Source organism: Moschus berezovskii, chromosome 23 (genome assembly GCF_049115385.1).
Source record: "Moschus berezovskii isolate FMDL1 chromosome 23, NW_MosBer_1.0, whole genome shotgun sequence".
Taxonomy (NCBI): domain Eukaryota; kingdom Metazoa; phylum Chordata; class Mammalia; order Artiodactyla; family Moschidae; genus Moschus; species Moschus berezovskii.
Window position 1 is genome coordinate 47,619,529 of NC_142482.1, and position 1,098,528 is coordinate 48,718,056.

Below are 1,098,528 nucleotides of genomic sequence, written 5' to 3' on the forward strand. Positions count from 1 at the left end.
GGACCAGATATCTTCACAGGGGAATTCTACCAACTATTTAAAGAAGATTTAACACCTGTTTCTGAAATTATTTCAGAAAATCTCAGAGGAAGGTGTACTACCAAACTCATCCTGTGAAGCTACCAACCATCATCCTAATGCCAAAACCCAGACCCCCCCAAAAAAAAATCACAAAGAAAATTACAGAGCCAATATTACTGATGAACATAGACACAGAAATCCTCAAAATACTAGCAAACCGAATCCAACAATGAATGAAAAGGCTCAGACAGGAAAGGGAACCCTCCTATACTGCTGGTAGAAATGTAAATAGGTGCAGTCACTGTGGAAAACAGTGTGGAGGTTCCTCAAAAAACTAAAAATGGAGTTGGCATCTGATCTAGCAATCCTACGCCTAGCCATATATCCTGAAAAGATAAGAACTTTAATTTGAAAAGATACATGCACTCCAATATCTTTAGCTCTATTCAGTAACCAAAATATGGAGGCAATCTAAATGGAATATTACTCAGCCATAAATGATACAACCACAAAGAAGAATGCAGTAACATGAATGGATCTAGAGATTGTCACAGTAAGTGAAATCAGAGAAAGACAAATACCATATGGTATTACTTATAGGTGGAATCTAAAAAAAAAAAAAAAGAATTTATTTATAAAACAGAAAAACCAAAGGGGAAGGGGGTGAGGGATAAATTGAGAATTTGGGATTAACAGATGTAAACTGCTATATATAAAAGAGGTTACAAGGACCTACTGTACAGCACAGAGCTATATTCAGTATCTTATAATAACTTATAATAGAAAAAAATCTGGAAAAGAATAGTATATATACATAAGCATAACTGAATCACTTTACTGTACACCTGAATCATTATAAATCAACTATACTTCAATACACTTAAAAATCCAGGATATACACTTGTATAGAAGATGTCAGGATGTTTGCAAAAGCATGTGTATGTATGTCAAAGAAATACGCCCCCCCAAAAAAAAGAAATACCCCAAAGTGCAAGGAATGCTAGAGTTAAGATTCAGGACTATGGGTTTTAGGGTGGTTGTTCCTCTATATTTCAAATTCTCTGTAATAGAAATTATATTAATCCTATTAGTGGATGTTTTACAAATTAATTAGAAACAAATAGCATGTTAACATATCGCATCATCCTGAAAATATGAAACTAAAAGCCAGAAAATAGAAAAAAAGGTTGTATAATCTGAGTATCTCATATAAATCTCTATCAGATGCCTAAATTCTATGCTGTCATTAGCAGCTTTTATTAATTTCAGTGGTACCCCATTTATAGAGTCAGCTCAGATCTTTGGAATGTGGTCAAAGAACAAAAGTGAAAAAGACAAAGTTTTGAGCAAGCAGTCAATGTCACTTTACTCACAGGCTCCTACTGAGAGCCAGTTAGGCTACAGTTCTTACGAGTTAGACTTTTAGGCCATAGCAGGTTAAGAAGTAGGAAACTGAAAAGTGGATGGGGTTATGAAAAGTGAAATTAGCTAGCCTGACAGTAAAGTCCAGAGGTAGAGAAAACCACTCTGAAGTGGACTAAAACATTTTCAAAATGACTTCATATTAGGTGCCAAGCATAACTATAGTCCAGCATTTTCTGTGGCAGTTGACTCTAATAATGACATTGGAGCTCTCAACTACAAGACACTGACCCTCCTTGGGATGCTGTCTAGTCAGAGAAGGATGTGGAACACACATTTCAGAAAGAATTCTACTGAATATGGTTTCTTTTAAACACATATTTTTGTACTTGTTTTGCTTTAAAATACACACAGATGCACACAACTGCAAGGAATTGCTCCAATCTCCATTATAGGCAAAAAATGAGGAGTTAAACTTGAGCTTTTCTGAGCCAAAAAAAAGGTGGCAACTTTTTATTGAAGTGGTTTTCTCCTCAGAGTTCAAGCTCAACGCTTTCAATGTACCCTTTTTCTCCTGTTCCATACCCACCTCCACCCATGCCTTTTTTTTCCCCTATATATTCCATCCCCCCACTTACTTATCACAGGCTTGAGCTGTACCAGTCTGCAGGGAATTAAAACTGAGATACGTAAATGTCAGATCCTATTATAGTTAACAAGAAACTCTTCCAGCAGGATCCCCACAAGCACTGTAACCCCTGGGAGGTGAACCCCACCCCTCCAGTATCGGGGCGCCTGCAGATCACAGCCGTGGGGGCGGTTGGCAAAGTTTTAAGGTTGTTTGCTTTAATGGATTTGTTCCAAGTGAGGCGCATGTTTTTCAAAAACGAATGCCAAAGATAACAAAGAATGCAAAGGAGAGGGGAAAGGGAGACTTATCCAGAATATACGAGTGAACCCGGATAAGACTTTACAAGGGCACTTGGCTCTCCACCTCATTTGGAATGACCCACAAAGACTGCGAGGTTAAAAACAATGTACATAATCACTTTGGAAGACAGTGATTTGGGACCGGGAATGTGTTTAACGTCTTCTTCATGTCACTTGGGGGCATAGGTCACTGCATTATTCTGTTATTTAAGCTGTTTACAGCTATATGAGTGGTCTTTGTTAACAATTTTGTTTCCAAGTCATTTTCTAAAAACGTTCTAATTACTGTTCCCTGTCATTAGCTACTGTAATTTGTGTTCAGGGCTGATGGTCAGCACTATAATTGCGTTCAGAACGCTGAATGGGTTTGCAGGATCACTTGGTGCACCTCCCTGTTCAGCATACTGCTGTTTCTTGAGCCCACTTTAGATTTAAAAGAGTTATGTCATTTACATCTTTAAAGAAGATAATGGAAGATGATGATTTTCTCCTACTATCATTTAGCGTTTGCATAGCACTTCCATTTCCAAAGGCATTACAATCATTTATTCATTACCCAGCCCTGCACCCTTGAGCTCTAAGCCATACGGAGTCTCTCTGATTTCTAGATAAGCCACTGAGGCTGGGGAAGGGCTGTTGCCTAGTGAGAAGTTCCTCCCTTCCTGTTAGGATTACCACCCTTTTCCCAGGCCACCCCACCCAACTGGGATCTGCACAGGCTGGCCTCATTGCTGTGTTTGAAGTTTTGTGTTTGATGTTCTCTGTGTATAAAATACATTCCAAAGTCACGTATAGATTACTTTGGGATTATTTGATGTTTGGGATTTTCCCTGTTCACTCCCATTCGTTCATTTGCCCCTTCATTAAAACCTCTGTCAAGTGGCCCCTCTATGTCAGGCAGTGAGCTAGGCTCTGGGGAGTGGACAGCTTCAGTTTTACCATGCAGATCATTAAGAATAAGGCTGAGAATACTGTTAGATGTGGCATGGGATGGTGTCTGAAGAAAATACCTTGGGAGAGGCAGTGGAGTTGTTTCTTGGGAAGGCAGGGGCCACATTTTTTGAGCTGGAGGTTGGAGGCCCTGGTTTATGCGTGTGTGTTGGGTGGGAAGTGGTGGGGGTGGAGGGCACAAAGGTTGAAGAAGAGATGGAAAGAAATAGGATTATTCCAGGGAGAAAAAAACAACAGCATGGAAATTGGGAACTCGGGGGGAACAGTAAGTCACTTATTTGCCCTGATTAAAGGGCTTGTTGTAATGAATGATGGTAATGAGGCTGGAAAAATGGTTTAGAGGAACATTCTGGGTGGTCTTGAATTGTCTGCTGATCAGAGTGAGCTTCTCCATTAAACTCTGTCTACAACCAGTTAGACTATAAGTGATTGGAAGTAGCCAGAAATACAGGGAAAGTAATAGGTTTCGTTGCACACATGGTATGAGAAAAAGTCACACAGAGATTTAATTATGCAGATGAAAAACCAGTAACCAAGCAACCAAGAGAACCAAAGAAAGTCAAGAGAATCGGAAGGAAAGTTGATAATTAGGTAAAGGGTTGATTATATTGAAGACTATAGATAGAAACAAGATTGAGGGGAATTTTCTATCAATAGATGTATCTTAAACAGCATGGGCTTCTCTCAATCATTTACTTATTGTAGGTGATTAAAAGGTTAAATAGTCTGAATTTCAGTTCTTATTTACTCATAGATCCTTCTGTCTCTCCTCCCTTCTGACTTTGTCTCCACCTTGTATTCTGCACCACATTGGCGCCAACCGCCACTGCATACCAACGGGAAGTCTAGGCGAAGCAATGATACTGTGAAACTTGCAAGACATGCAGGATGTTGTGAGTGTGGGTCACCCAGCTTTTCAAGTGTCCTCAGAATCAGGAAGCTCCCGTCTATGACAGGCCCTCCACACCTGCTCTCAGCCTGTAGACACTGAAGACCTGGCCTGTGATCCACAATCGTGCTTTATGAAGATACAAAAATAATAAAGTCGGAACAACTACCACTTTTTTGAGCATCTACTATGTGCCTGGCCCCAAACTGAGAGCTTACTGGCATTATCTCATCTGATTCTCCAACACTGTTTCTAAACCACTTTATACATAAGGAAAGAGAAGCACAGAGAGGTTAAGTCACCTGTCCAAAGTAGTCCAGATTTTAAGAGGTAGATCTGTGCGTCTCAACAAAAGTGCCATTGAAATTATCATCATTACTCCATGCTAAAGACACATTGTCCTAGGTATCCTCTAGATAAGAATGAATTAGGCTATAGCATAATTTTAAACCTAGGAACTTCACTTATTCAGAATGAAAGATCAGTGAGTGAGGTATTAACATATAAATTAAAGTCATTGATAATTAAAATGATGGTCCTTCAAATACTAAGTCTTTTAACTGCTTATACTTTCTGGTGAAGGTCTTTTCCAAAAGGTCCTGGGCACTTCTGTGTATCCATTAATAGAACACAGTGAACTAATATGACTGCTTCTAGGAGGTTTGTTTTTTGAGACGCTGAAAGCATTAGTTTTTGCACTGAGGGTATCAGTGCAGATACTAGAAATCAGCAGTGGGTGTCCCTTAGTGGGTTTTCACTGAATGAGAGAGACAGACAGACAGACACACACACACACACTCTCTCTCTCTCTCTCTCGAATTGACACACACACACTCTCTCTCTCTCTCTCTCATTTCATCCCCCCACAATTCATATGTTGAAACGACTAATGCCTTAGAAAGTGTTAGTCACTCAGTGGTGTCTCTTTGTGTCCCCCTGAGCCACCAGGAAAGCCCTTAAACTGTGACCTTATTTGGGAATAGGGTCTTTATAGAGGTAAACAAGTTAAAATGAGGTCATTAGGACGGCCCTCATCCAGTACAGGGCTTCCCTGGTGGCTCAGGGGTAAAGAATCTGCCTGCCAATGCAGGAGAAGTGGGTTCGATCCCTGGGTTGGGAAGATTCCCTGGAGAAGGAAATGGTAATCCACTCCACTGATGGTGCCTGGGAAATCCCACGGACAGAGGAGCCTGGCAGGCTACAGTCCATGGGGTTGCAAAGGAGTTGGACACAACTGAGCAACTAAACAGCAGCAGCAACAAATCCAGTGTGACTAGTGTCCTTAAGAAAGGAGAACTTTGGTTACAGAGCACTGTTGGAAGGGAGTCAGACAGAGAAGATGGTCCTCCGTGAGCCACGGTGAGGCCAGGAGTAGAGCCTTGTCTCACAGCCTTTAGAAGGAACCAGCCATGCCAACACCTTGATTTTGGACTTCCCACCTTCCATGTGGGACCATACGCTTCTGTCATTCCTCATCGGTGTGCTTTGGTACAACAGTCCTGACAAACTAAAATACCTACTCCAACCCCAAACACTATGAGAGTTGGAATTCCTTTTTTTCCCCTCAGGTTTATCACAGTGAATGAACTGACAGAACCAACAGAACTGACAACACTCTGATGAGCTGTCACTATTGAATAAAGTACCAGCCAGTGAGCTTGTCCTTAAAGAGTTTCCTTTGAGCTGATTGGGCTTTCCTGGTAGCTCAGCTGGTAAAGAATCCACCTGCAATGCAGGAGACCCTGGTTCGATTCCTGGGTCAGGAAGATCCCCTGGAGAAGGGATAGGCTACCCACTCCAGTATTCTTGGGCTTCTGTTGTGGCTCAGATGGTAAAGAATCCGCCTGCAATGCAGGAGACCTGGGTTCGATCCCTAGATTGGGAAGATCCTCTGGAGGAGGGCATGGCAACCCACTCCAGTATTCTTGCCTGGAGAATCCCCATGGACAGAGGAGCCTGGCCAGTTACAGTCCATGGGGTCGCAAAGAGTTGTACACGACTGAGTGACTAAGCACAGCACAGCTCAAATGATGGAGTATATAAGAACAAGTATTTGAATACCATTTTTCTGAATTAAAAAAAGGGAATGAGTTATCTACCATCTGTAATGTTTGAGCCTGATCTCCACTGTAGCAGGGGCTGATTCTAACACAGACGGACTCTTCTGTGAGATGACTGGAGAATGCCAGTAGGATTCCAAACGAATCTTAAAACAAGTAGATGCAGCCTCTTGCTTAAGATGTGTAAATAAACTGGCAGCCAAGTCAACAGCCCCTTGTCTGTTCCTTTTTTTTTTTTAAAGTAATTTTCAAGACAAGCTCAAACATAACTCTCACAGTTGGTTACTAGAGGAGTTAATGACTCCAAGCTCAAACGGAATGACTTTTTTGAATTATCCATTTGACAAAAGTCTCCCTAAGGCAACACTTTTACCCCATGCCTGCTCCCCTAGTTGAAGACAGTGATTGTGTATTAATTACTTGAAGCCAAATCCCAGGAAGCACTAACCCTTGCCTTTTCTTTTTAAGAATACTGAGTTCACATTAGAAGAGAAGAAATTCTAGAAGTTACCTAGAAGCTTGTTATGTGAACTGAAAGTTTCCTGGAAAATCTTTTCTACAAACTATCCAAATTAAGGACCTTTCATCTCAGTAAGTCTGATGTGCTATGAAGGCAGTTTGTTCCCTACATGAAAAGATTAGAGAGTTAACAAAAACATGTTCCTTTCCAATGCATTGCCTTCATTGGCCTGTTGCAAATATCAGAATTTCACAACAATACATCAGTTTTAGAGTTAAGCATTGCCTTTGTTTCTGCATCAGAATGTACCATGCCAAGAAGAAGTTAACTTCTGGTTCTTACTGGAACTCACTCACATGGAAGGAGGTCCAGCAAAGACAGATCAGAAGGGCCCCAGTAAGCCCTAGAGCATGAGGCTTAGTTTTGTAAAGATCAACAGGACAACTGGTAGCAGAGGACACTCTCTTGGCAGGGTACTGAAAGTCGAAACAGGGCTGGCAACCTTTTTTGGCAAATAAGTCAGGCTTTCAGATCCTCCTTTTGGGAGTCAAACAATTCATAGTTTGGTGGTGCTACATGGGTAAGGAATCCATTATTGGATCAACAGGTAAAGTTGCTTGCACATTGGTAGAAATTAGGTTTCTTTTGTGACTAATTTTCTATGTGATCAAAACGATGCTAGTTGGATGAGAGGACTGGCCCCCAGAAGGGGTTGGAGTGGGCAGGGCCACCAAAAAGAGGAAAGTGAAGACAAGTATCTAGCCTCCAGAACCTGAAAAAATAAATTTCTGTTGTTTAAACCATCCATTTGTAGTACTTTGTTTCTACAGCCCTAGCAAACTAATACATTGGCCTTGCTTTAGTCTCTCTATTTGTGTGAAGCTCTGTAAAAGATTGGAAATGCCTTTCTCCAAATACTTTGTTTCTTTTTGTGTTGAGTTACAACTGTGAACTCAGCCCACATCCAACCCTATTGGAACATTTGAGGTATGTTAAAATACATCTAAGTTTCATTCTTGATAAGACACTTGTCAAGCCTGTCATTGAAAACATATTCCTAGAAGAGATGATGAGATAATCCTATAAGTAAGTTCAGTTCAGTTCAGTTCAGTCGCTCAGTCGTGTCCGACTCTCCGCGACCCCATGAATCACAGCACGCCAGGCCTCCCTGTCCATCACCAACTCCCGGAGTACACTCAAACTCATGTCCACAGAGTCGGTGATGCCATCCGTAAAGGAGAGTTTATATAGCCAGAGATGATAGTAACTTATTTTCTGTCAATACTTAGTGTCAGTACTTGAAATGCACAGACTCGATTCTTATGACAGTTCTATCATTTGAATTGTAAAGCAAACTAATGAATAGTTACTGTTGTATTTCTCTTTATGTGAGAAAGATGAAGCATAGAGAAATTAGGGAGTTTCCTTAAGATCATACAACTAATAATTGAAGAGGGCTTTAAATCTCTGCAGTTAGATACTGGAGTCTGAACTTTTAATCACTCTGCTATTCTGCCAAGACATTTAATTATAGCAATAGAAAAACAAACTGAAGATGAAACCCTGCCTCACACCATATATAAAAGTAGATCCAAATGTAAGAGCAAACTATAAAACTCCAAGTAGAAAACTTAGACATGTCTTTTCTATATTTCCTTAAGCAACGATTTCTTGGACATGATACTAAAAGCAAAACAAGTGAAGAAAAAAAGTTGGACTTTATCAATATTTGTGCTTCAAAGACAGTATCAAGAAAGTTAAGACCATCCATAAAATAGGAAAAAAAATATTTGTAAACAGTGTATCTGATAAAGGTCTAGTATCAAGAATATATCAGTCAGTTCAGTTCAGTTCAGTTGCTCAGTCATGTCCGACTCTCCGCGACCCCATGAATCACAGCCAGGCCTCCCTGTCCATCACCAACTCCCAGAGTTCACTCAAACTTATGTCCATCGAGGCAGTGATGCCATCCAGCCATCTCATTCTCTGTCGTCCCCGTCTCCTCCCATCCCCAATCCCTCCCAGCATCAGAGTCTTTTCCTTAGTCTTTAGGGAAAGGCAAATCAAACACACGAGGTGATACCACCTCACACCTTCTAGGATAGCTACAATTTTAAAAATTAAAAGAACAATAGCAAATATTAGGAATAATGCAGAGAAATTAGAACTTCTTACCTTACTGATAGGAAAGTACAATGGTACAGTTGCTATAGAAAACAGTATGGCAGTTCTTCCAAAAGTTAGACGTAATTACCGTATAACCCAGAAGTTTTACTCTTGGGTATATATCCAAGAGAACTGAAAACATATTTCTGCACAAAAACATTTTTCATGACTATTCATAGAAGTATCACTCATAATTGTCAGAAACTGGAAACAAACTTAATGTTCATCAGCTGACTAATTTATAAACAAAAGGGTGGTATATTCATACAATGGAATATTATGCAGTCATAAAAAGGCATTACCTACTGATACATCTATACCACAGATGAACCTTGAAAACATTATGCTACATGAAAAAAGCTAAACATGAAAGGTTGCATATTGTATGATTATATGAAGAGTCCAGAATAGGCAAATCTATAGAGACAGAAAATAAATTAGGGGTTGTCAGAGATTGAGTGAAGAAGGAATCAGGAATGACCATTAATGGGTTAGGGTTTCTTTCTGGGACAGTGAGAATGTGATGGTTACACAAATTTGTGTCTATATTCAAACCACTGAATTGTACTTTAAAAGTGAATTTAATGGTATGTGAATTAAATATCTCTAAAAAATTGCAGTCTAATGAAATAAATTTTAGTCAAGATAAAAACAAAATAATTTCAGATGTGCTATGTTTGTTTATTAGAGAATGTCTTGGAACAGGTCTGTCCCTTTCCATTTATATATATGTACATTAAAAATAATTTTAAAGCTCCAAAGATGACCCATAGTGATTTAAAATAGCGGTCATCCATAGTGGTAAATAGTTATGTGGAAGTAGTTCAAAAACCAAGTTACTCTGTGGAAGAAGAAAATTTCAGCTTTGTTTTAAAATAAAACTTCCTCCAAGTAATTAAGAACTAAAACTGACCAGATTTAAAATACATTTTTAAAAAATTCAGTAAATTCTAATAAGATTTATAGATATTGAAAATGTAGAATTTTGGGCTTGGACTCTACCAATGATAAAAGATGCTAGGCAAGTTTCTAATCTCTATGAACATGAGTTTTCCTATTTGTAAAATAGGCAAAATATTATCTCCCTTGCAGGGGATTTGTCAACATTCAATTGAAAGTGCCCGGTGTATAGTTCATTTCACGGGGGCTGTGTTGATGGTGATGGTGGTGATAATGATGATGAGGGATGCAAGGATCCCAGATGAGCTAAGTTCCTGCAAACCCAACAACACCCAGCACAGGGCTAGACATGAAGTAGGTCCTAAAAAAACACATGTGAGTTGATCAGTTACTTCCTACTGGAAACCACACAAATCAAAAACATGTGTCTTCTCATTTGTCATCTTTGTCAAGGGACCTCCTACCCGTGGGCTTTAGCATGTCTTTAACTAGCAAATGCACCCTCCCCACTCATTAATACTGGCTCAGGGCAAGCCACTAAATGATATTATTTTCTTTTGAATGTTTACTCATTCTGTATTATGCCAAACTGCATAATCTGGAAGAATTCACTACAACTCCAGTTGGAAAGACCTAATTGGGTTTCAGCCATTGCTGAGAAAGTTGGAGTCCTTGTTTAAAATCATTATTTTAACTGGCCAAGTGCCCTTTGTTCCTAGATTAATAATCTCTGCATCATGCCTGAAGCTTTGATGTTATTTTCATTTTTATGCTAAATTTTACCAGGTTCTTTCTGTGAGAAAAGCACACCCTTGTTTTCAGAAGTCAAAATGTCTGTGAGTTTTTCTAGTTGCCTCTTTACTAAGCTTTGGAAAAGAAATCTCACAGCTCTGGCTTTCATTTTCTTCAGCCCATCCATCGAGCCAGCTATTTTCACTGGAGAAAGGAAAAGATATTTGGTTACTACTGTTCATTTGTTTCAGGGAAACTTTGGCATGCCCCAGTTTAAACCATATATATTAACAGTCTAGTAAACAAAGCAATATTTTGGGACCAAATCAGTCTTGGACCATTGCATTGGGATATTACAATAGAATGAATTATGTACAACAGGTTTAAGCTAATATTGCCCCCTTCCCAAACTACTAAGGGGCTTCCCAGGTAGTGTTAGTGGTAAAGAACCTGCCTGCCAATACAGGAGATGCAAGAGAGGTAGGTTCAATTCCTGGATCAGGAAGCTCCCCTGGAGGAGAGCATGGCAACCCACTCCAGTATTCTTGCCTAGAGAATCCCATGGAGTCCACGGGGCTGCAAAGAGGTGGAAGCTACTACCAAAGCGACTGAGCATGCAAATTACTAAAAATTCTAACAGTAAAAAAAAGCTGAAGTCAAAGCCTAAAACAGACATACTGTTTCTTCAATAAGGTGTTTAATCAAATACAAAGTTTTGAAACTATTCAGCTAATTCTTAGGTGTTCCATGGTAATTAACCAGGCTACTGAAAACACTGAAGTAATCCAAAATCATTGCTTTTGCCGCCTCCTCCAAGGTAGAATCCACTCTTGAGAACAAGGAAAATTATGTATTGGTTTCCATGCCCTTCTTTCCCCCGTCACCTTTCTCCCCTCCAAGTTCTGAAATAGCCCAAAGCCAGAAATATGTTCGTGGCCAACCCAAGGGCACAGTCACTGGTAGTTTGTGCAAGCTGCTTCTGAAAACCTGAAGCTGACTGCAATTCCCGGAAGATTTTGGAGGAAGAGACAGTCTAGTAGATGAAGTTAGGAGGCCCCAGTTAACCTGTCACCATGGGACCCACCCTGGGCCCGTCAGCCCAGTGCCTGCCCCAGTGAGGGGGCATTTGTGTGAGGGAATGAGATTGCCCTCGGATGTTAACTCCTCTCCCCAGCTTCCTCTCAACAGCCTGTTATTGATTTATCGTCTGTATATTTGTCTAAACCCTAAAGCTATTTATCTTTTCACTGGGATAACAAGCTCTGTATGTATTCAATCTACTACATAAGATAGAAGAACTTCTCTTTTATTTTTTCCTTAAACTCATGCCTCTAAGCTTCAAAAGGATTCTGAGATTTGGCAACAAGTTCCTACACAGATTTTTCCCTACCTTTCATGATTTTATGGACTTTCATTCGTTCCCCTCCGCTTTCGTCTTTTACCGCCAGTACTTTCATCCCAGCAGGCATCAAGAAAGAGGTGGGAGAGGAGACAGTAAACTGGTGGGGATGGAATAAAAGACATAGGATGGGGAGCTGGAGAAAGATGAAGGCTTGATGGATTGCCCGTTGTGCTAGAAAAGGCTTCTGGTAACATACCAGTGATAACTTGGAAGAACGTTCTTCAGGTTAATTTATTTAGCCTTTTCAAGTGGTATGTACTTGAAAGAAAAAGATTCAAGTTAAACATATTGTTACCCATGCCAGCAGGATTAAAAACACTCTTGCTATACTGAAGACATTTTAAGTCACATAGATTCAAACCTTATTGACCAAAAATCTCCCATCCAGTTGTTGCTGTTTCGTCTCCGTTGTGACTGACTCTTTGTGACGCATGGAATGTAGCCCGCCAGGCTCCTCTGTCCATGGGATTTCCCAGGCAAGAATACTGGCGTGGGTTGCCATTTTCTTCTTTAGGGGTCTTCCTGACCCAGGAATTGAACCTGCGTCTCCTGCATTGCAGGCGGATTGTTTACCATTGAGCCACCAGGGAAGCCCATACTGTTGGATTCCATTTCTATGAAATATCCAGAATAGGTAAATCCATAAAGAGAAAGAAGATGAGTAGTTGCCAGCGGCTGGAGTGACTTAGGGAGGGAGTAACTGCTTAACGGGCGTGGGGTTGCCTCTTGGGCTGATGAAAATGTTCGGAAAGTGAATAAAGTTGATCACTGCACAACATGGCGAATGTGTGAAAAGTCACTGAATTGTACACTTTAAAACAGTTAATTCTATGTTATGTGAATTTTAACTCAAATTACAATCCTGTCATCATATATATACATATGAATATGTATATAAGTTGCACTCAATTTTACAAATATTTGAGTGTTGATGATACGCTTACCATTTTGCAATGATTGGGGATTCATCAGTGAAAAAGATACAGCCCTTTTGGAGTTTTTTTTAAATAAATTAACCATGAAATCACCCTGCAGTGTGAGAAGCACTGTAATAGGGAATGTGTAGAAAGCTATGGGAGGGACGATTAACCTGGACTTAGGAGATCGTGGAAGGCTTCCTACAGAAGTAACATTTAAATGGAATTAAAAGGTACCATTTATTCCACAAATGTTGGTACCAGTCATTGATAGGCCCTTGGGATGCAGCAGTCAAAAAAATCCTGCCCTCATAAACCTTACATCCTTGTAAAAGACAAAGGACACAAGTAGGTATAAAAGTGTAAGTGATAAATGCCATGGGGAAGAAAAATAATATATGTAAGGGGTAGAGAGGTGTATGTGGGGAGCAAAGGTCCAAGTGCTGCTGTTGACACTTGGGTCAAGGACTCCCTCACTGGTAAGCTGATACTTGAGCAGAAATGAAGAGTCAGTAAGAGTGGAAGTCAGGTTGCTGTCTGGGGAAGCAGCAGCCCTGGCAGGTCACAGCAAGTGCAGAGACTCAGATGCAGCAGTCTTGGTGGGCTTAAGGAGCAACCAGGAAGACAGCAGGCCTGGAACACAGTGAGAGAAAGAGAGGCAGGCAGTGCGGTTGGGAGGATCACCACGGGCCTCTTAGCCGTAAGACACTGGCTTGACTCGAAGATGGGAGGACTTTGGATGATCCTAAGCAGAGCAGCAATTTTAAAGGAACTCCTCTAGCTCCTGTGCTGAGAAAGCAGATAAAAGGGCACGACAGAGGAAGCAGGAAGCTGGGTTAGAAGCCCTTGCCTTTACCCAGGCGAGGGTCGAGGCGGGGCTTGGATCAGAATCAAACGTGGAGGCAGCAGGAAATGACCTGATTCTGGATCGGTGGTCTTTGAAGGTGGAACTAATGGTTTTGCTGATGGATTAGAGATAGGAAGTGAGGAATGGCGTGATGGAAGTTTCTGGTCTGGTCTTATGGAGGAGTGAAACTGATGTTTGCTGAGATGGGGAAGGCTGCAGGGAGAGCAGGCTTGCTGGGTGGGAATCAGGAGTCAAATTTGTGAACAGGAAGAGGTTTGAGATGCCTGTGATGCATCCCAGGTGGATCCTGGATGAGAAGCAGGAGTTCAGATAAAACGCTGGACTAGAGGACATAGCAGGTTGGGTGTGGTTAGTCGCTCAGTCGTGTCTGACTCTTCGTGATCCCATGGACCGTAGCCCGCCAGGCTCCTCTGTCCTTGGGGATTCTCCAGGCAAGAATACTGGAGTGGGTTGCCGTGGCCTCCTCCAGAGGATCTTCCCAACCCAGAGATCGAACCCAGGTCTCCCTCATTGCAGGTGGGTTCTTTACCGTCTGAGCCACCAATTGGGAGGCATCAGCAAACAGATGGTCTTTAAACCTTGAAACTTAATGAGATCACATGGCAGTAAGTTACCCAATGTTCGAAAGTTAAGGAAAAAACAGGCCTGAGTGTCATGCAGAGCAGATCACTTACGACGGGAGGAGAGCGGTTGTTCCAGAGCTTGGAAGCTCAGTAAGCCTTTACACGCCAGATCCAGTTTTCACCAGACATCTCAAAAAGGGTTCAGCAAAGAGTCAACATATATGTACAGACAGGAGAGATGGCATGTGTCCAGAGGCAGATAGGAGCAGATTTCCACGGGAGAGACCTGACAGTCATGGATTACAGCTCGCTGCTGCCCCGCCTTTGCTCTGCAGATTTCAGGGACGTTGTGTCCCTACCAAGAGCAGCATCCCAGTTCAGGAAGGTCAGATAGAAGCACGGGATGGTGCTGAGTTTATTCAGTCTTACTGTGTTTCATTTTACTATTTTGAATAAACGTGTGTTTCCAGTAATCAGACGAAACTTTCCAAAATATATAGCATGAGAATTTTAACCAACAAAATCACTTTTTTTTCACTCTCCTCAGCCAGTAGAATGGTACAGAATAAACCAACGTTTGCTCTCAGAGGGACTGGCTGTTACTCAGGCTCCATCGTCAGACAGACCTAGGTATCAGTGGCCCCAAGTGTCCACTCCCTCCTCTAGCTGGCCTGAGGATAGAAGACCCTTAGGACCGCGGTTGCCCCCCTCCCCTGGCATGTATCTGGTGATCAGACATCATTTGCAACACTATGCTAACACAGATATTACTGAACCAGATTCATTTGCCTGACTTGCAGCAAGCTAGATGCTGGGGCATCAAGGTCTGCAGCAAAGAAGGGGTTTACTCATGAGGCAGCTGAACTAGGTGAGAACAAGTCCCGGATCTGCCTCCCGGAAGCTCGGGACCTGGGGTATCTGTGAATGAAGAGACTATGAGGGGGGAGGTACAGGGCAAGGTGAATGGAGGCAGCTCAGAGGCAGGGTAGTGGCTGCTCTGCGCAGGAGTCTCTGAGTTACAAGCTTTCTCATGGGATATACGTTCAGAAAATGGTGGTGTTAGCATTTTGTGAGGATGGAGTTTTGTTTTTTTTTTAATTTTGAGATTTTTCATTTGAAGGTAAATCTTAATGCTATTAAATTCACAAATATGCTAATTTAAATACCCAATGCTATTATCTAAAATGCACATTGCAAACATACAAATATCTATTTTCTCCACATGTCAGAGCCGTTCATTTCATGGTTTGGAAATGGGGAGAATAGATTCCCCTTAAACTGCAAGTCAGCAGGTGTTTCTTTACAGTTAACTTTAGCAAAATTCATACAAAATAGTAATTAACAATGATCTTCTCGTTAACTCACAAGGAAACATCTTCAAAACTGCGTTTTGTTAAAGTTTCCGTACTAAAATGTAGAAAAAGTGAACTACACAAATATTGAAAAGTTAAAAATTCCTTGATTTTTTATTCCTGGTCCACTACCACAATTTACAGGGCAATATGGAGAATGAGATGGCTGGATGGCATCACCGATTCTGTGGACATGAGTTTGAGTGTACTCCGGGAGTTGGTGATGGACAGGGAGGCCTGGCGTGCTGTGATTCATGGGGTCGCGGAGAGTCGGACACGACTGAGCGACTGAACTGAACTGAACTGAACTGATACCTGATGTAATGACAAGAAAAAGAAAAAGCTATAACAGATAAAAGACCTCAGGAATGTACATCTAACTGATACTACATTGCATTAATCAATAGCTGCACTTTTTGCAAACTGTGGCTATGACAGTCCTGAACAAGAACGGTTTCCTGTTTAAGCTGCAGTAACTTTTCTGACTATGGATCATCATTCCTTCTGTGGCAGAGTTTTACAGTTCCTCTAATGCATTTCGGATGACTGTCTCAAAGTAACCTGCAGCTTTCCTGACAACTCCTCACTCTCTCTCCTGCTAAGAACTGTAGACCTTTTCTTCTGAGTTTTTAGAACCTTCTGCTACCATATCCCGGAGAAGGCAATGGCAAGCCACTCCAGTACTCTTGCCAAGAAAATCCCATGGATGGAGGAGCCTGGTAGGCTGCAGTCCGTGGGGTCGCTAAGGGTCGGACACGACTGAGCGACTTCACTTTCACTTTCACACATTGGAGAAGGAAATGGCAACCCACTCCAGTGTTCTTGCCTGGAGAATCCCAGAGACGGGGGAGCCTGGTGGGCTTCCGTCTATGGGGTCACACAGAGTCGGACGCGACTGAAGTGACTTAGCAGCAGCTACCATATCCACCACTTCCACCACCAGATCCATAACCACCACCATAGGGACTGCTCTAGCTTCTTCCACCAAAACTACCCCCTTTCTTGGGTCCATAATTTGATTGCTGTTGTCCACTATAATTTCCAAAATCATTATAGTTTCCACCACCACCATCAGTTCAGTTCAGTTCAGTCGCTCAGTCGTGTCCGACTCTCCGCAACCCCATGAATCACAGCACACCAGGCCTCCCTGTCCATCACCAACTCCCGGAGTTCACTCAAACTCATGTCCACAGAGTCAATGATGCCATTCAGCCATCTCATTCTTGGTCGTCCCCTTCTCCTCCCGCCCCCAACCTTTCCCAGCATCAGAGTCTTTTCCAGTGAGTCAACTCGTCGCATGAGGTGGCCAAAGTATTGCAGTTTCAGCTTTAGCATCAGTCCTTCCAATGAACACCCAGGATCGATCTCCCTTAGAATGGACTGGTTGGATCTCCTTGCGGTAAAAGGGACTCTCAAGAGTCTTCTCCAACACCACAGTTCAAAAGCATCAATTCTTTGGCAATCAACTTTCTTCACAGTCCAACTCTCACATCCATACATGACCATGGGAAAAACCATAGCCCTGACTAGACGGACCTTGGTTGGCAAAGTAATGTCTCTGCTTTTTAATATACTATCAAGGTTGGACATAACTTTCCTTCCAAGGAGTAAGCATCTTTTAATTTCATGGCTGCAGTTAGCATCTGCAGTGATTTTGGAGCCCCAAAAAATAAAGTCTGAAACTGTTTCCACTGTTTTTCCATCTATTTCCCATGAAGTGATGGGACCAGATGCCATGATCTTTGTTTTCTGAATGTTGAGCTTCAAGCCAACCTTGACACTCTCCTCTTTCACTTTCATCAAGAGGCTTTTTAGTTCCTCTTCACTTTCTGCCATAAGGGTAGTGTCATCTGCATATCTGAGATTATTGGTATTTCTCCCAGCAATCTTGATTCCAGCTTATGCTTCTTCCAGCCCAGCGTTCCTCATGATGTACTCTGCATATAAGTTAAGTAAGCAAGGTGACAATATACAGCCTTGACGCACTCCTTTTCCTATTTGGAACCAGTCTGTTGTTCCATGTCCAGTTCTAACTGTTGCTTCCTGACCTGCATACAGGTTTCTCAGCAGTGGCCGCAGGACTGGAAAAGGTCAGTCTTCATTCCAATCCCAAAGAAAGGCAATGCCAAAGAATGCTCAAACTACCGCACAATTGCACTCATCTCACACGCTAGTAAAGTCATGCTCAAAATTCTCCAAGCCAGGCTTCAGCAATATGTGAACCGTGAACTCCCAGATGTTCAAGCAGGTTTTAGAAAAGGCAGAGGCACCAGAGATCAAATTGCCAACCACCACCATAGTTACCTCCAAAATTTCCTCCTTCATTGTAACCATCATATCCTCCACCACCACCACCATATCCACCACCTTGGTTTCCATATCCTGGTCCACCACCACCGTAACCTTCTCTACTACTATAACCAGGACCACCGCCATAGTTGCCACCATCACCTCCAAATCCATTATATCCACCATCACCTCCTCCATAACTCCCTCTGCTGCCACCACCTCCACCACCATAGCCTCCTCTTCCACCAAAGTTTCCACCACAGCCAAAGTTCCCTCCACCACCTCCAAAGTTTCCTCCACGACCCATAAAGTTGCCAGATCCACCTCCATGACCTCTTTGTGATGCAGCAGATTGCATCTCTTCTTTAGAAAGGGCCTTTTTCACTTCACAATTATGCCCATTAATAGTGTGGTATTTCTGAACAACCACTTTATCAACTGTGTCATGATCATCAAAAATTACAAAAGCAAATCCTCTCTTTTTCCCACTCTGCCTGTCTTCCATAACTTTTATGGTTTCAATCTTGCCATACTTTTCAAAGTAGTCTCTCAAATTATATTCTTCTGTATCTTCTTTAATAGCACCCACAAAAATTTTATTCAGTGTTCGATGGGCACCAGGCTTTACAGAATCCTCTCTAGAAACAGCTCGCTTTGGTTCCACTACATGCACATCAACCTTGTGTGGTCGAGCACACGTTGCTGCATCCACTTCTTCAACACAAGTCACAAAACCAAAGCCCCTGGAACATTTTGTTTGGGGGTCTGTCATCACCACACAATCTGTAAGTGTGCCCCGTTTCTCAAAATGTTCTCTTAAGCTGTCATCTGTAGTTTCAAAGCTCAGACCACCAATTAACAGCTTTCTCAACTGCTCTGGTTCCTTGGGATCATGACCCTCCTCCCCCTGGCGGTGGCAGCGACGGCCGGAGTCGGGCTGGGGGAGACTGGATGGTGATTTTACCTCCATTTTGAGACCGGACTCGCCTCTTCCAACTTGAGTTCAATATGGGACCCTGAGGATGGAGGTTTTGACCCTCTGAAGTCAAAAGGTCACTGAGCGGACACTTGTGTGTGCCCAGTTGTCAGTTTGGTGGCCCCAGCCCATCTTAACTGGCTCGGACTCAAGCTGGACAGCAACTGACTCTTAAGTTCCTGAAAGACAACTTAATCAACCGTAAACATAGTGATCCATAAGTCTGAGGTGTTATCTACTGGGGGCAGTGAGAGGAGTTTTGTAATATACTGCCTAAGCTGCATGAAGCTTGCAGGTATGCAGTTTGCAAGAACTATCAGTCAGTGAAGGCAGGTAACAGGATGTTATTTATTAAGCAAGCTATAGTTTAAGGGACTGAACTGATGATGGCCCTCAGTTTCACAGACAGAAATTATACTTTCCGTTCTCATTCAGTTAAGTGAAGAGCTCTTTCTGGTAACTGTACAGGTGGCTGTTGGTTGATTTCTCCTCCTAGTTTTTCTTTGGCTCTCATTCACCCAGAATTTGCCATTATTGACCCAGAATTCCCACACTTACTGGTAACCCTATGAGACTCTGCATTTCCTAATCTGCGATGGTTAGCTCTTTGTTCAGTTTGCTGACATGCTTCACCTGACCAAAATTGCTTGGACCGGGAGCCCTGGAAGAATCAATGATTGCATTTATTCCCTTCCTGGGGCAGAAAGCTTCCATTTCCTTTAAGACAATATCCTTTGCTGTAAAACCGGATTGGTTTCCTCACAAAGCTGCCACGACCCGCCGGCTATTGCCAGCTGTCAGAGGACACACATAACATGACCCGCCAACCATACAAACAGAGGGACTGGGTGGCCGCTGCCTGGTGGGATTTAAGAATGGGGAGAGGTGCCAACTCCCTCCCAGGCCACCTGAGCCCCGCTGCCTGAAACTCCACCAGAGTGAATCGTTTCTTTACAGTAAGCAGTGCCTTTTGGAAAACATTTTTCAAAGAGTTTAGGTCAATTGGTGGTTAAGCGGGTGGGAGGAGGGTCATTACAAAAAGAGGCAAAGAGAAGACAGGTGAAATGAAGGTGGTAACGTACAACTTTCTGTGTGAAGTCTTGTTAAGGCTGCATTGCAACACTGGTGTAAACAGAGTAGGTAGCAGTTATCTGAGAATGACTGCAGTATGGCTCAAACCCACAGGCACATGCCTAATGTGGTCTTACTATTGATTATGTGTTTGTAGGGAAGCGTAATAAATAGGTGAGGATTCAACCTGATTTGTAATTGGCCTACCAATTCAATAGAAATTATAGGGTTTTGCTTAAGACAGTGATGTTCAACAGTGGGCAGTTTGGCCCCATTCTCCCAGGGGTTCTTGGCAATATCTGGAGACATTTTTGGTTGTCACAGTGGGGATGGGAGTGGGTATTGCTGGCATCAAATGGGCAGAGGCCAGGGATGCTGCTAAACATCCTACAAGGCACAGGAAAGCCTCTTCCAAAAAAAGGATGATCCAACTCAAAGTATCAATTGTGCTGAAGTTGAAAAGCCCTACTTTATAGGCAAGTAGCCGGGATGGTAGAAATGACAGAACTGACATATAGTAATTTCTAGTTACACTTTGCACAGGAACAGCAATGTAGGGAAATAGAGTATGAAGGCAGAAAGTGGCCCTTGAATGTTGTTCATCTTCAGAAATTCATTGTTACATCCAGCCCCACAGTCTACTATTTAGACAGTTGGTTTTTGGTCCCTACCTTGAATCTCTTCATCACCATCTCAGAAGGAGAAGGCTAGGAATCTTAGCCAATTCACTTTAAGAAGCTCTGGGCTCCCCTTAGGGTGATACCTAATCAGTAAGTTCTATGGGAGGAGATTTCCTATAGATAAATCACTCAATTGATGTATCTTGCCGAGGGGCAAGAATGTTTTAGTTCCAGGCTTCTAACTCTTCCAGCCAAATTCATGGCAGACAGATGCCATGTGAAGCCATCTTCTAGCTTTCCTTCCCTCTGATAAGAGGAACTTCCTCCTACCTCTCCTCCAACACAGCGTGCATGCTTTAACCCTCATCTGTCTACCTTCTCCATCCCACCACCTCCTTCTCCACGAGCAAGGGCAGGTGACTAAGAGCCGGTACAGAAGGATCTGCCATCACTTACTTCCCGTTATTGATCGATGCACTTTAACAGCAACCCATCCAGAATAAACGGTGATGTCATAGGGTCTCTGGGGAATAAAAGGATTTCTCCATTCCACTCTCCAGTCTGGCAAAGCCACTCCGGACTTTCAAAACAGCAGAGAGATCTTGGGTGAGGGCAAACCAAATTTGGAAATTTCACTAAGCCTCCTGTGTCTGAAGGTAAGTCGATTTGGTTTTGAAAGCTCATTTGGGTGACAGGGGACAGGTGTCATAATCGGCACGTGCTCAGAAGCAGCTGGCAGTGAGCCTGTTACCTGGCACCCCGGACTTAGGGAAGACCTGCCAACTAGGCCTGGGTGTAGGAGAAATTTTGTTCAATCCTTCCTGAACGCTCCATACCCTTAAAAGAATCGCCTCTGCTGGCAATCTGCTCCCTGCAAGCTTTTCTTCTGGTTTCTATCAACCAACCAACCAATCAATTCTTCCCCTTAGCATCAAGGTTTCTAAGACACAGTTTTAGTATCTTCTTACACATATTACTGGACCTACATTACAATCAGATGACACTTTTTCTTTTAATACCAGAAGTGCCCTGATGTAGCCCCACAGAGCCCTCCTTGCTCAAGGGAGGCTCCTATATTCTGACTCTGATCATTTAGTTTCTGATAACGGGTGTCCCTGGAATGCCCCCCATGACTAATGGAAGCATCATTGTACTACAGTCACGATCCATCTTTAGGAGACTCTGGTTTTAGCCCGATTGCAACCTGACTGGTATCTGTAGGATAAAAGAGAAATGTTGCTGAGTAGTCGAGAGAATCTGTCCAGACCTCCAGCCACAGGGAGCAAAGGAAGGACCAGACTAATCTTCATTCTTCCAGCAGAGATATGGAGGCTGGGAAACATCTCAACCGTAGCCACCCAATCATGGCTCCCTCCCTTCTATGCTCCTTTCCATAAAGCACTTAGAGAAGAAGAAAAAAATTAAATCCCTCTTTCCCCCTTGCCTTTATTCTCTTTGCCAAGTTGTGACAAGCCACTGATCTCCACCCTATAAATTATTTAAGATTCCACCTCCACATTGGGATTGGAAAATCAATCTCCCTGATTAAAAAGTGACCAGCTTCACATTTCTAAATGTCTCTTTAATCTTTTAATTATGTCTGGTTACAGACAGCCTGAGTCTCAGAGAACCAGAGAAATGTACTGTGTGCTAACTGAACTCAAAAGATCTGTAGGTCTATCAGCATTTTTTAACTTAACCATCTGGCATGGTTACTGTCATATAGGACTGCCTGAAGAAGCACTGCCTGAAGACGGGAACCTTAATATACTCTGATTTCAGTGTCACATATAAAGTTTTGTTGTTTCTCATTTCTCCAACTAAGTTAAATATTATTGCATCTAACTGGAGATTTTGCAGATATAAACGCTAATTTATATCAGCATGTCAATGTTCATGTATAGGCCTGAGAATTCAACCCAAATCCACCATCAAAGGGCAAGTCAAAGCAGCCCAGCTAAATGTATACATTTTTAAATCGATTCCGGTGCCAAGATTGTCAGAAGAAGAATTACAGTCACTCCAACAACCCAATTCTTCATGAGAAACTACTCCTCTCTGGTGAGCTAGATGAAAAACAGTCTCCAGAAGGCTTTTAAATGTAAGCAACAGATGATGGAGCAAAGCAAGGGGAGAGGGATCCAGGTAAGCCTCGCAGTGATTCTTGGAGACGTCATTTATTATGTGTGTTGTTTGAAAATGCAGTGAAGTCTGTGATAGCGTGGCCCAAGAAACCAAAGCATTTCAAAGCCCAAAGCACAGACATGCAGCCAGCTATTCTTAACTTGCTATCCCAAGGACCATCAGCAGAAATCCCCACTGGCTGATCAGCTTTCTCAAACACCATAAACCACTGTTTTAAAATATTCTTGCCATGATATGAATTGCGCTGTAAATTTCACAGCCCCCTTTCCAAGTTTCTAGTGGAGAAAACGCACATTTAGCGTTTTAAGGTCCAGTCTAAACAGGCACCACAATGGAGGCTCCAGGGAGATACCTGGAGTGGGAATGGAAGGTTCCAGTACCCTCACTTGTAAATCCGTGCACGGTTGGGATGTTTGGGTGTATAAGACACTGGTGAATCTGAAGCACCACAAAAGATGATGGCAGGCGAGACGAGGGATTCACTGGGAAGGTTCGGTGGCCGTGATCCACTTTGGTGGTCTGTCTTGCCTGGCAAGTTCAGGAGCTTTCCCCATCTCATCGGGTGGGGCAGTGACAGCACCCATTGGACGTGATGTGTTCTGTGGTCTTAGCACCATGTGCCTGTGATAAGGTGAGTCTCTACAACTCTTGAACTCAGAGGACAACCTCCGTACCAGTCCTTGGGTTTCAACGGCATTCCCTGAAATCTCTTGGAAATCATAAAAACAAACATATTCTCCAAGACTATTCTGAAAAAGATGACTTAATTCATGTCACCTATAATACTGCACGAAATTCTTCTGATCTCCATCCTAGCTGCCTCAAAAACACAACCTTGAGCCAGTTTGGACCCTCCAGTTGAGTTGTCATGACATTGTCATGGCCTAGTGATTTCCTTTATAAAATCAACTATTTTCTGTAATACACAATTGTGTATCAATGCATAAAAAAATCTAGGAAACATTGGTTCCTTGGGATGAACTATTTTCAGGGTAGGACAAGAGGTGCAGGTGCAAAGAACAGACTTGTGGACACAGAGGGCGAGGAAGGGGAGGAGATGCACTGAGAGCAGCACTGACGTATACACGTGCGTGCTCAGTCGTCCGACTCTCTGTGACCCCCATGGACGGTAACCTGCCAGGCTCCTCTGTCCCTGGGATTATCGCAACAGGAATATTGGAGGGGGTTGCCATTTCCTCCTCCAGGAGATACCAAGTGTCAAATAGCAGCTAGCTAGTGGGAAGCTGCTGTATAACGGAGGGAGCTTGGCTAGGTGCTCTGTGATGACCTAGAGAGGTGGAATGAGAGGGTGGGAGGGAGACTCAGGAGAAAGGGGATATGTATATACATGTGGCTGATTCATGATGTTGTACAGCAGAAACTTAATACAACATTGTAACACAGTTATATTCCAATTTAAAAGATCAACTTTAAAAAATGTATATGTATGTCCTTATCACTTTAATTTTCCTGGTCTGAAACCCTGTAATCATTTCTGGAGACACACTGGATCTGTTCCTTCCTATTGGATTGGAAGACTATTCAGCTCAAAGCACTGCCCTTTTGACCTAACTTTGTATAAATATAAAGGTCAGAACAGTGAAGCAAGATAAACCCTCACTCACTCACTCACTAGACGTCTATATAGGCCAAGTGAGGAAGGGGTACAGAGATAGATACCCATAGAGATATCCATAGAGACATATCTTTAAATCTATAGGTATAGCTGGAGAGACAGTTTAAAGTCAAGTGAAACATTTAAATAAATACAAGGTAGACTAAAATAAATTCCAAGAGGGAGGAATACTGATTTGTACAAAAAGGTAATTCATTTCCTTTTAGGTGTATTGATTGTGAATTTCCTAAGGGATAAAGATGAGTATGTAGATTAGCTGTTATTAGCATAGAATCCATAATTTGAGCCCTGGAAATAGATTCCCCTGCGGAAAGGAAAGAAAAAGACATGATCAGCAGTAATATTGAGGACTCAAAAGCATAAGCTCAAAGAAGTTCTTGTAAGAGAGTTTAACCTAAAAAGGTATTTCAGAGAGACAGCTGTTGCAGAGCTCAAGGAAACACTAACAGCCAAGAGGCTGTTAGATGGCAGATCCCTTTGGAGCAAGGCACGTGCCTACCACAGTGGGAAATAAATGATGAAGGAATGGTCTAGGCACACAATGGACTTCCAATAATAGGTAGGGGAAAAAAGCTGACCCAAAGAGTGGTACTAGAACTCACAGCTAAATTACATGATGCCAGTTACCTGAGGTGGGGGGGCGGGCAATGTTCTGCAGTGGTCCAAGATGCCAGCTGCCAAGAAGCCTTTTAGCTCCGCAAAGAGGGAAAGCAGCTACTGCCCAGACTGCTACTGTATGGATGACATTGAGGCTAGAACTTTTAACATAATGACGCTAAGAGAATGGCATTGCCTCAACTAGAAAAGGATGAAGGATTGTCTAGCTAAGATTGTTCCTGCATTCATTAATGGATGAAAGATATGATGGAAATACCCGACTCCAGCTCTATGGATGAAAGCTACCAATGCGTGAAAAGACACATAATAAAAAATAAAGACACGTGAACCCTACATCTCACCATCTCCTCTCACCCTTTTTTCTCACTGCGGAGCCTCACAGCCAAAGACTCTCCTATCTGCAGACCCACCAAAGGAAATGATGGCCAAAGAGTCTTTTACATGAAGAATGGAGACAATCTGTTGCCTCCTTTTATTCTGGTGTTGGATTTGAAATGTTATTTGGGCATTTTAAAATAATGTTAGTGTCCTTTAGCTCTATTTGCAGCACTATAGCACAAGAAATCCAGGAGCTAAGAAAGCAATAGTGGTGTATTAGTATTAGCAAATTGTTAAGGAAATACATTCTAAAGGAAGGAAGTGGCAAATGATTCATATATCAGGAAAATAACCTCAACTTGTGCATTCAAACGTTCTTTGATTTATTCACTCGTTTGTTAAATATGCCCAAAGTGCCAAATTCATGCCCAGTATTGCACAAAGGGTGGGGCTTCATGTAAGAACAGCCTATGGCCTCTTAGGTTCACAGCCTGATGGTGAAGGAAGAAAATCTAATAGCTACCATTTATTCTGTACTGACTTTCCATCAGGAACTGTGCATGGCCCTTTATCTGGCTTTGTTCATTTAATATGACAAGTTTGGGATTTAGGTATTACTACATCGGTCTGAGATATCAGGAAATATAGGTGTACCAAGAACAAGTAACTGACCAAAGTCACACAGGCAATACGTGGAATTCAAACCCAGCTTCCCTACATAAGACCGCATTCTTTGCACTGCACCATGGGACCCCCAGAAAAGAATAAGACCTTCAGCCTGCCCTCAAAGATTACACAGGCATGTTTACAGATAATAACAATGATATGATTATTGTAGTCATAACATCACTTCTCAAGGATTACCAGGGCTATTCTAAGGACTGAGGAGCATTTTTGAACCCACACCCACCCCACCACTGGATCAATTCTGAAGGCAGAGCCTGGGGAGTCTCCCCTTGCTGAGCAGCTTCCGTCCATCTCTGGTGATACTCCTGTAGGCTACAGGGCTTGCTAAAATAGAGCATCCATCTGTCTGTCTGTCTGTATTGATCTGTCTATCACATATAGCTATATATCTAGGATAGAACTTATGGCCATATAGACTCATTTCCAACCTTCAGAGCCTTGGTTTCTACATAAAGAGCATCAAGAAAAAGTGATTTAGATATTTTATCACCTTCAAGGGGAGTGATATTCCCACTGCATTGGGTTCCTCAGTTCAGTTCAGTCGCTCAGTCTGTCTGCCCCTTTGCCACCCCATGGACTGCAGCATGCCAGGCCTCCCTGTCCATCACCAACTCCTGGAACTTGCTCGAACTCATGTCCATTGAGTCAGTGATGCCATCCAACCATCTCATCTTCTGTCATCCCCTTTTCCTCCCGCCTTCAATCTTTCCCGGCATCAGGGTCTTTTTAAATGAGTCAGTTCTTCGCATCAGGTGGCCAAAGTATTGGAGCTCCAGCATCAGTCCTTCCAATGAATATTCATGGTTGATCTCCTTTAGGATTGATGGTTGGATCTCCCTGCAGTCCAAGGGACTTTCAAGAGTCTTCTCCAACACCACAGTTCAAAAGCATCAGTTCTTTGGCACTCAGCTTTCTTTATAGTCCAACTCTCACATCCATACATGACCACTGGAAAGACCATAGCTTTGACTAGATGGACCTTTGTTGGAAAAGTAATGTCTCTGCTTTTTAATATGCTATCCAGGTTTGTCATAGTTTTTCTTCCAAGGAGCAAGTGTCTTTTAATTTCATGGCTGCAGTCACCATCTGCAGTGATTTTGGAGCCCCCCAAAATATCATCATCATATTTCCAGCTCATACAGAAGTATATTGCACTAGGTAGGTGATCATTACAATGTTTACTGAAGAAAAGGAGAAAACTGCATGTCTGTTAATTCACTGTTGGTATTGTTGTTTTAAGTTTATTTGTACAAGTCTGTGGGCGAAGTCCTAGGAGAATGGTTGACATGAAACTGAATAAAACAAACTCTGGTCTAACGTGTTTAGCACATCCCACTTTAACATATTATTTGTTTAATATAAGGGAAGATTGGGTCAACACCTATCAACCTTGAAATGAATGCAATGTTAATATTATACATAAATTGGCACTCTAATTTCATTTATCAATATATAAGCTATAACTCAGAAGTAATCAAGATACAAAATTCATATCTACTTAAATATGAGACAGTGAATACATGCATATATGTATTTATCCCACTTCCTCCTGGGACCCCACTCACATGTCAATAAAAGAATATAAAAGTAAAAACTCACAAGAAAAAGAGAACAGCAAAGAGGGACAAGGATGTCAACACATATCTGCTATATGAAGTCTACTGGAGAAGTGACAATAGGTTAAGCTGAGGATTCTGTGAGCCCACGGAGGCAACCCAAGAAGGAACAAGCCAGCCATCCCTCAGAATTCCGGGAAGTCTCAAGAGCTGGAGGTGTGGGGCCTGCAGAAGGTACAGGCACGTGGTCAAGGGTGAGTGAAAGTCTACACAGGGCAGGCAGCTTCTTCAGTCCGTCCATCATCACCACCTGCCTCCCACCTTCAGAGACAGGTGACTTATTCTCTCAAACAATGGAACCAAAATGGGCTCAGGACCAGGGAGTCAGGGCAAAAGCACAGAAGACAGAGAAAGAGGGCTGTTAGCAAAAGTCTGATCAACAAACTCTTCTAGCCTCCTCCTACCTACCACCCAGAAAGCCTCAGCCAAGTTTATAATCCCGGGGAAGAGCTTTGGAAAAGCCTGTTGTCAAGAAATCAAAAGGTTTAAGGAAAAAGATCTGTAGAATTCAGGAGTAAACTAATAAAAATGTTGGCTTGCTGCCCCATCCTTCTGTAGTGAATCCCTCGGTTGGTGAGCTTTACATAACACAGAACGTTCAGTTCACACGTGACCCCTCACAGCCAAGGATCACAAGATTTGAGGGGTAGCCTCCAAGAGGAAAAACAGACAAAACAAGCAAACAGGAAGCAAGATAACCAGAGGGAAGAAAGACAATGCAGAGGTTAGAAGAACCCTTCCAATAAAGTATGATGACTATTCACAGAGAGGTCAAAAGACAGATGGCATCTATAAAATAGCACCAAGCTTAAGTCCTGGAAAAATGGAACAATCTTAGAACATGAAAGACTCCCTAGAAATTAGAAATGTGGGTCTTGATATTTTAAAAATATCAATAGCAAGTTTGGGAGAGAAACTAGGTGAAATCTTCCAGAATATAAAACAGAAAGATAGTGCAGGCATTTGTGAGAGAAAAGATAAGAATAATCCAGAAGGGTGAATAACTGACCAATAAGAGTTCCACGGGAGAAATCAGGGAGATTGAGGATCAGAGAGAGAAACAGGGCTTGTAAGCAATAAATTATTGAAGAAACACTATAAGAATATTTCATAGACCCAAAGGATATGAGTCTTTAAAGGTCCAAAAGGATATGGAACTTTCGATTAAAAGGACAACTAAATGCCAAACACAATAAGACCCAACCGAAGTATATCATTTAGGAATTTCAGAACTACACAATGCTCACGTAAAAATCATGGGTAATCAGAATGACATTATACACTTGGAAATCGAAACACTGGAAGCTGGATGGTAACTGTGTGATGCCTTTAAATTCAGAGAGAATTATTTTAACCTAGAATTTAAATTTCAGCCAAACTGCCAAACAAATGCAAGGGTAGAATAAAGATATTTTCAGGCAGGAAAGCTCTCAGTAAATTTACCTCACAAGCACCCGTCTTAGGAAGGGTGTGCCACCAAAATGAAGGAGAAAAGCAAGAAAGAGGAAAACCAGGGAGGAACCAAGAAGGAGAGCCTCCAACACAGGAAGGAGATGAAGAGAATCCACAAGATGATAGCAGAGGGGAGTCCCAGGAGAACGGTGGTTAGTGGCCCCAAAGAAAAACTGTCCAGGTTGGCAGAAAGAAGTCAAGGGTCCCAGAAAGGAGGTACTTCGACTGACAGATTACCTGTTCTGTATTACCGTGTGGAACGTTTGGGGACACTGTTGAAAGTTGGGGATAGTTACGTACAAAGCCAGGCTGATGGAAAAAAACAAGGCAATTATTAACTCCAAGAAAAACAAAAAGTTGTACAAGAAAGGGAAGGTAATTATAGTGCAGTGTTAGCTCAGTAGAGAACATTATTTGCACAGTTATAATAATATAAATCCTAAATATTGATTTTGCCAAAAAGGGGAACAAGAGGAAGCTGTGTTGTGGGATAGGAGACTTACGTCCTCCCCAACTGTAATAGTCTCTAAATAATGACCTGGTGAGACACATATATTACTTAGAAATAGGTAAGTAAATACCCGAAGAAACTGCTAAAATTAATTTACAGTAGCTATGTGCAGGGACTGGTGTTTAAGGGGGTGGGGCAGGAGTATAACTGTGGGTTTTGTCTTTATTTTTTAAAACTCTTAAGAAATATTTGACCCTTGAAATATATACATTTATTGGATAAATTTGGAGTCATTTTTAAGCTTTGTAACTCTGGTTCTGAGGAGGCTTATGACCAACAATTAGATACACTGCTGCCCTCAAGGATCATACCATTTAAACACAAATCTGAGAAGAGTCAGACCATTTTCTAACACAACAAAGCTGGAAGAGATTTTAGAACCAATTGGAGTGCGGTTTTCTCCTTCTCCTCTCCAACCTGTAGAAATCTTTAAAATGTGAAAAAGTTCCATAAGCAGATATACACTTTTCCAACATGTTTTAAGAGGTTACATAATTACAAAACTCTGCCACAATCTGTACACAGTAGCACTTGCTCACCAAACAGGGAAACCACCTGATCTTAGAATGTGTATAGAGTTCTTATCTGAGTACAGATTCCAAGACGGTACCAAGGATAGGGGCCTTTGAGCCAAACCTTCAAGTACAATAGATGTATGATTTAATGGCTAGAAGGGAGTTCCATCCCTGAGTTGCGAAAACAGCTTGGAAAGGAGGAAAGCGATTAGGTTAAACTGAGAGAACGGCTCTGGGGGTTCTCAGAAACCCACAGGGTTTGGGGAAATCAGACACTCAAACTCACAGAGAATGTGACCTGCTAATTCATCACCAATCTGTAATTTCTTCATCACAGCAGAAACCCCTGGTAGAGCAATAAAGACTCTTCTCCTACAGCGGCATCTCTACCACCACGCGATAGCTGGCCCACTCACAACAATAATAATGTGTTAATGACTTTGATAAGGGGGATACATATCATTATCACCTCTTAATTACATTTTCAGCAATGGGAAGGCAACTGTGGAATACACAAATACAGGAACCAGGGGAGGAAGTGCCCTTAAAGTGGTCTCTGTGATTGTTAATGTTGTCTTATTCTGCTTCTATTATTATCTTTTTTTTTTTTTTAGGTCACCTGCCATTAGTAAGGAGAAGGCAATGGCAAGCCACTCCAGTACTCTTGCCTAGAAAATCCCATGGATGGAGGAGCCTGGTAGGCTGCAGTCTGTGGGGTCACTAAGGGTTGGACACGACTGAGCGACTTCACTTTCCCTTTTCAGTTTCACACATTGGAGAAGGAAATGGCAACCCACTCCAGTGTTCTTGCCTGGAGAATCCCAGGGACGGGGAGCCTGGTGGTCTTCCGTCTATGGGGTCACACAGAGTCGGACACGACTGAAGTGACTTAGCAGCAGCGGCAGTAGCAGTAGCAGCCATTAGTAAAGAAGCAAAGTATAGGCTGTGGTTGATCTGTTTCTGATGACAAACATGGCATTTATTTATGGGAAGACCATTTCCTTTGGGCTTATGGCTTAGAATTCAGGTCCCCTGTTGATTTCCCTCACCATCTTCACATTCACAGGACGTGGTTCTACACGTTGACTTGGCAAACCAAGAGCCAGAAGGCACTTTGGGAAAGGGGGTGAGGCTGGGGCTATGATTCCTTTAAAAGAAGGCAAGCTCTAGTTTTGGCACCTAGCACAGCTGAGATGTGGAATCCCCAAAATTTCAGTCCCAAGGTGTCCTGTCCCCCAAAATGCTGCCCAGTGGCTGGCCAAGGAATGAGTGAACCTTGGGCAGTCATTGGATACCTTTTCCCTTTCTCTCCGCATGAAAGGCAGTCAGCACCTTCAGTTCAGTTCAGTTCAGTTCAGTCGCTCAGTCGTGTCCGACTCTTTGCGACCCCATGAATCACAGCACCCCAGGCCTCCCTGTCCATCACCAACTCCCGGAGTTCACTCAAACTCATGTCCACAGAGTCGGTGATGCCATCCAGCCATCTCATTCTCTGCCGTCCCCTTCTCCTCCCACCCCCAATCCCTCCTAGCATCAGAGTCTTTTCCAGTGAGTCATCTCGTTGCATGAAGTGGCCAAAGTATTGGAGTTTCAAGGTTACCTGAACACAATTCCCATGACCCCTTCAGGATCCCTCTGTCCTCATATTTTCTAGCCCCCCATGGAGTTATTCTTCAGCTGTATGACATTCTGGGTCAACTCCCCCTTCAGAGTTTACTGTTAGTGGTTATAATATCCAATCTCCCGGAGACCACTCATTTCTCTACAGGTTGGCAAAATCATTGCCTGAGAGAGATTGGGGGGAGGAAGGCAGGCAGGGGAGGAGGGAGGGAGGGAGGGGGAAGGAAAAAGAAAAAGAATCTGGGCTGTGAATACATTCAGCTGGAAAAATTAAAATGCTGGTTCTCAAAATTTGTCTTGCCTTGCTTTGTTTATTTTGATAGATTGTATTCTACTTTCTGTTTCTGGCCTGGCCTAGGAGTAAAGGATATAACTGGAGTCCGTTATATTCATGCACCCAGGGCAATCTAAATCTAAGATTATCCCTCAAATCTGAAGTTAGCATAAAACCACAAATGACGAGTCACAGCAGAGATGACCACAGATTCTATTATTTGGATGGAACAAAAAGAGATCAGAAAAAGTGCTGTCTGGATTAAAGTATCCTGATTTTTCTACAGTCATTCAGCACTTAATTTCTATAAGTTAAAATGGGACATTTCAATTTTGATTAAACAAAAAAAGGCAGGCAAGCGCAATGCACTGGGCCAGCTTTTATCTGTCTCATGCACAAAAGCAGATCCGGAGCAGCCGCCAGGCCCCTCTGGCTCACCAACCTCTGGCTGCTGGCTGTCCTTATCTCACCCTGCTGGGCAAGGTCAGAGTCTATGACATCAGAACAGATAAAGGTGAGGGGTGGAGGGAGAAGAGCGAGAGAGAAGCCAGACACTCTTTTCTCTTCCACCCCACCTGCCTCCTCAGCTTCACCTAACCGCCCACCCTATGCTCTACCTCCCAGAAGCCCCCGAGTTTCTTTTCCTCTGTTCTGGCCACCAAGTCCTCAGTGGTACCCTGAAGCTGGGGTTTTACTAAAACAAAAGAGTACAGTTGCTCCGTCATATCCCTGGGTTCTGCATCCCCATCCCAACATTCAACCAACCTTGGACAGAAAATGTTCAAAATAAAAAATTCCAGAAAGATCCCAAAACAGCAAAACTTGAATCTGCAGTGTGCTAAAAGTTATTTACATTGTGTTTACATAGCATCTACCATGTATTGGTCGGTACGCAGGTGGTTCTAGTGGTAAAGAACCTGCCGGCCAATGCAGGAGACTAAGAGATTTGGGTTTGATCCCTGGGTCAGGAAGGTCCCCTGGAGGAGGGCACGGCAACCCACTGCAGTATTCAGGCCTGGAGAATCTCATGGACAGAGGAGCCTGCGGGCTACTAGTCCATAGGGTTGCAAAGATTTGGACACGACTGAAGTGACTTAGCATGTACAGAAAGGGAGGATATGTGTGACTTATATACAAATACTACTTATACAGTGTTTTCTATAAAGAAATTGAGCAACCTCAGATTTTGGAATCTGCCTGGTCCTAGAATCAATCCCCAATGGATAGTGTGATTTTTATTTTAAACAATGGTGTTTGGGAATAACCTGCTGCTAGCTACTCCAGTACTCTTGCCTAGAAAATCCCATGGATGGAGGAGCCTGGTAGGCTGCAGTCCGTGGGGTCGCTAAGGGTCGGACACGACTGAGCGACTTCACTTTCACTTTTCACTTTCACACATTGGAGAAGGAAATGGCAACCCACTCCAGTGTTCTTGCCTGGAGAATCCCAGGGATGGGGGAGCGTGGTGGTCTTCTGTCTATGGGGTCACACAGAGTCGGACACGACCGAAGTGACTTAGCAGCAGCAGCAGCAGCTTTCATCATCTAATGAATCTATCTCTGTTACTGGTTGAAACTGAAAATGAAAAGGTGGAGAGAAAGGCAAAAGACCCATACTGCTGTGTGAAGGCTGTAAAGATGGCAAAACTAGAAAACGAGAAGGGAACCCTGGTTTCTAAAAGCCATACAAAGGCGGGAATAGAGACACACAACGAGAACATACACGTGGACACAGCCAGGGAAGGAGAGGATGGGGCAAATCGAGAGAGCAGCGTTGGCACAGATGCATTACCCTATGTAAAACAGATAGCCAGTGGGAAGCTGCTGCATAACACAGGGAGCTCAGCCTGGTGATCTGTGACAGCCGAGAGGTGTGGGATGGGAAGGTGAGAGAGAGGCTCATGAGGGAGGGGATCTATATGTATACTTACGGCTGATTCACGTTGTTGTATGGCAGAAACCAGCACAACACTGTAAAGCAATGATCCTCCGATTAAAACAAAATTAAAATACAACTCATGCAAGTGAAACTGGGACATTTGATAACAGACCAGTGGGGTGGAAGAGTAAAAGCATTCTCAGGGAGCCCAAATGGGTGCCAGGAGAATATGTGTGAGGTAGTGAGGTGGTAGCCGTGGGTGAGTGAGAGCAAGATGGCTGGATTTCACGACAGATGGGTGAGTCCAGTGGCTCTCCTCTTCATCCCCACTCTGCCCCTGTGACATGTTCGCACACGACCCACTGTCCCGTCTGTTGAGCCCGTGCATGCGTGCACACTCAGTCACCTTCGACTCTGTGACCCCATGGACTGTAACCCGCCAGGCTCCTCTGTCAATGGGTGGGATTTCCCAGGCAAGAACACTGGAGTTGGTGGTCATGCCCTTCTCCAGGGGATCTTTCTGACCCAGGGATCAAACGAGTCTTTTGCGTCTCCTACACTGGCAGGTGGATTCTTCACCAGCTGAACCACCAGAGAAGGCCTCTCCTGAGCCCACCCACTGGAAACTACCAAGACCAAGTGTCCTGAATTTTCTAAGACAGTTTCAATTTTGAACGGTCTTCTGGTCCTACAGACAATAGTAGCAAAAGCCAGAGGGCTGGGCTCTAGCACCAAGACTGCTCAGTTTTGAATACCGGTTTTGCCATGAACCAACCTAGATAGCATATTAAAAAGCAGAGACATAACTTTGCCAACCAAGGTCCGTCTAGTCAAGGCTATGGTTTTTCCTGTGGTCTTGTATGGATGTGAGAGTTGGACTGTGAAGAAAGCTGATCGCCGAAGAATTGATGCTTTTGAACTGTGGTGCTGGATAAGACTCTTGAGAGTCCCTTGAACTGCAAGGGGATCCAACCAGTCCATTCTAGAGGAGATCAATCCTGGGTGTTCATTGGAAGGACTGATGCTAAAACTGAAACTCCAATACTTTGGCCACCTCATGCGATGAGTTGCCTCACTGGAAAAGACTCTGATGCTAGGAAAGGTTGGGGGCGGGAGGAGACGGGGACGACAGAGAATGAGATGGCTGGATGGCATCACCAGCTTGATGGACGTGAGTTTGAGTGAGCTCCAGGAGTTGGTGATGGACAGGGAGGCCTGGCGTGCTGTGATTCATGGGTTCGCAAAGAGTCGGACACGACTAAGCAACTGAACTGAACTTTGCCACGAAGTGACTGAATGAACCTCCTTAATGTTCAGAATCTCAGTTTCTCACTTATAAATCAGCCATAATAGTAGGACACTGAGCTTCTGTGAAAATTAAAAGTGATAACATGAAAAACAGCTTAAAATAGCATCCATCTCTGCTAATACCTCATAGTATCGGTCGTGACTTAGCAGCAGCAGCAGCAAGCCCTCAACAATACTAGACTTACTTTACTCTTAATGGTCATTACTACACAGGCAGATAGTTTGCATATGTGGCCTCTAATCCTTATGACAACCCAGGAAGGGAGAAAATGTGTTAGAAATTGCAGAAGTTGGTTACAAAGCATTTACCAGACTGCTACTACTGTCAAGAAAAGGGTGCAAAAACCTTTTTGCCACACTGCTTACCTTCATTTTTTAAAAAGGAGGGGAATGTGGCCATGACATACAAAGCTCTTTTTACCTTCTCCCATGTATAAGTAAGATTGTGGAGTAGAAGGATCTGCACTTTTCTCCTACAAGAGCACCAAAATCACAACCTGCTGTTGAAGAGCCATCACCAGGAGAATGCTGGATCCCACCAAAAAAAAGATACCCCCTGTCCAAGGGCAAAGGAAAAGCCGTAACAAGACGGAAGCAGGGGCGCAGTCGCATTTAAAATCAAACCTCATACCCACCAGAGACGCTCAGTGGGCACAAACAAACCTTGTATGTACCAAGACCCAGGGAAAGGAGCAGTGACCCCCCACAAGAGACTGAGCCAGACCTGCTGGTTACTGGTTGAGGGTCTCCTGTGGAGGCATGGGTCAGCAGTGGCCTGCTGTGGGGGTTCTCAAGACAGAAACAGCGCTGGAAGGCATGGTGTGTGGTAAAAGTCCTCTTGGAGGAGGTTGCCATCAGCCCCACTGTAGAGCTGCTGAGCAAATGCCCCACAAACTGGAGAACAATTAAACCAAAGAAGTTCTCAAACTGTTGCAAAAGTTCTAGGGCCCACAACAGATTTTCCAACCTGGGGATCTGGCAAAGGGGCTGAGAACCCCTAGGGAATTTGACTTTGGAGGTCAGTGGGATTTGATTACAGAACTTCCACAGGACTGGGGAAACAGACTCATGGAGGGCACAAACAAAATCTTGTGGGAACTAGGACACAGGAGAAATGAGTAGCGATCCCACAAGAGACTGAGCTAGACTTGCCTGTAAGTGTCCAGGAGTCTCTGGTGGAGGCGTGGGTTGTCCTGGGAGGTGCGGCATGCTAGCATAAGTCCTTCTGGAAGCAGTTTCTCCATTACCCCTACCATAGTTTGGCCAAACTACAGGGAGGGAACACAGCCCCACTCATTAGCAGAAAATTGGATTAAAGATTTACTGAGCATGGCCTTGCACACCAGAGCAAGACCCAGTTTTTCTCACAGCTGGTCCTTCCCATCAGGAAGCTTCCACAAGCCTTTTATCCTTCTCCATCAGAGGGAAGACAGAATGAGAACCACAATCACTGAAAACTAACCAAACTGATCACATTGATCATAGCCTTGTCTAACTCAATGAAACTATGAGCCATGCTGTGCAGGGCCATGCAAGATAGATGGGTCATAGTGGAGAGTTCTGACAAAAAGTGGTCCACTGGAGAAGTGAATGGTAAACCACTTCAGCATTCTTGCCTTGGGAACCCCATGAACAGTATGAAAAGGCAAAAAGATATGACACCGAAAGATGAACTCCCCAGGTCAGTAGGTGCCCAATATGCTTCTGTACAAGAGCAGAGAAATTGCTCCAGAAGGAATGAAGAAGCTGAGTCAAAGCAGAAACTATACCCAGTTGTGGATGTGTCTGGTGGTGAAAGTAAAGTCTGATGCTGTAAAGAGCATAGGAACCTGGAATGTTAGGTCCATGAATCAAGGTAAATTGGAAGTGTTAAACAGGAGATGGCAAGACTGAACATTGACATTTTATGAATCAATGAACTAAAATGGACAGGAATGGGCAAATTTAATTCAGATGACCATTATATACTACTATGGGCAAGAATCCCTTGGAAGAAATGGAGTGGCCCTCATAGTCAACAAAGGATCCAAAATGCAGTACTTGGGTGCAATCTCAAAAATGACAGAATGATCTCGGTTTGTTTCCAAGGCAAACCATTCTGTATCACAGTAATCCAAGACTATGCCCCAACCACTAATGCTGAAGAAGCTGAAGCTGAAGAGTTCTATGAAGACCTATAAGACCTTCTAGAACTAACACCCCAAAACAGATGTCCTTTTCATCGTAGGGGATTGGAATGCAAAAGTAGGACTCAAGAGATACGTGGAGTAACAGGCAAGTTTGGCCTTGGAGTACAAAATTAAGCAGGGCAAAGGCTAATAGAGTTTTCGCAAAGAGAACACACTGGTCATAGCAAATATCTTCTTTCAGCAACACAAGAGACAACTCTACTCATGGGTATCACCAGTTGGTCAATACCAAAATCAGACTGATTAAAATCTTTGCAGCCAAAGATGGAGAAGCTCTATACAGTCAGCAAAAACAAGACAGGGAGCTGACAACGGCTCATATCATGAACTTCTTACTGCAAAATTGAGACTTAAATTGAAGAAAGTTGGGAAAACCATACTCATTCAGGTATGACCTAAATCAATGATTATACAGTGGAAGTGACAAATAGATTCAAGGGATTAGATCTGATAGAGTGCCTGAAGAACTATGGATGGAGGTTTGTGACATTGTATAGGAGGCAGTGATCAAAACCATCCCCAAGAAAGAGAAAGGCAAAATGGTTGTCAGAGGTGGTCTTAGAAATAGCTGAGAAAAGAAGAGAAGCAAAAGGCAAAGGAGAAAAGGAAAGATAAACCCACCTGAATGCCAAGTTCCACAGAATAGGAAGGTAAAATAAGAAAGCCTTCCTAAGTGAACAGTGCAAAGAAATAGAGGCAAACAATAGAACGGGAAAGACTAGAGATCTCTTCGAGAAAATTAGAAATACCAAGGGAACATTTCATGCAAAGATGGGCACAATAAAGGACAGAAACAGGACGTACCTAACAGAAGCAGAAGCTGTAAGAAGAGGTGGCAAGAATATACAGAAGAACTATACAAAAGAGACCTTCATGACCCAGATAACCATGATGGTGTGATCACTCACGTAGAGCCAGACATCCTGGAGTGCGAAGTCAAGTGGGCCTTAAGAAACATCACTATGAACAAAGCTAGTGGATGTGATGGAATTCCAGTTGAGTTATTTCAAATTCTAAAAGATCAGCTGTTAAAGTGCTGCACTCAATATGCCAGCAAATTTGGAACACTCAGCAGTGACCATAGGACTGGAAAAGGTCAGTTTTCATTCCAATCCCAAAGAAGGGCAATGCCAAAGAATATTCAAACTACTGTACAATTGCACTCACTTCACATGCTAGCAAGGCCGTGCTCAAAATTCTCCAAGTGAGGCTTCAACAGTATGTGAACCGAGAACTTCCAGATGTACAAACTGGATTTAGAAAAAGAGGAACCAGAGATCAAATTGCCAGTATCCTTTGGATCATCAAAAAAGCAAAACTCCCAGAAGCAAAAATTCCAGAAAAATATCTGCTTCATAGACTATGCTAAAGCCTTTGACTGTGTGGATCACAACAAACTGTGGAAAATTATTAAAGAAGTGGGATTACCAGACCAGCTTACCTGCCTCCTGGGAAACCTGTGTGCAGGTCAAGAAGCAACAGTTAGAACCGGACATGGAACAACAGACTGGTTCCAAATAGGAAAAGGAGTACGTCAAGGGTGTATATTATCACCCTCCTTATTTAACTTATATGCAGAGTACATCATGCAAAATGCTGGGCTGGAAGAAGCACAAGTTGGAATGAAGATTGCCGGGAGAAATATCAATAACCTCAGATATGCAGATAAGACCACCCTTATGGCAGAAAGTGAAGAGGAACTAAAGAGACTCTTGATGAAGGTGAAAAAGAGTGAAAATGCTGGCTTAAAACTCAAAATTCAAAAAATGAAGATCATGACATCCGGTCCCATTACTTCACAGCAAATAGATGGGGGAAAAATGGAAACAGTGAGGGACTTTATTTTCTTGGGCTCCAAAATCACTGCAGACAGTGACTGCAGCCATGAAATTAAAAGACACTTGCTCCTTGTAAGAAAAGCTATGACCAACCTAGACAGCATATTAAAAAGCAGAGATATCACTTTTTGACAAAGGTTTGTATAGTCAAAGCTGTGGTTTTTCCAGTAGTCATGTATGGATGTGAGAGTTGGACCATAAAGAAAGCTGAGCACTGAAGAACTGGTGCTTTTGAACTGTGGTGTTGGAGAAGACTCTTGAGAGTCCCTTGGACTGCAAGGAGATCCAACCAGTCCATCCTAAAGGAGATCAACCATGAATATTCATTGGAAGGACTGATGCTGAAGCTGAAACTCCAATACTTTGACCACCTGATGCAAATAATTGACTCATTGGAAAAGACCCTGATGCTGGGAAACATCGAAGGCAGGAGAAGGGGATGACAGAAGACAAGATGGTGTAGGATGGCATCACCGACTCAATGGATGTGAGTTTGAGCAGGCTTTGGGAGGTGGTGAAGCACAGAGAAGGCCGGCGTGCTGCCGTCCATGGGGCCACAGAGAGTTGGTCATGACTGGGCTACTGAACAACAACAAAATGTTCTCTCTGCTCCTTCTTGAAACTTTGGTCCTAGGCTACAATGAGAAAGGCTAGATGACTACTTAATCCAATGTTTCTTAAATGGGGGTGGGGATCAGGGAATGATAATGGCAGGCTCGGGGGAACACAACTGAAGCAGTTGAAGGGGCAGGGTGCCATGGTTACAACGTGCAAAGTTAGAGCGCTACTGTTTTCTAAAAAAATCCGTTTACATATGGTTAGATTCTACGATATGAGTATTACTCTATAATATTAATATTATACTGTGCTAAATTTTAGGTATATAGCGATAGAATAGGTTTTTCTGTGTTAACCCCAGGACATAATCACCATGCAAAATTGCGCGTGAATTAGAAAAAGGTGTTCCAAAGTCCCAAAGAATATTCTTAGCGGTGGACTGTTAGGACACAACTGGTACATAATTTTCAAAGTCCTCTGTATGATTTTAAGTCTACCTTAGCCATTTTCCTGCTAAGAATCTGTAGTAGATCTTCACAATGGAATCAATGCTATTTAAACCTTAGTAAAGGCTATGGTTTTTCCTGTGGTCATGTATGGATGTGAGAGTTGGACTGTGAAGAAAGCTGATCACCGAAGAATTGATGCTTTTGAACTGTGGTGTTAGAGAAGACTCTTGAGAGTCCCTTGGACTGTAAGGAGATCCAACCAGTCCATTCTAAGGGAGATCAGTCCTGGGTGTTCATTGGAGGGACTGATGCTAAAGCTGAAACTGCAATACTTTGGCCACCTCATGTGACGAGCTGACTCACTGGAAAAGACTCTGATGCTGGGAGGGATTGGGGGCGGGAAGAGAAGGGGATGACAGAGAATGAGATGGCTGGATGGCATCACCGACTCTGTGGACATGAGTTTGAGTGAACTCCGGGAGTTGGTGATGGACAGGGAGGCCTGGCATGCTGTGATTCATGGGGTCGCGGAGAGTTGGACACGACTGAGCGACTGAACTGAACTGAATGATCTTCTTTGACCTTCCAGGACTGCAAAACTGTGACCCTCAGGAAGAAGCAGGCGCTCTCTCAGCAATTTTAAACCTTCCTCCAGAGTGATTCTTTTCATATTGCACCGTGTTCACCGATTTGTCTTTCCCTAAAGATTGAGCCAGGTCATACTCACCCTTATATCTTCAGAGCCTAGCAAGGTCTACCTCCCAGAAGGTGCTCAAGAATCTTGGTTGAATGAATAAACTAATAAATGTGGAGAGATTTCAATTGCGCATGAATGTGGAAGTGAGGGAAAGAGGGCGGAAGAAGGCAGACTGGAGGAGGGAACACAGGAAGGAAGAAAGGAAGGAGCAAAGCATTATGGAAGTGGTTACTTCTCTAAGACAGCAGAGGTTATTTGCCAGCTATTATCTGGATTTTAAAGTCCCGAGTCTAAGATGCTATGAATTATTGAACACCTATTATGGACTTAGCACTCTGATGGTTCCCGGAAGAAAGGGAAAGTGAGAGTTTAGCAAAGAGACATTAGTCACAGAAGTTATCCTAAGGAGCTTACAATTTAAGTGGGGGAACTAAAATTAACCATGAAGCAGTCAAAGGACAATACATCCTAGCATGTAATTAGATTCTAAATTACTTGTTACAGATAAAATTGTAAGGTTGAAAGGGAGGAGCTGTAGTGTGAGCTGGAGGAACTGGGAAAGACTTGTCCGAGGTTTGGGACTTGGGCTGCCCCCTGGAAGGCTAACAGGGAAGAGCAACAATCTCCTCAAAGACAGGGGCGGAGAGGCGTCTGTTCAGGGATCCCTGAGGCCAGTTTGTCTGGGGAGAGAAGCTGGCAGGGCTGGGCCCAGTTACTGGCGGCCTTGGGAGTCAGCCGAAGGCCTTTCTGCTCAGGATATGGTGGCCCTTAGGCCCGGCCAGGAAGAGGTTTCCGGGAGGACTCACATCCTAGTCTTTCTCTTTCCCCTGGATGAGGGTGACTTGAAGCGGCTAGAATCATCCTGTGGGTGATGAACTTCGCAGAATGTGGCAGATGAAAGTGGTGGTGGCAGGGCCTCGCATTCTGGTTCCCAGATGGTGGGAGAGGGAGGCCAGGAAGCATCACTGTTTCCCCAAATTCTGTGACTTCACAGAAGCTGCAGGAAATGGGATGGAGATGGGAAGAAAGAGCTCTTCTCCTCTGCCTCCAAGGGTGGTATTTTACAAGAGGCATATGGTGCTGGCTTCCATCTGAGATGGTTCCCACATGTGTGCCTCTTCCCATGAGCAATAAACCAATCAGAAATAGCCTCTTGGCAAAGCAGCCCAATGCTGGGTGAGACCAACTTCCATCTTTCTAGATCACTGAGATTTTACATTGATAGGTAAATATGTACTTCTTCTATCTTCTCTGAAGGTAGATTCTAAACACACTTGATGTTATATAATACTGGCTATCCACAAAATTAAATTCACCACAAATTTTGAGCTATCATTGTAACACCCTGTTATCTCAGAATAATAACTGCTTGGAGCTATTGCGATATTTATAAAGTATCAGAGCTTTAACAAAATGAAAACATGCCATAAAAGAGATGCCCTTCAAATTTTATGCAAATACCTCGGTTTGAATAAAATAAACATTAATTAAGTTTACATATGCAAATTAATTCTAACTAGCCATGTTTTCATACTTGGTTATTAACCACAGTTTTCTTTTATGTCTCACTGAAATTAGCCCTATCATTTAGAAAATATTAACCAAAGAATGCTTTACATTTTTATGCATTAAATATGAAATATTATCCAAATAAGTAAAAAAACCAAATAAGTGAAAATATACTATAAAACAATAAAGAGATAATTTTATGCAACTAATTTTGTGTTAAGATTTTACTTGAAATCAGAGAAACCACATGTATCTGTGCCTATCTCTTACGTATCTGTGGTCTTACTGTGTTTGTATCCCTATTCTAAGACTGAATCTTAGAATGATTTCTCATGGGAACAATAAAAAGGATCTTCTACCAGTGAATGAAGTGGCAACAGGCTTCCCTGGCTGTCCAGTGGTTAAGGCTCTGAGTTTCCACTGCAGGAGGCACGAGTTTGATCCCTGGTTGGGGAACTAAGATACCCCATGCCACAAGGCATGACCAAAAAAAAAAAGTAGCAAGAAAACTTTTTTTTGGGGAGGGGGGCGGCATGGATACTGAGAAGTAAGTCAGTTCTTTTGTTTTATATACCAATAAATAATCATATAACAGTTTTAACTAAGATACCTTCTGAAGCCTAAATACATTTCAAACCACATTGTCAACAAACGTACAGTAATTGCTTATAAAATCCATTTTGCAGATAGAAAAACTGATTGCCAGAATAAATGACTTGATTAAAGACAGACTGTCAAAAACAAAATTAAACCTAGCTATCTTCACTTTTAGCTCGAAATATTTCCCATTAACCCTCACTTATGTCTAGGACCCACTACTGGACAAGACTTCACTTAGCCCAGAGATGGCCTCACAAGAGACAAAGAAAGGATTTTAGGACTTATCTTCCTATCATAGTCCTTCTCTTTTAATTCATATAGGAAATTAAACCATTGATTCTTAACTATTGTTGATTATCAAAATCACCCATGAGGCTTAAAAACATGCAATGATTGGGACCCACACCAGAGCCAATGAAATGTAATCTCTGAGGGTGGAATCCTTTAAGACTTCTTTTTCAAGAAAAATAGCATGTTTACTAGTCAACTGCCTGACACACTTCCATATTGCTTTTTATTTCCTGTTTGGAAATGTCATCCTCTTAATATTTTTCATCATTTCCCTTTTATATATTTTCTGTCCCTTTAGACTTTTTTAATAAGCTGTCCACCCCAAAGGATTCTTCTGATGATCTTACAGATTTGGAGAGGAAACAGTGATATTTCTAAAACTCTGTGCTTCAGAATGAAAGAATTAAAGGAAAATCATTTGCTCTGGGGGTTTCTTAATCATTGCTTCATCAGTATTTTTGGAGATGGTTGTCAGGCAAGAAGACTCAGGGATGAAGCAGCACAAAGGAAAATATAAAGAAGAGATCATTCTTACCAAGGAAAAACAGACCCAGCCATGCTAGCTCATATGAATGTTACTCTGAGACTGGTTTTAATTCTCTAAATGGTAATTGCAAATGGAAAAAAAGGGTCTTTATAGGAAAGAATGGCCATCACTGAGGTTTCTTTCATGCTCTTTGTTGCACACAGTTCTATTAACCAGTGTTGGAATATGATGCATTCATCCAGAAACCTAATATGATGACTTCCCAGGCAGTCCAGTGGTGAAGACTAAGCACTTCCACTGCAGCGGTACTGGTTTGATCCCTAGTTGGGGAACTAAGATCCTATATGCTGCGTAGCCAAAAAACAAACAAATCAACAAAACCGCAGAAACCTAATATGGTGAAACAAAACAACAAAATTACAATTTACTATTCCTCCAGAATGTGTGGTAGAGAATTCTAATTAACCCAACACTGTGATAAATTAGTAATAGTGATGTTTGCTGTTTCATGCATGTATTTAACAGTAAACATATTGTGAATATAATATTTAAATTTATTGAGGTAACGTTGGTTTATAATACTTGTAACTTTCATGTGTACAGCATTATATTTCTACTTCTGTATCACTACAGCATGCTCACCCCCCAGAAGTTAGTTTCCATCCAATACGGCTGATCTCCTTTACCCATTTCACCCCCAATCCCAGAATATAAGTTTTTTTATAAATCAAAGAAGTTCATGTCTTTAGTTCTCATTGGATAATTCTTCAGATACAAATATACCCACACAAAATTGGCATGAAGTGACTAAGCAGAATTGTCTGTGTTCTATCTGCCTTTTCCATCACCATGGCAAGAAGACACAGCTCATAGAGAGTGCAGGTGTGTACTCATGTTCATTCAACAACTGGTGCTGATCTTGTGCCAAGCGCTGTGCCAGGCAATAGATTTACCACTGTGAGCCTAAGTTATGGTCCCTGCCTTTCCAGTACTTCCTTCTAACTAGAGAGACAGAGAACCATGGCATTCACACTGTCAACAAGCAAAGCAGGCATCATTTTGCAGGAGACAGTGGAAAAAAGCAAAGTCACTGATTTCATCTGCTCAGGCTGCTATCACAGAATACCATAGACTGAGTAGCTTAAACAACATTTCTTTCTCACAGTTCTACTGCCTGAAATCTAAGATTTAAGTGTTACTTTGGCAAAACTGGTGTCTGGTGGGGGCCCTCTTCCTGGTTTGCAAACAGTGGTTTTCCTGCTGTATCCTCACGTGGCTGAGGAACCAACCGGAGTCTCTTCCTGTAAGGACACTAACCCAGCATGGGAGTTGGGGGGTGGCCTCCATCCTCATGACCTTATATGAACATAATTATGTCCCAAACCCACCTCCCAGTCCCATCCATTGGGGAGCAGGTTTCAACACAAGAATTTTGGAGAGAAAAACACAGAGTTCTTAACAGCCATCTAGACCTGGGCTGTCCAACAGGATCGCCAATAGCCACAGGTAACTACCAAGCCCTTGAAAGTTCAGTCAAATGGAGATGTCCTGTAGTGTAAGTTATACACCAGATTTCAAAATTTTAGTTTGGGGAACAAATACTATGGCAAGTACCTCATGAATGATATTTTGTATTCTTACCTGTTAAAATGATAATATTTTGGATATATTCAGTTCAGTCACTCAGTCGTGTCTGACTCTCTGTGACCCCAAGGACTACAGCACACCAGGCTTCCCTGTCCATCACCAACTCCTGGAGCTTGCTCAAATTCATATCCATTGAGTTGGTGATGCCATCCAATCATCTCATCCTCTGTTGTCCCCTTCTCCTCCTGCCTTCAGTCTTTTCCAGCATCAGGGTCTTTTCCAGTGAGCCACTTCTTCGCATCAGGTCCAATGTATTGGAGCTTCAGCATGAGCATTAAGTCCTGCCAATGATTACTCGGGACTGATTTCCTTTAAGATCAACTGGTTTGATCTCCCTGCAGCCCAATGGACTCTCAAGATATTGGGTTAAGTGAAAAATATTACAACTTTTTTTTTTGCTAGTTTCTTCTTGTAGCTGTTAGTAAACTGAAGATTACTTCTGAGGCCCACACTTAGGTCTTGCATCATATTTCTGTAGGACAGCATTGGTCTAGCTCTGCAGTTCTCAAATGGCAGAAATTTTGGCCCCCAAGGGACATTTGGCAATATCTGGCGACATCTTTTGGTTGTGACAACTGGAAGGAGTAGATGCCATGAACATCTAGCTGGTAGAGGCCTCAGAAAGCTGCAAAACATTTTACAAGGCACAGGACAGTCTTCCCTCATCACAAAGAATTACCCATCCCAAATGTCACAGTGCCAAAACTGAGAAACTCTGACCAAGAGAATTCAATTAATAAGGTATAAAAAGAGCTTAAAGTGAACACTGTAAAACCTACAAACCTACATCTATATAATGGACTACATATGATGTGGTAGGGCTTCCCTGGTGGCTCATATATGGTAAAGAATCTGCTTGCAATGCAAGAGACCTGGTTCAATCCCTGGATCGGGGAGATCCCCTGGAGAAGGGATTGGCAACCCACTCCAGTATTCTTGCCTGGAGAATTCCATGGACAGAGGAGCTTGGCGGGCTATAGTCCATGGGGTCTGATACAGTAATCTATAACCAATAAATTTCTATTTGTAAGATAAAGGGCCTGAGGCCAGAAGCGTCGCATGCGTGTGTCATGAAACTGAAGAGCAGACCAGCTCACGTCACCCCTTCAGAACCCTGGTGGTCACATGTCACCAACATATTCGGAAGAGCTGGAGGATCCTCTCCGAACCCTGGATAGATGGTTTGCAGTTTAAGGCACATACTTATGCGTCTGAGTATCCACACAAATATTCACAACAAATCTCCTTAGGTCTCATGGTAAAGAACTTATTGTTTATAAACCTGACTAGATGGAACCTTCCATAACCAAGATTTTTTAGTTCAAAATGAGCAATGTGTGGTAAATGGTTCCTCTCAGCGAAGTTTATTTCTGCCTGGATGTGCCATGTGTTTCGAAGAAGTTAAGAAATTTGGCTGAAATCAGTCCTAACCCTGTAGCATTCCAGAAATTGCTTTTCTTTTGAAGGTGTGCCTGATTTCAACTGGTTTACTTGCCATGTTTTTTTTTTTTTTTTTCTGACTCCCAGGCAATAAAGAGTTCTGATTATTTCTGCTTTCTGTTTGAATTTTAGCAAGGAACTGTATCCATACTTGGCTGTGATGCATGACATATTTGAAGCTACAGGATCAAAGGGTTTGGGGGCTTTGCCTAAATATTTGGAACCCCTACTTCTCTATTTCCATCCTGATGCAAGAGAGAAGCCCAGTGGTTATCACTGAAGTTCTTCACAAATAACAGCAGGAAAATAAGTTTCCTTCCTTTGTCCTCAGAGTTGGAAACCTACTCCCCTCCTATCCACCCCAGCGTCTCATCTGAAAACTCCCCTTCTTTGATCCTGCAGATCCACAGGCCCTGCTCACCTGCACTGCTCCTCAAAGCTCAACTGTTGCTCTGAGATTTAAGTAAAGTTTTCTTATTCATGCATTGGCATTTTTACATCCGGGCCACCTCTGATTATTTTTTAAATAGGTAGAAAGTGGCGTGCCCTTGTAGTCACAGTCTTTGAAATTTAGGCAAAAATCATTGAAAAGGATGAAACAATGCCATTTGCAGCAACATGGATGGACCTAGAGATTATCACACTAAGTGAAGGAAGTCAGACAGAGGATAAATATTGTATGACATCCCTTATATATGGAATCTAAAATGATACAAGTGAATTTATAGAACATAAATAGACTCATAAACTTAGAGAATGAACTAAGGTTGTTGGGGAGGAAGAGAGGGGCGAAGGGATAGTTAGGGAGTTTGGAATGGACACATATACACTGTTATATTTGAAATGGATAACGAACAAGAGTCTGCTGTACAGCATAGGGAACTCAGCTCAATTGATGTGGCAGCCTGTATGGGAGGGGAGTTGGGAAAATAAAAAAGTTCAAAAGATGAAAAAAATTAGGCAAAAATAAGGTTCTACTTGAAAGCAAAAAACAATTGATTAGTGATCGGGTGAAATGAAATTGTCTTGTTATTGAAACCACTTGAAGAAGACCAGGATTGGTGCGTTTTCCATTATGTTTTGCTGCATCATTAAACCACAGGAAGAAAAAAACAAAAAGGAAACCACATTACTTTATATAACTTTCAAACCTCATGTAACCTCCTGGGTCCTCCCCTCTTAGCCAGATTCATCATCTGCCTCTAAAGCATGATAATTTTCCAGAGTAAAACATATCTAGGAAAAGTTCCTATACTTTGGATAAAAATACACATAACTCATTTATATTCTAGGTGAGATATGACAATATTCAGCAGCAGGGAAAATAGAGTGAGTTGGCACATGTCACAAATACTCCAGTTCTCCTTCTGGATAAAGTACTTGGTAGAATTACATCTTTTCACTCTTTTTGAATTTAGACATAGCCATATGAAAAAGGCTAAAAACAAATAACAAAAACAAGCAAAAGTGATGACTGTCACTTCCGGTCACCTTTGAAAGGAAGTGCTCGTGGCAGCGTCAATCAGCCCAGATCTTGAGTGAATTAGATAGCCAGGGTCCTTCTGAAGACCTGAGTTTGAAGGTGTAGCCTGTGTTGTTAAGTCCCAGGGATTTGGGGGTTTTGATTATGACAGCATCTACCTATCCTGACTAATAAATACATCAATTAAGGTCTAGTACCTTAGTTTTACCTTCTGTGCCGTTTCAAAATATCACTTTCTCCTAGCCTAATAGAAGAAAAACAATTTAACAAACACGCTTAAAAAATAATAATTTCAAAGAAGAAAAGTACTTAAAAGCACAGAATATAGTATTGGAGAAGAGGGTGATCGTCTGACAACAGATGTTGTTACTGCTGTTGTGAGTGTGTTGTTTTCATGGTGCCACTTCATGGTGTTGAGCGTGGTGATTTGATCCATTTTTTTCTCCCTGCCAATTCAACAGTGTGACCACAGAACGATTTTCAGTGACCCGTTTTTCCATGCCCAGCTTTTGGTTGCAGCCGGTTTTCCATGATGTTTTGATGTTTGTGGTCCTTATTTGACTCTGCGAGGATGGAGAATACCAACTTGAAGAACACCTGCAGTGTCTGAGACTCAGCATCTAACTTTTCCATATGCTCTTTTTTCAGTTCTCCCACTGTGTACTAACCACAAGTATGCAGGCCTGAAGACTGAATACTAATCAAAAGGGAAAACTGGGTTGGTTGCGGCTTAAGGCCTTAGTAGGAAATTCCTCCAGCTGCCAGGGCATGTGTTGAACACATGACTCCTGCTGGCAATGGTCGATGCTCTACACCAGCTGACTACCAGCAACTTGGAAGTTGGGCTATTTTCCTTTTTAATTTCCATTTAACTTGCAGTTTTATCAAAATGAAATGTTTACTTAATTTTTAGAAAGCAAACAATTCTACCAGCCTGTAAGGAAATCCTCTATCTCTACCAATCCCTGATTTATACTTCTCAGATTGCCCATTTACTGACCAGATTATCCTTTTAAAATCTATTCACTATTTTTGTCCCCATGTTTCTAAGTAACCTGCTTCTCTTGTGTTGCTTGCTTTTTCAAATTTAGATAGATGTATTGATTTCCCATTATAAAACACACCAACTTCACTTTACTGCAGACATACACATGGTATCAGTTAGTTTTCGCTGTGTAACAAATCATCCCCAAGCATACTGGCTTAAACCAGCCATTTATGTACTCACAAATCTGTGGATCAGAAATTTGAACTGGATTGGGCAATCCTGGTCTTGACTGAACTCATGTTTAGCTGTAGTTGGTTACTGGAGTTGCTGGGGGCTGGCTAGCTGGACTGGCCTCAGCTAAAGTGCCTCTTCCACTCTCCATGCAATCTTCCCTCCTCTAGCGAGCTACGATGGACTCGTTCACACAGTGTTTCTGAGCATAGCAATCAATTTTATCCTCTTGTTTCTTCTAAATTCACTTGGTAGCTCTTAAAGTAAGACCTATTGTTAATATCCTTAACAGAGATCCATGCTGATGGCTTGCCATGGACCTTTTTTTGAAGTTTTAAAAACTATTTCTGTATCGTTCTAGTTAATATTTATTTATTCTATTGTATCAGGCTCCCTGGTGGCTCAGTAGGTAAAGAATCTGCCTGCAATACAGGAGACCTGGGTTTGATCACTGGGTTGGGAAGATCCCCTGGAGAAGGGAATGGCAACCCACTCCAGTATTCTTGCCTAGAAAATCCCATGGACAGAGGAGCCTGGCAGGCTATAGCCCACAGGGTTGCAATGAGTTGGATGTGACTGAGCAACTAAATCACGTCTCACTACAATATTATAAAATGCTACTGTATTCATGTACCTATTTTGAAATTCTAAAAGTGCTTTAAGTCTTGTGAATGTTCCTTTTTAAGAGCACTCTGTCAGAAACTAACACAGCACTGTAAAGCAGTTATCCTCCAGTTAAAAAAAAATCCTTTAAAAAAAAGGACTCCATTCTAGTGTTATGGATGCAACATCTTCTCTTATTTCTTTGAGGGTTTTATTTACATTTTTTTCTGCTCCCTGAATGGTCTGTTCCCTCTGTGATATTTATTAATTTTTGACTTCACCTTTCAGGTTAGATATTTCTTTCAAATATCTGTTAACTCTCTTGCTGTCTTTTCAAGAGAAGTCCTAAAAAGTCAACGGCAGAAGTCCTCAGAAGTTCCTGTCTGAGGGATGAAAGTATATGGGTGGGATTTGCAATGAATGAGATTCACTGGAGGGTGATGGGGATGTTGTTGGGTCCCCCCAACTCTTCATATCTAATTTTCTATTGCCACAGTAACGAATTACCACAAACTTGGCAGCTAAAGTAGCACACGTTTACTGTCTTCCAGTTCCGGAGGTCAGATGTCAGATATGGTCTCGCTTCAGGTTGTTGGCAGGGCTGCATTCCTTTCTGAGCCTCCAGGGAATAATCCATTTCCTTCCCTTTTCCGGATTCTAGAAGCCACTCCTATTCCTTGACCTTTAGCCCTCTCCTTCCATCTTCAAAGCCAGTAACAGTGGGTCAAGTCTTTTTACATGACATCAATCTGACCTCTTTTGCTTCTCTCTTCTGCTTTTAAAGACCTTGGTGATGACCATGGGTCCACCTGAATAACCCAGGACCCTCTCCTTATTGTGGTCAGCTGATTAGCAACTTTAATTCCGTCTGCCACCCGAATTACCCTTTCCCACGTAACCTCACATAGTCACAGGTCTCAGGGATTAGGATTGAACATCACACTGCTTACCAGTTACCTCATAAGTGTACACACTTTCTTTGGGGCTAATCAGTTTACCCCAAGCCTCCTTTCTCCTGCCAGTGCATGGGCAGCCTGGCTGCCAGCTTTCTGGGAACAAGGGTAAAATTTGTGCTGCTCTTTACAATAGCCAAGACATGGAAACAACCTAAATATCCATCAGCAGAGGAATGGATAAAGAAGAAATGGTACACATATACAATGGAGTATTACTCAGCCGTAAAAAGGAATGAGATTGGGTCTTTTGTAGAGACATGGATAGACCTTGAATCTGTCAATACAGAGTGAAGTAAGTTAGAAAGAGAAAAACGAATATTGTATATCAATGCATGTAGTATGTGGAATCTAGAAAAATGGTACTGATGAACCTATTTACAAGGCAGTAGTGACGCAGACGTAGAGAACGGACGTGTGGACACAGTGGGGGGCAGGGGAGGGTGGGGTGAATGGGGAGAGCAGCACTGACATATACACACTACCGTGTAAAGCAGATGGGAAGCTGCCGTATAGCACAGGGAGCTCAGCTCAGTGCTCGGTGATGACCTCGAAGGGCAGCATGTGGGGGCGGGGGGTGCAGCGAGGGAGGCTCGAGGGAGGGGATGTAGCTATACATGCGGCTGATTCACGTTGCACAGCAGAAACTAAGGCAACACTGTAGAGCAACTGTACCCCAATTAAAAAAAAATGGTGCTGGTGATGCTGCTCTTTGGTGTGCAGATGCCCCTCTTAGCTTCCCTGGTTTCCATATGTCACAAAGGCCCTCAGCTGTGTCCAGTGTTCCTCTCCCCAGAATGTTCTCTCTTAGCCTCTCTTGAGAATAAACCTCCAGACTTGTCCTGGGGAGGGAGGAGACAGTGGCTGGCAGTGCAGGAAACCATAGGGAATCTAGGTCCAGCTATCCCTTAAACAGATTTGTAGTCACTCCTCCTGGCATCAGGCTTGCCCACACCTCTTTGGGGGCAGCTGGTGCGTCTGCTGCTGAGACTCTCCAGGCGCCATGGCTCCATCAAATCTGATTTTTGGCTTTGCTTCTTGGAGGCTGTTGCCATTCAGCTTTCTCCTGTCTAGTAAGTTAGTTATTGCCCATCCATCTGCTCTCTGGCTTTCAAAATAATGTTATTTCCTCTTTTGTCCCCATGGCCCTTACCGATGTATGGTTTTCATTCTCTTACTGAGGCTTTGGGTGGGAATGGAGATATAATCATGTTTGTTTATCTGCCATGTTTAGCTGGAAGTCCCTATGGTTCGTTAGGGGGAGAATTAAGTAATTGTGAAACCAATTATATTCCTTGTGTTCTGCATGACAATCAGTTTCTATTCGTTTTCACTAAACACTAGTGAAAGGGTTCAGAAGTTTTTGAATTCCCTGTGAAGGAAAAAGAAAGGAAGTGAAGGTGGCAATCACCAAGAATGTATTTGCATATGCTCAGTCATGTCTGGCTCTCTGCAGACCCCATGGACTATAACCCGCCATGCTCCTCTGTCCATGGGATTTCCCAGGCAAAATACTGGAGTGGGTTGCCATTTTCTTCTCCAGGGAATCTTCACAACACAGGGATTGAATCTGAATCTCTTGCGTCTCCTGCCCTGGCAGTCAGATTCTTTACCACTGAGCTGCCTCGGAAACCCCAGTTACCCAGTTCTTGTTGCTCAGTTGTGTCTGACTCTTTGCAACACCATGGACTGTAGCACACCAGGCTTCCTTGTCCTTCACTAGTAGCCATCTCAAGATAGTAATGGCTAAACAGTCTTCTTTGCCTGGTCTGGAACAGGTGCTCAATATTTACATGAATTACATGATGCTTAAAAAGTACTCCAAGAATCGGGTGGGGCCATCTTTAATCCCAACATTTTTGAGCACAGGCCCATGAATACTGAGTTGTTGCTGAATAAATACTGAGGAATCCACTATTTGTTTTTCTGGAGTTGAAGCTAGAAAAGCAAGGCCCTTCTAAGTGAAAACTACTACACCCTAATCAATTTCCATAAAGGCAAAATACTGAATTCCCTGGAATGCATCAAATAGAACTTTGGTACATACTAGTGATACTGTCAGTAGTAAATCAGATAAATCATGCATAGATGGTGTGGATTTTATCACCTCTAGTGATGTTATCTTAATATGTTATGCTCTCTCCTCCTTCCCCAAAGCATGCTATTTCATTAATTGTTTTACTTCTGTCTGGGTACTGAAAGCTTGGCCAATGGCTGTTGATGTTTTGACAGTACAGGCAAATCGGACAGAAACGTCACCCACTTAGAGGCAGAATGGTGCCAATGATCTCTGTCTCCTCCTCTTAGCACTACGGCCCTTTTCACAAGTATCTGCTGCCCCTTCTGGATGTCTGCAGTTTGTTCCCTGTGAATATCTGAAGAGGTGTTGGGAGCTCACAGTGGGTTACCAGGGGCCTTTGGGCATCTAGCAGTTTGCTCAGACCAACAGCCGGGATAGCTACTTGGCATGCTCCAAGCGAGCACCCTGGCTGCTCTCAGAAGCCTTCTTCTAACCTGGGGCTAATTGTCTCCACTATGCTGGGCTTTCTTTGTGGACACCTATGAGCTGCAGCTGCATCCAACAGCACCGTGACACAGAAACTCAGTTGTGTTAGCAAGGCCAGCTTCTGCTCTGAAATGCTCCTAATTAGCTGTTAACACATGACATCTCCACACACGCACCTTGGTGCAGAGAACAGCCAGTTCATCTCATGATAGAAGGCTGATGACAAAGGTGAGAAAGAATGAATTGTTATGATACATTTTGTTCTGAGTTAAAAAATATATATATATGTATATATATATTTGATGAATTGTATATTGTAGTACTTTGTTGTCCTATATTTCTGATTCCAAACATGAGACTTCATCTGGAATGCTGGGTGGCTGAGAAAACAGAAGGAGAAGAAAAGCTATTTCTTTTTAATCTGTTCTGCAAAGATAGAAAAGCAATTGAAGAGATACTTATTAAAACTCCAACTGGCTCCGTGACCTTGGGCACAATCTTTCTTCTCTTTGGGCCTCAGTTTTTCTCATTTATAAACGAAGGGATTGGATTCTTTTATATATTGAACTAAGGGGTTTCTTTCAGTGTTAAAAACCCGAGATTCGAAGATAGCTACATTCCTGAAGCGACGGGGATGAAAGCCTTTGAAAAAAGCACGACTCCCATTATATGAGGATTTGTTATATCCAACTCAGATTTAGCACCTTTGTACACAGATGGGTGTTAGAAATTTGCAACGAGTAAGGAATATGCTGAAAGATTTAGTAGAAAGAAACAGCATATTGGGTTTGGGGTTTAAAAAAAAAAAAAGCAATATTGTTGTTTGAAGGGCTCTGTGCACTGGGAAATTATTATCTAGCATCAAAGAAAACATTTGTTTTATTTATGATTTCATGATCTCAAGTACAACTTTGTAACCGTAGCTGTGACTGGTCCACTGTCAATTCTTGGGACCTGGAGATCCCTAACGCCACAGAGAAGACAGGAGAATACTGCCTTGCCCTACATCTCTCAACCTCACACCAAGCGTTTCATCAGGCACCATCTCATGCAGGACTCACTTCTTACAGTCAGAAAGGCACAACTTGAAAGAACTTTTTCTGCAGACATTTTGAAAGCTAAACTTCTCTTTTATGGGTGGTAGATGAAAGCTCAGTGTTTGATTACCCGTGACTTTATGGCTAAGATGAATGTTCTCCTCTGCTCCAGCCCCCTTTCCCAGAGCACAACCAGTTTTCCTGAAGGAGAGTGGATTAAATTTGTAGATAAGCCAGTGCTGAGGAGAGTGAATGGGCTTGGGAGCCTCAAGGGAGGAGAGTTCAAAGCCTCACTAACGGGCTGGGTGGTCTAGGGAGAGTCACCCTCCTTCCCGGAGCTCAGTTTGTCTACTGTATACAATACCCACATCACTGCATTTTCAGTAGGAAACTCCTTGGGTAGTATGTTCTGTGGAAGCATGCCGGCCTGGAGTTTTTTTGGCTGTCTCCTTTCAAATTCCCAAGAGTGGCTTAAATAAGGAGAGATATCATCACTATTAATATAAAGTGATTTTAATATGTCAGTAACCATAAGCCAAAGTCAGTTCCATGGTTGAGACACACCATGCCACCAAAGTCTGCGTCTCGCACAGTTTGAGCCCAGCTTCTGAGAGCCCAAAATGCCAATGTGTGTCACATCCCAGCTTCCTTAACACTTTGTGGGCTTCCTTTTGCTGATAGCTTAGTTCTCTGGTACTTCCTACCCTTCCAGAATCTTTGAACTGCATTATGGGCATATAAAGGGAACATGCCCTTTGACATACAATTTTGATCTTCCTCTCCCTTATAAAGATTTTTTTTAAAAAATATTATTATCCAGACACAGCATGTGAGTCTTGTTTAAGGGCTATTAGTAATTCTCCAGGTCTTTTCTATGAGTCTGTTCAGTTAGGATAAGGTCTGGCTGTGAATAATGGAACCCTAAATAAGGTACGGATGTAAGCTGGACCATAAAGAAGGCTGAGCGCTGAAGAACTGATGTTTTTGAACTGTGGTGCTGGATAGGACTCTGGAGAATCCCTTGGATTCCCAGGAGATCAAACCAGTCAATCCTAAAGGAAATCAACCTTGAATATTCATTGGAAAGACTGATGCTGAAGCTCCAGTACTTTGGTCACTTGATGCAAAGAGCTGACTCACTAGAAAAGACTCTGATGCTGGGAAAGATTGAGGGCAGGAGAAGGGGATGACAGATGATGCGATGGTTTGATAGCATCACAGAGTCAATGGACATGAGTTTGAACAAACCCAGGGAGATACTAAAGGACAGTGAAGCCTGGTGTGCTATATAGTTCATGGGGTCACAAAGAGTCAGACATGACTTGGTGACTAAACAACAACAAATAATGAAGACCTGCACAGGACAAAGGTCTTACTTCTCTTTCACGTAAAAGAAGCCTGGAGGGCAGGTGTCTAGAAGCACATCAACAGAAAGTCATCGCAAGGACTTCCCTGGTGGGTTAAGATTTTGCCTTCTAATGCAGGGGGTTCGGATTCAATCCCTAGTTGGGGCGCTAAGATCCCATATGCCTCGCGGCCAATAAACCAAAATATAAAACAGAACAACAAATATTGCCACAAATTCAGAAAAGACTTTTTAAAAAAAAGTCATCACAGACACAGGCTCTGTCATACTGTACATTTCTCTTCAAAGGAATGTGCATAGCTCTCTACCAGAGAATAACCTCCTTGAGGGCAGAAACGTATACTTTTCCACCCTCACAGGATCTATAAGAAATAGTCTCTTCAGAATAGGGAGTTTGGGATGGTTATGTACACAGTACTATATTTAAAATGGATAACCAACAAGGACCTACTATGTACTACAGGGAACACTGCTCAGTGTTACGTGGCAGCCTGGATGGAAGGGAAGTTTGGGGGAGAATGGATACATGGCCGAGTTCCCTTTGCTGTCCACCCAAAGCTATCACAACATTGTTAATTGGCTATACTCCAATATAAAATAAAAATTTGAAAGTCAAACCAAACAAAAAAGTTGTCTCTTCTGTTCCTGTCTATTCTAGCCTCTATATACTTGCCTCCCTTTCAACATTATTCCCTTCCCATAAAGTATCTTATCTTTTGTGTTAAATGGGGGAGAAACAAGATATGTATTTGTATGTATTCTTGCAAAAAGGGAATACTGGAAAGATAAATAAGAAACCAATAAAGAAAAGTATTTCTCTCTCAAAGGAGAGGTTGTGGGGTAAATGAGAACAAGAATCAAAGCTAGATAGCTAAATATACATCTTTTTTATGTTGTTTTTTTCACCATGTAAGCATGTTTATAGTAGGAAAAATAAACACTAGAAAACTTAAAATGGCAATTGCGCTAACATCTAATTGAGTAACTCATGGTGTTATCAGAACCAGAAAAGATTTTACCTAATAATAAAAGTCAAGGAAGCCTTCCTGGACCAGGTGGTTCTTGAGCTGAGATCTGAAGAATCAATAGAAATCAATGGGTTCAGAAAGCAGAAAATATTATAATTAGGTAGGGAAACCTGTGCAAAGGCCCTGTGATGGGGAGGGAAAAATTGCTTATAAAGAGCTGAAGGAAGCAGAATCGCAAAGCCAGCTATGAAGCGAGGTTGGACCAATAAGGACAGTCTGGAACACCTGAGGCTTGTTGGCCATGCTGAGAAATTCTTTTTTTTTTTTTAAACCAAAGAGCAATGAGATGCTGTTGAAAGGTTTTAACAAGGTGGGAAGGAATAGGTCTGGGTGGAGTTCGTGCTTTATTCAGGGGAATATTCATAGTCACTGAGGATACGGAGGGAAAGATATGGTGTGATCACTACCCTTGTTCTTAGAAAGAATCATTGGTCCCACCCATCTCCCCAGTTCACCCGTAAAATCACACGTAATGCTTGCTAACAACAGTCTACGTATTTCAATTATGATCCATCAGTTGCTATTTGCTAAAAACATTACACAAATTGCACACAGGATAAAGTTGTTATAGTCAGATTTACATTGGAACTTCTCTTCGTTTCTAGGCAACGTCATTGCACTGGATAATGATGGCTCTGACCCGCAGAGTCTTTCACAATCTGGTGAGCGAAATGAACGAGGGAAACAGTTTCTGAGTGTTGAGGCCAGTATCAGAGCCTATTAGATCCAGCCTGGGAATAAAACCCATTTTTAATGCATCATTTGATAAGAACACTTAACCTCAGTATGTGTTGTAATTAGAGAGATAATTAGAACTTCACTAGGACCTCTTAAGACTAGGAATATGTTTGAAATTCACCTAGAATGAAAATGGCATTATCTAAGACCAATCCAAGGTATTTTTCCTTCCATTTCCACCTTGCCTTCCCTCCATCCCAAAGCTTTAGCAGTGTAAGAAGTGTGAAAAGATAAGAATTTTTATAGGCAGTGCATATCACAGAAGGCTAATGGGTTCAGCTGAAAATTGCTTTATAGTTATCTGAAAAGGGGGGAAGAAAACCTTAATTTTAAAAGTGAGTTTCAGAGAGGCTGAGTATAAAGAAGATGGACTGTGAGTCATATATGCAGGGAGAAAAAAACTGCTCTTGCAAGAACCCACTCATAAAATGTTAATATATGCATAAGAAAATTGTGTTCCTTAATCTCTGAAGAAACACTTATCACTAAGAACCCTTTAATTCTTTTCCTGTGCTTGATTTATTAGCTTATGAAATTATGTTAATAACCTTCATGTTAATGGTTTGGGGGCTCAAATGACCTGATTTTAATAATGAAGTAATTTATGCAATAAATGCAATCAGCATCTATGAATCTCACTTAACACAAACAGTACTGGTGATTAGCCAGTGCTAAAACAAGTGACTGCCAGCGTGGGGCAATGCATGTTTTTCTGCAGAGAAAACAAATCTTGCTGGCAAGTGATGGGCAGGGGCGGGGGGTTGGGTTTTACTCAGGGCATGTGATACGAGCTGCAGTTCTTAGCTGCACAAGCGTTGGTAGAGAGGTTGAGCCTGAATCCAAGCATAATTTACAAACTGTAAGATAAGTCTGGTACTTCACCAACTACAGAGTACATAGGAGATGCATGCATGACAAGGAGCATGTGTCTGATTGTTGGAGTGCAGTGATGTCCTGGAGGAAAAGGGGGGAGCCCAGAAAAGAGCAGATGAAGGAGCAGCCAACAGCTGCCTAGGAGGGAGCAGAGTGGCAGTGGGGGAAGGCCTCCCGGGAGATGGAGGGGACCCCCGGGAGGAATGGAGGGTTCCCAACCCTGTCATAGGAAAACCCACGTCCTGCGATAAGCTGGGTGCTAGTATTACTCAGCTACGGCTTTTTGAGAGTATTATAGTGAATTACTGTTTATCCTTTGCTTTGTTGTTTGACTTCTTTCCATTCCTTACAGATCTAAAGCTCAGAAACAACTAATTGACATCCTCATATATTCACTGGGGTGCAAAGACACACTTTAACCATCTGAGCTAGAGGAGATTTTTCTCCTTACTTTCTTCAGTAATTCCTAGGAAACAAATTTCCATTTCTTTCTCTTACGGTTTAGATATTTCTCTTAAAAATTCTACCTCCTTCCTGGGACTTCCCTGGTGATCCAGTGGTTAAGAATTCACCTTGCAACGCAGGGGACGTGGGTTCGATCTGTGGTCGGGGAACTAAGATCCCACATGGCATTAAGCCCACACGCCACAACTGCTAAGCTTGGGCCACAGCTAGAGAGTCCGCATGATGCAAAGTAGAGTCCGCTTGCTATAAGTAAGACCTGATGCAGCCAAATAAATAAATATTGAAACAAAAATCTATCTCCTTGGGACCTCCCTGGTGGTTCAGTGGCTAGCACTTCACATTCCCAATGCAGGGGGCGCAGGTTCGATCCCTGGTCGGGGAACTAGATTCACATGCAACTAAAGATCCCACATCCTCCAACTAAAAAGATCACGGACACCACAGTGAAGATCAAAGATCCCGAGTGTTGCAACTAAGACCTGGCATACACACGTACTTAAATATTTTAAAAATTCAGTCTCCTTCTCAGATAAAATTTACCAAGCTGTTCTCTGACTTCTAGAATTAAAGATAGATGTGGTCATTGCCTCTTCCTACTGACCCTGCAAAACCCCAACCAGGGGTGAGGAGGGATGCAATAGCCTTTGTATAATACCCTGTGTTTCCAGCAGGGTCCAGACACCACAGTGCGAACCTTCCAGAATTTTGATCTTTACCCTGAACACTGACATAAGATTTTTTTTTACCTGTTCAAAAACACTGATGGGGTACTTGGCAGAATGATCTATCTCCCCTTAAGAAAGATTTACTTCAAATACACTTTTGGCACAATGTTAAGTCAAAACAAAAAGAGAATATTAAATTAGCTAAATCACAAACTGTGATGCCACAGAGAAAGCACTGGCTCAGAAATCAGACGTTCTGGGTTCCTAACTCAGTTTCTACTCTTGCTGCTTGTGGAACTGGTTAAAGAACATGACTCTTTGAGACATATTTACTTCTAATTCTCTATATTTTAATGAATGGACATTAACTTTATTACAAAATCATAAAGCACATAATTTTGGAAAATATACATAAAACTTACCCTGTAAGAAGATAAATCTTCAGTAGAATTTTAACTCTTCATCAGTTGTAAGCTGGCTTTATATTGGCTATATTGAAAAAAAAGGTCATACAAACTCTTGTATCTCATATGAAATCTCACCCAAACTCGACCCTTTATTGGGGAAATCTGCATAAAGTTTATCATGATTTTACCATCTCAGAAAGCATGAAGTAAAATGCCTTTGAGAGTCTTCATGTGCAATCCGCAGTCAGAGCTGATATTCACAATTCCACAGTTTAGAAAATTAGAAGTGATACTAATACCATGCTCGTTGCAGCACTCAAGTCTTCAAATTTCTATTCACAGGTTGCCAAGTCAAGCGACATTATTCAACACCACCAATGCATTAATCCTCACCAATGAGAAGCAACTGCAAGTGTCCCAATTACAAATAAAAATATCTGCCAAAGACCTCAGTTCAGTTCAGTCACTCAGTCGTGTCCGACTCTTTGCGACCCCATGAATCACAGCATGCCAGGCCTCCCTGTCCATCACCAATTCCCGGAGTTCACTCAAACTCATGTCCATCAAGTCGGTGATGCCATCCAGCCATCTCATTCTCTGTCATCCCCTTCTCCTCCCGCCCCAATCCCTCCCAGCATCAGAGTCTTTTCCAGTGAGTCAACTCGTCGCATGAGGCAGCCAAAGTATTGGAGTTTCAGCTTTAGCATAAGTCCTTCCAATGAACACCCAGTATTGATCTCCTCTAGAATAGACTGGTTGGATCTCCTTGCAGTCCAAGGGACTCTCAAGAGTCTTCTCCAACACCACAGTTCAAAAGCATCAATTCTTCTGAGATCAGCTTTCTTCACAGTCCAACTCTCACATCCATACATGACCACGGGAAAAACCATAGCCTTGACTAGATGGACCTTTGTTGGCAAAGTAATGTCTCTGCTTTTTAATATGCTATCTAGGTTGGTCATAACTTTCCTTCCAAGCAGTAAGTGTCTTTTAATTTCATGGCTGCAATCAGCATCAGCAGTGATTTTGGAGCCCAAAAAATAAAGTCTGACACTGTTTCCACTGTTTTCCCATCTATTTCCCATGAAGTGATGGGACCAGAGGCCATGATCTTTTCTGAATGTTGAGCTTCAAGCCAACCTTTTCACTCTCCTCTTTCACTTTCATCAAGAGGCTTTTGAGTTCCTCTTCACTTTCTGCCATAAGGGTGGTGTCACCTGCATATCTGAGGTTATTGATATTTCTCCCAGCAATCTTGATTCCGGCTTGTGCTTCTTCCAGCCCAGCGTTCCTCATGATGTACTCTGCATAGAAGTTAAATAAGCAGGGTCACAATATACAACCTTGACGCACTCCTTTTCCTATTTGGAACCAGTCTGTTGTTCCATGTCCAGTTCTAACTGTTGCTTCCTGACCTGCATACAGGTTTCTCAAGAGGCAGGTCAGGTGGTCTGGGATTCCCATCTCTTTCAGAATGTTCCACAGTTTATTGTGATCCACACAGTCAAAGGCTTTGGCATAGTTAATGAAGCAGAAATAGATGTTTTTCTGGAACTCTCTTGCTTTCTCCATGATCCAGTAGATGTTGGCAATTTGATCTCTGGTGCCTCTGCCTTTTCTAAAATCTGCTTGAACATCTGGAAGTTCACAGTTCACATATTGCTGAAGCCTAGCTTGGAGAATTTTGAGCATGACTTTACTAGCGTGTGAGATGAGTGCAATTGTGCGGTAGTTTGAGCATTCTTTGGCATTGCCTTTCTTTGGGATTGGAATGAAGGACCTTTTCCAGTCCTGTGGCCACTGCTGAGTGTTCCAAATTTGCTGGCATATTGAATGCAGCACTTTCACAGCATCATCTTTCAGGATTTGAAATAGCTCAACTGGAATTCCACCACCTCCACTAGCTTTGTTCGTAGTGATGCTCTCGAAGGCCCTCTTGACTTCACATTCCAAGATGTCTGTCTCTAGGTGCGTGATCACGCCATTGTGATTATCTTGGTCGTGAAGATCTTTTTTGTACAGTTCTTCTGTGTATTCTTGCCTCCTCTTCTTAATATCTTCTGCTTCTGTTAGGTCCATACCATTTCTGTCCTTTATCAAGCCCATCTTTGCATGAAATGTTCTCTTGGTATCTCTAATTTTCTTGAAGAGATCTCTTATTTTTCCTTTTCTGTTGTTTTCCTCTATTTCTTTGCATTGATCGCTGAGGAAGACTTTCTTATCTCTCCTTGCTATTCTTTGCAACTCGGCATTCAGATGCTTATATCTTTCCTAGACCTAATACCTACTTTTTCCACGTCTTATAGCCCAAACTCTAGAATCGTGGTCCACTGCAAAAATCATAGTACAGGTATGTCTTCATCCATCAGCATTCTCATCAAATGTGGGCTTAACCTATGATTTCACAAATTAATAAAATTGCAAGGACACATACTCTTTGCAAAAGAACTCTTAAAGCTATTTAAGTCATCTTTCTGCATACAAAACCTCGAGAATTTTTTTTTCTGTAGCCAGAACGCACTGTAAAAAAGAAAGAAGCTATATACTTTTTCCTAATTATAATGTAAAAAGTAGAGATCTAAGCTAAGTCTTCCTTTGACTCAGCAATGGCATGTAAGATGTGTGGTTTTGATGGAATTCCATCCTGTTGAGTTTTGATGGAATTCCACAGCTTTTAACATTTGCTCTATACTCTTACCACTCTTTCTTTAGGTGCATTTCCTCTCACCTCTCTGAGCTCCCAGGCTCACAAAGACCCTTTCTTCCACTTTGGTGGCAAACACTGAGCCCTGCAAAGCAGGAAGAATAAGTGGTGGGTGTAGTAGTGGATGGGTGGCAAGTGGGGCTCATCTCTCCACTCTGCTTCTGGTCTCTCTTCTCTATTTTGCTGTACATGTACTCTCCATCCTTCAAGAAACTTTGGCCAGATTACAGCCACCTCAACCATCTTGAGAGACTGTGTAAAATTATCCTGTGGGTGGAAAAAAAAAACAAATGCTCCTCCCAGCTCTGGTGTTGAGATATCCATCATGTTGAGAGACACTGCTTCCTACTGCAGTGAGGGATGTAGTAACCAACTCATTCCCTTCTTCTGAGAGGTTATCTCTGCTCCTGGTAACCCAGGAGTTACTCACACATTCTCATTCCATGGTTCAAAACATGTTCCTTCTTCTCTGCTCTGAATTGAAGCATTTTTAAAAAATCATTGCTGTTGTGTAATACCAACAGGCCATTATGGGGACTTCCCTGGTGGTTCAGTGGCTAAGACTCCATGCTCTCACTGCAGGAGGCATGGGTTCCATCCTTGGTCAGGGAACTAAGATCCCACATGCCTCGCGGTTCGGTCAAATAAATAAACTGGCCATTACGTCAAAGGAAACAAAATTAATTAAAACAAAAAATCAGTTTCTTTTACACTTTAGCTCCGTATTTTTTTAAAAAGGAAAATACGATCCCCTTCAGGCCAGGAAGATAAGACAAAGTCCCTTTAAGCACGTGTTTCTGTTGTATGCTCCACACCTTACTGTACTCTTTTTGGCAGGGCAGAAAACTCTGACTTGTTTTGTATTTAAACTGACTTAAAATGAATGGGTAACAAAAAAAAAGAGAGATTTCCTCTTGCTAACAAAACTATTTCTGGGATATATGAATATATTTTTATACTCACTGCCAGAAATAGATTATTTTTAAAATCCCAGTGTCTTTAAATATCTCAGAACCACAGTATTGTGGTTGAAAGAATGGATTCTGAAGCCAGAATAACTTGGATATGAGTCCAGCCTCTTTTGTAATAGCTGTGTGACCTGGGGCCATGATTTAACTCCGCAGCTTGCTCTTCTCGTCTTTAAAATGAGGATACTAATCATACATTGATGATAGTGCAACCCAACTGAATGTACCTATATAAAGCACTTAGAATGATGTCTAGCATAGACATAGTATAGATGTTCAACAACTGTTATCTACTATTTGTGTAATAATGATGCATCATATCGTCCCATAAATAAAAAGGCCATTTACCCACTGTGACTCTAGGACTGATTCTGGGAATCTCCAAGTTAGGATCAGGAACAAAGAAAATACTTTGCTGCTCTCATCCTCTCTAAAATACTTTCCTCTTTACTATTCAAAAATTCTTTTGATTCAGCACAATCTTGAAAAGATACTTATCAAGATAATAGTTCGAGGGAGTATGTGTTTTAAGTATGATAATTGGAGTAAGCCAGATAAGCATTTGACTCATAATGTTTAGTACTCTTAACAACTTTGATTTTCATCCTATATAATCAAAAACAATCAAAGCCAGTAACTGCCAGCTTCTCTACAGAAACAGAAAGTCATCAGAGGCCAAAGCAAGTTAAGATATTTGTCTTTTCGCTGTAAGAATTTCTCATTTCACATATAAAATACAGATTGCATCAAGCTTTAGTGAAATTAAGATACAGCTTGTGGAAGGAATTAAAAATTATTCACCCAAAGCAGATTTGCAATGTTCTATGGGGGAAAAACTGTCATTGTTTCTTCTACTTCTACCCCATCAAGATTATTCTCCAATCTGACATTTCTTAATCTGAGTTTATTTTCCAGGTCATTAATTTGATTTCACAATGTTTTGCAGCTTTTAAATTTCTCAGTTAAACCAGCATCATCAACATCAATCATCATTTTCGGTTCTTCCCTTTTTTTTCCTTTCCTCCTGCCATCTTGGTTTGTCTGGTTTGTTTAATCCTTTTTTCATCACTGTTTTTGAAAAGTCCCTGACCTTTCTTTGCATCAACCCAAGCAAATTCCACTTCATATATCAATTTTGAGTCTCTAAAGGGACACAAATGAAACAAAGGGCAAGCTTAGATCCTGGTTTGTGGAAACCAGAAGAACAGCAACATGGAAGTATACGTGTATGTCTGCAGTATCTTTCCTGAAAAACAACAAACCAGGCTACCAACCAAACAGAACATTACCCATGGAAAGCAGATCTAAGTGCATCATGCCATCAACAGATATCTGCCTACCAACCAACTTCTCCTTTAACTGTCTTCAGGATTACAGAGCTGAACCAGGGGGATATTTCTCTCACCACTGACCATTCTCTAGTCTGGTTATAAATAAGGAGGGCATCTCTTTACATCTATTTTATATAAATCAGATCTCCCTAGGGAGAAACCTAGGGGGAACTAGGATTTAAATTCAGAAGGAAAAAAAAAAAAAAGAAGAAGAGTGAAATTCTAAGAACTTACTTGATTCATTATCTGAAACATAAGTTAAATTAGTTCAAGTGAATGTACTTAAGGCCTAATATTGCCACTTAATGGTTTTACTGCTCAGAGTTACAGGTTGAAGGGCATCTGTGCACATTTGTTTAATATGCTTCTATATGTGTAAAACTTTGGCTCAGTTCAGTTCAGTTGCTCAGTCGTGTCCGATTCTCCGCGACCCCATGAATCACAGCACGCCAGGCCTCCCTGTCCATCACCAACTCCCGGAGTTCACTCAAACTCATGTCCACAGAGTCGGTGATGCCATCCAGCCATCTCATTCTCTGTCGTCCCCTTCTCCTCCCTCCCCCAACCTTTCCCAGCATCAGAGTCTTTTCCAGTGAGTCAACTCGTCGCATGAGGTGGCCAAAGTATTGGAGTTTCAACTTTAGCATCAGTCCCTCCAATGAACACCCAGGATTGATCTCCTTTAGAATGGACTGGTTGGATCTCCTTGCAGTCCAAGGGACTCTCAAGAGTCTTCTCCAGCACCACAGTTCAAAAGCATCAATTCTTCGGCGATCAGCTTTCTTCACAGTCCAACTCTCACATCCATACATGACCACGGGAAAAACCATAGCCTTGACTAGACGGACCTTTGTTGGCAAAGTAAAGTCTCTGGTTTTTAATATACTATCAAGGTTGGTCATAACTTTCCTTCCAAGGAGTAAGCGCCTTTTAATTTCATGGCTGCAGTCAGCATCCGCAGTGATTTTGGAACCCCAAAAAATAAAGTCTGACACTGTTTCCACTGTTTTTCCGTCTATTTCCCATGAAGTGATGGGACCAGATGCCATGATCTTTGTTTTCTGAATGTTGAGCTTCAAGCCAACCTTGTCACTCTCCTCTTTCACTTTCATCAAGAGGCTTTTTAGTTCCTCTTCACTTTCTGCCATAAGGGTAGTGTCATCTGCATATCTGAGGTTATTGATATTTCTCCAGGCAATCTTGATTCCAGCTTGTGCTTCTTCAAGCCCAGCATTCCTCATGATGTACTCTGCATATAAGTTAAATAAGCAGGGTGACAATATACAGCTTTGACATACTCCTTTTCCTATTTGAAACCAGTCGTTGTTCCATGCACAGTTCTAACTGTTGCTTCCTGACCTGCATACAGGTTTCTCAAGAGGCAGGTCAGGTGGTCTGGGATTCCCATCTCTTTCAGAATGTTCCACAGTTTATTGTGATCGACACAGTCAAAGGCTTTGGCATAGTCAATGAAGCAGAAATAGATGTTTTTCTGGAACTCTCTTGCTTTCTCCATGATCCAGCGGATGTTGGCAATTTGATCTCTGGCGCCTCTGCCTTTTCTAAAACCTGCTTGAACATCTGCGAGTTCACGGTTCACATATTGCTGAAGCCTGGCTTGGTGAATTTTGAGCATGACTTTACTAGCGTGTGAGATGAGTGCAATTGTGCGGTAGTCTGAGCATTCTTTGGCATTGCCTTTCTTTGGGATTGGAATGAAGACTGACCTTTTCCAGTCCTGTGGCCACTGCTGAGTTTTCCAAATTTGCTGGCATATTGAGTGCAACACCTTCACAGCATCATCTTTCAAGATTTGAAATAGCTCAACTGGAATTCCTTCACCTCCACTAGCTTTGTTTGTAGTGATGCTTTCTAAGGCCCCCTTGACTTCACATTCCAAGATGTCTGGCTCTAGGTCAGCGATCACGTTATCGTGACTATCTTGGTAGTGAAGATCTTTTTTGTACAGTTCTTTTGTGTATTCTTGCCACCTCTTCTTAATATCTTCTGCTTCTGTTAGGTCCATACCATTTCTGTCCTTTATCGAGCCCATCTTTGCATGAAATGTTCCCTTGGAATCTCTAATTTTCTTGAAGAGATCTCTTGTTTTTCCTATTCTGTTGTTTTCCTCTGTTTCCTCTGTTTTCCTCTGTTTCTTTGCATTGATCACTGAGGAAGGCTTTCTTATCTCTCCTTGCTATTCTTTGGAACTCTGCATTCAGATGCGTATATCTTTCCTTTTCTCCTTTGCTTTTTGCAAAACTTTGGCTACTTTGCCAAGAATAGTCTTACTGAATTTTCTTTGAGACACTCTCAACTCTGAAATTGTCCACAGCTCTCCATTATTCTTATTGTCTGGGGTCAGGCAGCCCTGAGTACCTGACATTCACCTGAAGGTTTGTTGACTGCTCCTTGAAGACCACCCCAAAGCATTTCCATGGCTTTCCAAAACAGAACAGCTGCTTTCTCTGCTATCAACTCTGATGTCTGATCACCTTTCTTCAGCCGTTCAGTAGGACCCTTCGTAAGCATTGCTTGCTGTCATGTGCTTAGGCATTTTGAGCTTGTGCTGATGAAGTGTATATGAAGCATCTGGGTAGAGACAGAAAGGTGAGGTAAGTTACAAAACAGCTTTACAAGGTTTTATGTTTTTTGTATGATTGTTTAATATATAATGCGTTTAAAAGAAACCCACAAAAAGAAACAATCAAACAAATAAAAAATCTCCCAGAATTCTTTAGGTGGTTAGGTTTCCAAACCTGCCTCTAAAAGTCTGTTTAAATGTTAAGGTAGTTGAACTGGAGTGTTAAAATCATTTCCCGTTGTTTCTTTAAGAAAAACTAAGACCTCGTTCTCACAGGGATATTGGAGGCAGGGTAAAAATTCTGCTTTTGGTAGAGGCCCTACCTACAGAAGTGTATTTCTTTTAAGTTTCTTTCCTCCTTTTCCCCTCAGAGGCAAATTAATTTTCTCTTCCCTTTTCCTTTTTTCCCTCTCTTGCAAGGAATGAGAGTGGATTTCTTCTTCCCTTCTTTGCCTGTCCAAAAAACAACAGGGGGGTCCTGCCCCACCTCCAGGATAGTGAACCCAGTGGAGGACAGTTAACAACAAAGATCAAGAAAGAGTCTCCCTACAGTCCTTTCCTTAACAAGGAATGTCCTGTGTCAACTGTGCCATCCTTGGGGACCACAGGTAACAAAGAATAGCCATGGCAAAACTATAGAGATAAAAAAAAAAAACATCAGTGTGGTTATCAGAGGTTTGGAGAGAGAGAGAAAGTTGAACAGAGTACAGAGGAGTTTTAGATTGGTGAAACTACCCTGCATGATACTATAACGGTGGACACATGTCATTATGCTGCTGCTGCTGCTAAGTCACTTCAGTCGTGTCTGACTCTGTGTGACCCCATAGACGGAAGCCCACCAGGCTCCCCCGTCCCTGGGATTCTCCAGGCAAGAACACTGGAGTGGGTTGCCCTTTCCTTCTCCAATGTGTGAAAGTGAAAAGTGAAGTCACTCAGTCGTGTCCGACCCTTAGCGACCCCACGGACTGCCATGTCATTATACTTTTAAGTCCATAGAATGTTCACCACCAAGAGTGAACCCTAATGTAAACAAGGACTGTGGAGGATCATGATGTACCAGTGGAAATGAATCAGCTGTAACAAGTGCATCACTCTGGTGGGAGATGCAGATAAGGAGGGAAGCTGTGCTTGTGTAGGGGCAGGAAGCATATGGGATAGCTCTGTCAGCTTTCCTCGCAAATTGGCTGTGGACCTTAAACTGCTTTTAAAAATACTAAAGTCTTAATTTTTAAAAGAAGAAAAAGAAAGAGAATAGAGAATTTTTGAAAAAAAGAGAAAATAGCCACCAACAATAACTTATGGCTTATAAAACATACCCCCATCCATCATCACATTTGATGCTAACATTAACTTTGCAGGATAGATATGGTTTACCCCCCATCTCACAGAGAAGGTAACTGAAGCTCTGAGAGGGTAAGTAACTTAAACAAGGCCACTTGGTTCATAAGAGGTAGATCTAGGAATCTAAATTCTCTTCATTTCACAATATCAGCTTAGTCATTAATGTGCAATTGTCATCAATTATACTTCTAAAAAGCTGAATGGAACTGTCTTAGTAACATGAGTAGAGAGATGAAGTACAAACCTGTTTTAACTATATTTACTTGCCTTGGTATGTTTAGTTATGACAAAATGACTGAAACTTAGTGCTTTTCCTTTTCTTGGTAAAACGTGCTATGTTTTAAAACTTACTATTCTGCTTTATTAATTGAAATGTTAAGGGCTTGAAAAATTGAAAAACATACCTATCGGTGTATAAAAGATGGATCTATTATAGAAATCTAAGAATGTGAACTAGAAATTTTATCAACATAATTTATTTCATTAATAAATTCAGGGGAAATTATAGGACTATACCAATATATGGTAAAAGAGTAATTGATATAATTCATGGTGAAACCTCTAAGTAAAGAAAAGAAAAATTATAAATAAGAGCATTTATTGGAAACTAGCAATGGCAACCCACTCCAGTGTTCTTGCCTGGAGAATCCCAGGGACGGGGGAGCCTGGTGGGCTTCCGTCTATGGGGTCACAGAGTCGAACACAACTGAAGTGACTTAGCAGCAGCAGCAGCAGCAATGAAATACTAAAGACAGTTCTGTTAAAATTAGAAACAAGATAGAGTTATCCATATTACCACTATTATCAGAAGGTGTTTTGAAGGCAGCTAGAATGTGTGGGGGCATGGCCAGAGAAAGGGGAGTTATACAGAGCTGGAGCCTAAGAAAACTGGGTGGAGAATCCCTCAGATCCTGGGCCAAGAATTGAGAAGCACATGTACAGAGGCTGATTCTGAATTCTGCTGCTGGAGGCTGAGAGCTGAAGAGGTGTTAGCGATCACCCAGAGTTTGGAGACTTTGGGATTGCAGCCCAGCTGGAGTGGACATCCTCAGTGAAAACATAAGGTATTTAATTGAGACCCTAGTAAAGCCATTTATTAGTAAAATTTATATCTTTGAATAAAAGCCATTCCACAGGAGTTAGGGCAAAAATAGTAATTGACCATTCTAAGACATTCTAAAACAAAGTCTGACTAGTTCAAGATCTATCAATACAAATTATATAACCACTACCAAAACAAATGGATGTGAGAGTTGGACTGTGAAGAAAGCTGATCGCTGAAGAATTGATGCTTTTGAACTGTGGTGTTGGAGAAGACTCTTGAGAGTCCCTTATACTGCAAGGAGATCCAACCAGTCCATTCTAAAGGAGATCAATCCTGGATGTTCATTGGAGGGACTGATGCTAAAGCTGAAACTGCAATACTTTGGCCACCTCATGCGACGAGTTGACTCACTGGAAAAGACTCTGATGCTGGGAAAGGTTGGGGGCGGGAGGAGAAGGAGAAGACGGAGAATGAGATGGCTGGATGGCATCACCAACTCTGTGGACATGAGTTTGAGAGTACTCCGGGAGTTGGTGATGGACAGGGAGGCCTGGTGTGCTGTGATTCATGGGGTCGCGGAGAGTCGGACACGACTGAGCGACTGAACTGAAATGAACCAAAACAAAACTCATCACCCTTTAAAGGGAGACAACATCTCCCTATAACATCTCCCTGCAACAAATTCTCTCTATAATGTATCATTTACAGTATGCTGCTGCTGCTAAGTCACTTCAGTCGTGTCTGACTTGTGTGACCCCATAGACGGAAGCCCACAAGTCTCCCCCGTCCCTGGGATTCTCCAGGCAAGAATATATAGCATGCAATAAAATATTATTAAATCTACAAAGAATCAAGGGAGAAAAAATAGAAACAGACCTTGAAATGACCCAGATGTTAGGTTTAGCGCATGAGGATTTTAAAACACCTATTATAAATATCCTTAAGGATATTAAATAAAGTATGACTAAATGTGGTGTAAGAGATGGGGAATCTTAGTCAATAAATATAAAGAATAAAAAGGAGCCAATGTATATTAAACTGAAAAATACGAAATCTGAAATAAAGATCCCTTAGATAAATTTAATAGTAAATTGGATACTATAGAAAAAAGCATTAGTGGCCCTGAAGATGGCTCAGCAGAAATTTTCCAAATTGTTAAACATGAAGAAAAAAATGTTGGCAATAAAAACAAATGAAGCCTCAGTGACTTAAGGGACAGTACAAAGTGGTCCACCATAGTATAAGTGGAGATGAAGAAGGAGAGGAGAGAGAGTAGGGGGGAAAAAGCAAGCATTAGTAGGTGAGGATTTTCCAAAATTGATGGGAGACATGAAGAAAATCGTATGTAAGCATACCATAGTCCAAGTAGTAAAAATCAAAGATAAACTGTAAAGCATTTAGAGGAAAAGAAAGAGATATTGTATATCAAGGAACAAAGATAAGAATTGTGAATGACTATTACTCACAGAAAACAACAAGGGTCAGAAAACAACTGAATGATATGGATATGTATAAAACAGAAAGAAAACTGTCAACCTAGAATTCTACAGCCAGTGAAAATATCCTTCAATAAATGAGGTTTAAATAAATTTCTGGATAAAAGAAAGCTGAGAGAATTCATTACTAGCAGATCCTCACTTCAAGAAATGCTAAAGGACGTTCTTCAGGGTGAAGAGAAATGATAACAGAGGGAACTTTGATTATACAAAGAGAAATCAATACCACTCTCAGTAAATATGTGGATATATTTTTTAGAAACCTGCCTTTCTTATTTTTTAAAATTTCTTTAAAGCAAAATTGACCATTTAAATTAACTATAGTAACATTCTGGTGTGGATTTTACAACAGAAATAGAAGCAAAATATATGATAATTCATAAAGAATGGAGTAGTAGCATATGGAATTACACTACTGCAAGATTCTCCTATTTTACATGAAGTGGTGCAATATTACTTTAAGTGGACTATGACAAACTATGAATGCATAATAAACTCCCTAGGGCAATAGTTTTTAAAAAAAATACAAAGAGGAATACCTAAAAAGTCAACCGACATTCAACAAATGTTGCATCTCAATTGGATGTGTGTGCATTAGTCACTCAGTCATGTCCAACTCTTTGCAACCCATGGACTATTGCCTGCCAGGTTCCTCTGTCCATGGAATTCTCCAGGCAAGAATATTGGAGTGGGTTGCCATTTCCTTCTCCAGGGCATCTTCCCAATCCAGGGAGTGAACCTGGGTCTCACCATTGTGGGCAGATTCTTTTACTGTCTGAGCCACCAGGGAAGAGCCACAATTGGATATCCATATGCAAAAAGTAAACTTCTAGCAATACAAAAGTTAACTCAAAGTGGATCACAGATCTAAATATAAAACCAAAACCTTAAACTTTATAGAAGAATACATAGGAGAAAGTCTCTGTGACCTTGGGTAAGGCAAAGATTTCTTAGATACGAAAACATAAGCAAGATCCATAAAAGAACAAATTGATAAATTAGACTTAATCAGAAATAGAAACTCCATTTATGATAAGAAAATGAAGAGGATGAAAATACCAGATACTAATGAGGATGAAGTGAAGTGAAAGTCGCTCAGTCGTGTCCGACTCTTTGCGACCCCATGGACTATACAGTCCATGGAATTCTCCAGGCCAGAATACTGGAGTGGGTAGCCTGCCCTTCTCCAGGACAAATGAGGATAAATATTTGCAAATCATGTCTGATAAAAAAACCTTGTATCCAGAAAATATAAAGAATTCGTGAAATTCAATAAAAAGAAAACAACAACCCAATTTTTTAAAATGGTCAAAAGATTTGAATACATATTTGCCCAAAGAAAATAAGCAGATTTAAAAAAATGTTCAATCTCAGTCATTCAGTTCAGTTCAGTTCAGTCGCTCAGTCGTGTCCAACTCTCCGCGACCCCATGAATCACAGCACGCCAGGCCTCCCTGTCCATCACCAACTCCCGGAGTACACTCAAACTCATGTCCACAGAGTCGGTGATGCCATCCAGCCATGTCTTTCTCCATCGTTCCCTTCTCCTCCCACCCCCAACATTTCCCAGCATCAGAGTCTTTTCCAGTGAGTCAACTCGTCGCGTGAGGTGGCCAAAGTATTGCAGTTTCAGCTTTAGCATCAGTCCTTCCAATGAACACCCAGGATTGATCTCCTTTAGAATGGACTGGGTGGATCTCCTTGCAGTATAAGGGACTCTCAAGAGTCTTCTCCAACACCACAGTTCAAAAGCATTGATTCTTCAGCGATCAGCTTTCTTCACAGTCCAACTCTCACATCCATACATGACCACGGGAAAAACCATTGCCTTGACTAGACAGACCTTGGTTGGCAAAGTAATGCCTCTGCTTTTTAATATACTATCAAGGTTGGTCATAACTTTCCTTCCAAGGAGCAAGCGTCTTTTAATTTCATGGCTGCAATCAGCATCTGCAGTGATTTTGGAGCCCCAAAAAATAAAGTCTGACACTGTTCCCACTGTTTTTCCATCTATTTCCCATGAAGTGATGGGACCAGATGCCATGATCTTTGTTTTCTGAATGTTGAGCTTCAAGCCAACCTTTTCACTCTCCTCTTTCACTTTCATCAAGAGGCTTTTGAGTTCCTCTTCACTTTCTGCCATGAGGGTAGTGTCATCTGCATATCTGAGGTTATTGATATTTCTCCCGGCAATCTTGATTCCAGCTTGTGCTTCTTCAAGCCCAGCATTCCTCATGATGTACTCTGCATATAAGTTAAATAAGCAGGGTGACAATATACAACCTTGACGTTCTCCTTTTCCTATTTGGAACCAGTCTGTTGTTCCTTGTACAGTTCTAACTGTTGCTTCCTGACCTGCATACAGGTTTCTCAAGAGGCAGGTCAGGTGGTCTGGGATTCCCATCTCTTTCAGAATGTTCCACAGTTTATTGTGATCCACACAGTCAAAGGCTTTGGCATAGTCAATGAAGCAGAAATAGATGTTTTTCTGGAACTCTCTTGCTTTTTCGATGATCCAGTGGATGTTGGCAATTTGATCTCTGGCGCCTCTGCCTTTTCTAAAACCTGCTTGAACATCTGGGAGTTCACGGTTTACATACTGCTGAATCCTGGCTTGGAGAATTTTGAGCATGACTTTACTAGTGTGTGAGATGAGTGCAATTGTGTGGTAGTTTGAGCATTCTTTGGCATTGCCTTTCTTTGGGATTGGAATGAAGACTGACCTCTTCCAGTCACTTCAATATTACAGTAATCCAGGCCTATGCCCCAACCAGTAATGCTGAAGAAGCCGAAGTTAATCGGTTCTGTGAAGACCTACAAGACCTTTTAGAACTAACACCCAAAAAAGATGTCCTTTTCATTCTAGGGGACTGGAATGCAAAAGTAGGAAGTCAAGAAACACCTGGAGTAACAGGCAAATTTGGCCTTGGAGCACGGAATGAAGCAGGGCAAAGGCTAATAGAGTTTTGTCAAGAGAATGCACTGGTCATAGCAAACACCCTCTTCCAACAACACAAGAGAGGACTCTACACATGGACATCACCAGATGGTCAACACCGAAATCAGATTGATTATATTCTTTGCAACCAAAGATGGAGAAGCTGTATACAGTTAGCGAAAACAAGACCAGGAGCTGACTGTGGCTCAGATCATGAGCTCCTTATTGCGAAATTCAGACTTAAATTGAAGAAAGTAGGGAAAACCACTAGACCATTCAGATATGACCTCAATCAAATCCCTTATGATTATACAGTGGAAGTGAGAAATAGATTTAAGGGACTAGATCTGAGAGATAGAGTGCCTGATGAACTCTGGACGGAGGTTCGTGACACTGTACAGGAGACAGGGACCAAGACCATCCCCATGGAAAAGAAATGCAAAAGAGTGAAATGGCTGTCTGAGGAGGCCTTACAAATAGCTGTGAAAAGAAGAGAGGCGAAAAGCAAAGTAGAAAAGGAAAGATATAAGCATCTGAATGCAGAGTTCCAAAGAATAGCAAGGAGAGATAAGAAAGACTTCCTCAGTGATCAATGCAAAGAAATAGAGGAAAACAACAGAATAGGAAAAATAAGAGACCTGTTCAAGAAAATTAGAGATATCAAGGGAACATTTCATGCAAAGATGGGCTCGTTAAAGGACAGAAATGGTATGGACCCAACAGAAGCAGAAGATATTAAGAAGAGGTGGCAGGAATACACAGAAGAATTGTACAAAAAAGATCTTCAAGACCAAGATAGTCACGATAACGTGATCACTGACCTAGAGCCAGACATCTTGGAATGTGAAGTCAAGTGGGCCTTAGAAAGCATCACTACTAACAAAGCTAGTGGAGGTGATGGAATTCCAGTAGAGCTATTTCAAGTCTTGAAAGATGATGCTGTGAAAATGCTGCACTCAATATGCCAGCAGATCTCAGTCATTAGGGAAATGCAAATTAAAATCACAGTGAGATGCCATAGCATCTATTAGAATGTCTAAAATTATATCAGTGTGGATGAATATGTAGAGTACCTGAATATTCCTACACTGAGAATGGGGATATAAAATAATGCAACCATGGGAAAACAGCTTGACAGTTTCTTAAAATGTTAAACATAAACCTATCATAGGATTTAGCCTTTCTCCTGCCAGACATTAACTCAAGAGAAAAGAAAGCATGTGCCAAAACTAAGACTTGCACACAAATGATTATAGAAATTTTATCTTTAATAGCCCCAAACTGAATACAGTTCAAATGTTCATAAGTAGACGAACAGATACAAATGGAATACTTGCCTGTAATGGAAAGTAATGAATTGACACACTCAAATATAAGGAGGGCTTCCCTTGTGGCTCAGCTGGTAAAGAGTCTGCCTGCAATGCAAGAGACCTGGGTTTGATCCCTGGGTTGGAAAGATCCCCTGGAGAAGGGAAAGGCTACCCACTCCAGTATTCTGGCCTGGAGAATTCCATGGACTATATAATCCATGGGGTCACAAAGAGCTGGACACAACTGAGTGATTTTCACTTTTAAGTATAAGGATGAACCAAAATTCCTTATGCTACTAGAAGAAGCCAGACCAAAAAAGAGTACACAGAGTATGATTTCATTTGTATACAATTCTAAAAAATGCAAACTAATCTATAGTAACAGAAAGCATATTTGTAGTTACTACAAAGGGATTAAAAAAATGGGGAGGAGAAGAGATGGGGAAAAGATTATAGAAGGAGCACTGAAGAAATATGTCAGGAGTGATGGATATGTTTATTATCTTGGTTATGGGAATGGATTTGCAGGTGTATACATATGACAAAACCTATAAAATTGTACACTTTAAATATGTACCATTGATTCTATGTCAACTATGCCTCAATAAAACTATTTTTAAAAAGTCAATAGAGGACATAAAATACTAAAAAATATTTTACTAACTCCAAAAAAGTAGGAAAGCAGAAATAAAAATTTCTACTAATCAAAATATACCATTAAGAAAATGCAAAGGGAAGTCACAAGATAAGAGAAAAATCATATATATATATATGTATATATAAAATTATATATCAAGGGACATGAATCCAAAATACATAAATCCACTACAAATCAATATTTTAAAAAAGGAAACTTATTTTCAAATGGGCAAAATGCTTAAATAGCTACTTCACCAAAAGTATATTTGTATGATAAAAAAAAAAAAAAAAACATATGGAGTGCTCAATGTCCCTAGGCAGCAGAGAAATGCAAGTTAAAACCACAGTGAGAAGCCACTCATTCCACTAAAAAAATAATAGTTAAAAAGACTAACCACCGTCAAATGCTGGAAAGAATGTGCAGTGATTAGCACTCTCATACCATTGTTGGGTATATACAATTGTACAACCCCCACACAAAAAGTTTCTTGGCTTCTTATAAAATTAAAAATGTATACTTCCCCATGACTCAGAAATTCCATTCTAAGTATTTAACTCCAGAAAATTAAAACACATACCTACCAAAAGACATGCACAAAAATGTTCACTGCAACTTTATTCATAATCCCAAACTTACCCTAAAGTCCATTAACAAGAGAATGGATAAGGAAATTAGAGTACATTCATATGATTGAAAATTACTAAGCAATCTAAAGAGAAAAATGAAAACATGTAACAACATGGGTAAATCTTAAACTCTTTTTGTCATGCTAAAGGAGTCAGACACACAAAAGAATACATATACCATATGATTTCATTTACATGGCATTTAAGAACAGGATTTGCTTCTTGAGAGGGATTGACTGTAACATGGCACAAGCAAGGTTTCTAGAGTGATGAAAATGTACATCTACATTGGGATGTTTGTTTACACAGGTGTGTAGGTCTGTCAGAAATCACTGGACTTACACTTATTTACTATGAATTTTGCCTAAATTAAAAATAAAACTCAAGAAAATCATAATGATTAGTGAATTCAAAATCTGAGTAGAAATTTATCCTGAGCATCACACAAAAGGATGAGATCTAAAATATAAAATAAATATTGCAAATGCAGCCTAATATTATCATGTTAAATAAGGATGTTGGGTATGTGGGGTGTCTGTAACATTAGCTTCTATGTTTTCCTGTATGTATATTTCAAATTAATTGAAATAAATTATGATGAAGTTAAAATGTGTCTCCAATCTTAGTTGTATATTTACAGTCAGACTTGGATCAGAGATCAACAAATAATGTCATTGTTTTAAAAGATCCCATGAAAAAGAAATGCAAGTTTATTGACCCATGATTTCTTTCCTTCTTTTTGAGCTTCTAAACACACTTTTTATTGCCATAGTCTGGAATGCATGTGAACAACCAAGGGTTGCCAGACATTTGAAGAAGATTTGATCAAAACATAACAAAAAATTCTCAGAGAAAACAGGAAATGCGTAGAACAGAAAATATTAACATTAATATCCTTATTTAAAATATATTCATGAAAGAACAGTATATTATGTTCATCATTTTATGGAAACAAAATACCTTGACAGAAAAGTGTAGAAATCATGAGTGGTGTGTCAATAAATTATCACAAGGTGAATATAAATAGGACCCATGATTTCTGAATGAAGTCAATATTCTATTGCCAGTTAACAGTATGATATATAGCCTTCATCTCAAACCAAGATGTCAGTTTCCTGATTTGTTAGATTTGTCACAGTTTTGTAAATCCTACAAGCCAATTATTTCATCAGATGAATTGGGAGCATAATTTCTGCACTATGTTTTGTTCCAATTTTGCTCTTGAAATCTGGGCATCTGACTGTTTCACGCAGTTGAAAAACCAGAGCCAAGCTCTTTGGGCAATTTACTCTTGCATTTTAAATGCAAAGAGATTTCTTAGTGAATTGATCCTATTGTTTATAATGTCATTCAATTGTCACCACTAAATTTCACTCAACTGGATTTACTACAGAGGCCAGATTCTTCAAAAATGTCATTTTCATACATGTCTCACATGGAGGTGACATTTTAGAGAATCAACTGCGTCGTTAGTGTTCTTACTTCGTTAGTACACTAATTAGTGTCCACTGAGTTCTCAGAGGGTGGGTGATAAATCAGTCTAGTAATATCTGATTCCATCAACAAATTTCTTGTACTTTATATTAAACACAGACTCTACTGTAGGTAGGAGGTGAATACAAAACTACAAATTACATAATCCAGCACTTTCCAATGAGAAAAAGACCTGATATTCACACAAATAACTATAATGCCTGAATAGGAAAAATGCCAGAAGAGATTTAAGGAAAGGGTTTAGGAATTCAAAGGAGGGAAAACTTGCTGGGAGGAGACAGTGGATTATCAGGAAAGAGTTCTTAATGGTAAGGATGTTTTTAAAAGCTTTATGGTGAGCATTTCAGAAGTGGGGAGAGGGAAGAAGAGGGTGTTTGAGGGGTCATTTATAGAGACGCACAGATGCATCTGGCTGGGGACCCTGAAGTGGTAAAGATTCAGACTGGAATGAGGTTGAAGCAGTAAATGAAAAGGGAACAACATTGAGTGCGGTGTTTTTGGCTGCAAGTAGCTGAAAGGCTGACCCTGATTTAAACTACAAAATGGTATCATATCAATATCACAGGATGTCCAGAGGCAGCGCAGACTGGAGAATCAGTAGTTGCTTCAGCAGCTTGGGGATGCCATTAAGGACCTAGAATCTCTCTGCTCTTCCATCCTTGGGGCTGGCTTACTTTCAGGAAACCCAGTGACATGCAGCATCCAAAGACAGACTTCACTTCTTTCTAAGCCTCTCTCAAGAGCAAGAAAAGTTCCAGAGGGCTCTGACACACTTCTCACATCTCATTGACCAGAACTGTCTAATTAGCACATTTCTAAACCAATCATTGACAAGAGGATTTGGATTATTGTTAGACCAATCAGAGCTTCCCTTTTACTCTGAGAGGCACTTCCAAGTAGAGTAAAAATGGACATCTGAGGAAAATAAGGGTTATCTTAGGATACCTGCAAAGTCACTTCATTTGAGTCTGACTCTGTGCAGCCCTTAATGGACTCTAGCCCACCAGGCTCCTCTGTCCATGGGATTCTCCAGGAAAGAATACTGGAGTGGGCTGCCAGGTTAAAGGAAGGAGGAAAAGAAGTGAGTGCCAGATGCAAACCACTAACATCCACTATGGGACCGGCACTTGCCACATCCCTCTATGAAGGAGCACAGGTCTGCTGTATACTGTAGGTTAACACCCGTGGATCTGGATAATGAAGAACTTTCACAAGGGCTAGGCTGAGATAGCTGGACTTAATTCCACACACACGAAGAGACTTATAGATGTTGAGCAGGGAAATAATATAATCAGAATATGATATTTAGAGACTTACAAGAAAGAAGAAAGTGGAGAAAACCGCTAGACCATTCAGGTATGACCTAAATCAAATCCCTTATGACTATACAGTGGAAGTGAGAAATAGATTTAAGGGCTAGATCTGATAGAGTGCCTGATGAACTATGGACGGAGGTTTGTGACATTGTACAGGAGACAGGGATCAAGACTATCCCCAAGAAAAAGAAATGCAAAAAAGCAAAATGGCTGTGTGAGGAGGCCTTACAAATAGCTGTGAAAAGAAGAGAAGCGAAAAACACAGGAGAAAAGGAAAGATATACCCATTTGAATGCAGAGTTCCAAAGAATAGCAATGAGAGATAAGAAAGCCTTCCTCAGCGATCAATGCAAAGAAATAGAGGAAAACAATAGAATGGGAAAGACTAGAGATCTCTTCAACAAAGTTAGAGGAGCAAAGGGAACATTTCATGCAAAGATGGGCTTGATAAAGGACAGAAATGTCATGGACCTAACAGAAGCAGAAGATATTAAGAAGAGGTGGCAAGAATACACAGAAGAACTATACAAAAAAATCTTCAGACCCAGATAATCACAGTGATGTAATCACTCACCTAGAGCCAGACATCCTGGAATGTGAAGTCAAGTGGGCCTTTGAGAGCATCACTACGAACAAAGCTAGTGGAGGTGATGGAATTCCAGTTGAGCTATTTCAAATCCTGAAAGATGATGCTGTGAAAGTGCTGCACTCAATATGCCAGCAAATCTGGAACACTCAGCAGTGGTCACAGGACTGGAAAAGGTCAGTTTTCATTCCAATCCCAAAGAGAGGCAATGCCAAAGAATGGTCAAACTACTGCACAATTGCACTCATCTCACACGCTAGTAAAGCAATGCTTAAAATTCTCCAAGCCAGGCTTCAGCAATACGTGAACTGTGAACTTCCAGATGTTCAAGCTGGTTTTAGAAAAGGCAGAGGAACCAGAGATCAAATTGCCAACATCTGTTGGATCATCAAAAAAGTAAGAGAGTTCCAGAAAAACATCTATTTCTGCTTTATTGACTATGTCAAATCCTTTGACTGTGTGGATCACAATAAACTGTGGAAAATTCTGAAAGAGATGGGAATCCCAGACCACCTGACCTGCCTCTTGAGAAACCTGTATGCAGGTCAGGAAGCAACAGTTAGAACTGGACATGGAACAACAGACTGGTTCCAAATAGGAAAAGGAGTACGTCAAGGCTGTATATTGTCACCCTGCTTATTTAACTTCTATGCAGAGTACATCATGAGGAACGCTGGGCTGGAAGAAGCACAAGCTGGAATCAAGACTGCCGGGAGAAATATCAATAACCTCAGATATGCAGATGACACCACCTTTATGGCAGAAAGTGAGGAGGAACTAAGGAGCCTCTTGATGAAAGTGAAAGAGGAGAGTGAAAAGGTTGGCTTGAAGCTCAACATTCAGAAAACTAAGATCATGGCATCCGGTCCCATCACTTCATGGGAAATAGATGGGGATACAGTGGAAACGGTGGCTGACTTTATTTTTCTGGGCTCCAAAATCACTGCAGATGGTGATTTCAGTCAGGAAATTAAACAATGCTTGCTCCTTGGAAGGAAATTGATGACCTACCTAGACAGCATATTAAAAAGCAGAGACATTACTTTGTCAACAAAGGTCCATCTAGTCAAGGCTATGGTTTTTCCAGTGGTCATGTATGGATATGAGAGTTGGACTATAAAGAAAGTTGAGCGCAGAAGAATTGGTGCTTTTGAACTGTGGTGTTGGAGAAGACTCTTGAGCATTCCTTGGACTGCAAGGAGATCCAATCAGTCCATCCTAAAGGAGATTGGTCCTGGGTGTTCATTGGAAGGAGTGATGTTGAAGCTGAAACTCCAATACTTTGGCCACCTGATGTGGAGAGCTAACTCATTTGAAAAGACCCTGATGCTGGGAAAGATTGAGGGCAGGAGGAGAAGGGGACGACAGAGGATGAGATGGTTGGATGGCATCACCGACTCAACGGACATGAGTTTGGGTGTACTGTGGGAGTTGGTGATGGACAGGGAGGCCTGGTGTGCTGTGGTTCATGGGGTCGCAAAGAGTCAGATACGTCTGAGCGACTAAACTGAACTGAGAAGAGGTTGTGAAAGTAGAGAAAATGCATGTGTATCTGAAAATAGCTTGATTACTTGTTAAAGAAAAATAAAATTTTCACTAGCAAATTTCAATGTGAAATTTTCATTTTTAGTGGCACCCCTTCCTCATTCTTTCTGCCTGGCATTGCGCGGATGCAACCTTACAAGTTAAGCTTTTCATCATATGAAGCAAAGCACAGGTGCAAATAGGATGGAACAGAGGTAAATAACCAATAATGCTACTCCAACTGTCACCCTTTAAAAGCAATAACAATTCCCTGTCTGTGCCTCTGGCATAGATTCTGGTTTTGAGATTCTGCTTTTATCTAATTTATGGTGTATTTAGTTCCCTGAGTTGAGTTTCCATCTCCCTGTATATTTTCAGAGCTCAATTATTCCAACTCTATTCACTCCAATTTCAATTGCCTCTTGTTAAGACCTTGCTAATTAAGGTCTTCTATTGCTATTTTTATTAAGACTCTTGCTATTATGACCTTCCCAGGGATGTCCTGTGATTCTTCCATGTAACTTATAAGGTCTGTCTCTTCCTTGTTTTCATCTGGGTTTTTCAATAATGCCATCTAACCAACTTTGTCCAAATACACAGTATCCTTGCTCCTATAAACCAGAGCAAGTGAGATTATTTAAGGGTTTTTTCATTTCTCAATCAAATCTCTGAGCTCACTTTGGGGAGTCAATATTTGTATCTCTTACCACCAGACTTTTAAAGGGTATAGAATATCACAGGATTAAATTTGGAGCCTAAGTCTCTAAAGATGCTCAAGTGTTGACAGACCGAAAAGGCTTCAGGGAATGATGTTGTGAACTCATCTCTGAGGTGGTGAGTCACTGTGTCAAAACAACATTTTGAGCACACCTGACTTTCTTATTTTCAGTCAGAGGTTTGTCAGTTACATCCCTTACATCCTGAGCCTCCTGAGAGAGGTTCCTTCTCCCTTTTTCTGTGGTGGCTCCTTGCCCTGAGCCAACTGGGCATCACCAGTGGTGGCCTCTCTAAGGGAGAGAAGGGGCAGGGAGGGAAAGTCAATGCCAGGTCTAGGAGGAGCCCTTTTACTCCCTTTTACCTCTTTTCCATGACCCTGAAGCAATCCTATAGACACTTCAAGCTTGTCAGCAACATGAGGAAATGGCTTGTAGTGTTCCCAAGGGGACAAATTCTGGGGGACTGGGAATGACTCATGGTCATGGAATGGGCTTCCCTGGTGGCTTAGATGGTAAAGAATCTGTAATGCAGGAGACCCAAGTTTGATCCCTGGGTTGGGAAGATTCCCCTGGAGGAGGAAATGGCACCCCACTCCAGTATTCTTGCCTGGAAAATCCCATGGACAGAGAAAATGGTGGCCTACAGTCCATGGAGTTGCAAAGAGTTGGACATGACTCAGGGACTAACACACACAGACACAGACACACACACACACACAGACACAGACACAGACACACACACACACACACACACACACACACACACACACACACAGGTCATGGAAAGAGAAACAGAATAGCCAACACTGAGGTCAATGAAATAGAAGCTTAACTAGGGAACAGGGAGCCTTTTCCTGATCAAGGTCTGACTTCAAGGTTTGCAAACACAGGACAACCCCCCATATGGTCTCCTCTCAAATTTCTCATCAGTCTCTGCCCAGGCAGCAGATGCAGTGATTCATCCTGCAGGAGGAGGTGCCACTCAGTGCCACTGCCCTATGGGCAATGCATTCCTACCAGCCTGTACCAGAGCTGTGAACAGACTCCCCCAGTGGAAGATGCTATGTGGCCAAGGTGGGTTTTCTGAGCTCCTGAGACTGGACTGTCTTGAAGTTTAGAAGTGGAAACGCAGAATCAAACCCACTGTCCCCAACTCGTAACATGTTAGTTTCAGAGCTTGGACCAGAATCCAGTCTCCCAAACCAGAGCCCCTTTATGACAACTCCATCATGAGTGAACTGGGCTTTTCAGAATGAGTCTGAGGGCCTGAACAGTTCTGCTGACATAATTTATATGAGAGAAAAAGCATGTGGAGTTTCTAACGATCAATTCTGCTAACACTATTAACAGGGGACATTCCAAACTGGACCGTCAGCCTTCTGTGTCAGTCTTTGCCTCTGAATGCCTCTAGCAGGTCTTCCTAGTATTGAACAAACATCGGTTCTGCCGAGGTCATGGATTTTGTCAATATGAACTGAAAATGTGCTGGCTTTTTTTTTTTTAATCATCACTAACAGCTTTCTTAATTAACCTGCTGATAGAATCAACAGCGCAGTTCACTGTTCATTGTTTGCCCTCCAGCCACTGCAGAGTCAAGATGCTCTTTGAGAAATACGGAACCCGTGCCTGAGGTTGTTTTGTTTTCCAGAAAGAAAGGGGGACAAGAAACCCAAACCCTCACAACCACAGTGAATTTGACTTAATTGCTAAAACTTCCTTCTGATTGTTTTGCCCCGAGTAACAGCCCTTCCTTAACTAATAACTTTAATTATAGCAACCACTAGTTATAAAAGTGTACCTTTTCTCTTGACTTGGTCTGTTCCTGCAAAACTTCTAATTATGAAACCAAGGATCAGCAAGTCACCATCCTGGGTTTTCATTAGATGGGATGTCGGATCCAGCAATTATACACACATTGCATATTTCATGCTCAGTACATCGGGCTGTCGTGGCTGAAGTCAACCCGCTGGGCTTTTTCTTTCATGTTTTCCTGACACATGCAATGAGTACAAAGCAAAAAAAGGATCCTGATTCCCAAAGAACTCATCTTCAGAAAATAACAAAGTTGAGGCTATTGTGTATCCTCTTTAAGGTGAATGTAGATTTCCCGATGAAACCCAAATTCTTCATCTCAAAAAGTTTACTAGGATAGTACAGTTACTGTTTTTTTTTAAAAAAAAAAAAGCTATTTAAACTTAAGGCACAGAAAAACCCAGCGTGAGCCTCTTCTCTGCCTCTGTACCCACAACATTTTCATCTGATTATGAAGAAAATAAAATGTTCCTGTACTTCAGACTATTGTGTCAGTATTCTTGTTACGGGACGCTTAAAGACCATGTTGAGCTCAGTCACAATGAGAAATTACTTAAATGATCTATTTTAGCTGCGTTATTGCCAGGTAAGGATCATCTCGTGTTTGATGACACATACTCAGTGGTTGATTGTGCAAGAAATGGTGATGTTTTTCTAGAATGTTTTGCCTCCTTACACATCAGTCCAGCTCGCTTTCCCCACGCTGCCTTGCAAAAACTGCCCTTTCTCTTTGAAAACTACTCAGCAGTCTCAGAGACTGTCCCACTTGCTGGCTCTTCTGTGATGCTGCGGGGTGGACATTTTCACCCCCAGCCTCGCCCCCACCCCCAGGCAGTCCGTGGTTGGCCCTCACTTTCATAAACTGGGAGAAGCAGCAAGGGCAGCTCTCAACATGTGGCCACCATATGTGGAGGGCTGATCGCTGGATGGGTGGTATGCACGAACTATCCTTTCTGTCGTGATGATGGACACCCTCCTTCCCACATGCCACAAGAATTTTCTACAGCCTCAGCTGAAAAACTGGGTCCTAACAAAATGACTTCTAAACAGGGACTGTATCTGCTTAATGAATGCTGACTACAAAAGTTTCACTCCCCAGAGTTCTTTCCGGGTCCCTTCTTTTATGTTTGCTCCTCTCACTGTTGTTCATTGTTTATAGAGATATATAATGTCAAATAGGTGTCTGGGTGTCTGGTCAATTAGAATTGCTTTTTAAAAAAAGAAGAATGACAGTAGGCAGTAATTTGAAATTTGTTAGCCACTTCTCTGTCCTAGAGATGGCAAGTCCTCTTGGAGGTGTCCCTGGCTTTGGGGAGAATCGTTTTAATGCAAAGTAAATAGATATCAACAAACCAGTCTCTGGTGCATTGGAGTAGACTAACTAAGGGCTTCTGGTGGGAAAAGACATCAAGGGTCCCCAAAGAGGGTCTCAGCATGATGGCAGAGAGCGAGCCTGGAATCATAAGCCTAGCTCCACGAGAACAGGGTGATGGAGAGGTGGTTCCAGTGTAGGAGGGACAATGTGGGTGTGGCAGGAAACAGCCAAGCAAGGAAATGTAAACCAAGAGCTACAGACCCTGAGAGGGTCATCATCATCCTCTCAGCGTGGAGACCTGAAACAGCAATGGCATCGTCACAGGAGAGGCTGGGATCACTGAGGAGTGACCATGTGGGGCCACAGAAAGGCAGTGGTGGAGCAACAGCAGCCACAGGTGGGCTACCTCGTGTGCAGGGCAGGTCTGTCTCCAAGAGGTGTGTATTCCCACAACTAAGGAGTCTGGATAACTTAGAGACACTGGATATCCTGTCAATCTCTGCAGGCCTAAGCTAGACCTAACTTAAGAATCAAAAGGATGTGGCTTCATATGTATCCAAGGTGGGACTCTAATTATTTTGGCTAATTTAGAACCAAATGAGTTCACGGACATGAACTTGGGTGAACTCCAGGAGATGGTGAGGGAGAGGGAGGCCTGACGTGCTGCAGTTCATGGGACCACAAAGAGTTGGACACGACTGAACAGCAACAAGAACCTAAAAAAAAGACTATAGAAATCAATCAGTTCTCACTTTGCAGCAAAGATGTAATCAAGTCCAGAGTAATTTATAAAACAAGTAATGGGTAGAGTTTCTACAGAAGACACAGATGCGACTGCCAGCCCGGTGTCTTTTCCACTGTCAAAAACGCATTTCTAAATTCAATATTATTTGATTTAAATACTCTGAGATTTAGGAGGGTGCAAACTTCAGCTCCTACTTTGGAATTTTGAGACTAAGCCTGAATTTTCCAGTTTCATGCTTTGGGAATATATGTTATCAGCTTTCCTCTAGTAAGTAGGGGAGCCTAGAGATTTCTTAGTAAAGTAATTATGGAGACAAACTCTGATTTTTGACTCCAATCCCAGATCTCTCCTGAGTTATTGTCCTTTGTATGTAGAACCAGTACAACATCTCCATATAGATGATCAACATGGTTACAGCATAGAGTCATCTCAGTCTCCACCCAACCAGCCCCAGGGCCCCCCAAACAAAATCCTGTTCTTCCTCCCAAGGTCTCTATTTGAGGAAGGGCACCCCAGTCTTCTCCTCAGCCATACAGTCCTACAGACTCCAGCTCCTAAAAAATTATTTTCTATCCTCTTTTCCATTCCCACTGTGATGACAGCACTACACGATCTTGCCATCTTTTACCTGTACTAAAATAATTTCCTAATTGGCCTCTTGGTTTTTCATCTTATTCTAGATCTTCTTCCTCACTGTCATCTGAGTGAACTTTTGAAAATATAAATCGGATCATGTTATTCTTTTAGTGGTTCCATGGGCCATCAAGGTAAGCTCCAAACCCCTTTGCATGCAGTGAGCGGCTTTCATCATTTTATTTCATCCAGGTCTTACATCATACAGCCCATCAGGCATCTCCCCAAACACTACATTCCAGACATTTCAAGCGCTCAGAGTTACTCTGATTAGTCAGCAGTTTTTCACACCTTCTTCTTTCATCGTGAGTTCCCCCTATCCTGTCATCTGTCTTTTCTCCGGGTGACCACTTACATCCTTGAAGACTCAATTCAAATACCGCCTTGTCTACAAAGCTTGTCCCAGCCTCTTGATGTGCATACATACAAGTTATTTTAGTCGTGTCTGACTCTTTGTGACACTATGGACTGTAGCCCACCAGGCTCCTCTGTCCATGGAATTCTCCAGAGAATTCCGAGAATACTGGCATGGGTTGCCATTCCCTCCTCCAGGAGATCTTCCTGACCCAGGGATCAAACCCATGTCTCTTGCCTGCAGGTGGATTCTTTACTTCTGAGCCACCAGGGAAGCTCCAACCTTTCAATTCCATGGCGTAAAGAGGAACATACAACCTTTCATGTCCTGACTGAATCCTTTTTCAGTTTCTATCCAAACCCCTCTATCATGGTGGAGTCAAAATTTGTTCCATGTCTGTCTCTCCTCCATGATGTCAGGGACAACTTGACGGTAAAAAGCATGTCTTATTTATCTTTTACCTTTGATTTTCTAGCAGCAAGCATGGTGCCTGGAATATAGTAGACATTTGATAAATATTTACAGAAGGAGGGTAGGAGGGAGGGAGAAAGGGAAGGAAGGAGGCGAGGGAGGGAGGAAAATAGATGTGGTCACAACGATTATGCTGCTGCTGCTGCTAAGTCGCTTCAGTCGTGTCCGACTCTGTGTGACCCCATAGACGGGAGCCCACCAGGCTCCCCCGTCCCTGGGATTCTCCAGGCAAGAATAGTTTCACTTTTATTATTTCCATAAAGAAAGGCATGTGATAAAACTTTGACCTTTATTTCTATAAAACACTGCAACTAATTACCCAAGATAGTTCAGGAACTTAATTAGTAGTGTTAACAAAAGTATTTATTTATGTGCATACTGCACAATACTGTGACGAACTGACTCATTTGAAAAGACCCTGATGCTGGGAAAGATTGAGGGTGAGAGGAGAAGGGGGTGACAGGATGAGATGGTTGGATGGCATCACCAACTCAATGGACATGAGTTTGAGTAAACTCTGGGAGCTGGTGATGGACAGAGAGGCCTGGCGTGCTGCAGTCCATGGGGCCGCAAAGAGTTGGACACGACTGAGCAACTGAACTGAACTGATACTGCAGAATGTAGCCATCACTGAAATTTTAAAAAGTCCACCTTAGTGATTATAGTGGATACTGTTTTTCTGTTTAGATGCCCTTCCTGTGTTTGGAGAATGCCCCTGCATATAGGCCTTTTGGGGAGGCAGAGCCCCTGATCCTCTATAGCCGCAGAGGTGGGTACCATGATCCCAGCAGCCCTGCCAGCCAAGGCACAGACTTAAATGTGCACGAGGCTCACCAATTCTAAGTCCCCATAAGGAAGAGAAGTTGATGACAGTAAGATGTGGAGACACAGGGTAACCCTTTTCTAGTGGAGGCAGTGGTATCAGAGCCAACCGAGTTCAGGGCCAGCAGCCATGTGGACCACAGACTGGCGGCGGCAGCAGTGTCCCCACTGGCCCGTTCTGCAGAGGGATGTTAGCCAACAATTTGATGCATTGCCTCCTTCTGATTCTGCCCAGTTGCTGAGCCTGGTCCTTCAGCTGTCCTACGGGTTCTCTGAGCCAATGAATCTTCAATAAATTCTTTGGCTGCTTACAGTCCTTTCTGTTCCAACTAACAAGCCCCCAAAGATCCAGAAGTCCTTGGTGACTCATAAGTGCTCCTGATTTCAGTGATCAGGGTCTACTAGTGTGTATGATTTATATGAGTCTGGTTGGTAAAATATCTCAGCCACTGGTGAGTCAATGGTTAGTTCATTCCACGTTATTACAGGGATTTTTTTTTTTTTAGACAGATTATTTTCCAGAAAAGCATCATTGGGGCAAGTTTTCTTCCCCCAAATCATACTCCCATGTGTTAGTACAGTGCCCGGCACATAATAGGTACTTGATAAATACTTGCTGATGGAATTGATGAATGACTCTTTAAATCCTGGAGAGTGTTACCTAATTTTACTACATCAAATTGGAATTAAGACAAAATCCTACCAAAAGAAACCAGATGGTCTTTAAAAATTCTCTTCCTGTGTATGATTTCATGATGAACACACTCAAGAATGATGCTTGTAGATATTTTAGCAATCAGTTCAATTCAACAAATATTTATTTATCTTTATTGATCATTTCTTAGAACTATTCTAGATGTTCATGCTTGGGTTATGGCTCCTCCACTTGCTGTCTGGGACCTTTGGCCAAGCTTAATCTCTATGACCCTCAGTTTCCTCATCAATAAAATGGAGATAATAATCCTTCCTCAAAGAGTTGTTACTGCAATCAAAATGTAACCAATGCCCATTTCTTTTGCCTTTATTATTCCTTTTTCTACTCTCAGCATCCTCTTAAAATTTCAGTCCAAAACCCTCATGAGCACTCTCTCTGTTCCACTGAGTCACTATGGATACAAAGGTAAACAAAGCCTGCTCCACCTCTCAAAGAGTTCGCTGTGTAGTCAAAGAGACGAATGGGCCAAAGGAAACCAGTCAATGTGGAGAGGACAGCAACAGAAGCAAAATCAGGGACTGATTGTGAAGGAGGAAAGTTAAAGGAGGAAAGAACAGCAAATACGGAAGCGTTCCTGGAGATGTCCTTGAGAGAAGTCTCCAGAACGAAAAAAGAAGGGACTGGATCTCCAAGAAAAATGAACTACATGTGCCAAGGCAAACATGGAACGTGGCATCTCAGTATTTCTGGAAAGCAAAGTTCAAGATGGATCTGGAAGGAAGCCAAGTTTGCAGATGGAGACAGACAGGTTAATAAACGGCCATGGGACTCTGGGTCGTAAAAGGCTCCTAGGGGATTGTATGGGCTTCCCTGGTAGTACAGCTGGTAAAGAATCTGCCTGCAATGCAGGAGACCCCGGTTCAATTTCTGGGTCGGGAAGATCCCCTGCAGAAGGCATAGGCTACCCCACTCCAGTATTCGCGGGTTTCCCTGGTGGCTCAGATGGTAAAGAATCCGCCTGTAATGCGGGAGACCTGGGTTTGATCCCTAGGTTGGGAAGATCCCCTGGAGAAGGGCATGACAACCCACTCCAGTATTGTTGCCTGGAGAATCCCATGGGCAGAGGAGCCTGGCAGGCTACAGTCCATGGGGTCGCAAAGAGTCAGACATGACTGAGCGACTAAACACAGCACAGCACAGGGGATTGTAAATGAGTGGGTATCTTCAAAACCTCAGTCTGGCAATGGTATGGAGGGAGAATACTGAAAGGCAGACGCCTGAGCGGGGAACCACAGGAGGAAGTTGTCGCCCTAATCCAGGTGAGTGACTGTGTCGGTGCGCTGAAGGAACGCTGTGAGAAACGGGAATGGAGGAAGGAAGCCAGCAAGGTTTAAGAAAACCGCTAACAGGCTACGAGAAGCCCTGTTCGTCTCCTCAGCGTTCACCTTTGCTTTATTTCCATTTGCTAGACGTCGTCATGCTGCAAAGGGGTTGAACTGATGAGGATGAATGGTTGCCCGGCATATACATTCCCCACCCGCCACGCTCAAATAGGAAGAACTGAAGAGCCTCTGGACGAAAGGGAAAGAGGAGAGTGAAAAAGCTGGCTTAAAGCTCAACAGTCAGAAAACTAAGATCATGGCATCCAGTCCCATCACTTCATGGCAAATCGATGGGGAAATAGTGTCAGACTTTATTCTTTTGGGCTCCAAAATCACTGCAGATGGTGATTTCAGCCATGACATTAAACGACACTTACTCCTTGGAAGGAAAGTTATGACCAACCTAGACAGCATATTAAAAAGCAGAGACATTACTTTGTCAACCAAGGTCCGTCTAGTCAAGGCTATGGTTTTTCCAGTGGTCATGTATGGATGTGAGAGTTGGACTGTGAAGAAAGCTGATTGCCGAAAAATTGATGCTTTTGCACTGTGGTGCTGGAGAAGACTCCTGAGAGTCCCTTGGACTGCAAGGAGATCCAACCAGTCCATTCTAAAGGAGATCAGTCCTGGGTATCCATTGGAAGGACTGATGTTGAAGCTAAAACTCCAATACTTTGGCCACCTGATGTGAAGAGCTGACTCATTTGAAAACACCCTGATGCTGGGAAAGATTGAGGGCAGAAGGAGAAGGGGATGACAGAGGATGAGATGGTTGGATGGCATCACCAACTCAATGGACATGAGTTTGAGTAAACTCCGGGAGTTGGTGATGGACAGGAAGGCCTGGCGTGCTACAGTCCATGGGGTCACAAAGAGTCGGACACGACTGAGTGACTGAACTGATAGCCCTTCAGACACTGCCCAGCACCAGGTTGTGAGTTTGGTTCCAAACCATCGATATGCAAAGAGCACACAAAAATAGAAAATTTTCTAATATTTTCCATGTCAGAAGATACTTGCGCCGTGGTATAGATTATTCATTCTTCTGGAATTTCTTGTAAAATATTTTACATATTTTAGACAACCCTATTGAGATGCTCAAATGGATCTTTAGCTCGGATTTCCTTTCTTATTTTCACTGATAGCCTCTATATATTCAAATCAAATAGGACAACATGGTAGAAGGAACTATATTCAATATCCTATAATAAGCCATAATAGGAAATAATATGGAAAAGCATATACATATAACTGAATCCCTTTGCTGAGCAGCAGAAATTAAGACATTATTGTCAATCAACTCTACCTCAATAAAATAACAATTAAAAAAAAAAATCAAATAGGAAAATAAAAGGCAAAAGTCTCTTAGGGTAAACACATGATAACATTAGCCAAGAATGTCAAGAATAGCTGCCCCGTTCTGTCAAACAGAAATGAGGCTAGACAATTATTTCACTGGGTTTTACATTCCTCTCCCTGCCCCCCAACAAATCTAATCTCACCCTGGTGTTCCCAGTCTAGGCCAGCAGGAAGACAGGCTAAATGTGGAGGGCAGAGATGCAGATAAACTGGCTCTGTGCCCAGGAGGCCAGGTCAGGATGAAAATCAATATTTCAATAGCTCAGGATTAGGAAACACACATATCAAATCTTGTCCATTAAGGACACAAACATTAAAACCACAGACATCCTGTACCTCACACAGACTGATAGGGATGAAATGTTTGACTCATCGCAGAAATGTACCCATTATTCTTGTACTTTTCCAACTTGTACAACTTGTATAAAAAACATCTGAGAGTAAGACCGAGGCTGCTCAGAAGACTGCCATGAATAAGACCTTAAGGACCCTGATAAGCAGCTTTTCAGGGGTAAAGGGAAGGCAGAGCAGGGCTCTTAAATGTGGTTGTGTTATCTGGAAAATAAAAGTCACACTGTAGAGCACAGGGAACTCTGCTCAGCGTCATGTGGCAGCCTGGATGGGAGGGGAGTCTGGGGAGAATATGTATGGCTGAGTCCCTTTGCTGTCCACCTGAAGCTGTCACAACATTGTTAATCGACTCTACCCCAATACAAAATAAAAAATTTTTTAAAAAAGTCACAGAAATCTGAGAGAATATAGCTTGAATAGGCAGCAGCCTTTGCTCAGATCTGACAGACCTCCCCGGGTTCCCCCGCCCCATCCCTCTCATCCAAACTTTTGGAAAATCCAGGCAACTCAAAGGGAGTCCCAGTCAGTTGGTACCTTTCCTGTTTGTATCAAAGGAAAAGTGTTGAAAGCACATTTATGATTCATATCAGCTCACACACTGGGATGTGCATCTGCAGGTCTAACTGGGGGGGATTTCACTTGGACCTTTTTTCCCCTCAAAAATGATGAATGAAAGCAACTGTATTTCAAAAAGGGGTTTTCCTCGAGGAGAGATTATGCCTCTGGTGGCCTAGGGCACACTCAACCACATGGTTGGTTCTCTGGGGCACGCCTCACTCGACCACTTCCAGGTGTCCCGGTAAAAGAGAAGAAATCTCAAGAAATGGTGGGGAGGGGGCGGGGTGGGGGGGGCCAAGTGCAGAGTCTCCAAGATCTAATTGCAACTTTGACAAGCAGCAGATCAAAGGAGTCTCTCCTTGGTCTTTGATCTCTTGATAACCGCGTTTAGCACCCTCCCCTGGCTGTGCCTGGGGCAGGCAGCCCTCCTTCCTAACTCCCTCAGCTCTTTCAGCTTTAAATAATTCAACTGCTAAGCACTTTCAAAGGTGGGTGGAAATAAGCAAATGCTTTAAGATCCAACTCCTGTATTAGATTGACTGAAGTCCCGTTTACCATTCTAATACCAAATTGGAAAATCAACACCATCGAATCCTAACAAGGAAGGTTGTGGCTTCCAATCCCTCACGTGACTTAAAGTTGTACAGCGAGTGCACATACAGGGGGCAGTGGCCACACCTTCACCTCCAGAGGGGCCTGGAGTCGGGGGTAGGGGGGGATAGGGCGGGAAGGCAAGAGGTGGCTTCCAGTTCTTTTGCTAAAGCTAACGGTGGGGAGAATCTCCACCTGCAGCTGTCCTCCCCTCCTTCCACACTACCCAGTACATCTCCCAGGGCTGAGTTTTCTTATCAGGTTGTGCCCAGAAGGTTCTGCTCAGAGATGGCTTTTATTAAAATGTTAGGGAGCTCGGAGGAAAGCCTTGTCATGAAACTTCAGTTCAGTTCAGTCGCTCAGTCGTGTCCGACTCTTAACTTACTTCTACCTTAAAGGTGAGTTGGGGTTGCCAGCTTGAGCAAAGAAAAGTACAGCCAGCCAGTTCAATGTGAATTTCAGGTAAAAGATGAGTAATTGTTGAGCATGTATCCCAAATGCTGCATGGGAGGCGTTGAAAGTAAAGGCTGCTCCGTTGGGTCTGACTCTGAGACCCCATGGACTGTATAGTCCATGGGATTCCCTAGGCCAGAATACTGGAGTGGGTAGCCTATCCCTTCTCCAGCGGATCTTCCCGATCAAGAAATCGAACCGGGATCTCCTGCATTGCCGGCGGATTCTTTACCAACTGAGCTACCAGGGAAGCCCTGGGATGCACTGGTACTACCTAAAAAGTTATTTGTCTTTTATCTAAAGTTCATGTTTAACTGGGTGGCCCCTATTTTACCGGGCAACTTGCCAGGGTTTCTCTGTCACCAATTCTTGTTGGAATGCCATGGGGTCGCCTGGCTTCAGGTAGTAGCACGGAGGAGTAGCAAGGATAAGGATTCAGCCTTATCCTTCCTTTTCCTCATGAATCTGGCCGAGGACAGGGCTTTTACCAGGTGGTGGGGGACAGAAGCGGGGAGCATCTGCTGAGTACCTGAGCTCTGTCCTGTCCCAGCTTATTCTCACAACACACCTACAGGGTAGGGACTGGTTCCCCTTTCATATTAAGAAAAAAAAAATGTTTTTTGAAATATAGCTGAACTCTTTTTCAAAAACTTACATGATGTAAACCAACTGTGCTTTGAAATATAATTGGTTTATAATATCATGTAAGTTTCAGGTATACAGTACAGCAATTCAATTAGTTTACACACACACACACACACATATTTATTTTTCAGATTCTTTTCCCTTATAGATTATTACCTAGTATTTGATGGGATTAAGACCCATGAAAGTCAAGGAGCTGGCCAGCTTCCCAGTGTTGGGGGCAGGATTCTCGTCCACATATCCCTGACTTCAAAGCCACAATCTGCCTACTACATGACACTGTGTCCTTCCATCTCCCCCAGGGGGTACAACAGACCCTGAGGCTAATGAACTTGTTTCAATACAAACAGGTCTTTTGCATTCCCTATATACCTCTTCATGTTAATCAAATGTTCTAGATCTTATTTTTCTAGAACTCTCTGCTCTGCCATTAGGAACTGAGGAATGTGGGAAAGCCACACTAAGAAAGGATAGGAGATCTGAAGCGGGATGGGGGTCTTACATACTTAATTGAATAGAGTCCCCAGTGGTCTTCCCCACACCAGTGGGTCTGTTCAAACTCCCTAATCTGCACTGACTTCAAGCTAGGAAACCAGCACACTGCATAAGCCTGACTTCCTTATTCCCTGGGGCAGTGGTTCTCAAATTTAAGTGTGCTTAAATCAGAATCACCTGGAGGGCTTGTTAAAATACAGATTGCTGGGTTCACCCCAGGTCTTGGATGGGGCCTGAGAATCTGCATGGCTGGCAAGGTCTCAGGTAACTGAGGCTGTGATCTGGGGATCCCACTTTGAAAACCGCTGCTCTAGGACTAGAAAGGGGGCTTCCCTAAAATTAATATACAGTATTTGGCACTTAAATCCACATACACTTTGGAATTACAAGGCCTTTCTATACCTTTCATCCTCGCCATTTGAAAATCTCTCACAGCTCTACTTCTTCAACAAAGTCCACAAATATTCCTTCACTCAGCCATTCTCATGGATATGAATCAGGAAAATGGAACATAGCAGATACAGTATGAATCCTTGGGACAGAGATGAATGAGATCTACTCCTGCCGGTGCACGGGAGATGATCACCACGTACACAAGACTAAGAGATGTTACAAGAGAAGCAGATGAACTCAATCACAAAGAAGAGAGAGAAGGAAGGGTATGCTCTCAAGTGACTCAACTGTTGAGCTGAGTTTAGAAACTGAAGATGGGTTATAGGAAGACGGAGGGCAGAGGGACCGTCCATGCAGAGCAAACGGTACGTGCAAAAAGCCCAGAGATGTGAAACAACATGCAGAGTTCAAGGGCTGCACGAAATTGACAATAACTAACACATATGGTCCACTTGGTGGAAGATGGGGGTGAGTGAGGAGAAGCCCAGCAGCAGGGCACACTGAGATGCTTGGCTTTCTTTTAAGATGATGAGGAGACACTGAGTGGTTTTGAAAGGAGGAATGACACATTCAGGCGCATAGGATGCAAAGATTATCTGTAGAGAGGAGCCAGGGAGATCAAACTCAGAGGCTGTTGCAGGAGGACCCAGGAGTGATGGTAAGGGTGTGAGTGAAGGTATGACTGCTGTGAACTGAATAGACAAGTCAATACTGATGGACAGGAAATGAAACCTTCATCCCCACTCTTGTTACTCTCTACTGCCAAAAGGACCCTAACTAAATTTGGGGGAATAAGATGCAAACATTTCTGTGTGTTTTTATACTGGTATCTTAATAAGACTGCACCTGAGCTAAACTGTGCACTTCTGTTCAGTACTTGGCGCCTTTTAAAGGATCGCTCGAACTCATTATATCCAAAATCATCTGGTAGCTTACTGGCTTGTAGAGGAGACAAGCAAGTACACAGAGAGCTGGAATTCAATGGGGCACATGATACAGTGGAGGTATCTACAGAGATCTGTGAGATGAACCTAAAAACAGTCAAACTGTACAACAGTTAATTTTCACATCACTTTTCTATTCATGTCCACAAAATTAATTTCACATGAGGTAGCATGAAAACTACCTCTCAGAAGAGTCTATATTTTTCCTTTATGTTAGTGCTTAAGTTGCTCAATCATGTCTGACTCGGGTACCCTGTGGACTATAGCCCACCCGGCTCCTGGGTCCATGGGGATTCTCCAGGCAAGAATACTGGAGTGGGTTGCCATGCCCTCATCCAGGGGATCTTTCAGACCCAGGAATCAACCTGCATCTCTTAAATCTCCTGCACTGGCAGGTGGGTCTGTAGTGTGATGAAATCACTTTAAATAAGGCAAGTTTACAAAAATTGTCTTCCAGCAATTTGAGGCCAAACGCTCGAACTGGAGATAACAGAAGTTATACTAAAAGGGGAAACCTTCCTCTGGGTTTCCTTTGGGCTCCAAGTTCAACTGGGAGCCCCAAGGGTGGCAGTTTCTCCCCAGCTACACGGATGACCTTTGGCAAGTCACTCACTGCCGTGTCCACAAAGAGTCATTGTCTGCCTTTGAGAGCTGCCAGCGGCTCCATCCTTCTGGAGACCAAAAAATGTAAATGATCCTCCCCAAGTCCAGTGCCATGACCTCACTGCAGGGAAAACCCACGCCTTTGCAGCCAAAGGAACTTCTAAGATGAAACTGAACTAAAATTAACTGGGAATAAATGAGAGAAAATAAATTAAATGGGAGGGTTCAGGATCTCCCCTCCTTTTGGCTCTTCCTGCTGAGTTAATTCATGATTGGCCTTGTTCTTGATAAACTAATTCAAGATTGGCCATAAGAGTCTGTGGCTAAGCGAAGGCAGCATCCAGAGGTTTGTCCTGGCCTTGCCCCTCTAAGCCCATATAGTTCGGTGATGAACAGGCTGAATCCCAAAGGCAACAGCTGCCCAAAGCCAGGAGGGCATTCCTGCTCCTTCCTCTAGCTGTGCTGTAGGTTGTAGGTTGCTAGCATCTTTCTTAATGGCCTGGAAAGGGTCCTGGGTGTGGTTTTTTTTGACAGCTGACATCTGTGAAGTCTTAGTTTGCATGGCAATGAAAACAGAAACAAAACCGCAAACAAACAGGCACTGAAGAAGCTGTTGAGCAACTGGGACACCAGAAAAGTTGTTGATACTGGGGAAATTTCAATTGGAAGTTGGGTTCATCACTGCTGCCATCACCTCTTGCTTTCATCACCCCATCTCATCACTCAGCCCCGCTCCCACCTTGGGATCCTCGACTGCCTGGCTATTTTCTACCTATTAAGTGATCTGCACTTTGAACTTCCCAGAAACCTGGTTTCTTAAAGCACACAGTACAACGAAACTGTCCTTCCTTTCCTCACCCTGGGTCTATTTCTGTCCTACCTGCCAAAATTCCTTTCCTATAGCGTAACGGCTTTCAGGTAAAAAAGTCAACTGATCAGTTATTTACACTAAGGCTCTAAAAGCAACCCGCGAAGCAGATGCCTTGCTCACCCATTCTTTTCTTCCTTATAGTTTTTAATGGAATCCCGGCTGGCTTACTGGCTCTCCCAGCCTTTCTAGTCTGGGGTGTTCAGAAGTCATTCTGGCCAATGGAACACAAGCACAGTGCTGTCAAGGATGTCCTTGACACTGTTTTTCTTCTACTGGGAATCAGGCATGTTAGCTGGAGGCAGAGAAGCTACGCTATAACCAGGAGGCAGCTAGCGAGAGGGGAAGCTGAAGTTATCACAAGAAGACGAGTCACAGCTTTGTTTCCGTGTTTACCTGGGTGCTACCCTGGGTCCCTCCAGTTGACACACCCTCGCTCTGTCTCTGCTTCACCAACATCCTCTCTAGTCTCTTGTGTCCTCTTCAGAAGCTTTGTCCCTCTCTCTAATCCACCTCTCAAGTGCCATCTAATCATTGACTTTCTCCTATGCTGCCAGCCCCCTAGCCCCCATCCCTATTGCTGGAAAAAAGCTGAATGGGCCCATGACACACTTCAGGTTGTTTGTTGCGGTGGTTTTTATTGTAGTAAGAACAGTCAGCATGAGACCTACTTATCTAGACTTTTTATTGTACAATAGAGTGTTATTGCGGAGAAGGCAATAGCAAGCCACTCCAGTACTCTTGCCTAGAAAATCCCATGGATGGAGGAGCCTGGTAGGCTGCAATCTGTGGGGTTGCTATGGGTCGAGCACGACTGAGCAACTTCACTTTCACTTTTCACTTTCACACACTGGAGAAGGAAATGGCAACCCACTCCAATGTTCTTGCCTGGAGAATCCCAGGGACGGGGGAGCCTGGTGGGCTTCCGTCTATGGGGTCACACAGAGTCAGACACGACTGAAGTGACTTAGCAGCAGCAGCAGAGTATTATTGACTGGAGACAAATGTCACACAGCAGGTCTCCAGAACTTACTCATCCTGCAAGACGGAAATTTTATATTCATTAACTAGCAACTCTGCATTCCCTCCTCCCGTCAGCTCCTGGAAACCATCCTTCTACTCTCTGTTTCTATCCCTTTGACTTTGGGCATATTAGATTCCTCATGTAAGTGGAATCGTGCAGTATTTGCCCTTCTGTGACCAGCTTATTTCATTTATCATGTCCCCCAGGTTTATCTGTATGGTTGCATATGTCAAGATTTCCTTCTTTTTTAAGGCTGAATAATACCACCCTTATGTCAGAAAGTGAAGAGGAACTCAAAATCCTCTTGATGAAAGTGAAAGAGGAGAGTGAAAAGGTTGGCTTGAAGCTCAACATTCAGAAAACTAAGATCATGGCATCTGGTCCCATCACTTCCATGGGAAATAGATGGGGAAACAGTGGAAACAGTGTCAGACTTTATTTTTTTGGGCTCCAAAATAACTGTGGATGCTAATTGCAGCCATGAAATTAAAAGATGCTTACTCTTTGGAAGGAAAGTTATGACCAACCTAGATAGCATATTAAAAAGCAGAGACATTACTTTGCCAACCAAGGTCCGTCTAGTCAAGGCAATGGTTTTTCCAGTGGTCATGTATGGATGTGAGAGTTGGACTGTGAAGAAAGCTGATCGCCGAAGAATTGATGCTTTTGAACTGTGGTGCTGGAGAAGACTCTTGAGAGTCCCTTGGACTGCAAGGAGATCCAACCAGTCCATTTTAAAGGAGATCAATCCTGGGTGTTCATTGGAAGGACTGATGCTAAACCTGAAACTCCAATACTTTGGCCACCTCATGCGACGAGTTGACTCACTGGAAAAGACTCTGATGCTGGGAGGGATTGGGGGAGGGAGGAGACGGGGATGACAGGGAATGAGATGGCTGGATGGCATCACTGACTCGATGGACATGAGTTTGAGTGAACTCTGGGAGTTGGTGATGGACAGGGAGGCCTGGTGTGCTGTGATTCATGGGGTTGCAAAGAGTCGGACACGACTGAGCGACTGAACTGAACTGAATGCTCTATTGTATGCACACATTTGATACTTAAACCTTAGTTGTAACATTTTCTCAGGCCTCATCTTCAGTAGAAACCACATTCACCCTGCCCCATGACCAAAGGAGAATGGAAAACACTGCAACTTCATGACCTTCCTGGTACTTGCATCTTCTAGATCTCATATAACTCTACCTTCAACAGCAGGAAGAGACCTCTGCCTCCCTGTTCTTCTGGTTCTTGCCCTGTTATTATTAGATAGAGAGTAAGTAATGGGTAATGTTTTGGTCAGAAGGACCTACATTCCTTTCCCAGCTCTATCAGGAGGGTAGAGCAATTTGTGAAGTACCTCCTTTCCCCTCAAATTCCCTCCTTGTAAAATGAAACCATTTCACCTGTCACTGTAGATTGTTATAAAATACAAATTCTCATATATGCACATAAGTGGTGAGTAAGTATTAGCCATTTATTCTTAACGGGGTCTGTACCACTAGGCCACTGCCACTCTGGGGCCACCTCCCCTGACACCACCAGCAGTTCACTCACTGGCTCAACTATCTCCCCAACTCTAAAGCCCCCTTTATTCTTTTTAAAAAATATTTTCTTATTTTTGGCTGTGCTGGGTCTTCATTCTTGCTGGGCTGTTCTCTAGTTGTGGAGAGTGGGGGCTCCTCTCTAGCTGCAGGGCTCGAGCTTCTCACTGCAGTGGCTTCTTTCCTTGGAGAGCACGGGCTCTAGTGCCACATGGTTGTGGTTTCCAAGCTCTAGAGTTGTGGCCCAGAGGCTTAGCTTGTGGGATCTTCCTGGATCAGGGATCGAACTCGAGTCTCTGCATTGGCAGGTGGATTCTTTTCTGCTGAGCCACCAGGGAAGCCCCAACCCCCTTTATTCCTGAGAGTGAAAAGTGCATTGTTACAAAGACTCCAGGCTAAAGCTGTTTTTTAAGTTTTGTTGTTTTAGTGGCCCAGGCTGGGGTAGAACTGGAACACAAGAGTGTCACCAAGGCAGACAAGATGGAGAAGACCGACAGCGATGGGGTGGGGATGGAGAAAAGAGTGAGAAAAGTAGAAGAAACGAGGGCCAGTGGACATTTACCCCAGAGACAGTCCTAATCGGGTTCTTTTCTTCTCTGTTGCTGTTTTTGCTTCCTTTGTATTAAAAATAAAGCATCCTGTGTTAGCTCTAATTATGCCTTTTATTTTCATATTTATAAGATTAAAATTGCATAACATGTCCAGGACAAAACTGTGATCTTAAGCATTTGATGTGTGTTGGAGAAGGAAAGGAAAAAAGGCCTCAAGCCCAACCCGAGGAGGCAAAATGCTTATGCAGCATGAGAACCGTACGACTTGAGTTTCGGGACTATTCTCCCAGGCAAGGAAAACCATGTCACAAAACAAACAAACTAGTATTCTGGGGGTATTTCCCAGAAAAGACGCAGGTATGGTTTAGTAAGATGGGATTTGGTTTTGTTTTTCGAGCTTCAGCCGGGTGGTAAAAGGTCAGCTCTGTGTTGAAATCCACTCTGGTGCCTTCCTCCCGTAATCCTAACCACAGCCCTCTAAGAGCTATGCAGCATGGCAATTAGTAAAATGAAATTTCATTTTCTAAACATCTCCTTGATACCTTCAGAGGTTACATTTTAAAATGTCCTGAATAAAAAGGAAAAAAAACCTCTGGCAGTGGAAATTTCAGAATAATTTCCCTTGGAGAAAACTGTGAAAACTATTTGGTCTAAAATCAGTTTATGAGATGGAAAGATGGGAAACAGTAGCATGTCTAACATTACTGAGGTCTTGAGAATGGACTACAAGGAAAATGAGATGGTGATACATGGGAAGAAAAAGTTTTTTTTTAAAAAAAAAGAGCTGCATCACCCTTTGACCTGCAAACAAGCATGTCTGTCAGTATAAAGCCCACCAGTCTTCCCAGTCTGTTCAATGAGCCACAACCTATTTCAAGCCCTGTCCTGGACCTCCAGGCAGGGATGTGCCAGCTTCGCTCTGTGGCGTATGGGCTCTGAGGTCAGCCTAGATCAACCTGCCGCCTGCACACACTGGATGAAGGTCTCAACCAAGTACACCGCATGGCAGTGAGCATCATCACCAGAAAACAGTAATCTCAAGGCTCCTGACTTTAAGTTGGATTGTAATTCTCACTTCATCATTGTCATTCTAATTAGATCTGGTACCTATCATTAATTCAGCCAGATGGGAAGCCACTTACACACACCATGAACTAAAAGCCTCATTTTGACCCTCATCCTATTCCCAAAGCTGCATGAAACAAAGTAAGAAACATTAGCTTGAACTTTATTTTTTCCTTCTTAATCTTTTATTATAAGAAACTGGGCAACAACAACAACACACAGTAAAAAGGGGAAGTCAAGAGCCTATGTATCCTATCAGCTGATTAATAAGCTCATAACTCAAGAGGCCAATGTTTTTGTTATGGATTGCATTGTATTTCCCCCAAAATTCGTATGTTAAAGTCCTAACCCATGTGACCTCAGAACGTGACCCTATTTGCAGGTAGGTCATCGCAGATGTAGTTAATGAGATCATACTGGAATAGGGTGAATCTTAATCTGATATGGCTTTCTTATGAAGAGGACACATTTGGGACTTTCCTGGTGGTGGAATGGAGTTAGAATCCTTCTGCCAGTGCAGGCGACATGGGTTCGATCCCTGGTCCGGGAAGATGCCACATGCCTTGGGGCAGCTAAGCCCATGTGTCACAACTACAGAGCCTGAACTCCACGACAAGAGAAGCCACCACATGAGAAGCCTGCACACTGCTCACCGCAGTAGCCCCCGCTCACCGCAACTAGAGAAAGTCCTCGTAAAACAGCAAAGACCTAGTGTAGCCAAAAGCAAATTAAAAACATATTTTTAAAAGAAATATTAAAACAAGCAGACATTTGGATGCAGACACACGCCCATAAAGATAACACCATGTGAAGATAGAGGCAGAGATCAAGGAGATGATTCTACAAGACAAGGAACACCAAAGATGGCCAGCAACCACCAGAAGCTAAGAGACAGGCCTGGGACAGAGTCTCCCTCATGGTTCTCAAGAGGAGCCAACTATATATCCACCTTGATCTTGGGGACTTTCTAGCTTCCAGAACTATGAGACAATACGTTTCTATTGTTTAAGCTACCCAGTTTGTCGTACTTTGTTACAGCAGGTCTGGAAAACCAATTCATTGCTGTATTTAAAACCCCCATGATTTGAGGGACTTCCCTAGTGGTCCAGTGCCTAAGACTCCATGTTCCCAATGCAGGGGACCTGGCCTCAATCCCTGGTCAGGGAACTAGACCTCACATGTGGAAACTAAGATCTGGTGCAGCCAAGTAAACAAATAGACACTAAAAAATAAAAAAATACTTTAAAACTCATGATTTGGAAACAGGGCCATCTCTCCATAAATAAAGAGTATGGGCACCCATTTCAGCTTTAGACAGTTTCCCACAGGTTTCACCATCTGCTCTGTGTTGACAGAGTTATGCGTGAGAGTCTCATAGGAATGAACGGAAGTCTTCCCTGTTTAGGAATGAAACCAAAATGCACTCTTTCAGTCATTCCCCCTCAGTAAGTCTTGTCCACCTCGGGTTATCAGTGAGTTAATGTACTTCCCACATTGCTTCGGTGTGATGAAGTTGAGAGTAATCTCCAGAACAGTTTTCAGTCTAGGTTTCCGACAAAACCACCTAGCTATACCCTTTACTTTACTCTGCTCTAACAAGGAGCAGTACAGAGGTCAATGAAAATAAGGAGAAACAGTTCATGGAGCCATAGCGTCAACACTGCTTCTGCCTTGCAATGGTGATTCCATGTTCAACCCTTAACGATGTGAGCATCTACTACTGACAAAACCATCTACTGCAGGCTTAGCAGGAGTTGGGAAGGGAGGCAGGGGTCTCTTTCAGCAGCAGTCTTCACAATCATTATTACCAAAGCTGAAAACCATTCTAGCAGATCCTGAAGGGAACCGTCTCCCCATGACCCAAAGGAGGCTGATGCTGGGGGTCGGGGGTGGGGCTTCCTGCCTGGGCTGTACACCTTCCACGTGGCTCCTGAGCACTTGCTCATGCTGGAAAATACTGACGTCAACAGGAAGGCGAAGGAAGTTGAATGAATATTATTGAACAGATTTTCTGAACTCACTTTTGCCAAAATAACCCATGCCGTGGACTATTTACATGTGAACTGGTCATGAAAATACGCTTCTCTGTGGAAACCTGCTGTCACATGGACTGGTGTTTCACCCTCCTCTCCAGGCCGTTTCCCCAATATTTACATTTCCTCCTCTTACTCCACTTTGATCTTATTTTCCCTTCCAAGCTCCCAAGCTGAAATTTCAACAAAACTCCACCCCAAAAGTTGCTCCTATACCATGGGTGCTAATCACTTTTATAAACAGAAAATGAAAATTGCCTATCGTGCTAAGTGGGGCAGAAAATTATGGCTTTCACTCTCTGCCCCTGAAGGCAAACCTTCTGTCCAATCTGGACAGTGCCAAAGATGGCAGTTGGTTGGTGCTTAAAAGGAGGAGGAAGAAAGAGTCTAATGCCTCAAGATGCAGAGCTTCCACAGGGGCTTTCTAATCAAGTCGTCACTGAAGGGTGTGCTCTGGACAAGGCATTTTTAAACAATACTTTGCAGGAGAAAAGACTTTAGGCCCCAAGGCAAGTGATTCATTTGCTTATTCAATGTTGGGTGGGGGACTGACCCTTTGTCTCACAGGAGCACCTGGAAGATATGCCTTCTGTCAGCGAGTCTGCCATCTTGCTCACGGCTTGCTCTTCATAAAAGTACTCACCATGGAGGGTTATTGTAAGGATTAAACAAGCCAATTTGCCAAGTACAAGCACTGATTTGGAGCAAGTGCCCAAGAGTAGCTTTTATTACTGCTGATGTCTCAGACCATCACAGGTGCTCAGGAAATCTGGGTGGGAATCTGCTGGGGCTGTTGGCCTGACCACCCTCCGTGCACTATGCACAAATACACACACACACACAATAAACCTGAGCGTGGCCATCTCTTCCTTGTCTGAGTACTTTTGTCTCAGCCTATTCAAAACCCTAGTGGGTTCATACATTCTTTTCTCATGAGTCTGGTAAGCTCCCCTTGGTTCCCGGATTCTCACATACATTCCCTCAAAGTCACTCCTACTCCTGTGGAATCGCCATTCTCTGTTTCCTTTTCTCTTCTGCCCAGACTGCTGGGCACTGTGGCAAGATGTCAAGAGGTTGATCTAGTCATTCATCCATTCACGGGGCAGATCTTCACTGAGCAAATATCTACTCTGTGTGGAGAGCGCTTTGTGGGGAAGAGACAGGCCAGACATGGTGGTTCTCAATGCCACCACACCCTCAGACCGGTAGGAGGACAGCGAATGAACAAGCGGACACACAAATGCAAACACTGTTCCCCAGTGTGACAAGCGCTGTGAAGGGAGTGACCGGATGTTGTGGCTGAGCATGACGGGGGACGAGGGAGGCCATTTCCGCAGGAGGGGGCATCCAGGCTGAAACCTGAAGCATGAGAGGGGCCGTTCAGGGGGAACAGCACAAGTAAAAGCCCTGGGGAGGGCATCTGTCCTCACGTCCGGGGACCTGAGGAGGCCTGTGTGGCTGAGGAGAGGAGTCTGAGGTGGTGGGGGGCAGGTTAGGGAGGCGAGCAGGGTTCAGCTCCTGTCAGGGCTGCGATGTTCTGGTGGAGTTAAGAGTTCTGTCTTCAGAGAAATAGGAAACCACTGACAAATTGTGGGCAAAGGATGAACGTGATGGGATTAAGATTTACCAAGAAAAGGAGCATCTCCCACCGCACCCCTGGGCCTGGGCCATTCAGGCGCCCAGTTCTTAGGCTCCCTACAGGTCCTCACTGCTCTTCCCTGTCCTTGCCCGAGGGGGCTGCCCACCTACCTGACTGCCAGACTGACCACACCCTCTCTTTCTCTCTCTCTCTGATAAAATAGAGTTTAACACCAAAGTTCCCACTTTCACCATCTGTAATGTACGACTCAGTGGTATTAAGTACATTCACCTTCCGTTTCCAGAGCTTTCTCATCAATCCGAGCTGAAGCTCTGTACCCGCTTCCTCTTAACATTCCGTCTCTGTAACTTCACCAGCAACTTCCATCCTGTGCCTGAAGAAAATGGGGGCCCCTTCTGTGCCAAGGCCCGTGCTCGCGGCTCTTCTTCCTTGCATCCTCTCTGAGCCGTTTCCATGGACACGGCCTGTTTGTATCTTCAACCTCTGCACTCTTTTCTTATACCTCCCTGGCAAAAGGACCTCTGTCTTTCTGACAGTAATATGAATGAATGAATATTTTGGAAATCCTTCCCTTGATGACACTACCCACTTGGTGTAAGGATAAACGGCTCCCTGACTCGACACCTAAGTTGCAAGTTATTCTGTACTTTGCCTGTATTACTAATGCCAACAGTAGCCCCGACCCCTGGGGTCATCAGCTCTGGCCTTGCTGCAGCAGCCGACACTGTTTGCTGACACTTCCTCCTTGAGGTTCTTTGATTCGCTGGCTCCCGTCATGCGGCACCACAGCGGTCCCTCCCTCGGGACCGCCTCCTTTCCTGTCCCCTTCCCTCCCCGCCTCACCCACTCCCGCCTCTAACCAAAGCAGCTCCTGAGCTTCTGTTCCCTAACTCAGGGCTTCTACCATCAGGCCCATGTCCCCAGCTGCCAGCTGGACATTTCCACAGGGACTGCCTGCCAGCATCGCAGATGTAATAGTAGGTTCAGAATCAAACTGGTCATTTTCCTTGACCGGGCCCAGCTCCACTGCAAAATTCAAGTGTCCCAGAGGCCCTAATTGCCACTGTCCTAGTTTGCTGCTGTTGTTCAGTCACTCAGTTGTGTCTGACTCTGCGACCCTGTGGACTGCAGCACGCCAGGCTTCCCTGTCCTTCACCATCTCCTGGAGTTTGCTCAAACTCATGTCCACTGAGTTGGTGATGCCATCCAACCATCTCATCCTCTGTCGTCTCCTTCTTCTCCTGCCCTCAGTTTTTCCCAGGATCAGAGTCTTTTCCAATGAGTCGGCTCTTTGCATCGGATGGCCAAAGGATTGAAGTTAGGCCTCCATAAAACACTTCCTATGACTATGTTAAGAATCTCCTTTATGTCTCTGACTTCATTCTTGCCCTGCGTGAATCTACCTTATCTGCGGCTTCCTAAACTCCATCTTCCTAAAACCTGGGCTTCATGGCAGTACTGGCCTGTTCCATCACATCTCTGACACACACACACCTTTAACCTGACATACAGCTGTTCCCAGCCCACCTTTCGGCTTTATCGTGAACAATGGGCTGGACCACAGGAGTTGCAAGCATCCTTTAGCATTTGGGCTCCTGCCCCTGCCCACACTCCCCTATCTGATGTCTACATGTCTTTCTTTCTTCAAGGTCCCTCTAGCTGATGCTATTTCTCCTTAAAACCTTCTACCCAAAGTGATGCCTCCCTCCTGTGTTTTGTTACAGCTTTCCTGTTGACACAAATCAAGATCAGTCCACTTCAGATCCTCCAGGGCACTACCACCTTGGCCAGGAAGGCCTGTCCTTCTGCCCCAGGACTATCCCCATTTCTGTGTGCTCAGTCTTTCTGAGGCCCTCGCCGTTCCCAGCAAGGTCAACCCCATGCCCAGTGGTCTCCCCGGCCGACTGCCCAAACTCCTGGTCACAAATCTAATCAGCCTTCCTCGCAGTGAGGTGCCTGTGTCCTCAGAGTTCCAAGTGTGCGTGCAGCAGAGATGTCCATCTTGGGAGGGTGTCCAGGGGAACCATTCCAGATCATTCAGTGCCCTGTCTGCTCTGCAGATCAAACACCGATGATATTCATTCACCAAGTTCCAAAGTTAAAGGTTTTGAACCCTCCTCCCTCCAATAAAAAAAGGTCCCTTCATATGATCTTACTCGTACTGTTTTTAAGAAGGCGAAGAGCTCTTTCTAGTCTTTTTCATTTGTTTCTATGTTCTAAACATCTGTCTCATATGGATAATTATCAAAAGCTAGTCCTGAGAAAGGGTGGAGGAGGTGATGGTGTGCCCAAGCTTGTCTGTTCTCTGCACTGCCCATGAAGCATATACCCAGGGTTCCCTCGACTTCTGGAGGAAGCATCCACCTGCAGCCATGCACACTTTAATATACACTGGCTCAAGTTATACTCCAAGTACCCCTCCTATCATTGAGCCTTTTTTATTGTGCCTGCCAGGCTCCAGTCCATGGGATTCTCCAGGCAAGAATATTGGAGTGGGTTGCCATTTCCTTTTCCAGGGAATATTCCCAAAGCAGGGATTGAACCCTGGTCTCCCACATTACAGGGAGATTCTTGTCTGAGCCACCAGGGAAGCCCTGGGTGCTTGTTAAAATGTAAATTCCTAGCCTCACCCAGACCTACTGAATAAGAGTATCAGGGAGGAAGGGTTGAGGTCTGTTCCTTGTGCTTAGCTTGCATCTCAGCCCATATGCTATCCATATCTCAGGGATATATTTTTTTTAGCAGAAGGCACTGTCGTCAATTATGAGAACTTGGGATTGATGACCGATCAGTAGGGGTGTGGGAGACTGGAGATGGATGGGGTTGGGGGAGGGTGGATTTTGAAAACCAGGGATTTCATTTATAATGTTAAAGTCACACCTTCGGGTCATGCCACCTAAGTCTATGAATGTATTTCTGTCTTCTCTAACTAGCTGGCACCTCAAACCTATACCAGTTTAGAAATTCTGAAAATAGGACTGCTGCTGAGCTTTTGAAATGAGCTGTCGGTGTCAAGAATGTGACACCCCTCTTTTAGAAGTTTTAACTTCCTCCCACGTTCAGTTATAACAACTGCACTTTATGCAGTTGGAGGAGCAAATGGTCAAATTAAATCTCTACAGAGCACTGCTCCTCCTCTCCCTTAGATAGTTGATCTATATACATAGTTGATCTATATTCCTTACACATACACAACTTCTTATAGACATACAACATGGAGACGTTCTGTCCCAGGAAGCCTCCACAACAGAGCCAGCCAAAGAAGTTTGCAAAACATCCCCCTGCTGGGTGTTTTTTCCAAATATAATTCCCATATGGTACAAAAAATAATTCTTTTTACTAAGGAACATTAATATTTTCCAGTCTTAAATAAAATGTGTATATCTATGTACCTTGATTATACATGTTACATGCACATATAATTAAAATATTAAAAATAAGGTACATAAAACTAAACCATTTAGTATACCAAGTATAAGAAATATTTGTTCTTGTTTAGTCGCTCAGTTATGTCTGACTCTTCGAGACCCCATGGACTATAACCTGCCAGGCTCCTCTATCCATGGGATTTTCCAGGCAAGAATACTGGAGTGAGTTGCCCTTTCCTTCTCTAGGGATGAGGAATATATGTAGCTAGTATTATATATATGCATATATTTAACATATATGTGATGTGCTTACTTAGTCAAGTCCAGTGCTTTGCAACCCCATGGACTGTAGTCTGCCAGGTTCCTCTGTCTATGGGATTCTCCAGGCAAGGATACTGGAGTGGGTTGCCACGCCTTCCTCCGGGGGATCTTCCTGACCCAGGGATCAAACTTGCATCTCTGAAGCCTCCTGCACTGACAGGCAGGTTCTTTACCACTAGAGCCAGCTGGGAAGCCCCAAAGACTCTTTGACCTCAGACTAATTGTAAGTTCTTTCTGAAAATCAAATAACATGTAGGCAAGTAAGGGTAATAGTATGGCTTGATACTGTGCCCTCCCCACAAAAAGAACACTTTTCTACACTACTGGGAATCACTTCCATTTTAATAAACCCTCCATAGCCCATGGAATTAAAAGTTTGGAAAAGCAATATCACAATATACTTAGTGACTAAAAATGCCCTTCCAAAAGGGAAATGGGAAGATATGGAAGAAAAAGACTAAGTAATTCATAAAGCAGCTTTTCCTATTTGTGATATTAAGAACTGCTGGGCTTCCCAGGTGGTGCTAGTGGTAAAGAACCTGCCTGCCAATGCAGGAGATGTAAGAGACATGGGTTCAATCCCTGGATTGGGAAGATCCCCTGGAGGCAGGCATGACAGTCCATTCCACTATTCATGCCCGGGGAATCCCATGGAAAGAGGAGCCTGGTGGGCTACAATCCATAGGGTTGCAAAGAGTTGGACACAACTGAAGTGACTTAGCGTGCGCGCGCGCGCACACACACACACACACAGACACACACATTCTTATGATAAAATTTGAAGATTTGAACTTAGGATATGAACACTGAGAAAACACTGAGCTTGTTATTATTATTATTATTTTAACAGCCTAATTCCAGGCACCATCTGAAGCTACATATTTTAAAACAATAATGTTGGAGACATTTTTTTTAACAAAAGAAACTCTTTAAAATGCTTTAAATTTAAATGCTTTAAAAATGCTCTTTAAATTTTGAGCAAACCATTGGACAGTGTCTATTCCAATAAAAATCTCATTTCAGCTTCCTTTCATTGCAAGATTCTAGGCCTGGCTGGAGCTAAAGTTTTCCTTTCCTGAGATGGTGGAATTTCCATGAAGGTCAGAGTTTATCCTTGCAGCAAAGGTTAGACAGGTCAGCAACTTGGCAGTAGAATAAAGGACTTGAGAGGAAATGAAAACCAAGATTACAGAGAATATTAAAGTACAGTCTGTTTTCCCAAATGTAAAGCAACTTAGCATAACATACATGATGCAGATGAACAGAAATGCTTAGAATCCAAGGGAAGGAAAATTGTTTTCTTTTGCTGCCTTCCCCTCCCCAAAGATCTCTGAATCTGCACAGACACACCCCAAAACATCTGGCTTGTTCCCAAAACTCAAGACTTTCGAGCTGCTGTAAAAATAGCTGTGAGCTTGAAGGAATGAAGGGTGGCAAAAAGTCTGCGTTTCTGAAAGGGGCCTTCTTTGGCTTTGGCTCCAAAGATTTTTACGTGTACAAACTCATTTGTCCACGTGGATAAATGCAATTCCTATGATAATCACATTTACAGGGCGAATAGTCACATGAACTGAGAATCTCTGACAGTGTTCATGCTGTGAGGGAAAAGAGAGAGAGAGTCATCCCAGATGTTGCTAGATAATTCTGAGCTGTTTCCATGAAAAGCTGGCAGAATGGCATTAGCTCACATGGAAATAATGTTTTAACTAGCTAGGAGTGGTTCCTGGGGCTTGCCCCAATCCTGCCCAGATCTAACCCACCCTGGGCCACTGCAGAAACTATACCCAGGCACTGAGTTGTTAGAAGTAGTTGAGCAGAACTCTGGTAGAAATAACCTCTGGTTGAAAAAGATAAGGCATTTATCACTGCCAGCCTGGGTAGGGGTAAACATGCCTCAGAGGACCCAAAACAGAACTCTTAGGGCTCCAGGTCGCAGAAATGCTGAGATAACCCCACGGAGGTAATCAGGGAGAGCAGTTTCAGGGGACTGGATGGAATTGAGTACATCAGTTGCAAAGAAGGCATCTTCTCTCTATAATCATTGGGTGGAAAAATGCCACTATGTGGTTTTATATATATATATTATTCCTTCTCTGTAATAAACAATCCTGGTGACATGAATTGATTTTACTTGATTTCAGTGCTAATGAAATGTCGAGACTGTCAGCTCAAATTAAAATCTTTTTATTTCAGGGTGAATGAGTATGAAAGGGATCTTTGGAATGATGCTTTGAGTTGGAGTCTGGCGCTCCTAAGAAAATGGTGCAATGCCCTTCCCCCCAGATCCTAGTGTTATAAACTAAAGTAGTGCAAAAATACTCTCAGATGTGCCCCTGCCTTAACCTAAGATCTCTGAGAACTGGCCTCTAATCAGCCCCTGGGGCTGTCTGAGCAGCCTTCGCTGTGGAAGCTTTGCAGAACTTAGCCTTAAAGAGACAGTGCTCTGTAAGAGGGACTTGTGTCTCGTCATCTTGGCCTCTGTGGGCATGAAATTCTAGGCTTGACAAGTTAAGAGGGATCTATGAGATCTGCTGGGCTTGCAAATTGGGGTAAATAGGGTGCAGTGCATCATCTTGGCCACAAAAGCAGCTCCCACTTGAAAGTGGGCAAGGTTGGCTCCCAGTTGGGGAAGTGAAGCAAAGGACATCTATAGATGAAGGTGGGTCATCTTGGAAAGCCAAGAAGTGGGGGAATGGACCAATGAAGAGAAAAAACTAGAAGAAAAGGGTCAACAATAGAAAAGCACAGGAAGGATCTAGCAGGTTCAGGAAGCAAGAATCTGGAATGTTCCTCAATGGCTGCCCACTCCAGTATCCTTGCCTGGGGAAGTCCCATGGACAGAGGAGTCTGGTGGGCTGCAGTCCATGGGGTCACAGAAAGTCGGACACGACTTAGTGACTAAACAACAACAGCAGCACAAGGGAATGGAGATTTTATAGAGAAATTGGAGAAACAGCTAATGGTGGAGCTACTGAGGACACTCAGTCGTTCAGAGGACAACAGCAAAACCGAGATGGCCTTTCACTGGGAGCCTCGTGAGAAAAACAGTAGGTTCTGTTGCGAATGTTGAATGTGATACTCTAAGGAGAACTGCATTCATTTTAAGGTTGTCCTATAAAATACAGAACAGACACTGAAACAATTATTCATTGTTTACCTCAAATTCAAATTTAACTAGGTGTCCCATAGTTGTTTTTTTTTTCAATCTGGCAACCCAGATTCAGTTTACAATGCACACTGTGATTATTTAAACAAAATGAGCTATAAAGTTTACATAGTGGTTTGTAACACGTGCTTCCAATTCTTTCTCCTCTAAGGAAATGGGGGTGTGGGGGCGGTGGGGAGGGAATAACCCTGAACACAAACGTGGCTTCAGAAACAGTCTCTCCTCATCTCAAGCTTGATCGCACTGTATATGCCACATGTGGTTTGTGAACCACAAATCACACCAACCGCACTATGGCAGCCCTTATTGTTTCCAAGCTGTTATTGCTAAGTCTTTTTCTCCCTTATGCAGTTACTCTAAGTACAGTTGTTTAGTACCAAGTCTATAAATCTTTAGAAGTTAACTTCTACAGAAGGCTTTATTTGCTTCCAAAATACTCTTCAAAGGGCTTAGTAACCTGTATTCCTCATTGACTTAGAAAAGCTGCAGAAAACAACATCACATCCTTTTTCTGTGCTGTGTGAATTCTCTACATGCTGTGACTTTCCAGTTGCTACACTTGTCTCTCTTTTCTGCTTTTCCACTCTCTCTCTTACATGGAAGACACCAAGCCCCAGCCCCACGGAGCTCAAGGTGCTATGGAATTTTGTTTCCATTTTCCATCTCCTTGGCTGAGAATCTTGGCTTCGCTATTAATGTCAATGAAGAGCTCCAGGTGGGGACGCCTGTGACCTCTTTCCTACTTTCCAGACCTACATATTCCACTGCCTGCTCAGCCTGGCACCAGGGTGCCTTAACAACAGAGCCAGAAAAACATCCCAGACCTACTGATTGTCGGCCACTCCTAAAAACACATGGTGTGAGGTGATGCACCCGAACCGCAGGAAGTAGTTTTACATTGGAAAGAAGGGGACTCTGCAGGCAGCCTCCTATGGGGACCTTTGAAGGATAAAGGGCCATGGGATCAAGGAAGGGAGTTCCACTTTGAAGCGTCGGTGCAGGGCAAACAGCCCCATTTTCTGAGTGAGAGGGGCCAGGGAGATTCTTTGTGACTCAAGGAAAGTAAGAAGAGTCCCCCAAGGCTTGATGGAGGATGGAACGGGGAAAAGAGAAGCTGTTCCGTGGAGGGGTGCATGCCTGCATTAAACCAGAGCAGGGTTTGGCTGAGAAGGTTTTCTTCCTTTTCTTCTCTCCATGAACACTTTACTATGTACATTTATTACAATTAATGAACCAATATTGATGTATTATTATGAACTGAAGTCTATAGTTTACAACAAAAGTCACTCTTGGTACAGTTCTAAGGGTTATTATTATTTTTCTTTAGGAACAATTGGAAATATTGGCTTTATTACTGGTAAACTGAATTGGAACACTGTTTCCATTTCATCACATTATCTTTAGATGACTGCCATTAAAATTTAAATATGCTACTTTCTGAAAAGTCTTCGGCCTGAGCTCTGAATCTGAAGAGACATTTGCAGTTTTCAGCTGTTCTGCCACAGAGTGTTCCAATTCAGTATACCAGTAATAAAGTCAATATTTTCATGTTTCTCTCTTTTTTTAAAACATGAGTTCAGATAAGTTTTTTTTTTTCTTCTTCTTCTAAACAGTTTAATGCAGGCTAACATTTCATGGGTAGTTACTGTAAATTTGATAGTACCCTTGTTAAGGATCAGAGTGGTAACATTTAGCCGATAGTGAAATATGCAGAAAAGACCACAGGAAGCAACAGTAAGCCTGAGAAGGACCGCTACCTCTCACGAGCATCTCAAGAGGCAGATCTGGTCAGTGCCATGGATGGTTCTCACAGCTCAAAGCTTCAAATGAGATTATCGACTAGGTTAATCTTCTGTGGGATACTGGGTTTGGTTTGCATTTCAAAATTAGAGTTCATTAAATTTGCATTGCAGTTGATTATCTTCCATTAAGGAGCACATCTTGAAGCTTCATTACTGGGAAATGTATGTGTGTTGACACCTCCTTAGTTTCCATGCTCAGGATGCAAGCACAGGAGCTTCCTATTGATTTCATTGAATTTCACTAGGCAGCCTAAACCTGTATTTTACCCGAAATCACCGTTCCAGTTTCTTGAAAAATTAGTATCACTACCCGTAACGACAAAAGAATAGTAGCTAGAAAATTACTGTTAAGTTGGATGTGTCCTTCATGTAATGAACAGAGAGTAATTTAACAAATAAAGCTGCTTTAAATAATATTTCTAACTTAGCAAACATATGATTCAATATCTTTTGAGGACAAGTTTACGTATGGGAGTTGGGTTTTTGGTTTTGGTTTTTCAAATACCACCCTATCTATGCAGGTTTTTAAAGCTGTATTTCAGATTGATAACCTAGGGGTGCTGTGTCAGATCTCAGAACCTGAGCTCAGGAAAAGCTATCACTCTACATCACAAAAAGGACTTAAGAAAGAAGATATAATCCTACGAAACACCAGGCTAGCTTTGTAGAACTGAAAATCTTTCCTAGTCAACCTGGGCTGTGGGTAATATGTGAGTCTCCTACATCATGAAAAGGGGAATGTTCAAAAGCAAATGAGAATTTCAAAGGAAGAGTTCACAACTCCTAAGCGTCTTTTTTTTTTTAATGTCTCACTTGCAAGAGACCAGGACTCCTGGAGGTTTTAACCAAAGTTGTTGAGACATGGGAAGTTCTCACTCTTTTTTTTTTAACTGTCACCCAGCAAAGCCTGTGTCTCAGGATAGCAGACACAAAGCAGGGAAGGGATCAGTGAGGTCTAATAAAGGTTTATGAGAGTTTCACCTTGATCTAGATTCCGGAAGCCACCCACTGTCCTTTCTGTTTCCTCAACAGTGAAATGATGAAGTTTAAACACCACACAGGAGTCTCAGGGTAGAGACTGGGCGTTTCTGAAGCAAACATTTCCTACATTTGGGAGAACGTGTTACTTAGGAAACGTGTGAACTGTGATCACCCTGTTTTTCTACCCGTGCTGAGGTGTATCAAATTCTATAATCGGAGTGCTGGCTCTGAGATGGAGAACCTTGGAGGCCGCACGTACACAACTTGCAACCTTGGGTCTCGAACTCAGGGAGCCATGCAGACAGTGGGACCCCTGGAGACATTTTGTTACAGCTTTGGGACTGAGCTATCAGGGCACCCCTGGGTTACAGATTCTTCTTTTTAATGTCTCACAGCCAGAGACTGCAGACAGAACCAGAATATCATGTTTTGGTCTCTGGAAGTAAAGATCCTACTAAAATGCCTCTTGACGTGATTGGGTTTTTCTGCACGAAAAGCCATTTTCCAGAAGACTGTGAAGAATAGTGCAAGTTTCAGAGGACAAGTAGGCAATAGGTTGGGAGACAAGACAGATAAATATCAAAGATCAGAACCCAGGCACACCAGGGAGTCAATACCAGGTCAACTCAATAGAAGTCAATATAACAAGAGCATCAGATAAACCCTGGGCAGAACCCAGATGCAGATTCAGCTAAGGGGTGGTTCTAAGCCCTGGCTATATATTAGAACCATCTGAGCTATGCTTTAGTCCAAATTCCATAATCAACCCCAGTCCATACCAAGCCCTCTCCAGTCCAAATTTAGAGCATAAGTATGCTTAGAGGTGACTCTAATTTGCAGTCACAATTGAGAAACACTGAGCTAAAGACTTCTTAAGGAGTCCAGTGGGGGCAAGTAGTAGTCACATACCATGGACAACAAGAGCTTAACCCTGGGGAAGGTTGGGAATAGGTCACCTGTTCCCAACTCCAGCTGGAAACAATGTGCAAGGAGGCAGTTGAAGGTAGATTTTTATATAGATGCTTGGGCAGCTATAACTAGCTTGGTTGTAACATGTCTTTGAGCCTGGAAAAATGGAAGAGGGCCTGGTCCTCAGTCTAGGGGAGTCATATTGCTACTCTTTCCCCAGATCCACATAATCCCTTCAAAGTTCAGTGGTCCCATTGTTGGCTCCACTCCCTCAGTGCCAAGCTTATCAATAGGGATGGTGGTGCTGTGATCTCCTACTAAAAAATCCCACCCCTTCCCCCACAACGGCCCTGCCCTTCAGAGGCCCTAAATGTATATGGGATCAATAATCCACACCTTGAAAAAACTGCATTCCCTCATCATCCCTCCCACCAACACAAAGATGTTTCAGATCCGCTCCACATCTAGCAGAAGAGAAAGTTAACATAAACATATAATGATATGTTTCTCCCACAAGTGTCTTTGAGCATCATGCTAAAATCCTGCCACCTTCTTTCTGGTCTGATTATGAAGGGGCTGAAAAGCAATAAGTCCTCTCAAAGCCACCTTGGAGACATCAGTCACCAAAAAGAGATATGTAGTTTTCTGGCCAAGTTCAACGTACTTAGCAGATGTCATGACTTCCTCCCAGTGTGGTTCAATTTATCTTCTAACAATAAACAGTCAAACCCCAGGTGATATCTCTGTTTCTACAATAACCTTCCAACATTAATGGATCATGAGTAGTTTCCCATATGACTGGAGCTATCCTGTCTCTCACTATTATACCTTCTGAACATCAGTTCAGATTAAATTGGTTTAGTAGTTGTAGGCCTTCTGTGTGATAACACTGGATTCTATTATTAAACCAGTTTAGAAACCACTGTCTGGCTTTGGTGTTGATGTCAGCAATTTCTAGGTTTGGGTATAATATATCCACCAGAGGGATCTGGTTGTAACAATATTCCTCAAATTGACCATTACCATGGTTAAGAAAACCAGCACTAATAAAATTATTTTTCCTATGACAATGATATTCCCTTTCATACTTTTCTCTTGCTTTCACTCTCTTAGACTCTTGGGAGCTGTCCCTGTGATACCCTGAGACACCCAGAACACAAAACTCTGCCTGTTCTCTGATGACACCAAGGCAGGCATTTTATTTTATTTTTTTTTTCTTTACAGATTTTGCTAGAGATTTGTGGATTGGCAGGAGGAAGTCACACTGCAGATCTCTGGACCTTTGACTGTCTCCCTTGTTCTACCTCTACTGCATCATGTTGAAACGAATCAAATCTTCCGCAAACAATGTCATCAAAGGCGCCATACTGAATGTGTATCACCTCTCCCTCTCTCCTCACTTTTAACTGAAAACTTTTGCAAATCAATGGGTGAATGTGTTTATTGGAAACAAAGGCTTACAAATGACCTTCCTTCCTTCCCTCTTCTCTCTCTTTCAAAACTCATCTCTAATGACTTAGCGTCCAGTGCATCCCTCAACACATACGCAAGAGCGTCGCCAGAAATGTCACCGCTCTGGCAACTGCCTCTTCCCACCCTTTGAATATGGAACTTTTCTAAAAGATAGCCTTTATTTTTACAAGCAGTTCACAACAAAATTGAATAGAGAGTAGAGTTCCCATCTACTCCCTGTCCCACATACACAAAGCCTCCCCCTCTGCCAAGATTCCACATCAGAGGGGTACATTTGCCGCAACTGATGAACCTACATCAGCACGTCATCATTATCCAGAGTCCCTAGTTTACATTAGGTTCACTCTTGATGAGTGGAAGCTTTTTTATCAATGGGTTTCATGACACTTGCTCTGTGATCTGAGTTCTGCTGGGCCTTATGAATTGATGTTTCTCCCCTGATGTCCCCCATCATGAGGGCAGGGACTTTGGTTCCGAGCCATCAACATTCTGAACATCTATTGCTATGGACTTCAAGTTCTAGAATAGAAGAATTACACTTATCTTACAGGTTGGGAAGAGTCACAAGCCTGACTTTACACAAGACATCAGGGGTGAGCTCACACGGGTGCGTTTTCAGGACAGGGGCAGAGGTGGTGCCCTGGAAGGCTAGTGGGTTGAATCTTCTTCTGTGACTTAATCAGAGCCAGATGCAGTGAGTTCAGCTCAACAGCAGGGTGACAGCATCAGAGGCAGGGTAACAAGTTGCAAGCGCTGTTTAAAAAGAAGAGAGAGTCTTGGCCATGCGTCTTTTATTACATTTGGATCCTCGATTTCTTTCTACAACAGCCTTGGTTCCAAAGCAAACACGTCTCAGCTAATGTGCTCTGCTGTAGGCTTCTGAACCCAGCCAGGCCCTGACGGCTGCACTGTGTGGGCCGGTGAATTCACCACAGAGACTGCTGACCTTCTCATTGTGCAACCGGAAGGGGCCTTCGTTTTTCAGTGATTCTGAAGACCGAACTCCTTGCCGAGAACAGTTTCTCAGGGAGCTCAGATGCGGCAGACTGTGAGAATTTGGAGGACAGTTCATCTTGCTATTTCATAACCCCTAAAACTCCTGTTAACACGCTGAAGTCAGACAGCCTCGTAACTTTTTGGACACTGGAATACAAGACAAAGGGAGGGCCAACTTCAAACTTGTTTTATGTTTGTGGAAAAGCAGATTTTCTGTTTGGAATTGTGACTCATTTAAGTGATCATGAAAGACTGAAAAGTCACCTTTCCAGTGGGCCTTCCTTCTTGATCAACAAAGTCAAGAAGAGGGCTTCCCGGGGCTTTCTTTCTTAAAGGTAAAGCTTGGTCAAGTGACTTAACTTTGTAAATTTCTGTTTTTTAAAATGATTATCTTTGGGTGGTAGAACTAAGGATGATATTTTCCATTTTTTTCAGTTTTTTATATGTCTTGTGTGTGTGTGTGAATGCTAAGTTGCTTCAGTTGTGTCCAGCCCTTGGAGACTCTATGGACTGACTATAGCTGGCCAGGCTCCTCTCTGTTGTCTCACTATTTCATAAAGTGTGATGCTTTTAGCATTTTTAAACCTGGTGTGTATATGTGTTTATGTGTACATGTGTGTGTGTATTACTGTGGTGGTGTTTAGTTGCTAAGTCATGTCTGACTCTTTTGCAACCCCATGGACTGTAGCCCACAAGGCTCTTCTGTCCATGGGATTTCCCAGGCAAGAATACTGGAGATGGTTGCCATTTCCTTCTCCAGGGGATCTTTCCAGCGCAAGGATTGAACCCATATCTCCTGCTTGGCAGGCAGATTCTTTATCGCTAAGCCACCTGAGAAGCTATATATATATATATACACACACACACACATATATATTTTTTTAACTCTAAGGTTCTTATAAGACAAATTAAAACCTTACTTTGAGCATCATTATGGATTAAAAATAGAGGTAAGCAGATTGATTTATTTTAGTGACATTGCAAACTCTCCTAAACCAATTTGGCCATTCTCAATTAGCCTCCAGAGGCTACAGGCAGGGTATGCAGGGAATGTTTAACGACCAGCGTTCCCAGCTTTTTTGCCCATTTTCATGGTGAATTTTAAGCTACTTTGTGACACAAGGTTGAGAAGCGATCTGCACAATGGCCTCTTTCCAGCCCACATCAGTCAAGGCGTGCAATTCCAGCCAACCAATGGGATAACAGGTGTGCATGCGAGCATGCACGTGTGCATACACACACACACGTACATACTCACCAGCAGGGACATGTTACAATGAAAGTGAGTCCCAGATTGACTTGGCAAATGTTGACCAGCAAACAGGTACCCGTGCAGTAACAGCGCATGTTCTTGAAAAGTCGAGTAAAATCCCAGGTCTGTTTACACATCCCAACAAGCACTCTCTGAAATATTCTCATTTGAGGTGTGTATTCCTCAACCCTAACAGAAAACTTCTGTTTACTTTCCAGTGGAGATCAGGTGACTGCATCAGGGTCACACAAAATGCCATTCTGAGGAGGCCCTACGGCCAAGGCTGACTGCAGCCGTCAGCCCCGTCTGTCGAGGGCAGAGGGGCCTAGAGACTGTCCCAGCCTGTGCCTGTATCTTCAACACCACTTGTCCTGACAATGAAAAGAGTTTCTGAACATCTCCTGTGCTAACTCACAAAGCCTGTGCTGCTGCTGCTGGAGACAGCCAAGAAGTAAAGCTTTCAAGGAGCCATATCTGGATTGTAAAGTAGAGAGGGCTTCACACATAACAGACCACCCCTGGGGGCAGGTGCTCCCGACCAGGGTACATACTAACCAGGCCTCTATTCTCCAATCTCTATTCTTGAGAATAGAGATTAAAAAGCAACATCCCTAATCAAAAAGGACCTAGTGTATAGCAGAGGGAACTCAACACTCTGTAATAACCTATATGGGAAAAGAATCTGAAAAAGAACAGATCCATGTATATGTATAGCTGAACCACTTTGCTATACACCTGAGACTAACATAACACTGTAAATGAACTATGCTGCTGCTGCTAAGTCACTTCAGTCGTGTCCGACTCTGTGCGACCCCATAGATGGCAGCCCACCAGGCTCCGCCGTCCCTGGGATTCTCCAGGCAAGAACACTGGAGTGGGTTGCCATTTCCTTCTCCAATGCATGAAAGTGAAAAGTGAAAGTGAAGTCGCTCAGTCGTTTCTGACTCTTCGCGACCCCATGGACTGCAGCCCACCTTATATTCCAATATAAAATAAAAATTTCAAAAAATTAACATCTGTATGTCTCACAGGCTGCCTTTTGGAACGTGTAAAGCCCTTTGGAACATGTAATGCTAAATGAAGCCAGGGACCAGCCTGGTCCACCCACTGCCCGGGGTCTGCCAGTTGAGGCAGCATCTCTTTCATCCCTCTTTGGCCTGCCTCTGCATGGGGAGGGAAAGCCGGGAACCACGAAAGCCTTTGAGTCACTGAGTAACTGATTGGTCCATCAGCCACAGTGACCTAATCTCCTGGTCTCCAGATTTACCTGGAGGACAAGTTTATATTTGTTCTCAGTCTCTCCTGGGCTGGGCAAGTAGTTAAGGCCTTGGAAGCAAAGAAGGCGCACAAGACCCAGCGCGAGAGCAAGTTTCTTGGGGAAAGGGAGGGTAAGATAGAAGATAATGAGCAGCCCATAGGATATCCACATCGAAGATCTATGATATTTCCACCAGTGCATTTCATGGTACTTTGGCCAGACTCCAATGGTTACAAGTTGCGTAAGCAACTCATTTGGTGGTTTAGAACCTCGGCTTTCTCATCTATAAAACTGGGAGTGTTCCACCTTCCCCAGGGAGATGGTGTCATTGAGTAATTAATGAAAAAAGGGCCTCCATCAGGCTGTCACATGGCAATATTATGATTAATCTTTGACTGATATCAATCTAAAAAATCATAGCCAACTTCACGTAACAAGAAACTCTTTAAAAAACATGAAAAGAGTATGCTGTGTGTCCCAAAAGTTTCCTCTTGCCTTCCCCGTCATTACTGTCATTTATTCTGAACCCAATTTGTTGAATCAATTTCTCAATCTATCAGTTAATGACATCTTATTGTTTCCTTTCAATAAAAATTATATTGATTCCAGACTCGAGGAAGATGGAGAAGCTCTGGGCAGGAACTGGGAGAAAAGGCAATGCTATCATAATTTTTACACACACACACACACAATCAGAGCTAAAAATAGTGCAGTGATGATTCAGAAAAAGATCTAGATGTAACAATCTTATATTGTCCTTTTTATTTCTGCTAGACTATCATGCCTCCTACTGTTTTAACCTAGTTTTTCAAATTTATTTTCTGCACTCCAGCAGCATCCTGCCTGTCACGAGGGGTTTTTATTGCTATGAGATCTCATGCCAAGAGATTTGTTGCCGCTGAGAACATCTTTAGGGGATAACATGATTTAATGATTAAGCCTCTGTAAGTAAATATGTAAGCACAAACATATGCAAGAACATATCATCCGCAAACACGCTCATGTTAACAAAGATTTTTCAATTCCTAAATATTGGCCCAAATCTTAGGACTTTGCTTTACTCTTTTGGTTTGTCGAGTTCCCGCTAATGCCCTGATTATACCCCCGGCAAATGCATCAGGTGGGGTCTGGCTGGCATGCTTGTGACCAGAGCAATCTCCTACCCCATCTGCGCCAGCCTGAAAGGGCCTGGGTACCAGGGAGGTGAACAAGGGCACAGCTTGGAGGTGTGGTAGGGAGGGGAAGGGGGCGCTCATTCCTTCCCTGCCCTCTCCGCCCCTCAGGAGAGGCTGTGACCCCCTGCCACGGCAGCCCACCTTGCCGGTCACAAGAACCCCAGAGGCCCGGCTCCACAGGATGTGCCAGGGCTGTGGTTGCTGCCGCCGCCGCCGCCTGGCTTCTGCTGCTCCCATGGGATCACGTCCAGGGCAGACACCCAGGGCCCCGGGGGTCCATGTCTGTAGGGGCAGCTTTCCACTACAGTTTTCTCCCCAAGGCACTGAATGAGGGCCTCCAGAATGAGAGGCTGGCGTTAGTCTAATTTCTATTTCATGTCAGAAAAGGGGATGCCCGTGACCAAATAAAAAGGGTGCTGAGAGCACTCACTGGGGATGTGTAAAAGCCAGCTCAGTCAACAACAGGTACGTACAGCGCCAATCCACACAGTTCTGGGCAGGGGTTCAGAGCTGCCTGCCTGGTGGCTCAGACGGTAAAGAATCCTGTAATGGGGGAGACCCAGGTTCCATCCCTGGGTTGGGACGATCCCCTGGAGAAGGGAATGGCAACCCACTCCAGTATTCTTGCCTGGAGGATTCCATGGACAGAGAAACCTGGTGGGCTATAGTCCATGGGATCACAAAAAGTCAGACATGACTGAGCGACTAACACTTTCACTTCACTTTTTCAGAGCTGCTACAACCAGAGGGTGTTCGTGACACCTGGAAACGTCTGCTCATCTCCACCCTCTGCTGATCAGTGGGACAGGGAAGCCAGAGGGAAGTGGGTTGGAAGGGGGGTGCTTCACATTTTCTAAAAATTGATCTGTCCACCTAAAGCTCCAAGGGGCTTGTCGACCCCCTCCACTGCCTGGGTGGGGCAGGTCAGACAATGTTCCAGATCTGGAGAGGGGCAGGGGCCACACTCTGGGCAACGAGATGGGCTCTCAAGCGCAAGCAGGGGTCGTTCATCTGTCAAGGCAAAGGTACGTTCCTTGAAAGCGACACAATGAAAAACAGAGCCAAGAGAACTCTAATGATACAGATGACACTCTCTATAGGAGAAAATCACTTTTTTCCCCTCTGAATAAAATGGCTTGATAGGGTTTTGGAATAAGGAAGAAAAGGTAGACGTGAAACCCAGACAGCATGAGACCGAGAGAGCTGGAGAAACAAGGAAGACGGCCCACAGAGGAATCGTGGCGGTGGGAGAGGAGCTTAGATGCAGGCAGGAAAGGAAGGAAGAGGGTTGCCTGTAGTCCCTGGTGAGGTCTTACTCCTTCCAATACGTGCTTAGACACAGTCCTCTTGGCCTCTTCTGAAACCTCTGCTCCTGTGTTTTTCTGCTCCTGCTGTAGGCAGGGTTGCCTCTGCTCAGACCTGGTTGCTCATTCAGCTTCCACCAGGTTCCAGACGACGGGAGATGTTCGTAACCTCACCAGTGTGCCCACTCTAGTGTCCAAGGGGATCGGTTTCAGGAACTGTGACGTCCCCAGACCCACAGCTGCTCAAGCTCCTTATTTGAAATGGTATAGTATTTGCACATAACCTACACACATCCTCCTGTATACTTTAAATCATCTCTAAATTACTTAGAATACTTCGTAAAATGTCTGCTATTAAATAGTTGCCAGCATGTGGCAAATTCAAGTTTTGCTTTCTGGACCTTTCTGGAAATTTTTTATTTTTTTGGCTGTGCCGCGTGCCTTTTGGGATGTTAGTTCCCTGACCAAAGACTGAACATGGATTCCCTTGTGGTGGAACTGCAGAGTCCTGACCACTGGACCACCAGGGAATTTCTGGTTTCTGGAATATTTTTAAACAAATATTTTTGATCTATGCTGGTTGAAGCTGAAGATGTGGAACCCAGAGACACAGAAGGCTGACTGTATACAACAAAAGCATATAAACTTGATGTTTTATAAAGATTTACTGACTTCTTTCCTCCCAGGCCTTAAGGAAAGAAAAGATATTAAAGAGTAACAGATAACTCTATTAAAGATGTCTCTTATTATAAGCTGAATTATGCCCCCCAGAATGACGTGATGAAGTCCTAGTCCCCAGTACCTGTGGAGGTGGATTTATTTGGAAAGAGGGTCTTTGCAGAGGCAATCAAGTTAAGATGAGGTCATGGGGGTGCGGTGAGCCCTTAATCTGTATGTCTGGTGTCCTTATAAGAGAGAGGACCCCATGTGAAGACAGACACACAGAGGAAGATGGCCACATGAGGCCAGGCAGAAACTGGAGTGATGAGGCCACAGGCCAAGGGATGCTTGGTCACCAGAAGCTGAAAGCAACAAGGAGGGTCCAAATCCGCTCTGCCAACATCGTGATCTCGGACGTCTAGCCTTCAGAATGGTGAGAGAATACATTTCTGTGTCATATATCACTCAGTTTGTGGTAGTTTGTTATGACAGTGTCAGGAAACTGATAAATCCCTTCTGTCCCTCATTGGCCTAAGGCCTTGTCCAAATATCACAGCCCTTTACTGTCTCTTCCTCGAGGGTGAGTCCCTTCCTAGGAAACTCCTTGGATCAAAAGCAAATAGGTCTTGGTGGCCTACCCCTGGCCTGCCAGATGCATCCAAGTCCTAGAATGAACACGGCTCACACTGAGGCTGCCACTGCAGCTCTCTGAAAGCTGGCATTTTTTCCCTAAATGTAGTCATCAGAGAGACCCTGAAACCTCTCTTCAAAATTCTCCTTTTTCAACAGCATTTACTGACAAACTACTATATGGTAGTATTTTGACTGATGGGGAGGCCCACATGAAGTAGATGGGTTTTTGCTTTTAAGAAGCAGATGTTTCTTGCTGGAAAGAAAAGAGTAAAAATACATATGTATTTCAAGTGGACTCTAATTCATAGGATCTATTCAAATGTTAAACTGCAATCTAGAGCTTAGGTTCTGAGGGAGTTCAGATAAAAGGGCTGAGGGATGTCAGGAAAGATGGGGCTTGAGGGGCGGGGTGAAGAGAAGAGCCGGGGAGGGGCAAGGAGAAGGGAGAGGGAGGCTCCCACCTGTCCACCGCGGGAGGCCAGAGAGTCCTGGGGAACAAAACCGTCCCCAGACTGAAGAGGGCTGTGAACCCAAGCAGAAGGAAAATCCATCTGCCTCTAAATTGCTCAGGGCAGTTGACGAGTCTGCAGGGGAGAGCGGGCAGGATGATAATCAGCTCTCAAGTTGTGATTTTCACCCTGTTTCTTTGAGTTTTTAAGATCCTCAGGGACTGGAAGTAAGTACACACTCTCAAGAGCAATTCTCAGAAGACAAACAGAGCCCTGAAAGGTCACGGTGACTCTCCGGAGCATGTCATCCCTCCCCGTCATGAACGCAATCACTGCCGACGCACCCACGCGAGCAGGGGAGGAAGGCTGGAGATGTATGAGGTGTCTTAAGTGTGCTCTCAGAGATAGGCGCCACAAATAGCCCGGCCAGCATTCCTCCACCAAGAGTTACGGACGCCAGATGCTGTTAGCAGCTCCTGACTGCGGAGACCAGAAACAGGGGTCTGAGTGATAGGACCAGTATCCAGTTCCTGGCCTTAAGGCTCTTATCGTGTTATTCACCCGCCAACTAAGTGGAGAGCATTCTTCTTTCCAGGAATGTTTTGTGAACATGAAGCGGCTGAATTCAGGGTGCCACGTTCCAGAAAAATCCTTGAGGTGGATTTTCAGAATGCTGATCTGAGTGTTTCCACCAGTTTGAGAGGTGGGTACCAGGGGTCCTGAACACCAGCTCTCACACCAGGGGGGACCTGAGGATGAAATGTTCATCACAACATTCCAACGCTCTGCTAATCCTTTGAGAAGGGTACTTGCAAGTGGATACCTGTCTCTGGTTCCTAAGGATTTCAGAACCTCATGGAGACATCACATCCTTGGCTGCAACTGACAATAAGGCATTTGTGACAAATGTCCCTCTGCCCCTTCCAGAGTAAGTTCTTTGGCTCCTCCTTCTACTTGGGGTGGACTGGGCAACCTTCTAGAATCTACTGTAAGTGTCCAGGCATGTTCATCACCCAAGTTATTATCTAGAGAACGTCTGTGTGCAGTTATTTCACTATCTTCCAGCTAGTCCTGGAGACCTTAGCATCTGAACTGCTTGGTGGGGGGTCAGAGCCACCTGGGCACCCTCAGACAAGACTCCAGGCTGGGGCTTTGTAAGCCTCATGGCCCCTGTCTCAGTAACTCAGTTCTGCTGCTCTTGGTGTCATAGACATAGCAAAGGAACACGGCTGTGTGCCAATAAAACTTTATTTACAAAATCAGGAATGGGGGCAGATTCAGTGTGCTGTTCTAGATCTATATACACAGAACTGTTTTTGAACGGTCATTATAATTTTAAAGGTGCTTTCACAGACACCTTGGTTTCTCACTCCCCTGGTAGGCAGATAAGCCAGCGTTGTATACATTCATTTTATATACAAGGCAAATTGAGGTCACTAGCACCTTATCTGATGCCAACAGAAAATCACAGGGGAGACTTGGACAAAGGTCTTTTGTTTCAAAATCCAACATATCTCCTACCAGGCTAGTGTTTTCCAGAATGTGCCTCTATTAACAGGTGTTACCTGAAAGTGGAGTTCTGGAGTCAAATAAGTTTGGGAAACTCCACATTAATGAAGGTCAAGGAGACTTCTAATGCTTGTTATGAATCTTCAAGTAGGGAATCATAACATGCTGAGTCTTCCAAACATATTAGACACCAGACCCCCTTTTATTCTTCTTGTCAAAACAGCTCTCAGGACTCATGCTTCTTGGATCGGAGTCTAGGAAATCCTTCACTAAGTATAAATACAAGCTATAGGAAGAAGACATTTCAGAGAAGAAATGTCAGACTGGGATATCAAACAGGCTAAGGCCCCATGGCAGCTCACCTCAGAAGGACTACGGCTTTGATCAAACCTTGATCCAGCAGAGTGATAACAAAATGAAATAGGGCCCATCATACGGTCAAGTTCAACACAAACAAGGTGACTAAAAGAACTGGAGAGGGAGATGAATTGCTCTGCTCATATCACATCTGCTTCTGCTTTTCCTCCCGCTCAGTAGGAATTGCTGATCTGGTTAGTCATGATTCAGGTTGATTGTTGGGCTTCTTTCCCTCACGATCTCTCAGGTAGAGGGCAGAGGCCCTTGCTAAGATGCTGTATGGGGTTTCATTGTAGTCTGTAGATTCTGAAGAAACATTCCTTTTTTATGATGCCAGATGTCAATTATAAGCAGTATAATATGTCACTGAGTCAGTCAAAGAAGTGACTGTCCCCTGTGAGAGGGCTTGATGATACTTTGAAGGCACTGTGACTGGAAACCCAAGAATATCTGCATCCGGACTAGATGTTCAAGCAGGTTTTAGAAAAGGCAGAGGCACCAGAGATCAAATTGCCAACATCCACTGGATCATGGAGAAAGCAAGAGAGTTCCAGAAAAACATCTATTTCTGCTTCATTGACTATGCCAAAGCCTTTGACTGTGTGGATCACAATCAACTGTGGAACATTCTGAAAGAGATGGGAATCCCAGACCACCTGACCTGCCTCTTGAGAAACCTGTATGCAGGTCAGGAAGCAACAGTTAGAACTGGACATGGAACAACAGACTGGTTCCAAATAGGAAAAGGTGTACATCAAGGTTGTATATTGTCACCTTGCTTATTTAACTTCTATGCAGAGTACATCATGAGGAACGCTGGGCTGGAAGAAGCACAAGCTGGAATCAAGATTGCCAGGAGAAATATCAATAACCTCAGATATGCAGATGACACTACCCTTATGGCAGAAAGTTAAGAGGAACTCAAAGGCCTCTTGATGAAAGTGAAAGAGGAGAGTGAAAAGGTTGGCTTGAAGCTCAACATTCAGAAAACAAAGATCATGGCATCTGGTCCCATCACTTCATGGGAAATAGATGGAAAAACAGTGGAAACAGTGTCAGACTTTGTATTTTTGGCTCCAAAATCACTGCAGATGCTGATTGCAGCCATGAAATTAAAAGACGCTTGCTCCTTGGAAGGAAAGTTATGACCAACCTTGATAGTATATTAAAAAGCAGAGACATTACTTTGCCAACCAAGGTCCGTCTAGTCAAGGCAATGGTTTTTCCCGTGGTCATGTATGGATGTGAGAGTTGGACTGGGAAGAAAGCTGATCGCCGAAGAATCGATGCTTTTGAACTGTGGTGCTGGAGAAGACTCTTGAGAGTCCCATATACTGCAAGGAGATCCAACCAGTCCATTCTAAAGGAGATCAATCCTGGATGTTCATTGGAGGGACTGATGCTAAAGCTGAAACTGCAATACTTTGGCCACCTCATGCGATGAGTTGACTCACTGGAAAAGACTCTGATGCTGGGAAAGGTTGGGGGCGGGAGGAGAAGGGGACGACGGAGAATGAGATGGCTGGATGGCATCACCGACTCTGTGTACATGAGTTTGAGTGTACTCCGGGAGTTGGTGATGGACAGGGAGGCCTGGCGTGCTGTGATTCATGGGGTCGCGGAGAGTCGGACACGACTGAGCGACTGATCTGATCTGATCTGACTACAAATACCCTACCTCCCTCCAGGATTCGGAAAGGGCAATACTCAAGCAACAGTCACAGGAGAAGAATCAAAATGCAGAGTCTTAATAATGGCACAAATGCTCCTCAATCCCCAGTGCTGGCTCCTCTGATAAAACCAGGACTCAAGTCCACCATTGAAGCTCCAGTCTAAGCAAGAGCTTCACGTCCAACTTATCAGCAAATCTGAGACTAGGGCCCAGCACACTGGGGCACAGCTGTGGGGATCTAGAGTTTAAAATATGATGATCCCTAAGAGGATTCTGGAGAAGACTCTTGAGAGTCCCTTGGACTGCAAGGAGATCCAACCAGTCCATTCTAAAGGAGATCAATCCTGGGTGTTCATTGGAAGGACTGATGTTAAAGCTGAAACTCCAATACTTTCGCCACCTCATGCAACGAGTTGACTCATTGGAAAAGACTCTGATGCTGGGAAGGATTGGGGGCAGGAGGAGAAGGGGACAACAGAGAATGAGATGGCTGGATGGCATCACCAACCTGATGGACATGAGTCTGAGTGAACTCTGGGAGTTGGTGATGGACAGGGAGGCCTGGCATGCTGTGATTCATGGGGTCACAGAGTCAGTCATGACTGAGCAACTGAACTGAACTGAAGAGGATTGTGAGTCAGGTTTCTAAGAAGGCTACACTTTGTGGGAGAAGATGGGCAGTGATGGCTTCAGGGAACAGGGGCAAGATGCACACGGAACAAGGGAGAATGGTTATCATTTTACAGGCTGGTCACCACGTCTCCCTTGAGCCTGCATCTGCACAGCATGCTGCAAACCAAAGAAATGTATGCTGGTCAGTTGAGGTCCTCTGTTTCTTCATCTTTGGCCAACTGGCCAGGCGTATTCTGGGATGCTGAGGACATTTCTCTCCTTAACTTCCTTTAAGGAGCATGAGTTAACAAATATGACTGCATGAGGGTCTGCAGTTGCAAAAAAGTAGAGAATCACTGCCTTTGAAAGAACCTGTGGAAGCAGCTTACCAGGAGACTTGGCAAAATAGGGATGACAAAGTCCTTGGTAGAACATGGGCAAGACAGTAGGAGAAATATCCTCTCCCTCCTTTTGTGGAATGAGTGTTCCTTGTGCTTGGAGGTGCCTGAGAAAGGCTTGCCGTTCCCACCGACCATAGTGTCTATCTGCAAGAACAATACAAGTCTAGAATAAAAATCATTTCTCTTCATAAACAATGCATGATCTTATGCTTCTACCTTAAAACCTTTGGGGAATAAATTAAGGCATATCAAAGAAATAAAAACTACATTCATGCAAATTAATCAACCACTTTACAATACCACACCTACTTCTGAACATTTTCTTCTGAGCAAACAGTCAAGTTTGAGGGACTATAGTGGGCAAGATGGTGGCCCCCCAAAAGTTATGCCCACACCCTAAATCTCAGAATCTGTGAATATGACCTTACTTGGGAAAAAAAAAGTCTTTGCAGATGTAATTAAGCATCTTGAGATCAGGACATCATTACGGCCCTAAATCCAGTGACAAGTAAACTTCAAAGAGACACAGGGGGGAAAAGGTGATGAGAAGATGAAGGCGGAGTGATGCAGCTAAAAGCCAAGGAATGCCCACAGTCGCGGGAAGCTGGAAGAGAGGAGGAACAAGTTCTCCCCTTGAGCTTTCAGAGACACCTTGTTTTTGGACTTCAAGCCTCAGAAGGGTGAAAATACACTTCTGTTGTTTTAAGCCACCAGTGTATGATCATTTGTCACAGCAGACAAAGGAAATGAATACAGGTATTTATTTCTTACTGTACTTTTTGTTAAATTTCAAATGTACACACACACACAGAAATATATTCAGGTTGAGCTTCTGCAATTCTCCATCTCCAAGTACCCAGACCGTGTACAACTCCTGCCACGTGCATCTGATTTCGGCTCCTCCCTCGAACATGGAAGAGGCATCTCCCTCGGTCTCATTGACTGGGGAGGAGAGGAAGGAAGAGGAAGGGCATCTTCTCACAGGAACGACCGACCTGCCAAATCAAATGGAACTGGAGGTGGTCACCACCTTTCACCAGGGACTCAACTTGTGTTTCACAGAGAAAGAATTGATGTGATGCTACCAAACTCAGGTCTGTCCTTTCACTCTGCTCCAAAGAGTGAGCACATGTCTTTGGTAGATGGTTTCTGAGCTCTGGACACAAGATTCTATGTGGCTAACTTCCTGGATCTGGAATTGAAGGCGCAAACCCTCCCTATTCCAGCCCCCATTTAGTCTAGTATGATATTCTAATTCTGTCTCATCTTCACCATCTTCAAAAAAGTGCTGGCTTACCCAAAGTTGATTTCTATCTCCCCTGAGAAACTAAAAGAGCAGCGTGGGCTCCAGGGGAGGATTGAGGAGGAGGATTTGCCTGGGAAAATGATCTGGGTTCCCAACTCGTACGATTAAATGGAGGGCTTTTTGGTTTTAATCAATTAGGTCAAAAGGTATGTCAGATTTTGAAGGAATGAAATGACCAAAAGGCACTTTCCCCCTAAGATTTGAATAAGTTCAATTCAATTAAGTTTCTGATAGGAAGGCACTTTATTAGTAAACAGGTCTCTAGCAAGAAGGCAGCAGAAAATAAATTCTAGTGAGAGAGCAACAGGCAGTGTTCTCCGTAGTCGCTTCTCAACTTTCAGGGTCTTGTGCTGTATTTTTCCATTAAAAAAAAACAAAAAAAAAAACCCACACACAGGAGAAAAAAAAAAAGGAAGCTGAAGGATACTGCCAAAACAGATCAGTTCCACCAAAAATGCTCCAGAGAACTCTTTTTCCCAGCCCTGGAAATTATGCGGCTCTCTCCACCCTTCTAAATTACACTGTCCTGACAGATTTTATTTGCCCACTAAAAATACAGAATGGAGATATCAGCTGATAACACGGCTCGTGCTACTTTTGGCTGAGCCTGTATTTGTTTTCCAAGAACAGAACCAAGTTCTGGATCACAAGATCTTTAGAAATAAAGCCAGAGTGTCTTTGTCCTTTGCAAAAATGCGGTGACTGTCTTTTATCTCATGTCACAGAGGGGACCTAGAGGCTGCAGCAATAATATATATGTAATAATTTTGTAGAAATCACAACTGAAATAGGAGTACATGGATATTGCATTTGGATTCTGCTCAATATGTGTATCTCCCTTCCTCTAAACCTTCTTAAATATTCCAGAGCCTGAGACAGAGAAGAGAGTGACAGTGGAATCAGCTTGCAAGTTAAAAGCAATCACAGCCTTGATGTAAAAACAGCAGCCGATAGCCTCAGTGTTGCTCCTGATTTGGGTCTAGATTGACCTGCCGAGGAACCCGCCAACATAAGAACCCTCGCTGGTTCTGTCACTTATGTCCCACTGAAATGAACGCATCCAACTTCAAACTGGTAGTTTCGAATAAAGGCAATAATTTGTTTCCAGGTGGTACAATTGTTTTACACAATGCCTGCTGGCTTTCCAGAAATAATATTTTCCTCTCGACAACAATGAAAATTAGCATGTCTTGGGGACCACCAATTCCAACCATACGAAATGTTCTCAACTTGAAGTATAAGGTTTTTCAATGACAGTGATTTGCCATATGGAAGAATGGGGCGGGTGGGGGGGAGTTCCAGAGATACAGAATAAACTAGAGGAGAGAGGAAAAAAAATGTTAACAGAAGGCCGAAGCCATTTCACTATTGTAATAATTATTCTTGTAATGTTTTAATCAAAGGAAGCAGCCGGTCTCTCTCCCCTCATCTATATTCAAGTCACCACACTTTGTAGGTGTTAATCTCCACGCCTTCAGGCTGTTAGGAGGGAGCGGAAACTGGCAGCCCCCGCACCGCAGAAGCCTGTAGCATAACAGTACCTGGCACTCCCCTTAATTATCTCAATTATGTTAATATGTGTTGTTTGTCAACAGCTAGAAAGAAATGAGACTGTTAGGCAGTCGGGGAGATCGGTTTTTAGATGTATGCTTGGGCAACTTGGAGGTTTCCCTTTGGTTATAATTTTTAAAAGCTTGTTTAAGGGATTTTATATTTATGAGGGTGAAAGAAGAATCTAAAAACTCAATCCATAATCTCATCTGGTGTCTGTTTTCCGAAAGTCATTTGTCCTATGTCGTTACAGTAAGTTTTTACTCTTCTTCTTCATTGATGATCAAAAAATATGTAAATGTGTAAAGCATATAAATGAGTAAAGACAAACGGGATACCCGCAGATTGTATGGGGATGTGAGAGATTTATTTCTCAAGAGCTAAATTAACTAATTAATATATAAAATCAGTAGTACATACTTTTCAAATACAACAGGAAAACACTTAAGACTATTCGTGTAAGAGAAAACAATGCCTTTAGTATTCAAAACCCTAACACTAGCAGTTCTTTTTCAGAGCAGCATGGCGAAGCTTATATGAGAGTTCTGGTCCATTTTCTAGTTTCCTGGCATAAACAGCGCCTGGAACCCAGCCCAGTCCACCCATGCGGAGACCGCAGAAGTGAATTGGACCAATGGCAATGGAGTTATTACTAAGTCACCAAACACATGCAGGGTGTGATCCCGTATCAGCAACAGAAATGAGAAACAGGGCTGTGTACTTTTTTCATAAGCCATTTCTATTCACAATGCGAGCTTTTCTGAGGATTTCCCGGGCTGCCTGGGCTGAGCACGGCCTGATCACTGGAGGGAGAGAGGCAAGCAGTGGCTTGCTTGCTCTGATATCAACAATCTGACCTGCAGTTTCCTCATCTGTGGAAATAATGCTAATCAGCCTGGCTGGTTTTGATCAGCCAGCTCTCAGAGCCTCTGTCCTGGCTTGCTGGGTTGGCCTGGAACAGGGGCCTGTGTAAGGACGGGCATGTTACCATTCTGTCAAAAGCATAGAAAAGGCATTAAAACTTTCTTTCCAAATCCCACAGGGACCCTAGAAATATATGACTCTTCCAGAAAAATAGTTCTTAGACAGCAGGGCAGATGGAGGGAACTGTGGTTAAGAACCTGGGTTCAAGTCCCATCTTCCATTGACTTGTTGGGTGATTTGGGTAAGAAATGTAACATTTCTAAGCCAAAATCTTTATCTGTAAAATAAGACTAATGCAATAACATTTTTATTGAAAAGCGTTAGTCACACAGTTGTGTCTGACTCTACGATCCCCTGGACTGTAGCCTGCCAGGCTCCTCTGTCCATGGAATTCTCTAGGCAAGAATACTGGAGTTCGTAACCATTCCCTTCTCCAGGGTATCTTTCTTTCTGACCCAGGGGTTGAACCTTGGTCTCCCACAATGCTGACAGATTCTTTACCGTCTGAGCTACCAGGGAAAATCTACACTTTTCACTGGATTACTGATAAAAAATTAATTCAAACAATGTAAGAAAAATTTTTATAAGCTATCAAATGCTATATAATGCAAATCTCATCCCACTTTTCTTCTGAAGGTGAATCCTGCTCCTAGATTCAGTTCAGTTCAGTCGCTCAGTCATGTCCGACCCTCCGCGACCCCATGAACCGCAGCACGCCAGGCCTCCCTGTCCATCACCAACTCCCGGAGTTCACTCAAACTCATGTCCACAGAGTCGGTGATGCCATCCAGCCATCTCATTCTCCGTCGTCCCCTTCTCCTCCCGCCCCCAACCTTAGATTCAGAGCACCCTTATTCTCACTGAGGTGCTGGGTATGTCACCCTCAGTTCAGTTGCTCAGTCGTGTCTGACTCTTTGCAATCCCATGGACTGCAGCACGAAAGACTTCCCTGTCCATCACCAACTCCCAGAGTTTGCTCAAATTCATGTCCATTGAGTTGATGATGCCATCCAACAATCTCATCCTCTGTCATCCCCTTCTCCTCCCGCCTTCAATCTTGTCCAGCATCAGGGTCTTTTCAAATTAGTCAGTTCTTCGCATCAGGTTGCCAAAGTACTGGAGTTTCAGCTTCAGCATCCATCCTTCCAATGAATATTCAGGACTGATTTCCTTTAGGATGGACTGTTTGGATATCCTTGCAGTCCAAGGGACTCTCTCCAACACCACAGTTCAAAAGCATCAATTCTTCGGTGCTCAGCCTTCCTTACAGTCCAACTCTCACATCCATACATGACTACTGGAAAAACCATAGCTTTGACTAGACGGACAATTTTTGGCAAAGTAATGTCTCTGCTTTTTAATATGCTGTCTAGGTTGGTCACAGGTTTTCTTACAAGGAGCAAGCGTCTTTTAATTTCATGGCTGCAGTAACCATCTGCAATGATTTTGGAGCCCAAGAAAATAAAGTCTCTCACTGTTTCCATTGTTTCCCCATCTATTTGCCATGAGGTGATGGGACCAGACGCCATGATCTTAGTTTTCTGAATGTTGAGTTTTAAGGCAGCTTTTTCACTCTCCTCTTTCACTTTCATCAAGAGGCTCTTTAGTTCTTCACTTTCTGCCATAAGGGTGGTGTCATCTGCATATCTGATATTTCTCCCAGCAACCTTGATTCCAGCTTGTGTTTCATCAAGCCTGGGATTTCTCATGATGTACCCGACATAGAAGTTAAATAAGCAGAATGACAATATACAGGCTTGATGCACTCCTTTCCCGATTTGGAACCAGTCTGTTGCTCCATGTCCAGTTCTAACTGTTGCTTCCTGACCTGCATACAGATTTTTCAGGAGGCAGGTCAGGTGGTCTGGTATTTCTATCTCTTTAAGAATTTTCCACAGTTTGTTGTGATCCACACAGTCAAAGGCTTTGGCATAGTCAATAATGCAGATGTTTTTCTGGAACTCTCTTGCTTTTTCAATGATCCAACGGATGTTGGCAATTTGATCTCTGGGTCCTCTGCCTTTTCTAAATCCAGCTTGAACATCTGGAAGTTCATGATTTACGTACTGTTGAAGCCTGGCTTGGAGAATTTTGAGCATTACTTTGCTAGCGTGTCAGATGAGTGAAATTGTGCGGTAGTTTGAGCATTCTTTGGCAATGCATTTCTTTGGGACTGGAATGAAAACTGACCTTTTCCAGTTCTGTGGCCACTGCTGAGTGTTCCAAATTTGCTGGCATATTGAGTGCAACACTTTCACAGCATCATCTTTTAGGATTTGAAACAGCTCAACTGGAATTCCATCATTTCCACTAGCTTTGTTCGTAGTGATGCTTCCTAAGGACCACTTGACTTTGCATTCCAGGATGTCTGGCTCTAGGTGAGTGACCACACCATCGTGGTTATCTGGGTCATGAAGATCTTTTTTGTATAGATCTTTTCTGTATGTCACCCTCACAAAGTGAATTTTATTCCAATGCATACTGTGTCCAAGATTTTTTTGTTGAGGAGGACCTACCTCCTTGGTTACATGCTAGAACTTGATTCCACAGAGAAAGAGAAAAATAACTGTCTCCTTATACTGAAAAGGAGTTGTTATTACTTTTTTGTTTTTTAATGCTGATTAGCAATGTGGCCAAATTACAAAACCTACCATAATATTGTAAAGTAATTAGCCTCCAATTAAAATAAATTAATTACAAAATAAAAATAAGAAAATGTAAGAAAAAAAACACATTATTGAATTAGCATATACTCATTGAAACCTCAAAATAGTGCCACTTTAAGGGTGTCTATTTCATGAGTTTCACTGCATGAACCTAAAGAAGTAAAATGTTCTCTGCAACTCAAAAAAAAAAAAAAAGAAACATGACCAAATTAAATATAATTTTAAGCTTTTCTGTCTAAAAAGATCTGGAGAGATTTTAATTCGCTGCATCCCTGATGAAAGAAAAGTTGAGTGGGACAGCGGGGTCTTCTCTTGCTCTGCAGCTGGGGCGACCAGTGCGATGGGGTGGGAGAGAGCCTGTTCTCACAGGCACCTTCCACTGGTCCTGCTTCCAGCCCGGGTCAGGGAGCAGAGGCCGGGTCAGCTGCTCTCCTCCCAGCAAAAATGTAACCATCGTAGGGTTGCCAGATACAATACAAAATACCAGGCTGAATCTGAATTTCAGATAAACAACGAACGTGTTTTTAGAGTAAGTGTGTCCCAAATATTGCTCAATCTGGTAATCCCTAACTGTTGCCTGAGGCAGAGGAATCGTGGAAAAAATGTCTTTTTTTTTTTTTAGAAGAAGATGAACCATAGCAATCTTCTAGTTCAATCTCCTCATTTTATGTATGAGAAAAAGGAAAGGTACTTGTCCTCATAAACACTAGGAGAGCCAGGCCTAGAATCCCCCCAAAGTGCTGAGGTTCTACCAACAGCAATTCTGGCATGGATTTCTTCTTCTTCTTCTTTTTGAAAAATCTATTGAATTTACAGTACCTTCCATTTTTCTGAATATTTTTTCACATAAATACGGGAAATTATTGAGCTGCTGTTTTCATGTGTATGTGTGTTAGTTGCTCAGTTGTGTCTGACTCTTTGCAACCCCATAGACTGTAGCCCGCCAGGCTCCTCTGCCCATGGAATTCTCCAGGCAAGAACTCTGGAGTGGGTTAGCTGTTCTCTTCTCCAGGGAAACTTCCTGACCCAGAGATCAAACCCAGGTCTCCTGCATGGCACTGTTTTTATACTGAAGTCTTTGTATGTCCGTGGCCAACAGAAACAGCCAGCACTAAAAGGTTAATTAATGATTGCCTAGACCTGTACTGTGGAGAAGGAAATGGCAACCCACTCCAGTGTTCTTGCCTGGAGAATCCCAGGGACAGGGGAGCCTGGTGGGCTTCCGTCTATGGGGTCACACAGAGTCGGACACGACTGAAGTGACTTAGCAGCAGCAGCAGCAGCAGACCTGTACTGACCACAAGCTGTGAAGACAGGAGAGGATTTTGTGTGAGGTCAGTTACTTCACAGGGTTTCCACCATGACTTAACTTGAGACAATGAGGTCATCAAGCCAGGAAGGTGTAGACTAAAGAGGGAGAAGGGAGAAGGCCCATTTGGGAAAGGCTTTTACCTCAGAACTCAAACCAAAGTACGTGTTTTAGTCACAGTCGCATCGTTTGCCCTTTGTCCTCTGACCTCCTGCCTGCAGACTCAAGGCTGCCCGTGCCTCCTTCTGCTTTCACAGCTGGGGCACGTGAGGGTGCATCCATCACACTAGCTCCCTTTCTTCTCTCAGGAGAACTGGGCCTGGGCATGGTTTGGCAGCAGATTTCTACCTCAAGGTCAAAGCACACAACAAAACATCATGCGGCACAATTAAAGCTGGATTTGAAAGAAGGCTGGGAGCCCTACCATGTTTTAGGTGCATACGGGGCAGGGGGGCGACATTCAAAGGCTTCAGTTTCATGAATATAAGGCAGGACTTCTCCCCCTCTCCTTGTATTTTCAGATATTTTCCCTTGTACTATGAGACACTTGGTACACACCGAACCTTCTATAAAGAATGGTGGGGACGGGCTTTGTCTGGTCACTTTTTTTCCCACCCTTCAGAGCTGGCCAGCACACTGCAGCTCTGTAACAGGCCAAGCCTCGATGCCTGTAGAGGATCTTTGGAGCTGATATTCACATGCCCTCTTCTATGACTGGCACGCAAGGGACTTTCCCCTCTGTGCTCCCTAGTTAGTGCCGAATCTCCTTGGCAAGGCTGGTGGTGACCACACAACCTCACACCTGCCAGTGCTGGAAAGTTCTGGAAATAAGAACTCTGTGCCAGACATTCCTCTGGAGCACTTCACCCCATCCAGTTCCTCATTCTCCCGGCCATTAGCCCAGTAACCAATTTCTTGTACTTGGTTCAACTTTTTGCAGCAAAAAAGTATGCAGGGAATGCAGCTGAGAACCAAGTGCCTGCCCAGCCCTTGGGCTCCAGCTCTGGTTCCCTGGCTGCTGTCAAGACCTCCCCTGGGCAGCAGGCTCCACATTTTCCCAAGTTCCCTCACAGCTGTTCCTTCCTCACTATTTGAGCGACTTTCACTTCACTGTGAGACTGAGTGGGCAGATTCAGATCAAGCAACACCTTGTGAGGATTTCCCTCGTGACAGGTTCGTGCTGGGCCATTCTATCTATTTCACCTTGTGGTATCCTGCTGACTATCCTACAAGGTTGAGAGAAGTTACGCATCATACAGATGGAATGCTTGAGAAGCAGAGAGAGGAATGCCCCAGGACTGAAAGCTGACTCTTCTGCTGCATGACAGCTAACTTACTTTCAATTCTGTACTCCAAACAGACATATGGATCAGTGAACAGAACAGAATAGATAGCCTAGAAATAAACCCACACATTCATGGTCAATTAATCTTCGACAAAGGAGGCAAGAATATACAGTGGGAAAAAGGGCTCTTCAGAAAGTAGTGTTGGGACAGTTGGACAGCTGCATGCAAATTAACGAAGTTAGAACACACCCTAACAGCAGGCACAAAAATAAACTCAAAATGGCTAAAAAACACAAACATAAGATATGACACCATACAACTCCTGTAAGAGATCATAGACAAAATGTTCTCTGATATAAATCGTACCAATGTCGTTTTAGGTCAGTCTCCCAGGAAATAGAAATAAAAACAAGAACAAGAAAAAACAAATGGAACCTAATCAAACTTACATGCTTCACACAGTAAAGCAAACTATAGATAAAATGAAAAGACAATCTCAGAACTGGAGAAAATATTTGCAAAGGATGCAACCAACAAGGGCTTAATTTCCAAAATATACAAACAGCTCATATAACTCACAACAAGAAAGCAAACAACCCAATTTAAAAATGAGACCAAGATAGACATTTCTTCAAAGAAGAAATTTGTTGTTGTTGTTTAGTTGCGAAGTTGTGTCTGACTCTTTTGCAACCCCATGACCTATAGCCTGCCAGGCTCCTCTGTCCATGGGGTTTCCCAGGCAAGAATAGTGGAGTAGGTTGCCATTTCCTTCTCCAGGGGATCTTTCCTGTATCCCAGGAAGCTGACCCACGAATTGAACCTGTATCTCCTGCATTGGCAGGTGAATCCTTTATCACTGAACCACCAGGGAAGTCCAAAGAACAAATGCAGATGGCTAATAGGCACTTGAAAAGATCTTCAACACAGCTAATTATTAGAGAAATACAAATCAAAACTACAGTGGGGTACCACTTCACGCTGGTCAGGATGGCCATCATTAAGAAGTCTACAAATAACCGATGTTGGAGAAGGTGTGAAGAAAAATGAACCCTCCTACACTGCTGTTGGAAACATAAGCTGGTACAGCCACTGTGGAAAACAGTATGGACATTTCCCAGAAAACTTAAAATAGAACTACCATCTGACCCAGCAGTCCCACTCCTGGGCATACATCCAGAAAAAGCTATAATTCAAAAAGATACAGGCACCTTTTATGTTCACAATGACACTATTTACAATAGCCAAGACACAGAAACACAGATGAATGGATAAAGGAGATGTGGTATATATATATATATACAGTGAAATATTACTCAGCCATATGAAAGAATGAAATAATGCCATTTGCACCAACATGGATGCGACTAGAGATTATCATATAAATGAAGTGAGACAAAAAGACAAATGCCATATGTTAACACTTGTATGTGGAATCTAAAATATGACACAAATGAACCTATCTATGAAACAGAAATAGAATCACAGATATAGAGACGAGACTGATGGTTGCCAAGAGGAAGGGGTTTGGGGAAGGGATGGAATGGGGGGTTAGGGTTAGCACATGTAAGTTTTTGTATATTGAATGGGTAAACAACAAGGTTCTACTGTATAGCATAAAGAACTATTAATGTATTCAATATTCTATGGTAAACCATAATAGAATATTAAAAAAAAGAATCCGTGTGTGTGTGTGTGTGTATATATATATATCAATTGCTTTGCTAGACAGCAGAAATTAACACGATTGTAAATCAACTATATTTCAATTTAAAATTTTGATAAACTCTATTAAAATTTTCATTAACTGACCCCCTTCAAATATATGTTCTTAAGGACTATTTCCATAGGAGTGCTGAGTTAAAGTATATGTGCATTTCATTTTTTATAAATGTGGCCAGATTACTTTCCTAAAAAGTTGTGATAATAATTCATGTTTCAGCCAGCAATGTGGGTCCGTCCAAGAGCACCCATCTCTTCCATATCCTGGCTGGCTTTCATTATTTGTTGGTTAGTTCTGTCAGTCTAATAGGTGTAATGTGACAGCTCACTGATATTTTAATTTGCATTTCCCTTGCTACTGGGGAGGCTGAGTATCTTTTTATGTTTGTTGACCATTTGAGTTTGTTTTTCTTCAAATTCTCTGTAATTGTTTAATTATTTTTCATCTTCCCCTGGAGTGCAAGATCCACCAGAGCAGACACCACGTGTGTCTTACTATTCTGGTTATTATTTCTGGTTCCTAAGACAGTTGCTGGCAAATAGTAAACATTCAATAAGGAGTTGCTTAATGAATAAGTGAATATCCTTAACCCAGTCATTCTCCTCCAAGTAACAATATAAAAGAAATAACAAAAGCTGTCTGTAATGATCTGTCCATGAAATTTTCACTAGATTATTATTTATAATGAGAATTAAAACAGGTAATGATATTTGATACAAAAAATAACTGTAACAGTGAATTTTTATTTAGTAGATACTAGTAGGTTGTGTCGGAGAAGGCACTGGCACCCCACTCCAGTCCTCTTGCCTGGAGAATCCCATGGACGGAGGAGCCTGGTAGGCTGCAGTCCATGAGGTCACTAGGAGTCGGACACGACTGAGCGACTTCACTTTCACTTTTCACTTTCACGCATTGGAGAAGGAAATGGCAACCCACTCCAGTGTTCTTGCCTGGAGAATCCCAGGGACAGGGGAACCTGGTGGGTTGCAGTCCGTGAGGTCCCAGGAGTCGGACACGACTGAGCGACTTCACTTTCACTTTTCACTTTCATGCATTGGAAATGGAAATGGAAACCCACTCCAGTGTTCTTGCCTGGAGAATCCCAGGGACGGGGGAGACTGGTAGGAGGCCATCTGTGGGGTCCCACAGAGTCGGACACGACTGAAGCGACTTAGCAGCAGCAGCAGTAGGTTGTGTGTTGAAACTTTTTTAAAAATAATTTACCCTGTTTAATCCTCACAATATATTGAGATTTAAAAAGTAATTATAACACTGTATGCACAATATAATTCTTGTTGTTTAAAGAAATGACTTTGAATGCATCGACAAATAACTGGAAAGATATATACCAAATTGTTAACAGTAGTTTATTTGTGTGATTTTAAAACTATAGATTATTTTTAGCTTCTTTTTTGCTTAAACCTATTTTGATCTCCATCTTCTCCACCTTTCGAAATAAGAAAAAGAATGGAAGAAAAGCAAGTCACAAATAATATTCTACTATCTAGTGTTTTCTTGTTTTTAATAAAGTATATATATGTATATGTATATACAGTTTAAAATATATACACATATAAATTTGTATATAAAAACCAAATAAAGTCTGACAATAAAGACTAAAGCTGATAAATACCTAATGAAACAGCTCATTGGCCACCTCATTTTTCCTAGATAATATATGCCCCGGGGCTTGTTTCCCCAGGAACGAGGTATATTTGTCTCCTCTGTCTTGGAGGGTTGACCTAAGGGGCTATTAATCATTTTGTCGGGAGCTCAGAGAGAACCCTCTGGAAACAGAGAGGAGTTACAAGCCCGTCCAGCCTCAGCATCAACGATGGAGACGCCTGGCCACTGGCATGGAACCGAGCATAGGCATGGATAGAATGATAAAGAGTGTCATTTCCTCTCTCGCTGCCCTGCGCCGCAGGTGAGACCCCCACCAGCTCCACTCACACCCTCAAAGCAGTTCTTCCCCGTCATGTCGTATGAAATCGAATGAGATTTTTCTCTCAGTGGAAATCAAGACTGGAATCCTGAGGACAGAGGTTAGAAGTGGCACAACATGAAAACAAAGAAGCCATTATAAAAGAGCATAGGGAGGGTCTCCCCTGAGCAGCAGAAACAACCCCCACCCCAATCAAACAAGTAGATCAACAAGTGAAATTTCAGAAAAACCTACTCTGGTTCTCTGGTGTATTTCACCCTAAATTCCCTTTCTGTGTTGAGCAAACTCAATAGAAGTCACACAAATGAATCTCCCCATTCTCCGCTCTCAGAAAACTCAGGCTGATTCCAGTTTTGTGAATGGAAGCTATTTCTAAGGACCCTGTGGACATTGAGCAAAGCCCAGGACCAATCTTGGGGCTTGAGGAATGCTGGGTTGAGACATGACGTGAATGCCGCAGGGTCAGTACCAAAGATGCAAAGCAAGAGCCTTAACATAAGTGTAGATTCAAGGAGTTTGAAAGAAGATGCAAATGTAAAAGCACATGATGAATATGGTGGCTTCATCTGTTGGTCTCCCCTCAACACACATAAGTAGGAATGGAAAAATGGAAGATGTTGGTAAGCTAACAGACTTTCCAAGTCTGTCCAAGAAGCCAAATTCCTTCACAGCAACTATTCAGATGATGTTTTTGTTTAGATGTTTTGCGTTTACCAAAAAAAAAACAAAAAATCGAACAAACCCAACCTCCAAGAGCATTTAGCTCACAGATGTAGAAACGTCATCAACTGCTCATGCTTTGCAAAGCTGCTGTTGGAGCCAAGCATCCTTGTGAAGTGAGTGGTAGCAATAAATCTCTTTTTATTTTCCCCCACACAAAGAAAGTTCTATTTTACCCAACACTTCACTTACCCATGCAATCACAGTCAAGTATTCAAATCTGGATTTCTGTTTCCCACTTTGGTTTCTAGCGCACTTGGCCCCCTGCTTTCTTGACTCTGTGACTTCAGATATTTATCATTACAGGGACAGACTTTGCCAAGAGCATTTTGGTTTCAGGCAGAAAACAAAAATAGATGCACTTCAAACATGATCTAAGCGGCACTATGTTTTTGATTATTGTTTATCCCCTTAACCATTAAAAAAAAAATCCTTTCATTTGAAATAATCACCTGAATCCCCTGAGAAGTGTGAAAGCATGTTAGACAATTAAACAGATTCCTGGCATCACTAGGGCCCGCTGTGTGAGTGGGTAGCACGCAAGCAACACACTGCAGCCAGAGGGACTGATCGAAGGATGCACGGCAGGTGGGGGCAGCATCATTTTTCCCTAGAAGAGACCACATCTCCAAGTCACTTTGATAATATCCTCAAGACTTCTTGTCAGCAGGAGGCTTCCAGCGCTTATGTCGTGAGATGCCCTTTGTGCTGAGGAGACGACATGGGCTTTGACCCCGATCTTGTTTTTTCACATTTAATAAATTAGAAGAAAAGAGAGCTAGAGGACAGTACTCCAAAGACATGACTCCAGAACTTTCTTTTCTGTGATTATCCGCGGCAGAGCATGTGCCCAAGAACATGGACAGCGGTACTGCTGTGGTGTGATAATCCTGCCACCGAGGAGCTAGAAGGAGGCTCCAGGTTCTGAGCATCTACCTCTCTCTGTACAGAGTTACCTTGCAGCACTGACAGATCAACAAAGAAGAGCCGTAGTGCAAGAACTCTTCTGCCTTAAACAGGTACAGTCTGCTCTCCGTACTCACGGGTTCGGCGCCACACATGGAGGGCCAGCGATACTAGGTCATTTTAGATAAGGGACTTGACCATCCCCCAGTTTTGGTATCATGGAACCAATCCCCTGTGAATACAGAGGGAGGACTCTACTGTGATTGTAACACTGCGTCCATAAAAAAGCTATGGGTATAGAAGCGAAGGTGAGTATTGCGTGTCAATATCAGACGGTCAGAATGAAAGGATGCACATGTATAGAGAAAGGTGAGCAGTTACAGGAATGAAGAGCAAATCCACCGCAGCTCTCATGAGACTAGCCAGGAAATGAGTTTCAGGAAAGGCAGGGGCTGAAGGGTGTTGACAAGAAACATACATGAGGGGTAGACAAACAAAAACCCAGAGGTGAATGGAAATGGGGCAGAAATGGAGAGAATCTAAATGAAACTAGAGGATCCTTCTAGAGTTCTCAAGGCGGAAGGATAATCTGCAATTTGCTTGACCCAGGTTGGATTTGAGAGATCAAGACAGTTCAAAAGAACTCAATCATAGATCCCAGAGCAGCAAACAGCAAGCTAACTCAGATGCTTGCTGCATCCACATGGTCCTCTATCCACCAAAGTCAGTGGACATAAGAAGGAAATCCACCTGAAAATCTACTTCTAAGCTAAGCAAGATAATCACGATGGCGTAATCACTCACCTAGAGACAGACATCTTGGAATGTGAAGTCAAGTGGGCCTTAGAGAGCATCACTACGAACAAAGCTAGTGGAGGTGATGGAATTCCAGTTGAGCTGTTTCAAATCCTGAAAGATGATGCTGTGAAAGTGTTGCACTCAATATGCCAGCAAATTTGGAACACTCAGCAGTGGCCACAGGACTGGAAAAGGTCAGTCTTCATTCCAATCCCAAAGAAAGGCAATGCCAAAGAATGCTCAAACTACCACACAATTGCACTCATCTCACACGCTAGTAAAGTCATGCTCAAAAATCTCCAAGCCAGGCTTCAGCAATATGTGACCCGTGAACTTCCAGATGTTCAAGCAGGTTTTAGAAAAGGCAGAGGCACCAGAGATCAAATTGCCAACATCTGCTGGATCATGGAGACAGCAAGAGAGTTCCAGAAAAACATCTATTTCTGCTTCATTGACTATGCCAAAGCCTTTGACTGTGTCGATCACAATAAACTGTGGAAAATTCTGAAAGAGATGGGAATCCCAGACCACCTGACCTGCCTCTTGAGAAACCTGTATGCAGGTCAGGAAGCAACAGTTAGAACTGGACATGGAACAACAGACTGGTTCCAAATAGGAAACGGAGTACGTCAAGGTTGTATATTTTCACCCTGCTTATTTAACTTATATGCAGTGTACATCACTGGGCTGGAAGAAGCACAAACTGGAATCAAGACTGCTGGGAGAAATATCAATAACCTCAGATATGCAGATGACACCACCCTTATGGTAGAAACTGAAGAGGAACTCAAAAGCCTCTTGATGAAAGTGAAAAAGGAGAGTGAAAAGGTTGGCTTGAAGCTCAACATTCAGAAAACGAAGATCATGGCGTCTGGTCCCATCACTTCATGGGAAATAGATGGGGAAACAATGGAAACAGTGTCAGACTTTATTTTTTTGGGCTCCAAAATCACTGCAGATGCTGATTGCAGCCATGAAATTAAAAGACGCTTACTCCTTGGAATTGCAATACTTTGGCCACCTCATGCGATGAGTTGACTCACTGGAAAAGACTCTGATGCTGGGAAAGGTTGGGGGCGGGAGGAGAAGGGGACAACCGAGAATGAGATGGCTGGATGGCATCACCGACTCTGTGGACATGAGTTTGAGTGAACTCCGGGAGTTGGTGATGGACAGGGAGGCCTGGCGTGCTGTGATTCATGGGGTCGCGGAGAGTCGGACACGACTGAGCGACTGAACTGAACTGAACTGAACTCCTTGGACGGAAAGTTATGACCAACCTAGATAGTATATTGAAAAGCAGAGACATTACTTTGCCAACAAAGGTCCATCTAGTCAAGGCTGTGGTTTTTCCAGTGGTCATGTACGGATGTGAGAGTTGGACTGTGAAGAAAGCTGATCGCGGAAGAATTGATGATTTTGAACTGTGGTGCTGGAGAAGACTCTTGAGAGTCCCTTGGACTGCAAGGAGATCCAACGAGTCCATTCTGAAGGAGATTGACCCTGGGTGTTCATTGGAAGGACTGATGCTAAATTGAAACTCCTATACTTTGGCCACCTCATGGGACGAGTTGACTCACTGGAAAAGACTGACGCTGGGAAGGATTGGAGGCGGGAGGAGAAGGGGACGACAGAGAATGAGATGGCTGGATGGCATCACCGACTCTGTGGACATGAGTTTGAGTGAACTCCGGGATTTGGTGATGGACAGGGAGGCCTGGCGTGCTGTGATTCATGGGGTCGCAAAGAGTCGGACACGACTGAGCAACTGAGCTGAACTGAAGCTAAGCCTAAAATTTGTTTACAAATGGGTAAGTTAGATTTCCATATTCCTCCTTTCATAAGATACAAGAGTTCTGAGATTATATACTACTGAGGAAAATCCTTCCGAGGCCGGCACTAGAATCTACTAGTAAAAAAAAAAGTGGGGTGGAGGGATTTTTTCTAAATCCAGGCATAAACAGAGATGAAAATCTGTCCCATGCGATTGGTGGCATGGATGGTATGGCAAAGAAGTTTTCTCAGATTCTCAGAAAGATGCTTTTTAGCTCTATAGAAGAGAAACTGTCCAGTGTGGATGTTCCTGACAGCATCTCCTAGCTTTTCTTGGAAGAGTTTTAGCAGTGTTTTTGAAACCTTATTCTATGGCTTTTTTAATAAGTGTATGTCCTATTCAGTTCATTTCAGTCGCTCAGTCGTGTCCGACTCTCCGCGACCCCATGAATCACAGCACGCCAGGCCTCCCTGTCCATCACCAACTCCCGGAGTTCACTCAACTAGAATATTCCTCTCATACCTTATAGAAACACTCCCATTACACTTAGGCTGTAGTCGGTGCCAGGGTGGAGGGAAAGGGCACTGGTATTGGGTTTCAGGACCAGCTCCCAAATTAATTAGCATTGCAATATGGGGAAAATCACTGAAACTGTCTGACCTTTAGATTTCCATCTGTAACCTGTGAGTGGTAATACTGTCTTATGAAAATCCTTGGGAGGAATGTGACTTGAGTTTCATGCAAGAATGTGTTAAATGGATTTCAGGATATAATACTGAATTTCCAGCAGCACAGTAGATGAACCTGATGTAGCCTCGGTCCCTCCAGTTACAAAGATCCTCAAATGCTGGATAAGGCAGAACACTTACAAATACAGAGGGAGAGCTGAGCTTGAAGGAAAACAGGGGAAGTGGCCAGGTGCCAGAAAGAAAAGAAATCAAAGTCAGAGAAATGAGCAGAAGCTGATGCAGAAGCAGTCCCCTGGGTTTTCGCTGGGTTTCCCAAGTTCCTGGATGTGGACTGATGGCTTTCTGGCGTTCAGGGAGATAAGAGGTAGAGCCTCTGCTTGTAGATGGTGATGGGAGAAGACAGTCCACAGTGAAGAGCTATACTCTCTGCTCAAGCTGCCGTAACAAAATACCACAGACCGGGTGGCTCATGAGAAATTTGCTTTCACACACTGTTGGAGGCTGGAAGTGCGAGATTAAGGTATTGGCAGATTTGGTTTCTCCTGAGCCCTCTCTCCTTGGCTTGCAGATGGTCACCTGCTCCCTGTGACCTTTGCATGGTCTTTTCTCTGTGCATCCCTAGTGTATTTCTCTCTTCTTATACTGACATTTGTCATATTAGATTAGGGTCCCACCCATATAACCACATGTAACCTTAACTCCTCTTTAAAGATCTCCTCTCCAAATATATTCACATTCTAAGGTACTAGAAGAAAGCTGATCGCCGAAGAATTGATGCTTTTGAACTGTAGTGCTGGAGAAGACTCTTTAGAGTCCCTTGGACTGCAAGGAGATCCAACCAGTCCATTCTAAAAGAGATCAATCCTGGGTGTTCATTGGAAGGACTGATGCTGAAGCTGAAACTCCAATACTTTGGCCACCTCATGTGACAAGTTGACTCCCTGGAAAAGACTCTGATGCTGGGAGGGATTGGGGGTGGGAGGAGACGGGGACAACAGAGAATGAGATGGCTGGATGGCATCACCAACTCAATGGATATGAGTTTGAGTGAACTCTGGGAGTTGGTGATGGACAGGGAGGCCTGGCGTGCTGTGATTCATGGGGTCACAAAGAGTTGGTCACAACTGAGCGACTGAACTGAACTGAGCTGAAGGTATTAGGGATTAGGGGCTGCACCATACGAATTTTAGGGGATACAGTTCAGTCCATAACAGAGGCCGGAAAAAACCCTACACAGAGGCTCAAAGAGGCAGTAAGAAAGTTTAAGAAACTTTCTCACCATTTATAAGGGGCTCTGGATGAGAAGGGTGTGAAGATCACCAGAGAGAAGTAAAAGCCTTTGTAATATGTACAGGTGTGGAAGTACATATCCTCACTGGATGTTGTGAGAACTGTACACTAAGAAGCTGATATAAAACAAAATTTCTCAAAATTTCCCTACCAGAAACTTAAAAAAAAAAAAGACTCATCAGATCCTGCTAAAAACTGGTTAAACAACAACAAAAGGCCACAAAAACTATAATGAGAATCGTCAAATGCAATAGTCCGATTGGGCTTCCCTTGTGGATCAGCTGGTGAAGAATCTGCCTGCAATGCGGGAGACCGGGGTTTGATCCCTGGGTCGGGAAGATCCCCTGGAGAAGGGAAAGGCTACCCACTCCAGTATTCTGGCCTGGAGAATTCCACGGACTACAGTCCATGGGGTCGCAAAAAGTTGGGCACGACTGAGCAACTTTCACTTTCTTTTTCAGTGGTTCTCAAAGTGTGTTCCCTGGACCAGCAGCATCAGTACTACCTGAGCAACTTGTTAGACGTGCAGATGCTTGCGCCCCAATTAGACCTTCTGAATCAGAAGCTTTGGGAGTGGGGCTAAGAAACCTGTGTTCCAACAAAGCCTCTAAGGGATTCTGATGAAGTTTGGGAAGCCCTGCAACAGAGGAGTGCGCATCTCAGCCGCAGTGCAGTATGATGCTCCAACAAGAGCTCCCTTCTCCCCACGGCACCACCAGCTTAGACACTCACGCCACCCAGCGCACTCCCCACTGCCCTTCCCTGATGGCATGATGTTCAAAGCCCCGGGTCACTTCCCTTCGCTGCTAAATGCCTTTCCCCCTTGCTCATCAGCTCTCCCCGAAGTCCTAGGGCTTAGCACATAGGTGGTGCTCAGAACATCTTTTACTGGAAAGAATAGGTGCATGTGTTGTGTGGCTATATTCTCTTAAAAGATGTTAGCCTTACCACATTTGCTATTTCAGATGGGGGTGGTGGTCTGCTACCTCTGACATTGCTAAACCTAGACAGCATAGCCCTGAGGCAAGGAAAGAAACTCTGTGGAAGGAGACTGCGTCAGCCAGCAAGGGCTGCCCTAACAAAGTACCACAGGCTGGGTGGCTTCAACCTCAGAAATAAATTCACTCATGAATTTGGAGGTTAGGAACCTGAGATCAAGAGGCTGAAGTAGAGGATGAAATGAATCTGGAGACGAAGATGGGGAGAAGGACGAAAATGAAGATGATGGCAAAGAACAGGCCCATACCTAGCTCTAAAATCTCTAGGGATAATAGAGATTATATTGTAACTTTGAAGATGGAGTCTTAAGAGAGCACCTCGGTTTGCTTCCGCAGAAAATAAAGATTTAGAAAGCAAGTGGAAAACATGCACTAATATGACTATTAATGTATTTTTTTAAATGATGCCACCCATGTCGATAATCCTATTACTCTAGCTTTATGCAGAACACACATCTTTTACTGAAATTCATGTGAACTGTCCCAAAATATAATTTGCAAAGAGTTACAGACACCAAAAATATAACATTTTGAGGCACGTGGTGGCAATGCTATATAAGTCCTGTATTTGTCTGCTATTTTTACTTTTCAGAATTTGTGACTTTAAGTACTAACACATTTGATTTAATGTGCTGGAATCATTGTTTCTAAATTTGATACTGCAGTTCTTGGCTAATGAATTCCTTTTAAAGAAATGAATTTACTTAAAGGCAAGATAGTATGGTCTGGGGGGTAACACAGCATCAGTCCTCCACCCAGCGTGACTCCTAAGATGAGCAGGACAGCACAGTCTAGAATGAGTGCCTTGACATGTGATCTGGCTGCCTCTGTACCTCGGTGAAGACAGGAGGATGCTGACACAGTGCAGAGGAGGGCGTTTCTCAGAAACTTCTGCAGCAGTTTATCACATGTGTTTGGTTTTATTTGGTTTTTATTTGTTTTATTTTAAGCTCGATATTGAAATGAACTATAAGTTAAAGGCTCATACAACTCAGGTTGAGTGTTACTGTTCGATTATTATTAAACAGATCATGTTCCTAGTTTTAAAAAGACCCAAACTATAGTTTATATGACTTATTGGCATTTTTGCTGAATAGGTTTAAGTCAGAAAGTAGGTTTTTTAAAAAGCAATAAAGTAACATGTCAACATTCAATGTTTTCATAATAAAAATAGACATCATGGTGCACGTTTTATAATAGGGGAGGTGACAGGGTTCCCTCTGAGAGCTGCTCCCATACTTCGGGTGTTCCTTGGCTCATTCAAGGTGTTCTCCTGTGTCTACATCCCTGTGTCTACATCCCATCTTCCCCCTGGAGGGCTTTCTATTCCCAGGATGTTCTGTTTATAAAGACAGCAGTCACAGGGACTCACCCTACTTCAGTAGGGCCACACCATAACTCAACTAGTCTGCAAAAGTACTTTTTCCAAATAAGGCCAGCTTCTGAGGTCCTGGGGGTTAGGCCTTTAACAGAGGACTTCAGGGAGATAAAGTTCAACCCATAACAGATATCATCAGCCTACTGCATAAAATTTCAAGTTATATATGACCATAAAACAAAAACCACGGCAGATATAATTCATGGACACATAAATGCACAGTGAAAGTATGAAAACATGTGTGGGAGGGAAAAGAGCCACTTCAGCACAGCGCTTCCCTCCAAGGGAGGAGGAAGGAAGCTGTGCTGAGAAGGACTCAGGAAAGGAACGTGACTCTGTCTGCACCCTGCAGCTTTTTAAAACCTGAAGCCAGCGCAGCTCAATGCTAATGTTTGTTTAGTGTTGATGGTGGGGTATTATTTTATCTCTGCATTTCCTCTCTCTCTTGTGTTGGGATATCTGATATACTTCAAAGTGTCTTGTTTGTTTATTTGCGAAGGTAGCATGAGGGAAGAAACACTGGGTTGGCCAAAATGTTTATTTGGGTTTTTGAACCATCTTATGGAAAACCGTGAATGGACTTTTTGGCCAATCCAATATTTCTGCCTATAGTGATCATGACATTAGGACAAGCCCCAATATACAACAATATGAATTTTGTGCAGGTGACAACATCAGGGGGTTGCTCAGTGGCGGGTGTATCTATGAAAGGACAAGGGATTGAAACCAAGGGCCAGGCCAGTCTGCAGGGGGACAGACATGTCCCATGTCAGGCCACAAGTCACAGGAGATGGGGGATCAGGCAAGTTAACACGTGCAAAACCCAGGGGACCCTATCCAATCAGCAGGGAAGGTGAGGCTATGGCATAGATGTAGGTGAGATCCAGGTGAGCCAGGCCTGGAAATTCAGTCCAAAGAAACAAGCATCCAATATGCAAACTTGCTGCAGGCAGTAAGCTCAGACTGGTGATTGGAACAGGCACTGGCAAGCAGGACTGGAGACAAGCATTATCTCACTTAATCGTCTCAACAACCCCATGGAGCTGGTACTATTACCCTCACTTTCCAGATGAAGAAGCTGAGGCTTAGAAGGATGTCATAACTTGCCAGTAGACACAGTTCAGTTCAGTTCAATTCAGTTGCTCAGTCGTGTCCGACTCTTTGCGACCCCATGAATCACAGCACGCCAGGCTTCCCTGTCCATCACCAACTGCCAGAGTTCACTCAAACTCATGTCCATCGAGTCGGTGATGCCATCCAGCCACCTCATTCTCTGTCGTCCCCATCTCCTCCCGCCCTCAATCCCTCCCAGCATCAGAGTCTTTTCCAGTGAGTCAACTTGTCGCATGAGGTGGCCAAAGTATTGGAGTTTCAGCTTCAGCATCAGTCCTTCCAATGAACACCCAGGATTGATCTCCTTTAGAATGGACTGGTTGGATCTCCTTGCAGTCCAAGGGACTCTCAAGAGTCTTCTCCAGCACTACAGTTCAAAAGCATCAATTCTTCAGCGATCAGCTTTCTTTATAGTCCAACTCTCACATCCATACATGACCACTGAAAAAACCACAGCCTTGACTAGATGGACCTTTGTTGGCAAAGTAATGTCTCTGCTTTTTAATGTGCTATCTAGGTTGGTCATAACTTTCCTTCCAAGGAGTAAGCGTCTTTTAATTTCATGGCTGCAATCAGCATCCACAGTGATTTTGGAGCCCAAAAATATAAAGTCTGACACTGTTTCCACTGTTTCCCCATCCATTTCCCATGAAGTGATGGGACCAGATGCCATGATCTTTGTTTTCTGAATGTTGAGCTTCAAACCAACTTTTTCACTCTCCTCTAGTAGAAACAAGATAACACAAAATCAAGTAGTTGGCAAGACTGGGGATACAATTGCAGTCTGGATTCCAGAACTCAGTCTCAGGCCTCCATTCGTTTACATCAGAAATACTGGTCTGACCCAGGTTCAGCTGCTGGAGATGCAATATTGAATAAGTCAAACAGAGGGTCTGACTTCCTGGCTCTTATGTTCTAGAAAGTGGCTCACCTCCCCCATCTTAAATAGCAACCGTAGCAGTAGATGCCTTTTCAGAACATGCTCCAGTAACCTTCAGTCAGTCAGTTCAGTTGCTCAGTCGTGTCTGACTCTTTGCGACCCCATGGACTGCAGCACACCAGGCCTCCCTGTCCATCACCAGCTCCCGAAGCTTGCTCAAGTTCATGTCCATCAAGTCAGTAATGCCATCCAACCATCTCATCCTCTGTCGTTCCCTTCTCCTCCTGCCTTCAATTTGCCCAGCATCAGGGTCTTTTCCAATGAGTCAGGTGGCCAAAAGTATTGGAGCCTCAGCTTCAGCATCAGTCCTTCCAATGAATATTCAAGACTGATTTCCTTTAGGATGGACTGGTTGGATCTCCTTGCAGTCCAAGGAACTCTCAAGAGTCTTCTCCAATACCACAGTTCAAGAGTATCAATTCTTCAGTGCTCAGCTTTCTTTATAGTCCAACTCTCACATCCATACATGACCACTGGAAAAACCATATCTTTGACTAGACAGCCCTTTGTCAGCAAAGTAATGTCTCTGCTTTTTAATATGCTGTCTAGATTGGTCAGAGCTTTCCTTCCAAGGAGCAAGTGTCTTTTAATTTCATGGCTGCAGTCACCATCTGCAGTGATTTTGGAGCCCCCCAAAAATAAAGTCTCTCACAGTTTCCACTGTTTCCCCACCTATTTGCCATGAAGTGATGGGACTGGATGCCATGATCTTAGTTTTCTGAATGTTGAGTTTTAAGCCAACTTTTTCACTCTCCTCTCTCACTTTCATCAAGAGGGTCTTTAGTTCTTCGCTTTCTGCCATGAGGGTGGTGTCATCTGCGTATCTGAGGTTATTGATATTTTTCCTGGCCAATAACCTTAGCCTTTCTCTCTTTTTTTTTAAAACGTGGAGAAGGGTGGGGTCCAGGGAAAGGGAGTACAGGCAGGAGGCCCTGCTACACGGAAAGGCCAGGATTTCTAAAAGACACCTCTAATCATTTTTGATGTGACAAAACTGTAATGATGACCTTTGAGCTGAAAGGAGAAGGAGGAGGCTTGTATGGATGGAATGCCCACCTACAGGGAGCCCCTGGTCTGGCTGAGGTGCGCTGTGCTTATTATTCTAGCCTGGGAAGAAAAGAAGTCAATTCAAAAATTGCTTGTTCATGTCATGGTAAATCCTTAATGCTTTTAATGAAAGTTCTTCTCCTTCATGAAATATTTTCTATTTTAAAGAAAAATGGCAAATTAATACAGCATTTCCAATAGCCTTTAAGTCAGGTTTAATTGGGGCAATTCCCTCCAGTGAATCGAAAGATGACATTCGTCTTCATTGCCTGGGTGGAATGTTAAACTAGAAGCAGGGGGGAAATGTCAATGTAAAATAATGCTAATAATTATTCTGAATGTTACATTCTCCTTGACCTTGGAATTTAAAGGGCCAGGATGAAGGCTTTTTGTCAAAAGTCAAGAAGTCATCTAGAGACACTGCTGACATTTATGATTAATGTAATCTGGGATTATTAGGAGGGAAATGCAGAATATGATTAGCTTCATAGGATCTCAGTAATTCATTTTTATATCATTATAGAAACCATATAGTATATGGACATAAAACAAGCTGACATGCTGTGGATAATCCTAATCTCTAGAAATTTAAAAAGGAAACCGCCAAAGATAAGTAAGACTTTTTAATTAAAGCTGCAGCGACCAAATAATTAAATTTATAGGTCGGTAGTAAAAAGAAAGAAGAGAATGACCCCAGTCTATGGAAAGATAATGATTTCTTATGCATAACGCACATGTGCACACAAAAGAAATCGAGCCTCTGTCTGTCAGGTCCTGTCGCTTCAGAGAATTTTCTGGTTCATTTGCAGTGACAAGAGAGAGTGTGGCTTCCTGGGCACTGAGCGAGCAAGTCAAGTGCTCCCTGAAAAAATCACACTGAATAAGAGCAAAGCCCCTTTGTAATGGGGAAAGGGTTTCTGTTTTTGTTAAGGAAAATGAAGCTCCTGTTTTAAATAAAGTTTTGGTCCAAAACTCTAGCTGGGAAAAGTGCAAAGGGGAAGGGGCACCCACTCTTTGGGACCTGGTTTCCTTGCCTCCAGCCCTGCCCCCCACAGCACATTTCATCCCATTCTTCTCCTCCTTTCTTCTTCAGCCAGAAAGCAAGAATGTGGGAGGGGTGGGGCCGGCAGGGAAACTGATCCTTAGGAAGAAAAATAAACTCATAAGAAAGACTCACACGTTACATGACAAAGAAAAAAGAAAAAACAACTGTTTTGAGAGAGAAAGAAATATAAACTATTTAACACACACATGTTAAAATTAAAAACTGGAAATGGGAAGCTTTACACCATACACTCAAGAAATCTATATAATTCTGTTACACGCATAGGTATGGGGTGTGTGATACACGTCCAGGAACTCTTCATCAGCTGTTCCCCAAAAAGGGGCAGATGAAAGGTAGCAAGTGAGGAAACCAAGAAGAGGCAGGAAACAGTGTGAAGGCATGTGCGGGAGGGAAAAACGCGGACGGGAGAGGAAGCCAGAAGGAGGACGCACAGAGAGACCCGCACAGAGCGGTTTTCCTCGTATGTCCCAGTCCGTGCTGTACCCCATCCCTGTATCGGAGGTGTTTGTGAGAGTTTTGATTTCTCCCGGTAACTGAGGACAGGCACTCTGCTTTAACGTCTCACTCTTACCATCTTGGCCTCAGTATGGGCAGCTTTCCACGTTGGTGCGCATATCAATCTGTTCCATGGACAGAATCTGTGCAGGTCAAGAGAAGGGCTCGCCCTTCCAGGGGGTCGGCACTGCCTGCACGAGACTGCGGGTCTTCAGCATCGTGAGAAACAATTCAGGGGGGAGTTGAGAGAGGCATTGTTTGAAAAGGCACCACATGAGCAATTCTTATGTTGTATTGAGCATACCTGTGAGAACAAATGAAAGGATGTACCTGCAAAATCCCAATAAGGTTGAGAAAACTGTGTTTGAAAATGTCTCTAAGTCAGTATGGCCAGTGAAGGACTTGAGTAGACTTGAAAGCACCTGGGATCAAATATGTAATCACAGTTCACTCTAGTCATTCCAAGCCTCCCCTAACCCCACCCCAGACATTGCCATCTTAAATAAACACACATTTATTTATTTTTTTTAGACATTTGTATTAATCTGTTCAGTAAACAGAGAGTATCTACATGAGCCAGGCATAGGCTGTGCAGCAAGAAATAAACACACATTTAAATGGACATCATCAGCACCTTAAAAGGCATAACACAGATAGACATGGAAAAAGTCTCTAAACGTCAAAACTTGCCATTGCCACGTGGCAGCTGGGAGGTGTAATGGTGACCACTAAAACCTGGCGAGTAGCTTCATTTGATTTCAACAAACATTCTTTGTGGACCGAGTGAAGACACAGCGCTAGGCCCTGAAAGAGGGTGAAGGGTAAGGCACGGGTTTGGCTGTTCTCATGATCTAAGGGAGGAGACAGACATGCAAACCAACCATGAGAAGACACTGGTGTGAGTGCACAAATGCAAATTCTGAGCAGTAAGGAAGGAGCGGGGGAGAGACACTCACCCAGTGTATCTCTGGGTGGGAGAAGGGGAGATAAGGCTGGTGAACAGGCTACTCTTGAGCTGAAGTTTTAAAGAAAAAGGAGTTGGCCAATCAAGAAGGAAGAGTAGGGTGTCTGAGCAGGAGTTGGGGTAGGTGGGCATGAATGGGGATTCCTGCCCCAGGAAACTCTGCAGGAACATATGGCTGCCTACTTCCCAACAAATGGCACCAGACTCCATCCAGTGGCTCAAACTAGAACCTAGAAGTCACTCTGGATCCCCTTCTTTCCCTCACTGTTCACATCTAATCACTGATTCCTACTGAAAATTCCAAAGTGAGAAGACACTAATTTACCATTTTAAAAGATTACTCTCTGACTACCCTGGTGGTCTAGTGGCTAAGACTCCACATTCCCAAAGCAGGGGATCCAGGTTCAATCCCTGGTCAGGGAATTATATCCTACATACTGCAACTAAAAAAAAAAAAAAAAGATCCCATGTGCTGCAACTAAGACCCAGTTCAGTTCAGTTCAGTTGCTCAGTCGTGTCCAACTCTTTGAGACCCCATGAATCACAGCACGCCAGACTTACCTGTCCATCACCAACTCTCGGAGTTCACTCAAACTCATGTCCATCGAGTTGGTGATGCCATCCAGCCATCTCATTCTCTGTCATCCCCTTCTCCTCCCATCCCCAATCCCCCCCAGCACCAGTCTTTTCCAGTGAGTCAACTCGTCGCATGAGGTGGCCAAAGTATTGGAGTTTCAGCTTCAGCATCAGTCCTTCCAATGAACACCCAGGATTGATCTCCTTTAGAATGGACTGGTTGGATCTCCTTGCAGTCCAAGGGACTCTCAAGAGTCTTCTCCAGCACCACAGTTCAAAAGCATCAATTCTTTGGTGATCAGCTTTCTTCACAGTCCAACTCTCACATCCATACATGACCACTGGAAAAACCATACCCTTGACTAGACAGACCTTTATTGGCAAAGTAATGTCTCTGCTTTTCAACATACTATCTAGGTTGGTCATAACTTTACTTCCAAGGAGTAAGCGTCTTTTAATTTCATGGCTGCAATCAGCATCCGCAGTGATTTTGGAGCCCAAAAATATAAAGTCTGACACTGTTTCCACTGTTTCCCCACCTATTTCCCATGAAGTGATGGGACCAGATGCCATGATCTTTGTTTTCTGAATGTTGAGCTTCAAGCCAACATTTTCACTCTCCTCTTTCACTTTCATCAAGAGGCTTTTGAGTTCCTCTTCACTTTCTGCCATAAGGGTGGTGTCATCTGCATATCTGAGGTTACTGATATTTCTCCTGGCAATCTTGATTCCAGCTTGTGCTTCTTCCAGCCCAGCGTTCCTCATGATGTACTCTGCATATAAGTTAAATAAGCAGGGTGACAATATACAACCTTGACATACTCCGTTTCCTATTTGGAACCAGTCTGTTGTTCCATGTCCAGTTCTAACTGTTGCTTCCTGACCTGCATACAGGTTTCTCAAGAGGCAGGTCAGGTGGTCTGGGATTCCCATCTCTTTCAGAATTTTCCACAGTTTATTGTGATCCGCACAGTCAAAGGCTTTGGCATAGTCAATGAAGCACAAATAGGTGTTTTTCTGGAACTGTCTTGCTTTCTCCATGATCCAGCGGATGTTGGCAATTTGATCTCTGGTGCCTCTGCCTTTTCTAAAACCTGCTTGAACATCTGGAAGTTCACGGTTCACATATTGCTGAAGCCTGGCTTGGAGAATTTTGAGCATGACTTTACTAGCGTGTGAGATGAGTGCAACTGTGCGGTAGTTTGAGCATTCTTTGGCATTGCCTTTCTTTGGGATTGGAATGAAGACTGACCTTTTCCAGTCCTGTGGCCACTGCTGAGTGTTCCAAATTTGCTGGCATATTGAGGGCAGCACTTTCAAAGCACAGCCAAATAAATAAATATTGAAAAAAAGATTACCCTGATACCAAACAGAAGATGGATTGGGGGGGGAAGAGAAGAGGAGCTTTAGCCTTATGTGTATAGTTGAAGTTCATCTAGTCAAAGCTATGGTTTTTCCCATAGTCACATCTGGACGTGAGTGTTGGACCATAAAGAAGACTAAGCACCAAAGAACTGATGTTTTCGAGCTGTGGTGTTAGAGAAGACTCTTGAAAGTCCTTCCGATAGCAAGGAGATCAAACCAGTCAGTCCTGAAGGAAATCAACCGTGAATATTCATTGGAAGGACTGATACTAAAGCTGAAACTCCAATACTTTGGCCAACTGATGTAAAGAGCCGACTCATTGGAAAAGAACCTGAAGCTGGAAAAGCTTGAGGGCAGGAAGAGAAGTGGGCAACAGAGGAGGAGAAGGTTGGGTGGCCAATGGACATGAGCTTGAGCACACTCCAGAGACAGTGAAGGACAGGGAAGCCTGTTGTGCTGTAGTCCATGGAGTCGTAAAGAGACAGTCATGATTAGTGACGAATGACAGTGTAGTTAAGGAGCTGTGATCCTCCACAGTTGTTTAAGAATTCTGAAAATACAATCATAGTAGCTAACTTTCAACTCAGTTTGACACCATGAATTTTATGATTTCCAAGAATTATATGGTAACTGCTGGACTAAAAGGTTTCTTCCATTCTACATAACTAGAAAATTCATCTCCATAAAAGAAATCAATAGCTACTTCCATTCCTTAAAAGAGTTTATAAACCACATAAGATCTCAATACTTAATCAGGATATACTATTTTCAGTTAAAAATTATATTTTCCAACCTGATAAACCATCTTAATCATCAAGTTTGACCCCAAAAGAATCCCAATTGTTTTCAAACAAGCCACCCTCCTAGGGCAAAGGTTTGTCAACTTTACTGTTTTAAAAAATCTGAGACAAGTTCTAGTTGTATTTATTTTAAAAAGTCAAAATTGGTTTGAGCAACAGAAACATTTGACCAACATTGTTTTAATAAGTTTTTAGTCTCTGAGTGATTAGGTGGTAGAAGCCATTGGGATAGAGTTTCTAGCATGTGTATTTTTTAGAAATCAGATATGATTTCTTTTTTGTTAAATGATATGTTTGCATGTGTTGGGGTGACGGAGCAGCAAGGCAGAGAATTTATGTATATATTTCATGCATTCAAATCATCACCAAGATTCTAATGGAATACTCCTAGAATCTCATTATTCCTGAGGTTATGGGCCACACAAAATGTAATTAAAATACATGCAAACCAGCCACATTATAATCAACTTTCTGTTCCGTTTCCTTTTATAAAACAAAAGAAGTAATAGCATTCCTTTGGTTCAGTTTCTAAACTCGCACTGCTTTAAAAAATGACACTAATTTGGATACATTAATACACATTAATTTAAGATTCCATTAAGCAGTCACAGAGAAAGGCCAATTACTCTTGTTCCTGACAACACATCTTTTCCTAGCTAGCCCACACCGGCTTCAGCCAATTCAGAGAAGGACGAGATAACAGTTACAGTCTACAGAGTTAATTCTCCTATTGCCCACTAAACACATTCTCCCACAAAAATCGCAAAAGGTTATCTCTAAAAACCACAGTGGAATTCATAATGTATTGGAGGTAGATGATAAATATCTGCACAAAAATTTACTTTTAGAATTAAATACATGTCATTGGCATCGGTACCAATTACCCAATACTTTTGGAAACTTAGTTGGCCACTGTACCACTTACTGCGGTGTTAAGGGTTGATGTCAGAACAAACTCCAGATATGTCAAGTGTTTTAAAAACCAACTAAGAGATAAAGGAGATTTGAACACTTTTTTCCAGGTGTATTGAGATATAACCAACATACAACACTGTGTAAGTTTAAGGTGTACAATATGTTGATACACTTACCATAGCATTAGCTAACCCTTCTATCACATCAGATCAGATCAGACGCTCAGTCGTGTCCGACTCTCCGCGACCCCATGAATCACAGCACACCAGGCCTCCCTGTCCATCACCAACTCCCGGAGTTCACTCAAACTCATGTCCACAGAGTCGGTGATGCCATCCAGCCATCTCATTCTCCGTCGTCCCCTTCTCCTCCCGCCCCCAACCTTTCCCAGTATCAGAGTCTTTTCCAGTGAGTCAACACGTTGCATGAGGTGGCCAAAGTATTGCCGTTTCAGCTTTAGCATCAGTCCTTCCAATGAACACCCAGGATTGATCTCCTTTAGAATGACTGGTTGGATCTCCTTGCAGTCCAAGGGACTCTCAAGAGTCTTCTCCAACACCACAGTTCAAAAGCATCGATTCTTTGGCGATCAGCTTTCTTCACAGTCCAACTCTCACATCCATACATGACCACGGGAAAAACCATAGCCTTGACTAGATGGACCTTGGTCGGCAAAGTAATGCCTCTGCTTTTTAATATACTGTCAAGGTTGGTCATAACTTTCCTTCCAAGGAGCAAGCGTCTTTTAATTTCATGGCTGCAATCAGCATCTGCAGTGATTTTGGAGCCCAAAAAATAAAGTCTGACACTGTTTCCACTGTTTTTCCATCTATTTCCCATGAAGTGATGGGACCAGATGCCATGATCTTTGTTTTCTGAATGTTGAGCTTCAAGCCAACCTTTTCACTCTCCTCTTTCACTTTCATCAAGAGGCTTTTTAGTTCCTCTTCACTTTCTGCCATAAGGGTGGTGTCATCTGCATATCTGAGGTTATTGATATTTCTCCTGGCAATCTTGATTCCAGCTTGTGCTTCTTCCAGCCCAGCGTTCCTCATGATGTACTCTGCATATAAGTTAAATAAGCAAGGTGACAATATACGACCTTGATGTACTCCTTTTCCTATTTGGAACCAGTCTGTTGTTCCATGTACAGTTCTAACTGTTGCTTCCTGACCTGCATACAGGTTTCTCAAGAGGCAGGTCAGGTGGTCTGGGATTCCCATCTCTTTCAGAATGTTCCACAGTTTATTGTGATCCACACAGTCAAAGGCTTTGGCATAGTCAATGAAGCAGAAATAGATGTTTTTCTGGAACTCTCTTGCTTTCTCCATGATCCAGCGGATGTTGGCAATTTGATCTCTGGTGCCTCTGCCTTTTCTAAAACCTGCTTGAACATCTGGGAGTTCACGGTTTACATACTGCTGAAGCCTGGCTTGGAGAATTTTAGCATGACTTTACTAGCGTGTGAGATGAGTGCAATTGTGTGGTAGTTTGAGCATTCTTTGGCATTGCCTTTCTTTGGGATTGGAATGAAGACTGACCTTTTCCAGTCCTGTGTCCACTGCTGAGTTTTCCAAATCTGCTGGCATATTGAATGCAGCACTTTCACAGCATCATCTTTCAAGACTTGAAATAGCTCAACTGGAATTCCATCACCTCCACTAGCTTTGTTTGTAGTGATGCTTTCTAAGGCCCACTTGACTTCACATTCCAAGATGTCTGGCTCTAGGTCAGTGATCACGTTATCGTGACTATCTTGGTCGTGAAGATCTTTTTTGTACAGTTCTTCTGTGTATTCCTGCCACCTCTTCTTAATACCTTCTGCTTCTGTTAGGTCCATACCATTTCTGTCCTTTATCTAGCCCATCTTTGCATGAAATGTTCCCTTGGAATCTCTAATTTTCTTGAAGAGGTCTCTTGTTTTTCCTATTCTGTTGTTTTCCTCTATTTCTTTGCATTGATCACTGAGGAAGTCTTTCTTATCTCTCCTTGCTATTCTTTGGAACTCTGCTTTCAGATGCTTGTATCTTTCCTTTTCTCCTTTGCTTTTTGCCTCTCTTGTTTTCACAGCTATTTGTAAGGCCTCCTCAGACAGCCATTTCGCTCTTTTGCATTTCTTTTCCATGGGGATGGTCTTGGTCCCTGTCTCCTGTACAATGTCACGAACCTCCGTCCAGAGTTCATCAGGCACTCTATCAATCAGATCTAGTCCCTTAAATCTATTTCTCACTTCCACTGTATAATCCTAAGGGATTTGATTGAGGTCATATATGAATGGTCTAGTGGTTTTCCCTACTTTCTTCAATTTAAGTCTGAATTTAGCAATAAGAAGTTCACATCACATATATGTAATTCCAATTGCTGTTTTGTGGTGTGAATATTCAAGATTTACTTGCTTAGCAACTTTCAAGTATACAGTACAGTATTAAAGATAGTCATCATACTGTATATTAGATCCTCAGAACTTATTCATCTTCTAAAGAGAAATTCATAACCTTTGACCCACATCACCCCATTTCCCCCATCTCACAACTCCAGGGGATCTCCCTGATACAGGGATCAAAGTGGTGTCTCTTGCATCTCCTGCACTGGCAGGCAAATTCTTTACCTCTGTGCAACTTGGGATGCTCCTTATTATTTAATAGTAAGAGTTTAAAACAATATACTCCATCTATAAGCCCTCCATTATATACACAAATATATGATTTCCAGTGAGACATATATATAAAAAGACATAAAATACTTGAGATTTATATAAGATATTTTGTAAGGTATTAAGATATCTATCTATAAGATATATATTATGTGTATGTGTGTTTTGCGTGTGTGTGTTCTGGATAGAAGTCTTCTATTAGATTTGCAAGCATTATCTCTTAGTCTGTGACATGGCTTTTAATTTTCTTGTGTCTTTTGGAGGGCAAACATTTTTAATTTTGATGAAGTCTGATTTATCAATACTTTTAAATGGAAGATAACTTTGGTGCCTAAGAAACCACTGGCTAACCCAATATCACAAAGATTTCCCCCTAAATTTACCTCTAGAGCATTAGCTCTTACATCTGAATCTGTAATCTGTTTTAAGTTTATTTTTTGTGTCTAGTATAAGGTCCCGGTGAAAATTCTTTTTTTACTTAAGGAAAAAAAGTTGCTAATTGTTCCAAAATCATTTGCTGAAAAGATTGTTCTTTCTCCCACTGTTGTGCTTTGCACTCTCGTCAGAAAAGACTGTGAATGTAAAAGTTTATTTCTAGATGCTAAATTTTGTTCCACTGATCTATCTGTTTATCCTATGCCAATGCTACAGACTTAGTTCCTATGCCTCTACAGTGAGTTTTAGAATTGGATAGTGCAAGTTGTTCAACTTTATTCTTCTTTTTCAAAAGTGTTTTGGCTATTCTAGGTCTTTTACATTTTTACATACATGAAGGATTAGTTTGCCAATTCCTGCTCCCCCACCAAAAAAAACTGATAGGATTTTGATACAGATAGTGTTTAATCTATAGATCACTTTGGGGGAGAACTGTCATCTTAACAATATTGAGTGTTCTGATTCATTACCATGGGATGTCTTCCTACTTATTTTGATCATCTTAAATTCCTGACATCAATGTTTTACAATTTTAAGTTTTAGAGACATGCTCTTTAGCTAATTCTTTTCTGAAGTATTTTTTTCTTTTGGAAGCAAACATCAATGGAATTGTTTCCTAATTTCATTTTTTAATTATGTATTTCTAATACATAGAAAAAACGATTGATTTGTGTATACTGATCTTTTATCTTGTTGTTGTTCAACAGTTGTGTCTAAGTTGTGTCTGACTCTTTCATCTTGGAATCCTGCTAAAATTGTTGATTAGTTTTAGTAGCTTTTGTGTAATTTCCTTAAGATTTTTTATACTGGATTCTGTTTCTGCAAAGAAGACAGTTTTACTCCTTTCTTTCTGACTTAGACGCCACTGATTTTTTTTTAATTGCTTTATTTCACTAGCTAGAACCTTTGGTATGTGTTGAATAGGCATGGTGAAAGCATTCAGTTCACTATTAAGTATTACATTAACTATAGATTTTTCACACCTACCCTTTATTAAGTTAAGGAAGTTCCCTTTAATTCTTTGAGTTTTTATAATTGGGAGATGGATTTGCCAATGGCCTGTTCTGCATTTAGTGATTATCATTAATCATGTAGGGACGTTGGTCCTTTATGTATTAATATGGTGAAAGCAAAAGTTGCTCAGTCATGTCCGACTCTTTGTGACCCTATGGACTATACGTCCATGAAATTCTCTAGGCTAGAATACTGGAGTGGGTAGCATTTCCCTTCTCCAGGGGAATCTTTCCAACCTAGGGATTGAACCTAGGTTTCCCGCATCGCAAGCGGATTCTTTACCAACTGAGCTATGAGGGAAGCCATTAATATGGTATGTTAATTGATTTTCAGATGTTACACCAACCTTGCATTTCAGACATGAATCTTACCTGGCAATGACGTATCATTACTTTTTTAGATGTTGCTAGATTCAGTTTGCTAACATGTTTAAAAAGATTTTTGCATCTATGATGTCTTTGAGTGGCTTTGTTATCAAGGTGATAATGGCTTCAAAGAATGAATTGGGAAGTGTTCCTTTCTCTTCTACTTTCTGAAAGCATCATCTAGAAATGGTATTATTTCATCTTTAAATAAATGATAGAATTCACCACTTGGGACTGGGGGGACTTTATTTGTAGAAAGATTTTTAGTTACTGCTTTAGTTTCCTCTTACTTCTTATCCTTCTATTCAGATTCTCTACTTTCTTCTTGAGTTAATTTTGGTATTTAATGCCTGTCTGGGAATCTGTCCATCTTTTAAGTTGTCTAGTTTATTAGCATAAAGTTGTATAATATTCCACTTATAATTCTTTCCATTTCTGTAGGGTCAGTGATGTCTCTTCTTTCATTCCTGGTTTTAATGGTTTGTGTCTTCCCTCTTTATTCCTGGTCAGGGTAGGTAAAAGTTTACCAATTTCCTTCATCTCTTCAAAGAAGCAACTTCGATTTCTCTGGATTTCTTTATTGTGTTTTTGCTCTCCATTTCATTGAGTTCTACTCTTTATATTTCTTTCCTTTTGCCTGCTTTGGGTTCGATTTGCTCCTCTTTAGCTGGTTTATAGTAGAAGCTTAGATGATTTATTCTGAGAACTGCTTTTCTAATATAGGTATTTAAATCTGTAAATTTCCTTCCAAGTACTATTCTAGCTGCATTCATAACTATTGGTATGGTATGTTTTAATTTTCACTCAGTTCAAAATACTTCCCTTTTGATGTCTTCTTAGATCCATGTGTTATTTGTAATTCTGTTAATTCCCAAATAACAGGAAATTGCTAAATTTCTTCCTGTTAATGATTTCTACTTTAATTCCATTAGGGTTGAATAGTTCTAATCCCTTTATTCTTATGACATAATATATGTTCTATCCTGGAAAATATTCCTTTTATATTTGAAAACAATATATATTAATTACTGTCATTGGGTGGAGTGTTCCATAAATGTCATTAGGTCATTTAAGTTTGATAGTGTTAGTCAAATCTTCTGTATCTTTGATCATACTCTGTTTATTCTATTAATTATTGAAAGAAGAGCATTAAAACCTATGATTCTTCAATTTGACATCTTTTCTTTTCTTCTGTCAAGTTTTTAGTCATGTATCTTGGAATACTGTTGTTATATATGTGTACGCTTCTATTGTCATATCTTTTTCATGTATTGATTCTTCTATCATTATAAAATGTCTCTCTTTGTCTCTGGTAATAAGTTTTTATTAAGGAATACTTTGTCTTATAGTAATATGGTCAAATTCTCTTATGATTATTATTTGCATAGTATATCTTTTTCTACCATTTCACAGTCAATCTATTTGCGCATTTGACTCTAAAATGTATTTGTTGTAGACAGAATATTGTCAGCTTTTGTTCTTTAATCCATTCTGGCAATCTCTACCTTTTAATTGGAATGTTTAATTCACTCAAATTTAGTGTAATCACTAATCTGGTTGGATTTATATTTGTTGTTTTGCTGTTTTCCATATTTCAAGTCTTCTTTATTTCTCCTTTGCTACTTTATTTTGTGTTAAATAGATATTTTCTAGTGTGCCATATTAATTCTTCTTTTTAAGTTCTTTTTAAAAGCTATTTTCATAGTGGCTGCTCTAGGGATTACACTATGCATCTTAAATTATAACAATATACTTCAATTTAATTCTGGTAAAATATAGAAATTTTGCTTCAGTATATCTTCATTCCCTTCATCTTTCTGTATGTTATTATTGCCATATATCATGTGTATATATATTATAAACCCGACAGTACAGTGCTACAATTACTGCTTTATACAATTCTAAATGTCTTTTGAAGAACATAAAAAAATACATTTACACAGTCTTTTCTATTTACCCATATATTTGCCACTTCCAACCGTTAGTTTTATTTTCTTCCCATATGTTCTCTACCTCAACCTTCTCTTTTACTTCTTTCAAATTAGCCCAGTCACAGAAAAACATGTTAGTAACCAACCAAAGAAAACATCCTGAAACAAAAGGCTGTCTAGAAGTTTCATTTTTGATATAAGTCAGAAAAGAAGAAACTTTTTCAAAAATGATTCAAGAGCCATCTTCCTAAATAGCCTTGTCCGAGAGGCAATCTTTCTGTATAAGATGGAAGAGCATTTTAGCCTATTGTTTCCCATTCTTCTGTTTTGAGGGTAACTTGCAACACCTTATGAACCTCATCTTTGAATACTTGCTGATTTATTCCTTCCCACAGATATTCTGAACTGAACAGATATTCTTGGCAATCTCATTTGCTGAGCTTGCTGTTCATTTCTAAAATCCAGGTGTTTCCCTTTACCTCTCAATAAGCTGATTCATTTCCTAGGTGTGATTACTTGGACGATTCTTCCTAGATGTATTTGAATGACAGGGTTAGCAAGAGGATATCTTTCTGGCCTGCAGAGACTGAAACCAGACTTAAATCTATATTGAACACTATCCTGGAAAAAATCCTTCTACTTTCAAGCTCTTTCGACTGTAAGATAATTAATTGAACTCTTAGGCTTCTAAGATTGCATCCCAAACAGAATAGTAAAATAATTATTCTTGGACCTGTTAAAACTTGACAAAATGCTTCATTAAGATTATAATTATAGTTTTGAGACATCACTAAGGAAATATTCCAACATGTCATATCAGTGTAATTGTATGTATAAATGTATGTATGCAGCTGATTCGTAAACAAGCACATAGTTGCTTTCTATGGTTTGTTGTTCTTGTTCCTGCTGTTACCCCAGTGGTTTGGGGTTCCTTAAAATACTGCCTATATATCTTTTTATCAGTTTATAATAGAAATATAATGTTTATAAGTATAAGATTCCTAAACCGATTCCTATACCTGTACAGTAGAGTCTGCTTAATTCACAGTTGAAGGAGAAAGGAAGAAGGAAGGAAGAGAGAGCAGGGAGAAGAGGAACGGTGGGAAGGAAGGAGAGAAAGGAAGAAGAAAGAAAAATTATAAGTGAAGATATGTGTGAGAATTGGGGAGAAACAGCCTGTGCCTGAATCCTTTCTTTGATCTAATTATTACCTGAGAGAGTGAAACCTTGGAGCCCTGAAGAGAAGGAAGTAGAGAGTTGGGGTCAGGTAAAGTCTAAAGAAATTGTATACTAGTCACTGAGGTGCTTTAATTAAAAAAGGTAAAAAGGACATTCTTCTCCCTCTAAACAAAAGGCCTACTGAAATGGAAACTAATGATATTTTCAGGAAAATAGAAGGGGTTTGATGCGGAAAATAACTAACATCCTACACAGTAATATTTTGTTATTGGCAAACAGAAAGCAATAGTTCAAAATTTATCAAGCTTATCAGTTCCACCTAATTAAGGATATAGCCAGAGGGTATAGTAAACAAAACTCTAATAACTCACTTCTGAGCTACTGGCTCCAGTGAAATCTAATATCCTTCTTGAAATGTGCTTGGTGGTCTCTGCTCATCTTGACCTTCGTCCAAGAGACGACCACATGGAAACACTCTATTTCTGTTGAGGTCAAGGATGGAACTCTTTAGAGATTACATTTTTGTCCTCAATGGCAGACTCTTGTCTCCAGCCATAATTTTGCCAGGGGATGCATGAAATTTGGATGTGATCCTTCAAGGAAAAAGAAGGTCTATAGATCTGGAGGAGGATAATTTAATCTCTATTTCAATTATAGACACCATTTGTTTCAAAATGAAGCCCAACATTTTCCCAGAAAACCTCCCCTCTCAACTGAAAAGATGTTTCAATGTGAAAGTTAAAATTCATCAGAGTGTTTAGCCAAATGTCAGGAAAGGGTCTCTAAAGTTACAAACACTGGAAATAATCAGTTCAGTTCAGTTCAGTTCAGTCACTCACTCGTGTCCGACTTTTGGCGACCCCATGAACCACAGCATGCCAGGCCTCCCTGTCCATCACCAACTCCCGGAGTTCACTCAAACTCATGTCCATCGAGTCGGTGATGCCATCCAGCCATCTCATTCTCTGTCGTTCCCGTCTCCTCCTACCCCCAATCCCTCCCAGCATCAGACTCTTTTCCAGTGAGTCAACTTGTCGCATGAGGTGGCCAAAGTATTGGAGTTTCAGCTTCAGCATAAGTCCTTCCAGTGAACACCCAGGATTGATCTCCTTTAGAATGGACTGGTTGGATCTCCTTGCAGTCCAAGGGACTCTCAAGAGTCTTCTCCAGCACCACAGTTCAAAAGCATCAATTCTTCGGCGATCAGCTTTCTTCACAGTCCAACTCTCACATCCATACATGACCACAGGAAAAACCATAGCCTTGACTAGATGGACCTTGGTTGGCAAAGTAGTGTCTCTGCTTTTTAATATGCTATATAGGCTGGTCATAACTTTCCTTCCAAGGAGTAAGCGTCTTTTAATTTCATGGCTGCAATCAGCATCTGCAGTGATTTTGGAGCCCCCAAAAATAAAGTCTGACACTGTTTCCAGTGTTTCCCCATCTATTTGCCATGAAGTGATGGGACCAGATGCCATGATCTTTGTTTTCTGAATGCTGAGCTTCAAGCCAACCTTTTCACTCTCCTCTTTCACTTTCATCAAGAGGCCTTTGAGTTCCTCTTCACTTTCTGCCATAAGGGTGGTGTCATCTGCATATCTGAGGTTATTGATATTTCTTCTGGCAATCTTGATTCCAGCTTGTGCTTCTTCCAGCCCAGCGTTCCTCATGATGTACTTTGCATATAAGTTAAATAAGCAGGGTGACAATATACAACTTTGACGTTCTCCTTTTCCTATTTGGAACCAGTCTGTTGTTCCATGTCCAGTTCTAACTGTTGCTTCCTGACCTGCATACAGGTTTCTCAAGAGGCAGGTCAGGTGGTCTGGGATTCCCATCTCTTTCAGAATGTTCCACAGTTTATTGTGATCCACACAGTCAAAGGCTTTGGCATAGTTAATGAAGCACAAATAGATGTTTTTCTGGAACACTCTTGCTTTTTCGATGATCCAGCGGATGTTGGCAATTTGATCTCTGGTGCCTCTGCCTTTTCTAAAATCTGCTTGAACATCTGGAAGTTCACGATTCACATATTGCTGAAGCCTGGCTTGGAGAATTTTGAGCATGACTTTACTAGCGTGTGAGATGAGTGCAATTGTGCAGTAGTTTGAGCATTCTTTGGCATTTCCTTTCTTTGGGATTGGAATGAAGACTGACCTTTTCCAGTCCTGTGGCCACTGCTGAGTGTTCCAAATTTGCTGGCATATTGAGTGAAGCACTTTCACAGCATCATCTTTCAGGATTTGAAATAGCTCAATTGGAATTCCATCACCTTCACTAGCTTTGTTCGTCGGTAGGTATTGGGAGGGGGCATTAGAGGGCAGACACACTGAAATCATAATCACAAAAAACTAGTTGATCTGATCATATGGACCACAGCCCTGTCTAACTCAATGAAGCTAAGCCATGCCGTGTGGGGCCACCCAAGATGGACGGGTCATGGTGGAGAGGTCTGACTGGAAATAATAGGTGAATGCAAATCTGAAGACCTCAGATTCCTTACTTCTAATCCTCTTTCACCTCTGCCCCAATTCTCTTTTTCATTTTTTAAGACAAAATGGACTTTATTATTTTATCTGAGTTAAAGAATTTTATTTTATTGAAAATATATTTGATTTACAATGCTTCGGGTATACTCTGTCCTTTTCCTTGGAAGTCACTTCTTACCCTCTTTCAAACTACAGTGAGAGAGGATAAAATATATAGACTAAACACTTGTGTCCCTCCCCCAATTTCTTTGTTGAAGCCCAACCCCCAATGTGATGGTGTTTGGGGATGGGACCTTCAGGAAGTCATGAGTATGGGATCTCCATGATGGAAGCAGTGTCTTTACAAGAGAAAGGTTTGACCAGAGCCTCCTTTCTCTCCACCATGGGAGCACAGAGTGAGCAGGTAGCCATCTGCCAGCCAGGAAGAGAAATCTATAGCTCTTACTAGAACCCAGAGGGCAATCTGCTCTCAGACTTCCAGCCTCCAGACTGTGAGAAATAAATGTATGTTGCTTAAGCCACCCAGACTACGGTATCTTCTATGGTTTGGACTGCAAGGAGATCCAACCAGTCCATTCTAAAGGAGATCAATCCTGGGTGTTCATTGGAGGGACTGATGCTAAAGCTGAAACTTCAATACTTTGGCCAACTCATGCGACGAGTTGACTCACTGGAAAAGACTCTGATGCTGGGAAAGGTTGGGGGCGGGAGGAGAAGGGGACGACAGAGAATGAGATGGCTGGATGGCATCACTGACTCTGTGGACATGAGTTTGAGTGAACTCTGGGAGTTGGTGATGGACAGGGAGGCCTGGCGTGCTGTGATGCATGGGGTCACGGAGAGTCGGACACGACTGAGCAACTGAACTGCAGTGAAGTGATGGCAACTCAAGCAGACTAAGAAAGAGAGATGCCCTTAAGAAGGGCTAATCAGCCTTAGACCATGAAGTCTAAGTCACATGGAGACATGGGCAGCCACAGGAGCCAGCAGCCCAGAGGGGCAGGGCAACTGAGTCAGGCCGGCAAGACATCTCTGCCCGACGTGGGTATGACGACTGGAAGGACCAGGCTGATAAATGAGCAAAAGGACAGCTTTGGAAACTGGACTTTTTCTGTAGGTCATAGTTTCTCATGTGAAAAAGTTATAATTAAAGAGTGTAAGTGTGTGCATGCGTGCGTGCACACATTTTCCTGGGAAGAGCTTTTTAAAAGAATTCTCACAGAGGTAAAGAATAACTTCTGTGGGTAGAGAGGAGTCAAAGAACATTTTTTAACCTGGAGAAGGTCATGACCCAGAGTCTTTTCTCCTGTATTACAAAGAAAGTTGGGAATCTGCCACTAAAGTATTACTTGTAACAACCATCCTCACTTCCTTTTAAGGAAGCTAGGATTTTTTTTTTCCTGTCAGTTTTACTCTCTCAAAGAGATATTGAGTTGACCAAAAAGTTCTTTCAGGTTTTTTTCCTAAGATGGGCTGGAAAAAAATCCGAAACAACTCTTTGGCCAAGCCAAACAGTTAACTTTACAAAGTGTTAGAAAGTCTTTGTAAGCAAATACTTCTAGGAGTGAAATTCCCTTTTTTCCCCACTGGAGCTAATATGCTGTCAAGGTGAGGAATCCTGTTCATTAAGCCCAGATATGCCTAGGAACTTGTTCCGGGCAGGTGGTGGAGAAACAAGAGTTCCATCCTCCAGCCCAGAGTTCACCTGATGGTCCAAAGAAACCACATTCCAGGGGCCCATCTGCTACTCTGTCATCCTACCTTTTCACCATGCAGGACACAGAAGCTTTAGGTTCCTCGTCCATCTGCAGGGCTTGCCCTCAGCAAAATTGAAAAGTAAGAAAAGCTTGCCTTAATTAGGCTCTGCAACCTTTCTGGCTTTGGGCTTCTAAAAATTGAGTCTGACAGCTAAGTAGTTTGTGGTTTTCAAATCACATTGTCTGTCTCGCTACAAAATCCCCCTTTTAACCAAGCACTCCTTGCCTTCTATTTTATGGGCATTTCCAGCTCCACCTCTCTCTCACGTCCATGCTGAGAAGCAAATTCACCAGCTGGTCTGGGACATGCATGCCTTTGAAAATGTGCTACTTCTCCCAAAGGTGCTGAAATAGAGACAGGATTTATAGAAGTAGAACAAGAGACTCTATCGGAGGGTAATAGTATCACAAGCTATTTGGAGAGGTGGGGATGTTTTCTGACTGCCTAAAATCACATGAGAGGGTCCTGCCTATAGGCAAAATTTGGCTTGGCCATATGCACCTGTAACCTGGGAGAATTTTCCTTTAACACACAACACTGTTTGGGAAAAAAGTGGAGAACACCGACTCCAAAATGTTTACATAGTCATCACCACAGGATCTCCTGAAATATTTATTCTAAATCTGTTGACAATTCTTCTCTGTGTACTAATATGTATATACAATGAATCCATCTACTTTGTACTAAAAAAAGGCTGAAATAGAAATTTTACGTCAACACTCAAAATGATTATTATTATTATTTTTTTTTAATGCAGATGTCATTAGACTTATAGTTCCAACCAGGCATGTAAAAGATCATTTTACACCAGGACTCCCACAGGAACTCTGAGCCAGGAATCGTGGGCTCATTTCTCTTATAAGCCAGAGAACTGTTTTAAATACCTTCCACACAATTTGCAGAAGTCTTGCTAATGCAAACCATATAGATGGTAAATGACACACACAGAATGACTAAGCCTTTTTAAAAATATTATTCCTTCAATATCCTTGAGAGCAGGAACCAGAAAACCATTCTGTACCTTGGAGAAGCCCAAAGTCAAGTCCTAAATCTTTCTCCTCAATCACTGGGGAAAGTAAACCTTCACCTTGATTATTTTGAAAAGAGTGGCAGTATTTTACCATCCCCACTTTAAATATGACACTCTGCTTCACTCTGGCCAGAAGAACATTGCCAAGTTTTTCTGTTTTTCTAAAGGCTGAACAATTATGGCTTACAAAAATCCAGTTTGACAGTTAAGGAGTTTGAGGACTTCAAATCACATTGCCTGTCTTGCTGTAGAATTCTAACATTGTAATCAAAACATGTTTCTGTGAAATCTAATTTTGACCAACCAGTTACAAGCAATGGGCATTATCAAACAGGAAATTCCATAATTCAAATAGACCATTTATTCATTTTCTGCATTTCAGAAAAATCCTTCATGGGATTTGAATTTTTTCCAGTTTTCTTCTACATCATTGATCCTCTATGGGACACATGAAGCCCCTCTTCTGGTTTTAAAGTCTGCTATCTTCACAAGGGGTTCAAAATGTCTGGCCCTCCCACCAGGAACTAGAAAAACATTCTCAAATGGTCTGAAGTGCTTTTGGATCTAGATGGTAAACATGTTTGTGGCCCCCTTCTCTTGAAAAGAACCCCTCAAATCCCCTCAAAAAAACAAGGATGTAGAAACACAAAGTTTATGTTTAATGAAACCAGAAGATAACTGAAATGGAAACAATAATGTATAAAGATAGAAAGGAAAGGAAGGAACAGTAAATTCTTCGCCGATAAGGGAGGATTCGAACTGAAGAGTTGGCAGATATGACAATGCTGAGAAACCAGCTACTTTGCATCTCAGAAACCCAGAAAAGCATACTGGAGACAGTTTCAGCCTGAAGGACATACATATGAGATATGAGATAAATACAGGGAAATTGTTTGGAATTCACTCTTGCCTCCCTCTCAGCCTTTATTGAAGAAAACTTCCCAAATGGAGAAAACTATAAACATATAACTGCCATCCCCCCAAAAAAACTCAGGAAATAAAAATAACACAGAAAGTCAAAGAAAACTTAGACATTACATTCATGAAACAAGAATAAGATCTATTTAATAATCATAATAACAATCAGCATTTAAGAGCTCTTGGAAGCTAAAAAATATGAGAGCCAGACTTATAACTTTAATAATACAATTAAAAGATAGGGAAAACTTTTCAAAAAATGATAAAAATGGAGAATAGGAAGAAAAAGGCAAGAAAATTGGACAATAATGTCCAATACCCAAATAATAGAAATTCCAAAAGAAGAAAGCAGAAAAAATATTAGGGAGATATAATAATACAAGGGGAAAATTCCAAAACTGAAATAAATGAAGCTGAATCTCCAAATTGAAAATGTCTACTAAGATCATGGGGGATGGTCTTGGTCCCTGTCTCCTGTACAATGTCACGAACCTCCGTCCAGAGTTCATCAGGCACTCTGTCAGATCTGGTTCCTTAAATCTATTTCTCACTTCCACTGTATAATCATAAGGGATTTGATTTAGGTAATCCCTGAATGGTCTAGTGGTTTTCCCTACTTTCTTCAATTTAAGTCTGAATTTGGCAATAAGGAGTTTATGATCTGAGCCACAGTCAGCTCCTGGTCTTGTTTTTGCTGACTGTATAGAGCTTCTCCATCTTTGGCTGCAAAGAATATAATCAATCTGATTTCGGTGTTGACCATCTGGTGATGTCCACGTGTAGAGTCTTCTCTTGTGTTGTTGGAAGACAGCTATGACCAGTGCGTTCTCTTGGCAAAACTCTATTAGCCTTTGCCCTGCTTCATTCCGTGCTCCAAGGCCAAATCTGCCTGTTACTCCAGGTGTTTCTTGACTTCCTACTTTTGCATTCCAGTCCCCTATAATGAAAAGGACATCTTTTTTGGGTGTTAGTTCTAAAAGGTCTTGTAGGTCTTCATAGAACCATTCAACTTCGGCTTCTTCAGCATTACTGATAGGAGCGTAGGCTTGGCTTACTGTAATATTGAATGGTTTGCCTTGGAAACGAACAGAAATCATTCTGTCGTTTTTAAGATGGCATCCAAGTACTCCATTTCCGACTCTTTTGTTGACCATGATGGCTACTCCATTTCTTCTAAGGGATTCCTGCCCACAGTGGTAGATATAATGTTCATCTGAGTTAAATTCACCCATTCCAGGCCATTTTAGTTCACTGATTCCTAGAATGTCAACGTTCACTCTTGTCATCTCCTGTTTGACCACTTCCAATTTGCCTTGATTCATGGACCTAACGTTCGAGGTTCCTATGCAATATTGCTCTTTACAGCACCGGACCTTGCTTCTCTCACCAGTCACATCCACACCTGGGTACTGGTTTTGCTTTGGCTCCATCCCTTCATTCTTTCTGGAGTTATTTCTCCACTGATCTCCAGTAGCATACTGGGCACCTACCGACCTGGGGAATTCTTCATTCAGTATCCTATCACTTTGCCTTTTGATACTGTTCATGGGGTTCTCAAGGCAAGTATACTGAAGTGGTTTGCCATTCCCTTCTCCAGTGGACCACATTCTGTCAGACCTCTTCACCATGATCCGTCCGTCTTGGGTGGCCCCACCCGGCATGGCTTAGTTTCATTGAGTTAGACAGGGCTGTGGTCCAGGTAATCAGATCAACTAGTTTTCTGTGATTATGATTTCAGTGTGTCTGCCCTCTGATGCCCCCTCACAATACCTACCGTCTTATTTGGGTTTCTCTTACCTTGGTTGTGGAACGTGTCTTCACAGCTGCTCCAGAAAAGCGCAGCCACTGTACCTTACCTTGGACGTGGGGTATCTCCTCAAGGCCGCCCCTCCTGACCTTGAACGTGGAGTAGCTCCTCTCGGCCACGCTTCTGCGCGTGGTCGGTTGCGCCTGTGCTGCCGGAGCCGGCGTCTCTCGCGTCTGTGCCCCCAGAGCCAGCGTCTCTCGGCTGTGAAAAGAAGAGAGGCAAAAAGCAATGGAGAAAAGGAAAGATATAAGCATCTGAATGCAGAGTTCCAAAGAATAGCAAGGAGAGATAAGAAAGCCTTCCTCAGCGATCAATGCAAATAGAGGAAAACAACAGAATAGGAAAAACAAGAAATCTCTTCAAGAAAATTAGAGATATCAAGATGAGCTCCATAAAGGACAGAAATGGTATGGACCTAACAGAAGCCACCTATCTTCTGATAGAGGTGGCAAGAATACACAGAAGAACTGTACAAAAAAGATCTTCATGATGAAGATAATCACGATGGCGTGATCACTCACCTGGAGCCAGACATCTTGGAATGTGAAGTCAAGTGGGCCTTCGAGAGCATCACTACGAACAAAGCTAGTGGAGGTGATGGAATTCCAGTTGAGTTATTTCAAATCCTGAAAGATGATGCTGTGAAAGTGCTGCACTCATTATGCCAGCAAATTTGGAACACTCAGCAGTGGCCACAGGACTGGAAAAGGTCAGTCTTCATTCCAAACCCAAAGAAAGGGAATGCCAAAGAATGCTCAAACTACCACACAATTGCACTCATCTCACACGCTAGTAAAGTCATGCTCAAAATTCTCCAAGCCAGGCTTTAGCAATATGTGAACCGTGAACTTCCAGATGTTCAAGCAGGTTTTAGAAAAGGCAGAGGCACCAGAGATCAAATTGCCAACATCCGCTGGATCATGGAGAAAGCAAGAGAGTTTCAGAAAAACATCTATTTCTGCTTCATTGACTATGCCAAAGCCTTTGACTGTGTGGATCACAATAAACTGTGGAACATTCTGAAAGAGATGGGAATCCCAGACCACCTGACCTGCCTCTTGAGAAACCTGTATGCAGGTCAGGAAGCAACAGTTAGAACTGGACATGGAACAACAGACTGGTTCCAAATAGGAAAAGGAGAACGTCAAGGTTGTATATTGTCACCCTGCTTATTTAACTTATATGCAGAGTACATCATGAGGAACGCTGGGCTGGAAGAAGCACAAGCTGGAATCAAGATTGCCGGGAGAAACATCAATAACCTCAGATATGCAGATGACACCACCCTTATGGCAGAAAGTGAAGAGGAACTCAAAAGCCTCTTGATGAAAGTGAAAGAGGAGAGTGAAAATGTTGGCTTGAAGCTCAACATTCAGAAAACAAAGATCATGGCATCTGGTCCCATCACTTCATGGGAAATAGATGGGGAAACAGTGGAAACAGTGTCAGACTTTATATTTTTGGGCTCCAAAATCACTGCAGATGCTGATTGCAGCCATGAAATTAAAAGACACTTACTCCTTGGAAGAAAAGTTATGACCAATCTAGATAGCATATTAAAAAGCAGAGACATTACTTTGCCAACAAACGTCCATCTAGTCAAGGCTATGGTTTTTCCCGTGGTCATGTATGGATGTGAGAGTTGGACTGTGAAGAAAGCTGATCGCCGAAGAATTGATGCTTTTGAACTGTGGTGCTGGAGAAGACTCTTGAGAGTCCCTTGGACTGCAAGGAGATCCAACCAGTCCATTCTAAAGGAGATCAATCCTGGGTGTTCATTGGAAGGACTGATGCTAAAGCTGAAATTCCAATACTTTGGCCACCTCATGAGACGAGTTGACTCACTGGAAAAGACTCTGATGCTAGGAGGGATTGGGGGCGGGAGAAGACGGGGACGACAGAGAATGAGATGGCTGGATGGCATCACTGACTCGATGGACATGAGTTTGAGTGAACTCCGGGAATTGGTGATGGACAGGGAGGCCTGGCATGCTGTGATTCATGGGGTCGCAAAGAGTCGGACACGACTGAGTGACTGAACTGAACTGAACTGATATGAAATATACAAAATAGGCCAATATATAGAGACAGAAAGCAGATTAGTGGTTGCCAGGAGCTGGAAGGAGAGGGAATGGGGAGCGTCTGCTTGGTGCGTTAGGGTTTCGTCGTAGGGTGATGAAAAGTTCTGAACCCGGATGGAACAGGTGCACAACATTGTGAACGTACTTAATGCCATTAAACTGCATACTTGAAGATGGCTAAACTCCCAATTTCATGTTCTATGTATTTTATCCCAGTTAAAAGAGAAAAGATTTGACCTCTGGGTTTCTGTTTCCTCAGTTATACCCTTAGATCTATTGTCTTTGGTATGTTATGGGAGATATAACTTATATTGTGAAAATCTTTGTGAATGGAAACCTTTGAAAAAAGTGTTTTTTTTTTTTTTTTGGCTGCACAGCATGTAGGATCTTAGTTCCCTGGGGCTGAGTTCAGGGACTGAACCTGTGCCCCCTGCATTGGAAGCACAGAGGCTTAACCACTGGTCCACTAGGGATGTCCTACAAATGGAAACTCTTTGGGAAGAGAACTGTAAGACTCGCCATACTGAGCACATCCTCAATAGCTGAAGAAATCCATGACGCCAGACCACTGGGATGATACTAAAGGTGACAGCTGCACTCTCCCGAGCACATTCCCCTCAATGTCTCTCGTTCTCTCTCCACCCACCCCCAAGATAGACTGCTACTCACAATCAGAACACCGTTTAGAAGCATCAACAGGCAGTTGTGCCTGTTTCTAACAGATTCTAAATATCTGATATGCTGAGAGCACAGGATGATTTCTTTCACACGATTGAGCTCCACAGGGTCTGTCTTCTAGACCATTTTGTTGGTTTAAAATACACCAATGCTCAAGCATTGTGAAGTCCGCCCCTGTGGGGAGAGGGGGTCAATTTGGTCAATTTCACTGTGCCGAGATTTTTCTTTTATTTAAATCACCTAAATTTCAAACCACATCTTCTATTTTTTTCAACAACATCAGGCATTAGCATGTCACTTGCCTCTCCGTTTCTAGGAATAAAGACTAGAAATCTTAATAGAAAACATTAACTCAGTGGGCTGGATTGGCAGAGTAATAGATCTTTGGAACTGCAGTGGCAAAACCTTACCGGGGCTTCCTCAAGTCACAATAAAGCACTGTAATTCTTTTATTGACCCAAGAGCAGTTAAGTCACAAATGTATCTATGCAGAAAGCAATTGTGGCAGCAACTCGCATAGATGACTTTAGGAACCATTGAGTACCGGCGCTGAAGGGCCCTGATGCTAAAGGCGAAAATAATAGATTGGATTAGAAAGCGCTGCTCAGACCCAGAGCAATCAATGACACCTCAGCACTCTTTTTATTTGAGCTCTGATCACTCTTACTTCACATGCAAGGCACACTGCATTAGCAACCAGATGGTATTTTCCTTCTCCTGCTGGACTTTCTAGGATTTCCAAAGACTCTCGCCTGAATTAGTTCACTTTCTCTGGCCAGCCTAATAAGGTTTCAGCCAGCTGACAAGCCTGAACACAAGGAAAAATGAATCCCAACAGATAGCACAACTATTTATTGGGCTTAATAAGAGGAGAAAGAAAAGAAAAAACACAGCTTAGATATCAATATAGTCCATACCTTTGGGTTGCATTTTTTTTTAACCCTTGAAAACTCATAGAACCCTATAGGTCTGGAAGCATATCAGAGGTCAACTACTCAATGTGCCAAATTAGTTATCTACTGCTACTTAACAGATCACTCCCAAACTCAGTGACTTGAAACAACATTCATCATTTCACAGTGGGTCAGGGATCCAGGTGCAGTTTATGTGAGTCTTCTGCTGTCAGAGACTCTCACAGGCTGTAGTCCCAGTGTTGGCAGTGGCTGTGGTCAGCTAAGGACTTGACTGGGGAAGATACTGCCCTCAGTCACTCAAGAGGTTGATGGCAGGAGGCATTTCCTCCTGGGCTGTTGGACTGAGGGCTTTGGTTCCCCATGAGCTGGTGGCCAGAGGCCTTACTCTATTCCTTGCTTCCTTACATGGCAGCGTGCAATATGATGGCTGGCTTCATCAAGCAAGCAAAGGGGATGGCAAGAGAGTATGAACACAATACACATCATGGTCTTTTGCAAAGTAATACAGGCAGACCTTGAAGATATTGTGCATTCGGATCCAGACCACAGAAATAAAGGGAATGTCTCAATAAAGTGAGTTACATGAATTTGTTTGGTTTCCCAGTACATATAAAAGTTATGCTTACATTATATTGTAGTCTAATACATGGGCAGTAGCATGATGCTTTAAAAATGCACAGACCTTAATTTAAAAATATCCTATGACCAAAAATTGCTAACCATCATCTGAGCCTTCAGAGAGTCATAGTAGTAATATCCAAGATCATGGATCACAGATCATCACAACAACTATAATAATAATGAAAAGGTTTGAAATATTGTGAGAATTACCAAAATGTGTGTGGCTAAAATCTAACTCATCAACTTAAACAAAATCATCTAACGAATTAGCAAGACAATTGACTCAGATAAACATGGGTGGCAAAAGGAAAATTGAAGCTTTTGTATCCCAAAGAGGTAGAATGCCCCCTGAATCAACCTGCTGGAAAGGTTATTTCTAATCAATACAATGGTCAGATTGTATTGTGGGAGTGTTAACCTGTTTCAGTCACTTTCCTTTTTTAGTTTATCTCTCTGCCATTTACACTCTTCTCAGACATGAACCATGACCTCTCCATTTCCTCAGCTTCCAGGCTGATGGTCAGCATCCACCCAACAGGAGTTCAATGTTTGTCTCTGGTTGAAGGGTAAGAATGAGAAACAAAAAATGCAATACCAACTCCTAACTCCAGTGCATTTTCAAATGCCCTGAAGCAAATTCAATAAGCTCATTTACCCTCAAATCTGAGCCACTGGTAGATGATGAACACAAAACCCAACCAAAGTTAGAAATACCCTGACAGCACTGATGAGAGTGCATTTGGGTGTAGTTTTCCAAATGTTCTGCTGAGAGCCAACCAGCATTAGCCTTTTAGAGATACATGGATGACACTGTTCATGCGTGGGGATATAACAAACGTGGATCCAAACTTGCCCTCAGATTCCAGAAGTGCTTTTAGCAAATCTGAAGTTCTTTGGGAGAACAGAAATACTTGCACAATAAACCTAAATTAACACACAAGCTATAGGCTGATGACTTCCAGAATCCAAGTGGCCTCTCAGTTCAGTTCAGTCACTCAGTCACGTCTGACTCTTTGTGACTGCATGGACTGCAGCACGCCAGATTTCCCTGTCCATCACCAACTCCCAGAGCTTACTCAGCCTCATGTCCATTGAATCAGTGATACCATCCAACCATCTCATCCTCTGTTGTCCCCTTCTCCTCCTGCCTTCAGGCCTTTCCAGCATCAGGGTCACTTTTCACTTTTCAAATGAATCAGTTCTTTGCATCAGGTAGCCACAGTATTGGAGCTTCAGCTTTAGCACCAATCCTTTCAATGAATATTCAGGACTGATATCCTTTAGGATTGATTGGATTGATTTCCTTGTAGTCCAAGGTACTCTCAAGGGTCTCCTCCAACACCACAGTTCAAAGGCATCATTTGTTCAGTGCTCAGCTTTCTTTATGGTCCAACTCTCACATTCCTACATGACTACTGGAAAAGCCATAGCTTTGACGATATGGACCTTTGTCGGCACAGTAATGACCCTACTTTCTAATATGCCATCTAGGTTTGTCATAGCTTTTCTTCCAAGGAGCAAGTGTCTTTTAATTTCATGGGTGCAGTCACTATCTGAACTGATTTTGGAGCCCAATTTTGGGCTCCAAGGGGCCTCTAGGCCAGTTCACAGGTAACTAAGTAATAATAAAGCATTTTTAACTTTTTGAAAGATAGATGCTTTAAAGAAAAAGCTATTAGCCAACGAAGAGAAGAGTGTCACAGAACAGTTTCCTCTCCTGTCTTTCTTTTCCCACTAGGAGAGAAAGCATGTTGGGCTTCTCCAAATGTGGGATACATATATTCTCCACATGGTTTGTCAGCTGGCCTCTTTGTGAGACTCAAGATTACAATGAGGTCAATCCATGCCTGTCTCTGGCCTGACTTAATAACTTAACTAATTGTAATTGACTAAACACCAGGCATCAACTCACACATGTCAAGACTCATTTCTATCACCATCTTGGATCTATTGTAGTCTACAGCGAAGCATGCTGGGAAATGTCCAATGGGTCACCCAAACATGGCAGATCCTAGGTCGATGTCACAACCCAAAAGATGAAGCCAGATGGTCCCAAGGCCAGGGCATAGGAGCGGGGAGCTGAGGTCAAGCAGGCGCTGTAGGCTGAGTGAATGAGGTCACTGAGCCTGGGCCACTGTGACTGCATGTGCTTAGTATGGGTGAGTAAACCCACATCAAGGGTTTTAAAACAGGGCTGATCTCACACTAGTGAGGCACACCACCCAAACCTCCTGAATGTCTTCAGATCCAGGTATCTCTGGTCTCTCTAATCCTCATACCTGGAATTCATTGCTTTGGGGGAGGAGGGGAGAAGGGGCCTGAGCCAGTCTTCTTTTAAAAATATGCATTTGTCTAGATCTAGGGGTGATGATTGCAGCCATGAAATTAAAAGACTCTTACTCCTTGGAAGGAAAGTTATGACCAACCTAGACAGCATATTAAAAAGCAGAGACATTACTTTGCCAACAAAGGTCTGTCTAGTCAAGGCTATGGTTTTTCCAGTGGTCATGTATGGATGTGAGAGTTGGACTATAAAGAAAGCTAATGTGTCTCTCCATTGCCTTCCAGCAACAAATATGAGACTGTGTCATTTTGAGGCTTCTACAAAACTAGGCCCATGAGATATTTCTTGAGTAGAGCGCTATGACCAGGGACTATTCAAAGAACTAGAAACAGGATGGCAAACAAGAGAGGGTTCCTCACTTCAAGAAGACTGTCCTGGGGGCAAGACAGACCCTGTTTGGAGTTACATTTTCATGCATATTCTCCACCACGTGAAAGTTTCCCTTGGCTTCCTTCTCTTGAACTCCCTCAATGACAGGAAGCCCTGTTATACATGAGCTGAGGTATCTCTTCTCCACCCCCAGCCCTTCCCCTAGCTCACACAGAGGGATACTGAGCCCAGCCAACAACCTTTGCCTCAAATCTCTGCAGGATGGAAGAGCCTGTGAGCAGAGTCTGTCCCGAGCCCTGTGTGTTTGCTGGGATAGATTTCGCCTCTCACCACTGTATTTATTACTGGGGCATGAAACACAATCTGCAGATGCCTGCTCCACTTGCCTGCTGCTGAGAGCCTGCTCAATAATTTAGCGCTCCCTCTCTTAAGGACAGGACATTTGGTTTCTGTTCGCTGTTGCCTAAGAAGACGATGTGGGATGGGTTCCATGGTATCCGGATCCCTGCGTCCTCTCTCTGGACTCCCTTGCAGTTGGTTCTTGCCAACACTGGTTTGCAGCTGCAGAAGCATCAGCTCCTTAACTCTTGGCCAGACATTATGGCTGTTTCACAGATACAGTACTCTTCTGTCTCCCCATTCCATTATCACAGCGAATTGATGACTAAAAAAAAAAAAAAGCTGTTGCAATAGGAGACCAAACACTGGCAACAGATAAAACAAAAGGAGGCACCAAGCTCTTTAATTAAGGTTTGCAAAGGCATGTGAAACCTCGCTCTTAGTTAGCCTGCTGTGTCTCTGCCTGATTAGAGACAATGCATCTGCTCGGTTTCCTGGTATCCATCTGTACTGCTATGAAGAAATGTATTCGGGTAGCCCTGTTCCTCAATGAGATGACTCAAAGGCATCAGCTATAGATAGACTAATGGTTATGCGTGTTGACAGGGTGTTTCCTGCGCCCCTTGCTGTGCTGACATGCAAGATCACACCACCTTACACGTACCTGAAGTTAACCCACATCCACACAGACAGCCCAAATGAAGTGCCTACTGCCAGGAAACCCGAACAGTTTTAGGATGACCTGTTTCTCTGCTGTATTGTTCAAGACTGGAAATAGACCTCAATCATACTCTTTTCAGAAGCTCCGCCTACCTGTTCTGCCTGGTCTCCTGCCATAGAATTTCTCCTTGAACAGATTAGAAGGACCAGGAGAATGGGGATCCTCCTGCATGTTACAATGGAAGGGACTTCTCATATCGATGTGTTCTGAAGGTGTGCCTATATATCCGAGGATTTTTTATCACCAACAGAAGGGCAGCCAAGACCTAAGTGGCCACTAGTCAGAGGTGTCTGGGCAGAATACATCGCACAGCTGAAGTGATATTGGCTCTGTATGATTTTTGTTTCCCCAGTGACTTTATTTCTTTCATTTCTAAAAATGTCGTAGCACTATGTGGATCTTAAAATTCTCTACTATACCATTCTGTGATTCCACATCATCAGCTTGGGTTCACAGAACTTGAAACTGCTGAACTGACCCCTGTACACAGACTCAGACATCGGAGATTTGAAAATATTTTTCTAAAGCTGGTAAAACCCAAATAAAGTCTGGAGCTGCATTAATAGTGGCTATTGGTGGTTTCTTAGGTTTGACAAATGTCCCATAGTAATGTGAGATGCTAACAGGAGAGAGAACTCGGTGAGGGTTGTATGGGAACACTGTAATATCTTTGCAACTTTTCTGCAAATCTAGAATTATTCAAAAATGAAGTAACTATTTAAAAAAAATTTAATATATACTTTCCTCACTTGGGTGAAAGTGAAAGAAACATTGAGTTTAAACTAAATAGGGGTATTGCAAGACGATGTTTTGTCAGCCTTTCATTTCAGAAAAGACAGGTTAATTCTGCTATTACCATGAATGCGATGTTTGCACCATCAGATCACGGTCACTTCTTGAACACTTTGTATTCCCTCTCTTCATGTGGGAAGGGTCTCAGGATTTGAAGAATTCACATTCTTGGAAATCTCCAGATTGCATGCTTTGAACTATGACAGTAATTAGTATAAAATACAATAAAATACTAGGAGTAGGACAAACTCCAGGGAGAATTTCCCTTAGAAAATGACCTAACCAGGGAACCTCAAATGAAAAGCCTTCCAAATCCTGAGAGTTTATTGGCAAGTGTGGACCGAGAGTTGTTGAGTCACTGTATACTGGATTTCCTACTACCTGTTCACACTAGCATGTCAATTAGGCTTAAATTTGGTGCAGTCATCATTAGGCTAGCCCTTTCTTTTCTTTCTCACTTAACCACCTTATTGAACTCATAGTGGTAGCTTCAAAAGAGACTAGAATGGCCTGACCAAGTCTCTTCCTGAGTCCCACAGGCAGGTTTCAAATGAAACAAGGGCACACGGGCACAAATACTTTGAATAAATTGCTACAAGATTATAAAATATAATTGCTACTGATATCACGACCAGCCACTTGGCTAAGGTCACCCAGCTGCATAGACCATGTAAGATTCTAAACTCCAAAGAATCTGGCATGGACTCTTTGTAATTTAATTATGGACAGTAGTGAACCCCACGTAAGGAAGTGTTTAATAAACAAACAACCCATCGCAATGTGAACTCTTTAGTCCCAAGCCAGTAGACAGGCTCGTTTTCCTCTTCAGAAAGAGCAAAACCTGAAGACAGAGCCTTTGTTTACCAATTTGAAAAACGAGCAGAGAAAAGCCTGCATTTATTCCTGGGGGAGAATAATGTAACTGTTATAAGCTGCTGTGTTACATCAAATTAAAAGCAATTTTTCTGAATTAAGAGAAAATTGAGTGGGGAAATGCTTCCTTTTGGAAATTTAATTCCCAACTGAGTATTTATATGCTGATAGTCTTTGCAAGTACACGACTGTAAACTGCTTCACGTGCCAATAGCATCAACCAGGACAGGGAAAGAGATGTTCTCTAGAGTCATTTTCCTCCCATTCTTACCCTCTCCACACCCCCAACTTCTAGTCCTTGTGATCTCACGAAAGCCCAAGCCAGCTCCTTTAAAAACAGATTGGCACAAAGTAATCAAGTTCCATGATGAATATCAACAAAATCCATGGCCATGAATGGGAATGAAGGAGAACGTTTCATTTCATATTTAAAATGTTAAATTGGGTACTCACAATTCCCCTGATTTAGCTTTTTTAATTAAAAAATTCAAACTTTATTCAACATTTGCATATTCATGCCTCTATAATGTGCACTGATTGCATTAAAGGCGGAGAAAAAGCATGTAAGTGCAGTACAAATATAGTTACTCATCAAGTGCACCATCTATGTATGCATAGATAAATATTTCCAAACAAATTAACATACACCCCAGCACAGGTGCCCTGGCCTCACAGCTCCCTCCAGCTATTTCAATCCGACTTTCCTTTCCACCAAGTTTCCAGAGCCAGAGCACCAGTTTACAATTTTTATAATTTGTTGATTTGTAGGCTTGGTGGGTCCCTTTGCCAAAGGCTCTGATCAGTGACTAACTCTTCTGATGAGCAATAGACAGGGAAGAAAACATTCAGCTGCACTTTTTACTGAAAACCAAAAGTACGGCTTCCACAATTCAACAGAGACTGCCAATGTCTAGTTTGTGACCTTCAGTCACAGGAAGGGGCATTTCCCATGCGTGAGAAGAGAATGCCCCTGACCAGGCATAGCTGGCCCTGTTAATGGCCCACCAATAGCTGGCGTCCCCTGACTTCATGCTTACAGAATCATGACTGTCTGCAGCTCCAGTGTCCCCGACACTCAGAAGTAGGTCATGCTTTGTCTAAGCCAGAGGCTGGCAAACGACCCCTGGGTCAAATCCAGCGCACCACCTGGTTTTGTCCATAAAATTTTATGGGAACACAGACCCACCCACTCATTTACTTGCTGTCTGTGGCTACTTTCACACTCCAAGGACAGATTTGGGTAGCTGCAACAGACAGCATATGGCCTGCAAAGCCTCAAATATTTACTGCCTGGCTCTTCACAGAAAACACTTGCCAAGCCTTGGTCCAAGTCAACTCCAGCCCAATTTACAGCTAGGAAGATATTTAATTATATTCAGTAGGTGAGGAATAAGACGTTACCAAGAGCTACCTTTGAATACATAGTAGATGATAGACACATTCAAGGAAGTAAGAACCACAGAAGAGCATCTGAACTGGGGAGCTGAATGCAGGAAGGAGGATCTAAGTTCAGGACAGCTGAATATACGATTTGGGGTACTTTAGGAAAGTCCAGTAACTACTTCAACATACAAGGCTAGAACTCAGAACAGAGGTCTAGCCTGAAGACCTCTAAGGTCAACTGCTCCGTTAACTTTAACTCAAAGAGACTCTTTTTGGAGCTTGTCCCCTGCAAAACATTACCTCCAAGTAAAACCTGACACTGCCTCCTTCCTACTACTCTGTCTTAACTGAGTTCCTCCGGCACCAGCCTGTCCTGCTCCTTTCCACACCTCTCTCACTGTTCTTCCATCTTCTGTTAGTTTCTCAGTTGTGTCCGACTCTTTGCGATCCCATGGACTGTAGCCTGCCAGGCTCCTTTGTCCATGGGATTTCCCAGGCAAGAATACTGGAGTGGGTTGCCATGTCCTTCTCCAGGGGATCTTCCCAGCCCAGGGATCAAACTGGATCTCCAGCACTGGGGGAAGATTTTTTACTGTCTGAGCCACCAGGACATTTTTTCTGCTTACATGTTGTCCTTCACTCCTTAAATTCAGAAATTCCTTTAGGATTTATCATCAAGCTTTTTTGATTTCCTCAATATTCTCTTTCTGAACATTCTCATCAGCCTCCCAGCTCTCAAGCAGATAACTCTTCAAGTTGACATTTCCAGCCTGGACTTTTCCCTAGATCATGATCCACTGTAAACTAGTTGCATATCCCAAAGTGGGTGCCATGTTGCCAACCCAAACTCTATGTACCCAAAATATTTATTGATCTCACCCCAAACAGAGAAAGACACTGGTCATGGAGTTGGAATTGCATGTTCCAAGTCCTGGCTTTGAGTCTCAGTTCCATCATTTCCATAGGCCTCAAGAGAGGTATGAAGTTCCATTTATGGCTGTAGATGAGAATAAATGGCTGATTTGGAATAAATGGTGAGGGAAACCTAGAAAGAGTGGGAGAAGAGGATGGTATTTCAGCTTGAAAAGCACGTGGGGAACTTCAGGAATCTACCTGTCCTCCTTTCATGGGGCCTGTGTGGTTTGATTGGAGTATACACATGGGTAGAGCATACTTTGACTTCTGGCCCCTTGTTGAGAAGACAAAAACCTGAACACCATTTTTGCTTTTGTCCTCTGCTCCCAGCTTCATTTCATACTTGCTTAGTTTCAACCTAGTTCCAACCTCAGCTCTGGTGTCTGTGACCTGTGCTAGTTGGTGTGTATCCAACTCACCTTAACTAACCTCTGGCCCTTTCTGAAGCCTGGGCATCCAAGTTAGCTCGAATGTGATCTCAGGTTTGCCTCTGCTTTTCTTAGGCTTAAACTTTCCAGATTTAAACAACCACCACCACCACCAACTGTAAATGAACTTTACAAAGAGGCAGACACTTAGAGTGGCTTTATATCAAGTCAGAGAATACAGGCAAAATATTAGAAGCAACCTTCAGATATGTTCTCTTAGGCTGTGGTCAGAGACCTGCATCCTGGCCCTTCCAGGCTGTGGCATAGCTCTCACTGAAGCATCCCTAAGATGCCCAACTGAAAATGTAATGGCAGTGAGTTTCTTTTGTCCCATTCCTATTTCCTATACTCCAGTTTTTATTAGCGTTTGCTGAAAAATCAGAGAAGGCAATGTCAACCCACTCCAGTACTCTTGCCTGGAAAATCCCATGGGCGGAGGAGCCTGGTAGGCTGCAGTCCATGGGGTTGCTAAGAGTCAGACAAGACTGAGCGACTTCACTTTCACTTTTCACTTTCATGCATTGGAGAAGGAAATGGCAACCCACTCCAGTGTTCTTGCCTGGAGAATCCCAGGGACAGGGGAGCCTGGTGGGCTGCCGTCTATGGGGTTGCACAGAGTTGGACATGACTGAAGTGACTTAGCAGCAGCAGCTGAAAGATCAGCTTCTAGCCCTTACATGTGTCCTGAGATGAATCCTTTGCCAAAGAAGCCATTTTCTGACTCCATAAGCACTTCAAGGCCAGGTTCAGAATACTTTATTCATTTCCCTTTGAAGATCTTTTTCATGGGAGCCATCATTTCAGAGATCTACACCCTGGTCTCTCTGTTTCTACCCCCTGAGAACAAGAGAAAGCAAACTTGATCTGAGAAAAAGAAACAATTTCAAGCCAGGGTGGTTTCCAGCAACAGAAAGTAAAGATGGAATCCCTCATCGCTCTCTCTCAACTGTTGGTTGAGGACTGGGAGCTGCCAGGGAAGATGGAGTTAGCATAGACACCCCACTCCTCCGCGAGAGTCCAGGGGCAGAGTTCTTTCTTTGTAGTGATGACAAGATAGTTCTGCCAGTTAGTGTGAGGCCACAGGCCTGGCATTTGAACAGGAAGTGAGGCCAACCCTAAATGAAATCACACTGTGAATAAAGGAGAATTCAAATAAAAATTGACAGCGTAGTTCACAGAGCTCGTGGGTGGCTCAGCTGCCTGGAAGTCACTGCCATCGCTCGCCTTGGACGGGAGGCCTCCGGAGCGTTTGGCTGAGGAGGTTGTGTGAAGCACGTTTGTCTGCACTTTGTCGCTCCTCTGACATGGAGAAGGTAAGAGGGGCTGGTGAGAAGGCTGACAGGCTGATAAGTTTCTCTGGAGACAGCCTGGAAAGGCTGCCAGGAATGCAAGAAGCGGAATGTTCTAATTCCAAAGCACTACTCCACATGCTAACTGTGGCCATATGATTTTAAAATAACTATTTCAGATTAGGACCACAGAACTCTGGTCCTGACTTTGCTAACTGGTTGTATAACCCTGACAAATTGCTTCACTTCTCCAGACCCATGTGTTTAAAGTGGGTATTTCCTACTGCAAGGAGAGAGAATAAGGGAGGGTGGGGGTTGGTAGGAGATTGACAAGGGGTGGCAGAGAGAGATGAGATTTGGTTCCTGGATTCCTGGGTCCTGTCTGGGGAGCCCTAAGCCCTGAAGAACAGAGAAAGTCAGAACAGGACTGACACGGCTCCCAAGAGGTTTTAGCTTGTATGGGCCACCATCTCAGTGGAAACATTCCCACAAGCAGAGGGCTGAATATGAACTTTCCAAACCAGAAGTCCAAGTCCTAACCACCAGGATCCATGAAGGTGATCTTATTTGGAAGAAAGATCTTTGCAGATTAATTAAGGGTCTCAAAATCAGATCACCCTGGCTTTGGGTGCGTCCTACATAAAGTGACTTGTGAGCATTCTTGTAAGAAAAAGACACAGTGAGGGTTTGAGAGACTCAGACGCATGGGGGAGAAGGCCATGTGAAGAGAGAGGCAGGGAAGGGATTCTGTAGATCCAAGTCAGAGAAGGCCTGGAGTCACCGGAAGCTGGACAAGGCATGGAAGATGCACCCCTGGAGACCCCAGAGGGAGAGTGTCCCTGACACCAGCTTCATTTGAGACTCCTGGCCACCAGGACTGGGGGAGACTATGTTTCTGTTGTTTCAAGCCACATGATTTGAGGTAATCTGTTCCAGAAGCCCTGGGAAATAAATACAACATCCTTGTGAATCCCACAGCCAAGCATCTCTTAAAACAGACTTCCTTCCTCCCCTTGGGGTCCTAAAGATGTTCATTTAAACCAGATTTGAGTCCCAATTTAAACATGGGCAAGGGTAAAGAAACATGTCTCTCTTACACTATTAGTGGCTCAGTGGTAAATAATTCGCCTGCCAATGCAGAAGATGCAGGTTCGATCCCTGGGTTGGGAAGATCCCCTGAAGGAGGAATTGGCAACCCACTCCAGTATTCTTGCCTAAAGAATCCCATGGACAGAGGCGCCTTGTGGGCTACAGCACATAGGTCACAAAGAGTCAGACAGGACTTAGCACAGCACAATCCTACTAAAGTCTATGCTATTCCCAGAAAAAAAGAGACCCTGCTGCTTTAGTTTAACTCCAAGATGAACACCAAAGTGTCAGAGGTGTTTGAAGCTGTCTCCATCTCCCCTCTCTCCCCTAAAACCTTGCCACAGACTCCCGAAGGTGGCAGGGAGCCTGCTTCTCTTCCGGGTCCCTGTGGTTCTTAGTGTGCAGAGTCTGGCTTCTAGAAGCTGCCTGGGGAGCCAGCCTCTAGTTCTCTCCTTCACTCTCCAGCTTTCTCCCTCGTGCCCCTGACTGGGTTCATCAGGTGGCTGTGACTGTCTCTGATGGCTCCACATCTTTGTCGCATACCTGTCTCATCAAGAGATGGGAGCCAGCCTCCATCTTGCAGATGTAGGAGCAGGAAGATTGTTTGGGGCTTAGGTTTGGGGCTTTGGTTTCGGGGAGCACGTTGTCCACAGCTTCCCAAATCTTAGCTGCCATTGGTATTTCCACCACAGATAGGATGCTCCACAATGATACAAACAGAAGTCCTGTTCCTCAAAATGACAACTCTGCTCACAGGACCGAGCACGTCTGCTCTGGTCCCACTGACTCTCACTTCGTAGTGAGGAGATGGCAGAAACCACATTCACACGCTCAGTCCATACTTGGGGAGGGCCTGTCACGACTCCCTCCTCCTCTTAGCATGGTTGATGAAATGACTATCCTATGTCTAGAAATAAATCTGGAGGTGAAGTCATCAGATAAAAATATTTTGAAAAATTAGCCACAGATGGTTGAGCATTTCTGTAACACTTTCTCAGATTTTTTTTCTCTTTCTTTTTTCCTCCTCCTTCTTCTGGAAATAATGCAGTTAAAGGAATTCCTTAAGGCATGGGTCCCCAACCTCTGGGATCTAGTGCCTGGTGGTCTGAGGTGCAGCTGATGTAATCATAATAGAAATAAAGTGCATAATAAATTTAATGTGCTTGAAACATCCGAAACCATCCCCCCACTGCTGGCCTGTGGAAAAATCGTCTTCCACAAAACCAGTTCCTGGTGCCAAAAAGTTTGGGGAATGTTGCCCTAAGGGGAGACCCGGTTTCATATCCCAGCTCTGTAGCTTACCACCTACCACAGAGCTGACTTCCATCAACTCACTATACTCCACTGAGCCTCAACTGCTTTTCTGTGAAGGAGAGTTAGTCACTCAGTTGTGTCCGACTCTTGGTGACTCCATGGACTGTAGCCCGACAGGTTCCTCTGTCCATGGAATTCTCCAGGCAAGAATACTGGACTGGGTAGCCATTTCGTCCTCCAGATCTTCCCTGACCCAGGGGTTGAACCTGGGTCTCCTCATTACAAGCATATATTTTAGCGTCTGAATCACCAGGGAGTTCAGTTCAGTTCAGTTCAGTCGCTCAGTCGTGTCCAACTCTTTGCGACCCCATGAATCACAGCACGCCAGGCCTCCCTGTCCATCACCAACTCCCAGAGTTCACTCAAACTCATGTCCATCAAGTCGGTGATGCCATCCAGCCATCTCATTCTCTGTTGTCCCCGTCTCCTCCCGCCCCCAATCCTTCCTAGCATCAGACTCTTTTCCAGTGAGTCAACTCGTCGCATGAGGTGGCCAAAGTATTGGAGTTTCAGCTTCAGCATCAGTCCTTCCAATGAACACCCAGGATTGATCTCCTTTAGAATGGACTGGTTGGATCTCCTTGCAGTCCAAGGGACTCTCAAGAGTCTTCTCCAACACCACAGTTCAAAAGCATCAATTCTTCGGGGATCAGCTTTCTTCACAGTCCAACTCTCACATCCATACATGACCACGGGAAAAACCATTGCCTTGACTAGACGGACCTTGGTTGACAAAGTAATGTCTCTGCTTTTTAATATGCTATCTAGGTTGGTCATAACTTTCCTTCCAAGGAATAAGCATCTTTTAATTTCATGGCTGCAATCAGCATCCGCAGTGATTTTGGAGTCCAAAAAATAAAGTCTGACACTGTTTCCACTGTTTCCCCATCTATTTGCCATGAAGTGATGGGACCAGATGCCATGATCTTTGTTTTCTGAATGTTGAGCTTCAAGCCAACCTTTTCACTCTCCTCTTTCACTTTCATCAAGAGGCCTTTGAGTTCCTCTTCACTTTCTGCCATAAGGGTGGTGTCATCTGCATATCTGAGGTTATTGATGTTTCTCCCGGCAATCTTGATTCCAGCTTGTGCTTCTTCCAGCCCAGCGTTCCTTATGATGTACTCTGCATATAAGTTAAATAAGCAGGGTGACAATATACAACTTTGACGTACTCCTTTTCCTATTTGGAACCAGTCTGTTGTTCCATGTCCAGTTCTAACTGTTGCTTTCTGACCTGCATACAGGTTTCTCAAGAGGCAGGTCAGGTGGTCTGGGATTCCCATCTCTTTCAGAATGTTCCACAGTTCATTGTGATCCACACAGTCAAAGGCTTTGGCATAGTCAATGAAGCTGAAATAGATGTTTTTCTGGAACTCTCTTGCTTTTTCGATGATCCAGCGGATGTTGGCAATTTGATCTCTGGTGCCTCTGCCTTTTCTGAAATCTGCTTGAACATCTGGAAGTTCATGGTTCACATACTGCTGAAGCCTGGCTTGGAGAATTTTGAGCATGACTTTACTAGCGTGTGAGATGAGTGCAATTATGTGGTAGTTAGAGCATTCTTTGGCATTGCCTTTCTTTGGGATTGGAATGAAGACTGACTTTTTCCAGTCCTGTGGCCATTGCTGAGTGTTCCAAATTTGCTGGCATATTGAGTGCAGCACTTTCACAGCATCATTTCTCAGGATTTGAAATAGCTCAATTGGAATTCCATCACCTCCACTAGCTTTGTTCGTAGTGATGCTCTCGAAGGCCCACTTGACTTCACATTCCAAGATGTCTGGCTCCAGGTGAGTGATCACGCCATCGTGATTATCTTGGTCGAGAAGATCTTTTTTGTACAGTTCTTCTGTGTATTCTTGCCACCTCTTCTTAATATCTTCTGCTTCTGTTAGGTCCATACCATTTCTGTCCTTTATCGAGCCCATCTTTGCATGAAATGTTCCCTTGATATTTCTAATTTTCTTGAAAAGATCTCTTGTTTTTCCTATTCTGTTGTTTTCCTCTATTTCTTTGCATTGATCACCAGGGAAGCCCTCTGTAAAAAACATTATTGTAAGGATTAGATAATATGCAGAATAGGCCTAGAAAAGCGTCCTGTACAAAACAGGTACTTAAAACACAGTACCTATTATTATAACAAACTCATTTTGATACTCCAATCTCTCAAACCTTTGGATAAATTCTAAGAAAGACCAACATACATATAGTGTGTCAGGGTGACATTATGGGAAATTATCCAAGAAACCTTCTCCTTTATTTGGTTCCACCTTAACTCTGAGAGCCAAATCTATGTTTTCAATTTTAAAACTTCCTTTTGTACTAATTATCAGTGAGACTCCAGTCTCAGGGGCTTCCCTGGTAGCTCGGGGGTAAAGAATCCACCTGCAAAGGAGGAGACATGGGTTGGATCCCTGGGTTGGGAAGATCCCCTGGAGAAGGAAATCACAACCCACTCCAGTATTCTTGCCTGGAGAATCCTGTGGACAGAGGAGCCTAGTGGGCTACAGTTCATGGGGTCACAAAGAGTCAGACACGACTTAGCAACAAAACAACAACTCCGGTCTCACCTCCTTCATCTTTAATGTAGAACTGTGTTCCTCAAAGGGGCTTTAGCTTACCTTCTCCCTAAAACAAACTTTTGGGCCATTGGTCAAGCTCTGGAAATGGTTTAAAAGCATTTTAAAATCATGAATCAGGCCTTTGAAATAATGTATCCTGCCACAGGTGAAATCATCTAGCTCAAAGATACACGAAACAATTTCTATTAATTATAAGTGAGTGGGGAAAAAACCATCTCAAGTTTGTTCTGATTTCCATTCAAAATCAAAGTAGTCAGATTTTGAACACAATACACTCTCACCTTTCCAGAATTAGCAGGATAGTATGACCATAGACAAGGACACATTGAAAATAAAATCCCCAATAAGAGTTTGAACAACTCACAGGGCAGCCCCAGGCAGAAAATTCATTATATCCAGAAGAGCTTCTATCTTCTTCTTCTCACAGCACCCTCCAACCCCACCGTCCACAAATAAAAGGTGTAATACTCACCGAGCTGTTGAGAGGGCTCTCAGAGTAGGGACTGAAGACATAAAAATATCCAAGGATGGAAAGTTCAGTTCAGTCGCTCAGTCGTGTCCGACTCTTTGCGACCCCATGAATCACAGCACACCAGGCCTCTCTGTCCATCAACAACTCCCAGAGTTCACTCAAACTCATGTCCATTGAGTCGGTGATGCCATCCAGCCATTTCATTCTGTCGTCCCTGTCTCCTCCCGCCCCCAATCACTCCCAGCATCAGAGTCTTTTCCAGTGAGTCAACTCGTCGCATGAGGTGGCCAAAGTATTGGAGTTTCAGCTTTAGCATCAGTCCTTCTGATGAACACCCAGGATTGATCTCCTCTAGAATGGACCAGCTGGATCTCTTTGCAGTCCAAGGGACTCCCAAGCGTCTTCTCCAGCACCACAGTTCAAAAGCATCAATTCTTTGGCAATCAGCTTTCTTCACAGTCCAGCTCTCACATCCATACATGACCATGGGAAAAACCATAGCCTTGACTAGACGGACCTTGGTTGGCAAAGTAATGTCTCTGCTTTTTAATATGCTATCTAGGTTGGTCATAACTTTTCTTCCAAGGAGTAATCATCTTTTAATTTCATGGCTGCAATCAGCATCTGCAGTGATTTTGGAGCCCAAAAAAATAAAATCTGACACTGTTTCCACTGTTTTTCCATCTATTTGCCATGAAGTGATGGGACCAGATGCCATGATCTTTGTTTTCTGAATGTTGAGCTTCAAGCCAACCTTTTCACTCTCCTCTTTCACTTTCATCAAGAGGCTTTTGAGTTCCTCTTCACTTTCTGCCATAAGGGTGGTGTCATCTGCATATCTGAGGTTATTGATATTTCTCCCGGCAATCTTGATTCCAGCTTGTGCTTCTTCCAGCCCAGCGTTCCTCATGATGTACTCTGCATATAAGTTAAATAAGCAGGGTGACAGTATACAACCTTGACGTACTCCTTTTCCTATTTGGAACCAGTCTGTTGTTCCATGTCCAGTTCTAACTGTTGCTTCCTGACCTGCATACAGGTTTCTCAAGAGGCAGGTCAGGTGGTCTGGGATTCCCATCTCTTTCAGAATGTTCCACAGTTTATTGTGATCCACACAGTCAAAGGCTTTGGCATAGTCAATGAAGCTGAAATAGATGTTTTTCTGGAACCCTCTTGCTTTTTCGATGATCCAGCGGATGTTGGCAATTTGATCTTTGATGCCTCTGCCTTTTCTAAAACCTGCTTGAACATCTGCGAGTTCACGGTTCACATATTGCTGAAGCCTGGCTTGGAGAATTTTGAGCATGACTTTACTAGCATGGGAGATGAGTGCAATTGTGCGGTAGTTTGAGCATTCTTTGGCATTGCCTTTCTTTGGGATTGGAATGAAGACTGACCTTTTCCAGTCCTGTGGCCACTGCTGAGTGTTCCAAATTTGCTGGCATATTGAGTGCAGCACTTTCACAGCATCATCTTTCAGGATTTGAAATAGCTCAACTGGAATTCCATCACCTCCACTAGCTTTGTTCGTAGTGATGCTCTCTAAGGCCCACTTGACTTCACATTCCAAGATGTCTGGCTCCAGGTGAGTGATCACGCCACCGTGATTATCTTGGTCATGAAGATCTTTTTTGTACATTTCTTCTGTGTATTCTTGCCACTTCTTCTTAATATCTTCTGCTTCTTTTAGGTCCATATCATTTCTGTCCTTTATCGAGCCCATCTTTGCATGAAATGTTCCCTTGATAGCCATAATTTCCTTGAAGAGATCTCTTGTTTTTCCTATTCTGTTGTTTTCCTCTATTTCTTTGTATTGATCGCTGATGAAGGCTTTCTTATCTCTCCTTGCTATTCTTTGGATCTCTGCATTCAGATGCTTATATCTTTCCCTTTCTCCTTTGCTTTTCGCTTCTCTTCTTTTCACAGCTATTTGTAAGGCCTCCTCAGACAGCCATTTTGCTTTTTTGCATTTCTTTTCTATGGGGATGGTCTTGGTCCCTGTCTCCTGTACAATGTCACGAACCTCCATTCATAGCTCATCAGGCACTCTATCAGATCTAGTCCCTTAAATCTATTTCTTACTTCCACTGTATAATTATAAGGGATTTGATTTAGGTCATCCCTGAATGGTCTAGTGGTTTTCCCTACTTTCTTCAATTTAAGTCTGAATTTGGCAATAAGGAGTTCATGATCTGAACCACAGTCAGCTCCTGGTCTTGTTTTTGCTAACTGTATAGAGCTTCTCCGGAGAAGGCAATGGCAAGCCACTCCAGTACTCTTGCCTAGAAAATCCCATGGATGGAGGAGCCTGGTTGGCTGTAGTCCGTGGGGTCGCTAAAGGTCGGACACGACTGAGCGACTTCACTTTCACTTTTCACTTTCACACATTGGAGAAGGAAATGGCAACCCACTCCAGTGTTCTTGCCTGGAGAATCCCAGGGATGGGGGAACCTGGTGGGCTTCCGTCTATGGGGTCGCACAGAGTCGGACACAACTGAAGTGACTTAGCAGCAGCATAGAGCTTCTCCATCTTTGGCTGCAAAGAATATAATCAATCTGATTTCGGTGTTGACCATCTGGTGATGTCCATGTGTAGAGTCTTCTCTTGTGTTGTTGGAAGAGGGTGTTTGCTATGACCAGTGCTTTCTCTTGGCAAAACTCTATTAGCCTTTACCCTGCTTCATTCTGTGCTCCAAGGCCAAATTTGCCTATTACTCCAGGTGTTTCTTGACTTCCTACTTTTGCATTCCAGTCCCCTATAATGTAAGGGACATCTTTTTTGGGTATTAGTTCTAAAAGGTCTTATAGGTCTTCATAGAATCGTTCGACTTTGGCTTCTTCAGCATTACTGGTTGGAGCATAGGCTTGGCTTACTGTAATATTGAATGGTTTGCCTTGGAAAGGAACAGAAATCATTCTGTCGTTTTTAAGATTGCATCCAAATACTGCATTTCGGACTCTGACAAGGATGGAAAATCCTTTGCAAATCTCTGTGCCGACAGCTAGTGCTTTGTAAGCATGTTGTTGTTGTTTAGTTGCTAAATCGTGTCCAACTCTTTGTGACTCCATGGACTGTAGCCCACCAGGCTTCTCTGTCCTTCACTATCTCTTGGAGTTTGCTCAAATTCATGTCCACTGAGTCGGACATTAATTGGATAATACAGGGCTGTAGAGATTGAATTATTCCTTTGTCTTAATCATTGTCTTTGAAAAGCAGCCTCTCCGTGGTCTGTCTATAGGTTCAAACGATACCAACTCTGAAATCCCAGTTTTTAAGAACAGGAATGGCGACCCACTGCAGCTGCCAACTCCGTGCCACGACTTTTCTGCTGAGAAAGGAGCTGCCTTCACATAGTGGTTCTTGGGCGGGCTGCACATTGCCATCACCTGCAGAGCACGAACAGCTACTGAGGGCCGGGCTTGCTGGGAGCACAGTGGTTCCCAAACATTGCTAGGTATTAGAATCACCTGGGAGCGTTTACCCCAGATCAATTACATTATTTTCTCTGGAGGTGATACCAGGTTATCAGTAGTTCTTAAAACTTCTCAGGTGATTCCAACGTGCAGTCAAGGCTAAAACCCAGTGTGAGACATCAGTGGTCTGGGGCGAGACCTGGCAGTAAGATTTTTTAAAATATGTATTTATTTATTTTTGGCTGATGGTCTCAGTTGCAATGTGCGGGCTTCTTCCTAGTTGTGTCTGGGGCACAGGCTTCAGTTGCCCCCAGGCATGTGGGAATCTTAGTTTCCCGACTAGGGATTGAAGCCACATCCCCTGCATTGAAAGGTGGATTCTTAACCACCGAACCATCAGGGAAGGCCCCCTGGCATGGGATTTTTAAATTCCATCCCCTTCATCCTTGCTTGATCCCACTGCTCACAGAATGTGCCCAACTTTTAAACACTATATTTCCCAGCTTTTTGTCTGGATGGGAGGGGAGGCTGCGGGAGAATGGATGTATGTATGTGTATGGCTGAGTCGCTTTGCTGACCACTTGAAACTATCTGCTATACTCCAATATAAAATAAAAAGTTAAAAAAAAACCCACTAATTTCCCAGCTTCCTGCAAGTAGGACTGGATGGACATAGGACAAGCTTCTGACCAATGAGATGGAAGAGGCAGTCACAGAGTGAGGATTCTGGGAAAACTCTTCAAAAACAGCCAGATCCACGAGAAGTGCTTTCGGCCTCTGTTCTCATTCTTGCCTTAAGCACAAATGCGAGGCTACAGAATAGATACCCATCTCACCATCCAGAGGACATCACCACCACACACTAAGGTCTCAGCAGACATCTGGAAAGAACTTGGGTTCCCGAAGCCACAGGGAGCCACCTTACCAGCCAATCCACAGACTTGAATATGAGAGTATTTCCCCCCTCACTTGTTTAAGCTTTTTCTCCCTCATATTCCTGGACTGTGTTGATACACCCTCCAAAGAAGAAAGGGACCAGATGAACTAATAGGAGAAGATTTCCACAGCAGAGGTAACAAGGAAGTCAACGTGGAAAGTGTGAACTAAAAACAAAGTGGGAAGAGAGAAGCATCATTAGCAGAGCACATTTATATTTTAGAGACACTCTTCTTGGAAAATACAGGTTTTTTTCTATCTTCTCATCACTTATTAGTTTCATGACTCTTTGAAATTTTCTTGGATCTGGTTGCTTGTCAATTTTCATGGCTCTAGAATTAAAGACTGTACCCTTTTTTCATAATATAAGGTGGCTGAGATGGGAAAGAATCTATCTGTAACGCAGGAGACCTGGGTTTGATCCCTGGGTTGGGAAGATCTCCTGGAGAAGGGAATGGCTACCCACTCCGGTGTTCTTGCCTGGAGTCAGGTTTTAGACAGAGGAGCCTGGCGGGCTATAGTCCATGGGGTCATAAAGAGTCAGACATAACTGAGTGACTAACATTTTCACTTCTTTATCACACACACACACACACATATGAAATGCAAAACAAAGACCGTTATTTTTCTAGCATTTCTGAGCAGAAGCACAGATATTTCTTTAACACCCCAAAAATGCCATGCTTTATGTGGCTTTCTTTCCTGCTAAATAAACATTATTAGCTCTTTGTGGATGAGACCATGCTTCCTTCACTTTCATATTCCCATTGCTTAGTAGAACTTAGCACATAATAGATACCATTAAATGTCTGGAAGAAAGAAAGGAGGAAGGATGTATATGTCAGGAGGGAAGAAGGAACCCTTCCTTAGAGGGCCGGAAACTAATGAGGAAGAGTTTGTAAACAATTTCCCATGCTGGCCTCTTGGGGAGAGGTTGGTTTAAGGCAGTTTTGATGTTATTCAGAGCCCACATAAGAGGATTTAATCATTTTAAGAGGACATTTTAAAAGTCAGGTCTCCATAAAACAGTATTTTTTCATTACAAAGCTCAACTCCTCTCTGTTTCTAGGTTTCTTCCCTGAGTTTTATCAAGTGTCCCTAAGTATGTCCTTAAAGAAAACATGACCATCTTCAACTTGTCTTTGTATCATATTATTTGCGGGTCCTGTCTCAATGCTGTATGGATTAAGCTATTTCTAAATTCTGAGAACTCTAAATACTATTAATTATGTTCAGTGAGACAACTCCTATAAAGTGCCCTACTTTGTGTCTGGCAAAATGAAAGAAGCACACGTTGGCTTCTTTCCCCTTTCTTAACTAGTGACAAGAACTGAGATTTACAGAGATACTCTTCTATACCTGTTGTGTGTTACTGAAAACTCTTTGAAAAATCAAAAGCATTTTTTGAAAATAAATAGTAAGTTGAAAAATGTTTTTTTCCAATATTTTCATTTTCTCCTCCTTATTATCTCTTAATCTTTAATCTTTCCTGACAGTAAGATGACTGGTTATAACTGTACAAGTCATAGCATAGGGAGAAAGAACGTGGTTGGCAGCTATAAGGATGACAGTTTTGGAATATGAATGAATGACAGTGAGCCAAGAGCCAAGCATTCATTCTCCCGGTGCTTTCCTCATATGAATGGGCAGTGGACTTGTGACCTTTTTTTCCCCTTAATTAATATTCTGTGGCTCATGACATCAGACATGTGCTGGTATTGAAACCTCTTAGGAAAAAGAACTAATAATGAATAGAAAAAGTAGACTCATTATTTTGTAAATGTCAGGAATAGTGATTGCAGGAGGATACAAAGACCCAACAACCTCAGACACTTTTAGAAAGTAGGTGGGAGAGTTTGTCTTAAATAAAGGACCTCACAGACAATTCTCTTCTCAAAAATCCATAGTTGGACAGTAATATAATAGCAAATGCTAATGTAAGTATTCTTTATAAAATACAAAGGCCGGTGTTTAAGAAAACTAACTGTAGAGAATATGGTTAATTTTAAGAGCTTATCGAAATAAATCTTCTGCTCAGAGAAACAAATCACAATTTAAAGCAAATGCCATCAGTAATTTGAAAGTTATCCCCATAGCTATTTAAAAGCTTTCCGTCAGTTCAAACCCTGTATTCATACACAGAAGATGAATTATAAGATTGTTTGTTAAACAAAATTATTTGACCAAGTGATTTTAGATGGGGCAATGATTTAAGAAATTAAGAAAGGAACAATAGTTGCTAGGCAGTTAACACTATAGTTTTATAACAATAAATGTAGTTTTAGTTCAGTTCAGTCACTCAGTCGTGTCCGACTCTCCGCGACCCCATGAATCACAGCACGCCAGGCCTCCCTGTCCATCACCAACTCCCGGAGTTCACTCAAACTCATGTCCATTGAGTCGGTGATGCCATCCAGCCATTCTCTGTTGTCCCCTTCTCCTCCCGCCCCCAACCTTTCCCATCATCAGAGTCTTTTCCAGTGAGTCAACTCGTCGCATGAGGTGGCCAAAGTATTGCAGTTTCAGTTTTAGCATCAATCCTTCCAGTGAACACCCAGGATTGATCTCCTCTAGAATGGACTGGTTGGATCTCCTTGCAGTCCAAGGGACTCAAGAGTCTTCTCCAGCACCACAGTTCAAAAGCATCAATTCTTCGGGGATCAGCTTTCTTCACAGTCCAACTCTCACATCCATACATGACCATGGGAAAAACCATAGCCTTGACTAGACGGACCTTGGTTGGCAAAGTAGTGTCTCTGCTTTTTAATATACTATCAAGGTTGGTCATAACTTTCCTTCCAAGGAGTAAGCGTCTTTTAATTTCATGGCTGCAATCAGCATCTGCAGTGATTTTGGAGCCCAAAAAAGTAAAGTCTGACACTGTTTCCACTGTTTTTCCATCTATTTCCCATGAAGTGATGGGACCAGATGACATGATCTTTGTTTTCTGAATGTTGAGCTTCAAGCCAACCTTTTCACTCTCCTCTTTCACTTTCATCAAGAGGCCTTTGAGTTCCTCTTCACTTTCTGCCATAAGGGTGGTGTCATCTGCATATCTGAGGTTATTGATATTTCTCCCAGCAATCTTGATTCCAGCTTGTGCTTCTTCCAGCCCAGTGTTCCTCATGATGTACTCTGCATATAAGTTAAATAAGCAAGGTGACAATATACAGCCTTGATGTACTCCTTTTCCTATTTGGAACCAGTCTGTTGTTCCATGTACAGTTGATATTCCAAATAATGTTATAGAAGTACATATCAATATTTACAGTATTAAGACATGCACACAAGGATGTTAAATTCCCAAAATCCACTAAGCATTTATCCTTGCTAGTCACAAACACTCAGAATAGAACATGGAATATATACCAATGTATAAAATAAGGCATTTGTTGTCCACAACAGTTGACATTATCTATTTATTTATTGTTTACCAATTATTAACATGGAATGAGGGAGAAAATTCGTTTAAAAGGTTGACCAGATATTGCTTCAGTACTCTTTCTAGTGCTTTCTGACCCATGGTCAGGACAAATACAAACATGACAAATATAGAAAAGAAGATTTTAAAAATAGATAAAATATACAGCATCTGGGATATACTGAGAAACCCCATCAGCTATCCCAGACCTCCTAGACACCTTACAGCTGAGGAAATCCTCATTTTTTCCTGGCCCAGGTGGGGACCTGAGTTTAGTCCTTTTGTCGGATAATGAAGTTGTGGGTAACTTAAGATGTGACTGAATCAGCACCCTGAACGTTGGGTGGTCATTTCTAGTTTCTCTAGGGTAGCATTAGAGTAGCAACATTCTTATTTATACTGGGTTAGTTAGTTGGGTAACTGAAATGTATGGTTAAAGTGTGGAATAAAAAGGGGCTTTAAAATATACACATGTCCATTCACACTGCACCATAAAGGTGAGGCTTCTACCTTGTAGCTAGGAACCACCTGCAACCAAATTGCCTGTGAAGCTTGCTTAAGATACAGACTTCTGGTTTGTAACCCACACCTCCTCCGTCAGACTCTGGGGAGCATAGGGGAATATGAAGGGAGGTGCACAAGAGCCAAGAATCTGCATTTGAAAAAAAAAGTCTCAGGTGATTCCTACTGTTGGTTTTAAAGTCTGAGAGAAGCTTTACATAATGACTGCTGTAGGAATTGACTACTATATAAGAATTGACTACATCACTATTACAAACAAGATACGTTTACCTTAACAGAGAACATCAGCAATACCACACGGAAGAAACTGGTTCATTCAAAACGAGAGCATTCTGTGAGACATCCGTGTGCCGCAGCTTACTTGCTCAGTTGTGTCCTGCTCTTTGCAACCCTTTGGGCTATAGTCGGCCAGGCTCCTCTGTCCATGGGATTTTTCAGGTAAGAATACTGGAATGGGTTGCCATTTCTTCCTCCAGGGGATCTTCCCTGCTGCTGCTGCTGCTGCTAAGTCACTTCAGTCGTGTCCGACTCTGTGTGACCCCATAGACGGAAGCCCACCAGGCTCCCCCGTCCCTGGGATTCTCCAGGCAAGAACACTGGAGTGGGTTGCCATTTCCTTCTCCAATGTGTGAAAGTGGAAAGTGAAAAGTGAAAGTGAAGTCGCTCAGTCGTGTCCGACCCTTAGCGACCCCACGGACTGCAGCCTACCAGGCTCCTCCATCCATGGGATTTTCTAGGCAATAGTACTGGAGTGGCTTGCCATTGCCTTCTCCAGGGGATCTTCCCTACCCAGGGATCAAATTCGCATCTCCTGTATCTCCTGCATTGCAGGCAGATTCTTTACCTTCTGAGCTATCAGGGAAACCCTGACCTGGTTTCTTTCACAAATCAATGATGTGGATAAAAGGGAAAAAGATTTGGGAATTCCCTGGTTGTCCAGAGGTTAAGACTTGGCCCTTTAACTGCCATGGGCCCTGGCTGGATCCCTGTTGGGCCACTAAGATCCCACAAGGTGGGATCAAGGTGCAGCCAAAAGAAAAAAAAAAAAAAAAGGAAAGATGCTAAAACCAACTTATAGGGACACTTCAGATATAAACCAAAGAATACAATGGATCTTGTTTGGATCCTGATTCAAACAAATCAAAGGCAACACAGTATTTTAAGACTTCGGAAAACGTAAATATAGACTATTAATTGGTTGTTATTGAAGAATTAATGTTAATCTGATTATGGTGGTAACAAGATTCTGCTCTTTATTTTTAGTAGGATACTTAAGTTTTGATTGGGGGATGGAGGGATTACATGATACACGAAACCCAAATGAGGTAGTCTGCTGGGAGAAATAATGGAACAGCTGCAGCAGAAGGTTGGCGGCTATTGCAGATGAGTTGTATCTACAACTTGGGCACTGGGAGTCAATTCTAAGTTGTGTGTAGATTTTTGCGCTGAGGGTTGATAGCCCTAACCCCAAGTTGGTGAAGCGGTTCAACTGAACACAGAAGCAGAGGTTGTACAGCATTGCAAATAAACTACATGTCACTGATATGTTCCTTTTAAAGTAATTTTATGTCATGTGAATTTCACTGTAATTTAAAAACAAAAGGTGGAAGCCATCCCCATAAAAGCTGAGAAACAGGTGTCCTACCTCCCTCTGTGCTCATGGAAAGCACTGGCTCCAGACACTGCCTGATGCTAAGTGATCATTCTACATAAAAGATGAATCCAAGGGTTACTTTCCATCTATTACTTAATCTTAGTAATTTCCTTGTCTTTGTACGCCTTCTTTCAGGACAGTTTTATATTTTTTCCCTCTAAAATATATTTTTTATTCAATGTCATAAATATTTCTATTCCTTTGCATAATTGTTTCCCCTAGTTTCTTCTGGATGGAGGAGCCTGGTAGGCTGCAGTATATGGGGTCGCTAAAAGTCGGACACGACTGAGCAACTTCACTTTCACGTTTCACTTTCACACATTGGAGAAGGAAATGGCAACCCAATCCAGTGCTTTTGCCTGGAGAATCCCAGGGACGGCAGAGCCTGGTGGGCTACCGTCTATGGGGTCACACAGAGTCGGACATGACTGAAGCGACTTAGCAGCAGGTTCTTCTGAGATCAAATTGTGAACAATATGACAAAATGGACAGGTAAGGTTTTCCAAGGGGCTGGCCTTTGTTGGTTACCTGGGGTATGTGAGATATTGGAGCATCCTGAGGGGTGATCACAGGAGCTAAGTAGAAAGGTTGCAGTAGAAATAGAAATTTCTCATCATCTGACTCCTTTGTCCCAGGAATACTGATGTGGCAAGTCTGAAGCTAGCCATGGACTTTCACCTGTAGATGACCTTTTCATTAAATAAAGTGTTTAAAATGTAGCTGAAACAGGTCTTAATATCATTCCCAGAAGGGACATGGGTTTGGTGTGGAAATTTTATAAAAACTCTTTCAGAAGATAACGATTAACTTGGAAAGTAAGATGATAAAATCACATGATTTGGTAGTTGTAGAGAAAAGACCCACTTTATAATTTTTCCTTTGAAAAACTGATCAGATCAAAATGAACCAAGGGTATAACTGGATAACGTGAAAACAGTGAACAAAAAGTGTCCCCGCTTGGGCCTGTGTTGCTGAGTGGGGCGCTCAGGAAGGAGGGAATGAAATCAGGGTGTGGGAGACACATCTCCTAGCTGGGCTCCATCAGGGCTCCTGACCACTGAGAAATTCCGGAGCAGGATGGGTGTTACTGGGTTACTGCCAACTCTCACTGGCAGGTGGGCATGTTTCTTCCTCAGAAAGAAAATGAGTTCTACCCACGTGCTTTCGCTTGTAAACTGACATCAGGGTCTGGGGAGTAGAGGGAAAGACTCAGAGGGATCGACTCCCTTCCTGCTAGATGGTTGTCTGTTTTCAAATGCTAGAAGGAGGCTACAGGAAATGCTACAGGAAATGAAACAACAGGCTCACGGAAATTGATCAGATCCACAAACACCTGCAGGGGTGAGTAGCTGACCGAGAAGGACTGAGACATCAGTTCAGGGAAGATGCTCAGACTGGGGCAAGAACGCCCTGGATGCCTCGCTATGATTTCTCTTGTCTCCTCTTTTCCGTTTTACGTTTTTTAACCAATTAGTGTTAAAAATTCCAGAGCCTTCTTCACCAGTGAGTGCTAAGTAGAATTTATTAACACCTTTTTCATTTTTTAAATGGTAACCTTCTATGGATGGCAAGTGACATAGGTTTCCCATTTGTAATAAATGTTTTCTTTGAAAATAGATAAAATTAAGTTTCCAAAGTGATTGATTGAAAGCAAACTATTTAGTAAGCAACTCTGCCGATGGTACTTGGCTAAGTCCTGAGGTTTGGGAAACTTCATAACTGAACAAAGCCTTTATGTTTGGTCATAAAAGCTAATATTTAATCAGCATGTATTATGGATAGGCCACTGTGTAGAGTACTTTTCACATCCGATCCATCATAAGTCACTCAGTCATGTCTGACTCATTGCAACCCTATGGACTGCAGCACACCAGGCTTCCCTGTCCTTCACTATCTCCCAGACCTTGCTCAAATTCATGTTCATTGAGTTGGTGATGCCATCCAACCATTTCATCCTCTGTCGCCCACTTTTCCTACATTCAATCTTTCCCAGCATCAGGGTCTTTTCCAATGATTTGGCTCTTCGCATCAGGTGGCCAAAGTATTGGAGCTTAAGCTTCAGCAACAGTCCTTCCAATAAATATTCAGGGTTGAATAAATATTCAGGGTTGATTTTCTTTAGGATTGACTGGTTTGATCTTGCTGTCCAAGGGACTCTCAAGGGTCTTCTCCAGCACTGTAATTCAAACGTTGGGAAAGTAATGTCTCTGCTTTTTATTACACTGTCTAGGTTTGTCATAGCTTTCCTTCCAAGGAGCAAGCGTCTTTTAATTTCAAGGCTGCAGTCACCGTCCGCAGTGATTCTGGAGCCCAAGAAAATAAAATCTGTCACTGTTTCCACTTTTCCCCATTTATTTGCCATGAAGTGATGGGACCGGATGCCATGATCTTAGTTTTTTGAATGTTGAGTTTTCAGCCAGCTTTTTCACTTTCCTGTTTCACTGTCATCAAGAGGCTTTTTAGTTTTTCTTCACTTTCTGCCATCAGAATGGTATTATCTGCATATCTGTGGTCATTGGTATTTCCTCTGGCAATCTTGATTCCAGCTTGTGATCCATCCAGCCCAGCATTTCTCATGACATACTCTGCATTTCCCCTTCATGGATCACAGCCTCGCTTGTGATCCTTGTTAGGGGCTTGCCTAACTCAATGAAGCTATGAGCCATGCTGGGCCAGGCTACCCAAGATGGTCAGGTCATAGTGGAGAGTTCTGACAAAACATGGTCCACTGGAGGAGGGAATGGCAAACCACTGTAGTATTCTTGCTATGGGAACCCCATCAACAGTATGAAAAGGCAAAGAGATTGTGTTATGAGCCCCATTTGACAGAAAAGGAAGTTGAGCCCTGAAGTTAAATTTTGTTCTGATAGATAACCCAATAAGAGAAGCCAGGACTAGAACTCAGGTCTAATGCCCAAATCTCTGAGTTTTCTGTTAAAACACACGACTCCTGCTTCTCCCTTGCAGGGTTGGGGCAGAAGAGAACAATGCAGACCTTTTAGAGAACTGTGGTAAAGGCCCTGTGCTTCTGTATCCTTCCCCAGGTTAGGGCTCAGAAGTTGTCCATGTTCTCATTTGGTTTATACAATAGCCAGGGCCCCTTTCTTTCTTCTTCTGCATTTTTGGCTGCATCACACAGCATGTGGGATTTTAGCTCCCCAACCAGAGATAGAACCCACAGCCCCAGCAGCAGAAGCCCAGAGTCTTAACTGCCAGACCGCCAGGGAAGCTCCCCATTTCCATTCATTTTCTTCCTAGTCGGAACACTTCCTCCCCTCCCAAGCCCTCTTTCTGCTCCATCATTATGAAAACACCTATCTTCTGCAATCTAGTGCTATAACAAGTTATGCTGGTAGGAGGCAGTGCCCGCTGACCTCAGAGTGAATTACAACATATCAAAGAGTCCGAGTTTTAAAGTTGTCAGACCTCTGTTTCCATGAGGAGGAACTCTTTTTTTGCACTCATACCCCAGCAAGAGATTAGCAGCCTGAAATCACTTTGACAGTGTCAGTTGCTCTATTGCAGACCACAGGGAATTTTAATTCCAGCCTGTGAAATTGTAATTGCTTCTCAAGGAGAAGTGAGGAATCCTGGGTAATGGCCACAGTCGAGCTCAATGTCAGAGTTGCCAGTTGCTGCCACATCAGATATTACTTGCTGTTATTCAAAAATCACTCCAGCTTTCCATATGGGAAGTTGGACTGGGGAGTGAAAGTAAATTAACAGAAACTGTCAGCTGTTCAGAACAGCACGGACAGCAGTGTGACAGAGGGGATTGACCTCTCATCAAAAAAGGTAACTTTTCCTCTTTTTTGGGGGGTTAAGATAGAGTTTCACAAACAAATTTAATTACTTAAGGTATGCAGCTAGATGATATCATTATTAAGCAAAAAATTATCTGGTCTTTGGCATGATAGATTAGAGCTGCCAATTTCTATTCACTTCTTCCAGGAAGGAGTTGAGGGTGGGGGGGCGGCATGGGCGAAGTGGCCCAAAAGAGTAATTAAAATAATGAAGACAGCAAGTCCATGTCAGGTTGATGTTTGCAATGGATTAAAATTACCTGCTATCAAAGTTAAACTGTCTGAGAAATTGCTTCCTGCCTATGTTTGGAATAAAGAGAATTTAGAACTACCACATCTGATTACAAAACACTGAGAGAGAAAATTATCAGCAAAGGAAAAGACTTGTCACCTGCCACCTTCTGAAGATCGGGGAGGTTCTGATGAGTACTAAGTGGTTCCAAAATTATTATTATTTTTTCTACAGAGGGCCAGAAAGAAGAGAAGGGGCTAAATAAAACTGCTTCATTACAAAAAGCTACAATCTGTGGCTTTTTTTGTTCTAGATGGTAGAAAGAATTCATGTACGAGCTTTACTTTTCCTCATTTGACCATTTTTAGAGTAAATTTTAGGCATGACATTTCACTCGGCTGATTACAGGAAACTGGCCCTTAGAAGGTCCATCAGCAGGGATACCTTCTGGTAAATGTCCTCCTGCCCTCGTCTCCTCTCTTCTGACCCTTGCCTTCAGTCTGCCCCAAACTCTACCCCGACCTCTCTGCCTGGCTCAATCCCCTCGTTGTTTAGCAATCGGTTTATACTCTGCTTGCCCCCTGATCTCATGACATCTGCCCCTGCCCCCTTCATGGTACTTTTATTTTTATTTTAATTTTTTGGCCATGCAGCATGTGGGATCTTAATTCCTCAACCAGGGATCAAACCTGTGTCCCTGCACTGGAAGCATATGTCTTCACCACTGGACCACCAGGGAAATCCCTTAGCATTCTTTAGAAAGTCTTTGAGGACCTTCCCAGTCCATGTTAGATGTCTCTCCCATGCTCTGATGATTCCCTATATTTTCTACCTTGAGAAGCTGGATTGCAATTGCCCCCCAGCTTCCCAAAGGTAGGGATGGAATCTGTCTTTTCACTTTTTGCAATTCCAGTGCCAAGCACAGTGCTTGGCACCTAGCACCAAACAACTGCCAAGCTGTCTTTCTCCTTCAGAAAGTCTTCAACCTGCATCCAGAAGGGATTCTGTTTCTCCCAGTGCCTTCAGTTAACGTGAGCCCCTCCTATGTTTACGGCCTCAGTGCATCTGTGGGTGCCCTGCCCACCCTCTAGCTTCAGAGCAATAAACTGGTCGAGGACAGCCTGTAGTACCAGATTGCCTGGGCTATAATCTTGGCTCTGCCACTTGCCTGCTAATGACCTTGGGCAAGTCACATCACTGTGTGTCAGTTTCCTCATCTAGAATACTTGCTTGGAGTGACTATGAGGATTAAATAACCTAATGCATTCAAAGTGCTGGGGAAACTGCCTGACTCTATGGAAATGATAGCTACGGTGGCGATGCTGTTCTTTACTTTTACTATTACTACTACGTGCATCAGAGGTATTCTGGCTAAGCTTCCATTTGCCTTGATTCTTGTGCCAATCCAACCAAACCTTAAGCATCATTTCTAAAACCAAAAATGGCAGGAAGTATCTAAACTCGAGTTTGAGGAATATACATTTTATAACTCTACTCAAGTTTCTTCTTATAACTCAGCTTTTTATAAGCCCATTCCAGTGGAGAGATAAAAGTCAGTCTGGGTCGGTTCAGCACAGGGCCCCCCATTGTCTTCTCTGGGGTTGGGACTAAGAACTGAGGGGATGGAGACAGGTGCAGGGGATACCTCTGGACCCGGTGGCATCACGTTGCATAGCATTCTCTTAGCCATGAAGGGGGACCTCAAGAGACCCATTGTCTGGACACAGGTAAGTCCCAAAGCATCTCAACACCAAAGAGAATACTTGGAATTCCTGTTCAGAAATGTTCCAGACTAGAGGGATGGATCTTAGACAAGTCACCAAACTCCTCCTAAGCTCAGCTTTGCCCTCTATAAGGTAAGGGGGTCCAACTCTATGGTTCCCATGAACCCCTCTTGCTCTTATTCTAGGCTGACCTGCAGGGTTCACCACCCCTACTTTTCTTGCAAGCCCAAATCATGGGTGAAGCAGAAAGACATGCAGCAATCCCAGTCTTTTATCAAGCGATGAGCAAGAACAGTCTCTCTGTGAAACTTATTCAAATTTCCACTATGACTGGAGGAAAGTTTAAATTTCCTGACATGTTGCAAAGAAACAGACGCTGTTTGGGACAGATTACCAGAAGGCAGCCGCTGGTGACCTTCCAGGGGTTTACACTTGTGACTTCAGTGTTAGGCTGCTACGAGTTTTGCTTCTAATATTAATTGGAGTTACTGCAGCTCCTCAGATAGACAGCTTGACTCTGCCACACAGCGTGAGGGAAAGCTGGTGCTAAATTGCTCTCCCTCAACACGCCCCCCCTTTCCATTTGTGTGTCCAAAGGCATTAAAAATAGTCTTCAACCTGAAATACAACATTTTTAGTTAGTGAATGTTCTTGTAGTTGGTATAATTCTGACTGCCCAAGGCAAACTGGTTTGATAAGATTAATTTTTTCAGACTGGGATCCAACCAACTTTTGCTTTTTGTCAGACTGCTTTGGAACTTTCAACCTCTCTAACCTCAAAAATCTTGGAGGATGTTGTGTTAAAAGGGGAAAAAGAGAAGATGGATCTTAACTAGAGACTTGAGAATCTGATCCTGCCTGAATAGGGTTAGAGATCTCACATGTGAAAGAAATGTATAAGAAGCAAACCTACTGGAAAACCAGAAACCAAAAAAAGACATAGAAACAGGAAAGGTAAAAAATGGTCAAGGGCAACAGCTAGAGCAGACCTTTTCAATGACACAAAACCATCCGGAATGCCTCTTCATATAATACATTTAAAACTGAATTTCAAAAGCTCCTTTACTTTCTCTCAAGGGGACTCAGACTCTACAAGCTCCATCTCCTGGTTTATTTTCTGTTTAACTTCCAATTTTATTATCAGATATGGAACCAAATAAGACACGGCATTGACTATTCTCCATTGATTCCCGGGTGAGAGATGGTGCTCCAGTCGAGCTTTCTTCCTCAGGCCCAAACCATGGAGTTGAGACCAAACCGTAGCCTAGTTTTCCCTTGTCCTGTGGACAAGTGTTAACACTTCCATGGGCCAATAATCAGAAATCTGGAGTTTTTCTGTGGAGTTCAGAGTGGAGGGTAGTGGACTATGAAGGTTCTGTGGCAACAAAAACCCTTCCCTTGTATCTCAAATGGCACCAGGTAAGGCTGCAGAAATCATACTGATGGAAACCTCCAAAAACAGAGAAACAAAAAACCCAGAAGCATCTGCTGTCTAAGGTCACGGCCTGAGATAGTTATCCCAGGTGGCTTTTTGGTTAAGAATTCTCATCCATGTGTTGAGAACAAAGCATGTGAATTCTTAACTGAACAGGTGTATTAAGAGAATTTGAGATACAGGAGATCAAGAGCAGAAAGCTGGAGTCACTGATGGGAATCATTGTAGATAAACAAAGTAGCAGGTGCCGGAGGAGCAGAGGGTTGCTAGGTCCCCAGAAGTTCCTCAGTGTAGGAGTGCCAAAGCGAAGATTAAGGATCAAACACGTTGAACTATGAAGGCAGGAGCTGGACTCTTACTGAGGCACTCTCTTAATTGAAATACTGATGGGCTCCACACAACCAGCTCTAGTTACATGTTACAGCAACAACTGTAATACAAACAAAGCCCCATATCAGCAATACCAGTGTCAGGAATAGCAACGATAAGAACTATCACCCACTGGCTAAGTGAGGCTTAGCAAATGGTTCTCTTGAAAATGGACAAATTTGAAGCTTGGCAGCAGATAAAAAACTTAAAACCGAGGACAGAGATTTAACTCTCCCTAAGGCCAGACATCTTGGAATGTGAAGTCAAGAGGGCCTTAGAAAGCATCACTACGAACAAAGCTAGTGGAGGTGATGGAATTCCGGTTGAGCTATTTCAAGTCTTGAAAGATGATGCTGTGAAAGTGCTGAACTCAATATGCCAGCAGATTTGGAAAACTCAGCAGTGGCCACAGGACTGGAAGAGGTCAGTCTTCATTCCAATCCCAAAGAAAGGCAATGCCAAAGAATGCTCAAACTACCGCACAATTGCACTCATCTCACACGCTAGTAAAGTCATGCTCAAAATTCTCCAAGCCAGGCTTCAGCAGTATGTAAACCGTGAACTCCCAGATGTTCAAGCAGGTTTTAGAAAAGGCAGAGGCACCAGAGATCAAATTGCCAACATCCGCTGGATCATGGAGAAAGCAAGAGAGTTTCAGAAAAACATCTATTTCTGCTTCATTGACTATGCCAAAGCCTTTGACTGTGTCGATCACAATAAACTGTGGAACATTCTGAAAGAGACGGGAATCCCAGACCACCTGACCTGCCTCTTGAGAAACCTGTATGCAGGTCAGGAAGCAACAGTCAGAACTGGACATGGAACAACAGACTGGTTCCAAATAGGAAAAGGTGTACGTCAAGGTTGTATATTGTCACCTTTCTTATTTAACTTATATGCAGAGTACATCATGAGGAACGCTGGGCTGGAAGAAGCACAAGCTGGAATCAAGATTGCCGGGAGAAATATCAATAACCTCAGATATGCAGATGACACCACCCTTATGGCAGAAAGTGAAGAGGAACTCAAAAGCCTCTTGATGAAAGTGAAAGAGGAGAGTGAAAATGTTGGCTTGAAGCTCAACATTCAGAAAACAAAGATCATGGCATCTGGTCCCATCACTTCATGGCAAATAGATGGAAAAACAGTGGAAACAGTGTCAGACTTTGTTTTTTTGGGCTCCAAAATCACTGCAGATGCTGATTGCAGCCATGAAATTAAAAGACGCTTGCTCCTTGGAAGGAAAGTTATGACCAACCTTGATAGTATATTAAAAAGCAGAGACATTACTTTGCCAACCAAGGTCCGTCTAGTCAAGGCAATGGTTTTTCCCGTGGTCATGTATGGATGTGAGAGTTGGACTGTGAAGAAAGCTGATCGCCGAAGAATCGATGCTTTTGAACTGTGGTGTTGGAGAAGACTCTTGAGAGTCCCTTATACTGCAAGGAGATCCAACCAGTCCATTCTAAAGGAGATCAATCCTGGATGTTCATTGGAGGGACTGATGCTAAAGCTGAAACTCCAATACTTTGGCCACCTCATGCGACGAGTTGACTCACTGGAAAAGACTCTGATGCTGGGAAAGGTTGGGGGCGGGAGGAGAAGGGGCCGACAGAGAATGAGATGGCTGGATGGCATCACCGACTCTGTGGACATGAGTTTGAGTGTACTCCGGGAGTTGGTGATGGACAGGGAGGCCTGGCGTGCTGTGATTCATGGGGTCGCGGAGAGTCAGACACGACTGAGCGACTGAACTGAACTGAACTGAAGGCTTGCTTTGTGGTCCCTGAAAAGTGATGTATGTTTTCAAAAGTGGCAGAATAGGGTGAGGTAAGGAGACCCCATTGGTCTGATCGTCAACAGGAGAACAGGCCACCTTCCAGACTGCTAATCTTTCCAATCAGGAGTCTCTTCAGAGCTTAGAAACCCATTTAGAAGCCTACAGTGGCTCTTCTTTGACTATCTAATTGCCTAAATTCTTTAGAATGGGATAAAAACTTTTCACCACCTGAGCTTATTTTTAGTGTAATTTCCACGCACTTCTCTTATATATCTTTCACTCTAGCTACACTGTTTCTCAAACTCACCATACATTTGTAGACTACAATGCCGTTTTTATTTCGGTAAAGTATGTAGGAAAGTTATGACCAACCTTGATAATATATTAAAAAGCAGAGACATTACTTTGCCAACCAAGGTCCGTCTAGTCAAGGCTATGGTTTTTCCCGTGGTCATGTATGGATGTGAGAGTTGGACTGTGAAGAAAGCTGATCGCCGAAGAATTGATGCTTTTGAACTGTGGTGTTGGAGAAGACTCTTGAGAGTCCCTTGGACTGCAAGGAGATCCAACCAGTCCATTCTAAAGGAGATCAATCCTGGGTGTTCATTGGAAGGACTGATGCTAAAGCTAAAACTCCAATACTTTGGCCACCTCATGCGACGAGTTGACTCACTGGAAAAGACTCTGATGGGGGCGGGAGGAGAAGGGGACGACAGAGAATGAGATGGCTGGATGGCATCACCGACTCTGTGGACATGAGTCTGAGTGAACTCCGGGAGTTGGTGATGGACAGGGAGGCCTGGCGTGCTGTTATTCATGGGGTCGCGGAGAGTCGGACACGACTGAGCGACTGAACTGAACTGAACTGAAAGTATGTATAACATACTATTGATCATTGTAACCATTCATAAGTGTAGAGTAGATAAACTCATAGAGACGGAAAGTAGAATAAAGGTTACCTTCCACTTCTGCAAAAAAACAACAAAAAAAGGCTGTTTCAAATGCGAATGTATTGAATCTGTAGCTTACTTTAGGTAGTACTGACATTTAAACAATGTTAAGTCCATGAACAGTGGATATCCTTCCATTTATTTTGATACGTAAAAATGTCTTTCAGCAATGTTTGGTAGTTTTCAGCACACAAATTTTCACCTCCTCTGTGAGATTTATTCCTCAGTATTTAGTTCTTTTAAATGCTGTTGTAAATGGAATTGCTTTCTGAATTTCTCTTTAGATTTTTCACTGCTGTTGTGCAGAAACAACTGATTTTTGTGTGTTGATCTTGTCATCTACAATTTGGCTGACTTTGTTTATTAGCTCTAGTAGATTTCTTGTGGATTCTTTGGAATTCTCTATACATAGGATCATCATGTCATCAGCAAATATAGTTTTCCTCTTCCTTTTTCTTAGCTAACAGTTCCGACTAGGATTATGAGCACAGTGTTGAACAGCAGTTGTGAAAGTGGGCATTCTTGTCTTCTTCCTTATCTTGGGGGAAAACTTTTGGTCTTTCACCACTACATGGATATTTCATAAATATCATGTTGAGGAATTTCCCCCATATTCTTAGTTTTCTAAGAAGTTTTTGTCATGAAAGGGTGTTGGATTTTGTCAAATGTCTTTGCTGGATCAGGGGAGATGATCACATGCCCCTCCCCGCCATGTTTTTTTAAAATTAATGTGATGTTACATTGATTAACGTTACATTGATTGGTTTTATACTGAACTTGTATTCTTGGAATAAGTCCCACTTGGTCATGGTAAACAATCCTTTTGATATGTCATTGAAGTTAATTTGCTCATACTTTGCTGAGTATTTTGGCCTCTACTCATAGGGGGATTTTTAATTTGCAATTTTCTTATAGTGTCTATCTGCCTCTAATATCAGGGTAATTCTGGCCTCATAGAATGAGTTAGGAAGTGTTCCTTCCTCTTCCGTTTTTTTGGGTAAGCAATTAAGAAGAATTGATGTCAATTATCTTTAGATGTTTGGTAGAATTCACCTGTTAAACCATGTGAAAAGCTCCTGGACTTTTCTTCGTTTATGCTAGTCAGGGATGAAGCTCTAGTGCTTAAAGAAAACAATTCTTCCTGAAAGGTGTTTTCTTAAGAGAGCCAAAGCCCACAAAAGAATTTTCCCAGGGACTTAGTTAGTTCAGTCTTTTGCTGAATACACTTAGTTCAATCTTTTGCTTCACTGTTTAAATTACTTCTGGTTATTTCAAAATAACACCTGCAAGAGTGAAGAATATACGAATTCCTACTGCAAGGGCAAAGACTCACAAGATAGCAAGAGGAGCTACTTTCAGGATTGACTGTCATCAGAGTAACTCCAAAGTGACATTTTGAGGGAGATAGCAATTTAAAAGTAAGCTGTAGTGTATAATTAATTCATTACTTTATTACTTATGTATACATTATGTGAATGGTATGCTTCAGGCCACAAAGGCTGGGTCCAAGTACATCAAGTCATAAGTACACAACTTGCTTTAATATCTATTTGAAAATCTTTAGGTCTGTTTAAAAAATACATGTGTTATATTGCTCTTTATGGAAACTGGGAGTTAAAAATCAAAGGTAAAAGCTTGTCCTCAGAATTGGATGGTCTGGGATAACTCTATAGTTATTATGATTAATCAGGCATATTAAAAGCAGATTAGATAAACCCAAGAATTAAACTTCCTAGTTCTTCAGGCTTTTCTGAACTCCCAGCTTTCCCTTACCTTGATCCAAGATTTTTTGGGTTTTTTCCCTCCACAATTTTTCTAGGCACTTGCCTCATCAGTACTTATAAGTGTATTCAGATGCACATATTTTAAGAAGACCAGAAGAAATCAAAAGAAACTTTGCTTCAACTGCTACAGCTGGTATATTTTGGCTTTAGAGCTCTAGGAAACAGTACTGGTATGAAATAATTGACAGAAAACTAACGAAGAATAACAGTGTCTGCATTTCCTTTTATCCCCAAGGTAGGGTGGAGGAGGCCATGACTTCTAGACCTCCCTATTAATCTCTTCGCTCTTTTCATCTTTGGCCATGGAAAAATCTGCTTCTTGATCTTAGATTGGCCACCCAAATCTGTGCAGCATTCATTAATTTGATCTCCTCACATACAGCTGCAACCCATTTTCTTTGAATTTTTCTTCCTCTGCTGCATTTGTTAAAATTAGACTGTAAGTCCCTTGAGGCAGGGATCTTTTTATTCCACATACAATTCTTTTGGGTGACCATGTGTTAATATCAAAATTTAAAACACCTACCCTTATTTATAAAATCGATTTTCATGTTTAAACTGCTAAAGGGGAAGAAATGATGTGTTCCAATGACACGTTACTTGATAAATGTGATCTCATTTCCTCTTTCAATGACTCTGCAATGGAGTTTTGTTCCTATTTGACAGCTGAGGCTCAGAAAGAAGAAATGGTCTAGCTGCAAATGTAAACTAAACTTTGCTTGATGTAAAAAAGCTCATGCTCTTTCCCTACTGTGTTCCTCAGATTTGTACTGAAAACACCTGAGATCTGAATCCAGTTGATCCGGGTCCTTAACTTCATGGTTCCTTAACTCAAATTCTAGTTTCAACACTGCAGAAACCAAGCTCAATGATAAAGCAAAGTGAGTTTATTAAACATGTGCTATTGAAAACAGTGGAAACAGTGTCAGACTTTGTTTTTTGGGGCTCCAAAATCACTGCAGATGCTGATTGCAGCCATGAAATTAAAAGACGCTTGCTCCTTGGAAGGAAAGTTATGACCAACCTTGATAGTATATTAAAAAGCAAAGACATTACTTTGCCAACCAAGGTCCGTCTAGTCAAGGCTATGGTTTTTCCCGTGGTCATGTATGGATGTGAGAGTTGGACTGTGAAGAAAGCTGATCGCCGAAGAATCGATGCTTTTGAACTGTGGTGTTGGAGAAGACTCTTGAGAGTCCCTTGGACTGCAAGGAGATCCAACCAGTCCATTCTAAAGGAGATCAATCCTGGATGTTCATTGGAGGGACTGATGCTAAAGCTGAAACTGCAATACTTTGGCCACCTCATGCGATGAGTTGACTCAGTGGAAAAGACTCTGATGCTGGGAAAGGTTGGGGGCGGGAGAAGGGGACGACGGAGAATGAGATGGCTGGATGGCATCACCGACTCTGTGGACATGAGTCTGAGTGAACTCCAGGAGTTGGTGATGGACAGGGAGGCCTGGCGTGCTGTGATTCATGGGGTCACGGAAAGTCGGACACGACTGAGCGACTGAACTGAACTGAACTGATTGATGACTTAACTTTTAACAGCACTTTGAGAAGTGATTAGGACACCACATTAAAAACAAATTTGGCCTAGATGCGCTAGATTAGGCTGCATCATAGAACAGAGGTGCCCAAGCTTTCTTGATTCAAGGTACCCCCAGGCCAAAAGAAACAGCTACCCATTCTCTTTAAGTAGGTAGGGACTAACAACTTAATAAGTACTTCCATCTTAATATATTACACGAAGTGTTTGAAAAAATATACCTGTAGATTGAAATAAAGTTATCTTTATTTCACTCTAAAATTATAATTATCTGCATCTATTGGGCACTGCACACAACTTCTCAAAGTTTGAAATAAAATCACATTCATTTCTTGTTAAAGATTGATTTTTTCACTTCATACCTGCTTTTTCTCACAGCAACCACCTAAAACCTAGTCTTAGAAAGATATTTTTGTTGTTGTTCTTAAGTCACTCAGTCATGTCCGATTCTTTGCGACCTCATGTACTGTAGCCTACCAGGCTCCTCTGTCCATGAGATTTTCCCAGGCAAGAATACTGGAGTGGGTTGTCATTTTCTTCTCAAGGGAATCTTCCTGATCCAGGGATCAAATCAGCATCTCCTGCGAGGCAGGTGGATTCTATCTGTTGAGCCACCTGGGGAGCCCATAGTAACATCAAAAAATGTGCATTTTCATGTTGAAACTGCAAACTATTTTGAGCTATTATTCTACATGGTATCTGACAGATTCACTCTGTTTCCTTCAAAAATTTAAAATAGCCCATAGTTCTCCTTTGAGTTCACTACAGCACCTTGGGATGCCTGGGGTCAGGCGAGCCTTAAGAAAATCATTTACTTCCCTTCTTTTTTCTTCCTTCTCTACCTTTCCCCTTTCCTACATTTTTTCCCTATGCTTATTTCATAATGCTAAAGCCTCTTGAAGCTTCATTTGTAACTCTAGTTCTTTCTCCATGACATCGTACATTTTACACTGAAATATGCAACCTGGAGTGAAGTCAATGGAAAAGCCTATGTTTTGACTGAACGACATATGGAAATCTGATGTTTAGACACATTTTCCCAGCAACAAAGCAAAGTTTTCACCAAAGGATTTTTACATTATCTTATTGACAGTCTCACACTTGGTGCATCAGGCAAGACAGAAAGAAAAAGAGAGGGAGAGGGACGAAGGAAGAGCAAACAAACTTGCATGATACCTCTTTTAAAAGTGCATCAAGTACCACGCACATTCTTGGAGCAGGACGACACAGAGGGCAAGGCTGGGCTCCCACAGAACCCAGGCATCCACACGGCCAGTCCTAGATGCCCATCTACTGCTTCAGGTCAAGGTCACATGGAAGATGGAGTCAAGGGAGGAGGAAGAGCATACGGCCCAGGAGCATAGGCTTTGGAGCCAAGGTCCTGCCTCTACAACTTAATGGTTCTGTGTCCTGTGCAACTTACTTAATCTTGTGGGCTTCAGGTGTTTTATTCCCCCCCTCAGCAAAATGAGAATAACAATACCTATCTCAGGGCTGTGTTTTCAGGAGGAACACTTGTAAAGTCGACACCATTTCATCTGATGCTTTTAAAGCCTAGATGGTTCATGATTATCAGTATTATTATGATCAAAACAGGGCTAGTCATGACGAGAGACAACAGAGACGAGATCGGCTGAAGGACGTCAAAGGTGCAGAAACAGTGGGGAGAATGGCAGGGTGCACGTCAACAAGTGGACACATACAGAGCTCTCAACGACTGCTGACGGGAATGGAAGTTGGTACAACCCTTGCAAAACACCATTTGGCGGTGTGCACAAATGCAGTGCCACTTCTTGATTTAAGTTCACACAAATGCGTATATATGTGGACCCAAACATACATTCATAGCATCATTATTCCAATAGCCAATATATCAGAAACAACTCAAAAGTAGGATGGATAATTACAATGGGGTACATTCATCCAATGGACTTGTATTCAGCAAGCAAAGTGCATGAAGGACTGCCACACACAACCACACACAACTCACATGCAATGTTGAGTAAAAGAAGGCAGACACACAAAACAGCACACGCCACGTGATTCCATTTATATGAAATTCATGGACATGCAGACCAATCTATGATGTTAGAAATAAGGACCGCAAGCTTTTGGGGGACAGAGCTAGTGACTGGGAAGGTGCCCGGGCAGCCTGCTGTCTCCAGTGTCAGAGGTGACGCTTTTCTTCTGCCCTCTACAGTGTGACTCTAGGCTTTCAGTGGTATTTCCATGTCTGCAAGGTTTTCATTAAGTCAGTACTATGCTGGAACCCACTGTTTATTAATAAAGAAATGATTGCATGTATCTCAAAAAGGAAGCACCCAGCAGGCTCCCTCCCATACTCTGCTAACTCTTCTCCCTCTTCCTGCTGATGGATCAGGACGATCCTAAGTGGCCGAGTCACTGCAGGGCTCCCAGAGGGTCAAGAGCAGATCCTTGCATTTTAAATGTGATCTCTTCTTAGAACCACATATCAGGTTTGGGAGGTATGTACTGAAGTCTTTGATTTTTTTTTTTTTTTTAAACTCAATGACTGATGACATAATTTGAACTTAGATTCCTTAAAGACACAAATGAGGTTGAAACATTTTGGGATAAAAACACAAGCTGAAGAGGGTAGGGATTTAAAATGAAAACTGTCCTGTAACCACAGGGTGCCTGATGTTCCTATGACTGCACAATCCAAATAAATTATTTAAATTCTGATAGTCATAAGACTTGTTCATTATACCAACTGCTTTTATTGTGATGGAAATAACTTCATTTAGTGAATGCCAATGACATTAGGTAGAAATAAACAGTTGATGTAAATAGATTAAAAAAAAAAAAGCCAGAAAAGAGGCAGAGCTTGTTTTAGACAAATCCAGTTTTTGAAAGTTTGTGGGTTATTAAAGAAGGGGGTGATTCCACAGATTTTTCAAAATGTTGCCACGATCCTTTAATTGGCAGGCTCTTCCTGTGCATTCCAAAAGGACTGAAGTTCCCAAAACAGGTTTCCATATAAACTGTTCCGTAACACATCTGCTGTGGAAAATAAAAGCTTTGTAATATTGGGGCCCCAAACAATGCATAAAGAGAAAGATAAGATTTTAAAATGTTTATTGGAAATGGAAAATTCTTCCTGCATGAGGAAGAGGTAACCAGACCCACCATACAAACAGGTTCTGACTTGAAGACTGGTGATTTAAAGAAAATGCAACCACTTGCATTTTTTTTTTTTTGCTAAAAATAAACCCAAGGGCATTTAATTGAAAAGATATGCTATGGCAGCTGTTATTAGATTTTAGGTCAAATAACCAATGGGTCCAACTCAATGTGAGACAGGGAAACCTCATTAAAGGGTGTGGCTGAAGAGCCGTTAGTGAGGCCAGTATAAATCATTGCCCTTTGAGAACTGATGTGGTTGCTCTCCTTTTCTTTGAAGATTTGAATCAGAAATTTATTCTTCTTCACAGATGCTTCAGCTGGTTGTGTTTTAATTATAGACCTTGACCACAAGCGCAACAAGAAGAGCGAACAGAGCCAGGCCCACAGATGTCTTCACTGCAGAGTCCCGGTGGAGTCTTTGCAATAGCAGCACCATTCGGGAACTGGCCGACTCGCGTTGATTTGCAGCTGAGGTGTGGGATACTGAATTCAGGTGATTCCCAAGCCTATTTCTGAATTCCTATGGAGAGAGAAACAGAGGAAAGCAAAAGGTTTTAAAGACAAAGACAAAGAAAAAAGCACTGATAATTATATCAAATTCAGCAAAAGATTCCTAGAAGGAACGAATTTTTTTAATTGAAATATAACTTGACATATAACATTGTATTAGTTTCAGCTGTTCAAGGTAAGGATTCAACATTTGTATAGACTGAAATGAGTACCACAGTAGGTCTTGTTCCAGCACAGTTACAAAATTCTTCCCTAGGGAAGATTACTTTTAAAGATCTATTCTCTAGAACTTCCAAATATACAATGTGGAATTGTTAACTATAGTCACCATGCCATACCTTACATCCCCGGGATGTATTTCTCACTGAGAGTTTGCATCTTCTGACTCTCTCCACCCATGTCATCCACCTGCCATGCCCCTGTCTCTGACAACCACCGATTGGGTCTCTGCTTCTATACAATCAGTTTTGTTATTTTAGATGCCATGTCTTTCCCTGATGCATTTCACTTAGCATAATGCCCTCAAGGTTCATTCATGCTGTTGTGAATGCCAAGACTTCCTTCTTTTTTATACCTGAGTAATATTCCATTGCATACATATGCCACATCTTCCCTGTCCATTCATCCATTGATAGACATTTGGGGTGCTTCATGCCCATGTCTTGGCTACTGTAAAAAACACTGCAATGAACATGGGAATGCAGGTATCTTTCTGAGTTAGTGTTTTTGTTTCCTTTGGTCTAACACTCCAAAGTAGAATTGCTGGATCAAACCACAGTCCTATTTTTAATTTTTGAGGAAACTCCACACTGGTTTCCAGAGTGGCTGTACCAATTTACATTTCCACCAACAATGCATGAGGGTTCCTCTTTCTCCACATGCTCACCAGCATTTGTTAGTGCTAATCTCTTTTGATAATAGCCATTCTAACAGGTACGAGGTGATATCTCATTGTGCTTTTAATTTTCATTTCCCTGATGATTAATGCTGACGAGCATCTTTTCACACACCTGTTGGCCATCTGTATGTCTTCTTTGGTAAACGGTCTACAGTATTCAGATGCTCTGCTCATTTAAAAAAATCACGTTTCTTTTTTGGTATTGAGCTACGTGAGTTCTTTATATGTTTGAGGTATCAACCCCCCCATCAGATATCAAATACACATTCTGCAAATATTCTCTCCCATTCAGTTGGTTGCCTTTTCCTTTTGTTGATGGCCTCCTTTGCACTGCAGAAGCGTTCTAGTCTGATGTAAGAAGAAGTTATCATTTACTCCTTCACCACAGCTGCATTCAAACACCCACCACAGGTCAGGGCCAAGTCAGGTATAAGCAACCGTTCCTTTCCTTTAAGGGTCAGACCAAGTTCATAAATTTCCAGGTTATACTCAAACTATATGGGAGAGACAAAGAGTGTTTACGGAGAATCAAGGCAGAATTCCTGAAGGGTAGAACTGATGTGGAGTTGCATCACAAAGGAACTTAACTTTCAGGGATATGACTGTATCTACTTAGGAAAAGAATAACGACAAAGGAAAAACCACAGGAGGCGATTTTATTCAGCAAACACACTGGCTGTAGGAGGGCTGCTCCTGACCCTGAGGGGGTACCTGAAGGGGTCTGGGTGGCCAGAGTGATCCACCCCACATGCAGCCCTTCCATTGACCCTGGGTGCCATATAACCCTCTGGGTGACCCTCTGGGTACCAGACTTGGAAAGACAGGGAAACCCAGCTCGGCAGGGACACGAGGAGCCAGGAGATGTGACAGTGAGAATTCTGAGGTGGTGTCTGTTCCCTCAGGCATCTCTGCAGGTGTGGGGAGGATGAGGGCCCCTGGCCACTCTCAGGGTGGTTCTAGGGTTTCAGAGTGTGGTTCTGATTCCATGATATAAGATTTCCACCTGACGCACAGGCCTTAGAATCAGTGCCTCCCTTGCTGAAACCTGAATAACATTTTGAGAGATGGAGGTGGGGATGGGGAAGGAGAATACTGGGTGGAAGGTCGCCTAGTTCATCTCTGGGCTCTTGGAACCCCCACAGCTGCAAACACAGAGCAGGTACGCAGCAAGTGTTCAGAAATGAATGGATGGATGGGTGGATATGAGGATGTATTGCAGATGAGATCGAGCTGCTCAAAAACAGGCTAGCCATGTCTCTGGTGACCAGTGGGTACAACTGTACACGGGTCATGAGTTGTCGCCTCTGGCAATTAAGCCATCACTTTCTAAGCTTAGCTTTACAAGACCAGAACGAAGAGGCTGATTAATTTCTCCTAGGCCTGTGGCCTTTGACCTCTTTAAGTCACAGATGGCTCTGAGAAGTCAGTGAGGACTACAGACTGGGACCCCAGAAAAATGTGGAGGCGTCTGTGCACATACACACACAGCCTGGCTCACACCGGCAGATATAACTTCAGGAGGTTCAGATCCAGATACCGTGGGGCCTGATGCTTTCTCTCAAAAAAATCAATTCAAAACTAGGTACAGGCCCTTGGAATGGCCCCCTCGAGTTCCTGAGTCTTAAGCTCTACTGGCTTCAGGAAGGATCTACCCCAACCCTCAGCTCTGAATGCTGGACCTTGGTTCTGTGCCTGCAATTCCAGAAGCTGCCACTAGGAGATCACTGGTGTTGGACCAAGGGTCAGGCTGCCGGGGGGCGGTGGGGGCAGGACTAAGTCAGTCTCCAAGCTTTCATCATGTGTGTATGCTTAGTCACTCGGTTGTGTCCAACTCTTTATGACCCCGTGGACTGTAGCCGCCAGGCTCCTCTGTCCATGGGGTTCAGGCAAGAACACTGGAGTGGGCTGCCATTTCCTCTTCCAGGGGATCATCCCCACCCAAGGATCAAATCCACATCTCTTATATCCCCTGTGTTGGCAGTGGATTCTTTACCACTGAGCCACCTGTCTGGTTGGTTTTATGAAGATCCCCTGGAGAAGGGTAGGCTACCGACTCCAGTATTCTCGGGCTTCCCTTGTGGCTCAGCTGGTAAAGAATCCGTCTGTAAGGTGGGAGGCCTGGGTTGGGAAATCCCCAGGAGAAGGGAAAGGCTACCCACCCCAGTATTCTGGGCCCTGGAGAATTCCATGGACTGTATAGTCCATGGGGTCACAAAGAGTTGGACACGACTGAGCGAATTTCACTTTGTAACACCTTCTGCTTCACAAAGCTACAAGAATAGGTAAAGTACTTGTGCTCCGAGTCTGAAAAAAAATCCCTTTGACTGTTAACAAGAGTTTCATAAAAATTTTTCCTCTGCTCCTTCCTACTCATTTGCCATAAAATTTTGCTCAAAATATAAAGGGTACCTATTAAACTACTATTGTACATTATCTGGGGCTGGGTTTGCCTCAGTCATTCCTCCTCAGGCACTGATGTTTTTTTTCCTCTCCCATGCAAACACTGAACACATTTGAACATAACTGACCCATCTGGTGCCAGCACTCTCCTGTCCTGGAGGGACAGGCTGTATCACAGGAGTGTATGGAAGTTCAGTGGCATCCCTCCACAGCCACAAGAAGCCCCCTGACCTGCCACTCTCCCTGAGATCAATGTGAGCCTGACAACAGGGCAGCAGAGAGAAAATGCAGCCTGTCTTTACCCACTGTGCTTCCATTATCATCTCTGCTCAGTCTTATCTGACCCTTTGCGTCCCCATGGACTGTAGCCCGTCATACTTCTCTGTCCATGGAATTCTCCAGGCAAGAATACTGGAGTGGGTTGCCATTCCCTTCTCCAGGGGATCTTCCTGACCCAGGGATCAAACCCAGGTCTCCCGCATTGCAGGCGGATTCTTTAGCATCTGAGCCTCCAGGTCTTCACTCTGTACCAATTCATGATTTGATTAAAAGAGTCTGATGATGTGTTAAATATGATTGAAAAAAAGCTTCTCAGATGACAGAGTAATTGGTAGACAATTACAATGTAGCTTTGTACATTTCAATTGTCAACTACCACTGGGATACTGAAGGAAAAGTAATTGGAAATAAAGGAAATACAAGGACTTTCTCATAAAGTCCAAGTTCCTCTAACATGCAAACGCACAACTATTGCAGTTTTCACAGTCAGAAGCAGCATTCACGGTTAGAAAATAATGTATATAATGTTTCCATGCTGTAATGGAAAAAAGTGCTTGTAGGGGAAGTGATGATAAATAACCAGTAGCAAGATGAAATTTAAACATACACATGTGCATAGAATAATGCACATAACTGACTTCACAGAAGAAAAACCTGGCATAGTCAATAGTTCTGGAAAGTAAACAGAAGGCTTGAACCTTCCATACACCTCTTAAACATTTTCAGAGTTATTAACTTTTGAAATTCAAGACACACTTATATCTCTCAAGCTATAATACAACAAATTCAATAAATTTTATTATTTGCTATAACCAAACATCAACGCTCAGATTTATAATTCTTAAGAAGTCAAATTCCATTTAGAAGTGCCTTTACAAAACAGAAACAAAGCAGGATATGACCTTTGTTTAGTCAAAAAGATTCAAGTATTTATCTAGTCATAGTAGATTAAGGACATATTGAAAAGGTGTTAACTTTAATTAACATGATCTTTCCTCCTTGTAAATCTCATTGTTTCACTGATTAATTTCTAAACATACTTACATCCAAATTCCTAAACATATTCTACGATTTTCAAAGGTGTAGCTTATCAAATCCTATTAAAGTAATAAATCTATTAGAACAGAACCTTGAATATACACTAAATAAAAAAAATCCTAGAAACCAAAACAATTTTGATGTTCAGAAACTTCAGGAAATAGATAACACTTTGCTCCAATATCTAATATTGTTGTGGTGCTATTTTCAAGGAAACTAAAAAGGAAGGGACTAAGTCACAGTCAACTCCAACTTCCTTCTCCTTTTCACCAAAAACATTTATAAAGTGAGACATGGCTGCAGAATCAGAGGCATAAGGATCCAGCAAGACAGGCAGAAGGTAAGCTCTGTGTATAAACACTAAGGAGAAGACTCAGTGTTTCTGTAACGTTCCCCAAGTGTCCGGCACATGTTTTTATTCTCCATGCCATCTCTCCTTTAATTCTCCCAACTACTCAGTGAAGAAGCTAACATGAGTTTCTCCCAACTTCAAGTACCTGTCCAGTTTATAGAGTAGGTGGAAATGGGGAAGGAGGGGAGAGGCATGGCTTTAGTCATATTACATCTAGCTTGAGTAGTTACACATCAGAGATACAATGCACTGCGAACAAATGAGAAAAATCAAGGCACTGCTTGATTGTTAAAACAACCGCCAGTATCAAGATTCCTACCAAACTGACTTTGTCCACTTCACAGGAAGGTAATGGTGTTATTCTGTATTTCCCTACAGAATGCCCTTCCAGGAAAACCAGCCTCAGGTCAGGTGACTTCACACGACCTGTCTCGGGGCTCTGAGCCACTCTGAGACTCAGTAAATGTGACCGGTGGATGGTATGTCATTGGGTTTTCTCTGCACGGGCGACACACACACATCCCTAATCTGCTCACATTAGAACATGTTGCAAAATGTGTTTTAATGAGTAACAGTTGGTCTGGTTCTGCTCAAACAAAAGACATTCCTGTAAGAGAGCTGCCACCTGTCTCCCCATCTTGCAGTGCAGCTTCTAAGTGAATTCTTGAGCCCCTGCACGTGGATGCACCTGGCATTCCACGTGCCAGTTCCCCTTCTGGGACGAACAGACAACCTTGTCCCTGCGTTCGTGTCATTATCTGATGCCAGGACAGACAGGGGATTACAGAGGTCAAGGTACCTTTCTCCACTATTCTTCGAGACATTTCTCTAATTGGGAGCATATTAATATCACGTCACTAAGAGGGTTCATTATCTCCAAACCACACATGGTAGCATTTTCTAGTGCTTGTAGTCTCCAGAAAGAATGCTACACATACAGTCCATTCGTGTTACAGGCACATCATCATGTAAGAGGATCAACAAATGAAACCTGGAATCTATTATACCTGTTCATTTATTCTGGGAGAAAACTGACATTGGAAAACCTCTGTTGCAATTACAAGATGACAGCACAGTACTATCAGCCTTTGGGTGCCACTCTGGGGCGTGAGCAATTCTAAATCAGTCGTTATTCATGTGTCATTTCCCCTCCCCCTTACCTCGAATGTGTACTTGCTATCAGATCATTAAAACTGCAAAGAAAATGTTTTCAACTGGACCACATACACACTTAAAAAACTCACCATGATCTTAGTTTTTTTCATCTTATTTTGGTGATCGAGTAAACACACGGCTTTGCTAATAAGGCCAAACATAAATTATTAAACTATCTACCAGAGGATCAAATGCATTTCAGATTCTATCCTGAATAATTCTGGCTTGACGTCCACCGAAGGAACAGATCTGATGTGCCCCTGTGTGGTCTCGGTGACCCCCCTTGTTAGGGGCCCAACCTTCTGACTTGAGCTGCGCCAAGTGAAAGAAAGATACATAATCATATCAAAAACCAAAGCTCGGCATCTGCCCATCACCTAATTATTTCCTGTAAGGTTGGATTTCATCCTACTCAAGAGATCTGAAAACAACTCTTAAGCTCTGAACTTCATTTAACAAATTCAAAATATTTCTTATGTGTAAATTTTCTCATGGCCCAGAGGCACTGTTACAGCTTGCAGTGGAAGCTAACAGGGAGGAAGGAAAAATCGTTTGATATCTTATAACTCAAGATAAATTAGAGTTCAGAATCTTTTTTTAACTGAGCCTGAACATATGGCCTACACAGAAAATCTATCGAAACCAAATATGTGATCAATGCAAGGAAACTGTCTTAAAATATACATTATGCACTGCAGTACACTATTGGAAAAGAAACTCAAGATCTCCTAATTGTGAAAAGCTTGCTTAGAATACAAAATTATCCTCATGGCAGAAAATTATCTCTATCATAACTGCATTTTATCCCTAAAATATAAACTTCACTCAAACATCCCTAATGCACACTGCTGAGAGAATCCCGGTAAGAAGGGATGAACGAAGGTGACTGCTCAACCCTCCACTGTGGGCTTCTATCTGCATGCTTTCATCTTATTTGACCTTCTTAACCTCAGCACCAAATGTCCATTCAAATAAACCTACACTTTCCAATTTTCAACTTCTTACACTTACCAAAATAAGGAGCAGAGTAGGGTAAAGAGTCAGATTCAAAATTAATAGTACAGTTCTTTCTTCTGCTTACTAAATATCAGCCACAGAAGTATATACACACCCACACACACACCCACTCCAAGAGGCTTGCTTAGAACTGTGAAGCCAGGGATTTCAACGTTCATGAGAGTAGCAGAAATCAGAACTCATCTATTCCAAATTATTGGCTGGAAATAAGCAAGCTGCTCCTCAGGTGTGGTAAAGTTAAAGAAAAAGAAGGGATGAAATGGGTCAAAATGCTTTGCTGACAATTAAATCCTTTTGATAATCTCTTAAACCACAACCGAAACCATCCTCCTCCTTACATGGAGGAAACTGTGAACTGGGATGCAGATGAACATAAGAATTGAGTGCCTTAATCTTTAATCAGTCCAACTCAAAATAATTACTCTTAAGGATTTTGTCCAAATAGGTCACCATGAGAGTGTTTTGGCAGATGTTTGGGTTTTAAACAATAAGAACAACAAAAAAATGGGTGACGTTACCTGCTGTCACAATCAACCCTGTCATCCTCAGTATTATCCTCAGTACCACAGGATATATGGTTTTAGAATCAATGAAGTAAGGGATAGCCTAACAGCACAAATATATTCATTCATTCAAGAGACACTGAGGGAGCAGGCACTATTTCAGACATTAAGGCCAAAGGAGTGAGCAAAGCAGAACAGCTCAGTTCTCATGGATGGGACTCTGGTTGTATTAGCTGGAGACAAACACATAAATATTTGCTATGTCTGATGGTAAGATGGACCATCAAGGAAAACAGAGTAAGGACAGCGGGTACTAGGTATGACTGAAGGTGGGGGTAACTATTTCACAGAGGGCTCCTCAGGAAGCCTCGTGGATAAGGTGGTATTTCAGCAGAGACCTGAACGGAGGAGATGACAGACACGTCACATGGCATCTAAGAGAAGCATGTTCCATGCGGAGAGACAAGCAAGTGGAAAGGCCCTCTGGAGGGAGCAAACCCAGTGTGTTCACATCCAAGGAGCAGCATGAGCCAGTGACTGGCTCAGAGGGTTTGATGGGGAAGAGGTCGATGATAAGGTAGAGAGACCAGCAGAGTGTGCAAAGCACTAGGCCTTGGAGGTCACTACAGGGCCTTTGGCTTCCATTCTGAGTGTCATGGGAAACCCTAGACTTTAAAAAAAAATTTTTTTTTACTGTGATGAGATACATATAACATAAAAATTACCATTTGAATCATTTTTAAGTGTACAGATCAGTGACAGTTATGATTGCCATGTTGTACAACCATCCCTACTATCTCTAAAACTTTTTCATCACTCCAAACAGAAACCCTACAACCATTAAGAAACAACTCTCGTACCCATAACCTCTGGCAACATCTAATCTACTTTCTGGCTCTACAGAAAGAGGCTCTGCTTATTTCAGATCTTGTATATAAGTGGAACCATGTAATATTTGTTTTTTTTGTATGCCTGACAGGTCACTTAGCATGTTTTCAAGGTTCATCCTTGTGGTAGCAAGTATCAGAACTTCATTTCTTTTTATGGCTGAACAAAATTCCATTGCATGTATATATCAACATATCAAACACATTCTGTTTAAATCCATTTATTTGTTGACGGACACTTGGATTGTTTCCAGCTTTTGATTATAGTGAATAATGCTGCTATGAACACTGGTATACAATGCAATTGGCATACAAACAGAACAAGTATCTATTTGAATGCCTGCTTTTAATTCTGTTGGGTACATAAGTTAGGTCATGGAATCCTACATGGTTTTGAGCACAAGAGAGACATGATCTGACTTTTATAGAGGGGAAAAACAGGGAGACCAATTAGGCAGATTGTTTGTGTTTATTATCAGATTATACAGTACAGAGCATGGAAAATCACCTCCTACAAGAATTTTTTTTTTTTTTAAAGCCTGTAGCAAGTAACACTATCCTACACCATGGATGCTTTTTGACAGTTCAGAGGAACTGACATCATCTGAAGGAGAGCAGAAAAGAAACAGTGCTCCAAGCCAACGAAAAGGGGAAACTTAGAAACACCATCACAAAGTATTTATTTTAGGGAACTATACTTTAAAAAACGCTGTTGTGGTTATAAACATTACTGAAAAGACCAATGACCACCTCTTCTTCTCACGGTATATATGTCACGGATGTGATGTTAGCATCTCAGTTAACCAGGCCCAAATAAATCTTCAGTGATCATCAGCACGCCACCAATTTTGTACCATGTAGTCATGGATCACTTCCTCCGTGCCAGTACCACTGGGTGCCTCCCATGAATTATCTCATTTCATTGCCAGAATTACTCTATTGAATAGACTCTAATACCCTCAATTTATAGAAAAGGAAACATACCTTGACATGGTAACTAACCAGCCAATGATCACACAGTTATCAGGGACAGACCCCAAATCCCAAATCTATGTAGAAAGATAACAAAGTTTACGTGCTTGAGGGATATACTAGTCTTTCAGTGTGGCTATCTGCATGAAAGAATCCCCAGGAGCCAGAGGCCTCCGGAAGGAAAATGCTGACCTCGATTATGTAAATCTCCAGTGGTTTTTGGCTTTTATTTTTTTGTCCTTTGGACTTCCTTCTCAAGTGGTGGCAAATTTGAAAGTTACCAGATCTTACTTTTATAGGTTGACTTTCTACCAGATAACTGTTGACTTGACACATGGCTTGTACATTTGTTTCTCAGTAGTTTCATACAATGGCACCGGGGAGTTTGAGGGACAGGAGAGAATTTCTTTCTCTGAAGCCCTTTAAATTTAAAATGTGGCAAACTATGGTACAAAACAGAAGGTATTCATGGTTCTATTATTTTAGGCACAACTCAAAGTTAGTACTCTGAACATGACAGGAGAAATAGGCTGAAAATTGATGGTTAGAAGCATGCCTGGCTCTAAGGTACTCATCGTTACAGTTTCCGTGAAAAGAATTTAAATTTGCAAGATTATTATCAATTTAAAAAGAGGCTTTTGCAATCTGCTTATCAAGATGTCAAATGACTTCAAAGAGCAGGTTGGGTAGCTTCACTGTGAATTTCTTTTTTTTAGCCTTTGAAGAATATACTAATGTCCTAAGTTGAAGGAACTGAAGATTATCAACCTATCATGCACCGTTAACCTCCCTGCCTCTGGTCAAGAAACCCTCCCTCCTACGATGCGTATCAGTGAGAGTCAAGCTCATTCAAGGAACGTGTACAGAGCACCAGCTCTGAGTTAGGCGCTGTGCTATGACCCAAAGCTGGTGGTAAATGGAGCAGATGGGGTGGCCCTGCTCCTGTGAACTTGGCTCACACAGGCAACTTTCACCATTACACTGGTGCTCAAAAACCTTCCAACGTGCATGGCAGAAACTTCCAGTACTCCCTCATATCTTATTCATACAGAAGTGTGTATCTCCTAAACTCTAGGCCATATGAATGATTCTGGCCAAAGGATATAAATAGAAATACCCTATGCCCCTCCTGTGCTGAGGCAGTGAAGAGTTGGTTCTCAAGGCAGTCGACCTGGGTCCCTGAGTGCCTGTGTGGAGCAGACAAGCCCTGATTCGAGATCAACTAATAAAATGGTACTAGATGTGTTGCAGTGAAGAGTAGGAAATAAACCTTTCCTGTGTTAAGCCTGAGATTTCAGGGTTAATGTGTTACTGCAGTATCACAGACTAATACATGTACTTTACTGTATTGGGTTGGCCAGAAAGTTCATTCAGGTTTTCCTGTCACATCTTATGAAAAACCCAAATGAGCTGTTTAGTTAACTCAGTGTAACATGCTGCTGCTGTTGTTGTTTGGTCATAAGTCATGTCTGACTCTTTTTTTGACCCCATGTACTGTAGCCTGCCAGGCTCCTCTGTCCATGGGACTTCCCAGGCAAAAAATGGAGTGGGTTGCCATTTCCTTCTTTGCAGGATCTTCCCAAACCGGGGATCAAATCTGTGTCTCCTGCATTGGCAGCTGGATTCTTTACCACTGAGCCACCTGGTAAACCCAATATAATCTGCTGCTGCTGCTGCTAAGTCACTTCAGTCGTGTCTGACTCTGTGCGACCCCATAGACGGAAGCCCACCAGGCTCTCCCGTCCCTGGGATTCTCCAGGCAAGAACACTGGAGTGGGTTGCCATTTCCTGCTCCAATGTATGAAAGTGAAAAGTGAAAGTGAAGTTGCTCAGTCGTGTCTGACTCTTAGCGACCCCGTGGACTACAGCCCACCAGGCTTCTCCGTCCATGGGATTTTCCAGGCAAGAGTACTGGAGTGGCTTGCCATTGCCTTCTCCGATATAATCTGCTGCTGCTGCTAAGTCACCTCAGTCATGTCCGACTCTGTGTGACCCCATAGATGGAAGCCCACCAGGCTCCCCCATCCCTGGGATTCTCCAGGCAAGAACACTGGAGTGGGTTGCCATTTCCTTCTCCAATCCATAAAAGTGAAACGTGAAAGTGAAGTCGCTCAGTCGTGTCCAACCCTTAGCGACCTCATGGACTGCAGCCCCCCAGGCTCCTCCATCCATGGGATTTTCCAGGCAAGAGTATTGGAGTGGCTTGCCATTGCCTTCTCCGGATATAATCTGCTACTTCACTTCAAAGCCCAGAGGCCCACTCTTTACAATGAACATTACTATACACTTGCGCCCAGCTGCCCATGGCTATTTACAGATGCCCAAAGAAAGCCAAATGCATTCCTGCTCACTCTGTCATTGACTTATGTTCCTCTGGCATTGAGAAGAATCTTTTCCTTCACTTGCATGATTAGGTCCTTCTTATCTTCAGTCCAGGCTTCCCTGGTGGCTCAGATGGTAAAGCGTCTGCCTGCAGTGCGGTCCCCCAGAGAAGGAAAAGGCAACCCACTCCAGTACTCTTGCCTGGAAAATTCCATGGACTGAGGAGCCTGGTAAGCTACAGTCCACTGGGTCACAAAGAGTCGGACACGACTGAGCGACTTCACTTCACTTATCTTCAGTCCAGTCCTAATCCTATCAGACCATGACACCCTCTGCAGTGGGAACTGTGTGAATACCCTCACCACACTAGTGCTCTCCACACTGTAAATTCCACCTCACTGACACAGATTCCAGGAAACACGTTCCACCTTCCCATCTTCCTCTGTCCTTCTGGTACAAATCTGAGGCCCTGGTTCCACACTCAGATGCAACAGGTCTGAGACCTGGATTGTGAAGCAAGCTGCATGGGTAAGTAGACAGGGGCTTGGGGCTTCTGTCTTGCTGGGGCAAGCAGGGCAGAGGCAACATCTCTTTCCAGCAGCTTCTATGTGGTTTGGGTCTTATTTCTGGAAAACTTGGCAAAGAGTCTCCTCTGCAGCCCTGCTAATTATTCTGTGAACTGCTCAGTATCCCTTTTTAGACCCCTTTCTGTTTAACTGCTTTCTGTTGGCTTTCGAGAACCCTAATCCATATTTTCGCTGATCCCTCAACTCTATAAAGGTCTCCCATCTTCCAATTTCTTATGATCTGATGTCATCTCATTTATCACCTTATATATTACAGATTTCGCTTAAAAAGAACCTGTCTTCCTTTCCCAACTTCACTTCCATCTCCTTGAGGGCAAGGATCACACCTTAGACTTCTGACCCCAAGCAGTGACTGGAATAATGCTGAACCTACTTTACAGACTGATCGGAGGACCACTTAATTTATCATCCAAATGAGGACCCCTCAAAGAATGAAAAAAGGGCACTATTATTAATTATACCAGGACAGCTGGTGTAAACCAGGACCGTCCCAGACAAACTGAGACATGATCATCCTCGGTACTGCTCACTGATGCCTGAGTAAAAAGCTTAAGACTTTTGAAAGGAAAGGAACATAGTCCAAATGAGAGTACCAAAGAGCAGTCCTGGACACCTTAGATTTGGGGAGAATCACCTATAAAACTTTCATCACCAGAGCAATGATGTCACCTTGGGTAGCCAGTGCACACCCACAGGACCCTTTCTCTCATTCCAATCCCTCCCAACAAGGGTCACAACAGAACAGCAGTGTTACCAGAAGAACATCTAGACTAAAATCTCAAAGGCTAAGACCATATTTATTACTTCTAACTCCAGTATGTAGTCCAGGGCTGGGATAATATGTTCAATAAGTGCTAAGACATATCCTAAGAGGCCAGGCATTACCTGTGGGTTGAACGTGTGAGTCACTCAGGCTCGGGGGCCTCATCCTTTTCTCTAGCCCTGAGCCCTCCTTGCTCTGGGAGTCTGCCCCCGCCTTTGCCTCAAGCCCCTTGCCCGTGCTTCCCTGCGTGTGGGCAAAGGATGCAGAGGACCCAGTCCCACCCTCGGATGCCTCCTCATGAGTGAGAACAGCCGTGTAAAGAACACTTTGAGTGTTCCTGCTGCTCTAATCCAGGCTGGAATAATAAGTGGAAGTAATACCAGTAAGAAGCCTCAACACCCAGCACATAGCAGAGGCTCAGTAAATGGCAGCTATTATTATTATCACTGAGGTAGAGTCAGTTCCTTGATGTACGCAATTCCCCTCACCCTGCCCCGGCCACAAGCCTCAGGAGGGGCAATATTATCATGAGTGATCGCACAGTTAGTGATACAAGTGAAATGAAAGCTAACTGTTTAGCATCAGCTTGCTCTGACCATACTGTGGATGGTGCTCAGACTGGTGAGTGGAAGGCACTGCTAATATACTACAGAACTTCTGAACTGACATAATCATATGAGTTAGGCTGTAATCCCCAATAAATTCAGCTCAAGAGCACAGAATAAAAGATATATATCTAGACTGTGAAACCCAAATACGCCCTAACAGATCTACAAATGAAACTAAGTAGAAGCCATAAGAAAGGAAGAAATGGACTAAATATTAAATGTGCTACAGTTTTCACTGTGACACCGATTTAACATATGGGCAATGAAGAATTCAATCTTATATGAAGTTAAAAAGGAAAGAAAAAAAACTAGGAAAAACTGCTTTGGGATGGGAGCCAGGATCTTGGGGGGTGGAAGGAAAAATGGGAAGGAACACACCCTCATTTGCTTCTAACACGGTTAGCTGATCTGTTTGAAATTAGATCTACTTTCAAATGTTTTAACTTAATTATTAAGCCATCTCTTAACCTCATGAATGCAGTTTTCATGCACTTTCAAATCTGGCCCTGAACTAATAGACCCTTTACTTCAGTGGTTTTGGAAATGAATGTTAGATGGAGAGGAAAGCATTTTAACGATGCTTTTCTAAGGGTCAAAGCTCCGAAAATATAGTATAGTTTGTACATAAAACTCAGTACACCTGAATATCCTGCTGGCCCTTTGTCTGGTAATGAGGCAAACCACGCCACCTTTAAAACTCCCGCTTCCTCTCTGCGGGCAGTCGGCTGTGTTGGTGCTGAGCTATCTGACCGCTCAAGTGAGTACATTATTAGGATCAAAGTCCCGGTAGATGAGAAACAGGTGACAGCCGGGGACCCTAGGGCAGCCTTCCCTTCCCTTGTGAGAAACAGGGCAGGTCCTGGTCTCCATTCTAGAATATTCTTTAAAAGGTGGTGTAAGGAATAAGAGAAAGAAACGCCTGGCAGTAAGAACAGTCAATGTTATAAGATTGTTATGAGTCTCTCTCTGTGACTTTGTCATTCTCACTGTGTGGAGGAGCCCTTAAATTGATCTGGTTTCATCTGCCATTCTGTACGAAATAAATGGCTGATGAGCACAATGTTTGCAATGATACAAGACGGTGCAATTTTTACCTTCATTGCCTAAAGTAAAATGATGCCCTAGCATGTGCTGCAAATTATAATGATAATTATTATTAATTATCAGTGACCAACATTTACTGTAACAGGAGCTGACATTTATTGATTGCTGAGTCATTTCTATGGAAATCCTACGATTTCCATAGGGTACTATTGTTATTCCCCAGTTCCAGAGGCAAGAACTAAGTTGGAAAGAGGTTGAGTAAGTGTCCCAAGCTCTGTTTCTTATGGTAAAATAGGGATTCAAATGCAGATGATCAGAATACAGAATCCATGTTCTTATTTGCTATACTGTGTTGGATGGTGAAGACCAATGGAAGCAATGTACCACTTAGAACAGTAAAGACATTAAAATAAAAGTCATTAAATCACTGATTTTTAAAGGAATACTTACTGCATCCCTTTACCAAATATTAACATACATACTATGCAGGGGGCATGTTGTCCACATTATCTACTTTAATCTTCTGCAAATCACTTATCTCCATTTTACAGATGGAGACTGGAATGAAGGTGTGCTGTACAACACTGTAGCAATTGTGGTCTGAACCCACACCTGCCAGACTCCAAGTCTGGAGCTCTTCTCAGAAAGCCACCCTACCTCTTTCTTTAAAGTGATTCTTTACAAATACGAAGAAACCTAAACAGAGGAACACTTTGGAACAAAACTGCTTACTTCTAAGTTTAGAATTAGGAGAGAATTTTCTTCTTTTCTCTCTTTTGCAAAGCACAAAATAGCTCTGACTTCTTGAGTATGGATCTAAGAAATAAGAGGATTCAAGTGGTGTGTGATAACAGGGGCCACAGAAGGAGAAGAAATATCAGCAGTGAATCTGGTTTGTCTTTCTCAAGCAGCAGCAGTGCTCACATTCCCTGGTATTCCTAAGGCAGACTCACAGCTCAAACACCTCTTAGAACAAGGGGAAGACAGTTAACAATGTCCATTTTCTCACCCTTTTTTTCCTCTCTTTTTGTACCTAGGGTAAGCTTACTCTGGTATATAAAAAGTCTGGTATTACTACGTTAATATAGTAAAACTGCTTTTACAAATATCAAACACTCCTCCCCAACTTGAGCATCATTTTCCTGGAAGAGTGGGTCTTAAATTTCAGTGTGCATCTGTATTACCTAGACAGCCTTTGAAAAAACAGAGGACTAGGTCCCTCTCCCAGAGTTTCTGGTTCAGTTTTGGGTTGGGGCCCATGAATTTGCATTATAACAAGTTCCCATATACTGCTGATGCTGCCAATCTGGGACCACACTTGAGAATCACTGTCATAGAACTGAAGTGAAGTTGCTTAGTCGTGTCCGACTCTTTGCGACCCCATCGACTGTAGCCTACCAGGCTTCTCCGTCCATTGGATTTTCCAGGCAAGAGTACCGGAGTGGGTTGCCATTGCCTTCTCCAACTATCGTAGAACATCTATGAAAATGTACATGTCCTCTGCTTTCTCCCATCTCTTCTTCATCCTATGAACAAAGCTGCCTGACAGGGTCTACAGAAAAATGCACCATCTGTCTTTTGAACCCTACAGTGCTTTCCATAGGATAACTATTACATAGCTTTTTTTCTGAAATTAACTATCCTTAAAGAATATTCGAAAATGCTCCCTGTCTGGTTAGAGGGGGCATTTTTGGCTTCCATCTTCTCTAAAAGTAATCAGACGAATTTTGTCTCTCTACCCCATTTTCTTCTTCCTCTATCCCTCTAACCAAACTGAAAAGAGCAATAGCAATAACCATTTAAAATGCTGTTTAGGATATAATTTCTTAGAGGACAGTTACCTTTTGGCTCTACAGAAGCTTTCCTTTTCCACCACGCTATGGGCATTTCCATAACTATCATTATTTGAAAATAACTAGGCCTTATTTCTATTAATATTTACAGAATTCAAAGTCCTGCCACAGGGTAGGCATTCAACCCGTTTTTGTCAGATGAAATATTTCAAATGCAGAGTCTTAGAGACAACCGAGATCCAGGGAACCTAAGAGACGTACAGAAGGTCACAGAGTCTATTACCGCAGAGGCCAGAATCCTGCGATCCAGATCTCGTAACTCCCACCCGGCCTGTGCTTTTCCCCTAGTCTGTTGTACCTCTCCCAGTTTTATCACAAGTCAGTGGTGCCTAAAGTGAGACAAAATAAGTCCAAAATAGCGTAGGGCTAAAGACTTAAAGAATAATCATAATATTCTCAATTAAGGAAACACATTTACTATGGGAAACTTTTTTTTTTTTTTTTTTACAGTATTTTGCTTTAGATGCTTTGACTTTTCTAGATTTCTTTATAATGTGTGGAGGAGGAATCATTTACTGTAGAAAAACTCAGGAAAAGCCAAGAAAATTTAAGAAGACAGAAATTCTGATGGGATTAGTTTCTTTGGCACTGAATAGATTACCCTATCAGAGAAATTCACCGTCCCCCCATGCGATGTGCACTGCATAATCACAGCTAAATAATTAACAACCAAAGGTCATCTTCAGAGTCTACTGTTTCTAAAGCAGCTAGATTTAGGGGAAAGGGGAGATAACCACTTACTATGTCCCAAGCCTAGTTTTAGGTGGTTTACATACACTGTCGAATGCGTTCCTTTCAACAACCCCATGAAAGAAATGATTATCCCTATTTAACAGACTAAACCAAAGCTCAGAGGAGTAAATTGACAAGTCGAGATGCAAACTCAGGTCTATCTGACCCCAGGGTCACATTTCATCCACAGAGTGAAGCTTATTTTTCACTGAAGAGTTCCAGCACCTTTATCAGAGCTCAAAGAGCTCAAAATGTCTGAGGCAGGATTATAACCTCTATCGCCTTCCTCTAAATCCTATAAAAGTGGAAGCTGTTCTCCTGTTTAATCTATTTTGGTTCATATCATCAGCAAAAACATTTGTAACACCAGGACAAATGCTTTTTTGAAGAAGGCTTTTTGACCCCGAGTTTGGCATATCTTTAAAAGCAGACAAATAATGAAGCGGAAAGCTCTGTTCATTAATTTACATGAAGTCACAAATGGTGATAAAGGGCTTGCAGGATGTTCCCCTTAATGTAAATGCACAAATCAATATTCTGAACCCTTTGGCCTCAAGCCTGAGGTCAACGTATATTTCCTAGAGGGGCAGAAAGGCCAGCAGTCAAATGACCTTTATCCTCATCTCACCTGGGACTTTAGGGTCAACCCAGCCCAGAGGAGGGCTGGTCGGGAAGTTGATGACACCATTTCCCAGGCTGGAGGGAGGCAGAGGAGAATAGAAAAGGCTGGCCCGTGGAATTTAAACGGGGCTACCCTCTTAGAAAGTAACATTACAGTGAAAGAACCAATGAAAGGCTGCTGCTTTTCCTCATTCGTATATAATGATAATGTGATGTTTTAAAATACCAGCCATTTTGATAGGCATACATGAAGGAATTAAATCAGGCAGGGTCTTTGAAATAACAGTTTGTCCACTGCTGCTATTTGCCATAAAATCCTTTTCACTGTGGCAATTTAAAATCAACCTTGTAAAACATACCATGAGGAAAAAGAGATTTTTTTTTTAAGTCACTTGCTTGAAAAATTTCTGAAGTACTACCTAACATATCAAAAGCAATATAATTTAAATGCTGGATTTCATTGCTCCTCCCTGGTCATCCATCCAAACCCCCAAGTATGATGTAGGCTTTTTTTCCTAAGCAACAGAAAACATTAATTTCTATGCTTATATGCTTATCAAGTTGGAGAGTTCACTCCTGGTCAAGTAGGCTGACACACTTGGCAGGGTTTTGACAAAAGCTGGCCTACATCTCTCCGTATCAGTCAGATGGCTATGCCCACAGAGTCTTCACATGTCCTTGTCAAGCTTGTGAGAAGTGTCACTCACTTTCAGATTTCAGAGACTATCTCACAATAGGTGAGAATATAGATAATACGACCCTCTTTGTCACTATTCCTAACATTTAATTAACGTGCCTTTGCCATTTCTTTGGGGCGGAGGGGAGGGAAGGTGGAGATAAGACATCTACTAAAACAAATCTGGAGTTATACAGCCAGATAAATATCACTCATCATTTTTCTGAATGTTAAGTCATTGCTCTACTTTTTATTTTTTTTGGAGCACTTAACAATTGTGTTGAAGAAAGGACATCAAATGATGCTTAGAAATGTGATACACATTTTCATTTCACACTCCATCAGCTTTTACAGCTGTAGCTCAATGAAATGTAAGAGAGAGCCTGGCAAACAGCCATATTTACCAAGGTATAAAATAGGGGTCAGGTTACTTTTTTATAGAAAGAAAAAAAAATGTTTAATTTTCACTCCACATGACTAAAGCAGATACTCAGCTAACACCCTAGAGAAAGGCACCATACCACATACACTGACATGGTTTAATGCCTATTTAACTGTAGGTAGGTTTTTTTTTTTTTTACTGTATTATAACCATCTTCACAAAGCATGAAAATGACCCTTTCCTTACCCGCTTCCACTCAGGATCCACTGACACAGAAACATACTGGATCAGATCATCTTTGGTGTTAAATCTTTCACCTGGAAATAATGGCTTCTGCCCTCTGCCTCAAGCCTAGAAGCAGAAAGCGCTTCTTCCCTCCGCAGGCAGAGAAGCAAAGCTATAGGCATCAGCAAAAATGCATCTTTCTAATTCGGATTTCAATCTGTCAGAAAGGATTAAAGCCTCATGCATATATGAAAAGGGAACTGTACGAGATAACAGAAACAAGGTTGGAGTCACTGAGCTTCCACAGCTGCCTTTTCACCAGCTGGGCGGAGAGGAAGGCCGCTTTCACCCACCTCTGTTAGACCCGAGACTTCTCCTCTTGCTAACGGTTTGCTGATGGATGGCGTGAATACTGTGGCGTCCGAAACTGGCTGCCCCTTCATAAAATGTTTTCCTGATTCATAAATGTCCACTTCGACCATTTTCCCCATGAATGTGGGGTTCTTTGGCACTAAAACCTGAAAAAAAAAAATGACAGGAGACTTAATTTTTAAAAATAAAATTTTATTTTAGAACAGTTTGAGGTTTACAGAATTATTGTTAACATAGCACTGAGAGCTCACACACCCCAGGTGCAATTTCCCTCTCATTAGCATCTAACATTGGTATATTTGTCACAATTAATAAGCCGGTATTGATGCACTGTTCTTGTTCAGTCACTAAGTTGTGTCTGACTCCTTGTGAACCCATGGACTGCAGCACGCTAGGCTTCCCTGATCTTCACAATCTCCCACAGCTTGCTCAAATGCATGTCCGTTGAGTCAGTGATGCCATCCAACCATCTCATCCTCTGTCGTCCCCTTCTCCTCCTGCTCTCAATCTTTCCCAGCATCAGGGTCTTTTCCAATGAGTTGGCTCTTCTCATGAGGTGGACAAAGTATTGATGTATTACTCTTAACTAAAGTCTATAATTTATTCAAATTTCCTCCCTTGTCCCTTAATATCCTTTTTCTCTTCGGGGATCCCACCTTAAGTGGGCTCTATCTTCCAGATACTCAAAACTCTGGGTATCCAGCACACAGGGAGGGCATTTCTGGGAGGGGTGAGGCCAAAGACAGTGCTCACTCCTTGCAGGACGCCTGTGGTCCTAAGGCACGTGGAAGGCACAGCCAGTTACTTTTGCTCTCGGCTGTTCCAGGCAATGAAGAAAACTCAGACAACACTGATGAAACCCTCATACGTTTGGAGCCTTGCAAGTTCACTGTCAAGAGTCATGATTTAAGCAGCCACTTTAAATTAAGGCCTGAATATTTGGGTGCATGTGTGTGTGCGCGCACATGCCTGTTGCTTTGGGGGAAAAGAAGAACATTTCACAGCCCCTTTTCCAGAGTTCTAACCTTGGTGTTTGGAGCTAAATGATGGTTTCCATCATTTCTTTCGCTCTGTTATAAAATGCATGTTATTTGCTTGTTCTGCATCCACATAGAACCAGCTCCTCTGAAGGGCAGGTACTTTGGCCATCTCACAGGAAACTGTCAGATGGTCTCTTCCCACTAGAGATTACAGATCAAGGTACCTGTTTACCTCCAGCAAATGTTTCTCCTCTTCTGGGACTTACAGGTAGCCCGTATGTATTCTGTTCTCCCTCACACGTCTGTTTCAGAACTGGAGCTACCTGCCAATCTTTTCAAGTCAGAATCCAAAATAAATAGCCTAATTCTGATCCAGCAGTCTACTCTGATATCTAGATACAATCTTCACTTTTGGAGGTCATCTTTTGTAGAAAAATAATTCCTATGAAATCTTTGACAGGCTTGGTTGTAGAGACCAAAAAAAAAAAAAAAGTCAGATGAGAGCCAGAAATTCCACAGCCAGTTTCTCCGAGAGGCAAAATTGGATCTTGGTGTTTCTGAGTTTGATTTTTTATGACCATTGAGTACACTGCTTCATCAAAGTATAGGAAAAAGGTCACCTGGGTGGTGGATTACTCATGGCAAGCAAATGAACTAAGAGAGCCTTAGTGTCAGGATATGAAAGCCCTTTTAAATCAGTTTTTATAAAACAAGAAAATCTCTAGAGTAAACTGTCCCTGGGAGATCTGGTAGTATTCTGGGGGAAAATAACTCTCCTTGATCTGCTGCCTTGATCTGAATGAAGGGCTCAGTGTTTTTTCCCCCTCCGGTTTTAATAATTGGAAAAAGCTCCACTGCTTTAAATTGGAGGAAACAGCTAATGAGGCATGCCATTGCCTTTAAAATGAAGGGGAAAAAAAGTTCCCTGCTGAGGCAAAAACCCAGATGGCAAGAGAAAGAAGAGTAAAGAGGCCACCAAAATACAATCCAGCTCCTCCAGACAGCTGAGCAGAAGTTTGACCTGAAGAGGAAGAGGGTTCTCTGGAGTCAATTACTGAGATGGAAAATGGGGAAGGCTCAGCTCAAACATGGAGGGCTGGGGTCAGTCCTCAACTGGCTGATTCAGAAGGTAAAGAATCTGACTGCAATGCAGGAGACCCAGGTTCAATCCCTGGGTCGGGAAGATCCTCTGGAGAAGAAATGGCAACCCATTCCAGCATTCTTGCCTGAAGAATTCCACAGGCAGAGGAGCCTGGCGGGCTACAGTTCATGGGGTCATAAAGAGTCAGACTCAACTTACCAATTAAACTACCACCACCACCTCAACTGTAGTCTCTACTGGGGCCTAAACAGGGCATGTTCAGCCTGGGCCTTGTAAAGCTCTCCCCCGTTCCCTGAGGACCGGGTGCCCGGTGTGAGATGAGTCCACATGGAACACCCATGCTAGAGCCCCCTCCCACTCCTGCTTCCCTGCTTCTAACACAGGCGGTCAGCCTCCCTTGCTCATCCCTTACCGGGGTGGGTGGCCCATACTGAAGAGCCTTCCCAAGCCACGATCCACAGAAAAAAAGTTCACTTCTCATTTGATGAGAGAGGAACAAAAAGGTAGGAAAACCCACCTGATATTAAGAAAATACGATCCAGGGATGACCCAAGGAATCCCTCTGCCCCTAGGAGCGTCTCTAACCCGGAGGGGCCTTATGGCACCTCCTCCTTGGCCCTTCCCAGGGCCAATGACCCCTGAAGGAGGCACTGTTTGCTTTAGTCATTTTTGAATTGCTTTACCCCCTGGGGAAGTGCAATCCAAAACACTGAACTAGAAGTCTGACTGCTGGTGCGCAAAGCACGTTGCCTTAGACGGGCAGGGACTGGGGAGCCCCTTCAGGTGGGCCTCAAAGAAAACTCAAAATGAAGCTAGTGCGATCCTCACTCTGGTCTCCAAAGTTGTTCACACAATGTGAGCTGAGTCCAAGGAATACACTCTTTTCCTTTTGCCCTCAGCACTTTTCATTATGATGGAAGTTTAAAAAAAAAAAAAAAAGGCAATACAAAAAACTAGAACCCTGAAACTAAAAAAGCCAACCAACAGAAAAACAACCAAAAGCCTGTTTGAGCGCTGACACAGGGAGAGGAAGTCCCCACCCTTCCAGGCTGATCCAGGCTGATGTCGCCGGTGCAGACATCCTTCCTGTCCCCTGGACAGAACTTTTCCCTCCACGGTGCCAGGCTGTGGGAGGCTGGGGCGGTCAGAACTGCCTGTTTCAAACTCCCCAACACCAGAGGCTGCTCCCATCAAAAACGGATGAGGACTAAAACACACTCCTTTGGATAGAATGTTTTGTAGATCAAGCCACAAAGATAAGCGTCCCACGTTAGCTTGGCTGGCTTGATGCTATAAAATAGCCTTCCTGCCACAAGATGCTATCAATACGAATCTCTGCTACTTTAAGTCTCTTTTGCTTAAATTGATTTACTTTCAGAACTCTTTCTCATTTTGGAGAAATCCTGAGAGTGTGGGAGTGACCCATACCTGCTCGTAGAATCGATTGTGCGCGACATAAAACTTGGAATCAAAAGATTCTTCGGTGACTAACACTTGTTGTCTCTGACCAATCTGTGGAAAGAGGGGAGAAAAAAAAAATAGGAGCCATCAGGCAAATGTCTGAGAATCCAAAATAAATGCCAACCCAAAGAGTTATGGACCAGCAAGTCATGTCTTTTTAAATTGTTTTTTAAGATTTTTTTTTTAATGTGGACCATTTTTAAAGTCTTTGTTGAATTCATTACAATATTGCTTCTCTTTTATGTGTTGGTTTTCTAGCCGTGAGGGATGTGGGATCTCAGCTCCTCGACCAGGGATGGAACCCACACACCCCGCGCACTGGAAGATGAAGTCCTAACCACTGGACCACTGGGGGAGTCCCAAGTTGTCTTCTTGAATTTAAAGTAGATCTAGATTGCTAGCTTCTTAACAGCCAATACAAGAATCACGGATTCAAATTTCCAGAAAGGCATTATTATTTATGTAGTAATATAAAACTTGGGTAGAAAAAAATCTTACTGTCTTTGGGAACTATGAAGCAAAACTTGATCTTATGTCTTCCTTCAACAGAAGTTAGATAATTAAGGCTTCTGAGACATATAAAAATCTTCTAAATATCACTTTGTTTCTTGAAACAAAGTTGCAAAACAAGCCAGAACAAGCTGCTTCTAATCCAAATTCATGAAAATATTTTGGCAATATGAGAGACTGGTAATAAACATTAATTTGAGTTATGAGGGGTGTAACACCACCTCATGCGACGAGTTGACTCACTGGAAAAGACTCTGATGCTGGGAAAGGTTGGGGGCGGGAGGAGAAGGGGACGACGGAGAATGAGATGGCTGGATGGCATCACCGACTCTGTGGACATGAGTTTGAGTGTACTCCGGGAGTTGGTGATGGACAGGGAGGCCTGGCGTGCTGTGATTCATGGGGTCGCGGAGAGTCGGACACGACTGAGCGACTGAACTGAACTGAACTGAACACTAAAGAAAACGCCTCAAAAACTAGTCATTAAGTCTTTGCACCTAAACATTTCATATGCTGCATGCAATTCTGAAATTATTGATTAATTCAGTTATTTGCTTAATATATACATTTTCTCTCTCATGGGTAACTGTCTCTTTTTTTACTGCAGCTGTGACTGCATATTCATTTTATTTTTTTAAGAGACTATTCTCTACAGGATCTGTATGTATGATTTAAGCATGAATTTTTAATAACCAAGAAATTAAATTAGCCAAAACGTTCGTTAAAGCAATGTGACCATTCTAAATTATTCTACCATTTCCAAGTTTATTCCACTGTGAAATGCAACATTTAAAGTATCAGTTATTTATTTTTTTTAAACAAGGTTGTCAAAATGGCTGATATAGCAAACCAGCTATATTAGATGATTATGCCTAGAATCATTTTTGCCATTGCTCCTTGATAAATACAACCCTCCATGTTAAAGTACATTGGCAAGATTTTTTTGAATAAAATCCCTTTTCTCGTATGTAGGGACTTGTCACCATGTTCAGGCAGTTACCACTAAGGAAACATAAATACAGCTGCACTAAATAGACCACCTAACAATTAAAAAGAAAAAACTGAAAACACCAAACTCCTCTCTCCATTATACAATGCCAATACCTAAATACACTATAATTTGCTCTTTTTTTTTTTTAACTCTATCATTCAAATGTAGCCACTTAGTAAGGTCTTCAAGATGACATATCACAGACTGATGTAGTTCACGCCTTGAAAACCACTCAAAGTTCCTGCAACATTAACCTCTTTTAAAAATCAAGTTACAACAAAAGGAAGTTCTCCTTACTTCTACTTTGAGCTTTAATGGTCCTGTTTATTAAAAAAAAAAAAAAAATAACAAAAAATCACTGATGAATACTGGGTTTCACTGAAGTATATTCTTCTGGAAGAAAACTTAGAATGTTTGCACACATTTCACAGTGTGAGTTGCTTATGACTTAGGATAAGTATCTGTCAATGGTTCTTAAGGAAATCTGCAATTCCACTTCATCTAACATTGAGTTTTCAGGGAATCAACAACAATACGAGACTGCAGAGCCACGAAAAACGAATGCTGAGACTTTCCTCTTGTTAGAATTAATGTGGATGGTTGCAGTTATCACTTTGGGGGTTATTCCATTCTATCTGGAGAGACTAACCATGACAGTAATTCACAGAGTCAGAAAAACTTGCTATGTTTATACAGCACAGGGCAGGGCATTTGATCAACCATTAGAGAACAATTTGTATGGAGTATTTAACTATTTGCCAATGGGATTGAGGAAAATTGGCGATGGGTAGTCATTTATAGTGGCAAACACCTCTCCAGTCACCCTTTTGGTCCCTTTAGCCATCAATTTTGTCTCATTGGTTCTTTAAGTTCCCCAGAAGCTACTGGGCAAAAATGAGCATGAGCAACCTGGAATTTGACCAAAAATTGTTGCCATCTATCCCCACCCCCTGAAACCGCCCTCCCTAACACACACAAAAAATAAATAATAAATGCTCTAATGCAGTATTTTTTAAAGAATGAACTGAACATCAAATATGACTTTTAAGAGAATCAATTGATGGTTTCAAATAACCTTAAAAACAACAACAAAGTTAAGGAAGTGTGTAGAGGGGGGATTGAGCTGCAATTCTGGAAGAGGCAACACAGCCTTGGTGACAATAAGGAAACTTACACGCCAAATGTGCAAGTCTCAAATCTTTTTTTAAATGAGCCATCTCCCTATTTTCCAACCGCTTTCTCCCCAACCCTACGTGACAACTCTGTGTGGTTAAAGATCGCATAACAAGATCTAGGGTGTAGTTAGTCGTTCACTTATGTCCGACTCTTCGCGACACAAAGGACTGAGGCCTGTCAAGCTCCTCTGTCCATGGGATTTCCCAGGCAAGAATACTGAAGTGGGTTGCCATTTCCTTCTCCAGGGGATCTTCCCAACCTAGGGATTGAACCCAGGTCTCCTACATTGCAGGTGGACTCTTTATTGCCTGAGCTACCAGGGTACTAGATTTAGGGCAATCATCCTAATTTGACTTAGAATGCCTCTACTGCCCAGCAAGGTAGTCTTGGTCTCAGGAAGAAGCCGGGTTTCGGGAGAAAAAGGGCAAGGCTACAGATACCCTTAGGTCCCCAGGACTACCATCACCCAGCTCTCAAATACACTAAAGGCACAGGGATCCCCCAACAGAGGGGTCAGCCTGTCTTACAGAAGGATAGGTGTACACAGAATCTTCTCTGAGATTCTGCAGCATCTACTCTCTGCTGACGTTCTGAGATTCTGTGAGAAGGAGGCTTCTTCCCTGGCTTCTCACCCTCGCTGACAGAACCTCCCCAGCAACTGGAATCTCTGACAGGAATGCAAGGCTACCTCACTGGCTTTGAGACAAGGCCCTCAAAGAGGAAGTTAACAGAATGACTGCTTGTGTAATTTAAAAAATGAACAAACTTCTGAGTTTACAGAATATATATACAGGTATACACACACACCCCTAGATAAAGAGAATACAGAGGAGGTTGAAAATACTGGTAGCACAATATGGCTACTCAGCAGGAATGATTTAAGATGCAAGTGGAACTGTAAACCCACAGAAGGATCCAGAGGGTGACTCCCAGATAACTGGAACTTCCAAGGACAGGATGGAAGGGGAAAGCGATGGAGGGAGAAGGAAGGGTCAGAAGCAGGAACGCACAGTTCCAGCAGAACTCTGGGGAGAGGAAGAAGGGTTATTCAAAGACATCAAATGCCACATGTTTGAACTGCAGAGTCGGGCGAGAAGACACGGGTCTGAGGAGATTATTTTTAAGATAAATGTGGCTACATTTTGGGCCTTTGATTTCCTCACAGGAAAAAAATGAGAGTTTTGTAGAAGTGACATGGAGGTGGAGAGGCGAGCAGACTGAAGAGGAAGTGGATTATGATTTTGAGAGGACCTTTCAGTTCCAAAATTCTAAGTTGTCATTCATGGTAGATTTGAACTGCTGATAAGGTTTCAGATAAAGGAAATTTGTACTCTGAATCCAGGCTGTCCCTTTTCTCCCAGTCAATGTGTGCTTAGAGCCCTCTGCAAACTATAGCCACTTTCTTGCTGCCCTGAAAGGAACAACTTGAATACCCACCAAAATATGGTTTTTCCAGTGGTCATGTATGAATGTGAGAGTTGGACTGTGAAGAAAGCTGATCGCCGAAGAATTGATGCTTTTGAACTGTGGTGCTGGAGAAGACTCTTCAGAGTCCATTGGATTGCAAGGAGATCCAACCAATCCATTCTAAAGGAGATCAGTCCTGGGTGTTCATTGGAAGGACTGATGCTAAAGCTGAAACTCCAATACTTTGGCCACCTCATGTGAAGAGTTGACTCCCTGGAAAAGACTGATGCTGAGAGGGATTGGGGGCGGGAGGAGAAGCGGACGACAGAGAATGAGATGGCTGGATGGCATCACCGACTCGATGGACATGAGTTTGGGTGAACTCCGGGAGTTGGTGATAGACAGGGAGGCCTGGCATGCTGTGATTCGTGGGGTCACAAAGAGTCGGACACGACTGAGCGACTGAACTGAACTGAACTGAAAGAAATAGTGAGAAAGCCTCTCATAAAGCTATCCAGTGACCTGCACCTGAAGAATCCTGTTAAAATCTTCCCAACAAAGTCCTTTTTAAAATAATTTCTTTGCCTTTTGATTTGCTTTACAGGTGTATAATCTATAGCTGATTTATAAAATGCTTCTTTAATTTCTAAAGCATTTTAGAGTTTAAGAAGTTGGGTTGGGAATATAGTCTCTTGCACTTTTCACTTTCCATTTACAGTCTGACCTTCAGGACACGCGTCAGAACTTTTTAAAGTGGTCGTCAGACCTGGCACCTGCTGTTAAGCAGACAGACGTACTCTGTAATTTATTCATCAGATGTCAGTGAAGACAGTGGCTTTTCCTAGGACGTGCACAACTTCTTTCAGTCCATGTGAACCTGACTTCAAAATTACATTTTATGAGAAATGAACTGCAGAAATGTTGCAGGGAGGAAGCCAATTCTGACTCCATGTTGGAAACTTTCGTTGACTTGCTTTTTGTTGCTTTTATTATTACAATCAATACTCCATGGCTTATTATTATTGATACTCCATGGCTTGCCTGGAGGACCCTGCCCCTCTGTTTGACTGTAAGCTAAAGTGCCTTTGTTCAGCTCATGGAGAGATAGTTTGTCCCTGCCCACCTGTGAACAGAAGAGATTAACACACCCCTTCCAAGGGCTGGCCATTTCCTTGGAGATGTTTGGCAAGACGGAAGACCCTTTCCCTTGACTTCCTCACTGCCTATCCCTCTCTGTTCTGCCTTTTGACTTTAGTTGCTCATTGTTTTTTTCTCTCTGATCTATTAAAGAACCTGGCATCCAGACCCCAGTAAGATGGTTACTTTGAGGTGCTAGCCTGCCATCTTCTCGGTCTGCCAGCTCCCCGATTAAAGTCTCTTTCCTGCCCCAACACCTTGTCTCTGGGATTCACTGGAGCCTGTTGTAACAGAAACAGTCCTATGAAACCATCCCTCCATTTCACAGATGGGGTCACTGAAGGTACAGAACAAGCCCACGGGATCCTGCATGACTGCTAATCTCACAGAGCTGATGGGAACCATGGCCCCTGCTATGAAGCGGGGAGGTGCAGCTGGGGGTACAACTTTCTAGGCTTTGTTTAAACACAAAGGCAGAAAATAAAGACTGCATTCCCTTGAATAGACAAAGAAGCTCGGAACCTGAGAGGGGCTTAGCAAACTCTGATTTCACAGAGAGGAGACGGAGGTTCAGCAGAATGCACTGATCTGTTCAGTGGCCGAGAGAAGTCTCGGAAGCATCCTTGCTCCTTGATGTCTCCTATGTAATTCCTAGCTGCAGAAAACGTACAGCATCATGGCTCTGATTCTGGAGTGTGCGGCTTTTCCTTGAGCAGGGAAACATCTGTGACAAACAAAAAGTAGTAAAGCAGTGGCTTCTTTTTAATTCAATTTGGGGGCAGATTTTTCAGTCCGTTATATAATCAGTTGGCTGTGTTATTTGTGTCACATCTATGCTTCAAATTTCCCGAGTGCCTGAAGTGGTGAGAAACATCAGTTCTAACCATATGGGCAGATAACACACAGAAAACACACGCTTGCATGAAAAAAGCAGTGGTTTCCAGCAGAACTGGGTTGCTGAATGGATGCTCATTCAAGTACATTCTATTTCTCCACGGGGCCTAAAACAAACAACATTCTGCACGGCGATTTCAGGATGTAAAGAGAGAAGCTAAAAAGAACTGCTTCAAGACATGCAGATAATACTGAAATTTAACAAAGACATTAAGAGTACTTGGGTTTTTACCTTTAACCCAGTAAGAATTGTGACTTGTATAAGTATTCCTTGAACTAGAAGAAGCAGAGTTTCTTTTAAGCCCATAATGTGGCTTTAAAATAAAAACTTTGTGCAAATCTTACTTTTTTCAACTTTTTCCTTCTCACTTTTGTTTTACTTAAACAGAAAACCTTACGTGTGGCTTTGGAAAATAACTGCAATTCACTTTCTACTCTTAAAGGGTCAGGTTACAGAGATTTTAATAATTCAATATAACTGCTCAGAGTACCTAAAAACATTCGTAAAGGACAGATGTATATTAGACTTGTTTAAGAGAAATATTTATTTCTTGAAAGCAGTTATAAGAAGATAGAGGAATTATTTTGTTTCCTCTGAAAAGTTTCTAGCAATTAATTTTTCTGTCCAGTTGCCTTAGGTGGAGAAATGGAGATTAACACACACGTATCAAAAGCTCTCATAATTATTTACTGCACATTTCTAATAAACCTGAATTTTCTCTCTGCTTATCCTATACAATATTTTGACATGCTACTTTTACAGCTAAGTTTTTTTTTTTTAATTGTAGATAATAAAATACAATTTTTCTACCTGACTGGTTTCTGAATGCATGACTCTGGGAAATGTCAAATGTCTTTCTTTAGCTCCAGTCAAATTAGTTTTTTTTTTTCCCTCTAAGCTGCCTGGAACATGTTAAACACAAGGCTGCGACCTTAAACTCTGAAATAATATTTCTAGTGTCTGTGAAAAAGCCTGCCCTCACATACACCTTTAGACTAATCACCGCAGTGTAATGTTCCCAGTGAACCACTGTAATTACACTTGGAGAAAAGTATGGTCTTGTTCTTTCCTAGCTAATGAAAATGATAACCTTTCCATTTTGATTCATCATTCACAACAGGCAGAGCATGCGATGCTGGGTCTCCAGGGTATACAGTAATTTTCCTGACTGTTTATGCACACTTCTGTTTTCTGGCCCTGCAGAAGCTGGAATTAAAGAAGCAGGCATACTTAAGCTAAAAACAGTCAACAGTAATAATAGCAATAACATTAAAATTTAATATCATCCTTATCCACAACGCCATTCTATAACGAAACAGGGCCGTGACACAGGAATGTGTGTCAAAATGATGATAGCACAGAAAACAAGTAATGAGCCTCTAAGTCCAGGGAATTGAAAACGCCTGCCAGCAGTTTACTGGTCTACTTAAGGATTCCCGAGAGATGATGGAAGACAGTTTACTGTGAAAGGGGCTGGACTTGTATCTGACTCTTAAACAATGATGGGAAATACATTCTATCAGATTTTTAAAAACTACTATCCTCTGTGTGAAAAAAACACATATTTGCTAGCTATTCGTATTATTAGAATTACGTGTGTTCAAAGGGAAAGAACGCTCCTTTAATCAGAATATCCATACCTCTAAAGTGTTTATGTATCTAGTAATTGCCATGAGTATCTTAGTGTCTCTATTATTCCTTCCTCACATTTCGTACATAACCTTCTTCTTCTTCAGTCACTCAGTCGTGACCGACTCTTTGCGACCCCATGAATCACAGCACGCCAGGCCTCCCTGTCCATCACCAACTCCTGGAGTTCACTCAAACTCATGTCTATCGAGTCGGTAATGCCATCCAGCCATCTCATTCTCTGTCGTCCCCGTCTCCTCCCACCCCCAATCCTTCCCAGCATCAGAGTCTTTTCCAGTGAGTCAACTCGTCGCATGAGGTGGCCAAAGTATTGGAGTTTCAGCTTTAGCATCAGTCCCTCCAGTGAACACCCAGGACTGATCTCCCTTAGAATGGACTGACTGGATCTAAACACACACAAAAAACAATCTGGCTTGTTGAAAGTCCTTCCTCCCAAAGCAGGGATGAAAGTTACAAAGACCAGGCCCAAGGTGGTTCTGCTGAATCGAATCAGACAATGAAATTTCTTCTAATAATGGCCCTTGTACTTTTGTCTTCAGTTGCTGACTGATTTTCTTCTAGCTATGGGCACATCCCAGTAAGAGAAAGGCAACCAAAGGGGTCTCTTCCCAGGTGGAGGCAATTTCATTCCTAACAAAGGTTTCTTTTCTTCTGTTGGTTGATCAGTTCAGTCAGTTTAGTCGCTCAGTCGTGTCCGACTCTTTGTGACCCTATGGACTGCAGCACGCCAGGCCTGCCTGTCCGTCACCAACTCCTGGAGCTTACTCAAACTCATGTCCATCGTGTTGGTGATGCCATCCAACCATCTCATCCTCTGTTGTCCCCTTCTCCTCCTACCTTCAATCTTTCCCAGCATCAGGGTCTTTTCAAATGAGTCAGTTCTTCATATCAGGTGGCCAAAGTATTGGAGTTAGCCAACAATAAACAGTATAGTAACAGTGCTTTACTGATATAGTAATTCTCAACAGCAAATAGTTACATGACAAATGTTGACCTGATTCCTTGGCTGCATTAGAAATCTGTACCTCAGTGCTGAATGAACTTCCAATTTGAAAACTGTAAGGCCGGACCCCGGTGGCCATCTTGGCTTCTCCTCCCCGGTGGCCATCTTGGCTTCTTCCTCTTCTCTTCATTTCCCACTGGTGGGAAAAAGTCCCGCCAAACTGCTGAAGAGTCTCTGATGCAACAGCTCTCCACCAAAATCAACCCTCCCTCCTAACCTCCAGAGCGACCAACCCGGTCTCACCACCTCGACTAGCTGACCTATGAGAGACCGCCACTCCAGACCTCGCCTTTTTTGGGAAGAATTTCGCTGCTCCTTACTGAGAGGCTATAAAAGTCGCTCTCTGCCTTTGTTCAGTGTGGACTTCCCGCCCTCGCTCTGTTAGGTCCGGGGATCCTGCCCGGGGGTGCCTAGCCATTAAAGCCTGTTACATTATCTATTTGGCATCTGGGTTCTTTTATTCAACATCATTGGGCCGTTTGGACCTTACCAAAACTAGTCAAGTTTTAATTATCTGCCTGGAGATTTTTGGTAATCTAGAACATTCTGAGGTATTATCTGCAATGCTTTTATGGAATTTTTTAAAATTGTGATAAGAACATACAACATGAGATCTATTCTCTTAACAAACCCAAATAAATTGCCTTTCCTTATCATGTATTTGGCAAAGTACATTACGTGTATTTTTTTTCCCAAACTAGGCAAGCTCTACAATGTCCACGTGGTATAGGAAAGAGCTCAACATTTTAAAACTATCAAAAGCACAAAAACCAGATGTTGCCAGTAAAATCTATTCATGAGATCTTATTAATGGGATGACCAAGCAGGGCCAACATGGGTATGTATGTGGAAATCTTCTTTATTAAGATTTCAGTTCCAAGATTGAACAAATTATCTCCATTTGCTTCTGCCTTCCCCATCTTTTCCCATTGGTCCCTATCAATCATTGCTCAGCATGTCTGGGCCATTGTTCTTTGATGAGCTTTTCACATAAGTGCAAAGGTGACCATACTTATATCTTAGAACTGTTGAACAGATTACCTCCTTGGAAAACATCTTTAGAATTTTTGTTTCACTGGTAACACAATAAATAATTCAGATTACTAAAAGAAAGGAAGGTAGGCAGCTGAGTTTTAGAGAGAGATTTAATGTTAACATATAACTCATCAAGTTTATCTGTAACTTTAAAATTGGATTTTACCCTGACAGGTGCTTTTAGGCATGTGGTAAATTAAGGAAGCAATCTAAAACTGCACTACCCAGTACAGTGGCCACTAGCCACAGGTGGCTGTGGGGCACCTGAACGTGGCAAACCCTTAATGAGATTCTGGGAAACATACACCAGGACAAAAAACTTCAGTTCAGTTCAGTCGCTCAGTCGTGTCCGACTCTCTGTGACCCCATGAATCACAGCACGCCAGGCCTCCGTGTCCATCACCAACTCCCCGAGTGCACTCAAACTCATGTCCATCGAGTCAGTGATGCCATCCAGCCATCTCATTCTCTGTCGTCCCCTTCTCCTCCCGCCCCCAATCCGTCCCAGCATCAGACTCTTTTCCAGTGAGTCAACTCGTCGCATGAGGTGGCCAAAGTATTGGAGTTTCAGCTTTAGCATCAGTCCTTCCAATGAACACCCAGGATTGATCTCCTCCAGAATGGACTGGTTGGATCTCCTTGCAGTCCAAGGGACTCTCACCCTGCTTATTTATTTAACAAAAAACTTAGCAGATCTCAAAAATTTAACGTAACTAAAAGAGTGTGCAACTAACTTATTAATTTTACATTGTTTACAGGTTGAAGTCATTAAAACTGATAAACAGGAACCTCAATTAAATTAGTCAAGAGGCCAGGAGGGGAAGCTCTGTGCTTGAGGAGGTCTGTATGACCCAAGAGTAAAGAAGACTTCCTCTACTTTCCTGGCAAGAGCTCAGCCAATGCGAGACTGAAACAACACAGCCAAAAAAAAGTTACAGCAGTGCTCTGAACTCCCTATTCCTCCAGGGAACTCTTCGCTTACTATAGCCCTCCTAACTTATTTTTCCCTTCTTTAAAAAGAGTTCTCTTCTCCTTGCTTTGTGGAGACTTGCATGTGGCTCCATGGATGTGGCTTCCCAGGTGGCGCAGTGGTCAAGAATCCACCTGCCAATCCAGGAGACCTAGGTTCGATCCCCTGGGTCAGGAAGATCCCCTGGAGTAAGAAATGGCAACCCACTCCAGTATTCTTCCCTGGAAATGTCATGGACAAAGGAGCCTGGAGGGCTGCAGTCACAAAGAGTTGGACACAACTGGGTGACTAGGTACCCACACATGCACCAAGGTGGCAGGCACCAAACTTGCAATTCTTTGTTGACCTGTAATGAATCTATTTTTTTTTTGGAGAAACAAAGGCAGTCTTATTTGTTGTATGGCAACAAAATAATGATTTCTGATATGCTGAGTTAAATAAAATATTAAAATTTATTTCACCTGTTTTTTATTTTTTTGTGTAACTACTAGAGAATTTAAAATAACATCTGTGATTTATTTCCAATAGCCAGTGCTATTCTAAAACATTATTATGTGATTTTAAAAAAAGTAACAGAAATTCCCCCTTTCACTATTTTAAGGACCAGATTGATTAAATTTTTTCCCCTTTAACTCATCCCAAACACCCTTATATGGACTAATTATGTAAATACAATGCTTTAATTTTAAGAAAGAATACCTACATATCTATAAATTGTTAAAGGCAGAGATTTCAAACTACTAAATTTCTCTTTTTGACCTTTCAATTAATCTTGTTTCCATTTTTTTCTGGTCAATCCTAGCCTCTCCAAAAGCCTAAAGGCATGATCAATTTGCTTGTTGTTTTCCAGGTAATCTGGGCAACCAAAGAAAGGCCATCTAAAATTTCCAATCTGTCATTTCCCATTCTGTGTGGCTGCAAGAGCAACCATATAAAAAACAATGATGTTTGGCAGAAATAGACCATTCTCAAATTCATTTTTTAAAAAGCCAAAATGAACATCCAAAATACCTACCGCCTTTGGTAAGATCAATCTTTTGTTAGCATCCCTATTACCAAAGAACTCAGCATAGATGTCAGCAATAAATAACACGTGCAGCGCACCCACCATCTTTCAACCATTTGCCAGTCAGGATGGAGGCAGAGGAAGCAGAAAGGATTAAGCAGAAATCAAAGACAGCCAAGCTCTAATGGTGTCTAATTAACATAACAAAAGACACAGCTACAATCTTTCAGCAGTGGGCAATACATCTCATTAAAGAAGACTGAATAACAATTATTCTCTCCTGCTCCCTCCCAGCCCCACCCGCCTCCTTGCTTCTTGGCTTAGCTCAGGGAGACCCTGAGAGCTGGGCTTGAGAGCTTCTGCCTTCTTGGCCAGGCGTTATGGCTGCAGGCAAAGAGGCCACTTGTATTGCTGTGCACCTGCATCTCAATGCTTTATTCTGCTTTCCTCTTCTGCTGTGAAAATGTAGCTTCTTCCAGCACATGGCAAGTCCTACTATAGGGCCGTTTATAGGTATATAATATTGAGAAGTAGCAATGATGACCTAAAAAATGAATACCAGTTTCCTCCTAGAATATCTTTATTTAAAGACAATTGATCTGCTTCTCTTCCCTTATTCTGTTTTTCCCCTCCCTTTGATATTACTACCCTGTTTCAGAGTTAATAAAGCTAAATTGAAATTCGACCAAATTTATTGCAACCAGTAATTAGTCTGAGCATGTGTGCATGCGTGTACACACACACACACCATGAAATTTAAATGTCTGGTTCAGACCTATCCCTTCTTCCCATCTTCTCTTGATGATAGACAACTGAGAAAATATAACAAATTCAACACAAGGAAATTGAGGTTCCAGGTGAACACGTGGGTAGTTTTTGTATAAATTTAAACCAAAAATAAAAGATTCTAGTTAAACCAAGGATAAAAAAAAATTCTTTCAGGGTGATCACTAAGAAAGATGAAAGTGTCAAGTAATCCTATGTACTTTTTCATATCAATCTACTTCGGGGGAAGGATTAAGGATTGAGAGGGTAGGAGAGAGAAAATAATGCAGTTATTTAAATTGAACAATTTCCAATTCTGAGCTGTATTTTTTCTGGTCAGTAACCTTTCAAAAAGGAATCTAGTTATGAGGGCTGCTTTGATTTTTTAAATGGCCTTTCCTGCCAAATACAGTATTATAGAGTCTGCTGCTGCTGCTAAGTCGCTTCAGTCGTGTCCGACTCTGTGCGACCCCATAGATGGAAGCCCACCAGGCTCCCCTGTCCCTGGGATTCTCCAGGCAAGAACACTGGAGTGGGTTGCCATTTCCTTCTCCAATGCATGAAAGTGAAAAGTGAAAGTGAAGTCGCTCAGTCGTGTCTGACTCTTCGTGACCCAATGGACTGCAGCCTACCAGGCTCCTCCGTCCATGGGATTTTCCAGGCAAGAGTACTGGAGTGGGGTGCCATCGCCTTCCCTATAGAGTTTACTTAAACCCAAACACTGCTCTAGGAAAAGCTGTTGATCACAGGGGTGGACAGGAACCTCTATAAGTGTTACAGAGACTCAAGAGCAGAAACTGAGCCAAGGCCTCAAGCAGCTGGGAAAACCTCCTCAACCTGTGTAGTATGTCTGGACTGTCCACACTGTGGCAAAGTCACTGCCTTGCAGGGACTGAGAGACCTTGAGAATATTCAGGTCGTTCACATCATGAATGGCAGGCATGGAGTGAGATGTTTTGAGGCATGTGGCAGCACACAGTTAAAATAAAACTTGAGAAGTCACTTTAATCTTAAAAGGCCCTTCTCCTTCTGGTGAACTACTCCACATCCAAGAGCTGGTTGCCACCTTCCACCTGTGAGGAAGAGTGAGTTTTTAAAAATCTTCTCTTCCACTCAATTTTTCCTGTTTAATAGATCACCTTGTACCTTTAAAGAAAAAAAAATAACTTCTTATCTACTTCCACCTTAAAGTTTTGTAAAAAAGTGGAATGCAAATATAACACGTTATTCTGAAGTTTGTCCCAATTTATATTTTAAAGCACAACAATTTGGTGTTTTAATTCCCAGTCAGTAACTAGATCTCTGGAAACCATCACAATCTGAGTCTATGGTCTAATATCTTACAAAGCTTTCTGGGTACACTGGTACAATTTAATTCTAAGACAGAGCCCTGGTCAACAGAAAAGCTTGAAGAGTACAAAACAGGGAGTCAAGAAGTCTTTTGTTTCCCAGATGAAGGAATAAGATAAAACCCCAGAAGACCAACTAAGTGAAGTGGAGACAGGAAATCTACCCAACAAAGAGTTCACAGTAATGATTGTAAAGATGATCCAAGAACTCGAGAAAAGAAAGGATGCACAGAGTGAGAAATTCCAAGAATATTTTAGCAAAGAGAAGACATAACGAACAATCAAACAGAGCTGAAAAATACAATAACTGAACTGAAAAATACACTAGAAGGAATCAACAGCAGAATGAACGTGGCAGAAGAACAGATGAATGAATTGGAAGGTAGAGTGGTAGAAATTGCTGCCATGGAACAGAACAAAGAATGAAAAGAAACAAGGACAGTTTAAGAGACCTCTGGGACAACATCAAAGGCACCAACGTTTGCGTTATAGGAGCCCCAGAAGGAGAAGAGAGAGAGAAAGGGCCCGAGATAATAGCTGAAAAGGAAACAGTCACACAAGTCCAGGAAATACAGACAGTCCCAAATAGGATGAACCCAAGGAGGAAGACACATAACCCAAGCACCAAGACACATAATAATCAAACTGACCAGAAGCCTGTGGTTTGACCTCTGCCACTAATGAGCTGCTTGACTCCACAAACAAATCATTTCACTTTGGGGCTTCAGTTTCCTCATCTTAAAGGGAGTTTGAAACCAGTCAATGGAAAGGCTACTTCTGGTTCACACATCCGTGGAGGAGGCAGGGCCAGCAAGGTGTCCTGCAGTGAGGGCTAAGGGCCCACAGTGGAAACTGCACTTCAGCAGGCAGTGGTTGTGGTGGCAACAGCAGCTTCCAGCATCCTCTGGACACAGCCGGGCTGGCCCTTGCCGCACAGTTAGCACTAGTCTAATCACCACTGTTCCGTCCCTTTACTTCCAGAGCTGAGAGGTAGCCTGGAATTAACAACATTTGCCAAAGGCAAGATTGAACAGAAGGATGAATGGGAGTAACATTTCAGGTATTAGGTTAACCTGTTTGGAAGAAACAATTACAATAATTACCTGGCTTGAATCTTGAGTTGTCTTCAGATTAAAGACCTAACTTTTGGGAGTCAGTATATGTGCTGGAAAAGTTGGATGACTATTGGCATTACAGCTGATGGGACTCCTGTTCCCGCCAGGAGTAAATTCCCAAATTTCATGCATCTTTCATTGGCTGTAGAAACTAGTTCTGTTTGCTGAAACATATTTATGAGTTCAACCTTACTCCTGGATATCTTGATTGAAGGAGTCAGGAGAAAAATTTAGTTTTAAAGTAGAAAACCATCTTGGGGCTCTGTTCAATTACTGCTGCAGAAAAGGCATAACTTTTAGAAAGCAACGCTGCATGGATGCAGGACTATTTAGCGTATATAGATGGTGGCTAAACAAGCTAACAAAACATAAGGCTGCAGGGGTCCCTGCTGGTCTTGCTGTCACCTCTCTTGAGGAATTCTGCCCCCAAAGCAGAGATATTTCTGTACTTCCATTTCAAAGCCATGACTCACAAGGATTTCAGAGAAGACAGAACACATTTAATGGGAAAAAAGGAAGAAAACTGTCCAATATTGATAAACCTACAATTTATTTTTTCACTAGCTATTGGACAGATGAATTATGCTAAAAAAGAAGAAAACAAAAACACCCCAAGCAGCTTCTTGTCATTTCTAAAACATGATCCTGTGCCTGCCTGAAAGAGTTAAGACTATATAAATATTTATCATTCTTCTTTCAAAAGGGTAAGAAAAATTCCTTCTGCATACATGAATTTCAGATAGCTAGGCAAACATCAGGATATGGTCAGAGGCCCATCATCTTAATGAGGATATGGCAGTGATAATTTTTTTTTTAAAGCTTGCTTATATGTGATCAAAAACACCCTAGAGATTTTGATTTTATACTGGGGCACGCACAGACCCATGAACAGTTAATACTTTCAGAAGCATATGGGTGGGATAACAGGAATACCATCAAGGGCTTACATTGGGACTAGGGTGAAAGATTCATTAAAAGTGATAAATAGGATATGCCCTGCTTAATGTCTTGCAACTGCATATTTAATACAGCAGGCCAGTGACTATGCATTTTAACTGTCTTTATTTTTAAGAGAGCTGCCAGATTTTAATTACAGATTAAACAGTTATTTGCAAATGAGTACCTCTTCATTAACATATAAGAATCATAATAATAAACAATTCTGTTACCAAACAGTGCATAGTGCAGTGGGAAGTTTAAGAACAGTACAGACAAAGGGCACTGCAGCAGGGCAAAATATCCTACTTACGGTAAGGGAGTGGATACCTTACATTTTTTTTAGGGGAAATAAATAACCGAGATGAAAGCTCACAAGATTCTACATTTTATGAGGTCAGAGATTGTGTTTCTTTTATTTACAGCTATATCTCTAGTGCCAACACCATGCCTGGTTCACTGTAGGTGCTTAATAAAGGTTGAATGAATGAGTGAACTAGTTTAGAGTACATATGCTGTCAAGCACTGATATTTTGTAAAAATTTGCTAAACTGGAATCAAATTATCAGTGAGGTTATTCTCAAAGGATTTAATTCTCTAATTTATTCCAAGGAACATAGAAGAAATACATTTTTCTGTTACCACCTTCACAACAAACTATTGTTGTGTGTGACTCAGTCACGTCCAACTCTTTTGCCACCCCATGGACTACAGCTTGCCAGGCTCCTCTGTCCATGGGACTTTCCAGGCAAGAAGAGCAGGTTGCCATTTTCTTCTCCAGGGGATCTTCCCAACCCAGGGATCAAACCTGCTTCTCTTCTGTCTCCTGCATTGGCAGGTGGATTCTTTACCACCACGCCACCTGGGAAGCCCAATAGCAGCTGCAATAATCTTGCTTACTGCTGCTAAGTCACTTCAGTCGTGTCCGACTCTGTGTGACCCCATAGACGGAAGCCCACCAGGCTCCCCCGTCCCTGGGATTCTCCAGGCAAGAACACTGGAGTGGGTTGCCATTTCCTTCTCCAGTGTGTGAAAGTGAAAAGTGAAAGTGAAGTCGCTCAGTCGTGTCCGACTCTTAGCGACCCCACGGACTGCAGCCCACCAGGCTCAACCATCCATGGGATTTTCTAGGCAAGAGTACTGGAGTGGCTTGCCATTGCCTTCTCCGAATCTTGCTTACAGAGATCCTTATTTATTTTTATTAAGGACCTTATTTTTTTTAGGGTGGTTTTATGTCATAGAAAAACTAAGAGGAGGATCCAGAGACTTTCCAAGTATCTTCTTGTCCAACATAGGCACAGCCTCTATTGATGCATCAACACAGGTTCATAATTTGTAACACATGTACTACTCTGGTGAAGGATGACAACAGTTCCCTGTTTTTCATTTTCACCTATACTTTTGTTGTTTCTGAGACCAAGAAACACAAAGTTAAGTAACTAGCTCAAGGCTAAGCGAGTTAGATATAGCTCCTGGGCACCAAGCATCCTAGCCCAAGTGTTTTCTGCAGTCTTCAATGCTGCACCATCCTTCTACTTATTTTGCGTCTGGAAGAGAGCAGGAAACCAGGCCCTTGATAAGAGGTATATAAGAAAGTCAAGGTCACATAGTGTATGATGGTGAAGCAGAATAATTTCCTTTTTAGGGAGGCAGAGTTCATAGCTTACGATACTCAGTCACAAAAGTTTTATTTCTGATTTTTTAAAAACAACAAAGTAATTTATTATGAATAAACAATTACTTCCAAATTCTTCAGCTTGCCAGAAAGCTAGTAGGCAAGAAGTGGAAAAAAAAAGTTAAGGCTAATTACTGAAAAATATCCACCCTAGAAAACAGGGTTGCGGGGGGGAAAGCCCTTCCTCCCCCAAACTACTTGCTTCTAACTAGGCAGCTTCATGTTCAGTATGTGACTTTGTTTAGATTAGTCTTGAGGTTAAATAAGGCTGCAGACTAATAAATGAAGGAAACATCTGACTGTCAACAAGCACACCCATGATAGAGAACTGTTGGGCAATTGACTTCGTAAGTCTATTTCGGGTTATGTTTCTATTATGGTCACATTCATTCTCTCTCTCTCATTCTTTCTTCCCCTGCCCATCACGCCCCCACCCACACACCCCACTTCCTCTTCCCTCTTTGAAAATCCCAGACCTTCTTTGCAAAGATATCGGGGCCTTTTCTCACTCTGAGAAGAGGTGAGGGAAGATATGCAGCTATACTTGACAGCGTGGAAGTCACTTCCCTCCTAATGAGTCTCTCACTTGCTGTGTCCTAGGTTAAAAGATAATAGCAATGCTGGCGAGGAAGTTTCTAAACTTGTAAAACTCGTTGTGACAGCGATCCTCTCACACTTTTTGAGTTGAAATGTTGTTTGTGTAAAAATTCAGAAAAATATGGCAGGTTGGACTCACTCCCTAAGCTGTGTGCTCTGCAAGGGACCCAAGCATTACAGAGAGAATATGGAGCCCGGCTGGAGACCAGAGCTGAGCTCTCAAGTGTTTTGCTAAGTCCTCTCTGGTCCTCAGTAAGATGCAAGCACTGCCAGTTCACGCAACAAATGACCGCAGGTGTAATTTCTTAAGAAAGTGATGACTGCTCCATGAAAATAAGTTGCTAGTGATGCTGGTATCACCATGACAACTACAGAGGCCCAGAGAGTCCACAAGTGAGGATGTTATTTCTGGAAGATGCCTAGGATTAGAAACTGTTTTGGGTACCATTTTTTAATCACACAATTCCTTCTGCAATGGCTTTTAACAGGATCATCTTTGACAACGTGATTCCTCCTTGCTTTCAAATTAAAAAGCCTTATATACAACTTAGGGCTTCCCAGGTGGCACAGTGGTAAAGAATCTGCCTGCCAACACAGGAGATGCAAGTTCAATTCCTGGGTTGGGAAGATCCCCTGGAGCAGGAAATGGCAACCCAGGCCAGTATTTCTTGTCTGGGAAATTCCATGGACAAAGGAGTCTGGTGGGCTACAGTCCATGGGGTTGCAAAGAGTCAGACATGACTGAGCTGCTGCTGCTGCTAAGTTGCTTCAGTCGTGTCCGACTCTGTGACTCCATAGAAGGCAGCCCACCAGGCTCCTCTGTCCCTGGGATTCTCCAGGCAAGAATACTGGAGAGGGTTGCCATTGCCTTCCCCACATGACTGAGCATGCACACACACACACAATTTAAAATTAACGCTAAAAGTGAATGTGAAAGTGTTAGTCGCTCAGTCGTGTCTGCTCTTTGTGACCCCATGGACTGTGCAGCCCACCTTCTGTCCAGGGAATTCTCCAGGCAAGAATACTGGAGTGGATTTCCATTTCCTCCTCCAGGAGATCTTCCCAACACAGGGACAGAACCCCAGTCTCCTGTCATGAGGGCGGATTCTTTATAATCTGAGTGGTCAGGGAAGCCCAAAATTAACACTAAAACCAAGCTTTTTTAAAAAAAAAAAAAAAGAGCTAAAAAGCATAGCCTCTTCTTCATTATTATTTGAGCTCAGAATCTACATAGGGCACATCTTTATTATCTTTATTATCAGCACATTGATGTCTTTTCCACTATCAGTGTAATTGCAACATCGATGGTGAAGGATTTACAAAGAACAATAGGCATGGGCTTTGTGCAAGAATTTTATATTATTCAGTTCAGTTCAGTTCAGTCGCTCACGTCATACGGTTCAGAATGATGATAAGAATGTAATTTCATGATAGTTTCCCATTCTCTCTCATCTTATTCTCTCCCTAGTAACTTGCCCTCACCTTGGATACTGTCTGATGGCCCCTTGAATCTTCATTTCTCATTATTTTTCTGCTGTTTTGTGCTTGCAGCACTGGCCACTCCCATTTTGTAAGTGACATTTCCTTACTTAGTTGACAGACTAGACAGAACATCAAGGGGTGACAAAACAGGTTGAGGTCAAGTGAGATTCTGACTTTTGTTTGGACAAGCCATTCACTTCTGCTGCCTATAAAATGGGAAAAGCTTACATCCAACTACCTTAGAATTAAAGAAACATACTAAAATACTATGAAATATATTTTAAAATGTCACTTCTCATATTGGTTTATTCAACATTTCCGGTTAGGTTGCTAGGCTCTAAGAAAACTTTTTTAATAAAAAATAAACTATTACTCTGTTTGCTTTCATTATCTTTTTGGAAAATCATCAAATATCTCAGTAAATGATGATTTTCCAATTTCTTTATGGAACAAATGTTTGAGTAGATCCGCAGTTATCTTTGAGGTAATGCATCATCGTCTTGTTACTAAAAGATGAAAATCTTAAATAATACCTAGCTGGGCTGAAAATCATACCACACTCTGTAAATCAAGTCTTTGTTTTTATAAATCAAGTCTTCTGGTTTTGCTCAAAACACCTACTTTTTATATATTCACGTTGAGAAGTTAATCAAGAGAGTAGAAAAATAATCTTAAAAAAAGAAAAATAATCATATGAGGTTTCCAAACAGGATTGAGCAAGCAAATCAAATTTATGAAAAATAAGTAATCATTAGAAACTAGAACTAGTTCCTCCTTGTATTGGATAATAGATATACTTTCTACAAAATAGGATTTATGAGTGTGTGTGTGTTCAGTTTAGCAAAACAATAATTATCATGATATATAAATACAAAATATTCTAAAAATGGAAATAAGCCAGTGTGTTAATGTGGAGGAAAAAAAACCCCAAAACTTCCATAGTAGAAGGCAAGAGACCTAGTTTTAAAAACAAGGCCCAGGGAACTCTGCTCAATATTCTCTAATAACCTAAATGGGCAAAGAATTTGAAAAAGAACGTGTATATATATAAGCAAATTGCTTTGCTGTACATCTGAAACTAACACAACATTGTTAACTAAATACTCTCCAATATAAAATGAAAATTAACAACAAATACATATTAAAATGGAGCACAAAATAAATTTCTAATAACAGTATTTTTTAGCTGTGTAACAACAGTTTCAAGCTCTGCCATACCATAGAGCCACCACTAATACTCAAATGGATTAACAGCCTCTATTTTCTGTCTCTCAGATCCATTTCCCATAATCCATCTCAAGAGATATTTTAAAAACTCAAGTCTGGTCATGTCATACACCTCCATTAAAATCCTACAATGGGTCCCCAGTGCTCTCAGGAGAAAGCTATCACATAAAGCCATATTTTAATTGTTAAATCACTGCACAGGAGGTCATGTAATAAAGATGTCATAATTTATTTGACTACTTCCCTATTAATAGACATTTGGCTTGTTTCCAATTTTTGGCTGTGAAAAACAACAATGCATACCTTTCTGGACACATGGGTGAGCATTTCTCTAGGAGTGGAATCACCAGGTTGAAGGAAGAATATTTAGTTATAATTTTCACATATACAACCAAATTGCCCTTCAAAATGACTTTATCAATTTATACCTTCCCATTTAGCATACAGGGCTTTCTTTCCTAGATCCAACAATATGGAGTGTGCATGCTTGCCAAGTCACTTCAGTTGTGTCTGACTCTTTGCAAATCTATGGACTGCAGCCCACCAGGCTCCTCTGTCCATGGTATTCTCCAGGCAAGAACACTGGAGTGGGTTGCCATGCCCTCCTCCAGTGATCTTCCCAGCCCAGGGATCGAACCTGTGCCTCATATCACTGGCATTGGCAGGCAGGTTCTTTACCAGTAGTGCCACCTTTGTAGAACAAAAAATAAAGAAATATTTTTGGTGTAATTTTCATCTCCCTAGTTGCCAGTGAGATTGAATATCTCTCATACTTTTGTTGAATGCAATTTGTCCATTTGTCTGTTAAGTTGCAATTACTGAAGTACAATGATTAAGTATGGATGTGAGAGATGGATCAAAAAGAAGGCTGAGCACCAAAGAATTGATGCTTTTGAATTGGAATTCTGGAGAAGACTCTTAAGAGTCTTTTGGACAGCAAGGAGATGAAATCAGTCAACCCTAAAGGAAATCAACCCTGAATATTCACTGGAAGGACTGATGCTGAAGCTGAAGCTTCAATACTCTGGCCAGCTGATGCAAAGAGTTGACTCAGTGGAAAAGACCTGATGTTGGGAAAGATTGAGGGCAGGAGAAGAAGGGGGCAACAGAGGATGAGATGGTTGGATGGCATCACTGACTCCATCAACAGGAGTTTGAGCGAACTCTGAGAGACAGTGAAGGACAGGGACATCTGGCATGCCACAGTCCATGGGATCGCAGAGTTGGACACGACTTAGAGACTGAACAACAACAAAATATTAAAGATATTTTCCCCTGATTTCTTGCCTATCTTTTAATTTTATCATTTATTGTATAGAAATGCTTCCTCTTTGTAGCAAAATTTATCAAAAGGTCCTGTTGGACTTTTGATTAAGATTATATTGACAATATAGAATAATATGGGGAAATTTGACAGTAGCATGATATTAAATTGTCTACAAAGCAATGTTATGTTTTATAATTTAAATATACCTTCTGTATTTTTCAAAAAAATCAGCTTTCATCCTGAAGATCTTATCATTTGTTACTGGATTTATTTGTTGGTATATGTATTGCTTAGTTTCTATCGTGAATAGGATCTTTTTCTGTTACTTTCATTTAAACAGTCTTTTTCTGTTAATTTTAGTTTTGATAGGATCTTGTACCTGGCTCACACCCCTTAGTTTTTCAGTTAATTCTCCTGTACTTGTACAGTTAATTCTCCTGTACTTGTATACTTGTCTGTATTCTCAACTAGAATAAAACTTTCATGAGAAAGGAGATGACGTCTATCTTTTCACTGGCAAGTTCCTACTACCTAGCACAGATCTTGGCACAGAGTTGGGAATCAATAAATAGTCGCTGGACTGAACAGAATTTAAAATGTAAATTCACGTATGAGTGTCAGTTCATGTTCATTCCTCTGTGATGGTCAAACTTCTTGAATGGAATGAACTTAAGATTCTACTATCTTAAGACTTATTAACCTATTAAAATACATACGAAAGTTAAAAACACTATGCTAATCACTACACAAAAGAGAAAAGAAAAACTCTAAATAAGCCAATTTAAGAATAAGATTAGAACACTACATACTAGACAGGGAAGAAGAAAATGAAATAACAAACATGTAAGTGTGGCAATTAGAGAAATAAGAACAACAACAACCCCAACAACGGCCACACCCTAAGAAATGCAGAATAAAGGAATACAATTAAAGCCAGAAGCAGAAAACATAAAAATAGGAACAATTAATCATTCAAGCGTATTTTTGTTCATGTTGAGGGGGGAGGAGCTCACAAAACCAAAATGAAACCCAGCAACAAATCAATACCGAAGCAGACAAAATGTTAGCAAACCAGTCAAGATGGGGGAAAAAAGAAAAACGAGGACTGAAAAGGGAAGAGAACATTACAAACAACTCTGTGCTAAAAAAGGTGAAACAGAAATCAGTGTAGGATGGAATGTAGGACTGTATTACAAAAATGGACGCAAAATGAAAACTGATATGCATATAAGCAACTGAAAAGGTTATTACACAATTTCTTCTTAAAAGACTCTATGCAAGAAAGCTTCTTAGCAGTCAACTCAACCTTCTGAGAAACAGGTAACCTCATGCTAGAGAAACAGATCCAGAGCATCGAAAAATATGGCAAATCTCCCCATTAGATTTTTAGGAAGTCAGCAATACTATCATTAGAAAAAAACTGAGAAAATGAAAAAGGAAGATGAAAGATGAGGTATCTTAACCTCAATACAATGTCATATGTTGGATAAAAGGTCAGGTTCTGGAGCTGGAATCCCAGTTGGCCACTCACAGTTGACACTTGGGTAGCACAGGCTTTAGGAGTACCGAGCCTCCGTGCAGCTGAAAATCCTTGAGTAACTTTAGTCTTTCCTCCATGTCTGTGGCTCTGTGGCCAACTGTGAATCGTGCAGTACTGCAGGATGGATTTATTGAAGGAAAAAATCCACACAGAAGTGGACCTGTGCGACTTGAATGCATGTTGTTTGAGTATCAGCTGTGCTAGTTATGTCACTTGGAGTGAGTTATTTTCCTCTGTGATGCCCCAAACTGTGAGGATTAAATAAAATAATCCTCGTCAAGCATTTAGTATAATGGCGGCCACAATATTTTAACGGGGATGACTGTGGACAGTCCTCCCTTGAAAATATGTAAAATCATGCATTTTGTCGGTGTGTCAAATTTTCAGAGGGGAAGGTTAATGGTTTTCATGAGATTTTCAAATGAATGATGACTTCCTCCAAATTAAGAACCACTGTTACACATTAATCTTACTTTAGAGTACAGATGTAGAAAATCTGGATGTAATATAAGCAAAATAAATACAGCAGCACATTAGAAGAATCATTCATCTGTACCCCCAAAATTAATCTTTGAAATTGAAGGTTATACTGGGGTGAGAATGTACAGTGGTCAGCTTTTCCAGAAAAGGATTTCACAGTATCTATCGAGAACCCTTAACTGAGTAATGTTTACACTCTTTAACCTAATAATTGTGCTTCCAGAAATACATTTACTGAAAATGGATATTGGGACCAAAAAATGTGTGTTATATGATGCTTATTATGGGGTAATTTATAATAATAAAATATGAGAAACAATCTGAGTGTCCAACAATAGAGGAATAGCCAGCAAACTGATGCATCCATTCCAGGTTTAGTGTGTAGCCAGCCATTCCTGACTTCACAAACTTCAAAGACACAAATGATGTTCACAATGTAATTTTTAAAAATTAACTTGTATACAGAGTATAATGCCAGCATCATAAAATAAAGGAACATAAGCTAAAGGAAGGAAATACACAAAAAAGCGCTAATGGTTAACTCTGGGTGGTGGGATTATGAGTGATTAATTCTCCTTCCTTCTCTTCCTCCCTCCTTTACAGATGCTCTAAAACAGGCATTTTAAAAACAATCATATAAAACTCATTTAATAAAAATATCTTACTAATAGGGGCTTCCGAGGTGGCTCATTGGTAATGATTCACCTGGAACAGGAGAAGCAGGTTCGATCTCTGGTTTGGGAAGTTCCCCTGGAGGAGGAAATGGCAAACCACTCCAGTATTCTTTCCCAGAAAATCCCATGGACAGAGGAGCCTTTTGGGCTACAGACCATGGGGTCCCGGATATGACTGAGTCGGATATGACTGAGCAACAAGCACACACACATCTTACTAACAAAGGTGAGCAAACAAATGGATGATCAAAACTACAAATCCCCATTTTGTAACTTTTGCTTATAAAATTGTTTCAGCATTCTATTTAATATTATGATAATTAAAGAATACTGACAATGAATGACAAGAGTTACAAACAAACCATTACAACTCTCCTAAGCAGTGAATTAATGTTGGCTTGGAAGGACTGATGCTGAAGCTCCAATACTTTGGCCACCTCATGCGAAGAGCTGACTCACTGGAAAAGACTCTGATGCTAGGAGGGATTGGGGGCGGGAGCAGAAGGGGACGGCAGAGAATGAGATGGCTGGATGGCATCACCAACTCAATGGAGGTGAGTTTGAGTGAACTCTGGGAGTTGGTGATGGACAAGGAGGCCTGGTGTGCTGTGATTCATGGGGTCGCAAAGAGTTGGACACGACTGAGCGACTGAACTGAACTGAAAAGCAGTATAGTCTGTTCTGGTAGGTTATGGTATCAATACTTTCTCAGTCTCTGTAAATGGCAGGAAGTTTTCCCTACCTTTTTCTGTGAAAACAGTGAAACATATTCATGGCCTCAGAAATATTTTAGAAACAGGGTCATGATTATTTGCTCCAAACTTCATGAAGTAGAAGGGACACCTAAAAAAATCCTTAAGCAGGTAATATGTATGAAATAAGATGACTAATAAAACTATTAATTCTTTTGCAATCTTCCCTTGTAACTCTGGCCTTACGAATATTAAACAATTGCCTGGTCAACCACCCCATCTTCTGTGATGGTGCAGTATGGTCCTGATGATCACCTCGGGTGATCAGGCATGCTTTTAGGCACGTTATCAGACAAACAGCCTCACCTGCATGCTCCACAGGTCAGTAGCTACTCTCATTATAACTTTTGTTCTCTCACTGGTAGGTATGTGTTCATCTACATCCAGCATTTTAAAACTTGATGGCTTTTCTATTTTTTTTTCTTCATCCTGTCAGAAGACTGACCAGGCCACCGAGGGTTAAGCCAGGTGCGAAACGAGGTCTCAGTGGGGACACAGGTGCACAACACTGGCATCAACGTTACTGTCACAGGGTGGACTTTGTGAAACATTCTGATCTCATAGATATTTTTAACGTCCAACTTGTAGACCATCTTATGTTGTTTCTTCCTGTATTCCTTTCATTGGGATAAAAAACTGTCCTGTGCAGGTTCCTCCTTTCTCTAAATAAATCGTTTGCTGCCTCTCCCGCGGATTTCTCACAAGTCTTCACTGATCTGGAACTTTGTCTTATAGCCCAAGAGATCTAGTCACATCACATCAGGTCTTGTCTCAGGTAGGAAAGGATACACTTACATATTTATGTTTTGGGGAAGGAGGATATTTGTAAAGAGGAAAAAGGACTCTCTGAGGGACAGACAGGAATAGACAGCAAGATGGAGAGAGACCGAAAAATACTGTAAGTGATCTTGGTTTGGGGTTAAATATATCACCTAAAAGAAAGCTTCTGAAAGCTTGCTTCTTACCTGGGCTATGGAGACATTACAAATGGTTTCTATAGCTCTTTGAAATCACCCTGATTTTCAGAATATTCCCTTTAGCCCTTAGAAACAGATGGTATGCATTTTATTTCGAAATTACTCCTATCAACTTTCCCCAACTCTGGTGTATTACTTTCTGATTTGTAAGACAACAGCTCTGAGTCCAAGGAAATGTACACTTACAAAAATGTCCTCGTGTATAGCTCTCTCAATTAAGCATTGAAGGTTCTTCCCCAAAGTGACTCAAAACCAATCTCGCTGTAGCCTCCATGTGTTGCTTGTAGAGCATCTGCTCAAACGAGTTGTCTTCCAGGTTGGTTGACACGTGACGACCCTGATCATGACCCCATCTTGCTTTAATCTCAAAAGCCCTTCATAAGCATCGCTGATGAAGCAGCTTGAGTGCCCAGATGTTACCCGCTTGGAATTTGGTTCTTCACTAGGAGTAGAAAGTTGAGTTCAATGGTGTGAGACGTTGTCTGTTATCTTCTCAAAGGATATACTGACTGACTTCATTTCATCTTCTGCTTCTGTTCTCAAGCCACTAGTCAGCATGCTTCCTTCGGTCACCTGCGGTCTGTGGCCACAGACGGGACACATCCCACACATACGGCCTGGACAGACCCGCACCACGCCTCAGGCTCACTGTCAAGCGCTAATGCACCGCCAACTGTGCACAGCCATTGATAATCCAGCACACCCTCTAGGCTACGTCTAGCGTCTATCAAACATGACAGAGCGGAGAGTTTCAGAAGACATCTGCAGAAGGCAATGTAAAAAGGCCTCAGAAACTCACACATGTACTCTGACACCAGCTTGCAGGCCCTTGTGTCTCCTTGAGTAAGGCGCATAATGCCTCATGGCAAATACAGTTTATTAAATTAAATCAAATAGAATTTCTAACAGTCCTGATTCAATGGCAGAGAAGAACATGTTAGATAAGGTCTGTCGACTGGCCATCCATGTAAACATACTCAGGAGTTTGGTCCTTTAATCAGTTTACAAGCTTTGCAGTAGTCATCTGAGATGGAACATTCACTCTGTGTCAAAGGGAGGTCACAGAATAGAGTACAGAGACCATAAAACTGTTGTGAGCAGTGCATATTCTTGGCCACAATGAGGCCTAAGATTGTTAAATAATTCTAGTGACCTAGGCAGAATGATAAAGTTGAGTAGCCACTGCTAGGTAAGATCGCCATGTCTATTATAAACTAGCTGCTGCCTTTGTTTCTAAGCTAATTAAATATTTTCTGGTATTTATTAAATAGCCCTTCCATGGTTCATATGAATTAGTTATGGTTTCTTTTAGAGGCATTTTCATTACAAGTGATTAAGTCAATCAACTGTCAACTTTGACAGTGCATTTGGAAGAAACATTTTGGAAAAGCAATTCAAAAATTAAAATTGAACAGCATTACAACTCAAACTCCTCCCCTGGTTCAAAAACTCCACAAAAACTCTATAAAAACTAAACCCAAATTCATAAGAACCAGAGGACAAACAGCTTAAAATAGCCCATAGGAGATGGATAGCTTGACAAACCACAGTGCCTCTGCTATTTTTCTGTTTCACATGACCCTCACCTACATGATCACATTTGTTTCTCATGACAACCATCTGAAGCTCAGATGGCCTTCTATATCTGTGGGTTCTGCATTAGAAGATTCAACCAACCACAGGTCAAAAATATTTGGAAAAAGAATTCCAGAAAGATCAAAAAAGCAAAACTTGAATTTTATGTATGCCTGGAAACTGTCAGATAGCATTTTCATTGTATTTACAATTATTTGCATAGCACTTACATTGTATTCAGTTCAGTTCAGTCGCTCAGTCGTGTCCGACTCTTTGCAACCCCATGAATCACAGCACGCCAGGCCTCCCGGTCCATCACCAACTCCCGGAATTTACTCAAACTCATGTCCATTGAGTCGGCGATGCCATCCAGCCATCTCATTCTCTGTCGTCCCCTTCTCCTCCTGCCCCCAATCCTTCCCAGCATCAGAGTCTTTTCCAGTGAGTCAACTCATCTATTATTAAAATCTGGAGACCATTTAAAATATACAGGAGGATGTGTGTATTTTATATGAAAATACTATGCCACTTTTATACAAGGGACTTGAGCACCCACAGATTTTGGTGTGGGTATTATGTGTGTGTGTCTGCACGTGCATGCGTGTGCATTCTGGAATTCCCAAGGATACCAGGGCATCACCATATTATCTCCAGGAAACTGAAAAGGAAACCAAGTTTCTTGGAGGTTAAGGGATATGCTCATAGTCACCCAGGGCTTACCCAATGGCTCAGCAGTAAAGAATCTGCCTGCAAATGCAGGAGCCACAGGTTCGATCCCTGGGTTGAAAAGATTCCCTGGAGAAAGAACTGGCAACACACTCCAGTATTCTTGCCTGAACAATTCCATGGACAGAGGAACCTGGCAGACTACAGTCAATGGGGTTGCAAAGAGTCAGAGATGACTGAGCATGAACACATGCATAGTCAGTTGTATGGGTTTTATATATTCCACCCTCATAATAGGTACTGATGCAGACAATAAATAGATGTTTAGTAGCAACATATGCGGAGAAGGCAATGGCAAGCCACTCCAGTACTCTTGCCTAGAAAATCCCATGGATGGAGGAGCCTGGTAGGCTGCAGTCCGTGGGGTCGCTAAGGGTTGGACACGACTGAGCGACTTCACTTTCACTTTTCACTTTCACACATTGGAGAAGGAAATGGCAACCCACTCCAGTGTTCTTGCCTGGAGAATCCCAGGGACGGGGGAGCCTGGTGGGCTTCCGTCTATGGGGTCACACAGAGTCGGACACGACTGAAGTGACTTAGCAGCAGCAGCAACATATGAGATAGTCAAAGTATGGTATCCATAAATTTATTAGCTTTTGCTTCAAAATCACTGTAGATATCACTATCTATCACTATTGTAACCATGAAACTAAATGACACTTGCTCCCTGGAAGAAAAGCTATGACAGCTTTTCTAGACACTGTATTAAAAAGCAGAGACAAAGGTCCACCAAAGCTTTGCCAACAAAGATCCGTATGGTCAAAGCTATGGTTTTTCCACTAGCCAAGAATGGATGTGACGAGTTGGATCATAAAGAATGTTGAGCACCGAGGAATGGATGCTTTCAACTGTGGCACTGGAGAAGAGTCTGCGGGAGGAGAAGGGGACGACAGAGGACAAGATGGTTGGATGGCATCACTGACTCAATGGACATGAGTATGAGAAAACTCCAGGAGATGGTGAAGGACAAGGAAGCCTGGCATGCTACAGTCCATGGGGTCGCAAAGAGCTGGACACGACTTAGGACTCAACAACAACAACAATCTTCACTGAAGTTATTTAATTATTCCTCCATTTAAAAAATCCATACTCCCAATAGTTCACGGCAGGTCTAAAATTTTCTTTTCCAGTAATAATTTTTGACTATGCTCTCTTTGATTAGTCTATTGAAAGCTAAACCTTTGTCCATCTAAAGATTTTTACGTAGTTAAATTCGAAATGAGGACAATATACTTGTAGTAGTGTTTGATTTGGCTGATGACTAGTGTATCAAAGGACGTGGCCCATCCAAAGGGATGAGAGCAATTAGCCTTTAACAAAACTTCCATGTGAGGAGTGGAGCACCCTCTCCTCTGCAGCTCCTGTGAGTCCACCCCCCTGCTTGTCTGCTATGTCATACTATCTGCGTTAACATTATCCTCAATCTCCTTTTCTTGCCTTAAAACTGGCAGGAAGATATTCTTTACAAAGCCCAAACCCAGTCACCTAAAGTCTTTTAATGGGTGTCCCGTCACTTTATCACAGAATAAAGTCCAAACCCCTCTGCTTGCACAGTTTTCACCTCTCTTTACTCTTACGTGTAGCACCTCCTTTGGGGGCAATACTGAAAAACTACACAAAGTTCCCTGAACTTCGTAGGCTCTCTCACACTTCTATGCCCCCACATTGACTTCTTTTCCCTAATTCAACTGTCAGGTCAACTCCTAATAGTAGTTAAAGTTAATTCTGTGCCAGGCATTGTCCTAAGGGCTCAGCGAGTATGTGTCATTTCAAAGGTGTAACACTTAGCCAAAATTATAAGAGGTAAGGGCTACATTTACCCTCCATTTACTTATGAGAAAGCTATCAGTGCAGGCAGGTTAAGTTACTTTCTGAAGGTCATGCAGGTGGTAAACAGAAGCACTAGGATATGAATCCGGGCAGTCTGCTTCCAGAATGTCCTCCTAAGCTCTGAACTAGACTTTAGGTTCAGCTCAGGTTTCTCTTCCCCTGTGAAACGTCCCTTCAGTCGCCTGCCTGCCCCAGTCCTCAGGTGGCGAAGGCCCTCACTCTTCACAGTTATCACCCTGACAGCGTTCTACCCACTCTTTGCTAAGTGTTCTGTCATACGCAGCGCTGACCCCCACCAGCCTCCCTGTCTGGGACAGTGGGCAGTGTCCTATTCACCCTTTCCTCAGTATCCGCCACAAGCCTGGGACACAGTCCATTCTGAAGAAACGCATTTTGCTTGAATAAAATGAAAAATGTTCTTACAATGAGAACAATACATCAACACAACAACTTATTGATCTAGTCTCTTCTGATGGTTCTCAAATCTGAGTGTTTTTCGTAGTTCCTTCTCCATAAGGCAATATGAAGAAATTTTATATAAATATGAAAATAAAAAGAACCTACTAGCTTATTTATCATGTCAGACTACTCTGAGCAAATAAAAACAATCTGATATTTTGATTAGCAATCAAGTATTTTTTTGGCTCTTTGGTTTAGACCCCTAAACAACACTATTGATACTTCCTTTACTTTCAGTTCAGTTCAGTTCAGTCGCTCAGTCGTGTCCGACTCTTTGTGACCCCATGAATCACAGCACGCCAGGCCTCCCTGTCCATCACCAACTCCCGGAGTTCACTCAAACTCATGTCCATCGAGTCGGTGATGCCATCCAGCCATCTCATTCTCTGTCGTCCCCTTCTCCTCCCGCCCCCAATCACTCCCAGCATCAGACTCTTTTCCAGTGAGTCAACTCGTCGCATAAGATGGCCAAAGTATTGCAGTTTCAGCTTTAGGATCAGTCCTTCCAATGAACACCCAGGATTGATCTCCTCTAGAATGGACTGGTTGGATCTCCTTGCAGTGCAAGGGACTCTGAAGAGTCTTCTCCAGCACCACAGTTCAAAAGCATCAATTCTTCGGCGATCAGCTTTCTTCACAGTCCAACTCTCACATCCATACATGACCACGGGAAAAAACCATAGCCTTGACTAGACGGACCTTTGTTGGCAAAGTAATGTCTCTGCTTTTTAATATATTATCAAGGTTGGTCATAACTTTCCTTCCAAGGGAGTAAGCATCTATTAATTTCCTGGCTGCAATCAGCATCTGCAGTGATTTTGGAGCCCAAAAAAATAAAGTCTGACACTGTTTCCACTGTTTCCTCATCTATTTCCCATGAAGTGATGGGACCAAATGCCATGATCTTCGTTTTCTGAATGTTGAGCTTCAAGCCAAACTCTTCACTCTCCTCTTTCACTTTCATCAAGAGGCTTTTGAGTTCCTCTTCACTTTCTGCCATAAGGGTGGTGTCATCTGCATATCTGAGGTTATTGATATTTCTCCCGGCAATCTTTACTTTACCACCACACAAAAACTTGAGCACCAAATTTTAGGTGAGCTGGGCAGTGAAGAAACTGATTTCAGGAGTGGAGTGATTGCTCAGACACTCTTAGAAGAGTTGAGTGATTTAAATAGGAACGAGGTGGTCCCACCCCTCATGAAAGAGAAAGTGGAAGGGAGGGGATGTAAGAAAGTGTTCTTTGCTGCTGCCAAAGCTACAGTCAGTAGCTTTGCAACAGGGTTTTAATCAGGAAGGAAGTTTGCTCCTCTGAAGGGTCACTTGGAGAAGGACGAAAGAAAGGGCTTCCATCCTGCTTAGCCACATCTTAGCTGTCTGTTCCGTTCATTTCAGTTCAAAAAAATCTTCTGAGTGTGTGCAAAGGTCACAAAGATGAAGAAGCCAGATCCCTTACCTTGTGGAACTTTCCAGCTTAGTGATGGCAACAGAGGTAGAAAAAGATTCTTTCTGATATAATGTGCCCATGCTCTTGAGGAAAGCCGTGAGCACAGGTGCAGAGCACAGAGACTGGTACACTGATGGTGAAGCTGGCAGTCAGGTGTCAAGGATGAATACAAACTCATCAGATTCAGCACTGCTGATTATTAGAGAACTGCAAATCAAAACGACGATGAGGTATCACCTGACGCTGGTCAGACTGGCCATCATCAAAAAGTCTACAAACAACAAAAGCTGGAGACGGTGTGGAGAAAAAGGAACCCTCCTACACTGTTGGTGGGAATGTAAATTAGTGTAGCCAGTATGAAAAACAGTAATTCAATTAAAAAAAAATCAAACCTCCCAAAATTAATCAGGTTTACAAAGGTGGAAGAGCTGGTTCGAGCAGAAAAGGAGCCATAGAAAAGGACAGGGCATTCTGATCTAGTCTCAGGACTGAGAATTTTTTGACCCTGTGCTTACGAATATATGTTTCTCGGTTTATATTATACCATCATTGATGTATTTTTCCCCAGCCAGTACTTTTAGGAATGAATGCCATCCAGCCAACTGAGTTCTGAGACAGGAAATGGTAAGGGATGATGGCAAGTAGAGGGGGCCTGTTCAGGCCTTTGTGTTGTGGTGAAGCTTAGATACCAGTGGGTATCATAGGGTATGAGAGCAGGAATACTAGGGAAATTAGGGAAGGGGGCAGATGAAGCTTCTAAAAAAAGAAAGAAAACCAGTTTGTTTATAAACCTACTTGTTTTTTTTTTTTACTTTACAAGTAGGGACATACTTTCATGACGATTTAATATTTATGATCATAATAATTTCTAAATAGGAAGGCATTTTAAGAAGTATCTCTTCAACAGTGGTTTTAAATGTTCTGTACTGTACTGTCCTTATGTTAGATTGGTGAAAAGATCACCCTGTCCTTATGTTAGATTGGTGAAAAGATCACCCTGAAGGCTTAAGGGCACTGGGACAGACCATCCTGGGACTATAATTCAGACAGAGCTACAGAGGCAAGACTGCGAGCCGCAAGCCCAGCTAATTAAAACCATAGAATCACTATAAGGCCACAAAGTTTATGATAAGATTTGTTTGAGAACTCAATTCCATATGCCTTTTCCTGATATTCACCTAACAAATGTCTGTGGTTTATAAGCCTCCATGGAGTGAGGGTTTTGGCATTTGGTTGGAGAACCATTAAGGGTTCAGAACGGTAGGGACTAAGGTGGGAGAGAAACAGGCAAGGAAAGAGCAAAAGGTGGTGACTTGAAATCAAGGGCTACTCTGTCCCCAAACCACACAGGGTTCCCTCTGTGGCTCCACGTTGGTGTTTGTTTCATGTTATTGTGACGACCAAGAGGCCAGGGTGCAGCTCAAAGAGGCGAGGGATGAACGTGAGGCCTCTGCAGTGTTGAGAGGTGTGAGGTGGCACAGGGTGTCACAGAAACTCCAGGAAGGAGCCAGACGCAACCAGGGCCAAGAAACCACCACGTCAGCTTCTGCCATCTGGAGAGAAGCATCTTTTTCACAAGGCGGGCCTAGTGAGGAGGAGAGAGGAGGTGAAAAGGGCCTTTTGCTGGCCCCCTCCACCAGGCAGGGGTTTAAGGCCAAAGTGTGTGTTTTGTGAGACAGATGCCCTGACTTCACCCTGTGGGTGTGGTGAGTCCACCCTGATGGGCTCAGGTGTCACACAGGAAATGAGACATCAACAGTCTTATTCCAGGTCCGTGAGAACAAACAGGTGGCATGGAAACTAAAATTGTGATGCTAAGCCTGACTGATCCCTGCAGTTTTGTTTTTATTTTCAACATAAGAGCAAAACCTCCATTAAACAGAATTCATCCAACTTAAACCCTGGGCCAGGGCTGGTTGTACGTAAAACAGTGGAAGGAACTTCAGGGATCTGAGTCCCGTTTACCCCCTTTCCATGAAAGCGTGTGGTTCCAGGGTCTCTTAAATTTTAAAATGTTGCCTGTCTTGGAGAAATATTTATTTTCATGACCCCAAAGAGATGCAGCTTTCTGGGGAATGAAGAGTCTGTAAGGAGACAGGACGGGGGCTTCCCAGGTGACTCAGTGGTAACGAGTCTCCCTACATTCAATGCAGGAGACTCAGGTTTGATTCCTGGGTAGGGAAGATCCCCTGGAAGAGGAAATAGCAACCCACTCCAGTGTGCTTGCCTGGAAAATTCCACGGACAGAGGAGCCTGGTTGGCTACAATCCATGGGGTCACAAAGAGTTGGACACAATTGAGCATACGTGTGGAGAAGGAAATGGCAGCCCACTCCAGTATTCTTGCCTGGAGAATCCCGTGGACAGAGGAGCCTGATGGGCTGCTGTCCATGGGGTTGCACAGAGTCGAACAAGATTGAGGCGACTTAGCAATAGCAGCAGCAGCAGCAGAGCATACATGACCACATGCAAGGAGACAGGACAGGACAGGAAGTAACACCTGTCTGTTGCCCTGACAACCATACCACTAGGAAAGGCTTTTGGATGTTCTCTAGACCTCTGGGAGAAACTGTAAATTAAGACTCATAATCAGGCAAAATTTCAAGGAATTTTGTGGGGACAGTAAAGTTCAGTACCTTACAATATCCACAGAGAGAATTTCAGTACCAAATATATTAATATGCAGGGGAAAAAAAAGTCCTAAAAAATCAAAGATACCACATTCACTGACAGTCTTCAGACAGAATTTTTAAAAACAAAGGTTGAAACTGCAAGGACACACTGTTTAACCAGAAGACGGCTGTTGAGTCTTCCAAACCATTCCCAAGTTCACGCTGCTGAGTCCTGGAGCTGTTTCAGTGTGTTTCTTGAGTCAATAATCAAATTGAAAACCTTTCTAAGATTTTAGACTGGTCTGGCAAATTAGTCGCTCACATTTTTGGAATTTGAAACCAATCTCTCCCTTCCTACCAAGGCACATCCCCATCTCCAATGACGACTTCCTGCAATTAACACTGTTTCAAGAAAAATATCAGCATAAATTGGGGAACTCAGGCAAGCAGTGTCTTATTACTTATTAAAAGCCTCATGCTAGGCACAATAGGCACTCGCATTCAAGTGCTGAATTAATGAAAATGGCACTCTGTGCTTTCCATTCAAAGACATCTTTTCCTTTGCACCGTAGTTTAACTTCTTTCTAAATGCGGCTTTTAGCAGAAAATGACAACAATTATGAGCCCTTTGAGATTTAAAACCCGAAACTCAAATTATCCAGCCTTAATAAAAGCCTAATAAATTCCTTTATGTGTTATATTATGTCTGCTTAATTACTCCAATCCCATAATGGCAGTAACGGAGAAGCAGGGTTTATAGTCAGCTTTACAGAAGAGTGATTTTTGAGACTTTTTCCTCTAAATTTAATTTTTATGTGTACAACGAAAAACATATATTCAGAAACATTATAAATCTGAAACTAAGATTGCTTCTATTAATATATTAAGTGGACAAATTCTCTTGAAAGGCAAAAAGTGATTAAAACCACCCCAAAGTTCTTTACCACAAAACAGTACATTCTCAGTTCGGTGGGCATCTCTTCATTATTGCTAACGGTTTATCTCCTGCACTGATTGGAAAGAGCGATATTGGTCCAACTTGCTTGCTGGAACTACCATTTCAATCGTGTTTTTCTACAGAACATAAATAATCTTTTAATGAAGCAGGAAGTCACTGTTACTTAGAAAATGGCCTCCGCTTATCTGCTGCTGTTTAGGAAAAAAATAGCAAGCAACATTATTTTCATTCTGATAATGTCAATCTTATACAGTATCTTTGGAGGGGAGAAAAAAATGTAGCCTCGTCAAGTATGGGAGGAAGATGGGCCCATTTATATATGGTTTCCATAATCTCTCAGCTCAGAGGAGTGGGGTAACTCATTATTCTGCACTTGTGACACGCAAATTGAGCTGGTGACACCAAAAGGTCATTCTCTGTCCACCTTGACCTCACCTTCACCATATCCCCTAGGCTTCCTGTATTACAATGACTCCTATTTTTCCTAAACTTGCATTTTCTAATTAACAGCTACTTTCTTGACTGAAAATAGCCACTGTTTAAGTAAAAATATATATGTATCCAAAAATTATAGTGAATAAAAAAAATCGTGTTTTTTTTTCCCTCCTTGAAACTAAAAGATGAAACAAAAATGAAAAGGTAGCATACTCAGATGTCATTTTAAAGCCAAAAGATTCTTACTGATCTTTCCCCGGAACCCTCAAGCCTAGGTCTAAGTGTGGTTTAAAGTGGATCTACAAAACTATTTCCAGACCACAAACATGACACATACTGCCCAGATCGGCAAAGCAATCCCTGAGAGAACGGTCACAAATGGACAAAAGCAAAAGGTAATCCAAAACTACAGGGACAGATCCTGTACATCTGATGCCACGGCGTCTTTTTCTAACATTTCTTGTTCTGAAAATACATGATACGAAAATAATCAGGTCTCATTGGAAGGATCTTTTTCAAGAGGTGCTAGGAAGTTAATAATCTCCCTCTCTTGTCTCTTATGGAAACATATCCTCAAACCCGATCCATGCTGCTAGAAACAAGAGGGAACTTTTTGATTCCCTGGTGGCTCTGACAGTAAAGAGTGCCTGCAATGCGGGACACCTGAGTTCGATCCCTGGGTTGGGAAGATCCCTTGGAGAAGGAAATGGCAACCCACTCCAGTATTCTTGCCTGGAAAATCCCATGGACAGAGGAGCGTGACAGGCTACAGTCCATAGGGTTGCAAAGAGTCGGACACAACTGAGTGACTTCACTTTCACTTTCTTTTTGAATTTCAAACCCTGCTTGGAGCAGGCATATTAATTTTTAAAAGGCTAGTCTATCCGGCGGACTACAAAACGAATATACAAGGGAAGCAAGTTCTCCACAGTGATAATTAAGTGAATTAGGTGTCACTGTTAAGAGTGATTATCTGTAAAGGACAGGTTTGTGGCTGTGGGGAGGGGGGAGGGAGGGATGGGTTGGGAGTTTGGGGTTAGAAGATGCAAACTATTATATACAGAATGGATAAACAACAAGGCCCTACTGTACAGCACAGGGAGCTGTGACATATCCTGTGAGAAACCATAATGGAAAAGAATATTACAAAATGTATACTATGTATAACTGAATCACTTTGCTGTACCGCAGAAATGAACACAACATTGTAAACTGACTATACTTCAATTTATTAAAAAAAGAGTGGATATCTGTGAAAACTGTAAACCAGGGTGACTGAGGATATATTTTCATAAAACAGAAAATACTACAGATACGGTTGTCTTCATTCCAGTCTCCTACAAGCTTCCACTGAGCATGTACCGTATGCCAGGCTTTGGGCTGGGCTCTGCTGACATGGTGAGCAAAACCAGGTATGATCCCTGTCCTTATGGAACTCAGTCTAGTGAGGGAGATGAACCGTGATCAAACAACGACACAAGAAGAAAACGGTGACTCGGGTGTGTGTTTAAGAGGCGTGTCACCTGTTATTAACAAGGATGGTGATCTGGCCTCGGCAGACAGGTCTGGGAAAGATTCTCTAAGGAAGCTCTGGGGTGAGATCACAAGGTAACCAGGAGCTACTGGGTTAAAAAAAAAAGGTGAGCAGAGAATTTTGGGCAGAGAAACACCACAGAAAGAACAAAGTTTGCATGAAGGAGCAGAAGGCGAGGTGTGCTCAGAGCGGAGAGCCGGGGGCACATGGGGAGAGATTCCGCTTCATGTACAGTAGGGCTTTCCATGGAATGGAAAGTCCTCGTAAAGTTTCAAGCAGAGAAGTGATATAATCAGATTTATTGGTATGCAAGATCATGCTAGTTTCCCTTCAGTGAAAAGATCTGAGAGGGAAACAAGAACGAATGCAGAGGGATAAGTGAGCAGGTGACTGCTGAAGTCCAGGTGAGAGCAGAGGGCTGCCCTGGTCAAAGATTTTAAGGAGAAATATACAAATGTTTTCCTGAATTAGGGTGGCAGTTTTCACTAGTGGCAAATTTTCTCTGACCTGAACAAGAGAAGTTGCATTCTATCCTAGCAATGAAAGCATCTTTAGGAAGCACAAAACTTCATCCCAGAAAGACAAGTCATATATAATTGCATGCATGATGACAGTCATGTAAAACCAAAAATACATAATTAGGTACATGAAGGAAATGGCAACCCACTCCAGTGTTCTTGCCTGGAGAATCCCAGGGACGGGGGAGCCTGGTGGGCTTCCGTCTGTGGGGTCGCACAGAGTTGGACATGACTGAAGTGACTTAGCAGCAGCAGCGGTGTCTAATTAAAAAAAAGAAAGTCTAGAAGCTGAAGATTTTAAACATCCAGTGGGAAATTCATGTGCGTATTCAGCTGTTCTAGACTGAGTTTTGAAGGATACAAGATTCCTATTTATCCAAATTAAATCACTCAGATTACAGATTGTATACTTGTAGTTAGTGATGAAACGCACACTGAATTTCTAGCCTTATACTGTTAATACTTTCACGAATGCTATCACACATGATTTGCTTGTGGTTGTTCACTGCTCAAAAGAAGAGTGATGGAAATATGTAAGGAACTACCAGACAGCCATAAAATGGAGCAGACTCTTACGGTCTGGTGAGGGAAAAAGTGGGGCAGAAACCTGAGCTTCAGTAAAAGGGTTAACCAGTGCCTGCAGCCTTCATCTTGTGCATTTCAGTTTCCCCCAGAGTAAAGCAGGAACAGCATATCAGATCCCTGCAGATGCTGAGAGCTGAAGGTAACGGGAAAGAAAAGCTTTGACATTCTGTCATTGGAATGACAGGACAAACTGGACTGTAATAAACAACAGTTTGAGCACGATAATTTGATGCATTGGGACCTTAAGCTTCTTCAGATGCTGAACTCGGCTTGGGCTGTGAGATAAGAGGACAGCAGTTACCCTCTTGGATAAGGTAAGGGTGGGTGAAACCAGAGAAAAGAAACCTCCTTGGGCAAACAGAAATCAGTTCACCAACATGCACAGCTTCAGGTATTATACACACCAACTGATGTACAGACTGCACACAATATCCATACATGTTACCAACACATGTAAGCCCTCACACTCACGCTTATGTATAAAATATAACTTGTCCCTTGTCCTAATAGGAAATGAGCGGTAAGCCAGAAAGGAAAATAAACGCTCGTGAGGAATCTTCACGTGGAAAGCGCACTATACCACTATTCAGCTCACCCACTCTCATGCTGCTCCGTAACTATTACACATAAAATGTCTCTGAATAACATTTCTTTTCCAAATAAACAAGCACATGCAGACACAGACTTCGACTGTGAAGATTTAATTCACAACAGAAGGATGTTGCCTATGGAGTGAGAAATGGAATCACAGTCCCTGTGGGCACATCCAGATGTCTGCCAGTTTTCCGTAACAAGGCTGAGTGATGTGCTTGCATTTCTCAAAGACTGTTTTGTTCTGGGAAGGCCAGTTTAGGTGACTGCTAGATGTCAGTATGAAACAGAAGTATCACCACACTATTGATTTTGGTTAGGATCACTCAGAATCAACAAAGCAGCTTGCTTTGACTGGGGAAGATTTGAACTTTTTAAAGATTTTGACTAGTTTTACTTAAGCAGAAAAATTTTTGAAAATGACAAACAAAACAAGACATCAACACAAGCATATGGTTTTGAAATTATAAGATACACTGTGCTTGTGTAAGCAAGAACAATGAGAAAAGACAATCTTAAGGACAATAGCTAACATTTCGTAGCTTTCTATGACTGTGAAAGGCCTTGAGCTAGTGACGTTACATACATCTGTCTTGCTTGAAACCCTGCAACATACTTGTCATTAGCCTCATTTTAATACTCTAGGTTCAGGGCATGGAAACAAAGGTGTCTAAGGTCATAGAGCTCAGCTGATAAAGCAGGGCTCGAGCTCCTGTCTGCTGAATTCGGCCAAGCTCGAAAGCCCCTCTTTCCACTCTACCCACTGTCTCTCAAAATATCACCGCAGAATAAAGAACAAGGCGCAGAAAAAGAAAGCAATAACACACATATGAAGAGCCAAAGGAATAGACAGCTAATTCTATGCTGAAAAAAACCCACCTAGGCAGAATACAGACCCTTCCTCTAGACACAACTTACCAGGATTCTGTTTTCTACCTGCTTTCACATGGCTTAATATTCTTCGGAGGATTCCATGCCAAAGCAATGACAAAGGTGATGCATACCAATCTTGCTCCTCAGGTTCCAGGGATCTCTCTGCACCAGGCCAGCTATCCGAGTTCTACTGACCCCACCAGACTAGCTCTTTGGTGGCTGCTCCTCTTGACCACTGAGTCATCTGTATCTTGAGCACACACCATCTCCGCTCCTCACCATCCACTGACCTTTCAATTCCTTTTTCATGCGTTTGTCCACAGAGTGACACTGGAAAAACTTCCTTTCTTCCACCCTCTACAAACGTGCTATGTGTTTGTCTTAGAAATTTTCAAAAAATTCAGAAAGGCCACCAAAGGAGAAAATGGAAACCACCCAGGATTCTGTCACTTAGAGATAACTACTATTAACGTTGTGGTATGTGTTACCAGCCTTTTTTTTTTTTTTTAAGCAAATGAATAATAATTATTATTTTAATAAAGTTGATATCAAAGATAATATTTCCATTTTTGACACATCAATAAACATTCCCCCACCATTAAATATTCCTTTACAACACGATTTTCAGTGACCTCATGGCCTTATCCTGTGAATGCAGAGTGTCTATTACTCATTACCTATTATTGGATATTTAGGGTTGTTTTTTTTTTTAGCATTTTATTATTACAAACAGTTCTGTAATGAACATTCTCTTAGATTTACGTTTATACTCAGATTCACGACTGTTTCTTTTAACATATTCCTCTATACACTTGGAAGGCCTTGATACATACTGGCAGGCTGTCCTTCTCACAGATTTTATGAATTTAATTCCTTGCCAGGCTAAGTACTGAGGCATGGGAAATGGGTCTTTTGAACACAGTGAATAATCACCAACTTGCAAAGTGACATATAAGTGAATTCACTAATTCATTCAACACGTGCTTGTTAGCCTTCCAAATGCCAGAGGTACTGGGGACACAGCAAGCAGACGCCGTCCTTGTTCCCAGAGCTTCCATTGTATCAGGACAGAAAATGAAGGAAGCAAGAAGACGCAAAAAGTGCAAAAATGGGAGGTCATGAGAACAGAGAAGAAAGACCAGACTGGAAAAGCATCTGGAGGTAAATGGGGAAGTATTGGGATTGGCCCGATGTCCTGAATGAGGTTGGATTTCTCCATGTTCTTCTCAAGTCAGGTCCCTCATCCTTTCTGCCATCACAATTTCCCTTGTTCTCCCGTGTTTTCTATTTCTAACTTGTGCTGAGCTAAAACAGAATATTTTATTTCAAAAGTTCCCTCCCAACTATAAAAGAACTCACTATTAAATAGTGTATCTTCTTAAAGTTGTGCCCCTACAACACCCTGCCACCCTACCTACACAATGATTAAAAGGCAGAATAATTTTGGAGAAAAATCAGATAAAACAAACAGTTATTTAGGGGAAAAGGTTTTCTAGAAGATTACTTCGATATAAATTATAGTTTTTCATGGCTAAGTTTCTAGATATATTGGAATCAATATGGTAAGACAGTTTTTATGAACATAAATGGCTACCAAAATTGGTCAGTAGTAAATGGCCTAAAGGTTTAAAAGGAAGCAATCAAAACACACAGTAATTACATTCTCAAAATAACATCACCATCCCTGTAGTTTAATATTTTACACAGGACAGCATTTAGTAACCGCTGAAGTTAATAACTTCTACAAAGTAAGCTGCTTTTCCATTTTATGCAGACACGGGCCCAATAATTAAAACTATAAAAGTTATGTATAATGAGTCCTAGTTACCATTACTTTAGAAACAAAGCACTACTTCTGAAGAGCAAATATATGTGGATTGGAAAATATATCAAGACTTTGATAAGATTTTGGTCTTACAAAATATATAATGAAAAAAATAAAATAAATACAAGATGACATATGGAGCCAAATAATATACAGGTAATATATATTGATATCTATATTTCAAGATATAGATCAACATATAGATATCTATAGAAATCAACATATATTCATTCATAGATATCAACATATATTGATATACAGATAATAAATTACTCACTTATTTAAGTATAAAATACTTTTTTATATTTAAAAAAGAAATAAGGGTGTTAGAAAAAATGGATTCTGAATCAATTTTAACTACTTAAAATGGGTTTTATAGACTTTTCCAATGGCACAGCAGGTAAAGAATCTGCCTGCAATGAAGGGGATAAAGGAGACACAGGTTTGATCTCAGGGTCAGGAAGATCCCATGGAGAAGGAAAATGGCAACCCATTCCAGTATTCTTGCCTGAAAAACCCCATACAGAGAAGTCTGGTGGGCTACAGTCATAGGGATCCCAAAAAGTCAGGCATGACTGAGCGACTAAACACGAGCATGGCTTTTGTATGCATTACTTCTTTGGAATTCAGTTTTAAGGATATACATGCAAAGCAAACCGAAATGTACTGACATACGCGTGCTTGCATGAGGATGGATGATGTTCATGGTAACATTCAGTGCTTACTATGTACAGCATTTTTCTAACCTCTTCACATGTATTAATTTATTTCATCAAGACAACCCAGTTAAAAAATATATATATATATATACACACATATATGTACATATATATGGACTTCCCAGATGGCACTAGTGGTAAAGAACCCACCTGCCAATGCAGGAGACACAGAAGACTCAGGTTTGATCCCTGGGTTGGGAAGATCCCCTAGAGGAGGGCAAGGCAACCCACTCCAGTATTCTTGCCTGGAGAATCCCCATGGACAGAGGAGCCTGGTGGGCTATGGTCCACAGGGTTGCAAAGAGTCAGACACAACTGAAGCGACTCAGCATGCATGCACGTACATACACATATGCATACACATACATACACACACACACACACGCACGAATATACTTTTATTATCTCCCTTTTGTGAATCAGGAAACTAGTAGGCACAGTGCAATTATGTTTCTTTCTGAAGGGTACACAGCTGGTAAAAAAGGCAGAGCTGAGAATCAAAGCCAGGCATGATTATATATGAAACACAGATATCATCTGGGGTCTTCTTGCTCCTTGAGATCTAGGCGCCAATGTCCCACATCTTGTCTTATCAAAAGAAGTACAGTTCCTTCTCCACATGACTTTCAACATCTAGGGGTCCTGCATTCTCAAGGTCACATCTAATTCCCAATTTCTGGTCTTGTGACTCAGTTTTGTGATTAAGGGCACAAAGGGAAAAAAGTACAAATGACTTAGTAATTATTTAATTGAACTGAATATTAATTATTTTCCCACTTTATTCATCTCTTTAATCACTCTTTCTTCTGTTTATACTGAGAGAAAAATTCCTTCTATTTTTCTACTGCCAAGCAGTCAGTTCTATCTTTCACAGTCTCGTTTCCATTTCATGGCCTCAGGTTCTTTTTTCATCCATAAAACTGTTTCTCAAAATAGTTTCCTAGATAAAGTTATTTCCTTTCCTAAGAGAAATTCTTTTCCAAGCTAAGAGAGTGATATCCTCCCCACCTTGCCCTATATATGCACACAAAGATAAAGGTGAGACATCTTATATTTTGATTAATATGAAATATTGCTATTGATGCTATACTTCTGCCGTAACAGAAGAAATCTGACATATGTTCACTGACATCAGAACAGAAGCAGAAGCAACTCAAGTTTAAATGACATTACTTTAATTCATTGAAGTCTTAAATCCATACAAGAGCAATCATTCTTCTTTGAGAATCTATGGTTAGAAACGACAACCTCAATGATAAAAAGAAATCACATACCTCCACCCTTCCAATGAGGTTGTCAATGTGTATAACAAGTGTTACAAAGTCATGTCAAAATACTATTAGAAAACAACAGGTTAGGACTATAATTGGAGGCATACACAGATTACTAAATCATATGTATCTGATTCATAAGAAAATGAATTTTCAAAACATCACCTACTTCTGAGCCAGTGAGTATGAATTATTTCCATGGCTTTATATTCTAGAGGAAACTGAAGAGAGTAGGAGAAAGAAAGGATACATTTTTGAAAACAAAATGGATGTTTCACAAATTGCTGGCATCCTAAGAGTCAAACAAATATTTCCTGAGCACCAAGAGTCGCTTAGATGGGGATGTGTTTGGTGCCCCTGGAGCTGAACAGAGCACAAATTGAGGGGCTGCAGGAGGTGACCCTGTGGTTAGAGTCCCCTGTCAGGCAATGACCATGAAAGATAAAAAGCAATTCAGTTTTGGAAAAAGTCTTTGCCTTCAAAATGTTTCTACCAAACTGGAAGAAAAACCACATGAAGCATTCTGGATACAAATAAAATACACTTCAGAATTTGGGACAGGAAACAAGTGCAAGTTCAAAATGAGATCTGAGGCCGGTACGGGCTCACGGAACTGCAAACACTATGCAATCCCCAAGCAAGGAGTGTCATTAGCCATTACTGTGTCACTTGGATTTGACTCAGGAAATGTTTGCTGAATGATTGTTTGTGGGTGATTGTGGGGGTGATATGTAGAACAGGTTACCTGTTGAATCTGTTTGACAGCTGTCAGCTACTGAAAAGAAGAGATTCTATCTTATTCGAAGGTATATATATATACCCAGGTGGATTACTTGGCCCAATGTCTGGGACCCATTGAGTATTCATTCATGTTTAGTATTTAATGGCCGTTAAAGAAGGTGGGCTTCCTCCCAGAATATTGGAAATAAAAGCAAAAATAAACAAATGGGACCTAATTAAAATCAAAAGCTTCTGCACAGCAAAGGAAACTATAAGTAAGGTGAAAAGACAGCCTTCAGAATGGGAGAAAATAATAGCAAATGAAGCAACGGATAAAGGATTAATCTCCAAAATATACAAGCAGCTCCTGCAGCTCAATTCCAGAAAAATAAATGACCCAATCAAAAAATGGGCCAAAGAACTAAACAGACATTTCTCCAAAGAAGACATAAAGATGGCTAACAAACACATGAAAAAATGCTCAACATCCCTCATAATCGGAGAAATGCAAATCAAAACCACAATGAGATACCATTTCACACCAGTCAGAATGGCTGCTATCCAAAAGTCCACATGCAATAAATGCTGGAGAGGATGTGGAGAGAAAGGAACCCTCTTACACTGTTGGTGGGAATGCAAACTAGTACAGCCACTATGGAGAACAGTGTGGAGATTCCTCAAAAAACTGGAAATAGAACTGCCATATGATCCAGCAATCGCACTCCTGGGCATACACACCGAGGAAACCAGAATTGAAAGAGACACATGTACTCCAATGTTCATTGCAGAACTGTTTATAATAGCCAGGACATGGAAGCAACCTAGATGTCCATCTGCAGACGAATGGATAAGAAAGCTTTGGTACATATACACAATGGAGTATTATTCAGCCATTAAAAAGAACACATTTGAATCAGTTCTAATGAGGTGGATGAAACTGGAGCCTATTATACAGAGTGAAGTAAGCCAGAAAGAAAAACACCAATACAGTATACTAACGCATATATATGGAATTTAGAAAGATGCAAATGATAACCCTGTATACGAGACAGCAAAAGAGACACAGATGTATAGAACAGTCTTTGGGACTCTGTGGGAGAGGGTGAGGGTGGGATGATTTGGGAGAAAGGCATTGTAACACGTATGTTGTCATATGTGAAACGAATCACTAGTTCAGGGTCGATGCATGTTATAGGATGCTCGGGGCTGGCATGCGGGGATGACCCAGAGGGAGGATAAAGGGAGGAGGGAGGTGGGAGGGGGGTTCAGGAGGGGGAACTTATGTAAACCCGGGGCGAATTCATGTCAATGTATGGCAAAACCAACCAATATAATATTGTAAAATAATCTGCCTCCAATAAAAAATAAATTAATTACAAAAAAATAAATAAAAAGAAAAAAAAAAAATAAAGAAGGTGGGCTTCCCAGGTGGCGCGAGTGGTAAACAAGCCATGTGCCAATGCAGGAGATGCAAAGGTTCAATCCCTGGGTCAGAAATATCCCTTGGGGTAAGAAATGGCACCCCACTTCAGTATTTTCACCTGGAAAATTCCATGGGCAGCGGAGCCTGGTGGGCTACCATCCATGTGGCCACAAAGAGTCGGATATGACTGAGCGACTAAGCATACAAAGAAGGCAGGTAAACCGGGGATTATTACCAGGCCCATCAGAAAGCAGAAAGGAAGGAGTCCCAGAATTGGAGAAACCTAAACACTCCTGGGGACAAGTGAGAGAATTCCAGGAAAGCCGGCAGAGACCTGATTGAGAGTCGAGGGGAAGGAAGAGAAGAACCTATTTGGGACAGGAAGGAAAGGAAAGATGAACAAAGCCCAGGGTTACCTCCGAGGGGGAAAGGCAAGAATGTTTAGAAAGTCACAGCGGTCTCCATCTTCTCAGTTAATGAAATAATGATACTTATTTTAAAAGTGCATAGGTCATGGTCATCAAAGACAACACGATTACCTGACCAGGAATAAACGTGGACTGAGTAGAATCTGAGCCTTGAAACTGGAGCCTGAAAGTCACTGTGTGTATGGGGAGGGGGTGGCATGCTAGCGAGAACTAAAACATCGAATAAATTAGATACGGACCGTATTTCCCAAACCAGTGCTGTAACTGTTCAATAATTTTATCAGGAACTGTGCTAGGCACTGTGGGGAATTGAGAGAAATGTAAGATACGGCTCTCGTCCCTGCGAAGTTAAACAACAACCCGGAGATATTTCATGGTAGAATGTGAACAGATGCCAAAAAAAAAAAAGTGAGCGAGATAAGGGCAAGAAGTTACATAACAAGAACTACCTTCATTACATGTTATTTCTTTTTACATTAAATTCTAATAATTATCTCTTCTGCCTGTTTTTTTTCTTTTTTGCTGCTGGACATTTTGTTGTTTACAGTCAATAAATACAGTCATTTTCTGGCTTTCATCTTGGAATAGTTATTTTAGTACGTATTCGAGTTCTTTTGTTTGTGAAGAAATTGCTTCTCCTCAAGGTTCACTGAACAAAACCAGTCACAAAGCTTTGGTTGCACACAGGGTCATTTCTTAAGTAGACGGAACAGATTCTTTTAAGAAACATTCTGTGCAAATACAGACCTGTTTCCAAGCTATACAACAAACAAAAACCGTCATTAATGTCGGTCCACACTGAGGCTGGGTCTGAGAGGGTTAAGGTAAAACTCAAGATATTGTTACTCTCTTTCAGTTCAGTGTGGCTTTTCTATAATTCTCTAGAGCTAGGCAGCTGACAGCATGGATTTTTATTGAAGAAATGCTATGACATTTGTTCTAAATGTCACATTTCTCCCCCACAACCTAAAAATAGCATGTCACCATACCCCTACCCCTAATAAAATTGTTGGCTTGGAAATGACATTGATAAGCAAAATGAAGCATATAACCTTTTCTCCCCTTTTCTATAAATGTTTTACTTATTCCTGAGTAACATTTGGTATCTTTTGTAGGCTGAGATCAAAGGGACAACTCAGTAAATTTTACCGCTGAAGTAGTCTTTACAGTATGGGGTTGTCATTTTGAAAGCCTGTTTCAGCCTGGCACTGCTGTCATTTGAGTAGTGATCTAGTGACTGACAGAAAATATCTGTAGAAATAATGTGTGCTCTCATAGTAATGTGACATTTTATGAGCAGTTTGACTGTTTTCATTACTCTGATTTCGGTCTGGTGAAGAGTGAGTTAGAAAGCCAGCAATGGAATATGGAAAGCCAGTCAGGATGAAGTTGATAGGATAACCTTGAAATCGGGCTGCTGTATTTAATAAGGCTCAGTGGCAATTATCTGAAAGCATTTTACATATTAAGTTGGCTGGAGTCCTTAATCTGATCGGTTCCAAGGTTACTGGTTTTAGTGATAAGAATGTTTGGCTAGCTGACATTTGAGCCAGGTTTCAAGAAACTTTATGGAGGCTTTGACCATACTTGCCCTCATCATCTTAACTAGGTTTTAAGGGTGACAATTTGGTTATATAGGGAAATGTGCATTACAACAAAATTCCTGTCTGAACCATTCCCTTCAGTGGTGGGATTCTGTTAAAAAGAACATACTGCTAGAAAACATGGTCCTGGACCAAAGTCATGTAAACAAGCTTCCACCAGATGCTTTCAAAGGCATCACTGGAAGTTTTGACTTTTAGTATTGAAAATAAGAGGTACCTGTGTACCTTGTTTATGAATACCCAACAGCCATTTTCTCTTGCTCCTCAAAGTGTGTGCTGTTTGATAAATGTGCAATTAGTGAAGAACTCTTCAAACGAGTGTGAGATCCTTACTACTCCTTTGAACTGGGATGTTCAGGACAAGTATCTCTTGGCTTTTTTGGTGACACAAAATCTGGAATTCCCAACTTCAAGATTGGTGGATGGGACGGACTTGTTTAAAGAGTGAAGACAGCAACTTCCCAGTGTTTACATCTTTACATGGCTTCTTTACTGCCAGTGTATACAGTCTATTTCAGAAAGCCCTGAAGCTGCCATGTCTTAATAAGTTTTCAAATACTTTTATTAGCAAAAGGTAGGGTGGTAATGATAAGCTGTAAGGTTGTTGGGGAATCTGTAGTTTCACAAAGGCTCTAGGATATATAGCTGGCAGAATGCCAAAAGGCCATTATACATACAAATTACTGCAACCAGGTCAGTGCTATTTTCATTGTATACTACCAAGATCATTTTATTATATAAATTCTCCTTAGAATTTTTTTTTGTATATAAATGACTACAATTTCTATTTTGCTTTAACTCCTAGCCCCTCAAATGTTGACTGACACCATAAGCTCCTTGAAGGAGGCTATCTTTATCTTCTGTATCCCTAAGCACACAGCAGATACCAGGCACAAAACAGATACTGATCTTTCCTGCACAGGACGAACGCTAATGTCTCTTCTGCTTCCAGATACAAAATTTCATCCGCGTATTCTAGGACTTAACTAAAAATTCAGTCTTCATGTAGTTTTTAAGATTTTAGTCATGAGTGGCCATCTTGTCCATCTGCAAAGTATGTAGCCTTGGTTTTGGACAACGGTCTGCAGCTCCAATTGTGTCTCATCGCCCCCACCCTTCAACTTTATCCTCTATTCCTGCGGACGTTGTATCAGTACACTGCCATTCTCTGAAATTATAATCAGATGCTTTAAAAACCTCTGATCATTCTCTGTAGCTGTGAAAACATAATCAAAGTGTTTGAAAAAGACTGCTGTGGTAGTTGCTAGCTAAAAAAAGGAAATCATGTCCAGAAAATCTGTAATTTTTTCAAAAAAGGATAAGATAATTTATTGGGGGCTCAAAAGTGTAGCACAGTGATTCTGTGCTTTGCTCAGAATATACAAAACACTGAAAAATCAATGGTTCTGAGTTTCATAAAATAAAGATCTATTCTTCTATATATGTTCTGAATGAGGTTATCTAGGGTATTATTATTATTACTGTTATTAGATGGTGATTATCTATGAGATCAGATGTTTTTGAAGGATGAATTAAGACTATTTCCCAATGTAAACGTGGGCAATAATGTGAAGCGCAGAAGGGCAACACCAAAACCTCAGTCGTGCATGTCTAGCATTTAACTCCATAACCCCTCAGTTAAGACACAGACTTTTCCTTTGGTTCATTCATAAACATTCCCATCTTCTTGTCTGCCTCCCCATCCCCTTCCAAAACAAAACATTTATTAACTGAAGCTTCCAACTGTGACAGAAATTACAGTCGTGTTAATGGTACAGATGGTGTACAAAATGCAATCTAAAAACATGATTAAAAAACTCAGGAGTTAGGTAACCCAAGTTCATCTCGGATATGGCTGACCAGACAGCTCTCAGGAAGGAAATACACGTTTTTGGTTAATTAGTTTGCTTTTATCCATCCCTGTAATTAGAACATGCTTTCCCCCTACTTAATCCTCAAACAGTCATTAGATTTAATAAACCTTTCTCGATTGCCACAAATGAGAAAATGAATTAGTTAAAAAGTAAGCATTAAGCTGGTATTAGCAATATGATTGTAACATTATGTGAATAAAAATGTTTTTGTTTAATTATTCAAAATTAAATATATCATTTTATAGCTTGTTGCAAAAAAGTGTACCAGCCTTCCTGTTTCTTTTCTTTCTTCCTTATGTTGCTTTATAAGGGAGTAAAAGCATTAATACTGCCTCCACAGATTACATTCTACCAAATGGAAGTGATTATTAATCACTCTTTCAAAAAAAAAATCAGGCCATAATTAACTTCTTCTCAAGTCAAAGTAGAGTCAGAATCCCACATGACTAAGGAGAGAGGGTGGTCCTGGTTGCAGGGCACTAACCAGGGAGCTTGGCTCAAATAATCTGCAAGGCTCCTTGGAACTGACAAGGGAAGTGGAGATGCTGGTTAGGCTTCTTTATTCCTACCAGTTTAGGCTCTAAGCCCTTGTGTGATCATCTGATCTTTCCTAGATCCAGACCAGTCCAGAAAGGCCTCTTAACTCCACAGGTCCCATTAATCCCCACCTGGCTCTATTGGCCAGTTTGGTAAGAAACTTAATGACACGGTGCTACTTTTCAGACAACTAAAGGTGAAAGTCATTTTTTAAAGTGAAAAAAAATACACCATAAAGTTAAGGACCTAAACTTTCCAGACTTTCATCTTGCTGAGCGTTCTCTGTACTAAATGAAGTCACTCTGTGTTATATGTCAAGAAGCATCTCAATAAAAATGACTTGATGTGAGTGAACTCCGGGAGTTGGTGATGGACAGGGAGGCCTGGCATGCTGTGATTCATGGGGTCGCAAAGAGTTGGACACGACTGAGTGACTGAACTGAACTGAACTGATGTATGAAACAGAAGCCAAGTTGGTCCTCACCTGTATCGTGTGATATAGTCATAGTAAAAACCTCTCTGCTGGGTGGCAGGTTCTAGGGCGTCGACAGTCAACTCTCTGCCTGTGCTGGCTGAAAAGCCTTTGGTCATGGCACCCACAACCATGATGGCTGATGGGCATGGACAAGTGCGGGCTCCCCCAAGAGGATATGGATCTAAATCAGGTAGGAGAGTGCAGGAGAAAGGAGGTTTATTTTGATCACAGGAAAACAGCAAAGATTTGAAGACACCTGGGTAGGAAGGTGAGTTCAGGAATGTCTTAGTGGGACCAGTCTATCCCAGGAACAATGCTAGACTCTCTAGTAATACATCTACATATTTTCCTCCTCACTTCAAAACTCATAAGGTTAAGAGTGGAGACAGCTGAGTCCAGTCCAGTCTTTCCATATTTACTCTGAGGTGAACCTACCTTCGAATTTGTATGATAGATTGGAATGGTTAGGGTCCGAAATCAAAGTCATTTGTTCTTCTGGGCTATGGGACAACAACTGCAATATTTTGGGGTAATCTTAAAGGAAGAATGTATGTCATGGAGCTGATAGCTGGTCATGTCAGCCAACCATTTAATTTCAGAGCAGGGGAAAAAACCCAAGACCCAGAAAATACATGCTGGCACTCAGGCAGCTGCCAGGTCCCTGTCCCAGAGCCATACTTGAGGATACGTTTTCTTTTACTGGGCGATTGTATTGCACACAGTCCAGACCCAATAAGGACAGCAGGAAGATGTAATATTGAATACTAGTTTGGAAGTGCGAAGTCTCCAAGCCAGTTTTCACATGTATTTATTTTAATAAAAAACATTACATTTTAGTCCACCATAACCTTTAGGAAATATCACTCTTTATGTTGCCTAGTGTATCAAATTATAGAATCGGTCAGAAACTAGCCATGTGATTATAGACAGACTCTCAGCTTCTCTGGGCTGTGGCAGCCTCTGTGCAAAATGAAGTGGTTAGATAAGATGATGTCTATGGTTCTTCTAATGCTAAAATTACTTGATTTCACCTATTCCCTAATACCACACACTGCAAATCCGAATTACTATTCTTTGTTGAGATTAACTTGGAATGCTCCCTAAAAAGAGGTGAGGAATCAAGTTAAGAAAAAAATGCTCCTTTACAAATGAGGGAGAATAAGAGAGATGCGTTTCAAGATGGATGCTTGACCTAGGGGTTAATAGAGAATTCCAGTTTTCTGGGATGTCACTAACACAGGAGAAAAAAAAAAAATCTCTTCTCATAAAATGTTACAAGCTTTTGGAATCTTTTTTCCTTTTTAAGGAGTTACTACAAAGGAGATATTTATTCTGAATGTGAAAAGTTCAGTTCAGTAAATGAAGACATTATTTTAAAATTTTTACAGACTTTCTGCTCTTCATTGTTAAAAACAAATACGAAAGTCTGCACACTTTTAACAGTCAAGACATTGTTCTGAGAAGAAAAACGTAACTGCCTGGGAAGAGAGGCTGTGACTCCGGTACGTGTACAAGAGTCCTGCATACTTAGCTCTGCAGACCTCACAGAAACACATGGAAGATGTTAAAATCTTCAGGGCTCCAGGCAACTGAAGGGGACATGACCAGCTAGCGCTCAAGCCTAGGGAAAGTGGAGAGCTAATGTCGGTCCCTTCATGAGGTTGAAGCCACCGTGTGTAAATCTCTGATTGAGAGTAAGAAAGAATACTTGAAACAGAAAAGTCTCAGAAAATAATGTGAAGTGATGGTGGGCATTCTCCTGGGTTGCCTCCTCACTGGGGTCCCAGCTTGCCTGCACCCGTTTCCTTCATTTTGAAGAACTGACAGGTGATTCAGAGTGACCCGCCCCATCATAGAATCCATTCCTAGAGCCTGCGAGACAATGGGCTCTCCGCTCATGGCTCAGACCCTACCAGCAGGTGGTTGCTTAGAAACAGTTGTTAATGGATGTAGGCAACTGCACTCGAGCCAAGGGGAAGATACCCGACACTTGCTTGACTGAACTCTACATCATTTGACCTTCATAGTTCGGTGGGGTTAAGAGGACCATTTGCAACTTTATGCCCATTCTTTTTTTCCCCCCACAGATCAGAAAACTGAGGCTCAAGGAAGTGAAATTAACTGATTCAAGAGAACAGGGCTTGGTGGTGCCTTGTGTAGAGTACTATACAAATGAAAGTAATTACTAGGATGATTTTGGCACATCTCTATAAATGAAGGCAAAATTAAAACTTTACCTAGCAAGGTATGCTTTTCTTTTCTGAATATGCCGACTAAAATGTTGGTGTTTCCCACCTTTTCACGTAGCCACCCATGAAGAGGTGTGCCTCCTCCGTGATAGACAGCAGGCCGGTCAGCATGGGGAAGTGCACTCTTCTATGACCTGAGCTATTCCAGACGGCCTGTCACTGGGCGTTCAAGAGAAAGCAGCAAGACACACAATTACCCTCCTGACGAGGGTCCCTGGGGACACAGCCTGGAGAAATATGGCATTAAGAAATGGGGTTTGGTACAATCAATAGTCTTTCAGGTTGACTCTGTGTGGAGAGAAAACAGGATTAAACAATTACGCTGCACATGAGCCTTCTCTAGAAGAGTGCATAGTTGATCATTTTTATGGTTTAATAAAAATGTATTTGCTTTCACTTATTACAACTGCACCAGAAAACTGAAACACCTAGCAAGACACCGGCTGAAAAAAAAAATGAAAGGCTGACAAATTTAAGAAGCAAAATATCAAGTTCTAATTTAAATAACATCAAGCTGATTTTGTTTAAAAACAAACACAAAGCTTTTGTGTGAGCTGTTAGTCACCCTCGTTTTTCTGCCATTGAAAAATGAACAGCAGAGCTTTGGGGAGGAAATGCTAATATTAAAGGTTGACATGGTCCCACCTTGCACTCATGAGACATGAGTCATCCTTACAGACACACGAAAATACAAAAAAACAACCCATATAAAACAGAGATATATTCAAAGAAAAACAAACTTCTAGAAATTTATTACTGTGTGTGTTTTCAACTTCCCCAACTAAGGGTATATTGACCTACCCTGGTTGCTCTTATTTTTGATGTCTTGGCAAAATTGTTTTGAACTTCTAAAAAATAAAATATGACTAAATGAAATATGAATTTACAGATTATTGCTTCTTCATTGGAAAATAAGGATTAGGCCGAATCAGCAAATTAATTATGTTCCCGACATTTTCGGCCTGATGGAATGATTATTCGGTTGGCTACAGGCTGCTGGATCATGCATTCTTCTCTGTAACAAGGCAAATTAGATATTTATGTTGCTATTCCAAACAAAGCAGACATGCTGTCTGGCAGGAATTTTTTTTTTCCTAGTTAGAACTCTTGTGAGGAAAGCTTACGAGTTTTGTCATGCGGCACTTCTACCCCATCACACATAAACAATCTTTATGAGGGTCATACTGTTTCTCATTTAACAGTCAATAAATGTACCACTGCCATTCCTGTCTCTGACTTTTTGCAAGAATTTTGTAAAAAATAATGTTTTCTTGCTTTAATCTGCACACAAACTAGTTCATGTTTATTCATTACGAATATCTTACTACAATTTGTACTTCCTGTTTCTCTGACAGCATTTTATCTGTGTTCTGGCCCATGCTTTGGCTCAAATTGTCAACACAACTGTTCACCTCTGAATCTTCGTAATACCTGGCACAGAGCTCTTCATATCCTAGGCACCTCCCATAACCTGCTCAGTTGCTGCTAATGAGAATTCTCAGCTGATGAATCTAGCCAGTCTCACTTAGTTCTTGAGCTAAATCATTGTCAGGGTGGAGGGTACATCGGTGGCCACTAGCTCACTAGGAGGTAGGAGCTGAAATTAGGTGTGCTAAACCGTGCTGCTTGAAGTGAAAATGGAGTATCCCAATTTCTGTGGAGTCTCAGCTCTCCTGAAACTCCTGACAGGTTGACTTGATCCACACAAATTCTTTCTTTCTTTTCTGTTGGTTTTCTGCTTGATGACCCCATGGACTATAGCCCACCAGGTTCCTCTGTCCATGGGATTCTCCAGGCAAGAATACTGGAGTGGGTTGCCATGCCCTTCTCCAGGGGATCTTTCCAACCCAAGGATTGAACTCGTGTCTCCTAAATTGCAGGCAGATTTTTTACTGACTGAGCTATGAGGAAAGCCCTAGGTACTCAGAGAGGCCCCTAATTCTAACCCCTTGGCTCTGTCTCAAGTTCACTAGTCCCTTGCCGGGAGGGGAGGAAAGGAAGGTGAGAATTAGCAGGAAGTTCCTGCTTTGGCATCACCCAACTTGAAGTCTGGTGTGAAACAAATTCATCACAATTCTGAGATTGCCTGGACTAATGATGCTCGAATACCTGAGGTGAAGAGCAGCTTAAAAAAAATTTGCCCCTCTTTCCTTTCTTCCTTTCTGAAAAATATTTCAGATGCATCAGGAACCAATCGACTCATAAATTACTCTGTCAAATTCTTAAATGCTTCCTCCCACTTCTGTACCTAGCTCCTCTGAGATCAAAATGTTTGAGGACCTGCTGGATCTGATGATCTCACTTAGAATAGCATGGGCGAGGCTTCCAATGCTCTTGGGTCCCACGCACAGTCCCAGAGCTAGTGAGAGAATCAAACCTGAGCTGGCCCCACTGGAAGGATAATTTTCCATCCTTTATCCTGACCTCTTCCCTTCCCTCGCCGTCCACGATGCCAACGGGAATGATACCCTCGTATGCCTCATGGCAAAGGCTCTTCCTAGTTTGGAAAGGGACACAATAAATATTTGCTGAATGAACTCATTCCTGTGTGAAAATTGCACTGATTGATTCACTCATTCAAAAAATTCTTCATGAAGTGCTTAGTATGTATCAGGCACTCGGGTGAGATCCTGGGGCATCCAACTTGTTCTTAAGTAGATTTCAGTCTAATAAGAGAGACAGGAAACAAACCCATAACCACAATTTCATGGGGATACACGTCACGGCAGAAGGATGGACACATATGAAAGTGCCACTTATGCCAGTCTGGGTGTGAAACAAGCAAAGGCTTCCTGGAAGAGCTGGTGCCTGAGCTGAGTCCCAGTGGGTTAGGAGACATTCGTTAGAGGAGAACACAGGGCAAGAGCAGAGGAAACAGAACCTGCAAAGATAACGAAGCAGACGAAGTTTGGCATGATTGAGAATCAAGTAGGGGAGTAAAGCTTAGACACAGCGGATAAGCGGCAAGGCGTGAACATGAGGTGTGAATAGGAGGAAGGGAAAAGTAGGGAATGCAGTGCTTCCTATGAGTGCGTGACCACGTTTATGCTGTGCAGGGCTATGCTGAGCAACACTCAGGATGTTGAGCATCCCCGACCCCTAGTACCACGTGTCAGGACACCATCATAGTATGACAGCAACCCTGGTTGAGAACTTCAGGTAGACACATTATTTGGTCAAGAAGTGGCTAAGTCTCTTAAGAAGATGCAGTGGAACCAATTAGTCTGAATTAAAAGTGTGATCCTAAAACATGTGTTCAAGGAAAATCACATCAGTCACATCTAGGTTTTTCCCAAGAAAAATCACATCAGATTCCTCCAGTGTTTACATCTGGCCTCTACATAGGGGGGAATCTGTAAGTAACTTTACCGTAAATCCAATTCCACTCATCAAGTATCTACTTAGAACCTATTAAAAGTCAACCTCTGGCCTAGTTTCCTTTAAAGCATTTGAAAATGTAAGACATGGCCTCTATCCATGAGAAATTTATAATCTAGTTGCCAAGACATAATTAAGCATACACACAAGGCGGTATATAATCCAGTGCTCGACAAGAGTATTATTCATATGTTTCATGGGAACATTTAGCAATTAAGTGGATTCCTCTTTACTCCTTCTCCTTGATCTTTCATATCTGACCACATCCTCTATCAGAGAAGTGCAACAGAGAAACAGAGAGTCAGCAAAAAGCAGAGATTACCAACAACTCCCTACCAGTCTTCCCAGTCTCTCCCTTATTAGGGATTTTGGAGAAGACGCAATTTTAATTTACATAAGAGGAGACAAAGTTATTCTTGCCTGTAACATATATCCTAACAATTAACATGATTTTCCTGTATTCTCCATAAGTGACGATTTTAAGAAAAGACACACTAAACTGATTTTGTGCTGAAGGTGGAAGTTGATTTTCTCTGCCTTCTCCAGTGCTGTCATGTCCTTCTTAGGACACGCTGGTGACCAGAAATAACTCCTTCGGGTCACTGTGCTGCTGCGCCATCCTCTCTTCACACCAGTTCTCTTCCTCGATGACACTGCATTTCCCTGAACTACACGGTCACAAAGTGATATGGGCTTTGCCTGAAAGGGATAGCTGCCAAGTGATTTGCGGCTCTCTTTGCTGGGATCATAGTCATCAAAAGTAACCTCCCACTGGGGAGAAGGCTAATTTCAAGTTATCATTTTCATAGCCTGCATAATTGATCAGTTCCAGAAAGTCTGTTAGAAAATAAGAAGGTTCGTTAACACAGGTGAGTCAACAATTAGTTACGAATACTTGGGCTTGAGTCCTTGCCTCTTCTATTAAAATGAGAGTAGCCAGGGAGAGTCTCACATTGACCCTTTTCAATAATTTATACCTGGTAATGGACCTGTTTAGCATATTCTTTCCTGCAAGTGGCTTGACTGTGAGAGGTGGAGGAGCTTGGGAGCAATGAGCAGATCAGGCAGAGAGGAAAAGGGGAAGGATTGCCAGAAGAGGCAAACTTGACTTCACAACCTTCTCCAGGTCTGGGCTGGACTTTGAATTTATGTATAAAAATGGCCTTGCCTGAGTCAAGCCATGATGCGTGCGTATTTTCATTACGATGTATTTTGCCATGGAAAGGCGTGAGAAATACAACATGAAAATATTCAATAATTCAGTATATCTAAGTGTCTAGACTCCTGAGCATATTAAATAGTAATTGTTTAGCAGGAAGGGAAAGGAAATGGGTAAGAGACTTTATGAGTACTTATGTACAATGAATCAGTTGTTTTGAGAGGTTCATTTCTCACAATTAGACTCTGTGCTCCCCCAGTTTACAGATGACCAATAGTCAGACAGACTAGGAAATGCACCCAACATTTCACAGATAGTAAAGGAGAAAATGCACTTTCCAAGCTAGGTTCACCTAACCTTCAGATTACTTGCTCTTTCTCCTATCCGCTATGCTGCCCAGAGGTTTTGCCAAATTTAGATTATAGAAATGGGGAAAAAAATATGTTCACTAAAGGATGGGCATTTAAAAAGCTTTGGGTTGTGGTTGCCTGGGTTGAAATGTTAAATAATGGTTTCCTCCAAACTCACACACCCCCTGATAATGTTGGTTACTATGGCTGAGCTATTGACTTTGGAGAAATTGTTTTCTTTTGCATAACAAAACTGAGATGGCAATAAAGTATCTACACAGATCTTCTGGGGTTAAGGGCATCAAGCATCATTTAAAATAAAAATATGGTCCTAGTAACACATTTGAACGTGAATTGCTTTGCTAATGTTAAAGGGAGAGAGAGGAAAATGAATAAAACAGCAAGAATGAAACTGAAATGAGGCTGAGAGAAGGGAGGAGGATCTGTGAGGAGAACAGGGCACATGTGGACGTTATATGGAGCTGTTCTAGGAATGTTTATAAACAATAGATGTGGAAGGAAAAGCTAAATAGCTATGATATTAAGACTTTCCACTCTTAAGAAAAATAGGGGCACCTTGGCCTATATATTATTTGATTCTGACAAGCGTCTTCCTATCTTGTCTAACCTTTCTATTAACCATGCAAGAAGCTTTCCTTTCAGTATTTTGTTTTTCTGGCATCTGAAAAAAACGAGCTTTAACAGCCATTATGCCGTCATTATGCCCTGTGAATAGATTCTTTTAATGAAGAATTCTAGCAAAATTATTGCTTAGGAAAAGAAAACCAATTCACATTTTTGTATGTGTTTTATTTTTTTAAAAAACCCTACATCATAAAAATGAAGACTTTCAAAAGATAAATATCTCATATATTTAGAAGACTTCAGTCTACTTACCATTTCAAGACTTTTTCATGCTTAAACTACCTTTGGAAAATAGTTTGAAAATAGGTAACAGATTGAAAAGGAAGGTAAGTTAGGAGTAGTTCCTTTCTTTAATATTATAAATCCACCTTTGGCAGTGAAGGTCAAGTGCAGGTTGTAAATAATTGAAATAACTCATAACTAATACACAGGTTGATCAACTATTATCGAAAATAGCTAGCAATTTTTTTTAATAGCAAGAATGGGTATCTTCAACGTGAAACTAAATAATTACCGCAAACCAGGTTAACTATGACATGTAGAATTCTACAGAGACAATGTTCCTTCCCTATTGTAAACGAGCCTTGATGACCTTTTGTTCACATTAATGCTGACAAACCCTGCATAATGCATGACTGTCCCATTCTCCAGCTCCTCCCAATAGTTTTCGGCTTTTATTCCAGTCAGTGCACTTACTCCACGTCTACGGATGTGGTGCAGGGCGCACATTAGTCAGGGGTGGGGGTGAGGGGGTGGAAATGGTAGACACCAGTCTGGACTATCAATAACCTTGGAGACCTTGGGGAAGATACAAGGGCAAACAATCCACTGTGGTAGAGAAGAGAGAGCTAGGAAGCAATCCCTCAGTATTATCTTTGTGATTTGAGATAGCATCAAAAGACATAATATATGAGAGTATTTCCTCCATCAAGGAAAAAGCACTGGGAAGTTATCTGCACAGGTACATGCTGGTTCTTTGGTTACAATTTAAGCTGGATGTAGAAACCCAAAGAGGTACACTGGGACCATTACCCTCTTGGTGAATGAACACAAGGGCCACAACAATTTTAAATAAACTTCTAAATATGAGTTTTAGGGGGGAAATGGGGGTAATTTTAGGACTTAGGAGAATGAGGAATACATTGACCTGAATCAAATAATGAATGAGCCTTGATCCCCACAACTGTCTTCAGGTGTGAAGCTGGTACAGAATTCCTTCTGCTTTCAAAGCCTCATACAATGTGGCTCCTTTGAACTGTATCTGTAGCTTGCTGTGAACAATATTACTATAACAGAGTCATTGAATACAGTGGTCTGAGTGGCACTTGGTGTGGCTGTTAGAATTAAAATTAGCTGCTCACCTCTCTCCTCCTCAGCACACCAAGTGTTGAGACCTTGGCCTATATGATTCTTTGTTTCCAGTGCCTTGCTAACAGCGACTGAACAAACAACTGCAAATTTATAAAATTTCACATAATGATTTCTGAGTCTTGAGCTAAACGGGGACAAAGCTGGCATCAGGGTAAGACTTAATGTTTACAGACATTAAAATCCACCCTGTGATACTAGACTCAGTGCACAGAGGCACCTGATTTCATCCAAAGTCAGAGCAAACACAAAATCAAGCCTTGAATGGAATTTATTTTTTCCTTATTTGCAGAACCATACACATCCCTCCAACAAGCTGGGACATAAAAAGTGTCTAAAATTCAATAACAAATAAACGTTTATATATTCATGATAATGCCCAAACAGAATAGTGTAGATTCATTAAAAAGTTACAGATTTAAAAGTCACTTGTGTTCTTGTATTTACTGTTTGAAAGAGGTTTATTTGGCACTCTGGGACTTTACTGCCTTTGGAATAAAGTCTTAACGATGAGTCGTGGAGGAAGGGGAGAGCTGTCTAGTCTGTAACTTGTCCATCTGTTCGTGCCCTCTCTCTGCAGGGCCCGGTTCTCCGAGAGAGAAGTGAAGCACTGCGCTTAGAAAGCTGTCTTTCTGGCACTGCCTTTCTGAACCAATGAAATGTTTTGCTCAAAAGCCCTACCATTTCAGTCCTGTCCAAGCTTCAGGATGAATGTCCTTAATTTTAAAGAAGCACAGTCCAATAGTTTAGATGTTGCTTGAAGAAGGAATTAAATTATGTTTTATTTCACTAGCATATGGTCCTTTACAGGAAAAGTTTTCAACCTCTGCTGTAAACTCTAAAGGGATTTTATACAAGAGAAGGAACCCAGGCACCAGGAAACACATGTGTTCATCATTTCACTGGTTTTTAAATTTACTGTGATGTAGGATGGGTATGTATCACTGTGCAAACTCTCATGAATATAACAGATGAAATCCAGGGAAGTTTCATCGACGTAAATTATAATACATATATTTCTCATGTATTTAAAAGTTAACACATGCACATTATACCATTTGACCCTCACAAACCATGTTCAAGATAATAAATCAGGTTTGAATTAAAGATATTTCTTTTTTAGATAAAAAGCTTAGTGAGACTATTACGTATGAGAAGGATGATTATGTATTTTCTACTCTCTAGTTTTTCAATGTACTGTTCTTAGTAGTTGAGTGTATTTTTAAAAATCAATTAATAGAATGAATTAAGTATTAACGGGATGTAAATTACTGGAAACAGGCTGGCCACTTTGAACCCATTTTCAATGCTGTTCAGCTAGCTGACTGGCACTGCCAAGACATGAGCCCTGCCTTCCCTTAGTAAAGTCAGAGCTTTTCACAAACTCCTAGAACTACATCGGCGTTCTCATGGCCATAGTCCCGTTTATCACAGATTTTCCTGCTCTCTAGTTTTTCAATGCAGTGTTCTTGGCAGTTGAGTGTATCTTTTGAAAGCAATTAATGGAATAAATTAAGTAATAATAGGATGTAAATTGCTGGATGAAATAGCTTAAAATAGCTTTAAAATAAGAAACAGATGAGATGAATATTTTGTTACTGTTTTAAGTCTTAAAAACTACTTTTTCCTAGCTTTATAGATAATGTTACCTTAATATCATAAATCCTTCAGATGTCCATTTGGACCCATGGATTACATTTTATACAATTTCTATTGGTATTGCTCATAGTGCTCATGTGACACATTAGACCTCAATGAAATGATGTTTCAAACAGAAACTGCAGTTTACGTCTTTCTCAACAAAAAAACACAGTATCAGCCTGAGCCCTGTTAGGAGTTTGGGTTGTATTTTGCATACAACCCAAGTTGTATGCAAGGTTAAAGTGAGGCTTTAACCTTCACTCTTTCTTCAGGAGTAGGATTCATTAAAATACATCCTTAGAATTTAAGGCACACGTTAAGAAGATGTAACCACTGAGGAATACGGTGCTGTTAGAATAAAATATAATTAATAAAACACAAAATGTGTTTTACGAAGTTATGGTTTTAATTTGCTACCTTAAGAAATATGCTCTTGCAATTGTGTACAAGGGAACTTCCCAAGAGAATTTAAATCCTCTTTTACCCTCCCTCCTCGAGGTGCTGAAATGATTATGATTAATACACACTAAATCTCTCTTCACTGGAAAGGGCCTAGCAAATTTCTAAAACAAAATTTAAGCTACTGAGAAGTACGATAGTCTGGGATCTGGAACAACTTCCTCAGACTTGAGAATTTCTATCCTCTCTTTTTTCCCTTTGGTGTTATGACACAGCAGGAGACAAAGTGTGTCAAAGGTGGGCCCAGCCAGAGGCAGCACAAAAGAGCGGGCCACATACAACCCCAGCGATCCCAGCAAACAGATGACCTACATTGGATGCAAGCAGTTCACAGGAGAAAAAGTGAATCTGTGTTGCAGCCTGCCTTTAACCTGCATTTTAAGAAGCAGTTAGAGAGAGATACAAAGTAAACACGGGCAAGATAAGTACTATAAGCATGCAGCGCTCTAAATTGCGCTCTAAATTCATAGGCGACATCAGCAAAACTATATATGTTCGTGTAAATGTGCATATGGCCTCTTTCTCTTAATTCCTCAGCCTTCACAAACAAATGTACTAGTGGGAGGTTAGCACAAGCAAAAACAGCATTAATGGGTCGCATATTAATATTTATGCTTTACTATATAAAGACCTTGCATACATTATGACTGTTTTGCAAGCTGAATGAATAACTAATGTTACATTATGTATGGGTACATATTAAACAGACGTGTCTACACTTTCTTAGTTCAGGATATGATTAATGCAGCCTATCAGAAGCCAGATGGTGCAGAACTAGAACCATCAATCAAAATGAAAAGACCACTGCGTGCTCTCCACAATGAGGTTCTCACAAATGGAGACGCTGTTCACAGACCCTAACTGGTAATAGGCAGAAAATGCCAGGAACATAGCTGCACTGTCCCACTGGGATAAAAAGTCGCAGCTCAGGCTTGGCGGGATACAAAATCTGGTGCGGGCATTCGTCGCTGGAGCCCTTGAGCATCAGAGCTGGGAAAACCCCAACAACCAGTCTGTCCTTAAGGGTAACAAAAAAGAAATTCGGAAGCTTTTTCATTATTTTAATAATGTTTGCCCTGATGACAGTATCTGTCAAACAGCATCCATTTCCCATCTGATTTGGGATGGGACGGTGCCACGCAGCAACACAGCAGCTGCCACGGTCTGCCTGACACGTGAGCTGGCGTCCTGCTTCTCTAGCACAGACTTTATTATAAATAACCCCAAATGCTTCAGTATTACTTTGCAGCCTTTCTCCACAGTTCTATGGGAAACAATTTTAGTCTCTGTTATGTTTAATACTAATGACTATTTTGGGGGCAGTTGTAGGCAGAAAGGTGGTCGAAAGATGTTTCCTGTTCTTTTAATAGCTTTACATAAAAATAACTACAGAAACACAAGGTGCTTTGTTTTTGTAAATGGATCATGTGTGCTTAGAAAATGTTAAATAATCCCCATGCATTGCAGGACTAGGAAAAAAAAATTTAAACAAATATATGTAATAGCCACTGAAATACCATCTCGGAATTCTAATTTTCTAGAATTTAGAGGAGGGAGACTGATGTACAGGCAAGGAGAAAATTCCAGGAAATGTATACTCCTTCCAGAAGAGTTATGCAGCAAAATGAGATATTTAAATATGTTGAAACCACAAATTTAAAAGGCTCGTGGAAATAAAAATATTTGGAAAACTTAAATGTATCTAAAGATATTTCCATCTAAAGATAAAAATTATATTATGACCTTCATAGATGGACATGTGAGATAATTTGGAAAGAGAACAGCCTACTTTAACTTTTGTAGCAATAATGGGAAAAGAAGTGATTATGCATATTTACACAATTAAGACTTTAAATAGAATTGCAGTACTTAGGAGATTTTTAAATTTTTTATGTTTCTATTTTCAATATTTTGTTGCTTTAAACCAGGACTAACATGCAAAGTTATGTAAAATTCTGTTACCATCCTTCCCGTAATAATATGACCATTTCTTACACTGTTATAAATTCTGTGTAAATAACAGTTATCAGCTGGGTATTATTCCACTGCACTTATATATTATGATTTACTTATATAATTAATTTCCTTAATGGCAAACATTTGAGTTTTTTCTCTTTCTCTTTCCTATTATCATTAATAATACAGTGAACATTTTTGTGAAAAGTGGTGTTTCTGTCTTAAGAAATATTTCCTTGGAATAGATTTTCAGAAGCAGAATTGCTGCGCTAAATGATACAAATTTCAGGGCTCTAAAATTTATGTTCTCATTCAGCACTTGGTAGTCTCTATTTAAAAGTCTTCATAATTTTATAGGTGAAAATAATACTTTATTATAATTTAAATTTGTACTACTTTAATTACTGGCTAGGTTAAGAATTGTTCTGTGGTTAAATAACCACATTTCCTTTTTAAAGTCTTATTGATGTCTTAGAAAATGTGTCACTCTTATCTACTCATAAAATGAATCAAAGATGCTCTTTCCTTGGAATACTGAATTTGTCTAATTCTTTGAAATCAGTTGAGATTACTTGAAGGTAATAGCTTTCAAGATTATGTATTTATTATCCATTATTATTTTAGTATAAACTAAATATTCCCTTATTTAAAAATAAATATTTTTCACTAATTTTGACCCTGCATACATTATGACTGTTTTGCAGGCTGATGCTGAATTAGTAACTATTGTAATATTATGTACGAGTACATGTTAAACAGACGTGTCTATACCTTCTTAGTTCAGGATATGACTAATACAGTATCAAGTCTCCCTGGAAACTATCTCAAATCAGTGAAACTTTAATGTAAAGAACTAAACAGTCTGAACTGATCAAAAGCATTTTAGAGTAGCCATCTAGTTTTCATTTAAATTTTTCAGTGTCAGGAAAGTTGAACAACATTTACCTTTCTGAGTAATTCCCTCCCGTGAAATGTTTCTGTTTGACGTCTACTAAAACTTGAATATTGGGTGGTTTGTCAAGCTCCTTTTGACTTATTTATGGTGACTTTCTGTTCTACACAGAACAGCATGGACCACACCAAAGTAATGAAGATGCATGGTAATAGATGAATAGAAAATAGTTGTGACCTTTTTTTAAGGTTAACTTATGCATATAGTAAATAAATTGCTCTCCATTAGAAAAAAAAAAAGAAAATAGTTGTGATCAACACATACAACATCATACCATCAAAAAGGGCCAACAAGAAAGTGGAAATTAAACTGATAAATAAATGGTATATCCTTCCAGAACTCTATGTTATGGAGATAAACAGCCCCAAAGACAGTATCTGTCCTCCATTGGTAGTTCCAAAATTCAGTGGTGTTTATATTTAAAGGAGATAATACAGATAAAAAAAATCAGAGTCTGAAAAATCTAGAGGCATCCAAATTTTCTCCAGCCCAGTCAAAGACTTCTGAAAGGAAAGGAATATTTACTCCTTTTACTCCTCTTAGAGAAATCATATTATATAAAAGGGAGACAATTCAGAAGCACTGATACCTCACATTGCATTATACTGAATATGCTATTTTGTAACCGCTTTTTGAACTCCGCACAGGCAGAAGCCGACTCTGTATGGCTAGGTACTCTTTGAGAACACACTCTTTCTCAGTCCACCATGGCAGGGAGCTATTGCAGAGGGCAAACCAGGGAGAAGAGACTGAGGGCTTATAACAGAGAAATCAAGTTTACTTCTAAGTGGTGGGTCCTTGCTGTCTTGGCACTGGTGATTTCTGTCACACCGTCCTCTCTCAGCCCTAACCACTGTATTCTTTGGGCTATGGAGAGGTCTGCCAGGGAACCGAAGGTTTACCAACTAGCCTGGCCAATTCTGTGACCTTCTATCAGAAGAAAAGCCAAGAGGGCCACCACAGCTGCTTCCTTCCACAGAAATCCCAAAGCGGCCTAGGTAACCCGAGAACAGTGGGTGTGTTATGATCAAAGGCTAAGTCACCTGCAAAGTCACATTCACAAGTCAACCGCACATCAACCTGAAGGGCTTAGATTGTTAAGTCCAGTTTGCTAAAATGTGGAGTTCACTGAAGGTCTGAATTTCAGAGTAATTAGAAAAAAGGAAGCTCTTATTCTGTAGAATGCAAATATTGAAAATCAGTAATAGCTACAAACAAAAGTATGCCCCCAAATCTCCAAAGCACCTTGTGGTGAGGTGAAAGGCCTCTCAGACTAGGAGTTGGCAAATCTCACTGTAAGGAAGAGTTTTATCATTAATTAGCTAACTACCAGGGCACGTAACCCCTGTGGGCCATAGTTTTCATATCTAAATTAAAAAGAAAGAAAAAAGAAGGAACCGCTTATTAGTTTGACCTTAACAATTCCTCTCAGTGTTAACATTAATGCTTCTAAATATATACCCCATTACTTTGACTATTTAAGGGATAAAGGTAAAAACCATCTACTGCCAATGTATTAGCATGTAAAATAATCGAAGTAATCTTATTTTGGATTCTATCTACAGTTATCAGTACAATTAATTTTTTTTTCCTTGTTCTTTTTTGGGGTTGGGGTGGGGGAAATGGTAAACTAGAGTTAGCATCCTGCAAGACAATACCGATTATACAAAGGAATGGCTGGACCACAACAACTAGGCTGCAATATGCTGATATGGCAACACACATCTCAGCAGCATTCTAAGGCAGGTACTGTCAGTGAAAATGTCAATTATGAGGTCTACTTTGGGTTCACACATGTTAGTTAGCTTTTTGACCCTTCACAGCACAGGCTTTTCACTCTTATGCTATCCTGGAGTGCCTCAGTGCTATACTAAAATGACTTACTTCAAAAATATACATATAACAGAAACTATCAGTTCACAGAGAGAACGTGAACAATTATTTTCACTTCTCTCCTTTAGATTTCAAGCTGGTTAGATTTTTATCTAGTTGAAGGGCCCTGGTTATATTTCTAGTATCCACTCACACAGATGCTTTAACTGCCATAAAATTACGTCACTGTTGATATTCTTTAAAAGATATCTAATTATAGCAATACAAATTTACTGGTGGATTTATTTTTTAACATTTATTAAATACAACATTCAGAGCACTGTACCAATCTCTTCAACATACATTCTCTTTTTATTCCTTATAATAACCCCATGAGGTAGGTACTATTTTTTAATCTCCATTTCAGAGATGAGAAAGTTGAGGCTCAGAGAAGTTTACCAAACTGCTTATGTCACACAGCTAATAAATGGCCTATTAAATCCCAGGCTTCAGTGTTCTCTTTTGAAAACTGTCCAAAATAGTTTGAAAGCTTACTGGGTTTTATAAATTTGATGGTACAATAGCCCATTATGCTGTTCAATGCCCCTTAACACGAAGATTGATGGGGTATATTCTATTTAGAGATTTGCCCTAAGAAAAGGTTGTCACTCCTCCTGAGTGATATACTTTCTGTTATTACAAAATGAAAGCTGTGCATTTAGCTGTTTATCTATTTGCCTTTGCTTCCCAGAAGCCCAGGTTTTTATTCTCAACTGTAGCAATGACTCAGACTTTATGGGTAAACAACACAGCTCTTCTTATTCTATTCTAAAATGTATCATGTACTTTTTACATAAGCCACCCTGAAGCTTTAGATAAAGCCAAAAAATAAAAACAAAACAGGTTTTAAGTAATGAAGGCAATGTGTCAGTAAAAGAGAATCATATTTTAATGATACTTTAATCATATTTTAATGATAATGATACTTTCTTTGGTCAGGTAAACTCAACCTGATGAAATAGTGAAATAAATAACAATTAACTTTGCTTTTTATTATATGCTTTAACACGTATCACCTCATTTGGTACAATAACTGTGCGATAAATGAGACAAGTGTTGTATCTGCATCTAGCAGATGTGATCAGACAAAATAATTTACCCAACATCAAGTGATGAAGCACTGACTTGAAGTTGGTTCTTCAGATTGAGGGCAGGAGAAGGGGATGACAGAGGATGAGAGGGTTGGATGACATCATCAACTCAATGAACATGAGTTTGAGCAAGCTCTGGGAGACGGTGAAGGACAGGGGAGCCTGGCGTGCTGCAGTCCATGGGGTTGCAAAGTCAGACATAACTGTGTGACTGAACAACAACAACTTCAGACTCTGTTTTACCCTAATCCTAATATTTAGTGGGGCAATTTGTTATTTGTAAAAAAATTAAACTCTTAAATTCAAATGACAGAGTGATTTCCTATATTGCTTATAACAACAGAGCACATTATAACTATGTTTTGGCATTCGCCTCACTAGAAAATCAAAATGGTCCAATATGACTAAGCAATTTTACTATATCCACATGTATGACACTTCAAATTAAATATACATTGCTCAAATGTGGATGAAATCCTTATAGACAGACTATATTATGATAATGTAGGGACTGTGAACATTTGTTGTTTGCCCTAGCTGCATTCATTCTTTACTCCTTGGGAAATTCATTGCCCCTCAGCTCTCATGCTGCAGCCAATGTGGTCTGAATGAGTTAACAACATGCCTTGCCTCCCGGGGTGAGAACGCTGACTGGCTTAAGTCAATAAGCACACTGCTCCCCAAGTCAGGGAAGTACATACAATTCAGACTGATCAGGTTTGGTGGAACTTCAGCTGGATATTTCAGGACAGTGGCTTTCTCTCTTCTTTATATTCGGTGGTGTGAGGAGAGGGTCTGCCACAGCCACTTTGCTAACTCCAAGGTGGGGGGAGCTTGAGGATGGCTGATACATCAAACCCTGCCAAGTGACACAGCAGAGATTGCTACTGGTGACTCCATGTGAGTTCTGAATCAAACCTGGCTTAATGCAAAAATCTACCTTGACAGTTCAATTAAGGAAGCCGATAAATTATACATATAAATTGTCTCTTCGTTTAAGTCAGCATGAGTTGAGTTATTCACAACATTACTTTAAATAAAATACCCAATAAGTCAATTAGGATCCTTAGGGATATGACACATTATCAAATGAAGTACAATGTGGGTAAAACTAGCAAATCAAAATCGTAGACTTCGGTCTTCTGTTTGAGCAATATTAACAGAAGACCAGTTCATGACTGGTGTGTGTGTGTGTGTGTGTGTGTGTATGAGACAGACGTGTGTGTGTGTGTGTGTGTGTGCATGAGACAGGTAGTGGTGAGACAGGAGGACTCAGAAAAGTGAAAAAGGTTTAGGATAAGTGCCAAGAGAAATGAGAAAGGGAGCTGAAAGGATAAGACTGAGGGCTCAGCTGAGATGGGAACGCATAACTTTATAATGAAGCCAGTTACGCTCATATAGAACATTTGGAAGCAATGTAACACACACACACAAGTTGTGCAGACACGTCGGATGCAAGCATCAGTACATTTTAAAGCACCCCCATTATTCTAATTTGCCATCAAATTTGTAAACCTTGGGTGTGGAAGAGGCAACACACCCTTGTACACTCCACTCAGTAACAGAAGAAAGCATACCCTACTTTCAAACCATTCTCCTTCATTTTATATAAAGGTAACATAACTGGGAACAGAAAAGATAAATTTTAAATGTGAAATACAGAAATCCAGTGGGATCACCGCTTGTCCGTACAAGCTTAGGATTCCCATGCGTGCACAGATACAGATGCTTCAGAGATAGCAGCCAAGAGTATGAGACATGAGACCTTGAAAAACCATTATGTCCATCTCTTAAATTACTGTTTATTAGACATCTTCTGTGTGTCAGCCATCCCTAGTCCTTCAGGGCTGCAGACCTTACCGACACAAACGCTGTCCTCAAAAAGTTCAGTCATCCAGGGGAGACAGAAGGACCAGGAGGCTGGGGGAGCAGGTGGACAGGAAAGAAGACAAGGATGGCTTCCTGGAGGAGGTGCCTGGATTTGAGTTTGGAAGAGGAAAGATAAAACAGGGAAATGAAAGAGGAGCAGCTCCCAGAAATTGAGAACAGGGAGTATAGAGACATGGGGGGCAGGAGTGTGGGGTATCTCGGAGAGGCATATAAATCTGTCGGACCTGGGAGGGCTGGAGAAGGAGGAAAAAGGAAGGCACAACCAGCCAGAAAGGGCCTTAGCTATCTCTCTGGGGCTTTATTCTGTAAGTGACTCAGGGCTGTGGAAGTATTTCATGCAGGGGATTAACACAATCTGAATTGAATTTTATAAATATCCCCATCAAATTGGGAACGACATCCATACACTGTGTGCATGTGTGTGCTCAGTCGTGTCTGAGTGCTCAGTCGTGTCTGACTTTTTGGGATCCCATGGATGTAGTTCACTAGGTTCCTCTGTCCATGGGATTTCCCAGGTAAGAATACTGGTGTGGGTTGCCATTTCCTTCTCCAGGTGATCTTCCTGACACAGGGATCAAACCTGCATCTCCCATGTCTCCTGCACTGGCAGGAGGATTCTCTCCCACTAAGCCACCTGGGAAGCTGCTGCCGCTAAGTCACTTCAGTCGTGTCCAACTCTGTGTGACCCCATAGACGGAAGCCCAGAAGGCTCCCCCGTCCCTGGGACTCTCCAGGCAAGAACACTGGAGTGGGTTGCCATTTCCTTCTCCAGTGTGTGAAAGTGAAAAGTGAAAGTGAAGTTGCTCAGTCGTGTCTGACTCGTAGCGACCCCATGGACTGCAGCCTACCAGGCTGCTCCATCCATGGGATTTTCTAGGCAAGAGTACTGGAGTGGCTTGCCATTGCCTTCTCCGCATATATACACTACTATACATAAAATAGATAACTAAAAAGGACCTACTGTACAGCACAGGGAATTCTATTCAATACTTTGTAATGAAAAAAGAATCTTAAAAAAAAAAGTGTATGTATAACTTTCACTTTGCTATACAGCAGAAACTAATATAACAACTATACAGCGATACACTACAATTACACAACTGTAGTTGTAAACAACTCTACTATGATAGAAAAATAAACAATCTACTATTAAATTTAAAAACACACAATCATTGAAGCATGTATATTAGCATATGTGAAACGAATCACCAGTCCAGGTTCGACGCATGATACAGGATGCTCGGGGCTGGTGCACGGGGATGACCTGGAGGGAGGATATGGGGAAGAGGGAGGTGGGAGGGGGGTTCAAGAAAGGGAACACATGTACACCCGGGGCGGATTCGTGTCAATGTATGGCAAAACCAACCAGTATATTAATGTAAAGTAATTTGCCTCCAATAAAAAAAAGAAAAAAAAACCACACACAATCAATCAACCAGGTAAGAAAAGAAAGCAGCAGGAGAACAGATTGGGGTTTGGGAGCACAGTGAGAATGCAAACAGGGAAATCAACCTGAGGCAGGTGAAGAAACTCAGGAGGGAACTGTCAGAGGCCCCCATGAGGGTGTCTGTAATGAAGACCACGGTCAGATCTAGATAAAGCACAGGAGGAGAGCTGGGATAATCCGACCAGGCAAACGTGGCGGGTAAGGGAGAGGGAAGAGGCCAGGGACACCATCCTGGACTGTGGCTGAGAAGCCAGGAAGGCCTGCTGGTATTTGTCAAGGTGGTAAACATAGAGTAGGTGTGCTGGGCGTGGAGTGGAGGGAGGGGGTGAATCCAGTCCAGGATGCGGTGAGGTTAAGGGATGATTCCAAAGGAGATGCCCTGGAGCCTGTTGCATGGATGCTCAGGTTCCTGGGAGTCCACGGGCACGCAAGGAATAGAACACTACTGTGAACGGGCGACAGCTACCTTCGTCAGAGACTCAAACGAGGCGAACCCTGGAGGGGAGATCGGGGAGGTGAGGGGAAACCCTGGAAGAGATCAACAAACTAACATGCGTGTATTACACTATGAACCTATTACCTGAAAATCAGCAAGTTATATCCTTAGATAAGGTCTTTGCAATCCTTAAGGGATGTTATAAATACATGCGTGTTCCAGCTTCAGAATTTGTCATTATGAATACTGAATCTGAAAACGCTTTCTCATCCCTGAACTAAAACCATTTGTCTATTTTAAAATGAGTACATTGCGCATCACAACTGAAGTGAAGACTGGTGGGTGCTTACACCTATCAGGTCCAGAAAGAGAGGGTGAACTCGGCCATCAGGCGGAGAGGCACCACCGGCAGAGCTGAAGCCTCGGCAACTGCTGACCTTCGGTGGCGCGAACTTAGTGACAGCTCAGCAGCAGTTCTCTTATCTATTGTTCTAACCTCACTACGGATCGTGACAGCATTTCAGCAGGAGAGACCAGGTCTGCCTCAATTTTTCAGAGCAAACTTTCAGGTTTTGACCTAATCTTCTTCAAGTAAGTGAAAGGTAAGCGACTGTAAAGTCAGATAAACCCATCAGCAAATGGGGCTGTGATAAAAGGGGACTTTTATAACCCGTAGATTGACCTCCATCTACACTGAGATGCTCATACAAGAGCAAGAGGCCCTCGTTCCTCCACCAAGGACCCGAGAGCAGGGCCAGGCTCTGCTGACTTAAGAGATAGCTGAAATTTTCAACCGAACTGTCACTCAAACACTCAACTAAATTTAAGGTAAAAACATCCACATTTAATTTCTGAGTACGGTTGAAGCCATTCAAAGAATTTTCAGGTCACTTCTAAGGTGGGAACAACTACCCAGAAATTGGCAATTTGCAGAGAATTAAGTTATTCAAGCTAACCTTGATACTGCTTGTGTGCTCAGATGCATCTGACACTTTGTGACCCCATGGATTATAGCCCACCAGGTTGCTCTGTTCATGGGCTTTTCCAGGCAAGAACACTGGAGGGGGCCGCCATTTCCTTCTCTGGGGATCTTCCCGACCCAGGGATCGAACACATGTCTCTTTGCATCTCCTACATCGGCAGGCAGATTCTTAACCATGGCGCCACCTGGGAAGCCCAACCTTGATATTAGACAGAGCTTATATTTTAGTCATATCATGCATGCACCTCTCTCTACACACTTAAATACACATATCCCACAAATATTTATAAGACATATACACCCACTTGAAGTCTATATTTCATATCTCCTATATTTCATAGGTGTTGCTAGTGGTAAAGAACCCGCCTGCCAACGCAGGAGATGTAAAAGATGAGGATTCAATCCCTGGGTCAGGAAGATCCCTGGAGAAGGAAAAGGCAATCTGCACCAGTATAGTCATTTGCTTGGAAAATTGCATGGATGGAGGAGCCTGGCAGGCTACAGTCCATGGGATCCCAAAGAGTTGCGCACAACTGAGCTCACACACACACACATAGCAACTATTTACATAGAATTTACATTGTATTAGGTATTAAAACTGATATGCAGAATACAGCATGTGAAATGCCAGGCTGCATGACTCACAAGCTGGAATTAAGATGCCAGGAGAAATATCAATAATCTCATATATGCAAATAATGCCACTTCACTGGCAGAAAGTGAAGAGGAAGTAAAGAGCCACCTTGAAGAAGGTGAAAGAAGGGAGTGAAAAAGCTGGCTTAAAACTCAACATTCAAAAAACAAAGATCATGGCATCTGGTCCCATCCCTTTAGGGCAAATAGGTGGGGGAAAAGTGGAAACAGTGACAGATTTTATTTTCCTGGGCTCCAGAATCACTGCGGACAGTGACTACAGCCATGAAATTAAAGACGCTTGCTCCTTGGAAGAAGAACTATGACAAGCCTAGACAGGGTATTATAAAGCAGAGGCATTCCTGTGCCAGCAAAGGTCCATACAGTCAAAACTACGGGTTTTCTGGTAGTCGTGTGCAGATGTGAGAGTCGGAGTGAGAAGGCTGACTACTGAAGAATTGAGAGTTTTGAACTCTGGTGCTGAAGAAGACTCTTGAAAGTCCCCTGGGCAGCAAGATCAAACCAGTCAATCCTAAAGGAAATCAAACCTGAATATTCATTGGAAGAACTGATGCTCCCATACTTTGGCCACCTAACTGCGAAGAGCAGACTCATTGGAAAAGACCCTGTTGCTGGGAAAGATTGAAGGCAAGAGGAAAAGAGGGCAACAGAGGATGAGATGGTTGGATGGCATCAATGGATGACTCAATGGACTTGACTTTGAGCCAACTCCAGAAGACGGTGAAGGACAGGGGAGCCTGGCATGCTGCAGTTCATGGGGTCGCAGAGTTGGACATGACTTAGCAACTGAACATCAAGGTATTATAAGCAACCTAGAGATGATTTAAAGTACGTGGGAGGATGTGTGTAGGTTACATACAAATACTATTATCATCTTGTACCAGGGACTTGAGTATCTGTGAATTTTGGTACCCTTCGGCGAGGGGGTTGTCCTGGAACCAATTTCCCATGGAAACTGAAGAATGACTATACTGTGCTTTGACAATGCAAACTCTAAAAATGCAGGACTTACACAAACCTTATTAGTTCTTAATAGAATCATGTATGTGCTAAGTCGCTTCAGTCATGTTTGACTCTTTTGCGACCCCATGGACTATAGCCGACCAGGCTCCTCTGTCCATGGGATTCCCCAGGCAAGAATCTTGGAGTGGGTTGCCATTTCCTTCTCCAGGGGATCTTCCTGACCCAGAGATCAAACCCACATCTCTTATGTCTCCTACACTGGCAAGTAGGTTTTTTACCACTAGCGCCACCTGGGAAGCCCTAGAATCATGTACAGATTATATAAAACTTTTTTTTTTTCAACCAACCAATAGTCTGACTATTGTTTGGAAAAAAAAATTATACCAACAATATTCTGAAGAATTCTTTCTATTCAAAGTTTTTAGCTTTATAAATATAGGCTTTTAAGTGTTTACACTGAGCTCCATAGGGCTCTGCTATTTCTGGAACTAAAGCAGGTGTTTTTTAATGAGGTCTAGAAGTTTCCGTGAATATGGAGGTGGCAGGGGTGGGGAGAGAAGAGCCCAAGACCACAGACCCTTAAGATCTCCAAACCCTGCTACTCAGAAAAAATGAAGATTTCTACATACAATTCTGCTGAAGCGTTGGAGGAGGCAGTAGATTAATTTCTTCAATCAACATGCATTTATAGAGCACCTGCCATAGGCCAGCACTGCTTCTGGTGGTGGAGAAACAGCATTGAACAAAACCGACAAAATCCCTGATTACATTCCAACAATAAATTTTGGATTAATAATAAAAATAATTACAGTAGCAGTTATTTATTGAGAATGTACTATATGCTTAGTAGTAGTGGTGGAGCTGACATTCTATTAATTATGATTTTACAGCAAGAACAATAGCAGACATTTTTTGAGCACTTATTATGTGCCTGCTGGGTGCTACTCCAAATGCTTTTCATTTCATCCTTAGGACAACCCTATGATGCAGGTACGAGCAAATTTCACTGATTCTTAACTGCACATTTCTCCTTTACATTTTAGCATTTCTCAGTTTGAGATGCATCTTCTAATGAATGGTATCTCACTATTCTAATAGCTAGAGTTTTTTTCTTTTCATAGGGTTATATACATTTTCATTTTGCATAGGAGAAAATGGAGATAAATACAGCTTCGGTTTCTTCGCAAAGGTACACAGCTGGTATGTATTGGGTTGGCCAAAACGTTCTTTCAGGTTTTTCTGTAAGATGGTACACAAAAACCTGAATGAACTTTTTTTTTGCCAAGACAATCTATGTGTCAGAATTTCAAGTTTTAAATGTGGAGACAGCTACATAAAATCAAAGATTCAGTTATTCTATTTTTTGTAGCTATTTCTGACAACTGAGTTGCTACACTCAAAAAAGAAATACAAATGAAAACTACAAGAAGATGTCTTTCTCTAACAGGAAAGGATTTTAAAAGTCCGTTGACAAAGTGTGTCAGAGAGGGTGTGGGGGAACGACCTTGTGGATGAGCATGTACATTGCAACATCTTGTCTAGTGGGTATTTCGCAATTCCTATCGTGATTTAAAATGCACACACCTATGATCCCGTCATTCCACTTGCAGAAATTTGTCCTACAGTTAATATTTATACATGTGTGAAATGACATGAGATTATAGGCTACAGCAATGAGTATAAGATCAGAAGTCATCTGAAGATCTATCAGTAAGATTCTACTTACATAAACACAGTGCACGTCTGCAGCAGCACATATACATCTATCGTTTGATAAAAAGGAAAAAGGCAGCTCTTTATGCACGGACTGAAATTATCTTCCAGACATACTATAAAGTGCAAAGGAGAAGTGCGTGGGAAGGAGGTTCAGAAGGGTGGGGATATATGTATACCTATGGCTGATTCATGTTGAGCTTTGACAGAAAACAAAATTCTGTAAAGCCATTACCCTTCAATTAAAAAATAAATAAATTTAAAAAAAGAACATATGTATATAAAGACACATAGAAAGGCGTATGTTTTTATATGCAGAAAACAACTTGAGGTATACACAAAGAACTTGAAACAGTGGTTGCCGCTGGAGGGGAACAGGGACCCCTAATACTGGGTTAGGAGGGAGACTTGCTTTGAATATGGTGTTAAGTGCATGTATTACCTACTTTATGATAAAAACCGAGAACAAACTTAGTGCCTCCTCCTGCAGCGGTGGTCATTACTACTGGAACCTTCCAACTACACAGTGACAGGGCCAGAGCACCAAACTGGCAATTAGAAGGCTGAATTTTCACCCTGTATTTGCTGTGGGATAACGGGTAAGGGCTTGGTATAATTATGGTATGCAGAGCAAAAGAAGAACAAAATACACTTCATACATATAACACATTCGATCCTAGTCCATCATTCAGGGTCTTCTCCTGGAGGGGAAAGAAAAAGACAAGATATGATCTTTGTTCTGTTGACACTCATGGTGTAATAGGAGGAAACAGTTATGTCAACAATAAACACAGAACAAAATGACTCTAATGCAGCATTTGTTGCCACCTCCTCCTCTTGCCCCACTGGATTCTAAGCATTTTACCCTAGGTATTGTACCAGTTTCCTAAAAAACAAACAAGCAAGCAAACCTCATGGTTGTTGAGTGGAACTAAATTCTAAGAGCATGACAACTCAAATAATAAAGACATACGCTCATCATAGAGACAGCATGAGAACAACTTCCCAGGTACATCAGAAAAGATGCAAAGACGGTAAAATGAAACTGAGTCTTGAAGTAAGAGGAAGAATTCCACAGGACCAGAGAGACTTCTTGACGTGTACAAGAAGTGGAGCGGGGAGGGTGATGGCATTATAGGAGCTCTCTAGTTTAAGAAGGGGAAAGGGACGGACACAGTGTTGGGTTTTCGTGTTTCTGTCTCCAAGGGAGGGGAAGCAAGTCCCACAACACATCACCAGGTTGACGGTCCCAAGAATGATAACCCATACAACTCCAAGCAGGAGTAAAAAGCAAAAACATCTAGGAAACTGTGGAGAGATGTAAAAGTAAGCGGCAACAGTAAGGAAATACAGTAGAAACAATGGATGGGGAAGATGCTCAGCTCACAGGAGAGACAAGCTGAAGCGTAACCAAAGCCAGCACCCAGGCCGTAGGGATGAGGGTGTATGTGCGCGCTTGGTCACTCAATCGTGTCCGACTCTTTGCCACCCCATGGACTGCTGCCTGCCAGGTTCCTCTGTCCATGGGATTTTCCAAGTAAGAATGGAGTGGGTTGCCATTTCCTTCTCCAGGGGAGGCTCCCAACCCAGGGATCAAACCCAAGTCTTTTGTGTTTCCTGCACTGGTAGGTGTATTATTTACCACTGTGCTACCTGGGAAGCCCCGAGAGGTGAGGGGAGGCAAATGTAAAAGTGTTAACTACATCACGGTTTTAAATTAAAAAAAGGGGGGCCCAAGTTGAACTAGAGATCTATGTCAGATGATTATACTTTACAGTAGTTAAAAAGGGAATAGTTTCCTTTCTTACTCATGTATGCGCCACAAAATGACAGCGCTACATTAAAAAAACTCGAGTTTTCAAAACTCCTTTATTTTTATTTGACACACATGCATTTATTTATTTATTTTTTTTCATTTGTATTTTATTTTATTTTTAATATAGTAGTTTTAGTTTTATTTTTTTTTATTTCTAAAAAAGAATTTTATTAAAAAAGCACAAATGCAAAGAAATGAACAGAGGAAAATTTACGCGTCGAACCTGGACACACATGCATTTAAAATACTTCTGGAAATCTGAAAAGCATCCAAAGCTAGAATGCTGAATAATGAAAAGTATTAGCAATCATGAGAAGAAGCTGGTTGACTCACTTTTTTCTCAGACGCTAAAATTCTCTAGATTTCTATTTTCAAGAGAAGAGTGTTAATGTATACATTTAAAAAAATGCCACCGGTGCTAACCATAATTATGTCTTCTTAACCTTGCACAGAAACCCTAGAGAGAATGAATTACTGGCCCACGGAAATACTTTCATTTCACTACTCTTTATCAAGAGAATTCTGGAAAATGTGGAAGTCACAATCTGTACTGAAGACTGGGGATCACAGGAGAGTGGAATGAGGTCTGTACCTGCTGTTAATAATGTGCTGAGGAAGGTCGAGGCCAGGCCTGGGAAAACTCTGCCAACAGCATCAACCCTCATACCACCAATGAAAATTCTCAACCCGCTGAAAACTTTAGCAGCAGAGCTATAGATGAAAAAAATAAAAAAAAAAATCCGGAGTAGCTTCCTCATTTCTCTGGTGGATGCCTGCATTACTTGCTTTAAGCATCACTGGCATTAATGCTTTTTAGTGTCAAAACATCTCAATAAGAAGAACTTCAGCTGGAGAGAAGTCACTAACGTATTTTACAACAAAATGTATTGCTGGAGAAACAAAGTGTACTTTTCAGGGGGGATCTGAAAACTCTTCCTTGAAAATAAGCTATGAGCACTTTTAAATTTTAACTTCTGTGTCTTCTAAGCAATTTTCCAAACAGGTTTCCCAGGTTAAAACACAGTCACAAGATTTTAAAGAACAAAAGTTAAAAGAGTAACTTGTTTTATCTTCTTCATTAAAACAGTAAATGTTTTAAAAACCATCTGACATTGGTGTCAGTCTTTGACAGGGAGGCCAGGCACATTATAAAAGGATGGGGTTAGGAATAGGAAGAAACTTGTGCATATCCTTCATATTATATATAGGGGAGGTTTAAAACTCATTTTTTATTTCATTCTCTCTGGGATATTCTTTTCTTTTCCCTTTCATCTTTCTATCTCAATTTGCCAAAATGAAAAGTGTAATGCACACACAACTGGGGTTGCCAGATAAAAACAAAACATCCACTGACATGTGGATTTCAGATGAATGAATACATTTTTAGTACAAGCAAACTCCAAATATCGCATGAGACATACTTATACTAAAAAAAAAAAAAAAAGAAAAGAAAAAAAAAAAACAATAACGTGTTGTTTATTTGAAGTTCAAGTGTAACTGGCGTCCTGTTTTCATTTGCTAACTGGCAACCTGACATGTTGGAAGGACTGATGCCGAAGTTGAAACTCCAGTATTTTGCTCATCTGATGCAAACAGCTGACTCACTGAAAAAGTCCACAATACTGGGAAAGATTAAGGGCAGGAGGAGAAGAGGGCATCAGAGGATGAGATGGCTGGACGGCATCACCAATGCAATGGACATGAACTTGGGCAAACTTCGGGAGATGGTGGGGGACAGAGAAGCCTGGCATGCTGCAGTCCATGGGGTCGGAAAGGGTCAGACATGACTGGGTGACTGAACAACACCGACAACCCAACATGCAACAGGCCGAATACATCAAGTGGAGGGTGTGCTAGCTAAGTATGTTTTTGGGGAAGGCTGGTAAGTGATAGTGCCCACTGGTGGTCAGACACAGAGAAAAAGATTGGGGCAGGGTGTGTATCAAGACAGAAAGAGGCTGGTGACACATTTTTAACTGCATGCAGAGGCTGATGGTAGAAGACCAGCCTGGGGGGTGACTGGTGGAGCAGAGGGAGGTAAGCGGCTCAGGGCTGAGTGGTACACGCACACACTCTGGCTCTTGATACTATGCAGTTCCTCTTCCCTCCTCTGCCGATTTCTTCCTCACGCTAGTGAATTTCATAGAGGCAGTATATAACAATGACAGTAGAAAATGAGATACCTTTAGACTTGATAAATAATTTAGAATATAGTAACTGCCACTTCTATGTAGATTTTATTTTTTACTTGAGATACGGTTGAAACACATTATGTTAGTTTCAGGTGTGCAACATAACGATTCAATTTTTGTAAATACTGCAAAATGATCAGAGAGGGTCCAGTTAACATATGTCCCTCTACATGTAAGGTATTTTTCTTTTAATGAGAACTTTAGATTTACTTTTTTAGCGATTTTCAAATACACATGACAAAATTATTAACTCTAGTTGTCATACTGTACATTGCATCTCCATGGATTATTTATGTTATAATTGAAAACCCTATCTTTTGACTCCCTTCATTCATTTCTCCCACCTATCACCACCACCTGCCTCCGGAAGTCATCAATCTGTTTTTTTGTTTTAAATCTATGAGTTTATTTTGCTTTGTTTTAGATTTCACATTTAAGTGAGATCATGCAGTATTTGTCTTTCTCTGCCTGACTTATTTCACTTAGCATAATGCCCTCAAGGTCCATTAGCAAGGCTTCCTTTTATGGCTAAATAATATTCCATTGTGTGTGTGTATATACACATATATTTTCCTTATCTATTCACCTATCCATAAACGCTCAGGTTGTTTTCATGTCTTGACTATTGTAAATAAGGCTGCAATGAACAATGGGGTGTATATCTCTTGTAGAGTTAGTGTTCTTGTTTTCTTTGAATAAATAACCAAAAGTGGAATTGTTGAATCACTTGGTAGTTCTGTTTTTAATTTTTTGAGGAACCACCATACTGTTTTCCATAGTGGCTGCACCAACTGACAATAGAATGCAAGGATTCTTTTTCTCCACATCCTCACCAACACTTATTTCTTGACTTTTTGATAATGGCCATTCTAACAGTTTGAGTTAATATCTCACTGTGGTTTTGATTTGCATTGGCCACCTCATGAGAAGAATTGACTCACTGGAAAAGACTCTGATGCTGGGAGGGATTGGGGGCAGGAGGAGAAGGGGACGACAGAGAATGAGATGGCTGGATGGCATCACCAACTCGATGGACATGAGTTTGAGTGAACTCTGGGAGTTGGTGATGGACAGGGAGGCCTGGTGTGCTGTGATTCATGGGGTCGCAAAGAGTCGGACAGGACTGAGTGACTGAACTGAACTGATGATTAGTGATAACGGCTTCCCTTATGGCTCAGCTGGTAAACAATCCATCTGCAATGCAGGAGACCCCAGTTCGATTCTTGGGTCAGGAAGATCTGCTGGAAAAGGAATAGGCTATCCCTCTTCAGTATTCTTGGGCTTCTCTTGTGGCTCAGCTGGTAAAGAATCCACCTGCGATGCGGGAGACCCCTGTTCGATCCCTGGGTTGGGAAGATACCCTGGAGAAGGGATAGGCTACCCATCCAGTATTCTGGCTGAGAGAATTCCATGGACTGTATAGTCCATGGGGTCCCAAAGAGCTGGACACGACTGAGCAACTTTCGCTTTGATTCCTTTGACTTCCATGATCAGTGATGCTGAGCATCTTTGAGTGTGCTTGCTGGCCATCTGTATACCTTCTTCTGTAAAATGTCTATTCAGATTCTCTGCTCACTTTTTAACTGAACTATTTGTGAGTTACTTTGCTACTAAGCTGTGTGAGTTCTTTATATATTTCAGATGTTAATCTCTCATGAGATATAAGATTTGCAAATATCTTCTTCCACTTGGTAGGCTGACTTTTCATTTTGTTGATGTTTCCTTTGCTGTGCAGAAGCTTTTTAGTTTGATGTATCCCACATGTTTATTTTTGCTTCTGTTGCCTTTTAGATTTTCTTTTGATTAATTTTTATCAATACTTTTACATTAAATGCTAGAAAAACATTTGATCATGAACTTTGTTTCTCCTTATTCCTGATATTTCCTAGGAGCAGCTGGGCAGAGAGGTGTGAGGTAAGAGAGCATGCTATTAAATAGTACATTCTTAAATGAGGACCTGGGGAACTTTCTGACTTCTGATTTAGAACCCCAGCTGACTATAAAAGAAGTCAAAAATGCTAGCTGGGGTCCTGATAAATGGAACAGGCTTCCAACCTGTCCTGCTGCCATTTTCCCATCTCCACGTGACTTCAGTTGATTCTCTCCTCAACCTTTTTCTGGGCTCTAGATTTATAGGCGGGCTTGTCCTATTTCTCTGGCTTGGATATCCCCTGCTGTTTTGGCCCTAAACATTCCAACCTTTAGTTGCAACTTGTCCCGTACCCACCCTCACAGATGCAAGCTAAGAGGAGAGCAAGGTGAACAGTCTCTGCAAACAGAGTGCCCAACAGTGCTTAATACTCATCTGTTAGTGTCTCATCTGTTAGTGTCTGATGGTAGAAGCCCTGATGTCCAGCTTAAAGTAAGTTTCCCTTGCCCCCGGCTGATGGTGGATTTATCAGACTGGGGAAGAGTGGAGGTGAGGGTGGCAGTTCTCGGCATGAGCTTGGCTGCTCTACTGTCTGCTTTATGGGGAAGCAGTCTATGGAATCCTTGATGCCTTTCCCCTGGACTATTTCTGTCCTGTCTCTCCCCTTATTTCTTCTCCTACCTCTGTGTCTACAGGAAGTTTGCCTGTTTAGATTTAGATTTGCAGGTGGAGGGTAAGAAGGCCCATTTTGACCTGGAACTTGAGTTGTGCTCATCAATCCACCTTTATTAGAGCCTCTTCATCTGCAGATCTGCTGCTACTTGTGGCGCAGGGGTGATGAGCATGGCCTCTGGAGCTAAACTGCTCTGAAACTTACTAGCTGTGTGATCTTGAACAATTTCTTAACCTATGTCTCAGTTTCATCATTTGTAACACAAGGGATAATACTGAGTTGGCCAGAAAACTTCTTTAGGTTTTCAGTAAGATATTACAGAAAGCCCTGAACGAACTTTTTGGCCAATCCAATGACAGTACTGATAGAGTTGGTATGAAGATTAAATGTGTATATGCAAAGCTCTGAGAATGATACCAGTTACATGGTATGCTTTAAGTAGTGTAATGATGCTGCTGCTGATAATAATTTAATCAGATTTCAGTCTCCTTGCCAATCCTCAGGGAAATTGCCAGAGCAGAATTCTGACCTCTATGGGTCCCTAGATAAATCATTTTAACATGCCACTAAAATCTTCGTTACTTACACATACTTAGATACAACCTCGGAGAAGGCAATGGCAAGCCACTCCAGTACTCTTGCCTAGAAAATCCCATGGACGGAGGAGCCTGGTAGGCTGCAGTCCATGGGGTCGCTATGAGTCAGACATGACTGAGCGACTTCACTTTCACACATTGGAGAAGGAAATGGCAACCCACTCCAGTGTTCTTGCCTGGAGCCAGGGACGGGGGAGCCTGGTGGGCTGCCGTCTATGGGGTCACACAGAGTTGGACACGACTGAAGTGACTTAGCAGCAGCAGATGCAACCTATCCCTGAAGTTACAGTAACAAAATAAATCAATGTGTTAAAAAAAAAAAAAGTTTAAGTTTTAGAACAATGCCATGTTAGAAGGAAAAGAGAAAAATACAATGGTACAATATCAAAGTTAGGCTCCAGGAAACATGACCTGTTATTCAACTTGAATCACAAGCTGAGAAAAGTTAAAAATAAAGAAAAAGCTTTTGGATAAGGTTGGCATGGATCAGGAATCAAAAGGGTGTCTGGAGATACCTATTCTTGAAGCCAGAAATAGCAGAACTATATCTGCCTCTTTGGTAACAATTATATGGTTACCTTGAGCAGGAAGCACAGCTTTTGCACCAAAAGAGCTCTTTAGAATGTCCATTATTTTGAGACTGAGTTACTCATACAACTTTAGTGTAGAGTTCCTGAGGCCAATGAAATGAGTTTAATATTTACTGAAGTGCTCACTTCCCTGTGTTCCAAGGCCATAACCTGAGCATGGTTTTAGTATGCTGTATGCTCTTTCAGTTCAGTTCAGTCGCTCAATCATGTCCAACTCTTTGAGACCCCATGAATCATAGCACGCCAGGTCTCCCTGTCCATCACCAACTCCTGGAGTTCACTCAAACTCACATCCATCGAGTCAGTGATGCCATCCAGCCATCTCATTCTCTGTTGTCCCCTTCTCCTCCTGCCCCCAATCCCTCCCAGCATCAGAGTCTTTTCCAGTGAGTCAACTCTTCGCATGAGGTGGCCAAAGTATTGGAGTTTCAGCTTTAGCATCAATGCTCTTTAGTTTACTAAAACTATGGTTTTAGTATGACATGTGACACGTGTAACAATAAGGAAACTCAATCAGACGTTTATCCAATTGTTCCTGCTATTTAGCAACATCCCCCAAATTACTTTTTAAACAACTTTTAGTCTTTACCAAAGATGGGGACTAGAGTTAAGTGCACAAATAGGTTTGCCCAATCTGCTGCAGAGAACCATTTTAAGCATGGCATAAACATGGCAAATCAATAACTTGTCTCTTCCTATGCATGTGCCATGAAAATCTGGCTATCAAAGAGTGCTGGATCCATTAAGAACTGAAGTTGCTATTTCCAGACAGCAGATAGCTCAAAGCCCAACAGGGCCAGCAGGCAATAATCCAAACCCGCATCTCCTTCTCTAAATGTACAACCCAAAGGCACTCCGATGCTACTTCACTCCAAGCACAGGGTATGATGGAGGTTTGACAGTTCTGTAGCTGCCTCAGGATTGAGTCAAATGGCTGTGACTCTTCAAACATAAAGAACTGGATAAAGTAACTTCTAACTTAAATTACTAGACAGATGTCGTTAATGGAAAAATGTAAATCTGTAGATGATTTTCTGATACGAGACTGTTTCTTTGGCTTAAGTTGTGATATGTGGATTCATGAAACTTGATGCCATAGAGATTACTAGTCTCTTAGGGAAGAAAGGACGGTATATAACCGAAGACTTCTTTTCCCCAAGACTTCTGAAATAGATTTTGGGCTTTTGCCCAAATGAAGCTGCTGAAAATATAATTTTACACTTTCTATTACATAGTTCACTATACACTAGTAGGTACGAATTCCAAGAAGTATTTGTATTCACAACAGTTCTTAAGGTAATCTTAGGAAGTGTGGATAAGGGAAACATGTGTCAATTATTTTCGTATATTTAATACTGCAGGTAAAGCTGCACTGTACTGGACTTCCCTGGTAGCCCAGTGGTTGAGACTCTGCCTACCATGCAGGGCACATGGGTTCAATTCCTGGTCTGGGAAGATTCCACATGCCTCAGGGCAACCATGCCCATGTGCCACAATTACTCAGCCCACGCGCCTAGAGCCTGGGCTCTGCAACAAGAGCAGAAGCCCGTGTACCACAAATAGAGAGTAGCCCCACTCACTAAAACTCGAGAAAGTCTGTGCATAGTAATGAAAACCCAGTGCAGCCAAAAATCATTCAGAAATTAAGAAAATGCATTGCGCTGATTCACTACTTAAAGTATTCACTCAAGGTATGCCTAGGATAAGCTTTAGGATAAACATATAGTAATTCTCAAAGGCTGGAATAATTTTAGAGTATCTAATTAAATAAATAAATAATTGGGGGAAGACAGATTCTACCCTTCTCACCTCTGATGCTCTCATACCTTTTCTGTCCCACCTGGTTCATTTCTTTACCCAATTACCAGTACGTGTTCAACCACTCATTTATTAAACCACTCTCTGGAGTAACACATACTTCCTTTATCCAACGTTATTAACAACCAGCTCTTCCGAAGAGAGTTTTCAGGATAAATACCATTTATCCCGATCAATGTTTGCAAAAATAGGTTATACACATCTCAACTATTTTTTAAAGAAAACATCTGTTTCCTGAGGTAATTTAGGTCCAGTTACTTTACTCTGGGACTACAAAAGATGTATGACAGGGCTATCTGGACCCACCGTAAGCGGCCTTGGGCAGCGGCACATTCAGAACCCCTCTGTTAATGACAGAGCTTTTACGGCCGACCTTGCACTCATTTTGCACGCTGCCACTTCTTAATGGAGCTCTGACTTCTTGAAGCGATAACCACCCTCTCTAACTGCCGCTAGAGTTGACTGTGGTTTGGGAAACCAGGCATCTATGTTTGTTAGGACTTTTTTTTTTTTTAAAAAGTGGATGTTTGTGGATGGAGAACTGAGGAACTAACGAGGCAGGGAGACAGAATTAGATGACTCTGACAGTCTGGGCCTAGGCTGGCTTACTCTCAGGTTTTGGGGTGTGTTTGTGACCGCTAAGATCGCTACACAAAAGACCTCCGGTTGAGTGATTTTCTGTCTATTCATATGCTAACTTCTCAAGTGTATTCAATTCATGGGCAGCTGTTTTTTTGGACACACATGAGTCTGTTTACAGTTCAAGCGATACATGTCTATGTGTGTAGAAAAAAAATCATTAAAATAACACTGGTCATCAAAAGACAAAGCAAAGTTTACTTCACCAACACAAGTATGTTCCTACTCATGTGCGTCCACTGATTTACATAGAAAATTATTCCAACAACAACAGTCAGTAAAAGAAAATGAGAAGCCCACTTCACAAAATACAGAAACTATAACAATGACAACCTGTGAAAAAGACTCATTTTTAATTGTTGTTCAGTTCAGTTCAGTCCAGTAGCTCAGTTGTGTCCGACTCTCCGCGACCCCATGAATCACAGCACGCCAGGCCTCCCTGTCCATCACCAACTCCCAGAGTTCACTCAAACTCATGTCCACAGAGTCGGTGATGCCATCCAGCCATCTCATTCTCCGTCGTCCCCTTCTCCTCCCGCCCCCAACCTTTCCCAGCATCAGAGTCTTTTCCAGTGAGTCAACTCATCGCATGAGGTGGCCAAAGTATTGGAGTTTCAGCTTTAGCATCAGTCCTTCCAATGAACACCCAGGATTGATCTCCTCTAGAATGGACTGGTTGGATCTCCTTGCAGTACAAGGGACTCTCAAGAGTCTTCTCTAACACCACAGTTCAAAAGCATCAATTCTTCGGTGATCAGCTTTCTTCACAGTCCAACTCTCACATCCATACATGACCACGGGAAAAACCATATATTATTCATACAGATCATCTATGTTTAGGAAGTACTGAATTTTGCAGATGTAAAAACCACTACAGACCTAAACAGAATTGTGTACCTTTTCCTTTCCAAGTATGTTCGTATTTTACAGTAGCAAATTATAAACATCTGTATTTAGCTGATAAACCTAGATTTCCCCCAACACATAATTCTGATAATATGTAACAAGAAAGAAAAGAAGGAAATAGGAAGGAGGGAGATATCTTATATATGCATGGCAATATTTTCTTCAGGTCAGAGACGAAAAGCATATGCTAATCTGCATAGCTTTAATAACAACGTTCTAATGATAACCGATTCCACTTGTCCTTGACATATCCAAAGGAAAAATGCAACTCCAGGTTGGCTGTCCTTGGCCTGGGAGACCTTTGGTCCTATAAGCTTGTGGTTAGCTGTGATGTGGTTTCAGAAATTCCAAGCTCTGTTTATTATGTGTTTATTAAAACAACAAAGGAAAGAATATAATGTACAAAACACAATCAGATTACCTGTGGCTACTGGATTTCCTTTACCAATGTTCCCTTTTTATTAGGAGAGAGAAACGAGACTTAGGGTTTGGTCAAGCCTTTCTGTGTATGTTTACGAGAATTCCTAAAAACAATTTTTAAAAAACATGAACATAGGACTAGAGATAACAATCCAAAGCAAAATTCTTCCAGGCTCCAGCAAAATTTGACTCAGAGTATAAAAAAAACAAGTCGAGTATTTTCCCCAAGACTCATTCTGAGTGCTCATTTTGCCCTAAGCTCTATTTGCTTTTTGCAACAGCACTTAGCGAAAACCAACTGACCATTTACAACCTAAACAATCGCTTTCAAGTCTGATTAAGAAACGCACCTGGCTTCACTCAACAAATTTGTTTAACCTGGTGACTTTCCTGTGTCTGGGGTCAGGCAGGCGCAGTCTCAGTTTGGCGGAGAAAAGGAGAGCAAACATAAGTGACTCACTGAGAACAAACTGGTGGACTGACTCCCCTTTGTCATTACAACGGTCTCAACAGTTTCTCGGAGGCAAGACTCTCATTTAAGTGACCCACTATAATTTGGGATGAACCCCCAGAAAATTATGCCAACTTGAGAACAGGATTTGCATTTCTGAGTTTACTCAGCATTATGAACCTTCTGAAATGCTAAGTATTCCTTCTTTGGTACAAATTTACATCAAGGGAAAAATGAACAATTAAAAAAATCTAGCTAGAGAAGAATAGAATACCATAACACTCACTCCCAGGAGTAGACCACAGTGGTTTGTTTTTTTTCACTTCTGGCATCATTTTTACTATGGAAAATTTCAATCATATAAAAAAAAATGCACAGAATACAAGGATGAACTCCCACAAACCAATAATTTAGTTTTGATAATCATCAACACAAGGCCAACCTTATTTTTACTGTGCCCTACCCATGTCCCCCTTTCAATTCTTTTTTAAAGCAAATCCCAGACAGCCTATATTTCATTTTATATAAGCTTTCATTTACGACATATGTACATATTTAACCTGAAAGATCTCTCCAGAAAGCTCATTGAGCATAAGATGTTTAAACCAATTTTAACCACATCTTACAAAACATTTTACACTAAAATCTATCTGTCTAGAAAACTAATTTGAATATAATTGGGTAATTAAAATGACAAGGTAACTCAAATCACATCTTCTATTATTTTATTTATGGAGAAAAAAGGAACATTCTAATATTGAGAAAACAGCGACCTCACTCAATGCCCATGATTCAAGAGACATGGTTAAAAGTAAAATGGTTAAACCTGCCTGGAAGGAGTTTAGAAAAACATGAGTAGGTGAGTAAGGGGAAGGAGAAATTTTCCTAGAAAATTTCCCCCTTTTTATTGCACATATAGAATAAAACAGAATGCCATCAGGCTAAACCCTGGGTGCTTCAAAAATCACTCATCAAGCCGTCTAGCCACTTAAGAGTAATTTATGACCGACCTTAAAGCATAGATCAAAGGGAACTCCATCTAGCATTTACGTTCAATTCCTCACTGCCTGATGACTAATTTGTAGAGGAATGAAGTCTTCACAGAGGAAGCCAAAATCATCTGAGGTGACTTTGATACAATGCCACAAAGGATATGAAGAGGAAGCCAGGAGAAGCTGTGAGTGGCTAAGCTCCATTAAGAGTTCTAATAAAAGAATAATGGAATTTCCCTTAACAGTGAATTCAAAAAATGTTAGAAGTGGGCAAAATTAGACAAGTCAGGCAAAACCTTTGATTTGTCACAGCCTATTGTTGCTGCTGCTGTTAAATATTAACTTAAGCCACTGTTGTATTTATGTTAATTAAATGATACTGTCTAAAAAAAAAAAGGCAACTTTCCCATCGGAAATCTGGCCAATCTCATTCCTCTGGCTGTGGTGTTACTTATCAGTCTGCATCTTCCGCCTGCATTGTCAGACACTCCTGGCTTGCTCAAGCTCTTTCCAACAAATTGCTACTCTGCACTGATCGATTTCACTTGAAAAATTTAACTTGAAATGATAAATGTTTAGTCTTGTACATCGCTGTGGTGACATGGAATACAACATCTCTTTTGACAGATTTTTGATGCTTACGTCAACTGGTTACTATAGAAACACCAGAGGCTATTCAAATTCTTTCAACTTCTATGAACAACGCACACAATTTTTTTTCCTCCTGAATCCAGACATCTCTGTATTCTCAAATGAAGAAAGTAGTTTTCACACTCCTTATTTTGGCTAGTTAAAAAATCCCTACCACATGTCTCTTTGTAAATTCATAGATAAAGATTTAAGTTTATATCAGCATTTCAACCATGCAAATGTTTTGTTTGCTTCTGAAATCACCTCAAATTAACAGATTTATCGGAACCTTAAAACATGATATAGAAGATTTGAACAAGTCTCAGGATACTTTCATATATTTCCCCATGAAGATGTGATATTGCATATTTTCTTTAAAAAGTTAGGGGCTTTTTTTTTTTTTTAAGAATTTATGTTTTACAAATATATAGTGAAATACTTATCAGTGAGAAGAGACTTAAGAATTCTTCAAAGACAGGGAGTGGAGAGTGTGGGGTATAAATGCAACAAGACTGGCTGTGAAGTTATTGGATGGATGGAGAACCAAGGTCATTAACTATGTGGTCTTCGGTATAGCAAAGCTCTCGGGAGTGAATATTTCAGGTATAATTCTAGGCACTGCTTGCTGGTAGAGTGTTTGTTTGTTTGTTTGTTTGTTTTTAAGAAATATAACTTTCTGTCGGGAGCAATGGTGAACCGAGAGTTGGCAGATAATACTTCAACTATCTTCATCAATTCAAAAGCTAAGTTCATTTACTACACTGTTTGGAAAGGAAAAAACCCACTAATCGAAAAACACCCCCCAAATCTGTCTTTTCACGGTCTTTGAGGCTTCAATGACAATATGTAACCAGATTTTAAAGTGAATACAGAAGAATATTTTAGTTCAGAAATACAAATTTTCTCTCTTCTTTATAAGAGATAAAGAATTAAAAATTAAAACTGAAATATAAATGCAATTGGTAGAATGTACTTCAAAATCACTGTGTACTGGTGAACATCGTGCTCTACATGCAGAAGGACTTATATTACCCAATTACACTAATAACATGCTTCTCTTACCTTGTGATCATATGGGTTGTATGAATGAAATACCCGAGAAAGCTCTTTTGTTCTTTGCTTTTTCTGTGGGAGAAAACACAAACCTTTGAGTTGACAGGTGGCAAAAATACATACACGTGTATATATCTAAATGTAGATCTCTAGCTCTATCTATCTACTTTATGACATTATTTCGAGATTTTTCCTTTGTAAAGGCCGAGGACCTACATGGTTAATTTGGGATAAAGGGATACAACCAGAAACCAAGGCTACTTGATGGTCATGTGGATCGCTGTTACAGACCAGCCAGGCAATCTCTTTCTGGAAAGTTTCATAATTACAACTCCACTTATTACAAAAGCATAATTCAGACACTAAAATGAAAAAAAAATATGAGAAGAAAGAAAATACATTTAGAACAGTTTCAGTTTCACAGCAACCCCAACTTCTTTTGTTACTCTGAGTTGGGCATGAGCGAGGCTTCCCTGGAGGCTCAGCGGTAAAAGAATCTACCTGCAATGCGGAAGCTGGAGACACAGGTTGGAGACCTGGATTGAGCAGATCCCCTGGAGAAGGGAATAGCAACCCATTCCAGTATTCCTGCCGGAGAATACCATGGACAGAGAAGCCTGGTGGGCTACAGTCCACAGGGTCACAAAGAGTCAGACACAACTCAAGTGACTTACCACGCGTGCACGCATACATATACATGACTGCTATAGATATGATGATGTCTCACACACAGTAGGCACTCAATAAATATTTGCTGAACTAATGAATAAACGGATATACCTGAGTTAGACAGGCATATACCAACTGTATCAGTAATGACAACACGTGACTCTCATACACAGTTACGAGAAGAAAAGCCCCCTTCACTTCTCATGATGTCTTCTTCATTACAAGAAGTGAGGCCTCTCCATCTCCTTATATCCAGCATCTGTGATAATGAAGGGTGCTATTCTCTTAGGAGAGGTGACTGTAAGAATCAGCTTGTTTACTTTTGTTTTACTGATTGCTTTGTTTACTAATTGTTTAATCAGCGTGTTAATCCACTGTGATCTGTCCACCTTCCCATAACCACTGTGAGAAATTTTGTGGATGTTTCCAGACTTTCTGTGCATATATCTTCACACACAACTGAAAACTTTTACTTTCAAAGAAAAAGGATCATTCTGTATACATTCTTCTCAAATTTACTTTTTTTCCACTTCACTATTTATCCTTGCCAAACTTAAGTGCCTGTATATCCAGCACTGTGATCCCTTAAGAGTTCTAAAATCCAAAAACTCCTGAAATCTGAACTTTCTTCCTGCAATGCGTTTCAATTTATAAATATAATGATAATCTTTGCACAAACATCTAGGCCAGCTTGAGAGTGTGTGTTTTTTAAAAGGATAAATTATGGAAGTCCAGTTGCAGAATCAAGGAGTAGGCATGTTTATCACCTTGATAGGAACAGCCAGGCAGCCCCCTCCTCCAACCTTCCCTCTCACCAAGAGTGAATGAGAAAAGGGATTATGGCTTAGGTTGGAAATTCTTAATTTCTCTTCTCTGTTTAAAGGTTAGAACATTTATAAATTTAAAGAAAACATAAGACATTTTTAAAAACAGGTATTAAACACCATCCCAGCTGCTGATTATGGAATGCATTTCTTGTATTTAGATTTTGGGTATCATAGAGTTAGCCCACTTCAGTTCAGTTCAGTTGCTCAGTCGTGTCTGACTCTGTGACCCCATGGACTGCAGCATGCCAGGTTTCCTTGTCCATCACCAACTCCCAGAGCTTGCTCAAACTCATGTCCATTGAGTTGGTGATGCCATCCAACCATCTCATCTACCACATCTTAAAATTCTGTCATGAGAGTGGCCAGTCTGTCCATAAGACTGCCCCCGTCTGGCTTCTGGGTCTACTCTGATGCTGTTGATCCTTGCCTGGTACCCACATTTCCCAGGGAAGGACTTCCTTCCTTTAAACTCCAGTCTCCTCCTGAGCACACCCATTGCACCTCCCCAGGGTGAAAGCCACGTAGATCTCCAGCATAGGTCCTACATGACTTTTGGCATCTACCTGGTTAAGAAGTCAGAGCTAATATCAATGAGGACTTTGTGTTAGAGTCATTGGTACACGCTCATGGGTTTCCTACAGGTTAGTTCTCTACTTTGGAACTGTCTTTGGAGCCCAATTCAAGTAAGCAGTCCTTCAAATCACTTGGCCTGTTTCCACTTCTGATACCCACTAGCAGACATCCCTCCCTGCAGCTCAGCCAAAATTCCCACTTCCCCTGTCCACCTCTGAGCCGTGTTGCTGACCACTTGGCTGCCCAGTAACCTAACTCCATTTCTCTGGAGAGCAAAGATGTATGTCTAACTGTATGGAAACAGTTTCATGGCTCTCCGAGCCCTGGCATTTGTTCTGAACAGGTCACCTGCCCACCAGAGTTTTCATTAGCTTCTAATTTTCTCTTTCCTTTCCATACACCCACTTAGCTGGTTTAACAGTTCTTGGCTTATACTTCAATCAGAAGAGAAATGACGGATATTAACACTTCCTTTGGTAGGAGACAATATAAAACACTGGGGAAATTTTTTTTTTTCTTCAGAAAGGAAATTATGCTAGAGAAGATAAAATAGGCGGCATATCAGTATTCAGCTTAGGAGGTGTCCCCAGGACTGATCAGTCCAAAAATGGCAAAGCTACCAGCTTAAGTCAGCAAGTGGATAAGGGATAGGCAGAGGTAGTTTGGTGTGGCTTTTTTATGTGCGTTTGGATTTTATATCTTTATTTTGATTGCTAAAACCTAAATATACCTTCTATTATTTGGGGAAGAAAGTAGGGTATAAAAAAATAGCAAATAACACTATTCAGATTAAACCCAAAAAGAAGACAGTAAAGAAAGTATGCGCTTTTGTCTGAGAACAAATTTACTATATACAACTACAGTGACGTCCTGGCTGTGACTATGGAAGGTTATATATTATTAGTCCAGTTAACTGAATACCACTGCTGTTTCTCCTGTGAGGTTAAGTCATGTAGCCCAGAGCTGCATCTTCTGGGATCTAGAATAGGGGTTGACAAATGATGGTCCCTGTGTCAATTCAGTTATATTGGTTGTTTCTGCAAATAAAATTTTAATGAAAAATAATAGTCACATTCACTTGCTTATGTATTATCTATGGCTGCCTTCATGCTATAACAGCAGAATTTGAGTGGTTGCAACAGAGACTCTATAGTTCATAAGTGCTAAAGTATTTACTATCTGACCCTTTACCAAAAATGTTATAGAAATAGCCATCTCTGATCTAGTCACAGAATCACTCACTATCTTTGACCATGTCCGCTTCTGGCAATAGTCCCATGACCCCAAACCAAATCAACAACTATTTGTTCAGCAAAATTCCTTGTTCCTTTTGCTCACCGAATGAAGACAGTTCAAGAATCGATCATAACCTATATCCTGACACATCAGGATGAACATATCAAGGAAAATATCAATTAGCTGTTTTTTCAGGATTTTGCATTCTGAGCATTCTATACTCAGAGAATGTTACAAGTTGTCTTTGAGAGCATGTTGAAATAGATATAGGGCTTTTGGAGCTTTCTGTACTCACATTTGGAGAAGGCAATGGCAAGCCACTCCAGTACTATTGCCTAGAAAATCCCATGGATGGAGGAGCCTGGTAGGCTGCAGTCCGTGGGGTCGCTAAGGGTCGGACACGACTGAGCGACTTCACTTTCACTTTTCACTTTCCACTTTCCACTTTCACACATTGGAGAAGGAAATGGCAACCCACTCCAGTGTTCTTGCCTGGAGAATCCCAGGGACGGGGGAGCCTGGTGGGCTTCCGTCTATGGGGTCACACAGAGTCGGACACGACTGAAGTGACTTAGCAGCTTAGCAGCAGTACTCACATTATAACTGCTGGTGACAGAAACTTTGAGAAGAGACCCTTCACTAAGTTCTAGCACTAAAGCCAAGTAGAAGGTTTTGTGTACAAGTAACTAAAGTAAGCCAGTTGCTAGTGAGCCAGTTTCTCACATGCAGACCATGTTAACAATACGAAGCTACAAGACTTGTTGAGCCTTGCTATCAGCAGTTTTAACTGAAACTAAAAGCTGAGCCAAAAATGGAATAATTAGGTATTTTCCTATTGCATCATAGTGTGTGTCTAAATTACCTCCCACTTTTTCGCCTGTTAAAACAAACATCTCAGTCATGCAACCACCTGTTAATTCTCCAAGTGTTTAAAAAGTAAACATGTTAAACAAGTTGTGTGATGAACTTGGAATGAGGGTGGCCAAAGTACAGTAAGTACGGCAAACACCTCCCCGAGAACTGTGTAAGGTGCCTTCAAGTCCACCTCATCACTAATCTCAAGGTCCGGGTCACAGTGATGTGCGTGCATGCTCCGTTGTGTCGGGCTTTTTGCGACCCCAGAGACTGCAGCCCACCAGGCTCCTCTGTCTGTGGGATTCTCCAGGCAAGAATACTGGAGTGGGTTGCCTTGCCCTCCTCCAGGGGAAGTCAGAATCTCACTCTGAATGGACAGAAAACACCAATGACCCCTTTTATGTACATGTTTAAACTTTGTTTCGACAAAACCAAACAAAATTAAAGGTCCTAGGGGAGAATTTTTTTTTAACAGTTCAGGTTTGCAGATAATGTAATTATTTCAATTTTCATGAAAGATAACAACAGAGCTCAGATCTGAAAGGCATTCCACGTGTGATGAGAACTTGTATTTTGAACACGATCAAAATATAATCAATTGAGTTTTAACAATATCCACCAATTTTACTTCTCCTGGTTCCCCAAGCAAATTCAATGCTTTCTGGGCCCATTCTCTATTTATAAAGTTTTCTAAAATAAAATAGTGCTGAGTATAAGGTGAAACTGTAATAACTCTACATATGGATTCTCAAAAACAAGAAAACCTACAAGCTTCCAAGGAGTTTGATGTGTTTAAGGTGTGTTCTAATAAAGCCCAAGTGTTTCAGCAGGTCCTCATCATACTTTGTGGTAAGAAGACAAAAGAACAAGTTTGAGTTCCAATGGATTGACTGCTGGTTTCTGGTTCTGTCTATAAGGAACTTGAACGTTACTATTCTGAAAAATCAGCAACTCGTCTTGGACCCAGACGAGAGCAAAGGACACATGCAACACTGTTCCCCACCCACCCACCCTCAGCTGGAGAGACCAACAAGCAACTGAGCAGAGCAGGTCCTTGTTGGGACTGGGGTTGGGGCAGGGAAACCCGAACAGTAATTACTGGAAGCTCAGTGCTGACAACTTTGGGAGTTAAGGACTCCAATGGGATCCGATTGTAGGCGGGCCCCGCAAGGCTGTGAGATTTACCAGCAGAAGCCCCACTGAAAAATTAGAGAAAAATCCCCCTGGGCTTCTGGCAGGAGGAGCGGGAAAAGGAATCGTTTTGGAATACACCAGTGCATTTTGCTCTTCACAAGGTCTGCCCCCAGGAGAAGCTAGCTAATCAGAGCCTAACCTGCTGGGTATTACCTAACTGACCTCGGAAGGGAACATACAGCTCCAGCCCACCTCACCATCCTATCCTACCTAAAGAGAGTGAAAAACATTGAGATGATCACAGAGAAAAACATTCTGAAGATCACAGTGCAGAGGCCTAGGCTAACTAAAAGACTGAGATGCAATCACAGGAATACAGAATACTTCCCCCCTGCTACACTTTGCCATATTATTAAAGGCGGTTCCTTTTAACCAGGACATCATATCTGACGATCAAGAATCATCACAAGGTATGTCAAAGGAAAAAAACACCCACAATTTGAAGAGACAGAGCAAATGTCACAACCAGACATGGCAGAGAAGTTAGAATTATCATAAAGCAATTATGATTAGTATGCTAACATCTCTAATGGGTAAAGCAAACAGCCAGGAAGAACAAATGGACATTGGAAGCAGAGAGATAGAAATCCTAAGGAAAAAAACAAAAGAAATGTTAGAGATCAAAAATAATGGAACAGAAATGAAGAATGCCTTTATGGGCTTATTTACAGAGTGAACACAGCTGAGGAAAGAATCTCTGAGCTAGGGGATATTTTGATAGAAACCTCTAAACTGCAAAGCAGAGAATAAACACTGAAAGAAAAGATAATATCCAAAGATTGTGAGATAAAAGGTATAACATATATGCTATTGGACTTATAGGAGGAGAAAAAAGAGAGAGAGGAAAAGACAAAATACTTGAAGTAAGAATGACCAAGAATTTCCCCAAACTAAGGTCAAATTCTGGAAGATTCTGGAACTAAACCACAGATTCAGGAAGCTCAGAGAACATCAAGCAGGAGACGTGCCAAGAAAACTAAACCTTGGCAAATCATCTTCAAATTACAGTAAATCAAAGATAAGAAAAAATCTTTTTTTTTTTTTTTTTTTAAGAAAAAATCTTGAAAGATGCCAGAAAGGAAAAGACACATTACCTGCAGAGGAGCAAAGGTAAGAGTTACATTAAACTTCTCTTCAGAAACCTTGCAGGCAAGGAGAGAGTAGAATGAAATATTTGAAGTATTGTGAGACAAAAATCCACCAACCTAGAATTCTGTACCCTGAACAATGATCCTTCAAAAATAAAGGAACAATTAAGACCCATATCATGTATGGGTGTGAGAGTTGGACCATAAAGAAAGCTGAGCGCTGAAGAATTGATGCTTTTGAACTGTGGTGTTGGAGAAGACTCTTGAGAGTCCTCTGGACAGCAAGGAGATCAAACCAGTCAATCTTAAAGAAAGTCATCCCTGAATATTCATTGGAAGGACTAATGTTGAAGCTCCAATACTCTGGCCACCTGATGTGAAGAGCTTAATCATTGGAAAAGACCTTGATGCTGGGAAAGGTTGAAGGCAGGAGGAGAAGGGGACGACACAGAGTGAGATGGTTGGATGGTTTCACCTCCTCGATGTACATGAGTTTGAGCAGGCTCTGGGAGTTGATGATGGACAGGGAAGCCTGGCATGCTGCAGTCCATGGGGTCACAAAGAGTCAGACACGACTGAGGGACTGAATTGAACTGAAGACTCAGACAAAGAAAAATTGAGGGAATTGGTTAAAAGAAACTCTTTAGAGAAAAGGAAAATAATATAGGTCAGAAATGTGAGCCTTATTCTTAATTGATCTAATAGGCAACAGTTTGTCCAAAATAATAATAACAACAACAATGTATTTGATTATGCATGCTCACGCATATGTGAAATAAGGCCTTACTCCTCCTGTAAGGCCATCATACAAGGAATGGGAGGAAGGAATGAGGATTATTTTGTTATTACAAAGTATTCACACTACCTGTGAAGTTTTATCATCCTATGTGAAAGTGGATTTTTTTTTTTTTTGGATTAGTTAGAAATGGATGTTGCAAATTCTAGAGTAACCAATAAAATAAGTTAGCTAACTGATATGCTAAGAAACGAGAGTTTCAACACACTTACCTTTTCCTGCTTCCTTTTTGGCAGCGAGTCTAAGAAGTGGTTAGCCGATTAACTGCCAAGTAGCAGCAGCAGGGAGTGAGAGGGCAGGAGCCGAGGAAACTCATGCTCTGGACGGTCAGTTCTGAACAGCTGCCCTTTGTGCTGTGCAGGGGCAGCGGTGACTATCGGGCAGTGATGGTGCCAGGGGGACTAGGAGAGTGTGGCTCTAAACTCAACCCAAGGGGCTGGACTCAAAACTCCAGGTAATGAGGGCTAGGGAACAAGCACTGGTCAGTCACTGCGTGACAGAAGCAGCAGGTGTTCCACAGGAAAGCCAGAGAACCGTGTCCTGAGACGAAAGGGTGGAGAGAGCCAAGAGTTGCAAGGTAATAACAAAGCACTGAGAATCCAAAGGGTTGCTGGGGAAGGGCTAGGAACTGGGAGAACCAGTGAGAGCAAGGACTAAGCTCAGAGTAGTTACAGACATTGAAGTCAGGGATGAGCAAGGAAGCGGCCGGGACACCTTCAGAGGCCAGTGAAGGCCGTGACTCCCAGGGATGTGGTCTGGGGCTGAGGCGGGTCTGATGTTGACCATGGGATTCTTTATTATACTTTCTGCATCGGCAGGTTCCTTCAGTCAGGGTGTGGGCAAAGCGGGGCCCATTAAACTCAGCTGAAATAGGACAACGTTTGGTTGAAGAGGGAAAATCGTATCACCTACTGGGGGGAGGTCAGTTTCTGATAAAAGCAGAAAGAAAAGAATTGAGTCTATAGATAGATTGTGCCGTTTATAAACCATAAGAAAGTAGGTCGCGCACAGGCACGCAGCGACAGAGAAAAAAGGACGTGGCTTTGTTGAACCAAAGAAACGGCTAAGTGATTCAAGCGTATGGTGGAAGAATTGTGACAAACGATCAGATGTGTGTCTCAGAGAGAGTTCTGTCATGGTGTTACAGATGGAGCATGGGAGCAAGGTAGAGGCTGAAGACCGAGAGAGGAGGGTGCGGTGGCTCCAAAAAGTGACGCCGCCCCAGAGGAAGCCAGGGGCAAGGAGAGGAGGTGAGATGAATGTGAGAACAGCCCAGAGGCAGGACGGGGGGCACTTGGTTAGACAGGAGGACAAGACGGGGGAAGGCAGAGGAAGACACCGTGATTTCTGGCACAGACAGCTGAGGGGCGAGGGGAGTCCTGCGCTGAGATAAAGAACCTGGACCGACAGCACCTCTCTGACCACTGGGCGGGGCATCTGCTCTGGACCTCAGTGTAAAATGAAGGAGTCGGGTTAGGTTCCACCCTGCTTGCAGGTCAGAATCACTGGGGAGCCTTTCAAGTAAACCTGCACTCCAGTCTTCACCCCCAGTGATGCTGATTTCATTGGCGTAGTGCGACCTATGCAAGTCTGTGACTTAAATGCTCTTGAGTTTTCCACTGAGCAGCCAAAGCTGAAAGCCACTACCCCAGACGATCGCTAAGGTCTCCTCCAACTGGTAACCTCTGTTCTTCTATTTCAGTTCCCCACAGTCTTTGAGCTGCTGCCATCCTGGGCTGTGAATTCTACCAGACATTCCCATTCTTAATCCCCATATTATCTCTGTAGCTTTGCCTTATTTCCTGACCTCTTCCTTTCCTTAAAAATGGACTCCATGCAGGAATTCCTCTGGGGCTCATTGAAGCTTTGACTGCAGAGAACAGGCTGCTTTTATATATTTAGTTCCCTATGTGGTGAGAGCTTTTGAAAAAACAAGTCGAAAGCTAATTTAATAAACCTGAACCTTTATTTTGTTATCAATGTATAAAACGTCAGAAGCTTAATTAAAAGCACTTGACATTATCAGTGTTCAATCACAACCTCACTTTTACATTGTATGTTTTTGGCTGGTGTCCCTAAAATGATGATAATCATTCAAGGTCACTGCAAAGAAGGAAAAACAAGTCCCTGGAACTTAAACAATGGAACCCCACATTTAGAAATAGGTGGAAAAAAAATTAGTGATGTGAAGTATGTTTGGTGATCAAAAACACCCCCATACACTCAGGAAAACAGACTCTTCAGAATATCGTCTGTTTTTCCTTTACGTGGTATGTTTACTCCTTCTGTGTTCTTTGAGAAACAACTCTACTGTGAGGATGGTAGGAAAAATTAAAAAAAAAGAAAACTGCTCTAACTTGATAGATTTTTTTTGACCTCTTATCTTCTAGTAAGATCTGCAAGAAAATGGAAATGACCATGAACGCTGCTGGCTGTAGTCTTAAATCTTCTCTGCCTCCTGTAAGAGCAAATTCAAGGAGAGTGAGTGTGTTCTTTAGTTTCTCCAGTCTTCACAGTTGGGCAGGGTCAGGACAGGCATTTCTTGGAGAACACTGAGATAGCAGACTTCTAAGAGTGGAAGTTAGAAAACAGATAAGTGAATCTCTTCACTGGATGTAATGGTGCTCAAATAAAATAACCAGGCCATCGTGGCAATGTACCACTGATTTGAAAGCACAGCAGGTATCAGTGGGAAACTTTCACCAGTCTTACGTTTCCTAAAATAGTGGAAAGGAGGAGCAACAATCAGCCTCTGGGTTTCATGGTAGGGGTGGTAGAGGAGCAGGGGCACCATTTACCCTGGCAGGTCCTTAACTAGGCAACAAATGCTGAAAGAAAATGTAGAGGGAATCCTGCATAAATTCAGTGGTATCCGATAAAATAAAATATAAGTAGCCCTATCTCCTTATATCAGGCTCACCTTACTTTCTAAAGAGAACATTTGTTTGCAAGGAAAGGTCATCCTTTGAAAACAAAGGCATGGCTGGCAGGTAAGAAAGGAAGGAGACTTGGCTATTTGGTGGTGATGGGTGCTGCTGAATGAAAAGCCATCACAAGCAGTGGGAAAAGAAATAGCCTTTCAACGTAAAACAAATCCCCGCAAAGAGAACCAAGTCAAAGGGGAACTAAGCTCTCCACACCACAAACAATGGTTCCTCCCTCCAGGCTCCTTTGTGCAGTAACCTCTGGGTGCTGGAAAGTAGTGCGTGAGAACGTGAGTCGCTGTAGATATCGACCCAATGTCACTCATCTTCACTCTGCCCTTGTGATGAACCACGAAAGAGAGTTAACTTTGCCTCTTATCTGAACTGCTGTAGAAATGTTTTCCTTCCTGGACTACCTGAGGCCAATTTTCACCCTCTAAAATCAAGAACTGGCCAAATAATGACTGGCTGCTAGTTTTGTACAGTCTGCAATGTGCTTTTATATTTGTGAATGGCTGTTAAAAAAAAAAAAATCCAGAGAACAAGAATACTGGTGATCTGTGAACATTATATAAAATTCAGATTTCCATAAAGTTTTATTAGCACACAGCCACACTCATTCATTCACATATTGTGTGTGGCTGCTTTTGTGGACCAAAGCGGCCTGGGATGGCTCCAACAGAAACCCTATGGCCCATAAAGCCAAAAATACTATCTGGCCTTTGACAGAAAGAGTCTGCCAAGCCCTGTTCAAAGTCATTGGTGTGCAGTCCTCGTTGAATGCTAGAATCCTGGGGGATTTAAAGAATACTGATGTCTGGGTGCCACTGTTAGAGACTTTGGTGACTCAGACAGTAAAGGGTCTGCCTGCAATGCAGGAGACCTGACCTAAGTCCCTGAGTTGGGAAGATCCCCTGGAGGAGGGCATGGCAACCCACTCCAGGATTCTTGCCTGGAGAATCCCACAGACAGAGGAGCGTGGCGGACTGCAGTCTATGGGGTTCCAAATGACAGCGACTAAGCACACACAGCTGATTTAACTGATCTGGGCTTCAGCTTGGGATTTGGAATTTTAAATCTTTGCAGGTGAGTCTAATGTGAAGCCAAGGTTGAGAACCACTGCTTAACCCAATTCTGTCCTGAGGCTGGAGTAAATTTTCTAAGACATGATCATCTGTCACTCTCCTCTTTCAGAACCTGCAAGGGCTCCCATCACTCAGAGAATCAAGTTTCAAGTATTACATCAGGGCTTCATCCCACCTTCCCCACTAACACCAAAGATAATGTCCCGTTTCTGGTAGACCCTGCCTCTTCCTGAGTCCATATCTTGCTAACGCTAGGTCCTTTGCCTGGAATGCTTTCCCTACCACCTCCACATATTATATCCATTTGAAAAGCCCAGTTCAAATTCGTGCTGGATCCCTGCCCCTCCCTAGCAAAACAGAAAGAACCTTTTAAACCATGGGCTTCCACAGATCTCTTCACCACCCTCCCTGTGTGTCACTGCCTCCTCGGGGCAGAAGCCATGTCCTGGTCATCACTTCCGTCCACAATGTTTTATTAAAGAAAGTGACTTGCATGTGGGATCTGCCCAACAAATGCTGCCACCCCCATAATCCCACATCATTTTGGTTTAATTTTCACTGATCCTTTGAAATTGAGCCTCAAATGACTAACGCAGGTCACCTTTTCTCCCAGGCTCGTGATTCATGAACACAACACTCAACTTGGTAACCTTGGCTTCCGCATATTCCTTTGTTCTTCATTTTCCCTACGACTCCTGCTCCCCCGTCTCACATTAATCCAGTCACTTGCCCCCTGGGTAATTTGGGTACTATCTCTGAACCAAAGCCATTTGGTCATTCCTCAGAGCTTCCTCAACAGTTTTTCTGTCTTCACTCTCTTCCTCTGTATCTAAAATACCCTCTCTAAGCTTTAAAATTTAGTTACTAAACCCCTTTGTGCATTGCAGCATTATTTACAAAAGCCAAGACATGGAAGAAGCCTAAATGTCCACTGACAGATAAATGGATAAAGAAGATGTGGTGCATATACACAATGGAATACTGCTCAGCCATAAAAAAGAATGAAACGATGCCATCTGCAGCAACATGGAGAACAGACTTGTGGTTGCCAAGCGGGGTGGGGGTTGGGGGAGGGATGGACTGGGAGTTTGAGATTAGCAGAGGCACACGGTTACATACAGAATGGATAAACAACAAGGTCCTAACTGTACAACGCAGGGAAATATATGCAATGTCTTGTGATAAATCATAATGGAAAAGAGTATGAAAAACAACGTATATACACAACTGAATCACTTTGCTCTACAGCAGAAATTAATACAACATTGTAAATCAACTATACTCCAATAAAATAAATTTAAAAAAACCCCTCAGCTATTAATGGAATCGATTATTCATCCAATTGATGCATTGACTGTGTACCCAGGGGGTCATACTAATCACTGTTGAGCTGAAAGCAAGTCAGATGAGGCCACTGGACTCAACAGAACTTACAAACTAGCAGGGAGAAATAATCACATTTAACCACAGGAACACAGACAGCAAGTACTTAAATGTTTGCTAAACAAATTGCAAAAATTCAGGCTATTAACATTTTGGCATTAACACTGTTTATTAAGTGACTGTGATAACAAATGACCTGTTTATGGTCTGTATACAGATTACTAAGTCAATGCAAATTAATTTTATGCTTGATAGTTATTTTTATAACCATAAAATGCTGCTTCAAGATGATAATTATAAAAACTCCAGAATTTGAAACTTATTTCCACAGGACTTTGCTTTTGAGTCAAGTTATATGTACACACAATTTTTTGTTAGCATGTCTACACTCTCATAAAGCCTGCTCCTCTCTCTGACAAGTTATACACAGGATGCGGAAGGACAGCACCAGTATCTTTTGCCAGGTAGAAAAAATACTGGGAAAGGACAAAATCAACAGCTCTAAGTCATGCATTACCCACAAGGGCTTCCCTAGTGGCTCAGACTGTAAAGTCTGTCTGCAATGTGAGAGACTCGGATTAGATCCCTGGGTTGGGAAGATCCCATGGAGGAGGAAATGGCAACCCACTCCAGTATTCTTGCCTGGACAATCCCATGCATGGAGGGGCCTGGAGGGCCACAGTCCATGGAGTTGTAAAGAGGGAGACACGACTGAGCTACTAACATTTAAAATAAACAGGTAAATAAAATAACCAATAACAGTTCAGAACAGAGCCAGATAACTGATTTGCTATCCATATATTCAGTACTAGTTTTTACAACATACCCCAAACACTTGCTGAGCAAGAATAAATATTACCTGCACACGGAGGTTTTTCCATTCCCCCACCCCATCCCTTTGGGTACTCTTTACCTAAGGAGTTTGGCAAAGGAAAGAAAACTGGGCTTAATCTAATTCCTGTAAAATTTGCTTTCACACAATTTGAGAATTTCTAGGCCAATTCATATATACAAATATTACCAATACAAGGAGAGGTTTCACTGTTACTTTTAAAATTTTAAAAATCCCTTTACCACGTGACAACTGTTCTCACCGTGGTGTTTTAGAATGGCCAGTTAGCGGTGCTAAAACCCTCTGGAAGTCTGGCCCATCGTCACAACCCAGTGAACAGCATCAGGCAACAAGTCCGCTGCCATCTATGCACTTCATGGTATTTCTTTTTGTCTCCAAAGTCTGACTACGCTATGACCTGCTTGAAATTAGGGAGAGGGCAGGGACAAGTGATCTTATTAAACATTTTTTCTACTTGCTTAATAATAACATCTGATGTCTGTAAACCATTTTAGTAAGGGCAAATTATATAACTGAAAAAAGGTAAAAATAGGAAGTCGTATCAGAGATGTAACCATGAGAGGATACTATTTTGCAAGTGGTTAAAAATAAATTCAGGTTGGCTTTTTCTAATTAGTGCCCTGGAGTCCCATGTCTTTCTGTATTGTCATTAAATACTTTCCTTCCTGTCTTTTACAGAGAAATGGTAACATGCTTCTGCTGTATCTAACATTTGGTGAGTTTGGAGCCCAACATAGTGAAATGCACAGGGGTGTACAGTCTGGATCTGCACAAACTCTATTAAGGCTCAGAGCCTCATTGTGGCTTCTAGAGGCTAACCCACCTCTCACCCAAGGGGAAAAACAGTGACAAGAGGATGAAGGAAACTAAATTTCTCTGACCCACAAAAAAGCTGCTCTACAGTTCTAAAAACTGATCAAAACCAATGTATCTCCTTCATGACCCCAAAGAACCCCTGGTATCACTCCATTCAAAGAGAAGCTAGAAAATTGTTCTGCGCCAGTTACTGCTGCATCTCGAGATAAGCCCACAACTCGCTTTTATTATGATTCCGCGACTGGGACCTGGAAGGTCAGACATGACAATGTAGTTTTGATAACTCTTCTGCTTTCTATATCTAATTCAGCACCTACTGTTAAAAAATCACCTTTATCAGCAACGCGACTATCACCCATATCTCTCTCTGCCCCATCACATCAATAATAAGAGTCTAAAATTCATTTCAGGGGCGGCTGGGCTTTTTGACCTATTTTCTCCTCCAGTCCTACGTCAAAAATAGACTTATTTTTGTTCTGTGCGTTAAACATACACATTTTCTTTTTTTATCTTTGGCCTTTATGACAGAGGACTCTTTATTTGATAACCAGAAGACAATTTAATATATAGCTCAATCTTCTCCATTCTCTTGTCCTCGTCACTTCAGAAATCAGTCCATTTTTTTTTCACGTTGCAGAACAAGGTTACTAGGCATCCAGCCAGTGGATGGAAATTTCTGAGGTTGGCTCTAAGACAAACAATATTTTCAGCCACTGTCAAGAAAGATGCAGTGGAGGTGGGTAGGTGGTTGAGGCCTGGGAAGTGAGACAAAGGGCAAGATAGCAGGAACATAAAGTGGCTGCGGTTTGCCCTGTGCCATTCCAACACTAGACAACTCCAGTTGAATGTAATTCATGTTACATAACAGCTTTTGGAGAAATTAACCCACGTTCACCCAAGCAGTAAAAAAAAATGCCCAGAGAGGGTAGGTTTCTGTACCAAATGACAGGCCTGACTAAGGCCAGTAATGAGAAGACAGGCATGCTTCAACTAAATCCAGGATTACAAACTTCCTTGGAGGTTGTACAACTGTTGTCACGCCAGCCAAGCTCCCAGTTCTTAGGGAGTCATCCTCGAGGCATATCCTCGGGGCTCAGGGTAGAACTTCCTCCTCAGCCTCTGTGAACCACTCTCACACCCTCATCAAGCTCTTATCTCTCACCTATCTTTCTGTCTCCAAGGAGGAAGAGCTAAGTGAGAAGATCCTGATAGCTACTTATTGTAAATATTGTGTGCTTTCTGCTTTTTCACTGGGAGATGATCCTAAGGTGAAAAAAAAAAGAAAAGGCCTGTAGGTAAACATACATGCATGTTTACAATGCAAAATCACAAGAGTGTCTTAGAAAAAGCTGGATAAACTTCCTGACTACGATGATTTTAAGAGTTATGCTTAAAGTAACTTTAATAAATGTCAAAGTGCAAACACTATTTTTTGACATTTATATAGTGCTTTATATATTTTCAAAGTGTTCATACTATACAACGGTAAGTATTTATCCATTTACTCAAAGATTTACTGAATGCTCCATGCATTTTATCAGCAATTGGGCTTCCCTGGTGGTTCAGCTGGTAAAGAATCCACCTGCAATGTGGGAGACCTGGGTTCGATTCATGGCTTGGGAAGATCCCCTGGAGAAGGGAACAGCTACCCACTCCAGTATTCTGGCCTGGAGAATTCCACGGACTGTATAGTCCATGGGGTCACAAAGAGTCAGACATGACTAAGCATCTTTCAACCTCCATCTCGTCACCCAGTGACTGGATAAACTGATTTCCTCTATTACCAACAGCAAATGACCATAAGCTTCATTATTATTTTTTTTTTTAATTTCAGAGAAATGTTGGATGTTCTTTATGAACCTATTAGTCGTAGAGAGAGCTATACATTCTTTACAACTTTTTCTTCTTCAACACCGCTGGCCTCTTCTTTCGCTTTTATGTGCACTTCGACAAGTTCCTAGGTTGGAGAGTTTGCAGTGATGGGGTAATCTCTTTTTTTGTGTGTGTTGTTTGGTTTTAGCAACTCTCTTAATCCTAATCTCCCCATCATTTGCTTTTCTTTTCAGTTGTTTTCCAAAATCATTTATACTTGCATCTAATCTGAAAGAGTCAACCTCAACATACTCCCCAGCTGCCCTTTCCCAATTCTGCTTCCTCAGTAGTATTTACTCTATTTATCAGCATATTGCTAAGTAACATGTCTTTATTGCTACTCTTACTTTTTAGTCTTAAATACTATGTATTGATCTTTCACTATAGGACATGGGCCTTCACACCTTTCCCTCCCCCTATTTACTTGTATGTTTTCTACCTCCACTTCCTGATATGATGACATCACACACATGCCATTCAGCATCTGGCTGTGTAACAACTATGATTACATTTCCTTTTATGTGTATTTTCTTTTCCTGGAGTTAAAGTCATTTTTCTCACTTACTTAATCTTCTATGCATTTGCTAATTCAATCCCCAATTCCCTTCCACTTATCTAAGTCTTTGTTCAAGAAATTCATTCACATGAAGTAGTCTATCCTTTTAATCTCCTTGAAGTCTTTCCCTCAGACTAAATGTTTAGTCTGGTTGTTCTCCAAGCTCTTCTGATTCATGGCTCTCTCTTTAACCATGGTCTTGGAGATTCTGCTTGCCTCTCATCTGCGTTGAGTCTTCTGTTTCCTTTATCTTAAGTCCTTCCTCCGTATACTCCACTCCTTTGTTTTGATGATGCCCAGAAATTCTCTAAAAGCTTTCTGAAAAAGAGGTATCTTGGTACCTGATTGATACTTTGGTAAGATATTAAATTCTAGGATAGGAAGCGTTTTACTTCAGAATTGAGATAGCATCATTCGTTTCTGGGTGCCATTAAAAAGTCTGAAGCCATTCTGATTACAGATACTTTTAATGTGACTTGGATCATGTCTCTTGTCTTAGTATAGGTCTAGTCTTCACACATACTGCTGGGTCGGGGTGATGGCTTTCTGTTGGCAATTCGTGTCTGATAGTCACAGGAAAGATCCCTGACTTATTTCACTGATAATCTCATCCTTCTCTGTTTGCTTTTTCTGGAATTCCTACTGTTTGAATGTTAGCCTGTTTTGGATTGGTTCTTTAATTTTCCTTTCTTTCCCTAGTAAATCTGCTATCTCATTTCCTTTTGTTCTACTTTGTGGCGATTTCCTCTACTTTATTTTCTAACTCTCCTGAGTTTTTCACCTTGTTACCATGCTTTTAATGTCCAAGAATTATTCTTGTTCTCTAAATCTTTACTTTTGGCAGTCTGATTTTGTTTCAGGAATATAACACCTTATCTCATTTCTCTGAGAATATCAAGGATTTTTTTTTTAAAGCTTTCTTCCTCCTGCATAGTCCTGTGTCTATTTTTTTCCCTTTCTCTCATCCCATTCTCTTTGCTGGCTTTGGCCCTATTCTTCATGTTAGTTAGTGGCGTTCCTCAGCTGTTTAGCAGTCTTTGATTGCCTAAGTGTAAGGTACGTGACGGAGAAGGCAATGGCAAGCCACTCCAGTACTCTTGCCTAGAAAATCCCATGGATGGAGGAGCCTGGGAGGCTGCAATCCATGGGGTCGCGAAGAGTGGGACACGACTGAGCGACTTCACTTTCAGTTTTCACTTTCACACACTGGAGAAGAAAATGGCAAGCCACTCCAGTGTTCTTGCTTGGAGAATCCCAGGGACGGCGGAGCCTGGTGGGCTGCCTTCTCCAATGTGTGAAAGTGAAAAGTGAAAGTGAAGTCGCTCAGTCTTGTCCGACCCTTAGCGACCCCACGGACTGCAGCCTACCAGGCTCCTCCATCCATGGGATTTTCTAGGCAATAGTACTGGAGTGGCTTGCCATTGCCTTCTCCGGATTATGTGGTTAGTCTACACTTAATCTTTTATTCCATTCAGCAAGCATTCACTGTTGGCACCTGCCATCTCTGAGGAAATGTCCAACTGTGGACAGGAAGTCAGTAGACACAACAGTAGGCCAGTCAGGTGACACAAATCACTCTGCACATTGGTCCTTACCATGGGTGGCTTAAGGATATCTATATACTCTAAAAACATTAACATTTTTAGAAAAATTTGCTTTTATTCTGGAAAGAATGCACATGTATGGATATATATGCATGTATATATGTGTAGTAAATATTATATATATATATATATATTTACATATATCATCAAATTCTCAAAAAATGTTAAGACCCTCTGACCTAGAATTAGGGACCTAGACCAACACTTTGACTTTCTGGACCCTAACTATAGTTTTAACTGTATCTTTTAAAATAGCAAATCCAATTTCCAAAGGGCTCAAGAGACTTAAATTACTCCCCAGCACCATGTTTTTCGTCATTATGGGCACTCTGACTGCTGTGGTTACGTTATACTGGTGCGAGGTGCCAGCAGAAAGCCTCTTTCCATCTTCCAATCTGTCCCTGTATAATTCTGGCTGCTAATAGAAGATGAAATCAAATTAAACTACTTCACGGTGGTCTTTAAATTCTCTAATGGAATAGGATTTCAGGTATCTGACAAATTATCCATTTGGATAACCTTTCTAGACCCTTGAAGAACACTCTGATTTTCATTTTAATAGTATCTGAATAAAGAGGGCTGCTCCCTGGGGGGTCTTGGAGCTCCCTGGGCTCTCTAAGACTTAATATCAAGTTAGTTGGGAAGAGATCCATCAATTACTGAACCTTTTCATTAACTCTGTAATGTCCCCAGTGATCTCAATCATGTTTCTGTGCTTGATTCCAAGTAGAACCAACAGTTGCTGGATTCTGCCATGGAATTTACATACAGAATTCACCCTCCAACTTTTTATATTTGTTTGTCCTAAAATAGTAAATTAAAATGACTCAGAAAGTAGTTCGAGAGGATACCTTTTCATTTCACTAATAACAAAGTTCAAGAGGAAAGACAGGAAAAGAATAAGAGATACATGGAAAATATTTCTTATTCCAACAGCATGACTTTGATGCTGAGTATATTCCAACAGAGCTGGTAAGTACCACAGGATTTCAGGAGAAAGATCTCACTCATGCCTGTGAATTCCCTCCAAATGTTAAATAAAGATCCATGAATTTTCCTAGTTCCTCTGGACCCACACAAGTTCTTGATATGCACAGTTTTTAAGAACGAAAGTTCTACATGTGCTTATTTGCTGTGTAAATATACAGGCACGTCAATGAAACAATTATTCTGCCTTTCCAATTTTAGTTTCCCCTCTCTGTCACTGCACACTCAATTGAAAGTAACATGTTCAGGGGTGGGGAGGGATAAATTAGGAATTAAATACAGATGGACAACTAGGATTTGCTGCATAGCACACATAATATATTCAGTTTCTTGTAATAACCTACAATGGAATATAATCTGAGAAAATACACAAATATACACATTCACAAAACTGAATCACTCTGCTGTAAACCTCAAACATTATAAAGCAACTATGCTTCAATTAAAAGACGGGAAAAGTATCTTGTTTAAAACAATTGTACTCTAAGGATTAAAAACTGATAGAGAAAGTCCAAAGATTTAGAATGTATTAAAACTAAGAAATGAAAAATGGTTTCAATTACATCATTATGGCAGTTCAAGCTATCATAAAATTGAAAGTGTGAATTAAACCACTAAAATTCTTGAGTTTTCAAGGCCTTTTTTTTTCTTATCCCTGTCTATGATCCTATTAAATACTTGAGATTAAACATTCTTTTGCTAAAAATAGATAAGTATTCAGTGGAGAAAACCAGACTCCACCTTAACCGCATGATCACCAGCAAGGAACAGAAAGGCATTATGTGTCTCCGGATGTGATATGCTGAGAAGGATATAACATCATTTATTTACTTAAACAGGGCCAAATATATGACATGAATCTAAACAGGAGGAAAATTCACACCCCAATTGAGGGACATTCCATAAAATAACTGGCCATTATTCTTAAAAAGTGTCAACATACCATGAAATATACAGAAAATCTGAGAAACTATCTTGATTAAAGAGGACTAAAGAGCTTAAATGTAAGATTCTGAACTGAGTCCCATATCAGAAAAATGACAGTTATGAAGGACAATGTCAGGATCCTTGACAAAATTGGAATCTGAACTGTAGATTAGAGAAAGCACTGTATCACTGTTAAGCTTCCTGAATTTGATAACAATATTATGATTAACAAACTGTTTTTAGGAAATGCACACTAAATATTAAGGGTCAAAGCAGCATGATGTCAGTTTTGTGAGTGTGTGTGTGTGTGTGTGTATTTTCTCAGATTATATTCCATTGTAGGTTAGAGGGAAAAGCCAATGTCTTAAGTGTCTGTTTCTTGAGAAAAAAACAAATGTAGGGAAATGTTAAAAACTGATAAGTCTGGGTAAAGGGTATACTGGAGGTATACAACTTTTCTATCAGCTTAAAACCATTTTCAAGAAATAAAAATTTTTAGAAATCACTGCTATGATAGAAAAACAACTTTGGAAACCAACACTTTTTGGTCAAAATATTCTTACATTATTTTGACTCTGTGAGATAAATACTTACTTTACTGTTTATAAGAGTATGGAGCCAAGAGTCAGAAAAGAATGGCGTCTCAGACATGTCACTTCTGTGTACGTGCATGCGTGGTCCTGTACTCTTTGTAATCTGTGGACTGCAGCCTGCCAGGTTCCCCCGTCCATGGGATATTTCAGGCAAGAATAGTGGAGTGGGTTGTCATTTTCTTCTCCAGGGGATCTTCCTGACCCAGGGATTGAAACTGCATCTCCTCACTGGCAGGTGGATTCTTTACCACTGAGCCATCAGGGAAGTCCATGGATGAGTTTATTTAACTTCTCTGAGTCTCACCTAACTCATCCCTAAAGTATGAAACAATACCTAAAAGTTTTGTTGGAAGAATAACATAGGACAAAGTACATGAAAAATACAGACTATATGATTCAGGCACATATTAATATTCAACAATGGAAGGTTCTTTTCCATGCCAATATATCTTCTAATCTTATAAACCACTTTGATAAAGGTATTTTATTATGAATAACAAAAATAAAGATAGTCCTTAATTATGAAATAAACATGATTAAGGAGGCAGAAGTTAGAAAAGAGTGTCATATTAAATTACCAAACATATTCTGTTGACCTAAATACACATTTAACATTAGCTCTAATACTTGGAACTACACATATAAATAAATCCCTTGGAAGGTTATAAATATGGAGTTATTAATGAACCATAGTTATCACAGAAAAAATAATATAAGATCAAAAAATAGGATAGATCCTAAGGTTCTTTATCTTTAGAAGTTACTCCGAAGAGTCTACTCAGTTCTAAAATTGTTATTAAGGTAATAAAGGTGAGTTCAAATTGAATATTACAATTTTAATAAATCAAATTCATATAAAAGGCATAAAAGAATTATGTAGATCTTTCCAACTTTTCTGAAACATATGAATCAAAGCATGTAATCATCACTGGAAAAAAGTTAGACTAAAATATAATAAAGATGACTTTGCAAAGGACAGAGTTCATATTCTCTTTATTTAATACAAAATCACTCAGTCCTTTTCAACCCGAATACCCACAATTATTCAGCATCTGAGAGAAAACTTATGACCACGTATCTTCCCACTATTTTGGTAATTATAAATTCATAAAATAAGCAGGCTAAAAATAAATGCCAAAATGAAAGCAACAAATCTAAAAAAATCATAAGAAACAAGTGAATTTTTTTCTAAGAAAGGTTAAAAAAAAAAAGACTTTCTATGAGGTCACCATAAAGTACGAACTCAAGACTGCTATCACTGAACTCAAGGCTCTCAAATCATATCCGACTTTTCAGTGTCCTAAAACTGGGCTATCTTAGAAAACTTGAAATATTAAGATTTTCAAGACAAACCATGGTTCTAAAGTATCAGTGGAGTGGGTTGCCATTTCCTTCTCCAAGTTCTAAAGTATAGCCATCTCTAATTTTTTCTTATAACGGCTTGTATTTAACAGAAGAGTCATATGAAAGGGTTTCAGATACCAACAAAAATCTGTGCTTTTTCTTATCTTTACCATCCTGAGCAAAACATGGCTCCATCCTGGAGTTACAGTCTACATATGTCTAGTTCTGTGGGCTTGACTACATGAGAACTGATTTAAATGATAATGGAATTAATTCATTACCGTCACATCAGGACTTAATAAAAAGTTAAGCAGTGTTCTGTGGCAGGCAGGCAAGTGAAAGGTCAAATTCAGAGTGCAGAAAACAAGGCAGGGGCAGTGAGGATTCACTGAGGGAAGGCTGGGATTTTTTGAAGCATGATTCAGGCTGAGAGGAAGCAGGAGCAATCACCTTAAAAAACAAACAAAAAGCCACCTATGGCAGTGAAGATGAATAGTGGTCTCACTGATGCTGCCTCTTTCCTAGTTTTGGAGGTGAGACGCCTACATGTCTCATGGGCTAAAATCAAGGTGTTGGCAATGCTGTGTTCCTGCTGGAATATCTAAGGGAGAATCTGTTCCTGGCCTTTTCCAGTTTCTAGAGGCCATTTGCATCCCTTGGCTCATGGTCCTGTCCTTGATATTCAAAGCATATTACTTGATCTCTGCTTCTGATCTTATATCTCCTCTCTGTGGGTTTAACCTTCTTGCTTTCCTCTTAGAAGAATTCTTGAGATTCCACCAAGCCCACCCATTTCACATGCTTTCACTTAATCTCATCTTAAAAGCCCTTTTTATTCTGTAAGGCAACGTATTCACAGGTTCGAGGATTAGCCTGTGGACATTCTCTCTACCACAGTTGGTCTTACTGCCACCATTACAAGTCCCCACAAAAAACGAATTATTATGTTTACTATTAATAGTTTATATTCAAGAAAAAGACATTTAATTAACTGATTATACAAACAAAAAGTCATCAGATTTATAATAAAATAAAGTAAAAGGTGAAAGAATAGGGAAATGCAGAAAACATATTTAAGTGGATGATCTAGGAAACTAAAGCACCTAAAGCTTCCAAATATTGGTTTGAATGGTGGCCTTAAAACCAAATGATAGAGAATCAAAGACAATTAAGAGTTTCAAGGGGCCTTAGAGACCATTCAAGTTGATTCTCCTTTGTTAAATGAATACCATCTCTATTAAAACTCATATAAGGTAGGTGATTCCCAACCACCTATATGGATGAAAATCCAGCTCATACTTCTCACTGTTACTGTAGAGTCATCATAAAAGATTCTAAGTAATCTGCTGAAATCTATAAAAACAAAACTGTCAGGCTAAAAACTATCAAAAATGTAAGTAAAAAGAGATATGACACGTCCAGAAAAAAGAAACTTCAAAGACCCACTAGAAGAACCAAATGCAATTAATTGCTTAAGAAACCCAAAGTATTCCTTCTGAAAAGATAAATCAAATGAAAAAATCATGAGAAAAAGGGCTTGCCTTGAGGTATGATTGGAAATTGATTTAGAATAAAATACAATGAACAATCTAGAGTATAAAAACTCTGGAAAATACTTTTCCCTTTCCTCCCAAAGAAAAAAGTTTAATTTGAAAATCAGAAACTGTATAAATAATGTAATTATGCTATCAAGCAAGGTAAAAATATCAGAATTCCTTCCATTAAGGCAACTTGAGATTCTCTAAAATATTGAGCTGTTAAACTTTTACATCATACTCAGAAATAACAAAAAAGTTTTAAAAACATTTAGAGAAAGTGACAAAGTTCTTTTCTATCTGCTTTATTTCTCCATTCTGCTTTTTTAAAGAATTCATAGGCAGCTAGATTTGGGAGAGCAGTTATATGTCACTGTTCTTAAATCTGCATATGACTTAAGAACATTTCTTATTTGACTGACATCTATTCCAGGTGGTCACCTCACCCTGATCTGAAATACCTCCAGCAAAAATTCACTCCCTCAGCGAAATCCACTGGGGACAGTTTTAGTGAAGCTACCTTCACCTACCCCAAAGATGGCCCTGCAGCTGTCTCAGAAACAAGCACCTACACTCTTCAGAGCTGAAGAAGAAGTGTTATCCCTAGGGTAAATGTACTAGAAACTGCACGAAAGTGAGTTATGAGTATTTTATGCTAACATAGATCTAAAGACATTATCTCTATCTCTGGTTCCAAGATGTAAAACAAGCAAGCAGGTGGATTTAATATTACAAGGTAATGTTTTAAACCAACATGAACATTCCAAAGCTAGTCTTGTCACCTAAAAATTGTTTTTTTCAAGTCACAGGCCTCTTAAAACACAGACTTAATTCCAGTTTCATTATTTATTCTTCATCAAAATTTTCTTAAAAAGAAAGTCTGGAAATGATAGCTAAGAATCAAAGGAATTTTTAAACTTAAGTTACCTTTTCTAGTTAGACTAAAAACCTCAGCCACAATTTTTAAAATACTAATAGAATTACTTAAAATTAATGAAGACTAATAAAGGAAGACTCAATGAAATAGAAAATATAAACATGCAAATTTGACCTTTAGAAAGAACATTTGGGGAGTTTGATTTTAATGGAAATAAAATATATTCAAGGCAACAACATATTTTCACTAAGACGCATTCTAAAGACAGGATAAAAAGTGTTGTTTGAAAGTAACTTATTTTGTTTTTCTTTCAGTATGGGTTAGAGCCTATTTTTATCACTGATTTTTTAGATAAGGAAATGGGAAACAAATTAGAGAAAGATTTCCTAAGTATTTGGTAGCAGTGTTTTAGTTCAGTGAAGTCTAGTTACTAAGGAGTTTCAAAAGTACTTACTTTAGAGTAGACAGTTGTTAATTTTTGATAAATTTCAGAAAACCAATGAGAGTCAAGGCATATGGTACATCCTCTCTTTGATGGAAAGCCTCTAAAGTTTCATCACTAATACTTAATTCCCTTTATTTAAGATTCTGAATTTTATAAAGATGAAAGTCTTTCAGGCTACAGTTTTCACCTAGAGCATAATTACAAAAATTTAGAGAAGTGCTGTGGATTGTGTTCTATGTTGAAATTATAACCCCTTAACCTCAGAACACAACCTTATTTGAAAAGGGGGTTACTGCAGATCTAAGAAGTTGAGATGAGAAGTGCAGTGGGTCCCAAACCTGTTCTGACTGGAGCCCTTACAGGAAGACAGTTATATGAAGACAAGAGACACACAGGGACACCATGTGACCATGAGGGCTGATAATTAGCTATAAACAAAGGGAAGACAATCAGGAAACCACCCAAAGCCAGGAAGAGGCAAGAAAGGATTCTCCTGTGTGGTCCAGAGAAGCAGGGGCCTGCCTCTGGGCTTTAGTATCCAGAATTGTCAGACAATGAATTTCTGTTGTTTTAAAATGAAATGAGCTATTAAGCCATAAAAGGACACGGAGAAACTTTAACTGCATACTACTAAGTGAAATAAGGCAATCTGAAAAGGCTACAACACTCTAGGATCCCGACTACATGACATAGTTGAAAAGGCAAAATTATGAAGACAGTAAAACTGATCAGCAGTATTGAGGGGCAGGGGAGCAATGAAAAGGGAGAGCAGAGAGGATTCGTACAGAAGATCGAACTATTCTGTACGATACTATAATGGCAGTTACATGTCTGTACACATTTCCCCAAACCCACAGAAAGTGGAGTGAAATGAAATATAAGCTACTGACTTTGGGTGATAACGATGTAACCAACATACCACTCTGGCATGTGATGCTGGTATCAGGGGAAGCGGCATGCGTATGTGGCAGACTATAAGGGAACTCTATGTCCCTTCTACTCAATTTTGCTTTGAATCTAAAACTGCTCTAAAATATATAAAGTCATTAAAAAAAAAAAAAAGGTTCTGCTATGCCAGGGCTGGATGACTGAAGTCTAAAAATGTAAGGAAGATGCTAAGGGGTTATGTGCAAAAGATGAAAGGACAAAATAAAAAGCATCTGAAAGCTGATTTTATGCAGAGTTCTGCTTCTGGCTAAGGCAAACCAGCTTGTATCAGACCAGTGATCTTGCCAACAACAGTTAGAAAAGGTGAATAAAATTTATAATATGTACTGTTTCAACATCAAAAAGCTATCAAGGCAGTGAGAACCTGAGAAATTAAGATCCTAGAGAAAAGCTCAATATTTGAATCTACTTTTCCCCTCTGGGTATTTATCAATTTGTCAGCAGTGGATGGGAGCCTGAGAAGCCAAGTAAAAGCTAAGAGGCTGAGTAACTATGCAGGGCCTTAAGGGTTTTCATGAGCTTGCAGAGACAAAAATTAAAAGTTGAAAACCTGCCATAAAGAAAAGGCCCTGGTAACCACCACAGAATTTTGGTTTGCTCAGGCTTTTTGCCATTTCACAAGAGTCGATTATGTGTTTCTCTTTCCAATTTCATGTTGAGTGATATCACACTGGTGATTTGAAATTGGCAACAGTGAAAGTATTTACACTATGGAAATTGGCAAAAGCTACAAGTCAGAACCCATCCCACTGAATGTCAGCTGTTAAATACCAACACGCCACTCTTTGCCTTCAAAAAGTTAGGGCCAGCTAGAAATAACCCAATCCTCAGAAAGACTGAAAAATAGTTTCAAAAATCAATCTCAGATCAGTTGCAATAATCAGTCCTTACCTTAAGAGTCTAACAAAACCAAAGTCCTCCCAGAGGAAGACATATTACAGTCTAGAACCCACAGCTGTTTTTTCTTTTTTAATTAATAGACAAAGGTAATCACTGAATGAAGATGATCATATATATGGAAAGAGAAGACAAGTTATCAAAATCAAGGGAAAAAAAGACAATACAAACAAACTGACATTAGAGAGAATTCAGTATGGGCTTTAAGGTAACCGATTAAATATGTTAAAAAAAAATACAGAGGAAAGTATGGGGAACTTCACCAGAACACTGGAATGTATTAAAAGAAGAATAAAACTGTAACTCTAGAAGTAAAAAATAGATTAATTAAAGAAAGGTAGAAATTCCTTAGGTGGATTTGAGGACAGATTAAAAACAAGATGAGTAAAGCAACGGTAAACTAGGATCGGTTCAGTCCAGTCGCTCAGTTGTGTCTGACTCTTTGTGACCCCATGAACTGCAGCACGCCAGGCTTCCCTGTCCATCACCAACTTCTGAAGTTTACTCAAACTCATGTCCATCACGTTGGTGATGCCATCCAACCATCTCATCCTCTGTCAGCTCCTTCTCCTCCTGCCTTCAATCTTTCCCAGCATCAGGGTCTTTTCCAATGAGTCAGTTCTTGGCATCAGGTGGCCGAAGTATTGGAGTTTCAGCTTCAGCATCAGTCCTTCCAATGAATATTCAGGACTGATTTCCTTTAGGATGGACTGGTTGGATCTCCATGCAGTCCAAGGGACCGTCAAGAGTCTTCTCCAAGACCAAAATTTTAATGTACACACAAATCACTTGGAGAGGAAGACTGACTGGGGAGGTCTGGGGTGGGGTGGGGCTTCAGAGCCTGCATTTCCAGCAGCCCCATGAGTGGACAGCAGCTTTACTTCTGTAGGGACCAAACATGTCACTGCAGCTGTTTACCTCGCTCCTCACTACCGCGAACAGCAAGAAACCAGAAAAGAGATGAAGAGAAAACATCTAGAGACACACTTTTCAGCATGTATTTCACAGTTCAAAAAAAAATTTTTTTTATTAAAGAAGTTTAAAAAGGAATGAATTAGACTCTTTAAGGACAATAGAACAGTAGTTGCCAGGAGCTGGAAATGGAGAGAGTAGATGACTACAAAAAAGTAAAAGGGAATTTGAGGGGATCTGATGGAACTGTTCCATATTTTGATGGCAGGTGCAGTTACACTAGTGAATGCATTTATCAAAATTTGAAAAACCACATGCTGCAAAGAGGTAATTTTGTTGTATGCATATTATATGTCAATAAAAATTGTAATTTAGATATAAAAAGCAAGGAATTCATTTGATTTCTTTTTATGTTTATGAAAAATTAATGGTAGCACACAATTTGTTTTAGTTATCAGAAACAAAGCAGAAAATTTTCATTGAAAAAATTCTACTTCCTCTTAAGGCTTACTAATATTTTTTCATCTTGAGCCAATGAATTTAACTGAAATTGGCTATTGTGTGAGAAATTGTGTGAGGCTATTAATTTCTGGGGCATTCTGGGAAACAGTTTGCCTTTCCTGGATCTCAAACCCTTTCACATTTATTTCATGTCATCTTATTCTAACATATCAATGAACACGTAAGGATGAAATTGAGGTTCATTGTGAAAGCAATACCACATCCGAAATAGAGAGACAGCATCAAATCTACCCGATGGAAAGGGAAGAAAACCAGGGGACTCCCCAGTAAACAACAAATTATGAAAAGCAGCTCTTAAGAAGTAGGGAAGCCTCCTTCACTCACAGATATTTAAATTTTGCCTTATTATCAAAAATCCAAGGACTTATCTTGTAAATAGTTAGTACTAAATATAAGTTAAAAAAATTTTTTCCCAGTGTTATCTGACCCTTATTCCCCAAGAGGAAAAAAAAGGTAACATTTTAGTTGCCTACTGACTGATGCTAAAGCCGAAACTCCAATACTTTGGCCACCTCATGCGACGAGTTGACTCACTGGAAAAGACTCTGATGCTGGGAGGGATTGGGACAGGAGGAGACGGGGACGACAGAGAATGAGATGGCTGGATGGCATCACCGACTCGATGGACATGAGTTTGAGTGAACTCCGGGAGTTGGTGATGGACAGGGAGGCCTGGCGTGCTGTGATTCATGGGGTCGCAGAGAGTCGGACACAACTGAGCGACTGAACTGAACTGAACTGAAGGTCATTTAGTGTACTCAGGTCTCCCTGCCCCTGACCCCAAATGGGAACAAACAGTCCGTAATTTGTAACTGAAGGGTCATACCATGAGCTGGTTGTGTGAAGGCAGGTAACACTGTTATAGCTACTGGCTAAATTTAACATCCTACAAGAAAAGTGTCTTACCACTTGTGCTGGAACTTGTTCCATTTTTGCAGCAGGAGTTCCTGGTCTTGGGTAAAACTGGTTAATAAAGAGACTTGGAAATTTGTACTCTTCAACAAGTTTCACTGTTTCTTGAAAATCTTGGTCTGTTTCTCCAGGAAAACCACAGATAATATCTGTAGCAATAGTTATTCCAGGAACTCTAGAAAATAATGACACAAAAATGTACAAAGTTGACTACAATCCATAATTATTCTACTTCCTTGACATTTTAAATACCATTATTCCTTTAAATTTTATTTTTAGGAAAGAGATGTTTGCAAAGAGTTTTAAAATGCCCTAAATAGTAAAAGTTTATAAAAAACACAGCCCCCTACCATTCCCCAAAAGTATCTATTCTTTTTAATAATTCAGATATTTGTCTTTTCTTTTACATTTTAGTACTGATGCTTATTCTGCTATTTCTAGATTTACTGATTGTTAGGCAGCATTTGCTAACCTCAACAAGGATTTAGCTCTTTAAACTACTTTATCCTTCTCCTCCCAACATAATCAGTGTTCAACTTTTAGTTAAATTTACAGCATTAATGGTATTTCCATTGGTATAACTGCTAAGATATTGCTCACTCTACAGTCAACTGGTATACTATCAATAGGGTTTCTTTTGCACATTTAATTTTTTGTAGAATTAATAACTGCCTGATTTTTTAAAAAATGTTTAATATTCTATGTACTTAATTAAATGTTTTCCAGACCCATCAGTTCTGTCATAATCCAATATTATTTTCTAAATTCTCAAAGTAACATGTAATTCACCGGTTCCATTTTTCTCTCTGGAAATGCCATTCCTAACTTTCTTCAAGCATGAGTTTCATAATGGATCAGCTCTCACTCTAAATTATGGTTCCTTGGTCTTTTCTTCAATCACCTTTTTTCCCTGGATCCTATGTCGTCCTAATTCTTGACTATTCTGTTCTTAATTCTGCTGGAGTATTCTTTCACAAGCTTCATCAAAATGAGTGGCAGGGAAATTTTGTCGTTATTGTCTTAGCATCTCTGAACATCTTAGTCCACACAATTGACCAATAGTGTGGCTATTAGCCATCAGAATGTTGTGTTGTTCCTCTTTTTTTTTTTTTAACTAGGCAAGGATGCTGATGAGATTTCCAGACTGACTCTGATGCAAACTTTTTACATGTGCCCCCCTAACTTTCTGTAAGTTTTTAGGGTGTTAATTTTTTTTTGAAAGTTTTAAAAATTTCATGTTAGCATCTTGGCAGTCATTTCTCTTTGGCTATTGAGTTTTTCCATAAGTATGCTACAATATTGTGTGAAAGAACAACAAATTCATTTTTAAAAATGTTTCTTGCTTTCTGCTTAGTCTCACCCAGCTATTAATTTGGCTGAACTTTAATTAGTAAAAGTTCCAAGGTTTGGAACTTTTCTATGTGCTGCTAAACAGAAAAAGAGACAAAATGCACAGAGAAAAATGAAACAGCATATTTGGAAAAAAATTTTTTTTAATTTTTATTGTGATATAAAAATATTTTTTAAGGGTAATTATCAAAATTATTTTTAAATATCATAAAAACATAAGCTATAATAGTAAGTTGTAAATAAAAAGATGTTTTTCTAGACTTACTAAAAGATGTGAAATAAAATTATGTCAATAACTTCAATTAGTAATTTTTTTACAGTTTACATAAAACTACTTCTGAACAAAAGAAATCCACAACTAAAAATAAAAGTAATAGATCACAGCAGAAATGACAGAGACGAGTCCATCTCCCCTAGGAGATTAGAGGGAAAAAAATCTGAGAAATTGCCTGTGAAACACTGCAGTGACAAAGACAATTGGCTATTGTCCTAGGCTATGAATTGGAATGAACTTGGCACTAGGCTGTGGGGCATTCCCAAAGGAAAGTACCTTACTGCTCCTCCCCCCTCACCCAGCATCCTTCTTGATCCCGTGTAATTGAGTTCAGTATGATGCAACACCTGCTTACTTTGGCCTTCAAGTCCATAGCAAAAAAGAAAAGACAAACCTTTACAGTAGTCATCATAAATGTTAAGGAAGAGGGTGTTCAATGCATAAATACATTTGATAATCTACAAAAAAGCTGACCAATAACAGAGGTGAGGGTAGGACACTATGAATTAGTGAAAGACCGAAGTTAGTATTTAAAAGTAAATGCGATTTAAGTTTCAAAGTATATAACAACATAAACTGACTACCCATAAAATGTTTCAAACGAGAGACTACACCTTAATGCTGAAACTCATCTATACACTGATTTTGTTTATGCAAATCATTCTACTTAGGTTCTTCAAAATAATTGGGCTCCTTAGGTGAACCAAATAAAAAAATTTCATATTTACACTGTTAATTGCTTAGTAAATAATTCTCTTTGGTACATGAGAAAAATCAAACAAGTTTGAGTGGACCAAATTCTAAATTAATTTCATATGATTTCAGAGTCTGTGAGGAAATTTTAAGGGGCATAAAACAGAATATTAATGCAAATATTTAATGCTAATTGTGAGTAAATGCTGCTTTTTGAGATGGTATAAGTTTTCAAAATACTAATATTTTTAAATGGCAATTTCCACAAATTTATTGAAACTGTGAGTCTAATAAATATAATTACTAGCTGTTAAGCCTTTTTAAAATCTAGAAGACCTGCTGTAGTCCAGTACATTTTCATAGTAGTATTAATTCTGAAAGAATGATGAAAATGTTCAGTTAGCTTAAATAAGAGAAATTTCGATGCATTTTTCCTGACTTACACTAGTTATTTCCTTACAAAAAGGTTCATTAAATAACTTGGGAATGGAATTAATGAGAACGTTTCCACTATGTCTCATTTCTGATCTTATGATTAGTTCTGAGAAATCAGTCAGGGACATGTGAAGAGAATACTACCTATATAGTAGGTAGACCAGCATTTAAGAAAACTCCATATATTTAAAAATGCTTATTATTTAGACTGACTAAAAATATGTACAAATATACACTCCATACTATATCTGAAATGCTACAAAAAATGTGATGCTTTAATTCACTTCAATATTTTCACTTGCAGTTTGGTGTTTTATTGGCAAAAGTATAAGAAGGATGATTCTACATCATTCTTCAGGTCTCAATAAATTATGAGCTTCAAATTCCACATGTGAAAAAATAAGACTAACACACATGCTATCTCAAAGCAGTAAAAAAGATCAGAAAAAGTATCAGCTCTATTAACATTATTAGGCATAAACAAAATACATGATTAAAAGAATTATTTTTTAGTCTTACGGAGATTAATTTTAGGACAATCAGTCCACACTTTCAGGAAATGCTAAATTAGAAGTAGAAAGAGAAAAAAAGTCTTGAATGAAAATAAAATTATAACATATCTAAATATATGGGATGAAGCTAAAGGAGTGCTTAGAAAGAAATTAATAAACTTAAATGTCTGTGTTAGAAAGAGGTAAACAATAATCTAACCTTCCATCTTAAGAAGTTTAAAAAGGAACAAATCTGGGCTTCCCTGGTGGCTGAGGTTAAAAAGGAACAAATCAAGCCCAAAGTAAGACAAATAAATAAATAAAGGTAAAAGAAGGAAACAACAAAATAGAAAACAGAGAAAAAACAACAAAAGTAAGGGTGTATCTTTAAAAATAATAAAATTACTAAACTAGTAGTAGACTGAGAAGATAAAACACAAATAACCAACTTCAGGCATGATGGAGACAGCACTATAGATGCTGTCAATATTCAAAGGAGACTAAGGGAATATTATAAGCAATTTTGTGCCAATAAACTAACACTTAGATGAAATGGGCAAATTCTTTGAAAGATGTAAGTTATAAAAATGGACTGAAAAAGATAGGAAAATCTGGATAGCCTTTTATCTATTACAAAAATCCAACTTGTAATTTAAAATATTGTCAAAGAAAACAACACAAAACAACCCAGTCCAGATGACTTTATATTTAAGAGGGAATACAACCAATTCTATAGAGATCATTTCTTTTTTTTTTTTGGCCAGTTGGCATGCCATATCTTAGTTTTCTGACCAGGGATCAAACCTAGAGCTGTGGCAGTGAGAGCATTGAGTTCTAACCACTAGATAATCAGGAATTCCTAGACATGATTTCAAAAACAGATGAGAAATAAACTCATTTTACAAGTTCAGCAAAAGTAGCCTATATGAAAAAACAGAAAGAGATGGAAATATTAATATTATACAGAGTGAAGTAAGCCAGAAAGAAAAACACCAATACAGCATACTAACGCATATATATGGAATTTAGAAAGATGCAAATGATAACCCTGTATACGAGACAGCAAGAGACACAGATGTATAGATCAGTCTTTGGGACTCTGTGGGAGAGGGTGAGGGTGGGATGATTTGGGAGAATGGCATTGAAACACGTATGTTGTCATATGTGAAACGAATCACTAGTTCAGGGTCAATGCATGTTATAGGATGCTCGGGGCTGGCATGCGGGGATGACCCAGAGGGAGGATAAAGGGAGGAGGGAGGTGGGAGGGGGGTTCAGGAGGGGGAACTTATGTAAACCCGGGGCGAATTCATGTCAATGTATGGCAAAACCAACCAATATAATATTGTAAAATAATTTGCCTCCAATAAAAAATAAATTAATTACAAAAAAAAAATATTTTCAGACCAATAATCCTCATGAACCCAGAGACAAAAATCCTTAACAAAATATAAGCAAACCGAGTAATGAAATACATAAAAAGCATTCTATATCATGACTATGTTTTTAATAAAAAATGCAAGGGTTGGTATGACACGCAAATATTACTGAAATAAGCCACATGAAAAGAAAAAAGGATAAAAACCCCATAGTGATCTTAGCACATGCAGAAAACTCAGTTTACAAAGCCAACTCTGATTCATGATAAAAACTCTCAGCAAAGAAAGAACAGAAGGAAACTACTGCAACCCGATAAAAGGTCTAGAGCTATTAACACATTTATTGGTAGAATACTAAATGCTGTTCCATTGAGAATAGCAACAAGGCAAAGAATTCTGTTCTTCTTCAATTCAGCATTTTAGTGGAGCAGAACATATATTCAGGGCAGAAAAGCAAGAGAAAGAAATTAAAAGCATATAGATTGAAAAGGAAAAGTTTTTTGGGGGGCAAGTGACATAATCTCATATGTAGAAAATTTAAGGAATCTAATAAATCCACTAGAAAAAATGAGTTCACTAATGCGAAAGATCAACATACAAAAATCAATTGTATTTTTATATATTAAATGAATAATGAGAAAATTAAATCAAGAAAAGAATTTCATTCATATTAGCATAAAAATACTTAAGAAAAAATTTGAGCATAAAAACAGATAAAGAGAGTTTCTTAAAATTTGCTGTAATATTAAAGAATAGTTAAATAAACTGAAAAATATAATTTTCATGGATTGGAAGGTTTTACTGTTGTTGAGATGGGTAGTTTCTTCAAATTGATGCAAGATTCAATGCAACCACCATCAAAATATTTCAGCATGTTTTCCCATAGAAAACATCAGCAAGCTGATTCTAAAATTTATATGAAAATGCAAAGGACCTAAGACAGCCAAAACAATTTTGAAAAGGAACAAAGTTAGTGGAATGGCTAAACCCAACTTAAAGACCTACTACAAAAGCTACAGTAATCAAGACAGCATGGTAGCAGTATAAGGACAGACCAGTGAGAAAAACAACACAGAGAGTCCAAAAATACACCCACAAATTTACAGTTCATTTTCAACAAAACAGCCAAGGAAATTCAACAAGGGCAAGAGACAGTGTTTTCAGTAAATGGTGCTGGAGCAACTACATACCATATGCCAAAAAAGAAAAAAAAAAAGAACTTATTAGACCCTTATCTTGCATTATACATAAAAAGTACTTCTATATGAATCACAGATAAATCTAAGAGCTAGAATTACTAAATTTCCAGAAGAAACTCTTTGAGACTTGAGTAAGGCAAAGATCAATTAGCTATAACACCAATACCAAAAGTGCAATCTATGAAAAAAAAGTTGGATAAACTGATAGATTGGGCTTACTGAAAAACACACCGCTAAGAAAACAAAAAGAGCAGCTACAGACTGGGAACAGCTTTATAAATCATATATCTGATAAAAAGATTTATATAGTTCATCCACAAAATATATTAAGAACTCTTTTGGCTCATCAACACAGGAAGACAACACAACTGTACATTGGGCAAAGGATTTTTAACACTTTACTAAAGAAGATATACAGACAGCATAAAAAAGTTCATAAAAAATTGTCCAACATCATTAGTAATCCGGACAACCCAAGGTAAAACCATGTAAGATGCCACATATTCAGGAGAATGGCTATACTGGAAAAAAAACTGGAAAACAGCAGACATCAGTGTGCATATTGAGAAACTGAAACCCTTATCCCACTGCAGGTGGGAAGTTAAAGTGGCACACTTTGGAAAATGGTTTGGCAATTGTTTAAAAAGTTAAAAACACACTTAGTGTTACTAAGAAGGTCTATTTCTAGTTATGCACCAAGAGAAATTAAAACATATGTCCACACAAAGACTTGTAAGTAGATTTTTACAGTAGTTTTCTTCATAATGGTTCCGACCTGGAAACAGTCCAATGAATAAACAAATGGATATCCATACAATGGAAATTTACAAATAAAAAAGAACCAACTAATGATACACGCACCAACATGGATGAACCTTGAAAACATTCCTAAATAAAAGAAGGGAGACACAAAGAATGACTTGTTATTTCCACTTGTGTGAAATTTCTACAAGAAGCAAAACTATAGAGACAGAAAACAGATCAGTGGTTGCCTGGGGCTGGGAGCAGGGATTCACTCCAACTAGTCATTAAGAGAATCTTTGTCATAACGAAAGCATTCTAAAACTGAGTTGCGATGACGGTTGCACAAATGTATGCATTTACTAAAAGTCTTCTAACACACACTTACGTTAGGTGCATACTGGATGGCATCCGAATTATACCCACAACAAACCTCTTAAAAGTGAAAAAACAACACCCAAACAAAAATTATCTGTCTGAAGATAGACAGTTACGGAATTCTCCGTAATATACTTTATTCTAAGAAGTCCTTAGCCAAGCTCCTGTCAGAGCACAGCCTAAAAGTTAAATACAGTTAAATAGGGGAGAAAAGGCAAAGATAATAAAAGGTAAAGTTAAGGTTGAAAGGGAGTTATGTTCAGAGCCTGCTTTCACGAAGGACTAGAAGGAAGAAAACTTGAACTTATTTCCCAACTACTGATTTATGACAACAAGGAGTCCTCTTCATACTGAAAGAGGAAGTTTAGGGAGAAACAGTATGACATCTTCAAATAAAGTTAAAAAAATTTTCAGTAGCTTTAAATGTATTTTCATAAGTTTGCAAAAAAAAGTTCTCAAAGGACCTGGACTGAAAACAGAAAACCCCCTGACATATTTAGCTAAGGGCTGAAAACCCAAAATGGGTCACTAGGACAAAGAAAGACTAGAAGGCTTGGGAATCCATTCCTAATCTTTTACATGGGTGACTAGGAGAAAAATCTTCCCTGAGGGGCTCTGCTACTAACTAGCTGCAAGCTTTTGGGCAAGTTACTTATTCAGTACCAGGATGCTTCAGTTTCCTTTTCTATAAAATGAGGATAGCGAAAGTATTCACAGATATGAGGATTAATGAGTTAGTACATATACTAGCTGCTTAGGATAGTGCATGCTGCATACCACCTGACATGTTTTAACCAGTATTACTCTAATCCTGTCAGAGAGATGTTAACAGTAACCATCATTTATCATATGATACTAAGTAATAGGCAATATGTGAACTTAAATATCTTGTTTAATATAACCTCCATGTAAGATAGAGTCTATTTAGTCCCTATGAGAAGGAAAGTAACATTAGCGAAATAAAATTCAGAAAGGTAGAAGAAATTGCCAATAGTCACAGAATCACTAAATGGTAGGACTTCCCTGGTAGCTCAGCTGGTAAAGAATCTGCCTGCAATGCAGGAGACCCCAGTTTGATTCCTGGGTAGGGAAGACTCGCTGAAGAAGGGATAGGCTACCCAATCCAGTACTGTTGGGCTTCCCTGGTGGCTCAGCTGGTAAAGAATCCACCTGCAATGCGGGAGACCTGGGTTCAGTCCCTGTGCTGGGAAGATCCCCTGGAGAAGGGAACGGCTACCCACTCCAGTATTAGAAGGGAACAACTACCCACTCCGCTATATGGCAAAGGAAGGGTCAGTCTTATCTCTTATCTGTGTCACTTAGGTACTGATCACCCTTATGTACATATTTGAGCAAACCTTACCAAACAGAAAATTGTGTACAGAACTGCTGGTTAAGTTACATTCTAAGTAGAAACTTCACTCAGATATTTTAAGTACTACTTATTTAATTTTATTTTTAGTTATCAACTTCTATTGACCAGTTTTTATTTGTGCAATAGGTTTTAACATAATTAACTTATAGAAACAAACTCAGTGCTGGTATAATTCCTGTGTTAGATATTTTTGGACTTTTGTCAGGTTGCGCTGAGGCCAGAAATTGTTAGTATTAAGAGTATTTTAGAATTTCTTATACTTTACACATCAGTTCAGTTGCTCAGTCGTGTCTGACTTTTTGCGACCCATGGACCACAGCACGCTGGGCCTCCCTGTCCATCACCAACTCCCAGAGTTTACTCAAGCTCATGTCCATTGAGTCGGTGATGCCATCCAACCATCTCATCCTCTGTCGACCCCTTCAATCCTTCCCAGCATCAGGGTCTTTTCCAATGAGTCAGTTTTTGGCATCAGGTGGCCAAAGTATTAGGAGTTTCAGCTTCAGCATCAGTCCTTCCAAAGAATATTCAGGATTGATCTCCTTTAGGATGGACTGTTTGGATCTCCTTGCAGTCCAAGGGACTCTCAAGAGTCTTCTCCAACACCACAGTTCAAAAGCATCAATTCTTCAGCACTCAGCTTTCTCTATAGTCCAACTCTCACATCCATACAGGACTAGTGGAAAAACCATAGCCTTGACTAGATGGACCTTTGTTGGCAAAGTAATGTCTCTGTTTTTTAATATGCTGTCTACGTTGGTCATAACTTTTCTTCCAACTTTACACATATTCATACATATTTATACTTTAATCATATCACCATGTCAGTATCTTCTAATTTTTTGTGTGATGAAGAGTATCAAACTAATCATGGCATGTCAACTTTTAGTGTCTTTTATATTCTCATCATATACTACTGCTATAATTTTTTTACTAACACTTACCCACACTATTCTGATAGCTCAGTTGGTAAAGAATCCACGTGCAATGCAGTAGACCCTGGTTCGATTCCTGGGTTGGGAAGATCCACTGGAGAAGGGATAGGTTACCCACTCCAGTATTCTTGGGCTTCCCTTTGTGGCTCAGCTGGTAAAGAATCTGCCCTCAAAGCAAGAGACCTGGGTTCAGTCCCTGGGTTGGGAAGATCCCCTGGAGAAGGGAAAGGCTATCCATTCCAGTATTCTGGCCTGGAGAACTCCATGGACTGTATAGCCTGTGGGGTCACAAAGAGTCGGACACGACTGAGCTACTTTGACTTTCACTACCCACACTATCAGATACGGAAGAACATGAGCAGAAGTAGGGCCGTAAGTGCAGCCGAAGGAGACAAGTCCGCGTTCAAGGGAGCTGGCATGGTCTTGTTCCCCACTTCTGTGAGTCTCTTAAGGAGCACAAAAGCAAGCTGGCATCTATTAAGCACATACTGGACAACAGCTGCTATTATAAATGCTTCATATTCATCACTTCACTTGGTCGCCACAGCAGTCCAGGAAGGAATGTGTTGTCATCTCTATTTCGTGAAAGAAGGACCTGAGGCTCAGAAAACTAAGATACTCTGTGACTGAGTGGCTAGATACTGGGGTGAGAAACCCAAATCTGTTTGGATTTAAAATCTGATTTGTTTCTAGGGATATTATTACTGCTTCCTTTCTGGGAAGCATCTGTTAATAGCAATAATTATATCTACCTATTTCTTGATGAGTGATGATAAAGATAAAAAAGTATATATTATCAGGTAACCATTTAGGCTTTAAATGCCTCTATAATCATCAGAGAAGAGCAGTGGAAAGAACACTGATCAGGTTGAAATGTTTGGGTTTATTAAATATCCTCTGTTAGAAAAAGATTGCCAAATTTTTCCTCATGAAAGGACACTGATCAAAACAATCAAATACATCAAAGTTCATATTCTACTACCTTAATGAGATCACATTTACACAGACCACATTCTCTGAGGATAAAATTACAAATAAGTGGTAAAAACATAGGCTCAGAAAAACCTCAACCCTAAGAACCTGAATACAGTAAGAACATAAATGTATTCCTGCAAATAAATATCTATGATCTTTTTCAAAACAGAACATATAAAATTCCTGACCTTCAGAGAGCAGTTTAATCTAGTTGTTTGAAGAAATTACTTTCAATAGTAGCCAAAATCTACATGCTAATATATAATTCACATAGTAATTTTAAGTGATATTTATAATCAGGGATAGACTGTCAAGGTCTCTCTCTGAGAAAGAGCAGCTAGCAGTAATTAGTTTTTAAAATTATTCCTTCTCTTTGAAAGTAATAAAATCTTTTGATAAGCTTAAAAAAATTCAGATGTTTACTGTTTAAATTTGGTACAATTTTACTTTTTTGAAGTAAAAAAGTAATATACATGAGACAAGGAAAGGAAGATGGATAAAATGACAGATGATCTGTTCAGTTCAGTTCAGTTGCTCAGTCGTGTCTGACTCTTTGCGACCCCGTGAATCACAGCACGCCAGGCCTCCCTGTCCATTACCAACTCCCAGAGTTCACTGTTAAAGCTTTGCAAATTTCTAGAAATTCTAAGAAATCAGGGTTTAAAATGGATTACAATTTTTAAATCAGGATTTAAAAAGAAATGGGTTGGTGGAGGGATGGCATGGGAGGTTGGGGTTAGCAGATGTAAGCTTTTACATAAAGAGAGAGAATGGATAAACAACAAGGTCCTACTGGATAGCAGAGAGAACTATATCCAATATCTATGATAAACGACAATGAAAAAGAATATTTACAAAAAAGAAAGTATATATGTATAACTGAATCACTCTGCTGTACAGCATAAATTAACAACATTGTAAATCAACTATACTTCAATTAAAAAATATTAAAAACTGAAAACAAAATAAAATGGTAAAAAAAAAAAAAAGACTATTAAATGTCTGTGTAAAAACTAATCAGGTTAATGGGCAGAAGTGTTTCTGAAACTCAGAAAGAAAAGTAGCTGTTAAATAGGGGGGAAAAAAAAAAGATGGGGTTGTACATATGCATAACACCAAAGAAGTTAGTGTCACCCGTTACATTTCTAAACCCGGCTTAAATCCAGAATATACAGTCTGGCTTCAAGCAAAAAATCAAATGAATCACCACAGTTAACTAAAAACGAAATAAATACTATGTCAAGTAAGTTTTTTATCCTGTAACACCATGTTTGCTTTCCACAGCAAAGATGGAGAAGTAAGCATAAAGCCCTACATAAGACCAAAGGTATTGCTTTAAAAATTAAAAGTAAGCAAACTGGATAATACTGTTATAATAGTTCAAGGAACCATATTAAATTTCACAGAAGTTTTACACATCTTTTATTAAAATCATTTTATGATATTGCTGGTTAAAGTGAAGGTATTTACTATCTATGCTACTGTTAACACAATTCTTATATGAGTTTTTCTGTTTCTATGGTAACATGAATTATAAGGTTCAATGAAGCCAGATTCTGTAATGTGTATTTTTCTGTTACTCAAGGTGAAAAGGAAATGAAACATTTCTAACATTCATAAACTGCCGCAAATGTCTGAATTCCATTTAGAGATAAGACGATAATTACTGAAGTAATTAGAATTCTTCCTGGATGGAATTATTTTGCACACAGTGGAAATTTAGATTTGGGAATGAAAGCAGGGGCCAGGGTATATTCAGCATCGGTAATTAATTACAACCAGAACCAATACACTATTCTGATACCTTGGAACAGACTAAACCTTCTGTCTGCTTCTGACTACAATATAAAAGAAAACTGGTCCCCCACCCCCATCACTTAAGTCAGAAAGATAAAGTGGGTAAAATAATTGTATTCAAGAGAAAATCCAATTACAGAAATAATCAACTTTTCTCTCTTGCTTTATTTTTTTCATATTTGAAAGGGTTTTCACATTAGCAGAACCAATTAAATGAATATCAGGACAGGGCAAAAACTACAAAGTTGGGCAAGTTGCTTAATTTTTTTTTAAATTAAAACTTTGAAAAAAATCACTTATTGAAATTTTAGAGACTCAGAGCCAGATCACAGCATTCTCTAATAGGAAAGCATGACTGGAAGGTGACTAAACACTGGATTCAGGAAGAATAATTTATAAAATGCTATAGTGATAACTATGTTATCACCATGTTATCCAGTCAACTACAAATAAAAAATTAGGCAAATTTCTACTTTTAATAGAAGTGTTGTTACCATCAAGAACTCAGAGATATCACATTTCAAGTCTATGCCATCCTAAAGTGCAATCTGTATTGCATCTTAAATAATACTGGAAAAATACAGACAGAGGGGGCATGCCAAAAGCCATCAAACCAAAACACAGAAGCAGTATTCACACTTTCTTTATCCCTCCCTGGTTGAACTCCTGTTTTATTTTCCTTATTCTCAAAATCAGACCAAGGGTTGGCAAACTATGGCCCGTGGGGCAAAATTAGCCACTGCCTATTTTTATAAATAAAGCTTTATTGGAACTTGGCCACACTCATTCATTTCCACATCAACTATGGCTGCTTTGGCTACAAGAAAAGAGTAACTGTGATGGTTGCAATCACAAAGCCAAAAATATTTATTACTTGCAGCTATTGTAAATAACCAAACAAATTGATGAGTCTATTTGTTGGTGAGTACTCCCAGGGACACTCCAGGGTAACTGGTGGTGGGGGGGAGGTGTCAGTGGGCATATGATGCTCTGCAAAATGCAACCCAAATCAATCTTTTCATTATCACCAAAGGCCTCTTGATACAGTTCAAATCAGAATACTCTCTCCCTGAGGAATCCTGGTGCACAATCTATTAACACCTATCTGTACAATTCATCCCTCATGACACATCTCTCTGACAAAATATTTTCTGATTTTCTCTTAGCATCTCGACTCCCTGGTTCCTACTTCATACCTCTGTGAAGGCCAGATTGTGATGGCACCTGGCACCTCTCACGTTTGTTTTCTTGTCTTATGTGTCCTAGTAAATCATAAGCACCTGGTGGAACTAGGATGGGGTCAGAGTCACATTCTCATACTCTTTGGCAAGGTTGCAGCAGCTTTACTGATAGCTGAGGCTCAATAAAGGTGCCCATTGAATTAAAGGTGATGGGCAAGGGAGAATTGGGAAAAGACAGGGGTGATGAACACACAAAAAAATATGTAAACAACAAGGACATATTGTAGTGCACAGGGAACTATATTCAGTATCTTATAATAATCCATAATGGTAAAGAATCTGAAAAAGGATCACTTTTTTGTACACTTGAGAAAAATGTTAACCTGAACCCTGTATAAGAGACTGCAAAAGAGACATAGGCATTTAGAACAGTCTTTGGGACTCTGTGGGAGAGGGTGAAGGTGGAATGATTGGGGAGAATGGAATTGTAGCATGTATATTATCATAAGTGACCAGTCCAGGTTCGACGCATAAATTTTCCTCTGTTCAAAAAAAAAAAAAAATCTTAAAAAAAAAAAAAAGAAAATAATGTGATATTGTGAATCAACTATAGTTCAGTTTAAAATATATTTTTCTAAATCAATAAAAAACAAAAGCTCAAACAAACAAACAAAATTTCAGTAAAGTAACAGGCTTTATTCATATGTGTGTGTGTGTGTGTGTGTGAGCATGCTCAGCCACCCAGCTGTGGTCGACTCTTTGTGACCCCATGGGTGTAGCCTACCAGGCCCCTCTGTCCAGTGGAATATTGCAGGCAACAATATTGGAGCAGGTTGCCATTTCCTACTCCAAGGGATGTTTCCAACCCAGGGATCAAACCCGTGTCTCTTGAGTCTCCTGCACCGGCAGATGAGTTCTTTACCACTGCACCACCTGGGAAGTCCCTTATTCGTATGCAGTAATGAGTAACCTCTGTTCTGATTAACATCAATCTCACCATTCTACTTCAAAGTCCTAGAAGCCCACTTCTGGCCTTTATCTATCTGGCAAGGGAAGAGAAGGGGCGCTTTTCAGGGCTTTTAAGTGGCAAGCTTCTCTTCGGAGTAAAGGCTTCAGGGATGCTGCCCAGACACTGGCCACTGGAGTTGATCTGTCCTGCTTATAATGAGGGCAGTGATTCTTCAGTGAGCACTTTAAAAAATATGTATTAGTTCACTAACAGTTGTTTCAGTCTCAATTCTTATTTCTAGAAATAAGTAAAACATTTACAAGGGGTCAAAGCTTATTTTAAATGACCTGAGTTTATTTGTAACTTTCAGTTTAAAATTTGGCGAAATGGGGTTTGAGCTGGAATGTTTGAAGTTCAAGCCAGATTTATGAGACCTGGGAGAGGAGTGTTCATTCTGATTCTGCATTAGAGTTGCTTCCTTGTGTTTTTGAGGGCGGTAAGTCCCATCACTCAAAAACTGCTTATTAACTGGATGGTGTGTTCTCAGTAAAGTGTGTGTGCACTCAGTCGCTTCCATCGCGTCCGACTCTTTGAGACCCCATGGACTGTAGCCCATCAGACTCCTCTGTCCATGGGATTCTCCAGGCAAGAATACTGCAGTGGGTTGCCTTACCCTCCCCCGGGCGATCTTCCTGACCCATAGATCAAACCCACATCTCCTACGTCTAACACACTGAAGGCAGATTCTTTACCCAGTGAGCCTCTGGGGAAGCCCCTCTCAGCAGATGGATAGGGAACATCTCAAAGGGCTGCTGTGGCAGAGAGGCAGCAAGGGACCGAGAGCCCTTTCCACACAAATATCACGTGAAATGGGCCTGTTCATGAAACACTACAGATTTTACATGAAGGGCCCATCACTCTTTATGACACTGTCTTCTGGATCCCCCGTTTGGTCCAAATCTCTGCCTCCAAAAAAGCAATTCTGCTCTGTCTCACACGCTAGACTGGTCTGCCAGCAGTGGCTGTCCCCCAGCCCTCCACAGCGTGACCTAAGACACGCTTCTCCAAGCCTTAAGAAGCTTGAGGCTCTCCCCGACGGTGAGTAACCCAGTTCCATTCTGACCACAGCAGCTGTGTGCAGGCAGCCTGTGCCTCATACACTGGGTGGAGCGGGGCTGGGATGCTGGGCCTCGCTCAAAGTCTGGTGGAAGTCGATCCTAAACCAAGAAACATCCTCAAAGCCAGGAGCAAAGCCACTGCATAAGGGAACATCAGGACACTGTAACAATCTCCAAAGTCACCGTCAGGAGAGAAGACAGACACAACTCCTCACACCTGAATTAGCTCAGTGCCAGGCTGACTGCGCGGTGCTTTCTGAGGCCAGCCTCTCTGAACCTTATTGAACACTTACCCTATTCCAGGCATTCTTCAAGTATTTTTCATATACTGACTCACTTAATCCTCAGAGCAGTTAATGAGATAGGTAATATTTTCTCCATTTCATAGATGTGGCAGCAGAAGCACAGAGAGATTAAGTCTCTTACCTAATGTCAGGCAGCAATAAGCAGTGGAGCCTGGGTCTGTCTGTTTTCAGAGTCTGTGATTTTAAATGACAAACTGCCTCCCTGCAATGGTGGGCAGTGCATCTCCAGTAGCGCTAGATACAATTATCCCAAAAGACCTCCTTTTTCAGAAACACCAACTACTGGATGTCATTGTAGAGTGGCTTGACTGAGACGTTCATCCAGAAACACGAGCGCCATCTGATGAGACCACAACCATGAAATAACAAAAACACCCACTTAACATCATCTGCTCAGTCTCTCCTCAGTTATGCAATTATTACTTTTGCCCACGGTCAGAGAGTGAGTTAACAGGACAGCAGACCTGGGATTATGGTTTCTGACTCCCAGTCCTTTACTCAGATACTTATCCTTTCAGCGAAGGAAAAGAAAGAAAGAAAAAAAACCATCCTCACCAGATAGCCTATCTGTGCCAGCAGCTAGCAAAAAGATATTCATGAAAGTTCAGATTTTATCAAACACATTTTCAGCAGTGCCCAAATGAGAAGGAGAGATAGGTTTCCAGGAGATTAGAAACATTAGCAGACAGAACTAGCCCTTGGCTCAGAGAGCCAGTGAGAAAACAAAAAATCTTGTTAATTTTTAACACTTCATAGCACGTCCCAACAGAGAAGGCAATGGCAAGCCACTCCAGTACTCTTGCCTAGAAAATCCCACAGATGGAGGAGCCTGGTAGGCTGCAGTCCGTGGGGTCGCTAAGGGTCAGACACGACTGAGCGACTTCACTTTCACGCATTGGAGAAGGAAATGGCAACCCACTCCAGTGTTCTTGCCTGGAGAATCCCAGGGAGGGGGAGTCTGGTGGGCTGCCATCTATGGGGCTGCACAGAGTCGAACACGACTGAAGCGACTTAGCAGCAGCAGCAGCACGTCCCAAATTATGTAAGGTCTAGAAAGTAGCTCTGATTGTATCCTGTTTTGGTGAAATAATCTAAGGAATAGTTAGAAGATAACTATGGTGGTGCTGGATTCCAAGTGCTGGACAGTTCACAGCCTGGTACAAACACCAAAGTATCTCTGTCTCTTATACAGTTCAGATACTACTACCCGCTCTGAAGAACTGCAGTGAGGCACATGCTGATAATGCTTTCTCTGTGCTGTTTCACAGACATCAAAACAACCGTCTCAGAAGGATGGGGTGAGATTTACCGAGGTTCTGAGAGGCAAAGCCTCCGCACAGAGGAACACTGCTACCTCTCAAACCTACCGAACTGAACAATTCTCAGGAACCACAGTCCATCTAAAAGGTTTCTGTACTGTGATGTTGCTACTGCTGCTGCTAAGTCACTTCAGTCGTGTCCGACTCTGTGTGACCCCATAGACGGAAGCCCACCAGGCTCCCCCGTCCCTGGGATTCTCCAGGCAAGAACACTGGAGTGGGTTGCCATTTCCTTCTCCAATGTGTGAAAGTGGAAAGTGAAAAGTGAAAGTGAAGTCGCTCAGTCGTGTCCGACCCTTAGCGACCCCACGGACTGCAGCCTACCAGGCTCCTCCATCCATGGGATTTTCTAGGCAAGAGTACTGGAGTGGCTTGCCATTGTTAGACCACCAAAAATTTTTGTGTGTGAGCACCAATGTAAACAGAGACGTGCAGTTTATCAGAAAGGCATTGGGGTGGTAAGAGTTACAGATGAAAGCCTGATTTAAAGGCAATTTGATTCAATCCAACATACAACAACCGAAAGGTGCGGGTGTGCTCAGTCGTGTCCAACTCTGTGACTATGGACTGTAGCCCACCAGGTACCTCTGTCCATGGGACTCTCCAGGCAAGAATACTGGACTGGGTTGCCATTTCCTCCTCCAGGGGATCTTCCTGACCCAGGGACTGAACCCAGATCTCCTCTGTCTCCTGCATCGGCAGGCAGATTTTTTATCACTGAGACACCTGGGAAGCCCACGATAACTGAATTTCACCTACAAACCAAAGGACTGAGCAAACAGAATCAGAGTCCACTGGAGGGCTGTGCACCGGTGGGGGTGAACAGTACTGTGGCTGAAGGGGCCAGATTCCATACAAGGAGAAGGTGGAGAAATAAACGGGATTATGAGTCATAGAGAACACGAAATTAGGAATAACACAGGTTTGGACGTGGGCAGAGAAGGGACACAAGGAAAAACTACAGAGGCTTGTTGGTGTGATAACAACATGGCATGACGGGGTGCACAGGCCCCAGACTGCCACCTTCTAACGCACCATCTCCTGAAATGAACACAGACATCACTAGAATCTACATTCCACTTCAGTCTATGTATGTAGCGCCAATCATAAAGAATACTTCCAAACAACTTTAACAAATCAATTTCTGATCAAAGAAATAAAAGAAGAAACTCAAGGTGGTAAAACGCAACCAACGGCTATCAAAGAGTAGATCTTTTTTAAAAGCCCTCATCAGACATGCACACAAAATTTGTAACTCTGCATGAAGACAGATGTTAACTAGACCTATTGTGGCCATCATTTCATAATACGTACAAATATCGAATCATTATGTTGTACACCTGAAACTAATATAATGTCATATGTCAATTTCAGAAAGTGTTTGTTAGCACAGGAGCGGGGATGGGGTGAATGGTAGCAGTGGTGGTAGAGTACACAGAAGGAAAGTTAAAAGACAAAGTTGAAAGGTAAGCATGATGACTGCACTATATGAAGCGCTGGAAAGGCAGGCGTACTCTCTCAAAATGAACTAAGACTTGACTCTACTTTTCCCATGTAGTTCAGAATATTAAGGGAATAAAAACAGAGCCAAAGGAGAATAAAAAAAAAACTTTTATCAGAAAGCAAATTGCACCATAGTATTATAGATGACTATTCCTTTATTCAAAACTAAAACTGTTACGCATGTAATTTATTGTATTAAAACAAATTGTGCTGATGAACATGAAATAACAAGAAAATGAATCTTTGTACATCAATTAAAAGAGAGATGTTTACAAATCTGTATGCTACTCACCATAAAAATTACAACCAAGAGAGACATTAAACATTAAGTCCCTAATAGTCAAATATTAGAAATTCTACAAAAACCATTATCATATTATGCAAAGGACATATCACATATGATAGGCAATTACTGTATATCGTGTGTTAAAGTATTTTCAAGGGGAAAATATGAAATACCCAGAAATATGAATTTCAGAATAGTGAAAAACCTAAGATAAAAGGCAATTTGATGCAGAAACTCTATTTTATTAAATTGGAAATTCAGTTTAAAGGAGTTACATGATTTTAAGCCCGAGTTTTTTATTCAAACTTGGTCCAATTACTTTATACAAATTTAAATCTGCTGATGGTGTGCATATTTCCAATAAATACAACAGCATGAGATTCTATACTAGCAGGACACCTGCTAACATCTTTTATTCATGTGCGTGTTCCCAGTGCAAAGCAATTATATTATTTCAAATATTTTAAAATGTTTTCTATTACTGCCTAACATAACTGCAGGTTACCCTACAAATCATGACTTTCTTTTTGCACTCCCTCTGTCTAAATCTCTCGGGGGGAGAGGGGGAGACTTATTCGTGGTGTTATTTGTAGAAGTCAGTAATAGCTCAAAAAATAATCTCAGTCTAGTTTACCTGCATCTGATTACAGATGTGAGAATATAGCTTCCCATACAATGCAGGGAAAAGGCATGCATATATAGATTTTGTTTCTTATCCTTGATTCAGCACTTTGGAACTGGTTCCCAACATTATAAATTCTGGGACAGGAAAAGTGCTAAAAACTAGTTATTATAGCCCCGAAAACCTTTCAGTCCTCACTGTACTCAAGGGCTCATCATCTCATGGGCCACTGAAATCTTGTCAACTTCTTATCCACAGGAGCGGGCATAGAGATACATGCCTGGGCACGATGCTTCAAACAGTGAGGGGTGCAAGGAATTAAGGAATGCACAATGTGTGTTTATGTGGTATTTTTCTGTTTGTTGAAATGTCAATTGTTTAGGCATATCTCACAACTGGAAATGGTAAATCTGAAAGGCAATGAGTTTCTTTATATTAGTTTTAGATCATCCTTTTATAGATTATTATGTTAAATTAATTTATATTAATTTTAGATCATCCTTTTATAGATAATTATTATAAAAATAATCCATAATAGATTATTATTAATAAATAATATTATTTATTAAATAAATGACATTATATTATGTCATTTATTTTAGTACAAGTACTTGTACTAAAAGTTACAAAGGTTAGCTTTGAAGATTAATACAGAAATCTCACTTTTAGCATTGAAGTAAGGATCCCAAAGTATTAATGTAACAATATTTTTAATAAATCTGAAACTCTTCATCGACATATGCCTAAAGTGATAAACATTTTTCAAGAAGCTATTCAATCTATTTAAATCCATTATGTATATGGCTTATAAAGTATTAATTATAGCTAGTATCTAATTTTTAACAGCCTACTATTTACTTTATCCCTTTTTATCTAAATTTCTCAGCAATGGTGAGCACTCAACAAAAATATTTTTAATCTTGACTTGACAAAGAGACATTCATCTGAAACAGAACAGGCTCACACAAAGCTTTATCACGGGGGCACAGGACTTCAGACCATTATTGTTTTATGACTAAAAAATGAATGACTTAAGACAAAAAACTCAACATCCTTAAACTTCATTTCTATTCATTCCCTAATAAGTGCCATCTGTTGTGTACTTTAGGGATATAATACCCGTCAGGAACTCCATCGTATTATGAGGACCGGCACCAAGTCGATCTGAAATGCATATTTGAACAGATGTGCTTAAATTACATCTCCGTCAATCCACATGCATAAATTCAGAGCAAGCGTGTGTTGATTTAAAATGCATAAAAAAAGGGATTTGGAGATGCATCAAAAGTGAAGAGCATCTCAATGGATCAAGGCTCACGTTACGAAAGGTCATTACTAAAAATAAAGTTTGCATTTATTAAGGGTTGCACCAAGGGGCTGTTCATGGGAACTGATTTAATGTTTGTTGCACAAAATCAGCCACTGAAACTACACTAATGTTTTATATAATTCCTCCATGTAAAACATTAAAACCATCATGCGTGAACAGAAAAAAAATGTAATAGAAGACATCAATATAGAGAAAATTATATGACAAGCCTACTGATTGACATCGGTTCATATGGCTCAGTTCCCTACATTTCAACCATAATTTGCAGTTGTTCAAGGGGAAATATCTGAGCAATTTCTATAGGCATAATACTGCTCTGCTTTCATTTTTTACAGACATGCTTCCAAAAGTCAAAATTAATTTAATCCTCTTGGAATTATGAAGATTATGAAGTTCATCAATATTTAGCAAGAAATTAAACACACTAAAATACAAGTAAGAAGGTAGAGACCCTAATTAAATGGTACCTATCTTCTGCTGCTGCTGCTGCTAAGTCACTTCAGTCATGTCCGACTCTGTGCGACCCCATAGACGGAAGCCCACCAGGCTCCCCCGTCCCTGGGATTCTCCAGGCAAGAACACTGGAGTGGGTTGCCATTTCCTTCTCCAATGTGTGAAAGTGGAAAGGTGCTAATTTCTAAACAGGTTTTTCACATGTTTAGAGCAGGCACGTATCAATGTAAAGCTTAATGGTGAGCTGTTGAAAATCATGCCCACTCCTCATTAGGTTAGTGGTGTAAGAAGACAACTATGCTGAGTGAAATTCCTAGTTATCAATATCATCATCAGGCAGTGATTTAATGTATACTATTTTACATGATATATATGTACAAGCAGGTCCCATATATTCAGCTCTCAAGGAAGAAACTGAATATGAGAGTAAACAGGTTTCATTCTTAGGCAGTGCTACTACCTACACCAACGCTAAATACACTGGGCAGCTAATATTTTCTTTATTCATAGATGAGGAAAGTAAAGATTAAGCATAAAACCGATACAGGAGGGAGGAGAGAGAAACTGGGAGATCGGGATTTACTGACATATACATACTGCTATGTATAAAATAGATAATTATAATGAGAACCTAGTATATAGCACAGGGAACTCTAATTAATACTCTGGAATGACCTGTGGACACATGTATACGATTCACTTTGCTAAACAGGAGAAACTAACACAACACTGTAAATCAACTATATTGCATCAAAAATTAATTTAAAAACTGATAATGGAAAAGCTTTATATACTGGCCATCTTTCAAGTGAAGCTTCTCAGGTGGAACAGTAGTAAAGAATCTACCTGCCAAAGCAGGAGATGCAGGTTTGATCCCTGGGTCAGGAAGTTCCCTTGGAGAAGGAAATGGCAATCCACTCCCATGTTCTTGCCCAGAAAATCCCATGGACAGAGAATTTTGGTGGGCTACCGTCTACGGGGTTGCAAAGAGCCGGACATAACTGAGCACACACACATGTATCTTTCGAACAAGCCTTTAAGGTACTATAGTATGTTAGGGAGTTTAAGAAAAATGACCATTTCAAGAGGAATTTCAGATTTGTACAAAAAGGATATTTCTGAGGTGTAAGAGGAGAATCATTTTTCTAAAAGTGTAGATTTACAGTTCTTCTTACGAGTGATCCCCCAAATTCTCTCCAGCTAGAATTAACAAAGGGATGGTAATGAAAGTAAGCATGACTAGTAAGTGCAATAATAACCACTATGAAAAAAAATCTGCTTTTTATTAAACTTCAAAATACCATCTAGGTTTTTATAATTTCTGCTAATTATTCTGTCCCCTGCCCCCTGCCAGCCACTCCTAGCCTCTGTGCCCTGCTATGCACCCCCAGAGACCCAAGCTGTGTAGGATACATCATCTGAACTTCTTATCCTGTGTTACAGTCCATCCCACTGAACTTCCATCCCTTCTTTGCAGCCCCTGCTCTCTAGCTGAAGACATCACAAACAACAGTCTCCTTACTGCTCCTCCACGTTTTCCTGGAAAAGCTAACCCTGCCTCATTATTCAGGCCTCTAACTAAAGGGCATTTCCTCTAGGAAAACTTTCCTGCACTTTGACTAATTCACTCCTTTTCCAAGTTGCCAAGTCCTCCACATTTTCTAATGTTCCAATGCAATTGCTTGTTACGTCTACATTTTCTCCACTGGGACTGGTAAGTTTCCTGACGACACTGACTGTCCTGCTACCACTGCATTCCCAGGGTCCAGCTCAGTGACTGGCACAAAGTGGGTGCTGACTAAACATTAATCAAACAGTTAAAGACCTAGTCCTCCTTTTAAGGAGGAAAAATCAGATCCCATAAATGCTTTTCATTGAGGCCCGATTTTCAGCTTTTTAGTTTAAATAAGTGAAATTAAATATTTATGTGATACACATAACAAAATAGTCTAAGATAAATATAAATCACGTAATAATCTTTCCAAGGAAATGAAAGTAAGAGGATCATTGGAGAACAAACCAGTTTGAATGAGATTATTACCTAGAGCTGAATTTTCACATATAGGAGATGCTATCTACCTATTTAAATGAAAGTGAATTAAAAGCAAATAAATTTAAGATTCAGTTCCTCAGTCACCTTTCAGGTGGTTCGGTAGCCACATACGCCTTCTTTCTATCATATTTGACAGCACAGATAGATTTAGAACCTTCATTTGTAACTATCACTGCAAAAAGCTCTATTGAACAGCACTGTTCCTGAGAGCTGAGATTCTATAGATACTTAAAAATAAAAACCTCTAACTGTGAATTTGAAGCTTCCTTTTCCTCGTTTCACAAATTGGTGATATCTACTCATTATATTGCCATGAGGATCGAGACATTTTAAAAGATTTACTAGCTCAGTGTCTAATACATAACAGGGATTGGTTAAGTTTCTTCCCTCTTGCTCTGGTAATGCAAAGGCACTTTGCTCAAAGGACATTTTATCACGTGTTCCCCAGTCAAGCTAAAAACAGTGGTTTCAAGTTGTTCTGCACGAAAGGCTAAGGGAACAGGGCTTGAGTGGCACTTTAGGACCACGGGCTCTAGGTTTCCCGCTTCCTGACTTTTCAACCAAAACAACTTCAGATTTAACTCTTCCAGGTTGGGCTTACCCTGGAGATATTTGTTTTTCTTCTCAATAAAGGCCTGTGAGGCCAAGCAAACTAACAAACAAAAAATCCTAAAACTTTCAATGTCCTGGAAGATACAGCTCTAGTATTATAAATAGCAAGTAGGTAAGGCCTATAACAACCTAACTCCTCTGGCCTTATCTCTCCCCACAACCTCCTTCTTTTCAATGTCCTATCCACACAGACATGAAGATATTAGGACCAATGTCAACAACCAACTAGAAAACAAGGCGAATGATTTTGACATGTAATCCTTGGCTCTGATGAATTAAGAGATGTTACAAGTACTGCAAAGTTATTTTCGTTTATGAGTTAAGTAGAAGGTGTGTGTGTGCTCAGGTGTGTTCAACTCTTTGCAACCCATGGACGGTAGCCCACCGGGCTCCTCTGTCCATAGGATTTCCCAGGCAAGAATACTGGAGTGGGTTGTCGTTTCCTTCTCCAGGGGATCTTTCCAACCCAGGGATTGAATTATGTCTCCTGTGGCTCCTCCATTGGCAGGCAGATTCTTTACCACTGAGCCACCTGGGAAATATGTTTATGAGTGAAGTCCATGCCAAAATTGAAGTAACTGAAAATTAGCCTCTGTGAATAATCTGCGTGGCACACCTACAGGCAAGAATATTTTCAAAGGACTTGAGAAAACAGTAATTCATTACAATCTGAAGTGGAATCTACTATGACATAAGTGACGGCAGGTAAAACTAACGAATGAAACACAAAGAAAGCCTTCAGTTCAGTTCAGTCCAGTCGCTCAGTTGTGTCCGACTCTCCGCGACCCCATGAACCACAGCACGCCAGGCCTCCCTGTCCATCACCAACTCCTGGAGTACACTCAAACTCATGTCCACAGAGTCGGTGATGCCATCCAGCCATCTCATTCTCCGTCGTCCCCTTCTCCTCCCGCCCCCAACCTTGCCCAGCATCAGAGTCTTTTCCAGTGAGTCAACTCGTCGCATGAGGTGGCCAAAGTATTGCAGCTTCAGCTTTAGCATCAGTCCCTCCAATGAACATCCAGGATTGATCTCCTCTAGAATGGACTGGTTGGATCTCCTTGCAGTATAAGGGACTCTCAAGAGTCTTCTCCAACACCACAGTTCAAAAGCATCGATTCTTCGGCGATCAGCCTTCTTCACAGTCCAACTCTCACATCCATACATGACCACGGGAAAAACCATTGCCTTGACTAGACGGACCTTGGTTGGCAAAGTAATGTCTCTGCTTTTTAATATACTATCAAGGTTGGTCATAACCTTCCTTCCAAGGAGCAAGCGTCTTTTAATTTCATGGCTGCAATCAGCATCTCCAGTGATTTTGGAGCCCAAAAAAACAAAGTCTGACACTGTTTCCACTGTTTTTCCATCTATTTCCCATGAAGTGATGGGACCAGATGCCATGATCTTTGTTTTCTGAATGTTGAGCTTCAAGCCAACCTTTTCACTCTCCTCTTTCACTTTCATCAAGAAAGCCTTAGGTGAATAAATTTACAAGTTTGAGAGAATGAAAGCCGATGATACCGATGAGCAGGTACTCTGTGGAAATATTTGAATCTTATGTTATTGAGCCAGGAGTACCAACAATTTCATTCACTCTTGTGGATTTAACTTTCATCAATTCCTTGAATTTTTCTTAGAGACAGAAGTTGACTATTTGGCCTCAGCCTACCATAAACCACTTCAAAGGTTTAGCAGTGGTAAAGTCATATAGCAATTTTTTTGAGATCGAGGTTGATAACTGAAATTTTTCTTGACAAGAATCAACTTCAACCAGTATTATCAAAAGGTTTTGAAGATTATATTTTGTTATAGATTTGATAATGTTTCTTAATGAATTCAACCCAATTATTCAATTTCTTAATGAATCAACCTATTAAACAGTAAGTTTTGCTTTTATGCAAAACTTATTATACTGCAGTAAAGTCATTTACAGGCTTCTTTGGTGGCTCAGGTGGTAAAGAATCTGTCTGCAATGTGGGAGACCCAGGTTTGATCCCTGGGTTGGGAAGATCCCATGGAGAAGGGAATGGCAACCCACTCCAGTATTCTTGCCTGGAGAATTCCATGGGCAGAGGAGCCTGAGGCCTGGTGGGCTATGGTCCATGGGGTTGGAAAGAGTCTGACATGACTGAGCGATTAACACACACACACACAATCATTTATGATGACAACTAAATTGTTTAAATCACAATGTTCATCTGCTTTGTATATTTACTATGCTGTCAAAAGTGAAGCATGCTCTCCATTCCCACACAAATTTCCAGCAGATTTATTTTCTGAGTTCAAACTACAGTATAAGCAGCATTTTTTCTGATCTTAATACAGGTGCTTGGGAAACATCCACATTTAAAAATCATTTGATTGTATGACTAAGAGGAATTTCCACTCAACCTTCAACTGGAAGCGATTGATCTGATAAAAGGAAAATATTTTTTAAAAAATTCTATAAATTTTTATTTCTATAAATTTCTATTCTAACAGAATTCTATAAATGCCAAGTGATAGAAATACTGAATTAAAACCATGAAATACTGATATCATGAAGTGATACCAATATTCAGCATTATGGATATGTGTGAAAAGATATTTTCAAAAAAAGAAATACAAAAAATCTCATTAGATATCAACATTGACAAATAAATATTAGCAACTGAGTGATGACAGGGAACATTAATTTTTGTACTCCAATAAGTGAAATGTTATTCAAATAAATTAATTCTATCCTTCTTACTAGCAGGTCAATATTTTAAATACTGTAGTACATTATTATTATATTTTTAATTTCAACAATAAAAATTTGTGAAGGTTGGTTTTCTTTGGAGATGGATGGTACACAAATCATCCTTGATTTTGTTTCTTGATCTACGAAGTCTTAAAACACTATCCAGCCCTTTATCAAAAAATCTTGCTGATCCCTGTAATAGATGCTTCTCTAAATACTCTGAATAGTTTAAAATATATATAAAAATAAAGCATTCCTCTCAGATATGGTATGCTGAAAACAAAATCTATGGCAGCTATATCATTTAATAGTAAAGATAAGCACCAGAGTACAGGAGATTCCCAAGAAGGTACTAGGCAGTTATAGCTTGTCTCAGAGATTGCCTGCACTATAGTCTGAATAATTCTATAAACAGAATTTTAATAGATCTGAAACAAGCCCAGTCTCCAATCGAGGGTCTCAAAATCTTGTTTATTGAGGACTTAACGCTTAGGGAATACTTGATGCTAATCAAATCTTATATGTTCCTGTGATATGTTCCTAAGATTGCCTAAGACTGCTTTGATAAGGAAAGAAAGATGCTGAAATAAAATTTGTACTGAATCTCAAGCATAAACACCAACAAGCATAAACATTAACAGAATAAATATTTCAATATGAAAAGTTCTTAGCATCCTGTAAAAAATGAGCACTAGTAAAAAACATTGTATCTTTACACAGGCCATGCAGACAAATCCACTACACTGCAAAATTTATAGATTAAATGATTTCAAAAGTAATTGAGTTTACAACTCACAAATAAAATTCTTAAAATGGAATTTTGTACTCTTGTCTCTTTTGTTTACATAGGGAAAATGTCATACATGAATTGCTCATGTTTTATTTCTTCATATTTATCTTGAACCAAAATTGGTTCTTTAAAAAATAACAAAAATAATTTGCTGAGATTAGATTATCCATTTTTTGGTTGGATGAACAAACAGCTGCATTAAACTAACCCTATGTTCACATGAGCAAGTCTTTTATACATTGAACTTGTAGGCAGTTTGTGTTGGCCTGGTAACAAAACAGATGTTTTCCTCAGTGATTTGGCTAACTTTACTAGGTACAGGCCAGCCTTGAGATCAAACTACATGTGTGCTTTAAAAAACTGCATTCATCTCTGTAACATAAAGCCTATCAGACTAGATCATCTATGAGCTGCTTTGACTGGCCACTTGTTTAAAATTAAATAGGTGTAATTCCAGTTTTTTACTTTTTTTTTTAATTAAAAATACTTAGAGGATGTTAGAATCTCCAGAGATAAGACAAAGATGGCTCAAAGGTAAAGAGTGGGAAACTCATAAGAGGACCAGTTGCAAAGCCAACATGGTAACAGAAAATAACACTGGCTCCTTGAGGGAGAAGATGGAGACCAACTGGCAGGACCAACATTTTATCTTCATCCACATATATCAATATGATTTGGTATCATTTTCTGTATCTTCCTTCCAGGCTCCTAGAAACACACTCACTTTTTCTTTGTGCTCCATTTTGCTAGAGACCCTGATGGGCTTTCTTGTCCTTAATGCTTGCTTCTTCCTCTAGCAGCACCAAGCTCTTCTCTATACTATGGCTTGCCTATATATATTAAGTAAAAAATCCACCCAGCTGGTCTTGCCTGGGTCTTCCATCCCTTTTCCCTAACTGGTTCCAAATATTTCCTCTTCCTTTCCCTTCCAGACTTCTGGAAGAACAGTCCATCCTGGCTGCTTCTACTTCCTCATGATTAACTTCCTGGGTAAACCTGCTATAACCTGGCTCCTGCCCCAGCGCAGTGATGAAATGATCTCATCTCTGGCAAATCCATGGATGTTATTTTCTGCCCTGATTCCACTTGACCTACTTACCGTGTTTGACGCTGTTCAAAATCCTTCCCTTAATTGTGCATATGACAAATGATGTAACGGGGTGAGCTTTAAGGTCGGTGGGTTGTCAGTATATAAAACAGTATCAGGATGGTAGAAAGAAGAAGCTGAAAAGATGCACTTTGCAGGAGCTAAATGATACAGATTATGTGTCTAAGCCATTTATCCTCCACACAAGCACAGGCACTATGGAGTGAAATCATGGTGTTATTAATAAATATGCCAGGACAACAGGCATAAACCAGGAAGGTCCTAGACAAACAAAGGAAAAAAAAAGTCACCAGAGGTAATGCAGGAATAAAGGCCTAGATAATTCCACACTATGGGGAACATTGGGACATTGAAGTGTTTTCCTAATAATATTCAAAGGTCATGCAAATAACACACTGAAAGAAACTGGGCTTTGAGATGTCGTAATCTATCACTCAGTAATAAGAAATGAAGACAGAAAGAGTGAACTAAGGCCAAGTCCTAGACTTTTACTAAAACCCCTGTCAGCTTCAATGAAAAGAGAGGATGGAACAAGACAGTAATTAAATCAACTCCCTTCAATTAAAAATACCCCAGAAAAAGAGAAACTGACTGGCTGGAATGAGAGACATTTTTGATGGCATCCCGTTTGTACTTTTTTTGAAATTTTTTGTCTATTACAAAGAAAAAAAACAATGAAATTCATCATGACACATCTGCAGATGATTTCAAGAAAGCATCAGAAGATGGGATTTAGTGGAAACTGATGTTCATGTATGGATCACAATAAACTGTGGAAAATTCTGAAAGAGATGGGAATACCAGACCACCTGACCTGCCTCTTGCGAAACCTGAATGCAGGTCAGGAAGCAACAGTTAGAACTGGACATGGAACAACAGACTGGTTCCAAATAGGAAAAGGAGTACGTCAAGGCTGTATATTGTGACCCTGCTTATTTAACTTATATGCAGAGTACATCATGAGGAACGCTGGGCTGGAAGAAGCACAAGCTGGAATCAAGATTGCCAGGAGAAATATCAATAAACTCAAATATGCAGATGACACCACCCTTATGGCAGAAAGTGAAGAGGAATTCAAAAGACTCTTGATGAAAGTGAAAGAGGAGAGTGAAAAGGTTGGCTTGAAGCTCAACATTCAGAAAACTAAGATCATGGCATCTGGTCCCATCACGTCATGGGAAATAGATGGGGAAACAGTGGAAACCGTGTCAGACTTTATTTTTCTGGGCTCCAAAATCACTGCTGATGCTGATTGCAGCCATGAAATTAAAAGACGTTTGCTCCTTGGAAGAAAAGTTATGGCCAACCAAGACAGCATATTAAAAAGCAGAGACATTACTTTGCCAACCAAGGTCCATCTAGTCAAGGCTATGATTTTTCCAGTCGTCATGTATGGATGTGAGAGTTGGACTGTGAAGAAAGCTGATCGCCGAAGAATTGATGCATTTGAACTGTGGTGTTGAAGAAGACTCTTGAGAGTCCCTTGGACTGCAAGGAGAGATCCAACCAGTCCATCATAAAGGAGATCAGTCCTGAATATTCATTGGAAGGACTGATGTTGAAGCTGAAACTCCAGTACTTTGGCCACCTGATGCAAAGAGCTGACTCATTGGAAAAGACCCTGATGCTGGGAAAGATTGAGGGCAGGAGGAGAAGGGGACGACAAAGGATGAGATAGTTGGATGGCATCACCGACTCAATGGACATGGCTTTGGGCAAACTCGGGAGTTGGTGATGGACAGGGAGGCCTGGCATGCTGCGTTCATGGGGTCACAAAGAGTCGGACACGACTGAGCAACTGAACTGAACTGAAGCACGTATACACATACAAACCTTAAAGTTAGAGCACTTAATCCACATATCAAAACTTATTTATCCTACAGAGAAACTCTAAGTTGTATAGGAAATTTTATAGGAAAACAGGGCTTATCCACGACCCCCTCCATCACTCTGACTTCCAATGATCTCCACTCTGACTTTCATCTAGTTTTTTTCTCTTGTTCATTCAGAGATTTAAAACATTTGACTCCTTTAGTAAGGTGGAAGCCAGACTTCTATAGGCATGTTTAGCAATCTGGAGGGGGGAGAAGTGAATGCCAGGGGTAGGGGCAAGGCTAGTGGAAGGGCAGGGTCAGAAGTAAAGGAGTGTCAAAGCTGTTAGCAAAGAAGGTCACTAAGAGAGGACAAACAGGGTCCAGGCCAGGTGGAAACCTGGAGATCAGAGAACCAGGAGAGATCAAGTGATGAGAGTTCACGACAAGGATGAAGAACGGGAAAGAGAGAACACAGGGAGGCTGAAGTCTACCCTCTGGCAGCTACTCATTATTGGAAATGGACAACATAATATATAAAATCATGCCCAATAAGAGATTCAGTGTCTAGAAATGAGGCCATTTTTTCTGACAACATCTTAGTTAAGACCACACATTTGTTTGTTTTCACACATAAGTAGTTTCCACTTTTCTCCAAAATAAATTCCTGGAAAAAACATCATGAAAGTCTGCCTTTTCTCAAAGGAATAATAAAGATATTGGCTGCTGCCCCACTAGTTGTGACTCAACATTAAGTAAACCAGAGAAGAGACCAAGAATATATCATAAAAAGCAAAGATATAATAATAATCATGTATAACAATCTAAAACAGCAGAACTGTGTTCCAAGTTTTAGAATGGTAGAGTTTTCAGAGCAAAAGTGAACTTCAGAGCACCATGAGTCTACTCTCTGCATTCAAAAGATGAGACTCAAATAGAAGTTACAATGATTAAATCAATTTTCCAATTCAACAAAGCTATTTTTTTTATTTCAAATAAATGTCTTCACAGTCTATTTCAAAAGAATCTCATAATATGAGTAAAATTATACTGTTTATTTTGAATATATACGGATATATAATCTACTCAGTGAACCTATAGAAGTGAAAAATGCAACTGTATAGTATCATAATTTTGGACTATCTAACATCAATACATTAGCTGTACATATAGTCGCCCACCCGTATCCAAGGATATGGAACCCATGCGAGCCAAAAGTACTAAGCCACTTTATGTAAGGGACTTGAGCCAATATGAATACGGATAGTAGACAGAAAAAGAAAACCCACGGATTCTGACATCTACTGGGTCTCTGGAACCAATTCCCCAGGGATACCAAGAAACAACTGTGCAATGAATTTTAACTCGATTCTATATTCTTCACTTCAGAAAAAATGAAAAGGAATTCTTCAGTTCAGTTCAGTCGCTCAGTCATGTCCGACTCTTTGCGACCCCATGAATCACAGCACGCCAGGCCTCCCTGTCCATCACCAACTCCTGGACTTCACTCAAACTCATGTCCATTGAGTCGGTGATGCCATCCAGCCATCTCATTCTCCGTCGTCCCCTTCTCCGCCCGCCCCCAATCCTTCCCAGCATCAGAGTCTTTTCCAGTGAGTCAACTTGTCACATGTGGCCAAAGTATTGGAGTTTCAGCTTCAGCATCAGTCCTTCCAATGAACACCCAGGATTGATGTTCTTTAGAATGGACTGGCTGGATCTCCTTGCAGTCCAAGGGACTCTCAAGAGTCTTCTCCAGTACCACAGTTCAAAAGCATCAATTCTTCGGTGATCAGCTTTCTTCACAGTCCAACTCTCACATCCATACATGACCATGGGAAAAACCATACCCTTGACTAGACAGACCTTGGTTGGCAAAGTAATGTCTCTGCTTTTCAATGTGCTATCTAGGTTGGTCATAACTTTCCTTCCAAGGAGTAAGCGTCTTTTAATTTCCTGGCTGCAATCAGCATCTGCGTTTCTTTCAGTTTAGTTCAGTTCAGTCGCTCAGTCGTGTCCAACTTTGCACGACCCCATGAATCACAGCACGCCAGGCCTCCCTGTCCATCACCAACTCCCGGAGTTCACTCAAACTCATGTCCACAGAGTCGGTGATGCCATCCAGCCATCTCATTCTCGGTTGTCCCCTTCTCCTCCCGCCCCCAACCTTTCCCAGCATCAGAGTCTTTTCCAGTGAGTCAACTCGTCGCATGAGGTGGCCAAAGTATTGCAGTTTCAGCTTTAGCATCAGTCCTTCCAATGAACATGCTTAAATTTATAACAAATACAAACAAGCAAAACCAAGTCAAGACAAAAAACTAGAGCAGACAAGTAAGTCTTTAAAAGAAAAACGAACTGAAAGCATACAGAAAGCAACTAGATAAGAGCATGCTTAATCAGGAAAAGTGTGTCTGAGTGTTAATTACACTGATAAACACTATCTTAGCCCATCTTAACAATCCACAAAGCAGAAGGAATTTGGGGGAAGAAAAAGGATGGGGTGATAAATGTACAAGTGACAATTAACCAGAACCAACTTGAAAAGTGCTTGACACTGGAGGATGTATATTTTTAATAATAACCTGACCACTGGCATCATCTTATCTTGCCTACGTTAATTTTCTCCTTTTTCTTGATTTCTTCAATTGCATTAAAAAAATACATTTCACATTTCTCTATAAACTACTCAATTCCTGAGAGTATGTATAAATGAATAATTTTTGTTAATATATGTTAAAATTATATAAGCTCACGTCATGTATCAAATTGTTTCATACCTTGTCCCCTCAAAAATTTACTTCTAATATTGACGGTTTTTATCAAGTCATCTCTATAAAGTAAAACCTAGCAGATTTAAACAAAATATGCATATTATTTTGTTGGCTAAAATAGAACTGCCATGTCTTGTGATTTTACTATCTCTATGATATATTTATTTACAAATTAATATAAAAGGAAATGCCACACACTAAACTTCATGATCTCTGGGAGTTGGTGATGGACAGGGAGGCCTGGCGTGCTATGATTCATGGGGTCGCGGAGAGTTGGACACAACTGAGCGACTGAACTGAACTGAACTGAAACTTCATGATACATTCTTCGGGGACAGTTTCCTCTCATGTGAAGACATTATGTGAACCAAAGAAAACAATTATAACTTTCCTTTCCCATGTCACACCATGTGAGTAACTAACGTACCCCATTTAAAGTGAACGACGCAGAAAATGATGAAAGAGCCATGATGGATTTGTCCCCATTTTGCCAGGGAAGAGCAAAATGGCCATGATCAATGGTAAATAAAAATGTATCATGCCATTCCATTGCTTCTATTCTCATGAAAATTTGCACTCTGTTCTAAGATAAACGAAAAGCAAATAGAAAAGTAAAATAAAAACCAAGGGAAATTTGTAGCTGATATTCTCTAGAAGGGGGGCTTTCCAGGTGGCACTAGTGATAAAGAAGCTGCCTGCCAATGCAGGAGAGAGACACTGGTTCATACCCGAGTCAGGAAGATCCCCTGGAGGAAGAAATGGCAACTCACTCCAGTATGCTTGACCTGGAGAATCCCGTGGACAGAGGAGGGCTACAATCCATGGGGTCACAAAGAGTCAGACACGACTGAAGCAACTTAACACACACACATTCTCCAAAAGATAAAATACTAGTCATTAGAAAATGGAATCATTTTCCATTTCAATGATTGAGAAGCAAATCTTTTAAATGATTTGGAGACTTCCAAAATTGTAACAGGAAAGAGATAGGGAATAAAGTGTGATAAGGCAATGGAAGAAGAAAATCACTTGATTTATGTACTTAAAGAGCTGCAGCTTTTTGGCTTTCCAAACCAAAAACTAATTTATAGAAAGAACATGAAGATAATCCATATCAAAGTATGGTCCTCAAGGGTTCCTAAGACTCAAGAGTCAGGCCTAATAGGAGGGTGTGAGGTCACAGCCACCTTGGCTCACCCTCTGGGGTCCAGTTCCTCACAGGACCTCCCCATGAAATAAAAGTACCCTTTAAGAGGATCTACTGAAACAAACATACCTACAGATGGACATTCAGTCACCTCAGAGTAAATACACTTAAACCCATATCAAAGGGCTAACAAGTTTCCATTTGTCTGTGTGTCTCAATTTCAAATCACTACTTATCTTCAAAGACTAATGGTAGAAAAAAATTGAATACAAATTGAGAAACATTTACCTTCAAACTTAAAAAAAAAATCATACTGAACTCCTAATGTTTTGCTCATATTCATCCTTATGCTTTCAACCTTAGATCACTCTTCCAACCAGTATTTAAACCGAGTGATCTAATCATAAGGTAACAAGGATGATTAATGCTGATGCAATGCACTTCTTGCCCTGCCCTAGCCTAAAATATATTGGACAGATATGATTCCCTATGAAAATCATAAAGTGCAATATAGATGTGGCACATGATAAAGTGAATACGAATGTACTTCTTATTAAACATCACTAACAAGACAGAAATAAATAGCAATCAGACAAAGCACACAGTACACTGGCTTAGCGACTTAGTGACTAAAACACAACAGAGTCAGACACGACTTAGCGACTACACAACACACCACACTGGCATCTCCCCCGGGCCGTGACTGGATAACCAGTGATGGGAACAAGTGGTATGAAGAAGCCGAAGCCTGGGCAGATGAAAAGTCACTGAAAAAGACTTGTGGCCAGGCTGTGAAGGCGACTGAGAGTGGGAGGAGGGAAACGTGACCAGAGGTCGTCCCCTCCGTCCGCACACACAAAAGCAGCCTCTTTTACTGGTAATGGTTTACAGATAAGTCAGCTGATCCAAGCTGGTGTCAGGTCTAAGTATGAGTCAAGCTCTCTTGACAACTTAAATCAACAGTTTGGGCGCAGTCAACCCGCCACTTACTGGAGTTCCCGCCACAATCTATTGTTTAGAATTAACTGAAACTGATTACATCTCCCAGGACTCTGGGCAGTAGCCAGGCCATGAGAGTTTTGAAGATAATCTACCCTCTTTCAATAATGCTCAAAATTAACTCTTGGGCTAGGCAGAAACCTGTGCAACAACTCAGCAAAATACTTTTCTGTATTTATCTTTAAAACAGTGGAACAAGGTAATGTGCTACACCACCCAGAGATGACAGAACTAATTCTGCTTTTAAATGAAACTCCATTTTGTACCTGGGGGCAGAAAAGGAAGAGGCAGTGCTAGGCCTATACTATTCCACATACTGGTAGCTCTTCTACAATGGGTAGGTGGGTTCATTATAAAAACATACAACTTCTGACATTTCTTTCTGGACAAAGTTATCTTGCATATTGGCTCTCCAGAGTTCTTAACCTACTCTCTGTTATTTCTTCTTTTCCTTAAGTCAATAAAGACCCCAGCCAACTGTAAATTTTATTTAGGAAAGACGTTTTCAGGCATTATCAATCAACGACATTTCAACAAGAATAACGTCATGCAAAATTAACTGCCAGGGACGAAGATTTTGAGGTGTTCCAGGAAAGCAAAGGTTTACAGTGAAGATGCAATTTGATTTCTGGTTCCTCTGCCTTTTCTAAAACCAGCCTGTCCATCTGGAAGGTCTCAGTTCTTGCACTGCTGAAGCCTAGCTTGGCGAATTGTGAGCATTACCTTGACAGTGTGTGAAATGAGCACAATTGTACGGCAGTTTGAACATTCTTTGGCACTGCCTTTCTTTGGGATTGGAATGAAAATTAACCTTTTCCAGTCCTCTGGACACTGCTGATTTTTCCAAATTTGCTGACATATTGAGTGCAGCACTTTAACAGCATCGTCTTTCAGGATTTGAAATAACTCAGCTGGAATTCCATCACCTTCACTAGCTTTGTTCCCAATATGGACAGGGGAGCCTGGTGTGCAGCAGTCCATGGGGTCGCAAAGAGTCAGACGTGCCTGAGTGACTGAACAACACAAAGAAGAGGAAAGACGGAAAGGTTTAGAGGACTGGCACAACTGGGGATTGAACGAGGCCCTGGAGTAAACAAGGGAGAGGGTCTGCAAATGGCGACGGAAACTCAAGTTCTCAAAAAAAAGTGTGACCCCAATTCAAAGCACGATCCTTAGAGACACTCAGTTCAGCTCAGCGCAGTTCAGTCGCTCAGTCGTGTCCGACTCTCTGCGACCCCATGAATCGCAGCATGCCAGGCCTCCCTGTCCATCACCAACTCCCGGAGTTCACTCAAACTCACGTCCATCGAGTCGGTGATGCCATCCAGCCATCTCATCCTCTGTTGTCCCCGTCTCCTCCCGCCCCCAATCCCTCCCAGCATCAGGGTCTTTATAGTCCAACTCTCACATCCATACATGACCACTGGAAAAACCACATCCTTGACTAGACGGACCTTTGTTGGCAAAGTAAATGTCTCTGCTTTTTAACATGCTGTCCAGGTTGGAGACATTAGTAAATTAGCAGGTGTTGCACTTGCACCTTCTTCTCAATCTTTTGGATGAATTCTGCCAAATAAACTACATTTTTAACCTAATGAGACAGTATCTAAAAATTTGCAGAAGAAAATAAAATAGAAAAATATTTTCAGTGAGTTTTTCTTCTTCCATACTGATTCTGTGTGTATCTTAAGACTGCATAGGCCATGTGCATTGTATTTTTATTTTTTAGTTATCACCTAACAATTGTTGTGTGTAGTGGTTGTGCTGCTGTTGTTATTGCTATTAGAAGAAAAAGTAGCAGCAATCATATAATGAGTGCATACCAAGCACTGTACTAAGTATATCTTGCTGCATATTAGCTCATCGAAGTCTTAGAACCTTAAAGAAAGGGTATTGCTATCCTAATTTTAGAGGTAAGAAAACCAAAGTCACAAAGGTTAAGCAATTGGGTCAATGTTACAAAGATAGTCAGGATTTAAACCCAGCTTATCTGGCCTGTGCTCCAATATTCTGACTTAAACTATTCCCACACAAAAAAGTTCTTGTTCAGAATGAAGATATGGGGCCATCTCTAATACAACCAAGTTACAGATTTCGGTCTGACATTTTCAGAAACGAGCCTTTTTATGGCAGTCAAGAGGTGCCACAGAAAACCAGAGACTGACTTGGCCATTTGTTGGTGTTTAGTTGCTAAGTCATGTCCGACTCTTTTGCAACTCTGTTAAATATATCTGTTAAATATATATAAAACAGAAAAAACAAAAACAGAGAAACCCCAAAACTTCTCTAGGCTTTCGCTGAAAATAAGGGAAGACAGACTATGTTTCTAAGCTTTCTTCTCATTCCTTACATTCATGATCATACTAATCAAACTGGCAAAACCACATATCTTTTCCCTTTTTTTGGAGTAAAGAATAAAAGAAAAAGAGGAAGAAACATGGGTTTCTAATGAGGTTACCGCCAGAGCTCCTAAAACTTCTAAACACTATCATTTAGGATGCTGGTGTTAAAGAAGCATTCTTACTTTGGAGATAAAATATTTGGGGGGTGAAGAAGGAAAGAGAAAATGACCACTGCATAAATAAAATGATTTGAAAAAAGGTAAAGCGGGAGGGGTGGGCAGGGAATATATATATATATATAAATATAAAATATATATATATAAAGCCAGAAGCAACATTTCAGGTTCCTTCCTTCATGCTAGCTGACATAAGTAAATTAAATGGCCATATTGTTATTTAGCATCTCCTAGTGGCCTGTCGGCATATGAAACATTTTGAAGGATAGACTTAAATAAGTTATATTTTGTTTAATGCTGTATGGATGATGATCCCTATGTACATCCAATTAAGTAAGGAATAATTTTTTAAAAGATGCATGCCACACAAGACATCAATTCATTGTGTACAACAGCTGAAGCACAGGCTGCTTACTGCTATACTGAGTGACTTCTAAGGCTCTGGCAAAAGTACTATTTACATCTCATATATCCAATCATACCCAAAACCACTAAGATGTATGCCATCTAGACTCCAGTCTGTTGTTTTTTTTTTAATGCAAAAAAAACTCCTTTAGAAACTCTAATTCTGTACACAGCACCTGACACAGCAGTAGAAAGAATAACACATGGGATCTCAATTAGGAAAAAAATAGTAATACATCTACAGTATTGTAAATAACGGGCACCCAGAAATAGTTTCTCTTTAAGCTGAGAGAGAGAGAAAAGAAAAAAGGAAATAACTCAACGATGAGCACAAGAGAAATCAATTATTAGAGTTAAAAATGAAAACCTAACCAAAACAAGAAGACACCTAACAAATGAGACATGTGACAAAGCAACAGAAATAAAATAAGGTAGGTGAGGTATAACCTCCCTTTTGTCACTAAGAAAACACACCTAGTTTATATATGGATAAACAACATGTGACGGAATGCAGACCAAAAAGAGTTCACTTCCTACCTTCACAAAAGACACCCTGACCACAATAAGGAACAAAAAGCAGTGACTGGAAATGATAAAATAATGTAGAAACTCGTATTATTTCATTTTAGGCCATTACAGGCTTGCTTAAGAGTTCACCTTTACCAAGAACAGTCAAAGTCACAATATTTGCGAAAGGGTAGACGATCCCTCTATTTTATATCTAAGTATAACTTCTATTGCTTAGACACAAGCTTATTTCAATATTTCAATGACATTTTTATAAGAATACATTCCATTAAACCAATATGAAATAAAAAGACACAATGAAAAATTGCAGCATATACATATTTATATTTGAGGATCCACTTCGGTTTCTGCATTTTCTTTTAGGGAATAAGCACCAAATTAGTTCCTCTGAAATCAGTGTTTCTTTAGTTTTTCTCAACTGCTTTTACAGCAGAAACAGAAATACAAAATCCTGTCTTGAAACATACAGTATGGACCAAACAGAGAATGTCTGTATATACTTGCCTGAATTGTTAGATTTATTTCTCTTGGCTTGGTACTATTTCTAGAAAAATAATCTTGAGCCCTTCGCTAAGCTAAGTAAGAAGTTCTATTAATCTACACCTATCTTAAGCAGTGAATATTCTAGCAATTTCTTTGAAGGAAGGCATAAATTCACTCTGCCCTTTCTGCTGGTGCACCAAACACTGCGATGGCTTACCCAAGGGAGAGTGTACGGAGGAAAGAGAGACTCCTGTTTGACCCCTGCTGGCAATCAATTTATGGCCGCAAGCACAGAGCTTGCGAGTCCTTGCAATTCTTTATTAACTTTTGTAACTCTTGGTATTATTCTTATTCGTATAAATGTCAAATTCCTATTGGCAACCTGACCTAAAAGTGTTCACAAGCTCAGCTTACACCCTTTGAACACCTCAGAAATGGAAAAATTAAATTAAACTTTATATATTTTAAATTAAACACCCAAGAAAGGAAATTAAGAAGAACCGTTTCTGCTGCTAACCAGAGAATACCATGCTGTGTGAAGGTTGATCATTTAGGAAATAAAAAACAGCTTGGAAGAGTCAGCTCTCTTACAGTAGCAATAATGAAATCACTGTCTTTCAGTGAAGGGGATCGGCAGTGAAGAACGAGACAAACTGGAAAGGGAGTTGAATTCAAGGCTATTTTCTAGAGAATACAATTATTTTGCCTTAAAATATGGTGCATGTCAGCATGAGGCTGCTAGGAGGAGGCTGTATGCACTGAATCAAAGCATAAAGACAATCGCTTTCACCCTTTCTGAGACCTGCTACAGCTAGGAGATGATGAAAGAGGCAGGGGCGCTGGGTTACAGAGCCTCTGGCTCCCTGAGCGGAGACAAGGATTCCGGCCTCACTAGCAAAGCCTTCGTTGTCCTTACTGTAGGCTTTTCTACTACAGGTTTCTGAAGTCTCCACTTCCCACAACACAAGTTAGTCCTATGTCAACAACAACAGAAATCCTTCCTTCAGCAGGAATATAATGGGTTTATGTTCCAGGCACTATACAGGCACTGGAGAGAAATACATCGAGAGACTCATCAAGTTATACAGGGTTGGGGGAGTGTCTATGGGGGGAAACAAGCATAGAACCATGTGCGAAGCACCATACGGAGATAAACTGTAAGGAGTTTCAGTTCAGTTCAGTTCAGTTCAGTCGCTCAGTCGTGTCCGACTCTCCGCGACCCCATGAATCACAGCACACCAGGCCTCCCTGTCCATTGCCAACCCCCGGAGTACACTCAAACTCATGCCCACAGAGTCGGTGATGCCATCCAGCCATCTCATTCTCGGTCTTCCCCCTCTCCTCCCGCCCTCAACCTTTCCCAGCATCAGAGTTTTTTCCAGTGAGTCAACTCGTCGCATGAGGTGGCCAAAGTATTGCAGTTTCAGCTTTAGCATCAGTCCCTCCAATGAACACCCAGGATTGATCTCCTTTAGAATGGACTGGTTGGATCTCCGGTGAAACCCTTTGCAGAATTTCCGGCACACACATCAGTAACCAGTAGTTGGTCTAATGGCTGCTGTTTTCATTTCTGGTACTGAAGGCCAGAAATGGGGATCTAAGGATGATTTTTTTTTTTTACTGGAATATAATTTTGATTAAAAAATACAAGGTCAGTACATATTTTAGAAACAACAATCTGGCAACGAGGAGAAGAACGGATTGGAGGGAATGAGCCTGGAGTTTGGGAAGGGGTTTAGGAGGCAACACAATTCAAAGAACCTTCACAAAGAAGGCAGTGACAGTGGGGATATGGCATGGGACCCAAGTTGAGTGGATGATCAAACTCATGAGACCCGGTGGCAGAGGAGACTGAGTGGGAAAAGGTGAGAGGGAAGTTCAAAAAAACTGCACTTCTGACTTGGATGGATGAATGGGGGGCTTCTTACTAAGATGATGAGAAGGGCAGGAAGAGTAAGCGTGAAAGGTGAGCACTGAGCACCTGAGGGACCCCCAGGCAAAAGGCTCTCACTGAAAAGCAGTCTGTAGATGGACGCATGTGTGTGAGGGCCGGGGTGGGCGGGGGGACAAGCATGGACTAGACTGAACCTGACTCACAGAGGAGGGAGCTGGCCAACATAAGAGAGGAGAAAATTAAGGCTGGAAGAAGTCTGCAAGGAGGAACTTGACAGGAGTGAAGAAGAGTGGGCAGAAATCAGACCCCAGAGGATTGAGGAGTGGATAGAAAGCTGAGACAGTGGAGGCAGGCAGCAGAGGTGGCCACTCTTCAAGAGAAAGTGGGCGTGAGGAGAAATGAGTCACAGGTAAACGCAGGCTCCATGAGGGGTTTCTGGAGATTGGGAGTAACTGGAAAGAAGAAAAGACTAACACTCATCAGAAGAAAGCTAAGAAAACAGGGGGAAATGATACACATTTTCAGTAAGACTGGAATTCAAAATAACTTAGCTCATCCTTTTGAAAGTTAAATTAAAAAAAATTTTTTTTGGCAGTACTGCATAGGCATGTGGGATCTTGGTTCCCCAACCAGGGATCAAACCCGCACCCCCTGCAGTAGAAGTGCCACTACACCACCAGGCACTACCGCATCCTTTTCAGTTTATAGATGAGAAACTGAGAAGATGCTACCTTATGCTCTGCTGTTACCACAAGAAGATCTGAAGTCCTCATTTTAAGCAATATTTACTAGTAAGTGGAAGGAACTAGGGTTGCCAATAAACATTTGAAGAACTGCCCCCCCCAAAAAATAATATCTTACCAAAGAATTAATAAATGACCAGGTTGTATTATTCTCTGTGAGTCCAAGAATCTTTACATGTTTAAAAAATTCTTACTTCCTCAATCAAAGTTCTCTTTTATGAAGATAACCAACAGAAAATAAAAAATATCTTGAAAGGTTTCAACAAATTTATGTTTCAATATGAATGGCACCAGGGACAGGAAAATATGGTTTCTTCATTTTATAGAATAAAGAACAGGCTTTGAATTGTAGATCTATCACACATATATATATATATCTTCTCTGATCTTTAGTTTTTCAACCTAAAAAATATGTGAATAGCACCATAAACTTCCAAGGTTATTGTGAGAACTGAATAAAATTATGAATTCAAAAGCACCTAACAGCCTTAAAAGGCACTTTACTCAGAACAGTGCTCCTTGAACTATTTGTGGAGAATAACCAGTTTTCCTTCCAGTTCATTATGGACCGATATATTTCTAAAATATAAGTAAGATGAATTACTAAAAATGTATATGATAAATTTGATGTCCTGGAAATGTTAAATTACTAGAAAATCTAAGTGCTTGCTTTCAGTTTCAGTACTAATCTTGTACATCAATCAAGAGTTTGCAAAGAGGCACTGGTCTACGAGCCAGTTTTTGAGCAGTATTTATTCAGAGGATAGCACGTTCAATAGCAGAGCACAATAAACAGTAAAAAGAACTAGCTCTGGCACCAGGCACCTAGGGCTCAAAGTTTCCTCTGTCACTTACAATCTAGGTGATCTCAAGGTCTCTGAGCTTCAGTTTTCTTCATCTCTAAAATGTGACGGTCAATGATACCTGTTTCAAAGGGTTGTTTTAAGAATCAAATCAGTTCATATATATAAACCAATCGGAAGAGTGACTGAGACATTTTTAAGTACTCAGGAAGTATTAGCTATTAATATAATTATTCAGTGAGTAATACATGACACTAAGTGTAAATATTTGTATGCAAATGTTTTTCTATTTGTATATTTCTGTTGTTTATTTATGTGGAGAAAAATAGAGATTTATTTTAGCTTACAGAAAGGGAAAACATACATCTTTTATGCATGAAAATATTACTCAAAAATGTTTTAAAATTTAATAGTTTTCTTAAAGTTTCCTATGTACCAGGATTCTTAATGTTGTAAAGTCTTTCCCATTAAATTTAGTCTCTTTTATCACTAGAAGAAAAACTCAGGGAATTACACTGCTATAAAAGTTAAGATGAATTCTGACTTTCTTATAAGCAGAAAAACACTCTGCAAAATTTAATTATGTCATGATTCTTGAAAGCACAAATTATTTAAAAGGAAGAAAAAAGAATGAAACCCAATTATAACTGTTGAAAGAATCAGAACAAACTAGACAATGAAGCAACTTTTTTCAAGGAAAAACTGAATAGTACTTTTTTCAAATGATACAATTAAAACACTGAATCATAATAAATTAGGGGGAAATATATGAAAAAGAGCCATTATTGGAAGGTTAAATTAAAACAGTATTTTCTAAACATATTTAATGCTTGGTCTTATTTACATTTTTAGACTGAAAACAATTTACTCCAAATAATAATTCAGGGAAGAGAAATCTGCTCACTTTAAAGGATACTGGGCTTCCCTGGTGGCTTAGATGGTAAAGAATCTGCCTGCTTTGTGGGAGACCAGGGATCAAGCTCTAGGTTGGGAAGACCCCCTGGAGAAGGGAATGGCAACCCACTCCAGTATTCTTCCCTGGAGAATTCCATGGACAGAGGAGTCTGGCAGGCTACAGTCCATTGGGTTGCAAAGAGTTAGACATGACTGAGTGACCAACACACTCATTTTTAAAGTCTTTATTTGATTGGTTACAATATTGTGACAGATTGCCAGCTCCAGTGTACTGTCATCTTGCATGGAGATGGTAGCAGAAAAGATACACTTAAGACTTTGCATCTACTTTCTCCAGTTCAGTTCAGTCGCTCAGTCGTGTCCGACTCTCCACGACCCCATGAATCACAGCACACCAGGCCTCCCTGTCCATCACCAATTCCTGGAGTTCACTCAAACTCGTACACCGAGTCGGTGATGCCATCCAGCCATCTCATTCTCTGTCATCCCCGTCTCCTCCCACCCCCAATCCCTCCTAGCATCAGAGTCTTTTCCAGAGAGTCAACTCGTCGCATGAGGTGGCCAAAGTATTGGAGTTTCAGCTTTAGCATCAGTCCTTCCAATGAACACCCAGGATCTATTTTCTTATAACTAACTAATTAATTTATATTTGGCTGCACTGGGTCTTCACTGCTGGGTGCCACGCTTTCTCTAGTTGTGGCAAAGTGGGGGCTACTTTTCGTTGTGGTGTGGAGGCTTATTTTTGAGGTGGCTTCTCTTGTTGCAGAGCACAGGCTCTTGTGTGCAGGCTTCAATAGCTGTGGCACACGGGCTTAGTTGCTTTGCAGCATGTCGAATCTTCCCGGACCAGGGATGGAACTTGTGTCCCCCGCACTGGCAAGTGGATTCTTTACCACTAAGATACCGGCATCCACTTTCTGATCCAGCACGATAGATACAAGCAGTGGGTAGAAGGATATGCCCTAGAAGTTACAGAACCACAAGAAGGGACTCACCACGAGACTGAGGCAATTAATAGTATACACAAAAAGGACATCAAGATAAGAAAAATTGAAGATAACACTGGTTTCTATTACATTAGAGCAAATATATATATATATATATATATATATATATATATATATATATATATGTTAAATGTCTTCAAGTCTTCAAGTTTTAAATGGCATTTTCTGACAATCACTCAAAATAGACAACTGATAATGTGCCAAAATATTATTTAGTTTGGGAGGTAGTTTCAGTATGTGTTCATTTTAAAAAATAAAATCATCATCCCCAACAAGAACAATAAAAAAATAAAGAATATTTATTGGCTTATGTGCAAAAGGAGGTATGATATTGAGAAAAGATACCTAGATGCTTAGAATTATGATTACAAATACAATTCATTTTAGAGGCAGTCATCAAACTTTAACATGAGAGCTTTTAAAAAAGTATATCTAGTAGCGGAGATTGTTGGTGACCCCTCCATATTCATTCCCACCATCTTTCCATAGAAGCATCATTAGCTAGACACATGGAAGCCTGGAAGGAAGTATTATTTCCCATCTTCCCATGCAGCTCGGGATGGCTATGTTCTAATCAATGATATATAAGTGGAAGTGTCATATACAACTTCCAAGAAGGTAACTTTTAAGGTAAGGAGGAGTATGTGCATGCTCAGTCGCTAAGTCATGTCCAACTCTTTGCAAAACTATGGACTGTATCCCACCAGGCTGGTCTGTCCATGGGATTTTTCAGGCAAGAATACTGGAGTGGGTTGCCATTTCCTTCTCCACGGAATCTTCCTCACCCAGGGACTGAACCTGTATCTCCTGCATTGGCAGGCGAATTCCTTAACACTGAGCCACCCACGAAGCCCTTTCTTCAGTTCTCTCTCGTTTTTGTTAGCTGGAATGCAGACTTGATGGATGGATTTTAAGCAGTCATCATGGGCCATGACACAGTAACTCACGCTGAGGACAAGATCAAATCCTGAATCTTTGCTACTAGGGATCGTCCCATCGGCTCAAGATCATTACCTCCTCATTTTTTTCTTTAAATGTGAGAGGGCAATATACATCCATCTTCTTTGAGATATTATTTTATGTTTTTAGCCATTCATAACCTTATCTAAGGTTGCCAAAGCCTTTGACTGTGTGGATCACAATAAACTGTGGAAAATTCTGAAAGAGATGGGAATCCCAGACCACCTGACCTGCCTCTTGAGAAACCTGTATGCAGGTCAGGAAGCAACAGTTAGAACTGGACATGGAACAACAGACTGGTTCCAAATAGGAAAAGGAGTATGTCAAGTCTGTATATTGTGACCCTGCTTATTTAACTTATATGCAGAATACATCATGAGGAACGCTGGGCTGGAGGAAGCACAAGCTGGAATCAAGACTGCCGGGAGAAATCAATAACCTCAGATATGCAGATGACACCACCCTTATGGCAGAAAGGGAAGAAGAACTGAAGAACTAAAGAGCCTCTTGAAAGTGAAAGAGGAGAGTGAAAAAGTTGGCTTAAAGCTCAACATTCAGAAAAGAAAAATCATGGCATCCAGTCCCATCACTTCCTGGCAAACAGATGGGGAAACAGTGGAAACAGTAGCTGACTTTATTTTTTTGGCTCCAAAATCACTGCAGATGGTGATTTCAGCCATGAAATTAAAAGATGCTTGCTCCTTGGAAGGAAAGTTATGAACAACCTAGACAGTATATTAAAAAGCAGAGACATTACTTTGCCAACAAAGGTCTGTCCAGTCAAGGCTATGGTTTTTCCAGTCGTCATGTATGGATGTGAGAGTTGGACTGTGAAGAAAGCTGATCGCTGAAGAATTGATACTTTTGAACTGTGGTGTTGGAGAAGACTCTTGAGAGTCTCTTGGGCTGCAAGGAGATCCAACCAGTCCATCCTAAAGGAGATCAGTCCTGAATATTCATTGGAAGGATTGATATTGAAGCTGAAACTCCAATACTCTGGCCACCTGATGCGAAGAGCTGACTCATTTGAAAAGACCCTGATGCTGGGAAAGATTGAGGGCAGGAGGAGAAGGGGCCGACAGAGGATGAGATGGTTGGATGGCATCACCAACTCAATGGACATGAGTTTAAGTAAACTCTGGAGTTGGTTATGGACAGGGAGGCCTGGAGTGCTGCAGTCCATGGGGTCTCAAACAGTTGGACAGGACTGAGCGACTGAACTGAACTGAACCTTATCTAAACTGGAGAGCCACACGCAACAGAACCAAATAGTATGGCAGAAGTTTAGTTGGGCAGCAGGTAGAAAGAGCTCATACAGAAGGCTGGAAAACTAATTAATATTACAAGTTGGCAAAATACTTGGTCAAATTGTCAGCTGCTGAACCTTGGAGGACAGACCAAATGTTAACTAAGTCTGCGCAGTAGAATTGTTACAAATGCTACAGCAGTAGAATTGTTACAAATGATTCAGAATGTTAAATACTATTTGGCTTCTTCCTTGCTGTTCTTAGCCACAAGGAACAGACTTTGCTAGCCAGCTGTAAACTGAGATTGAAGAAAGCAGAGCTTTTCTAAGAAAATCTTTGCAAATTACAGTCTAATTGAACTGAGAATCCTGTGATTTTGAGGTCTGCAGGTTTGCAAAAGCCAAGGAAGGCTCTGGCTACAATACCATGGAAGATGGAACTGGTGCCCCATCATACACTAGCCCCAGTTTACCAGCAGTGATGGGATTAAGAGTGTTTCAAATGGTCTGAAAGGAGTCATCATAAGTCCAGAGGAGGGAGATAAAGAGGCCAGAGGTCAATAAATAAGATAGCCTTCAGGTTCAAAACTATGTCCAGACATGACTTTTGACTACATTTGTTCATGGAACTGACAAGAAACAAACAAACTGAAAGCATACTAAATTTTTGAGGGGATGGAATTGCTAAAGATACACCAGGATGCCATGTATAGACTGGACAGCTCTTAAAACAATTTCTAATCAGCTCCAGAAGGAAGCAGGCATGGGAGTGTTTGAACCCAGGCAGAAGATCACATTGCTTACTACCTTTCTCAGATATGGCCACGAAGGCCTGTCAACTGGGGAGCTGCCCTCACAGAAGGAAATCAGGGCTTATCAGGGGACAGCTAAAGAATGTCCTTCAGTACTAGGGCAGAAAATCTTCATGATTTCTACCAAGCAGGGTTTATTAATTCCCACCAAATGGTAGCTGAAATGTGTTTCCCATTCTCCCGTTCTTCAAATGGGAATTTAAAAAGTTATAATACTCATCTATTTTTATTCCATTTTAAACAAAGGCTTTACACCACCCTTTAGTTTATCGCATCAGTCCATAGAAAGCCACATCTGGACCTTCTGAAAAGGAAGGAGCATCAACCATAAATCATGGTACAGAAGGACAGGGTAACTAGATGGGGCTTGGGTTCTCTCTCTCAGATAAAGGATGAGCTCTGTATGCAGCAAGCAAAGTGATGAAATGGGAGAGACTGAGGCAGAGACTCCCAGCTGTTCCCCACTCTCTCACCTACTCTTATTTCCAACAGAGCTCTTCATTTACAGACAGGGACAAAGCCACTCAAAATAAAGGTTCCCTTTCTTAGCCTTTCTGCCAAGTGCAGACAGGCGACTGGGTTCTGACCAACTGGATATAAACAAAGTAACACGTGTGACTTTCAGGAAGCATTTAAAGAGAAGGAACACATACTCTTCTTTGCCTCTCATATTCCTACAGACTAGAATGCAAATCTGATGACTGGAGCTCAGTCTTGGACCGTGAGATGAAAGCTTTATCCTGCCTGCATCCCTGATATGCCAGAGCCTTATAAAGACCTACTTCCTAGCTCTGAACTTCATTTACACGACTGAAAAATAAACTACTTCTTTATGCCATTTTTTTTTTTTCTGTCACTCACAGACAAGCTGAACCATGACTTTTATATACATAAATACACGTGTTGTTTTTGTTCCAGTTATTATAGTGTCAGGCACAAAACAGATAAATAAAAAACGGAACCATTTGATTAACATTATTAGAATCAGATGGAAGACTGAAACACAGTAGAAGTGAAGATCCAGTCCTATAATGAATTAAGTCACTATGGGATTTCAACAAGTCTTTTTAACCACGTGAACCTTGACTTTCATCCTATAGTCCAGATTGAAAACACCTAACCTACATACTTGCCTAAGTTTCTGTGACAATATTATGACAATGTGTGAGCCTTATGAAATAAAAGAAGCACTCTGAAAGGAAAAATGCTTACTATTAGAATATGACTTTATAGCCTCTAATGTTTACAAGAAAACACTTAGGTAGAGAAAACATACAAAGGATTGAAAGAAGTTAACATCTCAGTTTCTACAAGAAATATTATATTACAATCATATTACAAAAGAAGGTGGGAACAGGTTAGGGGTGATGAGACTTTTCTCTTAACTGCGCTAGAAGGAAAACAGCTAAATCAAAAGAAAATTTAATTACCTTCAAACCAATGAATCAAGTTTGGGGTAATCCACAAGTAAAATGGTATTTACTATATGGTGTCAAAATCTTCCAAATATAATACCATGTTCAAAAAGAAAAAAGTAACTGCTTTTTGACTAAGTAATTGCTCCAATGATATACATTCATTCTCTTGAAAGAATTTAAAAGCAGCAAGGGAGAGAAGGGAGAAGAGCAGAACTTGACTACCTCTGAAAAAAATCTGACAAAAGATAAAATCGCGGAAAAGACCCTAGGGTCTCCTCAAAACAACAACTGAGTTAAAGATACTAAAGATGATGACAAAGAGCCAGAAAATATATTTGAGGGAAGTGTTTTGCCTAAGTTATTTTGGAGGTGGGTATCCAGTGAACAGAAACACATCTGGGAAGGCATCTGGAAGAAAACTTAATTACCGAATCCTTCTTGAATCACCCTTTTTTTTTGGGCAATTTTCTTTTTTTCTATTCTGACAAATATTGCTAGTTGCCAAGCCACTAGGAATAAAACTAGTTGGAGGTGGGAGGGGATGGAATCAAATACAAGTTTAATAATAATTTGCCTTTTATCAGATTGTGCTCCAGTATGGGCACGTGAAAGGAAGAAAAAGAACTCAGCATGGTAAAAAGATGGCATTACTTTTTTGCAGATAGATGGACAAAGTAGGTCATAGGACAGACTGGACATGGTAACTCCAGGACTCACTTAGAGAAATCAGTCTGCCCAGGTGACCCCGCCTTGTGCCCTTGTGACCCTTCGCTGTCTGAGTATAGAGTGGAGAGATCAGATGTCAGAACTTTCTCTGCAAAGATGCCACTTCACCTCGACTTTGTTTTCACCACTAGAAGATTCCTCTTTACCCCTGAGTGCTCACTAGTTACTGGTTGTTGGCATTTCACTGGGAAATCTGAGTATAGTAAACTTAGGGGTGTGTGAATGGATATGACAGGACGAAAGGGACAAATGATAAAGGTAAATTCTGAGACAGCAAATACCATAAAATTACAAGGCAACACAAAGATGCTATCAGATGGTGTGACTTACTTTAGACCCCATGCAACTTGCAAGTAAAAATAAACTGATCATTAATTCACTCAAATTTTATTTACTGACTAAGAGAAATTAATCTTTTTTTTTTTTTTTTTTTAAGTCCACTGTGTATCTATAGGACTTCACTGGTGGCTCAGATGGTAAAAGAATCCACCTGCAATGTGGGAGACCTGGATTCGATCCCTGAGTTGGGAAGATCCTCTCAGGGAGGGTGTCATATTGTCATATGACACCTTCTTTTTTAGACTGATTAATTTAATTGGAGAATAACTACTTTACAATATTGTGATGGTTTCTGCCATACATCGACATGAATCAGCCATAGGTACAGATGTGTTCCCCCGTCCTGAACTCCCCTCCCACCTTCCTCCCTACCCCATCTCTCTGGGTTGTTCCAGATTACCTACTTTGGGAGGCCTGCTTCATGCATTGAACTTGCACCGGTCATCTATTTTACATATTGTAAAACACATTTCAATGCTATTCTTTCAAATCATCCCACCCTTGCCTAGGAGATGAATCTTGTCTCCCATATTTAAGGTCTACTTAACATAAACCGCAAGGCCAATGGACTTTTAACAATATAATTTGTGTGAACAGTTAGGTCTTTTAATTAATAAACTATTTCATTTCTTAAGATGCATCTATCAATAGGACATGCTTGCTTGTTCCGTTCACTCATTCATGTGTGAATCTGAGGACTAAGCAGTTCTTTTACTTAGAATTGGAACACATGATTGAGAGGAGAACTCTGCATGTTATCATTTTTTAAACACGTATGACAACATATGGAGAAGGCAATGGCACCCCACTCCAGTACTCTTGCCTGGAAAATCCCATGGACGGAGGAGCCTGGGAGGCTGCAGTCCATGGGGTCTCGAAGAGTCAGACATGACTGAGCATCTTCACTTTCACTTTTCACTTTCATGCATTGGAGAAGGAAATGGCAACCCATTCCAGCGTTCTTGCCTGGAGAATCCCAGGGACGGCGGAGCCTGGTGGGCTGCCGTCTATGGGGTCGCACAGAGTCGGACACGACTGAAGTGACTTAGCAGCAGCGTGACAATATAGTTTTCATTGGGGAGTGACTAAATTCAACACAGCTCAAATGGGGAAGGACTCAATTAAAGTTTATATCTAAGGCTCCAAGGTCCTGGGAACCCTAATTACAATCTCCTCACATATCATGGTGAAAACTTATCTCATTGGGAGGCAACTCTTTAAAATTACACAAGAAAATAAAAGTAAATGATTCAAATATTCTACTTTCTCAAATCCCAGTATTATGTTAAAAAGACAACAGAGAAACCAGTAAAGTGACAGGGAATGAAAGTAAGTTTACAAGGTATTTACTAAAAATTATTAAAACACAAATCTCTTGAAAACCCAAATTGCATCTCATGCTTTGTTCTATATAGTTTCCTTCCATATCCCTATAAATCCCATTACATCTTTCAGAGAATCATCTTATTCATTTAAATAAAAACATCAAAGGACTATAGTTAATTTTCCAACTAGATTAATAAATTTGAATAGAATAATTTCAGTCATATGAGTGTCTGCTCATGACCAGCTGTTTTAGATTAGCACGTTAAGTGATTCAGACACTTTTCTTTGCAAAGGTTGCACGATTTAATAAAGCCCCACATGCCTCCACACGTGCCAACACTGCCAGGTGATCTTCAATCCAGCTGCTGTTATGATAGTAGCTGCCAACTTTCAACCAGCTGAAGAGAATAACCAATCAGCTTCAAGCTGGCTCGTATGTAAACTTCTACTGCTCCTAGCTAAAACACGGGCCAATTTCAACTGTAAAGAAAATGAATTAAAAAGATTTCACCTCTGCTGTTTGAGAAACATGGCACCACAAATATTGCTGAATGAGGAGTTTAAAAGCGTGCAGCTTCAGGTAAAATCCCATAGTGTGGATTTCACTCTTAAATGCAGTAGGTTGTTTTAAAGATTGGATTTTTTTGAAGAAACAGATTAGGAAATGCCTCGTCCCTAATTCATAACATGATTATTTGAGAAGCCTCACACTGCTGGAGAAAAAATGAATTAACGTGACTCTTTGCTAAAGGTTCATTACAGAAAAGGCTTCAGAGGAAAAGTGAAAGTGAAAGTGAAGTCGCTCAGTCATGTCCGACTCTTTGCGACCCTGTGGACTGTAGCCTACCAGGCTTCTCTGTCCATGGGATTCTCCAGGCAAGAATACTGGAGTGGGTTATCATTTCCTTCTCCAGGGGATCTTCCCGACCCAGGGATTGAACCCGGGTCTCCAGCATTGAAGGCAGACGCTTTAACCTCTGAGCCACCAGGGAGGAAACAAGATGCAAATAAAAAGGGCCACATTTATACAGAAGCTAAAAAGCAAAAGATACGAGCACCAGACCTACCATTTTAAGTGAGCACCACTGTCAAGTATTTAGTATGAGGCACAAAATAGGGCAACATAGCATCCAGTCCCATTACTTCATGGAGAAGACTTGAGAGTCTCTTGGACTGAAAAGAAATCAACCCTGAAAATTCACTGGAAGGACTGAAGCTGAAGCTCCAATACTTCGGCCACTGGATGCGAAGAGCTGATTCATTGGAAAAGACCCTGATGCTGGGAAAGATTGAAGGCAGGAGGAGAAGGGGATGACGGAGGATGAGATGGTTGGATGGCATCAGTGACTCAATGGACAAGAATGTGAGCAAACTCAGGGAGATAGTGGAGGACAGGGGAACCCAGTGTGCTCCAGTCCATGGGACTGCAAAGAGTCAGACACGACTTACAGACCGAACAACAACACAGGAGCAACATGGTAATATCAGACCTTCTTTCTAAGAATGACAATACTGTATTAAATTTTAATAAACATTGGGTGAAACAACTATGTGCTGGATCAGTTACCCAGACTAGCGTTCTATAGAAATCCATGAAACTTTGCTGTTTCCAAGAAGCAGGAATCTATTTGGCTTGAAGTTATGCTAGATTTTTATAGGGAAAAATAAGCAAATGTCAGAGCTTAAAATATTTCATTTATTCCTATATGTCCATCATCACTGGAAATGATTCACTGGATAGATGGACTTCCCTGAGAGGAAAGTTACATTAGAGTCGGCACAAGAGTGAGCCTGTACTAGTCGAAGCAAGAAGACAGACTGGACAAAACATACAATCTTTTGGTTCTGATGAACTGTCTAAAACTATAAATAGTACAAGAGTTAATTAAGAAAAAAATTAGGTCCTAACTGGCTAGACTTGTATTTTCCAATTCCAGTGATTCACAGCACCTGAAACTGAAACTGTGGCTGGATGGGTGGGATGGGCTATCTTCTCCAGGAATCTCTAATTCCCTCTTGTAGGGACCTCTGATATTTCTGGTGCTGGAAATTCTGGAGATCCCTGGGTAGGTTCTGGAGTCTTCCAGACAGTTTGGGTAATTCTAGAAAAGCTCTGTGGATGCCTCAGAGTAATTCAGAATCCAAAGAAAGAAAAATGAGCTCAGCACTATTTTCTAATACCTTGACGTGATCCATCTTTTGACCCCTATTTATCTCATGGATGCTGCTGAAAGTGTTCAAGAGGCAACAGACATAAAAGGTACATCTTTGGAGCAGCATAAAAGGCTAGAACTTGTCAGGAGATTGTTGCCCAGGTAAGCAGCCACAGTAATTCCCCAAACAACTGAGTTAGCACCCACCCAAATGGAGGCCAAGAAAGCTGTTGATTCCTTTACCTCACTGAATCACATTAATAAAACTATTTGGAAAGTGCTCTTGTCTATTTTTCACAACAGGCTACATGTCTGCTCCCAGCAAAATCTTTTGCAAATGCATGAACCATGTGCTTATCTGCTATTGCTACTGCATTACATGCTACTGCTCTAGTAAGCAAGAGGCAAGAAATTTCACAGGTATAACAATTTATTTGAGGCTTACATGAGTTTGAGTGAACTCCGGGAGTTGGTGATGGACAGGGAGGCCTGGCGTGCTGTGATTCATGGGGGCGCAAAGAGTTGGACACAACTGAACGACTGAACTGAACTGAACTGAGGTGGCCCCGTGGTAAAGAATCCTCCTGCCAAAGTAGCAGACTCTGGTTCGATCCCTAGGTCAAGAACATACCTTCAAAGAGGAAATGGCAACCCACTTTAGTATTCTTGCCTGGAGAATTCCATAGACAGAGAAGCCTGACGAGCTACAGTCCTTGGGTTCTCAAAAGAGTCAGACACGACCAAGCAACTGAGCACAGCACATATCACAATAATTTATTTGTAATTCTGAAAACAAAACATTCATCAATACTGGTGTGTCCAAACTTGTCTGTACATGAGACAACTTTACATAGAATAAGCTAGAACAGATGCAAAGGAGGGACACAGGCCAACAACAGACATCTAACATAAAAATCCTTATTCTTTAGCTTTGCCCTCTGTTCTCAAAATCAGGAAGTATTAGAGATCCATCATTATTCTGTTTTCTACTTTGAAAGTTGTATATACTTAATGAGTATAATTATGAAATCCTAGAATAAGTATACTTTCCATTCACTGATTTGAATATTTGAGCAATTAGCTGGATTTGCTTGAATGCAAACCAAGTGTCTTTATTTCTGGTGGTTACGATAATCAAGAAATGCCTAGAGGTGAAAAAAAAAAATTAGACACATAAAGGGAAGATGAGGAAAGGAGGAGAAACTAAACAGAAGAAAAAGATTCGTATGTAGTCAGGATAAGTGACTAACTGAAGGTGGAAAAAATAATTGCTTACAATTTGTATAAAGCAATCATATCCACATAATACTTGGTACAAAGGTACATAATTATAAACAAGATGGAAATAAAGAGTTGTATTTTAATTAAGAAAAACAACAGAGGAAAAAATTATGGGAAAAAAATTATGGAAAGTAGAAAGACCCATGCCACAAATATGCCAAGATAAATGACATATTCCCAAAGGGGAGAATAGTGCCCCGGACTTGAGAACATTCCGAATGACCTTGGCCGGCACTATTTCCTGCCTTGTATAATCATAGAAGGCATTCAACCCTTGGTGATGATGAGAAGTAGGATTTTTAAGAATATAATTATAGGCTGCAAGTGTTTTCTGTGGAAGCAAAATTATCATTCATGTCTGAGATTGTGTAAATATGCCTTAATTTTGGTCAATGGCAATTTGAACTTTAAAAAAACAGAATCTCAAAACCTCCTTATAAAGCTTCATTCTTCAAGAAAACTACAGGGGTAAGTGTGTAAAAGCAAAGACATTCCCAGATACTCTTCCAAAAATGCTATTTTGTAGAAAATTATCTCTTTTGTAGTGACATGATTTGACCTATCTTCAGGTCAGAAACAGCTGACAACTTCAAAAAGCCACATGAAAGGAGATGTAAGCAGAGCAAAGCTAAAGCAGTTTTCATCTACTAGGTCAGGTACAGAAATGATCACAATGCACATTACCTTAGGAAGACTGGCAACCTTACACAAATTAATGGTGTGTGATGTGCAGATGGAAGGGGGATAAAACTGAGAGGAAAGGAGAAACCACATCAAGGGTGTCTAAGGAAAACTTAAAGGCTCTGAAAGCTTCAGAAGTCTCACCTCTCTCTGGCGCCTTTAATTGTGGCTACCATAAGTGCATTTTTGCCACATGCTTTTAAAAGAAAAAAGAAACGGTGATTTTCTTAAGTGCTAACAGACTTACTTGTCTTTCAGAAAATCCACCACTCTTTTGAAGTCAGCCACACAGTATTCTCTTTTCATTTCCATGAGCACAGTGTCAGAGGCAGACTGAACTGGTATGTGCAGAAAAGCATAGACTCGGGGGTGATGAAGGATTTTTGCCATTTCCTTGAGAAAGATGGAAGGAGAAAACATTAATCATTTTAACAAATCTGAGAAGGGTTTCCCTCAGATCAACTCTCACAAGTGCAAGTGAATAAACATAGCTAAAACCAGACCAATCCTCTAGGCTCCTCAAGTGAAGTCCACTGACTGCACTCTAGGATGACATCTGGGAGTTTAACATGACTTCTAGAGGATTTAACAGAAGAGCCATTTCCTCATGGTCATTGCCTCTCTTAGGTGACGAAACAGCGATAAACTCATGTAAATCCTAGAGACTATAAAGATTTCTGAGTTCTTCAAAATAAGCACCACTCCTCTCTTGCCTCAAGGCAATGTTATATTCTGGCCTGTTACATTAGCAGCAGAAACAGCAATATTTAAGGCAAACAGTTGAGGCTGTAGAATCCTGAGTTCTTGAATAAAGTTCCCAATTTACAGCAACACTTTTTTTTTTTTTAATACTAAAGCAGAAAAAGAAATCTGTGACTCACCTGTTTCTTTTCCAGCTAGTTAGCAAACATTTTTGAGCATGCAAAAGGCCACAGTATCAGACAATGAAGCCAATCAGTTCACCTCTGGTCACCTACTGGTATCTACCTATAAGCTGCAGAGTTTCAAAGAGGAGAAAGAAGAGAACAGCAGGAAGAAGAATCTGTCCGGCAGAGTTAAAGAGAGCAGGTTTGAGCGAAATAATCAGGAAATACATAGATTGTTCTAAATTCCTCCAAGCATATGAAGTGGGCAGGAAAAAGAATGGTAAAAGGAAAACTGAGATAAGGAAACCATTTATATGAGCAATAAGAAAAATGTGACGATGGCCCATCAATGGTGGGGGGGGGGGAAGGGGGAAAAGAGGGAAATGAGAGATAGAGTGGACACTAAGGGTCCGAAAGAGGTAACAGTATCTAGAAAGGAACTGCTCTTCAATAACTTGCATGTGTCCAGTGATTTTAGTTTTCAAAGTACTATACTGCACTCTCACGTCTGCTATCTATCATTAGAAAAGCCTTTTGAGGGATCTTGTGGACTCAAAGAGCCACCTAATTCCATAGAGGTGACTGCCTCTTTGCCATTCAGGGCTCAGTCATGTATATGTACCACCCATGCCCTTTGTCCCTTCATTTTCTTTCCACTGACTATGAATACTAGTATTTTGACCAAAGTGGAAGAAAAGAATGACAAACTCAAGCTACTTGTTTTCTTAGGAGCAGCTTAGTTGGCTTAAAAAAATCCTTCTGATTAAGAATTTCAAATAACCAAATGATATTACTCATGGATATCCTTTATTGACCTTCTCTTTCAGGAATTAATTGGGATATACGATTGAGCGGCTAACACACACAAACACACTGTGTTAAACAGAGATTACTAAATTGGGACCAAAGTTCAAGAATTTATTTGGCAGCAAAATAACTGGCTAACACATTACCTGAAGTTCTCCTTCACAAAACTTACATTTCTTGGCTGGGTATTTAGTCAGAAGGCTCTTCACCTCCTTATTCAAGACTACAATGTATAAGGCTGTGGGAGGCAGGGTTGAACATTTATCATCACTACCGACTCTGAGTAAATATACTGGCCTCCTGCATTCTTGAACAGTGTGAAAAAAACAATTATACAAAAATCTCTGTTTTCTAAAGGGCAGGACTCAGCTTTAGCTAACCTGCAACTTACATACTGTGGCAAAAAAATGACACCTTTACAAGTAACACAATTTGTGAATTGAAGTTCTTCTCTGTATCTCTGTGCACCAGTTTTCTTATCTGAAGAATGAAGACAGTGGTAATACCCACCTCGTAGGGTTACTGGGCCATGGTAAGAATAAAACAACCCAGTAAAGTTCTTATGTGTCAGCATTGAAGACATAAATTATCTAACATTCTTCTTCTTTGGAGAATGTTTAAAATTCCTAGTAACACATTTTCATACACATTAATTAAAGCATTAATAGAATTGCTTTTCAACAAGGTAGCTTCCTTAACTAGTAAGTGAAGGAGCGATAACTTGTACTGATTTGCAAAAAATAAATTTGGAAGGGGTTCCCAGTGAATGTGACCTGGGGCCAGAAGGGGTGCAGTTTCTGTTGGAAACACTCAGGGTGGCCCTTCTACTATAAACAGGATACTTCACTAAATGAAGCATCACCCTATTACAGTATGACAATTTTCAAATTAAAATGTTAATAGAAAACAAGCAGGATAATTTGGTGGGTTTTCCCACCTTTGGCTCTCAAAGTAAGATTTCCCAACAGTAATTATCTTCAGCTTCATACTACAGACTTTGTAACTTCATAAAGGTAGGTATCAAAACACAAACATAAGCTCACCCCTTGCATAAAGTCTATACTTCTTCCACTAGAAGAACCGCAACTTAACATATATTAACATAACCCAAAGAGACAAAGTAGGCATTTTTTGTATTGTTTTTCCTTCTATCTCTCTTCTCACTTAATACCATTGGTTACATATAACCTCCAATACTTTGGCCACCTGACACAAAGAGCCGACTCATTGGAAAAGACCCTGACGCTGGAAAAGATTGAGGGCAGGAGGAGAAGGGGACGAAAGAGGATGAGATGGTTGGATGGTATCATCGACTCAATGGACGTGAGTTTGAGCAAACCACAGGAGATAGTGAAGGACAAGGAAGCCTTATGTGCTGCAGTCCATGGGGTCGCAAAGAACTGGACACAACTGGGTGACTAAACAACAAATGAATAACCTTTGGGCTACTTCCCCTTTCAAAATTCTTCTCTATTTTTAAGGTTTAGTTTGGAGTTCCAGATTCTCTGGTATAAGGGATGACTTCTTATACCGTGATGCCTCAGCAACCTGTTCCTGCTATCACCAACATATTTCCTTAAATCTACCATGCAACATGGCCATGCATCTCCCAAACAGAAGGTCTACAAGGGCAGTTATCATGTCTTACTCCATTCTCTGGATTCTACCATGGCTAGGACTATACCAAGTATACACCACCAAACATATAAACAGAGACTTAAGTCAAAACTACATCCACATACAAAGAGAAAGATTTAAAATATAATTGCTATTTGACAGTAAAACAAACTTTCCTTTAGTTCCACTTGGCTAAAGCAGGTATATAAGCACATATTCAGGCAGGTATACAAGCAGATAATTGGCCTGCCTTAATTGTAGAACTTTGGCCACCTGATACAAACAGTCGAGTCACTGGAAAAGACCCGGAGGCTGGTAAAGATTGAAGGCAAAAGGAGAAGAGGGCAGCAGAGGATAAGAGGAGAGTGTGAGGGAGTCCCTGCATGCTACAGTCAGTCCATAGGGTCGCAAAGAGTCAGACACAACTTAGCAACTGAACAGAAGCAAACAATTTTAGAAGCCAAGATCAGATACCTTCTAGGTAGCGCCACCATGGGTTTGGGTCAGTTCAGTTCAGTCGCTCAGTCGTGTCTGACTCTTTGCGACCACATGAATCATAGTACGCCAGGCCTCCCTGTCTATCACCAACTCACGGAGTTCACTCAAACTCATGTCCATGGAGTTGGTGATGCCATCCCACCATCTCATTCTCTGTCGTCCCCGTCTCCTCCCGCCCCCAATGCCTCCCATCATCAGAGTCTTTTCCAGTGAGTCAACTCGTCGCATGAGGTGGCCAAAGTATTGCAGTTTCAGCTTTAGCATCAGTCCCTCCAATGAACACCCAGGATTGATCTCCTTTAGAATGGACTGGGTGGATCTCCTTGCAGTCCAAGGGACTCTCAAGAGTCTTCTCCAGCACCACAGTTCAAAAGCATCAATTCTTTGGCGATCAGCTTTCTTCATGGTCCAACTCTCACATCCATACATGACCACGGGAAAAACCATAGCCTTGACTAGACGGACCTTGGTTGGCAAAGTGATGTCTCTGCTTTTTAATATGCTGTCTAGGTTGGTCATAACTTTCCTTCCAAGCAGTAAGCGTCTTTTAATTCATGGCTGCAATCAGCATCTGTAGTGATTTTGGAGCCCAAAAAAATAAAGTCTGACACTGTTTCCCCTGTTTTTCCATCTATTTCCCATGAAGTGATGGGACCAGATGCCATGATCTTTGTTTTCTGAATGTTGAGCTTCAAGCCAACCTTTTCACTCTCCTCTTTCACTTTCATCAAGAGGCTTTTAAAAGAGTTCCTCTTCACTTTCTGCCATAAGGGTAGTGTCATCTGCATATCTGAGATTATTGATATTTCTCCCGGCAATCTTGATTCCAGCTTGTGCTTCTTCCAGCCCAGCGTTCCTCATGATGTACTCTGCATAGAAGTTAAATAAGCAAGGTGACAATATACATCCTTGACGTACTCCTTTTCCTATTTGGAACCAGTCTGTTGTTCCATGTCCAGTTCTAACTGTTGCTTCCTGACCTGCATACAGGTTTCTCAAGAGGCAGGTCAGGTGGTCTGGGATTCCCATCTCTTTCAGAATGTTCCACAGTTTATTGTGATCCACACAGTCAAAGGCTTTGGCATAGTCAATGAAACAGAAATAGATGTTTTTCTGGAACTCTCTTGCTTTCTCCATGATCCAGCGGATGTTGGCAATTTGATCTCTGGTGCCTCTGCCTTTTCTAAAACCTGCTTGAACATCTGGGAGTTCACGGTTCACATATTGCTGAAGCCTGGCTTGGAGAATTTTGAGCATGACTTTACTAGCGTGTGAGATGAGTGCAATTGTGTGGTAGTTTGAGCATTCTTTGGCATTCCCTTTCTTTGAGATTGGAATGAAGACTGACCTTTTCCAGTCCTGTGGCCACTGCTGAGTGTTCCAAATTTGCTGGCATATTGAGTGCAGCACTTTCACAGCATCATCTTTCAAGATTTGAAATAGCTCAACTGGAATTCCATCACCACCACTAGCTTTGTTCATAGTGATGCTTTCTAAGGCCCACTTGACTTCACATTCCAAGATGTCTGGCTCTAGGTCAGTGATCACATTATCGTGACTATCTTGGTCGTGAAGATCTTTTTTGTACAGTTCTTCTGTGTATTCTTGCCACCTCTTCTTAATATCTTCTGCTTCTGTTAGGTCCATACCATTCCTGTCCTTTATCGAGCCCATCTTTGCATGAAATGTTCCCTTGGAATCTCTAATTTTCTTGAAAAGATCTCTTGTTTTTCCTATTCTGTTGTTTTCCTCTATTTCTTTGCATTGATCACTGAGGAAGGCTTTCTTATCTCTCCTTGCTATTCTTTGGAACTCTGCATTCATATGCTTATATCTTTCCTTTTCTCCTTTGCTTTTCACTTCTCTTATTTTCACAGCTATTTGTAAGGCCTCCTCAGACAGCCATTTTGCTTTTTTGCATTTCTTTTCCATGGGGATGGTCTTGGTCCCTGTCTCCTGTACAATGTCATGAACCTCCGTCCAGAGTTCATCAGGCACTCTATCTATCAGATCTAGTCCCTTGAATCTATTCCTCACTTCCACTGTATAATCATAAGGGATTTGATTGAGGTCATACCTGAATGGTCTAGCGGTTTTCCCTACTTTCTTCAATTTAAGTCTGAATTTGGCAATAAGGAGTTCATGATCTGAGCCACAGTCAGCTTCTGGTCTTGTTTTTGGTAACTGTATACAGCTTCTCCATCTTTGGCTGCAAAGAATATAATCAATCTGATTTCGGTGTTGACCATCTGGTGATGTCCATGTGTAGAGGCGGCGCAGACGCGAGAGACGCCGGCCCCGGCGCAACCAATCAGGCAAAGAGGCGCGGCCGAGAGGAGTTACCCCACGCCTGAGGCCAGGGCCAGGGGCCGAGAGGAGCTTCCCCACGTCCAACAGGCAGTGGCTGCACGGGCGCAGGAGGGCCGAGAGGAGCTACTCCACATTCAAGGTCAGGAGGGGCGGCCTTGAGATAGCCCTCGTCCAAGGTAAGGTACAGCGGCTGCACTTTGCTGGAGCGGCTGTGAAGAGATTTTCCACGACCAAGGTAAGAGAAACCCAAATAAGACGGTAGGTATTGGGAGGGGGCATCAGAGCGCACACACACTGAAATCATAATCACAGGAAACTAGTCGATCTGATCACATGGACCACAGCCGAATGTGGTCCACTGGAGAAGGGAATCGCAAACCACTTCAGTATACTTGCCTTGAGAACCCCATGAACAGTATCAAAAGGCAAAATGATAGGATACTGAATGAGGAATTCCTGAGGTCGGTAGGTGCCCAGTATGCTACTGGAGATCAGTGGAGAAGTAACTCTAGAAGGAATAAGGGGATGGAGCAAAAGCAAAACCAATACCCAGTTGTGAATGTGACCGATGGTAGAAGCAAGGTCCGGTGCTGTAAAGAGCAATATTGCACAGGAACCTGGAATGTTAGGTCCATGAATCAAGGCAAATTGGAAGTGGTCAAACAGGAGATGGTAAGCGTGAACATAGACATTCAGCAATCAGTGAACTAAAATGGACTGGAATGGGTGAATTTAACTCAGACGACCATTATATCTACTACTGTGGGCAGGAATCCCTTAGAAGAAATGGAGTAGCCATCATGGTCAACAAAAGAGTCCGAAATGCAGTACTTGGATGCAATCTTAAAAACGACAGAGTGATTTCTGTTCGTTTCCAAGGCAAACCATTCAATATTACAGTAAGCCAGGCCTATGCCCCAACCAGTAACGCTGAAGAAGCCGAAGTTGAACAGTTCTATGAAGACCTACAGGACCTTTTAGAACTAACACCCAAAAAAGATGTCCTTTTCATTATAGGGGAGTGGAATGCAAAAGTAGGAAGTCAAGAAACACCTGGAGTAACAGGCAAATTTGGCCTTGGAGCATGGAATGAAGCAGGGCAAAGGCTAATAGAGTTTTGTCAAGAGAACGCACTGGTCATAATAAACACCCTCTTCCAACAACACAAGAGAAGACTCTACACATGGAACTTACATTACCATACGTAAAATAGACAGCCATGGGAATTTGCTGTTTGTCTCAAGAAACTCAATCAGGAGCTCTGAATCAACCTAGAGGGGTGGGATGGGGAGGGAGATGGGAGGGAGGTTCAAGAGGGAGGGGATGTATTAATACCTATGGCTGATTCATGTTAAGGTTTGACAGAAAACAACAAAATTCTGTAAAGCAATTATCCTTCAATTAAAAAAAATAAGTAAACTCCATTTGGGGTGGAACTTTCTGTGGCCCATAAAACTACATTTCTCTGTCCCATGTTCTAGTTTTGTAACTGATAGACATTTCCATTCCAGTATGTATTGAAAAGTGGTTAAGAAAAAGGACTCAGCAGTCTGAACAGGCTTAGGCTCTAAATCTAGTTATTCTATTTACTGTTCCTCACTGTGGACACATTATTTAAATGTGTCTGAATGTTTGTTTTCTTCATTTATAAAATGACAGTGTATCAGTAGGATGCATCAGGTGATGCTGTATATGATCTCAAAACTCTTGGTGGCTTGTAACAACAAAAACGTAACTCTTCCTCATATTACAGGAATGTCATGGATTGGTTGAAGCTTTGCTTAAGTCGTTTTCACTTCCAAATTTACAATGTGGAAGCGGGGGAAGCAAAGAGAGACACAGAGAATCATCAACTTGAACCATATGCCCAGAAACCGTGCCTGTCACTTCTGCAAGCATTTCACGGACCACTGTAGGTCTCACAGCTACTCTCAGGTTTAATAGGCAGAGATTCTAATGCAGAGGAGGGAAAGGCAGAGATTCCCATCATGGAGAGGGAAACCAGAATGTCTGGTAAGCAGTGATACAATCTACCAGCGAAATAATAAAAAATACCTACACCGAAGAGGGAGGGGTCAGATGAGATATACATAAAGTACTCAGTGGAGTGCCTGACACAAGTGAGCGCTCCTTCATCAAAGGAGGCTATTATGTGTTCACATGTTTAGAAAACACAAAGGAGGTTACTGCCTTCTTTGCATCCCCATCCCAGACAGTTTGCTGTTTAATAAACACTTGTTTTGCTGCATCATTTTATATTCCAAGCATCCGTAACCAGAGCAGAGAAATCACCAGAACATACTTTCCACTCTATTCCATGTGACATAGGAAACAAAAGTTATCTGAAATTAGCATCATTTGGGATAATCAGATCATAAAGGAGAGTTGAATATTTCTAGATAGATCTTTACATCTGCTTTCTGATTGGATTCTTGAATTGGAGCTTCCTGGGTAGCGCTAGTGGTAAAGAACCCACCTGTCAATGCTAATTATTTATTTACTTCATATTAAAGAGAAGCCAACTGAATTGTCCGAGTTGAATGCTCAGTCTAACTAGGATGAATGTATCAATACTATCCCTATTAAACTGATCAGGTATTGATTTGTTCTTTTAGTGTTTGGTAGACATGGTCTTTTTTTAAAGGAAAAAAGGGCAACTACATTTTAAGTAGATATATATATATATACATACACACACACATATATATATACTTTTTACCATATACTTGTTCATGTTATATAGTGTTTGAATCACAACAGATTTTGTTGTTAGTTTTCTTCTGTTTTATCTTATTTTAAAATTAGTACAGTAAACCTGACTTTTTTTCTATGTGTTCAGTTTCATGAATTTTAATATATGTGTAGGTTTATATAACCATCACCACAATCCAGATATAAGAGCCCTCTTTTGATTTCTTGGCCTTAGCAGAGTAGAATAATAATTTAAAAATAAAACAAACCATTAAGAATATCAGTTTAAAATAAATGTGTGTGTAATTACAACTCAGCGTTTTGACATTTAGTACTAACATATATTCTTACCTTCATAATGTAAAGTCTGATTACTGACTCTGACACTGAGCTGCCTATGACACTGAGGTGAAGTGGTAATGGAAATCGGGCACTAAAGTCCTTTTAACATTTCCATGAAAGCTAATTAGGACAGACATTTTGTCTTCATTTACTTTAATGCAAATACTGAAAATGTTAACTCTGTACAGTTTAGAAGTGAATTTCCTATTATAATTAAGTTGCAGATCAAGTGTAAATTAGAATCTGGTCACAATATCGACTCCTTTTCATTTGGGATATAAGGATAGGAAATGTTCTCTTTTTATGCTCCCTAGTTCACTTTCTAATGCTATTAATGATAACTTATCTTTAGATGGCTGAGAAGAAGTTTGCATGCAGGTGTGTTAAGTTGTTTCAGTCATGTCCGACTCTCTGCGACTCCATGGATTCTAGCTCGCCAGGCCCCTCTGTCCTTGGGATTCTCCAGGTAAGAATACTGGAGTTAGTTGCCATGCCCTCCTCCAGGGCATCCTCCCGACCCAGGGATGGAACCCAGGTCTCCTAAAGCTCCTCCACTGTAGACAGATTCTTTACCGCTGAGCCACCAAGGAAGTCCCAAGAATAAGTCTTGATGCTGGAATTGACTTAGTGGCTGATACAGTGTCAATAACGAAGTAATGGGTGGAATATAACTCTGGTCTTATTTCACCTTGACCTATATGACTTTAAGAGTGTTGAAGGTGACTCAGGAAATAGGATCTCCTAGAACACAGGCACTGATTTTGTCTTTAATGCAAAACTGCAAAGAGTTAACGTTTTCAGTGTTTGCATTAAAATAAGTGAGGACAAATGTCTGTCCTAATCAGACATTTTACCTTTACCTAGAAACCTTTGTAGGACTTACTCCAAAATAGCCATGTTGATTATTCAACTGAATCATTCCATCATCCATTCATTCAACAATAAATTAATTGTTTAAGTGCCAGGCATTAAGCAAGGAAATGAGGAGATACAGAAAAACACAGTATGCTCTTGGGGTTTGAGCATGGATGGTACGATGGTAGGACAGAAGAGCTAAATGAAGTCTGTAAAGAGTGCTCTGGCAGTAGAGAATAAAACTACCCCCAAAAAGAGATATTTAAAATAACATAATATTGCTGCAACAGGGAGGAACTTTGAAAACATTACGCTAAGTGAAATCAGCCAGATCAAAAGAAAAAATATTGCATGAGCTCACTTACATGAGGTACCCACAATAGGCACACTCAAGAGAGACAAGGGGGCGAGAGGGACAGGGAGTGTAGTGTTTAATGGGCACAGAATTTCAGTTTAGGAAAATGAAAAAGTTCCAGAGATGGACTGTGGTTATGGGTACATAATACTGTGAATGTACTTAATGTCAGTGAACTGTACACTCAAAAATGGTCAACAGGTATAATAGCACATAAGATATAAGATGGTATATCTTATAAAGCGATCCAGTGACCTGTCATATCAGTGTCATAACAGTTCTGCTTTTTTAAATCTAATAATATCAATCCTATCTTTAAAAGTACATTTGGGAAAAGTAATAAGTACGCTTGGAGACCACTTAATGAACCTCTACCTATTTACTCTTTTATCAAATACACCATCTGTAAAATTATTTGTTGGAATTACTTTAAAGAAAGAATTGTTTGAGGGTTGGACTCATAGCTAAACCTATTACTCACTTCTAAAATAAAGATGGTAATTAGTGAAAATAAAATAATGGAAAAAACACATTATTCTCTTTTAAAAAATGAATGTCTTTTTTTATATGAAGGTAATAGATACTCATTTTTAAGGTTTTGGAAAAACAGAAAAAATAGAGAAAAACAAATCACAGTTAAAGCAGTGTTGTTACTATAATCATGAAACAATTATAAAATTACACTTGATACGATCTAGTGGGCTTAGAAAAACTAAAATGATTTTCAAAGACCAAATATCGAGTTAATAATATTTCTTGACAGTATATCATTCTGTGAGAGCTCTATTTCTTCAGAAATGAAAGAAGCAAAACTTTCTTCTAAGCAGGGTCCAAATCACCCAGGTTCTTATACTCAAGGGACTCCTAATGCTCCCACATTAGCATAACAGGAGAGAGAAACTGGATTATGAAAACAACAAACAAAGGAGAATCAGAGACAAGAATCAGCAAAACAGCTCAGAATCATTCCTGAAGAAGTTATTACCATTAGAGCAGTGCTGTCCCTGGTGTTATGATAAGAGAGTAGAAAAAGACAGACATGGAAGAAATTTCTTTGTTCAAAAAGAACACAAAAATGAGAATGAAAGTAAAAGGAGAAGAGGGATGGGCAATTCTTCCCCCACTCTCAAATTTATTGTAAGGGAATTGCCTGGAGAACCCCATTGACAGAGGAGCCTGGCAGGCTACAGTCCATGGGGTCCCAAAGAGTTGGATAAGATTGAAGCCACTTAGCACAAGGGAATTTGAAAAAAAAAAAAAGGACCACAAGCAGTCATCTAATTGGAATGATTATTAGAGGAAAGGAGAAAGATCTCAGCAGTCTCTGAATCACATACTATTAAGTGGTACAGTAGTAGTAAAAGTGAAACTGAAAGTTGCTCACTCATGTCCAACTCTTTGTGACCCCATTGAAAGAGATTGCTCTGTCCATGGAATGCCAGGCTCCCCTGTTCATGGAATTCTCCAGGCCAGAATCCTGGAGTGGGCAGCCTTTCCCTTCTCCAGGGATCTTCGCAACCCAGGGAATGAACCCAAGTCTCAGGCATTGCAGGCGGATTCTTTACCATCTGAGCCACCAGGGAAGCCCAATAGTAGCAGCAGTCATAGTAATAAAAACCATGATGACAGAGAGCCTCCTTAGGTGCCAAGGGGCACCATTTGCTGATTCACGCTGAAACCTGCTGAGCTGGGGGGCAGGGGCTTTCAGGGGAGTTTTAGTCCCTGAGGCCTGCCCCAAGTTCCAAAGAGCAGACTCAAGTCTAATTATCCAAGTTAGAGAAGGCAGATACAAAGGGAGAGTAGCCAAGCAAGAGAAGTACTAAAAGCTGAAACAATAGTTTAGGGATAAAAGAGAGTCCAAGTTCCTCCTCAAGGATATACATAACAGTCTGACACACACTTCTGAGATGTTCTACAGAAACTAAGACCCACACCTAGGTGGAAGTTGGCAATTACATACTGACCACAAGCTCTAGACTTCTGACTGTGGTACAGTCACAGGTCTGTGAACATAGGTGGATGATAAAGATTTCCAGAACATCACCCTATTACCTCACCACCAACGGACCACAGGGAAGTGAGCGGCAACCCTCACCCCGAATTCTGTCTTTAAGAATCCTTCCCTGAAAGTCATCAGGGAGCTCAGGTCTTTGGAGTGGGAGGAACCCATTCTCCTTGCAAGGCACCCTGCAATGAATGCTACACTTTCCTTCATACAACTTAGTGCCAGCAGACTGACTTTGGTAAGTCAGGAAAGCAGACCCAAGTTTACTTTGATAACAATACTCAGTATCTCATTTAAATTTCTGCACAAACCTAGCAAGCAGTTTTACTGAATCTAAGACTCAGGGAAGTTAAAACCTTGTTTAAGATCAATGGTACAGCTGTAATGTAAACACAGTCACCCTGACTAAAGTTACAATAGACCAACTCTCAAATATGCCTCTTTTGCATATACGTTATTTTGAGCTAAAGGCAATGGAGAACCAGCAGACCCAGGAAAAGCTCAAAAAACGGCGCTTTCGTTTTCCTTTGGTAAAAGGAATTTCTACATATAAAATTTCCATTTTTAAAGGTAGAAATTTGGGTCAAAAAAAGATGTAAACATGGAAATTCCACACTGAGAACAAAATTTTAACAGTTCCTATCAACAGTGGTGACAGAAGACTCTCGAGAGTCCCTTGACAGCAAGGAGATCAAACCAGTCAATCCTAAAGGAAATCAGTCTGGAAAATTCATTGGAAGGACTGATACTGAGGCTGAAGCTCCTATACCTTGGCTAAAGCTCCAATATTCTCGCCACCTGATGCAAACAGCCAACTCATTGGAAAAGACCCTGATACTGGGAAAGATGGAAGGCAAAAGAAGAAGGGGCTGGCAGAGGATGAAATGGTTAGATAGTATCACTGACTCAACAGACATAAATCTGAGCAAATTCCAGGAGACAGTGAAGGACAGGGAAGCCTGGCATGCTGCAATCCATGGGGTCACAAAGAGTTGGACATGATGGAGTGAATGAAAAACAAATCAATGGTGAAGACAAGACTTAATATGCATCAGAAACCTTTCTCAACAATCCCTGTTCACTACACACTTCCTAGTCACATTCCTATAACTAGTTTTCTACACCCAGAAGCTACAAATATATTTTCTTTAGTTTTAGCATAAGATGGTAAGTAAACCCAAGTTCTAAATACCCTTTAGGGTTACTGACTACTTCCCGCCTACATGGAAGCATGTAGGCGGGAAGCACATGTTCAGTTCAGTTCAGTCGCTCAGTCGTGACCGACTCTTTGCAACCCCATGCCTCCCTGTCCATCACCAACTCCCGGAGTTCACTCAAACTCATGTCCACAGAGTCGGTGATGCCATCCAGCCATCTCATTCTCTGTCGTCCCCTTCTCCTCCCGCCCCCAACCATTCCCAGCATCAGAGTCTTTTCCAGTGAGTCAACTCGTCGCATGAGGTGGCCAAAGTATTGGAGTTTCAGCTTTAGGATCAGTCCTTCCAGTGAACACCCAGGATCGATCTCCTTTAGAATGGACTGGTTGGATCTCCTTGTAGTCCAAGGGACTCTCAAGAGTCTTCTCCAGCACCACAGTTCAAAAGCATCAATTCTTTGGTGATCAGCTTTCTTCACAGTCCAACTCTCACATCCATACATGACCACGGGAAAAACCATAGCCTTGACTAGACGGACCTTTGTTGGCAAAGTAATGTCTCTGCTTTTCAATATACTATCTAGGTTGGTCATAACTTTCCTTCCAAGGAGTAAGCGTCTTTTAATTTCATGGCTGCAAACAGCATCCGCAGTGATTTTGGAGCCCAGGAAAATAAAGTCTGACACTGTTTCCACTATTTCCCCATCTATTTCCCATGAAGTGATGGGACCAGATGGCATGATCTTTGTTTTCTGAATGTTGAGCTTCAAGCCAACCTTTTCACTCTCCTCTTTCACTTTCATCAAGAGGCATTAGTTCCTCTTCCCTTTCTGCCATAAGGGTGGTGTCATCTGCATATCTGAGGTTATTGATATTTCTCCCAGCAATCTTGATTCCAGCTTGTGCTTCTTCCAGCCCAGCGTTCCTCATGATGTACTCTGCATATAAGTTAAATAAGCAGGGTGACAATATACAACCTTGATGTACTCCTTTTCCTATTTGGAACTAGTTTCTTGCGTCGGCGCTGCCGGAGCTGGCGTCTCTCGGCTGCGCTCAGCTGGAGCAGCCATGAAGAGATACCCCACGACCAAGGTAAGAGAAACCCAAATAAGACAGTAGGTATTGCGAGGGGGCATCAGAGGGCAGACACACTGAAATAATAATCACAGAAAACTAGTCGATCTAATCACACGGACCATAGCCCTGTCTAACTCAATGAAACTAAGCCATGCCGCGTAGGGCCACCCAAGACGGGCGGGTCATGGTGGAGAGGTCTGACAGAATGTGGTCCACTGGAGAAGGGAATGGCAAACCACTTTAGTATACTTGCCTTGAGAACCCCATGAACAGTATCAAAAGGCAAAATGATAGGATACTGAATGAGGAATTCCCCAGGTCGGTAGGTGCCCAGTATGCTACTGGAGATCAGTAGACAAATAGCTCCAGAAAGAATGAAGGGATGGAGCCAAAGCAAAACCAACACCCAGTTGTGGATGTGACCGGTGATAGAGGCAAGGTCCGGTGCTGTAAAGAGCAATATTGCATCAGTTCAGTTCAGTCACTCAGTCGTGTCCGACTCTCCGTGACCCCATGAATCACAGCACGCCAGGCCTCCCTGTCCATCACCAACTCCCGGAGTACACTCAAACTCATGTCCACAGAGTCGGTGATGCCATCCAGCCATCTCATTCTCCGTCGTCCCCTTCTCCTCCCGCCCCCAACCTTTCCCAGCATCAGAGTCTTTTCCAGTGAGTCAACTCGTCGCATGAGGTGGCCAAAGTATTGGAGTTTCAGCTTTAGCATCAGTCCCTCCAATGAACACCCAGGATTGATCTCCTTTAGAATGGACTGGTTGGATCTCCTTGCAGTATAAGGGACTCTCAAGAGTCTTCTCCAACACCACAGTTCAAAAGCATCGATTCTTCGGCCCCGGCGGCGCAGACGCGACGCGAGAGACGCCGGCCCCGGCGGCGCAGACGCGACGCGAGAGACGCCGGCCCCGGCGCAAGGAACCACGCAAAGAGGTGCGGCCGTGAGGAGCTACCCCACGCCTGAGGCCAGGGCCGGCAGCCGAGAGGAGCTACCCCACTTCCAACAGGCGGTGGCTGCGCGGGCGCAGGAGGGTCGAGAGGAGCTACTCCGCGTTCAAGGTCAGGAGGGGCGGCCTTGAGGAGATACCCCTCGTCCAAGGTAAGGTACAGCGGCTGCACTTTGCTGGAGCGGCTGTGAAGAGATTTTCCACGACCAAGGTAAGAGAAACCCAAATAAGACGGTAGGTATTGCTAGGGGGCACCAGAGGGCAGACAAACTGAAATCATAATCACAGGAAACTAGCTGATCTGATCACATGGACCACAGCCGAATGTGGTCCCCTGGAGAAGGGAATGGCAAACCACTTCAGTATACTTGCCTTGAGAACCCCATGAACAGCAACAAAGGGCAAAATGATAGGATACTGAATGAGGAATTCCCCAGGTCGGTAGGTGCCCAGTATGCTACTGGAGCTCAGTGGAGAAATAACTCTAGAAGGAATAAAGGGATGGAGCAAAAGCAAAACCAATACCCAGTTGTGGATGTGACGGGTGATAGAAACAAGGTCCAGTGCTGTAAAGAGCAATATTGCGTAGGAACCTGGAATGTTAGGTCCATGAATCAAGGCAAATTGGAAGTGGTCAAACAGGAGATGGCAAGAGTGAACATAGACATTCTAGGAATCAGTGAATTAAAATGGACTGGAATGGGTGAATTTAACTCGGATGACCATTATATCTACTACTGTGGGCAGGAATCCCTTAGAAGAAATGGAGTAGCCATCATGGTCAACAAAAGAGTCCGAAATGCAGTACTTGGATGCAATCTTAAAAATGACAGGATGATTTCTGTTCGTTTCCAAGGCAAACCATTCAATATTACAGTAATCCAGGCCTATGCCCCAACGAGTAATGCTGAAGAAGCCGAAGTTAATCGGTTCTATGAAGACCTACAAGACCTTTTAGAACTAACACCCAAAAAAGATGTCCTTTTCATTCTAGGGGACTGGAATGCAAAAGTAGGAAGTCAAGAAACACCTGGAGTAACAGGCAAATTTGGCCTTGGAGCACGGAATGAAGCAGGGCAAAGGCTAATAGAGTTTTGTCAAGAGAATGCACTGGTCATAGCAAACACCCTCTTCCAACAACACAAGAGAAGACTCTACACATGGACATCACCAGATGGTCAACACCGAAATCAGATTGATTATATTCTTTGCAACCAAAGATGGAGAAGCTGTATACAGTTAGCGAAAACAAGACCAGGAGCTGACTGTGGCTCAGATCATGAACTCCTTATTGCGAAGTTCAGACTTAAATTGAAGAAAGTAGGGAAAACCACTAGACCATTCAGATATGACCTCAATCAAATCCCTTATGGTTATACAGTGGAAGTGAGAAATAGATTTAAGGGACTAGATCTGATAGATAGAGTGCCTGATGAACTCTGGACGGAGGTTCGTGACATTGTACAGGAGACAGGGACCAAGACCATCCCCATGGAAAAGAAATGCAAAAGAGCGAAATGGCTGTCTGAGGAGGCCTTACAAATAGCTGTAAAAAGAAGAGAGGCGAAAAGCAAAGGAGAAAAGGAAAGATATAAGCATCTGAATGCAGAGTTCCAAAGAATAGCAAGGAGAGATAAGAAAGCCTTCCTCAGTGATCAATGCAAAGAAATAGAGGAAAACAACAGAATAGGAAAAACAAGAGACCTCTTCAAGAAAATTAGAGATTCCAAGGGAACTTTTCATGCAAAGATGGGCTCGATAAAGGACAGAAATGGTATGGACCTAACAGAAGCAGAAGATATTAAGAAGAGGTGGCAGGAATACACAGAAGAACTGTACAAAAAAGATCTTCACGACCAAGATAGTCACGATAATGTGATCACTGACCTAGAGCCAGACATCTTGGAATGTGAAGTCAAGTGGGCCTTAGAAAGCAATATTGCATAGGAACCTGGAATGTTAGGTCCATGAATCAAGGCAAATTGGAAGTGGTCAAACAGGAGATGGCAAGAGTGAACATAGACATTCTAGGAATCAGTGCACTAAAATGGCCTAGAATGGGTGAATTTAACTCAGATGAACATTATATCTACCACTGTGGGCAGGAATCCCTTAGAAGAAATAGAGTATGGTCAACAAAAGAGTCTGAAATGCAGTACTTGGATGCAATCTTAAAAACGACAGAATGATTTTCTGTTCGTTTCCAAGGCAAACCATTCAATATTACAGTAAGCCAAGCCTACGCTCCTATCAGTAATACTGAAGAAGCCGAACTTGAACAGTTCTATGAAGACCTACAGGACCTTTTAGAACTAACACCCAAAAAAGATGTCCTTTTCCTTATAGGGGACTGGAATGCAAAAGTAGGAAGTCAAGAAACACCTGGAATAACAGGCAAATTTGGCCTTGGAGCACGGAATGAAGCAGGGCAAAGGCTAATAGAGTTTTGCCAAGAGAATGCACTGGTCATAGCAAACACCCTCTTGCAACAACACAAGAGAAGACTCTACACATGGACATCACCAGATGGTCAACACCGAAATCAGATTGAAGCACATGTTAATAACCTTTTTTCTCTTACTAATCTATCTTTGGCTAGTCTAACTTAGAGAAACCACCTGGAGAACCTTAGATAGGTGGAAGAAAAGATTTTTTACTTTCCTACACTCTGCTCCACCAAAATGTGTCTTACAAATGTGTCGTCATTAAATCTAAAATCATTTTTGAGGAATAGCATTAATTCACATGACACTGTAAACAGTAAATCATTTCCATAAGCAGGGCTTCAAATAAACAGTGAAGAGTTTTCGCTCCAACAACACCAAAAACACAATTAAAAATTTCAGTTTGCAAAATTTTCGTTATGTATGATTTATTAAAATGTGAATTTTCCCCAAATGTCTCAAAATGCATGAATTAAATGTCTCTTACTACAGTACTTGAAATTAAAAGGTAACAAATTAATAGACTCTCTTTACTCTTTTGCTATTGAATAATATGGAATTTGGGTTCAAACTGATAAATGGGTATATGATTTTTATAAAGGAACAAAGAGGAGCCTATTTCTTTTTGTTCTACTTTAATTGTTCTCACTTGGTAAAATTGGCTTCACATGTCAGTTCCTTAGTTGGACCTGAAATGAAAGCATTTCCAGTTACTGCATAGTAGGCTAGCTTGTCTAAGAACACCTTAACAGAGTATTTTGAGATTTGAATCTGCTGCTTTTTCAAGCACCATGGTTCCAAAGTTACAGGATCAGATAGCTTGTCTAGAATGTAAAGAAATATCAGGGAAAAATTTCATTTGATGAGCCAAATTTACCTGTTAAGACTCAAGCTACTAGGTTGGTGCAAACATAATTGCGGTTTTTGCATTGTTGAAATATTCCCTTTTATATTGGAATAAACAAATCTGGTTATGTTAAACATCATCTGAATGGGCACTTCTCCTTTATGTTTTTGTTAAAGATTTATTACTGCTTATTTTATATTTACTTTAGGGAAATGATGCTAGACAAAAAGCAAATTTGAGTGATTTTCTTATTTGAGTTCAAAATGGGTCATGAAGCAGCAGAAACAACTCACAACATCAACAACACATTTGGCCCAGGAACTGCTAATGAACGTGCAGCATAGCGGTGGTTCAAGAAGTTTTGCAAAGAAGACGAGAGCCTTAAAGATGAAGAGTGTAGTGGCTGACCATTGGAAGCTGACAACGACCAGCTGAGAGCAATCACTGAAAGTGATCCTCTTACAACTACAGAAGAAGTAGCTGAAGAATGCAACACCAACCATTCTATAGCAGGTCAGCATCTGAAGCAAACTGGGAAGGTGAAAATGCCAGTAAGTGGGTGCCTCGTAAGCTGACCAAAAACAAAACAAGTCGTTGTTTGAAGGGTCGTCTTCTCTTATTCTATGCAACAACAATGATCATTTCTTGATCAGGTTGTCATGTGTGATGGAAAGTGGATTTTATATGATAGCCAGCAATAACCATCTCAGTGGAGGGACTGAGAAGAAGCTCCAAAGCACTTCCCAAAGCCAAACTAGCACCCCTAAAAAGGTCATGGACACTGTTTGGCGGTCTGCTGCCCATCTGATCCACTACAGCTTTCTGAATCCTGGCAAAATCATTATATCTGAGACATATGCTCAGCAAATCAATGAGATGCTTCAAAAATTGCAACACCTGCATCCAGCATCAGTCAACAAAAAGGGCCCAATTCTCCACAACACTACTCAACCACATGTCACACAACCAATGCTTCACCTGGTGAACAAATTGGGCTACAAAGTTTTGGCTCATCTACCAGATTCACCTGATTGCTTGCCAACGGACTACCACTCTAAGCATCTCGACAACTTTTTGCAGGGAAAATCCTTCCACAATCAACAGCAGGCAGAAAATGCTTTCCAAGAGTTTGTTGAATCCTAAAGTTTGGAGTTTTATGCTACAGGAATAACCAAACTTATTGCTTGCTGGCAAAAATATGTTGACTGTAATGGTTCCAATTTTGATTTAAAAAGATGTGTTTGAGCCTAGTTATAATGATTTAAAATTCATGGTCCCAAACTGAAATTACTTTTGCACCAACCTAATATTTTTTTTAAGTGTTTTTAAAATCAAATTGAAGTTAAAATCCTATGCAGTTAAAATTGATTTCCTCAGATTAGAGGGGAAAACGAAGATTTTTATTTTCTTTCTGTCAAAGTCTGTGGCCTTTAAAAATATAAAAAACTGATGCACCTTTTTTGAAAGGATATGCCTAATAAGAGAAATGATCACGTGATACAAAAGTATTTTCAGATCTTACATGCTGCCATTTTTAGAGGATTTACCTATTTAGAAAATAAAGATAGTAGAGTAGAACTTGATCTTCCCAATGATCAAATGTTATATATTATTCATATATTATGTTTACTTGGCTTCAAAACCGGACAAATAAAGGTCTAAATAACAATCATTAAGGAATTCCCTGGTAGCCAGCTGGTAAAGAAACTGCCTGCAATACAGGATACCCTGGTTCGATTCCTGGGTTGGGAAGATTCTCTGCTACTGCTGCTAAGTCACTTCAGTCGTGTCCGACTCTGTGCGACCCCATAAATGGCAGCCCACCAGGCTCTGCTGTCCCTGGGATTCTCCAGGCAAGAACACTGGAGTGGGTTGCCGTTTCCTTCTCCAGTTTCCCACCCCAGTATTCCTCGGCTTCCCTGGTGGCTTCTCTGGTAATGAATCCACCTGCAATGTGGATTAACAATCATTAAGGAAATGTAAGACACCATATTACATGCTACATATTTCCTGTCTTACGTGAAAAAAAGAATTTCCATGTCAACTATTCTTTTTTAATATTTCAAAATTATCTAGAGATTGATAATCTAGAAGACAGGAAAACACAGTGTCAAAGAGAGGCTAACAAAATATGTAATACGTTGAAATGAACCCTATGGAGAGTGACGGTGCCATCCACAGTTGTCCACAGAATGTTCAGATCATCTCCTTTCTCCCATTCTCACAGGACTCTAAATAACCTCTCCACAGAACTTCTAAACGGGCACAGTTCATACATGCGATCTATAAAAACCTGGGATTATTCTGAAATAAGAATAATAATTAATTCTGAATAAACAATACTCAGTGTCCCTGAAGAAATGGTGTCAAGAAGTAGGAGAACAAGGTCCATACAAAGAAATTTCTCCAAAGAGGCTGCCCTGAGAACAATTAACACTCTGAAATATTTTCAGCTAAGTGAAATGAAGACGGGAAAATCCAACCCCTTAGAGGTTTAAAGATTAGACATTAAAACTACTCATTAAAAATTAAAAACAAATGGGATACTCCCATCAGGGTGTTTATTTCCCATTAATAAACTATTGAAAGATCTTCCCAAGCACTGATTATATATATGACGTTTAAACATGAACTCACTGTGGATGACTGGATACAGGAAATGGGGTGTATGTATACAACAGTATACGTACTATTCAGACCAAAAAAAGAAGGAAATCCTGTCATTTGTGACAACTTGGATGGACCTTGAGGGTGTATGCTACAAGAAATAAATAAATCAGACAGAAAAGACAAATGCTGTATGATCTCACTTATATTTGAGATTTAAAAAAAGATTCATAAGACACAGAGAGCAAACTTGTGGCTGCCTAGTCTTATCACCTACTGTGATCACTTCAGAATACATACAAGTAACAAATTTTTATGTTGTACATCTGACACTAGTAAGTAATATGTCAATTATAGCTCAGTTTTAAATTTCATTTAAAAAATGAACTCAGTATATCTTTGCCAAAGAATTATAATCTTTTCCTGATCAGTTTCAAAATCTCTGCATTTCTCATCTTCATCCATTACACCCCATTAGCTGCTGTGTGTTTCTTCTACTACTCAACCCTCAGATATTTGAGGGTTTCTTGTACTACTCAACCCTCAGATATTTGGCCAAATCCACCTTCTGAACATGACTTTGCACTGTCTAGGTCACATACTTCTTTCTTACAAAGCATAGTGTAAGCGCGGCCCTTCAAACGGGCACAGAGTATTTCTAGAGCAAAACAAACCAGCAGGCGAGGGTCATCTAAAAATGAATCCATGTCCAGGTCTTTAACTTCCATTTGTACATTTTCATGAAACCCATTTGTCTGTGGTCAAGGCTTCATTCGGAGTTCTCCTGTCACACCTCCCTCTCACTTTTACTGAACACCTTCAGGTCAGCACGCAGGGACTTATAAAGCTGCCTTTTTCAAAGCAACATAAAGAGTTACCATGCCTGCCACCCTCAACATCCATTTCATTCAAAGCAGAATTTATAATACATTTCTATATTAATGCTTACTAAGTATGAGGTGGCTGGATGGCATCACCGACTCGATGGACATGAGTTTGAGTGAACTCCGGGAGTTGGTGATGGACAGGGAGGCCTGGCGTGCTGTAATTCATGGGGTCGCAGAGAGTCGGACACGACTGAGCGACTGAACTGAACTGAACTGAAGTATTTTTAGTTTCTGATGAATTGTATACTACCACTAATGACAATTTAATAAAGTAGGGTTCTTTAAAAAAAAATTAGATACTTGTGGTCACAAATCTTTTAATTTATATATACATTTAAAAAATCTTTTTATTTTATATTGGAGTATAGCTGATTAACAATGAGTTTCAGGTGGACAGCAAAGGGACTGAGTCATACATATACATATGTCCATTCTGCCCGCAAGTCCCTTCCCATCCAGGTTGCCACATAACACTGAGCAGAGTTCCTTGTGCTATACAGCAGGACCTCACTGGTTAGCTACTTTAAATACAGCAGAGTGTACAAGTCTGATCCCAAACTTCCTATCTTCCCCCACATTCCCCCTCGGTTCCCTGGCAACCATAAATTCATTCTCTAAATCTGTGAGTCTGTTTATGTTTCATAACTCAGTTCATTTGTATCATTTCTTTTAAAATTCCACATATAAGGGATGTCATAAAGGATACATGCACCTCAATGTTCACTGCAGCACTGTTCAAAATAGCCAAGACATGGGAGCAAACTAAATGTCCATTGACAGAGGAATGGGTAAAGCGTGGTACATGTGTGTGGGCTAAGCCGCATATGGGCTCAGTTGCTCAGTTGTGTCTGACTTTTTGCGACCCCATGGACTGTAGCCTGCCAGGCTCCTCTGTCCATGGGCATTCTCCAGGCAAGAACACTGGAGTGGGTTGCCACGCCCTCCTCCAGGAGATCTTCCGAACCCAGGGATTGAACCCAGGTCTCCTGCATTGCATGCAGATTCTTGACTGTCTGAGCTACCAGGGAAGCCCATATATGTGTATACACACACACACACACACACACACACACACACTAGACTATTACTCAGCTGTTAAAAAGAATGAAACAATGACATTTGCAGTGACATGGATGGACCCAGAAATTGTCATGCTGAGTGAAGTCAGAAAAGGTGAAATATCATATTTATATATTTTGATACAGAGAAGGATGATAGAATGATCAATAGATGACTTTCAAGCTTAAAAATATACTATATTGGGCTTCTGTAGAGAAAATGGAGATCTAAATCCAGGGGAAAAAAGGGTGATGTAAATTTTTCTAATTTTTAATATTTATTTGAATACATATGAGTGATAACAATTTTATTTGACTACAATTCTTTATTTAAAATATAGCAAAGATTACATCTTTTGCAACTATTTAAACTTACCAGGAAAAAACTTCAATATCAATTAAAAAAATGTATGAGGTGGCACATGATCTTAAAAAATTATTTTGGAGTAATAACAAACTAATAGGAAAAGGAGTACGTCAAGGCTGTATATTATCACCCTACTTATTTAACTTATATGCAGAGTACATCATGGGAAACGCTGGGTTGGAGGAAGCACAAGCTGGAATCAAGGTTGCCGGAAGAAATATCAATAACCTCAGATATGCAGATGACACCACCCTTATGGCAGAAAGTGAAGAAGAACTAAAGAGCCTCTTGATGAAAATGAAAGAGGAGAGTGAAAAAGTTGGCTTAAAGCTCAGCATTCAGAAAACTAAGATCATGGCATCCAACCCATCACTTCCTGGCAGACAGATGGGGAAACAGTGGCTGACTATTTTTCTGGGCTCCAAAATCACAGCAGATGCTGATTGCAGCCATGAAATTAAAAGACGCTTACTCCTTGGAAGGAAAGTTATGACCAACCTAGACAGCATATTAAAAAGCAGAGACATTACTTTGCCAACAAAGGTCCATCTAGTCAAGGCTATGGTTTTTCCAGTGGTCATGTATGGATGTGAGAGTTGGACTGTGAAGAAAGCTGAGCACTGAAGAATTGATGCTTTTGAACTGTGGTGCTGGAGAAGACTCTTGAGAGTCCCTTGGAGTGCAAGGAGATCCAACCAGTTCATCCTAAAGGAGATCAGTCCTGGGTGTTCATTGGAAGGACTGATGTTGAAGCTGAAACTCCAATACTTTGCACCTGATGCAAAGAGCTGACTCATTGGAAAAGAGTCTGATGCTGGGAAAGATTGAGGGCAGGAGGAGAAGAGGACGACAGAGAATGAGATGGCTGGATGGCATCACCGACTCGATGGAGGTGAGTTTGAGTGAACTCCGGGAGTTGGTGATGGACAGGGAGGCCTGGCGTGCTGTGATTCATGGGGTCGCAAATTGTCGGACACGACTGAGCGACTGAACTGAACTGAATATCAAGCAAAAGTTTCAATACCACTCATGGGCTTCCCAGGTGGCACTGTGGTAAAGAATCTTTCTGTGACACAGGAGATGCAAGAGATGCAGGTTTGATCCCTGAGTCAGGAAGATCCCCTGGAGTAGGAAATGGCAACCCATGCCGGTATTCTTGCCTGTCAAGTTCCATGGACAGAGGAGTCTGGTGGGCTACAGTCCATGGGGTCACAAAGAGTCAGACAAGATTGAGTAACTGAACATGCATGGGTCAGAAAACCAAGTCCCAACATCTTAGTTGGGCATTCTGCTCTCTTTACAATCTCATTTCCCTGATGCCTTTCTTTTCTCTTTCCAACATATACCAACTCCCTGGGAAGCCATTTCCACTCAGAAAAGAGCTATAGCATTTTGCCTGGAACATGCTCCAGATTTTTCACCCTTGGTCATATGTCAGCCTCAGCCTAGAATGCAACTCCCCACTTCCAGGTTACTTGTGCCTATGAAAAACTACCCACATCTCAAATATCAATTCTTCCTGTGTTTCACAAGGTACAAGGATTTCTTTTCAATTCTCATTTAAAGCACTTTATATTTTGACCCCCCACCACAACACCCCCCCACCACCACATCATAAGTAAAAAAAAAAATTTCATATCTTTTTGTTTGAGTTGAATAGCAGTTAATTTCATCATGAGTCAGTCTATTTAAGTGTGACAAATTACAGACTTAGTATTCACAATTCTCATTTTGGCTTTTTCAATGATTCTGCATGTGCCTCCAAGGGAATCCTCAACTTTATAGGTAGAGTACACCTAAGTTTCTGCACTTTAAGCTTGAAGATTATAGTGCTGCTTTTCTGTACAGTTTGAGTAACTTTGTACAGTGATACAACCAAAAGCAAAACTGGCATTCATTTTTAAAAACTGAGATATAATCAATATATAACATTAGTCTCAGGTGTACTTCATGATTTGACATACATACATACATATATATATCAAAACGATCACCTCAATAAGTCAGGTTAACATCCCTCAAAAATTCTTTTTCTTGCGAAGATAACTTTCAAGATGGACTTTCTCAGCAATTTTCTAATATACAGTATTATTAACTACAGTCGCCGTGCGGTACACTACACTCCCAGGACTTGTTTATTTTATAACTCAAAGTTTGTACCTTTTGACTGCCTTTACCCATTTTGTCCACTCTCCTGCCCCTGGCAGCCACCACTGTTCTGTTTTTATAAGGTCTCTTTTTTGTTTTACTTTCACATATAAGTGAGATCATACAGTATTTGTCTTTCTCTGCCTATTTCACTTAACATGATGTCCTCAAGGTCCATTCAGGTTGTTGTTTTATGTATTCATCAATGGACATCTTACATTTTTTATACAGTAAAATTTTTTAATGAAGTTAATAAAAAATAATTTGTCACCATTTGCAAACATGAGACCAATTATAAGTATTACTAAATTATAGGAATCTAAAATCAAAGCCATTTTTAAGATACAAGGAGGTCACATGACAAGGCCAATCGGTTGAAAAGCGGACAATACTGCTCAAATGCCAAAATACTCAAACATATCTTAAATTTTTCCTGTTCAAAATATGAAATTTTCTAAGCAGACAAACTACAATCCCAAAAAACAAAAAATTTCATATCCACTAGCCATTTTACTGTTTATAACTCTCAAATAACAACCAATAACAAAATAATTAAACATTTTAATTTTTTTACTCAACATTAAAATGTGCAGTGATAAATTCCCATGTCCTTTTCAAACAGAATATATAACATGTCATCACTCAGTAATATAATTATTAACTTACAGCCTAAAGAGAATATGGAAACATGGTACTCTTCAGATACAGCTCAACTTTATAGTTAACTGTATGTCTAACTTAACATCTGTTTCCTGTTTATATTTTCACAAGGTATTCTGCATTGCTCAGTGTAATTATATATTCTTCAGTAAGAAAAAGTACAATATAAGGCTTCCTTTAGTCCCATCTGGCTGTAATAGAAGAATCAAATTCTGAAATGGCAAGACTGTGAAAGGAAATTTCTACCTTTAATCAGAACAGAAACAGCTATTGCCCTTTTCCCTACACTATGGCACTTACTAGTAACTGTAAGAAAAACACTAGCCACATGTGAAACTCAAATCAGTGTAGGTAGGATCTGAAGGGCCACAGACGGGTTGAATCTGTTTTAAGCTGACTTTACAAAACCCAGTCCAAAGCTGAACCTCTGCAATGTTATATGTGGAAATTCCTTTAGGATTCTGATTATGTAGTAGCAGAGTAGACACATCTGTGACATATTACAAAACCAAAGTAGTTGCCAGAAAAGTTGCTAGCATTTTATTTTTTAAGAACTTAACATCTTTGGTTTACTAAATCCTACAGTCTCAGCAGTCAAAAATTTGAGAGTCACTTCCCATGTCTTTGAGTCTGTAACCACTTTTATTCTTTGAGTTAATGAAAACTAATCTGTTAGGTCACACAGAGTCGGACATGACTGAAGTGACTTAGCAGCAGCAGCAGCAGATATTAATTAGAATACAATATTAACTTTAAGTGACACATTAAACAAATCATAGAATGAGAAAACTAAGTGATATATAAATCAAACTCCCATTCTACCCGTACTACTTCTATAGGAAGATTTAAAGGGGTTACATGACTTGCCTAAGGTCAAACAGATATACAGTGCTAGAATTAGGGTTAGAACTAAGACCTTCAGATTTTCAGAGCAGTGTCCTCTCAAATATAAATCTAAATTGTACTGGATGATAGGCAGTTTAAACTAAATTATATCCAAAGGCATTTAATAGAATATTTGGTTCAATTATTGAATCTGCTATCATATAAACATTTTAATATAAATAAAACCTGCACATTTAAATTTTTAAAAATTCTCTTGAATAGGCATTACATCAAGTACCTATTGCAGAAAACCAACTCACAACTAATTCCAAACTACTAGCCTTACAGGGGGAATATTATACTAGGCCACCTGTTGAAGGGTCTTCCCATTCAAAAGTCTACTTAAGCGAATAGTGACAACTCTCACACAAGGCTGGCAATTTTATCAAAGCCAAACATTTGCCTACACGATGGCCCAGCAATACCACTCCTAGGTATACACCTCAGAGAAATGAATACATTGGTTCAGTAAAGGACACATATGATAATGTTCATGTAAGCTTTCTTCACAATAATTGAAATCTGGAAATCACCCTAGTGTTCACCAGGAAAATGGCTGAACAAACTATGATACACTCACACTATGGAACACTTCACACAATGGAATAGCAACAAATTCCCAATATAGAGAATAACACGGGGGACTCTTGTAGACATTCTGGTGGGCAGTGACAGATAGCAGCATCACTGCAGAGCCCAGGTGAACAATGGCAGCCCTCCGTCTCTGCTCATAGTTACCAGTTACCTACAAGCCACTCCTCCCCTAGAGCCCTTGGAAAGCCTCTCACTTCCCAAATGAGTCCTGCTTCACTCCCTCACTAGATCACTTTCTCTTTCCCCATGAGGACCCTATACTTCAGTTTATTCTATTAATTGTGAGATTTCTGATAAGCAAATACATGTGTGTTCCAAAAGATACCTTTATACAGAAGAAGAACAAGTTAGGTACTTTCTGATCTGATGCATCGGTTTAAGGTAAAGTTCCAAAACTCTGATATAATAATGGTAATATTAATAGCTAAAAACTGTTAAGTACTTCTATATGTTAGATACTATTCTAAGATGTTCATTGTTCTGCCAACATTACTCTAATACAACTAAAACAAAATTTTACATTTATATAGCACCCCAGAGAGCACTGGTGATACACTGTTCAATACTCTTTGTATAGGTAACTGCTATTATGCCCCGGCTGATACATGAAAACATCAAAACGCAGAGAAATGTAAAAAATTCCCTCAGTGCCCCACACAAATCAGCAGCACATCCAGGATTATATCAAAATATGGAAGCTCAGGACTTCCCTGGTGGTCCAGTGATTAAGACTCAGCGTTTCCACTGTAGGGTGTGCAGGTTTTGACCCCCTGGTTGAGGAACTAAGATCCCGCATGCCACAGAGCACAGCCTCCTCATCACCTGGCAAAAAAGGACTGGAAGTATAGAAGAACAGAGAAACAGAGGTAAGTTATTGGTTTTCCTGCTCTATTTTGACAACGTCTTTACAGAAACAGTAAGGACTCAGGAATCAGGTTCTAGGAATCTAATGCACAGTATGGCAATTATAGTTAACAATACTGTATTGTGTCATGGAGATCTGCCCTGAGAACAGAGCGTTAATATTCTCACCATAACAAGAACATAGTGGTAATTACGTGACGTGAAGCATGTGTCGATTCACCCTGTAAATTTCCACAACACGTATCTGAATCAAATCATCACACTGCACACCTAAAGTTACACAATATTATGTGTCAATTATATTATAACTCAAAGCTGGGGGGAAAAAAGGGAAAAAGGGTGGGAAAAGTTATGTTTATATTTTACTCTAGTCTATTAAGTGAGCAATAGCACTATGTCTAAAAAGTGTACATACTTTAGTTAAAAAATACTTTACTGCTAAAACACGCTAATCAATCACCTGAGCCTACAGCAAGTCATAATCTTTTTGAAATAGATTTATCAAAGATCACAGACCACCATAACAAATACAATAATGAAAAAGGTTTAAATATTGCAAGAATTGCCACAATGTGACAGAGAGACACGAAGTGACCAAATGATGTTGGAAAAATGGCATTGAAAGGCATGCAATGCAGGGCTGCCGCAAACCTTTAAACCTGTATAAAGCACCATATTAGGTAAATGCAATTAACTGGGATAGGTTTGTATACAAAAGAAGAGTGGCTGGTGCCCTGGGAGACTTGTAACAGAACACAAGAGAACAGAGAGTGAAAGTGCAAGTCGCTCAGTCAGGTCCAACTCTTGGCAACCCCATGGGCTTCCCTGGTGGCTCAGCTGGTAAAGAATCCGCCTGCAATACAGGAGACCTGGATTCAATCCCTGGGTTGGGAAGATCCCCTGGAGAAGGGACAGGCTACCCACTCTAGTCTTCTGGCCTGGAGAATTCCATGGACTGTATAGCCCATGGGGTCAAGTGCCTCAAACCCAGCAAGACTGGGAGTGAATACTGGTGGTGTGCCCAAGGGCTTATGGCGCCAGCCCCCCAAACAATCCCCAATTCCTCTCCAGGGCTGTAAGTGGGGAACCAGAATGGTCTATGGAACAATTATTCCTTCAATAAGAGAGAGATCTTCTTGGTACGGTTTTCTACAGATTCCATTTTTCTACTGTATCATTTGCAGCATGAAAAGCACTTGCAAGTGAGGAGCTCCATGCTTCTTTCTCAGGTGTTAGGCAGAGGATACAAATTAAGTGATTCCCCACACTTAACTACAGAATCGGAAAGCTTTTGTGATCCAGGCCTCTCATTCACAGGCTTATATAAACATGATACAACCGTCAAAGAAAGTATTAGGATGATTATTTCATACCAAATATGGAACGATGAAATGACACAACATTTCTTTGGCTTTTTTTGTTTGTTTTTTTTTGTGGGTTTCTTTCTCTTTTTTTGGCTGCATCACACAGCTTGTGGGATCTTAGTTTTCTGACCAGGGATTGAACCTGTGCCCTCAGCAATAAAAGCACCGAGTCCTAACCACTGGACCACCACAGAATTCCAGCAATTCTCTGAAATGCTATATTTTTAAGTTCTAGGTCACATCAAGTAAAATGAGTCTGCCAAGATTTTAGAAGCCTCAGAATTAAAGAGATCAAATGGAAAAATTTCAATCTATCTCATTCATCTCAATCCCTTTAAAATGATGTTCCCTTTTCGAAAAGACTGAAATGCAAATAGATTGATCAAGATTCAACTAATTTCCCAGATTAATGACAAACTGATTCAGACTAAGGTCTCCTACTTCTGTGAACATTTCAATTCAGTCATGTCCCTTTCAGCTAGAAGGACAATAAAGAAAAACATCATAAAGATATATTTTTTTTAATTTTTGGCAAACTTTAAAATCTATGTTTATTTCCGTGACAGTAAAACAACGCACTGCAAATTTCAAAACGACTCTTTAATTTCAGGAGTTACATATCCGCAAATTACCAATATTTTCCAGTGTTTCACTGCAAATTCTACAGCGTACAGCTTAACTCTAAGTTCAATATCTTCCTAGTTAGTAAAGCAGCATCAATAGCAAACCTCTTTCTAATTAACAAATATCTAGGAGAATCCCAGGGACGGGGGAACCTGGTTGACTGCCGTCTATGGGGTCACACAGAGTCGGACACGACTGAAGTGACGCAGCAGCAGCAGCAGCAGCAGTCAACTGATGCACAAAGCTTTCTGGAAGATGACCCAGAGTTTGGAACATAGATGGAAATACCATGTATCAAGATAATGAAGCATTTTCATGAGAAGAGACTTACAATAGTCTCAACAATACAGGAGAGTGATTTGGAGGCTGATCTATTAGAATATATGTAACAGAGTAATATTTTGTATGGTTTTTAGAAAAAGGATCAATAAAAAAAAGACAGGGGAGCAACTATATGTCTCAGGCAAGGTTCCTAGATGTAAGCAACATTTTCCTGTTTGATGCCCACAGCTATGAGTATCTAATGAGGGATGCATTTTAGTTGCTAAATCTCTGTGCCTTCTGTGAGGCTGTTGTTTGTTACAGGCCACTAAGAGACTCAATTAATAGTGATCTTTGGCAGTCAATAGCCTACGAATAACATGAGTTCCTCCTCACAAGCTTTACAAGGGCAGATGGAACCATAAGTGGCTGATGGCACCTTTGACATGGAACACAAAAATTAAGGAAGAATACTGAGCCAACCCCATACACTCCTGGCCTGAAAGACACAAAGGCAGCCCATTTTAAGGTATAAGGAATATTTATTGACATCAGCAGGGATGGCAAAGTAAAGACCCCTGAAAAGCCTCTCCTCCATAAAAAACAATAAGGACAGTGACACAAATGGTCAGAATCAATTTTTTCCAGAACTCTAGAAATTAACTGAAAGGCTTACAGCAACCTGAGGAGTGTTTATTCAGGAAAAGTGGAGCAGTCTTGGTAAGAACACACAGTTACGTGGCATTTTAAACTGGCTCTTTTCTCACCTCCCACTCCTCAGTTCTGTGGTGGCCTTAAAAACCAACAATCTTTAATCATGGTGAAAACCAGCAGCTGTGGCAGCCACTGGAGGGGGCAGAAGAGGGTTGGAGCTCCTTCAAACCTCCATTCCCAGAAAAACTGTCGCTATTTGACCTGTGTCGTGGTTTCATGGAAGACTCCACTCACATGGATTTCTTATTTAACCTGACCTGGCACTCACCCAGTGAGAAAAGCCTTTTTCCCAGGGGCATTTGTCAAAAATAATCAGCTGCAATTGCTTAACATCATGGCTGCCTGGGGCTGCAAATAACAGAGCAAATAATAAGCAAATCAAAAAGCTTAAAAGGAAAAGCTAGGGGATGTGATGTCCAGAAGGGGTTTTGAAACACACTGACATATTCCTGAGACTCTAGAAGGCCGTGTGCATGCACAAAGACGTCTGCATGTCTGGCTATGCACCTACTCAGCAGACACGAGAAGGTCCTTAGCTCTCATCTCTGGCCAAGTCTGAGATTTTACACACACAGGAATTGTAAGCAACCTGAACACTGAAGGATGCTCCAATTGCATAAAGGGCTCTTCTGCAAAGACAGAAACTTATTGGTTCTAGGCATTTAAGGAAATTTCTGTCCAATCGTTAGTTGACTATTAAGCTTTTAACTTGATAGAGACTTCAGGCCACATATAACAAAGTACTGACTTGACTGAATTTTAAAGTCACTAAACTACCACCACCAACAATAAATCCTGGGGGGTAAAGAGTATCTGATTTCCAGAGCTGCCACATTATATTTAAAAGTCTAGTTTTCAACAAAAAATTACAAAGCATGAAAAACACACAGAAAAAAAAGCAATCAACAGTAACTCACTCAGCAAAAGTCCACATAGTGGACTTGCTAGACAAAGACTTTAAATCATCATTTTAACTATGGAGGCTCAGCGGGGAAAGAATCTGCCTACAATGCAGGAGACGTGGGTTCAATCTCTGGGTCAGGACAAATTCCTGGAGAAGGGAATGGCTACCCACTCCAGTATTCTTGCCTGGAGAATTCCATGGACAGAGCTGCCTGATGGGCTATAGTCCACGGGGTCGCAAAGAGAGACACGACTGACTGATTAAGACTTTCAAAGAAGTAAAGCAAATCATGCTTAAAGAATTAAAGAAAAGCATGGGAACGATGTCTCACTGAATAAAGAATACCAATAATGAGAAGACATTCTGGTATGAAAAGTAAAAGGAATGAAATTTAAAAATTCACTGTAGGATCTCAGCAGATTTGAGCTGGCATAAGAAACAATCAGTAAACTTGAAGACAGGTTAATTGAGATTACTCAGTCTGAGGAACAGAAAGAAAAAAACAATGAGTAAAAATTAATAGTGTCTCAAATCTGTGAAATACCATCAAACATATGAATAGATACATAATATAGATTTTAGAAGGGAAGAAAAAAGTAGAAAAATATCTGAAACAATTATATCCCCAAACTCAGAAATTTGAGGAAAACTATTAATCTGCATAACCTTGAAGCTGTACGGATTCTAAACAGGATAAACTCAAAGAGATCTATACCTAGTGATCTCACAAACCACTGAAAGACAAAAAGGGAATACTGATAACAGCAAGAGACAAGTATCTCATCATGAATAAGCGATCCTCAATAAGATTAACAGTTGATATCAGAAATCAGAGGCCAGAAGGTAGTGGAAAGACAAATATAAAGTGTTGAAAGACTGCTAACCAAGACTTCTCTCTCCAGAGAAGCTATCTTTCAAAAATAAAGAAAAAGCTAAGCTATCCCAGGTGGCGACAGTGGTAAAGAACCCATCTGCCAAGGCAAGAGACACAAGAGATGCGGGTTTGATTCCTAGGTCAGGAAGATTCCCTAGAGGAGTGCATGGCAACCCACTCCAGTATTCTTGCCTGGAGAATCCCATAGACAGAGGAGCCTGGTGGGCTACAGTCCATAGGGTTGCAAAGAGTCCGACATGACTGAGGCAACTTAGCACATGCCTAGATAAACAAAAACTGAGAGAATACTTTGCTAAGAACCCCAATTTAGAAATATAAATAGAGTCCACCAAGGCCAAAATGAAATGACATTACATAGTAAACTCCAATCCACACGAAGAAATAATGTACACGGGTAAAGGTAAATACACAAGATGATAAAAATGTGGTTTCTGTTTGTTACTCTTATTTTTGTCTTTGTAACTTAAACAACTGCATGAAGCATTAATTATGAATATGTAGATATATGTATATTTTATAAAGATATGCTTGTGTATGATAACATCAGCATAAAGAAGGGGAGAGAGAATTGAGCTACATATAGAAACAAAAGTTGTGCATCCTACTGCAAAGTTGATATTAGCCTAGACTAGACGACTATAGATTAAGATACCAAAGTAAGCACTGAGAAAGTAATTTTAAAGATTATAATATATAAATTCAAATGGCACATAGAGGATACGTTATTTACCACAAAAGAATGCTGTTGTGGGCTAAATCGTGAGTCACAAAAAGACATTTTTGACATCATCATCCCTAGAACCTATGAAAATGAGCTTCTTTGGAAACACGGTCTTTGCAGATATAATCAAGTTTAAATGAAGTCACAGTGAGCTAGCCTGGGCTCTGATGCAATGATTGGTGCCCTTATAAAGGAGAGGCGGTTTAGTCACAGAGGAGAACACCATGTTACGATGGAAACAGAGACTGCGGGGCTATGACCACCCGCCAAGGCACGCCAAGGACTGTCAGCAACCAGCTGAAGCTGGGAGAGAGAACAGGTCAGAAGGAACTAACCCTGACAACACTTTGATTCAGGAACCTCTAGCCTCCCAAACTGTGAGCAGAGATTTCTGTTATTTAAGCCACCCAATTTATGGTACTTTGTTACAGTGACCTTAGGAAGTTAATACAAAGACAGCAACAGAGCAATCCGTTCCGTTCCGTTGCTCAGTCGTGTCCGACTCTATGTGACCCCGTGGACTGTAGCCTACCAGGCTTCTCCGTCCATGGGATTCTCCAGGCAAGAATACTGGAGTGGGTTACCGTTTCCTTCTCCAGGGGATCTTCCCGACCCAGGGATCGAACCTGGGTCTCCCGCACTAGAGGCAGACGCTTTAACCTCTGAGCCACCAGGGAAGCCCAATAGAGCAATAGAGGAACAAAAAACAAGATCTACTGAAGTGGAAAAACGAAGTAGACAATGAAGGAAAAGATGAATGTCTGAAATTTCAACTGAGTAGCATTTAGGCTGCTATTTCATATGACTATGTAATAAAAAGTTGATGTAAAGCTTGCTTTTCAGACGTATTTTAACACATAACTATGAAAGTTACTTCTTTGCTACCACATATTAGAGACAGATTATCAACAATATTTTCTCTAATCAAACAAGGCTTTATGAGGAGCAAACTTTTCACAACAATTTGAAAAATAGAGAAAAATACAAGCTATAAAGAGAAAGAATAGATTTCTGTCCCCCTAAACTAATGAACAACTGGAGAACTTTCAATATTACTCTAAACAGTTTGACTTATCTGGCCCACGTGCAGCACCCACTAATGCTAACAATGATTTATTACACATATGCCACTCATGCTCATTATCTACTTGATAGTTCTGTTCAACACATTCAAATAAAGGCATTCTTAATAGTTTAAGAACCCTTATGTTTCCAATTTAGGACACAATCATCATTTACTGTTAAATGACATTAAAGAATTTTGGACTTAAAATGTGAAAGTCTAACATTTTCATGTGGATTATTTTTGTGGTAGGCAAAGGAAGATATGGGAAAAAGGACAGATGCACACTGGATCTAAAAACAACAAACAATTTAGTAGATTAAAAATAAATAGAAGCAAACCAAGGAACTACTCCTGAAAAATATGCAGAATGTCTCTCAATTATTCTATGAACCATTAACTTCATTACCAACCTTTCTGTTCTACACCATGAATCACGTGAAAATTCCATTACCCACCTGATATAAAATATGAAGATTTCACTTTACTAAGTGCTGAATTAGCAATGGTGTATGGGAGCCTTTCGTAGGCTATCAGAGCAAAGAAATCAATACAGAAATGATCCTAGTATTCAAAGAAAGGTGTAAAGAAAAAATTACATCGAATGCCTTCTGTGTTAGCCATGTTCTGTGCTGTTGAAGGAAAAGTCAGAGGCAGCATTTCTCAATGGTTTGAGAATAACTGACTTCCTAAATTAATGAGGACGATAAAGCCCACAGATGGTGTATTGTGGAGTTTGAACTATACAAATTTTGACAGGTGACATGGAAGCCTTCTCAGCTACTCCTGTGAAATTAAGGATTCAGGGAAATGGCAAAGTGAAATGCCTTTTAAGATGCAAATTAAAGCATATACATATCTAATGCCCTTCTTTAGAAACTGAGATGTACACCAGAATACTAAAAGATGAAACAGGAATATTTTGTATGCCACAATCAAAATATGTAAATTTCCAGGCTTCCAGTATCCTAGAATTATATTTACAATTCTGACATATTAAAGTGTCCTGCTTTGTCAGTTCAGTTCAGTTATAAATATATATATATATATACAGAGAGAGAGATACACACACACATGCACACGCACGCACAATTCCAGCTATTTGACTGTGACATAAGTCTCTTTATAAGGCATTTGCTGAGGACTTTTCACTTATCATCTTCACCCACGTTTTATCTCTATGTTTTTTCCTCTCAGGAAGATGATCGTCTCTCTAGGGAATGATTGTCAATAAGTCACTAGATTTCATGAGCAATACGTAAAAATTTAGGCCAATGGCAAGAGAAAAATGTCATCAGTGGTTGCAAAGTTCAGATGATATTATCACCAAGTGGATTAAACTATATTATGATATCCAAAGCCAATCTATTTATATTCGTTTGCTGAGTCTACACACCCACCCATGCTATCTGGTCATTCAGAAACTGAGGGCGGCAGGGAGGCCCACAGGGTGAGTCGCTGTATAAACTACCGCCACATAAACAGAATCTTAAAACATGGACTTTCCATTGTTCTCCCCAAGAAGACAGAGATAGTATTTTCAACATGAGAAACAGCCATGCACAAAATAGTTCATTCTCCCCCTGGGAAAAATATACCTGGGATGATAAACATAAAATTCCTGATGAAACTGATGAGTCTGTGGCTGTGAGAATAGCAACAGTTATTTGTTGAGATCAAGTCTAACTCTTTATAAGCTTGTTTCTTTTCTGCGTCCTCTGACCTGCCTGCAGTTATGAGACTCAGTCACTCAAATAGTACTATATGCAAAACAGATAGCTAATAAGAGCCTACTTTATAACACAGGGAACTCTACTCGGTACTCTGTAATGACCTATATGGGAACAGAATCTAAGAAAGAGTGGGCATATGGATAACTGATTGACTTTGCTGTACAGAAGAAACGACACAATATTGTATAGCAGCTATATTCCAATAAAAATTAATTTAAAAAATACAAGCAGTGCCTTCATAAATAAATGAATTTATTTAGTGGTTTTACCAGGATTCAAGTCATTCAGCAAATAGGACTGGGGCACAAACCCCGTTTATCTTCCTTTCTGGGGAGGCTGCTCCCAGCTCTCAGAATTAGGCTTGACGAGCTCTTTATTAAGGATATAGAAATCCTTTTAATAATTGATGATGGCCTCTTCCCCTAAATTTTCAAAGGCACAAACTCTGGTTTCCAGTTTCAGAAGTTTCACTGATCTCTTGAAATCCAGTCACAAACCAATGGCAGGTTAAGAATGAAGTAAAATGCTGGTAAGTCTAATTAATAGAGAGCTGGGTGCCAACAGTCACATCAAACCACACTGACAAGACTCAAAAGCTATAGTGGACTGCAGAAACAAAAGATTTCTCCTTTTCATTTCCTTGCCCTTCTATTCACGGAAAGGGTGAAATAGTTTGCATATAACAGCACTAAATCTATTTGTATATTTTTCTATTATGCTGCAAAGTATAAATCTCAAGGAAAAATCCAAAGGTTTAAAGACACATGTGAACTGTTCGCTTCAATCTGGAAATTCTGTACTGCATTGATGAAACATAAGCACAGCAGGTACTGAGTTTGCTATTATTTGGAAACTATGAGGCATTTTTCAGAAGTCGACGAGGCCAAACTTACTGTTAATGTTCATAAATTACCATGCAGCGAAAGTCCTTGACAGATATCTACTGTTTTTCACCAGACAAATTAACTTTGCTAAATCAACAATTAGATTAAAATGTAAGGTCTTTTACATAGAAGTAAGTAAATAAAATATACAAAAATCAAGAGTAGCAGGAAACTGTCTTGTAGTAAATACAAGGTTTCTCAATCAAAAATGGATGGAATACTTAAAGTATCACTGATTAAACTTATATAATATATATAACAAATATACTAAATATAAATCTTGTAAAAAAACTATACATTTTAAATCAAGCTGATTAAAATGTAATCAATGTAAATATGAGTGGCAATACTTTTCAGCAATGTATTGCAGAGTAACATAAAATTCAGTTCAGTTCAGTCACTCAGTCATGTCCGACTCTTTGCGACCCCATGAATCGCAGCACACCAGGCCTCCCTGTCCATCACCAACTCCCGGAGTTCACTCAACCTCATGTCCACTGAGTTGGTCACGCCACCCATCCATCTTATCCTCTGTCATCCCCTTCTCCTCCTGCCCCCAATCCCTCCCAGCATCAGAGTCTTTTCCAATGAGTCAACTCTTCGCATAAGGCGGCCAAAGTATTGGAGTTTCACCTTTAGCATCAGTCCTTCCAAAGAACACCCAGGATCGATCTCCTCTAGAATGGACTGGTTGGAACTCCTTGCAGTCCAAGGGGCTCTCAACTCTCAAGAGTCTTCTCCAACATCACAGTTCAAAAGCATCAATTCTTCGGCGCTCAGCTTTCTTCACAGTCCAACTCTCACAACATAAATTTAAAAGTAACCAATTTGCTTTATTCATAATCTGAACGTAAGAAGAGTCCTTAATAAAAAGCATATGTCCTCCAGATTAATCAACTTGCTCTCTCTGGACTAGGCTGTAAGTGGTACACCAAAATTCTAACATGACTCTAAGATATACAGGCATCTTCAAGGAAGATAAAAGTTATTTTAAATTATTTGTAACACAAGGAGAACCAGGATAGGTTAGATAAATCAAATTCACAGATAATCCTCATATCCCTTACTGGTCAACAGCTTTCATAGCTTTTCCCTACCAGCCAATCCATAAAATAAAGAGCAAGACAAACTGCTCTTTAATTTCTCCTCCTTGACCATCCACTGTTGACTTCTCTGATGGAGGTGATAAAAAGCAGTGAAAGCTAAGAGGCAGGAAAGAGAAGAAAGAAGCTAAAAACCTAAATAATCGACAAGTTCAGTAATCATATAATGAACTCACTGGCTCCAGGTAGTTCAAAAGAGACGATCTGTCACCATGATACATTAGCAGGGTAAACAACTAAAGCATACCACTTAGGTGGGTTTTCCCCTACCACCTAGCGCCTCTTCACACTAGGGTGACCCACAGTGAGAAGCATGTATGACAACCATCCACAAACTATTCAAAAACCAGATACTCAGCCCAGATATGAAAGAGCCTCAATATGTGTAAGACACGCAATCAAACAGCAGGTAAAGTGAGAGCCAGCACATCATCCCATACACACTTATCATGTACATGTTTTCCATGGCGCTGAAACACAAAGATAAACGATACAGCCTCTCCCTAAAGATGAGAACACTTTTGTTGGATTTATGTGTAAATAAGGAATCACATTGCCCCATGATGAATGCCAACACAGACATGTTACACAGAGTCTGACAAAGCAAGGAAAGAAACTGGAAATTATTGGGGAAGGTCTTATGGAAGATGCAGGATTGTAGAAAATATTTTAGAATCAGAGGAGATTAGAGACCAGGCAGCTGCTAATCACATATGTAATATAGTCAATTATTAGAGCTTTCTAAGACTTGGCTTCTCTGTCAATAAAATGAGATGTTAACTTACCCAGTTGTGTCTGACTCTTTTGCAACCCCATGGACTAGCCCACCAGCCTCCTTTGCCCATGGAAATTTCCAGGCAAGAATATTGGAATAGGGTGCCATTTCCTACTCCAGGGGATCTTCCCAACTCAGGGATTGAACCCACATCTCTTGCATCTCCTGCACTGGCAAGAAGATTTTTTACTACCAGCACCAAATGGTCAGTCTGAAGTAACATAATACCTTACCTTGGGCTACCCACAACCCAAAGGGCAAAACTAAGCAATGCAGTTTCAAGAGTATCAAATTCACAATCCACTCCATCTAGAAGGTCAGAGTTAACTGAAGAGGAATATGCCAGCATTATTATCTTAGCATATCAACAGGAAAGCAAAAATAGAGGGAAAGTATCTCTTACTAGATGCTATAGGAGCACATAGTAGGGGAATATATTAGTCAACATATGCAGTAGCAAACATTAGCAATTCTGATTAACTGATTACTACCCACTGTCATCATATGGTAAGTGTGAAATGTAAAAAAAAATTGAAGTAAAAATAGCAGGAGTATAAAATGCGTTTAAAAAATGCGGGCTACACAGGAGGCATCGTAAGGGTAGCGAGGGGAAGAGCAAACAGGAATGTAATGAAAGAAGCATCTTAAGGAGCCTGTCAGTCAGTTCGGCCGCTCAGTCGTGTCCAGCTCGTTTCGACCCCAGGAACTGCAGCACGCCAGGCTTCCCTGTCCATCACCAACTCCCAGAGTTTACTCAAACTCATGTCTATTGTGTTGGTGATACCATCCAACCATCTCATTCTCTGTCGTCCCCTTCTCCTCCTGCCTTCAATCTTTCCCAGCATCAGGGTCTTTTCCAATGAGTCAGTATTTGCCTCAGGTGGCCAGCGTATTAGAGTTTCAACTTTAGCATCAGTCCTTCCAATGAATATTCAGGACTGACTTCCTTAGGATTGACTGCTTGGATCTCCATGCAGTCCAAGGGACTCTCAAGAGTCTTCTCCAACACAACAGTTCTAAAGCATCAATTCTTCGGTGTTCAGCTTTGTTTATAGTCCAACTCTCACATCCATACATGACCACTGGAAAAACCATAGCTTTGACTAGACGACCTTTGTTGGCAAAGTAATGTCTCTGCTTTTTAATATGCTGTCTAGATTGGTCATAGCTTTCCTTCCAAGGGGCAAGGATCTTTTAATTTCATTGCACTCACTTTCTGCTGTGATTTTGGAGGCCCCCAAAATAAAGTCTGTTTCCACTGTTTCCCCATCTATTTGCCATGGAGTGATGGGACTGGATGCCATGATCTTAGTTTTCTGAATGTTGAGTTTTAAGCCAACTTTTTCACTGTCCTCTTTCACTTTCATCAAGAGGCTCTTCAGTTCTTCTTCACTTTCTGCCATAACGGTGGTGTCATCCAGCCCGACATTTCTCATAATGTACTCTGTATACAAGGTAAATAAGCAGGGTGACAATATACAGCCTTGACATATTCCTTTCCCAACGTGGAACCAGTCTGTTGTTCCATGTCCAGTTCTAACTGTTGCTTCCTGACCTGCATACAGGTTTCTCAAGAGGCAGGTCAGGTGGTCTGGTATTCCCATCTCTTTCAGAACTTCCCAGTTTGTTGTGATCCACACAGTCAAAGACTTTGGAATAGTCAATAAAGCAGATGTTTTTCTGGAACTCTCTTGCTTTTTCAATGATCCAACAAAGGTTGGCAATTTGATCTCTGGTTCCTCTGCCTTTTCTAAATCCAGCTTAAACATCTGGAAGTTCACGGTTCACGTATTGATGAATTGGAGAATTCTGGCTTGGAGAATTTTGAGCACTACTTTGCTAGCGTGTGAGATGAATGCAATTGTGTGGTAGTTTGAACATTCTTTGGCATTGCCTTTCTTTGGGATTGGAAGGAAAACTGACCTTTTCTAGTCCTGTGGCCACTGCTAAGTTTTCCAAATTTGCTGGCAGGACCCTATAGGTCATGATGAAGGGCTTATCTGTATGTGGTGAGTAATGAAGAGGCATCACAGATCTAATATGAGGTAAAATGCTTTTTAATCTATTATTTTATCAATAGTTTCTATTTCATATTCAAATTAATAATTATTACATAGATTATCATTATGTTTCTTCAATTTCAGGGTGTTTTCCCACCAAGCATTTTATACACACACACACGCATATATAGATTATATATACATATATGTGCGTGTGTAGAAATAAGATATCTTTGTCAGTTATGTCATCATTTAAAATGAATCCCCTAAAGTTTTTTACAGCATCGGTAAGTTAGAAATAGGGTTTATAGGTGTTCCAAACAGATGCTCAACTTTGACTGCCTGTTAAGGATTAAGAATTCTCCCTCCTTTCCTTTTATTGATTACATATTTATGCAATATCTGCTATATCAAGTGCCACACACAATGCTAGACTCTCAACAGAAACTTAAACCTACATTCTATGCTAAGTGTGATATCTTCTGTTCCTGGGAAGATTTAATAAAATGTCTTTTCAACAGACCCATTTTTCCATACCATTCATTTAAAATAATGATAGAAACTTTGTTATTTTCCTTTAAACTGTTCAATTAAAAAAAAAAAACTGTTAAAAGAGTTTAAGAAAAATCTCAAGAGTCAGGTAATGTGAACAGAACCAAGAGGAAGGAAAGCCGCCTAGTGAAGTGCTCTGTAATTAAAGTCTGTAGCATGAAGCATCTTCTAGAAACACAAAAAGGCTGGGTCCTCCCAATATAATTTGCCAGGAATGCCCACCATAAAGGTATTAAAGCATCAGAGAAGTTATTCAAGAGTGGCTTCCTTCTATCCTGATGGTTTAAAAAAAAAAAATCACCTCTCATTCACTGGGATTTTTTTTTTCCCTTTGTTTTCAGGTTTTCTTCTGTTTTCTCTTTTTCCTTATGATGAATTCTCTTCAGCACTTTAGATAAATCAAGTAATTTCTTCAGAGTGGTCTAAGCTTAGTAAGAGGAAAATGGGTAAATACAGTGCACTGTGGGTACGGGCTAAGACTCCCTCGGGTTGGCTCCCTTCCCTCATGTCCTTTTTCACACATGGAAGCCCTTGAAGCTCATTTACTTTGTCATCTTGTCCTGCCTCTTCTGACCAGAATGTTAAGACTTTGAAATTCACAACGATCGCGTGGGCTCTACCATCTATTTTATGAAGAAAGCTCCTCTTTATTCACCCTCTGATTCACTCATTCATTGAGTCACTACTGGGTGGGGTATGGAGAGACAGATAATGACAATGCCCTAGTGAAGATGAGAATGTAGGAGGGAAGGCCAACATTATAGATATCTTAAAGCAAGCATTTTTAAAAGGTAACGTTATGACCAATACTTTGGTCACCTGATGCAAACAGCTGACTCACTGGAAAAGACCCTGATGCTGGGAAAGAATGAAGACAGGAGGAGAGGCCGACAGAGGATGAGATGGCTGAATGGCATCACCGATGAAATGGACGTGAACTTGGGCAAACTCCAGGAGATAGTGAGGAACAGGGAGGCCTGGCATGCTGCAATCCATGAGATTGTGAAGTCAGACATAACTGGGTGACTGAACAACAACAACGTTATGACAATTGGAAGTTATTTTCACTCTAACTACAATCTATGAACTAAACACCTATTGTTTTTCCAGGTAAAGTACAAAGCTACGTTTGGCATCTCCTGTTGATTTAGCAGCTCTTCTGAAGCATCTATTCGGAGGTCAGCAACTCTAGCACCATGCCAGGTGCTGAGCATTAGCGTTTGCTATAACTGCAATATTAGCTTCTGCAATTTTGCAATTAATTAAAGGACTGAATTTTTTCCAAGAGATATTAGGTTACTCATCTCAGAGCCAATACATTATTTTTTCCCCTTGTGTTTACTCCCCACCTGAACTTCTCTGTAGCTACTAATGTTCCCTTGATCCTTAATGAGTTTTTTTTTAATCCAAGCAACTGGCCTGTTATCAGCTGTGCACTGGCAGGGCACGCCTCTTTTCCCACCAAAGACCCAACACATCTCCTGCTCTGCACGATGCCTCACATTTACTGCAAACACAGCAAGACGCTCTGATAAGACTTGATTTTTTACAGAGACTCATCTTGGTTTTTCAAGTTCAAAGTCAAAGAGTTAAGTAAAAACAGACATGCCTGCAACTTATTTTTAAATAGTAAATCATAATTGTCCCACACTGCCCAAAGTACCACAGTTAACATATAAATCACACACAGTTACTAAAAAGATCTTGCTGGGAAAATGGAACAAAAGTGCTAAATCTCTTCATTATATATTTATATTTAACAACCAGATTGGGATCAACTGTTTTCAGAATGTCTAAAATAGGTTGTTCATAGTAGCATGACTTTTCAGCAACAACCTCATGGTAAATGCCTCTAAACTCAATCAACAGAAATAATTCAGGGATACTTATTTGCATTTACACATTTAATTTCAGCCACTATACTTGCTTTCCAAATTTTGCAATGTCATTTTTCTGTGCAAACTTATTGCAAAGAACACAACTGATTAAAAATATAAGTGACTTGTTTCTACACTTTGGTATGATTTTCCAAGAGTACTTGTCCTCAACTATGAGATTAATAGCATAATTTATTTCTCAAATAAAAATCATGGATCCCAGCACGTACTTTTTCATTTAAATGGATGCTCCCTTGTCCATATTCTTTGCTCATACTTATTGTACCATTTGTCATCAAGTACCATAGTTACTTGGGCTTCCCTGGAGTCTCAGTGGTAAAGAATCCACCTGCAACGTAGGAGACATGGGTTCAATCCCCAGGTTGGGAAAAGTCTGGGGGAGGAAATGGCAACCTACTCCAGTATTCTTGCTTGGGAAATCCCATGGACAGAGGAGCCTGGCAGGCAACAGTCCACTGGGTCACAAAAGAGCTGGAGATAACTGAGTGACTAAACAACAACCATAGCTGCTTGTACAAATGTCCATTTTCCTAATTTACCAGTAGGCTCCTTGAGGGTAAGCAACCTGATCCATGGAAGTTATAAAAATAAGACTCTGGATCTTGCATTATCATAACTCCTTTTTTCACAGTGGTCACAAGAGAACCAAGTGGAAGAATATGAAGCTCTGTGTCTCTTTGATCTCATTTCACCCCTAACGATTGCCAGACAAAGGGATGGAGTTTAAAACATCTTTAAATTCTGCAGCACAGTATCCTTACTGGTAGGGCTAACAGCAGTTCAGATAATGCAATGTTCACAGTTGGTTGCAAAATCAATGCGCCATATTATCTGTCCTGAAATAGATAAGGGTTAAAAATGGAGGGTTTGAGGGAAAGATACACATTAGAAAACTGAAGGGCTGTAAGCAAGATACAAAGAACTGGGACAAGACGGTAAACGCTAGAAAACCTCAGCAACATTAAGGGTGAGGAAACAGAAACAAGATGTGCAGAATGACAAAAGGGGCCTTGAAATTCCCAAATCATTCTTGGTAACGTGGGACCACAAAAGAAACGTGAAAGTGGTCTTAAAGGAAACTCGTGGGATGGTGCTGGGGCTGCCGCCACGCTGTCTGGGTTGGTTCGGGTCTGTGTCAGCATGGAAATGAGCTGCTTTTCCTTACCTCCAGGTGCTCTAAAATATAGGGTGGATTGGTCATGCCCAGCCTCAGCATCGCTCCCTCAGGAATCACTTCAACCAGCTTCCACAGCAGGGCCGGGAGGCTGGAGCCAATATCTCTGCCGTAAGCCCCCGTGTCTTCACTGGTCAACCATATCTCACAAACACCCTCTGTGAATCAAAGGAGATAATTAACAAATCTGTTGCAGAGCCGTCTCCTTCATCATACAGCTGCTCACTCTTTTTAATGCAGGTTTTTTCAACACTATTATGCAGGCAAGTCTGGGTATTCAATTGCAGAGAAAAAGCAGCTTATCCCATGGTGGCACCGGGTTATTAAGTTCATTTTATGAACACCAGAGAGTTACAACAATGCTGTAAATTATCAGTGCATCCTATGGAGTGATTAACATTCACAGCCAATCAGTTCAACCATGCTTCCTCCAAAGCCCTTTGATCAAGACTGAGGCTTTAGTCCCATCACAGAGGATACCTAGTTGATTGAACAGCATAAGCCCCAGAACTGAGAGTCCCTCCACAGAACAGGTACCATCAGCAGTTAACTCACTAATCAGTCTGTCAGCGACCTAAGGAAAAATGTCAAGTGTAGTTAAAGTTGGACTCACAAATTATTCATCATGAGGTACCCACTTCTCTTGCAGTAACTATGCCAATTTGTTTTCTTTATTCAATTAAGAATAGAGTGCATTGTATTGCTGCATTCAAAGAAGCTGGTCGCTGTAGGAACTAAGCATCTGTGTTGGAAAACCTGTTTACTAAAAATAGGACAGACTGCATCCTATTTTCCATCAGTTGGACTTTAGGAAAATGTATCTACGTTTCCTTGCTACTGTTGTTATAAAGGATCCTGACTTCAAACATTACGCTTGCAATAACAGTCTTCCAAAAATTGAAAGGAAATACTTTGGGATCACCTAGTATTATTTAAAATAAATAAAGCAGAGTTAGTTAGAGCCACCCAAGTTTGTAGGGTGCACAGAATGTTTCTGAAGGCATATTCAATTAAAGGATTAGCCTGTTTTATAAGGCCAAATGATTCACAAGGCAAAAACAAACAGTGACAAGGGACTGTGAAATTTGCTCAGGCTCATGTGGTTTGCTGCTTCTGAAGAAACTCGACACACACAAAGGCACACAAACAAATTCGACAGCCTGAACCAAAAGCAGAAGTTACCAGGAAGAGACTTAAAAATTAAAATTTTAAATTGTCTTTGGTTGACAGAAGAATCTAAAAAATACTCTTAAATATTCCTAGCCAAGAGAGACAACAAATAAAACATACGGTTTCTATGTGAATGTGAACTTGAAGAGAAGAAAGAAGCAAAAAAGAAAGATCTTCACTCTCTTTAATGTGGGGCACAGAGGCGGAAAAATATACATGAAGTTAAGATCTCCAATCATAGCTCTTTCCGTTAGAAGAAGAGATATATTTACTTTATCAAGAAACTAATCAACCAACATAAAAACATATTAACTCTTCCCCACTTGATTCTCTTTCTCAGACAAGCACATCCTCACCCACACCCAGACAACATGGAAAACACAAGTATAGAAATAAAATTTAGTTTCCCCAAATTAAAGAAGACATTAAAAAAAAAGTTCCATTTTAAAAGTTAGAGATGTTTTTTAAACATTTCTAACACCTCATATTTGAAAATCTGTAATGTTATGAACATACGTCTTTTCTTAATATAAATATGTTGTTTCAGAAATTAGTAAACCTTTGCTTAGTTTTAATCATTTAATAAAATGTTTTATCCTCAAAGTAAATAATCTGGCATATCCGTAGGCTATCTTTGTGGCTCTATAATTTTATAAATATCCTCTGTATACAGTGTTTTTCTGTTGAAAAAAAAAACTGGTTGTAATTAGTGGTGGTATCTGTATTTTAACATGACATATGCCATCAGACACTGGATTCATACAACCTTTTTTTTTTAAATCTTATCACAAAATCCACTCCAGGAAAAGAGATGGCTAAGTAACAACATAAACGGATTTTAAAACACTCTGAAAGAGGTTATAAAAACAGGACATTATCCATGATTTTCCAGTTACTGGCATTGGAGCAACACAATATGAATATTTTAAAATGAACAGAATAATTTTAATTTATAATTTTTCCATCCAAATGGTTCCATGTTATGCCTTATGTAGAGAGAGCAAGTTCCTGGAACAGTGCCTTGCTGTTTGCTAGATGAATGTAGAAGGGGAAAAATCGCTATGAATAGGATGGAAATAATAGCCATGCGGAAAACAGCAGCCAGCTCTTCAGTCTGCATAGGTGGGGACCAACAGCCCCCTGGTGGGCTGAAGCTTCAAATTAAATCACAGAAAGAGGAAGCAGCTGTAGCAGTAAGTCAGCAACCACAGGAATAATGGTCTCCATGCCTCCAAGATCAAGGCTGCTAAAATGCTTGATATAATAGCAACCTGGTGTAAAACACAGTGAAATGAGAAAACATGCGCAAAATGTGAAGTCCTTGGACTTGAGGAGAACTGTGCCTTGCTCGTTCAATTCCCTACTTTGTCAAAGATGATTCTGCTCTTTACGTCAGAAAGTTCAGGTTTTGGAAGGCGACCTTTCAAGCTTTCACTCTAATGAGAGTGGATCCCTCCCACCGTTAGGACACAGAAAGCCATTTCACAGCAAAGGTGAAGCTCTGTGGTGGGGAATCCCCGCCACTGAAACCCTGCCCTCTGGGAAGCCTGGTCATTATTCATAGTGCAAGCTGTTCCTGTCAGGTCAGCTTGCATATGAATTCACCAGGGAAACCCAAGGCTGCAGTCTGTAATCACTAATGGATACTGGGACACATGCACGCTTCGAGCTGCAAACTTAATTGGCTATACTTATGGACAGAAGTGCTTGCCTAAACAGCTTCATTCCTCAAGGACTTCAGTTGTGAGCTCTGTTCCTTTGCACATTCATTTCTTTATTCGTCCATCAAACATTTATTAGGCCCTTACCTACTATGTGCACTGCAGCTCTTCCAGCTCATGATAGATATGGATTCATCATTAGACTTCTGTGAGCTGAGCCTGGCTATTACCCAGGGCTTGGTGAGGGGACACTGACAGATGCCCTGGGAACTTCATATACGTCCCGATCAGTGGTGATGGGGGACAGGGGTGGATGCTGGAGAACACAGCCTAAGAAATGGAAACCACGGGCGATCTGAGGGGCCTGAGGTGCAAGTGAGGTGACCCCAGTGACACAGAGCCGCTCTACCCTGCAACACAGAGTTTAACTAATACCAAGACACGGAAACACATGGAAATGAAAGAGAGTCGGAGGCGGGAACAACTGAGATAAGAGAAGTGAATCACCAGTAAGTCCTTCCACATTTACAATAATAAATACATGCACAAAAAGAAAGTGGTGGGGAGAAACTCAGGAGACAGGAATGAGTCTTTTTTAAGCATCCATGGAGATATCTTTTTTCCTAAAAATGACTTTTGTTCATGTTTCTTACTGTCTATCTGACTTTTCTAATAAAGACTAGGTTCATAAGATTATCTATCATCCTTTGGTTGTGTTAATTTGGATTTTAAAAAAAAGCAGATACCAGGAAGAAATAAAATGCATCTTATAAAGGAAAATTCTTTAAAGAGTTTAGTTATTGGAATTTATTATCATTTTACCCAAGTAATTACAGAGCAGCTTATAGCTGAAATGCTCTTTCCCCTGAAGACAGAGCAACATCAACAGCTGGATTTTGATCTCTGCTCCACAGTAATTTGAGATGACAGAGGATGGAAAAAGTAGAAGACATAAAAAGTTAATAGTAAAAGAAAGATAATATTCTCAGTAAAACAGTCTCAAAATAAAGAAAATCCTTTCTGAAAAACCAAACTTTGCCAAAACTCAATTCCAAAAGACGATGACTCACTATAAATTCTCCTGTGTATGAGCTTCATTGTAGTAAATTAAAATATGGGTGATGATTGATTTCATCTGATCAGAGAAGTGATATTCCTTTGGTAGCTCATGTTTTATCACTGGGAAAAATTTCCACCATCATGAGTTGTTTCAGTTATTACATCTGAGTAGTCTCTAAAAATAGAGACTATACCAATATAAAAACTGCAAATTGTAATGTTTCCTTAGCACTATATGGTAAGAAAATCAACATCAACTAAACATAATATCAAAAAACCCACCTCATGTGAAGCAAAGAGAATCCTCCTATACTGTTGGTAGGGATATAGATTAGTATAAAAACAAAGTTGCCATATGACCCAGCAATTTCACTTCTGGGCATATATATCCAGAAAAAAACTATAATTTGCAAGATTCACTGCAAATTATGTTCACTGCAGCACTATTTACCACAGCCAAGACATGGAAGCAACCTTTGTGTGTTCATCGGCAGGTGACCAGATAAAGACGGGGTACATACATACAATGGAATATTAATCATAAAAAAGAACAAAATACCACCTGCCGGAACATGCATGGACCTAGAAATTATCATACGAAGTGGAGTAAGTTAGACAAAGACAAATATCATATGATATCACTTATACGTGGAATCTAAAATAAGACACAAACAAACTTATTTACAAAACAGACTCACAGACATAGAAAACAAATGTACACTTTCCAAAGGAGAAAGATGCTGGAGGGAGGGATAAAGGAGAAAGTTGGGACTAGCAGATACAAACTACTATACACAATAAACAACAAGGTCTTACTGTGTAGCACCGGGAACTATATTCAATACACTGCTATGAACCGCAAAGGAAAAGAATATGAAAAGGCATACACACACACACTCTCACACACATAGGTATAACTGAATCACCTTCCTGTACACCAGAAACTAACACAACATTGTAAATCAACTATACTTTTACACTAAAAAAAGTCACCTCCAAATCTGCTATACCTCTCTTCCTCAGAAGATGCACTGCCTCCTCCCGCGTCTCGTGCTCTCCACTACCAGCCTTGCCTTTCCCTTTCTCCTACAATTCCATTCCGGCCTTCATGCTCCATTTTCTTCTCCATATAGGGAATACAGGCCGGTAGGGAATATGAATTAAATATACCTTATTTGTTATCTTTATCTGGCTTCCATGATGGCTCAGCTGGTAAAGAATTGGCCTGCAACGCACGAGACACAGGAGACACAGGTTTGATCCCTGGATCGGGAAGATCCCCTGGAGAAGGAAATGACAGACCACTCTACCACTCTTGCCTGGAAAATCCCATAGACAGAAGAGTCTGCATTACATTCTCTGCTCTTAATTACTCATTCTCTTTTAAGGGTCACAGTGTATATGAACTAGACTTTCATGGGCTCTTCTTAAAAAATTATCTTAAAGAAAATTCAGAATTGAATATGACCCTCTGTTTAATCATATGAAAGGTCATGAAAATTTCTTCAATGGCAACGTTTCTAAGTAATAATATACACAGGTAGCCTTCTACCTATTTAGCTAATTCATTTAAGAGTGAGTTGGACAATATAACTCCTTTGGTCCTTTCTAATCCTACTATTAGACACTCAGCTGATCTTATGTTTCCATTGAGATAAAAAGGGCTTAAGTAACACTTTTACTAAAGATAGCATCACAGCAGATCCAATCAAGGCAACAGAACAACGATTTATCATGAGCAAATACCTGAACAGGCCACCAAAGAAGATAGTTATTGATGAGCTAAATCTTCAAGTATGTTTATACTATTTTTGTAAACTTAAAGTTTATTAGTGGCCTGAAGGTTTTTGCCCTGTTTTTATTTTGAACAGTGTTGAATTTCAAGAAAATTTTCAAGAGCAGTACAACAAATGCGTGTACCTCTTTCACCCAGACTCAGGAATGACATCTTGTCACATCTGTGAACACTCTCTCCACATCCACAAATACAACTTTCTTTCTTTTTTTTTCCTGAACCATCTGAGAATTAGCTGCAGACATTAGGGTACTTTACCTCTAAATATGTCAGCATATAGCTTCTAAGATCAAGAACATTCTCCCTCACATTCTCACAATAAAACCACTACGCCAGGCAAAGGGAACACTGTGGTCAGAACTCAATGCTTTGGCACACACTGTTTGCTCTAAAATACACCTCACTCTTCTTGCATAATGAACACCTCTTCCAGGAAACTTTGCTGACCAACCAGGCTAATTGAGATGCTCCTCTCCTGTGCTTCCCAGCATCTTGTACAAAATTCCATACCACAATGCATTATAATTACAGGTTTAACTGCTTGACTCTCCTGAGAGGATGGAAGAATCTTCTGGGCAGAGATGCAAAATCTTCCTAATACACTTATGCCAAGGACCTATTATAGTGCCTTAGCACACAGGAAGCCCTCAATAAACTTTGGTTCCAATCAATTTAATAAGACTGTGTTCAGTAAAAATGAGTAAGTTGAATTCAGCTAACATTTGAAAGTACCTCTTCCTTATCCCCACATAGGTATATATAAACATATATGTATACACATGGACACATGCAGCATGCACACAGTAATGTACCAGGTTCTGCACTAGGCAATGAGAAAATATCAAAATCAATTTTCTTTGGACACTATGAAAATGCAACTTGAATACTGCAGGTTTGTTGCATAGTTTCTTAATTTCTAAGCAATCCTTACTTAGAGTTCTTTATTACCGGATAGTGACTACAGGATACCATGGCAAGTGAATACAAACCATCTTTTTACTTAGAGGTAAAACTTCCCATGTACATGTAAATTCAGATGGATAAATTATCCATAAATTTACTAAACTTTAAAATTATCTTTTTAAGTGCTTTAACAATAGAGTTAACAAAGAGACAGTATTTCCAGAGTACACTGACATCTGACTGCAGTCATACACAGAAAAAAAAGAATTGCTGGAATAGATTGACAATGTTGCTGCTAAATAAAAACAACCTACATAATTCCTTTTGAAAGGTCATAATCATATAAAAATTGTTCATTTCCACACTTTTGTAAGAATTTGGAAATAATGGAAAGCTAAAACCAAACTAAACACCACAAAAGGATGACACGTTTTCTAAAATTAAGGCATTTGACTCCCCAGTCTCCAAAAATCTGCAATAAGCCTCAATGAGGCAGATTAAGTTTATCCTCTTAATACTAGTGTGTTGTGCTCCATACACGGGGCTTTTTAAATACCCCTAGAGAGAATACAGACAGCCGTGTCTATGAAAGGACCCTCTGGTGTTTCAATAGGATGCAGGGAGAGATGTTATTTTGTTTTTTTTTTTTAATTACAGCAGGCTCCATTCCCAGCAGTCCAAACAGTATAGATAAAAAAGGAAAATAGGAGGAAGAAAGAACAGATACCTGTAATGCAGGACCTAGTCTCAGGGAAGATTAATATGAGCTGATTACAGTGATGGGCAGAAATTTATCTGGATTTCAAGACAAGCTAGAAGAGCTTCAGAAGCTTTTAGAGGGTAAAGGAAACTAAAGAAGCAAAAATGATTTGGGGTTATTTTGGCTACTGAACTCAATTACAAAATGAGGAACCAAGAGAACTTAAATTATTACAGAATAACTTTACATAATTATTACATGTAATCATTACAAAAATATTTATAAACAGAATGTTTTTATGACTAACATTTTTTGATCCTAAATGTCTTTCTCATAAGTGAATTCCACCAAACATACAGTCAAATAGGTTCAGAAATTCTGTAGTTAGAATCAGAGAACTTTGACTTTAAATATAAAGCTTGTTAATATTTTAAGTACTTAAACAGCAAACAGAGTTTTCTATTTTCTAGTACTTTCTTATATTCAGCCTGAAGGTGCATCGAGCAAGTATCTTAATGCAAATACAACAGCATTCATTCATCCAATCATTCTTTCACTCATCCTTCTTCTAGCAAGTATCTGTTGAGTATTGCTATGTGCCAGACAGTTTCAGATCGAGAGTGAGGTCTCTGCCCTCAAGAAATGTATTCAAGTGAGAGATAATAAACTGAGATAAAGAATATGTTGTCAAGTAAAAATAACTGCTAATAAAATGTCTGAAAGCAGGAATAAAAAAAGGAACAAGTGATACAGTGGTTGGAAAAGATGCTGTCATTTTCGACAGGCAATAGTGAGGACAACTCAGGATGACGTGAAATCTGAATGAAGCAAGCAGCAAGCCCAGCAGACCAGCGATCTGAAGGAAGAGTGCTTGCAGCAAACGCACCGTAAATGCAAAGACCCAGCACAAGCACTTCTACAGTCCCCAAGGGAGCACAAAGCTGTCAGTGTGGTTGGGGCACAATGGGTAAGGGATGTCTGCTGGAAAAAAAAATTGCAAAATGGGAGCCACCGGTGACATTAGTTGCTTCAAGAGGCTCAAGCTCACTGGGCAGAGCTAACAGAGTAAATATTACACATCCATAACCTATTTACTATTGTATGCGATGGATATGCAAGCGGGATATTATAATTGCTAGTGAAAGCTCTCAATAACTCCATGTTTTAAGATACTCTCAAACCTATGATCAAAAATATTCAAAACAGTTTCAGAATCCTCAAATCACTAGATCTGGCATATGAGAAGGGCCAGGACAAGAAGTAACAGAAAATGCCATTGTCCAGTCTTTCAAATTGCTTCCTTTCACTGGTTTTTTTTTGAAGAAAGGAATTTATTACAATTGACCAAAATGCATGAAACAAGACTCGTATTTAAATAGAAACAAGCAAAAAACCCAAGACCAGAAACACACTTATGCTTTCTAGCTGGGAGCACCAAGAGAAAAAGAAAGTGGTATCATCCTTATATATCTGCTCCTTTTTCTTCTTCTTCCCATCCAACAGAGGCTAACCACTGCTACTGGGCATAATGCTACTACCCCATCACTGAGCATCACTTAGGCTGACATCCAACAAAACAACAACTGCCACAAACTCAGAGAGTCTTCAAAGATGTTCAACCACTCCAATGACTTCAGGAAGAAGGACAGATAAGAATAAGTAAAATAGAATCCTTGCTTGTGTGGCAGGGAAAAAGAAAGGACAAAGAGGTTCGTGCTCAAAAATCTATTACCCACACACCAAGTAACTATTATGATAAATAGAATAGCTGAGGTCAGTTTTACTTTTTTTTTACTATAACTGGCAACTGACCAAAAAATGGGCTAGTTAAAATACCCAGGAAGCATTATTTGTGCCCTTTCCAGGTGTAATATCGCAGAGATCAGAAGATATTTATGCTTTATGCCGAGTAAAACTAAAAAAAATGTGGGAGGAAGAGGTGAGTGCTGCTTCTATATAATGAATGTTACAGTACAATTTTAGGACAAAAACATATCTAAACGTTTGGAAGTTGTATGCAGAAGTTGGTGGTTGGGCCTGGAGAAGAAGATGAATCAGAATAGGAAGGCCTAATTTTCATAATCAACTACTCTTCAATTTAAAGTTTCTAAGAACAAAGCACTATAAACATTTGCACATGATATTAATAAAAGTTTTTAATATATATTATAATAGAATAACATATATGCCAAAGCCTAGCTCTGTAGCTTGACCAGTCTATGCTAATCAAAATTATATCCACCAACAATCTGTTTCTGGAGAGGAATGTATAATATCCAGTATGAACTGTGGACTCTGGCCATGTTAATGACAGCAAATAATTTTAATTAAAAAGAAATATTGTGAGGACTTCCATTTCTACACACGAAGGATTAACTGTAACAAGAATTGCCTTAATGCTATAAACAACTAGAAAATTTGACAAAATATATAAAACAGCAATCATCAGACAAGGACCAGAAGGCAGTGCAGGACGATGATTTTTCAGAGAAGCACATAACGTGAGTTCTGTAAGTGTCCATCTTACTGCCTGGTGGCATTTTCTAGGCCACAGCACAGAAAAAGAGAAGCAAGTAGAGCCTGGTGATCTTGCCAAATTGAGGAGATGAAAACTGGAGTTCAGAGAGCTACCTTTACAGGCTCAAACAGCATCGACGAGAAAGACATACAGATACAGAGTTCCAAAGAATAGCAGATGGCTCCCCTCAAGTTTCTCACTGAGAATGCACGGCAGAAAAAACTAAACCCCAAAGTTGGGTTAAGAATCACAGAAAAGCAGTAAGACAAAGTAAGACAAACAAAAAACAGTAAGTCACAAAGGATCAGGAACAGTCTGTTCCTACAAGCCAAAAGAAAGACTCCAGAATACACAAATCACTGGATAGAGTCCTTACAAGGTTAACCACCTTAGGGGTAGAGAAAAAAATTGTGTTAAACCAAAAGCTGCTCTGTGTGTGTTAGTTGCTCCAGTGTGTCTGACTCTGAGACCCTATGAGCTACAGCCCAGCAAGCTCCTCTGTCCATGGGATTCTTCTGGGAAGAATACTGGAGAGGGTGGTCAGTTCCTTCTCCAGGGAATCTTCCTGACCCAGGGATCAAACCCAGATCTCCCACACTGGAGGCATATTCTCTACTTCTGGAGCCACCAGGGAAGCCCCATAGCTGCTCTAGACCTATACTAATAGACTTGAAAAAGACAGCCTCAAAAAATAAATAAAGCTAATTTGAAACTATTTAACTCTAAAGCACAACACACAAAAAAACACAACAAAATTCAAAATAATTTTCAAAATGCCTGGCATCTGAACAAAAATTTCCAGGCATGCATATAACAAAATACTGACTATGGTTATGATGTGGACATTAATCAAATGAAACAAAGTCAAAATGACAGAGATGACAAAGTTAGCAGACAAGGACATTAAAATAGCTACTGTATATGTCACTCACATGTTCGAAAAATATGAGCATGATGAGAAAATAACCGGAAAATTTAAAAAGACTGTACTGGAACTTCTGGTGAAAAAGATCCAGTAACAGACACTAACCAAAATGAAGCAAAGAGGCACAGAGAACACTTGAGTAAGAGCATAAACAGAACAACAGAAAGCTGATTAACACGTGCAAAATTAGATTCCCTAAAGTAACAGTTGAACTCTTTTCCAAATTTGATTAAAACTATAAAAATGTTAGAAACTCAATCAGCCTCAGTAGAATAAAGAACCACACCAAAGGATATTATGATTGTTTTTTAAAAATAAAGAGGAACTTTTAAAAGCAATGAGGATGAGGATGATATTATACACAGGCATAGATATACAAATTACAGAAAACTTCTTGTTAGAACCATGCAATCCAGAATGTAATAGAGAAACATCCTCAAACTACTCAAACACTGAACTAGAATTTTGTATTCAAAGAAAATAGAAAAATATTTTTCCAATGATAAATAAAGACTTTAGACAAACAAAGTTGAGAAAATTCATTGTAAAGAATATTATGCATATTTAAAGCCTAGAGCAACCATGGGCTTCCCAAGTAAAGAATTTGCCTACAATGCGAAGACCTAGGTTCAATCCCAGGGTTGGGACAATCTCCTGGAAGAGGGCAAGGCAACCCACCCAGTATTCTTGCCTGGAGACAGAGGAGCCTGACAGGCTACAGTTCATGGGGTAGCAAAGAGTCAGACATTCCAAGTGGAGCTAATGGTAAAAAACCCGCCTGCGAATGCAGGACACATGAGAGACATGAACTCGATCCCCAGGTTGGGAAGATCCTTTGGAAAAGGAAACTTGAAAAGTATCAACTAAAACTCAAAAGAAAGAAAGTTGTAGTAACGACAGAAATAAGAACTGACTGAAGAAAATCAAAACACGGTATAGATAACACATGAGATGCACTAAGAGTATAAGCCTGCACCATTCAATATGACAGCTACTAACCACATTTGGATACTGAATATTTAAAATGTGATTAGTTCAAATTGAGATATGCAGTAAGTACACAGATTCTGAAGACTTAGTATGAAAAGAAGACTATCTCATAAAGAACTTTTATGTTGATTATAAGTTGAAATTATTATACTCTGGATATATTGGGTTAATTAAAACATCTGATAAAATTTAACCTGCAGTTTTTTTCTTTTACTTTTCTTAATGTGGCTACTGCTGCTGCTGCTAAGTCACTTCGGTCATGTCCGACTCTGTGTGACCCCATAGACGGAAGCCCACCAGGCTCCCCCGTCCCTGGGATTCTCCAGGCAAGAACACTGGAGTGGGTTGCCATTTCCTTCTCCAATGTGTGAAAGTGAAAAGTGAAAGTGAAGTCGCTCAGTCGTGCCCGACCCTTAGCGACCCCACGGATTGCAGCCTACCAGGCTTTGGGATTTTCCAGGCAAGAGTACTGGAGTGGCTTGCCATTGCCTTAGACACTTTTAAATCACAAACTTGGTTCACATTGTATTTATATTGGACAGCACAGTTATATAGACTATAAAATTGCCTACAATGCAGAACTAAAAGAACACGAAGTTTCATTCATTAATAAAAGTACTTTCTTCTAAGTAATCAAGAGAAACTGAAAAATTTCAGTTAAATAACAACAGATATAAGATGTTATCCCTTATACATTTTATACTTCATTTACTTATGTCTGTTTTTATTTGATTGTGTTGTTATATTGTATTAAAATCTCACAAAATATTACAGTTAATAAAAATGCCATTAGCAAACTCCAATTCTACTACAACCATTCTGTGTACTATGCTTAAGTCATCTTTGACATGCACATTTCATATGGTTCACAATACTAAAAAAAGCGCAAGATTATTATTCTATATAAAACTATACTTAGAAATTCCTTGAGTACTTAAGCTCATACTTTGTATTACTACAAACAGTATTCCCAAACTTTGATACAAAGATCTACCAACTGCCTCAATTGTAAGCCATTATTTATCTCATAATTTAAAAATGAGGAAACACAGAACATGAGTAAGGAAAGTGACTCACTTGTTATTAACCAACACATCAGTTGAGCAGAAATCCTTTAAAAAGCTCCTAATTTTCAAGGCTGATATACACAACTTATCTTCTTTGTGAAAAAATGAAATATCACCCATTCTTTTGTGTTTGAAATATCAAACATTCATGTTAACTTAATAATTGCCTTCCCTCAATTTCCCTGCACGAAACCATTACAAGGAACTCTCTACCTTCTCTTCCATTCCTGCAGTCAATATATTATTATATTTTCTAACTATGAAGAAATGATTTAAAAAGACATAAGAGTACTTGTGGTAACTGCACCGGACCAAACTCAGCCGACTGCAGCAAAGTCATTTTGTTAAACTTTTTTTTTAAAATAAGTAAGTTGGTTACATTTTTTAAATGCTTTAATTTACCTCTATTAAGTCTACAAAATCTCTTCCAGGAAATCCAATCTCAATATTTCAAATGGATTTACTGAAATATTCTTTAAAAAATAAAAAACGCTTTGTGTGTGTGTGTGTGTGTGTGTGGAGGGGGGATTTATTCTGTATCCTGAAATTTCCTAGTTCTTTTGTGTTATCTCACAGGACTTCAACTGGCTGAGGATTAAGCTGAGGTCCTACAGAGGGTCTCTTTCACTCTCTATTTAGTCTTAAGATCTCCAAATGTATCCCGGGTAACTCGGTGAATAGCACAGGAGGGAGAAGCCAGCAGAAGGAAATATGGAGAAAAATGTCTAACACCCAATACCTTACTTCTAATTATGTTTATAGTGTACTTTTGCTCTTCCCCACCACCAACTAGGACGAAAACTACAATAAGACTGAGATTTTCACCTGTTTTCTTCATTAATGTATCTCTTGTAATATAGACCGCAGCCTGAGACTTCATGAGCATCCCATGTATATTTGTTGATTTAGTTACTCAATTAATAAAAGGACAGGAAGAAAGGAACACACAAGTGCTAGAGAAGGAGACCACAACTAGGGGGTGGGAACATGGAGGACTAAACTAGGAGCCGACAAACGCAGTCCTCAGGTTCAAGAGGCAGGAACAGAAGAAAATCACAGTATTTCAAACAGAATACAAAACAGAAATATGGGGGGGCTGGGAGGAAGCTTCTAGAATGAGGGAATATATACAGTTATGATTGATTTGAGATGCTGGATGGCAGAAACCAACACGATACTGTAAAGCAATTATCCTCCAATTAAAAATTTTAAAATGTAAAAAAATGCATTTCTCATTGTAGCAGAAAACTGCACAATCAAAAAATACTTAAAATATACATTTAACAGAAAAAAACAAAGACTATAAAATAATCCTGATAAATTATTTGAGCTTCAGTTAATACATGTTTTCTATTTAGGAATTAATTTGTCATCTTTCAAACATCCAGTCAAGTAAAGGCTAGACATCAAAACAATGAGAAAAAGTTCTTTGAAAAATACTGACAATTGAGATACTTCTATGAATTAAGTTAATATTTTCCTTTTGAAATGAAGAAAATAGCATTATTTTAATGGGAAAAAAGAGTTCCACTAGAGAATCATCTGAAGATCATCACTTTAAACAGAAGTACACTTTATTCAGTTCCACAGAATTCCACACATTTGAAATGTCAAAGATCAAGACAGAAGATGATAAGCCAGAAGCAGTCAGCATACCTAGCGACCTTGGGTTTAAACACCATTCTCCCATAAAAACAATGCAAATCAAGAACCCATTTCCCTTAGCAAAGAGTACAACTTCCTGATTTAAAGTAGCTAAAGTCAGGATGCTTCCAAAAATTATCACCTTATTTTTTTAAAAAATACCATCAAATAAACCAAATTTGAAGAATTTGTCTTCAAACTAAAAGCTTCACATATAACATAAAGAAGAAAAATGTTATATACTTATTTGCTATTAGAAGTGAAAAGTCTGGCTTTTGAAACAGGTCTTATTACTGCCATTAACATCACAGAGTAGTACTTATTAAGATGTCACTACTGAGTCCTATATGACATTTGCCAGTTTCTTAGGGCACTTATAAACAAAACGGATGACACATTTATGAAAGAGAATTTAAAAGTAAATGCACAGAATATTTTTAAGTTACATATTTATAAGATATTATCTATCTTGTAAATAATCATAAGGAGGAGGCCAGGGAGATGTGAAAATGACAATGTCAACATGCAATGGAAAGAATATTCCATGTTTCTGAGGTATTAAACTGAGATATCCCTGGGTTGGGAAGATCCCCTGGAGGAGGACCCGGCAACCCATTCCAGTATTCTTGCCTAAAGAATCCCATGGGCAGAGGAGCCTGGCAGGCTACAGTCCATGGGGTCGCAAAGAGTCGTACATGACTGAGCAACTAAGCACAGCACAGCACATAACAAAGATAAAATATATTACATCTACATTTATTATTATATAAGCACTAGTACAAAGGAGAATCTAGATGACAAGAAACTGTGCTGTAAAGGAACCAGCATAACACTTATGACTGATAAGGAGCAGATCCCATCATTGGGAAGCTGCGGACACTCGTCCATAGAGAGGGCAGGGGAGGGTGGGGTGTGCAGCAGCAGGAGGCCAATCCCGCGTACACACAGGGCGACTTGAACAACTGGAGGAAAACAGTGGGAAGGACAAGGGGGGGAAAGTATCTGGCTTTTAAACACATATATTACATTTCATCTTGAAACCAGAGGAGACCAAAGGTAAAGAGTATTTATTATAAACTGCAAGGCTACTAACAGTCATCAGCAATAAAAAGGGGCTTTCCTCAGTGATGGCTCAGCAGGTAAAGAATCTGCCTGCAATGGAGGAGACCTGGGTTCAATCCCTGGGTCAAGACCATCTCACAGAGGAGGAAATGCCAACCCACTCAAGTATAACTGCCTGGAGAATCCCATGAACAGAGAAGCCTAGTGAGCTACAGTCCATGTGGTCGAAAGAATAAGGCATAACTTAGCAACCAAACAACAAAGTACAAGAAATATAACTCCGTCTTCTGTAAATCAGATATTCAAGGGAAATCATTCTCTCAGTTAAATTCCATCCTTCTGAGATTTTCCATTTCACATCCTCTAGCCCCATTTTTGACTGAAATTCTTTCACAAAACGCACTGACCCTTGGTCTTTTCAAATGATTGTGATCAGCACCACAGTGCGCATGATGCTTTGAACACCACCAGTTTCAGCAAATAACAAATCAGCTTTACTACTAAAAGAAATAAAAACGAACAATGAACCTAGATTGCAGAAATCTCTATTGACCACAGAATTGCTGTCAGTGACCCTAACAGCTATTTTATTATAAAAGGCCCTCAAATGACAAAATATGCAAATTATCTTTATGCAAGAAATGTACCGAATATAGTCTAAGATTCAGTACTTAAAAATATTCATCCAACTGGGATGATTTCAGATTAAAGAAAATAAGGACTGTATAATTATATACACTTACCTTGACAAATAGAAAGCAATCTGTGATTAGAACATAGCAATTAGTTACAAAATGCTTCACATGGATTTAATTACCCATCAGTCTACATGTAGCTTAATTACTTTTATCTCATTGCATCAGTAAAAGATTTCTGCCTAAGGCAACTGCCAGTCATATATTTATAAGGCTTCTAGACTTTACAGTGAATACATTATAGCATGCAGTCAAATGTGCTAAAGTTACAGTTGCAGAGGCAGTCTTAATTTTGAGTCTCTAGTTTTAGTTCAGAAATGTCTCATCACTGTCTTAGAGTCAATTCTCATCCAACTTCTACATGGACAGTGTCATCTATTTGGCTGTATAATATTGTTTACTAAAACATAACTTCTGTTTATTCTAAACCTGCAAGAGCCAAAAGGAAAGACCTCTAAAACCAAAACAATTATCTTATTGTCCTGAGGCAAAGGACACTATATGACACCATAGTCTCATGAGTAAGGTAAATACTTAAATTCAGAAAGAGGGTGACTTTCTTTCAGGGGAGATGAACAAAGTCCTTTCACTCAGTACTAATCTGCTGAGAAGCTTGGAAAGATGTTGGCTTCATCATATGGGAATTTCTGTGTGTGGGGCTCAGAATGGGAAGCGCTGTCTTCCATTGTTCTTGCCTTAGGAAGAGGGTTGTGCAATTCAGCCAATCATGGTTTCATTCCTAAAATCTTTGCTGATTAACTTAGTATCTTTGGGCTAGTTATTTAACTAGGATATAAGGATAACTAAGAACCATCTCACCTAACTGTTCAATAACACAAAAATATCTAGTAGAGAGTCTGATCTGTAGCAAGGATATAACAAAGTTAACACTGTCTCCTGGGAGGGGTCTGTGAGGATTACATGAATTCATCAGAAAAAGAGGTCTCTTTGGAACTACGTAGAAAAAAAAAATTCTCCCTCCATTTTTTTTAAGGGAATATTTTTGGTGTTGGTTAGGAAATTAGATTCTTTGAGAAGTGGGAGTTTTCAAAGCTCTGGAATCTGGTGTTACGGAATTCTGGCCTCACCCTACTTTGAACCTTTGAAGAAATAACCATCTGTTAAGGAAGGCACATCTTTGGGCCAGAAGGCATATGGACATCAAGCAAGGCTTTCTATAGGGCTCACAAGTCACCAAGTATCCCTCTGTGATTTCTGTTTTACTCAAACCAGAGTTGCTTCTGCTTAAATACATAAAAAATCAACAAGAAAAGAGATTCCAAGTGCTACTGTGCTTAAGAATCACTTACAAAGCATCTTAAAAATTCAAGCAGGGTGGGTAAAATTCTACTGAAGTACATCTTCTGCTGAAATTGATAACCAGACCTAGAGAAATACCAGGGGTTAGGCTTCATGGGAGTACACAGCAACAACAATTAAATATATTATCAAAATTCTTTTTTTTTTTTTTTAAATCTTTTTTTTTAAAAAATCTTTTTTTAAAAAAATCTTTTCAAGACTTTTAAAATTCCCTCCCTGAAATCAGTCAACACACTGTGATTTCATACTTCCCAATTATTGATCCCCAAAAGGATTATAGGCTCTCGATTCTTAACAAGAGTTTGCAAATAGTTCTTGTGTCACCATGATGAACAGGTTTCCCACTACAGTTAAAAGAAACACAGAACAGAGAGACATAAGACAATGGCCAGATTTCATGGTTAGGTGTGGGAGCTAAAATACAGAATAAGATCTCAGTGTTTTGAGATGCATATTAAATATGTAAAAATAACCTATACTGTAAAATCAATCCCCTGAAGATCTTAGGGAGTTTTACTCTACTTGTAAACCTCAAAGTAAGCATTACACAGTAGCTGCTCAAAAAGCTCCTGGAAGTTCTTACAGGTCACAGTGTGTGCTTCATTCACTTAGGTGCTCTCAGCCCTTCATACAATGACCATGGCACATAATAACTACTTAACTAATATTTGTTAAAGGAAGAAAAGCAATGGGACAGAAAGCAGGGAAATGATTCAAATATTTAACCTTTGTGGAAAGGATGCATTTTTTTAAATAACAAAATTTTCCAATATTTCTGTAGTTAGGAAACAATTTTTTAGAAAGTGTTCTGAAGATGATTAGATCCCACAGAGACAAATAACTACCACACACTAAAATAAAACAAACAACCATCCCACATCTGTACTTTAATCCTTTTGTGTAGCTTGTCCAATAGTACAGAAATAGAATATAGTTTTTCTACTTTCTAAATAGAAAACCCAGAAATAGAAAAAGAGTTTTGTTTGGAGAAAGAATAGGTTCTTTTTCTTTTTTAATTTTTACTTATATTGTAGCATAGTTGATTAACAATGCTGTGTTAGTTTCAGGTGTAAACAGAAGTGATTCAGTTATACATATACATGTATCTATTCATTTTCAAATTCTTTTCCAATTTAGGTGATTACAGATTATTGAGCAGAGTTGCCTGTGCTATACAATATAGGTCCTTGCTGACTACAAATTCTAATTATAGCAGTGTATACATGTCAATCCCAAACTTTCAACCTCCCCTTTCTCCCTATGTTTCCCTCCTGGTAACCATAAGTTTGTTCTCTAAGTCTGAGTCTGTATGTGGAATCTAAAAAAAAAAAAGAACTTATTTACAAAGTTGCTATTTTTTTTTTTTTAGATTCCACATACAAGTGACATCATATGATATTTGTAAGAAAGACCAGGTTCTAATGCCCTAGGATGGCCTCTTACTAGTCAGTGACAATGACCACATTGAAATCTTCTGTACTGTTTGTAAAGTGGGCACAGCAACATTGGATTGTGACAATTCAATGATGGCAAATTTTCCAGTAAAGAACTCAGCACAGGATCTAAAGCCATCAAGGCCAACTGCTTTGTATAGTTACTCCTCTAAATTGAAGAGGCTTCAAAGATGAATTATCACTAGAAATATACACAAATATATATCCCTGGGTATCAGTACAGCACAGATGCTCATGTTACAGGAGCTTTTGAGTCAACCTGGTTTAGAATTCTGGCTCTACCATTTGCCAGCTGGGGAGGAGACGCAGGTTCGATCCCTGGGTTGGGAAGATTCCCTGGAGAAGGAAATGGCAACCCACTCCAGTATTCATGTCTGGAGAATCCCATGGACAAGGAGGAGCCTGGTGGGCTACAGCTGACAGGGTCACAAAGGAGTTGGACATGACTTAGCAACTAAACAAGAAAGCCTTGGGTAAAGGCAATTCCATACTCAAAGCACAGGTTTCCTCAGGTGTGAGATGAAGATAATTATACCCACACCTCACAGGGGAGATGTAAAGATAAATGAAATAATCCATACAAAGCAATTCCCACTCTGGCTGCCACAGAGTAGACGACCAATACTAGAAGTGTTACTATTACGTGAAATACCAAAGGAACAACAAGGCAGTCTGGTTCCATTTCAGGTCTCAATGCAGGTTTTGTTTGCTGGATCAGGGGCCATTGCCTTTGGAAATTGGAAATGACAATACGTTTACGAAGGCATTTGAGTTACTCTGAATTTCCATTTGGAGAAGAAAACTACTTATTTGACAGTCGAGTTACAATAAAAAGGATAATTGTGGCAGTCTGTTCAGACCTATATGCAGAAATGGCCCCATTTGCAAATGGGAACTACCCAAGCACAGAAATAGAGCTTGATGCTGGGCTTTAAAAACAATAAAGTTAATTAAAAGAAAAAAAAATACTTTTTATAGAGTTCAAAAACAAGTTAATTTTTCTCAAATTCACATTTATAGTGTTAACAGTCAAGGAGTTAAGAAAGCAATGAAATAAGTGCTTAGAACCACTTCAACTGACTTCTCTTAAATAGCTTTCATTGGTTTGGTTTGAGTCTGCTTTTTAACACATGAAGTGCTCTTAAAATTAGATTTGTTGTTTTAATGCAGCTTTTCTTGGCACTTTTTGGTCAAGAAAGAAGTCCAGAAATTACTGACACTTTTGATCTGGAAAATCCAAACCACCTTGATAAATTTTTTGAAAATGAACTTTATGAAGACGAGTTAAAACTAGAGAAGAAAAAGAAAATTCAGTTTTAGAATATTTAAACAAGTACTTACATCATAAGCCAGGAGCTGACACTTTTTTTTTTTTTTTTAATAAAACTGCATTAAAGCTCTAGCCTTTTTTCCTGTATATTTTTTGGTCCAAATGGGATGGGAGACACTGAGTTGGTCCTTGAATGATGTGCAGGAAGGGCCATCAGCAGCCTATCTGCCCATGGAGAAGAACACAGGTGCCAGCAAGTGCTGAGGTGGACAGGGGTAGATTTTCAGTGAGGGCTGGTGTGAGCCAGCAAAAATTAAAAATAATAAATCTAGCCCATGCCCTGCCTGCTACAAATCAAACCTCCAAAACCCTATTTTGATGATTATGAATGTTAAAGAAAGGCCAAATACAAAGCAAAAATCACTGCTGCTGACATCAAAATATACAGAAAGACTATTAAAAAACAGGATTAAGATTAAACGGGAAACATCCAATCTGCTATCACTCCTTCCCTGTGAGTAGCTGCCCTGTCAGAACACCCCCATCCCACTGTCTTCTTGACTGTGTCTTACTTTCCTACTGTGGCTCTGAATAGAGACCGCCTCTGCTCCTGAGGACTCTCCATCTTCTCCTACACTCTAGCATCCTTGCCCTCAAGTTAGCCTTTAATACCAGAAAGAATGGGATAATATCTCTATGTGCCCTCGCCCCAAGAAGACCGGGAATATCCCCAAAGAAAATCGAACAAATGAGTGGTTGCATGTATTAAAACCATATGCTGTCACTATCCTCACAGAAGGGCCATCTCACTAAGCTGGGGCCTTTAAGTAAGGACCTTTCCAGGGTCTACTGGGAATCCTCCTTATTATCTGGGAACTAGCAAGATTTATTCAATAAATGTCAGAAGAAGGAGAAGCTAAATTTCCACTGTATAAGGTTAAAATTAGGTAGGGGAGGAGGCATTACCTCCTCTTACAAAATGGAATCAATACTGGCTGACTTCTGCAAATAATAACTTCAAGCTCAGATATGTAAGTCCAGGTCTCTAGCTCATACGTATCATGGGTTGAATAGATTTCTGTATGGAAATCCATAATTTTTTTAAATTCCAGGTTTTGTACATGTAACTGTTAAAATAGGGAAACGTCAGGGACAGTCTAGGTGGAAGAAAGGATTTTAAATGAAGTTCTTTCAATACTGTCTACCTTTAAATAAGTCACTTGACTTTGCTGGCTCTTACTTTCTTCATCTGGAAAATAAGAAAATTAAAATAGGCTACTAAGCTCAAATCTTCTGGGTTAGAGATTGCCTTTGACATGGTGTAAGTTATGGATCCCTTTCTAGAAATAAGCCACATACAATATTTAGCGTGTTATTTCAGGGGATTCAAAGATGCCTGAAAGCACATGTGTGGAAGAATTCTTCAATTATATATTAAAATTGTGATGCTAGAGACCATACACATAATAAACCATTTAAAAAAATTAAGATACACATTTTTTACCACTAGAAAATCAGTTGCTTAACATCTGCACTAAATAACTGTCAAGCAACTACTTGAAAGATATAAATTTAAAAGAACTCTGAAATTACCAGACTGTCCATGGTACCCACACACACCCATACTTTCTGTTAGTTGTAAATAATCACTTTATCAACCAAGGATAGCCACTAATGATTAGGAAGTGACTTAAGTAGTACAAGAGTCATAATTTCTCTCCAACTAGAAACTTTCAAAGCTCTCACCAAACATTAATGAAGTAGTTGGATGAACTAAAATAACTTGTTTTCAGAAACAGTCATTACCCTTTTACATCAAACGCAGGCTGTTCACTTAGAAAAAGAGAATAAGGGTAGTTAAGGAGACAGCATCTCAATTATCAACAGTCCAATGAGACAGTTAATAAATAACCTTCCAAGATTTTCATAAAAATTCACAGGATTCGTTTTATATTCAGCAAAGCTCTTATTAAAGAGAACAAATTTTATCATGACTACTAAAGAAGTAATGTAATTAAAGATAGATAGTTCTTCAGAGTTGAACCTAGAAGACATCATTCTCAAAGGCCAAAAAAAAAAAAAAAAGTGTTATTCCTGGTTAAGTGTTACTGGATAGTTTCCAATAAATAATCATCATTCAGGCTTATCAACAACCAAGGCAAATAGAAAATAGTAAAGCAAAAAGGCACATCCCTCCTTCAGGAAACCAAGGACATGACTCCCAGAGTATCCTTTAAGTTGCAGAATTCTAGAGTTTAGGACATATCTTCTTGTCCAACATAGGTCAAAAATTTGATTTTCCACTTATCTTTGTTACTGTGGATAAAAATCAATGAAAAAGTAATATTAATGCAAAATAGGTGTACTCCTATTGAATTATTAATAGGCAATACAACTGTAAATGTTTTTGTTCATCATTCTTCACTGCCCTTGCAAACAATTTCAAAATGGAAGGTGCTGAAGCATGAAGATTGTTTGCAGCCATTGCTTTTAGAAATCACAGTGCTGGGAATTGGTGGAATTCTAGCTTCCTTGGGTTATTATCAGACATTGTGAACTTTTCTTTGAAAGCAAACTATAAATTCACAAGGGGGTCCCTTGCCTTCAATCAAGGAAATGTTTAAAACAACCCCCATCTGCCATTTTAATGTATTCTTCTCGAAGACTGCCATAAATATTTAATATAAGAAAGGCACTGTTTAAACACAATGAATAGCTTATGAAATTAAAGTTGGCTGACAGATTACACTATGTACATAATACACTGTAAATAATGACAAAGAAAATTTAAGCCGCATTACTAACCTTCTCTTGCTTCTCTTGACATTTCTTAAGGAATATGCAAAAGACACATCAATATGAAGGTCAGTTTAATTGACATCAAAGAGTGACGAACTCTATAGAACCATTCTATTCTTGACTGTATGTAACATTGATATATCACCTCTTGGAACAGATACCACACACGTTTTTCCATTTCTCAAGAAGTCTCACTTAGCCTGCGAACCACTTTCATGAAAGAGAACTAGGAAGGGTACTGTATATCTTGTCCTTAGCTTCTTGGCTTCAAACAGGAATCAATACCTAACATTAGACCTTCCTATGGAAGACATTCAATATTTATAAAATGAGTACATAGTTATTACCAGGTGCAATTATGTACTGTATTAAAAATCCCTGAGAACAGGTTCCTCTTTTTCTTTCTGGTACTAATACAATGACCAACCTGCTTCCACTCTCACTGATACTCATTTATTCTCACTCTCCGTTCACAGAAATGGGGGACAGCTGGTACCTCTTCTTATAACTCAGTCACTTGATTCTTCGTTTAAATCAAACCATTTCCATTTTTAAAAATTTTTCTCAGAGGTCTCTTTTTCTCACCCATTTTCCCTGAATTTCCCCAGAGACTAACAGAAGAATTATTTCTCAATACTTATATATCAATAATTTACCCCAAAGTAATATTAACTCATAAGAACAACATATCCTTGACATAATCTAAATGAGCTGCCCAGACCCCCAAGCCCCCAGCACCCCAAGTAGGGTGAGTGCTAAACCTCAATTCTTTATAGAAACAATTATACAAGTTCAACATACTAATACACTTATTGATGTTTCAGACCAAATCTTCTACAGTTAATTCAGAGTCTTCCATTCTGTTAACACCACCAATTTCTCCCATACTGATGTCATGCATCGATACCTTCTATAAGCTTTTCATTTTATTTACTAAATAAAGTGCAATAATGTTCCAGTTTAATAATATCATCTGTAGGAAACCATCCACAGGCTAAATATTAATAGATCATTATAGAATATTTTTTAATATGTTTGAGTTCATCTTCCTAACATTCTTATGGAACATATATACTGGAATTTGTCAAAATTTTCATTGATGTCTGGATAATTAACATTAATTTCTTTCCACATTTTCAGCTGGGCCATTCCTATCATAAAAGAGATAAAATTAATTGGAAGTATTCTTCAAGATGCCATAGTACGTACCAACCCATATCACTGCTTAACACTAGAACCTCAAAATTGGTTGAGGTTCTAGTATCTTTACAATTCTTATTGATATGTATACTTAAAAGATAATTACTATATATACTGGAATGTAAGACACCAACAATATAAAATACACTGTTTTTGTTATATGTCAATTGTGTATCAATAAAGCTGGGAAAAAATAAAATACACTCTGTAAAATGTGGTTCTAAGGGAAAAAACTACCATAAAATGTTTCCAAATAATTACAAAATTTCCTCATTTATAAAATATATCTTTATTTAGGTGTAAAATGATACATAAATGCATCCTCACTTCAAAGTAAAAATCAATGTACCCTAAAATTTACTGAACAGGGTACTGTGGATTTTTGCTCTTGCAACACTGTATTCTATAGCAAGCACATCTTAGAATATCACTAATGTAGTACTTATAACGGAGAAGGCAATGGCAAGCCACTCCAGTACTCTTGCCTAGAAAATCCCATAGATGGAGGAGCCTGGTAGGCTGCAGTCTGTGGGGTCACTAAGGGTCGGACACGACTGAGCGACTTCACTTTCACTTTTCACTTTCACACATTGGAGAAGGAAATGGCAACCCACTCCAGTGTTCTTGCCTGGAGAATCCCAGGGACAGGGGAGCCTGGTGGGCTTCCGTCTATGGGGTCACACAGAGTCGGAAACGACTGAAGTGACTTAGCAGCAGCAGCAGCAGTACTTATAAGCTAGAGAGTTAACTAGCCAGTCAGTGTGCTAATAACCAAATTTTTCTATTAGAATTTTGAACACCTTATATACCTAAGTTTCTATGTTCATGCTTTTCCCCTCTAAATACCTTTTTTAAAATGACAGTATCATTTTTATAAGCGCTACTTTGCATAATAGAACGTTTTTGAGTCAAATACCACCCCACCTAATAAATACTCTGGTTCCTAATGCTTAAGACCTACACTTTAAATATAAGTTATGCTATTCATTACTTTTAATATACCAGCTCAAACATATGCAGATGCAGCTGAACTTACAAACCATTTGATAAATGATGGAAATTTCTGTGTATTATTTAGACTTACTGAAATAACCTATTTTTGTAATGAACAAAAGCTTCCAAAGGGATAGTTACTGGGTGAATAAAGTCAGGCCATAAAACTCAACTCCTGTTTCTCTATTCTCATACCAGTCTTCCGTCAGATCTTACAGACTGCAGACTATTTTTCTGGGTGAGAAAGCTTGGAGCTGTTTGACTCAAACAATTAAAAAACAATATTGAATGCAATGCAGAGGGAAATGAAGGAACCCTCAGTTTAACCTCACCACTTTTTCACTATAGCAATTTGCCTGTCATCCTTCCCAAAACAGTACATACACACAAACAACTAGATGTTACTAGATTACCATGTAAGACTGAAAATCTTCATTTCCATACTGTCTCCCATCTCTGACTCCAGTATTTCTCAGGTGAGACCATCACTTTGTTAAGTTCTTCCTTCACCCCTACTCAGACATCCCAGAAAAAGAATACTAAAGGGGGCCAAGAAAGAAAAACTTCAAAACCACAATTTCTTTATAGCTGAAAACACACAAAAAATTTACTTCCTTTTATGTCTGTATTTTGAGTATGTGATTCATTATAGAACATGAAGAAGACTCTTTGAATGTTGATGGGGTGATGATCTATTCAAATATAAAGTTTGTTCTCCAAATAGCACAGGAGGATTGACAAAAGTTTGATGTGATTCTTCTCTCTGCATTGGCTCAGAATGCATGCCCTTATCGCAAAACCAGGCTGAATTTTGTTCAAATATCCTGTTATATTTTATTCAAAATATCCTATGCTTTTAAGTACTACAGCTCTGGAAAATCTGTCTGAGGTACTTCATTCACAGTTAACAGCATACAAATAATATATTAAGGCTTCTAAAGTAAGTGTAAATAGGCCTGGCATCTCTCAGGATAAGAGGAAACGTTTGACTTATTTTTCCTTCTTAGAACAAGAAAATAGTGGAGGTATCCGCAGTTGTTGAGAAACAAGTCAGAGGGTTTACATTCTCAACACAGCACTCTTTCAACTCATTTTACTATGTTGGCCATGCGTGAAGAATGGAAACTAGACAAAGTGAAGCTGAAATCTATGAGGAGTTATTTCAACAGGGAGTGAAATGAAGTCATTCTCAGTAGTCACTGCTGGTTGCTACAAGACAGTAACTTGTGATCTCAAGACACAGATCTGGTCCACAGAGTAAGGACAACTCTTCTCTGAATAGAAAAGCTATGACAGGCCACAGGGCCACTGTACTTAACACTCTGAGATCAAGTTCAGGGCTAAGCAATAAGTAAAGATTCCTAAGAAAAGCACTTTTGTCTCCTTTTCTTTAATTTTAAATTACTCTGAGAACTTCCCAAGAAGTCCAGTGGGTAAGACCCCACACTCGTGCTGTAGGGGGCACAAGTTCCATCCATGGTCGGGGAGCATCTTGCCTGCTGCATAGCGTGGCCAAAAACAAACGAACAAAACATTACTCAGAAACATCAACTTTAAACAGAACTGGAGAGCTATGAGCAAGTCACTTAGGCTCTCTGAGCTTTATATTCCTGGTATTAATGATAGGGATAACAACTTGTCCTGCTGGGTGTTATTTAGATTAGAGATCATTTATACAAAACACATAACACAGACTGGACCCAATCACCACTAAATAAATGGAGGCTATTTTTATTATTATCATTCTATTTAATAAGAAAATTTTAAGAAGGAAACCTTCAGTTGTACAGGTCTGAGAAGGACTTTAAGATAATCATCTGAATCTCACGGAAGAGAAGCACTTAGCATTGGTCTGTATTATTAAAATAACATTACCTGATTGACATATTCCCAAATTAAGAGTCAGTATTCATTTTAAATAAAACTCACAATATTGGGATAAATCTACTAAACTAAGAGTATCCAGATGATAAATTCACAGGTCCACAATTTTTGAAGCGTATTTTCATTGTAAGTGCTTTCGTGGGCATACTGTTCACGAAAAATTAAAAAACTAGCATCATTATTTGAAAATCAACTAAACAGAAGTGTGGATGATAAGACATAATCCTAAAGATAATTTAGGCTTAGTCACTTCTGTATATAGTGGACAAAGAACCCAATTCTTTGAAACTTTTTAAGACTTAATATCTTGGAAATATGACAAAGGAAAGTCAGAATCAAAATTTGGTACTGAAATCTAAAATTGTCTAAAACCAATACAAAAATTGCCCATATTTCAACATGACTATCTGGAGAAAGCAATGGCACCCCACTCCAGTACTCTTGCCTGGAATATCCCATGGACGGAGGAGCCTGGTGGGCTGCAGTCCATGGGGTCGCAAAGAGTCAGACACGACTGAGCAACTTCACTTTCACTTTTCACTTTCATGCATTGGAGAAGGAAATGGCAACCCACTCCAGTGTTCTTGCCTGGAGAATCCCAGGGACGGCGGAGCCTGGTGGGCTGCCGTCTATGGGGTCACACAGAGTAGGACTCGACTGAAGTGACTTAGCAGCAGCAGCAACATGCCTATCAAGCATGAATCTAACATATTCCATTCACTTTCCTGACTTTGATATCTACTGTCACCTCATGTTGGAGTGTCACCTCAAACCTTTACCTTGAATCCAGGCATCACTTCTCATTGACAGGCCTATCATTCTAGGTCTAGTCCTAAAAATGGTATCATTCTTTAAGTTCTAAGCCTAGACCCTGCTTTCTGCCTTTATCTGTCACTGAAATACAGGCATGCTAAGTTTAGTCTGGCACCCTAATGAGATGCTTCACAGTGTTAATTGAGAACTGATACTATTCAAGTTCTTAGCTGTAAGTGACAGCAGCTGATTTCTGAATAATTGCAGAAAAAGGGAGTTTATTAACAGGATACAGAGAATGAGACTCAGTGCTAAGCTTCCGGGAACAACATATGACACAATACAAAACAGGTTGAAGGAGAACGTCAGTGCTTCCGCTGCAAGAATCCAAGTCTGCGAACATGGCCATCCCCAAGAGCAGGCGGCTGCTCCACCTCTCTGGCTAGCAAAAATGGATTACAGGTGGAGCCTCTATCCTCAAGTTGGTCACTTCGGAATTTAGATTTCTTGGCAGAATCTAGGTCATGCTCTAGTGCCCTAGGGCACAGGAGGTTGGTTTTCTGAGCTCCATCCTGGGGAAGTGGTTCTCCAAGGTTGGAAACATCCTAGATTACACCCAAGAAAGTTCAAAAGGTACTGGGTGGCCAGCAAACACAACTAATGCCAACAGGATGAAGTTATAAATTGCTAAGACCAAATAAACAGCCTCACAAAGAAGAAAGTGAATAGCTTTCCTCCCTACATCGTGGAAAAGAGAATGTTTTAAAACAAATAATTATATCAAATACAGCAAATGAATATGGTCTGGCTCAAGTAGTATCTTCAAGCATGATTTTAGTTCATTATAAACAGAGAGGAAGAAAATCTGCAGGGTTTCTCATTGTATGGTGCCAACATTTCCAATACATATTAGTCACCCTCACCTTTCAAACTGTATAGGCCCAGCTGATGCTTCACGCCCTTTACTGATTTGTGTCACACTTGGTGAATTCTGTTTCCTTTAATCCTCCTTTTCCTCTCTCCTTTTGCCTTTTACCTTTAGTAACTCAATGACTACTGACATACTAGTGTTTGCTAAGTTCTCACAAAAAACCACTTTCATCATTAAACATGTGTATTCACGTGGAGCCACCTCTGTAACATGGACACTTTGTTCTGACTCATAAAGTGAAGGATTTCAGGATAAGATACGTACAAAACTGCTACTGGTCAATCCTAGAGGGTAGGATCGTCCAGGAAAGACAAGTGCTGGGGGCTTTCTTGCTCACCCCAGCATCATGCACGCACAAGTACAACAAAGATGGGTGGATCTCTGTTTCTTAATCCTCCATGAGACAGCATCACTTTATGGAGCCTCCCATGTGCAAAAGTGTATTTAGGGATAGGAATATAAGTGAGTAAACAGACTGAGAAGTAGATATAAGAGGATTATCACCTCCAGGCTGAAGTCCTAAAACAAACACTGCCTTTACAGTGGGCCTTCACTGCATCTGTGGACTCTGCATCCTGGAATTCAACCAATCACTGGTCAAAACAAACCTACCATTGGTTGAATAAGTGAGTGTAGAACCATGGGTTCAGAAGGCCAACTGTACCGTTCAAATTGATATAAGGGACACGGGCAATCTAGATTTTTGTGTCTTCAACAGTCCTGGAATCCCTTCCTGCAGCCAAGTAGAATGACTGTATTAAGTCTTAAAAATAATTAGAAACACACACAAAACTTCACAGTACTTATATATGGGCAGAATTATAGAATGAGCATGACTTACTCTTCTCTGATGTGCAAGAAAGACCATGTGTCACAATTCTGCCACTAGGGAAAACAGGCAGATTTATTTACTGAGTAAACAGTTCCCAAATCTAACTAACCTACAATGCTATCTTCTAGCAAAATTCAAGATTATTATGATTTTCATTTTCCTTTTTTAAAATAACATTAGAAAATACTTTTAACAGAGAAAGTTTTATGTGAAACATGGACATTTTCAAAGTGAGTGACCTCGCACAAGGCAACATGGAAAGAGAGATCCGCAGAAATTTCCCTGAGTTAAAGTTGATTCTTAGATCAACTGTTTGACTGTGTGTGCCTCCAACTTAATCCGGCTTACTGAGCTATCTGGTTTTTCACAAGGTGCCTCGGATTTCACTTCTGATTACCTGCCTCATTCAGCTATTCCTAAATTAGATCACCCCATTCCTCATGTATCTAGAGTCCTGAACGCCTTACCCTTGGTAACACACCACTTCCCTGATAAAACTATCCATCAGCAGAATCTAGGAGACCAACTTCACCTCAAGAGAAGGTGAAGCAGGTCTCTGAGCTGACGCCACAACCCATCCAGGAAAGTCTGCTGATTCCCCACCCAGACAGGGAGTCAAATAGGTTTCACTGAACTCCACATTAGATGAAGGAAAAACAAACAAATAGTAGCTAAAGAGAAACAGGGGTGGTTGGAGGGAAAAGAACATGGGAAATTTTTATGAATTTGAATGAAACAATAATAACAATAATAAAATCACCGAGTAGTTTCCTGGCAAAAATCAAGAGCAGAAACAGGGGCTTCTTCATACGCTTTCACTCCAAACAAAATCACAGTGAATCATGGGAACATCGATCACCGAGTGGTTAAAAAAAAAAACAAAAACAAGAACTATCAAACTACTGGGTGGTCCCTCTCAGAGGAAAGTTGTCAGATCCATCTGACTTTGATCTCTCATTCACAGAAATGGCCTGGAGAAACTTCTCCACCCCATAAAAATAATAAATCTCCGAAGCCATACACTCTGCATGCCAGAAATCACCTCTGGTGAGAAATCCTCCTTTCCAATGTTACTAGGCAAACATTAACTGTTAAAATGCTGGACTAGACACACTGCAGTGAAAACTCAAAGGAATAAATCTGCACCACAAATCTCAGATGCTGGGGAAGGCACAGGAGGAAGACAGAAGTAAAATCTTAACATTTCCCTCATCAGAAAGATTTTATTGACAGTAATCCTACAGGGAAACTGCTGAGCATTAATAGGAATTTAAATCCCAGAAATTAAATTCGACAACATCTATTCTGGTCTAAAGGCAAAACAGAAAGAGTATGAATAAAAATGCCTGTGATAATACAAAAACTTTACTTTTGTCACATTCTTCTAATTCTTGGTAAAAACTCATGAATGAAGGCATTGTGGGTGATCCTGCCCACATCAAAGATTACCAATTCATGTGCGTGTATGCAAAATGAGAATGTGAAGCAAAATACACACTTCTAGAGCAAAAAAAAAAAAAATCCAACTAAATAAATAATCTATTTTTCTCTCATCTATTCCTTTACAGAGCTACACAACTGGTGAGAGTCTTTCTTGTCTAGAAGTAGCAGAGAATGGAGCTTGGAACCAGAGGACCTGAACTTGATTCCTGGCTCCTCCTCTTGGAGGAGTACTGCTTGACTGTGCCCAAACCCTTCATCTTCCTCAGCTTTGATTTTCACCCATAAAATGAAGTTAATGAACAGTCCCTAATCACTGGTTATCTTGAAGATTAAACAGATAATGTACATGAAGTGTTTGCCATAAGACAGTCACTCAACAAAGGTTATTACCTTTTACTTTATGGTAAGAAATACAATTCCCTGTTTATATGTTAATAAATACGAAACACCGTGATCAGTGGCTTGCTGTGTAAGCTTGTATAAGTATTTTAACTACTTTGTGCTTCAGCTCTCATATTTGTAAAATGGAGATCATGCTAGTTGTCAAGCCCACATTCCAGATTTTCCACACCAAAGCGAGAAAAAAAGCTCATCAACCCAATTTTTGTACCACGGGTTTATTAGCTTGCTGCTGCTGCTGCTGCTAAGTCACTTCAGTCGTGTCCGACTCTGTGCGACCCCACAGATGGCAGCCCACCAGGCTCTGCCATCCCTGGGATTCTCCAGGAAAGCGTACTTGCTTGGAGTGGGGTGCCACTGCCTTCTCCAATGGGTGAAAGTGAAAAGTGAAAGTGAAGTTGCTCAGTCGTGTCCGACTCTTCGCAACCCCATGGACTGCAGCCTACCAGGCTCCTCCGCCCATGGGATTTTCCAGGCAAGAGTACTGGAGTGGGGTGCCATTGCCTTCTCCGTTATTAGCTTGCTGCTGCGCTGCTGCTGCATCACTTCAGTCGTGTCCGACTCTGTGTGACCCCATAGACAGAAGCCCAACAGGGTCCCCCGTCCCTGGGATTCTCCAGGCAAGAACACTGGAGCGGGCTGCCATTTCCTTCTCCAATGTGTGAAAGTGAAAAGTGAAAGTGAAGTCGCTCAGTCGTGTCCGACCCTTAGCGACCCCACGGACTGCAGCCTACCAGGCTCCTCCATCCATGGGATTTTCTAGGCAAGAGTACTGGAGTGGCTTGCCGTTGCCTAGTACATGTTTAATTATGACAACCACTTTTTAACCACCTACAAAAAGTTTAATATAATATTAAATCACTTTTATTAATATGTTTAAGACCACAGAATTCTTACAGTCTGTGCCTCTAAATTATCTTGTTACTAGAATCATTTTCAAACTAATGGAGATACTCATATCTCCAAGGCAATTTTGCACATGCTACAAGTGCTTGCTTCAACAGGATTCTGGAATCAATTGCTTAACTATATGGTAATCCTCACTCCTATTTTTGGAAATGACTGTCCCTTAAAAATTGTCTTGCCTTATCTCACTTCTTAAATAGTCCACAAACATTAACATCAAAAGTTCACAGAAATCCTGTTATATGTATACATTCATGCCTGCCATCTACAATAGTCTGGTTTTTTTTTTTTTTTTTTGGTCCTATATCTTACTCTTCCTTTTTCTATTTTATTCTCTTTTTAGTTTCCTAAAACAGTTACTTCCTTATGGCTGATGCACTTATTAGCACATCCACAATATAAAAATGGAAATTTAGCTTGCTAGGGTTGCCCTAACAAAGCACCACAAGCTGAGTGCCTTAAACAGCAAAAATTCCTACTCTGGAGGCTAGAGTCTAAGACCACAGAGCTGGGACAGCTAATTGCTTACAATGACTGAATCTGACACCTGTCTCCTAGCTTCCTGTGGTCACTAGCCATCTTTGGTGTTCCCTGGCATCCCCTTGTAGCTGCCTTCATCTTCATAATGGCATTCTCCCTATGTGAGTGCCAGCCAACAAGATTTCCCCTTTTGACAAGGACACCAGTCATGTTAGGCTAAGGCCCACCTTGATGACTTCGTTTAAACTTGATTATCTCTGTAACAACACTATCTCCAAATAAGGTGAGGTACTGGGGCTTAGGACTTCAACATGTGAATTTGGGGGAAGGGACGCATTGACGATTTGAAGAGGCACCTCCATTTTATGTCCAAGAGTCTTCTAACTCTGGCTAGAATTTGCCTGGCCCCCAGGCTACGTAAGTTCAAACAGGTGCATCTAGAGTAGAGATCTAATTTTTCCCCAAAGGTAGGATTGCCAGATAAAACACCAAGTTAAATCTGAACTTCAGATATACAATGAATAATTTGGGGCATAAGTATGTTCCATGAGTTTCCGGTATTTTTATTTGCTAAAGCTGGCATCCTACCCACATATGGATTTGCTAATGGCAACCCACTCCAGTGTTCTTGCCTGGAGAATCCCAGGGATGGCAGAGCCTAGTGGGCTGCCGTCTGTGGGGTCGCACAGAGTCAGACATGACTGAAGTGACTTAGCAGCAGCAGCAGTGCACTGCCACACTGAGGGCAAGGTCAGACAGCACTGCCTAAACCCTAAGAATCCCCTGAGGTACCTGTTATTTACGTGCATTCCCAGGCTCCACCCAGAAACACAGAAGCAGACCCTTCATGGGAAAAGGCTAGAAAACTAGAAGCTTAACCAGTAGCCAAGATGATTCCTACCAAAGACATCTGGGAAACAGTGGGCTAGATGAGGACAAAGAACAGCTGTTAGAATAAGAACAAAGAAGAATGATCAAGTGAAAACATCTAGAAATAAAACAGTTGAGAATAACAAGCCTTTTCTCATTTAAAGCATGAGAATAGAGGAAAGAGGACTTCATAACCACAAACAATTAATGCTTATCTTCTGGAGAGATGGGAGTGGGTGTGATGACTGTATGAGTTACACTGCTCCCCACTAGGCTCAATCCACCAGGTTCAAGTTGTAAACTCAGACTGCTTCAACACTCAGGGCCCCTCCTGGTGGAAAACAAGCACTTGCTATAGCACTTGCTATCTGCCTCTCTGGGCACAACAGCTTTGCTCTGCCTGAAGTCTGCCCAGGAGTCTGTTCTTCCCGCCTCCTGAGTCTGCCTCCTCCTCACGAGGGCAACATTCTTCTCCCTGTAAATGGAGAAGAAGGGCAGAGTTGCACCTAGTTGGTGGGTGGTCTGGGTGTAGCTCAACGTACTAATGTATGTTTCAAACACTGGAAAACAAAACAAAACCAGGGCAAATACCACATGAAAATAAAATCTGTGTTTTCAGTTGATTTTAAATGAAGGACCTAAAGCATTTAGCTAAATCTTATTGACTGCCTATGCAATAATAGTCTAGATGTGACTAGTGGCCTTTTAGGCAAAGTATCAATGGTCTACAAAACTAAATTATAGTGAATGAGTCAAGACTTGTTGGATTAATTCTAAGAGGTGCTGACCCGTGACATATTCTTGGGAAAATCTGACCAATTTTTGGTCCCTTCATCAATTCTGATTACCTAACCTCAATTTTCTTCTTGTATGAGATATTTAGAAAGATTTCTCAGCCCTGTGTAATTTGAACTCTGTCCTAGAGAGGCATAAATTCAACAAAACCATTGTATATATCGCATCATACATACAAATCACAGAGAGAAAAGCATATGTGGTTTTATAACATTACTGGTTATTTCAGCTTTGGGGTTTTAACATATAGTGTTTGATCTTTTACTGAATATAGTTTTGTATATGAGGAAAGGAGACAGCACCAAAAAGGAAACAACCACAAAATCTGACAAATCATTAGAACAGATTAATGCCAAGTGCTCCTTCAGATGTACTATAGCAACAGGGCAAACAAGGATATAATTTCTAGGATGAAAATGAATAATTTTCTTATTATTAAAGTTAACCCAGTACTTTCACTGAAAATACAAGTGAAGAATCCTCTTAGAAACACAACCAAGAAATATGAATACTTAAATTTTGATAAAAATACTCTGTCACATTACAATTGCTTGAAGAAACTTCACTGGAGTGAGTCTTACTAGGAATTGCACACGGTCTTTTCATTAAAAGGTTGTTACTTCAAATAAAAATGTTTATAAGTTAACCTCTTGTCGACTGGAGGGAACTTCTGCTCTAAAGACATGGTAATATCTGAAGACTGTACACTGCCTCTTAGTTTTCACACACATTATTTCTTTTAATCTCCATAAATAAAGAAGGTTAAGATGAAAAACATTAAATATTTATGCCAAGACACAGAGCTGGTTTGTAACACAGCTACTATTAAAATCAAGAGAGAGTCATGCCTGGCCCAGTGTGTCTTTTTATTTGCCTCCCAAGGAAGATTCAGGACGGAATTCACTGCATTCACTCAATTAAATTTGAACTCATAATTTCTATCATTTTTTTAAACAATATTAAATATTTTCAAGCAATTACAGTTCAGTTCAGTTGCTCAGTCATGTCTGACTCTCTGCGACCCCATGAATCACAGCACGCCAGGCCTCCCTGTCCATCACCAACTCCCGGAGTTCACACAAACTCATGTCCACAGAGTCGGTGATGCCATCCAGCCATCTCATTCTCTGTCGTCCCCTTCTCCTCCTGCCCCCAACCTTTCCCAGCATCAGAGTCTTTTCCAATGAGTCAACTCGTCGCATGAGGTGGCCAAAGTATTGGAGTTTCAGCTTTAGGATCAGTCCTTCCAATGAACACCCAGGATTGATCTCCATTAGGCCCATCTAAATCTGATAAACATGGGCAGTACGTAATTTTAATAAGTTGACCTTACATATTCAAGACTTTTGTTTTCTAGTGAAAAATACATTAACATTTCTTTTATCTCCATTTGATAATTCTGGTATTTAAAGTGGCTGAAAGCAAACATCAACTTTCAGGAGCCCTGTTGCTCAGATTCTGCACTGTGCCTGTCTGTTTCTACTCTGCTCTGTCCTTAGTGAAAGCTGCCCAAGGAGGAGCTCACATCAGGCTTGGAAGTCAAAATGAGGCAGGAGCCACAACTCTGAATGAAACTCATTGTAATTAGAAGTGCTGACAGCACAGAAATGCCAGCAGATTCGAACTGTGTATTCTCCTCCATTTGGTTTCCAGTACGTGTGTCTGAGCTGATCCTGTAGATCAGCAGCAGCCTGAGGCCCATAGCCAATCCCCGGCCTGGACATGCATCCTCAGTTTCTGCCACACTGTGGAAGCTCTACCTCCTATCAGTTCAGTTCAGTTGCTCAGTCATGTCCAAATCTTTGTGACCCCATGGACTGTAGCATACCAGACATCCCTATCCATCACCAACTCCAGGAGCTTGTTCAAACTCATGCCTATTAAGTCGGTGATGCCATCTAATCATCTCATCCTCTGCCGTCCCCTTCTCCTCCTGCCTTCAATCTTTCCCAGAATTAGGGTCTTTTCCAATGAGTCAGTTCTTTGTATCAGGTGGCCAAACTATTGGAGCTTCAGCTTAGCGTCACTCCTTCCAATGAATACTCAGGACTGATTTCCTTCAGGATTGACTGTTTTGACCTCCCTGCAGTAAAAGGGACTCTCAAGAGTCTTCTCCAGCAGCACAGTTCAAAAGCATCAAGTCTTCAGTGCTCAGCCTTCTTTATGGTCCAACTCTTACATCCATACATGACTACTGGAAAAACCATAGCTCTGAATAGATGGACCTTTGTTGGCAATGTCTCTGCTTTTTAATATACTATCTGTGTTGGTCATAACTTTCCTTCCAAGGAGCGTGTCTTTTAATTTCATGGCTGGAGTCACCATCTGCAGTTATTTTGGAGCCCAAGAAAATAAAGTCTGTCACTGTTTCCATTGTTTCCCCATCTATTTGCCATGAAGTGATGGGACCGGATGCCATGATCTTCATTTTCTGAATGTTGAGTTTTAAGCCAGCTTGTTCACTCTCTTCTTTCAACTTTCATCAACAGGCTCTTCAGTTCCTCTTCACTTTCTGCCATAAAGGTGGCGTCATCTGCGTATCTGAGGTTATTGATATTTCTCCCGGCAATCTTGATTCTAGTTTGTGCTTCATCCAGCCAGGGATTTCTCATGATATACTCTGCAAATAAGTTAAATAAGCAGGGTGACAATATACAGCCTTGACGTAGTCCTTTCCTGATGTGGAACCAGTCTGTTGTTTCATGTCCAGTTCTAACTGTTGTTTCTTGACCTGCATACAGATTTCTCAGGAGGCAGGTCAGGTGGTCTGGTATTCCCATCTCTTGAAGAATTTTCCACAGTTTGTCATGATCTACACAGTCAAAGGCTTTAGTGTAGTCAATAAAGCAGATATTTTTCTGGAACTCTCTTGCTTTTTCGATGATCCAACGGATGTTGGCAATTTGGTCTCTGGTTCATCTGCCTTTTTAAATTCAGCTTGAACATCTGGAAGTTCTCAGTTCCTGTACTGTTGAAGCCTCGCTTGGAGAATTTGTCACTTCCCCCACCCCCTATGCTGCTGCTGCTGCTAAGTCACTTCAGTCGTGTCCGACTCTGTGTGACCCCATAGACGGAAGCCCAACAGGCTCCCCTGTCCCTGGGATTCTCCAGGCAAGAACACTGGAGTGGGTTGCCATTTCCTTCTCCAATGTGTGAAAGTGGAAAGTGAAAAGTGAAAGTGAAGTCGCTCAGTCGTGTCCGACCCTTAGCGACCCCACGGACTGCAGCCTACCAGGCTCCCCCATCCAACGGATTTTCTAGGCAAGAGTACTGGAGTGGCTTGCCATTGCCTTCTCCGCCACCCCCTATAGAGAATCCTTAATCCCATGACTTCCAATGGCCCTGCTTCCCCTGACAGACCTAACTGATCCATATACCTCCTAGACCACAGTGGTGAGAGGATCAGCTAATGGTTGTTACTTGTTTCCCTAATTACTAGTTTTTCTTCATAGCCACTTTTGAGATTATCCTAAAAGGATTTATGTCTACCATGACAAAATAAAGCAAGCCCAGCTCTGTTCTATGACAGGACTGCATGAAGATTTGAGTTTCATTTACTCCTTAGGGTTGGTTATACGCACCTCCAAATAAAACACTTTCTATTTAAAAATAGCATGCTCATTGCCAGAATCCTTTTGTCTTCTATATTACTATATGCACTACATAGAAAATACAATCGTGACTGAACAATCGAACTGAAGCATGCAGGAGCAGAAAATCATCTAGTCTTTTCCAATAAATATATAAGGGCATGGAAGAGCAGCAAAGCTAAGAGAGGGAACATCAAGAATGATCTCTGCAGACTTCTAAAATGATGCATATTACTAATGCTCAATTACAAAGTCTCAAAGGAACTTGGGCTGAGTCAAGTAATGAACATACACATTTACTAATTCCAGCAGCACTTTATTCAAGAACACATCTCCAAATAATGATGCTTGGGAAGATTAAAGGAGCTAGTGTTTCAAAGACTAACATCCTCAGAAAAGCTTTGATATCAAAATTAAGATATTCAGCATTAAAGGTATGTGTGTGTGTGCGTGTGTATAAAGGGGAGGGGGGAGGGGAAGACTGCAGTTAAGCTTGGTTGTTCAGATACAGAAATTAGGCACAGACGTTTTATAAGCAGATCTGGCAAATATACATTAAAAATAGTCTGCCTTTTCCATCCACAACTTCAAAGTTGCCCATTTTCCCTCAAAAATCACCACTTACACTAATGCTGAAGCTCCAATACTTTGGCCACCTGATGCAAAGAACCGACTCATTGGAAAAGACCCTAATGCTGGGAAAGATTGAGGGCAGGAAGAGAAGGGGACGACAGAGGATGAGATGGTTGGATGGCATCACTGACTCAATGGACTTGAGGTTGAGCAAGCTCCAGGAGTTGGTGATGGACAGAGAAGCCTGGCACGCTGCAGTCCATGGGGTCTCAAAGAGTTGTACATGACTGACTGAACTGACAAACTTTTATAAGCTAAGTGCTATTTAGCCTATAGAATGCAATGACAGCCACAGTATGACTGATGGATGACTTGTGGGCAAAAGCCCTAAGGTCACAACCAAGCATATCACTACTTTCCTGGGCTCCCAGGAGGGCTTTACCTCAACAGGCTCTTCTTTCATCATCCATGTGGATTGCCTGCCTAAATGACCTGCTGCCACCCACAACCAATGGCCATTCTTCAGTTATTGCCTTTGGGATCACATCTTCATTTCTAGATCTCCCTTTTATGGTATTCCATGCCTTCTTAAATCATTTCTTTCAGCGATTCTCAAATTCAGATCTCCAGCTCAGACTCTTTTCTCAAACTTAATATATAGCTATGTATTTAACCACCTCCTTGATCATCCCCCTTTGACAGCTCAGTTATTTCAAAATAACATGCCCCACACGGACCTCCAGAGACAAATTCGTGCCTCTTCTGTTCCTTCTGATTCAGTACATTATATCACAACCATAAACCTGGCAAATATTAGTGCCTCCCTTGCTTCTTCCTTACACCTTACATCTAAATTCTGCTTACTTGACCTAGCCAACTGTGCAGCCAAGGGGTGTGTGTGTGTGTTTTCAATCTGTCCGTTTCTTCCCATCTGCACTGCCAGGGCACTAGGTCAAACCACCAGGTGATTTCATCAAACAGCCTCTTATCTGGTCCCTCCACTTCAGTTCTGGACCTCTACTACTTGTTCTCTACACTGCAGCTATTGATCTTTTATGAATGCAAATCAGATGATGTCACCTCTCTTCCTCAAAACTTTTGCTATGACTTCTTTCCACTGTCCTTAAATACAGTTCAAACCTATAATCTGGCCATTCACAAAGGCAAAACTAATCAGTGTATTAGAAGTCAGGGAAGCAGTTACTCTGGGTGGACGACTGGGAGATGAGAAACTGGTTTCAGAGTTGCTGGGAATGTTCTGGTTCTTAATCTGGGTGTCATTAGATGTTACATTTTATGGTTTCAGTTTCCAAAAATCAAACTGCACACTAAAGAGTCATATAATGTTTTGTATATATTATACCTGAATAGTGATATTAAACAAAATTCAAAAGAAAAAAACAGACCCTGCAAATAAAGGTAAGAGTCACAAATAAAGACTCCACCTTTATAACTGTATCACCAATAGACTTGACATGCACCTGACTCTCAGACCACAGAACTGGGAGTGGAATAGAAAAAGGATTCTATGATACTATGTTTTGTTGTGCTGAGTTCACTAGAACTATAATTATATAACATGGGCAAGTCACTTAGCCCCTTTTGCTCTCAATTTCCATACAAATAAAATATGGAATTTAGTAAGATGATGTCCAAAATACTCACTAGCAGTAAAATATTTTATATAGAGGGAACCTCTGGAAGTCATCAATCTTAGCAATAAGCTAGTCTGAGCAAACATAAATTAGGAGGGAAATGTTTTTGCAAAAAGCTCCATCATAAGATTAACTACAGAATCTTACTGTTTGAAAATGAGATAATATATATTATTGACTTCACAGAACATTATTTTATTCAATAATTTTCATGGTGGTAGTATTTAAATGTTGGTCCATTTATCAGTACTCGCAATAAGTATTCCCAATACTACTGAATTCACAGTATTTAGAAAACAGAATTGGTTTTCTGTTAGATTTCAGATGCTAAGAAAAACAGCCGTTAGTCAAGAGTAGGCCACTTTAGAATAATGATAGAATTCCTATAAAAATGAGTTCACTTCTGAGAAGAAGCTAAAGAAAACTAAGCATGAAGCCACTTTTTGGATGACAGTCACATTTAGTGAGTCTGCTCTAGTCATTAAGGTCTGCTGCTGCTGCTAAGTCACCTCAGTCGTGTCCGACTCTGTGCGACCCCGCAGACGGAAGCCCACCAGGCTCCCCCGTCCCTGGGATTCTCCAGGCAAGAACACTGGAGTGGGTTGCCATTTCCTTCTCCAATGTGTGAAAGTGAAAAGGGAAAGAGAAGTCGCTCAGTCATGTCCGACTAGTAGCGACCCCATGGACTGCAGCCCACCAGGCTGCTCCATCCATGGGATTTTCTAGGCAAGAGTACTGGAGTGGCTTGCCATTGCCTTCTCCACATTAAGGTCTAGCCTACCTAAATATCTCATCAGAATGCCCCAACTAGAGGGGGCTACAAACTGATCAGGAACAAGAAGAGAGACAAAAGGAGAGAGTGGGACAGAAAGACTGCACCTCTACGGACCAAGAGAAGACCTAGAGGTATGGAGAAAGACACACAGGAAAGGACGGTGTATGCTGAGACACGCAAAGGCAAATGAAACAAAACTCAGACCAAGCAATAATAGTTAAAAAAAAGAGCCCACGGAGTCCCCCATTACAGAACCCAGCTGTTATAAACTCTCACAAACTGAAATACACCCAAGAGTCACTGGGACGTCCTTCTCCACCCAGGAGAGAATGAGTAAAAGTCTGCTGACTAACAAGACTATACCCTGAAGAGTAACTACATTTCTCACGGACTTTCTAAAGAGTTAGAAACTTAATTTCACCAATTCATCAAACCGTGACTGAGTCATTCATATAATCCAATCTTAACCAGATTGATTTATTAGTTGTGAAGCCATTTAACTGGAAAAAAAAAAAAAGAATAAATAAATGACACAAAAAATCACAGCTGCCACATATCGCCCTACTTTCTGTACAGCATTAAAACCACCAAGTGCTTTAGCTACGTATTTTTAATTACTTTATAGTGGGGGGTGTGATTCACATTAATTGTGTGAAAAAAGATTTTGCACACTCACTGTAAAAATTCTATATAATATAAAGTTAAAATAAGTTCCATTACTGAGCGATAACTACTTATTTCAATCCTCATCCACCCTTTATATCTCAGTTGTTTTTGGTCTAAGAAGGTCATCTTTCCCATAGAGATAACCATGTCTCTAGCAGAACACTGGTTGTTGAACACATTAAGATAATTGTCTACGACAATTCTGAATCTACATTAGTACCATAGGAGTCCTGGAAGTAATAAAACTTAACAATTAGTTTCCAAATTATTAGGTACATTTAGCCAAGACTGCCACACTTCTCAATGCTCTACCTGGCAGCTCTTCATTTAAATGTAAGTTTCATACAGAAATTCTTTTAAAATTCACTTTCACCAACAGTAGTTTCAAGTCCTTTTCATTTACTGTTGGAGACAGCAGGTCTAAGTAAAAAATAATTTCTGAGACCATCCTCTGAACTCAAGAACATTTTAACCCAACTGAGTTCTATGAACTACAGGGTTCCAACGCCACAGTTCTCTTTGAGAAGACAGATTTATTTTGAGAAAGGCAGGGAGAGAAGAGGGATGGAGTTTTCATGCTGGTGGTCCCTGCTACACTCCACACCTAACCTGTAACATCCAGCAGTCTCAGTCTCAAACAGCTGGGTGCAGAAACCTAATCAACACTGAAATGTTAACTGAAAATGAAAGAACCACATTAATTTGATGAGTTCACAAATTAAACGCAACTATTGAAAAGCAGAGACATTACTTTGCCGACCAAGGTCCGTCTAGTCAAGGCAATGGTTTTTCCCGTGGTCATGTATGGATGTGAGAGTTGGACTGTGAAGAAAGCTGATCGCCGAAGAATCGATGCTTTTGAACTGTGGTGTTGGAGAAGACTCTTGAGAGTCCCTTATACTGCAAGGAGATCCAACCAGTCCATTCTAAAGGAGATCAATCCTGGATGTTCATTGGAGGGACTGATGCTGAAGCTGAAACTCCAATACTTTGGCCACCTCATGAGACGAGTTGACTCACTGGAAAAGACTCTGATGCTGGGAAAGGTTGGGGGCGGGAGGAGAAGGGGACGACGGAGAATGAGATGGCTGGATGGCATCACCAACTCTGTGGACATGAGTTTGGGTGTACTCCGGGAGTTGGTGATGGACAGGGAGGCCTGGCGTGCTGTGATTCATGGGGTCGCGGAGAGTCGGACACGACTGAGCGACTGAACTGACTGACTGACTGACTGACTGAACTGATACATACTTATCTCAGATATGCAGATGACACTACCCTTATGGCAGAAAGTGAAGAGGAACTCAAAAGCCTCTTGATGAAAGTGAAAGAGGAGAGTGAAAAGGTTGGCTTGAAGCTCAACATTCAGAAAACAAAGATCATGGCATCTGGTCCCATCACTTCACGGGAAATAGATGGAAAAACAGTGGAAACAGTGTCAGACTTTATTTTTTGGGGCTCCAAAATCACTGCGGATGCTGATTGCAGCCATGAAATTAAAAGACGCTTACTCCTTGGAAGGAAAGTTATGACCAACCTTGATAATATATTAAAAAGCAGAGACATTACTTTGCCAACAAAGGTCCGTCTAGTCAAGGCTATGGTTTTTCCCGTGGTCATGTATGGATGTGAGAGTTGGACTGTGAAGAAAGCTTATAAGAAAGCTGATCGCCGAAGAATTGATGCTTTTGAACTGTGCTGTTGGAGAAGACTCTTGAGAGTCCCTTGTACCGCAAGGAGATCCAACCAGTCCATTCTAAGGGAGATCGATCCTGGGTGTTCATTGGAGGGACTGATGCTGAAGCTGAAACTGCAATACTTTGGCCACCTCATGCGACAAGTTGACTCACTGGAAAAGACTCTGATGCTGGGAAAGGTTGGGGGCGGGAGAAGAAGGGGACGACAGAGAGTGAGATGGCTGGATGGCATCACCGACTCTGTGGACATGAGTTTGAGTGAGCTCCGGGAGTTGGTGATGGACAGGGAGGCCTGGCGTGCTGTGATTCATGGGGTCGCGGAGAGTCGGACACGACTGAGCGACTGAACTGAACTGAACTGATACATACTTATTTCCTAAACCACCAAACCCAATCCTGGCTTTCATTATTGATTTAAAATATTTTTTCACCTTTTTATTTCCATTGTCACATGAGCAGAAAACACTCATATAAGCAATTTTCAAAATATGCATTTTTATATCAACTGGACGTAGGTGGCTCAGTGAGTAAAGAATCTGCTCACAATGCAGGAGATACAGGAAAGGTGGGTTCGATCCCCAGGTAGCAAAGATCCCCTGGAGAAGGAAATAGCAACCCATTCCAGTATTCCTGCTTGAAGAATTACAAGGACAGAGGAGCCTCATGGGCTACAGTCCATGGGGTCACAAGAGTCGGATACAACTAAGCATACACGCACAGAGGACATAATACATAGGTCTTACTTAATATGCTTTTACCAAGACTTTGGTATCCACCCTTCTGAGTCTCATTTCCAAATTTCATAAAGTGATTTCAAAAGAAAAAAAGCTATTTCCAAATCCCAATCTCTTAATTTTTATCTGTCAGTGTTCCCTTTTAGCCTATGTCCAGAATACTAAGTTATTCTTGACACGCTGTTGTGGAGCATGGGAAATCAGACTTTGAGCTTCTTCAAAAGAGGAAAAGTAAGCTGAGAAACAGACTTTTAAGGAGTGATTAAGAAACACGCGTATTTCTACTGGGTAATCACGCACCTGAGTGTGGTTTGGACACAGCAGTGCTTGCCCTACTGCAGATTATCATAGGAAGCCACTCCCGTTCTTTCTAGGAATGATTATAAACAGTGGAAGTTAAACAAAGCTAAAGAGACATGAGACTTATCTGACCTTCTCACAACAACCAATGTTAGATGTAACCTGCAAATTCTGAAATCTCCTAATGAAAATTATCAACACAATGATGGTAAATACCTACTGAACAAACACACCTCTGTCTGTTCACTGATCTATGTATCTGTCAGCTTACATCACCTTTCTGACAGAAATTTTAGATTTTGAATTCTAAAAAATGAATTGTATGGATGTGGGGAAACAGAAATACTTATATGCTTCTGGAAGGATTATATGAGAGCAGTGAGGTAATATCCAGTAAAGCTGAAAATAAACACATCCATTAACCCAAGATTTCACTTAGAGGTAATATACCCTGAAGCAACTACCACACATGTATGCAGGGAAATAAGCATAAGGATGTTCATTGTGATTTCATTATTTGTAATTGTGGTTTAGTTGCTAAGTCATATCCGACTCTTGCGATCCCATAGACTGTAGCCTGACAGGCTCCTCTGTCCATGGGATTCTCCAGGCAAGAATACTGGAGTGGGTGGCCATGTCCTTCTCCAGAGGATCTTCCTGACCAAGAAAGAATCCAAATGTTCATCACCAAATAAATGAATAAACTGTAAACTCATAAATGAAATACCATAGAGCTGTTAAAATGAATGAAACAGATATATGGACCAACATGGATAGCCCTATAAAAGAACACGTGGACTGAAAACAGTAAAGCTAAAAAATATTTTAGAGTATGAAACCATTTTTCAATGTTATAAACTTAGAAAACATACACACATGATAAATACCAAATTCATGACAGCAGTTACTTTTGGTAGAAAAGTAGGAGAATAAAACCTGGTGGGAGATGATAGGGTATTTCAACTTTATTTTATTTCTTAAAAAAAACTAAAGAGCATGTGACAATACCAACATCTATTCATTCTCTTCGAAAAATTCAGTTTATGATATATATATGTATCTCATGTATTGTTTTTGTTTGTCAAAACTAAAGATAGAAAGTACACAGCTTCAGTTCAGTCGCTCAGTCGTGTCCGACTCTCCGCGACCCCATGAATCACAGCACGCCAGGCCTCCCTGTCCATCACCAACTCCCGGAGTACACTCAAACTCAGGTCCACAGGGTCGGTGATGCCATCCAGCCATCTCATTCTCCGTCATCCCCTTCTCCTCCCGCCCCCAACCTTTCCCAGCATCAGAGTCTTTTCCAGTGAGTCAACTCGTCGCATGAGGTGGCCAAAGTATTGGAGTTTCAGCTTTAGCATCAGTCCCTCCAATGAACATCCAGGACTGATCTCCTTTAGACAGCTTAGTGGAAAATAAAAATAATGGTTATCTCTAAAAATCTGTGGTTCAGCTCGATAAATGTAGCATCACTTATTATACCTGAAACACTCAAACATGAAATAAAAGACCTTCTTCCAACTTTCCCAAATGGAAAATCTCTTATTTAGAAGAGCAGCCTTTACAAACAATATTATCATTCAAAATTATTTTTAAAAACAGCCTAAATTTAAGGCCTTTAAAAAATTTAAGGTGTTAATGTGTTTTACCCTTGATACCACTTGAAGAATTATTTCCTATATGTTTGAAAACACAGCAAAAATAGTGCACAATGCAAGATCAGAGGTTAATTCTCCCAAGTTCTAACACTAGTAAATTTATTACTGTCGATTTATTAAGACCATCTGAATGGTATGGTAAAAAAAAAAAAAGAAGGATTTTTGTTGAATATGTATACTAATTTATTAATTTACCATGTTTGACTCAAAAAATAGTTATGCTGAATTTTTAAAAACCAAATAGTTGAGGTCAGTAATACATTGAATTGAAAACTAGTATATTAGACTGACTCCAAAATGACATTTTTAATATTTATTTGTATTTATTTGGCTTGCCAGGTCTTAGTTGTGGCATGTGGGATCTTAGTTCCCTGACCAGGGATCCAATCCTGGTCCCCTGCATTGGGAACACAGAGTCTCAGCCACTGGACCACCAGGGAAGTTCCCCAAATGACATTTTTAGATACTAAGCAGGCAGCCAATAAGCAAATGAATTACCAGTATCTTTGGCAGTAATTCCATTCTTGCCTTCATTAATATGGGCTCAGTACACAATTATATGTCAAAACGTTTGCAAAATTTTTTTATGTATTTATATTTCATTTATAATCACACCACTTTAATGCTTGAGCATTAAATGCTTGAGCATTAATGTTAATTCCTAAAAATGTTCAAAGTTATATACCCAATCTCTTTGTTCACATACTACTATACTACTACTCAATTCACCATCACCACCACAGTATTACCATCATCACCATCACTTAAGCCCCTATTCAAGCCTGATCCCTGCCACGCCCTCTGCATACATTTCTTCATTTGATTCCCACTGCAACTCATGAGGTTCGTTCCATCATTTTCCTCACTTATAGACAAGAAACTGAGGATAATTATGTTAAATAAGTTATTTAAAGGCATGGAGATTCATCAAATAGGAGAAGAGCGATTCATTTAACTGTAGAAGTCAATTACTTAACCATTATACATTCTATACTCTACCAGATAGAAAACCTAGAAAACTGTACAGATAAGTGCAACTCTGTCTACAAATAAAAATTATGTAATGAGACAAATACACCTTAAAATTTACATTAAGTGCCCTGCTGAGTCGGGCCCTCCCCATTCCAACAATCAGCCTTAACACATCTTGTAACATGCCTTCATGCACGGAAGCAAAAAAGTCACTTCAGTCATGTCTGACTCTCTATGACTCCATGGACTGTAGCCCTCCAGGCTCCTCTGTCCATGGGATTCTCCAGGCAAGAATCCTGGAGTGGGTTGCCATGCCCTCCTTCAGGGGATCTTCCTGACCCAGGGATCAAACCTGCACTCTTATATCTCCTGCATTGGCAGGCAGATTCTTTAGCACTAGAAACATCCATGCACTTTACTGCAATTATTAAACACTTGCTACAGGCCTGAGATCTAAAATGAATATGCCAAGAACCATTAAGCCATAGGCAGGTGCACAGAACCCTATTATCCTGTGGCTCTGAGGCAAGGAAAAGGCCAGCAAACGCCTCATGAAAGTAGGCTCTAAACTGCATTCGGGGCAGGTAATGGAATGAAATATGATTACTTGACTCCAATCAAAATCCCAAAGAATTTAGTACCTTATTCAGATGTCCTAATGTGTTTCTTCTGTGATGCCAAGTTAAAGCTATCAGCTATTAAAAATGAGGCTGCAAAGAAACCTGCCTATTTGATACCATTCCAGACCCACCACCTACAGAGTAACGCTATTCCGCTTTCCACAGCTGTTCCTTCTTACCTGAGGTGAGGCAGGTGCGGGACAAAAGCAGCCAAGGACTCTGCACCTGCCCCTCAAATACAGCCCAGGTAAAGCAGGCAGCCTGACCTTTGTGAGCCTGTCACCAGGAGCAGATGTTCAGTGGAGACCAGGAGGTTCTCGTACACTCGGCTTTACCTCAGTCGAATTCATTTAATTTACCCAATCTGATCAGACTCCACTGACAGACTGAGGGGAATTGCTTTCTAAAGGCTTGGTTTATCTCGAAAGATCTTGTCAGAAAATACTGGAACATAATCTTAGCAGTTCAAGGTAGAAGTGGATAGTTACTATAAGGTAAATGAAAACTCCTGATAAAGAATCCATTTTCAAGTAAGAACTGCTTCATTAATTCTAAAGGTTAATGCAGATAAAGAAGGAGTATAAGCACATATTTCAACTTTTTATAATGAAAAATGGCAAATGTATATACAAGTAGATAGCATAGCATAATGAACCCTCATACACTTACCAATCAGCTTCAACAAATACAACCCATAAAGACCCAGGGCCACCCATTCATACATGCCCTCCCTTCTGACCCCACCCTGAGATTTTTGTGGCAAATTGCAGATATATCACTTCACTACAGATATTTCATCACCACATTTTAAAAGTTTTAAAAGTTTGTTGAATAAGGATCCACACGCACTCCACACCCCACAATTTTCTTTTAAAATCCTTTCATCTATACGGTTCCCCTTCATCCCTCTTCCTATCACTCTTTTTTTGATGAAGACACGTGTCTTTGATCCCATAAAGTTCCTCAGTCATATCGCTCATGTACAGTTTCCCAGGTCCCCATGTCGTCGGCGTTGTCGTCATCAAATTTGAGTTCAACTTTTAGGTACTGATTCTTCATGGGGGGTGGTGTGGAAACACTTATTTTAACAGACACACAATAAGCAAAAGTCACAAAATGCTAAAGAGGAGGAGAGATACAAAATCAGAACCGCTCTAAGGAAGCTACAGGAACTGAGAGAGTTGAGGAGAAAACTCCCTGGAGATTAGATTAAAGGCCCTAGTGGTAAAGAACCCACCTGCCAATGCACGGGATGGAAGAGACTCGGATTTGACTTCTGGGTTAAGAAGATCCCCTGGAGCAGGGCATTCCAGTATGCTTGACTGGAAAATCCCCTGGACAGAGGAGCTGGTGGGCTACAATCCATGGGGTCACAAAGAGTTGGACATGACTTAGTGAATAAACAGTAGTAGCTAAAAAGAAAAACAGGCAACCATCAAGAAATGTGGGTGAGCCCCATATGCACAGAAGAGCAGGAAGGTCAGCAAAGGGTGAAACGGCCCAGGAATAGAGGATGAGTGACATACCGCTTGCATTCCCTGCCGTGATCCAGCCACCACAGGAAGGTAAGGACGGGCTGCAAGACACCCACCGTCCTGCTGCTAATAAGTGATCCTGCCACAGGTCAAGCCAAAGCCTTCCAACCCCTATGCGGTTCAAGGTCAAGAGTGCCAGAGAGTCAGGAAGGAGACAGAGAGGAATGATACAGGCACTGGACCATCACTCTACCTCAACACACTCGTGGAGAAAAGTTCCTTCCAACCTTCCAAAGAAGATATTCTCGTGACTTCCCTGGTGGTCCCGTGGCTAAGACTCTGAGCTCCCACTGCAAGGGGCCCGGGTCTAAGCCCTGGTCAGAGACCTAGATCCCACATGTGCAGACTAGGAGTTCGCATGCCCCAATGAAGATGGAAGATGCCACGATGTGCCAAAACTAAGATCTGGGGTAGCCAAATAAATATTAAAAAAAAATTTTTTTAAAGAGGTTCTTTCCACAACCTATTTTTGTGGCCAAGCAAAGTGCTAGGTAAGGGATGGGATCTGCAGCCAGAATATCTAGCTTTAAAGCCTGATCCTGTCACCTTCTATCCTCATGACCAAGGGCAAATTAAATATTTGTCCTCTCTGGGCCTATTTCCTCATTTGTAATATGAGATAATAATAGCACCTTCTTCTTGTGTGGAGGATTAAACAAGGCAATAAAAATGAGGCATTCAGAAGAGTGACTGGACTACATTAACAGTGCCATATTCAATAATATTATTGTATAATAGTTATTATTGTCCTACTGAATAATTAAGCTATTATTGGTCACCACTAAGAATTACCAGAGTACTTCATGTCTGATGTTTTTACATACAATCTGAAAACAGTGTCTCCCAAACAATTTGACGTGAACTGCCTTATGTACTTGTTCAAAAGACATGCACCATGATTTCCATCCAGACACACTGGGGCAGAATGTCCAGGAGGGGAGTGTAGAAAACATATTTTGAACCCACACTCCAGGTGATTCTTATTTTAAGCAACGTTAAAGAAATACTTGGAGAAGGAAATGGCAACTCACTCCAGTATTCTTGCCTGGAAGACCACATGGAAAGAGGAGCCTGGCGGGCTATAGGCCAGGGGGCCACAAAGAATTGGACATGACTGAGCGACTGAGCACCAAGAAATTAGGAGGGAAAAATCTAGATGTCACCAGAAGGTTCACTGCCATCAGACTGAAATTACAAGGGGCACAAACAGAAAAAGACGATTTTATAAATACTCTGTTATCCTTGAAAACATATCAAATTATCTACTGCACACATTCCTCCACTTTAATTGTTGAGCACTTTTTTTTTTTTTTACAACTGCACACAGTGTTCAAATCTGGGCCCTGACAACTTTATCACTAGACAGGAAGTTCTTGAGAAAGGAAAACAGCATTTGTGCATCCTGCTCAGAGTCTACAAATTGATAATTAAGCAGTCAGAAACACCAAGATGTAGCTTAGAGCATTCGTTTTTAAGATGTATTGTGAGTGCATTGTAAAACAGCAGGCTCTCACTGCCCAAGGCCAGCGGTAACAGCCCCATAAGACATGCAGTTGTTTTATGCTACTGAGCTTGGAAGCTTAGAATTATTTTCCTCTTATAGCACGAACTAGTTTTTTTTTTCATTTGATGCAAAGTTTGTATAAAACGAAATGCACAGATCTTAAGTGAGTTTGACAAATATACACATTTGTGGAACCCAAACAACTCTCAAGATGCCATCAGCACTCCTCTGGAAAGTGATCCCCATGCACCTGATCAATCAACCTCCACTACCTCCTCCCGTGCCACATCCCAGAGGAAACAATACACTGAACATTCTCCCACCATAAGTTAGTTTTGCCTGTTCTAGACTCATGTAAATGGAAACATACCTCGAGTACTTTTTGTGTAGTGCTTCTTTGACTTAGCACATTTTGAGACAAATCCATTTTTGCTTCTATCAGTGGTTTCTTTTAATCTATAAATAACACTCTCCTGTGTGAATAAACTATCCTTTCTTTATCCATTTTCAACTGATGGACACATGAGATGTCTCCAGTTTTTTTTTTTTTTTTTTGGCTACTGTCAACAAAATGGCTATGAACATTCCTGTACAAATCTCTGCTGACCATTTGCTTTTCTTTCTCTTCAGTAAATGAGTAGACTATCGATCATTAGAAAAGTGTTCATTCACTTTTGGGTTTCCCTGATGGCTCAGTTGGTAAGGAATCACCTGCAATGTAAGAGACCCCGGTTTGATTACTGGGTCAGGAAGATCTGCTGGAGAAGGGACAGGCTATCCACTCCAGTATTCTGGCCTGGAGAATTCAATGGGCTATATAGTCCATGAGGTTGCAAAGAGTTGGACACAACTTCACGACTTTCACTTTTATAAGAAACTGTAAGACCTTTTCCTAAGTGGTTCAGTTCAGTCGCTCAGTTGTGTCTGACTCTTTGGGACTCCATGAGCTGCAGCACGCCAGGCCTCCTTGTCCAACACCATCTCCCAGATCCTACCCAAACTCATGTCCATTGAGTCGGTGATGCCAACCAACCATCTCATCCTCTGTTGTCCCCTTCTCCTCCTGCTCTCAATCTTTCCCAGCATCAGGGTCTTTTCAAATGAGTCAACTCTTCGCATCAGGTGGCCAAAGTAAGTTTCAGCTTCAACATCAGTCCTTCCAATGAACAGCTAGGACTGATCTCCTTTAAGATGGACTGGTTGGATCTCCTTGCAGTCCAAGGGACTCTCAAGAGTCTTCTCCAATACCACAGTTCAAAAGCATCAATTCTTCGGTGCTCAGCTTTCTCTATAGTCCCAACTCTCACATCCATACATGACTACTGGAAAAACCATAGCCTTGACTAGATGGACCTTTGTCGGCAAAATATGCTTTATGCTTTTTTCCTGACCCTGCTTTTTAATATGCTGTCTAGGTTGGTTATAACTTTGCTTCCAAGGAGTAAGCATCTTTTCATTTCATGGCTGCAATCACCATCTGCAGTGATTTTGGAGCCTCCCAAAATAAAGTCAGCCACTGTTTCCACATCTATTTGACATCAAGTGATGGGACCAGATGCCATGATCTTATTTTCTGAATTTGAGCTTTAAGCCAACCTTTTCACTCTCCACTTTCACTTTCATCAAGAGGCTCTTTAGTTCCTCTTCACTTTCTGCCACAAGGGTGGTGTCATCTGCATATCTGAGGTTATTGATATTTCACCCAGCAATCTTGATTCCAGCTTGTGCTCCTTCCAACCCAGCGTTCCTCATGATGTACTCTGCATATAAGTTAAATAAGCAGGGGGACAATATACAACCTTGACGTACTCCTTTTCCTATTTGGAACCAGCCTGTTGTTCCATGTCCAGTTCTAACTGCTGCTTCCTGACCTGCATATAGGTTTCTCAAGAGGCAGGTCAGGTGGTCTGGTGGTCTAGAAACCACCTAAGTGGTTATAAACTTCAATTCCCAAAAACAATAAGTGAAATTCCAGTCATTCAACATCCTTGCCAACATTTAGTGTTGTCAACCTTTTAAATTTTGATTATACTGAATGTACACCAGTGGTGGTGTACACTGCAGATGAGATGGTTGGATGGCATCACCGACTCAGGGAGGCCTGGCGTGCTGCAGTTCATGGGGTCGCAAAGATTCGGACACTACTGAGTAACTGAACTGAACTGCAAATTTTGCTAGTGGAAAGGAGTGGGCTCCCAGATGTTAGCTAGGAACCAAGAGCAGAAAGACTGAATGTCCTTCTTACCTGGTACCTAATGAGCTTCTCCCTGTTTCCCCGAAGACTTTGATCTCCAGCACCCCTTTCTGTGCTAACCTCCCCTGCCCTGACTCCTACATAGAACAGCTTTGCACTGTTGTCCTGCACTCATTCAATTGTTTAGTAAGTCAATGAACCTTTGAAGCCAACCATAACAACCCTATGTTTTTAAATAAATCCCTCTCATCAGAGATCATTCCAGTGCTAAGAGAACAGAGAAGTATTTACAGTGTTAAGGCTGATGGTAAGATGGGCTTTCTTCCCATTTCTTTGAACCCAGAAAGTTCATCAGTACCACTGACAAAGCTGAACTGGCAGAGAACACTTTAGACGTGAGAGCAAAGTGCAGTAAGAATCTCCATTTACTTTTAAAGTACAGTATTGGTACACCCAGGTTAAGAGGAACAGATTACACCTCTTAGTTTAAAACAGTTCATAATACGCTTTAAAAAGCTCTCAATAAATAGTATTTCCTGCCCATTATGTACAAGGTTTTTGAACAGTTCTTATGTCGTTTAATCTTCAAAACAACTTTTTTGGGTAATTATTATTCCTTCTTTTATAGATGAAAAGCCTGAGATTCCAAGATACAGGAAGCAAAAATATATGTCCAGGCTTACTGCTGTCTCTGCCTGGTGTTTTGAAATTAATTTAAACTTCATTCTCCTTTCTATCAGCTAATTCCTTCTTATCCTTGCTGAATTTCTACACTTTTTGCCCCTGACCTCCTCTAAATTATTCTTACCTCTCTCATTTTAGAAGTCATCCTGATTCCCTGGACTTCGGCATCCTTGTCTATGCAACTATCCCTGCTATTAGTTGCCTGCATCCTGTAGTGATATTTAGTGAAAGAATCCAACCCATTAAATCCTAGCAGTTGACCATGTTTCTTAAACAGAGACTTTTCCTCAGTGTCAATTAAAAGGTTTACCACGGCTGGCCATTTCTCAATTACAGGCAGAATTGTGGGGCTGACTATCCTCTCGCTATCCCCAGCCTTCTTTCAATCTCTGTCTTACTGTGTTTTACATCTGCTTGCTTCTTTCTTCCTCCGTCTTGGGCCTCCTTGGCTGTTATGAGCAGGGATGTCGGCCATGTTCTTGCCATTGTTTTCCAGTGTTTGGTTCACCAAGACAGTCATTTTAATTTTCTCAGAGGTTGTGACTTTAATAGTTCAATTACTATTTTTTTTATTTTTATAAATAAATTCCATGTCTCAACACAACAGGCACAGAAGCACTCGGGAACATTTTATTATATTGGAATTGTTGTAAGTAATTTCCTTACGTATCAACGTGAAGAAGTTTTGCCGAGGACTCCAGAATATTTAGAATGAGAACGTGTGGTAAGGGTAAGAAGTTCTACATATTTTATGTTATGGGCTTCCGGGCCCCCCAACCCAATGAGAGAAATTAAATTCTTTCAGTTTTTATAATATTTTAATGTAAAATATGTAAATTTCTATTTAAATTTACATTACATCTTTAATGTAAAAGATGTTATGTCATAATAGGTATTTCTCTTATTTATACAGTTCCCTGATGGCTCAAACGGTAAAGCATCTGCCTGCAATGCGGGAGACCTGGGTTCAATCCCTGGGCTGGGAAGATCCCCTGGAGAAGGAAACTGCAACCCATTCCAGTATTCTTGCCTGGAAAATTCCATGGACGGAGGAGCCTGGTCAGCTACAGTCTATGGGGTCGCAAAGAGTCGGACACAACTAAGCGACTTCACTTCACTATGACCTATATATCTTATATGATCTACAGAAAGCCTCCTGAATTTATAGCATAGATCTGAAAACATATTGGAAGGTTGGCTATCTAGAAATTTGAGTTATATGTTATATAACTATATATATATTGAGTTAAATGTTATAAAGGGCAGAACTTTGCTAATTAAGTTCCCATAAGGCTTATAGGAAGATTATGAAATTGGTTATTACTGGTTCCTGGGACACCCGAGTAGCTTGGCAGGTGGAAAGACGTCCATAGGTGACTTGGCTGGAGGGTTCTGGCTGTTTCCTCAGCCAGGAGTCACCAGCTCTCTGAGGACGGGGAGTTACCCAGGCACTGCCCTTAGCCACTCTTTTTCCATCCGGAGCTTATGCAGGATAAAATCTGTTAACATACATATGAGCATACGTATGTGTGTGCCTGCTCAGTCACTCAGTCATGTCTGACTCTTTGTGACTCCTTGAACTGTAGCTCCTGAATGAGGCTCCTCTATCCATGGAATTTTCCAGCAAGAATACTGAAGCAGGTTGCCATTTCCTCCTCCAGGGTATCTTCCTGACCCAGGGATCGAATCCACGTCTCTTTCCTCTCCTGCATTGGCAGGCGGATTCTTTACCACTGCCCCACTCGCTACCCTTGAGTATAAATTGTGTATATATAATGAGCAATTAATGTGGAGTCCTTCCAGATATCTGCTAAGTCTTTGTCCCATCACTATTCCTTAAATAAACCACCAGTTCTCTGAGTGTGATCCTAAAACCAGCATCAGTATCTTGGTTCTCAAAACTCCGAGGAACATCACAGTCACCTAGAAGGCTTATTAAAAACACAGATGTCTGGGCCTCATCCCCAGAGTTTATGATTCAGTGGATCTAGAGTAGAGCATGAGTACTTGTATTTCTTTCAAGTTTGAAGATGCTGCTGCTGGTGGTGGTCTGAGACTGTGCTTCAGGGATCACTGGAAAGAGACCTTCCTTTCTCCATTGTATTATTCCTTCTTCACTATGCTGACTTCAAGAGCTAAGTCATGGGTGACTCTTTGCAACCCCATGACTGTAGCCCACCAGGCTCCTCTATCCATGGGATTTTCCAGGTAAGAATATTGGAGTGGGTTGTCATTTCCTTCTCCAGGAGATCTTCCTGACCCAGGGATCGCATCTAGGTCTCTTGAGTTGCTGCATTGGCAGGGATTCTTTACCACTAGCACCACCTGGGAAGCCCCTTCTTTAAATATTTATAAACATATAGTCTATATATATGATATGTAATTCTAAAAACCTTACTTTTTTTTCCTTTGTTATGATTTTATTTTTAGCTAATTCTTTTGAACGGATTTTATTTGGTTATGTCTTCTGACTTTATCATCTACAGATGAGCAAGCTATTGATTTTGCTATATTTATCCAGACATTTGATTGAGCTTTCTTATTAATTATTAATCCTGTAGATTTTAGTTGCTTCTTATGGGCTTTCTAGGTAAACACCCATATGACCTCTAATTTCCTCTTTGAACTCTGCTTATTCCAGAAATGGCTCTCTGTGAAATGTTTTTCCTATCTGCTAGCATGTTGCTGTTATTTGTTCGTTATTTTTTTAAGTTTGTCCTTATTTATTTTTATGCAATCTCAAATCTCCTATTTCTGCCTTCAAATTAAATTTTTTTTTAAATTTACATAGTTTAAAATTCATTCTGTTTGGAAATTGTAACTGCCATTACAATCAAGATATTAAACAGATGAGCATGCTTTGTTACTTAGTCATATCAGATTTTTGGGACCCTATGGACTATAGCCGGCCAGGCTTGTTTGTCCATGGACGTTTCCATGTGAGAATACTAGAGCGAGTTGGCGTTTCCTTTACCAGGGGATCTTCCCAACCCAGAGATTGAACCTGCATCTTCTGCACTGGCAGGTGCATTTTTCACCACTCAGCCACCTGGCACACCCATTAAACAGCTGCACCACCCATGAAAAATGTCCGCATTGTTCCTTTATTGTCCAACCCTCTTTTGACTGCAAGCCCTGGAGACCACAGGTTTTTTGTCCCAGTACTTTTGCCTTTTCCAGAATGCCTTGTGATTAGAATCATATAGTATATGTAGACCTTTCAGACTGGCTTCTTTCATTTAGCATAGTGTATTTCAGATTCATCCATATTGTTATATATTTATTCCTTTTTATTGCTGAGCAGTATTACATTGTATGAACATTCTATAAGTTGTTTATCAGTTCACCAATTGGAGTACCTTTGCATTGTTTCCAAATTTTCGCAATTATCAATAAAGCCACTATAAAAATTTATGTATAGATTTTTGTGAAATAACATCCTAGGGAGTTTCTGACTTTCCGCACCAGCTTTTCTTTTTCATGTAGTCTTTACTTACTGTGATATCTTCTCTTCTCACAGTGGCTTCCTCTGATTTCTGGACTCTGTGCTTTTATGTCTTAAGAACAAGTTTCCAAAACTGAAAGAAAACTTCTTATATTTACATCTTTTACTGATGGAAACTTGTCTGTCTTCAGTACTTGAGTTTTTTATTTTCTGTTTTCCTGCTGAAATTTTTGTTCAGTGTGAGTTTTTTTTTTTAATTCATCTTTTGTAAGAGAGCAAACTAAAGACATTTGTGAGTCATAGATAAAATTGGATACTTTAAGTGTTACCATGAGTTCTATTATAGATTGGCTTAGGGCCCCAATTATTCTTTCAACAGGAGCTTCTCAGATCTATACTGAAGCACAAGAAAACCCAGTTCTTAATAGGTGACTGGGTGGGAAACAGCATAAGGAACTGAATTTGAGCTCTTCTTACCTTCTCTGGCATGCTCTGTTTTCCCAGTTGTTGACGTGTCGTCAAGATCAGGATGTCTAATTCCAGGCAACGGCCACTTTCCCACATGTGGTAAGCAGAACTAAAATATGGTCCCTAAGATTCTCGCCCTCTGCTGTACATGCCTTACATAACTGCCTCCCTTCAAATGTGGGTGGAATCTATGACCATGATGGGGTAGTCCTCCAGTGCTTTTGTAGCCGCTAGGCACAGCGGCAATTTAACACTGAAACGTGGCTAATACAGCTGGGCAATTGAATGTTTGCATTTATTTAATGTTAATAAATAGCCATATGTGCTTGCTGAAGTATTTAGAATGAATTGGACTGATGTCTGCATCTTACTTTGAAATGCATAAGAACATTAAGATGGAGAGTTCAGTTCAGTTGCTCAGCTGTGTCCAACTCTTCGCGACCCCATGAGTTGCAACACGCCAGGCCTCCCTGTCCATCAACAACTCCCGAGTTAACCCAAACTCATGTCCATTGAGTCGGTGATGCCATCCAACTATCTCATCCTCTGTCGTCCCCTTCTACTCCTGCTCTCAATCTTTCCCAGCATCGGGGTCTTTTCAAATGAGTCAGTTCTTCACATTAGGTGGCCAAAGTATTGAAGTTTCAGCTTCACCATCAGACCTTCCAATGAACACCCAGGACTGATCTCCTTTAGGATGGACTGGTTGGATCTCCTTGTAGTCCAAGGGACTCTCAAGAGTCTTCTCCAGCACCACAGTTCAAGAGCATCAATTATTCGGCGCTCAGCTTTCCTTATAGTCCAACTCTCACACACATACATGACCACTAGAAAAGCCATAGCCTTGACTAGACGGACCTTGGTTGGCAAAGTAATGTCTCTGCTTTTAATATGCTGTCTAGGTTGTCATAACTCTCCTTCCAAGGAGCAAGCATCTTTCAATTTCGTGGCTACAGTCACCATCTGCAGTGATTTTGGAGCCCAGAAAAATAAAGTCAGCCACTGTTTCCACTGTTTCCCCATCTGTTTGTATGACGTGATGGGACTTTCATCAAGAGGCTCTTTAGTTCTTCTTCACTGTCTGCCATAAGGGTGGTGTCATCTGCATATCTGAGGTTACTGATATTTCTCCCGGCAATCTTCATTCCAGCTTGTGCTTCTTCCAGCCCAGGGTTTCTCATGATGTACTCTGCATATAAGTTAAATAAGCAGGGTGACAATATACAGCCTTGACGTACTCCTTTTCCTATTAGGAACCAGTCTGTTGTTCCATGTCCAGTTCTAACTGTTGCTTCCTGACCTGCACATAGGTTTCTCAAGAGGCAGGTCAGGTGGTCTGGTATTCTCATCTCTTTCAGAATTTTCCACAGCTTATTGTGATCCACACAGTCAAAGGCTTTGGCATAGTCTATAAAGCAGAAATAGATGTTTTTCTGGAACTCTCTTGCTTTTTTGATGATCCAGTGGATGTTGGCAATTTGATCTCTGGTTCCTCTGCCTTTTCTAAAACCAGCTTGAACACCTGGAAGTTCATGGTTCACATATTGCTGAAGCCTGGCTTGGAGAATTTTGAACATTATCAGCATGTGAGATGAGTGCAATTGTGCAGTAGTTTGAGCATTCTTTGGCATTCCCTTTCTTTGGGATTGGAATGATAACTGAACTTTTCCAGTTCTATGGCCACTGCTGAGTGTTCCAGATTTGCTGACATATTGAGTGCAGCACTTTCACAGCATCGTCTTTTAGGATCTGAAATAGTTCAACTGGAATTCCTTTACCTCCACTAGCTTTGTGCGTAGTGATGCTTCCTAAGGCCCACTTGACTTCACATTCCAGGATGTCTCGCTCTAGGTGAGTGTGAGCGATCACACCTTCATGATTATCTGGCTCATGAAGATCTTTTTTGTACAGTTCTGTGTATTCTTGCCATCTCTTCTTAATATCTTCTGCTTCTGTTAGGTCTGTACCATTTCTGTCCTTTATTGAGCCCATCTTTGCATGAAATGTTCTCCTGGTATCTCTAATTTTCTTGAAGAGGTCTCTAGTCTTTCCCATTCTATTGCTTCCCTCTATTTCTTTGCACTGATTGCTGAGGAAGGCTTTCTTGTCTCTCCTTGCTATTCTTTGAAACTCTGCATTCAAATGGATATATCTTTCCTTTTTCCTTTGCTTTTCATGTCTCTTCTTTTCACAGCTATTTGTAACACCTCCTCAGACAACCATTTTGCTTTTTGGCATTTTTGTGTGTGAGTAGGGGGGGTGGTCCTGATCCCTGTCTCCTGTACAATATCACAAACCTCCGTCCATAGTTCATCAGGCACTCTATCAGATCTAGTCCCTTAAATCTATTTCTCACTTCCACTGTATAATCATAAGGGATTTGATTTAGGCCATACCTGAATGGTCTAGTGGTTTTCCCCACTTTCTTCAATTTAAGCAAAATTTTACTTAGAACCTATATGCAGGAGACAGTACATGTGTACTCAGTCACTCAATCAGGTTCAACTCTTTGTGATCCCATGGACTGTAGCCCACCAGACTCCTCTTTATTCATGGGATTCTCCAGGCAAGAATACCGGAGTGGGTTGCTGTTTCCTTCCCCATGGGACATGGACAAAAACATCTTAAACTCTAGTAGAGGGGACAAGGCATAATACAAATAAACTACAATGCAAAGTAGAAAAAGGAAACTATTACTAAATACAAGACTGTTTCGAATAGGGAGAAATTATTTCTGGTAGGAGAAATCACCTCAAATTTCATAACCAATGTGGCAACGTTGAGCTTGACTTTAAGGAATGAAACCACGTCGGCCAAGATCCATCATCTTGGTGGCAAAGCTTGAAACATATGTGGAAAAGTCTAAGTAGGTGAGCTTGACAGGAGCAGCAGGAAGTGGGGTGGTTAGGCCACCGGCTGGAAATAGAGACCACAAGTAGCCTGAATTTCCAGGCTACGGAGCTAGGATTATACCCATACAAAGCCAAACACAGACACTTCAAACATTCAAGGGCTGAGTCAACACAGGATAAGTACGAGATTCTGCTTCTAAGAGAAGGAAGGCTCAATTAAGCGTGACCCCAATGCACACGTTTAAAAGAAGAGCTGAGCCATGAGTCATGCATGATGAGTAACGGTGAGAAATGCACACAGAACTAATTTAGGGTCACAAAGAGGTTCTGAGTTCACAGTGAACTCCTGCTGAGGAGGCAGTCAGGGCCAGTCAGAGTGACATAAAGTGAGTCACTAGTCAATCGATGACACAGGTCTTCACCCTTGGGCAGTGAGCTCAGGCAGGCCTATATAATGGCCTGATGGGTACTCTCAGTACTGCTCAACCTGGGAGGACACCTGAAGGTTCTGTGATGGTGGGAACAGGACAGACATTTTAGACAAAGAAAGACCTGAAAACTCCCAGGATACTTTCACTGTATTTACCTAAAAATTCTCTAAATTGTGGTCAGGTCTTAGACCACACAGGTTTGTATATGGCCAGCACAAATCTGTCAGTCAGAATCACTGTTTATCGAACAACAGAGGTATTTCCACATCCCTGAGTCCTAACTGCTATTACAGACATTTTTGGGTAAAATGTTGCAGATTTTGTACCACTGGCTACAGGAAAGCTCCCCTCACCATGCTAGTCTTCTCCTCACAGCACTGGCCAGATCACAGTACAAATGCTCGTCTTTCTCAGACATTTGCAGCCGTCCAAACCATCACTCCCTCCACTCCCATTAGAATGTCAGCTACGTGAGTCCAGGATTGTAACAGTCACAGCTATGTCTTCCCATACCTAGCACACACAGTACACTAAAAATATTGTGTGTTGACTGAATAAATATTGACTTTGAGCTGTTTCTGGCCAGCATGTAAATTCTAGAAGACTTACATATAGTATCTTATAATATCTAGAAGACTTCTTACAATATATAGAAGGCTAACTGGAAAGAAGATCGACAGTCAAGAGGTAAGAGGGAAACACAGAGAACTGTGTGCATGTGTGTGCACATCACACTGGGAACCGGTCAGTCTATTACATAACTGTTTTCATTACGTAAAGGTGCTAAAAGTGAAACACTTAAAAGTGACTGTTCTCTTCAATATGAGGAGAGACAACAAAAACGTTTAATGATCACACACTGAATTCGAAATCTGTTCTAGAAGCAGAATGTATTGAGTTCGCATGATACTGCCAACGTACGGATGTAGGACACCAATGTTTCAATTCTGAAGCAAACAAACTTTTAGTAAGCATTTGTCCTTTACACCCAGGAATCGAAGAACCAAAACAGGGTCTCCTGCATTGCAGGCGGACTCTTTACCAGCTGAGCCACCAGTGTAATCTCCTACCTGTGAAATGAGTACAGTACGGTTTGGGCACATTACTATTCAGCGAGCCTTCACATGTGTGTCTTGGTACGACTTGTCTTGTGTACTACTTGTGTCTTGATACTACTTGTGTCTTGATACTACTCACAGTATCACAGATCTTAATAAGAGGAAGAAATCAACAGATGACTGAGCTGGGCCTTATTCCCTCAGAAAGGCGTAATGACCAAACACAAGCCATTGTTGTTTTTCTCCCTCGATTTACCTATGTTCAAGGCTATAGAAACAGTTATCAGAGTGAGGTGGCTTTCCAAGGTGTCAGAATTGACCTGACAATTTCACCAGATAGATATCATCATTCTTTTACAGATGGGGAAACTGAGGCGCAGAAGGTTTAAGCAACTTCTTTGACAAGATCAAACACCTAAGAAATGACAAGACTCTGAATTTACTTCTAGGTGTATCTACTTCCAACCTAGATAGCATATTAAAAAGCAGAGACATTACTTTGCCAATCAAGGTCCGTCTAGTCAAGGCTATGGTTTTTCCAGTCGTCACATATGGATGTGAGAGTTGGACTGTGAAGAAAGCTGATCGCCGAAGAATTGATGCTTTTGAACTGTGGTGCTGGAGAAGACTCCTGACAGTCCCTTGGACTGCAAGGAGATCCAACCAGTCCATTCTAAAGGAGATCAGTCCTGGGTGTTCATTGGAAGGACTGATGCTAAAGCTGAAACTCCAATACTTTGGCCACCTCATCCGAAGAGCTGACTCACTGGAAAAGACTGATGCTGGGAGGGATTGGGGGCGGGAGGAGAAGGGGACGACAGAGAATGAGATGGCTGGATGGCATCACCGACTCGATGGACATGAGTTTGAGTGAACTCTGGGAGTTGGTGATGGACAGGGAGACCTGGCATGCTGTGATTCATGGGGTCACAAAGAGTCGGAACGACTGAGCAACTGAACTGAACTGGTATCTACTTCAAAGTTCAAATTCTTTCCAAGAATTCATTCTCTCTTCTAAACTCAGAATAAAAGCTTTGGAAATAAAATGCAAGAAGAAAAAAAATTGAGAGTTTGGAATAGCAAACTTCGTGGCAGTATACAAATACTGCCATTTAGCCTAAAATGTCCGAGAAGGCAATGGCAAGCCACTCCAGTACTATTGCCTAGAAAATCCCATGGATGGAGGAGCCTGGTAGGCTGCAGTCCGTGGGGTCGCTAAGGGTCGGACACGACTGAGCGACTTCACTTTCACTTTTCACTTTCCACTTTCACACACTGGAGAAGGAAATGGCAACCCACTCCAGTGTTCTTGCCTGGAGAATCCCAGGGACGGGGGAGCCTGGTGGGCTTCCGTCTATGGGGTCACACAGAGTCGGACACGACTGAAGTGACTTGGCAGCAGCAGCACCAGCAGCCTAAAATGTACCTATTATAAGGGCTGACGCTGAAGCTCCAGTACTTTGGCCACCTGATGCGAAGAACTGACTCATTGGAAAAGACCCTGATACTGGGAAAGACTGAAGGCAGGAGGAAGAGTGGACGACAGAGGATGAGATGGCTGGATGGCATCACCAACTAGATGGATGTGAGGTTGAGAAAGCTTCAGGAGTTGGTGATGGTCAGGGAAGTCTGGCATCTGCAGTCCATGGGGTTGCAAGGAGTCGGACGCGACTGAGCGACTGAACTGAGACAGAAGACGGGTGCCATTTTTCCTTCTCTCCCCTGCAAGGACGACTCCTTGTTCAAACACTACTGCTGCGTAGTCAGAACAACATCCTGAATGTTCTGACCATTTAGCAGTAGGTAGTGGTCCCAGGGATGGGGGAGCCTGGTGGGCTTCCGTCTATGGGGTCACACAGAGTCGGACACGACTGAAGTGACTTAGCAGCAGCAGCAGCAGTGGTACCCATCCTCCTTTGTAATTAACGTCTGTACGCAAAGTGTACCCTTATTTCCTGCCTCAAATGAAAGAATCTCCGATGCTTAAAACTGCAGTGACTTTCCTAATCACTGGTCCAGCCCTCCCTCAGTCTAAACTACAGGTTCTTATATCTATTATCAGTAGCAACCAAACCACCAGTGTGTTCAGATCCTGAGTTAGCTTCCAAACCCCAGCAGCAGCTGGTAAAATGGAATGCTAATTTATTACAGATGGCAAAACACTGCCTAACATTTTAATTTATTTATATTTTCAGAAATTTTGAATCTGCACTTAGATTGCCAAATTATTTTAACAGGGAAGTTTAGCCTTTTTCAATTCAGTCTGTGCTCAATAAAAATTAATGTTTATATGTTAAAATCTCTTTCAACAAGCACAATTAGTCCTATATTCCCACAGTTTACATTTTAAAAGCCATTTAAGGTGGTGAGCTTTTTATAAATTTCCTATTATATAAGCTGCATAAAGAGATGAGGCAAAATTAGGCCAATCTCAAATCAAAATTTTTCAAACCAAACTAATACATACAAGGATAATTCTTAGTGCTTTCCACAATTGCTAGGCTTAGTAGTGTGAGACAAATTAATCAATTGTAAAACAATTAACTGCCTTTATAGACTCTATTTTTTTCATTAGTTAAGGTAATAGGGACAGACAACACATTATTACTTAATTTTTAAAAGCCAAGTGAACAGAGGAAAGAAATATGTACCCAAACTAAATGCTTATAGCACTGCTGCCCCCTCCTGGAATCAGTCTTACAACCCCCCCGCCCCGCAACAAATCTCAGAAACAACAGTGAAGATGAAACATTTTAAATACCGAAACATCTATGAGCTTCTATTACTTTTTTCTCTTACTAATCTTAAAGGTCTACAGAAACATATAATTATCAGGTGATACACAACCATTCTCCTCAAATCCCCACTGAGTCCTGGGAGCCAATGACCTTGCTACCTACTTATTAAAAAAACTGGAGAACATTCATCTTGAAAGTCTCTAACCTTCCTTCCATCACTTCAAAATTTCTCTCTTTTTTTGACATGAACTCTCCTTTTCCCTTTTTGTGTCACAGTAACAAGTGTTCCTGGTTTTCTGCTTGTCTAACCTTGCAAGGAGATCCAACCAGTCCATTCTAAAGGAGACCAATCCTGGGTGTTCATTGGAAGGACTGATACTAAAGCTGAAACTCCAATACTTTGGCCACCTCATGCAACGAGTTGCTGCTGCTGCTGCTGCTAAGTCACTTCAGTCGTGTCCGATTCTATGTGACCCCATAGACAGCAGGCCACCAGGCTCCCCCATCCCTGATGACTCACTGGAAAAGACTCTGATGCTGGGAGGGATTGGGGGCGGTAGGAGACGGGGATGACAGAGAATGAGATGGCTGGATGGCATCACCGACTCGATGGACATAGTTTGAGTGAACTCCGGGAGTTGGTGATAGACAGGGAGGCCTGGCGTGCTGTGATTCATGGGGTTGCGGAGAGTCGGACACAACTGAGCGACTGAACTAAACTGAACCTTGCTACCCTTTCCCATTTCCTTTGAAATTGCTCTCCCATTATCAAGATTTGTCTCTCCAGTAAGACCAAAATCTTTATCTCTATTTTCCTTTTCCTTGTCATACCGACACATGCATGCTGCCGCTGCTGCTAAGTCACTTCAGTCGTGTCCGACTCTGTGTGACCCCATAGACGGGAGCCCACCAGGCTGCCCTGTCCCTGGGATTCTCCAGGCAAGAACACTGGAGTGGGTTGCCATTTCCTTCTCCATGCATAAATAGCCCCAAATGTAAAAACAGCGGTCCCTCCATACAATTTCATCATCTACCACATCATTTTTGTTCTTCTGTCCATAGTTGGGGACACTGAAGGGTAGTTTTCAATGGGGCTTTAGCAATCCCCCCCCGACCCCAACTCCCAACCTCAATTATTTCCTTCTGTATCCCTGGCCCAATGCCCTAACCAAGCAGTACAAGTTAACATAACTCGAAGTGGACTCGGTATGTTTGTTTTAAAGTCACAGCTTCCCCACCTCGGATGGCCTTCCTAAGTCCCTTCTACATTGACTTCTGGGCCAGGTGCTACTCCTTAACACCCAAACCCCCGCTACTTTTGACTTCTCTGCCTCCCCTCAGCTACTAATTCCACTGTGATCCAACTCCCTCTGCGATCACTTGCCCAGGGCCTCTGGAAAGTGAAAAGAAACCTAGTCATTTACACTTTTTAAGGCTCAAATAATATTAAAAATTAAGCAAGGTCAAAACAGGGTTACAAGAATTGTAACAGGAAACAAAGCAATGCCTTTTAAGACACCCACAGAAATAAACAAATACAATGACTCAGGGCCTTGGTAGATTGAAGGCTGAGTCAATGGTCTCCCTTTAGCTGCCTTTGATGCCCGGTGTGCTAAGTTACTGATATTTGGCACTCGCTGGAAGCAGTGCTGAGGTCAAGATCACAGGCTGTGGAGTCATCATTTCTTGGCTGTGTAAATTGGGACAAGTTATTTAATCTCTTTGTGATTCAGTTTTCTCATTAGTAAAATAGAGCAATTATGGTACATATCTCATAGAGTATGATTATAATCAACTTAAAACAGTGTCTGGTATATAGTAAATCATATATACGTGTGTTTGTATGTGTATGTGTGTGTGTGTGTATGTGTGTTTGTTATCAGCTACTTATAATCATCACCATCATCACTGTCGTCGTCATCATCATCTGAGTGATTTTCAAAGCAGACTTCTAGGCCCTGCCCTAGTCCAAGAGACTGGTGATAAAGATTTAATAAACCTACATTTTAGACAAGCTTTCTAAAGCCATTCGAAAGTCTGGGGCCGGCGACTGTAATAGAATTGTTCTCTTCAGGCAATCAATGAGTTCCTAATTTTCACATCAATGATATCTTCTTAAATCTCATCCTAGTCAACCTCTGCAAAACAGATGGCACCTCTTCAGCTTTCTGCTTCAAAGTTTGACTCCCCAATCTTCTTTAAACTTGAACTTCTCAGGAGAGCGTCAGATGAGAATTTGGAATAGGCAGCTATATTTTTCTATGAAGAAAAGCTTCCAACACTACACTGAGCCTAAACCTAAAATTGCCTTTTCCTCTAAAACAAGCTCCTCCTTTTTTGATTTCCTATTGCTTTTCCAATCACGCAGGCTAAAATGTCAGTTATTTGCGACTGTGTTTTTCCCCATCCTCTAATTTTTTAAAATCTGTATTCTAAAGTATCCCTTGGTTCTAACTCATCATTTTCAAAATTCCCAATGCTAAGTTCAAATCTCTCACCTCAAAGATTCGAACAGCCTTTGACAATCTCATTCTCCAATGTTTTCCCTTTTCTCATCATCCTTCATAATACAACCTGAATTATTTCCCGAAAACGTAGATTTGTTCCTATGTTTTTTCTGATTAAAAAAAGAAAAGTGTATTTCCTTTCAATAATTACAAAATAATGCTTAAGCTTCTTAGCTGTGGATATAAATCTTCAATAATTGGGCTTCTATAGAGTCCATTACACACTAACATGAACCTAGCTGTTCGGACTGCTCCTAAGGAAAATATGTATGTCACTCTTATTCAGTATTTGACCGTATTCTTTCTCCAGCCTAGAAATGTCTTCCCTGGTGACTCAGACAGTAAAGAATCTGCCTGCAATGCAGGGGGCTAGTGTTCAATCGCTTGGTCGGGAAGATCCCCTGGAGAAGGGAATGGTTACTCAGTCCAGTATTCTTGCCTGCAGAAGCCCATGGACAGAGGAGCCTGGCAGGCTACAGTCCAGTAACTATCACTTTCACTTTTACTTTTCATTACTTCCTCCAGCCTAGAAAAGTCCTTTACCACATGAAAGTGAAAGTGAACTCATTCAGTCGTGTCCGACTCTTTGCAACCCCATGGACTGTAGTCTACCAGGCTCCTCTGCCCATGGGATTTTCTAGGCAAGAATACTGGAGCGGGTTGCCGTTTCCTTCTCCAGGAGATCTTCCCAACCAAGGGATTGAACCCTGGTCTCCTGCATTGTTCAGTTCAGTCACTCGGTCGTGTCCGACTCATTGCGACCCCATGAATTGCAGCATGCCAGGCCTCCCTATCCACCACCAACTCCCGGAGTTCACTCAACCCGCATTGTAGGCAGACGGTTTACCCTCTGAGCCACCAGGGAAGTCCCTCATGACCATCTATCAAATCCAACATGTCCTTTGAAACTCAGCTTACAGGTACCTCCAAGATAATCCTGCATCCATCCTGAAAGTCAAAATTCATCTTTCTCTGCACTCTGATGACTCTCACTAAATTATTTTTACTTAGCTCTGAGTACAATTTTGATAATCAAAATCCTAATCAGAAAAGCAGATATTAGGAAAAGTAAGCTTTTCAGAGTTCAAAGAAAAAAAGGAAGTATTACTGCTGCAAAGTATATACTTTAAATTAAAATGTTTTCAGTAATATAAGTTGATGAACATGTTTCTAAAAACATGGCATATTTTTGTGACTACAATCTTCTATAATTAAAGATACGCAATAATATGCAACTACAATATCTAAAAAATATGCTTGGATCTTTCCTGTTGCTCCATGTTTGGACAAAATAATTTGAAGATTTCAATTTAGGTATCTACTCAAGCTGAGATCACATGGTTTGGGAACTCCAAGTCTACTGTGTTCCTGAATAATCTTTGCTCACAGGTAAAGGGATAGAAACCTATATGCAGGTCAGGAAGCAACAGTTAGAACTGGACGTGGAACAACAGACTGGTTCCAAATAGGAAAAGGAGTACGTCAAGGCTGTATATTGTCACCCTGCTTATTTAACTTATATGCAGAGTACATCATGAGAAACCCTGGGCTGGAAGGAGCACAAGCTGTAATCAAGATTGCTGGGAGAAATATCAATAACCTCAGATATGCAGATGACACCACCCTTATGGCAGAAAGTGAAGAGGAACTAAAAAGCCTCTTGATGAAAGTGAAAGAGGAGAGTGAAAAAGTTGGTTTAAAGCTCAATATTCAGAAAACTAAGATCATGGCATCTGGTCCCATCACTTCATGGCAAATAGATGAGGAGACAGTGGAAACAGCGCCAGACTTTATTTTTCTGGGCTCCAAAATCACTGCACATGGTGATTGCAGCCATGAAATGAAAAGATGCTTACTCCTTAGAAGGAAAGTTATGACCAACCTAGATAGCATATTAAAAAGCAGAGACATTACTTTGCCAACAAAGGTCCGTCTAGTCAAGGCTATGGTTTTTCCAGTGGTCATGTATGGATGTGAGAGTTGGACTGTGAAGAAAGCTGATCGCCGAAGAATCGATGCTTTTGAACTGTGGTGCTGGAGAAGACTCTTGAGAGTCCCTTGGACTACAAGGAGATCCAACCAGTTCATTCTAAAGGAGATCAGTCCTGGGTGTTCACTGGAAGGACTGATGCTAAAGCTGAAACTCCAATACTTCGGCCACCTCATGAAAAGAGTTGACTCACTGGAAAAGACTCTGATGCTGGGAGGGATTGGGGGCAGGAGGAGAAGGGGACGACAGAAGATGAGATGGCTGGATGGCATCACCGACTCAATGGACATGCATTTGAGTGAACTCCGGGAGTTGGTGATGGACAGGGAGGCCTGGCATGCTGCGATTCATGGGGTCACAAAGAGTCGGACACAACTGAGCGACTGAACTGAACTGAAAGGGATAGATATTTTCCTGTAAACTAAGTGACTGTTATAGACCTATGACAGATCTAACAAGAAGTTTTATCAATTTCATGGAAAGTTTGTATTCTAGTTCAAATAAAATAGTTAAGTGTATTTGCAAACATAATCAAATAACAAGGAATGATTGAATATAAAACTGTGAATGGATGGACAGAGCCAGTATTGAAGAGTCCATTTATCAGGGATCTTGGTCAAGGCGTAAAACAACAAAAAACCAGCTGGTCTGAATCAGTTTTGGATTGTTATGTTGATATTGGTAAGTGTGTGTATTAGTTTCTGTCATTGTTGTATACATCTCTTCCTTCACTAAGAAAGCTAGTTGAAAGTTACCTATACTCCACCTTGGGGTTTTATTTTGGGTATAAAAATCTGAAGGTATGACAAACTTGAGGGGTGGAGGAAAGAATGCCTGAACTTGAAAGAGAGGGAAAAAATATATATTACAACTCTGCTTTCACTAATCTTTTGCCAAATTTTTACATTTCTAGAATTATAGTACCAAGTTTCAGGTATTTACAGTACCTGTAATTTCTGTATATAGTTTTATATATTACAGTTATTCCAGATATTCTGATAAATCACTACTGGGAAATTATTAAAATTATTAGATATATAGCTGCATCTTGCTATTTAATATATTCATAAAAAACTCATACCACAAAAATGTCCTTTCTGCACATTGATGGTATTTCAATATAATTTGTTTCAATTCTTATGTATCTTATGTATTTAAAAATAATACATACATAATACATACATAATACCACAATGAGAAGGGATATACACGTATTTCTCCTAATTGATCAATACACGCCAGCTGGCATTTTTAATCTATTAAATATCTTGGAACTATGTAGGTAAATGTCCACCTTTGCCTTTGAGAAACGTGTGGTACTAGTCAGTATAGGATGACTTATTCTTATATTTTCCTGTGTAATGGTTTCTTTGAAGATAATCTAAGCATTGGAGTACAGGTTCTTAATAACACTTGTAAGTAAAAAAACTGTAACAGCAGCAACCATCCACTGAGTGCCCATTTACAGGCCCTCTGCTAGGAATACATTATCAGGAATTCTCATGATTTATGTAAAGGATTCTTATTTCCAGATTTCAGATGAGAAGACTGAGGCTCGGGAAGGTTAAATCACTAGCTCAAAGTCACATATCTGGTTAGTGGCCAAGTCAGAATTCAAATAATTTGACCTCTTGCCCAGACTTGGGCTAAGCTCACAGCCTAGTAAATATGTGATTTAGCTAATATCCGTTGAATGCATGAGGGGAAAAAAAAATCCTATTTAAATGCTCTGAACACAAATGAGTAAACTTTGAGAGAATAAAGTACTGCTGACATGTTTTCTGTACACCACCACTTTACTTACTAAATAGTAATCAAATAATTTCCCAAGAGATAACTTACAAGGAGTTTTCAACCTCTTCTCTTCTGCTGCCTTAAATGCATTTATATAAATAGAAAGGAGGGGAAATGAGATACAGTTTATTAATGTTATAGGAGCCTTATTCAAGACAAATATGAAAAAAAAAAAGTTGGGTATTTTAAAGCAGTAAATTGCTTTCAGCTGTCTCCTTCCATGCAGATGGGGGTATCTGGGTAGCAGGCTGGATCCACTGAAGTGATGTTCATTCAGATGGCAGCATCGCTGAGACTAGAAATGTCCACCACGCCTCTGTGCAAGCCCACTGACAGACCTCAGGGGTATTGCTGGGGGCGCTCCTATAGTTTTTAGAAGAAGCTGATAGATCTTTCTTTCATTTTCCATTTTAGGAAAATTCATGGAAATGGAATGACAAAATGCATGGGGATTCCCTTGGTGGAAAATTTCAATAGGGGTATTTTTATTATTTATAAAAATCTCTTAGAGAACCACACAGACCATACAAATATTATATTTGTATTTATTAAAGATTGTGAAATCACTAATCTCATGTCAGTTAAATGCAACCACAGACTCCAGAAGATTGTCCACATTATTCTGATATATCAAACTCTGATATAAAATATATGGTATAAAAATGTCATCCAGTAGATGTTACTTTGTTATTGTTTGTATTTATATGAATGCATACTACAAATTTCACTAAAATTTTTAAGATATTAATATTTATATTAATAAATATAGAAGTCATGAGAACTACCTACAAACGCTGTGCTAGGTGACTTAAAATTATTTTTCTTAATATTATGTGAAAATATTTATAAAGTTCATTTAGCAAATTTCAAGCATTTTACTTCCCTACAAAACAAACATAACTTCAAATATCACTTTCTTATTCTTTTTTTAAGAACCATTTTAATCATTCTTAAATGTTGAGCTCAGGGGCATTAAGTATATTTATATTGTTGTACAAATAACTTATCCCTAAGCTTGGCTGTAAAGTAAGTTTTTGTTATTATCTGAGACAAAAATTATATCACCCTGTAGAAATAAGACCTATACTTTTTCTAATTACCAAAGAAAATACACTCTTGTAATTTTTACAAATAAAATAATCTTGTGTTTTATAAAACGTTTTTGAGAACCATGTATACTTAACCAATGTGAACAGCTATTCTACTTATGTTATTAAAAAATAACTACAAAAGTGGTGAATCGTTTATAATTAGCCATGTGGATGTTACCAATGACCATTAGCTTTACTGCAAAAACAAAACAAAAAAATCACCTCGATGATTTGCTCTAATATATTTCACGTAGCTGAGGCTGTGAATTACATCATATCAATACCACTGCTGAAAGCAAGTCCCAACTCAGATGAGATGAGTTACTGAACAGATGAAGCGCTGTTCCAAGTCAATGTAGCCCAGACTTAGGGGACAGAATTAATGAGAAAATGAGAATCTACCAGATGGTTGCTGCAGGGTCCTTCGCTGCACATCCGCCACCTCAAGCAGCGTCTATACATGCAAAGCCCCAGGGCCCCACCTGGTAGCAGCATAATTACCCTAAATGTGCACTTATGTTTCATTACACCTTGGCCGTGACTATGTGCACTGATTACAAGTATCAATCCCTTTCATTTTCATACACCTCTGCAGTTCCATAGCATTCAACTGTGAAAACCCAGCACTCTGGCTGCTTCTAACATGCGGCCCATGCTGATAAAACCGCAGAGGGTAAATTATTTGTCACTCTACAGGGTGCCAATTCAGCCTGATAAGGATGACATCATCCCCATTTTACCAATAACAATGGCACTAACAAGAACGTGTAATCAACAAACCTCAGTCCTCCACTAGCCCTGGCAGGTGCAACTCTTTTTATGCTAAAAATAAGCCAACATTAGCTTCCAGCTCAAAACTATTTCTTTTATCACAATGCTAAGCAGAAGTTGGCTTCCATAAGGCACTGCAGCTGCTGCTGCCACCGCCGCTTCTGCAGATGCCTGCATTAATTGTATCAAGGACATACTGAAATAAGTGCTTATTCAGCACAATGGCTATTGGGGAGCAGCTGGAGGCACAAGACAAACTGTCTTGAAGAGAATGTACCAGCCCAGTGTGTAAATTACAATGATGAAGCACAAAGAGAGTCTCTAAGTTTAAGGGTCTACTATAACTGCAGAACAGCATGAAAATGTAGTGTTACCAATGGAGTCTGAACCCAAGTATTTTCGAAAGAACGGACCCTTTTGGATTTCACTAAAACCACTTTCAGAAAGGGGGTGATATTGATTACCCCTTCAACAAAGCAGAAACAGAAAAGTTACCATTAAAAATATCAAACTGCGATACTGGTCTCCTTACACGTGTAAGTCATAATATAATTCCCCTCAGGTGTGTTTGTATGCAGTGTGTGTATTTCAAAGAAACAGTAATTTAACAATAACATTATTACACAGAAGCAACCTGTAACTGCAAAGGGCTGACTCGTCTTTCTTTCTCATCCTCCTATTACATACTCATGCCCCCTTTATACATCGGTTTTATGTTCCTTAGTCATTTCCCTCCCACTTTCTAACCCTTACATTAGAGGGCAAAAATGAATTAGCGGTGATTAAAGGTTATTTCAGGTGACAGGGTGTTATGGAGCATTCAGTCGTGCCAGTTTGGGTGGGGATAGGGGAAATGGGTCCATAAAGGTACTGCCAGAGAGGAATGGAACGTGAAGTCAGAGAAGTCTAGGGCCGGATCACATCTCATGATCCTTTGTCAGCCTGGTCCCCCTTTACCAGGACGGACTGAGGACGGTCACACTCCTGCACTGGTTCTGAAACTGGCCTGAAAACAAACAGTGGGCCTAAGAATCCATCGGTATATCTGATCTGACTTGTAGTTGAGATCATGCCCAAGTTGCTCTATATTTATATCACAGACATCACACCCATGCAGGCTACACTTCAACCACTGACATGTTTTATGAACTTTCACAAAATGATCTGTACTCCCGATAAAGAATCACACTTTTACAAAATCAGAAATGACCCTCAAGTCAAAATAACTAAGTTGTTTAAGCTTTTCAAATATTCAATTATTAATACAGTAGCTCATTATCATCTACAGACCTCCAAATCCACAAAGGTTACACCACTAGTACTGGCTTTCCTTCAGGTGACATCCTGGACACAGAAACAAAGATTTAGTCATGTACAACTAAAAAATTACAAGAGACTTACTCTACAACACATGAGACAAACACTGAGCTGCTATCTAAACTCACTCATCAGATAAATGACTTGATCTTCTACTTTAGCCTCAGAACACAGCTACTCAAATACAAATTCAAGCTTCAGAAAATTCAAACTGCTCCTCTCCACACCTTCAAAGAATCAAAAATGTTAGAAACACGAATGGTAAGTCTTGAACTTCAAAGATACGCTATGGAAGTCATTAACGTATGGCAGGTATAGTTTCTTTTATTTTAGCTAAGCACACAAAGGGTACTTTACATAAATAGATTAGGGTGGATTTGGAGAAACACTGCTCAAAGCACACAGAGACAGTAACTGTACTTGTAATCAGTGTGGGGAAACAACACCTCACTGCGTCAGTAATAATTTCCATCTCTACGTAGCATTTTCTAGCACAACTGCCACGATGCTAAAATGTTATTACAGTCATATTCAAACCATTATGTCATCTGCAATCCCATAAAATAAAAATTAACAGTATGTCTTCATTCAAACGACAGACAGCTGAATTTTAAAGTTCCTAACCAATTTAATCACAATGGATACCATTCAAATGATTTCACTTACCCATAACCTTACACTCTATAAAACAGCATCCCTAAGAATATTTGAGGGGTTAGAAAAGATACATTTAAAAAATAATAAAAATAAAATTCCACTGTAAACCACAAAGCAGGATAGCCATGCTCCAAAGAGTCTTAATAGTTTTTTGTTTTTCTGAAATAGTGTTATTTTTCTTTGAATGTATTTGATATCTGACAGATATATAAGCTCTCGAGCATCATTTATCATGTTTATTTTTAATAGGGTTCCCTTAGAACAGCTGCCTAAGATGCTAATCTTTTCTTTTTTCTTGGGCCTTTTGTAAATATTTGAAATAGCTATTCATTAACAGTTGCACGTTTATTCAGTCCTGTTGTATGGCTTATGAACTGGAATTAGCTTTTATTTTATTTTTTCTATCTGCTGGCCAGACTAGAGAAACCCTGCTGTTTGGGTTCAATCTGTCAAGGTTCAAATTATCCTCCAACTGAGAGCTAATCAAGGGCGTCTGACCTGGTTTGCAAATAAACTAGGAACAAAAGTGGGTTTATTTTTTCTTTCTTTGGAGCACTGGTTCTCAAAAACTAAAGCCAAACAAGAGTGGGTCACAAATGCAATTGCCTAAAATTAAAAACAGACATAACTGGCAACTGAAGATGAACTGGATTTACTTGGCATTTCTGAGATACCCAGTTTTGAAGCTATAAATCCATTTTTTAATAGAAATTGGTTTCCAAATACATTTCAAATTAAAATTCACAGTTCATTTAGTGCAAGTCTGTGGTGTGAGGAGAACATAGATTTTAGGCAGTCAAGCTACTCTGATGGGTACACTAGAAACTTCGGATCTTCACGGACCCAAAGTCTCAGGTTAACAGTTATATATAGAACTAATCTTTCTGCATCATTAACATCATTTCTATATTCATTTCATGTACACTGAAATACACTTTTAAACAAGTTTAAATCTCCAAACTTGAAAAGAACAGGTAATTTTACAATAAGGCAGAGTTTTAAATGGACCTTAATGAACTGACTTAATGAACAGACTTAAAGGTAGTCTATTTACTGACACACAAACGAAAATACTTTCTCCTGGTGTATGAAGGTACCTAGAACCTAAAATTTCTGTGTGGGCCTGATTTTCCAGCATTCTGTTATTTTTATAGGTATCTAATCTTTTGAAAGAGCGATGACCAAAGAAGCTGAAAACCTGTGAAATGTGTCAGTCCCACCATTCAAGAACGTGATGACTGCAGTTCCACGAGGGGCGTCTCTCAAAATGATCCCAACTGATGAAATGACCCCAGTTATCATAATAGATTAAATTACACTAGAGCAACCAACGCATTTGCAATATTCTCCCTAAGGAGCAGCAGGCTACAGTGCAAAGCACACTGGCTCATCCATCAGGAAATCTCTATCTTCACATTCTTCTTCAGAACTTCAGAGGAACCTGTGCTGCAGTAAAACAGGGCCAACAAGCAGCAGCAGCTATCATTCACTCAGCGAACGAAAGGGTGAAGTGAAACGCTAGATGTAATAGTACAAAGAACATTCCTTGACACCCACTTCTTACACAGTTTTATTAATTGTCTAAACTAGATTTACAATCGTACCTATACTCATCACACACAAAAAATCAGTGTCACTAATATGAATAAAATAAAGCAAGGAAGAAAGTCAGTGATGTGCAAAAATTCTACGTTGCTTGGTGGTAGAATACAATAAATACTATGCAGCATACAAAATAATTTTTTCTTTGTTTAGGGATGGCAATTTGGCTTCCTGAAGCCCATGTTTAAAAATAATTAGCAATGTAGGGGCTGAATATGTGATTAGATGTCAAGAGTTAGCTGAAACCCAACTTGAGAAATATCCTGTCTTACCTAAAATACACTGACCCAAGTGTCCATTTACTTTTCCTTTGATATGAATTACTCTGAACAAGTCAGTCATTTTTAAGTAGCAACTTTTATTTTATCAAATTATGTATTTTAGTGAAGAAAAATATATATTTGTTTCATAACCTGCTATCAAGTCATACCTAAAAATTACAAATTGTTTCTTCTAGATGTCCCAAAATTCACTCCAGAAAACGTAGAATGTAAACAGGATTTCACTATCACATATCCCCACTTATTAGGTACTTGACAAATGTTTGTTAAATAAACAAATAACAATAATAACAAGATTAAATCCAACACTAATCTTGGCAAAGGTGCTTAAAAAAATGAAATAACATCAATTTCCTGTATGTACTCATTTCAAATGAAGAACTATTCAGCAAAATGTCAATCAGAGCAAAAAAATTTACAGATTTTCAAAATTCACAAGGAGAGGTATATTTTCATGTGATTTATAATATTTATGAATTTAAAAAAAGCACATACTATTTGAAAATTTAGGTGCAGAAATAATCCTGCTGGAAATATTCAAATACAGGGCTAATACAGTTAAAAAATTATTTTAAAAATCTTTATTCATTTATTCTCCACTTAACATAGTCCCAGGCTTCTCCTACTCACCTCCCCTTTTTTTTTTTTTTACTAAAACTAATTACACAGTGAATTACATACGAAAGTCAGTACAACTGTAAATGAAGGTCAGACCATTGCATATAAATTATTTCTAGTTTAAAAAATAAAGCACAGATGTAGCCAGAATGAACAAATATAGATACAAAAGCAGAAATGAATTCACTTATATGTAATATGTAGCAACCCAATTTTTCAAAGAAAACAGATATTATCTTTTTTAAATACAAGCTTTCCTCAACAATTCCTACCTAGAACATTAAATCTGCTTCAAATATTCTAATTTTCTACTATTTGCTTATATGATATAGTATGGGTGTACATTAATATTCACAAAAAGAAACAGTCTGAACTGTGCCCAGTTCCCATTATCCTCCCAAAATTATTCACATCTGTGAACAATCTATTCTTCTCTCATTCCCAAGCAAGGACACTAGCTGACTATTCCTTCAAACTTCAGGATTCACAGTCAGATATTGAGAAGGTTCATTCTCTGAACATTTACTATTTCTGATTAGTAAAATGGAAGATGAAGTTCCCAGTTCAGTTATGAGAATCATAAGGGCATACATCAAAAGATATTTATTGAACATTAATTGTGATATCAAGAAAAGTGAGACCCAAGCAGTTCTTATCAAAGAGATCACAGAGGAGGTAAAGTAGAAAAATATACATATTTAAACAGATCACTTTAACTACACCTGGCAAGCGCCATCACAGATGTATGAAGAAAAAATTCTGAGTGAGTGAAGAACAAATTACAAATGGTGAAAGATGATGGCTGAAGCGGGGATTCGGGACTAAATATGAAAGGTCATGAGGACCAGCAGTATCAGTATCAACAGAGAACTTAAAATGCAAATTCTCAGGCCCCACTCAAGACCCATCGGAAACAGAATTTGCATGCTAACAAAATCTCCAGATGATCTGTCTGCCCTTTAAAGTGTGGGAAGCACATCTACTAGCCAATGTTTCCTCTTAAAAATAGCCAGGCTTGGACATGTGGCTATATGCACTAATACACAGGACAGATTTGGAACGAAAAATAAAATGGCAACAATATTTTCTCTTTTCTGTTCCCCTTCCTCCTCCTTGTCCTTTTACTAAATCATTAAGAACAAACACAATAATAATAAGCAACCATTTTTAGAAGGGGAAATAGTGGAAGCAGTGACAGATTTTATTTTCTTGGATTCCAAAATCACTGCGGACAGTGACCGTAGGCAAGAGGTTAAGAGACTTCTTTGGAAGGAAGGGAATGACAAACAGAGAGAGCATATTAAGCAGCAAAGACATCACTTTGCCAACAAAAGTCCATGTAGTCAAAGCTATGGTTTTTCCAGCAGTCATGTATACATGTGAGAGCTGGACCATAAAGAAGGCTGAGCATCGAAGAACTGATACCTTCGAATTGTGCTGGAAAAGACTCAAAAGTCCCTTGGACAACAAGGAGCTCAAACCAGTCAATCCTAAAGGAAATCAACCCTGAGTATTCACTCGAATGACTGATGCTGAAGTTGAAGTTCCAGTACTTTGGTCACCTGAGCGAAGAGCCGACTCATTGGAAAAGACCCTGATGCTAGAAAAGACTGAAATCAGAAGGAAAAGGGGATGACAGAAGATGAGATGGTTGGATGGCATCACCAACTCAATGGACATGAGTGTGAGCAAGCTCCGGGAGTTGGTGATGGACAAGGAAGCCTGGTGTGCTGCCGTCCATGGGGTTGCAAGGAGTTGGACATGACTTAGTGACTGAACAAAAACAACAGTTTTTAAGTATTCTCAAACTATCATAGATTTAGTATTACAGCATCTTGCTTAAAATCCATGCTGATTATCTAATGAGTATGCTTTATTTCTACCGTTCAGATGAAAAAACTGAACCTGAGAGAGAACAAACAGCTTTCTTAAGGTCACAGAATTTAACCCTTTCTGTTCATCACCAAAATGCAATCCTGAATCCATCTGGCTAAAATGAACAGGTACTGTAAATACAATGATAGCATTATGACATTTTGATTTAAAATACATTTTTAAAATAGCTAACAATATACTTAACACCGCAAAACAACTACACAAGAAGCTAGTGGCATAAAACAAGAATTTATTATTGCTCACGGTTCTGCAACGTGGATTGGGTTTTGTCTTTTTGATCAGTGTGATAGTGGGAGCATTAAAGATGGCTTCCTCATTCACATCTCGAGTTTCAGCTGGTACATCTGTGGGCTGACTATGTCCATGCAATAATGGCAGTAGGTTAGCCGGACCACTTTCAAGGAGACTCAGGGATCCAGGCAACATTCCCTAAGAACAAGCCCCAGTATACAAGTGTTTATAAAACTGCTTGCATCATGCTTTCTCATGCTCCAACGGCCAAAGCAAGACACCTGCCAAGCAGACAGCCAATGTAGAAGGGCCCTGTCTACACAAAGCATGACTACCAGGGGAGTGAGTCAATGGTGGCCACTGTTTATCCACATGATATTTAGAGAGAAGAAAACAGGAATTATGATTCGCTGGGTTTGTGAAATTTTAGATTCTAAAATGCATTTATAAAATATGTAATTAATTATGAAACATAAAATCAACTAAGTTTATGGGACTTCTTTGGTGGTCCAGGGGACTCCATGTGTTCACTGCAGGGAGCACAGGTTGGTTCCCTGGTGAGAGAACTAAGATCCCACATGTCACACAGCACAGCCAAAACAAAACACAAACAAGCCTAATCTTAAATATTTCAAACAGCTTATAATGCCAAAAGTGGGTTTTGTCCATTGCACACATTGCCTTTAAACCCGGAATTAAGTTCATCACTCTGCAAGTGGCAAGCAAGTAATATGGCCCATTCTAATTAATTAGTTAGGACTTTCACCTATTTATTCTCCAGGCACTAGGATTTTATTTTCTATCTTTTTGGTTTCAAACTCTAGTTTTAATCTCTGGCTCAGATCTGTTTTGATGCCTTTCCAGGCTACTTTTTTTGAGTTTGACCATATTTCTCGGCTCTAATCATGCCACATCAAATATGCACGCGTGCACAAACATTCTATATCAGGCCTGACTCATGAAACACTGCTACTGTCCCACACCCACCAGTGAAGCCTGCCACTTCACATCCATTGACAAAGGTATTTAGAGAAATGAAAGACCTTTTCCCAATAAGACGAAAATGAAGAAGACCATTTGTGTAGCTTATGCTGTTTATGCTGATATTCTTGACATAAATAGTACATTTCTTCTTTCCTTCAATATTCTGATCAAATGACTTGGTGTATTTAATCAAGAAAATTCTCTAGACAAGTTTCTGTAAGTGTTCCCCACAACACCTGCATCTGGGTCATTAGGAGCGATTCATTTGAAAGTGTAAATTCCTGGACCTACAGCAGACCTACTGAATCTCGACTCTGGCCAGATCTGTTCAAGCTTGTTCAAACTCAGGTCCATCAAGTCGGTGATGCCATCCAACCATCTCGTCCTCTGTCGTCCCCTTCTCCTCCTACCTTCAGTCTTTTCCAGCATGAGGGTCTTTTCAAATGAGTCGGTTCTTCCCATCAGGTGGCCAAAGTATTGGAGGTTCAGCTTCAGCATCGGTTCTTCCAATGAATATTCAGGACTGATTTCTTTTAGGATTGACTGATTGGATCTCCTTGCAGTCCAAGGGACTCACAAGAGTCTTCTCCAACACCGCAGTTCAAAAACAACAATTCTTCAGCACTCAGCTTTCTTTATAGTCCAACCCTCACATCCATACACGACTACTGGAAAAACCATAGCTTTGACTAGACAGACATTTCTGAGCAAAGTAATGTCTCTGCTTTTTAAAAGGCTGTCTAGGTTGGTCATAGCTTTTCTTCCAAGGAGCAAGTGTCTTTTAATTTCATGGCTACAGTCACCATCTGCAGCCATTTTGGAGCCCAAGAAAAAACCTCTCAATGTTTCCATTTTTTCCCCATCTATCTGCCATGAAGTGATGGGACGAGCCACCATGATCTTCATTTTTTGAATGTTGAGTTTTAAGCCAGCTTTTTCACTCACCTCTTTCACTTTCATCAAGAAGCTCTTTAGCTCTTCTTTGCTTTCTGCCATAAGGGTGGTATATGGCCAGATACTTGCATTTTAAACATACACCTCCAATGTCCAAAAGTTAGTCTCAGAGACAGGAAAGTTTAAGAAGCACTTCACTACCTCACCATCATTCACCTTAACCAGAATTCCGCAATTCAAAAGGATCTATGTGTTATGTATGATCAACAATGGTGTGATCACTCACCTACAGCGAGACATCCTGGAATGTAAAGTCAAGTAGGTCTTAGGAAGCATCACTATGAACAAAGCTAGTAGAGGTGATGGAATTTCAGTTAAGCTATTTCAAATGCTGAAAGATGAGGCTGTGAAAATGTTGCACTCAATATGTCAGCAAATCTGGAAAACTCAGCAGTCGCCACAGGACTGGAAAAGGTCAGTTTTCATTCCAATCTCAAAGAAAGGCAATGCCAAAGAATGCTCAAACTACCGCACCATTGCACTCATCTCACATGCTAGTAAAGTAACGTTCAAAATTCTCCAAGTCAGGCTTCAGCAATATGTGAACTGTGAACTTCCAGATGTTCAAGTTCATTTAGAAAAGGCAGAGGAACCAGAGATCAAATTGCCAACATCCGCTGGATCATGGAGAAAGCAAGAGAGTTCCAGAAAAACATCTATTTCTGCTTCATTGACTATGCCAAAGCCTTTGACTGTGTGGATCACAATAAACTGTGGAAAATTCTGAAAGAGATAGGAATACCAGACCACCTGACCTGCCTCTTGAGAAACCTGTATGCAGGTCAGGAAGCACAGTCAGAACTGGACATGGAACAACAGACTGGTTCCAAATAGGAAAAGGTGTACGTCAAGGCTGTATATTGTCACCCTGCTTATTTAACTTATATGCAGAGTACATCATGAGGAATGCTGGGCTTGAAGAAGCACAAGCTGGAATCAAGATTGCCTGGAGAAATATCAATAACCTCAGATACGCAGATGACACCCCCGCTTATGACAGAAAGTGAAGAAGAACTAGAGTTTCTTGATGAAAGGGAAAGAGGAGAGGGAAAAAGTCGACTTAAAGCTCAACATTCAGAAAACTAAGATCATGGCATCCAGTCCCATCACTTCATGGCAAATAGATGGGGAAACAGTGTCAGACTTTATATTTTTGGGCTCCAAAACGACTGCAGATGGTGACTGCAGCCAGGAAATTAAAAGACGCTCTCTCCTTGGATGGAAATGTATGACCAACCTAGACAGCATATTAAAAAGCAGAGACATTACTTTGTCACCAAAGGTCGGTCCAGTCAAGACTATGGTTTTTCCAGTAGTCATGTATGGATGTGAGAGTTGGACTATAAAGAAAGCTGAGCACAGAAGAATTGATGCTTTTGAACTGTGGTGCTGGAGAAAACTCTTGGGAGTCCCTTGGAATGCAAGGAGATCCAACCAGTCCATCCTAAGGGAGATCATTCCTGGGTGTTCATTGGAAGGACTGATGCTAAAGCTGAAACTCCAATACTTTGGCCACCTGATGTGAAGAACTGACTCATTGGAAAAGACCCTGATGCTGGGAAAGATTGGGGGCAGGAGGAGAAGGGGACGACAGAGGATGAGATAGTTGGATGGCATCACCGACTCAACGGACATGAGTTTGGGTGAACTCCGGGAGTTGGTGATGGACAGGGAGGCCTGGCATGCTGCGGTTCATGGGATCGCAAAGAGTCGGACACTACTGAGCAACTGAACTGAACTTAATGCTCATCGAATTATTTATCCTTTCCTTTTTTCTTTCAATTCATTCTTTCATCAGATCTTTCTCATTCTGCTCCAATTATATTTTTACTGGTTAAATCCTCTTACTTCCATCTTTTTCTTTTGACAAGACCAGAAATGAACGAAAGGGCATAGTTTTTAAAGTCAGCAGTCTAAATCAAACTTTTCTTTCTTATATTACAAATAACAAGAAACTTACCAAGAGAAATAAAAAACATAACTGAGAGCAACAAAGAAGAAGAAATACAGAAATTTATATCCTCTGCTGAACCGCCAAGGTCCCACTAAGACACGTTTTTTTCATGCAGAAAATTGTGCTTGCTGTACCTGACACTGCGCAAGTATGTTTACTGCAATTTAATATCCACACAAGCAGGAGAAGAAATTTAATAATTTTTCAGCTGGAATGAATTGACAGCCAGTGTTAGAAAACTGCAGACTCTGCAGAATCAATAAAAGCTGCTGGCATCACAAAATAGTACTTTTGCCCAGAAAACATCTCACAAAGGTCAGGTTTACAAACCACCAGGTAACAGTATCACTTTCACATCTTACAGGGCTATTAAAATTCCAGTAAACAACCTTCCAAAACTAACTTGCAGCCTTTAAAGTTCACCAAAATGATCCCAGAGACAGATTACCTTCAGTTCGAACTTCCGAAAGCAAACCCTTGGTTAACTTTGGTCCCCGTGTCACCACAAATTGTTCGCTGAATTCTGTTTTGCAGAAGAGAAATGTCAAAGCAAATGTTTACTTATAACTAGAAACATGGGACCTACATGGATATACTCATTTGGTAAAATGAAAGGTACTGTTAACTACCAGGAGATACTGTCCAAAAGTAAATTAATTCTCTTCTGCAAATCTTAGAAAGCCACTGCCACCAAATGTCTGGTGTCATAAAATCAAGCCTGTGTTATAAGACACAGTACTCAATTGTGAAGGAAGCGCTGCTGAAACTAAGCAATATGCCTTGCCCACTTTAGAAATATAGCTTTTCCAGGCTATATTTTCATCGCAGGTTCCAAGTCGCATATGGAATTTCATCGAGCATAATCAATTCAGGATCAGCCACTGATTCAACATTTACTGAGCACCTACTAAACCCAAATATGGACTGTCACCCAGGCCTGACCTGACACCCTCCTGGCTCAGACTTCCAGTGATCTGAAACCCAGATGGAAGCAGAGTGGAAACACGTGTTGCCGAGGACTAAGAGCCTGCCTCTGAGCAGATGCTCGGCAAGAGTCTTCATTAAGTACTATAGGTTTCCTCCAAAGGTCATCAACTTTATTCTGTGCTTATTTGATCTCAAAAGCAGATGGATTTGCCCTCAATCAAAACAGAATATGGGCACCTTAGGACCCTGACAGAGAGCAAACCCTACTCAAACCAGATGCCTGGTGGAAAGAATTGGGTTTCTAGTGGTAAACGGGCAGGCTATTTGTTCCTCTGAATCAGAGGTCTCCGTATTTTAGAAAATCACTCTCCTGAATGAATTAAAAAAACATTTAATGAATCCCAATGGTGATGTATTTACTAACTATACTCAAGCACTACTGTGCTATTATATACAATATAAAACAAATACCAAAAAAGCTTTTAAGGAAGAGAAAATACAAATCAATACAAATCCTTGTATCTTCTTCCTGAACTCTGATGTATCATCTCGCAAAACAACCTTGGGTGTGCAAACCCTAAGCCATTAGCCTCTACAGCAGGATTCCTTTGTAGTACCCAAGGACCATGGGAGTGGAGCCAGATCACTAGCAAGTCCCAAACACTCGGAATGTATTCTCTTAGGCTCCCAAGAAATCCTGTCAGAGTGTTATGCTTTACAGGACATGGCTGCAAGTTCTAAAAAGGAATGCCAAAACATACAACTGTAAGAAACTCGTTATGTAGATCTGAGTATTAAGGGGATGCTGCTGAGACCTAATGCATCTTTCCCTTTCCCTACAAGAGCTCACAAGTGAAAATTTTCCTTCAAATCTAGTGCCAAGCTGTTTTTTTATTCTTACAGAAAATAAGCTTTCAAGACAAGTTCAGAGTCGAAACAGCATATGTGACTATGGCCTACTTTCCCAAGTTCCAATTCCACACCAAGTCTTGGCTTTTCCCATCTGTTTTGCAAAGGTCTTATCATATTATATATAATTTTTCATAACTAATTGCATACTTGCAGGATGTTTTGTAGAACAAAACAGAGTGACAAAGGTAAAACTCACCAGTAACAGTGGGGGATTGATTACACTCTAGTGTTCCTAGGGACAGACTTAAAATGATATTCCCAGAAGTTCCAAATTTTCTGTACTTTTGGGTTATATGTACTCTGAACTATGAAAGCTTACAGAATTACAAACAGATGCCGTTTTATAAAACAGCCCTGGGACTGCATCTTTCATTCCCACAGCAGGGATCAGCAAACCTCACCACTGATCTCCCTATCTTACTGGCAGCAGTAATCAAAGACTAATTATTATAATGTATTGTTATCACCACATTTCTAAAGCACATACCTATCAGTAGAACTAGGAATTGTTTCTAATCAATGTTCAATAAATGTTTGTCGAATGAATGTCAAAACAACAACTATAGAGTTCCAATAGTCACTGTGGTTTCTTCCGTCTACCATCAGCATAACACCAACTTTAAGATTCAGAATGGCAAGTAGAGTTCATCTAGAATACTGAGCGATGGCAAATAGCACTCAGTATTGAGAGGGATTCTGAGGGGAAAGCTTGGCAGATCAGTGAAGGATGCCTGGCGCTGGGAAGGTGGGCAAGGAGCACAAGGGCCCTCAATTTGCTGACCCCACCCGGACAGACCACGGATCAAAATCCAACGTTTGAAAAGCTCAATGTTTTGTGCCATCTGAACACTGTCTTTCCTGGCTCGGTGCACTTTAATTTTCATTAGTCCAACTGGCTACTCTGTCCCCCTGAATTAGGAGGAGCTCCTTGGAGACAAGCCTTTCCCATCTTTCTGATTTCCACAGAGCCCAGGAAAAGAAAACACTTGTAAAATGCCAGCTGACTCTTCTGTGATACCTAGTGAAAACAAAAATCATTGATCCTCTTCACGTAAGTAAGCACCATCAGGGGATTCTGAAACCAGCCATTAACCAGCAGGGTGGTATCTACAAATGAACAGTACTATGGGAGAAGGAAATGGCACCCCACTTCAGTATTCTCGCCTGGAAAATCCCAGGGACAGAGGGGCCTGGTAGGCTACAGTCCATGGGGTCACAAAGAGTCAGACAGGACTGAGCGACTTCAGTTTCACTTTTCATTCTGACCCGCCACCCTCCCTAGCCTGGCTCATTCTTTACTAATCAACCAGGGTTTCCTCCTCACAGTCCCTCTCAGTAGAGATTGAGAGGGTCAGTTCACTTAATAACTTCGACCCAAAAAATCATCTAAACTAGTGGATCTCAATTCAAGTTCTCAACTCTGGCTTATAAGTTAGAATCATCTATATTTTAGAAAATGCACAGCCTCCCAATCCACAGAAATGATGATGCAGTTCTCAGCAAGGGGACACAGACATCAGTGTGGTTTTGGTTTTACAAAATTTCCAACTGACTAAAATGAACAGCCAGACTGATAATATTAATCGATGCCAGAGGAACATTAGTTCCTAAAGACTACATCCTTCTCTTATGAATTTATGTGTATTAGCTAGCATATTAGAGACCATAAGACAGTTCTCAATAATAACTTAAGTTACCTTTCCCCAAAGCTGACCACTAAACCCTTATTCGAACATAGGCACACCCATTCATTCATGTCTACAGGTAGCTGATTTTATGCTACAAGGACAAGAATGAACAGATGTGACAGAGATCTTGTAGCCCATAGAGCCTAAAACATTTATGATGTGGCCCTTTAAGAAAACATCTGCCAGCCCTGGACTGCTGGATTTAAGGAATAGAGCAGATAAATATTCATCAATACCAGCCAGTTCAGGCTGAATCCTAAATGTTCTGAGGAAAGAAAGGCCTCAGCAGCAAAGGACTTGTATTAAACAGGGCCCCACCTCTTACCTTCAATCCTGGCAGCTCTGCTTTTACTTTCAAATTTCATTTGAAAAAAAGAGTTGCTTTACTGCTAAGAAAACTTTATTGCTAAGAACACCACTGACTTAGAAACTCAAAGGTCTGAAGAGGCAAGAACCAAGTTAGTTATACTCTGGTCTGCCGTAGATAACGATTACTAACATTCTCTGACACCAAAGTGATTAATCTCAGCTTATTTAAACAGAATATCTGACAAACAGAAAGTTAGGTATCAGATCCTCCTATCAAGTTATACATATTATGTAAATTTATTTTGCTCTGTCATTAAAATTTCTTTTAAAAGTTACAGTTTAATGTAATATTGGGGGGGGGGGGGTTGTAACAGTCAATAGAAGAAAAGGCCATGGAGAGACTATCTTGAAATTCTATACAAGACCATGCTAAATCACTCAGCCGTGTCCGACTCTTCGTGACCCCATGGACTGTAGCCCAAAAGGCTCTTCTGTCCAAGGGATTCACCAGGCAAGAATACTGGAGTAGGTTGCCATTTCCTTCTCCATACATTACAGACTAAAGGCATTTCTATTATATTTGTCGATGTCTCTTAGAAAAGGATGTAAGCAAATAACTCTTCTTAGTATTTATAGTCTAGAGACACGTGGATTTCTCATTAAAAACTAATTATCAAATTATACAAATCACCCTAACTCCCTATTCTTTGGGAGAGCCAAGATTCACGAGTTGGTAAAATTATCTTTCCTCTTTTGAAACACAATACAGTATTTCATATTGCCTTTATTTTGTTATGGTCTATTACATATAATCCTTTAATGTAAGCTGCCTAAAATCCTTTTGTGGAAGTTGACAATTTATAAGAAATATATATATTAACGTTATTAATCCTACAGAAGAAATAGATTTCTCAGTTTGAACACAGCACAAATGAAAAGATGAAAGAATAAAAGGGACATTAAGTAACTGCCATATAAATTAACAGGATGCAACTATTGGTCTCTTTTTCATCTTAGATGAAAATCAATACACAGTATTCACTGCTAAAGGTTATAAGTCAAATGCGACTTCATGTAAACCATACAACTCAACAATTTCAAGTTTATACACCAGAAAATCAAATAATGCTCATATCCTCTCCTATCCAAAAGAGCAGGAAGTAATGTTTTCCAGCTGCATTGCATAATTAATCTCATACACATTAGACGGTATCTTTGCAAGTCTTAATTCATCAAATTCCAACATAAATCTCTAAATCACTAAGCATCAAGAAATTTTCTCCTTGCTCTGAATATTTCATCTCAATTTATTCACCTTTCCATAACCGGTTTATGCCACTTATCTTGGGGGGGGTGGTATTCAGATTTATGAGTAAGAAAAAAAAAAGTAACAACACAGAAATGAGATCTAGAAAAGCACACGAGAGCTATGAAAACAACCCATCCATCATCTCTACATTTTGATTCCAGAGACAGCAGAGAAAGGTACTGTTTCCACACCACTCACCCAGCACACTTAAAAAGGTTTGCTCCATCACTTATACAACTCAAACTGATTGATTAGCTGCTGGAGAAAAATCAATACAAATATCCTAGAAAACACTAGCTTGTAAATTCATTCCGGCCCCAACAAAGTCCTGGTCATTGCTTGACATGTTTTTCTAGATATCTAAAATGCAACCATGGCAAACCCCAGTCCCCAAAGACTGTCATGGCTAGGAATTTTTAAAACCTAAAGCTCAGCACAGGTGAAGTGAGGGTGGGAGGTTTCCCAACGATCTGTTAGAACAAAGAGATGATACCCAGAAATTAACCTGGTAAATATCACACTCATATGCAGAACTGCCACGAAAATGAAAAACATACAAGAAAGATAAAATAGTCAATGAAAATGTTAAAAAAAAAAAGCTAGGAAACCAACAAAATATAAACTATATATATTTTTCATAAAAGGTAAACTAAAGTTTCTATTAAAAAATATAAAGTTTGTTTAATGATATCCATTCAAAACTTAATGGGCTCCTTTTCTCATTCTTGGCAGCTGAATGTATAGTCAGTATATTTTTAGTACTTTAGGAAGCCACTTTATATTCAGAATGATTTCATGATTATTTCAGAATCTCTTCTGAATGCTCCCTTGCCTATGGGCTAGCACTAGTCTCTTCAGTCATTAGATGTCTAAGAAATAAATGTTTATGACTATAAAATGTTCCATGAATATGCTATTCAGAAAGAAATTGTTACCTTATTGTATAGTCTATCACATGACAGGCAACCAGGGATATAATCCCTATTCTACAATTAGTATAGAGATTTTTTAAAAACCATTTTGTATTTGTGACACATAGTCATTTAAAAATTTAAGAAAAAGAAAAGGAATGCAATTTTCAGTTGGGAAATTTAACTTGCATTGACATAACAGCTTTAAACACTAAAATTTAGTGACAGCATATTTAGACTTTTCTTCTTAAATTCTTAAAGAATCATAATGTTTATTAATGGGAAAATTTAATAATGGTATAATGTAGAATTTAAGGGGCTCTGATCCTCTCAATATTCCTAATTTCTTAATTATTAAAGAATAAGATACGCAAGAGTTACCAAAGAAGAAAAACGGGCTATTTCTACTATTACATTTAACTGCATAATTAGTCTTTGTAATTTAAAAACTCATAGCAATTTTAAAACTCATAGGAAGTCTACACAACCATTATGATATCAAGGCTTTCTGCAGAACAAAAGACAATGCTGCTAACTCAATGTCTTTAAAATGTGAGCTTATAGCTTATAATTTCCTATTGTGAAATTACAAGGCCATCCTTAACATGATTTTGCATTTGTCAAACTGAGAAAACAAAAGGTGGCTGTCATACTCAATAGTTCCTATCTGTAAAGAATTCTTCATAAAACATATTTTAGAAATAAAAGAAAATGTCTCATGGTTCTAATCATTAATGTTACAGATATTACAATATTCTCACTCAAAATTGGACTTCTCAAAAAAAAATTAGAATTCTTCGATTTATTTTAAATTCCTCCAGTTTAAGTCACATGCCTTTTTTACGATAAGGGCACAACCAATGACTTCATTTAAGTTATCTCAAACAGCAAGCAACACTACATGTCATAGTACTGAGAAAACTATGACTTGTATACATCAAGTACCTTTATCAGATCATGTGGCTGGAACCCAGCAGAGCCCTGTTGTGAATTCAAACTCTCCTATGGCAAAGAGCATCAGATACTCACAACTCAAAATTCCCTAAACACATGGGCTTACCTAGAAAGTTAAGACCTCGGTATTTTAGTAACAGTTCCACATATCAACCCAATGAGCCCATCAGTCCAAAAATTAGCCTTCAATCAACAAGACAATAGGAAAACATTGCACTGCACACATTTCACGGTGGGGGGGCTAACCAAGCACATATGTATCTATTGACAATGATGAAAGTAATATTAAATAAATCTCTTTTAATACTTTCTCTAGAAATAGCCACTAAGTCACTGTTAACCTCTGATATATTCTTTAAGTCACTCATTTTAATCAGCAAACCCACTTGTAATTTGTATGCCTTCTAAATCAGAGTCAGTGGATAGATCATACAGTTCTAATATCTCTGTTATCCAACAGACATAGGGGGAAACAAACACCAAGTAAGAATGCCAGCTGCTGCTGAGGCTTCTGCACGAATTCATTCCCTTTCTAAAGAATACTTAAAGTAACCATATTGCAGAAAAGACAACCACTCAGACTTCTCTGATTAGCCAATTCACCTGGTTCTGAAACAGAACAACTACAAGAGTCAATGAGTTTCTATTTATTTCTTTCAATACAAGTTGAATGTGAACAGAAGAGGGAACTGTGCTAAGAATATAAAGTTAGAAAAAAAATTGTCCAGAAGTGTTAAATTAATCAAGAGTATTTTTCTCTTTGTTTTAAAGAGTAGTTCAAATTCATGTTGGTAAAAGCTTTTCACTAAATACGTGTGTTTGTAAAACATACTTTCTGAGACTCAGGGTGGGAAGTACTGGAAGTAGCACTCTAAGGTACTTGCTAAAAGGAAAAGCACATTGCCAGTAAGAATTAACCCACAAGATTATGAGACAACAGATTATCTCATGTTGGTTATAAAAACACACCAATGTTATATACACATACTATAAACAAAGACAAAAGAAGAAATTTATGGTTATGTGTCAACACAATTGTGATTCATGTTACAAATGTCTTACTATATCTGAGAGATATCGAGGCAATCACATTTTCCAGCAATTGATGAATCGGAAGTAGCTGGTCACCCACACAAAGAATTATTCTCTTTAAGACTCTAAACCATTACCAATCTTCACAGCTCCAACAGTCCTATGGATGAGTGGGGGTTATCTTTATTTGCTCAAAGTAAAATCTACCTTCTCTTTCCAAGACTCTTGATAATCCTTATTAGTTCTGTTTTCTAAATGGCCCAAAAATTAACAAAGAAAGAGGCAGAAATCTTTAAAAAATATTTCACTCAGTCCACAAAAGTCTAATTAACACACACCAGAAGGTCACGGCTTTCATTTTTATTTTTTTGTCTTTTCCATGAAATATAAAGACAGGTGATAAATTTCAAAGTATGTCACTTACCCTAGAGCTTTAAGAAAACAGAAGAGTGATGAAAGAAAAGTTATGCAAATATCATAACCTGAATCTGATAACATCTTCTATTAGATGAGCTGAAACATTTGTAAACTCTTCAAAAAGCTGAACAAGCATACACCTACAATGAAGTTTTACTTAGAAGACTATTACAATTTATTAAAGAGACTGAAATCACAGAGAATTCTAGAAACTCTTACCTTGAAAAGACTGTTTGGCTCTATCTACTAATTCATCAATTGGATAACTGGCCAAATTTCCTCTGGCGTGTTTAGTTTTGCAGTAGGTACAAGCATTGAGACACCTGTTCAAATGACAGCGATAAATACAGTTAAAACTTTTAAAGACACTTAACACAGGGGGAAAATATCCAAAATATATACCAAAGTACTGTTCTAGTATCACTTGCCAGCTTATATAAGAAATATGAAAAATGAGTATCTACCAAGCTTCATATTTATTTCCACCAGGCACAGAAATCTGTTCAAGAATGGTTGTACAAACCACATAATACTAATTTCAAATGCACACATTAATATGGAACAAAGTTTATAAATGCTTAAAATGGTTAATCAAAAGAAAAAACATTCATAATTTTTTAATCAATGGAATTTATTTGGCTATTATAAAACTAAAATTTTAATATCACTTATATATACTGCATTATTCATAAATGAAAAAGTTTTAACTTTTATCTAATGATATAAGAATAAATTGGCAACATAGAATTCTCATAAGAAAATACATTCTTAATAATCTTCAGATAATATCTTTAACTCTTCAAAATCAGAAATAAACAATAAAACAGGTCCAATGAATATTCTTTGGGATTATATTCGTCAAAGAAACTGAACGACAACATTAGTTTCAAAAAATTAAAAAATAGAATTATCTCCCAAAATACTTAAGAGATGATAAAGAACTATCTTTTAATAATGAAAACGTTGGTTATACTCTTATAATATAAAAAGTTTAAATGCATTTTATTATAAAATTTTAAAAAACCGTTACACAAAATATCCTTTTGCCAAAAAGATAAGTCTCAGCAACACTAAACGGAACAAAGAATAACATCTTTTCAAAGATTCAACTGCTATAATTAATAGCAAGGTTTTTAAAGACCATCACTAAGCAAATGCTTTAAAATTTCAAACTGAGAAAAATTAAACTTCTAATAATTACAAGTATCCAATGTGTCATTCTGTTAATATATAATTTAAAAATACATATAAATCATATAAATCAGGAGACAACAATGTAATGCTTAATTTATAATTATTTTTGCATGGAACTCGACAAGAACACACTCAAGAGTTTTGGCAAAGGTTTTTGTTTTGGCAAGGATTTTTAACTGTTTAACAGACCACATACTCTTAAAAAAGTAACATCCCTTTCTTCCTAAGCCATTTACACACACACACAAATTGTGGTCTGTCAAATGAATAGACGTTTGGTACCCCAACTATTACGTGTCTTCTCTTTTGAACTTTCATCTGTTCCATAATAAGGAAAAAAAGTAACCTTTTTTTTTTAAACTTCTCCTTGAAAGACTAGGGCTTCCCTTGTGGCTCAGCTGGTAAAGAATCCGCCTGCAATGCAGGAGACCTGGGTTCGGAAGATCCCCTGGAGAAGGGAAAGGTTACCCACTCCAGTATTCTGGCCTGGAGAATTCCATGGACTGTACAGACCATGGGGTTGCAAAGAGTCGGACACGACTGAGCAACTTTCATTTCCACACTGTGGAAGACTAACTTCCTTTTGCTTAGCCCTGAGTGAGCACCAGCCATTTATCAAGACGTTGTATATACATTATCCCATTTAATTCTTCTCAAATTGGGTGTTACTGTCTCCATCTTACAGATGATTCGAAAAAGTTAGATAATATAGATGACTTCACAGAAATACAAAGGAGCATAAGATACTACTGTGGCAACAACTACACACCAACTAGACAAGCTAGAATAAAGAAAACCTCCTAGAAACAAACAGCCCACCAAGACTGAATCATGATCCCACTTACAAAAGCATCAAAAACAATGAAATGCCTGGGAATAAATTTAACCAAGAAGGTTAAAGATCTGTAGAATGAAAAGTTCAAAACATTGATGAAAGAAAAATTTTTAAAAAAAGCAAAGCCAAAGGCAGCTCAATTCCTAATTTCAAACGATATTACTAAGCTACAGAAATCAAAATAATTGGTGCTAGTAAAAAACAGGCATGTAGGTTAATGTAAAAAAACTGACAGTCCAGGAATAAACTCATGAATATACAGCCGACTAACATTTGACAAAAGAGCCAAGAATACTCAATACAGAAAAGACAGTCTATTCAACAAATGGTGCTGGGAAAATTGAATATTCACTTACAAAAGCACTTACTTGTATCACTGAGAAGAATTACTAGAAAATGAATTAAAGACTTAGATGTAAAACCATAAACCATGTAAATTACAATTAAATGTAAAACCAGAAACTCCTAGAAGAAAACACAGGGAAAAAGTTCCTTGACATTGTTCTTAGCAATGATTTTATTTTTGGATATGACACCGAAACCACAAATAACAGAAGCAAAAATAAACAAGCTGGATTACATCAAACTAAAAAGCTGCACAGCAAAGGAAAACAATCAATGAAATGAAAAGGCAAACAACAGAATGGGAGAAAATATTTCCAAACCACATATCTGATTCAAAATATATGACTGAATTTTTTGATTCATAATATATGATTATTATTCCATATTTCCGTTCCATTTAGTCACTCATTCATGTCAAACTCTTTGCAACCCCATGGACTGAAGCACGCCAGGCCTTCCTGTCCATCACCAACTCCTGGAGTTTACCCAAACTCATGTCCTATGAGTCAGTGATGCCATTCAACCATTTCATCCTCTGTTGTCCCCTTTCCTGCCCTCAATCTTTCCCAACATCAGGGTCTTTTCCAATAGGTCAGCTCTTTGCATCAGGTGGCCAAAGTACTGGAGTCTCAGCTTCAGCATCAGTCCTTCTAATGAACACTCAGGCATGATCTCCTTTAGGATGGACTGGTTGGATCTCCCTGCAGTCCAGGGGACTCTCAAGAGTCTTCTCCAACGCCACAGTCCAAAAGCATCAATTCTTCAGCACTCAGCTTTCTTTATATTCCAACTCTAATATCCATACATGACTACTGGAAAAACCAGAGCTTTGACTGGATGGAACTTTGATGGCAAAATAATGTCTCTGCTTTTTAATATGCTGTCTAGGTTGGTCATAACTTTTCTTCCAAGGAGCAAGCGTCTTTTAATTTCATGGTTGCAGACACCATCTGCAGTGATTTTGGAGCCCCCAAAAATAAAATCTGTCACTGTTTCCACTGTTTTCCCATCTATTTCCCATGAAGTATGGGACCAGATGCCATGATCTTAGTTTTCTGAATGTTGAGCTTTAAGTCAACTTTTTCACTTTCCTCTTTCCCTTTCATCGAGTCTCTTTAGTTCCTCTTCACTTTCTGCCATAAGGGTGGTGTCATCTGCATGTCTGAGGTTATTGATATTTCTCCCGACAGTCTTGATTCCAGCTTGTGCTTCTTCCAGCCCAGCGTTCCTCATGATGTACTCTGCATATAAGTTAAATAAGCAGGGTGACAATATACAGCCTTGACGTACTCCTTTCCCTATTTGGAACCAGTCTGTTGTTCCATGTCCAGTTCTAACTGTTGCTTCCCGACTTGCATACAGGTTTCTCAAGAGGCAGGTCAGATGGTCTGGTATTCCCATCCCTTTCAGAATTTTCCACAGTTTGTTGTGATCCACACAGTCAAAGGCTTTGGCATAGCCAATAAAGCAGAAATAGATGTTCTTCTGGAACTTTCTTGCTTTTTTGACGATCTAGCAGATGTTGGCAATTTGATCTCTGGTTCCTCTGCCTTTTCTAAAACAAACTTGAACATCTGGAATTTCATGATTCATGTATTGTTGAAGCCTGGCTTGGAGAATTTTGAGCATGACTTTACCAGCGTGTGAGATGAGTGCAAATGTGCGGTAGTTGGAGCATTCTTTGGCATTGCCTTTCCTTGGGATTGGAATGAAAACTGACCTTTTCCATAATAAGAGATTCATAATATCTGATTTGGGGTTAATATTCTAGATATAAAAATCCTCACAAAGCTCCATGAATAACAATCGAATATTAAGATGGCCAAAGACAACAACTAGACGTTTCTCCAAATACAACATTCATGGGGTCAACAGTCGCAGGAAAAGATACTCAAGATTACTAATCATCAGGGAAATGCAAATGAAAACCACAATGAGATATCACCTCACCCCTGTTAGAATGGCTATTATCAAAAAAACAAGAGTTGACAACGCCTGACAAAAGGAAACTTGTGCACTATTGGTGGGAATATAAATTGGTATTGCTAGCATGAAAAACATTATAGAGGTTCCTCAAAAAATTAAAAATAGAATTATCATATGATTCCATTTCTGGGTATATCTCCAAAGGAGATAAAATCACTGTCTCAAAGAGGTACCCGCAACCTCATTTTCACTGCAGAAATACCTAAAATCAGCCAAACATGGAAAACAACCTGTTTCTTCAACAAATACATGAATGAAGAAAATGTGATACATTTATATAAGGGATATTACTCAGCCATTAAAAAGATGGAAAAACTGCCATTTGCACCAATATGAATGGATCTTGAGGGCATTATGTGAAGTGAAATAAGTCAGCCAGAAAATAAAAAATACTGTATGATCTCTTTTTTATGTGAAATTCAAAACCAAACAAACAAAAGCAAAACAAAAAACAAATTCATAGAAACTAAAGATTGTTGGTTTCCAGAGGGTGGGATTTGTGAGAGGTAGGGGAAAAGAGTGAAGGTGGCCTAAAGGTACAAACTTATAAAATAAATTCTAGGGGTGTAACGTACAGTATGATGACTATAGTTACCAGTACTGTATTGTACACCTGAAGAGCAGTAAGAAAAGAGAATTGCGAAGTTCTCATTACAAGAAAAATCTGTAATTATATAAAAGGAGGACTATTAACTTAATGTGGCAAACATTTTACAATATATACATGTATCAAATATTTATGCTTTCTATCTTAGCTCATACAATGTTATATGTCAATTATATCTCAGTGAAACCGCGGGGGGAGCGGAGTCAGATAAGTGGCTTGTTCAAGACATCTAACAACTAAAATTCAAAACATAAGTCCATCAAATTTCAAATTCCCTCCTATTGCCATACCAAACTGCCTCCCCAGAATAAATGCATATCAAATATCCTCTGTGTGCGTGCTAAGTTGCTTTAGTCTGGTCCTACTCTGCAACCCTATGGACTATGGCCCCCAGGCACTTCTGTCCATGGGATTCTCCAGGCAAGAATACAGGAATGGATTGCCTGACCTCCTCCAGGGGCTCTTCCTGACCCAGGGATCAAACCCGCATCTGTTACATCTCCCATATTGGTGGGTGTGTTCTTTACCATTAGTGCCACCTGGGAAGCAGACAAATGCAGATAAGATATAATAAGACAAGCAATCATCTGACATGAGATGTAAAGTGATGCAGCACGGATATTCAAAGACACAGCTGGTACTCATCATCTTGTGTATGGAAAAATGAAAGTGAAGTCACTCAGTCGTGTCCGACTCTTTGCAATCCTGTGGACTGTAGCCTGCCAGGCTCCTCCATCAATGGGATTTTCCAAGCAAGAGTACTGAAGTGGGTTGCCATTTCTTTCTCCAGCAGATCTTCCCAACCCAGGGATCAGACCCAGGTCTCATGCATTGTAGCAGACTCTTCACCATCTGAGCCACTAGGAAAGTCCTCTTGTGTATGGAATTATTGTCTGAAACCTGTTTCTCTCGCATTCTTTGGAAATCTCAGGCTAGTCTTCCTGTCCGTCCACTGGCCCAAACTAGTTATCTCACCCTTGTTCACAAGAGTTCTATTTTCGCCCTACAGCTGCTCTGTGGCAGAATGTGTCCCTTTCCTGGTTTTGCCGTGGGGCCCTCTCTGCCCTTCTCTTCAGTGGCTCCATGACGGGATCGATGCTGCATACCCCACACTCATTCATCCAGGATCCCTCTGCCATTCACTCAAGCTGAACCAGGGAAAATGCTCTCTCCACTCCCTGATACTACTTCCCCTGATCTATTTCTCCAGACCCATTCTCTTATTTCTCCTACCCCCAATGCAGAGCTCCGTAAATTAAGTGGACAATTTTGATAAAAGCTGATACTATTTCTAACTTGGGCTATTTCTTAGAAGTAACTTTCTTAAGGGACACTAGCCTAGGGGAGGGAAAAGAAAACAGAGGGAAAAATGCATTTTAAGTATTTATAACATAAATGAGTTAACACACATGAAACAGAATACTGCTGGCACCTAGTTAAGTGATCAGTAAGTACTGGTCAATGGTTGTTCCCTGTGACCACCCTCAACAATTCTGTAAGGAAATCATTATGCACCATCATGTTCCACGAATACCTGACCTTCTGGAATGGATGTGTTGCTGATAGGTTGACTTCAATCAACTATGGAAACCAAATCATGTTTTCCTACTGCCTCACTTAATAAAGATGGGAATGTACTCCCCATGGAAAACCAATTAGGAAAATGGACTAAAACATTTAAATAAAACAAGGTGACTGATACTCGGAAACATTTATAATAATCAAAACAAGGCAGTAAGTTTAAATGTTACATTCAGTTCAGTTCAGTTCAGTCACTCAGTCGTGTCTGACTCTTTGTGACCCCATGAATCTCAGCACACCAGGCCTCCCTGTCTATCACCAACTCCCGGAGTTCACTCAAACTCATGTCCATCGAGAGGGTGATGCCATCCAGCCATCTCATCCTCTGTCGTCCCCTTCTCTTCCTGCCCCCAATCCCTCCCAGCATCAGGGTCTTTTCCAATGTTACATTAAGAATTCAAAATATTCTTTACTAAACTGCTTCCTCCAGGTTAATTAAGAGTTGTTGATGTGATGTATTTTTGAAGTTCTAAACTCTCCATTGTATAAGATAGGTTCATCCCTATCTGCAGTTACCACAATAATACCTATTATTATTTAAATAAAGCGAAAATTTCTATGGAGAGCATTTCTTAAGCATGTTAAAACAGCACTAATCAAGCACTAAGTCTACTATGTCTTACATTTAAAAAAGAGAGAGGTTCGATATAATACACAGGAAATATAGCCAAAGCACAATCAGAAAAGAGTGAGCTTTTTGATGCTCTTTGGTTTAAAAACAACCTTCTCAATCACCAGGAATTATGATGACCAATCATTTCCACACGACAAGCCTCCAACAAAAGAGATTCATCACAGAAACCTTTCGTAGTTTCAGTTATCTGTAAACAATTAAGTAATTGTTTAAGAGGAAGAACACTGAGGCTGTTTCTTTAACTGTCAGAAAACAAAAGATCTTTGAGGGTTGACTGTTGAAAGCCAAAACCAAAAAGAGATGGCTGTTGAACTGTAAGGAAAAAGGAAAATCCTGAACAGACATACCCTGTTGTCACAGAAGGGTAAAGCTAGCACACTCCACCACCCCATCTTTGTACAGGTTGCTAGATGGCCACACGCCAAGAAATAACTGAAAACCTCAAAAGCAGAGCCAGACCAGGCATTTAATTTAGCAGTATAACTCAAGTCTTGAATAACATGTGTGGTAGAATAGTCTTACATTACAGAAATGAAACAAATAAAATAATGAATTTTCACAATTAAAATTTTTAAATTGTCAAAAAAATATTTCAAAGGGTTCAAATGCATAACATGCTAATTTGATACCGAAACCACATACAGTGAATGAAAATTAAAAGTTTTAATACATTAGGCTTTTTCTTCTAAAGAGCATCTTCTGATATCACAAGCTTTAGAATGACTTAAAAATCAGAGTTACATTTTAAAAAATTCACCCATACTGATACCTCATTTTTTAAGGGGAGAAAAAATTATGTGACTTAGGATTCTGTTTCTGCTTTGGGACAAAGATGATTTTAAATATGCAAAAACTATTGTCTTTAACAATAACATTAACACTTCAAACTAACGTTCTATGTCATTCACAAACTCTAATCCTTATTTATTTTTAATCAGTTGACAAGAGCATCATCTTTCTCAAAGCTTCAAATTTTACAAACTAAGTACTTTGTAAACCAAAACCTTGGAAAAATCACATTGTGGCTTTCCATATGGAACCCTCATGAAGCAAAGAAAAAACAAAAACTCAAGAAACAAAAAGGTTCATACACTGCAGGCTATAACAGACTTGATTGTTAAATATAGTCTATTGTGAACCCTCATCACGGTTTTTAAAGTATTCAAGAGTACTTCCAGGAAAATTACAAACTTTCTGATCTTTTAAACAAATCCAAAGATACTCTTTATCAGCAAAATCTGATTGGAGCTTCAAATGATAATTCTTGTTTGCCAAGAACAAAATCCTGAACAAGAAAGGAAAAATAACATATCTGAAAAACTAGAATATATCCTAAATTCTTTAAGCTTCCTATGGACATGGAACAACAGACTGGTTCCAAATAGGGAAAGGAGTATATCAAGGATGTATATTGTCACCCTGCTTATTTAACTTATATGCAGAGTACATCATGCGAAATGCAGGGCTGGATGAAGCACAAGCTGGAATCAAGATTGCCAGGAGCAATATCAATAACTTCAGATACATAGATGACACCACCCTTATGACAGAAGGTGAAAAGAACTAAAGAGCCTCTTGATGATAGTGAAAGAGGAGAGTGAAAAAGCTGGCTTAAAACTCAACTTTCAGAAAACTAAGATCATGGCATCCAGTCCCATGATTTCATGGCAAATAGATGGGGGAAAAATGGAAACAGAGAGAGACTTAATTTTTTGGGCCTCCAAAATCACTGCAGATGGTGACTGCAGCCATGAAATTAAAAGACACTTGCTCCTTGAAGCTATGACCAACCTATACAGCATGTTAAAAAGTAGAGACATTACTTTACCAACAAAGGTCCATCTAGTCAAAGCTATGGTTTTTCCAGCAGTCAGGTATGGATGTGAGAGTTGGACTGTGAAGAAAGCTGAGCGCTGACGAATTGATGCTTTTGAACTGTGGTGTTGGAGAAGACTCTGACTGCAAGGAGATCCAACCATTCAATCCCAAGGAAAATCAATCTTGAATATTCATTGGAAGGACTGATGCTGAAGCTGAAACTCCAATACTTTGGCCACCTGATGCAAAGAACTGATTCACTGGAAAAGACCTTGCTGCTGGGAAAGACTGAAGGCGGGAGGAGAGGGGCCGACAGAGGATGAGATGGCTGGATGGCATCACCGGTACAATGGACGTGAGGCTGAGTGGGTCCGGGAGTTGGTGATGGACGGGGAGGCCCGGATGAAAGAAGGCCTGCAGGCCACGGGGTCGCAAACAGTTGGACACAACTGAGCGACTGAACTGAACTGATGGCCAGGGCTCCTCCCATGAGACAAATCTCTCCACTTGAGTTCCTGCCTCCGTATCCAATCTCAACATCCTACTCCAAAATTTCATGGTAATAACTGCTGCTTCTGTCTTTAACTGTAATTGTGCCCTTGCAATTGCAGGGGTTGGGATACAAGGATCTGGGAGCACAGCTGCTAACCTTTCTTGTATTTGTACTAAATTAAAAAACAACTGCAACTACATTTTCCCCTTATCCTATTCCCATTAGCTGCTGTGCTACATCCTTTGCTTCAAGGAGTTGTGTCAATGTATTTAAACTCTGTACCCTTATTTCTCATTTCCTTTATCTGAAAGATATCTTCATCATCATCACTAATCAATCTCCAAAGCAGTCAACACAAGCTTTAAAATCATCTGGGGGGGAATTGCTAGTAAAAGATGGTTGTTGAATGCTGGCCAGGTACTCAGTCATACAATAACTTTATATTAATTGTTTCATTCGTCCTTGCAACAATCTTGGTATAAGTATCATTATTCCTAACTTTCATACAGGAAACTGAGGTTGAAAAGGATTAAAACATTTGTCCAAATTTGCATAGATGGCCAAGTGAAAGATGCAATCGATCTTATTGGAAATTCCTGTATCATGGATTGTACTCTACTGCTTATAAGATACAGTAAGTTACTCTAGGTAAGAATACATGATTGTTGGAGAGGATTACAGTGAGATGGCAGAGTGGGAAGCTCTAGGAATCTGTCTTCCCTCCTAGACAACAACCGCACTGGCAGAATCTGTCTGGTGTAACTATTTTGGAATTCTGGAGTCTGCTGAAGGCTAGCAACTTCCAGGGGAAGATCTGAATGCAAATTGCCCAACAACAACAGAATAAACATGGGACATTCTCCAGGACAGACCAGATGTCAGGCTGTAAGTTAAGACTCCAAATATTTTCAAAGACAGGTATCACACACAGTTTCTTCTCAGACCACAAGAGAATGAAGTCAGAAGTAAGTAACAAAAAAGGAGAGGAAAATTCACAATATTCTGGAAATCAAACAACACATTTGTAAATAGCCTATGAATCAAAAAAGAAACCACAAAAGAGAAATTAGAAAATAATCAGATATGAACAAGAACAAGTAGTGCACACCAAAAGTTATACGGTGCAGATAAAGGAGTACTATGAGGAAATTTCATAGCTAGCTATAAACACTACAAAAAAAAAACCTATATCGATACTCAACTTTACAATGTAAGTAAACAGAAAAAGAAGAATAAACTAAAATCAAGACTAGCAGAAGGAAGGAAATAAAGATTTGAGAAAAGATAGATAATAGAAAAACAAGAGAGAAAATCAACAAAACCAAAAGCTGATTCCTCAAAAAGATGAATAAAAATGGCAAACCCTTAGCTAGATAAAGAAAAAAAAAGAGGAGAGTAATTAATATAATCAGAAATGAGAGTGGGCCATTATAACTAACTCTAAAGATATTAAAAGGATTGTAAGAGTGACATGAACAATTGTACACCAACAAACTGAATTACCCAGTTGATATGAACAGATATCTGAAAATAAAAAAACTATTCAGACTAAACAGGCTTCCCTGGTGGCTCAGACAGTGAAGATCTGCCTGCAATGCAGGAAACCTGGGTTCGACCCCTGGGTTGGGAAGATCCCATGGAGGATACGGCAAACCACTCCAGTATTCTTGCCTGGAGAATCCCATGGACAGAGGAGCCTGGCAGGCTACAGTCCACAGGGTGCAAAAAGTCAGACATGACTAAGCGACTAAGTACATACATACCCAGACTAAATCAAGAAGAAACAGAAAATGTGAGTATATCTGTAACTAGTCCAGAGCTTGAATCAGTAATCAAAAATCTCTCAACACATAAAAGCTTTGAAGCTGATTACTTCACTGGTGAATTCTATCAAACATTTAGAGAAGAACTAATAACAATTCCTCTCTAGCTTTTCCGAAAACTGAAGAAAAGGGAATATTTTCCAACTCATTCTCTGAGAGCAATATTACCTTAACACTCAAGTCATACAAAGCCACTGAAAGAGAAGGAAATCACAGAAAAGGAGAAGGAAATCCCTTGTGAACATCCTCAATCAATAAGATGCTAGCAGACAGAATTCAGCAGCACATTACAAGTATTATATAGTACAACCAACTGGGATTTATTGCTGAAATGCAAGGATGTTTCAACAATGTGAACTGATCAACATAATATGCTATATCAACAGAATGAAAGAGAAAAAAAAAAAAAACATGATGTCAGTTGATGAAGAGAAAGCACTTGACAGAATTCAACGCGACAGAGATGGCTGGATGGCATCACCGACTCGATGGAGGTGAGTTTGAGTGAACTCCGGGAGTTGGTGATGGACAGGGAAGCCTGCTGTACTGTGATTTATGGGGCTGCAAAGAGTCGGACACGACTGAGCGACTGAACTGAACTGAACATCTTTTCACTATAAAAACAATCAACACATTAGAAACAGAAACTTGCTCAACATAATAAAAAAAAAACCTATATATGAAAAACTCACAAAGAACACCATGTGCAAGTGTTGAAGTATATGTGGAAAAACCAGGATCCTTGGGCACTGGTGGAATGTAAAATGGTACAGCCACTGTGGAAAACAGTATGGTGCTTCCTCAGAAAAGTAAAAGGAGAATTACCATATGATCCAGCAATTCCACTTGGAGAGCTATATTGGAAAGAATTGGTAGTTCTATTTTTAGTTTTTTGAGGAACATAGATACTTCTCTCCATAGTAGATGTAACAATTTACACTCCCAACAACAGTATAGGAGGGTTCCCTTCTCCAGCACTGACTGTAGACTTTTTGATGATGGCCATTCTGATTGGTGTTAGGTGATACTGCATTATAGTTTTGACTTACATTTCTCTGATAATTAGTGATGCTGAGCATCTTCTCAAGTGCTTTTTGGCCATTTGCATGCCTTCTTTGGTCAATGATAACCTTTAGAATTCAAGATGGATAAGTGAAAAAAGCAGAAAAAAAAAGATTTTTACTGAATATCAGCCTAAATCAAGTAACATGCCAACTGATAGAAACACAGAATATAATTAATAAGCAACAATAAAAATCACCAGCTGGATTTCCAAATGTGTTCTATTTGTAGCTAGTGGCTTACTCCTTGGGGGATACACTTCCACACCCAAAACAGCAACAACTGTTTTCTGAATGGGTTTACCATAACAGCATGCATGGTGAAAGATGGGGAAATCCTGACAATCAAAGCACATACTTTTCCAAAATTTTCTTTTATTCCATCTACATTGTTATTTTTAACTTTATAAAATAATGACAGCAGTACAAACAACTAAGGTTAAGCTATTATCTCTCTCTCTCAGTGGAGATAGCTGTAGTCATCAAGTAATACTGACTAGTGAAGCAGAAACACCTGATTGGCCAAAGTGACTTCGTGCAGCAGATGTGAATTAACTTATATATGTCCAAGCTGAAAAAGAAATAGGGACTCTGATGGCAACTATTTATCTGCTAACAGAGTAATAAGGCACTTTACTTACAAAGTGTGTGTAAATCATATATATATATATATATATGACGAGGTCAAAAAAGCAGTAACGAATACTCTTTCAAGGTAATGTAATCAAGTAGATAAATACTTAGGTAAAGCACAGATGTGCAAGTACACAGACATACACACAGAATTCTGCCACTTTCACTCCTAAATACTCACTGCATCTCTCAGTTTGTTTTTGGCTTTTTTTTTTTTTAGATACAGACAACTGGTCCCCTTTCCAAAAATACTGTATCAGAATCTATAAGAACAGAACCAAGGCATATGCATTTGTAAAAAGTGGTACTATTTTTATATGCCTGAGTTGAGGCCAAATTTACTTGGTGATATTAGAAATAACAATTTACTTCTTGTGGCTTAACAGTTAACATATTTGCTAATGTTATCTGCTATTAAGGAAAACTGAAGCTTCACTTCCAAGTATTCTAATGGATAACATATGAGAAGTGATCTCCAGCAAAACTTATCTAAGGGTTAATCTCCTCAAAATTTGATGAACCACACACTAATTACACCAAGAGAATAAAAACCTGAATAATGGACTCCAAAATCTATTAAAAAGTAAAGGAGCATCAGCGAAGACCTGTTGTTTTTGCTCCCTCAGTGGCTCTGGAGGCAGACGTCTGCCAGGGTGAAATCTCACAGAAAATGCTAGCAGGAATGAATTCTATAACATATAACAGGTACCATATTTTGGTGCCTAGGATAAAAGGTATTGCTCCAACATGGGTCAAAACATCCTGGGGAAAGAAAAAAAAAAAATCTTATATTCCACTGTGTTAAAACTAGAAAGCTAAACTCAGATAATTTTCTAACCTGTGTAGGAAAATAGTTTGGGCCAAATACTAGTGCAATTACATAATGAAGAAAGAGGAAGTGTTTTAAATTGAAATGTAAAAGTAACACCTAAGCATTTATGCAATTATCCACCATTTTAACTTCAACAAAACCTCCAAATTTGAGAAGTACAATTCTAATTAGAATTAAAATAACTGAATAAGTAAAATCCATCTACCTATTTCTTCCATTTGGCAAATATACCTAAAGCAGGGCCAAGACAAAATACCACATATCAACGATAAAATGAGGGGACCGGCAGGTCCCTAGTGTACAGTCGTTGCCCATGAAGTAAACCACCCAAAACCTCTACAACGCTGTCTGCACTCAAGTCTCAGCTGCACAAAGGTTTGTTTTATGTACAGTGTTCTCCTCCTTCATACATATTACACCTATTTCCTTGAACAATTGCAAGAACCCCTATTAATCCCATAAAAGCTCTTTTTCTTCCTTTTGGGGACAAGGAGAGGGGTGATAATGGAGAAGGCAATGGCACCCCACACCAGTCCTCTTGCCTGGAAAATGCCATGGATGGAGGAGCCTGATAGGTTGCAGCCCATGGGGTCACGAAGAATCAGACATGATTGAGCGACTTCACTTTTACTTTTCACTTTCATGTATTGGAGAAGGAAATGGCAACCCATTCCAGTGTTCTTGCCTGGAGAATCCCAGGGATGGGGGAGCCTGGTGGGTGGCCATCTTTGGGGTCGCACAGAGTCGGACATGACTGAAGTGACTTAGCAGCAGCAGAGGAGTGATAAAAGCTATTCCAATTAAATACAGAATTTAATCCTTTCGAAAGAATCATGCTTGGGTAAAAGTGTTTACCCAAATTTTGGAGATCAGACCAGGTAGCTGAGTGCCCACAACTCCCAAAGAATATAAAACAAATGATAGGAAATGCTATTTATTAGTCTCTTCCAGAGTAGGCGTCTTACCTTATTATTTTGGCTTTCAACAGATCCTACTGGAAAATTCCAGTATCTCCTATTCTATATAACTTTTCTTTTAGATAAAATCGGGGAAATTGGCTCATTTTCAGAATTTTAAAGATGAAAACATTCTAATTTGTCTTGGTAATTCCATTTCCAGGGTTCTCAAAGGCTGCTGATAAGGGTGCAAACTGGTCTAACTTTTCCAAAGACAAATCTGCTAATATGTGTTAAAAGACTCACAATATTCCCCAATATCTCAATTTCCAAACTAATACATATTTTATTGCATTTTAAAACTGTACAATTTGTGTACAGTTTATAAAGAAATAATCTTTCAACTACAGATTCTTAAAAACAAAACACTACTGCTGGCATAAGAATACACAGTAAGCTAAGAGTGGCACAATGTTTACTGTGTGCGAGGTACTATTTTAAGCACTTCACATGTATTAAATCGCTTTTATGGGCTTCCCTGGTGGCTCAGTGTTAAAGAATCCGCCTGCCAATGCAGGAGATGTGGGTTTGACCCCCAGTCTGGGAAGATCCGCTGGAGAAGGAAAGGGCAACCCATTCTTGCCTGGGAAATCCCATGAATAGAGGAGCCTGGTGGGCTACAGTCCATGGGCTCAGACAAAACTTAGTGACTAAACAACAACAAATCACTTTCAGTCCTTACAGCAACCTAGTGAGATTCATGTTTTTATCGACTTTCTTTCCCACATGAAAAAACAGGCTGAATGAGACTAAGTATGTATAAAATGGATGGCTAATGGGCTTCCCTGGTGGCTCAGAGGTTAAAGCGTCTGCCTCCAATGCGGGAGACCCGGGTTCGATCCCTGGGTCGGGAAGATCCCCTGGAGAAGGAAACGGTAACCCACTCTAGTATTCTTGCCTGGAGAATCCCATGGACGGAGAAGCCTGGTAGGCTACAGTCCACGGGGTCGCAAAGAGTCGGACACGACTGAGCGACTGAACGGAACGGAATGAGAATCAAGCACAGGGAACGCGACGCTACTCAATGTTCTGTGGTGACCTAGATGGGAAGGAAATGCAAAAGAGGAGGGATACATATGTACACGTATAGCTGACTCACTTTGCCTTACAGCATAAACTAACAACACTGTAAAGCAACTATAGTCCAGTGAGTTCTTTTTTTTTTAAAGGCTGCTAATGAGTGGTGGACTGTGAAGAAAGCTGACAGCCGAAGAATTGATGCTTTTGAACTGTGGTGCTGGAGAAGACTCTGGAGAGTCCCTTGGACGGCAAGGAGATCCAACCAGTCCATTCTAAAGGAGATCGATCCTGGGTGTTCACTGGAAGGACTGATCCTAAAGCTGAAACTGCAATACTTTGGCCACCTCATGCGACGAGGTGACTTACTGGAAAAGACTCTGATGTTGGGAGGGATTAGGGGCGGGAGGAGAAGGGGACGACAGAGAATGAGATGGCTGGATGGCATCACTGACTCGATGGACATGAGTTTGAGTGAACTCCAGGTGTTGGTGATGGACAGGGAGGCCTGGTGTGCTGTGATTCATGGGGTCGCGGAGAGTCAGTCACGACTGAGCAACTGAACTGAACTGAATGAGTGGTGACGCTGGGATTTGAACTTAAGAAGCCCTAGGTCATCTGACTTCAGGATACAAAGTCAAAATTAGCTAGATTAACAGACAAGATGCCATTGATGTTCTGATATCCATGACCACATATCATATCCTACGGCATTTAAATTTCAAGTAGCTTGTAAGCTACACTAATGTTAACCTAGAACAGCTGCAGACCTTGCAAAGTCACTACTCCTTAGCCTGCCAGGCATCCCCCATTGCAATGTGCTGCAGGAGCGTCTATTTCTTTCTTACTGTAAAGTCATTCAATTTGCCACAGAAGGTAAGTTTAAGCTGAGTTTCTAGCTATGATTGCCTTGGTGGTGCTGCCTTTTTATTTCTAAGAGAAAATATTTTCATAACATGCAAATTAATTACATGTACAGTGAGCTAATAAGCAAAATTCAGCAAATTAAACAGCCTTTGAAACATAAGAGACATTACTTTGCCAACAAAGGTCTGTCTAGTCAAAGCTATGGGTTTTCCAGTAGTCATGTATGGATGTGAGAGTTGGACTATAAAGAAAGCTGAGCACTGAAAAATTGATGCTTTTGAACTGTAGTGTTGGAGAAGACTCTTGAGAGTCTCTTGGACCGCAAGGAGATCCAACCAGTCCATCCTAAAGGAAATCAGTCCTGAATATTCACTGGAAGGACTGATGTTGAAGCTGAAACTCCAATACTTTGGCCACCTGATGTGAAGAACTGACTCATGTGAAAAGACCCTGATGCTGGGAAAGATTAAAGGTGGGAGGAGAAGGGGATGACAGAGGATGAGATGGTTGGATGGCATCACCAACTCAATGGACATGAGTTGAGTAAACTCCGGGAGTAGGTGATGGACAGGGATGCCTGGATGAAAGAAGGCCTGAAGTCCATAGAGTTGCAAAGAGTCAGACTCGAATGAGTGACCGAGCTGAACTGAAACACAATCATCAGTCTGATTCACTTCAAGCCTTTTCTTTTCCCACTGCCACTTCTTGAGGGCATCTCCAAACAAATGACACAGGTACTCAGTTCACAACTCAATAGTGCACGTGTGGGCGATATTACCTTTCCATTATACAGGAGGAAAAGGAGGTCAAAGCTGGAACCCATGGGCTATAGTTCCAATGCTCAGAAGAAGGAAGGAGTGAGAGAAAGAGGGTTAATTTGAAGGAAACAAGCATTCTCTCTCTCAGCCTTTCTGCAGAGGCATCCCCAAAATGATGAAATGATGATGAATGATTAAAAAAAAAAGATGAAGAATGATGAAATGTGTTGCCTACTTAAGATAAACTGAGGCTAAAAGCAGAGAGGAGAGAAAACAGATCTTTGCTACAAGAGACTCTCTCTGCCTCTATAACCCATATAACCTAAGAGTCTGGCCTTATGTGGACTCCAGCAGGGTTAAAACAAAAACCTAGCAAACAAAAAGCTAAGTTGTGAAACAGAGTCTGGGAAGTTAGATTCCACAGGACAGGAGACTGCAGCCTAGAAGACACCTCACTCCCGCCCCCACAGCTGTCCTTCCCAGAGCACCTCCAGCTAATAGGCCTTGCCCTAGCCTAACAAAGAAGACAATACACTTCATTGTGAAAATGGATTTGACATGCAGCCTAAGGGTAAGGAGCAAGCAGAGGTCAAGATAGGGCAATGGCCTTTAAATTAAGGTCCCAGGGCCTGGGTGGAGGCTTCAGGTTCCAACAGGCTCAAGAAGAACAAGTCTGGGTACCTAGAATGGGAAGTGACCACAAATCAACCAGTAGTCTACTTGGGTTTTATGGGAGCTAATCTGCCAAAGGAACAACAAAACCTGCTAAATGTCTATGTCAACGGCTCAGAAACTCAAGGGTAGGTCCAGAGCTCTAGAAAGTGCAGTCAACAGACAGGTTGCTGGTGGCCCTATTCTGACTCAGTGGGTCTCAGGTGACAACTAAGAACTTGCTCTCTAGGTCATACTTTTGCTCTGGTCCAAAGACCACACTGAAAACCTGAGGTAGCCTCCCATCCACTGTGGGAGAGTTTACTAGAAGCTGCAGTTCCCAATAGACAGTCCTTTCCAAATGCCACCCCAGATGTGCCATGGAAGACAAGAAAAAGGTAACATTCTCAGAGGTAAAACTCGCTTGCTGTCAAATACACTGACTAAGAAATTCACTTCCTGCTGGTACAGGAAGTGGTTCCTGGACCATGAAAGAGTGGCCAAAGTGGATAGTTTCCCATTATTCTTCTTTAAAAGTGGGATTTTTTACCGCCATCGACCTGCTCTTGCTCCAGCATTACGAGCAGACACAAAGAAGTGATTCTTCAGCCTTAGGCTGCAAGACTGAGAGGGGTTCCATCAGCCCGGAGAAAAAGAGGAGCTGGTCTGGGAACTGAATGTGACACTGAAATGTCCCCATCTGGAGAGGTGCTGAGGGCATTTTGTTGAAGAGCAAATTTTAGTTAAGAACATGTGTGAGAGGAGTCTGGGAGTGAAAAGTGAACTATAGGGCCTGTTGTTAGGTTCCTGCCCTGGACTTAGTCCCATTCCCTTTCCTAAAAGAATATTGGCTTTGTTCAGGAATCCATTCCTCCCTCATGTCATCCATAAAGCTCATGAAAAACCAGCTCCAGCACCAGTTCTACAGTAGGGCATGGTTACAGAAAAATCCCTTTTCCTTTTCCAATAAATGATTTCAGGAACTCAGAACTAAGCCAATCAGCACATGGCATTCTTCCGTTCCGTTCCGTCACTCAGTCGTGTCCGACTCTTTGCGACCCCGTGGACTGTAGCCTACCAGGCTTCTCCGTCCATGGGATTCTCCAGGCAAGAATACTGGAGTGGGTTACCGTTTCCTTCTCCAGGGGACCTTCCCGACCCAGGGATCGAACCCAGGTCTCCCGCATTGGAGGCAGACGCTTTAACCTCTGAGCCACCATGGCATTCTTAGGGAAACTGGAATTAGTTCAGAAGTGTGCAAGAATAAAATTCTTATCAACAAAACGCACTGAGACTTTGGGGGAAATATTTTGTGCTTAAAATATAGTCCCTCTCCTTTAGAGATTATGAAGTACACGTTTGCACTCAAGACCATTTGATGTTCTGAAAGTCAGAGGAAGGTTGCCATAAATATCACAGAAAAATGCAAACAAAGCCACTGAAGTAAGGTATATCTCTTAACTTAGCTTTATATAAATCATTATATTTCATTATCATTAGGTTATTGATGATCTGTAGTTAAAATATGTGAATGCTAACAACCAATACATGCAACAAAATCCATTAAGAACGTCTAAGAACCAATTAAACACTGTCTGCCACAATAATTTTATACCTTACTTGAACAGGGCTTCCTCTGTGCCTCAGATGGTAAAGAATCTGCCTGCAATGTGGGAAACATGGGTTCCTTCCCTGGGTCTGGAAGATTCCCTGGAGGAGGGCATGGCAATCCACCCCAGTATTCTTGCCTGGAAAATCTCATGGAGAGAGAAGCTTGGCAGGCTATAGTCCATGGGGTCACAAAGTCGGACACGACTGAGTGACTTCCACTTTCACTTTAACCTGAACAACTTTCTTTGCACTTGCGTTCTTTCTAGGTGCCAACTTTGAAAAATGCCTTATATTGGGAGATATGAAGTTTACAAGATAGATAGACCCTTCAAATTAAGAAAGAATTATAGCATAGAAATATTATCAAGACTCCATAAAGATTATTTGGGTAATATGCTGGGTTTCAGAATTTGGGGTATTTCTACAAGTCCGATATCATACTCCTTTCCCACACAAACACAAACACACAAAAAGAAGAAAACCAGAGTTAGAAAAAAACATCAGAAAGTACATCCTTCTAGTTCAATCCTCTCATTTTACCAATTAAAAAAAAAAAAAAAAAGAAATGGAGACCCAGTGATTCAGCTAATTAATTTGAAGAAGAAGAGAAAAGAGCATGTTTCCTAAAATGCAGTTTAATGGTACTGCTTGTTGTGCACCTTTTCTCCTGACCAAAGACAATGCTGAGACAGGCCCCAGTCCCATCAACAAGAGGGATCCTTGACAAAACAAGAGAGAAGAGGTGGAGTGAGATAGCATCACCTGCTTCTTTTAAAGCTTAAGTAGACAATAAAATGGAGAAGGCAATGGCAAGCCACTCCAGTACTCTTGCCTAGAAAATCCCATGGATGGAGGAGCCTGGTAGGCTGCAGTCCGTGGGGTCACTAAGGGTCGGACACGACTGAGCAACTTCACTTTCACTTTTCACTTTCACACATTGGAGAAGGAAATGGCAACCCACTCCAGTGTTCTTGCCTGGAGAATCCCAGGGACGGGGGAGCCTGGTGGGCTTCTATCTATGGGGTCACACAGAGTCGGACACGACTGAAGTGACTTAGCAGCAGCAGACAATAAAAAACCTCCTGTTAAAATACTTAAGAAAATTCATTATCATATTCACATTAAAAACAGCTAACCCAAGTACTAAGAGGTACATGATACAGTCTATTCTGTGAATCTGAGAAATCAAAACTATAAATGTTAGATCACTGCCATACTATCAGGACAGAAGAACCTGAGACAAAATACCTGAAACTACTTTTTGTGTTTTGTCATCTCAGTCTTTGGTAAGCTTGAAAAAAAATTGTTTTTCAGGATGACTTGAACACAAGATTCTACTTAATCCTACAGCTACCTATTTTGATGTTAAGTCATAAGACTAAAAGCTGAAAGGTAATGCTGTGCATTTCATCTTCCCAGGGAAGTTTCGGTAGAACAAGGAAACGAGTGGGTGGCTTAATAAAACTAATGTCTGGAATACAATATTCACTGTATTAGGTATGTAGGAATTAAAATGAATCTGATAAGGACTCAATACTAGAACAATGGCTCACTTTGAGACTTTGACCAAATCCCATAATTGATTCCCAAGAAAAATGTACACAACACAGAATTCTACAGACAGTAGAATTTATAGCCACTGTGGCTAACAGTAAGCTGGCTCCTGAAAAAATGAAACACAGAATCCCAATATGATCCAGCAATTCCACTTCTAGGTATACACACAAAAGAATTGAAAGCAGAAACTTAAACAGCACATCAGTGTTTATAGCAGAATTATTCACAATAGTCAAAATGCAGAACAACCCAAATGTGTGTCAACAGTTTAATCTGTAAACAAAATGTGGTCTATACATAAAACAGAATGTCATTCAGCCTTAAAAAAATAAAACTCTGACCCATGTTGCAACGTGGATTAGCCAGGAGGACAAATGTATAATTCTACTTATTTGAGGTATCTAGAATAGTCAAGTTCCTAAAGACAGAAATTTGAATGGTGGTTGCCAGGGGCCTGCGGTGGGGCAGAGGATGGAGAGTCACTGATTAATGGGCAGAGTTTCAGCTTGGGACGATGAAAAGTTCTAAGGGATGAACAATGCTGATGATTACACAAAAATATGAATGCATTTAATACCAATAAACTAACTGGACACTTAAAAATGGTTAAAATGGTTAATTTTGTTATATATATCTTACTACTATGTAAAAAAAAAAGTAAAAATTGATTAGTGAAAACAAATACCATAAAATCTTCAAAAACAAAGTAAACTCTATAGATAATTTTCAGAGTTCACAGATCACCTGAAGATCCACAAGGAATCCCAAGTTATAAACTCCTACTAAATTTCAACACAAATATAATGAAATAGGCACCATACGACTTTTTATAGAAATTAGCTTTTCATGATCCCTATAATGATTGCCAAGAAAATCCCATGCCTAAATAGAATAAAAATTTATTAAAACAGCAGAAAGTTTTCTCCTTGTCTGAAGCCGTCTTTCCCACACAAAAATAGAGCACCAGCAATTCCACATTTGTTGTTTGTGTTTCATCACTGTTTTCAGACAGAACAAGAGATCTGCAGCCTACACACCATTTCTCAGCATCAACACCCATTTTCTTATGCAATTTTAAGTTCTCTTGGCAGGTTAAAGACATTTTTTCCAACCACAAACAAAAACTTCTTTTGATACTTTAAGTGAATGTTCAAGGAAATGTTCCCAATTAAAAAAAAAAAAAGACTATTTAAAACAATAATGTGGAAGTGTATCAACAGTCAAGAAAACTTAAGTGGTAGCTCAATGAAAACTTAAGTCTTAGATAGAAGACATAGAAGATTTGGTATCTACTTTCTGTAGAAAATCAGATGTTTTATGTCTTGAACTAGGAACTTAAGTAAATCTTAAAAGAACAAAGAATGCTAAAAATGGTAGAACCACATTCCTTGGTCTTTCATACAACTCCAGGTACAATTTTTTTCTAATGTTTAAAACACTATTTTGCAATTGTCTTTGGTAGTGAAAAGTGTTTTGCTTCAATTGTTCACTTCTTAAAGAGTTATCAATAAAAAATGGTTTCTACAGGAAATTTTTAGCTTTAAAAACTATAAATCCAGTACATTTAATATAGAATAAATTCTTGTTATTAACAGTTTTCTTAGTAACACTAGACAATCACAAAGATGATTAAGCTAGTTGTGTCCGACTCTTTGAGACCCCGTGGACTGTAGCCTACCAAGCTCCTCCATCCATGGGATTCTCCAGGCAAGAATACTGGAATGGGTTGCCATTTCCTTCTCCAAGGGATCTTCCTGACCCAGGGATTGAACCCAGGTCTCCCACATTGCAGGCAGACGCTTTAACCTCTGAGCCACCAGGGAAGCCCAAATGATACCTAAGACTTACATAAACCTACCTGCTGTAAGCTCTTTATATATATTAAGTTAATCCTGAAAACAACCTTCTGAGGTAGGTACTATTATTGTTCCCTATTTTTCTGAAGCACATAGAGACAAAGTGATTTGACAAATATCACAAACATCACAAAACCAGTTAAGTGGCAGGGCTAGTATATAAGCCCAGACAGGGCAGGTTCCACATCCATTCTCTTAACCACTACACATACTATATTTGGGGAAAAAAAGGTGATCTTGATCACGCTGAACAGGTTTTTCAATAATATATGAAATATTTCAGTTGTCTTTTTGATGATTAGTATTGCTTGCTTTTTAAAACTATGAGCCACTAAACTAGAGAATCTAACTCACAGGATTCAACACACAAATGAAATCTAGATTTTTGGTACTGCACGGGACTAAGAAGGATGTAAGTCACAGAGAATGAGTGATACTTTTTTAACAAAGTTGGTGCCAACAGGACTGGTAGATACTCAACCAAGACAAAATTGCAGTAACCTTGGAGAAGGAAATGGCAAACCACTCCACTGTTCTTGCCTGGAGAATCCCAGGGGCGGGGGAGCCTGGTGGGCTTCCGTCTGTGGGGTCGCACAGAGTCGGACACGACTGAAGCGACTTAGCAGCAGCAGCAGCAGCATGAAGGAATAAAAAGTATAAATGACTCAGCTATCCTTTATAAACAGACACACAGTTGAAAATTTTAACCTATTAGCTTCTAAATGCTTAGGTAAGTTGTTCAAAATAATTACAGGTCTGGATGAAGGACACAGTTCATGATAAGTATGACTCACATGTGTCTCACAGAAAAACAAAAACCACCAGACGTTTATCTCTTAAAAACAAAAGGCACAGCGTCTGGCACCAGCCGGCCAAGCAAGAAGCACCACGTGCGAGTCAGACACTCGTGTGCCTTTTAAAAACAAAAAAGGGAGATAGGCATGTGATGACTGATGACCTTCTCCAAAATACAGTTCCATTTATAACTTCCCTCCAAATCAAAACACCTGAAAATAGCAAGTTTCACCAAAGAAGCAAGCAAGAAAGGCAAAAAAGAAACACTATAAATCAGAGGATGAAATATGTCACAGTAAGAAATTATTATATTTAGGGAGAAAAGTCACAGTTTTTTGTCATAAGGACTTAATTCAGCAGATCCCCCTCCTTTGTGCATTTACATGAAGCCCGTGAGGACAACCATTCTCTCCTCAAGCCAACAAGCTGAGTCCACCAGGATAGGTGCCTGGCTTCCCCTGAGAACAATTTTCACTCAAAACTCTACTTCTATCTCAAAAGAGAAAGGCTGCAGATAGACTGTAAGTTACTACATCTACTTAAATATGGATCCTATATGGAAAGGACATTAAATAATAACATGTTGCTAAAACCCCTCTTCCAAGACCAAATTTACTCTGTGAATAAAAAGAAATTAATTTTCCCCTCAAATATAATGTAACATAGTAATCTCTCAAATTTTATTTAAAAAAAAAAAAAACGAATGGAGAGGAGCTATAAATCCAAAAGAAATAACAGACCACAGGAGGTTTAGGGGCCTATGGAGCCTGCCCATATTTGGAATCTGGCAATACCTTCATTAAGGCATTTACAAATAACCAACTTGGGTCAGTATCTGTAAACCGGGATCATTTAAAAATTCATTTATTAGACTTATATTATCAGCAAAAGTTCTTAAAGGTCTTTACATTTATACAGCGTGTCACTAAGGGATATGCCTTCATGTCACAAGTACTGCCAAGAAGAATCACGTCATCCTCTAAAAGTTTACAAGAGCTGTCATAAAAGCACAGGGTGTGATACAATGAAATATTACTTATATCTAAAATGACCAAAAAACAAAACAGATTTTAAAACCTGATGCAAAATTTCTCAACACTGACTCTTTATTTCTGCATGACCTTGTCTTACACCAGTAACATATTCTTTACAAGGTTCATATTTTGGGCATCTAAGTACATACAGCTAGAGCACCATACTGTTTTCCACAGAGGCGCCAATTCACACTCTCATCAACAAACAGAGCACAAGGGTTCCCCCTCCTCCTCCACGGCCACCACCATCACCACCATTAAAGAAGACTGGCTTCCACACATGAAAACTTGACTCCAGCAAGAGTAAATGTGTTGGCGTAACCATAGGTCGCAAGAGGAACTGAAATCAGAGTCAGAAGCCTAGGCCCTCTTCTGCCCGCATTATTACAATCCTCGTTTCTGGGGAGCTGCGAGCAGTGACAATACTGTTGACACATTTTAGGCCTAAGCACTTCTGCTTGCTTTCGGGACTTCTGAAGAGCACCAACAGAAGGCAAGCACAGACTTCTGGGAGGGAACCCACTGGCGCCCAGGGCAGGCTACACCCTAGACTTCAGCCCTTTGGTGTTCTTGGAGGAAAGGAAGCCGGGGCAACCACGGGTACTAGGCAACCTCTACATCAGCTCACAAGGTCAAAGGCAGGAGTGAGCAAGGCTCTTGAGAAAGCCTCTAAAATATTCACTCAGAATACTGAATGAGAGCTAACATTTTCTGATATGAGATTTACTGCTATCTTCCTATTTCTGTTATAAAAATCCATTTGTAATGCAGAATAAAAAATATTCATATACCATAAATAAATCTTTCAACTTAGCATCTTTTTCAAGTATAGAAAAGTCTCATGTGCTTAGTGATTAAAGATTTCAATGTGGCAGAAGATGAATACTTAGATCATCTGTCAACACAGGACAGTATCTATAGTTAGTTGGTGTTTTCTGTCATCAAAGGGGTGAAGCAGAGTTCATGTACCAGTTTGACCATCAGGAATTTAGGAGATAGAGTTCTCAGTTCAGTTCAGTCACTCAGTCGTGTCCGACTCTTTGTGACCCCATGAACCACAGCACGCCAGGCCTCCCTGTCCATCACCAACTCCTGGAGTCCACCCAAACCCATGTCCATTGAGTCGGTGATGCCATCCAACCATCTCAAGATAGAGTTCTGCTGCTGCCGCTGCTGCTAAGTCATTTCAGTCGTGTCCAACTCTGTGTGACCCCACAGACGGCAGCCCACCAGGCTCCCTGTCCCTGGGATTCTCCAGGCAAGAACACTGGAGTGGGTTGCCATTTCCTTCTCCAATGCATGAAGTGAAAAGTGAAAGTGAAGTCATTCAGTCATGTCCAACTCTTTGCGAACCCATGGACTGCAGCCTACCAGGCTCCTCTGCCCATGGGATATTCCATGCAAGATTACTAGAGTGGGGTGCCATCGCCTTCTCCAAGATAGAGTTCTAAATGAACCCAAAAGAAATACATTTGCCAGCAACAATGAAATATTCTGCCACTTCTTCAAAAAACTCCAAATCATTGTATCCATAGAGGCCTGGAGTCAGAAGAAATCTACAAGGCACACCGATCACATTCTCATTCTTTTCTCAAGCAAACTAAAAAAGATGTTTGCTTATAACCCACATGAAACGTTTTGGACAGCCCAGCAGACTGTCATCTTTGCCAAAACATCCATCAACATAGGTAAAAAAATTTATGCGGCTTCTTTGCCAGCTGAGCCACCAGGGAAGCCCAAGAATACAGAAGTGGGTGGTCTATCCCTTCTCCAGTGCATTGTCCCAACCCAGGACTCGATCCCGGGTCTCTTGCATTGCAGGTGGCTTCTTTACCAGATGAGCTACCAGGGAATCTCTGTACTCTAAATCTTTTCCCAAGCAAATTAAAAAAAATGTTTGCTTATAAACCACCTGAAACGTTTTTGGACAGCCAAAGCAGACTGCCATCTTTGCCAAACAATCCATCAATATAGGTAAAAAAAAATACATACTCGAGATAAACAGTTGAGCATACAAAACATGGGGAAATAAAACAGCAAACAGATAAATCAGAGTTCTGCAACAAGATACACTGACCACACGAGGGCCAAAAATATAGAAAACACCACTGAAAATGGCACCATGAGAAACCGTTCAACAGTCAGACCAATTGAGTAACGTGCAAACACAATGAAGACAAATGACTGTTTTAACAGAAAACATATATCAAGCTCTTGCATCATCTATGAACTGGAGAAACACATACCCCTGCCATCAGTTAATAACACAGATGATGAAAAGATTTTTAAAACATTCTATAAGATGTGTCACAAGAGGATGAACACTGAGCCACTCTCCTTACTCCCCAAGGGTACCTCAGCATCTCACTATGACTTGACAAGGAGCACTTTAAAAATACATATACCACACTGGTATAGCATATAATTCACTGATACGGATTTTACTATGAATTCTTATGTCATTTGAATACAGCTGTTCTAACAAACATTATTCGTTGATTCTGAATGAAGCCTTATTAAGGAGAAGCCCAGAATGGGCAATTATGTAGTTACTCTTCTTTATTTTCTGTGGTTAATATAGATCTACAATTCTTTGAAGTAACTGATTTCAATTACAGGAGGTAGAAAAGTAACACTGGCTTGATTTTAATGAGAAGAATCTCATCACTTTTCTTAAATACAAAACACTCAGACAAAAAAAGATAATTAGTTGATACTGGCTTGCTATTTATAATACTGACAACCCAATAATGTTATATAATAATTTGACTTTATTGCTCCACAGTATGTGAGTAATGACTGAGGTACTAATCTGAGACACATGGCATTACTATCAGAGAACAGTTTACAGGATTCAATTCAGAAACATCCCTCAGGTGAACAGACAGTGCTTACTCCTAGACATGTTATCAAATACCATAATCTGACCCTTGATTGTGAGAGTGTACCATTTGGTTCCACAAGACCAAGTAAGAGATTGTGAAAACTCTGGAATACGCCATCATCAGAGAAATGACTCACCAGTTTGAGGGAAGTACCTTTGGGAAAAGTTGACACCATAGTATGAACCATAGTGTAATGACCACTTGGTAAGTATTGATGGGGATGGAGTAGGGAATGGGAGCGCAAGGCTTGGAAAAGAGTAAAAAGACCTTTTTTTTTTTTTTTTTTAAGGAATAGGAAGTTTTTCTGAGAGCCAGGCACTTTAGGTTATACTCATGTTCATCCAGTCTGCCATTATTTCTGTAAAGTGTTCTGTAAAATCAAGCCGTTTTTTTTTTTCCACAAAAATCCTATTATAAAGTTCTTTGTTGACGTAAACCATCACAACTCTCAGTATAATGCAGTAAGTTGACTTTCTCAGGTCACACCAAGCTGATGAGACAATGGTGAATTTGTGTGCTTGCTGGAGATGGAGAGCAACTTTATATCATTATTACCCTTCAAAAAATATTAGTAAATTCTTGTTAGACAGGTTTTCTTTTTTAAAGCAGGTTTTTAAAACACCTAAAAGGTCCCCCTTTATTTAATCCAACAACATAAAACAAGTCAGTAGCATAAAATAAAAGCAGTTTGACAATGACTTTCTCTGACCTTTGGACAAATAACTTGTTTTAAACCTATAATGATGATGAAGAGATAGTGTACGGCTGAGAATTTAAATGATTTAAATAAAAAACTAATTAAGCAAAATTCCACTTCAGCTCTTAAAAATGGGTTTCCTTACAGAAGACTTTATAGAGGATGCTTAAACACACACACACACACACACACACATCTCCTGTCTCTACACCGGGGCCTGTGTGTACATTTACTAATATGAACTACACACCTTCCTCAACTTACAATGAGGTTAGGTCTTAAACCCTTTCGAAGTTGAGAATATGGCTAAATCTAAACTGCATCTAATACAGTAAGCTTCCAAACCTCCTAGTTTAGCCTACCTCTCCTTACACATGCTTAGATTAGCCTACAGTTGGGTAAAACCACCTAACATAAAGCCTATTCTACAATAAAGTGTTGGAGCTCTAATGTACAGGATTCTGTACTGAAAATGAAAAAAATGGCTGTTTGGGAAAGTGTGCAGGTGTTTACTGTCTTGGTGGCCTGGCAGGTGGCAGGCTGCTCACCACGGCTGCCCAGATTGAAGGAAAAGCACTGCACCCCCTACCACTAGCCTGGGAAAAGATCAAAATGAAAGTTTTAAGTAAGACTTCTGCTGAATGCATATCACTTTCACAATAATCTAAAGTCAATAATCCTGTCTGCAGTGCTATAAGCAAAATTTTGAATATTAAGGGCTAAATTACAGCTCCAATTATACTAATAAATACTGATATAATTTTGTCTTCATGTTCCTAATACTGAAAGTGGTGTTCAGTTCAGTTGCTCAGTCATGTCCTACTCTTTGCAACCCCATGGACTGCAGCACGCCAGGCCTTCCTGTCCATCATCAACTCCCGGAGTTCACTCAAACTCATGTCCATTGAGTCGGTGATGCCATCCAACCATCTCACCCTGTGTCATCCCCTTCTCCTCCTGCCTTCAATCTTTCCCGGCATCAGGGTCTTTTCCAATGAATCGGTTCTTTGCATCAGGTGGCCAAAGGATTGGAGTTTCAGCTTCAGCATCAGTCCTTCCAATGAATATTCAGGACTGATTTTCTATAGGATAGACTGGTTGGATCTCCCTGCAGTCCAAGGGACTCTCAAGAGTCTTCTCCAGCACCACAGTTCAAAAGCATCAATTCTCTGGCGATCAGCTTTCTTCACAGTCCAACTCTCACATCCATACATGACCACGGGAAAAACCATAGCTTTGACTAGACAGACCTTTGTTGGCAAAGTAATGTCTCTGCTTTTTAATATGCTATCTAGGTTGGACATAACTTTCCTTCTAAGGAATAAGCGTCTTTTAATTTCACGGCTGCAATCACCATCTGCAGTGATTTTGGAGCCCAAAAAAATAAAGTCTGATGCTGTTTCCACTGTTTTTCCATCTATTTCCCATGAAGTGATGGGACCAGATGCCATGATCTTTGTTTTCTGAATGTTGAGCTTCAAGCCAACCTTTTCACTCTCCTCTTTCACTTTCATCAAGAGGCTTTTTAGTTCCTCTTCACTTTCTGTCATAAGGGTGGTGTCATCTGCATATCTGAGATTATTGATATTTCTCCCAGCAATCTTGATTCCAGTTTGTGCTTCTTCCAGCCCAGTGTTCCTCACGATGTACTCTGCATATAAGTTAAATAAGCAGGGTGACAATATACAGCCTTGACGTACTCCTTTTCCTATTTGGAACCAGTCTGTTAATGAATGAACTTCTAGAAAAATACAAATTAGCAAAACTGATCCCAGAAAAGACATGAAGACAAAAGACCCAATATCAGAGCAGACAATCTAAAGCATTCCTTCCACCACTGAGTCTTGAGAGAGCAGATGATTCAAGTGCTACATAAACTATTCCTCAACACAGAAAAACAAGGAAATTATCCAATACTTTTTTTCTTAAACAAACATGACTATAATTCGGAAATCTGACAATTAAACCCAAACTGCATCCACTCCCAAGAATATAGGAGCAAAAAACACTAAATAAAACACTGGCAAAAAGACTTTAGCTTCTGACCAAGATGAAGCAATAGGAAATCATATTTATTATGTGGTTTAGAATATATAAAAAAGCAAAAGGTAGGACAACTGAATAAAGGAAGACAAGAGAGTGCAACCATATACTGCTATAAAGCTCTTAATCTGTGTCTGAAATGGTATGACTTGGATTTATAGTAAACAAAAATACTGTAAAGTGTGCGGAGCAACTACTAAGAAAATGGAACCAAAACAAAGCATAGGATAAAAAAATTCACACTTCATGCAAAAGAAGGCATGAGAAGAGCACAAATGGAATCAAAAGACACATGACAATAGCAAACAGCAAAATGGGTGAATTAAATCCAGCACACCAATAACCACATTAAATGTGAGTGGTTTAAACATACCAATAAAAAGATGGAGGTCAGCATTTCCCATATATAAAAGCTAGACTTCAAGAAAACTACAGACCAACATATTACATGAAATTATGTTTTAAAATTCTTTGCAAACTTTAAGCAAGTTGAGTCCAAAAATACATAAAATAATAACACTTCTTAACCAAGTGGGATTTATACCAACCAGTAAAGCAAAGTTGGTTTAACATTTAAAAATCTTTTCATGTAATTCACCATACTAAGACTAAAAATGAGTAAATATGCATATGATCATCTCAATAAATGCAGAAAAATCATTTGACAAAATTAAACATCCATTCATGATTAACAACCCTAGCAAATTTAGGAACAAAAGCAAATTCTCTCAAGAACATAAAACCCACAATTAACAACAAAATTTGAATGTTGAAATTCTAATCCCCAAAAGTGATAGTATTAGTAGGTGGGATTTGGGGGAGGGGAATACGTCATGAGGGTCGGGTCCTCATGAATGGAATTAGAGCCCTTATAATTTTGAGGCTCCAGGGAGATTACATGACCCTTCCCCATGTGAGGACACAGCAAGAAGGTGATGGCTCTGAACCAAGAGGAAGGCCCTCAGCAGAAGGTGAGCATGCTAACACCTTGATATTACACTGCTTAGTACTCTTGCCTAGAAAATCCCATGGATGGAGGAGCCTGGTAGGCTGCAGTCCGTGGGGTCACTAAGGGTCAGACACGACTGAGCGACTTCATTTTCACTTTTCACTTTCACACACTGGAGAAGGAAATGGCAACCCACTCCAGTGTTCTTGCCTGGAGAATCCCAGAGACGGGGGACCCTGGTGGGCTTCTGTCTATGGGGTCACACAGAGTTGGACACGACTGAAGTGACGCAGCAGCAGCAGCAGCCTCAGGAGCTGTGAGCGATAAATTTTTGTTGTTTATAAACTATTCGGTGGTATTTTGTTATAGCAGCCCAAACAGGCTACGTACAGTTCAACAAAAGTAAGGTAACTAAAAATAAGCCTCCTGATATGATGCAATAAGTAGTACCTACCACTTGCTATGAAGTATTTTTGCCAAAATTCTAAATTCTGATCAAGGCTTTAGATCTAATTTCCAGTTCACAGCAGAAACTGGGAAATAAAGAAAGATATTAAATAACATGGTGAGGATATAATCAACAAAACCTAGAATGTGAGAAACTGGAGGACAAATGAAATGATTTCCTAAGCTCAAATAGAAAAAAAAAACTAAGAAATTCTTAAAGAGAACATGTGAATAAAGGGTTAATAATATGGAGAAGGAAATGGCAACCCACTCCAGTGTTCTTGCCTGGAGAATCCCAGGGACGGGGGAGCCTGGTGGGCTTCTGTCTATGGGGTCACACAGAGTCGGACACGACTGAAGTGACTTAGCAGCAGCAGCAGCAATGGCCTGGGCTGACATCCGGGGATGATGCCAGTGTCCCCCTTCTCCCACTTGGAAACGTTGGGGTTATGAAGTCAGAATGTTATGCCTGCTTCATTTGCAGCATGGAAATGCCCCTGGTATTCAGCAAAGCCGTATGTAGGGTGGGGTCGACTTAACTGAATGGTTTAAAAATTTAGTAAAAACTGAGGCTGAGGCATCGCTGAGTCAATGTGGCATCCACACTCGTGACCACGGCAGGTGACATGCTCAACACAGGTGAAGGCTATATAAGCTGCATGTGGAGTAGGGAGGCCAGGCGTCCTGCCGAGATGAAAATGCTGTACCTGTTCTGTCGCCTGGCCTTGGTCCTTCTACGAACTGAAATAAAAGCAGTAGTAGATTAAACTCACTTGAGTCTTATGAGTCTGATAGCCAACTTGGACAGGTAACACCAGTGCTGTGATGGTAGATATATCAACTAAAAGCATGTGTGGATCTCCTTCAGGTCCTGATTCAAAAGAACCAACTGTAAAGATGATTAGCGAAGAGGAGAAGAATGAGCAAGGGCATCAGCAGAAAGTTTTGAGACTGACTATGTATTTGTTGACAGTAAGGAAATTTATTAATTTTATTCTAGGTGTAACAGTATTAGATTCGTCTCTCTTTCCCTTTCCCTCCACATAAGGAAAAAGAATGAACAAGATCTTTTCTTCAGAGATACATAACTGATATACTTACCAATTAATTGATACAATGTTTGAAACTTGCTCCAAAATAATCAAGTTGAGTTAGGGCAGACAAGGGGTGGGGGGTGGTAGGAGGCACATGAAATAATACAGGTTGCCCATTAGTTGGTAATCACTGCAGCCTGATGAATACTTGAGGGTTCATTATATTATCCTTTTTTTTTTCTATATGCTTAAAACTTTCCATAAGGAAAAAAATAAAGGAAATGTGGAAGAGTACAGGTAGAAAAATGAGACACAAAATAAAGGATCACTGCAGATGCTGATTGCAGCCATGAAATTAAAAGACGCTTGCTCCTTGGAAGGAAAGTTATGACCAACCTTGATAGTATATTAAAAAGCAGAGACATTACTTTGCCAGCCAAGGTCCGTCTAGTCAAGGCTATGGTTTTTCCCGTGGTCATGTATGGATGTGAGAGTTGGACTGTGAAGAAAGCTGATCACCGAAGAACCGATGCTTTTGAACTGTGGTGTTGGAGAAGACTCTTGAGAGTCCCTTGGACTGCAAAGAGATCCAACCAGTCCATTCTAAAGGAGATCAATCCTGGATTTCATTGGAGGGACTGATGCTAAAGCTGAAACTGCAATACTTTGGCCACCTCATGCGGCGAGTTGACTCACTGGAAAAGACTCTGATGCTGGGAAAGGTTGGGGGCGGGAGGAGAAAGGGACGACGGAGAATGAGATGGCTGGATGGCATCACCGACTCTGTGGACATGAGTTTGAGTGAACTCCGGGAGTTGGTGATGGACAGGGAGGCCTGGCGTGCTGTGATTCGTGGGGTCGCGGAGAGTCGGACACGACTGAGCGACTGGACTGAACTGAACTGATCAGTCTATAGGGATGTCTACCTATAAGTAAGTTTGTTGTTGCTTAGTTGCTAAGTCATGTCTGACTCTTGTGACCCCACGAACTGGAGCCTGCCACGTTCCTCTGTCCATGGAATTTTCCAGGCAAGATTACTGGAGTAGGTAGCCATTTCCTTCCCAGGGACATTCCAGACCCAAGGATGGAACCTGCATCTCCTGCTTGGCAGGCAGATTCTTTACCACTGAGCCACCAGGGAAGCCCTGGAAGTTTAGATGCACCTTTAAACTGACTTGCTGCATTCCCTTTCTTTCTGAATTTGTTAATTTTTTTCATATGACAAGATTGGAATACTAAACATAGTTAACATTGTTGAGTAATTTCTGTTCATAAGATCTCAAAAATAAAATTACCTTTCTTCAGGAAGTTACACTCTTAAAAAGAAAAAAAAAAAAAAAATCAGCTAAAAGGGATAAGCCAAACCAGTCCCCAAATTTCTGTCACCCTTCAAGAACCAGAGCAACACGTCTGCAAGTGTCTCCTTTCTCCCTTTCTAAAACGTATTTATTCTTCAATTGTTAACCCTCTATTTCACTGATTTTACTGAGTTCAACTGAACAAATACTTACTGAGCATTCACTAGAATGGGGCATTCTGATGAGAGACAAGAAGAAGAAGAAGTGTGTTGCCTCCCTGGGCCAGTGCTTCATCTCACATACTCCACGCGCAAGAATATCAATACATTAAATTCACTGCTCACAGCTGGTTATTGAAGAGATATTACTACTCAGCACACTGAATTTCTAATTTACTTTTTCAAAAAAAAAGGCAAAAATAAAAGTTAAAAATCATTTGTGATATGAAGTAAAACAACTTTTCGTAACATATTATTTTAAGCTAAAAAAAGCACAGCCCCCAGATGCTGACTAATAACTTGAAATACACACCGTATTATGGAAGGAATGTGTGTATGTGTGTGGGGAGTGTGTGTGGGGACTGTGTAAGGAATGGCCCTATGGGTGATGGCTGGGACTGGGAGCCCCAGCGCTAGCTGAATAGTCTTAATTAGGAAATACTGACCTTAGATGTCTGTTACAGTAAGTTGTTTTGGAAAGAGTCCTCAGGCAAAAAAGATCACAGATTTTGTTATGCTTTCCACTATAAACAAGTTTTTGCTTTCCCCCTGATAAAAACACTGTGGTTTCTGCAAGCAACATTGGTGGAGCCAAAATGCATGTATGCCTTTTGCCTTCAAAAAAGATCTTCTTGATGCTACTTCAAGTATTGTAGCTGAGAATTAAAGGTGTATGTAGTGAAAGAAAATTCTATCATGAAGTCAAGAAAATAATGCGAAATATTCCCCTTAGTATAAAATCAAAGACCAGTAGTTACTTAGTGACCAGAGTCAGTGTTTTACAAACTCCATGAAAAATAAGCCTTGTTTCAAAACAGAAAACATAGTAGAAAAATTCACTCATTTCCTAAAGGATTACAGAATACCTTTTAAACTATACCCTTGGTTTCTATCATCATCTTATGCTAGTGACAGCATATCTAGTCGTGGTTTCTCTCCTGAAACCTAGACCCAAATTTTCAACTGGCTCCTGAAAATCTCCCCCAGGCACCCCAAACACAGGGCCCAAACTCAACTGATCATCTCTGTCTCACCACCAAACCTCTTCTCTTGACCTGTCTGCAAGAACATCACAGCAATGTCTCACCAGAAACCGTGGGCTGCTCCTGCTGCCATTATTCCCTTTCCACATTCAGCCAACTAATAAAGGCATGGAACATTTTTGTTTTTGTTTTAAATAAAGGGCCAGAGAGCAAATATTTTTTCAGGGCAGGCTTCCCAGGCCAAAAGGCAATATCGAGGTCAATGTGTAAGTACTTATATAAAAATTAATTCTGTTAATAAAATAACAGAACTAATCAATACCTTAATATATTAATGTAATAAAAGTATATTAATGAGAAGAGTGACATTCTTTCCTTATAAGAGAGAATATTTTACTTAATTTCAAAGTTAATGTCCCCTTATCATCAAAATCAACTACAAATGTTCATTTGTTAAGACTGATATGTGAACAGACTTTATCTATTTTACCTTTGAAAACATCTTTTCACACAGATAGGTAATGGCAAATACCAAGAGCCACACATAAGGATGATTTTAATTGACCATACTCATCACTTGGAAGGCATCTACAGAATTCTATTCTTGATATTTGCCTTTTAGTTTGTCATTTACAAGACAGATGAATCCTTTTCAATGAAGATCAAGTGGGAGCTCCTCACTGCACATTTAAATGGATTTTGAAGTATGGAAATTTCCTTTGCTCTGACACTGTGGTCCAAAAAAATGCTGCTAGAATGGTAGTTGGAGGTCCAAAGATGTATCTGCTACAAAACCTGTGGGGAATGGAGAGTGTACTTCCTGGTTTAAGTGCTGATGGCACACGAAGCAGAGAGTAGGTGGAGATTACTTGTGATGTGATTACTTGCCAACAATGAATTCACTGTAGTATAAGCTTTACATGTAAGTTCCATTTCACCTTTTCATTTTAAGAAATATTATCATATCTTTAGCAAAGATTTGTTATTTCCAAAACCATTTAATGTTCAGCAATAGTAGTTAGGGGAGAAGGAAACGGTAACCCACTCCAGTATTCTTGCCTGGAGAATCCCATGGACGGAGAAGCCTGGTAGGCTACAGTCCACGGGGTCGCAAAGAGTCGGACACGACTGAGCGACGGAACGGAACGGAATAGTAGTTAGGAGTGGTTCTCCCCATTCAAAAAACTTCAATTCCAGCCCTCATCTCAGAAAAAAAAGAGTCACAGTACAATTTCCCACTGCTAAGTAGCCAACTGCTGTGTAGTAAGGCAAGTCACTATATTTAGCTTTAGTTTCTGACAAAAATTCACGGAAATGAGAAAGGCTTAGTCTGTGAGACGAAAAATGAAGTTCACCAATGACATCACTGGTGCAATAATACACGCCAAGATTCAGATTATTTTTCTTAAAGCTTATCTGCTGATGAACAAAACAATAAATAACTATATGCTTTACACATCTTATGCTTCCCCTTTGTAACTTCATCAAAGATTTGAACACATCTTCACAGATTCCATTTCGGCGCGTGCTGCATTAATGCTTTCTTACTTTCTTTGTAAAAATTCTCACCTGTAGATCATTCCACACAGTCTATTCAGAGAGGCTTATCCTTCCATCACCACAAATTCATCAGTGACGCCACTAATAAACCATAATCAAGCAGCATTAGCAACATATGTTGACTAATACAGACCCAGAGAAAACCACACAAAATCATTTGTCTTGCTTTTTAATTAACTCTTGATGTAGCATCCCACTTCCTCAACTCTTTGAGCAACGGTTCTCACCTAACATTTAACAAGTTTATTTTCACTGGATACACTTCCTTAGCGTTACAATCAAACATGGTTTAATTAAGTCACTATTGATGAGCAGCTTTTCTTATTTGGCTAACAACAGTGCTCATCAGAAACTTAATTTGCTTGCAGCCTCACTTTCATTTTTTCACTTTTCTAAAGAAAGTCTGCTGTGAATAGATATTTTATGTTAAATTGCCAATGTTTCTGATTGCTGCCTTCCTGTGGATTGGGAAACCTGTGATGAGTGCTCACTCTGGTTACGTCAAGGCTTGTTGTATAGTTTTGGCACAGTGCCAGGGGATAACAAACACAACCCTCTGCCACCTAATCTGGTAACAAAATTATCCTCATCACTATACCTTTAACAGTGAGACATTCAAAGTATACCTTTCTTTTGTTTGGGATGATGGCTATGATCTGATCATCAAAAATATCAAAAATAAAAACAGCAATACACATCTCAAAACACTGCTGAATTAGTTAAAACTGCAAATTGTAACATGCTGAGCATCAGTGAAATATCTCACAGTAAACTCCTGCTTTAGGAGATCCAAGACCACGCACAGAAGTGGTGACTTACTGTAAGGAGATCCAAAACCATGCACAGATGTGACGACTCACTATAAGAGACACTGTTGCACTCAGGACTATAGTTGATTTTAGCAATCAGCAAGAGAAAAACAACTACTATGTGAAGACTGGAGGCATCATACACAGGCTTCCTGTCTTCTCTCTCAGGAAGGGCCATACAGAAAGTACTCCTTTCTCCAGCAGTGACACAGATAACACACAGGGATGATATTTTGGCATGTAAGACATGCTATGACCATGACATACAAGCCCACCCAAGGAGGGACCAGTTTGACATTCAAGTAGAAAAGGCTTTACAGGAGAAAAATACAGAAACATGAGAACTCCATTACACACTTACTGCTGGTTCTTTGAAAAGAATAAGCCAATTTTCTGTAACTTATTCAGCAAAAAAGCAAATTTAGCAACCACCCTTAGTAAAAACTTAAGTCTACACAACCTAAGGGAATGTGGAGTGAAAAAAAAAAACCTGGTATCCAAATGAAGTCAATCAATGATGACACTTCTTAGAAAAGTAAGTTTTAAGAAGGGTATTAGAGGGATGGATAAAGTGAATAAACCAGACTTTCTCAACCAGTGTGCCAAGATAACTAAGTAGTAGAAAAAAATAAACCAAGTGATCACTTTCTCACTTCTCCCAAGATTCATACATGGCTATTTACCAATCCAGATGCCCAGAAAAGAAGATAATCCACGAACCACAGTGAATGCCTTCAATATTTGGGTTATAAGTTTAGGCTTAATTCTCTCAGCACAAACTGAGAGAGGCTGGACTACATGGCCAAGTCAGGAAACAGTGACATTTGAAAATGAAAATGCACCATTACTGGTCATAAAATCTTTTTTGAGAGCATCTGCAGGCTAGTTGCTATTAGTATACAGGCGCTATGGATACAAACACATAAACCAACAGGAATAAATGTAAGGTACAGATTAGAACCAGAAATAGACAGAAAAGGCAAATAATGAGTCCATAAAAGAGGAACACAAGGATGTGTGAGGTCTGGAGCTGCTGTGAAGGTTCTCACTCATCAAATGAAAATCTTAGGTCTCAATAGCCTTGTTAATCCACGCAATCCAATTCACTTCGTAGAGTCACTGTTTTTCACTGTTTATTGGCCAAACATTAATGGCCAAAGCGATACCACTTTCGAGTGTTGTGATCTATATTTAACTCAACACAAGCTAAAATATCATTGTTATGATGTCTTGAAGACTACAAATGCTTCTAATCCTCCTGCCAACCTTCAAAATCCTGAAGGTGGAGATCTACCTCCTGTCAAGGTGGTCTCTGTTTGTCATGAGCCAATTCTCCAAAAGTGACTGTGACAGGCATGCCACTAGACCTCAGGCTGTTGACTGTCCTGTGGGCCTCAGCTTCATCACCTGCGAAAAAAAGACTCTGAATCTCTAAAATGTTTTCTGGCTCTAATAATCTCTGAATATATAAATCTGCCAAAAGGATTTTTAATTATCCAAGAATAGATTCGTATTAAGAAGGTGTGTGGGCAGTTGGTATTTGGCCATGGGGCTACAAATAATAAAGAAAATTTTAAATAGTTTGCGAAGTCTACTCCTAATTAAAAGGTTTTATTTTTTCCATCCCTTATTTAAAAGAAGGCCTCAGACCATTCTCATTAATTGGCAAAAGATCTTAGGCAGTATAACCCATTACTAAATAGCTTAAATGAAACTGCTGTTCAAAATGCAAACTATCGTGTTACTCCATGACCCATCCAAACATTTGGTAAGGAAATGTTACAAAGGACAAATCCATATGTTTACAATAGACATTTTAAAGCTAGACTAGTTCTTTCTCATCTAGTATATCAAAATAAGGAGGCTATTAGTAAAACATCATAATTACATAAAAGCCAAAGATGTGGGTTCTAGTCTGGTTAGCTAACTGGCTGGCTTTCTTTCATCCACACAAAATGGTTTGAATGGTTCAGTAATCTGATTACCCAAAATGCCTATGTTGTTTTAGAAAGAATAATGGTGAAAATGATAACAATCTCTTATATAACAATTATATTTACCAGATGCTTGTCTAAGCTATATATATATATACTTAATCCTCACAATAACCCTAAGAAACATATTATTTTCGTTATTATTCCTACTTTAGAGATGAGAAAACTAACAATGAAACCTGCCCAGAATTACATAGTCAAGCACTAAAGCCAAGATTCAGAACTAAGAAGTTTGGCTCCAGAATTATACTCCTAACACTAGGCCTAACAGGCCTCTTTAATAAAATGAGGCTGCAAATTTTAGCTATTATCTATACTAAGGTGGTAGTTCTGGGCACATTATTTAATCTCTCCAACCTCAGTTTCTCCAAAACGGGAATAATAATGAAGACTTGACAGTGAAGCAAAATGTGTACCTCTTGTTAGCATTGTAAATAACAATATTTTGGAAAGCGATTTCAGCTTATATTCCAAGATCCATAAAAAGGTTCTTAACCTTGACATAACAATTCCACTTCTGTAAATTCACCCTAATGAATTTATCAATGTATTTGAAAATCTATGCTCTTTAATATGTAATAGTACAAGTTAGACATGTCAAAGCTAACTGCAGTCAAGACCAACTGTGTGCTCAGTCACTTCAGTCATGTCGGACTCTTTGTGACCCCAGGGACTGTAGTAAGAATACTGCAGCGGGTGCCCATGTCCTCCTCCAGCGAATCTTCCCAACCCAGGTCTCCTGTGTCCCCTGCATTGCAGGCAGATTCTTTACCCACGATGCCACCTGGGAAGCCCATCAGAGTAAAAGGACAAGGATAAATTTATAAAGTACTATGTTCTAAAAAGAAGAGATAATCAAGCCTAGATCATAAAACCAACTTTCTAGCTGTTGTCACTATATCTATCTCAATTCAGGAGAAAAGTTCTGCCAGGGTCCGCTCCTCAGAAAAACCACAAAAACAAAAAACAAACAAACAAAATACTAATAATTCCATATCAGATGTAGAGAAGAAAACAGTACGTTAGTGATTTCTTAAGACCAAACTATTCTAGTCATCAAAGTACCTTCACGGTAATGATACTTCACATGAAAAGACAGGAGACATAAAAGATGGAAGAATGGGAAGGGGACAAAGAAATAATTTAAAGAAAATAAAGAGACTACAAGACAAATCAGAAAACATAGACATGATAGGATCAATTAATTAAAGTTGTCTAGGATATATTTTTAAGATACAAGCAAAAAAGATAATGAAACTAAAAAATTAGGCAAATCACAGAGATGCTGCTTCAAATAAGCATTTTAAAAATGTATCAGGAAAGTACTCTACATATGAGTTTTACCCACATTTGGATTCTGAATTAGGGTATACAAAAATAAGATAACCCAGTTAAAACTTTACAAAAAGAAGAAACTCTGAAATATCTGTATTATTCTTATTTTTATCATTCACCTTTGAAAATCTATCACAGAATTTAAAGTTAGTGGAGTATTAAATTATAATAGTCATACTGCAAATAGAAAATTTAACACCAAAGTCACAATAAAATTAAGAAGAGTTATTATTCAAAATATTAGTGTAAAAAGCAAAATATGTACGTGTAAGTCAACTCAGTTACACATAAGACTTGCAGTATGCCAATCACCATGTAGCAACCAACAGGTGTCACTAAATATTACTAAAATTTGCTTTCAGCCCAACAGAACCTCATTCTCACTGTCTCCTCATAGGCATTGGACACAGAGATTTTTTTTTTTTAATATGAAAAAAAATTGGGGAATTCCCTGGCGGCCTAATGGTTAGGCCTTAGAGCTTTTATTGCCAGGGCTTGGGTTCAATCCCTGGGCACGGAACTAAGATCCTACAAGCCACGAGATGCACCAAAAGAAAACTACATGAAAATTTTTCAAAATTTTGCTTGCTTTTACTGTTATTGTTTTGCTTACTTTGCATGTTATTGACAATTACAGTAGTAAAATGGAAAAATAAACATAATAGTAGAAATAAGAATGATAGAGAAGTTGGAGGAAGCAAAAAGGGGTCTTAGTTTCATTCTTTAGAAGTGAAATCAGGTGTTTGACAGAACAGGCAGAGGATCAACACTCAAAAGATCATGGGTTTCCTGAATTCCATAGTGAAAACAGTATGTGTCAACGGATGACACAATTCTCAACAGTAATCAATTTACCAAAGAGACCTACCCAGTTGACTTGTTACAAAAGTGATATCCTACTGTTGTACAAGTCCATATTCAGCCCTCATACGAGACAAGTTCTGTTCTATTCATTCTTTATATTTGCGGCCATTTCCAGGCACATAGCTCTATGTCTCAGAGAAGGCAATGGCACCCCACTCCAGTACTCTTGCCTGGAAAATCCCATGGGCGGAGGAGCCTGGTGGGCTGCAGTCCATGGGGTCGCTAAGAGTCAGACATGACTCTTTCACTTTTCACTTTCATGCGTTGGAGAAGGAAATGGCAACCCACTCCAGTGTTCTTGCCTGGAGAATCCCAGGGACGGGGGAGCCTGGTGGGCTGCCGTCTATGGAGTCACACAGAGTCGGACACAACTGAAGTGACTTAGCAGCAGCTCTATGTCTCATACACTTAAAAAAAAAATCTGATGATTATTGTATTAAATGAAGATTACAATATTAAAACTGGGTTACTTACCAGTTAACTAAACTACATTAGTAATAAAAGACTCATGGGGCAGTGATAAAATAGGTAAACCTTGTTTCTTTCATTGCATTTAGTGCAGGATTTGATACATACAGATACCTGTATATGTTTTCTGAATAACTGAACACCTGAAGAATAAACAAACGAATATATGAACAAACCAACGAATAAAGTACATGATCATCAATAATGACAAGGGATATTGTTCAGTCAGAAGGGTTATCAGTCCTAAATGAATTGATCCATCCATACATACCTCGTTCCCAAAAATTTATAGAAGGGGGAGAGGAGACAAACAGAGATGGAGCAAAGGAAGCGGGGGAGGAGGAGAACAGACTGAAAATCTCATTTCAGACAGTTTGCTTTCCTCTAGAGCAAGAATGTAACAATATATAAAAGGTACTCTGCAAGGTACAAAGAGTTTCCTACACCTGTATTATCTCTCACCATTAATATTTTAAGGACAACCTAAAAAGAACCACAGAAATACACATTACAAATCACAGAGCTATATACATTGTTTAAAAATAGAAAACCAGGATCTTAAAAGATGACCTCGTCTTAAATCCCATTTCCTTAGTGCATTTACAGAAGAACAGACATTCCTCAGAGATGACTTCATCAGATAAAGTAAAGGTCTTAACTACATGCACTATTGCCTTTTTAAAAAGCCAAACAAAATATTCTGCTTTGTTAGGGTTAGCAAAAATAAAACAACTGGTGTGCTACCACGCTGAGATGTAGCAGAAGAAAAATAAAGCGGTTTCAGAAACAAATATAAAATATATATTATTTTTGTATTGAAAAAACTGACAGGCTTTTATTACATGTGTGTCCAATTATACTTAATTAAAGTTGAGCAACCCAAGTATTGGGGTTATTCTCCCCTTCCTGACAAGACTGGAAAACAAGTTTTCCTGAAGCACCAGGAAAACTCACAAATGGCAGCGCTTTGGGAGCATCCATTCATCCACTCCTATTGTGCCCTTCTAAGTGCAGCCTGGACTTCCCACTGGTTCAGTGGTAACAAATATGCCTGTCAAGGCAGGAGAAGCAGGTTCAAGCCCAGTGTCGGGAAGATTCCTTGCAAAAGGAAATGGCAACCGACTCCAGTATTCTTGCCTGGGAAATCCTATGGACAGAGGCTCCTGGTGGGCTACGGTCTGTGGAGTCGCAGAGTCGGGCACAACTTAGCAACTAAACAACCACAAAGTGCACCCTAACTCAAGAACTGATTTTAAAACAAACCAACCAAACAAACAAACAACCAGAGAGGAGTGCATACTTATCACCCATCTCCAAATCTGAATGACTGAGCAGTCCTAGCCTTCAAACATCAGAATAGGGATCGCAGATTCTGTCACACTGGATAAACTTAATGTCTCTTAAGAGGTATCTGGCACAGTACAACCTAACAGCAGAAACTCTCCCAGTCCAACTTCACTTGACAGCCCATGTTTTCCACTCTCCTCATAAAATCACGGAGCCCAGAGCATCTTTTTTGAGTTTAGTTGACTATCCTGTAGATTGGTTTCATTCTTTGCTAACTAAACAACTATGGTTCCGATGCAAGGAAAAACAGAAAACTATGCTAGAAACCAGTGAGCCTGTGGTTTACTGGGAGAAGAACTGGTTAGATGATGTGGTTTAAGTTACGACTCTGTCACTTACTCCTCCATGGTCTAAAGGAAACTGCAAACTAGTGAAGCCTGAGGTCGAGCTTCTGTGTAGTTGTGACTGTTGGTGCTGTTCAGTCACTAAGTCATATCCAACTCTTTGCGACCATGGACAGCAGCACGCTAGGCTTCCCTGTCCTTCACTATATCCCAGAGTTTGCTTAAACTCATGTCTAGTAAGTTGGTGATGTCATCCAACCATCTCATTTTCGGTCACCCCTTTCTCCTCTTGCCTTTAATCTTTCCCAACATCAGGATCTTTCCCAATAAGTCAGCTGTTTGCATCAGGTAGCCAAAGTATTGGAGCTTCAGTATCAGTCCCTTCAAATGAATATTCCGGGTTGATTTCTTGAGGGTCAACTGGTGTGATCTCCTTGCAGTCCAAGGGACTTTCAAGAGTCTTCTCCAGAACCACAGTTTGGAAGCATCAATTCTTCAGATAGCAGTAAACAATTATCATGGCATGAACAGATACTACATGCTATGCATTGTGTTAATTACTTTAAACAGATGATCTCTTTAAATTCTCACAACACAAATTACTACCCCCTTTTATAAGTGAGCGTATGGACTGTGTGCTGCAGTCTATGGGGTCGCAAAGAGTTGCACATGACTGAGCAACTGAACTGAACTGATAGGTGAGAAAACTGAGATCTACAGAGGGGCTGAATAACATACCATATCACAAAAAAAATGATAAAATGACGAAGCCAAATTTGAACCCAAGAAATCTCAAGCTCTCTCTTCCCAGCCTTTTTCTTACCATTCCCTTATTCAAAATACCACCATACTGATCCACTCATCATTCTCTGCGTGAGACACTGCCTTTCACAAGTCAATACCATTGTTCATGGTAGTGAGAGGGGGTGCCTGCTTAAAATGCTTTTACCTATGAGATACACTTTGAGAGACAGGATTCACTTTTCAGGGAAGCTCCTTCTAACTCATCCAAACAATCCATCATGCTTGTAAAGAACTCTGTTCACTCCTGTACTGCTGTACTTACAACATTACCATTTAAGTGTTTTCTGCTTGTTTTACTCTCTCTCCTGTGTAATTCTTAAGGGCAGACAACAAACTGATACACCTTTCAACTCTCTGCACTTAACAAATGTTCAGCCATGTTTGTTGAATAAATCAATGTCCAAAAACAGGGTTCTTCAGTTTTCTTAAAGAACAAATATAAAAGACTTCTATACATGAAATAAAACAATAAACCTTCTAAGCTATAAAAGCATTTGTAAGTATCTACAACTAATGTATATCCTCACTATACAATCTCCAAACCTGAAAAAAAGTGTGAACCATTCTATTCAATTATCTTTAAGGTTTCTTTAATGATATGTTGAAATTTGTTGTTCTTCAGTTGCTCAGTCATGTCTGGCTCTTTGTGGCCCCACGGACTGCAGCCAGGCTTCCCTGTTCCTCACTATCTCCCAGAGTTTGCTCAAATCCATGTCCACTGAGTTAGTGATGCCATCCAACCATCTCATCCTCTGTCGTCCCCTACTCCTCCTGTCTTCAATCTTTCCCAGCATCAGGGTCTTTTCCAGTGAGCCAGCTGTTTGTGTCAGGTGGCTAAACTATTGGAGCTTCAGCATCAGTCCTTGCAATGAATATCTAGGGTTGATTTCCTTTATGTCTTGATCTCTTTGGGGTTTAATCTCCTTGCTGAAATTTGAGTACTTTTAAATTTTGCTTTTTTATCCAAATTCAGAGTTCTTCTAGCTTCATCAAACTAAACAATTTTGTTGATCAGAGAAATATAGTAAGGAAGATGCACTTTTTAGTTACAACAATGTTATAGACTGTAACATGCTAGAATCTGAAATGGCTTTTAAAAATCAGCCATTATATATAATTACTAAACAAGTTATATATTCATTTCAAAGTTTATGTAAAATAATGATACATAAAAAAGAAGTTACAAAATTTAAGAATAAATCTCCACCCTAACACTGCCTAAAATTTTTAACTAGGACACTTAAAGCCATTTATTAAACCCTGCATTTCAAAATTCTGCAACTTAATGATAATTAATTCCCAGGTATGAGCCAATAGTGCCATCCACTGTTCTTAAAAATGATCTTGCCCAAATACAGTTTTTATGATGCACTAAAAATAAGATTACTTAAAAATTTTATTTGCACAATAGTTAAGTGGAAATAAGGTATCGGGGGATTTCACTGAACATATGAAAAAAGCTGCAAATTTCAGGACAACTAGTTCTGGGATAAAAGCAAAAATGTAACAAGTTCAAAATTGACATGAATCCTTTAATTTCACACATATAATTTTTTGAGATAAGTTTCACTTCATTCATGGTTCAAATTAACATTTTTTCTCTACAAAACAACCATCTATAGCCAGAGAGAAGTAATTAGAATTATATTCCAGCTCAGTCAGAGAACTTCCTGCATTTAAGTAACCCTGCTGTCACTGAAATACTAAAATGCTTATGAAGTGAATATTTTGAGTAAGACTGCTATACAAACTATGGGTGAGACTAAGATTAATTTTTTTCCATTTATTTATCAAACATTCACTTAAACTCAACAAGTGAAACAGGAAGTTGAGGAGCTGGTGATTCTCAGATAAACTCCTAACCTTAAATTTTAGTACCAGCACCTTTCCAGCCGAAAAAGTACAAAGGGTGAAGAGAAAGGATGGTGGGGGTGGCTTGGAGAACGCTGACAGAGAACAGGATACAGCAAGATCATAATGCTACGGAAAATACTTATCGAAATGCCCATGATGTGTCAGGCTACGTCTACAGCAGGTAGTATGTGTCCAACTTACAAAAGAGATCTGCTCTTAGAAGTTACCCAACTTATCTGAGTCATGGAGCTAGAAAATAACAGTGTCTGTGACTCTAAACCCCAAGCACAGAGGTCCTTCGATGAACCATAAACTCTATCTTCTCTGGAATACACTGGAGCCACATTCCAGGCTCATTACTAAGAGATATTTCCTGGCCTCCATAAGCTTGCAGAAGCACAAGAATAATAACAGTCATCTACTGACCTTAGGGATGTGCCAAAAGAATAGTTATAACCTTCAGTTTCAAGATTCATGTGGCCCTGTTAGGACTTCTGTAAGTTACTTTTGAAAACCCTAATGTCAAGAGTGTAACATAAAACTATGAGTTATTTTAAGCTACAATTGAGAACAGACTCCTTTTGCTAGAACTTAATTAGAAAGATTACCTTCCAGAGATAATTGATACATTTTAGCTGTCTTTTATCTTTGGTCAACAGCACAGGCTTTGCAAATTAGCATAATAAATGATAGAAACAAATTTTCATTTCTGAAAGTAATGGCTGACTACTAAACACAAGTGCTTACTGATCAGCATAAAAGATAGTAGAAATGGGGTCACACTACTGAAATCAGTGACAATCAAGATGAGCTGATTGCCTGAAACATTTGTCAAAAGAGGGTAAAGAATCTTACAACACCCTAGGTGAGATTGATATTTCTCAAACTGTAGTGACAGACCAGGATTTTTGTTTCCAACAAAATACAATGAAAAGGAATTATAAGACATCACAGCAACGTTAAACCATCTTAAAAGTTTCTAAGGTGCTTGCTCCCAATTTCTATAATTGTCACAGACAAGCCATCCCCAGTTGTTACTAAGCCGACACTAGTCCACAGATCACACTTCGGGTAGCACTGTCTGGACCATTCAGTTCAATGCAGTCCAGTTCAGTTCACCTGCTCACTTACATCCAACTCTTTGCGACCCCTTGGACTGCAGCATGCCAGGCTTTCCTGTCCATCAACAACTCCTGGAGCTTGCTCAAACTCATGTCCATTGAGTTGGTTATGCCATCTAACCATCTCATCCTCTGTCATCCCCTTCTCCTCCTGCCCTCAACCTTTCCCAGCATCAGGGTCTTTTCCAATGAGTCAGTTCTTTGCATCAGATGGCCAAAGTACTGGAGTTTCAGCTTCAGCATCAGTCCCTCCAATGAAAATTCAGGACTGATTTCCTTTTCCAGGATGGACTGGATGGATCTCCTTGCAGTCCAAGGGAGTCTCAAGAGTCTTCTCCAACACCACAGTTCCAAAGCATCAATTCTTCAACGCTCAGCTTTCTTTATAGTCCAACCCTCACATCCATAACATGACTACTGGAAAGCTTTGACTAGACTGACCTTTATTAGCAGAGTAATGTCTCTGCTTTTTAATATGCCATTTAGGTTGGTCATAGCTTTTCTTCCAGGAGCAAGCATCTTTTAATTTCATGGCTGCTGTCACCAGCTGCAGCAATACGTTTTAAAGGAGGTCACCATTATCTTCATTACCTTCACCATAGTTTGGTCTCAGGTCAAGCAATGGGGAGGGAACACAGTCCTGCCCATCAACAGAAAATTGGATTAAAGATTTACTGCAAATGGCCCCGCCCATCAGAACAAGACCCAGTTTCCCCCTCAGTCAGTCTCTCCCATCAGGAAGAGAAGCTTTCATAAGCCTCTTATCCTTATCCCTCAGACGGCAGAAAGAATGAAAACCACAATCACAGAAAACTAATCAAACTGATCACAAAGACCACAGCCTTGTCTAACTCAATGAAACTATGATCCATGCCATGGAGGACCACCCAAGATGGACAAGTCATGGTGGAGAGTTCTGACAAAACACGGTCCAAAGGACAAGGGAATGGCAAACCGCTTCAGCATTCTTGCCTTGAGAACCCCATAAACAATACAAAATGGCAAAAAGACATGACACCCAAAGATGAATTCTCCAGGTCAGTAGGGGCCCAATATGCCACTGGAGAAGAGTACAGAAGTCACTCCAGAAAGAATGACGAGATGGAACCAAAGCAAAAACAACACCAAGTTGTGGATGCCACTGGTGATGGAAGTAAAGTCCAATGCTGTAAAGAACAATACTGCATAGGAACCAGGAATGTTGGGTCCAGGAATCAAGGTAAATAGGAAATGGTCAAAGAGGAGATGGCAAGAGTGAATGTCAACATCTTAGGAATCAGCAAACTAAAATGGATTGGAACAGGCGAATTTAGTTCAGATGACCATTATTCCTACTACTGTGGGCAAGAATCCCTTAGAAGAAATGGAGTAGCCCTCACGGTCAACAAGAGTCTGAAATACAGTACTTGAGTGCAATTTCAAAAATGACAGAATTATCTGTTTGTTTCCAAGGCAAACCACTCAGTATCACATTAATCCAAATCTATGCCCCAACCAGTAATGCCGGAGAAGGCAATGGCACCCCACTCCAGTACTCTTGCCTGGAAAATCCCATGGACGGAGGAGCCTGGAAGGCTGCAGTCCATGAGGTCGCTGAGGGTCGGACACGACTGAGCAACTTCACTTTCACTTTTCACTTTCATGCATTGGAGAAGGAAATGGCAACCCACTCCAGTGTTGTTGCCTGGAGAATCCCAGGGATGGGGGAGCCTGGTAGGCTGCCGTCTGAGGGGTCACACAGAGTCAGACACGACTGAAGTGACTTAGCAGCAGCAGCAGCAGCAACCAGTAATGGTGAAGAAGCTGAACTTGAATGGTTTTATGAAGACCTACAAGACCTTCTAGAACTAACACTCAAAAAAGATGTCCTTTTCATTACAGGAGACTGGAATGCAAAAATAGGAAGTCAAGAGATACCGGGAGTAACAGGCAAATTTGACCTTGGAGTACAAAATGAAGCAGGTCAAAGGGTAACAGTTTTGCCAAGAGAATGCACTGCTCATAGTAAACACCCTCTTCCAACAATACAAGAGATGACACGACACATGGACACTGCCAGATGGTCAATACCGAAATCAGACTGATTATATTCTTTGCAGTCAAAGATGGAGACGCTCTATATAGACAGCAAAAACAAGGCCGGGAGCTGACTGTGGCTCATATTATGAATGCCTTATTGCCAAATTCAGACTTAAATTGAAGAAAGTAGGGAAAACCACTAGACCATTCAGGTATGACCTAAATCAAATCCCTTATGATTATACAGTGGAAGTGAGAAATAGATTCAAGGGATCAGAGCTGATAGAGTGCCTGAAGAACAATGGACAGAGGTTTGTGATATTGTACAAGAGGCAGTGATCAAGATCATCCCGAAGAAATGCAAAAAGGCAAAACGGCTGTCTGGGGAGGACTTACAAATAGCTGAGAAAAGAAGAGAAGCTAAAGACAAAGGAGAAAAGAAAAGATACACCCATTTGAATGGAGAATTCCAAAGAATAGCAAGGAGAGATAAGAAAGCCTTCCTCAGTGATCAATGCAAAGAAATAAGAGGAAAACAATAGAATGGGAAAGACTAGAGATCTCGTCAAGAAAATTAGAGATACTAATGGAAAGATGGGCACAATAACGGACAGAAACGGTATGGACCTAACAGAAGCAGAAGATATTGAGAAGAGGTGGTAAGGATACACAGAAGAACTGTACAAAAAAGATCTTCACGACCAAGATAATCACAATGGTGTGATCACTAACCTAGAGCCAGACATTCTTGAGTGTGAAGTGAAGTGTGCCTTAGGAAGCTTCACAACGAACAAAGTTAGTGGAGGTGATGAAATTCCAATTGAGCTATTTCAAATCCTAAAAGATGATGTTGTGAAAGTGATGCACTCGATATGCCAGCAAATTTGGAAAATTCAGCAGTGGCCACAGGACTAGAAAAGGTCAGTTTTCATTCCAATCCCAAAGAAAGGCAATGCCAAAGTATGTTCAAACTACTGCACAATTTCACTCACCTCACAAGCTAGCAAAGTAATGCACAAACTCTCCAAGCAAGGCTTCACCAGTACTTGAACTTCAGATGTTCAAGCTGGATTTAGAAAAGGCAGAGGAACCAGAGATCAAATTGCCAGCATCCGCTGGATCATCGAAAAAGCAAGAGAGTTCCAGAAAAACATCTGCTTCTGTTTTATTGACTACGCCAAAGCCTTTGACTCTGTGGATCACAATAGACTGTGGAAAATTCTTCAAGAGATGGGAATACCAGACCACTTGACCTGCCTCCTAAGAAATCTGTAGGCAGGAGTTAGAACTGGACATGGAACAACAGACTGGCTCCAAATAGGGAAAGGAGTACATCAAAGCTGTTTATTGTCACCCTGCTTATTTAACTTATATTCAGAGTACATAATGTGTAATGTCAGGCTGGATGAAGCACAAGCTAAAATCAAGACTGTAAGGAGAAATATCAATAACCTCAGATACGCAGATGACACCATCCTTATGGCAGAAAGTGAAGAACTAACGAATCTCTTGATGGAAGTGAAAGAAGAGAGTGAAAAAGTTGGCTTAAAACTCAACATTCAGAAAACAAAGATCATGGTATCCCGTCCCATCACTTCATGGCAAATAGATGAGGAAACAATGGAAACAGTTTGACCCTTAAGGACACTATTCTGTCTTGTTCCCTCCTTTACCCTCACTCTAGGCACTGGGCAGAGGATTCTGGCTGCCTGAGGCTAATCATACTGTCTCATCTGACTCAAGTGACACTTTCCTGCAAGGTCTGATTTAATCACCCAGAACAGGTAGAAGGTGCCAGCTTACTTAAATTCTCATTGCAGATTTTGCTCTGGGACTTGCTTTCATTATAACCTAATAGCTGGGTTGTAGAAAGCAAACTAATCCTCACTGGTAGCTACTACTGTCCATCAAAACACCTCTAGAGTTATACATGACAAAATTGACTTACATTAATTTATAATCAGTCAGTGGTCTATATGTAAAAAAATGATACTGACCCATAAATTTTAAGTAAATGAGTGACTAGTAAGTCAGTTGAATTCTTTTTGGAACATGTTTTATCTTGAGATACTGTCTCCTAGAGAAAGGTATCAGGACTTGAATGTCTCTAAGGACGGCACCAAGCTTAGGGAACTTTTCTCAGGAGAGCAGATTCAGAATAGGGACATGGTTAATACAATCAAGACATGTAAACAGAACAGTACAGTGTAACTGAGCAGAAAAGAACATCTTATTTATCGGCACCATGCTAAGATATAACAACTTACAAAATATTAGAAAGATTCAGCCTAACTGCGTATATTCAACCCTCCAAGAATCTCTTTGGAACCTTAATTCAAGCTTTATAACATTTACAATTAAATACCTCCAAAAATTTTTTTTAACAGAACATTATTTTCTGAAAGCTATAATTTAAAAGTAACATTAAAAAATAGCATTTGAGGTTTACATTTTCCACGTATGTACTGATAAGGTCAGTAGCCTTGTTTGATGACAAAGGTCAAAGAAAAGACGACCATTTTTCTGTGTGGCTGTCACATCTCATAGAAGGGCAGTAAGAGGATAACCAAGTGTTTCGTATCTCTTACCTTCAGAGGACTCAGGAGTCACTGCTGTGTACCTTCACCCCTAGACGAGGGTCATGCTGGAACCTATAAGCATTCACTCCCCAGAATATGGAACAGAATAAGCTCTCCACCCAGAAGCTGCTATTTGCTCTGCATTTAGAGCCACATGTTTTAGATTATTTAAGTCAGTGTTGGTTACCTCTTGACTCCGGAAATGTTTATCTTTGCATATGTCATAATATCTAACACAATACCTGGTAATGTGGTAAGCAATAATTGTATTTTCAAATGCATTGTGATTATGTCATGTTAATGACTACTTCATGTTTTACCATTAGAACCAGAAAGATAACCAAATGTTATGAGTAATTCTGTTTCTCTGAAAATAGCATCACTTACACGAGAGAAATCTGCATTTTTGCTCTTTCATTCATTCATTCCCCTCCCTATCCAGCTCTGGAATAGGGAGTTATAAATTCTGGACAATACAGAAAAAAACTTAAAACATCCGAATTACTTCATTTTCCCAAAGCTAAAATGTCATGGGTCGGGGAGCGGAAGTAACAGATACTTTAAAAATGATAATAAATTCAAGTATGTAATCTCAAAAAAATTAGATTCCCCTTAAAAGTTCCCACATACACCATTTTATGTCTGGCAGATGGCAAATAACAAGAAAGACAAGATAAATTTTAAAAGAGAAAGTATCAGTAAAGTATTACAGGGTCAGAGGGTATTTTCTAAGATGTGTTTAGCCCTGGGGAGGATTATCCCTTCAAATTGGGGATAATCTGATAGTAGTCTAAAAAATGACATACCTCATATGAGAACCGCTGAGCAGCATCCAACTCCTGGCTTCAGAAGAATGAAAATTGCCAAGGGATTGTCAAAAATGATGACTTTAATAGTGACAGAGAAGGCAAAATGAACCAGAGATTTTCTTTATGGCCCAATTTCCGATTTTTAACTTTCTGTGCCCAGCACTACCTTCTGTCTCCACACTCCATTCTCACTACTAAAAAAATCAATCAATCAATCAATCAATCACACAAATGGGGTCCCTGGACAAAACACTGAGCTTTTCAACCTCAGCATACCTGTTCCTTTTATGCACATGTTGACTCCCCATTATACTGACCAGAACACTTGGTTGATAACGCTTTACATAAATACCCACAGACTGCCTACTCGCTTATGTGTCAGAACCATGACCTCACTCCCTGAATTCAATGAAGGAAAAAAAAATTAGAAACAAAAAAACACTCTGGATGAATCTTCAAATTTCATTAAATATATCCTCAGAAACAAGATTATTTCTGGCCAAATATTTAATTAGAATCTCAGACTGCATATGACTTCCAGTTTATAGAAAATGTCAAGGGTAGAGTATCAGCTGAACACTACCATCAAAGGCAGAAAAGAGGGGAAGAAGAAAAGTGATAAATCCAAGAAGGTGAGGATTATTCTGATCAAGCACTGGCTGTATCTGAAGTCAGTGGCATCAAAAAGAGACCACGGCATTAATATATCAACCAAAGCATAAAGGGATGTGACACGGAACCTCCATCCTCCATCTTGTCTGACGGCATGGAGGGACTAAACATCTTTCTCTACATCAGTGAAAATCTTTAAGAAGAATGAAGTGATAAATTCTACAACTAAACTTACGTCCTTAAATCCTATCTCTAAGGAATTATGAAAGAATCTTTCTCCCCAGCACTTACCTGTCTACCTATGTTCACAACTGTTCCTGTTCAGTTTCTCCTATCAATATATTTCTAATCCTTACCTCTCTGCCTCTATAAACAAGCTCAGAAAAATCTTTCTAAAGACCATCTCTCTCACTTTACAGCTGAACGCCTCTAAAGAGTAATCATCATTTAGCAAAGTCTACTAATTTCTAACAAGATTTCTAATTTTCCCACTCTTTCAAAGTGATTCACCTATGAAATTAAGACACTTGTCCCTTGAAAGGAAAGCTGTGACAAACCTGGACAGTGTATTAAAAAGCAAAGACTTTACTCTGCTGACAAAGGTCCGTTTAGTCAAAGCTATGGTTTTTTCAGTAGTCATGTACAGATGTGAGAGTTGGACCATAAAGAAGGCTGAGTATTGAAAAACTGATGTCTTTGAACTGTGGTGCTGGAGAAGATTCAAGAGGTGCTTGAACAGCAAACAGATCAAACCAGTCAATCCTAAAGGAAATTCACCCTAAATATTCATTGAAAGGACTGATGCTGAAGCTCCAATACTTTATTCATCTGATGTGAAGAGCTAATTCACTGGAAAAGACCCTGATGCTGGGGAAGACTGAGGGCAGGAAGAGAAGGGGGCGACATAGGATGAGATGGTTGGACTGCATCACCGACTCAATGGACATGAGGTTGAGCAGTCCAGGAGACAGTGAAGGACAGGGGAGCCTGCTGTACTGCAGTTCATAGGTTTGCAAAGAGTTGGACAGGACTTAGCAACTGAAGAGCAATAACAATACCGGTATTACTTCTCCTTAAGGAATCGGGAGTAATAGTTAGACATTACACATTCATTAAAACCTTCACCTCTGACGAGTTCTACTTCATAAATAATTCCTCTCTCTTCTTTTATTTTCTGTACACAGGCACTGACCATTCACCTTCAATGACCTCAACTCTCATCCCTCCAACTAAGGCTTCTTTTCAGCCTTGAACTTCTACCTCCAACCGCTCTTTAGAACTTCCAGCTCCATGGTAACAAATAAATCCACTGAAGAATGCGAAAGTCCATCTTCTTAACCATTTCACAGTTCTGCCACCCAGCTTTTCATTCCCGAAACTACCACCCAGGCACTTGTTCCTTCCTGGCTGGGTTGCTATCACAACCACGGGCAAGAAACATGAGTGGCCTACAGATAATGACGTGTAGCACATAAATAAGTATATGTATATATTCCAAATGTTATTATAATGCAAAGATTATCCTGTCCCCTCACTTGATATGGCCCCTTGTTCCTATGAACCCACAAAAATATCTGACGGGGACAGCAGGTAAGTCACAGCCTCTGCCACCCACTAGCTGCCGGACAATGTGAAGTCACCAAACTTCTCTGTAACCTAGTTTCCTCATCTACTAAAAAAATCTCCAGGGCAGTTGTGAGGATTAAATACAGGAAAAAATACGCATTTCACAGAATTGTGTCTGGCACATATTAAACACTTAACATACATTGTTGTTGCTATTGTTCAGTCATACTCCCTTCCCAATTTGGAACCAGTCTGCTGTTCCATGTCCGGTTCTAACCACTACTTCTTGACCCGCACACAGATTTCTCAGGAGACAGGTAAGTTGGTCTGGTATTCCCATCTCTTTAAGAATTTTCCACAGTTTGTTGTGACCCACACAGTCAAAGGCTTTAGTGTAGTCAATGAAGCAGATGTTTTTCTGGAAATCCCTTGATTTCTCTATCATCCAATGAAAGTTGGCAATTTGATCTCTGGTTCCTCTGCCTTTTCTAAATCCAGCTTGTACATCTGGAAGTTCTCGGTTCATGTACTGCTAAAGCTTAGCTTGAAGGATTTTTGAGCATTACCTTGCTAGCATGTGAAATGAGCCCAATTGTATGGTAGTTTGAATATTCTTTGGCATTGATATATACATTAGCAATGATTAATTTTATTAATACAAGTCATATCCATATAGCTTTACCATCCTATTAGACAAACATGTGCCTATTTATGTCTACAAGGAGTCCTTACCCCATAAGGGGCAGTCTAGAAATAAGAGTGACATTGGACAAGGGGCAGCTAACCTCAAAGGGTTCATCTCAAAAAAAAAAAAAAAAAAGAACATTGTAAATTGGGACAAGGAACAGAGTGGACCAAATTTATACATGCAATACAGCAAGGACTGATGCTAAAGCTGAAACTCCAATACTTTGGCCATCTCATGAGACGAGCTGACTCACTGGAAAAGACTCTGATGCTGGGAGGGATTGGGGGCAGGAGGAGAAGGGGACGACAGAGAATGAGATGGCTGGATGGCATCACCGACTAGATGGACTCATGTTTGAGTGAACTCCGGGAGTTGGTGATGGACAGGGAGACCTGACGTGCTGATTCATGGGGTCGTGAAGAGTCAGACACGACTGAGTGACTGAACTGAACTGAACAGCAAACATGAGTAGGATGAATAACTGAACATAAAATCGGGACAGTATAGAAGGAAAAGATAAGTGTTATTTAAGAAATAAAGGTACTCATATTATACACAATATAATCAAATAAATAGTCGTCTCAGCTCATCCACAATCTAGCATGATCTGAGAGTTTCAATTTGTCCCTTGGCTAAAGCAACTAATATACTCCTTTTACATTTTAAGTTAGAACTGTGAAACTGTAGAGTTTAACAGTCACATTGATAATTTACCAATACATGGAATGAAATTTGTTACAAATGGAATCCTTTCCCTAACTGATAAACACAACATTTAAATGAAACTTGTAACAGTCAGTTCAGTTCAGTCGCTCAGTCTTGTCCGACTCTCTGCGACCCCATGAATCACAGCACGCCCGGCCTCCCTGTCCATCACCAACTCCCGGAGCTCACTCAAACCCATGTCCACAGAGTCAGTGATGCCATCCAGCCATCTCATTCTCGGTCGTCCCCTTCTCCTCCCGCCCTCAATCCCTCCTAGCATCAGAGTCTTTTCCAGTGAGTCACCTCGTCGCATGAGGTGGCCAAAGTATTGCAGTTTCAGCTTTAGCATCAGTCCTTCCAATGAACACCCAGGATTGATCTCCTTTAGAATGGACTGGTTGGATCTCCTTGCAGTCCAAGGGACTCTCAAGAGTCTTCTCCAACACCACAGTTCAAAAGCATCAATTCTTCGGCGATCAGCTTTCTTCACAGTCCAACTCTCACATCCATACATGACCATGGGAAAAACCATAGCCTTGCCATAAAACTTTGAAAAGTGCAAGATTTTGATGGAGATGATCTTTTTCATTTAAAAGAAATAATTACCCACAGAACTCTTAAAATATTTAAGTGTAAACAAACAAAAAAAAAAGCTATGAGTTCTATCAGAGGTTTAAAAAAAAAATCAAGGTAAAGATGTTAAGAGTGATATCGCTGACAAACACTCACAGAGACACTTTCATCTGGGAACAAGTGATAAGGCTCCAATTGACTCCGAAGAATGATTAGCAGTCAGAGAAGTTTAGAAACTCTTACCTCAACGAGTGACAGTATGAACTGAATCCTCTTAATAGCAGAAGAACGTTTGCTAATTTACTTACTAAGGGGCAATCCTATACTGTAATATGAGAGACGTAAGAGGATGACAGACTGAAAGAAAATATCCAGCAAGCTTTAAAACGTCCACAGCCTCATTTTAAGAAACACTAAGTCCAAGAGAAGAAAATGTTAAATTATAATATAGGGGAAGAAATTTAACTTAATGCATTTACAGTGGCTACCTAGGGGAAATTTTGAAAAATGTATGGTCAAATAAACTAGAAATAATTTTAAAAGACAACATTAATTCAACACTAATTGAGTACTCACTTTGTACTAGACACTGAAGTCAGAGGTAGTAAAAGTGATAACTGAAATACTTTCTAAACTCATGATGCTCATAATATAGTAGAAAATATAAATTACACATTCTGAGAAGTGCCACAATCAAGGCAAATAGGGAATGCTGTAGGTGTAGAGGAAGGTATTCAGTCTGGTCATAAGGGAGGAACAAGCAGCCACCCACAGAAAGGGCACACAACTGGGTCAGCAGGATTGCCCAGAAGTGAGTGGAGAAGTACTAGGACTTGCTTGGCGCGGGGGTAGGGGGTTCTGAATCTTCCACACTGAGAGCCAGAGTTAGTCCTGCACAAGTTCACAAAGTCGGCTCAAAGTCCCCCAGGGCTTTTAGGGAAAAAACCAAATGTCTTCAATGTTCCCTGGTCTTTGGCCGCAGCGGTGGGATGAACCAGAAGGTGATAGGACAAGACAAAGATGACCAGTGACAAGGCAGTCACCACAGTGTAGGGGAAAGGACGGCACGGGCTGGGAGAGGGGCAGGGAGATGCTGAACGGGAAAGATAAGTTCACCTGTTCTCAGTGAAGAAAGCAGAGGGCAGGCAAAGAACAATTTTTTACAAGAGGGAAGGGAGATAAAATTTAAAGGAGCAGGAAGACTTAAATCTGCGGGAAATGTGAGGCAGCTGCATGAATGCAGGGACCCCTTGAGGTTTAAATGTAAGTTTATTATCAGCCTGTGATAATGTAGATCAAAGTGGGAAATAAGTAACTTTATCAGAAGCAGTCATAATTTAAACAAAAGGAAATAAAACCAAGTACGACTGGTTATCCCAGGAGTTAAGAGTCAGGCAGAACTTCACATCAACATGGAACTCAGAGTACTTGATATCCAGTCAGAACGTGTACTTACTTGCAGTTTAAGGCTCATAAAAGTAACACTGAAAAACCTTCATTTCAGATAGTTAAGAATCAGAATAGGGTTAGGATCTTGGACAATATTTACCATAAAACCCACTGAAAAAATAGTCAAAGATGATGGGTACAGTAACCATTTTACAGAATGAAATACTCTTCTTAAAAAGATTTTATCCAAGGGCAGAGCTGAAAAATAAAATCCATGTTTATACCCAAAAAGGAGAAGTTAGAATAATGTTCATTTTTTAAATTTTTTATCTTTATAAAGACAAAAATCCTGGCTGCAAATATAAGCATACCTGTGTACAGAGAACATCTTAGAGGGAATGATATTCAGGTATGACTCTCTAAAAAATTCATTTTTTATTTTTCTTTCCCATGGAAATGTTCGATTACTTTCTGATATCATATAGCCAGGTAAACAAACAGAGTACACTGAGTGAGAAAGTGCAAGAGAAGCTTACCCAGTATTGATGGAAATGATCTCTATGAGTGGGTTCTTCCTAATCTTCGGCAAATCCAGTCGTGCTCCCCCCAGACGTTTTCCATTATCCTTTTTCTGACCCAGCAGTCTCACAGAGTGACCTTCAAATAAAGCACATAAATATAGGTGAGCATGAGTCATACAATATCACTTTAATTTACTGCTTTCAACAAATGTGTTGATATTCGCATTTAACTTTTTCTGAGAACAAAGAAAAATGACCCAGAGAAGATATGATCATTGACCCTAAGTAATACTACCAAAGGGAAAGGCAGCTATGGCCAAGTCCTCCAGTCATAAGCACCTTGCTTGAATATTCGCACATTTATACTGCACAGATGAGAGAAATAGGAATATCTTCAGAGTGTCATTCCACAGGTCTGAGTGGTCTCTAACACAGACCAGATATGTACAGGAAGTAGGAAGGGTTCACTTGGGCAGGGGTCCTGAAGGCCAAGTGCAAAAGAAGAGCATCTGCTCAAGGCAAACTGTCAATCAAAGTAGTAGAAAATAAAAAGCTAAGATAAAATGACATGTGAGGGTTGGATTTTTTAAGAAAAAAAAGTTTTTAAACAATTTTTCAAAAAACATTACAAAAGAATCAGGACACTAAGACTTAAAGAACACTAAGAATTAAAATTCTGAATTAACTGTAGACTTACAGACAAGTTGGAAGAACTGAACAAAGAATTTCCATCTGCTTGGTATTTCCTAATTATTTTCCATATTTATTTTGCCATTTTATTTATATACATAGCATGATTTTTTAATAACTTCACTGAGGTACATCCTATATAACTCACCCATTGTACATGAACAATTCAACGATTTTAAATAAACTTATATAGCTGTACAGTCATCATGACCCATTTTTAGAACATTTAGAACATCACCTCCAAAATTCCCTCAAGCTTATTTATAGTCTATCCCTGCTCCCATACCAAAGATACTACATTTTGTTAATCAACCAGGTGATGAACATTTCAACTGTTTCCAATTAACACCTTTTATAATAATGTTTCTATGAATATCTGAATGGAGATCTTCATGCAGATATACATGTTCATTTCTCTTAAACAGATATCTAGGAAAATTGTGGAATATGCTGTAAATTAAAATTTTATAAGAAATAACTGTTTTCGAAAGAAATGCTACCATTTTCTACCCCACCAGCAATGTATGAGGGTTTGAGTTTCTCCACATCACCAAGACCTCATACTGTAACTTCTGAGAAAGCTATTCTAGTGCGCAAGTAGTGGGATATTATTGTGCTCTGAGTGACTATGCATTCCATGGTGATAATGAGACTGAGCACCCTTTCATGTGATTAGCCAACTGTATTCCCAACAGGTAACATGTTGTGATGGTTAATTTTATAAGTCAAGTTGACTGGGCCACAGGGTGCCCAGACACTTAGACAAACACTATTTTGGGTGTGTCTGTGGGGGTGTTTCTGCATGAGACTGATATTTCAATGAGTAGACTTGAGTAAAGCAGACTGCTCAGCCTAACACTGGTAGGCACAATGCAATTAATCAAAGGCTTGAATAGAACAAAAAGGCTAAGTAAGAGGGAACTCCTCTCAACTGACTACTGAGCTGAGTATTCGGTCTTTGCCAGCCTTCAGACTCAGACTGAAATATTAGATCTTTTGGGGTCTCATGCCTTCCCAGTTGCCTACCAGCACGTACAGCATCAACTCTTCTGATTCTCTGGCCTTTGGGCTTTGACCAGAACTACACATCAGAACAACACAATATTCCATTGTGTATATGGACCACAGCGTCTTATCCATTCATCTGCTGATGGACATCTAGGTTGCTTCCATGTCCTGGCTATTATGAACAGTGCTGCAATGAACATTGGGGTACACGTGTCTCTTTCAATTCTGGTTTCCTTGGTGTGTATGCCCAGCAGTGGGATTGCTGGGTCGTATGGCAGTTCTGTTTCCAGTTTTTTAAGGAATTGTCATACTGTTCTCCATAGTGGCTGTACTAATTTGCGTTCCCACCAACAGTGTGAGAGGGTTCCCTTTTCTCCACACCCTCTCCAGCATTTATTGTTTGTAGATTTTTGGATAGCAGCCATTCTGCTATCTGGCCCTTCTGGTGTGATACGGTAACTCATTGTGGTTTTGATTTGCATTTCTCTGATAATGAGTGATGTTGAGCATCTTTTCATGTGTTTGTTAGCCATCCATATGGCTTTGGAGAAATGTCTGTTTACTTCTTTGGCCCATTTTTTGATTGGGTTATTTATTTTTCTGGAAGTGAGCTGCAGGAATTGCTTGCATATTTTTGAGATTAATTCTTTGTCAGTTGCTTCATTTGCTATTATTTTCTCCCATTTTGAAGGCTGTCTTTTCACATTGCTTATAGTTTCCTTCATTGTGCAAAAGCTTTTAAGTTTAATTAGGTCCCATTTGTTTATTATTGTTGCCATTTCCTTCTCTAGGGGATCTTCCCAACCCAGGGATCGAAGCTGGGTCCCCTGCATTGCAGGCAGATTCTTTACCATCTGAGGCACCAGGGAAGCCCTCAAACAGCTGTATAAACCCAAAAATATAATGCCAGAATTGTTGTTTTATACAATTGCATGTTTTTTAAAATGTGAAAAATATCTACGTACAGAGTACAATATGCTGCTGCTGCTGCTAAGTCACTTCAGTCGTGTCCGACTCTGTGCGACCCCATAGACAGCAGCCAACCAGGCTCCCCCGTCCCTGGGATTCTCCAGGCAGGAACACTGGAGTGGGTTGCCATTTCCTTCTCCAGAGTACAATATATTTACCCACATATAATCACCACTTCTAGCACTCTTCATTTCCTCCTTGGAATTTCCATTTGGCACCACCTTCTGCCTGAAACATTATCTTTAATATTTCTTGTAAACCAAGAAAATTTCTTATTTAGAAATGTCTTTAGTTTGCTGTTATTTGTGAAGGATACTTTTGCTAGATATAGAAATCTTAGTTGACAGTTTTGTTTTCTGAGCACCGAATGTATCACTCCACTGTCTTTGACCTCTGTTGCTTCTGCTGAAGTGTCAACCATTAATCCTGTTGTTCTCCCACACATATAATCAATATGTCATTTGTCTTATGCAGTAAAGATTTTCCCTCTCTTTCAGCAATGACTATGATGTGCATAGGTGCAGATCTCTGGGATTTTTCCACGTGGAATTCATTTAGCTTAAAAGATAACTTTGGGAAGTTTTCACCCAGTACTGTTAAAAAATGTTGTTGTTATTGCTTTTTTATTGGATTCTTTTCTGACTCCCATGATGATGTGTCTGTTGGTATGCCAGATGTCCCACTGGTCTCTGAGGCCTTTCTCATTTTTCTTCTGTTCTTCTACCCAAGTCAGGTCTTTCTCTTAGTCTATCCACAAAAGTTCTTCTGCCATCTCAGATCTGCAGCTGAGCCTCTCTAATGCATGCTTCACTTCAGGTGCTGTACTTTTCAACTCCAGATTTCCTACTCGTTCTCATATAATTTCCATTATTTTGTTACTCTTTATTCAAGTCACTGTCATCATCCTTTTCTTAAGACTTTTAACATCACTTCACTTAGTTCTATCACATCTCTGTCTTCTAAATCCAACATTTCTGGCCAAAGACAGTTGATACTGACTGCTTTGTCCCACCTTGATTATGGTTATACTTGGTTTTGTTTTCATCTCACTGAAGCACAGTTGATTTACAAAGTTGTGTTTAATGTCTGCTACACAGCAAAGTGGCTCAGTTACATGTATATTTGGTTTCTCTGTATTTATTATAATATTTTATTAAATGTTAGAAATTTTAGGTAATATATTGCAGCAATTCTCAATTCAGATTTATCCCCTAAAGGTTGCTGCTGTCTTTGTTTAGTAATTCACCTGGACTAAATCTACGAATTTTAGGTCTCCACAGTGAATGGCCATTGATCTCCCTTCTTGCGGTTTTTTGTTTTTTTTTTTTTTTTTTTGCTTTTATGCCCCCAAACATAACTTTCTAGCAATCAATGTTGTATCTGCATAGCAAAGCTAAGTGAAGGACTAGTCAACATATGCTCAAACACCTTAAGCCAGTACAATTCCTAACCATATGTTGTTGACTAATCTGTGTATGAGCTGAGAGCGTTCAATGTTAGGGCCATTTTCAAGTTTGCCCCACCTTTTACTTTCTCCTGGGCTTTTTTGAGTCCTCTCCCATCTTCTCAGGGTGTGCATGCAAGCTCCAGCAGACAGGTAAGTCTAAGTGGCTTGGGCCCACTCTGGCCCCAGCGGTGCATATGTACCCTCTAATCAACTTACAGTTTGTGAACAGTTATCAAGCATCCTCTCTATCTCACTTTCCAGAAGTCTCTGCTAAATCTGTGGCTAGTCTCTCTGTCTACTACTTCTGCCAAACAAGCTACAATTTCAGGTATATAGAGTCAGAGACACTCCATCCCCTACATCTCCCCATCCCCCACCCAGGCAACCTACTCACCCCTAGTCACTTGCCATTAAAGTCTAAACAGTTCCCCAAGTCAACTGAGCCTTCTTGGTACAGCAGTGAAGCTGCTGGTTTTCACAACCTGCTCTGCCCTAGGTGAACAACCTTGCCTGTCTATGGAGCTGAGGAAAGAAAATAACAGTACCACCTTAGAATCACACTGCTCTTACCCAAAGCACAAACACCTTAGACTCACACTGTTCTCACCCAAAGTTCAGTTGTTCGCACAAAGAAACACTTCACAGTTTGCTGACTGCTATTGGTCAATTTCCACAGTGCCAGAATGGCTTGTTTTTGACCATTTGTCCAGTTTTACTGCTGCTTCTGGGGAGATTTGTTGACCTTCACATACAGTCATGCCACAAGCTAATCATAGCCAATTTTTTTAAAGCAATTATTTAAAATAACTTCAAATACATAATTAGCACAGATAAAAGATTCATATAGGCAATTATATGTATGTTTCATCATCCCTCGATTCAGAAAGATATGTTGCTTAAACATCTCCTGTACAGACAGCTTTTCAGGACTAGAAGTAATAAAACCATTAGTCATAGCCTTTTTGTACTAATCACTTTAATAAGAAACATTAAGTACTTCATTTACTCTGAAAATTCTTGCTCTGATGGAGAAACATAGCTCAACTCAGGCAAGCATTTGGCATACCAGATTTCACAGATTTCCAAGATAAGTTCAACTCTTTCCATCACAAGTCCAGTTAATGAAGAGGTAAGCAAGATTGGCATGATAACATAATAGTTCTGAGAGACGCCAAAAGTTCAATAATGACTATGCAAAGGCATGCTATTTTCATACTAGCATGAGACAAATTTCATTATATCCTGCTGAGACTTCAGCAATATGAGCCTGTACTAATAACATTTGATAAATTATTCATCTCCACTATCTACATGCAAATAAAGGAACATATCTCTGCCTGATGATATAATGAGTTATTTTCCAATCCAATGATTCATTAAAGAGTGGCAGACCTAACAATACTCTGGGTTTTTTTTTTAATTGAAAAAAATATACTACACTAAAAATAAAGTAGGAAATAATATAAAAGACCTTCATTATATCTGGCCAAAGATGAAAGAAAGAAAATTCAATCACATAATGATTACTAAAAATAAAAATAAAAACAGTCTTGCAGTATAAAACTTTTATACTTGTTATATACCATCTCTTTTAAAAATCTTTTTTGCAAACAGAATTGCTGCATCAAATTAACTCCTTATATCTACAGACCACAGAATAAAAACATATCTCTTAATATTAATACAAATTATTACCCATTATATGAGTAGGTATCAATATTACCCTCTAAAACAAACTGAAATTTGGCAAAATAAAGAATAAAACTGAAGATGTCTTAAACAAGGTTTATCTGTGGGACAGAAATAGGAAAAAAGGACTCAGGAAAGGGAAACATGCTCAAGGAATAAAAATGTGGAAGGCAAAAAGGAAACTCTGAGAGCAAATTTATATTGAAAATGAACATGCTATACTTCTGAAGGGACCAAGCCACATGGACCACCATTAGACACTCACACATGGCTTCTCTGCTCAATTCCTTCTGGGTGGTCACCGATGCCTAGCACTGTAATGGTAAGAGAACACTGTTCAATGAATACCGATTTATTTTGTGACTACTGTGAATTTCATCACCCTTTGTGGCTAAAGAGAAGGAGAGGAAGAAAAGAAAACAGGACAACAAAATTTGAAAGAAAAGCCAAGAGAAAATATAAATTTTTACATCATTTCAATGGGCTTCCCTGATAGCTCAGGTGGTAAACAATCTGCAATGCAGGAGACCGTGGTTCAATTCCTGGGTCGGGAAGATCCCCCGGGGAAGGGATAGGCTACCCACTCCAGTATTGTTGGGCTTCCCTTGTGGCTTAGCTGGTAAAGAATCCACCTGCAATGTGGGAGACCTGGCTTCGATCCCTGGGTTGGAAAGATTCTCTGGAGAAGGGAACAGCTACCCACTCCAATACTCTGGCCTGAAGAATTCCAAGAGGGGTAGCAAACAGACAGACATGACTGAGCAACTTTCACTTTTTCAATCACACATAATAAGAGGAGGAAGTATTAATAGGAACAGTTGGAAACAATTATGCTCAGGGTGACCAGGTCAACTGATAATAACATGAGACCACTGAGGAGACGGAAATAAAGACATAAGTGATTAAAACAGAAATGTATGATTTTAATGCAAGGATGAAAAAAGAAGATTGCCTTATATGTAGAATGGGACACACTCAAATGTTCTATTTCCAGAGATCTTTCATCTTTCCGATTTTCAATGTAAATTCACATTTCATCTCCTTTAAATAACGGTTAAATATGTCTCAGTGGGCTTATTAACTATCTTTAATAAACATCTCTTTAAGTTGTTACACACAAGTGTCACATAAAATTCGTCCTGATAAACCAAATTTAATTTTAAGCCTGAGGCTTTCAGCAGTTATTTATAAATCAGCTACAATACCCTGATTCTGTGCTGGTTTTTACATTTGATCTAATTCAGTAAAGAATGTTACTAAACCATTTTATTAGCTAAAATTATTACACAGTACAAAATATGGAATCTAAAGCTATTTTGCTTTATATAATTCACTATTTTTGCATACTGTGAATTCACAATACTGATAAACCTATATGAAAAAGGCATGTTTTGAACAATAATTGCTATACTTGTTGAATCAACATTCAATGTTGTTTATGGGTTTTCTCAAGAGCAAATAATCTTTTCCAAATCTCACAGGGCTAATTGCATTGAACATAATTAGAGCTGAGGAAAAACATCCCACCCATACATACTAGAAAACCCAAATGTCAAAATATCAGGAAGCCAATTATAATGGTCATTTACAAGCAAAAATGTACCAACCCCTGGAATATAAGTGTATATATAAATAGACATAAACACAGAGTGATAGAAATAGGACTACCTACAAAATACATATTCATTACTGAAACTATGCTTCCACATAAAAATCACACTCCCCCCTCTGATTCTTCAAATTAAAGTGAGTTGTACAAAAGCCTTAGGATATCATTACATATTAGAGAAGCACTGGTAATCTGGCAACTTGTATTTCAATTGTTTATTTCTTTTCCCTTTAATTTCTTTTTCTTCTAAAGGCTCTATAAACAGCCAGACTTTCCTTCAATATTTCGTTCATTCTACCTTTTTTAAAGGTCATTCACTATTTCCTCAATATGTGGCCACCCACCTCCACCACCACCAGAGAGGCCTCATGCCAAATTTTTTTCATCCCTTACTAACTGCTCTCACTTCACACAGTTCAGTCCTATTAATAGACATTCTGAAGACCTATCTGAACCCTAAGCTCTGGGTCAGCCCGCTGGAAAACTTCCTAATAAAGCAATCCAACACGATGCTGAGGACAGAGGGTAAGAGAAGAGAGCAAAAATTTCTAAAAATGAGTAAATGCACTACAAACAACTCTCACCTAAGTAAACACAGTCCCATCAATTTGAACATGGTTTAAGAATATTAGAAAGCCAGTGCTCAATTTACTCTGTTTTTCTACAAAACGCTTGGCGTTGTTTCTTGGCATAGCCTCCAAAGGCTTTTTAACTACTTAATTACAGGGAAAAACAAAAATTTGGCCAAAAGTTTGTCTCTACTCCAACCAATGTCATTCTTTAGAATGTAGGCTCCTCCCAAGAAAGCCAGCATTCTCTAATAGTCACACTTAGTAACTCTCTTGAAATACTGTCATCTTAAAAGAAGAGAGCAAAGTAAAACAAAGAAGTTGGGTTAAGTGAGAGAAGCAGCTAATCTAAGCTGGAAAATTTTAACTGAAATTTCAGAATTGACGCAAAAACACAAGATCAGTACAGTTCGAGCGCCAACTTTAACTACTAAGATTTCAGCAATCATGAAAATTTTTAATGTTAACTAGAACAATGACACTTAGAAAAAAGACAATAAGAGAAGAATAGTAAGACTCAATTGTCCAAAAAGACAGAATTCAAAGTGTGAATCAAAGTAAAAGTGAAGAAAGCCTACTAAGGTCCTGATGTTACCAGCATGCATTTTCAGAGTTTGGGGTTGGAGAGGAAGACAGGACAAGAACAGAATACAAAGTCTAACCCCTCCTAAAAGTTTGAGGGTTATTTCAGTATTAAAACTCTTGTTGCACAAAAAATGTATTTCTACTGTAATTATAATGATGTGAAATTAATGTATGATCTGGAACTATGGGGAGAAGGCAATGGCAACCCACTCCAGTACTCTTGCCTGGAAAATCCCATGGACGGAGGAGCCTGGTAGGCTGCAGTCCATGGGGCCGCACAGAGTCAGACACGACTGAAGTGATTTAGGAGCAGCAGCAGCTGGAACTATGGAAGATGTAAAGAGGAAAACATTTTGGAATGGAATGTTCTAAGGCAACTTTTTCTTTTCTTTGCACAGTGTTATTGGTATAACTAATGGCAACTATTTTAAAGTCATCACACTGGACAAAGAACACTTAAAATAAACAATCTGCATAAGCAAGATATCTTCATTAATGGAGATACCCTCTGGAGGCAAACTACCAAAAGCACTTAACTGTATGTTTTAATTATCTCTTTTCCAAGTGGATATATCTTTTATGACAGTGAGAGAAGACTTGTATGTTGCCAACTAATTTTTCACAATCTAACCAAGTGTACATCAAAATACTCAAATGTCCAAGCAGTCCCATGTCAGTAACTCCACCTTAGTACTGACTCTTAAAAGAACTCAGGTCATTGGCTACAGTAGGCTCTCCTGAATTCTAAAGTTAAGTAGCTCCAAGACTTTAATGTTTATAGCAGTAAAGCTACTAACATTTCAGTTTCAATAAGTAAAGCACCCATGGCAGTAATGCAAAAACTTAATCATTGCTCATGCTCAAACCCATATTCCCCAAATTACTGTACCCATAATGGAAAGCAGAGATAACAGACCTAATAACAGATGGCATTTAAGGTCCTTAAAAAAAAGAGAGAACGATATTATACAAGAACAGAGAAGCTGCAAGCCACATTTAACTTTCAAAAACTGAAGCTCCAAATCCCTAAGTCCAATCACAAATGAACATGTCAAGTTCCTCCTGCTATTATTCAATCATTATAAAATATGACAGTGGAGAGGTGGGAACAGTATAAAAGCAGCCTCAAAGGAAGGAAGGCAGGGAAGGGGGCATCTGGCACTTGCTTATTGACTTTAAAGTCACACTCGTTGTGCTCAACCCCTTGTGATAGGCATTATCACTGCCTTTCTGCAGAAATGTGAACAGTGAAGCAAGTGTAGAAATATAAGGAAAACAAAGAGGAAGCACATTTTATATCACAACACACTAATGCACATGTATAACTGAAACAAAAAGTTCCAAAACGCTACAGATGAGTAAACAAAGGAAGCATGTTTGAAATATTACATCCGCGTTTAGGTACAACATAAAGACTCCCCAAACACAAACACCCCGACCCCCAAAAATCTATTCTGTCCTGAGTCACCTCAGTGACTTCTGCCCTTAAGGGACTTAAGGGCTTGAGGAAAGCAACTTGTAAACAAATAACTGGAATGAAGTGCCAGAGGTGATCAACATTTTTAAGTACAGTGGTTCATCATAAGAGAGTGGTCAGCTTTCCTTAAAAAAGGAAAAAGATCAGGAAAGGCTTCAAGGAGAAATGACATGGTAGTGTGGGAGGCCAAGCAAGACAGGCGCCAGGTTACATACATGACTACTACATACATTTCCCAGCACATCTGGACACCATACTACTGACAGCAAGCACAGATCTTTGCTACAATTCCTGCTTGTTCATTTTCCACTTCCTAAAACCAGCCTATCACTAAAATCAGAACTCACTGAAAAGACTTATTAAGACTTGGCATAAAGGAGCTCCACTATGAAAAACCACACCTTCAAAAATTAAATGTGTCTAAACATAGTTTATGAGGTAGAAATTATGTGGATATGAGATGCATTCTTAGTTCTAATCAGAAGACTGGCCAATTATTTTTAAAGCTTAATTCAAACCTTGAGTGTTGAATACTGGAGGGAAAAGAAAAACAACCTTAATTCAAGAAATTACAAATAAAACTGATTATGAAATGTTGAAGGCTGAAAGCTATCCACATCAAAATCCTCTGGTTACAGCTTCAATTCTTATCTGGCCTAAACACAAAACTAGAATTTAGAACATAGGCTATATCCTTTAAAAACACAGGAGGATTTTCTTGACCTAATCATTTGACAGTAAAAACTGTACAAACTGTGTTTTACTTTAAAACCCTCAAAAATTACCCTTAAAAAAACACCCAAGAGAATGTTCTGCAGGATCTCTTAGCTTTTTTTTTTTTTTTTGGTTAGATTAACTTTTTATTGGTTGCTTATAGTTAACGAATATGTGTACTCACTCATTTCCTAAATTAAATACCTTTACAACAAGATTCGGAGAAGGCAATGGTAAGCCACTCCAGTACTCTTGCCTAGAAAATCCCATGGATGGAGGAGCCTGACAGGCTGCAGTCCGTGGGATCGCTAAGGGTCAGACACGACTGAGCGACTTCACTTTCACTTTCACAACAAGATTAACACTAAAATATGCTTTTCAGAATTTTTTAAAAGATATAGCAAATCTTTATTGAAGTGAAGTGAAGTGAAGTGAAAGTTGCTCAGTCATGTCCAATTCTTTGCGATCCCATGGACTATACGGTCCATGGAATTCTTCAGGCTGGAATACTGGAGTGGGTATTCCCTTCTCCAGGGGATCTTCCCAACCCATGGATTGACTCCAAGTCTCCCACATTTCAGGTGGACTCTTTAGCAGCTGAGCCACCAGCAAATCTTTATTAACTCCTTACAAAAAAGTTTTTTATGTGGGAACAAAATAAAATCGCATGCAAAACTGAGAAGGAGAAAAATCAAAAAGGGGAACAAGAAACATAAAGGAACAAACTATGTGAGCGAATATGACAGGGAACTAGAAATAGTGAGCTGGGACCTTAGTCAATAGTCAGGAGGGATGGAGATAATAAATAGGTCTCACTTTCTCACTTCCCTCCATTCAAGGTAAGCAGCTTAACAGAACTTGAGATTAGAGGACTAGGTTTCAAATTATGGTACATTGAAATGTACCATAATTATGGTATAATCAGCAATGCCAGGGTTCCTGTGGAGTACAAATGAATTAACGTATACGAAAGGGTAAGCTACAAAGAGACAGAAAGAAGTTAATTACAGTTGCTACTGTAATTAATGCAATTGTAATCCTATCAAGACCTATAATGCAAACGACGTTTCTCAAAAGGAAGAAAGCCGGGAGATTTTTACAACTTTAAAGCACTGTAAGTTGAAGTCAGATTCCATTTCTTTTTAAACCTCTGGAGGGCTAGAAAATAGGTCACAAATAATTGCATTGATAATGATAATCAGGTTTGCAAATGGTTTTTTTTTTAATGTATAAATCAAAGTAGATTCAAGGTCATCCCTCTCAGATCACTCACTGGCATTCTGATACCATTTCTTGGATAAGAAGGAAGAGAAAGAAGGCAGAAGCAGGGCACCAGGAACTGCACCTGACCTTGGGTAACTCTAAGCATAGGTGCCCGAACAGCCATGGCTATCTTCCCACCGCAGGACACCTGAGTGACAGGATCCTTAGCATCAAACCAGTGACTCACAAGGCAATGAATCCAGGTGAGAGGCCACGTGGCTGAGTCTCCAGCCCCCCTGGCTTCCCCAGGTTCAGATAAAAGGACCATTCTGGCGAAGGGTCCCCCTTCCAGCAAACACTTTAGAGAATTACTGTTGCAAGTGATGTTCTTGCCTTACACTGAGTGAGTGAAATTGCTCAGTCGTGTCCGACTCTTTCTTTGCAACCCCATGGACTGCAGCCTACCAGGCTCCTCGGTCCATGGAATTCTCCAGGCAAGAATACTGAAGTGGGTTGCCATTTCCTTCTCCAGGGGATCTTCCTGACCCAGGGATCGAACCCAGGTCTCCTGCATTGTAGGCAGATACTTTACCATCTGAGCTACCAGGGAAGCCCGCATTCCCTGTAAGCCCACATGTCTTACCTTAAATCCTCTCAAATTACTTCCCCCCCACCCCCCCACCCCCGCAGCAATCCCAGCCACCAAGATGCAAAATACCTGTCTCAAAGCCCCAAAATAAACACGCCCCAGGGTAGAACTGAAAGTTGCTTTAGAGAAGCACGAAACTCTTAAGCAACACTGGGAAGTACACAGCCTGTCACCACCTAGGAGGGCGATACCAGGGAATGGAATAAGGGCAAGGGACTGAGGGAACTGTCTTTATCAAAACCCTCTTCATTGGAGAATATGAAGACACAGAGAAGAAAAAATGCACAGTGTGTCTGCCACAAGTGCCTCCAGATTCATTTTGTAAGTAAGACGACATAGGGGGAAAAAAGGAAAATCTGGCATGTGGAGATTAGGCTGCAAGAAAAAGCTACTGACATTACAGTAACTTTTGCTAGAGATCACTGTCCAAAATGTCATCATTTCCATCTAATGACAGGCTCGGAAGCTCAGTTTTATATTGCAGACTCCCAACACTCCTAAAATTTCCGAGTTGAAGGGACCTACCATGTCCTACAAATTACGGCCCAGGAAATGGAGAACCAAGGAGCTTGTGTGGGTTGTTAAACACGACATTGTGAGCAGCAGAGCCAAGTATTTCAGCATAACCCTGCATAGTCTCAATCAATGATTCTCACCCATTATAGCACCAGACTTCAGGGCAGCTTAAAGAAATGGTGCACTTGAATTTTCAGAGTTACAATAAAGATTTCATGTGTTGGAAGACATCTTTTATGAATACATTTCAATTACTATTTCTTACTCAATACAGCATATGCTTTGTTATAGTTGATCTCCTAACTGGAGATTCTGCAAATGAATTTTTCCATCCTCAAACTAGTAAGTAAGTAAAATTGGTGTTTATTCTTGCAGTCTCCAAAGTAATGGCTGCACGAATGCTGTATGCTTTGTAGAGGGTTATGAGAGGAAGTTTTCAAAGAAATATGTGCATTTTCACACATTAGATACAGAACTTTAATATTAACTGACCATTCTTTCTCAACATCAGTTGCTAGCAATATTAGATTTTCTAAGGAAGGGCCAATGACATCACCTAATAGAAGACAACCTACAACTTATCTCATTAAGTAAATTCTTCCATCAAAATGTTCAAGAAAAAGAGAGGATCAGATTTCAATTTCTTGTCCAGTAACATCTGAGCCAAATTACTCTATGTTGCCAGTTTTCTCACTTGTCTGTGATATATGATTTTACTGGCAATAAAATATTTTTAAGACATTTTTCAAAGTTGTCAAAATTTTATGTATTTTTTGCTATTGGAGTTTTAGATAGTGTGCCTCTAACATGACCTAACATGGTTTTTCACTTTGTATTTCTATTTTTATAGAACTCAGCTATAAAGTACTAAAGAAGAATTCCTAATACAATACAATTTACTATTTTGTTGACAGTCATATTGGAACAGACAATACCACAATCAACCTACAATTTTACTCTCTATTTAAAAAATGTAATAAAGCTGCTAGGATTATTTTCCCTAAGTTTACAGTTTCAACTATTCCTGCCACATTTTACTAAACAAAAATAGTAGAGTCTTTAAATGAAGACAAACTTTTCCAAATAGTAAGAAAGCACATACACATACGCAGACTATAAAAGCAGTGTCAGTTCAGTTCAGTTGCTCAGTCATGTCCGACTCTTTGCAACCCCATGAATCACAGCACGCCAGGCCTCCCTGTCCATCACCAACTCCTGGAGTTCACTCAAACTCATGTCCATCGAGTCGGTGATGCAATCCAGCCATCTCATTCTCTGTCGTCCCCTTCTCCTCCCACCCCCAATCCCTCCCAGCATCAGAGTCTTTTCTAGTGAGTCAACTCGTCACATGAGGTGGCCAAAGTATTGGAGTTTCAGCTTTAGCATCAGTCCTTCCTAATTGTCTAAAAAGATAGTTACAATAAAAGAACTTAAGTACACTGAAGTTTTTTTAATTATATTAATTTTAAGGCTCTCTTCTATGAGAGCCTCAAAATAGGATTAATTGATCTACTTGGCATTACTAAAGAAAGTAGCGAAGTGAAGTCGCTTAGTCGTGTCTGACTCTTTGTGACCCCATGGACTGTAGCCTACCAAGCTCCTCCATCCATGAGATTTTCCAGGTAAGAGTACTGGAGTGGGTTGCCATTGCCTTCTCCATAAAGTAAACAGAGAATGGAACTAAAGGACTCAGAAATCTTTATATCTGAGAATACCAAATACTTGAAAAGAAAATTATTACTCTATAGACATGATTAATGTGATTGACGTTCAAACTTTATAAACTGTTTTAACATGAACAGCACTCACAAAAGTTTAGACTACAATAATGCATTTTTAGAGAATTCAACAATCTGCAATCTGCCAAGGCAGTATCAAACTTTGCAAACAGTTAACATGCAAGCCCAATTTTCACAGCAGGCAAGTCCCTGTTAATATTTAAACAAGGAAGGATGGAGCTGCTTTACCAGGCAGATCACTGAGACCACAAACACGCGGGCTGGGTCACGGGAAGCCTGAGAAGTTCAAACTTCATTTCCTTTCCTTGTTTTGAACAATCAAATCCAGTGAACCACTATAATAGTTATGTGAAAACTACGTTACAATCGTCAACCTAATGAACTAATCAACACTATGCACCCACCTCACTCCCACTCTGTAATAAAGAAATCGAAGTTAATGAAACACCCAAGTCTTCATATCAATAAAGCCCATTATCAGTAAAGGTAGCTGCAAACCATAAGATCATGCATCTCTGAATAGAAAATATAAGTGATGAACACATAAAAGGAGTGTAATTAAATTAACACAACCAAAACATATAAAACACTGAAGTTAGCATAGCAGAATGCACCTGGGAAACATACTTATGCATTTGAGTTTTAAAAGCTTTAATGGCAGAAAAGTATTTGACCAACTTAAAGTTCTTTAACTACTTTTATTTTCAAAAATAAAATAAACATGACTATTTCCCATGTTTAAAGAAGACTCTTGGGAGAGAGCATCTCTTGGCTATTTTTGAAGCAGATAAATAATACTGGGACTGCTTATTATTTCTGTGGCTAGAAACAGGATTGATAATTTATAAAGTTATAGATATCCAGACAAGACATGGTGGTTTCCTCTCACGAACAGTCCTATCCAGTCATTATTCCAAACTATCTATTATAGAACTGATGTGAAGAAATCAACTTACAGTCTTATGGGAGAACTTTGCTGTTTGGGGTCATAAAGAAATTTGCTTGGTCTTATTTCTAAAACTATTATGATTTGAAAAATGCTATCTAAAAGAGATATGATGAATAAAAAGTTCATTATAGGACATACAAGAAATATAGAGGACAAATAAGTAAAGGCAGAGGTCTATGGTTATTCGGGGAAACTAAAGGAGAGGAGAGAAAGGAAAGAGGATGGAAAGGACATCAACTGACACATCTAAGGAGGCAAAAATGCAATGCTTACCAACCTGTAATCACAGGTTAATACAGAACATACAGGTAAAACAAATAGGCTCATGGAAAAAAAAAGACTGCAATAAATTTCTAGCTCCTTTAGTTGTCAGAAGGCAGAAGTTATCACCTATCTAACTGTGCCAGTGAGACTGGAAAGTGTTCACAACATGTAGAACCAACATCCACCTTTTTCCACTATTATTCAGACTATAGTAACTACACCAGAGATTACATGTAATGAGAGGCTGTGTAGGACTGTCCTTTAAAAGCATATTTTGAAAAATCAAGAAAATTATTTTACTGAAAAGCAAATACTGAAAAAGTAGATGTGATCCAATTCTATCTGTGATCCAATACTATCCCAGGTGTATGAGGCTACTTACCCAAGCTCAGGTCACTTGCTCATTAAGTTTGAAACATCTTCAAGAAAATCTCCATTGGACTTTGTAGGGAGGTTACTCAGTCATTAACACTGATAAAACCATACTTGAGACAGTTCTGCCTTGCAGTCTCAATTTACAAAAAGTTTTTATTCTAAATCAGTAACAAATGCAAAATATAATTCTGACAGAGTAAAGATTAATAGCAATGTGTTAAATAAGAAAGAACTGTTCGGTGAAGTACCCTGGGAATTCAGGTCAGTCTAATCCAGGATCACATCAATTACCAAGAAGTCAGAAGAAATGGAAAATTAATTAAACTTGCAGATTGTACCATACTGGAAGGCTTTGAATTACCAACACTGGAGGCATCTGAAATTAGACTAAACGAAATACCAGCAAAACAGATAAAACAATAGAGGCCTCCTTTACTAGAGACTGATGAGGGAAGAAATATGACGTAACAGTAAAAACATTTTTTCTATTTTCAATACGCAATATTGATTTGCAATCATTTAAGTTACCTGGTTAGGCTAACTTTTACAAAGATGAAAACATTTTTTAAAGATTTTTTTTGTTTAGAGGACTTCATATATCAGAAAAAATGCTTAGATTTGTATTTCCTTCAAAGCTTTTGTACCAAAAAGGGAGTGGGGGGCTTTGACGATCATGTGAAACATGACTAAGGTGCACATGAGTATTTTTTAAAGAAATGTAAATCCTTTAAATACTGTACTCCTTCCATTAGCTTCAGCTACATATATTGTTGAACTGTGAAGATGACACAGAAGAAAATCCTAAAGTCAGTATAATCTGGTCTCTCCTAAAGCAAATGATATATATGGATGGTATTTTCTGGCCACTAGCTTTAAACATTGATAAGTCTTTAAGCGTTAACTTAAATTCTCCATTTTCCTCCAACCAAGAGAGACATAAAAGGAATATGCTTTATATGGTTTTACTATAATTATTTGGGTTGGCCAAAACATTCGTTTGGGTTTTTCCATAACTTCGTACAGAAAACCCCGAATGAACATTTTGGCCAACCCAATACAACAGATTTAAAATATTTCTGTCACCAATGTATCTTATTAATATGTATTAAAAACATGACTTCATATAACGTAAAGATGCAAACAGGCTGTGGTAGAGGCTGTGTGTCCAAATCCCCATCAAGGAAGACATATGAAGGGAGCCCAACAGGAATCAAATGTGGAAACGACACAGCTACAGCAGAATCCCCCAGTCAGCCTGTATTCCATCTGGCCCTTCTGGGCAGAGCCTTCTTCTCCACGGAGCATTTACCAACCAGGGTCCCAGCAAAGCAGATGGCACACTGCATAATGGAAGAGATTTTAATAAAGGCACTAATTACTAAAGTTTGGCAAGGTTAGGAAGACCAACAAGAGACAATGCAAGAGTCTCAGGCAAGCAACAACAGGATGCTGTTTCCAGCCGTGGGCCTGGAAAAGAAGAGTTACAGGAGCCAGGAGAAAAACGGATGACTAGAGAGGGCCACCTGATAGGAGTTATGACCTTCAGGTTAGGACGAGCAGGAAAGAAGGAACTGAGAGAAGGGAATGCATCCTCCCATCTCATACTCTCATCATACCTCTAACTGGAGAAATGCAACTAGACACCAGGTGGCAAGGATCCTACCAATGTAGGCCACACAGGTCTGCCTCCATGGACACATGTTGAGGTGGGGAAAGGCGGGGAATAGGTCTGACGGGCAAACAGAACTTCTCTGCTTATGTGTAAGTTCCTAAGACGAATGTAGAGCAAATTGCAAATAATATACAAGACACATCAGTCCAGTTGGCTGGAGCAAAAGGCTTAGTATGGAAGTGATGGAAGAAACAGTGGAAATGGCGGAATGAGGCAGAAGTCACCAGTTAACTTGGTAGGTAACAGGCAACCACTGAAGGTACAAATGCAGGAGAAGAAAACATTTCCAGAACATGAGGGCCGTATACACAGTCCAATTGAAGGCAGCATCTCAGCTATTGACGGTGAGTTAGATTACTGCAGCAAGCTAAGTATTAAAGAGGTAGAAATAAATACACAAGAATTTTCCCCTAGTATACCCCAGGTATCGCAAAAGTCTTACCCATTTAATCCTCTCCATTTTAAACTGAGCCTCAGAGAAATAACTTACTGAAAGACAGACAGGAAGTAGTTAACTGTTACAAGGACCACATTATTTCACTAACTTGTGCTGTCTTAATGAAAGTAAGGATTGGCAGAAGAAATAGAAAGCAAAGAATGGAAAAATCAGGCCCAGATTTCCATTAACCAGAAGATCTCAGATGAGTCACATAACTCCTTCCTGGATCAGCTTCCTGATATGCAAACTAAGGACATCTATCAAAATTATTTCTTCTGTCTCTAAAATTCTCTTGTTGTATTCAGTTCGGTTCAGTCACTCAGTCGTGTCCGATCCTTTGTGACGCCATGGAATGTAGCACGCCAGGCCTCCCAGTCTACCACCAGTCCCAGAGTTTACTCAAACTCAAGTCAGTTGAGTCGGTGATGCCATCCAACCATCTCATCCTCTGTCGTCCCCTTCTCCTCCTGCCCTCAATCTTTCCCAGCATCAGGGTCTTTTCAAATGAGTCAGCTCTTCACATCAGGTGGCCAAAGTATTGGAGTTTCAGCTTCAACATCAGTCCTTTCAATGAATATTCAGGACTGATTTCCTTTAGGATGGACTGGTTGGATCTCCATGCAGTCCAAGGACTCTCAAGAGTCTTCTCCAACATCACAGTTCAAAAGCATCAATTCTTCGGTGCTCACCTTTCTTTATAGTCCAACTCTCACATCCATACAAAAACCATACCTTTGACTAGACAGACCTTTGTTGGCAAAGTAATGTCTCTGTTTTTTAATAAGCTGTCTAGGTTGGTCATAGCCCTTCTTCCAAGGAGCAAGTGTCTTTTAATTTTATGGCTTCAATCACCATCTGCAGTGATTTTGGAGCCCCCCAAAATAAAGTCTGACACTGTTTCCACTGTTTCCCCATCTATTTGCCATGAAGTGATGGGACCGGAAGCCATGATCTTAGTTTTCTGAATGTTGAGTTTTAAGCCAACGTTTTCACTCTCCTCTTTCACTTTCATCAAGAGGCTCTTTAGTTCTTCTTCACTTTCTGCCATAAGGGTGGTGTCATCTGCGTATCTGAGGTTATTGATATTTCTTCTGGCAATTTGATTCCAGCTTGTGCTTCATCCAGTCCATCATTTCTCATGATGTACTCTGGTAAATAAGCAGGGTGACAATGTACAGCCTTGACATACTCCTTTCCCAATTTGTATTATTAAGATTTAAATCCTCAGCTTTCCCATCTTCAAACCAACCTGCCAGTGAACACCCACATCAATTCCACATCAACTTCATCTTCAACCCAACTCTTGCTGTAGACTATCAAAATCTCAACTACAATCTCTCCAATAAATATACTTAAGCAAAACTCTTCAGTGAGAGGGATCCCTAATTAAACCAACCTGGAAGTGATACACCTTCTGTGATACTGTGATACAGAAATACATAACCATCCCTCATTCCTGGTACCGTTCCGTTCCGTCGCTCAGTCGTGTCCGACTCTTTGCAACCCCGTGGACTGTAGCCTACCAGGCTTCTCAGTCCATGGGATTCTCCAGGCAAGAATACTGGAGTGGGTTACCGTTTCCTTCTCCAGGGGATCTTCCCGACCCAGGGATTGAACCTGGGTCTCCCGCATTGGAGGCAGACGCTTTAACCTCTGAGCCACCAGGGAAGCACAGATTTCCTAAAACTCTTAGTATTTCCTGAGTGACAGCAGTGGAAGGGGCATCTTTTGTTATTCATAATAAGCTCCTTACAAGCAAATCTGAATCTGTACTAATGAGTTAACTCCTGGAGCAAAGAGGCTGGTTGGTATCATCCCTGATGACATATGATGTGAAGTATCTTTTCATATGGTTATTTTACACCTGTGTATCTTTGGGGATGTTTCTGATACAGTTACTGGCCCATTTCTTCATCAGGTTGTTTATTTGCCAATTGCTGGGTTTTAAGAGGTATTTTGTGTACCTCAGATTACAGTTAATCAGGTATGTCTTTTGCAAACGCCTATGGATCATCTTCCCATTCTCTCGATGCTATCTTTTGCAGAGCAGAAGTTTTTAATTTTATCAAGGTTCAACTCATCAATTATCTTTCACAGACAGTCCCTCTTTGGTATATCATCTAAAAAGTCATCGCCACACCCATACTCTGTTATATTTTTCTCCTGTCTTCACTGTCATTTAGTTTTTTTTAAATATAATTTAGGGACTAGTATATGCCTGGTGGGCTTCCGAGATGCTTCAGTGGTAAAAAACCTGCCTGCCAAAGCAGGAGAAGTACTGTCAAGCCCTGGGTTGGAATATTCCCTGGAGAAGGAAATGGCAACCCACTCCAGTGTTCTTGCTGGGAGACCCCATGGACAGAGGAGCTTGGTGGGTTACAGTCCATGCGGTCACAAGGAGTCAGACACAACTGAGTGACTAAACGACAACAGTATATGCCAGGTACTCAAGACAAGCAATAGAATCCTCAAGCATCCTGAAACCCTGCTTTAAGAATAAGCTCAATAGAACAACCGTTAAGGTAGTGATTCTCAACCAGAAGAGCAGAGCAGTCATAGCAGAGTGCGAATGGAGTGGCAAATTTAACAGCAGGGGCATCAGAGTCACAATGCTTAGATTCAGATTCCAAGTCTGCCATTTACTACCTATATACCCCTGGGTCCATACTTCCTCTTCTGAAAAACGAGGAAAACAGATGCACCTACCTCACAGCACTACTGTAAAATATTGAAATGACTTACTCCATGCTTAGAATAGTGCCTGTCACTCTGTAAGTGCACAATAAATGCTAGTACTTCTAGACCTTATAAGATAGGGTTGAGGTATGGTTTGAAAAAAAGTTTCAAACTTATCACTGCTAAAAAGTTTTAATCCTGATATTTCATTTTATCTCAGAATTTCAAGGAAGACTAATATGTAAGTCTAAAATTCTCATATTCTGTGATCATTTAATAAATTAAATAAATCTGGTACATAAAGAAGGCTGAGTGCCCAAGAACTGATGCCTTTGAATTGTGGTGTTGGAGAAGACTCTTGTGAGTTCCTTGGATAGCAAGGAGATCAAACCAGTCAATCCTAGAGGCAAACAACCTGGAATATTCATTGGAAGGACTGTTGCTGAAGCTTCAATACTTTGGCCACCTGATGCAGACAGGCAACTCAATGTAAAAGACCCTGATGCTGAGAAAGACTGAAGGCAAAAGAAGCAGGCAGCAGAGGATGAGACAGTTAAATAAACATCACTGACTCAATGAAGATGAATTTGAGCAAACTCCGGGAGATAGCGGAGGATAGAGGAGCCTGGAGTGCTGCAGTCAACAGGATCACAAAGAGTCAGACACAACTTAGCAACTCAACAACAACAGTAAATTAAAGATTCAAAATTAATGAATAACAGCATGTGGAAGGTAGTAAATACAATCCAGCAGGAAAAGTATGTGGTTAAAAATCTCAACTTTGTGGAAGTAGACTTTTTTTAAAAAAAACACAAAATTTGCATTTATTAAAAAAAAGGTTAAAATTTTAAGTGAGAACCTCAATTCCCTTAATATTTTAACATCATATTATCAGTTTTCACTCGTGTTAATCTAACAGAAGTAGACTATAAATATTTACAAATTAATCCACAGAATTAAGAATGGTTTATTCCTCAGTGGCTTCAATAAGAATCTATTTCAAAGAATACTGGCTAATAAAACAATCAAAGCGTAATTCTATTTTCCGGTGTAAATACAAAATTACATATAGAACAGAATTCAAAACTGAGTACTACTTTTAACAGTACTCTCAGAAGGAATAACTACAACTAATTATGTGATATAAAAACAAGCAAACAATGTCAACTGTACCTCAATAAAACTGAAAAAAGAGCAAATAAAGCCATTTCCTTATTTTAAGATTAAATCCTATCTCCCTGATCCCAGATTCAAATTAAGTCTATTTTACACTAAAATAAAAAGCCAACCAACATATGCCTCCCATATTGGACCGGACAATGCATGAAGCAGGCAAGGACAAAATTTTATGATTTCTGTCCAAAAATAACTTTCATAAAAATACTTAACAAAAGTTACATGTAGTACCTTCATGATATATTTCAAACACACACATTATCTCACTCATAACACCCCCTAATACCACTCCTCAGATGAAACCACTTTATGGTTTGATGAGTAGATACCAAGTGTTAAACATTTATGCACAGTTGTTCGGTAGTGTTTTTCCCACTTACAACTATGAGATAGGTGACAGATAAAGTAACAGACCTGTCCCCTGATAATTTTTTCTATACATCAATACACTTAGATCTACTTCATCTGTGATACAGTTCAAACAATACACACATTATCTCACTTTCAACATTTACCTTTAATTGTTTCCTCCACAACTTCTACTACACGATCTATCTGTTGAACCTAAAAAGAAAACAAACTGTGAGGCAAGCAGTTTACATGCAAAAGAAACATTAATTTTTGTTTATCCTTCTGCTTGGGTCAAGAGAACAAATTTTGAAACACACAAATGCAGGTCTTCTTTAATTAAAGCATTTGAAGATAGTATAAAAATATTCCATATTGTTTCATGTTACAATGAAGTATGAAATTATCACTCTCCATCCTACAATTATAATTAAAGAAATCATATTGCATTTAAAGAAATTGCCTGGAGTTCAATTAGAATAGCCTATCAAATATAAACTCAGCACATCCTGACATATAAACTGCAGTTTAATTAAAACATGTATCTTCACACAGAGCTTCAAGGAAAATAGCATAATATGACAACATACAAAAAAGGCTTTGCTGGTATTAAGAAGATCTACTCCAAATCTGATGCTTTATTATTTTAACACTGAAACCCCTTTTAATGAATTTCTACCATGTACTGAGTACTCTGCTCAGGTCCATGGAATACAAAATCAAATAACGGCTGCTGCTCCAGACACCAGTGACTAAAGATTCCCAGGGTGCCATGGGAACACAGAGGGAAGGCATTAATAATAAAATATGTCTGAGTAATCCAGCAATGCTTAGCGGGAACCAAAGGTGACTCCTGAGGGATAAACAGGATTAAGATAGGAGAAGCCCACTAAGTGAATTCAGAAGAGTGGCTAGAGTTTAGAAGAAAAATGAAAAGAAGCAAAGATTGTAGCCCAAGAAGCTAGAGGAAGGAGAGCAAGACAAGTAAGAATAGGTCATAAGCTGATATTCTTTTCTACATTTAAAATCCTCAAAATCACTATCGTTCTATTACAAATCAGAAATATTAAAGATAAATAAAGTAATTCTTAACACCCTCCATTTCCACTCCTCAGATGAACTCACTCACAATGGTTTGATAAGTAGATACCAACAGTTAAACATTTATATATAGTTCTGTTCCATAGTGTTTTTTTCCCCTTACAAATTATGAGATAGATGACAGATAAAGTAACAGAACTGCTCCTTGATTTTTTTTCCTCAGTTCAGTTCAGTCGCTCAGTCGTGTCCGACTCTCTGAGACCCCATGAATCACAGCACGCCAGGTCTCCCTGTCCCTCACCAACTCCCGGAGTACACTCAAACTCATGTCCACAGAGTCGGTGATGCCATCCAGCCATCTCATTATCTGTCGTCCCCTTCTCCTCCCGCCCCCAACCTTTCCCAGCATCAGAGTCCTTTCCAGTGAGTCAACTCGCTGCATGAGGTGGCTAAAGTATTGCAGTTTCAGCTTCAGCATCAGTCCCTCCAATGAACATCCAGGATTGATCTCCTTTAGAATGGACTGGTTGGATCTCCTTGCAGTATAAGGGACTCTCAAGAGTCTTCTCCAACACCTAGACATCATCGATACACCTAGATCTACTTCATTCATTTTACTAGTGCCTATTATCCTATGTTCATGGGGTTCTCAAGGCAAGTATACTGAAGTGGTTTGCCATTCCCTTCTCCAGGGGACCACATTCGGCTGTGGTCCATGTGATTAGATCAGCTAGTTTCCTGTGATTATGATTTCAGTTTGTCTGCCCTCTGGTGCCCCCTAGCAATACCTACCGTCTTATTTGGGTTTCTCTTACCTTGGTCGTGGAAAATCTCTTCACAGCCGCTCCAGCAAGTAACAAAGGGCAAAATGATAGGATACTGAATGAGGAATTCCCCAGGTCGGTAGGTGCCCAGTATGCTACTGGAGCTCAGTGGAGAAATAACTCTAGAAGGAATAAAGGGATGGAGCAAAAGCAAAACCAATACCCAGTTGTGGATGTGACCAATGATGGAAACAAGGTCCGGTGCTGTAAAGAGCAATATTGCATAGGAACCTGGAATGTTAGGTCCATGAATCAAGGCAAATTGGATGTGGTCAAACAGGAGATGGCAAGAGTGAACGTCGACATTCTAGGAATCAGTGAATTAAAATGGACTGGAATGGGTGAATTTAACTCGGATGACCATTATATCTACTACTGTGGGCAGGAATCCCTTAGAAGAAATGGAGTAGCCATCATGGTCAACAAGAGTCCGAAATGCAGTACTTGGATGCAATCTTAAAAATGACAGGATGATTTCTGTTCGTTTCCAAGGCAAACCATTCAATATTACAGTAATCCAGGCCTATGCCCCAACCAGTACTGCTGAAGAAGCCGAAGTTAATCGGTTCTATGAAGACCTACAAGACCTTTTAGAACTAACACCCAAAAAAGATGTCCTTTTCATTCTAGGGGACTGGAATGCAAAAGTAGGAAGTCAAGAAACACCTGGAGTAACTGGAAAATTTGGCCTTGGAGCACGGAATGAAGCAGGGCAAAGGCTAATAGAGTTTTGTCAAGAGAATGCACTGGTCATAGCAAACACCCTCTTCCAACAACACAAGAGAAGACTCTACACATGGACATCACCAGATGGTCAACACCGAAATCAGATTGATTATATTCTTTGCAACCAAAGATGGAGAAGCTGTATACAGTTAGCGAAAACAAGACCAGGAGCTGACTGTGGCTCAGATCATGAACTCCTTATTGCGAAGTTCAGACTTAAATTGAAGAAAGTAGGGAAAACCACTAGACCATTCAGATATGACCTCAATCAAATCCCTTATGATTATGCAGTGGAAGTGAGAAATAGATTTAAGGGACTAGATCTGATTGATAGAGTGCCTGATGAACTCTGGACGGAGGTTCGTGACATTGTACAGGAGACAGGGACCAAGACCATCCCCATGGAAAAGAAATGCAAAAGAGCAAAATGGCTGTCTGAGGAGGCCTTACAAATAGCTGTAAAAAGAAGAGAGGCGAAAAGCAAAGGAGAAAAGGAAAGATATAAGCATCTGAATGCAGAGTTCCAAAGAATAGCAAGGAGAGATAAGAAAGCCTTCCTCAGTGATCAATGCAAAGAAATAGAGGAAAACAACAGAATAGGAAAAACAAGAGACCTCTTCAAGAAAATTAGAGATTCCAAGGGAACTTTTCATGCAAAGATGGGCTCGATAAAGGACAGAAATGGTATGGACCTAACAGAAGCAGAAGATATTAAGAAGAGGTGGCAGGAATACACAGAAGAACTGTACAAAAAAGATCTTCCCGACCAAGATAGTCACGATAATGTGATCACTGACCTAGAGCCAGACATCTTGGAATGTGAAGTCAAGTGGGCCTTAGAAAGCATCAGTACAAACAAAGCTAGTGGAGGTGATGGAATTCCAGTTGAGCTATTTCAAGTCTTGAAAGATGATGCTGTGAAAGTGCTGCACTCAATATGCCAGCAGATTTGGAAAACTCAGCAGTGGCCACAGGACTGGAAGAGGTCAGTCTTCATTCCAATCCCAAAGAAAGGCAATGCCAAAGAATGCTCAAACTACCACACAATTGCACTCATCTCACACGCTAGTAAAGTCATGCTCAAAATTCTACAAGCCAGGCTTCAGCAGTATGTAAACCGTGAACTCCCAGATGTTCAAGCAGGTTTTAGAAAAGGCAGAGGCACCAGAGATCAAATTGCCAACATCCGCTGGATCATGGAGAAAGCAAGAGAGTTCCAGAAAAACATCTATTTCTGCTTCATTGACTATGCCAAAGCCTTTGACTGTGTGGATCACAATAAACTGTGGAACATTCTGAAAGAGATGGGAATCCCAGACCACCTGACCTGCCTCTTGAGAAACCTGTATGCAGGTCAGGAAGCAACAGTTAGAACCGGTCATGGAACAACAGACTGGTTCCAAATAGGAAAAGGTGTACGTCAAGGTTGTATATTGTCACCTTGCTTATTTAACTTATATGCAGAGTACATCATGAGGAACGCTGGGCTGGAAGAAGCAAAAGCTGGAATCAAGATTGCTGGGAGAAATATCAATAACCTCAGATATGCAGATGACACTACCCTTATGGCAGAAAGTGAAGAGGAACTCAAAAGCCTCTTGATGAAAGTGAAAGAGGAGAGTGAAAAGGTTGGCTTGAAGCTCAACATTCAGAAAACAAAGATCATGGCATCTGGTCCCATCACTTCATGGGAAATAGATGGAAAAACAATGGAAACAGTGTCAGACTTTGTTTTTTTGGGCTCCAAAATCACTGCAGATGCTGATTGCAGCCATGAAATTAAAAGACGCTTGCTCCTTGGCAGGAAAGTTTTGACCAACCTTGATAGTATATTAAAAAGCAGAGACATTACTTTGCCGACCAAGGTCCGTCTAGTCAAGGCAATGGTTTTTCCCGTGGTCATGTATGGATGTGAGAGTTGGACTGTGAAGAAGGCTGATCGCCGAAGAATCGATGCTTTTGAACTGTGGTGTTGGAGAAGACTCTTGAGAGTCCCTTATACTGCAAGGAGATCCAACCAGTCCATTCTAAAGGAGATCAATCCTGGATGTTCATTGGAGGGACTGATGCTAAAGCTGAAACTCCAATACTTTGGCCACCTCATGAGACGAGTTGACTCACTGGAAAAGACTCTGATGCTGGGAAAGGTTGGGGGCGGGAGGAGAAGGGGACGACGGAGAATGAGATGGCTGGATGGCATCACCGACTCTGTGGACATGAGTTTGAGTGTACTCCGGGAGTTGGTGATGGACAGGGAGGCCTGGCGTGCTGTGATTCATGGGGTCGCGGAGAGTCGGACACGACTGAGCGACTGAACTGAACTGAACTGACTGATTATCCTATGTATGGATATATAATGCAGAAAGCGAAGAGGAACTAGTGACTCTTGATGAGGGTGAAAGAGGAGAGTGAAAAAGCTGACTTAAAAAATCAACATTCAAAAAACGAAGATCATGGCATCTGGTCTCATCACTTTGTGGCCAATAGATGATGGAAAAGTGGAAACAGTAACAGATTTCATTCCCATGGGCTCCAAAATCACTGCAGACAGTGACTTCAGCTATGAAATTAAAAGACGCTTGCTCCTTGGAAGAAAAGTTATGACAAACCTAGACAGCATACTGAAAACCAGAGACATCACTTATCTGACAAAGGTCTGTATAGTCAAAGCTATGGTTTTTGCAGTAGTCATGTACGGATGTGAGAGTTGGACCATAAAGAAGGCTCAGGGCTGAAGAACTGATGCTTTCGAACTGTGGTGCTGGAGAAGACTCTTGAGAGTCCCTTGGACAGCAAGGAGATCAAACCAGTAAATCCTAAAGGCAAACAACCCTAAATGTTCATTGGAAGGACTGATGCTGAAGCTGAGGCTCCAAATACTTTGGCCACCTAATATGAAGAGTCGACTCATTAGAAAAAACCCTGATGCTGGGCAAGATAGAGGGTAAGAAGACAAGGGGGCAACAGAGGATGAGATGAATGGATGGCATCAGTGACTCAATGGACATGAGCTTGAGCAAACTCAGAGAGACAGTGGAGCACAAGGAAGTGTGGCGTGCTGCCATCCATGGGGTCGCAGAGTCAGACATGGTTTAGCAACTGAACAACAGCAACAATCCACATATTCCCCTATTGATGAACATTTCCGTTAATCTTTCATTATTATATAAAAACGTCACAATAAACTCAACTGAAACAAGAAGAACCTTTTAAAAACACTTTATTAAATCTCTTTGAAACATTCTTTTGGCCTCAGTGCCTTATAGGAAATAAGGGAAGATGTGTGAGAACACACTGAATCCAGCTCCACCTGTGATCACTCAGCCCAGCACAATGGCGGCGGTAACAATAATTGCTGGGAAATTGTCAAAGGCAAAGTGAATCTCAAAGTTAGATCCTCACTCCTCAACAAACCTACCTAACTGGAGATGGATATGTCCACCTAGAACCACTGGAACCATTAAGCTTGGTTATAAAAGAAATCCCCATACTTCCTTATATTAATAGAATGTGATCAAAGCTAAGATAGAAGAGAGTTAAAAAAGGAAGAAGTAGCCAACAGTGTCAAATGCTTCAGAGATAACTAGTAACATAAAGACTAAAGTGAGTATGCCTGATTTAACAGTAAGGGGGTCAATTAACTCAAGAGAAACAGTTCATTAATCATGAGTCATAAGAAAATGGTGACAGCTAATTTAGACGATGCTTACTAAAAGCAAATTAGGAAAAAAGAGAAAGAGGACTCCTGTAGCTAAAAAAAAGAGTATACATGTGTTAGTGTATTAATTCTTTCTTTCCTTCTTTCTTTCCATAGAGAAAAAAGAACTGGAGACAGCAGGAATAATTAATAGAGCTAGGTCCTTCAGGAGGTAGAGAGGGTAAGATCCAAAACACCAGTAGAGACAAGCCCAGAATGGGAGAGGGGCCAAGTCATCCTCTTCTGAAGCAGGGGGTTAGGAGGGAAGCATGAAAACAGATGCTATTATTCTTGTAGAAGCCAGAGAATACTAAGCAAGATTCCCATCTGTTGACCTCAATTTCCTACACGAAATAGAAGTTCATCTGCTATGAGAAAGAATATTGTTAAAGAAGAACACAGTGGATATTTAAAATATGTGTTAAAAGGTTTAATAGCTTTTAAAAGAAGTAAAGACTAGAAATACATAAAAATTGCCAAAGTACTGAGATACCATGAACTTTTAACAGTGACTCCTTGTATAGGTATCATTTTTCTCAGGGCCCAGCAGCTCTTCTGCAGGAACTGAATAGTGAAATTGATTCAAGCTTTGTTCATTCTATCATTCCTTCCTTCACTCATCATTTTCTGAACACCTAACGTATGTGATGAACAATGAGTCTGAGCAAACTCTGGGGGACAGTGAAGGAGAGGGAAGCCTGGCGTGCTGTGGCTCACGGGGTTGCAGACAACTTCGTGACTCAACAACAACAACATGTGTGGGGAAGGGTCAAAAGGCTGAGGAAACAGCATGGAGAGATTTATAGGACGGACACGAAGGACACAGAAGAAAGGAAATTAACTCTGCATGTTGGATAAGATGGTACTTCAAGTACAGGTTGGAAAGCAGAGTCGGGAAGGAGAAACAAAGTGGCCGGGCATTGGGGAAAGCAAAGAAAGAAGGGGAGGATGGCTAAGAGGGAGAGAGGACAGAGAAAGAAAGAAGAAAAAGAACAGGAGGTGATAACAGAGGACAGGTATAAGCATTTAGCATTTTTGAAGAATGGCAAGATCGTGTCATGAGAACAATTTGCTGAAAAAGGATAAAAGTGATAACCACTGGAGTTGAGAAGTAAGGAAGGTTAGAATGCTGGTAAGACACTCCATATGGACACTCAGATCGCCCACAATTGCAGAAACACAGGTAGGACGAGGAAGGAAGAGTTGGTCAAATTTCCCAGCCAGTGTAGGGGACAACCGATGCATCAGCTGAGGACGAAGGCAGCATAAAAGAAGCACAACACGAAACAATTCAATGATGGAACCAAGACAAAAATGCTTTCTTATGCACTTGGAGACACAGCCGTTCAAACCGTGTGCTGCACCCAATCTCACAGCTCGTGGACTGAGTAAGAAGCAGGGTCTCTGAAGAGTCAGAATAACATGTGGAAGGAACAGCTGAGAAGTTGGAGGCAAAATTTAGAAGAAAACACAGCCATAAAGCTAAATGAACTGTGTACAAGACAATGGTTTCTTACTATAACATGAAAAGTATGAGTGATGAAAGGAAAAGGGGATGACTGAGAACGAGATGGCTGGATGGCATCACCGACTCGATGGACATGAGTTTGGGTGAACTCCAGGAGTTGGTGATGGACAGGGAGGCCTGGCGTGCTGTGATTCATGGGATTTCAGTCGGACACGACTGAGCGACTGAACTGAACTGAAGATAAAAATTAAAACCTCCTGGTACATCAAAAGACACTACCCATAAAATAACAAAACAACACAGAAAATGGAAGAAAATTTTTGTAAATCATATACCTGAGAAGAGACTTGAATCTAGACTATATTCCAACTATTCTAGACACTATTCCAACCCAGTAAAAAGATAAATAAGCCACTTAAAAATGGGCAAAAGATCTGAACAGACACTTCTCCAAGAAGATATACACATGGCCAAGAAGCACATGAAAAGACGTTCAACATCATCAGCCAACCAAAGAATGCAAATCGAAACCACAATGGAGGAAGTGGAAAGATATTGTTTAATGTGCACGGATTTTCAGTTTGGAAAGATGAAAACGTTCTGGAGATGGATGGTGGTGATGGTTACACAGAAGTGTGAACGCACTTAACACCACTGAACTACACACTTAAAACTGGTGAAGGCAGTAAATTTTATGTGATATATATTTCATCATAATGAAATACTTCATACTCATTAGTGTGGCTGCAATAAAAAAGACAGACAGTAACAACTGTATGCAAGGATATGGGAAACTGGAGCCCTCATCACACGCTGCTAGCGGGGATGTAGTAAAACCATGCTGCGGCTTTGCAAACCAGCCTAGCAGATCCTCAAACCACTAAAGACTGTGATCCAGCAATTCCAATCCTAGGTGGATACCCAAGAGAAATGAAAATATATGTCCATACAAAAAACTTGTACACAGTCACAGCATTATTCATAATATGCAAAAGGTAGAAACAACCCAACTCCCAGATTCTGATGAACAGATAGAGAAAATCTGGTATTATGCACACAACAAAGTATCATTAAACCATAAAGGGGAATGAAGCATTAACAGTGTCAAAAACATTATGCTAAAGGAAAGAGGCCAGAGGGAAAAAAATATTGTCTGATTCCATGCAAACGAAAAAACCGTAACAGGGAAACCTTGAGAGCCAAAGTAGATGAATGATTGCCTACAGATGGGTGGGGAAAACGGGAGAGGCACTGCTAAGGAGTATTGTGTTTCTTTCCGAAGTGATGAAAATATTTTAAAAACTGATTGTGGTGAGGGTCACATAACTCTGTGAATATACTAAAAACCACAGAATTACACACTTTAAATGGAAGAGTAGTATCGTGTTGGAATTGTATCTTTAAAATACTGTTGTATGTATCTTTAAGGAAGGGGGGGAGTATTTGGTTACAAAAAAGCAGAGAAGAAGTTTATTAAACGCTTTAAAAAGAATATTGTGTCATTTCCATTTCTAGTAAGGAGGTTACTGGAGGAAGCAGTGGGAGAAAAAAAGAAAGAAGAGGAGCCAGTAGAAAAAGAAGAGTCAGGGGAGGGGGAATTAAATGGAAGAAGGAAAGGTCAGGAGGCAAAAAGCACAGGGTGGGAGGCAGGGGGAGAAGAAAAAACAATCATGAATGAAAACAAACGCAAGATTCACATATAATAATGAAGAATATATTGACTTCATTCTGGGGAGAAAAAGAAAGCTGTTCTTAATTAATGCTATAAATTGCAGCCCTGAATACACAAGAGCTTAGTCTCAGGCATATAATTCAAATAAAATAAATAAAACAGTATCTTGTGTCCTTCAGGCACTTCGTTATAAATATACAGGGGAAAAAAAGACACACAGTATGTTCTATTACTGACTCCATATGTTCCTGACAATGAAGAAAAGAGTTGGTGAATAAACAATTCATAAATAATATTAATGAGTCATTCTGCTCCAGAACTTTTAAAAGAAATCCATAAAAATATTTTTTCAGCCATTATGAACTACTCCAAATTTATAACGCAACATATATTCAAGAAATAAACCTATACAAAGTTACCCAAAGCAAATAAAAGAGCTAGTCTGTTTCCTAATTCTTTCGAGCAGTGCTCTCCAATAGACCTTTCTACAATGAGAGAAATGTTTACACGCGGGGCTGTCCAACATGGCAGCCACTAGTCACATGTAGTTACTGCCTGCTTGAAACATGGCTAACTGTCACTGAGGAACTGAACTCTAATTTTGATTAATTCACACACACACCTGTGGTTATTGGCAACTGGAGTATGGCTAAGATAGCCACCCGGTCTGCCCTGATAAAGGCAGCCCCATGGAAACTAACACACACCTCAGACACAATTTTGCCAACCAGGCTAAAATAAAAGCACAGACCAGGAAGAGGTTGAAACCGTCCTGCAGTCAGAGATACAGCTTTGGTCTGTGCATGAAGTATCCTTTTTTCTCAACAACCAGCAACTAGGTAAGTTAATGACTAGTAATAATGAGCAATTACCTTGCCCCAGGCTCTGTACTAACATGCCACATGCATCATCACTTTTAACCCTCACAACATCCCTCGGCAGTAGATACTTACTGCTATTCTAGGCTGAGGAAACCAAGGCATGAAGGTATCCTGCTAAATTCTTACCAAGTAGTCCTGAAAAGACCCTGATGCTGGGAAAGACTGAAGGCAGGAGGAGAGGGGACGACAGAGGATGAGACGGTTGGACGGCATCACCAACTCAATGGACATGAGTCTGAGTGAGCTCCAGGAGTTGGTGACGGACAGGGAAGCCTGGTGTGCTATAATCCATGGGGTCGCAGAGTCAGACACAACTGAGGGACTGAACTGAACTGAGTCTCAGTAAATCTTATCTAGAAATGGCACCGAGGGGGCAGGTTTCTCAAATTTCCCTTTTCCTTTATATTCAGACGTCATTACTAAATAATCCCAAAATGCTATCCAGCTGAACTTGGACTTTCAAGTGAACCCAGGAAACAACTATCCCCCCAAATGCTTATCCACAAATCACCTCAGCTGTGCACGCGTTCACTCAACTCGTATCTAGTAAGCACCAACCAAGCACTGTGACTGTTCTAGGAACCTGGGAACTAAAGGCAAAAAACACCAAGTCCCTGCTTCGGGTTGGGGGAGATAAACAGCTAAACAACGGAACATGTTCATTTCCTATCATGACAGACGCTATGAAGAAAGCAAAACGTGGGAGTGACTGGAGGAGGAGAGGGCAGTTTTTTACAGCGGTCCAGGCCAACCTCTGGACAGGCAGTATTAATGCTGGGACCTGAGCCATACGCCAGAAACACCAGCATGAACCTCCAGGGGGAAGATCACACACAGAGGGAGAAAGACGGAAGCCATGGAGAATGAGGGGCGCCATGGTAGGTAAAGAAGTGAGATAATCAGAGGAGGGAGCCTATGGAAGACCTTGCCGCTCATGCTGTGCCAATCAGATTTTATTCTACCCGCTGAAGGAAGTCACTGAAAGATTAACAGAACAATCTCAACAGCGTCGCTCAGGCTAATACTATCGAAAATGTGCAGAAACTACTCTTCATCCATATTTCTCTATTACTTGGTGTGGGTCTTTTTATACCTGCATGAATCTGGCTGGGGTTTCACTATCTCCTGATTTTAACCCAGGACACTTCAGATCCTTTCAGGAGTAACAAAAGTTGAACATTATAGATACACATCAACATAGATACAGAGACTCTCTCTCTCATTAGCACTCTTAACCCTGCCTGTACACAATTAAACTAGGACAATCTGTCATTTCAATCTAATCAAGCAATATCAGACCAAAACTTTAAAACCACCTAAAAATTCTATAAACCTTTGAAAGAAAAAAATAAAAAAGATTTTCTTTTTCTGTGAAGAACTATACTATAAAAAGCCTTTTCCATTAAGTGTATATTCAGATTTTTCACTCTTACCATAATGGGAGTTTGAGCCAATAATCAGCATTTGACAGGTTAAAATTCAGTACTGACTTCATGGTTAAAAATAAAACTTCTTCTCTCTAAAACAATTTTCTTTAAGCTGTTAAGGAAAGTCCCTATCTCTATAAATGCTATTGGAAGAGAACTCAATTTCCAAATCTCTTAAATTTGGGGAAGTCCAGAGTAGTCACTAGTTAACTCTGCTGCTGCTGCTGCTAAGTCACTTCAGTCGTGTCCGACTCTAAAATTTCTTGAATTCACAAGCTCCTGAACAAGTTTACTCATGAATTACACAAAAGAGCATTTGAAGCTACATGTGGTTTAACTTTTTAAAAAAAAAAAAAAAAAAGCTCTCTAATCTGCCAGTACATGATCTTCTTTCATCTCTTCATTGAGAAAAATTCTCCCCCAGTGGTAGAAATAGCCCTTTCATCAAAAGTTATGTGACAACACATTCCACACACCACTGAAAGCATACTTTCTACCTGAACGGTACCAGTGAGTGATGAACGCTGAGTAAGAGATAAAAATTACTAAGTGAAAGATGAAGCCATGCTAGATGGATGCCAGCAAAATGGGGATCAATACCAGGAACTTTCCCCTCTCAAATCTAATCAAAATACCTATAAAACTTTCTGGCAGGGGAGAGGGAGAAACCTTAAGCAGCTAATCAACACACTAAACTCAATTATATAAAGAAACATTCCTTGGGACATTAGAATATTATGGCCATATTAAATAATAGGACATGCTATAAAGTAAAAAATTATTTTTCAAGTAATACTAAAGTTGAAAACAACAGTACTATTACAAATAAAACGGACATATACATTAGGGATGTAAATCATCAAAAAATAATTTGCATGTAGTGGGCAGAATAATAGCCTCTCAAACATGTTCCAGTCATGATCCATAGCATGGGAGAGTAAGTTACCTTCCAAGGCAAATCGACTTTGCAGGCATGATTAAAGACCTTGAGATGATGAGATTAACCTGGATTAGGCCAAGGGGCCCAATCTAGTCCCATGAGTCCTTAAAAGCTAAGAATCTTTCCCATCTCAGGAGATAAGAGGTGATGCTAGAGAAGATGCAGAGAGAAAGACAGCATTGCTGGCCATACTGATGGAAGAAGGGGCCACAAGTCAAGGAATGTGGTGCCTCTAAAAGTTGGAGAGACCAAGGAAGAAGACCCCCCAGAGAGTCCAGGGAAGAATGCAATCCTATCAACACCTTGAGTTTAGCCCAGCAAAACCCAAGCCCAACTCATCTCCAGAAGCATAAGAAAATAAATGTGTTATCTTATGCAACCATGTTTATGGTAATTTGTTACGTGACATACAAAACTCATACATTAATTAAGAAACAAACATGATAAGAGTTAGCATCAAAGAAGGAAAAGACATTTTAAAAATAAATGCTGCTGGTAAAACTGAGAACAGTATGTAAAAACATAAATGCATACTTGATATTTAACAAATATCCACTCAACAAATATTTACTGAGCCAGGCACTGTACTAAGTACAGAAAAAAATGTAAAATATGTAAAGCTGTAAAATAACAGCAAAAAAACTCCCTGGCTTTCTGGAGCTTGTAAATGTTCACCATGGAAAACTGCAAACAGATTGAAGAACTGAACAGATCCCTTCCATTCTTTAAAAAAAAAAGGGGGGGTGGGGGGGAGGTTAAAACAGAAAAATATATATTTTATCAGACCTGTTCCTAGATCCTGGAAACATAAATTTTAAGTTTTGAAACCACAGGAGATATTATCCACTCATTCCCTTCTCCCTCAAATTCCAAGCTTCCACGATATCAATATTTTTAAAGGCAATAACAAATAGTGATTAAAAGACACACACACATTCTCCCCCCATGTTAAAATAGGGTGATTCCTTGCTGTTGAGTTGTAGGAGTCCTTCCTATATTCTGGATATAAATCCTCTAGGAGATAAATGTTTTGGAAATATTTTCTCCAGTTTGTGGCTTTTCATCTTAGCAGTATCTTTGTAAAGTCCGATTTATTCATTTCTTTTCCTTCCTGTCCTAAAAAACAGTTCTGGGTATATGTGTGTGTGTGTGTCCGTGTCCTAACTAAGAAACACTTTCCTAACTCAAGGTCACCAAAAGAGAAGGTGATTTAAAAAAATATATTAAAATGCTCTATTAAAAATATATGGATAGCAAATAATCACAAAAAATACAGTCAGCATCACTAGCCAACAGAGAAAAGCAAATTAAAACCACAACGAGATACTATTAATACTACTCTCCTACTACAACCGCTAAAATTAAACTGGCAGTGCCAAGCTCTGGTCAAGAGGTGAAGCAACTGAACTGCTGGTAGAAATGCAAAACAGTACAACTGTTTTGGAAAACACTTTGGCAATTTTTAAAAGGCTGAGCAAACACTAACTACATGACCAACCAAAATCATTCCAAAGTATTCACTCAAGAGAGTGCAAACATACAAAGACAGTGCACAAATGTTTACAGGAGCTTTATTCTTCATAGCCCCAAACGGCAAACAACACAACTTTTCCATCAACTTGCTGAACGGACAGACAAACTGCGCTCCATCCATATAGTGAAATAACTCCATACAATAAAAAGTAAAAAACTATTAACCACACATATGTGAACACTGAATGAATTATGCTAAAGTGAAAAAACAGAGTAACATATACAGAGGCACAGCTTGTCCTATTGCACTTTCCAAATACTGAAAGTATTATATTATTATATTGAAAAAGTCTATTGGCACTATTTTTCCTCCAGCATTTGCTCACTTCCTATCTCGGTGTCACAGTTCAGTAATCCTCACCATATTTTCAACTTTTTCATTATTATATTTGTTATGGTGATCTGAGATAAATGACCTTTAATGTCACGCCTGTAATTATTTTGGGGCACCATGAACTGAGACCACATAAGACAGCAAACTTAACTATTGAAGTAACAAAAAAGGCTTTAGTTATTATATAAACTTAGTTGATAAAAAAGCAGCAGGATCTGGCAGAACTGACTAATTTTGAGAATTCTTCTTGTAGGCAAAATGCTATCAAATAGCATTGCAGGCTATAGAGAAATCATTCATGGAAAGGAGAGTCAATCAATGAGGCAAACTTCATTGCTGTCTTATTTTAAGAAACTGCCACAGCCACCCCAACCTTCAGCCGCCACCACACTGATTAGTCAGCAGCCATCAACACTGAAGTTAAAACCCTCCACTCCCCAAAAGATTATAACTCACTGAAGACGCAGATCACAGCATTTTTAGCAATAAAGCATTTAAAATTAAGGTATGGATATATTTTTTTAGACACAGTGCTATTGCACACTTAAGAGACTATGGTGGTGGTGGTTTAGTCACTAAGTCATGTCCGACTCTTGCAACCCCATGGACTAGAGCCTGCCAGATCCCCTGTCCATGGGATTCCCCAGGCAAGAATACTGGAGTGGGTTGCCATTTTCTTCTCCAGGGGAATCTTCCCAACCCAGGAATCAAACCCAGGTCTCGTGCATTGCAGGCAGATTCTTTACCAACTGAGCTACAAAGGACTATAATATGGTGTAAACATAACATTTATATGTATTTGAAAAGCAAAAAAAAAAAAAAAAAAAATCATGTGACTTGCTTTATTGTGATGTTCGCCTTATTGGAGTGGTCTAGAATCAAACTCACTCTGAGATATGCTTATAATTTATGTGATATTCTGAAAAAGGCAAAACTATAGGGACAGAAATCAGAAATATGATTTCCAGGGTGGGGAGTGGAGGATATAAGAGAACTTTCCAGTGAAATGGAAATGTTCCACATAAAACTCAATGGTGATTTCATTACATGTTAATTATATCTCAATAAATCTTACTTAAAAAAGAATAGTACCAATAACATACAAGAAGAGTTTAAAATAATGAACAAAGGGTATACAGAAATAACCACCAGATTACACTGCTTGTAGCACCTTTTCATACTATCTTACTCCCACCCCCATCTTTCACCCAGTCATGCTGATTCTGACTTAAGCATTGCATTGAACTCCTCCTTTCCACTCTATTTATCACTAGTCTGCAATACTCCAAACCACACCTCTTAAAGCTAGTGCCTCCAAGTTATGCTCAAATCAGGACACACTTCTTGATATTCCTTCTACCTGCATGGTACCCTCAAGCACACATGCTTTTCCTTAGATATGAGCCTTCTGCTCAAAAGCCCTCTCCTTCCTCCATTCATCAAACCACTACTCAACCTTTGAAACTCAAGTCAAGAATGACTTCAACCTCTGTGTGCCCACCAGACTGTATCCTTACATGTATTTATCATGATTACTTGCAGCTCTCTTCAGATTTCACTGTCTTTAGGGAACAAATTTTATTCAGCTCTGGATCTCTAGCAAATAGCTTCATTCCAGGCACAAAGCTGTGCTCAGTGTTAATCCTACTAGTAAGAAAATCAACTATTAAAAAGCTAATACAAAGCACTAATGATGTGCCAGGGACCATGCTAAGCACACCACATTTATTAAATACTTTAACCCTTACAAAATTCAGAGTGAGTTTCTATTAGTATTCTCCATGCTACGGATGAAGACATTGAGGCACAGAGAGATTGCGTAACTTGAACAAGGTCACACAGCTAACAAGCAGCAGGCCAGGGACATGAACCTGAATTATAATACGCTAAACCTCTTTTTATATAATTCAGTAGGTGAAAAATATGTACACATATAGACAGAGGCCCCCAAAAAGTAAAGACAATAGATCTAGGAAGGGACAAAAATGAACGGGCTTTTAAATCTACACGTCATTCTGTTCCAATGCTGTCATTTTGATAATTAAAGGTTAAAAAAAAAAAAGAAGGAATATGACAAGAAGAAATATTAAATGACATGAAATAAAAAAATAGTTTCTCAAGTTTTGCCCTCAATATTGATGTCACTGTTACTGGGACATTGTTTCATTTCATGAATTCACCTTTTGGAATACAGTATATAATAGAAATATTCTAAAATGTATCCTCTTTCAAATGCTCCTTTATTTACACACACAATTTTCAAAATTAACATTCATATATGAAACAGCCATCATGTTGTCTGACTCTTCAGGATTAGAGTAGCCTGCCTGAAAAAATGTTTAAACCACTGCAAATCAACCTGGTAATAGTCCCTGAGATAAGTGGACACCTGTGTTAAAGCACATTTTTGTTCATTTCTCCAAAGAAAATATGCACCTGCCTGCAGGGCTCACAGCTGGCACATCAGGAAGTTCTATCACTCACAAATTTTGAACATCCAACTGTATATTCTGCTTTGAACTGCATGTTTTAAAATGTTACAACTGGTTTATTAATTCAGTTATTTAGTATTTCTAGAGATATTACACAAAGACAAGGCTAATGAGTCAACACCAAGCCAAGTTCACATGCAAATCTTTGTTTACTAGCACAAAAAACTACACAAAATGTATAGATCTGTAAGCCTGCTTTCATGTAACAGAATAAAAACCAACCTTCTTAATAAACGTCATGCCTATCAATAATGACTACTCCAAGAACTGAGGAATACCACCACCTCAGGAAGAGCTCAAGTAAATAAATACTATTTCAGCTGTCTATTTCTAACAGAACTCCCAGCTGATGGACACAAAGTGTATTTTTATCTGACCCTTACAAAAAATTCCCACCTCATCAATCTCCCTGTTGCATAGGGACCCATCCCACCAAATGCTCCAGGAGGCTTAAGATGTTCTGGGCTCAAACCAGATTTCTCTCCCCAAGAACTGGAATGTAAGCTCTATGGGGACAAGGATCTTTGTTGATTTTACAAACCACTGCATCCCTCGCACCTGGAACAGTAGCTAGCACTTAGTACATACTCAATAAGTACTAGCTGAATAGAAAAAAGAATGATGTGCAAGCCTGGGATTTAAAGTCTGGCTTTCTGAGCTCTGATGTCTGCTATTATTTCCTGCTGCTGCTGCTGCTAAGTCGCTTCACTTGTGTCCAACTCTGTGCAACCTCATAGATGGCAGCCCACCAGGCTCCGCCATCCCTGGGATTCTCCAGGCAAGAATACTGGAGTGGGTTGCCATTTCCTTCTCCAATGCATGAAAGTGAAAAGTGAAAGTGAAGTCGCTCAGTGGTGTCCGACTCTTCGCGACCCCATGGACTGCAGCCTACCAGCCTCCTCCGTTCCTGGGATTTTCCAGGCAAGAGTACTGGAGTGGGGTGCCTTTAAAAGAGAATATTCTTTCTGGCTTCAGTAGAATATTAACACAGGACTTAAATGGTTAAAGAGTTCACGGAATAATATCTCATGGAAAAACAGGGACACAAAATAGTTTTGACATTGCAATTAAGTAAGCTATGCAGAGGTTAAAAAAAGTCTAAAGAGGATGAAAGTAAAAGTGTTAGTCGCTCAGTCATGTCTGACTCTATGCAACCCAACGGACTGTAGCCCACCAGGTTCCTCTATCCATGGAATTCTCCAGGCAAGAATACTAGAGTGAGTAGCCATTCCTTTCTCCTGGGGATCTTCCCGACCCAGAGATTGAACCCAGGTCTCACACATTGCAGACATATTCTTTACCGCCTGAGCCATTAGGGAAGCCCCTGAAGAGAATAAGCAAAGTTATAAGTATTGTGTTAGGGTGATAAGATCATGAATTTTCTTTCTATTCACTTTTTTCAAACGTATTATTTCTCCAATTATAAAGAAACTAAACAAATCTAAAGAATTTTAAAGGTAATAAAATGAGACAAGGAGACAGAACACAAAGTGTGCTAGGTTAAATGGGGAAAATTTTTACTGCCACAGCCTTGAGCTACATCATCTCTAAAACTGTCTCCTGTATCACCAGCCCTGGCATCCTCTCTTACATCTTGAGAATCTCCCCAAGATCCTCACATACACTGAACTCTTCACTAAACATAGTAGAGTTCTGGGGAATGTTCCCATAATGCATACAGAGAGGAGGCTTCTGCCATACTACAGAAATTCTACTATTCTGGGAACTTAATTCCTTGAGATAAACTCAAAAATGAATTCCAAGCTTTTACCACACTTTGTCTCTAAAACAGAATTCTAACTGGTTTTCTATTTCCCTAACACAGCAGGATCATGTTTATGGAGAAAGTTACTTTGACATGAAAAGATAACTCAGGAGTCCATATTCAGTTCATTCCTTAAACCAAGAGAAATCAAAATGTAAACAGACAAGTGGTAAAAACAAACTAAAGTTCCCAAACATTCAGGTTCTGTTTGTTTAACAGGAGAATGTTTGTTCAAAGATTATTAAATTTGCCAGTGGGGCAAGGATTTCACAGCAGAAAACAAGTTCATTACACTGAGAATACAGTATAAGAACCTATCATCAGTACATGAAAGAAAAAAAAAAATCCAATGAGTCTCAATCCAGATGGAGATTTTATATATAGTCTTTTTTATGAGCATGTACTATTTTTATATATTTTTTAAACGATGAACCTCTTTCAAAGAAGATCATCGTTGAGTACAGTGAGTGCAGCTGCAGTAGGTAGAATGGTGGAGAGGATGAAGCACCAACATTTGGTCAACAGATACCGTCCGAATGCCACCTCTGGGCATGTGTGAACAGTGATGGACATAAAGACAGTAGGTCTCCGTCTCCCGACTTCAGAGAGCTTACTGCCCAACAGGGAAGGAGCACACCAACGGTGAGAGTACAGCAGGAAAACTCCTTTCATTCGGCCACCAAATACTGACTGAAAGACTGTCTACTGTGTCTCTGGCACCATGGGAAAGGCTGGAGAAACACCGTCAGGGTTTAAAGAAAAGACAGAAAAGCTGTTGGCATGGAGCTGATAACTCAAAAAGAGAGGCGGGCTATATTCAAAACATCACACAAGTTAACTCCAAACTTACAATTCTGTGAAACGCTGAGAGAGTAAGTGAAAGGTAACTGAATAACAAGGAAAGGGAAACCTAAAGACAGGATTGTCGAGGATGGCACAGAGCAGTCAGCACACACTGAGACAGCATGGTGAAGCCACAGTCCAGGGGACAAGTATGACGGAAGTGGGACATTCCAAAAGACGCAGCTATTTACTATGGCACAGTGAGAGAGAGCGCTAGACAGGCAGAGACCAGGCTATAATTAACAAAGTTAAATTCCATACCATGGCTTTGTATTGTGGGTTTTTCTTAATGAGAGAACCTAGAACATGTTTCCATGCTACGTTCAAATGTTACAAAGACATAACAAAATTTTCACAGCAATAGGGAAAGTGTGCGAAGGACAGCCAGAAGTGTAACCAAGCTTGTAAACAACCTGGAAACTGAAAATAAGGGTCCGTGACAAGTTTTAACAGTGTGGGACTATATTCCCATCAGGCGCAAGCTTACCCCGATGATGCTCAGCCCTTTGAGGTAATCCTGACGAGGCTGGGCTTGAGGAACACAGCCAGCAAGCACTATTTTCTTGTTCTCCTCTTGAGCTTTTCTAAAAGATAGAAGTGAAAGCAGTGTTAAATCTTTTCCTCACAAGTGTACCCTGGGAAACCGATGTTAGTGTACACAAGTTCCCTAGAACTCAACAAGCCCATCTAGCACAAAACAGGATTTTCTTACAGCTGCTTCAAGAAAGTACATTATAATATGACTTCTGAACTAGCCGTCTATTTATCACACCATAAAGAACACCATGGCAGTTCAGTCTGGTAAGGTCATTCATTACTGCCTCATTCTTAAACAAAAAAATTTTACTTATATAGAATTCTCAAGGATATAAATCATTCTTGAAAGCCACATTTTCCAGATGGACATTAACCAAACAAGTTATATTTATTTTAAAAATTAATGAAAATGTTCCTAAAACATACTATATGATTTCCAAGTCTTTTTGTCTAGTATAAAAGTAAAATATACACTTAAAAAGTTGAACAGGAAAGAAACAGGAGGTATAGCATCGCCCTCTCTTCAGAGAATTCACACAGCTCCTCACTTCTGCTCCTCAGAGATGTCTACAAGTTACGGATTATTTATGCTTATGTCTAGACAATCCCTCTCAGTGCAGGTATGATGTGTAAATAGACCGGTGTTCACTATAAATACACAAAGATGAAACAATACTTCAGTACCTTATTTTATAACTTCCATCCAATACACCTTGTTTATCATTTGTATCTTTATCTAAAGGCTAGCCTCATCCCTTTTTTTGTATTCTACTTTTTTAAACAGAAGTACATTTGATATTACAGCTGGTAGTACAGTACAATATTATATAAGTTACAGGTGCACAGCATAGTGGTTCAGTTTTTAAAGGTTACACTCCACTTATAGTTATTATAAAATATTGGCTATATTCCCCATGTTGTATAGTATGTCTTCATAACTTACTTATTTTAGACCTAAATTTGTATTACCCTGATCTTCCTTCTTCCCACTGGCAACCACTAGTTTGTTTTCACTGTGAGTCTATTATTTTTTGTCAAATTCACTAGCTTTTTTATAGTTTAGATTCCACATATAGGTGGCCTCATATAGTACTTGTCTTCCTCTGTCTCATTTCATCAAGCACAATGCCCTCCAAATCCATTCCTGTTGTAGCAAATGGCACAATTCTGTTCTTTTTTTATGGCTGAATAATATTCCACTGTGTACATACAGAGAATACATACCACATCTTCTCTATCCATTTACCTGTTGATGGACACTTAGGTTGCTTCCTAATCTTCACAACTGTAAATAATGCTGCTAAGAACATTGTAGGTGCATGTATTTTTTTTGAATTAGTATTTACATATCCTGGATATACACCCAGGAGTGGAATCTCATCCTTTTTAAACACAACAGTGTAGGTATACTATAGTTTAACTAATCTTGTTCTGATAGGCATTTAGGGCATTTCCAATTTTTCACTACTACAAATTATTTTACAATAAACATGCATAGATATGTACACACATATACATGCACAAACATAATGTGGATGGATAGATAAGATAATCTTTGAATATTTGAGAAAGTATTCCTGGATTATAAAAACCTAGGTGCGAAAGCTGTGCCAAGTTCTCTATTTCCCTAACATAAATTCTAAGAAGTGGAAATGCTGGTTCAAAGGTATATATGTCTGGTTATTGTATTAGGCATTTCCTTACTTAGGAGGAAGTTCGGACATATTTGATGTGGGTGAGGGTTACGGTGTCAGTCATTTGTCTGAGCACACATGCATTCAGCAAACACTGATGCTCTGCTAGAAGATGGTGGAAAACCAAGCAGAGCCAACCTTCCTGGAAACTATCCATATTCTTTGCTTATTTTACATTAAAATTTTAAATCTTCAATTCTTTTTCGAGTATGTCGGTTTTGGACCTGTGATACTCTGTATATTTTTTTCACAGGTCACTCGGGTACGGGTGATTTATACACCCAAATGTGCTTCTGACTGCCCTCTCCAGGCAATGCGTAGGGTTCTGAAACCAACCGAGAAAGCTAAGGGAATCAGCAGCTCCGTTTCCAGACGTGGAAACTTAAGGCTACGCACTGTGAAGTGAAAAGTCTCTATACCTGGCACACCTTGTTTCTTTCAACTTTCTCAAGTGTACAAATTCAGAACTGAAAGCCTAAAAAAGTGTGTGGGGGGTGAGGGGGGCGGGGAGTGGATTAACAGAGCCAGTATGTGTGACCAACAGCCAACGCCAAAACCTGCTGGGAAGTATGCAGAGAATGATTAAATGAATGAACAGGCAGAGGACAAAATACTAGTTTACCAGCACCTATAAGCATTTCACTTTCATAACTTCTCACCAGTCCATCCTAAAGGAGACCAGTCCTGGGTGTTCATTAAGAAGGCCTAATGCTAAAGCTGAAACTCCAATACTTTGGCCACCTCATGCGAAGAGCTGACTCACTGGAAAAGACTCTGATGCTGGGAGGGATTGGGGGCAGGAGGAGAAGGGAACGACAGAGGATGAGATGGCTGGATGGCATCACCAACTCAATGGACATGAGTTTGAGTGAACTCCGGGAGTTGGTGATGGACAGGGAGGCCTGGCGTGCTGTGATTCATGGGGTCGCAGAGAGTCGGACACGACTGAGCGACTGGACTGAACTGAAGACATGATGGAGAAGGAAATGGCAACCCACTCCAGTATTCTTGCCTAGAGAATTCCATGAACAGAAGAGACCAGCAGGCTACAGTCCACAGGGTCGCAAAAAGTCAGACATGACTGAGCAAGTATCCACACAGGACATGACAGTGAGTGTTTAAGCAACCACAGTAAGAGGAAAACATGCACTTTGTACTTGACACAGTTCTGGTTTATAACAGATAAGATGTAAAAGAACAACAACATCACAGAATTAAGCAACAGAAAGATATACAAGCAACATATGATGGAGGGAAAAAGAATATGCACACAGGAAAAGACAATAAAAAGCTTTATGAAAAAATCTGAGAGGATTTTAAAACAAGACAAGAGTGGAGAGGGCTTGCCAGGTGGCGCAGTGGTAAAGAATCTGCCTGCCAATGTAAGAGATGCAAGAGAAGCGGATTCAATCCCTGGGTCAGGAAGATCCCCTAGAGAAGGAAATGGCAGCCTGCCCCAGTATTGCTGCCTGGAGAATCCCAGGGACAGAGGAGCCTGGTGGGCTACAGTCTACAGGGTCGCCAAGAGTCAGACACAGCTCAGCATGCACTCACAGGAGTGGAGAGGGTGAAATGGAAGTAGAAAAAGCTTCAGGCAGTTGTTACAGCATGGACAAAGGCAAGAAGAGAGAAAGCTGGGGGAAAGCATTTCATTACAGAGAAAATTTCTGTATAAAGGAGATGAATAGGGCTTATATGGTGGAAGAAGCCTCACCAAAAAAGGCTGGGCGGGCTCCAATTTAGTGGGCAGTGGGGAAATTTTTTAAGTTTTGGTGGCAGAGTGGACACCAAGTGGAGCCAAACTGAGTAAAGGACCCTGGTGGCAAGGTGCAAAATGAACTGCAAGGGGAAAGAAGCCAAGGGGTGGTGAAATTCATTTAACAGCCCAGGCAAGAGGATGTGAAGACCTGAACACACATGGAGGATCCAAAAAAGAAAAGACGTTAAAAGGAGACGAGTTCTCTTGCTAGAATATACTTGGGAAAGCTTAAGGATGGATCAAAAGTGGTGCCAAGGTTTTGAGACTAAGGCAAGGATTAACATTTTCTAAATAACAGCCAGACAGTGAATTAATTCAGGCTTTGGTGACCACAGGTTTCCGATGCAACTGCTTAGTTCTGTCATCTTAGAGTAAGAGCAGATAGATGTGGTACTTAAATGAGTGTGCTTGTTTCAATAAAACTTTATTAGAAACAAGCAGCAGGTGAGATTCGGCCCAAAGGTCAGAGATTGCAAATCCCTACTATAAGAAAATACAAAAGAACACTGATGCCACCAGCGATCAGCAGAAGCTAAGTAGTAAGGATAGAAAGTGAAAGTGCTAGTCGCTCAGCCATGTCAGACTCTTTGACTGTAGCCCACCAGGCTCCTCTGTCCAGGGGATTTTCCAGGCAAGAATACTGGAGTGGGTTGCCATTTCCTTCTCCTCGGGATCTTCTTGATCGAAGGATCAAACCTGGGTCTCCTGTACTGCAGGCAGACTCTTTACCATCTGAGCCAACCGGGAAGCCCCAATAAGGATAGAAGGAAATTCAAATTGGACAAATCAGATCTGAGGTGACACTAATGCCCAGCAAGTCTCTGGAAATGCAACTCGGCTGGCTGGCCAGGAATAAAGTTGGGGGTGGGTTTTAGAAACGCATTCCAAAGTGATGGTTGATGATAATGGATGCGACAGTCTCTAAAGATGTGGAGATAATCAGTGGAGTACAAAACTGTAAGGCTCTTTAGCAATGTATAAACATTCCCATAGGCTAAAAAATATTAATGTGAAAAACAAAAAAGATAAAATCACTACCAACAATTCTATAACAGTAATAATCATGGTTAGCATTTATACGTACTTCCTCAAGGTCTTCATTATGTACTTTTGAAAACAGTACAGCCAATATACAACCACCCAGGGAAAGTGTTCTGCTGACTTTATCAACACTAGACCAGGTCAAGAAACAACAGTCCAAGGCTGCTTTTAGGGCGTAAGCAGAACACCAGAAAATTAGGAGAAAAAGTTCAAAATAGAGATGCTTAAATAATTTAAAATATTATTTCATGCTTTTTGTTGAATTTGGCTTTAAAACGCTAGGGCAGACCAGAACTATAAGCCAAAAATCATACCCCAGCTATGGAATATTGATGCTACACTGTTACCAAATGTTTTAATGCAATTTCTCAAAGAGTGTTCTTGTTCTAAATATTCCTTTCTTACATCCTGTTCTTTTTGCTTAGTGAAGTTTGCTCAGGTTAATAAGTCTGAAATAAAGCCTGAAATTTCTTTTATTTAGAAATGTACCTAGCACAGACATATTTTTTAAAGCCTTATCCTTCAAAATATGAATGCTGACAAGAATAATACTTTAAGAAATTCTAAAATACTATAAATTTTAGATAGTCTTGAAATGTCAATTAAAATGAAAATTGAAAAGTTAATTCAATATAATCATTCACATTTCTGAAGCCTATTTCTAAATTGAAATAGAGATATATCCTTGTCTAAAACATTAATCTGAATAATACAGAAGACAAAGAAACCTTTTTTTCTTTTCTGCCAAGCATCAAAAGACATAATTCGTACAGAATCTTAAAATTCATAGCATCATAGAAAATAAGGGGCTTCCCAGGTGGTGCGAGGCAAAGAATCCTCCTACCAATACAGGAGACCAAAGAGATGACCCTGATGCAAAGAGCTGACTCATTGGAAAAGACTCTGATGCTGGGAAAACCTGAGGGCAGGAGAAACAGGGGACAACAGAGGATGAGATGGTTGGATGGCATCACTGACTCAATGGACATGAGTTTGAGCAAACTCTGGGAGATAGCGAAGGCCAGGGAAGCCTGGTGTGCTGCAGTCCATGTAGTCACAAAAAGTCAGACAAGACTTAGTGAGTGAACAAAAACAACAGAAGATAAAGGTGACATAATATCATTATTTCACAAATGAGACTTAAGAAGATGCAGCGGTCGAGGCCCAGAGTTCCACACTTTATGGAGTTAGTGCTGGGGCTGGGATAAGCGCCCAGGACATCCTGGGTCCTTGAGTCTTACATGTCAGAACATAAATCGAACTTGAGTTTTGACTGTATAATAAACATTGGAGCAAAAGTTTCTTGATTAAAACAACACAGAAAGACAAAGATTATATTATGTTGAATGTCTTCAAAGTAGAAACACTATATAATACTTCACAGTTCTTGTTTTCTTGAGTCTCATGAACAAAAGCATAGTCTAACAGAAGAGTAATAAATTCATGGATCTATCAAGAAAAGCACAGTTCTCTAAAAGTAGCAAATAAGGAGGAAATGTTGCTTCTTCTCCATGTTCATTTCTCTTATTCCTTATATCCTTTCTGCAAATTGACACTTAATCTATATAAAAATAGTCATAGAATATCTAAGACTTCAATCAAAATTCTCTTTCATGAAAAAGTATTCTTAAATCTACATCTGATTATTTTTATTTCTAAATGTCTACTGATAACACTCCTAAAAACTCTTATTCAAAACAGTAATGGAAAGAGGGTCAAAACCAGCTGCTTCTAGGCAAAGCAAGCAGTCTAAACTACTCTGCACACGAGCATCGTCTCCATTCCAACACTCAGGTGACAGGATGCTATTTTAAGTATTTACATGCAGGCCTATAGCCCTCTGAAACCCATAAAAATATCCCAGCAAATAATCTAAGACAAAACAACTAAGGATCTAAGTTTGTGATCTGTGTCAATAACCACACTGTCCTTCCTAAGTTTTGGAACAAGCAGTCAAAGAGGAAAAGTTTGTACCAACAGTGCCACTGTCTCCAGACATGACTGTTGTCAGGATTTGCAGGGTTAGGCTAGGAGCTGCCAAAGGTTGAAAATAAAGGACACGACTGAGCGACTGAACTGAACTGAACTGAAGTCTTGATAGGATTTATCAACCTAAAAAATAATCCAGTTATATTCAAATATGTAACTGGGGGTATCTGGAGACATTCAAATCCAAAGTAACTGGAATATAATCTCAGGATCACAAGACTGAATATGATTTTAACCAAAGCTAAAAACATAGCTGCATACTGTGCAATCTGTGAGAAAAAACAATGTCACCATAAGGTGAGTGGTCTTCACTACACTAGAAAGGAGGAGTCTGAAGGGTTAAAGCTTCTCAACACTTATAACAGTGGCAAACAAAGTAGGCACCTGAGACAGATCATAGTGGTTAATCCTTTTAGATATAGCAGGCATTTCTTCAAGGTGTATCTGGATATAACAAGATACCATTCCCTGATGAACTGGCCACATAAATCCAGGCAGGCAATCTGTACTTAATTTCAGGTTCAATAGGTTTCCTTTATTGTGCTTATTGCCAATACAAGGTTCAATACTATTATTTATTGAAAAGTCATTAATTCGGCATTTCATGTTTCCATTCTACCACCAGTCAGTCACCACGTGCTAAACACAGGGAAATGAAAAAATAAGATAATCTCTACTTTTCAAGATGTTTACAATCTAGTGAGAGGAGGAAGAAACAGGCCTTAGAACCTAGGTTTCTGGATAAAAGGGGAGAGCAGAGATGTCAAGGTCGCAAGCAGAGCTGCGAACATCTCTGTGGGAGAAGCAGCACGTGCCCATGGACAGAGACCCAAGGGAATCCAGTTATGAAGGAGAGGTGGGTTCTCTGACAGCCAGAGTCTTCCTCTTCCTCCTGCTACTGTGCTTTCATCTGCTCTACGTACCAAGAATCTATGAAACATAAAGGATTCTGTGACTTTAAGAAAGACCATGAGGATAGGGCATGGACTTTTTTTTCTTCCCAGCATCACTGAGGTATAATTGACAAGGCACAGACTGCTGTGGAGAGGTTAACAGGGTAAGGAAGGTTGGTTCATTATAGGAAAGGGAATTTCAACGGGAAGTATAAAAAAGTTTTTTTTTTTTTTAAACTACAGGGGAAAAGTGATGGGGGACACGGAAGAGACCAAAGACAGGAAGTCTGGGAAGAAGCTACAGTCATCAAGACTGGTACTGGCACAAAAACAGAGACCAATGGAACAAGACAGAAAGCCCAGAAGTAAACCCGCACACCTACGGGCACCTTATTTCTGACAAAAGAGACAAGAATATACAATGGGGCAAAGAAGGCTCTTTAATAAATGGTGCTGGGAAAACTGGACAGCTACATGGACAAGAATGAAATTAGAACACTTCCTAACACCACACACAAAGATAAACTCAAAATGGACTAAAGACTTAAATGTAAGACCAGAAACTATAAAACTCTTAGAGGAAAACATGGGCAGAACACTCGATGACATAAATCAAATCAAGATCCTCTACAACCCACCTCCTAGAGTAATGGAAATAAAAACAAAAGTAAACAAGTGGGACTTGATTAAACTTTTGCACAGCAAAGGAAACTATAAGCAAGGTGAAAAGACAACCCTCAGAATGGGAGAAAATAATAGCAAATGAAACAACTGACAAAGGATTAACTTTCAAAATATACAAGCAACCCATACAACTTAATACCAGAAAAACAACAACCCAATCAAAAAGTGGGAAAAAGATCTAAACAGACATTTCTCCAAAGAAGACATACAGACGGCTAACAAACACAGGAAAAGATACTCAGTATCGCTCATTATTCAGTTCAGTTCAGTCGCTCAGTCGTGTCCGACTCTCCGCGACCCCATGAACCACAGCACGCCAGGCCTCCCTGTCCCTCACCAACTCCCGGAGTTCACTCAAACTCATGTCCACAGAGTCGGTGATGCCATCCAGCCATCTCATTCTCCGTCGTCCCCTTCTCCTCCCGCCCCCAACCTTTCCCAGCATCAGAGTCTTTTCCAGTGAGTCAACTCGTCGCATGAGGTGGCCAAAGTATTGCAGTTTCAGCTTTAGCATCAGTCCCTCCAATGAACACCCAGGATTGATCTCCTTTAGAATGGAATGGTCATGTATGGATGTGAGAGTTGGACTGTGAAGAAAGCTGATCGCCGAAGAATCGATGCTTTTGAACTGTGGTGTTGGAGAAGACTCTTGAGAGTCCCTTGGACTGCAAGGAGATCCAACCAGTCAATTCTAAAGGAGATCGCTCATTATTAGAGAAATGCAAATCAAAACTGCAATGAGATATCACCTCACACAGGTCAAAATGGCCATCATCAAAAAATCTGTTGGTGGTAATGTAAATTGATATAGCCACTATGGAAGATGGTATGGAGATTCCTTTAAAAATTAGGAACAAAAGCATCGTATAATCCAGCAATCCCACTCCTAGGCATACACCCTGAGGAAACCAAAACTGAACGAGATACATGTATCCCATTGTTCACTGCAGCACTATTTACAATAGCTAGAACATGGAAGCAACCTAGATGTCCATTGAAAGATGAATGGATAAAGAAGTTGTGGCACATATACACAATGGAATATTACTCAGTCATAAAAAGTAATGCCTTTGAGTCAGTACTAACGAGGTAGAACAACCTAGAACCTATTATACAGAGTGAAGAAAGTCAAAATGAGAAAGCTAAATATTGTATTCTAATGCATATATACAGAATATAGAAAAATGGTACTAAAGAATTTATTTACAGAGCAGCAATGGAGAAACTGACAGAGAATAGACTTACAGACATGGGGAGAGGGGAGAGGAGGGTGAGATGTGCTAAAAAAAAAAAAAAAAAAAGAGAGAGAAGAAGAAAAAAAGAAAGAAACAGCACTTCTGAAAGCATGGAAAGAGTTAGTCCAGATCAAAGTCGTTTTTGAACAGTTGGTGTAGGATGGCCTTGGCAGGGGCTTTCCCCGATGATATCTCATCATTGTCCATATAGTGTCAGAGTATTAGTGGACTTAATGATAATTTTAGTATTGAACTGAAATCTTATGACGAGGCCAGGTGTTGTTAGGGTTGGAGGAGCTCTTGTAATGAATCAGGGACTAGGATTTCTTCTGTGACATGCAGGGGTTTGGTGGGTCATTGTCTGTCGTCATGAAAATCCCCTACATACGAACCTTTAAAAATTTTTTTTAAAAAAGTTTTTTAAAAAAAGCTACAGGGGAAAAGTGATAGGGGACAGGGAAGAGACCAAAGACAGAAAGTTTCGGAAGGAGGAGGAAGGACGTCCCGCATGAATCAGAAAAAGGGTGAACGGTGCTTGCACGGTGCGTAGAAGGTAAGAAACGTGGTTACAGGGCACCATGTGGGCCTAACTGACCTCATGCTCCAAAGGGAGTCAAGGGCAGAGAACGGGAACGACTCCTCAGGCTTATGGGAAGATGCTTCTCTCTGAATCCCACCAGGGACTCTGAAAGAAAATATCCCAAATTGGAAATAATAGTCACCTCTACTGGATAAGGAATTAAGAAAAATAAAGACACTCGTAACACTGTAGAAACCTGACACCCAAACAGGGCAAGGGAACGATTCTCCAGTGTCTGCGGTAAGGCAGGCCGACCAGCTTCTTGGGGACAGCACCCTGGAATAAAGACCAAGCTAAGAGGAGGGATGTGCCATACTCCTCCCTGTCTACTTCCCTAACTTACTTAGGTAACCTCAAAGTGGTCCCCAACATTCCCAGACCTTCTCTTGAATAGGAAGGCTGTCCAGATTTTACTTAAATGGTTAATATTTTCTACAATATCCCTTGTAGATGGACATGTGGCTTTGGCTTTACTTCCTCAAAGGAACCAAGTTTACTACTTCAAAATTTCCTGTTTAGTCACCGCATACCTGTTTTTGTCCATATGTTTATATTATTAAACTCTAACTCTAGATAGCTTCCAGTTAGTCATTCTCATTTGCCTCTTTCACCTCCCAATGCCTTATCCTCCACACACTGGCCTACATCCCAGGCAAAATATGTGTAACCGTTTCAAGGAAATATTTCCAAAATACATGGCATGCCTACACTTCTTATTACATAAGGTACTGTGAACCTAACTGAACCTATATTTGACTGCCTTAGATAATCACTGTAGATAGACTTTCACATCTGTAAGAGACATCTAAAACTTTCCAACCCTGTCATTTCACTTTTAAAAAAGGAAACAGAGGACCACAAAGATTAAATAGATTGCCCAAGATCAGAGTAAAGACAGTACTAGTGGTCACGCATCACTACCCTTTGCTTTGATATAATGATGTCCTAACCAGGCCACTCCAGTACTCTTGCCTAGAAAATCCCGTTGATGGAGGAGCCTGGTAGGTTGCAGTCCATGGAGTCGCTAATGGTCAGACCCGACTAAGCGACTTCACTTTCACTTTTCACTTTCACACACTGGAGAAGGAAATGGCAACCCACTCCAGTGTTCTTGCCCGGAGAATCCCAGGGACAGGGGAGCCTGGTGGGCTTCCACCTATGGGGTCACACAGAGTCGGACATGACTGAAGTGACTTAGCAGCAGCAGCAGCAACCAGGAAGTAACAAGATCCGTAAGGTTGGGTGGCCCCATGATAAACAATCTCAATAAGCCATATATATTGATTCTTCTTTTTCCTATGTGTCAGCTATTACTTCAAGATACTTCTACCTTTTCTATCCAAATCTACCAACATTTCTAAGTGTCATACAATGAATCTACAAAAATTTCTGGAGTGATTTTGAAACAATCAAAAACTTCATTTTAAATTATTTTCAAAAATTCATTAATGAAATATTTTGTGTCTATTACATGTACAATATATGCTTAGAGGTCTGTCAGATACCAAAAGGAATTTGCACCTCCAGGAATACACATGAAGTTAAAAAGATCAAAACAAAAGCATGAAATATGCAAACTGAACAGAAATATAAAAGCAATATATTTTATGCGCAAGGTTCAGTTCAGTCGCTCAGTCGTTTACGACTCTCTGCGACCCCATGAACTGCAGCACGCCAGGCATCCCTGTCCATCACCAACCCCCAGAGTTTACTCAAACTCATGTCCATTGAGTCAGGGATGTCATCCAACCGTCTCATCCTCTGTCCCCTTCTCCTCCTGCCCTCAATCTCTCCCAGCATCAGGGTCTTTAGAACTTGAGCAAATACAAGTAAGTTTATGGACAAGTAGCAACCAAACTTTTTATCAAGGGACATGCCAGTTAAAACAAAAAAAGGGATGACTCAGTGGCTAAGAGTACGCATGCCAATGCAGGAGACATGATTTCGATCCCTGTATTGGGAAGATTTCCTGGAGAAGGAAATGGCAACCTACTCCAGTATTCTTGCCTGGGAAATCTCATAGACAGAAAAGCCTGGCAGGCTAGAATCCATGGAGTCGCAAAGGAGTCAGACACGACTTAGCAACAAAACAACAAACAAGGCCTCATAAAATCTGGTGTAATGTTATTAGTCACCTAGAACCTTTTCTCATTGAAGGGTTAGAATATGCCAACCCAAAATATGCCAATTCGGTATATGAACTATTTTGAGCTGAGGGCAATTAAGAAACAGCAGACTCAGGAAAAAACCTTTTTTATCTGTAAAAAGCAGGACATAAATTTCCATTTGTAAAGGTGTCTCCCTCTGTAGTCCCAGGAAGAGAACTACTCCAGAGATAGCTCTTATCACAAGACTCTTATTTGCACAATAAGCCTTACTAAAAAGCCTTTCTTACTGTATATATCCTAATCACCTTCTCATAATTTATACCTCCCCAATAAGCCCCAACCCCCTAAATTCTTCTCAATTCTTTACTGCTTTTGTTAAGGGGATAATAATCTCCAAATTCTAACTCCTGCATACTTACATAATTACATCTGTTTTGTTTTTCTGATTAGTTTGTTTTTTACCACTTTAATTTACATGCCCCAGTTGCTAAACGTAAGAGGGTACATACAAAGAAGTTCCTCCCATCCGATATCATATTTAAGGTTCAGTAAATTTATGTAACTTCAAAAGAACAACATATAGGACTGTAGCAACTAAAAATTTTTACTTAATCAACAAATACTTACTGAACAATCACTATATAGCAAGCATGCAATATCTGGAGTCAAAAACTATATATTTTAAGAATGAAGGGAAAGATTCAGTTTAGTTTAACTGTATGACCTTACTAATTATCCATTTCCCTTTATCTCTACAAACAAAGCATGTCATTCTTGTGATTTTTTCTTTTAATTATTAAGGCTAGCTGATATCCATGGTTAATTTAAAGTTTCCATTTTCCTCTGGAGACTTTTCTCTGAATTCTACTGAAATTAATCAATTAATTGGTCCTATAAGTAACTATACTAATGCACAGAATTAACACACACATATCTATATACATGAGAAAAAGAGAGCACCAACAGTATTAGACTGATATTCCTTCATTTTTATCTCAGAACTAATAAACAAAATACTTCATATTATCTGTAATTAATAGTTAACATGTTTTCTCCCTAAGATGAGAAACAAGGCAAGGATGCCCATTCTTATCACTTTTATTCAGTATTATAATAGAGGGTCTCGCTATAAAGAAAGAAAAGGCATACACCCACAAGGGAAAGGAATTAAAAAGGTTTCTTCACAAATGAAATAACTGAGTATGTATAAAATCCTAAATGAATAAAAAGCTACCAGAACTAACAAGTTATTTGAGCAAGACCACGGGATTCCAGAGAAAGCAGCAATTAATAGACAGGCAAAGACAAGCTATCATATGAATAAGAGGAGTTCCTAAAAGAGAAAAAGAAACCTGAAGGCAATGGAGCAGTGTACTAAAAATTATAATTCAAGAAAAGTTACGTAAAAACATTTTAAATGATTTGTCTACATATTGGAAGATTATACTATATGCCTGAGAACATCACCCCAGGACAACAAAAACAACCAAGACACACTCAATGAAACCACTGGACTCTGAGGAAACAATTCCTTTGAGCTTCTAGGCAAAGACAACCCGTGATTTTTAAAACAGGGAAAACTTACACCGTCACCAGACTTTGAAAGCAGGGCTCTATGCCAGAAAGCACATATGACCCAGAACTTTAAATCTTGCAAAACTGACTATCAAGTATAAAGAGCACTATTATCGACATACCGTAACTAAGAGGCTGCTGTTCCCAGGAATCCTTTCTAAGAAACCTGCTCAAACGCACTTCAAACCACCAAAAATAACTAGAAGGATATTTACATGGGATCTTGTGGCAGGCATTAAACACACAGTCATTTGTGGAGTGAATGCCAAATAAGGGTTGAAAATTAGAGACTCTGTAATGACCACGTGATGATAGAGAATTCCCACTGAAAATATTTGGGAGGAGAATGGAACACAGTATTAGCAAAAATAAGAAAATCTTTTTAACATTTTCAGTAATCACAATTGGTGATGTACAAGTATTATTATCCTGAAAGTACCATATGGGCTTCTCTGGTGGCTCAGACATTACAGAATCTACCTGTCAATATAGGAGACCCAGGTTTAGTCGCTGGGTCAGGAAGATCCCTGGGAGAAGGGAATGGCTCTCCACTCCAGTATTCTTGCCTGGAGAATTCCATGGACAGAGGAGCCTGGTAGGCTACAGTCCATGGGGTCACTAAGAGTCAGACACAACTGAGTACCTAACACTTTCACCATATGTTGAAAGTGGGAAAAGCTAATGACAACTATGAAAGTGAAAGTGAAGTCACTCAGTCGTGTCCGACTCTTTGAGGCCCCATGGACTGTAGCCCGCCAGGCTCCTCCATCCACTGGATTTTCCAGCCCAGAATACTGGAATGGGTTGCCATTTCCTTCTCCAGGGGATCTTCCCAACCCAGAGATCGAACTCAGGTCTCCTGCATTACAGGCAGACTCTTTACCATCTGAGCCACGAGGGAACCCCAATGACAACTATGGGATAATTCTAATTCTATCATCCTCAATGTACTTGAGAACTAGGATTCTTGGTGAAGGAAATATATATGTAATACATGAGATAAGCTGAAAACCCTATAAACTTAAGTGTAAACTGGAAATGTCAATATGAACTCGTGAGCTACTTTATCTTAAAAGTTGAGTTTGTGTGTGTATGTGTCCACTGAAAAGACTGAAATGGCCTAGAAATAATAACCAACACAGAAGCAAAGCACCCAGATGTGGCGATGAAACTCCATTTCCCATTAAAATAACCACGGCTTTGCAGAGAAATGGTTGATTGTACATCTGGGACAAGAAATGTACACGATGAGCTTGGAACATCTTATCAAACCACCTGAGAGCAAGGAAGCTATCAGAGGGTACCAGGGTCATGTCAAAGGATCTCAGAAACCAACCTGAAGGGCATCACAGTGGCCAAAGACAGGACAGTTTGAACTTGGACAAGAATTGCAATTGACTGAAGCCCAAATATGTTTCTCAATTCATGAGTTTCTAACTATGGTTTTTAAAAAATGGATTACCAGTCACCTTCTGAGAATGACAGAAAACCAACTTATTATCTAGGAAACTGGGTAAACAAAAAGAATCTAGAAATTAATGTGCCTTTCTCTATAAACTCTACCAACAAGTAAATAGCAGATGAGGGGGAACATATCCTTATAACATCATTACAGCTAATTTCGGACAACAGGATGATATGGTAGAAAGTCATCATTTTCCAAACTCCAAAGAAATAAAGACTTTGGGCATTATGCATCAAAAACTGGTAACACTGCAAACAAACCACTACATATTACGAGCCTCCTGATGAGAGAATACAATTCAACCTAAAATCCCGCCAAGGCATTGCAGCAAGCTGCCAATCTGCAGCAAAAACAAGACAGGGGAACATACTGAACTGCACTGGAATACGCAGTTCAGCAAAATCTGGACTATGAAGAATTCGCAGGTCAAAAGGCCCAGGTTCTTCAACAGGTAAATTTTCAACAGATAAGGAAAGAGATAGTAGGGGAACCTACTGATTAAGAGAGATTTTAAAATACACGTCAGGTTTTTTCTCCTAAATGGGTTATTTCTTGAACTGAGGGAATAGTGACAGAGATGTCTACTTTAAAATAATTCCCTAACCTACATACTGTTCGGCATATAATTTTTATATATTATAAAATTATAATAAAATTTTAAAATTTATTAGAGCTAAAATAAAATAAATCTCTAACAAAAAAAAAAAAAGTACTCTAGAACTAAATAACCACAGATTTCCCAGTAAACAAAAAGGGGAAGAGAAGTAAAAGTGCGGTAGCTCTCTCTAAAGTCTTTTCAACCTCCCTATATATCTCAGAACCCACACGAAAGCGGTTTGAACCCATGGTATGTAAACAGGATGTCACAGTTAGCTGGAAGAACCCCAGTGCATGCTTATAGAAACAAAACTGTATTCTGTCCTCTGACCACCTTTAGAGGAGGTGACTGGAATGACACTGAAAGAGACCAAGCAAGTTAGAATTATTACTAAAGAGATTCCAAGAGAACATCACAAAAAACCTGCTTATTTTCTATATTTTGTGGCAACTGGTACTGTTTACACCACCGAAAGGGCAGGAAACTGAAAAAGCATGAAGAGTGAACAGAACTGCACTGTCTGCTCCCCTGTCCTGGGGACAGGGAACTTCACTCGCTCTTTCTGAGAACACAGCTGTGAGCTCTAAGAGGCAGGCGGTTCAGGAAGGAAGATCCTAAGCTGTCCATTTGGGTTCTGGCTGTGTCATGAATCATCAGCAAGATAAACTGCCTTCGTCTCTGAGTCTTCATTTTCTCATATATACATGAAAACGGTTAAACAAGATGAACACTGACATTTATTCCAGCACAAAAAATCTTGGTTGAGAAATATTTGCCCCCAAAAGGTAATATTTGCCACAAGAATCCACCAAGATTAAGCAAATAATACCACAGTGGCAAAGATCATTAGACAATTTTTCTTTCCCATTTAGTAAGTTTTATTTCACAGAAAAAAATAAAAATTCTTTGAAAATTCCCCCAAAAAAGCTGCAATGGATGCTCAATCTTTTTACACCTCACTGAGCTCCAATAGAGTTGAAAATCAGCAAATGAGAACAGAAGAAGAAATTTCATTTTGAGTATTTTAAATTCTGGTTTATGGTTTCACAAATCCATTTGTAAAACTGTGACAGAAATTACTGTGGCTTTAAAAAGTGACAATAATGAAAACAGGTTAAAAAAAAATCCATTTCCTTTCTCTCACCTCCAGTTTATAGTGTTCAAATTTCAAACTCCACCCACCAAAATTCCGAATAACATTCAAGTCACTACATTAAGCGCCTAACAGAAAAGAAATAACACAAGAAATGAACATCCCTGAAAGGCGAAACCCAAGAGTCTAAAGGATGGTCCATGTCTTCTAGAGGACAACAAAAATGATCATCATGACCACAGAATTTTCCTTTTTACATCACGTTAGGCTTTTTCAGAACAATTTTCACAGACATTACATGCTGCCTCATGCAAGCTTCATGAAGAACCTGTGAGTTAAAGGATGGATTATTACTTTGCAAATAAGGAAAATGAAGGTTAGAGAAGCAAGCTAAAAAAAATGGAATACAAGAGAGGAAATTAACATTAGGCTCTAGAATTTAAAAGGGATACGTCAAAATACTCAGGAAAAAAAAACAAAAACAGAATATATGGAAGAGATTGCTACCTGCTGAAGAAGAAAGATAAGACTTCACTTAAAACCTGGTCAAAAGCATCTCTCTACTTGGGTCACCGTCACTAGAGGGGCAGGAAGGCCACCACAGCTTCAGAAGTTGGAACACTTCACTGTAGAAGGAATGTGTTTTCAACTACTCACAAGTCTTGTAAGCAAGTGGATGCTGCTGAAAGTAACTGAACTCGGCAAATCCATCTTCCCTCTCTACCACTGAAAAATTAAAGAACTAGAACACAGAGAAAACCCCAAACCTTTCCTACGGTTACAGAATTTCAAATCCCCATATTCTAAAGGTGGTGGGAGGAGAGAAGGTTGAGTCTGATTTATGATGGCCCTAATGAAATTCAACTCTCCCTGTTTAAATAAAATGTGTTTGGGAATAGACTGCTAACCACCATAGCAACAACAAAACCCAACAGCTAAGGGAAGAATATATTTCTAAAATATTATTTAGAAAATAAAACATTTTTTATTGCTCTGACATAGCCTCTCTCCTTTAAGGTTCTCAGCAGATGATCTGACTTCTTATTTCACTGAAAATCAGAAGCAATCAGAAGAGAACTGCTGTTTCCTTCCACCACTGTGTCTATCAAACTACTTGCTGTGTGTCCACATCTGTTAAAATAAACCAGTTGTCCTTACTGCCATGTAAGCCCCATACTTCTGCTTGTATGCTGGATCCCACTCCCTCGTACACACTCTGCTCCCATGTGTGTGCTTAGCTGTTCAGTCATGTCCAACTCTTTCTGTCCCCATTGACTGTAGCCCCGCCAGGCTCCTTTGCCCGTGGAAATTTTCCAGGCAAGAATACTAGAGTGGATTGCCATGCCCTCCTCCTGGGGATCTTCCCAACCCAGGGATCAAACCCACGTCTCCCACATTGCAGGCAGATTCTTTACCGTCTGAGACACCAGAGAAGCCCATGAATACTGGAGCAGGTAGCCTATACCGTCTCCAGGGGATCTTCCCAACCCAGGAATTGAAGTGGGGTTTCTTGCACTGCAAGCGGATTTTTTACCAGCTGAGCTATCCTGTGCGCTGCAACTTAAGATCCCGCATGCCGCATCTGGGACCTGGTGCAGCCAAACAAATTGCTTTTTTTTCTTTTTTTAAATAAAAATACAAAACAAAAACTCTCTTTGACTCTAAACTTTTCCCCACTCAGCGCTAGCTCCATTTCTGTTTCGCATTATATACCAAACCTCCTTTAAGTTGCAATCTGTACTGTGTCTTACTCTCTCGTTCTGTTTTAAATTCACTCACGTCAGTCCCATATCCATCCTCACCTCTCCACTGCAACTGCTCAGCAAGAACCACCACCAGCTCGCTCCCTGTTGACAAACTCAGCAGATCAATTCTTGGTGTGCAACTGACTCAGTCTCTCGGCAGCACTCACAGCTGACCGCTCTCTCTTCTCGAAACGTATCCTTCACTTGCTTCTGAGACAAAACACTCCTGGTTTCTTCCGCCTGGACTGAGCCCCCTCTGCTGGCTCCTAGTCTTTGGTCTTCTCCTCCTGTGTCTACCCTAATTCCCTATGCAAACTTCTTCGGGCTCATGGCTTTACATACCAGAATGCTGCTACTGCTAAGTCACTTCAGTCGTGTCCGACTCTGTGTGACCCCATAGACGGCAGTCCACCAGGCTCCCCCATCCCTGGGATTCTCCAGGCAAGAACACTGGAGTGGGTTGCCATTTCCTTCTCCAATACATACCAGAATAAGGACTCCCAAATACTTCTATCAAATCTCAACCTCATCTATATAAACAGCTGTCTAGTAACCATCTCAAATGAAGCATGATCCAGTCAGAATTCCTGATCTCCCTTGTGTGAAACAAGTGGCGAAATCCATCTCTTTTCTATCAAAAAGAGCCAACTGCATATGCTGTGCATCCTAATCAAAAGGAAAGGTCTCTCATCTGTGCTTCCTGAATAGTGAACATCATCCTAGGTTTTGTTCTACTCAACACTTTCCTTACTACAAGGCGTCAGGTAAGTAATAGCTGCTTCATACAAGAGTTAAGAATATCGCAATTACAGTTCTCTGATTCTTAGACTCTTATATGAGAGTTTCATACTAAAAATATATGGCCCTTGGAAAGTTATTATCTAACTTTTACTTGAAGACTAAGAAACACACTGAACATTAATTGTTATAGCTATAGGTAATGGGGCTTAAATTTGTTGGGTATTGAATCCAAAACTTTTGCCCTAAAACTTTTCTTAAAATAGTCTCAGATACACCATCATGACTAGGTTTTGACCTCTTAGAAATGTGGGGAAAAGAAGCACAGCCCCATGACTAATAATAGACTGATTTCCACTCATTCTTCAAGTAACAACTTAGATGTCATTTCCTTTAGAAAAGTCTTTTCTAACCACTGCAACTTTAGGTCTTAAGTTTTTCTCGTGTATTCTTCTGTAGTGCCTGATACATTTCCCTAGCATAGACTGCATGGCATTCTATTATCGCAGTCTCTCGGTTTATGTGCATCTTCTATTAGATTCTGAGAAAGCTGGAGTGCTCACTATTGCTTGCCAACTCATATCCCTTCTCCCAACTCATACCTTTTTTCTTACTAACAGAAACTTGATTTTGTCTGTTGTCAATCCTTTGAGGCATTGTGCTTGGGAATGTCTCCCAAAATCCCAGGTCAGGTTAAAGAAAATAAATACATCAGTGAAGATGTCTCCATTCTCCTTGCTGGTAAGTAATTTTTCGGTCTGACTTTGGGATCCAATTCTAGCCAGAGGTATGCAGTTGGAGTTTTGAGGAATGATTCTCCTCTCTGCTAAAAAAGAGAATGAGGAGGGTAATCTCTCTCTTCACTGGCTGTGCACCAGAAGTGCACATAATCCTGGAAACTACTGCTGAGTAAGTGAGGGAGTGAAGTCACTCAGTCGTGTCCGACTCTTTGTGACCCCACGGACTGCAGCCCACCAGGCTCCTCGGTCCATGGAATTCTCCAGGCAAGAGTACTGGAGTGGGTTGCCATTTCCTTCTCCAGGGGATCTTCCTGACGTAGGGATCAAACCCGGGTCTCCTGCATTGTAGGCAGACGCTTTACCATCTGAGCTACCAGGGAAGCCTGGAAACTATTGCTACTATAGCAATATTGCCACAAAGAAAGAAGAGCAGCATCAAAAGGACCATGTATCGTAGAAGACACTACTGCCACGAAATTCATCAAACCAGAACTATGACCTCCAGGCTTCTAACTATGTGAGAAGATAAAAACCCTCACGTTCAAGCTACTTTTGGTTGAGTCTTTTGCTACTTATAGCCAAAGGTACCCACGCTGAAATGTCTTGGTTCATCACAATATATTAATGTAGTGGTAAAACCAAACAAATCCCGGGGTCCATATTATTCTACTGTACTACCAGGCTTTCTTCTTAACTGGCTAAGCCTGAATTTGAACCAACTTTTTTTTTTTGCCTTAGCGCAGGCCTTGACTCCTTGCTTGCCACAACCAGACATGACAGTGACAGTCACTATGAAATGCTCCTGCCTAACCAACAGAGTCACCCTCAATGGTGCCGCTTCACCCTTTCATAGGCTAAACGGCAATTGTCTATTTCAACCAACTCTTATGACTCTAAATCCAGACCTCTTTTTACTGAATTATAGTTGATCTAATAAATCTAGGCATCTGCATTTTATTCACAAATTTACTAGCATGATATTATTCCAGATGCCACACATCATCAGAAGTTCATTTTGGCAAATGAGGTACAAGAAGTGTTGGGAAAATGTAAGACACTTATACCTACAAAATACCTGCCTTTCTGATGAGTTAATATGTATGTTGCAGAACAGAAAAGACTCTTTTCTATAAGCACGCTACGCACTAAAGACTGAACACCTATCTACCTCACAACCAGGACTCACTTTTTACCTGTCCCTCCTAGTTCAAGTAAACTTAGAGTACATATAACATTAATTACACTAAAAACCACACTTCTAAAGGAAAGAGTTATGTCACTAAATTCCCAGAAAAGGAATGGTTTCAAGCAATGAAGTGCACAACATTTTTAGGAAACTAAAAGGGAACTCTTTTACAGATAAAGAAATGAGGGCTCACAGAGGCTGACTGTTTCACTAGAAATCAGATACTAGAATCTGGATTCAAATTCCTAATTCAGTGCTTTCTTCACAATATCATAGTGCTTCCAAGTTGTGCATTAAATATTTACTGATAATTCCTGGCCAAACAAAAATAATCCATTACTATATGTTCAAGTAAATCAAACACCTTTTAGTAAGTTAAGGTGACAGATGCACGTTGCCTTGTATATTGACTTTTTATTTTTTTAAGTAAGCCTCACTATGTCCTATTTATCTTTTCCACTTTTCAAGTCAACAAGATTTAGTTTTATTTAAATAATTTAAACACACCAATTGTTATCAGTGCAAATACACTTAAGGGGGAGCGATGGTTCTGCCTTACACACATCTACTTTCTACTTTATAAAAACACTGCAGCATGTCGTATTTATTAGACTTTCTCAAGACAGACCAAAATTGTCACATTTTTTTGAACACTATAATTTCCCTAATGAAGCAATTAACATGATAACATTGACTTCACTCAGCATCCTCTTGGTTATGAACCGAATTCCTTTGGGAAGTACTAACCTGAAACTCAGGAAATCAATAGTCTTTAGAAATTTATTTTAAAAGGTTAATTTATATGAGATCTTAGTGTTGTGCCCGATTCCAACATCTATTTCACTAGAGATGATGAGTCCAAGTCAACTGCTGTACTTCCATCTTTGCCAGTGCTCAGGAAGGAGTAGTCTGACGTCAGTTTGGACCAATGATACATTCAGAATGTCTTGCTTAGGTCTTCAAAGAAGGAAAAGCCAGTCTCTTCCCCACTTTTGTAAAATAGGGACTCAGCTGTTGCTCCTGTCCTTATAACCACAAGAAGGACCAGGTTTAAGGATGAAGGTAAGAATATAAAAGGAAGAAGAAAAAGAATAAATGAACCGAGATCTCTTATGACAATAGTTCAGTTCAGTCAACCCACCCTGAAGCTTCCCGAGGCTTCCTGTTGTGAGAATAATCCACTTCCTTATTGTTTAAGTGAGATTCAGCTGAGATTTCTATTACTTGGAGCAAAAAGGATCTTAACTGATGAAATAGTAAAACCAAGTCTATGGACAAAAAGCACCAGAAAGAGAAGAGGCTGTGAGCCTATATTATTACAACAAGAATCACCACAAAGAACTTCCCCCCTCAAGAGACAGTTCAAATACCAGCCAAGACTCAGGTTTTCTCTAGAGCAAGGGAACTCCAAGACTCTCCCTAATTAATATCTTGACTTAATAAACTATCAGGAAACTAAAGTATTTCTATTCACTTTTTCACATAGTTATTAGCCACCAAGCATACTTCTAGGCTCTGGGAATACAGCTATAAACAAGGCAGAATGCCTGCCCTGGAAGCTTCCACTGCAAAGAGGGAAAGAAAATTAACAAGTAAGTAAAACTCTCCTTCATGGATTTAGTTCTACTGTATAAAAATTAGGAAGTACTGAGCAAATTCTATCATGATCGGTATCTGAAAATTATGTACCACTAGGGTAGAAATAAACAAGAAGACCGCATGAACTCTTACTAACATGAAGAAAAGTCAGAGAAACATGACCTGAGAACAGTAAGAAAAAAATTAAAATAAAGAGGAAAAAAAAAAAGAGTCAGGTCAGAGTTGTTAAAAAGAAGGGAAAGATGGAGAAAGAGCAAGACTATGAAATCATCAAGACACACACACAACGAATAAAGAAATGGGAATTTAACATCTATTTCAACTCTTTTTCACATTAGAAAGAAAGAGACTAGGACAAATGGCATGTCAGACCGATTAACAAGGTCTAGAAAGGAGATCGATCCGGGGTGTTCACTGGAGGGACTGATGCTGAAGCTGAAACTGCAGTACTTTGGCCACCTCATGCGACGAGCTGACTCACTGGAAAAGACTCTGATGCTGGGAAAGGTTGGGGGCGGGAGGAGAAGGGGACGACGGAGAATGAGATGGCTGGATGGCATCGCCGACTCTGTGGACATGAGTTTGAGTGAACTCCGGGAGTTGGTGATAGACAGGGAGGCCTGGCGTGCTGTGGTTCATGGGGTCGCGGAGAGTCGGACACGACTGAGCGACTGAACTGAACTGAGAACCCCAGATCTTCTAACACCTCTCTTTAAAAAGTTTTTTAAAAACCTATGTCAGACCAGAAGAAAACACTGAAGTTCCCAGCCCACATCACAGACTACCTCTAAACCACAACTGACTTTTCAAAACCCACCACAATGTAACCCACATTCCAGGGTTCAAAATCCACCTCATGAGATGGCCACATGAGCAAGAGACACCAGTTGAGTATCTCATAGAAAAAGAGAGAAATTCCTGCACCCTTTTCTATGTCTTATATGTTAAAAAAAAAAAAAGGCAAACAGAGAAAATTTAAATCAAAGAAAATTTTTAAAGTGATAAACACAAACAAAGCTCTGCATAAAAATTATCCAGAATTTCAGTGCTCCCACACTATGAATCTCTCTGACTGGGTACTATCAGATAACTAAACTGAATAACTTGGTATCCTAATTTTGTCAAAAGAAATTAAGGCATCATTAAGCATCCAATGAATTGTTTAACAACTTCAAGTAACAAGGTAAAGTAAGTTATCAGGCTAACTCATAAGCACTTGACTAAATGGCTCACTCTTTTAATATGTATTTTAAACTATTTTAGACAGAACCATAGGCAATTGCAATTTTCAAGTGCTATCCCTACCTTTATAGTATACTACATAAAGAAGTGGTTTCAGAGTTCAAATCATAAGCCTATGGGAACCATCACCATGGGGCAGCCTGAGGCTGAGCCCAAATATCAGGAAAATATACAGAGGATTTTTAATCCAAAGTTGCTTATAAATGTACATTTTTAAAGACAAATATCTTTAAATATCAGGAAGCCTTAAAAAAATATAAACATTTACTCAAATTGCAAATACTGAATGCCTACTCTATACCAGCCACAATTAATGCAATTTAAATAAAGAAATCATCCTTAAATGCATATGGAATATTTGGTTATTCCTGGTCACGGGGGATGATGAAGATGCCCATGCTTTACACACACAGTCCTCATCTGTGCCTCTAACCCCGGTATAATTTTTAGTGGCTCTCTGTCCCTCTCAGAGGGTCCCGGCTGGTCACCCAGTTACAGGCTTACTCTACCACAGTGGGTAAGCGGACAGGTGCTATATGGTAGCTAGTTACCATAATGCCAAATACTACTCTTAGATTTTTGTTACTATGTTGTAGATAAGAATAACCCAACCTCAGATAAAATGTAAGGACTCAGATGTTATATCAACAAGATAAAAGCATTCTGTGATTGCTGAATAACAACTTTAAAAGGGATTTGTTTTCTTAATTCAAACACCCAGTAGTCAAATATTCCATCGTTCAGTGCTACCAGATTAATGGTTTGCAACGAAACCCGGCAGATCTCCACGGCCACGTGACCAACGAAAGAACCAAAACACTGGGGCCACTTGCCAGACTGCCACAAGAACAAAGGCCTAGCAGGTGGCCATCCGCTGCTCCAAATTAAATCATGCTGCACAGAACATTATCTCCAGCATTGTATGATGTTGTTTTTGTGTCATGTTACTCCTCATATCCAATTTTCAAAATTAAGACAAAATTGGTTTTAACGATGGGCAAACCACAATAGGAGATAACAATGATCTAAATAACACTGTTCAAGACTCAGTGAAAAGGGCCCCTCCCAAGTCGCAGAAGGAATCACCAAACCCTACCCGCCCCTCACCCCAATATTTGTTCAATGAAGCAGTGCTGTATCTGGAACAAATCCCGGGACCTAGTTAAACACCAGGTGGTACACCAGGGTAAAATTCTTCTTTTTTTTTTTTAAGTAACAGATGGCTCAAACTTTTCATCTTTATGACAGGCAGCAAAGGACTTAGGCAAGTGAAACTGTCTTCCGAGTACTTTGTACAAGTTATACAATTACTCCTGTGACTCATCCTTTCACATCATAAAGAGAGCAGCAGGTGACAGACAGATGCTGTGCTCCTGGATTATGTATCACTCTCTAACAGACACACAAATGATACACAGAAACACAGATACACAGTTATGTACTTAAATATGCTTCTGTACTTAAATATGGTTATATATTTGATGGTATTCTGCTTCCTCTGTTGTAAAATTAGGGGGCTCAATTAAACAAACACCTCTGTTTCGGTAAATAAAGGTGAGATGTTACAAGTCTGAAATAAAGTCAAGAGCAAGGAGAAATGTGTGGCCAGCTTCCTTGAATTTGACTTGCGGGACATTTTTAAAAGAAATTTAAGAGTGGAAAGTAGGCAAAAGATGGATGGGTCAGCCTACAGGCATCTTATCACTACTTCAAATTTGCCCAAAACGATCAGGAAAGCCTAATGTAAAGTAAAAGGAATTAGGCTGAGTGATTTTTTCTTCTTTCCTCCCCATCTATTTTCCCCCACCACACAATTCACCCTCCAGCCAATGCCCAACCACAAACAACCCTACACCCCTGCTTCAGGCAAAGTTATTGAAAGGGGTGGGTATTCCCTTATTAGAGTCAAGTTAAGTCAATGGAATCTTCACAGGAAGCACCTTGGGCCATTAAGCAGAAAGAAGGCAAGGTACTCAGCATTCACCACCTCCTACTGTGGGACAAGGTGAGAAGCACATGGTGGGGTCAGGGGCTGCCCTGCCCATCACCTCAGCTTTCTTGAGGCTGAGAATCAAGGGATGGTGACCTATGAGTAAGAACTGCTGACCTGGGGAAGCGCTAGTGACAGGTTAAGTGTTTGGTAACATCAATAACAGCCTCACCTATAGACCCAATACATGAAGCAATCCTATGAACACAGACTTCCTTACCCATCTCAGGGGACAAAGCAACACAGGCAGCAGACAAGTAACTCTAAAGAGACTGGAGGAGGAGTGTGCTGCTGAAACATGTGCACCAGGAAAAGAAAAGCTACAGGTTTTTACTGGAAATTAGATCTGCTCAAAGCTGCACTAGAGTTGTCCTAAAATCCATTTGAATAGATTCCTAATACATTTTGAGCTTGGCTGAAAATCAAATACCATATATATTATTACTCCTGAGTAAAAACGAATCCTGAATTCTGCCAGGTTTTTGCAAAAGAAGTTTTTTTAAACACAATCTGTTTACATGTAGAAGCCTTCTTGGTGAAATACTTCTCTGAATGGTACAGACTTAATTAGTCTTACCTTTGTATGGCATTTCAATAATCATCACTGAGTTTCAAAAACCTGCACTGTTTTAAATATGGTAGCTTTATAATAGTTGATTATGTTCTTCACATTTTGTGAATAAACTGAAGTAATAAAATTATGCCTGAAACAAAATTTCATTTATTGATACCTGTGTCAAAATTGAAAATCACCAAAAAAAAAAAAAAAAGTGCTCAGTGATATTACAATAAATTAAAACTCCACAAATATTTTCTTTGGTAAAATGAAAAAAAGCAATTATTTTTAAATACCTGTTTTTACTAAAGCATATTACACAAGCCCTGAGTTAATTAGTTCACACTTGAGGTCAGCTACCTAGCACGCCTGTCAATTACAAACACTATGATCTGTGTTTCTACAATTTCTGGAACTTGACCGTTTTGCACAACACTTCCAGGAAAAATTAACACTTGGAATAAAGCTGACTTTTAAATTTACAACTATTAATTATCATTCTACTTCTGGTCTCCCCTTAACCCTACTACAATGAAAAATTATTGCAGGCTGTGCACATTTTAATTGAATGTGAATTGTTATTCTCATTTTAGTCAGGCTTTCTGACCCATTTATTCCAAACCTCATATTCTTTGCTGCAATTAACCGGATGGCCACACTGTAATAGGTATTGGCACACCATAAATTCAACAATTTATACAGACCTCAGGGCATGGACTATACCATGGAGAATTCCACTTTGAAAGAGTAAATCGCCAAGAGAGTCACAGAAGTGAGATTTAATTTCAGGAACAATAAGCAAATTGACTCTATTATTTCCTAGTCTGGTCTAGGGACATCTTCCACAGATCCTTATTTTCTTGTTTTATACCACTGTCACTTCATATAGAATTTAGCTTGGCCCCATGTGACTTTACTCCTGATACACAAGTATAGCCATTCATTAAGCAGAAAATAAACTCATCTCCTACCCTTCTTCTGCTGGCTCCTTCTCCACCACCACACTGGTCTGTCCTAGCTGTTCACTGAACAACCTAGCACGTTCCTATCCCAGCACTTTCTCACCGCTATTCCATTTGCTGGGAATATTCTTTCCTCAAATATCTCCACTGCTAGCACCGTATTTCATTCAGGTCTCAGCTCAAATGTTACCTGTTCAGAGAAATCGTAATCTTTCTCAACCATTCTATACAAACTAGAATCCCCAATCTCTCCCAAGACTCTGCTTTCATTTTCTTCATAACATTTGTCAGCAGAATCACGCATTACCTCTCTTCTCCAGCTACAATGTAAACTATATGAAAGACACATAAAAGGCTGCATAAAAGATCTGCTTTAATCGCTAGGATGTCCTCAGGACTTAAGAGTATTTGGCATACCTCAATAAATAATTTATCAATGCATGTTTATTTCTCTCTGTGCCCATGTAAGCTTTTCTTTATTCAATGAAGCCCCAGTTTCTAGAACAGTACTTAATTCCTGAGACACTTTGAACATCATGCTGACTGAACAGGCCTGTTACTTTCAAATGTTCTCAAAATAAACAATAAACAATTAACAATAAAGATCTTTAATTCATGTTTAAATTGATCATAAATTAAACTTCATTGTTTCCCTAATAATTGAAATTTTTAGCAGTTTTCAAAGTTTAAATTAATACCACAATGAACCGTATGTGCACATTTAAGCATTAAATATATTCCTGAAAATATATTACATGTAAAACTGGTTACATAATGTCATGCTTACATACTTACTGCCAGTATATTCTTCCCTCCAAAAGAGCTGTAGCCCAAAACATAACAGAAGTTTTATTTCACCAGTTTTTACTAATATGATTTTACTAACTATATTACTCCATGTTTTCCTGTTAATTATTATTATAATCTTCCCCGGGAATAACAACATGGTGCATGGAGGGGGAAATAAACCTGGCAATTTTAAAATGGGGAACTGCCTAATGGAACCTGAAGGCAATAAAATCCCATTCCATTAAAAATTTGCATTATTTTCTAAGAAAACCAAAAAAAGTACAACTCAGGTATTCCCAAGTATAACTAAAATTGCTTTCTTCTTTAAAAAAGTCAGCTATGCTCCTAAGACTGAAAATCAATATGTTTTAGAAACAGACAAGATAAAAAGTATTTTTTAAGAGAAAAGGCCAGACCACCCTCCTCCTTGGGTGTTGAGTGATTTATTTCAGTCAACATGTAAATCAATTTAAAAACTCATCTATAAAAATTCCATCTGTTGTGAAGTCGCACAAAAGGCGCAATGGACAGTTTCCTTTCTCAATATTCTGTATATGTTTCTCCCTTTGCAGCTGGTATCTAGTCTCAATCACTGAAGTCTTATAGCAGAAGGTGACTTTTGTGCTATAAAACAAATCTGAGCTTGCCATGAAATCTAGGCTACTTAACTCAGGTCAGACCTGTCACAGGTCAGGCCTGCCAGCTGCTCTGCAACTTCTGTTCTAGTTTCTGCCCAGGCCTGTAATTATTTACAGTTTTGCACCTGTCAAAATCTTGAAACAATGACTTCCCTTGTTTCTCAGGATTTACAGACAGTTAAATGTACTGAGTTTCAAACCTGAACACTCCAGGCACACATGTGAAAAGGTGGTCATTATCATTTAGGTTTTTAAATTTTTATTTGAACAGAAGTAAAATAGAAATGAGGGGGGAAACGTAAACTCAGATTTGATGGTTAATAAATAAAACATTAAAAGTAGGTATTCTCTAACTTCATGAATAAGGAAATTACCCACAAATTGTTTTTTAAAAAATGCTTAATCCAAGGCCAGATCTCCAAAATCAGAATGTAGAAATAGAGAAAGTAGGTATATCTTTACCATGTGGCCTAGAAAACACGGTTTGTAAAATATTGAGTACGAATGATATAATAAACCATAACCACCATATTAAAAGTTTGATCGCTCTTAACTACTGTTGAGTACACAGTTGGGGGCGGGGGTTATTTGCTTAAATCAGTAGGCAGGGAAAATAAAAATACTAAGTAAGGAAAAAGAAGGAAAGGTAAATGATAACTGAAAGTGGTTCTTTCAACTAACGTGACCACTCATGAAGACACAGAAATCAACGTCCTTCTCAGTACAGCTGATTTTGCAACTGAGGGCTGGAGCGCTCTGGCTGGCAGAGCTTTTATTCCTTCTCCTAAGTTATGCAACTCTATCCAGAAGGTGTCTACTCCTTTAAGAAATCAGCAGCACTGGGCAAACAGAGTGCATCTGGTGCACACATGTCCACGTACAGGTAAACACATGATTTCAGTAATTACTTCCAACACCATCTGTCAGGCAGGTAGTTCAAAAGCTACTCAACAGGAAAGGCGGTTTGAAGTAATTTTTAAGTAAGTACACTTCTCGTCGGCCTAAATGAAAGTAAAGATCAAAATACAAACCTGGAAGCCTGTCTGCTCCATCCTGAATTTATCCAGGAGAGAAGCAGGCAGGTTCATTCTTGCCGCCAAAAAAGATGACAACCCAACACTGGTTGGGAAATATACAAATCTGATTAATTATTCTCAAAAGAAATTTTCTTCTGATTAAAAATGGCAGTAATTTATTCATCACTAATCAATAACTAACAAGACTAGTCTCTGAAACAGATTAAAGTGTGTCATCCGTCTGCAAAACCACCTCACCATTAATTAAGGGATAAACTACTCTGGTGTCAAATGCTTTGAAATGTTTCTCAATATCATTAACTCGGCCTGAAAAATATAAACCCTAATGCAGAAGAACACAGAGAAAGCAAAACACAGAGCTGCAAAGGAAAAAAAAAAAAAAAATACCATTAAGAATGTTTCTGACTTCAAACAATTGGTTATGTGAGAGACTTTTTAAAGATCACCGCAGTACCACCTTGATGTGTATCATCTATTATACCACCGGCCTTTTCATTGCTCTGATTTGTATCCCTCAAGCATTTAAGTAAAGTAAATACCACCAATTCTCCAACATGCAGCACAAAGCATGACACGAGTATCAAGGACTGAATTCCCCCAGATAAGTTCACATTTTTCTTTAAGATTCAGAGTCCTTGCCTTATCCTTACCACAATTTTTAGCATGGCAAAACTGATTTAAAATTTCACCTTCTTGCTCTCCCCACCTCTCCACTCTGACACTGAAATATTAAAAATTTGTTTAGTATGTACTCCTGATAAGTGGCACTTCATCTCTTATCTTCCTCCCGCAAACCATAACCCCACTCTAAATATGAGGGAAAACAACAGACAAATGCAAACTTAAGGACATTCTACAGAAGAGCTGACATTCTTCAAGACAGTATTCCTCAAAACTGTCAAAAACAAGGATAGTCTGAGGAACAGACACTGACCAGCGACTAGGACGGCATGACCATCAGATGCAATCCTGGATGAAATCCTGGAACAGAGAAAAGGACACTTGTGAAATCTGCATAAATCCCGGTGTGTACTTCCTAGTAATGTACCAAGGTGAATTTCTCAGTTGTAACAAAAGCGCTGCAGTGATGCAAGAGGTCAACACTGAGGGATGGGTAAAAACAAGACTCCACAGCAGTTCTGGGTGAAGGGTATACAGGAACTCTGCGTTACCTCGCAACTTGTGTGTACATCTAAAATTCTTCCAAATTTAAAATGCTGTCTGACGTTTTATTCAGCGGGCATTCTGACTGTCCATTATTCATTCAATCAAAACTCATTCGGCAGCCACTGTATTACAGCCACACACAGGGAAACGTACTGGAGGGCACACCGTGAGACAGGGACCGCGTGGACACACGCTGGAACACTTGAAACGTGGGACTGAAATCAACCCCGATAGCAAAATGACTACAGGCAGGTGGACACGAAACAAGGGTCTCACTGAGAGAAAGCATACAATTATCTGTTGTTACAATGTCTGTCAGCTAATTTAAATACTTGAGCATAAAGAAGGAAGTTTCTGTAGTTCAAACCTGGAGTCTAGGGACATTCAGAGTGCTCCAACCAGAATCCTAATTCCAGACACAAGGAGTATAGCTATTTCTATTATCAATATCTCAAGTAACAACTCAGTGTTTGCTAATTGGTACATTAAATGTCAGAAATGAGGGTTTTGGGGTTTTTTGTTTTTTTTTTTCTTTTTTGTAAAAACAGTAGCTTGTTGCTGTGCAGGATTCTTGACAGAAATGGGTTTCACTTTCTGAAAGTAACGGGATGCAAGACACATGAACTGACTGAAAATTTAGGGATCTGACACACTCTAAGCTGACAGGGCAGATGAGTTAGTGAGGTCCTGAGCTCTTGCCCTTAGAGACAGCTCCCAAAATTTCATCTCCAGAAGGTCCTGTGTCCAGTTTTGGGTGTAGGAGGAAGCAACTGAATCCTACTTCTAAAATGTCACTGCATCTGCCTGGATGAAACTTCCAGACAAAGTGCCAATTGAGGCACCAAAGAGAACAGAGATCTGAACCTTCAGTCAAGCTTACATAACAAACTGCATGTAACTGTTTTGAGCCAGTTTCACTAATGACTGATTAATACATACTGTGTATTAATGTGGTGTGAGACTAGTAGAGAAGTCCCCCTGCCTCAAACTTATTTGACAAAAACTAAGTGTCATGAAGGACAAACCCAGCTTACATCAGTTCACTACAGTCTCTAGAGAAAGACTTGGCATCTGCATATGTTCTAACTTTACCCCCATGGATGGCCTTCCAGAAATCCAACTGAAATTGTATGAAAACTTCTCACGTGTTTGTGAATGTGCTTCTTTTTGATAGGGAAAGAATGTCCTTGGCTTTTACCAGATTATTAAAATGATTTGTGACTCAAAAATCATATAGCCCTAATCAGTCAACCAACAAATACTGTTTTTTTCCATTAAAATCAATCTTCTTTTAAATTACACAATTTACATTTTCCCCAAAATAAGTGGGCCTTCTCATTTGATCTACATGATTACTCCATTCCTTCCAAAAACAGATAAAATCTTAACTATTAGGAAATACAATTCACTTGACATCCCACACATCTCACCCTAAACAGAAATCAAAACTTTCAAGAAGTCATTATTTTTCAATCAATGATGCATTTTGGATTTCAATCATTTTATCCAAAGGTGTGAATGATCTGCACAGCTCAGCGGGGTTTAGTTTGGCTTGTTTTTTGTTGTTGTTCATTTTAAACAAAATCAGTTTATTTCAGCGATTTTACACAAGTTGCATCTCTCTCATCTTTTTCAACCTGAATTAACTGATACAGAAAAATAACTTTCTATGTAGTCACCAGAAATGTTGCTAAACATCAGATCATCATCTAAGCAGTGAAGTGTCTGATAAAGCAACATATGAGATTTTTTTCTCAATCCTCATGAGCCAATGTGGGAAAATGCTAAAATTTATTACAAATAAACATTATGAAAAGTGAATGCCGAATACCAACACACACAAATATCATTCAGCATGTACTATTTTGGATCAAATCCTACCTGGGGAAAGCTGGAAGGAAAATGAGCAGCGGATACGGTCATGGACTTACTTCCATAAAGTTAACAAAACGATAAAACAGGATCGACTCAAATGCTATATAACCATCAGCTGAGATACTTCTTCCATCATAGTATATTTCAATTCCATACATTCCATATTAAAAATAACTTCAGAGATATTTGGTTAAAATACACTTTTGTCAAAATATTTACTTCAAAAAATTATAAAAAATAAAAACAAATTTGTCTAATCCAAGCATGAAATGAGAGCTGGAGATAAAAAGGAGTTCCAAATTTAAATGTCCATATGCTAGTGTTAGAGAGAAAAAAGCTAGCCAAAGGAAAATGTCCTGGTTGAATTGCTAGGCGAAATTCTAATTTTTGTTTTCTAAGAATGGACTTTATTTCATTCACTAATTTGAGATGCCTTTAGCTACCCAATTTCTTAAAGAATTTACAGTTTAACCTTAAAAATCTTTGGAGACTAAGTAAAGCCTGAGTAACTTGCAAGTTTTTCTGTTCTGTGGAACCACAACATCGCTGTCACTGAGGGGTATAAAAAACATGGGGAAGAACTCTTTCACGTTTAGATAACTTCACAGGATCAGTTTCTATTAAAAGGAAGAAGGCCCATCATCTCTAGGGTCTCCCTGCATGTCTTCCTCTCTTGCTTCTAGCTGGCCAGTCACTGCAGAATGCCTTTTGGGGCCACAGGCTAAGAGAAAATGAAATGTAAACTTAACTGGTGATTTAAGCCGTGCATTCAAGAAACATGGAAGTGATCTTTTCAGATCTATGTTTTACATTTCAGTGACTCCACTTATGTGAGGGTACCTGGAATAAATTCATGAAGACAGAGAGTAGAATGGGGGTTACCAGGGAGTGGGGGTAAGGAAGAAAGAAGTTATTGTTTAATGGGTAGAGTTTCAATTTGGGAAGATGAAAAAGTTCTGGAGTGGACAGTGGTGAGCATTACACAGCAATCTGAATGTACTTAGTACCACCTGAACTGTACATTTAAGGGTTTAAAATGGTAAATTTTATGTTATGTACATTTTATCATGATAAAAAATAAAATCAGTGAAACCCAGACTGGCTGCACACAGCATCTTGCAGAATTTGTGGCAATCAAGGGTACACCTGCATGGGCAGAGACTATGTGGATAAAAGAATGATGGAAGGAGCAGGAACAGGTATCAGGAAGCCAGACGGCAATTGAATTAGCAGATATGAAGACCCAAAGCTCCCCGTGGTATAGAAAGACCACTTCCTTCAGGGATAACCTGACATCTGGGCTTGGCTCTAAAAGAGAAAACTGTGTGTGTTTATGAACATCTGGATAGACTTATAACCTGAACAGCCCTAGCAGATGAGTTTTACAACAAGCCCTCCTTCCGAGAGATAAAGGGTTATTGGATGGTGGGCCAAATGTTCTGGATACCCTTTTAGAAACAATTCTGGACAAACTTATCAGGATCAAGTTTCATCTAAAAGTATGAGAGCATCGAGTTCTGAAAGTGCTAAACAACTCAGTTTTTCCCAAGAAGACAACATCCTAAAAAACAGCCCTGTATCTACTTTCAAATTTATAAGCTGGCAGAGAGGCAGCTATGCATTATACAGGGACTTAAAACATTTTTACTTCTTCTCTAGAGGTGAAATGGAGTGACAAAGGTCCTTCAGTATGTTTTATATGTATTTCAGTACATGAGTGATGACATGCTTCATTACCTTCTTGGGCTGGACAGGAAAAGACAGAAAGGGCTTCTTTAGCCCTGGCATCAGTGTAGCTGTGGTTCGTGTTACCTCTGCTGAGTGGATGCCTCATTAACAAATTAACATGGAAAATATGGAAAGATGGGGACAGACAGCACACTGCACAACGCAAAGAATGACACCCTGACGCACAGGTACAGATGTCCTTTCTTCTCCTTCTGTGGAAGGAAAGGGGTTCCTCCTGTATCAAGAGCAAAAACTGACTCCTACAAATTTAGCTTGTAGGTTCTGAACTCCAAGTTAATTAAACCAAAATTTTTCTAAGTCAAGTAACCTCAAGTTCAAGTATAACTAGGTCTTAGAAAAGCTCTTACCATTAGACTTCAATCATCCACATTAAATGGACAAGACACAACAAGAGAAGGCAGAAGTACTTCTGTGGTCTTGACCTTTTGGGAAGCCACAGGCAAGAAAGTAAGACTGCTGTTGTGTGGAGTACTGCTGCTGCTAAGTCACTTCAGTCGTGTCCGACTCTGTGTGACCCCACAGACGGCAGCCCACCAGGCTCCCTCGTCCCTGGGATTCTCCAGGCAGGAACGCTGGAGTGTGTACTACTAGGTTTACATTCATATGAAGTCTATCAAACTAAAAAAACAACAAAAACAATTGAGAACAGAATATTCGTCCCTGGAAGAAACACATCTATCTGGAAAGATAATTTGGTCATCTGTCCTGTTCTTCACTCCTGGGGTTCTGGGAAACAAGAAAATGACTGCTCTTCTTCCTCTGATTAAAAAAAAAAAAAGGTCTAATAGCTGATAATTCTACAAGTTTTAGTTTCAAAGGAATTTCAGTGATGTGCAAGTGAGTAACAAGAATTATCTTATCTCAATTAGGTAAATTATCACAAATGGTTAGTATTTCTGACTAACAAGAAAAGCCAGTAAATATTTGCACATTTAAAACATACGTCAAGGAAATGAGAATGTAGGAAGAAAAGTGAGTCTCCCTTAGAACTGAAAGGCCCACTCCCGTCAAAAGACCAGCTGAGATCTGATCCCTTCCAAGTTCTGGTTCCTTCTTAACTTCTTGCCACTGTTGGCAGCTCCCATTTTCTCTTAACTGTGACCCCTCAAAATACGGGTTTTCCAAAATTATCCAAGTGGTTTGGTTATTCTTTCTCATGTTTGGGGCTGCTGAAAGGTAACAACTAAAATGAAAAATGAAGCCCTAATAAATTATTTATTCTAAGGGGAAAAAATTACAAAAATGAGAATTACTGTAAATTCCCACAGCTGATATTCCCCATCAATAAGCTTTCTACAATGGTTTCACTGTAGGTTTCATGATTTTCAAACCACAAGAATAATAAAATATCAGAGTTCCCAAAAATAACTAACCCCTCAGTGACCCATACAGAAATTCTGTGCAATACACCAAATTAAAAGCCCAGAATGGTTTCAACATCATAAACAAACACTTAAAAGAAGTAAAGATGAAGAAAACCAGAGACAAATTACCATCATTACACCTATTTATTAGCTGTAGACAGAATTCACAAGAGCTCATGATGGTTGGGGCTCCAAACAGAAAGCTGCCTAAAACAGTTATAAAACTCCAGGTGAACTCTGAGGTTAAATAACAAACCAAGAATACATCCACACTAGCCATCTCTAAAGTCTTTAGTTTTTTTGACATTTATAAATTCAAAATGTAATCCTGGCAAAGAAACAGTGAGAACTGTCCTCGACCTCATGGCCTTCATATGTACTCTATTAAGCTTTATTTACTCTGAGCAGGGAAAAAAGGCAGAACAAAAAATACTCTTAATAGGTAGATAGTAATCTTATGTAAATGTCCCAATGATAGGGATAGAGTGGGATAATGAACTAGTTACTTTAAAAGTCCCACTAAGGGATTAAAGACAGAAAGGGAATTTTAAGGGAGCTTGGGAGACCATCCTAAGCTAATGACCACTCAAGAAAAGAATCCAGTAACCCGGCAACAATACCATGAAGCAAGAGCAGGAGCATTGGAGCTCGTGGCACACCCAAGCCACAAGTCCTGAAAGTTGAAACACAAGACAGTAGATTTGGGGTCTGATCTTGTTACATGACGACAGGCAGTTAACAGTCCTTGAAGAGTTGCGTTTCTGCTTTTGCCCAAAACAGGAATATAGGTGAAGGGGGAAAAAACTAGGTGAAAGGGGACATTATACCGAAACCTGAGATGAATTACCGTATTTCCGGATATGCTACCACACTTTTGCTAATATACATATGACGTAAGCAGCACCATGACAGTCCCAGTTTGGGATGGGTGTGTACACACTGCTATATTTAAAATGGAAAAGCAGCAAGGACCTACTGCATAGCACAGGGAACTCTGCTCAATGTTATGTGGCAGCCGGGACGGGAGGGGAATTTGGGGGAGAATGGGTACGTGTATATGTATGGCTGAGTCCCTTCATTGTTCACCTGAAATTATCACAACATCGTTAATCAGCTATACTTAAAGTAAAATAAAAAGTTTTAAAGAAATAAAGAATGAAAAAAAAAAAAAGAGTGGGTTTGAGTCCCACTGTCAGGGGTAGTCAAGGATCATGGCTTCAAGTCCCATCCAGGGACTGTGGTTTCACCAATATCCTAGAATTAATACACAAAAGTTACCAGACCTATACAACAAATCCCAGAAGACAAAGTCCTACAAAAGTTAAAAGCTGCATGATATGAAAACAAAGTCAAAACTAAAAGGCTTCTGAGCATACCACCCCAATTTATATATGTTTATTTATAAATTATATACTTCTTCAGGTGGCACTAATGGTAAAGAACCTGCATGCCAATGCAGGAGACGTAAGAGAGATGGGTTTGACTCCTGGTTGGGAAGGTCCCCTGGAGGAGGGCATGGCAACCCACTCCAGTATTCTTACCTGGAGACTCCCATGGACAGAGGAGCCTGGTGGACTACAGTCAATGGGGTCAGAGAGAGTCAGACACAACTGAAGTGACTCAGCATGCACACACGCAACTCACTGTGCAAATTGATTGTGTACTTTATAAAAATATGCAGAAAGAGAAAATTTAAAGAATGAGATCAAAAAATGAAGCTTTTACTATTTTCTTCCCACCCGACTCCGAATGTACTGTTTTATCTACCCTATGGGTATGTGTACTTTATTTTGGAAATACCTACAAGAAAAGGCAGAAACCAGACCGAGGCAAGTAATGAGCTGCCTTTACATTGCCTTGAAGTCCATTCAAATTACGAGAGCAGCAATGACTGAATAGCTTCTCCAACTCAAGATGCTTGCTTTCTGCCCTTACTGAAACCTTTGGTATCACCTCCACAAGAAGATACAGGGCAAGAGACGGACAAGGAGGCAAAACAGCATGTGCAGAGGCCACTGCTTAAGAGCACTAATCAGGAAGTCTAATTAAAACTCAGATTAAATTAAGTGTGCATGTTTGCCCTGCCACTGCTGACTTTCACCTAGCCTGTACGCTTGCTGCCCCTGCTTCAGACCATCATGCAGGGCAAGCAGTGTAATCAATCACCTCCAGAACCACCCAGCAGAAGGCAGGCTGGCCCCACCACACCATCTGCACCTGCACCTGCTCTCAGCAGCACTGGCTGCCCGGGGTCTGCTAGCCCAGAAATGCCCTGGCCCAGAGGGCCACCACTGTGAACTCATATTTTCCGCAGAAACAATCCAAAGTTGAAGGAAGAAAGCAGGAGAGAGCGAAAGACAAGAGAGGGGATGATGAATGGCAGCTTACAAATGAGAGCTACAAAATCTCTTGGGAGCTAGGTCATACAGCATTTTACCCACCCACAGTCCCTAAAGATTTTTTTAAGCAGTACTGCCCATTCCCTTGGATATTTCCTACTTTTAAAAAAAGTCTAGTAATACAGTATTTGTTGCATGAAGTATATTTCATCTTATTTGAAAAATATATTTATCATTATGTATGAGCAAAATGGTTGTTAACATATCATAATCTCTATTTCCTGTTTTTGTACACTGATGAAAGTATTCAAACAGACCATGGTGGATACATAGGAAAAATAGCAAAAAATGATCTGGAAAACCTTCTCCCAAGATCTGAATGTTAAATTCACTGTTTTGATTACTGTCTAAATGGGCTCCCCTGGTAGCTCAAATGATAAAGAATCTGCCTACAATTCAAGAGACCCAAGTTCAATCCTTGGGTCGGGAAGATCCACTGGAGGAGGAAATGGCGAGCCACTCCAGTATTCTTGCCTGGAGAATCCCATGGACAGAGGAGTCTGGTGGGCTACAGTCCATGAGATCGCAGAGACACAACTGGGCAACTAACACTTTCACTGTCTTTAAGAGCACAGTAAAGCAACCCTGATTTTAAAAGTTCTCCTATAGCTGATTCTCAGTATACAAAGAAGCTCACGTGAGCATACTTGAAAGACAAAGTCTGTAATTAAAGACAAAGTAAATGGTAACTACTCCAAATACATTAAAAATAGTCGACTCCACTCATAATCAATGAAACGTATATTAAAACAAGGAACTATCACTGGAATCCCCATTAAACTAGCAAAGTCAAAAGGTGTAATTCTAAAAGAACGTGAGGAAGAAGTGTGTCTCTTTCACTGTTGGACAGGAAGCTAATTCATACACTTTTTCCAGAGAACAATGTGACAAAATGTACCTGGAGTTTTTTAAATACTGTTTCACCTAAAATTATACCTTTACAAATATAAGCTACATTAAAAATATATACAATAGCCAGCAATAAACCCAAAGACTTACACCCGAGACGTTCATTTCTTTCATGTTTATAATACATGTATTGAACAACTGGATGAAATTTAAGCATCAGCCAAAGAATGTACATAAACTATAATATATCCATAACATGAAATATTACACAGCCACTCCATGTACTGTCCACTCCATCCTCGCCAGGCCTCCAAACACCCAGCCTGGTTTTGTAGTGAATGAGAAAGGAAGGAGGCCTAGAATCCAGAGAAGTGCTTTCCTCCTCCTGCAGCCCTGCAATTTCCCACCAGCGCCCTCTACTGACTGCAGCAGCTAACAAGAGAACTATTATTACCGGGTCCAGTTCCAGTTCCACAAAGCAAGACAGAGACGGCTGGACCAGGGGCTGAGACAGTAAACTGAGAGCTGGCACACTGTCTCTCCTATCAAATAAAGACAGGACTCTCCCTTATTCATTTTTGGGTCCCTGACCCGTAAAACAATGCTTGGTGTACAGTACGAATTTAAGACATGGAAGGAAAACAGAATTTCAGTTCAGTTCAGTTCAATCGCTCAGTCGTGTCCGACTCCTTGCGACCCCATGAATTACAGCACGCCAGGCCTCCCTGTCCATCACCAACTCCTGGAGTTCACTCAAACTCATGTCCATCAAGTCAGTGATGCCATCCAGCCATCTCATTCTCTGTCGTCCCCGTCTCCTCCCACCCCCAATGCCTCCCAGCATCAGACTCTTTTCCAGTGAGTCAACTCATCGCATGAGGTGGCCAAAGTATTGCAGTTTCAGCTTTAGCATCAGTCCTTCCAATGAACACCCAGGATTGATCTCCTTTAGAATGGACTGGGTGGATCTCCTTGCAGTATAAGGGACTCTCAAGAGTCTTCTCCAGCACCACAGTTCAAAAGCATCAATTCTTCAGCGATCAGCTTTCTTCACAGTCCAACTCTCACATCCATACATGACCACGGGAAAAACCATAGCCTTGACTAGACGGACCTTGGTTGACAAAGTAATGTCTCTGCTTTTTAATATGCTATCTAGGTTGGTCATAACTTTCCTTCCAAGGAGTAAGCGTCTTTTAATTTCATGGCTGCAATCAGCATCTGCAGTGATTTTGGAGCCCCAAAAAATAAAGTCTGACACTGTTTCCACTGTTTCCCCATCTATTTCCCATGAAGTGATGGGACCAGATGCCATGATCTTTGTTTTCTGAATGTTGAGCTTCAAGCCAACCTTTTCACTCTCCTCTTTCACTTTCATCAAGAGGCCTTGGAGTTCCTCTTCACTTTCTGCCATAAGGGTGGTGTCATCTGCATATCTGAGGTTATTGATATTTCTCCCGGCAATCTTGATTCCAGCTTGTGCTTCTTCCAGCCCAGCGTTCCTCATGATGTACTCTGCATATAAGTTAAATAAGCAGGGTGACAATATACAGCCTTGACGTTCTCCTTTTCCTATTTGGAACCAGCCTGTTGTTCCATGTCCAGTTCTAACTGTTGCTTCCTGACCTGCATACAGATTTCTCAAGAGGCAGGTCAGGTGGTCTGGGATTCCCATCTCTTTCAGAATGTTCCACAGTTTATTGTGATCCACACAGTCAAAGGCTTTGGCATAGTCAATGAAGCAGAAATAGATGTTTCTCTGCAACTCTCTTGCTTTCTCCATGATCCAGCGGATGTTGGCGATTTGATCTCTGGTGCCTCTGCCTTTTCTAAAACCTGCTTGAACATCTGGGAGTTCACGGTTCACATATTGCTGATGCCTGGCTTGGAGAATTTTGAGCATGACTTTACTAGCGTGTGAGATGAGTGCAATTGTGCGGTAGTTTGAGCATTCTTTGGCATTGCCTTTCTTTGGGATTGGAATGAAGACTGACCTTTTCCAGTCCTGTGGCCACTGCTGAGTGTTCCAAATTTGCTGGCATATTGAGTGCAGCACTTTCACAGCATCATCTTTCAGGATTTGAAATAGCTCAATTGGAATTCCATCACCTCCACTAGCTTTGTTCGTGGTGATGCTCTCTAAGGCCCACTTGACTTCACATTCCAAGATGTCTGGTTCCAGGTGAGTGATCACGCCATTGTGATTAAAACAGAATTTAGACCCAGGCAAATACTTGGTTCAAGCCTAATCAGTTAAAGGCCGGGGACAACGCACAACTTAGCAGCAGGAAAGCACTGATTTCCCCGATTCCAGGGAGCACAGGACTGTGGCTGCCTAGAAACATTTCTGACTCCAGGTCACACTTAGGAGTTACTATAACAACTTCCTATGTTCTTTATAGGGATTCATCTACAAAAGAGAGGCCATCCTGCAAAAGAACTGTAAATGCATTCAGGACAACACTGAACAATTGAGGCAAAGCGGGCCAACAGGATAGAGGCTTAATCTAAAGATCCCCACCAAAAGTGAAGCAACAAACAAAACTGAAATCATGGATCCTTCCCAACCTGTTTCTCATTTTTCATAAAATTTTGATTGTTCATCTCAGATATTAAAAACTTTAGTATCATTGAGATCCAAAACTGTTACTTTTTCATCTTAAAATCACATCCTGATGTCAGAAAACTTAAGATGATAAAACAAAATACCTCTTTACAAGCTAGCAAATAAGAAATAGGGTTTTAAGTTTTGCACTATTACCAAAAGCCTCACCTTGCTGAACAGAACCATCATTAAGTTGTCTTTTACAAGGTTTTTTAAGGTTCAAGATTTGATCCAAAAGTGTCCTGTCCAGCCAGATTTCTATATAAAGCTACTCGGTTGCTCTGTCATGTTCGACTCTCTGTAACCCCAGGGACCGCAGTCTGCCAGACTCTTTTGTCCATGGGATTTTCCAAGCAAGAATACTGAAGTGGGTAGCCATTTACTCCTCCAGGGGATCTTCCTGACCCAAGGATCGAACCTGAGTCTTCTGCATCTCCTGCATTAGCAGGTGGAACTAACACTGAGGCACCTGGAAGCTCCACATAAAGCTACATGCAGAAAATAAAGATTTTCTTTCATCAGAATAAAGAAAATCGCAGATGTAGACAGTGACAGACAACATTCAATCTTAATGAAGTCTTGCTTACTGAGAGAACAATTCGAGGCAAGTGACAACTTGTCTAGTCTTAACCATCTTATAAAAAAAAAAGACTAGTCCTAGAATAGTAGTGCTTTGAGCAATAAAGATAAAAAAAATCAAACACTGCTAACAGCACTGTCAGGAAATTCACTCTCAATTTTCCTTAATTCGGCACATATTTATAACAAAACTAACCTCAAATATAATGTTATAGCTTTAAAAACTACTAACACATGGGAGTCTACAATCATTACAAAATAAAGTTTTTCCTAAAATAGCAATGCAATTGAGATGTTCTTCCAATAAATTTCAGAAGGAACATTCATTCATCTTTCAGAAACTATACAATTATGCCAGAGCCTCCCTCTAAAATCATTCAACACAAAATAGACCTAGACTCAAAGCTCTCCCCTAAAGATGCTTATCTATGGCTGAGGACAGGGTCCATGCTCCAGTTTTCAGAACACTGTCCAATGTGTAAGACATAAGGGATGTTATTTGCTGGAGAAATAGCTAAAAGGGTCTCTCCACATAGAAGTCTAACATACAAGGTGGCCCAGGTTGTAGGTAACAATGCCACTCACTTCATCTCATAGTCACTATTACTAATTAAAAATAATTCAATTTATTCTTATTCACTGCTACTGGTCATAATGAACCCTCTGTCAGCTGGTTCCAAGCAGAACAAAATACTGTCCACATATAATTTCCATTCCGAGTAATCATCTAGGTCTCACCTGAGGAGGGCTGGAAATGGAATGACAGAAATAGGAAGGGCAATTTAACACACAGGTTTTTTAAGTGTTTTTCTGCTATGTTTGAAATATTCTTCTCTTACTATGAATAAATTTTCTAGAATTCATAAAAGTTAGTCTTTCAAAAGCCTTCCCAACTAGTTCATCTCAAAATGATCCCATGTAACTATAAAGAACCATTCTAAAACTAATAAAAATGCAATAGGGAATAATTAAGAAATCCAGTAAATCAATCAGCACCAAAAAAATGAGATAAAGAAGCTAAAAAAAAAAGCAAATTGAAGAGAAAGTGGTGGAATTAGAGAACAGGAAATGTGAATAGCATTCATAAAACTGGATTCCGAAATAAGATTTATTGGGGAAAAAAAAGGAATAGAGCCAATATTTAAAATTAGAACCCAAGAAAACTTTCCAGAAATAAACGAAGATCTGAGTCTACATATTGAAATTCTTCCAAATGCCTAGGAGAGTTAACGTGGAAGAATCCCCTGGATAAACCTTAGTAAACTCTTAGGCTTTAAAATAAAGATACTCAAGGTCCACAGGCAAAAAAAAACAATGAACAAAGGCAAGCAAATCTGACTGACATCAGAGTTTCTAAAACACAATGCATGGCAACAGTAGAGCAGCTTTCTGTTTTTGTTTTTATAGAAATTCAATGAAAGAAAGTATGAATAATGGATTTTATATCCAATCAAGCTGTCCTTCAAATATCAATGCTATATAAAAAGTCTTAAACATAATAGGAATTCATAATCCTTTCTTGAAGAATCTACTACAAAATAAGCTTATTAATGCAACCAACCAATGACTAGGGAAATTTCAGAGAAACAGAGTGGTAAGTCCATTCATACAAATAACTGTAAATCGACACTAAAATAAAAGTGAGAACATTAATCTTTGAAAGCTGAAGATTAACGTACAGACGTTGTAAGTTGTAACAAAGTGCAAATGGTACCAAAAAAAAAAAGGGAGAGGAAGTGAGAAAGTAAACTAAGTCCACCGGTTGGCAAAATGTCAGAAGTTAAACTCTAACACTGAATAGACGGTAAATGATTAAATAGGTAAAAGAGGAATACAATCACTCATACAGTACAAAGACAAACGTAACTACTAAAATAAAAATACAAATGTTGCTAATTACCATTTAGTCAATCTAAGGAAAAAAGTATATCTCCTAGAAAAACATAACAAATATAAAACAATATATATATAAAGAGAATCACAAAATATCGCCACGGAGATGAGACGCAAATATATCAGTCATATCAACAAAAACAAAGGAGCTTGGCTTTCTTTATTAAAAGAAAAAGATTTTAAATTTGGCTTACAAATGTTCTATACACGAGACAAAGTAAAGCAAAGTACTTCAGAATGGCTAAATTAAATGGAGAGACAAAGGTATAAAAAGAGTACAAAACAAGAGCAAAGCAGAATTCAAGCCACAAGGGTTAAATATGAAAAGAACACTTTAATCCTAAAGCCACAACTGACAACAGAATTTAAGACTTAGAAATATTCATGGACCAAATAGTGCTGGAACCACACTTATAAAATAAAGAAGTTGAGTCTGAAAGGATTTTAATCTCAGTGGAACTAGAGGATATAAAATGGAGAATCTCATAAATGTGCCATAAGAAGAAAGAACCTTAAAAATGAAGAGACTGTCCTTTTTTTTTTTGGAGAGTACTGTGGTGAGAGTTGGACTGTGAAGAAAGCTGATCGCCGAAGAATCGATGCTTTTGAACTGTGGTGTTGGAGAAGCCTCTTGAGAGTCCCTTATACTGCAAGGAGATCCAACCAGTCCATTCTAAAGGAGATCAATCCTGGATGTTCATTAGAGGGACTGATGTTAAAGCTGAAACTGCAATACTTTGGCCACCTCATGCGACGGGTTGACTCACTGGAAAAGACTCTGATGCTGGGAAAGGTTGGGGGCGGGAGGAGAAGGGGACGACGGAGAATGAGATGGCTGGATGGCATCACCGACTCTGTGGACATGAGTTTGAGTGTGCTCCGGGAGTTGGTGATGGACAGGGAGGCCTGGCGTGCTGTAATTCATGGGGTTGCGGAGAGTCGGACACGACTGAGCGACTGAACTGAACTGAACTGAAATGTGGTAACTAATATCTATGTATGGACTTACCTTTCAACCTAGCCATGTCTACTTGAGAAATTAATCCTGAAGATACACTTCCAATAATACAAAAATATATATGCAAAAGTTTAGTCACTACAGACTATTTGGAGCTACAAAATATTAGAAACAACCTAAATGTGCACATGTCTGAAAGTAGCTGAAAATACAGCCATTCGAAGTACTATTCAGCCATAAGAAAGGATGATCTCTATCAACTAAAGCAGAGTTTCCAGCCTCTATTACCAAAAAAGGGCTTCCCTGGTGGCTCAGAGGTTAAAGCGTCTGCCTCCAATGCGGGAGACCTGGGTTCGATCCCTGGGTCGGGAAGATCCCCTGGAGAAGGAAACGGTAACCCACTCCAGTATTCTTGCCTGGAGAATCCCATGGACGGAGAAGCCTGGTAGGCTACAGTCCACGGGGTCGCAAAGAGTCGCACACGACTGAGCGACGGAACGGAACGGATTACCAAAAAAGGGTAAAGAATAAAGAAGTATCTAGAATAGGCTATCATTTAAATCAGAGGGAGACTTCTAAAACTTACGTGGATTCCACATGCAGAATTCTGGATATTTATTCTGTAGAATAATGACCCACAGAGTAAATAACCATGAATCAAAACTGAATAAATGATTAAATAGATGGGGGAGAAAATTGTTACCCTGTTAAACTGTTACCCTCATAGTAAAAGTCCTATTAATAAATGTAAAAGACATAATGGAAATAGAAAAATCAAGACTTGACTTGTGCTTATATGTACAAAAAAAGAAAAAACCAGAAGCTAATAGAGACAGGTGGAAACAGGATGGAAAGAGGAGAAGAATGGGGATGATAAACAGCATAAGTTGCCAGTGATACTTCCGAGTAACTGTACTTCCATTTAGTACAGTTCTGACTTTAAGAACCATGCCAATGTTTCACATATTCAAAAAGAAAAAAAAATTAAACCAGATAGGAAGTAGGCAGAGTTCACAATGAAAAGCTAAAGTAACAAATTAACCCAAGTAAATTACAAATTGATAAGATAACCACACTGAATGGGGTGGCAAAGAAAAGAACTAACCACAGTCACTTTGGAAAGCACAAGTCTGACTACATGACGTAAGGTTAGACATAAAGGACTTAAACTTTATATTCTAGTTAGTAAGATGTCTTTTTCATAGGATGGGTAATTCTGAAACTATATGTTTAACAGGATTGAACAAATAACATAAATATATTGCTAAAATAAGAGTTGTATTTCTCACTGTGATAGAATGCAGTTACACAGAAGAAGTTTAGAAATAAATCCTACGCAGTTGACATAGAATCAAAGGGTATATAGCATGACCTTATACTTCATAACACACAAACAGATACCGGATACAGAAAAAGCAGAAGAACTAGAGATCAAACTGCCAACATCCACTGGATCATCAAAAAAGCAAGAGAGTTCCAGAAAAACATCTACTTCTGCTTTATTGACTATGCCAAAGCCTTTGACTGTGTGGATCACAACAAACTGTGGAAAATTCTGAAAGAGATGGGAATACCAGACCACCTGACCTGCCTTGAGAAACCTGTATGCAGGTCAGGAAGCAACAGTTAGAACTGAACATTGAACAACAGACTGGTTCCAACTCGGGAAAGGAGTACATCAAAGCTGCTTGATGTCACCCTGCTTATTTAACTTATAGGCAGAGTACATCACGAGAAACGCTGGGCTGGATGAAGCACAAGCTGGAATCAAGACTGCCGGGAGAAATATCAATAACCTCAAATATGCAGATAACACCACCCTTCGGGCAGAAAGCAAAGAACAACTAAAAAGCCTTCTTGATGAACGTGAAAAAGCAGAGTGAAAAAGTTGACTTAAAACTCAACAGTCAGAAAACTAAGGTCATGGCATCTGGTCCCATCACTTCATGGGAAATAGATGGGGAAACAGTGGAAACAGTGACAGACTCTATTTTTGGGAGCTCCAAAATCACTTCAGATGGTGACTGCAACCATGAAATTAAAAGACGCTTACTCCTTGCAAGGAAAGCTATGACCAACCTAGACAGCATATTAAAAAGCAGAGACATTACTTTGCCAACAAAGGTCTATCTAGTAAAACCTATGATTTCTCCAGTAGTCATGTATGGATGTGAGAGTTGGACTATAAAGAAAGTTGAGAGCCAAAGAATTGATGCTTTTGAACTGTGGTGTTGCAGCAGACTCTTGAGAGTTCCCTTGGACTGCAAGGAGATCAAACCAGTCCATCCTAAAGGAAATCAGACCTGAATATTCATTAGAAGGACTGATACTGAAATTGAAACTCCAACACTTTGGCCACCTGATGTGAAGAGCTGACTCATCTGAAAAGGCCCTGATGCTGGGAAAGACTGAAGGCGGGAGGATAAGGGGATGACAGAGGATGAGATGGTTGGATGGCATCACCGACTCAATGGACATGAGTTTGAGCAAGCTCCAGGAGTTGGTGATGGACAGGGAGGCCTGGCGTGCTGCAGTCCATAGGGTCGCAAAGAGTCGGACACAACTGAACGACTGAACTGACATATACACAGATACAAATATGTGTGTACAAATACACATTTCCTAGCCCTGTCCACAGTTAACAGTGCCGAATTGCAATGATATCCCAGTAACAAGGAGTGTACCTATTTCTCAGAGGTTTCTTTATACCCTTCATCAATGAAAGAAACCAGAGCTCCTTGGAGAAATGGCTCAAATCAAGACCAAAGCAAGAAAAGCACAAGAGAAGCCTGGACTCTCATGGCATTGGGAAGTAGCCAACTTAAAAGAGTGTCCGTTGGCCAAATCCAGACAATTTGAGCAGCAAAATAGTGATAGCAAGGAATTATGTCTAAGATTAAAATAAATAACCTTGACTCTGTGCGCGTGCTCAATCATGTGTAACTCTTTGTGACCCATGGACTGTACAGGCTCCTCTGTCCATGAGATTTTTTCCAGGCAAGAGTACTAGACTGGGTTGCCATTTCCTCCTCCAAGGGATCTTCTTGATCCAGGGATTGAACATGCATATCCTGTGTCTCCTGCATTGCAGGTGGATTCTTTAGTGCTTGAGCCATCGACAGACAGACGGAAGGAGGAAAGAGTCAGCTGTTTCTTACAGCAAGATTCCAATTAATTAACGCACAGAAAAATCATCACTTGAAAAATAACACAGTATTAATTGTTTAGGGCTTCCCTGATGGCTCAGAGGTTAACGCATCTGCCTCCAATGCGGGAGACCCAGGTTCGATCCCTGGGTCGGGAAGATGCCCTGGAGAAGGAAATGGTAACCCACTCCAGTATTCTTGCCTGGAGAATCCCATGGATGGAGAAGCCTGGTAGGCTACAGTCCATGGGGTCGCAGAGAGTCGGACACGACTGAGCGATTGAACAGAACAGAACATTAATTGTTATATGCAAAAATAACCAATGAAGGCAAAAATTAATGGTGAAAACATGAAAAACAGGGTACGTGCATACCACCAAAGTATCACAAAATATTCATTCCAAAGGTGAAGATAGTAACTATTGTGCAGAAAGCTGAAAGCCACCACCTTAAGCAGATAAATGTAACACCCAGCTACTATATGTCACAGTTAACAACAAAAAAAAGACTTAACAATACCCTGAATCTCCTTAGTATGGCACACTGAGAAGGAGACATCCCTATCACTTTCTGTATTCCTGATAAAACCCAATCATGAGGAAATACTAGGAAAGTTCCTATCAAGCAATATTGCACAACAAAGATCACCGATACTATTCAAAAGTGTCAATGTCATAAAAGACCAGGACAGACTGAGGAAGTGTCCTAGATTGGACAATGCAGGATCCTAAACTGAATCCTGAACCTGAAAAACACAAAATGGTGAATGAAGTCTGAACGACAGTTCACGGTATTGTCAATACCATGAACTTATTTATGGTATTTATTTATAATAATAAATTTATTATAATTTATTGTCAACTATCAATAAATTAATAATTAATCAATATTAATTTCCTGGTTTGATCACTGCATTATGGTAATGTAAGATATTTAAACATTACAGGAAGCTGAGTGAAAGGTCCATAGGAAATCTCTGCACTGATATGCAACTTTTCAGTATTACATTATTTCAAGATGCAAATTAATACAAAAGTTCAATACTCTATAAAATTCCAATCAAAGCAAGTTTAAAAGCAATATTTATAATAGCCAGTTATTAGGGAAAAAACCTAAATGTCCATAAATTGATGAGTAAATAATATTTTATGTATATAAAATAGAACATTTCTGAATCCATAAATGAACAAGAGCACAAGGAAGTAGTCACAAAGAACTTGTTGCAGAATGTTCAAGTCACAGTCTGGAATGGGAAGTGGATATTCAACTTTCCTCTAATAACATCCAATGGCACCTACAGAAATCCAACAAGTATTATAGAACTCTTCCCTTTGGTTAGCTTTCCACTGGTTGTATCTAATTCTCCATTTTCCAATTAAACACAAAACACTAAACTTCCATCTGAGAACAAGAAGCATTGTTCTCAGATGAAACAAACTTTTTAGAATTATATAAAAATACTGTTTTCAAGCAGTTAATTATATAATGCATTTAAATCTCAACCTGTCTTCTAATTGTTTAAGACCTTCTGTGATAAATTTTAAACTCTGTTTTTGTTTTCGGTCTAAACTGTTGTAAAACTTTTCTAAACCAGGTTTACTTGTTATCACAAAACGAAGTATCAGAAACAATGACATACATACTTTCCTCATAAATTCCATTTCAAATATGGTCAATGCAGTTCTTAAAAGAAGAAAGTATGTGAAAATTCCCATTTTGCTATTTTTATTATTTTTGAAATAGCACAGGGTAACCAAAAAGAAGAAAAGTTCTCATACATCAACTATGCTGTTTCTTAAATATTCTGAATAAAGTAAACAGGAGGGAGAAGGTCCATTGGTTCACAGATGTGCTAAGAATGTCACCCAATATTCCAGATGTGATAAATGAGGAAGATAAATAAAAAACATATCTTGCCTCAAAGATTACAACCTGTGGCAGAGGTATCAAGACACAGTAGGTATTCTCCCTTTCTTCAGTACTGCTGCTGCTGCTGCTAAGTCACTTCAGTCATGTCCGACTCTGTGTGACCCCATAGACAGAAGCCCACCAGGCTCCCCCTTCCCTGGGATTCTCCAGGCAAGAACACTGGAGTGGGTTGCCATTTCCTTCTCCAATGTGTGAAAGTGAAAAGTGAAAGTGAAGTCGCTCAGTCGTGTCCGATCCTTAGCAACCCCACAGACTGCAGCCCACCAGGCTTCAGTACTAACAGGACCCCAATTCTGTTGGGAGCAAAAACAAGACTGAGATGTAGTAAAAGTGTTAGCCACACAGTCGTGTCTGACTCTTGGAGACCCCATGGACTATAGTCCGCCAGGCTTCTCTGTCCATGGAATTCTCCAGGCAAGAACTAATCCAAATCAAATGAAAATACATTGCATTTCCTAGCCTCCCTTACAAATAGCGGTGGTCATGTGATATGGCTCCAACCAAAAGGTGCAAACACAAGGTTTTGTGTGAGACTTCCTATGAAGATCCTTTAAAAAAGGGACAAACTGAGCTGGCATTGTCCCTTTTCCTAGTTCCTCCTCTTTGTAAAGCACATACAATGCCTGAAGAGTAGCAACCATTTTACATCATAATGGAAAGATCAACAGAATTTTAGAGACTCAGACTTCAACATTCTTGAGTTGGTAAACTAAAGCCAGCAACTTAACTATGGACTTTGTATTACATAAAGAAAAATAAACCCCCGAACTTACTTAAGCTTCTATTTTTAGGGTCTTCCTGAACTTAATTTCTAAGTAATACAATCTAATAGGAAAGAGATACAGAAAAAGTTCTATGAAAAGCTGCAAAGGAAGACATTTGTTCTGACAGATGCATGGAGTGGAGTAGGTCAGGGGAAAAAGAAAAAAAAAAAAAGCCAACAAACCAAGAAAGCAAACACATGGGTTGATTCATTCATTTGTTCAACTATTATTGTCAACCACTGTATGAGGTGCTGGGATACAGATAAAACACACAGTGGCTGTCCTTAAGGAACTTCAAAATGGGTTACAGACAAAGATATGATTAAAATTCAGGGTTATTTATAGGGGGCAGCCACACATAACTGTGTCAGATTGTGTCTACAAAAATTGATATCTTTTCCTAATACCCTCAAAGGTACTATCCACTCAAAGTCTGTGCTCAAAGGTGCGCCTTAAGGACTGCCCTTAGCCCTTAGGCTATAAAAACAGTAATAGAGAAGCTAAACATAGTGTACTTCGGATAGAATGCACATCCACAGATAAGACCACTCACTAAAGGCAGACTTGCACTTTACCTGATGATTTTATGTATCCTTCACTGCACCCCATCCAGTTTTCCATGATCACCGACAACCAAGTCTTAATGTAGTCTAAAATTCAAAGTAACTATTTTAATAGGACCCAGAGGACACCTAAACCTAACCGTAACCACAAGTAAGGGACAGAAACAGTTAATATTTAATATTTCAGTATCTTGTCCTATCGGTTTTAAAGTCACACTTTCCATTTACTATCAGCTAATACACAACACTACTGAGTGACCAAAACTTCAGAAAGATTATGTTTTTCACACTTAGAGCATACAAGAAGGGGGAGAAAAAAAACACAAGCATCTTTTTTTCTCTCCTGTTGCATAAACAGACATACACCAAGAATAAGTAGAATGTCTTTCAAACCAAAACAATAGAAAATCACTCTTGGCTGAAAGCACAGGCTTAGATCATGTTGATTTCATCTTTAATCCTGCTGAAGCAAGTTTCTGCATGCTTTCTGGGCCTCCACCTACAGAGATGTTAGGACAGCAGCCAACACATATATTTAATTACGTAAGTATTCAATGCTATCAGCCAGCTGTTGCCAGTACATAATACACTGACCTCTTTCACTTACTCTCCTGTTTAAAACGGCAAATACAAAGCAACTGTTGCTGTAACAGTAATCATGAAATATGCAAAATACTATTCTCCAAAAACATGTTAGGTAGCTATGAAACTCAGCTTTGCATTTTAAAATGATTTACTACATCTAAAGTGCTTTTTCTGTTCCTGATTTGCAAATTAAGCAACTAATCTTTCAACTGTAAATTTAACTATTCCTTTTCTGTTTGTTTGAAGTTAACCAGGACTTCAATCCTAAAATATACTTTCTCCTTTAGGCCCCATCAAATTTCTCACTGGGATCTGTCACGTACCAATCTCCCCGCACTCCCATTCAGCTCCATGCTTTCCCATGGATAGGGGACATGCAACTAAAGCCTGTAACAGGAAATGGGTCAAAATCTGCCCTGAATTATTTAAGTCTCACCCTTCACTTTAGGAATCTTCATTTATGTTTCCAGAAAGCATGTTCCTCCAATACCATCATTAACCCCAGACTAGCTGATGGGGGAGGAAAACAATACAAAGTCCTAGCAACAACAGAAAGTAGACTAAACAGATCCGTGACTTAAGACTTAAATAATATGAATTCACATATGGTAGACAGTAAGAAGATCTAACAGCAACTTATCCAGAGAAATTTGGCCTGCGTCAAACCAGCTTCCAATTCAGTGAAAAACTCAGTGCCAAATACTTACTAGGCACCGTTCTAGAAACTAAAGATCCCTCAGTAAACAAGACAACATCACTGTCTGCATAGATCTTACTGTTCCACTCCTCTCACAAAGATCCTGTATCAAGTCAACCTCCCCAAAACACCTACTTCTTCCCCCACAACAGTCATGTTGATTTTTTTTCTCCCACTTTGGGGTTTTTAATATTTTATTCATTCATTGAAACTTGACAACTTGATACTCAAATATAGTTATATAATTAATAATATACTTAACATAACACAAAATAATATGTTAGCAATGACTTGTTGATGCCCTGACAGCAGAATGATGCCAAGCACTCTTCCCCCAAAATGAAGAATCAATTTAACCTAATTGTACAAATACATGTTGAGTACAACTACGTGTCTAAAACAAGGTTAAATACTATCTGTTTTTTATCTACCCTTTCCTACCCTCTGACTTGAGATGAGAAGCTTCAATTAAACCAATGGCCAAGATTCTGAAGCAGGCCCAGCTTGCTTCAAGTGGCAGGAAGAACAGGGTCCTGCCACTCAAAGCTGAGCTTCTGCCAACATGACCAAGCAAAACTCCAAGAAGGAAGAATTCTCACTCCTTTCACTACCTCCCTCTGGGAAGAACTGTGGACTCATTGTGACAAGCACATTTCTTATCTCATTTAGGACAACAAGGGAGCAGGTTTCTTCCTAGTTTATAAGCAAAACATAAAAAGCAAAATGCCATGATTCCTTAAAAAGAGAGCCCTTTCATATAGTCTTGCAACTTAGAAAGTTCTTTCCCCTTATAGCAAATAAAAGCCTGTGTCTACAAGGGAGTCACAGTGGTCTTAGGAGTCACCGAACAGCTGACAAGCAAGTCTTACTCTATTGATGCCATCTGTTTCCCAAGAAAAAGAAAATCATCATATGGTGGAGTCAGAGGCTCAAAGACTTCATAAAAAAGGATTTTCCTGAGGTCAATAACCTGACTTAAAGACCACAATCTAGTAGAGAGCCAAATATGTAAACAAATAATAAAATGTAATATGCAACAATAGATGTTTGTCTGGGATGAAGCAGCAGCAGAGAGCAGAAGGTGATTACCTCTGTGGACCTTGGAGGTGAAGGGTGGGTGGCAGCAGGAAGATAACCTTGTACAGAATTACCTCTGATAGGAGTGCCACAAGATGACTAGGTTGCCAAGTAGGATTGTGTGGGGTGCATAACAGGGAGAAGAGAAGAGAGAGTATTCACATGCATGCATTTGTGGGGGAAGAAGAGCACACTCCAAGGAAGAGGAAAAACATATGCAAACACATTATGTGTCTGGAAAATCATACAAGTTTGGCAGGAAGTAAAATTCTATGGAGGAGTAGAGAGAAAAGAGGCAATGGAGGCAGGCAAGGAACAGATATATATATTTTTTGGAGGCTAATTACTTCACAATATTGTATTGGTTTCGCCATACATTGACATGAAAACGCCACGGGTGTACATGTGTTCCCCGTCCTCAACCTCCTTCCCACCTCCCTCCCCATCCCATCCCTCTGGGTCATCCCAGTGCACCAGCCCCGAGCATCCTGTATCATGCATCGAACCTGGACTTGCGATTCGTTTCACATATGATTATATACATGTTTCAATGCCATTCTCCCAAATCATCCCACCCTCACCCTCTCCCACAGAGTCCAAAAGACTGTTCTATACATCTGTGTCTCTTTTGCTGTCTTGCATACAAGGTTATCATTACCATCTTTCTAAATTCCATATATATGCGTTAGTATACTGTATTGGTGTTTTTCTTTCTGGCTTACTTCACTCTGTATAATAGGCTCCAGTTTCATCCACCTCATTAGAACTGATTCAAATGTATTCTATTTAATGGCTGAGTAATACTCCACAGTGTATATGTACCACAGCTTTCTTATCCATTCGTCTGCAGATGGACATCTAGGCTGCTTCCATGTCCTGGCTATTATAAACAGTGCTGCGATGAACTTTGGGGTACACGTGTCTCTTTCAATTCTGGTTTCCTTGGTGCGTATGCCCAGCAGTGGGATTGCTGGGTCGTATGGCAGTTCTATTTCCAGTTTTTTAAGGAATCTCCACACTGTTCTCCATAGTGGCTGTACTAGTTTGCGTTCCCACCAACAGTGTGAGAAAGTTCCCTTTTCTCCACACAGATTATTTTAAAATACCTTGTTGAACCAAGAAATTCTATCTTTATTCTGTATTCCTTCTGAGAAGGAACCGTTACAGAGTGTGAAGGACAGGAAAGCATGAACTGAACTGAAAAGAAGCTGAGAACAGGCTTGACTTCTGCTGTAATATTAAGAGCAAGAAACACAGAGGACCGTTACTAAGACATTAGCAACAGGGATGGACAGAAAAGATTAAATTTAAAAAGTATGCGTCCAGTTCATGGCAATTTGATGAAACATGAGAACATACTGGTTCACTGCAAATTCCAAGAAGCAATAAACACTAACAGCACTGGGCAAAAGCAAAGAGAAGAAAGACGTTGAAGGGAGGACGAAAAGGGCATTGAAGAAGGTGAATCAATTCTAAAGGATAGGGGAAATTGGGAAGGGAAAAAGGAAGTCAAAGAAAACTCCCAGACTCTCTGATCTGTGACTTGTAACCCAACAAGACAGGTAATAGGAACGTTGCTGGAGAAAAGGCGAGGCAGATAGGGGAGAGGTTCTGACTCAAGGATTTAAAGTGTCAACAGAGCATCTAAATGAAGAAGTCCAGAAAGGAGCCGGATGGACAAGCTTGGTTCTTGGAAGGGGAGACGAGGGTCAGGAACAGAAACGTGGGAGTCATCAGCACACAGATAGTATCTCAACAACAGAAGTAGATGAGAAATAGTAGGAGGAAATGTAAGCTCATGCTAAAAATAGCACTGCTTTGAGAAAAACAGTCACACTAGACGAAACTTGAGCAACAATACATATTAGGTCAAACAGTACAATATTTTGAACTAACACTCCATATTGAGGGAAACCTTTGAGGTGGGAAAGGAGAGCTGGAACCATGAGACTGACTGGTACAAGCAAACAATGATTCACTTTCTGTTGCTGACACTTGAAATCATAACATAAAACTGATACTGAACTAAAGTCACTTCAGACAATCAGAAAAGCCAAAATTAAAATATCACAGTTTAAAGAAAAAATCCATAGCCTACAGCATATTTTTAAAAAATAAACTGTTATCTAACCTGTTTCTTGCGAAAGGCCAAACTAAAAGCTAGTATTTTTATCTCCCAATGCCAATTTTTTTAATTAAAAAGACTGCCTGATTACTAACAAATCTAGTTAAAATAGAACCAGTTTTTTTTTCTTTCTTTAAACTGTGTAAGTACTAACTGAAAACGAAAGCATTTCTCTGTTCTTAATAAGTCAGCTTTTTTTGAAGGCAATTTATTTTACAAATTCAAGTTGAAATAATATTCTGATGTGTCCCTCAATTTTTACTTATGATGAGGAAGTTCACTAAATCCACATAAAGCCAAAAATATTTTCAAAATAGGAATGAAGTTCCAATAATTTGTTTGATCAACAAGATGCTGTTTCTAAAAAGAACTCTCCTTTAAACTGAAGATATCATACAAAGCAGGTTACCCTCTGTCTCAACACACACTTTCATCCTGGTCCATTTCTCCTTATATTTCCATGGTTCTTTCCAGTAATTTCACTTAGGTATCTAAACCATCCCTTTAACATTACCATTCATTTCTTCAGGCAAAGGTGGTTCAAAGAACTCGTGACTTGTCTATCTACTATCAGTATGGCTAAGCCACAGTGCCCATTTGGGTTAATAATGCACAAGGTCAAACAGAGGTTGACAGTCCATGATCAAAGCAAGCTGGCTATTCTTTCTGTCATTTATATGGAACACACAAGACGTGTTTATTTTCACCAGCCTCTGAATGACCTCCTTTAGGTGGCATGGAAAAGATCCCACATTTCTATAAAGCACAAACCAAAGGAGTTTCTTATTTGATACTCTCATTAAGAGGAAATTCTATTTTTTTTTAAACTTTTGATCTTTTTCGTTTACTCAAGAGCCCCTCAAGTTAAAGGCCATATTGGCTAAATCAAAATGGTATATTGGATAAAAACAAGGACAGGGAAACTGGCAAGGGCTCAAGAGGAAAAAGTATGCATGCAACAGCCTGCCATCACAAAACATGGGGCTCATTAGTGATTTTTTTCGAAATTAGTAAAGGCAATAATAGCATTTAAGATTTCAGAGTTCAAAAGGCAGACAAAAAAAATCATTCTTAACTCCTTTTTTACTACTTAAAACTCCTACTCTTTTATCAATCTGAGTATCAATAATATAAACACTGCAAATTTATCAATCTGAGTATCAATAATATAAACACTGCAAAACCTTAGTGATTAGATCAACTAGTAGAAAGTACTGAGCAGCAGAGCCTACAGATGAACAGGCATGCATTTATGTTATTTTGACTAGGTTGAGAAATTACTTAAGGACACAATGGTTTATTACCAGCACCAGTGTATAAAATGAAAATTTCCAAATAATTTTATGCCAATATGCTCTGCAACAAAGGTTAAATAACACTCCCAGTATTTTTTTTGCTGTGATGCTGCAAACCTAATACTTTTGACTACCAACGCCAGGAGAAAAGACAAAGGCCATGGCTGCCTTGTCACATATTCACAGTCCCGAGAGCTCAGTCAAGAGCGCATTAATCACAGAAAAGAGAGCAAATCACTCAAGAGTTTGCTTTCTTCTGTTAAAACAAGAGGGTCTACTGCCAGGTAGCTCAAGAGATAAAATGATTTGATAACAGACAAACTACTCTTAATATCAAGATTACATTGGGAGAGAAACAAAAGCAGATGATCAGAAAAGATGACAAACACCCAGACATAAGTGGCAAAGTGAAGCAATCATCATTTGTAGGGCTTTCAGACTAGAGAAACATAGCCCCCAGCCCATTCAATAAAGGGTGAGTTTGAGCCTAAGGGATTAGGTGCAGCTGAGCAAGGAGAAACGCGACACCCTACTAGGCGCTGCGCCGCACTGAGTTGCTCAGTAGTGACCGACTCTTTGCAACCCCATGGACTGCAGCCCACCAGGCTCCTCTCTCCATGGGCATCTCCAGGCAAGAGTACTGGAGTGGGTAACCATTCCCTCCCCCAGGGGATCTTCCCCACCCAGGGATAAAACTCAGGTCTCCCACATTGCAGGTGGATTTTTTACCGTCTGAGCCACCAGGGGAGCCCCGATAGTGCTCTCCTTGCATTTAAATAAATGCATCTTGTGAGCAGGCTGAAGGGAAAGGATGGAGCCAGAGGAGGAGAGAAGCAAACATGTTGCATGACTGGAGGTATAATAAAGTTTATGGACTATTTATCTTTGTTTTGCTTTGTTAGGAGACAGTGATGAAAGAGGGGGAAACATTTAAATGAAGTGAAATGCTTGACAAGAGTAGGCAATCTTTCACTGAAAGTCTTCACATATATAAATGTCACTTGAATTGGATGTTTTCTCAATGTTAATTGTTAATGTGCCTTCTACAGGATTCTATTTATTCTGGAAACAAATCCAACGTTAGCTTAGGTGTTACGTTAACAAGAGCTAGTTGTGATTATCAAAAGCCTTCAAAGCCATTTAAAAAAAAATACTTAATCACCTATAATACTGTTTCTAAATTTTCTCTCAATCAAGCAGAACAGCGCATTCAAGGAACCTGCGCTCACTACCACTAGCTTTTTTTAACACTATTAAAATGACAAACACATCTTAAGTGATTACCTCACTTAATCAAACATCATACCATTATCTTGAACCACTTTCACAACAGTTTATATAAGAAAACCCACTGACACAACTTATATTGGACTTTTTAAGTAAACTTGTAGAAACAGTCTAGAAGTGTATCCATTAATTACATCATGACATTGCTAATCACAGAAGCTAAGTTCTCTGGGTTTTGAGTCTAGAGGCTATCAGCAGCACTAAAATATCTTTGTATCTTACGCCTTTCCCGTGCGGCAAAAAGTAGATAATGTGGAACATGACAGACGCCTCACAAAATAAAAAGCATTCTTTGAAAATAAGCAGCATCTGGCAAATTTCATGCTCTGCTCTCCCTTCTTCTGGTCCTTACCACTGCCCTAACTCCCCAGTTCCCTCCCACATCACCACCACCCTCCTAAGCCTCTCATCATCATTCAGCTAGCAAGTGTTCTCGGCTCCTTCCATAGTTCCTGAGTTGAGAACCATCACATTCAAAGGTCACTTCTATGGAAATACAAAAGCTGTATCTCAAGTGTTGTCTGATAATCTGCCCCAAATCTACAACTGCTTACCTGACACCTTTACCTGGAAAGCATAGTGTTAAATTTAACAACGCACAGACTGCAGTGAGACTGCCTATGTTAACATCCCACCTCCACCATTTATGAACTCAAGGGCTTTAGAGAACTTCATCCGCAAAACAGACGCTGCTTCCTCTGTAAAACAGAAATAAAACTGAAAACTACAATTCATTGGAAGACTGCAAGAATTAAATTAGATAATATCCAATTGATGTAAAGCACCTTGAACAGTGCCTGTCATACAGAAGACACTTGATAAAGATCAAATATTATCCATTACTTTATTATAATATTTAGCTGTAACTTCACATTTTCAAAACTAAAACATGTCTTCCTTCACAATGAAGAACAAAAAGGCACTAGCGCTATCAAACGTTTAAGCCTAATATATATCTATACTAATTATGACTATGTAGAATAAGCACCAAAACAAAGAAATAAATCCATGAAACTGAACACTGTGCCAAGGAACAAACCCATATATCTATGGACAATGAGCCTATGACAAAGCGGGTAATAAATAAATAAAAGGAGAAAGCGCAGGCTTTTTAAAAAAAATAATAAATGATACTGGAAAAGTTCATGTTCTCAAGGCTATGGTTTTTCCAGTGGTCATGTATGGATAGATGTGAGAGTCGGACTGTGAAGAAAGCTGATCGTCGAAGAACTGATGCTTTTGAACTGTGGTGCTGGAGAAGACTCTTGAGAGTCCCTTGGACTGCAAGGAGATCCAACCAGTCCATCCTAAAGGAGACCAGTCCTGGGTGTTCATTGAAAGGACTGATGCTGAAGCTGAAACTCCAATACTTTGGCCACCTCATGCGAAGAGTTGACTCATTGGAAAAGACCCTGATGCTGGGAGGGATTGGGGGCAGGAGGAGAAGGGGACGACAGAGGATGAGATGGCTGGATGGCATCACTGACTCGATGCACATGAGTTTGGGTGAACTCCGGGAGCTGGTGATGGACAGGGAGGCCTGGCATGCTGTGATTTATGGGGTCGCAAAGAGTCGGACACGACTGAACTACTGGACTGAACTGACGCAAAAAAATAAATAAAATGGGACCCCCTTCCTAGTACCTCACCAAGAGAAAAAAAATATCAATTCCAGATCAATTATAAATATGAATGTAAGAATTAAAAACCACAAAATTTTTAGAAGAAAATACACAGAATATCTTTAGAGTAAGGAAAGACATCTTAAAGAATACAAGCACAGACCCAAAGATAAAGACTGAAAATTTTATGCCAGAATTTCTCTTCAGCCTGAGATACCGTTAAAGAAAGTGAAAGATAAGCCACAGCTGATAGCTGCAACAAATGTAATATATAAGGGTTAGTACACAGAATGCATTGAATGTATTCCCACAAATAAAAAGACAAGTATCAGAAAAAATACTTTAAAAGCATCTCACAAAAAAAAAAAAAAATTCAAATGGCAAACATACAAAAAGATCCTCAACATCACTAGCAATCATAGAAATGCAAAGTAAGACCACATTGAAATACCATCTCTACCACCTTTTTGGCAGAAATTTACAACCCTGACCATAACAGGAGAATGGAGAACAACCACACACATCCATGACTGGTGGGAATGAGGTTCAGTATATCCGTCAGGGAAAAAGTTCAGCATCACCTAAAAGTTTGAATATGCACACACCTGTGACCCAATAATTCAACTCCCAGGTACATATCCTAAAATAACTTTTGCACAGCTGCACTGGAAAATGTTCAAAATATTCAGAGCACCAATGTTCATAAAAGCAAAACACAGGGAAAACGCAAAACATTTTCAATAATAAAATGAATAAATTATGACAAATTCATTCAGTAAGATACTACAAATGGCTAGAGTTATTTTACATTCGTCGATGTGGATAAATCTAAAAGCAAAATGGTAGAGAAAAGAAGCAAATTCAGAACACAAACAGTGTAAGTCTAATAAATAAAGCTTAAAACAGGGCAAAACTAATTAAACACATTGTTTACAGATATATTTAGCAGATGATAAATAAAAGGAAGGGAATGACTGGATGAAGATTACATCTTGAGGATATGACTGAAAGAGGGACACGGGGCAGTTACCTAAGGTCTTGGTAACGCCTTATTTCTTCTTCTGGATGGTGGATGCCTAAGTGTTACATTTGTTACCCTTATTTAAACTGTACATGTTTCATAAAGTCATTTATGCATGACATATTTCACAATAAAACCAATGTGGTGGGGACTGAATTTGAGAGTGAAGTCAGGAAATGAAGAATCTTAACAAGTTTCTCAGGAAAGGCAAGAAGAAAAACAGGATAATAGCTAAAAGGGATGCATGGGGCTGAGTAGACCTGAGTGTGTTTATAGGTCAATGAAAAGGCACCAATGGGGTTGGAGAGGTTGAAAATAGAGGTGAGTGAGAATATAAATTTATAGAATGAAGGTTCTAAGAAGGTGGGGGGAATAAGATAAAGAGGTGTGAAAAAAGAATACTTCTTTCACTGTAAGTTGAAGAACAATTCAGTAACCATGGATTACATGCCCACTCCCCCGGTAAACTGCAATTTCCTTGATGGCCAGGCGTTATTAGCACCTGCTGCTGCTGCTGCTAAGTCACTTCAGTCGTGTCCGACTCTGTGTGACCCCATAGACGGCAGCCCACCAGGCTCCCCCGTCCCTGGGATTCTCCAGGCAAGAACACTGGAGTGGGTTGCCATTTCCTTCTCCAATATTAGCACCTAGAACAGCACTAACAGGCAGGGAAGAAAGAAGAGGAAAGGACCGCTTTGGGTAGTTTCAAAAAGCAGGCACTGGATTCCCTGAGAAAACTATGTCATTAATACTTAACAGATACTCAAAACACCTATTACCCACCTTTATAACTACTCAAACATTTATTCGAAAAGTCTGCATTCAAGTTTTGCTCTTTGTCAGATAAAGTCAAAACAGTATAATTATAAAAGTCCAACTCATACTTTTATTGATAACATCCTGAGTATTTGTAATGTTAGGAACCTTTTAAAAGCTATTTTCCCGAAATTCTTATAACACTTAGAAAAGATGAAGAAAGAAAAAAAAAAATCAGCTTTCACTTACTTAATTGAGTTTCTAAAGTGGTCTTCAGCTGGATTTTTTACAGTACAACTATTCAGGAGCCATAAGTCTGCATCTGATGCATTTTCTATTAAAAACAGAAATATGAAACAGGAAAGTAAGTATCACATTTAATCAGCCAAAAACATCCAAGTGCTTACTCAGATGGCACTGGGACTGCGGGGGGGTGGGGGGGAAGGCGCGGGTGGGATGGGCATGGGGTTGGGGAGAAGAGCTAGTGGATGAGTCAAGTCAATGGGCCATTATAGTACAATATGTAGCTGCTTCAGTATGGAAACACTGGTGAGAAATAAATATTAAAAATATATAACCTGTGCTCTTATCTTCTAATTTAAAATATAAAGAGGATAAGGATTTTCCTCCTACATTGTCAATACCTGCAAGTATTTAATAAAGTCCAAAAGATAAAGTGAAACTGGCCTAATCTTACCTCTGAATATGAAATTAATTGCCCCCTCTGGGGACTGTGTTAACATTATTCAAGCACATATATTATACACTGAATATTCTTCAGTTTGAGATGTTACTAAAAATATGGTTTGTCCTCTTTGAAAAAGTTAATGATTTTCATCAAAGTGAGCCTTTTATTCCTCTCGCTAATTCTATTAGATACTGTTATATACAATAATAAACTCACTAGCAATGCAACAAATCACCTAAACTCGTGTTTACTGAAATGAATTTATAAATGCCTGAACCGCTTGATGCTATTCCAACAACCTTACTGCCTAAAAGGACTCGAACAGTAAAACAGGATTACCACGATGAAAGGAAAACCAAAATTGAAAACTGCAGCACCTTCACTGGTATTTCATTAAGAACAGAAGCAAAGGTCAAAAGAAATGAAGAACCAAGGACACCTGATGTCTGTGTGTACATTTTCTACCTGGGAACGGAACTTCCAGTGAGAACATAACATGAAAGGGAGGGTGAGCCTGTCCAAGCTTCCAGTAAAACTTAGCAATACCTTCTTCCCCAGCATCTGTTATAAAAATGGTAAATTTCTTTTTACAAAGAGCCAAGATACACGACTATCTGAAAAGAAAAGCTCATTACCATACATCAGCTGAATACTAAGATTCCCTCTAACTTGTCTCACTCCGTCCTTGCACACACCTCACCCGCACCCCAGAGCCTATCTTCCCACTCAGAACCCAGAGGGGCTGTCCGTAAAATATCGATCTGATTATGCTGCCTGCTCAAACTCAGGGATGACGAGTATTCACCTACCTTTTCTAGTTCTTCCAAAATTATCCCTAGAGATGCTACCTAAAAGACAATCTTCTTGTAGCAATCTGATCAGATTACCTTTTCAATCTTCCAGTGAATTCCATTTGGTATACAAAAATCTCCACCTCCTTAACTTCAATATTCATTTCTCCCTATATTCTTTATCCTTCCAGCCACACCAAAGCAAATTCCTCAAGTTTGCACTAGTCCATCTGAGGAGCACACTTGATTTGCTTCACAGACACAGCTCATGCCCCTTTCATCTGCCTACCCACTTGGATAACTCCTATTCGCCCTTCAGTTTCCCCTTGATGTTGGTTCAACGCCTCCTCTCTGCACTCCCATAGTAGACTGTGTTGAGACTATCCTTGTACTTTACAATTCTGCATTAAAATAATACATTTTCAATTCTGGTTTCCTCAGTGTGTATGCCCAGGAGTGCGATTGCTGGGTCGTATGGCAGTTCTAGTTCCAGTTTTTTGAGGAATCTCCACACTGTTCTCCATAGTGGCTGTACTAGTTTGTATTCCCACCAACAGTGTAAGAGGGTTCCCTTCTCTCCACACCCTCTCCAGCATTTATTGCATGTAGACTTTTGGATAGCAGCCATTCTGACTGGTGTGAAATGGTATCTCATTGTGGTTTTGATTTGCATTTCTCTGATTATGAGGGATATTGAGCATTTTTTCATGTGTTTGTTAGCCATGTTTATGTCTTCTTTGGAGAAATGTCTGTTTAGTTCTTTGGCCCATTTTTTGATTGGGTCATTTATTTTTCTGGAATTGAGCTGCAGGAGCTGCTTGTATATCTTGGAGATTAATTCTTTATCAGTTGCTTCATTTGCTATTATTTTCTCCCATTCTGAAGGCTGTTTTTTCACCTTACTTATAGTTTCCTTTGCTGTGCAGAAGCTTTTGATTTTAATTCAAATGCAGAAGATGACCATCTGCAGACGAATGGATAAGAAAGCTTTGGTACATATACACAATGGAGTATTACTCAGCCATTAAAAAGAATGCATTTGAACCAGTTCTAATGAGGTGGATGAAACTAGAGCCTATTATACAGAGCGAAGTAAGCCAGAAAGAAAAACACCAATACAGTATACTAACGCATATATATGGAATTTAGAAAGATGCAAATGATAACCCTGTATACGAGACAGCAAAAGAGACACAGATGTATAGAACAGTCTTTGGGACTCTGTGGGAGAGGGTGAGGGTGGGATGATTTGGGAGAATGGCACTGAAACATGTATATTATCATATGTGAAACGAATCACCAGTTCAGGGTCGATGCATGTTACAGGATGCTCGGGGCTGGTGTGCGGGGATGACCCAGAGGGAGGATAAAGGGAGGAGGGAGGTGGGAGGGAGGTTCAGGAGGGGGAACTCATGTACACCCGGGGCGGATTCATGTCAATGTATGGCAAAACCAACCAATATAATATTGTAAAATAATTAGCCTCCAATAAAAAATTTTTAAAAAAAATAAAGAAAGAAAATTTGAAAATAATATATTTTCCCAGTCTGTCTATATTACTATTAAAGAGAGATTGAAGACAACATTTTTTTTTGCTGTTATCTGAATGTCCAGGGCCTAACACAGTGATGGGTACAGAACAGACATTCAAATAACCATGGAAAACAAAACAATACACAAGCAGGAACAAGAAAAAAGACGCTAGAGGGATAATGTGTGGGAGCACATGCATATGGCTTGTTAGATGCCTTCTACCAATTTCCTAAAGCTCTGAAGGCCACACCAGTCCTCTGAAATAAGCTTCAAGAAGCTCATCAATTTATTTAACAAATATTTAGGACCGAGATTTTACCTTATTCACAGCCAGATCCCCTGCACTTATTACAATGCCTCGTACATAGGTACTCAGTGAGTATCTACTAAATGAATGCTGAATCTTGAAAGACAAAGCAATACTATGAGCTATGTATTATGCACATAAGAAAAAGTCATGGGTGTCTGTTAGCTAATGATGAAGAATGTATGTATGGATGGACTTACTTCAAATAAACAGAAGTCAAAGGACAGAACCATATGTGGCAGGTGACAACTCTATATCCTGGCCCACTCTTTCCTTCGGTCACCTTCAAGTCGTCAGACCACTTTCCCCATACTTCAGCAAAAGCCTTCTCAAGGAGAACTCCATTAATAAATAAGGCACGTTATTCTACTTTGTCTGGAATTTTGCCAATGTTGAAATGTACTGCCTTTCAAAATAAAGTGAATACTATGCTTGGTGATCCAGTACTTGTGATCAACAGGAATCCTGTGAATATACCAATATGCCCACAATGTTATCTAACTTTTTTGGTGTGTGTATGTGTGTGTGTTAGTTGCTCAGTTGTGTCCGACTCCTTCTGACTCATGGACTGCAGCCCACCAGGCTCCTCTGTTCATGGAATTCTCCAGGCAAGAATACCAGAGTGGGTTGCCATGCCCTTCTCCAGGGGTTCTTCCCAACCCAGGGATTAAACCTGGATCTCCTGCACTGCAGGCAGATTCTTTACCATCTGAGCCACCAGAGAGGACAGACTTTTTGGCAACCACCTCCAAAAAGACAATGTCCTTTCTCCAATGAACACATGAGTTTCTTATCCAGTTATTTTTGAACTTAGTTTTGAGCTAATATATTTAATATTGTCAAAAAGATCATTCTACTTAGAAGTCAAAAAGATTGTTCGACTCAGAAGTATAAATCAACCAACAATCAAAATGCAGTGAGGTTGTACTATGTGTCAGGCTCTGTCCTAAGTGCTGGGGATGTGGCTGTGAAAAGAGATTCCAACCTCAAGGAGTTTACAGTCTTAAAGAGGAAATCTGATCAAAACGAAAGAACAGAAACGAGTAAGGTAATTTCAGGCACCGGTCAATGATATTAAGATGATTAAAGAGGGTAATGAACAGAGAATAACTGTGGGGTTGCTGGTCAAAGTAAGTCTCCCTTAGAAGTTTAAATCTGAGTTGAGACTGACACAATGGGAAGGAATCTGCCAAGGAAAGATCAAAAGAGAGAGCACTCCAAGAGGAAAATACCACAAATGCAAAGGCCATGAAAAAGGCCCAAGCTTGTCATGTTCCAGTAACAGAGATGATCAGCGTGACTGGACATAGGGAGAGAAAGGTCTGAGAAGCAGGCAGGAATCAGATGATGTTGACAAGTTAACAGCTTTCAATTCAGTTCAGTCGTTGTGTCGTGTCCGACTACTCTTTGTGACCACAAAGACTGCAACACACCAGGCTTCCCTGTCCATCACCAACTCCCAGAGCTTGCTCAAATTCATGTCTATCGAGTCAGTGATGCCATCCAACCATCTCATCCTCTGTCATCCCCTTATCCTCCTGCCTTCAATCTTTCCCAGCATCAGGTTCTTTTCAGATGAGTCAGTTCTTCACATCAGGTGGCCAAAGTACTGGAGTTTCAGCTTCAGCATCAGTCCTGCCAATGAATATTCAGGACTGATTTCTTTTAGGATGGACTGGTTGGATCTCCTTGCAATCCAAGGGACTCTCGAGAATCTTCTCCAACACCACAGTTCAAGAGCATAAATTCTTCAGCATTCAGCTTTCTTTATAGTCCAACTCTCATATCCATACGTAACTACTGGAAAAAACATAGCTTTGACTAGATGGACCTTTATCAGCAAAGTAATGCCTCTGCTTTTTAATATGTAAGAGCTTTACATTTATTCTAAGAGTAAGGGGAAGTCACCATTGGATTTCAAACATATAAACAAATTTCTACCTCAGTAATCCCATTCTGCAATCACTGTGAAGAAAAGTCTGTAGATAGGGTAAAAGTAAAAACAAGTGAGAGAAAAAAGTAAAGGCAAGAAAACCAGTTGGAAGCTGATGCAATGCAATGGTCAAAGAGTAAGTGAAAGGTAGTGGAAAACTGGACTGGGGTCAGAGCAATGACCTGAATCAGAGAAGTAAAGAGAGGCATGTTTCGGAAGCAGAATCAAAAAAAAAAAAACTGATAAAGCAGGTATATGCTGTGCAAGAAGGCATCAAATAGGATCCCTAAGCACATGGCAAAGATTCTGGCCTGAGTATCAGTTGCCTGTGGTACCATTTACTGAGATAAGGAAGGTTTAGAAAGACATCATTTGGGGAACAGAGAATCCAAAGCTTTGTTGTGGCCATGTTATATTCGAGATCCCGATTAAACATTTATCTAGAAATACTGATCAGTCATGTGATCTCAGGTGTCTTCCAGGCTGGAGACACAAATGGGAGACTCAAAAACCCCAAAAAATAACTGAATTCATAGGAATGGATGCACTCACCTAACGAGAGAATACGGGGGGAGGGGAAGGAGAGAGAAAAATAGAAGACAGAACACTGGTGCTTCAACGTCTGATGGAGAAGAGGAGATGAGAAAAGGCCATCGAAAAGAAATAGCCAATAAGGTAAAAGGATAAAAACTAGGGCCCATGGTGTCACAGAAATCCAAGAAGAGAGTATTTTTAAAAGGAGTAATCCACTGTACTAAATGCTAAGAGTTCAAAGAAAGATATCTGTATAGTTACTGAAAAAATTAAGATGATCCTCCACCCTTTATCATTTTCCTTTCTCAATTTTGAGTATTTGCTTGCTTTGTGCCAACCCACACACACTCAGCAAAGGCCTTTTTCTAAGGTTTTTAAATAACACAGAAAAATTCATTACAAAAGGGGAGTGAGGAGAAAAATTATATATGGCTATTTGCCATTAAGAAATGTTGATTCCACATGTTCTGTCCCCTTACGAACCCATTTTCTCGGTTTTAAGATGCCATCAACAATAAGAAACACAGTCAACTTTGTAATAGCTCTTCACTGAATACTATATTCAGTTCTCATCCCAACTTCAAACATTACTATAGGAGGAAGGGTGAGAGTGCCATACATTTGAAATGGAAGAAATAAGCTAGTATTTGGTACATCTACATTAGAGCAGCACCATCTAGAACAATCAGGAAATAACAGAACACCTGCAGTGTCTAGAACCTCACCACCCAAAACAAAACAAATGTTCAAACATCCTACTGCTAGTAGGCAATTTGGTTACTGGATTAAGTACCTGCTAAGAGAAGGTCACACAGAGTCGGACACGACTGAAGTGACTTAGCAGCAGCAGCAGCAAGAGAAGGTTAACGCCTCACGGTTTTGCCTTAATCCATGGCAGATTCTCCAGTCCCAAGAGAAGCAGATTAGAGCAAGAACGCACCAAGGAAGGGAAAGGCAGGGAGAAGGCACCAAGATGGGAGGCACGTACTTTGAGAAGCCAAAGGACTGAATTCTACCTACCCTCAACTTGTTCTCTAACACTTGTTAACCCCTGATCTGTAGCTGAAAATCATCTGTACAGAAGCCAAATACTGCCAATGCCAGAGCTGTGGTATCAGGACTGGTGTGAAAAGCTACCTGCTTGAGGCTGGCCAGATGGAATCTAGAGCCCAAGATTTGATTATTCACAGACCTTCATTATTACAAATGGTGTTGCAATGAATAGCACTGTGCATGTATCATGAAGTCCAGGAAAGTGGGGCTGTTCAGTCAAAGGATAAATTCCCGCATGTAAGGGGTACTCAGCTTCACACTCCCATGAGCAATGCATGAGATTACCTATTTATCCACAGCATTGCCCATGGAGTGTGCTATCAAACCTCTGTACTTTTACCAATGCAATGAGAAATAGGAAGCCAGTATGATTTGAATATGTGCACTCCTCTTATGAAGAATGAGTTGAGCATCTTTTCATGTGTTTAAGGATCATTTGCAGAGTCATTCCCCACCCCTACCCCCATTTTCTGTCTGTTCAGATCTTTTGCCCATTTTTCTACTGGGCTAAATAGTCATTTTAATCTCACATCTTAATTTACTCATACATACAAATACACACACAAACAGGATGTTAATCTTTTGTCTGTGATAGAAGTTACAATGCTTTCTCCTGGCTTGTTACTTTACTTTTTATAGTTTCCTCATGCTGTTTAATTTTCAAGATATCAAATTTGTCAAACTCTTCTTTTAATTTTATTGAAGTATAGTTGATTTTCAGTGTTAATTTCTACTATAAAGCAAAATGACTCAGTTATACATATATATATTGTTTTTCATATTTTTATTATGGTTTATCACAGGATATTAAATATAGTTCCCTGAGCTACACACAGTAGGACATTGTTGTTTATCTATCCTACATATAACAGCTTGCATTGGCTAATCTATCAAATATTTCTCTTCTTGTTTCCAGATTATGAGTCACAATTAGAAAGCTTCCTCTACTCCCAGATTACTAAGGAATTCACTCATATTTTAATACACTCAGGGTTTTACATTTAGATTTTGGCTCCATTAAAACTGTATCCCAATGTACACTGTTCTCACTGAATTTTTTTCATGCAAAACAAAATAAGATCCTTTGTTCTCATACCAAATTGAAAAATATTAAAAAGGATGGGACTACCTAGTGATAGCGAAGGAATGAGAAAGTGTCCAGCTCTACTCTATTGATGGAGCCTCTATTGATGAAGCTTTTCGGAATACAAGGCGGGAATAGCTATGATAGTTAAACTTGCTCTAGAATCTCTCCTACACATGCTTGTAGGATACTTGCAGCACACACATATTTATATATATACACACACACACATATACGTACACACACACAAACTTTAAAGTTCACATGGAAGATTGACAAAACAAAGAACTTGGAAAGCTTACACATTTGTTATAAGGAGACATTAAATAAATAATGGGACTGCAGCTACAAAGCCATTTAGCTGTTAAAAGAGCAAGATATATCTATAAGTGCTTATTTATAATAATCTTTGTTATATCATCTGTGAAAGCAAGGTAAAGAGTAGGTCTTGTACTTCCCCTTTTGTTTTAAAAAAGGAAAAGGAGAAAAGAGGAAATTCTAAGTAAAAAACAAAATTTCTTGAAGCACAAATATGAAAGTATTTGAGATGTCTACCCTTGGAAATAAGATGAAGGCTCAGCTGGCCTCCAATATGGTCTAATGTGCACCTTTTATAGTCTCTCCCTCTCTTCTTTCTTTAAACTTGCATGGATATTACTTTTATAATTTTATGAAGTTTAACCCTGAGAAGGGACACATTAATATTTAATTTATACCCACCTGCATTGTTTGAATTACTAAAAGCATTTAAACTAAAAATACTAATCAAGTCTTTTAAAAAATCATTTTTAATTTGCTTTTTTTATAGCGCTCAGAATCAATAGCATTCTTTCATTTTTAAGGTAAGAACATAAACTGTGCTCCTGCTGTGATCCATCATGAAAACAGTGACCTGATAAACATTTTCTGGGACTTTTCTCCCCACTGCTAAAAGCTTTTGTACTCACTGAACCCAGAAAATGGCCACTGACACACCACCCACTTTGAGTATGAGGATAGAGAAACAAACTATTATTTATTTTAATAAATGCATTTACTTTCCAAACTATTTCTTTATGTACACAAGATAAATCGTTTCCAAATCCAAAGTAATAAAAATATGATTAGCAATAATGATAATAGCTAACATTATTGAGTACATATTATGCACCCAGCAATGAGCCAAGCATGTCATATTCCTTTTCTTTTTATCCATCTAATCCTCCAAATTGAGGTGGGCTCAACTTTTACTCCAGTTTTACAGAGGAGGACTCTAAAGGATAAAAAGGAAAAGTAACTTGCCTAAAATCAGAGTAAGACAGTGGGGGCAGGGTTAGAAATCCAGACAAACTGACTCCAAAACTGTAAACTTAAGGAAATCAGAATGCCTCATCAGTGGCTCTTTGACTCCCGATCAAAAATAACACAGCCAATACCTAAAAACAAAATAAAGCAGCATTCCATGACCGTAAGATTGCCTCATGATACTATTTCTAAGAAGGCAAATAACCAGGCTTCAAAAGGACCTGTTAGGCTATTTCCAAAATTTCCAAGACCATGAACACGTCAGCTCTTGGCCTTCCATAATCAGTGGGAAACTGGCAAGTAAAGAAAAGCTTACTACTGAGTAGAGGAGCATCACTGGAAAGCACCGGCTGACTCTCAAAGCAGCCCATCTTCCCAACCCCCCACAGCCTTCTGCATAAAGGTGACATTCCAGAAGAGACGGGCATGGTTCACATCAGCACTACTCACAATGAGACATTCACCTTAGAGAATCGCTCCACAGTCAAGTGCTCACGGGAACAGCCTCAAACAGTACGAGGAGCCTTAAAAGACTTAAATTCATAGATGTAAGTAAGGAAGTTAGCAAACAGATACAAATAAAAATCCATTAGGAACAAAACGAAGGGGAACAAATGGTCTTGACTGTTTTAGACCCAGCAGCATCTGGGGGCAATTTCTTTACCACAGAACTCTGGAAGACAAATCATGTCCCAACAGTTTCAATATCTATTAAGTTTAATCTAGCTGGGGAATTTCTTTATGTAAGACAAACCACTGGATGCCTAAGAAAAACTCAGAGAATGGAGCATGCTTTAATAAGAAAATTTTAAAGCACTTTTAAGGAACATATTGAAAAATAATATCTTCAAATCAATGAAAGGCAAAAAATAAAAATTCTAGTCAATGCATTCATATTTTCCTTCCACATTTTATTGTTCTTTATAGGGAATGTATAAATGCACGAAAGCATAGAATAACCATGCTTTCAAGATTTATTTTATAAAAGCAAAGTGATCCTGACAAAGTACATTCCCTTTAACCAGCTAGGCTTGGAGGGCTGGGGGGCTGGGGAGAAGACGAGAGAGAAAAAGGAGTAGGAAAGATGATGAGAAGAAACAGAGGGGAGAGAGAGGGACAGACTGACGGAAAGGATCTCCAGCTCCCAGGCTGAAACACTTGGAGCCAGAACTGACCCTCCCTCACTGGACAGCGCTGGTGACTATTTGCCATGTTTCTGAGTGAAGCAGAATACAGCATCTCCCGGGGAAGTACTTATGCTTGGAGATTACACGCATAATGAGTTTGTTCTTTTAAAATACTCCTGCTGAGCATTTTGCAGAAATAAGATGAGGAAGCCAAGGGTCAGCTTGAATCCTGTTTACAGTATGAAGGGAGAACAACATTTTTTTTTTCTCTTCTAAATGAGAAATAAGAGTCGACAAAACTCTACCAATAACCAATGAAAATTAAGTATACAGGTAAATAGACCTGTACGAATCAGAATGCTAGACAGACCTTCTACAGAACACTGCTAATATTCCTCCACCCTCTTTGCAGGTTAGACTGTTCTGCTGATACTGACACATAATTACTTCAGAAGTAACTGTGTCCAAAGGATCCCTATTTCAAATGTAACAGGCTTCTAACCTAAGAAGCAATATACACACCAAATGGACTCTACAGGGCACTGCATGATCGGGCCCCATCCCTCTGTCCCAAGCCCACCGTATATGCTATGCTCCTGCCACTGAGCTTTTAGGCCCTCAGGCCTAGTAAGTAAAATTCAAATGCTGAGACAACCAAAATCTAATTGGATAAAAAAAAGGGGGGGGGGCATAAAATATGAACAGAGTTTATGAAAGAAGAAACACATAAGGCTCTTGAACAAAGATGTTCAATCCATTCTTAATCAATGAAAAGTAAAACTGCACCAAACACAAAACAAAACTATACCTGTACCATTTTTCTTCACTTCCTATATTGCCAAAAGCCCCAAAGCTTGATAAATCACTGAGCTGGTGTAACTATGAGGAGACAGGAACTCTCATGCATAGTAGAGGTTACAAACTAGACCATCATCCATGGAGGCAACTTGACATTATCTCTGGAAATAGCAAATGCATATCCTGGGACTGAGAAGTTCCATGAATTTAGCCTATGACAAATATATTTGCACGGATGCAAAGTCATTCATTGCAGCATTATTTGTAACAGCAAAAGATGACCGGCTAAAGACATATTAGTATATTCAGAATTGAAACTCCTATAAAGCTGCTTTAAAAAAGGAGAAAAAAAGAATAACCTCAAAGTCCTAAAGTAAAAAAATGTCCAGAACATATGGTTCAAAGAAAATAAGAAACTAAATAATAAAGATACTATGCCACCACTGGAAATCAAGTGAATATATATATTCACACTTGCTTGTATTTGCATCGGAAATGTGGGGGCATGTGTACAAAAAATGAATAGCAATGGCTGGGACTGGAGGAGGAAGTGGAATGGGATTGATGGGAGACAAGAGGAAGATATTTTCCTTGTATAACTTTTTAAAATTTTTGAACCTATTCAAAACTTCAGTATTTTCAAAGAAAAAAAAAAAGCAATTTTACAAAATGTAGTTTGCCTTAATCATCCCACTATCTTCCCATTTCTTATACTCCCTTCCACAAATACCTGGAAAGAACTGTCTCTCTGAACCAGCTATACTCTGTTACTTCCCAGTCACTCTTCTACCACTCCATTTTGATGAAGAGCTTCAACCACTCTCAATTTCCTGCAAACTTCTTTCACCAAGGAAACGGATAACCAAACACAACAAGACAGCCCACCATGCAGTCAAACACTCCTCTCCATTCTCAAGAGCATCCCTCTCCTGTTTTCCTCGCACCTCCTCAGCTACTTTACTTGATCCATCCCCATCCGTCCTCCACGAGGTAGACTTAGAGCCTAGATTTTGGTCCCCTTGTCACGTGCTCACTGGATGCTTCCAGCCGTATTTCTCTCCAGTGCACTGGGAGGTGGTACCCACATTTACATTCCCAGTTGAAACATCCATCTGAACTCATCATCCAACTTATCTAGCAACATCTCCACTGGAATATACCGAAAAAATATTAACTTCAACACCGACCATTTCCAAAATTGAACTCTCAAATTTTCACCCTTGTATGCTTAAGGTTCTAGTTAGGAAAACGGAAACCACTCTAGGCATTAAGATAAAGAATAATTAATGCAGAAGTGTGGTTACATAGGCAATGGAGAAGCCAAGTCACCAAACGGGGAAGGTGAAGCATCCGGGAGCTGAGTAACATCAGGAAACTGTTACCAGCCCAAGGGCGAGAGGGACCCACTGGAAGAGCCCAGAAGCTGCATCTCACCAATGGCAGCAGCAAGAGCAGCAACAGGAGCTGCCCATCAGAAACTAGGACTGCAAGCGAAGGAAGAGCCCTCTGATGGGGACTGAAGTCACAGGAATGAAACCGCCACGTCCTGGGACCTGACCCAGAGCGAAAAGAGAGGGAGGAACAACCCTACCTCATCCCTACTCCCATCTGCTAGGCTTCCATCAGTGCCCACTACGTGCCAAATCTAACCACAAACGCCGAAAGGCAGGGAGGCTGTGAAATGCAGTTCCCCGCAATACAGAGGACAGAAGTCAGGAAACTGAATCTGAGAGCAAACAGGCAAACGACCAACTCTACCCTCTTCCAGAATTCCCCATCTCTATAAATGATACATGTTGTTCAGCTGCTAAGTCATGTCCAACTCTCTGCAATCCCATGGACTGCAGCAGGCCAGGCTTCCCTGCCCTTCTCTGTCTCTCCAAGTTTGCTCAAACTCATATCCATTGAGTCGGTGATACCATCCAACCATCTCATCCTCTGTCAACCCCTTCTCCTCCTGCCTTCAGTCTTTGTCAGGATCAGGGTCTTCTCCAAAGAGTTAGCTCTTTGCGTTAAACAGCCAAAGTATCAGAGCTTCAGCATCAGTCCTTCCAATGAATATTCAGGGTTGATTTCCTTTAAGATTGACTAGCTTGTCTCCGTGGAGTCCAAGGGACTCTCAAGAGTCCTCTCCAGCATCACAGTTTGAAAGCATTAATTCTTCAGTGCTCAGCCTTCTTTATAATCCAACTCTCACACTCATACACAACTAACAGAAAAACCATAACTTTGACTACACAGACCTTTGTCAGCAAAGTGAAGTTTCCGCTTTTAATATGCTGTCTAGGTTGGCCATAGCTTTTCTTCCAAGGAGCAAGAGTCTTTCAATTTCATGGCTTATTTACTCAGATGCTGAAACCAGAAACCTGGGAATCATCACTGATGCTTCTTTTACTTCATCTTCTCCCACAGCAAATCCAACAACTTCCAAAGGATTTTACCTCCAAAACAATGTGAATGTTCTGCTCTTTATCTCCACAGCCAAAACTCTTGTTTACGTCACCTGGACCACGGCACAGGCTTGTCCCTCCCTATGGCTGCCATTAAGATAACTATGAAAACTAGCAAGGAACCAAAGGGAAACAAGAATTTTTTTTGTCTTCACTAGATTATCATGGATAATCTATGGATGTGGACAGTGAAAACTGGGTGAACAAGATACATACTATTGGCGGCTATTTGCAACTATATTTTGGTAAGGAGAAAATAAGTCATTATTGAAAATCTGCAAACCAGAAAACAGAGTAGTTAAAAAAAAATACAACTGTATCTTTTTTAAAAAAATGACTCAGCAAAATACAATTCCAGTTTATTTTTGAACGTTTCACACAAACAGGCAAAAAAACAACTTCATAGACAAAAAAAGTAGAAAAAATAAACCTTTTATCTTTGACCTTTATAATCATCTCATAAAACTACTTAGAGTACAGTTAAGTACATACACAGAAAAGGTTACCAGCATCCTGGGAATAAAAATGCTTTTGTTGTTGTTTTTTTTTGTGTGTGTGTTTTTAAACCAAGTTTTTTTTTTTTTCTCCTTTGAAATTGTAATGAATATGGTCACTCAACAAGTCAAGTCAGAAACAGGAAGGAGAACACTCCAAAGGTTGGTCTGGTCACCCATAATCATTAAAAATGGCTAAACTCTAACAGTATGTTTAAAAATAAAAATCCAAAGTAAAAATACAAATCTTCCTTTCAAAAGCACTTTTTTTAAATTGGAGTATAGCTGATTTACAACACTGTCTCAGTTTCAGATGTACAGCAAAGTGACTCAGTTACACAAATATATATATTGTTGTTCACTTTCTCTGACTCTTTGGAGACCCCATGAACTGCAGCATGCCAGGCTTCCCTATCCTTCACTGTCTCCTGGAGTTTACTCAGAATCATGTCTCTTGAGTCGGTGATGCCATCCAACCATCTCATCCTCCGTCACCTCCGTCTCCTCCTGCCCTCAGTCTTTCCCAGCATCAGGGTTCTTTCCAATGAGCTGGCCCTTCACATCAGGTGGCCAAACTATTGGAACTTCACCTTCAGCATCAGTCCTTCCAATGAATACTCAGGGTTGAAATAAATATAAACCTATTCTTTTTCAGATTCTTTTCCATTATAGGTTATTACGAGATACTGAATATAGCTCCTTGTGCTATACAGGAGGCCCTATTGGACATATAGTCGTGTGTATACATCAATCTCCAGCTCCTGATTTACCCCTCCCACCCTGGTTTTCCTCCCTGGTAACCATAAGCTTGACTTCTATGTCACTTTTAAGAAGCAGGACATGCCTGGAAAGCTTGGGGGTTTTTTCCTTCCCTTGTTGCAAATTCGTGCTGTGGGTTTGTTGCATGGTGGAGAGCATGCATCACCTTCGGGAGGCTCTGCCCGCAGTGGGCCGCCTGGACAGCCTCACCCCTCCAAGGTGATCTGTTGCTGAGATTCTAAGAAAGGGTGTGGAAAACGCATGGCTCGGGGTGGCCTTTTTTATCTCTTCCTCTTTTTTCCCCTGTTTTGTTGTCTAGTTCTCCTCATCTGTCGTCCTCCTCTGTGTCGGGATCGTCATCCCTCTTCGCTTCAGCTGCCCTCTGCCTGCAGACGCCTCAGTTTCCCCGTCTTCATCTCACCCTCTTCCCCACCAGCACCTCCTTCCTCCTCCAGGCCTTCCTCGAGCTCACTCCCGCCCGCTACTTTCCTCACGAGCCTGCCCACTGTGGGTCCTCCAACTGCCTCCTCCAGGCCTTCCTCGAGCTCACTCCCGCCCGCTACTTTCCTCACGAGCCTGCCCACTGTGGGTCCTCCAACTGCCTCCTCCAGGCCTTCCTCGAGCTCACTCCCGCCCGCTACTTTCCTCACGAGCCTGCCCACTGTGGGTACACCGCTCCCATTTTTTATCTCCCCACAACTCCCTTCTTCTCCTTTAAGTCCTTGGCGGTGATTTCAGGGCTGGTGTCCACAGCGGTGTCTGACATGGTGGGGCACACTGGATACCCGGTGCCCCAGACTAGAGAGAAAGCCCAGGTCACGGACTCTGGCGGGACAGCCACCTGAGTCCACATCTGACGGGGAGGTGCACAGACCTACGGCTGTGGTGCGCAGGGAGCCAGGCTCAGGGACAATGAAGAGATGGCTTTTTGGAGCAGCCGTCTAGTCCGATTATATCTTTGCAGTCATGTATTCAATGGAAAATTTTCTTCCTGATTCCAATATTTTTAAGGTGGTATAATGAAAAGAGTTCTATTCAGCTGAGGAATAAATCTTAACGACCTAGAGAAACCACTCACGAGCAAATTCGCAAAACACTTGGTTTCCACTCAAATTATATACAATCCTCAACTGGTTAGCAATTGTAACTGCCTGGAATAGTACACTTCCATGACCAATTTTAGAATGCAGAAGTATCTCCTTGAAGGGAAGTTTACAGTATCTGCTGAATATTATTATCTCTAATACAAGAGTTACCTCCGATTTTAACAGTTATCAGTTTGGCAATCATGAAAAATACATGAAACTACCAAAGGAGGAAAGATCCACATCAAAAAACAAACGAAAAAAAGCTATGGACTAGGCACAGTTTCACTAGATTTCAAAATACAAAGAATAATATAAAGGATCTATGACTGAAATAATGAAACTGTGAGTGAAGTACTTTAGAGTCAGTCTCCATTTTGATTTGCTAATGCCCACACCACACCAATGTTAGATATTTTGAGTATGACCCCCAAAAAGAAACAAAGTGAGTCAACCGTATACCTCAGCAAGCATTCAATAATTGCTGTTCAACTGACTGACAGATATGCATAAATAATATCCCCAAATCACAGTATCGCTTTCTGAAGTTACAAATGTGTTTGACCAACTTGCGATAAAGAGAAAAACAACCGCCTTAAAGGACTATTTGGGCAAGAAGAACTATTAGAAAATGCTGCCCATTTGTCACAGCAGCTGGGGACTTCCTGAGAGAAATCTTTAATTCTCTGACACCAGTACACATCAGTGGGGCTTCCCACGCAGTACAGCAGTAAAGAAGCCAATGCAGGAGGACGCAGGTTTGATCCCTCGGTCAGGAAGATCCCCTGGAGGACGGCATGGCAACCCACTCCAGTATTCTTGCCTGGAGAATCCCATGGACAAGGGAGCCTAACAGGCTACAGTCCATGGAGCTGCAAAGAGTCAGACACTGAGCAGCTGACTGGCAAGGCAGTGCACTTACATAGGGAGAATAAGCTTGATAAAAACAAATATGACCACTTAATAGCATTTGACTTAAAGAACCTATGAATGTTATTTTTGGAAATTACTATTGATACCCCCATCTCCAAATCTATTTTTCAGATTTAAATTCTTTCTTTTTAGGTGGTTCAAAATTTTGATTGAGTCATTTTCTACTTAAAAATCAAAAGCAAAGTAGTATTAGTTTCGCTTCAAAACACGAGAGACAATAAAAAATCACTATAATTCAATGATAAAAAGGCAAATAATCTGATTTTAAAGTAGGCAAAAGCTCTGAATAAGACATTTATCTGAAGATATACAAATAACTCATCACATGAAAAGATACTCAACATCAACAGTCATCAGGAAAATGCAAATCAAAATTACGAGGAGATACTTCTCATCTACCAGGATGACTATAATAAAAATAAGTACAAGCCTTGATGAGGATGTAGAGAAATTAGAACCATGATATACTGCTGATCAGAATGGAAAACTATACAGCTAATTTAAAAACAGTCTGGAAATTCCTCAAATTGTTAAGTATAGAGTTATTATATGATCCAGAAATTCCTTTCTTGGGTGTAGATCTCAGAGAAATAAAAATATATGTCCACACAAAAAAACATGTACATCAATGTCCACAGCAGCATTATCTATAATAGATAGAAAGTAGGAAAAACCCAAATATCCACCAGGTGATACCTTTCACAGTTAGGTACAAGTCACCACCCCAGGAAGCCTTCTCTACCCTCTTCAAAAGAGTAAGGCACTGCTCCCCATGTGCACCCAAATGAGCTTGGGACATAACCTGGCAAAGATTCAGAAACATCTCTCTCCCTTAGTAGAAGTCCCTCAATTGTCTATTCATCTTTAAATCCCCAGAGCCAAGCTCAGGACTCAGAAGAGAACGTGCTCTTATTGTGGATGTATGCAAAGAAGGGAGGAGGGGAAGGGAGTGGTAGAGGAAGGAGAGAGTGAGAGGCAGAGGCCAAGGTGGGGCGGGGAGAGAGGGGGAAAAAAGGAGGGGGAAGGGGCAGCACACGGATGAACAAATAAGCAGAGCAGCAAAGATCAGGACAGTTAATGAATCTGCATCAAGACCAAACTTTGGAGGCAAAGAGAGTAGTTTCTGTCAGCAATCACAAGTTAAATCTAGAGAAATGTTGCTTTCAACAGAAGCTGGGGTCAGGCTCTGACAGACAATCCAGGACTTCTTCCAGGGATCTTCTTGTTCTAACAGGAAGACAGACAGCAGCAACTTTTCATTCTGTGGAACACTATGCACCAATCATTTTTTTCAGTTGCACTTGCAAAAATACCATGGGAAATGTTTTCCAGTTAATAGACATTATACAATTTATACATACAATTATAGAAAAAGTAAAAAAAAAAAAAAACAACTATGCATCAAAAATAGATTGGAAGGAAACATGCCAAAATGTTAACTGCAGCTACATTTAGATAATGACACTCATGTTCTAAAGATGAGGTCTTCCTAAATTCTAGAGGCTTTCAGATAGGAGTCTGACCCTGAGAAGGCAGAGCCTCTTCCCCAAGCCTGATCTCAACTAAGGTCTCTGGAGACGTGTTCTATACCATCCTACTGACTCATCTGCAAGGGCTGGCCCCTCTGAGACTTGGCTTTGGCCCCGAGGTTCCTCTTCATCCAGTTATTCAACAGAGGCCCAGGCTGGGACCTGGCAAGACCTTGAAGAAGGCTATTTTGATAGCTCAGAGATTAGGTAATAAGGGCCAGAGATAGGCTGTTAATTACAGGAAAAGGAAGGCTCAAGTGGGAAAGAGGTTTCTGCAAAAACAAAACAACTCAGTGAATGATGATGTGATAGGAGGCAGATGGGTGCCACCAGAGTAAAGCAACCGGAGATTTGTTCCCTGTGGGTCTGAGAATGGGAGGACAACTAAGGGAGGAGGCTGGGTCCTGCCCAGATGGGAGATAAGAGACCACATATTCCTCATCCTTGAAGTCAAGAGATCTCCCTGACCTCACAAGCACAGAAAGGGTCCTTGGAGGTCAAAACGGGAGTGATGCTAACTGATGTTCTACCCATAAGTTTCTTTGGTATGGAATCGATCTTGGCTAAGAGATGCATGTACATACATGGGAGGTATCTTAAGATATCAAATGTGGACTCTGAACCAGGCAAATCAAAATGACTGGCCATAGGAAACCTGGAAGGAGTGCCCCATAAAAGTAGATCAAACGACCACAATGGCTCAACTCAGCAACTCTGAGTCTGTCTGTGTTTCTATCCACACTTACTGCACTCTTTTTCCTCCTGATAAATTCTTTACTTGTTTCACTACTTTCCATCTTTCAGGGAGTTATTTTTCTGCAAAGCTGAAGGGCCAAGGCCTTGTCACTGAACACTGGTCTAGTGGCTAGAATTTGGTGCTCTCAATCTCCAGCAGGAAACCAAAGCCCTGCTTCAAGCCACTGGAGGCCCAGACCACCCGAGATCAATTAGATAGTAGGAAAGGACAGAGGTTTTAAGGTTTCTAACCTAGAAGGCGCATGCAGAGCATGACACTAGTAACATAAATGGAAGCTGTAGGGAGGAGCAGGTCATAGGAAAAGCGTGTGACTGCAGCATGAGACACATTCACTTAAAGATACTCTCCAGTGATCTCTGAGAACACAACTGCACCACAAACAACTCATGAGGTCAAACGCAGAACTCATATAAGGTCGATGACGCAGACATCACCACGGATGACAGACAGCAGGCACCCTGGTGAAGAGGACTATTGTACACCAGGGGTAAAAATCATCAAGGAGGTGGAAATGTGTCACAGAGGCAGAACGGGTGGGCAAGAGTTCAAAAGAGGAGTGTTTGCCTGATTGAATAATGGGGACAGAACAATAGATTTAAAGTGTCAGCGAAAAGCAAAATCTATGCTCACCTCTTCCCTGCCTTATGAATCAGAGGGAATTTGCCTAGAAATCACAAGTGCAATTTAAATGCTTGACTTAATTTCCTGTAGATTCCCATTTGACTCTGCAATAAATCAGAACTGAAGAACCACATCTGCATGGCATTTTACCCTCTGCACAGCACTTTCAAGTACATTATCTCATCTGAGCTCCAACAGCTCAGGTAAGTATTTATGATCCCCAGGTTGTGGATGAGGAAACAGGGATAGAAAGATGTCATGACTTGAAGACTGGCGTCCTAAGCTGGAAGCCAGGAGGCAGGGCCAGGATGGATGTGTGTGTGTCTCTAACAGGTGAACTGAAGCACTTCTCATCTGAACTATCGCTTTTCCTTTTGAGGGAAATGGTGATGTCGCCTTAATGCCCATGTAGGGAGATTATTTCATGATACTTAAAACAGCTAAGATTTGCACACTGAATCACAGATTATAGTCATCTACTTTTCTCCAAAGAAAGTAAATTTAGCACTTTGAATGTTATAAATTATCTCTAACTGTTCCTCATAAAAAAGAGCTATGAAGTAGAGAGAGGAGATGAGAAAGCAACAACGTGGGGGCTGGATAAGAGAGGAACAATAGGAAACCTGAGCGCCCCTCAGCCTCCCCGCCCTTCCACACAGTTTCCTACAGGGCGATGAGGGGCACTGAACAAAGGGGGCACTAGGGAAGGGGGTGGTGGCCATGAAGTGGTATCAGAGCCCAACTGAGCGGGCGGGGGTTGGGAGGTGGGGAGTGTCAGAACACAAGGAGGAGGATGAGAGTGACTGGCATGGGGTATCAGTGGCCAAGAAATGAAGAAGGTAGGGACAGTCTAAAGGAGTGTGCCCTGACACCAAGTGGCAGAGTCTGAGCAAAGCAGTAACACCCACTAAGGCAGACAGCCCAGTCCAGGGTCTCAGGGCCCAGGAAGAACAAGACGGCATCCTGGGTTGGGGGGTGGGAGGCAGCCCAGCGGGGTGTCAGAGCTAGAGCATAGTAAGAGGGGCACGTGCACAGAAGGCAGCCTGGTCTGTGGTACCCAAGCCCATGGGAGGTGAAGAGGGTGCCACGTGAGGCAGAAGCCTGCTGTCAGAGCATCAACAGCGTGAGGTGACTATGCACACAGGAGGACAGCCTTGTGAGCTGTTAGGAGGGCGTGCTCACAGGGCACCAGGCTACGAGAGGGCTGAGGAGGCCACCCCTGTAGGATGCAGCAAGGTGCAGAGTACAGGAGTTTGAGAGAGGCGAAGTTTTAAGAAGAAATTTACATAGCTCAAAGAACCTTCTCACAAAATACATTATTAACTATAACAGGAAAAAAATAGCCCTACATCACCTTAATCAACTGATCAAAGTTAACGTCATCTGTCATCGATAATGAGACAAACCCAAGTCAGGCGTCACCTGACCGTATAAACTAAGAGGATCGATTCTAAAGACAGTCCTTCCAAAGATGCCTAACGTGAGCCTCCCCACGAGCAACATCAGACAAACGCAAACCACAGAATGATCATTCAAATAACTGCCTGTACTCAAAAACGACAAAAATAAAAGGGCAAGGAAAGAGAAATCGGGCCAGATTAAGACAGTCTTAAGGAGATGTGACACCTCAACACAAAATGTGATTCCACTTTTCCCAGCACCACTTACTGAAAAGGCCAACTTTTCTGTGTTATGTTCTTGCCTCTTTTGTCAAAGGTAAGGTGCCCATAGGTGTGTGGGTTTATCTCGGGACTTTCTATCTTGTCCTATTGATCTATATTTCTGTTTCTGTGCCAGTACCATACTGTCTTGGTTACTGTAGCTTTGTAGTACAGTCTGAAGTCAGTAAGGTTGATGCCTCCAGCTCCATTATTCTTAAGATTGCTTTGGCTATTTGGGATCTTTTATGTTTCCATACTAATTGTGAAATTGTTTGTTCTAATTCTGTGGAAAATGTCATTAGTAACTTGATAGGGATTGCACTAAATCTGCAGATTGCTTTGGGTAGTATAGTTTCTTCCAACCCAGCAGCATGCAGTATCTCTCCATCTGTTTATGTCTTTGGTTTCTTTCATCAGTGTTTTCTGTAAACAGGTCTTTTGTCTCCTTACATTTATTCCCAGGTATTTTATTCTTCTTTTTGCAATGGTAAATGGGATTATTTCCTTAATTTCTCTGTCTGATTTTTCACTGTTAGTATATAGGAATACCACTGGACAGCTACATGTAAAAAAACAAAACTAGAATGCTTCCTAACAACATACACAAACTCAAAATGGATTAAAGGCCTAAATGTAAGGCTATAAACTATAAAACTCTTTTAGGAAAACATAGGCAAACACTCTGACATAAATCACAGCAATATCCTCTTTGACCCACCTCTGAAGAATAGTGGAAACAAAAATAAATAATTGGGACCTAATTAAACTTAAAAGCTTTTGCAGAGCAAATGAAACTATAAACAAGATGAAAAGACAACCTTCAGAATGGGAGAAAATGATTCAAATGAAACTGACAAAGGATTAATATCCAAAATATAAAAGCAGCTCATGGAGCTCAATAACAAGAGGGAAAAAAAAAAATCAAAAAGTGGGCAGAAGACTTACACAGATATTTCTCCAAAGAAGATATACAGATGGCCAACAAACACATGAAAACATGCTCAGTATTGCTCATTATTCAGTTCAGTTCAGTTCAGTCGCTCAGTCGTGTCCGACTCTCCGCGACCCCATGAATCACAGCACGCCAGGCCTCCCTGTCCATCACCAACTCCCGGAGTACACTCAAACTCATGTCCACAGAGTCGGTGATGCCATCCAGCCATCTCATTCTCCGTCGTCCCCTTCTCCTCCCACCCCCAACCTTTCCCAGCATTATTAGAGAAACGCAAATCAAAACTATAATGAGATACCACCTCATACTGCTCAGAACGGCCATCATCAAAAACTCTACAAATAATATAGGCTGGAAAGGGTGTAGAGAAAAGGGAACTCCCTTGTGCTGTTGGTGGGGATGTAAATTGATAGAACCACTAAGGAGAACAGTATGGCAATTCCTTAAAACACTAGGACTAAAACTACTGTATGACCCAGCAGTCCCACTACTGGGCATATGCTGTGAGAAAATCCTAATTGAAAAAGACACATGTACCCCAATGTTCACACAAGTACTGTTTACAACAGCTAGGACAAGGAAGCAATCCAGATGTCCACAGACAGATGAGTGGACAAAGAAGCCGTGATACATATATACAACAGAATATAACTCAGCCATAAAAAGGAATGAATGACAGTTCCAATGCAGTGAATAAACCTAAAGCCTGTTACAGAGAGTGCAGTCAGTCAGAAACACAAAAACAAATATATTAACATGTATATGTGGAATCTAGAAAAACGGTACTGATGAACCTAACTGCAGAGACACAGACAGAGAACAGACTTGGACAGAGTTGGGGAAGGAGAGGGTGGCATGAAGAGAGAGAGCAGCATGGAAACATCTACCTCGCTATACGTAAAACAGCCAATGAGAAGTTGCTGTGTGACACACAGGGAGTTCAACGCGGTGCTCTGTGACAACCTAGAGGGTGGGATGGGGTGGGGCGGGGAGGTTCAAGAGGGAGGGGATATACGCATACTCAGGATCGATTCACACTGTTGCATGGCAGAAGCCGACACAATATTGTAAAGCAATTATCCTCCACTTAATAATAGATCTTTTAAAATAAAACAAACAAGCAAACAAAATTCCAAAGCAGATTCTCCTGATATAAAGGACATTATGGGGATAACCTGTGTGAGGGCCAAGGAGGAGGTGGTGGTGAGGCCTAAGAGCCAATTCCCTATTTATGATGGCGGTGTTTTGGCTTTTGTTGGACAATAACTTTACAGGAAACAGACACTAAGATTTGGGGGTGACAAGACATCAAGTGAACAGCTTACTATCAAATGGCTTAGAAAAAGAAAAGGATTTTCTATAGTGCTCCCACAACTTTTCTACAAACATAATTTTTTATTTTTAAAATGAAGTAACTAGAGAAAACAGGCTGTTCCACAACAGAAGAACACAAGACTGCCACACAAAAAAATTGCAAGAGAATGAAAGGCACTAAAAAACATGGAACATGACTATCCAAATAAAGCATTTTTTTCTCTGACAGGAAAATAAGCATCATTTTTATGGGAACAATGTCTGGCAGGACTAACGAATATACTGGCAAAGTATGTTTTTTGTAAATCTCTCTATTAAGGGAATATCCATTTTAAAAGTAAAGAGAAAAATATTCACATGTAATTATATTCATAAATCTTTCCGTAAATATGGAGAAATAAGTGAAGTTGATTCAGAGCCAGATACTTATGACTTTGGTGTGTTAAGTACCATACGTATTAGGTAAGAGACTTTATCATTCTGCTATTCATGCACTAACATATTTCCAAGTAAAAAATAATTCAGTTTCCCTCACAACATTTTTAAGTATCTATAACTCATCCACACCCTTTCCTGATAAAAACACTCAGAAAACTAGAAAGAGAAAGTATTTTCCTCAAATAGATAATGAATATCTACCAAAACTCCTACAGCTTACATCACTTAATGGTGAAAGACAGTTCTTTCCCCCTAAGATCAAAAATCCAGGCAACTGCCCCATCTCACTTCTCAAATACAACAAAGCACAACAAGGTGGTCCAGATAGTACAATGAAGGAAAAAAAGGTGAAATGCAAACAAACCAGAAAGAAAGCCTTCTCTTTTTGCAGATAATACGATTATCAATATAGAATATCCCAAGAAATTTACAAAAGAAACTGCTAATAATCAAGTTCTGTAAAGTCGCAGAATATAAAATCAACAATCAAAAAGCAAGTGCACATATATATTCTAGCAACTAGCAAGTGAAAAAAAAAAAATCAACAAAAAGAATAACACTTATAAATGCTTCAACAAAAATGAAATAGGTATAAATCTAAGAAAAGAAAAATATGTACCAGGTCTGTATGCTGAAAATTACAAAATTTTGTTGAAATAAATTAAAATAGACCAAATCATTGGAGAGACTTACCATGTTCATGGATTAGAAGACTCAACATAGTAAAGATGTCAGTACTCCTCAAATTGATCTATAAGCTTAATGCAATTTTCCATCAAACCCCAGTAAGATTTTTGGTAGAAATAGATAAACTTACTCCAAAATTAAAATGAAAAAAGAAAGTCCCTAAAATAGCGCAAACAATTCTGCAAAGGCAGAGGAGAGTGGGAGGAGTCAGTCTTCCTGATAGCTACAGGAAACAAGACCTTTATGACTGAGGAGATCCTCCCAGGAAACATAAAATGGGGCAGCAGAGAGATTAATTCAGGAAGTTAAATTCACTGCCAGAACAGAAGCCTTTGATATTCATATCCTCCAGAGTATGCTGTTTGAGGACCAGTGAGTTTCTAAGTCCCCACTTTCCTAAGTGGGAGGATTTGTTATCTGTTTCTTAATCCACTGTGGTGTACTAGGACGCAGATTTCCTCTTTTAGCATTAGGTCAGCAGAAGACAACAGGCTACAACCAGAGTCGACGGAGTAAACTATGTATCAAGCAGACATCCTGGTCTATGGGGCAGATGTTTGTCATCTCCCCAGAGCGGTGGTGGCTGCAGTCAAAAGAAGGCTGCATTCTGATTTGGGCTAGCCAAAGTAATATACTTTGCAAATACTATGGATGAAGCACAAGCTGGAGTCAAGACTGCTGGGAGAAATATCAATAATCTCAGATACACAGATGACACCACCCTTACGGCAGAAAGCGAAGAAGAGCTAAATAGCCTCTTGAAAGAGGAGAGCAAAAAGATTGGTTTAAAACTCAACATTCAGAAAACTAAGATCATGGTATCTGGTCCTATCACTTCATGGCAAATAGATGGGGACACAGTGGAAACAGTGGCAGACTTTATTTTTTGGGGCTCCAAAATCACTGAAGATGGTGACTGCAGCCATGAACTTAAAAGACACTTACTCCTTGGAAGAAAAGCTATGACCAACCTAGACAGCATATTAAAAAGCAGAGACATTACTTTGCCAACAAAGGTCCATCTAGTCAAAGCTATGGTTTTTCCAGTAGTCATGTACGGATGTGAGAGCTGGACTATAAAGAAAGCTAAGCACTGAAGAATTCATGCTTTTGAATTGTGGTGTTGGAGAAGACTCTTGAGAATCCCTTGGACTGCAAGGAGATTAGTCCTGAATATTCATTGGAAGGACTGATGCTGAAGCTGAAACTCCAGTACTTTGGCCACCTGATGCGAAGAACTGACTCACTGGAAAAGACCCTGATGCTGGGAAAGACTGAAGGCAGGAGGAGAAGGGGACAACACAGGATGAGATGGTTGGATGGTATCACCGATTCAATGGGCATGAGTTTGAGCAAGCTCCGGAAGTTGGTGATGGACAGGGAAGCCTGGCACGCTGCAGTCCATGGGGTCACAAAGAGTCGGACATGACTGAGCGACTGAAGTGAACTGATGATTAATAAGGGGCTTCATGGTGGCTCAGTGGTAAAGAATCTGCCTGCCAATACAGGAGATGTGGGTTCAATTCCTGAGTTGGGAAGATCCCCTGGAGAAGGAAATGACAACCCACGCCAGTATTCTTGCCAGGTAAATCCCATGGACAGAGGAGCCTGGAGAGCTACAGTCCAAAGAATCACGGAAGAGTCAGACGTGGCTTAGGGACTAAGCAAAGACAACAGTTAACAAACTCAATACTTACTTCCAAACTTTCTCCCTTCCTCTCTCTTTACCAAAGCTTGGGAAAGCTTTTTCAGCCTTCCTTTCAGTTAGGAAAGACTACTTGAAACAGTTTTGGCCATAACAGGGCAAAGTCAGCTGTGCTACAAGGTTTCCAAGACAGCTTCTGGTTTCCTGGTGAAATGAAGAGAGATGTCTCACAAAGGCTTTTGGCTTCCTGACAGATACTTCTGTCAATCCATACCCTTTTCTTGGCACCCCACACAGAAAGGTGGTACCTAGACAAAGGCGGTACAACCATCTTGCAACCATGAAGGAAAGGCCAAGAAAATTACAGAACAGACCTGACATTGTTGAGCAGCTCAGCCAATGTCAGCAAGATACCTGCCTCCAAACTTCTTCTCATGTAAAAAAAATAAATCCTCATTAGTTTAAGCCACTGCTGATCAGGTGTTTTGTTATATACAATATAAAGCATCCCTACCTAGAAATAAGGTATGTTATCTAGTAATAGATTCTTTTAAAATATGAATAATGATTTACTACTGCATATCACACATAATAACATCTTTCTAAAGCCTTCTGGAGCACTTTTATAAAGGATATTAATTTGACAGTATGTGTTATAATATACACTCTCCACATATATTCACTTGGCCTCTCTGGGATCTCATTTCCTTTCTTTCATTCAACAGGTATCCTGAGGAGCCTACTATGTGTTAAGCACTCTACCAGGTGCTGGGAAAACAAAGTGATCAAGATATTGTCAAAGCTTGTTTACATTCTAGAATGTTTACATTATAGCTGGAAACCAGCTTACATTCTAGCAGGAAGCCGTTTGTAAAATGAGACACACGGAAAATGGTATCTCCCAAAAGCCACAGTTATAAAGCAATGAAGCTAGATTCAGCATATAATACAGGCATCAGGAAAAAAAAATAAAGGGAGGGGGATTCTGAAAGAGACTACTCCAACTCAGTGAGTCTAGGAGGGGGGAAGAAAGGTAGTAACTATGAAGTTAGAAGTTAAATAATTACAAAATAAAAGAAACAGGAGAAAAAAAAGCACTCATTTCACATTCTCAACCCCACTCTGCACAAAGCAAATACAGTAAAAAAAACAGATCCTAAATCAGACTATAACAGTTGGGTAATAGGAAACGTGATTAAGGTAGGTCTGGGAGACAGTGCTATGGCTTTAAGCCTAAACCAAAAAAAAAAATGCAGGATTTGTCAAATGAGGGTAGTCTCTCCCAATTTCGATTTTATAAAATCTCACAATATTTTTAACTTACCAGTCAACATTTTCTTCTATGATATTTTATAGTCTTCACTACAGTCAAATCTGTTTGTTCTGTTCTACCCAGAAGCAATTCATTGACTGTTAAATGCCTTACTTCTGCTTAATCTCACAGGGCAAATAGATCTAAATATTACAAATCACTTAAGAGACTTAAAATACACACAGTGCATTTAAGTCAAATGTGTCTAAACGCTTATTAAAATGTACCTTACAGCAATATATTGACGTCTTACACACTACCTATATAACTTGACTCATTAGAAACCACCAATTTTCAGCAATTTGTCATGAGTCACAAAGACAGTAAAAACTTTTCATTAATTGAGTGAAATTCACACACTTCTCTGGTGAGAAACTGTGGGAAACATTCTAGACTAATACAGACACCCTGGAATTCTTATCTAACTAACCAACGCAGAAAAAGTAAAATGAATGCATATTGACTACACACTAACTTAATTAACCAATAAAATTTTCTCTAACAGCCATTCTTATATTTGATAGATAAGAGAACTTATGTAAATACAAGTTTTACAATATATTTAAAAGAAGTTTGCCCAAGTGGAATAGAATATGGAACTATTTCTAAATTATAGTTATTAAAACATATACCAATCATATCTATGACTTTATTCTTACAAAAAGCTTTAAAAGAAATAAAATAATTTTTTCTAGGAATTAACTGTCCATAATATCTTTATCCAAAATGCGTCAGTGTTTTATGTCACTGCAACCACAGCAAAGACAAATATTGTCTTTTTGAATTAAGTGTGCTAAGTATTCTGGGAAATCATGATACTACTCAGAAAACAGATGAAGAAGGTGAGAATATTTTTAAAAACCATAATCGTAGGATCTATGGTAAAAGCATATAAGCATTAGAGATAGAATTTTGTTTCAATGAAATCACTGTTACAAAGAAACTTTCTATTCTACAGCCTACTCTAATACCAGTTGTTGGTGTGAATAAAACAATTAAAAACAAACAAAAACTGGCTTCCATCAACTCTGCAAAAATATGATACTACACAGCATTTTAAACATAGAAGTTTATGTACATATTTTAGTACTAAGTCATCTTATAATTTGAAATACTTTTCAGATTTTCATGTCTCTTTTTTCCCCCTACTATTCCCTTTGTTTGTGGAAATGGATGCTTTTAAATTAGGTCTGGCCCTCGGTTCTCATCTGAAATGATAGCCCAGTTTCATGTGAGTTCGGGGAGCTTAGGGTGGTGGTGAGTTGTTGAGACAGAATAAAGATGGAAAGAAGTAGGGATCCAAGTATATCAAAGGCAGGACTTTCATATTTTATATACAAGACACCCTATTATCTGCCGAGCATCTGGACACCCTATTACCTGCCTAGCCTACTCCTGAGTCAGAGGATAACAATAAGCATCTTCAAAATCAGACAAAATACTGTGAGTTTTTCCTAAAGAGTCCTCTTCACCGACCGAAGACAAGGGACCGTCTCCATGGGTCTCATCTCGTAACTATACTACTCCATTCCTAAACCAAGAGCTGACCGGCCCCCTCACCCCAGCAGTCACCCCGAAGCACCAAATGCTTTCTCATAAACTTTGAAAGCAACCCCCTTGAATTAGGTAGTACACTGTCCCCAACTTCATAGCATCTAGTTTCAAGAAAAGAATTCCACAGTAAGCTGCAAATAAAAGGTTCTCCAATCTCCCAAAGAAAGCACATGAATAAACCAATATGCCTTTTTAAAATGAGATGTAAAAAATATAACAAATCATAACTATTACTTATTCAGCACATTCTTGTGCCAGATTCTCAGAGTTCTACATGCATAAATTCATTCAATCCTTACAACAGTTCCACAAGACAGGAACATGCTTGTTTCCACTTTACAGATGAGGAACCTGGGTGTAAGTAACTTGGCCAAGGTTACACATTGCCAAATGATAAAACAAGGATTTGAACTGAGCAATCTGGCTCCAAACTCTCAACTTTAATCACCACTTATACACTCCTGCTGTCAAATGTATTTAAAAGCACTTCAAAATATATCAGGAATAAACCAAGGATCTATTACATAGCACTATTTTTCGTTATGTCAGGCACTATGACTTAAAATCAGCAAAATATCCCTATTAATTACTAACTTCCATCTTGATTTACATTGTAAAATCACATACAGTAAGCATCTTGCACTTGATTAAAAAATTTCTGAATCAGTATACCTCTCTTTCTGTAAATTACAATAATAAGACTTCATTTTAACAAGATCTGAACACAACATAGCAATTTCCCTTCCTGTGAAGTTTGGGAAAGTATATTGTAAAGGATCCCATTTTAAAACCTTTAATACAGTAAATAAGTGTTACAAAGTAAGTGAATTGGCAGGCTGTTATAATACTGTATCATCTCCCCACTGTCCACAGTCCAAATGGATCACTACATACACTTATTAGCTTTCCTGGCTTAAAAAGTTAGCTTATATTCTGATTATCTTCAGATCTTTCAAAACTTATTCCACTAAAGTCAGGGTATGTATTTCACTGGAATGTTAAAACTCTTTTGTTACTAAAAAATGAATGGGATTTCAGCAACAACAAAACTTGTCTACAACTATTTGAAAAGAAGTTAGCTTTGCTCTGGAAATATACAGATTGATTTATATTTCACTGCTCACCAACAAAACAACTTTAATACACATTTTTCTTCACCAAAAAGCCATATAAAAACAATACAATTAATCCCCACAAAGATGCTTAGAAACAAAAACATTTTATTGAAAAAGCCTGGCAAATCCAAGTCTCCTTTCTGTTTCAGATTAATACAAAAAATCAATTGGTCATTTCTAACGAAAATGACAGCTGATTAAGTTCTTTAAAAATTGAGAGTTGTACTAGATAACAGATAAGATTAATAATTAGATGACACAATAGTACTGAAATGAAAATAGTAATATTTGAGGGAGCAGTAAACCAGAGTAGGAAGGCTTTCAAGAAAAAATGTGCTGGTCAAAGGAAAAGATGGCAGATTAACACAGAATCACTGAACCTGTCTTTTTCAAACCCCAGTGAACTAAACAGAAAAAATAAAATTAACAAAGAAAGAAGAAAAAATACCACCGGCATTCTAATCTGAGAAGGGACCAAACTTAATCTACAAAATTTTTTTAAATGTCATCTGGAAGCAGAATAAACATATAAAACTGAAAACAAAATATTTTAATCATCATCTCAGCGTTATCCTTCACTCTTTTGCCCCCATTATCCATTCAAAATCAGAAATACTATGAAGGAATTCCCTGATGGTCCAGTTGTTATAAGACTCCACACTTTCACTCCAAGGGGTGTGGATTCGACCCCCTAGTCAAGAAATTAAGATCTCTCATGCCTCATGGCCAAAAAATAAATAAATAAATGTAGAAATAAATATTATGAGGATGAAAGGGGAATGGATAAAATTTTCAAATATCTCACTGATAAGAACTTAATTTTTATTTAAAATACAATTTCAAACATATGAGTAAGAGCTTAGGAAATATAGTTATCCATAAACACTGGGGAAGGAGGAGGCAGCAACGTGAGTATAAAAAAGCTATACAGTCCACAGAAGAATGAAAATGACACAGGAATGGAGAACTCCTTACAGGAAACAACTGGGAGTGAACAATGAATCCACCTAATATAGCTAAACAAACAAAGCTAAATAACAGAAGAGGGTATCTATTATGGGACAGGATAAAATTGCCATAAATTTGAAAAAAAAACAAAAACAATTTTAAGAGATTGTGCTATAACCTTTCCAAGTCAGCTGAATACACACAGAAGTTAAGGGGATATTTAAAAGCTTAAGAATTTGGAGAGTTTATTTTAATTCAATCAAATGATTAGATAGTAAAAATCAATGATATAAATGAAAAAGTGCCTTCTCAGATCATTACTGGGAGTTGTAGGGCTCTGGAAAATCTAACTAGTCAAATATCTATGAGACTCACTAGACAGTAACAGATTTTAACAAGGCGTATAAAACACAGTGAAACTAAAGAAAATCAAGGAATGGTAAAATTCTTTAAAAAAAAAAAAAAGGGAAGAATTCCTAGTCAAACTGGATATAAGAAATATGCAAATGCTAACTAAATTCCAAACTCATTTTATATCACAGTAAGATATTTGGTGAATCACAGTGAATATCAGGGCTATTTGATTAAAATGGCTTATCGTTTCCAAAAGTTTTATAGTGTGAGACATGTTTTAAGTTTCTGAAGCTACCTTTGGAAGTAAATCTGAGGATATAATTGAATTATTACGAACAAGCTCTATGAAGTTAGTTCAGTTTTAAGATTACACTGAAAGGAAACATACTAGCCATGATCTCTGACAAATGTAAGTTAAACTGAAATTTACAGTTATGTAAAACATTTGTACCCATCTGGCCTCGTGGACATATACTTTCTCATATGTAACTGACACACCTGAAACTGAGCACTAATGTTAGTGACAGAATTCTAGAATCAAATGGGACACACAATCTGAAGCCCTGATTCTCAAGTACGATTTCTAGCCTTCTATACAGTGTCAGAAATAGATTAAGATGTAGCTTAACTGCTTATGTATCTCTCCCTTGCTCTCATGCATACATTTGGCTATATTTAACTGCCATTTACAATTTTATTATTCACATACCCTACACACAGACTGGTCATCATGCAACCCACTAGTGAAATCATTTGAACACCTCTACACTAATAAAAACATCTCAATACCCATGGTACACAGATCCAGGCTCTTAAAAAAAAAAAAAAAAAAACAGTGCAGGAAGAGAACTTTATGATGATTCAACGCTAAACAACCAAAGGGCTAATATGACATCACCCTCTGAAGCAACGGATGACTAATAAAAGCAGAGACACCAAACATTAGCCTCAAATGTTTTTTCTCTTGAATTTGAAATTAAAAAGTCAAATATTTAACTTACCTTTTAAAATATGTGTATTTTTAGAGTTGCAGGCAAAAGTTATATAAGGGTCAAATAACATATCTGGGACTGCTTTAAAATTCCTCAGTGGAAACAAATAATGAAAGAAAGATAAATCTTAATTGCTGAACCTGTTGATAGGTGTAGAGGGCTCATTCAACTATCCCCTCGACTTGTGTGGATGTTTGCACTTTCACAATAAACAAACAACTCCTAGATATGGAAGAAAAATACAAATGCATATACAAAATTAGTGTATGCTAAAGGTAGCATTCCAAATTAAAGAAGAAAAGATAAATGACTCAGTTAATAGTGTCAGGAGAACTGGTTAGTCACCTGGGAAGACGGCGAGGGTTGGACCCACATGTCACACATAAATCAAAATGAACTCCAGGCAGCTCAAAGATTTAAATGTAGGAAAATGAAACCATCAAAGTCACAGCAGAAGCGATGAGAGAATTACCATCATCTTGGTATAAAAGAAAACACTGATAAGGTCAACTGTATAAAAAAACAATTACTTTCTTCATGGCAAAAGCAACCATAAACAACAAGTACCATAAAGAGGGGACAATCTGGAAATCACATCTCAAAGGAACACTTTCCCAAACAGTGATGGCCTACCAATTAGCAAGCATCACCCAAAGGAAAAAGGAAAAAGGGATATGGACAGGTCACAAGAGGTAAAAATAGCTCTTGTGAGAAATGCAAATTAAAAGACATTTAAATACCATATTTCATTCATCACATTAGCGAAAAAAGCAATTTGGCAGCAACCAAAATTATAAATGCATACACTGTTTGACCCAGTAATTACACTTCCAGATATTTATTCAACAGATATACGTGCAAAATAACACACAAACACAAGGATGTGCGTATCCCTGCAGAGCTGTTGGTAACAGACAACAGAAGCGGTGTGAAGATCTAGAATAAACAGCCCAGCTTCAAAAAAAAAAAAAGGATTCTACCAGGTCAGGAAGCAACAGTAAGAACTGTACATGGAACAACAGACTGGTTCCAAATAGGAAAAGGTGTACGTCAAGGTTGTATATTGTCACCTTGCTTATTTAACTTATATGCAGAGTACATCATGAGTAACGCTGGGCTGGAAGAAGCACAAGCTGGAATCAAGATTGCCGGGAGAAATATCAATAACCTCAGATATGCAGATGACACTACCCTTATGGCAGAAAGTGAAGAGGAACTCAAAAGCCTCTTGATGAAAGTGAAAGAGGAGAGTGAAAAGGTTGGCTTGAAGCTCAACATTCAGAAAACAAAGATCATGGCATCTGGTCCCATCACTTCATGGTAAATAGAAGGAAAAACAGTGGAAACAGTGTCAGACTTTATTTTTTTGGGCTCCAAAATCACTGCAGATGCTGATTGCAGCCAGGAAATTAAAAGACGCTTGCTCCTTGGAAGGAAAGTTATGACCAACCTTGATAGTATATTAAAAAGCAGAGACATTACTTTGCCAACCAAGGTCCATCTAGTCAAGGCAATGGTTTTTCCCGTGGTCATGTATGGATGTGAGAGTTGGACTGTGAAGAAAGCTGATCGCCGAAGAATTGATGCTTTTGAACTGTGGTGCTGGAGAAGACTCTTGAGAGTCCCTTGTACCGCAAGGAGATTCAACCAGTCCATTCTAAAGGAGATCAATCCTGGATGTTCATTGGAGGGACTGATGCTAAAGCTGAAACTGCAATACTTTGGCCACCTCATGTGACGAGTTGACTCACTGGAAAAGACTCTGGTGCTGGGAAAGGTTGGGGGCGGGAGGAGAAGGGGACGACCGAGAATGAGATGGCTGGATGGCATCACCGACTCTGTGGACATGAGTTTGAGTGTACTCCGGGAGTTGGTGATGGACAGGGAGGCCTGGCGTGCTGTGATTCATGGGGTCGTGGAGAGTCGGACACAACTGAGCGACTGAACTGAACTGAACACCTATACAGTAGAATACAATACCAGTTCAATCACTAAATCCTACTGTTAAATAAAAAGGGTGCAAAACCATGTGCATTATATGCCAGCTTTTAGGCAAAAGGAAGCAAAAATCATGTATGTTTATACATGTGAGTGTGACTATGTATGCACATTTATCATTATAATTCCAAGTCCTTCTTTATAAACACCAGAGTCTTGGTTACATACACTAATGTAAAACTGAAAGATGTAACTGGGGAAACACTGGAAACAGTGGCTGACTTTATTTTTCTGGGCTCCAAAATCACTGCAGATGGTGACTGCAGCCATGAAATTAAAAGACGCTTGCTCCTTGGAAGGAAAGTTATGACCAACCTAGATAGCATATTGAAAAGCAGAGACATTACTTTGCCAACCAAGGTCCATCTCGTCAAGGCTTATGGTTTTTCCAGTAGTCATGTATGGATATGATAGTTGGACCATAAAGAAAGCCAAGCACCAAAGAATTGATGCTTTTGAACTACGGTATTGGAGAAGACTCTTGAGAGTCCCTTGGAATGCAAGGAGATCCAACAAGTCCATTCTAAAGGAGATCAGTTGTGGGTGTTCATTGGAAGGACTGATGTTGAAGCTGAAACTCCAATACTTTGGCCAACTCATGCGAAGAGCTGACTCATTTGAAAAGACTCTGATGCTGGGAAAGATTGAAGGCAGGAGAAAGGGACGACAGAGGATGACATGGTTGAATGGCATCACTGACTCGATGGACATGGGTTTGGGTGGACTCCAGGAGTTGGTGATGGACAGGGAGGCCTGGCGTGCTGTGGTTCATGGGGTTGCAAAGAGTCGGACATGACTGAGCGACTGAACTGAACGGAAAGACATAACAAATGCTTTGGTCCTGAGTCACAAAACATCTTCCCTACTCAAAATATGTTGATAAAAATGTTATGATGCCTGACAATGATACTATCACTTAAAAATAATCTCTGAATTGTTCTCAATCAGACTATTAGAATTCCTCCTACATCCACAGAAGTAGCAGGCACAACCAACTGCTCATTATAATTACTAGTCTACCATCAAGGCACAATGTCTGGTTTGCCTGCCATCTTTCTCTACATTAAAGAAGTAAGATGATGAAATGGTCACAATTAGAAGAAAATTATTCTGGGGTGGGTAGATCGGCACTGACACACTTTCTCAGGCTAGGAAAGAGGCAGCAAAAGCAAAAGATGGTTAAGTAGTTAAGAGAAAGTAACCTACAGCAGAGGACTGAGAGAAAATTCCAGAGAGGCATGAAAGATGAGCCCAAAAGTCACTGTTGATAAAGAGGTGGTCATCCTAGCACACAAAACTAAGACTGTATATGTATATATAAATTTGAGAATATATTAACAATCTGCATGAAAATGTGGAATATGGAAAACTTATTTCTTTAGATAGAGTTAATGCACATATGAATTTTTAAATATGCACTAAAGTTAACTGCTACCATGTATTTTTTAGTGTACCACTGTAAAGGAAATTCCAGAAAGTACAGCAAAAAGACAAACAGAAAATGAGTTAAAAGGCAAAGAAGTTCAGTCCACGACAAATATAAGACTGGCAGAAAAAGACAAAGGAAATAAAGGTATGGAAATAAAGAATAAAATTGAAAACTTCCTAGAGATAAGACATTGGAACCTTCTGACTGATAATAGAGTGCTAAGTATGGTAACGGAAAGATCATCCACACCTGGAAATACCCTTTTGCTATTTCAGACTGAGGCTTTCTGAAGATAAAGTCCTAAATGTTTTCTAAAAAGGAAAGATAAGAAAAGATACCTACAGAGAGAAAGCGAGATTGTCACCAGATTTCTGATCTATTAGACTGAACACTAAAAGGAAAGAATGCCTCAAAGATCCGAGGGAAAATCATTTTTGGTCTAGAAAACTATGTCCATTCCAACAAGTATGAATCATGTATGGTCAAGGAGGCGCAGACAGTGTACTACCGCAGACCTCTTCAGACACAATGACTCAGGACAGATTCTAAAGCAAAGGTGAATCCTATCTCCCTGCTGCTGCTGCTGCTGCTAAGTCACTTCAGTCGTGTCCGACTCTGTGTGACCCCATAGATGGAAGCCCACCAGGCTCCCCCGTCCCTGGGATTCTCCAGGCAAGAACACTGGAGTGGGTTGCCATTTCCTTCTCCAATGTGTGAAAGGGAAAAGTGAAAATGAAGTCACTCAGTCATGTCCAACCCTTAGCGACCCCATGGACTACAGCCTACCAGGCTCCTCCATCCATGGAATTTTCTAGGCAATAGTACTGGAGTGGCTTGCCATTGCCTTCTCCGATCCTATCTCCCTACCTTTTATATTTTGTTAATTTTTGGTTTTATCACCTGGATAAGATTTACTCATGGAAGGGAGAAAGGGGGAAAGCAGGGGGAGAGAGAGGGAAGGAAAACCCTAACCTGAAATTGGCTATTGGTCCTTTAGAGAGTTTGGGCAGGAAAGGCGAGTCAAGAGAACACCAGACAAAAGCACAGCCGTAAGTAATTTCAAAGTCAAAACTATTAAAAAATAATAAACTGTTCCAAGAGCCCAGCTGCAGAGACCGAAAGAGTGACAGCACGCACATTCACTACCCAACAACACAACCATGGAGGGCTGTAGGAACCCCAACAACGTATATACTCCCACCCCCCAACAAGGCCTCTAATTGTGCTGTTGCCCCATACAGGCAATGCAAAACTTTATTTCACAACAGAGTCAAAGCCATGAAAAGGAGCAAGTTATAAATGTCTAATAATTTTCTTAAGATTTATTTTACTGTACAAACTTGTCCTAAATCCAAGTCTATAAAAATCATTCTTGTAAAAGTTTCTGCCTCATTGCGTGAACACCTTTTTGAACCCTCAGCATGTTAGCTGCGATCGCAAACCACAAACACCTGTAGTTCGAGAGTATTAAAAACAAAGCATATCATGCAAATCTTCTAAAATAACTTAATCAAGTGTTATTTACTTTTATAACACATTACCCTTTTGCTGAGGGTAAATAAAGATGCTAGATCATGTTCTTTCCTGATCTGGTTTCCCAAGGTGGCACTAGCACCAATTGTTTTGACTAAACCCATTGTAAAGTACTTGACTGCAGGCAACTTCATACATACTCTCATTTACGCCATGCTTACAAACTAAATAAATAATTGGCTTCCTCTCTACTGGTATCAGTCATCGTTTTAACAGATGGTGCCATTAAATGAGGAAGGTATGGTACTGAATACAACTAATGACTAACCATATGCCAGCAACAAAATAGTGTTCTTGTCAAGGATATAAAAATGAATTTTATTTACTTTTTGGTTTTGGCTAGAGTAAAACATAGTACAATGCAGTTATAAAAACTGATACCAATTTGGAACCAGGAACCTAAAAAGTACTGAAAAGATCTTCAATTTCTTAAATTTTTCAATTCCTCAAATATCGAGTATATGGGCTTCCAGGGTGGTGCAGAGGTAAAGAATCCGCCTGCCAATGCATGAGATGCAAGACACATTGGTTCAATCCCTGGATCGAGAAGATCCCTGGAGCAGAAAATAGCAACCCACTCCAGTATTCTTGCCTGGAAAACTCCACAGATAGACGAGCCTGGTGGGCTACAGTCCTATGAGGTTGCAAAGAGTCAGACATGACAGAGCATACACACACATACAGAGTATACCAAAGAAAACAAAAGCACATAAAGTGCCAATTTCACTGTCACAATCACACAATAAGAATTATTTTTATTAGTTCAAGAATCTTCTCAACTTTGGCCACAGGCTTTATACACTACCAAAAGCAGTAATATCTTTTATGTGATGAGCACTAAACTGCTTTCCTCAGTAAACTTCCATCTGTCCACATGGTGATATCACAGAATCTACTACTCATATGTTATTTTAGGAACTACAGAACATACTCAGACTTAAAATAATACGAGGTATCTAAGTACACCACTGTTTAACATTCTTAATAATGCAACAGGCTTTAACAAAAGAATACATGCTGGCATTGAATGTGTTCAACTCTATTCTTATACTGCCTTTAAGAAAAAGGTACAGCCACCACCCCCAGTCATAACAACTCTGCTTTTATAGTATTATTCAATTGTGCTTTAGGATCAGATGATTTCATTTGAGAACTGGACTCTGAATCTTCCTGAGATACTAAAATTATGAATCCAAGTGCTATCTGATACAAAAACTTACTTTAACCCTTGGATCATTTATAAGAATGCATGATTAGCTAGTTTAAAAAATGCATTAAAAAAATATGTAACTATTTTATTTAGAAACATATATAGCCATTTCAACACAGTGACTGTGGGCATTTCAACAAAATGTATGTTAAGCCAGAACAGGGAAAACAGAAAACTTGGGTTTTAGACTGGCTACTCAGTCAATACTTCCCTTTTTCTGTTAATTTGGTGACCAGAAGAACTGAGATAACCTAAGAACTACTTTCAGTCCTTCAGTTTTTGCTCTTTACCCATGGAAAGAAATCTTTATCTATCACCTTCGGAAGGAAGGTATAAACACACAACCCACATACGTGATGAAGTCTAAAGAATACTTGTCTATGACTCAAAACCCCAGCACAGTCCTTGCTCACTAACCAGCAGTGACCTTAAATAAACTACCTAAAACCCTTATAATCCTCAAAAATTTCCGTTTTAAAAATGAGATTAACACCAAATACCTCACAGGATTTGTCAAGAAAAGAAAAATAAGATGAAATAATTTATGTAAAGCACCTGGCATGAAATGAAAAAGTTAGTTGTTCAGTCGTGTCCAACTCTTGGTGACTCCATGGACTATAGCCCACCAGGCCCCTCTGTACATGGAATTCTCCAGGCAAGAGTACTGGAGTGGGTACCCATTCCCTTCTGCAGGGAAACCACCTGATATAGAGTAAGGCAAAAAGAAGTTAAAGAAATAAAAACCTCACTTCATAAAGACTCAAACCAACAACCAGAATAGCCTTCAAAACTGCAGTGGGAGCCACAAGGTTTTGCCATTTTCTCCCTTAATTGAGATCAATTCTATGAAAAGTTGCAAAGTTTGCTCTTTGATCTCCTATTTCTTACCCAGCTTTTCTGCAGCATGTCTGGATCAACTCCTTCAGCCTGATAAATTCTCCAACATACGCAAAGCCAATCTCAAATCAATAAACAACAAACCCAGAAACATATACTGAAGACAAGACCTTAGGAACACTGGGCATTAAAAGTTTCTCTTTTGAGTCTTCATTTTCATCCCACATTTATTTACAAATGATTCTTTGGTGCTCTGATAAACTCTCCTCTCAACTTCTCTATCACCTTGAAATTCTACACATTCAGCTGCTCTACAAACACAAACCTACAGAGGCAATCAGGTCAATCTTATCTGCCTTCTCTCTTCTCTGTGTTCTATTGACAGAATTTATGAAGAAAAACTCTGGAGACACACAAATCTTCAATAAAAATACATCTCACCATGATTGAGAAGTGGATATAAATGGGTAAAAACAGGTTCCCATGATGCAGAAAGGTTTTCTTTTGACTTCTGAAATAATCAATGTTTTGTTGTGTTTAATCTTAGCCTATTAAATGTTACATGGATATGTGGCCTCAAACACTACACTAAAAGCTCCCACCTGAAACAACCAAAAAAAGCCACGCAAAATATATAAAACAACAGTTTAAGATACTGAACTGGAAAAGACTCTGATGCTGGGAAAGGTTGGGGGCGGGAGGAGAAGGGGACGACGGAGAATGAGATGGCTGGATGGCATCACTGACTCTGTGGACATGAGTTTGAGTGTACTCCGGGAGTTGGTGATGGACAGGGAGGCCTGGCGTGCTGTGATTCATGGGGTCGCGGAGAGTCGGACACGACTGAGCGACTGAACTGAACTGAACTGAACTGAACTGAAGATACTGAACATCACACTGTGAAGGACAATGAGCCCTGCGAGATGGGATACAAAGGAGGTGGACTCTCCACTGCCCCCGCTTACTGCCTTCATAGTTTCCAGTCTGAGATGTATTTGACCAAGACAATCTAGAGGAATCTAAATTGAGAAGAGTTAAGGGTCTGGGAAGGATTGGGGGCGGGAGGAGAAGGGGACGACAGAGGATGAGATGGCTGGATGGCATCACCAACTCGATGGACATGAGTTTGAATGAACTCTGGGAGTTGGTGATGGACAGGGAGGCCTGGCGTGCTGTGATTCGTGGGATCGCAAAGAGTCGGTCGCGAATGAACTGAACTGAACTGAACTGAAGGGTCTGGGGAAACCAAGGTTTCCTACGGTTTGCAGGACAGAGTACCAGAAACGAGAACTCAGAGATCTGTAGAAAAGAGTCTTCAAATATTCAGCTGAGCATTAATCAGTGCAAACATGTGAGGAAACAAGCCAAAGCCAGAAAAAGAACGACCTCAAAAGAATGGAGGTGACAGTGCCCAAAGCTCACTTGGGGTTGAGAATAATGCCTGTTCTCTCCAGCCAGATGGAAAAACCTTATGATTCATGGGACACTGTGTAGAGTACACAGAAAGGTCTTGCCTCGGTAGCAGCCCTTGATCAAGCATGGCTCTGGTCATGCTCCAGAGCACCAAACTGCTTCCAAGTAACTTAGCTGGATCCCAGAACAAAGCTTAAGAATATTTACAGGAATACAAAAATACCACATCCAACAAGGTAATGTCTGCATTGTCTAGCATCTAATCAAAAATTACAAGCCATGCAAAAATGAAGGAAAATAAAATCTCATAATGAGAAAAATCAGTAAATCAAAACTGACCCAGAATTAACACAGACATTAGAACTGGCCAACAAAAACATTAAAAAGTTATTAGAACTATACTATATATGTTCAAGAAATTAAGCATAGACCTGAAAGACTAAAAAAGAAACAAAAACAAATTGAATCTCTAGAGATTAAACTATCTCAGCTGCTCTGGGTTCTTCATCTGGCAGAGTGAACCCAAACCTTCATTTTTAAAAGACGAGTCATTAATCACTGTCCTTTTTTTGACTGATACAGTTTTCCAGTGACCTTTATGACTATGAATAAAAATACTAAGTGGAATGCCCCAAAACCCTTTGGGTTCCAGATTCTGTCTACTTGACTCCATAAAATAACAGTAACCCAAATTCCCCTTAGTAAGCAACATCAATCACTCCAGTGAATAAGTTAGCCTTATTTTTCACCACATGTTGGTTCAATGGCACAACGTCTCTAAAATAGTCAAATGGTATCTTCATCTTCCAATTCAGCAGATCCACTATCATTCCCCCTAGTGGAAACATTCTGCCTTGGAGACTAAGATCTCCAAAACCGCAGAACTTGGTATTCCCAAGACAGGTAGCAAAAGTTCTACAAGTGGATTATTAGGTAAAACAGTGAGAAACGCCACTCTCACTTCAATCCTTAACTCCCAAAGCCATGAATTCTAACTGTGGAAGAGAGAGAACCATATAATTCAAAGTCTAGACTGCATCCTATAATGCAAAACTCCATCCTTTCATGGTATTGAAAGGATGCTACTGTAATGGAGTATTCAGTAAGCCACTCCACCTTTCAGTTAGGTAAGCCACTTTCAGGTAACAGGGTATGTGGCAAGACCAGTTAATTTCAAGGACAGGAGCCTATCTAACACCTTGGCTGCTGTGAAATGAATGCCCTGACCAGAAGCAACATAATACAGACTGCCATGGTGTTGTTGTCTAGCTGCTAAGTTGTGCTCAACTCTTTGCAACCCAATGGACTATAGGCCACCAGGCTCCTTTGTCCATGGGACTTCCCAGGCAAGAATACTGGAGTGGGTTGCCATTTCCCTCCTCCAGGGGATCTTTCCAACCCAGGGATTGAACCTGCATCTCCTGCGTTGGCAGGCAGATTCTTCACAGATAAGCCACCAGGGAAGCCCACAGGATGCCACGACAGTGGATGAAATATTCTGTGAACCCAGATGGTGCTGTTGGCAGAAGCATTAGGGGTGAGAATGCAAATTCATATGCAGAGTATGTGACTATTCCAGTGAAGATTTAAACCTCTGTTCACTCCATGATAGAAGAGGTCCAATATAATCAGCTACTGGCAGGCAGATGACTGACTCCCTTAGCAAATGGAGTCCTGTCAGGGACTCAACGTTGAACCTGCTGCTGGCAGATCAGAGACTCAGCAATACGTAAGTCTGGTCAGTCTTGTTAAGACAAAGTCCACACTGTTGAACCATGAGCATCCCTCCAGCCCTGCCAACATAGTCACTTTTCCATAGGCCAACTAAGCAAGAACCAGGGAAGCTGGAGGAAGAAGCTAACTGACATCCACAGAGTACATCGTTCTGTCTAATCCATTTGTAGTAATGACCTTTGGTAGGTGCTCACAAGGGAAACAATCTTCACAGCCCAAATATTCAGAGTGGTCCATCCATACACCTCTTCCCTAGACTTCCTTGTCACCAGTCTTCAGACTGTGTTCCTTCTACACAAAACATCTGCAACTGCCCATTAATCAATCTAGGTCTTTCTCTCTGGTCATCTCACACTCCAAGCATAGCAGGCAACAAAATATACTGCTCAAAGCTGGCCCGCTGTAGGGCTTCTCCTTCACCATTGTCATGCGTGGTTAGTCTTCAGTAGGGTTTTAGTGCTCTAGTGTCTGTGCTTTTAAGTGATAACCAACATATCATGCAGACTCATCTATAAACCAGGCTCAAGTTGTTTTCTTCTTTGCTCAGCTGACCATAAGGAACTCTGAAGAGGCCAGAGACACGGATTGAAAAAGAAGCAATGCAACAAAAGTTGGCACTGAAGGCATTGGATGCCCCCCTACTCATACAACCGACTTACACATTCCACACCTGCCCAAATTTGATCTCATATACCATTCCCACCTGATAACAGATTGCTGCTGTTCACTCCCAATCTCTGGCCAAATGGGTTAGACAACACCCAATGCTCAGGGAGCTCAGGTCACGTGGTCACCTGGTATCTCATGATTGCATATTCAATATCCAGTAAGGCCCAATATAGGCCAGCAGCTATTTCTCAAAAGAATCATTATCTGCAGAAGAGGCCATAGATTTGCCTCTAAATCCTTGGCGTCTGCACTGTGATTCTTATTGGTGTTTGCCAGAGGCAAATAATCACAAGAAAAAGGAAAAAGTAGGAGGGGGAGAAAATCATAGAATACAACTTTTGCTCCCAAAAGGGAACAAGTGAATGTTGCTCCCTAAATCTCTCCCCTTGAGATTTCATCAGTATGCCAGGACTATAGTCCCAAGCAAGAAAGGAGACCCAGAGAAAAGATGATTACTGAGTTTTTCTTTCTTGCCTTGAGAAACTGGATGTGACCTTTTTTCTTCAGATCAGAGAAGAAAACAATGAATGTGACAAAAAGGAAATAGTGGCCAAGAAGAGGAAGAATAAAGTGTCTCACTGGTCTAAATCCAGCCCAGGTGACTGATATCTCAGGTAATGAGAGAACAAGCAGGTGAGGCTGCTGAATCCATCACTAATCTCTGAAGTTTTGGAGAAATAAGGAAACATGGGAAGACAAAAAGGTAGGTAAATATTCCAATTTTCAAAAATCAAGTACATTGGGCAACTTGTCCATTTGCCATTAATCCTCAGAGGACTGTAAATAAACCATTTTAAAGATGGTTTCAAACCACTTCAGAAAGTAATCACTAACCAGTCAGGGGGAGCCTGAAATCTTGAGGACTAAAATTACATATTTATTTGTTTATCTATGATCAACCTAACCTCACTGTTCCCTTTCTAAGGGTTATCGGACCATCCAGCATGAGCTCTATCACATGAAGGAGTCTACTCACTTAGAAGTTAGAGTGAGTTTCAATAAGCTAACTTTCAATTATAATAGAAAAACAAAAGAAAAGATACTAAAATTCAGTGGTCACTAGATATTAAGAGCTAGAAGGGGCTTTGGGTGTTTTCAAAGGCTTTCCCTTAGATGTTGATCAACATACAAAGGGAAGCAGAATGGGATATGACAGGAGTTCAGATCTGTGCTCTTACGCTCAGCAGATACTTAGCTTTAGCAGATTACTTCATCTCTTTAAGACTTACCTTTTGCATCTACAAAACAAAGTAACAATGCTTCTAGTTCCCAGATCTCTTTCGAGGATTACAGGCAAGTACATGGAAAGCTCTCTGCACCATGGCTCTTACCCAGCAAGCCCTCGATGCTACACTGGCTACTATGATGGTCAGCCGCCCTGGTCCTCAGTAGAACTGTGAAATAAACTTTTGCATCAGGTCTTCCTACCTCCTTTCTCAATCACAACTAACCATCTGGTAGCCCAATAATAATTCCGTATAACCAATAAACAAGTAAGGATAGTAGCAAAGGAAAAGGTACTGGGCTAAACAAATAAGACCTGGAATCTGAGCTGTCACTTATTAGTTCAATAACTTGGCACAAGTTCCCCATTCTCTATGGGTCTCAGTTTTCCTATTAATACAATACATACGTGAGTTAAGTGCTGGCAAGAGTGTCTTCCTCCACTCCAAGTCTATGATCAGTAATCACAAAGCAAACTTTTAAGTTCTGTGTCATTAGTATACCTGTGCTTGATTCTCCTGGATTTTTACTCATATCATCACCACCACACACCAGCTCACTATCAGGGATGCTCTGAGTACTCCCATTCCTCCAAGGACAAATTTAAATTAATTCTCAGGGTTTCTCTTTTCCTTCCACTTATTAAACTCAAAACTTTAATCACTACTTACCCTTCTGACAGGAAAAGTTTGCTCAAGCTTAATACAAGTTTCCTATACTCAAACATTAATTTATCTAAAAGGAAAACTAAGAATCATTGTATTTATTAGACGGACCCAGTATCCCCAAGTGGTCAATGACGTGGGATTAACTTACATTAACTCAAAATTAAACAAGTTACTACCATTTGCATTTAATTACATCTCTCCTCTTTCTCAGAGGTCCTGAACCTTCTATAATCGTGTACAAAGCATTCATCAGCAACACTGAATTTCTCAGAAATCTGACCTCAGTGTGGGCCACACGGAGAGCAAGTCAGGAAGAAACTGGAAATTTAGAAATGCCATTCAAGGGAAATTACCAGTTCCCTCAGGGGATCCAGGATCAACCTGACTAAGAACATGGCTGTTTATCACTCAGTACACACAACACAGAATTTGGGAACAAAAAAATATGCCAGGTTTCATAGAGGCATTTGCCTGGCTTTATGTAACACACATCCTAAACTAATATTGTATATAAAGTGAATTTTACAAATCTAATACTTTAAATACACTAAGGAGTGCACATTAGCCAGAAATAACATATATAATGCTACAAAATATTTTATATTTATATATCTATAATTCAAGGCTTTTTTTGGACATCATTAGATTTGTTCAAGGCAGCCAAAACTTTACAAGTACCTTGAGTATTATTCAATTACCATCTTATTAAAAACTTATTTTAAAAGGCATAGAAACTATTCATAATAAAAAGGGAAATTTAATTGAAATTGTACTACGTAAGAACTGATGTTTGTTCAGCCACTAACTCAAACCTGATATCATCCTGAGGTCCTACAGAGAATAATGACTTCAATGGAATTGATAGAATCAAACTGTTCAAATATAGCCACCTAGTCAATGGCCTAACACCCTTACCAATATATTTACAGTAGGTTTAACAGATGGAGAAAGGTAAAGTAAGAGCTGTGATTTTCCTCTGCCTTTGCAAATCTCAGGCAATCACTGTTCTCAAAAGTAATCAACCTTTGTAAATAACCAGGAACTTTATCTGAAAAGATTTATATAAGCTCACTGCCTCCAGTGAGGGTTTTCCTAGTAGCTCAGATGGTAAAGAGTCTGCCTACAACATGGGAGACCCGGGTTCGATTCCTGGGTTGGGAAGATCCCCTGGAGAAGGAATGGCAACCCACTCCAGTATTCTTGCCTGGAAAATCCTATGGATGGAGGAGACTGGTGGGCTACAGCCCATGGGGTCACAAAGAGTCGGACATGACTGAGCGACTATCACTCTCTCACTCACTGCCGCCAACAGATCATCACACACACATACACTCACCCAGTATTTAATAAAAAAGAATCCGCTTCTAAAAACAATAACAAAAAAGATGAGATGACTGGGAAGTTATCAGTTAACACCAGAAATAAAGCCTACAATGAAACAAGAGCCAATGAAGTAAACAAAATTAGTGCAATTTCTTTCAAAATTATAAAACAAACCCTTATCCTGAAAGATCTATATAGAGAGGATTTAACACGGCAGTTTCTAGGATTTGAAACATGCCATCCACCATCTCCTGTGTGAAAAGGCAAACCTGTCAGACATGTGTCTGACACTGTAACATGATACCACAGCTAATTTCCAGAAAAAATTATCAGTAAACTAAATGTGCTTAGATTAGCTTTTCATCGTGACAGTCAGTCAGAGCTGCACATGCTACATAAATAAGGAGTTAAAATTTTGCTCACTATACCATAAGCTATCAAGCAGACCAATTTTATGCAAATCTTCATCAACTGTAAATGGAGTTGGGTTAATAATCATAGGTCTAGATTCAATATGCAAATTAGAATTTGAATATCTGAGACAGAATTATCCTGAGAACGTTGCCTCTCACAGAACTTTTCTATTTGGTACACACTATAATGTTTCATATCCACAGCATTTGAACTCCTATCAATATACAAAACTAAATGAGCTGAATCACTATGCAAATTTTACCAAAAACTCCTTTGAGAAACACAAATAAAAAATACAGGTAGTAATATTTGTATAAAGCACTCAGTGTTTGCATGACTGAGTGAGTTTGCATAGGACGGGTCCAACAGAAACAGTTCCAGATAGGGGAGATCTTCACCAGGAACTTTCTATTCTGAAGATGAAGCAAACACGTACACTCAACCTGAAATAATAGGGGAGCGGGTAATACACACAGCTGAATGATTTCCAAGAATAACAATACTTTGACTTTGTTCTTTCCAAAGTATTACCTAACATTTGCTATCTATTACCTTATATGCCTGGATCTCTACCTTTTTTTTTTTTAATGTGACAATGTATTTGTTCGCATTTTTTAAACTATGGAAGGATACACAGAAACTAATCAATGTTTTCACAAGGAGAGGATATGAGAACAGAGCAAATAAGGAATGAATTCGGACAGGAACATACCTTTGTCTGTGAAACTTTTTATGTCTTGGGTATTTTAAACCATGTGAAGACATAAACCACACTAGAGACTAAGAAAAATGTAAATTAAATGATTTGACAAAACACCACAGTAGCAGAAAACAGCTTTTCATTAACTGCAGAAGTTAAAGAAGGAATTTTAACATTTCAACAGACTGTAATTGAACTTAGATAGACTAAAAAAAGCACTAAATATATTTTATAATTATACTTTTATAATTTAGAAAACTCAGTAAGTTCTTTTGTTATATATAAAGGCCCCAGAGAATAAAAGCAGAAATGCCAATGTTTAAGTGTATGAAAAATAAATGTCCTCTTTCATCTTCCTGAGGCAGAAATCTTATAGCATGGAGTAAATCTATTTTAATTACCTTTATTCTTAGTGCTAAAAACTAATTAATTATTAAGAGTTGATAAAATGAGCTGTTTGAAATGCTTAATTTGATTCCAGCTTCATATGTGTACTTTAATGAACACAGCAGACATTTCTCAGTGGGCCACCATTTATGAATTTAAAACATGTGTCTGTTTTCATGACACGAGGTCATGTCATTACCGACTTGCTTCAGCAAGATGTGTCAGACACATAGCACATGCCATTCTTAATGCAGAAGTTCAAACACATTCTCGCTTCAAAAATGGCTGTAACCTATTTTTCAGTCATCACTATACAGCCCTCAAAATCAATATTAAGCTCAGTAAGCTGAGGTTTCAGTTTAGAAACAATTTTGCCTTCCAGAGAAAAGAAAATCAGTATATGACATTAGCAAAAGCAAATTCTGACACAAAGCTAGCACATGCCACAGCCTTCCCTAGGTTCCAGATTATTCCCACGCTTTCTGTAACTATAACCACGACAAATGTAAGAATTTAAGGAGATGCAGCTTCCTCTTCCTAACAGCGCCTCTGAAACTCATTCAATCCTTTAATGCCTTTACAGTGTTATGTGGCCCCGGGCCGACACTCTAAAAGGACTGTGATCACAGTGTCTGCACCGGAACTCCAGGCACTGTAACAGCCTCCCAACAGAAACAATACCGGACAGAGAGGGCCGAGCTGCAGACAGACAGGAGACAACGGAGAGGGAAAACGCTGGCCCGGCACTCACATCCTCACACGCAGTGGTGAAACCGTAATGGTCCCCACCATGTTTCTCCACAGCCAGCAAGTAAGCAACATTTATTTCAATTCTGCCTAAAGTCCTGAATTCCAAAAGCGTTCCTCTTTTTTGGAAACTCTCTAGATGTTGCAGGATGCAGTGAAACATTACAACAGGTTAAAGAAAATGGATATCAGGCAGGATTTTCAAGAGAAAATAATACAACTGCTAGTAATAAAGTTATGATGCCCTACTCTGCTTGGAGATCAATGTGGTAGATCATTTGGATATGCGTCTATGCCTCCTGATGACTTTTATTAGGTACAACATAATATAATCTTCATTTTAAAGATGAAAAGTTAGATGTGACGTAAAGTAAGCTGGGAGAGTCACATAAATATTCAATGACAAAGCAAGAATCCATGCACAGAACTGTTAATACTAATAAGGACACGAATAATAGTAGTAGCAGCTGCATTACTATCGGCCTGTTTCTTCTCAATATACTTTAATGCATTTCTAAGTGTCTTAAATATTTTAATCTAAGTTCATTTATTATTCATAACAACCATACAGAATAGGTACTAGCATCCTCCTTACAGATGAGAAAACTGTGTACAGAGAGGTTAAACAGCTTATTCAAGGCGACAAAGAAAATAAGTAAGGAAATGGCTCTTGGACTTAGGCAGCCTGGTGCCTGCTTTCCTATACCATTCCTCTAAGGTCTAAAATTACAGAATGCGGCTTTACAGTCAATAAGTCACTCTGTAAATCTCTGAAACATAAATTTGAGCTTCATAAAATTTCACTAGAATAAGAGAAAACTCACCTAAAAAAATAATTTTTAAGTATTTTTGTGCAATATATTCTTTTTCTGAAATTGTCTCATTGATGTGAACAGGGAGGCTCTCTACTTTCCTGAAGAACTGGGAGATAGGTAATGAATAATTTTCTAATCAAACAAGAAGTATTAGAGGATCCTGGAATGTTCCATGAGAATACCTGCCAAAGGAAACCTGAGAGACAATAATTATTAAGTATAGAATTAAAGAAACAAAAACTCTCTTACAAAGTTAAGCCTTTCAATTTCATTGACTTTCAGTAAGAGTATCAATGACATCTAAAATCAAGTAGCAAGTGATCTGAAACTAGAAGGGGTGTGTGTATGTGTGTCTGCGAAGTATAAAGGAGAAAGCAGAGGGAAACCCATCACCAAAGTAAAAGCCCAACATAAATACGCAAGATTTTATGATACATGTAGTATAATAGCTCTAATGCTATTTACCCTGAACATTCATAACATATGAATCTGATAACAAAAAGCAAAGCACATTTCTCAATGTAGGAGAGTAGATATGAGGCAAAAAGACTACCAATAATCTCACATAGGGCTACCTGAATGAAAAAACAACAAGATACCTTATTTTTTGTAGTGAGAGTTTTCATTTTATTCCCTGGCCCAAGACTCTGATTCATGTAAAACCACAAAATAAAATCTCACATTGTAAGTTTTCAGACTTTTCATTTCAAAACTTATGTGTATAATTCTATTAAACAGAAATGGATAGTAGCTAGACTAGACTCAAGACATCTTGATTAATCGAATTTTCTAGTCTAGACAAGGAAAACAACAGCTTGCTTTTAGGACTATTATACCTACAAGAGAAGCAGCAATAACATGTAAAATAGATTTTAAAAAACACTTTAAAAGGAGATCTTTCTAACTCAAGCAATAATCTTGGTAGAGAGGTGGAGTCTGAAAACAATAAACAAAGTTCAAAGCCTAATTTTACTAATTTTGCCTCTGAACTTCTGAAAGACTGCCAAAGAGACCTAAGTGAAAGGGGGAAAAAAATGTTTTAATGAAAAAAAAACCCACCTCTGAGCCACTGAACGTAGGAGTGCTAGAGGGAAAAACTGAGAGAGAAAGAAAACTTCAAAGAGATTCCATAACCGAAGATGCCTGACTCCTGACTGCCTCATCGCAGAGATTAAAGAAGATTTGTAAAGCTGTTCCATGGACTCAGAGATCAAACATTTATAAATGTTTATAATTTTACAAGTCCAAATTCAAAGGTGGGCTCAAAGAATTAAGAGGAACATAGGCAGCTAGGAGGAAAGATGAGTTTTCCTGGGTGAGGGAGGGATGTTGAAGGTGACTTTGAAGAATATACTCTTTGGGTTGAAGAAAAGGAAGTAGTTTTGAAAAGCTCATTTTTCACTCAGGACATCTAAATAAACCACAACATGCTTGGAAATGGGTACTAAGACACTGCCTCAGTTTATATTTACTTGATTTTAAAAAGCATTAAATTTATCAAGTATTCACATAGTATCTACTCTGCAGCAATCCAAGATTATCATATTAACCTAGTTCAGTTCAGTTCAGTCACTCAGTCGTGTCCGCTTCTTTGCGACCCCAGGAATCACAGCACACCAGGCCTCCCTGTCCATCACCAACTCCCGGAGTTCACTCAAACTCATGTCCATCGAGTCAGTGATGCCATCCAGCCATCTCATTCTCTGTCGTCCCTGTCTCCTCCCGCCCCCAATCCCTCCCAGCATCAGACTCTTTTCCAGTGAGTCAACTCGTCGCATGAGGTGGCCAAAGTATTGCAGTTTCAGTTTCAGCATCAGTCCTTCCAATGAACACCCAGGATCAATCTCCCTTAGAATGGACTGGCTGGATCTCCTTGCGGTACAAGGGACTCTCAAGAGTCTTCTTCAGCACCACAGTTCAAAAGCATCAATTCTTCGGTGATCAGCTTTCTTCACAGTCCAACTCTCACATCCATACATGACCACGGGAAAAACCATAGCCTTGACTAGACAGAACCTTGGTTGGCAAAGTAATGTCTCTGCTTTTTAATATACTATCTAGGTTGGTCATAACTTTCCTTCCAAGGAGTAAGCGTCTTTTAATTTCATGGCTGCAATCAGCATCAGTGCTCCTCTTTTACAATGAAAATCTTAACAATTCAGATTTGTAATTTTTGAAAGTTCACAGACAACTGATGAGTTTTATTGGCCTGGTTATATTTCTACAGAACCCGATCCCATAATGAGAAGAGGAGAGAGGTAGGGGAAAAAAAATAATCGATCCCCACCAACAACAGCTTGGAGCAAATCAACCACAAGGAGGAATGGTCATTTTCAGTACTGACGGAATCAGACAGACTTTTCTCAGTATATTTTATATGTCAATCTCTTAATTATTAAGTAATCCATACATCATTTAAATGCTAACAGAAAGAGCTGAACTTAAACTTTTCACTACTTTACTCTATTTCCAATCAGTGAATATCACTATATCACATACAATGAGTTCCTGGAAGGAAGCAAAAACATCACATTTATCTTCTTTATCTCACTAGGACCCAGCACAGAGTCCACCACACAACAGAACTAGTGTATTCATTTGAGTTGCGTAAATGTCACCATTGTTGAAAACGAGGTAAAAACAAAATATAAATTAAGTCACATTAATTTTATCTCTCCTAAAATAAGACAATTTTCTGTTAAGGCCTAATTCAAGTTTCAGTGTTCTATGAAGACAGTTCTAGTCCTGAATCTGAAGTCATTACTAATTCCTCTATAATGACAAGAAGCCTTCATTCGTCAGTCAACAAGAGTATATCATCACCTTGACTCTAATCATTTACTCATTAACTAGTTACTGACTGTCAGCAACTGCTCTAGGCTCTGAAGCTACGGACAGTCTCGCGACACAAGGCCCTGCTCTCACAGCACTCACATTCTACTGAGGAAGACACAGATCACAAACAAGTAAGTCTATCAGCTGGTGATCATGACTCAAAGGAAATAAAGAAAATTAGAGAGAGATGGGAAAGATGCTATTTTATATGGGGAGTCATGTGAAGACTCTCTGGTAAGGTAACATTTGAACCAAGTCTGCAACGTGAGACCAGAACAAGGAGATACCTGAAGGGAGAACAGTCCAGGCGAAGGGAAGGGTAAGTGTGAGCACACACTTCCTGGCTCAAGGAACAGCAAGAACATGAAGCGGACAGTGGTAGTAGACAAAGTCAGAGAAATAAAAGGGGCGTTCATCTAACACATCACAAGTCATGATAAAAACTTCCACTTCTACTCACATGGCTATTTATATTTTAATTCATTTAAATTAAATTAAAATTCCGGTTTTTGGTTACACTAGCCAGTTTTCAAGTGCTGAACAGTCAGTGGGTACCATGTTGCGTGCATGTATGCTCAGTGGTGTCTGACTCTTTGTGACCCTATGGACTGTAGCCTGCCAGGCTCCTCTGTCCATGGGATTATCCCAGCAAGAATCCTGGAGCAGGTGGCCATTTCCTCCTCCAGGGGATCTTCCCACCCCAGGGATCAAACCCACGTCTCTTGTACTGGCAGGCAGATTCTTTACCATTGAGCCATCTGGGAGGCCCCAGGTACCACATTAGACAAGGTAAAACAGAACATTTCCGTCACTTAGAAAGTTTTATTGAACAGTGCTGTGATTTTTGAGCCGAACAGCAAAAGATGGTATTCAAAGAATCTCTGACTGCTAGATGGAAAACAGATTGAAGGAGTGAAAACAAGGAAGTAAGTCAGGCAATTATTATAATCTAGGCAACAAGATGCTGCTGACTCAGTGTAAGATGGTAGCCTAGGTGTGGGTGATAAAACTAGCAGGACTCTGGATGTCAAGACAGAGCCACCAGGATGTGCTGACAGATTCAGTGTGAGGTGTGAACACCAGAGGAGTTATCCTTGACTCCAAAATTTTGCGCACAGTGGACTCCTCTTACTGAGATAAGACGACAATGGAGGAACAGATTTGTCGGAGAGATCAGGAGTTTTAGACATGTTAAATAGACAGCCCTGTAAAAGAGCCACAATCAAATAATCCATAACCAGAGAGTTTAGGGCCCAAAGGAGAGATTAAATTCAGAAATATATATTTGAGAAGTGCCAGCATATAGAGATTATCTAAAAGCTGCGGGGCTCTATAAAATTCCAAATCAGTGAGTATAGGTAAGAAAATAAACAAAGAAGTACCTTGGAGACTCTCCAACATTTAGGTATCATATCATAATAATGAGGAGGAATCAACAAATATCACTGAAGGAGCAGCCGGTGAAATGGGAAGAGAACCAGTAGCCAAGAGGGAGTGGCGTCCAGGAAGTCCAGTGAGTGTATTTCGAGAAGGAAAGAGCTGTGACAAATGCAAACAGATAAGACCAAGAGGGCAAAGTCGTACTGACTACATTCGGTCACTAGAGAACTTGACAAGAGCATTTTAGTAAAGGTATAACTGGAGTAAGCTGGGAGCAGAAGGGGCAGCAGTAGGTATAAACAACTGCTTACAAGGAGTTTCTGCCACCTACAAAAAGACATGGAACAGTTAGAGAGAAATATGGTGTCAAGGAAGGAGATTGTTTTAAGATGACATGTTTGATGACAGGAATAATCCAATAAAGAGGGGAAATGGTTCAACAGAGGAAGGAGAAAACAGCAGGAACGTCCTTGAGCACATGTGAGGAGGTGAGTTCACAGTGATAAAGCTGACCTCAGTTCAGTTTAGTTCAGTCGCTCAGTCGTGTCCGACTCTTTGCATCCCCATGGACTGCAGTAAGCCAGGTTTCCCTGTGCATCACCAACTCCTGGAGCTTACTCAAACTCATGTCCATTGAGTCGGTGATGCCATCCAACCGTCTCATCAGAAGGGTGCACAGACCATTCATCAAGGGCCATGGAGGGGCCAGGGTAGGTTGGTGAAATAAATTCATGAAGACAGGAGGATTTGGTATTGGGAACATGTGACTATTCTCTTCTGATGGTTCTAAACAGTTATGTGCCTCTTTAGACATTGCTTTTCAAAGGAATCAACTGTGTTTTAGTTATCATTGTATTCCTAACACTAGCAAGCTGGCACACATTAAATTATTCAAGAGTTCAATCCAACAAACATATTCTTAGAACTACCTGACTACACAGGGACCTCAGCTTAAGCCCTGACTTGTGCAGGACTTACCAATCCATTCTGTGCAGAGAACACTCAACATTACACAGAAGAAAAGGTGTCACAGTCACCACCAACTACAGCTCGCCGCCTTGCCCCCCCTCACAGCACTGCTACTCCAGGATGGGGTGAGAGAATTATACACATATCCAGCTTCCATGTGCAGAAAGGGTCTCCTGCCTGTTGAATTAAAATCCCCAATGGCAACTACCCACTTTTATTTTGACTGATGCCCCCCATCAGACAGTGGTCTGTTTACTCAGGACAACCAAGTAGTTCTACTTTCTAAGATTATAACTGAGCATACCATAGAGAATGTCTTTCTCATTGTGATCAAACCCAGCTCCTTTCCCTTCCTAGCCTCCCAAACTTGCAAACGCTACGGACCCCTGTTTACAAAGAGCTTTCAGAAATTATACAAAACTTGAACAACATTAAAAATTAACTATATAAAACGTAATTCAATTTCCAGAGTCCTTTTCTAAGAGTAAGGGCACTGAAAACAAATCAAATGTGAAATAGGAGTAGTAACATTAAAAAAAAAAAAAAAAAGCAGTCCATATTACCGATGTTCATTAAAGGGGCAAAGTCGTATCCCCTCTAATCTGGACTATATCTAGCTTGCTTCCTATACTTGCTTTCCTAGCTTAACATAGTATTTTTCTAACCAAATAAATTTAGGCTTATTAAATCTGTTAAAACTTGACAAAGATAAAATAATATCCTCAGTCTTTCAAAAATTGTGTAAGTAGTTCAAATTGTTGAGAGGAATCATTCTCTGCAATAAGCATGCTGAAACTAATGGGGGGACGCTTTGACTAACAAAAGTGTCTGATTAGATAAGATAATGCAATACATCTATTATATCTAGTGCAACAATACCATTCACTATAGCTAAGACTCTTAGCATTTCCATTATAAAAAACCTGTTTTTCAACTCTGCCACCTGCCATCCATTAAAATAATTTCCTTTTTCTCCTACAGCACTCAAGTGTTGATCCTGGAAACATTCTACCACCACTCCCACTAAATGTTTTTGTTCTTTAGATTATCATGCAAATATTTTAAAAGCGTATTTTGTCTTTCTGCACTGCACGGGTCTGAATTCAAATATTAAAGTTCTGATGCACAAGGATGGATCACAGGAACATTCATTCCAGAAATACATCAACATGTACTAGAGGGTCAGGTTGGTACAATCTTAGCCAATAGAACATTATTCTAATGCCCCAAATAAGAGTTACAGATATTTATGATCCTGAAGACATCAATAGTGATAAAGGGTTCTTCACCTGATGAGGGAAAAAAATCTAACAAGGTAATATGAAACCAAAAAACATAAAAACAAAGATCAGGTAAAAAGAGCTAAACTCATGGCAAGGAAAAGCAAGTATGCAATGGTGACGGTACAGTAAGAAAAAAGTGGGCTAAAACACAACTATCCACTCTCTCCACCAGGTGTTAGATAGCTACTTTAAAAATGCCCACATGCAAAGGAACGGTTTGTTTCCTAGAACAATTATCCCTCAGAAGAAAAAATTGCTTCAAATTCCTATTAAGTCCATATCAAGTCTTTCTTTTTTACCGCGGCTCTTACTCTCTCCATCCCCTTATTGTGAGTTACAGTATCACTTCAAGTAGACATTACCCCAAGTAACAGGATCCCTGGAAGCCTAGGGAAGTCTCCTGAATCAGTCACCTGAATCGGTCAGAAGGGCTGTAAAGGATTTAAGCTTGATTTAACTCCTAAGGATATAACCTGACACTGGCAAGTATTTGATTTCACTGTAAACAAGTCCTTCAAAGACAAATTTTTACAAAGCATTATAATAAGTGGTTACACTTTAGAGATCAACATATATGCTTCTCCAAGAGGAAAGACAAAACCAACTGTCCTTTAATTATGAGAATGGGCACCAGGGAGACAATTTCCAGGGACCTCAAAGACTCAAAATATGTTGGATTTCAAACAAGTCAAATGGAAGTAAACTCTTGAAAACTGTCAGACAATTCAAAGTGATTTAAGGAGGGAGAAAAAACCCTTATGTTCAAGACGCCCTCGAAGTGTTTAAATTGCTTCAGGAAAAGCCAGGGGAGGAAAGCAACATTTAAAAACTACCTCATACAATGCAACTTTAAAGTACACACATATAACTTAATATAAGGACATATGACAATTTCATCTGCATTCCTAAACTTTATATATTCCAGTTAGTCAAAACACTTTACTTAACCTGCTCACTGAGAAAACAAGGGCATCACTTTATATCAGAATCATACCTATTTGCCACCTGCAATAATTGAAAAAAATAAGGACAAAGACCAAATCTTTTCATTTTTAAAATCATTTCCCTCAACCCACAGCAGTGTATCTCACAGATTCGTTCAATAGCTAACCGACATGTTAAAACTGAGTTCACATAAATGAAAAGGTTGATATAAAATGTCTTGTGAAAGAAATAGCATTTTATGCATTAGATACATGAATTAGAAAATTGCAGTATGTCTACTTTTGAAAATGTATTTATACAATTTATACATCTGTAAGCACACGTTGTTGTTATTTTTTTCCTAAAAAAGGAGTTGGGGATACAGTGCTAGGCTTTTCAAACCCAGGTTCTGCAAGGCAGCTTTGTTCTATTTTCCCAGAAAGATTTAGTATTACTTTTTGGAAAACCATGCTTAACATGAAGCTAATATATGTAAAGCATTCAGAGTAATGCCTAGCATACAGTAAAAGATAAGTACGTTTTCGATATTACCATGAATAGCTAAACCAAAACTAGGGTGTTAAAGGTGATTTACTGACTTGTACTTTACTGAAAAAGGCAAAACCTGCCTTTTCATGATATTTAGTATAAATCATAAATAAAATAATACCCAAACTGGAGACTGTACTTCCAGACCACTGCAGGCACTTCGCACTGGCTGTAAATCTGCTCAGTTCTGAAGGCGCTACAGCAGCCGCAATTACTGACTGTTGCGCTACATGGGTCACTTTAATACCTATGTTTCATTAATGTAGGAACAGCATTAAAGGGATAAGGAATAGCATTAAAAATGAGGGTTAATGAAATTTGTGATAAATTAATAATTTATTATGTACAGAATTGTTCTTCAAAATTTTACCCATACTCTAACAAAAGGAATTTATATTTAGTTTGCCCAAAACATTAACACCTTTCAACTTCTAAAAAAGGATGAATGTTTTGTAAGAACGGAGGACAAGGTTGCATCTCCAAGTCCCCCACAACACAAACCTCAGTATCTTTCACACAGTTAAGTACACACTGCACATGTGCTATGAAAATGACTCCGAAGAATTTCAAAGAATTGTAAGTTGGCCTGTTTACCAAACCAAACACAAGCAGTATCTCATGAGTCAGTATATAGATAAAATATTCTTTTACAAAGAATTCTGAATTTGAAATACTCTCTACCAGACAGGATATATGGTATATTTGTTAAGATATAAATGTGAGATAACCTTTCATCCCCAAATCACAGTACAGTGAAATGTAAGTATGACTCTGAAAAATGAAAAATGTGTATTATAATAACCCCATTCCAGGTTTCCACAAGGTCCGAAGATCCAAGTTAGTAGGAAGCAAAGAAATGATCTACTGCATCAAGGCGCTACTAGGTTCTGAAGGCCGTGCTGAAAAAACATCCGGGCTTCTCTTGCAACAATTAAAAATGTATTTCAAGATGAAAAAAATCAGAGAGAGAAAAAAATATCAGTGAAGCCAACCTAACCATGAGTTGAGGGAGAGATACAAGAGTTCCAGCAGAGTGAAAAAGGGAAAATCCCATCCAGAATGCTTGAACCCACAGCTAAGAAAGGTGACAGCCATGAACAGTCTCTGTAACAACCTGGAGATGGGAGACAGACAATAAATAATAAAGGGATTTCATCTTTAAAGACCAAACAGGAATAAAAAGTAACTGCTCCATAAGTGACAAGGGGGTGAAAGTAACATTGAGGGCCTAAGTCCAGGGAAGAAATCTGTGCAGGTATGGACCAGAGTGACACACTGCCTCCTTGACATGGCAAATGGATGAATTCTGAGATCCTCCCAAATTCAAGAGCATCAAAAGACAGGTGGGAACCTCTGCTGGGGTCACTATCTAACAAAAGGACTGGAAATTGCAATCCCACCCCCTGACAGCTAATTCCTACAACTACAAAACTGACAGTATTCTCACAACAAACTACCAAACATCATAGACTTTCTGGCTGCTTGAAAATAATTGAAACCCTGAAGGCCAAGTTCACAAATGTCAAGGACCTAGTGCAGATGTGTCCAATCCTCCTGAGCACAAGACCCTATGTGGTGATACACTAGTTTCAACTGCCAATGACTAAGAAAGCACACACATGCATATATTCAGAGACCTTCCCTACAATGCATCTTCTGAGTCTCTCACCCCCAGGGTGTACAGACAACTAGCTGAGAAGTATCAATCCTCTGTGCATAAAGGCTTAAAGAGTCACTATTTCATGGACCACACAAGTCTAAAGTTCCAATCACTACCGCTGTATAAGTATTATCAATCCTCCCTAACCCAATACTCAGCCAGTATCACCACCAAGATCAAGCAAAAGGAAGAAGTGGGCTGGGGGACTGTGGCTACTGTAGTGACTAAAAGCAGCGTGGGTTCTGAAACTAGGCAGCCAGGGTAAGAATCCCGGCTCATCTTTATAACTCACGTGACTTTGGTCCAGGCTTTTAGCCTCTCAGTGATTCAGCAGCCTCACGTGCAAAACATGAATTAAGAAGAAAAAGTTCCCACTTCGCACATTGTGAGAATACATGTAAAGAAGTTAGGACAGTGTCTGGCACACGGCAGGCATTACATAAGTGCAAGCAAAACAAAACCGACATGAAAACTCAAAGCTGGACTGAAAATCCTCAACAAAAAGAAGGGCACTGTATTATTACAAGCATCTTTAAAAAGTCTTAACAACTTTTCATATATACAAAGGCTACTTCCTTACAGCCATGTCAGGGGAATCTAAACCGAGCTACCGCACGGCTTTCTTTCCTACCCAGTGCCACGCTTCCATTGCCCTTTTATGCTCCTGCTCTTGGTTCGTGTTTTAGGTCATCAATACCTGCCATAAACATTGCGTGGTCCTGGGGAAAACAACTAGAATTTTACAACACAAGACAGTCCTTCATCAGATGTCAAGACTTTCACCAAACAGGTCTGCCACAGAGGACTAAATAAACACATAACCACAGAACTCAACTAAATAAGATAATGTGTGCAAAGAACTTAGCATAACGGCTGGCACTCCATCAGTGTGAGTTGTCATCATTGATTCTATTAACAATGCTCCTGAAAAAGCATTGCTCAATCTCTCGGCTTTAGGTGAAAATAATTTTTTATTTGGTTGTGAGTGTACACATTTTGTTATCAGAAGCAAATGGAATTTGTATATGCAACAATATGAATTTCAGAAACATTATTTTGAGTAAAAGAAGCCACACACAAAGGGGTACATACCATATGATTTTGTTTATATGTCTCCCAAGAACAAGCAGAGATAGTATCAGAAACTGGCTGTTATAGACAGGAAGGAAAAGGGAGGATGGGTGGGAAAGAAGCACAACAAAATTTTCTGGGATGATGGAAATGGTCTCCATCTTCTTTCGGTGGTTGGACCATGGATACACAAAAAGGGAGATATTCATCAAACTGAACACTAAGAACTGTATATTTTATTGGATATAAATTATACCTGAATTTTTTACTAAAAAAGCAAATACCTCTTTGTAACTGAGAGTTAGGGATGTTATACAGGTGATTTAGGGGTCCTAGACTAGAAGAATTGTGAAATTTAGGGTCAAAACTTAATGAGTTATGGTCCACGGAGAACAAATATATGCATCTGTGCTTTCTAGTAACAGCACACCTCCTATTTACATCCGCCTCATCCACCTCCTATTTCTCTCTCAGTTCTGATCACTGGCTCATTCTTCCACTCAATGCAGAGAGTTTGCTGTCTCTGCTTACACCACGATGCTAACAGAGTTAACAGAAAGAAAGACTATGAATACTCAATCAAAACAGCAATGTTTTTATTAAACAGGCGAGCAGCTGTGTGAGCAGAGACTTGTAAAAGCATCTGTTCTACAGGATTTTATGTTTAATTCAATTTGTTCAAATCAGAGCAGCAAGGCCCTATAACTATGGCCTAGACAAGGAAATAGTTTTGCAGAACAGAACAGAATCCTACATTAAAATGGGGTTTGTTAGGAAAGAATTGCACCTATTCATCATTCGTTCACTCAGCAAGCACTTACTGAGCACCTATTCCATCCCGGTCATTGTGTGCAGTGCTGGGAATACAAAGGTGAGGCCCAGTCTGGCAGAGCTGCCTGACATTTGAACAGATGGTCATAATCTACTGGGTTCAGAGGCCTGGAGTATAGTATTCTGAAAGCACAGAGGAGGGGGAAGATTTCCTTTGAAGGCTGGAGCTCTTCTGGAGAAAATAGGCAGAAAGAGAAAATGAAAAATAGACTCCCACCTAATCTCCACCCTATACCTAAGAGAGCTGCAACTGTACCAACAGCATTTGTTTCTAAATCTGGTTGGGAGTACATGGCTGTTCTGTGCCTTATTCTTTTAACTCTTTTTCTCTGTCGAGTATTTTGTAATGAAAAAAGTTGAATGCAATCCGCCAAGTAGTGCCTGTAGACTTTGAAAACGTCCCCCAGCAGCAGCTGCTTCCCCCACGACAGACAACTTAGAGATGCCAGGGTTAGCTAGTCAGAAGTGGACGTGAATGGGAGAGGAGACAGGCTAAGATTTCTCTAGCGACGGCTGAGTGTTAGGCCTGGGGTGCAGGACACATTCCAACTTCATTTTATATAGCCACAGAAAAAGTAATGGGAGTACATATTCCTTTGCCATAGGAAAAAAAAATAGTTCATCATAAACAACTAACTCCATTCATTGTGATCTCTAGTCTCTAAGCAAAAGTTTACTGAACACTTGCTGCATGCAACATTCACCCAGAGAAAAACAAGCTCCTGCCTCCTAAGTGCCTGCCATCCAACAGGAGGGATAGTCGGGGGTGCCAACTGCAGGAATACAGCGGGTAGACTCTACAGTAAGGACTGGAGAAGACACAGCACAAGTCTGCAACAGGGGGGTGCGTAATGATTCAGTAATGATTCAACACTCATTATCCTCCTATTCCATAAACAAGTGGTAATCACATCATCTCACTAGCTCCTCCCAACAGGAGGAAAAAAAACTGACAAAATTCTGGAACTCACTGTGAAGTTCAAGGTGCTACTCTCATGCTGAAATACTGCCTTAAGCCAAAATGACGGATGAGAATGTGCTAGATAGAGCCTTTAAGCAGAGGTAGACTTTTCTTCACTGGAGTGACTAATATGTTTACATGGATAATACAATTCAGTTACTTTTTTCTTCTTTTGCTGTTCTCACAGACAGTAAATGACCAGTCTCAAATTAGTTTTTTAGAAACTCCATTTTACTATTCTAAAAAAAAAAAAAGTTTGATTCAAAATAAAGTCAACCATACACAAACACATACCACGTATGTATAACAAAGTAAATTTAAAGTACTTTTGAGATTAATTTTTTTAATTGACTTTCCTCTCCTTCCTCCAACCCTTCTGTAATCCAATATGCTCTAAGAATAATGCCACTGCTTACACACCTCCTTCTCCCTCCACTTGAGAGTTTAAAGGTAAGGGACAAGACAGATTTGCGAGGTTTTGATAGTGTGTTGCCATGGAAATGACTGGCTTATTTCTTATGAAGCACCATGACTTCATGGCAAATGAGAAAGGAACAGGATGATTTCTGACGATTCAACTCAGAAAAAAATTAACAGCTAGGGGGGAAAAAAAAAAAACAAAAACTGGACAACCTGGAAAATACTGCAATGTCAAGAGTTATAGTGAAATATTTTCAAAGAACTTATACAAGCCTGACCTCCAAAACAGGAACCCTGTAATCAAAAAGGAAGATATAATATTAACGTGAAGATAAACCATTCAAATAATATGGACCTGTGGTTTCTAAATAAATACATTACACCCTCAATCCCGATAGACTATGAGCAAAATCCTATGACTTTCTGTGAATACATTATAAAATTAAACCCACACCATACTTTTCCCTTCCTAAAAGCAGCCTGCTTTTTTTTTTCGCTGCCCCTGTTTATACAGCTTATCCCTTATCACACTGACAAGACTGGGAACCACAGCAGATGGTCCCCTCAGACATAATTCTAACAGGTTTTTTGTGCAAACAAAAGATAAAGAAGGCTACAGCAATGATTTACTGATATCTAAAGTTGAAAACTGACAAAACACAAACTGCTTTTTTCTTACTGTTTGAACTGTTTATCCTTTAAACTTCTAAGATAGATATGGCCAAAATTAAATATGATTTCAAACTACAAAACCCTTTAAGAAAAAAAACAAATACCCAGTTTTAACAGCCATTAAGTCTTGTCTTTTGAGTCACCAAAATGTCCTAAATCACATTTTTAAAAACCACTATTTACCATTCCTTTTGTACTGGCAAAAGGGGAAAATATTTGTAAGTTTCTGACTTATAAATTCAACTTAGTTGCTAGTTGTGAAATAAACTACTCATCTGGATTTTTCTTAAGCAAGGAAAATGCATTTGAATTGAAAACTCCAAAATGTTTCCCCTAGAAGAGTTAAGAATGAATTAACTGAATCAATTCTGGAAGCTTGGTTGTAGAACTAAAGTCTGTTCTATTTCAAAATAATCTACCAAGTGAACATTACACAAAACCAAATGAAAAACGTCCTCCAAATTACTCATCCTTCAAGATTAAAGAGTGTTTACATACCATGAAACAGAAGCTCCCTCATGACAATCTAATTGCAAAGAACACTGTTTTTATGGTATACCTGAAAATCTAGCAAGAGCCACAAACAATAATATATAATGAAACTGACAAGCATCTGAAATAAACTACCCAGACATCAAGCAAAAATACACCAGACAGACCCACAGGGCTCTTGTAATGTAGGTCATGATTGTCAGACCATGGCGAAAACATGGTGACCCTTGATAAAAATTAACCTTGATTATATGTGATCATGCACATATTTTGCTCTCAGTAACCAGCGCTCTGAAGTAAGTCCATAAAGCTGCAAGAGGTGGATATCAGAGTCTTTTGTCAACTACTTTTCACCGAAGAAAATACCTGCCTCATCATCTGTCGACAGAGGTATAAGGTAGCTTCCAACAAAATAGTCCAAGACTTCTATGGCCTTCATACTTCTTACTTCTGAGAGATCTTATTACTTCAACAAAATGCACTTCCTCTATAATGTGTTTGTACAGATATCTAACCCTCCATAAAAACCTACATGTACATATATTCCAGCTAAAGTCATCCTTTCTAGAGGTAGAATATGGCCGGGTGTTTTGTTTTTTTTTTGGTAGAAAATTATAAAATAAGCAAATAAAAAGTCAGATCAGGAATAATAGGCCTGATCATATAATCTTATACGGTCTCTTTTTTGTAGAAGTCACTCACAAAATCTTTGACTGGGAAAGAGGCGGTGTACTAAAATACTGATTTCTCAATGAATGCAAACTCAGATATAAAACCTCTTACAAAACCTTACAAAGGGACAAAAATTCCCCATGCACCAGAACAAAAAGACATGAGCATGTTCATATGGTATAAGACATAATTATCCACAGCTAGTTTTAACTCAGGTAGTGACAGCGTAACACTCATCAAGCCAGTGCTGTAAAGCTGAACCCAGTATAAGCCAGCTAGTCACATTGCCTTCCACAGCCACAAAGCAGCCGTCACACACGAGAACTGAAAACAGGACCCAATGAAAGACTGTGCTTGAATCAGGGAGATACATGAGCACTGGAAGAGCAGTGGGTCACAAAGGTCAAAGGTCAGGTCTGTAGGGCACACATCACTCACAGGAAACAATAGGCATTCTCTGTACAATGATTCCAAATATGATCTAAACCCACTGGATCATAGGTAAAAGTACATAATTTTCTGATGGAGGAATATCCAAGATCCAGGACACTAAAACTGTACTAAAAAAGTGTAGCCTAACAGCTGTTATTTGATGGTCTATATCCTAAACTAAATGATTTATTTCTGAACAGAAAATTCTGTCAGACAGAGTAGAAACCTAATTTTGATATTTGTAGCAAAAGTATGCCATTTATTACAACTCTAAGACAAAATAAAAAGCATGAGGCTGAGTCTAAGAAATAGAATTTAAAACAAATGCAGTGTATTTTCTTTAAACACATATTAGGTTCACTTCCATCTGCCATCTTTCTAAAGGATGAAAAACTCGCTAACTGAAATATGTTTGCTAATAAATATAACTTGAGATTCTTCTTTGAAATTAAACTGTAAAAGTGTTATGAAAACTGTCTTGTTTGCAGACAGTGCCAATCACATACTATTTCCTTTATGGTCACTACATGTGCTTATCTGTATCTTATTTTACCTTGCTTGCCAGTGTTTATTACTTATGTATTAAGAATGTGTGTACAGTAACTGTGTGTATATGGTCACATATGTATATACATACACATTTGTTACTTGTGTGTAAATATGTATACACATATTCTTAATACATAAGCAGCAAACAGTGACAAGCAAGGTAAAATAAGAATATTGTATTCCACAATGGGAAGTTTCCATCTGAAAAGACAGATCCAACATACTTTTTTAAAAAGGCAAACAGGAAATGTATAACAATGAGTTGCACAACGTGGTCCTTAAAATCCTGAACTCACTAAATGTCATCATATTAGTAGGAGACTGGCTACAGGCTAATTTAATACTTAAATGTTAATATAATTTTCCCATTACTACATCTGCCATGAATGTTTTTTAACCAATATAAGCAAGGTTAGAAAATGGTACGTAAGGAAGAAGAGAAAAATCCTCCAGCAATATCCTTATTACATAAATAGTCACAAATAGACATTATTTCTAGGCCTAGGTTGTTAGAAATTACTATACTTTCAAAAATGTGTGATTTGAGCAGAAATAAAGGAAGGAACTAGCCTAGTTTTAAAAAAATGTGAAAATAATATAACTGAAATTAGACTACTTGTCTTGCCAGAAATATCTTAAAAACTAGTGTAATTTTATTTAAAACATGCAAAGACTAAATCCTAAAATAATTAATTTCTTTAGCCACCTCAAGACGAGTCACAAAAAATAGCACTGGATAAATCTTGTTACAAATACTGCAACGTGGACCCATACATATGATAAATAAAGTATTAGAAAGCACTCAGCATTTCTATGTAAACTGCTTCTGAAGGATTATTATGGAATGCACACATTGGCTGAACTTAAAGCGTTCACATTTTAAACATTAATTTACTTTGACTATGTGCATGTCAAAATGAAAGATTGCTGTCTGGATCCAGACATGCCATATTAATATTGAACACAGGCATTCACTTCAGGTCAGTAGTCACTCCAAGTCGTCTTCAGCAGGTGGTAAAAGTAATGTACTCATTAAAATGTATGTGTTACAGGGTTATCTCCCCAAAACAGCTCTCAAATAGAGGGAGCCTTGAAACTGAAGCATTAGATATGCTAGAACCAACCTCTAATTGTCACAAGTCTGCAGAAAATTGAACTTATTCTCGCTCCCTAATAACCAATAAATTTAGCTGCTTTCGTCAGTATCTCAGGAAAAGCCAGAGTTTTAAATTCTATGAAGCTAACCTGGTTGCTTCCAAGAGAGTAAAATGCTCTTGAACCAATCTACACAGACTAAAGGATCACTTCCGATGCAGAAGCCAAATATAGGAATTTCCTTCATTTTGGATGCCTCAGTGTATTTCTTAATTAAGTAAAAATTTACTCCATTCATTTCAATTAACTCTATTCAAATTGTTTCCCCCTTTTCTGAGATAAATTCAGTTCTCCTACTAAAGGCATAAAGCTCAAGATACTAGAGCTGATTCAAACCAAGGAGATCCCCCCAACCCCTCTGCCACCCCAAAAAATTACATCTGACCTTAAGCTGTAGGTATGAGTAGATATACCAAAAACACTTTTGAAACTACTTTTCAACACCAGGGATAAATCTATTCCATTTATAACCGGCACACCTAAACTCAAGATCAGTCTCTAGCCGTCTTTCAGTTCTCACTCCTAAGTCACCCCATCATTTCCACTAGCAGATAACTCACTTCATTTTAATAACCTTTTTAATATATACAAACTGTGTTCTTTACAAGTTGTTCCCCCACCAAAAAAAACACTGATCCATTCTGTACAAAAATAAGCAGGGTCTCCAAATTTGTAACTAATCACCTCACATTGCTTCCTTTCTTCATTATCCACCCAATAGTAATTGGCGAAGAACAGGAAGACAGGTCAGCAGAGACAGGAGAAACAGAAGCCTTCTTACAAGGAAAAGACTGTATCTGCCTTGTTCACTGATGAATACACAGCACCACAGGCACACGACGAATATCTAATGAATAAATGAATGTATAAAGAACCAGAGAACACTGGAGTTCAACTCACTCATTTTAGATATAAGTAGACTGAAACCCAGAAAGATGAAATGGCTTGGCTAAGATCACAGGGCAAGTTGGTCAGCCTTGCAGAGTCTAACACAATAGGTGCTGCTTTAACATTGAGTTTTTTCTTGTTCTCCCACCTTTAATACTTATTCTTCAAGCTCAACATAGATCCTTCTAGAGATTAAGAAATACAGATGCAAAGTAGACTCTCCCCAATCAGGGGGCTAATGTTTCTAAAGATTCCCATAGCAGGAGAATAATATATTTGGAAGGAATTTAAGATCTAACTAGAAGACAGGACAGGGAGACCAAAGATAGAAAAAGAACCCACAGAAGCCCCTATCAATATCTGTAAAATTTACTACAATCTAATGAAGATGCCACACTAAAAGAACAGTGACATTTTACTTTTAGTTCGTAATGACGAAGACTGCGCTTTTCAGTTTCTCTACCTCCCCTGCTTCCGAGAAAATTTAGGATTTTTCTATAGTTTAATTCAAATATGAGTAAACTTCTTTTGACTTGCAGCAGACAAAATGCATACTCAGGATGTATCCAAACATTTACAAGTCCAATAGATTCTTTCTGGGAATTCCAACAGATTCCCATTTGCCGGGAGGGGTCCCAAGAGGTCCCAGGGACCCTACAGCACATATCTCAGCTTCCTCCCATCTCTCAGACAAAAGATGATAAGCAATAGGGCCCCAAAGTATCTCTCTCTTCCAGGGTGAAAGCTTAAGTCTCTACAAACGATCTAGGAGCCATTTTTCTTCCTTTTTAATCACTAACCCTCAGTGTCCTCTTTTCTAAATTATCTTAAAAAGGGGTGATTTAAATATACCCGAGGAAACAAATTCTAACGATCCTGAAGCATTATAAAAAAGTACGTATAATCTATAGGAACGTCGCACAGTGTAAAAAACTCACTGGGAGTGGGGGAAAAGTATTCAAACTTGGTAGATAGTTTCATACTCCGATAAAGGATTTTTCCATCCTCCATAACACCTTTAGGTTTAAAAAGCAAAACACCAGAATTAAGCATTCTGGTGCTGCCAGTCAATGCTAATTAGCATAACATGCTTAGATTTCTCAGGTGCCCCATAACCTACCCCATAATGAAATCTAACTCGCCCCAGATGTTCTTGACCAGAGTAAAAGCATGTCTTTGGCAGGTGGCAGAAGAAATGATGAGTCAGGAAGAAATACTCAGCACTGGCCAGATGCCTTAAGGTATCACCAGTAGGAACAGGAAAATTAAAAGAACCAATTGAGGAAACTAACAAAGAACAATGTGTCTATTCTGTTCAGTCATTTCAGGCAGGAAATCTATGCTTAAGGTGCCCATGAATCACAGCATTTGTAATGCACCAAGAAGGCCCCTTACTATGGTCAGGCTCATTAAATGGTCTCAAAAACAAGACTACTTGACCTAAAAAAAATGCTAAATTTAATTCTTTCAGGTGGTTAAGAAACCATCGGTGGTTTACACCTAATAGTAAAAGAAAGGGCAACGAAAATGAGAAAATGAGAAATCACCTCGTACTTCATGGTGTCACTCGGTAAATTTGACCCATTTCTCATGAATGACGTGAATACTGATATAAATTCATTCAACAAACATGAACTGTTTATTATAGGCCAAATATGGTAATGGATACCAAGAATACAAGAAACAAGGGCTATCTCTGTACTCAAGTTCAGTTTTATAAGAGAAGATATGTAAACAAATAACTCTAGAGTCTAATGAGTGCTATAAGCAGAGATAAAAATGATCGTGGTGGTAATACTGTGTTAAGGAAAAAGCCTGATTTGGGAGGCGTGGTGAGGAAGATAGGATAAGGAGGAATGGAATCAGAAGGATTTCACACCTGGTACTTAACCTGGAGCTTTACCTCTTTCAAAGTGAGACAAAGTGAGTGAAAAAACAACATCTGTCCACTCACCCCTCACATTTCTGCACCATCAAAATGTGTTATTTCACAAAAGAGAATTAAAAAGTTAAAAAAAAGGTATGTGAAACTAACACTATGTTCATGTGTTCAGTTGCTTCAGTTGTGTCCAACTCTGCAAGCCTGTGGACGGTAGACCACCAGGCTCCTCTGTCCATAGAGTTCTCCAGGCAAGAATACTGGAGTGGGTTGCCATATCCTCCTCCAGGGGATCTTCCTGATCCACAGATCGAACCCAATGATTGAATCCACGTCTCTTACATCTCCTGCACTGGCAAGAGAGTTCTTTACCACTAGCACCATCTGGGAAGCCTATGTATGTATACACTATCAACTACAGTCCAATGACAGCAAGGAGATCAAACCAGTCAATCTTAAAGGAAATCAACCCTGAATATTCACTGGAAGGACTGACGCTGAAGCTCTAATTCCACGGCCACCTGAGGTGATGAGCAGATTCATTGGAAAACACCCTGATGCTGGGAAAGACTGAAGGCAGGAGGAGAAGGGGATGACAGAGGATGAGATGGTTGGATGGCATCGACAATTCAATGAACATGAGTTTGAACAAACTCCAGGAGCTAGTAAAGGACAGGGAAGCCCGGCAAGCTGCAGTCCATAGGGTTGCAGAGTCAGACACTACTAAGCAACTGAACAACAAAAACACAGTCCAACGTAAAAAAATGTTTTAAAAAAAACAGGGGCGGGGGGAGTCAAAGAAAAGATAAATAAGTTCCCTGATAATCCATGTCATTTTAGAAGCAAGACCTCCAATCTCCCAACTTCTAATCTCTTATTCCTTCTGTGAAATCACTCCAATCTGCCTCGCTGGTTCCCCGAAGAAGCCATCTATTATACATTACTTCAGTATACTAGCCTTATGTCCTAATTAATACTCAGCATAAGAAAAAGATGTGCAAGAGAAATACTTTAAAACATATTTAAATAGATTACAGTAAATTAAACACGTTTAAATTAAATTTCATTAAGTTACCAGTTCATTGCAGAGACTCAAATTTAAAACCTAATAGTGAATTTTCTTTATTAAACACTTAATAAAAGCTAACATTTTATCAACCATTTATTAATTTTCACAACAACCCCATAACCCATTTTAGAGACAAGGAGTCACAGGCTCAGAGAGGGATGAGAAACACTTACTCAGTGATGCTGAGTATGCGTATTTAAAAATTACCCCATGTTGTTCAAGCATCTCAGTTGATCAGCGTCTTTCAGATTATGACAAGAACCAAAACTGGGGGACAAAAATTCCAAGGCAAAGCTACAGGGGCATTACACTTTCAGATAAAGGGCTAAATAACAGAAGGAAAAATAATCCCCCCTAGAATACTTTTCACAGAAAGAATAGAAAGAATAAAAATACCTTGTAAATCTCATTGGATGAAGAAGAATAGGTTTAAGTTGAATTACTTATGTTTAAGTCATATACATTGTTTGCTCTGAAATTTTTAACACGTTTTTTAAAATATTTTAGTTCACCCATATTTTAAGCCTTGGTCATCCTCACTGCAATATTCATCGTAAGGTCTTGCAATTTTCAACCACGGGTAGTATTTTTCTACTATTGGGGTTTGGGGATACATGACCCTCAAAGTTCACAGAATAGGAAAGAAGCATAATAAAATGGTTGACTTCTCAGAAACTCTATGATGTCTGTTTCTCACTCTTGAGATATTTTCTCATTGACATTTTTAAAAATTAAAAAATAAAAAGATGTTGATAAGCCTCTGCTTAATAAAACCAATGATCCAATTCCCTTTCCTAATTAAAAGCTGACAGTACTTGGAGTACTTACTATTTTCAATGAATGTTCAGATGTAACAGTCTTATTAAAATTATGTCTATTTTGTAATTTCCTTCATTACTAATGCGTGCTTAAAGAAACTGATTTTGAGATTCATTTTTCTTGTTCTTTTCCAGTCCCAGACATAGACGGGTGAGTGGTACGGTAGACTAACAAGCATATTCAACCAACACAGATGACTGAAATTAAAAAGCTATAATAGATTCACATATCTAGGCCACGAGGAAGGGTCATACCATTAGACCAGCAGCATAAATTAGCACATTATGAAGGCATCTAAAGGAGCCAAACAAAATTTGTATGATGGATTTTTTTTTCATACGAATATATAATGCTGATTGACTGGATTTCTTTTAATCACAAGCATTATTTAGGAGGGAAAAAACTGCTTGTATAATATCACATTTTATTACTTTAGCTCTTGTCCTGAGAAGCACATCTGAAGCTATGGGGAACCTGGGGAAGGGCTGGTAGGTGGGAACCTATTGAAAGCATTTTGGGGACACTTAGCTGTCTCTCAGTTTCACGCACAGAAACAATTTTTTTTAAGTTATTATGAGTGCATTTTTGCTCTAACTTACAACAAATCTGTAAACCCAAAGTCATTTAGGAAAATAATCTGTTATTTACCAAACCCACAAGTTTTACATATATTAAAAGACTAGGTTAAAAAACAGATCTGTCTCTTGCTGAATAATTAAGACACTATTAATCTCTACAATAAGAACTTCCTAAGAGTAAGGGCTCGGAAGTATTAAAGTGTCACAATACTTTCCTTCAATTTTTCACACTATTCCATAGCTCACAGAAAAATTGTCAACCACTGGAAGAAAATGTCTAAATGATAGTTTTTAGGTACTGAAACAGTTGCTGAATAGTCAAATCCTCCTTTAATTATGCATTTTTTAAATAATTCAGACAAATCACACATGTATCGTATTAGTAACATCAGCAAAAGCAGCAATAACAGAGAACATTTAGATATAAGCACATACACTCTCATAAACATAATGAACCCCTCTAACTGCCAAGTATGTCTTCACTTCCCCCAAGCTACATACATTTAGTAACTGAGACAATCACGTCAGAGCTATAAAGATGAGTTTTTAATGGAGCAAGATGTTAACCATTTCTAAGGATTAGTACCTTAAAAAGAGATATTTAAGAAAATAACAAAAACTGAAATGTACAAGCTATGTTGGCTAGAAACATTTTCTACTTTTAAGTAAAAGAAACAGTGGAACCACACCTGAAGTTGTCTTAGATTTCTTAATCTTACCCCCAAACAGAAGTCAAGCATTTTATACTACTGGTCACAGAAGCAATCTGTGCTGGTCTACATCCAGCAAAAATCACTGGCAAATTCTATTTATATATGAAAAAAAAATACAGATGGTTTTGACTGGACATTAAAAATATAATATTAATAGTTGTATTATCTTCTTGGGTCATAAACTACATTGGATGTAACATGCCCCATGAATTAAGAAAAAAAAAAATCGGGAGGTATTCACCTAATAGCATGGGAAATGTATTCACCACATCCTATTATATAAATAATCCTCACTCCGAGTCAAATTCATTTTATTTAATTTTTGCATTCTTCACCTAGAGAAGCTATTCATAGAATCTAGAGTCTCCTTTCATCACACTGCTGCCAGTGGGAAATTCAAGCAATGAAAGATCTTGGTAAATTTTCAAAGGTATTTTCACCATAAAATAACACTGCAGAATGGATAACCTATGTGGTATGACCTAAAAGCCACACAAATCATTTATTTATAGCTGTTAGGTTTTAATCACTGGACACTTTTTAGAGGCTTAAAAAAAATTAATGGTTTTTGCTATACAAAAGCAACTATGTTTTCCATGAAACATTAGGCTGTCACATTAATACAAGCAAGGTTTTATCATTAATTATACTGGATTATACAGGAGTTTATGTCTACAAGATGATTGCTAAATATCTGAATTTCCAAACCATTTCCAAATAAAAATGAAACCTGGTCCTAGCAAACTTCACATGAATTAAAAATCCATTTACAAAACAGAAAATTAAACCTAAAAAATATAACCTCAATTTAATACATTTGCAGATAAAACATGCAATATTTTTTTCATCAAAAAGCAGAGTATACATATGTAAACAGTGCCACCATTTGGTATGTTTAGGAACTGAGCTTCAAAATGGGACAAAAATACCTTTAAATGTAACAGATGAAAGAGAATTTTAAAAAACACCAGTTTACAATTTAATAACATTAAAGTGTAATAAATTAGCTGTTTGTTTTAAAACATAAATATTTTCAAAAACTGAAGTATTATCTCATGGGTATATGCTTCCATTTCATTTTCATGAGGTTGGAGGACCACCATGTCATTTCAAAGAAAACTGAGGTTCAGAAAATGTTAATGTTTGACCCAAATAATCCCTCAGTTAAGAATGGCTGAGTCCTCAACATCTCGAAACTGCTAGTTTTTAAATTTCAACATTAATTCCTCAATCAAATCCTCTAAGTTACAATAATGCACTGTACTGAACAACCAAACAATAATGCACACATTTCCACGCTACATAAGATTTTGCAAAATAACTGCATTATTTGTACAATGTTTTTTCTATACACTTGCAAAGAAAAGATATTTATGTTTAAATTATTACATGAAGAACAGCACTGACTACATTCACACAGCTGTTTACATTTCACAAACACAAAAACTCTTCACCTAACACAGTATTCTTCCTGCCTCTGTGCTAACAGAGAAAACCTTCACTGAAAACTAAAAAACCTTCTCTCATTTTTTTTCTCTCAGGGTAAAAAAGCCCTTGTTTATGGCTTGCACGTGATTTGCAACTTACCTAAGACACAAGATAAAAAGCTGCTTACAGATGAGATGGAAATGATAAGCTTCAAATATTCTCCCTAAAGCTTCTCTGTCTTAATTTGATCTCTCGTATTTAGATGTCTGTAGAGCATTTTCCAGTACTCTTGCCTAGAAAATCCCATGGATGGAGGAGCCTGGTAGGCTGCAGTCCGTGGGGTCGCTAAGGGTCGGACACGACTGAGCGACTTCACTTTCACTTTTCACTTTCACACATTGGAGAAGGAAATGGCAACCCACTCCAGTGTTCTTGCCTGGAGAATCCCAGGGACGGGGGAGCCTGGTGGGCTTCTGTCTATGGGGTCACACAGAGTCGGACACGACTGAAGTGACTTAGCAGCAGCAGCAGCAGAGCATTTTCGACATCTTCTATTTTTAATCTTTTTCATTGATTTCCTGAATAATTTTTATGAGACTGTAATATATTTATTCTAAAACACCCTCACAACTCCCTTATCTTCGTAAGCTCACTAAGAATTCAGCTTTCACGTGGAAAAAAGAAAATATTCAAGTCTTTTATCTTTGATTCATTTGTTACTATGAATTCTACTCAAAGTGCAGTCATTGATGGTAATTTATGAAAATTTCAGAAACAGTTAATATATGTAATGAGCCCTTCTTAAATTACTGTATACCGCCACTCAATTCAAAAGAAAGGAGAGCTGGTGAGATGGTAACTAAAACGGTTCCTGAAAATACTGAAAGAGTAAAAGCAAAGAGCAGAAAGAGGGAAGAGTCAGAAGTACTACATCTTCTGAGAAACCTAACTCCACAATCAAATACAATTATCAGACATTAACTAGAAATGTTCGTTAAGTAGCCTCACCTCTTGTTCCTAATATATTCAAGAATAAGCACAGTGTGAGACAGAAAAGCTGGTAAAGCTAGCCATTTCTAAAAATAACTTAGTGGGAAAGATTGAATATAAACATACTAAATACATTTTTGAAGGATTCCATTTCACCCTCACAGTTCTTTTTTCATCACTGGGAGGGCTGAATGCACCACCACTCCCGCAAGAGTAAATAACATAGAAATCTTCTCTAGATACTCTTAATTTCCCTCCACTATTTCTGAATGAATGAAAATCCCATTTTGAAGGCCCTCAGTTTTATTTCTTTTGCTTTTCGCCCTAGGTAGAAGGGGAAAAAAGGAGAAAATGTCACTTTCGCTGACACCCTGTACTATATGCCCCCTTACCAATTCCTGCAAATAACTCGTTTGACTACAAGCAATGCTCCAAGATCACTTCTCTCTGCAAAGGTACAGGCATACACACAGATACATGAAAATATATATATAACTAAATTTTACTGCATTTGAAGGAACATCAAAATTTCTAATACTGAATTCAATCCCACTAAATTGAAAGCAAATACTTCCAATTTATAAGAATAGATTAAATTAGATTGCTGATTCAATATAATTTGCAGTGTCCATGTCAGGCAAAGTGATAATATGAGGATCTTACCAATACATGTCAGGACCATGCAGTCTGGACTTGACAGCCACTAAATAGGATTTTACTGAAAAAACTCAAGGGACTCATGCACACACACCACACACATTTATTGAACCTTTAGAATATACTTTAATTTGTACATTTTACAAATATTCTTTAGAGCATAAAGAATAAAGTTAACTTCATTATAGTCAAAAAATAGTTTTCGTCTGTTCACTAACACACAAACAAAAAAACACCTGAATTCCTATTGTGTGCCAGGTACTGAATTTGATAATGATGAAACCACACACTGAACACTTCTGTATATATTAATATTTAATGTTTAGAAAGGATTGCTATTGTCATCTTCATTAGATAAATAAGAATACTGAAGCATAGAGCTACTGTCCTTTGCCCAAAGTCATAAAGCTAATACACTGCAGTAGCTGGTTTCAGAGTCTGGCTCAATATTAATAGCTGGCTACAGTCTGCTCTTAATCACTAAGCTACAGTGTCTCTGAGATGCCAAACAAAGGCAAACATGATTAAGACAGAAGGAACTCACACACCATGGGAGAGAAAAAGTGAAAAAAAAAAAAAAAAAACAAGATAAATCATCCTAAGACAGGAAGTAGCTGAGTTACCACTCTAAGTCAAGGGAAGTAAGCTGAACGGTAGCAGAGCAAGTGGAGACACAGCTGTAAAAGGAGTTAAAGCGGATCTAAAATGATCAGATCAGGTGATCAGAAGAATAACCACACTACACACACACAGACCGTAAATCACCCATATACATGAATCTGTGTATACAACACGACACAAAATTCGTAGACACTCTTCAATTTGAGAATCACCATGCTACGATGAAGAAAGGGCCAAACGAAAAGTCTCTTAAATGCCTGGACATTCAAACCATCTTGAGTTAACCAAACACATTTGGTAAAGCGGGAATGAGGGGGCAATTTTTAAGTGCTATAATTCACTCAGTTCTCCTTTAATACGAAACCTCTTTAACCTCAATATTTGTTAACAGATTTGGGGAGTAATGAGATACTCAAGATGTACCTTACACAAAGGTTGGTTTTTAGTTAAGCATGAAAGCAATATAATGGCAAAAGGAATCAAATGTTTTTCCTCAGATTCAAAATCTCCCACTTTAGCACAGCAAAAGGACAATAACCCCATTCTGGAAGCACCACAGTCAGGGCAACAGAGCAACAAGGATGTCAAGCAGTACGCAATGAATGAATAATTTCACATGCAGTGTCCAGCATATGGTGGGCTGTATCCAAGCTGAATCATGCTGCCTCTGGAAAGGTCAATTTGTCCAATTCTTACACAAGTCCTACTAAAAAGTTTAAAAAGCAGTAAGTCAGAATAAAATAGAGTTAACAAACTTAATGACGTCTAATAATTTTATTAGAAGACTATTTGTAACACAAAATTCACTTTTCCTAGTAATGACAGCTGCAGTGATCACGTAATGTAATACTGCCATCTATTGTCCAAGAACTAAAAATACATGTCTCTCTAATCCAAACCCACTGAAATTTAAAAGCCAAAAAAAGCCAACATTATTTTACATGTTCTGGTGTCAATACCTCAAAAAAAGATTTTTCCCCAAAAGCAGAGAAAACAATGCCTAGAAAGATTTTCATGTGAAGCCTTCGTGATAATTACTCATCTGCCCATTTTCTTAAAAAATAAATAAAATTTTAAAACAGGCTATTTCTAAATTATCAAAACAAAGTTTTATAAAATCTCAAAGGGTAATATGAATCATTAAGCAATTAAGCAAAAGTTTCTGAAAATCTATCCATCTATGTCAATTTGTCACTGATAAAAATTCTAAAGTACTGAACCTAGAAACTATTTTAAGTTGTTCAGTACCAGAATGCCAGCAATTCTGAAAACACGTTATCTTAATACAACTCAGCACTCCACAGCAGTTTGTTCACAAAAATTAATGCAACTATGTGTGAGTTTAAGTACCACCATCTACATGCTACATGGCAAAAACCACAATACTGTAATTAGCCTCCAATCAAAATTAATTAATTAATTTTTAGAAATGCAAACAAGAAGTTTAAGTGACTCGAAAAGGTCAGGCCAAAAGTGGAACAGGATGAAAAATGATCTTCACGTTCTCAAAGAAAGACAATAGAAAAAAAAAAAAAAAGTTGAAGCTTCCCCACATCTATTAGTGAGAAAATTAAGAAAAAAAACACAGAACTTTTATCCAAATAACTTGATTACCATGCACATTATTAACTATTACTGGGCATTCACAACCTGGAGCCAAAATATTTGAGAATTCACAAGAGTAAACTAGATTTTCTCTGTATCTGTGAAAAAGGTGAAGATTCTAATCAACCATGTAGGTTCACTCGCTAATACACGGGAGGCACTGCTCAGGATGTAAACGACAATGGCAAAGCTGACACTACTTAATGTATACTACTTAATGTACACTCAAAACTAGTGCCACACAGTTGGCTCTTGTTTGAAACATGGGTAGTTTTGTGCTTCTTATTATGATAAGAGGACATTCCTGTTGAGACAAAAAGAGGAGAAATAACAAACTAAATATTCCCATGCTCTCTATTTAAAGAAGAAAAAACTAGAATGTAAACAATCAAAAAAAAAACCAGTATGATTCCTGATCTCTGTCACAGTAACAGAGGCCCAACACACCTTTTTGAGAAGCTAAATTCCACTTAAAGCACTGCAGGATTTAAGTAAACTTTTAGTATACAGAATTTAAATTTTAGGAGCTTGAATAGAGAAAGCTATTCACTTTTTATAATATAAAGCATACTACTCTTCCTTATGTAACAAAAAGCAATTTTCTCAGTCATCTCAGGCCGATTTTAAAATAAAGACAACTTCCTTACAAGACCTTATAGGGAAAACAGGTAAATTTTAAGGGTAAATATAATCTAAATTATACATCAATAAAGTTGCTTTAAAGTAAAAAAATAAAAAAGAAAACTTACAGGAAAACCATTCATCAAAATATGCCAATTAAGATACGCAATATTTTTATTACAACACTTATGAAATGTACATGTTCAGCTCCATTTTCAGGTAACCTAACAATGTTGGTGATGGACAGGGAGGCCTGGCGTGCTGTGATTCATGGGGTCGCAAGGAGTCAGACACGACTGAGCGACTGAACTGAACTGAACAATGTTATAACACTTCTATAAAGTCTACTTACTCCCTGAGCTCACAAAGGCAACAGTTGATAGTTTTCCAGAAAGTGATGCACAACATATGGCAATTAATTATATGTATCAGTGGCCTCCCAAATGGAAGCATTTTAAGACCCAATTATAAAAATGATTTCTCAATTACATTTGTCCACATTCTTCCAAATGACGGAGTCTTTCATTAATACACATGCACACCCTCGGCTAATTAATTCTCCTACACTGACTTTCATTTCAGTCTTTGGTTTTATTTAAGAAATCAAATTCGTAGCCTGCAATTTCCACTTTAAAATCATACTTTAGCCCCTGAAATAGCCGCTCATCTTCCACACTTCAACCACTGCATCTTTTACTTTGTCACCATTCCTAATCAACTTTCTTCAACAAAAGGGGGATATGGCTGAAGACTAAGTCTTGACTCAATTCCTTCTGAGATCACAAAAGGATATTCTTATTTCAGGTAAGCCATTCCAGAACTCCAAGTACAGGATTCCAAAGTCTCACCTACCTAGGACAGGAAATCGTGTCTGACTCTTTGCGACCCCATGGACTATACAATCCATGGAATTCTTCAGGCCGGAATACTGGAGTGGGTAGCCATTCCCTCCTCCAGGGGATCTTCCAGATCCAGGGATCGAACCAGGGTCTCTTCATTGCAGGCAGAGTTTTTACCAGCTGAGCTACCAGGGAAACCCTACCCAGAACAGGAGGTCTGATCAAAAAGAAACTGTCTGGTTCGACTGTTTCAATCCCAATAAATAAAAGTAAATAATATATATTCAGATTTAAGATATAGATATCATCTAATTACTTTCTGTCTACAAATCCTAACATTATGAGTTGTTTTGCTTTTTCTTCTGTCTGGGCAGATAAAAGGGTCTTTAAGACCTCTATCCTTAAAAGCCGAATCTGTTGGAGAGAGACTCCATAGAAAGAACAGAGCTCAGTGATCCAATACCAACTGTCATCCCTGCCACAAGTGGTTCATCCCTTTTATTTTGTTGGAAGACACACACTGAAAAAAATGTTTACTTTTCTACCTCTGCACAATCAGTTCTTCACACAAGATCAGCTTTTAATAAAATTATCAATTTTCTAGGTGATTTAATAGTGGCAAAAAGTAACCATAAAAATATTATGACTTATGAAGAATAGTCTTACAAGATTACATGAAAAGCACCTAATATAGTATTTCCACAATAACCAGGGAGAGAAAATGAAAGTAAATTACTGGGAAGTTAGTAAAAAGTATTTTCTTTTAAATAAGAAAGTACTTTTAATTAAGAGTATAGTTTTCTAGAACATATTATCATATATATAAAAAGTAAAAGCTTATAAAATTAGCCTGAAATGCCCACATGAGGACGTTTTACAGATCAGATATAGCTTCTATTTTAGTGGAGGAAAGGCTTTGTTTCCCTTTATATAATCCTTTCTATGTTTAACTTCTGGGCTTTAAAATAACGCTAAGATTCAACAATCTATAAGCTGCAGTCCCCTCTGCATTACAAGCACTCTGCAAATGATCACAGTAAAATTTACTTTCACTGTAATTCCAGACAGACTTCAAAACCTTCAGATAAAAGCACAATCTCTGGCTACACAATAAAGAGTTTCTGCAAGGAAATTCTGTATTACATTAAGAAAATGTTTGACTCAGCACATAACTAAACCCTTCATTGTAAACATTAATGACTAATATATATAATTTAACTCAGCAACCTATATGTCAGGATATTTTTAAATAACTTTTTCAAAGCCTAGGTCAACAAAGTCTTTGTTCTGTCTTTATCCCAAAGCTACATAAAACTAACAATTAGATATGAATGCATTTTACAAACTGTAAGACACTACCCACATGTAAACAATTGTGGCGATGGTGAAGGGGCAAGAAGGCTAAATTACAGAGGTCCATGGAAGGCAAGCTAAAAGCTCTGCACTAAGATGGCTGGTGATTCTTTCATTGAATTGCCCTAGAAATTCAAGAATACAAAAGTCAAGAAGATGGGAAATGACCTTATAATTAAGGAGGTAGGAATGGACCAGGGAGCTCTCAGCTGACACCGCTGTCTGTAACTAAACAATGACTCCCAACTCCTCACTCAGAACAGAAGTTAATAAGCTGTTCACATTCCTGCAGCATGGAGTCCAGTGGTACATATGCCTCTCGCCCACCACTCCAGGAGAAAAATGGCTTCTAAGGAGGATCACACAGAAGAGACTACTACATACAAGAGAAGAAATTTCAAAATGAAGGACAGCAAAAAGCAACGACTCTAATCATTAAAGCCATCAATATTATTAAATGTCCATACTGCTGCTGCCACTGCTGCTAAGTCACTTCCGTCGTGTCCGACTCTGTGCGACCCCATAGATGGCAGCCCACCAGGCTCCACCGTCCCTGGGATTCTCCAGGCAAGAACACTGGAGTGGTTTGCCATTTCCTTCTCCAATGCATGAAAGTGAAAAGTGAAAGCGAAATCGCTCAGTCGTATCGGACTCTTAGCGACCCCATGGACTGAAGCCTACCAGGCTCCTCTGTCCATGGGATTTTCTAGGCAAGAGTACTGGAGTGAGGTGCCATTGCCTTCTCCAAAAGAAAGCTGATCGCTGAAGAATTGATGCTTTTGAACTGTGGTGTTGGGGAAGACTCTTGAAAGTCCCTTGGACTGCAAGGAGATCCAACCAGGCCATTCTAAGGGAGATCAGTCCTGAATATTCATTGGAAGGACTGATGTTGAAGCTGAAACTCCAGTACTTTGGCCACCTGATGCGAAAAGCTGACTCACTGGAAAAGACCCCAATTCTGGGAAAGATTGAAGGCAGGAGGAGAAGGTAATGACAGAGAATGAGATGGTTGGATGGCATCACCGACTCAACAGACATGAGTTTGGGTAAACTCCAGGAGGTGGTGACGGACTGGGAGGCCTGGCGTGCTGCAGTCCATGGAGTCACAAAGAGTCTGACATGACTGAGCAACTGAACTGAATTGAACCAATGAGGAACTGAAAATAATTTACCAACTTTCCAAAAGAAATAATCCAAAACCAATAACCAAAGGAAGCATATGGTGAGGAGGGGAGTGCATTTTCTAGTTAGTCTGTAAGAAATTGCTCACTTAAAGAACACACTCATGAAACGTATGTGTTCAAATCATACTTCTTTTAAAAGCTACTGTACCTACCAGGACAGTTTGACTGCTTTCCATGACACTAATTTAATTAGATCATGCAAACAGGTGTCCGAGTTTTGGGGAATGACATCGTTTTTCCCTCAGCAGGGCAGAAAATGAAATGAAAAGCAAGCAGGAATTATTTTCTAAGGTTTAAATCACCTTCTCCTCAAAATAAAAAGGGTTTGAAAGAGTCACCAAACAAGCACGTACTACTCTGAGCAAGCCTCTGTGCAGTGTTACTATGGAGTACTTATATTCCTAGATTTACACAAAAACAGCAATTTCAAGTATATACTGACATAATCTTTCTTCTTTCCTCAAATAGTAAAAAATATCCACTTTCCTCAAATAGTAAAAATATCCACCATTGGTAATTGAGAATTCTGAATTTCTCTGTATTCTGTTTTCAATAACCTCTGTGTACATTATACCTAAACTATTTTATACCTCATTCTTATCAATTACAGAGTTAAATGAAAATATTTTAGGTCTGAGCTATGCTTAGATGCTCAGTCATGTCCAACTGTTTGTGACCCCATGGACTGTAGCCCGCCAGGCTCCTCAGCCCATGGGATTCTCCAGACAAGAATACTGGAGTGGGTTGTTATGCCCTTCTCCAGGGGATCTTCCAAACACAGGAATCAAAACACAGTCTCCTGCATTGTAGGTGGATTCTTTACCAGCTGAGCTACCAGGAAAACCCATTTTAGGTCTGCTGCTGCTGCTGCTAAGTCACTTCAGTCGTGTCCGACTCTGTGTGACCCCATAGACGGAAGCCCACCAGGCTCCCCCTTCCCTGGGATTCTCTAGGCAAGAACACTGGAGTGGGTTGCCATTTCCTTCTCCAATGTGTGAAAGTAAAAAGTGAAAGTGAAGTCGCTCAGTCGTGTCCGACCCTTAGCGACCCCATGGACCGCATCCTACCAGGCTCCTCCATCCATGGGATTTTCTAGGCAATAGTACTGGAGTGGCTTAATTATAAGCTATTAAAAAATAATATTTTTTATAAACTCCCATTATTTCACAATAACAAAAGAAGCCACTGGCATAGGCATCCAGAAATCATTCATATATCTAATTTAAATGAGAGATTTCCTATAGAGATTTCCGCATTATATGTCCTACTGAAAATAACGCTTATATTTTCTGGGTCTACAGCGTCTAGACAAGTATGAAAAGTGGTCCTAGGGTCTACTGCATGCAAACCAGACTAAACTGAAACCGATTACAAATTTCTGAAGTGGGTAAAATCGACAGCATATAAAATTAATACAAATATGTATTAGTAACACAGGCATATAAAATAAACCACATTAAGAAAAATAAATTTCATATTCAAGTGATTGGTTCCTTAACGTTCCCTTTTAGTATTCCCAAATGAGAAACCAAAATTAGGTGTGCATAACAAAGCTTAACATTCTTGAGTAAACACATTAAGACTGTTATTTTACATAGAAGAGTACTGTTATAAGATTTTTTAAAAATGCTAATAGACAAAAACATTAAAATATGTTGGATATTTAATATCACCTAGGATATTGGCAACCCACTCTAGTGTTCTTGCCTAGAGAATGTCATGGACAGAGGAGCCTGGTGGGCTACAGTCCATGGGGTCTCAAAGAGTCGGACACGACTGAGCGACTAACACACACACAGGATAAATCAAACTTTGATTTTTTTTTAATGTTTCAGGAAATTAACTTTAAAGTGATTTCCTTAATTTTCAAATGCACCATCAGAATGTATTAGACAAGTCTAGGCTAAATTATATAAAAATTACTAAGGAACACAGAGAAGTGATTCTAAAAGCAGATTTTGAGTGGTTTTTTTTTTACCTGTTTTAAGTCTGATTTTGCTCTCTAAACAATGTTATCAAAAACAAAATTAATGACATATGATCATTTACTTATTGAAGGAAACAAAGCTATGAAAGGAGTTAACTTTCCAATCCTCCCTACTCCTAACATCTGCATTGAACCTAGGACCAGCCAATCACACATGCAAAAGCAAGTTGCTATGCGATATAGACTAGCAGTCAAAAGCAGTGTTTTGGAGTAATGGACTTCACTGCCCACGAGGTTTAAAGAAACAACCTCTCTCCATTCTCACTTATAAAGGTGGGAATACTACTAAGTCCTTATATCACAAGGACTAAAGGTGGTGCTAGTGTTAAGAATCCGCCTGTCAATGCAAGAGATTCAGGTTTGATTCCTGGGCTAGGCAGGTCTCCTGGAGAAGGAATGGCAACCCATTCCAGTATTCATGTCTCTGTCCCATGGACAGAGGAGCCTGGAGAGCTGTAGTACATGGGGTCGTAAAGAGTTGGACATGACTGAGCAGAGCACAAGCATGATAACACAAATAAAGCATTGGGGCACTGCCTGTCACAAAGCACTCAAACTATGTTCCCATCTAATACATACAACAGAAATAGAGATGTGTGTGCGCCAGTTAGTATCCCTACATATTTCCTAACTCTGTCTGCGGAGAGGACCTAGAAGCACTGATACTTCGTGGTGGCAATGAGCACCCCTAGTGCCCAGGTCTTTGGCCCGGTTCTAGACACTAGTCTCCTAATGAAAAGGGTCAGGATTCCTTGAAAAAGTGGTTGCTTCTGAGGCTGGGAAAGGGAAAATACAAGACTAGACCCTCCTGTGGTGCCAGAAAATAAGGAAGTGATCAGAAAGCAAGGGGGCCATGTCTGAAAGACATAGGCGCCAGCCTGATGAGGTCCTGTGGCCAAAGCTGGAACAATACAAGCAACAACATAATGACAGCACCAAACTATAACCTGGAGAATAAATATCCATGAGTCCACACTGATACAAACAAGTAAAATGGTGGCAAAAGGACAGCGCTTCCTTATAGAAGAACGTGTGTATGCTTAGTCGCCCAGTTGTGTTCAACTCTTTGTGACCCCACGGACTTCCTGGACTGTAGCCCACCAGGCTCCCCCTGTCCATGGGATTCTCCGGGCAAGAATACTGGAGTGGGTTGCTATTTTCTTCTCCGGAGGATCAGAAGAATCCAAACTATTAAATGTGGAAGGAAAGAAAATAGAAAACCACCACTACGCAACTATCACAGTAACAACCATTGCAGACCAGATCCACCAACACATACTAAAATTATCAAATACTAAAATTAGTATGCAAAAGGTTGAGGAAACACAGGATATTTATTGGTTATAGTGAGAAAAATAACTCAGAAGAGAAATCTGGCAGATAAGGGCTAGTGCACTAACATCATGAAGCCCCTGGCGCAATGCGCTGAGAAGGATACAATATCACTTGTATGCTCCTCTTGCCAGCAATGCATTAATTACCTTATTCTAACCATGAGAAACTATCAGACAAACCTAAGGTGACGGACATTCTAACAAAATGATTAATTCTCTTTCAGAAGTGTCAAGGTCATAAAAAATGAGAAAAAAAATTGAGAAACTGGCACAGGTTGGAGGAGATTAAGGAGACATTCCAAATAAATGTAAGGTGAGATCTTAGACTGGATCCTGGAACATAAAAAGGATGTAAGTGGGAAACCTGGCAAAATCCAAACAAGCTCTGTCATTTAGATAACAGTATTGCACTAACGCGCACTTCCCAATGAATTATACCATAACTACATAAGATATAAAAGGCATATACAAACTTAATTTTGCCACTTTTCTGTCAGTCCAAATTTACTTCAAAATGAGGGGTTTTTTTTAAATGAGATATAAACAGTCTTCCCTCAGCACTTGCAGGGGACTGGTTCCCAGACCTGCAGCCAATACCACAATCCACATATCCCCAAGTGCCACACCTGGCTCTCCTATTGGAGAGCTCCACATCCCAGGACCCAACCAGCCCGACTGTCAGGCCAGTAGCATATGCACTGGAGAAGGTCCCTAGATGAGTGGCACACAGCTCGAAGCCATGTTGCTCAAGAATCTAGACAACGTATTAGCATTTTATTTTCTCTTAAAATCATTAAGTCATGACAAAATATCCTTAAGTTGCTGACGCTAGAACTAATATCTCTAAAAACCTTGGCTTAAAAAATTGTAATCAATAAAATGCATTACAGATCTCATTACCTGTAATTTTATATCCATAAGCAGCCAGTTGTCCAGCCATGTATTCTCCATCGGAGTTATTATGAGAACAACCCCAAGTTCGTATCCAAATTTTCTGTATGCCTGGAATAGTGCTGTTAATCAATTTTAAAAAATAAGCCTCATTAGGGATTATTTTTAAATAAAAAGCACTAGTTAATTTCTGGATATGTTATGCAAAAACACTCACTGCATTCTATTCATAAGCTATTCATTAAATGTACCAACTTAATGCATAATCTGCTGTTACACCAAAAGTCTAAAATCAAGATAAAATAACAGTATAAAATTCTAAGACTCTCCTTCTATGTAAAGAATATCTTTTCTCCAAGTTGTATTTTAAGTTCAATACTACAAACTACTACCATTAAGTTCAATTCCTGGAAAGGTACAAATAACAGTAGCACAGAAAATGGTTCAGCAGCAAAAGCAAATAAAGAAAACCTAAACACATCTGAAGACCACTATATACTAACCACAATCTTTGTAACTTAGATACAAATAACTGAATCAAAACGAAAATCTGTCACCCTACAGCACTATTAATAATAAAAGTGCTCCACATACAGAAAGAGTTCTAAAAAATGTAATTTTTAGAAACGGACTAAGAGGACTTTCAACTTGGACAGCCCTAAATCATTAGTAACTAAGTAGACATTACCTTTAATGATATGGTCAAGAAAAAGTTAATAAATATCAGGTATTAAAATAAGCAAATTTAAATTCATAGACTTTATGACTCTGTTCCAAATAATCAAATACATTAAAGTTTTCAAGTTTACTAGATATACAAATATAAGCATATTAACACTATATAACTGCATAACCCTTTCTGGCTAGGTTGTATTCAGAGGTTAAAGCATCTGCCTGCAACGCAGGAGACCTGGGTTCGATCCCTGGGTCAGGAAGATCCCCTGGAAAAGGAAATGGCAACCCACTCCAGTATTCTTGCCTGGAGAATCTCATGGACGGAGGAGCCTGGTGGGCTACAGTCCACGGGGTCGCAAAGAGTCGGACACGACTGAGCGACTTCACTCCCTCACTCAGACACCTAATAGTACAAACAGCACAAGAATTTGTGTCCAAAGCCTTTAGTTGATTCACAAGTACTTTAAATTTGCTAAGAAAAACCACACGCCCAAACCACCACTATCTCAGAAGAATCACAAATTCCAATAAAAATTTTAATGCGGAAGTAACAAGAACATACCAACCACAGTGATATCAAAAGAGATCTGGTCAGAGGAGGGTGGGAGGCAGGGTGATCTATCTTTGTACCAAATACTGCCCTAGGCCAATATGCAATTTGACATCTTTAACTAATGACTTTGCTAAATATAAACATTCAAATTTAAAAAAAAAAACCTACATATTTCCTTTCAAAACTTCAAAGATTCTTTTAAAAGATACATTATGTATATCACATAGAGCAGTGTCAGCCTCTCCCATAGTAGGATACTGAATATAATTTCAAAAAAAGCTTACCTATCGCTTGGCGGACTGTTTTCCTCTTGCAAATATTTTTGGGTATTTCGCCTTCGCACCTTTGGAACAACGTGCTTTCTCGAAAAATGCCTATCTTGTGGCTTTGAATCTTCTTGTGACACAATATCTTCTATGTCATCCAGGAATGTATCACAGGATGCAGAAGGCATCTTCTCTATCATATAAACAAGTTATAAATGATACAGGCATGAGTCCTCAGAACATCTGTTTAACATATCACCTATGAAATATTCTTTCCAAACTTGAATCTAATAAAGCCTTTAGATTTTAACTTCAACTTTATAGAAAATACAAGAGATACTGAAAAACAAGAAACATCAGATAAATCAGACAAATCTTACTGAGTGGGACATAAAGCACATGAAAAGAGATTTAACATTACCAGCAATCAGAGAAATACAAACTAAACCACAATGAGATATCACTACAAATCTGTAACACACCACAGCACGCATACCACCTGTCAATTACAGGCCTCCTCCCACCCCAGGCGCAGCAATGGCGCACGTGACCCACGCCTGCCAGAGTAATTCACCCTGAGCTATAAAGACTGGCTCAGGGTTGGACCTAACAAGCCCAGTCAGTCACAATCACCACCACAACTTCCATGCCAGTGCTAACTTCTCTTTCACTGAGGTGGCTCAGTTAGGAGGAAGTCAACTTGAGGCTACTGGGGGGCCATCCTGCCTGCCACAAAGCAGAAGACTACCCAAAGGCAGGAAGTCTTATAAGAGCTGGAGAGACAAGATACTTGAGCAGTTGGATCCAACCAATGCCTGAAGCCAGACACAGCCCTGCTCTGCCCATTCATGTGAGCTCAGGAATTCCCTGAGGCTTAAATTCATTTGAGCTGGGCTTTCTGCTCTTGCCAACAAGAGCCCTGGCTGACTCAGCACACTAGGGAAGGTGAAATGAACTAAGTTTCTCCCTAACTGGTTCTATGAACTATCAGTGAAAAAATAGTTCTGTGGTTAAATAAATTTGGAAAATTCTGCCTCTCAGACTCCCAGTATATGTGTGCATACATGTATGTATGTACTATGAAAGCAAGGACTGGGAAGAACTACAGTAAAGAAACAAACTCATTTATCTTAGAAACTTTCTGAAAATTTATTTCTCATGAATTGCCTCTTCATGAGGCTGTAGATGGTACTGAAAACAGGAGGCCTGAGTGAAGCCCACCCTCAGATCCCCTCCCACATTCCACACACAGAAGACTGCATTCTCTTAATAGGAAATGGTTCTTTGCCCACATACCAACCTGTTACTGGGAACTACCCACCCCTCTAAGAACAACCTCTCTACTCTAACCTGCTTGAGCACAGAATTCTAGCCGTGCTCCTCCCTACCTAATCACTAATTGTATACTGTTATTTCTCCCATTTAAAAAACCTTCTCATGGCCTCACTTCCTCTACCGTCTCCATCACATTTCTATCCCTTAAAACTCCTTGCAAGAACTGTCTCCAGTCTCTCCTGTGCCAGGCTTCCACCCCCACTACCCCAACACGGCCGACCTGATTTCAGTGACTCGGAATGATCTACAGAACAGTCAACTCTCAGCCACCTCTCGTGATCCTACCGGCGGCACTTGACACTACTGACCCTTCACTCCCTCAAGATATCTCCCCTGGCTTTTGGGACCCACACGCTGAGTCCTCCGACCGCAGGAGCCACTCCCCAGGTCTCCACTGCCCATTCCCCACCTCGCCAACTTGTCAAGGTCAGAACACCCCCAGGGCTCCGTTACAGGACGCCTTCTCTTCTTGAGTTACATGCGCACCCTAGGTGATCGCATCCAGCCTAGTGGCCTTGAAATACTAACTATATGCTTATATAACCAGCCCCAAGCCTCCCTTGAACTTCAGACTCAGATGTCCATCCAACTGCCTACTCAACACCCTGCTTGAACGGCTAAGAATTACTTCAAACTTAAAATCAAGAACAGAACTCCTGATTCTTACCCCACCTGCAGCTAGGAGGATCACACAGATCCTCCCATGACTTTCTCCATCTCTCTGAAAGGCAATATCAACCTTCTAACCTCTCAGGCCAAAAATCCTGGCATCATCCCCGACTCGTCTTTCCTTCACCCTAAGTCCAATACATCAGCAAAATCCCATTGGCTTGAGCTTCCAAAATTATTCAGAATCTAACCATTTCCGACCATACCGACTGTTACATTCTTGGTCCCAACATAAATTCTTGCCTGGATTACTGTCATAGTTCCCTTGCTTCTACCCTCAATTCTCAAAGGAACCTTGAGGCACATAAGCCAGGGATCCCTCTAAAACCTAAGTTCATCTCGGGTTTCTGGTCAAAACCTTCCACTGGTATTCTGTCTTAGAGTAAAAAGCCCAGAGTTAAAATTGCTACTAAGTTCTACAAGGACAGGGCCTTCCCAGTGGTTCAGTGGTAAAGAATCCAGAATCCACCTGCCAATACAGGAGACAAGGGTTCGATCCCTTGTCTAGGAAGATCCCACAAGACTGCCATGGAGCAACTAAGCCCGTGTGCCACAAATACTGATACTGTGCTGGAGAGCCGGGGAGCCGCAACTGCTGACGCCCGTGTGCCCTGAGCCCATTCTCTGAACAAGAGAAGCCACGGCAGTGAGAAGCTCCTGCACGGCAGCACAGAGTAAGCCCCACTCTCTGCAACTAGAGAAAAACCCATGCAGCAACGAAGACCCAGCACAGCCGAAAAGAAATAAAATCATATTAAAAGAAAAAAACTCTACAAGGACATAATCGGCTTCCTGTCCCTTCCAGAAAAGCAGAGGTGACAGGGCACTCCCACACGCCTGCCTCACTCTAAAACAGGAGGGGAGGCGGCAGGGCACAGCCTTGAAAAGAATGACTTAGCCACAGGACATGACACACTGGTAAGGACCAACTAGGTCCAAGGTAGCAGAAGATTCAACTTCCAGCGGGCCCTAAGCCTCACACGCTCACTGCACTACATCAGCACACTAAGTGATACGGCCACCGCACGGCAGCTCAGAGCTAACTGTGAAAGGCTGAAAAGTAGCCCAATTCCTGGAAATCCCCACTCCTTCCCCAAAATAAGTGGTATCATCCTCTCGCTCATTAGCCTATGAAATCAGAGGCTGGTGGTTTAGTTGCTACGTCATGTCCAGCTCTTGCAACTCCATGGACTGTAGCCTGCCAGGTTCCTCTGTGCGTGGGATTTCCCAGGCAAGAACACTGGAGTGGGTTGCCATTTCCTTCTCCAGGGGATCTTCCCAACTCAGGAATCAAACACAGATCTCCTGCATTACAGGCAGATTCTTTACCAGATTCTGAGCTACAAGGGAAGCCCGTGAAATATGAAATTACCCACACATAAACACTAACCACGCCATATTTGGGGGCCTCTTACCTTCTGATAAGGCCCACATTCTGTGCAGTGTGTTTCTCGATAAATAAACCCACTTCTTTTCTATTACTTTGTCTCTCACTGAATTCTTTTGTTAAGAAGAGCGTCATTAAGTCCTGAGACCAGGTATGTGTTATGTGCTAGTTGCTTGGTCGTGTCCGACTCTTTGCAACTCCATGGGCTATAGCCCACCAGGCTCCTCTGTCAATGGATTTCTCCAGGCCAGAGTACTGGAGTGGGTTGCCATTCCCTTCTCCAGGGGATCTTCCCAATCCAGGGATCAAACCCGATCTCCTGCATTGCAGACAGATTCTTTACCATCTAAGCCACTGGGGAAGCCCTGAGACCAGGTGCGTGATCTCGATTAAAAGACTGTGGGTTCAAGTCCCAGTCCGGGCTCTGGCCAGGTCTGGGCCCCAGCCTGTGGGTTCAAGTCCCATCTGAGGTGCACAGTTTCAGCTCCACTCAGACACACGGGCTTCCTAGCCAGTTCATACCCACCAGACACACACTCATCTCAAGGTCCTGGTCATGCCTGGAATGCCTTCAAGCCCTTTGGAACTCTGTCCAAATGTTGCCAGCGAGGTCGTTCTGAACAACCCCCACCTCGCCATGTACACACACCTCCCATCCCCCTCCCCTAGCCTCGCTTTCGTACCATAGCACTTCCCCACAAGCTCAGATACTAAAGAGGAGCAAACCTGCCACCCAAAAATGCCTCTTTGCCATGTGCATTATTTTTGAACTGAAGACAGATCAAGGCCAAGAAGAAACTTTGACCCTCCTTCTAACTGCTAAAAGAATGTAAAGAGAAGACATGTTTCAGGAAGGGAGGCGATCCCCATATATAACTATAATATGAACTACGTGCACAGATGGGGAGGAACCAGGCAAAGTCTGTCTGTTAAAACTGTTACCAAACATTTGCTTTCCCATCTCATGGCAACTGCCTTCCTCCCCTTTGAGGTCCCAAACCACTACCCCCAAGATCTTTTGTCTTTAGCTGAAGAAAATATTTAAGGTAAGAGTTTCAGCCATTTTGGCAAGTTACTCAGTGTCCCTGGGTCTGTCCCATGTATGTGAAAGTGTTAGTTGCTCAGGCATGTCCCACTCTTTGCAATCCCATGAACTATAGCCTGCCGGGCTCCTCTGACCATGGAGGAGAGGAGTAGGTATCCACTCATTCTTCTCCAAGCCAGAAGACTGGAATGGGTAGCCATTCTCTTCTCTAGGGAATCTTCCCAACCCAGGGATCAAACCCAGGTCTCCCACATTACAGGCAGATCATTTACCCACTGAGTCACTAGGGAAGCTCATGTATACATGCCACATGCTACTAAACTTTTGTTTGATTTTCTCCTGTTAATCTGTCAATTTTATTCTTAGACCAACCAGAAGAACTGAGAACTGCAGAGGAAAATGTCTTCCTCCACGACAGCATCGTCATCTTCCTATTACTATCTCTTTCTACTAGGATAGATACTCTGGGGCTGGGGAGGTTTTTGAGTCTTTTGTTCACTGCTTTATCCCAGGTGGTGCCTACAACTACCGAGCACACTGCAGCTTCTCAAATTTTTTTTTTTAACTGTCCACAATCCAGTCTACAAAATATGGTCCCTCTGCCACCTCCCACCCTGCCCCAACTGTAACAACCTTTCTGACATTCTCCAAGCAGACCAAGCTAGCTTCTGACTCAGGGCCTTCACACTTGCTCTTCCTCTGTCTGGAATATCATCCCCAGATATTTGGATGGCTTGCTGCCTACTCCTTTACTCAAATAACACCTCCTTGGAGAGGGCTTTTCCTAACGACCTTATCTAAAATAACCACACAGTGATCAGGCATCCCACACACTCTCACCAGCCTCTGACTCCACTTTATGCTTCATTTCCCTTCATCACACTTACCTGACTCCACATACATAACTGCTGTGACTTTCTCACTACAGTGGAAGCTTCAGAACAGAGGTACCCTGTCTTTTTCACCACTATAACTACAACACTTGTAACATGCCTAGCACACAGCAAGTGCAGAATATTTGCTGAATGAAAGGATGAATAAATCCTTGTTTAAGCTAACTTTGGCTAGTCTTTCTATAACACGGAAGGAAATTCTTACACTAGATGAGAGAAGTCCAGAGGCGTTAGAAGATTTGTCCACTGACAGAGCTAGAACTGGACCCTCTCTCAACATCAAGCTCTCCCCAAATGACTCCGTTTCGTTGGCAAAGCACAAACACTGCAAGAGTCTGAGATGACCCTAAGAAAGAAAAACATTCCAGAAAAAAATGGGCAAAGGAAAAACTGGCAACACACTTAAGCAAGTCAAACAGCCATTAAGCACAGGAAAGAATGCTCAAACACACTAAAGGCATGAGCTTAAACAAGAAATTCTTTTCCATCTACCCCACTGATAACAAAGACAACAAAAACCCAACTGTTAGCTAAAAGCATGGTAGAACTGCCATACCCTTTCTGAAGGGCAATCCAGCAATACGTATCAAACTTTAACACATATATATCCTTTAGCCCAGCAATTCCATTTCTAGAAATTCACTCTAGGGAGACGAAAGAGACAAATATAAAACGCAGAGGTCCCTAAACCTGCCTGCATATCATAAACACCTGAATAAACTCACCTATCACTATTAACAAGCTTTTTACTTTCAACAAACCAGTAAAGTGAATTGTTAGCCTTCAGAAAATATTAAATAAGTGAATAATAATGAAAAGTGTGAGGATAGAAGGAAAGCAAGATAGTAGTTAAGTGCGACAGGATGAATCATATAAAGTTCTCTCTCAAAGGTAGAGAAAATCAAGTTGGATAAAGGAAATAAAAACAGAAAGTGGAAAAGGAGACACGGAAAATGATGAAGAATAGACAGTGTAGAGTATTGGCTGTTTACAGAGGTGATTTATCAGGAGAGATTTTATAACAGCAAATACCAACGTCCCGTTTTGAATTAGAATCTCCAGACTGGAATCTAAGGGTGGCGATGTAAAACCTGTAAAGGTGATTCTGCTATATATCCCACTGAGAACCACTGTTCTCCTACAAAGGTTCTCAGTTGATGTTCATTATAGTCACCTGGGGAGCTACAGAAAATGATCAACAATAAAATTATCAACTAGAGCCTTGCTCTAGTTGAATCAATCTCTAGAACTCAGCCTGCTGCTGCTAAGTCACTTCAGTCGTGTCCGACTCTGTGTGACCCCATAGACGGAAGCCCACCAGGCTCCCCCATCCCTGGGATTCTCCAGGCAAGAACACTGGAGTGGGTTGCCATTTCCTTCTCCAATGTGTGAAAGTGAAAAGTGAAAGTGAAGTCGCTCAGTCGTGTCCGACCCTTAGCGACCCCACAGACTACAGCCAACCAGGCTCCTCCATCCATGGGATTTTCTAGGCAATAGTACTGGAGTGGCTTGCCATTGCCTTCTCCGAGAACTCAGCCTAGCCATCAATATTTTTTAAAACTTTCCAGTAAGTCTCATATGTTGCCACAGTTGGGAACAAAAGTCCTACACCCAGAGTTTTTATAGTACAGTTCCCACACCAGTACAATTAAGTGTCACTAGAGAACTTCCTCGGAGAAGGCAATGGCAAGCCACTCCAGTACTCTTGCCTAGAAAATCCCATGGATGGAGGAGCCTGGTAGGCTGCGGTCCGTGGGATTGCTAAGGGTCGGACATGACTGAGCGACTTCACTTTCACTTTTCACTTTCACACATTGGAGAAGGAAATGGCAACCCACTCCAGTGTTCTTGCCTGGAGAATCCCAGGGACGGGGGAGCCTGGTGGGCTTCCGTCTATGGGGTCACACAGAGTCGGACACGACTGAAGTGACTTAGCAGCAGCAGAGAACTTCCTAGAAATGAAGTCTTGGGTCCCCCTCCAAACCAACTGAATCAGATACTTGGAGTAAAGCTCAGTAATCTTTAACAAGCCCTCCAGGTGATTCTGACATGCACTACAGTTTGAAAATCACTGTCCTGGAGTTGGTGTGTTTGTTTGTTTTCATAAAAATCATCTAGAATACCTGTCAAAAACACATCACCTAGTCAGCTGATTTTCTAAAAGGGTGCCAAGAATATTCAATGAGGAAGAGTATGCTTTCAAAAAATGGTGTTGGAATAACTTGATGGCTACATGCAAAGAATAAAGCTGGATTCCAATTTCACATCATAAACAAAAATTGATTACAGACCTAAATTTAAGAAATACTATAAAACTCTTCCAAGAAATCATAGGTATATGTGTCTATGACATCTTTCTTATGACACCAAAAGAACAAGCAACAAAGGAAAAAAGACTGGACTTAAAACTTTCATGCTTCGAAGAACACCATCAAGAAGATACATATTTGCAAATATGTATCTTCTCCAAAGAAGATATACAAAGGGCCAGTAACATGAAATGTCAACATCATTAGCTATCAAGGAAATACAAATCAAAACCACAAGACACTTCTCACACACTGCTGCTGCTGCTGCTGCTGAGTCACTTCAGTCGTGTCCGACTTTGTGTGACCCCATAGACGGAAGCCCACCAGGCTCCCCCGTCCCTGGGATTCTCCAGACACTAGGATGGCTAAAATAAAAAAGAAGAGTGTTGCTGAAGAAGTAGATTAGATCAACCAGAGAGAGAAAGAATAGAATTTCTTCTAATTGGAAAAGGTAAAGGTAAAGGACCAAGACTTGAGGAACTCCACGAACTCCAAATTTACCTACCAAACAGAAGAGAAACCGCCTACAATGGAGATCAAGAAGCAGTCAGCAAAGGAGAAAAATCAATGGGTCACAGAAGGAAAATGAAGACAGTTTGTCAAACAGGTGGACATGGTCAGTGCTGCTTAAAGCAAGCGATGAAAGCTTGAGTAAAATGAGTGAAAATGTTTCTTGGATTTAGTGACATGGAGATCTTGGCGTTTCCATATAATGATGGCGACAAAATCACTAAGAAATTAAAATTAGGCTACCTCTTTGCATATTACATTGGGTAAATATCTCTACCAACATAAAAGTTTTAAAATAAACGAGTACCTTGATTATTTGCAATTAGTCTCAAATCGTCTTGAAAGATGAGTCTGGAAAATAAAAACTGTTTAGAAAAGAAAGTTCGCAACAAGTTTACAAAACCACAGTAAGGCCTCTAAAACAACCTAAAAGGGATTAAACTCTATAAAAGGCTGTTTTATACAGCAAGGTTAACGGTGTTCCGTACTACTCCCAATTTCTTACTGATTAGGACAGGTATGTTGACATCTGCCACATTTGCTTTGACTGAGATCCAGCATATGGCCCTACTAATAAATACTATCTGGCACTACAATACGTCAGCGTGACCAGTAGTAAGAATACTACAAAATGGAGCAAAGATGTAGGTATCCATATCACCCGACACCCGAAAGACACGTATTGTCCCGAGATTCAGAGACAGATTTCACCAGTAAACACCAGAAAGAAAAGTGAAAAATCAAGACACCTGCTCTTCAGATCAACTTCAGTTTAAATTTTTATTGAAATGCAGCCTTGTGAAAGCACGGTAACTGTAAAAGCCTTATCCCGTCCCACGAACTCACTAACGCAGAAAGTGGGAGAACAGAGGAACTTAAATTTTACAGTAAGCAACGAGATCTCTTAAGTACTCCTAACAGGCCTGCAGCACCTAAGGCCAAGGCCCCGGTCCTCACTTCAGGCAACGCTCTCTGCTTCCCAATGCTCCCAACCCAGCTGCTAAGTTTTCTTTCAATTTCGAAACACACCAGCAAAAGGCCACGAGAAGGACTGAAACTGGGGGAACAAGGCTCTGCCGTAAAAGGAGCTCTGGTCAAACTCTGCCCCACACTGGTCCACCCGCCACCCTTACCCAGCAGTCGGGAAACAACAAGCCAACCAAAAGTAACAGAACCTACACGCCACTCTCCGGAAGCTGCAGAGACTTTAGCTGGAGCTCGCCATGACACGTACGTGCCGCCACGCTTCTACGCGCATGCTCGCAGACGGCAGCCCGGAGAGGTCAAACTACAGCGGCGCCGAACGCGCGCGTTCAAGTTTAACCGGTTACAGTTAACAATTCCTTTGACGGCAAGAGGGAGAAAACGACCTTCAAGACATCGAGTTCTTAAAATCGTTTAATAGCTAACTTCCCCAAGCTCTTCCCTGCAAAAGGAAATGGCAGCCCACTCCAATATTCTTGCCTGGAGAATTCCATGGACAGAGAAGCCTGGCGGGCTACATACAGACTATGGGCTTGCAGAGTGGGACTGAGCCACTGAGCATGCGTACATGCCTGAGCTCTTACCACTGTGGAACACCGTGTTCAACGCTTTATATAAACATCTCCCCATTTATTTATTGTTATTTTACAGAAGAGGAAGCTAGGGGCTTAATTACTTGTCCAAAATAACTGTGCTAGTCAGCAGTGACTGGCCTCCATACTCAATCCAGCTCTGCCGGACTCCCAAAGAACCTGCTCTTTTCATTACGTTTTCCCAGCTTCCTCAGCCTTTTGTGAAAAGAGATCGTGTTAACGAAAATGGAAAAGGGTAAAGAAAGAACAGCTGCATTAAACTTAATATAGATCATTTAACACCAATCAAGGGTGTTTGTTGTTTTTTGTTTTTGTTTTTTAACGGTCAGAAGACAGTTTAGAAGTTTAGCGTAAAAAGAGAATTTTAATAAGGGGTATGTAGAGATGCTGACCTGGTTACCTTTTACACGAGTTATCCCACCTTATTCTTTACCCTAGGCATTGTATTTGACTTTGTTTACCAGAAAAGCGTCTCCACTATAGAAGACAATAGGCCACAAACAGGAATTCAGAATTATGCCTGACTCTGGGTTTCACAGTGATTTGGGGTTATTGCTTTGTTTTGTAAATACCTTTCCTAGTGCAGCTTCCTCCAGTTAAAATGCCACACTTTGTTCATCTTTATCTATAAAAAAAATTCAAAATTGTGACGTAAGGTCCATGGCAGTCTTTACCCAAATGAATTAGAATTGTGTGTTACGTTGCCCCACCTCTTTCTCTAGACCAGAAGTAGGCCCTGGCTCATCTTCTTCTTGGTGGTAATCCCACTGCCTAATACATAATCTTGCATTTCATAGCCTCTCAATAAACATATGTGGGGTGAAGGAATGAGTGCACCCCTTCTCTACAAGATCTGATTTAAGTTCAATCAAAGAAAGTGTACTGAGTGCATGCTATGTGACCTCAAGCAAGATGATGCTGGATGCTAGGGTTAGAAAGGAAAAAAGACAACTCCCTACCATTCTTTGAGGCTAAGATATAGCTTCAGTAGAGAAGAGCAATCCCTACGGAAGATGGATGCAAGGGGCCTGTGGGCACAACAGGGAGGTTCCTTCTCTTACATGAGGAAATCAGTACTTCCCCCTGGGGTGCCGTGAGGGTATTCTGGACTCGGAAGACAGTGAGGGCAAATACGTGGGGGCCTAAAACTATAAACTATTATATATTATAAAAGCAAAAAGAGTAAAGTTGGGGTGATAGCAGAAAAGACTGAAAAGGAAAGTGCATGGACCAGATTAAGGTGAGCTTTGTTTGCTAAAAGTAAGACATTAGACTTAATCCTGGTTGTATTGGTTACCGTGAAAGTACCTGAGCATGAGGCTGGGTTTGAGGACATTTTGAACATGAAGAAACAGTGAAAAGCCTAAACGAAATTGTTGGCTGTGAGCAATGGGAAAATGAAACGAGAAGACAGAAGAGATATTGAGAAGGTAAAATGAGCAAAACTTAGAGATTGATAGGTGTAAAAGAGAGGGTACAAGGATGTTTCCAAGTTTGGGAATAAAGCAGCTGACACTAGCACTTCTTTGGTGAAATCTGTCTCTTTAAGGCACTCAATCTGAATCATTTGAAAAGCCAGTGACTCTACTTCTAGGAATTTCACTTATGGAAGTGCTCACGGTTACACAAAATGACATATGTGCCAGATTAGTCTTTGAAAGATTGCTTTCAAAAGCAAGAGACTGAAAACTCTCTGCCTCCTCAGTGGGGAATAGGTTAAATATCTTTATGGTATCTATGCTGCTGCTGCTGCTAAGTGGGGACTCTGTGTGACCCCAGAGACGGCAGCCCTTGAGGCTCCCCCGTCCCTGGGATTCTCCAGGCAAGAACTATACAGCTCTTGAAAAAGAACAAGGTTATTTTTAATGCACTATCTATTCTTTTTTAAATTTATTTTTAATTGAAGGATAATTTCTTTATGCACTATCTATTCTATGTACTATCTATTCTTAAGTGAAAAAAGAGTTTGTGACTACAGCTATAACTACAGTTTTATACATGTATAAAATCTCTGGTAGGATGTATAAATAATTGGTAATAGAATCATGTCTCTAGAAAAGATACTGAGTGGCTAAAGGAAGATTTGCTTTTCCCTGTATGTCATTTTGTACCTTTCATTTTTGGACCATGCAGATGTATTATTTATTCAAAAAGTAAATGGATGCATTTTATAAATTAAATTAAAATGACATTGGATAATTTATTATTTACTGGTTTATCTATTTATATTGTATTTTTCCTTATGAACATTTAAATTTCAAATCTTTTTATTATGTTAAGATGTACATAACATAAAATTTACCATTTTAACCATTTTTAACTATGCAGCTCAGTAAGTAGCATTCAGTACCTTCCCATTTTTAGACAACCATCTATCTCCAGAACTTTTTCATCTTCCCATACTGAAACTCTCTACCTATTAAACAATAACTCCCTAATACCCATTTTTCCCAAACCCTGATGGCAACCATCCTACAGAATTTGTTTGTATGAATCTGACTAGTTTCTTCATATAAGTGGAACCATGCAATATTTGTCCTTTTGTAACTGGCTTATTTCACTTAGTATAATGTCTTCAAGGTTCATCCAAGTGCAGCACGTCAGAATGTCCTTTCATTTTAAGGGTAAATAATATTCCATTTATGTATATAGCATATTTTGTTTACAAATTTTAATATTCATGCTTTGTTTCTCAAATTAGCTTTTAAAAATTTCCTAAGAATAGACACTCCATATTGTTATTGTTTTTCCAGCCAACAATATAATATTAAAATATTATATTTTTAATGCTTTATAAATGATTGGTGGTAGACAAACCAGTTGGTGTATAAAAAGATACATTAAAAATGCAACTGAGCCTATAAAATAATTGTATAAGCTAACATATTTTGAGAATTTACACATGCCAGTAACCACCCTAAGTCTTTTATGTGAATTATTAAGTGTATTCTTTACAACGACTCCATAAGTAATCCTATAAATTAGGAGTACTAGTATTAGTCTCATTATACCCTTTTACAGAGAAAACTGAAGGTTAGGCACTCTGACTTTAGGTTTTTGTGCTTGTTTCAACTCTATGTAAATAACTCAAAAGAAAGAAACTGTATACTTTCATTTAAAATGCAAAATTTCAAATAAAGAAAATCACTGGAGAAAAAAAGAAAAGAATGAAAAGGGAAATATGGAATAAAATTATAAACCTTCAGAGTGATTAACTCAATCTTTTAATGTTATTCTTCACAGTGAAAATTGAAGAGAAAATGTGGGCAATAATGAAGTTAGAGAATTCTTACTATCTCAGCCACTGATGAAGAAAGAAAGAATAAAATATGAAAGTTATAAAAATTTAGGAGCCATATTTTACATTTAGTTTATGATTTGAGCAATTACCCAGCATACTTATAAATTTGCTCCAATCAGTATCTCTTTATGATAAATGAATCATGCATTTAATTCACTCTTGAAAAATGATAATATATATGAAATTTTCTGTGTGGAATACTAGATAAGTTTAGTAGAATGAAATTTAAAATGAATTAATCTATATATAAGTATATGTTCTCAACTTTTAAAGTTCATCAGGTCAACATGTATTATGCAAATATATTATTACATATGCTTCCTTCCCACCACATGTGGTAGAAAGCTAACTGTGATTTCTTAACTACAAAAGAATAAGGGGACACATGAAAATTAATTCTAGACCCAGGGATTTTGATTGGGTCTGATAAATAGGTAAATTTCCCAGCTGAATGCCATACAACTAAAGCAGTTTTTTAGTAAGAGTTTTCAGGCATTTGTTTTCATAAAGGATAAAAAATAGGGAAATAAGGATATTATCACAATAGTCTAAATATGAAACCAAGAAGATGATAATAGTAGAAACAGAGTATTAAAAAAGGATACAAGAATAGTCAAAAGAACATTGGTTCCAAATGGGCGAATGCTTCAATGTAGAGGATAAGAAAGGACACTGGTGTCCTTAACTAAATTAAAATAGTGAGTGAAAGTTGCTCAGTCGTGTCTGACTCTTCGACCACATGGACTGTAGCCTGCCAGGCTCCTCTATCCAGGGAATTCTCCAGGCCAGATTACTGGAGTGGGCAGCCGTTCCCTTCCCCAGGGAATCTTCCCTACCCAGGGATCGAACCCAGGTCTCCTGCGTTGCAGGCGGATTCTTTACCAGCTGAGCCACCTCATGTTAAAAACATGACATGAAATAAATTAACCTGTTGTCGTCTTTGGACTAATGATGAATTTTATCCGTGTAATCTAACCACTAGGGGTCAGAGTGCTATACTTCTAGTATCAGCTATCCTGTTCTATCAATTTACACAAATTGGTTTGGCTCAATTTTATAATTAATCTTATCTTTCCCTTCTCCCACTCTCACTGTGGGTGGTTGGGGGCTGTTCTTGTGGCCCAGGCCAGAATGATGAGATCACCACATTGCCTTACCCCAGGGCAGGTAACCTATGCCAAGCCAGAGAAGATTCTGGGCTCTCAGTCAGTGGGAGAATCTACGGCTGGAACTTCCAGGGCCACCACGTGGACAACACCTGCCTTAGACCTGGGCTATTTCAGAGGAAAGTAGAGCTGAGTGATATAGGGAGACATCAAGAAGTTCTAAAGTAAGCCTCCTACTTCCACATGCCTAGAGCTAGGTTTACTTCTGAGCTCTTCAGTTTTGTGAACAAGTAAATCCCCCTTTTCATCCCTAAAACTACTTTGAGCAGATGTCTTTCAATGGCAACAAAAAGAGTCCTGGCTAATCTTTTTTTTCTTTTCCCCTGGCTTCCCTGGTGGCTTAGATGGTAAAGAATCTGCCTGCAATGCAGGATACCCGGGTTCGATCCCTGGGTATCTCGAGGGAAGATCCCCTCGAGAAGGGAATGGTAACCCACTCCGGTATTCTTGCCTGGAAAATCCCATGGACAGAGGAGCCTGGACAGTTCTTGGGGTTGCAAAGAGTCAGACACAACTGAGCGACTAACACTTTCATAATCTTATTTTTACATATTCTCTTAGCTTTTAAACAATTGATATTGGTTGTCTAACTCCCTGATTGGAGAAGAGACATGATATTTTCTCTATCCTTCCCTATCCTTTCTCTATCCTTCAGTAATATATGACTCAAATAACAAATTTATTGAGTTATATAATAATATATTTATTGAGTATATACAGTATACCAAGAACTGTTTTAACACTCAGGGGAAAAAGTACAGACCAATATCTCATCCCTCTTCAGAGTCTATATGACAGCAAGTAGAGAAGACAATACATAATAAATATGATATAAATTAAAATTATATAGTATGTTCAGAGGTGATAAAATAACCTCAAAATTGCTGCAGATTAAGGAGAACCAAGAGTGAGCACTGCAATTTTTAAAGATGGGCTTGCAGTTTTTAAGCCTACATTGCTTGGGTTGTTGAGAAAAAGACCTTTAGGCAAAGACTTCAAAAAGATAAGGAGGTTAGCAAAAAAATGTGTGTGAAAGAGCATTCAAATAAAAGGTACCAGCCAGGGGAAAGTCTCTAAGGAAAGAGCACACCTGTCGTGTTCAAAAGATAGCAGGGTCCATCAACAGGTGAATAGATAAAGAGGATGTGATACCCACTCAGGCACAAAAAAGAATGAAGTTTTGCCATTTCCAACAACATGGATAAACTTGAACAGTATTATGCTTGGTGAAATAAGTCAGACAGAGAAAGACACATACTGTACGTTATCACTTACCTATGAAATCTAAAAAAATAAATGAGCAAATATAAAGAAACAGACACAGATACAGAGAACAAACTAGTGGTTACCAGTGGGAGAGGGAAGTGGGGGGACAAGATAGGAGTAGGGGATTAAGAGGTATAAACTGTTACGTATAAAATAAATAAGTTTCAAAGATATATTGTACAGCACAAGGAATATAGCCAATAATTTATAATAACTATAAACAGTATGACCTTGAAAGATTGTGAACTGAAATTTTTCTATGTTGTACACTTTCATCTTACATAGTACTGTAAGTCAACTATACTTCAATAAAAATAAATAAATAAACAATTTTTTGAAAAAAGAAGGAAGATAAGCATGGTTGGAACAGAGTAAGTAGTAAGATGTCGGAGACTGAACAAAACCAAACTACCAGTGTCTTCAGACCTTTGACTTTTCAAGAAACGGGAGACTTTAGAGAGTTCCAAGAGGAGAGGCAGATGAAGAAGTTTGGTTAGAAAGCTGTTGAAATAACCCGGGGAGTCACTGATGGAATACTGGACTAAGGCGGGGCTTGAGTAGGGGGTGAAAAAAAGTGGTTAGATTCTGGCCATATTTGAGGACACAGTCCTTAGAATTTCCTGTGGATTGATTTAGGGTATCAGGAGAAAAAAGAAATAAAGAATAATGACTTCCAAGTTTGGGGCCTAGACTACAAGAACAATGAAACTGCTATCAATGGAAATGGAGCAGACTGCTGAAGGGGGAGATCAGGAGCTTAGGGTATTTTTGAATCTGCTTACTTTTTTTTTATTTTGAAAAAATTTTAGATTTTTTAAAGTTGTAAAATTATTTTAAGTATTTCATGTATAACCTTCACCTAGCTTCCCGAGAGGATAGTATTTTGTATAACCAAAGTATAATCCCTGGTGGCTCAGACTATAAGCAATCTGCCTGCAATGCAGGAAACCCCAGTTTGATTCCTGGGCAGAGAAGATCCCCTGGAGAAGGGAATGACAACCCACTCCAGTATTCTTGCCTGGAGAATTCCATGGACAGAGAAGCCTGACAAGTCATACTCCATGCGATCGCAAAGTGTCGGACACAACTGAGCAACTAACACATACCCACACAAAGTATAATTATCAACACCAGGAAATTAACATTGATACAATACTATTAGCATTGATATGATATCCAATCTAGGGCAGTTCATTCTTCCTTTGTCTTTTGCGACTTTGACACTTTTTAAGACTATGGATCAGTTGTTTTGTAAAATGTCCCTCAATATGAGCTGGTCTGATGTTTGCTGATGACCAAATTCAGGTTACAAATTTTTGGCAACACTCGCCAGCAGTGATGCTGTGCCCCTCTCGGTCCATCATATTAAGGAGGTACTTTTGAACTGTGGTGCTGGAGAAGACTCTTGAGAGTCCCTTATACTGCAAGGAGATCCAACCAGTCCATTCTAAAGGAGATCAATCCTGGGTGTTCATTGGAAGGACTGATGCTAAAGCTGAAACTCCAATACTTTGGCCACCTCATGAGACGAGTTGACTCACTGGAAAAGACTCTGATGCTGGGAAAGACTGGGGGCGGGAGGAGAAGGGGACGACCGAGAGTGAGATGGCTGGATGGCATCACCGACTCAATGGAGGTGAGTTTGAGTGAACTCCGGGAGTTGGTGATGGACAGGGAGGCCTGGCGTGCTGTGATTCATGGGGTCACGGAGAGTCGGACACGACTGAGCGACTGAACTGAACTGAACTGATATTGATAGGTCTCCAGTGATGTACTTTGATCATGGCTTCTGTAATGTAAAGTTACTATATTTCCAATTGTTATTAGTAAGGGTCTTGTGGGAAGATACTTTGAGAATATATCAGTATTCTGTTTCCCACTGTGTATTTGTCTCCATTTTCGGAGCCCTTAATGATCTAGGGATGTGGACGACAGCTATTATTACGCTGTTTGACAAAGGTCATTTTCCATTTCCATTATTCCTTCTATTTTTACTATAAAATGAACTGTCCCTTCTCATTTCTCTATTCAATTATTTATATTAGTATGGGTTCACAGATACTTACTTTATTCTCTGGTTTATAATCCACTACCAAAATTAATTTGATGCTCATGTTATTCCAGGTTTGGCCATTGGCCTTCAGGTTAGCTTCTGTGCTTTTTTGACACATCTGCATTTTTTTTTTCTTTCCTGGCCGTGCTGAGCAGCCTGTGTGATCTTTGTTCCCTGACCAGGAATTGAACCCCTGCCCTTGACAGTGAGAGCACAGAGTCCTACCACTTGACTGCCAGAGAATTACTCCTTTTTTTTTTTTCCACACCTCATTTTCTGGCAGCACAAGATGCCCTAAGCTCAATGGCACCCCACTACAGTACTCTTGCCTGGAAAATCCCATGGACAGATGAGCCTGGTGGGCTGCAGTCCAGGGGGTCGCTAAGAGTCAGACATGACTGAGCGACTTCACTTTCACTTTTCACTTTCATGCATTGGAGAAGGAAATGGCAACCCACTCCAGTGTTCTTGCTGGAGAATCCCAGGGATGGGGGAGCCTGGTGGGCTGCCGTCTATGCAGTCGCACAGAGTCAGACACGACTGAAGCAACTTAGCAGCAGCATCTTGCACTTGCTCTGTCCTATGCCTGGAACCAGCCAGTTCTCCAAGGATTTGTGGTTCCTTTTAGTGGGAAATGGTATTTAGAAACTAGATGTGAGCTCACTGCTATTGGGTGCACCCATTGCTATCAAGTGGCAATGCTTCTGGAGCTCGGTTTTTAACCTATTTAGTCTGTGAGGCCAACTAGACATCCAATTGGATTGTTAACTTGGCAGTTAGAATTATGATTCTGAGGTTTGGGTGAGAAATTTAGATGATATTTAAGCCAAAATATTAAATGAGATTAGAATTGACATAAGAAGAGGATCAAAGACTGAGAGACCTGAGGCACTCCAATACTAAGGTAAGAGGACAGAAGTACCAGCAAAGAAAACTGATAAGGAGTAACCAGTGAGGTAGGAAGAAAATTAGGAGCGTTGTATCCCAGAAGTCAAATGATAACAGTATATTATGGAGGAGGGAGTGATCAGCTGTGTCCAATTATGTGGACAGGTCAAGTAAGATGAAGCCTGAGAAAAAGTTACTGAATTGAGCAACTTGGAAGGGTAGTTTTGGTGAATGGGAGTGGGTAAAAGTTGAATGAAGTGGATTCAAGGGGGAAGAAGGGAAGATAACTGGAGGTAGGACTTAGAGACAACTTTGAAGTTTTACCGCAAAGAGGAGCAAAGATCAGCTGGGCGCTCGGTGAAGACCTATGGGGCAGGTGGGGTGGGAGGGAGACTCAGGAAGGAGGGGACACATGTACACCTATGGCTAATTCCTGTTGATGTATGGCAAAAATCAAACCAATATTGTAAAGCAAATATCTTTCAATTATAATAAATAAATGTTAAAAATAAATTTTTTAAAAAGAGGAGCAAAGATACAGGACTATAAAAGTGGAGACAGTGGGTTCAAAAGGAGGGAAATTTTGTTAAGATAAGAAAAACAAGAGTATTATTATGTGTTAAATGAGAATAATCCTTTGGAGATGGGAAAATTCATGGTACTGTACAGAGAGGGAAAAACTACTGAAGTCATACTTCTGAGAAAGGACAGTGATGGTTTTCTACGCATTATATCATAGTACCTGAGACGTAAATATTCAGAGACTAAATAAAGGTTATTCACCTAGTTTAAAAAAAAATCAAATACATTTGGCTGATGTTATTTTAAAAAGCATACTTAAAGAAATGTGACTTTTTAATAACTAGAACTTTCTGTGAAATAATAAGACCTTAGCAGTGATCATCAAGAGTCAACTATTACATTGGAGATGTATTTCACTGGAAAGTAGAAGAATATGATCATTGCCAGGAAAATGTAGAAACAGAAAATCCTTTTTTCCTTTTTCTTTTTTTCTCCTTAACGATAGGATACTCATGGCGTGTGTGTGTGTGTTTGATACATTCACTAAGTGCTCTCTATTAGTCATATCTCTCACTGGCTTCTTTCCAAGTACTTTCTTATAAGTGATAAATCTGTAGGGGAAATTCAGAGATTTGCAATTCCACTGAGAGAAAATCTCTTTGAGAGCGAGTGGTGAGAATGATAAAGGCCATGGAGGACAATCCGTTCCGTCGCTCAGTCGTGTCCAACTCTTTGCATCCCCGTGGACTGTAGCCTACCAGGCTTCTCTGTCCATGGGATTCTCCAGGCAAGAATACTGGAGTGGGTTACAGTTTCCTTCTCCAGGGGATCTTCCCAGGGATCTTCCCAGGGATCGAACCTGGGTCTCCCGCATTGGAGGCAGATGCTTTAACCTCTGAGCCACCAGGGAAGCCCATGGAGGACAATACTAGTCAGAAACTCTCTGCCAGAGAATAGAACAACTCTTACAACCCAACCCTATCAACACATAGCTGATATCATGAGAATTTATTCCCTGCAGTTACAGAGAAATCAGGTTTAAACTGCAACAGCAGGAACTTTCCTGGTGGTCTAGTGGCGAAGTCTCTGTACTCCCAATGCAGGGGGCCCAAGTTGGATCCCTGGTCAGGGAACTAGATCCCACATGCAGCAACTAAGACCCAGTGCAGCCAAATAAATAAAATAAGTAAATAAGTTGCAATAGTTAGGAGGGGAGGAAGTAGAGGGAGTGTCCAGTTATGGTTAACTTGATTATTCTAAATTTCTCAAAGACCCCCTTGATCTTGTTGTCCATTCAACCAGAAAGTAAGAACAAAGATCAAAAGGAAAAGCAAGGAAAATAAAGGAAACAAGACATTTTGTCTTCTTTTTGTTGTATTCTTATATTTACCCACTTTAATTTCTCAATAAATGATTTATAAGGAGGCAAAAAGGGCTGTTTAGAAAAAAGACACTCACTGAATAATTAAAGCATTTATTTTCAAAGGATATATTTATGTTATGTGTAAATATGGGCAAAATTCATATCTTAAATGAATTTGCTCAAAACAAAACTGTATTCCCTGAAGTTGACTTGTTTTGACAAAATTATGATGTATTATTAAACAAATGACATATAAGTTTATTTAGTTGATTGTTGATTATCTTGGCTAATGAAGGGAAACAATGATTTGGTTAATCCAAAATAATCTAAGGTCATTTATATTTGACTTTGAAAAAAGTGTTTGATATTTGGCAATGAATGTGGATATTTTTAACATGCTAAGATCTTTTTAAAAACTTCAAATAAAGCAACAAAAACATACTGGGTAAAAACTGAGATCATAGCTTAGTCCTGCATATGAAAAAATTTCCAATAAACAGATGTACCAGGAAGTTTCTCAGCTTCATTATCTATCATTTAGCAACTACATCAGATAGTTATTGTTTTTCTCTGTCCAGAAGAACCTACTTTAATTCTGTGTAGTTCAGGCGGCCATGGACTACTTTCAACCTCTATTAGTGGGAAAGTGACTAAAACCAGTTCAATCAGAACATAGGATTCCTCCAACCACAGTACCAGATTTTACATATAACTGGGCAAGCCCCATCAGCATACCTTATCCTCCCTGGCCATAAGTTCATGGATGAGCACAAGGTAACACAATCCCTTGGTAACAAGAGTCCCCAGCTGCCATTTTTATAAAACATGACCATCCCCTTCTGGCCCTAATAATCTAGAGTTGGCCTCTGACCAAAATTGGCCCAATCAGAGGTCTTCCCCTATGAAGTCAAAATTGAGACTAGGAGTCCAATATCAGTTTTGACATCTAACAGAAGAGTTGTTTGTAAAGGAGAATCCACGTGACTATGGGAGATGAGAAAGCTGATCCAAAGAGAGAGAATGAAAGAAGAAAGAAGCATATCAGGCAGATAGAAACAGAGATAAAAATGAAGAGAGAAGTCCTGAGCAGGTACAAATGTGAATCTTCATGATAATTTCCTTTGAAGCTAGCTCCAGTTGATTTCTCGTTGTCAATAAAGAACCCTTACAGATTCTGCAGCCCCTGAACGTAGTTGAATGAGTGTATTGACAGAGAAGGCAGATGAACGTATTGACCCAATGTTGGGGATCTGTAGGATAGATAGAGTAGAAGGACCAAGAAGAAAAGGGAATTAAAGTACCAGTGAGAACGAGGCTGCAGTGGTTGAAAATGAGAATCTAATTGGAATGAGATAAATGGGATAAATCCAACTGGAAGAAGGAAAAGACCTGAGAGGCTACAGGACATGGTTAGATGAATTTGTTACTTTGTGGGAGTCAGGAATCAAGAAGAAAGATGTGGTCTGAGAGAGCAATGTCATAGGTGGAGGAGCCCCAAACTGTAATAAGGTCCAGGATATGGTGAGGAGAGTGAGCTGTTGAAAGGAAGTAAGCGTTGGAGGAGAGACTAAGAAACTCTGACAGTAAGAAATGGTATGTGTAATTTATGTGCAGAAGTGGCAGAAATTAGGTAGAGAACGTGACCTAAGTGTCAAAACCCTGGTGTATATGTGTTTGTTAGAAATACAGGCAATTGACAGGCTCAAAATTATGCTGGAGATTTTAATTCTCCATTGTCAATATGAGAGATTGAGTGAATGAAGTATTGTATAAAAGGTCCTGACATCTTCAAATACAGAATTAAGGGATGTTTGTAATAAATTAGATGAGGTGCAGGAATTCTATTTATAGTGCATACATAATGTTCTCCAGGCCATCGGTTGTGATAAAATTAATAACAAAAATATTAAACCAAAAAAAAGCCTAGTTACATACAAAAAAATTTAATTCTTCTAAATAGTAGACTTATCGAGCAAAAAGAGCACAAAAACTTATTTTAAAAAATAAAGTACTTCTCAAAAACTGTAAAAGGCAATTAAATTCAATATGCTGGGAATTCCCTGGCAGTGCAGTGATTAGGACTCCATGCCTTCACTGTGGGGGTGGGGAGGGGGGAACAAGTGGGGGACCCACATTTGAATCCTGATTGGGGAACTAAAATCCCACAATCCATGTGAGCGATGTCACCAAAAAAAAAAATTAAGAAAAGATATTCCTCTAAATTATTTAGTTACTAATAATTAAATAAACATTAAGATCTTAGATAAGAAAATTGTTAAACCTTGGATGAAAAAAATATTAAAAGCATAATAAAATAAATTAGAAATTAAAAACACATGACAAAATCAACAGCTGATTTTTCTAAAAGAGACTACTATAACAAGTGACAGATATAACACAGCAAAGAGAAAAAACAATAATTAGAAGCTAGAACATAGACATGGCAAGCAAATAAAAAATAATATAAAACTATACATGAAAATGATTAGTATCAAAAGAATTTTTGTAGGAATGAGGAAATGTTCATAAACTTCATTTCAAATACCAGAAAAACCTGAAAGCAACCCAATGTCTTTCAACTAGTAAATAGTTGAACTTTAGTACAGACATTTAATGGAATATTATTCAGGAAGAGAAATGAATTCCTTAACACATATAAATATTCTGCGTGAAAAAGACATAAATGGTTACATACTGTTCCGTTCAGTCGCTCAGTCATGTCCGACTCTTTGCGACCCCGTGGACTGTAGCCTACCAGGCTTCTCCATCCATGGGATTCTCCAGGCAAGAATACTGGAGTGGGTTACCATTTCCTTCTCCAGGGGATCTTCCCAACCCAAGGATCGAACCCAGGTCTCCCGCATTGGAGGCAGACGCGTTAACCTCTGAGCCACCGGGGAAGCCCATGATACAATCTGTATAACATTCTGGAGGTTAAGCTATAAAAACAGAAAACATCAACTGACAGGAATTGGGAATAAAGGAAAGGGTGACTGTAAACAGTGAAAGAACATATTAAGGTGTTAAAAAATGTTCCATATCTTAATAATGGTTGTTATACGATTCTGTGCATTTGTCAAAATTCTTAGAAATGCATACCAAAAATGTTGAATTTTAATGTACGCATATTATACCTCAATAAAACTGGATTACCGTGATGCTGGGAAAGATTGAGGGCAGGAGGAGAAAAGGATGACAGAGGATGAGATGGTTGGAAGGCATCACCGACTCAATGGACATGGGTTTGGGTGGACTCCGGGGGTTGGTGATGGAACAGGGAGGCCTGGCGTGCTGTGGTTCATGGGTCACAAAGAGTCGGACATGACTGAGCAACTGAACTGAACTGAAAAGTGGATTTTTAAAAATTTTAATGGACAAAATATTGAAGAATAATTCTGAAAAGAACAGATAAAAAAAGTGCTCTTGGGCTTCCCAGGTGGTGCTAGTGATAAAAGACCTCCCTGTCAATGCAGGAGACATAAGTGATCCCTGGATGGGGAACATACCTTGGAGGAGGGCATGGCAACCCACTTCAGTATTCTTGCCTGGAGAATCCCGTGGACAGAGGAGCTTGACGAGCTATAGTCCATATGGTCACAAAGAGTCAGAATGACTGAAGCGACAGCGTGCATGCACACGCAAAACAATTCTCTTATAAAAGAATATTCTATAGACCAAAATTAAAATGATGTTAGTAGCATGAAAACAGAAATTTAGAGCAAAAGAAAAAAATAAAGAAAGCAGCTGTGTTTTGCTGTTGAATCTCTAAGCCATGTGTGACTCTTTGCGACAATTTGGACTATAGCCTGCCATGCTCCTCTGTCCATAGAATTCTCCAGGCAAGAATACTGGAAGTGGGTTGCCATTTCCTTCTCCAGGGGGGTCTTCCTGACCCAAGGATCAAAAGCTTGCCTCCTGCTTGGCAGGCAAATTCTTTAGCACTGAGCCATCTGGGAAGCCCAAAGAAACCAGACATGGATCTAGACTTAACTATAGGTGATAGTTTACAACTATCTCTTCCTTTTCCTCTTTCCCTCCCCTTCCCTTGTTTTCCCTCCTTTGCTCTGCCCTGCCTGAATGATTTAGTGAAAAAGTCATTAGAGTGGGAGAATGTAATGGGGTAGAACCACTCTGGAAAAGAACTTGGTAGTTTCTTTAAAAACTAAACATCAGATGATCTATAAATTACATTTCTGGACATTGATTCCAAAGAAATGAAGAATTCCAAAGAATTCCCATGTTAACACAGAAACATGCTGCTGTCCACAGCAGCTTTATTTGTAATACCGTACACTATTACTGGAAATAACTAACACATCCTTCAACAGGTAAATGTTTCCATGAACAATGGTATCTCCATACTATGGATACTACCTGCCAGGGATGACCCAGGATATCTGTATGGGACAGCACCTGTACCAACGTGGCACAAAGTATCAGAACTCAGACCGAGTAAGAAGAGTGTCTGCCAAGGGTGAGGGTGGGGTGTCAGATTGCAAGGGTGAGAGGGTGTCTATGACAGGGGAAGAGGCATGGTGGCCACGATGGGAGATTAGTTACTTATAAGAGGATCAAGCAAATAATGTATTAGGGATAATGGGAGCCAAGTTTTTCACTAACAAGAGAATGAGAAATACGAAAACCGACAAAATAAGGAGGAAACCTGTGGTACTGGATTTAAATTAGAGATGTCAGTGTGAACTCATTTTTAATATAAAGTAGATATAGAAGAAAATATAAACAGAACGGCATATGTATATATGTGTGTATATACATTTTAGGTCAGTGGGGAATGATGTGTGTGTGAATACACATTAACCAGATTTTCTTAAGTAAAACAGGATGTTTAAATCTTTGGATGCTTCATGCTTCAGGCAAAAAATGGATTTAGAGCCTCAAATAATTTCACCCACAACCAATTTCTCCCTCCATGTCTTGACTCTGTCATTCATTTTGACCCCATTTTCATTCTCAGACTCTGTCATTAGCTTCCAGGCCAATTCCCAGATTCAAATCCGGAAGAAAAGAAGAAAAAATTAGTTTTCACTCAATAATCTAAAAACAGAAGTCTCATTGCAGACCGTCGGCTCTGACTGGGTATTGTGCCCCTCCTTGAAGAGTTGCTAGGGCACAGGGGCTTCAGTACAATGAGTGAGTAGCACTCACCCCTGGATGCAAGTGTGGAACAAGCTCGCTCTAACCCACTGCACTGGTGTGGGATGGGGGCCCTCCACAGAGGAAAACTGGAATGATGACCAAGTACTAGGTAGAAAAATGGATTTTCACTAGTCATTTCACTCCTTTCAGCGGCTCAGCATTCCAACACACCCTTCTTTCCATATGCACACCTGAAAACATGCCCACACTTCTATACAGGAATACCATATGCAACCAAAATACAACCGCTCCATTCTCAAAATAAGACAACACAAAGACCTGTCTACTTGCTCCATTGAAATGCATGTCTAAGTTCTCTAAGTGATTCCATATACTCTAGCAAAGTCCAAATTAAATGATAAAAATAACTCGTGTGCACGTGCACGCATGTACACACACACACAGCAACATATGCAATGTATATTAATGGGAATGAGAGACACAAGCTGCTCAGATGGTCAGATCAACTGGTTACCACCCCGTGGCAGCCATGGAAGTGCAACCAGCAGGGTTGCTCTCAAGAAAGCACAACCTGCTCAGCTGTGAAGAGTGCAATTAGCTACCAGCTTCAGCAGCAGTGCCTTCAGGACCCACCCTAGCTTCTCAGCTGAGGCCATGCTCTTCCTGAGCAACTGCCCCCAGGTAATGATGAAACCTGATCGACTTATTCATATGTAGCCATTACTCTGACTGCAGTTTTTGCTACAAAACTGTCCATGGCACTGACCTAGACTTCATATGATTGCTGTTGTCAACTGAAGGTCTTCCCTACCCAACTTGCTCCCCCTGTATCTTTTACAGACGTTTGTTGTTGTTGTTTAGTCTCTAAGTCATGTCCAGCTCTTTGCGACCCCATGGACAGTAGCCTATTAGGCTCCCGTGGAGCCTGGGTGGGGTTGCATTTCCTTCTCCAGGGGGTCTTCTTGGCTCAGGGATCAAACCTGTGTCTCCTGTGTTGGCAGGTGGATTCTTTACCACTGAGCCACCAGGGAAGCCCTTACAGACATTGCTGCTACTGCTGCTGCTGCGTCACTTCAGTCGTGTCCGACTCTGTGTGACCCCATAGACAGAAGCCCACCAGGGTCCCCCGTCCCTGGGATTCTCCAGGCAAGAACACTGGAGTGGGTTGCCATTTCCTTCTCCAGTGTGTGAAAGTGAAAAGTGAAAGTGAAGTCGCTCAGTCGTGACTGACCCTTAGCGACCCCACGTACTACAGCCTACCAGGCTCCTCCATCCATGGGATTTTCTAGGCAAGAGTACTGGAGTGGCTTACCATTGCCTTCTCCACTTACAGACATTACTCCCAATAAATTTTTTTAAAGTAGTATAAAGCTCTCCCCACCCCCACTCCCCATCCCTCCCACCCCCTGATCCCTGGCCAATACACCTTTTTGCACTTCTGACTTCATCAGCATTTGCTTCCTGATAGGCTAGAACCAACACTACACTCTATACCGAGTTCCAAGTTATCTGGGGAAGAGAATCAGAAATAAAAACGAAGTCATGATCTGTCTTTGTTACCAAGCTTCCATCAACCCTTTTTTGAAAAAGGAAAGAGTATGAAAAAACACACAGTGGTCCCCAGCTCATATAGATCATACAGTGCTGAATAGGAATAGCAAGGCCCCCAATCATGGCAGTGGAGTCAGTTTCTTAACTGGTCAAAATGGTCCCTGTCCTTCATGGCCATTTTTGAGGTGGACATGGGGGAGGATTTCCCTTCACATCTCTTTAGCTACTAACAGTGTGGCAAGAGATTCAGACGTGAGATAATCTCTAGTCTTTGTTTGCCAGACTTGGAGTTTAGTTAGCTCCTGCTTCTCTGCAGTTCTCTGGGCTAACAGCCAAAGCCAGACAACTAGTTGAGTCTAGAACAGGATCTATGGACTTCCGTTTCTTAGCAGCAGGTTTCGGTACTCTGTTGTTCTTCTATAACCCTTAGTTTAGTGACCTTTCTTTCCACATCTGTCTTGAAGAGTTCAAAATTATGTGCTGGGATAGGTAGGTGAGGTTATTCTGCTCCAGGCCTATATTCTAGTCACTATTTTGTAAATAGTACTTGCTCAGTTTCTCAGGCAGAAGTACTTTTTGCAAGGTGGTTAGATTGAATCTGTGGGGTTAGGAGTGTTTTTAAAATGTTGATGATGGCTCTTAGATTTCCTAATGAATCACTTGCAACCTAAGCCCTCCTTTTTGGGACACAAGAACATAGGCCACAAGAAATAGCCAGTTTACTCTAAAATTCTGACATCGTTTTACTTAGTCCTCTGATGTTCCATCCTTTGTCAATAAACAGTCTGAGTCCCAAGATAAAATACATGATAGTCATTTGATCAGTTATTTACTACTCAACTTGAAAGGTTAAGAATTGCCAACTTTCCAGCCCAAGAGAAAGGATTCTTCACTCTTCTTGAAACTATCCTATGCTAGATTTTTCTTCAGTTTGGTGTCCTTCTATTATGCATTTCTTCATCATTTAGAACTTCGTCATTGCAAATAACAGAAACTATAATCCAAATTGGATTAAATAAAGATAGGTTATTGGCTTGTTAGTGAAGTCTTGATTAAGATCCCATTTCAATCAAGGTTGGATTGGGAGAAAGGAGAAACAAAATGTCATCAGGAAACCATTTCAATTTCTTGTCTTGAGAACCCTAGACTTATTCTATGGCTCCATGAGGTAATGAGATAGCTGCCTGTAGAAACATCTTCCTAGATTCAATTCAATTAAAAAAATTTTTTTAAGGTATGCCTTTCAACAATCCCGGCAAAAGTCTCATTTCTTTTTATTAGCTTGATTAAGTTGCATAACTGTCCTTGAACAAATTTACTGTGGCCAGGAAAATGTAATATTCTAATTAGCCAGTCTAAGTTGCATGAATTCTACTTTTTAAATAACAGCTTTACTGAGATAAAGTTCACAAGCCATAAAGTTTATCCCACACCAACTCTTTGGAAGTGGGACATGGGATGAGTGCCACCTATAGCACCTGAATTGAAGGTTGGGGAGGCAAGGTTTCACAGAATAAAATGAGCGTTCTGTTTTTAAAAAAGAGTGAATGGATGCTATCCATTAGAAACTGAGTTTAGGAAGAATGAACTGATTTTCTAAGACTCTCCCCTGATATGTTGACCCTTTGTCCAGTTAACAATGATCCTCTGGGTTGCCTCCAAGATGCAGCACCCTGTGAAACTTGGCCAAAAATATTTTAATCACTGTTTTTCTACAGATGTTGAAAAGGTCTTGGTTCCAGTTTATAGTCACAGCTCTATCTTGCTTTGTGTTTTGCACAAAATTGACACAAAAGAAAAGTTTTCTAAATTTCCATATTTAAAACAGTTTGAGTCATAGTATTAATTCTGTAGTTATCCAGCAACATCCTGTGAAGGCTGTGGGCCTGACTGAAAAACGACTCTGTCAGTGCTTCTCAGCCAGAGCTCAGAGACACAGCGTGGTTCACAGGTGCACTTAATGTAAGATAAAGATCAAGAGCCCAGAAAGGGAACCAGACAGCCTGGCTTCAAATCCTAGTTATTCCACTTCCTATCTCAATGAGTTTGAGAAAATGACTTAAACTCCTTGAACTTCAATTTCCTAATTGGTAAACTGAGATCATAATATCCCAAATGACAGCCACAGGGATTGTATAAGAGATGACCTATGAATAAAGAGAGAGGAGATAACATTCTCTTGAATTCCTCTTATGATCTAGCACATTTGAGTTTAGAAGAAATACTTTGATGACTAAGATCCCAAGAGTCAAGCTATGCCAACAAAATATACTGCCATACAAGAAAGAAATGGCAACCCACTTCAGTATTCTTGCCTGGAAAGTCTCAAGGACAAAGGAGCCTAGTGGGCTACAGTCTTTGGGATTTCAAAAGAGTTGGGCACGGCTTCACAACTAAACAACAACAACCTCCACACATGGCAGAGTGAGCTCTAGAAAACAAACCAAAGCATCTAACTTTCTTCCTGCCGATTCTTCAGTAGCTTCCAGCTTCTTTTGGAATAAAGTCCTACATCCAAAGACCTTGCATAAATCAGCCTCTGCCTGGCATCACCCACTCTTTGTTCCCTATGTTCCAGTCACACTGGCTGGCTTTCTGTTCACTGTCTACCTGCCTCAGAGCCGGCACACAGGCTGTTGTCTCTGCTTGCAACACTCTTCCATTTCCCACCTTGCTAATCCCAAGTGTTTCTTCCTCACAGAGACCTTGTCTGATTTCTCGATGGAGGTCAAGACGTACTGTTAAATCTTCTCTTGGTACCAGGCCTATTTCAGAGCATTTATTATAATAGTAATGTTAAAATTATGGATGTAATTGGCTGGCTGGCTGCTAGAGTATAAGCTCATGAGGGCAGATAGCTTGTCCATCTTGTCCACTGCTGTATTCCAAGGGTTGGGCACATAGTTGCGGCTCAATAACTTTGATCAAATAAAAAATATATATACTGCCTTCTAGGAGGGTTGAATCTTATTGACTGAGGCCCTTTGTTTTTCTGAGTAGGGTTTGGATATGGGATGTTTGATAGTCAGGAGCTGAGAGAGAAGTTAAATCTGTGAGGAAGAAGAAAAGAATCGATGTGGTTGGTGCTAAGGGGGTAGTAGGGAGCTCTAGTTGGCTCCTCTTGGCTCCCAAGGGCTGATGATTGGCATTTCTTCGTAACTCATGTTCAGTTATATCATGTTGATAGTGTTAAATCAACTACGATGAGAATATTTACACCACAGCAGTTGGCAACTCTACAAATAAGTCCTTTCTACCCCTGAAAGAGCTGGTTGGTAAACCTTTAACACTGGATAAAATATACCAAAGCAGCAAAGAAAGTTGCTTAGAAACTGAGATATGTAAGAGATATATTTGCAGATGATTTTCTTCTCATTCTTCCTGTGACATCTTTAGTAAAATCCCTTTTATTCACTCTTGTTTTTATGAATTCTTAAAAGAGATGAGGACAAGGGTACAACTGCTGTCTAAGTACTGACAAATAGTAGCAGTAATTGTCTGTATCATCCTTTGTAATAACTGTAAAAATGGTGCCATTTCTTCCCCACATGGGTGCTAATGGAGCTGCCCTCCTCAATCAGAGCAGAGTTCTGTTCACCTCCTTCATGGCAAGATGTCAGTTTCAGGGCCCCCCAGTTATGAGAGGCCATTACTCCGTTTGAATCTCATATGAAGAGGAAAGTACTCTGTGAAGTAGTGATATGTAAACTGAAGCCTAGAATAAGAAGCCAGAGGAGAAAGAATATGTGAGGAAGCAAGGGAAAAAATTCTAGGCAGAGGGGACTGCAGATTCAAAGGCTCCAAAGTGGAAAAAAGGGCCAGTGAAACTGAAATGTATGAATGGGAAGAGAGTGGCCTGACAGGAGGTAGACAGAAACCCACTATGCTCGTCTTCTATACTGTTAGTCCCCAAGAAAGCTTCATTGGTCTCAAGGAAACTGTCAGTGATTACCGTGTCAAATTTTCTGATACTCAACATTGACCAAAGCTCATTTGACAGGTTGAATATCAGTAAAAGATTACCTTATGGGTATGGAGTGCATGCTTGTCTCCTGCCTGCCAGTGCAGGAGACTTAAGAGTCACAGGTTCAATCCCTGGATCGGAAAGATCCCTGGAGAAGGGCATGGCAACCCACTCCAGTATTCTTGCCTGGAGAATCCTGTGGACAGAGAAGTCTGATGAGCTACAGTCCATAAGGTCGCAAAGAGTCAGACATGACTGAGGCAACTTAGCACACACACACACACATGCACACACGGGGATTGTCAGATGAGCTGAAAGCTAGATTACACTGTTGAAAGATTTTATGACTTCATGCCACAAGGTGAGGTTAGAGGACATATGGCAGCCAGTGTCCAAGATGATCCCAAGAGGCTCAACTTTGTATATTCCTCTTTCGCAATGAAGCTGGCTGACTTGGAGAACCACTAGGATATTGAGGAAATGACTGTGTGTGATTTGGAAGGCTAGGACATAAAAAAACAGTGTAGCTTTCATTTTTTTATTTCTCAGATCATCCACCCTGGGAAAGTCAGTGGCCAGGTGATGAGGACACTCAAGTAGACCGATGAGGGCATCCACATGGGATGGACTGAGGCCTCCTGCCAAAAGCAAGCACCAACGTACTGACCATGAGTGAACCAACATGAAGTGGATACTCTAGTCTCAGTCCAGCCTTCAAAAGACTGCTGCCCTGGCTGACGATGGGAGCTTCACGAGACCCCTCAAGCCAGAACCACCTAACAAAGTTGCTCCCCAATTCCTGACCCACGGAAACTGTATGAGATAATAAATGTTTATTGTTGTTTTGAGCCAATAAGATTTGGTATTTTGCTACGCAGTGATAGATTAAAGCAGAAATTAAAAGGAATGACCCTAATAAACTATTGCTAAAATAACAGTAACACTGTTCATTAAGGGTATTGTCTGTGAGTTTTCTCAGGTTACTTAACCTTACTACCCTGTTTTCTCATCTGTCAAAAGGGACTAATGACTAGTACCCATTTTTCAGAATGTCTGTAACATCAACTAGAATAATAGACGCAGCTATTTCAAAGAATAAAATGGAATTATAGAGACACAGTAAAAGCTCCAACTCACTCCAGTATTCTTGCCTGGAGAATCCCATGGACAAAGGAGATGGCAGGCTACAGTCCAAAGGGTTGCAAAGAATCAGATACTATTGCATGACTACACACACACACACAGTGGAAACTCATGAGATGGCATCTATATTATTATTTGTGGTTATTGTTGTGACTATTTTTTTTTAATTTAATTTTAACCAAATCCATTTCTCCTCCTCTGTTGTTTTTTTTAATCAGCAAGACAATGATCCAGACAGATAAAATACCAGAAAGCAGGATATTATCCTTGATTGCTTTTACTCTTCCTCTTTACATCCAATCAGTCATTATGCTCCAATAATAATATCTATAAGTCCTTTCAGATAATTTTCTTTATTCCTACTCTCACTGCCTAGTTCAGGCCTCCATCCGTCAACTCCCATCTAGACTGTTAAATAGTTTTCTAAATTATTTCCTGCCTCTAATCTTATTCCCCTGGAACTTGTTTTTCACACTGCAACCTGTGACCTGTCTGCAACACAAATATGATAAAGGCATTCCCTGATGAAACCTTTCCTGGCCTTCTGACAGCTGTACAGCATCCAGTCTCCTTAGCATGACCAGAAAGGCCTGTCAGGACCTGGCTGTTGTCTGTCTCTCCTCTAATGAACACAGTGTAACCAAGAGTTAATTCTCTTACTTGCTGCACTTGATGTCGCTCTTTCAAAGGGTTGATCTTCCCCAGATGCTTGGTGGATCTTGCTTTGTTTCATTTTTTCTTTCTTGTTAATGTTTGCTGTGTGGACCTAAATTAAACATCTTATTTCCACACTCTAATGAGCATGCATGTGTGCTGTCACCCCGGTTGTGTCTGACTCTTTGCAACCCTATGCACTGTAGACCATCAGGCCCCTCTGTCCATGGGATTCTCCAGGCGAGAATATTGGAGTGAGGTGCCATCCCTCCTGCAGGGGATTTTCCCGACCCCAGGATTGAACCCACATCTCTTATGTCTCCTGCATTGTCAGAGTGGGTCTTTACCACTAGCACCACCTGGGAAGCCCTCAAATGAGACTCTCTGATTACCTATCAGTGGATTCAAGTTTGTTTGTTTGTTTTTTAAACAGAAGGTCCTGCCTTTTTTTTAACTTATTTTTGGCTGAACTGGGTCTTTGTTGCTGCACGTGGGTTTTCTCTGGTTGCAGCAAGCAGACTCAGTAATTGTGGTGCATGGGCTTAGTTGCCTCACAGAATGTGGAATCTTCAAGCCCGGGATCAAACCCGTGTCCTCTGCACTGATAGGTGGATTCTTAACCACTGGACCACCAGGGAAGTCCAGTGGGCTTAAGTTCTGATCATGGAAAACAATTTCTGATGATGGCAAGTGAGAGCTGGGTCATGTGGCAACAGGAGCATTCACACTCTGACACTTGGGCATAAAAGACTCTGCACAGAAATAAATTATTAAAGAGAACACGGTGCCTTTTCTACTTAGGACAGGAACTCAGTCCTGGCACACTGAGATCTGCACCCCTAAACATCTGCTGTCATGCCAGTACCTTCCCTCAAGTCCATGACCTTGAAATGGAAAAAAAAAGCAATCCTGTCCAAAGGCCCTGAACACTTGTTAGCTGTGTTCTGTCAATTTCAGAAATGGGTATTGTTTCAGCAGGGAGGTTTCAAGAGGTAGAAACACTGAGAGAGAGAGAAAATACAAAATAATACTTGTGACAAATCCTTCCTCTCAAGGTGAATGCAGTAGATCCTCGCATAATGAAGGATTATTCTCTAAGAGGGCTCAGTATCCATTTTTCTTGCCCACCTATGTGAATCTGAAGATTCTTTTACACTAGCTCAACATTTGTAACAACGGTTCAGGTGAATAAAATTTCCCAATATTATAGTTCCTATTACTCTTAAATTTGCATATATATGTGTACATGTTTAGACATAATAGGCATGTCACATGATGCTGATTCTATTGACAACCAGATGGATAATAAAAACTAAATATATGACTAGCTTTTAATGTATTTTATTTTTAAATTAATAACACTTAAATAAAATTTTTAAAAAAGATTAAAAGTAATGTTCACTAACAAATTTATAGTTTGTCATTTTAATGATTTAAAACCTTATGTAAGAAATAATTTTCATATTTTTATACACATTTTCATTAAAATAATTCAAATTTTATACATTTTAAAGATATTTACATTTTTAATCCCTCAGATAATAACTGCCAGTAGAGTACCAATTATGTGAAAATATTGATATAATAATAGTTAGTTTGCTGATATGGTCAAGAAAAAGAAATGCCATGGATTAAATACATAATCATTTATTAATTACAGATTTTTTTTTATATATTTAAGCATGAGTGGTCCCTAAACTGACCATCCAGACAGATGCAATACTTTTAAAGTCAGACATCTTGAATATTTTGCAAACCGTGGCTTTGAATATAATACTTAAAAAAATTTTGTTATGAAGGAGTATTTGTCAAAGTAGAAAGATAATATATACATAATATACATGCATGTATGTACGTACTTGTTTATATACAGAAAGAGAGATCGAGAAAGATTGAGGATGACTTTTGGAGGCACCTTCCTCTTACCTGGGACCTCTACCTATCTTCTGAAGTACAATTCTCTTTACAGAGAGACTTTAATTTGGAATCTTTCACCCTCTATAGTCTTGGCCAAAGTCTAGAGTTACCTCTGGCGCCTCCCTGCTTTGCTCTCTGACCCAAATATCCATGATAATTCTAACCCTAACCATTCCTTGCCATGCTTAGAAAAAACATTCCCAGGCCTTTATTCTGGGAGCAAACTGTTGGCTAGCACATAGGGAGGGGAGGGAGATCCAACAAATCCTGCTGTCCCAAGTCAGACCTTTCAGTAATTCCATTTTGATGTATCTAGTCTCTTTTCTTTTTTTCTGTGTATGGACAACCGAACTTGGGGTTTCCTTCGGAAAATTCATTCTTACTCTTGAAATATTACTGAAGTGACTTTCTCCTATTTGTGTTTTGCCTATACTTTCTCCATTTGGTTGCTTTGCTAATGTGATGCTATAAATGTTCTGTTTTCCATGAATCCCTCAACTCTTCTATCTGCTGCATACAGCCCTTCTACATTTCTAGTGTCATTATGAATTACATTTTTAAAAATATCTTTCCTGACATTCTAATAGGCTATGCACAGACAGAAAATCATCATGTACAGTGTATTATCTGAATCCCTGAACATTTACTGACATTTTAAATCTCCTTGCCTGCACTGGTGAGCTTTGGTGATACCAAAATGCTTGAGTTCACCTCTAACATACTGCCGTGTCATGCTTCTTTGCCTTTAGTCCTGTTATCTTCTCTCTCACTCAAATATACGTCCTGCCTTTCTTCCCCTGGTGAACTCACACACTTGTCCTTTAAAACTCAACCCAAGTGATCTTATTCCAGAAAAGAACTAACCAAGCAGATATATAAATAAGTAAGATTTCTCTGACAACATAGTTTGAATTAAGTACCCCCCTTCTCTGACAGCGTGTCCCAGGTGGCGCAGTTGGTAAAGAATTGGCCAGCCAATTCAGAAGACACAAGAGATATGGATTTGGTCCCTCGATCTAGAAGATCCTCTGGAGGAGGACAATCCAACTCCAATATTCTCGCCTGGAAAATTCCACGGACAGAGGAGCCTCACGGGCTACAGTCCATGGGGTTGCAAAGAGTCAGACATGCCTAAGCATGCACACACGGACACACACACACACACACACACACACACACTTCTCTAACATCTATCTGTGGTTTATCCTTTCATTGGGGTTGCCAGATAAAATATTTGGGAATCACTTATACTAAAATGTGTTCATCATTTATCTGAAATTCAAATTTCACCAGGCATCCTGCTTTTGTTTTTGTTTTCTAAATCTGGCAACACAATGTATCTCGTTACTTAGAATACTGTATAGACTTTATCTGCTTACGTGTGTACCTCTCCCTTGGGTACTGGAAGTTCCCTTCAGGAAGGGACTGTGTCTTTATTTTTTTTATTTTTTGGTGGAGAGTTGTGGGCTGGTGCGATAAGAACTATACTTTTTTTTTTAAATCTCCATATCCCTACTGGCTGATAAACTGTCTGACACACTAGGTTATTAAATTAGCTAAAAGGTTTTGGTTGCAAGTAATACAAAAAACTCAAGCCCAAGTAAGCAGTGAAGAATCTATTATAAGAAGAATTTCAGGGCTGGAGGGCTGCTGGCCTCAGGAAGCATGTGGAACTCATTGCTCTCTTACTTCAGTTTCTCTTAACCTCTGGAGTTCCCTTTTCTTTAGTTGTCATGGCTTCCTCTGCTACTCACTTCATGTGGAAAGTGGCAACACAACACTCCTGAATCGTTTCATCTCCTCTATTCAAGATATAGACACAAATTTCTCTTAACTTTAATCCCAATTCCTAGAAAAGAGACTTTGTTCAATCAGCTGAGCCTAGGAAATGAGGGTCATAATATTAATCAGAGGGCCCACCATTGTTGACTCAATGGTTTGATTTTGGAGGAGGTGCAGACACAATTTTCTACTATATAGATGCTACATTAGTCAAGTTCTCCAGAAAACAGAACCCATAGGCTATCCATATAACAGACCAGTCTTTTTTTTTAAAAAGTCACCAAGTTACTGAGTCCACGATTGTTCTGCTTACCTCACAACAGGCCAATAAATTGGGAGATGAGTTCTTGGAACAAGAAATAATGATTTTAATCAGAAAGCTAGCAGACTGAGAAGTTGGCAGACTAGCCTTTCAAAAAACCAACTTATCCCAGTCAGAATTCAGGGTCCTTTTATATACAAGAGGGGGAGGGGGCCCCTGTTGGGGCTCAGCCCTTCCCTGGCCCCACCAGTCACCTCGCGACCAACAAGGCAGTCTGGGAGCTGGCACCTCCAGAGTGGAGCTCCTGTGGGCCAGTTTGTACAGCGGTGGGTAGTGGGAGCAGCGGCCTAATGGGCTAGGCGCAACTCGGCTCAGAGAGGTGCCATGGATCAGCCCCTGCCTCAACAGGGAGTACTAGCCAGTCCAGGGAGGGAAGAGGGAAGGGATCATCACACCTTGGGTTTGGGCTGGGGAGCCACCGCTACAATCATATAATTTGATTCTCACTTCCATTCCATTCCAGCCTTCCTGTTAAGAGTTTCAAAAGAAACAGCACATATCATCAATCTCTCACCATTCAAAGCATAATGAAAGCCAAGTGCTCAATGATGCAATGTGTTGTCAAAACAGCTCTAGGCATTTTTTTTTTAATTGAAGTATAGTTTATTTAAATATGGTGTACCTTTCAGGTGGAGAAGACCATAATTCAAAAAGATACAGGCACCTTCATGTTCACCGCAGCACTATTTACAATAGCCAAGACATAGAAGCAGCCTAAATGTCCACTGTAAATAGTCATTGACAGATAGATGGATAAAGATGTGGTATATCTATACAGGAGCTTCCAAGGTGGCGCTAGTGACAAAGAATCCACCTGCTAATGCAGGAGACTTAGGAGAATTCGATCCCTGGGTCAGAAAGATCCCCCGGAAGAGGGCATGGCAACCCACTCCAATATTCTTGCCTGGAGAATCGCGTGGACAGAGGAGCTTGGCAGGCTACAGTACATAGGGTCGCACACAGTCAGACACATCTGAAACAACTTAACACACATGCGTATATATACAGGCTTTTTTTTTTACCGGCTTAAACTGTTCTCCATGAAACCATCTTAAAACATATGCTATGGGACTTCCCTGGTGGTCAGGTGGTTAAGAATCTGCCTGCCAATGCAGGGTACGTGGGTTCGATCCCTGGTCCAGGAAGAGCTGACATCCTGAAGAACAACTAAGCCCAAGCACCACAGCAATTGAAGCCTGAGTGCTCCAGCGCTCTGCAACGAGAGGAGTCTCTGCAATGAGAAGCCCATGAACCACAACTAGAGAGTAGCCCCAGGTCGCCACAATCAAAAAAAGCTCATGCACAGCAACGAAGACCTGGCGCAGTGACCCCTCCCCCAAAACTGTGCTGTTTTCCTCAGATCTACAAACATAATGATTTCCAGAAGAAGCCCTTTGTTTGGTGGTACAGTGTAGAGTGTGTCTGTCGCTCAGCTGTGTCTGACTCCTTGCGACCCCATGGATTCTAGCCTGCCAGGCTCCTCTGTCCATGGAATTCTCCAGGCAAAAATACTGGAGTGGATTGCCATTCCCTTCTCCAGGGGATCTTCCCAACCCAGGGATCAAACCTGGGTCTCCTGCATTGGAGGGAGATTCTTTACTGTCTGAGCCACCAGGGAAGCCTTGTTTGGCGGTGGCAAGGCTAAAAAGTGAGTTAGAGTAAGAGAGAGTTGATGAGATCAAGACGAGAAGTGAGGAAAGGGTCTTTGTAATTATAACTGAATCTGTTCAATAAACATGGGTGGCATTAGAATTTTCCTGAACCAACTGGAAAATCTCCTTAATTACACAGCTATATAATTAAGTTTAGGAGGTTACATTGAAACCACTATGGTTTTGATAACTGAAGCAATAGGAACTTTATTATGTACATAACACTAAGAGTTGAGGCTTTCTATGTGATGTTCATTCAGCATCTCCCAGGCATCTCCAGAGTAGCAGCTCTAAGTGGTACATAGCAAAATGGGGAAAGGCCAGAGAGTGGTCCCCATTTCCTTTCCTTTTTAAAATCTTTATTGAATTTGTTACAATATCGCTTCTGTTTTATATTTTGGTTTTTTGGCTCTAAGACACGTGGGATCTTAGCTCCCTGACCAGGGATCGAACCTGCAACCCCTGCATTGGAAGGCAGTCTTAACCACTACCAGGGAGGGAGACCCCATTTCTTTTTCTATTATCATATCACCTTTTTGCCCTCGAAAGAAAAATAGTCATCCTAAAACAAAAGTTTTCATAAATGACATCATAGCATTCAGTTCAGTTCAGTTCAGTCGCTCAGTTGTGTCCGACTCTTTGCGACCCCATGAATCACAGCACGCCAGGCCTCCCTGTCCATCACCAATTCCCGGAGTCACTCAAACTCATGTCCATCGAGTCGGTGATGCCATCCAGCCATCTCATTCTCTATCATCCACTTCTCCTCCTGTCCCAATCCCTCCCAGCATCAGAGTCTTTTCCAGTGAGTCAACTTGTCACATGAGGTGGCCAAAGTATTGCAGCTTCAGCTTTAGCATCAGTCCTTCCAATGAACATCCAGGACTGATCTCCTTTAGAATGGATTGGTTGGATCCCCTTGCAGTCCAAGGGACTCTCAAGAGTCTTCTCCAACACCACAGTTCAAAAGCATCAATTCTTCAGTGCTCAGCTTTCTTCACAGTCCAACTCTCACATCCATACATGACCACTGGAAAAACCATAGCCTTGACTAGACAGACCTTTGTTGGCAAAGTAATGTCTCTGCTTTTTAATATGCTATCTAGGTTGGTCATAACTTTCCTTCCAAGGAGTGAGCGTCTTTTAATTTCATGGCTGCAATCAGCATTAGTACTATTCCAGTTATGTCAAATAATCATATATATATATATATATATATGAAGACAAAATTTTGAAACAAAATACCTCTGTGATTTGCAGAAGCTAGATAGCTGGGGCAGTGGAGGAGCCTGGCTAGTCTGGTTTCAAGCTGGAGCTGGGTTTTCTCCATCTCTGTTTCCAGGCATACGGGGCTGCACAGGGCAGGGAGTCAGCTCAGCAGAACCTTGGATTTGGTTCAAAGGGTCCTGGGTTGAGAAAGGTGACCAGAAAAGATCTTGGGATGGCCAGAACCTAGGTATGGCTGGAAGTGAGAGAGAAGATCCCAGGAGGGAGAGGGCTTCCAGTCTGAAGGGGGCAAGAAAAGGTGCGAAAGTCACCTGAGAGCACTGGGTAGGCGGCAGGCAGGTCACTGTTGCTGGTTTGTTTGGGAAACACAAGCTTAAGGGGAGAGCCAGCGAGGGGGACGTGGGGAGTCCAGGGTGCTTCTGGATGATCAGGAAGACTTAAGCCAAAGGGACCTCGCACAGCTGTAGAGAACTGGGGAGAGAAATTTTTAAGGTCAGTGCAGCCAAGAGCCAGGAGCCAACGGGTGCAGGCAGTGCGGGTCGGACTTAGGCGTGCCTGGCCAGCACTAGGGATACTGATTTGGAATTTTCTAGTCTTGCCCTCCTTGGGGAGAATCACAGAAGGAAGGAGCCAGGATGGCCTGGGCTCTGCAGCTGCCTCTGGTGGATGAGGTGATTGAATATGGCTGGTGTTGGACTTTGATGCTAGTCTGTCCTGGATCCGCCAGCAACTGGGTGCTGGTCCTATAGCAGAGGTGAAAGAGACCCTGCACTTTCTAAATAACAAAGGTAGGGTACAGAATAAGGGAGTATTAAAAAAAAGGTGTAAAGAGCTAGTTTTTTTCTGTGTCTAGGGAAAAGGAACTTGTTTCTTTTGTTGTTTTGAGTATTGTGGGAGAAATGGAAAAAGAGCTGGTAGGCAGTGTCAAGAAGAAAGACTCGTAATTAGCAACCAGATGAGTGTTGAGAGACTGTTGTGTGTTGTGGGTGACTTGGAGACTCTTAATGAGTGTGTATGTGTGGGTGGTTTGCACTGGACTAAAGAAGAGACCACATTGAACTTGTAGGTGGTCGGGAATTGGGGCTTGACGATGAATATTGGTTGACTGCTTGGGAGGAAACGTGACTTCAGTGACAAAATCCACACCACTGCAGCTTTACTCAGCTATAGGGTTTCTGATTTTTGAAACATAAGCAGTGAAATGCAAAAGTGTCAGAAATAACTTTTAGATGCTTCTAGACCTTCATGTGTTAAGCCAAATGTTGCTAATTCCTAAAAATCTATTTTGAAAGCAAAGAAGAGGAAGAAACTAAACAATTAAAGGATAAAAGTATGTAGATTATATAGAATTTTCCCTCAAAGTACAATAAGTGGGGGATAAAAATGGATCAGAGAACCAAAGAAGGTTGTAAAATGAGTTGAATGGCTCTTTCCAGAGAATAGTTAATGCAATATTGTTTGATCATCTCTGCTCTTTCATTAGTGCATACTGTAAGAGTCAGAATTGGAATATTAAGGTCTAAGATGCGAAATACTAACTCTGGGTTGGTAAGGGGGGATGTGGGCTCGGGTTTGGGAGGTCAGTGCTGGGTCAGTAGGCATCTGAATCGAGTTCACACTGGCTGTGATCTTCTGACAAAGAGCAGGCCTGAAGGAAGAAAGAAGATAAGGCAAAGATGATATGATATGAGCTGTGAAATTTGGAGGTGAGACAGAGGCAAGCAAGAATAAATCAGTGAGAATGGCTTAAAAAATCCTTTCTTACTCCAGTTTTTGCTGAGTATTTTCATGCAATTACTACAGAAGGGGCAAGGCAGACAGTTCAGTATCAGTGGTGGTCCCTGCTCTCACCGACCTCTACCCTGTTGGCACCCGTCCACAAGCAGGTTGTGCCTGGGGCCTTTGAAAAGGTAACTGAACCCAGCTGGACAAGGGGCCTGGAGGAAAAGCAGTTTTAATCGAGGGCAGTTCGTGGAACTCTGTCTGCACACATCAGCACTTCAAAGAACGGCTAGGCAGAGCATGCCGTCGTCCTGCTGAGGCGAAACTAATTTTTTCTGTCTACTTGTTTCTCTTCTAAGCATTCCGTTTCTGATTTAATTCTTGGCTTTAAAAAAATAATGAATTGTAAAGCTTTGCCTTTCTCTTAATTCTACCCAATTCCCTATTTTTATCTATCAGAAGGCTTTATTGTAGTGTGCAGCACAGAAAAAAAAAATATAATTCAATCTATAGTGGGTTAGCAATATATCAGGTATTAATCTATCATATTTGATATTCTAAAAAGCAGTTGTCCCCCTTCCCAGGTGGCTCAGCTGGTAAAGAATCCACCGGCACTGCAGGAGACCCAGGTTTGATCCCTGGGTGGGGAAGATCCCTGGAGAAGGAAATGGCAACCCACGCCAGTCTTCTTGCTTGGAGAATCCCATGGACAGAGAAGCTTGGCGGGCTACGGCCCATGGGGTCGCAAAAGAGTTGGACATGACTTAGCAAATAAACCACCATAAAGATCAGTTGGTTGTCACAGAACATACCAATCCGTTACCTTTATCCTTCTGACATTTTGAGGCCCAACCTCAAAATTTAAGAAAAAAGTTGTGTAATTATTTTACAAAGTATTATTTGCAGGGTGAATATAGGGTGATGCTTAATAATAAAATGAGTACCTATGAACACACTACCTATTTTTAAGAATAAAGGACCATTACTATCATATCAAACTGACCAACTTATCAAAACGGTTTTCACAAATCATGCTTTTGGTGTTGTATCTCAAAGCCATAACCAAGCCAAAGAGGACCTAGATTTTCTTCTATTTTATCTTCTAGAAGTTTTATGGATTTGTGTTTAACATTAGGCCTATGATTAATTTGGAGTTAATCTTTGTGAAAAGGGTAAAAACTGTGTCTTTTTTTTTTTTTGCATATAGATGTCCAATTGTTGTAGCACCATTTGTTACAAAAGACTGTCCTTTATCCATTGAATTGCCTTTGTTACTTTCTCAGTGATGACTTGACTACATTTTCGTGGTTCTACTTCCGGACTCTCTTTTCTGTTCCACAGATAAGTTTGTCTATTCTTTTACCGGTGTCATACTGACTTAATCACTATGGCTTTATAGTAATTCTTCAAGTTGGGTAGTATCAGTCTCCCAACTGTGTTCTCCAGTTTGGGGTTGGCTATGCTGGGGATTTTCTTTTTCCATATAAAATTTAGAATCTCGTTATTGATATCCACAAAATAACTTGCTGAAATTTTAATTTGGGATTGAATCTATAGGTCAAATTGGAGACAACTGATCCCTTAATAATTTTTAGTCTTCCTACCCATGGACATGGAATAGCTTTCTATCTATGTAGATCTTTGACTTCTTTCCTCAGAGCCTCACAGTTCTCTTCATGTAGATCTCATACATATTTTATTAGGTTTACGCCTAAGTGTTTGCTTCTGGGGGGCACTAATTCAAATGGTGTTGCTCTATCTGAAATTAATATAACAACTCCACTTGGCTTTGGTTAGTATTTTCATGGCATTTCTTTCTCCATTCTTTTATGTTTAATTTAGCTGTCTTTATATTTAAAGTAGATATCTTATGCTTTCATTCATTCCATTGTGTAGAAGGCAGCCATGTGCCATGTCTCACTGCAAGGGCGGCAGGGAAGTGCAGTCCAACTGTGTGGCCAGGAAGCAGGGAGGTACAGGTTGTGATATGTGTCTGTGTCACAAAGGATTGCACACATATGTGAGAATATTCTGGAAGTAAGTGAGGTCAGCAAGGGCTTGGTCTTTATACTGAAGTCATCTTTTTGTTAAAAAATGTGTTACAGAACTCTGCACCTCCCCATGTAGTGTCAGCATCTCCAGGTAAGGCTAGAATGATGTTATTTTGCCCACCTGTTCTAGTTGCTTCTAGAGGTGGTATGGCAGAGTGAAAAAACATTGGAGTCAAGTGTCCTTGGGTTCAAATCCCCAGTTTGCCACTTATTAACCCTGTGAATTTGAGCAAATCACCTGAGCTCTTGGAGTCTCGGTTTCTTTATTGTTAAGTGGGGGGCAGAAAGAAACTAGGTAAAGCAGTCAACATTTATGGAGGTGCTCCTATGTGGCACGTTCTGTGGGCCATTGGGAAATAGCAGAGATCTGCTAGTGTTGGAGGGTTTCCTGTGAAGACGTGGGTCACAGTGGCTCACCATGGAGGCAGGGGCACTGGCAACAGAAGTCCTGGGAGGTGCCCCTTGGTCTGAGCCTTCCTCGGGTTTGTAATTCACTGAACAATGATTTTCACATTGTTCAGTCTTTTTCTTGTTTTGAGGACATGCGTGACAGCTTCCACACTCTACATGTTGGACTAGAAACCACCCACCATCTCTTTTTGTACAACCTGTGAGTTAAAAACAGTTTTTACATTCTTAAAATGGTTGAGCAAAGTCAAAAAAAGAATATTATTTCATGACAAGTGAGAAATACATGAAAATCAAATTTTAGCATCCTTAATTTTTATTGGAGCACAGCCATGCTCATTTATTTACTGACTGTTTATGGCTGCTTTCATGCTACAGAGTTAAGTAGTTTTGACAGAGACCTTATGGCCCACAATGCCTAAAATATTTATTATCTGGATCTCTCAAAATGTATTTATATTTTCCATCTCCTTACCCAGTGCTACACTCTGGGTAATTTTGTCATACCAATTCATTTAGATCTCTTTAGCTGTATCTAAACTGCTGGTTTAGCCATCATTTCTTTTCTTCAACAATTATATTTTTAATTCCTAACATTTTATTCTTTTCCAAGTCTCTGGGGCAGGTTTTGATCATTTCTTCTTGGACACTCGTTTTTGTAGTACCGTTTCTTAAACACTTCATACATATTTATCTTATATACTATATCTGGGAATTCCATTATTTGAATTCTTTGAGCTCTAAATCTGATGTTTTCTGCTTCTGTTATCAATGCTGGTTTGTCTCCTTTTGTATTTGTTGACCTTTCACTGTGATCTTATATTAGGGGCTTCCCTGGTGGCTCAGATGGTAAAGACTCTGCCTGCAATGCAGGAGACCCAGGTTCGATCTCTGGATTGGAAAGATCCCCTGGATAAGGGAATGGAATCCCACTCCAGTGTTCTTGCCTAGAGAATTCCATGGAAAGAGGAGCCAGAGGTTGGGGGTGCGGGGCTACAGTCAATGGGGTCACAAAGAATTGGACACGACTGAGTGACTAACACTCTATTTGGTAAATACAGTCTGTGGTCCTATGTGGTCTTGTCCAGAATATGGATGAGTTTGCTCTGCTGAAAGCCAGAGAGATGACTCTGAGCTGGAGCACTAGAGCCCTCTTTCAGTTTATCTGGTTTAATCTGAATCTTAGGTTTAGTTCTTCAGGCTATTTTTGTTGACTTGAGACATTTTTTCTCAATTCCAGCAACAATAATAGAAATGCAACTGGTAGCCAACCTTAGGCTTATCTGTCTTTACTGCTTACATGCTCTTCAATCCTTCTTTTTAGTTCAGTTCTTTTTTATTCTTCTGGCCCATGGGAATTCCTTGTAATCCCAGCAGTATAATAATTTTTTTTTTTTTTCTGTGCAGTCTAGATGTTTTGTAACAGGAGGGTTTCCTAGCCATTTAATCTGCCATACTGCCAGAGCAGGAGTCCTACCCAATTCTTTCTTCTTCACTTAGAAATAACTTTGCCCCCTTGTTGCTGGTTTAGCTCCTTCTCAGGACCAGGTAAGGGAATCATTTCTACGCTTTCTAGTGTCTCCTTTTCTTTGTTGCACCCCTATGCCTGTCCCTGTCTTTAGTACTCTTTATTCCTTTGATAGATAACAAAACTTTGAGTCAATGGTGATGGTACCTTCTCTTTGACTGAAGAACAGCTGTACTTTGGTTTCTTGCCAAGGGTAGGATTTGGCTGTAGCTCTTTTCAAGCATCTTGGGTCTCGTTCTGCTTCCTTCCATTTCTAAGCGCGTACAACCTCTCTTCCCATCCCTAACCCATTGAAACATGCTCTCTTTGTTGACATGGTTTAATTTTTACTTACTGATGTCTTTATTTCAGATCTCTCCTGTGGAATCACAGTGTTTTTTCTTGTTCCTTGGGTCTCCAGAGCTTGAAGCTAAGCGCTTTCCGTCCTTTCTTCATATCACTGCCCACATACTGTTCTCTCATTTTTAGACTGATTAGTTACTTCTGCAGCTAATGCCATCAGTTACCAATGGCTTTATATGCAGAGATAAGGCAGGTGAAAGTGCATTGTAAACTGTAAAGCCCTGTACAATGCTAAGGGCTGTTCAAGGCTGAGAGACACAGTACAATTTAGGTTTCAGCTGAGGCAACTGTTCCTGAATTTGATTATGCAGAAAAGAAGTCTTAAAGGCTTCTGGAGCTGAAAAGTAGTCTGTACAGGAAGAGAAGTTTGAGCCTTTCAAGGGGGAAATGGAACATCCTATTTAGAAGCTGCTGTGGATTCAGTTCTTCCTCTGTTTAAATACAGCAAATCCATCTTTACCAAAAACTGAGGACAAAGGAACCACTGAGGTGTCCTTCAACGTAGACTTCCAATGGTTTCCATCTCTCTGTTTGTAACTGCACAGAGTCACAGAACATCGTGATGGCATCCGTGAGACGTGACGGGGAAGAGTACAAGAAACCAGTGCCCGTGGGCAGGATGGTCACAGATCTCCCAGAAGGTGCTGTTAACTCAGAAGGATGCATTACCCACGTCAGCCAGGCTGTGGTTCCAAGAGGAAAACTGGGAAGAGGCAGGTTTCTGGTATGTGTGTCTGAGGAGGAGGAACTAGGAGACCTTAAAATATTGCAGAAAAACCACTGGATTAGGATTCTGGAGATGGTTTTCTTGGTGAAAAAAAGAAGTGATGGCTGAATTGTCACATGACGAAACCAGCTCGTTGTTCAGGATCAGGTTGCTTTCCAACTCAAATCCTGTGACTCTCTGGTCATTATCAGTTGACATGATTTTAAGTTGAAAAAGTAGGCCTTAATTAATGTTTTTGGTTTATCTGAATTCCCTGCTTAAATTAAAACATGGTTCTGATGCCCTTGTTTCTGTATTCCTGATGTGTTCAGGCAGCTACTGAAATTGATGCAAGAAAAACACACACATCCTCCCTTTTCCCTCGGAACTAACTCTGTCTTTTCTGTTGTATATACTCAAGTGCTAAAACAGCCCAACAGAAGCCCAACATGCCAGAATTTCCAGTTTTGTTTCTAAGGCATGTGATAACTTGGGACTTTGTCCCTTCTGTTTCCCACAACACTTTCCAAACACCCCAGCATAAGGAATTCCAGAACTTTCTGATAGTACTCTTTGCACAACAAAGTATAATAGTAATTCCTAGTGTTATAAACATTCCAGAATATTTTAAGAAATTTTTCTATTTGTCTTTCAGTCTTTAAGTCCCAGATTGAAGGGCACAACAGAAAGCTTACTCTTTGCATGCTGTGGATCACTGCAACTTCTTGCTGTTAATGGTATTTCTGTTAACTTCTGACTGACTCCTGAGTGATTAATTCGAAGTAGGCAGGGCAGGGATTCTCATTCATATCCCAAGGCATGACCTACCATTTAATCTTTCCATTTTCTTTCATGGTATCTGGATTGTAGTCTAGTTTGGATTCAGGTGCTCCCCAGCTTCCTAGATCCTAGAGGATGAATCCATTGGCTATTCAAGTTTGAGTTGTGCCCACCCAGGCAGTCTTCTGCAAACCTTCCTGCATGCAGATGCATAGGACCCTAAAGCTCTCCGGATCAGAATCTCTCCTCCTTGTCAGCTCTCCAATAGCAAGGCTTTATCTTCTCTTCATTTCCATTTTTGCCTTGAAGCGTCTATCCTTAAGTCTTCCAAATATGGCTTCAGAAGAAAAAAATCACTTAAGAGCCTGTCCTCAGAATTTAATTCTAATTAAAACTTATTTCTCGCCCTACTAGACTGTAAGCTTCTTCATGCTGATAAGGATCTATGTCTTTCTCTATTTGAACTCCAGCACTTACAACCATATCCGGCATATAGTAATCACTTCATGCTCATTCAAAGAGTGACTGACAGAATGAATGAACAGCTACTTCTTTTAATGAACACTGAGTGAATCTAGAACAAGGGAGGCAATTACCTGTATTGAGAAATAATCTACTGGCTTCAAGCTCCTTATGAGGAAGAAAACCTGACTTGGTGTTTTCTCAGTGTACAAATCCTTCTTCCATACCTGTGGTGGCTTCTGCAGGTGATCAGAGACATGGCAAGTTCTTTTGCTTCCTATAGTGGCAAACACTCACAAGTGGTCAAAAAACTTTTTGCTTAATGTTCCCCAGATCCCAAATAAACGCTAAGGCATATGATGTTTTGAATTTTTGTTCAAACTTTCCCCTTAACTTAAGCATGTCTTTAGAAAAATAATGTAGGAGCGTAAGACAATATAAGAAACCATTCACAAGGCTGAACTCTTAAAAAAAAAATCATTTTATTGATCCTTTACCATACAAAATTTATTCAAATTACACCCATTTGAAGTGGTAAGATCACAGCTAGAGAACAGGTTACCCTGTAACAAATCTATTTACAAAATCCATCATAAAAGCTTTTTTTTTTTTACATTATATTACATATTTTCTTTTTTAAACTAGCATACAACACAAAGCTAAACTGATTAGTAGTTTGCATACTCCCAATTCTGGGAGAAATACTTCCTTTTGACAAAATCTCGTACCCCACAGGAAAAGAAATTCCCACAATTGGACAGTTGCCACCCGGCTCACTCTGCAAGGCATCTTCCTTCAAATCCCTCATTTCGTACACACGAGTTGTCATGCACACACTGAGATCTTACTTTTTCCTGAAAGCTAAAGCTTTAAATACTGCAATTGTATTTACAGATCTACACTTACAACAAAAATGAACGCAAGAACCACCACAACAACAACAAGAAAAGAAACAAAATAACACTCTTAAAAAATTACAAACCAGCTAGAAAATATTCTGGCAGTGTTTACAAATTAATTGCTATTTTTGTACAAAATTGCTAGATAATGAAAATATGAGGAGACTGCGTATCAACTTAAATAAAATGATTACTACGCACAAATCTGTACATATAAACACACACCTAACACTGTTTGACAGCTCATGTGTTGCTCTTTATACAATTTATTCTCTAAGGCTCACGCAGTCATAATTCGCACACTTGTAACTTTTAGCCATTTCATGTGTGAGCTTTAATAGCAGCAACTCAATGGTACCAGGAAACCTGCATACTCAGTACTTAAAGTAACACAAATACTGTAGTACTAACCCACTTCGTGTGCCAGAAACTTATGTCAAAAAGAAAATGACTAATGCAAACAGAATACAGTATGGACATCTCATTACTGTACACCAGTTAAGCCCATTAACTGGGAAAGCCTTATGCATGAAGGAACTTTTTAAGACTTATTAGGATTCCTTTCGTTTTTTAAAACAATAAATACGGCATCACGTTACGAAAAGGTTTAACAAGAAATTCAACCAAACACACAACCACCTAGCCAGGTGAGCTCAGTCTTTAGACTTTGGAAAAAAATCAGCTTTGTGCAGCTGGCAAAGAGAATTACACAAAGCTGGAAGCAGAGGCAGCTAACCAGATGAGATAAATATGGGTAATAGGGAAAAGCTTGGCATAAATGGTTTCCCATACAGGAAAAAAACCCCACAGTGCATTTCCAGTAGGCACTTGACACAAAGCTCCCCCTCCCTCCCCCACCCAATGCTTCATCTCGGACCAAGTCCAGTGTGTGTCCAGGGGAGGAGGGTGGGGATGGAGGCCGAAGAAAAAGGAGGATAAACTGCACCTTTGTTTTTCTTCTCAAACATACACCCATGCATACCTACACAAATAGTTTAAAGTGCTGGTGTCATTTGTGTTGACCCCACCACCACTTTGCATATTGTGGAAATCTACCTAGAGTAAATCGGTTGGGGCTTTCGTGGGTTTTGTTTTGTACTTTTCCTAAGGGATATAAGAATATTCCGTAAGATGGTATGGAAAAGCCCAAATGAACTTTTTGGCCAACCCAGTATTTCTTTTTTCCCATCCTGTTGAATCGAGTGCCTACCATGCGCCTCCCACTGTGTCGGGCAGAACAGCAATTCAACTCAACCATTCTTGGTGTTGAGGTTTAATTTATTTATTAGATGACGCCCTCATTCCCACAGTCGTTAGCATCCAAAGAATGGATGTGAGGTACTCTGCCACATTCCCAGTGGGAGATGGCCATCTACCCCCTGGCCAATGGGAAAGCCATTCTTGGACTCAACTGGTAGGATTTTGCCGCTGTCAGGAAGCCTCCAACTTGGGACGCCATTCCTGAAGAATTAAGTGGGAGATGCCCAGGCATCCTGCCCTGCCTTTTTTCTACAGCCCCAGCTTGCCTTGGTCCAACCTGCTCCTTCACAATGGAAGAGGGAAACGGGGGTTCTGGCCAGGACTCCTGTAGCCCCCGACACAGTGGGAGATCCCTGCTCTCAACGGCTGAAGCGAAGTGCCACTGATAGCACGCTACTCATGACAGGGGATGTCCTTCTCCCCAGAGGCCTCTCCATCCGACCCCATCCTGAGAAGTGGTCTCCCTGAGTGCAGTGTAAGAGCCCTTTCCCTGGTCACAGGGGGCCTGGGAAGCCCAAGGGACAGAGGGATCCATCCATACCTGCTGCTCCTTGGGGTCTGACCCGGTTCTCTCCAATGGGCCGCCCCAGGTCAGTGAGCTCCACTCGCTCCGAGCACCCCCTCCTGGGGAAGGAAGCGAGATGGGGCAAAGCTTCTCGCCGAGGCTATTAAGCCTTAGATCACACATGCTCTGATCAGTAGAGGTTCTCTACCTCTGCTTAAAATAATCTGAATTAGCAAAAACCGCTTCAAAGTAAACAATTAAATTGAAATGGTTGATGGGTGCCACAGGAATGCTTAAATGGCAGCTAAAAAAAAGAAAAAAAAAACAAAACCCAAAACAATCCACAAAGAACTCCTAAGTAGGCATTGGCTATAAACTTCAAACTTACAAATATGTTGGGGGCAAGAGAGTGGGAGTGGTTTATGGAGACAGGAAAATCCACAACAGCTTAGAGGGGCAGAACGCGACTGTTCTTCTGTATCTGCGATGAATATTGGAGAACAGTTTCTTCATCCGAAAGGCTGTGAAAGATCTCTTGGCCTCCAAGTGGGACACGCGGTCCATAGCTTAAACTGAATTATGACAGTAATTTAAATATTTCTAAGAAGAGCTGAAGAAATCCATTTCATACTTTTGCATGACTTCAAGTTTACAGTTTCTGCAGTTTCCATCCCAAATTAGCAGACCCCAAAGACATGCATTCTGCGGAGAAGGCACGGCTTGAAATGCTATTAAGGAAGATTGCTGTTTTCGAGTGGGTCAGGTGGCCAGACCCCATTCTACAGCCCATCCATCAGGCACAGCAAGCCAATCCGGGAAGGAGGGAAGGAGGAAGAGGACGGGTGAGAGACACCTGATTGCACATTTTCTCACTTGCTGACTCATCCAGGAGATTTTGGAGCCTGGGGCAAGGCAGAGCTTTCCCAAGGGAGCCTACAACTGTGCGTTGATAGACAGTTTTGTTTTTTTTAATTCGTTAAAATGTCAGCTTTGTTCTGAAGTCTGTAGTTAACTTCATGATACTATCTTGGAGGAAGAAGGGAGGAAGGGACAACACTGCATGACACATGTTCTGGTTCCATAATAAAAAAATATTGGTTTATAAGGGGAGTTCACACAAGCATAATCAACTACACATAAAGTCCTCCACCAGCGGGAGCTTTTCCAAATCATAAGCATCAAAGAGATCGCTGATGCCTTCTTCCTCCCCAAGGCTTAGGAGATAGTCTTCTTGGAGCAGGGGAGGCAGTAAGTTCACAAATGGTCCTTCTAGGTTGGAAGGAATTTGGTCCTCAGTCTGCTGTAAAAGGTTGGCCGGGGAGGCCAGAGGAGAAAGGTTTGCCATAGAAATCGAGCAATCACTATGTCCTGAGTTGGTTGAAGCCAAGTCTGAGAAGAAAGAAAAAGGTGGTGGAAACAAGAAAATAAGTCAGGCAAAAATCTAATTTGGGGGAAGTATATACATGTTGCTGTTATAGAAGCATGCACTCTTTCACTAAGGACAATTAGATGACATTACGACATTGTTGTTGTTTAGTCTATAAGTCATGTCCGACTCCTGTGTCTCCACGGACTGTAGCCTGCCAGGCTCCTCTGTCCATGGGATTTCTCAGGCAAGTACTGGAGTGGGTTGCCACTTCCTTCTCCAGGGGAAGTTCGCAACCCAGGGATGGAACCTTTATTGGCAGGCAGATTCTTCACCACTGAGCCACTAGGGAAGCCTGACCTTATGGTATAGATCACCTCTTATACTAATGGGCATTGTTAAGTAGGGACTCTGGTCAGCCTTTTTATGTTCTTGTCTACTCACTCATCTTTTAAAATATCAACTGTTAGCAAACAAGAATACAGGTAGCTTCAAAGATTAGAGACTAACAAGTTCAAAAACAAGTTCTGGATACCAGTTAGTCATCCTTTAGGAAAAACAAAACAGAACATGCAGACTGAAGAGTTGGCTCCCCAGTTGAGATCACTGATTTTAACTTAGTCTTTTTTTTAACAACTAGCTTATTAAAGATAATTCTAAAAATACAAATAAAAGGACACATCCGCTTTGAAGTTCCAGGGTGGGGGAAAAAAGTGGTCTTTGGTTTTACCATTTGAGGTGCCTTTTTTTTTTGGCTCAATATTAAGTCAGATCTGATTACTTAAATCACTTCTTGCTGCTATCTTGGGAGGGAGAAAAAATTAAGTACATATCTCCAATCTGAGACAACAAAAAGACTACAAGGAGCTTCCTTTGCTGTGGAGACAATGAAGGGAGAAATTAGATTTATTTTTTCTTCTCTTCCCATCACACTGGGGGGAAAAATTAAGATAAAATTTCTTGGGCAAAAGGCTTCCTTCTCCCAACTTTTTTTCAGTTCCCTCTCCAATGATCTCTGTGCTATCACTCAGAGGTATGTGGCCAAGTATAGCTGGTGATTCAGCTGGACAGCTCACACCTTCACTCTTCACTTTCGCTGGTTTTCCAAAACACTGCAAAGAAACAGTTTCTGCTGATAGCAAAAGCCTGAGGGGACTCCATTAAGTGGGTGGAGGAGCCATTTACCCAAGATCATTATTTTCTTCTGCAAACTATTCGGAATGTGTGTGTTTTTTTTAATGTAACATTAATGATAGAAATTTTTGTTTCTTGCCAAGACTTGTGATTCTGATACAGGATCCTTCTAGTTACCTTCATTTTTAACATAGTTTCCAAATGACAAAAGTGGAATTTTTACCTTTGGAAGTGGGTTTAGGGATATTCCCATTGTGGTCTTGGTTGCTTGTTTTCATTGGACTGTGTGTTTCCGTCTCTTCTGGACATAAATAAACCTCAATGGGTCCTTGGGTACTTGCCAAATGTATTTGTAGGCTCTATGAATAGAAGTGAGAAAAGTTCAAACTGGAAGCTGTTCTGTAATTTTCATGGAAAAATGGAAAGTAAGGGTAATTTTCATTGTTGCTTTTGCTTCTCCACTGGTAGTCTATCTCAATGACTGTCAACCTCTAGAGCAGGGGTCAGCAAACTACAGCCCGAAGGTAAATCCTGTCCACCAACTGGCTTTGTAAATAAAGTTTTATTGGGAAAAGTCACACCTATTCTCATTGTTTATATGTTGCCTCTGGCTTCTTTTTTTTTTTTTTTAAATGCTATAACGGTAGGGCTATGCAGTTGAGTAGTCCCAACAGACTATAGGGCTCATACAGCCAACAATATTTACTGTCTGGCTCTTTATAAAGGAAAACTTTGCTGATCCCTGCCAAGAGGAGGTGAATCTTTTTTAAAAAATTATTTCTTTTATGCAAACTATTAAAAGGCCTTTTAAATGTTCCAAATACCATATTTCCATGTTACTCATTCCTGAAGAGTAGGGTTTTTTATATTGAACTTTAATCGCCACTGCATGAATAGTAAGTAGTCTTAAGTGCTAGGAACTGAGTTTAATAAAAGAATACAGCACACTACTATTTAAAATTCTTCTTCATCTAGGTCATAAACCTATTATGATCATTTAAGATGAGAACTTTACACTAGATGGGAGTTTATAAATTTCATTCTTTTTATTTTGCGTGCATTCTTTCACGACATTTCTTTATCTTACAGTCTAGGCTTATATTATCAAAGTATATCTGAAAACAATCACAAAAATATTCTCCTTATTTTCTTATAATATTCCCATCTATCAACAAACCCAAAGTCTCATTTGATTTTGTAAATGTTAATGTGATATAAATGAATAAATTCTTTAAATGTGCTAAGATAAGGTAGGGAGCTACTTTAAAACATCTAGATCTCTATTCATGGTGAGGACCATATCCAGGGTAATCAATATAAAAGTCCCCACTGGTTCAAATCAATCAGAACCACCAGATAACAAATTATGAAAAACAGTAACCCACAAGAGGGACAGGGCCTTTGCAGACTATCAACCACTTTGAGTTGAATGCCCTGCTATGTTAAAATTAGACTTTCTGGACATTCAATACGTAGCAAACTGTTCATATGTTTTCAAGGTTAGGATTAAACAAAACAGATGGGGAAGACCTCTCAAGCTTTCAGGAAAATATGGATTTTAACTGACGTCAATGATTCTTTAAACACTAGGCATTCCAATTCGCAGCAACACGGATGGACCCCGAGAGTGTCATACTGAGCGAAGTAAGTCAGATAGAGAAGGAAAAATATCGTATGACATCCCTTATATGGGGAATCTAAAAGGAAATGGTACAAATGAGCTTACTTACAACTTACAAAACACAGACTCACAGGCTTAGAAAATGAACTTATGGTTGTGGGGGTTGCGGGGAGGACAGCTGGGAGTTTGAAATGGTCAGGTACACACTGCCATATTTCAACCAACAAGGACCTACCATATAGCACATGGAACTCTGCTCAGTGTTATGTGGCAGCCTGAATGGGAGGGGAGTTTGGGGAGGATGGATACATGTCTATGTATGGCTGAGTCCCTTCACTGCTCACCTGAAACTATCGCGACATAATCAGCTATACTCCAATACAAAATAAAAAGTTTATAAGGAAAAAACCAAAAACACCAGGCATTCCAAAGGATCTCTGCAGATGAACAGAGATGTTATCTCCTTACCTCTATTGGGTCAGGCACTTCAAGTCTTGTTTCTGGAGGGGCTTTCACAACTATAACAGTTTGGTCTTTAAGGCCACTAATTTTTCGAATATCTTGATATGTAACATAAGCTAACGTAATAAGTGTTAAGGAACTCTTCCAACTAATTGTCTCAGATGTAACCACTATGAACAGAACCAAACAGATGCATGGAAAAAATTTTATGTCTTATAAGAAGATACTGATATCTCCTTTTAGATCTTCCAAACAACAAATCAAATACATAGCTTTTTTCCTGCCCATTTCTAAAAAGCCCATGGCTATTTAAGATATTAACATAGACACAGAAACAGAATAGTTAAACTCTCAAAAGAAAACTAAAACTCAGTTTGGTCAGGGCTTTTCAAACCAGATTCTGAGTGTTCTGTCACTCAAGTTGAATGACGGCAGAATCCCAATTTACAGAAAAAATTTGAGCTCGATTAGCTCTAATTTTGTTGAAACTGCAGTAACTTCTATCTGCTACTCTACTATTAAAAAGTGTCAGCAGCCACCCAAAATGAATGAACTAGTAGCAACTACATTGATCCCTGGAAGAACTCCAAGTCCCACTCAGGCAGACAGCTTGTTTTCTTAAGTACACCTGGGCTGGTTGTGTTATAGACTGCTTGCTGATAAGAGTGTCATTATTTCCCTGTTAGGAAAAAACTGTCCTTTGTATAATATTATGAACTACAATATTTCAGTGCTCACAAGGAGGAAAGCAGCTTCCAGATGCTCTGCAAACTAAATGACTGAGGAAGAGAGTAATATCATATTCAGTACTCTCTGTAGCTACTTCTGGGCAGTGAACAATTCTTTAAAGTGCCCTGACTGACAGTCAAACCCAAGAGGATATTACGAAAGAATATGGTATTTATTATATGATAAAAGTATTTGTGCAAGCTTGCTCTATTAGAAAGACAGGCTTTGACTTGGTGCTACTAGAGAAGAGGTCACATAGCTTTCTTTTACAAGGGACATGGAATAACATAATTAACCTTCAATGGCTTTAGCCAGTTGCTTTTTTATATTCAGTTCAGTTCAGTTCAGTCGCTCAGTCGTGTCCTACTCTTTGCGACCCCATGAATCACAGCACGCCAGGCCTCCCTGTCCATCACCAAATTAACTTAACAAAAAATGCCTAGGATGAAACAGCAAATCACAAGCCAATGAAGGCATTTCTGAAGGTAACATAGTGAAAGGAGTCTGTGATCTAATATGTTCAATACAGTCATGGGACTTAGCCTAGAGGAAATGATGTCCCTTAGATTAGTAGCTTTTTATTAGAAATTAAAGGAAGCTATTAACCTACTGTCCAGATAAAAATACCTTCACCCATAATCTGCATGCACATTAAAAAAACTTTTTCTGGCTGCACTGAGTGGCATGTGGGATCTTAGTTCCCTGACCAGCGATCAAACCTGCCCCCTGCAGTGGAAATAGAGATTCTTAACCACTGGACCCCTGGGGAAGTCCCTGCATGCACATTTAGGGGTATCTCTCACAGACTATTGGAATAGGAAATGGCAACCCACTCCAGGCTTCTTGCCTGGAGAATCACATAAACAGAGGAGCCTGGTGGGCTATAGTCCATGGGGTCACAAAGAGTTGGGACACGACTGAAGCAACTGAGCATCCAGCATCTCACAGACTATCATGTTAAGGCTCAGTAGTTCAGACAACAGCTAATTTACTGTTGAGCTTGACAGAACAGCTCATGCAGGATTCTAGGTTTTAGGTCATCATCTGTCTCATCAAGGAAGCCAATTGCTATCTTTATGGAAGACTTGACAGTTGTGAATTTTTACTGAGAACAGTAGGGAAACTGATAACTAGGTACTTGCCCCATAGCCCACTGTCAGAAAGCTATCTGACAACTTATTAAAATAAAAGCTCATCTACAATTACCCAACATGCTGCAGGAAGGAAAATGTCAACACATTTGTGAACAGGCTGTACCACATTCGGAACTGGATGGCAAATTGAAATAAATTGTGCAAACATATTCTCTAATTTTACAAACTTGAAAGTGCTTCCACTGTGGCTCCCTCCTGAATTTGTTTCTTGGGATAGCAGCCCCCTGTAAGGAAGCTTTCACCTTCTGTAACAGAGGCCCCAGAGAAAGCTAATGTAGGTGATACGGCTACAAGTTGCCAATCATGAGTAAAAACCACATCTCCTCCTCTACACAATGCAGCAAACAGCCCAGCTACAGCTATTCGTATTTCTTCCCCTGTAAACCCACCCTGGCCACCAAGGGAGGGTGGGTGGGCGTCAAATCATCACACCTCTTCTCCAGCTCACTAACCATCAGCTGACAAGGTTAATCCTTTGGCCAACAGGAAATGAACAACTGAGTTTTTAAAAAAATTGCTTGAATTGGAAAATAAATGTCTCCATAACTTTAAGTGAAAGGTTACTTTAGATGAGACACTACAAGAAAGTGGGCAGGTCACATTTTATTTTTTGTCTAACAAAGATAAATGTGGAGCTAAAATTAGAGAAAGGATTATTTAAAATACTGGTTTTGTTTGCTACTAATAACTAAGAAGATTGCAAAATCTTCTTGTCAACACAATGAAGTAATCGCCCTCCTCTGTGGTCTGACGTGAAGTGATGACCAGTAAGTTTCCTTCAGGTAGTCAACAGATTGTCAGCCAGTTAAGAACGAGAGTTGGCTTTTTAATACTTTTACTTCCAAGGACTAGAAGAATGGATAAACTGAGAGTTTTTAAGCCTTAGGGTGCTTCTGAAATCAGTTTTCAGTGCTGTGATTCAATATTGTTGTTGTTTAGTCAGTCAGTCGTGTCTGACTCTGCGACCCCATGGACTGTATGTAGCCCGCAAGGCTCATCTGTCCATGGCATTCTCCAGGCAAGAATACTAGAGTGGGTTGCCATTTCCTTCTCCAGGGGACCTTCCCCACCCAGGAATCCGACCCGCCTCTCCTGCGTTGGCAGGCAGATTCTTTACCGCTGAGCTACCATAATGTGCTTTAAAAACTACAGAACAATTCTTCTTACACTCTTTCAATTCCTTCAACTATAGTTCAGTCACACAGAGTCAATAAATTCCAACTGCTTCAAATATCTGATGAAAAGAAAATAGAATATGAGAACCCCAACAATGACAGCTAATACCCATTCAAAATCCGGGAAGCCTAAGATGAGTTATCATTAATATGAATACTGATACCTTATGGATCTCATTAATAGTGTTGCCCTATGCTATCAATGTACCCGTATGTCCCAACCACACATGAATAAAACGTTTTAAAAAATAGTTCCCACCTGGTTATCAAAAGAGAGATGATAGGTTTCAGTCTAATAACCATCATTCCATAAATATTGAATACACATACACGCCCCCCCAACTCCCCCCCACTTACTTGGATGAAACTAGGGTAAAATTCTACCTTGCACATAAAAGTCAGACGGTCAACTCTGGAAATAGTCTAGAAAGCACTGACCCCCACTGAACAGGTGGCACAAAGGATATCTTTGATTCTCTGAATCCTCGGTTAACAGTTTGAGGTCCAGGGTGCAGCTTTGGATCAGTTCATCTAATTTCTTCTCTTCCTGACTGAGCTCAGTCACTTCTTTTGACAGGCCTTGACACTGGGCCAGCATGCCCCCGTCCTCAGATAGACTGCAGCCCCTGGAAATCCAAACACAGACTCTGCCTGGCTGTTCAACAGGCCAAAAGGGTAGGGGTGGGGCAGTGAAAGGGAGGGCTGGGAGAAATGGTCCTTCGGGTAAATGTCCCCTCTTGATGCAGGAGGTCACATTGCTTGTTAGCCAAGTATTAAAATTAGAATGTTTATACATATATATATATATTTTTTATACATACAGTCCTTCACTTTTCACACCATAGAAATTAAGTGAAGAAACACTGCTATTTTCAGGTTTCTTTCCTCCATGGGAGGCCTGTTTCTTTAGAAGACTCAAATTCAAAGGGCAGAAGGAGGCAGCACTTCTTCCTGCCACATGCCTCCCAGCTGGGAAAAAGAAATGGTGGGGGGGCGGCGGGCAGGAAAGAAATAGCAAGGTAGAAAGACTGGAAGGAAAAGATGGAATGGTTCAAAATCATCCCAAAAAAGCATGAAAAACCTAGGTAATTTAAAAGGAAAAGGAGGTTAAAGAAACACAGATGTGCTGGATGCAAGAACAAAGACCAATCCCCAACAGGTCTGTCTCAACCACTAGCTAAAATGGGTTACTGCATCGTCACAAAATTCCAAAACGTACAAAAAAACTACCTGTTTGTTTTATTATGTTCGAAGCAGTATTTTTTCAAAGTCAACCCATAACAGACTTATTCCCTCTAATAAATCTTTGGAAGTTGCTTCTCAAATACTGGGTGTTCAGAGTCTCTTTCCATAATTCACAGATGATGTGATCACACATTTAATCATGCATGTGGGTGTGCTGCTGCTGCTGCTGCTGCTAAGTAGCTTCAGTCGTATCCAACTCTGTGTGACCCCATAGACGGCAGCCCACCAGGCTCCCCCGTCCCTGGGATTCTCCAGGCAAGAACACTGGAGTGGGTTGCCATTTCCTTCTCCAATGTGTGAAAGTGAAGTCGCTCAGTCATGTCTGACTCGTAGCGACCCCATGGCCTGCAGCCCAGCAGGCTCCTCCATCCATGGGATTTTCTAGGCAAGAGTACTGGAGTGGCTTGCCATTGCCTTCTCCGTGTGGGTATGCAGGTGACAAGTATTATCATCTCGGCTTTCCAGAAGGAACCAAGGCATTTAAGTCTTGACTTAATTTACACAGAAAGTGAGTTAATCTGCAGTGAGAACCATGGACAAAGACCCTGTGTCTATACACGTGTGTGTTGATACACAGACATAGTTTCTAAATTCCTATTAGAGACAAGCCAGAGACCTGTGTAAGCACCCATTAGATTACATGGGAGCACACATGCTGATATCATGGCGACAGCTGAACAGGAAGCTACTGTACATCTGCAGGGCCCTATGTAATCCCAGGATCCTCTCGCTTGAGGCTTTGCTGTTGTTGTTGCTAAGTCGCCTCAGTCGTGTTCGACTCTGTGCGACCCCATAGACGGCAGCCCCCCACTTTGCCGTCCCTGGGATTCTCCAGGCAAGAACACTGGGTCGCCATTTCCTCCAATGCATGAAAGTGAAAAGGGAAAGTGAAGTCGCTCAGTCGTGTCCGACTCTTCGTGACCCCATGGACTGCAGCCCACCAGGCTCCTCCGTCCATGGGATTTTCCAGGCAAGAGTACTGGAGTGGGTCGCCATTGCCTCCTCCGCTTGAGGCTAATTGAACATAAATCCTTATATCTATGACACCATCTAAACAGAAGGTCTGTTTGTAAAGAGACTGAACTTCTGGCTAAGGAACTGAGGAGGGAAGAGAGGAGAAGAGAGTAGGAGAAAAATGGAATGAAGTGTGGGCTGAGTGTGAAAGCTGGGGCTGGGAGAAACCCCGCTGCAGTTTGCAAGGAACCGCCCCCCCCAGCCCAGCCCAGAGCCAGCGAACTGCGGAGGGGGTAGGGGATAACCCATACTCACATCCACTGCACGTTGTTTTTAGACTTCTTCTTAATGAGGTGGATGCCTTCCAGGACATTGGTGATGTCATAAATCCTTCTCTTTTGCACCTTTAGCACCTCTGCTGCCTTGTTCAAATCCAAGACCCCATCAGGTGATTGGCTCAGTAGCTGAATGAACTTCTTGGTGAGCAGACCAAGGGATGTATCATACCGTGTTTTTTCTGAGGGAGATTTTGGAGCTTAAAGAAAAACAAAAACCGAGCGGGTCGGGGGGGATGGGGGAAAGGGAAAGAAATGAAGGGTTTCTTTGCAGTCAAGCAAGCCCCCTCTCCCCCAGCAGCCCAGGTATCAGCGTCAGAAGCAAAGCTGTTGTTGCTCATGTTTTTGGTGAGTCATAGAAAGCTATGAACTGCTTTATTAGAAGAGGAAGGGATGGTAAAAATTCCTGTTTGATGAAAGTGTTTCACTGTGAATTTCTCAGTAGTTTCTATTTTGACTTCTCTTACTCCCTGGGACTAGTGAAGTACCTCACACGTGGCAGGTGTTCAAAACTATCTGTTGAATGAATGAAAAGTGCTGTAACCTCATGGAATCAGCACACATGGAGCCTAACTCAGTGGGTTCAGACTGTGAACCTCTCTAGCCTTTGATGACAGACCCATCCTAACAGGCTTTTCAGACTCCTTTATCTGTTTGCATATAACTTGTTCACCAACTGTTCAAATAATATAGATGAAGAATGCCCAGGAAAGTCTTTCAATCCCATCTCCCCATCCCTCGGGTACGAAATATCCCCATTTAACATTGTATTTATTCTCTTATAGGTATACAGGTCAAGGGTTTAACTGAGTATGACACACAATTTGTGGACTCCCTAATTCATAAACTACAGGTTAGGAGAGAATAAAGTCTAAATTAATTTAGCCTCCACATTAAATGCCAGAGACATAAAGGACAATTTAGCTATTTACAACCTCCTTTTCTCTCAAAGAAACAATGATCATGTTGATCGAAATGCTAACTAGCTGCAATTCTTTGGTCTCCATCAATTCTTATGCTACCATATGCTGAGCTAGAGATTTAGGCCAACAGAGGTACACCTAATGCCCAGCTAGCCTTGGTCCCTCAAGTAAGGCCCACGAAGGAAAGTTAAAGTTATATTTGACTACAGAATGGAGCCAAAGAGTTTACATTCTGAGTTGAAAATGAAACTGCACACATCAACAGAGGCCTTCTCTGAAGTCAGCACACAGGTAACAGGACTCACTCTGTAAACCTTTCACTGGGTGTCTGCAGACATTATATTTATTTTTTTGGACAGGCAAAGACAGAAAGGAAAACGAACCAAACATGCCAAAACTGTCCACACCTCGGCATCCCTTCAGCCACAAGCTCTGAAAGTTGGGAAGCTCACACCTGGGAGAGGGAGAGACGACAGAATCCTTACTTTTTGGGCTATCTGGACTTCGGAGTGCAGCTCTTCCTTTGCCCTTGGGGGTTTTTAAACCATCTGAGAGGTACTGCTGACCGCTTTCTCCTAGCTCCAGCCTGCGCTTTGCCTGGAATAAGAGAGTACAGTTGTTGGTCGCGGGTCATGTGGATGATCACAAGTGAGGCCGTGGCCTGGCTCCTGCCAAATGCAGCAGGCTTGCATCAGCCCTATCCTGGCCCCCTCAGCCTCCTCTGGATCTCAGTTCCCTCCAGCCTGGGCTCCCCGGAACCCTCCAAGGCGGGAATCTCGCCTGCTGTGCACAGATGGACAAATCCAACGATCCTTCAGGCTTAGGATCTGCAGCCACTTTGTTCATTTACTCGTGGATCAACACACGTGCCAGGCATGGGGCTGGAGACTAAGAATACCACAGGCACCGTGGAACTTTACTTCACTTTCCCCCAGCAAACCTCGGCTGCTACCTCCCTCTCTGACCTGGACTGAACCCCCTTCCCTGTGTTTCCCCAAACACTCTGTTTGTTGGTATCATAACACTTGCTGGATATAAGAGTTATTTTACTTATCTGTTTCTCATTTCCTTTAAGGCAGGGACTGTTTCCCATTTATCTTTGCATACCCAGGGCTTGGCACAGAGCCTGGGTTTCTGTAGGTATTCAATCACACACACAGTCTCTCTCTATATATATACATACATTGATATAGTCAATGAAAGAAAGAGTGATTGAACAGGAACACAGCTAGTCACAGACTACAAGTGGTCATTCATCAGAATAAAAAATACCACAAACACTCAATCTTGGGCTTCCACCAGAATTACTTTCTGCACTTTGTTATCAACCTGGGCAAACGAGAAGTTCTCACCCAACTTTTTCATCTGATTTTCACTTAAAAAATATCCACTTAGTGTCTTCTGTGTACTGGGCTCTGGGCTTAGGGAACAGAGATAAGCAAGACAGATAAGAGTCCCTTGGTTCCTACTGTGCAGAGACCAGGAGAGAAGCCAGGTAATTAAGTAAGTGATTTCTGACTGCTAACTGCATGGGTGAGAAGGGCGTTCAGACAGGGGTGGTACCAAACAGACACCCACACGGCAACGTGCATTTAGGCTCATTTCAGGGTGGATTCTTCTAATGAGATTCACAATTTCAAAATAACTCCCCATGATGTAGACACTGAAGTAACAACTTATCAGCTGATGACACATAGCCAGCTTCTCTACGGAAAAGTTATCAGCTAAATTCATTCTGTTCACTACGGTGGCCATGGGCCACAGGAGGCTCATGTGAACTGACATGTGCTGTCCATGTAAGACACACGCTGGATTTCAAAAACTAAGGGTGAAAGAGTTCATGAGTCATTTTTTGTATTGATTACACGTTAAAATGGTGCCGTTCTGGCTTTATAAATTATTAAATAAGACACTATTAAAGTGACCACTTTATCTGTTTCCGTATCTGTACACATACACACATACGTATCTTTTTATTGTGTGGCCGTGTTTGTAGCACACATTGTCTTTCCACTGAGCAGTGCTGAGCTAAACATCATCACTCCGAAGGCCCAGAAATGACAATTACCAAATTAACTTTGTGCGTGCTAAGCAGCTTCAGTCGTATCCGACTCTGTATGACCCTATGGACTAGCAAAGCCCGCCAGGCTCTGCTGTCCACGGGATTCTCCAGGTAAGAATATTGGAGTGGGTTGCCATGACCTCCTCCAGGGGATCTTCCCGACTCAGGGATTGAACCTCCCCGGTCTCATGTCTCCTGCATTGGCAGGTGGGTTCTTTACCACTTGCACCACGTGGGAAGCCCTCTGCATGTCATCATCTGCTCCCAAAGAGTCCGTCAAGTCCTTGTATGGGCCTGTTGCTTTGGTTGGTCCAGTGAACGTTCCCTCTTCTTTGGGCAAGTTCCCTGATTGTTCTTTGGGGAGAATCTCTTCCCACAGACAGGTGTATCTGTGCACACAGGTGACCCCAACTGGGCTTGTCTTTCTTTCTATCCTCCCCCTCCCCCACAGTGATCGAATCAGATGACCTAGGGCCAAAGCTGGGTGAACAAGGCAACCCAAGGAAATTTTCTGGAACTACTGGTAGGAAGGGGTGTGGCTTGTTAGTAAGGTTAAGTTGTTAGCCGGAAGTGGCCTGAAAATGAGGCCTCCCCAGGGGAAAGCGGAGTGAGGAAAAGGAGATGGGAGTCTGAGGCCATCCATCAGAACTCTGGGTCAGGTCATGAAGTTGGCCTTCCCCAGACTTTTTCAGTTACACTAGCCAATAAAGCCTCTTTTTTTCCTCAGAGCACTTTGAGTTGGGCTCCTGGGCTGTGGTGAGGACCTCCTGAAGGAAGGACCTCCTGATGGAAGGTGAGGTGGGCAGAATAAGAGCCGTGGAAATGGCTGAGTCACGATGGACTCCAGAGCAATGTGGAGCCGGCGTGTGTCGCTAAAGAGAGGCAGGGTGTGGTGGCCACTTCTTGTGGTCTTCAGGAAATTATTACTGGGAGAGACAAGCTTCATTTGAGGCTTACCTAAAAGTAGAGAAGGAGAAAAGCTCTACACCTCTGCTCTAGAGATGCTTTCTCTCTGTAAAAAGGAATCCAAGAACTTAAGAGAGCTGTATTCTCTGCCCTGGCTAGCGCCCACAGAAGGAAATGCAACCTACAGGCTGCATCCTCCTTGACCCCTCAATAAAGAACCATCCTCTGGCCAGCAGCCTGGGGACATACTCGTTTTTGCTTCCCTAGCTTAGGCTGTTGTTTCCAATTGCTCTGAGGCTAAGGTCCGTGGAAGCACTAGGCTGTGGGCTGGGGGAAATTCTGAGATCTGTTGCTAAGAAACTCAGATTCCATAGTGGCTGTACTAGTTTGCATTCCCACCAACAGTGTAAGAGGGTTCCCTTCTCTCCACACCCTCTCCAGCACTTATTGCACGTAGACTTTTGGATAGCAGCCATTCTGACTGGTGTGAAATGGTATCTCATTGTGGTTTTGATTTGCATTTCTCTGATGATGAGGGATGTTGAGCATTTTTTCATGTGTTTATTAGCCATCTTTATGTCTTATTTGGAGAAATGTCTGTTTAGTTCTTTGGCCCATTTTTTGATTGGGTCACTTAGTTTTCTGGAATTAAGCTGCAGGAGCTGCTTGTATAATTGGAGATTAATCCTTTATCAGTTGCTTCATTTGCAACTATGGAGAACAGTGTGGAGATTCCTCAGAAAACTGGAAATAGAACTGCCATATGATCCAGCGATCGCACTCCTGGGCATACACACTGAGGAAACCAGAATTGAAAGAGACACATGTACTCCAATGTTCATTGCAGCACTGTTTACAATAGCCAGGACATGGAAGCAACCTAGATGTCCATCTGCAGATGAATGGATAAGAAAGCTTTGGTACATATACACAATGGAGTATTTCTCAGCCATCAAAAAGAATGCATTTGAATCAGTTTTAATGAGGTGGATGAAATTGGAGCCAATTATACAGAGTGAAGTAAGCCAGAAAGAAGAACATCAATACCGTATATTAACGCATATATATGGAATTTAGAAAAATGGTAACCTGAACCCTGTATAAGAGACTGCAAAAGAGACATAGGCATTTAGAACAGTCTTTGGGACTCTGTGGGAGAGGGTGAAGGTGGAATGACTGGGGAGAATGGAATTGTAGCATGTATATTATCATAAGTGACCAGTCCAGGTTCGATGCATAAATTTTCCTCTGTTCATTTCTTTGCATTTGTGCTTTTTTAATAAAATTCTTTTTTAGAAATAAAAAAAAAAATCCCACCCATTAATCAAAATTGTTAACAATAAAAAAAAAAAAAAAAAAAAGAAACTCAGATTCAACTTCAAGGACCAGAACTAGTCAGGCTGTGTGACTTTGGTAACCAAGCACCAAACCAGAGTGGACCAAATGTCAATACTAGATAGAAAATCGATTCAATTTGAAAGGCACCCGAGAAAGCAACAGCCTATGAGACCTCCATCTCTAAGGGAATCAATCAGTAAGCCTGTGAATTTATACCCAAAGGAAATGAGCTGTGAAAGAAGGGCACCCTCAGAAAAATCCTCCCAAAGGATAGAAATCGGAGTGGCCATCTTGGCCCCACAAGCAGGTCACATCTCCAGAAAGCCTTCTGCTGTGGGGAGGACACGATACACTTCAGGAGGTGACCTCCGTGTGTGATCTCCCCTTTTTCAAACGGAAGTTCTGGGTTATCCTGTTACCTTTCTTCCACTATGTAGTGAGCAGGGACTAAACTGAACCACACAGAACTTGTGCAGGTCCTAGATCTGAAGACAGGCATCATAACTGGAGTCTCCTTTTTTGGGGAAGGGCTCCACATTTTGATATATGATGCAGCAACTTTAATGGTTACCTTAGCAAGTTCGAGCACACGTGCTTGCTGAAACAAACAAGAAGCCAGATAGGAGGATTTAAACAGGGCAGGTGGTCTCCACCTACACCCCCTTGCCCTGGGCAGAGCACCAACACAGAGGAAAATCTCCTCTTGGTTATCTCAATGTTTGCTTGCTCTTAGTGTGAACGTCTTGCTGATCGGAGAGCTATCCTGTTTATAAAGGGATCTTCAAATTACACGCCCCCTACCAGTAAAGCAACTAATACATCTGGTACTTAACAGAAGGCCCGGCCATTTGGTCCTGAGGAGGAGTAAATGCTGACCATGAGCCACGCAGCATCTTCCTGAGCTGTCATTATCAAGGGTGGCTTTTACTGGAAAGGAAGTGTGTGCTAACTTCAGGACCTCAGCCTCAACTATGATGACATGACTCTGTATGGAAGAGTTGCACCATTAAGTGTTTCAGAAAACAGACACATGAAAATAGCAGGAGTCAGGCAGCCCAGCAGCGGGCTGAGGGGAACATACACAGCTTCTGTCTACCTTCGTAATTGTTGGCCCTATTTTTTTCATCTGGGGAACTTCTTCACAGTTCTTAGTTTAGGTGGTTTCTTTGTTTCTAAGTTTGAGAACAGAATGTCTGACACAATTCAGCATCTTAGGCTGGCCCTTCCCATTAAAGTTGCAGAGGTGGGGCCTTAATCTGGGCCCACCCATCAGCATGGTCCAGTCGGCCGGCTAATCTGAATGGCTGACGGATGGGCCCATGACCAAAGCAGGATGAATCGGTCAATAACGGGATTTCTGTTGGAAAGTACTGGGTTCTTTTCACTGCGAGTTATTAGGCTGCTAGGACATGAGCCTGGAGCTCCCTAGCAGATGAGCCAGCAGAGAAGAAATCAGAGTTAAGAGCTGAAGGGAGACTGAGTCCCTTCAAAGGGGTTGCTAGATGTCACCAGTCCCCAAAACAGAGCTACCCTGGACTTTTCATTTGTGTGAGCTGACAAATGTCCCTTTTCGGTAAATGCCAACAGTTAGATTACTATCACTTGCAACCAAGAGTCCTAGATACAGCCTTTTAGTATTAACTATAGCACACTCAACATTTGAGTGCTTACAATATATCATATAACAGGTTAATCACTTTCCACTAGACTATGTATCTTACTTTTACAACAACCCCATAAAGTGGTTAATATAATTTCCTACTTTACAGGAGAAAATGGAGATTTAGATTTCTGAAATAACTTTTCCAATATCCGCACAGCCAGTAAATATGTACTCCAAAGTCTGTGTCTATAACCATTCCATAAAATGATAGTGAAAGATTGGCATATAAAAGTATTTGAAGTTATATTAAACTGATACCATCTTACTTTATGATAAACTTCTTATTTTATTCATAATTTAAAAAAACTTTACATAATAAACGCACAAGATAATTCAAGCAGCACAAATGGATACACCTGGACAGCTAATCTCTCTCCCATTCTTTTCTGTTCCTTTTAAAATTTTTCTTGAGTATAGTTGATATTCAATGTTGTGTCTTTCTCCCACTCTCAAGCCCCAATTCCCTTCCTCAAAGGCAAACACTACCAAGTTACGACAGGCTGTGTAAATACAAGTACATACAGTTTTAAACCATCACACCTTATAAAAAAAATTTTTTTTTTTTACACAAATGGTAGCAAACCACACTGTTAATGTCTTGGAGTTTGGACCCTATCAGTATACATAGAATGGCTTTATTTTTTAGAGCTGCCTAATAGTGTATCCATTAATATATCATGATTTGTTTACTTAGACAGACACCTACTAACGGCATTCAACACTCCTCTGCTATAATCACTTCCCCAATAAATATTCATGACAGCATCGTGGGCTAGGCATTCCTAAACCCATCTTGCACTGAGGCAGAGAAGTTAAGGATTTACCTAAAATCTCAGTTAATAAATCACAGAAACCAGGATTGAACGTGGGTCTGTTCAAATAACTTGTCAGTGACCATGAATTCCCTGGACTGATGGACACGTCCCTCCTTTGCTGCCATAGTGGTTTCTGAGCTGCTGGGGCATGATTTCACTATCATAACACATAGACGCTCCAGGTTTCCACACTGGACCATGAGCTCAGATCTTAAGGCGCTTAGTTTCCCCAAAGCCTTGCATATGGTATGCACTCAATCAAACTGACATATTTATTTTCAATGAATCGAAGAATAAATTCCCAAAGTTTCTTGGCAGGTAAATCACAAAGCTCCAACATTACCAACCTATAAAAGGGATAAATATATACATACACACACACACACCTATATGTTTGGAAGTATTTTTTTAAGACATATTTATAAAGGGGAAAAACTAAGGTCGCACAAGGATATGTATAGTATTATCTCATGGGGGTAAAAAGCCATAAAACTATAGACCTCAATATGAGATTTCCCATGTATCCACAGAGGAGAGAAGTCTGAAAAGATTCACATCCAATGTTAATGGAGATTATGTCTAAGAAGCAAAGTTAAATATGAGGTAATGATTTCATGTTTATAGTTCTATAATATATGGTTGGATTTCACAAAATGAGGTGTCTGTATACACATTAAATTTACATCTTTCAAACTAACACTTCCATTTTTTGGAGTATATTCTGAGAACATCTATGTTGTTTCTATGGTTTGTCTATTAAAAACAGCACACCCAGTTTCTTGAATATTTATACTTTTCCACATATGTCCAACATAAATGCCCAATCTCAGAAGAAAAATTCAGGATGTTATTCTACATTTATATAATGGAATGTTATGCAATTAATAATGATGTACATTTATGTATGTAAGTTTTAAGCAGTAAACAGTAAGATTTACTACTTCTGTGGGAAAACTATATGCATAGAAAGGAATTATCTAAGGATACATAGTAACAAACAGTTTAAGAGTATTAATCCTCGGGTGGTAGGATTACAGTGATTTTATTAACTTTTTCTTTTTTACCTTTTTTTTAAATGCTTTATTTATTTATTGGCCTCACTGTTTCCTGACCAGGGATAGAACTCATGCCCCCTGCAGTGGAAGCACAGTCTTAACCACCCGACTTCCAGGGAAGTCCTCTTCTTAACTTTTAATATTACTAAGTCACTTTAAAGTGAGTTTGGGTTTCTTGCATAAAAAGAAAAATAAAAATCATTTCTATTTGGAGTTCAACAAAAGAAGTCTAGTGGTTTATACCCACTCAATGTGTACGGGTACCGGTTCAAAACAAAAATGGGAGTATGCTACCAGAACAGGCATCCCATTTTCACGGTGGGAAGCAAAGCGGTATTCTTACGTAGCAGTCACCTGAGTCACAGGAAAAAAAGATAAATCAAGAAAAAAATCATGCTGTGAACATTAAAATAAACTCCCTTTACCTTGGTTAACAGATCTGAGAAAAGGAAAGAATTTAGAGATATTTTGTCTCAAAGTCAAGGGCAAGACAGGGCATTCTGAACAGAGGGAAGGAAATAGAGGAAAACAGACTTTAAATAAATAGCATGAGGACCAGATTCAATACAACAGTGAAATAACCCAAAGGAGGTGATCTCCAGCTTGAGACCAGACCACACTTGAAACTCAGTGGGTTAGGGCATGGGGATTTTAAGAAAAGAATACCTAGTTTCCAGCTGTGACTATATATTAACTCAATCTGGTTAACCATTTAAAAAGGAGTGTGGGACCTGGGGGCCTTAAGCAGGCTGTCCAAGCACGACTGGAGGCACAGTGACTTGCAAGGGCCCTGGTTTGGAGGGGCTGGTGGGTAAGGAGGGGAGCCTGGGTGCAGACGATGAAAAAAGGGCCAGATCATCATCCCTGAAATACCAGACTAATAACCACACTGCCAGCACCAATCTTTCATTGAACATGAGGTTACCTAAGAGGAAGAGCTCTGGTCTTCCCAGGAGGTTTTTCCAGCAACAGGTTAAGTTTAGAATCTATCAAGAGAAGCTGTTAGGTGAGAAGCCTACTCAGAAACCAGTATCTCAGAGGACTGATGAACTGAACAGCACACGAGAAGCTCAGATGGGAGCACCTGGCATCGGCAGTAACTAGTGTGCATTTTTCTTGGTGGAGATGCCGCCTTAGGTCTCACATTCCAGCCACGAGCATGTGGTGGGCAGAACAGTCTCTTTTCTTTTTCAGGTGCCCCCCTCCATGCCTGCCTCACAGCTCCAGCCAAATTCTTCCATCATTTCTCACTGGACTACTAGAATGGACCCCAAAATTGACCATGTTGCTTCTTTTGATTTGTAAAAACAAATCTAGGCATTTTAACTTCACTCTAACTTGTATTCGTGGACTAGTTTGGGAATCTAACCAGGTACACAAGAATGCTTCTAAAGGAAAAGAAATCTTAAATTGACGTACAACTTTTGGAACGGAAGTCAATTACTTATGAACTGGTGACTGCCTTCCTTTCTATATTTAAAAACTTTGAATTAAAGTTACTTGACTGTGACAACCTAGAGAGGTGGGATGAGGTGGGAGGTGGGAGGGAGTCTCAAGAGGGAGGGGACATACGCATGGATATTTACGGCTGATTGATGTGGGTACTTATGGCTGATTGATGTGGATATATGGCAGAAAACAACACAATACTGTAAAGCAGTTATCCCCCAGTTTAAAATAATTTAAATAAAAAAACAAACCAAAGCTATTTGAGGAAATAGATGGGAAAAAATATATTAAAAAAAAAAAACCCACCCTGTCCGCTCCCCCAACCCCACCCCATTCCCCATGAAAGTGGGAAATAACTCTCTCATATGAAGGTAAAGAAAGCCTACTTATCACCAGAATTAGGGACTTCAAGGGTAAGGAAGCCATATAAACAAACTTTGTTACTTCTTCATCAGTTTGTTACCCCAAGCACAAGCCCCTTTGTGGTTAAATTTTCACAAGTAATTGGTTCTTTGTCTAAAATGATAAATGGCCTGCTTTGGTCACTTTGGAGATCTTAGTCCTCTGAGACCTTGTGCATATGAATTGCTTTTTCTTTTTCCCCCCTCCTCTGTTAATCTGTTTTGTGTCAATTAAATCATTACACTAGCCAAAGGAACTCAAGAGGGTTAGGGGAGAAATTCCCCCCTCTTGAATCAACCACAGAAACTGAAGACTCCCAGTCCTCTCTTCCAGTTTCCCTAGAAGCTGGGCTAGGACACCTTCCCTAGATCTGGAATTTGGAGTTGCTCCGACACAAGAGCAGATCGGTGCTGATGGCTGCAGTGAAATGTTTTAGCTGTGGTTCTGGCGACACATCCTTCCTTGTTTCTGCCTGTTTGCCAAGCCTGGTTCTCTAATCTTCCCGATAATTCAGTGGAGTTATCCAATATCCTTTCAATAAACATCTTTTCTGCTTACGCTGGCCAGAGCTAGGTACTATTGCTTGCAACAGAGTCAGTTTCCTGATCCCACTGTTAATCCAGTGTTTTCCTGGAACACCTTCCAACAGTAGTATGGAAGAGAAAATCTGAGCCCTTACGTACCTGAAACGTGTGTTCCACCCTCACACTTGATAGTTTGTCTAAACTAAGAATTGAAGGTTGACCGCCAGCAGCCTTCAGGACTCTGAAGTCACTGCTCCCAGGGTTTTGATATCCAGGGTGGATGATGAGAAACCTGTGGTCACAGATTCTCATTCCTTTGAAGCTCTTCGATTTTCAACTTCCCTCACAGCTTCCAGGTCTGTCTCACATTTATTGTAAAATTTCACAACACAGTAGTCAGGTGGGTATCTTTTTTTCGCTCACTGTGGGCTTCGAGAAACTCCATGAAACCGTAAGGAACATTTATGCTGTAAGAAATTCCCTCTCGTTGTCGTGGCCTAATCTTTCTGGAATTCCTATTCCTCTTGGATCCTCTAAAGCTTTTACTTTCTATTTTCCATGTCTTTTTGCTGTTGTTGTTCTACTCACTAACATCAAATTTACTTACTTGCTTACACCAAATTTAGCTTTTGACTTAAAAAAAGGGCAACTAGATTTTTAATTTCCAAGAACATTTGTTTCGCTCTCTCAACCTATTTTCATAGCATGGTGTTGTTGTTTTATGAATAACAAAGCCTCTCTAATTATTTTTAAGTGCTTTTTTCTAAAATTGTGGTGCAAGTCACATAACAGAAAACACACTATTTTAACCATATTTAACACTATAGTTCAGGGGCACTAAGTACATTCACTTATGCATGTATGTGGAATCTAGAAAAATGGTACAGATGAACCTATCTGCAAAGCAGAAACAGAGACACAGATGTAGAGAACATATGGACACCAAGCGAAGCGGCGGGGGGGGGGGGGGGCGCGGGGAATTGGGGAATGGGATAAACTGGGAGATTGGGATTGACACATGTACACTATTGGGTCTCTAAGTATAAGGCACCGTGCTTGGCACTTTATATCAGTAAATGAACCCACCTAATAAAGGCAATTGTTTCTTTTGTGAATAGCAGCTGAAGCACTAATGTCTTTCTACCCCTAATAATATGCTGCTCTTAAAAAGTGAAGACCTTTGAAAACCTTTAACGGATTAATTCTGTCAATCTGTCTGTCTGGCTACGTATCTCAAACTAAGAGTAAATGGGTAAGAAGCTTAAGATAAAGTAATGATTAATAAGTTATATAGACCTAATGCTACTCAGATGAAATTAAAAAAATGAGTAATACTTTTAATAATAAGAAACACTAGGATGACCCTTTTTATCCATGAGTCACAGAAGTCTCTAAATCAGAGTGGGCAAAAGATTTTTATCCCCTCTGCAATGCTTATGCTTTATTGCTCCCTTCAAAGTCTGAATTTTCTATGCTTTTACAGGAAAATAAATGACAGGGAAAATTGTGCAATTAAATTGCTAACTTAAAAGACAGTTTTACATTTATTCATATTACCAAATTCATAATGTGTTCTTCTTTAATTTAAATGATTGCTAGCCTTGAATATGTAGTTATTGCCCATAAAATGGAATTTAAGAATTCTTCTCTTCAGACATCTGAATTTCCAGTTTGGAGGTTGGCAAAAGTATTTAAAATACATTCAGTGATGGGCAGTTAGGAAACTTAGGCTCTCATTCTGCTGTTCTCACTGGAGTACTATTTAATCTCTACTTCCCTTTCCAATTCCTAGTTGTTGTTTTTTTTTTCTTAAGATTTTACCTCCTTTCATCAGCAGTGGAATAAACCAGGAAAACCAGGCAGTAAATATTTTAGGCCTTGTGGGACACAGCTCTGTTGGAACTGCTCAAATCTGCTGTTGTAACAAGAAAGCAACCAGAGCACATACATATACGGGCTTGACTCTATTCCAGCAAAACTTTATTTAAAAACAGGCAGTGGAATAGATATGGCCTTGGGCCACAGTCTGTGGACTCACAGGATAAATCATTATCATCTTACAAATGTTCGTTATGTTTTATCAAAGGACATCTATGTTGCTCATACCAAACACTAAAATTTTATTAAGTGACAAAGCCAATTATCTTTTGGGTTAATGAAATTACATCTGTCATGCTTAATGCTATCTGTGAGGACTCAAAACAAGTACTAAAAATAAAAGCAAATCTGAGCTATCCATTTGAATAGTTGGACCTCATCCCATCCACGGAAAACAATGATAATTAAAAACACAAAGGTACTTCTTTTTATGACCTCAACCATTCACCTCTAAAAAGATAGTTTATAGATGCAATAAACAGATAGAAACAAATTCTTACCATGGGTTTGACAGATCAGTTTTAGAGAGTAGTAATTCACTGTTTCATTACTAGCACCTAAAAATGTCAGCAATCTTTCTCCCATTGAGTTACTGTTAACACATGAGGGTAATTGTTCTGAATCTAGACTGGTGAGTTCACAGAAACTTGCTTCAGAACATAGTTGCTAAAATAGCTGGTACCTTAAATTTCAGAAAAACAGCATGTGTTTAATTATCACCCAGGGTTCAAGGGACAGGGTACTTCGCTCTGGAGGACACAGATTCACAAAGTATCTCCTGGCACAGAAGCAAGATATTAATAAATGGACTTCAAGAAGTAAGAATGGTTTTGGAAGATTTATGACCCTAAGAACTAATTGAAGAACTCCTTCATAAAGTAGTAAAGTGTTACTTTAAGAAATACAAAGAACATAAAGCTGACATCTGCTAGTGTCGAATCATGTCAGCAACATTCAATACTTGTACAATTGACTTGATGGCCAAAAAGTGCTGCTTTCCTGCTCACCCAACTTTCATTTTGTGGCAAACTCAATTCCTGTATTTGAGGGCTGGGAGTTTCCAGGCTGCAGTAGTACAGCAGGAAGGAACCCAGGTGAAGGCTGAGTTGAGAAGATGTTGCTTAGAGTCTGGGAGTTCAAAATAGCTACAATTTGGACAAAGGACCAAAAGGAAAGAGCTATTTAAAGAGAGAATCTTGGAAATCTACAGAAGGTTGCTTGAATTCAGCAGACCCCTGATCGACTGATATATGTGAAGACGTGAATCAAGTCTAGGAAAAACAAACACCCAAAAGGGATGGAAAACAGTGTTGAGAGTTCCCACAGGGCCTGAAACCACACAGGCACATTGTTCCTACAACTGTTCTCAGGCTGGAAAAAAAAATACAACCTACCCATAATTCATGAGGTATAGGGTAGAAAACTCAGAAGTGTTGTCTCATTGCTGAGGCAAAAGCAGCCCTTGAATAAACACTGCTCTTGTCCCACCCAAAAAAGCAAGACCTGAAATAGCAAACTGTTTCCAAGAAACAAAACTGCATTTCAAAACAAAACTTAAGAATATTTACAGAAATACAAAAATGTCTAGCACCCAACAATGACTGTCATCCAACCAGAGATTAAAGGAAGCCTGAAAATCCCACCTATAGTTAGGAGAGAAAAAGCAATCAATCAATCAACAGAAATGAACCTAGAACCAACACAAATGTTAGAAATAATAGACAAAGACATATAGAAAAGTTAATGTAAGTATATTCCATATGTTCAAAAAGTTAAGTAGAGACATGAATGACATAAATGTAGTTTTTTTCAAGAAGTCCAGTATCTCAAACACAAGAAACATAAAGAAAACTGTATCAAGGCACATCACAATCAAATTGCTCAAAAATCAATGACAAAGCGAGAAAATCCAAAAAGCAGCCAGAGGGATAAAAAAAAAAGGACAAGTTAAAAAAGGAAATTAAAAATAATGGGAACTTTCCCATTTCTAACTGTGTAGTCAGAAGACAGTGGAGTAACATCTTTAAAAGCATTAACAGAAAAGAAACTGTCAAACCAGAATTCCATACCAAGCAAAAATATCTTTCAAAATCCAAAGGCAAACAGAGATTTTTTTCTGAGACACAAAAGCTGAAAAAAACTTTAACCAGTATATGTGCCCTAAAAGAAATATTAAACGAAGTCCTTTGAGCAAAAAGAAATAATGCCAGATGGAAGCATTTGTTGTTCAGCAGCTCAGTCAGGTCAGACTGTTTGTGACCCCATGGACTGCAGCATGCCAGGCTTCCCTGTCCTTTACCATCTCCCAGAGCTTGCACAAACTCATGTCCATTGAGTTGATGATGCCATCCAACCATCTCACCCTCTGTCATACCCTTCTCTTCATTCCTTCAAGCTTTCCCAGCATTGGGGTCTTTTCAAGTGAGTCGGCTCTTTGCATCAGGTGGCCAAAGTACTGGAGTTTCAGCTTTAGTATCAATCCTTCCAATGAATATTCAGGGTTGATTTCCTTTAGGATTGACTGCTTTGATCTCTTTGCTATCCGAGGGAGTCAAGAGTCTCCTCCAACACCATAGTTCAAAAGTATCAACTCTTCGGCACTCAGCCTTCTTCATGGTTGAACTCTCATATCCACACATGACTACTGGAAAAACCATAGCTTTGATTATATGGACCTTTGTTGGCAAAGTAATGTCTCTGCTTTTTAACAACCTCGTCTAGGTTGGTCATAGCTTTTATTCCAAGGAGAAAGTGTCTTTTAATTTCACGGTCGTAGTCACTGTCTACAGTGATTTTGGAGCACAAGAAACTAAAGTCTGTCACTGTTTCCATTGTCTCCATATCTATTTGCCATGAATTGATGGGATCAGATGACATGATCTTTGTTTTTCGAATGTTGAGTTTTAAGCCAGCTTTTCCACTCTCTTCTTTCACCTTCATCAAGAGGCCCTTTAAGTTCCTCTTTGCTTTCTGCCATTAGAGTGATATCATCTGTATACCTGAGGTTGTTTATATTTCTCCCGGCAATCTTGATTCCAGTTTGTGCTTCATCAAGCCCAGCATTTTGCATATAAGTTAAACAAGCAAGTGACAATATACAGTCTTGACATACTCCTTTCCCAACTTGGAACCAGTCCATTGTTCCATGTCTGGTTCTAACTGTTGCTTCTTGACCTGCATACAGGTTTCTCAGGAGGCAGGTAAGGTGGTGTGGTATTTCCATCTCTTGAAGAATTTTCCACAGTTTGTTGTGATCCACACAGTCAAAGGCTTTAGCGTAGTCAATGAAGATGTTTTTTCTGGAATTCTCTTGCTTTTTTTTTTGATCCAACGAATGTTGCCAATTTGATCTCTGGTTCCTCTGCCTTTTCTAAATCTAGCTCGAACATCTGGAAATTCTTAGTTCACATACTGTTGAAGACTCACTTGGAGAATTTTGAACATCATTTTGCTAGCATGTGAGATGAGTGCAACTGTGCGGTAGTTTGACCATTCTTTGGCATTGCCCTTCTTTGGGATTGGAATGAAAAACCTGGACCTTTTCCAGTCTTATGGCCGCTGCTGAGTTTTCCAAATTTGCTGGCATATTGAGTGCAATACTTTCACAGCATCGTCTTTCAGGATTTGAAAAAGTGCAACTGGAATTCCATCACCTCCACTAGCTTTGTTTGTAGTGATGCTTTCTAAGGCCCACTTGACTTCACACTCCAGAATGTCTGGCTCTAGGTGAGTGATCACACCATCCTGGTTATTTGAGTCATTAAGACCTTTTTTGTATAGTTCTGTGTATTCTTGCCACCTCTTCTTTTATCTTCTGCGTCTGTTAGGTCTGTACTTTATTATTCCCACCTTTGCATGAAATGGGAATCCCTGACAGCTCTGTTGGTAAAGAATCTGCCTGCAATGTAGGAGACCACAGTTCAATTCCTGGGTCAGGAAGATCTGCTGGAGAAAGGATAGGCTGCCCATTCCAGTATTCTTGGCTTCCCTTGTGGCTCAGCTGGTAAAGAATCCACCTGCAGTACTGGAGACGTAGGTTCGATCTCTGCGTTGGGAAGATTCCCCTGGAGAAGGGAAATACTGGAATACCCACTCCAGTATTCTGGCCTGGAGAATTCCAAGGACTGTATAGTCCAAGGGGTTGCAAAGAGTCAGACACAACTGAGCGACTTCCACTTTGCAAGAAATATTCCCTTGGTATCTCTAATTTTCTTGAAGAGATCTCTGCTGCTGCTGCTAAGTCATGTCAGTCGTGTCCGACTCTGTGCAACCCCAGAGACGGCTGCCCACCAGGCTCCCATCCCTGGGATTCTCCAGGCAAGAATACTGGAGAGGGTTGCCATTTCCTTCTCCAGTGCATTAAAGTGAAAAGTGAAAGTGAAGTCGCTCAGTCGTGTCCAACTCTTAGCGACCCCATAAACTGTAGCTAGTCTTTCCCATTCTGTTGTTTTCCTCTATTTCTTGGCACTGATCACTTAGGAAGGCTTTCTCATCGCTCCTTGGTATTCTTTGGAACTCTGCATTCAGATGGATATATCTTTCCTTTTCTTCTTTGCCTTGAGCTTCTCTTCTTTACTCAGCTATTTGCAAGGCCTCCTCAGACAGGCCATTTTGCCTTTTTGCATTTTTCTTGGGGACGGTCTTAATCACTGCCTCCCGTACAATGTCACGAACCTCTGTTCATAGTTATTCAGGCACTCTGTCTTTCAGATCTAATCCCTTGAATCTATTTGTCACTTTCACTGTATAATCCTAAGGGATCTGATTTAGGTCATACCTGAATGGTCCAGGGGTTTTCCCTACTTTCTTCAATTTAAGTCTGAATTTTGAAATAAGGAGTTCATGATCTGAGCCACAGTCTGCTCCTGGTCTTGTTTTTGCTGACTGTACAGTGTCCCCATCTTTGGCCTCAAAGAATATCATCAGTCTGATTTTGGTATTGACAGTCTGGTGATGTCCATTGTAGAGTCTTCTCTTGTGTTGTTGGAAGAGGGTGTTTGCTATGACCAGTGTGTTCTCTTGGCAAAATTCTGCTAGCCTTTGCCCTGCTTCATTTTGTACTCCAAGGCCAAACTTGCCTGTTACTCAGGTGTTTCTTGAATTCCTACTTTTGCATTCCAGTCCCCTATGATGAAAAGGACATCTTATTTTGGTGTTAGTTCTAGAAGGTCTTGTACGTCATCATAGCACCATTCAACTTCAGCTTCTTTGGCATTAGAAGACCCCCCCATTATTCTAATTGGTTTTTCCCCAATAACTTCCATGGAGGCTTCCTGTTTCTGGGAAACATTATTTTAAATGTACTACTCACTCACAAAAAATGCAAGTTTACTTGCTTTATAATGACAGAAGTTTATCAACAGGCCTACCTATTCTTGAGAAACTTCCCAGAGTTTAAAAGATAGAATGGATTCACTGGAAAGTGAATAAAATAATACTGAAAAGACACATATTGGCTCTAAGATGAGAATTCAGCACTCTTAAAATGTTCATGTTATTACATGCAGCTATCTTTTTGTACCCTTTGTACCTGAAACATTTTATAGTAAATTTTAAAAAATTACACAATGAACAGGAGTTGGCTAGTAAAAGAGTAGGTATATGCCCAACAATCTGGAGGGTAATTTGGCAGTGTGATCAACATTTTAAACGAGCACATCAGTTTGACCCTACAATTACACTCCTGAGAACCAATTTATCCTAGAGATATACTAAAAACATATGCACAGAGAGATAAGTACAAGGATTTAAATACAACATTGTATTTAACAGGGGGGGAGCTAAACAAAACAAAACGACCCTAAATGTCTGTTGTCCATTAATTGAGGAATGGTTAAGTAAAACATTACATTATACACCCACATTATGTAGCTGCAGTATTTTATGGTGAGATCCACCTTTGGCTTTATCTAGTTCGAGAAAAATAAAAAGCAAGTCAGAACAGTATTTGCCCTATGGTATCCTATGTAAAAGCAAAAATAACCACAGTTGAAAATACACAGAAAAGGCCTAAGTGGAAGTCCATCAATGAGGAGGAAGGTGGGGGGTGAAGGAAGGCAGTACGTTTTATAGACTCCTGCTAGAAGGTGTATCATAATACACTACCTTGTGATTCACTTCAAAAACTGATCTAAAAAGAACATTAATAGAGGAAACGTTAAAAACAAAAATGCCTAGGGACCAGGAATTTGTAAATGACAAATGTGAGGAACTAGAAATGAAAGATGAGAAGTGTGAGGGCGAGCCAGCCCTGGCCCTCATGATGATGAGGTTTTGGGATGGCTGGGCTTCTGGGAGGTAGGGTGGGCGGAAGCTCCATGAAGACTAAGAATCAGGTCTATGAAAAGGATGGAAGGATAAGAGGGAGAACGGAAGAAAGAAGGAGATGAGAGCATTCAGGTTTTAGGATTATTGACCATTTCTATAATATCACTTCTCTGCTTCCCTATAATTAGGTAACTTTCAAATTTTCAGAAAGGAAATTGATTATCCAATGCCTACTGTGTACTTTCATATAGATTATTTAAGGAAAGGTGGGTCCTCTGACAAATTTTTCACTTGTTAAGATGAAAATTTCTTCTCATAAAAAAAAACAACTGTAAACATAGTGATGTCAATTCTCAGATACACTGACTATTTAGAAGCATAATATTAAACACAATACAGTGGTAACTGGAGAATTCTGGAATTCCTTTGTCCTTCAGTGTCCACAGGGGATTTGTTCCAGGACTGCATCCCTACCCCACTGCCCTTCAACCAGGATACCAAAATCAAAGGACCTTCAAGTTTTTTGTATAAAATGTCATAGCATTTGCATATAATCTATGTATTGCTGCTGCGAAGTCACTTCAGTCGTGTCCGACTCTGTGCGACCCCATAGACGGCAGCCGACCAGGCTCCCCCGTCCCTGGGATTCTCCAGGTAAGAACACTGGAGTGGGTTGCCATTTCCTTCTCCAAATCTATGTACATTCCTCCCATATACGTTAAATCATCTCTAGATCACTTGTAATATCTGATATGCTTTGTAAATACAATGTAAATGCTGTGTAAATAGTTGCTGGTGTGCATGGCAAATTCAAGTTTTGCTTTTTGGAACTTTCTGTGTCCAGAATATTTTCAATCTGAGGTTAAATCTGTAAATGTAGAACCTGTGGATAGGAAGGGCTGATTGTAGTTTCTCCATATAAAGGTAATAAGGGAGTCTTGGTTTTTATAGGTTATCCTGGGATTAATGAGTCTCTTCAGATAATCCCTGTAAATTCATTCCGCCCACTGGTGTTCTTCGTGGCAAGATCACTGAAAAGCAAACACTTATGGAAAATTTAACATAGATCCTAATTCATATGATCTCCAACAAAGTAAATATGGGATTAAACAACTTTTGAGATGGGAGAATCACCCTAAAACACCCAGACAGGGAACACATGATAGAAGACCCTCATTATTCTAATCGTTTCCTCCCCAATAACGTTTACAGAAGCTTCCTGTTTTTGGGGAACAGATTATTTTAAATGAACTACCCACTTGCAAAAAAATGCAAGTTTACCTGCTTTATAATGACAGAATTTTACCAAGAGGCCTACCTATTCTTGAGAAATTTCCCAGAGTTTAAAAGATAGAATGGATTCATTGGAAAGTGAATAAAACAATACCCATGAGACATGTATTGGCTCTAAGATGAGAATTCAACGCTCTTAAGATGTGTTCTTAAAATGATTTTTCAACATTAAATTTCTATTCTTTAAACATTAAATTTTTATTCTTTAAACAACAAAGAATAGAAATTTCTCACCAAGTAGCACAGCTAGTGAGTTTTCTAAGGCTGAAGAAATGGAGAAATGGTCTGAGGCAGGGGAGGAGAGGAGTCGGCTGGGTGAGTGTGGGTCCTGATGTAGCTGCAGAGCAATTCCTGAATGGCAGGTACTGTCTAACCTAGGTTTTAAAGACCCTTCAGTCTGGAGAACACAAAGCGTGGATCCTCTCTTTTTAGATTTGCAGGGCAAAACAATACAGCCATCAAGACAGAAAAAAATATAACCCTTTGAAAGGAGTCAAATTCTCCCACTCACTTTTTCAGTTTTGACTTCTCAGGTTCTGACACACAAAATGGACTTTAATTCCCTGTTATATTAACGTGAGCAAACATTTTGATAGAGATTATAATTCAGAATCCTTTCACTTACCCAGGAAAGGTTCAGAACAAGGTCTTAGCTTTTTTTACTTCATAATGAGCCACTACCTTTGAGGTCCAGAAGAAAATCAAACAGAAAGGCCTATGGCAGTGACGGCTGATGAATACATATGAAATCAGTTCATTTCCCAAACGCACATAAAAAGATCTTGCAAACATACTAGGAATAAACGCTATGAAAAACATGGGATTGAACACTGGTGCTACAATAGCTCTAAAAATGTACAAACTTGATAATATTGAATTCAAAGAGCATGTAGGCAAAAATGTTTTTTTTTATCGCAACAAGTTAAAAAAAAAAGCTACTGCATTGTATAGGAGATGATGATAAATGTTAATCTTTAGTAATGATGAAAATCAATAACAAACTATAAAGCTTATCAAGGACCTGGCTCTATTCAGCAGCTTGGTAATTACAGGAAAAGCAGCGATTTATCTGAACAGTGCTTAAGCTCAGTCGTGGAACAAATCAGGTTCTTTTTTAGGGGCCAATGGAGCTTGTCTCCTTTTTCATAAGTGAGTTTTTTTTTTCCTAACCCCTTTTATCTCTTTACTACCTCTAGCCTATGTACCTTATTCGGGGCACTGGATGTTATCTCGATAGATATTATGTTAATTGGGAGACAAAAGATCAGGAAAATGACTCAAGTTGAACCTGACCACTTGGAGAACAAATTCTCCCCTAGTCTATATACAGTCTGCCCTCTGGCTCAGAGGGCTCCGCATCCAGGGATTCTGGTATACGCAAGGGTCCTGGACGCAACTCTCCTGGGGAAACCGAGGAAGGAGGGAACTTACTTCCAGATGCCGGCATGGTGGAGGCACGAAGCACAAGCACTCTCTTCATCTCTGAAGTGGTACCTGCATCGCGACCAAACACCGCTCCTTCTGGGTGCGGTGAAGCCTCCTCCCGTGGCTTCTGGGCCAGGAAATCTCCAGGTTAGCAATGTGAGGTCACAAACCGGAAATGCACAGCTTTTCTTGACCTAGGCCCTGGCGAACCTTAAAGAATGGCCGGAGGTCTCACCTGAGAGTTCATCTAGCGATTCCTATAACTTGTGTAAAACTTTCCCACAATTAGTTATCATAAATGTGAAATAAGTACCTGGTTATTAAAAGTAACAAATCTGTGTGATAAATCAAACTTTCTGATCTCTGCAAACCAGCTATGTTTACCGACCTGAGGATGTTAAGATTTTTATAGAATAAATGGAACCAATCCAAAAAAAAAAACAAACCTGGATAGTTTTTATTAAACATATCATTAATGAATCCTGTAATTACTCTGGTACTTTTTTCAACTCATGGACTGACATTGATTTTTCACAAAAATCTCTATTTGTACTCACAATTGCATTTGCTCACTGAAAGACATGTGCAGTGTAGGCAGCCACTTCATAAAAAGCAGAGAGGAAAAGAGGGCTATTTGAGTCACATTCCAATTTTGGAGAACACTCTTTATTTTGATATTCTCAGAGTGGTTTATAAAGGGGAATAAAATAAGAAGCTACAGGAACATATACATTACTGTTATTTCTACCACAGTAGTATATCATTCTTTTTGTCAGTTCACAAAATATCACTTAAAAAAAAGATTTTTCTTTTAACAGTGAGACTGTGAAGGGCAAGAAACGTTGGCCAAGCCACAGAGCTTGCTGGGCCTCAGTTTCCTTGTTTGTACACAGTGAAGAGAGGACTAGAAAGATCCCTAGAATATGTTCCAGAGCCTTGATGCCTGTGAACATCTCTGAAACCTCATCTACTAATAAAGTTCACTTGTATTTACATTTCTGAGCAAGATCCCTTCCATGACAGGGTTCTAACCAGACCCTGGGAAGTGCTAAATTCACCAGAAATTTTTACTAGATTAGTTATGAAAATAGACACTTCAAAAGCTGTCATAGCACCTTAAGCAGAAATTTAAGAGGAGCAAAAGTCTCTTGATTTGTGACTTAGTTTGTAGCCAAACACAGTTTTGCCCTCTCCCCAGCTCCTTCAGCCATTAAACTTGAGTGGCCAAGGTGTGTGTGTGGGTGTGTAAGCAACCTCTGGATCATTTCCCAAGCTCTTTCCCCGGGTTCCTCAGGGTTTGGTTCTAGACTTGTCTGGAGATGTAAAAGGCATGAGAGAGTTTCTTTTCTGTCCCCACCCTGTTATCACACTGTTTATGACCAAATGGCACCCTTGTCAAAGCATCTGGGACACCCTTGCCTCAGGGCTTGTGCAAAAGAATGTTTGCTTTATTATGAACAGTGCCCTGTCTTCAGGGAACGCAGAATGTTCAAAAAGTTTGCACTCAATCTTCATCTGCCCTTTCGGCCAACTATGATTCTCTACAGAGAAAATTATATGGCAGAGTCAGTTAACAAAGTCATAGACTTCTAGGCGTGATTATCGACTCCTGCTGTAGTGAAAGCAGTATCTGATGGGCAAAAGGCAGGAAAAGATCTGAAAAGGACCACGACTTTCCCAGAGGCGCTCAGATAGCAGAACCTTCGGGAGGTCAAAGTTTCCAAAGAGGGTTGGAATCAACCCACTAAATGCATGAAAGCAGAGCCAATGGGAAAGTCCAGTAATGACCCACCTGGGCACTTTGTCACTTTCTCTGCAGCCAACCAAATCAGCGAGACTGTTCCCGTGAAATACAGAGGGTTTGGAGAGAAACACATGTTACCACCCAGAATCTTCAAAAGATGAGAAAGTCATCCCCAAAGCAGGTGATTTAAGTTTCAAGCCAGTTGCTGTTTCAGCTACAAGTTTCTTGTTCTGATTGTATTTGGCATTTTCAGGACCATTTTCTTGCATGTGATGTCTGCTCACTGTTAAAGAGTCTTTCTTGTGATATCCGGATGACGGTAAAATAAACACCCCAGTCCTGGTTCCCAAACTTGGACGTACATTGGAATCAACTGGGACATTTAAATAATTCTGATGCCTGGTCCCACCCCTGAGATACTGATTAGGTATATGTGTGTGGTTTGGGTGGCAAAATTGTTTTTCATATTCCTTTATTTAAGCCTTTTAAAATGAAGTATAGTTAATTCGGGCTTCCCTGGTGGCTTAATGGTAAAGAATTCTCCTGTTAATGAAGGAGATGCAAGTTTGTTCCCTGGGTCAGGAAGTTCCCCTGGAGGAAGAAATGACAACCCACTGCAGTATTCTTGCCTGAAAAAACCCATGGACAGAGGAGCCTGGCAGGCTATAGTCTATGGGGTCGCAAAAGAGTCAGACATGACTTAGTGACTAAACAACAACAACATAGTTAATTTACAATGCTGTGTTAGTGTCAGGTGTACAAAATATATATATGAATATATATATTCTGAAAAGGAATATATACCCTTTTTCAGATTCTTTTTCATGATAGGTTATTACAAGATATTGAATATAGTTCCCTGTGCTATACCGTAGTTGTTTATGTTTTATATATAGCAGTGTGTTTATAGTCATTCCCAACTCCTAATTTATCCCCACCTCACCATCCCCTTTGGTAACTATAAGTTTGTTTTCTATGTCTGAGTCTGTTTTTGTCTTGTAAATAAGATGTGCATCATTTTCTAGATTCTACATGTAAGTGGTTGGAGAAGGCAATGGCAACCCACTCCCGTGTTCTTGCCTGGAGAATCCCAGGGACGGGGGAGCCTGGTGGGTCCGTCTATGGGGTCACACAGAGTCGGACACGACTGAAGTGACTCAGCAGCAGCAACATGTAAGTGATGTCATATTTTATTTGTCTTTCTCTGTCTGACTTACTTCACGTAATATGATAATCTTGAGGTCCATCCACGTGGCTGCAGAGGTGGCAAGAGTTTTTAAAGCCTTGCAACTGTGTCTCACGCCTAGCAAAGTTTCAGAACTACAGCTCTAAGGTAAACTCTGGTTGGCAATTAGGCTCAGAAGGTACTGTTGTTTGTGGGAAGTCTGCCTTAACCTGCCAAATAGAAGCAAAATTTTGGTGTAGCAAACACTCATTGGAGGGAAATATGTATTCCGTTCTGATACCAAATTATTTTTAAAGGCAGAAGGGCAAGAGACAGAAGGAACAATGATGCTTTTGTAGGAGTAAGGCGGGTCTTCATGCTACAGAACTTCCTAGCGATGACAGAAACCAGTTTTGCTGGTTTTTTATTATATGACAAAGGAAAGCACTGACCCAATCGGCTGAATTCTGGATGGAGGATGTACTAGTCCAAAGCACTAATGACATTATCTCTGTGACTTCTGGGAGAATCCAGAGAAGATGTCTATTCTACGAATACTACTGTTAAAGTGCAGATATTGTCATTTCTTACCAGTCTTTCATTTTCCCATGGCAAGAAGATAAGGATCAGACCTCTCCACCCTAAAGGCAGTGCTCTAAGGTTACAATTTTCCATTCACAGATGGAATATAATTTCTAAGGCCATGGGTCCCAAACAAGCACACTGAGAATCACCCACAGGGCTTGTTAAATGCAGATCATTGGACCCTGCAGCACAGATCTGTGATTCCAGAGGCTGAGGATGCAAAGCTGAATTTCCAAGTTCCCGGGTGCCAGAGACACTGCTGGTGTGAGGACCACATGTTGAGGACCCCTGTCCCCGGGGCTCACAAATGGCACGCTATGAAGTAACAAGAAATGGTTCTGTCTCGCTTCAGGCTTTGTGATAAAGAGAAAGCTCACTTTGACTGAAACCAGATAATTAGATAAATCTTGAGATTTATGTCAAGAGGCAAAATTGTATCATCCCCCACCCCAGAAAGGTACAGATGGGTTAACTTCATTCATTCACTTGTGAGTAAATGTTACCCTCAGATGAGAAAATGAAAAGAGGTGTCTTAAGTTAAAAGAGGAAGACCTTAAAAAATTTACCCTCAAAAAAAAATAGACTCATGATTTTTTTTTTTTCCGTGGTTTCTTGTTTCAGAAAATGAACAGTGGCTATTTTTCATTTACAAAATGCTTATTTCATAATGTGGCATTGGTGCTGTGTGTGCTAAGTCGCCTAGTTGTGTCCAACTCTTTGCAATCCTATGGGCTGTAGTCAGCCAAGCTCCTGTGTTCATGGGATTCTCTAGGCAGGAATAGTGGAGTGGATTGCCACGCCCTCCTCCAGGGGATCTTCCCAACCCAGGGATCGAATCCACGTCTCCTGCATCTTTACCACTAGTGCCACCTGGGAAGCATTTAATTGGCTGGAAATGTGGGCTTTTTAACTAAGTGGTCAGGGCCATTGAGTGATATCTGGAAAAACAAAAAAAAAAAGTTGAGTCTGTTTATAAAACAGCAGGAAAAACCTCAAATGAAGTAAGTATTGAAATGTAAAAAAAAAACACCCGACATAATTCTGCAAAAAAAAATTAAAAAGCACTCAATTTTGTATGCCTGTGTGGAAGATATGACTCAAATCTGGAAGAAAGAATGGAAAAAAATATGCTTTATAAAAACTGACTTCTGAGTGTGGCAAACCAAAACCTTAAAGACTAAAGAAAATGATAAACTGAGAAAAATATTTGGAGGTCATATCATGGTCTCAGAGCTAATTAATCTCCCTATTAGATAAAGCACTCTATAAATTAATAACACAAAGACCAGCAACTCAGTAGAAAAGTAAGTTAAGTACAAGAAGGTACAGTTTGCAAACAAATACAAATGGCCTTTAAATGGATAAGATGGCTCATCTCACACTCTTTAAAAAAGGCATGCAAATGTAAAGTATATATTGAGATATGGTTTGCATATCAGACTGGCAAAATTTCAACAGTGTGAAAACTTACTCTGTTGGTAAAACTCTCACACGCTGTTGGAAAGAGAGCAAACTAAAACAATTCCTAGGAAGGGCAATCAACAACATCAAGTATGTGTGAACATATTCTCTGATCAAAATTTTGACCCATCCTTCAGGAAACTGCTCTGCAGTTACAGTCACAAGTGGGTGAAGCTGATAACACCTGCAACTTTGTTTGTAGTAAAAGAAGACTGGCAGAATCTATTAGACTATTCACAGAAGCTTGGTTTAGTAACTGACACTTCCATGCAGTGGAATATTATTTACCTCTAAAAATCATGAGGTGGCTCTGTATGTTCTGACATGGAAGGCTCATTAAAGTATTTCATTAAGGGACCTACTGTATTGCACAGGGAGCTCTACTCACTACTCTGAGTATATGGGAAAACAGTAACAAAGTACAGGGTATATGTACTTGTGTAACTGATTCACTTTGCTGTATACCTGAAACAGCATTATAAATCAACTATACACCAACAGAAAAAATTTTTTAAAGTATTTCGTTAAATGTAAATACAAAGTGCAGAATAACAACAGCTGTCATCTTTTGTAAGAAAAGGAGGAAAATAAAAATATTTAATTTTTTGAGTTTGCACAAACAGTGGAAGAATTCACAAGACACTAATGGAAACAGGAGGGTAGGGTGGTGAATGGGAACAGGCCTGAGAGTAAGATTTTCAAATACACCTTCTCATAAAAGTTCCTCTATAATAGTGACTGAAATCATAGTGTGCTGTGTGAAGTTGTTTCAGTCATGTCTGACTCGTGCGACCCCATGGACTGTAGCCCACCAGGCTGCACTGTCTGTGGGATTCTCCAGGCAAGAATGCTGCAGTGGGTTGCCATGCCCTCCTCTAGGGGATCTTCCTGACCCAGGGATCAAACCTGCGTTGCTTAGGTCTTCGGCATTGCAGGCAGTTTGTTTACCATCTGAATTATTACTAGGGAAGCCCCAATCAAAGTATAGTACTATTCAAAACATGAGAAAACTTTGGTGTCTGTGAGTACTTTTCCTTTACATGTTTTCAGCACCTTTCAAAGCCCTGCACCCTGCCCCCATTCAAAAAACAGGGCTTAGCAAATACAAGTCAAGTGATAGGGTTGGACCAAAATCACTGACCTCCAGGAGGCCAGACATTAGATGGCAAAGTCCACTCTGCAGGCAAGGGCTTTTCAGAAGAGCATTTACTACAACAGGTCTGTGAAGATGAAAGAAGCCAGGCTTTTAATTTTACTGGATCATTCAATTTCTATAAATATTCTCTTCCAATTAAGTCAATGAATTTCCATTTCTTTACAGCCCATGCTTTTAAGCCACACTCAAGATGTTTGCCATCCAGTGTTTTTCACATCCTGGCACTCTCCCCCTACTTTTGTTTTAATAAATAAACAATCAACAGAAACACCTAATTATAGACTTCAGGAACATAAAATTCCCTAGAGCAGACCAAGAATGACACCCTCTCCTCCCCCCCACCTCTCAGACCTGTCTTTTCTCTAATTCAAAACCAGGAAACATCTTTTGATACTGTACAAAGTACAATACATAGAATATACAAATAAGTCAGAGTAACCAAATTTTTAATACCTCCATGCCTCCCTGAAGAGATGCCAGTTTTTACATAATCCCTGAAGTATCTTATTTTAAAATCATCCTCTATGTTCAGACTGTTGTTGCATAAAATTTATAAAGTAAATATAAACTTTAATTTGTAGTTACCAGAGATGAGGGGTGAGGGGAGGAGGAATTGGATGAAGGCAGTCGAAAGGTACAAACTCCTATTATAAATAAATACTAAGGATATGACATACAATAAGAGAAATATAATTAACACTGCTGTATGTTAAAGATGAAAGTTAAGAGCGTACATCCTGAGCTCTCCTTTGCCAAGTGTGCTAAGTTGCTTCAGTTGTGTCCTACTCTTTGCAACCCTATGGCCCATAGCCCGCCACTGTCCGTGGGGTTCTCCAGACAAGAATACTGGAGTGGGTTGCCCTCTCTTTCTCCAGCGGATCTTCCTGACCCAGGGATCAAACCCACGTCTCTTATGTCTCCTGCAATGGCAGGCAGGTTCTTTACCAGTAGCTCCACACTTTTTTTCTTTTCTTCCATTTTGCACACATATGAGATAACAGATGCTCACTAAACTTGTGGTAATCATTTGATGATGTAAGTAAGTCAAATCACTATACTGTACACCTTAAACTTACATGGTGCTGCATGCCAATAACATTTCTATAAAACTGGAAGAAAAACAAAAACTAAATCTAAACCTTATATATATAAATGTTATATAAAAATTTTTTAAATAAAAACAAACACGTTTAACTTACTCTGGGCACATGTCAAGGCACTGGAGTTACAGTTCTATGACTCTGTGTCACATATCAATGAAAGAAAACAAGTCAGCTGATCTTTCTTGCATTTCTCAGCGGCAGGAACCTACAAAAGGGCGTTTATCAGCAAGCACAGACCCGGCCACTGCATAACACTCCCTGGAGAACCAATGATCATTTCCCGGGAGGTGTTTCTAGGCTGTACACAGACAGTGCTCCTGACAACTGAACCAAAAAACAAAAAACCACCTACTCCACAAACTAGCTTTCCAGCATCTCTTGCTCAATTTCTACAATTGCTACCTGTAATCTATTTGGAAAAACAAATGGGGTTGGACAAGTGAAACCTTTCACTTCAACCCTCAAGAAGGAAATCTGAGCAAAATCCTATCCACTGTGTCATCAGGAAATGGATTAGAAAGACCCAAGGACAGTATCAAGAACTACCCATTTCCTAACCCTCGATATGGCCCTGAATTGCTGTGTGACCCTGGGCAAGTCACTGCTTCTAGATGGAGCAGTGGTGGTGGTACTCGAGGTCTCACAGAGGTCTTCCCCAGCATTCTCCAGCAGAGATGGGAACTCCAAGTTGCTTAATTCCGCGAGCTTACTCTGTCACGAATAAATTATGGTGACGACAGTGGCTTCTGTTGCTTTACAATGAATGTGTTGTAACCCAGCTCATGGGCAGAGTGACTTCACAGCCTAATCCTTTCAATTTCTGACTCCCGATTATGTAGCAGTCTCTGCATGAGATGACATAATATAAAAATAAATTCTCTATTTCATCCTGTCCCTTCCCCTTGGAGGTTGGATCAGTACAAATCACTGACACTCAGGAAAAAGTGTCCCGGAAGATCACTGTGGGTGTCTATCGGGGGCAGTGGGGGAACTGCCTCCTTGAGAGGCCCAAGCAGAGAAGGCAGTGGCTTGGCTGGTCAGATGCAAAGCAAAATGGCAGGACCTATTCAGCTCTGCCACTGTGAGGCTCTCTCTCTCTCACACACACACAACCAATAATGCAGGACTGCTTAGCTCATTTGTCCCATGGGCAAAAAAAGCCTCACAAGAGAGCCTGGGCCCTTCCCCCAAGTTTGTCAAAAGCTGCAGAACACCACGGCAGTGGCTGGTCCTAGTCCGCTTCCAATGGCATTCAAGACGCCGTGGAGGGTCCTCTCTCCTGTGCTCTGAGGACCTCCCTGTTTTCTCTGAGGCCACAGCTAATACAAAACATTAATCTAACTTCTCACACTACATCCCGATATTAGCCAAGGAAGACACTTAAAAACTAATGTCTTCTGGGTCCAAGGTGGCTGCATTTCTTTATAAAGATGCAGTAAACCAGTGACATTTTATAAAGCTGCTTTTTGGCATGAAGGTTTCTTTGTTCTTAAACTTTCTAGGTTATATATATATATATATAGAGAGAGAGAGAGAGAGTTGTCTATTCTGTCAAAAATAAGACAAAGCGTGGGTTACAAATCTCATTTTTCGTTTCCCAATCCAGAAACAGGTATTTCACATCAGGGGTCAGTAATGTGTCCAGCTTAAGCACTGTCTGTGGTATTACCCAACCCCTGTATGTGTGTCAAGGGGGTGTTCCTTGAACTTTCAGGAGTAAGTCCTTAAACTTTTGGTGAAATAATTATAGTTAACATGCACTAAGCCTCTGCTGAAAGTTGGATTGGGGTGCTCAAAATTATTATTTCATCTTTCCTGAACTCCTATGGCACCGATGAGGAAACAATGGCAAAGCGAGCAGCCACTTGAACCCGTCTTTTAAGTCCCAGAACCTGTCTAATACCCAATTTCCCACCAAGAGTGGATGAAAAAACGAAGTCCTTGGCTCTGAGAAGCCCGGAATGCAAGATGTACCATCGTTTCATAAATGAAGGGAGAGATCAACGGTAAGAGGCAGGTGACATCCACCAAAAAATGTCATGTCTTGAAAATGGAGAAAATACACTGATTGTTACACAAAAGCAACAACTCACGATGACCTGCTGTCCACCTCCTGCCCTGATTTAGGCGGAGCCTGAGGTTCAAAAGGCTGTGATTTGACCAAGGGTTCAAGGCGTGGCAGGACCAAGGCAGTTCAGCTCCAAAATTCATGCACCTATTATGTGGCAGAAACTGGGCTAGACCTGGGTCCCGTGTGATACCTGCCTTCGGGGAACTTAGCATCAGAATGAAAGCTCAGAGGTCCTGATGCTACGTCCCCGCCATAAACTACACCCATTCATGACTCAGGGGGACTTTCGAAGGCCTTTGGATCGACTCTGCAATATTTCCTCAGACTTAGTAGGAAGTCGTGACTTGAACAGGTAAGAAAGAAAATGTGTTTTCTCTGTTCTTTTTGTTTTGTTTTTTGACATAACATTTCATTTCCAAGGATCTTGCTGCTACTTGGTGAGGATGTGAACAACGTGGGCAGAACTGCTGGGACGGCACCCACTCTGCTTTCCTGCCTTTTCTTCTGGAATCAGTCACAGTAAGAAACTGACACACAATGGGATACAGAGAAACAGACCCATGACTTGGACAGGTGGAGATGGAAACTAACATTTCTTGAGGGCTAGTAGGGATCATACTAGAAACTAGATGTTCTTCTTTTGTGAAGGGATGAACTAAGAGATGGATAAACCTTAACTGTTCAGGTGGCGCAGCTGGTAAAGAATCTGCCTGTTGATGCAGGAGACACAGGTTCGATCCCTGGCTTCGGAAGATCCCCTGAAGTAGGAAATGGCAATCCACTCCAGTATGCTTGCCTGAAAAATCCCATGGACAGAGGAGCCTAGTGGAGGCTAGTCTGTGGGGTCACAGAGAGGTTGACACAACTGAGCACGTACTGGCTGGCTTTATCTGTTCAAGGTATCAACTACGCAACTCTTCTGCAAAACACACTGGACATTTCGAGGGTCTGAATGAAGCTTATTTCACAGAGGCTGAACTTGTGATGAATCATGAGTATCTAATATTAAAAATCTCTTTGCGAGACTTCCCTGGTGGTTTAGTGATTAGGACTCCACACTCCCAGTACAGGGGGCCACCAGTTCAATCCCTGACCTGGGAACTAAGATCCTGCATGCTGCAGCACCTATCCCTCCTCTCCCCCACAAAATACCTCTTTGCTCGAAAGTAACATATCAAATCATAAATGTGTGGTACAAGACACCATAGGGAAGACACTAATGTGTCTTCAAAGGTACAAGGAACTAATATGGAACTTTTATCTCAACAAAACTTACAAGCTAAACAATGATCAAATCAGTTCAGTTCAGTCGCTCAGTCGTGACCGACTCTTTGTGACCCCATGAATCACAGCACGCCAGGCCTCCCTGTCCATCACCAACTCCCAGAGTTCACTCAAACTCATGTGCATTGAGTCGGTGATGCCATCCAGCCATCTCATCCTCTGTTGTCCCCTTCTCCTCCTGCCCCCAATCCCTCCCAGCATTAGGGTCTTTTCCAATGAGTCAACTCTTCGCATGAGGTGGCCAAAGTATTGGGGTTTCAGCTTCAACATCAGTCCTTCCAATGAATACCCAGGACTGGTCTCCTTTAGGATGGACTGGTTGAATCTCCTTGCAGTCCAAGGGACTCTCAAGAGTCTTCTCCAGTACTACAGTTCAAAAGCATCCATTCTTTGGCGCTCAGCTTTCTTCACAGTCCAACTCTCACATCCATACATGACCAACGGAAAAACCATAGCCTTGACTAGACGGACCTTTGTTGGCAAAGTAATGTTTCTGCTTTTTAATATGCTGCCTAGGTTGGTCATAACTTTCCTTCCAAGGAGTAAGCGTCTTTTAATTTCATGACTGCAATCACCATCTACAGTGATTTTGGAGCCCCCCCAAATAGTCTGACACTGTTTCCCCATGTATTCGCCATGAAGTGATGGGACCAGATGCCATGATCTTAGTTTTCTGAATGTTGAGCTTTAAGCCAACTTTTTCACACTCCAAATAGTTGATAGGAAATTAAACTGAAATAAATAAAATAACCACTAACTTTCAACTTACGGAAGACATGCAATATTAGTACACTATAGTCCATCAGACTCCTCTGTCTATGGGATTTTCCAGGCAAGAATACTGGAGTGGGTTGCCATTCCCTTCTCCAGGGGATCTTCCCAACCCAGGGATTAAATCCAGGTCTCCAGCATTGCAGGTGGATTCTTTATTGTCTGAGCTACCAGTGAAGCCCATATTGTCGCTCAGTTGTGTCCAACTCTTTGCGACCCCATGGGCTATACAGTCCTTGGAATTCTCCAGGCCAGAATACTGGAGTGGGTAGCTTTTCCCTTCTTCAGGGGATCTTCCCAATTCAGGGATTGAACCCAGGTCTCCCACATTATAGGCAGATTCTTTACCAGCTGAGCCACTAGGGAAGCCCAAGAATATCGGAGTGGGTAGTCTATCCCTTCTCCAGCAGATCTTCCTGGCCCGGGAATCAAACCAGGGTCTCTTGTACTGCAGGCAGATTCTTTATCAACTCAGCTATCAGGGAAGCCCCTATATTAGTACACGCACAGTCAAATAATTTCCATAAGCAATAAAGCCATGGGAATTCACACAGGCTGAGACAGCATATGAAGCACTACAGGTTTCAAAAAATGTTATCCCAAATCCCTGGGGATAACAGGGATTATCCCCATACTGGGGATCCCAGATGAAGAAATTGTGTATTTGTAAAGTGTGAGGTATGGGGAAACGATGAGTTGGGGAGTGGAATGGTTATGTCCATATCCAGCATAGTAATCCAGGAAGAGAAAAAGAGTGAGGACCCAAAAAGGATAAGGCTACAGAGAGAGACAGAAATGAAAGATGCCTCTGCCCCCACTTGTGCCTACACAGCGCCCACCACAGACGGTGGCACCCCGTCTACACTGGCCTTTTCCACCCCACACCCCCAAGGGAATGTGGGCAGGTCCAGCTTTCCTCATTGACAGACATGCTCACGTCTTCATCTGCCAAAAAATGGCGCTCAAGCTACCTACTTCATGCAAATGTTTCAAAGGTTACAATATAAAAGGTTTCTTAGGTTTACAATAGCTAGGACATGGAAGCAACCTAGACGTCCAATAGCAGATGAATGGATAAGGAAGTTGTGGTACATACACACAATGGAATATTGCTCAGCTATGAAAAAGAACTCATTTGAATCAGTTCTAATGAGGTGGATGACACTGGAGTCTATTATACAGAGTGAAGTAAGTCAGAAACAGAAACGCCAATACAGTATATTAATGCATATACATGCAATTTAGGAGGAAATGATGACCCTTTATGCAAGACAGCAAAAGAGACATAGATATAAAGAACCGACTTTTGAACTATGTGGGAGAAGGCAAGGGTGGAATGATTTGAGAGAATAGCATTGAGACATGTACATTACCAAACGTAAAACAGATGACCAGTGCAAGTTCAATTCATGAAGCAGGGCACCCAGAGCTGGTGCTCTGAGACAACCCAGAGGAATGGGGTGGAGAGGGAGGTGGGAAGGGCATTTGGGACCAGGGGAAACATGTACACCCATGGCCGGTTCATGTTGATGTATGGCAAAAACCTCCACAATATTGCAAAGTAACTAGCCTCCAATTAAATAAATGAATTTTTAAAATTAATTTAAAATGTAATTAAATTGACTAACTTAAAATTTAATTTAAAAAATCTCAATTTCCATAAAAATAATTATTTGGCAAACCTAAATGAAAGGCTTTATCTGCATTGATGAAGGAAAAGAATCATGTCCAAATATAAGTGCGCACACACACATACACACACAAACACATATGCAGTTGAAGGTGTCATAGCATTTCAAATAATTCTAAAGTTTGCTTAGTTTATTGTTACTAATTATAAAAAGGTGTAAAAAGTTGAAGGTTACGGAGACTCAAATAATTCTAACCTTTGTTTGAAGAAATGAAAAGTACAGAAGTTACCAAGATAATTGGTAAAATAATATCTGACATGTGAGGAGTCTTTCCTTTGGGTAAGCAGCGCAAGGTAAATTTTTCATTTAGACTACCCGGCAGCTATTAAGATGGTTACTGAGAGAATGAAAAGACTGGGAAGTAGACTGCTTCTGGAGGGAGGGTGAGCCTTTGCCATGCGGCTCCCTTTACAGTACAAAACAGAGACCACAGCACCCACAACCAGGCCTCTGGAAGCCTTCCTGCACCTCATAAACAGGCTGCCGTGTCCAACCAGGTAACAACACAACAAAAACGCTCCTTTCCCCAACCACAGCCAGCTCACCAGATAGTAAAAACAGCTACTCATGGGAAACTCAGTGAGGAAGGAGGCCTGGTGAGCAAATCAGAATTAGGTGACATTCACAGGGGTCAAAACAAGGATTCCCAGCCTTGTGCAAGGCTGGTGGGAATGTGGAAAACAGCTCAGAGTTTCCTCTAAAAGTTAAACATGGAAATGCCATACGATCCAGCAATCCCACTGCTGGATCTACACCCAAAGGAAATGAAAGCAGGAACTAAGGTATTCCTACACGAGTGTTCATGGCAGGATTATCCACAATAGCTCAAAGATGGAAACAACTTCAGAGTCCATTGAAAGATGAACAGATAAACCAACGGCTGTATTACGTACACAATGGAATATTATTTGGCCATAAAAAGGAGTGAAATTTTGATATATGCTACAGCATGGATGTACCTCAAAGACACTAGGCAAAGTGAAATTAGGCAGACACGGACAAATGGTCTACCATTCCACTTGTATGAGGCACTCACAGTGGTCAAGTTCAAAGGCACTAAGTACAACAGTGGTTACGAGGAACCTGGGGGTGGGGGTGGTGGGGAGTTGTTGTGTGGCAGGTAGCAAGTTTCTATCAGGGATGGTGAAAAAAATCCTGGAAATAGTGGTGACGGTTGTACAACATTATAAATGTACTTAATGTCACTGAATTATACACCTAAAAACAACAGATGTTATGTTACATATATCTTACCACAATAAAACAAACTAAACAAAGATTCCTAAAAGATATGCTCACCCCTGCAGGTCCTTCCCCGCTGTGGGCTTCACTGGATTGCTGGGTCTCCCCACCCCTACCCCTGACCACTTTCCCTCTCCCTGACCATCTGGACACAGTGGGACAGCCACTGAAATTACTCCTGGCAGAAGTAGGCTGAAGTCAATTTGAGAGTTAAAGCTGCTCTGTGATCCTCCGTCCTGTTGTTCCAGAGAGCTCCAGCGTGTGACTTCCCAGGCCAGAGGAAAAGAACTCATTCCTAACGAGTTTTCACGGAGACGGTAACTACCAACACTTTAGATCATTATGGAAAGAAAACTTCAGTGTCTCCGCTGGTTTCCGGAGAGCAGACCAAATCCTAAGCAAGAAAAACGGCCTTTTTGTCCTGGTGCCTCTGACTTCCTACCAAGAAGCCTGAGAGACAGAGGCGAAGCCTCAAGGTGTGAAGATGGTTTTTGCTCTCCTGACGGGCAGGGGAGGGGGGCTAAATTTTCTGCTCTCTTTTTTGGACAGATGGATATATAACTCTCATGATAGGAAGTAAGCTAGGGCTAAGGTAAAAATTCTCAGCAATTAATAATAATAATAATCACAGCAACCACTCATTTCTACTGAATAATTCTACAGGAAAGTTCACTAAGATAATGGTGACACTATTAACCTAGGTTATTATAATTAAATAATTCATTATTACCATTTCTTTCGTAGTAATATCTCTGCCACAAAATATGCATTGGTTCAGTGTTTGTGGAATGACAAATACAACTCCCTCCAATGAAAGATGAGTTCAAAAATCTCTGAAGCCTATAGTTCAATAATATGACTACATCCTTGATGTACAGTGACGAGTTCAGAAAGTGTGACAAAGGGTCCTAATAGCACAGAACGTGTTTTTGCTTTTAATTTTACTTCTTTATATTTATTCTGCTTATCTCATCATTATAATTGAGTTTCATTCTATTTATTTGACTGCACCCAGGTCTTAGTTATAGCTTGCAGGATCTTCAGTCTTCATTGGGGCATATGGGATTTTTAGTTGCAGGGTGTGGGATCTAGTTCCCTGACCAAGGATCGAACCCAGGCCCCCTGCAATGGGAGCTTGGAGTCTCAACCACTGGACCACTACACAAGTCCCCACATAATGTTTTGATAAGGTGATTTCACAGCAACAGGTGAAGTACTGGGCAGAGAACACCCTGGCTAGGCTAATGACTCACTACTTTCTCCACTGGAGTTTATAAACAAAATACAAATATACAGAAAGCACGGGTCATAAAGTGTTTTCATTACATATGCTTAATCCATCACTTCATGGGAAATAGATGGGGAAACAGTGGAAACAGTGTCAGACTTTATTTTCTTGGGCTCCAAAATCACTGCGGATGCTGATTGCAGCCATGAAATTAAAAGACGCTTACTCCTTGGAAGGAAAGTTATGACCAACCTAGATAGCATATTAAAAAGCAGAGACATTACTTTGCCAGCAAAGGTCCGTCTAGTCAAGGCTATGGTTTTTCCTGTGGTCATGTATGGCTGTGAGAGTTGGACTGTGAAGAAAGCTGATCGCCGAAGAATTGATGCTTTTGAACTGTGGTGTTGGAGAAGACTCTTGAGAGTCCCTTGGACTGCAAGGAGATCCAACCAGTCCATTCTAAAGGAGATCAATCCTGGGTGTTCATTGGAAGGACTGATGCTAAAGCTGAAGCTCCAATACTTTGGCCACCTCATGTGAAGAGTTGACTCACTGGAAAAGACCCTGATGCTGGGAGGGATTGGGGGCGGGAGGAGACGAGGACGACAGAGGATGAGATGGCTGGATGGCATCACCAACTTGATGGACATGAGTTTGGGTGAACTCTGGGAACTGGTGATGGACAGGGAGGCCTGGCGTGCTGTGATTCATGGGGTTGCAAAGAGTAGGACACGACTGAGCGACTGAACTGAACTGAAGTAGGATGAAGTTTATGAGGTCAGTGAAAGGTGAATTTTTTAAAGATTCCTTTTTTTTGGATGTGGACCATTTTAAAAGTTTTTATTGAATTTGTTACCATATTGCTTCTGTTTTTTGTTTTGCTTTGGTTTGAGTGTTTTGGTCCTGAGGCATGTGGGGTCTTAGCTCCCTGACCAGGGATCAAACCTGCACCCCTCCACATTGGAAGGAGAAGTCTTAACCACTGGGCCACCTAGGAAGTCCCTCTTTCTTTCTTTTTTTTTTTTAAGAAAAAAAAAAAAATAGGAGAAAAAAAGATGGGTACAGACGGACACGTTACTGCACTGGTAATCAGTTAAAAGTATGTGGAAAGAACTGCAGGATTAAAATCAGAGCCAACAGAGAAATGGGCGAATAAATTAAGAATAAACACACACACAAACAAAATGAAACATGAGTAAGCATCTCCCTCCCTCTTGAGAAGGCAGCTTGCTTTGTCAACCCACGTGGAAGGGTGGTGTCTACATTCTAGAATTCAGTTCAAAATTTCAGCCATTTTACATTTGTTTTCACATTGACAAAGCAGCTCTTTGCTGCTACTTATTTATAATTTAATTCCCCTGATGGTTCTAAAAACAAGGGAAGAAATATTTTCAAACAAAAATCATTATTTATACAGCTGGAGTTTCCATTTAGTTAGGAAAATTAGGAGAAAAATATTCGGTCAGAATGTGAGATAAGTTTTGACTATTTCACAAAATCTCAGACCATCATCAACTTCCAGATCTCTTTTATTGTGTGTAAGTCTTTCTCAGAGTCAACAAGGGAATCCCCCAAATCAACTAAATTCATGGGTTCTCATCTGGGCAACTCCTTTGGCAAGAGATGGGGGACCTCTGAATCAGTGGCAAAAATAGCTCAATTAAAATACCATCCTAATATGTAGTTCCATTTTGTTTGAAAATGGAAACCAGCAAGTTGCTTGCATGAGTAAAGAAGACAATTACTCAGGCTGGGGTCTACCGAACAGAGAGCAGAGGAGACAGCTGGCAATTATCTGGCTAACTTAACCAGATAACTCATGCCTAAAAATTCACTCTGGTGCCCAAATTGCCCAGATTGGCTACATTCATAGAAGGACAAAAGAGTGCGATTACCCGATCTCCTTCCAATCTGTGTGGCCTAGGTGGGCTGTTATAAAGTGATGCTCTTATCACAAACCACACTCACTTCTCCACTTCCCTAGTGGAGAAATCCCCAGGATTTTCACAGTATAAGTTTGAACATTTGCTTCACGTCAAATGAAACAAAAATTTAAGACAGATCGAAGGACTGACAAATTGTACCAGAGGTACTACTTTGAGTGTATACACCTTGAGACAAAGGCCAGATCAAGAGAGATGCTACCATTCCTAGCATCTAGAAAGTCTAATGGGAAAGGATACTCACAGTAAAAAACAGAGAAAAAGCATTTGTATTGATTATGCAAATTAGGGTGAGAGAAATTTGAAAACATGAATACCCTTATGCTTATTTCATACTTTATACTTTACAAAGCTTTTCACAACTAATCCTCACACTATGGAGGGTAAATTGGGTATTATTATCCCCATTTTATGGATTAAGAATACAGGGCTCTCAGATTTGCTGAACAGAAGCTAAGGTCGAAGCTGAAACTTGAACTCACGTCTTCTGGATCCAAGTTTAGTGCCCTTTCCAACACACCATGCTAAGGGCTAAAGTTAACTTAAAGCAAATAAAAAGGATCACATTACCCAGTCAAATCTGTGGTATTCACCATCACAAATAATCCTAGGTCAACACATGTCGTTAAATAAATCTTATAACCAAGCACGGCGGGAGAATACAGGTGGCACAGGGAAGGTGGCAATGAAAAAGGCAGCATTCCCACTGGCTTTCTCTGACCCTGGGCAACCGATTTCTCGGACTCAGTTCCTAAGCAGTAAAGCAAAAGTACTAAGCAGAGAATCTCCAAAGTCCTTTCAATAGCAAGTTGGTTACACAACTGAGTAGCTTCAGTTTTTTCTGTTCATGCCTACTCAGAATTCCATGTTGAATTTCTTCCCCTTCTGGATATTAGATGCTTCTCCACGTCAATCACTCTCCATTCTCCCCAACTAAATAGAACATTGTTGCTGCTGTTGTTCAGTTGCTAAGTCATGTCTGATGTCTGACTCTTTGGGACGCCATGGACCTGTAGCCCACCAGGCTCCTCTGTCCATGGGGTTTTCCAGGCAAGAATACTGAAGTGTGTTGCCATTTCCTTTTCCAGGGGATCTTCCTGGACCAGGGATCAAAACAGAAACTGGGTTATGAAATGCATTTTGTCAACTTTTGGCCAACCTAAGTAAAGCAATATATGAAGACTGCAGAACCAACATTTTGAGAATCATCTAATGTTTTCTGTAGATTAGAATGCTGTTTCTTTTCCAAATTGGATTTGCATCAGCCAATTTTTATACTCTTCTGATAGATCAAGGGTATCAGAAGCCAGAATGAGAACAGTCTTGCCCTAGAGAGAAAAACTGTTCCTTTTAAACTGATGCCATTTCAAAAGCTGATAAATTCTATTCAAAATGACTGGTCACCTGTAGTTGGCAATGACTGATGTTTCTTTCACTTTCCGTATCAGTTAGGTCCAACCAAGAGACTTCATTTTCTCGGTAGTACATCCCACCTGGGAATGTTGATTTTTGATGTTTTAAAGGGTATGAAAGATTTCCCTGCTCCCTAAATGGACTTAATGGCTACAAGTTTATGTAACTCCATATTAGAACTTTACTGGAATTCAAGGGCTTGAATTACAGTCACTGTGATCTCTTTACCTTCATGCTTTCCCGCTCCTGCCTGGCACTTTTGTTTAAGGGAGAGGGGAAAGGGCTGCTAATGAGAGAAAGTTCCCACTGTACAGAGAGAGGAAGATAATCTAGAATTTCCATTCTACTGTAAATGTTCTAAGAGAAAACGCAAATATTCCTTTTTCACAAAGGCAATTCTTTGGTGTATGATCTTAGTTTTGACAAAGATCTCTTTTTCCCCAGGGGAGGTTGAGAGGAACAAGAAAGCAAGGGAAGAAGGAGCTGTAATAACAATTGCTGAGACCCGAGTTCGATCCCTGGGTTGGGAAGATCCCCTGGAGAAGGGAATACGGCAGTATTCTAGTATTCTTGCTTGGAGAATTCCATGAACAGAGGAGCCTTGCAGGCTATAGTCCATGGGGTCGCAGAGTGGAACATGACTGAGGGACTAACAACTACACTTTTATTATTCTAGAATAACAAAAGGAGCTGGTTCTTCTTACCTCTGGTATCCCTTTAATTACGGTATTCAGCCAGTGCAATGAATTTTGTAACATATATTGTCCCCCTTTTTTTTAAGTTAACAAACCAACTTAGTAAACTTTTACAACTTTTACTATGCTAAAGCAGTCTGGTCTTGTTATCAAGTCAAAAAGTCCAAGCAATATTCAAGTCGCCACATATTCAGGGTGGACTATTAATTTTTTACATGACTTTGGGCAAGTTATAACCAACCTAGGTCTCAAGATCTTCGTCTGTAAAATGGATCCACTAGTAAACTACTTCAAAGAGCTGTTGCTGGGAAGAACACATAAAACCCATCATGAAATATTTTGAAATAATCGAGTGGGACCTCACTCATCCATGGCGACACCCACCAGCACATCAGTGCTGTACTGAGGGCTGGGGGCAGATGCCAACTGTCCTGGCTCTGGCGCCATACTCCAGAGACCCAGAGACCTCCCTATCCACCTCCAAGGCCTTTCTCCATGGAGTATGCCTGGAGCTGGTCACTCTCTAGGTTCCCCACCTCCTCTCCGTCTGCCAGGCTCTGACGTGGGCATGTGCCTCTGCTGATTTTGAAGGGTAGAAGTCACTTGCTCTGCTCAGTATGGCGCAAGACTGGTCCCCAGTGCTCAGTCATTCCATGGATGCCCAGAGGCAATAAAAAGTTTGCAGCAGTGAATGGGGTGTCCGGGCAAAGAAAGGATATTCAGCTACCTGGCCCCTTTCAGATCCTAAATGAGACCAAGAAGTGAAGCTGTTAAACTGAATAAAAGGGCATTTTGGAAGAAACCTGCATTGCTCTATGTATTGTCTAGAACAAGCAGAACACTTTTGTTAACACTGAAGAATCCACCGATGCATTGAGACGCTTTTTGTGGGTCTAAGAGGCTTCTTGCATGAGAAGTGAAACTGAGATGTATCACTGGTAAATTGTTCTTCTAACACCTTGACATCACAGTTTAAACTATATGTAAATATGTCACAGATCATCGTGTCTTCAGGTTCAGAGACTCTCAGATCTTAGTGACCAAACCACCCCCTAATTATATGGATCACAAACTGTTAAGTGACCAGTCCGAGGTTTCTTGGGTACTCTGCACCATGTTCACCAGGATTCAAGCCTCCTGACCCCTGCTGGCATGCTCCTTTCTTTAGACCACAACAGAGACTTACTCATGGTTATTTTCCTTTAATAAATTCTTGCCACAAGTGAATTTAGGCTGTTTTTAATTAAGGTCTTAAACCAAAAGATCATCTGAAAGCCCTGTCCCTCCCACAAAGCAGGACAAGCTTGTTTTGACCAGCTGTCCTAAGATTTTTCTGCTCTATCATCAAAGCTTGCAATATCCTCTTACAGTCCTGTCAAGGTGAGTACATCTTCCAATCAAACTACGAGAAAAAAAGAATCTTTCACACAAGGTCCATCTCAAAATTACAAAAGATCCTGGGGGCCAGAAGAAGACTCAAAAAGAATCAGTAAGCCCAGAGCAGGGGACCATTTTTGATAGGAATTACTAACTATCCTAATTTAAGATAAAGTGATAGGACCCATTTTTTTTCCTGTTTGTTTGTTTGTTTTACATAATTCCACTAAGGCTCTTAACTTCTTTTGTGCCAGGGGCTCCTTTGGTCTTCTGGGGAAGCCCATGTATGCTTGCTCAGACTAATGTTTTTATGTGCCTAAGATAAAATACACAGGATCATAAAGGAAACACTTGTATCAAGACAGATACAGCTACTCAAAATATTAAAAAGACATTTACGATACAGCAATCTGTGTGTTTTACTAAGCATTCAATAAAAATATCCAGTAGCAGGTCTGAAAATCACTGTCATTTTGAAGCTGTGATGAGCATTTCAAGATATCTGCCAATAAGTGTACTGTGATATGAAAATATCTGTGATTTCTATAGGTGATGAAGTCACAGGTACTGTCAGTACTGCTCTGATTTATTGCCTACGTTCATAATGAAAGGAAATGTGAAATTTCAGTCGCTGCTGTTGTTGTTTAGTTGCTAAGTCACGTGTCACTCTTTTGCGACCCCAGAGGTCGCCAGTCTCCTCCGTCCGTGGGATTCCCCAGGCAAGATTACTGGAGTGGGTTGCCATTTCCTTCTCCAGGGGATCTTCCTGACCCAGGGATGCAGCCTGCATCTCCTGCATTGTCAGGCAGATTCTTTATCACTGAGTCATCTGGGAAGCCCTAAATTTCAGTTAGAGGCTAGTAAAAGTAAAGAAAGAAAATCTAGTATTCTATTTGGGAACCTGTCAAGAACCATATACACTGGGGCCTTCCCTGGTGGCTCAGTGGTAAAGAATCCACATGCCAAATGCAGGAGACATGGATTCAACCCCTGACCCAGGAAGACCCCATATGCCACGAAGCCACTGAGCCGGTGTGCCACAATTACTGAACTGGTGCCCTCGAGCCCAGGAACCGCAATTACTGAGCCCACTACTGAAGCTCAAGCGCCCTCGAGCCCGTGCCTGCAACAAGAGAAACTACCACGATAAGAAGCCCGTGAGCCTCAACTAGAGAATAGCCCCTGCTCTCCGCAACTGCAGAAAAGCCTGCGTGGCAATGAAAACCCATCACAGCCGAAAATAAAATTGTTGAAAGAAAAAAAATTAGTGCAAACTTTAAAAAAAAAAAAAAAGGACCATACACTGACCTGTGATCTCCTTGAGGTCTTATTTGCTCTGTGATTCCTGAGACCTATTTAACAGTAAGTTTAATGCACAGCCTGGAAGAGGGCATGGCAACCCACGCTAGCATCCTTGCCTGGAGAATCCCATGAACAGAGGAGCCTGGTGGGCTCCGACACAATCGAGCAACTAAGCACAGCACAGCACAACCCACAGCACCAAGACAGGCACTCAGTAAATATTTGAACTGGACTAAGTAAATATGACCTTAGAAAAAAAAAGTAGTAAGATGCTGAGGAAACTCTTAGTGACCTTCAACCTCCCAAATCTCAGCTAATCCACCTACTGCCAGCAACTGAAAAGAAACATATCCTTAATTCACTGCAATAGACTTGCAACTTGGTGCATGGAACCCGGAAGCCAAGTCCACGAGGACAGCTGGTCAACTGGGATGGTCTGGGCCCCGGAGCCCAGTCGAATTCTTTCATTTAGCAGATACTCCCCAGGCACCTGTAAGTGGCAGGCAACATTTGAGGTACTGGGTGAAGAGCCCAGGTCCAGGTGGAGGTGAGTGGGACACAAATAAAACACAAGAATAGGAGGGTGGCTGGTGCGAGACGGGCATCTCTAGACTGGCTGGTGGCAGGGCCCCCTCTGAAGTGTCGGCTGAGTCAGTCACGACCAGGAACCACGGCCACATGGAAAGGCGTGAGCGAGGCCATTCCAGGCAGAGGGAACAGCAAATACCCTTGCTGCCTTCTTCTGAGGCAGGAAGAAGTTTGGTTCAGGCCTTTCTTACTTCCTAACTTATTTCCCTCTAAACAGCTGCTCTATTCCCTAGACCCCTCTTCCCTCCCACAAACACCACCCAGGCATCTCCCTTTGTGCTGTGGGACCCTTGAGAAAACACATAAAAAGGTCCTGCTCCTTCCACACACCTGACTGCACCATGACCTGTCGGCGTTTCCTCTCACAGACCCTCAGGTCTCTTCCAAGACCCCAAAAGAGGCTCTGTTCATCTCTGCCGTAACCTTCCCTTCTTCCCTCTGTCTATCACATGTGCTCACACGCTCCAGGCCACACTAATCTCTCAATCAGGGAATCTCAGGGTAGCAGTTCCCCAAATCATCTAATTCAACCATGACCTGACATAATCTGATCATTCTTTCAGGGATAAGAAATTCAACCCCACTGAAGCAGCCCGTCTCCCCTAAACTTCTAAGTTCATGGACTGTACCATATAGTCAGTTGTATCTCAAACAGTTTTCTGCTGATGTTATGTCTAATGATCTCTTTTTCTTCTTTAAGACATTAACCTCCTTCAGGCTGAGGCAGCCTTGCCTGGCATGATTGCTCCAGAATGTAGAGGGCGGAAGTGGACTCATATAGGCTGCTCGCTCAACTTAAAGCAAGATAGCCAACTACTGTAGCTTTTTTCCACTCCAAGTTCCTAGACCTACCTCTCCAAGGTCCTAGGATAGACACAATGGAAAATTTTTGTGGAAACAGCCACAAACTTGGGACCAAATAATTATGGTGGGGCAGGCTTCTCTGGTGGCTCAGACGGTAAAGAATCTGCCTGCAACTCCAGAGACCTGGGTTTGATCCTTGGGTTGGGAAGATTCTCTGGAGAAGAGAATGGCTACCCACTCCAGTATTCTTGCCTGGAGAACCTCATGGACAGAGGATCCTGGCAGGCTATAGTCCATGGGGTTGCAAGGAGTCGGACACGACTGAGTGACTAACTTTCACAACAGTTCGTTTTTTACATCAACCTTTTCTTCTTCACAGGTGTTCTGGGCTGAAGAACATCCACCTCAGAATTCATAGGTTGAAGCCCTAGCCCCTAGTACCTCAGCGTGAGTCTTTCAAGAGATGACTAAGTAAAAAAGAGGCTGTTAATGTGAGCCCTAGCACAATGACTGCTGTCCCTATTAGAAGAAGAGATCTGGACACACAGAGAGACACTGGGATCCACATGCCCAGGGTCCAAGAGAAGAGGCAGCAAGAGGGTGGCCATCTGCAAGGCAAGATGAGCAGGGCCTCAGAAGAAACCAGCCCTGCTGGCCTGAACTGAACCTAACCTTGATCTTGGACTTGCCAGCCTCCAGAACTCTGAAAAAATTAATTTCTATTGCTGAAGCCACCCAGTCAGTGGTTATTTCGTTATGACAGCCCTAGCAACTAATGCAACAGGTGTCTTAATGTTAGACATTTCCAAAAACAAAAACCGAGACAAGGATTTGGATGCAAACAGTTTATTTGGAAGTGTTCCAGGGAGAAGTGGTCAGCAGGGGGTAGGAGGCAGGTGTACTGTTTAAGAGTGTGTGGACCAGTTCACGGCCATGGGTAACAGAGTGCCCCCTAAAATTGTTCTGGGAGGCAGGGCCATTTAACTGATGGCTTCCTTCCTTTCCCGGGGAGTGGAGGGTTGCCTCTAGGGGTGTCAGCTCCCTTGACTTGTAGGCTGCAGTGCACGTGGCACTAGAGAGCCCCTCAGGAGAAAGCACAAAGCAGTTCTGCTGGCACCAGAGGTGGCTGAAGACAGGGTGGACCGCCGGAAGAAGATATGAGACCCAAGGGGACGTGCAGTTAGGGGACGACAGTTGACATAGCTGGCTCTTCCTCCAGAGGCAAAAACATCCCTAAGGCAGCAACATTCTGCGATGGACCCATTTCCAGGCCACAAAGACGTAAAAGATGTTGGCATCCATGACAGCCGCTTTCCTCCCAAAGGGTAAATATGGGAATCAGTAGATAATTGAGAGGAAGGTTACAGAAGACTCCCTTGAGCATGAGGCTTTCAGTAGACTCTTGCAAATTCTTTTATTGTTTAAGATTCTTTTTTTAATGTGGACCATTTTTAAAGTCTTTATTGAGTGTTAAAATATTACTTCTGTTTTACGTTTTTTGGTTGGTTGGCCATGAGGCAATGTGGGATCGATCTTAGCTTCTCAGTTGCCTAACCAGGGATCAATTCCACAGTCCCTGCGTTGGAAAGCGAAAAGTCTCAACCACTGGACAACCAGGGAAGTCCCACAAAAAATTCTGTCTTTCAGAGAAGAATTTTGGTTGGCTTTTTTTTTTTGCTATTTTCCAAAGCCAATCTAAAGTCTTTTACCATCTACCTGTTCCATTTGATGTAACTGCCCTTCAGCACTGAAAGGAATTCTACCGCTTTACAAGCAGCAGAAAGAGTTTAGAGATTATTAAGTCATCATTTAAGTTCCAGGTAATCCCTGGAAGTCAAACCATAGAAAGGATTCTCTCCCATCCAAGTTTCATCTCTGAAGCTGAGTTTTAAGGTCAGATATATGGCACTTCTGAACTTCAGAAGAGATTACTTCTAGTTTATTCAAGTTACCCTTCAAAAGACCAATGAATGGGATCACAGAACAAATTTTCTAAATTGCCTTCAGAAAACTAATTCCATCTTTTTGGCAAATAATTGTCTGAAACGTATTATTTAACAGTTTTGCAAAGTACAGTATCCAAGATGAAGTTATGCATGGAGATGCCAGACATGAGTGGTATTTCCTGGTATTTTCTAATACTCTGAGTTCTATCACTAGAGTTGCCAGATTTAACAAATAAAAATGCAGAACACTCAGCTGAATTAGTTTCACACAAACAGCAAATAATTTATTATAAGTATATCCTAAATATTGCATGGGACATACTTAAACTAAAAGTACTTGTTTATCTGAAGTTCAAATTGAATGTGGCATCTTTTATTTTATATGGCAATCCTACCTACCTTAATATCCCGGAATGGAAAATTATCAAAATTAGGATTTAAAAGTAAGATTTCTTTTTAGAATTTAAACTTCCTATTTTAACTTCAATAAACCACATGCTCAAAGCATGACTAGTTCAAATAAGCTGCTATTCTAACAGACAGAATTCCCATTAGAACTGATGGTTCATTCTAACAATTAGGGTCCTTCAATTTGAAAGAAATAAAAAAGTTTAAGAATAAATATTAAAATTCCCCTGAAATCCATGTATAGGAACAAAAAGCCATAAACTACCTGTACAAAAAAGAGCGATTAAAATGCAGTAAGAACGCATTTTATTTGTATAGCTTGCCACTGTTTACCTAGTGCTTACAAAAACTAAAACACTAATGTAGGCTATATGACCCTGGGGGGAAAAGAAATACACAAAAAAGAAAGTTGTTGAGAAAATTTGATTGGATTTGAATGTTTTACACACCTCAAGCAAGAGCTGGACAATTTCCTCTCCCATCTCCTCCTTCTCTTATAGTCCGAGACATGGTCCAAGGTTTTCAGGATTTAGAAGACAGCTCATATGGAAAACACTATACCTTAGGAAATGAGTACACCTTGTTTGAAAAGATCTAAATGATTCTGCAATAACGGAAGAAAGTCTGACTGCAATAGAAGTAGGATTACCTGAGAGCACAACCTCTCAACCTCAGCACTGCTGACATTGGGGGCCTGATAATGGACTTCCCAGGTGGGAGATGCAAGAGACATGGGTTCAATCCCTGGGTCAGGAAGATATCCTGGAGAAGGAAATGGCAACCCACCCCAATATTCTTACCTGGGAAATCCCCTGGACAGAGAAGCCTGGCGGGCTACAGTCCATGGGGTCGCAAAAGTGTCAGACACAACTTAGCGACTAAACAACAATCCTTTGCTGCAAGGAAAGCTGCCCCTGTGCATTTCAGGGAGCTTAACATCCCTGGCCTCTGCCTACCAGATGCCAGTAGCAGCCTCCTACCTGCAGTTATGACAACCCAGAATGTCTCCAAACATTGTCAAATATCCATTCCCAGGAGGGCAGAATTGCTCCAGTTGAGAATCACTAGCCTAGGAGAACCTTTAGTGTCTTGATTCTCTCTCTAGTCCTGAGCTTCTGGCAATTTAAAAAAATATCATTGCAGCGCAGCTTAGAATAAGAGAGAGAAGGGGGAATAAAGTTAAAATTTGCACCAAATCCATGATGATCAAAATGCTCTAAACATATTTATAGTATAATTAAATGCAACAGGTCGATCTATCTAAAGACGCCTCTAATTCTCTTTATATGAGGAAGTGGAGCGCTAATGCAAGGTTTAGACTGGAGACCTGTTTTCGGTCCCATCTCTACTACTTGCTCACTACATCTAGGAAGACCTAACCTTCTGGTCACTTTCTATGATGTGCCTTCTCGTCTGTCTCTCCATCAACCTGGAGATGCAGGCCATGAATTGTCCCACCTTATGGATGAATAAACTGAGGTCTAGAAAAGCGAAGTAACTTTGCTGAGCCCCCACAGCTTGAGAGATTTTAAAACTTAGTAACTGCAAAGTTCTAACCTCTAAACCTCAACGTGGGGGAAAAACAAGTCACTAAATGTCTCTGACCTTCATTCCGTTTCCTCGCCTGCAACCCAGAAATAACATTTCTCAGTATTTCTCAGAATCGCTGCAAGAACTTAAATTTCAGTTCAGTGAGTAGTTAGACGGCAGGGACCAAAGTCCCCCGGCCGCAGGCAGGCGGCGATCTTCAGCGATTTCTGAATGACTGTGGCATTCTCTAGGCCTGCTGCACTTGAACTGTGTCCATCTCAAAGGCCAGAAGAACCACACCCGGCTTCTGAGATCTACTTAGACTAGAAAATCAACTGCCAACTCACTGTGAAAGAGCACTATCAGGAATGCAAATGTAAACAGTAAACAACATAATTAACCCTTAGGACTTGAAAAGAGGAGAAGTGAGCGACATCAAGTCTGGCTGGGAAAGGGTGTGGTGACTGATGGGAGGACCCCGCCCTCAGTGGTTTCCCCTCCTTGCTAGGGGCCCAGTCACCTCCAGTGGAACACCCAATGCATGGGTTCAGCTGAGCGGCTACCGTGAGCCCCCAAGTACCCCTGTAGCTTAGTGGACAAAGTCACAGAGGATCTGAGCAGAAGGAGGCCGTAAAGGTGGCTCACACCTGACAGATCAGAAATGAGCCAAGTGTGAAAGAACTGATCTGGCCCTTCCAGGCTGTGAGACCCCACCAGGCCCCAGGTCCCCACGAGAAGCCTGACCCCCCAGCAAACCCCCCTGCCGACTAGTCCCTGGCCCATCCTTCTTTCCTAAGCAGCCTCCCAAGAAATCACCACGCAGTCTGGCCCGCCTCCAACACAGTCCTATTGGTCACACACCTATCTTTGCAGGAGTAGTTTCGGGACCCAATTATTGTTTTGAACTTCTAAAGGAAAACGCCATTTGGGCAGCACATTCCCTAAAGCACAAGTGAAAGGTTGCATCTTTGGGTTACAAAGTCCCACTAGGGTAAGAAGCAGCTGTGGGTGTGAATACTGGGAAGGTTCTCGATTCCTATCACTGGATAAGAAATGCAATGAGGTTGAAGTCCATTCAATATGCTTGAGGGGAGGGAGCAGTTAGCAATGGTGGGCAACACCCCGCTGCTTTATTATGGAGGCAAAACCAGCTAACACAGTGCCTAACACAGAACTTTTAATTCTAAGTCCCTTTCCCCATTCCCCCCCAACTCCCCCCCAACCCCTGTTATCATAGTGGGGAAGGTACAGATAGGTGGTTTGGAGTAGCAGTAGATCACAGGCTGTTCGAAGAGAAAAATGTCTCACCCATCGGTCCATGAAGCCGCATTTAGATTCTAGGTCTAATTTCAACAGATATCAGCACAACGGAGCTACAGTTACAGTGGACAGATCATTTGTCAAGAATGGAAAAAGCCAGGATGCCGGGGCAGTTGTATTGGGGGTGGCAGGGGCATGGATAGGAAGGAAAAAGTGAAAGTATATTTTAAAAGAAAGATGGAGAAGAACAGCTAATAGAGTTTGCAGAGTTAAAACTTCAGCCCCAGGACCGAGGGAAAGCTCAGGTCAGCAGAGGTGAAGCCAGGGCGTCAGAGTTCCTGGCACCACGTGGTCACCACCAGAGCAGGCCTACAGCTCACCTGGGGGTCACAGTCCCGGGACACTAGGTGGTGATTAGAAAAACTTGCCCAGTGGGCAGGTGGGACTAAAACGGATGTACCAGCCATAACTGCAGACCTAAAATCAAGGCCGGGCAGCCAGTGCTAAATAGGCAATAAAGTAATCATACATTTACCTTTCAGTCTGGAAGGAAACCTTGCAAGTTTTCACAAAATTAAGAGTGCAGTCATGCAGCAAAAGAATTATTTGATGAAGTGCCTTGTGTTTTATGGTAAAGTGGACTGATTAAACAAGTGAACAACAAAGCACAACTATATATTATTATTTTTATATAGGTCCCTGAGATTTAATAGCTACGCCTCTATCCTTACACCTGTGACTGTTGAAGAAAAGGAAAAAATGAAAGAATTTAGGATATTAAAAAACAAAATTTGACCTGCTGATTGCCAATTTACTGCACACGAGAAATTCACTAAGCATCTAATAATTTACATTCGGGGGGGTAGTAGTTCTGCCTGGCTATTCTGTTAGGTATTTTAAATTATAATTTCAAATGGACTCATTGTCACAGGCCTCTGGGTCCATTTTACACACAAAATCAATATACTACTACTAATAAATAGGATTACTTTTCCACGGCTCCTGGTGGGAGCTCAGCTGGACATGTTTGGGAGGCAGTTTCAAAGTTCTCCGAAGAAAATTACTTTCCTGATGTTCACCCTTAAAAACCCACAGAAGGCACCTGAGAGAAATTGAATCCAGAGGCAACCAGCAGTGGGACGGGAAGTCTTAGACTGGTGCTCAGTCGCTCAGTCGTGACCGACTCTTTGCAGCCCCGTGGACTGTAGCCCACCAGCTCCTCTGTCCAGGGAATTTTCCAGGCAAGAATACTGAACTGGGTTGTCGCTTCCTATTCCAGGGGATCTTCCCAATCCAGGGATTGAACCCGCGTCTCTTGTGTCTCCTGCATTGGCAGGTGAATTCTTCACCACTGCACCACGTGGGAAGCCCCATAGACTGGTAGGTAGATGGATTTAAACTCTCCTCTTAGGATCTCTGCAGGCCTTTGTTCCTCCTGCCCTTTCTCTGAGAATGTAGATGCTCCAAGAGTCCTGTCTCTGGCCTCTTCCTTCAAAATGCCCCCCCTTTAACATCCAGGGCTGTGTATACCTCACCTCTGTATGATCCATGCCCTGACCCGAAGATGCTCTCAGAGTCGAAGACTAGTTAAACCAGCATCCAGCCTAAGCATCTGCTAAGTGACTTCTCTCCTCTCACTTTGTATATTTTACACTGTGGCCCCACCTTGACTCATCCTAAATCGGAAGAACTACTCCTGGCAAAGCCAGATCTTTCAACTCTTGCTGCCCCAATGTGTGAGTCCTTAGGAGAGATTTTGTTAGGTCTTCTTCACACAATAAAGACTGCATAAGTGCCATCAGCTGCCCCGCAGCACATGGAAACACTTGATAACCCACCCCAGGCAAAGGCGTGTAAGTATCCCATGAAGAGACTCCACGTGTCTGGGGGTGAGCGGTGAGCATCAGAGTTAAGAGAGAGGTTTGAAATCCTTTCATCTGGAAGTGTAGCTGGGGACTAACAGCTTAACCACTGAGCCTCACCTTCCCCCTTTACAGATGAGGGAGGGTTGCTTTACAAGATGAAATAATACATGTAAGACGCTCATTGCCATTCCTCGTGTACAAAACTATTCAATCAGGTTGTTGTGGTGGTGGTTTAGTCACAATAAAGTAGGCAACTGTTATCTTTCTTATGGCCCCAAATTGACAGTGGATAGGGGAGAGAGAACCCCAGTCTGTACAATTGAAGGAATGTATAAAAAAGGATGAATAATGAAAACCAATAAAGAACCAATAATGAAAAGCAATTTTAATGAAAAAAACAAGTATAAGATGAAAGGGGATGGGATTTTTCCAACTTATAGCAAAACACAGCATAAAATTACTATATTTAGAGAGATGGTGTTTCCTTAGAAAGAGACAAAGGTATCAGTAGAGCAGAGTAGAAGGTCCAGGTACGGATCAACACAGATCCATGCACAAGGCTGCACATGTACACACACACACAACAGAAGTGGCATTCCAAATTCATGGGTAAAGGCTGAACCACTCAGTAAATGCACTAGTATAACTAGGTATCCATTTGGGAAAAATACAGGGTCAGATCTTTAACACCTACATATAACCCCTTCCAAAGAGGTTAAGCATCAAAATAAAAAAATTGTAAGATCAGAAGAAGAAAACAGAATAGTTTATAATTTGGGGATTAGGAAGGGCCGCCAAACTGACAAAAGTAAAGATTATAATTTTATATATTAAAAAATGAGCAAAATTTCTGTACAGCGAAATACATCTCATAGATAAAAGAAAAAAGACAAACTGGCAAAAAAATATTTAGTACACACGTGTGCACACACATACATACAGAGCAAGTGCAATATCTGAGAAGCTCCAATAAATCAGTAAGAAAACTATAAATAGCTGTATAAACACAAATGATAAAGGATTCAAAGAAGCAACTCACATTGGGCAGAGATGCTTAAATTGACTAACTCCTCTCTCTCTCATCACCTGTAAAATCACAACAATAATCACACCAAATTCACAAGGATGTTGAACTTTAAATTAGTAAATTTCATTTAAAGTGCTTAAAACAATCCAGTCACATAAAACATCCAACAAACATTATTAACCAGCAGCAGTAATAATAGCAGCAGTGGTGGTGATGACAGTCGTATAATTAAAGAAACACAAAACAAGAATCAGGAGATAGTATCTAGCATTTCTAGCAAAACCATCATGAGCGAAACTGCAAAACTAACGTGATCTCATATTGTAAAGAGTATGAAAAAAGAAGCACTCTCTGTACTGGTGAGAGGAAGAATTGCTTTGGCTTTTAGTGGGGGACAATTTGGGCTTATCTATCCAGGATTTTGGGAGGCCTGGCGTGCTGTGACTCATGGGGTCGCAGAGTCGGACACGACTGAGCAACTGAACTGATCCAGCATTTTGGGTTTCCAGGTAGCTCGGTGGTAAAGAATCCACCTGCCAATGCAGGAGACCTAAGTTCAATCCCTGGGTCGAGAAGATCCCATGGAGAAGGAAATGGCAACCCATTCCAGTATTCTTCCCTAGAAAAATCCCATGGACAGGGGAGCCCAGCAGGCTATAGTCCATGAGGTTGCAAAAGAGCCGGACGTGGCTTAGTGACTAAACAACAACAATCCAGCATTTTACTATATGTGCCCTGTGACAGAAATTCAATATATGTATAGAAATCTACATATTCAGTACAATATATGAATATGTATTCATAGATATGAATGTATCTATATATTCAATATAATACATACAATAGAATCTATAACTTCAATGTATGTATAGAAGTCCACATATAAGAACTTTAAATGGAGTGTAATCTATAAAAAATCTGAATCACTATGTTGTACACCTGAAACTAATATAATATTGTAAATCAACTATACCTGAATTAAAAAATTTTTTAAGAAATCTAGCCTTCAGAAATACACGTATGCACAAAAACATATGTACAAGGATATTCAGTGTAGAACTGTTTATAAAATTAGGAATAACAAACAAATAGGAAGAGTTAACTACATTCTGGCATATACCATATAATGGGCAGCAGTTCCCTGTTGGCTCAAATGGTAAAAGAATCCGCCTGCAATGTGAGAGACCTGGGTTCAATCCCTGGGTTGGGAAGATCCCCTGGAGAAGGAAACAGCTACCCACTCCAGTATTCTGGCCTGGAGAATTCCAAGGACTGTATAGTCCATGGTGTCGCAAAGAGTCGGACACGACTGAGTGACTTTCACATACAAGGTGCAATGGACATTAAGATGGAAATACATCTAATACCTGTTAAGTACAAACTGCAAGCTTCAATTTGCATCTGCATGTAAGATATATATTTGAAAGTGGATATAAAAGGGACAAACCAAGCTGTGGTAGTCACCTTTGGAAAGTGAAGCAGAATTAGGAGGGAGTGGAGAGGGTATTTCAAATCTTACTTCACCAACTTAGACCACTTTGATTTCTTTAAATAACAAACCTGGACTAAAAACAAGTATTTTCCCTAAAAAAAAAAAAAAAGAAGGCAACAAAGTCAGTGTTATTCTAACTGACACCACAGGATGCCTGAGTAAATGACAGTGTCCATTATGTTCTTCCAGCAGAAGGCAGGACTCCCTACCCTGCAGGTGAGCTCCAGAGGGGAGCCGGCACAGCGGGAAGATGCTAACAGGATGAGTCAAACCCCTGTATTCTGACTCAGCTAATAACCTTCCAACGGAAAACCCAAGGCAATACCAATTTCTGCGACTGTCCACTTGGCAGTTAAGTTTCTCAGAGTAAATTAGTAGTTTGCATTCCAGTTCATCAACCTCCAGAACTCTTATTTACACCAAGTAGTCCCCAGGGCAATAAATAAATAAAGTCCTTAATCATGCCAAATTGGGGTCTACGTCTAGTCTGATTGAGTGCACTTCTCCAAGGTGCAAAGAGCCGGAGATTTAGCTGACTTGAAAGGGGCAGCCCACAAGCTGACCACTGTAACTTTATTCTTCTATTACAGCAAAACTCCAGCGCTCGGTAACTTGTTACTGTCAAATGTGATGATGTGTGTTTAGATCCGTCTAAAAAATATTTATGAAACTCAACTATGCAGCCAGCATGGCCCTAGTCTTTTGCTTCTAGTCTAGATACTTCTTTTACTCTGCACGGCACAGGGGAGGCCCACACCCTGGCCCTCAGACCTGCTTTTGGAAAGGGTGGTGGGCACCGAGTCAGGACAGACCTTCAGAGGTGGCGGAACTGCAGGGCCACACCTTGGCCACCGTTACCATATACAGGGGCGAACGTTGAAAGTCAAGGACTGAGAAAAGCTGATCCTTATCCTCGAGCGAGGCAGGAAGCAAGAAATGAGTACTGCTCGCCTTACTTTCCCAACCTCTATAATACAATCAACCACAAATGGCAAACTGAAAACCATCAGTGTAACCAGAAGTTGTTCTGGCTGAAGGTCGGCAGAGGGAAGTGGCGGGAGGAGAGGCCCACCGACGGCCAGAGAGACACTTGTTGAAGGGGACAGCAATAGGACCAAGCTGGACCACAGGAAAGCTTTATAACCTTCCACGGGCATTTTCAAGACACAACCCTTTATCAATAGGAACCATCAGTCCATCTCAAACACGCCTTTTAACATAATCCACATAATAGCAATTAATTAGCATTTGTAAACTGAAGATAGCTCTTACATGAACAGATTCCATATAAGCAGAACCAGGTTTGGGTTAGTGCCGAAGAAAAGAATTTGTTAATCTGATTAGGGCTTTAAAAAAATAAAAATCTATCTTTGGGACTTCCCTGGCAGTACAGTGGTTAAGATGCTACGCTTCCAATGAAGGGGATGCATGTTCAAACCCTGGTCAGGGAACTAAGATCCCACATGTCTTTTAGACAAAGGAAAAAAAAGAGAGAGAAAAATCAGGTAACATCTACTTCTTTTAAGTCTCTAAAGTTTATTTAATCACATACATATTTAATACAACTTTTAACAGATCAAAACGTCTGATTCCATGATTTTGGTTATAATTTATATGATGGTTATTCATACTCATTCAAACTGTCTGTAGTCAAAAGCTTTTCACATAAATAACTATGGTGTCTATTTAATGCCTTTATTAGTTTTCATAATGAGTTGGGAACAGGGGCGGGAATTTATCAAGCGGCTGGACACTCTGTGCCCAGCTCCAGGCTGGACGCTGGCCCAGGGTCTCTCATTTCATTTACTCCTCATGGTATCTTTAAATACCCAAATTACCAGACATGTACAGAGAGCTACCATTTCATCTCCAGGGAAGCCTGGTCCATCTAGCTGGCTTATGATGTGAGGGTTTTTCTTACGGTGCAAGATAGAAAAGAATGGGATTCCCTGGTGGCTCAGGTGGTAGATAGCTGCAGTGCAGGAGACCTGGGTTCAATCCCTGGGTCGGGAAGACCCCCGGGAGAAGGAAATTACAACCCACTCCAGTCTTCTTGCCTGGAGAATCCCCTCTACGGAGGAACCTGGTGGGCTACAGCCCAGAGGGTCGCAAAGAGTTAAGACATGACTGAGCGACTTCATTTTCACTTTCACTTTCAGATAGATAAGAGGACGATTAAGAGGAGACATTAAAAGAAGGAGCATAACTGTCGAACACACACATCACAAGCCTCTGGAGAAAAGGGAAGGAAACAGTTTTCCCATTCACAGGATGCTGAAAAGCCCAAAGAAGGCTAAGAACGTCTGTGACTGAGTTCTGCGCTGTGGCTTGCAGGATCCTCCTGTTTCAAGGAAGGAGGCCAGGCCCGGAAGAGATCAAAGCACACTGCCAGTTTTGAACTGTCTTGATACATTGAAGACTGTCTTTTGTAAGCTCTGCTGCTTTTGGAAATGTACTATATGGGGCAGGGCGTCCCTGGTGGCTCCGACAGTAAAGAATCTGCCTCTAATGCGGGAGACCCAGGTATGGTCCCTGGGTCAGGAAGATCCCCTGGAGAAGGGAATGTTAACCCACTCCAGTGTTCTTGCCTGGAGAATTCCATGGACAGAGGAGCCTGGCGGGCTATAGTCCATGGTGTCGCTAAGAGTTGGACATGACTGAGCAATTCACACGCACACTATATGGGCAACTCCCTCTCTGATGGCAGCACGTAACACGGCCAACCCAGATCCTGGTTTCCCCTAGTCCTTTTTGTTGAGAGGCATCTTTCCCCAAACCGTGCCTCTCAACCTGTGCTGGGGGCACCTGTCAAACCCCAAGCTGCTGGCCACACCCAGAATTTCTGAGTCAGTAGGTCTAGGGTATAAACCCAAAATTTGCATTTCTAACAGGCTGAGTGCTGCTGCTGATCTAGAAGCACAGATTTAAGAAACAACATTGGAAGAAAAAAAACAGAACAGGATCCATGTAACACAGGAACGGGTGCTCTGGGACAACCCAGAGGGATGGGGTGGGGAGGGAGGTGAAAGGAGGAGTGTCAGACTGGAGGGGGGGCGCGCATGTACACCCGTGACTGATTCATGCTGATGTACGGCAAAAACCACCACAATAATTATCCTCCAATTAAAACAAAATTTAAAAAAACCCAGAATGGTGGGAGGTTGGGGGGAGGTGGCTATTTTGCCAAAATGTGGCAAAATTTTCATCAGTCGTGATCCAAGCCACATGAAGGAGGGGATTTTTGTGCCTACACTGCTGCATCCCCGAACTTAGAACAGGGGCTGACATACATACTCAGTGCCCCTAACATACCTGTTAAGTAAGTCAAATGGATCAGTTTGCCCTGTGGTGGAAACTGGGGCTGGCACGGAGATGGAGGTGCGAGGAAAGTGCTGGTGGAAACACCAGCAACGAAGGGAATGGTTTTTAATAGCTGAACTGCCCTGAGAGGGAAGCTCAGCTTGACAGCAATGATTGTAACAACAGCAATAATGACACACATGATGACAACAAACATGCCAGAGTATACAGTGCGTGGCCAGCGCTGCAGCCAGCATTTATGCGTTAGGGCGTTCAATTTGTACAATTACTTATGAGATGGGAACCTTGATTCTCCTCATTTAACAGGTGAGGTTAGAAAGTAAGTGATACGACCAAGTCCTTAGTCTTCATCAATGGAGAAGCTAGTCCCGAGCAGAAGGTCCATGTTTTTTCAGAAAGTCCTGTCTTAATTAACCAGTTGAGTCAATGATAAATGCAAAATTTCTTTGGCCTTCTTGGAACTGCAGACTTTGATCCCTTCTTCTCCAGGTTAGGGAGGGGCTTCGAGTGGCCCATTCCTAGTAGCCTGCCTGATCGTAAAACAGGCAGGGCTTTGCTGGCTACACAGAGCCTGTTTTCTCCATATCATCTCTCAGTGGTGGCAGTGGTCTCAGCGCTGGGGTTCCATGTGGTTCCATGTGGGGCCTGGGCATGCCCAAGTTAAAGAGCTAGTTCATCAACAGGCTAGGGGAGGGGGCCAGGGAGAGGTGCGGGCTGATTTTGCCCTCAGGGGACACTGGACAATGTCCAGAAATATTTTGCCTCTTGTAACTGGAAGGTGCTAGAGGCATCTAGTGGGCGGAGGCCAGTGACGCTGCTCCACACCCCACAGTGCACGGGACCGCCTGCCCATCACAAGGAGGAGTCTGGCCAAAATGTCAATGGTGCCGAAACGCTGCTCCAGTTTTGAACCTCCAAAATCCTTATCCGCTCTCACCTCCAGGTTGAATGCCTAAGAAACTTCATCGATACTCTTAGGGCCCTCACCATTTTTTATCTCATCTTAGTTACTGAAAAACTTGTTTCATCTCCCCGAGATCAAATTGCCAACATCCGTTGGATCATCGAAAAAGCAAGAGAGTTCCAGAAAAACATCTATTTCTGCTTTATTGACTATGCCAAAGCCTTTGACTGTGTGGATCACAATAAACTGTGGACAATTCTGAAAGAGATGGGAATACCAGACCACCTGACCTGCCTCTTGAGAAACCTGTATGCAGGTCAGGAAGCAACAGTTAGAACTGGACATGGAACAACAGACTGGTTCCAAATATGAAAAGGAGTATGTCAAGACTGTATACTGTCACCCTGCTTATTTAACTTATATGCAGAGTACATCATGAGGAACGCTGGGCTGGAAGAAGCACAAGCTGGAATCAAGACTGCTGGGAGAAATATCAATAACCCCAGATATGCAGATGACACCACCCTTATGGCAGAAAGTGAAGAAGAACTAAAGAGTCTCTTGATGAAAGTGAAAGAGGAGCGTGAAAAAGTTGGCTTGAAGATCAGCATTCAGAAAACTAAGATCATGGCATCTGGTCCCATCACTTTATTGCAAATATATGGGGAAACAGTGGCTGACTTTATTTTGGGGGGCTCCAAAATCACTGCAGATGGGATTGCAGCCAGGAAATTAAAAGACGCTTGCTACATGGAAGGAAAGTTATGACCAAACTAGACAGTATATTAAAAAGCAGAGACATTACTTTGTCAACAAAGGTCTGTCTAGTCAAGGCTATGGTTTTTCCAATGGTCATGTATGGATGTGAGAGTTGGACTGTGAAGAAAGCTGAGCACCGAAGAATTGATGCTTTTGAACTATGGTGTTGGAGAAGACTCTTGAGAGTCCCTTGGACTGCAAGGAGATCCAACCAGTCCATTCTAAAGGAGATCAGTCCTGGGTGTTCATTGGAAGGACTGCTGCTAAAGCTGAAACTGCAATACTTTGGCCACGTGATGCAAAGAGCTGACTCATTTGAAAAGACCCTGATGCTGGGAAAGATTGAGGGCAGGAGGAGAAGGGGACGACAGAGGATGAGATGGTTGGAGGGTGTCACCGACTCAATGGACATGGGTTTGGGTGGATCCCGGGAGTTGGTGATGGACAGGGAGGCCTGGCATGCTGTGGTTCATGGGTTAGCAAAGAGTCGGACACGACTGAGCGACTGAACTGAAGTGATCTCCTGATGAAATTGAAGGCAAGAGTATCTTAGTCACTGGAGCACCCAGAATACCGGGAACCCAGTCAGCTCAGTATTCAGTATCTGTCCTGTAGTTTGTTTTCCCTCAAATGGTTAAAAACACTGAGAATTCAGATGTAATCCATTCTTAAGAGCTCCTACCATGGAGGAGGGGTGGTAGGGTATATACACTAAGTTAGGAATACACAGTATACTTCCTGTAACATAGCTCATTGAATCCTTTCAATTACTGAAGGAGACAGAACACTATTTTCAGTAGTTACAGCTCATAGACGGAGTTTGTGAAGGATCGCATGCTGGTAAGTGACAGGGCGCATTTCTGGAGCCAGATCGTCAAGCCCTCTGCTTCTTCCGTACCCTACAACCAATGCCGTGGGTCCCAGAGTTGAAAACCTCCCTCCTAAAGACCAGTCCCAGAATTAGAGTGTCTGAGATGCTGGGAAGGAAAACAGGAATAGAAAAGGTGGAAAACTTTTACCACATTATTAGTGGAATCATCACAAGTTCGGGTATCCACCACACCAACAGAAAATCGGTCAATTCAAGGGTTATTGCAAATAGGCTTAAACACAAGTTACATATTTAAAAATCAGTAACAAAGAATTTACACGGCTCTTTCATATTTAAACTTTAATATGCTAGGGCTTAAGAAAATAAATCCAAGATTTTTTTTTAACCTGTAAAATCAGAGAGCCTAGGAAATCATGGTCAAAAAAGCCATCTTAGTTCAAGACATAATTATGTGACCTTTCTCTATGCACAGCTCTCTCCAGCTGGCTCGTCTTTGCTTTGAGAGGCTGCAAACTGTGGGCTTTCTCAAAGCAGCCAGGAGCCAGGCCCAGACCTGGGAAAGCACATCATAAATAACAACTGATGGCTCGTCTCTGGGAGCCCTGACAGTATTGATCCTCCCCCCACCCAAATCAACCTGATGAATCTGTCTCGTTTTCATATTAAAAAGGGAGAAGTGAAAATGAAAGGTTTTTGTGGCACCACATTCATGTTTGTTTTTTTTTTTAAAGCTAGGGAGATCAGTTCTTGGCTGGCTGTTGTTCATCAAGCCTTCCCCATAACCTCTTGCGCCAAAGCCGTATTTCTAGTGCTGGGTCCCAGCCTCTTAGAAAGCTGGGTGGCCCCTGGCATCCTTCACAGCCAAAAATTCCAAACTCATCATTCCCTCCACATGGTACAAACCCTGATGGAGGAAACAGTCCATTCTTTCAGCCCCATAAGCTAAGCATGTTGGGAGCCAAGGCCATCTATTTCTTCTCTCTTCCATCTTGCCTTTCACACCATCCCTGTTGCTGTCCGGCTTCTAGACTCATCAACACTGTAACACCCATGCTCTAAATGGTATGCCCCACTTCTCCTTCCAGGGGGAGTTCTGGACTTTTTGTCCACTTGGTAACCTGTTCCAGGCAGGCCCAGACCCAAGAGAATGGAAAGCCTTCCTCCTATCATGCAAAGCAAATCCCTCAAGGGCAGGGGGTCCAGTGAATTGCCATGGTTCCCAGTGGTGTTGTGCCAGGCAACAGTGCTCACTTGGACCCCTGAAGATTCTCGGCCTTTTGGGAAATCCTTGTTTTACCTCCTTTGGGTTTTGGGTCACATTTCTTTGGATGGTTTGCCTTTGGCAATGAGCTAGAAATCCAGAAGTTGGGAAAAGGGTAGGTATGGGATACTGGGGCACCTGGCCCACGTGTCTGGGGTCTGCGAGGAAGGGGTGAATGGAATGTGCGCTGATTCCGTAGGCAGCTCCTGATTCTGCAGGTCATTCCAGCTGCAAGAACCACCTGCAGCAGTGTTTCCCTAATGTTCCAGAAGGCCAGGGCACTTCTCTGACTGAAGGCAGAGAAAATGCCTGGAAACCTACATCTGGAACACACGCTGCAGGCAATTCTTATTCTTGAGCAGCTCGGAAAAAACATTGGATCCCTTCTTTTCAACAGGTATCTGGGGTCCGTACTATGGAATTATTACCATAACAGAGACCACAGAGGATAAAGACCAGGAATAAGCAGAGACCTTGGAGCCAGACTCCTTGGGTTCAGTTTCACCTGCCTCACTCCTCAGTGGAGCCCCGAGCTAGCCTCTTAACCCCTCACTGTCTGCTTCTTCCTGTGAAGAATAAGCATGATAATGATACCCACTTCACAGGTTATATGGATAATGTGCTAACGCACGTAGAGCACTTAGTTTAGTGCCCTCCACGCGCGGGCACTTGATAAACATTAGCTATTATTATCCCATAGACCAGAGACTGCTGAGAGGCAGCGCTCAAGCCAGATCTGGCCTAGAGACCTATTTTGTTTGGCTTGCACATTTTCCTTTTTAATTGAGCCAACATTTAAAAACTGGTAGATTCCTGGCCATTTTAAGACACTTGAAGACCTGGCAACAAATGCAGCCTGCTTTCCCCTCTGGCAACCATCAACTGGGGTAGGGTCCCTTGGCACTCTTCAGAAAGGGCATTTCTTCTCTGTTCAAGACTGACCCCCATGCCACTTATTCTCATCTTTCCATACCCGCCTGGTGGCTCAGACAGTAAAGAATCTGCCTGCAATGCGGGAGCCCTGAGTTTGATCCCTGGGTCGGGAAGATCCCCTGGAGAAGTGAATGGCTACCCCACTCCAGTATTCTTGCCTGGAAAATCCTATGGACAGTGGAGCATGGTGGGCTATGGTCCATGGGGTCGCAAAGAGTTGGACACTACTGAGGGATTAACACTTTCACTTTCCCAAACCCCTGGCCCTTGCAGGAAGGCAATCTCTATTCTAGACCAGTCATCCCAATGTATCCAGTGTTAGGGCTGAATATTTCCGTTATGGATGGCAGTCTAGCTGGTCTCCTTATGCTTACTTCCCACCTCCCTATTTGCCTTCGAGATGTCTCCCCAGCCATGATCAGCCTCCCCAGCCCTCCCTGTCCACCTAGCCCAGAGGTTCCAACTGAATGCACATTAAAATGACCTGGGACACTTTCAAAATCTCATGTCTAGATGGGGGTACTTCTCCAAAGCGCTCAGGTGATCCAGAAGTACACCTGCATGCGCTCTAAGGTTGGTGACCACGGGAGCCATCTCCTCCCCATTCGGCCGGACCGGCAGGCACGTCCTGTCGAGACTGTACATCCGAGGACGAGATGAGTCGTGTTTTCCTCCCAACTCCTGTTTAGTCTTGCCTGCGACTCAGCTTGTGTTTAAAGCCTGGCTCCCCAAACAGGCTGTAAACTCAGAGAGTGGGTGGATCGCACACCTCATACTTCTTTTGCGTCCTCGACAGGAAGACTGGGGTACCAAGCACACTAGAGCTGCCTGATGAAAAGGCCTCTCCTCAAATAACTGGGCATTCATGATGAAGAAGCCATGGCAAGGACAACAGGAAGACAAACCACAGGCTGGTTTTCTTGAAGCTTGTGGGTTCGGAGGGAGTGTGATTCAAGGGCACCGCTGCTGGGGATGGAAGGTGAACGAAGATGTGCTACAGGAAGGAAGGAAGCAGGAACTCGAGGAAGGGGAGGGGATCCGAGGCCCCGGGAATCAGGGGAGGCTCTGTGCAGGACGTGTCCTTGATAGGCCACCGGGAAGGACCGAGAGGAGCGAGCAAATACGTGCGCTAGAGAGAAAGCTCCTGGCAAGCGGGAGTCCACGGGGTCACAGAGTTGGACATGAATAAGCGACTCAACAACAAGGAAGCAGAACAGCAGCACCTTAAATGCTGCGCCCGCCAGCATCCCAGCTGGGAAGAAGAACGGGAAGGGCGAGATTTCCTGGGACCTCAAACGGTAGGGAGGAGGTTGTAATTAATTTGATAAGTCATTCTAGCATCCTTCTATAAACGCCAGGCAGAGGGAGAGGTGAGGGGTAAGTGGGAGGAACGGCAAACACACCCAACCACCGGGCGCTGCCAGCCAGAGATGAGAAAGGGAGAGGGGGGCCCAGAGGCAGACCCCCTCCCCTACACCGACGTGGGGACCTCCCCATCCTGCCAGGGCCCAGAGACCTCAGACATCCCCATCTCCACCATGCTGTCTTAAACCCTCGTTTACTGTACAGAAGTGACATCACGTTAATAGTTGCAACTTTCGTAGCACAGATAATCACAGAAATAAAAATTCTGGTCATGAAACTATCACTACTGAGAGGGCTATTGTAATAAAGAGCTTATTTTTCTGCTCTTTCTCCCAAGTCCATGCACAATTTATAAAGATGATCAAAAATCCTGAAGAACACGTTTAGGAGAACCCGCCTCGTGGTTCGCCGTTCCTCCCCATCACCGTCAATTTTAGAGGCATCACTGGGTTTGGATGAACGCTGGGGCTGGTTCTGAAAATAAACCACCAGAGGAAAGGCCTGAGAGATAGCCCTAAACAGAAAGAGCAATTCCATCAAGAATCCACCGAATCCTTCCCATGGGCCAGGCACTGGTCTAGACACCTTACGACACGAACTCATTTAATCTTCCCGATCCCATGAGGTAGACACGATGATGTCCCCATTTTACAAGGGAGGAAATGAAGATGCAGAGGTTAAGCGGATTTGCCCAGTGACACAGTTGGTGAGAGAATAAGAACCCAGACACTGGCTTCACGCTCCATCGTCTGAATCAACTTGGCTGCTGTTTACTTTGCCCTTTAGGTGGAAGGTATGGGTTCGGTACATAGAAGCTTTCACCTCTCCTAAGAGCCGCCAAACCCAGAAAGGCTCAGAAGGGATGGGGCCACAGGGCGGCTACTCGGGTTCTATTTCTGGAGCCTCAAAGCATCAGACACAGAAAAGGAGTCAGGGAGGGGTGAAGTCTACAGGCTCTGAGTGGACCTCCCGTGACCACCAGTGTCCAGAGCTGCAACATTCAGGATCATGAAAACCAGAGCTCAGAGAAGCCCTTTCTCAGCAGTCAGGCTGGAAGAGCCAACGGGATCTCCTGGGTAGCCAGGCATGAGCTGGCTGGGAGCGCCAAGGGCAGTTAGCTCCCCCGCTTCCTGAGACGGACTCCATCCTCCATAGAGTCCTCCAGGGGAAGTCGGCTTCACTGTGGACCACAGGTCTCACCAACAGCTGCCCTGATCGAGACTGTGGCTGTAGGTGCCGCCTTTCCGGTCTGTGGGTTATAGACCAGCCATATATCCCCGCCTCCTAACTGGTCAGTGGACTACCGCCACATTGGATTATGTTTCACTTTTGGGCTTCAGGGCTTGAAGTGATTCTATTTTTAAGCTTTCTCAATTTCAGGAGTAAAAGAAGGCGTTTTAAGGAAATTAGTTCTGGCTTTTAGGGGATGAGGACTTCCTCTGAAAGAGTTAAACTGAGACCAGCCATTCTGTTTAGCCAGCGATCTTCAAAGACCGCAGGGCACCTGGTCTAAGGTCACTAGGTGAGGGCCCCTGACCTCTAAAAAGCACAGCAGTCACCCAGGATGTGGACAGCCCAGATAGACCTCCAACACCAGAGCTACGGCGTACCCCTCTCCCAAAGACGATGGCAAAAATCCTTCCAGGTTCTATTCTCAGTGAAGTATATGTTTCACTTTCCGAGCACCGGAAGTGTCATATCCACAGAAGTCTGCAAGTAACACATAAAGCTTTAAACATGCTACTATCACGTTTCTATGAGTCAGTCATTCCTTCTGTTTTTTTTTTTAATTCCTTTTCACTGAACATCTAAAGGAGCTTCGCTTATTTTGTATCTTTGAGAATGAGCTGTTACTCTAAAGCCAACTGTTCAAAGGACACTTTTGTATGTGTCTATTTTCAAAAAGTGTAACCATTCCTGAAGGCAATCTAAAATATATTCTACTCTTCCCAATTTTCCCATACAGGGCGCATGGGACACAGTTAACTTTCTCTTGGCGAATGAGGCTTCTAAGAATTCAAGTCTCCAGTTTCAGTTCTGGCTTTGTCGCTAGTTAGCTTGTGACCTTGGGTAAGTAATTCAACTGCATTGGGTCTTAATTTCCTCACCTGTGAAATGAAGGGCATTGGGTCACATGATGATTCTTGCTTTTACAGCTCTCACATGTTACGATTCAAAGACAATCAAGACTATCAATTATCGCCTGTGCTAACTGTAAGAATTGTTGTAAGAATGTTGCCAGGACACTAGAAATGGCTCCAGACAGTTGGGCTAAAGTAATAGAAAGCAGACGGAAGTCAATGACTTTTATTCTTCCTACCTCCTCCGAAACCCTCTCTATTCCATCAGCTGTCTGTTCTATCAACCTCCGCTGACTAAGCGGTGGTCTGTTTCACCCAGGTCCAGCAAAGCAAGGTACACAGGCTTTGTGATTACAATTTGGTGACCAGGGGGTTTGTTTACCTCTTTGATCCAGGAGCTTGGGCACCCCTACTGTAGATGACCGTAGCCGCCACAGCAACAAGCCTGATCCCCAGTTAAGGTTGGAGGCGACCTGAGAATACATCCTTGTAACTCACACATTCTTTGCGTTCTAAAAATGCATTGCTTTGGGGGAAGAGCGTTTGAAGCAAAAGTGACAACAGAAAATAAACCAATTTCCTTTCTACTGATGCAGAAGCTGTATGTATGATCCCTCTGTATTATCCCCACCGTCACCTTTGTGGATTCCTTGACCCTAGCCCAGTTGCTGCTTTTTTGTCTCTTCTGCTGTACAACTTGTCCTTGTGTAAGATACATTTTCCAAGTCATTCTTGGAAGCCAAAGAGGGGGTCAGAGTGGCAGGAAGGAGATACCATTGGTGGTTTCCTATACTCACTGCTTTCCCAGTTAGCTGGCCTTCTTAGTCCCCTGAAAAATGATTAGTTAAAAAAAAAAAAAAAAAGCTTCTTAGCCATTGTAAATACAGTACCCGAAACACTATTTTTAAGCTGCTAACAAGCATGAAAAATATGCATTAAACCACATGCTTAGTACCTCAAAGAATTCAGGGAAGTTCCTCTATGTAAAAACTAAAATGAAACAGAGCATCTGATAAGAATTGCAATCTACCTTCTTTGCCATGCACTATTTGCAGTGGTTTCATGTGCATTTAGGAGGGACATGATTTAGTGAGCACAGGCAGTGGTTGATTTTTCACTCATCCTAGTTTAAAATGTTAGTAGAAAGTAGACAGTTAAAAAAGAATTGGGAGTTGGTCAGCCTAGGAAAGTGGATGAAAACTGGACATACAAATGGAATATATGTAACTCATGTCAAATTAGAAAAGCAGCCAGAAAACCAACTATGAATATTTGAAGCCTTGCCAAATGGGTCCAGGTCCTTTGGAAAGAGGCTAACGGTATGGATGGTGTATCGCTGGGAATGGCAATAAAAGACAACTATGCATTATACCTGTAAGAAATGAGAATAAAAGCCACTTTTCTCTACAACCTTTCAATCTCCAGGTGCTGTTATTTATTCATGTCTAAGCTTAGAGTATTATTTTCTGTTTTCAAGTTAGCTTTTACACAACACAACATTAATCTCAGAATCTACTCTTCCAAGTATTACACAAGGTGACGATTTATAGAAAAACAGAAAAAAAAAAAATCCTTTCCTGTTCGCAAGCTTGGGTTCCTTAGCTCACAGAGCCACATTTAAGAGTGCTTTGTTTCAGAGGATGATTAGAGTGGCACCGTGGGTGCTGATTATAGTAGAGCTATTTGTACTGCCCAAGTCTGGGCACTGCATTATATTAAAACTTCCATTTTGGGGTATGTAGTGACTAAAAATTCTCTCCTAGCTTAAACTTGGCACCAACCATCTATCTCAGCAGAAGCAAGATTATTGAGTACAGAACCACAGGAACCCAGCATTTTTCTTCTTTTATACTCATACAGGGGGAAAAAAAGACTCAGCTGTAGCACCTATGGTTTCTCCATTCTTACACGGAAATTTTAAGCATTGTGGGTTCCTTCCCAAAGTCTAATCAGCGGGTTGCTGTGACTGGATCAAATTAAATCAGATGTGACAGGTCATTGTCCCTTGCATTAATAGATCCCAAACTTTCTAGAAGTGGGATGAAATCATTCAGCTGCTTTTTAGCAGAGGCAGAAAATGATGAAGCCCCTTCTGTACTAGAAAACAGTTCTTGTTGACTCTGGTTTCCCTAGATCCCTTCTGTGTCCAACAGCTCATCATCTGAAACTGCATTTACCTGGTGCATGTCTCTGACACAGCAATGATGAAGAGCTCAGTTCTACAAAAGCTACAGAGCACAGGCTGCACCCAAGGATGGTAGGATCAAGGGAAGAGTAAGGCCAGAAAGTGAGGGTGAGTTGCTCTAGATTTGTCACAACTCAAGCCACAAGCTCATGTTGGGGTAGTACATCACTGCCATCTTTAACACAGGCCTGTCCTAGTGACATGTCCCTATTTTATCCATTCTTGAAGATCGCCATGACATATGGATTTAAAAACTCAAGTTAATTAGGTATAAATAGTTATGTATCACTTTAGAAGAGTTTTAGCCATTTTATTCATACATGTCAACAAAAGGGCAGTGTGCACATGTTCTTACATTATTTCTCCACGTTAAAAAAAAAATAACATTTCTGGATATTCATTTTATTAGGCATCTACTATTTGCCTGGTTCAGTGCTAAGTGTTTTACTTGCACTGTCATATTTAACCCTAAAAAAACCTTTCATGTTCATATTTCTTATTGCCCCTTTTTTACAGTGGTGTTGGTGAGAGAGATTGTTATTTGCCTAAGATCTGATGACTTGTAAATGACAAGCAATTGCAGCTAGTAAGGCAGTACTAAATGTGTGTGTATATATATATAAATAATGTATATACAAATAATAGATACACATATATATGGATTTTTCCCACATTAAAAAGAAAAGATGAAGAGTATGCTCTTAGTTTTAAATTTCAAAGAAAGAACACGGATATCAGAACCAGATAGGTCTGCAACTCTGGCAACCTCAACAGGATTTCTCAACCTGTTTTGGATGGAAAGTGTTTAAATGATCTCTTTGCTCAGCCAATCACTTAGTGCTCCCCGTGCTGTCTCTCCTGCTTAGGGAAAGAATAGCAACAAAAGTTCAAGACTTAAGTAGAGGGCTAATGAAATTTTGATAAGAAAAAAAGAAAAAGAAACCAAACTTTATATACAGTTTTCGTGTCTTTAGAATAATCATCTCATGAAAAGGAGGATAAAGTTTTGAAATAGCTTGGAAGGTGGTGAGGGTAATTTTCTATACTTAAATACAATGAGCTACAGAGAAGTTTGGCTACACAATTTCAAAGACTCGGCCCAAGTGGGCTAAAATTCAAAAGTTAAAAAAAAAAACAAAAAAACGGTGGTCTCGCTATTTCCCACGATCAAAACTACCCTCCCATAAATCTGAATCCAATCCCAGAAGTATGTCAATAGCTGGTTGTTTCAGATTAGATTTATGACATAGGGCAGAACCGAGTAGGGGCCATATATGTTTGAAATATATCCAAGCGTGTTTAGGTAAAGTCAGCAACAGTATTTAATGCCAGTAAAAGCGTGGCATATTCCTGTGACTTAGAATCCCGCACAGTGGATACTGTATGTGTGAGCAGGTCCTATACTCTTTTCCCCCCTGCTGGCAGACCCTAGTCACTAAACGCGATGAGAACTCCTTTGACTGAGAAGGTATCACACATCCCTAGCAAGTATCTCCGGGGCTGAAAAGCACTTAAGACCCAACTCGAGGAGAAACTGAGAAGAGTCAGGAAATAAAATATTTCATTCTTCCCAGACCCATCTCTTGCCCCCGAAGTGCTGCTGCCTGGGTGCTGCCGCTCTTAAAGACCTCTGCAGAATCTTGAGTCTCCCCAAATTTCAGCCCATTCGGAGCTGAGACAAGGTGAGGTCAACGACGGGTACGACCAACACACCATTTATCTCAACTGGGTCTGGTTCGTTTCTAGCCTCGTGGGGGCCAAGCCTCACCACGAGGGAGAATACTGGAGGCATGGAGGAACGGGAATGCAGGAGAGAAAAGGAGAACGGGGGAAGACCTCCCGGCCACACTTCTTTCTAGTAGCAACAAAAAAAGAAGCCGCATACTGACCTAAATCATCTCTCAAAGGCGCTTTATAAATTACAGGGACAAAGGGAGGGGGTGGCGGGTGGCCTGGGAATCCTACAGACACCCTACCCTCTGACCCGCCCCCCTCCCCCTCCAGCACAAGGGAAGGAAGACAGAAAACAGAGCTCAACTCGGCCATCGGCGAGAAGCCCCCCTCCGATCGCCCATCCCTCGGCCCCCCTAGGAAAAAATCCACGGAAACGCCATACCCACCCCCTGGGGCGGACACTCCTGCCCCCGGGGTTCCTAGAACCGGAGGCCGGGGCATTTACTTAGTTACATTTTTCTTGCTTACTCATTTCCCTCGAGCACCCAACCCCCCGTTCCCACTCCAAAACCCCGCTCAACCGCCTACCCTCACGGCTCCAGCCCCCCAACAGAATCCGGTGCCCCCGCGGCGGCGGCGGCGGCCCCCCGAGCCGTCCCGGTCACTAACCTGCTGCTGTAAGGGCATTTCCGAAACCAGCCTGGCTCCGGGGGGGAGGTGGGGGGTGCCGGCTGGAGAGGGGGCCCGGAGGGCCGAGCGGACCGGCGGCGCCGGGCGAGGGCGGGCGCCCGTGGAGGGGGGGGTGCCGGGGAGAGGGAGGGTGGCCGCGCCGGGGCCGGGTGCGAGGGCGCCGGGACGGTCCCAGGCCAGGGAGCCGGCGAGCAGGAGGAAGTGGGTGCCCCCTCTCCCCCTCCAGCGCCCCCTCCCGCCGCCGCCGCCGCCGCCGCCTCCCCAGTCACAGGCGCGTCCTCCGCGCACGTGTGCGAAACGTCACCGGCGGGTCCCGGGGAGAGGGACAGACCCAGGCGGCGGGACGGGAACACGGCGGCCCCCGCCCTCCGTCGCCGGGGGGCGGAGAAGGGGACAGGGCGGGGGGGAAGGAAGGGGCAAGGGGAGAGGCGGGTCAAGGGCAGGCCCGGGGCCCGGCGAGGAAGGCCCGGGCGCTCGGGCCACGCGGGCGCCGCCGCGGCCACCGCCGGGATGCGCGCAGGCCGGGGCCGCCAGCGCGCGAGCCCCTCGCCCCCTAGACAGCCCACGCCCGGGCCCGCAGCCGGCTCCCTGCTCCACCGCCCCGCTCCACTCCCCCCAGCCCCTTTGTTGCCGGGAGTTAACAGATCCCCAAATGTGTCAAAGCGCAAGCTGGCAGAGCCCCTGCACTCCGAGCACGCCGTAGGGACCCCCGGCTGCCCACGGGCCTCGGAGGCCGGAAGGGGGAGCCGTCACCCCCAGGGCCCCCACCCCGGTTTCCAGCCCCCGGAGTCTCCCACTCCCCAGTTCCCTACTCCCTCCTCCACCCCCTTCTCCATCCGGGGCGTGACCCCTTCCTACGCCCGAGAAAGAGGAAGCTTCGAGTTGGAGGGGAGGGGAGAGTGGGGGTAGGGAAAAGTGCAGGAAAAGAAGAGGCAGGGGGGCCGCGAAAAGTTTCGGAGTGTTTGATGTGGTTCGCGCCAAGGCGATCCCCGCCGCCCCGCGCTCGCGGCGGAACCCCCCGACCCTCCGGGCGCTGGCGGGGGGCAACACACGAGTCTTTAACAATAAGCCCTCGCTGGAGGGGCAGCCGCCGAGGCCCGAGACGCTCGGCCCCGCGCCCCCCACCAAGGGCGGCCCAGCAGCGCGCCCACCACCCCGCGCAATGCGAGCCCACCTCCCGCCCGGGCTGGGGACGGTGGGGACGGGAGGGCATTTACCGGAGGGCCGCCGCCGCCGCTGCCGCCGCGTCCCAGCGCTGGTGGCTGCTGCAGCAGCCCGGCTCTGCCGGAGGGTCCGTGCGGCGTGGTGTAGATGAGGCTGCCAGCGGTCTGCTCCACGCCGGGGGCACTGGGGAGGAGGGGGCCGGCGGCGACGGCGCCGCTTTGGAGGGAGGAGGAACAGGAGGTGGTGGAAGTGTTCGTGGTGAGGATCTGGATGTACGCGCTCGGGGCGGCGGCGGGGAAGCCGGGGCTGGCTAGCAGTGCCCTTTTGTCCATGGAGGCTGCAGCGGCCGCGGCGACGACAGCCGCCCCCTCCCCACCCCCGGCGGTCACCAGGTACTGCTCCAGGGCGGGCTGGATCCCCTTTCTCATCTCTCGCTCCTGCTGTTTTTATTGCTATGGTAATATTAACGTATTGTTTGCAATTTCTTTTATTATTTGCAGTCGGAGTTTCCAAGTCTCTCCTTCTCTCCTCCCCGCCCGGCGCTTCCGAGCCCCTTCTCTCTCTTTTTATTTTTCCGCACCGCACCGGCCCCGGGGGCCAAAAATAATCGGGGCCCTGGAGAGAGGAGGGTCCCGGCCGCACGGATATAGGGCCCCGAGGGGGGATGGAGGCGTCGGGGGCGGCCGATGCAATGGATTGCGAGGCGGCGGCGGCAGCCCGAGTGCTGCGGCCGGCAGCTGAAAAATGGCTCCAGGAAGCTGCTGCTGACAATGAATGAAGGGATACGGTTTACGCGCCAAGGTCCTCCCGCGAAACTCAGATTTCCCGCCGGCTTTTCAAACCATATTTGCATATCCCCGCCCCTCAAGCCGCCGAGGCCCGTTCCCACAGCCCATTGGGCCTCTGTCTCATTCCTTCCATCCCAATCGTGGAGTACGGCCGCGACTTGCCGGTTTCAATTGGCTGCCGCGCATCATGGTTGCCGGGGCGACGGGACCCCTATTTGCATAGGCTTCCTTGATTGGCTGGGATGGAGTGTGGGTTTTAGGAGGTGGGGGGTAAAGTCTGCCTTCTCTCCCACGGAAGACCACGCCTTATACAGGCTCCTCCCCCGTCCCCGCCCTGCAGCCGGGCGGGCGCTGCTGACCTGGGCAGGGACTCGGCGCCCCGCAGACTCAGTGTGGATTTAACCTAGAGCGCAAGTTTCGCTTTTGGAAATTGTCAAGGTGACCAAGGGGACACTTTTCGGAGACTCGCTTTCGTTTGACCAGTAACCGTAATAGGTGAACGACAGCGAGAGATTCTCCCAAGTGTGTGCCAAAGGCAAGTTGGACCTTGCAAATGACGCCTGGCAGGTGGAAACTGAGCCCTTTAAATCGTGGGTTTCCCCCTTCCTGAATTCCAACCAATGCGGCAAGAGCTGATCCCGAGGCCGAGGCTGACAGACAGAAGCATGTGGGCAGACAGAATCGTGGGGGCAGAGGGTTCGACTGACGTGGTTGCGGGCACCATTTAGTTACCATTCCAGATCATTTCTGGTAGTTTCATTATTAGCCTGATGGGATTTAAGTAAAAGTTAACTCCGAATGTTTTGCCAAGTGAAATCTTATAACGAATTTTGAGTTCAGCAGACACCTCCAACCCCTCACCCTCTGGCCCAGAAGCACCCAGGGCAGTTAATCAGGGCTAACCTAGGACTGATCGGCGGGTTTCTAATCCGCCGAACGGTAATCCGAAGAAGTACATGCTTCCCACGATGACGTCTTGCTCCAAACAAACGCTGCACGCCTGGCACCAGCACTTTACAATTTTGGTTTCCTAGCAAGTTCTTTGACAGGACGACCCAAACTTATTCCAAAATATTTTCAAAGAATTTTTTAAAGTAAACTAGACATTGCCACCAGAAAAATATTAAATTATCGTCAAACTGACTTCTGTACTGCTGCAAGTATTCATGGATTTTAAAATTGAAGATTGCACCTTTGAGACTGAGCAGGAAAAGGACCCTGAGCAGGTTGAAAGAAAAGGTGTACATAGGTCAGGTCATCATTTACAGTTCCAGTCACTGAGAACTGTACAAAATAACTGATGATCTGGTGTTTCACTGGGTGATGAGCATTGCAATATCTCCAGCCCTTTTGCAAGACTATTATTATTATTAATTTCCAAAGCTCATATACTCAGTCCTATGAAAAGCCTGAAAAAATATATCAGTCTTATTACCTGAAATAGGGTGAGGTCAAAGTATTGTTAAAACTTGCACCAGGCTCAGGAAAATTTTGATTTTTGCATTCAAGCTAATTGAGGATCCAAGGCCCAGTACCCAAAACTTTATTAACATAAATGATATGTGTCATCAAACTGACACTATCTTTAGGACAGATTAGGTGGTATTCGTAAGGCATCAATGCCTCATTGGGCTAGAGGCATAAGGTATTAGCAAATGACTTGATCATCAGTGTTACCCACTGTGGGTCACTGTGGAAGAAACTAGTAACTACTTGGATATCACCAGTTGTGGAATGTCACTGGGCTTTGCCGTTGGCTCAGCAGTGAAGAATCTTCCATTGTAGGAGACACGGGTTCAATCCCTGAGTCAGGAAGAACCCTTGGAGTAGAAAATGGCAACCCACTCCAGTATTCTTGGCTGGAAAATTCCATGGACAGAGGAGCCTGGCAAGGCTACAGTCCATGAGATAGGAAGAGTTGGACACGACTGAACAGCAATAGCAGAATGTCCCTGGCAGCGTGAATTGGGTGAATATAGTGGGGTTGTGGAAGCAGCAATGGTACAACAGGCACTCTCATTACAGACCTGCATTGTAAGATGAGAGACAAGCCTAGGACGTGGGACTGTGCACAGGGTCTCTGCCTGAACTCCTCACGCTCCTCCTTACTGCCCACGGTAAGATGGATAGGACGAAGTCACAGGTAGCAAGTGTTCACCACCTAGACCCACCCCTGTGGTTCTAGTTTAGAGAGCTGTGAAATATTTATCATTCTACCTTAGCCAAGTACATTTTTTAATGTAAGGTATTTTAAAGACATGTCAAAGACATGTTTTGACGTGTTATGCTTAGTGAACCACAGGATCGGGTGGGAAGGGTTCAAAGAGAGAAGAGGAAGCGCTGGAAGTTAATTTGTGGAGAGGTAGCATGTTTTAGTAGAAAGAAAAGGGGATTTAGAGCCAGAGTGATCTGGGTTTAAATTCTGCCTCTTCTACTTACTGGCTATCTAACTTTCATCTTTAAAAGCTTGTGTTGTTGTATATTAAATGAGATCCCATATTGTTAATACTGATATTACAAGATTATGATGAAAAGGAGCAATAATAACAGCACTTTAATGAACAGGTATTTGTGATTCTGGGCTTCTCTGGTGGCCCAGCAGTAAAGAATCTGCCTGCCTGTGCAGGACAGTTGGTTTCAATCCCTGGGTCAGGAAGATCCCCTGGAGAAGGAAATGGCAACCCACACCAGTGTGCTTGCCTGGGGAATCCCACAGACCATGAGCCTGGCTACACTCCATGGGGTCACATAAGAAGAGCTGGACGTGAATTGGTGACTAAACAACAACAATTTATGATTCTACTTGTTTGTGCAATTGCGCTGTAGCTCTTTTTGGTCCATTTCTGACTCAGCCTCTAATCTTCCCACTGCTGCCGGATGTCCACTTGCCGTGGCAGCTTAGCTTTGTTCCAGGGCAGGAGCACAGTCGAGTCCTAGTTAGGGGGGATTATAGGATCCTGACTCAGAAGTTCAAGGTAACAAGGTCAACTTTGCAGCTCCTACTCCAACCCACTCATCTGTCGGTGGCCAGCTTCTGACTGGTCCCTAAATCTGAGCCCCAAGACCTTCCCTCAAAGGTCAGACTGCTCTAGCACAGGAGCCAGACTGTTCTTGCCAATCACTCTCATGCTCTCCCTTGCTCTGACAATGACCCAAGGCAACTAATTGTCCCAGGATTGGCCCCTGATTCTGTTTGAATGGTGTCAGTGCCCCCAAAACGCATCTTCGTACTAACCTCTAGAACCTGTGATTGTGACCTTATTTGGAAGAAGGGTCTTTGCGGATATAATTAAGCTAAGAATCTTGAAACAAGATCATTCTGGATTATCTGAATGGGCCCTAAATCCAAGAAGTATTCTTAGACACCCAAAAGAGAAATGTGTAGAGAGGGCGAGATGGCCGTGTGAAGACAGCAGCAGAGGTTGGAATGAGGAGCAGAATTTGAAGAATGCCGGCAGCCACCCGAAGCTGGAGGAGGCAAGGACCAGAATCTCCTTTAGAGCCTCTGGAGGGAGCAGAGCCAACACTGATTTCAGACTTCCGGCTTCTAGACCTGCAATAGAGTAGGTTTCTGTTGTTTTCAGCTCCCCAGTTTATGGTCATTTATTATGGTAGTCCTGGGTCAGTTAGCCTGCCTACCTGAGCCTCAGACCTCTTAGCTGCTACTCACCCTGTTTTGAATTGTTGCCAAGATACCATTCCTTACTATACACGGATGATACTCATTGCCAGCCTGGGTGATAGCTCCTGTTGAAGATTCTTCAAAGTATGACTTGCTGACCACCTGGTGTAGACTTACCCTAGAAAATTATAAAAGTGCAGATTCCTGAGCTCTACCCCAGCCAATTAGAATCCCTGAGACAGGGCCTGAGATTCTCATTTAACAAGTCCCTCCAGGTAAGTCCTTTATGCTCTAGAGTTGAGGGCCAGAGTCAAATAGTCTGCCCATTATTTCCCATTGCTACAGCCAGTCTTGCCACCCCAATGTCTAATAACCTGATGGGTGCTTCCAATCTCCTACTGCACCTTCTTATCCTGCCATTTATTCTAACAAGTTCTTTATTCACACACACACACACACACACACATATTTATAGGCTTCCCAGGTGGCACTAGTGGTAAAGAACCCACCTGCCAATGCAGGAGACAAGGGTTTGATCCCTGGGTCAGGAAGATTCCTTGGAGAAGGCATGGCAACCCACTCCAGTATTCTTGCCTGAAAAATCCCCAGTTCATAGGGTTGCAAAGAGTGGGACATGACTGAAGCAATGTAGTATGAATATATATATATATAATACACATTATACACACTATTGCTATGAAGTTTGACATTACAGTTTTCTCTAAAAGTCTTCATTTTTCAGTGTTGAATACAATTTGGCCAATATCCATAAGATCTCTATAGATAACTCCCAAGAAATAATACTATTCAATATTAAATGGTTGTCTTGGAATTAAATGTTAAATCTTCAGATGGAAAAATTATGGGTTTCCGAGATTAAGGAAACTGCTCACAAACCCTTTGGGTTTTGGAACATCTAAATGTTTAAATTGTGCCTCTAATTTAGTTTAGCCAAATCTAGTTGCTGCATTGGATTGAGAGTATAGAGTTTTGAATCTAAGGACTTTCTATTGCAATTGAGTTGGTTGCCCACATAGAAATAACATTCTGTTTTTTTGTCTTCCTGGTTAGGAGGAAAAAGGAGCATGTCCTTAAGCCATTACCATAGCAAACACTAGTAGCAAAATTTCTAGGTGCTCATCCTTGAAAATTGACCATTATGGTTATTATAGATGGTTTAGGTGCTGCTGTAGTGTTTCTTGTCTTCAGTTCTTTGACCAGTCCAGGAAGGCACTGTTTAGACAGAGCTTTTGTATTTTTAAATAAATCTCAGATGAACTTCCTGCATTAGAGCATTAGTCTCCATTTCATCTACTGAATCTGAATTTCTGGTTGGACTCCAGAAATCCACATCATAAACAGGATAATTGTGATGCAGGTAGTCCACAGAATACACTTTGGGAAACCTGCCTGCCACACAGCATGCGTGCCCCAGCAGTCTCTGCTCTATGCATTGGCTTCCTAGGCAATGATGACATAGTCAGTTCTCTTGTATATAGAATCTTTGAGCAACTAATGTTACCATTGTTAGTGTAACTATTTATTTAGACTGCACCCTGATTGCAGATTGCCTCTTCTACTAAAGCTCTTCCTGCTCAGTTAACAGTACTATTTAGATACAATATACTGGATGGGGGAAAAAATGGTATTATCTCAATGGTGTGTGTTTCCTTGCTGTTTCGAAGCAGATTTTAATCTTTTTAAAAATTTTTGACAACTTTTAGTTGTCTCCTTATTCACCTTAGCTCACTGAAAATGTACTTACTTTAAAGATCCTATAAATAGAGTGACCACCCACTAGTGTGGGATATAAGTAAGTCCCCCTCTCAGCTTGGTATTTTTATCTTTAAAAATCAGAATTTCTTAGAAGAATCTTAAGGATCACACAGTAGTTACCAGGCTTTTATTGAAACAAAAAAATACAGATACAGAAAACTAAACAAAAGAAATCACAGCTTAGTGAATTATTATAAGGTGAACACTCTTGTAAGCACCATTCAAGTAGAACTTGATCGGCACCCCTGAAGTCCTTTTCATTCCCCACAATCCTGATCACAGCCCCCTCCTTCCCAATAAAAGTACCATTAGCCTGATGGTTTTAAGTCTTCACTTCTTTGTTTTTAAAAAGTTTGTCACCCAAATATGCATCTCCAGGAAATATAATTTAGTCATGTCCATTAAAAAATGTTGATATGCCTTTCTGTGTGCTCAGTCACGTCTAACTCTTTGCGGCCACACAGACTGTAGCCCACCAGGCTTCTTGTCCACGGGAGTTCCCAGGCAAGAATTCTGGAATGGGTTGCCATTTCCTTCTCCAGGGGATCTTCCCAACCCAAGGATCAAAGCTACATCTCTTGTGTCTCCTACATTGGCAAGTGAATTCTTCACCACTAGTATCACCTGGGAAGCCCTGATATAAAGTTTTTCTTTTTTTAGTTTATTGAAATATAGTTGATTTATAATGTTGCATTAGTTCCAGGTATACAGCAAAGAGATTCAGTTATATATATGTATAAATTTTTTCTTATAGTCTCTTCCATTATGGGTAATTACAAGATTCTGAATGTAGTTCTCTGTGCTGTACAGTAGGCCCTTTTTGGTTATCTATCATATATATACTAGTGTGTATCTGTTAATCCCAAACTCATAATTTATCTTTCTTCCCCTTTGTTAACCAGAAATTTGGTTTCTATGCCTTTAAGTCTATTTCTGTTTTGTAAATACGTTCATTTGAATCATTTTAGATTTTAGATTCAACATATAAGTAGTATCATATGATATTTCTCTCTCTGTACCTGACTTACTTAGAATGATAATCTCTAGGTCCATCCATGTTACTGCGAATGGCATTATTTCATTCCTTTTCGTGACTATTATTCCCCCCCGACACACACCACATCTTTGTCCATTCATCTCAGTGGACATTTAAGTTGATTCCATGCTGTCCTGGTCAGTTTTGATTCCACTCCCAGCAGTTGCTCCTTGGTCTCCCTCTCTGTCTTAAAAGGTAGCCCTGAGGGTCAGTTTTAGTTGGGTGAGACTGCTCTGGTGCCTCTAGACCTTCCTACTGCAGCCCCTTGCTTTCACCTGCTCCTGGGGAGCAAAACCGCTCTCTGTTCCAGCCCCCATTACCCCATCAGTCCACTCCCATCCCAGTGAAAATCTGGATCTCTTGGAGGGGGGCTGTTATCCTGTTCTTAGGTCCAGCAGGCACCAAGCACCATGCAATTCTTTCCTTCTCCCTCATATACAGGCTGAGACCACACAGCTCTTATGGAAGCTGCTGGTTGGTTCACGTTCATTTGTATTTTGGGATTCCTGGGGTAACCCTGCCACCAAGTCTTGTAGCCCATGGGTTTTGGTTTTCCTATCTAGATGTCTCTCTGTTCTCATGTGGGAGTAAGGAGAGATGGGGAAATGATGCTGCTTCACCCTCTTGTTCGGATTTACCTTTCCTTTTTTAAAAAAAAATGACATTTGTTTTGAGACTACCACATTGCAGTGTCATTGAAACAATGCCACATGAGCCAAAAATGTTTCCAACAAATGTTAAGGGAGGGACTTCCCTGATGGTCCAGTAGTTAAGGCTCTGCTCTCTCAATGCAGGGGGCCCAGGTTCGATCCCAGTCAGAAAACTGGATTGCATATGCTGCAACTAAAGATCCTGGAAGACCTTGCACAGTCTTATATACGTGTGTGTGTGTGTGTGTGTGTGTGTGTGTGTGTGTGTGTGTGTGTGTAAAGTGATGAGCTGTTTGATTTTCAGTTTCTCAGAAAGAACTTGAAAAAGTGAAGAAGAAAAGTGGAGTCAAGGCCCTTAATCCCCTTAGATAATGGCTGGAATGAAATCTGGGATGGGAGGAAGCAGAAGGATGCAGGCTACCTTTCCAGACCTGGTAACCTGGGCGTACTTCTTTCTTGTGGGCTTTAAATAGGGAACGTGGTTGGCAGCCTGTCACCAATGGACCTGTGGGCAGAAAAGTCCTTTTTCTTCTCCACCTTGGTTTCCTTGAGAGCACTGCCTCTGGTTTCTCGTTCTAGCCCTCTGACCTGGATCTCCTTGATGGCTTCATTTTCTTCTTTATTTCCTTACAAATCTTTTTCTCCTCTTCCTGCTCTCTTCATTCTCCCTGGGTAATCTTTTATATTATTATTATAAAATCTGTATAACATAGTAGATATCATTTTAACCATTTGTGAGGGTAAAATTCAGTGGTATTAAATACATGTTGTGTAACCACTGACACTATCTATACAGCAAACTTTTTTTTTCATCCCCAACAAAAACGCTGTATCCACTAAACTATCTCTCCATCCTCCTCTTCCCTCGGTTCTTGGTAATCACTATTCTACTTTTTGTCTTTGTGAATTTGACTACTCTAGGTAGCTCATATAAGTGGAATCATATAATTTGTCCTTTTGTGTGTTGATTATTTTAATTAGCATAGTATCTTTGGGGTTCATCTGCGTTGTAGTGGGTCAGAATGTCCTTTTTTAAGGATGAATAATATTCGATTATGTGTATACAGATGATGTTTGTTCATTCATCTGTTGGTAGACTCAGGTTGCTTCCACCTTTTGGGTATTGTGAATAATGTTGCTATGAATATTAATATGCAAATATCTGTTCAAGTACCTGCTTTCAATTCTTTTGGATATATAGGTATACCTTGGAGATATTGAGGGTTTGATTCCAGACCACACAATAAAGTGAATATCAAAATGAAGTGAGCCACACATATTTTCTGTTTTCCCAGTGCATATAGGATGTGTTTATACTGTCCTGTAGTTTATTAAATATGCAATAGCATTATACTAAAGTAACAATATACATACTTTAAAAATGTTTCATTGATAAAAACTGCTAACTGTCATCTGATCCTTAAGTGAGTCATAATATTTTTGTTGGTGGAAGGCTTGAAATATTGAAGGAAATACCAAAATGTGACACAGAGCCATGAAATGAACAAATGCTGCTGGAAAAATTGTGCTGATAGACTTGGTTGATGCAGAATTGCCACACAACTTCAATTTGTAAAAAATACAATATCTGCAAAATACAGTAAAGCAAAGTATAATAACATGAAGTATGCTTGTATACCCGGCAATGGAATTTCTGGGTCATATGGTAGTTTTATATTTAACTTTTTGAGGAACTCCTGGGACAATCTTGACATAAGCTACAGTGTCAACAACAGTCTATGTAGTTTTATCCCGTAGAACTTTCTACAATAATGGAAATGTTCTGCAATTCTGCACTGTCCAATACAATAGCCATTAACCACACATGGCTAATGATCACATGAAATATAGCTGGTTTGACAAATGATGAGTTTTTATCTTCTGTCCATGGGATTTTCCAGGCACGAATTCTAGGTTGCCATTTCCTTCTCCAGGGGATCTTCCCAACCCAGGGATCAAACCCAGGTCTCCTGCAATGCAGGCAGATTCCTTACCATCTTGAACCGCCAGCAAAGCCCCTTATATAATTTTAATCAACTTAAATTCAAATTTAAATATCCACATGAAGGTTAGTAAATGAGACATTGTATATTGACAGGCTGTGACTTCTAATTCTGTATTTCCAATCTGGCCATTTTTCCTGTTTTAAATACACACTTTCACTAACTTTCCACTGACATTTCCAATCACATGGCCCTTATTTCTTACCTGCATTGTCACTGCAGACTCCAATATTATTTCCTAAGGTGGTTGGCATCAAAGTCCAGTTACCTCTACTGCCAGAATGATTGTGTCTGCTTTATCCTAGGCACTTTCATTGTATCTAGACTATCTCCATGTGCAATGAAATCTAAGTGAAATTTCTAAAATGTAAATCCAACAAACTGTCCTGAGGCTCTTCATTACCTGAAGATTTAAGACTAAATTCATTATCTTCATCTACAAGTTCTCCAGTTATCTCTCTAGCCTTACTTCCCATCATTTTCCAGTAGGCAGAATGGACTCCAAGCTGTACTCACACAGTCTGGAGTATCTCAAATGGTCTCTCCCACTTCCATGTCTGATATAGCTGTCACTCTGCTTAAAAAATGCCTACTGCTCCTTGTCAAATTTTTAAAAATATTTATTTATTTGGCTGTGCCAGGTCTTAGCTGTGGCATGCGGAATCTTTGATCTTTTGTCACAACGTGGTGGATCTTTAATTGCAGCATATGGGGTCTTGTTCCCTGATCAGGGGTCGAGCCCCAGCCCCCTGCACTGGGGGTGCAGAATCTTAGCAACTGGACCACCAGGGAAGTCACCCTGTCAAAATTATAAACTCTTACTCATCTATTAAGACTCTGCCCAGGGAACATCTCCTCTGCAAAGCCTCCTAAGATAGCCTTCCTCATATTATTTATCAGATAAATGCTTGTTGAGCATCAACTTTGTGCCAGACCCCAATTCAGAAACTGCAATATATGTGAGAAACGGATAGACTTAAGTATGTCTTCATTCAGCTTGAAGATACAGGCTGGCAAATAGGAAGTGATAATAGCATGGTCATTGTAATTACATATTATCATATTAATGATATTGTGTTTAATAGGTGCTATGAGGTGAGGCAATACACAGTACTAACAAAACACTAAGGACACCTAACCCAGGCTTGGGGAAGAATTTAAGGCAGGTTTCCTGGAGGAAAAATGTAAGTAGAAGAATGAGTAGGGATTATTTCAGTATTGTGGAGTGGGAGCAGGGAATATGGGATGCATGACTTGTTGGAGGAAATGAAAGCATTTCAGCAAGAAATTGTGAAGAAACTTACTCTTAACAAGATATGTGGAATTTATTCTGAAGGCAATGAAAGGTCACTGAGACGTGTGACATGATAAGACCTGGTCTTAGAAGGATTCCTCTGGTGATGGGATGGGGAATGTATTGGAGGGGCCAGGACTGTGGCAATGGTCTAGATCAGAGATGGAAAATCTGGCTTCTGGACCAAATCTGGACATTGTGTGTTTTTGTACAACCTGCAATCTAGAGCGATTTTTAGACTTTTTTATTCTTTTGAATGGCTAAAAAAAAATCAAAAGAAGAATATATCCCAAGGTGTGAAAAATTAAATAAAATTCAAATGTGGCCTGGTCCTTGCCATTAAGTCTTTCCTAAACCTTAGATTTTCGTGCTTTAGAGCTCAGAGGTCCACTTTCCCTTCTGTTGATTTTCCTAGAGTTGACCTTACTTTCATTCTACCCAAAACTGGTGAGCTATCCATGAGTAAAATTGAAAGATTTATCCCTCTAGGGACAGGAACAGGACTCACTTGTCCTGTGCTTGTGTGACACCAAAAATAATAAGATAGATAAGATCAGTTCAGTTCAGTCACTCAGTCATGTCTGACTCTTAGCAACCCCATGGACTGTAGCACACCAAGCTTCCCTGTCCTTCACCATCTCCTGGATCTTGCTCAAACTTATGTCCATTGAGCTGGTGATGACATCCAACCATCTTGTCCTCTTTCATCCCCTTCTCCTGCCTTCAATCTTTCCCAGCATCAGGGTCTTTTCAAATGAGTCAGTCCTTCACATCAGGTGGCCAAAGTATTGGCGTTTTAGCTCCAGCATTAGTTCTTCCAATGAATATTCAGGGTTGATTTCCTTTAGGATTGACTAGTTTGATCTCCTTGCAGTCCAAGGGACTCTCAAGAGTCTTCTCCAGCACCACAGTTCAAAAGCGTCAATTCTTCAACGCTCAACTTTCTTTATGGTCCAACTCTCATATCCATACATGACTACTTGAAAACCATAGCTTTGACGAGAAGGACATTTGTCAGCAAAGTGGGGTCTCTGCTTTTTAATAGACTGTCTAGTTTTGTCATAGTTTTTCTTCCAAGAAGCAAGCGTCTTAATTTTGTGGCTGCAGTCACCATCTGCAGTGATTTTGGAGTCCAAGAAAATAAAGTCTGTCACTGTTTCCATTGTTTCCCCATCTATTTGACATAAAATGATGGGACTGGATGCCATGGATCTTAGTTTTTTGAATGTTGAATTTCAAGCCAGCTTTTTCACTTTCCTCTTTTACATTCATCAAGAGGCTGTTTAGTTCCTCTTTGCTTTCTGCCATTAGGGTGGTGTCATCTGCATATCTCAGGTGATTGATATTTCTCCCAACAATTTTGATTCCAGCTTGAGCTTCATCCACCCAGCATTTCACATGAAATACTCTGCATATAAGTTAAATAAGTAGGGTGACAGTATATAGCCTTGATGTTCTTTCCCAATTTGGAAGCAGTTCATTGTTCCATGTCTGGTTCTAACTGTTGCTTCTTGATCTGCATACAGGGTTCTTAGGAGGCAAGTAAGGTGGTCTAGTATTCCCATCTCTTTAAGAATTTTCCACAGTTTGTTGTGATCCACACAGTCAAAGGCTTTAGTGTAGTCAATGAAGCAGAGTAGATGTTTTTCTGGAATTCTTTTGCTTTTTCGATGATCCAGCTGATGTTGGCAATTTGATCTCTGGTTCCTCTGCCTTTTCTGAATCCAGCTTGAATGTCTGGAAGTTCTCCATTCATGTACTGTTGAAGCTTAGCTTGGAGAATTTTGAGCGTTAGCTTGCTAGCGTGTGAGATGAATGCAATTGTGCAGTAGTCTGAACATTCTTTGGCACTGCCTTTCTTTGGGATTGAAATGAAAACTCACCTTTGCCTGTCTTGTGGCCACTGCTGAGTTTTCCAAATTTGCTGGCGTATTGGATGCGGCACTTTCACAGCATCATCTTTTAGGATTTGAAATAGCTCAACTGCAATTCCATCACTTCTACTGGCTTTGTTCTTAGTGATACTTCCTAAGACCCAGTTGACTTCACATTCCGTCTGGCTCTAGTTGAATGATCACACCATCATGGTTATCCGGGACATTAAGTTTTTTTTTGTATAGTTCTTCTGTGTATTCTTGCCACCTCTTCTTAATATCTTCTGCTTCCATTAGGTCCATAATGTTTCTGTCCTTTATTGTGCCCATCTTTTCATGAAGTGTTCCCTTGGTGTCACTAATTTTCTAGAAGAGATCTCTGTCTTTCCCATTCTCCAATACTTTGGCCACCTGATGCAAAGAACTGACTCATTTGAAAAGACCCTGATGCTAGGAAAGATTGAAGGTGGGAGGAGAAGGAGAGGATAAGATGGCTGGATGTCATCACCAACTCAATGGACATTAGTTTGAATAAACTCCGGGATTAGGTGATGGACAGGGAGGCCTGGTATGTATGCTGCAGTCCACGGGGTTGCAAAGAGTCAGACATGACTGAGCAACAGAACTGAACTGACTGATAATTTATTAAGTGTCATAATGTCTTAATTTGGGAGTGCTTTACAGATTATAAAGCCTCAAGCTTTTTAATGAAGGTATTTTAATTTTACAAGTGATCTGTGAATACAGTCTTGTTTTGAACAATTTAATATATTCACAATAACCTACTTGGCTAGGTGCTTTTGCCTCTTGAGATACATGGGTGTTTCTAACCTTCTGAAAAACCTAGGTATTTCTACCCTCTCTAACACAAGGATTACAGATATCAAATGCATAGACCAAAATCATACACTTGCTAGATGCAGAGCTAAATTTCTTTTTTTTAATTTTGTTTAAAAAAAACAAACTTTTTGTTTTATATTGGAGTATAGCTGATTAACAGCATTGTGATAGTTTCAGGTGGACAGCAAAGGGACTCATCCATATATATGCATGTATCCATTCTCCTCCAAACTACCCTGGGAGAGCTGAATTTCAAACTCCGATGTTCCTACTCTTGATTCAGTGACACTTCTACAACTCATACCACCTAAATTGGAGCCCAGTGACCTATATATAACAGAGCTCTGAAAATGGATCACTGGTCTAGACCGAGTACCCAGCTCCTCCAGAGAGCCATACCTGGTTTCCAAGTCATTCTCAAATAAAATTGCAGATTCTGAATGTTATGGCTTGAGTCATGTCCCCCTCAAAAGATACGGTGAAGTCCTAGCCCTCAGAAGGAGAAGAGGACGACAGAGGATGAGATGGTTGGATGGCATCACTGACTCGATGGACTTAAGTTTGAGCAAACTCCAGGAGATGGTGAAGACAGGGAATCCTGGTGCGCTGCAGTCCGTGGAGTCACAAAGAGTCAGACACGACTTAACAACTGAATAATAACAGCCCCCAGTACTGCACAATGTCATCTTATTTGGAAATAGAGTCATAGTTAAGTCAAACAAGATCATACTGGAAGAGTGTGGGCTCTTAATCTAGTGAGACTGGTGTTTGCATAAAAAGATGGCCATGTGAAGACACGGGCAGGGAAAACGCCGTGTGATGATGAAGGCAAAGGTTGGGCTGTGTAGCTACAAGCTGAGGAATGCCCACAATTGCCAGAAAACTACCAGGAACTGGAAGAGGCAAGGAAGGATTCTTCTACAGCTTTCAGATGGAGTATGGTCCTGCTGACACCATGATTTCAGACTTCTAGCCCCCAGGACTATGAGACAATAAATTTCATTGGTTTTACAGCCCTATATGACAGCAACCTAGGATACTAACACAGCAGGTAAATTTGTTTCTAATAAATTCTACAAAGGTAAATGTCTTTGCTAATGTCTTATTTGCCAAAGGGGGGGAAAAAAAATCACATTCTTTTCTCCAGGATAGTATTTTCTGTTTATATGTTAAGTTTCTCAACACAAAACAAAAGCACTCATAAAAAGCCAGAAACAATATAATTTATATCTTTCAGTTACTCAATGATGGTTTCAGAGTTCAAAGAGAAATGATGTGTTCTTGGTTTAAGAGCAAGTAGTTGATATTTAATCCCTATGATTATTTCCCCTAACATTTATTACAAAAGCAGATTTCTTTTTAAACTCTGAGGTTATTTTTTTGGGGAAATGTATAGAGAGCTACTTACACATTATGGATGTGTGAAAACATTTTAAACTTAAACTATGGCAGAAAGTATATAAAGCGTGGCTATGGAGAAGGAAATGGTAACCCACTGTAGTATTCTTGCCTGGAGAATCCCATGGACGGAGAAGCCTGGTAGGCTACAGTCCACAGGGTCGCAAAGAGTCGGACACGACTGAGCGACTTCACTTCACTTCACCATTTGAAGTATATATTAATGTTTTTCCCTTCATCAAGAAGATAATTTGCAAGATGGTTACTGAATTTTCTTTGTTGAACTAGTTTTGTTGGGGGATGACCTAGTACTAATATACCTCCCTCTTCCCTTTCTACCCTAGCCTAAAATTCCTTCTCTTACAGAGTCATTTCTTTGGGTTACGCGAACAAAGGTCAGGACATCATTGTTTTGAGAGACTGTAATAATTCACAGATGACATCTGAGAGAGGTGACAGATAATTGTTTAGATTCTCCATGCTCTTCTCCCATGAGCTGATTAGCCTGGAATAATTTACTTGATCTGTTAAAGTTTGCCAGCAGTGTCCAAGAATCTGGATCAGAGAGGCTAAATTTGCTAGTGGGGAAAGCACAATAACATGAGCTTGGAGGACTGTTGGAGAGACCAGTAGACTACGTGGACAACAGCCCTTCTCTGTCTCGGAAGGTCGTCCTATCCTTTGGCCGGTCAGCTTTAAGGGGGGGTCGGTGCTCTCAAGCAGGGAGGAAGGGAGGTCCATCCACCAGAACAGTTGGACCTACTCTGATGATGAATGAAGGAGGGGCCTGGATAGAATGCTGCATCCTCATACCCTAGTGAGGAGGCAAGACAAACAGTAGGACCTTGGGTGGCAGTGTCTGGGGGCAGAAAGATGGGAGGGGTGCTGATGAGGTGATGGTGAGGAGAAAGCCCGCTTGAGGGCGAGCAGGAAGAGCAAAGGAGGAGAGGATGCCCCGAGGGTCACCTTCCCATCTTCCCTTTTGTTGGTTTTTGTCAAGAAGTGACCTTATTTTCATTCTGCCCAAAGCTGGTGAGACAGTCCATGAAAAGCTCCCTTCCAGTTCAGTTGAGTCGCTCAGTCGTGTCCGACTCTTCACGACCCCATGAATCACAGCACGCCAGGCCTCCCTGTCCATCACCAACTCCCGGAGTACACTCAAACTCACGTCCACAGAGTCGGTGATGCCATCCAGCCATCTCATCCTCTGTCGTCCCCGTCTCCTCCCACCCCCAATCCTTCCCAGCATCAGAGTCTTTTCCAGTGAGTCAACTCGTCGCATGAGGTGGCCAAAGTATTGGAGTTTCAGCTTTAGCATCAGTCCTTCCAATGAACACCCAGGATTGATCTCCTTTAGATCATCCCTTTAGGTGCCCACTATTCCTGTTTTTGCATCTCTCACTCTCTCTCACACACAAATAGTACCTAAGTGAAACCATTCAATACAAGGCAGTTATTATTTTGACTTTGGACTGTTAATTCAACAGGAGGTAATTTGCCTGCTACCTTTAAAATCCCTCCTCTCCTCCGCTCACATTACTGAAGGGAGAGGGTACGTCTCTGTTACCTTGACTGTTGTCTGTCACAGGAAGCTTGGTACACTTCTTGAGAACAAGAATACTGTTTTGTATGTTCAGGAATGTCTTATAAGTCTTTGTCCGTTGATTATGTCTACATTGCCCATCAAATTGTATCTACCCAAGCTCCGTACATGTAAACATCCTGCTCCAAGACGTCTTTTCCACATGTCATCCTGAATATAGAACAGAAGAAAATGAAGCAAGGAGCAAGCACGTGTTACCCAGACGCACTTGTTTTACTGCACTGCCTAGTGCAGAATCAAGGGCAGAAATATGCAGAGACTAATAGACTTCAGATGAGCAAACGTTAAAACCTGTGTTTGCGAATAAATAGAAATGACTTTCTGGAGGGAAGAAAGGGTGGCAGAAAGGGGGTAGGGTGAGAAGGAATGTTTGGAATTATGGGAAGAACATCTGGTTCAGTTAAAGAATCAAACCTGAGAAAACAAAAGCTGGGGGCCTGGATGTCCAGTTTATGTTGGTGAGAGCTTCCTCAGAGCTGGGACTTTGTCCTTTTCACTGCTGAGACCCTAGTGCCACAAGAGACAAACAAGAAATATTTGTTGAAGGAACGAAGGATGAATGAATGAATGAATCTCTAGAAATAATTTTCTGTTCAGGAGGATGCCCATTAGACCAATGGTGTTTCAAAATCAAAGGTTAATTTTATTTTAGATGGTGAATTCTCTGTTCAACCAGTATCTTGCTGAATATAATAAAGACAGAGCCTCAGTGATGCGAATTTGGATGAGAAGTCCATGACGTCATCTAATTACCTCTCTACCTGTTACATCCCTCTTCATTCCTGATGCTCCAGTTCACTGGATGTGGGGAGAGGCACCCAGGGGTTGTGTTCATAGGAAACTTCCCAGGTGAATGTAATGGACACACTCCAGGCTTAGACACTGCATCTCCAGGGTTCCCCTGGACACTAGGCTGGATGCTCCATAGGAGCAGGGAATGTATAGGTTGCATATCCCACAACTGGAGGGCCATCTTCACCCTGGATCACTGTGCTATTTTCTCCACTTCTATTTCTGCAGTTGCCTGTTTGTGGTCTTCTAAGCTTCCCTTGGAGCTGATTTGGAGTTATCATAGATGCTCAGTGAGTGTTCATTTGTCTAGCTTTTTCAGAAAATTTGGGACTAGGACAGACAGATATTTTCCTCTCTTCATCTGAGACAGAGCTTTCCCCTCTTTGAAATGTCTCTCTCTGTCATTTTTCTTCACAGCATCCCAGTGGGTGGGGAAAGACAGGTTTTTGTTTTCGTTTTGGCTGTACTGGGTCTTAGTTGCAGTTTGTGGGATCTTTAGTTGTGGCATGTGGGTATAGTTCCCTGACCAGGGATCCAACCCAGGCCCCCTGCATTGGGAGCATGGAGTCTTAACCACTAGGGAAATCCCAAAAGATAGGTATTTTAATTCTTATTTCATAGATGAGGAAACTGAGGACTAGAATAGTTATTCGTTTCACTGTTTGCCAAAAGAAGAATACCAAGTGGAGCTGGGATTGGCTTCCATGGACATATGTACAGTAATTGGTTTTCCTTAAGCACTAACAAAAAAGAACTTTTCTTGGGAGAGTACATTAGAATAAGCCCTTATATGAATGTCTTCTACTTAGCAGAAAACTGGTAACATATGATTACAATACAATCTGATGGTTTTGTTGAGCAACAAATATGATCTTATATTTTATTTCAAAGATTATATATTTTGCAGTTAGTTGATATTGTTGTATGCACTTTGGGTCCCTCAGTTCCTTTCAAAGTACTGCTTAGTATCTTTCTCATCACCAGTATTTATACATTGAATTTCCCATTAATTTTCAAGTTTGTTCTCTTGAAGTTTCTAATAAGCTCCTTTGTAACTGAATTCCTCTTCTTCCTCCCTGGTATGCATTAAAAAACAGACATCCTCTGAAAGGCACAATGTTTAATGTATTATCTTGCAGTCTAATTCTCAGACTTTTTGAGATAACCTTGAAAAGGCATCAACTCCATGGCATTCTCTAATGAATATCACAGGGACGTGTGTGTTTTGACCCAAACCATGAGAGGAGTTCCTTTGGCAGCAATCCCAGAATTTGGGTCTGCAGATCATAAGAATGAGTTTATTTATGGACAATGATGATGAGAAATCTTCTGTAGAAATATAGAAAATTCTAATCATTGCCTTACTCTCGAGCATCTCTCCTCAATCTGAGCATAATTTCTTTCAGTTTTGATCAGGATGTGTGATGCATAACTAATGGGCTTCCCGCAGCCATCTGGCAGAATGTGTGAGTTTGCAGCTCATGCTATGGCAGAAGCGAGACCACGAGTCAAATTTAAAATGAAAGTGAGCTACAGGACACTTGAACCTGTAAGAATAAATTCTTGTTTTGCTCTATAAATTCTTTCTGGTGGGACTGTCACCTTTAAAAGTTGGCAAATCTCTGTGCTCTTCCCACTGGTCCCCTTTACCCGTGCTGACAAAGGTAAATCTGAGTTTCTCAAAGGTTTTGTTCCCAAAGAAAAGTTTGCTTATTTGTGAAGTTTTAAAGCTTTCTTTAAAAAAGTTAATTTTTACTCGTTATCAAACCAGTCAATCCTAAAGGAAATCAATCCTGAATATTCACTGGAAGGATTGATGCTGAAGCTGAAGTTCCAATGCTTTGGTCATATGATGCGAAGAGTCAATTCACTGGAACAGACCCTGATGCTGGGAAAGACTGAGGGCGGCAGAGGTTGAGATGGTTGGATGACATCATCACTTCAACAGACAGGAACTTGAGCAAACTCCAGGAGATGGTGGAGGACAGGGAAGCCTGGCATGCGGCAGTCCATTGGGCCGCCAATAGCTGGACACAACTTAGCAACTGAACAACAACAACGCTTTCTTTAGTTCGAATTATTCTCTCATCACTAATTGTTAGAATATGATTTAATTATATGAAGAGGCTGGATTCTGAGGACTTTCTCACTCTTGAAAAGATGCTTATGTATATGAACCAATATCCAAAATTGGGTTTGTTTGATAATTATAAGAAAACAGCTTCATTGACTTGCTTGAAACTGTTGCTACTGTCATTAGTTCTTCACCTCAAGATGGGGCACCAGAGTGCTTCCAAGTAATACTGGGGCAAATGAGGACACTGGCACTCACGCTTACTTTCAGGGTAATTTATGCTGTTTATAATTCTTGCATGAAATAATTTTTCCCTTAAGAAATACTTACTGCCGCGTGTTTTTCACATTATCCTACTCCCAGGTCGGAACTTTTTTCTGCATCATATTCACATATGTAAGTCCATAATATATTAGTTATTCTTGTCATTGTAATTCATAGCAAGCCAACTGAATTTGCTTAGATGCCAAGGAAGAGATGAATAACTACTCTATCTCATTGATTCTAAAATTTGCATTACAATTTTTTAAGTGGCTCTGAAATGAGTCTGACAATTGATGGAACATTACTGTTTCATTACAAGTATATTTACATAAAATGCATACATAACATGGTGAATCTTTTGTATGATGGTGTCTGAGACTTCATCAGGTACGGTCAATCACAGAGGGCTGTAATGCAGGTACGTCCTGGGGACGACTTGAACCCGTAGCTCAAGTACTACTGGAACTTTTTCTATGGCCATGGCTTCCCTCATTTGGGTTGGCTTTATTTCTTTCACTGCAGACTGGTAAGAGACAAGGATACCAATAGCTTTCTAGGGTCAGATCTTATGGGTTCCACCACCAAGTCACAAATTCAAAACCACCAGTAAAGGTAGGCATTATTTTGGTTTGGGTCTGGTTGCCACCCCTTCGGTCAGCCACGTTTGGCTGGGAGATGTAGTCATGCAAGAGTGATAAAGAACGTAGATGAACAAGGGAAGTTCTGAAGTAGCCAAGTATTGAATAGATGGGAGTGGGGATAGGGAGGGCACTTCTCAGGAGCAGAGAGGTCAGTGCCAGGGGGGGCACAATGCCATGGATGTCCATTACTGTCATATCTGTATTAACAGGTGACCGGTTATCCTGGTTTGGAAATGTTGACTCTTCACCAGTTTCCAGTTCCCACCTTGTTCTTTTATTTATTTATTTATTTTTGGCTGCACTGGGCCTCAGCTGTGGCACAGACTCTCTAGTTGAGGCCCAAGGGCTCAGTGGTTGCAGTCCTTGGGCTTAGTTGCCCCAGGGCATGTGGGATCTTAGTTCCCCAACCACAGATCAAAACCACATCACCTGCATTGCCAGGTGGATTCCTAACCACCAGACCACCAGGGAAGTCCCCTCACCTTGTTCTTATAGCTGGAGTCACTAATTCTCTCTCACAGCCCTGCACTCATGTATAGGACGCATTGTAAGAGAGCCATTTTGGGAAAAATAAAGATATTTCTAAATCACATCTCTTTACATCCCCTCATTCACAGAAGACAAAACTTTATTGAATCTTTAGGGACGAAAAGTGTGTTTCCTATGAACTCACTCCAAACCCTTCTGGATTGTCGGAGACTAGAAAGCTTAAAATCCACTTTGCAAACTCATTTGTAAGTAGCTTCTGCCAGAAACTCAGACGGTGGAGCAAATGACACGAGCTCGCAGCCCATAGGGAGAGAGAATTCTGTGGTGGAGACTATGATCCCTCCAGGGCCACCTGATGGTGGCACAATTGTCTGGTGTCCCATGGTCCTAGCAGCAGCTGAGTGGGTGTTAGACAGGGTCCTGGTGTGGTTGGGTATTTATCCTGAAGGCATTGTTCCTGGCCCTGTGGCCACCAAACTTGGTCCTGGCCCTTTTGGAAATTCCTTTGCTTCCCTGGTGGCTCAAATGTTAAAACATCTGTCTGCAATGTGGGAGACCTGGGTTTGATCCCTGGGTCGGGAAGATGCCCTGGAGAAGGAAATAGAAACCCACTCCAGTACTTTTGCCTGGAAAATCCCATGGACGGAGGAGCCTGGTAGGCTACAGCTGATGGTGTCGCAAAGAGGTGGACACAACTGAGCGACTTCACTAAGCTTAGATAGCCGTGATAAATCCATTTCTGTCATGGCTAGCTAGAGTGATTCTGTTCTCTCTGACTCAGATCCCTCACCAATACCCTTATGCTGTCTGAAAGAACTTCAGGACTTTTCATTTAGTCACAAAAATATTTAAAAATGGGTTCTGATGGCTCAGATGGTAAAGAATCTGCCTGCAATGTGGGACACCTGGGTTTGATCCCTGGGTTGGGACGATCCCCTGGAGGAGGGCATGGCAACCTACTCCAATATTCTTGCCTGGAGAATCCCCATGGACAGAGGAATCTGGCAGGCTACAGTCCATGGGTTGCAAAGAGTTGGACACGACTGAATGACTAAGCACAGCACAGCATTTTAGGGTTTCGCTTTTGATACATACCATCAAGATTTGGAAACTGAGAATACTTTTATATCAGGTCATTGGAATCGAAAACTTTGGCCGTTAGGCTCCTTGATTCCTACGCTGCCTTAGCCTCACAGTCCTGCTTTCATGGTGTGTGTGTGTGTGAGGGAGGGGGTGTGTGTGTGTGCATGTGTGTGTGTGTGTGTGCATGGGTGTGTGTGTGTGTGTGAGGGGTGTGTGTGTGTGCATGCGTGCATGGGTGTGTGTGCATGTGTGTGTGTGTGCATGTGTGTGTGTATGCATGGGTGTGTGTGTGTGTGTGTGTGTGTGTGTGTGTGTAGGGTCTGTAGGGAGTATGACTAAATGAGTTATCACATAAAAAAGAATTACAAAAAAAAGAAAGGAAAACAAATATCAGAGACAAAATCACCCTGACTAATATACCAACATATTATTTCACCACACACAGAAGAAAATTGGGGGAACCTCCCCAGTTGTTAGTGGGGTTTATCGCTAAGGAATGGTGGGAAACTTCAAGTGAGGAGAGAGCAGACTTTCAGTTTTTACTTTGTGAACCCTCTTTTGGCTTCTTTGAATTATTTTCAGACTTGTTTTAATGATATCTTTTGTAATTAAAGCTAATCATAGACGACAAATTTTTCCAAGCAGCCCCTAGTAATTGGATTTTCAGTCTGGGGTTGAGTGTATAAGTCCTGGGTTTCTACCCCACTGACTGTCTCCACTGCTCACTGTACTTACTACAAGTCTGGGTGCTCTTCTTCACCTGGTTGACTCTTCGAGGACACTGCCTCAGGAAGTCTTCCTGGATTTCTTTCCCATTCTCTCTTCCAAGCTGGCTTGATAACCCTTCCTATGTCTATTGGCGCTCCCCACAGACCATAGTCTTTACCAAGTGTCCCTGAAATGACCTGTTTTTGTATTTGTCTTCTCTACTATGCTTTTTCTATCTGAATATAGAAATCGTGTTTCATTCATTACTATTGTCTCCAGATTATACCCTAATGCCTGGCCCATGGGAGTACTCAACACAGTGTTTATTTGGATTCTGCCCCTCTGTTCACATCAGAGAGTCACTACCCTGGCCTACTATAGAAATGTGCAAATACAAACAATTACTGATGCCAACTCAGCTTTCCCTGATAACTGATAGTTCTTTTTTCTGTATCTTCCATATTTCCTTCTTCACATTAGTCGTTCCAACCTTCTTTACATTCCACAGGTGAACTTCCTTTCTCCTAAATTTACTAGGAAGATCAAGACCATCCGTGCTTTCTCTAATTCTAACAGATTATGAACCCCTCTGTTGGGACTACTCCCCTTCCTTGGCTTTTGATAGTATTTCTATTTCCTCTTGAACCAGTTTAGTTACTTTGTTAATTATCACTCTTGTCTCAGACATAGTTGGGTGTGACTTGATGAACTGCAGCAGGATGACACATTTATTCATGCAGTCATTATTGAGCACCTATTGTCTGCCAAGCACTCTGCTAGATGGGAATATCCAGAGATAACTATCCTGTACCAGTTAGGATTCCAGTAGAAAATGTAGCTGTGATTCATGGGGTCACGGAGAGTCGGACACGACTGAGCGACTGAACTGAACTGAACTGAACTGAAGTTGGAGGGACTGATGCTAAAGCTGAAACTGCAATACTTTGGTCACCTCATGCGACGAGTTGACTCAGTGGAAAAGACTCTGATGCTGGGAAAGGTTGGGGGCGGGAGGAGAAGGGGACGACCGAGAATGAGATGGCTGGATGGCATCACTGACTCTGTGGACATGAGTTTGAGTGTACTCCGGGAGTTGGTGATGGACAGGGAGGCCTGGTGTGCTGTGATTCATGGGGTCGCGGAGAGTCGGACACGACTGAGCGACTGAACTGAACTGAACTGAACTGAAGTTGAAGAGAATCTGGGCTGTGGGGGTGGGTGGGAGGAATTGAGCAATTGGAATTGACATATGTACACTATTGATACTGTGTATAAAATGGACAACTAATGGAAATGTACTATATAGTACAGGGACCTCTAATATACCGTGGTGACCTGAATGGAAAGAAAATCCAAAAAAGGGGGGATATATGTATATGTATGGCTGATTCATTTTGCTATACAGTAGAAACTAATGCAACATCATAAAGCAATTATACTCCAATAAAAACTAATCTAAAAAAAAGAGATGGTTTAAAAAAAAGTAAAAAAATGAAGGAATGTAGACAGAGTGTAGGAAAACACATGGCATAGTGCAGTCCTCTAAGACGAGTAACAGCAGGAATCCCTTACCATCTTTTGGCATGAAACTGGGGGAGATGGGGAGCAGAGCTACTGGGACATGGGAGGTAAAGGAGAAGAAGGACCAGGAAGGTAAGCAGAGATGCTTCCTGCCCAGGTGTGCTTGTCAGTCAAGGGTGCTTTTCAGCCAAGGACAAACTAGCAAGCAGGGAGCTGGGGAATAAATACCCTGACCTCCTCACCCTGATGGGTCCCTTCCAAACCAATTGGAAGCCAGTGAAGGAGAGACCCAGTTGATGCTTCTATACGTCAGCCTCCTCAAGCAGAACAAGAAGGAGTAGGGTGGAGTGGATCTGGATGCATAGATGAAAAGTATCGTGCAAGTCCTCACGCAGCTCAGTATCTAAGACAAATAACAACAGGTACTATTAATATGATGTGGGATGCCATAGAGTAGCTGTGTAGTGTACTGAAGTTATTACTCTAGGCCGCTTGTTGGGTACAATTCTGAGTGTTTTATTGCATGAACTAAAAAACGTACAAGGTACTAGGAGGAAAATCAGCCTGGAAGGACCAGATAAGCTTTCTGGAGAAAGTTATGAATCTTAAAGTATGAGATGGTCAGGCTGAGCTGGGTTCAGGGAAGAGGCATGAGCAGAGAAATAGGGGAATAAGTAGCATCACGTGTAATTAGAACCTCATAAATTTCCTTGTTGGAGTTTGGGGAGGAGTGCACTGAGAGGAGATGGAAGAGGGAGGCAGGGGCTGGATGATGGAGGGACATGGAACTTGTATCCAATGCATGATGGGCAGCAAGTGAACTTATTTTTTTCTTTTTAATTGAAATATAATAGACATATAACATTATGTCAGTTTCAGGTATACAGTGTAATGATTTGATAGTTCCATATATTGCAAAGTGATCACCACAGTAAGTCTAGTTAACATCTGTCATCATACATAGCAAATATTTTCCTGTGATGATAACTTTTAAGATTTACCTTCTTAGCAAGTTTCCAATATGCAAAACAGTATTATTAACTATGAGCTTCCCTAGAGGTTCAGATGGTAAAGAATGTGCCTGCAATGCAGGTGACCCGGGTTTGATCCCTGGATTGGGAAGATCACCTGAAGAAGGGAATGGCAACCTACTCCAGTAGTCTTGCTTGGAGAATCCCACTGACAGAGGAGCCTGGCGGGCTATGGTCCATGGGGTCACAAAGCGTCAGACACGACTGAGTGACTAACACACACACGTATTATTAACTATAATTTCCATGCTGTACATTACATTCCATGACTTATTATTTTTATAACTGGAAGTTTGTATCTTTTGACTGCCTTCACCCATTTCACCCACACCCACCTCTTGCTTTGGAGAAGGCAATGACAAGCCACTCCAGTACTCTTGCCTAGAAAATCCCATGGATGGAGGAGCCTGGTAGGCTGCAGTCCGTGGGGTCGCTAAGGGTCGGACACAACTGAGCGACTTCACTTTCACTTTTCACTTTCACACATTGGAGAAGGAAATGGCAACCCACTCCAGTGTTCTTGCCTGGAGAATCCCAGGGACGGGGGAGCCTGGTGGGCTTCCGTCTATGGGGTCACACAGAGTCGGACACGACTGAAGTGACTTAGCAGCAGCAGCAGCAGCAGCACCTCTTGCTTCTGGCATCCACCAATACGTTCTCTTCACTGATGAGGGTTTGTTGTTGTTATTTTTTTAAAGATTCCACATATAAGAGAGATCACATGCTATTTCTTTCTCTGACTTATTTCACTTAGCATAATGCCCTCAAGATTCACCCATTTTGTTGCAAATGACAACATTTCTCTTTTACAGCTGAATGATCTTCCATTGTGTACTGATAGCACATTTCCTTTATCCCATCATCCCTCAATGGACACTTCAGTTGTTTCACATAGTGTCCATGGACGATGGCAGCAATTGAAAAGTTGGGTTTTTTGGTATTATTCATTTATTTGGCTGCATAGGTTCTTCAGTGCCACACGTGGGATCTTCGTTGTGGCATATGAGATCTTTTGTTACCCTGTGTGTGCTTCTTTCGTTGTGCTGTGTGGGCTCCACACACGCAGGCTCCATATCCCCACAGCATGTGGGGTCTTAGTTCTCCCACCAGGGATGGAGCCTGTGTCCCCTGCATTGGAAGGCAGATTCTTAACCACTGGACCACCAGGAAGTCCCAGAGAAGTTTGAAAGAGGAGCGTGAAATGGTGAACTTTGCCATCAGCTGACCCTGAGGATGTGGGAAGGATGGCTTTGAGGGAGGCAAGACCGCAGAAGAGGAGGAGACCAATAATAGGAGGTCGTCACGGTGGAGGCTTCCCAGGTAGCTCCGTGGTAAAGAATCTGCTTGCCAACGCAGGAGACGTGGGTTCAACCCCTGGGTAGGGAAGATCCCCTGGAGAAGGAAATAGCAACCCACTCCAGTCTTCTTGCCTGGGAACTCCATGGACAGAGAAGCCTGGCAGGCTACAGTCTTTGCAGTCGCAAAGAATCGGACTTGACTGAGCCTGCACGCGCATACGCGCAGTGGTGGTAGAGGCAAGATGAAGTGGCAGAAAGTACTCAGGCTGGAAAAGGGACGATGAATCTGAGAAATGTTTAGAATTCAAAAGAGGCAAGTCTCAGGGATCAGAAATGAGGGTTGGAGGTAAGGAATTATAAAAGATGCCTTTCGGGTTTCCAGCTTCGGTAGTGGTCAGATAGTAGTGCATCTAGCTGAAAGTTATAGACAGGGAGAATTGTTCACTTGGGTCAGTAGGACATTCAGGTGAAATTGTTTAGCAAGTAGTTGAAAAAGAAAAAAAAAAAAAGCCTAAACTTGAGGGAGAGATAGAGAGAGGTAGGGCTGATCTAGGAGTCTGAACATGTAGACGAGAGGTGGCTAAAATAAGGGAAGTGTTACCAAACTAAGCTTGGATTTGCTCACCCACGCACAGTAAAGTCAGTCTGGTTGTGGTGAAGCAAAGTGCAGCGTTTACTGCAGGGCACCAAGCGAGGGATCCAGGACAGCTAGTGCTCAAAAAGCTCAAACTCTTCCAAAGTTTTCAGCAACGCATTTCTAAAGGCCAGGTAAGTGGGGCGGGGGTGGGAGGGATGCGTTCCAGGGTACAGCTCATGCCCAATCCTCTGATTGGTTCATGGTGAGGTAACAGATGTCACTTAGGCTTCAGTCGGCATGGGGGCTACCTGCTCATGATTATCAAGTAGTTAATTTCTTCCATTTGGTTAGGGTTTTCGCATCTATAAATTAACTCAGAAAACGTGCATCAGATACTGTGACCTGGGTACTTGAGCGAGGAGGTACAAGAGTGGATGGACTTACTCAGAGGCAGGGTGGAGAGTGACAAAAGGACAGTGGACTTCTCTTGAGGAAGAGCGTGGTTGGACAGCAGTTGGGAGAGAGCACAAGGGAGATATCTAGGATTCAGAAAGGACTTTTTTTTAAAGGAGTAAATGTTTCAAGACACCTATTTGGACACTTTTAACTTTCCTATCTCTTCTTGAAACTCCCTACCTCCTTGGCTTCCCTGTAATTGCTTTTCACTGGTCCCTTTTTTTCCCTCTTCTCACTCTTCCTGTTCTTTCACTGATGCAATTTGTTCTTCTGTCCCCTGCACTCATACCAGTGATTAAATATCCTGGATTAAAAATAAGCATCCAGACTCCTCCCTCTTGTGATGGTCACAGGGGCCGTGAATGCAAAGTCAGGAGGGTTGTTAGATGAGAAGTTGTCAGAAAGGTAGGTGCTAAGGAAAGAAGGAGAGAGGAGGTGACCCACCTGCAAGAGAGACCCTGCCTCTCACACCTGCCCACCTAGCACCTAGCAGTGATTAAATATCCTTAATGATTCTAAATAGTAGTAGTTCTTGCCGACTTGTTCTAACTTAGAGTCTCAACACTCCTGGTTGCTTCAGGGAGGGCCCCAGAGTCCCCCTAGATGTGAGATCATTTCCTATAGCATGCCCTCATTGCTGGAGGGGGAAGTTTTACTGGTGCCACTATCCTTCTTTTGACATCACTTGATCTCTCTTCCTGCTTATCTTCCTAACACCTTTACATGTGCCAACAGTTGGGTGTACTTTAGAGACAGGAATAATAATGATATTTTATAGAGAATAGATCTCGAAGGATAGGGCCGCCAATGACTTTTTTTTTTTTTTTGCTGCACCAGGCAGCATGCAGGGATCTTAGTTCCCCGACTAGGACTTGAACCCGCAGCACCTTGCAGTGGACATGTGTATTCTTAATCACTGGACCACCAGGGAAGTCCCCAACGATCTATTTTTACAGTCAACTTCTTATAATCAGGTTTCCAATAATCAGCTCCTTCTACCCTTCCTATTCTCACAAGTTTTCCATACACTCATACACCAAAAACTTTAGAGAAGGATCAAGGAGCAAATAAAACAGAGGAGGGTACAGCATTTGGGTCGAACACTTTTGCGGCCCCACAGGCTGTAGGTATTTCCTGTGTCCCTCCTGCTTCTGAGCTGAGAACCCTGGCTTTGCCCTTCTCTCCTATTTTTGATTTGAGAAGTTTGATATATTTTAGGTACTTTCCAGGAGATATCAAAAAGAAACCATCATTCACATGTGGGAATTATTTAAGGGTAATCAACTCTAGAACACGAAATATTGAGTCGGAGGCACTGGTTTGGAGACCAAATTCCTCTCCAGAAGAAACATTTGGGCTGATCACTGAGTTTATTGTTAATTGCTGAAATATTACGCTCCCCGCAGTGGACTAGTGATTACAAGACAGTTCCCCCCTCCCCTGCCCTGTTTCAAGATGCATTACAATAAATGGCCTATTCTGCCTTCTGTTAATTGAATCTCCAACCCACGATGCATCATGTTAGTACTGCTCTAGTAGAAAATGGATGTCATCCATGCTTATGTAACTTCTGGTTGAGTGCTTTATGCTCCAGCCATGGTTATCTGTGAGTCATAATTGTGTCTGTGTTAAAACACTGCTGCAAGCTGTGTGTGCCTGTGTGGGTGTTTTATGTATGGGTGTAGTCTGCAGCCTGGGAAGCCAAACCTGTTGGTGGAGGGATTTTCATTTACCCAAGAGAAAGGTCTTAACACTTAACAGAGATCAGATTAATTTCACCTGAATTTTTGCATGGACAATAAGGTTTGTTAGCAAAAGTGTAACCAAGTGGTGGCTGATGCTTTCCTTGATAGGAATGGGAAGGAAGAAATAAAAAATCAAAGAAAACTCTTAACTTCTCTCAGGATAGGCAGGCTGTGGCTAGTTCTCCTGTCTGTCCAATAGTTCTAATGGGTTCCTCTAACTCTAGAGGAAGATTCAATTTTTTTTTTTTGAGTAACGGGGACCCAGGGGAGTATAATGGATAAGAGGGTAGATTCTGAATGCAGACCACCTCTCCAGCCCCTGGGTAAATTTATTTATCTGTAAAATGGGATGATAATAGTATAATCTCATAGGGTTGCTATAAGGATTCAATGATTTAATGCAGGAAAAGAGCTTAGTACCTAATACATCGTGGTATTCAAATAGCTGTCTTCTTTCTGCAGGGTTCAGTGAGTGTGTGTGTGTGTGCATGTATGCTCAGTTGTGTCCAACTCTTTGTGACCCCATGGACTGTAGCCCACCAGGCTTTTCTGTCCATGTGATTTTCCAGGCGAGAATACTGGAGGGGCCTGCCATTTCCTCCCCTAGGCAGTCTTCCTGACCCAGGGATGGAACCTGAGTCTCCTGCGTCTCCTGCGATTGCAGGCATGTTCTTTACCACTGCGCCACCTGGGAAACCCTTTAAGGGTTCAATATTAGTCCTAAAGCTGGAGCTGGCTCACTTCCTTGAATTTCATGAAGGAATAAGGTCTCAAGGCTCCCCAGCTGGGTCTTCAGCGCTGTCTCAGGTGGACACATTCTGGCTGGCTCTCCTCTCTTCCATTCTCTCCTCTCTCAAAGGTCCCGCTGCCTGGATCTGCCTTGTCCGAGATGCTGGTAAGGTCAGATCTTTCTTTTCCTTAGTTCCATCTTCATGCCAGCTGCAGTGTGTTTGTCTTTTGTTCCACGTGGTTCCTTCCACCCCCACTCCGCCCCCAGCCCCGCAGCACGGGGCATCCTCACCAGTGCTGAGGCTTTTCATTTAGCTCAAGTTCGGACAGCTCTGTTAACCCCCCAGTTTGCTCTGATGGTGTGTGGGTGACTCCGTGACTGTCTTCCCACCATATCTGAAACCAGTGTGTTTTCGGCGTGGTGTGGGAATTGGAGGGCTCGGTGTGTTTCCAGTTTTTCTGCACCCTCTGGCCATGGTAGGAGGGCTCCGCTGAGGCTGGAGCCCTCTTAGAAAACCTGGGCTTTGTGCTTCTCTCTGAGTTCATTCCTCATTTTGCATTTCTACAGGCTTTGGATCCCTTCTCCAGTTTGGAGCTGCTGCTGCCGCTGCGTCACTTCAGTCATGTCCAACTCTGTGCGACCCCATAGACCGCAGCCCACCAGGCTCCCCCGTCCCTGGGATTCTCCAGGCAAGAACACTGGAGTGGGTTGCCGTGTCCTTCTCCAATGCCCAAAAGTGAAAAGTGAAAGTGAAGTCGCTCAGTCGTGTCTGACTTTTAGCGACCCCATGGACTGCAGCCCACCAGGCTCCTCCATCCATGGGATTTTCCAGGCAACAGTACTGGAGTGGGGTGCCATTGCCTTCTCCCAGTTTGGACCAGTGGTCCCCAATTTTTTGGCACCAGGTACCAGTTTTGTGGAAGACAGTTTTTCCATGGATGGTGGTGGATGTGTGATGGCTCGGGGCAAGTGTATTGCATTTATTTATTTATATAATGTTTTGTTTGGATTGCTCTTGGTCTCCATTGCTGTGCTCAGGCTTTCTATAGTTGCATGCAGTGGGGGCTACTCTTCCTTTTCAGCGCACAGGCTTCTCATTGTGATGGCTTCTCTTGGTGTGGGGCTTGGGCTCTAGGGCATAGGCTCGGAGTTGTGACACGGCATGTGGAATCTTCCCGAGCCAGGGATCGAATCTGTGTCCCATGCATTGGCAGGCTGATTCTTTACCACTCTGCCACCAGGGAAGTACTCAAGAGCATTATATTTATTGTGCACTTTATTTCTACTATTATTACATCAGCTCCACCTCAGAACATCAGGCATTAGACCCCGGAGGTTGGGGACCCCTGGTTTAGAGGGTAGCCTGGGAGCTTTCCTGTCCAGGTTATTCCAATTGACTCTTTCACCCAATTTACCTCCACAGCTATTTCCATTCCCTACAATCCAGAAAGAAGAAAAAGTAAGGGTAATCACATAGATTTGCAGATATGAAGCTTTGATGAGAACGTTTAGGGTTTGGTAACTTGGGACCCAAGGAACCAGGGTTGGCAGCCCTGCTTGACCCTGAGTCTGTGTTCTTTCTGGACCATTGTTTCAAGGTTTATGGCAGTGGAATAGGCTCCTTTCCTCACTGGATTGCTGCTGATGAATTTTTGGAGGACTTCCTTCTACTTTTCCCATTATTTCCTTAGGAATGCGATAAGATTCAGCTTCATTCTACCATATTAATCCAGAAGTTGTATTTTTTTCCTTTTAGCATAAAAAGACCTATTTCATATGCAGTGGAAACCCTGACTTCATGAGCCTTATAACACAGTTGTCTTTTTTTCTAGCCTGGCTTTTTTCTTTACAAGGCTCCACACAAACCAGGAATACTTCTACTTGAGCCACCTCATCAAATGGCACCATATCTATCTTCAACCTTCAAATATCTTCCTAGTAACTGGGATGATGGTGGATTAGAGGATCAGTGCAGTGTGCCATGGCACATACAAGCTAATTTGCTATAACCAACCACAACATTTAGGCTTCCTCAAGTGGACTGTGCAGCAAGCTGATCACCGCAGAATTGATGTTTTTGAACTGTGGTGTTGGAGAAGACTCTTGAGAGTCCCTTGGACTGCAAGGAGATCCAACCAGTCCATTCTAAAGGAGATCAGTCCTGGGTGTTCACTGGAAGGACTGATGCTGAAGCTGAAACTCCAATACTTTGGCCACCTCATGTGAAGAGTTGACTCACTGGAAAAGACTCTGATGCTGGGAGGGATTGGGGGTGGGAGGAGACGGGGACGACAGAGAATAAGATGGCTGGATGGCATCACCGACTTGATGGACATGAGTTCGAGTGAACTCCGGGAGATGGTGTTGGACAGGGAGGCCTGGCGTGCTGTGATTCATGGGGTCGCGGAGAGTCGGACACGACTGAGCGACTGAACTGAACTGAAGATCAGTGAAGTAGTAGAGTGATTATCAGCCTGGGCTTTGGAGCCAAATTGCTTGGGTTCCATTTCTGTCTCTACCACTTGCTAGTTAGCTATGCAAACTTGAACAGGTTAGTTTCCTGTGTCCTGTGTCCTCATCTGTAAAATGGGATGATGATAATTAGTTTGACCTACCTCTTAGAATTCCTAAGAGGCATAAATAAGTAGTTACATGTGATACAATAGCACCTTGCTTGTTGTAACTATTTAATATGTAGTATTTAATATGTATTTAGCAATCTTCTTACTCCATTGTTTATTGTTTAATGAAGCTATTTCTGGCAAATCTTGGCCTTCATTGACTACAGGAGCAAATATATCTTTATTTAAGAAGAATAATGTATAAATATAACAGCTCTGTTGGTAGAAAGAAGAAATGGGAGTGGGAAGGGGCAGAGATGATGTAAGAGTGGGAAATATTCGTGCTAGCTGATGGGTCGTTCATATATTAGTTCCTCATTTTTGTGAATGTTCATTTTCCATAGTTAAAATTTTGAAAGATAAAACAAGAGATGAAGTCTGTAATATGTCAGTGTGGATCAGTGCAGTGCAATGGGAGGTCTCATGTACTCTAGGTGGGAGGCCAAATTGCCATAAGCTGCCGAGAAAACAAATTGACAGGATAAATCAAGGACGTTGAAAATGTTTGACCCAGTTACTATTGCTACATGAAAAATTACCCCGAAACTTGGCTTAAAACATCACTTTATTAAGTTCACAGATTCTGGGAATCAGGAATTCGAACGGTGGGTTTGTCATTTGAGCAGATGGTTTGTCTGCTCTATGACATGTGGGGGCTTTGGCTGGTAAGACCTGAAGGCGGGTGGTGACTCAGTGGCCAGGGGCTGGAGATTTCAGAAGGCTTGCTCACTCACAAGTTTAGTTTCTCAACTCATGGTGCAGAGGCCAGCGATGTCCCCTAAAGTCTTCACTTGGCTTCCATGTGGGTTGGCGTTCTCACAGCATGGTAGCCATAGGGTAGTCATGTTGTGTATATGACAGCTCAGAGATTCAAGTGTGAGTGCTCCAGCCACCAAATTTCAGAGACCACACAGCATCAGTTCTGCTTACTCTGTTGGTTGAAGTTGTCCCAAACCTGCCGAGATTCAAGAAGAAGGGATATAGACTCCCAGCCCTCCCTAGAAAGAGTATCAGAGAATTTCAGGGTCATGTTTCAAAACTACTTCTATGTTTGTCTTCTGACTCTGGGATTTCACTTCTCAGAACTTATCTTAAACAATTCAAAATGTGGACAAAATTATATGCTCATATATATATAATATAATATACTTATATTTAATACATATTTATGTTTTTTAATTGTACTGAAATGTATTTATGAATGCCTTTCAGTATAGCTTATAATAATGAAATGTTGGACTAACAATAGGAAAATGAATAAGTGTTGCTGCTGCTGCTGCTAAGTCACTTCAGTTGTGTCTGACTCTGTGCGACCCCATAGACGGCAGCCCACCAGGTTGCCCCGTCCCTGGGGTTCTCCAGGCAAGAACACTGGAGTGGGTTGCCGTGTCCTTCTCCAATGCATGAAAGTGAAAAGTGAAAGTGAAGTCGCTCAGTCGTGTCCAACTCTTAGCGACTCCATGGACTGCAGCCTACCAGGCTCCTCCATCCATGGGATTTTCCAGGCAAGAGTACTGGAGTGGGTCGCCAGTGCCTTCTCCGTGAATAAGTGCTAGTGAACCACTCAGATGATGTAAGGCCATTAAAATAGTGTTAGTTTTCCAATACATAGAAAGACATTCATATTTTATTTAAAATTGACAAATCCAGCGTCCAAACTATATAACATATAACTTTAAATGTTTTTGCAAGTCTAGATTGTTAAAAATTGCAAAGAGAAAGATGAGAAGGAACTATTTTAAACATTAACAATATCCATCTCCTGGCAGTGAGCTTATGGTTCCTTTAAATTTTTTCCTTTATAGTTTTCTGCTTTTCCAAAAATATTTGAAATTTTCAGATATTAATTTTATAATTACAAAATATTTTTTTTAATTCCAGTATATTTGATGCACTAAAAATAATAGCTCAACCATTTTGCTTATTGGACTGAAAAAATTACTTGCTGTCTTGACTGAAACGTGCATGTATATCACCAAACATACACCTTCTGGACTCTAAAAGAAGGGTGGACTAACTGGGCCATAGCAGGATTGGCGGCATTTTTCTGAATCCAGTTTCGCCTCATCTATCCCTCTTCCCTCAGCCTGTCCCCTCCATTTTTATGACTGGGAGACCCTCACTTCTCTGCTCAGAGTAGCCGAGGTCTGGCAAGAAGTGTGCATGTGACAGAGGCCAGTTTCACCCTCTCTAAACTGCTCAGGGACCAGAAGGCATGGACCAGGAGGTGAAAGCCAAGCCCACAACAACCAGCTTGGAATTTCCCTCTGCAGCAAGCTTTGGTTCTTCAGTGTCTTCATGAATTTTGTATGGGAAGCATCCTCCTCTGCTACCCCAGGTGCAGAAGTCCTTTCCTGCACACATCCCAGTAAGACTTGCCCTGAGCCTCAGGGAGTCCTCTGTGTGCCCACTGCTGGCTCAGTTCCCCTTTCCAAGGGCTGCAAACTGTCATCCCATCCTCTCTCCTTTTTCCATTCTTTACCAGTGAATTGACAAGATTGGTTATAACCGAACATTTGTGTCTAGTCTCATCAGAGGTCATCCCTGGAACCTGTCTGCCTCAAATCCCTAATTTCCAGTATGACTCAATCAGCTACCTTTGTCTCCATCTCTGCTGCCACCCAACTCAGAGGGCTATAAACTTTGGTACCCAACTTGTCCTAGATTCAGATCCCCTCTTAAGATGACCTTGTCCATCTTTGTCTTCCCCAAGACCATGCCCTTCAGGATCTACCAATATATGTAACAGTTTGATATATCTTAGTTGCATCATACAATGGCTAAAGATGTAGCTCTCCCATATTCTATCTAATATATCTGCATGTGAGTTCAGTCACTCAGTCGTGTCTGACTCTTTCAGACTACATGGATTGTAGCCCACCTGGCTCCTATGTCCCTTGTATTTCCCAGGCAAGAATATTGGAATGGCTTGCCATTTCCTTTCCTAGGGGATTGTCCTAACCCAGGAATCAAACCCATGTCTCCTGCATTGGCAGGCGGGTTCTTTACCACTGAGCCACCAGGAAAGCCATATAATATATCATTTCTTTAATAAACACTTTAAACGTTAATCAGTTAATATATTCGGTAGGCTACCCTTGAAATAAACTGGTCCCTGAGCTACCTACTATTATAGGTCGTATTTTCATAATAGTTTCCTGGTCTGAATCACTGATGATAGTGCTCTAATATTAATATTCTATTCCTCGGGGTAGTTTTTAAAGCAGTTTAAATAATCAAAACTATTCAGAATTTGTTTTAGATCACCTAGAGTGAATAACTCTGGGCTTTTTATTTAATACCGTATCACAAAGTCATCTTCTGTGTGAGCTGCTGACACCAGCTGTCACCATCCTTACTTTCTTGTTCATTTGGTAATAGAGGAACAGAGGAATTAGGGCGAGGGAAAAATACAGTTTGAGATAGAAATGGAAATGATTTATGATGCACACTCTAATACGGTTAAATCATTTGATCCTCTTAGAGGATTTGCAAATTGGGAAAGATTTTATTCTCCATTCCAAACCTAATTTCTACTAGTAAATTGTTTATAAACTCCAAAAAACAAAATATCATCTCTGCCACTTGCCACTCACAAATATTTTCATTCTTCTGAGGACATGGCAGGGGTCGCATGGCAGGATTGCTGCCTTAGAGTTAGCTTGGCCATGAGACTTGCTTTGATGAATGACTTATGATCAGAAATAAAACTTCTGGATGAGGCTTTGAGTACTAGGATGTGCTTCGCCATATTTGGTGTCCCTGCTAGGTTGAATGGAAATTTTATTACCCTGGTTCCCAGGTACCTAAGTGAACAGAATCTCCCCAACCTAGATTGGACGCATGGTAGGATGAAGAAATACATTTATTAAGCCACAGAGATTTCATGGGTGTTTGTTACTGGAGCATAACTTAGTCCATCATGATTGGTATAGTAGGTTGCTAGCCAGATGATGAATAGGTATGTATGTAGGTAGAAAGATACATAGACAAAGAAATGGAAATTCAGAGTCCTGGGAGTAGTTGTTCATGGGTAGGAATATAGGTCTGGAAAGCATAACTGTAAACGTTTACTCTGTTGCTGCTGCTAAGTCGCTTCAGTCGTGTCCGACTCTGTGCGACCCCATAGATGGCAGCCCACCAGGCCCCCCTGTCCCTGGGATTCTCCAGGCAAGAATACTGGAGTGGGTTGCCGTTTCCTCCTCCAATGCATGAAAGTGAAAAGTGAAAGTGAAGTTGCTCAGTCGTGTCCGACTCTTAGCGACCCCATGGGCTGCAGCCCACTAGGCTCCTCCGTCCATGGGATTTTCCAGGCAAGAGTACTGCAGTGGGGTGCCATTGCCTTCTCCAAACTTTTACTCTAACATTGATTAATTAGTCTAGTGGTCACTATCTTTGATTACAATTCATTTGATTGTCCTTGATCTTGTTGCTATTTATATAGAGTTTTCACAAGGTGTTAGGTTGGTCAAAAAGTTCCTTTGGGTTTTCCCATGACATGCTACAGAAAGAAAACTCAAAGGAACTTTTTGGCCAACTCAATATTTTAAGTGAAAATAAGGCAAATTATAATGCAGGATATACAGTAAGACTCAAATTTTGCAAGGAAAAGAAATATATAATTACAGAAGTGTCTGAAAGGCTATATACCAGAATATAAACTTCTTGGGAATATAGGTGATTGAAGTTTTCTTTCTGTATATTTATTTTTATTTTAAAAGTATAAACGCATGTCATAAACAGCTATTACTTTTGTCCTAATTGGTGTTCATTCTATTGAGTACCCTACTTTCCGTCTGTGTAATTCTGTTTACCACCTTCTATCCCACCCAACAGAAAAGCAGATAGATATTACCTAAAGTTAGCCAATCTGATACTTTCCTGGAATCTAAATCTTAATACGGATAATACAGGAAAAGATGGTTTTTAGAGTCGAATTTCCTGTTGGCCATGTTAAAAGAGAGACCTGAAACTTCCTTGGTTCCTATCTTTCTCAAGGATTTAGGAATTTCTTTGATTTTAGGGTTACCCAGCTTCTTCTGTTTGTCTTTGGTGTTTTCAGTTCAGTTCAGTTCAGTCGCTCAGTCGTGTCCAACTCTCCGCGACCCCATGAATCACAGCACACCAGGCCTCCCTGTCCATCACCAACTCTTGGTTTTTTAGTTACCCTAAATTGATTTGGCAGTTTGCAACAAAATTATCACTCTACTGACACAACATGTATTGCTTGTTTAGTTTAAAAGATTAGTGAGATAAAACATAAAGAATAAATCAGTCTTGTCCTCTTGCCTATGAAAAATTAAATCATAGAAACTTTTTGGTATTTTAAAATTCTGTTTTCAAGGTGATGGTAATTATTACCAAGCCTTTAAAAAAATGAACAAGACCTTTATAATCAGCTAGTGCTGGGTGTGTGTATGTGCGTGTTTATGTGTCCATGTAGCATTATGAGGTAATTGGAATTTAAACTGATACACATGTGAGCTCAGACGCGCTAAGAGTGTGTGAGTCAAGGTGATATGGGTCTGAGTGTGTGATGATGAGAATAATGGGTCAGTATCCTTCCATCCTAGCTGGCTGCCCACCATTTCACTCATGCCTCCTAGTTATATAAACTTGTTATTTCTGGCTCCTTTCATGCGGTGAATTGAAATGCCCCAAGCAGGCAGTCACTCTTCTTAGCATTCTGTTCTTATGCTCTCCATCCTCCAGTACTTTTTATATAAGAGCAATTCCCTCTCTCATCCCTCATTCAATTAACATTTGCTGAGTAATTGCCAGGAGATGTGCCAGGTGTTGGGGATCGAAAGCAAACGAGACAAGATTGTATCTTAAGGAGATTGCAGTTTCTTAAGGACAATGGAAAACAAATCTAAAAACCCTTAGAAAACCAACCAAGATGATCCTGAAACCTGAAGTGCATCCCGCATCCCCTACGTCCCGGGAATGAGAGTCTGATCATCATTAGTGCTGTTCTCCAATGTTCCTGGTGCTCCTTCATAGATCCTGGTAGAATTTCCCTTCTCCTCCCCCTTGAAATGAAGTCTAGCCGTATCACTTTCTTTGGTCAATATGATCTGAGTGGAAGTCACATGTCACTTTTTTAAGGTATTATTTTATTTATTTTTGGCTGTCCTGAGTTGCTTTGATTGGGCTTTCTCCAGCTGAGGCGAGCAGAGGCTTCTTTCCTTGTGGATCCTGGGCTCTCGAAGGCATGGGCTTCAGTAGTTGCGGCTCGAGGTCTCTAGAGCACAGGCTCAATAGTTGTGGCGCCCAGGTTTCGTTGCTCTGAGGCATGCGGAGTCCTCCCAGACCGGGAATCAAACCTGTGTCCCCTACACTGGCAGGCGGATTCTTATCCACTCTGCCACCAGGGAAGTCCCCACATATCACTTCTGAGAAAAAGCTTTTGTGAGCAAGTACATGATTTTGGGCTCCAAAATCACTGCAGATGCTGATTGCAGCCATGAAATTAAAAGACGCTTACTCCTTGGAAGGAATGTTATGATCAACCTTGATAATATATTAAAAAGCAGAGACATTACTTTGCCAACAAAGGTCCGTCTAGTCAAGGCTATGGTTTTTCCCGTGGTCATGTATGGATGTGAGAGTTGGACTGTGAAGAAAGCTGATCGCCGAAGAATTGATGCTTTTGAACTGTGGTGTTGGAGAAGACTCTTGAGAGTCCCTTGTACCGCCAGGAGATCCAACCAGTCCATTCTAAGGGAGATCGATCCTGGGTGTTCATTGGAAGGACTGATGCTAAAGCTGAAACTGCAATACTTTGGCCACCTCATGCGACGAGTCGACTCACTGGAAAAGACTCTGATGCTGGGAAGGGTTGGGGGCAGGAGGAGAAGGGGACGACCGAGAATTAGATGGCTGGATGGCATCACCGACTCTGTGGACATGAGTATGAGTGAACTCCGGGAGTTGGTGATGGACAGGGAGGCCTGGCGTGCTGTGATTCATGGGGTCGCGGAGAGTCGGACACGACTGAGCGACTGAACTGAACTGAACTGAACTGACATGATTTGCTGTGTTAGCGGCTGGCCATGTTCCACATGGTGAGGCTCTATTAGATGTGGTCTTGTGCTAAGAGTGGCATGGAGTAGAGCCTGCTACTCCTAAACAGTCCCAAGATAGTGCTATAAGCATGAAAAAGCTTTGTTGTTTTAAGCCACTGAAATTTGGAAGGGTTTGTTACCTCAGCATAACAGATACTGTGAACATCTCCCAAACTTGGCAGGAGTTTTTGTGGTCCTGGATCAGGCTCTCAGTTAGGACTGGGAGTCCTGGGTGACCGGTAACATTAAAGGAACAAAGGTAACACTGAACTTAGTTTACCTGGAATTCCTGGGAGGAACAGACCTTTTTAAGTTCTAAAGAATTCAGCCCTAGCCTCAAAGGGGCTGCCTCACCATGCCATGAAGTCTTTGAAATAGTAAAACCCATGGGTACCTACTTGGTAACGGTAGATCCATAACTGGTGAAAAAAAAGGGCCACTTCTGAGAACCAGGGCAAGAACTATCTGCAACAAAACAGTCCTGTAGGCAAGCTGGCACGCCCTGCTGAGTGTCCATAATCCTGAAATCTGGGTTTCCTGCTTGCCTCTGCATTTAGAATCTCAGAAGCCACTTCTAAGATGTATTTCACCAGAAACATAAATGTTACAAAAATCACCAGAAATTAGGAAAATGCAAAATAAAATAGCATGATGATCATTTTCTTGAGTTATTAATTTGGCAGGATATTTGAATTGTCCTGTTTTGGCACAAGAGAGGAAAATATAAATAGCTACAGTCTTTCTGCAGAACAATAAGGTAGTTTATATCAAACACCTTAAAAATATGTATGCTTGTTAACCCCTTCTTCTACGGTAATGGAATTTTTAGCCAGGTTACCCAAGATAAAGATCATATTCCCAGCTTCCCCTGCAGCAATGAAGGGGTACATGAGTAAGTTCTGGTCAATGTGATGAGAATAGGAGTGACGTGTGTAACCTCAGGATTGAGTCCTAAAAGGGCAGGAGTGTAGGGGTGCAGTGTTCCCCCTTTTCCTTGCCTGGCATTCATGTGTGTCTTTCATTCACATGGGTAAGAGCAATGTCTAAAGATGGCGGAGCCACAAGATGGAAAGAACCGATCTTGGATGTCACGATGCAGAATCACCATCCCAACTCTGATTTTATCCCAGATATAAATTCACTCTTATGTTATTTAAGCTACGATTATGTCACACATGTGGCCCAAAATATCCTAAGTAATGCCTCTGAATTCCTACTTTTGGATATTTACTCTAAGTCAGTAATTGGGGATATGTGCAAAGATTTGAAAACTAATGAATTTTATTATAGACCTTATGTAAAAGTTGCAAATAAATTAAATAATGGCTTGGTTAAAGAAATTATGGTTTCTCTGTACAATGGAATACAATGAAGCTGGTCAAAATTACAACATAGAATATTGATTGATGTAGAAAAGCATTCTTTTTTAAAAAAATGTACATATAAGACAATGATTACCAGAACATGAGCTTGACTTTACCCTCTCTCCACTTGTAACAGAGAATTCTAACTGCCTGAGAGGGTTCTTATCTCTCCCTCAGACTCTATGGAAGGGCCTGTCTTGCCAAATGAATTCCTTTGGGCTTTTGTGATGAGTTATTATGAGGAAAGGCATATTGGCTAGGGTGAGGAGGATATTTTCTGAAGGGTTTTGAGAATTGAGAAGTGAGCTGTTGCGTGTGGGACAGTAGGTGAGAGAATAAAAGGAAGATTTTTAAAAGAATGTCATATGCCTTGTCAAGATATTCGGGGTGAAGTGATTTCAGGCTGCTATGATATGCAAGCATTGGACCACGGGGCTCTCTATTGTGGGCAAAGAAATGAGTCTTGAAGACATTGATCAACCACCCACGGTTTTTACCAGCTTTTCCTCTTCCCTGGTGGCTTAGATGGTAAAGAATCTGCATGCAATGCAGAAGACTCAGGTTTGATCCCTTGATGGGGAAGATCCCCTGGAGAAAGGAATGGTAACCCACCCCGATATTCTTGCTTGGGAAATCCCATGGACAAAGGAACCTCTTGGGCTATAGTACATGGGGGTCTCAAAGAGTCGGACACAACTGAGCAACTAAACACAGTACCTCTAAGTGAGTAGCATTTTGTTTTCTGACTTTTTGCCAGTATTTGTTATTAAAAACAAGTGTTAAAATTTATTTTTTTTAATGGTTGCTGAGCCCTGCATATGGGGCTGCTGCTGCTAAGTCACTTCAGTCGTGTCTGACTCTGTCCGACCCCATAGATGGCAGCCCACCAGACTCCACCGTCCCTGGGATTCTCCAGGCAAGAACACTGGAGTGGGTTGCCATTTCCTTCTCCAATGCATGAAAGTGAAAAGTGAAAGTGAAGTCGCTCAGTCATGTCTGACTCTTCATGACCCTATGGACTGCAGCCTACCAGGCTCCTCTGTCCATGGGATTTTCCAAGAGTACTGGAGTGGGTTGCCATTGCCTTCTCCAGCATCAGGGGCTGTGAAGGCATAAATTCATCTCAGCCTTTTCCCTTAGCACAGGGAGAAGAAAGGGGAGAGGAGGGAAGTTCCTGCTTTCACCGCGCTCATCTCACAGGCACACTCACCCCCATCTGCTAGAGATGACCATCTGCTTCCCTGAGCCAGCTAGAGTCAGGGCAGGTGGTGTATGTCAGCGGCTCTCTGCCCACTGGTGGGGAGGATGAGGGAACTTGGGTAGAGTCTGTGGCTTTCTTTCTGGAAAATGGTGCCATAGACACCCTTATGGACATGCTGGCCCTGGTTCTAATCAAACCCTTACCGTGGCCACCCCCCACAGCAGACTTCCCACCCCCTTGCTTGGTTTCCATTCTCGGTAGAACTAAAGCTCAGCCCAACTGACTGGAGACCTGAGCACCATGCCTTTATCTATAATAGGAATGAGCTCTGCACCTCGGATTCCTGATCCACAGTTATGGCACATGCCTTGTTGTTTAGTTGCTCAGTCATGTCTGACTCTTTGTGACCCCGTGGACTGTCACACACCAGGCTTCCCTGTCCTTTACTATCTCCTGGAGTTTGTTCAAACTCATGTCCCTTGAGTCGGTGATGCCACCCAACCATCTCTTCTCTGTCGTCCCCTTCTCCTCTTGTCCTCAATCTTTCCCAGCATCAGGATCTTTTTCAATGAGTCAGCTCTTTGCACTCTTGGCCCAAGTATTAAACCTTGAGCTTCACCATCATACCTTCCAATGAATATTCAGGTTGTTTCTTTTAGGATCGACTGATTTGATCTCTTTACTGTCCAAGGGACTCTCAAGAGTCATCTCCAGCATCACAGTTTGAAAGAATCAGTTGTTTGGCACTCAGCATTCTTTATGGTCCAACTCTCAAATCTGTATATTACTACTGGAAAAGCCATAGCTTTGACCATATGAACCTTTGTTGGCAAAATGATGTCTCTGCTTTTTAATACACCTGACACCTCGTAAATGACAGCTTCGCAAAACACTCTGTTGTCCCCTTTGCCCCACCTTAGGGGTGTCTCTGGGGAGCAATAGGTAAAGTCCTAGCTTCTGGTAATCTTAAACATAGAAAGGAAAAAGAGAACAGTGTTTTGTTCATCTACATCAGTAATAGTGAATGGATCAGATCACTTGCTTAACTATTTTTAGCTCTCCACATCCTCAGAGAGACATCTTGAGGTCTTCTGAACAGCTAGAGAGATGAAATATAATAAGTATGGCAACCGAGGTCATTGCATCCATATAGAATCCCCTTTAATCAGCTGCATTCTTTTTCCAAGACTTCATATGCCTTTGCCCCGTGAAGTGTGTCCCAGAGACTGACCAGGAGCGCATCCTGTGGGCGCAGTTGTAGTCATAGGCTAGATGGACCAGAGAATTCATAATTACTGTGGGAGGAATATTTCAGCTGGTCATATAGAAGGTATTAGTCAACCGTGGGCCACTCAACTGCCCAATTATCTGGGCATAATGGGGTATAGTTCTTGAGGAGTTAATTCACAGGTCTGCTCGCACGTTTGACACTGTGATGCAGGTATTGGGCAGGAGATTCTTGGGCTCGAATGAATGGTCTGAATATGGATGTACAAGGGTCTCACTTCCTTTGTGGTCATCTGGCCCAGGACTCGTGGGAACTGGAAAATTTCCCAGATGGAAAAGGCCACTTTCTTTCTTCTTACTTTTTTTTTAGAGGCTACTTTCTTGATGGCCATCTGGGGATCTGTCTATATGCCACCCTGTGCCATGTTATTTAAAACTAGAGGAATATAGTTCCCTTAAGATAAAAATCCATTAGTAATAAAAGTCCAAGTTGTTTCTTAGCACCTCACACGTGTGGGTAGTTGGAGCAAGAAATTCTTAGGCAAGACTGTCTACGTGGTTTGCAGGACTCTGCAAAACGAAAACGTGGGGCCCTTATTCAAAAATCAAGACATTCAAGACAGAGTAGAGTGTTACATCACACGAGAGGTCCTTCTCAGCACAAAACTCTGGGCAGCTGTATAAGTTGCATGCCCTGGAAGCTGGCCCTGTTTGTTTGCTTTTTATTTTTTTAATTTATTTATTTTTGGCTGTGCTGAGACTTGTGCCTTTCGTTGCTTTGTGTGGGCTTCTCTGCCTGTGGTGAACAGGGCTACTTTCTAGTTGTGGTGTGCGGGCTTCTCATCGCAGCGGTTTCTCTGGTTGTGGAGCGCAGGCTTTGGGGTGCGTGGGCCTCAGTAGTTGGGGCCCATGGGCTTAGCTGCTCTGCGGCACATGGGATCTTCCTGGACCAGGGATCAAGCCCGTGTCCCCTGCACTGGCAGGCAGATTCTAATCTACTGTACCACAAGGGAAGTCCTGGCCCTGTTTTTAACAATTCCAAGTCTCTGAGACTGGCTGGTCTACGGCCACACTACCCTGAACGTGCCTGATTTTGTCTGATGTCGGAAGCTAAGCAGGGTCGGGCCTGATTAGTACTTGGATGGGAGGCTGGCTGAAGACAGCGAGAACCAAAGGAAGATTGAGCTGTGCCAAGAATTGCTGAGGTCGGCCTCTTTCCAGGTTTTAATCTCTCAGGCTTTGCTACATAGTGCCTCATGGATTATAAAATTTTCCCATAGGATCCCCCACCCCCAGCCCAGCTACCACCTCATGTTCTTGTTTTCTTCAGAGTCAAATTTCTCAGAAGAGTAGATTACAACTGCTACCTCTACTTTCTGATTAGACAGTCACTGATATTTTAAAATCAAATTTTATGCCCCCCAAATCCATCAGATCTTGCCAGGCTAACTGTAAGTAACAGATAATCTGGCATATAGCAGCATGAACAAACAAGAGTGTGTTCATTTTTTCCACATTTCAAGAGGTTTGGAGATAGATAGTTGTGGGTGTTGGTTCAGCAGCTCAACAGTGTCAAGGCCAAGATCATGCTTTCACCACATGGTTGGAAGATTTCTGCCGCTCCCACTCTGCTCAGCTTCTAGAATCAAGGTTGGAAGAAGAAAGAAAGGGTCAGGCCAGCTATAGCCACACTCCAGATGTGAACAAAGCACCCCAAAGCTAAGTAACGTAAAAGGAATTACTTTATTTAAAAAATTTTTTTATTGCAGGATGGTTGCTTTACCATGTTGCATTAGTTTTTGCTGTATAGCGAAGTGAGTCAGTTATATGCGTACATACATCCCTTCTTTTTTGGATTCCCTTCCCATTTAAGTCACTACAGAGCACTGAGTAGAGTTCCCTGTGATATATCGCTGGTTCTCATTGGTTATCTAGTTATCCCTGAAGAACCGTTTTATTTTGCTTGTAGATTCTATAGGGATTTGTACAGGGCACAGTGGGGAGAGATGGTTTCTGTTCCGCCATGTCTTGGGTCTCAGCTGAGATGAAGGCCAGGCACAATTCCCTGGAAGGGGCTACAGTCACTGAGAAATGTCCTCACTCACACATCTTGTAGTTGGTGCCAACTGTGGGCTAGGACCTCTGCTATATTGCCCAGAACATCGCAACATGGTCTCTCCCTGTGGTCTCCCGGCACAGTTTGGGCTTCCTTGCAACATGGTGGCTGGCTTCCAGAAGCAAATACCCCAACAGAGCAAGACGGAAACACATGACAATTTTATGATCTAGCCTCAAAGGTCACAGCGGCACTTCTACTGCACTCTATTGTCTAAGACAGTCAATGCTCACTCCAGGATCAAGGGGACGGGACCTTGACCCTATCTCTTAATGGGAGATGCTTTAAGATCACACTGTAAGAAGAGGATAGGACTGAGAGCCATTGTTGTGGCCACCTTTATTTGTTTTTTTTTTTTCAGTATAATTACTGTACAATGTTGTGTTAGTTTCTGCTGTGTAGTAAAGTGAATCAGCCACACATATACATATGGATTTCTTTCTTGGATTTCCTTCTCATTTTGGTCATCAGAGGGCATTGACTAGAGTTCCCTGTGCTTTGCGGTAGGTTCTCAATAGTTCTATTTTATCCATAGTAGTGTGTTTATGTCAATCTCAATCTCCTAATTAATCCCAACCCTTTTCTGCCATTGATATCCATATATTTGTCCTTTACATCTGTATCCCTATTTGTGCTTTGCAAATGGGTTCATCTATACCATTTGTTGTGGCCATCTTTGAAAAATACAATCTTCCATGAATGCTTTCGTTAAGAAAGCAATTCAAGTAAATTTATTCTTGTATCTCACTGAACACATCTGTGTCACATGCATGCTTAGTTGCTTTGGGAGGGTGAGAAAGGGAATATTTGACCTTCAAGTCTGTCCAGTGGGTAGCAGAGTTGGAGAAGGGGAAAGGGTGATTATTAGCTAAGCAGTCAGCAAAGTTTATCACCTTCCCACCCCCAACAAACGCTAGACTCAACCACTCCCTCCTGAATGCTATTTCTTTTCCATACAAGCTTCTATATACCACCCATAAAATTTTATTCCATTTATTTGTTTCTTTCATTTATATTCCAAGCCCTTTATAGGCAGGAAATCAAAATTATTTGTCTTAGCATCTCCAAGGTTTATTGCTGTGCCTGGCACATAGGAACATTTAATAACACACAATACTGAATGATTGACAGGGTGGCTCAGATGGTAAAGAATTTGCCTGCAACGCAGGAGACCTGGGTTCGATCCCCGGGTTGGGAAGATCCCCTGGAGGGGAGCATAGCAACCCACTCCAGTATTCTTGCCTGGAGAATGCCCATGGACAGAGGAGCCTGGTGGGCTGCAGTCTATGAGGTCATAGTCGGATATAACTAAGCAACTAAGCACAGCACACAAGATCCTGGATTTTCTGAGTCAAATACCTTCTAGTCTTAGATGTTTGGGGTTCAAGATTATAAGTAATTTTAATAGAAAGTCCACCTTTAATGCCCACAATACCTAGGTTGCCAAGTGGTCTACAGACAGCAAAGAACCCAAAGGTCTTGAAGACACTTTTGAATGATTATCGTCACAATCCCTTTGTTTTATATAAGGTGGTCTTACCAGTATGGTTCTATTTGTTCCTCATAGCCACTTTGAAAGTTCAGAAGGTCAGATATCATCATTCTCATTTTGTAAAAAGGTGACTAAGATTTAGGTTAAGTGACTTGTTCAAGCTACTATGTATAGGAAAAGCATGGTAATTTCTTCCTAAATTAACCACCCATACACTTGAAGTCTGGAAGTCTGTGAGATGCAATCAGTTCACTTACTGCCTAGTCATAGGTTGCTCTAATTATAATTTTTGAAAGTAACTAGGAAGTTGACACACAGATTATCTATCTATCTATATGGACACATACACACACACAAGCAAGCACCGCTTACCTTGAAGTTTTGTGTAAAGTAATATTCCAGAGAAATTACTATGGTTTCCCACAAGCATTATTTTCTATCAAAATTTAGGGTACAGCATTGTCTGGTTGAAGATTTGGATTCATCTACTTCTTGAGTGCCTGGCTTGGAGAGTTGGCAGTGGTGGAGATATGTCAGAATGTTAGCTGCTCTCAGAAGGAAGGAGTGGGAAAGAATTGTGAAGGATGTTCTCTCAGCATCAATAGCCTTTGCTAAAATACCAGGGAGAGTCCCACAGAGAGGAGAGTCCACACACAACTGTTGAAACTTAGCTCTCAAATGTTTCTGGGTAACCTGGCGCTGAGCCACCAGAACTGGGAATCAAGTAATGAGAATGTGATAAAAGGATTCTGCAACTAAAGAAAGAAAGTTGGGGAATAGAAGAGAGTCTCAGGAGGGAGGGGATATATGTATACATATAGCTGATTCACACTGTCGTACAGCAGAAACTAATGCAACATTGTAAAGCAAGGATACTCCAATTTGAAAAAAATTTAAAAATAAATAATAACTTAAAAAAGCTAGGAATAGTTTTAAGATGTCAAGAGCAAAACAAAAAACATTCATTTCCTCTCAGAGATTTAAAATTATTTCATGGGTGTATGATAATTTGCAAAAAAAATAAATAAAAATAAAGAAACAGGGCTTCCTCAGTGGCTTAGTGGTAAAGAATCTGCCTGCCAATGCAGGGGACGCGGGTTTGATCCCTGATCTGGGAAGATCCCATATGTTGTGGAGCGACTAAGCCTGATGCCACAACTATTTAGCCTGTGCTCTAGAGCCCGGGAGCCCCAACTACTGAAGCCTGCGCGCCTAGAGCCCATGCTTTGCAACAAGAGAAGCCACCACAATGAGAAACCCAGACATGGTAACTATAGAGCAGTCCCCACTCACCGCAACTAAAGAAGAGCCTGTGCAGCAATGAAGATCCAGCGCAGTCAGTCAGTTCAGTCGCTCAGTCGTGCCTGACTCTTTGCGACCCCATGGACCACAGCACGCCAGGCCTCCCTGTCCATCACCAACTCCCAGAGTTCACTCAAACTCATGTCCATCGAGTTGGTGATGCCATCCAACCATTTCATCCTCTGTGTCTCCTTCTCCTCCTGCCCTCAATCTTTTCCAACATCAGGGTCTTTTCAAATGAGTCAGTTCGTCACATCAGGTGGCCAAAGAAATTGGAGCTTCAGCTTCAGCATCAGTCCTTCCAATGAATATTCAGGACTGATCTCCTTTAAGATGAACTGGTTAGATCTCCTTTCAATCCAAGGGACTCTCAAGGGTCTTCTCCAACTCCACAGTTCAAAAGCATCAATTCTTCGGCACTCAGCTTTCTTTATGGTCCAACTCTCACATCCATACATGACCACTGGAAAAACCATAGCTTTGACTAGACAGACCTTTGTCAGCAAAGTAATGTCTCTGCTTTTTAATACGCTGTTCTAGGTTGGTCATACCTTTTCTTCCAAGGAGCAAGTGTCTTTTAATTTCATGGCTGCAGTAACTGTCCACAGTGATTTTGGAGCCCAGAAAAATAAAGTCTGACACTGTTTCCTTTGTTTTCCCATCTATTTGCCGTGAAGTGATGTGACTGGATGCCATAATCTTAGCCTTTTCACTCCTCTTTCACTTTCTTCAAGAGGTTCTTCAGTTCCTCTTATCTTTCTATCATAAGGGTGGTATCATCTGCATATCTCAGGTTGTTGATGTTTCTCTTGGCAATCTTGATTCCAGCTTGTGCTTCATCCAGCCTGGCATTTTGCATGATGTTCTCTGCATATAAGTTAAAAAAGTACGGTGACAATATACAGCATTGACATACTCCTTTCCCAATTTGGAACCAGTCCATTGTTCCATGTCTGGTTCTAACTGTTGCTTCTTGACCTGCATACAGATTTCTCAGGAGGCAGGTACAATGGTCTGATATTCCCATCTCTTGAAGAATTTTCCACAGTTTGTTGTGATCTACATGGTTAAAGGCTTTGGCATAGTCAATAAAGCAGAAGTAGATATTTTTCTGGAACTCTCTTGCTTTTTTGATGATCCAACGAACATTGGCGATTTTATCTCTGGTTCCCATGCCTTTTCTAAATCCAGCTTGAACATCTGGAAGTTCTCAGTTCACATATTGTTGAAGCCTTGCTTGGAGAATTTTGAGCATTACTTTCCTAGCGTGTGAGATGAGTGCAATTGTGTGATAGTTTAAACATTCTTTGGCATTTCCTTTCTTTGGGATTGGAATGTAAACTGACCTTTTCCAGTCTTGTGGCCACTGCTGAGTTTTCTAAATTTGCTGGCATATTGAGTGCAGCACTTTCACAGCATCATCTTTTAAGATTTGAAAAACTCAGCTGGAATTCCATCACCTCTACTAGTTTTGTTCATAGTGATGCTTCCTAAGGCCCACTTGACTTTGCATTCCAGGATATCTGGCTTTAGGTGAATGACCACATCATCATGGTTACCTGGGTCATAAAGATCTTTTTTGTACAGTTCTTCTGTATATTCTTGCCACCTCTTCTTAATATCTTCTGCTTCTGTTAGGTCCATACCATTTCTATCCTTTATTGAGCCCATGTTTGCATGAAATGTTCCTTGGTATCTATAATTTATTTGAAGAGATCTCTAGTCTTTCCCATTCTATTGTTTTCCTCTATTTCTTGGCATTGATCGCTGAGGAAGGCTTTCTTATCTCTCCTTGCTATTCTTTGCAACTCTGCATTCAGGTGGGTATATCTTTCCTTTTCTCATTTGTCTTTAGCTTCTCTTCTTTTCTCAGCTATTTGTAAGGCCTCCTCAAACATCTATTTTGCCAACACAGCCAAACAAAAACAAATAAATAAAATTATTAAAACAAATAAAGAAACAAAGCTCTCCAAGGTCATCCTAAAAATGTTCCTGCATTTTCCTAGGACATAATCCCACATCTTTTTGTGTCTGTTTAAACACGGGCTCCAGAACCAGAGGAGCAATGGAGATGGTTACCAGAAGAATGTGTCTGGGTTAATCGTGAAGAAAGTGATTGAGGTACATAATACCACATGAGTCAGTATTCCTTATCCTCTGTTTCAGGAACAATCTATGGGCAGGGTCATTACTATTTCCAACAAATAATTCAGATCATTACCATTTCAACCCATTAACTGAAGGTAAACTTTGTGGAAAAGGTTGATCCCTCTTTACATTGCTTTTGCAGTATTTATCTTAGTTGTCCTGGGTTAGAATATATGCATACAAACCCTAATTGTTCTGAGACCATGGTCTGCCAGACAAGAGGGACTGTGTCTTATTTATCTTTGTGTCCAGCCCAGAGCTTTGTACTTATTAGTAGCTTAGTAAATGTTGTTTGAATTGAATAGCTCTGTGCAGAGGCTGTGAAGGCAGATAATAGTAAGCAAGTTCTTCACTTAATTAGGTTCAATCAATATATCATAAAATGCCCAGGGAAATTCAATGATAGATCCAGGCTATGAAGGTAAGAGCAGTGTCTAAAACAGCCAGGATTATTATCTGAACCTTTTGGTATTCAGAAGATGTTGACCTCCATATCCAGATATCTACAGGAGGTACGAAAAGGAGCTAGCTGGGAATTTAAGGAAGAGCATTTTCCAGTAGTGCCTGAAATGCATTTTAGAGAATACTCCATATGTTTGGTGGCTTCTTAGGAGCAGAAATATCCAACAAAGAAAGTATACTGCCTGTAGAGCTTCCTGCCCTGACTAGATCTTTGATATGGCATAAAATATAATTATAAGGCTCCAGAAGTCAGGCACACCACATAAAGAATATCTTTATGCCTTTGACGGCAGCTTATTATAAGATTGCATGACAACAGGGATAAGGGTGACTGAACCTTGACCTGCCTGGCTAGTGAAAAATTACTTTTAGTTTCGTGAAAGCTCTGGATGGATGATAATATCTCAGACTCCTGTCTTCTTCCTTATTTGATTATTGTGATCCCTGACACCTGAATATTGGGTCAAAGTTTACAAATCTACTTAGATAGAACTACCTCCTGTTGTTATAGAACCCAACTGACGACAAGCTGTCATCTGTTTCAACTGTGCTGCTTATTGATGAAAGTGGGCTATAAACTCTAAGACTTTGGCTGAAGCCTGAACATCTTTTCTGGGGGTCATCTCATTTGTTAATTCATTGAAAATTTATTTATTGAGCATTTATTAGGTGCTGGATAGTGTATTTGGTGCTGGAGATAAAAGAAGACACGATTCTTCCCCTAAGAAATTCACAGGCTGTTAGGGAGACAATTGTTGTTGAGTTGCTGTGTCCAACTCTTTTGCGACCCCACAGATTGTAGCCTCCACCAGGCTCCTCTGTCCATGGAATTTCCCAGGCAAGAATACTGGAGTGGGTTGCCATTTCTGTCTTCAGAGGATCTTCCTGACCCAGGGATCAAACTTATGTCTCCTGCATTGGTGGGAGGATTCTTTACCACTGAGCCACCTGGGAAGCCCATTATGGAGACAGAAAAAGCAAGTAATCATGCTTTAGGGTTATTAGGGCTACAATTAAGGCATAACCAGAGGATTCTGAAAGCACCAAAGTGAGGAGGAACCCTCTCATAGGAGATGACCTTTCAAGTGGCCATTTCCACTTACCTAAGACTCAACATTTCAAATAAAAAATTTATAATTTTCTCTCCCCAACTCTCACTGTATCCTGATATTTCCCTTTCTGTAAGTAGTACTACTATTTATCTTCCCAGTGATTCAGGTTTAAAACCTTGTGTTTCTATTTTATTTACCCCCTGGAGCCATTCAGCTATTATGTTTTGCTAGTTCTTCCCTTTCCTTTCAGGTCATCAAGTCCCTGGGTACAATAAAGCCTGCAGCCTTTGTTATCTGCCTCTAGTCATCACAATTCTAGGCGCCCAGTATTATCAAAATTAAAAAAAAAAGAAAATCCAACTAGCTCAAACCACCTACTAGTCCACACCCCATGGATGACTGAACTAGCCTCTAGACCTGTTGAGCACAATCTATCCTGGATTCTGCCACCCACATCATATTTACCTGCAGTCTGACTAGCTAGGACATGGGGCTTTCAGATGAAGATTACAAGAGGGAGAACATCCATGCATAAAACTGTGAAATTAGGATGCAAAAAAAGTGAGTGGGCATCGCATCAAGAAGGGTAAGAATAGGAATTATCTAGCAATTCACCAGGAGAGCTGACAGCAAGGTGCTGTGACCTCCCAAAGGGACAAGATGCCAAGGGAAAGGGCAGCGTAACTGTGTTAGTTTCCTGTGGCTGTTGTAACAAATTACCATAAACTTGGTGGCTTTGAGCAACAGAACTTTGTTCTCTCACAGTTCTGGAGGCCCAGATATCTGAAGTCAGAATCACTAGGCTGAAACCAGATGTCACATGGCCACCCTCTCCAGGGGTTCTAGGGGAGGATTCATTTCTTGCCTCTTCCAGCTTCAGGCAGCAGCTGGCATCCCTGGGCTTGTGGGTGCATTATTCCCATCTTTGTTTCCATGGTTACACTGCCTTCCCTCTTTTGGTCTGTGTTTTTTCCCCTCTGCTGTTCTTTTATAAAAATCCCTGTGATGGCATTTAGGATGGGCCCAGACAGTGGACTATACTCTCCCCATGCCAAGATCTTTCATTTAGACCCATCTGCAAAGTCCACAGGAAATAACATCGACAGGCTCCAGAGATTAGTGGCGAGAAATTAGGTATCTGGGGAGACGGCAGTAGGAGGGGGCATTTATTCAGGCTTCTGCGCTAGTAGAGTAAGTGTGAAATGATGAGCCAGGCCTATAAGTCAGATCTCCTGGTTGTCTCAGGATTAGAGTTGGGTTTTGGAGATGTGGGTGAGGCCAGGGTATTTCTTTGCAGGGAAACAGCATAAGCAATGGCCTAGGGGGCAGCCAAGAGGATGTAGATGAGATAGTAGGGACCAGGCCACCTGGACTGAAAATGTCATGTGATATATTACTGGTGGGAGAAGAAACTGCCTACATAATTACAGAGGGACCAAAGAAGAGAATAGCTGGAGCAGCTGGGGACTGGTTCCCATAGAGTGAGGATGCTGTTGCTTCCTGCATGGGAAATGGCACCTTGGCAGTTCTGTTGTAGGAGGACCAGTCTGCACTCTCCTCATGAAGGGCACCTCACTCCTAACTAAGAAACGTAAGGAAATGGGCCAGAAATCCATACTCCATCTCTGGACACCATCTCTGATATTCCTCTCAATTTGCTACTAACAAATCTTGCCTTAGAAAGGTGAATAGAATCTAAACTTTACCATAGTCTATCAGGCCCTCTTCAGCGTCATCTCTTGTCATTTTTTTCCTTTACTCTGGGTCCCCTTTTGATACTTTGAAGATGTCAAACTCATTTCCGTTTCAAGATCTTTGAGTGTATTATTTTTTTTTTCCTTCCGGTATGGTCTTCTCCCTCCTTTGCAGGGCTGGCCCTATCTCATTCTTCTAATCCTAAACATTGTTTCTTTCCCAAGATCCCTTTTGACCATCCTATTTAAAGTGGTTTCTCCATCACTGTACCTGTTAACTTCCTCACAGCACTCATCACAACTTGTAATTATATATGTTTATTCTTTTCTGGTTTATTGTCTGCCTCTTACAATGATTATCTTCATGAAGGAAACCATTTCTTTGTCTCTGTGGATTCAGTAAATATTGAACAAGCATTTACAACAGGCTTCCCTGGTGGCTCAGAGGGTAAAGCATCTGCCTGCAATGCGGGAGACTTCACTCCCTGGGTCAGGAAGATTCCCCTGGAGAAGGAAAAGGCAACCCACTCCACTCTTGCCTGGAAAATCCCATGAATGGAGAAGCCTGGTAGGCTACAGTCCATGGGGTCGCAAAGGGCCTGACACGACTGAGCGACTTCATTTTCGCTTTCACTTTCAGGTGCTATCCCTGATACTGGGAGACGTGAACATACTGTCTCCCTACTGTCAGAGAATTCACATCCTAATAGGAGGCAGGCAATAAACACAAAAGGGAGGGACTTCCATGGTGGTCCAGTGGTTTAGACTCTGCTCTTCCAATGCAAGGGATGTGGGTTCGATCCCTGGTCAGGGGACTAAGATCCAACATGTAGTGTAGCCAAAAAACAAAATACAAAAATACATGGAAGTGAATATACAACAGGTATTGATGAGCATCAGGAAAAAAAAAATCAAACAGAAGAACGGGATAGCAAGGAACAGAGCGCTACTTTATAAGAGGAGAAGAGTTTTCTAGGGAGAGGCAATAGCAAATTGAAAGCCTCTGACGAGATCAGTCCTGGGTGTTCATTGGAAGGACTGATGCTAAAGCTGAAACTCTAATACTTTGGCCACCTCATGCGACGAGTTGACTCACTGGAAAAGACTCTGATGCTGGGAGGGATTGGGGGTGGGAGGAGACGGGGACGACAGAGAATGAGATGGCTGGATGGCATCACCGACTCGATGGACGTGAGTTTGGGTGAACTCCGGGAGTTGGTGATGGACAGGGAGGCCTGGCGTGCTGTGATTCATGGGGTCGCAAAGAGTCGGACACGACTGAGCGACTGAACTTACTGACTGACTGAAGTGTGAGCATCGTGGCTGGTATGTCTAAAGCAAGCAGGGACACCAGGGACCAGGATGGCTGGATTGGAGAGAAGAGGGGGACTATGGTAGGCCTGGTTGATATAGTAAACACTGGATTTCACTTAGAGAGAGATGAAAGTGGCTGGAGTGTTCTGAGAATGATAATGCTATAGGTTACACTTTTTAAGCTCCTGTGGCCTTTGACTTAATAATAGACCATATAAAAGGCAATCATACTAGTAGGAAGACTGATTAGGAAGCAACTGTAATATTCCTCCCTATTCCCCCATAGGAGATGACTGTGGCGTGACCCAAGGGAGTAGAGGTCAGCATGGAGAGAATGGTCAGAAAATGGATATATTTTGAAATAGAGCAGATAGGGTTTGCTGACAGATTAGAAATGGGATGTGAGAGAAGGAGGAGTCAGGACAATGCCAAGATTTTGTTTTCCTATTTTATTTTATTTTTTATTTAATTTTTCATTCTAGGCAGGAGGACTGCTCCATGTCTTTTTTTATTAATTTATGTCATATTTGAGTATGGCTAATTAACAATGTTGTGATAGGTTCAGGTGCAGAACAAAGGGACTCAGCCATACATATATATCTATCCATTCTCCCCCAACTACCCTCCTATCCAGGCTGCCACATAACACTGAGCAGAGTTGTTTTCAAACCTAAACAGTTGGAAGAATGGGTTTGCAATATATCAAATTGGAGCAGATTTTAAAGGAGAAAGTAGAAGTTAGCTTTAGATGTGTTCCATTTGAGATGGTTACTGCATATTCAAGTGGAAATGTTGAAAAGGGAGCTGGTTATATGAGTCTGGGGTCCAAGGGGGACGTGGGACTGGCATTTGCTCATGGAGAAGATGAGATATTGCTGCAGCATAGATTGAATTTGCAGCCATTGGAAGATAGTTATAACTTGGGGAGTCTGTGATGGTAAAAAACGAGGTAAGAAGACTGAGGGAGCTCCAGGATTAAAAGTTTGGGGCAGTTGGGAACTAGTTAAGAGATGGAGGACTGGACAGTTAAGTAGGAAGAACTAAGAAAAAGGGATGTCTAGGGGCGACAAGGAGCAAGTTTTTCAGGAAGGAAATTTCAAGGTGGACTCATCAAATTCTGCTGGTAGAGCCAGATGTCTGTTTTGATAGTTCTTCTATTCAAGGCTGGGCATAGAGTAGACACTGTACAAATATTTGTTGAATGAATAAAGAAATGAGGTAAGGTCTGGGTCCTTAGTAATCTAATCAAGGACTAATTTTTCTTGTTTCAGAGGTGGAACTAGAGCAGGTTTTTGGATCTAGGTGAGAGGGTGCTGCGGATGCTGATTGCAGCCATGAAATTAAAAGACGCTTACTCCTTGGAAGGAAAGTTATGACCTACCTAGATAGTATATTAAAAAGCAGAGACATTACTTTGCCAACAAAGGTCCTTCTAGTCAAGGCTATGGTTTTTCCCATGGTCATGTATGGATGTGAGAGTTGGACTGTGAAGAAAGCTGATCACCGAAGAATTGATGCTTTTGAACTGTGGTGCTGGAGAAGACTCTCGAGAGTCCCTTGGACTGCAAGGAGATCCAACCAGTTCATTCTAAAGGAGATCAATCCTGGGTGTTCACTGGAGGGACTGATGCTAAAGCTGAAACTCCAATACTTTGGCCACCTCATGCGATGAGTTGACTCACTGGAAAAGAGTCTGATGCTGGGAGGGATTGGGGGTGGGAGGAGACGGGGACGACGGAGAATGAGATGGCTGGATGGCATCACCAGCTCGATGGACATGAGTTTGAGTGAACTCCAGGAGTTGGTGATGGACAGGGAGGCCTGGCTTGCTGTGATTCATGGGGTCGCAAAGTGTCGGACACGACTGATCAACTGAAATGAACTGAACTGAACTGAACTGAGAGGGTGCTAGCAGAGTCGAGAGCTTTACAAGATATTTTAATGGAGGTTCTGTCCTCCAAGGTACCAGCTGGTGAAAAAATAGAGAGTCAAGAATTTCTGTTTCTACACACACAGGCAGGAACTATAAGGTGCTGATGGTGGGGAAAGGGTAGGAGTGGTTCTCCTGCTGCCTGAGTGTCCTTCGTGTCTAACAAGAAGCAAGACAGCACTTCCTTAATAGATCCCAGCAGCAGGGATAAAAGGAATGTCAGTTATTTTTTAAAATCTATTTTTTTAGGTATGGTAGATTTATATTATATAAGTTTCTATAAGCTTATATATATGTGTGTTCAACATAGTGTCAACATACAGACTCATAATTTTTAAAGGTTACACTCAATTATTAGTTATTATAAAATATTGACTGCATTCCCTGTGCTGTACACTATATCCTTGTAACTTATTTATACATATTTTATACATAGTAGTTTGCATGCTTAATCCCCTACCCCGTGTTGCTCCACCTTCCACTTCTCCACTTGTTTGTTTTCTGTATTTGTGAGTCTGTTTCTGTTTGTTTTGTTTTTTACTTTCCACATATAAGTGAGCTCAGATGGAGTTCATCGTTCATCGATTTAGTTCACTTAGCATAATACCCCCAGGTCCATCCATGTTGTTACAAATGGCAAGATTTCATTATTTTTCTTGGCTGAGTAGTATTCTATTGTGTGTATGTATAGTGTGTGTGTGTGTGCGTGTGTGAGTACACACCTCATCTTCTTAACCCAGTCACCTGTTTTTTTGTTTTGTTTTTGGCTGTGCTGTGCAGCTTGTGGAATCTTAGTTCCTTGACCAGGGACTGAACCCTGGCCCTCAGCAGTGAAAGTGCAGAGTCCTAAGCCCCTAAGTCAGGGAATTCCCCATTCATCTGTTGATGGACATTTAGTTTGCTTCCATATCTTGGCTATTGTAAAGAATGTTGCTACGAACAAAGCTAGTGGAGGTGATGGAATTCCAGTTGAGCTATTTCAAATCCTGAGAAATGATGCTGTGAAAGTGCTGCACTCAATATGCCAGCAAATTTGGAACACTCAGCAGTGGCCACAGGACTGGAAAAGGTCAGTCTTCATTTCAATCCCAAAGAAAGGCAATGCCAAAGAATGCTCAAACTACCGCACAATTGCACTCATCTCACACACTAGTAAAGTCATGCTCAAAATTCTCCAAGCCAGGCTTCAGCAGTATGTGAACCATGAACTTCCAGATGTTCAAGCAGGTTTTAGAAAAGGCAGAGGCACCAGAGATCAAATTGCCAACATCCGCTGGATCATGGAGAAAGCAAGAGAGTTCCAGAAAAACATCTATTTCTGCTTCATTGACTATGCCAATGACTATGTGGATCACAATAAACTGTGGAACATTCTGAAAGAGATGGGAATCCCAGACCACCTGACCTGCCTCTTGAGAAACCTGTATGCAGGTCAGGAAGCAACAGTTAGAACTGGACATGGAACAACAGACTGGTTCCAAATAGGAAAAGGAGTAGGTCAAGGTTGTATATCATCACCCTGCTTATTTAACTTATATGCAGAGCACATCATGAGGAACGCTGGGCTGGAAGAAGCACAAGCTGGAATCAAGATTGCTGGGAGAAATATCAATAACCTCAGATATGCAGATGACACCATCCTTATGGCAGAAAGTGAAGAGGAACTAAAAAGCCTCTTGATGAAAGTGAAAGAGGAGAGTGAAAAGGTTGGCTTGAAGCTCAACATTCAGAAAACAAAGATCATGACATCTGGTCCCATCACTTCATGGGAAATAGATGGGGAAACAGTGGAAACAGTGTCAGACTTTATTTTTTTGGGCTCCAAAATCACTGCAGATGCTGATTGCAGCCATGAAATTAAAAGATGCTTACTCCTTGGAAGGAAAGTTATGACCAGCCTAGACAGCATATTAAAAAGCAGAGACATTACTTTGCCAACCAAGGTCCGTCTAGTCAAGGCTATGGTTTTTCCCGTGGTCATGTATGGATGTGAGAGTTGGACTGTGAAGAAAGCTGATCGCCGAAGAATTGATGCTTTTGAACTGTGGTGCTGGAGAAGACTTTTGAGAGTCCCTTGGGCTGCAAGGATATCCAACCAGTTCATTCTAAAGGAGATCAATCCTGGGTGTTCATTGGAAGGACTGATGCTGAAGCTGAAACTGCAATACTTTGGCCACCTCATACGTCGAGTTGACTCACTGGAAAAGAGTCTGATGCTAGGAAGAATTGCGGGTGGGAGGAGACAGGGACGACAGAGAATGAGATGGCTGGATGGCATCACCGACTCGATGGACATGAGTTTGAGTGACCTCCGGGAGTTGGTGATGGACAGGGAGGCCTGGCGTGCTGTGATTCATGGGTTCGCAAAGAGTCAGACACGACTGAGCGACTGAACTGAAACTGAACTGAAACTGATGAACATTGAAGTGCATCTATCTTTTCAAATCAATGTTTTCATTTGCTTTAACTATATACCCAGAAGTGGAATTAATGGGTCACATGGTAGTTCTATTTTTTAATTTTGTGAGGAAACTCCATACCGCTTTTCATGGTGGCTGTATAAATTTTATTCCCACCAACAGTGCATACAGTTTCCCTTTTCTCCACATTCTAACCAGCACATTTCTTTTAGATTGAAGCCTTCTAACAGGTGTAAGGTGATAGTTCGTTGTGGTTTTGGTTTGCATTTCTATCATGGTTAATGATCTTGAGCAACTTTCCACATTCTGTTAGCCATCTGTCTTCTTTGGAAAAATGTCTATTCCAGTCTTCTCATTTTTTAATGGGATTGTTTGTTCTTTTGATAGAGTTGTATGAGATGTTTATATATTTTGAATATTAACTCCTTATTATATCATTTACAAATATTTTCTCCATTCCAGGTTGTCTTTTCAGTTTGTTGATGGCTTCCTTTGTTGTAGGGAATGTTCAGTTATCTTTGCCTACCTGGAACCACCCCCTCCCTCTCACCAGAGGAGCTGCCCCTCTGTGATTGGCCAGAGGTCAGGTGCCCACCCAACTGACCAATCACTGTGGGGGTGGCCAGACTGGTGGGGGCTGGGGCTCTTTGGACAAAACTAAGTCATCAATTTGTCTAAAATAGTACTGTCCAATAGGAACATAATGCAAGCCAAGTGCAGAGAAGGCAATGGCACTCCACTCCATTGCCTGGAAAAATTCCATGGATGGAGGAGCCTGGTAGGCTGCAGTCCATGGGGTCGCTATAAGTCGGACACAACTGAACGACTTCCCTTTCACTTTTCACTTTCATGCATTGGAGAAAGAAATGGCAACCCACTCCAGTGTTCTTGCCTGGAGAATCCCAGGGACAGTGGAGCCTGGTGGGCTGCCCTCTTTGGGGTCGCACAGAGTTGGACACGACTGAAGCGACTTAGCAGCAGTAGCAAGCCACATGTGGAATTTAAAAAATTTAGTATTCACATTAAAAAAACCTAAGAAAAGTGGAATTAAATTTCAATAATATATTTTATTTAGTCCAGCATATTCCAAATCTTATCATTTCCACGTGTAATCAATGTATAAAATTATTAAAGAGGAATTTTACATTCTTTTTGTAACAAGTCTTTGAAATCTGGTGTGTATTTTATATTTATAACACATCACAGTTTGAACCAGCCACATTTCAAGGTCTCAGGAGCCACACGTGGTTTGGGCTACAGGTCAAAAACTTACCTTTGCAAGCCAACCACACATACGTTTCTCATGTAGCTTTCGGAACTAAATTCAAAGCTCCCTCAGCCAGATTGTGTCCAAGTATTAGCTTCGTCGGGGGGAAGTCTGGAGAACAAAGGAAGGTCTCATCCGGATTTTAGACACCAAGGAAAGGAAGTGGTGGAGACAGTGTTCCTCTACTTACCTTTCCAGACCATCTTCCCTATGACCAGATGCCTGTAGTCCTGATGCTGAGAACTGACTCTAGAAACTAGACCACATGAAACCCCGATATGAGCAGGAAGAAGGGAACAAATGCTGTGTGAACTTCCATCTTTTCTCACTTTCTTCCCAAGTTTTCCTAAAGCTGTTTCCTCATCTCCTCTGGTGTTGGCTACCCCAGGTCTGGGGAAGGTCAGTGCCCACATGAATCCTCTGGGAGGGTTGCAGGCATCTCAGCAGATTGAGGTCTAGTTACATGAATTATGAGTGGCTCAGTGTGTTCCACATCTTCCAAGGCCTACCTTTTGAACAATTACACCCAGGGAGAAGAATATTTAACGCAAAGAAGTGAACATATAATGATGGAATTTTAGGTACCAATGGTCCTGAATTAAGGAGAGGGGGTATTTTTTGGATGACGGGGTCCACTGGCTGTCAAGGTGATGAGCTGTTTTTTTTGCTGAATCCCTTATCCCTTCCCTGTTTCTGCAAGGGTTGTCTGGACCTTGCTTATAGGCTTGGCACTCCTTGAGCTGGAAACAGAGGCCAGTGAGTCAGCACCCCACGGCTGGTTCTTCTCTGAACCTGAACTCCTATTTTAAGAAACACAGCCCTTGCTTTCTCCATAGGACCAAGCCCAGTCCTGGTCCCTCTGTCTCAGCACCAGCCAGCCTCCAGGCTAGGCATCATCCACTTCCTTTGTTGATCTGGACCAACCTGGCAGCGTATTAAAGGCTCCATCCGCCTTCCTCCCTGTAGGTGTGGTTTGGATTTAGTCTTAATGATAGTAATAGCTCTGTTTACAGAGCATCTAGCATGGCGCCAGGCACCAAGCTTAGTGCTTCTATACACATCCCGTCACATAATCTTCTCAGCCACCGTATGCCAAGTCCATGCTGTTATCCTCATCTTCAGGATGAGACAACCGCAACTCAGAGACGTTAATTAACCTGTCGACAGTCTCACAGCCAGCTCATGGTAGAATCAAAACAAAAACCCCAATTAGTCTGAGTCCAGAGCGGATGCCAGGTTCCAGCCCCCTGCAGTCCTGCTGCCCACGGCCAGGATCTGTGGACTTGGGCGGGTGCAACATGCTCCGGCCTCACGTCTCTCCTCACTGCCTGTGCCTTGGCCGTGTGCCTGTGCGTCTGTCCTCGATTCTGACGTTTCCTCCTAGACCAGAGCTCCGGTCTGCTTTGCTGAAGCCCTCGCGTCCTGCTTCAGACCTTCCCTACCTCCTCTTCTGCACCTGTTCCCTCCAGCTGCCTGGTGCGATCCTGTGCTCAGTTGACCAGGCTCTCATCGAACCAGGAGCCTCCCTCCTGCTTGACCGCTTGCCTGACCTTTATCCGCAGGTGGTTGCTGCCATGCACCATCGGCTCCTCTCTCAGGGGCTCAAGCGCATCTAGGTCAGTCCCTCTTGGGACCGCTACATATAAAGACCACTCTAGGGGCTCACATTTTGTCATGAAATTGCCCTGGAAGCTGTCCTGGGTGCCCTGTGCTCTTCACCCCTTTCCCCTAGTTTCCTGATCTCCCAGTGGGCTCTTCAACTCAAAAACTATTCTCAATCAAACCCTTGCTGTATGACCTAGTTTTATGTATTTTTCCCAGCAGAATGGGTTTATTAGGAATCAGCAGAGAATTGCAATCTGGGGTCTGCAACCATGGTGAGCCATGTTAAGTTTCCCTACAGCAAGAGAAAGAGGACACTTTTATGGAGCAGAAGAGGAAATTGGGAGGGTTATATTGATAGTAAACAAGGAGTTCATGGCTTTTCATTGACTGAGTATGACCTAGTTTTAGATTTGCCGTCTAAGTATTTTGTGTGTTGAAATTTGTTATTTTTTTTTACTTTTTTATTGAGGTATAGTTAATTTACAGTATTATATTAGTTTCGGGTGTATAATATAGTGATTCAAAAATTTTACAGATTATACTCCATTTGAAGTTATTATAAAACACTGGCTTTATTCCCTGTGGTACACAATACTATTCTTGCAGCTTATTTATTGTATAGATAGTAGTTTGTACCTCTTAACTTGCTACTCCTATTGTATCCCTCCTTCCTTCCCTATCCCCACTGGTAGCCACTAGTTTGATCTCTATACCTGTGAGTCTATTTCTGTTTCATTATATTCATTTGTTTTATTTTTTAGCTTCCACAAATAAGCGATATCACATACGGTATTTGCTTTCTTTGTCTGACTTATTTCACTTAGCGTAATACCCTCCAGGTCCATCCATGTTGTTGCAAATGGAAACATTTTCATTCTTCTTAGACTGGGTAGTATTCTGTCCTGTGTGTATGTACCACATTTTCTCTAGCCTTTCATCTGTTGATGGACACTTAGGTTGTTTCCATATCTTGGCTGTTGTAAGCAATGCTGCTGTGAACATTATAAAGATTTGTCTTTACTAAGAGTGCTGAGTTAGTCTTTCCTAATAACAATAGAGCTGAAGAGATCATGTCAACAGATATTATTCATTCATTCGTCTTAGGAAGCTATTCGTGCCACAGAGATTGAATTGGTGTAGGCTCACAAGAGTGAAAATACTTCTTTACAGGATTATTAGAGTCTAGGAGCACATTTCTACTGGCCGCCTAATATTTTATTATATCTAATTCCTGTGAAATATTTTTTTTGTATATAACATGAAGTCAAATACAAAGCCGGTTTTAAAATACATCCAGTGTAAATATTAAAATTTATATTAAAAAAAGAAGTCTCTCCCTTCAGCTTCACCCACTGCAACCCTCATCCTGGGGAAGTCGTGTTATGCCTAGGGTCCCATCATATCTGGTGGGATTAGCCCCAGTGGTTTTGCCTGGTTCTGTCTAACAGGAGGCAGGGACTGGGCTTCTGCTGCCAGATTTGAACACTGGTACTAACCCAAGTCAGACCCTAGTTTGTGGTTTGGACATCCGGCTTCTCTCCCTGGGGCCATGCCTAAAACCACATTAATCCCACTTCTCGGTCTCCGCCAACTTTCAGCTCGTTCTTTCAGTTCTCACCCACCATTGAGATCCCAGCATGTCCCTTGGCCAAATCAGCCCAAATTAGAGCATCCACTTTCCCCCAACATTCAGAAAGTTCCTGCCTAAACCACCATGCCTTGTTCTTCTCCAGGGTTTGGCAGCTGCATGGGGCTGCCTGGACCCAATGCCTGGCTTGCCCTTAGCGCGTTAACCCCACTGCTGCTGGCCTATTCACACAAGGACCTGACTGACACCAGGGCCTGCCTGGATTGCTGTCAACTGTCTCACTCCAGAGTGCTGCCAGCCAGCCAGCCAGCCAACCAGGCCCACACTGTGCCTCCCTGATACTCACTACATTGAAATCCCTGTGGCCCCAGCCACGGTTCCCACTTGGTGGTCTGCCGTGTCTGGGTCCTGGCCATTGCTCAGCTGGCTTCTCTCACAGGCTCTGATGTTCAGAATCTCACTTGCTGTGATGGGAAGGACCACCTATGGTACGGAGTACATGAGATCTGCCTGTGGGCCTTCTCATGTGTCTTGCAATTTATCAGCCCTCCCTGGACACCGACTTGCAGAGACTTCATACATGTAAGTCATCTCCTCAGCTAGGTTTTGAGTCCCTGTAGGCTGCAGTCCCGGAGAAGGCGATGGCACCCCACTCCAGTACTCTTGCCTGGAAAATCCTATGTATGGAAGAGCCTGGTGGACTGCAGTCCATGGGGTCGCTACGAGTCAGACACGACTGAGCGGCTTCACTTTCACTTTTCACTTTCATGCATTGGAGAAGGAAATGGCAACCCACTCCAGTGTTCTTGCCTGGAGAATCCCAGGGACAGGGGACCCTGGTGGGCTGCCGTCTATGGGGTCACGCAGAGTCGGACATGACCAAAGTGACTTAGCAGCAGCAGCAGCAGGTTAATAATTATGTCTTACCATGAATTAATTTAATATACATTGAGTCTTTATTATGTCCTAAGCCAATGCTGGATCCTAGGGGGTGTGTGTGTATGTGTTAGGGTGTGTGAATGTGTAGACAAAGCACCAGCATGCAAGTGTTAGTGGCTCAGTTGTGTCTGACTTTTTCCCACCCCATGGACTGTAGCCTGCCAGGCTCTTCTGTCCATGGAATTCTCTAGGCAAGAATACTAGAGTGGATTGCCATTCTCTTCTTCAGGGCATCTTCCCGACCCAGGGATTGAACCTGGGTCTCTGGCCTTGCCGGCAGATTCTTTACCGTCTGAGCCACCAGGGAAGACTGTAGGATCAGCACAGTATCATGAATCAAATAGAGGCCATGGGACTTCCCTGGTGATACACGCTCCTAATGCAGGAGTCCTGGGTTTAATTCCTGGCCAAAGGAACTGGATCCCACATGCTGCAACTAAGTAAGGGTTCACATACTGCAATTAAAGATACTGCATGCCACAATAAGACCTGACACAGCCCAAAAAATTAAAGCACATAAATAAATATTTTTTAAAAAATAAAAAAGAAGCCTTAAAGAGAGAAGTCATATGATTATCATCCCAAGTCGGGAGACTTCTGAGAGTGAGCGCTAAGTCACTTCAGTCATGTTCAACTCTTTGAAACCCTATGGAATGTAGCCTGAAAGTCTCCTCTGTCCATAGGATATTTTTAGGGCTCCTTTCACTCTCAGAAAGGAGCCCTAAAAATAATTAAGCCGTTGATCTACAGCACACGGAAACCAAGACTATCATGGGATACTGGGAATTAGAGTCACATTTCTTATATGCTATCCAGTTTGGTCTTCGAAGGCCCAGCACACTGAGTGGGCGCATATGCAAGGCCTGATGCCTGGCAGTGCCAGGCCCAGAGCTTCCATCTTCTGGCTCCTAGCCCTTGCTGTTTCTGTTGCTGTCATTTGAATCTTTGCCCTTTAGAAACAGTGTACACCAGTTAACTGCCAAGTAAATGATCAGTTCAGTTCAGCTACTCAGTCATGTCCGACTCTTTGCGACCCCATGAACTGCAGCACACCAGGCCTCCCTGTCCATTACCAACTCCCAGAGTCTACCCAAACTCATGTCCATTGAGTTGGCAATGCCATCCAAACATCTCATCTTCCGTCGTCCCCTTCTCCTCCTGCCCTCAATCTTTCCCAGCATCAGGGTCTTTTCAAATGAGTCAGCCCTTCGCATCAGGTGGCCAAAGTATTGGAGTTTCAGCTTCAACATCAGTTGTTCCAATGAACACCCAGGACTGATCTCCATTTGGATGGACTGGTTGGATCTCCTTGCAGTCCAAGGAACTCTCAAGAGTCTTCTCCAACACCAGAGTTCAAAAGCATCAATTCTTCGGTGCTCAGCTTTCTTTATAGTCCAACTCTCACATTCATATGTGACTACTGAAAAAACCATAGCCTTGACTAGACGGACCTTAAAGGCAAGTATTCTTCAAATAGTGTTCCAGGGTACCCTGGGTTTCCTCAGGTTATCAGTGGAGAGATGCCCAGGCAAGCACATCCCCACTTCTCACAGAGCCCCTCTGCTTATATCTGGTGTTCATATTGGCCTCTGCAGAATTCTTGTATTCAGTAAAGATATTTACAGATTTATGCACTATTTATAATAGGTAGGCCATGGAAGCAATCTAAATGTTCATTGATGGAGGAATGGAGAAAGAAAATGTGGTACATATATACAATGGAATGCTGTTGTTGTTGTTCAGTCCCTAAGTCTTGTCCTACTTTTTTGCGACCCCATGGACTGCAGCATGCCAGGCTTCTCTGTCCTTCACTTTCTCCTGGAATTTGCTCAAACTCATGTTAACTGAGTCAGTGATGCCATCGAACCATCTCATCCTCTGTTGCCCCCTTCTCCTCCTGCCCTCAATCTTTCCCAGCATCAGATCTTTTCCAATGAAGTTGGCTCTTTGCATCAGGAGGCCACACTATTGGAGCTTCAACATCAGTCCTTCCAATGAATATTCAGGACTGATTTCCTTTAGGATGGACTGGTTTGATCTCCTTGCTGTCGAAGGAGCTCTCAAGAGTCTTGGACAATTCGAAAGCATCACAATTCACACCACAATTCAAAAGCATCAATTGTTTGGTGCTCAGCCTTCTTTATAGTCCAATTCTCACATCCATACGTGACAACTGGAAAAACCATAGCTTTGACTAGATGGACCTTTGTCAACAAAATGATGTCTCTGCTTTTTAATACACTCTTTAGGTTTGTCATAGCTTTTCTTCCAAGGAGCAAGTGTCTTTTAATTTTATAGCTGTAGTCACCATTCACAGTGATTTTGCAGCCCAAGAAAATAAAATCTGCCACTATTTCCACTTTTTCCCCCTCTATTTGCTATGAAGTGCTGGAATGGAATATTACTCAACTATAAAAAGGAATGAACATGTGCCATTTACAGAAACATAAATAAACCTAGAGAGTATCATACAGAGTGAAGTAAGTCAGAAAAACAAAAATGGCATATTAATGCGTATATGTGGAATCTAGAAAAAAATAGTACAGACGAACCTATTTTCAAAGCAGAAATAGAGACTCAGACATAGAGAACAAATGTATAGACACCAAGGGTGGAAAGCAAGGGTGGGGGATAAATTGGGAGATTAGAATATATATATATACACACACACACACATACACACTACTGTATATAAAATAGATACCTAATGAGGACCTAGTGTATAGCACAGGGGAAAAAAAGCAACGTAAAAATAAAGTTTGAAAACTTCTGGAAGACAAGAAATAGGATAGAAGTTCAGAGCATTCTTCTTGGTAGGTTTTTTAGAAGCTGTGGTACTTAAGTTAGGCCTTAAAAGATGGGTGGAATTTAGATACTTCTCTGTGGTGCTGGAGAAGACTCTCGAGAGTCCCTTGGACTGCAAGGAGATCCAATCAGTCCATTCTAAAGGAGATCAATCCTGGGTGTTCATTGGAGGGACTGATGCTAAAGCTGAAACTCCAATACTTTGGCCACCTCATGAGAAGAGTTGACTCACTGGAAAAGACTGATGCTGGGAGGGATTGGGGGTGGGAGGAGACGGGGACGACAGAGAATGAGATGGCTGGATGGCATCACCAACTTGATGGACATGAGTGTGAGTGAACTCTAGGAGTTGGTGATGGACAGGGAGGCCTGTTGTGCTGTGATTCATGGGGTCGCGGAGAGTCGGACACGACTGAGCGACTGAACTGAACTGAACTGAACTGAATGTGCTTCCAACCACAGCCAACTCAATATTGTGATCAACATTGTTGCTTAATGGATACTAGGTGACTTTCTTTGGGCCCTCATGTACACCCAAGTACATTCTGTGGTTTTGTGTTTTTTTAAGTGCCATGATAATAGCAAACAAACATGACCTCACGCTTCTCTCTATTCCTGCTTCCCGAATCATTCCACATCCTTCCTACCTTGTTCCTAAAATACACTTCCCATTGCTGTTCCCAGTAATGATGGTATGAGGATCGTCCTCGGGTAGGACTGTCCCCTTTCCCCAACATGAAGGAGTCCTGTGGTCTTTCTTCCTAGTTCGTGGTGGTGTTGACCTTGTGATAGGGATGTGATGCGGCTGTTTATCCACAAGTCGGGCAGCTGGTGGTGGGTGTGAGTGTGTGTGTGTGAGAGAGAGAGAAGGAGAGGGACTTTATGGGTGGTAATGGTCTGACTGTGGCTAACTGACTCCCACCAATCGAACACCAAGGCAGTGGTCCCATTCACACGGGAAAAGTGCTAATGAGCTCCATGCATGCCATGACCAGTGATCTGATCAGCAGGGATTCTGCAGGGCTTTATACACCTTTATCAGAGTGAACCGAAAGCAAAGACCTGGAAACTCCTGCATAAAGTTCTGCCAGTGGCAGCTGCTGGGAATTCCAGATGCCGCGTTGGTTGTAAGAAGGTGCAGGGGGGCCAAAGCATTCTCCTAAGAATTTGCAGAATACACCTGACAGAGCAAGAGATAGAAGGGAAACTGAGTTTGGGTTACATCCAGGCCCTCATGGCTCAGCTGCCTTACGGCCATGGGGGTGTCAAAGGACACATCATAAGCTCCAATTCTAATTCAGTTCCTAGTAAATAAGAGATTTTTCCCTCTTAACCCCAGAGCTTCAAATTAGATCATCTGCGAAAATAAAATTCAATTCCATCACATCTACAAAGATTTTCTACTTACAAAAGGGAAACCAGCTGGGTTCTCTAATCTTCAAGGATACACCACTACCTTTCTGTGACCCTAGGGAAGTGGGAGGAACTCTGTCTCCCTCCTCTTAGAAAAGATTGGAAATCAATGCTCTCATTTCTTACAGAAATTGAAAGCTCTACCACTTGCCCATGAGACAACTGGACCATCTGCACTCATTCAAATTATAAAAGGACACATAGTGACTTTGCTACCTTGTGTCTGAGACATACAACAGTATACAAGATGAACAGAACAGGATGCAAAGTTCAGGTTATCACCAATCGTCAGGGGCAAATCGCCTTGAATATTCTCATACACATTAGTGCAATTGACACCCTTTGAAAATGTTTAAGCATACTCTCAAACAGTTGCTATTCACTGAGTATTACAAGGATGCTCATTTCAGCTCCGTTTGGATGCTAGGAACTGGGTACCACCAACATCGTTTTATAAGTGAGGAGACAGGCACAGGCAACCAGCTGACTATCCCAAGGCAGCAGAGAGCTAAGCTCTGAGTCCACAGCTCTCTGCAGCCCATTGCTGTTAATCAACACACTCTATCCTCCTATTAAAAGCCTACTCAAATATTGATTCTTTGTTCTCTCTGCTTCATTTTCAATGATACACTTTCGATTAGGGAAACAGTGTCTAGAAGACCCTGACACCTAGAAGGCAACTCATGCTAAATAAATGCTTCCCCTCCTGGAATCTGCAATATGTTTAAGAATAAGTGATGTGATCCAGGAAGAGTTTGGTGTTTAGTGTAAGCTCTTGGAAGCTTTCTGAACGTTTGCTGTCAAATGCCTATTTAAAAACCAAAGATTCAACTTTTCTGTCACCTAACCATGGAAATGACAAGGACATTTGACTACAACCCCTAAGGAAAGTTATACCCCCTGGGAAATTAATTGTTATTTAACCCTGGTTGGAAAAAAATCAATTTGTCAAATTTAGCCCTCCATCGGCAAAGAGCAGACACATGCCTCCTGGAAATGAAGGCTGAAGAGCATAAGACCTGTACTCTCTGCACCCACAAACCGTTGTATTTTGATTGTACAACATTTTGTGCTCCACTTAACAACTCAGCTGCATTTCAATGTATGTCACAAGGATTTTGGTTCATGTCTTTTAGCTGGTAAAAATAAATGCACTCGTGAGCTTTAGGAACACAAATAGGAAATCAATTCATACTCAGAGACAACCAAGGATTAGAAAAAAAAAAGATTCTGGTGTCAGGAAGAGAATTGATATCTGAGAAGAAAATCAAGGGAGACAGAAAGAACAGCAGTGTGCAGAATAAAGGTTCATAACCAAGCTGGGTGGGTTTTTGCTTTGAAAAATATGAGTAGTTTCTAGACTGGCTGATAATTAAGAGTGGATTTTATTCCCAGCATTATCTCTAATGTATGTGACTTTGAGAAACTCAATTATTCTGTACCTCAATTTCTTTATCTGTAAAATGGAATCATTGACCACCTACTCAACTCCCCTTGAGGTTATAAAGATCACTGAGATAAGGATTACAACATTCTGTGAAGAAATGCATGGTACAGATATAGACTATGTCTCCTATCATAAGCTATGCTATATTTCACTTTCAGTTTCCTCTGACTGTAAAGTAATACTTGAAGACAAATCCTCAAGCACCCATTAAAATCCACTGTTTTGGGTAACTGCTTCCACATTCTCCTTTTCAAGTTCTTATTTGGAATGCATAAGAAATGAAAAGTTTATTTGTTACTCCAGGTTCTTCTATGATGCCTGAACTAGAATACATGTCTATAATTAATGTCTTAAATGTCAGGCTTATTTAAAAATAATATGGGTGGTGAAAATAGGAAATTGGATATTTTACCTTCTGGAGTACAATTTTCATGATAAAGGTCAGTAGCTGTTCTATACAATGTAAATTTTTTAAATGCGTGCATCAAATTGACATCACCGACTCAATGGACATGAGTCTGAGTAAGCTTCAGGTGTTGGTGATGGACAGGGAAGCCTAGCATGCCACAGTCCATGGGGTCACAAAGAGTCAGACACGACTGAGTGAACTCAACTGATTAATTAGGAAGACATTTAGGGAAAAAAAATTAATTATTGTGGGAAAAAAAGAATATTACTAACATCCTGTTAGGCTAACTTAGCATGTGAGAGTTATAATTCAAGACTCTTCAGTCAACTTTAAGTTCTTTGGGGATTACCTCTAAAATGACAGTAGCCAGGAAATGAGTGTATCTTCTTACAGATGCTAGACAGGGTTTCAGTTCATTTCAGTTCAGTCGCTCAGTCGTGTCCGACTCTCCGCGACCCCATGAATCACAGCACGCCAGGCCTTCCTGTCTATCACCAACTCCCGGAGTTCACTCAAACTCATGTCCATCAGGTCGGTAGTGCCATCCAGCCATCTCATTCTCTGTCATCCCCTTCTCCTCCTGCCCCCAATCCCTCCCAGCATCAGACTCTTTTCCAGTGAGTCAGCTCTTTGCATGAGGTGGCCAAAGTATTTGAGTTTCAGCTTTAGCATCAGTCCTTCCAGTTGACTATTTCAAGGGCACAATATTTTCTGGCCAACTAGTAAAACACTCTGAGGTGGAAATTTACCAGTGTAGTTACACTACTTAGACACTAACTGCTGCCGTCTTGAAAGATCACTGGACTTATTCTCAGGATACCAACCAGATTAACTGTGGAAAGGAGGCCCTGGGTGGCCGGGAAAGAGGACGCGATGAAGGCGCTAGAGAACAGAACCCCCGCTCTGGCATCTTTTTACTCCCTGTCCTTCACCCCGGTGTAGCAATGCACTTGTCCCAATTTGTGTCTTACCCATAACAGCTTAGGTCCAGTGGAGTTCTGAAGACCAGGGAGGGAGGCAACTTGGACTTTGCCTTCTAAAGAGCTCGACCTCAGGGGAAAGAGGGTTGACTGGTTACGACTAGGAAATGGAAGGCATGCTGTGAAGCAGAGCAGTGTATGCAGGATTAAGTGAGAATCAAGTCAGAACTCAGAGGAGAGGGGCTGAGAGTATAGAAAGCCAAGAGGGGCATCTCTTACCAACACCACTGGGTGCCAGAGTCAAGGCACTCCTCCAAGCACAGATCTGCACCAGGAAGACCTCTTACTGCAATAATAAATTGAATAAAGACTTATGAGCTCCTACTATGTGCCAAACACTGTGTTAGGCAGCGGGAATACTTTAGGAATATGTGTTGTTTGGGGTTTCCCAGGTGGAGCAATGGTAAGAATCCACCTGCCAATGCAGGAGACCCAGGTTCCATCGGTGGAGAAGGAAATGGTACCCTACTCCAGTATTCTTGCCTGGAAAATTCCACGGACAGAGGAACCTGGTGGGCTACAGTCCATGGGGTCACGAAGAGTCTAACATTTGATCGCTTACTATCCGTTCCACTTTTTCTTCTAGTAAAAGCTCCATGGGTTTCTTTTAGGGAACTACTCCCGTCCAACCTTGCTCAGTCCCAATGGTTTAGAGTCCCCCACTTCAGAGATGAAGCATGTGCCTCAAGGCTGACCTATAGCAGCACTGAATTCTCCTAGCCAGTGATTGGTTCAGAGTGGCTGAGCCGCTCAGGCTTCTCCAATCAGATTGAACCCAGTGCTTAAGAGGGAAGCACTAGCGCTACAGTAATATCTCCTTGGGTTGATAACAGTAAAAACGAGGTGAACCTGACCTTGCCAGCCATCAGCACATAGCGTTTAACCCACACCATGGAAAGCAGAGTTAAGATGGAGAAAAATGGAATTCTGAAGATAACTATTTGAGCCTCTGGGTCCAGGCTTTATCAATCTGCTACTAACCTTGAATTTTTCAGTTTCATGAGCCAATAGACTTCCTTTAAAAAAAAAAAAAAACACAAAACCACACTTCCTCTTAGCTTATGCCAGTTTGAATTAACTTTTTGTCTTTTACCACCAACAACTCAGAGTTTTGACACATATAAATGACAAGACGTCATTCCTGATACTGAGGTGGCAGGTATGTGTTAAGTACAAATTTAGAGACACCTTCCTCCTGTGATGGGAGCAGAGCCACTGACTCTGTCTGGGGGAGTAAGTTTCCTCAGCCTGTAGATGGTAACAGTCGGTGACTAACCAACACTCCTACTGACCATGAGACATATAATCTCTCTTCCTACATGCCTCTAGCTAATTAGTTCTAGGAGGAGCCAGTGGTCTGGAAAAAAAGTTTCTGGTAACTCCTTTTCTTCTCCAATTTCCCTTCGTCTGTGCATTTTCATTAACTGGTGGGTATTTCTGAAGACCCTACAGCGTTAATCAAAGACTGAGCAGGTGAAATGGTGAGAAAAAAACAAAACAAAACATTTTTCTGTCTTCTGGGCAGCAGCAACTGGCCTTAAGCCCTCATCCCCAGAAACAATAGGTCATGTAAATTACCAAAAAAAAAAAAAAGAAATAAAAAAAGGCAGGGATTTATTGTTCTGTCAAATATTTCTTATGGCTGGATATACTCTTGAGAAAGATAATTATTGAAAAACACTGAATTCCTGGATTCATAAGGTTCCCGTGCTCTTCTCCAAGCTGGGCAGCCCCTGAAGCTTCAGCATCCGTTCTTGTGGGGTGATTGTTGTGGCTGTGTTTTCAATTTGTATGATTTCCCTGGCAAAACTTAAACTGGCTGTATTCTCCAGGATCCAAGGCCTTTAATTGCAGGCTGGCATGGAGGAGGCAGAACAGTGAAGTGGAAAGAACATGACCTTAGAGCCTGATGGATCAATTTTGATTTCTTACTGCACCCAATCAAGATAATGAACTTCTCTGAGCACTGATCTCATTTGTAAAATGAAGATAATAGTGTTTCTGTGACGACTGAGTGAGATCAAGTGCCTTACACATGGCAGGCCACGGTCTGTGTACATTATAAAATAAGTGGTTATAATCAGCGCATATGTTCTATTAGAAACCTGTCTTTAAAAACCAAGATTTAGTAACTACCTGAACTGAACTGAACTGAACCAAACCTCTGCTCCCCCTTCCCTAAGCTCACTGTACCCCAGCTTACTTTCCTATTCCCAGAACATGAGGGCTAGAGTTCCTATCCATAATTTACATAGGAACAGGGAAGCTGGTGAGCCGTGAGTCCAGCTGGGATCACGGTGGGGAGGGCAGATTAGAGAGCGACAGCTGGTCTGAGAGAGAAACCCTCCCTTAAAGGGCAAGGGGCTCTGTCCCAGGCTGCAGAGCCGTCATGGGCAGAGATTTCTTCTCTATTTTCACCCACACAGTCACCTCCTCTTGGCTGATTCTGTAACTCAGCTTGGCTTCCCAGCAGGAGCCCCACCAGAGTGACCGCTCCCTGAGGGTAGACCCTGATCTTTCATTCCCTGTTGCCACTTACTGCCCAGACCGTGTCTGGCATACACAGTGTTTGTGTGTGACACACAACGAATAGTTCGGAAGCCCTGAATAAGCAAATGAATCCAAAGTCAGGCTCTCCACAGGGCTTTTTCTGAATATAGGGCTGAGAGGGAGTCCCCTTGCAGGAAGGATGGAGGGAAGGGATAGTCTGGGAGTTTGGAATAGTCAGGTACACACTGCTCTATTTAAAATGGATCACCAACAAGGACCTCCTGTATAGCACAGGGAACTCTGCTCAGTGTTATGTGGCAGCCTGGATGGGAGGGAAGTTTGAGGGAGAAAGGTTACAGGTGTATGTATGTCTGAGTCCCTTGACTGTCCACCTGAAACTAGAACAAACTTGTTAATCGGCTATACTACAGTATACTAGAAAAAGTTAAAAAAACACACACACAAAAAAATAATTTTTATTTTCAAAAAGAAAGAATTCCCTTGCCAGATAACAGGGCAATCTTTCTGTAAAGTTGAAACGGCCCAATGATGTTAAATAAAAGAACCCAAACACCAAATAGATAATGTAACAGGCTTTAATGGCTGCGCACCCCTGGGCGGAACACCAAGACCTAACAGAGCAAGGTCAGGAAGTCTGCGCCGAACAAAGGCAAGAGGCAACTTATATAACTTTAGGCAAGATTTGAAGTGGTGGTCTCTCATAGGTCAGTTAGCCGGGGGGCAAGACTGGGTTGGTTCCCCGGTCTGCTCAAGGTTGTGCTGACGCAGTGGAATAGTTCTTGCTGTTTCTGGGCAGAATGCTGTTTCTGGACAGGAGGTTAGGAGGGGGAGGTTAGGAGAGGGTTGATCTCTACCAGGAACTGATACCTCAAGGACACTCTAGCAATGGGGGAGGGAATGAGGGAACAGAGCACAATAGTCAGCCTTCTTCTGCCGGTGAGAAGAGAAGGGGGGAAGGGAAGAGGCCAGAATGGCCACTGAGGTCCGACCTTACACTTTCATTGTCCCAGCCTTGACCATCTGGGTGAACATCCAGACCTTAAACTAGCTCTGAAGATGGAGAGAGACCCTTTCGACTGCTCGAAGGAGATTAGACTGGGCAGGTGAAAAGCCCAAGCTGACTTTCTAGCTCCCCTTTCTCTAGAGCAAACATCACTCAAAAAGTTTCATTTCCAGCTGGATATTTTGTTGCATTATACTTATTTTATGAAGGAACTGCTCTAAATGCTTAGGAAAGGAGAACCCCCTCCCACCCTGTCCCCATCAGTTCAGTTCAATTTAGTTCAGTCGCTCAGTTGTGTCCGACTCTCTGCGACCCCATGAATCACAGCACGCCAGGCCTCCCTGTCCATCACCAACTCCCGGAATTCACTCAAACTCATGTCCATAGAGTCGGTGATGCCATCCAGCCATCTCATTCTCTGTCATCCCCGTCTCCTCCCACCCCCAATTCTTCCCAGCATCAGACTCTTTTCCAGTGAGTCAACTCGTTGCATGAGGTGGCCAAAGTATTAGAGTTTCAGCTTTAGCATCAGTCCTTCCAATGAACACCCAGGATCGATCTCCTTTAGAATGGACTGGTTGGATCTCCTTGCAGTCCAAGGGACTCTCAAGAGTCTTCTCCAGCACCACGGTTCAAAAGCATCAATTCTCCGGCGATCAGCTTTCTTCACAGTCCAACTCTCACATCCATACATGACCAATGGAAAAACCATAGCCTTGACTAGACGGACCTTGGTTGGCAAAGTAATGTCTCTGCTTTTTAATATACTATCAAGGTTGGTCATAACTTTCCTTCCAAGGAGTAAGCGTCTTTTAATTTCCTGGCTGCAATCAGCATCTGCAGTGATTTTGGAGCCCCCAAAAATAAAGTCTGACACTGTTTGCACTGTTTCCCCATCTATTTCCCATGAAGTGATGGGACCAGATGCCATGATCTTTGTTTTTTGAATGTTGAGCTTCAAGCCAACCTTTTCACTCTCCTCTTTCACTTTCATCAAGAGGCTTTTGAGTTCCTCTTCCCTTTCTGCCATAAGGGTGGTGTCATCTGCTTATCTGAGGTTACTGATATTTCTCCTGGCAATCTTTTTGTGTGTGTGTGTGCCAGGCTTTGTTCTTTTTTTTTTTATTGGAGGCTAATTATTTTACAATATTATATTGGTTGGTTTTGCCATACATTGACATGAATCCGCCCCGGGTGTACATGAGTTCCCCCTCCTGAACCCCCCTCCCACCTCCCTCCTCCCCTTATCCTCCCTCTGGGTCATTCCTGCATACCAGCCCCAAGCATCCTGTAACATGCATCGACCCTGAACTGGCGATTCATTTCACATATGTCTCCTGGCAATCTTGATTCCAGCTTGTGCTTCTTCCAGCCAAGCGTTCCTCATGTTGTACTCTGCATATAAGTTAAATAAGCAGGGTGACAATATACAGCCTTGACGTACTCCTTTTCCTATTTGGAACCAGTCTGTTGTTCCATGTCCAGTTCTAACTGTTGCTTCCTGACCTGCATACAGGTTTCTCAAGAGGCAGGTCAGGTGGTCTGGGATTCCCATCTCTTTCAGAATTTTCCACAGTTTATTGTGATCCACACAGTCAAAGGCTTTGGCATAGTCAATGAAGCAGAAATAGATGTTTTTCTGGAACTCTCTTGCTTTCTCCATGATCCAGCGGATGTTGGCAATCTGATCTCTGGTTCTTCTGCCTTTTCTAAAACCTGCTTGAACATCTGGTAGTTCACGGTTCACATATTGCTGAAGCCCGGCTTGGAGAATTTTGAACATGACTTTACTAGTGTGTGAGATGAGTGCATTTATGTGGTAGTTTGAGCATTCTTTGGCATTGCCTTTCTTTGGGATTGGAATGAAGACTGACCATTTCCAGTCCTGTGGCCACTGCTGAGGTTTCCAAATTTGCTGGCATATTGAGTGCAGCACTTTCACAGCATCATTTTTCAGGATTTGAAATAGCTCAATTGGAATTCCATCACCTCCACTAGCTTTGTTCATAGTGATGCTCTCTAAGGCCCACTTGACTTCACATTCCAAGATGTCTGGCTCTAGGTCAGTGATCACGCCATCATGATTATCTTGGTCCTGAAGATCTTTTTTGTACAGTTCTTATGTGTATTCTTGCCACCTCTTCTTAATATCTTCTGCTTCTGTTAGGCCCATACCATTTCTGTCCTTTATCGAGCCCATCTTTGCATGAAATGTTCCCTTGATATCTCTAATTTTCTTGAAGAGATTTCTTGTTTTTCGTATTCTGTTGTTTTCCTCTATTTCTTTGCATTGATCGCTGAGGAAGGCTTTCTTATCTCTCCTTGCTATTCTTTGGAACTCTGCATTCAGATGCTTATATCTTTCCTTTTCTCCTTTGCTTTTTGCTTTTCTTCTTTTCACAGCTATTCGTAAGGCCTCCTCAGACAGCCATTTTACTTTTTTGCATTTCTTTTCCATGGGGATGGTCTTGATTCCTGTCTCCTGTACAATGTCATGAACCTCTGTCCATAGTTCATCAGGAACTCTATCTATCAGATCTAGTCCCTTAAATCTATTTCTTACTTCCACTGTATAATCATAAGGGATTTGATTTAGGTCATATCTGAATGGTCTAGTGGTTTTCCCTACTTTCTTCAATTTAAGTCTGAATTTGGCAGTAAGGAGTTGGAGGAAGGCTGAAGGCAGGCAGTCGAGGGCTGGTGTGATAGCACCGTTGTGGCATCAGTATCCAGCCTTCTCCTCATGGCTTTCTTCTCTGCCATCCTTAGCATGTGGCCTCCATCTTCACAAGAGCTAGTGTTAAAAACATCTCGTCCAAGTTGGAGGATGGTCTGTGGACAAATGAGTGCTTGCCAGCGAGGACAGGCACACTTCATTTTATGGAGATTCTCTTCATTGTCCTTCACAGATACTGGACTCTTTTTTTAAAAAAAACAAATTGTGTGTTTGTGGCAAGTCTATTGGTGCCATCTTCCCAACAGCATTTGCTCACTTTGTACCTCTGTGCAGGATTTCAAACTTGTCCATGACGATTATATGGGTGATGGTGATTTGTGATCAGTGATCTCTGATATGACTATTGTAAAAAGATCATGACTTGTTTAAGGCTTAGCAAGATGAGCTGATGATGGTTAACTCATGTTTTTAAGCAATAAAGTATTTTAAAATTAAGGTCTGTACATTTTTTACGACATGGTGCTACTTAGCAGACTGCAGTATGGACTTTACAGACTACATAATTAATAGACTACACTTAGAGTGTTCTTGTCTGGAGAATCCCAGGGACGGGGGAGCCTGGTGGGCTGCTGTCTATGGGGTCGCACAGAGTCGGACACGACAGAAGCGACTTAGCAGCAGCAGCAGAGACTACAGTATAGTGTAAACAAAATTGCAGATGCACTGGGAAACCGAAAAATTGGTGTGACTGGCTTTATTGTACTATATGCTTTATTACAGTGGTCTGAACCGACCCTGTGGTATCTCTGAGGTCTTGCCTCTAGATCTTTCCCAGAAGTGCTGTCCAGACTCTTCCATTTCATCTCCTTGGCCATTCATTCTGCAAAGGAATATGGAGATGGAGCATATGTTTTTAAAGCAGGACATATTTACACCTCCCAAATATAGAAGTTAGTAAAGAGATACAGGGTAGGCAATTTGCAGTTTCAGACCAATTATTCTATCCCTCAGGAGGAGTAAATGAAGATGACAGAATTCAGGCTGTAAATTTAGGGAGAAATTGTTGGGAAGATGCAAGAATAGATCGAGGAGGCTGTGTTTGGGGGAACAGCTCCCAGAACCACACTGAGGACTGGCCTACTCCGTTGGTTGCTGCTTCCAGGCCCCAATCAGGTCTGCTGGTCTCCGAATAACCAAATGTTTCTCCATCACTGGCCAGAAAAACCACTCTCCCTATGCCCAGCTTTCTCCTTATGTGGCTTCATGCCTCCTTCCAAGTTGGGCAAAGTAAGTTTGTCAGGACCACCCTCCCCTGAGTTGCTATGTGGGAGTCTACGGAATGTAGTTGTAACTAGAATAAAAATTACTGCCTGTTATTATAGAAAATGCTATGGACAGAAGAGCCTGGTGGGCTACAGTCCATGGGGTCACAAGAGTCGGACACGACTTAGCGACTAAACCACCACATTTGCAGTAATTCTCTACGTTTCACATTGTTCTAGAATAAACAGTTTATTAAAGGGATTTACCTGGCGGTCCAGTGGTTAAGACTCCACACTCCCAATGCAGGGGACAAGGGTTTTGATCCTTGGTCAGGAAACTAAGATCTTGCATGCTGTGTGGCATGACAAGGAAAAAAAAATGTTTATTAAAAACGAGCACTGAGGTGTTTGCACTAAATTAAGGTGGAATTGCTCAGAGGGTAGCATTCAGACACTGACGTGTTTTGAAAGTTTTCCGGGTGATTTCAATGTGCAGTTGGGGTTGAGAATCAGTGCTTTACCTTTGGCAACCCGTTCATATATTTTAAAAACACTGTGATGGTAAAACAAAACATCTGTGGGACCATATGCAGCCCTTTGCCACCAGTTTGGGAATTCTATTCTGTACTTTCAAGAAACGTATCCTTAGAGAAATGCAGAGAATCAGATACAGGAGCAGTGGCTGAAATTTGTACCGCAGATAAGAAGCAGGATTCCAGTGGGAGAGGAAAAGGTGGTGGATGAGATAATATTTGTGGAACACCCTCTGAGACATTTTCCCATTGAGCGCCTATTTTTTTTCCATAAGCCATCTCTGCTATTATTGTCCCAGAGAAGTGGAGTGGGGGAAACAAATACAATCCAGTGAATGAGGATGGATCAGCCTGGTTCCTGAAAGAGTGGTGGTTGACCAGCCTACTTGGTGTCACCTGGAAACTCGTAAGAAATTCAGACCCTCAGGTCCCACTCTAGAACTATTGAATTAGAAATCTGCATTTTAATAGCATTCCCAGGGGATTTATATTCACATCAATGTTTGAGAAGCACTGATGTAAGTAATTCCTGTTAAGTTGGGAAGGGACATCAGAAACCCATTCCAGCACTAAGAGAAGGCACTCAGGAGAGAGGAGGTGAAGGGCAAGGGTTGAGTTATAACTGTTGAACTTCATCTTCAGGGTTGAGAAAAGATGTAGAAACAGTTGGTATTATATTGGGGCAGATCCCTTGTTACTTTGGGTATTATTTGGGGGCAGTTCATCACATAACCCCACCCTGTATCTCTCAAAAACAATAGGATGGCATTGGCAGAGGATGGACCATGGATGAGCCTGATTGCTGAGTACCAGGTCCCCAAAGCCTGCACATGGCATGAGGATTCCAGAAGCTCCACACACATGTCAGAGCAGGACTGTTCGTTCAGCCAGGAGACTGGAAAGACTCCTGGGCTCAGACTGAGGAGGCTTTAGAATATAGGCGTGATGCCAAAGGTCGTGGATTTCTTATTATTACAATCTCCTCAGACCAGGTCGACACCATATCTCAGCAACTACTAGTTCATTATGTTCAGAGACTTGACAAGGCAGGTGCCATCTCAGCAAAGCCAGGAAGGAGACTGGTATCTTCAGACTCACCCTGGTGAAGATACAGGATGTCCCTGCAGGCAGTGTTGGGTGGGGGTGGTGGGGGCGCATGAGTCTCTTTGAAAAAGAAGAAATTGACTCATGAGGTGTTGGACCCTTCCCCATCTTCCTGAAAGTTAACAGTTTTAAACCCCAAGAGCCGGAATTATCAATACATTTTGGCACTGCCCCTATCACTAGCAGGAGTAATACAACAGAGGGGAAATCAATGTAGGCATGCATTTTTGCCTATCTGAGACAAAAATGCACACATTTTACCCCAGCTACGTGACCGAGGACTTATAAGGAAGTAAAGCTTGAGTGAAGGTTAAAAGGTGAGGCGTGTTTGTCAGGACAAGAGGGGAGGGGATAGCATTCCGGGCAAAGGAAACAGCATTGTAAATTGTCAACAGCGTGATGAACTTGCTGAACTGAAAATGGTCCAGATGGTTAGGAACAGGGTGTATGCGTGTGTGAGTGTGTGTGTGAGTGTGTGTGTGTGTGTGTGTGTGTGCTTGTGTGTAGGGAGCGGGGGATGGGGAGCGGTGTGAAGAAATAAACCGGGTAGGTAGGGTCAGGTCTGGGAGAACTGTGGATACCATGCTGTTTGGATTTTAATTTTATGGGCGATTGGGGAGAGGGGGATGGGCGCTCTAGGACTTTCAAGTAGACTCGAGTTTCAGAATTAGCACTCTGGCACTGTTGCGGAAAATGACCTGGAGGAGTCTGAGCTTGGAGGCCCAGACCAGTCAGGAAGCTAACAGATGGGGGGAGGGCTGGAATATGGTAAAGAAAGAAGTCTTAGGTTTCTCCGTTGGGTTCCTGTGTGGGCGGTGCTGTCATTCACTGAGAAGGGGAGAAGGAGAAAAGCAAGCACTTCACACAGCACTCGCCTTCATCTGCTTAAGCATCTACTCCTGGTTGGGCATTTAGGCTGTTTATAATAGCTTGCTATTAAACCGCTGCCATGAACATTCTTATGTAAACTATTATTCCTAAAATTTGGAGTTTGGAGGAGAATGAGAATAGATTTGTCAACGTGCAGAAGAGTTTAATGATGTTTTTAAATATTGTCAGTTTGCTTTCTGGAAAGACATGCCCCGAGGTAGCTGTTAGTATGCCCTTCTGCATGCAGTCCCAATGTATTGGATTTTTGCTATATAAATCAATTTTAGCTGATTTAAAAGGTGGATCCTAGAGTTATTAAATGTTGATTTTCATAATGAATGGTAAGCCTGTGAATTTTGTATGCATTGTTTTGTTGTATTTTCTCATCCTACCCGTTCATCTCTTTTGCAATCTTATCTTTGATTGACAATAGTAATAACCAGCCATCCATAGCTGTAATACTCTTATAGCTTCTAGTTTTTAAAATAGGCTTTATTTCATTGTATGACATAACGTAGTAATACACATAATTTTTGGTATGGATATCTAGTTATCCCGATAATACTCATTAATGAGTGACTCTTTTCCTGATTTCTATTCTTTTTGTTTAATCATTGATTCCTGGTTTCTAGAACAAACATCTAGTACCACTACTTCATTGGTTGTTTTTTTAAGGCATGTCACTAATTTATGACAATCCAACTAAGATGCATGGATCTTCCTTATAACCTGCTTCTTCATGCAACTCATATATAACATTTTGTAAAAAGTCATAGCGGAGAAGGCAATGGCAAGCCACTCCAGTATTCTTGCCTAGAAAATCCCATGGATGGAGGAACCTGGTAGGTTGCAGTCCATGGGGTCGCTAAGGGTCAGACACGACTGAGCGACTTCACTTTCACTTTTCTCTTTCATGCATTGGAGAAGGAAATGGCAACCCACTCCAGTGTTCTTGCCTGGAGAATCCCAGGGACAGGGGAGCCTGGTGGGCTTCCGTCTATGGGGTCACACAGAGTCGGACACGACTGAAGTGACTTAGCAGCAGCAGCAAAAAGTCATAGACAATTTTTCCTTTGTCTATGTTTGCATCTCTTTTATTTAGAATGCAATGGACAACTTTTCTAGTACAATATTAAGTAGGGTTAATGACAAAGGGAAATTTGTCATCTTCCTATTTTGAAGCTGAACATTTCTAATGCTAAGTTCTATGCAATGTGTGATAGTTACTATCAGTTTTAAGTATGCACTCATTATCAAATTAAGAAAGAAAAATTCCAAGAGTTTTAATCAAGAAAATATTTTGTATTTAATGAAATACTTTCTTTGTCCCTATTCATAGAATTATATGATCTTTACTCTTTCCTGTTAGTATAATGATCGTCTTGATCATGTTTTGTTATATTAACCTTGCATTCCTGAAATAAACCTAACTCAGCCATCAGTGATTATTTATGTTTAGATGTTTGGAACAATCTCATTCTCCTTCCTACTGCCTCACTTCCTCCCTCACCTTTTCTCCTTCCTCCCTTTTGCCCTTTCTTCCTTTGCATCTCTGCTGATAATTATAGTTTTCTTCTTTGTTACTGGTCTTAGGTTTGGGCCATAAATTCATGTTTAACTTATAAAGTCAAGTCAGAAACATATTGTTTTTTTCCATTTTTGAAACAATATGTGACAGAATGATTTATTATTGGAAAGATTTGCAAATTTAGCAGGGTCAGTTGCCTTTTCTCCTTTTTTTTTCATTATATTGTAAAAGCTTTTCCTTTTTTTTTTTTCCTTCTATTTAATTCTGTTAGGGCGTTTTTTTCCTCTGCTATTGGTTTGGCCAAAAAGTTTGCCTTGGTTTTTCTGTAACATCTTACAGAAAAGTTGAACGGAATTTTTGGCCAACTCAATATAGTAAGTGTGTTATAATAAATCATCTCCTGTTGTTAATTTTTCACTCTAAGGTACTTGGTGCTTGGAGATTAATTTTTAAAGACATTCTCAGAAAAGCCTCATGAGGAATTCTTTAGGACACTACACTAATCAAAATGAGACCTTTTATTTCTGCAAGTTTCGTTAGCTTTTATGTTTTTGAAAACTCATCCGTTTTGTTTTGGTTATCAAGTATTTTAACATACAATTGAAAATAATAGTCCTCCATTTTAGTGAAATAAAAAAATTTGGGTTTGAATTGTGATAGCTATTTTTTTTTGGATTGAATATTATTAATCTGGGTTTTCTTTTTATTTCATTGATTAACACTTTTTAAAAAATTGTCAAAGAACCTCCTGTTACTCATTCTATAGCTTTTGCTTCTTTATTTATGCTTAGTTTATTAGTTCTCCTTTTCCTAGTTTTTCTTAATGATTTTCTTTCTTTTTAAAAAATAGATAATTTAGAAAATTCATTAAATAAGGAAAATTAGGGCTGAGTCTGACAACCCAAAAACAATTATGTTTATTTTGATGCATTTACTTGCATTTGCAACATTTTGTAACAGTCATATATAAGCTTTATTGACCACATGTGGGTATTAGACCAAATGGATGTGTTGCTTAAAATATACTGAATTATATAGTGGATTTCCTCTCTGATATAGGTCCCTGGTGGCTCAGAGGTTAAAGCATCTGCCTCCAATGAGGGAGACCCGGGTTCGATCCCTGGGTCGGGAAGATCCCCTGGAGAAGGAAACGGTAACCCACTCCAGTATTCTTGCCTGGAGAATCCCATGGACGGAGAAGCCTGGTAGGCTACAGTCCACGGGGTCGCAAAGAGTCGGACACGACTGAGCGACGGAACGGAACGGATAGGTTATTATTTAAATTTTTAATCAACTCTACTATTGTTTATTCTTTCAAATTGCACTATTTTTTACTTTGGGAATGTGGTGTGTAGAATCACTTTTTTTGTTGTTATTCAAGTGCAGAAAATTTTTTGTGCTCTATTTGATTGATATTTTTGATGACCCATTATACTAAAACAAAGTTTAACTTCTTTGATTCTCCATCTGTTAATTGTACCTAATTTATTATAATAATCAATCCCACACTTTCTTTGTTCAATCTCGATCCTTCAGATTTGTTGTGTAGAATACCATCATTTCAAAGTACAATTCTATTTCTGTCTATATTTTCCTTGTATGGTATGCTGGTATTCTTAGACTTTTGCTGTTTACTATAACTTTGATTATTCTTTGATGACTTTATTTCACTTTGAAATCAAGCAGTGAGATAGCAACTCTTAGTTTCCTTTCTTCTTTTTTGACATGGACCATTTAAAAAGTCTGTTGAATTTGTTGCATTATTGCTTCTGTTTTATGTTTCAAATTTTTGTCTGTTTTATGTTTCAAATTTTTGTCGGACTCTTAACTCCCCGACCAGGGATCGAAACTGCACCCCCTGCATTGGAAACTGAAGCCTTAACCACTAGACCACCAGAGAAGTCCCCTAACTCTCAGTTTTCTTATAATCAAACAGGCAAAGCCTTGTCAACCCCTCCCTCAGTGTTTTCCCCAAACATATTCCTTGGCACATGTATTGGTTTCCTGGGACTACCTTAACAAAGTACCACAGATCAGGTGGTTTACACAACAAGGGTTTGTTGAGTCACAGTTCTCCAGGCTGAGTCCAGTGTTGGCAGATTCGGTTGCTGCTAAGAGCTATGAGGGAAGGAGTGGTTCCAGGCTTCCCTCCTTGGCTTGCAGACATACGTCTTCTCTCAATCTCTCTTCATACTGTCTTACTTCTATGTGTCCATGTCCTCTTTTCCCCCTTTATTGGGTCACTAGCAATACCGGATCAGGGCCCGCCCTAATGATCTCATCTTAACTTGAGTATCTCTGTGGAGACCTGTCTCCTGATAAGGTCACATTCTGAGATACTGGGGATTAAGACTTCAATAAATTTAAAACATTAAACATTCAGAGGATGATGTTTTGGGGAGATACTCAATTCAACCATTCAATTCAGCAAATCTTTATTAAGTGCCCAGTGTGGATTGGGTTCAATAATCGAACTAGTCACACACTTTTCTTGCACCTCCTTGTAAAATTATCTTTATTTTTGCTATTCTTTCTTTTATTCATTCATCGCGTTTTTAGAATGTGCTTTAAGCTCATTATATCTTGAGATGATGATCATTTTACCTAATTTGGTTACTTTTCTCACGTTTTTAAACATTAAGTATTTAAACACAATATTTACTATTTACTTGTGTAGGCTTCTCTTAAAGCTGGTGAGCTTTCTTTCCTTCTGGGGGTGATGAGGAGTCAAAAGTTTTCGGTGAAGGTGCCGTGCCTCAGCAGTGTACGTGAGCATGTGTTTTCTTTTACATGCATTGGGCTTCCTGATAAGATCTCGTTTGAAGAAAGCCATGAGTTCCCTGTCTAGGTGACCTTTCCCAGGTAATCTAGGGGGATGGGTGCACCCATCCCCTCACTGCAGGCAACATTGAATGTTTATGACCACCGCTGCCCCCTGGTCCAAAGACTTGCCCTCATCATGGAGCTGCCTGGAGGTTATACCCCTCTCAGCCACCCCCAGTCAATGATCAACTGGTGGGATACAAAAGGCTGACCCCTTGCCTAACGCATAATTGACTCTGGTGTAGATAGGCTCCCGGGCTCCCTGGGGATCAAACTGAAGCTAGGCTCCAGCTGAGACAGCATCCTTGTCCTTGTTCAGTTTTTGCATCCTGCCCTATCTTTCTTCTCTTATTCCTCCTCTCCAAGAGCATTTCCTCCATAAATCACTTGTGCAAGAATCTCCGTCTCAGTGTCTATGCTAGGGAACTTCTAGGGAAACTTTCTTTAGACAAAAGGATTCCACAACTAGATATTGTGTAAAAATCATAGCTCTAATATAAATATGTTGTGAGACATCTACCAGGGTAGGTGGAATCCCAGGTGGTTCTAGAAAAGAAGTTAGAACTCATATTTCAGTGATCTTCTTGCTGTCTTCTGAGGAAGAACCCACTGGAGACCACTTTTAATCAACAGAGATGAGATGAACCATATAACTAACCATAATTGTGGGGACGTTCCAGACCAGTGAATACCATCCAATCAATGGAAGGAGATGCTTCAGACTCTGATATGAAATTGTCAAATGTCTTCTCTAGGGAGAATTAATTATGAGTCCTTCTCATAAATATGTTTTTATTTTTGTTTCCTCTGATGGGAATTCAAAGACCTGAGGTTGGGAGGCTTTAAACTCAGGAGATAGAACAAGGAAGAGAAAGGAAGCAGGTCAGAGGCGCATGGCGGGAGGTGGGCAGCTGAGAAGGTACAGTAAGAGCTTTCTCCAACTGGGTATCTCATGGTTCCATCAAACACATGTGCAAAACGGAAGCATCTTGTCCCTAAATCAACCTGTTCTTCTTCCCTAGCTCACTAGATAACATGATCATCTATCCACTCCTTGTCTTTTCCCAGACTGTTATCCTGTTTTCACTGTAGTCTTTCCCATGCCTTCTGACTCTCAGAAACCAATCTAACATTGTGTCAATTGTACCTTTTAAATATTTCTCTGGTCCATTCACTCTTCTCCTCCATTTCTACCAATCCTGTCTCGGCTACCATTACATCATGCCTGGACTATGCAATAGATTCCTAACGGGTCCATTCTCCACACTATAGCCACCGTGTCTTCTGAAACACAAATCTGACTTCTGCTCCTGTCCTTCTTAAAACCCCATAGTAGGTCTCCATTTCCCTCAGGATGAAGTCCAAAATATATATTGTGACCCACGTGACCTTGATTTATTTGGACTCAGACTATGAAAATACTTTAAAAATCATTTTTAATTGAAGTTTGTTTATAATGTTCTGTTAGTTTCTGATATAGAGCAAAGTGATTCAGTGATATACAGATATACATATATTTCTTTTCAGATTCTTTTCCATTATAGGTTATTATAAGATATTGAATAGAGTTCCCCATGCTATGCAGTGAGACCTTGTTGTTTATTTTATGTTTGTGTATACTGGTATGTTTCTATTAATCCCAATATCACTCTGTCCATTTTTCCCCTTTGATAGCCATAAATTTGTTTTCTATATCTATCAGTCTGTTTCTCTTTTACAAAACAGATAAGTTCATTTGTATCATTTTTTAGAGTCTGCATATAAGTGATATCCTATGATATTTGTCTTTCTCTGACTTAGTTCACTTAGTGTGATAATCTCTAGGTCCATCCAGGTTGCTGTAAATAGCATTATTTCTTTCTTTTCTATGGCTGAATCATAGTCCGTTATATATATATACACACATACACACACCACATCTTCACATCTTCTTTATCCATTCATCTGTCAATGGACATTTAGGTTGCTTCCAGGTCTTGGCTATTATAAACAGTGCTGCTAAGAATACTGGAGTACATGTGTTTTTATTGTTTATTGCACTACTTTAAATTTTTTTTAAGTTGGAAAATAATTAGTCTATAATGTGTTAGTTTCTGCTCTACAGCAACATATGCACTATTATTGTTCATAGAATTCATATGGATATATGCTGTGCTGTGCTTCGTTGCTCAGTTTTTTCTGACTCTTTGTGACCCCTTGGACTGTAGCCCACCAGGCAGCTCTGTCTATGGGGATTCTCCAGCCAAGAATACTGGAGTGGGTTGCCTTGCCCTCCTCCAGGGAATCTTCCCAACTCAGGGATTGAACCCAGGTCTCCTGCATTGCAGGCGGATTCTTTTCTGTCTGAGCCACCAGGGAAGCCCATGAATACTGGAGTGGGTAACCTATCTCCAGGGGATCTTCCCGACCCAGGAATCGATCTGGGGTCTCCAGCATTGCAGGTGGATTCTTTACCAGCTGAGCTACCATAACATGGAATAATTATGTAAAAGGATATCGATGTCTAAGGAAAGACTGAATCTTCAGTTCTTTTTCTTTCTCTCTCATCTATTATCCATTATGTGAATTAAAAAGATTGTGTTCCTTACTACAGTTTTTATCTTTTATTAATCCTCTCTAGAGCAGCAATTGGCAAAGTATAGCCTATGGACAAAATCTGGCTCATGACTTGTTTTCAAGAGTAAACTTTTATGGGAACACAGCCATGCCCATTCATTTCAGCATTATCTATGACTGCTTTTTTGTGAACAGGACAGAACTGAATAGTTGTGACAAAGACCTCAAGGCCTGCAAAGTCTAAAATATTTATTATCTTACCCTGTTACAAAAAGTTTACTACCTGAAGACTCTACCAGAAAACTACTAGAGCTAATCAATGAATACAGTAACGTTGCAGGATATAAAATCAACACACAGAAATCCCTTGCATTCCTATACACTAATAATGAGAAAATAGAAAGAGAAATTAAGGAAACTATTCCATTCACTGTTGCAACGAAAAGAATTAAATACTTAGGAATATATCTACCTAAGGAAACAAAAGACTTGTACATAGAAAACTATAAAACGCTAGTGAAAGTAATCAAAGAGGACACTAATAGATGGAGAAATATACCGTGTTCATGGATTGGAAGAATAAATATTGTAAAAATGAGTATACTACCCAAAGTAATTTATACATTCAATGCAATCCCTATCAAGCTATAAACGATATTTTCCCCAGAACTAGAACAAATAATCTCACAATTTGTATGGAAATACAAAAAACCTCGAATAGCCAAAGCAATCTTGAGGAAGAAGAATGGAACTGGGGGAATTAACCTGCTGGACCAGGCTCTACTACAAAGCCACAGTCATCAAGACAGTATGGTACTGGCATAAAGACAGAAATATAGATCAATGGAACAAAATAGAAAGCCCAGAGATAAATCCACGCACCTATGGACACCTTGTCTTTGACAAAGGAGGCAAGAATATAAAATGGAGAAAAGATAGTCTCTTTAACAAGTGGTGCTGGGAAAACTGGTCAGCCACTTGTAAAAGAATGAAACCAGAGCACTTCCTAACACCATACACCAAAATAAACTCAAAATGGATTAGAGAGCTAAATGTAAGACCAGATACTATAAAACTCCTAGAGGAGAACGTAGGCAAAACACTCTCCGACATAAATCACAGCAGGATCCTCCAAGACCCACCTCCCAGAATATTGGAAATAAAACCAAAAATAAACAAATGGGACCTAATTAAAATCAAAAGCTTCTGCACAGCAAAGGAAACTCTAAGCAAGGTGAAAAGACAGCCTTCAGAATGGGAGAAAATAATAGCAAATGAAGCAACTGATAAAGGATTAATCTCCAAAATATACAAGCAGCTCCTGCAGCTCAATTCCAGAAAAATAAATGATCCAATCAAAAAATGGGCCAAAGAACTAAACAGACATTTCTCCAAAGAAGACATACAGATGGCTAACAAACACATGAAAAGATGCTCAACATCCCTCACAATCAGAGAAATGCAAATCAAAACCACAATGAGATACCATTTCACACCAGTCAGAATGGCTGCTATCCAAAAGTCTACATGCAATAAATGCTGGAGAGGGTGTGGAGAAAAGGGAACCCTCTTACACTGTTGGTGGGAATGCAAACTAGTACAGCCACTATGGAGAACAGTGTGGAGATTCCTCAAAAAACTGAAAATAGAACTGCCATATGATCCAGCAATCGCTCTCCTGGGCATACACACCGAGGAAACCAGAATTGAAAGAAACACACGTACTCCAATGTTCATTGCAGCACTGTTTATAATAGCCAGGACATGGAAGCAACCTAGATGTCCATCTGCAGACGAATGGATAAGAAAGCTTTGGTACATATACACAATGGAGTATTACTCATTCATTAAAAAGAATGCATTTGAATCAGTTCTAATGAGGTGGATGAAACTGGAGTCTATTATACAGAGTGAAGTAAGCCAGAAAGAAAAACACCAATACAGTATACTAACGCATATATATGGAATTTAGAAAGATGCAAATGATAACCCTGTATACGAGACAGCGAAAGAGACACAGATGTATAGAACAGTCTTTGGGACTCTGTGGGAGAGGGTGAGGGTGGGATGATTTGGGAGAATGGCATTGAAACATGTATATTATCATATGTGAAACGAATTGCCAATTCAGGGTCGATGCATGTTACAGGATGCTCGGGGCTGGTGTGTGGGGATGACCCAGAGGGAGGATAAGGGGAGGAGGGAGGTGAGAGGGGGGTTCAGGAAGGGGAACTCATGTACACCCGGGGCGGATTCATGTCAATGTATGGCAAAACCAACCAATATAATATTGTAAAATAATTGGCCTCCAATTAAAAAAAAAAAAGAAAAAAAATAAAATAATAAACTTGGTACATGCATTTACAAAAAAAAAAGTTTACTGACCCCTGTAGTAGAGTCTCATTAAATTCTTGTAAGACATGTATCATGGTTCCATTTAAGCTATAATGGTGCTGGAATACATAGCAAGGTCAAGGTCACATAACAATGCCAGGATCCAATCCCACGTCGAAAACTCCACTATTTGTGCTCAGCCTCTTTTATAGACACGATGCCACAAATCTTACAAAAAATGCTCTCATTCCTCTTTTTGAGATGAGGAAACTAAGGCTTTGTAATCTGTCCAAGTTATATAGCTGATGAGTGGAAGAACCGGAATTTGAACCTACATTAGTCTAAAGCTTCATTTCTCAGCCTCTACATACTTCCAGGTAACCCTGCCTCTTGCCTGGAGAATTCCATGGACAGAGGAGCCTGGAAGACTAGTCCGTGGAGTCACAAAGAGTCGGACATAACTCTGGGACTTTCACAACCCTGCCTCTAAAAATGTATTCCTTCTCAAAGTTTTTTGAAGAGCCATGATTTGATCCTAGCTTTAGAAAAAAATTGTCATGAAATTAATACTGAATTCCATTCCCTTCAGAGGCAAAGGTAAGAAAAACAGCTGATGGGGTTGGCATTGTTTGATAGATATGTTTTTGTACCCCCAGTGCTGCGATTTTCTAATCCTTAAAGCATTTGAGTGTATCATTTACCTAACAAAACTTGTTAAAACTAAGCTAATTCATTGCACAATAGTCTTATTCTTCCCCCTAATTTTTTTTTTTTTTGCAGATTAGCAGGCAATAGATGCAAAATTACTTCTTACACAAGTTCACTATGTAATCCCATCAGATTGACTGGAAGTATATAGTTTAAAAAGGAAATTGGAGACTTGCTTGGTGGTCCAGTGGTTCTTTGTGCTTCCAATGCAAGGAGCACGGGTTTGATCTCTGGTCAGGGAACTAAAATCCTGCACGGTATGGTCAAAAAGAAAAAAAATTTTTTTAAAAAAGAAAGAAACTGGATAAGACTCTCCCTCCTGTATTTCTTTTTGACCTTCGAACATGCAACACTACAAAGTAATCATCACTTTATGATGTCCAAAGAGTCTCATTTTATCAAAGTACAGCTAGAATGTATGGAACAAGGAGGAAATCCACATTTGAATGGTGCAGTGTTGGGTTGTAATTCCATCTGGCTTTGTGGGAATGAATTGGCAGCCAGATGGAAGTGAGTAGAACTAGAGAGACTGTGTCAACAGTGGGAATAGAAAAAGAGGCTGTGATAGAGACAGAGAAAGAAACAGAAATTCCCCTTGCAGATTTTCACGGGGGTTTTTGCGGGCGCAGGCAAGGAAAGTGACCCGGACGTAGACAGTGACACTCATGTGACTGTGAGTGAGCCCAGTCCTCACGGAGGCGCCTGATGTGTGAGGTTATCATTGTGTTTGTTGCACACCTGGGAGAACAGAGGCTTCGTGTGATGTCTCACCCAGGGAAGTAGAGGGAGAGAAGGGCACACACAGCAGGATTGGTTAACAGAACTGGTGCCTTTGAGCACCCTGCCCATCACATGACAGAAACAGCCTCTGAGATGAAATCTTCCGCCCATGGGCTCGTACGCCTCGTAATACATTTTGTCTCCGTGTTGGTTTGTTTTTATCCCAGTAAGAATCAGCCGTGTGGACTTGCTTTCCATCACAGACGAGCATGCGTTTGCCTGTTGCTTGTTATGCTTCTTCTAAGAAGTAGCATTTTTAGACCTGGAGCCCATACTGTAGAGGGCAGGAAAGAAAGAGAAAAATACTCCTGGGACAAAGCGTTCCCTTCCAATTATGTTATGAGGAGTCTCCTGTTGACTCCCCCGGCTGCCCTGAATCAAGTCTTGGGATCCTTAACAAATGGCAGGTGAAATTCACACCAGGCAGTCTGTCGGTGTTGAAAACTGACACCAATAATTCCCAGTGGACTATTTTTGCAAAGGTGTAAAGTTTGTTTTCTTAAATTACTTTGAACTCAATTCCCATGATTTTACAGGCTCTTTTAACAGGACCTAAAAGATCTGGCAGAAGGTAGGGGAGGAGCTTACAATGATCAGAAGGACTTTTGAAATTAGTTACATCAACCTTAAATACCCAAAACATTGCTCTTGTAATTGTCATGATTTTTTCTTCATAAGCCACTGCAGCAGGACAAATAACAGATCGCTTATTCTGCCAGCTTCCACACATCACTGAAAAAAATAATTTGCAGAGCTAGTGGGGGAGTCTATGCTGCACTGAATGAGAGAAAAATCAGGTGATGTTTCATTTGTGTTAACTAGAAAAACAAAGAAATTAATTCATGAAACAAAAATATAGACTATGAAGTCAACCTTGAATATTCATTAGAAGTACTGATGCTGAAGCTGAAAGTCCAATATTTTGGCTACCTAATGTGAAGAGCTGATTCACTGGAAAAGACCCTGATGCTGGGAAAGACTGGGGCAGGAGGAGAAGGGGACAACAGAGAATGAGACGGTTGGATGGCATCACCGACTCGATGGACATGAGTTTGAGCAAATTGGGAGATAGTGAAGGACAGGGAAGCCTGGTGTGCTGCAGTCCATGGGGTCACAAAGAGTCAGACACAACTGAGCAACTGAACGACAACAACGTCACAATAGGGAACATTCATTACTAGAGAGACTGACCAGATGACTGTTAGTGGCCACTGGAAAATGCCACTAATGTGAAGGAAAGTGACCCACTGGGCTGTTTTCTGCCTTGTTTGGACAAGTTTTGCCTGTGTGTGGTTACAACAGTGTGGTGTGCCTACAGGTTGGCTAGTTTGGTGAGCTTCTAGGATTTCCAGCAAACATTGACACTGTTTTACAACTCCTATGATTAGTAAAAAAGATGATTTAAAAAATAGCTGATAGTAGAAAGAGGACACATAAAACGTGTGTGCAGATTGTATTTATTTTTATTTTGCTATTTTTCAGTGCTACAGTAATCAAAATGTCTCACAAAAGTGAGAATGCAGAGGCTTCTAATGAAGGCAGGCTGGATCTAGACATGCTTGGGGTTGCTGCTGCTGAAGAATGTCTCCCAGCAGCCTGTCAACTGGTGCCTGAAATAGTACCACCCGATTCATGCCTTTGGATTTGGGGTGGTTGTTAAAGAGCTAGTGCCCACATGGCAAACAGCCTTAAGTCTAGGCTAAGTTATTCATGAAGGGCCTCTCTCCCCAGTGTGGCAAGTGATTGGCTGGGGACACCTGTGTGTAGAGTTTCCAGGGGGAAGGTTCTGGGTGGGCAGAGAGTCATCAGGTGGCACCTGGGAGAAGAAGAAGCTCTGAGGGTGCCAGCAGGTGTCCTAACAGAGCCAGGGTGGGCTGACTTCCCCCATCTCGGTGTTTCCTAGCCTGGTGGTCAAATCAGGATGACAACATAATGCTGAGACATGTGCTCAGCTGTTACCTACAATGTCAGAGAACCAAGAAAAATGCCTCTGGATTTCAAAGGCCTCCTACCCTTGTTATTTGTAGAACTGGGTGGAAAACCACCAAGGACCTAAGAAAAAATCCATTGTTGGCAAGATCTTGACTTCTGGGTTGACTAGCATTGTCAACCAGGGAGCTTTGGCCCCGGTGTGAAAGAACAGATTGAACCGTGATCTTCGCAGAGTGATGGAGGCAGGGAAAGCCAGCAGATGGTTGGCAGTGATGTGGCCAAGGCGTTGATAGCAACAGAGCCCGGGGCTCACAGTTCCTTAGTCAGCGGAGGCCCCGCGTACTGCACAGATGAGGGAGTGGGCTGTCACAGGGTCGTGTCAGGACATGCGTGGAGCCCGAGTCCCAGGCTGAGCAAAGCAGATTTTCCCTAATCTCTTCAGCACATGGTCCTGCGGGTGCAGCCCTAGAGAGCTTCACAAATGGCCTAAGAGGATCTCTAATGGTTTGTACAATTTCATGCTCCTAGGATATTTTCTGAAATTTTAGGGGCAATTTTCAGTCTTTAACAAATGAGGAAAGTTTCCCTGTGTATGAAAGTTGTCTTCAGATATTGACTTTCTAGGCCATTAAAAATTTTTTGTTTTAAATTTTGATGCTTGATTATGGTGGTATAAAGGGATAAAACTGGACCTCATAAGAAAACCTTATGCACAAATAATTCCCAACTGGGAGAGAAGGTGTTGGGGGCTATATATACACACACACACACTTATAATGTGTATACTCATATACACACTAGCTTCCAACTACAAATATTCTGATAGATCCCACCCCTGTCCCCAACCCTTTCAACTTGAGTTGTTTCATTAGTGTTTTGGCTATAATCGTATTTATTTATAATTTATTTATTTTTAAAAATTAAAATAATAAAACTTACTTAAAGAACCCAGTTCTCCCATTTCTTCTACCACTTCATTACCACCTCCCCATAATTAGATTGAATAATTGCATTTAGATGTGGGAAACAGAAAATACACCTGCTGTGGCTTAAACAAAAAGAGAATAACTTTTCTCACTTGAGAGAGCTGGCATTGGTGGGTTTTGGTTCAGCAGTGAGACAATGGGAGGGCCACTATTGTGTGATTTGCTTGGCCCTTTCCTTCATAAACGCAAGAAAGCTGCTGTAGCTCAAGCCATCACATCCATAAGGAGGGAAGAGAAATGGGAATAGGATCATGCCAACTACCAGGATCTGCCTGGGAAGACTTCTGCTTATGTATCGTGGATCTGAATTGAGTCCCTTGGCTATCTGCACTTCAGTGAGGAATTTGTAGTGGGAAGGTCTAAGGAGAAGTGGGGGAGGCTTGGGGTAGCCATTTAAAGAGTTTGCCGCAGTTACAGCCTGGATGGGAGGAGAGTTTGGGGGAGAATGGATACATATACATGCATGGCTGAGTCTCTTTGCTCTTCACCTGAAACTATCACAACATTGTTAATCAGTTACACCCCAATACAAAACAAAAAGTTGAAAAAGTTGATTGCCTTTGGAATCGCACATGTGGTAAAAGAGTCTGCCATAATTAGTTTCCACTGTGGTCAGAAAATGACCAACTCTGATCGAGTGACCCTCACAATTGAGATGGTTCTTTATTCTGCTTCTAAGATGAGGTTGCATTGCTAGATGTGGGCACTGGACTTTGATCCTTAGGGACATCATCTAAAAGTGTATTTCCATGAAGTAAGAAATACACTGGAGAAGAGGCCTGGAGTGGTTGCAAAGTCCAGACTTTAAATCAAGAAGGCAGAAATGCCTTGTCCTTTTTAGTAATGTGAAATCCTGAGCATGTCTTGGAGGCCATATCTCTATTTTCAAGCAGTTCTTGTCCATATTCACCTTTGCAGAAAATTAATAAATTAGAATGAAGACTTGGTGTCTAACAATGCTTCCCTGGGTGGGACAGCCGGTAACCATAGGATCTCTGGATAGCTTTGGCTTTGGTAAACCACACACAGTTGTGATGAGTAGTTTTAAAGGAATCCTCCAAAGATACACCAAAGCAGAAATCAAAACAGTGTGCCCACAATTATGAACTACTGAGAAACAGTACAAGCTCTGGATTCCAGTTCTATTTTGTTACATCCAACTGTGTGAGTTGGGCTTCCCTGAGGGCTCAGTGGCAAAGAATCTGCCTGCAATGCAGCAGATGCTGGTTCGATCCCTGGTTCAGAGAAGGAGGCAATGGCAACCCACTTCAGTATTCTTACCTGGGAAATCCGATGGGCAGAGAAGCCTGGCGGGCTACAGTCTCTGGGGTCACAAAGAGTCGGATATGACTGAGCAACTAACACTTTCACTTTCAGATGGGTGGGTCGCTAACATCCAAAGGATATTATTTCCACATAAGTGAAATGATGGCGTTGGATTAGGAGATAATTTTTTAAATATAAAGGATAATGATGTTCCCATAAAGGCCAAACATTAATCTGTATTTTTAGTTAGGTGGATTATAGAATATATGGTTTAAGGACTGGATATCATAAGGGGCTTCCTGGTGGCTCAGAGGTTAAAGCGTCTGCCTTCAATGCGGGAGACCTGGGTTGGGAAGATCCCCTGGAGAAGGAAACGGTAACCCACTCCAGTATTCTTGCCTGGAGAATCCCATGGACGGAGAAGCCTGGTAGGCTACAGTCCACGGGGTCTCAAAGAGTCGGACACGACTGAGCAACAGAACGGACGGACGGATCATCCATTAAAATTGACCCAGTTGCAATTAAAAAAAAGAGTAGCATTACCCCAACTTTTTTTAAATAAAAGTTTCATTTCCTGCATTCCTTACAGTTTAAAAAATATGACCAGCTTGGCTGACTGTGAAAGCATATGAGTCTGTTTAATTGGCAGCAGTGAATATGTACATTTAAATACTAATTCAAACTGTATAACCTCCAACTAACTGCTGCTCAACAGTTATCAAAATTTCCACTGAGATTATATTTATGAACTGCCAAATCTGCATTTCTAGCCCAGATTTCTCTGTTGAAGAAACTGAACTGCCCACTGAATATTTCTATGAAGAAAGTCCACTCTGAGTTTAAGATGGAGTTCACTTCTCCTGCAAACCTGCTCCTCTTTCTGACTCTTCTAATTCATTGAATGAACCCTCCATCCTGCCTCTTGATTTCCTCTTCTAAATATCTGTCTCCCTGAATCTTCTTGTGCACCACCCCCACCATCGTCCATCCTGGCTGTCTTAACCACTTGTGTGATTAATAAGCAGCCGCCCAACCTGGTTTCTCCCATTCTAGTCCCCACTGCAATCCATCCTCACAGTCATACTGAAACAGAACTATCATTATTCTTTCATTCACCAGATATTTATTGAACGTTTCCTGCATGACTGCCTCTGTTCCAATGACGGGGATTCAGTAGCACCCAAAATTAAGTTCTAGTCTTCATGGCACTTAACATTGCAAGAGAGACAGACAAGAAATTGACAGATGGATATATACTAAAATGATGGGTGGGCTGAGTGCTGTAAAGGGAAGCAAGGTAGCCATATTTTTAGGTAAGGAGGTCAAGGAAGGTGTTGGAAGGGTAAAGTTACTTTCAGAATGAAGTAAGAAAGCAAACTGGGTGAGCATCAGAGGAAAGGATGTTCCAGAATGAGAAAGACCTAAAGTGAAAGAGTTTTCTTGGTAAGCTCAAAGAGACCAGTGAGGTTGGAGTGGAGTCAGCTTTTGCAAAGTGGAGGAAAGGAGGCCACGGAGGTGATGAGGGGCCAGATATCTAGAGGCTGTCCAGCCACTGAAAACTGTTCAGCCAGAGAGGAGGTGCCTGACTCATGTTTCATCCATCACTTGCTCTATTGAATAGAAAATAAACTTTGTATGAGGGATCAAGAATGGTCACAAAGAGATCAGTAAGGAGGGTTTTACATAGTTTGTGCAAGAAATAATGACGAGTTTATTTAATTTTATTTGTTTATTCTTTATTAGGATAAAATATGCATAGCAGACAATTTACCATTTTAACCACTTAAAAGCTGATCGCCGAAGAATTGATGCTTTTGAACTGTGGTGCTGGAGAAGACTCTTGAGAGCCCCTTGGACTGCAAGGAGATCCAACCAGTCCATTCTAAAGGAGATCAGTCCTGGGTGTTCATTGGAAGGACTGATGCTAAAGCTGAAACTTCAATACTTTGGCCACCTCATGCGACGAGTTGACTCACTGGAAAAGAGTCTGATGCTAGGAAGGATTGGGGGTGGGAGGAGAAGGGGACGACAAAGAATGAGATGGCTGGATGGCCTCACCGACTCGATGGACATGAGTTTGAGTGAACTCCAGGAGTTAGTGATGGACAGGGAGGCCTGGCGTGCTGTGATTCATGGGGTCACAAAGAGTCTGACACACTGAGTGACTGAACTGAACTGAACTGAAGTATACAATTCACTGGCATTAAATATGTTCATATTGTTATGCAACCGTCACCACCATCCATCTCTGGAACAGTCTGCATCTTCCCAAACTGAAACTCTATAGCCATTAAACAATAGCTTCCCATTCCCTCCCCCCAGTCCCTGGTAACCACCATTTAACTCTCTGTCTCTATGAATCTGACTCTTCTAGTTACCTCATATAAGTGGACTCATACACTATCTCTCTTTTTGTCTCTAACCTGTTCACTTAGCATAATGTCTTCAAGATTCATCCATATAGTAGCTTGCGTCAGAATTTCCTTCTTTTTTAAGACCAAATAATATTCCACTGTATGTATAGACTATGTTTTATTTATCCATTCATCTGTTGATGGACACTTGGGTTATTTCCATCTTTCGGCTATTGTGAGTGGTGGTGCTATGAACATGGGCATATAAATACCTATTCAAGACCTTGCTTTCATTTTTTTTTGGTATCTATAGAAGTGGAATTAATGGATCACATGGTAATTCTTCTGGGTTTCTTTGAATATAGAGATCATAAGAATCTACTCTGTGTAAAATGTTTCAGTGGTTTTCCACTGCCTTCAAGACAAAGTCCAAAGTCAGGTAAAACATCCTGCCTGATCTCACCCTTTGACATTCTTTCACAATCCTCTACCCCCGCATTCTAAATTCTAGTGCATTTCTTTGAATCTACAGAGGAGGCCATGCTGTTTCCTCTTCCGAAAACTGCTCCTCCCCACAGCTGATTTATGCTTATTCCTAGTTTTCCCTTACAGGGCATCTCCATCCTGTGTGGCCCCCATGGACCTTGCTTTCCCCGCAACACACACATCACCCATCCTTGAAAGGCTGTCAGAGATTGATTTGTCTGTGCTGCCCCCGTGATGGTAAGTGCTGTGTTGCCCTAGACCTGATATATGTAGAAAGAGGATTGAATAAACGAACAAAAGAGGATATACAATAAAATGACGAGCTGTCCTTCCTCAAAACATGGTACTTTAGAACATGACTGACACACAAAAGTACCTCTCGGGGCCAACCTAAATGTGTGATGTTGAAGGTATGAGGTTTAATAAAGTAGAAAATGGTGGGACCTGTATTCTTCTAGAGCTGTACTGCCCAGCAGGGTCACCACGAGATACACATGACTATTTACATTAAAATTAAATTTAAATTCTGTTCTTCTATTAAACCAGCCACATTTCACATACTTGGTAGGTTGCTACGTAGGATTATCAGCTACCATACCGGACAGTGCAGATAACAGAGCATGTTCATCAGTGCAGAAAGTTTTTGACAAGGCTCTTCCAAGGAGTGTATGTCCCACCTGAAGGCACTCAAATTAAAAAATCTTAAACACCATGCTGGCCAAGCAAAGTACTTTGGCACCCAGTTTCTAACCCGTGCTCTCAAAAATGAATCTTCTGACAAAGCCAGACCCCTGGAGACTGAAGCACAGGGCTTGTGTCTTTGTGGAAATGAGGGTCTCTTATGAATGAGAGATTGACTCTGAGGATGTGAATCACTCACCTTCCATGGTTGCTGTCGCTTTCTGAAAACCCTGGGGGAAATTTCCCTTGGATCTTAATGTCAGGAAGAGTTGTCTGTTTTTCCATCATGGTCTGATTGTGTGATTGATCAAATTTCCTTTTTTTGCATTGACTGCTAAAGGTTCCCCTAGTGAATCTAATTTATTTTAGTGCTGTACAGTATTCTGCTGTAAACATGTACTACAATTTAATTCCACATCCCATTATTGATAGATCCTTCAGTTGTTTCCTTTTTTCCCCTATTACAAACAATGCTAATGGATGTCCCTGTCCATATATCTTCACACTGCTGTGCGAGTGTGCTGAGAAATGAAATGGAAGTGCCAGGTGGGAGGGTATGCTTATCTTTAACTTTGAGATGTTGCCAAATCGCCCTCTGAAGCTCTTGTACCAATTTACATTCCCACCAGCTGTGTGGGAAAGTGAAAATTTCACTTTCACATTCTGATATTATTTGGAATTGTTACCATTTTTTGCCAACATAATGGGCTTACTTATCTCCTTGTTGTTTGCCCTCTGCATTTTCCCCAACCCTTTGTGGGGGAAAACCACTTATTCATCTAATTCTGGTTCCTCTTCTGAGAGTTCCCAATACATATTCTTTGCTCATTTTCTATTGGGTTATTTATTATCTTCTTATTGTCAGATGGAAACCATGTACATTAAAAAAATAACAGCTTTATTGGGATCTAATGCACAAAGCCATAACATTCCCCCCTTTCAGAGTGTACAGTACAGTGGTTTTCAGTCTATGCACAGAGTTGGGCAACCATTATCACTATCTGGTTTCAGAACATTTTCATCATCTCCAAAAGAAGCCTTGCACCCTGAGCAGACTCTCCCCATTTCTCCCCATCTCCACTCTCCAGACCTAGGCAACTGCCAGTCTCCTTTCTGACTCTACAAATATGCTTATTGTGGATATTTCATATAAATGGAATCATATAATAAAATTAAGGGCTTCCCTGGTGGCTCTGTGGTAAAGAATCCACCTACAATTCAGGAGACAAAGGAGACTCGGGTTTGATCCCCAGGTCGGGAAGATCCCTTGGAGGAGAGCATGGCAACCTACTCCAGTATTCCTGCCTGGAAATCCCATGAACAGAGGAGCCTGGTGGGCCACAGACCATAGTGTCACAAGTCGGACATGACTGAGCTACTGAGCACCATAATAAAATCCATTTTGAAATATATGGACGTATAAGTAAACAGTTATTTTAATGGTTAATAGATCTGTGTTTTTGAATTATGACAGTGTCTGTTCATGCTTAGATGCTTTTTACTTGCATCTAAATCTTGTTTTTCCCCCTCTAACATAAGAATGATGAACAAATATATATATGTGTGTGTGTGTATATATATATATATATAATTTTAATTTTGCCTTCCTGATACTTGTCATTATTCACCTTCAAGGATTCCCAGAGATCAAAATCTTCTCCTTTGGAAAGCATTGGCCTGAAGTAAATCACAGTCTAAACACAGCCCTGTAAGAGCAGGGCTAAAATTCAGTTCTGTTTACATTTGGCTGAACTAAAGGGGTCATTTCAAGACAGAGTCAAAGACTAGAAAAGGAAATGGCCTGGAATGAGTCTAAAAGACTTAATGTTTAAAAATTGGGGAACTCTAGGGGAACTTCCAGCTATTATCAACTGTGTGATTGAAAAGGAATCAAGTGTTAGGGTAACCATCCACATCAGTTCTTTAAGGGTAAACAGCACAGAGTATACACTTCTGTGTATGCATAATACAGTGTGCAGTGCAGGAATGGGAGCACAGACCATAAAATTCCTCTAGGAGCTGAAGTTGGGGGTGGGGAGAAGAAAGGATGGTCTGTATCGAATGAGCAACAGAATTTTTCAGCTCATGAGGCAAAAAGGATTGGGTTAAATAGCAATGAAAGTTAAATCTAATCATAAGGCAAATATAATGGTCACATATTTTGTTTTTCCAATTGTTCCAAAGCAAACAATGAGTGGTGGTTATTTATTGGTTTTCTTTGTATATTCTGATAGGAAGAGTGGTATGTTTAATCGCGTGGATTTAAAGTTCAAAAGCATGTTATTTTCAGTGGGAGTCATCTTCCTAGTTTTCTACTGGGTTTTAGGAATCCAAGTTATTCCAACATTCAGTGTTAATGTGGAGGGATTTTTTAACCCCTAGAATGTAAACACTTATAGAGGAATTATAACTCACACAGTATTCACACATGCCCACAAGGCCTTAACAAATGTGATCTGCTGCCAGACACAGATAATGACTGCAGATATTGTTATACGGGCTGGCATCTCCTCCCAAGATAATAAATGTATATCAAGGTCTTCTGGGCATGCGCTAGATGTAAATATAAATGGGGTTATAAAATAAATGCAATATGTTTTCTAGACTTGAAATTTCCACTTATTTCTCACTGGTTCGCCTCTTCTGTTTATCCTGTTTTTAACGAGAAAATTGACAAATCCTCCAGTGGTTTACTGAAGTAAGAATGAGGAGATTCACAAAACGTAGACTGTAACACTTCAATCACCTCAAGAAGTGTGGGAGTATAATCTAAACTTGAGAATACTTTTGAAGAACTATGGTTTGTGACTTTCTGGCTCATTTGTGAACTAAAGCTTCAGGAAAGGTATTTACAAGTTAAGGGTCTCCCGGCCTATGTTTATGTCCCACCTGTGGGCTTCCCTGGTGGCTCGGTGGTAAAGAATCTGCCTGTCAACGCAGGGGACACGAGTTCAATCCCTGGCCTGGGAAGATTCCTCATGCCTCGGGTCACCTAAGCCTGTGCGCCTTGGCTATTGAGTCTGTGCTCTAGAGCCCAGGAGCCACAACTACTGAAGCCCAAACACCCTAGAGCCTGTGCTCCACAACAAGATAAACCACTGCAATGTGAAGCCAGTGCTTGCCGCAAAGCAGCATAGCCTTCGCTTGCTGCAACCAGAGAAAACCCCAAGCAACAAGCAAGACCTAGCATAGCAAAAAACAAATAAGTAAAATAAAAAAGCCCATGGGGTTGCAGAGAGTCGGACACGACTGAGCGACTTTCACTTTCACAAAAAATGTATGTACCATTTATGATGGGTGGTGCAGACGCTAACACTCAGTGTGCTAACATGCTTCAGCTGATAATTTGGGCAAATAGAAGGGAAAATATGATCGACCTCATTTTTTTAATTCACGTGTTTATCGAGACTTTTTTTTCAAGAGCTGATCTATAGTACGGCTTCTTTGGTAGACTTACACACTTCAAAGTATTTAAATTGCCAAGGTTCAGTCAATAATATTGAAGGTTTGCACCCCAGGCACTTACCAAAGAACTCAGCACTTAATTGGCGGCCAAAAGCACAGTGGAAGCAATTAATATCGAGAGACGGTTTAAAGGGCATGTTATTCAATTATTCATTTTCCCAAATCCTTCATTTCAGTTTCTGCATTCTATGGGACCTACAAGTAGCCATATTTTTCAATTGGGGTGGTTTTTCAAACTTTAATGTACTAGGTTCCCGGGCCCTGTCTACTCAAATTTTGAATGAGTTTTTCTGGGATAGGGTTTAGGAATTTGTATGTGTATCAACTAACACCAGCTTCCCCAGTGGTTCAGATGGTAAAGAATCTGCCTGCAATGCAGGAGACCTGGGTTCGATCCCTGGGTTGGGAAGATCCCCTGGAGAAGGCCATGGCAACCCACTCTAGTATTCTTGTCTGGAGAATTCTATAGTCAGAGGAGCATGGGAGGCGAGAATCTGTGGGGTGGAAAAGAGTCAGACACAACTGAGTGACTAACACACACACACACACACACACAAATAACACCAGGTGATTTTGAACCATGTGTACCAGTGACCATGTTTGAGAGACTGGATATGAATACACTGACTTTTCCTACACGCTGTGTACTGATAGATTATTTGGAAGGTGGAATGCAATGCAATTTCCTACGAAGAAATTTTTGCATCTCTTGCAAAACTGTGGTTTTCATGATGCTAGTCAATATTTCTTATGGATCTTTTATATGAGAAATTATGTGACAAGTTTGTCTGAGAATTAGTGAAGGAAAATGTTTTCCTGTCATGAAAAAAATTATTTTCCTCCAATTAACAACCAAAAGAATTTTTTTTTTTTGCCCTCGAATATAAAATAGGAAGCTCAGAGAACAAATAAGCATCTCATTGCAAGTTTGCAGCTGAGGTTTTTCCTTGCTTCTTCCTTAATATGGCTTCTGAGCAGTCTATCTGATCTAGGTTTTAGTTTTTTTGGTGTATATGTTGCAATAGTTGCTGTTTAGTTGCTGAGTTGTGTCTGACTCTTTTGCAACCCCATGGACTGTAGCCTGCCAGGCTCCTCTGTCCGTGGGATTCTCCAGGCAAGAATACTGGAGGGGTTGCCATGCTCTTCTCCAGGGGATCTTCCCCACCCAGGAATCGAACCTGTATCTACTGCCTTGCAGGCAGATTTTTTTTTTTTTAAACCATCTGAGCTACCAGGGAAGCCCAATAATAAAACAAGCAAAGCAATTAAAAATAGCAAAAGATTTGAATAGACATTTCACCGAAGAATTTATATGGATGGCAAGTAAGCATGTGAAAAGATGCTCCACATTGTCACTAGGGAAATATATATTAAAACCACAATGAAATAAACCTACTGGAATTGGGAAAATAACAATAATAAAAAAAAACTGATAACACCAAGTGTTTTTGAGGATCTAGAACAACTATCCTATATTGTTAGCAGGGATGTAAAATGGTGACAGACCCTTTGACCAACAGTGTGGCATTTCCTTAAAAAGTTAAATACACTACGTGCTCCAACAATTTCAGTTCTGTATGTTCATCCAAGGAAAATGAATACATAATGTTCACACGAAAACCTGTAGATGACTGATTTTGACGGCTTTGTTCATCATTGCCCCAAACTAAAAACAGTTTAAATGGTCTGCACACTGCTGGTTCACCCACACAACAGAAAAAGGAACAGACTACTAGTATAGGCAACAAACTGGATGAATCTCAAACACGTTATGCTAAGTGAAAGAAGCCAGGCTCAAAAGATCACATAGTGGATGATTTCCTTTATACAACATGCTAGAACAGCAAAACCTATAGGAACAGGAGACAGATCGATGATTGCCATGGGCAGAGGGAGAGGCTGACTACACAGGGACACTCGGAATGTTTCAGTCGAGTGCCCTCACTGTTCTGTATCTTGTTGATGACAGTGGCTACGTAACCAGATGCATTTGTCAAAGCTCAGAGAATTGTACACCGTGCAGAGAAAATCTTGCCTGTGTGCGTGCTAAGTCGCTTCATTCATGTCCAACTCTGTGCGACCCTATGGACTGTAGCCCACCAGATTCCTGTGTCCAAGGGATTCTCCAGGTAAGGATACTGGAGTGGGTTGCCATTCGCTCCTCCAGGGGATCTTCCTGACTCAGGGATCGAACCAGAGTCTCTTAAGTCTCCTGCATTGGCTGGCGGGTTCTTTAACATTAGCACTGCTTGTCCACAAATTTTCTTTTCCATAGCGCTGGTTACCTTCTTCCCTTCTAGCATATGTTACTTACTGATAATGGTTGTTGTTGACTGTCTGCCTTCCTTTGATAGAATACAAACTCCCAATGGCAGGGGTCATTTGTATTTTTGTTCATGGATGTATCCCAAGCACTCAGAATATACCTGGCACAGCAGAGGCAATCAATAAATATTTGTGAGTAAATGAAGTCTAATAATTAACATTTATCGAGCACATTTTTGGACAAAGCACCTTACTATATTCTTTATATCGTTTGATCTCATTGAGTCCTTACGATTGTTCCATACTCTATTCATTTTTAAATTGAGGTATAGTTGATGAATATTGTATAAACTTCTGTCCTGCAGTTCATGGGGTCGCAAAGAGTCGGACACGACCGAGCAACTGAACTGAACTGAACTAAGCTTCAGGTGTACAGCACAGTGATTCACAATTTTTAAAGTTATACTCCATGTACAGTTATTATAAATGGTTGACTATATTCCCTGTGTTGTACAATATATCCTTACAGCTTATTTATTTTATATGTAGTAGTTTAGACCTCTAATTCCCAATCCTTATCTATGTTCTATTATTATTTGCGTTTTACAGATAAGGAAACAGGTTGAGGCATATTAAAAGACTAACCTGAAGTTACAAGTATCAGGTAAGAAGTGGAGCCAGCATTCAAACACAAATGCCCGACCAAAAAGCTTGTCTGGCCTGTAGGACACACACCACTTCTTGGCTGCTGGGCACCTGGAAACCTAACAGATTCTTGGTTAACAGAGTAGATCTATAGGATGGATTTGTTGGGCTTCCCAGGTGGCTCAGTGGTAGAGAATCTGCCTGCCAAGCAAGAGAAGCCGGTTCGATTCCTGGGTCAGGAAGATAACCTGGAGAAGGAAATGGCAGCCCACTGCAGTAATATTGCCTGGGAAATCCCATGGACAGAGGAACCTGATGGGCTACAGTCCATGGGGTCTCAAAAGAGTCCTCCAGGACTGAGTGACTGAACAACAATGGCTTTATTAGTGGAAGTCATTTGAAGGGGAGTCATCCAAGACAAACCCTGGAGATCAGTGAGACAAACCCTGAGACAGCCTCTAACAACGTTTTTGGAAGATAAAACTGGAATTTAAACTCAAGTTTTTCACTCTTCAATATTTTATAAGAAATTTAAATTCACATCTTCCCTCCCTCTCTTTCTAAAAGGGAAATGCAGGCTGAATCCCTTTTATTCTCCCATTTTTTTTTTTTTTACTAAGTCTACCTAAAATAAAATTCACTTAATGCTGACTCTTACTGTAATTATTTTATGTGAGCAGTTTATTTGATTTCTGTTTTGCCATACAGACAGGAAACTGTTTTCATTCTTTATAGAATGTCTCTTAGAATTCATTACAGAAATGGGATTGACGACGCAAAAATAGTATTGGAGGGAAAAGAAAATCTTAATTTGGATCATTGTTTTACCAAACCATCTAGCAGCAGCGTCTGATGATAAAAATATTCTCAGGCTTTTCAGACCGGGATTTACTCTTCCGGTGCATATTTAGGGCAGGGTGACCTTTCACTCCCTTTTGATGAGCGCCCTCTTGTGGTGGACTGTGAGTATGCACGTCTCCATCTTGCTCCGGGGTTCTTTGTGACAGGAGATGAGCCGTGGTTTGCCTTGAGCATCCTCTGCTATCCCTGGTGAAGAGAAGCAGGCCCCGTCTTGAGAGGTCTCTGGTTCTTGAAACATAAGGGCAAATATGTTGTTTTTATTTCTAGACTTTATTTTTCTCTGTTTCTTTTTCTGCCAACTGCTGTTACTGTCACCGGTTTTAGTTTTCATTTTCTCTTTCTGTTTGATGGAGGGTAATTGGTGAATGAAAGCAGAAAATCCATTTTAAACAGGTTTTCAAAGGCTTTACATTTTAAACTATGAATTCATTCCTAACACAAACAACTCTGCATTTTTGTGTTACAGGGATAATGTGATTTTAAAGCTGAGAAATCTCAGAATGTCTTGGGATTGTGAGTTCAGCTCATTTCAAAGCTATCTGAAGGTCAGGGAGAAAATGACAAGATTTGGGGAGCTGTAGGAGGATGATGATTGTACAACACTTTAGAAGGTGTCTCCTGTGCGTGGACTCTTGATAATATGCCTCTTGGAAAAATGACAGATGTTATGTATAGGTCGCTAGTGTCAATTGAAATTCTTCTATACGATGACTACCATTTCAATTTAGCTAACTCAGGGGATGGTAACCCAGGTGGTGCAAGTGGTAAAGAATCCCACCTGTTAATGCAGGGGACCCAAGAGAAGCAGTAAAATCTCCAGGAAGATCCCCTGGAGAGGGAAATGGCAACCCTCTCCAGTATTCTTGCCTGGAGTATCCCATGGATGGAGGAGCCTAGTGGGCTACAGTCCATGGGGTTACAAAGAGTTGGACACGACTGAGCGGGCACGGGCATGCATGCAAAGGGAATGATGTCTTATGCTTATTTCAGGATCCACTGTAAAGGTCTTGGCTCTTTGGAGTCAAACAGAACTAAATTTCAATCCAAACTCTGATACTTAGCAGTGCGATTTTGGACAGATTACTTTATCTCCTTTGTTGCAGCAAGGGCACACCATTCCTACTGCATAGGGGCATGAAGCTCAAAGGAGGTCGAGATAACAAAGGGCCTTTTGCTGGGAAGGAAAACACCCACTCACCGCTGATTTATTGCGATCTAGTTGGGGTGACAATACACACATTGAAATACTGAACAGAATATATCATATATTGAAATTATTTCATGTGTTCACCAAATTTTCCTTTTTGTCCTGTTAGTTTTTCTTTGTGTTTAGAGGCTCTCTCAATAAGAATATATAAATTTAGAACTGTTATACCCTCCTGGTGAACAGAAGCTTCTAGAAATATTATTTGGTAAGCCCTAAAAAAAAAAAAATCCCTGCAGATGCTGATTGCAGCCATGAAATTAAAAGACGCTTATTCCTTGGAAGGAAAGTTACGACCAACCTAGATAGCATATTAAAAAGCAGAAACATTACTTTGCCAACCAAGGTCCGTCTAGTCAAGGCTATGGTTTTTCCCGTGGTCATGTATGGATGTGAGAGTTGGACTGTGAAGAAAGCTGATCGCCGAAGAATTGATGCTTTTGAACTGTTGTGCTGGAGAAGACTCTTGAGAGTCCCTTGGACTGCAAGGAGATCCAACCAGTCCATTCTAAAGGAGATCAATCCTGGGTGTTCATTGGAAGGACTGATGCTAAAGCTAAAACTCCAATACTTTGGCCACCTCATGCGACAAGTTGACTCACTGGAAAAGACTCTGATGCTGGGAGGGATTGGGGGTGGGAGGAGAAGGGGACGACAGAGAATGAGATGGCTGGATGGCATCACCGACTCGATGGACTTGAGTTTGAGTGAACTCCGGGAGTTGGTGATGGACAGGGAGGCCTGGCGTGCTGTGATTCATGGGGTCACAAAGAGTCGGACACGACTGAGCGACTGAACTGAACTGAATAAAGTTATTTGCCTTAGAACTTCTTTGGTTTGCTATTACTGCAGGTACACCTGTTTTTTTTGCCTAATACTTGCCTGCTTCAAGCCTGTAATATCCCTATCTGCAGTTCTGAAGATCAAAAAGCTCTGGAAAAAGTTTTTTTCCATGATTCATTTGGCAGTAAAGCCTGATCTGTGCTGATGTGAAGCTCTTTAGTCTTTATTCCACTTAGAGTGAATAGTGATGTTTCCTTCAGAAATATTATTGTGCTTGATTAAGAGGTGCTGCATCAAACTCCACTGGGGGTGTTCTGTAGATATATACCTCTATTAATTTCTTAAAATAAATGAAAATTAATATGAGTTTGGAAACATTTTTTTCTAGGGTTTGGATCAAAGACGTGTGTGTGTGCGTGTATACATTTTTATATGATACAAAATATTTACAACATATAAAATATACAAAACTATATAATATGTAAAATATATAATACACATTATATGTTATATAACAAATACAATATAAAATAAGCATATTTATAAATTATATGATATATAGTATATATTTTATATAATTGTATATATAATTAAATATATAAAATATATGTTTTATATGTATATTTTCCCCATGTTCTTGTTTCAGAAATGTATCTTTAGGTGGCATTTAGCTAGATTTAATTTTTTAAGAATATTTTCATGATCTATTGAGTAGATAAAAAGTAATATTTATAAAATTCATGAAAGAAATACACATAGCTGGATTTACTTTTAATCTAATATAACAGTCTGTCTTTTAAATGGAAGGCTTAGTCCACTTACATCTATTTCTGATGTATGTGCATTTTTCTCTGCCCTCTGTCTTTTTTACTTTCTAATTCTCCCACATTATCTGTTCTTTCCTCCTTTCCAACATTCCATTGGATTAACTGAGCTTCCTTTTTCTTTTTTTTTTAAGTTTTTGCTCAATTAGCTAGGAAGTTATACCCTCTTTATTCTCATAATGGTTCCTTTTGAAATATTTTAATTTACAAAGTCTGCCATCCATCAGTCGCTTTAACCCATGCCTCAAAAATGCCAAGGCATTTCATTGCTCTTACTGATCACATTCTCCCAGTTTACATTCTATTGCCCACTATTTTTGTTTTATCTTCTTTTTTTGGTTTAACCATAAAAGTTAGAATTTATTGTTTAATGAAAATGTTTATTTAGATTTATGTTCTCTTTTACCAGTTTGTTTGCGCATCAGCCATTTCTCCAATATGCAATTTTAAAAAAATATTTATTTACTGAATTATTTGGCTGCAGTGGGTCTTAGTTACAGTGTGTGAGATCTTCGATCTTTGTTGCAGCATGCAGGATCTTTAGTTTTAGCTTGCGGGATTTTTAGTTGCAACATGTGAACTCTTAGTGGCAGCGGCATCTAGTTCCCTGATCAGGAACTGTCTGGGGTCCCCTGCACTGGGAGCATGGAGTCTTAGCCACTGGACCACGAGAGAAGTTCCTCAATGTGTAATTTCTGAACATCAGCTATAAACCTAGGGACTCATCCAGTAAACAAAACAAAGTCTCTGACCTTCAGGGACTTAACTTCCAACGTTCCTACACGTCTTATCTTTTTCCTGGGATCATTTTTCTTCTTCTTCCTGTACATCTTTTAGAAGTTCTATTACTGGAAGCTTGTTGAATCTTAATTCTTTTTGCTTCTTAAGATAGTTTTTATTTTTGAGATGTAATTTACATCCCATACAGTTCTCTCACTTAATGTATGTAGATAAATGATTTTTAATATATTTGTAGGTTAGTGCAGTCTTCACCATAGTCAATTTTAGGACATTTTCATGACTTGAAAAAGAAACCCTATACCTTTTTAGCAGCCATTTCCTATAGTGGGTTAAATGGTATCTCCTTAAACTTCACCTCTACCTGGAACCTTGGAATGTGACCCTATCTGGAAATAGTCTTGGCATAGGTACTTAGTTACGATGACATCAATGTAATCAGTTCAGTTCAGTTCAGTCGCTCAGTCGTGTCCGACTCTTTGCGACCCCATGAATCACAGCACGCCAGGCCTCCCTGTCCATCACCAACTCCCGGAGTTCACTCACACTCATGTCCATCGAGCTGGTGATGCCATCCAGCCATCTCATTCTCTGTCGTCCCCTTCTCCTCCCGCCCCCAACCCCTCCCAGCATCAGACTCTTTTCCAGTGAGTCAACTCGACGCATGAGGTGGCCAAAGTATTGGAGTTTCAGCTTTAGCATCAGTCCTTCCAATGAACATAACCGATCCCTAATTTGTGTAACAACAATTAAAATGGAGATATCTAGAGAGATGACAATATGAGTATTATACATATGTGTCTGGAAGCTAAACGTTGAGAACTGTAGGTATAAATGACTGAAATCTCCTCTGCAGCCCACGGATCAGATCGCAGAGGGTGTGGGCAGATGCAAATCAGCGTAGGAGGTGGACCCCTACGGGACGTGGTCCACGAGGAGAAGCACCTCAGCTGATAAAGAAACAGGATGTGATGATGGAGATGCAAACTGAGGGAAGAGCCTTCAGCCAGGACACTTTGAACAGCAAGGGACAGAAAACCAATCCAAACTAGGCTAAACAAAATGGGCAATTTATCGCAAGAGCATAGAAGTAGCTCAAAGGACCTGGAGTCATTCTGCAGTGTCACGGACTAGAACCCAAATGTCCGCTTGCTTGTTCTCTGCCTCTCTCTCATATGTTCCACTTAAGCTTCCTTCTCTGTTAATAGAGATGGACATTCTCTGCCCAGTAGGAAAAATGGCCTTCAGCAACTGTCAAAGTCACATTCTGAAAGATCTGCAGCTAGAGATGTCTCTTCATCTTTGAATTTCAGTTGCAAAGATCCCGTGGAAGGTTTCAGATGGTTCATATAGGATTCTGACACCCACCGCTTGAACTATTGGATCACACTGTAGCCAAGGGGTGGGGAGGCTGTTGACCTAGAGGTGGTCACAAACCCTTCTTGGGGTTGGAGTGAGCAGCTTCTGTATTGGGTGTTGGGTTAGCACAGACACGACTGGCGCATTTGTCTGTGTGGGATGGCCCGTACAGTGCAGCCTGACAGTCACCACCCTGGTCATTCCCACCACAACTTGGAGGAGGATGGCTGGATAGTTACTATGAAACCTTCACCCTGGGGGTACACCTCTGCAGTCAGACCGACTAGATTCCAGTGGCTACTCCCTCCATCACTTACTTGCCAAGAGATCTTTCTGTGTATCAGTTTCCTTGTTTATAAAATGAAAATCATAACAGTACAAACTCCACGGGGTTGTTAATAGGATTAAGTGACTTCTGTGTAGAACCCCTTGAATAAGCCTGGAGTATGAAAGCTGAGTTGTCACTCTTCCTAAGGATAAAGCCAGAAAGACAATGGACTAAATAAGGACACTTTTCAGGATCTCGTCCATGCCCTTTACAGACCGTGAGGGCCGCGGAGTCACTTTCCATTCATCCCCGTTTGCTCAGCAGCTGTGCAAGCTGTCCTGCCAGATGCTCAGTGGGGCTCTGAGGCTGCTCTGTGTCTTTCTGGGCCTCCATCCCAGAGCGAATGTCTTTCTCATTTTATGATCCCAGACAGTTTACTTCTCAAATAAACAAACTTTTATTGTAGGGTCCCTATGAGGCCTCAGAGATAATCACTGAAAGCTGCCAGTGAGCAGAGCTGTATCAGCCTTGCTCAGCTTCCTTGACCCCATCAGGCCGTGTTTCTCAGCAGCCTCCCCGACTCTGCAGCCAGGCTTCCTCCAGCCCTTGGTGGCTTCGTGTCAATCAATTTGCCATCAGATCCTCCTTTACCCATCGTAGGCTTCTCATTCCTAGTAGTGTGTTTCCAAAGCCTGCATTTACTTTCCCTCAGCCTTTTGTTAAAAAATATATCTTTCTCTTCACTTTATTACATAAGCCTCAATGTCCTTATCTTGATCCAACTCAAGTCAGCAAATATTATATACCAATAATCATGCCTGTGGGCTTCCCAGGTGGTGCTGGTGGTAAAGAACTTGCCTGCCAATGCAGGAGATGTAAGACATAGGTTCAAGCCCTGGCTTGGGAAAATCCCCTGGAGGAGGTCATGGTAAACCGCTCCAGTATTCTTGCCTGGAAAATTCCACGGACAGAGGAGCCTGGTGGGCTACCATCCGTAGGATTGCACAGAGTCGGACACAACTGAAGCAACTCGGCATGCATGCAGCCATGCTTGTATCACTCATTTTACTTCCTTTTTTTCTGCCTTTATCTCTTTTTCAATTTCTTCATAGAGGGAAACACAACTTTTAATACACAGTTTTTAAATATTTGAAGTAAAACTTTATTTTTTGTTGAAAATATATTGGAAAATAAATCGTCACATATCAGGACTTGATGTGAGAGTAACTTCCAGTTGGGAAAAGTTTACATACACCTGGCTCTTTTATCTATAATATATATCTGTAGTAGGTAAATTACATGTTGTTCATTCCATATAATGAGTTCATTAGTCTTGGTTAATCTTTTTGTTGAATTTATATATTCCTGAGTTTTGAAGTCATTCTTCATATATTCTTAAGAGAGGTACCTGAATCAGACAGATTGAATAACATTTATGGTCTCTAATTGGCTGGTGTGTGTGTGTGTGTGTGTGTGTGTGCGCGCTTAGTCGCTCAGTCATGTTCAACTCTTTGCAACCCCATGGACTGCTACCCACAGGCTCCTCTGTCCATGGGGATTCTCCAGGGAAGAACACTGCAGTGGGTTGCTGTGCCCTCCTCCAGGGGATCTTCCCGATCCAGGGATCGACCCCAGGTCTCCCGCATTGCAGGTGGATTCTTTACCATCTGAGCCATGAGGGAAGCCCAAGAATAGTGGAGTAGATAGCCATTTCCTTCTCCAGGGGATCGTACCAACCCAGGAATCGAACTGGGGTCTCCTTCATTGCAGGCAGATTCTTTATCATCTGAGCTACCAGGGAAACCCCTAATTGGTTGTTGAAGATGGTTAAATCAGTCAAGATCTTTAGACGAATGCCTGAAGAGGGTTTTCTCTCATATGGGTGTGGCTTCTTACACTTTCATGCCTCTTAAAGTGAAAATAATAATACCTCACATATGGAACAGGTAGAAGATAACAGGTGAATTGAATGTCTGTAAAACTCCTTGAATATGTAACTATGTAATTAGAGAAAAACAGGTTTTAAATAATTTAATCATATAATCATAGTCCATGGGAAGGCGAGGGTCCATAGAGAGATGGGTACTGTTTGGAGACATCTACCTAGCTTCATTGTATCTTATTCTTTTCAGAGGAAGCATTAGAATTCTGAGTTGATTTCTATAAAATGGTACCTATTTGTTAAGTAGTTATTTTCCTGGAAGACAGTCTAGGTCTTCTGCAGAATCAGAAGGGAGGATTGAGGAAAAGGGAGAGGGTCCATAACCTGAGGGCTTTCCAGGTGGCACCAAGTGTAGCGCAGCTGCCAGTGCAGGAGACGTAAGACACGTGACTTCGATCCCTGGGTCAGGAAGATCCCCCGGAGGAGGGCATGGCAACCCACTCCAGTATTCTTGCCTGGCAAATCCCACGGACAGAGGAGCCTGGTGGGCTACAGTCCATAGGGTCGCAAAGAGTAGGACGTGACTGAAGCGACTGCGCACCCATGCATGCCACAACCTGAATCTTCTGTTTTAAAAATCAGATTTACTATTTATTCATGAATTCCAAAATCATTTTTCCAGCATATATGTGTCAGATCCCCTGACTTGAAAATGAATGGCATAGGGACTTTCCCGGCGGTCCAGCGGTTGAGACTCCATGCTTCTACTGCTGGGGTGCAGGTTCGATCCCTGGTTGGGGAACTAAGATCCCACATGCTGTGTGGCATGGCCAAAAGTAATAAAATAAATAGAAAAGAATGGCATAGAGTGATACTCTTGGAAAAGTTGATTCTCTACTGGTGAGGGTGAGGGAGGGGGATCCGGACCTATAAATAAGTGATAACACAGGAAGGTTAGTACGAACAGACAAACGTACCAAGTGTTGAGAGACAAAGAAGGAATGAAAGATTGTTCAGTGAGGAGTCAAGAACATCTTCATTCATTTGTGGGATTAATGGTTCACTGAGAAGATAGGGGCCTAGAGAAGGGCATTTCTGGAAATATGTGCAAAGACCACAGTGGTCTGAAAGCATATGGAATGTTCAGAGGGGAAGGGGAGCTCAGTGAGACCTCCAGGTAGGGTGTGTTTGAGGCAAACCTCGGAGTGAAGCTGGAAAGATGAGTAACAGATCGGGGAAGACCCTGCATTTCGAGCTAAGGATTTCAGACTTTCTCTTGGAAGGAATGATTTACTGATATTAAACGGGGGAATGATTTGATCAGAATGCAATAAGAAATTATAGAAACAGTGAATACGGTAACATACGTCCAGAGATAGTTGAGTACTTGCCCTCCAGACTAGCTTGGGGATGCTCACTTAAAACATGAATTTCTGTTAAGCTTGAGAAAAACTGCACATTCAGTTCCCCCTCAGAGAACCATTATTTACCAGAATCTATTTAGTGGCTCTGTGAAGATTAGCATTTAAAGATATTTGTTTAACTTAAGTCAGTATTTTATAAGGCCACAGTATAGATTTGACACATGAAATTCTGAACATTCAGTTTAAAGTTGAATTTTAGATAAACAAGGAATTAAGGGATATTGCAGGGGACATAGTATGTGAAATTAAAATTCTGGGGGATGCTTGTCCAGCACTGTAAACTTCAAAGATACTTTCTGCTGTGTTTCTAATGAGACATGAAAAAGGACCCCACTTCCCGGAACTCCATGTACGCTTAAGAGATCTGTTTGACAGAATCTAAATCTTTTTTATATTAATTGTGGTAGGTACTGTATGTTTGTCATCTTTTTTTTGTGTGTAATAAGAGCTTTAAAGTCTACTCTTAGCAGCTTTCAAACACGCAATACAGTATTATTAACTACAGTCATCATACACCATGTTACATTCCCATTATGTTTATTTTATAACTGAAAGTCTGTACCTTTCTCACTTCTGCGTCCCTCCCCAATTTCTCTGTATCAATGAGTTTGGTTTTTTGATTCTACATACATGCAAGATTATATGGTATTTATGGTTCTCTGTCTGGCTTATTTAACTTAGCACAGTGTTCTCAAGGTCCTTCGGTGTTATTGCAGATGGCAAGATAATCCTTCTTTTTTGTGGCTGAATAATACTCCATTGTGTATATATACTGTTTATTCATCCATTCATCCATTAGTGAACAATTTAATTAGTGAATTAAATTGCTTTTGTGTCTTGGCTGTTGTAAATGCAGTGACCCTTGAACACATGAGTTTGAACTTCATGGATCCACTTGTACTGGATTTCTTTTCAACAAATATGTACTATAGTACTACAAGATCATCAGTTTATTGAATCTGCCATTGTAGAAGCTTAGATGTGGAGGGTTAACTACAAAGTTACATTGTAAATCTTTGACTGAGCAGAGGCCAGTGCCCCAACACTAAAGTAGCTCAACTGTGATGCTACAGTGAACATGGGGGTGCCAGAATCTTTTCAAGTTAGTGTTTTTTTTCCTTTGGCTAAACACCCTTAAATGGGACTGCTGGATCATATGGTAATTCTATTCTTAATTTTGTGTGGCACCTCCATACTGCTTTCCATCATGGCTGCACCAATTTAATTCCCACCAACAGGGCACAAAGTTTCCCTTTTCTCCACATTCTTAGCAATGTATGTGTGCGTGTGTGTGCATTTGATTACACCTTTCTAACAGGTGTAAGATGTTATCTCATTGTGAGTTTTATTTGCACTTCTCTGATGATTTGTGATTTTAAGCCTCTTTTCATGTATCTGTTGGTCATCTACCTGTCTACTTTGGGAAAATGTCTATTCACTTAAGAACAACCCATTGTGTTGAATTTTTTTTTTTTTATCATAAACACATGTTGAATTTGTAAAATGCTTTTCAGCATCCATAGAGATGATCATATTTTTATCCTTCATTTTGTTAATGTAGTCTCTCACATTGATTGATTTGTGGATGTCAAACCATCCTTGCATCCCTGGATAATATCCCACTTGATCATGGTATATAATCCTTCTACTGTATTGTTGATTGACTTACCAAGATTTTGTTGATAATTTTTGAATCTACAGTCATCAGGGATATTGGTGTATAATTTTCTTTTCTTGTGGAGTCCTTGTCTGGTTTTTGGTAATTGGCCTTGTAAAATGAGTTCAAAAGTGTCCCCTCCTCTTCAATTTTTTGAGAAAGATTGGCATTAATTTTTCTTTAAATGCTTGATGGCTTCTCGGGTGGTGTTAGTGGTAAAGAATCTGCCTGCCAGTTCAAGAGCTGAAGGACATGTGGGTTTGATCCCTGGGTCGGGAACATCCCCCGGAGGAAGCCATGGCAACCCACTCCAGTATTCTTGCTTGGAAAATTCCACGGACAGAAGAGCCTGGTGGACTACAGTCCTTGGGGTTGCAAAGATTTGGACATGACTGAGCAACTCAGCACACACACACAAATGTTGGATAGCATTCAACAGTGAAGACTTCAGTTCTTAGACTTTTGTTTGGGGGGAGGTTTTTTAAAAAAAATAATTTTATTTATTTATTTTTGGCCATGCTGGGTTTTCACTGCTGTGTGGTCTTTTCTCTGGTTGTGATGCATGGCCTTCTCATTGCGGTGGCTTCTCTTATTGGGGAGCACGAGCTCTAGGGTATACAGGCATCAGGAGTTGTGGCTCTTGGGCTCCAGAGTGCAGGCTCAATAGTTGTGGTGCACGGGCTTAGTCGCGCTGAGGTGTGTGGGATCTTCCCAGATCAAGGACCAAACCCGTGTCTCTTGCGTTGGCAGGTGGATTCTGAGCCACCAGGGAAGCCCTTGGGGAAGGTTTTGATTACTGAGCCAATCTTCTAACTGATAATTCTCTGTTCAGATATTTCTGTTTCCTCATAATTCAGTTTTGTAGGTTGTATATTTCCAGGAATTTACCCCTTTCTTCTAGGTTGACCAATTTGTTGGTATCTAGCTGTTCATAGTCGTCTCCTATGATCTTTGTACTTTTGTGGTATCAGTTATATTGTCTCTTCTTCCATTTCTGATTTTATTTATTTGAATTCCCTATTGTTCTTGGTGAGTCTTCCGTTCCGTTCCGTTGCTCAGTCGTGTCCGACTCTTTGCGACCCCTGGACTGTAGCCTACCAGGCTTCTCCGTCCCTGGGATTCTCCAGGCAAGAATACTGGAGTGGGTTACCGTTTCCTTCTCCAGGGGATCTTCCAGACCCAGGAATTGAACCCGGGTCTCCTGCATTGGAGGCAGATGCTTTAACCTCTGAACCACCAGGGACTTGGTGAGTCTAGCTTATTGCCAATTTTACCTTTCAAAAAACAAAAAAATTATTTACCTTTAACTGAAAGTATCTTTCGTATTTTACATTTTTAAAAATTTTGCAGTAACTATATGCTAATATAAATAAAAGTTGTCCTTCCCCACAATTGATTTAAAAACTCTTCTCCTTCCAGTGACAGGGTTTAATTAATACACTAATCTAATTGTCCAACACACATCTATTGAGATATGTGCCGTTCTAGGCACCGAGGATACAGAAACGAACAAGGAAGATCCGTTCTCTGCCCTTTGTAGCATTGACAGCACAGGAAACAACCTAAGCCAGTCTGTGGTCCTCTAAACTGGGCTTGGCACAGTAGCCATGGCATGATCTGGCTCCGCATGACTTATGTAGCACCACTTCCTACATCCCGCAACCCACCTTTATCTCTAGCCATATTTATGGTTCCCAGGACATACCAGGACGTGGCACCTCCGTGCCACTGCATGTACTAAGGCCTCTCCCCAGAGTGTCCCTGCTCTTTCCTCCCTTCTCACTTGCTCCATGTCGTACTTAGCCTTCAAGATTCATTTTAAACATCAACCTTGGAAGCATCTCTTAATACCACTTCCCCCAGTCAGATTGGAAGTTCTGTTTTGGGTTTTATTTTTTTTGGTATTCCAAATACTAATCAGGAGACAAGGAAGATGAAACAAGTTATTCAATAAATAAAACGAGCTAAAAGATGGTGAGGGTTGTAAGAGAATATCAGTGAAGTTTCTCAGGCATCCAACCTGGGGGTGAGGAGAACAGAGAAGGCCTTTGGAAGTTCAAAACTGGAGCAGAGTTTCAGCACCATTGACATTTTCGCCAGACACCTCTTTGCGATAGGCAGGCGGTCCTGTGCCCTATGGGGTGTTGAGCAGGGTCACTGGCCTATGCTCACTAGATGTCTTCCAGTTATGAGAAGCAAAATTGCCTCTGGATATTGTCCAATGTTCCCTGAGCGGAAAATCAGCCCCCATCTCTCCCCAGCCTTCTTGCCTTTCTCCACCTGTTGAACTAGCCCTTTAACTTGGGCATGCCCATGCCATGGAACCCCACTGCTGTGATCACTGTCCACCCTTGAGAGATGCCACAGAGAAAGTGGGCTCTGTGCAGCTAGCAAAGCCCTGCCTGTTTTACAATCAGGCGTACTAGAAATGGGTTTCCCTGGTGGCTCAGAACCTGGTGGTAAAGAACCTGCCTGACAATGCAGGAGACCTGGGTCTGATCCCTGGGTGGGGAAGATCCTCTGGAGAAGGAAGTGGCAACCCACTGCAGTATTCCTGCCTAAGAAATCCCTTGGATAGAGGAGCCTGGCAGTCCATGAAGTCGTAAAGAGTCAGACACAACTTAGAGACTAAACAAACAAGCCTAAATATAACTCTATCATAATATTTACTGAATGAACTTGCTCTAATTGCTATATGCCAATTGTGCATCTTTATACAAAATAAAAAGTTAAAAAAAGATATATCTCCTGTTAGAGGAAAATGAAGTTATAATTTAGTTAATTGTGAGTTTATTGAGCTAAGAATGAACATGGAAGCATACCTTTTCTATCATGTTCTTCTATTCCATTTCTATATGCCTATCTCTCCTGACCCCATTTCACCAACCAACGGGTGGGCAGACATGGTGGGGCTGTGGTTCAGAGGCTGAATCGCTTTCAGTGGAGTGTCTGACTTCCCCAGCAGGGAGATTATGCAGTGTCCTTTGCAGATCCAAACAGAAAGGTGCTTTCCCCTCCTCTCCTAGTCACTAGTCGCACCCCTAATTTTGAGTAGGTGTTTGGAAACCTCAATCACTGAGACAAAACTTCACCCCAACCATCTAGAATAATATAGCCCAGCGTAAGCCCTGGGTGGGACCCCCCAGGACAGATAAGACCCCACAGAGAAGGGGGTTCCTCTTTGATCAAAATTTGTGATTGTTGAGCTGGGAAGGGTGGGTGATGGCTGGAGAAGAAGTTCTGGAGGTATAAGCTGTCATGTTGAAAGATGCCCATGCAGTTTTTGCCCTAAGTTTCTGAGGTTCAGTTCAGTTTAAGGAAGATTTATGGGGTGCTTGAGGACCAGGTGCTAGAGAGATGTAACAGTTAGCAAGGTAGATGCAATCCTGCCCGTGTAGCACTGGTGGACAAGTTAACGCAAAGAGATGCAGACAAGGGTTGTAATAAGGGACGTACAAGAGGGTAGAAGACCAGCCTGAAGGAGAGGATATTATATACCTGCTAGCCAAAGAACATGAATGGAACGGTCTAATCTATCTGTGTGAAAGAATAGGTAGTTAGCCTCACTCAAACCTCTTCAGAGAAAGAGTGACGTCGAGGATCTGCATTGAGCAACAGAATGTCTACAGCCTAGATGTCCCTTCCTTTCTCAGCTTCTTAAGGAATTAATATGAGAGTCGACAGAGCCGGTGATGGCTGGCAGGGGACAAAGTGAGAAATGTCACTGGCAGGGGGATATCTGTGAGGCTAGCTGTCACAGCCATGACTGGCTTCCAGCGGTCAGGAAGTAAGTGCCAGCTTGGTGGCTGACAGGACAAGGTGACTGGCATCCAAGAGAGCCCCCCGAGAGAGTGGAAGCAACATGGCACTCAAGGGCAAGGAAGAGCAACCTGGGGTTGGTGAAAGGATTTACCTGGGGTCCATGCATTCCTCTGGAAGGCGAGAAATAAGAGAGAGTCTGACCCCTTTCCCTGAAGACTTCTGATTGAGTTATGGGCATTTGTTACTTGAAAGGGAACAATCCTTACAGGATTCTGTTTCATCTGGGTGGTGAGCGAACTTAATGGGTTGACCAAAATGTTCATCTGGGCTTCTCACATGTTACAGAAAAACCTGAGTGAACTTTTTGGTCAACTGAGTATATTCTCTTCAGGACATTCTTTTATCACTGTATGTTGTGTGACCAAACCAATAAGAGGATGGAATTTAATACTTATATCAAATCTCTAATTAAATACCCAAAGCCTAATAATATGGCAAGGGAACTAAGGAAAGTTAAAAAAAAAAATCCTGTCCCCTTTTCACAAAGACTTTGAAAACTTCTGTATTCATGGTAATTGGCAGTTTACAACCATGCTGTTGCCCGAGATGGCTGTTAGGGCCAGGCACAGATAAGATCCCCTGATAATGAGGTTCCCTGGCAACTTAGTCCCTTAAACAGTGTTAGAGACAGACTGTAAAATAGGATTCTGTACTTTGTCAGGATGCGTTTAACAAGACTTTGGTGTCTATTTGGTATTTTCATGAGTGGAGCAGCAAGGCAAGTGATCCCGGCCCCCAAGCTAGTTACTATAGTAATAACCAGTGCAAATTCTGAGAGCTACTGAACACTTTTTAGAATTAAAGATGTTTAAATATTTTGATAGTGCTCTCTCTAAAATAAGCTAAAACACAAAAAAATTCATTAATTTACTAAATACTCAGACCTCACAAAGACATCTAGGAAGAAAGTGTCTAGAAATTTAAATAAATTGAACAGCTGTCAGTAGAAACTTCTTGAAACCATAATCCAAACTGACGCCTTCATTTTCCTTTACATTAAAAACCATAGCCCTTCTTCTGGTATTGTCATGAATTATTGACATAAGTTACAAACTGCTCTAGGGTATAGAGCATACCAATCTCCTTAACAGAATGATAAATTGACACATATCAAAGAAACAGCCATTTACTACTGACCAAATTCAAATCCTTGTCATCATGAAAGCAATAAATAACCAACCTTTGATTGAAGTGCATGGTAAACTCACCCTGCTTCCAACACTTGCATGGCCCAGTTGCAAAAACAACAATAGAAACCCAATGGCATAGCTTTAAACAGCGGTCCCCAACATTTTTGGCCCAGGGACCAGTTTATTGGAAGACAATTTTTCCATGCATGGGGAGGCAGGGATGGTTTCTGGATGATTCAATCACATTACATTTATTGTTCACTTTATTTCTATTATTATTACATCAGTTATACCTCCAGGTCATCAGGCATTGGATCGCAGAGGTTGGGGATCCCTAGAAAGGTTAAACCAAGCTAACGACTTGCTAAGCAAAATATGTTCCATCTGCCTATATCGATTGATGTACTTTCATGATTGGAAGTCAAGGTCAGATTTAGAATTCTTAGACCACTTAGTGCTGAATGTCCACAGCCCCTGGCCACCCTCTTGTCTTCCCATCACCAGCTCCATCTGGTAGTGCGGGCGCCTTGTGGCATTTGGCACATGTGGGCACCCTAGTCTTGCACAGAATCTCTGTCCATGTTCTGCCACCTCCATAACAGCTGTCCCATGGGCTGGGAGTGGGCATCCTAGCTGTTCTGTCTGCCCTTGCACCAGACCCAGAGAAGAGACCAGGGCAAGCCCTGGAAGAGGGCTCAGGGCCGTTTGGGAAGGGAATGCCAAGGTCTTCAGAGAGAGGTCAATGAGCTCCAGATTGGTGTGTCCTTTTGCCCATGAAGGTGGGGGTGATGGTAGAGAAGAGCCAGAGGGAGCTCTCTATGCATGGAGTCCAGGGCAGGAAGCTTTCTTGCCCACATCATAGGGTGGGCACCAGGGAACTTCCAGGTACTTGCCTCAGAGCTTAAACCACCCCGCTCCTATTTAAGTGTTACTAAAATACATACCCTCCAGTCCATCTTGTTTATTTTCCTAAGATAATTGCTTTTATAAGCTTCTGGACAAACATAAAGATATGCCATTATTCATGGGACTATATAGGCCAGGAGAAGGCAAAGGAACGTCCAAATATTACCGGAAGTTTGAGCTGCAGAGAGGATGTAGAAAACGGAATGGAAACCACCCTTTCACCTTTGAGGATCCTCCTTCAAACATGGCAGACTTTCTGAAACAAGCGAGTGCCTGGACTCCTTCGCTCAGGCAGACCCCCTTCCCAGTGGCCCCTGTGTTGCTGGCTGTCTCTCTTCCCTTTTCAAGGATGTCAGCGGGCGACCTGTGCTCAACCATCATCTCTTCTCTCTGGTAGTCAGCTCTTAGCTCTTGCCACCTGCATCTTCCTGTGTGACATCAGCGGCTTCTGAGCAGGTCAAGACCTGACCTGGTATGTGCCTTTTCTCTGAGAGAAGCGTTGATTCACCTCCCTCTGCTTACCTCCCGTTGAGGGACTCATCTGGGGGAGGAGTGGGAAGACCAACCGCGTCTGAAGCAAAAATGTGCCTAGACATTTAATTGCCCTGTATTTCATATTGGTTTTTACTATTCCAACCAGTGTGATCAGAGAGATGAGAATCAGGCTACATGTTGACATTTCGTCATCTCATTTTGGGAACTAGAAAGTGAAAAAAGAATGCATCATTTTTACTGGTGGGGGGGTGGCATCTCTCTTTCACCTGGACTGTGTTCTTTAAGCTCATTTCCTGCCTGCCAGGGCAATTTCAGGTTCAACCTGTCTTTTTTTTTTTTCTTTAATGTTGTGAATCATATCAGTGACTCAAAGCCAATTTGGGGAGAAAAAAAAAAGTTAAGCTGGCTGTTTATAAAGAATCAAGCCTAGATGGGAATGTGAGTTATTATTCTTGGAACTTTTGGCAAACACCCACTAAAGTATTATTCATTCCTTCATTCAGCAAAACTATGTTGAAGCAAAAATATGCTCACTGGATGGTGTCATATGTAAAGGCAATTAAATATTCTTTTCTGAAAGATGCATAGGTTTTTTTTTTAAGTTGGATTCTTAACTCTTCTCATGAGGGGAACAAAATTTAGAAGTGGTGGTTACTATAAATTTGTCAACTGTTTAAAAAAGAGAATTATGGAGTTCCTCAACCCAGACATACTGTGATAAGGAGCTGATACATTAAACATTTATTTTCCAAGTCATAGAGCTGGGAGACACCTCACGGATTATATGTACTTTTCAATTTCGCAAATGAGAAAAGGGAATCCCAGAGAGGGTGATGACTTCCTCAAGGTTGCACAGCTGGTCAGCCTGTGCCTGAGCTGGGCGGAAAACATCTTCTGTCGTTCTATGAGCAAGCTCCCTCTCCAGGAACAATCATGTATAATTATTGTTTATTTATTATGAGAGCAAGGCACTTTCTCTTACACTGTATTACTTAATATTCATATATCATTACAAAAGAGGTATTATTCTCTTTACTTTAAAGAAAGAGAAAGCAAGTCTGAGCCTAAATATCATTTAACCAACAATTTCCTGATTGGCTAGGGACACAGCTAGCACTGGAGAAGGCAAGAATCGGATTCCCAAGGTCATATTTTTCCATATTTCAACACCACTCTGCCCTACGCCATGCTTCCAGAAAGCGTCTTCTTATGGTTGTTGTCTTTTCTTGTATGCCCAAGACAGGATGGGGCTGAATGAGATTCTGTCCCCAAATTGATATGTTTGTTTATGGAGTCATTCACTGTTTTACTCATTATTCTCTCTGTAAAGCATAGTAAGGTGTTATGCAAGATAAGACGAATGGGTAACATACCTGCCCCTTAAGATATTCGGTGTCTGTAAGGGGATAGAAGAATTGTTCACAAGTAACTACTGTATAGGGTAGAATGTAGGAACAAATTAAAAGTAGTAGAAAGTGTTACAGGAATTCCCATGGTGGAGGAAAGTAAGATAATTTTGTACTCTTAAGAAGGTTTAAGAACTCTGGGGTGGAAATATCTTGGAAAGATTATGAGTTGTTTTACTCTTTGACCTCTAGGTGGCAAAACAGAGAGAGTACATGTGTATGGAGATATCCTTCCAGGAGAATGGGCACAAAGTTTTATAGGAAAAATAATTTGAATAAATGAAGTTGAAGGGAAGATAAGGAAGTTTGGATTTTCCAAATGGGTCCTTGGAAGATAACCCAAAAAAGCTTCTAAACTTCTAGATAATCTTGTCTTCTAGAATGTGAAAATTTCAATACTAACACTTAATTAATAATGAAAAATACATATTTATTACATGTGCTGGGCTCTCTCCCTGAGTTATGTAACGGATGGATAACTAACCATTCAGACTTTGATGGAAACAAGTGAAAAGTGGAATAGGAAGAGATTCAGTTGAGCAAGAGCAACAATCCGTTATTTTTGCAGGAAATTTTGCAATTCTAAATGGCTACTCTGTAGGGAAATAAAATAAAAATCAAATATCTTAACTTGTAAAATTATACAAGATTTTTATGATATCTTTGGGCATCTTAAACTTTAATAACTTAGATTGAAGGCAGAGAAAAATTTCAAAGCACATTCAGATCTGGGTTTTTTTTTATAGCCTAATAGCAAAATGAATCCTAATTCTGGGTATGGGATTCTTTGGAAAAGAATGAGAAAAAGGCCTGTAAATGATAAGGAAAGCATGCCCTAAGACTTGTTAAATTAAAGTCCATAGTAACAGGAGAAGAAAAATTTCACTTTGCTTTTGAATGTTGTTTTCAGATTTATTACTACCATGCTCACAACCTAGTGTTTATAAAGTTTGAAGAATAATAATAACTGCAACTTCCAAAGGAGGTATAAACAGGACTTCAACTGCACCTGTGATATTTTATTTCCGCAGAAACATCTGAAGTAAACATGGGGAAATGAGAACAATCTGGATGGTGATGACTAAGAGCCTATTATTTTGTTCTCCCTGGTTTATTGTCTGTTTGAAATACCTCATAATAAAACACCTGTACACAGGCTTTCTGAAGCCATGATCACTTTTAAAGTCATCAAATTATTCTCTACGCCCACTCTTTTAATCAGTGTTTTGATTTACCACTGGGGAAATTATACAACCAGAATGACAGGATAGAGGGATGAGAACTTCCAACCAATTAGTGGAGGTAGGGAAAGTGATTGGAAGAAGGGTGGGGAATTTGGAGGGGCAGTTCAGTTCAGTTGCTCACTTGTGTCTGACTCTTTGCGACCCCATGAACCGCAGCACGCCAGGCCTCCCTGTCCATCACCAACGCCCAGAGTTCACCCAAATCCATGTCTATTGAGTTGGTGATGCCATCCAACCATCTCATCCTCTGTCATCCCCTTCTCCTCCTGTCCTCAATCTCTCCCAGCATCAGGGTCTTTTTAAATGAGTCAGCCCTTCGCATCAGGTGGCCAAAGTATTGGAGTTTCAGCTTCAATATCAGTCTTTCCAATGAACACCCAGGACTGATCTCCTTTAGGATGGGCTGGTTGGATCTCCTTGCAGTACAAGGGACTCTCAAGAGTCTTCTCCAACACCACAGTTCAAAAGCATCAATTCTTTGGCGATCAGCTTTCTTCACAGTCCAACTCTCACACCCATACATTACTACTGGAAAAACCATAGCCTTGACTAGACGGACAAAGTTGCAAAGTAATGTCTCTGCTTTTTAATATGAAGTCTAGGTTGGTCATAACTTTCCTTCTAAGGAGTGAATGTCTTTTAATTTCATGGTTGCAGTCACCATCTGCAGTGATTTTGGAGCCCCAGAAAATAAAGTCAGCCACTGTTTCCCCATCTATTTGCCATGAAGTGACGGGACCAGATGCCATGATCTTAGTTTTCTGAATGTTGAGCTTTAAGCCAACCTTTTCACTCTCCTCTTTCACTTTCATCAAGAGGCTCTTTAGTTCTTCTTCACTTTCTGCCATAAGTGTGGTGTCATCTGCATATCTGAGGTTGTTGATATTTCTCCTGGCAATCTTGACTCCAGCTTGTGCTTCTTCCAGCCCAGCGTTTCTCATGATGTACTCTGCATATAAGTTAAGTAAGCAGGGTGACAATATACAGCCTTGACATACTCCTTTTGCTATTTGGAACCAGTCTGTTGTTCCATGTCTGGTTCTAACTGTTGCTTCCTGACCTGCATACAGGTTTCTCAAGAGGCAGGTCAGGTGGTCTGGTATTCCCATCTCTTTCAGAATTTTCCACAGTTTATTGTGATCGACACAGTCAAAGGCTTTGGCATAGTCAATAAAGCAGAAATAGATGTTTTTCTGGAACTCTCTTTCTTTTTCAATGATCCGGCAGATGTTGGCAATTTGATCTCTGGTTCCTCTGCCTTTTCTAAATCCAGCTTGAACATCTGGAAGTTCTGGCTTGGAGAATTTTGAGCATTACTTTGCTAGTGTGTGAGATGAGTGCAATAGTGCAGTAGTTTGAGCATTCTTTGGCATTGCCTTTCCTAGGGATTGGAATGAAAACTGACCTTTTCCAGTCCTGTGGCCACTGCTGAGTTTTCCAAATTTGCTGGCATGTTGAGTGCAGCATTTTCACAGCGTCATCTTTCAGGATTTGAAATAGCTCAACTGGAATCCCATCACCTCCACTAGCTTTGTTCATAGTGATTCTTCCTAAGGCCCACTTGACTTCACATTCCAGGATGTCTGGCTCTAGGTGAGTCATCACACCATCATGATTATCTGGGTCATGAAGATCTTTTTTCGTACAGTTCTTTACGAACTTGTCTATTCTTAGCATCACCAAAGCATGTTGATGTCGTTGTGCACAGTGGGGGCAGGGTGGGGCAGGGAGGAGTTCTTCTCTCTTAGTCCCCTTCCCTTGGCAATAGGCATGGGTTAGGTTCCTTCTGAGATTATCTGGTTACTGGAGGACTAAAGAATGTCTTTTCAAGAGTCTAGGAAAGGTTTTTTTACCCACAAAACTGGGGGAAGCTTCTCAAATATTTTGTGAAATGTCATGTGACATTCAGGTTGTCAGAGATACAGGAAAGAAGGGCCAAGTGTATGATCCCCACCTAGGTATCACCAAGGTATCAACTAGGTCATCTTTTACTACTAGCTGTCTTCCTCTGCCTCACAGTATGCTTTGAATGAGAGGGCAGGAGGTTTAGCTGCAGAAGGCCTCATGGAAAAGGATGGTGTTTATTGGAAAGTACTTTAGAAAATGTCCAGGTTTCTCACTACTGTTCTTTGATTTGCCCTGTCAGTCATTTAGCCCTGGGGTTCCCCACAACTATCAGATACTGTCTCAGGCAGAAATAGGTGAAAGGTGTTCTTACTACCTGATGTGAAGGATTGAATGCTTCAAATCAGGTGGTTACTACACAAAGCATTTCTTTGTGTGCATTACCTTGTTTGATTGTCACACCATTCTTGAAGACAGGAAATGTCCCTATCTTAATTATAAGAAAACAGACTCAGCACCATGGAGAAGAGTATGGAAGTTTCTTAAAAAACTAAGACTAGAGCTACCATATGATCCAGCAATCTCACTTCTGGGCGTATATATAAAAAAGATGAAAACTCTAATTTGAAAAGATGCATCCTAGTGTTCATAGCAGCACTATTTATAATAGTCAAGACATGGAGACAACCCGAACTCACATCAACAGATGACTGATTTAAGGAGATGTAGATGTATACACATTCAGAAAACAAGGATCATGGCATCTGGTCCCATCACTTCATGGGAAATAGATGGAAAAACAGTGGAAACAGTGTCAGACTTTATTTTTTTGGGCTCCAAAATCACTGCAGATGCTGATTGCAGCCATGAAATTAAAAGACGCTTGCTCCTTGGAAGGAAAGTTATGACCAACCTAGATAGCATATTAAAAAGCAGAGACATTACTTTGCCAACCAAGGTCCGTCTAGTCAAGGCTATGGTTTTTCCCATGGTCATGTATGGATGTGCGAGTTGGACTGTGAAGAAAGCTGATCGCCGAAGAATTGATGCTTTTGGACTGTGGTGCTGGAGAAGACTCTTGAGAGTCCCTTGGACTGCAAGGAGATCCACCCAGTCCATTCTAAAGGAGATCAATCCTGGGTGTTCACTGGAAGGACTGATGCTAAAGCTGAAACTCCAATACTTTGGCCACCTCATGCGACGAGTTGACTCACTGGAAAAGACTCTGATGCTGGGAAAGGTTGGGGGCGGGAGGAGAAGGGGACGACAGAGAATGAGATGGCTGGATAGCATCACCGACTCTGTGGACATGAGTTTGAGTGAACTCCGGGAGTTGGTGATGGACAGGGAGGCCTGGCGTGCTGTGATTCATGGGATCGCGGAGAGTCGGACACGACTGACCGACTGAACTGAACTGAACTGAGATGTATACACATACACACACAAAATGGAATACTATTCAACCATGAAAGAATGAAGTATTGGCATTTGCAGCAGCATGGATACACCTAGAGAATATAATACTAAGTGAAATAAGTCAGACAGAGAGAAAGCAAACATATGATATTACTTAAATGTGGAATCTAAAAAATAACGCAAATGCAATGAATCTATATACAAAACAGAACCAGACTCGCAGACATAGAAAACAAACTTATGGTTATCAAAGGGGAACATTTGGGGGAGGGATGGATTAGGAGTTTGGAATGAACAGACACACACTACTGTATTTAAAATAGATAAGCAGAAAGGATTTATATATAACACAGGGAATGATATTCAACATCTTGTAATAACCTGTAATGGAATATAATCTGAAAAATATATATATAACTGAATCACTTTGCTATACACCTGAAACTAACACAATATTGTAAATCAACTATACTTCAATTAAAAAAAAAGAAGAAAGCTGTCTCAGAAGTTTAAATGACTTGACAAAAGTCACTTAGTAAATGATAGAGCCAGGATTTGAACCCAGGTCTGTTTGATGCCAGAGATTACATTCTTTTTAAAACCCCTTCCTTTACAATCATCTTCAGAGGCTCTAAACTTCCTTTATGTGCTGTTCTTAGAGCGGTAGGGATGGGGTACATGGAGATGGAGTATAAAGGTCTAGAAGTAGTTTCAGAGCTGGAGTAATTTGTTCCTCCTCTTCAAGTCTGGTCTTTCTGGATCCTACATCCTCGTATCTCCTTGGGGACCTCGTCCATCATTGTGAGGTACCCACTCTTCCTCTCCAATCAGCAGCATCCCTTCCATGTACAATGTGTGCAAGTCTGTCTTGTCTTTTGAGTCGCTCTCTCATGACCCTGCACTTCTTTCACTATTGCCAATATGGTAGCTATTACTCACATGTGTCTGGTGAGTGCTTGAAATATGGCCAGAGTAACTGAGGAACTATATTTTACATTTTATTTCATTTTAAGTAATTTTCATTTTAACTTAGAAACCTAAAGCAGTGTGAAACACTTTCCCATTAAGCAAAACTCCACCATTCTGGTAGAGCTGTATCTCACTTCAACCATTGCATCACATAGTACTGTAGTACACGTGTGGAGTGTGTGTCATCTAGTATTACTCATAAACACATCACCTATCCAGTTGGTCAATACTCAGCATGAATTTTTTTTAAATGTATACCAGTGTAACACTGTAAAGTGTTTATTTGAATATTTTCGACAGAGAGCAAAAATTAAACTCATACCTATTGAATCATAATTGACAAATGCATTTAAATATGATTGTTTTTATTTTTACTATAATATCTCTAAGTCATTTTCCAGTTATCTGTCGTAGTTATTTGTAAGTCTTCTATCTTCTATTAAACACTGACTCTTAAGAGGTAGATCTCTAAGTGCAGAAAAATTTGAAATTTAGAATGAAGGTTCACTTCTGATGCAGAGTAAAGATGTGGAGGGTGGCACCACAAAGGGACCAGTGATGAAAAAGACTGAGAGATACAGTCTTCACAATAAACGGTAATTGCCATTTGCTTCAGCAGAGCAAAATGCAGAAGCTGTTATGTGAACCAAAAATGCACTTCTGCTGTTTTCATCATATAACTATTGAATGGCATGTCCTAAAGTGAGTTCCACAAAACATTAATCAGGAGAGATGTTCACAAAAGAAAAGCAAGGGGGTCTGTGGTCAAATAAGTTTTGGATGTGGTGACTATTTTTGTTCTTTACTGGAGATTCACAGTGTAACTTTGCACGTTAAAAGCATTGCAACATCTGGTTTTAAAAAAAAAGAGAGAGATTTTAAAAAGCTGATTTAATCCAGTGTTCCCTAAAGCTATTTTCACTTTAAAGCTTATGTTTTATTTTGATTGATCTATTCAGATCATGTATTAGAGCATGACACAACTGCTGCCGGGAAACTGACTCTTGTTCTCACACAGTAGATAAACCTTTGGGCAGGAAGTTCTCGGCTAGTGGGCTGGTCCCTTCCACATCATGCAGGCAGAATTCTCTGGCCTGTGATGTGATGTGAACAGAAGAATAAGTATAATTCAAACTGATTAAATAAGATTCCAGGAAGTGGACTTCGCTGGTGGTCCAGTGGCTAAGACACTGTGTTCCCAATGCAGGGGAGCCCGGTTACATCCCTGGTCAGGGAACTAGATCCCACATGCTGCAGCTAAGACTCAGTGCAGTCAAATAAATTAAAAAGTCCAGGAAGTGTGGTCAGGAGCTTGGGAGAGAGTGGACTGGAAGTTTGGTGACAAACAGGTCTGGATTAGAGGCCTATGGTTGGGCATATGAAAATGGGTATAAAATGTGAAGATATTTGTGTCACAACACCCATCAGAAAGTATGGGTCATGGGAGATGCATCTAGCCAGTTGACGTGAGCAAGGCCCCTGTCATTGGCCATTCAGGAACTGGGCGCTTGAATGGAGTGGCCACAGTAGCAGAGATATAGATTGACTTGGGAAGAAGTGTCACGCTAGCAAATATAGAGTCTTCTCATCCAAAATATAATCTTGGATGAAGGAGGTTTAATCTCTCCATTTTGTTGTTCAGTTGCTAAGTCATCTTGGACTCTTTGTGACCCCATGGACTGCAGCACGCCAGGCTCCCCTGTCCTTCACTATCTCCTGGAGTTTGCTCAGATTCATGTTCGTTGAATTGGCGATGCTGTCTAACTAGCTCATCCTCTACTGCCCCCCGACCTTTGCTTCAATCTTTCCCAGCATCAGAGTCTTTTTCAATGAGTTGGCTCTTTGCATCGGGTGGCCAAAGTATTGGAGCTTTAGCATCAGTCCTTCCAATGAATATTCAGGGTTGTTTTCCTTTAAGATCAACTAGTTTGATCTCTATGCTGTCCAAGGGATTCTTAAGAGTCTTCTCCAGCACCACAAATTCCTTTTGTTTCAACCTCCTTTAATTTTTCTCTGTTTTTATGTGTTTTGTGATTTTTAGTGTAAACATCTCAATTTTAATTATATATATCAGTTCTCTTCATTTTTTTCCTTGTAGATATCTGAAAAAATTCTCAGAAAAATAATTGAGCATATCTGTAGCCCGCAAAGTATTGTTCCCACAAGTAAAATGCTGTGAGCAGAGCAAAGCCAGTAGAAAATAAGAATATAAAAATATTTTCAGTAGAAAATAAGAATATAAAAACATTTTTAATTTAATAAATTTATTAATAAAATTGATTAATTTCATTAATAAATAAATTATAAATTTATTAATAAATTGTAAAGTTTTGTACACAAATTTGAACAAAATTTAAAAAATTTAACTTGGATGGTAGTTTCACTCATTTATTTTACAAATGTTTCTTTTTAAAATTTAGCATTTTTTTACTGAGGTATGGATAAGGTAAGCAAATTCTTAATAAAGGTAGATAGAGTAATGTATTTTCCTAGCCACTGTAGGAAAAAGGATTTGTTTTGAATTTGGCCATGGTTTCTTACTGAATTCTCACTGGAAGTCTTCCCGATGTTTGACTGCTCAATACCTTTGCAAAACATACAGCACAATCTCTACCGGGTTAGAGGCAAATTATGTAGATGATTCTTCCTGCAAGAAATAACCTCTTGTCTATGTCTTTCAGAAGTTACTGGTAGAGAGAGAAGCAATGGCAAGCCACTCCAGTACTCTTGCCTAGAAAATCCCATGGATGGAGGAGCCTGGTAGGCTGCAGTCCATGGGGTTGCTAAGAGTCGGACATGACTGAGTGACTTCACTTTCACTTTTCACTTTCACACATTGGAGAAGGAACTGGCAACCCACTCCAGTGTTCTTGCCTGGAGAATCCCAGGGATTGGGGAGCCTGGTGGGCTGCCATCTTTGGGGTCGCGCAGAGCCGGACACGACTAAAGCGACCCAGCAGCAGCAGTAGCAGCAGCAGAGTTGCATTTTCTGATGCCTGTAAAAATCACAACCCAGAGATAAAGAATTGACATTTTATTGTAAAAAGACACAGTGTTGGCTAAAAGGTAGACACAAGTACTTCAGTTAGAAGCAGGGGTTAGAGAGGAGAAAGGGGAACCAGAACCATCACTGTCTCCTGCTGGCTCTGCAGCTCCCGTGTGCTTCATTAGCCATGGGAGAGAGAGTTCTTTGAATTAAGAAATCATTGAAAATAATTTGCAGAGAGCAGGGATATGTCAAGTGCGAGAAGTTCCTCGTAGAGGAGCACTTCAGGGCTAAAGATGAAGAGGCTGACAGCAGTTCGGAATCTCAGGATCTTATTCTGGCAGCTTGAAAGAGCACCCAATTAGCATCAATGGTTATGTTAAAAATAAAATGAAGGAATCAAGATGGTCTTGATTGTATGGTCTTGTATGGCCCAAGACTGTGTGGTCTTGGGCCAGGACATTTTCAGTGGCAAGAAACCTTTATGTACTCAAGGAATTCGGCCAGTCCTGTTTGTTTTCTTTGGGGAGTGGGCTAACAGCATCACAGGTTTTTTTCCTCCCAGTTTTATTGAGAAAAAAAAAATTTTTTTCTCCTTGTGATGAGAACTCTTAGGATTTCCTCTCTTAATAATTTTCTTATATAGGAAACGGCTGTGTTAACTATAGTCTTTATGTTGTATCTTACATCCCTGAAAGTGAAAGTGTTAGTCGCTCTGTTGTGTCAACTCCTTGTGACACAATGAACTATAGATTACCAGCCTCCTCTGCCCGTGGAATTCTCCAGGCCAGAATACTGGAGTGGATTGCCTTTTCCTTCTCCAGGGAATCTTTCCAACCCAGGGATCGAACTTGGGTCTCCTGCATTGCAGGCAGATTCTTTACTGACTGAGCCACCAGGGAAGCCCCCATTACGTCCCTAATACTTGTTTATCTTAAAACTTTGTGCTTTTCGACCACCTTCTTCCAATTCCCTCGCCCATAAATCTGATCTCTTTTTCTATGAGGTGTTGTAGGACATGACTTCAAGGTCCATCATGTTGTCATAAATGGTAGAATTTCCATGTTTTCTTAAATGGCTATATTGTATTCCATTGTATATATGTATGTATGTGTGTGTGTATGTGTCCGTAAATGGATCAGTGGAAAAAGAAGTTGTGGTATATACAATATATATATTTCAGTAAACATTATATATATACATACACGCACACACACACAAAAAACCAATGGAATACAATACATGCGGGTACATATATCTTTTCAAGTTAGTGTTTTCATTATCTTTGGATACATTCCCCAAAGTGGAATTTCTGGTAAGGTAGCTCTACTTTCAGTTTTTCTGAGGAACTTCCATACTGTTTCGCATGGTGGCTGCACCAGTTTACAATTTCTTCACTAGTGGACAAGGGTTCCCTTTTCTTCACATCCATGCCAGCATTTGTTGTCTCTTGTCTCTTATTGATGACCATTTAAATAGGTGTGTGAGGTGATATCTCTTTTTAACTTGCACGCCCCTAAAGACAAGTGATGCTGACATTTGTGTATCTTCTTTGGAGAAATGTCTATTCAGGTCCTTTGCCTATTTTTAAGTTGAGTTATTTGGTTTTTGCTATTGAGTTGGATGAATTCTTTATACATTTTGGATATTAAGCTTTTATTAGATACATGATTTGCAAACAATTTCCCTTTCTGTAGATGTTCCTTTCACTGTGCTGATGGTTAGAATATACAAATTTTAGGTATATATATTTTGACCATAATTATGTGAAATATTATTTAGCAAAAATGATAGAAATAATGCAGAGGGGAAGATGGCAGCAGTGGCAAAGTGTTTCAATTTTTCTGAATCCACTGTCTGGTGGTCCAGTCATTTAGAATCCATGCTCCCAATTCAGGGGGCATTAGGTTCAATCCCTGGTAGGGGAGCTAAGATCCCATAATGTGGTGTAGCCCAAAAAACTCCACTCCCAAACAAACGAAAAACAGAACTAAAAACAAACAAAAGACCAGACAGGGAACAGAAGAGCTTTCTGAGCCTCACCTGGGTTTTCCCAGGTGCTCCTAATTTTCAATATATGATTTAAAAATGACATGACATGGAACAAACAAATCAGTGTTTTGATTTGGAAGTGCTTTACCGTGAGAATTGACACAGATATTCCAGGGATGTTGCCACTGTTCTAACTGTTCTGGATTCCTCCTTTGAGTCTCTGGAGATCTTCAGATGATAAAAGACTGTCGTCTGTGGACAGGCATAATTTTTAGAGCAAAATTTACCTTGATCCCAGGATGGTAAATGAAGTTGGTTATCAAATGAGTTACATGCACAACTGAGATACAAACAATCAAATGAGACATTTTATGGGATGTGGGTCAAACTGACCTTAGTCTGGGTAAGAGGATCCCAGATATCAGGCCCATGATTGAGAGGGCACTGTGTATGTCACAAATGTACTAACAAGGAAAAATCCATGGGGCTCTATACTCAGGGTCTAGTGCTGGTCTAGTAAAACTCATATCCTTAAGACATCTGCCCTCTGTGAACACTGTTGAGGCCCCAGGAGCTGCTTCTTAATCTCTGTTGAGATTCTTGAAACAAAAGGTAAATGTCTGAATGTTGTGAATTGAGACTTGGAAAGTTTTTGAGGCTTTGGAAATTGAGGCTTTGGAAAGCCCGGCAGTTTCAAGCAGTAGACATTAAGATAAATTAATAAACTAGTTAAACACATGTTCTCAGAGAGTTGAAGGCAGTGGATTTTTTAGAATATTGAAGTATAGTTGATTTACAATGTTGTGTTAATTTTAGGTGTTCAGTTCAGTTCAGTTCAGCCACTTAGGCGCTCAGTCATGTCCGACTCTTTGTAACCCCATGAATCACAGCATGCCAGGCCTCCCTGTCCATCACCAACTCCTGGAGTTCACCCAAACTCATGTCCATCGAGTCGGTGATGCCATCCAGCCATCTCATTCTCTGTCGTCCCCTTCTTCTCCCATCCCCAATCCTTCCCAGCATCAGAGTCTTTTCCAGTGAGTCAGCTCGTCGCATGAGGTGGCCAAAGTATTGCAGTTTCAGCTTTAGCATCAGTCCTTCCAATGAACACCCAAGATTGATCTCCTTTAGAATGGACTGGTTGGATCTCCTTGCAGTCCAAGGGACTCTCAAGAGTCTTCTCCAGCACCACAGTTCAAAAGCATAAATTCTTCGGCGATCAGCACCCTGCAAAACCTAGGTGAGGCTCAGAAAACTCCTGTGTTTCCTGGGTTTTGTTTTTGGTTCGTTTATTTGTTCCTGGCTGCACAGCACAGCATGTGGACTTTTTCAGATTCTTTTCCACTATAGATTATTGTGGGATATTGACAATAGTTCCCTGTGCTATATAGTGGGTCCTTCTTGGTTATTTATTTTTTGCATAGTAGCGTTTGTATGTTAATCCCAACCTCCTAATCTATCCTTTTCCCCCTTTCCCTCTTGGTAAACCTAAGTTTGTTTTCTATGTCTGTAGGTCTATTTATGTTTTGTGTATAAGTTGGTTTGTATAATTTTTTTAGATTGCACATATAAGTGATGTCATATGATATTTGTCTGTCTGACTCACTTCAAGTAGTATGATAATCTCTAGGTCTACCCATGTTGTTGCAAACGGCATTATTTCACTCTTTTTCATGGCTGAGTAATAATCCATTGCTTATATACCATATCTTCTGTCTTCATTCACCCTTCATTCATCTGTCCATGAATATCTAGTTTGCTTCCATGTCTTGGCTGTTGTAAATAGTGCTGCTATGAAGAGAGGAGTGCATGTGTCTTTTCAATTTATGGCTTTTCTCTCTTTAGCAATAGCTCCTATGACTGCCCACATGTTCCAGCATGAACATTACATATATGTGTTCCTAAAAGGTAACATGTAAATTAGATTTCTTAAGTGATTTAGAGGGCTCACCTCTTGAAATATTGCTTATGATCAGTTTAGTATTGTAGAGAAAAGATTTTTAATAAAGCAAGTTATCATTTTTTCAATTTGCATATTTTTGGAAATCCATACTTGCCTAAAGCAGTGGTTCAACCCTGAATGCACCTTAGAATAATCTGGTGCATTATTAAATGAGAGAGAGAGTTTAAAAAGTATTAATGGTCTGTCTCACCCCGGGAAATTTTCACCTAATTTGTCTGGAATAGGGCCTAAACATCAGCATTTTATTAATGTATTTTTTTGGCTTAAAAGTTTTACTTTGAACTAATTTAAATTCACAGGAAATTGGAAGAAATATTCAGGGAGATTCTGTGTGCTCTTCATCCCGTTCCCCCCAGTGATAATCTTGCATTAAGTATAGTGGAATATAGATTCCAGGAAAACAACATTGGTTCACCAGTGTTAATATGTTTGTGTGCATGGGTGTGTGTTTCTATGCAATTTTAGCACCCGTGTAGAATTGTGTAACCACCACCACAATCAACATAGAGAACTGTGCCATCACCACAAGGTCCCCTCATGCTGCTCTCCCACCTCTCACCCCTGGCAACTTATCTGATCTCCATCCTGACAGTTTACTTTGGTATTTCAAGAATGCTATGTCGATGGGATCATGCAGCATGTGATGTTTTGGGGTGGGCTTTTTTTCACTCAGTATAATTCCCTTGAGATCCTTCTAAGTTGTTGATGTATCAACAGTTGGTTGCCTTTAATTGTTGTGTAGTATCCATGGAGGGCTTCCCTGGAGGCTCAGATGGTAAAGAATCTGCCTGCAATGCAAGAGACCCAGGTTCGATCCCCGGGTTGGGAAGATCCCCTGGAGAAGGAAGAATACTCACTCCAGTATTCTTGCCTGGAGAATTCCACAGACAGGGCTACAGTCCATGGGGTCGCAAAGAGTTGGATGTGAGTGAGTGACTAACATTTCATCCATGGAATGGGTGTTTTAGTCTATTTTACTATTCACCCACTGAAGGATGTTTGAGTTGTTTTCGGTTTGAGACTGTTATGAATAAAGCTGCTATAAACAATCATGTAGAGGTTTTTGTATGAACCTAAGTTTTTACTTCTCTGAATAAATGACCAAGTGTGGAATTGCTGGGTCATATGGTTTGCATATTCAAAGCTATGATTTTTCCAGTAGTCATGTATGGATGTGAGAGTTGGACCATAAAGATGGCTGAGTCCCAAAGAGCTGATGCTTTTGAATTGTGGTGCTGGAGAAGACTCTTGAGAGCCCCTTGGACTGCAAGGAGATCAAATCAGTCGATTCTAAAGGAAATCAACCCTGAATATTTATTGGCAGGACTGATGCTGAAGCGCCAATACTTTGGTCTCTTGATGCGAAGACTGATTCATTAGAAAAGACCCTGATGCTGGGAAAGACTGAGGGCAGGAGGAGAAGGGGGCAGCAGAGGATGAGAAGTTTGGATAGTGTCACTGACTCAAGGGACATGAGTTTGAACAAGCGCCGGGAGATAGTGAAGGACAGGGAAGGCTGGCGTGCTGCCGTCCATGGGGTTGCAAAGAGTCGGACATGACTTAGCAACTGAACAACAATGGAACTACAGGCTTAGTTTTATAAGAAGCTGTCAAACTATTTTCCAGAGTAGCTGTATCATTTTGCATACCTACCACCAATGTATTAGTGGTCCAGTTTCTCTCCATTCTTAGCAGCATTTGATGGTGATACTTTTTTAAAAAAAGTAGCCATTCTAGTAAGGATGTAGTGATATTTCATGATTTTGATTTACTGTTCCCCGGTTGCTAATGACGTTGAACGTCTTTTCATGTGTTCTGTTCACTGTCTGTATATCCTCTTAAGTAAAATGCCCCTTCATGACTTTTGCCCATTTAAAAATTGGATTGTTGGCTTTTAACCATGAGTCTTGAGTTCTTTATATTTTCCTAGAAACAACTCTTTTGTAGGATATAGGGTTTGTATGTATGTTCTCTCACTCTGTAGTGTCTTTTTGTTTTCTTAGATGGGTCTTTCACAAAGTAAAGAAATTTGATTTCAATGAGATCCAATTTTTTCAGTTCTTTTAATGCATCATGCTCTCAGCCTCAAGTCTAAGATTTCTTCATCTAGCCCATGGTCCTGAAGATTTTCTCTTATGTCTTTTCTAAAAGGCTTGTAGTTTTATAGTTTACATTTAAGTCTGTGACCCTTTTTGAGTTAATTTTTGTATAAGACATGAAGTTTACTCTGAAAGTCATTTTATTGCCTATGCATATCCAATTGTTTCAGCATCATCTCTCGAAAAGGTTATTCTTCCTCACTAGAATTACTCTTCCATCTCTGTCCAAAAGTAAGCTGGGCATATTTATGTGGATCTATTCATTGGTCTTCTTTCTTGTTCCATTGATCTATGTATCAATATCTATCTTGCCATTGTATCACACTATGCTGATCACTGTGGTTGCTGCTGCTGCTGCTGAGTCACTTCAGTCGTGTCCGACTCTGTGTGACCCCGTAGATGGAAGCCCACCAGGCACCCCCGTCCCTGGAATTCTCCAGGCAAGAACACTGGAGTGGGTTGCCATTTCCTTCTCCAATGTGTGAAAGTGAAGTCGCTCAGTCATGTCCGACCCTTAGCGACCCCATGGACTGCAGCCTACCAGGCTCCTCCATCCATGGGATTTTCTAGGCAAGAGTACTAGAGTGGCACCTTAATATAAGTAGTGATTCTTTCCATTTTATACCTCTTTTTCAAAATGGTCTTAGTTATTCTAAGTCCTTTGCCTTTCCATATCAATTTTAGAACACGTTTGTCCATGTCTTACTGAGAATCACTTCACCTTAATTGTCCTGGAATAGAGCCCTGGCATCAGTAATTTATACTCCCACCCCCAGGGGATTCTGATGTATAGCCAAGGTTGTGAACTTTGGTTTAAAGCTAAACACACCTAAACAAAAATTGCTTGTAGAAAGTAGATGACTCAAGTCTTGGCTTGAAAGTTTGAAGAACAGGTGGGGTCTTCTAAGAAAGAGACTATGAACTGAAATTTAAATAAGTGAAAGGAGGAGAAAGAAATAGAAATTTCTTTACAGCCCTGCAAGTTGTCTCCATTATATGCCCATCTGAATAGGAGGAAGCCTAGGTCTGAAAAAGTAGCTCAACTAATCTTGACAAAGCTCCAAAAATGGAAATGGTTGGTCTCTAGCCACACTATTCTCACTTGGCTTGAATACAAAAAAGACTGTGGCCAAGACCACACCTGTTAGAGGCAAAATACTCTAGATAGGTGTGGTACAAGTTAGTAATGTGAAAGCATTTTTCCTGTATGTGGATGGTGCTACAAAGAAGTGTTGAAACTTTAAAGGATTCAGAAGGTCTTTTGAATCCTGCTCGTGCATGTGCTCAGTCGCTAACTTGTGTCTGACTCTGTATGACCCCATGGACTGTAGCCTGCCAGGCTCCTCTGTCCATGGGATTTCCCAGGCAAGAATACTGGAGTGGATTGCCATTCCCTTCTCCAGGGGATCTTCCCAACCCAGACAGAACCCATCTCCTGCATTGTATTCGGATTCTTGAGCTGCATTCAAAAGCCCATCTGGACTGAAATAAAAAATGGCAGACATAGTCATACATTTGTTGTCCTTTTTCTTTTCTTTTAACTGAAAGCCATTTTAGTTGTATCCAGTGAGCATCAATGTTGTTACTTTTCTGACAATGTGCCTGTGATTTATAGATGCTGTTGTGAATAGATTATGATGTGCTCAAGGGGGATCTCCCTCCTTTTAAAATACCGTTGACAGATAGTCTTCCCCTAACTGCAATTAATACAGATTTCCCCCATAGCTAAAGAAAAGGCAGAATGATTGAAGTAAAACCATTTCAGAGCAAAATACAGTTCTTTTTCTACTTTTAAAATTACCAAGTAGTTGGCACCACAGAAATTTGGGTCTGAGAAGAGATACCTAAGGAGGCTGAATGTCTCTTAGCGATCCCATTTACGTTTCTCAAGGCTGCTTTCTGCATGACCACAGCACCAGGAAACAGAAAGCTTTTCTCTGCATCGTCTTCCTGTTGGCCCAGTTCATTGACCTTCACCTGAGGGTGAGGCGTTAATCTGCTTTCAGTGAGCTCACTCGCAGGGAAAGAGTTGGGTCCCCTGCCTCCCTGGCTTTCAGCTTCATCTCCTTGGGGAATTGTGTTCAAAAGAAGATTCCTGGTTCCTGGTCCCCCAGTGCTAGCCATTCTGCTCTGGAAGGTCTGCCATGAAGCCCTCAAGTCGGCGCTTTTGACAAGTACCTTTGAAGGTTCTGATACTGGCAGGGTCTGAGCCTGCTTCGGGGTTTGGAGTCGCAGAGGGCTGGTTGTGATAGAGATGCTTTGCAAGCACACCTGGCTTGGGGATGAAGGTGGCTCCTTTATGGCTGGAGGAGCCCTCTGTGAGAGGCTCTCCTGAGTGCTCACCTGCCTCTCCAGGCCCTTTTCTCTCAAGTTGCTTCTGCCCTGAACTGCTCCCTCTCAGCGGCCACAATAACAACCCTCCGTTGCAGTTCTCACCACTTCACTGAGAATTTGACTCTTTTGGTCCCTGGGGCTCTCCCCCTTCTGTAGACTTGCTGTCATCACAGCGAATGAAGCCGAGGCATTCTGAGGGGGCGCTTCTAGTGCGAAGGTGCATGAGGAAGGGTCCAGGCTCTGGCCACACCTGTCCTTGCAGCAGTTTCTCCCTGACCCAGCCCTCTTGCTGCCTCCTGCACTCCGTCCACAGGGCCTCTCCTTCAATCAACCTGCCCTCGCTGGGTCTTCACTGCCATTGACTTCTCCCCAGCACATACTGCTGCTTCCTCTGCTTCGGAGACATCACTTTTTCCGTGGTGTCCAACACCCCAAACAGTTCCACGCCCGCCCCACTTGTGTGCAGGAAATGAGAAAGTTATTCTCATGACTAAATGTTAGAAGTAGGGTTCCACAGCCAGAGACTTTGTAAGCTGAAGTATAACCATGGTGTCTATTATGGGCTTTGTTACTTGCCAACCCAAATTGAGTGCAACAATTGACATTTCTTCTTCCACCCCAACTCCCCTGGAAGCTCCTTAACCGCAGGGACCATGTCTTCTTTCTCTCCTGTGTTTTCCATAAGCTTCATTGAGAACTGGAAAGGATGTTGGAGAGAAAGAGAGACGGGAGTATGATGTAAGAAAAGAGAATGGGCTTTGGAATCTGTGTGGGTAGAATCACGATCCCCCAAAGACATAACCTGTAAAACTGGTAAAAATAATTCTCTTAATTGTATAGATGAAGCAACTGAGGTTCCAATTGTTTAGCACATGCCAAAGATCATATTTACAAAGAACACAAAGCCAACAAAGGTCTGTCTAGTCAAAGCTATGGTTTTTCCAGTGGTCATGTATGGATGTGAGAGTTGGACTATAAAGAAAGTTGAGTGCCGAAGAACTGATGCTTTTAAATTGTGGTGTGGGAGAAGACTCTTGAGAGTCCCTTGGATTGCAAGGAGATCAAACCAGTTAATCCTAAAGGATATCAGTCCTGAATATTCATTGAAAGGACGGATACTGAAGCTGAAGCTCCAATACTTTGGCCACCTGATGGGAAGAACTCACTCACTGGGAAAGAGCCTGGTAAAGACTGAAGGCAGAAGGAGAAGGGGACGACAGAGGATGATGATGAGATGGTTGGACGGCATCACCGACTCGATGGACGTGAGTTTGAGCAGGCTCTGGGAGTTGGTGATGGACAGGAAAGCCTGGCGTGTTGCAAAGACATGACTGAGAGACTGAACTGACTAACTGAAAGATCACAAAGCAAGGTAGCATAAAATCTTTTTGAATCTTGACTTTCATTTAATATAATTCCTGTGTCTCCCAGGTGGCACTAGTGGTAAAGAACCCACCTGCAGAGCAGGAGATGTATGAGACATGGGTTGGGTTCCTGGGTCAGGAAGATCCCCTGGAAGAGGACATGGAAACCCACTCCAGTATTCTTGACTGGAGAATCCCATGGACAGAGGAGCTTGGTGGGCTACAGTCCACAGGATTGCAAAGAGTTGGACACAACTGAAGAGTATGTTTTGAATGACTCCTTGGTGACTGAAATTTATTTGCATAATCTCATTCTCCTGAGCTCAGTTGCTTCTGTCGTGTCCAACTCTTTGCATCCCCACAGACTATAGCTGGTCAGGTTCCTCTGACCATGGGATTTTCCAGGCAGGGATATGGGAGTGAGCTGCCATGCCCTCCTCCAGAGGATCTTCCCTACCCAAGGAGTCTCTTGAGGAAAAGTCATTATATCCATTTTACAGATAAGGGAATAGATGGGATAGTAAATTGCTCAAATTCCGAAAGGCAGTAAATAGAAAGTACAGAAGTGGCATTTATTTCCAGTTCTGTCTGAGTTCAAGGTCCCTGGTTTCTTTCCTTATAGCATGCCACATCTCAGAAGGCAAGCCTCAGACAGTTCTGGATTTTGGACTTCCTGTTATTTCTTATAGGTCAATATCATATTTTGCTTGTGCTTGGTTGTCCCCCTCTGACCATCCTTCCCAAATACCATTTTAAAAATCTGCCTTAAATAGAGCCTGCAATTATAACTATTTTTAAAGATACCTACCTCCCCTACCCACTTTGGTGAACATTTGCAATTATGAAATCAGAATTCTGCTCTTGAATACTTCCCAAGCGTCCTTTTCCATTTAGAGGAATACTTGCTGATTAATTGATGGTAGGTACTCAATGAAGGTTTTTAGAATTTAATTTAAGGATTCCCATGGAGCGTGCATACTTGATAAACCTTACAGCCACAGGAGTTTTAATTTTATCATTGCTTACATTTGAGAAGACATTTTTTAATTTTTAATTTTTGTTTTTGTCCTTTTTTATTGAGGTATACTCGACTTAAAATATTATTATATATTCATTTCACACATGTAGCATAGTGATTCAGTATTTTTAGAGATTATACGCTATTAAAAATTATTACAAGATAATGGCTATAATTCCTTCTGCTGTAAATGGTATCTCTGCTGCTTATCTGTTTTACATAGTAGTTTGTATCTGTTAATCCCATACCCTTAACTTGCCCCACCTATTTCCCTCTCCCCATTGGTAACCACTAGTTTTTCTTTTATATCTGTGAGTCTCTTTCTGTTTTGCTATATGCAATCATTTGTATTATTTTTTAGGTTTTACATATAAGTAATAACATATAGTATTTGTTTTTCTCTGTCTGACATTTTTCACTGAGTTAATATTCTCTAGACCCATCTGCTGCTGCTGCTGCTGCTAAGTCGCATCAGTCGTGTCCGAGTCTGTGCAACCCCATAGACGGCAGCCCACCAGGCTCCCCAGTCCCTGGGATTCTCCAGGCCAGAATACTAGAGTGGGTTGCCATTTCCTTCTCCAATGCATGAAAGTGAAAAGTGAAAGTTAAGTCACTTGGTTGTGTCTGATTCTTTGTGACCCCATGGACCACAGCCTACCAGGCTCCTCCGCCCATGGGATTTTCCAGGCAAGAGTACTGCAGTGGGGTGCCATCGCCTTCTCCGCTAGACCCATCTACATTGCTACAAATAGCAGACTTTCACATTTGAGAATACTTTTTAAAGTCCTGTTTCCTGCACTCAACGTACATATCATGGAATGAGGGAATTAGAAGTGGAAATAGCTTTAGTGATTATTTCACCACCTTTCCTTTTTCATTTTACAATGAGTACTTCAAGGGGTTAAGTGATTAAACCAAAACAATGCAGCTATTTAGTGAAGGCATCCACATCAGAATATAGAAATATCAGTTCAGTTCAGTCGCTCAGTCGTGTCCGACTCTCCGCGACCCCATGAATCACAGCACGCCAGGCCTCCCTGTCCATCACCAACTCCCGGAGTACACTCAAACTCATGTCCACAGAGTCGGTGATGCCATCCAGCCATCTCATTCTCCGTCGTCCCCTTCTCCTCCCGCCCCCAACCTTTCCCAGCATCAGAGTCTTTTCCAGTGAGTCAACTCGTCGCATGAGGTGGCCAAAGTATTGCAGTTTCAGCTTTAGCATCAGTCCCTCCAATGAACATCCAGGATTGATCTCCTTTAGAATGGACTGGTTGGATCTCCTTGCAGTATAAGGGACTCTCAAGAGTCTTCTCCAACACCACAGTTCAAAAGCATCGATTCTTCGGCGATCAGCCTTCTTCACAGTCCAACTCTCACAACCATACATGACCACGGGAAAAACCATTGCCTTGACTAGACGGACCTTGGTTGGCAAAGTAATGTCTCTGCTTTTTAATATACTATCAAGGTTGGTCATAACTTTCCTTCCAATAGGTTCAGTTTAATAGCGATAAACATATCTGAGCTTTAGAGCTAAGGTGGACATTTGTGTTTTTTTGAAAACCTAAAATCCATTTCTCCTTGTTTTGATAACAGAACCCTATTTTCTTTTCTTAGAAAATTACTCCTCCTCCACTTTCAGTTAAGGGGTTGTGTTGTGCAAATTCAGCCTCCAGTTTCACAGATGGGCATATGATAATGATCTGGCCAATCAGAGTGGCACATTCTTTATTTGGTTCAGAGATGGGCACATGACACATTTAGGGCCAATGAGATTCAATCCTGGGATTTCTGCTTGGAGGACTGCATCCTCTGGTTACTGAGAGGACAGGAAACTAGCCTGGAGCTGCAGGCAGCCATCTTGTCATCCTAAGGGGAGTGTAGCAGAGAGTGGAACATCATAGAGGAAAACAAAAACCAGAGATAGTAAAAGACCAATCCTGAAAACCTTGAGATCCTGGATCTAGATGTATCTGAAGTGCAAATACTCTTGGACTTTTCAGTTATTTGACTAATTAATTTGATAACCAAGAAATCACCACCTTGTTTGTTTTTTTAATTGCCTAAGGATGCTTGATATGACATGTCTATCATTTGCAACTAAAAAAATAAACCCCAAAATAATGAAAATATGATCAAAAAGTTAATTGACAAGGATAGGATTGGGGAGACATGGCCTAACAATTATTTGTGTGAAGGAAGCTCTTCGGAGAATTTTTTATAGTTGAAGTATAGTTGATTTGCAATGTTGTGTTAGTTTTAGGTATACAGCAAAGTGATTCAGTTTTACACATATATATATATTTTTCAGATTCTTTTCCCTTATAGGTTATTATAGACTATTGAGTATAGTTCCTTGTTGGTTATCTAGAGAAATTCTTATTCATATTAATTTGAAATCTGATTTCTTGAAATGCATGACAATAAGTCTGGGTACTATACTGAAAAATGAAAAGAAATAATGTAAATTTACTTAAGTATGGCAGAGATTTTTGTTTGTTTGGCTGCACTGGGTTTCGTTTCTATGTGTGTCCTTTCTCAAACTGTGGAGAGTGGGGACTATCCTCTAGTGGTGTGTGGGCTTCTCATTGCAGCAGCTTCTCTTGTTGCAGAGTACAGGCTCTAGAGTGCTCAGGCTTCATTAGTTGTGGCTTGTGGGCTCCAGGGTGCAGGCTCAGTAATTGTGGCAAATGGGCTTAGTTGTACCATGGCATGTGGGGGTCTTCCTGGACTAAGGATCAAACCAGCGTCCCTTGCATTGCAAGGTAGATTTTCAACCACTGAGCCACTGGGGAAACCATGGGCAGGGATATTTTTAACTTCTAGAAACAGCTGATAATAGTCTTCATCTATACTGAGCGACTTCACTTTCACTTTCACACATTGGAGAAGGAAATGGCAACCCACTCCAGTGTTCTTGCCTGGAGAATCCCAGGGAAGGGGGAGCCTGGTGGGCTTCCGTCTATGGGATCACACAGAGTCGGACACGACTGAAGTGATTTAGCAGCAGCAGCAGCAGCATACTGCACTGATCATCTCTTACTTGGAAGACTGTTTTCAGTTTTGTGTAATGGTTTTTCAGACAGACAGGGACAAACAACAGAATCTCAGGAACAGGGTAATTAGAATAGTATGAGATCTTAAAATTACAACATTGCTGAAGGAATAGTTTAGCTATGGAAATGAAGGCTTATCAGAGGGGGAAAAGAAGAGACTCTTTTCAGTCTTTAACTGCTGTCAAATGGAAGAAATATTTGTTTATTTTATTTGGCAGAACTAGGAAGAGTGGTTAAGAGTTTCAGGACAGCAAGTTTTAATGCAATATGATCGAAATTTTTAACCAATATGCTGTTTCCACAATGTCTGTCATGGGTTACATATGAGCCCCATATGTTTGTTATTTTCTTGGAAGAACCAATTGACACAAAAATGTTTCACTGCTTAAACAGAGTCCCTCCCCTTATCCCAGTTAATAACTAAGAGCAGACTGTGTTTGTTTGTCTGTACATCAGTATGCTGAATGGTCTGGGACAATGTTGGTTAAAAGCGTTATAAATATATATTCAATATATTTATGAACAAAATTATTATTTTTTAAAATATGTCTTCTCACTTCAGAAACAATGTTCTACCTGTCTGAAGTCTTTGTGAGTGACTATGTATTTGATTTCAGTTAGCAAAACATTAATGTATATGTTTAAGCTACAGTGATTAGTGTAGGATTGGTTTCTGTCTTCTACAAAGGAATTAAATGTAGCCTAACTCAATTTCCATGTATGTTATACAACCTATTCCTATATCCTGACATGATGTATCATACTGATTACTTCCCTGAATAAAGCACTTCAAGGAGAGAAGGACTGTGTCTTATCAAATTCCATATGAAAGTCATGGAGGCTTTAGCCAACTCAATAGAATAAGAAAAAGAAATAGAAGTACAAGGATTAGAGAGGAGGGAATAAAGTATAACTTTGTAAAGAAGATGATATGATTTTCTACTGAGAAAATTTGAATCTATACAAATAAATAAAATTCATAAATATTTTAAAGGGTGCTACATACATATAAGATGATAGATCAATTTCAAAAATACATTGCAACAAACAAAACGTAATGTATAAAACAAGAGAGAACGTTTACTAGTGCAAAAGAAAATATAAAATACCTGGAATGAATCTAATCAAAATGATCAAGGCATTTATATAAATAGTAATAAAAACTTAATCAGAAACTTCAATGTCTGAGTAAGCAGAGAGAAATACTGTACTCATGGAACAAAAACTCTACATATCATAAAGATTTCAGTTCTCTGCAGACTGAAAATTTCTCTACAAATTGAGAAAGTGACTCAACACAATTCTAATCAAAACCCAATGGGGTTTTTCATTAAACTAACAAACTGGCTCTAAAATTTACATGGAAGACGGTCCCAGATTGTCCAGATGCTCCTGAAGAACAATATGATGGAACATCTCATTCCAGGTTGCAAGACTTTAACACATCGATTGTAATTATGACATTGTGGTATTGGTCCACAGTAGACACATAGAACAGTGGAACGAAATAGTGAGCTTAAAACAGATCAACACAAAAATGATAACTTGATATATGACAGAGCTTGATCAGCAGAAAAAAGGGGAACAGGTTTATTAAAGGTTCTGAAACATCTAATAATCCATACGGAAAAAAAACGAAACCTCACATTCTATCTCACATCAAAGCCAGGAATTAATTCTAGATGAGACAGAGTTAAGTATAAAGCAAAATTTAAAAAAAAAATCAACCAAGATAGCCTTCAGTAATTGAATGGATAAACAATTGTGAGGGTGGCTTCCCTGGTGGCTCAGTGGTAAACTCTGAAAAATAGTTCTATTCTACTCCCTCCACAAGTTTTTGTCCTAACATGATTTAAAGTCTTCTATTAATTATCCTATCATACTTATTCAAAACAAAATATGCATATAAATGTAATCATAACATTTATCTCATTTTCTGGTATAAGGCTCTAAGATTAATTCTTCTAAAATAATAATTCTTCTAGATTGAGTTATCTTTGTAATTATTATTGTGCTCAGATGCTTCAATCCTGTCCAACTCTTTGTGATCCATGGAACAGAGCCAGTCAGGCTCCTCTGTCCATGGGATTTTCCTGGCAAGAATACTGGAGTGGGTTGCCATTTCCTTCTCCAGGGGATCTTCCCAACCCAGGGATTGAATCCCCATCTCTTGCATCGCAAGCGGATTCTTTACCACTGAGTCACCAGGGAAGCCCTTCTTAAATATATTTATAAATGTTGATATTGTTAAATATAAAAAGTAAAATTTATTGGAAATAAATCCTTTTTTGCTTTTAATTTAAATTTGAAGTATAGCTGATTTTAGAAATAAATAATTTTATATAAGAAGAATCACGCTCTTTTTCTATGCTTTTGGTAAAGAACAGTTTATACTGGTAAGAACTGGTGGGACTAGCAGTTATTTTCTATATTGTTTTTATTGATAGGAGATAGAAAATAAAAAACATTTCAAAGGATAAAATAATAGGAATCACTGTAATTACAAAATATTAATAATATAATTGATAAAATAGGTTTTAATAACCACACTGAGTACTACATACAAAAATGGGGAATAAAAGGTTTATTTTTGGATCTTACCCAAAGTTATCCTGAAAATTTTGGCAGTCCCAGGAAACATTCCAGTAACATTGAAAGAATCATAGTCATTCTGCTTCTTCAGCTGATCAACATGTTTTTATTTCCAGCAAATGACACACCCTAGGAAAGAGTATCGAAAATAGCTGAAAAGAAATTCTTGTTTTTAAATACATGAAAAAACCCCTCAAGTTTTCACTATTGAGTCTTTCTTATTCTCTCTCCCTCCCTCCTTTCTTTCCTTCTTTCTTAGGGCATCCCATGCACCATGTGGGATCTTAGTTCCCCAACCAGGAATCAAATCCGTGCCCCACAGAGTGGAAGCACAGAGTCTTAACCACTGGGTCTGCAGGGAAGCCCTAGTGTTGAGTATTTCTTACCCATCCTTTCTTTGTTTTTCTCTCCCAGGACTCTTCCTCCTTCTTTGAAAATGAGCTGGGGAGGAAAGAGGTGGCAAATTATCATTGCCAACTTCATTCTCATCACTACCATAGATCTGATGTCAGAACATCTTGACATAGTTAACTTTAAAAGTCATGCTCTGCCATTAACAGAAATATGCATAAAATGGGAACCGAGAAAGCCCTGTGTGTTTATGGAGCCTTGCTTAATCCTCAGGAGACCTGGACCATTTGGATATGAGAAGGGGTCACACCCAGGACCCTGGTACACCGTGAAATTTGCAGTGGATGCTTTCAACAAGTGGGAGAAGGACTGTTGTGAACTTGAGACTTCTCGGGGAAATTTGGTTTAGCAAGAGCATATATGAAATTTGGGTATCTAGAAATAATTTACATTAACTGGTAGATTTTTTTTTTTTTTTTAAGTCACTCAGTCATGTCCGACTCTTTGCGACCCCATGGACTGTAGCCTACCAGGCTCCTCCCTCCATGGGATTCTCCAGGGAAGAGTACTGGAGTGGGTTGCCATTTCCTTCTCCAGGGTAGATGGTTAGGTACTCATAAAAGTCCTTATGTACCTGAGTAGGGGTGGGAAGGTGAGAGGCATGCAAGCCTTGGTTTGGAGAGCACTGCTGATGATGTTTCTGATGTTCTATTTCTTATAAGAGTTGTGATAACATGCGTTTATCTTTTATTGGTCTGTTTTTAGTTTATATTTGTACAGATATATATTGGGTTGGCCAAAAAGTTCATTTGGTGCTTCCTATAAGATCTTATGCAAAAACCCAAACTTTTTGGCCAAGCCAATATATATACATACATATACATAATAATAACAATATATTAATACTTACACATACGATGTATCTCTCAATAAATACAGTTTTAAAAAATCTATAATGTTTATAAGTAAAGTCACTCAGTCGTGTCCGACTCTTTGCGACCCCGTGGACAGTAACCTACCAGGCTTCTCTGTCCATGGGATTCTCCAGGCAAGAATACTGGAGTGGGTTACCATTTCCTTCTCCAGGGGATCCTCCCAACCCAGGGATCGAACCCAGGTCTCCCATATTAGAGGCAGATGCCCTAACCTCTGAGCCACCATAGGGCAGTTTTATTTCTCAAACATACACATGGAAACTGTAGCTGAGAAAGAACTGGGTTGGTAGGTGTGACAGTTGAGGGAAAATCTAAACTTTTCACAACTGGTAGGAGAATCTCTTTCAGGGGGAAAAATATCTTTATGTAGGAAAATAATAAGCCCTTTTATAGGCTGGATTTTAAAGAGGATGGTAAGCAAAGAGATAGTTCCATTATTTTACATTAAAAATGAGGGAACTTGGATAAACTCTCACAGATATGGTCAAATGATCTTTGACATGGATGTCAAGACCCCTCAGTAGGAAAACGACAATCTAAGACTGTTGACAAGCTGGAAATCCATATGCCAAAAAACTGAAGTTAGACTTTTATCTTATATTCACAAAGTAACTCAAAATGAGTAAAAACATAAGCGGAAGACCTAAAACTATTAGTAGAGAACTAGAGGAAAATATAGGGGAAAAACTTTATGACATTGGATGCGGCAATGATTTTTTAGATACAACAAAAAAGCACAAGCAACGAAATTAAAAAGAGAAAAATGGGAATACATCAAGCTTCAAAACTTTCATGGGTCACAGGACACAATCAACAGAGTGAAAAGACAACAGGATGGATGGGACAAAATATTTGCAAGTCATATATCTGATAAGAGGGTTAATATCCAGAATAAATAAAGAACTCTTACATCTCAACAATGAAAAAATCAATAACCTCACCAAAAAATGGGTAAAGGACTTGAACAGACATCTCTCTAAAGATGATATAAAATGGTTAACAAGCATATGAAAACATGCTTAATGTTACTATCAGAGAAATGTGAGTCCAAACCACAATGAGATTATTTCACACCCATTTGGATGGTTACTATTGAATAAAAACAAAATAGAAGATAAAAAGAGTTGGCAAGAATGGAGAAAAATTGGAACCCTTGCACAATATGGGTGGGGTTGTAAAGTGGCAGAGCTGCTATGGAAAATAGTACGATGGTTTCTCAAAAAATCAAAAATAGAATTGCAATATGATCCATCAACCCTGGAGAGGGCAATGGCAACCCATTCCAGTATTCTTACCTAGTGAATCCCATGGACAGAGGCTGCACTGTATGGAATTGCAAAGAGTCAGGCATGACTGAGTGACTAACACACACACGTACATGATCCAGCAATCCCATTTCTGAGTGCATATTTAAAAGATTGAAAGTAGGGTCTCAAATGTTTTTGTTATGTCTTCACCTTTTAGAGTATAAGCTCCATTAAGGGAGGGATTTTTGTCTGTTTTTACTTGATGTGTATCCCAAGCACCTAGAATAGTGCTTTATTAAATAATATTTATATTAAATAATAGTAGTTTATTATAAACAATAAACATGTGCTGAATGTCGACTCAGTCTTCACAAGCAAAAGCACTGCTTCCCCAAGTGAGTCTGGGGAAAGCTAGTTCTGAAGGATGCACCGTGAACACAGAAGATGTCCTGTAGTGAGTGGAGCCTGATGTTCCTTTCTTGGAGATCACCGACATGAGCACCTGTTAGTGTGCAGCTGAGATAGATACTCTGAAGTAATTGACCAGTAGTGATGGAAATTGTTTTGGAGAGAATGGAAGTTGCAGAAATGGCACAATTGGAGTGTAGGGAAGGCTTAGGGAATAGAGACAAACCTACTTTAGTTCTATAAAGAAGAGACTGCACTGTACAGTCAGCATTTAGGGCTGGCCAGCCCGATGTGCTGACGCTGGTGGCCACACAGGCTCTGAACAAGCTGGGTCATGGGGATTTAAGCGAGAAGTCACGAGTACCATTGGCTGCACAGATGGCCAGGAAACCAGCCACCTCTTCATTTGAAAGCACTGTTGTGTTTGGTATTATCACTGGGCCCAGAAATCAGGCAACACAACGAGGAGTGAAGTGCTCACTCAGTTGTGTCCGAGTGGTTGCAAAGAGTGGATTTGCAACTCCGTGGATTGTAGCCCACCAGGC

General features: G+C 40.8%; 2 protein-coding genes and 1 pseudogene across 8 annotated transcripts; all 3 read right to left on the minus strand.

The window, feature by feature from the left end:
• Positions 1–17,824: 17,824 nt before the first annotated feature.
• On the minus strand, positions 17,825–19,034 carry LOC129543207 (heterogeneous nuclear ribonucleoprotein A3 pseudogene; annotated as a pseudogene).
• A 202,892-nt stretch (positions 19,035–221,926) lies between these two features.
• On the minus strand, positions 221,927–821,123 carry CDKAL1 (CDKAL1 threonylcarbamoyladenosine tRNA methylthiotransferase). Of its 6 annotated transcripts, XM_088831306.1 has the most exons (17): positions 821,033–821,065; positions 820,161–820,204; positions 817,240–817,380; positions 811,724–811,898; positions 810,221–810,333; positions 724,317–724,401; positions 661,778–661,874; positions 641,815–641,863; positions 618,900–619,020; positions 559,705–559,808; positions 467,701–467,867; positions 422,391–422,536; positions 366,796–366,976; positions 337,581–337,643; positions 246,053–246,136; positions 242,524–242,688; positions 221,927–222,866 (listed from the first exon to the last, which is right to left on the minus strand). In XM_088831306.1, the coding sequence occupies exons 4-17, from the start codon at positions 811,891–811,893 to the stop codon at positions 222,675–222,677; spliced, it is 1,737 nt and encodes a 578-aa protein (XP_088687432.1). In that variant the 5' UTR covers positions 811,894–811,898; positions 817,240–817,380; positions 820,161–820,204; positions 821,033–821,065; the 3' UTR covers positions 221,927–222,674. The 6 variants fall into 6 exon arrangements, with proteins under 6 accessions (XP_088687432.1, XP_088687430.1, XP_088687431.1 ...); XM_088831304.1 differs by lacking the exon at positions 817,240–817,380 and having other exon boundaries at positions 821,033–821,122; XM_088831305.1 differs by lacking the exon at positions 817,240–817,380 and having other exon boundaries at positions 820,161–820,218; positions 821,033–821,102.
• A 38,665-nt stretch (positions 821,124–859,788) lies between these two features.
• On the minus strand, positions 859,789–945,200 carry E2F3 (E2F transcription factor 3). Of its 2 annotated transcripts, none has more exons than XM_055406200.2 (7): positions 944,531–945,200; positions 873,566–873,677; positions 872,138–872,357; positions 870,091–870,249; positions 866,572–866,686; positions 864,706–864,841; positions 859,789–863,371 (listed from the first exon to the last, which is right to left on the minus strand). In XM_055406200.2, exons 1-7 carry the CDS (start codon positions 944,903–944,905, stop codon positions 863,109–863,111), a joined length of 1,380 nt encoding a protein of 459 aa, XP_055262175.1. In that variant the 5' UTR covers positions 944,906–945,200; the 3' UTR covers positions 859,789–863,108. The 2 variants fall into 2 exon arrangements, with proteins under 2 accessions (XP_055262175.1, XP_088687150.1); XM_088831024.1 differs by lacking the exon at positions 944,531–945,200 and adding an exon at positions 943,293–943,595.
• Between the last annotated feature and the right edge of the window lie 153,328 nt (positions 945,201–1,098,528).

What these genes read in the sequence shown, in the direction of transcription:
- CDKAL1 (XM_088831304.1), bottom strand. Translation starts at nt 811,893, where the DNA reads ATGCCTTCTGCATCCTGTGATACATTCCTGGATGACATAGAAGATATT. An exon ending in ATATTTTAGAGCACCTGGAG is followed by an intron (nt 422,537 to 467,700) that starts GTAAGGAAAAGC and finishes ATCTTTCTCAAG; the next exon opens with GAAATGGCAAAAATCCTTCA. An exon ending in ACAATCGATTCTACGAGCAG is followed by an intron (nt 242,689 to 246,052) that starts GTATGGGTCACT and finishes TTTTTTTTTCAG; the next exon opens with GTTTTAGTGCCAAAGAACCC.
- E2F3 (XM_055406200.2), bottom strand. Translation starts at nt 944,905, where the DNA reads ATGAGAAAGGGGATCCAGCCCGCCCTGGAGCAGTACCTGGTGACCGCC. An exon ending in GCGGCGGCGGCGGCCCTCCG is followed by an intron (nt 873,678 to 944,530) that starts GTAAATGCCCTC and finishes CTCTTATTCCAG; the next exon opens with GCAAAGCGCAGGCTGGAGCT. An exon ending in AAGTCCAGATAGCCCAAAAA is followed by an intron (nt 872,358 to 873,565) that starts GTAAGGATTCTG and finishes TTTTTCTTTAAG; the next exon opens with CTCCAAAATCTCCCTCAGAA.